Source organism: Diorhabda carinulata, chromosome 1 (genome assembly GCF_026250575.1).
Source record: "Diorhabda carinulata isolate Delta chromosome 1, icDioCari1.1, whole genome shotgun sequence".
NCBI classification, from domain to species: domain Eukaryota; kingdom Metazoa; phylum Arthropoda; class Insecta; order Coleoptera; family Chrysomelidae; genus Diorhabda; species Diorhabda carinulata.
Window position 1 is genome coordinate 33,948,401 of NC_079460.1, and position 1,022,184 is coordinate 34,970,584.

A 1,022,184-nucleotide genomic window follows, 5' to 3' on the forward strand; every position below is an offset into this window, starting at 1 on the left:
TCTATTCTGTTTTTGATTTGTGATGGTGTTAATCTTTCTTTGAGGCCAAGAACTCATTTGACCCGGTAGTAGCTGATGATTCCATCATTTGTTAATGTTTGTTCGCAATATAGATGTCTGCCGTGATCAAAATTGTTTTGAGACTATAATAAATAAAATATATCAATGGTAGATCTGATCAGTGACTTACAAAATTTTATTTTTTTAGTATTTTCAATTGTCAATTGTCTGCTATAAAGTAAAATTCGCGATAATTGGCTGCTATTATTATTTTGCGATAATATTTAATAAAACGTGGTCAAATGGATTTAAAACTAATCGAAAATCGATACCAGTATTACCTAAGCACTTGTCGCGTCCACAACTCTGATTTTAATGAGTCTCCATCTAATGCGACGTAGGTATAGAAGTCTCAATGTACAAAAATTAGGTCTAGTGTAATAGTAGTACGTGCTAGAAATAATGGTTATTTTCGTTTAAATGTAACTTTTGTGAATAAGTTTCTATTATAAATTACACAAAGAAATACAACGTATATTTACAAATTTTTTTTTATTGGGAACTATAACTCTGGAGGAACATGTTTTCACCATATCTACTTTCGGTTTCCATAACCAAACTTTATTTCTCATGTTTTTTTTTTTATAAATTATACATATTTATTTCATAATTCTTTGTATTATTTGTAATTGTTAATTATCCTTTCCATTGCTAACATTATAATAGTTTGTAATAAGCTACAATGTCTTGAGAAAATTTATACATATTTTGAATGCGCCATTACACGTGAATAGGAATTAGTTTAACAAAAATATGAATTATTTTGATAACAATTAGGAATTCATTGTATTTGTAAGGCACTGTATTCTCATCTTCCGATAATTTACTAAACTTTATAAACGCCTATATCTCAAAATACTTATTAGTATTGATGACCAGTGGTAATAAAAACATAAATCCGAAGCCACATTGAAACAGTATGCCATCACTATAAATTCACTTAGTTTTTTAATACAAATCCTAAACTCCTCTCTAACAAAACAGGAATATCTATATAAAAATTGACGAAACTACTCCATCCAACCCAGAATATCATAAGGGTCAGTATTATCATCTTTAATATACTCTGGCCACGCTGGACGACACTTGTTTTGTAGCATGGTTAAATGGTGCTCCAAACACTTTACAAGAGCATATAAACAACAACGTTCTCCCATATTTACTAAATAATAATATTATCAATAAACAGAATACTTGTTACTCAGAAAAATCGGTAGAATAAACAGCTCATTGCAGTCGCATCTTTGTATCGAAGGGCAAGTTACCCCTAGTAGTGCAACAGATATAAACACTAATGTACGTATCACTGAATAAGTGCAAAAGCTGAAATTGCAATAGACACATTATATATTCCCTTTTTTGCAAAAATAGCCAACTCCATATAAAACACAAACTGATTTTATACAAGCAGATATAAAACCTATTTTAACTTTAGCCCAGTCGGTGGAGGCAATTTTTCACCAAACGAATAAGCAAAAAGGTTGATTTTTTTTACAAGAGCTTCAAAGTATATCGATTGATGTGAGAAAAACCTCAGAGGTCTATCGAAGTCAAAACAAATTTCGAAAATCATTTTGATTTTCAAAATATCCCATTATTTCAGTCTATGATAAAGAAGAAAAGAAAAAATACCACCATACCAAGTTTTTCTCGATAAAAAATGGCGCTTAACTTTTTTTGTAAAAGCTATAGTTTTCTCGGAAAAAAATCGTAAATCTATTAAGTCGTTTTTCTAAGGCAATCAAGCTTATAAATTAATACCCCCTATAAACGCCAAGATTATCAATTTTCATTGAATCATTCATAAAATTACTTTCGTAGAAATTATTATTTCTGTCTTTTTAAGTAAACAATTGAAAATTTTGGAAAAATTTCGAATTTTCCGAAAAAATTTCAAATAATTTTTTTTAAATTAATTGTGGGTAATATGGAACAAATCAATACATATTAAAATTTCTTATTATGTAATATTTTTTTGAAAACACAGAAAAATCATCTAGAAGCTAAAACTTCATTTTTCACTCTCAGATTCATCGTCACTTGACTCATTTGAGAGTTGTGGAAAATTACGGAGCATCAGTCTGCTACACCGGTACCAAACACAAATTACTCTCCCTGCAGGTGGTACAAAACAAAGTATACTAATGACAATAGATTATTCCTGGTATCAGAAAATCCCACATTACTCTTGGTTATATGAAAAAGCTGCAAAAAATCGTAAGCACTTTTATAATTATTATCTGGTTTCCAAGATAGTGAGAGGCTTTTCCATAGATCGCTTAATAAGATTCACGGCTAATCAACGGATTTGCACTACCCTAATCAAACAAAACCAACGTTAACATTCTCGAAAAATTTACACGTTCGATCCATAAAATCAAGTTTTTCAGCTTTTCAGGGGTAGCCCAGTCAAAATTAAAGTAACACACAGAACTCGTGGATTATTTTTTGGTTAGCCAAGAGCCTCAAATACAGCAACGGACGCCAAGAATCACCAGAACATCGGCATACTATGTATTCTTAGCTAAGTTTGTTACTAGGTAACAAAAAACTTTGAATAAAGACATTTTCAATAATGAAAAAAGTGTAAGTTTTGATCATTTCGACACATCTAATAAATGAAGAAAGTAACAATTGAATGTGTTGATCAGCATAGTTCACATCAAATCAACAGTATAGCGTCGATTCATAATAGTATTACCACTGGACAGTATACTAATATAAAGGCAACAGCTACTGTATGTTTTCAGGGAAATCTCAGCCTATTTATCAATTAAGTTAATTAATCTGAAGGTGAAAATAAAAACCCTAAATTGATAAAATCAAACAAATTGCTCAAACATGTAAACGTTTTGTTACACTAGCACCGCTCTGTTTTATAGCATAATTTTTCTCTACAAACATATCAGAAATATAACTATATTAGAACGTTACATAATTTTAAGGTATTATTCTTGAAAGTATTTTCATTCTCAAGTTCTTGCCAATTATAAAAGGTATTACTTGTTAGCCCAATGTAAAGCAACATCAAGTAGATATTAAATTTGTTATAAAAATAGTTTTGTTTCATTTCCTGTTTCCTCTTTCTTTGCCGACAAAACGTTTAATACAATAAAAACTTCAAATGAAAAACAAATAAATAGCTGATATAAAATATTGATGACTTAAGCCTATGAAGTGGACGTAAAAGAAGAATTTAATGGTCTCAAAACAGACGTTGAATGGGAAGAAATAATAACTTACAGTTTTGAATTTTTGCTTTTGTATAAATATATATATATATATATATATATACATATATACGTGGTGTGTTCCATGAATTTATCAATAAAAAACAAACAACTAAAGTTTCATATACATTTTTATTATCGAACTTTACAATAGTTGGAATTTATTTTTTGCCAAAACTCTTGCACAATGAATGGTAAATGCGCTAATTCAATATGGATGTGCAATATCTACCCAGCTTGGCGAGTATGAGTTGCACGCGGAAAATCGTCCGCTTCAAGACGCTAAAATATTTAACTTTACAGTCATTATTTATTTACTATGTTTTATATTTCTACCAAAAATATACGTTTTCCGAGGCATGGTATTTTCTTCACTGTTTTAGGGAGGCGCAAATTATTTAAAAGTATTTACGGGTAGTACAAATAGAAACAAAGGTAATCGTGTGCAATTTTTGTATAAAATCAAGTATTATTCTGCCAAGGTCATTTCGATGAGCTAATACCTACTATCTACTATAATAGTACATAAATGTTTTGGTTATATACCACTTGACGTCACACTTAAGACCTAGGCTTAAACTTGAGAATATTTACATTCTGCTTTAGGAATAAAATATTATACTAATATATAACACAAGATTTGTTGAATATTTAGTGTAATAAGAAGAAATGTAAAGAGCTGTTGTTTTTTGGATATTCAAATGGCTCAAAATAAACCTAATATTTGGAACTAATTTTTTTCAAATTGATTAAGCTTACTGCAAGTTATAAATTTTAGATTTTGATCCAGACTTATCACTTTGCACTCGAAAATACACACAAATATTGTTAATATTTAAAATTTAGATGTAAATTTTTTATTTTGCAATAGTTTACACAAACCCATAAAAAGTAGAGTTACTCCATGTCTACGTTTACCCGGATTTGTCTTAGTTTAGAGGGCATCCGAGCAGGGTTTTCTTTTGTAGTCTAGGCTAGTGAAATTTGAAACTAACAATATTTTTCACTAGTTGAGAGAATATCTAAACTAAACATGGTTGGTGAGGGATGCTCTGCACATGTTGTTAACAACGTAATGCATCAAGGATGTTATTCACTGCCAGTAGATGTGGACTCCATTATTTTAAAAATTTTTAATTTTTCTGCCACTTACCGAAGCTCCTAAAGAATTCCGTGAAATGGCTGATGATGAAAATTTAAAGAAGATAATTATTGAGTTGAATAAATTATAAGACTTAATACTAAAATAATCTAAGGACTTTTGAGATTTTTGTTTCGGAATTTTATTGGATTTTGTTATGTGCAATATTTTCATGAAGTTTTGTTCTCATAACGGAGTATATTAATAATTTATTTTTGATTCCAAGAATAAAAAACTCCTATCTAATTATTAAAACAATTCATAACGAACTGTAAATGTTCTTAATTACATAGTGGGCGGCCAAGGAGCCTTTAAGCACATAGGCCTTCAGATAGGCGCGTCGTGCCCCACTTGACGTTACCAAAGGCCAATGTCCTTCGTGAAGCCGATCAGGCGCTTTGGCTGAACCCTTTGATATCATTAGAACAAACAGAAAAATAAAATTCTGTCAAAATTTCAACTGTTTTTTATTGCACCGACTATGTTTAAAAAACTTGTTGACCTGTCCGGGTTCTGGGCTCTAAGTTTGGAAATTTTCACGCGTCTTGTTCAGGATGCTAAATTTTACAAATGGCAATCTTATCGGTATTCCAATATCAATGTATAGGCAATACATTTTACATATTTTTCGCAAATTTAAATTATACAACAAATCAAATCTCAGTATTTTGAATTTTTTATTTTACTGACAAAGCAAAACAAATATTTCAGAAAATATTGAAGAAGGAGCAAAATCAGAATCACTATTAATTTTATAGTTTAAATAATTACACTTTAGTTATAACTATAGTCAATATTTTTCTACCATGAAACTCTCTTATAATTTCACCTCTAATCTATCTGATAGTCGTGAACAAAGTATAGTGTTCTACTCGAATTTAAACTACCCGCCAGCGGCTGGTCTTGTGAACTGATCGTTAAATAATATACTTACTTGTTCATAACATTGAAGTTTTAATTTTTTTGTGAATAGATATTTGTTCAAATTAATTTCATTATCTAACATTATGATTTAAAGTGCTACTAACTAGCACAAGTGTATGTTTAAATAAAATAATTCAAAATGAATAGTTCGTATAATAATATATTAAATCTAGAAATTTTTTGTAGTTCCACATATACATTTTCCTAATAAATTATCTTTTGATAATCACAGATGTGTGTATCAAATTAAAAACAAATGGTTTGTTTTTTAAGGCCGCACATATTGTATTTTTACTTTTCTAAAAATATAAAATCAAAACCACACCTATTCAAAGTGCCGTTCCAATTTGTATACAGATTTATAGCAAATTATTATAAAGTTATTCGAAAAAACTTACAAATATATAGTCCATGTAATAGACTTTTATAATGAGCAAATTACTATTTACTTTTATTTTAGTACTTTCAATCGTTGTAGCAAAAACTAAGTATCACATTAGAAGGCTAAGGGTTTAGAAAAAATATACAATAGAATCACCAATCCTATTAGCATCGCTAATTTTAAATTTATTTCGTGCCAAAATGAGGTATTTTCGTAACATTATAATACGTTGAAATGACGGTATTTCAGTTAGTAAAGAATTCTAAATCAACAAAGTTAATTAATTATACTTTTTTAACTTGTAATACGGTCTTTAAAATGGAAGTATTAAGAGTAAAAAAAACTTGAAATTAAATTGAAAAATTCTTAGAAGTAATTATATTATAATTACTTATTATCTAAAATACTATTTACTACCACTTAGGCAGCTATTTAATGGTTACAAGAAATATTTTTAAACTTTCTTACGATGTCTTACAAATAAAGAAATACATCTAACCAATAACTTTAGCAAAATACTAAGATGTATCAATTAAATCACTAAAAAGAGAAAGAAAATATGGGTAGGATATTTGGAAGATCAACTAAGATGGCGTAGAACAACAGTTTAAAAGCTTAAAGCGAAAGCAGAGGTAACAACCACATATGTAGTGGAGAAAAGTGAACCAACATACCAAACAAAATGATAAGAAATAGGTCAAAAAACACAAATCTAAAATTGAAAACTAAAAGATACGCAAATTAGAAATATGTTAAGCAAACTATATAGACATTATGTAAAAAGAAAGGGAAACGATTCAACAACGTTGATAGTAATTAAAGTTAGAAACGAGTGGAAGGTGAATATATGATATAAGTATATTAAAAATACCTTATCATCCAACCCTGCCTAACACTGCATACTTGCAAATGAGATTGAGGAATAAGTAAAATGGTTCAAAATTATTGTCACTATCTCTGCAGATTGAAGATTCCTTAGATACAACCCATGTTTTTTCAAGAACTCTTGTTTTGGTCCCTAATGGAAACTGGAATTCCGGCCATCTGTGTCTGTGTTGTGAAATTTATCACAAATTATTTTAGATATTTTCAACTTTTCATATTAAAATAGTAGTATACTGCAGGGCACTAAAATCCTAAACCCTTGAAAACAGTAGCGACTTTTTATTCAAAAAATAATTTGTGCTACTGCAGATATGAGAATAATAGTTAGTCTAATATATGTTTGTAAGGTTTTCAAAGTGTTGGTATGGCATGTGGTACTTCTGATAATATCGCCTATTTAAATTGAGTATGTAGAATATGACACATAACATGTGTACAAATATTTAATATATCATTATTTTGAATCTTAAACTCCAATCAGCTTTTATATAACAGTATTCAATTTTTATCATTTTTTGTGATTCTGCTCTATTTTTGATAATTTGAGTAAGACAAGTACCAATAGATTTATTGGATCAAATTCTAAAATATATGAATATACTTATATTTGTATTTAAAGAAAAATAAACATAGATTTAACCTACAAAGATAGACAACACTGTAAAGTGAACACAAACGGGAGACCGCAAAATAATAAAAATAAACAACAAACGGGTTTGAAATTCAAAAAATAGATTCACATAATGGGTGCTTTCGATTTGTTATTTTACTAATGTATTAACCACATCCCACAGATCAAAATTTTTAATTCTTTGTTTATCCACTATTGTCCTATCAAATACTAAAAGTTTATTCACCACTAGTTCCTGAAACTTTACAACAATATTTATTATTTATTACTTGCTGTCTAAGATTATATATTATAATATTGATCAACTTGATGATACCATGGTGTGTATCTATGTAAGTTAGAATACCCAGTATAACAAAATAACAATTGTTAGTAAACAGTAAACAGACTCATTAAAACTGAAGTTTACATTTTTCATTTATTAATGAGAATGAGTTTTTTATCACTGTACTGATAATGAATCAATGTTTTTATTTTACTGATTCACCTTCCATATCAGTAATGAATACTAATAAAATATTTTGGAGTTGATAAAAATAATTGTATGTGTTGGTATTTAAATAAGCTGTTAACATTCTCGTTCACTTTTGTAAAATAAAATTTCCTTAATTTCCTTTTGATGTAATGTATTCAAATAAACAATAATTTTATTAAGTTACAAAAGAAGTATATAAAACATTTAATATAAATACAAACTTGTTCTGACCAGGTATTTTGAATATATGAATCTTGTGTTGCTATTCTTTTTAATAAAAATATAAAAATTTTTATTGTATTAAAGTGCAATCTTCATTTGATACCAATTCAAGTCAGTTGACCTAAGATCATTTTAGATCAAAATTTATTGAAAATTGAAATTTCACAAGGCTGAAATAAATAATCAGATGACGAGAATAAAACCAAAAGTATGCAAATATAGGAAGTTGAATGGAAAAAATGTGCACATTTTAAAGCTTCTTAAATCTTTTTGCTCAGATTATCCTAGAAAAACAAACAAATGCCAATTTTCCTCTGTGCTGCCTATCATCTTTACTCCAAAAACTGTCAAAAAGGAAAAGGAGTATTTTCTTTATAGTCTTCTGTAACAGTTTTTTTTTTTAGGGCAGCCATCAACTATTAGGTAACATATGAGCAGAGAATATAAAGTTTGTCTGTTGGTTGCACCTTCCTTTTTTAGGAAATCTGAGGACATTATGTTGATTTATTAGTATTTACATTCTCTGTTCATAACTTCAATTTCAAAAATAGAAGTTGGTGGATGCTCCCGAAAAAATTCATGTCATGGTAAGCTGTCACAAAAAATTGAGAAGAAAATCCTCTCCTTTATTTTTGATTGTTTTCTTAATAATGAGGATAGACGGAACGGAAGAAAATTCACATTGTTTTGATAACGTGCTCTAAAAGATACAACTTTTTCCATTTATCACACTCTCTATCTCTTCAGTTTTTAGATCTAGAATGTTATCCATTCCTACAAATAATTTTGTATTTTCTTTTTTTTAATATAGACTCTATTTTTAAAGCAATACCTGATTCATATACATTACACACATATTAAAAAGAAATATTACAGAAGTAATTGTGATGTAGTATTTAAAATAATATTATGTTTTTTTTGCATGTGCATATTTAATTTGGTTTTCATACTGTAACTTTTGTCACAAACAGTACAATAATGTCTTACAGGTGTACCAGTGTGTTTTTCTGATATATGTCTTGTTAATGTAGTTTTATTTAAATAGGCTACACCACATACGTTACAAATGAAATCCTTGGTTCTATTAAATGTATGCTTACGTGTGTAATGTTTATCTAACCAAGATTTAACTTTAAATGTTAGATCACACTCTGGACACGGGTAATTTCTTTCATTGGTATGTTTTAATTTTATGTGAGTTTTTAATGTACTTTTGGCATTAAACCCCTGACCACAAGTATCACACATAAATCCTCTGAAGTTTATATGAATATTCCTATGCACAGATAATCCATTTCTATATTTAAATTTTTTCCCACAAATATCACAAGGATACCGTTTTTCTGATGTATGAACTAAAAGATGATCTCGTAGATAAGAATTCTTTACAAAAGCTGCTCCACAATGTTCACATATATGATTCTTGTGTGTATTATAATGTTGTTTCAAGTCTTCAGCTGTTTCCAAAGATTCTCTACAAACCTGACATTGAAAATCATCTAGTGTTTTGATGTGCTTTTTGGTATAACTTTTTCTTGCGAAATTTACAGGATCTCCAATAAGTGGAGGTATCTTGATAGTTATTTGGGTACTATACTTTTCGTACATGTGATTTTCAATATAAATGTTGTGTTTTTGAACCATATGTGAGCAAAAACCAACTCTAAAAAGAAATGAATCCCCACACTCATGACACGTATATTTTACAGAAGAAATAACTTCATTTCCCATTTCATCAATAACTCTGGGTTTTGTTTCTTCTTGAAATTTTAGAGAACTTCCTATATAATTTGGAAATGTTGATATACCATTTTCTTGGTCATTTTCTGGCCATTCGGGGGAATGACTTGAATTTTGATTGTCTTCGTGATCACTGTTTTCTTTATAAGACACTGCTTCACAGTCTACATAATTGTCATAATCTTTTTCTTCTAAAAAGAATACTTCTTCCTTCTTGTCAACATCGGTGAATAACGTTTGCCCTGCTTTATATCTTTTTACCAAATTGTAAAAACTTAATATTGTATTTGTACATTCTTGACAGACATTTGGAGATGGTACTTTATTTTCCTCTATCTAAAAATTGTTAAAAATGTTCAAGAGGACTATATCTTGAAAATAACTAGAAGTATAGAGTAGTTTATTGTGAAATTTAAAATAACGGAAATAAAACATTACCTTTAATGTTGAAATAGAATTTATCATATTTGCCAAACTCAAACCATCAAATATATGTTGAAAATATGGACTCATTGTCAGGATTTCGCCTTTTTGAAAACATGTTAAACATACTACAGACATATTTTAAAACACAGCTAATTTAGACTTTTTCTTCCAAATTTATTTGTAACAAAATAATATAATTACTGATGTCAAAAATTTAACTATAATTTTCTACTTCTTTCCGGTGTTTGCTACTAGCCTACTTCAACTTTGTTATAATATAAATTATGTATATATGGTTGCCTACTATAACGAAAATAATTTGTAGCACCTATTTCAATGTTAAAACAATTCAATAACTATATTTATAGCACGTTGGAGAGTTATATTTAAATTATAATTTTTATTAAATTTTCGGGCGTCGCCAATCTAAACAGAAAATTTGCTTTTGTATGTGTTGTATCTCACTTATCACAATAAATAAACTCATAAGCTGGTCTTTGTCAGAAAAAATTCTACTAATAATAAGAAATGTATACCAAACGTTTCAGCCGGTTTTATAAAACATATTTAGTAAATGGTAGAACAAATTTTATAAAATTGCCTAACTTTATCATTTCATAATATTTAAATGAATTTTCATCTCATAAGGTAGCAATAGTACAAAAAAAATCATTAGACTAACATGTATTTCCTATATTACAGCAAATATTGCATAGGTACAAAATTGACCTTTCAAAGATAATTATTCCTCTATAGAATAGGTGTGAGTTTTAATGGTTTTTTATCAATTTCAAAGCAAAAACAAATATGAAATGCTACTCAATCATTTAATATTTATATGTATTCACGTTTTTCTTATCGTTCATTCATTCGGATTGGATCACTAAAACTGTCTGGCATGGAGGAGCATCAGACACCTCCAAAACAACAAAAAAAAAACCGTTGCCTATGGGTTTAGTCGTTGAGTGAAAGAACCAAGATAAGGAAAGGTTGCACCGTATGTCTAAGTGAGAAGTGTTAGTAATTAAACTCAATTCTTGGTATACATTAATTAAAGCATCTCGTTTTAAATGGTAAGTTGTTTTAATTTAGCATAATTTAGTATACTTGTGGATCTTCTTTTGGACATGTAAGTAACTAAATTTTCTTTTCAGATTAACAATTTTTACCTGATTGTGCCACTTGTTGCAAGTTACTAACAAATTAGATACTTCCTGTGTAGACTAGTTGAGATGTAATCATATAAGACTTGTTTATTATAAAATAATGTATAGACCTCCAAACAATAATAACAGAGTGAAATCAATTCGGAAAAAGTTTGAAAATAGTGAAAATAATAAATCCCCTGAAAGAAAAAATGGAAAAAACTGTGATAGTGGTGACAGGAATCCAAATAAAAATAATGAAAGATTATTGGCCGATGAAGGAACTAGATTACAGGTAATTTCTTATCCTAAAATTGATTCCAGACTCCTGGCTCTGACAATTTGATAGTTTTGGTTAATGCCACATTTGCTTAGTTGCGATTTGCAACTCTGCAAAAAGTAATAGGTACTGTAAACAATTATTATGTGCACAACTCAAAATCAAAACCTAAATATTCTCCACACTCTAATTTCAATTTATCAAAGAGTTGTATTGAAATATTCAATATGTTATTGATAGTATAACTTCCAAAATTGCATATAAACATTATTTATTATCAGTAAGACATGATTTTGTGGTGAATGTACTATTTATATCACAGAATTGATTATACCATTTGTTGTACCTTTTAATATGTTTGACCAAAAATGAAAAAACCAACTTTATCAACAAATGATAAATCTTGAAGGATTTAATCAATTGATTTTAAACTTTGAATTTGAAATTTCTTTTTACATGTTATCATTGCAAAAAAATATAGAATTCTGTACCATGGAACCATGTTTCCATTGTTCGGAATTTCCTAACAAGTTTTTATAATTGATCGATGTAATTAATTCATAATTAATATAAAGCTCTAAGACTGATATAAAGATTGTTATAAATCTTTTCAGTATGTTAATTTTATAATAGTCGTATCCAGGTTTCGCATAAAGTATTAACATTAAGATATTATGGTGCAGTTGACATATTTTTATTACAAAATGTAAATTGGATGAGAAATTACCTGAATCTTTTATCTTGTAGTTTAATAACAGTGGAGAAGTTGTTGAGAGAAAGCAAATTGAAAATAACCTTCTGCAAAGGCAATTGAGTGATCCTGCCAAGAGAAACATTAAAAGAACACCTGCCTTTCGTGTAGATAAAAGCGCAGAGCGTACCAGTGCTTTCCAAAGAAATAGTAATCAAAGTACCTTATATGAAAGTAAAGTTAAACAATTTAGTGCCGTTAAGAATAACTGTGATAATAACAGCAATGTTTTGACAAAAATTAGCGAGATTAAGCCTTTACTAAATATTGAATCTGATAAGTCTAATAACATTAAAAAGCCTGTGCTTTTAAAATCTCAAAGTTCTATTGAATTTCAATCTGTCAGAAGCAAATTTAGTAATGATATTACAAAGAATCTCTGTAATGATTGCCACGACAGTACAAAAAATAGTCCTGAAAAATCAATGGATATATCATTGTTGTATACTGAACCTATTCCTAAAGCATTACGTAGAAATAATTCAAATTGTACAGATATAACTAGTCTTCCTGTTTCTGCCAAAAAAGATTCAATTTACAGTGTTAGTACAATGAAAATCGAGGAAAAGCTATTAGATATTAAAAAAAGAGTTTCATTGACTGATTCTTTGAAAGTAGCATTAAGTAGACCTCTGCCTAAAGGACCTGCCCCCAAAAAACCACCTAGAACATTCCAGGCATTAAATATACAAGAATCAATTGAATTACCTAAAAATATATCATTTTTACATACTAAACAAATAGAAAAAAAGCCTCCATCAAGAGCATTTAAGAAGGCAGATCCAAAATATATGCTCATTAGGCTTGAAGATGCTGTTAGGAATAATAAATTAAAAGGGCGAAAGCAACTAATAGATAAATCTTTAACGTCTGGGGAAGATAGTGATGATAGTATGATTGTCCATACTAAATCAAATAGAACTCTTCCAAAATTACCCAGCTATGAAGAAAATTCTAATACATCAGCACTTAATTTTAATTGCTTGAAACCTCTGAGATTTGCCGTTACAAATTATGAGAAGATAAGGGAACCAAATTCTTGTTTTTTTGTTGGGAATCCTCATGAACCTGTTTATGCAGAACCTTTTCACTACAGAAAAGATTCGCTGGATTCTGTTCTTCTAAAGAGAGAGGGGTCATCCAGGAGTAAACAGAGTGCAAGGAACAGCCTTTACTATATGGTGAGTATACTTATTCAAATAATAGATTCATTTAGTTTTCCTACTTCAACTTATGAATTCTATGTAAAGTTTGTTCTTTACCATATATTACAAAAGGTGTTAATATTTTAACAAGAAAAGTAGGGGAGGGAAGTGTTCATATTTTTGTCTTGAAATTCAATTTCAATACATCATTTATTGCTAAAACACAAAAAATAACAATTTGATTAAAAAGATATAAGATTATAAGAAGAGCTTCAGAATTATATACAAATATGTTGGTGGTTAGCCAGGAATTAACAAAAATAATCATATAATCTTATAAGCATATCAGAACTTTGTTTAAGGCCATGTAATGGCATTTCAATCACTTAATATTTCTACTTTGAGATGAATGGTATGGTGGAAAATATTGTACATCTCATGTGAGAATAGTATGCTGCTAATTGTAACTAATGCTAATGCTAACTTGACAGGCAGTTTACTCTAATTGCATCAGAACTGTTCTTCCACCTATCTTTGTAGGATTGAGAAGAGAGCTGAATTTTTGTATTAATTTGGAAATAATCTTGAAGAGCTGTTACATTCAAATTGAGTCTATGATGCTATCTTATATGTTCCAGTTATACAAATTCAAATTCCTTTTATTGATTTCACAGACATTATCACTTGTAATGTATGTTATAAAAGGTTAATTTAACTGTAAGAATCTGTAATTATATTCAATGTACTACATTGTTATAATTAATCATAACTTTCTCACAATTGTTGATAAGTAGTAATTAACAAAGTTTTTACTGCTAAGATTTTAATGATATGCATATTATTACTGGTATTCAGATTTAATTGTTTATTAAATATTATTTCAATCAGATAATTATTGAACTGCAATATGTGATAATTCAATTTTTTTATTCATAGTAATTTGTTACAATGCTTACCAGCAAGTATTAAAAAATTAATACAAATTATATAAATAAAATTTTGCTTTTGAAATTAACACTAAAAGGGGTCGAGAAATGGAAATGTTGAAAAATTAGCTTAGGAAAATGTATGAAAATTTCAGGAAGTATTAAGATTATTCTATAATATTTGAAATTTCTGAAATATTATTTTCTTGATTGTTTGCAAAATTTGGAAAATCGGTAGACATGGTATAGAGTTAGAAGGATATATTTTCAAACGAAATATTTGTACTATATATTTTGAAAAGTTCATATATAGCGATATGTATCGAAAAAATATTCATGTTAATTTGGTTCTTAGTGGTAAAAGGTCATAATTTTCAAACAAACTTAATATTTATATTAAACCTAGCATCGATAATTATCATCGAGTTATTTCTTTGTTTAGATCTCATAATCATTTTTTAGTAACAACATCTAAATATAATAGGCACTTACATTAGGAACCCAACTCAAACTAATCTATAGTTAACACCTATTTTTCAAAAAAAATTTTTGTACTGTTCATTGTCTATTCTGATTTTCACGGTTTCAGCTCTCCTTCAAATTAATAGATTTATAAGTGTCTTGGTTAGATGCCGTAAATTCTCAAAAATATAACTTTTCTTTGATAATGAACACTGCACTAAACAAAAATATTTTTTCAAGCATTGTACGAATTTTCACAGATTTATTTTGTTAAATCAGTATTGGAATAGTATTAACTGAGGAGCATAAATATAGCCCCATCTAATTTGAGGTTAGTGAAACTAGAACTTAAATACATCGATTGTAAAACTCTTAAAAACGATTTACAAAATTCATTTTAGAGAAACTTTGAGGTTGTTGTGCAAAAATATGTATATCTCGATGGTCCATTGTATATTTTTTCACAATTTTTCATTTCAAGATATTTGGTACACCAGTGGATTGAATATCCCTGATATTATCAGATTATGTAATGGATTATATTTTGGACTTTGCAATATCTGTTTTACCTTTCAAAGTATTCTTCATTAAAAAGTATGTAAACGACATAATAATGTTATCCCTTCCATATAATGAAATTGATAATTTACTATTTTACTTCAATAGTTTTGATCCTCATATACAATTCACTATAGAAGAGTAGAATACTGAAAAATCGTTACTTTTCCGACTTTTCTATCTCACCTATTTATACACCTTACCATATATAAGTTTCTTCTAAACTTTCTGAAATGTTTAAACAACACAATATTAAGATAGCGTACAGTCAAATCCTTAATATTCAATATATTTCTACTAGAATAAAAGATAAAAGTCCAACCAATAAATTGCTTAACAGTATACGAAATTCCTTGTTTAAATTGTGACAAGTACATTGGTCAGTTGAAGAAGTCACTCACCAGTCACTCAGAACATAATATGATTTATGGATCTGTCAAAATTTCTAAAACTGAGAAAAATTACAAAAAACGTCTATTTTTAGAAACAACATTCATTATTGTTATATTTTTATATTGTACTTTACCATAATTTCAGTCCCAGAAGATGAATACATAAGTATTCGAAAGCTCGGAATATATTACAATTAGTACACTTTGGTGTTTCGGTGTTTCATTGGCCACATGCCCACAACGAAAATGCTAATATATATATATACTTACGAAAAGCTGCAAAATTCCGCCTTTTTTAGCTCTGAAATACAAGAGTCATTATCAAACTGAATTATGAAATAAATTATGTAAACGTTTTACCGTGGTTGTATTCTTCAATTTTAGTTTTAATTATCTCAAAATATAACATTTTTTACGAAAAAACATACGAGGCTATAGTTATGCTCCTCAGTTAATTATTTCAATATTGTTCAATATTTTAGTTAGTAATTAACATGCTAATGAATGGTGAATGTTACTTCTATTTGTAAAATAGTAGTTCTCTGATTCATTCTTGATATTTGTTACAGAGCACACCTGTTTTGACAGCAGGCTGCAAATTTTTTGACAATTTCACTGAAACTTCGGAGAAACAGGTAGGATTTTTTTTTGTTTCTGATAAAACATTATTTCCGTTAAAATAAATATTTATGTGTATAAATTATCATATGTCTAAAAACAAATATAGATTTTGAATACAGGTTCACTGAATGTATAAATATTTACGTTGATTTTGTGATAAAAATTTAAGAAAAACTAAAAAACTAAAGTTTTATTGCGATACTTCGTTTATATTGCTTGTATAATAAAAATTCCGCATAACTTAATAAGGATTGAGCATTGAAATAAGGTTGATATATTTATTTTGAATAATTGCTTAAAAATTATATTAAAAAAACTATCTATCTATCTACAACAAAATGTTGCGTTTATGCTTATACGATATCCTATTTAATTTGATAGTGGAATAGCTGCAAGCAGTTCTATAAATAGTTGTACCCTTAAACAATTTACATCTTCTTATTTTGTTTGTTCTTCCAATTTTTGGTGACCAAATTAAAACTCGATTATAATATTTGGTCCCATGTTTTGCTTTTCATACATGTATCGTCTTTACTTGGTGTTAAGTTTTCCCAAATGTTATCAGACATCTATAGAAAATCGAAAATCTAACTGTGATATCACGCTATTATAGCGAACTACCAAATTTGTTTCTGTGCGATTTTTTCGAAAATTTCTGGCTAACAAATGCTGATGTATCGTTCTTAATCGACCGTTCTACGTTGCTTTAATGGAACGGACTTGTCCAGGCGACAATTTCATTTGAAGTGCTTCGTGCGTGAACTACTTTTGTTGTATTTGGCTCGTCTTGATTGTTGTTTAACTTCGGGTTCATATGGATAGATCCATGATTCGTCGCCTGTCACGATCTTGTAGACGTTTTTTGAAGCACCGCGATTTATTTTTTCCCTATTTCTTTGCACCTATCAACACCTATAACATAACAAGTTTTTAATACTCGGAATAAAACACCGAAATAGTATATTTCTCGATTTTTCAGGACCTTTCAATAGAAATTGCATCTAAGTTTAGTTGATGGAAAAATAATTATGTTGAAAAACCATTCGTAGTGTTTTTGTAACTACATGCCATAACAAATTGATTAAAATTTTTAATTCAATGGCATATCTGTGAAATGTTACTTAAATACATGTGCATTTGGTAACTTGATTTCTTTAATTTCTTCTTGTCAGTAAACAATCGAGAAATTGAAAAGAATGGGTATTTTATTAACTAAATGGAATTTCTGGAATGGTTAGTGATATTCATAAAGTACACACTGTTCTCACTACCACCACACCAACACTAAAGTTTCCCACCAATGAAACTTCCTTCCGCGAAAAAGTTATTCCAGCGGGAAAACCCTCTGTCGGGAAATTTCACATTCACTCCTCAACCAATAATCTATAGACTGAGCTGTAAGGAAAAAAACCTTTGCCCCCATTTAAACTGCTATTACATTTAATAATCTCAATGTTTTCAAATGCATCCAACAATTTATTATTGGATACATTTTAACAATTTTACATTATTTATTTCATGATTATGATTACCCGATTTTTCGGTTTATACATGTTTAAATGAGCTAGGAAATCTACTGATATCTTAGTCTAGTTTTAATAGGTAGTGCCAAGGATAAAATACCAGATCTGGAAAAGTGTGATATCTATGAAATTAGCTGTAATGATTCTGACAGGAAATATTTAGACAGACTAAGAGATCCTTTAATATCCAGTTTTAAAAGCACAGGTAGATATGGACAGAGCGAAAAATCGGGTATCTCCGAGGACGCTACCAATCATGTTATGAAGTAAATATAATTAATGTGAAATTGTTAAAAATGTATCCAATGTTAAATCGTTGGACGCATTTGAAAGCATTGAGATTATTAAATGTAAGAACTGTTTAAATAGACCGGGATCCCTCGCCCTTTTTCGTAAGTGATTACTAACAAGCTAATTTTTCGTCAGTAGCTTCATTTTGACGAGACGCCCAACATTAGCTAGTACAAAAATTTCGTAAGTGGTAGCTAACAGGGGTAATGAGAACATAATTTGTTGATTTAGTGGTTATCAAAAATTCATTACTAACTGGTTTTTTTATTTATAATTCTTATAATAATAATCTAAATTAGCCGAAAAAATATTTGTCCTACAAAATGCTAGGTTTGATCAACGAGGTCCCATTTTTGCAACATGTACTATTTACGAGGTCATGAAAAATTATTACTAACCAGCTGATTTTTTTTTTGTTGGTTAGTTAATAATTATATAATTTAACGCCCACATTGTCCTACACATTACGTGGAACGTTTTTCTAGTCCTAGACTCCTAAGTTGTCCATACCACAGGACCATTTTTTTTATTAGTAACTGTAGGACAAAAGTATCACGTGATACATTAGTGTGTTTTTTATCCGAATAAAACAATGTCCTACAAAAAAACTGGTATGCATCCGTAGTCCTACAATAATCGTAATTTTCCTTTTTCCTATGTGCAACATGAGGTAAAGTGAAAATATATTTATTGAAATAAATCAACTTTATTATGTAACATACATGAAAAAGTAGATATTTTTATATAAAAAAGTAATTAATTTTCATCTGACTCATCAGAAAAACATTCATCCTCACTACTGGCATCACTCTCCTCATCTTCATCAGTATCTTCTTCATTCTGATCTTCAGTGGTATCTAAATCTGTAATAATATGAAAAAATTAATTAATGTCGCCGAAAAATTAAAAACCAAATTTCAATAATATTAATAAGGTACCTTGCAATTGAGAAGATAATTCTTCAAAGGATGGGCTTTGAGGACCATCAAACCAATAATACTCGTATTTACCATCAATTATTGTCCATCCATAATTTTCAGGTACTTTATCTGTGGGGCATCGCATGTGTGCATTACACCATACATTGCTGATGAATACCGTTCTTTTAATTTGTAATACGACATTACTATATTTATGTTTATGATGCTTTCGAGCAGACAAAAAAGTTCGACAAGAAAGCAAAATTTCTTGATCTCTTCGCGTTTCTCTCTAAAGCGAGGGTTATCACACAATACACTGCATAAAAAACACTCCATTTTTGCTGAGCAATTAAAAAAAAAATGTAAGTTATTTCAGAGCGTCCAACACGTGGTCAACAGAAAAGAACAGCACGGTTATAGTCGGCTTCAGCATGGAGTAACTAAACACAGTACGCAGCATCGCGCGCATGCGTACTAATATAACTAAACTCCAATAGAAAAATGTACAGAATGAATAGATTTTTATTGTTATGAATTTCAAATTCCATTGGAGGATCAGCAAAATATACCATGCAATTTGTAGGACAATGTGGGCGTTAAATTATATAATTATTAACTAACCAACAAAAAAAAAATCAGCTGGTTAGTAATAATTTTTCATGACCTCGTAAATAGTACATGTTGCAAAAATGGGACCTCGTTGATCAAACCTAGCATTTTGTAGGACAAATATTTTTTCGGCTACTTTAGATTATTATTATAAGAATTATAAATTAAAAAACCAGTTAGTAATAAATTTTTGATAACCACTAAATCAACAAATTATGTCCTCATTACCCCTGTTAGCTACCACAATCGAGCATTTTCGTAAAGGAAATTCTTGGGCGTCTCATTGAAACGAAGCTACTCACGAAGTTTCAACTTGATACTAATTATTTTTACATCTAGTATTTGTACTACAACCTAAGAGTGTCGGACTAGAAAAACGTTCCACGTAATGTGTAGGACAATGTGGGCGTTAAATTATATAATTATTAACTAACCAACAAAAAAAAAATCAGCTGGTTAGTAATAATTTTTCATGACCTCGTAAATAGTACATGTTGCAAAAATGGGACCTCGTTGATCAAACCTAGCATTTTGTAGGACAAATATTTTTTCGGCTAATTTAGATTATTATTATAAGAATTATAAATAAAAAAACCAGTTAGTAATGAATTTTTGATAACCACTAAATCAACAAATTATGTTCTCATTACCCCTGTTAGCTACCACTTACGAAATTTTTGTACTAGCTAATGTTGGGCGTCTCGTCAAAATGAAGCTACTGACGAAAAATTAGCTTGTTAGTAATCACTTACGAAAAAGGGCGAGGGATCCCGGTCTAAATAGGGTAAAACGGTCTACCTCTTACATCCCATTTTATAGCATAAAATAGGTAGGTCATGTTAATAGGTTCCAGTTTACTTTCAGCTTTTGAAGACAATAATTTGGTTATCTAAGCGCGAGTCAGACAGTGTAATTGTGAATGTTGGTGTAGTTGAAGTGTAAACAGTGTGTTCAGTAGGTTAATTTTATATTTCTGAACATTTTAATTTATTATTTGTATCCCTCTTATTCTATTGGTACCATGACTTGCTATCTTTCTATGAAAATTTCTCATTATATAGATTTCTTAAAGTTACAACATTAACTATAAAGTTTGCACTGAGATATATTACTATATGTTTTTAAATGGTTACTGGAGTTGGTGGCACCGTTCCAAACTTTGAATACAGGAATAAATCTATACTACTCATCTACATAAAAGCTTCGTTAATATTGATTAAAACACGCCAAAGAAAATTATAACACAGAGGTACTTTACTCTACGTTATTATAACAGAAGATGACTGACAAAGACAATTAAAATAACTTAAACATATGCAATTATTATGAAAATTTCCATTGAAAAACTTAAAAGAGTTAGTGGTAGCCTCACAAACCGGAAAACAATGGGAATATTCAGTAATTTTGAGTGAACCAATCAGACATAGCAGGTTGGTGTTGGTAAAGGTCAAAAACCTTCCGAATGATCTGGAAAATCGCATCATCCAATCGAAACAACATGTTAAACTTTCCTTGTAACTGCTTTTTTACAGGCCCACGTATCTATGATTGCCTAACTTGAGGGCATGTTTCTATTTGTTCAAAAACAGTGCTTCCAGGTGAGGAATGTTCTTATCCATTTTTGGTTGCTCTCAGCTCTCTTCGAAATTCTGTTCAGCACGATGGCTGGAAAACATGCCTGTTTATAAAAAAATTAGTTGCTATACCCGCACTTGAAAAAATTCATATCTTCTCCGCAAAACACGAGGAGGAAACCACCATGTGAAAGTTTTAAAATCGTGGAAAAGTATCTGGATAATAAATTATCATTTACTGAACTACCATTCTTTTAGTCCTTATCCGAAGAACTAGAGCCGTTCCTTAAAAATTGTGATTGGACACTAACTCATTGTCGTTACGAAGACCTGATTTCGGTTCTGAATAACTTAATGAGGCAGTTCATTGCAGGCAAAATTCTTCAAAGCTCTCATATTTATAAAATAGACATTTTCAAAAAAGTGTTTATCTTTCGCAAGGATTCTAAAAACTGTTTGATGTATACGGTTTCCAAACTTTTAGAAAACTGTCCCTTGGCATTCAAATTAACGAAACCAATAAGTTTATCTAATCCTAGACTGGCAACGATACATAACAATTGATGTCTGAAGCATTTGACATTTTGTTGACTACAAACAGATGCAACGCCATTACTTGGAAGAAGCATACAGGGCTTTTAGAGACATTTTGACAAATTAGATCACTCTAAATAAGATGAAAAACTATTCCAGATGTGATAGAGTAGATGATTTTCGGATGATCGAAAACGGTAGTTTAAAAAAAGTGTTGCAACTTCTTCTAATAGTTTCTCACGCCAATGCGACAGCAAAGAGAGAAATGTCTGCCAATAAGAAGATTTTATTGTAAAATTTAAAAGAAAAATCTCTTATAGGCCAAAATTAGTGTATGGTTCTCTACAAAAAATTGGTGGACTAAAAACTGTAGATATTTCCAAATCTATGATACTCTGTATGACGATTGCCTACTCAAGATATGGCGCACACAAATCACAAGATTTGTTGAAAACTGAAACAAAAAAAAAAACAGAGCGAAAAACTGGAAACAAAAATTACAAAGAGGACTCTCAAAACAGCTTGCAGCAGTGGAACAAGAATTAGTTAAATTAAAAAAATAACTTCGTTGTTCTATTATACTTATTTTTTTGTAAAATAAATATTCATCAACATGAACTAGTACATTCATGAAATTTCAACCGGGAAATTGTGAAAACCAACCGGGAGGAGTACGGGAATTTGATTTTCAATATTTACTAGACACCCTGGATACATGAGAAATGAACCATCTACCCATGAAAAAATAGATGAAGAAGTGAATAATTGAATAAATAAATGAGTGGAAGTAGTAACTAAAAGGAGATGAAGAGTATCAACAAATAAAGGATGGCCTAAAACAGAGTAGTATGAGCGGAAAGATGACACCGAAAAAAGGTGGACAAGATAATATCAACCAATGTCAAATCAAGGATTAAAAGGTAAATTTCCATAAACATAGTATTAAAGAGAAACATTCTATTTTATTAGTCCTCCATTAACCAACTCCACATATACAAACTAATTAATTGAGAATTGAAGTTGTGTTGTAAAGTATTGAGATACGCTAACAAATTTGAATAAGAACTTGACCTTATTATTCAGTGATTTGTTACCTGTTTGTTAATGTTTATTGTCATTGTTTTTACACAACTATTCGTTTCAAATTAATTACTGTATTAAAATAACAGCGAGTTAAAATTGAACGGCGCGGCATATAAAATATATTTATAGTAATAATCCTCTTCATACAACCGGTTAGATATGTATGATAAAAGAATAAAAAAAGTATATGTTAATATCATAGGTCTTTTCATTAACCCCGCCTATGACTCTATTAGTGATAACTGCCCGCCATAAACCAGTGTTTTTGTCTAGTCGTTTCCTTTGAATTATGATATACCATTTATTCTTGACCCGTGCCAGAGTAAATAGTTTTGTAAGATTTGTGAAGTGATGTGATATTGAATGTTTCAACGACTGAACTCTCTTAGTTCAATAGCGGAGGTCCTCATTTGAAAAGCTTAGATTTTGTGATTGCCATTAGAATTTGTCTTACAAAAATTACAGCAATACTTTGTTTAAAAAATTTTAGAACTTCAAATACAATTCCTCTTTGCCAGGGGTTCACGGTCGTTTTCACTTTTCGTTGTCATCGAAGCACTTCCCGCCAAGATGTTGTTTGAAATACCAATGAAGAAGTGGTTATCGTTTTCACAACTGCATGCATCAAACCAACAATTATTACAAAGGACCGGCCTGAGCGTTCTTCGTTATGGTAATTCGTACGCCCATCTTTAAACTCCCAGCCATTTTTGGACTTCACTATCACTCTTGATTCGATGCCGTAAACTTCTAATATCTGGTAATGCGTATCGCATACTTGGTAGGCAATTCAAGAAGTTTCTACAGTTCAAAGACGTATAGCTAAGCTTACATATAACACACATGAACTTGGTTTTATATGAACTAACTTTTAAAAAACGTAATCATGAACACTATCTTCGTTCTTTTGTCGAAATCCTCATAGTTTTCGAGTTATCCGCAAATCAAAATGATTGTGTACATGAACCCATTTTAGGATGATAATTTTAGGTTAAAAAAATGTTTAGAAACCGATCTGTAGAGAATATTGTGATGTATATTTTTTGCGAATGCCTCGGAGTTTTCGAGTTATTCGCATTAACAATATTTTTGAATGTATAAACCCATTTTAAGGTGAAAATTTTGAGATCATGAACAAATACCTATATTTTTTTTTTAAAATTTTGTTTTCGTTTTCCCGTTTTAATATTTTTTCGAAAATCCATGCCCGTTATTTTGTTAAGAGTTGCTAAACTTATTCACTATCCCAAAATCTCCCAGTATCTATAAAATCAAAACCGCCCAATTTAATTTAAGGTTTTAGCTCCAAATTCAGACTTTGCCTGATTTATCTAACTGTGGACTAGTCAAAATATTGTAAGATTGCAGGAGTCCTTCCGAAATAATTGAAGCGTTCCATACTTAACACTCACTCGGTATGTGATTATAATATTAATCTTATAAATATTTGTGACTTATTATTGAATATTCCAAATAGTTTTATATTTTATCATATACATAGTTCTGCAAATTGAAATGCGTCAGAAAAAATCTGAAAAATATTGCGTTGGTATACGAACACGTGCTTTTTTTTCGTGAATATTTCACATTATTTTCATAGTTCGAAAATGTGAATGTTTCAACAGTCAAGGTTAAATCTATATACAAGTGAGTATTATAATATCGATTTCAAATAGTGTAGTGTAGTTCTAGTTTTAGATCTTCATAGATCCCTTTCTCTTTCTATATACATTCGCTAAGCAACAAAATTTGCATGTTCGATTTATTTACATAATAATATTTACGAGGATGTATTGAAGTAACTAGTTTCTATAACATACCAGAACGTATTAAGAAAGTTACAATACTTTTCTACTGTCAAAAAATTCAATTGAAAAAGAGAAATTTAACTCCAAGTAATACAAAATACATTTTTGTATTATCAAAAATCAATTACTGAGATTTATTATCAAGGAAAACAGTAAGTATAACATGGTACGGTATCACATAAAATCTTGATTGTGTGATAACTTAAAAGTTGGTAAATCCAACAAGCTGATATTTAAGTTCCTTTTAATAATAATCTCGGCATTAGAAAAGTTTTACAGAACATAGTTATTCAACAGTTTAACCAACTTACTACCTACAATCTATCAATGCAAATTTCAGTAAATAATATCTAATAAACCCAACTGCTCCACTCGACTCTTTGAGTACTCTACTTATTATAAATATTAATAAGAATAAAAACAAGAATGGGGAGGTAGGTCAAGTCCACAAAAAACATTTATTTAATTGAGAAGATTATTAGTTTACACATTTTGACTTAGATTCCTTAAAAACTGCATATTATTTTGGATTTCTTATTGCGAAGCAAGATAAAAAGTTGTCAGCAGAAGATAACGTATACCTTCCATTTGGTTTACCAATGTTATGGAGAGAAAAATTTTCTCCTGACAACTTAGAAAGTATGAGTGACGAACAGGGAGAACGTTAAAGAGTTAGATTTTTGAAGAAGTTATAAGAAATTTTGGGATGGAAATTGGATTACTGTTGGTCAATAATAAGAGAAACTGAGTGGCGATACGTAGAAAACGTTGATTCATCTGCAAATAATATATTTTTTGGAAAAAATTCGTTTTTGTTTCAATTTTCTATTATAATTTCACGAAAATCATGTCTACGTTGACTGACACATTTTCAATTTTTCTAATTCCTAATAATATCTTTCAATTACTACAATTTCAAACTGTTATGTACGAAACGAGTCTTAATACTTTCTAATACAACCTCGTAAAAAGTTAGTTGTATTAACATAACTGCTTTTACTTCCTTTTCTTAATACATTAATAGTTACTTGAATATAAAAAAAATTAACTTGAAATCCATGACACTACAAAAATAAAAATTAGTTCGCATAGTTTAGCCAATTTCATGTAATTAAAATAATAGTCGCGACTAACCTTCCTAGTTTCCAATTTATTTATAAACCTTATTATGTTACTTAACCACAAAAAAATCAAATATACTCCTTTTACCTTTTGATATCGGTATTGGAAGATTTGAATTCCTCATTAATTACTTCCAAATATTCCTTCAATCTATACTGTTTTCTTCGCCTTTTCGTTCGGTAGCTTTTACACTTTTTTTTGTTCTATTTTATTGCTTCGAACATTTGCTTCATAATTACGAGTTCAATCATAAGTTTAGAGAACTTATAAATAAAAAACAAAAAATTTCATTGTCGGAATTCACAATAGTCTTAAACTATTCCAATGTTGCGCCCACGATTCAAAGCATCCTTGGCAATTGTCAAAAATTAACCCGTTTAAAGCCATGAAAACAGTTTCTTTTATTTCCTCAACATTATCTTGAATTGAGTGGTTTGAAGGTCTTTTTTGCGCAATCAATAAGGAATAGGTCGGTGCGTTATCATGGTGCAAATTCCAGCCTGTCAGGTCTCAAAAGGAAAACACGTACCATCAAATTTCCCCGGGTTATAATGGATGGATATTAAAAAAAAAAACGCAGGTCTCAAATCCATAGTTAAATGTCCAGGACTCATTTTCAGGGTTAACCTAACTCATCTAGCTTCTGCCGTCGCTCGCGATGCAGCAAATCAAATCTTCGCAGATAGCTTTTCCCATTTGATTTTGTTGGTGGATGAGAACTTTTGGCACTATTTGCATAAATCTCTCACACGAATTGTTATGCGCCGATCAGATCGAAATCATCGTCTGTACGATGTTTTGATTATTGAATAAATATATTATTTCCTATTACCTCTTTTTTTATCTTAACAGAATAAAGAATGTGAAAATTACAGAGGCATTAGTGCCTTGTCATTAATGAGCAGAATTCCCAAAATAGTGAATAGAAGATATCATGGATAGGAAAATAAGGGAATTCCAAATAGGCTTCCCGATAAGGAAATCTTTTATAGATATTAAATACACAAAACAATTGACGGCTATATTTTCGGCTTAAAACAAAAACTAACCATGTCAAAAATTGAGATTTTTTCACACATTGGGATTAAAGTTTAGACATAGTTATACAATCAGACACAACAAGTGTATTTTTCTTTATGAATATAGAAAACATAGTAGTTTCTAATGAATAAATTAGGTTTCTGTTTTTCGGAAATTTTGATGTTGAAGCTTTTTAGACTAGAAAATCCGGAAATTTAAATTCTTCCACATGATAAGAACTACTCTTTTGCTGCGCAGTCTTTCAGGACGTACCAATTTAAAAATGTTAAATAAATCATTCACAGTGTAAAAGGCAACATTTTTGAGGCGTTTGCTTCATTCCTTCGCTGTAAATGCTGCTACACAACTTGTACCAGACTTGATACAATATTTTGGTAGCTCAGTTCCCTCTTATTAGTCACTTGGTCATATTAACTCCAAATAGCTAATTTTTGACTTGATCGGTTTTGGTTGTAAGCCCATGATATATAGGAGGACGAAAAGTAAAAATAAGCCAACGTAAAAAGAATTCCTTTTCATAACTAGAAAGTTGCTTCAACGCCGATATATAGAATATAGAAATATAGGAACATAAATGACTACCTGGTAACATTAAGTTTACCAAACGGCTAGGTAATTACCTCTCAGGATGAGACTTTAAAAACAGAGAGTTAGAGAAAAAATTAGTATACATAAGCACTCTCTATAACAAATTCAGTCAGCCCCCAAAATAATTTACTAATAATATTGCCGGTAGTTTTTAAAAAACTAGTATAATTTTTTTAATACCTCGAAATATACAATTGGTAAGCTATAAACTATCCGATAAATACACTAAATCGTCACCCTAATGCTGAACACAAAATGTGAGTTCTTCGAGAGAAGATAAATAAAAATTTGATGCTGTGAGTGCATATTAAACAAAATGAATTCATAAATTGACAATTTTAGTTAAAAATTATTGTGATTGGTCGTCATAATTTTTATGGCTACTAAAAATCGAAAAAAAAATCACTCAAATTTATGGATTACTTTCTGATAAAAGCTAATTTTTTCATCCAATGTCATTTTGAAGTTCAGATTTCAAGCAGTGCGCGATTAGCGTAAATTGACAGTTTCTTTTTAAAGCTATATATCATAGCTCTAAATTAGTATAAGCAAATTACTTCTTATGGATTCCAATAATTAATTTTCAAGAAAATGGATTTTTACAATAAATAATTAATTTATAGCAAATTCACACATCATTGTATTTGTAGTGAAAAAACTTATCGGAATCTGCAAAGTTTTCATTAATAACTATAACTAACAATTTCTAATTGCAGAAAAATTTATAACTTAAATTTAAATAATAAATAATTAACCAAACGAATAACCTCTAATTTTGTAGGTTTCTTTGATATCTTTAACTTCTTGCATACATTCAAGTTTATCTGAGCATTAGTTTTTTGGCAAAATAAGAAAAACCATATTTTAACCATTTAGTAAGTGATATAAATAATTCCGCCAAAAAATATGACGACCTTCATCCATTAATATTCTTTTGACTGGACTAATAATTTTATGTGGGGTAGAGATGGGCATTGGTTTTAGGACGAAAAATTGGCATGTTTTTGAAGATACAATAGTTCTGCATTAGAGTAACGATATACTTATCTATGTATTGTATACAAACTAATAAAGAAATTGAAATAATTACAAACTTTAATAGATTTGAAACAATAACTGACCTCATTAATAGTTCGCTTAGATTATTTTTTATAATTTTATTTCATTCATAGATCTTTGTAATTTCATGCATGTAAATTAATTAACAGATCTTATGGAATTGGTTAATAAGTTCACTTATTTTATTCATATTAAACATTACGTTTTGTTGCAGGTTTCAAGCTTGAGTACGTCTTCATTATTGTAAAGTCCAGAAATAGGAATTGACGGAATATTAATTTAAAACGCAATAGTGATTAACGTTTTTTGTAAATTTGATTTCAGTGTAGTTATTAGTTTCCAGATTTATTGTTATTGTACGTAAAATCACATGCACTATTTATTTTACTTTGATTCGACACAGGTTTATTCACCTATTAGCCTAATATATCACCTAATAGGTACCAGATCTGTTGCTAGAAGTATTCTTAAAAGATCATTAACGTTCTTGATAGTATATGTATATTAGGGTATTATGTACACTGCGATCCAAAGGATCTATTGTGTCCCCCTTTCTTGCTGCGGTACAGTGTTTCCAGCTGATCTATTAATCTCACTCTTCTTAGACAGAATCAGATGTTCATTGAGGCGACAGATTGCTCTTACTTAAGGTGATATATTCAGCAGATCTTCTCTGGGTTTAGATTTCCTTTTTCAATGCTTTCTTTATTATTTTGAAGCTGATACAACAAAAGGTTTGTCAATGACAACGACGGCTCACAGATATAGAAAAATGGTTATTGAACCAATTATTTTGAAATTTGCGAGTACAAATGTCAAAATTTCGTTTCAGAATGAAGTAGTTTGTCTGTTATCCAGACATTAACTGTTTAGAACGTATTTTGACCGTAATTTATTGACAAATAAACATCTTAGAGAACCTCATCAATGCAATTAATGATTTAGCAAAAAGAGGGCAAGAAATATCGCAACTAAAACCATTCACGAATTGAGAAATAGTTTATCTAAGATGAGTCCTGGTTCTATCTGAGTAACTGCAATGGAGGTATCCTGGAATGGATGGAACTTGAAAATTGCTTTTTATAGACGTTTTAAAAACTTTTTGGGGTGAAATTTATTTAATGGTCTTGGTAGCATAAATCATTACAATCAATAATCGCTCACAGATATAGAATCATGGTTATTAAATAGAGATTTTAAAAACTTTGAGGTGAAATTTTTTAATAGGCATCAATAATAATATCACCACGGATATAGAAACATGTTTATTGAACCAATTCTTTGCCATTTACAAGTACGAATATTTTCTTTCCGTCAATGATAATAATATATTTGTTGCGAAATTTTTACAATAACATATTCCTTTGAAATGAGAAATAGGAAACTGGAATTTTATTTCAAAATCTTAAACCAACTTTCAGATGTATGTAGAGTCCACACGAATTTTTCGTACTTAGTGATACGTCCTCTTAGTTAATTCAAACACAGTCCACTTTTGATTGCCTAATAGTAGACGACCCATGATTTCGGTGCTACTCAAGAATCTCTGCGTCGAGAACGAACACGCATGTGAAGAGAATTTTTTGATTGTTTCTACATATAAATCACGTTCAATTGAATAAAGTATTTTTAGTTTTCTCAAACAAAATAAACGACGAATGACTACAACCACCACACCGTATTTTACAGTAGTCTCTGTTAACAGTAGATTAGTTGTTGGTTAAAGTGTATGCATTGAGTTTCCTATGTTTCATAAAACTTTTTCTAATACTGTATGTGCTTATTGTCAATCTGATATTTACATTATCTATGTATGTATATAAGTTCAAATTGTCTGTACTCTGGATTTTTCGGAAATGTCTGTGCTTATTATCATTTTATGAAGTTCAAATTGAAAGCTTTTATATTTTATTTAACTTCTCAAAAACATTTTCTGACAACTGGTAAAATTCTTTTCGGTCTGTTTGTTAACTGCTATTGTTTTCTCACAGTGCTTACTAACTAAGAAAAACATAAACCCGGAGTAAAGATTGATTTTATTCTGTCCAGTAGATATTCGCAAATTAGTCTGGAATACTATATTTTATCCCGAATGTAGAAATATGAATAAAACTAAATTGTAGTTAGTCAATATTATTGAAATTAACTTATTACCTTCCATATCGAATATTCAGGTTATAATTAAATTTTTTCCAGAAATACTTGATAAATATTCCAAATAAATCATAACGTGTCATTGCACTATAAAGTAAAATTCTTTTCTCATATGTAGTTCTAGTAAACTTGGCTTCCCAGCAGAGTTATGGTTATATTTTCGTCGATATCTAAGTATATCTTTTAAGGCGGTGTACCGTGAAGCGATGCAAACAAGTTTTAACGCAAGTGTGGATCGGTTTCACGTGTTTATCCCTGTCCCTCAATAAGACTTGGTATCTTATCCTGAGAAAAAGAGTTCGCACTGCTTTCACACCGTGCAGTGCCAGTTTACTCGTGACCAAAGACATGTACCGACGCCTGCAGTAGCTAGTACATTATAATTTGATATAACAAAACTAGTACACGTCAATTAACAAATATATTGGACTCCAAAAATCCATATTAAAAATCTTTCATCCTAATATTTATCACATGGTTTCCGCTTCTATCGAACACACCTTCAATACAGATTAGTAACCAACCATCCATATAACACAGTTTTACTGTTTCTTTTCCATATACCTTAACTTCTCTTTTACTTCATAATTGTTTAATCCATTACCAACACGTTCAATAGTGGGCTCAAGATATATCCACGTTTTACCTCCAAGGTTTCTGATTACACAATTAAGATAATTGTGTGTTGTTCATATTTTCCGTACATATAGTCTATTTTTACATGCCCAAAAGCTTTTGTTTAGGTCTATCAAGCAGCAGTGTATTTCGTTCTTTTATTTTGCTTTTTTTCCTGTCTCAAAATAAAAATCGCGCCAGTTGCCATCTGTTTATGTCCCACTTTTTCTCTACCTTTTCTCCAAAATTCTGACGTACCCTTTAGCCTCTGTGATGTCTCTATAAACTCGACATTTTCTGTATTTTCTCTGTAATGAAATTGATAAAAATATAAAGGGAACCCAAAAGAAATGTTTTTGCGCATGTCAATAATTGATTGCCAATTTTGTACTTCAAAGTCGTTTCAAAGACATTTTAACATTGTGACCTTCCAAATAATTAAATATTATACTTTTTTGCAATTACCAAAAAAGCATGTCCGAGAGGGTACGCTTTTTGAATTACGATGGTTATTTAAGTGTATTAAATGCTGGTAAATTCTTAACATGGTTCTCCAAGTTTAAATCCTGTAATTTTAATCTCACTGACTCCTATCGATCTGGAAAACTAACATAACAACATACTAAGAGCAGAAGTGGAGGTAAATCCATGTTGAACAATCGAGGAACCCTCAATCAACCTTGGTCGATAATCCAAGAACATTTGCAGCATATTGGGGAAAGAAAATGAACGGAGAAGGTGATTGGTTACCCCATAATCTGTTCCAAGAGAACAAAGCCAACCGATCGATTGTGTGCAACGTATTGCTTCAACACCACAAAGTACTGAAACATGGACAAACCGTTATTGCGGATCATTAGTTGGAACAATCGTTAATTGAAATAGAACGATGCCTGACGGTTCTGTGGAAGATGAACCTATCTGAAAAAATTAATGAGTTAGGTAGGGAGGTACTGCCGTACCCACCATATACAGATTTCCATTTATTCTCTTGGTGGCAAAAAGTTAGAAATTTGGATGATGTCCAAAATGCCATCTCCTAATTTTTTACTAAAAAATCAAATTGATTTTTATCGGTTCAGCATTGAAAATTTGGACATCAAATGACAAAATGTTGTTGTTAACGAGGTTAATGAGATTTATTATTGATATATAATAATTTCAGTCGATTAAATACAAGTAAAGAAAGTGACATTACTTTCCGGACCCCCTTTGTATGTAAAAAATAATACCTCAGATGTACATTAGGATGCAATGCATATTTCACTATAATGTATGGTTGGTTGCCTATATCAAAATGGTTTGTTAACAATATTAATATAAAAATGATAGTTTGTCTTTAGTCGATAGAATTGCGTCTGTTTTTTTTATAGTCCAGGAAGAATTGGCGCATGAGTACTGGAAACTATTCCACCTCAATTTTTTCATGCGATCGTTTTCAAAATTGCCCTACTAATTATATAAATGCATGCTGCCTTATTATTTAAGCAATTGCAATGAATTGTTATTTTTCAACCGGACAAATTTTTTTATATGAAATACAAATAAAAAAGGCCTTTTTTTTGCAATAAGGTTAATATTTTTAGAGGTATAAAGTTTTCGACAGAGCTCAAATTTGGGTACTTTTGACCTATGAAAAATATATTGAAAAAAAGGATAAAATGTGAATATTTTTTTTTTGATTCTTTATATGATAGTTAATAATATTCTTACTAGAGAAATAAGAAGATTTCATTGGTTGTACATGATTTTAATTGTTAATTTCGCGTGCTCACAGTTATGCCTTCAAGTATCGCCGTCCCTCTCTGACTCATGCGCTGCATCAAGATTGTTGAGAAGAGCAATGTTATTAATAATTAATATTGTAATACAATATTTTTTGTCTGGAATCAATTCTTCCATTAAGAATCGGAACATGTAATTAAAATTACTATCAGTTCATCATTTTTTTGTTACTTATACATTTTATCAACAGTACTAAGATATAATAGTATTTGAAAAAAGTTATTGATACATAATTATGAGCGAAAAAAATTAACGATTGAAAAAAACGGGTTTAACCAATGAAATGTTCTTAAATCTCCATTTTTAACTATTGTACGAGGTCTGGCTATTAAATAACGAGACTAGTTACGAAAAAGGGTTTTATCATAAAAATTATCGTACACTCGAATGCTCCTCCTCTCCCCTCGCCTTACACCTTTCCATACGTTTTTTCCATTGATCGAAGCAGCGCTGGTGAGTGCCTTTAGGAGCTCTACCGTTTTTTGCTTTATCGCTTTCAAAGCAGATTTTATCCACGTGTTGTTCTTCCACAACTCGGGCCGTTTTTTATATTTACGAACTTTTTCTCGCAATGTTGCCAAAACTGAGTAAGTTTGATTGACAATCTGACCCTCTGGAACTTATTCAGTCATCACGATACCGTTAATGTCGAAAAAAACTATCAACATTGCCTTGAATTTGGATTTGCTCTCTCCTCCCTCACTAAAGCTCTTACACCACTCATAAATACGCGCACAACATAAAGAATTATCCCCATAGGTATCTTATAGCACTCAGTCGCAGTTTTTTTCAATTTAACAAGAAGTTTGAGATTGATACGTTGCTCCTGTTTTTTGTCACACACGGTTTTTGACACGAGAAAAAAAAACACGTCCGTTTCAAACCGCTACTACACAAATACTATAATAATGACGGAAACGTGCATAGACAAGATATCTAGATACCCAACGCTCTACTCGTTTTTTATCCAACCCGTCTAGGGCGCCCTCTAGGCGCGCAGTCTCGTTATTCAATAACCAGACCTCGTATGGAGAAAAAAAGTAAGATTTATATTTTATTTTTTTTTTTAAATATATTTTTGATGGGTCAAAAGTACGTCGAACGTTCAAAAATACATATCTCTAAATATATTTCGGTTTTAACAATATGGCACGGGGTTGCTCCATGGCAACATGCACTTATATCATCAGTAGGGCAATTTGAAGAGGATCACATAAAAAAATTGAGGTGGAATAGTTTTCGGTACTCATGCGCCAATTCCTTCTGGACTATTTATATATTATTGTAATAACACCTGCTATATCTCTAACGTGCTGTAAACATTATAATTTTTAACATTCATCTTCTCTTTGTTGATTTAAATTTCTACCAGGATGATCACATGTAGTTACATCTATTACCAAGGATTTGAGGAGTCACTGATGATGAAATATTTTGATACGAAATATTATTTAGAAGTTTACTAGATTTTATAATTGAATTATATAATTATAATAAGGATTTCCAACTTGATTAATCATAATATTTACCATTCTCGCATGGCACTAACCGTATTGTGAGGATAACTCAGTGGGATTTCCCAGTGAACATAATAACACCTTCAATGCTTTTTAAAAAGATATTCTGATATCGCTCAGTCGTAAAAATATCTTTATCCGGTTTGCAAGTACAGTACTAAATAAATGTACAGTGCGTTTTTTCACTTTTTGTTTTATATAAACAAGTTATAGTTATTTTCAAATTTTCCCATTCCCAGCAAATTGTTTTCGAGTATTTCATTTATCTAATTTGTTACAAAAGCTGTGCGTGTGTTTCTGTGATTTACAAATCATCTTGTTTCTTTCAATGCTATGGTGGAGTCAGTCCAAACAATTTATGTGAATCAATCGTTTGGTTTATCATCCAAACATGTGAGTATTTGAATACATTTGATTTCTTGTTGGAGTTTTTTTTGTTCTAAATGTGTTTTATCTTAACAGGAAATGTTCTGAAACATTTTGATAAATATATGTGATTTCAGTTCTTCTAAAATATCAGTTGAAATATTATGTTTGTAGGTAATGATTATATTATTTCGCATACATTTTTATATAATAAATGGGTAAGTTAAATATCTGTTTAAGCAATTAAACAGTCTGTACATTGTTATATTTAACATTAAGAAGATCAGAGACAATTATTATACAAATTGGTATTGAATAATATTCATACATTAATTTCTATATAGAATTAATACAGGAGAAACTTTTTTGTGTATAATAATCTAAGGAAACTAACTCAAATTAACTAGAATAATCATAAAAATATAACGTAATAACTCTTATTTACACCGAAAAAATACTGTCTTTATGTGGGATGAGTTAACATAAAAATGATTATCCAAATGAAGTGAAAATCTTTAATATATGTAGATAATTCTGGACCACCTTGTACTATTAAACTCTTGAAAACTATTTGTTTAAAATTCATAATTCGCTTTTAACACAAAGGGATTACTCATGTATAAAAATAACTTTTAGTAAATGCGATAATTTCATAAATTTTCCATATTTTATAAAAAAATCTTCATATAGGGTGTTCCTCATTTCACTTTTTGAATCGCCTCAATTTTTTCTGTGACATAGCATCTTTACTTTATTTTCATGTGCTATACCCGGAAATTTTGTGTTTCTAAAAACAAGCCCATTCATATTAAGGCAAACAGACATTGTGTATTTTTCCAGTTATAAATATTACTACAGAAACCCATGGATTATTTCTTCTTTCATATAAAATGGGTTATTTTCTAAAAAGGCAGCAAATCCTTATCTCTTTGACGATAAAATTTGAAATAATTATTAGTACGTGTATAAAGTAATTCATTTTCATTTAATCTAGATGCAAGTACTACTCAAACTCGTTTGAGTTTTTCAGGAGTCTTACTAGATTGTCCGATTCTTTTTATTTGATACATTGTAGAGTTGTTGAATGTGTCTTAAATTCTTCAATGTCAAAATTTTTCAATAATTACGCAACGGTTTCGTCCGCTGAATGCGACCAAAACTTCTCAAAAACGATCATCTTTCGGCAGGGCAAGGAGCCACTTGGGCGCTTGAATCTCGATTTATTCATGTAGCACTTTACGAAAACTTTTTTATATAGTACCTAATGGTTTTAATTCGCGGTCTACGGTATCTTTAGAAGGTCCAAGGGGGTCTGATAATCGACGAGTGGACAACCTGAGCATCTAATCTCCACTTATCAAACGATTACACAATCGCTGTGCCGTTCGCTCATTAACTGTGTCTTCTCATTCAATTTCATATATTTTCCTTGATATTTATCGTACTCTATAGTACTCTGCTTCGTCAATAAAGAAAACTGATATTACTTATGAAACACCCTTCGTAGTTCAGTTCTTTAATATATATAAATTGACGGAAATTCCCTCAAAATAATTGCAGAACTCAGTAGCGGCTCGTGGTAAAAATATATAGTTGCTACGCAATCTTCTGCCTTATTAGAATTTAGCCCTGTTTGTCTAATTTCTATTTATTTTATTGGCCTCATGCTTTTCTACTTCACTTTTATTATATTATTTGCAATGTTTCAATTTGCGAAACAGATTTAACACTTTAACACGATATAATGCATGTTTTACTACCACAAATCATTTTTGACATAAATATCTTAAGTGAATTTTCTTCTACTACTTACAACAGTTTTTTTTTTGTAATAATATATGGTAATGGTTGACCTTCCATTTTTAATTCTATCTTTTCTTTGTATGAATTTTTAAAACATCTCTTCGAATTCGAATAATAATAATGTAACAACGTGAATCGGAAGGTAGATGGATTATTTATTCAACTGGTCAACTGATTCTTTCATCAAGGTATTCCAAGAGATTTCTTAATCGATTTGACAGCACTTCGACCTTCACGAACTATCTGCTCCAACACAATAAAATACTAATTCCACTACGACCAACGATATACTGACTTTCAAGTGGGCTTTACGCAGATACGGAAAGGGAAGTGATAGGTATTTGGAATTGAGCAGGGTCGGTTATTCTAGTATTAGGTGGATTTAGCTGTAAATTGGTTAATGGTTTTTTTGTTCTAGTAATCGTATCAATTTAGATGACAACGTTGTAATAATTTAAAGTAGCTCCGGCTTTTTACCTATTACGCTTAAAATTCCAAACCATTCAGAAGCTGAAAAAGATATTGAAATATTGACAGATAAATATATATTGAAATTTTATTTTTTGTACTAAATCCCAATAGAAATTTTTAGTTCTACCATGGAAGGTTAGATTAGGTTAGGTTAGGTTAGGTCACTGACTAAAATTAAAAACAAATAACTTTCAAAATTTAATTTTTTAAATTTTAACCTAATATTTTAACTTACAATTATACGACTAATATTAAAAAATTAGCCTCGTATATGGGAACCAAATAATAATTTATAGCCCAAAAATATAAATTATATAAAATTTGAAATTTTTAATAATTAATCACCATTAAATAGACTAATTTATCCTCATAAACCAAATTAATTTGCACCCCTTAATGCAAACTATAAAATGATTAATCCAAACTCTAGTCTAGTTTATCCCCATAAACCAAATTGATTTGCATCCCTTAATGCAAACTATAAAATGATTAATCCAAACTCTAGTCTATTTTATCCCCATAAACCAAATTGATTTGCGCCCCTTGATGCAAACTATAAAATGATTAATCCAAATTCTAGTCTAGTTTATCCCCATAAACCAAATTGATTTGCGCCCCTTAATGCAAACTATAAAATGATTAATCCAAACTCTAGTCTATTTTATCCCCATAAACCAAATTGATTTGCGCCCCTTAATGCAAACTATAAAATGATTAATACAAATTCTAGTCTAGTTTATCCCCATAAACCAAATTGATTTGCGCCCCTTAATGCAAACTATAAAATGATTAATCCAAACTCTAGTCTAGTTTATCCTCATAAACCAAATTAATTTGCGCCCCTTAATGCAAACTATAAAATGATTAATCCAAACTCTAGTCTATTTTATCCCCATAAACCAAATTAATTTGCGCCCCTTAATGCAAACTATAAAATGATTAATACAAATTCTAGTCTATTTTATCCCCATAAACCAAATTGATTTGCGCCCCTTAATGCAAACTATAAAATGATTAATCCAAATTCTAGTCTATTTTATCCCCATAAACCAAATTGATTTGCGCCCCTTAATGCAAACTATAAAATGATTAATCCAAACTCTAGTCTATTTTATCCCCATAAACCAAATTGATTTGCGTCCCTTAATTCAAACTATAAAATGGTTATGCTTTTATAGTACAGTAAACTAAAAGGTTTTTTAAATTTTTAAAATATGCGAAAAGCAATAATAATTAAAAAATTGTTTCAAGCTTATTTTAAAAGTTATTTCTAACTTTTTATTTTAATGTGCTTTTAATGCGTGTTTTTTAGTTTTATTGACAATATATATTTATCAATTTTTAGTTTAATATGATATGAAAGCGTGTTGTTTGGATTTTTTAAACTATATTCAATTAATTGATATCACCCTCGTATAATAGCTTCGGTGCTTATATACCTACATCTCCTCCAAAGTGGTATAGAGCCGTAAAGGTTAGATAAGTAATGTTGTCCAAGTGCTTGATTTCCAACACGGAGATCAGAGGTTCGAATCTTTTATCGAATGAATTTTTCATTAAATCACCTGCATTTTAAAAAATACAGCTAATGACACCTTTGAAATCAACCTAATGAAAACATCCAACAGTTCGGATATCCAGCAGCATTTTTCTCATTTTGTTAGCCTCTCTATTGTGTCCATAATGTTCCTGTTCTTCACACTTATCCATGTACAAACACAACCTTATTTCTTAATAGGTAGTGTAGTATTTTAGAGCTTGATGACACTGTAGTAAATATTTATTTTAAGTATAATTGGGGAATGTTTAACAATGAGATAAATTAGCTTCTGACATCTTTGAAGCTTTTGTATGTATCAGAGAAAATTTGAGATAATTTGATTTGTATCTTTGTTAGACCCATTTACTCGATTGTCTTCTATATTATTAGCTTCTATACCAAAGAGACACCAGTGACTATGCTTCATATCACTGTCAAATACAATCAGCATATCAATTTTCGTTTCAGAAACCAGCTCTTGCAAAAGAGCCTTTTACTTACGTAAAAAGCAAGGAATCTATGGAACGTGGATTCCAGGTGAGTTTTTGGTCTAGAATTATTTCTAGATAACTGGCGCCCTGCGAAAATAAGGTTGTATGATCGGTCGTTATTCTTTTCAACACATATCAAAGAAATATACCAGCATTTTCAACAATCTATCATTCCCCCAAACTTAATCGTATCCCATAGGCATTGGAAGTTGAATATTAGATATAGAACTCTGGTCCGTACTACTTTTTACGCTAATAAAAATTAAAACTAAAATAGAGACATACAGTAATTGTAGACGCTTAGAAATGATTTACATGATTTATTATAGATAATATCAAAATCTGGTGCAAACTATAATGCGTTGACTTTGGTGCGAAACGAATAATACCATTGTTGTTATTAACTATGCCAGCCTCGTGACAGTCAGATGAAAAACCCTGTTGGAACTTGTTTTTCTGGACTAGAAAAAAGTGAAATTGAACGTTTCTGAGTTGACAAAAACAGTTCGAAGAAAAGTTGTATTGATTATTCAAGAAATATCGTTCAGTATAGATCAAACGGAGAAGATTTCAATAACTGAAAAAATAATTTTTTTCTTGAGGAATCAATACCTTAATATGTTGTAAAATAAATAATTGCGAGATGTGAATATTTTCAATAAAGAAAGGTCGGGTATGTGAGACACAAACTGTATTCATTCATCTTATTCCACAATTAGGAAAAAAACAAAAAAAATATATTTAATGAAAATAGTGAATAATTGATAAAACTTGAAAAATTCCGAGAAAGTAAAAATTTTTATCACTGTCGCTTTGTTTGGGAGATTCATTATTAGAATCATTGTTAAGGTTTTGCTTTCCACATTGGTTGCAACTCATTAGCTAGTTGGGAAGTTTGGGAAGGCTGCGGAATTCGGTTCTACTGCCTGAGTATTTCAGCTCAAACGTGCTCAACGCCTAGTCTTCGTAATACGAACTTAAAATTCTCGAGTCCGGCTATGAAAAACTATGGAGCAACGGTGATCAAACTCATCAAAACTCGTTTTCTCTCTATAAACAATATTTTTTTAAATTTTGTTAATTGAAATAAAACATTTTTGAACAATGACGATGAAATTTGTTGTCCTAGGCTACGGCCTACTCAGCCTGCTGGTAAATTCACCACTGAAAAGGGTGAAACATTAAAAAAAAACAGGTAGTGCTACAGTTATTCTCCTCAATTCAGATATGGTCAGATTTATTTCACATAATATATGTGATCGAAGCTCCAGGATCTTCCTCGTTTGGAATATTAAAATGTTGTATTTAAGTATATTTAATTATTCGGAGAAATAATTTTCTTCCTTCAATTTGAAACTTAATATGTTATGTACTTTATTGGAAGTCTTTTCTGAAATGCTGATATTTGGGTTGCACTGATCATACGATAATTATTCTGGAAGTCATTTTACCTATTGGGTAGGTATGACTAATACAAATTTACTAAGCTTTAGGTATTCTTGTGTGACGAGTTTTTATGTGGTGATTCATCGACGACCGAACTCATAGTTGGTTGCAATGTATCGTGATCCTTCGGTCATATAAAATTTCCATAGGTTCGCGAAATAATAGGACCTGTGCGTTTGAACGTACCAGTTTCAGTGAAAGGAAATTTAAAATTATCCCTTATAAATGCTCAATTAATATTTTCAATATTAACTCAATTTTTAATATAATAATATTTTTAAAAATGTCGGATACTTCTTTTGTTACTTACCTTTGGATCATAATTTTATGTGGTGTTTGCCTCAATTTCAATTTAAGTGTCTATGAAAACTGTGTATGTACTTAAAATTAAAAATTATGCTGTGGTTCTACAGGTTTCGACGACAGGTATGATATTAGTATAATAAATTTAGTTTTAATTGAAAGCTTTTCGTACGAGGGCGGTTTGTCGGATTGACAATTCCGCTCCGTGCACTTGTACTTGTAATCAAGTAAATATAGAGGGTGTCTCATAAATAATGTCAGTTTCCAATGTCCACTCTGTTTATTAAATACTCACACAAAAAGAAAGCATTAATATTCGAAGTATAACCCATCGTATTCCACGATTTTAACCCACTGCACATTTCTCCAATTAAACCCAATACATGCTAATCAGCTGTCCACTATTTACCTCAGCATTGATAGCTAAACCATATGGAATGTTTTCGAAGTACATTTAACCTTCATAAATTCCACCAGACATATAAGACTTTCCGCTTGAATCGACCTCTCTTTGCGAATAGTTCTGATAATTGTCCTTTGATTTTCTATGTTCTGATTGTTCAGATAGATCCATTTTCCATCACAAGTAGCCATGCGTCTAATAAAACGATAATTCACGGCAGGGCAAGAGAATATTTACACACCTCAAGTCAACGTTTTGCATGAATCTCAGTTAATTCGTGTGGTACTATTCGACAACTTTTATAGATCTTAGCTAAGGATTTTAACTGGCGATGTATGGTATCTTTGAGGGTCCAAGGGTGTCCGATAATCGGCGAGTGCTGATATATCCTTAATATCCCACGCATGTGGTTGACCTGGACGAGATCTTCAAGCGTCAAATATTCACTATTATAACGATTAAACCAACGCTAAGCCGTTCTCTCAATAACTGTGTCTTCCTCTTGAATTTCACATATTTTCTTTATTGCCACGGCTGCTTTAAACTTTTGTTTCCAATACAAATTTAGACAAAACGTTTCAAATTTCATTCACAATCCAATACTATTTAAAATCGGCTACACTATTTTCATCTTCATTAACAAAAATTAAAAGAATCCATTATGCCAACTTATTCACAGCAACGCGTGGCTGGTCAGTTAGTTTAATTACGTAATAATAAGTTATGAAATTTAATCTAGGCTGATCAAAACAACATCTGAATTATAGCTTTCGAAATGAGTTCCTTTCGAGCCAATTTACTCAATCCAACGCTTATTTCATTTTTTTATACTCTTGTAACTTTCACACAGCTGACACATGTGACATTACACTGTTTCGCCTCCCGAGTAACATGACCCAAGAATTCCAGTCCATGGACAAAGCTGTTTTCAAAGCTTTAGATCTTACTGGGGTGAGAGAGTGCTTTTATACTGGACACATCACGAAGAAAGTAGCATAACAAAACAAAAATTCCGCTATGGGGATATATCCATTTAATCTCGAAGCGATTTCTGATCTCGCTTTTGCTCAAAGTACTTTAACAGAATTACCAATTGAAGAAATTTTTTTTAAAGATGAACAGCTACAAAAAACTTGAGAACAGACGGGGTTTTTGGAAATTAATAGCAGGAGACTAATTGATAACTTTAAAGACAGTTCACCACAACCTGGACCCTCAGGATCATGTCAGCGAAGGAACTACCAACAAGGTTTCAAAGAAAATATACCTCCAAAGCTAGCAAAACAACAAAAACGAAAACCCAAGTAAATGTGGACCTCATTAATTAGCAATAGGGACGTGCAAGCGATAGCATATATTTGTATAGTGCCACGTTATCTGAAACCTTTACATCAGTGGAAGAAAAAATGTGAATAATATTAACAGCACGGAAGAAATAACTCGGGAAGAAGATGAAGGAATCCTAAAAAAGTAGCACAGTTGAAAAATAAACAAAGTAAGAAAGATTTTATAAAACAACAAGATGATGATGAAAAATTACATGAAGAAAGTAGGAAAGAGACGATATGGGGCTGTGCTCAGTTTGCTTCATCTAGGTTCAAGAATAATGAGCAGACCTTTCCAAAACTGTTAAAATTAAGTTTGTTTGTCCAGACTTTCTATCAAGAATTGAACATTTTTACGGAACAAGCCCCACTTTTATTTAATGATATGAAAATAATGCTACGATTGCAATAGATTTATGTATATAATTTGTAAGATACCTTTTCAAATATTTGTATTGATCCGCGATTTTAGTCTGTTTTCTACCATATCGCGAAGTTGTAAGCAATGTTATAGTACAAAAAATATTTACGATTTTCTACGAACTTTCCTAAGTATACTAGGAATGCATTTTGAAATTCGGTGCTTATCACCAGATTAAATTATGGTCAACATAGTCGATTTTTTTCTTCTGCACATAAATATCTGTTCTGCTATAGTATAATAATATCGTACACTGTTGAAAGGATACTTAGTTAATTTGCAATGCATAGTTATAACTACACCATTCGATTAACTTGAACTTACAAAATATTTTTTTTAATTGAGTACGCAGTAAACAAAATATCTTTTTTATAATTTTACATTAAAACAGTATATCAAAATATTAAGTTTTGTGAATCTTCCAATTACTATCCAAGTGAGATTTGTACACAAAGATCGTAAAATTAAACCTCATCTTAGTTAATTTCTCAATTGTCAAAGAAAACTATTTAAATTGTATTATAATTTGAATTCGTAGTAATTTTTGCCAGCATATGTTTTGCAAAACACTGGCAATTTTACAAAACCAAATTTTTTGTATGGGTTAATTGCAAATGCTATAGACTTTGCATCCGTAGAAGTAACGATAGCCAGAAATTTCCTATGAAAAACCTTCCCTTTGTCGAATAATCTCGCACAATGAATAGTCGTTCTTTACGTGCCAGAATATACCGAGAGCATGTTTCTTCTTCTCAATCATGATGGCGTCTCTAATGTTATTTTCACATAAGTTTATTATATTAGTTTCAATTTGTTTTTATGTTTTCTAATGCCCTACCAAAGAGAAGTTTCTTGTTCTCTATGCATCAAGAAGTAATTGGTGGCATGTTTCTTTACGAAAGCTGATCATGTGGTAACTGTGAGATGAAGAGGAAAAGTTAAATCATTTCGCAGATTAAAAATACTCCACAAAGCGGAGCTTTAGCACCAAATAATTTCTTTTTACTACTACTAGTTGAAGATCGACTTTCATCCCCCAAGAAGCGGTTAATTCATCCAAAAAATGTATATACCTCAAAGGCTGACATTTTGAAAAGCAATAAAATATTTTTAATCAAAGGTATTTGTTTATTCTTCCTATTCATCATACACGAATAGCAATCCTCGGAGTGAATATTATGAAATTATTTAAAATTTTGTTATATAAAATAATTTATACTTTTATTTCTATTTTGGATAATTGATTTTTTAACATAATTTTTTGAAATTATATTATGTATTTAAGATGTCTGCTGAAAACTCGTCCCTCTCATCGTTCACATCAGATGTCGATACATCACCCACAGAAGAATCACCTAAAATTAGAAGAATCATAGAATGTTACGAATCAGGAGGCACGACTTTTCTACATAACGGTCAAATTCCTTCAAATAGAGTTGATAATTTGAGAAATTCACTTCAACAAACATTGGATAACACTTTTAACAATATCAATGCAGTGAGAGATTCGGATTCCGAGAATTATGAGAATGAAAAAGTATCTGAAATTATTAGAAAATTTGAAACATATCGGCAAGCTATGCCAAAGTATTGTACTACTAAAATTAGTAAGGATTCTCTATTTTATTGTTGTCTAATTATAGAAAAAGGAAAGGATATAGCAAGGATTAAATTCAAGTACCCGTCCAATGTAAGTTAATTTTTTGTATTACTATTAGTTTAGGTACTTTCATATTACAGCGAATTCCGATATTTCTGGTTTAACTGTATTAACGAGGATGGTCCCAGAAGTACCTAGCCTCTCAAAGAAAACACGAAAATTTTGGAAATATATTTATTTTTCAACGTAATCTCCTTTTAGCTCCATACACTTTTCCCAGTGATGTTCAATAAGTTCGATATCATTTTTATTATCGTCAAGCTGCTCCAAATAGCCATTAACGGCCAACATCAACTCTTTATTGTTGGAAAATCTTTTATCACTGAAGTCTTTTCAGACTGAAGTCTTGAAACAGAAAATACTTCGGGGGTCTAAATCAGGTAGCAATTCAAATTTTAATTCATTAATTTTGCCCATTGCAATAACAGATTTGTGAGCTGGTGTATTGTCTTGATGAAACAACACTTTCTCCTAAGCCAAATGCGGCCGTGTTTACTTGATGTCTTCGCTCAAACGTTGCCATAAGTTCGCATAATACTGACCGTTGAGAGTTTTTCCTTTTTCAACATAGTCAATGAACTATGAATATCAAACGCGCATTCCAAAAAACCGACGCCATGACCTTGCCTGCAGATGAAACTATCTTTCCCTTTTTTGGAGCCGGTTCTCCCTTTTCTAGTCCATTGTTTAGATTGTTCTTTTGTTTCGGGTGTGAAGTGATGGACCCACGTTCTATCCATGGTTATGGAACTGCGCAAAAATTAGGCTTTATTAAAACATTGCCAAACACTCGATGGAAACATCTTCATGACGCTGTTTTTGTTCCATTGTGAGCAAACGCGGCACCCATCTTGCGCACAGCTTTCTCGTGTCTAAATTTTCTGTTAATATGCGATGTACCGCACGTTTTGAAATGCCTACTATGTTTGCTAGCTCGCGCACTTTCACTCTACGATCATCGAGTACCGCTTTGTGGATCTTCTTCAACATTATTTCTGGAGTCTTCATATCATTTGGTCGACCACTGCGATGCTGGTCTTCGCAGGTCGTACGACATCGTTTAAACTCTGCTACTCAATATTTTACTGTTGATAACGAAGTAGCAGTCTCACCTAGAGTAGAGTAGAATCTAGCTTTTATTTTGGTTGGGCTAATGCCTTTCAAATAAAAGTATTGCATCACATAACGATGACCAATTTTTTCAATGTTTACAAATTCACTAAAAACGTTCTCTAGTGAAAGCTGCCAAACAAATACTAAACAACGTGGCGTCTTCAAACTTGAAACATATGATATATAGTTTGTGTACTTTCTAATACAGTGGTATTTTTCAAGTAACTACCGCCATCTCTAGGTAAAGCCAGGCGCTTCCGCTTCTGGGAACATCTTTGTAATTTCATTAACTATTCGAACAAATTTTTCTGTTCATTTTAGGCTGTTATCCCTCAAAATATTGAACATCTATGTTTTCCCGAAAGTGACAGCATACCCTTAGATATGTCAGATCTTTCACAAAATTATTCACTACTCATTACCGATGACAAAGGGGAACGTACATATGGCTACTGCAGAAGAGTTCTCCCAGAAGGTTCCAATTGTTGTTTGCCATTGACGTACTGCATTCTAAGTAAATATAGAGCTCCAAGGTAAATTTTTTTTTCATATTTTGGTAATATGATACAACTTAATACACTAATTCTAATAGTAACGGTAATAAGTAAAAATTAATATTATATCGACGTGAAAATAAAGAAACCTATTAAATAATTTGCTTTGGGTAATTCAACAGTTAAAGATAAATAAGTGCTTATTATGTTTTCTAATGAGGCCATAGTTTGCCTCAATGGATCTGTTATGTACCCTGTATATCGGCCACTTTATTATTCTTTAACACATTCCTTGATAGAAATAAAACACTCGTATACTTCGCTAGTCGTCCACAAGTTCTCTCTTCTATCATTCCCGAATGACTAACTTGTGTTCGATAATCTTTATTCTTATTTCACAAACATGATTATACAACAACTTGATAACAAATAATTAGTAATATACAAAGCGATACGTCACAGGATCGACCAACCGTCTAAATAGTAGATACCAAAGAAGGATAATCCTCATTGGATGACATACGAAAATTAATATCCGGGTGGGAATAATTAGTGACACAATTATTAGTCATTAGTTTTTCAAATAAAATCTTATAGATTAACGTAATTTATGTCTCCAAACGCGAACAATCTTAAATTTAAAAAAACTTCTAGTAAATGGTTAGAACAAGATGGTACACCTACGCATGATGCACGTGAAGTTTGCGTTAGATGACCATCTCGATTTAACACTTCTACTTTAGATTTTTTTCGATATTCAAAATAAAAGGTTCATATAGATAAACTGAAAAATCTACAAGAATTGCAAGACCGAATTAGACACGAAGTTGTTCGTAATGTGCAAGAAAAAAGTGTTCGTCAATTTGTTCATTGTCAAGACACCCGTAGATGACATTTTGAGCATTTAATTTAGCTGAAAAGTGTTTTATATTTATTAATTAATAATTATTATTTCCTCTGTACAAACATTAGTTAAGTATGATATTGCTGATTACATTATTAAAAGACCTTTTAGATGATTACATTAAATAATGAATTTGTTTCATAATTTAGCCGCTCGCTATATAAGATGGTTGTGTGAAAATCTTCCCATCCCAATATGAAAATGTCAGCACTCACGTTGGGAAATATATTTACGCGTGCGTTGAGAGCAGCGATTTTGGGCGCTTAGTTTTTGCTTGACAATCATGTGAGTCGTTGTAAGGATTTTTCTATAAGTGGAAAAATGTCATCAAAAAATTTCACTGGTCGATTATAGGGTCAAGGTTAGAGAGATAGAAGAGGCGTATCATTCAGCCATATTGACATGGTTTAAGCAAAATGAGTCGTATTTTTTACATCGATTAATAAGTGTAGATGAAAAGTGGATCCACTACTACATTCTGGAAACCAAATAAAAACATCATTGGATTGTAAAGGAAGACCTGCTCCGAAAAAGGCAAAGACATTTGTATCAGTTGGAAAAGTGATAGCGACCGTTTTTTGGAATAGTCATAGAATTGCCTTCATCGACTATCTTGAAACAGATGCAACAATAACAGAGGAGTATCTCGCATCATTGCTTGAAAAACTAAGGGAAGAAATTGCAAAAACCGACTACATTTAAAGAAAAAGAAAGTGCTTTACTGTCAGGACAACGCACCTTCCCACATTTCGGTGATTGCAATGGCTAAAAGTGACAAATCGCACTTCGAATTGATTTATCACCCACCATATTCACCAGATCTGACCACAAGCGACTCTTTCCTAGCAACTATTATTTGGCAGGTTTAAACATGTGAGAGCATCGGTGGACTAAGGAAGTGTTACACTTAGAAAAGGAGGGAACTATAAGGAAAAAAGAAAATGATTATGAAAGAATGTCTTGTTTCTTTAGGTCGGAAACTTTTCAGAAAACCCTCGTAATTAATATCATTGAAAATGAATTCAACAATTATAAAATACGAATGAATAATTAAGATAACAATAACTTCTAAACAAATGAGTTCATAATTCATAATTATATTTTTACACGCATCCTCTCCTCTTTAGTGACAAATTCAATGTATGAAATGAAGTGTTTAATAAATAGTTGTAATTTAGAAAAGTAATAAATCGAACAGTGATGGTTCTACATTATTAAAACATAGCTAGAATCAGACAAATCCGGATGCAACTAATAATTCGCTAGCTTCTTGGAAAACGATCATCCTTTCAAGTCATCAATTCAAATCTGACATGGGAGTGCTAAAGAAATAAGAGAAATAGCAGCTTATCTCAAGATAATACAGGAATCAGAGGAAATGTATTCACCAGAAAATTACCAAAAATATCTTATTTGCCTGGAGCTTTGTGGCATACGGAAATTATTTTTTTAAAATAGAAGGAAGAAACCGAAAAATCGTGCTGAAGTTTCAAAAAATTTCCTTCTTAAGGATCTAAGAAGTTTTCGGATTTTAGCAAAAACAAACTACACCTCCTCACTTACTTCCTTACAGATCAATGTATCATCATAAAGCATGAGATTAGGAATAACAACTGTCGTGGTATTATTAGCATACTTATGCAAAAAATTTTCCATGGAGACCACAGCAAATAAATGTTCTATCAAGGCGCAATATGCAATCAAAGCATCCGCAAATGAAGCTCGACTGATTGATTCATTCAAGATGTTCAGTTTGTTGCCATTTTTATTCCACGCCAGTTATATTTCCATGAAGAAAAGTCTAGTTACTTTTAGATTAACAATCAACTAAATGTGAATTAGATAATCGATTAAAGCGCTTTTGTAAAACTAACTTGCTCGCCTCGAACCTATTTGGTGCTGGTATTTATGTACTTTTAAATCTGGATGATTGGTAGCTACTTTGCAAGAAGTTGCATGTTGCCTTGCTCTTATTTTAAACGGTTTTAACAAATTATATATTACCTCAAATATTACACCTTATGAAAATCAGGATTTCTCTGGAAGAATTTTGGAATTTGGCCCTCTGTTCTGTAAGTTCATTTTTTGTCCTGAATTTATAATATTTGGAACTTCAATTCCTCCATTAAAAATTTAGGATTTACAGTTATTCTAATTGAAAAATTATTTCATAATATCTTACCACTTAGGTGCCCAACAGAATTAAAACAGTTTGTTTTACAAATCAGGTTTTATTTCAAACATAGTTTATAAAAAAGGCTGAGCATAATTCTGTTGCTGTAATGGTTTATAGTTTGCAGCGTTAAATTAATTTCTATTAGAGCAGAAGATTGCTTAACCTTAAGCATATACAGAATTTCAATTCTTAACAAAAAACTATGAGACTATGTTTCCAATTTTTATTTGCTTCCGTTCTTTATGAATGTACTCAACAAACTCTAAAATACTTTTATGGTTAGTATAACATAATAAAAAATTGATGATATAATTATTTTATAATAATAAATGCTAATTATGAAGAGATCAAAATTAGAACGAATATTGAAAAACACCTTGGAAAAGTTTCTAATTCTTAAACTTATTAGATTAAAATTCTGAGTCTTCATAAACAACTTTTGAAAGGTTATGTCAGATTTGAAAAACTTATTTTTAATTGTTTTTTATATCAAATAAAAAAACTAACAAAATAATGACTTTCTCATTTTGGTATTACTGTACTACCATAGTTGTTTGTTTATATTGTTGTTTTTTAGATCTTGTGGGTTCAATAAGGCTTATAGTAATATCAAAGAAATGACTCTCCTCTCAATAAATCAGCTAAAAGTGGACAAGAATATTTAAATGTAACAATCGATAAAATGTCTAGTTATCATGAAGTCATAAATACAACTGTATAATTAATTGATGTCATTTATTCTGTCGTCTATTATTCTTGATCAAATGTTGAAAAATATTTAAAAATGGTAAAATATTTGATATAATTAAATCCTTGTTCTTATACGGCTTCTCATATTTGAGAATTTTTAAAAAAATTAAACCACATTTATCAATATGTGTACCAATAAAATAATTAAATTAAAAGTAATAAACTTGGAATTTTAATTGGTTTGGGAGTGTCCTGGAAATCATCATTTTGTGCTGGAAATATCATGGAATTGTTCTAGATTTTTTTTTTCAAAAAACCTGTGAGAACCCTGCAAATGATGCACGCGCAGAAAACCCTATTACTAATTAAAATTGTTACAAGTATGTCGCTCTGCGGTTGTGTTTATTATTTATACCAAACATGCACATTTTTAGATAATATTGTATTTTTATCAACGTTTTCAATGTAATTAGCAATATCCGCACAACTGATTATGTTGTCCTTATATTCCATAATACATAAATCACGAAATCAAGACGTGAGTGATTGAATATTGAAAATCTGCATTTTCGAATTAAGTTATAAGAAATCACAATTCTCCTATTAAGGTTGAGCATATATTGATTTTGAGAACATGGAATGTAATAACGAGTTAATTCTGCAATTATTTGAGGTTCATTGGTTTTATAGAACATTTTAAAATATACCAAGAAATATACACAAAATAACAATATCTGTAGATTATACAGAAAGTTTTTAGACGATTTCGATAAAATTCTTGTTTATTTGACTGGCAGTGCCACACTAGGTTAGTATGAAAGGACTACCATACTTTGCACAGAAAATATATATATATATATATATATATATATATATATATATATATATATATATATATAAATGTATTTCTAGGTGTCTTTAAAACGGAGTAAGCCATGATAGAAGTTGAGGTTTATGAATTATGATTCATATTGAATATGTATGTTGTAATTTTTAATTTGGTTAAAAATTCATGAATATGTAAAAATATCTAAAAATATGTAATTAAGATTGACATAACTGTTAAACAATACACATATTGGTTTGTAACCACTGACCAGTTTCGACCTTATTACCTCAAGTGGCATAAGAAACTGAAGACAACGTAATAGAGCGCATCTATTTGGTCCGTGTAGTTGAACATTTTCTATCCTGACTTCCACCTTAATTCAATTACGTAAGATTTTAAGTGCGTAGTAATTAAAGAGTTACAGCGATTTGCCAACGCATATTGATTCAAGACCAAATTTTAATACCAACTTAGATGTCGAAACATGTCGAAAAAGAAACTGCTGGTCTCAGTAACGAGACAAAAAGTCCTCACAAGCCAATGGAATTGTGATGAGCTGTGATCAACTGTAAACATTATTTATAACTGTATATTTTTTCCATTTTCTTTGAAGAATTCGGTCTCCCTGTTATGATATTCTAAGAGCCACTTAAAAAGTGATATTGAGTTTATTTAATTTTTGTAACGTCTCCTGATAAAATTTTACTGGTCTGGAAGACGTTTATTTATAATTAGGACAATTTTTTAACCTATAATTAGATCTATTTTATGTTTATATAATATACTTCTTTTTTCCATTTACTTATCTAAATTTCTGTTTTATGTTGAAATTTAACACAATTGGAATAGAACTAAATGTAGGATATCAATTGTCAACCAATTTTATAAAATCTCACTCATTATTAATATTTTTTGCAACCCAGTTATAGAAAATATTCTTCAAATCCATCAACATTTATGTTTGTTTGTTTCATTCAAATATTAATGAGCCATCAACAAATCCTTTTTTGCTACCAATCCGATTAGTTATATATAGTTCACTTTTACTTAAAGGTAATTTTTTTCCAATTGGTCATCCTTTTGATCAAAGCTTTATAAATTTTGCCATATTTTACCAATGATATCGATGGGCGAATTACATAATTCCATTCTGATGTTATTTTATCAAAGATATTTATGTTTTAAGTAAAGCCCAGTCTTTAATCTCGTTTCTATAGTTTTTACTTGCGTATACTACTTTGACTACATAATTTATGGCCTCGTACGCAAGTCACATTTCGATGATTATTCCATCAATCACATTTTTACACCTATGAATTTGAATTTCATTCTGTTAACAACTACCGGAAAGTTACCAAACATTTTAACAATAATATCCTTAAATTTAAAAATCTCGAGAGTAATTATGTATTATTTGCAGATTTTATCGCAAAATTTTGTACGAATTAGAATCAAGACATGGAATTCAAACCAAGTATAGAGATGAATTGATTAGTCAGTTTTATAATCAAAAATTTCCAAAACCGGGCGAATCTATAAAAATAAATCTCACTAATATAGAACCAAATATTTACAAGACTGATGATAAAGAAAATAGTATTAAAGATATAGAAGAATCAGTTGATGTCGGTTCTTTCGTTCCAGTAAACAGGACAGGTGATTTTATACCAGGAAAGAATCATCCAGAACAAATTTTTGTTAATAAAACTGATATTAAAACTAATTGTACAATACCAAGTTATATAGTACAAAGTAAAGAAAAAAACGAACTTATTTTAACACTACATCCTGATACTAGATTTGAGGATTCTGATCTGAAAAAGTTACATCAGTTGCCTCCAGATATTTTATTGAAGATATTTTCTTCAATGTTACTAGAAAGGAAAGTCGTTCTTATCAGTTCTATGATAAGGTGAGCATTTTAAAATAATTAATGAATTAGTATCTCAAATCATGAGCCAACTGTTCTTATCATATTTTCCCTCTCAATACCTTCTTATCACTACTTTTGGAAAATATAGATTTGTACCACTGATAATAATAATACATCTGATTTATTTTTGACTAACAAGCTTCCGTTTATTCTAGCAATCTTTCTTCGTGTATAGATTCCCTTCAAAGTATACTCTATCCTTTTACATGGCATCACACTTGTATACCAGTACTACCTGAGCCGTTATGGGATATTGTTGAAAGTCCAACTCCAGTACTTTGTGGAGTACTATCCAATGCTGTGACTAAAAATTACCAAATTGAGAATGTAAGTTTTTAACATCCTTTCCAGATTTTTTATTACACTCCTAAATATTCAAAAGTAAGCCAAAATTGGAAAATAACTTTAAATTGTTTTAGGGCATTGTGGTAGATTTAGATTCAATGACCATTCAAAGAGAAGAAGGCGATGAAAATAAAATTTTAGCACAAAGTATGAAAAAAGTATGGAAGAGAAGTCTTGATTTAGCAAATAAAGCAGCAACTTCTTTAGAATATGTTCATTCTGTTTATTTGAGTGACGCATACCTACAAGTGTTTATAATGTGCTTTAAAGATTACAAAAAATATTTTGAGGATGGAGTCTTTCATGTAAGTCTATAAACCACTAAAAAGTGACTAAAGCGGAAAAACAGACGATGTTTGTGTCTGAACAAAAGAATCAGTTTTTACAATTAACGCAATAAACATTTCACAATGCGTTAATTAATTAGTGGGATCATGAAAAACGAGTATGCAACATACACATTAAACATTCAAAAAATAATAAGTAACAGGTGATATTTTTATTTTAAAAGAATTCAGGTTGAAATCTCCACTGGTAAAATAATGTTAGTATACCATTATTGCCCAAACCTGTAGGACGTTGCAGTAGTTATAAATAACTATTCATATAGTTTTCAGCATTCTCTTTGACCTTTGATATATCAAACTCAACTAGTGATTTTCGATTTACGAGGGTTGTCTGAAAAGGTTCCTACCTCAACCTAAAGATGACAGCACTTAGCAATAGAAGTACGGAAATATATTTGCGTTTCTGTTGAAAGATTCTCACTTTCATTTTCGCCATTTTGAACGCTTAGCTTCTGTTTGACAATTGTAGAAATGAGTTGTAAAGATTTTTCTGAAAATTGAAAAAATTGAGTATTGAGCTTTCATTAAATATTTATTCTTGAAAGGTAATACGTCTACGCACCATCATTTGCGACCGTAAAATTTTCAGTAGTTGGATTCAAACGTGGTCGTATCAGCTTGACTGACGACAAGCGTTCAGTCTGGCGAAAAACTGCGATAACAAACGAAATTGTGGAAAAAGTTCACCAAATGGTACTGGACGACTATCGAATTAATATTAGAGAGATAGAAGAGGCTATAAGTATATCATTTGCCATACACTAACTGAAGAATTATTTAGCTGCACGTTGAGTGCAGCGTTTGCTCTTTTTGGACCAAATGCGCATTCGAATGAACATTTCCCAGGCCTTATTGACATGGTTTAGGCAACATCAGTCGGATTTTTTACGTAGATGCGTAAATGTAGATTGAATTTGGGTCCACCACTACACTCTGGAACCGAAAAAAAGTCATAGCAGTGGATCACAAAAGGCAAAAATCGTTTTATCAGTCAGAAAAGTGATGGCAACCGTTTTTTGGGATAGTCAGGGGATTCCTGTAAAAGCCAACGGTATTTGAAGAAAAGAAAGTGCTTTTCCATCAGGATAACGCATCTTCTCATGCTTCGGTGATTATCATGTCGAATATTCACGAATTATACTTCAAATTGGTTGACCACCTACTGTATTCACCACTATACTGTATACTTGGTCCCTAGCGACTTATTCCTGTTTCCGAGCTTCAAATTTTCACTTGCTTTAAAGATAGATTAATTAGACGAGGACGTTATCGCAAACGTACACGTCTATTTTGAGGAAAAAGACGGCAACTATGATTTGGAAGGGTTAAAAAGGATTAGGTTAGAGCACCGCTGGACTAAGTGAAGTATATATACTTAAAAGGAGACTTATGTTGAAAAATAAAAATGATTATGAAAAATAATGTCTTGTTTATTTTTTAGGTCGGAAACTTTTCAGACAACTCTGGTAGTGGTGATTACCTACTATAAAATAATGTTCTAGTATGCAGTTAAAACAGACTTTTCCTTTAACTAAAACTGCGGTTAACAAATGTTTTGGTTGGCCTGTCGAAACATTTCATTCTCGCATATAGATAGCAAGTAGAGAAACTGTTAATTTTCCTAGAAAACTATTTAAATGCCATATATACATCTCTAGAGTGAAATGATTTATTATACGCGCACAAAACAATTAACAGTGCAAACAGTAATTAAGGCTGGCAGTTATCACTTATAGAATCATCTGTAAAAATGAAAAGACGTATACATTTTTTATAAAGAAATGTTACTTCAATACTCTGAAATTTGAAAACGTCTTCATTTTCTCATTTCAAAGATATTAAATCATAATTTTAGTATTTAAAAAGTTATACCATGCAAACCATAACAAATTCAGCACTCTATATAATTTAAAAAGGGCTGAAAGTACAGTGAAGTGTTGCTGCAATACTTTCAATTAATTGTCAAAATTAAAAAACATGATATTTAACTGATTACAGGATCTCAAATCTAGTTTTATCAAGTTTTTTAATAGAGCAGTATTTTTTTGTTATTTAATTCTATAATAACTTCTTTTTGTACTTGATGTTCCATTAATTTTAAAGCGCAAATCCCCATAAGAACTCGCATATTGATTTGAAAAATAAAAGTGCCAATATTCAAATCTCATGATAAGAACATAAATATATTTTATTTCAGAAAGAAGAATTCATCAAAAATGGAAAAACGAAGGGAATCAGAAAATTTTTGAATATGTTCACAGAAACTTATATGTTCCTTGCTTTTATTGACACTGTTCTTAATACTCCCGAGAATCTTACGGAGTTTGATAAGAAAATAGAAATGTACGGATCTGAGGATTCAAATGTTATATTAGATAAACTTTTAGAGTGGAATAAATAGTTTATACAAACACATGTTTGTATTGTTATGTTTATGTTAAATGTAATAGTTATAAAAATTGATATTTTTGTATGTATTTTTAATAAATGCTCTTTTCTACAATTGAAGCCTTCACTTTTGAAGTAATAATAAACGTTCAATCTAAATCACATATATGCCATTTAGAAGTCAAATACATGCGATACATTGCTGAAAAATTAGGAAAATTGGAAAGAAGATAATGAAAACATTGAAAACATAAATCCAGTGACGTAGGCAATATGACAAATGACTAATTATTTTGACTTTTACGAGCGTTACACTTGTTTGGTTTATCACAATAAGTCCCTCTTAAGAGAGATTGAGTGGCCATTGTAACCACCTTCAAAGTCGACGAACTTTGAAACAAATAAAAAGGAGCCTCGATAATGCAACTTCTCCTACGTATATGTTAATCCACGCTACGCTTCTCCTAAAACTGATCTGTGTGTAGAAGTTAAGTTTTCTTATTGCACTTACTCATCTCTAATGTTTTTTATACCTCTCCCTATTTCTGCAATAATAAATCGAAATCGAGCTATGAATTCCTCTCCATTCCATTTAAAAAAATGATTTACTTTGTTTCTAAAATTCCGTGGAATTCTTAGAAATAGTGCTACTTTTAGTAACTGTAAAATCTTCGTCGTCGGTGAATTCCAATTTTTGAACATCTCTTTGTAAATCCATTTTGACAATTATTATTTTAAGATTTATGATTTCTTATGACAGGGTTAACCTGATCATGATCTGGAAGTTCGGATACTAACCCGGATCACGGTCATTGTTGTTCGGGAACTGATCGAATTAATCGGGCCGAAGTCACCAAGCAGTAAATGCGAGCAGCTGACGGGTTGTTTCATTTGTTTACAATTTTTTTTTTATCTTTAAAAGTTACTTGTTCTCCTTAAACGACTGTCTACTATTTGTTCTCATGAGCAGCGTCATTGATAGTTTACTGAGATTTGCGGTTTTTATACTTTTTAACTTATTAATATGCTTTTCAGCTTATTAATATTAAACTTTAGTGCAAAATTCATGGGTAAATAATTGATAACTACTAAATAACAATTATTAAACATCTAGAGTCTATTATACAACTAAATAAATATCAAGGAAGAATTAACGGACAAAAAATTACCAAAAATTAAAAGTTATTTGTTCTTATTTAACTGAAATTCTAAGACATAAGTTACATCCACATCAACATGCCACATTGACATCAGGAGCAAAAATTTAAGCATTCATAATACCTACATCATAAACTAGTTTTACATATCAGATTACATATTAACAACTTTTATTCATAACAATTCATTACTTATCTAAATAATAACAATCATTATTAGGTTAATACAATTTGGCACCGTTAAGCTGCATTGCGCATGCACTTGTCCATCTCTTGATCACAACGCCGCCTTGACGGCTACAGAATGAGATCATTTAGAGCCCGTGAAATGAATTGTTTCCCTCGTTTCCTGTATAAAAGACTGTGTTCGGCACTACGTATATTTATTTCAGTCTATGTTTCTAAAAAGTTCATTCACCTGTTGCAACATTTGAAACTGTTTTATTTCCACATTTGTGGTATTTGTTAAATTTGTACTAATCTAATTAATTTTATGTTTTATATTAACATAAGGAACGAATCGAATTTTATTAAACACACTAGAATATGAAGAAAGAAAACTCAATATAATTTCCTATAAGCATTATAAAAGAAAAGTCGACACAACAAAGAAAAAAAATCAAAAATATTATATGCTTAGTTTGTACAATAACATGAAATACAAATAAGCAATTGAGGGCAACTGTCTTGATGCTCACCAGATGGAACTGTTGTAAGTAAAATATATCTCAATTTGTTATTACGCTTATGAAAAGAGTTTAAGAATAAATAATTTTCTGATAGCGTAAGACTGCAGTTGTTTGGAAAAAGACTTCTGAACGATATAAATTTTGTTAACCTAAGAATAATAGTTAATATTATTTCTATGAGTAATAAATTGTTATAAATAAATGTAGTTGATAAGTAAAAGTAGTTTATGATGTAAGTATCCATCCCTAGATAGTAGCGCCGCGCCATGGATATTTCAAACGCATAAAACCCGGACAACACGAGAACCACGCCGTTTTGTAGAAATTGCTTCGTCTATGGTTTCAATATCGTTGTGGTCGCGGCGAGAATGTCACACACACACAACGACCCTTGTCAAGAGATGGGTCGAAGTGAACGTTGAAATAATTAGAGGAATTTTCAAAACTCAAGCAACGAAGATTGCAACCATGAGAATATCTTATTTGATGCGGTTTGAGATATTATAAGTACTTCTGAAGCATTCTTGTGATGCATCACCAAATATTTCACTATCGCTGCAGAAGATATTTTGGTTTTAGTTTATTTTAAATTTAATAACTTACAAATTATAACATAACCGCTTTCGCTTTATTTTTTCTCTTTTGCATTCCTTAATATTTATCTCAACATCAAAACGCCTAGTAATCCATTCCACTTGGGTTTACGATTATAACGCTCTGAAATAAGTGGAACGGGAAGATCCTGGTCATGAACGTTATTGTCGTGAGTGCCTAGTGGAATGCACCCATGGATGACCTTAATTAAATCTTACAGTGACATTTAACATGACACCTCAATCTACATCAGCTCCTCTAGCGACAAATGCAAAGGTGGTAGCCCTACGTTACGGTGCTGACAATATTCATTTTCTCTCTCGTTCGAGACACCTTATCTATACTGCGCATGCTTGAGAATGCGCAGAACCGATCTGGAACCTTGCAGGATAGAAAAATCGTTGCCATTCTGTCTTTCTTAGTCGGAACGGCTTCCACTTATAGAAACTGTTCTTATAGAAGTATTACATATATGTTCCTCATCAGCCATGGAGTGAACTAGGTCAAAAATGCATCTACGGCTTAGCATAACATAAGGTAACATAACTATGGGCATAGGACATAATAAGGAAAGCATAGATTATCGAATGATTCCTTTCCTATATATAAGTGAATGCTAAGAGCCCCAAATACAGCCGAAAGCTTTAAAGACTATCCCATTTATAGAAACCACTTCAAATGCCACAATCTACTCGTGGATAATACAATACCAGAGATTGAATCACTTTCTTCTGTCAAATACTTCCGAATCCACCAAGTTTATTTGAAGAAAATTCATAAGTAATTACGGAAAGATATAGGCATAAAAATGCAATCTACTGGTTGCCTGAGATAAAATCACAATTATCCTTATGTAAGTAAGATATTGTATATTAGTAATCATTTGAGTATGATATTAAGTAAGATTTGACTTAGATTTGTTCAACTTTCATTTTAGAGTAACTTATTGTTTATCACGTTAAAAAGCTCACTCGCGGATTACATATTATAGTTTCAAATATCCGATTGATACATTGAAAGTGCTATTACAATTTTATATGTAGTTAAGATTTGTTGAATTATTATTGTTCTATGGTTGACATAGATATTTTACTTTTTATATAGATATTAACTTTCAAGGTTAGAGTCCTTAACCTAAATTTTCAGGTATCAATTTTTGTGATTACCTACCTAATTGACAGAGAATATAAACAGAAATTTTCAAAAATTATTTATATTAATATACCAACTCATTAATTTTCACTGAAAAATGGATTCGCACAAATCTCGGTAAGGAAATAATACTATTTTATATCTTTCTGATTCGTGTAAAAGGAATGTCTCTTAATTCAAATTAATGTGAAAATTTTCTACATTATCATTTAGTGGCAATAGTAGATTATCTAACAATAATAAGATAGGTAAAATTCACTTGGTATTTCTGTAGAATCTACTGATTTTACTATGAAAGCTGTAGCTACAAATTTTCATCTGTGAAAATAAGATTTAGTTGTATTGTAACTCTTATAAAGTAAATAACTTGTTGATAGATTCAATCTTGAATTATTTTTGGTTTTCTTCTATATTATTTGGGAGTAATAGCAAATTTTTTAGAGGTTTAAAACATGTGAAAGATAAACGAAAGTACAAAGGTAATAGTACTAAAATTTCAAAGTATGTCCCTACAAAATTACAACCGAATTTAGAATCAAATTGGCATAGATATGAAGATGATCTAGAGAATGAAGATGGTGCAATGGAATATTCAATTCTTGCCGGTGTACCGATAACTAAAGTATGTAGATATATATCCCTAGATATTATGACAATGTGTAATTCCAATATGTTTGGTAAATATATATGTCATTGTTTTTTAGGGTACCCAGTTTCAAACTAAAAGTGATAAATTGTTGACTAATGAAACTGAATCAAGTACTTTTGATGGATTGTTCAGTTTAAACTTGGAAAAATTAGAAGAAAATTTGATGACTATTCCTTTTTATAAAAGAGTAGGAGTTGATGAAAATTATTTTTCAGTAAGTCATTTCAATTTATAATGCAGATTTTTCTCATGAATAATATGAAATATATATATATAATTATCAATACAAATTTGTCAAAAACGTCCAATCAAATTCTTCATGCAATTTTTCTTCAGAAAAAATTTAATAGGTTTTCAAGAATACTAGTGAACTGTTCCAATTATATATTAACAATTTGTCTCCTATAATGATTTCTTCAGTCAAATATGTACATTGCAAGAAGTAGTTTGCCTAAGTTCAATCTGGGACCTTTGTTCAACACATTTATTATTTATTTAAGCTCAATAATTCATTTTCTCAGACCAATAAGTAGTATATTTACATATCACTATTTCAAATAGTGACAAAGGTATTTCACTCCAAAAAAATTATTTACAGAATTGGTGTATACGTAATTATGAGAGAATACTTTATATTCAGAATATTAGTTTATACTTATTATAGGTTACATTAATGTTACCATTTATTTTTCAGAATCGTCAAATTCATGATATGAATAGTGAATCTGAAAACTTTTTGAAAAAGTGTATAAAACCAAATGATGGATGTAGTAGTCTGTCGAAACAAAATCATCAAATATCAACAAATAATCATACAAAATCAAAAGATGCTACAAAAAGTGAAACTACACAAGATATAGCAATTTCAATTCAGGAAAACTTAATTCTTGAAGAAACTCCAACAATTGTTGAAAAAGAGATTACTGAAACTTCGGAAAATCCCGAAGAATTGGAGAAATGGTTAGACGATTTTTTAAATACATGAGTTTGTACCTCCCTTAGTTTAAATATATTTTTATTCATTTGTTTAATTTTGATTTTTTTCATCTTTACCTTTTATATACATTCAGATAGAATTTCTCAAATGTCCTGAGACAGAGCCTCCTTTTTAGAAACCCTCAAAAAAATCGATTGGTGTAAGGTCCGAAAATCATGATGGTGACTTTCAAAATGATACACTGTAGTAAATTGGCTCAACAAATGTATATCAGTTTTAATACACATAGTAGTCGAAATGTTTGATATAGTTACCATAGTATTTAAGTTTTGAAACATGGAAGTTTTTATGGCCTTTGATCCCCAAATTATTAGATGTTTTTCTACCTTTGTGTGAAACTTATGACTCTATTCTTGGACTTTTGGGTGACCAGACGCTCTCAAAAAGTGCAAGATAGAATATTTACATCCAAAATATCATTTTTACAACACTCCCAATCATATTGGAATTTTCATTTCATTTCATTGCAAGTAATTATTTTATAAATTTTATATTTAATCTTATCATATGCTGCTCTACCAATTACATAAAGCATAAATACTTTTATCCTGTTTGGTTATGAGTGAATTTGAATCTACAATATTTCTAAGTAACCAATAAGGTCCAGTGATTTAAATCTCAATTATTCCTTATTTCATAGTTGCCTTTAGATTTGTTCTATCCCATCCCTCGGAGCCCTAAAATCATTTTCAACATTTTTCCATCTCGAACGCTCAATATTTCTGCTCTTTTTTCCATTTTATTGGTTATACTGAATTTCTTCAGCATTTAATAGTGGAAATGGGCCAAATTACCTGACTGGTTATGTAAGTTTGCCTTTAGTATTTAAACATATAGTCAAAGTAAAAGATTTACCAATTATGAAGAATATTCCTGGAATTGTAATTCATCAACTTTTTTAGAATTTTTGGAAAAGCTCAAGAATCTCAGTATCGTCTATGTGATACATTCCATCTGTAAATTTTTGTATTGAATATGTTTTTTGTTCATAATCTTCTGTATCAATCAAACAATGATGAATGATAATCTTAGCAATGAAAACTGGGACACGCTATAGTTTCAGCAATTTCTAAGTCCACAAATAAATATATTTTCAATTTTACTAGTGCCAAAATTAACTTATGAATGAATAGAATATCATATATTTTTTTGAAATTTAAAAGATGAGGCGATCAATTAAAAAATAAACACAAGGATTACATAAAATAAAATAAAATTAATTGTCAATATGTGTATATAGTTATTTATAGAATACTAATTACACAGATATTTCTGGTATATCTGTAGATCTTTTGATGCTTGTTTTATAAATGTACTTGCCATAACTTTTGTTATTAAACAACACAATTTAACATAAAAATAATATACATATGTAAAACCATTAGTAATAATTAGTGGTAGTTCCTATTCAGCAATTATCACTCACAATACTTAATTTCAGAGAAGATGCTTTTTCACTATTCTCATTTCTCACTTTCCAGTTCCACTTTCTATTCACATTTTACCTAGGTTGGTATATGTTTACCCTACTTTTGTCATATTCCTTGTCAAAAAATTTAATAAAATTTGCTAAAATTATTTCCCTTGTACTCAGAAATAAAATAATGACAGCGAATTAAAATGATTGTATTTAGAGTACTTTTGTTTTTTATTTGTTGAAAAGTGAAGTGCAAAATAAAATAAACTCTTAAAAAAACTTGATATTATATAAGTATGAAAATTTACAACTTGCTTATAGAAAACGTACATTGATACTTCGTTTTGTTTATATCATCTTCCAAAATCTTCATGTTTTGTTTCTGCTTTGTGCCTTCAAGGTTTTTCTAATCTACATTCGGTTTTCTCCGTGTATTCGTATGTGACGTCACGGATGACGACGGACGCTGCGTCACGACATTTCTTCCGGAGTTCTCAAGCCAATGATATTAAGGGATTCAATCATGTGATGGTGGCCGGCCAATGAACAAATAAACAGGTTTTATTAGACAAGAGAATTTCTGACAAGCGTAGAAAAAGTTTCAACAGCCGCCATTTTGCCTGTTTGAAGTCGCGTAGAAATTCAGATGATTTTCTTCTCTCATACTGTCTTATGTTCATTATAAAGGTTCGTTTTTGTAAAATCAGTGTTAGATAATATAATAGTGTTTTAATTTTGGTGACGATTTTTGACAGTTAGTGAAAAAGTTGAAAAACTTGCTTGATTAAATTAGAGATCATTGTGCAGTTCCGATGGAAGATGGAGAAAGGCAGTCGCGAAATATAGTCGACCATTCGCATTAGTCGATACTCATAATGACTGATGGTTGACTTTTATTCGATAAATATGTGCCTTGTGAGATGCATCGACTCTCGAACACTCGGTACATCGACTGTTTTGCTATGTTTCTTTCATATTTTTGCCCACAAATCATGCATTTGTTACTTGACTTACAGTAAATAGTGGATTACAGTGCTGCTAGTTTGGTCAGCCGTAGCATTGGGCCAGTGCTCGGTTTTGGCTTGGTAAACAGCAGAGTGCACCGATTTTGCCATGGCCGATCACCTTGTAGATGGGCCGCCTAATGCAAAAAGGCAAAAATTGGACCCTTTTCAGGGGCCATCGGATTCATCCGGTAAGTTTTTCAGAATATATATTTCCAACATAGTACTCTACTTGTGTTTATTTATATACAACAGCATGTTTACGGACGAAAGCGGGAGAGGCGTTTCTTTCTTAGTTTGACAATTAAAAAATTTTTATTGTACTTATTTTTATTATAAAAGAAGTGTACTAATTGCATGAAGATGTTTTAACCTGCTCCGCATGTCATATGTAAATGTCTTTTTGTGTTGATCTCACAAAGAACTATTTGCCCATTCCATCATTATTTTAAAACTTCGATATTTTAGAATTTTCTATTTATTTTTACTAGAATTTAACAATTTTGTACCTGTTTCTGTATAAATTTATTGTAACTAAAATGAAAGCTGTGTAATAATAATGTTTGGAATTGAGCCTCAAAAACATTAACCAAGATGTAATAGATACTACACTTTTGTTATTTTATTATTTGTTGAAATACTTACATACATGAGCTATCAACCTGTTGGTACCCTTTTTAATATTAAGATTACTTTTGAGTTCAGGAGTTTTTTTGAGATTCTATCACAATCAATCTTCTTTGATTTTGAGAGTACTAAGTTACCAAATAACAAAGATTTTTGATGTTATTAGAGAAGTTTACTGATGTTTTACGATTTTTAGATGTTTTATCCAATATGGACATGCTGGACTTGGAAAATGATCTTCCAGATGAACTTATGTCATCATCACCATGGGGAAGTATTTCTGATAACATGACAAGTACTAAACCACCTGCTCAAGGTCCAGGACCAGGTAGTTTACAAAATGGTATAGATAACACTGACAGTAACAACCTTAGACAACAAATGCAGCTCAATCATCTCCTACAACAGGTATGTGATGTGTTTCTATACCAAAACTACTTATACAAAAATTTAAACTAAATTTAAGTAAATTTCACTATCTTTAAAATTCTGAAAGATACTTCCTGCTGTTTTGTCTGAATTTGATGAATACCAATTTCTTACTTCTAAAATATATTTCCTAAATATTTACCTTGTTCCTGAACAAAACTTTCATGCTAGACATTATATTGTGATATGACTTGATTTCATATTTTATTGCTGTTATTTATCAACAAATATTATAAAATTGTTTCCTCTCCACTAGTCAATACATTTTTTCATTATTGCTTTTTTAGTACTTGAATATTCACAATCAATAGTTGTTTATAAAAATTGTCTTTTTTATAATAGTTCTATTGTTTAATATTGATTAGGTTGGGGTTACACTGTATATACATTGTTGCGTATGAAGTTTGATCAAAGAATTTGGTGAATGAACTTCTTTAGCAGTAATTACTTAGACTTCATCTATTTCAACTAGTATGTCTCATACCCTTATATGTTAAAACTAGCAGAGAGAAGCTTAAACATGCTCTGTCTTGCCAGTCTGCTATTATAGCCTTCTCTCTACTGTTTGCAGAGTTTTGTTGTAAAACATTGATCTTGAACTTCAAATTGAAAACACTGTTAAAGAATCTCTAAATGCTAAAATCTTTCCGGGTGATATTGTTACTAACTTGGAAGACTGTTAACAAATGGTATTACCAATTTAAGTGGAAATGAGTCTGTTGAGGATGAAAAACGAAATGGATGTCCTTGGTCCAAAAATTTTTAATGGAGATGCAAGTTGGCTTTATGGCAATGCTGCTGAGATAAAAATTTATAATTATGAAAGGAAAACTAGTGACTTATATATTTCTGAAAAATTCTATCAAAGTTGATCATTATTTCCTCAAGTGTGGGGGCATTATGCTATAAGAATTTGTTACAAAGGAACAAATATAAACTTTGAATTTTACAAAGAGGTAGTGGAATGCTTTGTTAATGATTTGCAAGGAAACATTTGAAAAGTAGGCATTGGTAACCAGAATTCCAATTTGTTGTTACCTTCTTATTCTGTTTTTAATAAGATAATTTGCCTTTTTTATCCTAGCCATTATTTAATATTTATTGGATCCAAAAATATTTTGATATAAAGTGCATTTATTTTGTTTCAGAGCAATAAGGGTTTAGCTGGGCCACTCCTACAACACACTACTGGGCCATTGGGTAATAAGAGCCCAAATCTTCAGTCACCACCTAATGTATCGGTAGCAAAGGGTGGTGTAGTAGAAATGAATCTAGGTAGTTTACCATCCAGCATCGCAACTAATACAGGTCTTCAGTCTATGGCAAACAATGGTAATTCTACCCAAGTTATGAGTTCAGTTCAAGGTAAGCAATATTTCATCATATACTAGCAAATATCCAGCAAATTTTTTCAAATACTCAAAACTATAAACAGAATATTTTACTAAGGTGATATTTTGGTAAATGTATAGATAAGAATGTTTTTCAATGAGATAGAGCTTGAGAGGAAATTGTTTACTTGATTAATGAAACCTACATTAAAATTTCATAACGATACAAGTTTATTCAATTTTATTTGCTGTAGAATATTAGTCAAATCCTCTGTCTAATTTTTTTAATAATAATTAGCTATTATGATTTCTTTCTAAGGAATGTAATTTTTGAAATTTCTTGATACCAGTACTTCCCTTTCATTCAACCACATTATTTGAACTATATCCTTAATGTTTTTATTTTAGTACATTCATAGTAAAAGGTCTGTTAAGCATGTCAATAGATCCAGAACTTTCAACAGTGTAGAATCATGAAATATATAATGATTCCATTTGTGTTTATCAAATCTTCAAAATTCTTAAATTTATAATCAACATATCAACACAGAATGTGAAAAAGTACTGAGAACAAAATGATAACTTGACCAGTTTCGAAGATATATGCTTGCTGTCAATTTTTTATTTTTTACCGCTGTTTATGCCCTGTAATGGTCTAAAATTCCTTTATTCTATTATGAAACTGTTTCTCTCAGATCCTTGCTCCTTTTCTACGTATCATTTCCCCCAGCTATTTTATACTCAATCTGGTCCCTTTTTTATCTTTAGTTCTACTGTTTTCATACTTTTTCCACTGTCCTTATTTTTCAATTAGTTTTCTATCTTGCACTTCTGTCTCCCACTGCTATTTCTATATTCCATGTTGCTATCTTTTCTCTTTAGGGATATTACATAAAAAATTAGTTTTCATATATTTCATCATTATGTCCATCCAATTAGTACCAGTACTACTTAGTAGGGCTAAATACTAATTATTAGATTACTACTGGATTTATTGAATAAATAATTTGTCGTTAAATTGTCAGATCAATGATTGTCACCGTGATCTTTAGGAATTAATAACAGTGGTGGTAACATGATAATGACAAGTAGCAATATGAGCACAATGAGTGGAATGGCAGGAGGAGGGCTGGTTGTGAGCAGTACCATAAACAAACCACTGGCAAATGCTAACATGTTTGCACCTGGTCATCCTCAACATCCTGCCAATCATAATGTAAATCAAGTTTTACCAAATGGACCCATGATGAATAGAGTTGGTATGCATTTAAATCAACGTGGGCCTCCAATTCACATTGGTGGACCGAGACTAGGGGTTGGACCACCACTATGTGGACCTCAGGGTATGACTGGCAATCCTCAATATGCCCAATATGCAAATCAAAATTCTGCTAATCAAGGTGTTCCAGTAGGTGAGTATGGTAAGAGTACTTAATTTTTATTTATTTACCGTAATGTTGCTGAAATACAATTATCAGGAATTTGACATTTCTGTTATAATGTAGTGGTGAAGGAATATTTGCAGTATTTCATAATGTAGTAGGTTAGTACTATTGGTCAGCTTGAAAATGTCCAAATACACGGTTCACCAACACTCACTGTCTGATGCGCGTTTCAATAACCAAGTAAACTGGTGTTTACCTTCAGTCTCTGAAGACGATAACTTGGTTATTAAAACGTGCGTCAAATACACAGTTCTCCTTAATTAATAGGAAATGAAAACTTGATAGAGGCGCAATTCTACTAATTTTTACCTCAGTGCTTTAAAAATATGTATTAAGTTTCTCTCATACTCTCCTGTTTCTAAACTTACTGCTAGGTAATGGATTTCATAAAAAGTATAGATAATTTTCATTTTTAACTCCCTCCATTAAAACATGAACAGCTTGAATTAGTAAAAGATCAGAAAAATGGATAATTACTTTTCAATTGGATTAACCATTTTCATACAATTTCATATAAAACATCAAGTGATAAAATTATCATATTTAGCCACAAGTCTAGATAATTGAGGGAGTTATGGGAACTTAATCCATTTTTTAGTATTTTAATGTTGCTAAAGCTGTAATTCTACTAGAGAACATATTCTAGAAATTGTGTGTTTCTTCACTTCTATTAGTTAATTACCAAATAAAAATTTTAGCGTCACTATATCTCTTACTGCATAGAAATTGGTTATTAGGGAAAAACTAACAATTGGAATAATTAATACTTTAATAAAGAGTACTGAAGATTTCTCAGTTCCTTGTACTCAATAAATGGAATCACTGTTTAGTAAATTTGCAAATCCAAGTTAATAAAAGTTGCAAAAGGTGATTAGAAGTATTAATTTATCTGTAAAGTTATGCAGACTTGCTTTTTGGTTATTTAGTTTTCATTGTTTGCATAAAACGTTAAATAAAAGTTATCAACATATTTTTAAATTTACTTATTAAAAACATATTAAATATTCAATTTGTTCAACAATAAAATAATGATATATTCAATAGTAAATATAACCTGTAGAAATGCAAACACTTCTTAGAATTAAAAATGTAATTTAATATCTAAGCTACATAAAATATGCTATCAATATTCAATAAACATTGATAACTATATCTTACATTTGATATTACATACTAAAAAATTCAAACCTTTCACTAATGACCAATAGTTTTCTAAGTATTAGAGACAATCTAAAATAATTAATCTCTATATTCTGTAATAGATAAAAATCTATTGATATTATTTAATTCGTTGTCTTATATTTTGTAAAAGTAGATGTTAGATTGACCTTTGTTATTTTTGAACTAAAAAATCTACACTTTGTAGGTGTAGTAACTCCACAACCAAAAATGAATCTTCAAAATCCATGCCCTCGTTTTGGCACTACTCAGACAACAGCAGGAACGGGAATTGGTCCTCCTCCAGGTTGTGGTGGAGAAGGTGGCATAGTTCAAACCCAACCACCTGCTCCATCACCAGCTCAGCCACAATCTGGAGCTCCAAGTGGTACTCAACCAGGACCCCAACAAGCAACTCAAAACCCCAGTGGACCTTCTGCACCGCCTCCTCCAGCACCTTCAACTGGTAAATATTGTTGGATTATCATAATATAACTGACTACCGTGCTTGAGCTCCTCTACTACTTTTCATTATTAGGTATACACAGAATAGTTAGTAAAGCACTTGATAAATTATTATTGGTCAATTCTCCTTTATGTATCAGTCAATTTTTTTATATGGAAAGGGCTTCTTTCAAATATTTATTTCAGACATGTCCCTAACATAATATTTTTCTAAATTAACCTTCTGATCTAACATTTGAGGAATTCAATATAAATAAGATCAAGTTACTATTTGTTCTGGTTTAGAGTTATAAACAAGTTTATTATCAGACTACTCAAAAAGCTGTAGTCATCATTTTTGGCTACTGTAACATGAGAAGATTGGTAGTTATCATGAAATAAAATGCTATACACAATATAAATTCAATATAAACAAACAGTGTTTGCATAAGATTATGCAAGTTTACAAAATGGTCAAGTATTTTATACTGAGTGGAAGAATATGGGAAAGGAGGGAAAAAACTGCTCTTATATTGCTCTTCCTTGAGAGATTAAATTTTATACCAAAATTATTGCTGAGCAAGATAGAAATAAAAAATTGAAGAATTGTAACTGAGTACTTCGTCACTAGATCACAAATAAAATGTCACCAAGTTCATGAAAAGTTCTGAAAAGCGACTTCAAGACCATGGATGTTGAGGCTCGTGAAGCCAAAGACCTTTGAGTAGGTTAATTTGTTACGGTGATATAGTATATTGTAAAATTACTATGCTAATGTTAGTGCTCATTTGTATTGAACTTGAATAAGCATAGATTAGTTCACAGATTAAAATTAAACTTAAACCAAAAAAAATTCTGGCATCACCCATATTGCTTTTCAGTTAATACTCAAGTTTTTTATTATTATGGCTATAACCAGTGCTTGCTACATTTGACAAAGATTAATTCAATTAACTATTTACATCCAGAATAATTGAATATATATCTCCGTTGCACAAATTGGAGATTAACCTTTGAATGTTGTAGTGTAGTTTCAAATAATTTTCTATATATAAAAAATTAGTCACATGAAAAAAAACTTCTCATAACAATGTTGATTAGACGGGGCTTCAAGCACCAATTTTAACATAAGCATTAAATCGCTTCATTAATTAGATCCAGAAAAACGGAAACTGATACAACAACAGTTAGTACTTCTACTTCATGCCCATAAATGCCAAAGGAGGGAGTCTCAGGCAAATGGAGAAGTGTGGTCTTGTACATTACCCCATTGCAAAACCATGAAAAATGTTCTCAATCACATGACTACATGTAATGTCGGGAAAAGTTGTTCAGTGGCACATTGCAGTTCATCACGACAAATAATTAATCATTGGAAAAATTGTGTGAGGACGGATTGTCCTGTTTGTTTGCCATTGAAACAAGCTGATAAAAATCGAAATAATCCAAATGGTAAGTTACTGTCAAAATGTATATCACATTTTTAAGGCTTAATTCATTTCCACTTCAATTTGTTCATAATAGTGTGTTAAAAAATCCGAGTCTGTAGACTGGAATTATTAATGCAATAAACTGTCATATATATATATATATATATATATATATATTAGTGTTCGTCTAATTCTTTATAACTAAGTCAAAATTATATAAAATATGTGGAGTTGTGAGCCTTAAAACTGTATTTTAAATAGTTGTCCTATATTTAAGCTTATATTTTATTTTTTTATCTGCAGCTGCTGCAACTGCTGCACTAAACAATCAATCTTCAAATCCTTCCGCAACAGATATGCGCAGAGCATATGATGCCCTTGGAATTCAGTGTCCTACAACAGCATCAGGGCCAAGTCCTACAGGTTTGATACCAAATCCAGGCCAACCAAGATTGAGATTATCTGTTAACTCCGGGAATGCTTTACCAAATATTGGTAATAACATGCAAGGTGTTAGGGTATTAGGACCAACAGGACCTGCTGCACCCAATGTTTCTCTACCCTTGAATAGTGATCCTTCCAATTCTGCTCAAGCTCAAGGAATTAGTCAAACAGCTGCTAGTATCCAACAAAGTGTTAATAATGTTATGTTTGGGTTGGCTAGTGGTGCAGAAGCTGCAAATCAAGGTTTAGTGAATCAATTACCTACAGGTTTACAGCCAGGACAAGTAACAGCTTCACCTGTAACAGGAACAAAAGAATGGCACCAACATGTTACTCCAGATCTCAGGAACCATTTAGTGCACAAGCTTGTGCAGGCAATATTTCCTACGCCTGATCCTCAAGCTTTATTAGATAAGAGAATGCATAATTTAGTGGCATATGCTCGGAAAGTTGAAGGTGACATGTATGAAATGGCTAATTCAAGGTCAGAATATTACCATCTCTTAGCAGAAAAGATTTACAAGATCCAGAAGGAATTAGAAGAAAAAAGACTGAAAAGGAAAGAACTGCAGTTGCAATTACAACACTCATCACAGCAACAGCAACAAATTAGACCAAATATACAAGGTATGGTCTATTTTATATTTTACATTAATATTGGTCATAAACAGGATAAATAGATAATCAGCTTTTTATGCTTAACTTTTATTAGCAGGTATTGTAGCGCGACCAGGTGTGCCTGTGAATGTTATGCCTTGTCAACAACAACCAAACCAGCAGCAACCGGGATTAAGGAGTGGTTCGCCTGCTCTAGGTGGGCCACCTATTAGTGGTCTAGGAGTATTAAATGCACCAGGTAACCGACTCATGTTTCCAGTTCAGCAGCAAAATACTCAACAACAAAATCAACAACAACCCAATGCAGTTGGTTTACCTGGACCAAGTCCAACTACATCAAATCCAGGCCTTTCACCATTCGGAAATCCTCTTTCACAGGGTAGCACGCATAACAGTACTTCAAATAGCCAATTCCCAGCTACCAGTAATGGACCAGTTAGTTTGCCCCAAGTATCCCCAGCTGGACAAAATTCTCAAGCAAATCCATTTAGTGATATGTTAAAACAAAGTCGAATCCCGCCATCACCGTCTAGCTTTGTTCAACAACCACAACAAAATCTCTCACAATCAAATCAACAGAATGTTGCTCAAAACAATACCTCTCGAATACCAACAACTTCATCTGACTCTTCAACAATGCCTCTAAATACTAACGCTGGACCAAAATCTGTTAGCTCCTCCAGGGGTACATCACCTGCACCTGCTACTCCTGTACAAGCTTCTCCTTCAGCTTTAGCAGCTAGCATGGGTGAGTTTTGACCATTTCAGTTTTTAATTAAACTAAGATACAATTTAATATTAAGGAAAGGTTTGGTATAAACATACATTTTCTATGGATAGTTTCTTTGTTACATAAATACATTATTATATTTCTTATTAGGTAAAGGTATGAGTAGCTCAGAAAGAGCTGCATTGAATGCTCCCAGACAGAGTTCATTATCCTCGCAAATGGCGGCTATTACTGCGGCTGCAGGACGAGATGAGGATTCTCCCTCTCCACCAGCAGGGGGTAGTAAAGGGAAACTTGATCAAATGAAAATGGAAACAGATATCAAACAAGAAGAACCTGAAGTACATGAAAATTTCATGGAAAATCACAGTGGTAAGACTATGAAACAGGAGATTAAACAGGAAATTAAATCAGAATCTATAGATGGATCAATGTCAATCAAAGAGGAGCCTGGATTAATCAAAGAAGAATCAAATATGTCTGAAAATTCTACTGATATTAAGCCTTCCATCAATGACACTGCCAATGCAATTGCTACAGGAGGTGATAAGAAACAGAAAAGTAAGTAGAAAATTTGTGATTTTGTTAATAAATGTTTGCGTGTCATATCGAGCATGTATTTATGCCCAATTGAATTTTCAGTGTTCAAACCGGATGAACTTCGTCAAAAATTGATGCCTACTTTGGAAAAATTGTTTAGACAAGATCCAGAAAGCATACCATTTAGACAACCTGTAGATCCTCAGACACTGGGTATTCCTGATTATTTTGATATTATTAAGAGACCAATGGACCTCTCTACTATTAAAAGAAAATTAGATATAGGTCAATATGCCGATCCTTGGGAATATGTGGATGACGTGTGGCTAATGTTTGACAATGCTTGGCTTTACAACAAGAAAACTAGTAGAGTCTATAGATACTGTACAAAGGTAAACTTAGTTTGAATTTCTCTTTTCTAAATATTTACATTTAAATTTTTCCAATTTTTCTAGTACATATTTTGATTTGTAAATTATCTTAAAATTAAGCATTGAAATTATAGTTAACTATTAAAAATAACGAATTTTTAGGACTGCAAACAAAATTTAGTGCTGTCTTTGTTATCTCATGAATTCTTTACAAAAAATTTATTTCTGACGAATTTAAGTCATTTGAGTTATAAATTATATTGTCAAATGTAATACTTCTTATGTGACCACGATGACGTAAATCAATTTTTCTATAATTTTCAATATGATAACACTGAACTAAAAAGCCTAAAATGAGGAGCTTTAATAAATATCAAGAACTATTATTAAAAATTTCAGTTATCAGAAGTATTTGAACAAGAAATAGATCCAGTGATGCAATCAATGGGTTATTGTTGTGGAAGAAAATATACCTTTAATCCACAAGTTTTATGCTGCTATGGAAAACAACTTTGTACTATACCAAGAGATGCCAAGTACTTCAGTTATCAGAATAGGTAAAACGTTTTAATGAATTCTGCTTATTTTAGTATTGAAAAAAAAAGCATTGTTACGCCCTGAAGGAGTATATCAATCTTTTTATTATCAACATGTAATCACCAAAAACTCATTGTTTGACCATTTGGTCTCCTGCATGATGCTTTGTCGATCAATATAAGAAATTTTCCTTCTGGGTGTAAAACTTTGTCACTGGGTATATACATGAAAGATATAATTTTAATACATTGTGGATACATATTCAAAAATGTTATTTTTTGTTATCTTACTTCTGCTTTGATTTATATTGACGTTATTTTTATCTCCAATTTTAGTAGTTTGAAGGCATATGGACTAGCTTCTGATAGATATACTTTCTGTCAAAAATGTTTTAATGATATTCAAGGAGATACTGTTACTTTGGGAGATGATCCAACTCACACTCAAACGTAAGTACACACCAACAATTTTAAGAAATTTTCTATCATCTTACGTTCAATGACCAGTCACTTACTCAATTTTTTTGTATTGAAGTCTTGAAACTTGATAATTTCCCTTTAATTTTTTTTATATGCTAGGTGTTTCAAATTGTCTTGCAGGGCTTCAATGCTTTATAATATGTATTGAACTGGCACTTGTAGATGATACCTCAACTAAAGAGAAATTCAGTTTTACATAAGTCTGCAATGTACCGTGTAATCATTATTTTATTTATCATTAGGCACACATCAAGATAATACACAGTTCTTCTCAATGTTGATCAGTACTTCTCTTTAGGCCCCTTGCAGTTTGTACACTTGCGTTAACGAATCACGTTCTTTGTAATGCTAGTTAGACGGCTGCTGAAAAATGGAAATTTCTTCCATTTGAGAAAACTGTAGCTGTAGAGTATTAATTATTAATAATTAAGTACCAGATACAGTTACATCACTATAAAGAAAGACGCATGAGGTTTCTGCTAGATAATGTTACAAAAAACATTCAATTTAGCTAAGTTTCATTGCTCTTATACCACCCCGTGAAGATTTTCTGAACCCCAGATCCACTCATTATTAATAATAAAATGTTCAGTAATGTGAATGGTCAATTCATTCATACTTAAGCTTCATTCCATACTCTTATGTTGAAAGCAGCCAATATCTTCAAATAATGATGGCATCTACGGATGTTATTACTTCCTTGAGAATTACAACTGAACAACACAAAAAGCTTTCTGTTCTCTTGTCGTCACATTTGCTACTAGTGCTCTCTAACAGATAGCGTTAGAAACATTGTGTGCGCATATTCACTGGTGTTAACCTATAGTATTTATTTGATTAGATAGTTTTTTTTTGTTACCCCATTTTTCTATTTTTTTATATATTAGCACCGTAATTTCTGGAGCTGTGGGTAATATTTGTAATAAATACCTCTACAACTCTCAGATGGTGTGTGAGGGTTGGAGTTGTGGTAGTAAACAGTGTGCTTAGTAGTTTCCACATTTCTAGTATAATTGCTTTTTATTTTCATCCGATTGTGGTTATCTTTTATTCTATAATTTGTTGTCTTCTGACCTATATATTTGATATTTATTTAAATGTATTATTTACAAATATAATTTCTAAATTCAATTTTGTTACTACAGTGCAATAAAGAAAGATCAATTCAAAGAAATGAAAAACGACCACCTAGAGATGGAGGCATTTGTGCATTGTACGGATTGTGGGCGAAAACTCCATCAAATATGTGTTCTTCACATAGAAGCAATTTGGCCGCAAGGTTTCACTTGTGATGAATGCTTCAAGTTTAAAGGACAAAAGAGGAGAGAAAATAAGTTTACCGCGAAACGTCTACCTACCACAAACTTGGGCACGTATATCGAAAATAGGGTTAACATATTTTTGAAAAAGAAAGAGGCCGGCGCGGGTGAAGTGTCGATACGAGTAGTTTCTAGTTCGGAAAAAGTTGTTGAAGTTAAACCGGGAATGCGTGGTAAATTCGTAGAAAGTGGTGAACTAGCTGGGGACTTTCCTTACCGAGCGAAAGCACTTTTTGCATTTGAGGAAATTGACGGAGTCGATGTATGCTTTTTCGGTATGCATGTGCAAGAATACGGTTCCGAGTGCCCACCGCCAAATACGCGACGAGTTTACATTGCGTATTTGGACTCTGTTCACTTTTTTAAACCGAGACAATTTAGGACTGCTGTTTATCATGAGATTTTATTAGGGTATATGGACTACGTTAAACAATTAGGTTATACAATGGCTCACATTTGGGCTTGCCCTCCTTCGGAAGGTGATGATTACATCTTCCATTGCCATCCTCCGGACCAAAAGATACCAAAACCTAAGAGATTGCAAGACTGGTATAAGAAGATGTTAGATAAAGGAATTATTGAAAGGATAGTTATGGATTATAAGGTTTGTGAATATTAATTATGATAAGAATTTTATTGCAACAGCCACATTTCCGTTTTTAAATAGTATTGTATTATATTATATATATACATTATAATAAATGTAAAACATAATATTGTTTTGTTTAGGACATTCTTAAACAAGCCATGGAAGATAATTTAAGATCGGCGGCCGATCTTCCATATTTTGAGGGTGACTTTTGGCCAAATGTTTTGGAAGAGAGCATAAAAGAATTGGATCAAGAGGAAGAAGAGAAGAGGAAACAGGCTGAAGCTGCAGAGGCTGCGGTAAGTACAAAGAAAAGTCAGAGAATGCTTATAAAACTATCCCCTATTCATTATAGCTTGAACAAAATATCTCAGTAGGAACAGTTAGAGCACAACAGATACCTCAGTTAGGGTACATAATAAATAGTATTCTTATTCTCACAAAAACCCTAAAGTAGTGCTAATGATTCGAGTATGAATAAAAACGGGAATAAACAGCAAAATAAATAGGAAAATGTTATGACAAATTTAAATATCACTCATTGGAAATAAACTGTAAATGTCTGAAAAAGATGGAAAAGAGTACATGAAAGAGACAAATTATCAGATGAAGGCGAGCTCATAAAACCTATTGTAATATAGTGGCAATATATACTGAATAAAAAGTAAAATGTGGTATTAAATAATAATTCCAAAAATGAAAAACCAAAGTAGATACAGATGTATACAATTAGAATGTAATCAGATAAAAATGGTGAGTGAAATAATAGAAAAATACTGCCACGAGAGAAGATTATGAAGTGATCATTGGATTCAGGAAACACATTATGAAAAAAAAAGAAAACTGAAATCCAAAAAAACGGGCTAACACTGCACTTTAAGGAAATATAAAGCAATACATCTATTCAAAAATATTTGCATATAAAACCGCAGCTTTATCGTAGGAAGTTTTGTTGCATTTACCATTCTTTGGGTACTATGATTTATCTAAAACTGTTAGTATTTGACCTCAAATATATTTAAAGATCCAAAGCATCAACAATTTGTTTACTTAATCTCAAAAGTACGTAAAGTACAATCATATTTTGACAAATTTGATATTTACTGATTTGCTACATAGATATTTTGATAATTTGTCTGGACAAATTTTTTTGTATTCATTTGTATTTTTGGTTCATGTTTTCATTATCTTTCAGATATTTTCCTCGATGGAGGAAAGTGAAGTTGGTCCTGATGGCAAGAAAAAGGGCCAGAAGAAAGCCAAAAAGAGTACAAAGTCAAAAGCAAATCAAAGAAAAAACAGCAAGAAATCCAATACTCCCCAAACTGGCAATGATTTGTCTGCCAAAATTTTTACTACTATGGAAAAGCATAAAGAAGTTTTCTTTGTTATTAGGTTACATACTGTACAGTCCGCTGCTAGCTTAAAGGTAAAGTGTATTCAATTTTACAAATTTGTCAATGAATTTTGTCATTATAACATCCTATACTAAAATTGATCATATTTCTTTTTAGCAAATAATGATTTTCACACTTTATAATGTTTATTAGAATATAATGAATAACTACTTTTTGCTAATGAACTTAGTTGATTTTGTATGCAAAAATGTATCCACTCAGACCATTGTTATTTCTTTCAAATTCTCACTATATCACATTTATGAAAAAACAAAAATCTTTCAAGAATTAGATATGCGAAGAACATATTTTTTCTTGCACACTATGTTACTAATCCTTAGAAGAAATTTTTTTATACATCAAATGTATGTGTCCCCAAATTTTGAAGAATTTATCTTGTTATTACAGCCAATTCAGGATCCTGATCCTTTTATAAACTGTGATTTAATGGATGGTCGAGATGCATTCTTAACGCTCGCCCGAGAAAAACATTATGAATTCTCTTCATTGAGGAGAGCCAAATACAGCACCATGTCTATGTTGTATGAATTACATAATCAAGGTCAAGATAAATTTGTATATACTTGTAATAGTTGTAAAGCACATGTGGAAACAAGGTATCATTGTACCTTATGTGAAGATTTTGACTTATGTATACAATGCTATGAAAAAGAAGGTCATCCTCACAAGATGGAGAAACTTGGTTTGGACATAGACGATGGAAGCTCCCCAAGTGATAGCAAAGCCAATCCTGGAGAAGCACGAAAATTATCGATACAGGTAGATAAAGTTTACAATTATGTGTTGTTTCAATGAATAATATCTGTTCTCTGGAAAAATTCTGATACTAATGCGTATGATTAACTCCCTAGTATTATTATCACTTATGTGATGTTTTGCGTAGTAATTTTACTCCTTAGTATTCAATTTTTTTTTGTTGCAAGTAAAAAAATAAAGGATTTTATAATAATAATTTTATCAACAATGTTCTCTGAAAAATGTCCTATATAGTAAGTAGTGTTAATAATGATTTATACCTTTTTTCAGCGTTGTATTCATTCATTGGTGCATGCTTGTCAATGCAGAGATGCAAATTGTCGATTGCCGAGCTGTCAAAAGATGAAACGAGTAACAAATCACACCAAATTGTGCAAAAGGAAAACAAATGGTGGTTGTCCCATTTGCAAACAACTTATTGCTCTTTGTTGTTATCATGCTAAACACTGCCCAGAAACCAAGTGTCCTGTACCATTTTGTTCTAATATTAAACATAAACTCAAGCAACAACAATTACAACAGAGGTGAGTACTATATTTTTATGAAAATATATATCATTGAAAAGTAATTCATTATTCAAGTAAAGGTATCTCATACATTTAATGTATCAGTTTAAGTAATTTTTATAAATTCTGAATAGCTGAATATAATTTTTTTGTCAGTTATAGTATTACATACACAATTAAAAATCATTTGAAAATTATAAGAATGCAGTAGTTACAGTGGTTTATTTTATTACTTATATGTGTATATAGTATATATACATATATATATATATATATAATTAATTTCCATAATTTCAGGTATCAACAGGCGCAACTACTTAGGAGAAGAATGGCTGTGATGTCAAGAACAGCTCCAACAACGAATCCATGCCCAGGAGCGGCTAATATCGCAATATGTGTTGCTGGAGTACCATCGGTGGTACCTACTGCTGTTAGTCCAGCAAATACTTTGAATGCCGGTGAGTATTTTTATAATAGTTTCATATGTTTACATTGAATTACAATATTCAATTAGAAATCTCCATATTTCTTATTTTTTCCAATTAATGCTTTTTTCTAAATTAAAGCAGTAGGGCTTTACCAATAATATAATTTAAATAGAAGAATATTTTCATAGATCTCATCATTTTTGCTACATTGTTAATTTTTTTTTTAAATATTTTTTTTGAGATGATCTGTTTGAACTACCATTTTCACAATTACATATTTTTTTAGTTACAATTATTAGGTGAATGTATAATTTATTTCAGGTTTACCTAATCCTGCAATGGGAATACAACCTCCACATCAACCTGGTATAGGTTTAAAACCAGGTGCTCAAACTCCACCAGCTAATGTACTCCAAGTAGTGAAGCAGGTTCAAGAAGAGGCGGCCCGACAGCAAGCTCCGCATGTGAGTTATGGTAAAGTCAGTCCTGGTCAAGTGCCTGTACAAAATATGCCTCCACCTCAAATTAGGAGCATGGGACATCTTGGAGCTGGGCAAAGTGAGTCACTAATTTGAGCTCTTATATAAATCAATTTATAGTTCCAAAAAGTTTACCTTATTGTAGTTACTGGATATCCATCTGAAGGTCTCTTCGAATTTTACTAACTATATATTCCTTTTCTACGATTTTGATTGATCACACCAAATAACATTTTCTCATTGGTCTATTTAGTTTTTATAGGCCTTTGTGCATTCTGTTCTATTTTTCTCATGTTAAATTGCTTGTTTCAGGTTTTAATATTTTTCTTTAAAGTTGTGGTAATTTGATTTAATCACATTTTAAAATGTTGAACTTCTCCATATATTTTCTGTGCCCTTACATGAAGCGTCCAACATGGAGTAAGAAACAAAACATTTATCATCAAAATAGAGAAGTTTAAGTTTAAACTTCTTGAATATGGAATATCCCTCATGTTACCAGTTAATTCTACTAGATACCTAACCTAACCATTTGTAACATGAGGCAACAAAATTAGGAGAATAGAGCTAGAAGACTAGAACCTAAAAGATATATCTATCTGGATTTACCATTATACTTGGAAATCCAAGTAAAATAAAAGGAAGTGAAAAAGCAACTAATCCTGAAGAAAACAGTTCACAGTGCTATTGTCAGGTTTTATTGTTAGACTTAGTTGTTATTATCCATTGTTCTCCAACTGTTTCTTTAATTGTTTAGAAATTGAGAAGCTCAAACTATAATTTCCTCCAGCAATGAATAGATTATTCTGCTCTATATTTGACATTTTGGTTTCAGGTGGTGGTAACCTCTTACCTATGGAACAGTGGCAACCAAGGTATCCAAGTGCGGTAGCGCCGGGTATTAGACAACAAGGTCCACCTATCATGCAACCAGGTCAGATGGGTCAAACTCCCATGCAAACGAATCAAGCTGGTGTTCGACCAGGTGCTACACCCATTAGTGCACCAGGAAACATGATGCAGAAACAAGCGTTACAACAGCTCATGCAAACCTTAAGATCGCCGCAATCTGCTGAACAGCAACAGCAAATTCTGACGATACTTAAGTCAAATCCACAGTTAATGGCTGCATTTATAAAACAGAGACAGGTAAATTTTATTGAATATTTTATTACTTATATTTGGACATGATACTTTAATTATTGACATTTTTCATCAAGAATGACTTATTTAGCTGTAATCAAGAGTTAGTGTGTAGGCGTTTATCTCTCCCAGATAAAAGAATAGACAGATGAAGGATCATAGTCAATAAAAAAAATGTATTATTATTTATGTACCAGAGCTGTATGTACATGATCTGGCTTTGAAGCTGCTCAAATTCCAATTAACACATGATGAAACATGCATCTTTAAATACTTGAAAAGAAAAGTAGAGTTTCAGATATAAAAAGAACCAATTAAAAATTTATTGACCTATAGGCATTGCATCAACTTGTGGAAAACATGATCCAACGTTTCGTTATGTTGAATTATTCTCAACCAATTTTTCAAGAAAAAAGATAATTGACCTATAGGCATTGCATCAACTTATGGAATACATGATCCAACTGTTCATTATGATGAACTATTCTCAACCTCAAAATGTTATATGTTTGAAGTTAAATTAGTTGCATTTGCTATACGGGCTCTGTGCGCTGACTTTATGGAACTTTAGTCCAAAGTTGAAAAATCATTTTTGGGATTGTTTCAAATAAACTGAGGTTTTGTATATGGAATGTACAAATTATGGGATTGTTAGTTTTTCTGCTAATATACTACATAAAGATGAATTGAGATAGATACTGGAGAATTTTGTATTTTGAATTTGAAATGAAAACAAGTTTAAATACAACAATATAGATTATGAAGATGGTAAATGGAATAATCACACCTCCTAACTATATCCAACCTATAGGCACTGAATTGAGATTTTTGGTTCATCTGAGAAGTACAACTTGTGGATACCCGGATATTTAGAAGAATTTATACTTTGTATTCTAAGTGAAGAAAAAATCAAGATAAATACTCATCTTATGATTTAATTGTTTCAGAATGAAAATGTCGAGTTACAACATCAGAGTTTTATAGTTTTGCCCCAATTCCTTCAGATCCTATTGATTTTCCTTCCTTAACATGTAATTTGTAAGGTAAAAATAACCAAACTTGATTTGTTTTTTATTATACACTTTAGAGCATAAAATTGAGTCAGTTATTTTTGATTTTTTTTCTGTTACATATTTTACTAAATGATTGAAGAAATTAACTAAAAATTTTTGCCAAAAACGTCAGGAGGGTCCCTCACATAAATTCCTGAAAACTCTCATCATAGTTTTTAATTAAGTACTCATAATTATTTATTATATTTGTTATAATAATTCTCCCTTCCTTTGTCAATGCAAGTGTATTGGGACTGGTAGAAAACCTGTTCATGAAATACAACTTATTGTAGGTTGATGATTAGCACGAAACATGTCTCTCAATGGAGTAACTTGTATGGCAGATATAATAAAAAACTGGTTTGTTAGCTCACCCCAAAAAATTCTAAACTTAACAAACAGAAGTGAGAACTTTTTCGTTAGCAATGATTGTGTTATGTAGGATGTTATGACGGATGTAGCTGAGACCTTTAGAGATTTACTATGTGTATTCATACATATGTTCTATAAATTGTTGTTAATACCAGAGAAAGGAATATTAGCCCCTGAGAAGAGAACATTTGATTCAATTTTTCACTGAATAAAACTTCACCAACATAAGTTTGTTGTAAGAAACAATCACTTAATAAACTATGTTACAACAAAAAAAGATATCTAATATGGCTGACTCTAATTTCATGTTTTTCAGTTATTATATCTTGAGATGACATCATATTCATTTTTCTCAAAACTGTATATTCCGCTTATACAAATTTTTCTTTTGCTATTTTTCGACAACTATCATGTTTGGAGAAACAATAGATCATAAAAATAAGTCCACACTATTCCATTCAGGAAAATGAAAGGTGAATACCCAAGCTGCACACTATTTGCTACTTTTGTGTAGTCTCTTGATTTCTTATGTTCAATTGAATAAGTTAAGTAGTTTTAACATTTACTCTGTGGGTAGATAGTTAATGTCTTAACAATATGTTTCTCAAAAAATGATATTAAGACTTTATCCTCTCAGTTTTTAATTTGCTAATTTTTCAATATTTATATATCACAAAATGTTTTACTCAATTTTTTGAATCACTGGAATAAGTTATATTCATAATTTTAATTTTTAATAATTTTTTGTCTCAACTTCCTAGTAATTTTTATATAATTTTACTAGACACTTTATTAGATTATAAATTAAATATACTAAATTCAAACTGAAAGGGTTATTTCAGTTTTAGTTCAGCATAGTTATTTTATACTCTTTACTTACAGTTTGCAGTATTGTTTCATATTTGTATTTGCGGAGAGTTTCAGATTGAATGGGGTGATTGCATCTCAATTAATATGAATTTTTTATATAATGAAGCCTTAATATAAGATGAAATACAAAGTATAGCACAACAATAAGATGGAATCTATTAAACGTTTTTTTAAGGTAGCTAACTTTTAAATTATGTTTTGAGGCTCAGTTATAACTACAGTAATCACCCGTTTTCGTTCCTAAAATGAATGCCACCTTCAAACTTATGAAAATGGTTAAATGTGAAAATAATAGGCGTGGTACCATTTAATGGCAGTATCATAAGCTTCACTGTAGCATTCATGTTTTTAAATTATTCTAAAAAGAAATACAATGAAAAATGTATTGTATCTTAAGGCTTTATTTATAAAAAGAGCTAATCAATTAGTTAATTTGTTGAAATGTCAATTCTTTTCTAGCAAGCACAAATACAACAAGCAGGTGGTGCAACTCCTTCCCAGCAGCAACTGCAACATATCTTGAATCAACAACCTAATGCAACCCAACATCAAAACAGGGTGCAAATGCAGGCAGGTTTAATAAACCAAGCACAACCACAGGGCCTCAACCCAGGTCCCGGACAGGGCCAGCCCATGGCGCAACAGCAACAATGGTTCAAACATCATCAGATCCTCGCCATGAGACAACAGGTAAGATTATTACTTAGCCCTTTTGTATAGTTGATGTCTATTTTTTCTTTCTAAGGACATAATCACAAATATTATTCACTAATTTCTCCCATTTGTTAAGAAGTTTTCTCTTCCTGATCTATAAAATATTTTCTTAACTGCTCATCAAGCTGATACCTTTATAATTATTTAATTTTCATTCTGAAAACCACAAAAGCCACTCCATGATATTTAACACCTGTTTGTTCCCTTATAAAAAATCTAGTTCAAAATTCATAACAATTTGGAATCTTTCTTGCTGAAAGGTAAATTCAATAACCTATACACCACATTACTGGAAAAATTTTGTTGTGTGTATAATTTCCAAATAAAACCTCTTGAAAGCTACTTACCTTAAACTTTTCCATTTTATTAATTGAATAAAATATCCCAATATTACTAAGATTTATTTGTTTGGATCCCAGTCACTAATAACTTTATTCATCCTGTATTTAAGTTGAAAAAACTTGTGTGGATCATATTATATTTCAAAAGGACTGTCTTAAAAACTTATGTACATAAATTTAATCAATATAGATATAGGTTAAGCTGTTCAAACGGGATGTTTTTGGCTCACAAGGTATCTGAAATTGTTACTTACCATGAAGTATTTTAAGAATTGAATTAAATTGATGTACATATTTTGCGATAGGATGCAAATGACGAATATGCTTTTACAAGATTGTCCAAACTATAACTTGAACCATCATTCTTTTTAGGCGGCGGCTCAACAACAGCAGCAGCAGCAGCAACAGCCTGGTTTCCAACAGCCTGGTGCCTGTCCAACTTATCAGCAGAGGCTACCGGGTATCAGGCAACCACATATGGGCTACAACAATTCGTTTGGCGACCAGCAATACCCACCCATGCAAGGTCTGAAACCAACGCCATCACCTTTACCATCGCCACAGGGCGTAATGGGACCACCTCAGGGACAAGGCATATCTGTGCAACAGCAACAACTGATGCAAAGTGTTCGAAGTCCGCCTCCGATAAGGTATAAATTAGTACTAACTACCTGATTTATTTTAACAAAAAATAGATAATCTTTTTTGGAGGATTCACACAAAGGACACACTTTTGTCGCAGAATTTATAAAATCTCAATTATAATTTTTTTTAATTACACCTTGTTGGCCATTACAAATTTTCCTAATTTTAAAAATATATAATCCTTTGCAACAAGCTATCACATATTGGCTTTTTAACAAAATATCACTGATTTCTAGTCCCTGTTCTCAACATTTACAATAAGTACAAAGTTATAACCTCTTCAGTTGTTTTCTATTTGTAAATATCGAGGAGAGTGGTGTCATCTGCAAATATGGGGTAATTTTCACTAAGTCCAGTATATAATAAATACAGTACTTATTTGTCGAAACTTCCTAATTATATTTCATAGTTCACAGTAACCAGTCCGTTAAATTTTCATTTCATATTATAATTTTATACAATTGATTTTCTGTCACAAGTGCATTAACCTTGAAAACATTATTCAGTTATTCTGCAAGTGTATTGTTTTTGGACCAACCTAAAATTTTAAACACTTTATTAGGAATACTTTACGTGATTTGTCTCAATTAAAAATATTTTATTTATTTTCAGGAGCCCTCAACCGAGTCCGTCTTCGCGCACGGCACCAAGTCCTCGAAACCAGACAGTAGCGAGTCCTCGAGGTCCTCAACCTTCTCCACACGATCTCGCGACAGCGTCTGAGATGTTATTGAGTCAAAATCACTCGAATTCCCTTCATCCGCACGCCTCGCCCGTTGCAGCACCAAACCAAGACTCAAATAACGAAGTGCCGACTATGACTCCACAAGACCAGTTGAGCAAGTTTGTGGAGCAACTTTAGTGGTGCAATGTACTTCTTTCGAGACGGTTATCAGACTAATAAAAGTGATAAAAAATATATTTATATATCTTATATATTTGTACATACTGTAGATTGTCAAAATATGAATTGTATTATGTTGTAATGATTATATATACAAAATTGTACATATGTTTGATAGACAAACTGTATCATATTATACATATACATATTTAATATTTAGTGAATTACTTGAGTGAAAAAATTGAGATACCTTAAAGTATTTATGGCTTTGCGAGGCTGTGTTTAAAATTAACGGATTGTTACCTAGTGAATGGTAGACTTTGGCATAGCTACGCATCTGTTAATCATTTGTTTTATTTTTCCTTTTTTATTTTTACAATTTTCAAATAAATATGACTTGTTAGGATAGTCGAGATGTATAAAAAATGAAGTAAATCAATTTTACCGAAAAGTATAGTGTCGCGTCGGTAGCTATTGTGATGGTGGTCTTTTTAAAAAATAAAACTCCATTTGTTTTTTATATACATATATAATATATTTATAATTTATAATCTTTCGTCTTGATTTCGTATGTTACACCATTCCACGAAGTGTGGGGTGCGGTGCTGGCACAAATGACAATCCTGACGCCCACGCCAGTGCAATAACTTATTGAAAAACTCCCTCCTCTAATTTATTACTGAAAATAAAGCAACTAGATTACTTAGTGTTAAGTATTATATAAAAGAAAATAAACAGTAATTCTGAATATTACATAACTTTTTTTCCTTCAAAGATAACCTTAAAGGTTTAAGTGAATGTCTAAAATCATTTATTAATTTTCTCAAAAAAATTGAAGTCTACTTATCTTTTTGATAACAAAATCAATATTCCTTGAAATTCGTTAAGTTGAATTTATTATATATTTTAAAATGGATAATTCACATGTCTGAAAATTGTAACTCCACTACATTTGTGAAGAAGCACATAAACAAAAATGTCAATTATAATCAGTAATAAAAAGTAATTTTCCAGAATGACGATTTGTATTCACCTATGTTTACTCAGAATTCATAATGTCATCTTTGTAGAGGATCAAAATAAAACTGGTTCATTACATTCTCTTATCACCATACAATTTTCACATATATTTTGCAATCTTAGTGATATGATGTTGGGCACCAGTTGAATACCCTTAAGTATTTTATTACTTGTCGGATAAACTGATACCATCTTGATTTTTTGATTATCAAATCTTGCTGAAATGTAAGTAGCATGATCATTTGAATACGTCACAGAAGTGATGAATATTTTTGTACCAAATCCCTGATCTCAGACCCATCAAATCTGTTATAAACCAGTCACAGTTTAACTAATTAATAACACTATTGCGAAACTACATTACTATACAAAATTTCTTGATTTTCAGAGAACCTTTTGCCAAATACTAAATGGTATAAATAAACAGTACCTGGATGACCGAGTTTTTTTCGGTATTTTGTGTTTCTTAGAAATTATATTTAAATACGAATTACATACTGATGAAATATGAATATTTTCGATCTTATCGACATAATAATAAAAAATTGAACTGGTTATTTAAATGAAAAATCACAAGTGCAATAATATTTTTGTCATCACAGTTTTAATTTTAAAATCAGTTCTTAATCTAATACTTTTTCTATACTATATTGCGGGTATGTCGAGGATTTTCATTTGGAGGATAAACTTTTAACGTAACTCGATGCTTATCTCTAAAAAAAGCCACATAAGCATGTCATGCAAGAAGACCGGACTTGACTTATCAACCCCAACAGATTCGAAAGTTTGTCCTTAGGATTTGTGGACCGTCGTGGCAAATGCAGATCTGACAGAAAATTGGTGACGCTACATGGTGCATCCCAGTTGTACTTTTAATGGGTTAAAGGTTATCGTTGGTATATGTACTTCTTTGCCGGATTGTTCACCAGTAACAATTTTCTCCTTTATTATGTGAATACACAAACTTGTTACTCTAAGTCTTAAACCATTGCATAGTCCTTATAATACATCTAAATTACTCAACTTTATTAACGCATTTTTTTTCAATCGTGTGCTGGCAAGTCTGAAATGTAAACACTATTGAGAAATTCTGTTGTAAATTCAACTGCTCCTTCAGGTTGATCTTTCATTGAGTCATGGATAAAGTAGATTTTATACTCTCCTAGAAGTTGGGCAACTATATCACCAATCACTAATTTTTTAACATAATTGTTAAGAGGCGTGAGTATTGCTCTGTCTTTCATCCCCTTATAATTTATATTGGCTAAGCAGTTACCAATTAATTATTAAATTGATGCTTGAAATGGTATGCTGTGGTGATTCAATTTCTTTCATAGTATTTAGGGACAGCTTTGTCTAATTTTAGTAACTAATCAGCAAATTATGAACGCGCATATTTTCTTCTAATTTTTAAAAATCTTGAAAACGGAACCTAACTCTACCGTTTTCTTGTTATTTTACTTCCAATTATTCTATTTTCATTGCAATAAAAAAAGTTTATGCTTAAGTCTATTATTGAAAACCTGAATAAACGACATTTTCTAAAAATAAATTCTAGCTAGGTATAAGATTAAGCATCTTTGAAAATGGCGTAATTATCTTCTGAAGTTATTGAAATTGATGTAACTAATGAGAAGTCCTAAACAAACATTAAAATGAAATTAGTATGATTAATACAATCCGTCTTTTCAATGATTTCATGTATCTAGGTAATTTCCTAATCATTGTGGATATTGTAATTTAGAAGATTATTATTAATGAAAAAGGCACCTTCTCACTTTTTCAAATGCATTAAAAAACTTGTTTTTGATTGAATGCTTTTTAGTATCTGAACAAATATTAAAAAGTTTCTTAGAATCGTCTAATGTTTCTATAATACAGGAAATGTCCATTCTCCTATGTATGCAGTAGATGAGCGAGAAAAATCAATTTTGTACCTGATTAAGAACACAAGCCTTAGCCAGGGTTATGGGAAGAAATCAATAACCATTCGAAATAACTTTAAAAATGTGGATGCCTATACTTTTTCAATAGATTAAAGACGCTGCCTAACGATTGTTAGAATTTTAGCCATCTGCCGCCGATATTTTGAACATCTTATATCAGTTTCAAATTCATTTATATATATATATATATATATATATATATATATATATATATAATTATTTATTACATATTCATGTTTCAATATTAAATTTGAAATATTCAGCTTTAATCTCTAATTATTTTGAGGTGAATTGTGTTTATTTTTCAATAACAAGAATAAGACGACCACTAATTCCCCAAAACTGGTTTGAAAAGAATAAAATATTAGTATCACAGGCACTAGAGACATCTGTGGATTTCTCTTTCTACTAAACAATGTATTGGCCAAACCCCATTATTAACATGATTCTAAGGAGTCTCTAATCCAGCTGTCGAAATGAAAGAATCAAAAGTTTCTATTCACAAAATCTATCAGTTTCTAAAGAGTGACTTTTATTTAGAATAAATTTGAAATACGAAATAATCATCCTTCATAATAAAAAAATAACACAAGTATACTCAATTACTTAGAGTTAAAAAAAAGATCAACAAAAGTCGTACCGTCCGATTAGCTTTCTCGCTTTTTCATTAAAATTATTAAGAAAGCCGTATAACAATACCTCAGAAGCTCGGTTCTCGCAAGAAAGCCACTTCACACAAAACAATTCGCTTATCAAAAAAGCAAGTCCACTATATTGTCTAGCTAAGATATTGCTCTAGTAGCCTTCATCAACATAGAACGTACTTTTGACATCAATTCATCAAAATGGCGTTAGAAAAACGGTAGATGGAAATCCCTATTTTCAACTGGACCGAAGTGATGCTACAATAGTGTAAAGTAACTGCGGAAATGAAAGGAAACACTTTCGTTATAACTACATTGACGGGCTGTCCGTAAAGCGGAGTCCTATCACCCCTACTGTGGTCTTTGGTACTGGAGAAAATTATTACTTAGCATAATATCTTCTAGAATGCAACCGGCCCTAAACACAATTAAAAACTGGGGTGATGAAGAGCAACGCTCGATCATCTCCAATAAAACACTATAGTCCCATTTACAAGGAAAAGAAAGGCAAATTACGCGCATCTATCCTTAATGGAACTCAACTGATACTTTCCAATGAAGTAACATATCTAGGAATCATCCTGGATAAAATACTTACTTGGGACAACAATTTAGACTTCTCAAAAGCCACAGACCCATGATCACACACGCATCGCTTATTTGGTACTCGGAAACTGAACAACCAACAACTCTATGAAAACTTAACAAAATTCAAAGACTTATCTACCTTGGTATCATAGGGTACATGACAACCTGTCCCACCACAGCCTTAGAAGCGCTGCGAAACCTACCTCCCATTTACCGTATAGTGAAAAAAGAGACAGGATAATACAGATAAACACATTGAAATCAGGAAATCTAACAGGTCACCTGAGAATTCAAGAATTAATAAAGCTAGAAAGCAGTGACAAATAAATGGACATAGGCATCCCATTCGAAGTGGTCATTATCGATTCCTAGCAAGGCATCAATAACGATCAAAATTTATATCTATATCAACATGAGAATCACTCACCATTTTCAGGTATAGTTGCTATCAATAAAAAAATGTGATCAGCAGTGTTCAGGTAAAAACCTCACTAGAAAGCACTATTGAAGGTCTGAAAGCTATTGAGTGCACGTTTAAGTGCAAACAAATTCTAAAAGCACTAGCTAACAAAAACAAAGTAACCTTAATGTGGTTAACAAGTCATCAAAGTATACCAGGCAATTAGGAAGCAGACATATTGGCCAAAAAGGGGGCAACGTCTCTATACTTCTCATCTCAATGGCTCAAGAATCAGATGGAGTCTCACTGGAGAAACACTCCAGTCCCAGGAAACTACATCAAACTTAAGATAGGCATGGCAGATGACAAAAAAATACAGATTTTGCGAGCAAGCATAGACGAATGTCCTGTTCATTTCATCAAAAGGCTTAAGTACCTCGAAGGAGTAGTATTAATACCTTAAGAACTAGAACACAAAAATCTCAGAAAATTGCCTCATTCAAGAGGAGTCTACGTACTGTAGAAGCATAAGAATGAGATGTAGCGTCTTGTACAAAATATATTCTATGTATAGGTCAGAGTGGCTGAAAAGCCAAAATGACAACCCAAACAATTTAATTATAAAAATGGGTGCTTTAGTTTTGTAAAAATTTATTTAAATCTGGCTTATACCTTGTTGTATGTAGGTGACTCCTGACATTACTATTAATTGTATTATTCATACTTGCATTTGAACATCGTCAACTTTCCATTTACATCAAAACTGATTATTCTCAATTGTGACGTCATGACTTAGTTTAATCCACATTCCTCTTCAGTCTCACAAGTGAGGCTTAACTGATTTTTTACCAGCAATCTGCACAAGCTTTCTGGTAAAGTGAGGTTGAGGACGTTGTCAGATTTTGTCATCAAAATTAGCAATTAAGTACACAATACTAAATTATTGCAAACAGTCATTGAGGTAAATAATTCTAACTAATATTTAGAATGTCCTTTCTTTCGCTGCGAGTAACAGACGGTCGGATCACCAATGATAATGGTGAATTTTATGTGGTTATTGAGAATATTAATTCAAATTACGGGTTCCTTTTATTCACTAAGCAGTGACGTCATTATCTGAGTATGATACATAACAGTCTCAGCTTACTTGAAAGTAAATTGTAAGCAGCTATTATCTACCATGAAGGTCTTCTCTAATTTGCGAGGTTCTAGACTTGTCAAAGACTAATCCGATGCTGAGAAAATTGTGATTGTGAATTTAGGTACTTTTCCCTTACTTTTTAAGGGTTTCGATATTAGATCATAAATTTTTTTCATGTGAAACTATGGAGCCGCAAGTTGCTGACACATGTTATAATCTATCGTGCGTTTAACTTATTGGAATATTCGATTTCTTCAAAATTTCCAACTGATCAACAAAACATTCTGTAAATATATCGATCTGGTGAATTAACAATATTTGAAGTTTGTCGATGTCCGCTACAGATTAAAAAAACCAGTCTTGGACTGCAGAATCTGCGTTATTTCCTATATATTTTGTATCTAAGGTATGGGATATGTTTAGGACATGATGTGTTAAATAATGTCACGTTTTTGATAATATTTTATTGACATTAAAACAGTAAAATTTAAATAGTATATAAACAACCCAAAATATCTCATTTTTAAATTCCTCGTAATTTTAGAGGCAATCAAAAAATAGTTAGTCGGGTTAGCAAACTATTCATATGTACCAATCCAAGTAGATAATAAATCTATGAACAAATATGTACGACAGTCATTTCAAAAACCCATAGTCCATTGGAGCAGTTCACAACTGGTTCATTTCATAACATTGAAAAAGATTTGGATATGAGAAAATGCTATTTAATATATATTATATTATATATTGCAATATGATAAATAGTAAATAAAAGTATGCATGAATCAACCACAATATATAATTAAAAAATCAATGCTTGAATAAAAAAAAGTAGACATATAATTATATTGACACCCTCATAATAAGCGCCTTTAAAAACATAACAGACTTGCAAGTTTCGTTATCAGATTGTGATTATAAAATAAAACAGAAAAAAATAATTATTTGTCATCATTATACTCACATGCTTAAAAATGCAACTTGTGTAACTTGAATAAAAATTAATAAAGACCAGAATTTAGACAATATTTCAAAACATGCCTTTCCACTCAATGTAAATATATAAAGTGAACACAAATAAAATGATGACAAATATTTCAATTCCCTGTAATATATAAACTTCAACAGGTTTCATAAACAACAAAAAATGCAAGTTTGATGTGTTTATACATTCAACTAATAAGAAAAATATTTAAATGGCATCAATGTCCACATCATCCTGTCCATCATCTTCGGCCGGTTTAGGTGCTGCTTTCTGTTGAGGTGTAACTTTCAGTTGGATTTGTGCTCTGTCGTTATATTCAATTTCCACTTCATCATCATCGTATTCACTTTCATCCTCATTTTCTGAATCTTCAGATTCAGCTTCCTTCAACCATTTTATGAATGGTGCTGCCTTATCATGAATTTCTTGGCTAACATCTTTAGCTACGTATTTTTTAGATACCTATAAAAAATATTTTATCAGATATCATGAATTATGAAAAATAGAATACTTATATGCCTCTTACATGAATTTCCATTATATAGATATTACAAATTTAACAAGCTCTCGAGAAGAAATAGAAGAGAAATTAAAATATAAGTCAAAAAGATCATAAAACTGAAAATACTACAATAAGACAAAACAAAAAAAAACTTTCAAAGAAATAGAAATAGGATAAACTCAGAATTACCTTTTCTGACCATTCGATAATGCATTCTTCTCCAAGAATGTCCATATCATACAATACTTTCAACAAACCTGGAACTTTATTCATCAGTTTATCTCTATGCAAAGCAATGACTTGTTCCAATCCGCCAATAAGATATTTCTGTGCCTTCTTATCATTCAACATAAAACGCAAGAATAGCGTGCGGTATTTTTTAGCTTGTGCCAGAATATTCTGTAGAAGTAGAAGAACAAATTAATGATAATATGTGCAAATCGAATATATTAAAGTTACCTGATCAAAAAGTAGTTCTGCTAGAATAAGAGGAGCTTTGGTTTTAATCTCCAGGCGTTCAGCTTCATTCAAAACTTCCTTTTGAGTCTGCACATTTTCCAAAAGACCAGAATCCCGCTTTGCTTTTACCAAATTATATAAAATGTCCATTCTTTCTTTTTCGGATTTTTCAAGATCATCACTAATGGTCATATTTTTAGCACCATCAGTAAGATCCTGCATTCTAGCTCTTACAGCTTCCTCAGTTACATCCACTGCCCATTCTGTTTGGTCATCATCACTGCCATCCTATTAATAAATATTTTATTACTTTATCACAAAGTGAAATATTAAATTTTAAAGGAGCTTACATTGTTATCAATACTGTTTTCTACAGCAGATGATTCAAGTGTTGTATCTCCTTGATCTTCTTGATCGCCATTTGATTCTCCATTACGTTTGCTGCGCTTAGAACGTTTTCCTTCAGTCAGAGATGAGCCCTGGCTAGCGGGATTCGAATTTGGTGGGTTTTTTAATATAAATGTCATTAGTTTATGATTGGATTCTAATACACCATGGTAACCACAAGCCTTACATCCCTGGGAAATTGTATTTCTTTTTAAAGATACTAACAAATCAGTTTCAGGATTGTCACACTCTGGACATAACACAAATCTAAAATGGTAAAATAATTCCTCTATAAAAAATATTTTTCAAAATTTAACTAAAATAAATCATACACTTGAAAATAGTTTTATCAAATTTCATAATTGGCAATGTTATTTGTAATGAATAGTTGACTTTATATGGAGTATTTCATTTGTTTACTTTTATCTGTGATGAAATAATTTTGCGCAATGTTTAATTGACATATAATACTTACTTGCGTATAAATCCATCCAAAAGATCTTGAAGTTTGGAAGCATCATGAGATCCATTTACGATGAAGCGTTCATTTTTGAAGTCAAATTGAGTTTGGGCGCCCAATTCGCAGCCAAAGTATTTAGTTGGGTAGGTTGGAGGTCTACCTAGTGCTTTAGCAACCTCAGCCATATTGACAATGACGGTTTTTATACCATTTCCTTTGCCTATTATAATAATTATAATTTGTTATTTAGTCACACAATTAATAACATGCAAATAACAAAACCAAATTAATAATTTAGGGCAAATGTCTAATTTATGTTTCAACATCCTGTAATTGATTTAAATTAAAACTGAAAAACTGATTTTTGTAAATTTTGACAATCATTCAAAAGATCATAGTTAACGCAGTCACTTGAAAGTGACTGAGAGATTTATAATTTTTTCGTTAAAAAATGTAACTTAGACCTGACAGTGTTTATAGTACCAATTGCTAAATGTCTCAATATCACTAACATTTAGTTCAATACTTCAAAAGACATAGATGAAAACCATGTATTACCTTCAACTTTGGCCATGATTCGTGGCATTTTATAGCGATAGAAGACATCGCTGACATTTCTATTAACGTTGACACTCATTGTGGAAGTTGCACAGGAGCGGTAGGATTGTAAGAAATATGATGTTGGTTATTTATTTGGATGATCTTCGATATTGGATTAATATTACGTGAAATCTCAGTAGCCAGTCACGTTTCTCTAAATGGTTGAAGTTTTCGATGCCTATTGGATGAAAATTTTGTAGTCCTAAAATGAAAGAAAAAATTTTTTCAAAATACTGTACAATTTAGTCACGAAAATGAACGGTAAAGATATTTTTTTTGTTATTTTGAAATAAATTATAACACAAAATTGATAAAATAATTCACTACTATAAAACAGATGTAATATGAAAAATTTTACTGATCTAGTACTATAATAAATACTTTGCCTAAGATATACATCTTTCGACTCACCTATAACAGTTAGGCTCACGTCGCTGCGAAGTCATACACCTCGCTTGCTCGGGCCCAAAATTCCCAACTATGCTTTTTGCTAATAATGTCTCTGAAAAGAAAAATAAATATTCAGCTAATAAAAAATACGATCTATCAGCATAATTTGTTTTTAATAGTTAAAAAAAATATCAGATTTCTCTTTTCTAAAAAATACAAGGCGGGCAATATCACCATAAATGTAATCATGATTTTCAACATATAAAACAAAACTAAATATTTTCATGAATAAAAAAAATATATGTGAAGATACAAATTACCTTTAATAGTTGTTCCTTTTAAAATTATCACTCTTTTAACACGAAAATTTGGGGCACTGACAATTTCAGTAGGGTTTTAATGTGTTTTGATATTCTTGATAATAAAATTGCCAGGAAGTGACAGATGTGAATAGTAAAATTTTATAAATATGATTTATGTCAAATCAGGTGTACCAATCAATGATCATTTTTAAATTAATATTCCTAAACAACTTTGTTATCTTAGATTCATGTATACCTGAGCTAATATCTACACTTTGGAAAATTTGGACTTTTTCACACATGTAGAATGGATGTAACAAAAAATAATCATAATTCAGCTTTGATTGATAAATTATACAGTTCAATACAATGTATTACTCATAGCTTTGAAATGTCCTCGTACATAAGTCAGCTTTTTCAGGTGTAAAGTACTGAATCATTGTAAACTAATTTTATGAATTCAGAATAAATACCTTGTTGAGTTGTCCACTGTGTTTAATATGATGCAAATTCATATTTGAACATTTGCTTACATGAGAAAGAAAAAAAATATCAATAATAAAGAACATGTTACCAATAGATATTTAATCGTTAAATATTTATATATCAAAAGCAATGCTAGTAATTCAGTCCTTTTAATAAAAAAAAATATTAAAAAGATATACGTATTTGTGAAAATTATCATTTTACTTGAATGGTATTATTGAAATTCGCAATTAATTTAGAATGTGTACTTAACAATAACAGTAAATACCGATTATCATTCTATGTAAAAATATCAAGTCAAGTCATACATGTTCGGAACGTTATAGATTAAAATTTTCGTTAGACTGCATATATGTTTAAATTTTTCTTTTTCAAAATGAAAATTCATAATTAACAAACTGTTTTACATACTGTAGCAAACATTCCTGTGTAAAGTGGACACCATGAGCACTGAGGAGGCCTGGTGCCCCTTCAACACCACTATCACTAGCACGGTTATGTTGAGGGTCTCTCGTCGCGCTGTTCTACCTCGACGACTACGGGTCGCGATAATTCATCATCCACGTACACCTACAACGCTACCTCAACGACGCGTTGACGGCGTCGTAGTAGATAAAGCGTCGACTCTTTCAAAATACAGAGGCGTAACTGCGAATAGTCGCTGTGATATTTTCACGAGTTGAGTAGGAAGTAGGAAAAGGTTGAGGTTGAAATATAGATAGCTGATATGAAATAAACATACAATCATACTTGATTTTTAAATTTTAAATATTAAATTCACATCAAATCATTTTTTTTTTCAAATTTCTCTATGTCGAAAAGTGAAAATCAACATTTCAAAGATTTTTAATATTGGAAGTGTAGAAAAAATGTTCAGATTGGAAGTAATTGCATTTATTAACGTATGAAATGAATGTACATTTTTACTGAGGAGTGTGTGTTGATAAATTTATTCTAATTTGAAGTTATATATGCCATCTAAGCCATCAACGTTTTGTCGGTCATTTTCGAATATCAAATTGGAATACCAAAATTTGTATTCCCAATACTGGCATCTAAAGTAACGAAATCTCTAATATATTAAACATAAATTTATTCTGTCGAAAACAAGAAAATGTTTATGTGTTAATAGAATTATTTACGATTAACACAACCCCTAATATTGTAAACAATCATAGAAGCCTTGAAGTGGTAGAGTATGGATTCTGCTTATTTCAAGGATTATGGGGAACAACTTCGGCCCTTTTTTACCGAGTTGTGTTATTCATAGGTTTATTCATATTTATGTATATTTTTTTATATTATTTTATTTTGTGCAGTGAAATTATTTAGAGATACTCTTTCTTTTTACTGTGCCTGATGCAAAAATATTAAACATTGACTGTTACACGAAAATAGAGATATGTTTATAGGCTTTTAAGTCTGTTAATATATTTTGCAAGACAGGTAAGAACATATTTTTCAGTAGTTCTTTAAGCCGTTTGCTTGAATCCGATTTTTCAGTACTTAAATCATGTTACTGTGTTTAGAATATAAATTTTATCTGGCAGTATGTAATGGAAGATCTATGATGGTTTAACGTTGCTTTACGAATAGAAGGAATTAAACAGAAAAAACCAAAAGTATCCAGTACCTTTTGGACACATTAGACATATATATAACCAATATATGCTCATAATTGTAGTGAATATCCTAATATAAAAAATTCTTGGAACGCCGCTGAATACTAGTCATATTTTCTAAAATCGATAAGGTCGCGCAAGACCTCCTATTGCAAGTCCTGATTTTCGATCGATCGGTTGAACCGCAGCAGGAATCAAGAAAAATAATTGTTGCCGCTATGGCAAGAGATAGTTTTATAAAGAGAATATATGATTTGATAATAAATTTACCGCTGTTTTACGTTTTTTACAAAGAAAATAAAAAGTGAATTAACCAAAATTGCAGGACTTGTTCATTCCGTTACAAAAAACTTGTGATATATTTGACTCTTAAAAAAACTCTCTTCCTTCCTTTTCTCTCTTACTCTTCCTTTGTTTTCACCTATATATCTTCATTTTTTTGACGCTTCTTCTAGACCTTCCTCTTTATTTCTTCATTGGATGATATAGAGGGTGACTCATGAATAATGTCGGTTATGTTCACTTTTTTTATTAAATTCGAAGTATAGCTCATCATATTCTATGTTTTTATGGTTTTAATCCAACGTTCAGCAACTTTTTTTGAGACCTTGGTGAAACCCTCTTCGATCTTATTCGGCGCAATATGTGGTTTAGAATTGTCTTGTTGTAGAGTACCCGCTTTCGGCTTACTAAACTTGGATATTTCTCCAGTAAAAATAATACATTCTCATCAGCCGTCCACTATATTTTACGGCATTGATGGCTCATCCATCTAAATTATATTAAACCTTCATAGTTCCACCAGACACACAACAAGACTTCTCGTTCATGTCGACCTCTCTTTGCCAGTGGTTCTGTTCTCTGTCTAACCAGTGATTTTTCATGTTGAGGTTGTTTAGATAAATCCATATTTCATTGCAAGAAACAAAGCATCTAATAACACGACCATCTTGAGGCATGGCAAGGAGCTGTTTACTCTCCTCTACTGGACATTTTGCTTTGATATCGGTTAATTCGTGTGGCACTATTCGACAACTGTCATATATCTTACCCAATGATTTTAAGTGACGATGTGTGGTATCTTTAGAAATCCAAGCGAGCCCTTGTAACCTCAATATCTCACGCAGGTGGACGACCTGAGCGCGAACGATCTTCAAACGTCAAATCGCCAGTATTAAAATGTATTAACAATAGTTATTATAGAAACGTACTGCGTCTTCATTAAGCAAAGAGAATGATTAAAAGAAATAGGCTGTACATCACACATTGTCCTTTCTATTTGTAAGTCCGCAAAACTTGTTGTAAGCCAATTATTGATTAGGCTGTAAAAGGAATCTACATACTGATAAAAAAAATTAATAACGAAATTTTTACTACTTCCTCTATGCCCACAGTTACTCAAAATAATTCTTAAATAAGGAACAGAGCACAAAGACTGCCAATTTCAATGGAACAGGAAAAATACTAATAGAAATGATAGAACTAGTAGTGAAAATTATCTAAAGCTGTGTGTGTGTGTGATCCACGAAAACCTGATTCACTAATCTGTATAACTTTTGCTTCAAAAGTACAGTCATATTATTGAGAAATCTAATGTTGATGAGAAATAGAGGAGATACTATTGAACACCATCTCAGAGAGTTATATAAAATACAGTTTTGACTCTAATTATAAGCTTATTATCACCAATGGACAAGTAAAAAATGACCAGCTAGGTACTGTAGTAGTAGACATGATGTTACTGGGCGCAACAACAATGTTGAAGACAAATACAGAAAAAGTAATAAGTATACTGATATTGCTATTAAGATAGGGCAGATTTGGCATATACAGAGGGTGGAGGTAGTGCCAATCATCTTATGATATTGAACACACTATTTACTATGACTACACCAGCACTCATATTTACATAATGTACCATTTCTCTCTGAATACGACAAATTTTTTATTAAAATATGTGCCAGACAGTGTAATTATGAGTATATGTAAATGTAATAGTAGTTAACAGTATATTCAGTATTAATATCACCAATGGGTCCCACAATTCTAACTTAATTGTATCATATTGGACAGATCTCATCTGCAGACTGGCCTTGTCAAAAAACCAACAAAACAAAAAATATAAAATGATTAAAATAGAAAATAAATATAATATGGTCTTGCTTGTACCAGCAGTGCTTGTGTTAGTGTCAACAGTGTTCTTGATGGTAAGTAATAAACTGTACAGCATGTGTAAAAATCAATATACATATAGAATACTCACTTTGATGTTTTACTAAAGTCATATAAAATATTAGCGCCCTTATGGACGGTAACTCTCAAATACTCAAAAACCGCTTTTTAAAGGTGTCTTAGTAATTACTTCACTAATATTTCAACTTTTCTACTGGAGTAGACTCTAATCTGAAACGAAATATTAAATTTATTTCAATATCAGTGCTTATGAAGATTCAATTTCAAATTTATATTTTAGTGATAATAAAAGTCACTTTTAAAATTAGTATATGGTAATTACAAGTAGAGCCAAATTCAATAAACTTATTATTCTAGTTATAATATTTTTTTAATAGGACTAGCAATATCTATCTCTATCACAAATTGAAAAATTCATTTATTTTTAAATTAGCATTAAAATAAACAATCATTCAAATTGATATGGAAGAAAAAATTGCCAACTCTACTTGCTCAAACTTAAACCTTTTTCAGTTTTGTTTTTTTTTTAAATTAATAAAACATCTAGAAATAGAAATAATTGTTTATGTTAAAATTCTTTGTAATAAAATTCTGCAAAGATGTACATTCTTTTGGATAAACTGTAAATTGACATTCAACTTCAAGACTAAAAAATTCATAAAGAGCAGATACATCTTAAGAGTGTATGTCAAAGACCTTTGAAAGCATAGAAATAGTAAAATTGTGGAATATTTTAGTATTCTCTACTTGGAGGATTGTATTAATGATATGTATGTATGTGTAAATATGTATTGTTTACGAGTACTGATCTACAAGTCTCGTGATCTTTTGAATTTCCTACCTCGGCAGCACTGCATCCTGCGCCTGTTGACAGTTTACTAAATTCTGTTGTGACTATACAGGCACAGATGATGTAAAGCATTCTGAACACCTTACTGAAGTCTATGTACCAGAAAAAATTGAAAATATTCAGTCTAGTGATAGGAGATATAATTGTAAAAAAATGGCTTGGATATTAAAGTTTGTTGCCACACAAAATGTGCTTGGACATAATTAACCACAAATGCATTTCAGTTTTTATGTCATGTCGTAAGCGTGGATTTATCACAACATACCAGGGACCACAAAGAAAATGTGCACGTGGTATAAAAAAAGGTTAGAACAATCAACAAGGAAAATGTTGCCAACTTCTTACATCGTTTCAATCAAGATTTGAAAAAACTACCATGTGACTAAGAAAAAAGTTTCCAAGGTAAAGATCATGAATTTAGCAATGGATGTCTCTCTCATCTATTCTTTTATTGGGATGTATCCCGTTTCAAAACCTGAAGAAATTACTAGACACAGTAAGTATACAAAACAATGAAATCATCTCACAAATAACTATTTTGATGATTTCAATAAATATTTTTTGGAAAAGAAAAAAATTGAGTGAAAGTTGCTATATGACATTATTCTTTATCAAAAACCTGTGTTTCATTCAAAAAGTGACAGGTTTATTATTATTATTGTAGTACTTAATTAATTTTATTCAAGAAATTCAAATACATATTTTTTCACCAAATTTCATTTATTGATTAATTGAATTGGAAAACTTGTATATCGTTTTATTAAGAGTAAAAGTGAAGCTTTACTGATGAATATATATTAATGCTATTTTCAAATTTAAGTACTCAAATTTTTTTATTTTATAAATATCAGTTAGAATCTTTTGAGATAATTTTTTTGCAGAAAATAATTTGACTGGCTGAAACGGCTAGTATGTGAAGAGCTGCATTTACCAGATTTAAAAAATGTATCAAAATTACTGATTTATACTTTGTTCACATTTATGAGGACATTAATCAATCTTATTTTTAATAACAATGTCAGGGGAAGTAAAAATACTATTATTGATGATGCCAATATTTTTTCTCTTTATAAAATTAACAACAATAAAAATCTAGTTATAGAAGATATATAGAAGTCTGAAGATCATCATCTTCTATGACCTGTTTTTTCTTCTTGGAGTAGCACTTCTTTTTTTTGGGACTACTAAAATTGTGTTGTAACATATTATTTGTAATACCAATAAGGACGGTCAACAATGGATCAAGATTTTTAATTATGATTGTTGAAGTATTACTTTTCTAATTGCGCTGGTCTCCAAAAAATTTGATATTAAGAAATAAGGTATAGGATGCTAATTGCACTCCCTCATAATATAACAGGAATGTTGAAAACCTACAAGTAGAGAATCATTTTCAAATACAACGAAACTATAAAATTTTAAGTGTCCAACTTTACTTAGGTTATTTGAAAAAAATATTCAATATTTGCTAAGTTCGTAATAAAAATGATTCCTGTGGGGTTGTTACAAAACATACCACAATGTACTCTTCAATATATATTGGGAGCTTTCGAATGTTTATATCATATATCATCATTTGGGACTAAAATATATATAAATATAGATGAATTGTAAAGAAGTCTTTGCCAGCTATATTATGAGTAGTTTTTTATTGGAAACGTGGTAAAGAAACACCAAAGTGGACTAACTTCAATATATTTTCCAAGCTTTCCAACACTTATGTATTCATCATCTGGGACTAAAATTATGGTTAAATACAATATAAGAAATAAGTATAAATGTGTAACAATAATAAAATTAATTATTGTACGTAAAATTAAAATTTTATTATTATTATATTTATATTATTTATATATATATATATATATATATATATATATATATATCTAAATTCTTGATTTTATGTCTGTTTCAAAATTAGTTTAGTTTAATAATTTTTGGAAGATAAAATTTGACGTTTCGACTTTTCTTCAAGTCTTTATCAAAATATGATATTGACACTGACAATTTGTACATTAATATTAATAAATGGATTACCTACATCATGAATATCAAAACAAGAATAAAATCACAATAGAAAATGTTCTAATAAGAAAAATTAATTTTTCCTTAGTCCTTATAATTACTGCTACATATTTAAGATGTTAGGGCTAAGGAAAAATTAATTTTTATATTAGAATATTTTATATATATATATATATATATATATATATATATATATATATATATATATATATATATATATACATATATGTATAATTATCATTTGGAAAATAATGACGTAGAGGAATCTATTTTCTATGAAAGTTATAGAGATTGATTAGCCATTTCGAGTTGTGGGGTTATAATAATCGTAATCAAGTTAGTCTATAGGGACCTTATTTACTTGATGACAATTGAATTGAGGTACATATGTGGTGATGGCACTTACCACGTTTTTGTAGCATCCAGTTACAGTTCAATCACTTTTATAGAAAAAAATCAAAAGATCAAATCATCAAAAAAGAAATTAAAATAAAAATGTTTCAAAAGTAACAACTGTTAAAAATAATTCAGTAAAAATATTGAAATAGTTACTGATAGTGTAATAAATCACTTATCTCTTCACGTCCTCTCGTAGAGTTTTGTGTCAACGTCATGTAGTAGTGCTCTGTTCTTGTATTTTATGCTGTACTTCATAGAATAATATATTCAGCATCTATTCTGTTCTGTCCTTGAGAAACTATGTATAAAGCAAATGGACAGTAAATTTGAACTACAGATGTAGGTGATCTGTGGTTGCATAAGTCTGAAGTTAAAAAGTTATTCGAGAATAATTTAATGAATAACAAACTATATTGGTGTTATTATAATTGTTCCAATTTATTATATTATGTAATTATACAGTATAATGTAGAGTATTAACCTGTATAAATACTTATAAAAAGTATTCTCTTGGTATTTTCAGTCTTCCAATCTAGTGCAGTGGGATACACAGAACGAAAGTATACCATTAAGTAACTGTCTCGGTCTGAAAGACCATGGTTAATCTTAAAAATAACATTGGTATGTCCAAGAGAGTAGTGAGCATATCATATTTCACTCTCTTCCAATACTACAATTTCACTCACATGTCACTTTCTCTATCTTCAATATTAACTAAAGTATACAGAATAGTATAAAACTTTTGAATTATTCAGAATATGACAGCCATTATTCCAACAATCATTCTTATGATATTATGAAATACTACTAGCTAACTAGGTTAGCTATTGCCTCAAATCATTCTATACTTATACTCTTATACGCTACAACGACACTTTTAGTGCAAAGCCAGTGTAGCAGGTAAAACAAACCTACTCCCATTACGCTTTTTTTCTGTACATGTGTAGCGTAAAAGAACGAAAATCAAAATATGGCGTAAATTGATGTTTTAAATGTGAGATGGTGTGGTAAGTGACTGAACGAATCGATTGACAAATTGGATGAAAAGTTGTTGAAATTTGAATTATTAGACATTTCGTTGTAAATAAAGTAGTATCCTTCTATTAACTTATAGATAGTAGTAAATGTGCTATTTGTTAGAAACATGAAATCCAATGATACTGAATCAAATGAACAGTCGTCAGAAAAAAGTACTAAGAAAAAGATAATTGATGAAGAGATATCGTTGAATAATGAAATGAAAGCAGTGCCATTGAGCGAGGATGAAACAATTAACCCTAATGGCTCTTCTGTGGAGCAAAAACCTGTAGAATATAACACAAATGTACAAAGTGCCACTGAGCAAGCGGAGACAGATAAATTACAATATTCGACTTGTGACGTAGAAGATGAGGATGATGATGTTCCTGGTGATTTTTTTGATGACTTCTTAAAAGATGATTTCATGGCAGCATTAGATGTTATAGATGATGATGATGATGATGTTGAAAATGATGGGGTGTTTACAAATCATAATATAAATTCAAGTCATAATGATACGGAGGTATCTACTCTCAAAATACAGGATGATGAAAAGAAAGAAAGAATTGTAAATACAAAATATAAAGAATCAGAACGAAAAGGTAGAAGTACGAAATCAAATCCACACAGAAGAAGCTCAAATGACATTGGTATTCATAGAGATCCAAAAAAGACTAGAAGGGATATTGAACTAGATAAAGCAAGGTGTGAAAAAAATAAAGAAATGAAGAGAATATCAGAAAAACTCAAATTAGTTGAAACAGGTATGGTGCCTCCTGGGATGGAAATGGAGACAGATATTGAACTAATACAAAAACAAAGGGTCTTAGAGAAAAGGGATATTGATTTACCTAAGGGCCTCTCTTCAAAGAAAAAAAGTAATTCTCTTAAAAGTGGTTTCACCAAGGAAAGCCTCAGGTATAGATCCAAAAGTCCAAAGAGATCCCATAGAACTATGTCCAACTCTAGAAGTCCTTTGGGTACATCTAAAAGGTTAATACATAGACTTAGAAGCCCTTTAATACATAATCCTACAAGAGATAGGAATAAATCTCCATTGAACATACATGATCGACATGCATCTCCTTTGAAGTCGCGTAATAGACGAGATTCCCCGCGAAAATCACGAGATCATCGTGGATCTCCATTGAGGTCACAAGATAGACGTCGAAGTTCTCGAGAATTACGCGCTAGACGACATTCTCCTATGAGTTCACGAGACAGACATGAATCTCCCAAAAGATTACATAGGCTTGATTCACCACTAAGATCTCGTGATAGGCGTGAGTCTTCTAAAGAAAGAAGAATTTCACGAAACCATGATGGCAAAAGATCTCAAGAGCGATCTAGAAGTCATAGCCATGATAGAAGACCCAGAACATCTAGATCATCAAAAAGAAAAAGAGAAGAACAAAAGTCATTTTTACAGGAAATCGCTGAGAAATTAAGGAACCCACGTCCCTTTGAATCACAACCAATTCCAGCATATATACATCCTACTGGCACTCAAGTTGCATCATCTCTATCTGTTCCTACACCAGTACCAGCACCTTTACTGAGCACACAGTATCCTCTACAGACACAGAGTTACAATCGGGGCTTCTTTATAGGAAATCCACAGGCAAATATTTTACCAACACAATCTGCTCATTATCAAGTGGGCTTACTGGAACAAATTCAAAATCCAATACACCAACAAACTGTACATCAATCAGATTATGGTACATCTATGCCATTTAATTTAAGCTATTCACAGATTCAGAACAATTTAGGACTGCATGCAATGGTTCAACTTCAAAGTGACTTCAAGGCAAATGATAACTTAAATAAAGTAAGAGAATGGTTAATTATATAGTAACAGTATTATTATTATTAAAACCTTGTCCTTGTTTCAGTTTTGCGAAAGTAAAAAAATCACATTGGCTGATTTCTTGTCCATTACTGCTAATCCAGAAGGTAATCTATTGCTATCACAAATATTTGTAGTTGCAGTTGTTCAAATTCACTAATCAAATATCAAACTAATTACCAGAGCAATCTGATAGTATTGATTCTCATATGTAATCAATTGAAATAAGTAAGGAGTGTGAATGCAAATTCTTAAAAGTTTTAGTTTCATTATTATTATTTCATTATTTCAAGTGTTTTCTATTTTTTCAATGTTTTCTTCTTAATGTATACTTCATGTTAGTATGCATGAATGTATGCTTGATCCACTCAGTTTCTTAGGACTGGTTCTATTAGTTTTTTCCTCACTCTATTATCATTTTAGGATATCTTCCAGCTCTATTTTCGGTAAGTCTTCCTGCTCTATTCATAAATAATTTTCACATAAACTGAAAATCACATGTGATAGTTTGCAATATTGAGACATATATACAATGAAAAAGCTATCAATGTGAAAAAAATTTATGAATAATTCAAATAAAATCGGTTTTATATTGAAACTTGAAAATAGAAATATTTTGTATGAGTGGATGTATACAAGTCATTTCAATGACTAAGGATGACTATTAACTATGTTATGGTATACGTTTCAATTTACTTTTTATTAACAAAAAACGGTGATCCTTAAACTGTTCAATTGACCTACAGAAGTGAACAAAAATGTATTTATTTGAAATTTTCTTACAAAAACATTTTAAGTTTCAGAGAAACATGTCTAGAGTGAAATGCATTATTTTGTGAAGGGCAGTCATCAATAAGTTAACTGTGGAAGTCATTGAAAAGATCTTTATTACTTTCTGATGTTCATCTAGTAAATATACAATTTATCCAAAGATCACAAAAAATATATATAAAGTGCCCTATAATTATAAGCTTTAATTTCTAGAGCTGAGAGTTTGTCCAAAATAAGGGTTTCCACTTATTGTCCAAATTTTTATTTGAAGGGTTTAACATGTTTTTTAAAATATCTACCAAACGGTTTTGATAACCAAATTGATAGAGTGATTCCAGGACATTAATATGATTTTGGTACTTGAAGGGTAAGGGTTATTACATCTAATTTCTCCTCAGTTTTCAATCTGTTTTATCTAGTATGTAACCTGAAAGTCTCCAACAGGAGACTCTTCATCTAGATAGTAGTATCCAGCATCAGATTTTTTTTCATGTAAAAAGCAAACACTTGATTGCCCTCGAGTAGTTCAAGTGGTGCCTGCCGTGTGAAGATGCCTGTCGATATTGAACTTGAACTTCTGTATGTATATATAGATTTGGGGTCTCGTATACACTGCAACCCAAAGGATCTGTTGGGTCTCCCTTTCTTGCTATGAGAGAATGTGGATAGAGGTATTGTCCTCTGTGCAACAAAATCTGCACGCCGCAATATCTGCGTCTTCAGGTGTTTATTGAAGCGACAGTGCCTCGATAGAACTCCTGTTAGTATTAATTGATCTTACTTACGTTGATACATTCAGCAGATCTACGTCCCTTTGAATCACAACCAATTCCAGCATATATACATCCTACTGGCACTTAAGTTGCATCATCTCTATCTGTTCCTACACCAGTACCGGCACCTTTACTGAGCACACAGTATCCTCTACAGACACAGAGTTACAATCGGGACTTCTTTATAGGAACTCCCCAGGCAAATATTTTACCAACACAATCTGCTCATTATCATGTGGGCTTACTTGAACAAATTCAAAATCCAATACATCAACCAGATTTTGGTACATCTATGCCATTTAATTTCAGCCATTCACAGATTCAGAGCAGTTTAGGACTCCAAACAATGGTTCAACCTCAAAGTGCCACGATAGAACTCCTGTTAGTATTAATTGATTGGTCTTACTTACGTTGATACATTCAGCAGATCTATTCTGGTTATAGTTTCGCAGAAGAGTCTTTGTCTGTTTCAGCCCCTGTAGGTTGCATCAATAATTTTTTTCTATTGTTCTGTAGCTAATACCACAGAAGGGTTCGGTTCCCATGAAGAACTTGTCTGCCCCCAGTGTGTCCCGGAATCCATTGTAGGGTAATTTTATTTTTCTTGCTTAGCTTGTTCAATTTTTTTAGGCAATCCCAAACGTATTTGGATTTTATGATATTGGAGGTTAGAGCTCTAATGGCTGCTTGACTATCGGACAGGATGATGATCTCCTGTTTGTGATAGTTCTTCTCTAGATTGAACTGAACACATTTTGTAATTCTACTTGAAAAATGCTTGGTACGTTGCCCAAACTTTGAAAGTGTTTGGTTCTGGCCCCGTACACTCCTATTCCAGTTCCATCTGCTGTTGAACTTCTGTATGATGTAGTGTTCGGGAAAGAAAGAAGTCCCGATAAATTGACTTTCTGGGCGTTTGTAGGCGAATTTGGTGTTCATGAGCCTCGTATGCCTGTCGAGTAGGTCTTGTAAATACTGCTCTAGGTGGGATTATGTTTGACAGCTCGGAAGAGCCTCTGCCGTGGTAGTATCGGTAAAACAGAGTTGGTCAGCGACCTTTCTTCTATGCTTTAAGTCGTCCAAGTTTCTGGTCGCCTATGATTCGAATTGCTCTATTCTCTATTGAGTCGAGCTGAGTGAACAATTAATATTAACGAAAAATGGTTGAAAAGCTTGAACGACCTTAATTTATTAATGACTATGAAATGTGTTTATTAATTTGAATCAAAAATTAATATTGACTGTATATTTAAAGAAGGTAACAAGTACAAAACAGTTATATAATAAAAATACAAATATAGGACAAGGAAACTTATCTGGAAATGGCTAGCTGTAGCTATGTTGTAGCTCATGAGGATTAAACAGCAGTAATCTACCATTGATTTTGTTATGTTATTTTTTTGACGTGGTTCAGCAATTGCAGATTTCAAAAAAATATGAAAAGGAATACAGATGAAGTACAATTAAGGAAAGAAGGAATAGATAGAATAGATGTGGGTAAGAAGGAGCACACGCTCTAGCGCATACAAAAACTGAATTTATATTTTTAAATTATAACCAGACAGAAATCTGTTAAATTCTATTCGTTCTATTTTAAATAACAGAATTTGATTCATTCTATGATTGACATAAAATATCACTTTTGTAAGCATTGCCTAAGGAAAACAAAATAAGAATAGATAAAAAGATGTGTTGGAAAAACTTAGCAACGATTGTGAAACAATAATTTTTGTTATGGTTGCACCTTTGAGTAGATTCCAATCAGCGCTACCAGTTTTTTTGCCAAGTGGGGATTTTGGAACATTTTGGATTTTTTCTTCAAAAGCGGGACATAGTAAAAAAACGGATATAATCAAAAATTTTGAAATATTTATCTCTTTATTTGAATTAAAATTATGTTTCCTTGATAATAGATAGCAAAAGTAGCCATAGAAAATGTAATTTAATAAAAATATAATAATTTAAATCAGATATATCCTATCGTTAAAAAGTTGAGTCTTATTCGTTTTTACAATAAAAAAAATATTCATGATATTTCTGTGAAGATCTATTTCTCTTTAATAAAGATGAAGAACTCTTTACAGGATAGCTGTAGATTAAATTGGATGAGTAATTCAGCTTTCATTAAATTTACATAGCATTTATTTCTGACATCCGACCTTTTCAAATTCATCTTGTTCAGGAAAGCAGTTTGATGTTGGGATACTTAATCTGAAAGACACTAGTTAAAACATATTCCTGGTATCATTTTTTGGAAACTGTGCCATTTCTGTGCGGTGGTTGTACAAGTTAAATTCGTCATATAAGTTATCTTCTGAAATATTGCCTGTCAATTTTATGAAAGATACAACATTTTCAATCAATTAAGTTTAGAAAAATATTTTCATTTGAAAAATTATAACGTTTGTCTATATATTGTTGGCAATGTTTAACGGTGTGGTACATTAAAGTAATTTCTGTGGCTAGAATTTTGTACATAATATCATAGAAAGAGAAGCTGTCGCACGTACCGGTTGCGGGACACACCCCTCTCTCCTGCGCTCTTATCTTCATTACGCGCCGGGCGGGCGGCTTGTACACACTTTTCAGTGATATCCGCCGACGCTTTCTCATCACGCTGAATGCACGGTCTAGTTATCCCCGAAAAGCGGGACTGAGCCTGTCCCGCGCGGGATATTTAATTTAAATTGATTTAAAAATCGGGAAGTCTGGCAACGCTGATTCCAATTGAACTATCCAATATTTAAGTTATCTACCATGTTCAGTAGATTCTCCTGAAATAAATTTGTTTTTTTTTGTAGTCTATCTACCGGGCTCAGAACAGATGAGGCACAAAAACGATGGTAAGTTTCTCATTTACTTTTATCCAATTTATATATCAATAAAACGTCTGGAGAATTTATATCTTTTTATTATTCTATAATCTCCCTTATATATTCTTCAAAAAGTGAAGTTCTTGAGAAGTTGTAAGTCGTTTTTAAATAATTTTCCACGCAAAATCCGGCTTTAGAATTGATCAATTGTGTCGAGGTTTTATTTATTTCTAATATAAAAGTTCAAATATACCATATTTATTATGATTATATATCTGCAATAATTTTTTATGCAATATTGCTTTAATCGACAAATCATCAATTTTTCATCGATCCTGATCTAAGTAAATTGATCTTAGATTGACCTTACCTTATGTATTTGAATACTTCGACATTGGCAGTTCAATCTTTAGTGTCCTTGTTCCATACTTTAATTCAACGACCTCAAAAGATATTGAATATAAATATCACAGGAAAGTGTCCAATAGTAACATGTCTGCATTGAGGGAAATAGTGCAACACATTCATTTAAGTAATATCTCCTAATTTCAAATTAGCTTAGCAGTAATTCTGTGATTTTCAATATTTTAAATATAATTTTAATTCTGTACTCAAAAGTGACAGAAGAACGAAAGTTTTCATTACATAATCTCGATTATCTCAAATTTCTGACTTTATGAGACAATTTTTATTCTCAATTTGGAGTCCACGCAAAAAATTACTTCGGAAACGACCGATGACTTTCCAAGAACAAAGCAATGTTGAACTGTGTTATTTTTTATTATCACATTATTCATAATAAATCTGGCTTGCAGTCATTATACGTTGCCAACACGCTATTACATATCTGGAAAATAATAAAAAGCGTTTTACTGGGCCGTTGATACTACGCAAGGACGACAATATATCGAACTCGCAGCAAGAAAAATTCAAATCCCCCTTATTAAAATCTTGGGACCTAAAGCTACCGTTTACAGAGATTCCTAATACTACTGAACACAAGATCAAGTTATCTGCTTACATTGATACTCTTCTTCGAAATCAGGGCCTTTTGAACGAGGTGGTAGTGATCGATGATGAAATGGAGTCGAATAGTGAATTTTCAAAGTCATCTTCTGTCCCTCCTTCTGCTCCAATAATTTCCTTAGTTAACGACAATACTCGGAAATCAGCAAGAGATGATGAAAATATTTCAGAGCAAACTGATATAACAAGGTGTTTAGTTTGTGAAAAACGTAGTAAAATTGTAACTAAATCAATTGGTGTGCAATGCGGTAATAATTTAAAGTTTTCCATCGGTACTCAAGTTCGAGAAGAAGCGTTTGCTCCTACAATTCCGAAAATTCAATCTCTAGCTTCATTAACACCTGCTCAATTATTAGCTGGATCAGTTGCAGGACCATCTAAAATTCATGACGTAGACGATTACAATAAGAACTTCAGAAAGAAGAGCAGACCATTTGATTATGCAAACCATACGATTTCTCCCCAACAGGCTCCCCCACCCCCAAGAAATATTTTCAATAGACCTACAGGATCGGACATTATCAATAAATATAATTATTATTAAGGATTCTGTTTTTGTGTTCACGATACCATCTTTGTTCAACGCGTTTCCTTGTTTGTTAGAATTAATTTTATTTCACCTCACATCCAAGTATATTGTACAATTTAGTGTACTATGGAAAATATTTAAATACAATTTAATTTTATGTATTATGTCTTTTATTTAATCCAGTAACGAACAAAAAAAGACATGATCAAAAAAGACCAAAACATTGAATTAGATAAACAAAAAAAATACTTTTTAAAAAATTCAAGGATCCTATTATGATTGTAATTATATTTTTACTGATTTTTGGCTTAAAGTTTCATGTTACGAATAAACACTAGCTCATTTTTTCTACCTTCAGCATTTTCTAATGTATTGTATTTATATTATCTTCATTCATATTTTTATTCTTTCGTCTCATTTTTCGCCTGGTTAATATAATAAAAAATGTTATTTATTCTTCTCCAATCTAATTTCTAAAGTTGTGTTATCCGTTCATGTGTTTCCACAATTTCCTTTCTAATTGTAATTTTTACCAATTCCATCGTTATATTCGATCTGTTATGTTCATCATTTGTATTTTGGTCCATTAATTCTTTAAATATTTCCACCTCTGTATTGTTTTCAAAGACCATAATTTTAGTTACTACTGTTTGCAAAGGAAAGTAGAGACTTTCTAGGGAATCTGAAAGAAGCAGTAAGTTGTGTAAACAGGCACAACTTGGACTATTATTTTAGTAAATTAATCACACGTAGTCAAACTAGATAACCTTTTAATGCATGAAGAGGTATTGGTGGTAACTATGTTTTGGAACCATATTATGTAAACTTCATTTAAATATTGAGATCTTTTAGGCAGTCACTAACTAAAGCAGATTTCATTTCCACCATAATCTATTAATTCAAGGTGATCAGTTTCCTGAAAGATGAAATTGAAGACATAGGCTAATGTGTTGGCCGCCCAATTCACCAGAATTTCATACAACCAGGAAACTATCGAATGAAAAACAAAAATTTAAAACTATAACTTCTAGGTTAAGGCAAAATTTGTTCTGTATCATAAGATCCTTAATTATTATTGATGGAATCCCTTAGGGTTCAGTAGGAAACACCAAAGTGGACTAACTTCAATATATTTTCCTTTAAATTCATAGAATTCAAAGTTCAATATTCAATATGACGTTGATAGAAATATTTCTATCTAAATTTTTACAAGCTTTAATAATATCAAAAATCACCGGCAATCTTAATTAATTATTTCCCAGACGATGAATACATAAGTATTCGAAAGCTTTGAGAAAATATATTGAAGTTAGTCCACTTTGGGTTTCCTTGTCACGTTCTCAATAAAAAACTACTCATAATATAGCTGGCAAAGACTTCTTTACAATTTATATATATATATATATATATATATATATATATATATATATATATATATATATATATATATATATATATATATATATATATCATGAAATTCGAATAGATGTAAATAGATATTATGTTTTTTATGCAATATTTCCATGAATATCTGTCATGATTCTGATCGGCTTTAACAGATTAGTGATTTTCTTATATCCGATTTCTGATATGGCTTTGTGTCAACTACCAGGAAAGTATTCGGGCATGCGCATTGTTTCTTTGTGATATTTACACAATGCTGGAAATAACTGAGTTACATGAAAGTATCAAATTTACTTGTGTGTAACTAACACTTTTCTTCTTACATCCCTATAATATATGTAGATAATATTTTAAGTAGAGGAACGGACGTAAGACGGTGAATCGAATATTGTTTTAAATTTTGCATTGCAAATGGATAGATCGTGTTTCGAAGCATTAAAAATATATAAAACTTCAGAATGAACCGTATTTGTGGCAAACAACTAACGCATCCTTTTTTTGTTCCTGAAATTCAAATTACCATTAATTTCTCGTTTTCAGTCCGTAGAAAACACTCGTGGTGAGTACTGAAGTCATTTCCTGAATATGCTTGTACAAATGTTTCCATTAATGGATTATTGTTGTGATAAATATTTTGGGGCGTATTTTATAGCGATATAAAAAATAGAATAATGCATAGGATCTGTTTTATTAAATGAATTTTTTATAAGTTTATTGTTTAAAAATTTCAACTATTTTTTTTAGGCAATTCCACTTTTAGCTTCCTATGTTTTGATTGGATTGTTATCGCCTCTTTTCACTGTATTATCAACTAATAATTATTCAGTATTTTTTAATACGGTGTTATGTAAATGATAGGTAAGTGAATCAGAACTCGTGTTTGCTATCTAAAACTGGGAAGTGACATTAATTAAATTATGAGAGAATATATGGCGATGAAGGAACTTGGCTCAATTCCCAGACTTCTTGTTTAATATTTTCAGGTTTTAAGTGATGGTTATGTTCCTTATCAAGAAGAAAATAGGTCATATAATATGGGACCCCGTATGAATCAATGACTTATAAAACAGCAATGGTACAGTCTACATAAAAGAATAGGTGATAATTTTATCTAATTTATATAAAAGAAGTTTTATTTTTGTATTTTTTAATAAAAAATTATTAATAGCTTGCATTTTGTTTTCTTGATTTTTCTCACTTTTTCACTGAAACTAATTCGAAACAATTCAAGTGAAAATGATAAATCGGTAATTATACATAATCAACACTGAATTTGGTAACTATGATAAATTATTTCATATTTATCAAATTCACCGATTAGTTTATAAAATCCCAATTCGTAATGGTAAAAGGGATAAATATCATGACTTTTGGCAGTGTTCGTGATATTTTTGATTTGAATCGGATTTTTTAAGATATTTTCAAATTTAAAGTTATTTATTAACCGGTAAATTTGATAAATATGGAATAATTTATATTTACCAAATTGAGTGGTGATTTAATATAATCACCGAATTCGTTACTTTTACTGTAACAACAACACTGATTCGGAATCAAGTTAACAAAATAATACGTGATTCTAAATGCTTATTCTAGGATGTTTGAAAATTAAAATACGTATGTCTACAATATTTTCGGTATTTTGCAATTTTATTCAAAGGCGACCTTGTTTACTGAACGTATAATTCTTTCAAATACACTGCAACATGATGTAAAGACAAGTCTTTGCATCGTGCACCGCAAGGCGGAACCAAGACAACTGACTCACGAAAGGAAATCGAGTCATATTTTGATTAGACGATAGTATATACAACAGAGTTGGAGGTCTGACTATAATAGGGACTAAGGGACGTAATAGATCCTTAGGGTCGCATATGACACCTAAATAATTAGTAGCGTTGCGGTGCTTTCATCCATAAATCCCTGTATAGGAAATTCCAGACACTAGCTATAACGCCTATGTGTAAAGGCCGAATTTGACTTTTCGTTTGCTGTTACAAAATTAAAAAAAACATTGAAATGCATAAGACCATTCATAGTTGCCATTTGACGGCGTCTTCTGCCATTGGTGACTTTCAACATAAACGAATTTTATTCGTTCCCGTCGTCCGTTCCTAGCAATAGAAAAGAGCCAATCGCATCCGTTTGCGTTTGTATCGTCCAGAAATACCGGATAAAAAACGGTAAGACAAAAATATTATGCAAACAAAAAGCAGTAGATATGTCAAAAAGGGAACTTGTCCGCGAAAATTGAGGAATTCAGGCTATTCTCTTCTTCTCTTCAAGGTAGTGCCTTGCAATTCACTCATTTTTTCTTCAGTTCTGGCGTTCACGTTGGTGTACGTTTTTCACATCTTCTAGGAGAGCAAGACTTTAAACAGTGAATCCACTTGTTAAAGTTGCCCATACTCGAGATCCCACAGAATAGAAGAATCTCTAATAGAAGTTCCCTCTTCTTTATATGTTCATTTATTCTATTTATATGTTAATTATCGTCGCAACTGTTTTGTCGGCTTTGGAGACCTGGTGCAGTCTTCTTTTGTGTATTATGTCAACTCCCTCAGCTGGAAATTGGAGTCATCAGCTCTTGAAATCTTCTAGCGGTTTCCTGTATGATTTCGCCTATCTTCTTTTGATAATGTAGAACGTTAGTTTATAGTGAACGTTTCAACTAAATTATTTCTGAAAGCTTTTACACATTTCAATAATTTTAATTTGATTAGACATATAGCTTCACGTACTTTTTTAAGTGTAATGATGAGTACTTTAAACTTGTAGAGCTTTATTTTACGTATTACCAGTAGTTTTCGATGCAGCCACCAAATAATGATTTGAATAAACAAAGATTTGATGTTTTCCGTTAAACTGCAATTTTCATAAGCATTTTTTATTATAAAACTTGCGCCACGTCATTCGTCGATAATCTATCTTTTTATCTATGAAAATCTTTTAAAAATCAGTTAAATAAAACGACCGTAATTTGTGGATTTTTGTATCCACATAAGCATAAAAATTCTGAATTTCAGGGCTTAAATTTTCCAAAAATTACTAACATGCTCAAGTACAATCTAATTATTCAAAAAAGAATACAGATCGCGAAGATTTGTACCCTATGCTATTTGACAGAGACCGCACGTGGTTCACAAAATTTAGTTTCTTAAATTTGAAAATTTTGCAGGGTTCAACTTTTTGTGACAACATATAAAAAATGTACTATGAAACTGAAACGACGGAATAAATGAGATGAAATAGAACCTACAGTACACAAAAAAAGGTAGAGGTAGTGGGTGTAGGAAATTCTTAAAAACGTACATCCGTTCGCCGTTAATGTACAAACCGAAAAATGAAGGACAACCGAACGAATCATCTATAAGCGCTTGCAAAATTTCATAGACGAAATCAAAACTCATATATACATTTGATTAAAAGTGTATTTGTTTATAACACCACTTACCTTGTTGCGACATTCCATTTTGTTAGTAAAAACATGGTATTGTTTTTTTCATCGAAAATTAGGTGAGTATTATAATTATAATAAGTCTCCATTTTACCAGCTTTTCTAACGTCATGTAGGTTCTTGCTGTAAAGCGGTACACAGAAGTAACTCGAGCACGACGCGCTCTAGACGTTCAAAAATGTAAAAATTAGTTCAACTTGTTGAGAAACTGTGATAACGCACATAATGATCGTGCTTGTACACGCTCTTGACGTCGGAGTTCACAAACTTTCTTACGTGCCGATCGTCGGCTGGGTACAAGAAAACTAAAAGTTCTCCGTTCAATAAGTTCAAAAGTTGATTATATAAACCCCGATTTATTCATCTATGTTTGAAAAATTCGTTTGAATCTATTTCGTTCATTGTAAAATATGTCGTAGTGAAGTAACTGTAGATATTTTTATTCAAATTGGGGGGTCTCTTCACAATCGTTGATCACCGTTCAAATATCTTTATATACATGCACTTTTACGGTTATGTTTAGTAGTAAACCAGCGTCATGTTCATTCTGTGCAGTTTTAAATTTGGGGTGTATTTTTAACAATTAGAAACATTTAGAGCGCAACATGTTCGCGTTCATTCTGTGCACCGCTTAAATCACGAGACAAAAACGAAAGATCTTTTTATTCATGTAAATTTCTAATGAAAACAGGCTTCAGGGATTTATTTTGAATTTAATATAAAATATAAATTTTACTACCACTATCGACACACATTAACAAATTGTGTTGTGAGTACCTGTATATCTACAACAGTAGAAGACCAAGACAAACCACAGAACCATGTAACGCTATCTGCAGTTCCAGTCGCTCAGACAAGTTTTGCTGAACATAAATAATGCAATAAGCTGCATCTTTCGTTAGTTTTTATTCTGTGGTTGTCTCTGGTGATTGACGTAACTGTCATATTTACTGAATACCTTGAAATAGGGATACTATATCTTAAGAACCTTAAATTTGAAAATTCTGGAATACAATTAACAAAAAACCGTATTTAGTATAGTCCGGAAAATATTCACTTAACTGATAAATAATTAACTTTCTGTAGCGTAATCTTGGTCTACTCCATGGTAACAATTCACTGATGAATTTAACTTTTAGGATTAAACAAAGGCATATCAAAAACAAGAATAACTCCATTGTAAACAAAAAACTCATCAGAATATTGAATATTCTATTGCGATAAAACTTTTGTACAATTGTTTGGTAAGTTTTAAATAAAACCAGTAATTAATCAATAGTATACATAAAAATATATTGCTGAAAACTCTGTATCACTATTTAATTTAACTAGCCATAAGTACAAACATTTCATTCCTTACACTATATATACAAATATCTAATTTAAAAGAAGTACTGAAGCTTACAAAAATTGTTATGTTTTCATTGTACATAAAAAAATAATTATATCTGTATGAATAGCTTTTATATTTACCTTTTTCAACATTTGACTAGTTTCATAATCATTATTGTATTTGTTCCAGATAATAAAATGGAGAATTCCGATCCAATTAAAAAATCTAGAGTTGATTTATCTTCATTGCCCACAAGGCAATATTTAGATCAAACCATAGTGCCTATATTGTTGAGTGCCCTTTCATATCTTGCTAAAGAACGACCTGATGAACCCATTGCTGCATTAGCATCATTTCTAATGAAGAATAAATCAGCTTATGAAAGTAGTTCCGAAACATCAACCTCAATTAATGAAGCAAATAACAGTGAAGAGAAATCTTGAATCATAAAGACATTCATGTGAAAATCTAATACATTTCATTTATTCAAATGCTTAATGTTTAATTTTTAAAGTTTATAATCTGAATTAAAATGAAGAAGAAGCAGTATTTATATTTATTATTTACACATTTATGTTGACTCTTCAATAGTGTTTAAAGTGACAGGTATATAGTAATAATACCAATATCAGAAAGATGAATTAGAAATTAGATAATTTTTATATGTATAAACATATATTATTGGAATCTGCTATATAATTTATCATAGGTCAGTAAATATGTTGTAGATTCTTTTTATATAGTTCATATAGTAAAAATAAAATTGGTCTGAATGATCCAACATTTAAATGCACTAAACTTTTGGACTACTAAATAGTTCATCAGTAACTTCAACAAACATAAAACTTGTGCTGGATTCTACCATGAGAAGAATAAAACTATTATCATATAAGTGTCATTCAAATTTATATAACAAGCAAAATTTATTTGTCAAAGGAACTCGATAACATATCAGGGGAAATTGTTAATATAGTATTTACATATTTGTGCTTTTTCCTCCTTAGGGCCGGTTTATAAAATGCAATTTATCTGTGAGATAACTCTTAACTAACAGTTATGTGGAAAGGACAGGTTTATCGACAACAGAATAACTCTTATCCGGCAGTTAAACTGTCAGATAGATCGCCGCTGTGAAATCAAAGCGACATATCTGCAAAATGCATATTTTTCACCAGAGCGCTTTAAAGTTTTCACGTGTGATATTTTCCTTTGAACATCCGTTTGGTTCACCTCAAAGTCACCTTATGCATGAATACAATTTACACGAATACTACTTATTGAAGTAGTGGTTGCAAATAAATCAAAAATTGCTTAAATTAAGAGAAATATGCAGATATACCGGTATAAAATCAGTGTAATATATGCTTTTATGTCACAATAGATTCTTCTTTTGGAACCACTGTTTTAGATAGAAAAAAAAGATAAGGTTGTTAATGAAAAAATAATTTATTGTTTAAAATTTTCCTAACCTAACTTCAAAGTTTCACAAATTTTTATAGAAATCTGAATAAATTGATGGTATTATCCCGGCGGTAACTAACTTTAGGATACCCTGTTTCTTCTTCTCATCAATGGTAAGTTTCTTGGAATAAGCTAGCATCAGGGCAGAATTCACGTTCCAATTTCCCCGTTTATTCCTTTTCTTCGCCTCCTCTCAGGCATTTGATCGGTAGGATGTTTTTAAGTAAAAGTCGCTGTCGTCTTTAATTACTTTAAACATTCGAATTCCTGACATGGGTAAAATTACTTGAGATTTCTCCACAGCTTTTATATCAAAAAAGTAATGCTTGCAACTTTTCTTTGCCGTTTTCATGGCCTTGGCATATTGGGAAGATAAGTATATCGGTCCGCTTCGGAGTGCTCTTTTAACTTCTTTTTCAATGGTTGAGTGAGCCGAATCCCCTTCGTTTTGGGTGTGACCCTTTATTAAAAATTTGGATAGATTCTATGTTTTTTAATGTTGAAACGGCATATTTGTACATTGCCATCATAAAGTTGTTTTTTTGTTGTCCACAACAATTATCGCTGTAAAAGACGACGTCTATTGGAGAGTCAGCTTTGTTATTTAAATCTTGCATATATTTCAATACACAGCTCCCGATCTCCATCTTTTTCCCTGTATCTCCTCCCAAGTGTAACAGTTTACCGTTTTGTCACCCTTCAGTTCAGCAATTGTAAATGGCTACCTTTGAAATGTAGTAGTAGGAAGACGCCTCTCCCTGCGGACATGACAGCACTACGAGGGTTGAATCTGTGGTTTTCTTGTCAGTGTTATTTTCGAGTCTGGACAAGTCCTTTTCTAGAATACGATTCTCATATTCTGTCGTGTTTTGGTAAATGAGACAAACATCACACTGATCTTTTTTCGGTGTGAAGAAAGAAAGGTTGTATGACTTAAAAATAGCAAGGTTTGACTCCTTTCTTTCTTTTAGATAAACTCTGTGAAGTTCGGCGATAGATTTCACATAGAAAAATTCTGGGAATTTTTTCTATGTGAACCTTTGCACTCTTCACGAGTTCTTTATCCAACTTCCGATCCTTTCCGTGTTTGCCTCTCATTTCCAAACTTAGCACCCCTGTGCTTTTGTCTGTTTTTTCGAAGGTTGTACGAATAGCTCTATCCGATAGGACAAAAGTATTTTTAAAAAAAATTTTTGCATACCCTTCTTTTTTCTCCATCTTTCGTTATCGAGATTGATTGATTAGAGCCCCTTTCTCTTTTACGATTCAATGTAGTCCTCTGATACTTCGGAACAACTGCCTGTGTGCTATCTTTTATGAATTCTTTTTGTCTTTGCAAGTCTCCCATTCCCCAAAACATTGCAAAAATATTTTTCCAATAGTTCTCATCAATTTTTTCAGTGCACTGAGTTTACAGTTGTGGCAAGGAGTCTTCATGGTTCGTTTGTTCACTATTCCTCAGGTCTTAGAGCCGTATTCCTCACCGCAGTTTCGCATCTTCTTTGCTAAAGCTCTTTTATTAAATTTTCTTCTTGTAATTGGTTCGTTTGTATTTTCGATTTCAAAACCAGCCGCCGGTTCTTCTCTACTTTCAATATCACTTTTGGAGCCAGAATTTAATGTATTATAATCTTGCTCGACTTTATCATCATCACAATTATGAAATGTGCCTTGGTCTTCCTCATCGGTAGAACTTTCGGAGCCGGAATTTAAAGTATTATAACCGGGATCGACAACATCATCATCAGAATTATGGAATGGGTCTTGGTCTTCCTAATCAGTAGAGTCCATGTTACTATTGTTGTTGTCACTGTAGCTTTAACTCCCCAATAATTGACCCGTAACAATATCGTCGGCCAAACCAAGCTTCTGAGCTTTCTGTGCCATTTGCTATACTGAAACTTCTATTGGATCTACCGCAGTCAAATCACAGTTATCGTTGGTGCAGTCACTTCATATTCTAAAATTTAAAAAAATATTTATCTATAAGCCACCAAGCAAGACGACGAACAGTATGGAATTATATAAAACAAAAGTTACCAGTCGTAAGGGAAATGTGGTTTTCTTGTATAGGTTCACATTCCACCCATTCATAATTAGAGAGTGCTAGTAGTTCAGTCAAATCAGTCTTGCTAGTTTTAAGAACATTTTTAGTAGTGCTTTCTGTATCCATAAATGTTGGAAGCAACGGATCAGGCAGCTTATTAACCCAAACTTTTACATCCATTATATAAATATAATATAAAATTATAATTATATTATGGTTTTTCCTGTTTGAAAATGATGAGCAATGAGTGAGTTCTTTCTATATTAGAACTGGCTATACCAATTCTATGCAACATTCATTTTTTATTTAAATGAACAGAACCTAAACTTACCAGCAGGAGGGGAAACGTGGTTTTCAGTCTCTAGTATATAGTTTTAATAACAAGCCTGTACGCTTTTTCCTTCAAAAAATAACAATATTTATAAGTATTAATCTGACGAAAATATTAAAGCTATGTCATAGTGATTTTAGATTACAAAGGTGGATTTTGAGCTTAGGAAGCAGTAAAAAACATCTTGCATAACGATACGTAAAAATAAAATAAACTGACATATCTTCAAAAAAACCAAATGAAACTTTGTTTTGATAAAATAGAAACTGAATTATTGACACATATTTCGGTATCATTTAACATTTTGCTTTATTCTCTGGGAGAAAATTTACACGGAAACCGACATTTTGGCATATATGCCGGTTTGTTTTAATTGAACTGCTATAAACGTATTAATATTAAGTGCAAACCAAATTATCAACCAATAAGTCGTATCTGGTAATAATAAAAATGTACTGAACATTCTCAGACAGCAGGAAGAATGCGAAAAATTTGAAAAAATATTTTAGAATATGAATTAAAAATAGTAAAATTGAAATACAAAGTGTTGGCTCCTGAAATTAATCTGTAATAATCAATTGAATAAATAATTTTTGCAATTAATTTCTTTATTAGTTAATTCTAATTTTATAATTTAACTATCCTGAATGATCAATGTGATATTTTTCCTTTACTTATATTCTGTTCATATGTGTTTTGTCATATTATAATTTTTACTTTTTTACATGACACTTTCTAAATAATTCCACAATATAATGAAAAATTTATGAAAATTCTTAAAAATTGACAGTTTAATATTGAAAAGATTGTCAACTTTCTTAGAAATTTCATCATTCCTTCATTATAATGTAGTATTATTGTGAAGCAATTAGTGTCATTTAAAAAAGTATTATGAGTTGATTCTATGAAGTTAGAGTTGAATATAATTTTTGTTTTTTAGATTTCGGATTTGTTGTGAACAAGGTAATATAAAGAAAACTCTTTTCTATAATGTTTTTTAATAATTATAATAATATACACTTAACTATAAACAGTTATTACACTTCATTATTGTTGTTGAACAATCCTGGAATATATCCAGCTAAGAGTTGGGATCTATCGCTAACAAAATGTTCATGGGGATTTGGCTCTATTTCTCAATTCATTTCAAAATCAATTCCATTTTGATCCAAATCTGGATCAATTTGGGGAACTTCCTCTTTTTTATCAATACAAAATTATGCAGAACAACTGTTGCTATTATAACAGCCATGACAGTTTCCAACTTCAACCGTAGCTTCAGTGCCAAAACTGGAAATCTACTGTCTCTCAACAGGATTTCTAGTTCTGCACACTAACTCATTATACATTTCCTCATATTCGTTATGTGTATTTATCAGGGGTGTATTTGGTATTAGCATAACCACTGTCCCCAACAAGAAGGGCATTACCAAACTCGTTATTCTCAAATCTAACTTTCAGGTTTGAATTGTCAAAAATATGTTGATATTGGGAAAAACCTGGCCAACGTGCAACAATATCCAGAATTTTCAGATTTGTAGATGATACTGTTTGGACATTCAATGAGAAAAACCCTTTTTGTAGGTGTATCTCTGCATGAGGTACACCTACAAATTAATATTTTATGAAGTTATTAAAAACATATGTCAGTAAATACCTGGTGATAAGATGCCAACATGTGCACAATCAATACTTCCAATATCCCTTGGAAGTCTTGCCTTCATATAAAAATTTTTCTGCATTATAGTAATTTCTTCTCCTTGTGGCATTCATATATATCTTTGTGACAAAGATGCAATAGCATGATACACTTTTTTTATGATTTTTTATGCAGAACTTTTGCTTACATTGCAGAAGTCTCCAGAGGATATAAAAAATTTGCCAGTTGTATAAAATCTAAGTGTTAGTAAGAGTTGATGTATGGGTCTAATACTATTATTTCTGAAAATTAAAAATATTAAAGAATACTACTTATTATGGTGGTGGGAATGATTACTTACCTATCAGTTTGGAATTCAAGTGATTCCTCAATTTGCTCTAATATAAACAATACAGTATCTTTCTTCATTCTGAATCTTGCATGAAAATGATGCTCATCCCATTTCTCAAAATTATCGACTCTTTCCCTCACTACGTAGGGCCTTCGTTCATGTTGAAGGATTTCCACTATATCAAAGTCCTCATCACTATCTAATCCACAATATAATCAAACGAAACAAATACAATAACCATACAACTATTCTAAATAGCCAACAAAGATTATATACTTGATAGATCTGCCACTCTGTATATAAATTTGACAATGTTCGATCCTACCGACATCTCTTGGACTGGCTCCGTACCAAGAAAAAGATTTCTATAATCGAATGATTCATATCCATGCTAATTTCGCGGGAAATTTGAAACTCGAGTAATTTTAAATGCTCGAAGCTAGTTGTCTCGTCAAATTATGAATGAAACAAAAATATTATGCAAAATACTTTCATTTTGCTAACATTTCAAATTCAAATATTGTTTTTTACAAGAAAATATAAATACCTAAAATTAAAATGCTGTTTAAATGAAGTATTTTGTATAATATTTTGGTTTCATTTACAATTTATGTGACAATCCCGTAAGACCATCTAAATTTCACAATTAAATGGTTTATATAAGATATAGGTAGATGGAATATTGAAACACAGGATGATTATTATAAGTTTTATTTTGTTTTTGACATTTTGTAACTATATCCACAAACAAAAAATTTTCCTTCACATTTTACCAGGTTTAGGACTTTGAAATATTGGCGTGATTAAAAAATGTTTGTTTATACATGGTACAAACAATGGTATATAAAAAACTGATTTTATAACCATGGTTAATTAATGATTGTCTTTCTTGCAGCTTTCCATATATTTAACATATGCCATATTCATCACAACATCATAGTCTTTATATTGTTGATCTTTGACCTTAAAAATGTCATTAATAATACATATGTAATGAAAGATGCATATGTTAAAACTAATATTTACAAACATATTTACATAATCCTGAAAAAAATATTCAGGATATGTCTGTCAAATCCTCCAATTGAAATATTTGTTTCTTTATGCCTACCGAATTGATTAACTGGGGCAATCTTTCGAAAATTTTATCAGAAAAACTTTTAAAAATATCACAGAATTTTGCTGAAGGCACACATAAAACATTTTTTTATGTTCCCTAGAATATATTAATGAATTCGTTTGACAATATTATATTTTTACACAAGTGGCATTTGAGACTTTTAAATCATTTCTTCGATACTGAACCTACCACATAAGGAGTGACAAGATCTAATTCTGTATATTTCGAGCTTCTATTGAATGGTTTACAAATTGACTATTGGAGGAAATAGCAATTCTTTTTCTCTGTATAACTTTTCACTAGGATTCATAAGAGATTTATTGTCACAGTAAATATAAGTACTTACCAGGTAAATGTAGAGTTGGCAGAGAAAGTTTTTTTAACCTGCCATTGGGGTTTCTACAAATTGGTTCAAAATAAATATAACATATTCTATGTGATGATAATACTGTATCTGCAAGCATTAACTTGGGGTTATTTATTCTTTGCAACCAAATTCTGCAAACGTCTTCATTCGTAAGAATGGAATGTCTAAAAAAAGGTAAATAAGGATAAAATCATTCAACAAAATGACTAAATACAAATTAATGAAGTAAGGAAGAAAAGAGTTATTCTCGTATAGATATGATCTTGATTTCAATTTAAATATTTTTATGTTGATAAATAGTAAATATTATTACTCTCACCTTATCGCTTGCTTATTGGTGAATCCTGTTACACAGCAGACCTTTACTCGTTTACTTATATTGAGTAAGTAAACACGACAGCACAATTCGCAACAAATAACTTTTAAATGCACAAAATGCAAATAGCTAATAAACAAACAATATCAACACCTTTGCAAAGAATTTATACACCTCTGCAAGATGGATATTGTTCTTTCAATCTAAGATTATATCATTCAATAATCTTGGTTGTTTCTCGATGCATGATTGCAGCTTAGTTTCAGAATCCAGATTGACAAACATTCAAAAATGAAAACACCAAAAAGAAAGCTTATAGATGTGAGCCAGTAACAGAGATGGCGTTGGAAATCTTCCTGAACGTCTCCTATTCCAGTGCACAGGCCCTGATCACCAATGACAGACACATTCCAATGAAGTATAAAACATAGATATAGTGAAGCCAGCAACCAATCAGATCTGTTATTTTTATCCATCACTATTACCAACATTCTATATCTGACAGTTGATAAATTAGTGGATAAAAAATACCTTAAAAACCCAACTGGAACTTTATCTGTAAGTTACTTTTATCAGACAGATACCTAACTGCTGGATAAAAACTGCAATTGATAAACCGGCCCTGAGAATTATAACCTTGACTACTTACCCTTTATCGGTAGATAGCAGCACTAGTGTTATGTTGCCATGTTTTGTAATAATTTAAAATATTTTTTGTGACTTTATCATGTGATTTAGTGAACTGTTAAAGCGAAGAATGATTAAAAAGATCACGTTTAAAATTCTTGAAAGGAATAATTTAGGATAGTATTTAATATGGATTTTTAAGTTGGTTGGACGCTACGAACAATGGCAACGCTGGTTCTACTTAGTTGCGAGTTGCCATGTTGTTGCGTTTTAGGGGTGTGCTACACCATCAAAATAAAATTATTTATTTAATTTGAAAGTAATAAGCGGAAGTTTGTGAGAATTATACAGTTTCATACAAGTTAGTTTACATATTTAACTGTTAGTGTTACTTTTAAGCTGTCGGGAAGTGAGAATTTAACACACGTGGAGTGGAAAACAGCAATAAAGGTGAATGATCCAAATACCTACATGTGGGCCTGAAAACAGTATTTTTAGGAGTTTAACCATATGAGTGATTTATTGTTAGGCATTAATATAACCTAAATTTGGTTTAATTTATGAATGTGCTATGTGTGCACACTTGTTATTGTTTTGCTCAGTGGTGCTTCAGAGTTTTTTCTTGTGTACAGTGAAGTGCTGTGACTGTCTTGTCGTCAATCGAGAGCGATCAGTCCATTTCAGGAGACGAGGGGAGTGAACTTTGATATATTCAATCGTGTTTAGCTTGCGGCTTTTCAGTTCATAATTAATTAAAAATGTTTATACCATGCGGCCTAACCAATATACCCCAATCGTGCTACAATATTTCCTGAAGACTCAAGAGTATCCTGTAGTCGAAGAATGTTGTGCTCGTCAGATTGACTGGTTGTTGTTTTTCTATCTTCGTCTCTCTCGAAACGGAAGTGCCTGTGTCTGTGAAAGCATAATATCGGCTGGCCTTGGAAAGCGGGAGGTTAGTGGCCTTAAGCACGCGGGATTGTTTACCCAGTGACAGCATGGGAGCTGGTTGTTATTAAGTTGGATTATTATATGTTAACCCCGGCTGCATCATACAATCAGCCGTGGGTTGAGAAAAACAAAGAAAACCAGAATCATTTTTCTCCAATTTCTACTGTCCATGGCGTGGCACAAGCAAGAACACGTAATGCTCATGGATAAAAATAAACCAAAAAGTAGGTATCTTTCATATCTTAAAATGATCTCCCCCCACATGAATTTATCAATCTTAGATATCTCATATATTTTTAGAAAATTGTGGTTAAAAAAAATCTAGATGTGTCTTATGTACCACAAATTCAAGCTATAGAATGCAGTGCGTTTTTGGCACAGTATTTTTAAATGAAATAAAACTGATCTGATCTGATATATTATATATTTTTGTATATTGACTCCCACTTTCAATTTAACAATATAGGTTAAAGGATAACATTTTAATGATTGGGGGATAACTTTTTAGTGTTTCTCTGCCAACTTACCGATGGTTTTTATAATAGTATTCCTGTATATAAGATATATGTATATATTTCAAATTCCCATCATTGTGAGATTGGAACTAAAACACTAATTTTGTTTAGAATGCTACTAATATATTTCATTTAGTATAAAATTATAAGAAATGAATAAAGCAGGACTATATGAATTTAAGCCAATCAATTTTGAAATTATATTCGATATCTTCAAGGGAATACCAAAAACATGGAATCACATTATAGTATGTATACTATTGCTACTAAGTACTTGGTAATTAAAATAAAAATCTTTTCAAAGTAGAACAAATAATGAAACCTAATCTAAATTTCTCAATTTTATCTTAGTTTCATTTTACCATGTCTCACAATTTTTTCACAAATGTTTTGTAAATTTAGCTTATTGTCACTCCTTTCTATCAAGCTGATTCCTTAAAAACTTTTTCGTGCCTCAAGTCCAGGCAATGTGCCATGCCATCATTTTTAGTGCCTGATGTTATTTTCATCCAAAAAGCTTTTTCACAGTTTAAAGATTATTGGGTATCACAAAAAACTGCAATATTCTCTACTCTGCCTCCTTAGACCTCTTATTGTGTTTAACTGAATCTCTTTCACATTTTTGTTTGATTATTACCAGACAAAAACATTAGGATTAGAAATATATTCATAGTTTTATGTGTTGGTCCTTGAAACATTTTCCCTATTTACAACTTATTGTGAAAAAAAATCTAAAATAATGATATATTAATGAAGTTCATGTAAACGACATTTCTCAAACATTAATGAAACTTTACTGTTGTGCTACATTGATGAATAATTGACATGAATTCTAATAGACATTTTATTTATAACTTGAGAATAATTTTGTGCTGTAAAACCACATTTCTCAAAGCCCGAGTTTGAGTACCTCCACTGATCTTGCTGGAGTCTATGAGGGGTGGGTTAGGGCTGCTTGAGATCCATTCAAACATTGGAATATTGAACTTAAACTATTTAAATTTTTTTGATGAATGGCACACAGCCCCACCTGGAATATAAAATCGTCCCCTACAAATATTTATTTGTATTGACATTACCATCTATAGAGTATATCTACCAGACACCTTTGGCATTGATGTTTATTCCATAATGGATTCCAGAAATTCACTCTTCATTTCTGAGTATCTCGTTGAACTGTCTTATTTCTTTCATGGTTGATTCTACTTTGCTGTCACCTGTACATATCATCTTGTACTACCCAAATTTAAGTCTCTTGATTTCTCTGTAGCATGTGGATCTTGTAACATATCTCCCCACAGCATCACTCCATAGTAAACTCAACTGGCCATATGTAATTAACATACCAATTTTGTTTGATTATTCAATTAAAAGCTCTTGGGTCATTGTGAGTTTGATTTTTTTGTATTACAGAGTTCATTAGTTCATTAAATCGTTTTATTGTAACATTTTTTCACATTTCTAGTACTATATCTTTATGTATCTAACAGTTTGATAATATGAATTCCCTTTATTATATAGTGTTAAATTAATTCACCTACTTCATTCAATAACTTCATTATACAATAATAATATTCACTGCCAATATAATAAACTAACAATAAATTGATACCTCGATTTTCACTAATTTTTATCTATTGAAAATATATGAACAAATTATTATGGTTGCTTGCTTTTATCCAATATATCTTATTTGAAGCACATATTTAACAAATATTTTCCAACAGTTAAGAGTGTTATAGTTTTATTTTTCAATTAAAAAAATAGATAGTCACCTCTTTTCAAACAAGTTTTGGGTGAAATTGAACATTTGAATAGGTGTCCCAGATAAAATAAGACAGGATTCTTATGCACCTACATTAGTGTGTAAGTACATTTTCTAATAAGTACATCAAATATTTACTATTAAAGTAAGTCAATGCCATAATTTTAGGAAGTTGATACATGAAATATGTAACAATAAAATTTTTAATTTCATAATACCCAATGTTCACATTTAATTGACAATGAGATGGTAAAAAATTATTAGGTATAAGTTCTTTGAATTAAAATTAATAAAATAATTCAAAATATTATATATTACATGACGAGACTGTGATTTGTTATCTAGATTATAGCAATACATGTGTTGAAATAATTGAGCCAAAACTAACTAGATAAAAATCTAACATATGTCATGAGATAATAAATGCCAGCTTTCATTAATATCCTATCCTACCAAAAATTTTTAGAAAATATTCTTCATCCAACGAGAAATCTGTTTTTTCTTCTCTTAAAGCAAAAATTGTTTGGGAGCCACTTGAATCCTAGAAAAATATGTCCAAACAAAAACATGTGATTTTCACAATAGGATGTTATGATTGACAATATCATCGCTCCTTCTTTTTTATAAGTGATTGATTCATTGTTATCCAAATTGGGTTTTTTTAATGGGTATGCCCTTGCGAATTATTTATATTGTACACAGTATACCTCATTTTGTACACTTATTCGGGTTGTAGGTTATAAAACTAATTTTACTTTTGAATTTTATTATCAATTTGTCGACACATATATCTGATCCTGGTATAAAATATTCCTCAAATTTTAAATTGATATATTCATAAATTAGTGATCTGTTGAATCTGTCTTCTGATTTACTTTTTTCAAATTAACACACAAAATAAACGGTTTAATCTTCTTTTAGTGAAAACATTAGAAAAAAATGGTATTTTGATATTTGCACCAGAAGACCAAAAATCATGTACATTTGGTAAAACCATAGTTCGCATATTCAAAATTACACCCATAAAGGCTAAAATTTTTCCTTATTTGTGTCGTGTTATGTATGCCATATAGAATCTTTGAAAAGAGTTTGTTTATGTTTTTTTTGTAAAGGAATGTTGTTTCCCGTGAACTCTATTTATTGCTGCCTACAGGTGGTGTATCTTAATCCTATCAATTAAATTCATTAATTCCAATTCATCTTACTTTTCTAACTACTATTACGTTACTATTTGTTTATAAATGATCTTCTATTAATATTTCACTTAAATCGTCGCCAAGCAATGCAAAATCAAGATCATCTTCCACATTACTTATTTCACAATTTACAACAAAATTTTCGCCTTCCATCTTCACTGCAGGAATGGTTATAACATTATATTTATAAGGAAAAGAAATTGAATAAATCATTAAAGCACTTATCATAATGTAAATTTATCATGAACACTTTAGATAAATCAGTAAATGATGTTAACATTTTAATGTTGCAAATACGGCGACAACGGAGTGCAAATGGTTAATTGTTCCAAAACTAGCACAATCTAGTTTAGTAAGTGTACTATAGGTCTTTTTAATGACTGATGAATGAATGCAATTATAGCTCACTATAAACTTCAATTCAGGTATGCACTTTTAAGAGATTTTCTTTCAATGAACAGCTGATGCAATGTATTATATTTATTATTTCTATAATAACAAAGTGCTACAAAACACATCAAAAAGTAATCATAAAATCAAAGCTGTTTTATGGAGTAATGTTGAGAGGGGTGAAGTCGTTGACCCGTTGGAAACATTTCCATCTCACATAGGTAGAAACCATTTTAGTGCCACAGCTTTAGTCAGAAAGTTTATTTAAAACTCATTTATCACTATACAAATAAAATAACTAACAATGCAACACTAGTTTATAGGGCTAGTTATTAATAATAGACGGGGGCGTAACTTGCCCTAGATGTACCTTGTATCAAAAGTTGTTATGGGCACTTCAACCTAATTGCAGAGAAGCCCAATATTTTTCACAAAGAAACAAAAGCACTGTTGTTGAACAATTAAAACATTTATTGAGTGCTTCTTATTACTTACAATAAATGCTTCTAGAAGCTATTGAGCAAAACAATTGAAATAAATAATCTTCTTGCCTTTTTTGGCAAATTTATTATTGAATTATCCATAGCAGAAAACTATTTCAGTTGTTCAAGTTATTTGGCCTCTGTTGGCTTAAACAATACATTTTACCTTAGGCTTTAAAAGCTATTTCCAAATAGGACCAAAATTAGATAGTAAGCATGAAATTGTTTTCAAATTTCCAGATTCAGAATCATGGCCTCTTAAAGGTAAATTTCATGATGCTAAATTATAACATTAATTACATGATGTAATAATAATAATAATATACATCTCGCTTGAAAGTGATTTTGTTGTTGATTTCACTTTGCAATCAAGTATCAATGGTATTTTCTTTTAACCATAAGAGCTGCATTGATATGTTGCTGTGAGTGCTCATGGCTAGACAGACATAGTGTAAAATTGCTTCTAATGGAAACATCATTAACCCACGCGGAAGAGTACAATTTTTTTATGATCTGCTAACAACCAACAGAAGTGGCAAAATGATTTGTTTAAAATATTAGAATAACATTGCCATGCTCTTGTTCATTTTATACCAGCCTTATTTAAATATGAATAATGATAGGCTGATAAACATAGCTATGTTTCTGGATCTTTTGAAAACGGCCTTTGCAATGTAAATACTTCCAGCTTAAAATTATTTTTCGTTCGCATTCAGTACAGTTGTTACCAAAATTTCCTCTCTCTGAGGAAAATTTATTAAATTCTTCAAACTTCATAGGATCATTAATGTGGTATGATTCTACGAGGATATATTGAAAAATTCTAAGCCTACTATAGAACCAAACAAAATTTCAATGTCAAAATATTTTATTACTCAACATATTCTCCCATTAATTGTATACATTTATTACAGCGAACCTGCAACGTCTCTAGACCTTTCAAAAAAAATTTTCCTTCTTTCTCTGCAAACCAGACGTCCACAGCTTTTATTACCGTTTGAAGAAAATTTACAACCTTTAAACTTTATTTGAATTGAGGAAAGAGATGATAGTCGGACAGCAATCTTCAATGGAAAATTTACCTCTTTTGAAGCTTGCAGTCCAATTTTTCACGGTCGCATACGAAGGACATTGATCACCAAGGGTGTTAAGCATATCTTCGTAAATCTGCTTACCTCTTAACCCTTTTAAATATAGGTACTTGGTGATGGCTCAATACTCCAATTTTTCGATTTTCACAATTTCGGTGGACATCTTTTTTCTTTTAATTTATTGCGTACTGGTTTACTTTTTAGACGTCAAACTTTACATTGACACTTCTAATAAGTTATTGTTCGTTGCTATGGTAACACAATATTTTTTTATGCATGGAACTGGTCTAGGCTAACTAGATATCAATACATCCTCGTATTTTCAGGAACTCCTTTGAACAGCTTGCACTGGAAGAATCTAATAATATAAATGAATAAAATTAATACAGCATGGATTTTCTTGGAAATTATTTGAACTTAAGGATTCAAAATATCAATAATATAAACAAATCTTAAAAATTTTTATTAGTGTTTGAGTGACAAACACTTATTTTACACCACTAAACCAAACGTCGTACCAAAGTTTCTATGTTCAACAACAAATTAGTAAATGCTAAATAAGAATTATTTTCTCAGTGTAAATAGGAACTTACCACTTACTATTGCAATGCTGATCACTCACAAAATGTGATGGCTAAAAAATTTTGGGGCAATTTCTTTAAAACTTTATATCCTTATTTTTTCTTTTCATAGCTCCCAATTATCCCAATACTCAATTACGACATTTTTAAGTTATGACTCGCGTGTAGGAATTGAAATAAGAATGTAAATACAGTTGTCACTGCTCTGGTTTTCAACTGAAAATCCCGCAATAGCTAATGTCTAGTAACGCCGGCAGTGTTGCCAAAAGGTTGCTAAATTCTACAAAAAAAAAATTTCCAACATTGCAGGTAATTTCAGAATGACTTAACGATCAATTATATGTAAATAATAATTATTACCAATTATTCAAGAAATTTTTAATTACACTTTTATGAAGTCTTTCGATTTTCTTGTTTGTTTGTTTATTTTTTAAAAGAAGCAAGTTATAGATTTATTTTAATTAAAATAATTGGTTTCATCAACGGAAGTGGAAATAAATAAATAAAAAAAATCAATCATTTTGCATTGGAAAGATAAAAATAGAAACGTCTTATTTAAATTATTTAGACTATTTGCAGATCCGCGAATAAATTAATTTGTGAAATATTATTTGTTTATTTATTTTTTCTTTAAGGCATGAAGAAATAACTTTGTTGTTTCAATTGTTTTTCTTTCTTTGTTTGATCTGTTGTAAAATGAAAGGGTTTATGCTTAATACCAATTTAAAATTCTCTCACTGTCCAACTCCTAATTCGTCAAGATAATATCTTTGTAACGCATATATTTTATAAGATTTCTTTGCTTCAGTTTCGAAAAATTTTATGTAGCAAGTGATATGGTCAAGTTTGAGTGATGATGTGGGTAACATTTTACGAATTTCTTCTTACGTGGGTTCGGGGTCCCTACAGTTGGGGGATCTCATATTTTTGATATGGCTATAGCTACGCCCCTGCTAATAGAATCATCGAAAATACTTTAATTCAAAACACGTAAATAATAATTTACCACGTGTAATCTGTTGAACACTTGTTACCATGTCATTCCCATAAGTAATGCTTGGTAAATCTTTTGTTGACTTATCACTTTTTAAAAGTATGCATTATGACTTGAAATATTATCAGTTTAATTCAAATATTCATTGGAATGATTTTTTATAATGTGAATAATTTTTTCTAATGTGTGACGAAAATATACTGATTACTGGATATCAAGTATTTTGTTCTATACATAAATTAACATTCATCCATTTACTTGATACCAATATAATCATTATGACTAATTAATTATGTCAAATTCTGATAATGCTTGAATGAATATTGGAAGTAAAACTAATATGATATGAATATTGAAAGTATAGCTATTATTATATTAGCTTTATTCTGTTAATTGCAATTACCAGTCCACATCTATAACAAGTTTTTAGTGATAGGGCGACCCCTTGGGCCAGCATGTGGGCAAACGTGGGATGTAAGCAGCCTTACAAACTTGTATATAGCTAAATTATCTCTGCGAGGTTGCAGCTTTTTTAAAATAATTGTACTGCCCAAAAACATGTAGAGGAATACATATTAATATTCTATTGATTTTAACTCGATAGTACTATAAAAATTGAAGTAATAGGCGCAGAAACATCAAGACTCCTTTCTTATATAGATGTCTTATTTTGTAAAATAATATATTTTTTTGTAAAACGAACCATCATTATCTTGTAGTTTTTCTGAAATTCATATTAATTTTGTTATTATTAGTTTTCCAGTCTTTATAGTAACAGAAAACATTCTTTCAAGTTAGATTAGATTTTCTATTACAATAAATTAAATTGTTAAGACAAAAAGATTAGTTCCTCTAATTATTGTCAGCAATGTATTTCACATTTTGGAAACCCTGTCTTTCCATAGAAGGATGGGATTATGTACAAAGAGCATAATACTGATATATTTTTTCTACTTTATGTTTATAAGTATAATACAAGTTAACGGCAGTTAGATAGATTTATAATGGCCAGCCATTGAAACGTTTAATATAGACACTTCTATTAAAGCTATAATCTTGTAATTTTATATTCTTTCTTAAAAATCGAAACACAATTCCATTTTATAGCACAATGATTTGAATTTTTATATTACTTAACTTTAATAGCAACATGTTGAAATAACATATTCAATTAATTGAGCATTGAAATTCAATTTCAGTGCCAGCAACTCCTGGCGGAGGAGGAGACATGACTCTTACTCAAAGACGACATATTCCTCTATATGGCCGATTGGTAGCTGAAGATACTTTAGGAATTCCACCCATGACTAACTCATCATCTACTGACATTCAGGCAATGCAGGCGAGAATACCACCTACCTTTAGGGATTCTTCTTCAGCTCCCCTTAGGAAACTTAGCGTTGATTTAATTAAGACTTATAAACATATTAACGAAGTAAGTTATATTTAATTGAATCATTATTTTGGTGCTTCAGTAGTGCAAATGCCCTACAATTCTTGAGCTTCCTGAACTATAAAGGATTTTTATTTGCTATTCACATTCCATTTTAAACAAACCCTTCTGTGACACATCTTTTTTTTATGAGTTGAATATGTCAAAAAGTCATATCAATCTTTTACTTTTTGTATAATGATATAATCTTCCTAATTTTCTTTATTTTATTATTGAATAATACTGTTACTAACTTTTTAAAACCATAATGTGGGCTGTCTAAATTTTGAAGTTTGACTAGATGAGTCTGTTTATCTGAATCTAGATATTATGTATATAATATTTTTTTTACAAAGCAAGGATTAATTTCATTAGTCCTCTCATTTTGGTTTGATATTGTTTCCAATTTTCAACAGCTACAATTCGGATGGTTTGAAACATATGCATGTTTATCTAGATATTACCTTTAAATTTCTTTGCTTTACAAAATATGGTCTAATTTTAATTAAATCATCCATTTCAGTTTGATATTGTTTAAATTTTTAGTGAGATTAATTTACTAACTTAACTAGTCTCTATTTTGTTATTATCAATTATGTGAAATGACCTTTTATCTGTACAAACTAAAAGCCAGTATTAACTTGTTGAAGATTTGAGTGTAATGAGCATCTATTAGGGAAATCATGTTTTTCTATCCAGAAAAATATTTATTTATTTGTTGTGTATATTGAAACTTTTCTATTTATTTTATAAGTGGATAGTTAGGATGTTCAGATAAATTGTAGGTAATTAAACATTTTTTTTTTTGTAAAACAATCTGAATTTCAGGTATACTATGCTAAAAAGAAACGAAGGGCAGCCCAAATCCTAGGTGAAGACACTTCTCATAAAAAAGAAAGGAAGATTTACAATGATGGTTATGATGATGATAACCATGATTACATAGTGAAAAATGGTGAAAAGTTCCTGGAGAGATACGAAATTGATTCTCTCATTGGCAAAGGTTCTTTTGGTCAAGTCGTCAAGGCATTTGATCATGTAGAAAAATGCCATGTGGCTATAAAGATTATAAAGAATAAGAAACCTTTCCTTAACCAGGCTCAAATCGAAGTTAAGTTATTAGAAATGATGAATAGAGCTGACGTTGAGAATAAATATTATATAGGTGAGTGTAATATACTTTTATTTATGAATATTTGTTATCGATTTTTTTCATTTCAGTTAAATTAAAAAGACATTTCATGTGGAGGAATCATTTATGTCTTGTATTTGAACTTCTATCGTATAACTTGTATGATTTACTTCGAAACACCAACTTTCGTGGTGTATCATTGAATCTCACTAGAAAATTTGCCCAGCAGCTTTGTACAGCCTTACTTTTTCTTTCTACTCCTGAACTGAATATTATACACTGCGACCTTAAACCCGAAAATATACTGCTATGCAATCCGAAAAGGTCAGCTATTAAAATCGTTGACTTTGGAAGTTCTTGCCAATTGGGTTCAAGAGTAAGTAACATTTAAAATTATTTATATAGAAAATAATAGATAATTTTTTAAGATAATCAATGTATAAAGAACATCCCTATAGAAATATGATTTTTTATTAACTATATAGAAATAAATTTTCAAAAATGTATTCTCTTTATAATCACTAAACATAAATGCTCTTTCAGTTACAGTATAGTTGTTGGAAGAATCTAACATTCAAGTTTCATGCAAATAAACTTCATTTGTATTTAGTTTGATTTTAAAATAGTATTTCTTCATTATTTTTAATTTCTGCAATCTGGATAATATAAAATAGTCCTCAACTCTTCTACACATGATATTTCCTATCAATAGCACCAGCCGGTATTAATTTTACAAAATATTTTCAAATGTACAGTTCCCTCCTATCAATAGTATAAATGAATCAGTTCTTCGTTTTTTATGGTAGCAGGACGGGAATTAATACTAGCTCATCAACTTTAAACTACTGTCTAATTCCCCCCATATTTTATTAACAGTTAAAATGTAAAAATATTTTTTCCTCTATTCGGAACTTCCTTAATGTTGTAGTAAAAATATTTATAAATCCTATGAAATGAAGTTTACTTAACAATAGTGATAACATTCTCTTTCTAATCACTCTGATCATCTGATGTATTTATCTATACATAGAATGTGGATGATATTTCTATAAAAAAAAATAGTGAAAAAATATTTAATATTTTAGTTCTGATTTTTATCAGATTATAACAAGAATTTCATCAACGAAATTACAATATTCTGTAACAAATTGTTTTTTTCTTAGTGTGTTTTGTGTTTGTTTTAGATATACCAATATATTCAATCGAGATTTTATAGATCACCTGAAGTACTCTTAGGAATTCCATATGATTTAGCTATAGATATGTGGTCTTTGGGATGCATTCTGGTAGAAATGCATACAGGGGAACCTTTATTTAGTGGTGCCAATGAAATTGATCAGATGAACAAAATCGTCGAGGTTCTGGGTATGCCACCTAAACATCTTTTAGATCATAGTAATAAAACTCGAAAATTTTTTGAAAAAATTCAAGGAGAGAGAAGGTAAGTTTGAATATCCCCCACATTGTAATAATAAAAAGTTGTGATTTAAGTCCCTTCTAAATGATTTTAGTGGAGTGATAATTCCCTGCAGTAGTGTTTGCATTGAGTGGATTATTGTTATTTATGTGCATAAAATAAATCAAGTTAGTTCAATTTCGTCACATTGAAATGATTTTGTGAGAGAATTATAAATACATTTATTTTTGTTTACTACTATTAGATGGTATTCTATAACTTCTATATGTGAAAATAAAATTTTTCAAAAGGTCAACCAATCCGTTTGAGTTCCGCTGTTTTGGTTAAAAACAGTAGTTAATGGTATGTTACCAATATCACTATTGGATTCCTCCATCAAAGTCATAGATATTTGAATTCAATTGGAATATAATTTTTATTAGCAAGACATAAATATTTGGAAGAAATTGATTGAAAATAAAGTAAAACCAACAGTAGATGATGTTAATAGATTGTTCTATCCCTATTAGAAAACTACTTATGTGAAAATATTAATAATTTTGTTGGAGACAACTAATTTATAAAAAAGTTATATCACTTTAGGCCACATATATTATATTTTCTAATTACTTGCCATCAGTGTTGTAGTTGTATTATTCAATGAAGATGTAATTTATAGGTACATACTGAAGAAAAATAAAGATGGAAAAAAATATAAAATACCAGGTACTAGAAGACTTCACGATATCTTAGGAGTTGAGACGGGAGGTCCAGGTGGTAGAAGAACAGGTGAAATTGGACACACCATGTCTGATTATCTCAAGTTTAAGGATCTAATTCTACGCATGCTGGAATATGATCCTAAAACAAGAATTACACCATATTATGCTTTGCAGCACAATTTTTTTAAGCGTACTACAGACGAGAGCACTAACACGGCAAATAGTACGAGTTCTAGTCCCGCAGTCGCTTCTTTGGATATGTCGTCTCTGACGAATTCAGGTAGTCAGCATGGTAAGTAATACAGACGTACTATACTAACTGTCATATACTATGTAATTGTAAATAATGTATACTTCAAACGATTTTATTGTATGTAAATATTTACTTAATTATAACACATAAAAGTTATACATTAGCTAGAACCAACTAGGAAGAGAAAGCTAAGATTGACAAGTAATTATCAGTAATAGTTTTTAATTTTTGTGCACCTTAGCAGTTGAATCCCAAAGATTGTTTGTAGCTTTTAAACTAAATTTTATACCAATTTCTAATTAGTTTACATAAATTATCAATAAATGTTATTGACAGCTGATGAATAATAATTAAATAACTAAATTTAGAATAAGAACAGTGTTTTTTTACTTTAGTTTATATATAATTGTTAATAAGCTTGTTTTCATTAAAATTAAATAGCATAAAATAAGACTTTTTATTCATTTTCACTGTGTCCACAGATAAAGTGCCAAAGGAAAAAATTGTTGCTATTCTTGACGAAAGTTTTACTCACTACAAATTTCTGTGAAAAAGATTTGACGACCTGTCTTATTTAATAGTTGATTTTAAGTAGTTGTAGCACTCAGTTCTAAAGCGTAATGGTGATCTAGTATCTTTAAAACAATCATAAATATAGTATACTATTTAACTAGCTTATTATAATAACAATACTTCTATATTATGAAGATTCTTTCCAGATATAATTCATTATTATTTTTGAAATTAACAGAACATCTTTGTTACTGGTGCGTTACTGACAAATCTGGAGTAGATAAAACAGTAAACCCATTTCACCGTTACGAATATCACTCTTCATAGCTGGCGACTACTATGCCATTTATTTGCTTTCTAAAAAAAATAGCTGGTTATTGAAATATGTCAATGCCGGTGAAGCGGTAGAAATTTTGCCATTGGGAAAACTTTACACTAGTTGATAATATTTATAGAATTCAATTTATCTTTCCAGTAATTTTATGAATGCGTGATAAACAGGTTAATAAGAATGAAAGAAAATATGTAAAAATTCATCAAGTTTTTATGTTTATATGATTTAGTTAGGGGGTATGTCTGCTACCTTATTTATTGTACATATTAAAGCTGTTTTAGACATCTACAGTTCTCCTTCCAATTCCAGCATTCTAATTAACTCTCTGCTACTTGTCTCTTGTTTAAAGGATTTTGTCCGTATACTTGCATTATAGAATTAGGTGAACTAGAGTTTATTCCTCTACCCACAGAATCTGCAATCTGCTAGACGTCTTCTCACTGAGTGCTTCTTGTCATTATCATGTGATGAAGCCATTGAGGAGGTTGAGTTAGTTTATGTTTATATCCATTTATTAGGTGTGCCTGAAATTAATTAAAAACTTACTTTTTGCATAATTATGCTGCCCTTAATTACAAATCACTTTTCAACCTGTTTGGCAATAAAGCAAGCTTGGATTGGATCTGATTTTGCTGCTTCTAAAGTTCTGCCCTGTAGTCTATAACATTTTGTTAATTAAAAATGTATTTTCTTTTATATAAGTGATAATTTCTTTTTTATAATTACCTATGTTGTTACTGTTTTCCCATTGACATATTGCTTGTAGTTTATTATGAAGTTCTTGATACCACGTATTTTTGATAAAATTAAGGTATCAATGATTTTGGAAAATGGAAATTTATTCGAACTATTTTTAACAAAAAGTTATTTGACAATTTCAAAGCAGATAACAATGAATATTCTACAACATTTCGAGGTTTTTGTGTCCATTTATTAATGGAATATCCCTTTTGCAAACGGTTACAAATTTTATTTTTAGAAAGAATGTCTAAATGAATATTGTTTGTTTCAGATATTAAGATTTCTAATAGTCAAAGAATAAGATATACAAAATCCCGTTATGGTATTTTGATTATTGAAAGCAATATGTAATAAAGTCTTAGAAATGTCCTGGATCCTAATAGAATGTTATTAGATTTGATTATTAGGTAAATGTGATAATTATATATAAATTTTGAATCATTATATATAATATTGTACATTTGAGCTAATTGTTTCATATAAAAAGTATTAATTGTAGATAATAAATGAAATTCGATCAATTAACTCCTAATATAAAAAAAATTACATAAATATTTTCACATTGAAAACAGTTTGGTGTTAAATTTTGGAACTTTTTCAATTATATAAAGATATTTAATATAAATATTTTAATAAAAAAAAATAGAAAATGAGGATCTATAATTTTTCAGATTTATTTAAAGCCTCCAAATGATTATTCTTGTATTTTTCCCCTTACCAATTTAATGAAAGAGAGTGATAAAGTGAAAATTTACAATAATAGGACCCATTTAACAAACTGGACGAATAGGATGTTGTATTGTAAACTTGCAATCATACATTTTGAAGTCTGTATTTCAATTTAACTGAAAAAATTCTGAATTGGTTATAAATTGACTCAAGAGTAACATGAAACTAGAAAATACAATGTTGATTAAAATGCACTGAGAAAAAAAGTGAAAGAATTGTATCGAACATGGATTTTTGTGATTTTACCTCATTTTTATTCGAGAATAAATTCTACATTCACAAAAGAAAAGATACAAATGTTTATCATGTGACATATCGTTCTCAATGCTGTTACTCTCTTATATAGTTTATTATAAAAAATGTATGGATTTTATTCACAAATATATAGTGAAAAGGGAAGTACTGGATTGAACTGATTTAGTCGAATTTACATTCTCTAGTAGCTCTTTTCAGCATATCTTTGTAAAATGCTTGAAATGTTTTTTTTTTTTTTGGTGTTTCTTGAGGTGTTCATGAGGCCCAGGAGGAATAAGATCGATTACCTAAGGGATTCTTTAAAAATATTTGTTATATGTTATATCTACATTGTTTCATTCACATCGGGGGTGTCATTTCCATAGCTACATCCTTGATTTTTAGTTTATTGCATAATACCTAGCTGGCTTTCACTACCAAATTTAAATATTATTAAAAATGGTATATAATTTGTTTTGGGATGAATCTGAATTATTAAAATAAAATTTATTCTACTTTTTGCAATCTTTGATAGTTTATGAATATTTGGTTTTCTTTATTACAAATGGACTTTATAAAAAGAATTTCTAATGGAATCTTTTATTTCTATAAATAGTTCATTCATAATACCTCAATTAATATGTATGAAGTAAGTTTTTAGACCACATCTATCGATCCTTTGCTCAAATAATAACTAGAAATGTTAATAATTTTGCGATATTCTTGGTCAAAAGACCTGGGGTATTTTCAAGACTTTATAAATCTCAGCCTATCTACATTAAGAAGTTATTAAAAACTGGTATATCTTGCAATAGTGCAATAGGATGTTCTCATTAATGAATAGGAATTGGTATATTATAAATGCTTGAGTAAATAAGTCAATTCTATAAAATGAGTAATAGTAAGATCTAGAAATGATCTTGCAGGCCAACGTAATGGACCCCCCCTCCCATTTGACTCGTTAGGAAATTCGTCATCAAGATAATTTCCACAATTTTACGTTAATAAATATTGAAGTCTACAATTGGATATTTAATTAATATTTCTAAGAGGTAAGTTGTAGAACTCTCATGCCAAGCACGTAATTCAATTTTTACATTTTCAAATTTGGGTAGTCCCCATTTTATAGATGCTTTATTTTTTTTATCGTTACTCCTTTGTTGCATAAGAAAATTTCTCATAGAATTTTGATTTATACATTTTATTTCTAATAACGCATTTTCAAAATAATTTAACAAATGCTGGATCTTGAATTAGCTACATTCAATCATGTTTAAGAGATAGAGTTGGCTGAACAAAATTGCAGTGATTTAAGGTAATTTACACTACCATTAACTTTTGTTTTTAAAATATAGACCTATGTAGTACTTTGAAACTATTGATTTTTTCGTATCTTTAATTTCCATGTTCATTCTTTGGTTTTAACAAGATGTTTATAAACTGTTTGAAAACAGGATTATCAATAAAGATAGAAAAATATCTACTGAAAATGAGTCTAAGGTAAATAGATTTCATTCAAACAAGTGCATATGAAAGCTGCAGCTTTTTGTTTTCTTTTCCTTTATTCTATTATATATGTAATTATTCTCCGGTCCTTTGTTAACTTCATTTTCTTATATATGCCTTCTTACTATTTTTAAAGTTATCCCTTTTCAATATTGTTATGTGCTATAATATTAGTTCCTTTCTTAATGGATTCTCTTCAATATCCTTGATAATCTTCTGTTTTACTTTTCTCATTTTTATTTCTCTATATCAGTTTCCTTTTCTACGTTTTTCATCGCAAGCTATTTTTTTTTCATTTATTCCAAAACGTTTCATAGAATTTGTGTGTTGTTGTTTGCTGGTTTTCATTGTTTGTAAGTCACTTATCCATGTTCTAGGTGTTCCTTATTATTCTCCTATTATTAGATTATAGTAGGCTTGACGTTGATGATAATTGTAATTCATGATAGGCGCCCAAAGAAAATTATTGAATAATCCTCTTATTTTTTTATTATGTTTTCTATGTACAGAAGATATTTGAAGAGAATTTTTGATGAATACTGAAGGCAATGCCTAAAAATATGCTTGGTGAAATATTTTCCTGAACATAAAATTAGTATTTTTTTTTTCACTCCCAATATTTTTTTGTATGCTCTATTAGTAATTTGTTGAATTAGATATTTGGATCATAACTAGTATACTATTACAAAAGTTTTATTATGAACTTCGGAGATTAATTGTCATCAAATAAAATATCGATATTTACCACAGAATCATGATTCTAGAAGCAAGTTTTTTACTTGTTTATAATGTACTTAATCCAAAAGCTAATTTGGTGTGTAATGGTGTTAAGCATCAAAATTTGAGTAAGATTATAATTGATTTACCATCAAAATAATTTCAACCTCATTTTTAGACTAACCAATAATTTTTTTGTGTTTCTGGAAAATAAAACATATTGATCCTTCATCATGTGTTACTTGGATTTGCTCTTTTAGTTTTATTTCTGACATGTAAGAGTACTAAAATGTTTTGTTTGCATTGTCATAACCTAGGGTGAACAGGCTACACTGCAAATTTGCATAGTATTTTAAAAAAATCCGTTTTTCAGATTACCATACCACAAGCGGTTATAAATTAACTAATTTGCATGTCATAGAAGAAAGTAGCTATGAATTTAGTTAGAAAACACAGCATAATTTAAAATATGAAAATTAATTTGGTGTTTTATGCATGTTTATATTACCAGTAATTTTATTAAATTATTTGCTAGTTTTCCATAACAGATATAGTTATCAACTTCTTTTATAGGTATTCGAGATCATCTAATTGCAATAAAATATAAAAGCGTCTCGTTTTGTTTTTTATAAAATTTTCAGGGAAGCTCAGCTGAAATTTCTAAGGAGACAAACCAGAACATTTATCGATTCAAATAACTTTAAATAAAAAGTTACATTGAATGCTTATTTTCTTTCAGGATTAAACTTGGTAGGACGTTCTAAAGATTTCTCCGAGCAAAATTATATATCATCCGCCTACACATCAATGGAATGTGATATGTCGCCATCTCGGTACATCCATCGACAGCGGTTTCAATCCTCTATGTTGAACCACGGCCCTCCATCCCTACAATATGTACCCTACCCAACAAATAGAATGGAAAGCACGCCCCCTAAGCACAACCCCCCAAACAAGACTAACGAACAAGAAGACAGTTCTATGGTTTGTGTTCAACATAGTCCAGTGGCTATACATTGAGATTCTACGTCTTTTCGGCCTTTTATATTAATAAAAAGAACTTGAAAATACTAACTAGAAGAGTAATTCAATTACTTATTGTGATTTGTGATTTTTGAAATGACTGATTATTGATCAATTGACATTTTCCAATTAGGCAATATACGTGTTAAGTGTTGTTCATGTCGATTTAATATGAAAAAGAGAAGACGAGATTGCAAAATGAACTGTTCGCTAGAAAGTGACAGCAACAGACATCAGCTTGAAAGTGCTTGCTCTTTTGGCATTCAGCAAAGCTAAAACCTGTATGTGTTTTATTATACAAAAAGATTTTATTACATCATTTAAGTCAGTCAAATGAAGAGTAATTTTTGAGGATTATTCGAATATATTCATAATTATACTTCCTATACATTCTTTACCGAATCTTTAAGATCCCTATTTATATAAAAAAATAAAGTTGCCTACGGGTGAGCGAAATTCGTATCGTTTTTTATTGTTAGTAAGAATTGGTCAGCACTAAAGTAGATTGTACTCTATTTTCAAATCTAAAGCATATCATTTTATTTAAGGGTGGGGAAAAATTGCGAGAAAATGTATTTAAATTTACATTTTTTATGGTAAAATAGAGGCTTCAAGGAATTATTTTAATAAATTGTAAAATGTTGTTTGCTACTTCTATTTTAGTGTGCTTTCGATTATAATTTTTTATATTGTATAGGCTTTCACGGATTTCTCTTCTTAGTTTAACATTTCTTTTCACATTTTGCGGTCTTGGCTCTTCTAACCCCGCTCATATTACTGATTGTCATGATGTCATCACATACATTCTTCCACCAATGTTGACGTTAGCTCGGGAGGGATAGTTCTTTGGGACAAAACTTGGTAATTTCGAAAAAATATCCCTGCCACATGCTTCATGTTTAAAATGTTGGAAGAAATTGCTTAGCATGAATTAACCGAAATTGCCACACTATCAAAAACTTCACTAATAGTAATTCCACAGTTATCTATAATTTATTCTTTCTTCACTACCTTCTTACCAATTGTTGACTTGTGAAAAAGTTGATAGCATTTTTTTCTGTTTTTCCTATATTTTTAAATTTATTCATAGATTATTTACATTCATTGCTAAAAAAATAAAGGAAACAATTCCATGATCTTATTCCATTTACTACTTAAACAATTTTTTTACCCAAATGCTTTATTGTGGTTCTCAAATTTTATTTGCTGGGATTGAAAGAGATGAACATTATAAAGATCAGATTTGCAAACTTATTGCTTCTAAGAACGTAGCTTCATCAATCTAAATTAAACAATTTTAAAAACAAAAATAATTGACAATTTTATATAAAAAAAATGTCTTAATCGTGAAAATACTTTTTTGGAATATTAGTAAGAGTACTTTTGATCAGTATTGGCCAGTTCTCCTGTCAAAAAATTAGCCACGCATTCTTTATATACATCTTGTACATACGTTTGAATCAACTCTAAAACATAAGTGATCTTTTTTTGATGAATGTAGGTATTTTTAAATTCAGCATTCAGTTCTATAATATTTTTTTACATTGACACATGTTTTGTACATAGTTTTCAAAGTTGTACTGAACATAATAGATTTAAAATTTTATGTCATTGATAATTTTGTAAAAAAATATACTAAAAAACACAAACTTTTTATTCCAATTATACACGTTATAAAACAGGTACAAAAATCCTTTGTTTATTTGAAATGCGTGTTTTATGACGGAATTAATCATGTTTATAGTAATTTGTTTTTGAGAACTAAGTTACTTTTGTATACGAAGGCTTGGAGCAACACATAACATACAAGTCAGTGCTCTAAAACATTTCTCCTAAAATGAATCAGATGGAGTAAATCATAAGAAACGATTACAATCCATCTGATACCTTTTATGATGAATATTTTAGGAAACAGACTGTAACTAATTTTTTTGTTTTGACACCAGAAATGAAGTATTAATACAAAATATTGTGTCAGAGTAGTAAATGGTTAGGTTTTAGCCAAATTATGTTAATAAAAGATATTGATAGAATTTTTTAATTTTTTTTTCAACGAGGTTTTCCTTTCGGACATTTCCCTTTTCCATTTCGATCAGTTTCAATTCTTTGAATAATTAAATAACTCTTATAACATTCCACCATTGCGTCGGCCAATAGCTTTCTTCACGTATCACAAATAGAATAAAATGATTTATATGTAAACCGCGAACAAAGAGCTGAATGACCATGAAGTACCATTCGAAACAGCAAATAAAGCTACTTTTCAATGACTACTAATAGATAAAACCTAAGGCTAAGGAATGAAGTAGGAATAGAAGCAGTTTGAAGTGTAATATCACAATCGTAACCAAAAACTTTTAGCACGATGTATTGTTTATGTGACAGATCACTTTCTTTTTTTGTGATAGGCCTATATTTTTAAAATTTTCTCGTTCCAATCAGTTGGAACGTGTAGTGATCAATATTGAATATCTTGCATTTTCAACATAGTCGTTTAGCGAAATATTGTGCGCAAACTTAAAATACAAATAATCTTAATTGTTTTCACAATTGTCTATCAATTGAGACTAAGATTACATCATAGGTCCATTTACACATAATTCTATATCTTTTAACGAATGTGATTCCCATCAATATAACCATGGCTAAAAAGTATCACATACTTTTTTGAATGATAAGACCAATTATGTTTATATATTTGGGTATCATGTACACCGCGACCCAGAAGATCTATTATGTCCCCCCTTTTCTGTTGTGGTAATGGGGTTTTTAGTGTTTACATTTGATCTATTAATCTCACTCCTCTTAGAAAGTTCAGAATGTGTGATGTCTCTAGCTGTCAGAGATTTTCGTCTCCTATTTCATAAGCTGCCAGGTGTAATACTCTGGAGTATCTCACACTTCGAGAATGTGGATAGAGGTTTCGTCCTCTGAGTAGCAGAATCTGCACGCCGCATTATCAGTCAAGTGTCCATTAAGGCTACAGTACCCCCTCAGGACTCCTGTTAGTATTCGTAGGTTGTGATAAGACCAAACTACAAATTAGCTCTCCCAAAACAGTATTTTATCATGAACTTTCTACAGTTTTATATTAATTTTGCTCTATTTAAGTTATCTAAAGTTAATAAATTTGTTTTAGAATAGATTGATTGCTTTTTGGCTGTTTTTCCATATTTGTGAACCTCTCATAATATAATGAAAAACCAGCATATGCTTATCAATAAATCAAAGGATTTAAAAAACTTCAACTTACCTTCACTAAAGTCAATAAAAAAATCTTTGAAAACTAAGTAAGCTAAAATACATTTTTGAAAGTGTCTGTAAATACAAAAAAGACAGCAAAAAGCACAAGAAACCCACCAATATAGGTGACGTCAAAGACATAACCTCGAAATGCGAAAATGTTTCCTATGTATTCAGCAGTTCCAATTGGTTGATTCTCATTGCCACCAGTGTAAAAATTTATACAAAAAGTGAATATTATTTCTTTAGGTTGGCAATCATTTGAACAATGTCACAACTATCGTTTTACTAACTATATTTGAAAGTAAGCACTATAAATTTACAGTAAAATATTCTTTTGAACGAACGTATCAATTGTGAAATATTAGATTAAAAGTAACAAACTTTTGACACAATCCTACAAATTATGGACCAAATTGAAACGAGTGAAATGGAGGAAGAAGTCATTGTATCACAAGAATCTCACAACGAAGAAATATCCATTGATACCGCAGAGAAAACAGGTATCCTTAATACACAATCACGTGAAAATGTTGTGGATTTATCCGCTGAAGATGAAATGAAGAAAGAAAGAAAGTTTTTGAGATCACAAGTTGAATTATTAAGGTAATTTTATCCGCTTCCTGGTAACATAACTACTACAAGACGTAAGTGCCAATACAATTTGAGCTATAAAAAATATTTAATTATATAGGATTTACATTTTTTTTATAATGATCAATCAGAATATGTTTGGCGAGTAGAATATCTTTTTAGTGTGCTCATTAATATTTATATTAAAAATTTTTAAGATTCTTTGAATTCATAAATTACATAATTTCTTCAAATAATATAAAAAATTAATACACTGAAAGTTCGTCATGGATAATTTTCAACTCTTTATTTATCTATGATGCTGACCATGCATCCTTAATGTTGAGATGTCAGGACAAATTCTTTGATTTAGAAACGAATTTTATTCTTTCAAAATTGCTTATGACATTTCCTACTTAATTTATTGCATGTAGTTTAGCCAGAGATGAATAGTTAAAAACATGAGTAAATGTAATACGGGATACGACCATCAAAATAACCAAGTAGTCACCATAGATTAAAAATAATGGAGTCAGTTTTCAAAGCTTAATTTTTATGACACAACGTACGAAGCTGAACATCGGTTAATTAGCACGTGACTACACTTTCGCGCTCTTTCTCCTCCAATTAATAAATTTCGCTAATATGGTAGATTCCCTCTAATCACATCTAATACATTTTCATAGTAACGAAATATTTATTCATTGACATATGTGTTATAGACGTGAAATAAATGATTTTATGGTAAATTATGTAAAGGAAGTAACCAAATTGAAAGATAAAGTAGCAGAATTAAAGATTAAACTTGCTACTAAAAAAAGCGAACTAGCACAAGAACGCCATTCAAAAGAAAATCTATTTCAACAATCATTTGATATGGAACAATTTGAAGATTCTGGACGTAAGTAAAATCAATTGAATTCTCTAAATTTCATCATTTTTTTATAATTTATAAGTATTTTTTTAAAGTTTCTGTTGAAATCTGGTGTTATTAAAATTAAAAAGTAATGTTTAAACGTTCGTCAATTTCAGTCAGTTATAAAAGCAACTGACTGATTTGTAACTGTAGTCATGAAAGTTTATACTGTTCGAAATGCGCAAGTCAGATCCACGAAAACTGATTGTTATACCACTCAATTGAATTATTTCAGCAAACAGCTTTGTACAGAAACATTTAAAAACTCTTTCTAATACATTTTTAGAAAAAGACAAAAACGAAAAATTCCTTCGAATTAAGCAGCTATATATTAAACTGAGAGATGAACACATTCAAAAAATTCGAGAGGTAAGTATCCTATTCTACATTCATTATTCACTATAGAAGTTTTCATTTAATTGCGAGTATTTTTGAAGGAACAATTGTGGTTTATCTTTACTAATAGAGAAGTTTCTTCTATCGAAATTGTTCACTTGTTCAGTCATAACCTGTAATAACGAATTCTAAAATTTAGCTTATAATTTCTCATGACAAATCTTCCATTCAGTTACTTATTGCAGTTTTATTTCTATCTATTGATATATTTCCATAGCACTGATCCACTACGTTTATTTTCCTTGGCTCTTTAGTTATTTTCCTTCTTTTCTTTTAACAGTTTTTGAATTCTATAATTTTAGTGTTACTTTCAGATATTAAACTTTTTTTTTCAATATTTCAAATTTTTATATGTGCGCTCTTTGTGGAACCTCTAAATAAGTTGAGTATTGTTATGGAATAGTCTGCAATTTTCTTGAATTCCACTATTTTATGTTTACTTTTGGCGTTAATGGATCTTATAAAATGTTCTCAGTAGAGATTATGATTTATATATACTTTTTATATCTTCTTCTGTATCTACCTCATTATATTGATTTAATTAATTTATATTTGAAGGAGGATAGTTAATGTTACATGTGTTGAATATATATTTTATTTCATTGTGTATTCTATTCTTTTTTAGAAAGCTGACATAGAAAGGAAATTAGTAGATGCTCTTAAAAATTTACATAAATTAGAAATGAAGAACAAAAAGTTACAAGAAGATTTTGAGCAAAAATGTGTTGAGATTTCTACATTGCAACAAGATAAACAACTTTTTATGATAGAAACGCAAGTAAGTAAATTTATGTTTCCAGTTACTGCGATATAATGTTCCATTATAATGAAGCTAATTTTTATGTGAATTATTATAACTTGTAAGTAAATTCATGTTTTAAATTTAACCCGAATATTTACATAAATTTTATAGATGCTCGATCAAATTTTGATAGAGGCTTATTATGAAAGAGATGAAGTTAGAAATGATTTAACTTTCATGTCTCTAGAAAATGAAGAACTTAAGAAAACATCTGAGCAGATGTTCTACAAAATATTGGATTTAGAACATAAATTATCTGAAGGTAAATCTTGTATGATATTTGAAAAATTAAAATTCTGTAGTAGTATAAGGAAACTATTCATGAAATAATAATTTATATGTTCAAGGGTTTGATTTCAATTCAGACTGTGACCATAGGAAATTTCTATGTTGATAGTTAGATTGTATTACTTATTTTGTAAATATTTGAGAATCCTAGGAATTGTGTTACTTATGTTGATGAATTTCATCATCTCTTTTATCAATATGTGAAAGAGTTTTTTTTTCTTATGCTGGATGTTTCTTGTCTGAATGTTTTTGCTAACTTCTGACGTTTTTCACCAAATCTAGATGAATTTATTTTGTTTTTGTTCTATAATGAAGAGAAGCTAGTTAAGATATTTTGTACAAGAAATATCTTTTTAAAAACGAAATTCATTTAATGTAAAATACAAGGTAACAAATTTAGAGTTATGAAGAGATTAATGTGAAAATAAATAGTAATAATATAAAGTTCTTCTATCATTAAAAGCTGACACAGATATTTTTATATAATCTGTGCAAAATAACTCCACATAACTCCTCCCCCCTTTAGTTAGAATGACACCATCAAAGGGGTTGTTAGTTGGCTTTCTTCATCTTCTTTAGTTTAACATGTCTTCAAAATTCCTAAGTTTCTATGGCTAATACAATGAATAGTAGATGTCCTGGAATATTCCATATTGCAGGGTGTACTGTTTGATATTGTATTGGTCCTGTTAATTTAGCTTGGAGTTTCTTTGATTGATTGAAGGTTGATTGTTTCTAATTTAATGGGTTGTTTTGTATATTTTTCTGTTCCAGAGGATTCCCAATCAAATTTTGGTAGTATCAGAGGGTTATTTCTTGAGTATTATATATTATATAGTAGAACAGTGAACAGTAGAACAGTGACAATGTTAAAACCATTTGAGGCAATTTTGCACGCCATCTAGTTACTTTTACGCTCTTTCTTAATAAAATTAATCCTTAGCTTAGTGCCATCTGAAATAAACAGCACTATTTTCAACAACTAATTTTTTTTGGAAAGATCCCAACTAAATGAGAAGTTTTCTTTATCTTCGAAATTCGAACCGACAGTACATTGATAGATAGGGTGTATTTTGAAATATCATGTTTCTAATAATGTTATGTATTCATCTCGAACCGAAAATAAACTTAATCTCAGTATTAATTATTTGTCACCAATTTCAATGTATAAAGAAAAGATTTTTGTAATGATTTCGTGTAACACTAGCATTAATCTGTTAATCACTTAAATTTGGGATAGAAATAAGGATACTTGCACAAAGGTATATAAAATATATGTACTTTCCTTTGGTGACTGAAATAATATGAATTTGATTTTTTTTCGAAATTGTAAGCTGTATATTAAATGTAATAATATATACACTTACCTTAGTAATGAAATATATATCCAAATTCAAAGATTCTCAAATAAAAAAATAATCCAAATGCACAACCAACGAAACTCAACAATAACACAGCGAACACAATACAATAATGAACTCAAATACAACTTTACTATAGGCACCCAAAATAAGAAACTTTGCAACACAGCTTAAGGGTTGAATATAATATTTTAATTAATTTTGGCGCCATCTGTTATTGGGGTTATTCGGCAATCAAAGCTAAGGAAACGCGTAATTCAAGCTACGACGTACAGTAAGAAAAGACGTGCTGTGTATGATATCTTCATAAGGTTAACCTACTATCCTATTCTTTATACAATGGTATTACTGAATGTGGAATTTTCAGCACTAGGAATTTTGATTTGATTGTGTATTCCGTTTAATCAATAGTATGTGTCTCTTATCGCAGTTTAATCCGATTTTGACTGGGACGGTAGGGATGCTAGTATAAGTTTTTCGTCAATTCTTTTAATCACCTAACTGGTCAAAACTGCTGGGCTTGCTTGACAGGTCGGTTTTTTGGCTTTCAATAAGGGGATGACGCAAGGGTCTGCACTGATGTCTTCATGATTTTGGCACAAGTAGAGGTTGTTCAGCTTCGGGCACAGAATTTCCTCATACTGGTGGCTGCTTGTACCAGATATCAAAAAACATTTTTCAGGAATAATCATGGAATTATGATAGGGGAAGCTAATAAGATGAAAGGTTTGGTAATTATCATTTTTTAAGATAGGTAAATGTATTGCAAAGATTATATTAGTTTCTTTGATTACGTTTGTATACAGGCAAATTCATAAAAATATAAGGGATTCTTGAATCTAATGATTTTGTTTTCTCCGTAGATTTTACTTAAATGATCTACTAATTACAATAGTTCGTTAACCGGCATTATTGAAGTATGTAAAACTCCTGAGTGAGCAAACATAATGGCATTTTCTAAATCTTCTAAAAAATTGGTTATTTGATCTAAAGAAGCGTTGGATATATTTATATATATATCTCAAACTTTTTGATATGTTTATGTTTCTAAATCTTCTTGATTTTAGGTTTTGAAAGATATATAGAATTGACTTTTTGATTTTTCTTTAAGTCTTTATCAAAATATGGTATTGGGACTGTCAATTTGAGTATTTATATTTATATAATCAAAATATATCATTCTTTTAAAAACTATCAAAAAAAATTTTAAAATAGAAGAGACCTAAAATCAAGAAGATAAACATATCAAAAGGTCTAAGAAATAAGAAATTTATTTTTCACAATTCAGAAAAATGTTATGAAATTGTTTTGAATTAAAAGTTATATTCAAATATGTAATTACAGCCATTTTATTATGAAAATTCAGGTTTTGTGATTATTTACTAATCATTTCGTATTAATTATTCTGGCGAGTTACATATGAAGTAACAGCTGAAACACAGAAGATAATAAAAACAGTATTTCTTTTCATAATTCATTCTTTATTCTAAAGTTGCTTAATAAACATATATTGTAATTGTAATTACAATAAAAATGGCAAATTTACTAGATCGTGAAGAAAAAATAGAACTTGTGTTAATTGTTGGAGACAATTACAACACACGTAGAGAGGCCGCAAATATTTTTAATAATAGACATCCGCATAGGAACATTAAGCAGTTAACGGTTACAAAAATTTTAAATAAATTTAAGGCTAGTAGAAGTATAGAAAATAAATTTAAGCCGAAAATGGGTCGCGAATGAAGAATGAAGACAATTAATTTGAAGTGCTGTTTTCTGTCGTAGAAGACCCAAAAATATAATTAAGAAAAAGGGCCTCTGCAATCCCAACTACTTCAGTAAGAAAAGATACAGTGGCAAATATATTGAAAGGTAATAAATATCATGCTTACAAATTGCAATTTGTACAGACGTTACATCCAAGAGATTACGATATTCGTTTTGTATTCTGCGCTCTGATCCAAGGAAAGTTGGATGAAGACCCGTTTTTTACAAGAACTATAATCTTTTTCGATAAGGCAACATTTTCTTCAAACGGAACCGTCTCATCACAAAATTGTCGCTGGTGGTCTTAACAGTAATCCAAACTTTGTAATAAAAACTCGGAACCAATATTCTTTTAAAACGAACGTATGGTGTGGTGTGTACAAAAATAAATTAGCTGGAACGTTTTTTTTTTTCAATATTTCTTAAATGCCGCACAATACTTACAATTATTAAAAAATCAAGAATGTAATTTTTTGCATGACCTTCCGTTACAAGAATGTATGACAATTAAATTAATATATTAAACGTTAGAGTACTCCTTGAAAATATGTTTAATGGGAAGGTGATTCACAGGTATTCAGATATTTTTTGGCCTCCTAGGTCTGCTGATTTGACTCCCCTTGAATTTTTCTTATGGGGCTATTTGAAAAACAGCAGGTTTATCAGCGAGGACCATTTGATGATTTAGACTATTTGGAGATGATTATTTCTGAAGAATGCCAAAAAACTACTCCAAATATGATACGGAAAGTATTACAAGAGTTTGACAAAAGAACAATCAAATGTTAAAAAAAAAGAAGATTGTTCAAAAACAGTAATAAATAGAAAGGTTATCATATTTTTAACAGGTAAGAGAGATAAATTGTATCCAGCCAGAATTATTAATTCGGAATCATTAGTAAATAATCATAAAACCTGAATTTTCATAATAAATGGCTGTAGTTGCATATTTGAATATAACTTTTAAATCAAAACAACTTTACTCTATAACATTTTTCTGAATAATTGTAAAAAATAAAGAAACCTCGTATATATATGCAGAACTTATTATCAAGAATAACTTTTTTTCATAAAACCACTAACAAAAAAGGTTTTCTATATGGTTCCAACTTAAGTATAGACACACATTATATAATTTAATTTATAATGTTTATAAAATTTAGGCTTGCTTCTTATTCATTTTAGAACGAAACCAGTCTCGGAATTGTTTGACAAATGTTGTATTGAAATCATTAGATAGTCTTGAAGATATGATGAGACATGCCATCCAAGAAGTTGATAACCCTGCTTTAACAATAGTTATCTGCTCGACAGATTATTTTAAATGTTTATCAAAAGGTTGTATTAGCTCTTTAGAGTATTGTTCAAATATTGCAGAAGACGATTATGCTAGTATTATTACTGTTGCAAATAAAATTACTCACAAGCATGTAAATTATATATTACAAGGCAAAGCAGTGTGCAATACAAGTCCTGACATTTCATTTGGTGAAAGTAAGTTCATAATAATTCTATCAATAAATTAATTTGTGGCTTCTTTTTTTGTTTAATATATAAATTTTCTTTAAAAGCTCTCCCTCGCCCAAAATAAAGAACTAGAGGTATCACATTGGATATGTGATGTTTTTGAATTTACAGATTGCTCAAGAGTATTTCTATACTGTAGTTCTTAAGATAATACACACAGTTCATAATTCCATATTTCTTAAAACTTTCCATTTTATCATAATTGATCTTTATAGAGTAAAAATGATCATTTTCAGAGGTAGCTGAGATGTGTAAAGAGTTAGGTGTTATAATTTTAAACATCCTTGAAGCTTTAAAATATAACAAAAACCCCAAAGCAATAGTTAAAGAAGCCAAAGAAAAAATAGGAGAATTAAATGCTTCAGCAGATAATATAGATATATCTATTCTTGGAGAAAAAGAAGATACTCTAGTTAACATGCTTGAAAGTGAAATGACAGAAATGGACAAGGCTATTGAAGAAGCTGCTAATCGAATTCAGGCATTTATTTTCACAAAATTGATAATTGTATTGTTTTCAATTTTCATAATTTTTAGGATATGTTGACCAATTCACGGGCTACCGATTCTGGTATAAAATTAAAAGTCAATGAAAAGATATTAGATTCTTGTACCAAATTGATGCGAACTATTAGAATTTTGGTTAACAAATCGAAATTATTACAAGCTGAAATTGTTGCTCAAGGCCGGGTATGTATATTTGCTCGATTTGAGGATTGACCACAAAAAATTCAATTTAGAATATTTGTCCTAATGCCAATACCAACTCTTTAAATAAATAATTACGAAACTGTTTTGATTAGGAAGCTCATATTTTGGAAACGATTATGAGATTAATTCATTTCATATCATCATTTACCCCTCTTCAAATGAATAAAAGTTTCTTAGTTTTGGAGGATAAATGAGGGTTATTAACACATTTTCTCAAATAATTTGAAGAAATTATTTTTAAGATTATTTCCTTAGACCAAACAATGCTGTTGTAATAATATTATAGATATTACCGTTTTCGATTTTAATAAATAAAAAAGGTCTCGTCTCATGTAAAAACTCATGGAATATGAACTCCACAATAAAAATCATTTGACAAGTGTTTCAAAAAATGAGGTTCTCAATTCTCCCTTTTGGAGGTTTGTATCTACCTCATTATTCTGTTTTAGGGTACATATTTTTTTTTGTTTTATTGGTTCTAGAACAATTTTAGACCGCTTTATATATTTATTAAATATTTGGACTAGAATGGAATCCTTTTTTTTATAGATTTGGCTATTAACATAGATATTTCATAATGTTGCAAATGTTCATTTATTTAGTGGTGTTTTCATGGTTTTCAATTGTTGCTTTTGTAGGGAACAGCTAGTGCAAATGACTTTTACAAAAGGAATCACCAATGGACAGATGGATTTACATCAGCTGCTAAAGCAGTAGCGCTTGCTGCAAAATGTTTAATGTAAGTTGCATGATTTTTTTAATATAATTACCAATGATACTAGGGTACTAGGTAAATATTCAATATAATTAATGCTTTCTTTATTTAATTTTTGCTGTTAATTGAAATTAACTAATTTTTTACATTAAAAGTGTTCAATTTTGTTTTATTACCTTCAAAATATCATTTCCTGACCATTTAGTTTAAAATATAATTCTAATTTTTTTGTTTATTAAATTGTTATTTATTATATTTTTGTTTCATAAAGCCTATAATATATAATCTTAAATTAGCCAAATGTGAATTTCTGTAACCTTTTTTAAATATCCATAACTGACAATTACAACAAATAAACAACTTCATTATCTTTTGTTAATAGTAATTCTATATTATTTCACTTGGAAATGACTGATCCAAATTGGATATTTTCAGAGTGGCTATAGATGAAGTTGTTCAATCGAATGGAAAATTGGAACAATTAGTAGTAGCAGCTCATGAAATTGCCACAACTACAGCCCAATTAGTTGTAGCCAGTCGAGTTAAAGCAGACAGAAATAGTCAAAATTTACAAGAATTGACTCAAGCGTCTAAAAATGTTAGCGAAGCAACCGGAGCTGTTCTAGCTTCAGTTAACGATTGTAGTCAACTTATCGACGAATCAGGTAAAGTACATTGATATAAATGATCAAAATGTTCTCCACATAGTTTTTGGCAATACTCTGTCTAGTACAACTACATATTTTGGCTGTCAAATTTCTATATCCCATTGAAGGTAAATCTCCTACTTATATGATCACTTTTTGAGGGTTCTGATTATATTATACTCAACGTATCTCATCCATTGATCCCTCGTCTCTCAATGTAAATTAAATGATTTCAAAAAAATAGCAAATTACCATTCTTCCATTAATCATCAGTTAGTTCCTGTACAATAGTCAATTTATATGATAGAAGTTTCCTTTTATAGATACACCTTAAAACAGTTGTACAGGTCATGGCTACTAAACATTAAGTATACATGTTTTTTATAGAGGATATGGATGTTTCAAACTTTACCCTCTATGAAACAAAGCGACTTGAGATGGAGTCACAGGTACAAGTGTTGGAATTAGAAAAAAAATTGGAACAAGAACGTTATAGATTTTCCAAACTAAGAAAGCATCACTACCAATTGACAGGAGAAAGTGAGATTTGAATTAACTTCCCCATAAACTGTTTATTTTATCCAAATTTTTATAAGGATTCACTTTGAGAAGAAAATATTATTTTGGTTTCTATTTCTAGAATGTTCATTTTATTTTATAAATATATTTTTTTATTATATTCTCTTAATATTTTTTCCCATGAAATTTTCTTCTATAAATTTACAAAAAAAAATGAATAGCTAGGTACATTTTTTATTTAGGATTGATATTAGATCAGAAATTATTGTAAAAGAACCATATTGACCACATGATTGAAAAAATTAGTATACATAGAGTGTTGGTGAGTCAAAATAAATTTTTTAATGAATAAAAATATATTAGACTCATATTATCTGAAGATTCCGCAGTCAATATAATATCGCTCATGCGTTTTGTTTGCTTTTATATTTTTTAAAAATTTCATTCAGTATTGGCCTACGGACAAAACTGAAATCTATTTCTTGAAAGCAAAATGAAAAATATTCCACTGAATGCCTCCTACTTATTTTAAAGAGGCAACACACATTCCAAGTCAGTGTGAATAAAAAGCTCATCACAACATCTTAACGGGTATTCGAAAGCTAGGAAGGTAATGTGAAAATTTAAATTAAAACAAATTATTTATAAAACTCGCAAATCTGCAAATTTTTCTAAGCAAATCATACACACCTAGCATCTCAAAAATTTTGAATCAATGAAAACTTGCAAAATATGGAACTTTTTCCATTCAACTTTCTATTTCTTCCTCTTTCTAATATTGCACTTCAATTTAAAACAATTATTGTACTTTGTTTTCATACATTTGGACTGAATAAATCAAATTCAAGTAAATTTTGTAATTTATTTAAAATAAAATCCATATTATTTATCAAAAATGTATTACTAGAAACTTGCTACAATTTTTAACGCTGTAATCTGCTGCTTCAGTTTATATATAAAATCACCTATTTATTTAATTTCAAGAAACTATATAATTTCAAATGTAAAATAATAACAGTAACTCATGCATATGCGTTTGAAAGTATCAACTCATTTATTCTTATTTTTGTAAGTGAATTTAATGAGGTTTTTGGATCGTTTTGGTGTGATTATGTGGATTGTAAGGAATCTGGGAAACTGCATTTTTTTGCATATGGAAAAGAAAGTATTTTTTCTGGTAATTCTGCAAGGTTTCTGTTAAAAATGATACATTGTAATCATTAAGGATATTTAAAATCTTGATTCGGTAACATGGTTATGGTAACTTTATTAGTATAAGAAAAAGTTGCACTACAAATTCTTTATGACGGTATAGCTTATAATTAGATTGTTAAATAGTTCGATTCTCCAAGTTTAATTCTTATCAACGTGAAATCATTTTTTTTTTCTATAGAAAATTATATTTTGAAGCAAAATCACCAATTGCGGTATTCACAATTCCAATGGTTCTATTGGATGAATTTTCCAAAATAGTTAATAAAATCTGATATATTTTTTATTAATGGTCGACATCAGCTGTTACAACATAATTATGTAATGTTATTTTTTCTAAGTACTCCAGTAAATCAATTGAATTTAAAATAATAAAGAATATATATATATATATATATATATATAACATTGGCATATTTTATCAATACTGAAACAGCAGGTTTTACAAAGACTAGACTACTTCAAATAATTCACAGTTTGAATATATATATATATATATATATATATATATATATATATATATATATATATATATATATACAGTACATACATTTAATATGGTATATAAAACAATAGTAGTTTCTGGTAAGTTGAAAAAAATAGCACCAGTTTTACATATACTGAAAAATTCGATGTTATTTGGTCTGTATCAAATCAAAAAATGGCCTTTAGTTGTTACATTGTTTTTTCTTATTAATGGAGAAAAACTACAATGTATTGAAGAAATTACAATTTTAGCTTCAAATGAAACTAACAAATATTAAACACAGACACAAAGTAAACATTTAGTAGTCAGTAAAGCACATTAGAAAATAATCTACGCAATCATTAGAATTATCAATTATATTGGCTAGTGTGTTAGGTAGTTCTGATTAAATCTACTTCTTATGTATTAATATAGGACTGACAAATTCAAAAATGTAAAATAACTAAAAAAATTGAATGAAAGCAAATTATAATAGTAATGATATATTGTAATCCAAAATGAACATAAAGAAACGGTGAAAGTACAGTCAGAAGAACTGTTTCGAAAAACGACAATGCACTGGAGAAAAAGTAGTAGAGATTTATTCAAAATTGTGGAAAAAAAATTGAAATAGACCAGCTTAAAATTAGTGCAAAACAGAATATTTAATTATAAAACAAACCCTCATAATCAGAATAATAATATTATGAAGAATAATAAAAATCATACTAAGTAAAGTTTAAAAAAAAGGGTCAATCAATGATTTATCAAATGTTTTCCATGTATTCCATGTAATACCAAATACCTTTACATTCTTATCACAAATTGACAAAATTCTTAAGGATTTGTCATTCTAGAAAATTTTATAGACAAAGCAATTTTTTTTCAGTTTGCATTAATATAAATATTGTTAAAAAAATAGAACTATTATTCATTCATATTGGTTCTTAAAAATTTGTAGTGCAATAAAAAGTATGTAATTTCTCAACACGTTGATTGCCAAAATAACAAGCGATAACTATAAATATAATATAAAGAAAATATAAATATAATATATAGAAATTAAGGTAGTGAGTGTTAGAAAAAATACTATTTTACTCAAATTTTACAAATTAAAAAGTTATTTTATTCCGATTTATTTTTCCTGATTAAATTGAACATAGTAGCTAAGGTGTTTTTTGCTATAGAATATCATCTTGTGTACTTTACATACATTATTATAGAAATCTCTAACTTGGAACAAAGCATAATAGTTGTACAAACATTTTGACAAATACATTGCAGTTATTACTTTTTAAGAAAATGATTTATATTCCTATTAGTAATCTACATTTTCGATCTTAAAGGACTTATTTAAAAGAAGTCAGCTTGTGTCCATTTACGTTGATTTAGCTAAAATCATTGAAGATTTTGGTAGAAATAAAGTCTCTAGATTGATTCAATACTACCAGACAAATAATTTCATGGAAATCGGATATTTGACTTGGTATTTTTGTGAAAAAATTTTCCTTCTTGAGAGCAATGTGTTAATAATTATTAAGCTCATTTGTGCAATTGTGGGAACATCAAAAAACTTGTTAAGTGATATAAACCATCCAACTGTAAGTATAAAAAACATTCTGTTTATACTGATAAGAATAATTAATTTTTATTCCACCACGGTTAAAATTTTGTTCGAAAATCACAAGAGTTGGAGATATTCAATATTTAGATCACATTCGATCTACAAATTCTAAAGATAAATTTCGAACCCGGATGCTGAAGTACTACAGGAGTCATCAGAGGCGTGTACTAGATGTAGGGAAGTACACTACATAATGAAAAAACTGTACAGGTTAGTTAGTTAGTGTAGTTAATCTGAAAAATAGCGATGCACATTAAAGGCAGTAGTATGCTTTATAAACAGTCATAGACATTATCATGTAACAAATTTTGAACCTGAAGTAGACCCGAATTATTTGAAAAATTATTAACACAATGTTATTGTTGTGAAACTAAATTCGGGTCAATCTAGTGCTTATTCATAATTCAAAATTTCGGTGACTGTCAACGCAGTGGACAGCATTCTTAAAAAGGACAGGGAAATGCTAAACCCAGTTCACGTGTTGATACAAACTTTTTATGAAGACAATTATATGTCCATGTATAAGATGCTTTTTGGAAAATATGAGTACTCGGTCTAAATGTCTAAATAAAGTAAATAATTTAACTGTATTCTTGAGCTAGTATCAATTTGATATACTCTGCATTAATGAGCATTGGCTCGATATAGATAGTTTAGAAAGTATCAAATTGAGAAGTTACTCATTAGTATCTAGTTACTGTAGATTTTCTAGAAAATTACATGGTGGGGTAGCCATATTTACATCTCAACATATTAATATGAGTTCTGCTGAAATAAAACACAAACATTGTGCCTTGTTAGCCATATACGGATCAACCAATTAAAGGCAAATTATATATATTTGTGGATCAGCTACAGAATGTCATGGATAAGTTATACATAAGATACAAAGCTATTATTATCATGGGTAATGTAAATATACTCTTGAAAGATGATTGTGAGTACTCAAAGATTTTGAAAAACATGTTACGTGCATATGGTGTGATACAATAGGTTCGTATGCCGACTAGAGTAACTTCCAATACTAGTTCCTGATAATACTATAACAAACTTACATGATGATAATGTGTATGTATGAGTATACGAGCGAATAGTGTCAGGTCCTGTTGGTACTTAATTAATCGGAAATACTCGATTAATCGAGAATAATCAATTTATCGAAGATTGATTCTTTTTCATAATTTACACACTTTTGTACTTTTTTGTGGTCCTGCAACCTGTAACTCAATATTCTGTTCTGTAGGTATACTGGATCCAAAACTTGACATCGTCAACTTCTTTTTTTTTTCTTTGCAGAAACTTACCTATTAAGAATACTCTCTCTGAGAAAAGAATAATAAGAAATATTTCTATTGTTTAGTTTTATTTTGGTGGGAATCAAATCACAATGTTATTTTTCAACTTTATAGCTGCCGTAATCAAGAAATATTTGTTTTGAGTTCTCGATCTCTTTGGCCCACATTGTATTAAATGGATCACAATTATTGATTATATTAATCAATTACATAAAATTAAGTTAGAGCCCACTCCCTTTTAATTAATCTCTTTAACCAAATACAAATACCTACATATTGATAATTAAATATATAACATTTAAGTAAGTAAATCTCTTAAATTTTTTACAAACCTATAATAATGGACATTACTAAAAGCTGATACTAAACGCTGACTTTACTACTACTAGAATTACTAACTCCAATTCAAAACATTTCAGAAACTCTGCCTGGAGAAAATTATGTAACGGGATCTACCATTCTACCTATTTCTTTGGAATTAGGTAAAACATTGGTAGATGAATACTATGAAACTGAAACTTGCAAGCCTAAATCTAAAACTAAAGAGTTTAGTTTGAAACAAGCCCATTAAGAGCTAGTGACAAATTATAACTTTTAATTAATAATATATAAAAGAGATTGTTGTGTAAGGTGGAGCTTGTGGACAACATCCTGTGAGAATTTGGTTTTATAAAATACAATGTTACTTGCCTATTTTCATTCTCAAAAATGCATAATGGTTTTGGTACAGTTTAATTGAATTTAAAAGAGTTTTTAAGTGGCTTTATTACTAAGTAAAAGACTGAAATAGTTATTTGTATGGTTAGGCCGCGAAATATCTTTTTAACGTACAGTTATCGCCGAGACCGCTTGCGGGCGAGGCAAGATAATCTTGAGGTCGTTGAAAAGTTTCGCGGCTATGGCATACACACTATTTTTCGTACAGTCGTTAAAATAATATAATAATAAATTTAACGATTAAAAATTTTTTTCTGTATAATTATTTTAACATAATTAAATATCAGAATCTTACTTCCAAATATCTTCTGTAGGTTCATTATTTGGTTTGTTTTTATTGGGAATCAAACCATAATGTCTTCTGTATGTTCCTAGTGGTATACTCGCTCTTTATCTTGTTTTTTGTAGGAATCAAACCACAATCGTTCTTTTGAAGCTTTATTTCCGATTTTCGATTAATCGAAAATAATCGATAATCGATTATATTTTTTGATAATTGCCCAGCCCTACTTAACAACCGAGCAGGTAAACAAGTAGATACTGTAATATATAAAAGGTAGAAACTAAATACATTAGTTTAGAAACCATGATGAGATAACAGTTCTCTATGCTATAAGACCAATGAAAGTAAACAGAAGTTTTTAAGAATATGTACAATAGTGAAAGAGGAAAATCAATGGATAAGAGGAAATCAAAGAAATAAAATTAATCTAGAGGGGACTCACAGTTGGAGAAATTGATTTGAAATAGTCAACATAAATATTAACATATGACAGATTGAAGGGGGAAATGTGTATTAGTTCGTTTGTTCGTAAACATTGGTTATAGAAAAGGCACCAGAAAATGTAGTTGATAATATATTTTACAACAAATGGACACATGCTTAGGTTTATTTTAGAAATAGTATGGCAAAACTATCTTAAAAATATATTTCTTTAATCTTATTGTAAGAAACAGCTTGATAGTTTCAATTCTTTGGTCCAACAGATGACCTGCACTCGTAGCTAAAGATTCATCTATGATCTACCATAAGAAACTGCTTAAGGTAATTTCAAATTGTTTTAGTTAGGTTAAGCTAACATTTTAATTTACATACTAATACTTTCTAAATCCATGGACTTTTATAATGAAAAGATATATTAAAATTCTATGCGTAGTACGAGAACAGCTTAATTTGAAAATATATAAAATGTATAATATCAATGCCAATTATTTGAGTATTGAATTTCCTATAATTAGCTGCCTCTAAAGGAAGTCAAATTGATCGCTTAAACGAATTCTAGATAAGAAAAGAGCTGTGTACTGATATATAAAAATGCTTTATTTTTCGAAACTCGATCATACTTACTACATAAGTGTTTACAATATTAGATTGCAAAAGGAAATCGACGATAGACCAATTATTGAAGATACTTAATATCCCCGGATCAGACTTTTACATAAAAAAAATGAACAGCTTGATTAGGTCTAACCGTCAATTGAATATTTTCACGATTACTGAAACTGAAAGAATTTGTAAATTAATCATAAACATGCATTTTGCTTTATCTCTGGAAAGGTTTCTACCAATCCTGGTGTTAGACCATCCTTCTTATTCGCCAAAAAATTCTAATGAATAAATATAAACCTATGTTGTAGCACACAATCTTCAATTCACTAATTGTATTCGAAGTGAGTGAATTTTCACAAATTTGTAGAATTTATTTTTGGCAGTACAGAATGTTCGAGTGGAAAGTTCTTTAAATAGATTAAAATCGTTGATTGTTACCTCCATGAATTTGTGGATTGTCCATATTACATTGATATTTATTTATTTTCATGTAAACTGTCATTAAAGTAATTATATTTAGTTCAGTTAGAATTTGACAGATTTTATCTGTGTATACAAATGTTTTCTAGATACCTATGATTAAAATTTGAGCTTGATGAATATATTGATCTTAACAATTATAAATAGACCATGATTCAGGAAAGTTCAATAGTTCTGGATTTGGAAATTATAAAAATTGGCACAATTAATTAAGTGGAGTAGTCTATACTACCATTGTTTATGATACACTTTCTATATAATCTAAAAATGGTTTGCCTACAATATGAAAATAGAAATTACAAAATATGTTTGAAAGATTCACGCCAATAAAAAATACATTATAGGAATATTCAATAGGGAATGGATAAATATACTAATAAAAAGTTTATAAACTACATTATATTCTTAGTCCTGGCTCTGTAAAACTACTTCTACTTTGAAATTTATTTCATTCACAACCATTATGAAACGTATAAAGTAAAATATCAAAAAGATTCAATACAGAAAATATAAAAACCTGCATACTATTACGGCAGTTCAGTTTTTATTAATTAGATTAGGTAATCGATAAGCATGATTCATTTTCCAGTTGAAGCCTACGCATTATCTGAAAAATTATTGATACAGTTGATTCTCGTTTAAAAACTTTTACAACAAAATCTCATCAAGATTCTAACAGAAAAACTATCAACTTATACTAAATATTCAATTTCTGACTCGAGCTGTCGGATAATTATCAACACTAATATAGAAAAACTAATTTAATGCAAACTTTGAATAACAAAAATATCGAGATGCTTTCAAACATTATTATTTACCCATTCATAAGACACATCACCAGAAATTGAAATTGCATACCAGAGAATAATTGAAACAGTTTCATCAAAATAATTCTCGACTTATTACAAATGTGTTATGATAGTTTTTGCAAAGTTGTAGATTGTGGTGATTGGCAGAGATGTGACGTTATTCAGATACACTAATGGAAATTTCAACCGTAATTACCTAAACAGTAATAGTGAACATACTCTTTACACTACCACTACACCACCACTCACAATCACAAGCGCGTTTCAATAACCAAGTTATCGAAACTAAGAGACTGAAACTTCCTTGGCGAGAATCTTCATATTTATTCCTTGACTACTAAACTATAGAGTGGGCTGTAAGAAATTGACCTTTGTCCTTATTGAGCTTTTCTTACATTCAGCAATTTCACTGCTTTCAAATGCATCTAAAAATTTATTATTTGATACATTTTTTAACAATTTTACGACATTAATATTTATGCCACAAACGGTGATAGGCCGTTTGTGGCTGAGCTGTTCATAAAAAAACTCATTTTTAAAAGCAAATCGTAGACGAATTCATTTTGGAACTCTATTCAAAATATCCATCTATAAAGTTCACCTATGAAATAGAAAATAATGGACGGTAACACTTTTTAGATACTTTAGTAATTGGAAATAGTAATAGGCTGGAATTTGATGTATTAAGCAAACACACCGCTACGTGCAGTTACATCCTGGCTGATTCTTTTCATTGTATCCCACATAAAGTGTCCAGTCTCCATTTCTTGGTACATCACACTTTCCACTTAACAATTTTCCTTGAGAATGTTGCTGTACTCAACGGTTATGATAAAAGAATTGTGAATGGATTAATTAATCGTCATACGTTTAAGAAATCTCTCTGTGAATCCATTTTTTTCCAAATTCAAAGTGAAAAACAAGAAAAATTTGTTTTGTAACCTTTCAATCCTGTTTATTCAAAGAGATTGGAAGGAATATTTAACAGAGTGGGTTTTAAATTTTATTATAAATCCAACAACACATTAAAACAATTGTTGGGTAATCATAAGGATAAAATACAAAATTTGGAAAAGAGTGGTATATATGAAATTAGCTGGGGTGATTGGACGGGAGGTATATTAGGCAGACTAAGAGATCCGTTATTGTCCGGTTTAAAGAGCACATAACTCATTTAAAATATCGACAAACCAAAAAATCGATCACGCTGCCGGTCATAATCATGACATAGATGTTAATAATGTAAAATTGTTGAATTTGAAAGCACTGAAATTGCTAAATGTAATGAAAGCTTAAATAAGGACAAAGGGCCAATTACTTACAGCCCACTCTATAATTTAGTGGTTAAGGAATAAATGTGAAGATTCCCGTCAAGGAGGTTTTCACTGGAATTAATTTTCGCGGGAGAAGGTTTATTGTTGAAAAAATGGAGTATAAAACAGGTAAGTCAAGTTATTAGGCTTTAGTTTACCTTCAGTCGCTGAAGACGATAACTTGGTTATCGAAACCCGTGTCAGACAGTGTAATTGTGAGTGTTGATGTAGTGGTAGTGTGAACAGTGTGTTCAGTATGAATATCACCTACAGTTCCAAAAATTCCAACTTAGACCTAAACAGTAACGAGAAATTTAGCCTGAATAATCCAGAAGAAATATCGATGTTTTGGCAACACTAACTAATTCAAATTGAATATAACATTTACTTCGGTCATAAGATAACTGTTGAGGAATTCACGACTGACAAATCGAAATTTTTGTCGGCAATTTAAGATAATTCACATTTAGTTTTTTTGAGAAATCAACAGAAATAATGATCATATTCAGATTGGAATAAATTCCAATAAGATATAACACAGCGTACATTGCACTACATCCTACTGTACGTACATTAATTTTGTAGGCAGTAATACCGGTAGTGATGCAGTATAGAACTATTTTTTATGAAGTGAAAAATATGATTAGGGACAGGATGGCTTCCATAATCTCATCTTTAAAAACATATGCTATCGGTATAAACTCATCAATACTATTCGTTTAAAATTAATTTTTTACCCAAGAACAAATTCAATAAAATATGTAAATGAGTACAATAAAATTGAAACCAATAACTTCTATGTGTCTTACAGAGCATAACTAAATCATACAAAAAAACAAATCACAGTGAATATAATAAAATTACGCGAACGCTACCAATTAGGATTCGGGATTTTTTTCAGTACTTTCCGAAGTATCATTCTCATTGTGTATTCCAGGACATGAATAACCTTCAACAGGACTTTGTACATCCAGTTCTTCGCGGCGCTTAGGCCTTTCCAGACTTCCTCCTAAATCAAAACTGGAATTTAAGGAACAAATTGTTGATTTTGGAGGTATGGGAGGAGGATTTTCGTTTTCTGCTTTTGGACTTGGACTGTTATTGATATTCATTTCAGCTTGATGTGTTCGAAAATCAAAATCCTCATAGCTAGCAGTATTAAAATTATTCATTGCAGGTTCTGTCATGCTTATCCCAGAGTCACGAAGATCGTGACTATCTACATGTGTACTAAGACTGTTGGTTGACGTAACAAGGTTAGTTTCTTGACCAGAATCTTCCAATGGAAGATACTCTACACTGCACATAGATTGTGTTGTTTTCTTTTGACCTCTCTTAGGAATGTTTGGAGGCGTTTCGTTTGGTAAGCTGTGTACTCGTTTATCTGGAGCTGAAAAAAATCATTTTCATCACATGAATTTAGGTAACTATCTTTTCAGCATTCATTTGAATGTTCATATAACGTAGTTAAGATCAAATCAAAATTTTAACACTTACTGTGTGATCTTGGCGGAAGTGGAGGTGCTTCTTCTGTGTTACCACTTTCTGGCCAAGAATTCCTTAAATGTTGATTATCTGTAGGAGTCATTGATAACGCATGTCTAAGCAGTCTTGGAGAAGGTGGTTTTGTCAGAGACCTTTCTCTTGAATGCGTCGGTTTTGGAGGAAGTGGCAAATCACCAGATTCAGCATCCCTAAAGTGAATTCAAATATCATAATGCTCCAAGTCGATATGAAGGTGCATTACAATCCCTATTTTAATCAAATTGTAAATTTGTATTTGGTCTGTCGTGATTATTCAGAATATCAATTGATTCTCGTTCTAATAGTTTTGATATATTTATACACAATTCATTAGGAGAATTGACGTGGAAATTATCAAATTGTATACCATAAATGATTTAATTGTATATATTTTTTTAAATTGTAATGACTAATTTTTCAACCACCATTCTTTATCACACAATAGTATGAAATAGTTGAAAACAAACATAGTGAACTACAAATATTTCATTTAAGAAAATTACAAAATAATGAAATATAATCCGATATTTCATTATCGAAAAATTATATGGAAAACTTTACAAAAAGATAAAATATTAACATACCAAATGAAAATGGAAAATAATAATCTTGAAGATTATCAACCCTATAAGCTATTAGTCTGTCAATGAACCAATCTTCCCACTTATTTTTCAATCACAATTTTAGATAAAATCTCTACTTTTCCTGTCACTTGTTTTGAAAGCCTCAATGCATAATTGTTATGGTTGACATGTTTTCAACAAACACGTAAATCTTTTGAATATAGTAGTTCCTGTGAACCACTGCTTTAATAGATTATATATATATATATATATATATATATATATATATATATATATATATATATATATATATAATTGTTTTCGGGCGTGTAGTTACAAATTTCAACAGCTGTACTCAAAGAACCCAATCGCTAGTGGTGACAACTTTGAGCACATCTTCATTGGAATAATTTGTAAACCAAAATTGACATATAACTCTTTGCAATGGTAGGTAAATACTACTGCTAGATATAGGACAAGTATATGTTTTTCATTATTCACTTCATAAATATTACTTAAAACGTTTTCAATAAATTACCTAGACTTCATAGATGGTAGACTTCCACTATTATATTCGACTGGTCCTCTTGTAGGAGTTCTTAATTCAGCAAAACTCGGATTATTGAATCCTTGAGATCGAGGTCTGCATTCTCTTTGTGGTATCGGTGGTGCTATACTATTAATAGGCATTGGTAAAGACAGATTTTCTCTATTTAAAGTTGATCGTTCATTTTCCTAGAATTACCAAATCGTCGTTTCAGTTTCTCACATTTCACTAGAACTAGATAACTTACTGCGGGTTTTGTATAAATATTATCATATTCAGCTGTATGGTGGTCTACTAGATGTCCATAATTACCACTGGACCCTGAAGATCGGTTGCTTCCATTTTCCATTAACAACCTTTTTTCAGTAGGTACTGGGGGAAGAGGAGTACTAAAAAGAAAATTATTTAATGTGAATTATGGTAAATGGTATTTTGGTGAAGTTGTCTAAGAATTAATTGATATTATTCCCCAAACTGGGTAAAATAAATATTATTTTAGAGATATTCCAAATCTTTGAAACAATATGTTTAATTGTGATCTGTAAGAATTGCAAAAACTTACTTTACAATACTATTGGTTGCTTGTTGGTTGAAAGAGCCTAGACTTTCTTTCAACTGAATAAATCTTTCTAGAAGCCTTTGATGCAGGGGTTGAACACTCTGGGGTGCTAATTTGCCATGCAAAATCAAACCTTCTTGAATGACCTGTAAACATATTGAATTATCATTTTGAGCTGTTGATAATTCATTAATACTAGTAACTTACGCTAGTTGCGTTAATAATCAATTCTCTTAGAGTTTCAGCATACACTTTATGTTCTGGATATAGTTTTGCAAATTCTTTGGTGAAAAATGCTTGTTGGTATTTGCTTAATCCCCCTTGTACATTAGCATCTATTATACCCTGTAGTCTCATTGTAAACGGATTCAAATTTCTTTTCGGGTCCATAGAATGTATAGTTATCAACTGTCTCAATTCATTTTCCACGTTACGCATTGTTTCACAAGCATATTGAACTGGAGGAATTTCTTCAGTTTGACGATCAATAACTTCAAACCAGCGCAAAATTCCAGGAAGTACATTGCTGATTTCTAAAATTGTTCTCTCTATCCAGAGAGTCTGAAAATAGACAGTTTGTATACTTTGGAACAAAATATCTACATCCACGTTACGACTGGTATAGAAATTTATCAATACACCAATGGCACTATAATACTGAATTGATAAAAAATATCTATACTCACTTTAATTTCATTATCCTTGTCAATAATACCCTTATGGACTGGACGGTCGCATTGAAATTTGCGAACATCGTTGTAATGATAAAATCTAGAAATTTTTTCGGGAATATCGGACGCCAAAATAATAGGATTCGGTTCAGGTATTGGTTTCACGTTACAAATTTGAATATCTATAAAACTGTTAAGAAAAAAGAATCTCTAGATATTAATCAGACAATGTTAAGTTGGAATTTCAAGAATTGTCGGTGATATTTATTTTGAACCCACTGTTTACTATCATTACACCAAACTAACAATTACACTCTCTGATACATATTTCGATAATCAGTAATCGTCTACAGAGATTGATTTAGTGTTGAGGTAATAAACAATGTTCATTACAGACCGTGCATTGTTGAAATTTACATTTAATTACATTCGACAAATTTATATAGAACAAAAAATATTTAAAACTGGTACAAACTCGAATACGTAGATTCTAAAGCTATCAAATATATAAACTCAAACAGAAACACTTGACCAAATCCATCTTTTCCACAATGCATCCCTTAAAGTACAAAGCATTCAGGACCTATTTCTCTGGGTATCATGGAAATGTTGGGCTATCCTAGTCTTTTGGTCAGGGTAGTACTCCTTTTTCTTTTTATGACGTTTTGTTAGTTTGGTTTTTGGAGAATGTAGCAGGAGCAAATTCTTAGCAGAATTATCAAGTAAAATACAGAAATTGGATCAAAGTGTGATAACTAATGATATTTAAAAGGATACATTGTGCATCAGCATTCATAATTGTATCATCTGGAGGAGTATTTTTCATTAAAAATTGAGCGGATGGAAATTCTGTTTGTAATCTCTGTGTGAAGGCACCGATTCGTTCGTATTCCAGTCCTCTATATACAAATTGCTTATTCTGAAATCAAATAATAACAAATATCAACGATACAAAAAAACAAAAAATTTTGTAAAAAATTTATAATTCTCTTTTATACATTTCAATACAACAACTTAGAAAAAAAAAATATTTAATGTAATTGACAAAAGATTTTATTTTGATATTCATGTTGTAGGAGATCAATTGATTTATATAATTATGAAAATTGTCAATGTCAAAATTTTATGGTTTTAAATTTTGCGAAATTTTAATTAGAAGAGACCTAAAATTAAGATAATTTATCAACAAAACCATATAAAAGAGGTCTAAGTAGTAAGAAAGTAATATATTTATATAATAAAGAAGTGAAAGTAAACTTACCCTTACAAAAAGTGGAAAACTTAAACCATAGAATCCTACTCGAAAATATTCCGGTTCGGGACGGAGTTGTGTTAAAATGTTATCATAAAATTTAGCCTGATATCTCAAAATATCACTTAATAATTTGTAGTCAAAGAAAATATTTTCATATAAATTTGCCAATTCTTTAAGTAATGGTATCCCCTTTTCCCAGCACTAAATAGAAGATCAAAATTATATATCATGAATATGGACATACACAATTAGAATATCTTACCTTTCCTTTATCAAAATAATTAATAATTTGCCTATAGAGCAATTCTTTGACTTGACATTCAGAGTGTCCAGGATAGTTAGGATCAGAAATTTGATTATTACTCCAAGCAAGTTGGTCGGCATATAATTTTAAAGTAAACGCGGCCTCGGTATAATTTTCGGCAGATAAATGTAAATCGTGTAATTTTTTTATATACCGGAGATACATTTCTTTTCTGTTTATTTCATTTTTGTAAAAGTTCTGAAAATTAATAAAAAAATATATTTTCTCAATTTCACAGTGTTATATATATTTAATGAACAAAACGAAAATACTAACCAATAAATTGAATGTACATGACATTCTTTTATCTCTATTTTTATCTCCTTGTATTACATTTCGATAATCAAGAAGACGTTCAAGAAGCCTTGTTATTGAGCTAATGAAAGCAACTCCACTTTCTTTCCAAACTGGTTCTTCAGATTGTACTCTGTCCAATAAACTGAAAACAAACAAAACAACTATTGTCTCGTCGAACTTTTCATAGTTATTTGAGTAAAGTAATAATTTGTGCCAAATACAAAATACTGACCGAAATGAGACAAAAAAAACATTTTTTTCACGTTCTAACACACTGTTTTTTTGAAAATAATTTGTTATTAAAATTGGTCTAGAAGGATCAGGTTCTATCTTATATATAATTTTATGAATTGATAAATGTCAGATATTTCAGTATCATATTGAGTTATAATGATTGTTTTTCAGCAATTTAAATATATTCAAAGAAGATAGAATTTCATTAGATAAATATTTGATAGCTCCTTTGGTATATCTAAAACTGATATATTTCTCCTTGTTTATTAAAAAACAACATAAATTTAATTACTGTTTAACAAATAAGTACACCAAAAATAGTTTCTCATATCAACAAAAGAAACTAATAATATTCTTGAAATATGTGGAAGAAATTATTGGAACTTGAAATCAATTATGTAATAAATATTTATAAAGAGATTGAATATAATAACCACCAAAAAATAAGTCTAAAATTACAATAATCCTAGATGATTTTGTGACGCCCACAATTCAAATTGCATTCGAAAACCAAATTTAGTAAATGATCACCAATTCTTAGCGAGCAAATTAATGGGCTCCTTCTGCCTAGACAAACCTCTATGATTACCATCAAATGTTGGCACATTACCAAATAAAGTATAGTGCTATCATATTAAGTTGCGTCTCCGGTTACAAGCCCCTCCCGAGGCACCGGTCAGTTACGTGCGAGCATTTACGTTCATTGTGTATGTTTTGTTTCCTCTCTGTAATGGAATTTTAGCGAGTGGGAAGTAATAAAGCCCCGAGGAAAAGGAAACTGGTAACACGGCACATGCAATTGTCCTAAGTTTCTCAAAGATTATATTTGTAAGCAGCTCGTTGGATTGGCAATTCGGTTTGCATGTCCAACCACCTTCAGAGACAAGAGCTATTCCGATTGGCATGAAACGAAAAATAGAACGACCAGCCAAAGCTAAGAAAGCATTAATTGTGCAGTAAATTAATACAGAAGACTGATTTTTAAAATGTTTATTATTAGTTTTAAAAGGACTGACTTTTACGTTTGTTTTTAATAAAGGATTATTGAAACTGTAAGAGTTTCATTTTTTAAATTTTGGTTGAATAAACGGAAAATATTTTTTTGGTAAAGGTTAATTAATTTAGAGACATAAAAAGCTCGGCGTTAATAAAAACTCCTATAATAATAAAGGGTCAAATTTTAGGAATTTTTTACTATGTTTGGGCAACTAATTATTATCCTAGAGTAATTTACTTCAACAGGATAACAACATGTTACATATTTGCATGTGATTTTAAATTAAAATGTGGTTAATGTGCTTAACAATGGTTTGTTTGGAATCATTTGGTTAAATAGGATGGAAAAATGTTAAAATTTTGGTTATAATTTCACATAAAAATGCGATTTTAATTTTGGTGCTCATTTACTATATTTGGCTGTTACATTTTACTATATCTAGTGGTTAAACATAAACAATTTATAAATAGACATTTTCCGCATTGTGTTAGTAGAAATTGGACCATGCATACACGAGACAATGAAAATATAAAATATTCAAGTAATTTTTTTCTCGAAGCAAAACATTTATTTGGTGTTATACTTACACTGCGCTCAAGTGTTCCCTTTTGAAAGCGTGAATAAAAAAAGAATGAAATTTGAATACATTAAAGTTGTATTAATCACTAGAAGTAAATAGAAGTACACTTTTCTTGCTATACAAGAGCATAGATCCAAGTAAAAGTTTGTTGTTAAAAACATATTTCTGAACGAAATATTACTTCCTATATCCTGACAAACTCTAACTCTAATAAATATTCTAATGATATATAATTTTATTATTCATGAGTATGTTGAGAATACACTGTGTTTAAAAGTAAGGCTACTCTATTTTATCCAAAATATATTTTATTAACCAAAAATTGAAATGATGTGGTGAAAAATGAGATTTTTTTATCTACAATATTTATATTGTGTCAGCACTTTTGTCAATCTTGAAAATCATTCGGTTGTGTTCTTTTTGGTGTAGGCTTGGACTCACGTCCTATCCTTATCTTCAATTGTGGCAAAACGTCAACCTTTCATAGATCTTTTTAATATTGTTAAGAGTCCAGTGATACCTTATCTGAGTGAGGAATGATTCGTTTTTGTGGTCAAAATATAGATTGTTTTCCAAAATTCAGGTATAATTCTGTATTGACTCTGTCACCTTCTGATACAAACTTAAATCCGCTTCTATTGATTTGCTTGAGCTTTGGGTACAACGAAATAACAGTTTTCTTATATTTATTCAGTAGTTAGGAGCCTTTTGAGCAACTCTGGATTATTTGACGTCTTTTAATACTCTTAAGCAATAATTTCAGAATGAATCTGGACACCACTTATTTCATACTCAAAACTGGGCAAATTTTAAAAATATATGAGTAAAATAGGAGAACTATTAAAATGGTATTACAACTCATAAATTTCAATTTAAAACGTATGAATCTGTAATTCTGATTAAGTTCTAGTGAAGTTAATCTGTATGAATACATAATTATATATAAATGCAATACTACTTACATTGTATTAAATAATCGTCTATATTCGTCGTCGCCCTTATTTTCCGAGATCAAAATATCTAATTTGTCGATCAGTTCGCATTCTACTTGCTTAAAATTACCTCTGGCTCGTTGTTCACATTCCATCATATCAAAAAATATGTGCAATGTAGCTTTTCTTAACTCTATTTCAGGAACCAAGGTCACTTCAAGAAATGGCCCTACCATTGAGGGAATAAAATGAAGTTTACACTCACCTAAAATGTAAAGATAGGTAATTGATAATCATACCATATATATTTGTATCACATATTAAAATCGTTTTATATTTTATCAAATTACCTAATTGGGACCACATAGACAAAATTTGAAATCCCATTAGAACTCTCATATCAGCATATTTCTCTATAATCTTTTCTCTTTTAACATCAGAAAATTGTTCCAATTGTAAAGACTCTTGAGTCAGATAATCCACACTCAAGTTGAAATAATTGGTCCATAACTAAAAAATATAAAACGTCATTTCGGTTTCTTAAAAAAAGGGAATTCAAGTTTTCAAAAAATTGATTCCAATTCATGCATTCCTATTTTTTGCAATCGATTATCAAGAGAATATAAACTTTTCTTTCTGATTTTTTTTCAGAATTTATAATCCATCTCAATTCCTTGAAAAGAATAGAAATAATTTCTGATTATTCTAAAATAATTAAAAATGTTTTCAATGCTTGTAAAAAAATGTAAAACCATGTTCGAACCATAAAGAATTGAAAATGCTTTTAAATTATTTTGGTGTCATTAAAAGCACCCAAGGGAATATAGAATCGACATAGTCGTTATGTATTGAATTTAGTTCTCATAATGAAATTTTTCTCAACTTATATTTGCTAAGAAGGGTAGGATGTGTCATGGAGGTTAATAATTATATTCTTATTAGATAATGTGCTACCGAGGTACCAAAACAATTATTTAGTTCCGTACAAATTGGTTAGATTCAGAATTTCAGAGGCAGCTTTATCACAAATTAATAAATTAAAGTCATAAATGGCCACTAACACTACCATATATAAATCTACTTACAACTCCTTATAAATCAATTAGAAAAATATATCTTACTTCTTTATCAAAATATCCAGCCCGACTATCTAAAAACTTAAACGCTAAAGGTTGAGCAAATTCTTGCAGTGCTTTCAGAATCACATTGTTCGTCAACATTTTGATGACCAACCAATCCGGAGGAAATACCTCCATCCTCACTAGGTTCCTAAAAACTAGAAAAGCTCTAAGGAGGAAATCTTTGAGAGGTTTCCTGTCCTGATGAGGTCCCATTACTACTTCCCATAACCTTTTGTAATGAAATTCGTCAAGAAGTTGCAGGATACCAATCAAACAAGCAACCAAACAGCCCTAAAAATAAACTATTAGAATAGATAATATAAACGATTTATGCTTTTATTTTTATTTAATTTTCGTAGCAATCAGAATTTTTAAAGAGTATGGTTATAATTTTATCATACCACACAACTCCATTACTTGTGAATAAGTGTAATATTTCTAAAGTATGAACAATAAATAAAAAATTATGAGTATACTTACAAACACCTTTACATCTTTGTCAATACTAGTGAGTATAGTTTGTATGAGGACTTCAAGTATAGCCAAACACAAGGTGTCCACGTCATGATGGATACAATTGTTGACCTTTCCTGGCTCTTCGCTAGCTTTCCTCTGTTTAAATAAATAACTCAATATTTCTCCAAGGATATCTGTACAAAGCTTCAGTTCTTCTCTTCGCATTAAGTGGAACCTGAGATGCTTACAAGTTGTTACAAGAAGAATGTTTCGAGATTCTGAAAATAGATTTTTATTGGTGTTAATGTATCAAGACGTTTCAAGTAATAAATATATAAATTTGTGATATAATAGGTGGAATTTGGAAATATAATAAATACGTGAAAGATTGACCATGGCAATATCATTTTTTAAACCAATATTTTATATTACTCAAAATTCAGAATCCAATATTGAATTTAAAACAATTGAACACATTTTTTGTTGTCTCTGCCAATGCCCAGTTATCAAAAATTTATTACTACTACTATTGAGTCAAAAACCTTAAAAGCATTAAGAAAAGCTGTATGGTATATATATACTACCAGACACTTTACAATGACCTCAAATCAAATCGTTAAATTGGCAAAACAAAAGAAAAGGCTATAATAGACAAGGTCAGAAGATGTAAAAATAGATGAAGAAGAAAACTTTTTCAATAGAGAAAGCAGAATGTAGGGAAATAAGATCTAACCAACTAATCTCTGGTATGTATGCAAAAAGTCCCTTGCACTTAATTAATACCTCTTAATTGATCCAAAAAATTTTTATATTCTAGCGTCTTGAAATAATTTTCCAATGACAACAACATCAATTGTCGGAATTGGAATCATAGCGTGCCTTGTTCCAGTAGTTTACAATAGCCTTGGTACAGAGAATACAATCAAAAGCCCTTAGCATATGTTCCAAGAAATATATCTAAACGGGACTTCAAATAGTGATAGTTTCAGGATAATACAAAGAAATGCTAGTTGCACGAAAAGAGATTAGAAAAGCATGCCAATGATCTAATACAATTCTTAATAGAAAAATCAAATTCTATAACTAAGATGGTCAGCAGACTGCAAATTGAACGAAGAAAAAACTTCTCAATAGAGATAGAACAGAAAATAGAGCAATAAAACTCAAAATAACTAATCTCATAGGCAGAAAAATAACTGAAAGCATCCAAAATTCTGATTGGTGTATGCACTAAATTTATAACTTTTAATTGATTCAATAAACTTTAACTTACCATCATCTTGAAAAAGTTTTCCAGTGACGATATTTTTAATACATGAGAGTTTAGCTTGAATTAATAATGAAGGTAAATCCCGGGGTAAAGAATCCAACATATTTGTTGCAAGCTTTGTAACTTCTATTGTCGGAAGAACATCTGTTAATTGTTCATATACAGAACTTATCGTTATTAAGAGTGCAACCTGTAACGAATGAAAAATATGTTAGTTTATCCATATATACTCAAGGATCCAATAATTTGTCAAGAATAAAGCTTTGAAGGGAGTAATATAAATATACTAAAGATTTTTTTGAGAAAAATGAATCACACTTTCGATATACTCTTGAAAAAGAATCACTTATGAATATTGAAAAAATGTTTTATGTACCTGTGTGTTGATGATATGGTTATCACTTATTCCCAACATTTTATTTAATGATACAAAAACACTAAACAGATCTCTACGAAAACTATCTTCAAAGTGACCACCTGTGGCCCGTGAGAATAGAAGCCTACTTTGTATGATTAGTTTAAAGATATACTCCAAACTTTTGAAGCATTTTTGAATTGGTTCTTGTTTTTCAAAAGATGACACCCAGTCGGCACAATGTTGCACGCTTGTTAAAAGGCCTCTACAAAAATATATAATATGTAGATCAATAGTGGTTACATAAATTGAAGTGAGGAATATATAACTTACTTATACACAAGTGCAGCTGAAAAGTGATTTTTAATATACGCCTCTAGTACAGGTTTGAAGTACTGGTATTTTGAGCCGTCTAATAAATTGAAAATAGATACTAAAACGTGGAATACTGGTCCACTGTACGCAGTCGAATTTCCATCTTCAGTAGAAAAAAGTGCAAATAATGCATCTAAAACATCTTGCAAAAACTTTATGAATTCTTCGTCACCTAAGTTTAAAACCCTATGTAGCGATTCAGGTATTCTTTCAGGATGAGATTTCCATCTAAGTAACGCCAATAAATCAACTAAAATCATCAAAAATTATTGATCTGTTAAAATACTACATATTCATAATAAAATCTTACCATTCTGTGTGAGTTTTGTTGAGCACAATAGTGTCTTTATGGAAACTATTTCTTTGTGACTTCTGGAGAACTGACCGCTAGCTTCATGATTACCTTCGAAATCTCTGGCAAACGCCGGTAGGGAGAGATAACCACAATTTTCTAATTTAGGAGGATCTTCACATTTGTAAATATAAAGGTCGTGATGGCCATCTTGAACGGCAGCGCCTTCGGTATCCATAAGACGAAGAAACGAAAATCCAAAAAGCTTTTTATCGTTTTTCTCTCTTGCTACAAAAACATACAATTGACTGTGTCTAGTTTTAAGTGGTCGCGGAATAACTACTGAGATTTGCAGAAAGATTTCTCAATCCAACAACTCTAACTAACATACAAAAACTCAAATATTATCACTTATAGACTTACTGAAGTCACAAATGATGTTTTCAGTTATTTCTAAATGGCTCCAAATGTATTGAGCTACTTGAATTGTTTTTTGAATTAAATAAGTATTACAACACATCAGTCATTTCTTATGTAATAGCACAAAAATTAGGATTAACAAAACTTTTGTGAGATGATTCCAAATCTATTTTAAATGCTTTGCTCTTTGAATTGAATCTAAATTCATTAAAATTACTCTAGCATAGTAATAGGTTTTTGTGAAAATTTCTTTCGCCACTTTACTTATGATACAGGAAAATAATTTGAACAAAAATTAATAATATTGATATTTTTCCAATGTCAATTATGGGATATTATTCAATTGATAATGCAGCTTACTTGAACAATGCCGATATTCTAGCCGAACATGAGCTCCAGCAAATTTGTCGATTGGTAGAGTTAGTCTTACATTTTCACCCCAAACAGGAGAATTATGATGGTAAATAATAACTGAATTATACTCGGAAATAGGTTCCATTCCCGAAGCACCCCACAAACAATTCTAGAAAAATGAATAATTTTTTTTTAATTTTGAATTTACAAGTCATACATACATTTTATACTATAACATCCAAATATTGAATACATATAGTGAATTTGTGATCTCTATATTTACTGTTAGTAAATATAATGTTAGTTCAGTCTTGAATAATACAATACTAGAAATATTCTTATTTAAAATTTGGAAACACACGAGGGATTTTAAAACACACAGATGCAAACTTTACTTGATTATCCGATATTAAAAAAGTTTAATCATTAGGTACTATATTCAGTTTTCAAACGTGAGAGAGTAACAAATCATCCTGCAGTTTTTCAACTTAATTGGAGAAACCATCTTTGGAAATTTTCATTAGGAACCATTCTGTTATATATTTTTGTTTGGAAGCATCGTACAGTGCAAAATATATTTCTATATCTTCCCGATATGGTGACAGAAAGCTCCCAAGCAAAAATTTAAAAGAGTCAGTTTTTTTGGTTGGCCGAATATTTTGATAATTTATTGAATGACAACAGAAAAAACTTCCATATCATGGAACCACAGGCAGCAGAACACAATGATGGAAAGGAAGTAGAAGATAAAACGTGAAATATGGCAAATAGAAAATAATCAAAGTGGAGGAGAAAATGGTATAACAGATTTTGAAAATAGGTGGGCAACAACTGCATAAAAGGATCTGCAGATTGATAAGAGAAATTTGGAATAAAGAGTGGTAACCTAATGATAAAACCCGCTGCAAAAACTACAAAGGTATAACACTGCTGGATGTAACCTACAAAGAAGTCGCTTTAGGGATGATCGAAGCTCGACAGACCAAATTTTTATCTTAAAAACAATTCAAAGCCAAAATCAAAACTTGGAACTACATCTACTGTTCATTGATTATAATCAAGCTTACAATACAATAGAGAGAACAAAATTTAAAAAGCTTTAGAAGTTTTAGGTGTCACAAGAAAACTAATAAGAATGGCAAAATTGACTCTAGACGGAACTGAGATCAATGTATTTTGGTAAGGAAAGATATGAGAAAGTTTTCAAGGAAAAGGAGGGCTGAAGCTTGGACTCCTAATTCATTGTATTTTTCAACTTCACATTGGCAGTGATCATAAGGAAAGTACAAGGCACAGACCCAAGGTTTAATTTACCACCAAAAGCATAAAACTTTAGCCTACGAGACGATATTGTATTAATAGCCAGATCTCGAGGTAAATTAGAAAAATTATATAGTAGATTGGAAGAGTAATCAAAAAGATTCGGGCTCAAGGTAAGTGACGAGAAGCCTAAATATATGGAAATGCCAAAGGAAAAAAAAAGAAGGCGAAAAACAGACCTTTTAGGACGAAAAATGTAAATATCATATTGAAAAAACATTGAGTCCTTCGACTATCTAGGAATACTGATAACGAATAAGGATGATGATGATAAAATTCAGCAACAAAGGGTTGTAAAGCAATGGGGTGCCTGAGAGCATAAGAAATATCCTGAGCAGCAAATATACAATTTTACAGATGAAGATTAGACCGAGTGCGAGTCCTGGGTACTAACCAGAAGAGTGCTGAAAAACTAGAGGTGTGGGAAAGGAAATACTGCAGACGTAAAAATGAACAACGATACATGGAGAAAAAGAACGAATAAGGAACTGAAAGAAATATATAACGAGTCTAATATTGCACAAGAAGTCAGTGTCTAAACACTCACGTGGTAGGGGCGTATGTAGAGCATGAATGCAAACAGAGTTGCCAAGAGAGTACAAATGGAGGGAGAGGGAATCAGAAGAAGAGGGAGGCCGAAAAAGAAATTGATAAGAGAGGTGATATCAGATTTAAGAAGAGTGGGAATAACTTAGTGTAGACGCATTGTGAAGAGAGTAGAGGAAGAAGAAGAAAACAGAGCCTAAATAGTTTGCTTAAGTGCTGTAATATATGTATTTTAAATTTGGAAATAACGCAATAATAAACACCACCTTTGGTTACCTATCTGAAATAAAAAATCCATCATCATTACTTTACAAATTTTCCTAATATGACAGTAATAAACGGAGGGATTTTCAAAGTTTTTCATATAGTAGGAGCTTAAAATAAAAATTGATATATTTGGATAGCAAGATTATACTTATGTCAATAAGGTATGTTGAGAATTGATTTCAAAGGATAAGAAAATATTGTTAAAATTGCTCTAGCCTTTACCTTAATAATTCTCTTTTCACTATCTAGCACAACAATGGAAACTTCGATATTTTTTCCTGTAGATTTTCCTCCCCTTTCAAATTCTCCTCTATCTAAATATAAATAGAGATCGTTCCGTACATCCCCGGGCATTATCACATCTGGAAAACCTAATTTACTAGTTAAACAAACATTGTTATATAATAACGGATTTTCTTCAGTTATTGTTCTTAGTTCACCATGTAACATTTTAACACTTATCATAATTCCGTAATTAATGTGACCCGACAGTGAACTGAACTTTCCAGATTGCTTTATTATAAATTCGTGAAGTTGATGGAAGTCTTTTTCCTCGGCTTGATATACCTGAAAATATAATCAGTTATCACACAGAACGCGAAATAATTATTTCTTGAATGTTATAATCCATTTACTTACCTTCATATTGAATTCTCTTTCATCAGTATCACTTTCTTTACTAGTTAAAGAATCACCCAAGTTTTGCACAGCTACCCCATGTGGCCTTTTAAATATCTGCTGTTGAGCTGCTATTTTCTCAGTCTTTCTAGAGCTATCTGAGTATAACATTCTTCCTATCCTCATTATATGAGCAACTATATAAATATCTTTGTTCAATTCTGCACTACCCAAATCCTAAAAGTTTGAATTTAATTATTTTAATTTTAAAACGTCATTTTGCATTAAAGAAAATGATTAATAAGAAACCCTAATATAATTATACAGTTTCTAGAATAATTATTACTGGATGTCCATAATAACGAATGTATTCATGAAATAAATTAATTTAAAACAATTAGAAGCACTCCTGACCTCGTTATAGTTGCGTTGTAGCTGTTTATAATAAATTTTCTTAACTTTTCAATGAATGAACTGTATTTATGATTTATACGAGTACGTTGTTTATTTACCGTAAAAATTGTGCAGTTACTATGTAGTTTTTCAACGTAGTTGGAAAAACCATCTTTGGAAATTTTGACTAGGAACCGTTCCGTTATATATTTTTGTTTGGAAGCGTCGTACAGTGAAAAATATATTTCTGTATCTTCACCAATGTGGTGACCAAAATCTCTCATGCAAAAATATAAATGATGAGTCAATGTTTTTTTCTGTTCTTTTCTTTTAATTGTACCCCTAGCCTGAAACACAAAGAGCAAAAATTAAGAGGAATCTACTTTTTAGAGTCTTAGTTTAAAAAAAAAATGTATACAATTCTGCATACAATAGTTACTAGTTTCCCGATATACATTCTGCAGGAATAAATCTTACGGGTGATCAATATTTTGTAAAACTCTCACTGAGAGTCTACAGTTTTAAATAACACAATGAAAAATAGCATACGGGGAAAGTTATAAGATTTAAAATGACGAAAAAATATCTGAATTATGGTATTTGGTAGGTACCAGTGGCGTAGCTACTACAAAAGTTTATTAATAGTTGGCCTTTCAATATATCGCTGAAGTTGGTTGTATGGTTAAACTGCTTCGTTTATTCTCATATTTGTCAGTAGTCTTGCCACCTGTGAAAGTAACTCAGTTATTCCCGGCAACTTATTGATATTTGTGATTTAATAAAGGATTTACATGTGCGTAAAAGGTGTGAACTTCAATGTAGAAAAGACAAATATTCGTGTTGGAGAACGATCTGGAAGGCCTAGTGTCATGAATAAAAACTAAATACAAAAAATTGATGAAGAGAGCTAAAACAAGTGCTTAACTATTGTCGAACTTCAGTATAAATTTCTAAAAGTTTCAAAATCAATAATTCATCAAATTATTACACTAGGAAAATAAAACTATTACTAACTGGTTCAAAGGTTTGTGATACATTTAACGTTCATAATTAAGTCTTCTCATAAAAAAGTTTCTCGTATTAAGACTGCGAATACCGAAAGAGCGACTATTTTTCCTTAGTGCTGATAACGCCACCCTGCCTCCTCGGTAGCCTCAGGAAGTTATCGTCTTGTTAGAGTCAAATCTGTTATGTAATAGTTTCTAGTAACGTTGGGTATTTATAGATTATCGTAAATATTAATTTTTTTGTAAATACCCCACCACACTTTTGTAAGAATGCGATATTTACAAACATAATCTGTATAGTTTCGCTTAAACATTGTTAATATATTTTATTTTTGTTCACATAAACAACTAAAGAATATTCCAAAGTACTTACAGAAACGCCTTGGATATTTTCAGCACTAGCCACATGTACATGATATAATTCGACGACTGACATCGAATCGGGCTCTACCATATTAGCACTTTGTCTGGGAACCAAATCTAAACCCAATTTCCTGGAAAGAAAAATGTGTTTTATTGCTAGAGATGTCAATAATTCAAAATTGTAATTTTTAGTTACACCAAGTTCAACTAGAGTTATAGCGATTCTTTTATATTTATCAGCAAAAACATTTGTAGAAATAAAACGACATTCATATCGACAACATGATTGGAGTTATTTTAACAAAACATATTTGCTTTGGAAATAATAAAAAACCATTATACATTAATAATAGGAGAGCTGATCCCTTTGTTTCACCCCTGAATCTTTTTTATCAAAATTAATATTTACTATAGTATATAAGTTTTTTTAGTTATCAACGGAATACTGTCATCCTGGCCAAGCTCCATTAAAATCTTATCTAGGGTGGCTATTTCTTTTTTAAAATAAAAAGAGTAAATTTTTCTTCGAATTACTCTGTTGGTGTCTTCATCAAGGACTTTTACTGTTCTGCCTGGAGTTTTCTTGGGAGGTTCCACTTGTCCTGCTATCTTTCTTCCCCGCAATAATTTAAAAATGGTGGACTTTCCAGCCCAGTCATTCGGGAACATCGGTCGACAGTTTCTTGTACAGTAAATTATCGTATTTTATGTAATTGTGTACATTTAAAATAATAAGTTTTTCATTCACTGATAGTGGAGAATTTTTTCGTTTTATTACTAATCTCATAATACTGTGAACACTATTTACGGCTTAATAGCAAATACTGATGCGTTAAACTAAACAAATATACTTATAAAGGTCTAAAAATTTTGGGTAAGGCACCATTATACGCTTATGGCGCATGGTTAAGCCGAATCTGAAATAAGGTTGGAATTAGGCAGAGGTACTAATAGAAGGTTAAACGGTACCTGTTAAACGTAAAATGTAACTGTATAATCTACTACCTAAGTAATCCCTACACAATATTTCGATATTAATTGACACTTCAGGTCAGAAAACATACTTATTCTAATTCTTTTACGCAATTACTTGAAATTTTAATATTACAAACAATACTATTTCAAGACCTACACCTATGGCCGACACCGAAATGGAACCGAACTGGACGGAATTCCCCATTTTATTACTCTACACCTTTCTGAAATAGACTATAACACGTCACATTATAAGTATAATATAAATTTGAACATCTTGCATGAATACAGTAGAAGTTCGGAATCCAGAGAGTCATACCTCATTATTAACTCGAAACACACAAAGATTACATACATACAGTAGTGGATTGTGCCGTGTCTTATGACATAGTGAAAAGGTGGTGTCGTGACTTTGAATGTGGTAGAATGTCGTATCAAAACATACATGTATGTGGAGTATCTACAACCACTACTCTTTCTTCAGTAATTTACGGCTATGTTCCCGTTTCCTTCCTCATTCAATTTTTGCCCGCAGTTCTACAGTTGCCAGATTGAAGTTTCAACCACACCCAAAGGACTCAACCGGTACACCATAAACAAACAAATTCAAATCAACTCCAACAACTGGAAATTCAGTTTTTCTTAATTTATAACTGCTTATACAGCTGGTGGCGTCCAATTTAAAATTAATTGATCACACAATCTGAGTACCAGTTATTTAAATACTTTAACTGATGCCGAATACCACTTCCTGAGGAAGAGCGTACTGTCGGGGAATTGAAGTTATAAATTGGCTCTAAAATCTTAAAAACAATGATCGACGTGAAACTATTAGCGAAGTAGTTGAAAAAGGTGGTCTTATAACATGTGGTACATAATGTACTTACTGCCGAACTGTGCATAAAAATATTTTCTGCACGATGGATACCAAAGAAACTCTGTAAGGTAACTATAAGATTTGTAACAATGGATAAGGCATAGGATTATCAAATTACAGTGTTCAGTAGGAAAAGTCATACTAACCGTATTTTGGGATATTGGAGGCATAATTTTAGCAGATTACTTACAAAAGGGAGCGACAATAGAAGAAAAACGGGCGTTGCAAAAATGTGTTCTATTGTATCAGGTATATAACGCATCCAGCCAGAGGTCCATCAATGCAACAGCCATTCAGGAAGACTTCTAATTAGTTGAGCATTTGTGATAATTAATAAATTTGGTCCCCAACGATTTTTTCCAAAACTTATAAGTGTGGTTTGCAGAAGTTGAACAATATTTTTTTCGAATTTCCATTAGAACTGGTCGAAAATCTATGGAATAAATAGGATAAATAGGTTTTTCCATATACGAAGATGAGTCCAGAAGTACCTGGCCTGATCTTGAGATAACGGTAGTTGCTTGAAAAATACCACTGTATTAGAAAGTACACAATACATAGAGCATATATTTCAATTTTTAAGACGCCAAATTGTTTAGTAATTGTTTGGGAACCATCAATAGTGAACGTTTTCAGTGAATTTGTTAACATGGAAAAAATTGGTCATCGTTTTGTGATACAATACTTTTATTTGAAAGACCAACCAACATAAAAGCTGAACTAGATTCTACTATGGGTGAGACTGCTCCTTCATTGTAAATAAAATACTGGGTAGCAGAGTTTAAACGAGGCCGTACGACCTGCGAAGACCAGAATCGCAATGGACGACCAAATGATATGAAGACTCCAGAAATAATGTTGAAGAAAATCCACAAAGCGGTACTGGATGATCGTCGACTGTAAGAGCGCGAGCTAGCAGACATAGTAGGCATTTCAAAAAGTATGGTACATCGCATCTTAACTGAAAATTTGGTCTTGAGAAAGTTGTGCGCAAGATGGGTGCCGCGTTTACTCTTAATGGAACAAAAACAGCGTCGTGAAGATGTTTCCATCGAGTATTTCGCAATACAGCGAGTTTTTGTGTCCTTTCATAACCATGGATGAAACGTGGGTCAATCACTTCACATCCGAAACAAAATAACAATCATAACAATGGAGTGAAAAGACAACCGGCTCCAAAGAAGGCAAAAACCGAACCATTTGCAGGCAAGTACATGGCGTCGGTTTTTTGGGGTGCGCGTCGGATAATTTCCATTGACTATTTTGAAAAAGGAAAAACTATCAACGGCAAGTATAATGCGAGCTTATTGCAACGTTTGAGCGAAGAAATCAAGCAAAAACGGGCGCATTTGGCTTAGAAGAAAGTGTTGTTTCATCAAGACAATGCACCAGCTCACACATCCGTTATGGCCAAAATTAATAAATTGAAGTTTGAATTGTTATCTCATGCATCCTATTCGCCAGATATAACCTCCTCGGATAATTTTATGTTCTCAGACTTGAATAAATGGCTTGGTGATCAAAGATTTTCCAACAATGAAGAGGTGATGTTGGCTATTTTGAGGAGCTTGACGATTCTTATTATAAGAAGGGTATCGAACATCACTGGGAACAGTGTATGGAGGATATTATGTTGAAAAATAAATATATTTTTTCCAAAATTTTTGTGTTTTCTTTGTTGGACCAGGCACTTCTAGGACCATTCTCGTAATGAGGAGGTTCAGGTTGTGTATTCTCAACAGTTTAGTTTAGAAAATATATTAATTACGATAAAGAAAATAAAGCTGCATTGGATAACAAGAAAATACTAGTAAACATTAAAAAATCCATGATATAGAATCAAAAGGTGTTGCGTATATATGAAAATGAGAAATCTATCGATGATGAAGAACCAAACAATTTTTATAAATTCCAATGTAATGTGAATGATATTCATGTGGTACGTGATCTATTTATTCATATATCTGAGTTGTCAAAGTGAAGCTATATTTTTATAAAGACAAATGGTTGGAATGTCAACAATATTTTCTTTGAAAAATCAGGTTGTTTATTAAAATCGACCTAAAATAAAAAAAACATTTATTCAATAAAACTAATATGGATAGATCTAAGAAATTACAAAATAAAGAAGATTGTAATAAATATATCACATCAATTTTTCTCAGAAATAAGTATTTTTTTATTCCTGGCCTAATAAAGGAAAAAATGATAGTTGTTTTGATTGTTTTCAAACCAATTTCTGAAGAACTTTTTCTATTCAAATTGACGTAACTTGATAATAGTTGATCACGTATGTACATAATTAGTTGTGTTTATACGAGAATAACATGTGAGAGTCTCCTATTCCCCAAAAAATTGATTGAGGACATATTTAGCACTTTAAAAGTTTTTCTAGAGACCATGAAAAACACACATCATCGCGAACGGCAAAATAGAATAATATAATATAATATCATAAACATTCCATTTAATATTTCGAAAACGGATTGAGATGTCATTAATAAAATTGTATTTAATAAACAAACTTGGCATTTGATTTTAAAAATTAAACGCGAAACGGCGAAACAGAAGACAAACTCCAGAATATGCAAATATGAAGACTTCATAAGATGTGATGAGGTGGTGATGGAATTTTTTTCATCTCAATTTAAGAAAATTTCAATGTTGGGTTGGGTATTTTAAATGTTATTTATGGGTTTTACTTTCTTAAAATGCATTGAAGTAACAAGTTTATATTTCGAAGTAGTAAAACCATTGGATTGTATAGCTGATGTATCATTTTAACAATAAATTTTACAGTTATTTTTACCTGACACAATACCTGGTTTTACGATTTGTGTACCTTGTATTAAGAAATTTCAGAAACTTTATCGTTGTAATTATTGAACACATGTCGTTCAAACATTTTTTTATACTAAAGCTTTATCGTATTTTAATACAAAACAGAATCATATTTAATTTTATCTGATGTTTAAGTTAACCTCATGAAAACTCTTAGAGTTTCGTATGATGCGATTTTGAATAGGTTTTCCAGAAACTGACATTAGGCTATTATGTGGGGCAGAGGACAAAACTCCAGTTCAACTATTCCTAGAATGCAAACATAGAGAAAATTATGTGGAAAAAAATGTGGAGCCAATTATCCAACCTACTTGTAGCCAGCACAGATACTGAAGATCATTATAACTTTTGGAATGATATATACCCAGAGTGACAGCTGTTACATGTTGTCATATTTTTATATTAATAACGCATATTCATCAGTCAATTTGTTATGCCTATGTGCCAAACAACTCCTTTTTACTGCCCACAAATAAGGGTTACTAGCCCTTGAAGATTGTATTAAATGAGGGCTGTCCTGTTTTAGAGATGGATTTATTTCTTTATTTACACCATCCAATAGTCCAAGGGTCAATTAAAAGGTAGGAAAACATACGTAAGAGTTAAAAGTTGAAAACTACAAATAAACAATTATAAATTTACTTGAAACGTAAATAATACGAGTATATGTATATAGTGAACCAAAATAATGATCAGTGCATGATTATCACATGAACATCCTGGGCTAAACGGGGTGCGGCATCGTTATTAGTCCAAATCAGAGGCCGCATTGCTGCGAAAGCCGCTAGATCAGGTGTAATATACGGACGGAATCATATTATCATACTGCAGTGAGATTGTTTGTATTTGTCTGTTGCGTAATGTTCTCAAACATGCCTGACACGGATACTCCGCATAAGAAAAGAGATAAAAAGCTTCATTTTAAGGCTAGCGAAAAACAAATGATTTTGAATATTTACAAAAATGAGTAATAGTAATAGTTTATTTCCAAAACAGCAAATATTTCGGGAATATTTTCTTCAAGTGCCTACAGAATCGGTCGTGAGCTAATAATTCAGTGGCAGACCAAAGCAAGTATCTATCAAGAAAAAAAATTAACAGTTCAATTGATGATTTCGACAGGAGCGCTATCGCGAAGAATTGTGCACAACTTTTTCCTTTAAAATGAGTTTTTTTATTTATTTATCCACTGTAGGTAACTTAGCAACGTCACAATTTATGGGAAAAGAAAAGACGGGGCTAAATGCAAAATTTTACGGTTAATTCGATGGTAAACAAATATATAAATATATTTAAAAAAATTTTACCATGTTGTCACGTTCAAACTGAACAATAATATACCTCAAAATATTTTAGAAATGTGTATCTGTGCAAATATAACAACTTTTATTTAAACATTTTTTTTTTGTATATTTTATCATAAGTTATTGCACTTCCACACACACTAATGGGCCACCCCGTATACGACCAAGACGTGCTTCAGTCTGGGATTGACGTATGAGTCATCGACCTATAGGTACCGAAATGGATGATGGCCTGTACATGAAATTTGTAATTAATTTAAGGGTTATATCGTAAATCCGCATAGTTTCTTGTATAAGAAATACACTTCTATTTGGTTTATAAAAAAAGACCAGTTTATGAATGTTAGTAATGTGACAGTAGTGTTATTTCTTATTTATTGAAGTTAGTTGAAGAAAGTAAAAGGAAAAAGTCTTTGTTACAAGATACCGAGCCGATCAGTGACGTACGCAAAATTGCGAATATATATGTCTAACAATTCAACTAAAAATTCACATTATTTATGATATAAAAGAATTTTCAATGATAAAGCGAGAGTCAGTAAGAACATGAAGTATGGTTAACTCAAAAATTAAACAGGGCTTACTAAGTCTTGATCAAGTGTTCGTACTGATCAAGAATTTTTATAATAATAACTGTAGCATTAGATTCGAAAAAGTGTTATCTGTTAGAGTCTAATTTTCTCAAGTTGGGGTGAGTATATTTGACATATATGTTTCCAATGTAGAAAATGCAAATATATAATATAAAAATTATAAATATCTTAGTCCCAAAAGTTCATCGTCGTCGTCATCGAATGATGATGGTTAAACCGTTGGAGGATGTGAAGAATGTGAGGCCTGAAAACTGGGAAAAGGCAGCAAAATAATATGATTACAGGAAAAGAGAAAATGTGGAAGTTGGACAATATTACTTATGAACGAGCTACTCATTGTAAATTGGTTGCCACAGTTCAACTTCTGAGTCCAACTCTGATTTAGATATCTCGTAGTTTTATGATGAGCTGTTATCTTAAAATCAATATTTAAGATCGTTTAAACCCTTATACCTATAGAACCAGTATGTCACTGTTCTCTATATACCTTGTGGAACAATAAAATCTCTTAGAAGAAATTGCATATTTTTATCTTCGTCTGTTTGGAAGTTATAAGCAAGTTAATTAGGTGAAATATAAGTGTACACCCGATATATTCATTATATTTACACAAATGTTATTTCATACGAAAATACTAGAGGTATAATTTGAAAAAAAATTTAAATGTCTACTAAAAAAAGTGATACGCCTATGGATTACAAATACTGTATAATTGTAATACTTTGTCAATAATAAAAATAGACTATAGAGTCCAATCAAATATTTTTCATGAAAATGACTAATAGATACATTGTATGCATAACATACACAAAATATAATCTTTTTCATAACAATTTTTTGTTTTATTGTTTTGGCTTGTTACATAACAAGATTACAAAATTCCGATGTTGAGTTAATTGTTTAAAAATGGTCTTAAATTATTCAAAGTACAACCCTGGGCAAATTAATTACTGGGCACCTTGTTCTTTATTTTACACCATGTATCTATTGCTTTTCATTACTAAACACCGTCGCAGCTGTTGGTAAAATGGTAGAATTACCGTTATCATTTTTTACTGGTATTCTGACTCTCTCTTCTGTTCTCGACATCCATCTTAATGCACTAAGCACATAGGTTTTAAATAAAAATTTCTGGTTAAAACATTAAATTTCAGTCAGGATTATCAAAAGAATTCAATAATCTATAACTTTATTATGTAGTATTTGGAAGTCAGTTCAGATTGTTGAGACGCGTTCAAACCAGAAATAAAAATTAAATAAGTATATGAAGCAACAGAATAAAAGAAAGAAAATTATGAAAAAAAAAGTAAGGAGTAACTCGTCTTTACCAAACCCTAACACCGAAAGGTAAAGGAATCAATTAGTAAATAAGTAAGGATTTTTCTACCTGAACATACCCATAAAATAACTCAACGAACCTATTTGGTGACTTGTATATGAGAGTTTAATTTTTCTGAGAATAAAAGTAAATTTAATGATTGTATGATAGTATGCAGATATGTCAATAAATTTGAATTGCAAAAACCCTTCATTCGTGAGTTGTATTTTCGAAATATTCCGAATGAATTTAATCATAAACACAGTACGCATTTCTCAGTCGAATTCAAATGTTGTCTTAAAAAGTGACTATACCATATTAATATTAAATAAATAAGCGTTCAAGCAATGTTTTTTAGTCTAGACAAGTAAGCCAAGTCCTAGTACTACCTACCAAGCTCAGGTAACCATCTTCACCGAGTGACAATAACCTGAGTTAAAAGAAAATCCCGAAATCCAAGAACACATTCCGGTGCTCCTCAGAGACGTAACAAAAAACATCACAACTAGTTACGAACTTTTGAAATAAACTTGGTTCTACCGTTTATTGGTTATTAAGTTGAAATTCCTCTGCCACTGGTTACACAGCTGTCGCTTACTGACCTTCTATAGTATATAAAATCTCTGATAAAGAAAGAGAATACTAAAAACGTTCAATAAACAGAGAAAGCTGTTTCTCCTTCCTACGGCACTTTATGATTAACGAAAAGACTGGTTGTACTGAACACAGTGCTCTTAGTGGTATTTTCAGTGTAGTGTAGGATGTTGAAATAGTTTGAAATAATTCCAAACTTGTTTTTAGTTGTATTTAAAAAACCGGTGTCGTGTTTAAATAGATGTGTCAAATATAGGATATCGATAGAAAAACTTATTAACTGCACTGGTTCAATAAAAGGTAATATAACCATATCCTTCTTTTTCGAATCTTCATCTTAAGCGTACGTTGCATAATATTGGTATTAAATGCAATTGTTTATACTACTTACAATTAAAAATATCAGATTATTTGATATTATCAACATTTTAAATATTACCCATTGTATTTGTAATGTATGCGTGTTCTATTTTGAAACAGACAAGTCTTTGAATACTAATTGATAGAAAAAACGTTAAATACAAAATTAGGTGAATGAACTATCCAAAAAATAAAAATGGAACTAATATTAGTGTGGTTGTTGGAGCATCAAAAGAGAAAATTTCAAGACAAAGACCGTTTCGGTAGGTCATCGTTATAAATGGTAGTCGATTCCAAATACTGGTTTGTGTCCATCACCGACAAACGATAAAATGTTTGAATATAGAACATTTTATCGACAAGTGTTTTGTTTTTCGGAAATAAAGATAAATAGTTGTTTTGTATTTATCATTTGAATACATTTTTGATTTTATTTACAGTACATTTCTATAACATTCAACGAAAAATTCATTGTGTTCAAGTTTTAAAATGCGCGAATGTCTTTTAAAAGTTATTATTAATTGAAAATCACTCAAAAACTGGAATTAATATGAGAACGACATAAAAATACTTTTCTTGAATGGTTTGAATCTTGTGAATTTAAGATTATCCATAATTAGTTGTAAATCAAATTTCAACTTTTATCAATTAACGAGTTATAATAATTATTATTTTATTATGATTCATATGCGTTTCTACAATAAGTTAACTTTCACTTACTGTTACTGTTAATGCCCCCCATTCTTTTTCATTTTGTCGGTTTACACAACAAAATCTAGATATTTCAGGAATTCGTATGAGAGCATCTTCCAACAATTCAATCTTTTTTATAAACGAAGTCATTCTGAACTTTTACAAATATATTTTTCAATCATTGTCAATTGTTTATATAATGGCTTATATCCGATCTCCTCCAAATTTAAACAAATTCAAAAGTAATCATTAAGCTGTTTAACCCCAAAAAGCCACAATTGAACTGCAAGGAGATAAAATGATGGCTTCTTCAAACATTTTAATAGATAGAAGTAAAATTCATTTGCCCTTATTTGAATGCCATATATTAAGCCTGACATAGTTATTGTATGAACATAAAAAAATTAAGAATACAGATAATACTTTGGGTAGTTTATGGCGTGCAGTCAGCATCTGTCTGAAGATCTTTAGCATAAGTAGCCTTCTCTCTGTTCCAATTCTTCGTTGGCTCTTGGTTAAATTTAAATTTTTATTAAATTATAGATAGATTAGAAATATTTCGTACATTACTATTACTATTTTCAATAATTTACAACTTAATTTCACAATGTAATTATTACCGCGATATAGTCTACATTTATTCGTTTACATGGTAGGTTAATTAATATAAATTATGGTTATTGTTGTCCGTAGAGACTTTTGCCTGAATTTTGTTAATAAAACAATAATTTGAATCATGTCTATAATGATTTGAATACTATTCTCATTAACATCTTTTAGAAATCCCAAATAAAATTTTTCTGCAAACTCTGTTGTCTTATTTTCAGTTATTCACGCAATTTTTCCTTGTTTGACATGACCAGTGAAAAATTATTGTAGATATCTGCAAATGTGTACAAGGGAAATAAAAAGTATATCTTATTCCAATTTTTTGGCGCCTGTTGATTTATTAAAGGCATTCTGCCAAGATATGCTTTGATACTTCTTATGAAATTTCAGTATTGGCAAATGGAAAAACGGTCAATACCTAATCGGTCATGCTCTCATAACTTATACATGAAGTCAGATTGATTTCAGGTGACCCTTATAGCTTGATTGTAATTTTAGATAAGTAATATGAAACACATGAAACCCAAGTTTTTTCAACAACGTATCTGTTAAGGAATTCGGATGAAGGTGGCATTTGAAAGTTTGGAATGATTAGAAAATGGATAGAAGTATAATTGAATTTTGCATACTACTAATTTTATTATAATAAAATGATATAAATCTAATTCATTAATCACTGGAAATCCGACCAGATTTATCGAGAATAGATGGGATTGAATTGAGATTGTGCGGTAATATGAATCATATTTCTTAATAGGTAATATTTTTATTTAAATCAAATATTCAGCAATTCCCGCATATATTCTCAAAATTTTTTTATAATAGTAAATAAAAAAATCAATATTTATACCAAATCAAATTGTGAAAGACCTCGTTATTTCCAACCGAGTTAAAACCATTTACGAGGACGATTTGATGGAAGAATAGTTTTTCAAAGGTTGAAAACACTTTAGCAAAGGTGATTGTTAGGTGTTTTCTCATATAAAAAAAACTGTTTTCGTTGTTAAAATTAGAGCAAAAAGAATTTCTAGTATTAATGAAACATCAGATTTTACGTAGAAAAATAATCAAATAAACCTAAGAAAAATTAAATTGAGTATTAAATTGAAATCCTATGAAATGATTTGTAAAAGTGGATGTATGAACACGAATGATGCTTAATGTACGGGACCGACTGATCCAATGGTTAATAAAATCCGTGTCCTTGTACTTAGTGATAGAAACGGGTACAGAACATACCCCAGAAACAAAATACAGTCGAAAACATGTACTTAATCCGAAAAACGTGCTCCCATGAGTTGAGTCCCAATATATAGTTAATAATTGAATAGTAAGAACAAGGAAAAACGATAAAAGGATTTGCTGACACGTCTTGATGTCGAATTTAAAAAAAAAAACGAAATAAGGAATTCTGTTTCATTACTACAATGCGCTTGCCCATTCGTCCGCTATTGTTGCATGGAAATTATTCAAAACTATTTATTGCTTCATCCGCCACATTCACCCGATCCCATTCCATTCAATTTCTTTTGTTAAAAATGACTAGGTGACCGAGGATTTTAAACAAATAAGAAGGCAAAGGCGAATTTCGCGGAATTTCCGAAATATTATTTTTAGATGTTTTTAAAAAATTAGAAACTCGCTGGAAAAATTGTGAACTCCGAAAAAGATTATATTTCTAAATAAAATATATTTCAAGTCGAGTAACTTTTTAATTGAAAAGTAGCTCTTACGTCAAACCGCCCTCGTAATATCAAATATGTTAAATTTAACCTTGCTAAAATGTTGTAGCGTTAAATGCATATCTGGCGTACTTTTTATTAGTTAATCTACTTGCATCCTTAACGTTATGAATCAGAGACGCAGAATATTGTAGTTTGCTCAACATTTCATTTACGAGATCATGAATTTTGAAATAACGCAAATAATATCGTTGATTGATAAGAGATTGTCGTTACAAATCATTTTAGATATGTTCAGAAAAGCGAAATGTTATACTCTCACTGTACTCCTTGGATACTTTATTAGAATGGAAATCAGCATCGAAACAAGGACATTCTAAGTAAAAATGTTTGCATACAACAAAGACGGTTGCCTCTATGCAACGTATTCAAGATATCTTCAGGGACAGAATATCGCTAAGAGTGCGGTAACGTTCAACAATTATGCAGATATCTAAATTATCTCCGAACTAAGTCATTAAGCATCAGACCTTAATGAGAACATTATTGGGGCTCCATTCCCTTAAAATTGTACCAGATCAAACAATCATTAAGCTGTAAGTTTCTCGAGACAAAACCCATCATGAGATCCCAAATAATTCATCAAACTCATCAGTTTTGTTCCTTATGTTACTTGTTAATTAGATTTAATACATTTCTTTCCTGATAAATATGTTCTTGGTGTCTGAACGTTTTACGGAAGAAATACAAATTAGTAAGATTTTTTTCATCACAATAAAATCTTGATAGAAATGTGTCTAATTCAAAATTAATGTAATTAATTTTTAATCTGCTTGTGTACTAGCGATATATTACTTGAATTTTTAGAGCTTTTCTTATAAATAATGACGGTTTCCAATATTCACTTTGTTTATCGAATAATCATACAAAAATATTCACAGTATAGACCCCTTCGTATTCTTTGGTTTTAACCCATTGTCCAGCAATCTCTTTGAGACGTTGGTAAAACCATTCTTTGAGCTCAGATGCAAAAAAATGTTGTATTTCTTTAGATTTACATTTTTCCCACGCAAGAATATCTCCATGGATCTCAATAAATAGTCCAAGAGAGTTCGATAAACGGCGAGTACAGGTACTCATTGAATAGTAGATAAAGTTGACTTTCTGATACATTGATTTTCAAATGGAGATCAAGCATCTAATATATTTAAATCTATTAACTACAGATTTATTGAATGGCTCCATAAACTACTTTCCGTGTATGTACATAAAACAGAGTTTCCATTAACTAGTTGTGTTACTCAAACGGCCCGTTTAAACGTTTCAATCTCACATAATACGCGAGATTGAAATTTATATTAAAGACAAAAAAATTAATATTTTTCAAGAAATTATGCGGGCACTATAAGAATTTAAGCGCGGCAGTTTGACCTAACACAAGTCTAGAGTAAAATTATTTATCAGTTGCACGTTGAACGACACAGCATATAACAGGTTTGTTTCAACCTATCAAAAAACCGTCCTTGGTATGGTGACGATTCTGCACAATAGAGATTACGTGTCCCAACCGTTATACTAACGAATCTGTTTTGTGTTCCAACCAACTTAGGTATCATTTTTGAACGGTTTTTTCGATACTTAGTTGATTGCAAGTACTCTTACCAGAAACGTGCAAAGCCGGAGATTGCGCAGAAAATATTATTTAAACGCTTCCAATAACCGTTCCAAGAACGGTCCAGATAAGCAGGTTGGAAAAAACCCAATGCTGACAAGACCTATATTATTGAAAACGCCTCTATTATGATTTCAATCAATAAAAATTTTCTGTATGAAACAAAATACGCCTTTTTCAAACAAATAAAAACACAACGTAATCTCCTTTTAGCTCCATAGAGTTTTCCCAGCGATGTTCAATAAGTTCGATACCATTTTTATAATAAGAATCGTCAAGCTCCTCAAAATAGCCATTAACTGCCAACATCACCTCTTCATTGTTGGAAAACTTTTGACCACCGATCTATTTATTCAAGTTTGGGAGCAGAAAACAATCCGAGAGGCTAGATCTGGGAAATAGGGTGCATGAGGTATCAATTCAAATTTTAATTCATCAATTTTGGCCATTAAAATAACGGATGTGTGAGCTGGTGGATTGTCTTGATGAAACAACACTTTCTTCTAAGCCAAATACGGCCGTTTCTTAGATTTCTTCGCTCAAACGTTGCAATAAGTTCGCATAATACTCGCCGTTTTTCTTTTTTCAAGATAGTCAATGGAAATTATCCCACGCGCACCCCAAAAAACTGACGCCATGACCTTGCCTGCAAATGGAACGGTTTTTGCCTTCTTTGGAGCCGGTTCTCTCTTTTAATTCCATTGTTTTGATTGTTCTTTTGTTTCGGATGTGAAGTGATGGACCCACGTTCCATCCATGGTTATGGAACTGCGCAAAACTCGATGGAAACATTTTCACGACGCTGTTTTTGATCCATTGAGAGTAAACACGGCATCTATCTTTTGCACAGCTATCTCAAATTTTCAGTTATTATGCGATGTACCGCACTTTTTGAAATGCCTATTATGTCTGCTAGCTCGCGCTCTTACAGTCGACGATCATCCAGTACCGCTTTGTGGATTATCTTCAACATTTTTGAAGTCGTCACCTCATTTGGTCGACCACTGCGATGTTGGTCTTCGCAGCTCGAACTGCCTCGTTCAATCTCTGCTATTCAATAATTTACTGTTGATAACGAAAGAGCTGTGTCACAAATTCACAAACGTTCACTATTGATGGCTGCCAAAGAAATACTAAGCAACGTGGCGTCTTCAAACTTGAAACATATGCTGTATAGATTATGTACTTTCTAATACAGTGGTATTTTTCAAGCAATTACCGCCAACTCTAGGTCAGGCCAAGTACTTCTGCGACCATTCTTGTAAACAATTAATTCAAATAGATGTATTTTGTTATTTGTAATATTCTATTTTTTATTTTATTAAAAAGCTCAATTTTATTCTTTATATTAAGCCTTCAACTTGATATTTTATCTGTTTAGGATTAATTATACTTTGAGGCAAATGTGTTTAACTGACATTTTGAATATTTAAAAATTCATTTATGAATCTTGTTTCGTTAATTAAAATGTTTCCAGTTTACGTATGCATACGAGAGAGCAAGATGACTAAAATATTGTTTTACAGATTAATAAATATAAACTGTAATAACCTAATAGAAAATACCTGGAAATAAAACATAAACAACAACGGGGTTTTTACTATAGTAATCTTTCTTGGTACTACGCAGCCAGCAAATTCTTGTTAATATAAATGACAGTGAAATCAGTCAATAGAAAATAACTGTGTGCTGCATTTTAACTAGAAGCATCCACCGTTTCTTGGATTCTTATATATTTTTTTAAATATAAATTAATTTTAAATGAAAAGGGAGAGAGGGAGTAGAACAGGGCTTCGTGATTTTTTCATATACACCTTAATTTTTCAGTTTAATTTGTACTTACAGTTAATGATGGTGAGTGTTAAACATATTTTAAGTATTAAACATTATTTACAATAATTAAAAACCATACAATCAAACTGGGCTATGTTCAATATTGTCAAAAGTATCCCATTACTTACGAATAGAATACTACACTTTGTCTACAACTATCAGGGAAAAACCCAACAGACTTTCTTTGCCCGTTATAACTAGTAAGTACTTCCTGCGGTAGTTGTGCTTGGATGTATTTTGTATTGTGTTTCTTATAAAGTACTTCTACAATTTTTATTTCTTGTAACTTATCTATATCGTAACTTTCGGTAACTACTATTAATTTCCACCCTACTAGTTTTTATCACAACCCCCGCTAAAACAAATTGTTACTGATCTACTTGCGCCAAAACAATGCACTATAATTTAATTTTGACGTAATTTTTGACATGAAGATTGAATATTATATCATCGAATTGTCAATATTATTCAGTTGACAAGAGCCAGAACTGTCATTACTTTTCCATATTCTTTTAATAATCCATAGATTATGTGACAGTTTTAGAAAAATTTATTCACAAAAAGTGAGTGTTGTTACATTTTGTGGTGTAGCTACAATTTGTTGAGACCATATATTGTCAGTATCAAGAAAAAGTTAAACTTTCTTTCGAAAAATTACTATGCCGGAGCAAAAGTTCTCTTTTTAACGCGAGTATTGTCGACTCTAATAAATTTATTTGTTTAGTATGTACGGTAAAGTTGCATAATCAGAGTATATAATGTTTTTTTGGAAATACCGGATTCTATTTTTTTTTTAATAAAAAATCTGCATCTTAAATACATAATAATCACCGGCAATTTCTGTTTCTGTGGTTTATCTTAATTATATTTCACTTTGATAATAAATATTCATCACTCAGAAAGATCTTCTGCAGATCGATGAATAGTTGGTTCTATTCTAATAACCATAGACTGGAAAATGTCATGTGCAAAATATTTATCATCAAATATTCTAAAAGATTTTTGTATCTCTTAACACGATTATTTAGACGAATTGGAAGTAATCGATATGAAGAAAGTTGTAATATTAGTATTTAATGATCTTTTTGTACTATGTTTATCTTTATAATTCAAGAACACGTGTTAATTTCAATATAATGAGTATGTGAATTAGACAACCTTGACTATTCATACATTATGACATTGTTTGATGTCCCTATCAAATATTGACAAATTATCAAAGAAAATGAGAACAAACATTGTAAACAATTTAGTATCGTTAAGAAATAGATCAATGAGTGACATAGTAAAAACCATAATTAAATGAATTTACATACAAGATGACGATTAACTAACAAGACGTGTTAAGGCTTCTCTTTCGAATGAAGTACTTCAAACTTCTCTAAACATGGATATTATTTCGCTAAAAAAATAATACAATAAATTAAGGACCCAGATTCCATTCTTGGTACAGCCGAAAGTATAGTTACCAAATCGCTGAGAAGTCTTCTCATAAGAGACGGAAAGAATTGAAACATATAGCGTGAGACCAACTAAGACACACATACATGGGCCTTCTGCCCGTCTTATCAGTCTAAGACACTATCTCCTTGCTATACCATGGAGCTTGGAAAAAGAGGAAGAAATTGCAGACCACGTCATCTGTGAATGGTTTAAGTCAACGTACCTGATTGCCTTTTCCAAGGACATCGGCCTTTGGTAGTTTTTAGTGGGTCACGGTCTGTCAGAAGACTTATATACGTAACGGTTCATGACAACCCACTGTTGCAACAATGTCTATAGAATAACGAATTGATATTACACAAAAATATTGTAAAAACCTCCAGCTGAACTTATTTCGATTCCTACCTGTCTCCTAAAATATTTTATTAACCGAGAAAGAAAAATCGGAAGAAGTGCATGAGCTCCAAAGGAGTTGAAGACGATATTTAACAGTGTTTCAGTATGAATATCACTTATACGTAACCCATAACGATTTCATACGATTCATTTGAATACATACCAAGAAATGTGTTTTTTCTTTATTTGATCAATGGTATCAAAAATATTTGTGCGAATTGAAGAAGCGATACGAATAAATCAAATTTTTTATATATCAATCATTGTTGACTGAACGCAAAAGCATTTGCAAGTGTGTGTATATAATGAGGAAAGGGAAACCAGACTTCAAATATTATCACACTTTATGTACCGCAAACATTTGATTTGTTATAAAAGTAGATTATTTGGATCTAAAAAAGCGCAGACGAATTTATTGTAGTAGTACAAGAAAAATAGAATTTTTGTTATATATACGAGGATGGTTTGACAAAACAAGAATATCGAGCAGTAACGAAACATTATTTTTCACGTAGTTAACCAAATAAACCGAGGAAAAGTTGGGTGATTATTATACTGCAAGTCCCTTGAAATTATTTGTAAGTGGTTCTCTGCTTTTAAAAGTAGCCAAATTAACAAGGATGGTGTTAAGTGTCCGGAACCGTCATGTACTGCAACTACTCCAGAAATGTTTAATAAATCCGTTCCATAGTACTCAACGAGCGTTTATGTTTTGCATAAAAGGCTACTTTTGGGCAAGCTATCCGCAAAGTGGCTGTCACGATTGCTCAATGCATCAGAAAATTATAGCCACATTAGAATTATTATTCTGACCTCCGCAGGTAGTGGAATTTAGTATGACATGCTTAATATCCTCACCCAATGGCGAAAGCTCCCTATATAAATATTGGGCGATTTTGTTCTGCTAGAAGACATAACCGCACCCTTCTGATATATCAACTACAGATGAATCGTACATGTTCATGTTAAAAAAACCGTTAATCCACTATATTTTAGCTCGAAAATCAAAGTATAAGAAAAATTATTGTTTCTTGTCTACTTAATTATACACAAAACATATAGTATCTTATCTGGACGTTTCTCTACTCTCACAATTATAAATTAAATAACTCTTTTAGTACTATTAACTCTAAAGCACTTTCGGTTGAATATGTATACAGTTGTCTCCGTTTGTACAACACTGATGAAGAATTGGGATGTCGAACTTATCTCATTTCACACTTTTCTAGACTTGCCTCCTTTTGCACGCGCAAGAGCGAAATAAGCAAAAAAATAATACACAAAACAGGTTAATGACTATACCCGCCAACAACCCATAAAAAGTTGAGGAACAAATTACCGGAATACTATTAGAAAAGCTCTTAATGATAGGCATATTGACTGCCAAACACATCTTTGCCTAAATCAGATATAGATTTGATTCTAAGCGACTCTTTTTTTAAACTTTTAATACTCGAAGCGTTTTGACACGATGTGAATAAAGTGTAGAAATGTATTATACGTGGAAAATGATTATTTTGATGAATAAGTGACAAATAAGCTAATTTAAACATACACATTCAAAGTTGATAAAGGTTTTTGTTCTAAATGTATTTTTCTAAGTAAAAAACAAGATTTATCAGCACACGAAACATCAGGTTCTTAAAAAATATTGTAACTTCTTCTTCGTATTAATCCAGGAATTTACATTTGTACGCCTTTTGATTTTTAAGTATATTCTATCTGAAATCTTATTTTGTTTCAGGCACAACTACTTACTAATTCAAGATGTCTGTTTTTGGAATGGTATCAGCCGTAGCGGGCTTTGTCAAAGTCCGTTACCTTGTAGACAAAGCGTTGATTGACAACATGGTATTTAGGGCACATTATAGAGTGACTTCAGCTATATTGTTTCTGTGTTGCATAATTGTTACCGCTAACAATTTAATTGGTAAGTAAATGTTCGGTTTCTATAATTAATAATTTTTCAACAATTTGCTCAAACTAGTATGCTTGATACCCTTCATATGTTGAAAAAAGCATAGATAGATTTGTCAATCTGCTACTACACCTGCTTTAGTGAGATCGTGTTCGCAGCGTATGTCGTGAAACATAAATAAAGTTGATAAAAATTGTAAAAAAAGCTGGCGAAATGTTTTCAAGTTGTATAAGAAATATGGAAATAGAAATGCATCAGTTAAAGAAGAACATCCGGGACATACATCGACTCTAAAAATCGACCAAAAGTGTTCAATCAAACAGGCGATTGATTTTTCAAAATATTGAAAATGAAAAAGTTTGACATTGAAAACACCACAACGGAGCAGTTAAAAGTCATTCCGAAAGAAGCTTTCCTAAAAAGCAGTAATGTATTTAACGTTACTTGCATTGCTAGACAATGAGACGAAGGAGATTCGTTCAAATTTCATGTTACCTTTTTTTTTATTGAAATAATTCACCGTATTTTTATCACACCTTGCGATTTTTAGTAAGCAATCTACAAGGTGTGGTAATCAAGTTCCGGGAATTCAGCAATAAAAAACAAGCAAATAAAGTTTCACATAAAATTTTATTATCGGACCTTCACACAACACCAGCACCAACATTTCAAAGCATATTTGGTAGTCACCTGAAGTTAACTTTAGAACCACGGTAACAACTTCTTCGATCTCGTCTACATCACAATTATGAATTCGTTTCAGATGTAACTTCATCTTGGGAAATAAACATGTAGCATATATCGGGAGTACAGGGTGGATGTGGCATCGTTGGAATACCAAAAATTCTTGCACAAACAATGAGAAATTAGCCAGAGCGTTCTCGTGGTGCCAGATTCAGCCGTGTCTTCATACACCTACTGCAATTTGCGAAGAATTTCTGAGGGTTTTCCGCTGTAATGTGTATCACTAATTTTCACGGCAAAACTAAAACAGTATCTTTGAAAAAATACGCTCACACACAAACCAAACATGTGTACTTAAAGCTTGAAGTAAAACTGAAATAGAGATTCTCCTTTGCTAGGCAAATTTTAACGAAGTGACGCCATATACTAGTTCCTAGGATGTCATCAAATTCCTAGAATTGCCACATCTTGAATTGATAAAAATTGAAAATTTTCAAAAATAAGTTACGTAAATTGTAAGACGATACGATACCGTAATCGTCATAAAAAATATTTTGTAGAGGTAGTATAATTTCATCTTATCTTGAAATTAATGTATTCAGCTTTTTTTTATATTTTTGTAATCTTTTATTAGGAGCGGTTATAAAATTAATTGTTTTACATGTTTTTCAAATCGCACCAAAATGTGTTCGTATGGAAACGCTGTAATCATAATGAAGTTTAGTTATAATAAAAAATAATTACCGAATTAACTATATAAAGCAAGTTATGAATATTTCATTTAAAAAAATGTAACTTTGATATGGCACAAAATTCTGGAATTCTAAGATTGCGAATAATTTTAAAATGTTAAGACTAATATTGACTATATGTATATCTCAAAGGACAAAGGAAGCACTGAAATTTATCTCAATAATCAATCACTTTAAACTTTGTCATCATCCGTAACTATCATTTCAATTATTCTTAAAGACTAAGATAAGTATTTATCTCAAAAAATTTGTTTCGACTGCATTTTAAATCAAATGTGGTTTTTAGAAAAATTTTTTTCCTTTTCCTTTCTATATCTGTTTTGTGTTCATTTGTCGTCTTTGAATCAATTTCTTTCCTTTCATCTAGTATTAGTCAGATTAGCCAAAATAATTAATGATTTCCCTAGAGCTTTTGTAGAAAATGTTTCTGTTCAGGTGACCCAATCCAATGTATAAACGACAGAGGAGTGCCCGGTCACGTTATAAATACGTTTTGTTGGATAACGTATACTTTTACGCTGCCCCACGAACAAGGAAAACGAATTGGAACTGAAGTAGCCCATCCGGGTCTAGGAAATGAAAACCAGGATAAAAAGTATCACAGCTATTACCAGTGGGTGCCATTTGTTCTATTTTTCCAGGTAAAATTGTATAAAATATTAATAAATTTCACTACATACTTAACAATCATCAATATAAAGGACTTGATAGAGTGTTTCAAAATGTGTTTATTTTTACTAGGGCGTTCTATTCTACGTTCCTCATTGGATATGGAAAAATTGGGAACAAGGCAAAATTCGCATGATCACAGAAGGTATGCGAGGTTCAATGGTAGGCGTAGGTGAAAAAGCGGAGAGAGAACATAGACAAAATAGATTAGTACAATATTTAATAGAAACGATGCACATGCATACTTCCTATGCATTTGGATATTTCTTCTGTGAAGCTTTGAATTTCGTCAACGTGGTGAGTGTTTTTATTTCTCAAATATTTTTAGCTTTCTTTATTTAGGATATTAACTGAAGATATAAAAATATTTTTTAATTGTTTCTAATGAGTTTATACAATCCCTTTGTTTCTCCCTCAATCTATCACTAAAGTTTAGAATTTATCCTAATGCAATTTCACAAAGATTTGGTGGATATATGAGGGAAAGCTGAAGTATTATATGACATAGTGACATGTGCTAAACTTGATGGAGACTATATTAACCATATTGAAAGTTTTTTTGCGGCGGAGCAAAGGAATCAGTTTTTGTTAATTTAAACTTTATAGTAATGTCTCAAATTGAAAAAGAAAATATTAAAAATTCTTATAGTGCTATGCTTAGGAAACAAAACTCATTAAATATGATTGCAAAGGTAAAAAAAATAAACTGTAATTATCATGGGGTCGTAAATTACAATAACTATAAGGTATTGACTATTAAAAAAATATTGTTATGATTATTTTTAGTTTTTGAGAACATTGGTTTATAGGAAGTTGATACGTTCATGTTAATTACTGGTTATTTTAGTATTTAGATTGTTTCATTGTTTGAAAATTTCAGTTATTATTAGTCTGGTATGTGGGCTCCAGTTCAATTTCAAGACGACAATACAAAATTAATTATAAATATGAATTAAACGCGTTTGATCTTCTTTATTTCTTTATTCTGAACCCAGTTTTTATTTTTATATAAAATATTTGCTAAGAATACTTTTATCACGAGATTATGAAATAAATATTTTTTTCATTTATACCGAGCAATTTTACAAACGTGATGTGTTGTATAAATTAATGGTTAAAATGATGTTACAGAATTGTTATTTATAATTATAGCTGAAATTCACGTTGCAATATTCCGAGTTCTAGAAATATGTAATACATTGAACAAAGAAAGCAACAGAGACCATTTTTCGAAGAAAAACACTATTTCTACTGATGCAATTAATATTGATATAGCAAATTGATTGAGAATTCGATATAACGAGTGTACTTGGTGAAGATTCTTTTGAATAATGATCTTATAGTAAAGCTTTATAGTAGTTAGTATATATTTCAAGTTTATATACAGACCATGGCTTGGGTAAATAGCAGTCGACATTGGAAAATCTGTTCCCCAGAGGAAAATCATTTCCATTCTAGCAATTTGAACAGATTTACATTTTTAGTAATCACAAATCATTCTAGCATCCATCGCTCTTAGGGATTTCAACAATAAAAATTTTGAAAACACTCTTCAATCAAAAATCCCAAAATCTGCTTAGAATGGTTTATTTTACCAATTCTTAAAACCCGCATTTAATTTTGAATTCCCAATAACTTATATATCTTTGATTAGCGATGTCCAATATTCATGAATATTTGTCAATAGTTTTTTAATGGCACATCAAGGATCAAATTCTGACAATCTCTTAAAATTTTTAGCGATATTGAAACTTCATACTGCGTCTTTACTTGTAGTTTTTGATGCATGCGAATTTTTTCAATTTTCCAATAGTTATTGTTTCTTTGTACAAAAATAATGAATTTGTACCTCTATAAAGTATAGACATTTCTAAAAGAAAACTATAACTCATTCTTCTAACTACTGTTATAAAATTACTCATTCTCTTCCTAATATGTTATAAAGTTCGACAACCAAGTTCAAAGACCCCGCTTTTATGTAGAACCTTTTGTAATTGCTGCAAAATTATTGGTTAGGTACTACTGTAAAATTTAAAAAAATTACAAAAGAATATTTAGAGTAATGAAAAATATTGAAAGTACCTGAATCTGATGTTACTAGAATAGAATTGAGTATAGTCGTGAAATCATATAAAAATATAAATAATAAATTTTCTCAAACCTTTATGTGAATTAATTTGTCTTGCGTAATTTTTAAAACATGTTGCAATTCATGCGTTTTTAAAGGAATTAAGCTCCAGTGGTTTCGTCGTTATGTATTCGTAGATTTGTACTAGTTTAGGGATAATTTTACTTAATATGGTCTAAATCAAAATATGTTGATAAAGATAAAAGTTAGATTTAAACGTGAAACATAATTTCTATAAAAAATTAATGATTTAAATCAAGAACATATATAATAAAAGTATAAAGATATAAGAAGATAATGGTTTCTTTTTTCCAGATGTTGAATATATTTATGACTGATAAGTTCCTTGGTGGAGCATTCCTTACTTATGGTACTGACGTCGTTTCGTTCTCAAACATGAACCAAGAAAATCGCACGGATCCTATGGTAGCCATTTTTCCAAGAGTGACAAAATGTACTTTTCACAAATTTGGTCCATCTGGTACAATTCAAACACATGACGCTCTGTGTGTACTGGCGTTGAATATTCTTAACGAAAAAATTTATATTTTCCTTTGGTTCTGGTTCATCATTTTGGCAATACTCTCTGGTTTGGCTATAGTGTACTCCGCCGCTGTCATTTTACTGCCTAATACCAGAGAAACAATTTTGAAGAGGAGGTTCAGATTGAAGATACCAAATGCCGTACAAACTATAGTAAGAAAAACACAGGTATGTATTTTTTCCTATAATTTTGTTGTAATTTATAGACAAACAAATAGAAGGTGGATTCAAAATTTTTTCTTAAAAATTTATTGAAAAAAATTATTAAATCAGTTATTATAGAGTGACACAAGTAGAAAATGAATCAACTATAAGTAAGTTTTATCCATTATTTGAAAAACTAAACGAAGAAGAGGAAAACATGAAATTGGAGACTGTAAAACAATGCATACAGATCCATGGCAATATTACAACCAAACTAGTATAATGAATATGTTTTAGAAAAAAGCAAATTTCAAAACTCAGTTAAGCTAACATAAATATCAAGAAGCTGACATTTCCATAACAAAGTGGTTGTAATTTCAAATATTCAATGAAAATAATGTAGAGAAGTAAAGAAATATTTTTAAAAAAGTTCCAATTCTTATACTAAAGTAAAAAACCAAAAAATCTCAGGCAAAAAGTATAGCTGTAGATTATCAAAAAAGGAAACTGATTAAATAATGAGTTTGAGTTTTCAAATAAATTCTTCCACTTGATTCATACAGAAGTAGTATAAATATTATGGAGCATTTCTTAAAAAAAAATCAAATCGAAAAATTGTTTTTGGAAGTACGGCAAATAAATAATCTAACCAATGAAAATTCACAATGATTTGAATAGCAATCAGAATGAATAAACTCAATATTTTTCAAGTGTCAATTTGAATATTGATTTTTGTTTTGAATCCTATGAAAATGATAATTAAAATAAAAAACAAAATTCGAGATACCAAAATTCTCAAGAAATTAATGTAAGTTACTTTTAATATTGTTATTCTTTCATACATATTGTTACATTGCACTTTAACCATAATCTCAGACCCCGATGATTAATACATAAGTATTCCAAATCTCGGAATACATATCAAATAGAGTACACTTCGGTGTTTTATTTGCCACAATCCCAAAACTAAGACACTTATTTGTAGATAAATAATTTTATTTACTTCGAGAAAGTGACAAGCGGCAAACGAATTGTGGTAATGAAAAAAAAAATGGAATAATAATGTCAAGATTAAAGTAGAAATTGAATTGTGCAGGATGACCAATAATTTCCATTTTTAATTTAATTTATATAGGCATAATGTTTATATTTATATAGACATAAATACTATAAAATATCATTTTATTAATACCTTCATGTTTTTGGTATGAGGCTGTGAATGAGTTATTTTTGATAACAAAGCCTTGTTTACATGATAAAAATATTCTTTAATAGGTTAATAAAATTTATAATATATTAATATAATATTCATTAATTTTAGGTTGGCGATTTCCTCCTAATCCATTTATTAGGCCAAAATACCAACCAATTAGTATTTAGCGATATTTTGGATGAATTTGTAAGAAGACTTAGTTTTGGAACTGATGTTTTACCTTCTGCTCCCAGTACATTAGAAATGAGTCCTATTTATCCCGAGATCGGGAAATATAAGGAAACAGAAGCATAGAGCTTTTTTGAATAGTTAAATAAACTATACTGACAACGAAGTAATTATTTTTAGATATAGGATTTATGATTGAAATTTATTAGTAATGCAACTATTTTTTATTCGCCATCCGTAAATTGCAGATCTCTGATTCATATATTCTTATTTAGTAATGTGATTGTTGTGCTTATTGCGTATTTTTATACACTTTTTAGGGACCATTTTTAATATATACAATTTCATTAAGTGACCTACTATATATCTTTAACTATTAATTACAATATTTTATTAAAATAGATTTAGAGCCTTTCAATAAATATTTTTACAACTTTATACTATATTATATGTGTTGTCAATTATCCTCTAAACTCAATTAAACATTTGGGTATATTGCTAATTAATTCAATACTCCTTTCAGAGGTGTCTGTATCTGAAAATTGTGATGAACCATAAAACTTGACAACTCACTGGGGCAGTGGTGGGGAAACTTTTTTAAGACGGGCCATTTGTAATAACTAGACAATCGTAGCGGGCCAAAGAATAATGCTTAATCGTTAAAAAATTTATGTGTTCTATAAACATATACATATATTATTACAACATACACTTATTATTTTAATAGTAAAAAAGCAAAAGGTAAGAAAATTATAAGCACAAAATATAAAATGAATTTAGTGTAGTTCTTGATGTGAGGTATTATCACTTTATTCTCTGGCGTCATTACTGGTTGATGGTGTATGAGAAAAATGAAATTGAAACTGTTTCTTCAAAATTTCATCATAGTCCGGTTCCATTTGCGAAGCTGAAATTCTTAAAACTGATGAAAAGTGCTCATCTGTAATTCTGTTTCTTAAAGAAGTTTTCCTAAACTTCATTGTTGAAAAGATTTGTTGGCATATATAAGATGAGCCGAACATTGTCATTATCTTTATTGCATGAGTAATTAGATTTGAGAAATTATCTGGACTTGAATTTTTCTAAAATTCTAATAATGGTACTATATGAAAAGTTTTCCGGATACTTAGAATTAAATTTTCCAACAAATCCTTGATTGATTCCAACCATATTAGGAGCACCATCTGTAGTTACATTACATAACTTATCAATAGGTAAACGAAGTTTATCGATTCAATTTTCAAATTCACAAAATATATAGGCATCAGTTGTTTTTACTTTCATTGACTGCAGCCCAGCAAGTTCTCCTGTAATTTCAAAGTGGGTGTTGATTCCTCTTACAAATATGAGTATCTGTGCAGTATCGCTGATATCTGTACTTTCATCCATGGTAAGTGAATAAAAAATAAATTTTTGAGTTTTTGTAGTCAGTTGTGAAATTAGATTTTTATCAATATTTTCAATTCTCTCGGCGATTGTTCTTCTCGAGAGAGACAGTGACTGAAAATCATTTTTCTTTTCAGGGCACATAATATCGCACACATCTATAATGCACTGCTTTATAAATTCACCATCTGAAAATGCTTTATTAGATTTAGCAATATTGTAAGCCAACACATAACTGGCTTTCGTAACGCAAGTTTGAGAATGATTAGCTCTCTGAAATAATTGTTGTTGACTTGATAAATGTTTTATTAAATCTTTCGATTTAATTTTTTTCACCTCTTCACTTAACGATGAGTAGAAGTGGTTTTCATGTTTGCTCTTGAAATGGCGTTGAATGTTTATTCTTTTAAAACTGCAACAGTTGTATTGCAAAGTAAGCACAGAGGTTTTTCTTTAAATAAAGTAAAGAAATATTTCCACGTCCACTTTTCTTTTTTTAACATCCATTTTAGACGTTACCTACTACGGAGAACAGCACACAGAAAGCTTACTGTTAACTAATGCTCTTGCGCGGGTGTTTGTTGAGGCAGTGGGAGTTTCGGGGATTACACAACCAATTACTCGAGTCACAGCGGGTTGTTGCAGATGACTGACTAAGTCGCTAACTAACAGATCTTCGGGCGGCCTCGCTTGTATTTATACCTACCTGCAAAGATTGTTCGGGAATTGGATTTTTCCGGTTCTTTCGAGAAAACAGAACAATGAATCGAAAATGCGAGAGTGCCTGGAAGTTTCGAGCGAAGATGAGTCATCTGTTTAGGTCGGACGGATTTATCCAGAATACTATTGTGTTTTGAATATCGCCGCAGGTAGTTTTTATGCGGGTCGTCACATTATGAAGTAAGAACGCGTTCAAACATTCTCATGACGGCACTCTTAAACGGGCCGGATTAAACCTTTCCGCGGCCGTAGTTTCCCCATCATTGCACTAGGGCATTTAATGAATTGGGTTAAAAACAAAATAGAAAACAGCACAAGACTAATATAAATACTATAAGATAACATAATCATGGACATTTAACATTACAGTTTAAAAACTGCTTAGACGAAAATGCTATTTCTCTACTAAATTTTTTGCACAAAGTATATATATTACTTTCAGAAATATAGCCCCTAACAATGGGAACAGGTAAAAGCTCTAAAAGCAACTAAAATGAATTTTTAGAAAATGGCAGTGAGAAAATTGAGAAGATACAAAAGAACTAACAAATGAATAGAAGAGATCTGGCAACAAATAATTACTAGATACTCTAGGGTAAAACAGAAAATAACAAGGAAGCTCATTAAGAGTCCTGAACTAGAAGAAAGCTATATATTTGTTCAATTTCCACCTTCCAATTCCTATTTCCTGATTTAAGATAGAGGAAAATGGTTAACAAACCTAAATATATTGCTAAGTGATCTACAAATGGTAAAATTTTTCACTGAAGATATACTATCTAAGCATCTCACTAGGAATGCTCCGAATGCGGAAATTATGAGATCGTACCTCAAGAAATACAAATCTTTTAAAATTGCTTTGTCTTCTGATTAATTTCAAGTTATTTTAATCCTGAAATTACATTTAGTGGTTCTATTAAGAACTAACTATTCCAATAAAAACAAAAAAATTGTTTGAATTGAAAAACAATAACATAGTGTTAAAATACATATTTACTATTGTTTTGGTGTATAGATTATACACTTGTTGCTTCACTATTTTGTGTACTGATACATACTTAGTATTGTAATGCGAGACTTCTTGGTGCTAACACCTGCATTATAGCAAATTTACCATTCTGCAACTGTTGGTGATATCACCGTTTAGAATGCTTGTTGGTGGTATGTACTGATGATTATGACAAATATAAGCGTTAATTCTGATATAAAAAGCGGTCAGGATTTGAACCATATATTGTTGGAAGATATAGTTAACAGTATAGTACACTCACAACAATGTGATACCAAACATTCCTCCGACTTCAGATACTGGTGTTTCCGAGCCATTGGAAACGAACTATCATGCAGTATACCTAATTACATACTTAAAACATCCGAATATTCTAGTTAACAATAACACTTTAGATAATTCTCCAAATGGTTTAATTGAAATTTAGCAGCAGGAATTTGAGTTCAAAAACTTGACATACCATGTAATGGTTAATTTTTATTTTGTCATTGATGTCCATGTTTTTTCAAACATGCTGTCAAAACATCAATAAAATCAGTAAAAAATTCTGAATGTAGTGTTATTTAGTGGTGACTAATTTGTCATTTTAACATCCTTTTTTATCTCCAATGAAAATGCCCGTTCCTCATAATCAAACTACATTTATATTCTTACTTCACTTTAACGTCTCTCCTGTCGTAATTATTAGGTACTGTTGATTCTTGAAAATGAAACATACAAGAGTCTTTTTGGTGAAGTATTAACTGAAGAAATAACAAAAAATGAGAAAAATTCAATTCCATAAAAAGCAATAAAGCGTTTTTAAGTTGATCTGTCATTCATATATATATTTATTAATTATCTTGTTATAAAACCCTCAAATTTTTATTACGCGAAGAAATTTTCTCATAAATAATTTTAATCAAAAACTGAAATTTGGTAATATCACTTGCTTTTGATTTTGCAAAATTATTTCATTTCAAAAAGAAATTTAAATGAAAAATGAAATCTTGTCTTTTATTATTGACAGAACTTTTACAATTGTTGAAAATTTGTTAGTATTTCAATATCTATTTCACAGCTAAGTAACTAGTTTCTTTTCCACCAACTTTTTCTCTGTTCTCCTAGCTTTTTTCCAATAAATAATGCTGAATATAGAATAAATGTGAATAAAATAAGAAATTCTATCATATTTAATAACTTGCACAACATGCATTCTATTAAAAGAATTATTGATAAAAATAGATGTTTATAACATAATTGAAAAATATGCTTATTTGATAAAATAATATGACACATTCATCTTTATTTCATTATCGCGAGTCAAAATAAAAATAAATAAGTACACTAAAATTAATATTTTATAGTAAAAGCTCATTAATCATTTAAGCTGTTAATTAGAGATAGAAAGGAAAAAATAAGATAATCGCAGAATGTAAGGAATACTTAACAAGTCTTGCAATAGTTCTGACTTTTGTATTAGAATATCCTTACTTCCTCAAATAATTTATATATCAATACGACATAAAATTAATCAGATTTAATTGATGCTATAAAGTTCAGTATTTTGGATTATTGAGTATACTCTAGTAATCATTTAGCTTCACATTATAAAATTGGTTTCATTCGTACGTTGTTTTCCATAAGACAGTGTCAGATCAAATTTAAATTTTTTAATGAATCTTGTATTTTTCCTTAAATTCAAAACCCTATTCACTTGTGACAAAATATAAAATATGAGTCGTCATAATAACAACTATTCATTTTACCAGTATTCTAAATATATTTCATGCCTTTTTAAAAAAGTCCTTCAGTACCACTACACCCAAAACAATGGTGAATATATTTATTTAGTTATTAATGGTGTCAAATGTTTTGGTTCTGTTCAGTCTTCTACTGATGCTTTCATGATGCTCATGATTACGAGGATATATTGAAAAATTCTTAGCCTACTATAGAACCAAACAAAATTTCAATGTCAAAATATTTTATTACTCAACGTATTCTCCTCTTAATTGGATACATTTATTACAGCGAACCTGCAACGTTTCTAGACCTTTAAAAAAATGTTTCTTCTTGCTCTTCAAACCAGACCTCCATAGCTTTTATTACCTCCTAGTTGGAAGAAAATTTACGACCCTTTAAAGTTTTTTTCATTTGAGGAAATAGATGATAGTCGGACGGAGCCAAATCTGGTGAATAAGGAGGGTGTTCTAGTACTTCAAACCCTAAATCACGAATTTTTTGCATGAGATTTGTGTGCAGGGCCGTTGTCCTGCAAAAACAAAACACCTTTGGATAGCTTTCCGCGTTTTTTCTCTTTAATTTTTTCCTGTAGAGTAGACAGTAATGTCGAATAGTAATCTCCAGTAATTGTTCTACACTTATCCAAAAAATCAATCATGATTAATCCATGGCAATCCCTAAAAACTGAAGCAAGAACTTCTCTGAAGATGATAACTTCGTTATCGAAACGCGCGTTAGACAGTGTAATTGTGATAAAGAAGTATTTATTCTGTGGTCCTTTATTTTTTAATCTCAGAATAATTAAATAAATCGACCGTTCAACTTTGTAACATCAATTCTAATGATGGGATAAAAAATAGCAAAAAGCGTAATTTTTAAATGTTTGTAATAAAACCTTTCCTACATTTTTTTTCAAATTTACATCTATATACAAACAATTAAAAAGACTTACCGGTTGCCCCAATCTATCTTCTGAATAATTTTTAGTTTCAAATCAGTGGTTTGATCGTGAGTTAATGTACCCATGACGAGTTGTCTCCTCCATTCTAGAAGATCCCGCATTACTTTACCAACGGTTTCAAATTTGTAGTGGTTCCTCTCCTGAAACGTAGAATTATTTAAATAATAAGGGCACAATTAAACTAAAATTCGTTCCAACGGGTTGTGATTAATTTTTTATAATTTAGGTTAGAAAAATCGGGTACGAGGTAAAAAAGGCTTATAAACATCGAACTTGATGAACAAGTAGTTGATCGTAAGACAGAATACAAGCACTTTTCAATATGATACAACATGTTCTATGAAAAATTATCATTTCAAAATTAGTATTTGTCACCAATATTCTCAATATTTTTTAAAGCCACTTAATTAAGTTCTATATCTAGTACTAAACAGCATAGAGATAGACATTTACAGGGACCTGGCCGTAAAACTAAAATAATTTTTTCATTTAACATAAATTTCGATTTTATTAAACTTATGGGCAATAAACAAATAAAATCTCGAATATCCACACAAAATATGTCATTCCATTAGAAAACATACCATAGTCAATATTTTTTTACTATATGTATTTTAAAAAAGCCTAGAAACAATAGCAAAAGATTTAGGCTCAATGCGCGGCTTTCATAAACTTAGCAGCAGCAATAGTGGAATTACAGAGCTGCAAAATATACAGAAACAAAAAGTTTAATTTAAGAAATTGCGATTCAAGGAACATGTTTTAACAATCACAAAAATTGACGTTTTACTATATACTATCTAAAAGTACATTGTGAACACTTCTGGAAGGTTGTTTTAATTGGTGTCTATAATGGTTTATGTTTGCTTGGATGGCTTCATCGTAGGAGATCTTGTTTCTCGTCTCGATAGACAAATGTATTGATGTCAAAACGTTTATTGACACATCACCCACATTGAGAAGACAGTACTTTCCGGAAGAAACCTTCTAGAAATGCATCCAGCCATGGATTCAACATTGTAATCAATACTGATAATCAAGGACACACAATAATTAAGTAACCCGGATTTCAAATTTCAACACAACAAAACGACTCCTGCTGAAGATTTTCATAGTTTCCAGACTTCAATTCAATAAAATTATGATAATGTAACTTCAGGAAGATCCAGTTTTATTACATAGAACAGATGTTCAATGTATGATTCCGGTATATCTTAGTTCAGCTGTTGTAGCTGTATGTCTATGTCTAATATATTATCCTAGTAGTTCTTTGGCCTTATCATATATTTTGAAACTATCGAAATGTCTAAATATCGGTACAGCTTTATGTAATGCCTGATATTTTTTTGTCAGTCATTATACCCTATATTGTTGTTCTTTCCCTATCTTTACTCCATTATTTGCATAATTTCTTTTAACGCTTTGAATTTGCGTGCCTACGAATTGCGGGTTATTTTATTTCCTTGTTCGACAAGATTTTTATTTCAACCCTTGTTATGGTTCGTTTAGTTTGTCGATTATGACTTTTCCTCTTTACAGGATTGTAATGAGACTGTATGTCAGATCCTGGTTCATTTTTTACTATTTTCCAGATGTTTGGGAAACTTTTTTTCTTGAACTCATATGTACCAAATTTTGGTTACATATCCATCTATGTCTTATGTAAATAGTGTTCTAACAGTGAGTTTTGATCATAAAATGCGGTCCATATGTATGGAATACATTCAATTTTAGCGTCATTATGCATTATGTGAAAAAAACCTGAAAAAGGTCGATTTTTAATCTCAAATTGGCAATTTACAGTATGAAAATATTCCCCTGAATTATAAGTACCCCTTCGAAAATTTTAAATAAGAAATGGGGCATGTGGCACCTTGTTGGAAATGGATTTTAGTTCTCTGTTCAGCAATATAGTTTTTTTGAAATTTGGTGCAATCACAACTGAGAAAATTAATTTTTAAGATGTAAAATTTTGTAACTGTATCACCAAACTTTACAATTAAATTAAATGTTCAAAATGACCTCCATTTACTTCTTGACAATAACCGAGGCGAATTTGGAATTCTCGTACATTTCGATCAGATATTTTCGTATCTGTTCTGCTAATCAGGAAAAATTTTTTGAAGATACTCAAATATGAGTCGAAAAGCCAAATAAACATTTGAAATTTTCGAGGGGGTGCTGGAGAGAGATAATATTTTTATATTGTAAATTGTCAATTTGAGAATATAATGCGACCTGTTTCAGTTTTTTTTCACATAGTACATAATAACTCTAAAATTGAATTTATTCCATACATACGGACCACATTGTATATTTGGTATTGTTAATTCATGTGATTCTGCGAGAAAAACAAGTTTTATTTATTTCATAAAATATTATCTACTTTTTGCCTTAAAATTACACATAATTTTAAAAAATGATCGTTGATTTACTGAGCGGTAATGTATCCTTTGTTTTTTTGTCCTTTTCAATTAATAATTGCTTTCTTCACCCGTGTCCCGGCTGTTTCTATTTAAAGTTTTAAATCGAATGCACGTGCTACTACCACTAATAATTAAAATTGTTTTCTATATAAATCGTTCAAATACTGAGGTGAAATTTTATTTTCCTCCAATTCTGCTAATATTGACGCGTGTTTTACATGAATTTTTGCTTCAAATATTTTTATCTAAATATAATTCATTATTATTTTTATCTTTAGGTTTTTTTTTACAATGCAGCCAACAGCCAAACATCATGTTTGTAATTTGTATTTTGTAAGGCAAAAAAAGATGAATATTTGAGTTTCGCAGATAATGTCAAGAGTCTATAAAGTATCTAAATGAAAAATATTTTGTAATATACTAATTGATTCCTGTGCGTATTTTTGAGAAACATTATCTCAATGAAACTTAATTATTTAATATATTGCCAGTTACAGAGTTAATAATTACTCAGTATGCGTCAAATAACAAAGGGTAAACAACAATGAGGTCATTTGGCGATGATTAACAGTGTAACGATAAATCAACAAACTTTAATTTTATAAGGTGACAATATACACAATACTTTAATAAATTATACAACTCAACTATTGTTTCTAGATGTAGAAAAATGAGAGATAATTATGGATTTATTTAAAGTACTGAATTATCATAGCAGGTTTTATTGAGACAATCAAAATGAAAACAAGTTTGACTTGACATAGTATCAAAAATTATCTTCCAAGCATTTAACGTAATGGAAGCACAATTCCAGAAGTGCGGTTGAATGTTTCACGTTTTCAACTGTGTGAAACAATTTTCAAGGATTTATGATAGGAACACATTATATTTTACGCGAACGAAAAAGCGATTTCGCTACGGTGATTATATAGTAATTTTCTGCCACGTTTCTGTAAAAATTCTACATAAATTTGGGGGAGAGATTGGTTTTAATACTCATAAAGTAAACTGCTTTCGTTGTTGACTACATATCGAGAAAAATGGAGAAACCGAGGAAAAGTTACGTGAATATTATCCAGGAAGTGCTCCTTTCCTTGTAAGTGCAAAATTGTGTATGGAAAAGCTATATGCAAGATGTGTGTTTCTTAATGTCGATATAAAAAATCGCTCGCATTGAAATTTAAATGCAGTTCAAGTGGATTCGTCTCGGTAGATGAAATTTGGGTTATACCCCACGTAGAAAAATACAATCGCAACTATGGAGTATGTTCATCCGGGGAACATACTCCCAAGGAAACAAACAGTGTTTTCTTTTATTTCAGAGAAATAAAGAAATGATGGTGATTTTGCGAAACTTCTAGCAGATTATTTTTTGGTTAATTCAAAAAAATTGCAAACTCTTCGTAAAAATTCAAAGGAAATATGTCGAACAATAAATTTTTTACAGTAAAGTAGCATTTTCATTGAAAAGTCACTTTTGACCTCGTAAATCGACAAATACTTTCCAATAATTAAATCGTCAACCTATCCAACGTATGGTACGAAGTAGTCGTTTTCTTCGATCTCTTCAATAGTGAATTGATTGTGAATCAACCTAACGGATCAAATAAAAGTAACTATTGAATCAGGGTTTCAGAAATTCAAAGATACTTCTCCTTAAAAACAATGATTTTGAACCTGTTTCATTCTTATGTATTTGCCCCTAAAATTGTTTTTTCTTAATGGCATTTTCAACTTTAGAAATACCTTCCTCAATAGTCTTGTTTGTCAATACCATCAATATCCAAAATACTTTCTATACTTTTTAAAAATCAACACCTGAGCAGTATAAAGTACATCCAAGGTCAAAGAAAACTACCTACCCAATGTGTCTATTTTTGGCTCCCAGTTGTGTGATATAATTTCTGCTGTGTCTCGTTTCTATCCGGTGTTTGCTGACGAACTAACAGTTTCAAATAAAGCTTAATTTTTCGGAGCACATAATTCTAGAAATTCTCTAAAATAAGCCCGTAGGATTTTCCTAGTATAATCTTGAAAAATTGCTGAATAATTTAGTCTCTAGGTATAGGTACTTCATTTTTTAAAGTTTCACTATTTGCTTATTTCAATGTTATTTGCATTGAATGACTAAATTTTGAAAAATCGATTGTTAAAGCTTGTATTTTTAACACGTGATCCCTTGTTTAACACTAAAACGATCATTTTATTGGAAAACAGAAGAAATTTTGATGCTATTGTCCCAGAAACTGAAAATCGTTAATTGAATGTATGACAATTATACACTGTGTCCCCGGATAGGTGAAACGTGTCTTGTAGAAGGTAAAAAAATTTTGTGCCCTATACAGAACTTCAAAATTATCGGCCAATTTTAATTTTTGAATGTTCATTTCACAAATTTGAGACTGATATTTGTAACAAAAACTACCATAAAAAAGGATCTATAACACTATTAATATGTTAAAATGTGTCAAACCCTACTTTATTGAAATTGAACGTCTTCTAAATATAATGTTTACATTAGAAGAAAAAAAATATATGATTCAGGTGCTTTGGTTGCTTTCAATTCAATAGATGCAGATCCCAAAATGTCTCTTAATATCGGACCGTACTTATAGACATAAGTGAAACACATTTACAGAGAATTTAAGTAACAGAACAAAGTCAAAATTTATCACATATTAGAAGAAGAGATTTGTAGTTGTTGATTCGAAATGGTTACAACAAATCCCAAATTTCTAAGAGCATCCACAAATTTTTATCTCAAACTCCTCAACCCTCATCCACTGGTTTGGAGGATTAACTGAGGGTGTTACTTCCATACATCAAAGGTGTAATAGACAGAATTTGCAGAGTCTCCAAACTCCATGGTATTCGCACAATATTCAAACTCAATCAGAAACTCTCCGATGTAATCAGATCCGTCGAAGATAAAATATCCAATGAATACTATGGAGTGTGTGAAATCCCTCACTCAGATTGCCCGTTCCTATATTGGCTAGACAAATCATATTTCCATCTCAACAATTGTTGTCTGTCACTGATTCCGATATTTCCTCCACCCTTGCCCAACATCGTGTCCATATCGGACACACATCGATTTCCATCGCCCCACTCCGCTCATTCAATTCCAGGATTATTCGAGAAGCTATCGAAATAGAGAAACGTCCAAACTATCTGAACACAAGGGACGATAGCCAGAGATCACCGGCAGCTTGGAAACACCTTCATCCACTTCGCGTCAATACCACTCCGGCCAACAATAACAAATCTTCTAAAACAACTCCCCGAGAAGCCAATCTCCACACATTTATTACCCCTCCTGACAATATATTCCCCACGCACGCCAAAAACTCAAAACCCTCCAATAGGTCCCCTATAATTACAAGGTCCAGGCGACTAGCTCCCCAGTTAGCTCGGGACCAGCAGTGAGTTTCTTAGTGTCAACAGTATGTAAGAGTATTATTTTTATTTTATATTCTAATCAATTTTTGTTTCAGCTTCTCATTTCCTCGGTGAAATTTCAAGAAGTTGGAAAATTGAGGTCTTGGAGTTAACCAAGAAAAAAGGGTGATTCGTTGTGTGGAGTAGGCAGATTGAGACCACTGAATCAGATCACTTGTTACCAATGAACGAATAACCACCTTATCCCTATCCTTCTCTTGATAATGGCTCTAAAGCGGGAGTCGAAACTTTCATACTTTTTTGGCATTAAATGGTTCGTTTCAGGTTAGGGTTGGACTAAAAACTGGAATCAAGAATTTTGTATTCTTAAGAGTCGTTCCACTTATCCGGGGACACATTCTATACCAAAGAAAAACTACGGAAAGGGGACCACATGGAATAACGAGTCATTCTTGATAAATCTTATAATAATAGTGGCCTTTACCGACGTACTAGCTAGACTACCATGCAAATTCAATCATGTTAGTTCGGCTGTGTGAAATAAGTGGTTCATTTTTCGACCACAGCTGCTTCAATCGTGTAGTTGTGGCAAGTATTCAGATAAGTTTATTGGTCTGTTATTTTTATATTATATATTTTATTTGGAGTATTTCTATTTAAAATTGCTGTCGGAGAAATGATTAATGAACTAATGTAACAGTTTACATTTTATAAATTGGCGCAAACATAATACATTAAGTTTACTCTGAAAAATCTAAGCTAACCTAAAATAATTTGCATGTGGTTAGTTCATATCATGAATTTGTGATTGACTCTATAGAAATCTCCAATTTTCTTTCAGAATGCTTTATTTGCTTCCGTTTATTATGCAAAACTAGACATACATGTTCTACAATAGTTTCGACTTTAGGGGTTTCGAAATCGTATCGATAGTGTTTCCGATATCTCTGAGGAAGAAATGTATGCAGATACAAAGCAGATGTTTCGAACAAATACACAAACGAAACTTTTTCTGGGAGATTCGGACCAGCTACAAATGTTGATATCCCATCGCCTTTTGTAATTTTTTCTAAGTTATTCACACAAGAACTTATGAATATTATTGTGTATGAATCTAATTTATATTTACACAACTGAATTACAAACCATTAGATTTGACTTTTGAGTTGCAAGCATTCGTAAGTGTGTTGAGAATCATGGAAATTATCATAGCAAATAAAATAAAGTCATACAAGAAGAGGGGGTTGACGTAAAAATGGCTTTTCAATGAAAAAGTTACTTTACCTCACCCTAAAAAAGCAAAACTTTGATTAAGCTGATTAGGGTGGTAAATTGAAGGGAACATTGTATATTGTTTGGGGAGTTGTTTTGGCTTTTCAGCCATTCTGAGAGGAGGCTACTTTTCTGAGATTTTTATTTCCTACTTCTCAAAGTGTTAGTACTATTCATTCAAGGTCCTTATTCCTTTCAATGAATGGGCAGGACATTCGCAAAGTAGATGGCCTGTTGTTTCCGTGGCTTGCTCGGAAATATCGTCTTAAGGTGGTATTTGATGAGGCAGTGACGACCAGTTCTTCACACTTCTAACCTGATATGGTTATTAAACTTGGACTGCCTAAGACCTGGAGTGTTTCTCCAATGAGACTCCATCTGATTCTTTAGAGATCCGTTCAGTTCGTTATTGATGTGGTATTTCATAAAGCCAGAGTAGGGCTATGGTTCTAAGTATGGTGTCGTTTCCCCTGGTAAGGCTGTCACTCCCTTTTTGCCTAGTATACCATAGTGGCGTGGTAGCCACATTAGAGTTACTTGGTTTCCTATAGCTAGTGCTTTTAAAGTTTGTTTCCAATTTGAGAGTATTTATTCTTGGCGCGACTTATCTGTCTATTATTATTATTCTGAATCAGAGCTTTTCGCTAACGGACTATGAGGAAAACTTTAGATTTTACAAAAGAATCACATTGCTGGAAGAATATATAGTTAGTTCAAATTCTAGAACAAATCAATCTCATCTGTATCATATGTATTAGTCAAAATCAACTTCACCAAACATACACCGTAACCTTTCATGTTTTCCAAACTTGGCAATGTACATTTGTCTAGTTTATAAAATCCACACTAATAATTATTATTCATGTTCAATACATTGTATCTAGTTACTGAGAACTATCGATCGCTCTATTACTTTTAGGACAGTTAATAAAAAGATACTTGATACTTACCACAAAAATTCCTTTCCAAATTCGTCCCCATTCTCTCAACACAAGAGTTACCTCACGAACAATAGGATCCTCCAAAGGAACCACACTTTCGAAAAGACCTTCATTATCAACTTTGCAGGGTTTGAGGTGTATGTAAGACTGTGGAAATATGCCTTTGTGCGATCGATTTTTTGTAGAAAAACCTCGATACCAACCCTGACATTCTTCTAAAATTTGCACGGTGTCGCCGATTTCCAAGGGAAGGCCGAATTTTGTGCCTCCCTTCCAATTATATATCGCTGTAATAAACAACAGTACATACATACAAGATTTTTTACAATAAGGTGCTATATAATTTCATTTCTAATTTGGAATTTTACCGACTGCGTGCCAAGAAACAACCCCGAGAAATAATTGTTCTAGTTTTGTTTGTTTTATTCAGTACTTAGTGTCTCTAATGAGTAGGGATTACCGCGAACTGTGAAAGGTTAAGCCCAATCTCTTCAATAGTTTTTTTTTTTTAGAATTTTTGTGAACAGCATCAGTTTTTTTCAAATATAGGAATATAGAAAAAATAATTCCATATTATTAAGCATTGTTTTTTTAAACTATGACAAGAAGTATGTTGAACAAACTAAGAGATCTCTTAATGTCCGGTTTAACGATTTAAAGAGCACCAAACTCATTTAAAACATGTTGTGTTCAGTATGTATATCACAAAAGGTTCCACAAATTCCAAGTTCGTATTATCTTGATTCTTCTCCAAGAAAATCAACCATTATTGACAGTTATGTAGAGTTTAAACTGGATAAGCTCAAATGATATTCAACAATCAGAACATTCAAAAGAGACAGTTACATTAGAAAACATAACAAAAATCCTGAAATGAAACGAATTTGATCAAAATAAAACCGTAACAATAATAAATTGATGATTCATAATATTTTTGTAGCTTTTTAGGCCAAATTCTAAGAATTTTTTTTATATAAAACTTGGATTTACAACTATACAGTTTAATCAAGATGAAAATCACCTGAGTAGCGGAAGCCGTCTGAAGCGTTCAAAAATGCTACACTTGGTTGATATGACCTTAGTACTTTAGGATACACACGGCATATTGATCATGGACGTTTTGAAAACGAAAAAGATATAATAACAGTGTATTACTGTACTTAATTCCTTTAATTGGAAATGAAATGGACCTATATGCAGAAGAAAAATGATGCCGCCAAAATAATATCAAAAAAATGATGGTCAAATTTAATAAATTAAACCTCGAATTTCTTTTGCAACTACCATAATCCCCAGATCTGCCCCTCAACGGCTACAGGTTGATTTCAGACCTGAGAAAAAAATGCTTCAAGGAAGGAAATGTCAATCAAATAAGGCAGTCGTTGTTGCAATTTATTTATCACACGTTGCACTGTACCAACCAGATTTTGGTTGTGAATTTGGTGACTCAGAGAAAAGGTGGACTTCAGAATCTGATGTTTATCGTTGTTTGACAAGATGGCCAAGACGATTCGAGATATATTTAGAAACATAATTCTACTGATTATCCAAAGAAGAGTTTCTTTCGACAACAGACAATGATGACTTTTACCAAATCCATAAAAACAATAAAAAAAATATTTATTCGCTGTTAAATTTGAAAGTTAATAAGGAACTTTGAAGCAAAGTTGAATAAAAAAGGAAAATGTACTTTTTATACTTTTCACGATACCACAGTAGAAAACAACGAAGACATTGAAGATCGTTTAGTAGAACCCAATAAATTATTTCAACGTAGCATGACATTAAAAATTCACTTTTTATCCTGAGTGCCAGAGACGTGAAGCGCCTTCACAAAGATATGATTAATGACATATTGCTGTTAGGCCTTAAAACGAGATGTCCACGATAACAGGAAGAGGTTTTATGAATTATATTTTCTACACTTCGGTAGTATCGATTTTCATCAAGTCTGCTATAGTATCGATATTTCAGTGTACAAATATAGTGTAAACGCGTTAATTTCTCAGCAGACCAAAGTTGAAGATCAGCGGGAGTCAGTTATAAAAGGCAGCCTTGGATGTCTATTTAAAAAAAAACATTATTTCCAACGTTTAGAACATTGGTAGTTATAAGTTCTAATGCATTTAAAATTAGTAAACAACCCATTTGAATGAAATTCCTTGAGCTAAAACTGAAGATAACATAATACAAAACTAATTTTTGAAATTCACATCAACCATTTAGTTGCTTTACATTACCAGCATAGGGAATTTCTTCGATAAGCGCAATGTTATTTTCAGGGATAATGTTATTTGACAACAAATAAAGATATTTTCTATTCCTAGACTGAGTGTGAAAAATAATCATGTTTATCAAATGTTAGTCATACGGAAGGCATCAGGCTATGATTTAATATTAGGTCGAATATTGAAAAAACAACAAGCTTTTTCTATTGTCCTATTGTCCAATAATATGGAAATTTGTCGAAATTTCCCAAGTAAACGGCCTAATATAGTAACTTCTCACCGGCCCATCAGCCTACTTCAGACAGTAAACAAAGTTTTTGCAAGGTTACTCTTGCAGAAGATTTACGCAGACCATGATTTCTCAACATTGCTACCAAAACATGAGTTTGATTTTAGGAAAAATTACCATTTCGAAGGCTTGAAGCGAAGGCACTAAGGGCTGCTTTATAAAGTGAAAAGCGCACAACCCAGTAACAATTTCCTTCTAATTAAATCCTACCTATCAAATAGACACTTTTTTATCAAATTCTACGACCAACAGCCAAACCCCTGCCCCAATAACTCCGGTGTCCAAAAGTTTTTAGGCCCCTACCCTTCCTACTCTACCGCTACTTACTTTAATTGAAGATCCTATAGAAGCTTGCCAAGACATGTAACATCATCTTGATATACTTTACGAGTGGTACAAACGATCGTGAACAAAAGTAAACAAGACAAAATTAACTCAAATAATATTTACCACTCAACACAACACCTGCGAACCTGTAGCAAGGGATAACGTACGCATACCAACAGTAACGGACACAAGATGTCTTGATCTACATTTTGATCACCTTACAAGGAAGAAACATACTCAGATTAAAATATGACAGATTGACATAAAATACCGGTAAATATAATAGCTCTTAGGATGGAAATCAAAGTTGAATATTATCATATCATACAAAGTTGTCAATTTAAAATGTTGAACGATGAATATTAGATGAACAATGGTACGTAAGTAATAATCAGACAGTTCACTGTGATTTTAACGTTCTTTCCATAAAGGATGCAATCTAACGAGACACAAACGTCACATAATGAACGCTATAACAACAACAATGGTCTCGCCAAGTATTGTGCAATGCGGGAAAAGATGATATTGATTCAATTCGAATGGCAAGTGATTGCATTTTTGTTCGATTATAAAATATTGAGCCATTAACTAATTCTGAACGTGGACTAGGTAGATAAAGGTCGTGCTCCGCGTTCCTAAGTGGATAGCTGTGCAATGATGATGATTCAAAGATGAATAAGGAAGGAAGAGTTAATATTTTGAATCTTTTAAAGTAGTCCCGGCAATGAGCCCCGCTGTTTAGTCTCAGTAAATATCTAACAGGTCTCACAGCACACACAGAAAGTATACATGTCAACGTCAGATATTCTGTAATTACAAACAATGTAGAGGTCATAAATTTTGCGGTAGACGATAGAAAATTCGAACACTTTCTCAGATATTAAATTAATTAACTGTGTGAACTTAGTACCTCCAAGAGATAAATTAGTTCTATTAAATCTGGCTACTATGGTTTAGTTCTGGAAAAAAACAGGCTCATTATTATTTGACCAATGTACAGTGATTGCGATAATTTCTGGAAAATTTAGTTCCTCAAGAAAAAAATATAATTCATCTGTTTGGTATCTTAGGGCCTCAATAATAATAAGAAATAGACCGAGCATACTATAGTTCAGTTTTTCAGAGGGTGCTTGCTCCTCTGATCGCGTTATTTTAACTAAAAATTTGTAAATTTATAAGGAAAGCCACTGAAATAATATTTGCTATAACCTTCGCTAATTTTCTGAAGCGATAAAGTTTCTCCGTTGAAAAGAGACACCTGAAGGCGGAAAGATCTTCGTGTGCCCTTCGAAGCACGCACTGGATGGTTGGTCGTGAGATAGGCGAGGAATAGCCTAAGAGCTTTCAAGATGTTGCTATCCCTCAGCCTTTGCTGCAACCGAATCTCGTGATTGCCGTCCTATAGGTAGACTCATCGGATCCATATGCTAGAAATCATCTCCATCTTCCAAAAAGCCATTCAGTTTATCGAAACGTCTAAGTTGTTAATGTTGCTGTCATAGACATTTTAATGTATAATTTCAACTTTGGTGGAAATACAGCTATAACTTCGAAATTAAGGTAACTAGTTATAGATAACACGAGAAATATATATTTTTTAAGAATTTCGAAAAAATTTGGTGATATGATTGAGAGTTTATAATATTTCCAGAAAAATTAAAGATCTGATAACGATGTAAATACCATCATAATATCGGTCATAGAAAGTTTTTGCAATGTACAAATGTCGAAACAATATACTTATCACAACAAAATTAAAATGTTTGTACCGTCAATATGATAACGTATATTGGCTAAAACTTTACATGTTTATCTACGTCCTTGCAGGACAAAGTGTGGGTGCGGCAACTAATAATTGCAATAAAATAAAAATTGAATAAAAAACCATATATAGCCGAGTGTTGAGTTGACCAACATTCTTTGAAGTTGCCTCTTATTGAGATATCTCTACTCTCCCGGTGTTCTTATTAGTGATAAATTACAACAGATTGAAATGTACTGTGGTAATTTTTAATTTACAACCGATATTTTTTTTTGTTGTTGTATGTTTCAGTCTTTCCTATGAAAACAGTAATTTTATCTGGTGGACTGATACTCATAAAGCCACACAAACACAAAACTGATATTTGTAAATATAAAGAAGTATGTAGTTTTAGTAATACAAATCATGTCTATGGATTGTAAAATATATCAAAACCATCAAGTGAAAATCAGTGTTCGTTCTTCTTTTAAATTTTTTCAGGAGCAGTGCAAATTGGCATATTTATTTTTACAGTCATACACTAAATTTTAACACATTCTAAACCTAATTTTTTTTTTAAATTAAGTACTTCAAAATTCACCATATTTATAATTGTTTTCTGTAAATAATCGTAGTCGTATTAAATATTTATTTGGGTTAATTTTTCAATGACAACAGTGAAAAAACTAGTCTTAATTATTTGATTATTATTATGAATGTAAATATAACTATATTTGTGACAAAAGTTTTCGAAATCTGGTTAAAATCATAACATTGAAACATTATCTTCTATTTAGCCAAGCAAAGGAAGTAGTTCAGGACTCTTCATAACTTTGGATTCTTCCTTGTAATCTTTCTCCCTATGAATATTGTAAGTTTTACAAATTGGTCTCTTACATTCAGTTGACATACTGAAAGTCTTTGTTTCTGATAGTATTATTTTAGTATTTTTCCCTGAAAGGAATCATAGATTATATTATATGTACTTTATTTTGAATATTGTTTATAGAAGAGGGATTTCTGAAACATAAAACACAGAAGCCAAGTTTCTCAAAGCATGTTCGAATTCGATTTCAAAAATTATTTCATGACAAAAATAATATTTCAAATATTTCACAAGCAAGTTAATCAGTTTCTGTTTATTGGAGCTAATACCGTGATCAAGATCTCCAATAGTTAGTTTAAAAAAGTGAAATATATGTTACAAACCAGATGAATATGGTACAACATTGTTAACCTTCAAAGCATGAACTACATTACTAAATGAAACGCTGGAAAGTGGTGGTAACCTAATAATCTATGAAATGAGTGAAGCTGTTATCAATTTCCAGGTTGGGGTTTAACATGCCTTTTTCAAAAGCCAAAATAAGACTAAGCAGGGGTACTAGTCATCTGATTGAAGTGATCTGAGAGTTTATTATTAAATACTGTATTTAATACCATGGGACCACCAACAACAAGTAAAAATTTAAACTTTATATTTGTGGGTACTTCAAATCAACATAATTTTAAATATCTACTGCTAGAGGAACATTAGAAATTGTGGGAAGCATTAAAACAATAAAAATTGTCATTATATCTTGGTTACTTAGTAAATCGGCTACCAATAATGTTTCTTTCTCAATTATTTTAGAAACGACATCGTCGTCGATGTATTTGTAGATTTTATAATTTTGGATGAATTTTTCATAAATAGTAGGTAGGTATAATAAGACTAGCAAACAGTTTTTTAATAAATATTTGGATCTTGCTACATCAAGATTATAGGAGAGTAACTTCAAAATTATTTTTTTCGGATGGTGACAAATAAAAAGTTACACAAGTGTCCTGTGGGTCAAATCATAGAATAGAAATTGTGACAAAGAAGAAATCTTTATCAGTATATTTTTTCATATACCATACCCTCTACACAAATATATTTAGTTAGTTTATTTGAGCACAAACTTCTAGTTATAAAAAATTGCTAACAGTGTAAAGTAATAATGCAGATATTCAGAAATGTATTTTCTTAGACAGCATTTTAATGATTTCATTTTTTCTAACAAAAGTATCCACTACAAAACTACATAATAAAAATGACAACTTGATTATTGGTAATCAACATATGGGCTATTTTTCTTCCAATTATTAGAAGTTGGTAGTACATACTACATACATCATGGATATTTGGGCTAACTAGAATAAATATAGCAATTTAAAAATGTTTGTTTACAATAACATCTTAACACAGCTAAACAAACTTTAAAAATCGAGAGAAATTATTGAATCATATACCCAATGTAAAATAATTTCTTCAACTTAACACACATGTTTTCTAATTATAAATTCCAAACATGCATCAAAGAGGAAACTACAGTTTTAAATATTGAGATGGAAGGACAGGACAGGAAGTTGAAGTCTGCAGAGTCTATCAAAAGTAATATTAAATGCAGAGTACCGCTCCATTAGTTTAACAATAAGAAACATTACCTGCAGTTTATTCGCCTCTGAAAATTACGCAAATGTTCTGTATTTGTATTATCAAATGATGATAACAATTTTAAAAATTTTGGAAATTATATTAATAAGCTCGGTTTAGTATGTAGTAAAATTTCTAGATAAAAATAGAATTTGACGAAAAAATGTAATATTGATGAGTAACAAAGTTGTAATTTAGTACTAAACAAATAATAATAATTGATAGCAAAAACATTAGATTTCTTGCCAATAATCCAGTAATGATTAAATTCAAGGTAAAATCTCATTGACAGTGATAACAGAATCACTTACCAACTCCATATTTCTTAGTGCTTGTTGGAATCCACATTTTGTTTATAAAAACGAAAAATTACATTATAAAACACATAAAAACACTAACACTCGCCTCAAATCGATAGTATGCTCTGACAATACGCGGCCATTGTTTAGAGTGTTTAGGTTGTCAAATATTGGACTACGAACGGGAACTGTTAAGAAAATATGTTCAGATGGTGTCTAAAGTATCCAGTGAAATCCTTATTATAGCTTTTCAAAAATAGATGGCGCGTTTCATTCAAATTATATCTACTTCAATATGTGCATAGCAGTAGAAAGCGTGCAACTATACTAGTCGTATTAAGCTTATTCTGTTTTCTTTCTAATTCTTAGTACAGTTGTAGATGCGAAGCACATTAATATTGATAAAGGGAATAACGATCACATAATTAAGATTTCCTTTGGCAGAGTTTAAGCTTCGTATAATGATAAAAGGGATTTTTGTTACCCGAAAACTTCCATATATTTCGACTCACTGAATATTATATTAATTATATTCCTGATATTATTAAAAATGATTATACTTGACGATTACAAAGAATATTTTTTTCTTTCAAGAATAAGCATTATTATAAAGATAATGGATAAACTTAACACGTAAAAATTAAACTTAGAAACTGAATCACTGGAAATGAATTTTAATATCCAACTTTACCATTACATTTACCATACCAAACTACATTCAGCACATCTTGAAGAAACACACTAACTATACATAAAAAACACAATTGAAATGTTTGTCGATATTTGAAAAAATTATGGATTTTATATTTATATTCAGAAGTTGAACATGCTCCACTATATTTTTCGTATTTGGTACCAAAATAGACACAGCCACCTGACCCTTGAAATTCGTCAACCAGTGAACAAATTAAATTAAATAACGTGAAGAAAGAATGTAACTTAACACAAGAAAACTCATTTAAGTAGATCAAAACTGTTAAAATAGGTTCTGACAGGGAAGCTATAGCTGCTTATAAGTCCCGGGAGATAGAAAAATCAAATATATTTATGAAAAAAAAAAAAAATTCGAAGAGAGATGATTTCTAGCATATGGATCCGATGACTCCACCTATAGGACGGCTATCACAAAGGCGGCAAAGGCTGAGGGATACCAACATCTTGAAAGCTCTTAGGCTATTCTTCGCCTATCTCACGACCAACCATCCAGTGAGTGCTTCGAAGGACACACGAAGATCTTTCCGCCTTCAGGTGTCTCTTTTCAACGGAGAAACTTAAGAGCTTCAAAAAATTAGGGAAGGTTAGAGCAAATATTATTTCAGTGGCTTTCCTTATAAATTTACAAATTTTTAGTTAAAATAACACGATCAGAGGAGCAAGCACCCTCTGAAAAACTGAACTATAGTATGCTCGGTCTATTTCTCATTATTATTGAGGCCCTAAGATACAAAACAGATGAATTATATTTTTTTCTTGAGGAACTAAATTTTCCAGAAATTATCGCAATCACTGTACATTGGTCAAATAATAATGAGCCTGTTTTTTTCCAGAACTAAACCATAGTAGCCAGATTTAATAGAACTAATTTATCTCTTGGAGGTACTAAGTTCACACAGTTAATTAATTTAATATCTGAGATAGTGTTCGAATTTTCTATCGTCTACCGCAAAACTTATGACCTCTACATTGTTTGTAATTACAGAATATCTGACGTTGACATGTATACTTTCTGTGTGTGCTGTGACACCTGCTAGATATTTACTGAGACTAAACAGCGGGGCTCATTGCCGGGACTACTTTAAAAGATTCAAAATATTGACTCTCCGTTCCTTATTCATATTTGAATCATCATCATTGCACAGCTATCCACTTAGGAACGTGGAGCACGACCTTTATCTACCTAGTCCACGTTCAGAATTAGTTATTTGCAAATTGAAATCAAATCTATTAACATCTTTTCCCACATTTCGCAATAATTTAAAGGCGTAATTACTGTAAAGTACTTTCTACTCTATAAAATACTCTTATCGTGATAATAATACTTAATTCGGAGCATGCTACGCACTGCTTTAATGTTCTTATTGATTTTTTATACAAATTATTACTTATTTTAGGATTGCAGTATAATTATCAACTGGTTTAATTTTGACAATATATACATGTAATGTATATTACATATAAAAGTGTTCATGTTCAAAAGTAGTTTTGTTATTTATTGTAATTTTCCTGTGTATACTTTATATTTAGATACTATTTTGTTTCTTCATTTAATTATTTGTATGTTTGTTTCTTAGTTTTTAAAAGCTTTTGCCTACAAATTGTAAAAAATGTTTTGACAATAAAGCATTTCTCTCTCTATATTAGTGTCAAAAATTAGTTGAAATATAAGATTCCATTAGAAGTATTTGCGCTAGCAACACTTTTGATACTTTATAAATATACACTAGTATACTTTAGAATCTAGAGTAATGGAGCTTATTTTTGGATAACAAGTCACTAAAAGCATTGTATAAAGAATAGTTCAGTAGAACAGTGACAATGTTAAAACCATTTGAGGCAATTTTGCACGCCATCTAGTTACTTGTACGCTCGTTCTTCATAAAAATGACCCGTAGCTTAGTGTCATCTGGAATAAACAGCACTATGTTCAACAAATAAATGTTTTTGAACAGATCCCAACTAAATGTGAAGTTTTCTTTAACTTCGAAATTCGAGCCGACAGTACATTGATAGATAGGGCGTATTTTGAAATATCATGTTTCTAATAATGTTATAGCATGTATTCATCTCGAACCGAAAATAAACTTAATCTCAGTACTAATTATTTGTCCCCAATTCCAATGTATAAAAAAAGATTTTTGTAATGAGTTCGTGTAGCACTAGCAAATGAAACAAATAATTAATAAAAAATATAGAAATAAGTATATACGTACCAAAGATATTTAAATAATCTGATTTTAATATGAATATTATATTCATTGGCTTTGTATTGAAAGTTACGTATTAATGCGAAAATTTGGATAAGACCAATAAATAAAAAAACTTTCTAATAAAGAAAAAAAATTGTCCTATTAATTACTACTAAAATACCTACTTATAATAGTTTTGTCAGTTTTATCATTGTGTAAAGATATTTATAAAATGGCCTCATCCTTACCGATAATTGTACCAACTAACCCAGGACTGGTCTTGGTTTCACATTGGAGAGCCAAAAGTTATAATAATCGAAAATATATTTGAGCATAAAATAATATAGAAATGTTAAAACTGAGCTCATTGTTGAGTTAAATATATTTATATTACTACTGGAACTAATTTAACAAAATGATTAGAATCTGTTATAAGTAAATCAAGCATGAGTCATATATTTTTGAAATTATAACCTATTAAAGTGCAATACAATATGCTGTTATGCCATAGAATATAATATTATAACCATATTATAATATGTGATAAAAAAACAATCTATATACATTTGAACAGGTGAAATTTTTGCCTCATTGACAGGATAATTTCCAAATATAAACACACAGACACACTACCTTATTATTATGTGCTTAGTTCATAAACATAAAAAAATAACAAAAAATACTATTTCAATTTTTGTGAAATATTAAAGTTCAGTCCTTTGTATTCGGTTAGTTTTGTTTATGTATAAGTTTGAAATATTTTCAAAAATGTTTTATTCTATTCTGTTTGTCTTTACTATAAAGGTGGCATCTAAGTTTAAATTTAGGTATGATTCAAGTACTTTTGATAAGTTTATAAGTTTGTATGGATATGGAATTTGTAATAAATCATTGTACTCGTATTATATGCAATGCGACTATAATACAAATAAACTCATTATCAGGAAAAACTCTTGGACGGATTATCTTTTATTTGACGATAATTAAATACCTACTTCTGTTTAGTATTGAACATTTGTAAACAGTCATTTATTCACATTCATTATTTTTTATTCCTTTATGAAAAATAATTGTCTTAAGAATAACTGACCCTAGTGTATGATCCATTTTTGACATCTGTTAGGGTTATTCACAGGAAATCGGCACATTTTAATTGTAGGATCTGATCTCTTACTCAGTCCACACTTGAAATAAACACACTTATTTCCAGCCATTTCTAAAAAATTGAAAAGAAGAAGTAATTATTTGTTATATAAATACATTTTAGTAAGTAGTTCGCTCAATATACAGTTTTTTTTTTCGAAATTGTAAGCTGTAGCATTTATACATCTAGCGCCTCTTATAATTTGAATATATTAACTAAGAGAGTAGTGATGTAAATTAATTGTAATAATATCCACTTACCTTGAAAATGAAATATATATCCAAGTTCAAAGATCCTCAAATAAAAAAATAATCCAAATGCACAACCAACGAAACTCAACAATAATACAACGAACACAATACAATAATAAACTCAAATTACAACTTTGCTATAGGCACCCAAAATAAAAAACTTTACAACACAGCTTAAGGGTTGAATATAATACATATTGTAAATAATTTTGGCGCCATCTGTTATTGGGGTAATTCGGCAGCCAAAGCTAAAAAACACGTAATTCAAGCTACGACATTCAGTAAGAACAGACGTGCTATGGACGTCATTCTTATATATGGCTTTCATGAAACTTTCCAGGGGTAGATGGTCTGGCGGTTTTATTGCTTTTCAAAATAGTGATGGTTCATGATATATTTACGTTTGGGAATGTCGCCTTTATACTAGGAACGTCTGAATTAGAATATAGAATTTCCTTAGGACCAAGGGTGCTTACATTGGCAACAGATAGCTCAAATTTCAGGTTCTATCAGGGGTCCAAAAGCGTTAATGATATCAAGGTATTTGGTGGAGCTGAATAAGTTGCAAAGCATTAGCGACTTTGTAAATGTTTGGAATATTTTAGTGTAATCGGCATGTACAATCAATCCTAGATATAAGAAATATCTGGTATGATTCAAATTTGTATCATCACAAGTCGTAATTGTGATTGGCACAACGATTTTGGTGTACTAAATCTGTTCCTGTATAACGAAGGTTAGCTTCTTGTTCAGCATTAATGAGAACTTCCGAGCTCAAAGAAATAAAACAATCAATAATCTCAAAATAAATTTATTCACATTTTTTGTACATACCAGTGTTTACAAGTTGGATACTTTGCTTTAGATAAAAATTGATTATATTAATAATTTGGATATAGAAAATAAATAACTGAGGCACATTTTTACATAACTAGTTGAATATAGAAAGTGACTGGCTTATTTTGTAAGCTTTTCATAGTTTTGAATCAATAGACACTCACATTAAATGCATTATTCTATTATTCCAAAACACTGAAGTGTCCAACTAATGAAAATTTTTTATTATAGTAGGCGGTTTATTTACATTGTTTCTTTTTAATAATTTCTAGGAAGGTTTCTTCATTTCTTTGTTTTGTGAAAGACGTAGTGAATAGACCGAAATAGAAAGTAATCGAAGAATTTAGATAAATTATCTTAGTTAAGTGAAAGTGTTGTGTGAATTAATATAAATTAGTGTAGTGTATAGTGTTTACATAAATTAAGAATGTAAGACATCTATTAACTCACCCCATGAACAGAAAAGAAAAGTTTGAAACGCCTCAAAGTAGCAAACACAGTATAAAGATATCTTGCAAAGTTTGTATTTTTCAAACACATATCCTAGTTTCGTTTATTTAGCCCTAAAACTCTTTATATATACATCAAGAGTTCAAACTGATAGGTGCTGATATTAGTTTACACTTAGAGCTAAATTGAGTGTTTCTGAAACTGCGGGTTTTGTTATTCAAGAGGTTATATTCCAGGAAAATGCTTAAAAACACACCAAAACTCTTTTTGTGCGAAGAAGCTTGCAGATCTTTACCAATTCGGGCGTGGACTGTAACAAAGCACAATATGCATAAAAATGCCGCGAGCAAACTAAAGAAACTAGTAAAATCACTGCAGAGAAGTTGGAAGAACTGAAGAAAAGTGGTATCTATATCTTTACTTTGAAAAGAAAACATGAAATCAGTACTATATCTTCAATCATACTAGAACTTTGCACAGATAAGCTCAATCATGAAACACAAAATTAACTATTGGTAAAGGGTGGCGCAAAAAGAACGCATGAATATGAGTAGAGGAGTGGAGCGGAGGGGCGGGGGCTGGTTGAACATTTTTTCAAAAGTGATGAATCTGTTATTACGACTTTTACGCACAGAGTTCAATGTTCCACGAAATGGTTCGATACCTGATCGCAACACAATACTACATTGGGTTGCCTCTTTTCGCACAACTGGATCAATTATGAAGCAGAAGTCGCCTGGTCGTCCTCACACGGCGCGAACTCCACAAAATGTTGATAGAGTTAGGGCGTCGTTTCTTCAAAGTCCTCGCCACTCCACTAGGCGGCGCGCTCCAGCTCTGAACTTGTCTCGCTGCAGCGTATCCTGTTCAGTTCCCTACAAACAGTGCATATCGATATTCCAATGAACAAAGTCATACATTGGTTAGGTTAGGTAACATTGTATTCATGTGCCATTTTGAATGTAATCAAAATAAAGCAAATTATAATGGTTTGAAATTCATGCGTTCAGTTTGTGCCACCTTGTACAATGAGTGTCAAAAGAAGTAAAATTTATCTTATATATTCTTGACGGATAAATGTCATCTAGCACACGCTTGCACAACTCCTCCAAGGAATGAAAATAAAAGGAAGCTGGTAATTTATATAATCACCAGCCTGGTTAAATTGCATTGTCCAAACTATAGAGTTATGTTTTTGATTATTATGGTAAGTTAGTGCCCAGACTCTCCTTTTTCTATGTTATATTTTAATTTTAAATAAAGCAAAGTAAGTCATAATTTCTCTGAACTAAATATAATTTTTGAATATCACTTCTTATATAACTATATAACCTAGGAATAAACATCCACAATTATGTCAAACTCAAACGGAAAAATATGTTTCTAAAGTAATCATTTTATTTCTAATGGATTACCAAATATACTTAAAAAATAGTATACAGTGGATTTCACATGAAGATATTTTTTTAAACTATCAATCTTTTAGGGAACCGTACTTATAGAAACAATTGTTAACCAGTTAATTGAACTGGTGTGTAGAAATTAATACATAATATTACAATTAAATGCTTGGTAATAATACTTTAACATAAGGTGACAAAAATTAATATTACAATTCCTATTCTAACAAAAAACTAGAACTCCTTGCATGTTCTGTAAGATCCCTAGATCTAGGGTCCCAAATTTTAAATTATAATTTTTACCTTGGTATTAGGCTTTACAGTATACATATACTATTATGTTGCTTTGTAGATATTTTGTTCTTACAGATTATACTAAATAATATAGTCATTTTTTAATGAAAGCTATTTATTAGCGTCACTTCGAGTCTTGAGGTTCATTCGAATTTGGAGCAGTTCTTTATTTATGACTTTGTCATCTTCATTCTGTAAGAAAAACAAAATTTAATAAATACACCCTGTAAAATAAAGCTAGATAGGATATTCTTCTTTCTCTTTTGTAACTGTATTATTGAATATTCTGAAGAGTTCTTAAGTAAGAATTAAGTTCAAAAAACGTCAAAATTAGAAGTAAAAGATTATAAACCTTGATTTCTGGAATAAATAATTAAAACCTCGGTGTGTTATAGGTTTAATATCAGTACCTCAGATCATTATACTGCTAAATTTTTCTATATATATAATAAAATTCCACAATTCATGTTCATTTTAGAGCACATGGCAAAAAGTAATTTTCTCTTTTAGGTTATACAAATAAAATTGTAAACTCTGATTTTTGTGTGCGCCTACAGAAAACTTTTGAGTTTTGTTCAAAGTTTACAAAGAAATGAACAAAGTATGCAAAATAAAAAATATGAATAGCCAGAACTCTTGCAATTCAGTCCTACACTTACCAAATGAGCGAATCTTGAAATATACCAGGGCGTTTTTACGGAAGGGTTTTCAGAAGTTGACAACACTTTACCTACGGTGATTATATTTCCATTTTCCGTCACGTTTCTGCTGGTATTTCACATAAATATGCAAGGTAGATTAGTTTAAATACTCAAATGTAAAAAAAACTTTTTGTTATTGGGTAAATATGGCAAAAAATAATTTCGAGTGTAAAACATTTTTTTTTTACTTGAAAAAATGATAAAAGGAAAAAAAAATCGAGGAAAAGTTATTTGGGAATAAAAATACTGTCGAAACAATGGATTGCATCCAAAAAAAGTGTAAATACTAACGAATTTTGTCAATCCAAAACCTTTATATAGCGTTCCCACAAATGTATAACCCTTAATTCCATAATATTTATGATTCACGTTGAGACAGATTTCGACACGTTTTTTTTTTCGTAAAACAATCATTGTTGTTTGATGGAAAGTAATGTAAATACTTTACAAATTTAAGACTAACAAGTCCACATTTGCTTACTTATTTCGATGGCGAAATTAGTAAGGAATTAACTGTATTTGTTGAGTAAGAGTTTTGTTCCATGGCATTCGTCTGCTAATGTTCTAGAAACAGTAGCCAAACTGTGTTAAGATTTATTGCTTTATCCACCATATTCACCAGATTTGGCTCCCACCCCTTACTTTATCTTCCCAATATTTTTTGAAATTAGATGGAGACCAAATTGCTCTCGTACACATGACACAATCAGTGTGGTTTTTACAACTAGCTCATATCAAACACATTTGAATCTACGATCTTGGGAATAATGTTTTTTCCCATGACTTTACTATGCTACTATGTTTCTACATAAACATGTTCTTTCATTAGAGAATTCTCCTAGATATTTTCCGTCTTTGTAATGTTTGCTTTCTTGCCAACGTTTTTTGAACTATCTTATCGTACAAAATCGATTGGGACAGTATTCTAATAGCCTTTAATCAGTCTGCACTGGCTCTTACTTTTTCGGGTCACGAACCAATTTTTCAGATAGATTTTTTAAGATGTGCAATGTAGTATGGTATCAATAATACTAGTTTTTATAATTGAGCAATAGGTGGCGTTAATGGGTTGTGGTTCCACTGTATTCGTGAACATCGAGTGACTGATTGTGAACATTTAAAAGAAGTAAGTTTGTGTAAAAATGGAAATCACTCGTGAAGGCTTACGTTTGATGATTTTTTTTATTTTGAAAACGGCCTTACAATGCATAGAATCGCATCGTGCAACTTTTGGCAATGAATCACCATAAAAGAAGACTATTTATAATTGGTTCGCAGAATTTCGTCATGGTCGTGTGTCCATCAGTGATGAATGTCGAGAAGGTCAGTCCGAGAAATATCGATGCCGTGCGCAACATTATTAAAGAAGATCGGCATGTTACTTACACACAGATAGAGGATATCGCAGACTGCAATAAATCGATTTTGCTACCAGATCTCCTAAAGCAAGTCAAATAACTGAATACTTGAAGGAGACAAACATCGAATTAATACTTCATTGCCTGTATTCACCCGATTTATCGCCTAATGACTGTGAAACAAAAGATGCGTGGACAGTAAATTTCATTTCAATAAAAGCTGTTAAAGACTTTCAAAACCATGTTTCATGAATTGGTTTGAGCGTATGCAAAAATGTATATAGACCTTAAGGAAGAATTTTTCGATAAGCAAGAAAATAGTTTGGTTCACTTAAAAGGTGTGTTCATGTTCAACAACTTTGGTTGTAAATGGTGTTCATTATTTATTTTGAATTAATGCGATGTTTGATATATACTTACTTTATCTTCATGTGAGCTTTGAAGACGTTTTGCCCTATCAGCAATCACTTTTTCGAATTCAGGGGTTTGGGCTGCTATATGGTCCTCAAGCTGCTTCTTAGCAAGATTGTCTTTTTGTTTCTCTAAGGCTCGTTGTAATTCGGTTTTTTGGTTCAAAACATTTTTACCTCTGAAAGAAGAGTAGCTATTTCAGAAACACCATAGAAAAATAAATTTTTAAACATCCTTTCCTCCTAATAAGTGAGTTGAATAAATTGAAATCGCTTTTCACATTGTAAGAAAATATTGATGATTCTGTATTATTCAACACAACATCATCAGGTCAGTACAGAATTACTATTCAAAGAAGTAATCTCATATCCAAAGTAAAATACCAGCTAATAAGTATACAAATCTCTATAAACATTCAGTTTCGTTTCTTTTTTGTAGTCAAAAGAAAATGTATTAATCGATATTTAGTGAAAACCAAAAGTACTTAGTGAAATTGATCCTAAACGTATGATATATATAAGTGTCGAATGTAAAAGAAAACAAAAATAAATCCACTTTAAGTATCTGTTTGGAAAGTTTGAGGTGTTTAAGAATCCCAACAATCGAATCAAAATTTTGTTGCGAGATTGCGGAATCACTCACAAACAAACAACGAGTCAATAGGATGTAATAAACGAATATTCAGTTTATTTTGACCATGCATATTCGATCTTCTGTTAGAGATATTAAAAGTGGCTTTTTGATATAGTCCCCTAAAAAGGGTGGTAAGCAATCACATTTATCAAAGTTCTAAAATAACTTTCAAATTACTCTGGTGGCATTACAATCATTGTCTAAAACGAACCTTTCCGACAACTATCAGAAAGCGATTTCAAAAGACTACCCAAGCTTGTAATCATTTTTAAGAAAATTCATCATTAGTGAACTTGATCATACTAATGAATAGTAAGTATAAAATTGTAGTTAAACAATATAAATGTCCAATGTATACCTAACTGATATTATGGGAAGTTCTATATGTTTTATTTACGATGTCCATGAAGTACAAAAAGACCATAGTTCAATAATGAATTATTATTCTCTCTCTTATAATAATGATGTGAGTAGTAACGCATTTAATAGCGAGGGCAGTACACATCGAATTAATTACTGTAAACCCTGTATAACGTTATTTATAACTAAACTGGTTACTTCAAATTAAAGTCTTACATAATATACAAAAAGTGTCTTGGGTACTCAGTTTTAATTGACTTAATTTTAACATCTGTTTGGTTAAAGGGAAATAATGGAAATTTTCTCTGCCCGAGTTGCAAGATCAATGCGTCTCTGTTTACAAACAGTAATTAACTTCATCTGTTTGTGTTCATACAATTTAAAATAAACAATATTTTATTTTATTCATTTTTCGGAAATACGTTTAATATTTTATTTGATTACATCATAAACATATTTACTATGAAACAAAGCAAAAAAATTTGGAAAGAAACGTTGTATTATATGTTGAATATTAATGCATAATAAATTAAAAACAAGGTTAAACTAACAATTTCATCTATATTTTTATAATTATAATTCACATGAATATTTATAGGTGGGAATGTTATACCTATGTGTTGACAAGTTATGTCTGTGAAAAGGAACCAATAACGAACAGTAGAAAGGTGAAAATTGTAGAATGGCTTTACATAAAAAAATATGGATAAAACAATGTCGAATACAAAATACAATATTAACAACAATGCAATGAAGTGGCGAAAGAAAAACAGATGAAAGAAGAAGACTTTCGCCCTATTATTGCGATCCCTGTTGAGTTAGTTTGAGTTCCAAGTTTGGAAACAGCAAAACATTATTGCAAAAGGTAGTACATACAAAGAGTTACCGCAAAATGTAGAAAAGAAATCGTGGGAAATCGATCATATTAATAAAAGTGGAATCAATTGTCATAAATAAGGAAACCCAACTATATGTGTATGTTTTTCATAGTACATATATGCATTTTTAGGCCGCTTGACATGAGGCAAGACAACGTGCAATACAATGCAAGACGCAATATTTCTTGATCAAAAGCATTCGAAGATCAAACTCAGCTGCAACAGATTAGCTGACTTTCGCGAAGCTTTATTTTCATTATTAAGCTAGGAACAAAATATCAAATGAAATTATTTGAGGTTAGGATTTTGATTAATATTAACTAAATTGCAATACTTATCTATGCAAAATATTGACGGTGCAATAAGTTGCATGGAATTTCTTGCACGTTTTCTTGCATAATGTCAAGCGGCCTAGTTTAACAATGAAAATAACAAAGCTAAGTTTTACGAAAGTTAGCTGATCTGTTGAACCAGAAGTAACTAGATTGCAACTTGTACGCAATAAAAATGGCACAAAACCGATAATTTCAAGATCTTGCATGAAAAAATCAGATGATCTTCATCTGCGCATTGTTATTGATCAAGAAATATTGCGTCTTGCAATGCATTGCACGTTGTATTGCATCATGTCAAGCGAGATTTAGTAAATAGCTTTATAGATCTGCTATTCTGCAATTATTTTCATTGCAGTTCTCAAGAAACTAATTTTAAAGCAGATAGTCAAACGGTTCAAAGGAAACGTATGGGTAGTTACAAACTGAAATTCTATCGTTTTAAACCCTTAACCCCGAGTTCTGTTGAGCGGTCTATAGACCAATTCGTTTTGGCTCTTATTTATTTGGTGTTTTTGAAGAGATAACGTCGATTCGTGCTTTGTAGTGTTGAAGTATTTTATTAATTTTTATTGGTAAAATCCCTAAAGTCAGTTCGGCGTCAGTATGGATAAACCTAATAAAGAACTACGTTCCAGGTGAATCAACACTACGAAGAGAGGACGTTAGTTCCTTATATATGGAGGTAATTTAGGAAATACAGCAAAAACTCGGTATAAAGGTTTTTGCAAGTTTTGATGAAATCATTGACTCTAAAGGATTGCTTATTCAATGTTAGGTGTTCTTAGCAAAGACATTCTGCCATAATCTTATCCCATTCTATAGAGTTAGAAAAAATGCATTGGCTATGGCCAGATTTGTACGAGAGACTCTTTCAACATTTTTTTTCCTACGCCTGATCATGGAGAAAATTTTTTACTCATTTTATCAGATGGCAAAGGCTGGGCATATGGTTGCTGAAGAGATTAAGAAACATTTTCCTCTTATAAATAATTCAATTTCAGGCAAAAAAATTTTCCTCAAACCTATAAGGGTTCAGTTCTGTAAAGAAAAATTACCCAACACTCCTGTTTCACCTCAACCTATTATTATAAGATTTAATTTGAAAATTTTCTGACGAATCTTCCCAATCCCTTACTGATGCTAAACAATTATTCGAAAAGACAGAAATTGAACAACTATTTCCGTTTAAAAAACCAATAATTGCTTTCATTTTAAAACAGTAACACAAATAGATAGAGGAATCTAATTTGCCATTAATCTGAAGTGTTAAATCAATAAATGATCTGAGGCAGTCACAGGCAAAACGGGAGGCACAATTTTTCAAAAATTCAAAATTGTGGTTTTCAATTTCTTAGTCATGTAGCTAATATTTTAGATGGAGAATTTACTGAATCCATTGATTTGCATCCTACAATAATCAACAATTATAAAAATGGTCTTATTACATCAGTTGATGTGGAGAGAAGTTTTTCCATTTATACATTTTTATATTTAGACAAGGGATAAAATTTCTCAATTGAGAACTTCGAAAAACATCTAGTGTTTTATCGTTTTTATAATCTTATATATTAAAAAAATTGATGATTTCCATTCCGAGTCCGTTCAGGCGTTCTACCCAACCGATTTGCTTAATTTTTTTTTTCAATGAAAGGTATTGATGCACAAATCAACCATCGGATTTCATATAATTTTCACCATTCTCAAGTTATACTCAAATGCGATTTCCCCCTGTACATTACTTATGGGAGTTTTTCACATACACACGTTCTATCCTCAATATCTCGGGTTCTATTCAAGATAGAGACTTCGTTTTGGTTTAAGAACACTGGCTGAAACACCTTCTTTCTTTTGAGCTTTTGACCATTTAAATCGGTTGAGTTGGAAAGGAGCTAGGCGCGGACATTAAATGTGGAGTTACGGATTTTTGTAGGTTTTTGGCAATTTTTCTAGATTCAAAGATCTATATCTCAGGTTCTAATATAGATACAGACTTCGTTTTGGTTTAAGAACACTCGATGAAACACCTTCTTTCTTTTGAGTTTTTGAACACTTAAATCGGTTGAGTTGGAGAGGAGCTAGGCGCGGACATTCAATGTGGAGTTATGGATAATTTGCTTTGTGTAACAAATGCATATTTAGGTTTAGTTCAGCACCCATGTAAATAATTAAAATGTCTTTATTTTGAGGTGAATCAATAAGTTTTTTTTTCATACTTTCAGCATTTTTGTACTTATTGCATATTATGGGTTTTACATATTTTGCATCCAACAGTAGTAGATTCACCATACGACTTTTATCAATATCATTTTCCTAATCAGGTAAATATACATATTGTATATTTTTTGGTTCTGTAAGAGTACATGATTTGATTAAGGCATCAACTGTTTCACTGGTGACTGATCTTTTAACTGGACAAGGTCATCTGAGACATCAGCTCCATCTTATAGACATCAAGAATGCCGTGGAGGAGGAAGAAACTGCAGACCGATTCAGGACACGTGCGAGATTAAAAAACATGGACATGCCTCACAGTTTGCTCAGTCACGTTAAGAGATTCAAGCCCAGGTGCTTGACCAGTTTTTCCAAGGGCGTCGGCCCTTTGATAGTTTTGAATGGGACACGTCCGAAACATCCACTTATTCCCATTCTACTTTTTAACTTGTAACAGTATTACAAGCAGTGCGGTGTACATAGAGTAAAAAAATGAAAATTTTTAATTAATTGTTTTCATTTGCAACAACACGTGTCATAAATAATTTAACTTGAAAAAATGATTAATTCTACTTTACAGGAATGAAAATATTGACGATAAACAATATAAAACAATCCACCTCTTTCAGTTAATGTCCAAACAATGTTCAAATCTATTACCAATATTTCTTAGCAGTTTAGCTGTGAATTTAACACAAAGTTGTATAATTTTGCCCATAAGATCGTCCATAACATTTTGTTCTAAATAGTACAATAGAAAGAAAATATGGAGATAAATCTTTTGACTTCGGTGATCTCTCAACCTTTAAAGTAAATAATAGAGTCGTTTTGCTGTAATCTCCTTAAAGATAACAGGAGGTGATATATAAATAATTTTATTTTGAGAAAGTTCCAAACATTCAAATTCCGTTAAATTTCTATTAAACCAGAAGGGGCCTACGATATACTCCAAATTCCCATACAAAAGTTGTTCTGTACTATCTATAAAAAAGCCATAGTAATATTTCGTATTTTCACTAGAATTTGATTTATTATTTTTTGTCAAGAACTTTTTAGTTTAGTTAGTTTAGTTCTTACTAATCACAGTAAAAAGAAAAATTACGCAATATGCTCATACCATTTCATTTAATTAATGCTCATTACGGTTCAATACGTTTTAATTTAAATTTTTTCTCATATCTGCAGTTTTGTTCATAGCTCAATAAATCAGTTAAATCATTCAGAATATTTAATTCTTTCTGCTATTATTTATGAGATATTACAGAGAAAGTGATGGAAAAAATGTAGATCGATTGATTAACTATTTCATTTTAGCAGGAGATACATGGACAACAAAAAATCAAATGTGTAATGTAATTTATTGTCGAGAACAAATTTTGAACTGTGTGATTATGGAATTCAATATACATTGTACTTTATTAGGTAGACATTTATAATCATATCTTATTCTACTTTTAAGTCTAGATGTTTTTATATTTCGTTCCTACCATATTCTATTTTTTTATTTGAATCATCTGGTGGCATAAATATTCGACCAAAATCGGTAGTTGGTTGTTTTAATGCGAAGAAAAGTCACAAAAAATTGCTTGTCTTGGAAATATTAACGACTAAATGGTGACGTGTTTTTTGACGAAAAGCTGTCATGTAGTTATGTCCCTCAAAAATCAAAAGACGTTTACTCCACAGTATTGTCATTTGCTTTTCAGTGGATGGAAACTATCCAAAATGTCCAAACATTACAGATGCCAGTATTTGGATATACAAAATATAGATATGATGGGTAATCCACCTCACAGCTTCTACTTGGTTTTCATTGATTTCTGAAGCATGTTCAAGATCTCTACAAACTATATGGATCTTAAAGGTGACTAAGAAGCAAAAATGATAAAACTCTCCGTTTTGTCGTTAATAATCTTTTTTTCAAACTTGTGTATTTGCTAGATCACAAATATTTAAACTCCTTTTCGTTCTCATGTCTTATTTTTTCATGGAGATGTATGCTTTGCTTACTATAATACACATATTTCAATAATATTTAAGATGTGCTCCAGATATTTTTATCAATCATCAGCCGAGCGTGAGTTATATTAAGTCACGCTATGGAATATTCCGATTCATAGAAATATCTTCATATTTAATAGATTATACAGGGTTTTTGATTGGAACGTAAATGTAAAATGAAAATTTATATTTTTTGAAACAACATTCAGTTAAAATTATGTAAAATATTCGGCTGCGACCATGAAAAATTGGTTAAAATATTTGATATAAAACGCCATAGTGAACATTACAAAAAGTACTTACATTTTTTTATTAAATAATAATTCTCTATGAAGATTCTGTCTTTCAATATTCTCTTTAACAGGATTTACAGGTTTTTTTGGTATGATTAATCCATCTTCGTTTAGTATAGGTTCCGAATTGCGGTCAGCATTGCCTATTGTGTCTGGTATCATTTTGTCTGTTCTTCTGAGATTCACTGGAAAGAAAAGAGTTTGTTGAAAAGTCTATACTGATATTATGCGAAGATATGATTGTGGATAAAATAAAAAATACTGAACCAATTTTAAAGTTATCGAAGGTATCAAAAAATTACTTATTCAAGTCATTATTCGGTGCGCCTTGTTCAAATTTTTAAATGAAAACACAGACAGGATCGAAAAAATTGGAAATTTATATCGTGGTATTATTAGTTAACAGTTAACTAAATAGTTTCATTGATTATTCGAATAAACCTGTTGATCAAAGGTGGGTATAATGAAGTCAGTATCAGCAAATAAGCTATAGTTTAGTTACATACTAATTGAATTATTCTTAGTCTATTTCAGAAAAGTATAGAGTAATAAAATGGGGAATTCCGTCCAGTTCGGCTCAATTTCGGTGTCGACCATAGGTGTAGGTCTTGAAATAGTATTGTTTGTAATATTAAAATTTCAAGTAATTGCTTAAGAGAATTAGGAAAAGTATGTTTTCTGGCCTTGTCAATATCGAAATATTGTGTAAGGAGTAGGAAGTGTAGGTAGTAGATTATACAGTTACGTTTTGCGTTTAACAGGTACCGTTTAACCTTCCATTAGTGCCGCTGCCTAATTCCAAGCCTATTTCAGATGCGGCTTTCCTTTTTACGAGTATCCTACCGACACTATTTTCAGTGTTTGCGAATGGATAAAAATAGGCTAAACCTATATATTAACCTTCACCCCGGGTGGTACTACCTGCACTTGATGAAAAAAATACTTTTACAATGAAATCAATGCCAAACTATGAAAGTATTAAGTAATAAGTAATTCCCATACATTGGATCTTAAAACATCGGAAATAAAGTCTCAAATAAAATTTGAGAATTGCAGTTTACTAGTGGCAAATAGGGAAAGTGTGTCTAATTGACGTTTTCCAAATTATGTTGGCACGTTGCCAATTCATTTCAAAATCTATTTATTGTTTCAATTAAAACTGAAAACATCGGGTTTCTCTTTATAAGACCAAATCGTCAATATTAGTCAAATCCCTAAGAAGAGTTAACTATCTTTGAATCTTCATTCTGCTTCCATCAGATGCTACACGAGTATATTTATTTACTGCAAACGGGCGTGTGTAAAATAAAACTTGCTTTTCAACCCTAATCATATTTATAATTCCAAATTTTCAACTTTCGCTGGTTATAATAACAGAATACCTGAACCTGTATTTGTAAAGGTCACGTTGTATATTTAAGCTGAGATACGAATAACGCACCCATTTATTTTTCAAATAAATTTTTCAAATAATGTGAATAAGATTTTAAATAGTTCAACGTACAGGATATGAGAGATTATTAAGTTATATCGGACTTCCCGATTTTCGGATGTTGATAATAAGGTTTAATATTCAATTTATTTGTACAATGTATGTACGAAATAAAATCTGATCAACATGATTAACAATAATTAAAAATAGTTTGATACGGCGCTAAATTTGTTTCTCTAATTTGTTGTAGATTTATTATTTTGGAAACTAAAAAATTCAGTGATATCATATCCAAAATCATTCAATTCCGCCGATCTACCGAAACGGCTGCGGCTGCATAAGATACTAAAGCTGGATCTGCGGTGCTAACATTAATATGCTAAAGATAAAATCTTTATCAGTCAATTACTTTATTTATTATTTACTTGCGGATAGTGTATATACGGCATTGGAAAAATTATATGAAACACAGAAAAACTCAACTGTTTCACTTGATTCCCACTTTACTTATTATAAAATTAATTGCAATGTCACAAATAACTCTAGAAGTTTTGTTCTTTCTGTCATAATGATTTAAAAATGAAGTAGATTCTAAAAACTCGCTTAGATTTATAGCTTTTTCAAAGCATTGTCCCAATCTGGTGATTTATGGGGCCCCTTGATGGCATCACGATAAGGAATAAGCTTTTGGTCATTTTGGATCTCTTCAATATGATGTAATACCCCTTGGTTCAGAAGCTCTAATCCAAAATGAAGACAACAAAATTCGAGGTGATGATTTTAAAATGCATGTATATATAACATAGACAATTTACATTGAATTTCTCTTTTCCTCGCAACTTAACCATCTTCAATTTCAATCAATCTCCAAACACAGCTGGCAACAATTCGGTTGTGGTAAAGCAATCATTCTTGGCAGTTATTACATTGCATCTTTATTTTAACCACAGATATAAGATATAATATAAACTACTTAGTTCTATGTGTGCCTGACCTCCTTAGTATATATTAAATTGTTTGTTTAGAATACTTGTGTTACCACGAATTTCCGCCGCTTCCGTATACAAATTGTAAATACTGATTTTAGTCTTAGGTATAAACGGTTTTCTTGGTAGAAATCTATTTTAAAATGCTGTTACTTATTAACAAGGCATTGACACCAAGTGTAATGATGAATTAAAAATATTAGAGCGTTCGACCAAAATAAACATTTTTTTGTTTATTTAAAAAATGTAGTATCAACGAAACGTTTATTGAGATTTGATAAATTCAAGTAAAATCTACTACAGAGTGAATTTTCAATCTCTCAATCATATACCTAACTTTTCATGATGTCCAAGTAAACTTACTGCCACGACCCGATTCAACGACGAGGAATTTCAATCACACCTTTGCACTTACATAACAGCTCGCCACCTTGATGTTTTATGAATAAATAGAATAAACTCTTATGAAAATGAAATCAAAAACAGGAACTACCCAGGAGTGCTATGAGAAAATAATTAGTCAAATTAATCACTGGAATTAAAAACAGTGCAATCATCCACATAGTTTAAAAACTACAATCTCTATTCGCAGTCTTTTTTGGTATAGATATGGAGGAAATAATGAGAAACAAGGGAATGAGGCTTAAAGGCTTTGGTTCCCTGAACATAGATGACTCAGGACAATTAAATTGCCGTCGACCTAACCTTGCAGCCATTTAGTCGCTGGTAGGATCCGAACCTGCAATGAGAAATACAAAAAGGCAAGTCTCCAGTTATGGTTGCAGATATACGAAAAAGTTTATAGGTAAAATAAACCCACGAGACTGGGTGCCGGAAACACTGCAGCTAAGTGGACGGGTGGCAATAGCTCTGGTGGGCCTAACCACATCCTCTGTAAGCTCTTAATAACACCTAGTGGAAAGGATTACTTTCAAGCAACGCCGGTCGAAGGGTTATCCAATTCTAGAGAGCTTTCATGGGCTAGGGCAATGCTGCAAAGAGGTTACCCAGGTAAGTAGGACCGACAAGGCCTTCCCATTTATATTAGGAAGCTGCAGAGCTTGGATCAATAAATTTGTGGAAATGGAATGAACAGAAGAAGTATGAATCCAATCTAGAATAGCTGAGAGTACTCAATAAATGATATGAGATGCTGAATATATTATTGAGATAAAAAACGTCTAAAAGAAAAGAAATGTCAAACATTGGTACTTAATCAAATCGAAATTACAAATAGAACAGTGGGAAAAGGATATTCTGGGGAAAAATAAAATATATTTATAATAAAGAGGGAGGAGAAGAAGAATAAGAGCTGAAAGATATATGTATAATGGGTTAAATGTGTTTTTTGAGAGTGCAAAGAATAAGATGGTTGAGGTACATGAAAAACCCTTGGAAAAAGAAATAATTCCGAAAAAACTTTAAGCTACAACAAGCAAAGTTAAACAAAAGAAAGCTTTGGAAAACTTAGTTGGCACGAATGTTACTAATTGTAATGAAAGGCGAAAATAGAGGGTAGTGGACAAGAATATATAAGAAAGTTAAGTATTTATGGGAAAATTATATTTTTGGAGTATTAATTAGTCATTCATTCAAGTCTTTTTATTATACCATATTTTTTGAATTAAATACGTATAATAACTCTACCTTATTCATCATTTGGAAATATATATATTCAAGATTAAGATCGTGAGAAACGTTTAGAAAAACATTTGTGTGAATAGAAGTGTTAACATTACCAATAAAATTGTAAAAGCAGTAAATGGACGCCTGAGATTTATGAGTTGCAATTTGTTGGGGTAAAAAAATCTATTGCTGCACCCATTCAAATAATAGGAATAATATTCATAAGATAATGTATGTTAATAACATAGGGGTAGTTGGTTGAATCTTTTTTCCTCTATGGAACTAAGTACAACTTTTTTACCTTTAGATAATTAGATATGGTAGCATTAGTTATACTGAGTGGATGTAAGTAATGCAGTTCATGAGTTTTTGGCCTCAAATATTAAATAGAGCGCGTTCGCAAAAATCTTTGTGCACACGTCAATGACAAGTCTCAAAAAGCTTTACAAAAAATATCAAATGGCTAATTCGATACTTTTATTATGGTGGAGCTCGGACGACCACTCGAAAAATGTATCAAATTGGGTTTCGCGCTGTTATAAAATGTTTACAAAATGGGGCTGTTTACGGTGACTTGTGTCAATAATTTTGAACAATTAAAAGTTGTATCGCTGGGGACAAGAACCATTAGAAGGTAACCCACGTGTGGGAAGTCTTGTGATGACGACTACTCAATTTTTCCTAGTGACCAGGGCGTCAAAACAATATTTCCCGTTCCACTTAGTCCAGAGCGTTATAATCGTAAAAAATAAAGCAAAAGCTTTAAGAAGTTGTGTTACAATTTGTAAGTCATTGAATTTTTTAATGGAGTGTTTAACTGATTTACATTAAAGTAAAATCAAAACATCTTTTGTGGCGACAGTAAAATATATGGTGGTGCGTCACAAGAATGCTTCAAAAGTACTTATAATCTCCCCTACCACATTAAATAATGAGATAGATTCTCAGGGTTGCAATTTGTGTTGCTTGAGTTTTGAAAATTCTGCTAATTCTTTAGCAGACGTTAGTCATGACGTCATGAGTGACGTTCTCTCTGCAACGACAATGATCGTAGTTGCTACGTGAAATGCCCAAAAAAGTATTTAAGACTGAGGTATGCGCTTGCTTCATGGCAATGTTCTAGTCCACACTGCTTCGCTTTCCAAGGCTACTACTACACGAATATGGCTTCACAGAGATTGAACGCTCAACATATAACCTGGATCTGGCCCCTTCCGACTATTTTTTGTTCGCAAAGCTGAAGAGTGACTTAAGAGAAACACGAGAAACAAGTTGGTAATAGCCAGAGCTATAAATTAGTGAAAAATACACTCGTACTTTTTTCCATGCCTTCAGCGATTCTTTCAAATATAAACAGAAGACATCGTCGATGCACTTAGCATCAACCATCAAACTGTTTGGACAATAATTTTAAAATGCCTCCATATACAAAACTTGATATTTGAGTACCACATGAGTTGGCTGCACGAAATTCAATTAATCCATGGAAGTCTGAAACTATAGGGAAACCTGAAGTATGGTTAACTTATGGCAATATATATCAGAGCGTATTAGTCTTGACTAGTGTTCGTACAGATCACATTATGTAAAAAGATATTTAACTTTCAGTTTTCAACATAAAAATCAGTTTAGTGTATATTTTTGGTGTTTTAGTGACAATGTAATAATAAATTAAGCTTCCCTCATGTAACATTTCATAGGGAAGTTATTGAGAAATTGCTCAATTATTCGTATGTTAAAATTTAATGACAGGGAAAATTATTGAATAGTATAGGCCGTTCTCGATCAAAAGTTACGAAATTTTTAATTATTTTATGCAATATAATTTAAATTTATGTTATGTTTGCAAGAATTGCTGTAATAATAATTGTAGTATTAGAATCAAAAAAGTAATATCGTAATGAAATGAAGTTGTTTGGTTTCTCAATAGTTTGTGCCTGATTCCAGATGTTATGTCTTGTTTCGATTTCGTCAGGCTTCACATTCACATTCTGAAATTATTGTATTCTTACCCATAGGAATGAATAGTACAATCGTGATTTTCATTCTCGATTACAAACTAGAACAAACTGATATATTATGAACGGGAATGTACAAACTCATTTTTAACACACGCAAATTCTCATACATTTCATTTATCGTTAATCCAATTTGCATAAGATGTTCTACTTTTATGAAATTGAATAATGAAACCTAGTTAGGAGGAGACTATCATGATATATTTTGCAACAGTTATAAAATACTTTGTATATAATAAAATTTTTGGTATCTAAATGCATATCTGTACCTGAGAGCCAAACTGTAGTAATGCCTAAAAATTAAATCTAAGATCAGGACAATTTGGAAATTTTTATAGATCAAATTTTCGTTTAGTAGGAAGAAGTTTGGCTCTCAGGTACAGATATAAAGAACTACATTAGCGTAAATTTTTGCCTTGGCAAACTTATTTTTCAAGATTTTTATCAACTTGTTAGGAATTTTTTCTTCTGATCTTATCTCAAAACATGATCGTACTTTGCCAGCAGATGCATTGATTGAAAGAAATTAGTATCTCCTTAGTACTAGTGTCATATTTTCTATAGCCACGTAACGCCAAATTCTGTTTGCCAGAAATTGTTGAATATCAAACATTCTTCACGGAATTTGATTCCATTCCTCCAATTCCCTTGCCAATGTCTTGTTATTCAATATCGTTTGTTTGTCTTTGTGGAAGTCTATTTTATGATTATTTCCTTATTATTATGCACTTGATACACAACTACTTTAGGATTCAATTTTCACAAAGTATTTCATCCATCAGAAGACTAAAATTTTGATTGATTTCAAACAAACTACAATAGAGTAACGATTATAAAAACCACCAGTATTGTTTCATCTAAGGTCCGTGTCCGTCGCAAGAGAACGATACCACAGTTCGCAACCTTTTCGCCTACTCAATATTGGTGGATCAGGAGGGCTTTCATCAAATCGTGACAGCAATTCAATGATGACTTTTTATAATCCCCAAATTACGTTGTAGTGGGAGCGCAGTCAGGTTTTTTTTTAAAACGCAACGATAAGTTCAAGGGAATCCATGTTGAATAAAATTTTATCTTAATCCAAGTGAAACATTTCTTCCAAACGGCACAAGCAGCCATATTAGGAGTCTACAGCCCTCAAGATGCGTATCACCTATAACTTTCGCCTAAAATGCCCCTATTTTGAGGTTAAGTATGTCACCTGGGGCAATGGCTTCTCCTGCCCTCACACTCCACCACTGCTGATGTAAAAGTTATTGTAGTATACGAAAATAATTTGTATTCAAATTTATTCCTAATTATGTATAGAAATAATGAGGTAAAACTAATTAATATTTGGAAGTTATATAACTTCAGTAAATCTAAACTATTTTCAAATCTGGGTGGAAAGTGAAAGGTACATTACAATCACAATTTTTAAAACTACCACCTTTAGTACAATAAAGTGTTGACAGTTCTAAAGAAACTTTAGATAACTGATAATTTGAGGTTTATAGAAATGATACGTTACATGGAAAATCAAACATCTTATTGTTAGAAAACAAGTTGAAATTATGCTGTGTCGTGAATCGTAAAAAAAATTGGAGTCGGATAAACTGAATCAATTAATGATACCAAACAAAAACAGGTCCATGAATTTTCTACTTAGGTAAAGGGTGGACCAGAAAGGTTCAATTTTAAAAAGAAAATTCAAACAGAATTTCTTGCACTTGAAGTGAAAAGATAATATTTGAATACTAACAATATATATTTATTAATTCTATACAGTGTGTCGAAAAGAGAATTAAATTAATGATAATGTATTTATATATGTATATACGATTATTGCAATACCGCAATAAGCATATTCAATTATTGTGATTAAATCTCGTTTGACATTATGTAATTTTCGTAATCTCTTTACGAATTTCATGTTTATGTATGATTTCAGACCTACATACATAATAGATAAGCGAGACCGTGCCAGAAAAAACATTCGACTGGGGTTTGGTTGGGTGGAACAAGTGAAAAAAATTGTTTTGGTGAAAATGATATTATTTATTAGAAAACCATTAGAAAAATTTCAACACCCTGTTACAAAATTAAGTTTAGTTTTATAGATTTCTCTTCCGCGAAAACTGTCCAGGACACACTGGAATGGAGGTAAATAAAATAGTAGCAGGTAAAGTAGGGTCGGATTCATAGGATCTGAGCTTTACGTGGAACTGGCTATGAAATAATCTACAAGGGTTGAAACAAGCAAATATATTTTTGAAATATATAACTAAAGAAGGTCTATTGAATGTATCAACCTAAGGAAAAATAGCCTACGAATTGTATTGGCAGTCTTTTCAGGGCATTGTCACGTTAATGGGCACCCAAAAACGCTATGTTTAGCTATAGTTTTGTGTTACGTAAAGGACACAACCTCTAGCCTTATATCCTGGTAACGCGAGAGAAAATGAAGACCTTCAGCAGCTAGAGCTATACCACATTATGAACTTTCTCAATGTAGAAGGATTGATACATCAGTTATGAACACTGAACAGCCACAGTGCGACACGTGACGGTAAGAAAAGGGGACACAATAGATCCTTTGGGCTACAGTGGCAGTGTAATCAACATCTTGATACAAACAGCAAATAAATTAATTATATCCTCTGTATCGATATCAATTCTACAATAATGGCATTTAGCCTTTTTGAAGTTTCCTAAGTACATGCGTTTTAGAGAAAATAAAAATTACTTTTGAAAATTTCGGCGTTTATTGTATAGATTTATTTAAATCAATTAGGGTCATTCTACACGACAAAAACGCGACCGATTAATAGCCCAAACGCGTGAGCATTTTTCCTATTCTTCACGAGCCTTTTTTTTCGGCGCTGTTAACTTGCGAGTGCATGATTAACTATTCTAGACTGTCGACAAAACTCCTATGGATGGAAGAAAAACTTTGGCGTTACCGTAATTCCACCTAGTTCCACTTAGGATAAGGGTAGTTGTGTCCTAGCCGAAATATCAACTTTTGTTACCTTCCATTTGATTAAACAGTGTGCCTTTCTGAATTGTATAAGTTAACTTAAATAGCTTTTAAAGCGAGTGTTATGTAGACCAACGAATTTTTAGAGAAACAATGACGTAACTGCACGTAGAAATTGAAATTAGGGTGATTAAATCCTAATTCCATATAAATCACAATATAGTATGTATTTTACATACTCTCAATATATAGCATCTCTGAACATTCCTATATCTCAATTTAAACATGTCCTAACTTGTTAAGGCTAGTCTCTAATTCTATGAAGAGTTTGTAAACAACGTGGAAAACAAGTAGTCAGGCAATTACTTCCACCTGTCGCAACAAGAGAGGTCGATCCGAGCGGAAAGTCTTTCGAGTCTGGTGGAATTATGAAGTTTTAGTCTATATCAAAAAGATTCTTGATAGTCAAGCTATTAATGGTGGACTTCATATATATTGTACAGCTGAAGCGATTGTATGAGGTTTTATGGGAGAAATATATAGGTTTAGTCAACCATGGGTTCTCCCACAACAAGACGATGCTAAACCACATACTGCGAGTGTTAAGCGGAAAAAGATAAAAAAAATGGTGGTATTGAACTCCTACCACATCCAGCAGTTAGTCCGGACCTTGCACCGTCAGATTAATATTTGTTCAGATCCATGGCGAAATTGAAGGTCTCGAAGAACATTGGACACTACCATTATTTATGGAACACCCTCTATACCATTTACGTCACTGCTCTTCCAGAACAACGATGTGTATTGAGATGGTATCGGCCGTGAGAAAAATTTGGATTTATTTCATTATAAATATGTAAACAAGAGACATTTTTTGTTAAAGCAATCAAGATATTTGAGTATAGATGATATTATTTGGAATAGTTTCGAAATGTTTTGATCTTTTTTTGTAAACAAGTTATTTTTATACCAAGTTATTTGTTTTTATTTGTTATAAAATATGAATGAACCAGGTGGTTTCAAGCTGTTTTTCCGAACACATGTTTCAATTTTATTTCCAGTAGACATATTATGAACATTCGCAGTAATAAAAATTCCGAGCATTTACTTTCTTATGTACAAATAATTTTATTATTATTCTATGAATTCATTCACGAATATACTAGGTGTATATTCGCAATTATTATCTATACATAGTTAACTAATCTATCATAAAATTACTTTTATAATGAGTTGTTTGCGTTTTAAGTTAATCTTTAAATAATGTCGAGTAACTCGGGATACTTATTATAATCGAAAAATTATAGTTAAAGACTTTATTTGGCGTGCCAAGTAATATTCCTGTTAAAATTGTATTCCTTTTATCGTTTTTTCTTAAAATTATTTGATGAAACACGAAAAGAATCGATGATTGTATTTGTTACATGATATTAATACGTCTAAATACGCATTTGTCTGTGCTGTGTACGATAAACAGCGTAGCGATACGTACTTCTTGAGTAATGATTTGTGACTGAGAGAAGCCGTTTTTGCTAACTAGGCTTTCTTTTCTTTTTCTTATGGTCAATGGTCGTTAGCTTTTCCTCCTTTCGAGCCAGGACAGCAAACACAACTCCACGCAACCTTCACAACCCCAGTTCTGCAGAAGAGCAACTCCTATATTACGGCCAACTCCAACAAACCTTCCTCCTATTCCAAATTTCCCTCATCTTACCAAAAAATTTTTCCAACGAATCTCTCTCTCCCTCTCTGAAGAGTACAACCAGTGGTTGTCAGGCTGAGCAACCATTCGGAAGCAAAAACGTGGCTGCGCGACTGGCTGCCCTCGTGTAATAAGCTCCATATGAACCAATGCAGACTGGCCTTACTGTTAGAATGATTTCTGTAAAAAGCTGCTGACAATATGTATACAAATTTTAAAAAACTCTCAGAATTATCGTAAATAAGAGTCTTGATGCCAAACCAAGACTAGACACTGCAAGGTCAAGATCACATATGCAACACCAAGACTAATCTGGTAGGAGTCTTGTGCTTACCGCAAAGCAAACCAATCTAAGAATATCGTTCAAAAATTTTTGGATATCGTGCCCATGAGGAGCTGGCCGTGTTGCTAGTTCCAATATATCTTCTGAACTTAGTTTTCAAATAGAATCAAATAGAATAGAATTGTTAGTTTTCCCAGCGACCGATTTAGGATGATTTCCTTCAACATTGTTCGTAAACAAACGGTTAAATTCAATCTACCAATAAAATATAGCGGTCTGGTTGGGCCATTATTGATAAAAGTTGATCGAAACATTTCTCTTGAGTCCATGCTGTTAATTCAACTAAGTCAATATAACATTTTTGTAAACATTACGAATATTTCCATATATGACAGATTTTGTTTGATTTAACACTAGCGTTATACATTCTCAATATATAAATAGTGATATTGTCCTGATAGTCCAAAATTCATTAATAAATTGGATTTTTCTATGAATAAAATCGTGTTTAAATTGACACCATAATTAACGAATTAAATACATAAATAAAAACAACTTGCCTATATCATGATTTTCCAATTTGGACTTCAGGTGGTTAATGGTATTTGCTTTTATGTTGAGTTCGTCTTTTGTTAAATCCTGAAACGAAAAATATTCGTAGTCATCATCATTATTAAACTATTGGATGAAGAAAAAGTCATTAGGATTTTTGTAGAAGATCCAAATGCTTTTCATTCTTCTCGATTGTCAGACAATATTAATTGGAATTATGATCGCAGCATTTTATGTACCAGAGGTTATACATTATACATGGTTATATTGAATTATAAATTAAAAACACATCCGTCATCTATTCAGAATATAGAATTGTGGATTCTAAAAATACCAAAAATTTTATTGTACAAACAAATTTCATGTTTTAAAATTAAATTTATCATTGTTCTCTTCATGAGGTTTAAGAATTTTAATTAATCACTGTATATACTATATTGTTTCCTAGTAACGATTTGATTTATTTTGATAATAATTTGATACAAAGTAAACTACTTTAAACCTAAATTGAGTCGTTATCATTGAGTAAATATATTACAGCAATGTCAAGAATTACTGTGCATTAATCTGGTTTTTTATTTGATTAACTTGAAAAGAGTGTACTTACTACGTGGCTTGTATTTTAAATATAAATATCAACTATTTATAGGAAATCCCATAAAACATTCAGTACGGCTTCTAAGTTGAGCCAGTTTAATAACAAACACGCAGTAAATAATGTAGGGTATCAAAGTAACGGCATTCAGCAAAAAATTACTATCGCAATTTTACAGATGGCTGGTATTATACATACAGTGTATATTTACATTTCGTTATTTATAACATAGATTTGATGATTTAATAACAGTAACTACTGTCACTATAAAGTATCGGAAATACTTTTGTAGAATTTCAGTTGAACCAAACCCATTGTACCAGTGTACATTCCCAAAGAACGTCGCTATAATTTATGACAAACTTATTACGTCACTCAATAATTCGTGTGACTTACACACAGATGGCGCCGACATTGTTAAATCCATATGACGTTCATGAAGTACCAAATTTCAACAGACTATGTGTAAAATTTCACGACATCAATTTTTGGCAAAAAAATGTGTTTTTCTTAGTTAGTCACACGACTTATTGATTAATTTAGTAACTTTTCCACTGGATTCTCACTTCACTTTACCAGAGTACGAGAGTTGCTTCTCAAGTTTTAAGATATGGCAACACCGTTGTGAATATGTCAAATCTGATAATGCCATCATAAACTTTAACATTTTTAATGGTGAACGTACTCAGAACTAATCAGACGAGTGTTATTGAAGTTGTTACAGATACTTGAAACATTCATTTTGGTCAAAAAATGGAATTAAAGCGCGAACACTGTCGTTCGATGATTTCTATGACATTCGACGTGGATTAAATCAACAGCAGTGTGCCGATAAACTCGCTTCGAATTTTAATGAAGGAGCACCATCTCAAGCCACCGTGTTGCACTTCGCTTCAGGATGAATTTTCAAAATCGGCTGCTGTGTTAAAATATCGATGCTGTGCGTAAACTGATATCGCAAGATCTTCGTGTGAAATACCGTGAGATAGAGGCATACTTTTGGGCATTAGTTCTACTCGCATACATTCAATATTGCATGAACATTTGGCTATCAAAACGATTTGTTCCCGTTGGATACCGCATAATTTGACAACCGCTACAAAAGCTGTTATTATATTATTTTTAACTTTTATTTAGTTTCTTTTAACTATATACATTTCGTGATATAACAGTCTCTTTTATTTGGATTCCATCGCACTGGAAACAAAACTGCAAATCTCAAAGCCAAAGAAGCCTCTACAAACTCTTCACAAATGCTAATTCAGCTTGCGAATGATTTCAATCTCAACTTCAAAAACTACATCTACCTACTTCTCACCTCTTCGTGAATTTGTTGAATAGGAGAGAAGCTGTTATAATAGAAGGAATAAAGTAAGAATAATAGAAGACTTCGTACTCCGCATCAAAGTTACTCTCAGTTATTTGATGTTTTTAGAGAATCGCTCTGTTTGTCAAAATGGTCATGTTCTGGTCCATCAAACACATTATCACCGACCAAAAATTTGGTCAGAAGCCTAATCTCAAGGACACCCTCAACTGCCACCAAATAGATTCAAAAAATTTTGGGGTTCCTCAAAGCTACCAGCTATACCACAAAATATAATTTATATATGCAACACATTATGTTCTCAATGCCCAGCTCTATTGAGGTACATTAAATTTAATTTTAAAAAAATGTTTGTGCTCCTGCTGAAACTGGTAATACTTGCTCAAGCAAACAAGTCATCATTCACTTTTTCCATACATCGTAAAACAATTCGTCAACCAAGTATTGATTTTGGGAAACAAAATTCAGTTGCCCTGTTAAATTATCATTTAAAAATTTTTTTGTAAACTCGATGTAAATCTCTGCTCTCGTTTTGATACTAATCGATTCTAATGAGAACGCTACTCAAAGAGTGAAGTGGAACATAACTTATCCTGACATTCTATTGAATTTTACATTAGTAAAATAAGTGTTGAAATTTTCTTGTAACTTTTTCCATGCAGTACTGATAATATGTTTAATATTAATACGTATATTCTACCTCATAAAGGACGGTTGTTGAGGTAATGAAAAAGTTACACAATAAACAGTGAGAGGATTTGTCAGCTGCGAAAAGAACTTGAGATACCCTCATTTTACGGATCTATATCAACAAGCTAAAACAATTCAAGAGCTTTATTGAAGAATAAGCTTGGGTAAGCAGTATTGTTCAAATAAACAAGACACACAAAATGATTTTAATAATGTAAAACGGGATATAAAGTTTTTTTTTCAAGAAACTAATGGTTGACAAAAAATTTTTTGATACTTCACTTCAGAGTTTATAAATCAACCGAACTAATACTATCTAAGAAGGTAGCTATCATATTAAATAGAACTGAAAGATGAAATAATACAAATTTATGCGTATATTATCACCATCTACAATATTAAGAAATAATCACGATAGTGGTGAATTTAAAAAATGTCATCTATTATTATTGTTATCGTTCCGACAACACACAAAACTTTCAAAAATAATATTATAAGTAGTAATTTAAACATGTCGTAAGATTAGTTTCTCATCCTATGCTTCACTTTCTTTTAATCATTCTCTCTTTGTTTATCGGCGACGCAGTACATTTTTATAATAAATAATATGAAGTGCGATAAATATGGAATTCGTGTATTGTTAAGATATTATTGGAAACAAAAGTTCAAAGCAAGCGTAGCAGTAAGAAAAATATGTGAAATTGAAGGGAAAGACACAGTTGATGATCGAACGGCACAGCGTTGGTTTAATCGTTTTAATAGTGAAGGTTTGACGCTTTAAGATCGTTCGCGCTCAGGTCGTCCACCAGCGTGGGATACTGAGGTGTCATAGGGAAGCAGTAAGAAACCAACCTAGTACCAGAAATCGTCGATTATTGGACTCTCTTCGAGTTTCTAAAGAAATCATAAAGCGCCATTAAAAATCATTAAGTAAGATTCATAAAAGTGCCACAGGAAATAACCAAGATTCAAGCGAAACCTCTGTCGACTAAAGATGTGCAAACATTTCAAGTGGGAAGTCTTGTTATGTGTAGAATTATAAGGGTTTAGTGTACTCCTAAATCATTTCACAGTGTTTAGCTATCAATTTCGAGATATTTATTAGACAGCTGATGCGAATGTACAAGGTTTTATCGGAGAAATATCCAGTTTTAGTCAACTGAAAGCGGGTATTGAACTCTTGCCACATCCAGCATGTAGTCCGGACCTTGCACCGTCAGATAAATTTTTATTGACATCCAAAGAAGTGCGACATTTCTTTGCATCTAAGTATTGACAAGTACTTAAATCCTAAATAAGAACTGGATATCCAAAGAAAATAGCAAAAACATAATTACAAACACAAATGTGATGGAAAACGTGATAAACAAAAAATAAGATGGGGTAAATGCACAAAATAATAATAATAATTAAAGGGAAAAATAACAATAATACAAATACGGGTTTCCATCTAAGGATGCGGAATAAATAACCAATTCCAACAATGGATACCGTACAAAAAAGGAAGAGAAATAGTTGAAATATGAGAAATGACCATCATTATAAATGATAATAATGAAAACTGGAATACTCAGATTGGAAGAGCAAAAGGAGAATAGCTACTTGGATAAAGATAGGGTGAAGACTAAGGGAAAACTCGAAGGTATTAAAGAATATGGAAATTAAGTTATGTGGAGAAAAAAGTAAACAAACATGGAATAATGTTACGAAGGAATTAAAGAAATTAAAAAAATCATAAAAAGGTCAAGATATAGAGTTGTAAGAATTGAGGAAAGAAATTTGGAACTGAATACAGGGCAAATAAGTAACATTCTTGAGAATAAAAACGAAATAAAAGCAATACGATAAAAACGAAACAAAGAAAAATACATGCATAAGTATTATCTATATTTGATAGTAGTAAATTTTTTTAAAAAAAGAAGAAGAAAATTAGAAAGAAGTGTCAGAATTGGGCCAGAAATTATATGATAAAAGAGAACAAAATGCGACACGAATATAATCATTTCATTTAAAAAATGAAAGAAGTAAATTAAGAATTAAAGTTAATTAAATTAAGAGTAAAAAGTAAATTACATTGAAGCCTTTCGTACTTTTGATATCTGTAGCGTTTTTTTCTAATTGACAAATATCATTTACACAAAAGTATGACAAACAACGTAGTTTAGTGTTTAAAATGAACACGAGGGTGTTACGACGAACTAATTAAAGTTGTTAGCTAATGAGGCGATAGAAAACATGGGATTTCGCTTTGTCTACATTTTTATTGCGATAACATTTTATTGAAAAGATGAAGGTCGCATAAATACAAGGAGTTCTTATACCTGCGAACAAGACGTCTCGAGAATAAAAAATAAAACTAACAACTTTTGCAATATTATTATACAATTCTTCGATTACAGCCATTTCGTATTATTAATTTTAATAATATAATAATATTAATTAATTAAACTAAAAACCTTGGTAGTAGAACAAAAAATATATCCACAGAAACGAAAATAAAATCGTAAATTAAAATAACGAGAAAAGTATAAAATATCCATTAGGAAAAAAAACAAAGAAAAAAATATACAGGGCCTATAATTTAGAATATATTTAATAGCTCATTTCTTTTTAAATACGTCATTTAGTATTTCCAACTGCGATTTATAAATACAATTTCAAAAAACATTACATCATCGTGGATTTGTTAAATTGCAATACGCATAACTAACAAATACCAAATATTTATTATTAATGATATTAATGATAAAACAGAGTTATGAAAAAATTGAAATCAGATGATTGAATGTAATTATTTCAACTGAACAAATGCAAAGTGGTGTTCAATCCCGAAATGCGAAATTAATCCATATTCATGCCTTATTCGTGCTTTAAGCTCCTCAAAAATTTCTAATTTAGAATATTGGCTTCTGTGGAAAGATGTCTAAATGATTAAAATCAGGAAACTCAGTGGCCACATCTATTCATGTGGCAGGAAATACAACAACGAGACACCAGTTTTTCCGAAATGTGAAAGCGTACCATTTCATTGAAACCAGATTACAATCCCTGGACGTTGACTATCCTTCCCTCATCTAACGTGGATTCTTTTCCGGCTGATATCGACGATTTTGCCGATTTATTTCACCATTTAACATAGACGAAGATCCATCATCAAACAGAATGTTCTCTACTAGTTGATATAACAGCATCATCTAGTCATTCCTGGAATACTGTTACTTTGTAAGAATACAATTTTTGGGTTTCTAGAATTCACGACACTACCAATACTGGCTATTTCAACATCGTCAGATATCTGCCTGGTACAAATACTACTATTTGCTTGTCGATTAGTACACCCACTTTATAGAAGTTCAAATGATATTCCTAATTTTGTGTGACTGATTTATTCACAGTTTGTTGTACTATCAAATATAATGTCAGGTACTTTACTTACTACGTAGGCAAATGGAAACAGATACAAAGAACTAGATGAAGTACAAAAATAGCTTCAGTAGAAATATTTTTTTGGTTGTCTTAACTAATTGTGAATGTAATGGTGGTGTAAACAGTGTATTCAGTATAAATATCGCCAACGGTCCCAGGAATTCCAACTTAGTTATGTTAACTAGATTACATTGTCAAGGATTTCTGTATGATGCTGCAGGAGTGTTAAAAGTCAAAGAAATATGAGCTTGTACAATGCTAAACGCTTATTAAAACTATATATATGTTAATTTGTCGTGGGTAGGTTGCTGTTATCAGATTTAATTTTATTTTGATATATTTATGACATTAATTATAAGATTTATGAAAAATTACTTTAGAAATAAGTAACATATTGAATTTAATACTGAGAAAACTTGTTATATTCTATTTTGTGTCATTTACAAAAAATATACATAATTTAGAATGAATTTTAGAATAAAACTAATTATTTTTAATATTATCGACAGCAACATAAATACTTAATAAAGTAAGTCTTTATTAATATAAAGTATAATAGCCGCAAAAATCTCTCGAGTAGAAAAAATCATTGCGATCGAAATGAACACAATAAAAATAGAAGCGTTTTGTAATGTTGGGATATTTAGTTAGAGGACTATAAAGCAGACAGGTAAAAATAGAATTCTCGAAATTTTTTATGGGGGCAATTTCACCAGGTAAAAAATAACAGGTTTTCACTTGTAGCAGACGGGCCGAGGATCCCTGAATATCTGATGTAATAAAATATATGTAAATGAGTGCAAACCACAAAATTTTATCACAGCAGTTGCATATACCACATGTTCCAACCAATGAATTTGTATAATTAAAGATATACAAGATGTTGAAATGTGGAAAAAGAGTTAGCGAAATATATCATGTGGTGTGGAGTTAATACGCATGTGTACACACAAAAAGAAATGAGAGATAAACTGAAACTGGCCCAAAAGTGTGTCTCAGTTGAATTCTCAGTTAAAATTACGTCCGTTCATGTTCCACGATTCGCAGAATCCATAAACAAGTAAATATCACTATGCCTAAATGCGAATTTATTTATATTATTCTATCAGTAGGACATTCAAGACTTTGGAAAGTACTTCCAGTGGTCAAAAGTCTGAGAGTTTCAGTTAATATTCATAGCTTGTATCAGCCTCAAGCAACTGATACCAAAAGGGCTAAACGAGGATTATAATGATGCCAGTGGATTTCGTATTGTAATATCATCGAAAACAGTCAGTAGACCATAGACCATCTGGGAAGAACGCAGCCGCAATTTCCTCCTGATAATAGTGGTACAATCACCCATAACGAAGTTAAAAACGTTTTTGCTACATCAAATTTTTCAATCGAAAATTAGCGTAATTCACCCTGGTACACTTTTTGGGTGCATCAGTAAACAAATGATGATCTCGAATAACGTTTGGTTAGACGCAGGTGATCTTTAACAATTGTCTGTGCTGCTGCCGATCCAATATCTAAAGTCTTCTTAATATTGTCATAATTCACGGTGGGTAACCACAGTTGGCGGTCGACTAGGACGAGTTTCGTTTAATACACACTGTTTAATGCACAATAAAGATTTTTCTGATATCGAAAAAGAACATCTTTAATGAATCACGGACTACTAAATTTTATTGAAGAAGACACTTTAATTAAATACAAATACAACATTAAATTATTTTGCTCGTTGGGTTATAAACAGTTGCAAGTATGTAATCGACAAGAAGCTACCAGTCTTTGTCGTCACGTCATATGGAAAAATCCGTAATGTGAATGTAAAATATCTTTAACTTTCGATGTAAATAAATATAAAAGGGTTTGTAGGAAGGAATAATACTGAATAGTCTTTTATATAATAACTACCAGTAGAGTTTTTAACATATTCTAACCGTAACATCTGTTAAGTACTTCAACAATCGCTTGATACATTTAACTATAGTTTTTGCCCATCCCTTAATTTCCGAATAAAACACTTTAACAAATTTCTATTTCATATTGTCAAGTGAAGGTCGAAACGTTGTCTTGAAGACCAAAAATAATAGTGTCCGATTTTTGTTTACTTTGTACGAGCGCATGTTTATTTTTGTCGGTGAGTGCAACAAGTTAAAACTTGCAAGTATTTATTATTTTTTAATTGTGATTTATTTCTTCGATGGTTATGATTATAGTTTAGTCCTAGTTAGTCCTGTGAAACGCAAGAACGTACGAATTGTTTTCGTTCTGGCAAATTTAGACTTGTAAGTTTTAAAATGGGTGAAACCAAGAAACTATCGGTTGAAAATCGTGCGTTAATCATGCCACTACAATGTGGAAAAATATATATCCACCATGAGCTTTGGCGATAGAAAACGTTCAAGACAGCCTCGAAAAACCACAATCGCTGAAGATAAACGTACTGCATTGATCAGTAAACGTGATCTGACGACTCATGAGCCCAGAAATAGTAGCTCAGATGAATTAATCTAGGGATCTGAGTACATCTACAGAAAAAAGGAGATTGAGAGACGCTGGCCTTTTTTGGAAAGGTGGCAGTGGAGAAACTTCTTCTAAGACATCAAAATAAAATTAAGAAGTTAAAGTGGGCTAAAGAACATAAAAATTGGACGTATGAATAGTGGAAGAGAAGGTTTGAGTCTAAGAGAAGAGTGTTTGTGCGCAGGTCAAAATAAGAACGTATGTTCGATCCATGTGTATTCCAGACTAGAAAACATGCCACGACTCGGTGATTTTTTGGGGATGTTTTGGAAGAAGAGCCTAGTGAAAATTAAAAGGATTTTGAAGAAAGAGAGCTAAAAAAAAATTAGAGGAAAATGTAGTATGTTATAGCCAGCATGACAACGATCCCAAGCATTTCTCGGAGCGAAGAGTATTTGAAATAATTGGAAAGAAACAAAGTACTAAAAGTAATGATTAAGCTGTCACAGTCGTCTAACCCAAGTTGTTGTGGAACAAATTGGACAGGAAAGTCACAAATCCTGAAAAACAAATGGAACCAAATAGACGATGATTATTTGTGGATATTGTTACGAGAATACCAAAATTATGCATAGTTTTATTATTACTATATTCTTATCCATATTTATATTCTTCAAAATGTAAATATCGATCTTATTGTTTTTATTTGTTGTGTATCACGCAAACTATAGAGTGGGCAAAAACTTTTGACCTGTAGTGTAGTATAATATACTTTAGAAATATAAGTAAGGTATTCTCAGTAAAAAAGTTTTTTCATCAGTAGCCTGTGTGATTTGATAGTTAACTACCACACTTGTCTGAATATGATATACAAATATAATTGAACCTAATTTCGGATCCATTTTGTTTCACGCTTTCATTGAATACAAAATTCAAACCACCCCTGTCACTGTCTCATATCAGAAAATAGAGTTTATTATTAATATTAATAACTGCAATTGAGAGTTCACATTGGTTATTAAATACGTCGAAAAATAAATACATGAAGAGTATGATTGTCATGAATGACCTTCACACTAGAACAATCATGAATTATGTACAGCACAGGTTAATGTTGGAAATCTAAAAGAAGTATAACAATAAATAGCAAGTCATACCATGTGGCCACCACTAAAAATAGTAAGTCGGAATATAAAAAATAACTTGAAACGCACAGATTCAACACGTGTATAATGCTAACTGAAGGCATATTCCAGCAGTAGCGTTTTTTTCTTAGATAATGATGTAATTTAATAATTGGTGTTTGAAAAATGATAAAGCTTTATGTAAACAATCACATATGCCGTGGCTAAAGTATGTCAATATTAAAAAAGGTTTTTAATAGGGGCATGTTCCTACGTAATATACGGCTAATTAATTTCTGGTATAATTTTTAATAGATTAGTAAACATATTATCTTTCCTAGTGACGTATACGCTGTTAGATTCAATTAATATCGGCATGGTTAACAAAATTAAGCAACATCTAACAAATTTATCAAAAACCTGAACGTTACTACGTCGAAAAATTATCAACATTATTTAAATTGAAGCGTTAAATGGAACGGAAAAATATGTATTCTTACTAGGGTGGTTTGACGCAAGAGTGACTTCATCGAAAAAGTTATTATACTATAAGAACAATATTTTATTTTTCTATATATCGTGTTTTAATTCAACACGCTTAGTCTAGGGAGTTTTCAAATTTTCCAAACAATCCGAAATAATTTTTGAAGATCCGCAAAATACGTGTTGTTCTCTGTCATCACTTCATGTTTGTCTGAAATCGCTTCCCACAAGTAAAGTTTACAGACAGCAAGTAATCATAGGAAGCCGGATCAGGCGAATATCGCGGATGAGGCAATAAATCGTATTGCAGTTCGTCAGACGCATTATATAATGGAGCAAAACCTGACAGCAAATTATCATAATATTGGTTATCGTTTTCCGTTTTTCTTAATAATTCAGGATTACACCTTAGGTCTAGTGCTTCGAATGTTTTTTTACTTTTTATTACGTTTAAATAAATCATTCGATTGAATTTCAATACCTTCGGACTTTTGATCACCATTGAGCAATCACGGTACCCACCTTGCAGATACATTTTTGCCAAATAGGGCATACCCGTTTGGTTCAAATATTTACTTCATTAGCTATCTCACCTACTTTGATTCGTGGATCGCTTAACATGTATGTCGTTTATTTTTTCAACCTTCAAAGAGCTATAAATAAAATACAATAAATTGTTTTATTTCATGGCCATTGACGTTGTTTTAAAGACATTTTTTGATTTGGAAGCGCCTCCTTCCAACCACCTCATCAATTCTGGAAAAAGTTTTAAGTCAAACGGTGTGTGGACGACCGTTCTCACTATTCCAAAAACAGTTTCGAATGGCTCTTGACAAAAGTCGTTAATTTTCACATTTTTTATCAAATGACGTTCCTGGACATTGAACATTACTAATCCTACAAATCATTTCAATTCATTCGGGATAAAAATTAAATTTAACTGATACTTCCAATATAAAGTAAAAAATTAAATTGTTATTTAAAAACAAGTCACATTGAACAAATAAAATTAATCTCAGAAAAAAATATTTCTATTAGTAAAAAATAACAATTTTGAATTTCCACAAGCAAAACACAATATTTTCTTATACAAAACAATGATCAAACCCTCTTCTTTGATGTTGTCCAAATTTTTACAATGTCTTCTTTCAAACAAATGGTTAAGTACCATTGAACATTGAACGTTCAACATCGCTTTAATATCACTGCTATAACAAGACTGGTATCACCAAAGAAACGGGCAACATCGACGTACTGCGAACAACTTTTGTTGAATTTGAAACACCTTGAAAAACAAAGACCCTGCAGAGTTTATTCATGATTTGTTTCGGGATCAGATGTAAAGATACATGATTCGTCACATGTCCAGATGTTTTACACAGCCTTTGTTGATACAACTTATAAATATTTTTCTCATTATTGGTTAGCTTAAGCAGGATCCAATGGAACAATTTTTTTTATTACCAAATAATCATGTAGTCTCATCTCAACTTACTTGGCAATCTTGTTTAAGCATTTCATCAACGATAGATTTTGGGAATGAACAATTTTACTGATGCACTTTTGTGATAATCCGAATACTTCTTCTTCCTTTATTACCTTCTTCGATGGCTATTAACAATGGTATTCTTATCTTGTTTACTGCGTTTCTAAACAGATCAATCGAAGACAGTATTTTTCATTTTTTAATATTTGGCTAAAATACTCCAGTTTCCGTTTTTTACTGTAAAGACGACTTCCTTCTCTTTTTCTAGTCCTTGCATAACTTCCATGTTGATGATGTGCTCCGTCCAGGATATTTTCAAAATACGCTGATGTATCCACATTTCGAAAGATTCCAATCTTTTTAAAGTAGCCTCGATTATGGTCCAAGCTTCTACACCATAGAACAAAACAGAAAATATGTAGTATATAGTTTGTTCATGCTGTTAAACGTAGCTCGAGCTCTTTCCATCCGTGATCGTATTTTTGATGCCTGGTCCCATTTCGCATTTACTGTGGTTACGTTTCTACCCGATCTAAGTCTTGACCGTTTTGTTAGAAGCACTGGAGGATGTTGACTTTTGCTAATAATCATATGTTTGCTGCCTATATTTTTTGCCATAATATTTTGTAGCTCTTCATTGTTATTTGCTATAATTACTGTGTCGTCGATATATTTTATGTTGTTGATAGCTTTTTCGTTAATTTTGACGCCATCTATTACTTCTGCCAGTGATTTATATCTCGATAAGTTTTTCGTGTTTGATGTTATCGAAAGCCTTAGAGAAATCGATAAAACACAAGTGTACGTCTTTGTTCATATCTTTGCATCTCTGGATGAGAACCTGTAGGCTAAAGATGACTTCTCTTGTACCTAGTGCGCTACGAAAACCAAACTGCGTTTTAGAGATGTCTGTTTCACATTTTGCGTATACTCGATTTTGAACCATTTTGGTAAAAACCTTCGACGGTACTGTTCACAGTGCTTCGCATCTGGTTTTTTAGGGATAGCGATAAAGATTGACTGCAGCCAGTCTTTCCTGAAGCAAAGATGGTGCTAAAAGAAGTGGTCAAAATATCAAAAATCAGATATTCTGTCAATATTACACCCTGTATGTTGTCAGGACCCGTTTTTTTCGAGCAAAAAATACTAGAGACTGCAAACTCTAATTTCTCTCAAATGAAAATATGTTGGTTGATGAAGTTAAGTTCAACAATCTGAAGTTTCCCTCTGAATGAGGCAGTTACATTTTTTTGTTTTCCAAAATATTCAATTTTTATGTCAATTTGAAAAAAAAAATACCTTTTTCGCTGAGTAGAGGGAGAGATATAATCACTGTTACGCAATTCACAGAATTTAAACATTTGACGGACGTCAATATTGAATGGTTCTACCATATGGGTTTTATACATTATGATGCCAGACATCAAATATTTTCACTTTTGATTAACGATAAATAATGATTTCTATAGTTTATATAGCGTCATTAGAAAAGCATTACAATATAAATAAATCACTGTGCAATTTGAAAGAAAAGAAAAACTACGCAATAAAATATCTCCATCATATGGTAACTATAAACGTGTAAATGTATATTATTACGAGGATGAACCAAAAACACTTCAATGAACAATCAGCTGTTGAATTTCTTTTCGATTATATAAAACGATCAAATTACCCAATATTATTAAGTAGAATAGAAAATATGAACATAAAAAATATACACATACATGGCTTGATAACTTGTATCTAAGATCTCAATTTAATGGTAATTTGGTCCTTAAAAGTTAACCCCAAATAGTACTTCTAAAGTCTATTTTTCATTTGTGTTGCAACAGCAAAGTTATTATAATTTTTTTTAAAAAACAGCATGTTGATTAATATATTAACTTCGCATGGAGGCAAGTACTACCCTGTACATTCTATTTGAAGAAAAAATTACTATTACTCTACACAATAAGTCATAAACTTAATTTATGTGAATACGGATTTATTTATAAAACTTAATATTAGCATTAAGGTAAATAAAACTTGAAAAACTTGTTTTATTTTAATAATTTAAAAATGTAAGTGATCCGGTCGTTACATACCATAAAGCAATCAACGTTGCCAGATCTGGACAAGAAATTATTTCAAAATGTTTTATATACTTCCCAAAAAATTAACGTATATTTTGTTGATTGGCCAAAAGATTTAGAGAAAGAACTTACTGACTTATATTTGTCCTAAAATTGATATTCTCAAGAAGTTCAATCTGATTTTGTGATCATTTGCCAATGTTTTTGAAACGATTCCAGTAAATGGTCCTGAAACTGGATAGACAAATTTGCGCCTATTCTGTACGTTCTGCCATCATTCAACTTTATATTCAGATTTGTTTTTATTTTCATAAAATCAAATTTTATGACAAATATTTCGATTGAAGATGATTTAGAATTAGAATTAAATTATCCTAGAAATGAAAATTAACGACAGTAATCAAGTATAAAATTAGTGATAGAACGATATTTTCATATAGTTTTATCTAATGCTCTATACTTCTTTCATCAACTAACCAACAGTCATAAGACAATGGAATCGTTTGAAAATGGTATGATGTCTGGACCTGCACACTAAACATTCAATAGTAGTTTCTGAGTATCAAAATTTTCGGTAGGAGCAAACTTTGAAACTTTAAAATAAACCGTACGGTTGGCTACAATCCTTAATGTACCCCTCGAAGAGAGTGCATTCATTGGAGAAGGCTTTTCACAAGTACAAGTGGCGATTTGTAAAGAACTTACATGGTTCCAACAGACGGGACAAAGTGTAAGAAGACCAGGTCCAGGCCTTGGGCGTATCACTAGATATAATTTGGACTATAGCCGAATATAATATTCTCAGACGATTTTAGAGTTTCCAATGATAGACTAGATGATAGATCAGTAATATTATGAAGGGGCAATATCGACATGTTGATAATTGAAATGCATCGACTCAAGGGTACATTATTGACCGTTATTGATCGTACCATTCGTTCGTTTTGTAGAAAACTCTTAAGAATCGTCTAACATTATCCAAGCAATCTTTTATACTTATTGAAATATGGAATTTTATTGACCAAAATTGTCAGACATAAGTCCCAAAACGTGCCCAGACTCTGTTAAGCTAAAAATTATACCAAAGAAGTGATTAAAATACGCCTTTCCATTATTCTTCAGATTTTCCTTCAAACATTAGTTGTTTAAATTTAAAAATCAATTTTATATTTGTTTAAAGACCACTCACTTAATGTAATTTTTGGCACGAATTGATTCAGACGTAATAAACTCGATGAAAAATACCACTCCAAGTAAATTCGTCAAAAGCCATCCTCCAATAAGAAGTACACTATTTTATATTCAACAATTTGAGGGCATTATTAGCAAAAAGAAAAACTATAATTAAAGTCAAAAGATCTTTTATATAGAGCAAACTACTATTATTATAAAAAATATATTGAACAGCTTGAATATGGTAGAAATGTCTGGATATGAGAAGGATAAAACTGAAATTCAAGAACAGACCAATATAGCCACTATAATTCAATTTGGCGGAACCAATATATGCGAACACTGCAGAGACGAGAAGACTTCTAATGAAGGCAGATCTGTGATATTAACCAGAATCACTGAGAAGATAGTGACAGACAGAGCGAATCCGGACAATTAGGAGAAAATGTAAACTGGATGTTGTGAACAGATTGATACTGAATAGAAATAAGGAATGGAACAGGAACTTCAAGAGAAGTATTCAACGACCGAAAAAAAATGTAACAACTTGAGACCGGAGTGGCCATGAAGTCGAGGAAGCAACAAATACCTTGCCAAAATTGGAAAATGAAGAAGTTAGGTCACTGACTCCAAATTCTTAAAAATTTCAACAGGTATTAATACTGATAGTTTTGTTATAGTATTGTAAAAATACAAACTATTATTAATCCAATGAAATAATGACGATGTCTTGGTCCAAAATTGATATTATCCAAGATGATATCGTCTACAATTAAAATTCTATCACCCGGTTTGATTACTATTCTGGACCATTTATGATATTTTAGAACTACCAACACTTCATAACAAATATAAAAAATTAGAGTAAGAGATTTTTTTTATTGATGAGGCATTAGAAAATTAAGCAAAATGAGATCATTTCGAGAGTTGTATAATGATGAATCAGATGTACTGATATGTTGTACAAACCAAGAAGCCTGTGAAAACAAGCTCAGTTAACAATTTTAAACTTTGTTAATCAATGTATCTAAAATATATGATTGAACGCATATAAAAGTAGGAGTAGCTAAGATAACTGATAGTACTTTCAAGTGGAAAGTAAGGAAGTTACGTTTTTTTCTTTTGACATGCTTTGGTCGCAAAAAAATCAGTGAACAAGGCTTAAAATTGAGCATAGTTCACCTTCAATCAACTTCTGATGATGGGAGGAAAAGCAGTGAGAAAATATCGTTTCACAATGTGAGAGCGGCAACGATAAAAAAGAAATGTGTGGCAATTATAAATTTTCCAATGAAAAACATGCAAATAAAGATTCATACACATTTTGTTATCGACCTTACAGAACTCTTGTTGGAATTGTTTTTGATCATGGGACTTTTGGCAACATCTTTGTGCAAATGTTTCGCGTGCTTGAATCTTTACGGACGATTTTTTTGTTGATCGACATCAGAAAACACATAAATAGTTATGTGATAAGCGTGCGTAAATAGTCCAAATTCACGTCGGTACGCGTGTTTTGATACATCAACTGCAACTTGCGAAGGACTTCCGATGGGTTTTTCGCCAGATTTCACTAAAAATTGAATCATAACACGTATCTTCCAATGTTAGTTTTCATTTTCATCACACCACCAAAACATGAAACACCAACCAAACAGAAAGAGTCCCTTTGCTAGGCAGATGAAAATGAAGTGACGCATTGTTGCCAGTTTGCGGTTATGACTAAATTCCCGGAAATTCATGCTACACCTCGTACACTGATATCAATCCCATAGATTGAAACGTGAGAAACGCAGAGATATGATTGATATTATGTGAATTTTAGCACGTACGGATATAATTTCAATGGCAATTATGCTCTTATTCACCGTAGTTTCATTTTAACAAAGCAATTCTTTAAATATCTGTCGTTGTTGGACGAAAAAAATGCAAACATAAACAAGTATGTACTGCGTTTCATTCGACAATGATATCCCAGTTCAAAATAAATGAGGCCTCTTCGTTACACAATTATTTCGCGAAACATTTTTAAAAAAATGTGATAAAAATAGATTTCCTATCAAAAAGCGGGAAGGCCTGTTTTATAACTTATAAATAACAAGTAAAGAAGCTTTAGCACAAAGCAATGAAAAATCTAATTCCTAGGAATTCTTCTGAATTTTATCATGAGAAGACTCAAAGTCTTGGGCCTGTCACTGATCGCGATTTATCATATGACCAAGAACTGTAAAGAGAGTGATGTCACGAAAGTTAGCAGAGCAATATGAGCAGACAAAAAAAAACAATAAACGGGAAATTAAGCGCTTATTAACCGCCACATTTCGAAATTTTCCACTGTGCAAGTTTTTGAGAAATTGGCAATGCAAGTTAAATGTGCAACATCAATAGATAATGAAAGAAGAATGCTTCCATAATCAAATGCTAATATAACACTTCGTTGCTCAAAGATGTTGCGGAAAATATGAATTTTCCGGAGACGTGACGAAAAAAATTACTTTTTCCGAGTTTTCTCGGCAGAACATTATCATTGGCGAAGAATTATAGACTCGTGTGGCCTCGTTAGGGCTTGTTTAATTCTTGCCTAATGCCAATTAAATGCTGCCATTATCTCCCGTCGGGAGAAACACCTAACGTGCTCCCACAAAACAAACTCAAAAAGTCGCCAAATTTTTTATGCTTTCGTAAAAAAAAGTATCGTATGCACATCGGAAGAAATATATTTTTTCGTCTGGGACGACAGCTGCTTCGCTCGGGAAAAACATTTCTTTCTCGACAAAAAATACCTTTTTTTTTCATTAAGTCCATAATGTACTATTTTCTCAACGCACTCATAAAAAAGATAGCAAATCTTGCTTCTTTTGCGAGGCAAATTCGCTTTATATCCTACTTTTTCGTGTCACTTGCGAAACATTCATTAGCATTAATGGAGCATTAAATTATTAAGGACCTATCTAGGCCACCCATCCTCATAACTTCGGCAACAATAGTGTTCTACCGAGAAAACTCGGAAAAACTCTTTTATTTTTGTGAAGTCTCCGAAATTTTTTTCCACAGTATTTAATTGGCATTTTTCTTTATAAAATTTTTTTTCTATCTATTTTTTAAACAACAGAGAATATAATTAAAGAAGCATTCTACTTTTATTATCTATTGATTTTGCACATTTAGTTTGCATTGCTCTGCTAACTTTTTTCTGAAGTTAGGTTAGGTAATTTTTGCTATCAAGAAAACTATAATACAAATATTAAATATTTGGTAAAAAATAATCCGATACACTATATATTTTGAAATAATACCTATTATTGTATTTTATTATGTTTATTTATTTTTCCATTCCAAAAAAACATATAATTGAATTAGGATATTAATATATGAAAAGAATTGACAACTTGTATTGTTACTACAGAATTAATTATACCACAAAATAGTGAACTTAGAATATTAATTCTGTTTAAATCGTTTTTTTACAACCTAATAGAATTTTTTCCCGAAAATGTACGTTTTAGATATAAACAATGTCAGTAACAGGAACATTATAACTACATTTCAAATAAATTAGAGTTAATATGAAATAAAGGATGTTTGATATTTCAAAGTATTATACTAAACGACAAACGATTAAATGTTTTGTGAAAACCATTTCTATTTTGTATATTATCACAATTTAGCTCCTCTTTGACCAAAATATTTCAATTTTCAATTTAGAGACAAATCACTTTAGTTTTTTAATCTAAATATGAGATTGACCCCTATACCTTATAATAAAACCTACGAAACAAACTAATAATTTATTAATGTATATGTAATGTGAAGAATTTCAAATCATTTAATTGGTAATAATATTATATGGGTACATAGTTTCATATTAATATTTGCAAGTTCAGCTATAAGATTAGGTAGTCATACATAAACCTTATAATATGCATGTATCGGATATTGTCTGAATTTTAGAGATTGTTGCTTTAAATTAGGTATTATATACATTCTGATAACTTTTTTCATTTCTACCTGAAGCCTCTATTAAATTGAAATATTTGAGGAATCACGTCTTCAGGTAGTTTAAATTTTTTAACCTAAGCTTCATTAGATAATGTAAATTAAAAACACGTTCATAACACCGAGTGCAATATTTATATACTATAATCAAATTAATAAAATAAAATTGTACCAATCAGCAGATTAAACGTTTTTCAAAAATCGCCGAGTGGCTTGGATGCTAATGAACAATGCGAAAATATTTTGAGGTTAACTCACCAACATGAGACTACTGTATTCCTTGAACTTAAAACACTGAAAATATATTAAAATCTACAACAAATCGCGATTCACATAATACTGAATACTAAAATAAAATTATTGGCTGCGTTTGAACGACTTTCAATTCACTACAACGACAAAAACCGTACAAACATAACGAACGAAACGACCTGCTGCTGAATGCTCTTCGCGACAATACATCAACAATCCAACAGGGACGGATTTAAACACTTTTGTATAACTGAATTTAATTGAATTTAATTATTTGTATATTATTAATAATTTCGAACAAATACTTCCTGAAATTAGAAAAATAGTTTTTATTAGATTTAACCTGAAAATTTCTAATTCAATTATTTAACGTTTCGCCTTTATGCAATGCTGCGAAGATTATTTGTTACTTTATTTTTATGTATATAAACATAGATCCGTGTACTTTTTGTGGGTGTCGGGTGGTATTTTTAACGGTACATAATTGAAAATCCTACTAGGCTCTTTCTTGAAATTTTCATTATAATATTTTTATGATTGTTAATAAGAAAAAAAAATATTGAAGAAAATGATATAGTTTGGGATTTTATTGAATAATATGAACATGTAAAAAATTGATAGTATTTTTAGTATTATTAAGAAAAATTAAAAGATCTGATATAATATACTGGAAGAAATTCTTCTATCAAGATAAAGTTATGGCTGCAAAAAAAATATGCTATGCATTCGTATTTTTGGTATGTATATGATAATACAAATAAGAAGCTTCTTCTTCTTAGCCATATTTTCAGCTATTTTAGAATATCTGTTTTATTTTATTTATTTTATTACGAGAAAAAGATACTGAACTTATGTTTACTATTGCCACTACACTAACACTCACAATTATACGCCTGAAGGCGCATTTCGATAACCAAGTAGTGAACAGTATGTTTGAATTTGTAAGAAAATCTGGACAGTTTTAAAAATACATTTATTAGCTGACTGGCATGTTTACCAAAGGTAATTTGCAGTTGCAAGGTGACGATCTCATTTTGATTGAAACAATACAATTAACGGCATTTGTTAGTAAATTTATCCTTTACAAACAAAATTTTCATAGACAATAACATTCACAGTTTCCGTATTTGTCAAAATTACCAGAAATGCTCAAAGACGATGGATTTTACTAAGGAATTTGAGAATTTTTCAAATTGTAATTCAATGAATAATTAATCCATAAAATAACACAGCAACAGAAAACGTCTTAAAGCAAGGAACAAGCAGCTGGCCACATCAAGTGCACTTTGGCCGCCTGATTTTCGTATTTGCATTAAACTTTCAAACTACCTGTTATTTGGAAGATGTAATATAACCTAAAAGGCATGTGTTGTTGTTTTCATGTTTTCTTTTGAGATTTTTTCAATTATTAGCTGTTCATAAGAAGAACTTACACACACGAATGTGAAGAACGTCTCAAACATTTTATTGTATGAAAACGAACCTAGTGGACGTTCTCGTTCAAGAGAATGTACCATTCCCAAAACGTGTCATAAAAACATTACCTATAGAGGTGTGTGCACAAAAAAATCCACGACCAAGAAGGGCTATACGATTTGTTAAACGGACGACGACGACGCGTTTTGTACCTGCCAGAATCAGAGGATATTTTGCCTATAAAACTACTCAAAGAAGTTCTATTTTCTTGACACATAATTAAAAAAAAGTTATCATATTTGAATGATAAAATATCTGCGAAAGTCATGCAGCCAAAGTATACTCGGTATTGCTAGTTGCTTATATGCAAGAAGAATTGATCACCATAACCACAGGCGAGAAGTTTAACCAAGGCTAAAAGAAGCTCTGGTTGCAGCGCAATATTGAAACACAATTTCCTACATCGTCCAAAATTGCTGAAAAATATTTTATTCAGTTTCCATCATGATACCTAGACAAACAAGGTTTCAGTGTGGTTACAAAAGAAAGAAACCGTTTGAGAATAGTCAAACGCGGAGATTTAAGGCAGCAATTCACTACTATTGAAACAGACTTTGACCAGAATGTGATACCATTGGCTAATTGAACTGAAATCACATGAATTGACGTGAATAGACATCATAAAATATCGATCAACATCAAATGACAATAGACTTTAATTCATGTCATTTGAGGTAATTTTTCAATTCACAAACAAATTATTATGCGAATTGTTAGGAAATAATGAGAACAATATTATTAAATGAATGATATTATTGATTATTTTTCATGGAAACTTAGGATTTTTTTTAATATCTACTGATTGCTAACGGTGAAAAATACGCTTAAGTCTCTGACTTTTTTATAATTATTTTAACGTTTTTATCCAAAAATAATTGCCCCTTCAAAGTATTTTCACGTAATTTCTATTAATGATTATTAAACATATTTGATATTTACTGACTTTTATGTCTATCTATTTTGTTAAATTTTGGAGTTTGGAAAAAGACATACTACATCCAAAAAGATGAATTTTCAATTTAGCTGAAAACGTAGGATCATAATATTACATCAAATACATGTACAGCACAATGCGGCAGAGAAGTTTTATTATATATAAAAAGATTATTTCATCAAATGATTACTATTTTTAGTAAATTTGTTGTATTTATTGGTTGGACGAAGAATTGGTATGAAGAACAGACTTTTTTATTTTTTCTCAAATACATTCACTAACAATTCTTGGAAAATTGGAAGTGAAAGCGAAATATTTCCTATATAAATTAATTATACATATTACACTAGTTTTATTTGAAACATACATAAAAATGCAATTTAGTCATTAAAACTATTACATTACGATTCATTAGACATAATACTTGAAGCATTTAATATGCATTATGTTGAGGAATTAATATATTTTTATGTAAAATAATTTTCGAGTTTATTACTCGATACTTGCAATAATATTTTTATGGCTTTTTACAATCTACCAGAGAAAGTTACGAACGAAAAATACCCCAACAAAAGTAAAAGTTTTCAAGAAATTGAGGATTACTTAATTCAACGATACTTCAAGTACTAAAATAATATAAAACTATCATTATTCAGGAAAGTTTTTTTGCAGCATTTTTTTGGTGAGAACCAACGACAAATTGGAAAAGATATGAATTTTCTGCACCCATTTTCCACCACTAATCACGTGTAATACTCGTAAAACTCAAATAGTACAATACTTTCTTCCAGAATGTAATAGATATTTAGAAAAAGGAGAATAAATATTGTCTAATAATTGAAAATACGAGGATGGTCCCAGAAGTACCTGGCCCAACAAAAAACACACAAAAATATTGGAAAAAATTTTCTTTTAGCTCCATACACTTTTCCCAGCGATGTTCAATAAGTTCGATAAGAATCGTCAAGCTCCTCAAAATAGCCATTAAAAGCCGATATCACTTCTTCATTGTTGGGAAATCTTTGACCAACGAGCTATTTTTTCAAGTCTGGGAACAGAAAATAATCCGAAGAGGCTCAATCTGGCGAATAGGGTGCATGAGGTAGAAATTTATTAATTTTGGCCATTGCAGATGTGTGAGATGGTGCATTGTCTTGATAAATAAATACTTTCTTCTAAGCTAGATACGGCCGTTGTGCTTGATTCCTCTGCTAAAACGTTGCAAAAAGTTCGCATAATACGCGCCGTTGACAGTTTTTCCTTTTTCAATATATATAGAAAAATTTAGTTGGTTAGCCTACAACTTATCAATAAAAACCATAGAAAAAATTATAATAAATGTTCACCAAGTGGGCACCTTGCATTTCTACACACTTCCGAAGTCTCCAGAGAATATTTCTTTGAACTGGAAGAGCATTCCAAGAATCTGCCTTATAGCGTCACAATGGGAATTTATTTTATCGATCATTCCGTTCCTTGTGTGCACATACCAAGCTTTTAGGATATCCGCGAAAAAATGAATCTATTGTATTTAATTCAGGGAAACGTGGTGGCCATGCAAATGGACCTGCCCGTCTAATCCACCTATTAGGAAAAATGTTAGTAAGATGATTTTTTACATCGTTTAGGAAGTAGGGAAGCGGTCCATCGTGCATGACTACATGTATAGTAGTGTAGAATTATTTATTCCGTCAAACACATGGACATACGTAATCATCCATTCAAAATTCATAATGTTCGAATAATTTAGAAAATATATTTAAATATAAGTTCTGATTTTGTAGCTTTGAAGGCCTATAACTTAGAAAAGAGGGTTCGTATAAGAATTTTTTTATGTCTCAGCATTGTTTTTTTGTTTTTATGTCATTTCATTTCCGAATTTTTTGCATCAATTCCCGGAACTATATAATATCTTAAAATGTCGATTTATAGTAGTTCTATTTCTACTGAAAAAACCAAAAAATTCGGCAGAATAAGAAAATAACAAAGGATTCTGTCGTTTTTAGCGATGGTTCATTGTTAAAATAACTAAGTTGTATTATAAGAGACAAAAATAAATTTAAAGCTTAAAAAAGCACTTTGCAAACTAAGAAAAGAATCTTAAACTCGAACTAATTTAAACGTCTCTTGGAGATTTTAACATTGCGACAATTTTAAGTTCAAAAAATGGCTTTACCAAGATTTCTAAGGATTTTCTGAACATTGGGTTAAAACCATTGAATATTTTCTCTTTATATGATCATTTAATAGACAAAGTAAACATGGCAAACCGACACTATATATTTCAATTAAAATAATAAATGAAATTGAAAATAATTTTAAAGGGACGCACTGTTTGAGAAAATCAGGTCAATTGTGGAAGGTATCATTTTATTTTTCACATAAAACCTACTACCGCACTTGATAAAAAGCTTGTAATTTATTCTCTTCCAATTAAGATGTGAATCATTCAGCGGAGCGTGAAAAGTCGACGCATTTTGCAGTTTGAACAAGGCACTCCTGAAATATCTAAGAGTGTATACGGGAAAATGGCTGTCATGTCACGTTTACTGATTTTTAAATAAAGCTTTGCAAAATTTTTTGTTGGTACTATATAATAAAATTGCTGAGTTTGGACTAAAATTCAAGTGAGTAAACATGAATAAAATTATAGAAATGAAACTATTTGAAACTTTCAGAGTTGAAATGTTTAGTTGATATTTTTTTTAGAACATTCTTATATGATATGAATATATTTATTCAAACCGTTCTATTTATGAAATTGAAAAATGTGTTCGGTTCAATCTAGAGAGGAATTATCACAAACAGGAGATCATTATAGAGCTCTAAGCTCCAATATCATAAAATCCAAACTCGTTTGAGATTGTCTGGAAAAATTAAACGAGATGAAATAGCTAAGCAGCTCGCTAAAGCGGGGGCAGACAAGTCCTTCACGGGACCCGAACCTTTCTGTAGTATCAACTACAGAACAATGAAAAGAGCACTGAAAAAGAAGGTAGATAGGAGCAAAACCAATTATTGGGACAACCTACAAGGGCTGAGCCAGATAAAGACTTTTCTGGGAAACTATAACTAGAATATATCTGGTGAATGTATCAACCTAAGTAAGAACAATCTACGAATACTAACAGGAGTTCTATCGGGGCACTCAATAAACACCTGAAGACACTAGACCTAGCAGATATTGCGGTGTGCAGATTTTGTTGCACAGAGGACGAAACCTCTATCCACATTCTCTCGAAGTGCGAAGCACTAAAGAGCTCCAGAGCACTACACCTGGAGGCGTATTAGGCTAAGGTCCCACCGCTTGATCTTGCAGGTATCTGTTTTTTTGATGAAATCAATTTTAAAGGAATCTTGAGGGTACATGGAATGGATTAAGGATAGGTTGCCTTGTAAAAATTTTAATGTCGTTAAAATACTAATATGATTTGTAGCTATATGTTTTTTCAGTCAATCTTCAGCATTTGAAAGTGCTGTTAACAATAGTATAAAATTGTTAAAATTGAGTTTTATTATTTTTTCACTTATTATTTATTAAACATAAATTTTTGGACATAATGAAATGAAACTTCGAAATGCCTAAACTGTGTAAGTGTCGCAGCTGCCAAGCTTTGTCCTTATTCATCGCACGTAACAATGCGTGCATCTTCTCTCTTGCGCACAAAAATCATGGCAACCTCTGTTTGCGGCTATTGTGCAACTGGCAACCATGGATTTTCATGTTCAATGTTCAATTTTGCATAAAAATTAAAAAAAAACCGGTGAATGCAGTTAATTAACAATAATATACCTGTTTACACTTGGCAACCCTAATGCTGCGGCCGACTAAGAGCTGACAACCATTTTTATTTTGATTTGTGACATAATTTTCTTTCAAATGCTGTAAGATTGATTGAAAAAACATATAGCTGCAAGTCATATTAGTATATTAATAAGAAGAAAGATCTCTGGCAATTAAAGTCATCCCACATTCTAGACTTTTTAAAAGGAATGGGGTTTTCCAATATCGCAGCAAGAAAGGGGTCACGATAGATCGTTTGGGTCGCAGTGCATACGAGACCCCAAATCTATACATACATATATAAACCATTCTTGATAATATAGAACCATATCATTTTCATGTAACCTTCTGCAAATAATGAGATAGAAAAGTGATTTTCGCCGTATCGGCAATTATTATTAATAAAATGAAAATCATTCTCATAAACAGTACAATTTTCTGTTTCAATCCTAAACCATGATAATGATTTGGTTAAATTTATGAATCGGTTTACATTTCTAATTAATTGGATTTGATAAAATGTGATATATTGTGTTAAAAATATCATATTCCAAGTTACCGAATGTGAAATACTTCATATGTACATTACCTACAAAATCGTTAAATATTTGGAATAGTACTATTCATTACAATTTCATAGTTTTATCATTTTTATCCTTCCAATAGAAACTATAATAGTTTTTATTAGAATTAAAATTTATTGCCTTCAAATCATTCCGTGATGGAACAATAATTATTTGATTTATTCAATCAATTTATATGGAATTCCAACAAGACTCGTTTATATAGGATGATTCATTTCTAAATGTGAATAAGGGATAATTGATATTTATCAAAAATATTCTATTTCCGGAAGTACACTTTCACTCATACACGAGTGTTGACTTGGATAAATGAAATAAAAAAACTGCAAAGATATATTATTCGATATAGTCTCCATTAAGATTAACACATTTTCCATTCGATGCATTTCTAGGAAAGAAAGATACGTGAACTACTGATTCATACACATATGACTGTATATCAAAGAAAATCGTTTACCACGGAAATGTTCTTTAATTTTTGGAAACAGCCGGTAATCGCTTAGGCAAAATTGGCATAATACGCATATGTAATTGTGGTGTCTACATCATAATGATGGATTCATCACTTACTCATAGTTACTGCGTTGAAAAACAACAAGTGTCTTTTCGAGATTGCTTGTGTGCATCTGCTAATATTCCTCGTATCGTGAAGACAATTCCTTCATGTTAAATGTAGCAGTTAATATATTATGTACCACATGGATTTTCTTCAACATTTTTGAAGTCGTCACATCATTTGGTCGACCACTGCGATGCTGGTCTTCGCAGGTCGTACGGCCTCGTTAAAACTCCGCTACCCCATATTTTCCTATTGATAACGAAGGAGCAGATCTTTCAGGATTTTTAATCTTCTTCAAATTCATTTCATAGCAACGCACCGCTCTACTATAAGACTTTTTTTCTGAGTATTCATTAGAATTTTTTATTATATCTACGAAAGTCGTATTAGTACTGTCCTCCAAATACTCTGTTTCAATTTTGGGACGAAAAAGACTCTACAATATGTTTAATTTATGAACATGCACCCCTTGTAACGGAAGGTTTTGGTCAGCCCAGTAACTGCAATTATTCCGATAGTACCATTTAGAAAAAAGTATTTTTCATCCAAAAATTGAATATTGAAAAGAAAGTTTTCATTAGTATTCATTTTGTCAGTCATACTCACAAAATTGTAGTCGCACATGTTCTTCGGCCAAGGTGCTCATGGTTGTAGGATTCTAATCAATGTGAACAAAAATTGCTTATTTTATTAAAGCTATGAAATGCCCGTTTTTCAATAATATAGGAATAAATCTAAATTGTTTTACAGGTGAAAATACGATGTTCAAAATTTTCACAAATTGTGTCGAGAAAGTGGTAGGTGTCTCGTTGAAATAAAAATATTTTAGCAACTTAAAATCTAATGAACACTGCCATATATCGGTTTGAACTGTTTTCTGTGATCACTCTGTATATGCCAACTAGGAAGTTAAATATTACTTCATTAAATAACTTTCCGATGTGTTGGGAATAGTTTTACATAATTTTAACGGTAAATATCAATAATTCAAACAAACAAAAAACATTTGCATATAATTGCATTTGCTTCAGCGGAATCGAATAAAAGCTGGCACATTTATCCATAAATTGATTGAGTGAACAACTTTTTTTGTCGCGATATGTAATTACTATACAGAGTTTTTTGATAAACTCACATAAATAATAATCGTAATAACATACTTTGTTTGTTTGTTTGGTTATTTGTGATGAAACGCTTTGTCTATATTTTTGGAATTTGGATTAGTCCATGCAATGCAAATTTTATGAATGTATCGAACATGAAATATTCAAAAAGCTCAAGCAAAAAATGTGATAAAGAGGGCCAAAATCATGTAAGGTTGATTGTGTTTTTGTATGAATTGAAATTGGTGAGTTGCAACTGATTTTCGATGATGAGCTTGAGCTTTCTCATAATATAGTTTTCAAAAAGAGTTAAAAATAAAATAATCTTCTTTTTAATAGTTGTAGGGCAGTATATGTATCCTTCCATTATTTTTTTCTGTCATATGCATGTAGTGTTGAATATTTGGTTTTATTATTATCCAGCTGAAGGGAAGGAAGATGTATTAGGCTGCAAATTATAATAATAGAGTTAATTATTATGAATTGATAATTTATGACCCCAGCCATCCCATTGAAACAGATATGTGCAATTAGTTATTTGTATACTTACAGTAAATTATTCAAACAAAATGTATCACTGCATAATACCCACAATAAATGTATGTACAGTGCAACCTCGATATAACAAATCGTAAGGGAACAAGTAAATATTCGTTATATCAAGTAATTCGTTGAACTGGAGTTTGTTATGTTGAGGTTAGGTTGGTCTAAAATTCGTTATAAAGAGGTAAAAATAGTTTTATTCACCTACTAATAAATGATAACACATTTTTATCAAATTACTGTATGTATTTCCTATTTAAAAACAATTAGGGAGGTAATTTTATATAAAGGTTTTGGGTTGACAAAATTCGTATTTATACTTTTTCTTGATAGTTGAAAATTCGTTATAAAGAGGTTATTCCCAAAAAAATGTTCATAATGTAAAGGTTTATTTTACATTGACTCTTATGGACAATTCAAGGGGATTACGAAGAATTTGTTAAATCGAGGAAATCGTTATATTGAGGTACGTTATATTAAGGTTGCACTGTATATGCAGATTGTAACATTGGGTAAATTTATCTTACATACGAATTTGTTCATTTTATTTTAACTCGTCAAGCAAGTAAATCGTAAATATCAATTAAAAAAATAATATTAACGATAACATTGGTTGAAATAACATTAGAACATTTAAATTATGGCTGCTACTAATTTAGTATTTTCATGGTGCAAAGTTTTTTATCCTTATTATCAATGTATCTCCATATGACTCCATATTTGTTGATTTCATTAACAAACTTTCCATACAAACGATAAATCTAATAGAGAATTTGTATTTCTAATTGGGATAACTATGGTTACATAACGTTATTGCAAAAACTAATCATCTCAGATTCACCCAGAGGAGGATTTAAACGAAACTGTTAAATAAGAATTTGTTAAAAATAGTAGTGTTATGTAAAATATATATTTATTTGTCAATTGTCATTTGTTTTTTGTTTATTTTATCGATAAAAATTAGGTTTTATTGTCTTTTAATGCCGATTGAAATTGTGCGAGACAACTCAATGCATTATACAAGGCGTCATGTTTACCCTAACCAAAACCAACACTTCCTTTTCTGTGTAGTGTAATAAACACGGATCTATTAAAGAATAATTTAAAAAAAAAAGAATTCAAATAATAGTAATAATAATAATTTATTATACTTGTAAGAACTGTAACTATACTGTAGCTATAAATTTCTTTTACGCGTTAGGAAACTTAATCACAGAAATTTGCATTCGAAAAGCAAATTTGAACAAGTACCTACGTATTGTTAGTTGTTTAATTAATGTCATACAAAACTGGACCCAAATAATCTATCAAGATCAGAGAGTTTTTACAAATTCTACACATCTACATATTTATGTACTTTTAAAACCATCCAATTAAATAAAACAAGCGACCTACATACGATGTGGGTCCTAGTCGACACAATTCGTCGATTTTGCGACCCGAATTCGAGTCGCTCCGCGGCCTCAAACGAGTCGTCTTCCTACAGCCTATGTAGTCGGGTACCTATGCAAATTTAGCGACGAGGCAAAACGAAAGCCTCGAATAGTAATGCCTTTTCGGGCGAATTGTGCCCAGGGGGTAGAGGAAAAATTCGAAAAAAGTCGAAATTTTTTTATGACAAGTTAGTTTTTTCACTGATTTAATGGTTAGAGCAAGGTTTGGTTTAATTTTATATATACTTATTAGACCTTTTTATATGTTTTTCGTAATGAATATTCTTTATTTTAGTTGTCTCTCAATAGAATATCAGTTTAAAATAACAAGTGAAAGTTGACGTTTCGACCTTTATCAAAATATTTTGACACAGTCGAAACTTCCAGTTACCACATTAGGACGCCGATCAAAATAAAGTTAATAAATACCAGCAGCAAATATCACGAGCCAAAAATTAGGTTATATTTACCACAAGTTTTACAAAAATGTCCCAATCAATCTGATGATCTGACTTATATTTGCTTGGTTGTCCATCCAAAAGTAACTAGACTTCTCCCTGGAACTAGAATCAAATGACACCAAAGCTTCCTCTACTGATCAAAATAAATTGCGTCTTGCATTGCACGATATGTTGCTCCATGTTAAGCGGCCTTTAGGAGTTCCTATTTCAGTCAATAAAGACAACCACTCAAATTTTCTTTATTAATGCACTTTAATAATCTACTCTATGAATCGAGTAATAAGTAAATAGTCACTAAAGTGAGTCAGGACCATCCATTGACGGTACTCTGAGATTATTTATTGTGGAAGATCTTCTTCAATCTTCTCTCTGCTAGTGGCTGATTGAATAGATGATTTATTTATTCAATGTTGTGTATTTATTCAATTCAATGTCGTTGGATCGATTTTTGCATCTTATGGAATAGTTCTAATCTTCGATTAGTGGGATGTTGTTTGGTTAGAAACGTACCAAGGGACTTTACTTAACATACGGAGTATTTTGGATCGAAATGTTTGAAGTATCTTCATATTTGACGGTTTACTATAGCCATTCCATATGACTACATTGGTATATAGTTTTGTAGATAAGTAATTTATTTTAGAGACTTAGTTGAGACCTTTTGTTAAGTAACCAGTGCATATTTTTCAATTTCAGATCTAAATGTTTTATCTTCCTTTTGATATATGTCTTCCATATAAGTTTTCCATCAATATGCAAACCTAAATATTTGACAATTGGAATATTATTGATGCACATTTGCGGACAGATTTTCTTGTGGTAAATGTTATTTGAACTGATTTACTATTTCAGTTTCTAAAGAATACCAACACGATAGACTCTGTAGAACGTCTGTTGGACGTTTAGAAGAACACACCATTTTTTAGATGGTTTTTTAATTATGTTTACTATCCTGTGGAATTGTTGAATTGTAGAGTGACCGCGTCTGAAACCGAATTGGCGGTGTGGTATGAGTTCGTTTATGGGAGCAACTGTATTTTATCTAGTTTTTTTGATATTATTGGAAGTGGGCTTATAAAGCGATATGAAATAGCTTGTGTTGCGGAATCATAACCACCTGGGCATGCTTCCATTACGAAATACTGTTATTTATTTATCTAAAACCTACTACAAGTAGTGTATCATCAGTAACGTTAACAAAAATGTTTACGCCTCAATTTAAACATGCCGTAACTTGTTAAGACTAGTCTCTAATTCTGTGAGGAGTACTATGACTTTACTTTCTTTTAATCATTTTCTCTTTGCTTATTGACTATACGTTTATATAAAAAATTAGTATTATATTATTGGAAACAAAAGTTTGAAGCAGCCGTGGCAGTAAATTGAAGGTGCAGACACAGTTAATGATCGAACGGCACAGTGTTGATTTAATCGTTTTAATAATGGATGTTTGACACTTGAAAATTGTTCGTGCAATAATTAAAATACGCACTATTATTTCCACGTGGAAATAAATATTGTTTTTTCAGAAATACATACTATTTAAGCTTGATCTTAAGTTTTTATATGTGAGATTTAATATTTATCATAATATGTTTAGGTTAAATTCCACTTTCTTTTTCATTTTTTAATTAAGTATAAATTTTCTTTTCACTGCGAAAAAATTATTTCATAAATTAATAATAGCATAACATTAAATTATTTTATGTCAGACTGGCAAAATGCTGTCAGTTTTCTCTCTAAATTCGAATATTCTCGGATCGTTTTTAAATTTAGATTTAATTTTAGTGAAAAACAATAAAAATTTATAGGATTTTTTTCCAGAATTTGATTGATTATTTAAACGTCTTAAACTATCAGTTCATACCTAGTCTAATTATAGATTAGAGGTAAATATCGGTGTATATTTGTACAAAAAAATGTCGTTTTTTATATATGAGACTGAATTTAGAGATCGATAAGTTCTGGAAAAATTCTCAAATGTAGAAGGTGAATTCAATTTATTTAACTGACGCACTAAGAGAAAAGAATATTTAAAAAAGTTAATTCAATAAACGTTATTCAAACAAATGAGAGAATACCGTATGAGTATTAAGTAAGTACGTCCATGAAATTAATGTTTGTGATATGGGCAAGAAGAAATAAATTATAAAGACTAATTAAATAAAAAATTAAAAGCGAAAAATAGTAACGTTATACAATTGATCTATTTCCATTAAACATTAATATTCAAAGCGTAATTGAACACTTCAATATAAGGATGTAAATGATGAATGTCTTTTTAAGTGAATCAGTGTATGTATACATGATATCATCGTTGTTGATAAAAATGGTGGTTTATGTGGGATATACGGGTCGAAGAAGTAACATACGGGTCTTTCTTTTTTTTACATTGGTGGACTAGCTTTTACCCGCCGCTTCGCTCGCATCGAATCCATTAAATAAGTGTCAGAAATCATTATAACAGAAAAGAACGAACTCTGTAGCTATATTAGAACCTGAGATATAGATCTTTGAATGTAGAAAAATTGCCAAAAACCTACAAAAATCCATAACTCCACATTTAATGTCCGCGTCTAGCTCCTTTCCAACTCAACCGATTTAAATGGTCAAAAAAGAAAGAAGGTGTTTCAGCGAGTGTTCTTAAACCAAAACGAACTCTGTAGCTATTTTAGAACCTGAGATATAGATCTTTGAATGTAGAAAAATTGCCAAAAACCTACAAAAATCCATAACTCCACATTGAATGTCCGCGCCTAGCTCCTCTCCAACTCGACCGATTTAAGTGTTCAAAAACTCAATAGAAAGAAGGTGTTTCAGCGAGTGTTCTTAAACTAAAACGAACTCTGTAGCTATTTTAGAACCTGAGATATAGATCTTTGAATGTAGAAAAATTGCCAAAAACCTACAAAAATCCATAACTCCACATTGAATGTCCGCGCCTAGCTCCTCTCCAACTCGACCGATTTAAGTGTTCAAAAACTCAAAAGAAAGAAGGTGTTTCAGCGAGTGTTCTTAATCCAAAACGAAGTCTCTATCTTGAATAGAACCTGAGATATTGAGGATAGAACGTGTGTATGTGAAAAACTCCCATAAGTAATGTACAGGGGGAAATCGCATTTGAGTATAACTTGAGAATGGTGAAAATTAGATGAAATCCGATGGTTGATTTGTGCATCAATACCTTTCATTGAAAAAAAAATTAAGTAAATCGGTTGGGTAGAACGCTTGAACGGACTCGGAATGGAAACCATCAATTTTTTAATATATAAGATGTACTTTCTGGCTGAAGCCGTAACACTCAATATCCACAAAAAATAATAAGGACGTGAATTCTTAGCAAAATATGCATTTTATTAGGTTCTATGGTCTTTATTCATAACGCAAGTGTATTATGTACACTGAAGGACGTACGGCGAAGGATTTCGGACTGTAAATTCACAAACACCCCTTCCCCCCAAAACAAACCTTTAATTTTTTTTTGTTTCACTGGGTACTAGGTTATAGTTGATCAATAGCGACCAACGATGAAGATTTAATGTAGACTCAATGTTAAACTAATATGTGATATCATATGTACGTACGTACGTAATTAATGAAAAATTTTGAGGTTAAACAACATTGAAATAGTATTTGAATTGCTTCATTATATAATATTTGCCCTTTTAGCCTTCCCTATCCCATTAAATAAATCTTGGATGTACCGCTGATTTTGTAAATTAATATCTATTATCTGTAGACTTTAGATAATTAAATTACTAAACAAGTTGTGTGGTATCAACCTGTCAGAAGAAAAAAGTTTTCATTCTCTAATAATTTCACCTATTTAGTCATTATTCATACGCAAATAGCATAACACATACAGAAAGTTTCCCGATGTTTAATCTTTTGAAGTCAAGTAATTAGTTGCGCATGGATAAAATATCTATGACGTATCAATCGTGTGCCTGCTGGATAGGTCCCGTTTTATGCCAGTAGGGTGGTAGTCGTGGTGCAACCTGGAAACTCTTATTCCTTTGAGAATCAGTCGGTTACCGGTGACGAAGTTCTTGAAAACATTGCCAAAATTGCGATATGTCATACAAAACAAGAGGCCTGGAATGCTCACTGTCAGTGTTGTGCTCGTCCACAGCAGCTGTTCAGACAGAATTTGGCTAGGGGGTTGTTTAATCATCCATTCTTTTGCTATGATCTTCCTCAAGCGTTTTCTTGCACTTAAAAAAATCCTTTTCTTTCTTTCCATGAGCGTTTTGATAACGAGGAGCTGTCATACGCAATAGCAAAGTGCTAAGGCAGAGGATACAAAAGTTGATCCTCCAAAAAGTGTCACGATTCTCGTGGTAGCTTTTTTGAAAAATAGCCGAAACATTGCTGTACTTATTGCCAATAAATATGTACCTGAAAGTCTTTTCTTTACATTCTGGATGTATCTCGTATATTGCGACCTAACCTTTGAATCAAACGTTGTGATGGTCCTAGTGAAACTTTTATTGTAATTTTTAAAACAACGGCCAACGTTATAAGAACAATATTTTGGAATGCTGTTTGTTGTACGAGCACCTTGAAGAAGGTGAGATTCGATCATTCGAACGAGAAAAATGCGTACAACCATATGAAGATGAAAATTAATCATAACAAAAGTTAGAGTCTGAGAGATATATTCTTTCAAATTCCTCTGCTTATTATCGTGAAAAAATTGTCTGACTAACAACTCAACAAACATGACATGACTAGGACATTGCTCAACAACTTACTCAATGCACTCGTATTTGATGGACGAAGAGATAAGATAGAATTTGTGGTGCCTATATAAATAAATTCATGAAAATATGAAAATGTATACAACAACTGTTTAAATACATAGATTGTTTGAAAGAGGAATGCAATTAAGATACACTGAAATGGGACCATCAATTTTAAAGAAGAAGTAAATGCAGCAATAAAATCAGCTCGAAATGGAAAAGCAGATGCGTTAAAGCTAATTGAGGAACAATATCTAGCTGAGATAACTGTCCTGTTTAATAAGATCTATGCAATCAACGTTCGTCACAATCCAAAGACACATAAAGCCCAAAAATGCGAAGAAAATCACACTATTAGTCTGATGAGCCGCACGTTAAAGGTCTCTCTCGAAGTCATCTACCGTAAGATTTATAAAAAACTGGAAGAAGAGTTTGGATTTAAAAACGGTTTCGGCACAAAGGAGGCTTGGTTTACCTATAATGTCTTGATACGGTGTGTGGTGTATGATTAGAACGGAAAACCTTTCTCATAAAGAATAGATACAATGAATTAAATTAAACTGCTTGTTCGCATTCAGTCCAAACTGACGAATGCAGTGAAAATCAATCGAGAAGCCAGACAGGGGTCCTCCTAGAGGAAATCTTCACCAAAGCTGTGGAAAATGATGCCAGCGGAAAAAGAGTTAACGGCATTCTACTAAATAATTTGCACTATGCAGATGACACTGTACTCGTCGAAACTATTCAAAATTTACTATGTTGAAAAATGTGGCGCTGACGTTTGCGGGCGTTTGTATTTATAAATCACACTTCGCAATCTGTTGAATTTATGTTAAACGCGAACGAGGGCACCAATGCGATCGCAAGTGTAAAAGATTGTAAATTGACCTTTAGCCGAGAATATGGTCTAACGCTTAACCAAACAGAATATAGATAAATAATCTTCGATTATAAGTTCACTTTTTGCTCGTTCTACATATTGTCGGTTACGTTTTTATCGTTTTGCTTACACTTTATTAAAATACATATACCAATAGTGAAAAAGACATAAAACGAATGGGTCAGATGAAATTTTTATTTGATTTTTATTTACTCAGTGGATAACTACCTAGTTAACACAATATGTTTAATCCTAATAACCACATCATTAAAGTTTCTATTTAGTTTCTCTTAGTAAATTTAACCTAACAAATATAAAGTTGATTGTTCTCTAGTTTGGTTAACATAATTAATAAAATTATAGCATCATCATACTTAAAAAAGTATTTAAAGTGCACTAAAAATGATTCAATGAATTCTCGCGGTACAACATAATAGTTGCGTCTGTGAAAAACTATTTTTGGTATATTAGTGAAACAAAATATATTTAAAATATAATTATAAAACTTGTTGCCGAAATATGTAAAGAAACAATGCCAGTGTCGACAATACGAAAATTAAGCCGACAACAAATGAAACGCTATTTAAGAGAGATTGGAGAAAAAAGCTGTTGAGTTGGTGAGTGACATCAATAACGATCTAGATTTGTGCGAAAAGTTTATAATGTCGAAACCAAAGTCCAATAATCCCAATGGGCCGCCTCGATCTTAAAAAGTACGCCCTCACATATGAAAGTATTTTTCGCTGGATTCTTCTAAAAGTTCAATAACAAATATTGATTTGAATTTTAACACCATTTGAATGGAGCGCTACTATGAGAATACTCGGTAGTTTATGGCTTTTAAATCACGGTAATGCATCATCTATGCTTGTTCGTTCGTTTTTCGCCAAAAACCGGATTCCCATACACAACTACTAAAACCGCCACAACCTCTAATTCCCAAAAATTAAAAAGACCTATAAAACATTTTGCCATGATTGATGGGATAAAGATAGTATCCTGAGAAGAGCTCAAGAGCATATCAAAAAGCATGCTTCAAGGATTGCAAAGAGAACTGGCCGAAATATTTCATAGATGAATTTTTTTAAGTAGACAAAAAAATAAAATAAATGAATATGAACAGGCGTCCTATTTTTCAACACATCATGTATATAAATAATGAATGTTTTATAAAAAAGTCAATTATCTTAACCTATTCTATTTAAATATAATAAACATAAAAAAACGTGGAGTAAAATTGAAAATATATAGACATATATAGACATGAATAAAAATGTTACTCACTGTATAAAATATAATCATTCCACTACATATGTCATAAAAATAGAAATAAATTACTCACCTTTATTCCAACCTCACGGAAAGTATGCACATCCATGAGAAAATAAGTCGCAAGGTCACTGAAACAATTTAAAAAGCAAAACAATAGGAATTAAGACATGTAGAAACGCGGCAAAATACCACAATGCATGACAACGAACAAAACTATGCCTAATAGACTTACCGCTACAAATACGTAATTCAAATAATAATTGTAATGTACCGGATACGCGATTCAAATCTCAAACACGATACAACCGTCGAGTGTCAATTATTATTAAAAGTGCAATCTATGGTAGCCATCCACTACGTGTTACGACTGATCCTCTACTAAGGCGGTGAATACACTCCGCTTGCTGATTTTGTTTTGAAAAACATTCTTTATTATGATGACTGGATGTTGTAGCTGTCTTGCTTACTTGTTTTTAGAGCGGGCGTGTAAATCAAGAACTTTGAAATCGTTTATGAAACGAATGCACTTTCATTGTTTAGAAGAGCATGCGAGAGAACTCATCACTCATTACACATTATCCGCCACAAGGGGTGCATTGAAAAATTTAGGGAGATAATATTACATACTTGATTGGCAACTTCTATAGGGAATAAGAACACAATGAATTAATTTCAATTTATTTCATATTTTTTTATTTATTGTTCACTTATTTGTAACAATAAGAGAGAATGAAGAGACAATATCACAGAAAAAATCAACAGCAAATATTATTTTATGACTGACTACGCAGAATATACGAGAATATGGTAGAAACTTGATTTAAAAAAATTAAATACAAAGTATTATAAACCTTGATATCAGCATTGTATAAAGAATACTATTATTTATTCAATGATATCAGTTAATAAATTAAAAATTATGTTTTATAATATAATACATTTTGTAATGATTGGTGAATTACTACTATAAATTCGTGTACTTAATTAATTCATACCAGTTTTATCTCCCCAATTTTATTTAGCATTTATTCATTCGGAAGTATTTCCTCAGATATCTATGTTAGAAATGAATAATTTGCCAAAATCAATAAGTACAAATGATCAAAACTATTGAAATATGTATATACTGAACACACTCTTTACTTTCACAACACCAACACTTATATCATTACTCTGATTTCAGAGTAGAGTCCAGAAAGATTTCAAGGACTGCGGAAAATTTTCCCATCTTTAATTTCCGAATCCACATATAATAATAAATTCTATTTTTAAATGAAAAACTATCTGGTTTGATCATAAAAGAAGTCAAAACGGCAGGCAGAGGATACAGAATGGGAAAACATGAGTTTAAGATAGTTTGCTACGCTGATGACGCGGTTGTGATATCTGCTACACAGATTTGAAACAGTTGCAGGAAAATTCATTATGATCATATCGACACAAAAGACACAATCCTTGACAATAGAGAGAGAACCAAGAAGATGCAAACTGGCAATTTATAATAAAAGTGTAGAGCAGGTTATGTCTTTTAAATATTTAGGGGTTAACATCACGAGCAATAGGAACTTGAAACAAGAAGTCAAAACGCAAACAACAGCAGCATCTAGGATATCAGGATTCCTTCGAACCGTGATATGGAGGAATAAATTTTCAAGAATCGAAAGCAAAACACGGATATATAAAACTTGTGTCAGACCAGTAATATGACATACGCCATAGAAACGAGAGCGGAGACTGCAACTACTAAGCGGATTCTTAGATTGACCGAGATGAAGACTTTACGCTCAATCACAGGGAAAACACTAAGAGACAGAATAAGGAGCAATGAAATTAGAAGAATGTGTGACGTTCCGGATATAGTGAGATGGGCCAGAACTAGAAGAAGAGCATGGAGAGATCATGTCAATAGAATGGACGACGATCGACTGACGAAAATCGCAAAGGAAGAGAGACCCAATACAAGTAGACCGCCTGGAAGACCACCAAAGCGCTGGTATGAGAGCTGGTCCTCAGAGTCACAACTTAGGCTGCCTCTTTGAAAACACAAGACATAGTCTTAAAATAAGAAGAAGAAGATATGGTTTGATGGATAAACTTACAAATTCCTTTGATAACCATTTCAGAATATAGTTATGCATGGAACAAAATTCATTTCAGTACAAAAATAAATTTTATAAACAAAATGTATGAGCAGCTATAGAAAATTGCTTATCACCGTTCATAACTCATCTATTCATGAGTCATTTCGAGAAGCAGATTAGTTTCCCATGGTGAGGTAATAGGATGTCGAATATATTGTTGTGATATTTGATACAAAAGATAGCAAACTAGGTAGAATTTTATATGTTTGGCCGTTAGATGCAGATATTTTTCATTTTGTAATTGTTGCAATATCTTTTAATCCTGCTTATATAAAAAATGAGAATATTCGCGAAACTGTTAATACTGAACATACTGTTTACACTACCACTACACCAACACTCACAATTACACTGTCTGACGAGCGTTTCGATAAACAGTTATCGTCTTCAGAGACTGAAGATAAACTGTTTCAAAAATAACTCAATATTGACCAGTTATTGTTTTCTTTTTTCTAAATAATATAGATTACACTCTCTGAAAAATCTCAAAACACTGTGCCATGACATTATTGATTGAAAAAATGTTTTTGTTAAGGTTAACCTATTTTACACAAGTAAATTAACCAACTGACTTTTAGAGGGTATTCCTGGGAAAACTCCTATCTAGAATATAAACAAAAATTTTCTATTAAGACAATTTTTTAAAAATCAGACATTCTAGTTAAAACCTGGTGAGAAGGTCGGAAGGTTGGAACTTACCTTCGTCTTGTCTCTTCTGATAATGAATTCATAAGGTTTTTTGCTAATTTATTGGGATATGATGACACTCTTTTACTATTTGATTAATAGAACTTTTTGATAGTGTCCTTAATAAGCAAAGTTTTTGGTCTTTGTGGATCTCAGCATTTTTTACGCACCATGGCGAGTTCACTATTATGGGTAATATCTTGTTTTGATACCTCTGAATGATATCAATGTTGGAGTTACTAGCAATGCCTCTGAGTTGTATACCATATGACCAAATTGGTTTAAATATCACTTTACGTATTACTTGTTTTCGAGTCTATGTTGTGATTTCTTTCCAAGTAGCCAATAGTGTTGTTTTAGTCCTAACTGCCCTTTTGGCGAAAGTGTGCTTTTGTCAGATTAGTGTCCGATCTATAAACATACTTAAATATTTGGCATGATCGAAATGTTGAATTATTGTCCATTTAGAGTAATCCCTTAGCAGTTTCACAGTGTATGTCATGTTAACAGATTTACTGCTATTGGCTTTCGTGCGCTTTGTTTCTAAACAACTTTGTACTTTTTCTAAGGCTATTTGAAGATTTCTTGAAGCGATTTCAATATAATATCAGACGTTAGGAGGGTTTTATCATCAGCGTAGATTGCTACTAAAGTTGACTTAGTTGGTAGTAAATCAGCAGTAAACAATAAGTATAACTTCATCTCAGAGACGACTGATCGTACAAATTTGAAGCAAAAATTATCTATAAAAATTCACTGAAAATTATTTTCAATTTTACTATCATTTGAAAGGATGCGCAATTTGATTATATAAAATTCAAAAATTACTAAATTTTAAAGTGTGATCTCATAATATACCTATTTTACCTCGTATCTTTGTTTAGAAAATAGATATTTTGCGAGAATTCAAAGATAAAGTCTAAAAAATACACACAATAATAATATTAATTTAATTAAACACACTCATCAGCAAATTTCCTTCCTTAATAGATCTAAATCAGTTCTACCTCGATTGATTCTATTAACACAAATTCTGCGATGCCGGACCTGGACTATAAGCAAAATTAATTCTTAAGATAGTTGCCTATTGGTTTGAGGTTGTCATGGGAACGTACGACGCCTTGTGCCACGAGACAAGAAAATGTGACTGTTGAAATTATGATTATGATAAATTAATAGTTTATTTTTGAAAAATTGAAATGAAATTTTATGTGGTACCAAATCATTCATAGTTAAATGCATAAATACTACTTAATAGTGATTAATGTCAATATAAAATTGCTTAATGCTGCAATAATTGTGGTGACAGGTTACATAACCTAAAATAAAATCATGCACAAAATTTTTACGAAAATCGTGAGAAGTTGCAAAAGTATCAGTAAATTCCACTCTAGTCGAAGATATGTAGCTAAGGATAATACGAAGAATACTCCGGTAAGAGCTGGGGTTAGTATATTATTTAGCAAAAAGTATTTATTACTTTCAAACACTGTTACCTCTGGTTTATTGATGTTCATTGGAGATTTATGTCAGCAAGAGATAGAATTTCGACAAAAATTGTTAGAAAAACGTTACGATTTCAAGCGATTAAGTGAGTACCTAATTAATTGAATGTAAAGTTTTAGGAATAAGTGCATATATTGAGTAAAACTGTTGTATCAATGAAAAAGTAGCTGCTACTATATAAACAGTCACAGTTTGTTATTTCCTAAAAACAATAAATATTTTCAATTTGAATTTTTGTATTCTCTCAATTGATTTAAATGGTTAATTTAGAATATTTTTCTTGTTACAGCCCATATGTTCATAGTGGGATTAGCCCTGGGCCCCCCTCATCATTACTATTACATTGGAATTGCAAAAAAATGGCCACAAAGGACAACAAAGATTATATTGTGGAAGATTATGCTTGATCAATTTGTAATGTCCCCATTGTGTATAGTAGCATTTTTCTTTGGGTTGAATGCACTTGAAATGAAACCATTGAAGGAAGTAGTTTCTGAATTACAAAATAAATTTTATACTGTTTATTTAGTAAGTATATTTATATTAGTTTATTATTGCAGTTATAAATGAATCTTTCATTTTATGTCAGTATTTTAAAGCATAGATTTTTGTTTTCAAACAATAGATGATATATTTACAATGTATTTAGTATAAAGCTTGAAGGGCTAGTCAAAAACATCACTTTAAGCTATAGAGTATAGTGCATCACTTTTGATAATTTTTTAATGAAAAAACATGTTTTCAAAATTGCACAATGAACAACTACTTTGAACTTTGAATATCTGCTTCTGGAAAATTAAAGTCATGTTGATTGCAAAATTCTTACACATCTTTTTTACCCTACATTTTTGGTTTTTTAGGTAGATTGGATAATTTGGCCACCTACACAATATCTTAACTTTTATTTGGTACCAGTTAAGTATCAAGTGTTGTACATAAATGCAGTAACCATGTTGTACAATGTATTTTTGTCTTTTATGAAGTACAAACCTGAAGATATGTTACTCAATACAATCAGCGAAGTTCCTGAAAAAGTACGAAAAGATTGAATTTTTGTTAATTTTTATATATTTTATATTTGTTATGGAATGACTAGGGAAATTAAATGATAATGACTATTTCAAGAATATATATTTTTTATTTACCTTCCTTATTTGATATATAAAATTGGTGGAGCATCATTAAGTTCATTCCATACACTTTCATTTTTTTTCAGTCGTCCCTATGACTAAAATAGATTTGTTATGCTTCCAATAATGTGAAATCACGGAGTTTGCTCCATGTTTCAATTTTCTAATAATTTTTTTAATTTTCATGTTTTAGGGAAGTAAGAAAATGAAAACAGGATGCTGTAATGGTAGATAAAATATAATTCATTATTGTGATTACAACATGCCTTTACTATAAATCTTAACACACGTGTTTATTCACAAAAATGAACTCCTCAGTGTAATTTTTCATTTGTGTATAACTTTAACCTTAACAACTTTAGCTTGGATTTTCTAGCTTAATTTTATTCCTGTCTCATATTTCTAGTCAAATAATATTGCCATGTAATTAATAGTTACTAACAAGCATTAAATCTTCTTCACAATATACATGAGAATCTTATAAGCTAATTAAAATGTGAAAATTTATGAGTAAAATAATCAGAAATGAAATTTGAATCATGCCCATATGCTGTCAAGGTATAATTATTGCCATAGAAGGAGATATTTGTTATAAAAATAAAATCTGCACTGATTTCAAACTCAATTTTAGGCGGTGTTCAAGTATTACGTAACGCAATTTGGGGGAGGGGACTGGTAAAACGTTACGATGCATTACAGACGGCGGGGGTGGTTCGAACAATGCGTTACGTAACACTAATTTTTTAATTAAATAAAATAAATAGGAAAATGACATATTTAAAGTTAACAACCTTTTTCATTAATGTGTTATGGAGAATCTTGGTATTGTCAGTCACTTTTACTTTGCTCTCCCAAGTTGGCAACCCTTTTCGTTTACCTTTCCCTGGACTGTATTGTACGCCATTTTTATTTTGTTTTCGTTATCAGTATTCGTTATTGTTTCGATGCAACTATGAGTGATTTAATAATTCTGGAATATACACATATATTGCAAATTAGAAATCTCTTGTTTTATTTATTATTACCGCAAACGCTTTTAAAACAATAACAATTCATTTTAACAACTTCCAGATGCGTTATGTAATAATATTTTTATGACCCCTTACACATTTTTTAAAAATCTGTATATCCTAGAATAGTTGAACTTAAAACTTAACAATTTGATCGTTATATTTCACCTCCCTATTGTAATTTTTTTATCAAATGGTTGAAAAATATATAATTACTTTTCATATATATTAATTTATTTAAGAAAAATTTGCAAGAAGTTAACAATAGTAAAAGTTTATTCAAGGTAATTTGTAAAACAGTATAAACATATAATTTTAAATACAACTTTATCACTGTGCTATTTGACCCATTGGCTTAAGATGTTCAGCTACCTCAAAGTTACAACCTGTGGAAGCCAAAATATCTTCTACACCAACACCTTCAGCAATTTCAATGAGTTTCAGTCCAGCTTCACGATCTACTGTAAACACTGCTTTTTCTGTAATAATCATGTCTACTACTTGCTTACCAGTGAGAGGTAATGTACAATTTTCTAATATTTTGTGCCCTCCATCTTTGGCACAATGTTCCATACAAATGATAACTTTACTTCCAGGAGCAGATACTAAATCCATTGCACCTCCCATACCTTTTACCAACTTCCCCTAGAAGAATATACTTTATAATATCAATAAATATCATTCAAATGTTTTTGAATTCAGTGATTGTGTGATTTAGCATGCTACCAAATTAAACATTACAGAAAAATGGCACTCACTCGTTAAGGGAATATAGAGAACAACTAAAGAAGTTATTTGAATTATAATATCTAAAACTTAGGGAAGAAATCATAGTCAAAAACTTTCACTTCAAAAGAAATATCTTAATCTCAGTATATGCAGTAGTAGAAATCTGAATTGTTATATAAGCTGATATGTGCGATATTGCTAGCAGTTTTTATGATCACATACCAATTTTTTTTTTTTCGAATTTGAATTTAAAATCTATTTCATCTTTCAGTGAAAACAAAACATTTTCACCCCTCAGCACATTATTCAAAAATGTATTTATCAATGATGTATTTCTAAAATTTGGATAAAACAGATTGCAGATTATGTTGAGGACATGTATGCTAATATTTCTGAAAAATACTCCCAGCAAATGATAGATCTTATATCTCCTGTGCTTGTTATGGTGATGGATAATTACAATTCAATGCAATCATATTGTATTGAAATGCTTCAAATTTAGAAAGATTAATAATACTAAAGACACCCATACTATATCACAGCTAGAAATTGAAAGAATACATTTTCTTGTTTAGAAAAATATAGGAATGCACTTACAGGGATCATCCAATTTGCAAGATCTCCATACTGTGAAACTTCCATTGCTCCTAGAATAGTCAAATCGATGTGCCCCCTAAAATTTAAATAAAAGTAGAATAATCTGGTTCATAACATTTATCAATTGACTCACCCTCTGATCATTGCAAAACTTTCATCACTGCCAAAGAAAGATGCACCAGGTACCACTGTAACAGTTTCTTTTCCAGCGTTAATAAGATCTGGATCGACTTCACAAGGATCTGGGAAGGGACCAAGACCTAAGATTCCATTTTCTGATTGTAGGAATACTTCTACATTTGGAGGAATGTAATTGGAGGCCAACATTGGCATACCTATACCTAGATTAACTGCAATAAAACATTAAGAAAAATGATATCTTAGTTATTTTGTTTTAGTAATATTTCACTTTTATTATTTCAGTATTAAACTAACTGTTTCTGTTGGTAAGTTGGTACTTAAATTCTCCCATTGAAAGAATTTAAAGGAACCTAAATCATGTTTGATTTAGGAATTAGCAATGACATTGAAAAAATATTGCTCAAAGTCCCTTCAAATTGATAAACCTGCAAAGAAAAATAATTACCTAACTCAACAATATCATATATTATTTATCAAGAATATTATATGCATCATCATCAACCATGAGACACAAAATTAAAAAATTAAACTATGGTTGGGAAAAAGTAAAATTAAACTGCAAAATCAAAATTACAGCTCATCACATACACATTTAGAAGAGATAAATGGTTAATTTCAGTTATTACACATAAAGAAAATATTTATATTAATTCAATTTTAAAACCATATTTTTATCTTTTTAAAGGATACCATACATTCCGTCTTTAAACTCCAGTGCAGCCCTCCGTGCTATCCTTTCTCTGTTAGCTGCTGCCGGATTTTTCTTTATTACAGAATCTGTACTACTCGCCTTTTTTTGAACAGTTACTTTTTCTATTCTCTTCTCATATTTTTCTCCTTGTATAATTCTGTCAACATATATACCTGGTAAATGAACTTCATCTGGTTGAATTTCTCCCAACTCTACTATTTCTTCTACTTCGACTATTGTTGTTTTTGCAGCCTTCGCCATAGGATGGTTGAAATTTCTAGCAGACTTTCTGTGAAACATATGTACTAATAAATATTTATCTGCTTCATTGAGACCCATGGAACAATTCAAGATATTCACTTAATCATTCAAGTTTAAGGGAGACCAACATTTCCAATGATATGTAATGATTGAAATAAGTCTAAAAATATTTCAAGGATTACAAGAGCAAATATTTTAGAATGATAAATATTATAATATCACTTTAATAGTTTAATCAAAGAGTTTATATCTGATACAAAAAAATGAACCAAGAGAAAGTGATAAGGCTGAGTTAAATATACTGGCAGAATTGGATTAGTGATATGTACCATAAATTAAAGACTCCCTAGGTAAACACCATTAATGGGGATTTGATTGCAAATATTTTGAGTTTCAAAGTTTAATTGTAATATTTAACTGTCTCCTCTTAGGTTTCACTTTATAGCATTACCTATCTATTTATGCCTATAATCATATATTTTCAAATTTAATCTAATAAATCTATCAGTCGTTGTTTTATTCCAATCATCAAAAAATAGAAGTCCCCTAAAAAGCAATAAACATTGTTTTTCTTGTGAACTGAACAATGTGAGAATGAAGCTAGATTTTTTAAATTTATGATTAAAAATAATGAGTGCTGAATATATTGAAAAATATGCATTCACACCCTACCATCACTCAACTTAACTTCATAATTATATATTGGTCTAACCATTTCCAGTAGCTTTGGTAGCAGTGCTTATTTTTGAACAACACATCACTTCACGAACAGCCAGTTTTATGACCAACATATTCATAGTACCTAACCTAACACAATCAGAATTTACAACTGGGAAAGTTGCTACTATATGCTGAATACAGGTTAGAGATATCAGTAGAAGAATTAAACCTTAAAACAGATCAAGGATATTCAAAGCATTGGTGACAGATGACCAAAATTCCAGGTCGCATCAGGTTTGAAAGAAGCTTTAAGTATTAACAAATAGGCAGTGTGTATCCAGAAAGTCTATAATCTATGTCCATACCAAATAGTAACTTGGCTTTAAGAAATTATTATTGGTACTTTCTAAGGCCAGTTAACAATTCCATTTAAGTCCTCTCCTTATAATCACATGAACGGAAGATCGCACACGCACACACACACACACACAAATTTTTGAGAAGAAATATATATGTATGATATGTATTATTATTACCTAAATAAAAGGTTTCCTACAGGATCTGCCTTCCACGCCTTGATAAGCGCAAAATCACCAGTAATGGCTTCTTCCATGATATAAGGTTTTCCATTGAACATTTGAGATTCTTTCTGTTTGCTAGCTAATTCTACTTTACCATTTTGGTCATATTTAATAGGGGCTCCACCCTCATGTACGAGAGTTCCATAAGCTGTGGGAGTATAAAAAGCCGGAATACCTGCTCCACCTGCTCTAACTCTTTCAGCTAAAGTACCCTATTAAAAATGAGAGTTCAATATAGTATAGAATCTTTATTTGTACTTTCAGTAGTTAAATGCATTTTTAGTAGTAATTTTTATTTTTAGAATTCTTAACACTGTTTTTATATAAAAACTAAAATATGTTATCTTGCACACTAAACATAAAATAGGTGTAATAAATAGAATTGACTATTAACTTTTAAATCAGGATGTTAATAGCAAAGTTAATATATATAAATGATAAACTCATTGTATTCAAACTAGTGCTAATAAAAGACTGTTAGTTTAATCAGTAATTATATGCTGATTTAGACCTTGAACTGTAAGTAGTACTGTAGATTAACAGAATTGACCTATTAAACTAAACATATTTCTAAATACCTGTGGCGTGAGCTCTACTTCTAATTCTCCTTGTAAAAATTGTTTCTCAAATTCTGCATTTTCACCCACATAAGATGATATCATTCTCTTGATTTTTTTTTGCTTCAACAGTAAACCTAATCCAAATTTATCTGTCCCTGCATTATTTGACACAACTGTGTAATCCCTAGATTCATGTTTTAATAAAGCAGCTATAATATTTTCTGGTATACCACAGAGGCCAAAACCTAGTAGTAAATTTTAATAAACATGTGTTTTCCGAACATCATATTATAAAATATATTTATTTTGTCATATTCTAAAGCTTACCTCCAATAAGTAATGTAGATCCACTAGGTATATCCTTCACAGCTTCTTCCAATGTATATATTTTTCTTTTGTTGGGGCATTTTGTAGCAAAACAACAAATGGTAACCTATAAAACAAGCTATTAATGTAAATCCTGTATTTTATATCATTTCTTACCTTCGTAACATCTTGTGATACACAAGAACTTTTCCAAATTTGTATTCCTAAGGTTTTTGTAAGTAGTCGAGATTTGAACATTTTTGTAAATAAATGAAGAACTCTTATCAGGTAAAATCTAAAACAAACTCGAACAAGTTACGTTTTCAACAATCGCTATAAGAATTATGAATTTACAATTAGATTGAGTACTTAATTATTAATTAAATAATAAATTCAAAGGTTATCAGTAATATTATTAAAAATTATCATATGTTTTTATTTTAAATAGAAATGTATAATTGTTGTTTGAGCGTAATTTTAACTAGATATATTCACAGTACTTATGTCTAATTCGTATAAAATTATTTTACCTTACCGGTTTCTATTGACTAGGAAATTTTTCGTACTATCCTACTACCATAATTTTAGCAAATAATTATACGTAATTCCATTCATGTTGTGGAATATTAGCCAAAAATTATAGTCAAATTTTTAGAACAAGAAGAAGAAGTCAAGGTAATGCGAGGTGAGAAGTCAAGGTAATGCTAAGGTGAAGATTGGAAATAAGAAAGTAAATAACTAGTGGGTAGAACTAAATTAATTTACAAAAGAAAAGAAAATAATACTGCTAAAAATGTGTATTGTTAGGCAACCAACACTACAATAAACTTTTTTGACACTATGTAATTGTCAATTATAAGCAGAAAACCTAATGTGGAGATATGTATATTATTATGGAAAGTAGAGAGGAGGAGTATCTCATATGCAAGAAGAGTTGAAAAAGTGTTTAACTAAGAAATAACAGTTTAAAAACCTTCCAGAATGATGTTAGTGTATTGAAAATTTCAATTATTTACATCGTACAAAATTGCAACAAGTTGTTCAGGGCGTAAATAATATTTGGTGCTTCCTTTAACATTTACCCCGATGGTAATGTGGCGTTATCTTCATCTAACGCATTTCGACGGACACTTTTTCATATACACAGATTGTCCTCTTCTCTAGAGAAGGGAAAGTTATTGAAGATGATGATAGATGTTTTGTTTCACTAAGTCTTATGAAATAGAAAACATAACGTTCGACAACAAAGAGAAATTATAGTAACTATAATCCTTATATAAATTATTCAGTTCACTTTACATTTGAGCTCGAGTAACAAACAATATCTTCATCGAAAACCCTTAGGTTGGTACAAAGAGAACTGTACTATACATTTTTGTGGACAACCGACTTTCCTTCATTTCAGTAAGAATATGGTGTACTATTCTAACAAAAGTAGTTGTGTTTTGTCTCTCCAGAGTGAATATTCCATTTACATAAGATTATTTACATAAATATCATGATTTACAGTATTTTTTGAAACGTCTAAAACAGTGCTTAAGTTACCATATACTTCTATATGAATTTCATTAATATATAATTTTATTTTCCATTTGATGCATATTTAGCTGCACTATTCTGTATCCATATTCTAATTGTTAGAAAAAAGAACAGAATAAAATTTTAAACTCTTTATTAATTACATATAACATTCATTAAATCTTCACAATGTAATTCCTAATTACTAATATTAAAACAACTATTAGTTTAGTCAACAGACACTTGGAACAATGTTTTCTTTTTATAATATTTATTCTAAGTATTTTGAAAAATGTATACTGCTTATTTTCGAATAGTAGCATTTTTAATGATTTTAATGTCAGCTGAGTAGAACAGAGTGCTTGCAATAATATGGCTTTCGTATTTCGAGTTGCATGGGGTAATTAGTTACAGAATATTTTAGTAAAAAGCAAGTCAACAGTGGTCCGATTGTATTATGTTAATCACAAAGTTACATTTCGTATTGCCACTTTATCCTCTAGAGATTTTTATCCATTTGTGTCCTATAACAAATTTTAGCAAAATATATTTAGTCCAAATGAGAAGATAAATCGTTCTTAAATGAAAGCGCTAGAATACTGATGGGGAAGACAAATTGGTTTTCTTTGTAGGATCGGAAGCTTATCTACTGATGTGTCATGATCAGAGAAATAACATAATCCACTAATCACAGACACAAAAGACTTTTTCACAGTTTTGGTTATTTAAATCGACCTTCTACATTGTTATTGAATAAAATTTGAATGATTTAATTAACCAATTTCCTGGTTGACTACGAGTATACTGTGAAATAACTTTTGTTTAAATTTGTTTAGACGGAATATTGAAAATGGTATTGTTAAGTTTAGTTGATGGTCAACGAGTAATGACCGACTATGCGGTAAAAAAACTTGTATTTGAGCCATTGTAAATAATCATAAAGTATTTTATATATAGGTTACGTTAGGGATTAATAGGGTTTAAGTTCCTATATCTGCTCAGAAAAAAGACTCTCTTTCAGTTTTACTTGCAAGTGAAACACGTTTGGTTTGTGTTTCTAATTAACTTTTCAAAGGACATTGGTAGTTCCAAGCGGGGCACGACGGGTCTATTAGAAGGCCTATGTGCGCAATGGTCCCTGTCCACCAACAATCCAGGAACTATTGTTTGATTTTTGTGTGTATTTTTTACAAAACTGTTTTAGTGTTGTAAAAATGAGCGACTCGTATTCAATTTTTAGTGCCAAAAAACACTCGGAAATCCTTGATAAATGTCAAAAACATGTAGTCGGAATGGGTAAATTAGTACAAAACGATCCACGTGAATAAGCTCGCGTTACCACTCGTAACTATGCGATTGTCGAAATTTTAGGCGCGATGTTTATATCTGGCTGGTACTCAACCATTCGTGCTGCTGAAGAGTTGAATATGTATAAAGAAATCGTCCGTAAAATGTTACAAAAGGAATCAAACACGCGTTTGCCGTGTTCGATCCGAACCAGCCTATTCCTCATTGAATATACAAGAGTTTAAAGTAAAAAGCGCTCCAATGATGCGGCAATCACCCAATAGTCTCGTTATTGCCCCCTACGACTTGTTTTATTTTCCAAGATGAAGTCACACTTCAAAGAAGGCTTTATCACAATGGTGTAGAGGAGGTCAAAGAACCAGTAATCATGGTTTTGAACGAATTAAGTTCAGACGATTGCCAAGGATGCTTTGAATAGAAGTGGATAATAAAAGTCTGTGTGAAACTTTGTTCACTTGTTTTTTATTGATAACTTCTCGGAACTCAATTGGCATCGTATATCTAAATATTATGAGTAATATTTAATTTTTATTAATGAATAGTTTTAGGATTCTGAAATGTATTTTCCAGTTTTTCATTCAATCATTCACGCCACACCTTACCAGTACAGTTCCATTGTAGTATCGTTTATTTAGAAAATGATTTTTTTTACCCCAAAATTGAAAGCGACTTACAATATATTAACAAAAAGACAATTACGATCTGTTATATGTTCCAATTATAATTTGTGAAAATTACGTTATTGCTCTGGGTTGGTCAACAATCAACAATAAAAAGCATTAATTAATTCGTTTGTTGACTAATCTAAGTTATGATACTTTTCGAATTGCAGTACAAATATTGTTCCTGGCACATGTCTCACTTCAATCTTCCATGTCTTGCATCAGTGATTGCTCCCCAAAGCTCTATGATAATTTCATCAGTGAATTCGAATGCAGCAAGGTCGGAGTCATCAATCGATTCGGCAAAATCCATTGAATTTTGTTTGCCTACTGATAGTTCCCAAATTTGCGTTGCCAACTCAGAATCGTTGATACCCATGAATGATTCTAGAATGTTATTTATTTTCTCAACTCCTGCGTCCATCACACAATCCTGCAAAAACAAATGTTATTATTTTGTGTAGCTCTCACCACCATTATTAAAAAACTCTAGACATATCGGACTCTAATTTAAGTTTCCTGTCCAGTCGAGAAAAAGAGATTTCTATTTAGGTGATGTGAAAATGTTTTCTCATATACAAAATTTCGATCTGAAGCAGAATCAAAGTGAACCGTGATACTGAATACTGAAAACTTGATAGAAGAAGTCATTCTACCTCGATAGACTTGTGATTGTGATGTACAGGTAAATTACCCATATAATTTTAACCTTGACTGATCATCTGAAAAATATTTAAAATGGTTTATTGACTCGATCAATTTTACTCCTTAATTCTCGCCAAATGTCAGTAATGTGTTCAAATATACGGAACTTGATCAATTCAGCGTTCCCAAAGATATGAAAGGATATTTTTGGAATAATTGTCATCTAATGGTTCTGTGCAAAGCTTTTGTATATTCACCTTTTGCACCCGCTTGTTCAAGTTTGAAATTTAACTGTTGAGGCTTTAGCATCAGTAGAAATTTCCAATACTTAGTACTTCGTGAATGCGATACAAATTGCTTCTCAGTTCATCAACAGAATCATATATTCAGGTTATTCTGGTTTTTCGTTTCGTTTTGTTGCACCAACGAAGATAGATCCATATATCTTAGTTGGTTGAACGTAAGTTGAGGTAATCGTAGCAGATGGTTCAATAAATCTCATATTAACTTTTTGTTGGTCAGGTGAAAATATCGCTATTTCATGTACATGTTTACTTGTTCATATCTCGGTAATTAAATACATATATCATTTCTCAACCACAATCAATTTTTTTATTTAGGAAAATGTCTTCAATGACATTTTTTATACTTCCCTTTACTAAAACATTGTTAAATACTCTTAATGTTTTTCTACAACAACAACAATGGTGGCCTATAAAAAATATAACAGTGTTTTGTACAAAACCCACTCAAATGACTGTGACTGCTATTATACTATAAATTTAGCAATTTCCTCTCTATTCTAAGACCAAGGTTATAGACGTGAAAACAAAATCAGGTTTATTTGTATAATATCTAATTTTTAACAAAAAAAGTCTATATTCTATCCATTGTATTCAATCTAAAAAAATGACCTTGTATATGCAATACAATTTAATTGTCATTTAAATAGAAAGAATGTATTGACAAATCAGAAATAGAATATTTTTTTTATACTAGAAAAATGTTAGAACCTCGTCAAAATCATACGAAACAATCTACAAGACGCATCATCACTTCATATTTCTTCATAATATTCATAACCTCAAAAAACCTAATAAAATCATCATTTTGAACAATCGCTATGCAGTCAATAAATTTTACTATTATTTTATATCTGAGGCTTACCTAAGCCATTCAATAAATTTGAGTTCAAACTAGTTTTAAAGTAACTTATATTATAGAGCTTACCTGTTCTTGTATTTCTGCTTTACCACCTGCTTTGAACCTTAAAGTTTCTTTGCCACTTCCATATCCTTTCTTACTTCCATTGACTTTACCCATTTTTGGAGCTATATTCGTGAATCCACTTTTCATTGATTCAACCAGTCGAATTGTAAACGTGGCTCCTTTTGGAATTTCTTTTAGAGCTTTTGCTACTTCGAAATGGCGCTTCCCAATCATATTTTCACCGTCTAATTTTTCTATGTGGTCCCCTACCTAAAAAGGTAGAGACAAAAAGCATTAGGAAAATGTATATTAAATAATCTAATCCCAAAATGCTATTTTTGAATTTGCCTAGAAGGATCATCTACAGAGCATTGAATCTCTAAAACTGAAAGTAATTTCTTTTAATACAAATCTAGATGAAACAAGTAATCTCAAAACATGAACTCCTTTTAACTTTAGACACTTGGCCCAACAGACTTCTAATTTTTTGAATCCAATAATCTTTCAGAAGATCCGAGATCGCCAAACAGAAAGTAAACGATGCAGGGGCAGATCAGGTGAATATCGCAAACAAGACAATCATAATGAAGATGAAAGTTTGTCATTAAATCAGCATAGTGTTGAACAATTTCCATGGTTATCCGTTTTTGTAAATAATCAATAAAGATTAGACCTTTGCAATGTCAAAAGTCTATGGCCATGACATTGGGCGACAAAAAAGTTTCTATTTTTCTATGGAACTGTGACATATCGACAGAAAAATCCACTTGGATTACGTCAGAAGATATCAAAACATTCGTTAAATTTATAATGTGAGCGAGCTTTTGATCAGCATCAAACAGTCGCGGCATCCACCTTGTAAATAACTTTTTCAAATGTACTCCATTAGCTTTCTAACATACTTTCAATCGAAGATCGCAAAGTCCAAGGGCACGGGTTTTATCGACCATTCCTAGAATAGTTACAGTAAATGACGCTACCGAACGTTCAGCATAATCGTGTTCATACGGCCACTTCTAAAAGTAGATCCGAATTCTCCCTATTGTATAAAGTTCTAACTTCTCCATCACACTCGCTAGAATTATCATCTTATCTTCAACTGAATCCATTTTCAGACAATCAATGTCTTAATAGTAAAATTCTACATCCTAGATTGAAGAGCAGTCTTAAAATGTATCATTCTTATTGAAAATGGAAGATCTTCTACTGAACAATACCTTGTGGACACTCGGTTCTCATGATTCTGCATCTGAGATCCAAAGAAAAATACCCCCATTCAATTTTTTTCCGATGTATCTATAAAAATCATAAAATCCTCAATTTCAATAATTTTTATCACTTCTAGAAACTACAGGTCAATAGAACAACACTTAAACCAATCTTAATCGGATGACGTTTTAGATACAGTCAGAAAAATAAAAAAGCTATAAATTGACATTGCTAATTTTGTCAATATAATTTTGGACGCTACTGGTTTTACAATGTGCGTTCTAATTTACATACCTTACCTGTATATGGGGAATATTAGATACGACGGATCCGTCTTTTATTCGTTTTATAAATGCATATCCGGCTCCGTTGTCCGTAATTGTAAGTCCTAAAGCGTCTTCCGATTTCGTTAATTCCACTTCTTTGGGTCGACCTTTAAATAAATTTGTATTACAATAGATCTGACCTTCTGCCTATGTCTCTATAATTATCATAAGATTTATGAAACATGCTGATCAAAATATGCAAGATAAATAAAATAAAACCGGTTTCAACAGGTTATAATGTGAATGATTAAGAAATCAGTAGATATGGTTCATAACGATTTTATAGGTCAATTAAATAGTTCAGGGTCTCTCTAAAAACTATTTAGAATAGAACCGATTTTTCAGACAATTATTGTGACTTGAAACCCTTTTTAAATCATAACTTTCCAAGGTCAAATGTCCTACCGAGGGCAGCTTAAAAAATGTGGTTATTGCCGAAATATAAAATACTTTGCAACTTTATCAGCGAGTTTCAATCGGTATGATATACAAAGAAAAAACGTGTTTTTGTTTGTTGGTAAGTGAAATAACTCAATAAGTGAAACATTTATATTATTTTGACTTTATAAATTTCATATTTGAAAAGCTACTTCCACAATGACATGTGCTTCCCAGAATTCAGCACTGTTAGCCGTAAGTTTCGTAAGCTTGGGATATCAATCAGGTAGCACGTCTAATTTAGTTTCAGTTCTTTCTTAGTAAAAGGTATCTTATTGTACATCACATAATTGCAGTTAAAGGTCTGCTCTGCTCACATACAAACTGAAGATGTGAAAGGCTGAGTACTGAAATCTGGATTTACGAATCTTTCTACAAATGTGTTAATATATTTCAGGTACTGTAAATGTGAAACTTTTCAAATATCCATCATTTCTTTAGAACTTGAGGTAAGCTGTCTGCTAAAAAGTTTCCGAAAAGTTTAACCAACAAATGCCAGTGTGAGGTAACAGTTCCCAACATCTACGTCAACTGAAAAATATTTCTTGAATGAAAACACCATCACCCCCTAATTATATTATTAATTTAAAGAACTACTTTCATGGCATTCATTTGAAGTGATGATTTTCCACCTACGGTCTCTTGATGAACACTTAAATGTATTACATAGTTTCTTATTTTATTTTGGGCTGTCCTGATATAAATCAAATGAAATATAATAACCTGAGTTGCTCTTTTGCTACTTTTTTTTGAACCATAAATCGATAATTCGTAATGGAAAATTAATGCTTTCCAAAGATTTTTCTCGGAAAATTAACATATACGTATAATGAAAATTATAAAAAGGAATAGTTCAATTACTTTACTCTCATATAAGGACAATGGTGTTAAAAGACACAAGATTTAAATTCAAAGCACTCGTGTGAAATAATTTGAAAATATCAGATTTTCTCTAAATATATCTGATAATAATACCAAAGCACTTTTAAATTGAAAGTTAATGAAAAAATAAAATTGATCGTTATATTTAAAAAAAAACTCCACTCAAAATTAAAATTGAAGCAAATTGTTTAAAAATGTACTTCATTTAGATACTCTTAATAGTTCCAGAGACTACAAAAAATAGGGTTGATAAAGTGCCCTCCGTTTCAGTTTGTGAACCGGAAGAATAAACTTGTACATCACCAAACGACAGCGCAGGTCGGCCGGTTTTCTCGGACGAAAAAATGGACGGAACATCCTCATCAAGTTTGGACCAAGAATGCGCTGTAGCAATAGAAGAAGTTTTGCAAGTCGGAAAACCCTCGCAAGTAGTGCCAGAAAATTCATACGAAAACCCCCATAAGGTAAACGCCTGAAAATTTTCTAGTTTTGGGGGTCAGAGCGATGTAATTGTGCAAGTTTTGTAGGCCGGAAAACCTATAATTGAACCATTGACCAAAAATAAAATAAAATCATCAGAATACGATGGAAACTCGCTAATTTTTTATTGCGCGATAAAAAAGTTTATTCATTTGAATGTAACAAAACTAGGTTAGATTCACTAAAACATTAATGTAAGAAAGCAAAACATACATCTACAACCTACACTTCATGTGTAAGAAATATCATTTATTTGGGCCACGATATAATTCTCACAAATTACTTTTGAAAGTCGATAATAGAACGAAATATTCGATATTCTTGACCAAACAAATATCAACTTACCTTTCCTATGTGCAAATATAAAGTCTTCTAACCCTATTTGGCCACCCAAAAGTTTTTTCATATCCACTTTGTATGTATTTAGTGTACAAAATAGTATCTGGAACAAGAGATAATATTACAAAGGCGGATGATACGTTTTATTAATTATAGTGACATGAGGTGAACGAACTATAGGTAATGAAAGAAACATGGATGCTGCTGTTACATAAATACGTGGGAGTAAACGAATATCATCAATATGAAAACATTTGGTTCATCCATCTACTATTAGTATAACATGGTATATGTTTATGAAATCGTAAATATCTAATCTGAGTATTATACATAGAGATGATGAATAATTAGTTGGTACTAATAGTAAGATAATCGTCTCGTAGTTTTTGACATTTTTACAGTGCCATACCCCATATCCGTGGGTTTGATTTTATAATCAAGTTGTACTAGAAAGCATATTGTAACATACCAGGGCGGGATTAAGCTAGGGGCTTGGGGGGGCTATAGCCCCAGGTCCAAGAAGGCCCCATCATTTGGAAATCATTCTGTATTTTTTAATGTGTTGATGCCACAAATCTAAAGTATTAATACTATTTTGTGAATTTTTCCCGGTTTCCGAATTCCTTAAGGGGGCCCCGTCATTATTTTAGCCCCGGGCCTTATAAATCTTAATCCGGCCCTGTAACATACGCATTGGCTGATACAGAAATGCGCGAAAGTCACTAATGGAGTTATCTGTTATGGGAGAATTGTTTAATTAACTAAAAGATGAATAATAAGTCAGGGTCGCAAACTTAAAACAAATTTTTATTTTGGGTCTACAGCAAAAAAGTGGAGAAGTTTGTACCAGAGGTTTCATACCAGAAATTATAAACAATCATTGGTAGTTTAAAAGACGGCTGTGTACCTACCAATAATAAACCAAAAACAATAAATCGACAAATCTCAGCGTAGTTTAGAGTGATTTTGATGAATTTATGGACATTTTTTCATCCATAGACAACGATAGAAAATATTAAATGCAATGAGACATTGTTATTCGTTATTGTGCTCGTTTTATGATATTCGTAAGGTTTTCGTTTATCGACTGTTGTATCCTAATTTTTTTAAGTTAAAACGAAATAAGTATAAACATAATTTATCGTGTTATACATATCCGTACGTATCCATATTGATTTCACAACTACCACATAATCGCAATCTCAACATTTCTCACTACAGAAGGATTTCGTTAAAATGAGGACATCATCACTGGAACAAAAAACTACTTTGTTGCAAGAGGTGTGGAAATGTATTATTCATGTTTAAATTCACCGTACTATAATGTGTACCGTTACTCTTATTGTAATACAATTGCATCGCGGTGTTGTCATAGAAACTAGACACATCCTTTTAAAACACCTGTTGGTTCTGACGAGATTTCACGGTTGTGGGTAGCTGTTTTTGATTAGTTTTTCATTTAAAGTATCAAATTACACCTAATTTTGATAAAAACATTTTACGGAACAAATATGTAGATACACATTCGAACGAAAATATGAAAGTGTGTGTAAAGTCTCTTTTTATGCGCGAGAGAGTAATAAAACCTATTTACTAATCGAAAACTTCATTACGGTCAGTTCAAATATTATTATAGAATAATCTAAAAATTTCCTGAAATTTCCATCAATGTACCTGAGCTAATACAAGTTTTCGGGCTTATATTGGTCTTTTATAAACCATAAGCTGTACAGAGCAACAGAAAACTGTTTGAACTGGTCAAAAGCCCTGAAGATTACATTGCCGTATCATAAGATCTATTTAGGTACCTATATATCAAAGTTGAACATTTTTTTTTTAATTTTAATTCCAAGAATCTCTTCCCGATAAATTTCACCGAAAATACGACTGTAGATTTTCCTATATAGTAAGAAGGTCCAAGTTTTGCATTCTCAACAGATTAGTTGAGTTGCACTCGCAAGGTGCGCTGTGCATTCTATTATGGTTATGGAAAATTTGGAAGGGCTGCGTAAACACCAAGAAATCAGTACTTTAACAGTTAATGAAGAAACTTTAATATTCAAGTGTTTTAAATAATTTACAAACAAACATTTATTTAAAAGTGTTTATTACACAGTGGAATTAGTTATTGGTACGCTTGGTGTTGGGGAATCTCCGATTTACGAATTTCTAATAAAAAATAATTTGAACGGAAGTCTTTGTATGAAAGTACATGCGTTCTTCTTTAGAAAAGAATTTATGGCAGTAGACAAAGTGGTTGTCACGGTTCGAGATGATAACGATTACTCTGAACTGAGTCGAAGCACACTATTGACATTTTTGAAAGAAAATAGGTCCTCGCTGGAAATGGCATTCCAGAAAGTCTATTTTAATAGAAAAAAACGATATAGTAGTAAGGAGAAGAAATTACCCGAAGACAAAAGAACTGAGAAATCAAAGAAGATATAAATTCTATCAAGATAGAACATGGATCAATGGGGGACATACATCAAATGAATTTTGGAAAGATGAAACTATTCGAAGACAGGCTTTTCCAAATAATTTATCTACTGGTTCAAATCCACCAACAGAAAAGGGGTGTAGAGTAATAATAGTACACATCGACAGTTCAAACGGTTTTGTTAAAGATGGTTTATTCATTTTATAATCTTTTCGTTTCGGTAACCATCACGAGGACATGAATGCTGATGTTTTCAAAGAATCGTTCGAACAAATGATAGATTTCCTTCTCCAGAACTGAATAATAATGGACTATGCAAGTTATCACTCTAGACTTTAGGAAAATTGCCCACAACAAAGTGGTTAAAAAAATTGCAGATTTGGTAAATTCAAAGAATATTGAGTTCCATCCCAGTTGTGGAAAAAGAAGTTGTTTTTAGAGGCTGCAAATAATGTGATGCCTGGAAACCGTGAAAAGGCAGTTAATCATACGATTGAAGAAGAGAAAATGTGAAAGTTGAACAATATTACTGATAAAATCTTGAGCCATAATTGTGTAATGGAAACATAAGGATCTAAAGGATCAGAATACTATTTAAAGAAGGAATTTTGATATAATCTATGATATAAGAGAAAGTCACTTGAGAATTAAGATTAAACAACATAGACGAGGTAAAGCTTGTTGCAACCCCAAAAGAAGAGGCGATAAAACCGATATTATTGATCAGGAGCAATAAGAAATACTCAGATAAAGCAAACTACTGACACATATAAATATGTTGATATTACAGCAAAATGAATACTGAAACGTTTATTTTCTAAATTTCTTTAAGAATTGATATTGATTGATCATTTCGGAAGATAGGAAGTTAATTCCCTTCTCTAATTTTTTTTCATCTGATAAATGTTACTTATATGTAACCTATAATTAGAAGAGAGTTCTCGTTAGAGATTCGCTATAATCATGACGTATTTGGTAAATAGGTTATTCTCCTTCATCATTTAAAACCGATCTAAAAAAATTAAAGCAGTTTATGTACCACAATAAGCAGTCTGCGAACCCAAAGTACATAAAAATTTCAAAATTTCAACAATTTAGAAACGATTTTATGCAAAACCGTTCTACCCACATTCGCGAACATTCCAGTGCGAAAGTTGGAATTGTGAATTATCAGTCTTCACGAATCTTTTCATCCACAACATTGACGAAATCATCTGTGAACGCTGATGATTGTCCAGAACGCGGGTCATAACGTCTCTGTCCTTGAAAGCTCTTATCTATCTCGATATTATTATCGAGATAGAGTTTTTATATTATTGGTATAAGCATACAAATTTCACTTGTTCACACTATGGATCATTATGAATATTAACGTTTTGGAAATTAGAATAAAATTAATCAATCAAGTTCAAATTGTTAGAAAATCTAATGATACGTCAAATAAAGGTATGAATTGAATCTCAAAATGAGGTAATATTTCAAATTTGGGTATTAGGTATCTTTAAAGGAGACAGTAGTGATTCATTAAGTATAAATGAACCTGTTTTCATATGTTAACCCACAATAATAAAAAGTAAACGGTGTATATATCCCTGTTTCCAGTAAATAGCTTGTTTTCTGATTATCTATTGTTGCGTGGTCATATAATTTTAGTAGACACACTACTAATATCAGGTCACTACCAGTGGTGTTGTCGAGCCGGAACGTTCCGGTACTTCCTTTTTGGACAGATGATTTCTGATAATGAGAATTGGCTGACGTATTGAAATATTGAAATACTTGGTTAAGGTCTCATCGTTCACCGGATGACAACAAAACTAGGAAAATTCAACCACAAGATCCTGAACATAATCCTATTTGGATAATTTTATAAAAACCATTGGTGTTTTCATGTATTTTTAAAAATATTTATGCAATACTGTTTGAGTATATATATATATATATATATATATATATATATATATATATATATATATACAAAATAGGTTTCGTAATGATTTTCGTTTCCTTTCCTTTTTATGCTATATACAGGGTCGATCCTGGCGACGGGCGAAAATTGGAGACCCCCGTCGTCAAATTTGGGACATGAGACCTAAAACAAAAACGTCGCCGCCAGGATTATCATGGAAAATCACCCCTCCCCCCGTAGTTAAATTTGGGACATGAGACCGCACAGAGCGGCCGCCTACCCAGGATCGGCCCTATCTATATAGTTATATATACGCGTTCCGGTAAAAAAAAATTAGCACAACGCCACTGGTCACTACTGTTCTGTTTCCTTCTTCTATATAAGACTTGAATATACCTCCTGCAAATAAGGTAAAACAAAAATTTGTTATTAAAAATCTTTATGCACAAATGTAAATCTACTATTACACTAGGAAATGTTTGTTGCTTATATAATTAATAGTCTTATCTCATGCGTTAAATTTTTATATTGTTGGTTTTAGAACTTAAATAAAACATGTGAGAAAAGTTACTGGAGCTTGAAAACTGCATTTCAAGTATATAATAATTTTATTAGTATGTCCATGATAAATGATTTTCAAAACTTCATATAAATAGCACAAAACTTTTGATTTGTAATGTTTATTCAATTGCATTGGACATTTTTTAATGCCAAAGATTATCTAAGTTCAGATCCAGTAATTCTCTATCTCTATGAATGCTATCGATCAGAAAGTGAACAAAATTAGACAACAACTTGCTAACGGCAGAATTGGAAGTAAATCGCCCATGAAAGAACATTTGCAGCGGATTGGGAAAATAAGCAGTACAGATGTTAAGGTCCTTCATAATTTGCCTGAACAAATTATTGCCAAATGCAACGTATTGCGTGTGATGGGCACCATACAGAAACGTTTTTTGAGTGCTTCATCACTGAAGACGAAAAATGATATGATAATCCAAAACGCAATAGGCAGTGGCTCTCTCCAAAAGCATCAATACTGCGAGGATAGGTTTTCATAAGAAAAAGGCGTTTCTGTATGTTTTGTGGAGTATACGCGAAGTTGTTCATTTCGAGGTGCTGAACCTTAACAAGTACAGATCTTTACTGTAAACGGTTAGATAGAATAAACCCATTTTTAATCGAAAAGTATCCGTTGTCTTCAATATAACACCTGCCGCAAACATTCCCTTTTAATATTTCCGTATTGAAGTATCTGGAATTTTTCCATTCTTCATCTGCAATCGTGGAGATTAAGGGTATCGTTTGACATCAATGTAGCTTCATCCACACCACATATTTTAAATAGGTAATATGTGGCTCCATTAGAAAAAGTAATTACAATATGGGTCATTACCCATCTTCTGTATTATAGTTGAATTTTCTCTGAATGAATTAAATGGTGTTTTACAACAGATACAGTAGGAACTAATTAGTAATATATTCTCATGTAATTTGACAAATTGATATCTTTGATTGTTCCATAAAAGTGATTGGCAACTTTTACAGCGATTTTAAGTTAAAACTGTATATATATAATATTCTTCAAACGTTTAAGAAACTGTACAATAAAAATTCTTTGAAACTATTTTTCATCTTATATTATTACAATGAAATTACAAAATTTGGAATCACTCCCATTTGTAAATCTCGTTTTATATTACTTTAGCAAAATATTTCTGATCTTTATCATGTATATAAACATTATCGTTAAGTAGATATTTACAACTTGGGTCATTAAAACAGTTTATTATAAATGCATGTTTAATGAGGTAAAAACCATTGAAATTACATGGATGTGGCTTGTGTGGAATTATGCTTAACTCTACTTTTAATAATAAGATAATCACATTAAACTACATATCAGTTTCTCTGTAAGAGATAAAAACGTGATTCTCTCTGGTTTCCGGTACGGTTTCAATCCTGGTAAATTATAAACATTACAACACGTCAGCAAGGAAATTGTGAATAACCTTAAGTCAAACAAGTTTTATCGATTCTGAGAATGTCTTTTTCTATAATCCGAATACACAGGAATTTCCAAATAAGAAACTAAGTATTTAATACAGGCTGAGACTTGGATTGCCACTCGTATTTTAAAATAAAGTATGTATGTACCTCTAAGGAGTTTGCAGAACTATCAATTGTACAAAAATGGCAGGAAGTATTTAATAACAGAGTATGATAATTTTTTAAACTTGTATAAAGCGACTTCACTTCTACTGTCAATTCCCGCCACATCAGCATTCACAAAAAGAGTTTTTTTCTGTGATGGCGAGACGAAAGAAGCAAAGCGTATCTGAATTTGAAAAAAGTGAATTACTTATTCAGATACTTTAATTTAAATAAAGCCTGTGAAGATGCCGTGCGATTGTTCAGTAGAGGTACAAATTTAATACAATCAAAAAGAGACAAAAATATGTTCAAATTGTATTTTATTTTGATACTATATACTTTTTTCTTACCTTTAACAACCAATATACTTTGATTGCAGAAAAAAATATGACAGCCCTAACTAACTATCAAATTACCATTTATCGTCTTAAAATTGCGGTAACACATCAGTGAGACCTCCCTTTTTTTTCGTTCCTGATATAACGACCTCGCAATCTCATTTGATAAGGTCTTCTTGAGATACCCATAACCTTTCAAATTTATGTCATTCTTTTTTCGAGCAAAGAGTAATGAAATTCATTGATCTTACATGGTTAAAGTATTGAGTGGCTTACATTTACATTTTACTGAGGATCCCTCAACCACAGGGCTGTTGGCGAGGCTCTACATCGCCCACGCCTTACTACGCCACAAAATATAGATAAAGGTGTTGAAGGAAAGTAAGAAACATACAAGTTACTTTTAATATTTGTTTACGTTTATATACTCACTAGGAAATTTTTCGCTGGCTGAAATTTCAAAAGCTTCAAACTCTAAGATATTATGTAATATAATCTCTATCGGTCATGACATATGCAATAGAAACTAGAGCAGAGAACACAACCACTAAACGGCTCCTAAGAACAACAGAAATGCGGACTCTGAGATCAATAACAGGACATACGGGACAAGAAATAAGGGACATGTTCGATATTCAGGATGTAGTATTATGGGCAAGGAGCCGCAGAAGAGAATGGAGAGACCATGTTGACAGAATGCCAAATGAACGGTTAGCAAAAATTGCAAAGGAAAAGAAATCAGACACAACTCGACCTCCTGGACGACCACCTAAAAGGTGGTATAAAAACTGGTCTTCAGCATCACAACTACTCCTGGCAAACCCTTGATGAAAATACAGGACCTAGTCCTAACGTAAGAAGAAGAAGAAGAATCTCTATTTAATGATAAAAGGCATCTTTGATAATCAACCCATTTACCAAGAGCTGAGAGCCACTACCAAGTTTACGGAACACCATGCTATAGACCAATGTAATAAGTGGCGATTATATTATCATATCAACGAAAATGTCAATTTCAAATCAATTGTTTATATACTTGATCATATTATTTTTCAATGAATAGGCTATGTATACTTTCTGTTTCTAATATTTGGTAACAATTGGTATATAAGAACCGTTTATATTGTTGATCATTACTCAAAATTTCATAAAAGAAAGTTCGAGAATATTAATAAGCATTCTATATCAAGCAGATGTTTGAAAACATCAATCAAAGCTAAAGTCAGTAATATCTACGATCTTTGTAATTAGTAGTTTTAAATCAGAAACCGACAGTCAACATTTGCCGAGATTACTAAAAACTTTTTGTTATTCAAATTTCACCAATAGTTACAAAACGCGAGGTATTGAAATGTAATATTTCTCATTGCTATACATTCTATTGAAAGAAATTAAATCTTGAGGACTTCACAGCTTTTTCATCCTTTGCAAATGACAAGGTATATTTGTACCATTGCTACATCATCATAAAATATTATTAAATATACGAATATTTGGATCAGATCTAAATCTGGGCTACAACCAGACCATATTAGTATTACTCAACACATGCTGTATTATGTTTGATTAGTTATTCATCAATTAATAAAATTTATGTCATCATTTTATCATTGAATCAACAAAATTATATTATATATTGTTAATTATTTATTTATTTTTTGATTATACTAATAGTTGAAATTCAATTTCTTATTTTGAATGGAAGGATCTGTATATTTTTACAATTTTAGATTTTATGTTTATTGATAGTATTTCATATTTTGAAAATATTGATTTTTCATAACGAGCTTTTTTTGAATGATTGTCAAATTATGCGGTAATAATTTTTAAACCAGCCCTCCGTTCTTCCACTCCTTAATCGATGGTATTTTTATTATGTCGTGAGATATATATTTTATTCAGCAAATAATCTACATGGTTGTGGTTCTGTGGTATTGATTATATGTATGATTATAGTATAATGTTGGCATAATAATTCTTCATATTACAAAAGGAAAAATCAATCAAATTATCCAGATCTAAAAACGGCTGAGTCATCAGATTTTCAGACCGAAGCACGTAGGTCGTGCGTTAATGTACAAAAATATTCTATCTTTACTATTTACTGTTCAAACAATTTATGTGTTGAAAAATTTTAGTTCACTCCGTACAAATATGAAATCTTTTGCTTGCTCGTTATTTTTTCGCCAAAAACAATAATCTAACCTTGTATCAGTTACCGTATTTACCGGACTTAGCAGCTTGTGACTTTTTCTTTATCCCAAATCAAAAAAAGGGTCATAAAACGAAAGTGTTTGTCACGACATAAGAGACGTGAACCGCATCTCTGAAAGAGTTGAATGCCAGATTAAAAAACGCAATCAGAAGTGCTGCGAGGTTTCTAAATATCGCTGGCCTCTGAAATGGATTGTTTTTGAGCGGATAAAACAAATATGGATGAATGTATGAATGTTTTAAAGTCACCGGAACATAATATATTAATACATGGTAATGGCTACAGCTTTAGAAGAACATTAAAGTTCAGTAGAAAAGATTTTAATGAGTTACCTCTGAAGGTGGTATATCGAAACATTCTCCAATTTTGTCGTATAACTCCTTAACATTAGAAAATCCGGATACAAAAGCTGTCGGACTACCGTGAGCCAACTGACAATAAAATTGCAAATTGTTTTTGGACACGGGATTGACGGGAACATTATTCTCCATTTGGGAGAGTTGAGATTCGCCGTTTTGTGCAGTAGGACAACTACTTTTCGGTTTCTGTCTTTTAAACATTTTTTAACTATTATTTTAATCACCAGCACTAGCACACGCGACTGCAATATAACATATCGCAGTTATCAATATCCGTGGATGTAATGTTTCGTGGAATTAATCAATTGTCGGAGGATGCGTTAACACCGAACCAAAAACTGACATCAACTGAAACTAAACATACGGGTACCGGTTGAGGTTGAGTGAACCACTAACTAAAGGTGGAATTCACTTCACAATATGAGAAAGCAGTTTTGATTACATGACTTGGTAGTACAAATAAAATAATAAAAACAAGCATTATAAAATATTACAATAAAAACTGCAACGTGAAAAATTGATATTAATTAATAATAGAATAAAATAACGCTTTGCAAAATAGTTGCAGTATATTGTTATATTTACAAATAATTTTATTTACAAGGTGAATATATTACACTGAAAATAATAATAATAATAATAATAATAAATACAAGCAGAAAATATGATTTATATAATAGTTCAACTGTATTCTTAAGGTAAAAGTAAGCGAAGCTTCTTTTTTAGCAACTACATTTACACTGATTGTAATAAAAGTTTCATTTCTAATACTGCACCATGTAATCGAAATATCATTTACAAACAAAATTTTTCCGCTAACATTTTAGCGTCGATGTGTCATTTATAAATAAAGAAAAAGTACTGGGGCTAAGATTTGCCTGAGGGACTAATGTTCAAGATTATTCCAGTGAATTGATACAAATTCTTTCCTCTTGTTAAATTCAGATTTACTTTATTGTCAAAAATTCGCTAACATGAAAATGAGATAAAAAAGTATACACAATCCTGATATAGGTATTTCTCCGAAAGAAACATATGAATACTACCGTAACAGTACTTTCAAAGTTCCTCCGGTGTGTTTAATAAATGTTAATATTGACAATCAGTCAAGTATTATAGAAATTGTCATAACAATTATTACTATATAGTCAAATTAAAACTTTTCTTCCGTTTATAAAATGTTATCAGCCGACAGATTTTCTGATCATTTCTCTTCAACAAACTCATTCTAACCATAATTTATTCAAAAACTATTGGAATCTCTTTTATTTATTCTTCAACGAAAATTCTGAACTCAAAATAGCTTCTTTCTACTCCAGTTCAGACCGGTTTTACCTAATTTTTATTTAGCCGATTTATATCCACCTCCCGAATGTGCTTCATTGCCATCATCGTTACATATACAGTACTTTGGCCACGTAATACGAAACGAATCTAGATATTCTCCAAGCCAGGCAACATATTTAGAAAAAGAAATCCAGGAAGAAGAAGAGCATCCTGCCTTAAGAAATGTAGAACCTGGTTCAATAAAATCTTCCCTCGACATTTTTGCATTGCTGTTGACTTAATAAAGATTGCCATGATGATCGTCAGCTCTCGCCACGGATGGGCACCACAAGAAGAAGAAAACTTTACATATGTTTCTTTTTCTTGTTAACTCTATCACATGACTTAGTTCTATGCTGCTCTCAAACGATCATCATTTTGAATGTCCTCCATGTCACTTTCACTGCTATTGTCCTCCATTGAATTTATGTGAAAAAGTATATTTTATTATCTTTTGCCTGCCTTTTGCTATTGTTGAGTATCAGATATTTGTTTCGTATTGTATTTTTCCCGTTTTCTATACCATAGTGAATAGTTCGAATGATTTCTTCATCTAATTTGTTATGAAAATGTTTATCTGACAAATGCTCTTCTTGAAAATAAAGCTCAATAATCGGCCTAACTCCTGGGCGTAATTTGCTGGTTGACGAAGATATCATGCGGTTGTTGCAACAGCATGATTGCCATCATCATAAAAACACCGATGCCGGTCGTGAATAGTGCCCCACTTTAATTGAGGATAGTAGTTTTGTGTCGAGCATTATTCGTTCGTGATGGAATATTGAAAACCGGATTTCAAGTCGATAATTTTCAGATGAATTATCAGTCTTTACTGAATTTATCCATGGCGACCTTTATCACTGTGTTTGAATCTTCTATTTATAGTTGTAGGTTTAACCATGTATAAATTGTTAATAACTAGAGACGAAAACTTTCTAACATATTCCAGAATTATATAATTGGTTCTAAAATTGTATATTAAAACAGTTATTGAATTGTATATGTACCTGGATGTAATTTTTAATAAAGAAAGGCAAGGTGTGATTACTGTGAATCGACTAGTCTGAGCGTAGAGTATTGTTAGAAATTGGGAATGGTTGATGAAAAATAAGGAAGCTGTAGTTGTAGAAGTTATATATAACTCTACTGAGACACTTGTTTTTTATTCTTCATTTGTAGAACTCATTTATTGACGTAAAAAATCACAAACTGCAATTCTTTCCTCTACGGAGTCTGACGTTCAAAAGGCTTGTGACTAAATGCAACGTCCAATGACTTCCAGTAGTTTACGTGACCTTTCTACTGAACTCTAAGCCGTCACCAAGGACACAATATTGGACGCAGTATTTATGGACAATTAGTGGCCACCTTAGTGCTAGGGGGCAGGGGGCGCTACTATCCCCCAAATTATATATAATTTTTAATCAAAAAATTTATAAGGCAAATTGCATTAAAGTTGATTCCTTAAGCTTAAAATCTCGGTATTCATAAAAGTTTTTTATAATGCAAGTAAAGAAAATAAATTATTTAGTAACCAATATTCTTGCCGTCTCTTCTTGGTTGTTGTGCCATATCACATTTTATGACCTTCACACAACTGTGATTTCCTCATATATTTTCACGGACTAACTGAAAAGCAGTTTAAAAATAAAGCTGATCTATAAGTAACTTTAGAAGTTATTCACTCAGAGACGGCATAATCAATAATAAAATAAATAATCTCCATAATTACAAACATTCGATATAAGCGATATTTCGCACTCTTTCTAACACACATCACATGGAAGGAAGGCTGTTTAAAATTTAGGGGAGCTTAATAGTTCCATTTACAATGTTAAATATACTTAAACAATGTCTATACTGACATCAAAGTACATCTAACCGTTGTGAAAATATTAAAAAATAATGGAAGAGGTTTTGTCCAATGATATTCCAAAAGATTCATGTTCTTCTACTTTGTCACAAGAATCGTTTTACGTAAAGTTTGGGAATGGAGTAGACATAAATACAATGGAGTTGATATCGACTGAAAGAGAATATAAGAATTCTGAACCTGAAGTAAATCTTCCAAAGAAAGAAAAAGTGAAATATCCTCCTGAGTAAGTAATTTTTGAACACATAATAAATAATAATACAATTGTTTGTCATAAGAAACCAAAACTGAATTTGAAATCAGATTTAATATATCTGATTGATTTCACAACAAGTTTACCCCAAAAGCATATGATTTCTGTTCAAGTGGTCTTCTTCCCCAAAGTATTTTTTTATTAGAATTCAGTCGGATCTACATTCGCTCATCACGTATGAATTGTGAAACTATTGTTCGAGTGTTATTTTCATTCCTAAACTTGTATTCCTTGCAGTATTTTATTTGTTTCCCGTCCTCCAGGTCGATGTCTGCTGCTGTTGCTCCGATGTATATGCATTCAGTTTTTTTCACGTATACCTCGAAATTCCATTTCTTGTACTCATCTTCTATGAGTTTCCGAGTCATGTGACTTAAATCGTCATAGTCCTGTGCTATTACTATTTGATTGTCTGCGAAGCAAAACGTGTATAGTGTAGTGTTATCACTGAGAGGTATTTTCTTCTCACTGGATCTTTAATAGTGTTGGCGACAGGCACAAAATTTAAAACTTTATTTCGGTTTTTTCACTTCAATTACATCGTTTAGTACTAGTTTCGCTCAACTTCGATATTGAGAAGTGAGTAACAACCTTTCTTTTCCAAATTCCATCAATTCGTGACCACTAGCATTAATCTTTTTGGTACAATAATTTTTCTGTTCGATATTGCCATTTGAAAATCTGTACCGAAAGCTTTTTGAGGTCGTTGAGTACGAATATAAAACTTGAAAACTACATCCTGAATTTCTAATATATCGGATTCCCAAATAAAAAGTCCGCAAACATAAACTAACCTAAGCATATATTCTAATCCTAGAAATTCCAATGCAAGATCAATCGAAACAAAATCAGAATCAATTGAATGATGTCCTATGGAAAACTATTTGGATACATACGAATTGCATCATTAAGAATAAGTTTTCAAAGGTTGAAAAAGTTGTAGCTTCGTTGATAATATGTTTATTGTTGGATATGAATATTTCCGCTGGAATGTCACAGTATATGAAACTTGGGTACATCATTATACCCCATAAACAAAAATACAGTCGAAACAATGGACTTCTACCGAGGAAAGTGCTCCCAAGAAAGAAAAACATCGTTTTTTCGGCCTATAAGACCAAAGTTTTCAACGGTGTAATCTTAATTTAGAGAATTGGTAATATTTGGAACTTAAGAAAAAACGACATTTGGTGGAAAAAGAGTTTTGATTTATCACGATAACGCGCCTGTCCATGCGTCTCCTATTGGTTTAGAAAAATTAGCTGGATTGCGTCAGGATTTATAAGCCATATTCATTTCATCTGGCTCTCTACGATTCTTTTTTGTTCCCTCTCCTTAAAGAAATGGCTTAGAGAAAAGTGTTTCCAGACAAATGAAACTGTGATGACAGTGTAGTAGCTTTTTTATTGAAAAATCACTTCCTTTGAAGCTATGGTTGGTACTATTAAATTAATAATTATCTTTGAGTAATTTCTAAAGTACCTCACAATGGCTTCATTTGTTCAATCGGAGCCTAGAGTGATTTCCATGTAATTAATAAATGAAAAATTAATGTACATCTTCCTGTTGTCCATTCAGCAATAATTTTAGTATATATTTAAATGTAATCCAACTAAACTGATACACTTTTAGATTATTTTTTACTGCCCTTACGGATTACCGACATCAATGTTATTATCAACAAACGCAAAATTTTACTAGGAGACTTTCCAGAGCTGAAAAGCAAGAAGAATGGAAACAAATGGGATCGTAAGAACTTTTATTGTAATTTGTATTCATTCCATATATGTACATTCACAATCTATATTATAATGTATAACCTATGTACTTTTTTCTAACGGGGGGAGTGAATTTATACACAGTGTTTCTTACGCACTTAATTTTTTACTTTTACTACTCACTATTTTTAATAATTAACTCTTCCCTATTTCTACTTTATAATTTATTCAAATTCACCTGTTACTTTTTAGTATTTCGATCGAATTATTACTGATAAATTTTTAAGTTAGACTTATTTAAGTTAAATAAGTCGGCAACTTATAATAAATTTCGATAAATTTAAGTAAATATTCCCTTTTCAATATTTGAGTATTTCATCACTACCACCAGCTTCCTCAACATATTTGCGTCTGTATTTCGATTCTATACGCAAATGCAAACCAACAATCCTGGTATTGACTAACTCGTTTTCATTTTAGCAGCTTAATAAGTTCATCATCCAGAAACTGTTCGTGGTCAAACTAGATTAATGTTAATCAACTCATGTTCCTCATGTACATTCATGTGATTTTTATATCCTGATCAGTTATATTAAACGATTTCCATGTTACATGAAATTTTATACATTTTAGGGAAGCTTTGGCTACAGCATTATCAGCTCTTTATGGAAAACTTTTGGTAGTGATGGGGACAGCATTTCCAATGGCTGAAGTGATCTCTACGTATATCCCACCATCATTTTACGAAGCATATTATTTATATCTTTATATTGGCAGTATGTTTTTTCTACTATACATGTATATCGTATTAGCTAATAATAAACGGAGGATTAAAAAAGAAATGAAACTGGTTCCAGGTAATTTAGTTAAATTATTCAGCAAATATATATCATCATTTTTGATGTCACCTTCATCCTCCAATCACAGCACATCGGCTTATTAAGTTTTCGTTCTATTTGTGGATAAATTCGAATTTATTTATCAAGAGCTCCTAATAGTTCAATAGTAGGATAGTGGGCGGCCATGGACCGTTAAGCACATAAGCCTTTCGATAGGTCCGTCGTACCCCACTTAAAATTAGTGGTTCGATATGTAGTCGATCGGGCGATTTGGCTTGAACCTTTTGATGTCATTAGGCTTGTTCAAGTGGTTGAACTGTGCCCGTGTGAGTCCTGGGCAGTTGTTTGGTAAGAGGAACGAAGGCCCATCTATGTGTACCTTAGCTTCTCTCATGCTAGGTGTCTCTATACATCTCTGCAGAGCCAGTCTTGCAAACAATAGCTACAAATGGGTGCCGGGCCCATTGGTAGATTTTCCGATCTCAATCCGACGAGCGAGTCCGCTTCGTCGTTGCCGTTAGAGCTACTGTAAGTTCTCATCTAAACTCTAAACTTTTCGATATATTCCGAGCAACAGCATAATTATTATTCATAATAATGTCATTTTTGGTGGTTTTCAGCACTGGGATGGAACTGTGCATTTGTATCATATTGTAACATATCTGCATTGGCGATGTATATCTCAGTATCATCTGTCACATTTTCCAATCGTATTATTCTTACAGTGTTGACAGTTATCATGTTGAATATGTAAATGTGTCACTTTCATTCGAAAATTATTTCTGTTTTTGACACGCGTTCAGACCCTGAACTTACAGCCAATTTTATTCTAAAAGTTTTTGAGCCATTTTCAATAATTCTCAAAGATATTCATATTATGACTAGTATTACTTACTTAGCTGAATTTTATATTTCACTGTAGGTATTTAGAAAAAGAAAGTAACGTTTCAGTTTTTTTGATTAGTCCTAGTTAATTCCAACCAAATATATTGCCATATGTTTAAACTATCAAACCCACGCAAGCAAAATCCTTTCTGTTTTGGTTTCGTTCATTAACTTAAAAAACTGTTATAAAAAAATGTGTGGATTGTTCATCACCCTGTATTTCTTGAGTCGTCCGACATATTGACTATAAAAATTAACGACGTGAGATTCCACACTAGTGATTGCCAAACCTCACATACCTACACTATCCGTACTCGTTAAAGGTGAATTAACTTTAAAATGATTGGGACGACGAGTTCACAATAGTTACCTGCCATAATATTGTACCAAATGCCTCGAGAATCGTTTATATTACAGCCTCGGAATTAAAAATTAAAATTTATCTAATTGAGAGACCTTGAAATTTCGCTACTGTATTCTGCACAGCTACTGTATATACTTAGTTTTTCTTTCTAAACCAAAAATGGGAAAGTGTTAGAGCCCCACTATGAAAAAACACCAGTAGTTCTAGTTTTTACCACTGGAATCTATCTACTGGCATTGATTATGTATGGTATGATCAACTGAATGCTCTTTATTTGAAATTTTTCCTATCTAAAAAAATTAACATAACTAAAGTTAGTTATTGGTAATTTTCAAATAAGATCTTAAACTCCAGTAACGAACGATCACGAAGAATTTCATTCAGACGAAGATGATGACGAAGATAATGATTCCAATGATACAACTTGTTCTCATAATCGTAACCCGTACAGAAATAGGAGGATTTCGTTGTCAACCATCCATAATAAGCAGAATCATTATGGAAGTTTTTATCTGAGAATGGGTGCAGTGGGTAAGTGTTAACATTTGATCTTATTTGACTATATCAATAGATAGAGGGTGTCTCATAAATAATATCGGTTTTTAATGTCCACTTTGTTTATTGAATAATCATACAAATAGAAAGTCTTGATATTAGAAGTATAACCCAACATTCAGTAAGTCCTTTGAGATCTTATTAAAACCATTATTTGGGCTTAGAAGCAAAAAATTATGGCACTGCATTTTCAACATCTCCTTTGGATTGAATTTTTTCCCACGCAAGAATTTCGCCATGTATCTGAATATCGTAATCTGACGGAGTAAGCTAGAGACTAAATGCTGGATGTGGTGGGAGTTCAATACCATCAAGATCTTCGATCTCATACCGTGTTACTTTTCCAGTATGTGGTTTAGCATAGTCTTGTTGTAAGTGAGCCCGCTTTCGGTTAACTAAACTCTCAGATAAAACCTCATACATTCGCATCAGCTATCCACTATATATCTCGAAATTGATAGCTCGACCATCTGGAATTATTTCAAAGTACCTTTTTCATTCCACCAGACAGCCAACAAATAACAATACGTGTAATAAAACTATAACTTTTCGGCAGGGTATGGGGCTCTACTCGACGTTTCGCGTGAATATAGGTTCGTGTGGCACTATTCGATAACTTTTAGAAATCCCACCTAATAATTTTAATTGGCGATGTATGATATCTTAAGCAGGTCCAATAATCGACGACTGCTGGTACTAGGTTGGTTTTCTAGTGCTTCCCATGTAACCTTAATATCCCACGCAAGGGGATGACCTGAGCGCGAACAATCTTCAAGCGTCAAATCTCCACTATTAAAATTCGATCATTGTGTCTAACCCTTCATTTTCACATATTTTCGTTTGTGCCACAGCTGCTGCTTTAAACTTGTGCTTCCATTATCTTAACAATATACGAATTTTATATTTATCACATTCCAAACTATTATAAAATTTCTTCATATAATTAGAGACTAGTCTTAACAAGTGACGACTTGTTTAAATTGAGTGGTATATTTCTTCTGAATAATGTTTGGGACTATTTTTATACAGAGTACAATGTACAAGTACATCCAGTTCGTGTCAATGCGCACCTTAACTGGTCTTACTCCTAGCGCTTTATCTTCCACGCTTTCACGGCCCTTCTTGAATATTTTATGCCAACGAAACACTTGTGCACGCAGCTAGAAGATATATTTATAGTTAGAACAGGTTTACCATAGTATAAAATTTTCGTTGTTCCAGGGTAACCATAAGCACAGCAAAAAAATCAGTCTCATTACTCAACTATCAGACCTCGTATATTGCATTATCTAACGTTTGATACAATCCATTCTTTGTTTTTTTTTTAATTTTTTCGTTTAATGTTTTCTTATTCTCTTTTGATTTTACTAGGTTTACCTTTTCTAGATATTTTATTTCTTTAACCTGCTCTATAAAATAAGTAATTTCTACGCAGATACCCAGTGTCAACTAAGTTGGAATTTCTGAAACCGTTCGTCATATTCTTACTAAACACACTGTAGTGGTAGTGTAAACAGTGTGTTCAGTATTCAAATATAAAAATTAACACTATAGATTTTTGATATTTTTGACGTTAAATAGTTAATAAATAGTATATTTAGCTACTTTTGAGGTTAAATACAGATCAACAGGATTTTTTGGGTCATTATTGTAATATTATAATTTTTAGGTACATAAGTTTCTATTGAGTATTTTCTTTTAATTTTTTTAAAACAGTTTAACTTAAATGATTTAACTCAGTCTATGTCACTAGGATAAATTCTAGACCACTATTCAAACGATATGTTTTTGTAGCTTTTGGAATAGGAAGTATGATATATTCTGGCTTGGAATTTGGTCAATACTTTGAGTTAGAAATCGATACAAAATGCCATAACGTTTTACTGGCTCTTACACCTGCAACTAGAATGGCATTCATCTTCATACAAATGTATTTTATATTTTTGAACAATGAGGTAACATTATACAACATTCGTGGTGGACGTACAGGAATTTAATCTTTTTATTTTAGCAAATTAGTGTTTACAAACAAAAATTAGCAGCAAGATTCGGTTTAATGCATATGATTGGTACTAATTTGTCTGTTTGGTTGAACGTGTTAGTGCAAGAAACAAAACATGAAATTTTAACATTTTATAATCCTGAAAATAATACTTTGAAAATATCACATCGTATCCCTTATAAAAACAGCGTCTTAGGTGAGTTTTTGTTACATTTGAAGAAAACTTCTTATCAAATATAACTTTAAATGTTTGAAATAGTAGGTACACAATTTTTAGAAATGATGCTGACATTTCAGCATTATTCGGCGTTTCCCAGAGGCGTAACATTTCATAAAAGGTCCAAACAAATCTTATAATTGTATAACTGTTGTCGACGAAATAGCTCGTTAAAGGATCATAATCGTACACTACCTCCCCCCTTATCAGCGTGAGCTGAATCCAATTGAGCTGATATGGGCTCAGGTAAAAAATCAAGTGGCAAGAGAGAACATTTAAATGGCTGAGGTCAGAGGTCTACTAGACATACTATAAAAGAAGAATACAAAATGTGGAATCAAGATACCATAAAGGGTGTTGATGTTTTATAGATTGAGCCATTAATTATCAACGTGAATACTTGACTCACAACGTTTATTGAAAATAACAAATCCCAAACAGGAGAGTATTGAAATGTAGAGGTGATTTCGAAAGAATTTATATTTATATAATATTCAGGAATTTAAAAACTACAATTTCAGAATGTGAGCACAGTTAATATAGTAAAAATTACATTCTAATGACTGAAATCAAAGAATACTACAGAACCATTCTTTCAATCTAGAATTTGATATTTTACATTTAGAAAATAATCGTCAAAAAACAAATCTCGTGAGACCCGTTGAAATAAATTCAAATAAATATAGATAGTTTGCTCTCCGTTATTAAGGATATTTTGCTAAATATCTATTTAATAAATTATTTCTTTGAACTGTAATTTAAACATATTATTTATATTTATTCTGTCAGTAACACGTTTAAATTTACTGTACTAGAATGAATACCGCGAGGTACAATCTCTCGGAGGTACAAATACTGGCTTGCTTATGTGCAGCTGGGGCCATGAAATTATATCCAATAGCTGCACTAGAAGTGAGTCCAAATCTCCCACCTGACCACATAGTTCTAGAAAGCGAGTCAGAAAAAATACCACTTAGAATATTCAGAGATGGAATCATAAAAAGACAGTCCCTAAATAATGGCCAAACCTGGGACATACCTTAGCTTTGAGAAAAGAAAATTTACCTCAAAACTAAGCTGTAGAAGTAAATGGGATCATAACACCATACAAGGAATGAAGAGAAATACCAATACTATGATATGATACTACTCTTCAAAATTATTTTACCGATGTTATAATATCAACTTTTCAACGTATTCCAAACGATAGCAGTGGAATTTGGACTGAATAGTTTATATGTTGTAATAGATAACCGCAGCCCATGTACCTACGATCCAATACAAATTACAAGCAAATACAAACTGTAGTCTTAGAAGTGGTCGCTAAAAATACATCGCAGGAAGTACAAACATCTACATCCTGACACTGTGAGTCATAGTTTTATAACAACTCTCGAATATATCTACAAATAATTTATAATGATACGCAAAAACCTCAAAGTTAGATGCTACAGGGAGTTTCGGAAACTATAATCGGGTCAAACCGATCTTGATGAATGTTCGGAAAGTAATCCAGATCAAGTTCATTAGCGTTCGGAACTGAAACAATTAATTGGGACACGAGACATAAGAGAATCCGAGACACAAGAGAATCAGTAATACCCAAATATAGCAAAGGGTGAATAAAATTATCTGGCGGTCTGATTCGTTTGTTTTTGTTTTTTTTTTTTGAATTTTTAAAATTGATAATTCCCTTATCTATGATTAATTATTATGGACAGCGTTATTGACGGGTTACTAATCTTGCGATTTTTGTACTTTTTTTGGATTTTTGACATAAAAATTTGTGTCTTTGATAATAAATCGCTGATAACTGTTCGATTATAATTATTAAAACTGAAAACCGAAAATTTATTACACCCTGAATTAAGGGTTAGAGAAACAGAAAAAATATAACGTTTTGAATAAAGGCATGAAACCGAAGTGGTAGAAATAAAAGATTTTTCTAGATCGAGTTTTGAGTTTCCGCCGAATCGTTTTCGGTGTTCGAAACTCTAATAAAAATTTCGTTTTGGTTACTTTCCAAAAAGCATTTACTATATAATTCTTTCTCTGAAATAATTTTTATTGATTGACGTATTATGAAACACAAAATGATGAAATATCTAGAGAATTTGCAAATAAAGAGGAAAGTAATGACAGCGCTCTCACTATAGATTTTCTCGACTTACTCATTTCAATAGTTAAATAAACATGAAATCAAATAAGTTGAGACAATAACATCGAAATCGGTTATAATCTATAAATTATATTTTCAAATAATTACAATTGTTCAGAATGAGATTTCATCCAAATAGTTCTTTTTGTTCAGTTTGTGAAGCTGAATAAATTTCAGGTGATAAGCCCAAACCTCAAACTGAAATTGCCAGGGGCCAAAACTTATTTTTCTCCTGAACTAATTTTGCACACTGATTACAAAATATTTTTTTGTTTCTTCTTATAGTTTAGCTTGTAAGTATTATGCGAACAGATTTCCTCTTTCTAGATAACCACAATCACTTGCTTTTCAATAGAAGACCATACACTAGTTTCCGATTCAAAGTCAGGGATTCATTTGAATATTTTTAAATATCCACCGAATTATAAGTCTGTTTTAACTTATTTAACAAAGGTGGGTTGTTCTTGGATATTGAGGGTAATTGAAGAAGATATTAAATTGACAAGAAAAATTCATTCATATCAATGTTTCAACTTCCATGATACCCATCCTCTAGATTTGTCATTTTTGTTTCAGGTCATGGTCATCATTTTGACCACCGAACGGAGAATATTTCCCATCATATATCTACAAGGGGTTTAAAAGGCCCTCATCATTTATATGAATGCAGAAGAACAAACATAATAGGATCTTTAGTCCAAGACGCCGCACCATTTTTATTTCCTTGTACCATAGAATACAGCCTAATATGCGCAGCTATCCTCTATGTTATGTGGAAAAGTATATCGAAACTTCCACCTGTCGGTTCATCAGCTGCAAAATTCAAATTAGCAGAAATGAATAAAGTGAAAAGAAGCCCACATCTTTATTCGGTGGATTGTGCCAGAGCTCACAAAGGATTATTTGTAGGGATTCTATTACTTGTTCTCACTATTATTTCATTGATATTATTCTTTGTGCTAATATCGCGAGTTGAGTTTATAGGATTAGCTGTAATAGAAGTAAATATTTGTGAGCTTACGTTGTATGCATTGACAACATTGGCATCTATTATAGGAATGTGGCAGATGAGAAATTTAAAATATAATTTAAGTAAAAATTTACATTTAGATAACATACTTTTAGTAGGTGCCCAGACTGGCATGTTTATCTACAGTACGTTCACTATAATAGGAGGACAATTCACTATACAGAAAACTACTGTATTAGTATTAATAACGGCTTTGAGTTCTCTATTACAAACGACATGTCAAACAATTTTTATCCTAGATGCTTCTAGAAGAACGTGCTATACTCCTGAACAAATGAAAAAGAAACCAGGCAGGCAAATCGTCACATTTCTTCTTATTACAAATTTGGCTATGTGGGCAATTAATACTTTGGAAAAATCTAGAGCGGAATCCCATCCAATCCAATTGCACTTTTATGGTTTATGGGCTTGGACCATTATCACACACGTTTCTATGCCGTTAGCTATATTTTATAGATTTCATTCGACTGTGTGTCTTTGTGAAATTTGGAAAAGGACCTATAAAATGAAACCTGCTTATCTATAATGTGTAATAAACACAAAAAAAGTTAGCAATGTCGCATACTATTTGCTGCAAATGATGTTTTCATAATTTTCATTTAAATTGCAGATTTTATACCTTTTATAGGCATCCACAATAATTGTCAATAGCTCATTTTCATTTGACTCAGTTCGAGTCAAATATAAAATAGTATATTTGTAGTTTCTTCTTTTTCTATATTAACATTTATTCCTTGAACTTATCTGGAAAATTTATTAGAAGAAACTTCATCAATACCTTGAACATTTCTACAAGTTCTTCAACAATTTTAGGAAAACTTTTTTATTCGACTCAGGGACTTGGAAACATCTCTTTTGCTTTTCCAATATATTACCACTGGAAGTTCATGAAAAGAACGAAATAAAAACTGCATTTAAATTTTCCAACCAAATTCAGTCAATTGTAATCAAATATGTGTGTGGTGTCTTTATGGAACACAACATCCATTATATTGACAAACTAGGTTCGCTTCTATTCATTTTTTTCCTGTAATCTACTCCTTAATCGCATAGTAATTCCAATCCAATATATATTGAAACATGACTTCATTTTATTGTGTTTTAACAAAGTACCGCAAATATTTATATGATTAGTTAAAAGTTGTGCAATAAAACATAGAGTTTTTATGTACATCCAACCTTTTACAAATTATTTCAAATAGTTGGTTCATGCCCAGTATATCAACATCAGGTCACGTAGTGCACGGGGTATGATCAGGTACAACATCCTCATTGTAAACAGCGGTATTTCTGGATATTTCGCCACAAACACCATTTACTGTGAAAATTGGAGAAAACTTTTTAGATTCCTATTATTTATAAAACAAGTTTGTTTTATTTAGTATTAGTATTATTTTAGTATTAAATTTATAAATTAAAATTGATACTAATAGACTTCTATATGTACTAAACTAGTTAGAAGTTATGAATGTTTTGAGTCAGAGTAAATAAGCTGTATATGGATTTCATGTTATTAGGTACTGCTGACATTCGCTAGGTTGCTAGTTAGAAATCGTTTTAGTATTAGATAATGAATTACAGCAGAACAAGAGTTAAGTTACCAGGAAAGCTATGAAAAATATATACCTATTACAAACTTGTTAGTTGTCTGAATAAATACATTAAAATTGTAGTTTTAAAAAAATCTGAAGTCACTTCCATAAAGATGAGAACTAAATAATAAATTCCAAAGTTATTTCTATAAGCTTAAAGTGAGACTATTAATTACAAAAATTATGTCAAAAAGATAGTTGACTTTCAACATTTTTTTGAAAACTATAATTTTATGTTCATTATTTTGGATAAAAATACAGATAGATATTGAAGAAAATAGTTTATGTCAATAAACAATATAAATAAAAAGTAAGGGGTCTTTTCTAAAATAAAAAAGAATTAAATAGAATAGTTGTAATTTTGATGCCTTATGAACAATGAAAGCCATTCAAAATAAAATTTCATTTTAATTAAAACCTAAATAGATCGTTTCATTTGGAATAAATAAAACTGAAATTTTTTTTTATATTTTAATCTTAAGGTGCAGTTTAATACACGTTTCAAATTGTAGAAAGAAAAACAAAAATCCCATTTTTGCTTCTACTCTGTTCCTTTAGAATATTAACCAATCAAAAAAGAAATTTAAGTTCATTGATAAATCTATAATGAGAGCTTTTATTTTACAGAGTACTATTTGAAGTACTTATTGCTTTTTTAAACACATAACCATAAGCTACATTTTTCTTTGCTCTCAAAAATTAATGAAAATAAAATTTAATGTGACATAATTTAATTATTACTGTTTATGAAAATCATTTTGTGCCTCTGTTACACCAAAAAAAATGTTCATTATAATGTCATGTAAATTTCGTTTAATTTCAGCATTAATATTTTCTCAAAATGTTCTCTAAATATTTGATCAATAATACTAAGTGATCATGCCAAATTTAAGTAAAATCACATTAACAAATTTGAACTTATGATGAACAATTTCAAAAATTTTATTTCTAGTGCACAAGTAGCAACTTTGGACAAAGGTAAGTTTACTTAAATTGGCTTATTTTGGTCAAAGGATTGTAGTAGGCTTTTACAAACACATATATATGTTTCACAGTAAATATACCAACAAAATAGTGGAATTGAATTATATTTTTATGATCAGGTAAAATAAATAATGACTAAAATAATTACAGATAAAGTAATAACGATTCCCAAAATCAGTATCACTTTATCTTCCCTTACTCTTTTTTCTATCAATCTCATTGTATGATTACTAAGACCCAGAGTATTTGCCATATCCATTATTTTTCTTTGAGCTCCTTTCAATGTAACTCTCTGTGATCTTAACATTTCTAATGTATTACTTCCAGTGTAAATCATTTCATCTATCCCTCGATGAGAATTTTGTAAAGAATTTTGATGCTGTACTGCATAATCTATATTGATGGCAGTTACTTCTGGATTGGGTGCAAACCTTCTATTTAATAATTGTTCTCTTTCACTAGCAGCTGCCTCTCTTCGAGCTCTTTTTTGTTGGGCTGCTAATAGACCAGCTTGTAAATGCTTGCTATCATATTTTAATTGATCACATCTCATTTTAACATTTTGTCGTTGGTCAAAAGGTAGTTTTAACACATATAAATCCAATTTACTACAATTACTGTAACAAACCACATGTTAATTACTTGTAATTTAAAAAAACATATGGAAAATATTACCTATTTATAACATCAAGATTTTGTTGTATATCAGTTTCTATTTCTATGGCATTTTTAACGTTACCTTCTAGCAATTGAAAACTGGCCTGAGTCTGTTGAATTAATTTGTTGGTTTGATTGTATAAAGAATCCATTATTCAATATCATTTCCCTTTTCACTGATTTTAAATAATGATTTGTCAAACATCTGTCATCCAGACGTTTAAAATATATTTCAGTAAATACATATTCAGGTTACTTCTTTTCTTACGATATATTTGTGGGCCTCATGTAGTTGTCAGACAAGTGAGGTTGGTATCGTCAAATATAAAAAAACCCAAATTTAATTCTAAATGATCGCAGTTTTATATTTATAACAAAGCATACTATTAATGTTAAGAAAATTGAGTTTACATTTTAAACAATTGCATGCTTTTTACTTTAAGGAAATTCACTCAATATAAATTTGACATTTATAATGTGAAATATATAAAAACAAAAAAGTGAGGTTATGCTAGAAATTTTGTATCATAAATAATTATGTTTAAATAAGTGTTCTACAAAATATGCACAATGAATTCTTTAAAATGGCAAAAAAACATGAAATGTATTATCAATATGGGGTATCAACAGAATTTTGGAGTTTCTATTTGGTCCCCTTTAGCTGAGGCATTCAATTCAAGACCTTCCTATAAATTTAACTATCAAAAGCATAATGTTGGCTTATTTGGTGTTCCTGAATTAACTTCTGCTGAAGGTTTTAATATTGTGGAAGAAATCTGCATCAGAAAAACAGATAGGCTGATACAAGAAGCGCTAAGTAATCATAGACATAGGAAAATGGTTGAAATTTTTGATGATATGTCTGATTCTTTGTGCAAAGTTGCTGATTTGGCAGAATTTATTAGATTGGCTCATCCTGACCGAACCTACAGAATAGCAGCTGAGAATGCTTGTTGTGGAGTAAGTGGTGTTGTAGAGAAGTTGAATACAAATGTTTATTTATATAACGCTTTAAAAAAAGCTGTTATCTCAGATATTGAAAATACTAGTTCAGATAAACATGTGGGAAAACTTTTTTTAATTGATTTCGAGCAATGTGGAATACATTTGCCAGAAAAAGAAAGGAATAAAGTTGTCTTTTTAACTGACCATATTCTTAGCTTAGGCCAAGAATTTGTAGCAAATTCTACTAGACCTAGAATGGTGAAAAAGTCTGTATTGCCTCACAACCTAAGAAATATTTTGGCAAGTGATGGTGATTCTATTTTAGGTAAGTTCAATACACCTTAAAAATTAATAATTATGATATATTTATTCTAAAAAAATATGTCTGGTTGAAATTGGAAATTTCAAGTTAGTTAAGATATATCACTCAATATTCAAAACTAAATAATTTTTTAATGTCCTGACTATAGTAGAGAATGCAATGAAAACTTCAAACTGCTGATTTGTGTGATTTGTCTCCTATTAATTTAAATTTTTTTATTCTTCCACACAAAGTAGTACAACTGAATAGTAATTTTTTATTTTCTCTTGAACTTCTTTTACTATAAACATTATAGTGAGACATGCAAATGCTCATATGCATTGGACATCATGGGATGGTAGTCAGGCTAGGACAACAACCTTTTAATATTGACATTAATTTTACTATATAACCCATGGTGCCATTTGTTTTAGTATCTGGTTTGTGCACTGATTCAACTGATCCCACTGCTAGAGAAATGGCTTATAGAATATTTCTACATCCTGATGAACATCAGGATCAAACTTTGAATGCACTGTTGACTGCAAGACATGAATTGGCAAATACATGTGGATTTGAAACATATGCTCACCGCGCCTTAAGAGGTTCCATTTCAGAATGTCCAAAACAAGTAATGGAGTTTCTCAATAAGCTTTCTCAAGATATATGGCAAAAAACCCAAATAGATTTTAATATTATGAATCAGATGAAATCCATTGAAAATCCTCAAATAGGGCCTTTAATGTCTTGGGATGTACCTTATTTCACACAGAAAGCTAAAAAAGATTGGTTTCGAATTTCAATGAAAGAATATTCTCCATATTTCTCTCTGGGGGCTTGTATGGATGGATTGAATAATTTATTTTCAGCATTGTTTGGAGTACAGCTAGTTAATTCAGATCTGTCCCCTGGTATGTATTTTTGAAGTACATAAATATGATAAATTTATTATTAATTTTACTTGTATTAATTTAAGGGGAGTCTTGGTCACCAGACATATATAAATTATCAGTAATACATGAAACAGAGGGTCTCCTTGGTTTCATTTATTGTGATTTTTATGAACGTACTGGAAAACCTAATCAAGACTGTCATTTCACTATTAGAGGTGGTAGACAACTAAATGGTGATTATCAACAGCCAATTGTGGTACTTATGTTAAACTTGCCAACACCTCGTTGGTCAAGTCCCTCATTATTAAGTCCAACCATGGTGGATAATTTATTTCATGAAATGGGTCATGCAATGCATTCTATGTTAGCTAGAACTAAATATCAACATGTTAGTGGGACTAGATGTAGTACTGATTTTGCTGAGGTACCTTCTATCTTAATGGAATATTTTGCTTCTGATCATAGAGTTCTTCAAACATTTGCTAGACATTTTCAAACACAAAAACCAATGTCAGAAGATATGTTACAAAGGTAAATGATTACACTTTATACTGGTGGTGTAACAGTAATTTATTCTGCTTTCAGACATACATTTACATTTTTATAGTCTAATTGTACTTCTATACTTCTGGTTGTAGCCATTGTATCAAGTTATTTAATATGAATAAAAAAAATTTGTTGTAGATTATGTGCTTCTAAACGTTTATTTACTGCCAGTGAGACTCAGTTACAAGTATTCTATGCTGCAATTGATCAAAAATACCACAGTAAGCATCCCTTGGAAGGTTCCACCACTGAAGTATTGGCCGAGACTCAAAAAGACTTTTATTGTTTACCATATATAACAAATACAGCTTGGCAGTTACGATTTAGCCATCTTGTGGGTTATGGTGCAAAGTATTACTCATACTTAGTGTCTAGGGCTTTAGCCTACTCTATCTGGAAGAAATATTTTGAAGCTGATCCTTTCAGCAGAACAAATGGAGAAAAATATAGAGAAGAATGTCTCAGCCATGGAGGAGGTAAACATCCAAGAGATTTAGTAACAGAATATTTACAAGTAGTTCCCAATCCAGAAGTTCTATCAAAGTCTTTAACAAATGAAATAGAATTCCATCAAAGCCAAGTTAATATAGTTTTAAAGAAGCGAAAATTACTGCCAAATTAATTGTAATTTCAAAATTTCATTTTGTACAAATTGTAAATATATACTCTTTTTGGTTCTTGCGTTTTTCTTCAATATAGCTCAGGTGAGTTTTAGTCACTTTCACCTTCAGCATGATTTGTCTGTTACTATACTGTATGTATGTATTTCAAGTTAATCATGCGCAAAAAAAGTGGAAAAGATTTTATTATTGTTATATCTACCTAACTCTCTCTGCTTATTTATTTCTTTTTCTGAAAACATAAACGGGTGGTTGATAGAAAGTCTTATCATTATTACATTCATTTATTCAAAATTGAAGTTATATAAAGAAAATGAATAAATCAAAGTAATAAATATAAAGAGTACAAAAATTTAATTATCAACAGACCTGACTACAACAAAAAATCTGATGGAGTTTCTTGTAGTTTCAATAAAAAATCTCTAAAACAAATTGACAATAGGTACCAAGAATCGACAAAATATTTTTAAAAAATAAAGTTCTTTCTACTCCCGCTGCAACAGTTCTTCGGGAATGTTATAGAGATTAAGAACAGGATAAAAAGTTGGTGGCTGTTCTACAAAATTTTCTTGAACTATGACTGGTTGAGGTGCTGCTAGAACAGTTCCAGGAGGATTTCTATGAGGCATCCCTGTAGGAGGAATGTCTTGCCGTGTCCTACACGTAACGCTTGTGTTGATACCATGTCTCCGTTTCATATGTTTGTTATAGTTAGGCCAATTCGTGAAATGGTGTTGGCATTCATTGCAAGAATATGGTCGTTCCCCTGAAAAAGAAAAATAGAAATAAGAAAATGGAAGTCAACATAAATATAAGCAAAATCATGATAATTAACGAAAATCAAAATGACATAAAATAAAGAATTAAAATATGAACAGTATTTTGAAAAGAACCACAAAATACGAATATCTTGAAAGTATGTTGACAGAAGACAGGAAAATAGATGTAGAAATAGCTAACAGGGTGAATAAATCAAGAAACATTTACTACACAGAAAATAAAATATTGTGAATGTGAAAATGATATTATATACCTTGATAGTATAACCATCTAAAATATAAAAAAACAAAAAATTGACACAGATAACAGAATACATTGGAATAAATGGGTACAAGAGGGACTAGAGCTTTCATGCGACACCCAAAGAAAAGTACAGAATGTATAAATTTATATATTTATTATCAATTTGATATTTACTTTAGCATTCAATTTTTTTAAGTACCTTGAATACCCACCTGTGTGTTGTCTTCTATGTGTAGTCAATACACCCTTAAACCTGAAGCATTTTCCACAAAATTCACAAGTGAATGGCATTGCACCGGTGTGTATTCTTTCATGTTCTTTGAGAGTACCTCTTTCTCGAAATTGACGACCACATATATTGCATCTGTGAGGTTTTAGACCGGAATGTACAGAGCTATGCTTACGCAAACGCACCAAAGTCTTAAATGTCTTTTCGCAAACAACACAAGTAAATGGACGAGCTGCTGTGTGTGTCAGGAGATGGTTATCCAAATTACCTGTAATAAGTGTTCAAGTAAGAATTAATTTCTATTGTAATCAATAAATCATCGTCTACTCAACTTTTTAGAAATTTTAAGCACAAAATTTTTATTCTCCCCTTTTCAAATAAAAAGTTAAGAATGATATGTGTAGTTTATAATAGAAAAGTTTATATATTTTGCACTATCAAAATAAACACCAATCCTAAAAATGTATTTATTACATATGGAAATTAAGGAAATGTTTTATAAAATATAATGAATGCCTCTTATTCCCATAATTGTTTCAACTGGTAGTTTTGCGAGAAAGGGTAGAAAATAGTTTTCAGAATATATTATTCCTTCTCGAAAATTTGTATTAGGAAGATTGGTTGTGAAGTCACAGCTTTTACTTTTACTAACTCACTTTTAAACTACGACTAAACCAACACTCACAATAACACTGTCTGAAGCTCATTTCGATAACTAAGTTATCGTTTTTAGAGACTAATAGTGTAATTGTGAGTGTTGGTGTAGTGGTACTGTAAACAGTGTGTTCAGTATGAATATCACCAACGGTTCCAGAAATTCCAACTCAACTTTTATTTTTGTTTCAAATTCTCAGTAACTTTCATAAAAATGATCTTAACGTCTGGGAGACTTTAAAAATTCAACTACTTTATGTTATTCTAACTCTTACAAGGAAGTCATTCGATATTACCTTTTTGTACAAAACTTTTTCCACACTGATCACAGGTATAATCTCTAATTCCACTATGTATCCTTTTATGAGCCATTAAATTGGGTTTGGTTCCAAATCGTTTTGGACACTGATCACATTGGTACTGATTCTTTAATTCAGCAGGCAAGTGGGATCGTGTGTGTACCTATTTCAATAAAATAACTTGATATAATAATTTTAACATGAAACAGTAAATGAGAAAATTACTAGGCTCAAACATTCAAATCTCTACAGACGAGGAAGACAAATCTCTACATGAGAAACCCACTATCATGATTTACAACTTATTCTTGGAGATCATATGACAAATAATGTTTCTGAAACTAAACTTGAGTGAACGAATAGCAAACACTGTTCTGATCACACTATTTTATTCATCGAGTTCCTGAAAAAGTTTGTCTATAAAATAATAAATATTCATATTTTAAAGAACCCATTTTCTTCTTCATCAGATGATTTATTTAAAACTAAATTTTGTACAACAATTTAATTGAATGAATTTGATGTTCATCAATATTAAAAGACATTATTTGTTCTGGGATTACATGGTAATTAAAGCATACGTTAAATCAACCACAACCATCCACCTACCAACCGAAAGTTGTTTGGTTAGCCATATTTTTCGTCTTAATTATTCTTAAAATATATTCCACAAGCGATAGTAGACAGACACACGCAGGGAACTGATGTCCACCCCTTCTTAAAACAAACACAATCCCAACAATGCAAATCGAAAGTATTCTTATATCAGGCCCACTCATGAAATAAACCATATCATAGATGACAATATTCATCTTACACAAATAAAAATACCCCAACGAGTCTTGCTATCTCTCTTTCTCATTTAAAAATTAACTTGACTCTATGTTAATATTAGATCATAACTGGAAAAAGAACAAAATATGTTTTTACACATTCCTATATAAATATTTCATCATTACAATCGTAATATTGGTTTTTTATTAGCTTACTTTCGTCTCTGGTTGTATATTTTTATATAGTTTCGACATTTTAATTTTTAAGCTCTTCCATTGGTGGATTGAGCTGAAATTTTTTACACAGCCAGATTTCTGCTACCTAACAAATGGATATTCGGTGCATGAAGGATTTAATGTCATTAATACAAATTATAAATAATGAAAGTCAACTCTTCAAAGTTTGAGTTATGTGTAAATTTTGCTGGTCTGTCACATCAGAGTTTCACAAAAGCGTAAACAAAAACTTTGAATTTATGAAGGGTATCAATTATTGATACATTAGCTTTGCTGCACAGGTACATTGTTTTAGAAAATTTTTCATAGCAGGAATATGTAAGACTTTTGTTTGTACTCTGCAATGAATAAAGTTTTCTTTCATTCCAATGCATTACTGGTGTTCAGTGAGTGTGGATGACTGTTATTTTTTAGGGTTGAAAAATCACAGTGATTTTGAATGTCGTTGTTTTGTTATTATAAAAAGACATGGTCTTGGTTTTTCCATGTCTTATGATATTCTTGTGCGGATTTGAGTAGGTTATCTATCTGTATAAGATGAAATCTAAGGTTAGTAGGATAAGGGATGGTTGTACAGAAAAGTGAAAAAGTATCATTTCAATTGGCCTGGTTTGTTAGGATTGCCTATTGGCAATGTCAAAAATAACTGTGGATATACAGATATAAAATCAATATAGAAAAATTAATGGTAAAATTTGGGAAACTTGATTATTTCACTGATACAATTTAGCTTTTGGAAATGTTGTAATAAACATATTTCACCGCCTATTTTGTGTGAGATTTGAATATAATGAAGCCAATAATTAATTTATTGGATATTATTGTGGACATAATCTCTCATCTTAAAAATAAGAGTTTAATATTTAAGTGAATGAATGTTTGCAAACATGGAAATCAAAATATGGAAATATTAATCGGTAGCTAATTTCTAATACGTTACCACAAGTGATGACTGAATTCGAAACTTTTTCCCACAAGTGTTACAAATATGTGGCTTCTCTTCTCTGTGTTGAGATCTATGCTGATTTTGTTCAGCAGCTGTTGGAAACCATTTATAACATAAATCACAGCAAAGTTTTAGTTTAGACCTGTGTACTCGAGCATGTGCTAGAAATACACTGTATTTGGAATACCCCTTTGAACAGTCTGCACAGGAATATCGAGGGGGTAACTTATGAGCTGTTGCATAATGGTCTTTGAGATCATCAGGATTTCCACAAATTTGCTGACATTCTGCACAACTAAAAGGATATGTGTTCCATCCATTGTTGTCATCTTTAGGTGCCATTGTTCCATCTATTTTCACTTCAAATTCTATGTTTTCCAACTGAGTATTTGAGTTAAATTTTTTTCGTAAACCTTTTCGTACCTGAAATAATGAAAATAACATGATGTATAATTAAATAATTCCACAGATTAGTGTCATTCAGAAAATACTTGCTAGTCGTGGATGAAAATAGTAACTAGATACATAGCTATAAAAAACAACAAATAAATGAGCAAAAAAAATCATAGTATTGAAAATGCTGTTAATTTACACCTAAGACATTCTGTATTTCTGAAGCCTCTAGTAATACTTTTTATAATATTCTTCTCGGGAGAATATCTGTATCTTCTTTTTTACTTTAATACCATTTGAGATTTTGGTGGATAATTAATTTTTTGTAAGAAGTATTGTGTACCATAATAACTAATCACCATATATAATTATAAATTGTAAATATACACACAGGAACACCTGGAACTATTCTGTGATATGATTTTATTTCCATCCAACTTAATTTAATTTCACTGTATAAATTTCCTTCTTTAAAGTTGACACTATTTGTGTAATGTATAAATTTGCAATGGCAAATTGTTTATTTTAACCCATCTTGAATGTGTAATAGGTACAATGAAGATTGTATAGTAAGCAAATAATATGGAATGCCAAAAATACAGAAAATTGAAATTAATTCTTCTGAAAAATGCCTGATACTTTTTGAATGCAATGAAAATTCACCTCTTCCACTGTGCATGCGTGTAACAGAAATAAAAAAATTAAGAGAAACAATTTATCGTTGCAAGTTTATTCAGTGTACCAAATTTGTATCACTTTGTTTCAGATAGACTTAAAGTGCCATCTAATATAAATTATGTTGGATGGGCATAAAATTTCTCTAGTATGAGGTTTGTAATTGACAGGAAAATTTATGGACATTCTGAATATCCCTAATTCGAGAAAAGTTCAAAACTAAATTATTATCTTCTGCTTACCTCATTTCTTGAATTTCTAACCTTTCGTTTCTTCCATCCAGTGGCATTTTTTATTGTTGGTTCACTTTCCGATTTTACTGAAGTTACATCAAATATGTCCAGATTATCTTCATTTAAAAACTGACTTTTATTATTTTCATCTATGTAATCTAATTCCACCATGGAACCAATATCAGAATGAATAACAACTGAATGATCTATTTCACTATTAGTAGGTACTAACACCATGTTTTGAATTGTATTAAGGATATTTGCCAAAATATCCTAAAATATACATTTATCACTTACATCACAGCTTTTAACAAAATTTTCAGTAAAATTTAGTAACTACAGTAAGTATAATAAAATTCAGTTTGTCATAATTCTGTATAAATGTCTGAAACCAAGATAAGACAATTTTTTAAATGGTATAAGTTTAGGAATATGTAGAGTTTTGTTATTCTAAATTCAAATTTGAGTAAATAATTTTCTAGCTTTAACTAGATGAACAACTTAGTGTCTTTATAATCATTTCATTAAAAAATATCTATTTTTCTTGTTGATAATATATACCATATAATTGGCTCTCTCTAGAAGTTTCTTTCAAAAGCATTTGATGGATTCCTCTTATATTTACTTTTATAATATAAATCGAAAGTTTTAGATACTAACAGAAAGAGTTGGGGTTTACTTGGCTTTCTAGTGACTGGTATTTAATTTGTTACATCTGCTCTGCATGCATCTATAAAATTTTACTTGAATCAGATACTAGTATAATTTGAATGACAGATAAATTTTATTAGTGATAATTGATAAAATTTTGTTGTAAATTATAATAATAACTCCTACAGTAAATATTCTTTCATTGCTCATGAGTAAGTATGAAATTTTTTTAAGCCTATTTTATTAAATCTTCTGAAGTAAAGCTTGATAAACTTTAGCTTACCTGTGCCTTTTGAATCCTATCGTTAAAACTCCATGTTTTTTCCACCATTTCATAACATTCTCTGCACACAAATGTTGGTAAATGATCAGTAATAGATACTTTAATTTGAAATAATTGAAAAATTTTTAAGCAAAAGACAGCATCTTGGAGAATAGAAATTTGCTCCGTTGTACATTCTGCGCAAAGGCGACACCTTGAATCCATACTATTTATGAAAGTGTAAGTTTGTTTAATTTATCAAACCTGTATAGAATGTGAAAATATTTTTTGGAATTAAATACATTTTAGGATTGTAAACAATAATATCAGCATGGAATCCTAACTGTCAAATGTTAAATGTCAGATTTACTTTGACCCACGGTCTTTGATCATGTTAACCAGTGAACTAATAAAATATTTTGCAGTCCTAAAAATATCGGGTCATCAGCCACTTTTTAGTACGAAAATATTTTCTGTGTAGTTATTGTATTTATAAAATTCAGTGTTACATATTTTCAATGTTCCCATGAATTTCCAGATTATTTTCAAGAATTCACTTGGTTCAGAAATAAAAAATGTGGAACTTAAAAAAATCTATTAATTAGTCACGTTGATTTATATTTTTAGTTGTTATCAAATATGCTAAAAATTCACGGGCAACCACCTGAAGAGACAACCGATTTTAACGTTTTTTCATCGATTGAGCATCTACAAATAGCTTGTTATCTCTTAGAAGATATTGAAATTTGAAAAGTAAAAATCAAGAGTAGATTTTTGTAGACTAGCATTAAAATATAAAGAATAAAATAATCTTCCTAATGAATTTTACATTATAATTCAAAAAAAATATGTAAAATTTAAAACTACAACTGAACTTATCTGATCTATGACTACTATTTTATTTATAAAAAATATGGAACTACAGAAAAATATCAATGAACATACCTGGAAGACAAAATAATGATGGCCAGTAAAAAGTTTTTTGTATAGGTACGATAATAAATGGATAAAGCATTAACCTAGTGGACCGAAAATAAATGTATGGAAAATAATAAACAAATTCAGAGAATTTATACATAAATAAATATATATGGCACAACTAATTAAAAAATATTTAATTGGAAGTAAATATTTATATAACTAATCTAGCTAAATTAAAAAAGAGATATAATAGAAAGTAATCAAATATGAAACAATAAGAAATGAGAAATTAAAGGCAGGATAACTTGATTAGACTAAACTGTATACTAAATAAGAATATTGATATACTGGATTATTTATATAGAACCAAAAATGAAAATATAATATTTAATAATGTGTAATAATCCAATAAAGAAAATGATACCAATATAAATGAAATGGAAATAAAACATGGTGAACAGTCAGTAAAATAAAAAATGAGAATAACAAACTAGAAACTAAAAATTTAAAGAAAATAACAATTAAAACAGAAACTATGAATGAAAGAGGGGTAGGTAATGGTTTTATGATCAGCAAAAGAGGAAAAGTATGGAAGTAATGAAAAGTATATTAACAAATATGAAAAGTATAGTACGAGAGAATGTAAAATCCTCATCATTATATGAAAAATTGGAAAGAGAAGAAATAGTCATTTGATTCACGCACTTTCTGTTAAACAGCATTAAAATGTTTTCCTAAGTATCCAATTTTTTTTAATAAGAAGCTATTCCATCATTCACATCACTTTTTTATGTAAAACAGAGGCTGATAGGCTTAATATAGCTTGTTTAACACGAAATGCATCCTTAGTGTATAGATTTTATAGAGAAAATCGTAAAGACTAGTAATGCTGTTTGTAAAACAGTTTTCCTATGCTATAAGTATGAATCTTTCCAATTCTTCTTTTCCAAAACTTCCTCCTCCATTTTTAATAGCCCTGTATAATGATGTTAGAGAGTGATTGATACAGTTCTTCAATAGAGCTGTGTAAATATATAAACCTGCTATTATGAATAGTATTATTGTTATTCGTACAAATTGTTTAAACTATAGATATAGAAAAGTCTCGACCAGTTATTATAATGATTTACTAATTCTGTTGGAAATTATACAGGCAAGAATACTTGGAAGTGGTGTGTACAGGAAACCAGATATGTTGATTTTAAAAATGATTTTCATGTTAAGTATTGACTGTCTAAGATAAGCCATATAAAGCTACTTAATGTATTGTATGTTCAATAAAAACACCCAAATAAGATACTTACTCTTTGGATAGTAGATCCTTTGTCTCTTCAAGAGACCGTTTTTTTAGATCTAAATGAGAAATTTGTTCTAGTACCTTTCAATAATGTTTACAGAAAATAGTTTGACGATATTTTTAATACAGTTGGTTTCAAATTACGGGGATGTATTGATATCTAGTTAGCCTAAGACCAGTTTCATGCAGAAATAAAACGAACAATAACTTATTAGAAGTGTCAGTGTATAAAGTTCTACGTCAAAAAGGAAACCAGAGTTACGCAATAAATTAAAAGAACAAAAATGTCCACCGAAATTGTGAAAAGGCCAGTTTCTGTGTCAATCCCCGAAAATATCGATTCAATTCATGATCGTCGAATTGGGCTCAAACGGATATCTGAAGCACTGAATATTTCATACGAATGCGTTCATCATATAGTTCATATTCAATTTGGACGTGAGAAAAATTGCTGCAAGGGTAGAAGCATTGCATTCGATCGGTGCTCGATTTAAAAACCATGTAGACTTCTTGAACCGAATTGTTACTATGGATGAGACTTGGGTACATTTCTACGATCCAGAAAGAAAGCAACAGTCGATGGAATGGCGACACTCTGGTTCTCCGAGACCTAAGAAGTTTCGTTTCCAAAAATCTGCTGGAAAAGTTCTTGCTTCAGGTTTTTGGGATTGGCATGGAGTAATCATGATTGATTTTCTGGATAAGGGTAGAACAATAACTGGAGATTACTATTCGACATTACTGACCACTCTACGAGAAAAAATTAAAGAGAAAAGACGCGGAAAGCTATCCAAAGGTGTTTTGTTTTTGCAGGACAACGGCCCTGCACACAAATCTCATGTTGCCATGCAAAAAATTCGTGATTTAGTGTTTGAATTACTAAAACCCCCCCTTATTCTCCAGATTTGGCTCCGTCTGACTATCATCTCTTTCATAAACTGAAAAAAAGTTTAAAAAGTCGTAAATTTCCTTCCAACGAGGAGGTAATAAAAGCTGTGGAGGTCTGGTTTGCAGAGCAAGAAGAAACATTTTTTTAAAGGTCTAAAGACGTTGCAAGTTCGCTGTAATAAATGTATCTAATTAAGAGGAGAATATGTTGAGTAATAAAATATTTTGACATTGAAATTTTGTATGGTTCTATAGTAGGCTAAGAATTTTTCAATATATCCTCGTAAGTCTAAAACTATTTTGAAACAAAAATTTGGTAATCCTAATGATTTCGAAAAATGTTAAAAGTATGATGGAAAGAAATCTTCTATTTTCCGTTGATCTCTCATTTAAGCAGCACCTAGCTAATGTAAAACATGGACAGATAGTAAATCATACAATAAGTATAAATAATATAAAATTATTTAAATAAATTGCTAGACTCAAGAATAGTTTGAATATAAGACTATAATCTTATGGTCCACTTTATGATTCAGTAGATAGGACTGCGGGAAGGAAATAATTTATATAGTTTGTGATTGTGAATGTTTGTGTATTGGAAGTGTATGATTCCAGAAAGTGCAAATGAAGTAAAAAACTACCAATAACCTATGCAAATGATTACTGGACGACAAGAAAGAATAATGACAATATTACCACAATAGAAATATTCCCAATGAAGAATAGCCGGCAAAGAAGTGTAAAAAATAAAAAAAAAACAATAGCTAATAATGATAAAAAAGGAGGAAAATACAATGTAATTGAAACAGAATCTGATAAGAAAAGGAAGAGAATATGGCGAGAGAAAGTATGGAAAAAATGAAAACAATAACAAGGAATAAAACAGGTATGATACAAGAGTATGCAATCATCTGGACCAATTAATAACAAGAAAAAACACTCTTTTTCATTTAAATATTTATTAAACCACACATTTGAACAATTAAATTTTGAAAAGAAGCTAACAATCCATTGTATATCAAAAGAGATTCTATTTCTTGATGTTAGTGCTCTCCAATTTTTTGATTTCTGCATAAAGACATTTTCCAAGATATCCAAATTTTTTCGAATACGAAGATTTCCCATCATTTGCATCTTTCATTTTGAGTAGAACAGGAGCTGTTACATTTACTATAGCTTGTTTAACTTGTTTTACTTCCATAGCGTACTGATTTGCTTCGCTTAAACGTCGAGAAGAAAAAGGTTTTTCAAATAATACTTTTCCTAGATTATTGATATGAGGCAATACAAATATCTTTATTACTTCTTCTCCCAAACTTCCCAAACCTTTAATAGCTCCGTATAATGTTGTTAGAGGATAAATCTTACAGTCTTTCAATGGTTTATAATAAATATGAATGACCCTATTCTTAATGTTGTCAGCAGGATTATTGTACTTCTCACAAATTGTTTTAATTAACGAAATAGAAAAATCTCGTAATGGCCAGTGATTCTCATAACAGTTTCTACTAACTTTTCTGGTAAGAATACAAGAAATAACGGCTGGGAATAGATCGTTTAGAACGGGAGTCAGATTTAGATGCTCATTATTTATTAGATTATCTACCATTCGTATTGAATTTGTAAATAAAATCAGATCTGGATTACCTTTGTTCATATCTATTGTGTTTCTGATGAAAGCGCACAAATATGGTACCAAGTCTTTGATGGTGCAACTTACGGACAGGATTTGTAGTTTTTGTTCTTTTACTTCTTCGTCAAGTCCAAAAATACCTTCAGTAAGAGATAAGAAGAACCTCTGCCGATCTGCTGGAAGTGGATGGTTTACAGAAAAACTTGTAGAGCTGATTGTAACTAATTGTTGGGTGGTTGTACCCCCTGTACTATCGGTATTTTCACTTTGTAATTGTGTTTTCTCCATTTAAGTTTTTTATTTTCACTGAAACACTACTTGTTTGTTCAATTCAAAATGTCAACTTTGACTTTTATATTATTATGAAGAATTATACACAGCACACTTAAAATTTCTTTGGACCCAAGGTTTACTGTATAGGGTGTGATTATAAGAAGGGGTGTAAAACTGCTTTATTAAACTTTCCTCAATACATCTATATGTATAATAATTTACAGCACTATAAAGTTGCAAAGCAAGAAAAATTTTGTTTCCATTAATTTCTTTCAAAAAGGAAAATTTAAGCATAGGATAAAAATTCATCTGAACAACCCTTCTCAATTTGTATGTATGTTATAATGAAATTTTGTGGTGTTGCGTATTAAAAAAGCAGGGAATACTGGGAAATCCCTCTGACCAGGGCAGTCATTGATTGCAGGCACGTTATCTTCTTATGCAATCCTTACAAACGATTGCTTAAAGGCCCGCCGCAAATTGAAACCAGCCCATCCACATCCATGTGGTTGAGAGCCAATCCATGTACTTTGTACATGTTTTTTAACAGCGTATTGAATTTAGTTCACACGCGCCATTCATATATACAAGATGACACAATTCTTCTGGAATTTAAATCTGAGAATGAAATATTTATTGTTACAATTACTTATCTGATGGTACTTCAGAACTAGGTTGATAATTTAATTTTTTATTTTCTTGAAAATAGTAGGAGACAGATTAGGTTGAAGCTGGCAGTTCCTAGCTTCATTATGCACTAAATCATCTGCAGCTAGGTTTTACAAAATAGTCAAAACCCGTGCTGTCTGTGAGTCCATGTTGACCAGCTTTAGGCTTAGATCCAACCTGTTGAGTTTGGTATAGAGTTGTGATGGCAAATTATCTTCATGGGTACTTGGGAAACATTAATTTTTCAAGAAAATCGACAAACTTTTGAAAATTAGTATGATTATACTCGAGAAGATTATGTAATAGCAAATCAAGGATTATTTCTGGAAGAAAACAGCCATACTAATGGTAAGTGATTCTATTTGTAATACTTAAACTTAGTGGTAGTAACTAAATTTTAAATTCAATAAATTTAATAACAACTTAATTACATATTCTTCCCTTTTATGTCGACGTTAATAAAAAATCTACTGATAGAATTGAAACATGATAAAATTTTGTCTAATAGAAACCCAATAAAACTCCTACCTCGATTTTGTGATAAACAACTGAAATTCTAAAAACTGGCATTCAAAAAATTGTGATTTATCAGACAATTATGAAGCACAATTGTGGACAATATTATTCTATCCAAGGTATCCAATTTGTATTCAAAGAATCTTTTATATACTCAAAATCTAATTTATGTGTTTTTGTTTTGCTTGGAGTAATTGACCTTTGATAATTGCCAGTCCCTTTCCCTTAAAAAGCTACGAGTGATATCAATATTTTCTCTGGTACCTAGTAGTTTGGCATTTTTCCTAACAAGATATTTTCGAAAATATTACCATCGCAAAACCTACGCCATGGAACCAACGTTTCCAGTTATAAAATGATAATATAAATGTTTTTATTACAACAAAGACAACTAAAAAATAATGGCGAAAACTAAAAGAGTATTAGAGAAAATCTTGAAGGCCACAAAAAGCGTGCAACTGGCAATACAGAATAGGCAATAGACCTATTAGAACCAAATGGACTTTCTGAAACCTCATATGGAAAATCATAATTCAGTTGGATGTTCGAAAATACTCCTTGAAAGTCAGTGAAGAAGAGTGAAGATAGTTTAATATCTCAAAGAGTTGACACAAAAAGTTTTGGCAAATAAAAATTTTAAAAAACCAATTATACCCAAATTTTAATATTAGGAGAGCTAAAAAAGGATGAATTGATTACGAAGCTTTTATGAAAACGAAAAAAAAAACAAGAGACAATACGCTAGTTCAAAAAACTTCCAGTCTACCACTATACTTTCTTGTGCTATAACGCAAAAATCCCCTGAATTCTTCTCATTGAGTCAAAGAAAATGCTCGAAAATATTTTCTCTTCATAAGAGTTTGTTCACATTCACCAAATACCAATTATTAAAAAATATTGTTATGAATATTCACTTTTTGAAACATACCTCAGACACACGGCTATTTTTTCTTCATTCCCAATAGTCTTTTGTTCATATCTCTTTTTCTCAAAATTCCAGAAGTTTTGTTTTGTTATTTTGTATACTAAAAAGCAAATACATAGGATTTCAGTCTCACGTGGAATACGCGTGAATGCGCATGTGCAGGGTTCAATTTGAGACTGAAATTAAATACTAACATTAATCACCGTAATACATACTTGGGTTCAAGAAACAATTACTGTCTAATTTCTCACTATTTGTAACTATCAACAGCTCGTTTTGGTATTTTGTTTATGGAGTGGGAACAGCTGTTAAAATGGCGCGATCACGTGCAGACCAATAACCAATAGAAACGAACTATGCAAAACTTTTAATAGCGTTTCTTTCGACTTGTCATGATCAAAGAAACTTCCTACTATACCCACATCTCCGATGTACCGCCAACCAAGTACCCCTACTAATAGAGTAAAAAAATTTTCAAAACACCGTTTTGGATTAATAACACAGTAATAATTTCATTATACGAATAAATCTTAATCGATTGCATAAGTTTCTCCATTTTCCATTGAGAGATAATTTTAAAAAATGGATTTCTATTTTGTAACGTTATAGGACTGTAATGTTTACTGAATAAGAGCTTCAATACATTTCTTATATTTATTATTACATGTATACTAAGATACCGTGTTTGTAAAGAACTTTCAAGTGTGCTGTGAATGATTTATTTATCATTTTCCAAAAGAATATCGATGTCATTGTTGACATTTTCAATTAAAAATCGGTGAACAGAGAGTGTTTAAAAAGAAATTTCCAATGGAGGAAGAAGACTTGGAAAAAGAACATTTACTTAGTAAATTGACCGTATCCCCCGAATCGCCAGATTTACTTTTCACACTTAATCCGACTGAGAAAGAATTTTTTGAAAAGATCTTAGACTGTATTTATGGCCCAGATGATGAAGAACGAGAGAGGGCATTTCATTTATTAAGCGAAAATAAACACATCGAATCGTTAGTACCATATTTATGTGCTGCTGTAATAGATTTTATACATTTGAACATGGAGATGCCAACTATGGATTGCACTGTACGCACATTAAGAGTGATTAAACATCTTGTAACGAATCAACATGTAAATATAGCTGACTACCTGCACCGATTAATTCCAGCAATTGTTACCTCTATTATTTCCAACAAAGTTACTGAATGCAGGTATGAAAATCACTGGTTTGTACGAAATTTTTCTCTAATGGTACTTAAAAGCATTTATGACAAGTACAGCAAATCAGAAGAATATGTTAAGCCAATGGTCATTAATATTTTCTTAAAAATATTAAAAGACTGTGGAAGTCACTCTCTATCAACATTATATGGAGCCATTAAAGGTATAGGAATTTTTGGGGAAGTGGAAATAGAAAAATTCATACTTCCTCACATTTATAACATAGGAAAAATGGTGAAAAAGCAGGATACCATTTCTCTACGATTTGCTCAATATAATCAATATGCTCAAGAGGCAAAAAAAGTTAAACAGCTTATAATAAGTCTAGTAGCTCCCATTTTACTGAAAAAAAGAGATGCGAATGATGGAACAGCTTCATATCCAAGAAAATTCGGATATCTCGGAAAATTACTCTATGTACAAATGAAAAAATTGGAAAAATTGGAAACACCTAATCAATGAATTGATTTTTTCGACATATTTTTTTATTTAAGGGTTTGTCATAATTTAATTGTTCGCATTTATAGTTTAATAAATGTTTAAACAAAACTTAGTATTTCTTCTCGATTAACCCATAGGGTACTACAGTTTACTCCACACACACACACATTCCTACCTTCCCCACCAAACTATATATTTTTTAAATTCTATTAACAGCTACAGTTATCGGCTTCCTTCTGTCTATGTTACTGTCTCACTAAGGTATTTACTTGATATTTATCACCTGAGGTGATTGAGCTATTCTGTTTTTTGTTGATAAAGCAAAACATTTTGTTGTTATAGTCCTCATAAAGCAGTATTAAACCAGGATTGACTTGTCTGAGGAGTGCGAGACATAATTATGATAGAAAAACAAAGAAAAATTGAATTTTATATTTTTGTCTCTATAAACACTTCGATTTTAATATAAATTTATATTCTTTCATTTATTCTTTAAAAAATGTAGGTAATTTCAAAACTTTTTTATTATTAATTTACATAAAAACATTATTCTTCACTAAGTATTGCATTATTTAATCCCAATAATGTAATCCTAATAAAATTTTAGAAACTTACAGTTATAAATTACAATGATTGATAGAATCATTATATAAAACAGTATCATTTGATAGAAAAGTTTACAATATCAGGAATGAGTTCCTGTATTTCCTTTGATATTTGTTTTGAATTCCAAATACTTGAAAACTTGTAACTGTTCATATAATAATATGTATTATGAATATTATTAATTGCAGCAAAAACTTCTGATAATAAAGTCCTTTGCATATTTTCTCTAATTACAAGTAAATAGGTAACTAATTGAGAGGCATAACCTTTATGTATATCACTAAGAGGTCTCTCAGCCCATTCGGAAATCCTGGTTTCTAATGCTTTTCGTAAATAACCAGAAGGAAAGTTCAGATAATCAGTTAATAGATCAGACAAATCTCTTATTGGAAGAGGTACACTTCCAGTTTCTTTCTTCTTAATAATCAGATCCACAATCTGTGTGTCAAATACATTTCTCACCAAAACATTGTATTTCCTATATAAAACATCTAAGAATGGTCCAGCTTCATGTATTACTTTACATATATACTCAGATTCTAAAATCATTTTCAATTCGGGGTAGAAATAATCTTGTTTATTTAGAAAATCAAATATATATATCTTGTCCCATACACTCACTGTAAGTAATTTTATTGAACCTGTCCTTCTTTTTTCCACACCAAGTCCTATGACACCCAATGTTTCTGCTCGGGTCAGTAATTCCATTGCTTCAAAGTAGCGCCAGTCGGGTTTATCTATGTATATAAAGTTTCTGGACATTGTCCTTAGTCTATCGTATTCATCCTTTGTTATTAATAGTTTAGTTGAATCCTTCTCTAGGACAATTTGTTGTGAAATATCTGGTTTTTGGTTCACTTGGTCCTTAAATATTTGTATTGATTTTATTTCATTTCGGTAAAACGAATATATTCCATTTAAGATATTTGCATTATTATGTTCTTTCACATTTGTTAAATCAATTCTGTTGGTTCCAAGATCGGATATATCTCCTTCAAAAATGTTATCTGAGTATAAGCTTATAAGGATGTGGTCATCGATGATGTACTTCTCTAGAAATGAAACTTCATCTTCCATATTAATTGGAATTATTTATATTTTTTTGAAGTAGTAATAATATATTTATCTGTAAACACAAAAACCCATGGTACAGAACTGCCATTTGTCTTTGGCGAGGACGCTACTGACATCATGATGTAGATGTGTTTTTCCCGAGGGCTCATTTTCGACTCGTTCTGCGCATCTCTCAAGAGCCAATGAGAATTCGCTCCCAAATTGGCGCGTCGTTTAGGGAGCGAATTCTCATTGAATGCTTCCCAGCTGGTGCGCAATAGCTCACCTTGTAGTCTTTACATCATGAATTCAATTCAAAGATTTCAAATTAGCGCGTCGTCTTGGGAGCGAATTCTCATTGGCTGCTTTCCAGCTGGTGCGCTATAGTACACTTTGTAGTCTTTACATCATGACTGACATTTAAGTTTAGTTATGGTAGACTAGATCTATGCAGCTCTATAGATGATCGGTTATTGTTATTTAGTAAAAACTTGAATGGAACTGAAGATAACCGATATTTTTATTTTAATGTTGTCCGTGAGTAGAACTATTTTCTGTATCTATATACTTTTTGCGTTTTATTGATATGAACACTGAGAACCGGGCTGATTGTTTGTACCCAAGGACTATTCCATAAGGCATTATTTGTGAAAGAGTCCTTGGTTTGTACCAAGCATTTTCACAAGAAACGCACATTCATTCAATTTCAAGTTTAAAAACAAATTCAAATATTTAGGAATTTCGTATAAAGCTTATCTATGGCAATTGGCAACAATGTTTCTTCCAAATAAATAAAAGTTAATTGTTTTGTAACTTAAATGATGTTTCATTAAGTGGCCATGTTTTAAATAAAAATGGGTTTAATGAATTTGTGAGTATGAAACATAAGAAATTGAACGTTTTAAAGCAAAATTATTTTTAGAGATAAAAATATAACCAATACAACCACCTGCCAAATTTGAACTAAACGGTAACTTAGCAAGTGCGCGATACAGTGAAAGCGAAGTGAAGACGTCAGCAAAGATAGGATTTGATATTTGAACTTTGTGGAGTTCGTGGAAAACTAGTGTGTATTATTTCATTTGGAAATAGCTTTGGATAAAGGTAAGTTTTTTCAATTCATCGTATTTTATTTATCAATTTGCTCAATATTCTAGGACATATATTGTTCCAAACAATGTTTTTAGTTATAATGTGATTTTATGGTAGCATATTGTTCAAACTATGAAATTTAAATCTATATCTCTATAAAATTTTCGTCAAACGCTCATAAAAAATAGATGCAATACTTTAATTATAATTTTATCTGAATTTTATTAAAGTAGGTTGAATATTACTAATTGCATTATTTTAGTTTTAAATGACAAGAAAGTAGAATATATACAATTAAGATCCAATTAAGTGTCTTTAGTGCTGTTTCAAAAAATAGTTTTGTACAGGATCCTTAAGGTTACTACATAACCTTGAGAACTTTCATTTGGATCTTACAAGATATATTTTCAATATCCCAAAATTTAGAACAGTACCTTTAATTCAGCTTTTTTTTGTTTCTTCACTTCCGAGTAATTCTTGTCTCATGACATTGTTGTGTGTTTGATATAAAGTGTGCTTTTTAGTATACATGCTTAATATAAAATAATTATTTAGTATATACTATTCACAATAAACTTCCAAAAGCTTAATAGATCAATTTATCATTTCCAACTTTTTTGGATAGGAAAATTTTATAGTGGGTCAGGAACATCTCTCATATTTTACATGATTAATTCTTCTCGTGCACACAATCTTTTCATTTTTAGGTTGTTTAAGTTGTTTTGAAATGAAATATTTTCGTTGCAGGTGTAAGAAATGCGTCTAAAGACAGGAAGAACAAAAGAAACTTCTAAGGAAAAGAAACAAAGGAGAAAAGAGTTTCAAGAAATTCAAAAACAAATTAAAACCATTGTATTACCTGGATTAATAGCAATTGCTTTGTTAATAACTGTCTATGTTTACTTGAAAACAAGGCCAAAAAATAGTTATGTGGACTGATACAAACAAGTTTTGAGAAATGTAAATATTCAAGTTATTTTTAAATATAGTAAAGTTTATTCTATTTACAAAATATTTTTTTTATTTACGAAATTTTTGATGTAAGAACAAAGCACAACCCTCTTAATATCTGGAGAGCCTCTGGATTTTATCAAGGATTGATCTAATTAAGGAGTTATGGATTAATTTAAAAATATATGAATAAATTAGTCTCCGAATTTGGAACATGGCAAATAATTAAAAACAGAAATAGATTTCCACAACTATATATGCAATATTGACATTTACTAAGCTTTTACTTAATTGAAATAATTGTCTGAAAAATATTTATGTCTATGCTATATGTTTATTTCAGCTTCACCTTTTTTTACATGCTATGTCGCAAAGAAATATACAGGAAACATAGGATTAGAAATAATAAAAACTGTCGAGAGTATCTCTTTACTCATAAATACTATCACAATATTACATAAATATTAAAAATATCATTTCACTCAGTGCATATCTGGCTAAGTGGTAGCCAACATCAAGTCTTCTTCTCTTCCAAACATGAATGCCACATTGATACAGTTCTAAAGAAATAAAAATTGGGGTCCCTTTTAATTCACATTCAACACTTTTTATGTACAAAATATGGTTGACTATATACAATAAAAATAAGAACAGTTAGAGATATTCTCTGTTTTCACTGGTACAATTCAAAAGATTGAATTTTATAAACAAAAATATACAAATGATTTATTACAATTAAAATTTTATCAGAGATATATTGTTATATATTTAAAATATTGACTCCATATATAAGAATTGTGAGAAGTATAGCTTAGTCTATAATTATTATCAAATTATCCATTGAGAAAAAATTGCAGATTACTTTAATGAAAACACATTATTTTTTGCGATCTCCTTGGAATATACACCATTTCTTTTTTAGTATCCTTCTAAAATATGTACACTACTTGACAATTGATAGGTATCAAAGTAATCTTATATCTCGGGTGGTTTAGAAATTGAAAAATATGGTTGTATATTCGCTCCTTTATCAGTTTTGCATAATGAAAAAATTTGTTTTTGTGTATTTCTTTTTTTGCTTGCGTTCACCTTTAAAGGAATTAAAAACCAAACTCTGATATTATGTTGTTCAATTGTCTTAGTTTTGATTTAGTTATATTAAAAGGTAGTTGATGTGTTAGTTATTTGTAAGAAATATGTTTCAAAGACGTTTAGATCCCTCCTACATGCATCAAATCATACAATTGACCACTGAATGGATTACCATAACGTTGTTGTTCAACCTTTGAAATTCACACACAATGTAATGAGTTAAGGTTTGAATTGCTATATGATGAATGCAGTCTAATATGTTAAGATGAAGGGCGATAACGCAACAACAAATCAAGCTGAGGAACTGCAAAAATTGAAACAATAGCATTTCAGATACTTAAAGAAATACTTATGATTTTTCCTAATTGTTAAGCATTATATTTTAAATTTTTGTTTCAGATTTAATAGTTCAGAAACAAAGGTGTGACTTGTATTTCAACTCTGGCTATATGCCAGGACGAATATTGAATGACATATCCTCTAAAGATATAAGACTGATCGATTTTTCGACAATACAAACATCTCTATGGCAACTGCAAGGAATAGAGCTCCTGAATAAGAGATTATTACCCCATTCTGAAGATATTTAATCTATACCAGTCAAGGATTATATCTCTCTCCTTGTAGTTTTAAACCATTAGAGATTGCAATATCGACCAAAAGGTTAATTGGCATACAACTGGGCAATGAGATGGGAGAAATATTCAAACATTGTTTGAATTATTACATTCGACAAAAAGTTGGAAACTAAATAAAAAATATAGTATTGGTTAAGTTATTCAACTATTAGAAAAATATTGAGCTAAGTACTCCCACAAGACTAAAATTCTCTGAGAGATGTTGTTTTTAATTTCACACTTATTTTAATTGTTTGGTCCTAGTTTCCTGATCTAGTCTATAATAGAGATACTATATGAAGCTGTAGCTCTTGAAATAATGTGTATTCAATTTAAGAACTTTTAAAAAAAAGAACATACAAGATTGAATATCAATAGATGGAAATTTGAAATAACTGTACTAACTCATTGAGATTTTAAGACATTGTTTTACCTGTCAACCAATATTATAAGTAATAAAAGGGTATATGTTTGAATAAATAATTTTTGAATATTAATTACATTCATTACAAACAGATTGATTCTTGTTAAATACATTAAAAGCTCTATAAACTAGATGAGAACAATATTACATCTTTCAATTGATCAAAAACTTTTTGCAAGTAGCTTTGAATGTTTTTAACAATGAACGTATCCCGAGGCAAATTGTTCCTATAGGATTAGTTGTATAAGAAATAAACATAGAAAATTCAAATAATCTAATGATATAAAAAGAAATTCCAGTGATACCAGATCATAAGAATAACAGTATTCTATATGATAATTTGATTAAATTTCAATATTCTTCACAAGTTTATTGATCAATTTCAAATAAAAGTTTATTAATGGTTAAATAAACTAAATATGATAAAACCCAGCAGCATATAACATTTATTGTAGAATAGAATAGAAAATTAAGATTAATAATTTTATGGCAAACCAATATACAAAAAGGTACAAATAGATTTGCGGGTTTAAATCATTGGTAAATAACTGATACCAATCGTTTTGAAAGTAACAGTTAGTAAAAGGCTATCGTACCACCAATAAAAGTGAATTATTTACACAATAATCTAATAGTAAATCAGTTGTTGTAAAATTTCAAAACAATCATTGAAATATTTCAAGTTTATAAGAATGTACAAAAATAATTAAAATTTCTTGGTTTTACTAATTATTAGAAACGACAAAAATCAACCAAGAAAATAATATAGACATCGATATTTACAGTGAAAACAGCACTTTCTCAAGCACAATATCTTATTATAACCTATCACAGCAAGTTTGTTATGGCACCACCGAACCACGCCATTATTATTGGCAAAAGGTAAGTTATCAACGCTCTCGTAAGCGTCATATTTGTATTAGAATTGCCGCTCGATATCCTAACCACTTCTGGTTGTCGCGTGCTACTTGGTGTTGACGTTGGTAATGCCCTGCTATCTTCCTCATCTGCTGAATTAGTGTCGATAAAGGTAATGCCTTTGTCATCTTCCATCTGAAAAATGAAAATAAATTTATAAAATTGAAGATTACTAATTTTTGTAAACTAATACAAATTTATATATAAATATAATCAGAAATATTTTGCAAGCAAATAGATGACAATAAAAAAATATACCAAATATCAAAAGAAAGATACTGAGCAAAGGCCCCGATAATTCAAGCTATGAATGGCATTTAACAACATTTGAAATAATCTGGGTAACTTTTCTTTCAAGAAATTTGATCTCTTCTTAAACCACATTGCAATTTGAATACCGCTTTTCTATACCAAGAAAGCATTTAGTAGCACTCACTACTCCTGAAATATAAATGTTTGTAGAATTACAATGAAAAGGCCATCCTACTCAGTTTTCTTGAGTAGTCAATGAAGTACGGGTGTACAAGATTTAATTTGTAATTCAATGTAATGAACCTCGACAATGATGAAACTTGATTTTGTTTGGAGAAAAATCTTTCGAATGAGTTCAACTACATTGCTTGATATGCTTTTCAGTAAGTTATTGTCTTAAGATACAAAAGTGCACGGTTTACATTGGTTATCAAAACAAGCCTCAGATAGTGTAAATGTGATGGTTTAGTGGTATTGCTGTATTCTGAACTTTCAAGGTTAGTTTACCTAATATCAGTGAAGGAGTCTTTAATGACATACACATGGAAATTGGGAAGAGTATCAACAGAGATTTAGCGCTGATTAGTAAATATACAATAATTGCCATACAAGGAAACTAGACACTGATTGTAATATCACATTCAGTTTTTGAACCTTCTACACTTAATATATATCTGATTCAAAAAGTACAAAATCAATCACAATTTGAAGATAATTTGATTAAGTTAATAAACGGTGAGACTCAATAAAAAAAAAAGAGTGACGCATATAGATGTGATTTTAACTGGATAAGAAAAAAATCGTTCATGATCGAATTGATATTATACCCAATCTGGTAGAAACTACTACTCAGTATGATTAATAGAATATTAGTAGATAAGTTATTATTAGGTTTCTAATACCTTTGGTTCTTCATCTTCACTTTCTTCCGAACCGTCTCCAGATCCTGAACCACTACCATCTAATATTTCTTCAGTATCATCCACCATTTCTACTTCTTGTCCCTGATGTGCTTTTCTTAGTTTTTCAGTTAGTCCTTGAAGGATATATATTTGTTCATTCACAATAGGCCGATCACCGACACTACTTTTCACTTGATAAAATGTATTAGTATCATTCCAACATTGAGAGGAAGATGTCGTGTTGATCGAGTTTAATATGGATAGGTTATTGCAATATTGATACGGGAGATTCATCCAAAACAATTTGGTTTCTTTAATTTTCTGAAAATAAATAAGTGATTATAGATACGCTGAATAATCAAATTGCGAGGCGATTTTTTTAAAAACTATGTTATATTTTGCAATAAAATCTTTACTTTATAGAAAATTCATCTTTTAACATATTGGGAAAAATAATTGTCCCTATTAATATATTATTCAATCCACACTAGCTTTTTTAAAGGATGAGCATTTCCAACAATTTTCAGAAAGTAATCAATATTTCTAATTTTGAAACAATATCATATCTACATAATGCGAACGCCCAATATATTCTTGGATTTTTGAGTAATCCAGAAAATTCTTCATATTTATGATTTCCAATTCCTCATTGGGCAGCTAGCCAAGAGCTTTTAAGAACATTAAATTTGGATATAACCCTTTTCGTCCGTGGAATACCAATAATTGTCTTGACTTTCATGAATATTATCAATTATACCACATCAATTTCTATGGAGATGGAATATCATATTCCTAATCGAGAATACGAGTACATCGACCGCAAATAATTTTGCTGAATTCTATAATAAATTCCGTTGGAGCTGGCAAGCACAGCTTAGGGCACCTCGCAATTTTAGATTTTTACGCTGATTACGCTCTTTCATATTGGCTCATATAAATCAAAATGGGGCAAAATTTTATGCCTACCACATGATGAAACTATATGAAGAAAAATTACCCTCAATTTTTGGAAAATTTATGAAAAATTTTAAATTTTCTGCGGTAAGTATAGTAAAAATAACAAAATCATATTGATGTTTACGCAGCCACCATTATAAGTTTTCAAAATGTTTTTATAAACATTTCCTCTATATTTTTATATATTAAAAAAACGTTGTAATACGATCATTAGAAGCTGATATTACAAAAGACGGCAAGGTATTGAGGAATTCTCGAGTTGTTACGTTTTTGAATCAAATCTGTGATTAAATTCATTCTTTCATCTTCATTGGACCATTGGATATGTTTGAAAATTTCTTTTTGCATGTGCACCGAAACTATAGTACGGCAGCGGTTAGGTTTTATAGTGTGGGAGCAAAGCAACTGAGTGGATTTAATTACATATATGTTATAAGGCACAAAATTTCTGACAATTTTGACGCCTTTACTTTTTTCGAATGAACAAAAATGGAAGAGATATCGGTGTAAAACACGCAAATTTCGAGTGCCCTAAACTGTACTTGCAACCTTCAGTGGAATTCATAAAATAATTCAGGACAGTCATATATTCTCAAGTAAGGACATAATATCCCGTCTCCGATAAAATTATGTGATTCCTTTTACGCCCTATTTTCCCGTACTATTTATGGAAGTATTAAAGATTAGTAGAAGTGAATGACTGGGTCATGGATATAGTCAAATACATTTTGAAAAAAATATCAATATTTTCCTACAATGTAGATTCTGTAAAATATATTTCTATTATCTCCTTTAGTACATTGGCTTGATCTAAATCTTCTTCGTTACTTCCCAGATGTGAAAATAACAGTTTCACTATTTAGATGTAATATCTAAAAACGAGATATTCTATTTCGTATCTAAAATATTCCAGTCTGTATCATAAATGCGTTTCATAAGTACACTCCTATGTAAGTAGAGTAATATGTACATCAACAGTGTTTGTTAGTCTTAAAGCAAACAAGTACTTTAAAAAATGACCCTGAAAATATCATTGGCACCAATTAACAGTAGTAAGTTAAACGTGGAAAGACTTATTTATAGTGTAAACATAATTTCTCCTCCACTTTATAATTTTCATCTGCTTATCATTTAGACTAAGAATAAACAAATATTTAAAAGTAAGTTTGTAAAAACAAACATTATCGCATCTTTTTATAATCAGTTTATTGAACTATCTGCTTTTAGATCAAAGGCCTCCATGTTTTTATGCTAAATAAACGGATTTGAAAGAATTTGCAAAAAAGTTGCTTATAATAATAGTTGCAAATAATTGATTAGAGGTTCCTTTCATTTCAGTTTTGATATTTTACTTGAAGGTAATTTGAGTAACGAGAGTAATACGAGGCTTTGAAAAAAACATTATAAGCATTATTCATATCATTTTTCCAAAGTGAGAACCAGAGTCGGATGTAGTCTTATGAATTTATAAACAAAACGAAATATAATAATTTACTGGATGAAAGATAACTTAATTTAACAAAAAAATTAAAAGGCCTTTATGAGTGTACCATTGCAAATATTTTATGAAGGAAATGTCCTGAAAAGCGCTTTCTTTTTAAGTTGAATTATATTTACATATAGAAAACCTTTTTTGTCTAGCCTCAGTGACGTGTCTTGTTTGTAATAATTAATTAAATCAGAAAGTTCACAGAACACATATTTCAACCCCAAATTACTTAAATACCAATACCAAGCCCAAAAATTTGATCAGTTCGCTATGAGGTTTTTGAAAGGTAAAGAAAATAAAAATCTAATCGTTGATCAAGTGAAGATTTGTGGAAAGTAGTACTTTCTAATAGAGCGCAGAATAAACATATGGATTTCTTATCGTACTATTTTTTAAGTTAAGTTTATGATAGGACTTTTCGGAAACAATGATGGTTAACGGTTAACCAATGATCTGAATTTTCGGAAACTAACCCGGATCACTTTCATTGTTGTTCGGAAACGGATCGAGTTAATCGAGTCGCAGTCACATGATGTGATCCTTTCTTCTCCGGTAGACCCTTAGGGTATGTTCTGGGGGTAGAACAGTGGGTAAATGCAATCAGCTGACGGGTTGTTATATTTGTCTATGGTTTTAAAATAATCTTTGAAAATTATTTATTCCTCTTAAATGGCAGTCCACTATTAATTCTCATGAGGAGAGTAATTGAGAGGTTATTGAGGTTTGCGGTTTTTATACTTTTCGGCATTGTAGGGGTACACTTTAATTGATTAAGAGAAAACTTACATAATTCAGTGAACTGTAACACTTTATTTTGAACATAAAACATAATTCTCCGGTACAACACTCTACTTCGCTAATCATTTGTGGTAAACTGACTTTTATTTCTAAGCGCTGTTGCCGCTTTTACACACAATGTTTTATATACATTAACAGCATAAAAATAGCTTATTAGTATTAAACTTTAGTGCAAAATCCGTGTGAATGTGTGAAAAATTAAAATACACAAAAAAATAATTCATTTTTCGATCCGTTCTATTGAAACGAGCGCTCCAAAGATAGATTAAAAAAAGTTGGTTGAAGTGTCATTGTCATTGTAATTCGAAAAACCGACATAAATTAATGCTATCATATATATTTTTTTTTTCATCTTATGTAAACTATGATTAGTAATATTGATGTCAAAATAAAAAAAAAACAATTATGCTCACCTGTTTAATGTCAATAATGATCTTCTCCAATGGGGTCGATTGATTTTCTGCCGAAGTCATAGTTTTCTTATGTTTCTTTCTTCCGGGGTTTTTCATCGGTTCAATCTTGATTTCCGTTGTCGGATTCGTATCTTGCGTCGAGTCGTAATCAGAATCTCTTTTCGGCCGACTAAACGTAGGTTTACCGCAAAGGTTGTAAATTTTTTTCGAAACTTCAGTCCCACTTTCTTGAAAGTTCATAATTGCTTCAGATATTTTTATGTTAAGGGGTTCCACGACTATTTCTATATTATATGGTCCGAGGAGCCGATCTCCAACTTTATCAATGGCATCTACAAAAATTACACAATGTGTTTGGTTGAAATGTAATAATATGAAATGACGTTTTTGTTATTAGTTTTTAACAATTTCTGCATATCAGAATGTCCGGGAGGATCTAACATACATAGAACTCAGAGAGCGACTTTTGATATAATAAATAGACAGCGAGGAAACATGGAAATTCTTAGAAGAAATCGAAATACCAAAAATAATAGTAAAAGTAATCAAAAGCCCACACAAAACAGTAAGATGACAGATACGGATAGGAAGGAAAAGATCAGAGGTTGTTTTAATGAAAAAATGCCTAAAGTAAGGAAAAAATTAAAGCCCATTGCTATTTATTTTGGTTGGGAAAGATAAGAAGAATAATTTTTTTAGTACAATCCTAATGTTTTCTGATATAGAATTGTTGTTTAGCATGGTATAATAAACTACTTACCAATCAAGTTATCCCAATGATTAGATACTTCTGTATGATATCTCAAACAGTTCTGCATTGTTGATATGCAATACATTGAACAGGGAATACCCCCATCTTTACCCTTACATATACCACAGTATCTCATTTTAGCGCTTTCCTTGTAACAATCTTCTCCCACTTTCATTTCTTCCAATCTTTCAGCCACTTCGGCAGCTTTTGTTAATGATTTAAAAAAAGTCCTCGTTGCTACAAAAGAACGTCGTAGTTGTACACTAAGCTTATAGGGTACATCTCCAAATGGTTTCATTTCTTGCATATGACTCGATACGCAATCGAGATAGCTGTCATCAAATGTATATTGAGCATTGATAACGGTGAACATCCTTTGGTATAAGATGCCAAAAAAGGTGTCCATAGTTTCGGAAAGTCGAACTGAACCTTTTTTGTAATACGTTTCCAATTCGTTAAAAAAATCACTAAAGACATCTGAGTTTTTGAGGTAGATTTTGCCGTAAGTACGTTCGAACATCTCGTGAAATTCTTTTTTGGAAGTTTTCATCATACCCTGAAATTGGTCTGAAAAAATAAAGGTATTGAAAACATAGTACGATTCAAATAAGTAATGCAATTGCAAAACAAAAAGGATGGATTGTGCCGACTTATGCTTTTTTCTTTTGAATAAACAACAATCATGTTTTTAAAAGACGTTGTTGTAATAAATCTTTCAACGGGCTAAATTCCATGAGGGCACTATGAACGTTTATTGAATCAATCTAATATTTAGAAAATTTGTAGTATAAAATTAGCAGAAATTGATTAATGACTCGAAAAATTAGTATTTTTACTCATTTTTCTGTATCGCCTTTTACTCGACAAAACATATTGTTTTTGTTTTTGTAATAAACTTCATGAAACATATTTTTTGCACAAAAACTTCATTTGCTAAGCAAAACTTGAGCTAGATTCATTGTTCCATACTATTTTGGATGGACAAAGTTGCAAAATACACTAAGATGAAGTGACAGAATGGAGCTAAATGAACAAATTAAATAGCGGATACTGCTCTTTCGCGTGAATTTGGTATAGAATAATTTTGACAATCTCTTTAAGCAGCAATTTTGTACCCTGAATAATGGATCCTGTTACTACAAATTTGCATTTGCATTTAATTACCTTTTTCCATTAAGAAACGCAGTAGTGGAAATCAATGATCAATACACAGTGATATTATCAATCTAACGAACGTGCAAATCCCGCCATACGAAGAATTTATAAGAAATTTATTTGTCGTATTTTGTTATTACTTATACAACAAGCCAAAACCTAAGAATTTCTGAGCAGTAAGACAGATCAGGTTGCGACACAGTGTATATGATTCGAGAGACTTTTAGGAAATTATGAATGAAAAATGCATTTTGAAAAGTGCATCTCGAATGGTAAAAATGAAAAATTTATAACTCGAAAACTATTGCCGGAAATGAGTTTAATTTTTCTTCTCGGGGGTTTTCTAAGTTTTCTAATGAAATCTTAACGTTTCGACTTATTGCGGTCTTTATTAAAATATTATTTGAAATTGACACTTTTCATATTTATATCATTGAATAGATCATCCACAACATGAATTCAGAAGAAAAATCTTTTTTTAGCCACATTATAGATTGTAAAATAATTTTTTATTCTTTCATATTAAAATAAGTAGTAATATATAATATTCAACCAAACTATTATAGTTACATTGAAATTATAAATTTTACTAAAATTGTTTAGGTCTTTTTTATCAATGATTACTATTTTGTGTTTATGTATGTGAACCACTTTTGTTTCATCGTATTGTTTTTAAGCAAAGTTCCAATCCAAGGAGATGTAAAATACAGGAGACGACGTGGATGTCGACCCTCACCAGGCACGGCCAACAGGTACCTCGTAAACCTTTTTTTTTTCATGATATTCGTTTTAAGCGACTCCGAAAACCCAGAACAGTGAGATTGAACTCATTTCCGGCAATGTTTTCTACTTATAAAGTTTTAATTTTTTAACCATTCGATATGCACTTTTAAAAATGCGTTTTTCATTCATAATCTTTGTTCACAAAGTTTCCTGGGGTTCACTCAAATTGAATGTTACCTTAGTTCCCAATTATTTAAATTACAATTTGAGAACTCAAGTTTTGTGAAAGATTTTTGATTATTTTCACAGCTTTCATTTTAAGCTTAGAAAATTTCAATCATGTACTAGTAACATTGATACATATTTTTTGTTACACCGTTTTACATTAATAAAATAAATATTTTATTAATATAATAAGAACATTAGAATAAAGTTTCGCGGGCCTCTGAATTTACAATATCATGATATAATAGAATATTTTTCAAATCGATTAGTAATTATTTCATGTAGAAACGTGGAGTATTGAGTATTATACTGCATATAATACTATATTCCAATTTTTATTAAATTACTTTTGTTTCTGTAAAAATTTCAAAACTCCTTTTCTTCGTGTGACTAATAGTTTTTTTAGTTTTGTACGTTAATCGTCGTTAAAAAGTTTTGAATAAAATTTGCTGCTCCTTGAAATCTGCCGCCCTATGCTACAATCTATTGTAAATTCGCCACTGTACAGTGTGTAATAAAACTATTGTATACGCTAGTAACCTTACGCATTCACCAAAATTGACACACTAATGTAATATTTGGTGGACGCGCCAGACTAATATTTCGGCATCACGGGTTATTACTCGACAAACATAGTATGTATTTATTACTAATACTCACCATCGAACTTCTTAGCTCTCGTTTCAATGATAGATGATATTTTCGAAATAGAATTTTTAACATATTTATCTACAAATAATTGATTAAATTTGTACGCTTCTCTTTCTACGTCTTTTGTACAACAGGATTCACCACATAAATCACCTGGAACAACAAAAATGGAAATAGTTTAATATCTCTTGATAATAAATTATTATGTAACATAAACATAAACCATTCATTCATTAGTCTTTCGTTCACTAATAGTTTATTCGTTTTGGATGTTGCAATTGGGTTTATGTGTTGAGATTTTTGGAAAAAAATTGTTGCAAATTCTTTAGCGAATTTTTCACCTTTACCTTTTGGTTGAAATATAATTCGTTTCAATAAATGATAGAAAAAAAATATCAAAATTATAAACTGCTACACTACATTTTTATAATATGCAATCAAATTACTTTTTCTAATCATAAATATGTGTTAAAATATTATAAAGTTCGTATTCACTTTTGAAAAATATCTTTGTTAAAAACAGTTACAAAGAGCCCCACCTAATAATAATTTTACTACAATACTCCTATAGCCCATGCCCCCATTAAGAAGACCACCCGTAGGTCTCGTCCGAGTTTTTTTGACAAAATGTTACATTGTGACTAATCAGCTGTTCCATTCAATCACATTGTAAATTGAATCGTTCCTCAAGAGCCGTATGCTTGACTAAAATTCTTTATACGGATTAATACGGAATAAGCTGTTTTCTTTGTAGCTTCCACAATGACGATTAGACTCGAAAACTGTTTATATTTGTAGAAGGCAGGCACCTCCAGGTAACATTTGGCATTTTATGAATGTGTAAATACCTGTGATTCATTCAGAGCCGTCACGTATGGTAGAAAAACAGGAGATTCGCATAATATTCAATTCGATGTACTTTGTTTTTCCAAAGTAGTCTTTTGGAAATATTAGTCTTTGGTTTGTGATATGTATAACAAAAAAAAAATAATTGACCAATAATTTTGAAGTTTGGTATGGCGATCTAAATATTAATTCTAAAAGACTTCAAACAGCTTTTTGTAGTATTTGCCACATAAAAGGCATTTTTAAGTTGAAACAAATAGGGTTTTTGAGAATGTCCAAAACTAATGTTATATTAGTATCATAAGTACTAGTGTATTTAGATTTTAGCTAAGCAGGGTTGGACTCTAAAAAATGAAAAGTTGAATCAAGGACTTTTTATCTTTAACATGAGTCATTTCACCTATCAGCGGAGATTATGTAGAAAGATGAAGAACTTGATGATGAGGTTGCTGATTTATTTACCGTTATCTAATTACCAATATTGCGGTTTAGAGAATTGAGGGGCCTTAACTGGCAATCGCTCTAAAACTGACCGACCAAATACCGTAACTGATAATGAGCAATCCTTGGACGTTATGAAAAGATTTTTAGAAAATTATTGCATATTCATTCAGAAAACAGCATTACAACTGAAAAAATCTAGAATGTTTTATCTTTCCCCTATTTGTGGAGTATATAAAGAAATAAGCAGAGAAAGCTCACTTATAAAGTGTAATTTATCAGGCCACATTTGCAGACTACACCGCCATATTAGTTTCAAACAAAGATCCTATTATAGCATCAAATACACTACAGCTTAACCTCAAAATCAAAGCAAATGATTTGAAATCTGTGCAGGTAACTTTCGACAACCGTGAAGGCAAATGTCCAGGAGTTACTTTAAATAATCAAAGTTTACCGCTACGGGACGATGTCAAATTCTAGGCATGCACCTAGATAAGCACCTAATCTGAAGAAAACACATGATTATCAAATTTGATATTAAGAGATTTATACTGGCTGGTAGGTTAGAAATCTACAAAGCAATCATCAAGTCCATTTGGACCTACGGTATCCCACTAGGAGGATCAGCAGTCAATTTCAATATTGGAATTTTAGAGCTATTGCAATCGAAAGTGCTAATAATTGTTATAGATGCTGTATGGAAAGCAGAAATAACTAACGCATTCATAAGCTATCAACCAAATAGACCGATTTCCAGCCTCAAAGAGCAACTAGCAACCTAGCGTAGACTTAACCGACATTACCTCTACGACTTTATTATAAACAGAACGGTCTGGTCATATATCGAACTTTGGTGCATTACGCATGCCTTGACTATAATCAATTACGAACACGTACCCAAGAATGGCTGCTGGAACACAAACTGTAACACAGGTAGCGAAAAGAAGAAACTCTTCGTTTGTTTTTATATAGTTTCAGTGAACCATTCACTTTCTTCGCCACTACAGAATCTGGAATATGTAGTGAATCATATGTTCTATAATTTATTCAAAACATATTGGCTCATCTTGAACTAGTCTTGAACAAGTTCAAGTTTTTCGCTAGAACGTAAAACTTTTTGTTCATAACTTAAGTTTGATAGTAGACTAATTAACCTATAATACATGTACTTCAATAAGATTTGTCTTTGTTTCTATAATAGACTCCACCTTTGGCAATGACTTTATTGAAGTCAAATCTCTTTTCTTGGGGACCAGATATAGACTGGGTATTCCAGAATTTGGAAGCGCAATTCGTTCAATTTTACTACGATTTTTAGCGATTTGTGACAAGGTACACTGTTTTGAGTTTTTCATTTCTGTTTATTACCGATCCAATATGGTTCTATCTTTATCAAGATGATCGTAGAACAAAATACCATATACGCCCTAAAATATAGAAGCCATAGAATTTCTTGCTGTTATTTGTATTTTTGGCGCTTTGGGCGGCTTTTAGCTGCTATACTCAGCTGAAACTGGATTCTTTTAGCAAACCGTGAAGTGAAGCAGTAAACCATTGCCTATATTTTAAAAGCAATTTGCATGGACAATAGAAATACTTTTTACGACGACAGTTGAAAACGAGCAAAAACTTGAGTCCCTCATTGTAAAACGGAGAGTTAGATGAAAAGGCAGCAGCTCGTGAGCCTCGATCAAACCGACCAACAGCTGTATATGCAAAAAATTTTTCGTTTTCGGTCACATACCTTTGGTTGCATAAAAGTATGCGCCACATTTTTTTCACAAATATTCTCTTCTCCAGCTTCGGCTACAGAAACTCTGAAACCACTTGGTAGATATTGAAAGGGCTCGCCGTAAGAGTAGATCGAATAAAAAACATCCTGAAATAAATTTCTATCAAGAAAGCAACCGGTTTCTTCTTTGGATTTTCAACTTATTAGCCAATATATTTGTCGCTCTCAGTGTTGTATAGCTAATTTTCATTTCTAATAGCTGCTTATAAAATTTAAATACGCATTACATGTGAGTATTTTAATGTTATTAAACTAGGATACAATTTTTTAATAAATTTGTCGGCTTTACTGCAAAAAATATTCTTATAAATTGACTGAACTCTTGGCACAAAGAATTATTAGTTTACTTGGGAGCCAAATGCAATATTTTCATTGAAGTATCAATGGAACGTTACTGGGAAGAGAGAATGTATGAAACAAATAAAGGTACACAATTCACCGCACCTAAAGCCATCAGAAATATCCAGCTGAGGGATAGCGCTGCTTGATCTCAAGAAACTATTTGTAAATTGACCACCCACTGAACAAAAAGACGTTTATGTTTTACCAAATGTAAGAATATGATTCCATTTAAAGATTATTATAGAATATTCCATAGTCCTTTAAAATAGAGTCGGTTACCCATAAGAATGTTGGTGTTACAATAAAATTTCAATTCCCCATGAAAAACTTATCCAACACACTTATGGACTTGCATAGTAGTAATCTCAGAATACGGATTACAGAGTATCAAAGAACACCGATATTTACAACCTATGGTATTCGGAGCTTTAAAACTTTTGTCTTCTCTGGATACTTGTGAAAAGGATGTTCTTTATATTTTACAACTCACTTTTCAAAGTTCTAAAGACTGGATATATTTTTATTATCTTGTTAAATGATCTTGATTTTTTAATTATATAACCCGTTTTCATAATTAGTATCGTGTAAAACAGTTAGCTGTTACGTGCTAACGAAACTATTTTATGTTTCACTTTCAAAATAGATTCATTCAAAATAATATACTCGCCATAATAATTACTACAATCGTCATAAAATTTAAAACGCCGTAATAGTCAATTTATGTCTTCTAATGATGGAAAACGTGTGCTTAGAGGTGGCAATTTGAATTTTGGGAAGAGAAAGATTGTTGACAAGTTTTGTTGAGTGTTTGACAATTAATTTGTTAACAATGATGATGAAATAAACAATGATTTTATTTTACTCACGTGTCACATTAGATATATGAAATATATATACCGTCGAATTATAATAACATATTTTATCAAACAGTACAACCTGTATACATATTTAGTTTGAATAATCTGTTAAATTACAAATACATGTGTCAAAACCACATAATTCTGTATTCAATAGTTCCAAAGTTACAGTCATTTAAAATGAAAATTGATAAAAATTTATTTGAGTCAGAAAAGCTAACAAAAATTATATTTAAATATCATGAATTTCTTATCGTTTCAAATTAAACTATGTTTACCGGACAGGTAAAATGAGAGGTTACGGTAATCGTTAAAGAACCTGAAGATGAGGCTTCTCACTTATTTGCACTTACCTAATTACCGTAAAAAATTCTTGGATTTGTAGAAAATGTTTGAACGTCCATCTGTACTGAACATTATGAAAAATAATAAGTTCCATTATTACAAAGTAATGCTACTACAAGACGATAATGTCCATAGAATGGAATTTTGTGAAACTATAATGCAACATTATTTTCCAATGAAATGCTACCAACACGTACCCAAAAATTGCTTCTGGAACACCACCTTTAGCACAGGTAGACAAAAGAAGAAAATCTCCAATTTTGATTTTATTTTATGTTTTTCTTCTTATTAAATCATGACATTCAATTATTTACTGACCTCCGCGCTGATAAACAAGCGTATATTTATACAACAAGACGATTTCTCGACAATTCGATTTTAGAAAGTAAACAAAATAGATTCTATAAAAACAATATAAACAAATCGCCTCTGTATATAAGTTATAAAAACAATATCTCTATTTCCGCTCTATTTCCCAGAAAATTTTACTCGGTACGCCCACTAAATTTTCGATTCTATTGAAATAATCGAACAGGACCAGCTTCACGATCCATGTCGTGCGGATCCATATGTTCAAAAAAATATTTTTGCTCGTCTCGAACTACTACTGAACAAGCTCAATAACTTTTCAAAATTTTCAAATTCAATTTTCAAAAAATATCTTTGTAAATCAACAGTAAACAAAATATTAGAAATGATACTTTATAAACACATTGTGTAAAACCCGAAATTCGATATACGTATCTGACGGATTCGAAAATATGGTGGAGAGTTGTTTGGATACAATACTTTATTCTTTCTTATTGTCATTGTCTTGTTAATCGGGTACGGAAACGGGTGTACATTCGTAGACACATCGGTTCAGATTCAGGTATTTGAAAATGAGTCACTCAACATACTTAACACCTATAGTCATCACGAAAATACCTACCGATGCACCAAACAAGTCGAGACTTCTTCTTTATCCGTATTTTAAGAATAAACTTGCAGAAAAAATTAATTTCTACCGAGTGATTTTAATGAAAATCATGGAAATTATTTACATATGTAAATATGTTATACAGTGTATCCTAATATGAGGGAATGATCGAATATAATTTGTAATAAATGGAGTGGACAACTATAAGGTTGTACTATTAACTTGCAATAATGATTTTTAAAAATTCCTGTTTCCAATTACTTAAATTCTATACACCCCGAGTCAGTCCTAATTTACATACAATAGAAAGACGAGGTTAGTGAATGAAAGTATTGTAACAAGCTTTAAGTTGGCATTTCTTGGCGATATTCATACTGAATACACTGTTCACACCACCACTACACCAACACTCACGATAACACTTTCTGACGCGCGTTTCGATAACCAAGTTATCGTCTTCAGGCACTGAAGGTAAATTAAAATCTAATGACTGTATTCAGTAACACAAGTTATTGAAGGTAGTTCATTAGAACAATAAATATAATAATATATGGCGAAGTTATAAGAAAAGTTGGAATGTAAATTATTAATATTCAATTATCAACTTAAATACATTTTCTTCATCCGATCTTCTTTAGAAAAGTGAAACCACCATTGTTACATGAAGCTATGAGTGTCATATCAAACTTTGGGAAAGCTGAACAAGTGTCTATCTGTAATATCAATTCCTTATAGTTATTTTTTCTAGGTTAGGTTGAAAAATTTACTATTTTGCTTGATTTGTTTGTGTACTTGTGAAATATACAGTATTCAAAACCCGTACTAAAAATAATTTGTAATTATAACCTTCAAAATCCTTTAAAAAATGTTTGTAAAATTTGATATTAACACGTTTTTTTTTTTTTATAAATCTTGGTTAATATCTATACACGCGGCAGCGTGTCAAACCAAGTTCAAGTAACAGAACTGGCGAACAGCTCCGTGTGTGATATTACACCAACTATTTGGAACCACTTTTTACGTGAATGTGATGAATCTAGAAGATACCAACTGAAATGTGAAGAAAGAAAGTCGGTTATGGACATATTGCTTCGGTAATCATGACAGGAGCACTCATAACTCATTCACGGTTATATGGGTTATAACTTTTGCCTCTGAAGCCTTTCAAGGGGTGGGATCTTGCATTTTGTTCCATATAAAATTTTTGTCAAATCGAACTAAACGGAATTACAATTACATTACAGCTTTTCCTCACTTTATTGTGAAATAAGTAGATCAAAAATTTTTGTTTAACGTGCATTCATATATGCCTTGTGACTAAGATTTTGAACTGGAACAGAAAGCAAAAGCATCCTCATATCTCTATATCTAAAAGTAACAAGCAGTTTAAAAATAAAAGAAAGAAAAGTTACTGAATTAAAACCATTTGAGTTTAATACGACAAATTTACTGGAGGCTACCATAATTAAACACAAAATTTTTACTTTCAATGTCAAAATCGATTGGCTTAAAGTAGTCGAGGATATAATTGAAATAAATTTTACCAAACAGTTAATGCTAAAGAGATTTAAAAATTTCAGAAATTTTTGAATTTATTGATGTTTCTTTTCATCATTAAAGTTTGTATTCGATATTTGTAATGGTTACCTAAATACATATTTATTTTCTTACTATTCGAATCGGTTTAAACGGAATTTATTGTCGACTGAATTCCTCACGTGTCAAGTAAATAAAAAAATCGAGGGAAATTTAAACAGAAGTCTACAGATAAGTAGGTAGAAAAACTTGTGAAATGGTTACATCAAGTGAACAGTTAAGATCAACTTATAAGGTTAAGAAGTACATTTAGAAACTCCGAGGCGATTAAAAACGTTCTGATGAAAAACTATATACTCATTAAAACGTTGTTTTTACGTAAGAAGAATATATACGTTTTTTTATGTATCAGCAACTGCCTATTAAGTTCCCACCTTGTTAAACGTCTTTATATGGGTTAGTTATATTTATTAGGCTGCAAGTTTGTTTGTTAAATAATTGGATAAATAGCAAACAGACTTTTTATAACTATTTATTACATTAGCTGATATGGTGCCACAAACACAGAATTGTTATTTATTTTTAAAAAGCAGCTCCAGCAATTTCATTAAGATCTAATGTTTAATTCAAAGATAAGCTGTAGTTTTAATCAAGTAGTTTTTTAACAATAAGAAGAAAAGCTTTTTATTACTAATATATTGATTTGTATAGTTTCTCTGAGGTTAGTAACGTGTTTTAGACTTTTGCTGCATTTATGAAGTGGGTCAGCTTCTCTACAGCTGTATTATTAGTTTGTAGAGAACTATTTCTAACATTTTCAAAGTGACTTTTAGAATATTCTCTTAGTTAGATTTTGTGAATGGTTAACACATGAAATACGACAACATCCTTAAATTTTAAATAAAACATTGGGCACATTTTTCAAGAGTATCTACCATAAATTTTCACAATAATCACGTATGGGAAGACGAAAAACCCCATGAGATTATAGAGCACCATTTTCAAAATGTTTTCTCAGTGAACATATTGATTGGTATTGTAGGGGATAACTTAATGGGGCCAAAGTTTCTGCCTCGGCCAATAAATGGAAATTTGTTACACCAGTTTTCTAGAAAATGATCTCCCTAATTTACTTGAAGACATCGCACTCAATATCAGACAAAATATGTGGTTCATTGTTCATTATATTCCAGTCGGACTGCTAGGTAACACGACCCCCATAGTTGATATCAAAGATTTGAAGAATCGTATTCAAATAGCGTGTTACACCATAAGAAATGAAACCTCAAATCTTTGAAAGTGTAAGGCAATCCACAACACGTAGACTAAGTTCATGTATTTTGGCTAGAGGTTGTTATTTCCAGCATTTATTATGAATCGTATAATATTTTACATCTTTATCGTTTTCCACTAAATTTATTAAAACAATTATTAATTATGGCGAATGCACGGAAATTACAAAGTTTCAAGTTTCCAGCTTCACTGAAATTTTAGAAAAAAAAAAAAAAGAAAAACAATTTTAGTCACCACCTTTTAAGGAAATTTTGTTATGGGAAAGACCTCCTGAATTTTGTCGCATGAATTTAGAAACTGGAAAATAATACTGAAATAATTGTTACTGCGAAGAAAGTATTTTTTTGGTTAAATCCCACGTTTATATTTGATTTCCATAAAAACACACTGGATGAGAGATAAATTTGCCTTATAAGGGAGAAAATCGTTCATAAATCCATAATTTTCACTTTCATTTCAAATAGTAAATCTAATTTCATACCGGTTGAATTCAAGATAATTTCAAACCACTTATTTCACTTAGAAGTCTTGAAAACATTAATTTTAGTATCTAATTTTTTCCTTATTCAACAAGCGTATTGTTACTTTGTAAAAACCCTAGAGGAAGTTCTGTTTTTTACACGTCTATCTAGACTTTCAGCATCTCTTTACTACTCACAGTATTGCACACCGACCAACATTTCGCTGATGTTGATACTTAATACGCAATTATGTAGAGTAGTTCTGGTATAAAATGAATAGTACAAAATGTGTCGAGAACTTGACTACACAACGTCTCAAATACTTGCTTGCTTTCAAGCTTCTTTAGCGATTTTTATATATATGTTGTGGGTGTTTCAACTACCTAATGGGCTTTGATTGCAAATATCAAACTTCTGGCAGCATATAGCCAATTTATAACTTTCAAAAATATTTCAGAAGGGTCTAGCTAATGCGTTACTGTTTATATTAATCAACAGTTCAATTGTTTACAATTTTTATCCATTAATTGGAATTTGGTTTGTGGGTTGGGATGAATAAAATAATAAATAGACATGTTCAAGTTATATGTTTCGATCTGAGCAACTCAGTACGATGTTTTTTTATTTCATATTATTTCAAAGCTGACAGTTACATAAATTTTCTACCCATCGAGACTCTTTTTATGATTCACACAGTACGAGAGCTACAAAATTAGAGACACACCCTAAAGAAGACACTTTGGCACGGCTTCTTACCCATTCTCGTGAATAGTTTGTGTCCACCTAGAGTTGATCTGCCCCCATCCATCCGGATTTCAGCCTAGTAGTAGCCAAGGTGTTATTCATCAACAGATTATTTTGGCTTTCAATTTCAGTTGTATGTGAGGTGCAATCCAATATGAAAATTTTAAAATAAATTTCCAATTTTGGGTTCATTTCTGATCATTATAGAATATCCGATTTTACAGAGATATCTGTTAATATACCTAATGTCTTTATAAGACTATAATGGTGGTGGGATGAATAAGTCCACGGATAACTCAAGAGTGTAGCTGAAAATACGGCTTATTCTATACATATATTACTGTTAAAAACTAACAAGTTAAAACATGTCTATGAACATTATACAAAAGCATGAATCTGCTAATGCTACTACCGTGTATATTGTCAATAAAATTCTACCTGTAAATATCCAAATACCAGGTCTTTATAAAGAACGACTGAAAAGATTAAAAGTATCATGACAGGTACTCGGTTGTTAAAAATAAAGTTATTAAATGCCGCTTTTTTATAGCGTCACATTTTAATCCGGAATATTATCTCCAGTTGCATTCATACCAGAATCGTTTGTTTTTGTGTTATCTGAGTGTTGTTGTGAGACCGCCTTTCAGTTCTTTTATCACAACGAATTACTTGGAAAACTGCTTTTGTCAATATTTAATTTTGCTTTTGGCGGCGTCAACGGAAACTATTACATCACTTAAAAACTTTACTCACAAATAGAATTAAGAAAGAAATATAATTATACCTTCTAATTAAACGTTTATTGCGGATTATTTATTACTTACTAAATGTCTATTTGGCAAAATAAATTAATGTCGCACTTTAGACAAGATGTTTTTTGCTTCTTATTCACTCTTACTATTTATCTTGATGTTGAATTGAATATTTCTCTCTTTAAATTTTTGTATTTTGCTGAAATCTATTGAAATATCCACACTATGATAATGCCGAAAAATTAAAAGATAAGGTCTAACTAACATTCTTTATTCAAAGCGGATTTGGAATCCAATCTCCATTCCAAAAAACGTAAAACGACCAATCAATGTGTATTTCATATGCCTGTACCACTTGTGAGCCCTACAGAGCTGAATTATCCTATTTTGGGGCTCAAAATGTACATTTCATCAGCATTCTTTATGAATCTTTGAATTTTGAATAAAATTTGTGCGCGATAGTTTAAATATGGAAGGAAGTTTTAGATTACAGCATTTTGAAGTATACCTATTCTCTTTGAAACGGAACATTTGTCATGAAATTTTAAATTCATTCGGTTCAAAGAACAATCTTCAAAATGAGAATAAAACAGAAATATGAAATTTATTGATTTTAATCGCTATTCATTTGTTTTTTGAAATTGAAATCCGTCCAATAGAAGATTGTGTTAGTTTAGGTTGTTACAAATGAATAAAAGATATGCTTAGATTGAACTAAGTATAATTGAATCAGTTTTTTATTAATACAATGCTCATTTTTAGCAATATATTTTGTTGCTAGAAACAAGCGTTATCTGTAGTTATTTTCAGCTGTTAAAACTTAGGCAGATTCATAATCTATAAAGTGAGTATCTGTCAGGGTTTAATTTGCTGCCACACTTTGGCGAGAGATAATTCGATTGATGAGGGACTTCTTAGACTAACAAATATATTCTTCATCACAATAATTTCATAAACCACGTAAGTTAATTTATTGGTTGGAGTTCTATCTTTAATTCAAGTAAAGGGAGATTGGATTGTGGCTACCTTTATCTTTTGTTGTTTAAAGATTAGTAGATTTAACTCTTAAGACTAAGTCGAAACGTCAAATTTCATCTTCCAAAAATTATTAATAAGACCTGAAATCAAGAACATATATATATATATATATATATATATATATATATATATATATATATATATATATGTATATATATGTATATATATATTGCATATACGAGTCATGCTGGTTTACAATCTGGGTTGATGGCGGCACGGAGTATAATATAATAAAATAAAAGTAAGGTGTGTCTATGTCTATATATATTACGCTTGCGAACATAAAAAAATCTGAAACAATCGAGATTCTTCACGGGATACTAAAGATGGTTTTTGTTACGAAATTTGTTTTCTTTATACCTCTATTGGCAATTAGAATGTTTATTTTTAAAGACCAATCCATGAATTAAACATGTTTAGTATTTTATATATTTTGTTTAAGGAAAGTTTAAGAAGAAGAAATAGAAATTCAGCCTCTACTTTTTTTTAATTCGCTTATTTAAAGCCAGTACTAAAGGATGCGTCCAATGTTTGCGCCAAAATTCGTGTTCCAACGTACGGCTGAACATAAAAGAACGCTGGATGCAGTGCTGCAAGTAGACGATGCGTTCCACGTTTGCGCCGACATCCACTTTTCCAACGTTGGCTGAACATTGGATTAAAGCTAGATGCCAATAAAATTGAAGTTTTAGAAATGAAAACCCGGCGAAAAAGAAATTATTTGTTTTAAGATAAACTTGATGATACTGGCAACTTTGGTTTTTCATATAAAACACGTAGCATTCACACGCAAGAAGACAAGAAGTGTGTGTAGTTGTACATCTATCATTGATTACAGCTTCGTTCCATTGTTGGGTACTCCTTTCACACGGGTTAAGAAAACCGATTTTCCATGGCCAACGTTGGAAGCAAAACATTCGTCAATTACATGCGCACTACGACCACACGATGCGTCCAACCATACCAGTGTCAACGTTGGAAGCATTGGACGCATTGTGTGGTACCGGCTGAATTAATAATATTTTGTTTATATAGTATGAATTTTTCGATCCATAATCATAAATTAGACTGGATATTAGTAATCTCTCCCACTGAGACTATTATTTGATTTACAATGATTCATCAGGAATTATTTTTTTATATAATTTCAAAGTAATTCTAGCTATATTGATTGCTGTTAGTGACATTTACACATTCACAAATGGTTTTGTACACTTGCGTACTATCTTAGCTACAAGTAAGTTCTCTAAAAGATTGAGAAAAAGGAACCTCAGCTTCCAGACCAATGTTTTAATGTGTGACATAGGAATGTGTGACGTTACGATTTGTTTTTTATCTTAGTCCTTTTATTCTTTAGTTTTATTTATATTTTATTAGCCAAATTTATATATTTGAATAAAATTCTTGTTTTGAGTTCGATAGTTTGTTGTTAATAACCATTAACTTGGACATTACGTTACAAATACTCCATTATATATGTAGTATTTCATTGTTCTCGTTTTTAAATGTTTTTAATAATGTTTTTCGGACAGCTATTTTCTCTAAGTCTTTCATGTACTCGAGAACGCCTGGACAATAATCAGCCGAAATTGAATGTTATTTTAACGTTTACTAATTACTTGCAATAAAAAAATAGAAAAAAGGAAAACCATTTAACTCGTGGAATCATTTTTAACTGATTTTAGTATCACTCTGTAAAATGATCTTATATTATATGGTAGTAATTAGTAACGTAAATTTTCCTCTCTAAACAATTTATAATCTTAACGATTAATTTTGAACAGTTCTCAGGAAGCTTTAAACATTCTTGTGATCCGGTTCTTGGAATGGTTAATATCAATTCAAACATTCCATTTTCGAGATCCAACATGTATGGAAAACAAGCCAAGAGAAATAATGTATTAGAAGCTATTGTTTTGACGACTAAACCGAGGAGTACTATAAATATTTACGAGTTTGTTTTTGATTCGATATAGTTTGAATCTAAAATATTTAGTTAGTGAGCAACAAATCTTTTGTCACACTACGAGTTTGATAAATAATGAAGAACATGAGGTGATTGTACTTTTTTGAATTAAACGTTTTTAGAAGAAATTAAACTTTTTTAGTCGGAAGGTAGGGATTATACGACTCTGGAATGAATCACGAAATTAGTGTGTCTATAGATAAATACTGACCATTTATTTTTATGTAACGCTTGATAAGGACCTGGATTGTGCCCTTTTCTATCGATGTTTAAACATCCTGAATCCTGCAAATTAAATTTTTCTCCAGATTTTTTCAAGTTACTATTAGATGGATGGAAATGGAGTAAATTTGAGCTGAGTAATATTAGTACCTTGGTAGGCAATAAAAACGGCTAACCGTGTCCCATTATAAGATCTCATGAGTGACTTAACGACTTTTTATAGAAAAATAAGCTGGGATGTCGTAGATACTCAATCAATGTATATTTGGAAAGTTTCGAAGGAACTTAGACGTGAATTTGGAAAAATAATGATAAGAAACATCTTATTTGAATATATAGTATGTGTCATAAATGAGTTTTTAGCGTTCATTTTGTTTATTAAAAAATCATACAAAAAGAAAGCTTCAATATTCGAAATATATCCCATTATATTCTACGGTTTTAACCCAACGTTCACCAAGCTCTTTGAGACCATGGTGAAACCTATATTTGTCTTTAGATGCAAAAAATTGTCGCACTGCATTTTCAACATCTCCTTTAGTTTCTAATTTTTCTCCACAAGGAATTTCGTACTGGGTCTGAATAAACAGTAATCTGATGGTGCAAGGTCTGGAATAAATTCCGGATGTGGTAGAATTTCAATACCACGAAGTTTTTTGATTAATTATGCATAAATTTTGCAGAATGTGGTTTAGAAATTGTTTTGTTGTAAGAGAACCCGCTTTCGATTAACTAAATCTGCATATTTCTCCGATAAAACCCAACAAACACACAACACGACTCTCCGCTGGAATTGATCTCTCTTTGGACCATGTTCGGGTTGTTTAGAGCAATCCAATTTTAATCGCAAGTAATAATGCGTCTAATAAAACGATTATCTTTCGGTAAGGCAAGGAGCTGTTTACACACCTTTTCTCGACGTTCGACAACTTTTATAGATCTCACCTAATGATTTTCAATGGCGATGTTTGGTATCTATAGAAGTTTCAAGATAGATAATCGGCAAGTGCTGATAGTAGGTTTAAAAATGTACCACGTCGTCAATAAGCAAAGAAAGAAGGATTAAAGAGTGTGAAGCGATTGTACTCTTCATACAATTAGCGACTAGTCTTAACAAGTTAATACATGTTTAAATTGAGGCGTAGGAATTTTCATATGCCTATTCTCCCGGAGTATTAGCTGAATGCCGGACAATTGATTATTCGTCGAAAAATGACCAAGCGTTTGTCTATTTTCCTGGGACTTCAGCTAAAATTCGGATGTCGATAAAGAAAAATTAATATCATTACGAGAAGCATCTTTTATGCAGTCAGTCTTGGGAGGACAAGGGTTTAAAAAATGGATGCAAGCCCGCAAATTAACAATGTGTAACCAATCGGTGTTCTTGTTTTAAAAATAAAATGTAAATCACAATGTCACCAAGTCTCCACGTGTTGCAATAAACCTAAGCTAACCTAATCTAATCTAATCTAACCTAACCTAATCTAACCTAGCCTAAACAAGCCTCCACGTATTGCAGTAAACGATTGATTGACAATAGTCTGTTAATCGAATTTCAGCTAAAGTCCCAGGAGAATAGACAAACGCTTGGTCATTTTTCAACGAATAATATATTGTGTGGCATTTAGCTAATACTCCGGGACAATAGGCGTGCGTGGCGCGCCATCAGCCAATTGCCTATTATCCTGGGGTATTAGGTAAAATCCCAACTTGTCTATTGACCAACGACATATATAATTGAATTTATACACATAAACACCAAACTGGTTGGAAACTATTCAAACATTTTTTGGCGATCTCTTTTTACTAGTAGTGTGTTAACCATTAACGGTGTTTAGCTATAAAGAGTTGGTGAATTGGTGAATATATAGATATATTTGTAATAAAGTTTCACAGATTCTCATTTGGTGAAACTATATTTTCTGTAAAGGTCACATTGGTAAATTGAACAATACTTGAATTTTTCTTTAAAGTTTATCCGTAGGGTATTATTAAGAAACGCGAGATGTGCTTTGAATAAACAATAATAGCTGTTTATTAAATAATATCGAGTTAAACACAATTTTCTTGCCCACACAAGTATCTTAGATGGGGTACCGTTTATCGGATTACAGAAATTGTAGCTTTATTGACAAATGTTGCGTTTTCAAGATAATTTGATCTTTCATATAATGAAGATGATTTAGGTTGCGTAAATGATTTCGCCATTAAAGTACACGGTTAGGTATTATATAATATTTTAATTATAATCTAAATTTTAATTATATAGATTTATTTTCACTCGAAATTAATCATATGCAACAAACTATAATTTGATAATATGAATTAGTCAACTTTTTAAGTGATGACATTTCTTTCCTTGTTTCGGAATTTGCGTCTAGGTATCTATATGGTATACCTAAAATCCACGTGAATGGAATGACTTGGCCACAATTAGATAAATAGACTGTATTAACCAGAAAAGTAAGTTCACAATGATGTTAATAGTAGTAGAATTAACTAGAATACTTTTTTGTCTAGATATTCTATTTTAGTGACGCACAGTGGAGCCGAATGGCCAAAAAGCGAAAAAAATTCAATATCTCGGAAACGAATTAAAATAGAAACCTGAGTTTGATCTCATTCGACTCAGAGTAAAAAAATACCACAAGTTAAACTGTTTTTCTTGGAATTACGAAGAAAATTAAAGAAGTAATGAGGAGTTGGAAGACTATTGGCAAGGTAAAAATTTCTGAAATTCTAGTAAAAGATTGTTCTTATCAAAGCAAGTTGCAACAAGTATTTAAGAGTGTACATTAAATAATGCTTACAATTAAAAAATTCAGTGAAGCTTTAAAACTGGAGAGTTTTGTGAATGAAACGGTGAACTTTCCAACTCCAGTCATTCGAGAACATCGGTCGACAGTTTCTTGTACAGTAAATTTCGGGTAATCGTATTTTATGAAATCGTGTACACTTAAAATAATAAGTTTTTCATTCACCGATAGTGGAGAATTATTGGAACATCTTTTCGCTGATGTAAATGTCGCCATTTTATTACTAATCTTATGATACTTTGAACAATATTTATGGCTTAACCGCAAATACTGATGCGTTAAACTAAACAAATATACTTATAAAGGTCTAAAAATTTTGGGTAAGGCACCATTGCCCTTACGGCGCATGGTTAAGCCGAATCTGAAATAGGGTTGGAATTAGGCTTAGGCAAAACGTAACTGTATAATCTACTACTTAAGTAATTCCTACACAATATTTCAAGACCTACACCTATGGCCGACACCGAAATTGAGCCGAACTGGATGGAATTCCCCATTTTATTGGTTTATACCTTTCTGAAATAGACTATAGCTATCAACCAAGTATTGAAAAGACCGTCCGGAAAACGGTTCACAAACGATCTTAGTTTGTTGGAAAACAGAACTTTCGTATAACGGTAACTGCACGGTTGGAACAGGTAATATCTATTGCTCAGAATTTTTGATGGGTTGGAACGAGCCTATCGCTTGAGTATCACAAAGTAGATAATCGAAATCAGTGCTTTCGAAAATCGAATTTTTTCCGCTCTGGCACTACTGTGTGACGTTATTAACTAACTTGTGTCAATAATTCGATAGATTCCTCTTATTTCATATATAGACAGACCTATTTATATAAAGGAAGATTAGTTGAAAAACTTTTTTTTTGTTTTCATACACACGTTTTTGTTGTACTTATTGTGATATCGTGTACGAGTACCTGAAAAACCTCTGGTATTAAGATGCTAACCTATTTGGAATTGATATTGTGTTCTTAGTACAGTATCTTGCTTGAACCTATTTCGTTTAATAAATAGTGTTTCCTACTCGTGTAGGAATTCTATCACGAATATTTTTTTACAAAGTAAACTGAACTTTCGCATGCTAACAGAGGAGACATACAATGACGTTAGGCTACATAATTTTCCTACCAAAAATTGAAGATTAAATGTTTTTGTACATATTTCACGATTCTGAGCCGATGACCCAAAAAATAAAAAGAAAATATTCAACTATTACAAAGTTCACCTATTTAGAAAACAATTGACTAAAAATTGGGATGTAAGTATTATGCCAAAGTGCCAAAATTTTCTCTATTGCAAAACACACTCATTAAAGAACCTAGTAAGAATAAATTGTGCTGTAATTATTTACATTTTGGGACTTCGATTTCAAAACGAACGTAAATTTTATGAATTTTTTTGGTGTCTAAGAAATACTTACATCACAATAGGTTCCTTATTAAATATCTTTCGCAGTAGTTGAGGAAAATTTGCAAAATTTCAGGGCTTCGATTTCAAAACGAACGTTGCCAGTCAGCGCTCAAACGTAAACTATATGAATTTTTTTTTGCCTAGAAAAAATACTTTTTTGATAGATTACTTTTTTTAAGTTTCTTTCACAATAGTTTAATCATTTATTGATATTTTTTGGGTCTTCGGTTGAGAATCGTGAAATATGTAGAAACATTTTTTGGTAGTATAATCATGTAACAGAAATCCGTGGATAACTTCACATGGGTTGTTATCCTTATAACCTTTTTATAATGTGAACACACGGCTTGAAAATTTGGGACTTCTTTCTTTATAAAAATTTATTTTCCAAACAAATAGTAACATATTTTTGATCCGCTCGTGAATTCAAAACACTAATGTTCAGGTCTGTAAGAAGAAATTAATGTTGTGCGTAAAGCGATTTTTTTTTCGTTGTTTCCGTAAAAAAATGAAGATTGATTCAACATATAAGGATGCAATATGTAAATATATCTTTTAATTACCTATTTTATATAGTTCACTGCTCAAATTTTAATCTAAATATTTATTTTAATCAATGAATTTATGTTTGAATCCACAAAATATTTTTTAAACACATTCCAGCCTTCTGCTTCATAATATGCGTATAGACAAGATCATTTTATTAATCTCTTCCGATACATAAATGTTCAAAAATATACTTTATGGAGGTTTAAAACATGGGTCCAACAACGAATCGCCGTATCACATGTTCCAAAACAAACGAGATCGTAAAAAACAATTTTATTGATAAAACTTGGCTGTTAATTGTACGTATACATGCTTCCGAAATTGAAATGTTATCTATCACTGGATGTCAAATAATTCCCATTCATAAATTTTTAGGTATTATCTTTATCACTTTTTAAATTAAGAAAAAATATAGAATTACAGTTTGATGTACAGAATGGCACTTACTATTAGACAGTGGCTTACAAAAATGATTTTATGACCTAAAAAATCGTTGTTTCAAAGAAAAATTTCTACTTCAAAGTGGTACATACAGTTTTTCATATACATATTTATTCGCCAGCTTCCGTTACTGAATCATATTTCCCCAAAGATACAGGTGAAAATTGTTTATTTATATTTATCTTGCACACAGTTCATTACAGTGGGATAATTTGTTTAATTTTCCGAGCTCTAATCAAGGTATATGTGCAATGCAATGAATCATTTTTCACACCAAGGTGTTTTCCAGTGAGAAAATTGTATCACAGCAAAAAAGCTTTTTGTCCATTTAAAAAACATCCCACTTGAATGGGTTTATTTGTTGAGAGAAATATAATCAAAAAGGTTGATTCTAAGGGTCAAATTTGGAATTGATTATTGCTTCGATTCCATTCCATCTCATTAAATTAAAAAAACTTTGATATCTTATCGTTGTATTGTCTCAGGTTATATGGAATAGTTTTCTGTAAAAGTAACAGTAAGAAATGATTTTAACTTATATATAGGTTATTTCGAAACGAACAATTTGATGATGCAGATATAAACCCCAATTAACATCATAAATTATTGACAGAATTTTTAAGATAAAATCTTTGCATTTTCGTCCTAAAATTTATAAAAATACCAATTTATTTCAATGCTTGTACAAATAAGGTTAGCAATTTTTACAGGTAAAACGTATTTACAATTCAAGATCATTTTACCTTACCTTGCCCTTAAGGATTAAAATTGTAATCGGCCGGTAATTATACAGATTTCAAATTATTTTAGTTAAGATTCACATTTCTGTTTATGTAGCCTTATAATTGTAAGTCGATAAAACGCGATAAAGACAAAGAACTAACTGTGTGATGTATCATTCGGAGTATAGTTTCTAAAGCAGGGTCCACACCATGCCGTGCGGCCTAAGCCGCGTTGATGTAGACGCCCCGGGCGGCTTTGCCGGGTTAGAAAATGCCGGCCCGGGCCGTGCCGATCACAACCCGCATAAAGTAGGTACAGATCTAAGGAAGCCGAGCCGAACAAAAATATAGAGTGGGGACGTGCCGAGCGGCTTCAGTTACAATTAAACCTTCGACCGAAAATCCAAAATCTTCTTTGACGTCTTTTTGGGGGCTGATTTAAAGCGAGTATCACCACAGCCATAACTGACATAGCGACGTCATAGTCGGTAATCATTTTGAAAACACTAACACTTTAAGGACACTTTAAAAAAACTTCTAAAAAGTACTCTTCAACGACGTCACCAGTCTTGGTGTTGAAACTATAATGTAGGTAGAAATAACCCGGTCGGCTTCGTTTTCGGTGTGGACGTCGTGCCGGCTCGAACGTACCCGTCCGGCTTAGCCCACCCGGGTCAACTCGCCCGGCCTACCGCGGCATAGTGTGGACCCTGCTTAAGTGTTCAAATTTGCCCGGAGTTGGCAACGATTTACAGATTTTTGAAACACTGAAAGAATAGAAGTATGAAAGTAACATCTAAAACGTTTATTGTGAGAAAACCCATTCAAATAGACTACTATGAAATAACTGATCCGGAGAAAAGTGCACTCATTCTATTTACAAAAACAGATACTTAGTTTAGACAAATTTTTATTAGACATTAATGGAGTCGAAACTCAGAAGTTGAAGAGATTTATCACCGACTAATTCTGTTCTATTTATGGACAATGCCAGTAACCATTCAAATTTGAGGAAAAACCAAAAACTCGATCGATCGGTTAATAAACAAAGAAATAAGGGCAATAGAGGGATTACTCAAAAAAAGCTATTGCAGTTATGTAAACGAAATTCATCAAATATTGTGTAGGTAGATTGAATGTCAAAAACATATGGAGTTAGTGTTGTGACGGTGAACCCTATTGAACTAATATGGGCCCTAGTAAAGTGACATGTCTCGAGAAATACTGTGTTCAAACATCAAAATATCCATTAACTATTATGTGATTCTATATCAAAAATTTACACTATAGGATATGTCATAGCAGAGGGAAAACAAATTAATACTTTAATAGAGGAAATAATAGAGCCAATTATTTTTTCTTTTTGGTATGAGGGTTGATTCAATATAAATTTGGTTATGTGTATATTTAGTTTAGTTTAGACCATTTTCTCAAAGTGTAATAACTTTGAGAAAATGGTCTAAACTGAAAAGTATTATACCATTTTTATATAAATAAATTTGGTTAAAGTACCTCCAAGTTTTCCATCAGTGAAATGTAGAATTATTAGTTAATTCTATTTGCAATTTATGATGTTTTGTATAATTTTATATATACCTTTACCATAAAAACGCGTATTTTAAAATAAACATTGGACATTAATTGTATATTGTACATTATTTTCTGTGCTTAATATACTATTTAATACCTATAGTACTATTGTTTTTGCTACGATAACCTGAACTGGATACTCCGGCTGCAAGAAATCAGGACGAACATATCTCAATATATCTAGCGCCAAATATAGTCGAAGGATTTAATAAATTGCTTTATTCAACGAGTTATGGACGCTACTGACCTGGAATCTTTTTTTATTTAGACGCGACTCTTTCAAGAATCTTTTTCAATTAATTAACGCTAATACACTGTCCGATGTGTAATATAACGAAATATGTTTCATTAATTTGTTGGAAAAATTAGAGTGGGTTTCTTTGATTTAAAAGGATTAAAAGAATGTTAATTTCGTGAAACTGTAATTTAGCTATGTCTAGTCTATTAGAATTTCCTGTAAGATAATAATTGAGATAAATTAAACTTTGATTGAATTAGGGTAACAAGAAAGAATTGATTGTTCAAGAAGTGTGAAGAGTTGGTTGAAAACTAGCGGTGCAGTTCGAAAGACATAATTAGATAATATAGAAAAGAGCAGTTAGTATGGATACTTGGATATTTTGCAAACATTTTGTTTAACTATGATATTTATCACCTGCTTATATTTATTTTCGTTTTATTTCAAATACCAGATTTGCTCAATATTCTCACTATTTGTTATAATGATGGTATAAGAATTTCGCTATATCCATACTACAAATAATAGAGTTTAAAGGGCACTCTTGTGAACAGATTGAAGCTGTTTTAAACGCAATATGTTATAGACATTTCGATTAGTGTCATATGTAAATTCTTTGTCAGATAATCTGAATATGGTATAGGCAATTGTATAAGAAAAAAATGTACCGAAAATGTATTTTTCATTGGACCGAAGCTCATCACCATAAAGTTTATTCATTTTCTCACTAAGAGGTAATTCTAGCTACTTAATTTTCTTATTTTATTCAAATTAACTACCAATATCATGAAAATTGCATTCCAATGCAATAAAACTTATATTTTATAAGAGAGAAACAATAGCATTATGTAGGTATATATCAAAAAAATAATAATAATGCGAATATCCAATATATCACGATCATTATAGCGAACTCATCGTATTACACAAAAACGGTAACCACTTTCTAAGAACTACGAATTCCTCGACATTGCGCCAACCTCGAAAAGAATGATGATCTTGAAGATGAATGGGTAAATGGGTCGATAGTCTGGTCAACTAAATACCGACGAAGACGGCCCATACTCATGCCCATTGAATGGAATGCGAGGTGTCTAAACGGGTTCCTGCTGCGTATGCACGACCATTGGCGCACATTTTAAATGGGCTCATGATGATAATAAATTTTTGCAGTAACTATCGCACTTGAATTAGTTTATCTGCACACTAAGATCATATTTCAATGAACTCAACACAACGAAATTGATAGTTTTCGAGATATTTCCATCTTATTATGGGTATAAATATTTACCAATTAGCTAGCCATTATTTCTAAAGATGATTGCAATAGTAATTATAGCCCGTCATGTTAAGCATTCTTTCTTTCGTCCAAAAACTGCAGTATTTAAACGATCTGGCTTGAATTTTTTTCAGTTTACGAGTTATAGTACTAACTACCATAACAATTGTCTTCTTTCCCCAGTCCTCCATACTTTGTTGAAGCGCTACTTTCCATAATTATATTTTTCTTATTCGTTTCATCAATATCGTCATCGTGACCTAACATGATTTTTCCATATTCAAGAAAACCACCACCACACAACTTTAAAAGTTCACAATATCGAAGCTGACAAAGATCTAGAATTAAATGATTTATTATATGCACATAAAACGTCTAACAATCGAAAAATTAGTACATGGTGGTGGGTAGATTTCACTCCGTCAGAATCGATGAAAAGACCTATGAATATAAAATGGATGTTGGGAGAATGTAATAAAATTATACGAGTATATATTATCTGTTTCTTGCGATTAATGACGCAGCTTGCAATAATAATGAAAAACATAGAAATCGAGCTGAAATGTTCTATTTTTCCAAAATTAAAAAGTGGGATAAAATATTTGCAAAATTTTTATGATAGTAGAGAAATAAAGATAAACTGGCGCCAAGAACGGTCAACAATCAAACATTATCATAATCTGTCTAAACCAGTTCCTACTTAAAATATTCTGACTTCAAAAAGGTATTCATGGAATATATAATCCTACTACACAAACTTAAGTACCTCCTATATTTGGAAGTTTCTTTTCATTTTCACGTTTTATGTACCTACTCAATACCCTTTTTGATGTAATCAGCTGCAAGATCATATTTATAAAGGTGTACATAATATTCTATAACAAATATATTTTTTGCTTATTATTTTCGATACAGGGTGATACATTCACGTGGCTATATATTAGGCTATTTAGAATTGTAGCCGCTAAGATTGAGTTTTTTTCACCCTATATTTTTGTGGGTGGACAGCCCACATTTAATCACTAATGTTTTCGGAAACTTATCTACCTTCTTCCATCCTATATTTAGAGATTTAAGAATTAAATTAAAAGAAGAAAGAATTATTTGAAACATTCAAAATCCCCATTAATCCGCCTCGTACCCAAGTTCCACAGCACGAGAACTTTATTTCAATACTTCAAATACTTTTATTATTAATAATATGTTTTTCTAAACATCTCGTCTTTGTTTTAGAATGTTAATATATTTTTTCATAATTATCAAAGTATCAACGGAACAGATCAAAGAACAAAGTACTTTTTGATTTAATCCAAAAAAATTGAGGTCCAAGAATGTTAGGCTAAGAACTCAGCTCATTTCTTTCTTCAGTTCTGGCTTGTATTTCTTTGTAGGTTCCAGACATATTGGACTCATTATCGCCATGTCGATTATAAAAACTAGTAACCTAGTACTCTTCCGTCATTTAATGATAATTCGTTAACATATTTTCTTACTCTCTATAGTCCATGCAGGACCTTGGTCTCCTTCATCACAGAGCTCTTTCATTCTTTGCAAGTCTGGTTTTATTCCGTCCAATCAACTTCTTCTTTCATCTTAATAATATGAAATATATGAATTGAGTATAAAAAAGTTGAAATTATATCTTATTACTTCGAACAATTCATCAAAGTGATTCATAAGATTTTTAACCTTGAAGATAATACCCAAAACTTAAAATCAAATTAACATTGATTACCAGTTAGGTCATCACCGTTTGTGTTTAAAAACAGTCTAAATATTTACACGACTTAATGACATCTACAGTATTATTAGGTGTCAGGTTATACGTATACTAACTAGGTACAATAATTCAATTTCTGTATTGAAATATTGACAAATGAATATCACATAGTAGATGAAAAATTTTGGAATTAAATCTTCAATATACAAGTAATACATATCGCACTCCTATTTCATTAAAGTAATAAGATCACAATTGCTAATTTTACAGGAAACAGCCAAAACAAAAACGATTATAAATGAAATGTTTTCTGGATCAATTAATTCGGTACTTAGGCGTACCAAATTCATTGCACATGCAGTTTGAAGATATCTTCTCTGCTTAGTAATGTAAAATCTACTGAAAACGAGAGAAAGAATAAAATAATATTGTGCAACATGGAACAAGGATTTTAAATTAAAAATAATTTCCTAAATCTAGCATAGCCTGATAAATAGTAGGTACGGCATGGGTATTACTCTTGTTTCGAATAAAGATATTTCTTTGAGTTTACGTCAAACTTTGGCTTAGTTATGGAGGCAGGAATCAGAACCAAATTAGAGACATTTTTCTTCCTCTTTCTTATATAACCACCTCTTGTCTTAGGAGGTTTTCACATGAAAGGAGAAGGTTTCTGCCTTCCCGTATTTCACGACTTTTATATTTGAAGATAAAACTTGTACCATTTATGTCTCTGTCAAAGTTGTTGCCGATCTGCATCTGAAGATTCTTTACATTATGAATATCAGTGTGAGTTATGGCTTTTATTATTGTAACATCTCTAGACGAAATGATATGACATACTGGTTTACCGCACTGTACATGGTGCATGCAGTCGCGAGTAACTCATTGGAATCTGTTAGTACTATTAAATCCTGTATACACAATCTTAAAGTATACATTGGACGGAAAATGTCCATTTTGAATATTTTTGGGATTTGGCACTATTGAAATAAAAGTCCGATATATTAGATATAGCGTGTGTCACGCATAAATTCTTTATTCACTATTTTTGAAAGAAACAAGCTATAATACAGGGTGAATAACTTTCGAGCAATGATGTTAGCACTAACTGACATCTTTTTTTAATTCGCGGAGTAGAGAAAAACGCAGGAATTGAGTTATGTGTATCGATGCCATTGTTTTTATAATTTATTCCAAATTATATTAACGTGTTATTATCTAAACTAAACCAAGTATTTTACACAAGTGTGATTATATTGATGTAGTTTATAGCTATATTCGATCACCAAACATAAAAATTTATCTGTGAGTAGTTTCGTTATATACGTATATCTTCAGATTCACTGTTAGATATTTAATTGAATAAACAACTTCCCGACTTGATGTATCTAATACCTAGGCTGATCCAAAAGCTAACATATCAATAAACAAACAATTAAAACAGTTTGACGTTTGCAAAAGTGTTCATCATGTCCCGTTTAGGATTTATTAATGAAGATTATTTCAATTTGCTGGTAATATACGGGGAATGTGATACACTTCCACGGCTCATTCATAATTGTTAAAAACGAACCCCCTCCCATACGGTAGTGCGCTTGTAAATAACTTTTTACAGACTCATTTTGAGGACCGATGGATAGCACACGATGGACAGCATCAATGACCTCCCCGTTCACCGGATATCACCCCATTAGATTTTTTTCTTTGGGGTCGGAATGCATTTCGAACTCTTTCATCGCAAGAAATTCGAAACGCCACAAAGCACGGGTTTTTAAGAAAACTTCATAAATGTTTGGAAGTTGGGGGCAACCATTTCGAACATTTACTTAAGTTTAATTTTTAGTTTTGTTCTTCTCCTCTTAATGTAGTGTTTTAAATATTTTTTAATTGAATAAAGTATTTTGATTCTTGATACGTTAGCTTTTGGTATTTGTTGTTCGACCATCGGTAGGTGACAATTAAAAACCATGAAGATTTCAGTTTTTTCAAGTTTTTCAACGATACCCCCTTAATTTAAAACGTAGAATCCAATGGTAAACAGAAAAATGGGGGTTGCATATGAAAAAATTAAGTTTTTAGATAGCGATATTCGGTACCATTTTCTGAACAACCTATATAAATTTTTGTCAAGGTTTTCACAGATTTTGAAAGCTGTAAGTGTTATTTATCCAAATCCCAAAAATATTAGATCTGACTCACTTAAACTTGGAAATATAATTTTTTTAGTGGAGGGCTGCATGTGTCCAAAAATTTCGAAAATGTGAAATAATTAAAAAATGATAGACTTTAGGCATACGATACCTTATATAATGTTATATTGAAATTTCACGTAGATTCCAAAAATTTAATAAAAACCATAGCATTCCGTTTAAAATAACGAAGTTTGGGTTCACTTCCGGTATAACCGGAATTTTCAGAAAACTGAAATTATTTTAGCTGAATCGAGTATTTCGGAAAACTCATGCAAGCAAATTTTCAGAACACTAGTCCCAGTACTTTCCCATATGCATATCGATTCAGCTCGTCGTGGAGGACCCTGTATAGACACTAAAATCTAAACCTATTGAAGCTTACAGTAGAGAGACACATCTCAATATCAAGATGGAACGTTCAAGAGACACACTTGGATTAAATACTTGCATTTAAAGGAGTTGTCGCCAACACAAATTCATCAAGATTCGATGGTTATATCTGAAGTATCAGATCAACTAGTGAAAATGTGGTAGATGACAGTCTTGTACGGACGAACATGCAGGTAGAGCACAAACATCCGCTACCACACACGAAAATGTTAGGATTGTCCATTATATAATCTTGCGTTGAAAGATAGATGGTTGAAGATAGGGTATATAATATACTAACTGCCGGACTGAATATGGGTACCACAAATTTTAGCAGATGCACATAAGCAAATTCGAAAATATATTTGCAGTCCTCTTTCATCGCGGTATAAGCAGAATAAAGAAGATTTTTTTGTAAGATTAGTAACAATGAATAAGTCATGGATCCATCACTATGATATAGAGAATATAATGAAGAATAGAGAGTGGAAATATTGAAATCCACCCATCACGGTAACCGTACGTTGGTATGACGAAGGTGTAATTTCAGTTTAAATGATTACTAGCTGTGTTAACCTAAAGAGAAAGAGATGAAAAATATCTTTCCCAATTTTTTTAAGTACATTAGGGAAGGAACACATGCATAAGCCCTTGTACTTAAAAAATGAGAAAATGGAATCTAAGCTTCTTATTCTTATTAGCTTAACGTCAAAATGATATTGATTACATATAACGCTTCGAATTAAAATACTGTTTTATGATATATGATATCGCATATTTTCTATTAAATATAGTGTAAACCGTAATCACTCGGAATTTACCAAAAGTGGTGATCTAATGCACTTTTTCCTAGAAGGACCATTAGAATTTCTCTCTTAAACCCACTACCACTAACAATGTGTACAATGCTGGTAGGACGCTAACTAAAAGTAGTTAAATTTGTTTCGATTTCATTTTATTTTTCAAATCAACAAGATTTGTCGAAAACATTTTTACTTTGCAACAATTTCCACGAATTTTAATGCATCCCACTATATAATTTGTTAACTCGTTTTAATATATAATTATAATTCATAAATAAATTGCCTTATAACGTAATTTTCGGTATATAAACTAACTTAATTACAATACTCGTGAGAATATTCTCTAATAGTTGCTTTCTAAATTGTTGGCAATTTTCTTAACTGCATCGTCTTTGAAGTTTACCCGATCGGTAAAGTTACTTTGATTAATAACTTGTTAATATTTGTTACAGCAAATTTTATTGTAACGTACGAGTTACACCACAAATAAATCGTAATCTTGAGAAATTTACGGGGGCACATTAAAATTATAACAGGAAGTTCCTCGGTTTTATTGCAAACAGACAATAAGAATAAACAGGGTATCAATCTTTAAACACCTTAAACTGAATATAATAGTGAGTGAAAAAAGTCTTCAAAATAAAAAATTTATATTTGGGATTACTAAAATTTGTCAATATGAAAGTCAGTATTTCGTTCTGTAATTTATACTCCACTATACACTTAACATTTTTTCATTTGAGTAATGAAACTTATCTATCTGTGAGATTTATGCTTGACAGATGATACCATGATAACACTGTAGCGAAAGTCACATTTGTCAAACCACCCTCATATTGCAAGTTTATTTAATCGGTAATGTAACTACAAATTAACCTTTCAAACTTTATACCAAGAAAAACGAAAAAATAAAAAATATGAACTTATTTTGGCAACAGCTAAAATCATGACTAAATTCATCTTAAGTTACCTGATTCTTGGATGTAGCTAATAAAAATGCGAATGAACATTACATTTACAACACTATAAAAGAAATAGGAGTGGTGTTTGCAGAAGTATTCTTAGAAAGTAGGTAGTTTTGTGAATGTTTGAAAACAAAAGGGCATCCAGTGACTCAAGTTGTTAGAATATCAGTCAAAACAAGCTTCCTTGACTTTAATATACCTTTGAAATGACTATTTAGATGTACAAGAGAATGGTTTTCACTGAATAGTGATATTCAAACTTTTGCTAGCTCCCAGTATTTTTGTATCAAGTTACAAAAAGTACTTTTACCTTCTGTCACTACATAAAAGGTTGAAGAGAATAATGAATAGTGCATAGATTATTGAAACTGTTGAAGGAATGAATTTTCTATTAATATTCTACATAATAAAATGACTTCATCATTAAATTGAATTTGCATATTATCCGCTTAAGTCGGAATAATACATCATTATAAGTCAGCGTTTTCCAAACATTTTTGACCGGTGGGGTGCGAGGAGCGCACAGGCACATTTAGAGAACATTTCATGCATCTAGCACACACTACCGAATCCGAAAAATCGTTCGACGAGCGCACAAGAAAATTTGATCTGCCGAAGAGAGTTCTAGAGATGTGTAAACATACGAACTTTTGAATAATTATTATCATTAAGACAAAACGAAAAACCATCAGCAACATCTTTTTTCCAAAATGAGCAAATTTTCAATATTACATAAAATATTGAAGAAAAATCGCTTTTTCTGAGAATGAGTGCATTTTTGGTATTAGGTTAAGTTAATTGGATTATAAGAGTACTCAAAATACAGTACTATTTCAACTTTGGTAGTTTTTTACATTCATTTCATACCACCCAGCTGAATTTTTGTTATAGGAAACGATGTTATAAGTTTTTTCGATAAATCACTATTATATGTAGTAGTAATTATAGGATGCCTATTGTTGAGTATGTATTTTAAATTTATGTTTCTTTAATCGACTTATGAATAAAAGTATAAAAACTTTTTCAAGTTTACTTACGAGTTATAATAATTACTAGTTAGTTAGTTATCATTATTCATGTAGTTTTACTACAAGCTTTTTCCACTCACCGTCTCCGCTGGTAAACATAAGAAGACGGATTTTATTAATTACCTTTTTCTGATGATAAACGTTTTTTATCATTTTGTTAGTGTGCGCTTTAAAGATCTGGTCATTTTTGTCAAGAGAATGAATTCTAAAAGTGATTCTAAAAACAAAGTTGTTTAAACCCGAAAGGCCGCAATTAAACTAAGAGTAGTTTAGTCGTTGAGTACCATAGATTTTCCCGGACATATGTCTGGACGACAACGATTTATTATATGCTCGTAAAACGAGTAATAATGCAGACAATGCAAACACTAGTTTATGGCGACAGTTATCACTAATTGACTGATCTGTCGGAGTCATTAAAAAGACCTATTTCACTATAATTGCAACAATAACAAACTTTGACGTGTTAATAGATTATCATTGTTGGTGTTCTGAAAATCATAGCACCACATCTTATTTATTATAACAAAAACAAATGAACATTATCATAATATTAGGTTGTCGACAAGAAATATATAATGTATTCAATTATTAACAGTGAATAAATATTTTTAAATAAATTGTGGTGTTGGGAAAGTTTAACCAGCCTGGTGCATATTTAAACAAATCGGGATGTAAAAAATTGCAACTGATGCTTGTCTCATGTCGAATTGTCTTCCTAATTGTCTTCCTAATTGTCACATTCGACGCTAGATGTGTGGATTCCTCAATCAATATCCAGAAAATTTTAAAATCTTCTTCTTCTTCTTCTTGTAGTAGGACGAGGTCCTGTCAGGTCTGTCATCTGCCCTCTTGTGACGCCGATCTCCAGCTATCGTACCAGCGTTTTGGGGGCCTACCGATTGGGCGTCTTGTGTCTGGTTTCTGTGTTTTGGCCCATTTGGCAATCCGTTCTGGAGCCATTCGTTCTACATGGTCTCTCCATTGTCGGCGTCTTGCTCTTACCCATCTAACGACATCTTGTACTTCCAGTTCTCTTAAGGTATCTGTGTTGGGTATTCTATCGTGGAGTGTGGTACCCTTTATTGTTCGTAATATCTTCATCTCTGCTGTTCTCATTTTTCTCTTTGTTTGTGTTGTGTCTGCCCTTGTTTCTGCGGCATAGGTTAGTATGGGTCTGATACATGTCTTGTAGATCCGCGTCTTACTTTCTATGCTCATATATTTATTTCTCCATATAATGTCCCGTAAATATCCCGATATTCTAGTTGCTTTCTTGATCTGCTTATCTACCTCGTCCGTTTTTTTAAAATATGGGTTGGAATTAGAGGTGTCCAAATAATTGCTTATTTCATTGAACGAATTTTGATTGGGCTTATTTAAACTAATTAACAATAATCTGATATTTGAGCGGCTTTGGTTATTATCCAAATCCATCATTTGTAACTTTCAATTGATAACAATATCTCAAGCAATATTTACCTGCCAAATTGTCACTTGAAAGCACAACCTTCAGGAATTTAACGATAAACGCAGACACAACGATATTTAAGTATTCGCAATGATCTCCTTTATTATAAAGTATTTTACTAAGATATTAATTTTTTAAAGACACGTTAGAGACATAACAGGAAATATCTAATAATAATATAAAATGAAGACTATACAGGGTAATATGTGAAAATAAAAATAATAATATGATCAAAACCATAATACGGCTGTACTACGAGGGTTGCCTTTTAAGTGAAACAGAAATGAACAAGTTCGAAACAGAGTGTTTCATTGCTTTTCGAAATATTTGCCCTTAAGTTCTATATATGTATGTGTACGCTCAAACCAACTCTGAAGCTGATATAGTAAATAATGGTTTTGAAAATCTTTAGCAGCTACTTGAGGTAATGAAAATCGCTGTTAGCGCATCTTTTATTTAACAGTAAGGAACAAGAAAAAATAATTGATCGGTTGAATAATGCTTTAAGGGTGCTGGCATACCGAATCCATTTGGAACATATATTTCTCATACCTAAATGTTGATTTTATTGCAAACTGCGATATCTCAAGAGACACCTCTATCTGTCTATAAGTCACGTGCCGATCTTCTTCTATCATGTTGCACACACCATTGATGTTTTTCGGAATGACAACTGACCTTGTTAACAGTCTTTCTGATGGTGCTTCATTACCAAAAGGTCAGTAAGGCCTTTTTTAAAATCATTCAAAAAATTGCCTCTGCCTTGGCAATAACAAACGTCAATGTTCACAAATACAGTGTACTCATTAACGCCACCTATTATACGGATGTAAAAAAGGCAACCCTCGTAAAACACCTTAACCGACCAAAATTTATGAGAATAGTGCCAGACGTGTACGACATTTATAACTGCAGTGCTCCGTGCTTGAGAATATTCCTGTATAATCGCTGTTATGAAAAGAGAAAGAACAAAACGTTCAAATTCCTCTTGATTCCTTTGAAGAAATATCGATTTGGATTGTGTAGGTAGGCATTTTATTCCTAATGAACCACTTAAAATTTACGTGTTCAAAACTCCAACAACAAAAATGCTTCTGTCAATTACTAACACATAATTCATGAAACAAAATCATAACGACCTCCCACAATATCTGATGATGTACACAAAATATCAATAAAAACTGGTTATGTAAAATATTATGCGAACCTATCAATACTTTTAGAGCACTTCATTTTGGTATGCGATAGGCCAGTAGACAAAAAAAATTACTTTAAATAAATTCGAATATTTATGTCAACGAATTAGTTCATTTCAGGATTATAGTTTTCAAGCGCATTTTTAAGAATTGATTTCAGGAATCACCTTGAGTGTTCCTTTATCTCCATTAAGTGAATATTTAATGTTACACGAAGTTTGGAAGGAGCCGAACTTAGTCATAACAGTAAAACATGTTTTTCTCTATTCGATACCACAAACGGCAGATCCCGTTTTAGAATTATAATAATTTAAAACAATAGAGTTCAAAATTAGTTTAATAGAATGTTGTACAAAAGTTATTTCAAATAATTCAGGCCACCTGCATAAAACGAATAGAAGTATACATGGTCCATCATTATTCTAAATTAACTTATTGGCATAATTTCTACAGTACATTCTATATATATATTTCATGATCTACATCGATAGTTTCAAGTTATAGTCGTTTGAAAGTTATTAGTACATACTGGGAAATATATCTGCGCAAAAAAATTCACCAAATGGTACTGGACATATGAAGATTAGAGAGATAGAAAAGCTATCGGTTTTATCGGCTGGAAAAGCGATGGTGACTGTTTTTTAGGATTGTCATAGGGTTCTCTTCACCGACTATCTTCTAAAAGGTAAACCAATAACAGCCGAGTAACACGCTTAATAAGATACAAGAAGAAATTGCAAAAAATTTACTGTATTAAAAAAAGAGTGCTTTTCCATCTGGACAACGCATCTTTTTACATTTCGGGGATCGCCATAACTAAAATTTACGAAGCGCATTTGGAATTGGGTGACCACCCACTGTATTCAACAGATTTGGCTCCCATCGACTTTTTCCTATTTACTAACATTAAAGTTTCACATGCAGGAGATCAGCCGAGGAAGTTATCAGCAACTTTTATTTGAAAGGGTTAACAAAGTTAGATCATCGTTAGATCATGTGGAAAAATAAAAATGTCTTGTTTCTTTGTTAGGTCGAACACATTTCAGACAACCCTGGTATGTTGAAGTAGCTTTCGAAGAAGTGAGTTCAACCAAACATGCTCTAAAGCCGGCAAACTAATTGTATTTAAACATAATGAGTGTAAGATCCGTCTGTAATATTAAGAAGAGTAATTGTTCTCCTTATAAAGTAACGCTAATACATTACCCTCATTTTCGAGTTAGATAGTATAAAACCACGTTTATGATAAATGGTATAGTTAATCGCCACATACATATATTAGAGTGATATTTATCCTAGATGGATGCAGGAACATAAAGGACAAGGATTATCGGCACCATTGTCATCGGACCATTATTTGTACTGAATTTGAGCGCATATTCAGATCTTTTAAGCAATCGAATAGTTTCTACAATAATAAATGCATTTAGTAAGAATTTTGAGGACATTTTCTTTCAGTAGGATGGTGTTGAATGAAGTTTTCCAAGACAGATGGATTAGAAGAAAGGGTACAGTATACTAGACAGCCAGATCTCTCGATATATCGCCTTTAGATTGTCTCAGAAAAAAGTCTAATAATCGGGATGAACTGAAATAGAATGCTGATAACAGCCCGTCAAATAACAAATTAGAAATTATAAACAATTATAAACAGTTGAAGCACGAAGTCTGCAGGGGGCATAGAAAGAACCCCAATTAATAACGGACCAGTCAGAAGCACGGGGCTCCACTGGAAAGCAATATTAGGAAACATTTTAGAAAGCTAGAATTACAAAATAATGAAGTCATCTAAAACCCATCAGAGACTGCAACGCTATGGAATCATGACAGTAGTAACTGTTGAAATATTCTCTTCACCAGCTACTAGATTCTGCAATTCAAAAACTTCAGCTGCGCAATGTTTCAAAATACTGAAAAGGATGATCGGTATTCAATACTAATAATATTCACTTTCTCATTTTAGCTTACGCTTGATATTCTTTGAATGTAATAATGTTTGGTTTGGTTCTATTACAGCCACTCATTCTGTGAAGTTTTAATTGAAGTCCGCTCCTGTACCAACTTAAACTGATTCTCTGGTGCATCATATTTATTCTTCTGCAAGTATCAACCAATTAACTATGGCTTGTGAAATGTTTATTTTTTTAGAGTTTAGTAGAGTAGATTATTGATTGGCAACAACGAGAATGCCAATTATATTTATAAAAGAGAATTGATTCCATATTTAAGCGTACGATTTCGTTTCGTTTATTATATATACCTGAATTATTTTTTTCATATTAGAGTTCTAATTTCTTTATCAATAGCAACTAGACTTTTTATTGTTTACACAGGGGAACTTTTATTATTATACCAATAATAGAAGTTGGTTCGACGAACGTACATAATTACAATTTTATTCCGTGTACCAGTGATCGATAACAATAGGTCACAATGTTATTGTTTAACAATACAACAATTAACCGAGGTTACAGATCTATATTTATGCATGGGATGTAATATATTTGAATTTAATTGCCTTTATTTATAATGTATGAAGGAATACATATTCTTAGAAGAGATAATCGATAACATTAATCCTTTAATTAGGGATATCAGTTAATAGAGAGGAATATTCCTTAAAAATCATATAATCAAATAATATAAATTCAGTATAACTATAAGATCAGAAACAAATTACAGGGCCCATGAAAAAATTAATGAATTAAATCGTATAAATGAAAAAAACCAACGAATAAACGACTGGAGTTTCGAAAACGGGAACCCACTGATTTGCTTCAACTTTTTACCATATACTCTATCACATACTAGATGATTGTACCTAAAAGGATTTTTGGTGTTTCGCAAGGGAAGTTTTGAACGCACGAAAAAAATATATATGGATTATTATTAAAACTAATTATATCCTACCCCTACTAGTATCTTTCTCTCTATAAAAAAATAGTTATTCCTAATAGCTACAGCTACAGAACTATAATAAAAAAATCATTGATTTTTGACATAGGCTCACACAAAGGTAGCAAAAAAAACAAAAGCCGCTTATTTATTATTTCAATCATCTAGTTATAAATTTCACTTCTGAAACTTTATTCACAAAGTTGAATTTTTACAAATTTTGAATGAACTCAATGGTATTTACAATTCTTATTTATATTGAAATAAATATTGATTAAGTATGTATGAAATATCTTTTTACGTTTTAATTTTTGAAGACTTTTTCTAGATGTAACTATCTTGACTTTTTTTAGTTCAATATTGAAGTGTAATAAAAAATATTAGTTGTTTAAATTATTTTAAAGCGTTAAAATAACTTTATACTCATGTCATTTATCAATCATCGACAATTTTTATCGTCTCTCGGAAACGGGAAACGGGATGAAAAAAATTTTCCCTAACATAGCCTAACCTAACATGTATTTTCATTACTGATATTTTGTGTCTATATTTTTTATCGCACAAAAAGAAAAAAAAAGGAGTTTAGTTGACCGAAAGCGGGTAATACGCTTACAACAAGTCAGTGTTAAACCACATACTGCGAAAGTGACGAGCAATAAGATCGAAAAACTTGATGCTACCCTATCCAGCATTTAGTCCGTACCTTGTACCTTTAGATTATTCGTGAATGGAAAATAATTTCAATCCAAACGAGATGTTGGAAATGAAATGCGACAATTTTTTGTATCTAAGCCCAAAGAAAGGTCTCGCAAAATTTACGCCTGAAGGTTGGCTCCGTAGTAATCATGCTTCGAAACATAAACCAACCAAAACTGTGCAACGGTACGCGTTTGGTGGTTAGAAAATTGATGAATAATGTAATTTACGCGACGATACTGAAAGAAAAATTCAAAAGTGAGGAAGTTCTCATTCCGAGGATCCCGATGATCCCAACCGATATTTCGTTTGAATTTAAAAGACTTCTATTTCCGATCCGTCTTGCATTTGTCATGACCATCAAAAATGTTCACGAGTCGGAAGACCATCTGCGTTGTTTGTTTTTGCGCCTGATAATAAAACAAAAAATGTCGTATATCACCACAAGGTACTTAAGTGAAGAGCAACTTATGCACTAAAATACAGAAACAATAATGAATGATTAATGTACTTAATTTTTTTTATTTTCTAATAAAAAAATTAACTTAATAAATTCGAATATCGGCTTATTTATTGCCTTTAAGGCTGAACAGAGTTCGCCGGGTCAGCTAGGTCACTGAATTTTTATATATTAAGATGACTACGATTTCTTTTTGTATGATTATTTAATAAACAAAGTTAACATTGGAAACCGACATTATTTATGAGACACCCTCTATATTTTATGTCTCCTCTTATGCTCCTTATATTAAATACTAGTAATTAATCATTTCCCATTGCTTTAGTTGGATTCTTCTAATTTTTCCTTAATTTCAATATCTTGACATTCATTAAATTTTTTTATGTAGGGTTAAAAGGATTTGCTTTGGAGTGTGACGAAATCGTTGGTTCGCAGTGAACACTCAAGTGGATATGTTGTTTTCATTAGGTCATTATATACAGAAGAAGTTTTTGTACAAAAAATAAATAAATGAGCAAGTACGGTGCCCTTTATGAATGACTCGTAAAGTGGTACTTAAAAGATAACAGCCGTTAAAAGGTAGGCATATAAGATCCTGCCCTGAAGTAGTAGCGCCATTCAGGTAAAGTTGTCTGTTCATGTATACAATGTTGTCAAGTCTAGCTATTTAAATATTTGTAAGAAGCCTTTTACCGTTATTATGAGTCTTCTCGTTATAAAATTCTGCGATTTAATAGAATGAATTATGATATTTAAAAAAAATTTAAAATGATAATAACAAAATGGAGAAAAAATAAAAACAAAAAAGCTGGATGTATATAACATATTTTTGTATTTGATATTCTAATTTGATTATGTAAATTACTGAAACTAAAACGAAATTAGTCAGCTGGATTATCGGTAGAAAAAAACATTCTAATTGAAACGCCTGCAAAGGACCAAATATTAAAGTGGGTAATGGTAATAAGCTAAGTTTGATGCTTTGTTCACAATGTATTGCTATATTTGTTAATTATTTTCCAGTTAACAATCCAAATATTTGTAAAATCCATCCAATAAGATAGAACCCCAAGTCGGAACAGGTAGTAAATATAAAAACACATTGAAAGTTGTTTGAAACAAATGATTAGTAAAACGTCTATGAATATTTGAAAAAGACTTTTTCCAAATCGTAGCACTAAGTCGTTGTGAAAATGTGACAGGACTCTCTTCGGTCAATATTAATAGGAATAGAGAAAACTACGTAATTTCCAACATATGAAATAAACAATTGCACAAACTTGACTTGACAAAAAATAGGCATTGATAGAAAAACAAGAAATAATCATGTGGGGACAGAAATTACATCGTTAAATGGCGCTGAATGTAGAATCAACGATATTTTTTGAACTAAAGTTTAAGCACGTAGAACTGTTATTGTTGAGGATAACATTTCCTATCATTGTCTCCAGTAAACGTATTTCCACTTCAAACAATGAAAACTCTAAAATGAAACAATGGCTACATGGAAATTCGATTGAATACGATGATACTGCAATTGAAGCTTTGTTAATGACAACCTCCAAACTACATCGAGCCAATTATGGCCCTTGAATGTGATATTACAATTTTACGATGGGCACCGGACCATTACGAGCTAACTCCTATAGATCTTATTTGAGCGCAGACAAAGAGTTACGTGGCACTCACAATGTAGAATTGTAGATGAAGTTGCCCCATTAGCATGGGGGCAAGAATGCAATAAACCACCTTCGAACAGATGAGGAGACAGCTATGTCTTTTTAATCAGTAAATCTGTGGCATATTTTCATATCTGTCAATGTGTGTCACTCATTATATTTAGATTTATACGGTAATTAATTGCCATTAAGGTATTTTGAGGTATTTTCTTGGAATTATTTAATGTTATATTTGAATATATTTAGTTGTATTCAACAGTTTAGTATAAATTAGGACGAATATAAATTATGTATGGATTAATACTTCAGTTTTGCAATTATCGCTTCTGATTAAAAATCCAAATTAGCTGTGCCTCTAACAATTGTTTTTGGGAACAGCTCAGCTTAATTTGAAGCCTTTCTACAGTTTCGGGTGTGAGTTTTTTGGAAACAACCCTCCATTGATACCTATGTAAAATCCCCAGTTCAATGAAATTATTGATTACTATCTTAGGTTAGGAAACAAATAATGTCATTGTATCTAATTACAATTATTTGTTTTACTGATCTGAAGATATTCTTTATGATCTTTATATCGACTTTTCTCCCAAATTATTTAACCGTTATTAAACATCATTTAATTTGTAGTTACTAAATTTTATAATGAATTTAATGGATTGATGTAGTAATATATCTATAATTATTTTTTTCTTATAAAATCAGAATACGTACATAAATTTGGCAACGAGGACGTCCGCTCATCGTGGGAGAGAAACCCAGCAAAAGGAATTCGAGGAATGCGAATGTCTTAACGCTACCTTATTAGTTATTATCAATAAATTGATCCCCATGCAGGTCGTTCGCTGTGAAAAGTCCGTTGTGCTGCACTATACATTGCAGGTTGCGAAGCTGCAGGTCAGGCGACACATGCGGTCACCCAAGTGCAATTTTTTCAGGGGCGTATCGGTAACATGAGGAGTTCAAGAGGGATATTATGAAGATTTAATTTGATAGAATGTATCATCAATTACATCCTTTAATCATGTGAATATGGCAACAAATAATCATAATATTAATACTCTAATCGGAGTCAGCTTCTTTATTTGAACACATCATATGATTGAAATCAATTATTATAAGCAGTTACGTTTATTCACAAAAAAACTTTACTTAATAATGTGTTAAAATTTTTTTCGAGTCTTATGCTTATCGAACGACTATTTTCAAAATCGTAGAAGGGAATTGAAAATAAAAACTGATTGTCTCAAGTTGATTTTCTGCAATCTATTTGTTTTGTACAGATTGAAGCTGCTTTGAGAGACTCGATTATCAATATTTCTTATTGCGCTTTCTAAGTACGACCATTCTACAAATTATCATTATTTATACCAGAACTTGGGTTTCAGTGAAAGATGAATGTTTGTGAGCAGTAATCAATAAAAGGTGTCAAATGTAAATAATACAGTACGATAAAAATTTGTTTACGTCAGTTGTACGGATAAAAAATATTTTTATACTTGTAGTAACGCCGCTGTCTTTTTATACGATTAAGTTGTTGTTTCGTATGAGTCGATGAGAGAAAGAGAGAAGAAAAACATATCAAAAAATGGAACATTCAAAGCAGGTTTTTCAATACCAAATGAACTTGCAGATATTCCGGTTCTCTTACATGCCAATAAAATTATCATTATTACTGGTATAATATGATGTATAAGAACCATCTTTGCTATAATTGATAAATTCTGTAGTGACTTTCCGTATAAAAACCATTAGTATTACAGAAACTATATACAAGAAAATGGGGTGAAATAGCTTAGCCGCAAGCGGAAACTTAGTGCCGTAACTCGTCATCAGAATGAGAAATATAAACTTATACTAATACTTTTTTTGTAAATTACCCAAAACTATCTGTTTGGGGATCAATTGTATCATTGGAGAATTATTCCTATCCCATCTCTATTCACATGACTCATGATATGTTTCTTACCATAAAATAATCAAATGTGAGTTTTGATAGTTCATTTTTATTGGTATTCAAGGTTAATGTTTTGTTATTATACTTTTTATTGTGTGCAACACATTCATAATTTTGAATCTGTTACATAAATATATTCACAACTATATAAAATTTGAGATAATAAATAATAATAGTAAATGGTTAAATTGAAATATCAAATTTTATGAGGTCGTTGTGACAGTTGATGGATTTGGGAAACGGTCAGAGTATTCACAGTATTTTAACGATGGGTTTCATTGAATTAAGCCAAAAAGTAGTAAAACTTTTTTAATATCCCTTTAACTGAACATCCTTTCACCGGAAAGTATTATTCGTTTTATTGTGAGCTGGGTCATTCAAATCGTACAATGAATGTAAGTTGATGCGGTGTTAATCAAATTTAAATTGTTTTATTTAACGAAAGCTGATTTGAAAACTATGTTTTTTAATGAATAAGTTTTCCATTAATAATTCCGGGTTTCTGTTACTGAAACATTGAAACATGAAAGTAGCAGCGAAAGTCGCTTCAAAAGAATCGGTTTTCAAGTAGCAGTCGTATCCACGATGCGAAAAAAGCGTTTAAAAGTTACAAGTTGTCGAATTCCGAAAGAGGCCGTCGACCTCTACCATTTATTCTGAGGATGAACGTTTGATTGAAAATGGGTACAACGATAGATATGTTGGCAGAAGCACACAGATAGTAAGGTGATTCCATTAACCGATTGGTAACAAAATAATCACTCAAAAGGCTAAATACTTTATTTTTTGAACATGAAGATGGAAAAATTTTCAGATAGAAACGGAAGTTTGATACAATGTATAGTTAAATTAATTTCGAGAGATCCCCATATAACCACGATATGACTTTGAACGAAGACTGATTCAAACATATACATATCATCGAACTGTTTCGTTTCAGACTATCAATGCCTGACATCTTTTTCAGGATGACTAACAAACCGATCCCGTTAGTAAGGTATAACTCGACCATCTTAGCTTGGCATTATGTATATGCGCGATCCAAAAAGAGTGCCTAAGGAGAGATAGAAAACTATTTTACGAAGGTATGCTGCTTGAAATACCAGTGGCGTATAAATGGAAAAGACCCTAAATTTTTAATTGTAACCAAATATTTATTTCGTTAATTCAATATTTATTCACTTGAAAATTACATTAACATTTGTTTAACACCTCTAGTTTTTGAGGTATTTACTGGTTTGATAAGTAATAGAAGTTATAAAACAAAAAAATATAACCAATTTAATTTGTTCGAGGTTTAAAAAAGGTTCATATATAATGGGTGATGAATTGAATGAAATAATTGAAAATTTACATATGTGCGGAAAGGTTTCCACGGTCAGGATTATAAACAAAGTTCACGGATTGAACCGCGTTGGAATTTTGAAAATTCTCGATGTTTCGGCTCCCACGCAAGAGAAGGGTGGGGATAGATAGATAGATCATGGGTAAGAATTGATCCGATTCCGTGGTCTCAATCTGCCTACTCCACGCAACAAATCAACCCTTTTCTTGGTTGATTCCAAGGCCTCAATTTGCCTACTCTTGGAATTTCACCGAGGAAATGAGAAGCTGAAACTAAAACAATAATCATTTTATATGACTGACTAATTTCGACGTTATTACGTCTCATCAGAGTGGTATAACAACCTCTTGTTCGGGCTGGAGACCCGAACTGAAGACAACGTCAAAGAGCTTCACTGTTTGGTTCATGTAGTTAAACATTCCGAAGCGATCGCTATGTGGCGCCATCCTCACTTCCATACTGAAGCTCCCTCTTTGTGGAGTTTGTACCAGCGTTTTTCAAAATTCGTCGAGTACCAAACTGGGATGGTCGAGATATATTTGCAAGTTATGTCAATCGTACGAGGTTAGTTATATAGGATGATGCTTTTTTTAGTTTAAACTACTGTCAATCACATATTAATTTGTCACATTCCGTTCCTAAAATAAAGTATTATAGTCTAAGTAGTATTATACTGTCGAATATTCGAAATAAAGTGTTGTACTTAAGATTCCAACTTTAACATGCACTCTGTATATACAATTAAATATTATATTATTCAATAATCAATATTTTTGTAGACAAAATTTTATAGAGATGATTCATCTGTTGAACTATGTTGTTTCCAAATGCTGCGGTGTTTCGTTTACAATAGATAAGGTAAACCCCCTGACATAAAATCTTTATCAAAAACAGAAGTTGAAGTATTTGTATAACTCAACGTCCCTTGTGTTGACATTGTCTACATCCAACAATCGAAGCTGATAGGCTATCTCGAAAAGATAAATCTACAACTTGATAAGAAACAAAATCGATTATAAGCATTATCCGAACATTATTTTTAAAAGGTTTTAAGTTTTGTTTTCCATTTTTCTCTTTCCCTATACCTTAATTCACAGTTTTCGACACGTATGTGTGACGCGAATACAGTTAATAGTTATAATCTAAACTGAGAGGAAATAAATTCTTCCAAATCTGTCGTTCTTATTTGGAATAATAAATCGGGTAATTTTTACCTATCGCCCACATGTTGAAGCCACATCTTCATCAATCGATCCTCCCTATCATTTCCGTCTATGATATCAATTTTGATACATTTATCGCTTAGGATGTATATGCTTAAATATTTATTTTACCTTATCGCATCAATCACAAATGACAGACCAGTCCATGTTAGTCATTTTTCAACCGACAATCTAAAAACCTTTTACAGTTTACCGCCGAATAACATATAGGTAAGCAATTAATCAAAGTTTTTGGAAGAAACGTGTTCATACCTTTATCAAGATTCAAAAAAATCAAATATTTATTTAAATCGCCTAGATCCTATTTTGTTGAGACTCTTCTCGATAAAAAATGATAGTAATTAATTGTCAAAAATTTTATCTCGAAAAATATTCAAGAAATGTCAGCTACAAACAATTGTGATATTGTAGAATGTAAATTTCTGTTCTCGCGTTCACAGATGCAGAAGTCTTCCTTCTTCTTCTTCTTCCTTCTTGTATGGTAGGTTCAAAACCTGTTTCTTCTTCCTGGATCCAGATTGTCACACCATCTCTTTCTCGATCAACCAATACTTATTCTGCTTGTTGGCGATTTATCCCTTGTCATTCTGCTAATGTGACTATTCCATTCTTATTTTTGTTTTAGTACCCAGTCAATTACATTTTCTACCTTGCACGTATTTCTTATGTTTTCACTTCTTTCTCTATCTAAAAGTGTTTTTCCTGCTATTTTCCTGAGTACTTTCATTTCCGTTGTCTCTAGTAGTCTTTTTGTCTCGGGTCTTATCTCTGCAGTGTATGTCATTATAGGTCTAATTGTTGTTTTATATATTCTGCTTTTTGTTTCTTTTGTTCATTTTCCAAATAGTGCTATTGAGGCATCCCGCTATTTTATTTGTTTTGACAACCTGCTGTCGCACCTCGTTTTCGACATCTCCATAGCTCGTTATGTATATTCCTAAATATCTAAATTTTAATATCTGTTGTATTACATTACCATCAATTTCTATTTTGCAGCGTATAGGTTCCTTAAACGTTGTCATGCAATTTGTTTTCTCAGCTGAAATAATCATATTGTACTGTTTACCTACTGTGCTGAAGATGTGTACTAGTCTCTGGAGACCGTCCTCGGATTCAGCGAGGCAGAGTATTTTAAATTGTTTTTTACCCATCTGGTACCCTTTGCCCTGTCGTATTTTTTTTATATAACTTCGTCCATTATTACATTGAATAAAAAAGGGCTTAATGAGTCACCTTGTCTGATGCCGTTATTTACAGGTACACCATTTGTCAACTTGTTATTAATTCTGGCTTGGACTTTGATTGATTTCTAAGGCTTCTTGTGTAGCAGATTGTATATTATTCATTATTTTATTCCAACTTTCATTTACATCTTTTGTTTCGTTCATTGGGTACTGATGTAGCTTTTGTGTAATTCCGTTTTGGTATAGTTTTTTTGTGGAATCTTCCCATAGTGATTCTATATTGATTCTTTGTCTAGTTATTTTTTTTACCTAATTCATGCTTTGGTGTTATTTTCATGCGGATTTTCCTTAGTACCAACCTTCACCACCCACGTCTGCAGAATTTAGAGTCCTAACGTCTAGGATCTGAGTTGGGGGTATCTTTCGATTTGTTACTATGTAATCTATCATTCACCTGAGTCCTCTAGAATTTTCTAACGTATATTTATACTGGGTTTTGTGTCAAAGACGCTATTATTTGTTCTGAGTTCGTTAAGAGAGCACAGGTTAATCATCAGTTCTCCATTAGCATTAATATGATCTTCGTTGAATTTTTGTTTAACTTCGGGAACTACTTCTTTTCTGATGTATGCATTAAAATCTCCCATCAAAATCAGGTATTCATCAGGAGGTATAGTATCGAGAAAAGTCTGTAATTGTTCATAGAAATTTTCTCTTTCATCTCGTGGATTGCAAGCTTTGGGACTATATATTGAGAGGATGTTAAGTTGTTTCTTATCGGTGGTAATTTTAACACATACTATTCTTTCAGAGACATATTGGCTGCTTTCTATGTATTCCTTAAATTTCTTATGCAGAAGTATCCCTACACCGGCTCTTGCGCGTTCTTCTTTATATATCAGAGTGTACATGTTGTAATTACTGTGGCCTTTGCCTTTTATTTTTGTTTCTTGGATCGCGCAATGTCTATATTTTTATAGATATTTCGCACAAGATTTCTTGTTCTTTATTGTTAAACTATGTTGTGTTCAAGGTGGCTACTCTTATTATGTTTTTGTTTTTGAATCTCGCTACTCTTTTTCTCGCATGGGTCATTAACTTATGATCAGTCCAACTACGAGGCTTACTGCTGGGGCTTTGCGCATCTAGTTTACTTGAACCATTCAAAGATTTTATGCAATAGATTCCCAAATTGTCACTCATGCTTGTTCACCATTTTGATCCCAACGATTCATCTACTAGAAACTGCTAAAAACAGATAGCTGCTTCATGAAACAGGGAATGGTCCGAGAACTAAAAGAGTATTTGCCGGAGCCACACAAAGGTCAGTTCTAAGACTAGAGCTTTGGATCATATCCTATGACAATAGTTTTAGACTAGAGCTGCCCGATGGATGATATCTCATAGGCTATGCCGATGACATTGCTGTCGTCATCACCGGAAGGAACAGAGAGGAAATCCAAGATAAGCTATCCAGCACCATGTGGATCCACACTAGACACGAAAATAAGTTACGAACATGTAAGAAAAAGGGCAGATAAAGCATCAACAGTCACACAATCATTAAGCCGACTAATGAGAAATATCGGGGGTCTGAATGCCACCAAAAGAAGATTGTTGATGTCCGTCACAAACTCAATACTTCTGTACAGCGCAGATATATGGGGAGAAACTGCGCAGATGAGATCCATCGCAGATCCATAGCCGAAGCAGTGCATACTGCTCTGTATCAGAACCAGCAGTACTAGCCATTGCGGAAACCATCCCAGTAGACCTGCTAGCACTCGAACGCTGGAGAATATAGAAAAAATACGCAACGAGGAAAAGGCCAACGGAATCATCGATAAAGTCGGAAACGCGAAGGAAGAAAGATTCGTGATAATGGACCAATGGCATTAGAGGTATGATGCGGATTGCGTGCCCATTACCATATTTCAAAGGCTGATTAGAGAGAAGTTACGGAGGAGAGGTGGACTATTACCATTAGAATTCTTGCTCATGCTCATGCAGCATTTTCTCAAACACGTGTGAATATTGTCAACGAATTCCGTAAGACTGGCAGCTTTGATCTTAAACACCATTTATTCTTTTTGAGTTTCCCGAGGGTAGTCACGCAATAGTTTCGACCAAAAATATTGTTTATTCAAGTGCATTAGGCACTCTTAAATGCCTATGAGGGTTCTCTAAGTTCAGATCCGCTAATTTAGATCTCATTCGCTGATACTCATTTAAATGCAAGTATTCAATCATCGCCCGTTTCTAGTAATGATTCTTATCCTGAGATGCGACTCTCCTGCAAGTATGCCTGCTTCAACTGGTTCTAACTTGTCAGTAGCTATATAACTAGACTAGACTACAAATAACAAAATGAATGGATATTTTTCAAGAAAAACTTAAAACAATCTAGTAACTAAATTTACTTTGTTTTTAATTAAAAGTATGTTTTTAGCGGATTTTACATTCCTTAAAATATTCAGATATTCAGATAAAAGCGACCGCTGTGGAGGTTTCTTTCAGAGCGTTCTAATGTATTCTACCTACATCGAAGTTGGTGGGAAGCAATATCAAGTCCTCTTCTCCTTTTACTATGAATAAGAGTAACATGGCCTACAAATATACGACAGCAGCTCTTGTACTCTTTTCCTTACTATTAACACCAAAAGTAAGGTAAAGAAATCAGAAGGGTTACGACTCATTTTAGTATACTTTTAGGCTTATAAATAGTATTGAACGTTGAAAATTTTTTTTGGCAGAAACATTTTATTGATTGATTGCTTCAACATAAAAATAGTTGATTTTCTATTAGTATTTCATTAAAATGGGACACTTATTCTTGCTTATGGTACCCCGGGTTTAATTTATGGAGTAATCGACTTTACTTCTTGAGTTTTTTTCATATTTAAATATCTTGACGTGTATAAATCGATGTTAATAGACTCAAATAATGAGGATTTCATCACTTACTTAGTTATGTGAGTATATTTACTAAAACTCGGGTATTGACGTAAATGTTAACCGAAGGGCCGTAGTTGTTACTCTTCGAAATTATTTGAAAGACTTGGAATTTTAGATGATGGCATAATGGACTTCTTACGAGGAGCGTACTGATTTGCCGAACTTAAGAAAAAACGAACGCAATTGTTGAAGAAACGAGTTAGCTCCATCAAAGCGATGCGCCTGTCCATTTGTCCGCTATTGTTACAGAAAAATTAACCGAACTGCGTTACGATTTATTGCTATATTCACCTGATTCGATTCCCAAGCATGGAAAAATGACGGACGGAAAACGATTTTAAACATAAGAGTGATGGCAGAGACAAACGCGAATTTGCAGAACTGTTAAAACGTAAAAACTCTATAACATTCAAACGAATTTTGATAATTTGTTTCTTTAATTTTTGATTACGAATAATTCAGAAAATAGTTGGGTGTTGTCTTATCCCTTCAGACCGTATAATCTCTATTATAATACGGTTCTATTTCGAGTGAACAACGACATAAATAATTGCAAGAGCACGACTGCTCCGTTGTCAGAGACGGCCCGTGGGCGAGATTTTTCATCTTGCAACATTCCCGCTGGGAATATGATGTTCATGTTAAAAAAGGTACATATGTGAAGACAAAACTATTATTTTATGCATTTAATAAATAACAGATCCCTACGTCAGCAGGAGTTTGCGTAAAATACAAATATCATAGATGTGGCAGTCGTATTGCTATTTTTTTTATAGATTGTTTTTGAATATTTCACACCTTAGTAAATTACAAATCCGCAAAACATTATTATTTCAGGTGCTATTAGATTGGTTCTTAAATTACCCATGGAATTTGTATTTTTACATCTAAGAGTCCTTATTAATCATTTTGCCACAATAACCGTTTTTTGATTTGTCTAATATTGATTTATTGTAAACTATTGTAAAGTGTGAGTGTTTATTAGTTTGTAAATAAGTACCAGCATATAAAATATGATTCAAGTGTTAATTTATAAATTAAATTCGGCGCGTTATTAATCATTTCATATTTAGTACTTCGTTATCGTGATTTGCTGCAATAAAATTATTAGTACATGAATATAGTAATTTAATTTACCGGGCACTTCAGATTTACGACGAGTTTATGAAAATGCGAATAGAAGAAAGCGTTATAAAAACACCCCTTAATGAAAAAATCAATGGTAGAGATTGGATCTTTAAATATGTCTTGCATAAAGGAACATTCATCATTAGGAGTCGCTTAACATAAGCGATAATGTGCCAGTCACGCTATACCGTAAGGAATTCCTAAATTAATAAGATTGTAGCTTTAATTTGAAACAATTTTAATCGCTATGCCTAGAAAAACAAACAATTTACGTGATTTCATCAATTTAATTGTTTGTTTGGCAAATAATTCTAATATATAGATTAGAAACAAAACCAAAATGTTTGAAAATAAATCAGATAATAACTAGTAAAGGCCGCTTAACATGGAGTAAGACAGTGTGCAAAGTCATTATATTACATGTGATGAATCCTACACTTTGTATACATAATGCTTCAATAACTACCACTAACTAAAACTGATTTCTTTGTTTTCTGTCATTTAATTTACACAGTTTACACACTTTATCTTCTCTTAGATTCAATAAGGAAAATTATGAAATTTCCAAATCAATGGAAGTAACCAAAATCAATAGGAAAATAACTACGACGAAATGATTACTTTCAGAAATGTGTTTTCTAAGTTCATGATAAGCGGCGCCTCAAGAAATTTACTAAAATACGAAATCTATATGTATTTCCAACGAAAAAGAAAATGACGATACCAAAAAAAATGATTGTAAAAGAAATAAAGACTAAAATATAGATAGTGTCCCATGGATACTTTTGGTTTTCAATGTTCATTCTGTAAATCAATAAAAAAGAAAGCGTTAATATGCGAATGATGGCCTATGGTTATCTAGGGTTTTAACCCAACGTTCAGCAAGACCTTAGTGAAACCATCCCTTGAGCTAGGATGCAAGAACTTCCGCCATAGACCTGAATAAATAGTAGTCTAACGGTGCAAAGTCCGGATTAAATGCTGAAAATTTCACAATATGTGGTTAAGCTGTCCACTATATAACTTGGCATTGCTAGCTCGACCGGATCTGGACTGATTTCAAAGTACCTTAAACCCTCATTATTTCTCCAGACACACAAAAAAATTGTCGCTATAATCGAATGATTTTACATGTTCGGTTTCTTTAGATAAATCCATTTTTCATCGCAAATTAACAATGCGTCAATTCGTTTGGCGCGATTCGACAACTTTTATAGATCTTATCTAATAATTTTGGATAGCAACGTATGGTAGTTTTAGTATCGGCGTGTGCTGCTACTGGGTTGATTTTCTACTGCTTCCCTTGTAATCTCAATATCCTACGCAAGTGGACGACCTGAACGGGAAAGATGTTCAAGCCTAAATATCTACTTTTAAATCAATCCAACTCTGTGCCGTTCGCTCATTATTTGTGTCTTACCCTTCAATTTTACATATTTTCCTCCCTGCCACGGCTGTTTTGAAATTTTGTTTCAATAAATGTTTTAACAATACACTGATTTCATATTTATCGCACTTACTATTCATTATAAAAACGTACTGCGTCTTCAATAGACAAAAAAAGAATATAGAAGAAAGTAAAGCAATTGTACTTTTCATAGAATTAGAGGTTAGTTTTAAGAAGTAACGACATATTTGAATTGAGGTGTAGGAATTTTCACATATGAAAACCGACATTATTTATGAGACCCTCTGCAATAGCGTCAACCAAGGAAGATAACAGAATAGCGGTTTTACATAAAAAGCACCATGACGGACGCAATACAGATAGATGTCTATGCAGACCTAGAAACAATAGGTAATTGGAAGAAAAAAGTGCGAAAGGTAATCATCAAGCTACGAAAAAAACGTTACACTCCAGATTAGAAATAAATGTAGAGTGAACCAATTGAAAGGCTAACAACGTAGCACTACTAAAACTAGTGCATTTTTCTCCTGAATATTCCTTCTCAGATTCTTTTCCACACAAATTCGAAAAGTATTCAACTGTCAAACAAATATATTAACCTAATTATATAACAAGCTTGCGAGCGATTAATAGATTCTTTATTCAAATGAACTGCTGATGTACCAAACTTATTTAAAAACCTAATGAGCGCTTCCATTCTCAATTATATATTTCAAAACATCCATCATCTAACTCCATCCTATCGCATCTTCTCACATACAATAGTTTTCAATTTCATTACGCTACAAAACATATGGTATAAGAAATAATAGGATCAGAAACTTTTGTATTTGTTCGTGTAGGTTCAAAAACTTTGATTCTTCATTCTTTAAGTGAATAGTCGTGCCCACTATTTAAACATAAGTGAACACAGACTAACGAAAAGAATTCAGAGACTGTTAATTAAGTTGGTTTCTTTTTTATTATGTCTTATGGTAGAGCTTTCGTATCTAAGAAGAGAGTCCATATCAGAGTGAGTGTAATCAGTGGCGCATCTTCATGTCTCTGAGATGCCGACGACAACTTGTTGTGTTAAGTAAGTTACGTTAATATATGTTATCATCAGCGGATAAAACTTGGATTAATAAGAAAATGAGGTAATAAAGGATATTGGGTTTATTAAGAATTCTATTTCAAAAAGTATTGACAATTTCTCCTTGTTCATTTGATTTGAGAAAAATGCTGAAGCCTGTTATCAACCTCTCTTTTCGATTGGTAAAATGATATTTTTAGGATAATTAGAAGAACGAATAGAATTTTCCTTTAATATGAAGCATTTAATGAACCCTTACTTTTTTCGTTTACATTCCCATTTGAAAAACTCCTATAATGTTTATATATAATACATATATATTATGATTTTTGCAGAAAATTGAAGTTTAGTGGAGGAAAGGTATATATTTGTTTTTATATTTAAAAATCGCTTGTGTCATGGCGTCGAATTTGAGTAAATGGAACGTCAATACGAGGGTTGCCTTTGAAGTTTTCACAATCGAGTAAGAGATGGCGTTAATGAGTTGTGGCACCACTTCATTTGCGAATATTCACGTTTAAAAAACGCAAGTTTGTTCAAAAATGGAAATCACTAGCGAAGGCATAGAATCGCTACGTGCAACTTTGATAATGAAGCACTATAAGTTTGCAAAATTTCGTCATGGTCATACGGCCGTCAGTGATGAATGTCTAGAAAATCAGATGTCATTTCGAAAAATGTCGATCCTGTGCGCAATAATGAATAAAGAAGATAATCGTGTGACTAACAGACAGATAGAGATATCTCTTAAGATATCGCAGACTGTCATACAATGGATTTTGCATGAACATAGTTGTGAAATATTTCCAAATGGATTCCGCATGCCAGCTCCTATAAAGCACGTCAAACAACTGAATATTTGGAGAAGAGAAACATCGAATTAATATTACATTGACTGTATTCACCCGATTAAACGCCTAATGAATTATTTCTTGGTCCTTTCTGTCAATCAAAAGATGCGCTAACAGCGATTTTCATGATTTCAAGAAACTGTTGAAGAATTTTAAGAGAATATTTCGAAAAGTAATTAAATACTTTAGCATTAAGGCTTCGTAAGACGAGTTTTGATTTTTTAATTAATTCCAAAAGTTTATAGGTGATATGAGGTCATTGATTGTGGTAACATATCAATAAAAATTCCAAATAAGTTATTTGTGTTTGTTCCACAAAAGAAACTAGTTGACACAAGTGGCTTGAAGGCGAGATACAACAAGGGTATTATCTGATACTCACCTTTATTTTTGTTTCATTATTCAAGTAATTGCGAATTCAAATATTATTATTATATCATTATTTGAAAAATAGGTATTCCATGTATTATTAATGTACTTAGATGGAAGTTCACAAAAGTCTTGTTTTGATGCTGAAAACTCTCCCCGCATCTACAATATATTAATTTTAGGCAAATTTGAATTGTTTTGGTAATCCTCGTTCGGTATTATAAATATACCCACGTTCTTCACTCTGACTGGTGACTAGTAAGAACAATTTAACACCTAGGGAAATGGTAATGTATTAAGTTCATCGGAATACAATAGCCAAAATATCATATGAGTGTATAGAAAGAAGTTTAAATAATGTAACGAAAGAATTCATTAATTCACAGTTAAGAAATATTCATGGACAAGGTACAGCAAAATTATGTACTGTACAGAATAAAACTTTTGCTCATTATTAGTACCGTAAAAGTCTCTACAACTGTGATATTCTGATATAGTTTAGTCATTCAATCTCAAAATGATAGTACCTACTATAGCATTGTACTTCTGGTTACTGTCATTTATATATTATAGGTACTTGTCACTTTGTTTGCCAAAAAATCTGTATTTCAAAAATGTATGTGAATATTATGTTGTAAATTAAACGTGTCCCAGTTCTAAGATGTTTTTTATCGTGAATTTAGGAAACTGCAATATCAGAACTGGGTGGAAATGTATAACTTAGAATATAGTAGATATTCTGGGTTGAAAATTCAAATGAACCGCAAAAATAGATTGGTTCTGCCCCGTACCACCAATGGCACTGGCATAGAAAATCGGCCATGGTATTTCCACTGAATTACAACTGAGTCTGCATTTCTTCTTAGGATATGTTCTGTGAATCGACCAATGTGTAGTTTTTATTGATGAATTATGTAATGTTTCTTTATTACTTAATGCAAACATTTGGTTTTTGAATTCAGTACAACAATAAAAAAAACATGACAAAGCTAGCGTAGCGCCACTGTAACTCAGTACCTTTTGCGGTTTCTTTTTACTCGTCATTCTCCTTATCGCATTTCACAGGTAGAAAGTGTCTAAAATAATTTGTTAGATGTTTTATGACTTAAATTTTATTTAATGATATATATTTTTTTGGGACGGAATCCTATGCTTTTCTACTCCACAATAGAATTCTTTCCAACTGGCGCCGATTCTACTAACAATGTTTGATTTATAGAGAATTTTATGCAAATTATATTACTAGATTTATCATTCTTGAACTGTTTGATGTGCAAAGTACATTTTACAACTTGAGGGATAAAATATAATGCGGATGTAATAGTTTATTAGCTTTTTGCAAGTATTTTGTCGTGTTTGCTTGAGAAAAAATTATTATTCACTATGTTTTTTTAATTTATTATGCTTTTAGTTGAAAAATTAGTGGCTTCGGTAGCGAGTGTATCCTCCTAACGTCGAGATAACTGCTTGTAACAGATGAAGCGAGCTTTGAATCAGGTTCTGAATGACATCTCATCCCAAACACGTTCTATAGGATTTAAATTTGTACTAAGAGTAGATAGCAAACAAATTGTGTGATTTGAATATCGTCAAGAGTCCGAGTGCGTGTGGCTCCATGAAGTGGTTTTCCAGAAACTCTGTCAGATACGTGCGAGCCTCTCATGTCTTAATCTGGTAGATCTATCTGATCCTGTAACACAATCGCTGCTCCGATTCTCTATTACCGACCATCTCGAGTAAACTTCAATATTGTTTACAGAAAAGCGGTGGTCTAGTAGCTTTGATTCGAAAAGATAAACCAGCTGCATGTCGCTTTCTCACTCTCCAGTTACTTATGTTGACATTTCCCACTTCTTGTGAATAATTTTGTTGGAAAATTGCCATGACCGTACGGTTTCCCAAAACACTACAAATTCAAAGGAATCATATATAGCTATTGCACTAGTCTTTGAAACACTCGTTGCACATTAGAGAGACTTCAAAAACTTTTAATGAGCACAAACTATTGTACTAAACAAACAATTTGCAATAGACAGATAACCACAAGAACAAAAATTATGCTGATACCGGGTTTGAGGAATGGGCGAGAGAATTAGATTTGACATATAAAGCTAGAAACAATGTAAAGAAGGATAAAATAAGAAAACACCAATTTTATGTTCAGTAGTGTATATTAAAACTGAGGATGAATAGCAAAGAGACTACAAAACAATGTTCCCCAATTTGTCATCGCAATTTCTTAATACTGATTATTTTGTTTTTGGGTGACCACTCAGCAATATCTATTTATACTCAATCATAGTCCAAATTCAAATAAAAATTGGTTTCACTTTTAATTTAACACGTATATCGTATATCCAAGGAATATTAATAGCAGCTAATTCGAATTCTGCGAATAATATATTTAGACTTCAATATTCTATAAGTATGCAAATACAGTTTTAAGAGTTCTTTCCACATTTTTTGGCAGTAATAATTAAGGAGTTAATCGTCACCATGTTTATCGAGAATTAATGCATATGAGGCCGTTGAAAGCGCGATCATGTATGCAATGATGTTCAATAAATGTTAAAATACGTAGAACAATATAAAATTTTATGATATTAATTTTTATTGATTAAAACGCAATAATTTATAATTAAAATGTTTCTGACAATGAACTAGATAAAAATATCTTCGTCTACAGTGAAACTTGGTTAAAGAGAATTCAATGAACCGTGTTTTTTGGCTTATAGACGTTTCTAGCTCGTAGAGGTACTGAAGCGGCCTGTCGCACTCCCAGACGTCTATAAATAATATTCAAAACATTGAGTTATAGACAAGATAAATATGTAATTTGTTTTACTAATTTCTTTTGCATTTGTGACTTTATATTCAGCTTACGTTTTTCGAATTCATAAATTTTGTCAATTATTGTCTTATCAGCAACTGCTGAATATATAACAAAACTTGTAGAGCGTCCCCAAAGCTTCTTGCTTTTTTAGAATTAGTTCGATTTGTCTATCCAAAATCTGTGATTGGTCAGCTTCACTTTTATTCTCGCCAGTCACACAATTGTGAATGATATTCACCTCTATGGATCCTCCTTGTAAAATCTTCTGAAGTTTAGAATAACCCAGAATCAGACATTTCATAAGGCACAATCTTTGCTTATTCGTCATCACTAGGTCTAAGTTCATGTTTACAAAAATATGTTGATATTTCTTGGATGGTTTTACAAGAGGCACGAATTTTTATTACTCTACTGCTCCGCAGAGAAGCCGCCTATCTGAAAGTGGAATTCACTCACACTCTCAGTTGAGCGGTTGATCTGAATGACACTCTAAACAGAGTACGGAGGCGAGTCTGTCTCATCACAGCACACGAAGGAAATTTTGGACGAACTCCCCCCCTCACCCTACATCATACATACGTCCGCCCCATAATCGAATATAGAGTAAATGTCTACAGCAGTTTACCCAACTATCTCCTTGAAAAACTCCTAAGTCCATTCTCAGGTACTGCCTATACAAGTGTAGATTCAGCCCCAGTAACACCGTTTATGTCAATACAGACATAACTACCATCCCAAGCCGTCTAAATGACCTCCAAGCCCGCTATATTATTCGCACCATAGAATCAAACAACTAGATCTTTAATACAATCCTAGAAGAATTTTACTTTAATTAATTCTGCTTATCTAGCTAGCCAATAAATTGATCCTTCTCTCTCTGTCCGTCCACTATGAAATTTGTCATTTCAGTTCCCCATGGTGCGTTTTAATGATCTTTATCTATAATACCAATCCAAATATTATTTAAGTCTTTGGAATTATGTGCTATAAAAGTTATCCCGATTTAATCTGTTCTGAGGAGCAACAAAATTCGAAAAAATCACTGTGTTACTGTTGTTACGCTCATCACATAAAGCTATTGTTTTGTCAAATTCAATGTTTGGTTGAACTGGATGTAGTGTGGATATAGTGTTTCTACTATTATAACCGTTTTTTTTGCTCTAATCTCATACAATACTGAATACCGAACAATTTTGATTGAATGTACCCATAAATTTATGAAAAGATTTTTTATTAGCTTGCCGATAATCTGGATATAGGTTATGATAGATTCTTGTAGCAAATTACATAATCCCAATACCATATCATGTCTATCATTTCTTAAAGTACAAAATTCATCGTCGTATACATTGATAATTTTCGATTATATCTAATAGTAAATTTAATAAAAAAAGAAACAAAAAGAATCTGTATCTTGGTAAATAATTTAAAAATGTATATTTCAAACCACTGACCAATATATATGTATATAATTTTTTGACAAAAGTTAACAATCCTGTGAATTTTTTACAAAAAAAAAACAGCTTACATACATAAGAATTTTTCCTGGAAAGCTTCACTTTACCATTCATATTCTTTTATTATTTACAGCTATACTGAAATCGAAAACAACCAAACTACTATTTCGAAATTGTTAAAATAGCCTAGTGATAATCATCATAGTGTTAATTAGTATTTCAAATAAACCAAATTTCAATAACCGACAGGAAATGTTGTCAGAAAGCGCTAATGTAAATTTATAAATAAGAGTAGATTCGTAATAATTCACATCGACTACGGATCCTATTGTATGTATATGCATCCGCCAGTAAATGCAGATATTTCTGTTTAGAATAAGAAATAATCCAGTCAAAATAGACAAAAATAAGTCATAACTTGGCCAAAATTCGCATAGAGCTGAAAATTGACAGAGACGATAAATACATCATTATAAATGAAATGTCAAAATTTTATTCAAGGTCAAAAGTACAAAATTCCATTTTTCTCGAAAACAGTAAGTATTATCGTGAAAGTAGGTCAGACAAAAGTTGTAGATCATACAATTTTCTACAAAAATGGTCCAGTCACTTTTTCTCTTACGACTCACCATTCGTGAGATATCGCGGTTTTAGTCATTAGAAAATTCATATTTTAAAATATACTCCGAAATTGATAACACAAATGCTATCTACATCATCGATGGAGGGTATCTATTACACCGTGTTGTATGGGATCAAGATGAAACATTTCATATTACTTTTGAAAAATATGTTCAGTATGTACAAAGACATTTTGGTCATAATAGTACGATTGTATTTGATGGTTATACTAATCATACGAAAAATATTAAAGCTGCAGAACAACATCGTCGGACTACAAAAACATCTTCATCTGTTGATATCGTTTTTGATCGAACTACAAAAGTTCCAACAAACCAACAACAATTTCTTGCAAATACAATAAGTCTCGCTTCATTTTAATGCTATGTGAAGAATTTACAGCTGCTGGTATTTCAATAAAACAAGCTGATAATGATGCTGATGTCCTTATAATTGAAACAGCAATAGAACAATGGAAAAGTTCAAATACAACTGTCGTTGTTGGGGAAGATGTTGATTTGTTGATATTACTGACTGCACGGACTCCAAATGATGAAAATATTTACTTTTTAAAACCTGGGAAAGCTCAAGTACAATCAACAATATATTCATCACAAAGTCTGACTGCATATCCGAAATGTCAAGCTCATATTTTATTTTACATGCAATAACTGGTTGCGATACTAGATCAGCAATTTTTAAAAGAGGTAAAACATCACTATTTAAATTGTTTGAGAAACGTAATGATTTAATTAATTGCGCAGAAGTATTTACAAAGATTGACTCTTCTCCACACAACATCGTTACAAATGGAATTCGTTTTCTTCTTGCAATGGTGCTCCAAAAAAAAATTATTCCATAGACAAATATAGATATTTGAAGTTTGTAAAAACTTGCATGGAACAATAAAACAGTACAGTTGTCTTGTCTGCCTCCAATATCTGCTTCTGCCTTTCAACACTTGTATCGGGTGTATCATCAAGTTCAAGTGTGGCTAGGCAATGAGCTGGACCCAGAAGAATGGGGTTGGAAATTAACAGATAATTATTTGGAGCCAATTCAAACTTTAGTTATATAATGACATGTAGAGAATTTTCAGCTTTTATGCAAATTTTGCCTAAGTCAAATGTCTATTTTGACTGGACTAAAAGTCTTATTGTTAACTTTGTAAAGGCAAAGATCTAATTATATCTAAGAAAATAGTTACTATATTTATGTGCAATTGTACAAATGTACAATACTATATTATTAGTGTATTAAGAGTGTATAATGAAGGTTTCGAGGTGACGAGCGCCAACGAGTGGCATAAACTCATTATACGCGGGTAGAATACTATACTTTATCCACGACTACTAAATATTTTTGTACTTGAGAAGTTTTTTGTTGGAAAATTTTGTTACAGTATTAGAAAGACTATTATTTCATTCCAACAAATATTTCAAACAATATATCATAGTTTATTTAAATGTTGACGAAAATTATGATAATCGTATAATATCTCCAATAATCTATGTATTAGTATAACAGATATTAGGTATCTAATGTTACGAGAGTATTGTGTTTATTTAGTTATTAATAATCCCCCTTGTCAGTTCAAAATTCATATACCATATTAAATACTTTCCTTGACTTTTCCGGCAATAAATTTAATGAGGCAACTTCAACAGCTCCTCTAATGTTTGATGGTGTTGAAGAAAAGTTATTTCCATTTTCTATATCCTTTTAAGTTGATTTCTCAACATAATTTGACATAAAATATTGAGAAATCTGAACATACAATAATATTGACAAGTTTGAGTCAAAGTTATATAGTTTCAGAAGGTAATTCAGTTTATAAATTGTTGCAAAAACTATGGTACATTAAGAAACATAAACGACAAACATATTCAAAGTCTCTGATAGCTCAGTATTAATGCTACGTTCATTAAAACTGCAGGTTACGGGTTCGAGTCTGGACTAGAAAAATTTACTTTCCAAAATTTTTGTTATGTGTACAGCACTAAATTGGTAATAATTAATTTACAAACTAAAATTATAAAAACCGATTTTTTGTAGCAAAATAATATAATATAGCTGAATGAAGAAAGTATCCGACAGCAGTGATTAATGATTCATTCATCACCGCCATAATTAATGGGTGTTATTAAAGTCGAGCTAGCAGACATATAATGGGTACATTATACAACAGTCGTACATAAACGTAATTTAAAATGTAGAAAATCTCTCCAAAAATATGACAAACACAAGAATGTGGTTTTTGAAAAAACATATTGTTATTCTGACGCCGAAAATCAGGCGCTTCATCATTATTTTAAAATTGTATTTTATTGCTATTAATTTTCCTTAATAATTCTGTTTTAAATGAAATGTGTAAGGGACTTTTATTAAATATTTAGAGACTAGAATTCCTTTATGAAAATGAAAGGAAGCGATAAATTACATATGTTTGTCATTTCATGTTGATGTTAGGTATTTAATCTGTCATTTTATTAAATATTCTGTGAGTATAATACAAAATTTATCAGTTTGTTCAACTATAAAAAGTATTGAATATTTTATACCGTCTATCAACACATAATGGCAAGTAATACAAATGGATGGTATATGAATCAGATAATTTTAAATAAAAATGCACTTTGTTATAGTAAATTTCAGATGGATATCTGAAATATTTGAGTATATGGGACATTATTGTCCAAAGAAATGCAACTATATAAAAACCAGATATAGAAAAACAATAAGAAATGAGTTTGGAAGGGGACGAGAAAAAACTGGGGTATAATTATGTGCCCAAATTTCATCTAAGGTGACATATCGATGAAAATATCAATGTATTACGTTTGAAAATATTCAATTCTTATTGCTAGCAAGTTTTTGATCAGCATTAAGTAATCGTGGTACCAACCTTGCAGATAACTTACCTTTTCTGTCTCCAAACTATATTTTTAATTACACAAATCCAAACTTTAATTCTTTAACTTTGGTTATTGCAATAACGGATGTGTGAGCTGGTGCCTTGTCATGATGAAACAACACTGAATTCTTAGTTCAAACGTTGCAATAAGTTCGCATAATACTCGATGGTTTTTCCTTTTTCAAGATAATCAATGAAAATTATCCCACGCGCGTCCCAAAAAACCGACGCCATGAGTTTGGCTGTAAATGGAACTCCATTTTCAGTCCATTGTTTTCATTGTTCTTCCGTTTCGGGCGTGAAGTAATGGACCCACATTTCATCTATGGTTATGAAATGCCCAAAAAATGTCTGTGAAACAGTGCTATACACTCGATAAAAACATCTTCACTGCCCTGCTTTTGTTCCATTGTGAGCAAATGTGGCACCCATCTTGCGCACAACTTTCTCAAGTCCAAATTTTCAGTTAAGGTGCGATGTACCATACTTTTTGAAATGCCTACTATGTCTGCTAGCTCGTGCACTTTCGCGACCTCATTTGATCGACCACTGCGATGCTGGTCTTCGCAGGTAGTACGGCCTCGTTTAAACTCTGCTACCTATTGATACCGAAGGAGCAGTCTCAGCCAGAATAGAATCTAGTTCATCTTTTATATTGGTTGGGCTAATGCCTTTCAAATAAGGTGCATTCAAAATTTGAAATTGATTAAACTACAGGACGAAACAGGGATAGAGTGATGTACAAAAATAACAAAGGAGAATCAAGTACCAGATAAACAAGTTCAGAAAATCAACTTATGAATACACAAAATGAAAAAAAAATTACAAATCACTCTAGTAAGTTAAATTTTTGCCAGAACAGCTAACTAATACTTGTTAACACATTAGTTTCTACGATATTTTGTCATTGAACCCATGTCGTTTTTTTATCAGGAAAAGATTAAAAATTCGCAGGGAACTACGTCGAGATTGTAAGGACGCTGGTAAAGTTGTACAGCTTACTGCTCTGTCAAATATTGTTCGCCAATTAGCACTTGCCCAAAGTTTTGGTTAGGTTAGTGATCATGTGACTTCTTGGAGTATGTTCTTAGGGCACAATACCTTCATAATAGATAAGGAAACAGTCAAAAGCATTATTTTGCTTCGACATGCTTTTTTTTGTTTTGGCAATTCAGAATGGTCCATCACCCGTGAAAATCTAACTAGTTTTTCAAAAATCAAAGCAAATTCATTGATCTAAGTTTTCCACCATTTTTTAAAATTACGCCATAAAGACTAGTGGCACCCATGCCCCACAGGATGGGCGGATATATGGTAGACTTGATAATTTCGGGAAAAATCTCGTTTATAAATACTGTCGAAAATAGAATTGAATTAAATATATCATTCACAAATATCTATTTTCATAATACTAGTAAATTGAATTATCAGCGAGTTTCATATACAAGAAATGATAAAGTAATTGAATTACTAAGGTCTTTTAAAAATGTCGCATTTTGTGTAACTTACTCGTTTTGTAGCTTATAAGACTATTTATTGACTGCAAACATACCTGTAACAAAGAAGGGCAGTTTTTTAAAAGTTAAAAACATGAAATATAAATTTTACCCTCTAATAAAAATGTTTTTAAAAAACAAAACAGGGCGATTTATTCAACAATACATTTCAAGTCACAAAATTTGATGCTGCGGCCTTGAGGACGGATATAAATTGGTTGCATTTCGAAAAGGGTTGCTACTAATGACATGTAAATTTGACGCCGGCGTTCTCTTGAGTATTGGGTAAACATAACTCAAATTTGAAACAAAAAGTTTCTTGTCATTTTAATTTCATTCATTCTTATCTCTACCTTTGAGCGAATGAATCATAGTGAAAAATGTCGGTGTTAGTTATTGGAAGTGCATGGGTGAGGAGTTTGGGTATGGCCAAAGAAAGCTGCATTGTAAAGCAAGGTTTAACACTATTGGAAGGGAGAACCTTATATTCAGTAGGGAAGATGCACACAATCACGGAACTTTCAAGTGAGCAGAAAAGCTATTTCAAGGGCATGCAAGAGAAAGGCAATAGAAGATATCAGTGACAGGCCTTCAAAAATTGTGTGGAGCTTTACAACAAATTTTCCACCGTCTCTTACAACTACTGATGTGGGCTGAATTAGAAGAAATGTCTGTATCATTTATAGGAGCAAAAGGCTAAACGCTGTTAACCAATAAAGGTGAACAATTTCTGTTTATTAGAAACATAGAAAAATATCATTCTGTTTACATTTGAAAGCAACATACGTTCTTATTCTTTGCACAGTTCTTGGTACAGTTTTTTAATATTCACGGACTCCACAATGGCCATTGTGTTTCACTAGTTTTTTGTTTGCTACCAAGTAAGACAACTGAGTGCTATAAAATATGTGCTACAGATTCAGCTTGACACAGGCTACTGATTTATTTCATATACATAAAATGTTTAACAATGCAGGCAATGCAAATACTGGGTTTATGGCGGACAGTTATTAGTAATAGTCATCAGTCGAGGTCATTGAAAAGGCCTACTTCGGATAAACTGAATAATATTGTGCGAGTCCCAAATTATAAATTCCAAAGAGTTGATTTGGGGCTAAAATCTTATCAGCGGAACGTGTGGGTGTTTAAATTAAAAGCAACATAAAATATACATTTATGTCAAATGAAATTAAACAGATGTGGTTAAAGCTGTTTCGTAAATCACAACATATTGCTCTTGGCTTTTTTTAGAGTCGTAATGAATTTATGTATTTAACGTTTTTCTGTATATGGACTACCGTTGATTGTTAACAACCTACTACAATTTGAAAATCCATAGCTATAGTTTATTGATCATAATTTACAGGGTTGCACATCACATATCCAAAGTATATACGTTCCTTTACAGTGTTGACTACTTCTAAAGTTTTGTTCATACGTTCAAAAACGTTGGTATTTGGACTCTATTGGACTCAACCTTTCTTAAAAATACGGCGTAAAACCACATCTCAAACGGTCCTAAATGTTCCATGCTTCTGCGCCGTATAAGGGCAAAGGAAAGATATAACATACTCATACGCAGATCATGTCGGATCATCAAGGATTTATTTGAGTTTCATAAAACATGTTCTCGCCTTGGCTATTCTTACCCGTATCTCCCATTTATTATTTATTACAGTTCCCAAATACATTAATATTTCTACTAGATCTATTGGTATTGGTATTAGTTTTCTTTGTATTAAGATTTCACTTTGAACTGATGCAGGTTTGAACGTGGTATATGTGACGCGAAAAGGGACAACTAGGAGAAATGCATCGAGCATGTCATTAAAAAGAATTGTTTCTACGAAAGATTGACAATATTTGTGCTGACCTGTTTGAAAGAGTTGTTATTAACGTCCTTAATTGTTATTTCTTGAGTTTGACGCAGATTAACCCTTTCAACACCATATTAAGATAATGTTACGTAAGCAACTATTTTTATTGTTGATTTAATCAACTCATTGTAAATACTAATCATTCTAGAATCATTTTGAAACTCCACTTACCTTCAAGCATTATTTTTACTACCATACGAAATAAAAGCGTCATTCATACAAATTGTATTTTTTGTATTTGAAGAATATCCGTGCTTCGTTTACATTTCAGGTTATCTTTTGTTCAATTTACGTTCAACTTCTTGATATTAAATTGAAATATTTTGTTGTTTGCATAAAATGAGCCAAAAGAGGGGCTAATATCACCAATTTTGTTAGAAGTATTGTAACTAATTATTTAATTAATCATGAAATAACATCTATAACATATTTTCTCACTCAAATTCCAAATTAACCGACAAATTAATTCAAACAGTTTTTTCCCTTCATTTTTATATTTTTTCACAGGACTCACTGTTGCTATTTTCATAGGATAAAAACAATTTTTTTCTTCGTTCTCTTCATTGTCATGTGGTGAAGGCTTGCCTACAATAACATTTGGATAGCTTCGTATATTACTTATTTTTTATATGTTATACAAATAAGAATTAGGTAAATCCGCTTTGTCATACTACGATGTTTAAACACTCACGTTTCAATTAAATTACCTAACCAAATAAATAAATAATGCAGTGGGTACATAATCGAATGATATCAGTAAAACTTTACCCATAAGGATATTATTCAATCAACCTATTGGTTAATAATTCATAGATATCTGATATGACTACCAAATTATTAATTATTATTCAGTATTGTTCTTTTTTACATTATTATTCTTTCGGAATTACGTATTCTTATTTATCTGTACGTTGGATTAACATCATGTTAAAACTGTGACTGAACAAGTTAATGTCGGATTATCTGAATTTACATGATGTTTTTTGGGCAAACTTTCTATGGATTATTTAATTTTTCTTCTTAATTTGTTTAGATGTTTTAATTTCTATATATTTCAATGTCATACAACTCAAAACAAGCACATAGAAAAAAATGTGAGATGTATCACTTCTTTTAGTAGACATTTTTTGAAGTTATACCTCGAGTATTTGCGAATGAAATTATTTTTGTATAAATATAATGAATATATCTGGTGTACACCTATATTTCCACCCAATTAACATGCTTATAACTACAAAATTTTAAAATTTGAATTCTAAAGAACGTTATAGCATAAAAACTCAACAGTATAAGTAGAATTACTTCTTACAATTCCAAATCAGAAACGGAATCAGAATGTACCAATATTTACAACGATCATTCTATCAGTAATATTATCAAATTTCCACATTTTCTTTCTCCTTTAATAGTATTATTTACTCCTTTTTCCCAGCTTTCGGGTTTCACATTAATCACAGACTCCAGAAACATCACTCATTTTGAAAAATGTATTTTTCTTGAAACTCCCTTAATCTGTGCTCATACAAATTCAATCGAGTTTAGTTCGCAATGATATGGTGGTAATCTAACCACCGTTATTCCGCGATTTTTTGCAATTTTATATTTTTTTAATTTTTTCTTATGGAAAGAACTCAAAAAATATAGTTTTTTCTCTAAGAACCGGGATAGAACTGAATATTCATTAAATTTAACCAATTCTGTAAATCTTTTTTTTAACCACTTGGTTGTAGGCAGTCTTTCTAAAAATCTCGAGTGATAACTTGCACTATCCATTTCTATTAGGTATACAGTTCTGAGGAATCGGATCTATCATTTTATCTACAGAGTCATTCTTGAAAAAAATCAGCATTCACGTCCTCTTGGTAGTCACCGATATGACTAGATTCAAAAGTCAACCACTTTTAACAAAACCCTTCGAATTGCCAATGTGTACCATTATCAATTTGAGCCCCTTTCCTGGTGGTTAATTATATGAGAAACCCCGTTTTTGACTTGTTACAGTTTCATTTTCTAACAATCAAAATTTATTTGGTGTATGTCCATGTTTCATCTAAATAAAACGTATTTTTTCTTTGGCTTATCATTTTTTTATAGTCATTTTAGTCATTTCGTAACCATACTACAATATTTTTTTTCTATGAAAAAAGACTTAATGAAATACCTTTTCCGGCGAAAACTTATTTCTTTTAAAAGATTCCATAGAGTGCTCGAAAAGTGGCAAGAAGTTTGTCTACTGTTTTTTTTTAAAGAACGCATGCACGAGTTCGAAGTCTTTCTTCAAATGATTTTCTATTTGAAATTGTGGTTTTCCTGAAACTTTACGTGCTGTTTGAAACCCACCATATTACTTTTCTCGAATGACTCTAAATCGTAGATTTATCCACTCCAAGCGTAATACCTACTCACTAATTACACTATGCCATTAACAATTTTATACAAATTTTTGTCTGTAAATGATTAAAAATAATTAATATTAATTATTTTGTAAAAACTGTTAGAGGATCGATTTTTCGGAGTTTACGCAGCCCTCCCAAATTTTCCATTATTTCCGTAATGAAGGACTTCTTTTTGAATAGTTATTTCCACCTTTATTATCTTTCAAAATTGAAAGGATTAACATTTCTATTGCATTTTGCGATACTATACATTACTATTTATTAATATAGCAAATAAATGCAAAAGGAGAGGCAGAAAATTATCGATTGCATTTATCATAAAAATAAAGTAGGTATTTAATCAAACGATAAAGATGTCGCTATAAATATAATCTAGTAATTAATATCAACGCTTTAATATTTGATGAATTTAGAGATTATAAAGCTATTAACGACTATGTTAAATAGTTAAATTTATCAATAAAGTGTTACGAAATATACATATAATACCTTTGTGTTACTGGATGTATTAATTAATATTCAGCTTAGTTCATTACTTAGAAGGATTATTTTCATTCCTAAATTATATCTGTACCTACTACGGGATATTTCTAAACCTCTAGCATACAATTTTTCAGAAGGTATTTCAGAAAATTGTATTAGGTATAAAGAATAACAAGACATTTAGTAAATTCGATCACAAAGATATAAAACATGAGTTAAAATGTTACTTGATGTTGTATTAAACACTATTTCTCGGCATTTGTCAGATTGAGTTACTGAAGAATTATATTTATTGATGTTTTATAATAATTAGTGTCTTCACAATTGTTTCTTTTCAACATGAACAAATATATATATATATATATATATATATATATATATATATATATATATATATATATATATATATAATGTGTCATCAACAAATCGTCCAAGACCCTATCCTCACATCCATTACAGTCAATACAGTGTTTTTTTTTTAAAAAAGCCGACCATATTAGCCAAGAAGCTAAACAGATGTCATTGCACCAGTTCACAGATAAAAAAATCAAGTTGTACATCATCAGTTTGCATAAAAATCTTGAATAAATCTTTTAAATGCTAGTAAATACCAGAGACATAGCACAATGTGGTAATTGATGAGTTAATGATGATAATTAATTATTTTTTGTCATTTTATGTATCTAATTTTTGTATTTATGTACACGCAGTTATACGTGGTTAGTAATATAAAACAATTTTATTACTGCCAATCATATTTAAAAGCCTCTATTTGTACTTTGAATAATACTCGTAATTTTTGAAATTTCAAGTGTTTTATTCAATTAAATTGATTTTAACATCCCAGTTTTGTAATTTACTAGGTCACATTATTAAAGACTTTTATTTATTGAATTCATCAATGAATTCAATTTTAGTTTTAGGTAACTAGGTATTTAATAAGATATCTTCACACTCTGTTCATAATCATTATTTAGCAACTAAACATTTTTTCATCACTAGTTAGCGAGCTAATTGGAAATCATTTTAAGCCAAGCTCTAGAGCATTTTTGCGTACATCAGCAAACCTATTCTGTGATTATAAGAGTTACTTTACTGTAGACAAAGTTAAATAAAACTCATTTCAACTGTACACACTTAGTCAAGCAAATTATCAATTTTTTCAAACCGTGCAAAAAAATCTCTTAGAAGTTCCGAAAATAGTCGTTTCTCTCTCCTATCACCACTTTATTCGTCTGAAGTTGCTTCCGCCATTTCTTTTCGGTAAGTTTGCGAAAAATAATTGAAGGCAGCCAGATCAGGTGAATATGGCAGATTAGGCATTAAATCGCATCAAATTAATGCAGTTCGGCGAATTGTTCTGCAACAGCCGACAAAATGGTAGGTGAATTGTTCCTATAGAACAAAGCTGTTTTCTTCAATAAATGCGGTAGTTTTTTCTAAAGTTCAGCATCGAAACGTGTTAGCAAATTAGCATATTATTTGTCAGTTATCGTTTTATTGAAAAAAAAATGAATAAAAGTGACACCTTTGGACTCCCAAAACACTGTTGTTTTGACCTTACTAACCAAAAATCGGTTTTTGTTTTCTTAGGAGTACGTTCTTCAAATTTAATCTAATGTTTAATGTATATTTGTTTCAGAATTATAATGGTGTATCTAAGTTTCATCTACTGTAACATATCGATGGAATATTCACATATTATGTTTGTACATATGAAACATTTGCTTGAACCTACTAAAAGAACCACTTCTTGGCGTAGCCAAAAATGTTGCCATCACATATCTCAATAGTCTGCTCGCAAAGCGGGCTTTACGGAGATGAATGGAAACACCTGGTATGAGACAAGGTAAGGCACATATTGATGGACCATCTGCCTCTCTTACCAAACAAGTCTACCACTCAAACGGGCGTCAATTTCGACTAATGTCTGGAGTTTTAATCGGACACGGTAAAGTAAAAATGCCTATGTGCGACACTATTCCTAACTGACCACAATACAACTATAAACCATGAGACGAAGCACTTTCAGGATAATATTCACGTGAATTTTCCTTGGCTTCTTTAATTCTTTTTCCACGTCAGAAAGAATATTTAATTAATACTAATATTGCTTTCCCATTTTAGGTTCTTATTTACTGTTAAAAACAAGTTAATTTATTGCAAGAAAATAGTAGTTTATCTTTTTTGCATAGAACCACAGAGCAATCGTAATTTTTCGTGTTGGTGTAGTACTAGCAGTAAATACTATCTTCAGTATCATAGGAAAAGTACAGTGTAATCTTTTTACGTTAAAAAATAATTTATAAATTTTTTTCGCATACTTTCAGGCTTCTGAAACATTTGTTTTGTAGTGTAGAATATCAGTTATTTTAAATTATGGTCTTACGGTAACACATTATGGAGGTACGCAATTTTTGAAAAAAACCTAATTCTTCGTTTCTTTCCGAATAAATCGGTCAACATTTCATTTTCTACCATTTGATTGTTTTTTTTTTATTAAAATAAGGACCAGGCATGCGAATCCAAACCAATCGCTTTGCTACCGGTATGGTCAAAATCGTCAAGTTTTATTGTTTAATGTGGAAAACGAATTGAATTGTATCTCAGATAAGATAAAATATAGACTATGATATTGGTACTATTATTCCCGTCTTCTACATAACACTGCAATTAATTTTCTAAGCGTTTGTGTGATCGTTTCTCAAATTGTAATTTCATTTTTAAAATTTCAGCAATATGTTAATGGTCAATCTTTATTGGATAATAACCACTAAAGGTATGATTTATTTGAATTTTTTAAGGAAAATCCGATATATTTCCATCGGTCAACGTCCTATCATACTCATTAGAACCGTAAATAAACCAACGATCTTATATTTATTCATGAGCAGTGGCGGGATGAATCTATAATCCACACCAATTAATTCTAGTTCAAGATAAACTTTGAGAGAGGTCAAATGAAATCCAGAGCGTACGAATCTATTCAAGAATTGCCAATTAAATATTTCTTCAATAGATATAAAAAGGCTAACCAAGAGTTATTTTAAATGCGTTGAATGTAGTTAAATTATAATTATATTAGGCATATTTAATGACAAAATTATCCGCTAAAAATCAAAATGTATTCTCATTTTTGTTACATTAATTTAAGAACTATCAATTGCGCAACATTTTTTTAAACGAATCAATTGGTAACGATATTCCTATTTCTGAATATCCCTAATGATTTTGCTAGGGATTTTTTGTTACCTAGTGTGGGTTGAATTGTCTGTTTGCAGTAAATGAAATTGTTTCAGACATCAATTTTATGCATTGCAATTAGGTTAGGTCAGGTTAAAGTAGCGGTCCCATTGTGATAGCACAAGAAGATCTATATAGTACTGATGTGACCTTTTCATTAAACCAAATGGATCGATCGATGACCTTAGCTATATGTCTCGTTAGGCATTCACATGAGAAGTTTTGTACCGTTTCAACTTCTTCCTCGGTTTTGAAACCTAGCCGGGAAATATGGGCTCCAAATAGACATAAGTATACCTATTTTTTTGGATACTAGGATTGGCTTTTTAGTTTTCACAATCGAACAATAGGAGGCGTTAATGAGTTGTGAACATCAGTTGATACTAAACGTTTAAAAGACGCAAGTTTGTGCAAAAATGGAAACTACCCGTGAAGGCTTACGTTGGATGATTTTTCATGATTTTAAAAAGGCTTTACATAACGTTTTAGGCAACTTTTGATAAATAAACACCATTAGAGAGTGTTTACAATTGGTTTGCATAATTTCTTCATGGTAGTTTGTCAATAATGAATGTCGAGAAGGTCGGCTAAAATCGGTTGACATTCCGAAAAACATCGATGCTGTGTGCAATAAGATCGGCAATCTGCAATACAAACGATTTTGCATAAATATGAACACAAAACATCGCATCATTCTTCATTACGCACGTCAAACAACAGTCTCCTTCTCCGTATTCCAACTGACGAACTAAAGATGCACGGAAAGCGATTTTCAACATCTCAAGACTTTCAAAACTATGTTTTTACGATATGAACTTCAGAGTGGAAAAAATGTTTCGTATACAAAAAAATATAGACCTTCAAGGCCAATATTTCGAAAAACATCGAAACAATTTGTTTCGAACTTGTTCGTTTCTATTTCATTTGTAAAAACTGAGAAGGCAACTATCTTAATTTTAATCTATTCAAGTTCATCAAGGTACGTTCTTGTTGTAGGAAGGCCAAGTGAGTTCCGTAGTCCTATTTGTAGCAGGTTTTTCAGATTGTTCTCGTGCAAGGAGAAGTATTTGCACTTAAGACGTTGACATGCGTATACCAATAAGATCATCAAGTGGAAGAATGTTAAGGTTCATACATACTGGTATGGTCTCGAACCCAATTAAAGAAAGTCCTGAAATGCTTGGCCATCTCGTGAAGAGATCTGCGGGACATTTTCCGATAAAGACAAATTGTTGCTTGAATATTATTATTGATAGAGAATATGTTTTTTAAAAATGAACCTTTTTTGTTGTTTTTATCTCTGTTTTCTATATTTATCATTATCGTTCTTTCCATTGATTTATTACAGATGGAAAAACGATCGTTTGTGGCTAAACTAGGCTATTAGTATATAAAATTATTTCTTATCCTCATTACAGAAGTTATACTGTCTAATACTTGTTTACGGCAATCCAATGGAAATGCCAAAAATTTAGTATTCAAAACATAAAATATATGGAATATTATGTGAAAATTATCACTTTAGGCGGATATGAATCGGCCGCCACTGTGAGAAGTTGTTGGGTCGGTTAACTTCCCACAATGTTATCTATCTATCGAGGTTGAATCCGTATCTCATCTCTGGAACCCGCAACTAGGTACGAGTACAAAACTTTGAAAAGAGCAGAGGGAAGGTAGGAATGGAATGTAACGTTTACAGTTTACAGCTATTGCTGTACAAATCCAATAAAGAAATATATGTTTGTATTTGCAGAGTTACTTACTTTTCTATTGAATGTTGACATTAACAGTCGAGTTGTTTAATTGTTCCATCTTGAAGAATTCCAATAGGTAATGAATACGAGGAAAAGAAAATTATAATTTACCTGTTTATTGTTTTTATAAATTCTCTGGTGTTGGTTATGAGTAATGAGGCTGAAGGTAATTTAATAATAAATTATATTATTTTTTGGGATATATAATTAAGAGAATGACTTATTTTTAAAAAAATCTATTCAAAATTTCGTCATCGTGTTCCGATTAGGCCGATGAAAACAAATACTTTATATACTTAGTATAATAACAAAACTTTTTTTTAGTAGTAATGGTTCTTATTTTAAATAAACCTATCAATAACGAATTTTCTGTTAAGACACTTTGAAACAGAGTATAGCTTGGTTAATGTAGATAGTTGTAGTAGTAGTAGTAGTAGATATATTCACTATTTCAAATGTTCCCCGTAACAAAATAATGCAGGAAACGAAGGGAACGTCAATTCAAAAGGAACAAATCTACCTAAAAGAAATTTTGATTTTTGCATAATTTATTTTTCGTTCAGACCTTGCTAGGATTCATGCTCCATTCCTATATGTTTTTGCTCGTTGAGTAGAAGCGTTACTAAGGACTAATGAAACAGAAAACTTACAGAACTGGAAAAACGTCAGTTAATAAAAATGAAGCCTGCGGAAAAGCAAATTCGAATTTCGAAGGGTGGCTCTGTTATATATTTTCGATGGGATGACATTGGTTGATAGATAATTTAATGAATTTTTCACGTTACGTGGCACTTAAAAGAATAAAACCAGAAGATTAAATCAATTGTTATTTATAATGGAAGGAAGGAATTTTTTTACATTGTAAAATTGTATCATTGCAAAATAATATCTAAAACTAATCAAAGCGTTTTGTAGTCATTTATTCCAGTCCATTGAATAGTTTATAATGTAATATTCATTTTAAATTTAGAAATAAACATCAGTAATTATTTCAAGTGTTAACTCAATATGACAGTGACAGTTAATATTTCTAATAGTTATAATTATATATGTATATTAGGGGTGACATTGCACTGCAAACTCAAGGTTTATTGTATTCTTTATCAAGAACTTAACATTTACTGCTTGCCTTCTAATGAACTCCAATGTCCGTGCTGGCTTCAAATAGGCTACAACTTCTCTACTACGAGTTTCTCATCTGAATCATTTTGTTTGAAAGAGAAGTTAACTTGACTTTCTACTGTGATCTAGCCCAGAAATACACCAAAAATTCCGAAGCTCTGGGTCAATAAAAGCGTTTTTAAATCATCTGTGTACCATTTAATGGTAATTCTTTGCAAAAGTTTGGTTAGGTTGTGTTTTTTCCCAGTTTACTTTTTTATTTAGTACCGTAGAGAAGTTCTTTCAGTAGTTACTTTCTCAATCATTTCCTTACTACGATAAATCGTTAATAAAATCGTGTTATAATTTAAAAACATCAAGTGGCTTAGTTGGACACTTTGGCATATTTCTAGTGATGCATACATAAGCACGTCTCTGTCCAGGGTTTTTCTCGTGATGTTCAAACTTGCTTTGGCATTCCAGACTATTGACACAATATAATTCGCAGTATTAGGATACTTTTTATTATAATAATGAACAAATTATTGTATAATTATTATTTAACACTTTATTAGTAGTAATTGAGTTGTGGATTTTAAAGTAATACAAATTATTCAATTCAGTTCAGAAAAGAATTAGAGATTATTGAAGAGTGACTCTACAATTTGAGGTGGAGTAACCATAAGCACACCGAATTTAACACTGCGCCGAGTTTCCAGAACCGACACCAATGTGGGTTTGGGAAAACTGTTTAAAGAATCCTACAGAACCACCCAAATTGAAAAGGGATTATGGATATATACTCGTAGACATAAAAAAGTCCATATTTATGGTCCATAGAAAACATTTTTACAAAATTACAAAATACAATCAACTGAAAGGTGAAAAAGATAATTCCAATTTGTCTGTTATTGGGAAAGTATAAACATAAGATATCGTTATACAATAATATCGAGTAACTTTTGATTAATTGTTTACAATTACAATAATGAAGAAATGTGAATCATATCCTATCAGTAGCATTAAACATGTGGTTACTAGTAATTCTATGTAAGTGTATTAAAACAAATGCATCATGTTGTGGTTTTTCTGATGATGGAGGAATACATAAAAGGTCGTATGATTAATTTTTATAATATGTAGTTTAATCAACATATCAGGTTTTTGTAATTATATAAAAAAATAGTAATTAAAATAATTTTCTCCTAAAATATTAAATGTAAGGAGAATTAAAAAATGTAGATAATTTAAATAATCTCAGAAAAAAAAAATATAACGGGGATGTTGATGATATTCCGATTGCATGTAATTTACAATATTTTACATCTGTACTTAAATTTTAAAAAATATGGTTACTATCCACCTCCGAAGAAGTTGAGCTGGAGAAATTTTGTGATGGGATAATGAAATATATTGAACCGCGCTAGAAATTTCAAATATCTCTACGTTTCGACTTCTACTAACCCATACAGGAGCCCCTCAGAGGTGGACAACGGGACCAAGTCTGGCCAGTACTGGGAAGCCAAGGTTAGGTGTGCCAGCCTTGGCTGTGCCAATGGAGTCACAGCCTTGGCCCAAGACTGAAGGCCATTCAAAGGGAGTCCAGACTTGGGCCATTATTTGACATGCCTTTTAACGAAGAAAATAATTCATTAAGTGAAACAAGTGGGATTCTATTAATAACATTTGTGTTAGTGACAATAGTGATTCTTCTTATTCAGAACCATATGATTTACCGCTTTGTTACAATGATTTTAATTATGATAAAACTAACTATTCTGATACTACTAATCCTAGCGATTCTAGCGATGACAATGCATTTATTTATAATAAAGATGACAGTGATGACCCGCTCCCTAATGAAGTTCTTCAAAGTGTAGAAGAAGTTATGCATCCAAAAATAAACTGGAGATCATCAGTTGGGTTAGTCGCTTTTTATCGGGTGCAAAAGATCGAGAAGGCGGCAGAGCTCAGCGTGAAAATAAAAAGCCAGTAAATCGAGAAGAGTCATAATTCACAATTGCAGTAATTACGATTAATTTTTTATGATAATACTAAAAAGTATAAAGTTTTAACAACACTTTAAACAATAGTTTAAAAATATGTTAACTTTTTTTACTACTTATTTTTGATTATATTAGAAAAGAAGGTTTTAGAATAATTATAAGAATATTTTATATCAACTATTGATAAACTAGTATCAAAGATTGATCTCAAGTAAGCTTGTCACTGTGGTGCATAAAAAAATAATTAAAATATAATTTATATCTTTTTTAATTATGACTTTGTAAGCATATGTTCAACTGTGATAACAACACACGGTTCAGGCCTTGAAACTAAGAATGGCCCGACAATGGGCCAATGATAACAACCAAGCCCCAGTCTTCAGCCAAGGTTGTACCAAGAAGGGCTTACAAGCTTGGCCCAGTCTTGACTAGCACACATGGCCCAGTTAAGGAATTCAAACATGGGTCAGCCTTGGCAGTGGTAGTAATCAATCCTGACACCCTGTTGTACAGCCTCGCGTCAAGCTGGCCATGTTGTTTCTTCTTGTATGAGAAGTGTTCAAATTCCTTGCTCTCCATCTGCCTTCTATAAACTAAGAATAACTACCTCTTTCGACTTGTACATTCCCTAGAATAAGAGTATTTTTGAAATAAACATAAACGCTCAACACTCTGGAACCAAAGTGGAAGTTGAAATGTAGAAAAATTTCCAATTCAAACTCGGTTTTGTATTATATCATATATGGAAAATGATGTCCTTCAACTCTTTTGTATCGTTTGCATTTGTTTTTGGATTGTTTTCTTTTTCTTCCTGCTTGTTCATATCCATCATTTGTTTGTTCTGACATCTGAATATCTTATTTTTTTCATCTTATTATTTTGCTCAGCTCCGCTTCTCCAAATAAATTCTTAAGTTCGTTATTCAATCTTCTTAGTCATAATTCTTTAAGTAATGTAAGTAATGTACTGATCATATTATGAAGGCGTAGCTTCGTTTTACTAAAGATATGCTTTGAATTGATTATTTTACGTAATATTCATCTTTCCATTTGTATCTGCCTTACTTCTATTCCCTCTCGTTGTCGTCATTACCGATAACCACACTAAGAGGTACATAGAAGTGCATACTTCTTACTTTTCGTTAGAAGGTTCTGCATTGTTAATTGTTTTTGTCCTATATTCACTGTTTCTGTTGTTTCTATGAAAGGTCTTGCATATTAGTGTCAGTTTGTTCTTCTATGTTGATAGCAGTACTACGCCGTCCGCTTGGCGCTAGTTATTAATAGCGTTGTCCTTATTTTTTATCGTTTCTGTTTATATTGGTTTTGCATTTTAGTACAATAATAAACAGCGTGGTGAATAACGACTTTTTGTTTTAGTCCTGTGTTGGTGTAGAAACTTTCTGATATTTGTTGGTGTTCATTAACTTTCGTTTATGTGTTGTCGAGTGTCATTTTAGTGGTAGGTTTTGGAGGTTTAAATCGTTCATTATCCCAGTCACTTTCCAGTCATTTGGAACTACACAAGTTTGTTTTTCCAAAAATATTTAAAAAAAAAAAGATTTACGCGAACTTTAAAATAAGGTATCGGCCAATCCCCATTTCCATTTGAGAATTAGAGGTTGTGTCCGCTCCCACTACAGGGTGGGTGTGATTTAATCGAAAACTAACCTAAGAAATGTGAGTGTGACGTGGCTTTACATTTTTTTCATTTTTCCAGGTGGTACGTTTTCAAATTGATGAAATATTATTAACTTGTTCAAGTTATTAATACACTAAAAAACCTATAAAATAAAATACACTCCTACCGTGTATAACATGTAAAATGCAATTTGACCGTGTTGCTGAGTCATGTGGAACGATTTAATAAAATGTATTTTTTACTACAGATGAGCCGTTATGGACGAGCGCGCTCATTCATAATCTAAAGTTTGATTAGCAATTTGTTCAGACAACCATACTGTAGTGTTATCATACAGGATGTAACAATAAAGTTTCTCATAAATTGAACAGAGCCAAAAATAACTCGATTAAACATAATTTACCTTGATGCTAATATGCATAATGTGCCCTTTGAAAATTTTTAATAACAAAAGTTATAACTGAGTGTACATGTTTCTCTAGTTCAGATTCTCCTGAATACACATTCGTTTTAAAAACGAGAACCGAATTTTATATAGACATAGTTTGATTCTAACGAAATACATTTGAACTTTTAAGAATTTTTTATTTCAACTGTTGTTCATTGATTATTTCAAAAGAATACACGTCCTCTTCCGTAACAATCTAAGAAGCAAAAGTCAGAGTGCATATTTTTCCGCATAACGCCTTATGACTGTTGTACTACTCCCTTGGAATTCACCTGTAATTACCAGAATCTCACCTAATTATACGAAATCTTGTTTTGACCTGATCAAACTCAAACAAAATCAAACGATTATGTGTAAATCATTGTAACAGAAAGTTTGCTAATAAATAATTTTTTGAGATGATGAAAAAAAGGTCATATTTCGATAAAAACAAAATTTTTTATTAATTTTCATTACAAAATGTTGATTATTGAAAAAATCCATTCCATTTTGTACATTCCAAGACTTGTAATTATTTGCGTGAGTTTATGAGTACTTTCTGTTTAGATTATTACGCTTTCCTAGAGTGTAAAATGTAATATTTTCGTTCCTAATCACTTTACCCACAAGATCTTTCTATTTTTCTATGTGAGGCTTTTGTAACCTCGTACTTTTGGTTTAAGAGTCTTCCTACAGATTTATCAAATGTTCCCGTAAAAAGTTATTTTTCTGTGAGACTATTCTTCTGATTACTATCCTCATTGCTTGATTAGTAATTCTTCGTAGTTAGTTAATTGAATTAAATTGAATTGAATTGAATACGCGACAATAAAATTCATTTTTCATCAGTTGAAAACGTTGTCTACCCCTTGTCATTGTGTCACATAATGATAATATTAATCTTTCTAAAAAATATGACCGAAAAAAAAAATACAGGAAATGCAAGCCACTTCCATCCATTGAAATCTCCTAGAACAGCCCGTCGATTGCAATTACTCATAATTTAAAAGGGCAAAACCTTTCAAACACTCCGACCAAATCGTGAATAATCAATTTCGAGACTCCAACCCCACATCTCACGACGTAATATGATGAATGAGGGTGTGAAATGACACACGCACATCTGCTTGACAGGGAAGTAGTTTTTTTTGTAAAAGTAGGTGGATGTAGAATGTATCTATGAAACTTTTATAACAATAGAAGTCCCGCATTTTTGGTTTAAAACACAAAAGGAAATAGTAGTCGTTTATTTCTACTTGGTAGGTTAGTCGGTATTTTTATTGGTATTGTTCGAATGTTATTCCTATTTTAGTCCTATTACTAATGGTAGGGAGTTTCTTTATAGACAGGTAACCCCATGAGAGTGTTTTTATTGCAGTACACAGAGGAGCAATATGTCTTTATGGTACAGTACTATCCCAAACATTTTCAAAATATTAAAAGACTATGCAGATATTATAAAGAAGCTTAGTCCCTAAATCTGACGCCTAAAGGTTTGTAAGCTTAAACAGAAGAATTATAGACAACCTTGAATTTACATTTATATTGTACTAGCGACAGTCCTGTAATAACTGTATAACAATGTTATGTATAACAATCATCATTGGTCTGGAAACTTCTATTGAGAATAATTCCGGGTACTCATTTTTAGTGTTCATTTTTGGTCATAATTAAATTTCAATCTCATTGTGCTCATGAGCACATTGACCGCATGACGGAAGAACGAATTGTGAAAATATCAAGGGACAAATCACCAGCAGGACAAAGAAGCATTGGAAGACCTAGGAAAAGATGGAGTGACAACCTCCCAGGTGAGTGAGCAGAGGCAATGACGTGAAGAAAAACAGGCAATGATGCCTGTACACAGCAGGAAGAAGAAGAAGAAATTTCAATCGGGGCATTTTGAAAAGAAACTAAAATCGTGACGTTGTGACTACCGCTGTATGCATTCACAGAGATTCCTTTGTAAATATGGAGTCAATAAAATGATATTTATGTAGGTAAGTGTTGAGTTTCTACACGATAATAAACAAGATTTTCTTATGTGGTATCACGTACCTCAAGAATTGCTTAATATTCAGAGCCGTATTTAGTCTAAAAATGTAATGAAAAATATGCGAGGGTTATTCGGAAACTAAGATCCCTTTACTCTTATATGCGTGTACCGCCTGCATGGATAACTAGTTTTATACTGCTTCTTTCACCTCGTCATCTGTGACGAAGCTCTTGCCGCCGAGAAATTCTTTTAAGCAACGGAGTAAGTGAAAATCAGTCGATCCCAAGTCTGGAGTGTACGATGGGAATTCAATCTCTTCCTATCCAAAAAATCTAATCAAGTTTTTGTAGTGAATAGCAAAATGTGGTGTAGCGAAGTCTTGTAGCAACCAAATTCGAGATGCCAGAACATAAGTCGCTTATTCTGTATTGTATATCAAATTTCAATTGGAGTAGCACTTATCATAGACTTATCTCCAATTCTATGAAGGGTACATTTGCTTTCATTTTCTCTTTATTTATAGACGACGTACGTTTTCATAATAAATACTATGGAATACAATAAATATGAAATTCGTGTTTTGTTAAGACGTTATTGGAAATAAAAGTTTAAAGCAACCGCGGTAGCAAAGAAAATATGTAAAATTGAAGGGGAAGACACAGTTAATCAGCGAACGGGCACAACGTTGGTTTAATCGTTTTAACAGTGGAGATTTTAAGCTTGAAGATTGTTCACGCTTAGGTCGTCCATATTCGTGGAATATTGAGATTACAAGGGAAGCAGTAGAAAACCAAACTAGTATCAGCACTAGTCGATAATCGGAGTCCCTAAGATCTTCTAAAGATACCATACATCGCCATTTAAAATTATTAGGTAGGACCTATAAAAGTTATCGAAATAGTGCCACACAAATTCAAGTGAAACGTCAAGAAGTGGTGTGTAAACAGTTCCTTGCCCTGCCGAAAGATGATCGTTTTATAAGACGCATTGGGTCTAGTGGAATTATGAAGATTTAGTATAATTCGGAATCATTCCAGATGGTCGAGTTTAATTAACCAAAAACAGCATAAGTCCGGATCTTTCACAGACAGATATCTATTTATTCAGATGCATGGCGAAATCGTTGCGTGGGAAAAATTTTGAAGCCAAAGGAGATGTTAAAAATGTGAACGAGCTTGATGAACGTGTGGTTAAAACCATAGAATACGATAGGCTATATTTCTAATATCAAGACTTTTTTTGTATGATTATTTGATAAATAAAGTGAAAATTGGAATATATATAGTACGTTTTTTATAAGAACAAACCCCTTTCCTCTCTGTTTTTTCCAATTACTCTATTAAAATTGTAGAATGTATTTTGAAAAAGAACAAAGTTGAAGTTCAAGTTTATGTTGTATTTTCTATATCAACTCATCAATTAAATTGGAAAGAAAATTAAACATTCTTATAAATCGAATCATTAAAATATTTCTGTGTGATCTCATGTTCGCTTCAAATATCCAAAAAAAAAACAAGACCTCAGGAATAAAAACAGAACGTCGACTTCTCGTTAGAAATAATACACAGAAACTCACAACTCTCAACACACCATCCGTCAATGTACAATTAAAACGAACAATTTTCATAGGTGTTTGTCCAAATAAACAAAACAACGTCAAGTAACACGTGCCAACGAGATCAGAGCCAATTTTAGAAAACGGAAACGGTATGCGACTGACGTCTTACTACCCCGGAGCCTGCACGATCTTACTTGGGGTAATTCCGACATTGACGGTCCTCCGGGATTTGATAACACGAACTACGTAGTCAAGTCCAATACTATTGGAATTTGTGGAATAAATTATAAACATTGTGCTATTAATATTATTAACGAAAAAGTATTATTTTAAATTTGCTATTTTTTCTTTATATTAGAACAACCATAAAGAAGAAATTTTTTATAACGTGCTCTAAAACATGAATGTGGCACATGAATAACTAATTACTACAATATTCCAATAATTGGTGCCATCGAAGTACTATTCATTACTTCTTCATGTTTGCAACTCCAACGAAATACGTGCCAATATTCAGTGAACGGTTTCACTATTGATTTTACGTTTTCGTATATAACATTTATTGAAAAGAAGTTACAACAACATATTTAACTGATTTAAATAACGTTATTGTCATTTATGCACATCACAGATTTTGAAAAAACAAATTCTACAAAATTCGTAACGATATAACCCATCACAATTCAACGTCATCCATAACTGAACTAACATATTCAATTTGACGGATTTCAATATAAAAAAACATTCGAACAACCAACAAACTCCATATTCATCTTATTGTCATTTTTAGGGCTATGTTTTGAATCAAATGAATTTCAGAATTTATCAAAAATGTTATGTACCCAAATTTTCTTTTAATTAATGTAATTATAAATGTTTTTTAATATCTTCATGTTCCATAAACAATCTTATATATTAAAAAAATTGATGATTCCCATTCCGAGTCCGTTCAGGTGTTCTACCCACCCGATTTGCTCAATTTTTTTTTTCACTGAAAGGTATTGATGCACAGATCATCCATCAACCATCGGATTTCATCTAATTTTCACCATTCTCAAGTTATACTCAAATGCGATTTCCCCCTGTACATTACTTATGGGAGTTTTTCACATACACACGTTCTATTCTCAATATCTCAGGTTCTATTCAAGATAGAGACTTCGTTTAAGAACACTCGCTGATACATCCTCTTTCTTTTGAGTTTTTGAACACTTAAATCGGTTGAGTTGGAGAGGAGCTAGGCGCGGAGATTCAATGTGGAGTTATGGATTTTTGTAGGTTTTTGGCAATTTTTCTACATTCAAAGATCTATATCTCAGGTTCTAAAATAGCTACAGAGTTCGTTTTGGTTTAAGAACACTCGCTGAAACACCTTCTTTCTTTTGAGTTTTTGAACACTTAAATCGGTTGAGTTGGAGAGGAGCTAGACGCGGACATTCAATGTGGAGTTATGGATTTTTGTAGGTTTTTGGCAATTTTTCTACATTCAAAGATCTATATCTCAGGTTCTAATATAGCTACAGAGTTCGTTTTAGTTTGAGAACACTCGCTGAAACACCTTCTTTCTTTTGAGTTTTTGAACACTTAAATCGGTTGAGTTGGAGAGGAGCTAGGCGCGGACATTCAATGTGGAGTTATGGATTTTTGTAGGTTTTTGGCAATTTTTCTACATTCAAAGATCTATATCTCGGGTTCTAATATAGCTACAGAGTTCTTTCTTTTCTATTATAAGAATTTCTGATACTTATTTAATGGATTCGAAGCCGCGGGTAAAAGCTAGTTATTATAGTACACCATTCATATTTATCCATATGGAAACAATCAAGTCCCTCCAAATACATTCAAATTGTTATTTATATGTTATGTAGGTAAAAGTAATTTCCCTGTGTGGAAAATACATTATAAGTACCCTTAGGATTTACAATATTGTGTGGCGCTTCAATTACATTCGATGTACCTGTCCGGCACAGCAATCGAGAAAAAAATTGTCATGATAATATTTCTTTCTAAATTCTATTTTAAAGCACTAGGAAACACAACTTCCTGACGAATTAAATCCACAGGCATTTTGCTCATTCTGTAAGACTCTGAGATACTCAGGACACTATAGGGAAACCACTAATAACTTAGCAAATTTTCAAAATAACTCAATCAAATAGCAGAGGACAATATATCGTTTCCACACAGTACCTAATTAGCTAATGATTAAGTGAGAAATTTTGTATATTCTGAATCACCAGTGCATTCATTCATTGCTAGAATTGCGCACAAACTACTATGAGTACATGGAGCTAGTTTATAAGCTAGCTTGCTCAAAAGGTGGCGACTGGTGAGTAGATTCTAACGAAGTTAGTGTATCAATTACACTCGATTATTCCAAGAGCTATTTTTGAAAAAGTTGACGTGTAACTTGCAAACTCGCTCCTAGTACTTTTTCCAGTAATATATTCATTGATTTGAATGACAGCACAAAAGTAATTAAACTATGTGTTGTATCTAACGTTTGTTGCAAAGAATACCCTTTAGTGAATTGTAGTATGTTCCATCTCTGAATTTTAGTCACAGCTGGTAGAAATCTCGCGCCAAACTAAAATAACAAATATCCCAGTAAGGTTTGTTTTTTTTTTATTTTTCGGTCTGTTGGTTGGTTGATTGATTTGTTCAGGCTATGAAGTCAAATAGGCAAACCGGAAGACACGACACGAGGTATTATTTTTATGGAAGTTATCAGTTGACCAAAACTAGTTCAATTTTTGTCGAAACAGGACCGACTCTATAAATGCTATTTTCTCGAAATATGAATTTATAAAAATATTTCAATATATACAATGTTTATGAGTTCGTTTGGTATAAATAACAAATCTCATTTATAATTATACAGAGTGTTCATAAAGTAACATTTCGATTACTGTTATATTTTCAAAAATAAATGTTGAATTAAAGTTTTTTTCGAATAATTTAGGTCACCATATAAGTCAATCTGAAGGATACCGTTAGTCCAAAATAAGATTTTAACATATATTTTTCCAATATTACATCTATTACACTACAAATAAAACTGTCATATAATTTTATGTTTATTCGTTCCAAAGTCACAGTAGTATGAAATGTTAAAAAAATTGTTTATGTCAAAAAAGCAGTAGGTTTTTCTGTCATTAATTATTTCTCATTGCTATCAGTGAAAAGTGTACTGTAATTAGGTAATTCTAAAATTTACCTTTGTTTAACGAACAGGAAAGAATAACGATTCTCGTGATGTGAGGTTACAGTGATGGTAAGGATGAGACAGCTAACCTATTTAATGATACGATCCAAATTACGAAAACTGCAATTTGGAAGATTGTGGGTTGAACTGAAAATCGCCTTGAAACTAGCTAACCGATGATCATAACTGATGATAAAAAATCCTAGCACATTATGCAAAGGTTTCTAGAAAAACCTCATACATCCCTTTGATAATATCATATTAGAATAGAATCTGTAACATTATTGATAAGAAGATCAAATCAAATCATTTATATTGATGGGGATGACATTTTTGATGAAGATTTAGTAAAATCTGAGAGAGAACTCGACGGTAGTGATTTATATACATCGAAAAACGTTGTAATTAATTATAATCGAAATATAATAAACCGAAAAAAAATAACTAGCAAGGACACAAAGTGTTAAAATCTGCAAATGGTGATATTGTAATAACTTTGAAAACTGTGTTGTGTGAGTGTGGGTAATAGGGATAAATTTATGTGGGATATGGTATATTTTAGGAATGGTCCTGATATAGGAGAATTTTTCCTATAGGGCTTGTAATGGTTTTTTATGTGTTGCACTCGCTCACCGTGTCTGCGATCTTCTAATATCGCGTGACCAAACGGCTTGTGGAGTATATTGAGTAGGTAGTGTGTAGAAAGGCGGCTACAGATGTATTATTTCCTGATGAGCTGATGAGCGAGTTGCTTGCCATAGGTAAAAGCTATTTAAAAGTGGAAATGAGTCGTTTACGGGTGAGTATTCGTCAAAACCTTAATCGATCTCAAAATAGATAAACATAAACGTGGGCAAATTTGTTCAAACAAACGATTGTGGTACTGGAAAGGTTGTGAAGCAAAGTACAAAGAAAGAGACCTGAAAAATTAGTTAACGACTGCCTTCTCTATCATGGCAACATATCCACAAAAGTAGAAATGAGTTAAATAAGACAAGGTACTGTCGTGTCCTCCTCGATCTCAGACAAAAACTTGACAAACTGGTTTGTTCAAATAAGCGATAGGGGTTGTAAAGGAAAGTGTGAAGAAAAATACCTCAAAAATGGGTTAAAAACTCATCATAAAAAGGGGCCACAAGCCGGTTTCAATCAACAATTTTTGGTCCGTTAAACCGATTTAGCACCATGTCAGGACGAAAATGAAGAACATGCTGAAAGGAAAATATTTAATATTGACAAGGCCACGAAGAACAGTCGGAAGCCATTCAGAAAAAAAACTAGAAATGCATCCAGTTATGGATTCAACGTTAGGATATGTGTTTTGCAAAGATTGTACTCTGAAGAAGATCAATTCAAATTTTATGTTACTGTTTGACTTTTATTTCTTGAATGAGCACCAGCGTTCTCGTTGGTTAATTACTTCAGCATGAGCTATTATACAATGTAATTTTAATTTTTCAATATGGCCTTCGCATAGATAATTTAGTTTTATTTCTAAACAAAAACCCATCCACTCAAAATTTGTCACATTTTTTTCTTTTGAGTTTTAAGAAGGCATTTTTTAAGTAATTCGTCTCAAAGAAGTCTTGTGATGATTATTTGTTACAGTATCTGTTCTAAGATACTGTTTATCAGTAAAAATTAGCTATTTGCAATAAAGGAATTCTCTTAGTAACTACCGGAAAGTCACTAAACATTTCAAAATAGTGAGACAATGACATTGTTTATATTGTAACAAGGTTAGAGAGGTGGTTCTGTTATTCTTCTTTGCCCTGAACTTGTCCTTTTACTACGCAGTTATCTGAATGTGTTCGGAAGAATATTTTAGGAAATCGGCGGTAGGAGAGAAGTTGACAAATGTGAATTTGATTCCAAAGAATGATATAATTGGGAGTATTTTGGATGAATTTCACTGAATAAAATATAAGTACTTTGATATTCACATCACTCATGTACGTATGTGCATCATAACCCGCCTTTCTTATAAGGTACTACTTCAAATCGAAGTCGAAATTAGGTTCTAGGACGACAAAGAACAAACTACAGCTCAAAATCCGCTGTTTTGAACATAGTAATGAGTAGTTGTAAGATTTTGGTCGAAAAAGACTGAAAATCACCTTTATGGTCACGTAGTTAAATTTGAAGAGTGAGAAACAAAAGTGAAATAAACAATATATTCATTACTGTATCCTTTGTTATAAAACCTCTTCTAATTTTAAAACAGAAGAGACCTAAAATCAAAAACATTTAGATGCATTAAAACCACTTCTTCCTTATAATTTGACCATATTTACATTTGGTAGCCATTTTATTTAAAAATGTCACTTCTTTGCGGTTGATTAATATGTACATTACATTAGAGATTGTGTGAGATCGTTTTTGGTTAGTGACGTTTTCAATTTTATCAACTTGAGACGAAATTTTTGTTTTGCAATATCAATTTGTATGAACCAAATATGGATTTTGTGCTAGCAGGGAAAACATGGGAGGGAGATGAAAATCGACAATTTTTTTGACGTAGAATCTATGAGTGAATGAAATATTCATAAAATACTATATAACAAATAAGTTGACTTATTTCAATATTTGTAATAAATATTATAACACATAATATCAAACTACACGTCGGTGGCAAATCATAAAAAATAATACAGTGTTTCAGCAATTAAATAATTTCAGGTTATTTTAAAACAGTTCCTCATTTTTTTTGTTCATCAACTCTTTAAAAATTTGTCTTCGATACGTTTTGAGTACATGGGTAATCTGGTGTCATAGGTAATTGAAATATAACAAATTTTTATTATGGTAGTTATTTTGGATTGATTTTTATATTACAAAAATGTTTGAATGATTTTACTAGTGAACAAAAATAATTATTTCAAGTACTGAAAATAAAACGAGATGGGAAATTAGAATATTAACATACCTAATTGAGGTGTATCGGGAATTTTTGTAAATTGTACTTTCAATTTCTCCTCGATTCCCTTTTTCGCTGATTCACAATTCCTAGTTTCTTGTGAAGTTACAATCCCGCACAATAGGAAAAACATAAGTATCTCAAGTAAACCCTGTTGTTGATTCATTTTTTTAAGAATATATATTACAGTCCTATTTATCACAGCCATAACAAACTATTTTAATTCAAAAACTAGCCTTATTCATTCTTTTTAGATCTAAAAATCCATTTCTAAGGCACTAAACACCGTTTTATTGACTTCGGAGCCGGCAAAGTAAGAAATTTACTGATAATAACCTATTGCTTCTTCGAAAGCTGAGATACGACTGAAAGGAGACAGAACCGTATACATGCGCACATTAGCATTGCAAACAGTTTTATTTTTTATTTACCTTAAATTTTTGAGATAGTGTGCATTAGTAAAATGTGCGCATGCTTCAATACAACTTTTAAGGAGGGTTAGGAGATTTGGATGTGAAGAAATTTCACCTGAGTGGGGCAGATTTTGCTCTGTATTGATAAAATCATGTTGACACGTTTCATAAAAGTCTTGCCATCCGAGATTCGACCGTAATATAAATTTTGTTGGAAGATTAGTCACATTAAAGAGTAAAATACGTTAAGAAAAAAATAATTGATAGCCTAGTAAAATATGTTGACTTTGTCACAACGTATTAATACATTTAAAGATGATATAATACTTTCTGTTTTTGTTTTAATGAATTTTCAGCAGAAATAAGAATTGCACATTAGTATACATAATTCAAGTAAAATAATGTTTCACTTCTTAACATTGTTATGTAAGTACTTACTTACTTAGTTTCATTCTATCGAATAAGTTAGACACCATTCTTGTTAATTATACAAGAAAATATGTGAGAAAATTACGTTTCCTTCCTATAAATGATCTCCACAAATATAATTCTATTGAAATTTTTAATTCTGTTTTGCAACTTGTAAAGTTGAGAATGATGAAGTGCTACATAGTATATATTTTAAAAACACTTTTTGAATGCAATTTACCCAAATAATATATACTACTCAACTACTTCTGCACATATTATGTTAATGCAAACATTGAAATTGATTTAATTAGTAAAATATATACTCAGATATGGCAACGTTATTTACTCTTAAAAACCGACAAGTGGGGTGAGCATGACAAAAGGAAAAAATATATGACAATGACACGTCCAAAGTGACCGTGAAAATATAGGTTAGGAACATAGTGCAAGTGTTTAAAATTTTGTATTATTTATAATAAGCAATAATTGATTAGAAAACAAAAAAATGAGTGCCTGCAGACCATTGAAACGAGTTACACATGTAATATTCGATATGGATGGTGTACTATTAGGTATTATTTTTGATACTTCATGTGAGATTGTGTAATTTTTTTATACAATTTTCTTACGTTTTGTTGGTATTTTTCCACAAATAAAATATGTGCCAGTTATTTGACAACATTCATTTTACTCATAGTTAATACAAAAGTTCTTTCAAACATGTATGTATGTATCAATTAAATTAGAAATTGATGAAAATACTCACTTAGTGAAAGTATGAATAGATATATTATAGGTGTTTTCAGATACTGAAATATTATATACAAAAGCCACACAAAATATCCTAGATAAATATGAAAAAACATTTACATGGGAAGTTAAAACTCAAATGATGGGTTTACACGGTTCTGAAATGGCTAAAAGAATCGTCGACGTTTATGAATTGCCTTTAACTCCTGAGGAATATTACAGTCAAGCAATGGAACAATATAAAATCATCATGCCTCAATGTCAATTAATGCCAGGTAAATATAATATTTTATATTTTCAGATACGGAGATTTTTTACAAAAGAGCCATACAAAATATTGCAAGTAGATTTGGGAAGGTATATTCACCACAAATACAGTGTAAAGTAATAGGGACTCCTGAAAGGGATTCTAGTAGAATCGCTGTGGAAGAAATGAAGCTACCAATATCAGTTGATAGTTTTCAAAATGAATTTCGAACAACAGCACATAAATATATGACTAATGTTCAATTAGTTTCAGGTAAATCTGATGCTTAAAAATTTAGTAGTATTAAACTAGAGTTGTGTTTGTTAGATAAAATTTGTATCCATTCATTGTTCAAAAAAATGTACTCAGCTATATAGTGATTTGTTCTGTAGTATTATTATAGAAATTTATATTGAGTATTTCAAGCTTTTTATATAATGACTAATATAGATATGATCATAAATTAATAAAAAAAACATCATAGTTATCGATCTGAAAACAAAATGAAAAATCAAACATTTAAATTTCCAAATAATTTAATATAGAGATTATTTGGTCTGTTCTGGGTTTTGGAAGCTGTAGACTAACAGAAACTTAATATGAGTTTTAAAGAGTTTGTACTCTTTTAATATAAAACTACTCCCTACACACTACCGACAGAAAGTTTCAGGACAAGCTTATTATTGAAATAGGATACATAAACACATTAACTTGATCTATAACAAAAATGCTATGTTAATTTATAAAGAGTGTATGATCCTGTGTTCGACTTCCACCCCGTCCCCATGCACTGTTTGTGAAAAACAAAATAAAATCGTGAATTATTTTTTTCTATTTGTTATAAAAATTGGATTATTTTTTGCACTTTTTCAATCTTTAGTAGTGATTTTATTATTTCCACACAATTATATTATTTTCAAGGTAAGTAAATTTTCTTGTTTTTATAGCATTACTTCCAGTAATCTTGTATCAATATAATTAATTTTTTTTATTAATTTATCTAAGAAAATATAGAATAACTTGTATGTATTGTTGCTCTTCACAATGAAGATTTTACTCTGCGTTATATTGCGAAAAAATTAAATATACCAAGTTCTGCTGTCGGAAATGCCATCACTCGTTTTGAAAAAACCGGAGCAAATCAGGGCGCAGAAAACGCAATGAGAGGCCCCATTTAACTTCTAAAGCAGAGGATAAGTCCCTAATCATCATGATCAAAATGAATAGGAAACTTCAGCACTGGAAATTCAAATGCAGTTTAATGAAATTCACAATAAACAGATATCAGTAAGTGTAGTAAAGGAACGCTTACAAAAAGGTGGCCTAAATGGCAGAAACATCTTGCGACGCAGAATCAGAAAAAAAGACTAGAGTGGGCCCTTGCACATAAAGATTGGACGGTGAAACCAGTCCTGTGGACTGATGAGTCCAAATTCGAAATGTTTGTGCAAAAGCGAAGAATTTATGTTCATCGCTGATCTTCAGAAAAAATACACCCTGATGCTATAACTCCAACTGTTAAACATGGTGGTGGCTCTATGCTGGTGTAGGGGATATCTACAGAATTAAAGGAACTCTAGACAGAAATGGTTACTATTACATATTAAAAACGCATGCTAACCCTTCAGGGATGCGTCTAATTGGCCGTGGGTATGTGTTAAAGCAAGGTAATGACCTGAAGCACACATCTAACCTGTGTCTCAACTATTTAAAAAATAAAGAAGATAGTGGCGAGTTAGAAATAATGAAATGGACCTCGAAATCTCAGTATCTAAATCCAATAGAATTATTGTGGGATGAACTGGGTCGGAAAGTTAGAAAATTGAATCCCACTTCTTAGGATGATCTTTGGAAGGCTCTTAAAAAGTCTTGGGATAATGTACCAAAAAGTGTGTTAGAAAAACTTGCCACCTGTAGTCAGAGGTGGTTTCTTTGATGAAGAGAAAATGTAGCAGTATAAAATGAAAGAGACAAAATATGTTCATGGTTTTAATCGTAGAATGTTACCTTTTAATATTTTTAAAATAAAACTTTTTATTTTACTTTTAATAAATTTTCTTCTTGTCCAGAACCTTTCCGTTGGCAGTGTAAATAAGGTAATCAGCACTTCCATCACAGTCCCTCTTATAAATAAGAGGGGCATCCCTCTAGAACTTTTTTGCAACATGCATATATTCGATATTATCATTAAATTTTTGTCTGAATAGTACTCTCAGTCTAGGAAGTGGTAAAAATGATTATGTTAGAAATATATCAATTAGTTCCAAATTATTTTTTCCAATAGCATTGTTTCTTTTGGTTACTGAAAAGTTCGTTTCAGCTGTCTAGTTTGTGACTGGACATTTTACTACATTGTATTTTCTTAATTTAGTTCTGCAATTGACGTACTCCGAATTTTTTTTCACCATTTGTACTAACACTCAAATTATCTAGAATTTGATACCTTTTAAAGTTTTATTTTAGTTTCTACTAATTTTTTGTATGTCTTATAGAGTAAATTAAATATTTTGTCTTCTGGTTAATTTCTAGCCCACTTTCTCTGTTAGAATTAATAATGTGCGCTGAACCATATTTTACGAAATTTGGGAATAATTCTATCAAAATTTTAACTATAGGTGAAGGTCAAAATAGAATTATTAACTAGATATTGAAAATATACTCAGTGACGTATATGCAACTAAAAATGAAATTGGCAGTAGAAGATATTTTTTTCCAATAATAATATTTATATTTCAATTTTCAGGTGCTTTTAAATTGGTAAAACACCTTCATTCAAATAATATTCCAATTGCAGTAGCTACCTCATCATCTCAGGAAAGTTTTGATCTAAAAACCCAAAATCACAAAGATTTTTTTTCACTATTTAGTCATATTGTTTGTGGTGGTAGTGATCCTGATGTCAAGGCAGGAAAACCAGCTCCTGATATATTTTTAACTTGTGCGAAAAGGTGAGTAAACTTTCATCACGCCACAGTTTATTAATAACAAGTTGTTTATGCTTGAGAACAATAACCTCTTACATTTTACTAATATTCTACTTAATATAAAGTGTATTTAGTGGTAGCAGTGAACATTGTTCAATACATATCACCAATGGTTTCAGAAATTCCTACTTTGTTCAATATCTATATATGTATTTGTAGATTTTCAGATCCGCCCCATCCAGAAAAGTGTTTAGTATTTGAGGACGCTCCGAATGGAATTCTAGCAGCTCTGGCTGCTGGTATGCAAGCTGTGATGATTCCAGATGCAAATGTAGCTCCAGAACTTAGGAAAAATGCACACGTCGTTATAGACAGATTAGACAATGCTCCCTTAGAACTATTTGGTTTACCAAGTATCAAAGGTTGTTAAATTTTATTAGTAAAAAAAGTTGATATAAAATTTTCCGATTTATTAATTTGTATGATTTACCAACGGCACAAACATTTTAGATCCAAAATAAATATTTGAAAAAACAAACTAATTGGTTTAATTACCTTTACCATTTGTTGAAGTTCTAGGAGAAGCACAAAGCTGAGTTAATCATGGAAAGCATACACATTTAAATCACATTCAAACATCTCTGAGCAAATTTAAAATACAAATTAATGAAATAAAAGCCACTCAAGTTACTTTCACTCTTAAGAAACAACTATTGGTCAATTGAACAGTGCATATACAAATATTTGGGTATGGAGATAAGTGCTTCTCAAAGGAAAATATAATTAAAAAGCTACAATACATCAATTTCAAATTATATTGAAATACTTTGTATAATAGTTTGTACACTAAATAAAAATTGAACATTATTATTAATTTAGAAGTCTTCTCTTTACCTTTCAGGTGTCAGATGAGGGTTCAAGGTACTAATTTGTCCTTTTCCTCAACTCATAAGTTTTTCTCTTTTTGTTCCCAATTCCTTAATCTGCTTTATCCATTATTATTCTTTGTATCTCTCTTGTTTTTTCAGATCCATCATTTTTCTTATTAAACTTTCATGTTTTTTCTTTTGTTTCAATTGAGTTTTTTTGTCTCACCTTTTCTCTTTAATACATTCTAGAAATTCTAGACGGAAGAAAAAAATTTGGCAATACAACTACAGAATGGCCTATCCTTGGAGATCTCTGAATCTATTCCATTAGTTTATAGTACTGCATGTTTTGATTACTAATAAAGGAATAATCGTGAAAAATGAATAATTAGCTCAACTTGTTTTAAAAGGAATAAAAAACAGCTAATTGAATAGTTATAAAAATAATTTCTATAAATTAAAATGAAAAATAACCAAATAATTATACTGTATATATATATATATATATATATATATATATATATATATATATATATATATACACTGTTACATTTATTGAGCTGTCGAAACTGTTTCAATGTGTTTAAAAACATCTTGTGCTGATAAATTTTTTTGTCCTGCATTTTTCATTTTCCATATCTAGAAAATATATATGATAGGAATGAAATATATATTTGATTCAGTGGAAAATATGTAATAATGGAAACATATGTAAGATTATAAATTACCTAATTCAATCAGGTTAAATATACAAAATTAAATTCAGGAATCAATATTGCTTGCAGCATACTATTAGCTAATTTATAGACATTTTTATCATAGTAGATATGGTACTATTATTGTGAATGTGGTTGTATCTAATACAGTTAAACTTACCATATTTGGCCCACAGTTTCAGTTCAACTCCAACGTACACAGTGTTTTTCAATAAACCTTTTGAAATATGGTTAAAATATAATTACATAACCTAAAAATTTATTTGTTACCTGACTCCTTTGTTGGTAGCTCCAGTTTGATATAAATAAAATCTAAATTCATATAATTCATTCCCAAAACCACAGTATGTTCTGTAATCAAGACGGACAGCCATCGCTTATAAATTTGGATTTGAGTTTATTTTATAAGATGTTTTGGCCTTTTGTTACATAAAGTAAACAGCTACCATCAATGTTATATGGCATAAGTAAAAGTATATTTTAAATGTATTGTAGATCTAAGCAAGTAGCCACTTTATAAACAAGGAAAATGGTAGGTATAATAAGAAAACTTGAAATTAAGTAATTTTATTAAATAACAGTAACATAACTAGCTGGAGTACTCCAACTCATATGTGTATTATCAAATAAATACTTTGGAACCGCTGCTTGGCTAAATAGAGCCAATTTCGCTGCAGCAAATCCCACAGAAATACTAATTTCTTCAGATTTATTGGATAGCAATGATGCAATAAAACCACTTGCGAAACAGTCCCCAGCGCCACTTACATTGATTAAATTAGTTATTGATGTAGTTGGATAATATCTTGCCGAAAATGTAAAACTTGTTGACCTCTGTAGAAATGAATCCGACGCCGATCCTTTTCTTGCTATCAAAATTCCTTGGGAACCCATAGTTATTATAACATTGTCCACGTAATTCACTACTTCTTGAGACAATAAAGCGATATCTTTTAGTATTGAAGGTTTTTTATGTTTAATATTTAATGAATCTGCGATTTCATAAAGTTCATTTAGGTTAGGTGTTACAAATTTTATAGCTTTTGCATGTTTAGATTTGAATGGTTTCCTTGCTACTGCAACATCTGTCGGTTCGTAAAAAACTAAAAAAAATCAAGTTAGTAGACTATTATCGTCAAGACCACATAGAAATACGTTTAGTTTGGTTGCGCTGCCAACAAGATATAAGGCATTGGTTGAAACGGATAAAAATGTAAACAGAAACATAGATGGAAATTGTCATTAGATGTAGAAAAGTGGCATACAAAAATGGCGATGAAATCAAAAACTGGTATTTGTGCTATAATTTTAACAACAATAGCATGCATTTTTGTTGTTATTTCTTTCTGTACACCTTATTGGTTAGTGAATGATGGTCAAATTGAAGATCCCAAGTTTATACGCATTGGTAAGTATTGAAAAATTATACCTCAAAGGAGTGGCTCTTGTTATGGTGAAATATTAATGACTAATAATAGAACCACCTGCCTTTGATTTTTATGCATTTTTCTCTAAACTCTAGCGGTTATGGTAAATACATAAATTATGTGAAATAGTTATTAAGTTTTTTTAGATCCAAATTTGCCACTTATTGTTTACATTTTAGTTTAACAATTGAGAAGTTTCTTGAATTTAATAAATTTTAATCATATGGTTTTCATCAATCATCTTCATTCATAAACTTTTACTTATATAAGTTATCATTTAATTTGCTAACTTAAATCTGAAAACTTTTATAATGTAGTATAATATTGATATATTCTAAGAATAGAACTCTTATTATCTGTAACAGATTTGTTTCCATTTACATCCGTACAATAAAAAAAGTTTCTTTTCTCTCCAAACACCAAATAACCTTACATAAATAGCCCAATGCAAATTAATCAAGAAAGCCTATCAATTGTTTCTCATTATTTATTTAACAGTTTTTCTTCTAGAATTCCAGTTATTTAATTGCCTTATTAATAAACTAATCTTTTGATTTTCTTAGCGTGAGGAATATCATTTTTTGTAGATAGTCTTGAATGTTTCAAAATTATCCTTTGGAGCTCTAAATTTAACCTGTTTCAACTATGTGAATCTGTTGCATTTGTGGCATAAATGTAGGCAATTATCATATAATTTATTTTATTTTCTATTTATTCATAAAATCAAAATATAATAAAATAAGAATAATTGGAACGGGTACCAAACAGAAATGGAAAACACTAACTCAAATACTGTGTTTATATATGAAGTCACAGATGATTAGACCTAGAAAGCTTTGCAGGTTAATATGAGAAAATCACATATGCTTTGAAAGGAAAAGGCAGAAATATATGGTTAAGACATTCAACTTCTGATCCAATTATTTTTTTAACTTCTTATACTCCATATGATGTATAATTTCAAGGAAAAATAATAAATTATTTGAAATAATACCTACGTGTGAAAAACTCATCTTGTGCAAATTGTCTATGGATGTTAGAGATCAATTGCCAGTTATCACACTTGCAATGGTTAAAGACCATTGAAATTACTTTAAAAAATAATCCATATATGTTAAAGAAAATAAAAAAAAAATAAAAGTTTTTTGTTTGGCAATGTTGTAAAAAATAATAGAGAATTCAGCAGCCCCATTCTGGTCTGTGAGGAAAGTTCAATTGCTAGCTTATGAACTGCTCAGGAACTTGTGGTACTTTTTATATTTGTGTTTATCATTAGATAACAATTTTGAAACTACCAGATTGTTTCCAGAATACAGTTTTCATTGTATAAAAAATTTTTCAAGTTTTGAAAATATTTTGATAAAACACATTTTCTTTGAAGTGGTATATTTACAGATTTCAGAACATTCTTTGATTCATAAAATATATATTTGATTTTGTTTGCAGGACTATGGGAAGTTTGCTTCAGAAACTTTGAGGACTTTAGACATCATTATGATTATCGTTTTACTGGATGTTGGTGGGTTTTCGAAGAAGAATATTACATAATATTTGACTTCCTTCTCCCTGGCTTCTTCATAGCAACTCAGTTTTTCTTTACTCTTTGTCAAACTCTGGTTTTGGTTGGTGCCTTTTTAACATGGATGTACTGTTTTTGCAGTAGAGATCATGACAAGTACCTGCTCTTATTGCTTAGCAATGGATCAATATTAATATTAGCAGGATTCTGTGGATTTATTTCTGTATCGATATTTGGAGCTAATGGCGATAATAGAGATTGGATGCCACACTGGCAACATAATGACTTAAGTTGGTCTTTTGCATTTGGTTGCATTGGATCCCTCTTATTAATTCCTTCAGGTGCCTTATTTTTGGTTGAAGCTAGAAAGGCTAGGTATAGAAGATTTGGTGGTAGTTCAAGAACTCCTCCTGCTCAATATACAATGGATCCTTACAAGCCAACTGCTCCACATCATACTGATATTTAAGTATTTAAGTTAAGTGATTAAAAATGAATCTCATGTTTTATGCAGTAATATTGCCATACATTTAAGAGCAACTCTAGAACTTTTACTTATATTGAGAGGCATGGCTTTAATAGACAATATAGTAGTTTGTTAAAGTTGAAATTTTTCAAAATACAAAAGAATTTTAGTTAATATATCTGCATAAAATTAATGATCTATATTTTCCCTAATTTTTAAAATATAAGATTGAAAATGTTTTCAGTGATTTACAAATACACTAATTTCTTGGAGCAGCTGTTGCCAGTCTGATGGTATGTTGCATTATTGTGCAAATAAAATTAACAAGTTTACAATTATCTGATAGGAACTTACAATTTGTTGGTAAAACTTCTAGTCTAAGATGTAAGTTAATATAAATGTTAATTTAATAATTTGGGCATTTAGAGAATGTAATATATATATACAAGTAATTAAATTGCTTGGCGAAACTGCTTTTTCCAATAAATTGGTGCTTGTTTATTTCTTATTATGGTTCAGAATACTTCTGAAGAGAAATATTTTTATTTTGGCGACTTTCGTTTTTGTTTAATTATATAATAAACCTATTTATATAGTGCATTTTATAAAAATGTAGACAATTTACCAAATCTAACATAACTTATTCTAAAACTTTTAAAGTTTGAAGCTTTTATAATCTGGTTTTACACTGTTTAATATATATTTACAGCGAAATAGGGTGTTAGCTACATTTTTTAACAATTTAATTTTATTCTTGTAGCTGCTACTAACTTATGAAAAACATACATTTACACAACAAATATGTCAAATGTCTTTGGTGGCTTCAGTACCTATTCTTTAGGGTTGGAACTTTTTCAAAAATATGCTAATGTTTCAAAGAGCTGAAGTTTTTCTTATGAATTGCTAGTACATATACCACTGCTCTCAAAAGCACTTCAAAACAAAATACACATTACTACAGTGTCATTTGTACTCTAATATTATTAGGAAATGATTAACTATTATACTCCGCATGCAAGTGTGTAATTAATTTTGAAATATATTGCAAGACCTCATTTGCCGGTGAACTGATGACCATAAAAACGCTAACAGGAAACTAAATTTCACAAAGTGCAGTGACTTTTGAATAAATATTTAAAAATACTGCAAAACACATTTAGAGAATATTTTTTTGTTATTCACGCACATCTGGCCAAAAACATATTCCATTTAATTGAAAATGAGTTTATAGTTAACTTCTTTATTTTGACATGATACTGTTTTTGGGAAAGATGAAACAACTCAAAATATAACATATATAATCTCTTCAAAAAAACTCGTTTGGCGGGATCCAATATGTTGATAAACACACCTTAGAAATGGATGTACTTGCGAGATGTTAATAATCCTTGCAAAGAAAACAAGGCAGATAAGGTTTTTATGTGAGTGAAAAAACCATTAACAAAAGAAGCTCAAAATAAAAACCTATACAAGTGTAAATAATTATTTGATGATTCCTAAGAAGATAATGGATGTACCATATTTCACATCAAAATTAAAATTGAACTGCAATCAAAATATCTATGTTGCATATCATCCTACAATTACCCGCACATTAGAAAAAGTTTTGCTTCTGCAATGGACAACAATAATGTACCAGAGTTTACTTTTAATGCACATATGATGCATGTAAACATAGTATAAACCAAAAAAAAGTCTCCTTATAGGTATTTTCATGCTTTTTGAAGTAAAGATGTTAGATGGCAGACAATAGTAGACAATGTACATTATCTGACAATTTGTGCTGTAAAATATAAATGTTTTTGATACTTCTAATCTTGATCTTGCACTTTATGATGTAAAAGTTCTATTTAGCCTGTACTCAAAAGCAAGCTGAAAATTTTTTGTAATAACTAAAACACTGATAAATGTATTTATGTGTTACTTAATGTTTACATACCAAAAGCACTGCCAGATATTTTTCATTAATATTGACTATATTAATGAATATATTGTTTAAAAATACTTATTTTTACGCGCACATTTAAAGTGTTTTTTGTTAAAATATTTTAGTTAAATTCGTATTGCACAATGTATATAGCCATTACCCAAAAACGTTCAATTAATCCAGTAACAATGTGAAACGAATCTAGGTCATTGTTGCTTTTAGTACTTGTGAGAAAATGATATTGTACGTACACAAATATTTCTTCCAAATCCCAAATTCAACTTAATATACATGTAAAATTCAACATTTCTCCAATATTTCCATTTTTCGGTAATTCAAATATTAAAGTTTCAACTCTTTAATAATCTCGTATACTATTTCATAATCTCTATAGAAATCATCATTGATTTTTTCAATAATAGAAATATATATGGTTCATAACTTCTCTAAAGACCATCTAGCAGTCAAAATACTGAAATTTCAATACTTCAATAATTATCTGCTAGTGTTCAAAAGTATTTGTCCACCAAAGGCAATTGTTTACAAGCAATTTTGTACATATTTTAAAAATAGCATGCTATATTTTACTCACAAACTAATAGGTTCAAGTCCGGAAACTACATAGGTCATTACACATTTTTTGTAACGTACTGTTGTTTTTCTTTAAAAAAATTCGAATTATAATAAATATTGAAAGCAGATGATCTTCTCGATTGTCGTTTTTACTTAAAACGCATAGATATATTAAAAGTACAACTTTTCCGATGTCCTGATTGTTTAGTTTAATGTTATGCCTTAGTTGCTTACTCTTTTGTGAACAGCTGAATCTCGGATTTTTGCCCGATTGTTTTATATAAGTTTTTTTGCATCTTTGAGAATAGCGATTTTCCGTCCAATTTTTTATGTATTTTAGAAAGTATTATGTTTATTATTGATTCAACAGCAGTTTGTATTGAATATCTGTTTTCAAGCAGATACTAATTGTTAATTTTTGTACAAAATAAAGTATTTTTATATTTCAACTAATGTATTATTTCTTTTATTAAAGTAGTTCAAGAACATTTATTACATTTCGCTGCGTCCTAAACCTTGAAAATAATGTCTTGTTTCCCAACGTTCCCAGAGAATATTAACGTGAGAAGTTGAATGTTCTATTTTCTGATTGTTTGTCTATATGAATGGTGATTAAGATATAATAGTTCATCATAGGCGTAGTACTATGTCATCTCTTTAGTCTTTTTACATTTGTTCATAATTTTATGATATAAGTAGGTACTCAATTAACTCTGCAATAAATTCGCCCTTTTCTAGAATTGGACTTGGTTTATGCAGTCAAAATTAAAAATTACCATTACACTAACAAATGAAATTACTAGTTGAAAGACACTGAGATGGCACTTGTAGTTCATGCAGAAAATTAACAGTAAATTTAAATTAAAATTAAACTGAGACTTTTAACTTCTTAGTTTAATTTTATTAATTTTATTAATTTTATGAGCACAGAATAGGTCAGGTCAGTCTTGAAAATTACCATTAAACTAACAAATTAAATTACTAGTTGAAAGACACTGAAATGCAAAGAATTAACAGTTGATTTAAATTAAACTAAGAGTTCGCCAACTTCTAACTTTTTAGTTTTATTCCTTAATTTTGTGAAGTTATGAGTACATAATACATTAGATCAGTCTGTATTGGTGGTATTTTTTTGTTTACATCTTTATTCTTAATAAAGTTTAGTTTAATTCAGTTTTAATTTTGACTGCATAAACCAAGCTTTTAGTTCCATGTGATTTTATTAAGAATTTCATGATTTTTAAAACGCCTTATACTGCATTCAATTATCATTATACTATCAACTAAAAGTAGGTTATACTATCACATTTAAAATGTTAATATTAAGCATTGTTATTTTAACAGATACACTTATGTTCAAAAGTCTTTTTTTAAGTTTAGAATTTTTTGTTATGAACTTTATCAACGTGATATAGCAACGGTAAACTTGATGATTTCGAACTGTCATTGAATGAATGAAATTACAGCTATAGTCTGGGAAATATCATAAGACTTCTTTTCATAGTATTAACAACACCAAAAAACGTAAACTAAACTTAAGGTTAATAGAGGAACTTGACAACAAAATATTCACATCACCATTGTATCGAAAGTAACGTTATTTTTTTGTGGTTGAATCTGAATTTTGGCGCAGGAGGTAAATATTTTCTTGAGATTTGAGTATGTATACAATTAATGTGATGACTTTTTTCATCGATTCCTTTTGCGGAGAAATTATCATTTTCTTCTCAATGTTCTGTAGTCAGATAGTTTTGGAAACGGTGAGTAGGAAAATAAAGTTAGGAAACTGATATTTGAATTCCGGTTACGGTGGATTTAAACCACAAGCTTATAAACTTTAAGTTCACATTCCCCATTGCAGGAACAATTGAAGAGCCAAATACCAAATCGATCATACATCAACTAAATCTAAATCTACATCTAAATAGAACATGTTTTCCCAATTTGTAAGTGATCCTTTGAGGTGACAAACTCTTTGAAAATAAACTTATTCACAATATAATATCATCTCCAGTATTAAAAAAACTTGTTTTTTGCACTGAATTACACAAAAGCTTGTCTTGATAGTGGCATTCTGTGACACAATTTGGATTCTAGCAGAATCGTTTTCTACTATTGTGTAGAATAAAATAGAGTCATATTTTGAAAATTATCAAATTATTTCTTTATTATCAGTACTATTTTTTTTAAGTCATAAGAATTCTATCGACAATTCTAAGCCTTCCATACAGCTGTGTGGTTATACATTTTTTTCATAGTAAACTTCTGTTTTCTATCATGTCTCCCTGAATGCTATGTGAATACCACTACCGCTCAAAGCTACTATCCTTGTTTAAAAACCCTTCAAATAGTAGCTCTATTTATTACAGTTGCCCCTAATAGAAGCTGAGATCTCTTTGTTTGCCACTCTCTCAGTTTTAGGTGGTTAAAAATATTAGATAAGCAAAATATTGCTTGAAAAAAATTTTTTCGACCCATCTACTAGTGAACATCTTCAGTGATATGAATGTTCTCCCTACACCCTATTTGCAGATATTGGAAATGTAAAATGTTCTTAATCTTCTGCTCCTTTACTACTTTGTAGACTGGTAGCTGTCTATCTATGCCTGAATTGAATCAGAAGAATGCTGCAATTTTAACTCTTTTTTTTTTCAATTCTTCCCAGATGATTTACGAATTTTATTTCTGTTCAATCATTTCTATTAGTTTCTCGTCACATAAATCTCTCATCCTCGAGCTCTTTCAGTTAGTGATGAATCTGAATTTACAATGTAATCATGTATGTCTCCGTACTTATCCCCTGATATTTTTTCTGATAACAAAACCCAAAAATATCTATGAATATATTTATAAGACCGACAACACCGTATCGTTGAAAGAACTCGCGGTTTTGCCAAAAGCATAATATTTCCAAAGTATTTTGGAAGGGGCAAAATAGTTATGAATAAATAAATATTTTTTAATAAAAATAAAGTGATTTTTTGTTGTTATATGTTGCGACTTAGATATTTTGTTCTCAATTGCTCAGGACAGAAGGAATTTATTCCATTTAAAGATCAGTTCATGAAGTTTTGTCACAATAAACTTATCAGTACCTATTACACGCAACGCCACTGCTCATCTTAGAGGGGAAAGGTAACCGATGGCGACTATGGCGAGGCAAAAGTTTTCTGTTATGTGGCTGTGGTCTTTACAGGTGTGGTCAATGAACAACAACCATCTATCGCCGTGCGCTTGTCAGTTGACACAAAAAGTTTATTCGTGGTTTCTGTTTTGTTTGTATTTACACGTTTTTAAACGCAACGCTTACAACATTTGTGAGAAATATAGTTTTCATATAAAGTGCAGTACCTAATTAAGTACCAGTTAAGAAAAACATTGTGAAAACTGTTGATGACTCAATGGGTGACTCTATGGAGGAGGTAAACATGAGTTTTAAAAAAAATCGTTATTGTTTTGTTTTATTTTCATTATTTATCATTATTAGTGATAAAAAACATCTTAGAATGCATTGTTTATGTATTTTCCATTATTATGCACGTACATTCAATTATAATTCATAAATAATAGAGCTAGGTATTAATGCATTGGTGAAGTTTAAATGGACTAAAATGCAATGAGTCAACCTATTATTGTTTCATATTTACCAATTACTCATTTTTATTTCTACGAATTAATCAAATTTGCTGCTGCACCCGTTTCATAACATTTATAGCTGACTGTAGAAAATAACACCTTTCCAAATACTCATAAAATGATTATAAACTTGCACACTTCCATAACTTTTAGGTTGACCCACATAAGATTATCATATAGATATACGAGCCCTAGGAGCTAATTGATATATAACGTTTTTTTATTCATTTATTGTGTGATACACTTGTTTGATAGTACAATAATTTCTAAACAGTTCCGGACTAACCTATTGATATAATTGTAAATTTTGAAAAGACTACAAGTTATTTTATATATGAAAGTGGGATTTGTTTAAAGATATTTCTACTTGGCTTTTTTGTTTCATTTTCAAATCATCTCTTGAATCCAGTGGCTCATTATTGGAAGTTTACAAGAGCGTGCAAGTGGTCTATCGACTTTAATTGATTCTAAGTATTTGTATAATGTTTTTAAAATTACTTACAACAATCTCAGATATGGACTCATATATCTGTATTTCCTAGTCTAAGAAAAGTTTTTTAATAGATTTCAATTCAACTATATCGTATAGTTGAAAAAACTGCTTTCCGAGATTAGCCATTTTTTTTGTTAAATTCATTTTTTAATATCAATCACACATTTCCAATTCAAATATTGGCCTGTTGGTCATTACGTTAACAAATACGTAAGTAGCTGAATTGTCGAAGTAATGGTAAAAACCACATGATATATTTTTGGGCTAAAAAATATATCGGGATACAGTTTTAATAATTCTGTTGGTATTTCCATATAAACTACATACTTTTGTTCAACATTTTCCAAGAAGAATTGGTTTTCTAAAAAAATCAAAAGCGCTTTATGACAGACATTTCTGGGAAAATTGTTTTGAGTATCTATTTATCCTAAGAAGATAAAGTTTGTCAAAAAATTTCGTTTTTGCGATCGTCTTTGACGTCACTTGGTGTACTAATTGTATTGTTAAATTCAGTTTTAGTTCGCGTATGTCGGTTTTTCATTATAATTTAAGTAAAATTACATAAAAAATGTGGATGATTCCCAAAAATTATTAAAGAGAAGTTTGAAAATATAAAAAACATCAACTCTAGTTAACTTGATTAGAGAAAAATTTCGAAACATTATATAAAATATATAAGGTGTCTCTGTAATAATATCGGTTTCCAGAGTCCTCCTTTTTCATTAAATATTACAAAAATATTTATTAATATTTATAGTATAGCCCATTGTATCCTACGGTTTCAATCCAACATTCAGACCTTGGTAAAACCATTCTTTAGGCTTATATGCAAAAAAATTGTCGCACTGCATTTCGATTCACATTTTTTTGCACTCAAGAATTTCGCTATGGATCTAAACAAATAGTAATCTGAGGGTGCAAGGTCCGGACTAAATACTGGATGTGGTAGTAGCTCAATACCATCAAGATCTTATTCCTGTAACATTCAATGTATGTGGTTAAGCATTGTACATACATTCGTATCATTTGTCTATATACTATATGCATTAGCATTGGACAGCTCGACTATCTGTAATGATTTTGAAAATACAATAAACCTTCATAATTCCACAAAACACACAATAAGACTTTCCGCTCGAATCGACCTCTTTTTTGCGACGGATTCTGGTAATTGTCTTTTGTCTAACCACGGATTTTTCATATTCATATTGTTTGGATAAATTGATTTTTCATAGAAAGTAACAAAGACAATGCGTCTTATAAAACTATCATCTGTATTCGGCAGATTATAACTTCCTAACGATCTAAGCGCGAACAATCTTCAAGTGTCAGATCTCCACTATTAAAACAATTAAATGAGTCTTTCCCTTCAATTTAATATATTTTCCTTGCTGTTACGGCAGCTTTAAACTTTTATTTTTAATAATGCCTTGACACTACACGTATTTCAAATTTATCGTAATCCAAACTATTTATTAAAAGAACGTACTGCGTCGTTAGAAAAGAACAAAGAGAGAATTTTCAAAAGAAACTTAAGCAATTGTACTCTTCATAGAATTAAGGACTATTTTTAACAAGTGACGACTGTGTTTAAATTAAGCCGTCAGAATTTTCACATATGAAAACCGACATTACTTATAAAATATCCTCTGTAGTCGAAGATCTCTTTATACATTTTTAGTATCATTTTGTTTATTAATGAACAAATAAAAAACCAATATCATCAAAATTTATAACAAAAAATGAAACACAAACATATAAAGACCTTTGTTTTGTTCTTATTTTCTCATCGAAAACTTTTTAAAAACAAAATGTGAACAAACCCATCAGTACGTCACAAATTTAACCTAAAAGTACGAACACAGATTGAGTACTTGTTTGTTGATTTTCAATGGAAAATATTTACTTAATTTTTTTTCGTAGAAACTCATTACGTATTACAATAATCTCTAATTAGAAAAATTTTGTTTTTTTTTCAAGGCCGTTTCTGTTAAGCAATTTTTTTCTCGAAGCTATGCTATAACCAGTTTTTAAGATATGGCCGACAGCCCGTTTATATTTACCCAACCGGTACTTCCTTCCGTTAATTTATCTATTCACGTATTGCCAATGAATGATCAGGCTGAGAAACAAACTGATACATTTTTTTAATATGAGATTCTTGTCATCTATACGCTATCTTGAAGTCGCAGGAACTACTTGTGATTTGTAACTATAAAAAGTTTACATTTCAATGCTTTTTTATTTGCCTAAGTATCTTTTATAATTTTCAGGTAAAGAAGCGTTCTCTGGCTGGACATGTCGCCATAGGCTTTTTCGTAGTTGCTTTTGTAACAATATTTGTTGCCTTTGCCACTCCAAGCTGGCTAGTGTCAGACTACAGGATAACAGGTGCTCGATTAGATCGTTTGGGGTTATGGGTCCATTGTTTCAGATCACTGCAAGATCCATACCACCAAGATCAAGCATATAAACGTTTTTTTGTCGGCTGCAGGTGGATTTACGATCCCTTCACAACAGGATATGATAAAATACGAGGATTTCTAATACCCGATTTTATGATAGCCACTCAATTCTTTTTTACAATTTGTTTTATATGCATTCTAATTGCAGCCATTATAACATTGATTTACTTTTTATGTTGTGGACCAGATCAACAACATTTCATAATACTCATAATAATCAACTCTTGGATTCTACTGATAGGAGGAATAACGGGGGGTATAGCGGTAATCGTATTTGCAGCATTGGGAAACAGAAATGGTTGGATGCCTGGCCATGAAAATAATTTCTTTGGCTGGTCATTTGCGTTGGCTTGTATTGGTGTAATTGCGTGTTTGGTAGCTTCGACGCTATTTTTTGTGGATGGTCATATTCAAAAAAAGAAAAAAAGAAGACTTACAGAATCCCAAAGCAGGTTCGAAATGGAACCTGAACATAAAGGCTGGTAACCATCTTTTTTATTTTAGACGATTGTTCACATTTTATATGACTTTATCATTGTTGAACTTATTATCAACTTTAACACTACATTATTCTAGGTTGATACTATTTTTTTAAAGGAAAAATATAAACCATATATACATATATATATATATATATATATATATATATATATATATATATATATATATATATATATATATATATATATATATATATATATATATATATATATATATACGAGGAGTGATCTCAAAAAGGTTGACTGAAATCTAAAAACTGTATTATACCTTCTTCATTCAGTTTTCTTGGACTATTTCTGAAACGTGCAGTTCCTTAATTCCTTATAATCCTTCAATAAATAATTCATAACATTTCCTGGCTTCCTGCTCTATCCAGTATACTAATTGCACGAGATTCTGTGTTTCTTCACAGACCTACAATAATCATCGGCGATGTTGGTCTAGTCTGAGAATATTGTTGACAAATTTTACCGTCATAGTGTGTAACTTTAAATTTCTTTGACGTTGGTGATCTAGGGTGTGTCCACTGTTAGGCAAGGAGGAAATTGGGACATGTATAGAACGTTTGAGGTACCTTGACACGAGAGACACGACTCATACATGCTATACGTACTGCTTAGTGATCCGCATATTGAGCCACGCGTTTTCGAAGAGGAAACGGTGGGGTTTGGTGTTGATTGGCAGTTCGCGACTAGCTGGCATAAAAAATGTCTGATATTTTTGTTGTTATTGAACTTAAGTTCTGAATCAGAATCGGATGATGCTGAGGAGGAAATATTGTTTTATTCCTTGACGAGGAAGAAATTCAAATCACCTAATGAATCTATTCTAACGAAGAGAAAAAACTGGAAAATTTATAATTACAACTAAAATTAGTGATACTGATTTTGCTAATTATTTCTGAATGAATCGAAACCAGTCTGCTCTCTGTGTTCCCCTACCGCCTCTATTAATTTTTCTTCTGTCATTTTTTCGTAAAAAATTAAGGAAAGACTTGCTAGTCACCAACACATGTGGCAAACTGTGTCTGAACTACAGCGGGGCACGTCTGTGAGCTCGCGCTGCATCATCAATTTGCGTCAATGTCAATCTTGTAGGTTACAAAACTACGTGCTGTGCAGCGTCACCTCACACATGCTATACGCGTCCCGATTTGTGTCTGACCTTTTATTTTTGAGGACGTGTTGAGGTATCATCCCCTGTAATGATGTGATCGATGAAATGTTGTCATAACAGCAACCCAAAGAAGGACATTATGCTGCACGTTAGCATAACTCAGTCCTGCTCTGACGAAATTTCACGCAAAATTCTCCATAAATCATTTTACATGATCACAAAATCTACGATTTGACTGTGAATATCAGAAGCGGGTATACTACCATAAGCGACCAATATTTGAACGTCTTTTCATTTCATTCTCTTAGAAACGAGTGGAAACTTTTACTACTTACCTGTGTACCAACTGTGCGACAAGTACAAGCATCTGTCTCTACTCTAGGGAAACAAAATTTCTCTACAATAAGTAGTCTTCAGATACAGAGGATTTTAATTTTTTCATGATAATTCCTCGTATATATTTATATAAATACGAAAAATAAATGTGGATTAAAGGACGATACAAATAATTTTGTATTATTGGTAGAACTAATCGGTTTATTAAAATTTTAGAAGTCGTGAAATGTCTTCCAAGCGAATACACGAATTAACGTTTAAAATAAATCAATAGAACTGTGGTGGATTTACTAGAGGAACAAGATAAAAAATTTCTTCAAATCTACCTTGGTACTTCTATTTTTCTCGTAGCAAGCCATAGTTCCTCTTTATTTCAAATTGAGCAAAACTGAACGCGGCTGCTTGTTACAAACGAGATACTTGGTTTTGTAATGTCAATTCTGTCTACTTATCTTCACAATTCTTTTCGACAGTTTCTGATTTTCACCCTATAAATTGTTTATATTGTTCTTGAAACGAATTTTCGATCAATCATATGAATACGTAAAATTTAATAGTGATACCATTCACTAAATTTTAGCACGTTTTTCGTTGGATATTTAATCATTGCTATAAAAAATGGGGATTCATTCGCAGTTGTGCTCAACAATCATAAAAAATATAAATATTAACATTTACTGACTGTAGTTATTTACTTCACCTCATAATGCTATAAAACACCAATGTGGCATGTATAACATACAAGTTTTCATCTATCATTGTATAAATTTACCTTCAATATAATTATTTTAATATTAAAAACAAATAGCGACGAAGTTTACATTTAATTAGACTAATTCCAAAGTCATTTATGCTAAAAATACTTGCGTTAATATCATCAAGGTAGGTTTGAAGAACAAAGACATATCTCGAAACGTTATAAGGGTTACTGATACGACCATACCAAAAATTTGGTAATATATTAGTTGAACTATTATAATTTAGTGTTAATTATTATGTAAAATGTTTCGTCCTTTTAATATGTTTTTTATGAACTATGATTACAATGAATTAGTTTTAGATTGCGAGTTGAGTAATTGATGACATTAACATCAAAGTCACATGCGACTTCACGTTTAAAGAAATTGACCCTGACTTCCTTATTTTAATTGATGAAATTTAATTTGCGTTTAAACACTTTTTAAACAAAAATTTCAAATTCAATAGCACACTTGGTTCATTTAGTCAAAAAAGGTCATGTGGTAGATACTTTTTCAAAAATTAATTGCTCGGTTTGGCATTTTTTCATAAAAATTCTTTCAACAGTGTGATGGTTAAAATGGTTGCTTTTATTTCACAATTTCTACCAAATACACGAACAATTCAATAATATGTTGTCCATTTTCAAACTATAGATAATTCCTGTGGAAAATGAGAAATTTGAACATTACTTCGACATTAATGTTTTTTTATTTATTAATTATCAAATAATACACAGGATAACTTAGTTTTTTACGTAATAAATAAATTTCCTTCCAAATTAATATTTGGCATTGTCATGCCATAAACATGGTCAAACACTGCTCTATCTCAAGCAATTTCATTTTAAGATTAGATAAAACCAATCTGTGGACTTTTTTGATGTTTTCTGGAGTAGCCACCTCAATTGGACGTCCAGAACGTTCATCATCGGTGACTGTACGACCACGTTTAAATTTAACAAACCAGTAGCATGGTTCTTTTCGATGGAGTTGAGCTTAGAAAGTATTTTTTTTTATCAAGAAGCAATGTTAAATTAAACACGAAATTGTTTTGAAAATAACAAAAGTAGCTTCACTTAAATGGCTCTCACTTCTTCCTGACCAATTAAAATCTCATAAAATTTTACACATGGTCTTTTGAAATTTGTACTTCATAAACGTCATATGGATTTGACAGTGTCAGTCACACGACTTATTGAGTATTGTAATGTTGATGCTTGTAAATATTGACACCATTTGTAATCGTTGATAAAACAAAGTTATGTATAGTAGATGTATATAAAAAATCGTAGCTTCCAAAAATGGCCAACAATATTAGTTATTGATATTGTTAACAACGCTTTTCGATTTTTGATTGCCTATTTAAAATAAGGAAGAAGCGTGATTCAAGTTCGAATGAGAACTGTGGTTTTAAAACATAAAGCTACTATTGAGATTAAGAAATAATATCCTTTATTTTTAGGATTGTATAGATGTCATTGGATAGATTTAAAATATAAATTAACAATGTGAATTGTACCCAATAAAATAATGAGTACAACTTTATTCCAGAATATATATCTTATGATCAAATGTTGAACTGCCTTTTATAATATGTATTTTATGATGTACCTACATGATCATTTCTCCTTATATATAGAATATCCATTTTGATGTTTAGTCTATAACTAGCTTATAAAGTTGAATTGAAAATTGGGAGTATTTGGTAATGGAAATTAATAACAAAAATAAATTTACTCTCTGCCTTTTGTAGTATTCTACAATGTTACTCATTCTCCGTCCAGTTGTATTAGATATAGCATTTCCATTTTGACATTATTATTTTTACTTTGTAATAAGACTAAAGGAATTGTAATATAGTGCCTTTGTAATTGAAACTCACTAAATTAACGTTCAAATAATGTTTGTAAATGTAAATTAATTGTATTACTGTTTGAAAATGTTATTCGATTTTAATTTAAAGTTTATAGATTCATCTAAATGGAAATTTCAACTAAGCACTAGTTTAAATTTTTAAAACTTCAAGTGTGGCAAAAGTATAGGTTTGTTAGTTCATGTTTTTCCGATAAAATGTTTAAAAGGACATCTACTATCTCGACATATTCAAATTCAAATTTTTCAATTCGCCCCCTCATAATTAATAAACAAAGACAGGAATCATTCCTATAATTATTTTTGTTTAATTGAAAACCAAAATAGAATGATAACAAAAACTGTGAAATTTGAAATCAATTTATATCTAGTTTTATTAGCTTGACGTGTTTGACGGTTGCATTCAAAGCATTGTTATTGTAGAAAAAAAATTGCTTTATTCCTCGAAAACATTTTTGGAATCTCGTGTACTGTTCTCCTTTTGTCTTAAACATTTCTCTTTCTATACAATGAATGCTTCACAAACTAAATTCAATCCTCCCATTGAAAAAACTTCTATTGCTGTGTTTTCATTGTTCACACGTTTCAGAATTTCATATTGTAGTCTATAAACTGTAAATTAGAATTGTAGTATATAATTCACATATTATTTTTATAGATAATATTTAATTTTGAATGTTTTAGTTGTTTACTTCAAGAAGATTGTTATAATCAAAAAAATAAATTGTTTTGTTCCCACAATTTATGGATTCAACGAGTTACTTCATTTTTGTATGGTTTTGATTGTTAATTATCTTGTACTTTTGTAAATAAAGTTTTTTACTGTCATTATTCTTAATGTTCCAAAATTTCAAATACACTTTTTTATAAATAACTGAAAGTAATTATAAATTAGCACTACATGCTTAGTTGATCTATTGATGGAATCCGTTGTTATGCTAGACATAATCGATACTGTGCATAAGCTGATTAAGTAAGATCGCCATCAGCCAATTCTAAATGGTACCTACATGTCTATATTTCACTTAAGCCCCCAATGCCAAAGTCCGCACTTTCTTAATCTCAAAGGATACAAAAAGAGCTTTATGATTCCTGGCGAATATAATTAGAAATTTTGATCGAATTATTGCATTGTCGCCAGTCTTTGAAAAGTACAAAGTGTGAAATCTTGGCCAAAAAGTCTGCAAACATACAGGTGAAACTAATAAAAGTGTGTTAAAAAGCCGTAGTCGTTGGTTATACGAGTATGTGAAAGGCTGGGATAAAATTCAATTCAAAATGGATTCCCGTCACTTTATTGTAGCATTTCTAAAAATACAAACGCATTTTCACTGCAACGCCAAGTTCGGGATTGTAAAAATGAATCTTTTCGTCGCTGTGGTTAGAATGGCCGCCATGCTTTGAGAAAAAGCCGGCGATGACTCATCAATATTTTATGGGAATGGGCACTACGCAGTCGAGGCTAGACTATAAAAAATAATCGATTAATCGAAAATAATTAATTTTCGATTATTCTAAAATCGGAAATAAAGCTTCAAAAGAACGATTATGGTTTGATTCCTACAAAAAACAAGAGCGAGTATACCACTAGGAACATACACAAGACATTATGGTTTGATTCCCAATAAAAACAAACCAAATAATGAACCTACAGAAGATATTTGGTTAGTAAGATTCTGATATTGAATTATGTTGAAATAATTATTCAGAAAATAAATTTTTTAATCGTTAAATTGATTATTATATTATTTTAACGACTGTATGAAAAATAGTGTGTATGCCATAGCCGCGAAACTTTTTAAAGACCTCAAGATTATCTTATCGATATTTTTATATTTTCCGATTAATCGATCTTTTTCGATTATTTGATTATTTGCGATTAATCGATTCTCGATTATTTTTAAAAATATATATCGATTAATCGATTATTTTGTCCACCCCTAGTCGAGGTAAGTGACATCATCTATAACGCAGAGAGAACATTCACTACGCTACGATCACCAAGGCTTAGGTAGAGCGATACAAAGACTGTAACAAACCTTGTGAGCGTTAAAGAAAGATACACCGTATAATTTGTTTTTTCTTCCTAATAAAATGGAGAAATCCTAAAAAAGCAAAAGAACCGATTCTTTCTTAGTAATGAATACGTGGCTCCAGTATAACTCAACTATAACAGTAATCCACATTCAAAACTTCCATAACCTCAATCTAAATAAAATTTCGAAAATTGTCTTCTCATTTTTCAATTAACCAATGACAAATGATGAAATTTCACTTTAGCTGGGTGAGAATAATATAAGCATTTTTTCATCAACTTTAATAATTAAACTCCACGATTCCATACTCATTCTGATATGTACGATTTGTCCTACTTTATAAATTCATAAATATTAGAATATAAGAATGTTTATTTTTCGAAAAATAGCTAGCGTTAACTGAGACATTAAAAACCTGGATGTCTCAGAAACTAAGTTATGCTACTGGCATGACTACTTGTTTTGTGTCAGTCGGTAATATTTGCATAGTCCAAGTTAGTCATCGTTGGTCTTCAAACAAAGAACTATTAACTAAAGATGTTTAATCTGGAAACTAAAGTGAGGCGGTGAAAATCTGTTAGGGCGTAAAATTTTAAGGTGGAGGAAATACAACAGAAAACACCGAAAAAGTTTTCAATATGTACACTGCAATGAAATGTGTAACTGTGTGTGTGTAGGGAAATATAAAATACCTAATTTAAATGGAAAATAATGAAAATCGACCAAAATAACGGAGCAAACGCTCATACGCATTTAATAATTTTTTTCTAAAGAATATGGCTCTATGATGGGAAAAAGAAAATATTTATATTTTTCAGTGTAGCGAGTTTTAGCTCTAGCAGTATTTTGCGTCAAATGACGTTACGATTTTGAAACCTATTCCTTTTCGAGTCGCTTCTTGTGTGGTTGTATTTCTCTGCTTCAAATGTCAAAGTTAACTTCGACCAGAAGAAGATTTGTCATTTGTCGGTTATTCAAACAGTCTTTAATTTAGACAAACACAAAGGGCGTGGAGTGGTGAGTAATTTTTAATTAGGTAAAAATTCTTGTTTGGAACTAGATTTCTTCCTTTTAGATTTTATGAGTGATCAATAATGAGGGAAGATCCAAAAAATAATTACCCAAAGGCTTCAAGTAAGTGTAACTGTTGTGTTCGAATTCCTAATTTTAACATCTGTCAAATGTATTTATCAACATAAACTAAAAATGCACTACTTACTAAAAATACAAAAAAATGTTATATAGGTTGAATAATATAATGTGCTATTTTTTTTAGAACATCTAGTTAATGGAGCTCTTCTTACATACATTGGAGGGATGTTTCTTATGATTGCTTTTTGTAGGTATGTGTAGAAAATTATTTACATTTGAACTGTCAAATATTTATAGTTCAATTTGAAAAATGTGTTGCTCTTAAGGCTACCATTTATTTAGAATATATGTAATGGATTTATTACCAGGCTTAAAAATGAAATAGATGTTAATGTATTGCTTCATTTTCAGTCCATACTGGGTGAAATCATTTGATGACACATTCTCTGAATTCAAGCATATGGGTTTATGGGAATACTGCTTTGATGGTTTTCGCTATCCTTACTACCAATTTGATCATCTGTTTGATGGTTGTCATCATGTATTCAGTCAAGAATTTTATGTTATCAGGGAGTGGTTATTGCCTGTATGGTTGATGACAGTTCAAGCGTTTGTCACCATAGCATTTTTACTGAGCTTTGGTGCTCAAGTTGTTATGGCGTTTCAGTTAGTAAGATGGCCTCTGCATTTTATTTTACAAAGAGAGTACATATTATCAGCGATTAATTTTGTGGCTGTATCAGTTGTGAGTAAGTATCACATTTTCATTGATTTTCAAGTAATTGCTTAAATTAACAATTGTATACATAATTATTGGAAAACCTTTATCTATAAAATTATATAAATATAAACTTGAAACTACTTTTTCTAAGAATATTGATACTACTTCTATACATGAGGTTATCTTATTTGAACAAATCATGGATATATGCTGTAAACTATTATTACAGCCAGAATAATTGAATACCTTCATAAAGAATGCATTAGAAAATTATAAGGCAGTATTTTGTGATATTCAGGCACTTATTAACAATCTAAGATAATAAGTCACAGAAAAATGGACCAAGAACTACTGAAAAAGATTATACAACATCAAAATAACACAGGAAACCATAGAATTATGAATATATAAAGACAGATCATTAATATACAATACTTTTCATTTATTCTTGGGGGAATCGTAAGAAACAGTGAAATATTTATTACAGGAACCATATTTGCTAATAACACCAATGTATTAAGTTTCCAGCTAACTTAATTCTGATGACAAGAACATGCAGTGAGTTCTAGAATAAAATTTTGGAGGGTTCAGACTCAGCAAAAATAATATTAAAGTATTTTTCAAAAAGGAATGCACTTCGTTGCTGGCCATATTTAACAATGAATATTAATTCATACTTTGTTTTGTATATTTAGAAGAAAAGATTGAGTAGGAGAGTTTTCATAGTATAGCTGTTCTATAATTTGGATATATTTTGTTTTTTTTTCTGTTTTAGCTGTATTTATGTTTTTGGCAATTGCTATATTTGGAGCATCACATGTCAGAAGAGATTGGCTAATGTATCCAAATTTCAACTACCTATGTTGGTCATATGGCATGGCATGTTTGTCTTTCTTTTTTCATGGTTTTGCTGCTTACTTCATGTACAAAGAAGCATATTTCAGTTATGAAAGAAGAAGAGAATCTAAAAATTTGATCATGCAGATGCAGCCAAATCCTCAGCATCGGTTGGGATGGAATGTTTCATAAAGAATTTACTAATGTCAAAAGTTATAATTTAGTAGGTATATCTAAATGAATGGAAAATTTCTTTAGTTTCATGAACAGACTTTTTTCTGATAAAGTATCTACCTTTTAACACTTACTGGCCATTATTTTAGTTTTATGCTACATTATTTTATGAAATACTATCAATAGTATGTTTTATTTTTGTTATTCTTAAGTAACATCTCTAACAAGAAAAAAAGATGATATTTACTTGTACTACAAATTCTCGGGCTAAAAATAACTTACATCAGAGTACAAATGTGTTACGCTTTTCTACAATTGCTAATCACAAATTGATTTTTTAAGAGTGGTTGGACACATTAAAATGAAAATTGACATTGACAGAAAACCAAATATTTTGGAAATCAAAAGCTTCCAAAAACATCGATTTGTAGCCTGAACTGTTAAATATTTTGATATTTTCTTAAATATCTAAATTTAAAATTGGAAAAATCATAGTATCTCTAGGAGTGACAGTAAAAAATGGAAACAGATCTAACCAGTTGTTATTTTTCCATTTCTAGAGTAAATATTGTAACTTATATACAAATTCAATTGATAGTATTTATTATACTGACACAACCAATGGTTATTTGAAAATAACAATGTAAATTAATTGATGGTTACTTGGTTTACTTCTTATAATAATTATTGATGAAATCTAAATTGATATAAGTGCCTCTATACCATGGTATAATAGTTTTAGAAAACACATAACAGGTAAACATAATACATATTTAATTTTTCTGTTCCTGTCTATATTTTGCTATTTTTTGAATTGTTAAATGAAAATTTATTTAGTTTCTTTTCTCATTTTTATTGTTACATTGAAATAAATATTAATTTTTTAGCTACTTAATGTGTTGTTAAAACTTGTTATTTTTTTATTATTGATAAATACCTATAACACTTGTGCCTGTGTATTCAACAATCGCTGAAGCATTTCTGTTAGGAAATAAATATGAGTTACGGCCTTAAGATTTCAGTGATATTTTTCTTGATCACTCTATTATAGATTTTTATATTAAAGCACAATATTATCTATAAACGCACATATATGATACAATTTAAGTTTTTTATTTATAAAGCTGAATTATTCTAATTCTAAGGAATCTCAGAACCTAAGCCTAAGGAATCATTGGAAAAAATGAAATTTTTGGTACATATTTTTCTCACATCTTGAAACATTACACAGGCCTACAATGATTTTGGTGCTGTTAAAAGTAAAACAGATTTCAAGTACGTTCGGTACCCTGATAAAAATTGATACTTACTTTTTTAATGCTACTTGTAGTTTTTGAGATTTCGCAAGGGTAAATAAATCAAAAAACATTTAATAAATTTATAAAAAAAAACAACAAATTAAATTACTCATTATTTTACAGGTTAGAAGCACCTCTTTTTAGATTTTCTCCAGTTGATGTCTTCAGGACATTCCCGTGTAATACTCCAGTAACAGTAATCTGCCATCATATGCTCATCCCAGCGACCTTGGTATCTATCTTCCATCACCTTCAAATCTTGATGGAAACGTTCTCCTTGTTCTTCGTTATACGCTCCAAGATTTTCAGGAAACTTGTCTAAATGATTGTCCAGATAGTGTACTTTTATGCTCATATTACATCCAAGATTTTTAAAACGAATTAAGAGCTTATGAACTAATTCTTTGTAATTCTACAACACCAAAATAACAGCTGTCATCAATGTGATTTTTCGTTTCTGCCCAAATTACGGCACACTATACTTTAAATGATTACATTTACCGTTTGCCCACTGTCTTAAATGTTCACTACACAACTTGCACACAATGTTTGGAACCCACGGTTTGTCCAGAGCTTTCATCTCTATATTAAAATAATCAACGTATGTCTTTTTCACTGCATCTGTTAACGGTTTTCTAAACTTTTTTACTACATATTTACCACATATATAACAAAATGTATTTGGATTATTTACACAACACCTTCTCGACGATGGCATATCGATATTATCATTTAAAAAAAGAAATTAATTAATTACAATGACATTAAGTATAATAAAATACATTTTTTAGGTTATGATCGATCGATACAAATCTGAACGTAGCTTCGCGATTTTGAAAGCTTATCACGACGTCTTGCGGACTAATTAACCAAATTATAACAGAATTAGCGGCACCAAACAAAAATTTTTTTGTAGACCTGTGTTATTATTGTAATGGTTATTGTTATAAATTTCATGCAATGCAATTTTTTTGGTTTTTACTAAGTTAATTCACGTTTTACGACAAAAGACAATGGAGTAAGAATAGTTTTTAAAATTATTGAAAAACCAAATTAATATTCCATAGTTATAGTTTTACAAAAACTTGTGGTTTTGAACCATGATTATCGTTCACAAATGAGTGTCTTATATGCATCCGTCCAATATGTGTTTTATATTTTGTATGAATACTGTAGTTCAATAAATCTTTTGGAACACATTTTGATTGTTTTTTTTCTGTAGTATCAATTGGTAATATGGGTATTTGTATTTTTTTTTCTAAACAACATATTTCTGTAAAACAAGCTTTTCTAGTTGATTTTGAGAAGGAGAGAAGTTATCAAAGAAAAAGCCACATTCTTCTACGGTAAAATAATTAAGAAATATGATTTCTCAGCCAGTGAAGGAAGTGAAGAAAAATTCAAAAAGTGTCTTGGAATTCGTCTGCTAGGTATGATGGGCGAAAAACACTTGAGCTCTTGAGATGATTATAATAGAGATGAAGTGTCTGCTGTTCATGTAGTTAGCCTTTATGCTGCAATGGGTTTTTGGGGGGCTTTTCCTACTTCCATAACGTGGCCAAAAGAAAATTATGTTTCCGCAAATGATATTGTTGTTTTAAAGATGCTTCAAGAGATGTGTTGAAGTGCCGTTTCAAGCCAAGAAGCAAAAGAAAATCGATAGTTTCTTTACTCCAATAGAATAGTCCACCGGAATTGTAAGTATTGGTATGTTCACGTTTCTGTTTATAATAGGTAGAGCATTAGATGATTATTTTTAAAACGCTATTTCTTAAAAGACTCTTTTTGTCTGTAATATGTATTTTTTACTTGAAACTTGGAAATAAAACTCGACTCATTTTGTAGTTTTTTGTATTTTTACTATCATTTTCCAGTAATCCGAAGTTTGTCACTAATTCGGTACAACCCTAGTGTGATCTGCTGGATTAACAACAGTCTACTGTATGATAATATTTGGTTCCTACAGTACTAATTTAAATTTAAAATTACGCGGACGAAACAAAGGGAATATTGTTTGTATATCTGTTATAGGTATTATTTACTGGTTAATCTCGAAATGGCTTTTGATTTTAAATTAATAGTTATGTTAAGAGTGGAATTATTGCCACGGACCATGAATTCTAGAGAAACGTCTCACTATCAAGTTGTTTTAAAGATAAAATATGTATTTATTTATACAACATATATTAAAGAACCGTATCTTATTGGGTGATACAATTGATATTTATTTCAAAAGTCTTAGTACCGTTGAGATACCACAAATACATATAAACGTAGAAAAATTTATGGTTATTTTGTCTTGGTAAAATAGCTCATGGGTACTTAAAGCGACTGTATCTATATAACTATTTTTTGCTCTTTTGTATATACTTTTGGAATTACAATATCACAACTTAAACACTCAAAATTGATAAATGAAAAACAGTATTCACACATTCCCACTAGTCTGGTTAGTCTACTGGGAATTCAGTAGAATGGTTCTTTTAATTTATCTCGATGTACATTGGTATTGAGCTGGTTCTAACGATTTCACAAGGATATTCCTGTATATGCTTTAGAAATTGTAGACATATCTCATTAGTAACTTTTATGGTGATTTTTTCCTATTAAAGGCATCTTTTGTGAATAATTTATAATGCAAACTTTGATTTTAATAGTCAAGACAATTGACTTCATTTTGTTCCATTGAAACTATGACCCTAAGATAGAGTGTTCAGTTTTTGGTACAGGAAAAAGGCATAGGGATCTAATGAATATTGACTGAGACATGATTACACTGTTTATCACCAAAAAATTACATAGTCTGAGCTGAAACAGCCAACAAAAGCAGTTTTGCCACAAATCAAGGCATTGCTATCGTATTGTTTCATGAAAAGTGTGTGTTCTGGACCAAAGAAAATAGTGAGGAAAACTTCTACGTTTTACGGTGTTCGCTTCGCTTTTTATTAGGATGATTATGCTTAGAATTCGATGTCATACTCATACGATACACATATTTGGCTACCCAAAATATTCGAAAAAAAATTTATATGTGTATGAGTCAACCAGAAAGCCATATGGGTATAGAAATTTTATTCATAGATTTCCAGCTAGCCTAATAATAAATAAAGGGGCGAGAGAGAAATATCCATTATCAGCAACACTTTTTATTTTGTTCTTCGATTATGTAACAAGACATCTCAAAGAATAAAATAAAAACAGAGGGGGTCAAGTATCAGTACGCTGACGATATAGCTATAGTAGCAAAGAATCAAAATGTAACGGAAAAAATGTTGGGAAAATTATTGAACGAAGGCCACTAAATTGGTCTAAAGATCAGTACTGAAAAGACGGAGTATATGAAATGTAGCGAGGAGAAAGAAGAGTCAAAGTAAAAATTGGAAGATGTGAGTTTAAACTGGCGAAGAAGACAAGCAGCGAATGGACCTAGAGTATTATTAAGGTACTGAAAAGAGAAAATGACCTATACAGAAGAATAAGTGAAGAAATAAAAGAAGTGCTGGAGGGAGAGAATGCGGTGAGGATAATTAAAAAATCAAGAGTAAGATGGATGGGAGATATATGGAGCTAGACTATAAGCTGTGAAAAGAGTTATGTTGGAGTGAACGCAGAGTGGGAGAGGAAGACCAAGGTCGAGAAGATTCGATGAGGTGGAGATGAATTTGGAAAGAATGGGAGTGAGGGATTAGAAATAATGGCTATAGATAAGCAGAAATGGAAAGAGTTGGTGAAGAAGCCAAAGTTGTAAGAATATGGCACGATACCTTCTCTGTGGAGTTTGAAAGAGCTGCTAAGTTCCATATAAGGGATGTTATACCATTATATATAAGAGTCAACTGATATATCGACATAACTAGCATTTTAACCCATAGCGAAGAAAAAGAAGAGATGAACCAAAGTTTATCCTTGATGTACATAGTAGGGATTTTTTCCAGTAAGCATCTTGATTGTAACAATAAATTTAAAGAAGGCACTAGGGACTTACCAGGTATGTTTTGTGTTTCAGCAATTCTCAATATTTCTTCCATTGTTTCAAAACTTAAATTGCCATCCATTATAACTAATGGCGCTTGTTTTATGGTTGGTTCTTGTTTGAGAATCTATAAATGAAATTTATAAAAAATATTCTGAAATGAGCTTTTATTAAAAAGTTAATTCCAATCTTAAAAAATTTTAACATCAAAAATAGTTGTAAAAATAATGAAAGGAATTGGAAATGAAGATTAAAAATATACAACTTCTAGTCCAAATAGAAATAGTACTAATTACAGTGGTGCAACTACGGGATGGTAAGTGAGCAAAATGTATTGAAGTTTCAATGCATTTGAAGAAAAAAAATTGTAATCCAGTTGTGTCTAACACAGATGTTGTACTTTGTTAAAAACCTCTTACTGGACGGTGCGGAATGAGGCACCAGTTTTGCACACACTTTTCGCATGTTAAAGTTTCTATGTATTTGCTTCACACATTGTCAATTCCTATAGATTTAGCAATCGCACGAATGCTTGCCGAAGGTTAGATCGACCAAAATTATCGACTTTTTCGATATTTTAATCCGTTTTTGACGTAAAAGGGCGACCCGAACGTGAATCATTTTCAACATCTCGGCCATCTTGAATTAAATTGAACGATTAAACCATTCAACAACACGTGGAAGTGACAATTGCTACACACTTGTTTCAGTACTAGTTTTTCCAAGATTCATGTGAAATTCAAGAACAATTCTTGTTCTATTTTTACAGCAAAACAAAAAAGTAGCACCCACTCAAACGGCTACACTGGTTTAACTACAAAATCGGTAGACATCACATTGGAAAGAGTAGGCTTCAGACTAAACAACTGACAGTCGCTAGTCTTTTGCGCATGTGTACTTTTTTTATAGAAGCGCTAGTCTCGTTACTAAATAGCCACACCTCGTACACCTGAAACTATTATATTCGTTCGGCAAATATCTCGGGGTGTCTGGCCGAGAGTATATGGCAGGCATTAAGATTTATTTTTGTAATAATTTATGTTTTCGATTTTCTTTTGGACACGACGTCTAAAAAAGAATTTGCTGACTTATTTAAGTGTGTAACGTATCTCTGTTATTTCTCACCATTTCTGGCATTCTTAAGTAACTTGGCTATTCCATCCATTGAAAAATCTATGGCCCGAAATTTGATTTTAGATGTAATTAGCTCTTTTGTTGAACAGAAACCCTGAGGAAAGGAATTTCGATATTTAAAATCGTGTACTTGGACTACAATTGTAATTTCAATTCAATAGATACTTTTAAATTAAAGTGAATTATTAGAAAATCAAGTAATTAAAAAATTTGTATGAACCTACTTCATGTAGTGATTTATTATTAAACTCTTAGCATTAAAAGTGTATGAATAAGAAATATAAAATAAAAGTTATTATTTTTGTTATTTCAGTCTTATTATATTGAGACTGTTGGGCATCCGATGGCTACAGGCTACGGTATGGTTACGCCACTGGCAAATTTTTTATTGTCATGAGATATTGTCTTTAGTTTTATTGAGTTCCTTTAACTTTTTTCTTCTTAGACTTTTTAAGTATATGTTTTTCTTGATAAATCGTTTTGATTTTAGTTTTTTTTAGATAGAAAATTAGTTTCAAAAAACAGATAAAAATTGACGTTTCGATCTATTTTTTAAGTTTTACTGGGCAGGTTCATGTATCTTCCCTATAAATTCTATTTTTCCAAATCGAATGTTGTATCTCTCTTTTCCACTGAAAAAATTTGTGGTGAACGCAAATAGTCAAATCATAAAACATTGCAAATATTTCCATGACAATATATGATACAAGTAATTTTGTAAATACTTGTTTATGAGCTAAATGATTCAACTAATTTTAATGATATGTAAAGCTAGGTACAACATCCGAAATTACTAACGAATATTATGACTTTTATAACCACACAATTGACAAAAACTCAACGTATGTAACGACTAAATAACTAGATGAAGTACTCTTTGGATTTTCGGTTGGTTATTTAGAATATCAATATCGATTATTCTATAAATTTTTTACTGATTTTCAGTTTTACCAACGCCGGGTATTGAATTGATAACGACATATGCCGTGTTCAACTGCGGTTTGACAAGATTGTATTTGTCAACATAGGAAGGAAGCTTTCGTTGAAATATTTTCATTTTTGTTAACTTCATGTTTTTTTATTTATGTCTCAATTTATTACTTCTACAACTCTCACTGCACTCCTAGCTTGTTAATTTGCTCGATAACCACACCTAGACGGCATTACACTATATTCCACTTAAGAAAGCTTTACGTATCTAAACTAAATTGTCTTTTTAAGACGCCTCCGAAAAAAATCAAATTAGCTTATGAGTAGGTTTTTTGTAGTGTAGTATATTCGTTTTTCATTCTGTAACAATCAAGGGGATCTATCAATGAGGTGACGTTTATTCTAATCGAATTTTCGATCGTGTCATCGCTTAAAATATACATCTTGTGGAAACCTTGTTTTCACAGAACTCGATTCCAGCAATATACTGTAAGTATGTACAGCAAACTTCGCGGTAATTGAAAATTAAGATTGTATTTATTGAGATGTAGGGTCGAGAAATTGTCGACTACGTTAAGCACCTCATTAAGAGAGATACGTCAATATGTATATGATAAATAAATAAATAAAATTAATAAATCATATTTTATATATATTTTCTGAATCTCATATCACGAGACTAATTTAGGGTTATTAAAAAAAACTTACCAATTCAGGAGTGATTTCTTTGTGTATCGCCATATCTCCCATCAGCACTTTACAGTCACCTGCTTTATCGAAAACTATTATACAATTAGCAGTTCCTTTGGTTTTATTCACGTTCACAAAACGACTACATTCTATAGGAATAGATGCCTTTATCTGAATCCCATGGAAATCATCCCCAACCATAGTTAAAAAATTTGGAGGACAGTCTAGTTTGAACATAGCTTCGCAAATGTTTCTACCAACTCCTCCAGCGGTATACATAAATTGCGTTTGGTACATTTTTCCATCTAACTGCAAAAAAATATCAAATTGAGTAAAAAGTTTCTTAAGTTCAATTAATAGAAGAAATCATAATATGAATTGAGTCATGGTAGTAGATACTCGATTATTAAAAAAAAAAAAAAAATAAAATACACTATAAACAAAAATAATGTAGGATAAACATGATAAATGTAACCGACATGGGGATAGAGAGAGAGAAGATTGTTGGGCTTATTTTCCTCTTCAGGGCTGCAGTTGGAATGTTCTTTTGGGATTGTATTCTTATTGTGCGTACACCCGCTATTTCACGTAGAAAGTAAAATGGCTCGCAAAGCGTAGTTAGGTGAGACATAATAGGTGAAGGGCGGGTACATCCTCGGCTGCATTATTTCCTCACTTCGGACATTTAGATGATGTACTAATTCACCAGGGTACAGAACACCTGCAACAGCGACGAGTGGTGAGGTGTGGTTGGAGTTTTGGATGTCAACTAACAGTCATAGGGACACCGTCGAGAAAGTATAGTACGTTTTTGGGAGGTTGTTGGTAGGAGGTTACTTATAGCTGAAGATTTGGATAGGGTATTTTGTGCTTAGAGGGAAGGAGCTGTCTAATATCACAGGTGGCGAGGAGGTTAATTTTTTCTATAGTATTGTCTGATAGTAGGAATCACTTATAGGGCTAACAGGTCGTTCAGACGGTTAGGTATCGGAGTCATGCCTATACGAGGATATATTGAAAAATTCTTAGCCTACTATAAAACCAAACAAAATTTCAGTGTCAAAATATTTGATTACTCAACATATTCTCCTCTTAATTAGATACATTTATTACAGCGAACCTGCAACGTCTCTAGACCTTTAAAAAAATATTTCTTCTTGCTCTACAAACCAGACCTCCGTTGAAAGGAAATTTACGACCTTTTAAACTTTTTTCAGTTGAAGAAAGAGATGATAGTCGGACGGAGGCAAATCTGGAGAATAAGAGGGGTGTTTTAGTAATTCAAACCCGAAACAGAAAATTTACCTCTTTTGAAGCTTGCAGTCCAATTTTTTATGGTCTCATATCTTCGTTAATCTGCTTACCTTTTTACTCTTTTAAATACAGGTACTTGAAGATGGCTCGATACTCCAATTTTTCTATTTTCACAATTTCGGTGGACATCTTTTTTCTTTTAAATTATTGCGTAACTCTGGTTTACTTTTTTGACGTCAAACTTTATACTGACACTTCTAATAAGTTATTGGTAACGGAATATTTTGTTTATGCATGGAACTGGTCTAGGCTAATTAGATATCAATACATCCTCGTATAAAACATAAAACATATGTTGCTGGTGTAGAAGCGGCACTTATATTGGCAGTTTATGAGAATTGACTATTAGCAAGACAAGATATTTTACTGATTAGATTTCGTAGTTACATTTTTCAACCTACTTGTTACTCTCTTTAACTTCCCTTCTAATCCTTGCTTGTTGCCATTAGCTAGACATTGAATACACTGGTTACACAAACTTTGTAATGATTTTTAATCATGTTGATGCACCCTCACTAACAATATATTATAATTTTATTTCAATCATATAAAGTTTTTTGTGACAGCTACATTTCGATTTTTGATCTCATATACCTGTACTGAAAACTCTGTTCACACTACCACTACACCAATACTCACAATTACACAGTATGACGCGCATTTCGATAACCAATATATCATCTTCAGAGACTATATTTTTTAAAACTTCACTTAGACGACTGTATTATTATTGCATTTAACTACTTTACATCTTATATACGTTTGTTACATTGGAAACATTCCGAATGTGTTTTAATAACCCCGACAGTTTTTGTTATGTGTGTAAAGAGTTAACTTTTACATTCTAGCGTCGAAACAGAAGATTATGTAAGTAATTGTTATTTTTGTTTGACTCGAACAAAAGTCTAATTATACTAACTACCACCTAACTAGTGACTTAATTTATGAACCGTCATCTTCAAAATAACTGCACTTTTGACACAAAGTAATTCAAACTATTTAGCACCTGATTTGATTCTACTTAAAAAAAGGGTGGAGCTTTGGGGTTTAGATCAAAAGACTGGTACTTATTTTCTCCTTAGTTTCGAGATGGTGGTGATGAAATGGAACTTTTCTAAAGCAAGTTATTTGGACTATTGTAATAACGTTCTCGTTTGGTGAATTTGTTAAATTTGGAATATGATCCATAGCACTGGTCATTGTTCATTAACTCCTCCAAAACTAGTTTGAAAGTAGTACTGCTGTTTAATAGAAATTACCTTCCTTCAGTCCCAATTGCTCATTGTTCTGATATGAAAAGGACTTATGAAAATATGTGAATACGCTTGGAAAATTTTTGGCGATTTTACAGTTATTGCACGTTTGCTTGAACAACAGTTTGTTTATTCAAAATTTTGCTGTTCCATTTATTAGGTTAGGCAAAAAATGTAATAAAAGCTATGTCTAAAGGTGGCAAATCTTAAAGGATAGTTTCGTTGAAAAAATTATCAGCCTGGAACTCGCCTGGAATGTTTTGTAAGCGTTGTCCAAAAAATCTAGGAAACCATAATATAATTTATTTTCGTCAGTTCTTACAACATTTTTATTTTAAGTATGAATAGTATTGTTATAGTATAAGTATGTGTTTATATTAATGTAAAACCTTCCTATACACTCAATACTGTCGCTGTGTCAATCAATAAATATCTTGAATTATTCATACAATTTTTCGTGTAATCTGTGAGTTTTTTGCTTAAAACGGACCTGCTTCTACCCTCACCAGTCATTCAGATATTTGAACACGTTCGATAGGAAAACGTCGTCTGTTACATCATCACATCACTCCTAATAGAACTAGTAATCCTTTTTTTAATCTGGAAAATCCTTTGATGCCTGCGTTGGCATTTTTCGATATATTTTCATGATATTTCCATTGAAAAAATAAGTGGCAATTTGTAAAGTAAAATTGCATTTCCTGGCACAATAATTAGCTAAGTTATTATTTTAGAAAATGATTTGACATTTGAAATTATGAATTGCAAGTTGAACTATTCAGATTCTTTTAACGAGCAACATGCTCGGGTACTGGTTATAAAAAAATAATTTCCAGAAAACAAAAATATTAGAATGTGAATAATGTTCCGAAGCAACACTATCATACTTTCTAACAAACATTTTGAGAATTTATTTACTCAATTTGTTGGCCATTCAAATTTCCTACTAACAATGTTCTAGCGTAAAATACACAAGGAATATAGACAGGACCGTATTACTTGTAGTTTCTGATAATTTTTTCAAATGCTCAGTCTATAATTATTATAATTTTATATCAACAATTTCATAAAAAGTGTAGTTATTATTGTTACTTTATTTAATATTTCTGTTCGATATTTTCTAATAAATTCATTTACTAAAACTTTGAGTGTTAAGTCCAAGCATTAGATGTTTACTGCCCAATCGACCTCTGACCTGTTAGAACCTTAATGCTAAAAAATTATCATCTAGGTATCTTTAGAATTATAAGCAACAAATAGATTTAGTAAGTTCCGAATATCGACGACGGCATTTCTTCAAGAAAGGACAGATTGCCCAATTGAAGAATGTCATTAATTGAATTATTAGTACGATATTGTATTATGATACATTTAGTATATTTCATCTTGTTACGTTTACAATATTAGTATAGTTAGAACTTTTTACAAGTTGTTTTTGATTTTATCAAATATATTAATACAGTAGGTACGAAAGCGAAACAAAATCAAAAATATTTTTTCCAGGAACAAAGGGGAAAATGGATAAATCACATAAATCAACTGAAAGTTAAAAAAAAAACATACAAAATATCCAGGACTCATTTTTTCGCCTCTTCAAAATATCAAAATAAATGTTTCAAAAATACAATCATGACCGAGGTTCTGAAATCGCAAATTCATATTATTTCAGTCACCAAAGGAAAGTATATATATCTTATATACCTTTGTGCAAGGATCCTTCTTTCTATCCCAAATTTAAGTGATTAACAGATTAATGGAAAATTCTTTGTTTCATTAGCTAGTGCTACACGAACTCATTACAAAAATCTTTTTTTATACATTGAAGTTGGTGACAAATAATTAGTACTGAGATTAAGTTTATTTTCGGTTCGAGATGAATACATGCTACAACATTATTAGAAACATGATATTTCAAAATACGCCCTATCTATCTATTGTAAAGATTCCTATCGAATAGGTAATTTGCGTCACTTTCGTAATAAAAAGTAAAATCGGCAACAATGTACTGTCGGTTCGAATTTCGAAGATAAAGAAAACTTCACATTTAGTTGGGTTCCTTCCCAAAAAATTTAATTGTTGAAAATAGTTCTGTTTATTTCAGATGGCACTAAACTACCGGTTATTTTTATGAAGAACGAGCGTAAAAGTAACTAGATGGCGTGCAAAATTGCCTCAAATGGTTTTAACATTGTCACTGTCCTACTATCCTATTCTTTTTACAATGCTTGTATTATGTATTCTTAAATGCGATGGTACATGGCGTGGTCGCCACAAGAGTAACTGCCGTGCAGTCCTGGATCTGCGATCGTTGCCACATAAAAATAAAAACAGAACTTACTTTGACATATATTGCAGATGAATAATTTAATTTATTCGAAGTATATTCTTTGGTAAACGTTAATGTCGAATCTAAGGACGACTCATTATATTTAGAAAAACAAAATGATATTTTCGAAAATACATTTTATTTTCCATTCACACTTTACTCAAATTATTAAAATAGAAACACGTTTGTAATTTCTAGAAATTAATCCCGAGATGAAAAATTTATTGGTTTCATAAAAAAAATTTGAATTCTTGAATATTTTGAACATTCTGTTTCCAAGTCACAGTATTTTGGATAGATCCGTCATGAATTTGTTACGTGACGCATTAGTGCTAGGTATCGTTGAACTATCGTAATATCGTACAGTTCGTATTCCCTTAATTCATTGTAGTAGGATACGATTAAGATTAAAATTTTACAAATATATCATAATTTCTATTCTTATTTTGTGCATTGTTTACATTGGAAATTAGTTAAAAAAATTTGTAGGCAAAATTCCGTTAACACTTAGTTGGGAAAATATTCACACCAGACAAAACGTTGATATGCGTTTCCCGGGGTCTCGTTAGCACAAAAGGTAGTTTTGTCGTTCTATAATGAATAACGAAGGATCATTAATCATTCTTTAATTCTGTGTGAATGAAGTTCATCCATATAAAGGGAAAACAGTAGGGCTATTTTCAAACTGTAGTGAGTTGTGAAAAGTGCCAAATAATTAGAAAATTAGGATATTAGAACACTTTATCGCGTTAATAATCCATAAAAGATGATTAAATGTTATTATCGAGTACAAAGGTATGAAAAATATTATTAAGGAACAAATGGTTGGATGTTAAATTGTGTGTTTATTTGCTCATTATGGTTGAAGGTTGAAGTCACTTATATTTAAATGAAGATTTAAAAATATTCACTAAGCAAACCATCACTGAAAGAAAATACTGAGCATATACGGGTGGTCAATGGAAGAGATCATAGAGCTCAAAAATAATCAGTCAAAATAATGAGTAGAAGAAATAGACCGTATAGGCATAAAAAAATCAATTTTAAAGTAAATTTTAAGAAACAAGCGTGATTTTGTTGGATAAATATAGCAAACTGAAAATGTTGGAAACTACATGCAAGATATATTTGAAACCAAAAAAAACTTGACTCTTGAAAAATAACAAGAGAATTGACGAGCCCGAGTGTAACGAAACGAAAATACACGAATAGTGAGAAACAGCAATGTAGTTGACTCAAATAAAATCCGAAATTTGTGAACTCATACCAGAGTTCCAAGACCAGGTTAAAATATTAGTAAACATATCTAATCGTTACATAGCAATATCTGGAGAATAATTAATTATTAGTTTTGTGACGTCGTCGTAGTATTGCACAATCAGCCTGACGATTTCCCAGTTATTGGCATCTTAAAAGTTATACTTGAGTTTATTGAAAATTTGAGCACTATATGGCATCAAAATCGTTACAAGAGGGACACTATTTTAGAGTCAATTTGAGAATAAATCTCATTTGTTCGAGCTATAAACTTGACGCTTAGTCGACTATTATAAATGATTAATTGTGTTTTCATGGAATGAAATCAATAAATGAATAATTAATTTTACATTTAGCAAAACATATATTTAATTTACAAATATGACAAAACATTTATTGTTTTGCTGAATAATAATATAATTGTTTTCTCTTGTTGATTAGAACAACAAACTAATCAACGTTCAAAGAACAGTACCGAATCTTGATATCTTCAGATTCTAGCGTATTTTGTAGTATAAAATTCCAATATATAGTCTTAAATTTTTTGAAACTTTTCAAACAAACTGCATTCTATCGAAATCTCGAGTGGATGAAAGCTCTCATTGATGTTCGACCGACATTTTTGATGCTCATGAATATAGAGCATGAAGTTTGATGTTTATAATAAAACAGTATGAAGTATAAAAATGCACATACGCGGTTTACAAGTTTTTTATAGATGCTATTTCATATTTGCATCGGTTGGTTAATTTTATATTTGGACATCAAAAATTGTATTGCACATAAGTAATATTTTTGTATTGAACTATTTTATCACATCTTACATATTATGCTGTTTTTGTACTAATCCAAACTTCGCAATAAATATGGCACATTTCTTCGAGCTGTTACAAAATCAAGGTGAAGTATATCTAGGTATCACATGTCTCTAAATTTAGATCATTCATGCCACAGTTAAGAAAATCTCTAAAATATATTTGATTCTGTAGTAAATCAAATTTTTTTTGATGTTAATAACTTGTAGGTGGTTATCTCAGACAAATTATTTGAGATGTGATAAGAAATACATAACCAGCGTGTTAATTTATCTATGTGTAAATCATTTATTCTATTTATATTTTATTTATTATTTATATTTGTGTGTTTTTATACGAGTATAATACTCTAAGAGTTTCAAGATCTTTAAGATTTCTGTAGCTCTTGCCTTAAACTAAGTACTTTTTATGCTAAACATCTTCATTCGTTGTTTGGAATCTTATTTCTTATATATTTAAGATCTTATTACATGAAAAACGCATATTAATTTACCGATTTTATAATACTTACTATCATTCAATATATTATTTAATTCTATTCCGGGGTGCGAAATAGAAAAATATTTACCTCCATCTTAATCATAGCAAAAGTTAAATTTGTAAAATTGAATCATTACAATCACAATATTTTGAATAAATTATTCCAAATACAGCTAGTTTGTTAATTTTATTTGCCGTTTTAAGCACCTGAGGCTTCATAATTTGCTTTGGAGAGCTTGGGAAAGTAGTGAAATATAAATTGAACGAAATTTGAACATTCGGCCTGATAAATAAACATAAAAAAATTATTATTTTTTGTATATTGAAACGAATATCGTCTTGTCAAAAATCTCTTTTAGTATTACACTAGGTATTCTCACTACCTGTTTCATTTGCGAAAACAGATATTGTGTCGGGAAAATGATGGATGGCTTCGATATTTTGTGAATGCATGTAAGAAGGGTGTTTATTTCCATAGTCAGGACTGAACCGCCATTCTCATACTGAGAATTTGAGGTGCCCATATTTTTGTAGAGTAAGGTGACAGTGATATATAATCCAGTTACAAAAGAGTCTGATGAATGCCCTCTGTCCGTTCTTTGAATTCATAAAATTTAAGCAATTTGTATATAGCTTGTTTATTATAAGGTAAACTCGATATTATTGCTGTCATAATTCCAACGAAGACACTTCTCTTTTGAGATACGATAGATATACTCACACATATACTTTAAAAATTGAATCCTGAAGGCTTCTGGAATCAAACATTTAGTATATGCGTCAAATGCGGCGAACACATGAATGGTTTATTAAATTATACTGCAACCGATTTCAAAACCATTTATCGCAGAGCAAATGCTTCAATTGCTTGTTTTAGTTTCTTTATTTTCCATCAATTGAATATTTAAATTTTCCCAAGACTAACGTTGGCAATATCATCATAAATTTGATATACTGAAGTAGCTTGTTAGATTCTTAATCCTAATGAAAACAAACACTTCGCCCGCACCATAAAACAAAATTTGTTTACCTTTTTCAAAAAATAAACTTATAGGAGGTAATAAAATAAGCGGGTATTTTGAAGCTTTGTAGATGAATCAACAAAAACATTTTAAATTTCAGCAATTTAAAAGTTGTACTTTTACTGTAGTGAAGAAATAATAGTAAAGAGTAATTATTTCGGAAAGTGGATATGTTTTATTAGAGTAATTCATATTCGGATTTTTAAATGCATTTAATTAAAATTGAGAAATCTTTAAAATCAAACATAATTGATTTGTTACACTTGGGAACTACTAAATTTCTAGGTTTGCAGACAGAACCGGCATTTGGAGTAAAACTATTGTAATTGACTAGAACAAGTTTGACTATTAACTGTTTTTGACATACATTGCATGAAAAACATTGTTTTGGATGAAGAGACAAGTACGTATAAATTTTAATGTCCTATTGTTCATTCAATAATAATCATTTGCATTTATGATTGGTTGTTTCTATAACGTCACTGTAGATTTGAATTTTCGATTGGATTGGTGCAAACAATATTACCAGTTGGTTTCCAAATGAATATTCCAGGTTATTCATTAAAAGTCCCATTAAAAGTATTATCCCGTTAGTATCCCTAGCAATAGTATTATGCTGTAGAGTGTTTTCGAAGAATTAAAGCTTCTTATCAAATTTTTGGGGTTGTAAAAGCATAGAAGATAGTATAGTGTTCCCTGAATATGTGATACAGGAAAACATTATGCCATTAGACTTATTTGGTGACACCATTGCTGCCCTCACTCTAGCTAGTGATTTTGAAGCTTCCGTGTAAACTTGAATAAAATTGTTGTAGTCTTTCTGTTTAATACTGTGAATATATAAATAAGGTCAAGAGAGCAGCTCGAAGACGACTATATGGTATGCAAGGAGGAAATATTGTTGGGAATTTTAAATTAAATTTTTAAGTTGTTTAACGTCCCTATATCTGTCAGTGTTATCGTAAATTGGTTCTGTGACATTAGTTGATGAAGCAGCTACATAAACAGTGACGGATTTGGGCTTGTTGTCGCCCTAGGCCCCATTCGATACGCCGCCCTTGTTAAGTTGTAAGCCCTTTATTATTAATCAATTTGAAACTTTCTTTTTCCTGAATAATTTGTAGCCGGTATATTCAAAAAAATTTGGAGACAATGGCCACATTCGGATAAACATCTCGAAGACTTCGTGAATGTAATATATTTCATATTTTTTGTGCAGAGCGTACATCTCCCTTTTTTGCTTCTTTGAATTGATTATGGATATAAATAAATTCATTGCCTAACGTCTCTTTCAAATCGTCAGTTACTAACTGACTAGTTTATAGGTAAGATTGTTTAACTCGTTTGTATCTATTTCAGATGAATCATCAAAATAATTGGAATTTTTGTAAAGGTTTTCAAATGTACTTTTACATCAGGATAATTGTAGGTACACTTAGAGTGTCTAGAATAGGGTAGTGAATATTTGTGCGCAAGTTTTTTTGGACAGAGAAAGGTGTTCTTCCAATCACTAGTGAGTCATATGGATGAATTTTCCTATTTTAATGATAATAATCATGAACTCCAGATAGTGCGTTGGCTTTTTATTCATATTCAGAAAATGATCTGTTTCTCATGTCTTGAAGAAATAAATCCAGAAAACTATAGATCTGTACACCTATGATAAATCAGCTGGAGATTTTTTGAGCTTACTAACAGCATTAAAACTAACAAAATTACATTCCAAGCTATGATTAGAATTGCTGTTTCTAAATGTTGCAATTTCCGCTACAATCCCGTATCTTCAGATCCCATAGTCGGTTTTTCATCTCTGCTTTCGGCAATAAATTTAAGTGCATCTTTTTCTAATGCATTATGTCGAAAAGACAAACAAGTTTCAGAAAGACACTTGACTTTAAATTTGTTCGCCGCACCTATATCTCCCAACGATGTGTAGATATAGTAAATAAATTGTGTAGTTCTTGTGAAGTAGAAGTCAAATACCGATTCAAGTGCACATAATCCTACCAAATTTCAAGAATGGGTGGCACAAGGAACATAATCTGCTAAAAGTTTAATTGATTTGATTCGTATGTGTCTGCCTGAGTATATATCTGACATATTGCTCGCATTTTCATATGATTGAAAATGACAGTTCATTATATAGAAACCATTATCATTAAAGAGTATAGTTTATCTATTAAAAATTAATATCTTATCCACAGATTAAAAACTAAATTAATGAATTAAATTATAATGTACTGAAAAACTATTAGCATCATTCAAGGTAAAAATTTTGAACCAACAAATCATTTTGAGAGGAAAAAATATTTGAAATAAAAAAAATTGGAATTTCGTGGATCTTGAGTCGAGTTGACTGTTTTTTCAGTGTATATTTCATAGAATTTTTTGTATAAGATAGTTCACCAAAAAATTTAATTTTTTTTTTCTTTTTTTAACCTTTAATATTCTACTTTTTCATTCGACGAACTTGAAATCTAAGACTATAAGCTACAAATGATAATTATGTTAAGAAATCGTATTCAATAAAACTTAAAATATTCTTAGATTAGAAATAACTATTATTAGACTCGATATCATTAGGACTACATTCCACAGTAGCATTTTCAACATCGTACTCCTAATTGCTGATTTAAAATATAAGCTTCTCGACTGCATAAACGAACAGTTGACAACCCAGCATAGCCAGTTACATGCATATACATATATCATTCAATTATTGTATTTATGTCTTCTCATGTAGTTTTCCCATACAATATTTTTTCTAACTAATTTAATTTGTTCATACTTCTCTGATATTGATAAAAAATATTGTTGTATTAAACAATTATTCCTATGGATGTAACTAAATCCATACTCTTAATTATTACAATATCTGGATTGATACCTCAATATATTAAAACAATAAATAATATCAACAAATTTGTTAGTTTCGTTTTTAGTGTACTGTAGGTTTTTTTAGATTTGTTGGAGCAACTGTTATTCTACGTTCTCAATAAGTTATCGAAATAATATACAAGATGAAACTTTTTCATAACAGGATACTATGAAATCAATTGGAATCAATTACGATTCATATATGTATTAGGATGCCCTGTATACCGAGACCCAAATGATCTATTGTGTGCCCCTTTCTTGTTGCGATAATGGGGTTCCTTAGTGTATACAGCCGATCTAATAATCTCATTTCTCTTAGAAAGTTCAGAATGTGGGATGGCCCTAGCTGCCAGAGATCTTCGTCTTCTTTTTCATACGCTTCCAAGGGTGAGTAGAGGACTCGCCCTCTTAGCAACAAAATCTGTACATTGCATCAGATCTGTGTATCAGATCTTTTCTGGTTATAGCTTCCTAGGAGGGTATTTGCCTATCTCTACCCCTGTATATTCTCCCAGTAACTGGTTTTACCCCTATCAACCTTTTTTTCTTATCCAGTGCTTCCTCTATTAATCTGTAGGTCATACCACATAGAGGTTCAGGTACTATGAAGAATTTGGTTGATTCATTTAGCGAGTCTATCAGCTATTTCGTTTCCTTCCACTCCAGTGTGTCCAGGAATCCATAGAAGGTTAACTTTATTCTTTTATCTAGATCATATAGCTTGTCCAGGCATCTACAAACCATTATGGATTTTACGACATTGGAGCTTAGAACTCTAATGGCTGCCTGTTTGCGATAATTCCTTTCTAGTTTGAACTCGACACATTTTCCAAATGCATATATTTCTGCTGGAAATATACTTGGTGCGTTGTCCAGGCTTTAAGACTGTTTGATTCTAGGCGTGTACACTCCTGTTTCAGTTCTATTGCTGTTTTAGAGCTATATGTATACCGTTTAATGGCATTTCTATTCATTTATCGTATACTGTTTTGATCCCATTTGCTGCCACATCTTAGTTTTGAAGTACATTTTTTCTCATAGTTAAACTTCTTCGGTATTTCAGCCTGTGGCATATCCTAGATATGATCATTTTTTCCGGACGGTTTATCCTTGTTGATTCCTTCTCCGAACATTGACTGACTTTTTTCCGCCACGCTTTTAAATACTGTATGTAGAGGTGAAGATTTATTGGCACTTCTAGAACAGCTGTTGGGCATGATCTCATGGTCCCGGTTGCACATATGCAAGCTAGTCTTTGTACCTTTGAGAAATTATTTCCTGTGGTGTTGAGACTAGTTCTAGTATCCTATACGTGGTGATGATTGGCCTCACGATTGCCGTATACGTTCACAGTAGTATCTTTGGGTTACAGCCCCAATTCCTCCCTACGAAATTTCTGCATACCATCAGGCTTTCGTGGCTTCAGTGGTTATCTCCTTTCCATGTTCATATTATTCATGATATAGTATATCATGAATATATTGATATGTACGTTGTGTATAAATTTTTCGGGAGGAACACTCATTGAATTCGTTATCACCGAAAGCTGAATACACTTTTTGAGGCTTTTAAGTTATAATTACTTCGCTCGTATCTCTATATTCTTAACTATAGCTGTAGAGCCTAACTTCAAACTGTTTTTTTTGCGTTTGTAGAGAAGTGTATTTATTGATCCGATGAAAGCTTTGAAATATAATGGCTTATGTCTCTTGGAGGCAAATTTTGCTGTATTGTTTAGATTTTTCTTAAGTCGTGAGATTGTTTTGCATTTATTTGTAGGTTTATGACAAAGTTTTTACCATAAGATCAGTGTGTTGAAAACCTCATAAATCTGATAACATACTGATAATGTATAATGAATTTATGATATCTGCCCCTCAAGTCGGAGTTTCTAGTAAATGTTGCGAATTATATTTATTATTAATATTTTAAAAAACTCCACTTCAGATTTATTTCAAAATATTTCTCAAGTTCAAGCTTAATAACAAGTTGAAAATAAAGCTACATACGCATTATTTTTTTGACTTAATATTTTAGGAAAGAAACCGCTTTGTGATAATGTGACTTACTCCAAATAAACGCGTTCGAAATTGACATTTGTGGTGTAAATGAAAAATATCCCCATTTGGATATACATAATATCCATGTCACGACTTCACCTTTACAAAACCACGCGATACCTTACTCATGTGCGGTAAGAACGTTTATGGATATGTTAGAAAAATACATTGAACGTTAATGGATAGAATCAGAGTGTTCATTTGAGCCTTAAGTTATTCTTGAATCTGATTTGGAATTTTAAAAAGCGTAGGTGATATCGATACTAAAATATTTATTTTTAATAGACATAAGGCTAATAACGTATATAATTAAATTGTCATGATAGAATAATTCTCCATTTTTCATTAATTTTTAGGCCAAAATATTATACTTATATTCATTATAATGCCTAGTTTGTCGAATATTTGACTCAATACAAAGCAATTTACTTCATAAAATGATTGAGCCTACTCATTCGAAAAATGGATAACTTCAGCCTCTGCATGTTTTCAATTTGGATTTAATTCAATTTTGCACTGAAAAATATATACAAAGCGTCCAAGAAAAAATGAGTTTTCAAATTTTCTAACCAAAAGAATAAACAGACAAAAACCATCCGTATGTCGTATAAGAAACACATGTTTTAAAAGGTTGCTCAAATCAAGAAATATCTGAATTTATTTAATCCTTGCAGTTCCTGTTGTGAACAATAGATGCCATTATATACATATCATCTGATTTTTAGGCGTATCGGGAATAAATTTGGCTTGACAGAAAAAGTATACTCCGTTACAGCAGTTTTTTTTATAACCAGTCAAACATTTTAATATTTTAAAACGCCGGCAATAAGTCGAGTTTGAAGAGATGCTATCTGTAATAGAAAATCTGCAGGACTAGTTTTTTCTCTAGAAATTTAAGATGCAAACGTTTGACGTAGATAAGGCTTGAAGGCAATTTAAAAACAGTCAAGTATCGCATGAACATTTTAGTAAACGCTTCCGTCATCAAGAGAAGTTTTCCTAGATAATTTCACTTTTCATTGAGTAAAAATTAGTTTAGTATACTAATAACTATCAATTGAGTTTCTTACAGGATAATTCTTCAGTTTGGAAAGAGTAAAGAGAATAAGTTCAATAACAACAAGGAGAAGATTATGTGTTCTCCTTCGAAAGATTATGGAGCTTCATAATAAAAAATATATTTTGATGTTGTGGTATCTTAATTCATCATAATTAATCAGAATGAGCGTTGGTAGATGTTTTTGCCAGATTATGCTAGATGTTGTGAATGTTAATTGAGGACCAAGATATTTGGAGATGTTTCTTTCTGCTGTGGTGTTATGGGAAGCAAGAACAGTTGAAACTAATATATGTTAACGTCGCTCATTTGCTTAGTTGAATTTTGGAGTTGGTTTTCTAGATGTTAGTGGTTTCGCGATCTGATCATCTAAGGATGCGGTACCGAGCTCTTAGGTTGTTAAGACGTGCTGGAATGTATTAACGGGTACTTGTATTAATAGAGGATTGACTGTTTGGAGGAAATACTTTTTCAAACCATGAAGAAAGGGTGAGACTTAAAACCTTGCCTGAAGGAAGCATTACGTTGGTTGGTAATGCATTTGACACTAACAGCAATTTCACTTCAAAATAGACGATCTACTTCGAGTTATTCTTACTACGGGTGGAAATTAAGAAGAAGACAAAAAAGACAGTTAATATTTTTGTTATTGATACCTTCAATTTCCAACATAGTGGTAAAAAAGAAGTAAAAAAGTAGATGAGACAGGCGAAGTACTATGCAAAATCTGGTTATAGAGGAGCCGATGCGGATAGTGAAAACTGAAACAAGATAAGCTACCTAGAATTAAACATGGTAATGAAAACCGGAAAAAATACCATTTGGGAAAAGTACTAAGCCAAAGAAAATCACTTCTAACAAGAAATAAATAGAGAACTAAATTTAAAACCGTGCGTCGACCACACAATAGAAAATGGTTATATAGTAATCAGATATGTAACAGGAAAAATATTAGGAATTATTGAAGGGAACAAACAAGTGGTTTGATGAACAATGTAAAATAGTTCCGAAAAAAAAATGAAACCAGACCAAAAGTGATTAGTGAAGAAAACATAAAGGAATATAATAAAGCGAGAAATTATTAATTATGTAGAGGAAACAAAAGAATTTACTCTGGAAAGAAATTATTAAAAACTAAAGAAGTGTACAAAAATTCTGATATGAGAAATTTTTATCAAATCAAGGTGAAGGCCAATTCTAGGAAGAAGAAATATGGAGACGAAATAATTGAAAGAGTGTGGCTCTTGTTGAGAGTATAAAAAAAAGATTGGAGCAGGAAAATAGGAAAGGTCCACAACTCTCTTCCAATTAGCTAAAGACGTCGTAATAAGACGTAGATGTATAAAAACTAAAGGTTTAATTCATAGAAATAAACATCAATGTCTGGCATATGCGGACGATATAGTACTCATAGCAAGATCTAGGAAATTACTTGAAACTGTATTTAAGCTATTCGCCTGGTGATCAACGAGAAAAATACAAAATAAATGGTAATGAAAGATAATGAGAAAACCTATATTACTATAAATCGTAATAGAATTCATGGACAATGAACGAAAAAGAGCAAAAAAACTAGAAATAAGGGAACGTATAATGCTCAGAAAGATTTAGGATGGAATTGAAGAAGAGGGAGTGCATAGAAGAATAACAAACATAGAACTGTCAAAATTGTATCAGTAACCAAGTATAACCCATATAATTAAAAAACAGAGAGTGAAATAGTTGGGACATAAAGATAGAACCACAGAAGATTGATGGGTAAAAAAAGTACTAAAGGGTGGAGAAGTTGAAAAAAGAGAAAGACCAAGGAAAAAGTAGCTGGAGGAGGTTAGAAGAGATTTGAGAAGAGAATGGGTGTGAGGTACAAACTGAGGCAAAAAACAGAAGAAAAAAATGAAAAGATATATAGGCGTCAATTAATGAAATGCTATAAACAGACTGTGCCAGACTTATCGATTCAAGAGATTTTTGATAAAAAATGAGGCTATCCGAATTAACACAAATTCCATAATCATTGATGACCAAAAAGTTATTATAGAAGATACCCATAGTCATATGCCAGACCGGTTCTGTCGTCGACGTCCCACCCCTAGCCACGGTCGTCGGCGCCGCGACGTCGACGTATTCGCGTTTTCAGTTCGGCGTTTTCCTTGGTTAGCGCGTGCACGGAGTCCCTAATGTTGCTCATGCGACAATATGCTCCGATGTTACGAAAAAAATGTTGAAACGCCCCCATCGGTGAATTCGCCGTACCTACCGGCTCTAAAACTTCACAATTTACCAAAAGAACATAAGAGTTTTTGATTGAAAATGATAATAAGTGACTTACGTCTTCTGTGATTGCCGATTACCGTGTACCTACTATTTTGTTTTTCTTGTTATTTGGTGTCTGTTGAAGAAGTGCTGGAATATACGTGTGCAATAGGGTTGTTTGAAAGACAGAAGGTTAGTATTTTCCTGTTTTTCTAAAAATCGGAAAAGTTATACAAATTGTTTGAATAGAGAATCAAGAAATATTATAGAAAGTATAGAGAAAATAGATATCAATCACATAACAAAAGCACGTTTAGGTTCTTTACATTAAACAACACAATTTCAATCATTTGATTTGGGTTGATAAAAAATATTTTGTGTTTACAAAAAATCTTAAGGAAAGTATCCCATATTTGTATTTATACTTTTGTCTAAGAGAAATTTAGAAATAAATATTGAAGTATATGTGGAGAAAATATGAATGCTCAAGCAATTTTTGAATTTTATAGACACCAATTTACTGAAATGTGCGAGTCAAATACATAAATTCATGTGTTGGGCTTGGAAATGTTTTAATATTAACATATTATCTATGCATAGCTTCCTATTCTCACCCTGTTTATTTTAAATTTCAGTTAAGTGATTTACCAACCTGATTGTCTTTTAACTAATTTCATTGCATATCAGACAATTGTTTTCTCACACTGATTTCGCGGTTATCTCTCATTTAGGTTTTAGCTCCATTTTGAAATTCATCCCAAGTATGTTTGGCGATTTTTAGGAACTATCTTTCTAAATTTTGTGTAGAAACGCGGATAATCTTAAAATTTTAATTAAACATTAATTTTATGAGCACCACGTGCGAATGAATAGTCAAGATGTAATAGGAAATGTTCTGACATCAACAACTTGAGATACAACTTGAAAAAATTTAATATAATGTCGAAAAGAAACGGATATTGAGAATATAAATCGGCGTTCAAATTTGAGGGAGACAACTTCCGCTGAAATTTTTGTTCATTCATAAAACTCATGAGACAATTTTAATAGGCATAAGTTTGGGGATGGCGTTTTCCAGAGGTTATTGGTTTTTGAGTATGAAGAGATTATTTATTTATTTCATTATTGAACACTAAAATATGGTATTAAGTGGAAGTGATGAAATCACAGCACAAATATTTCTCAAATAAAGATTTATTTTGTATTTTGTTTTCCTGGACCAAAAAAAGTTATGAACATTCAGAATTTCCATTTTCAATTATGAGGGATCTTTTCTTGTGAAATTATTTCAATTATGTAATGCATGAAAAACACTGACAATTTACAGGTTGTGTAATAAGTAAAGTCGGTTCATTGATGCATGATAAGTGGAATACCAAAGTCGATTGAATGTACACTGCTATAATGAGTGGACGCTTTCGTAAAACAAAAATAATGTACAATAGGGTGTTAGATCCTATTATATGCAAGCGAAATATTGTTCCGCGATAATATCCCAAGAAAATTAGTCTCAGAAATTATATGGTGTTTGTTGAAAATTAAATTTTTTGCGAAGACTTCTAGAAAGCTTCTTTCGATGAAAAAATACTGGGAATCCTGCCTATATACGATCTAAATTAATTTTTTGGTAAAATCATTTTTTCTCTGAAAGTATCTTATGAAATTTGAAATAATTACACCTTCAGTTTCATCGTTTTTAAGTTACAAATTTGTAAGAAGCTTAATATACTTCGTCATTCAAGCTCATGCTTCAATTTTTCTTCTATTGATAGGTTTTTTATACGTATGTTAGCAGTTACTTATCAGTTATTTTCATGAAAATGCCTTAAGAAAATACCAGATCAACCCGATTTATCTGAAAGTAGTAAGGACCCAGGTTCTACGAAGGCTGTAGTATCTCGTTCAGATGTTCCAAAAATACTTGAGAAATGGTTAGATCAGTTTATTAATGTAACTTCCATCATTTGTTACAATAAATTTGGACTAAATACAAGCTGGTTATATGAAAATTAGGGGAACTGGTTAAAAACTTGTCAGTAGTGAACGATGTTGCAGAGCGAACCGGTAGACTAATGCAAGAGTACAACGATTTGTTTACAAAAAATGAAAGACAGAAACAATTCTTAATTCAATTTCAGATAAATACGAGCTTACTTAGGGTTTTGAGTGAGGAAGTCTAAATATTAAAATAACGTTTCTACTTATGTAATTTAAAAAAAAATATCAATTTGAATATCTTTCATTTTTTCATTGTTATTTTGATCAAATATATTTTTTTTATTGATTTGAGGTTCATAATTTTCCATATTTTGAAAAAAAATATATTTTATTGTATTGTATTTTACACATCGTAAAAAGCACGTATTGTTTTGAATTAATAATAAGTTCCCAGTGTTTTTTCATCAGAAAAAAAGCTTTTTAGGGGGTGTCGCACGACATTTAATTTTTAATGACTCCTTTTGTATATATATACATATATATATATATATATATATATATATATATATATACCAAGAATTTTTAATAATATTGTTTAATGAACTAATTAAGCACAGATTGCATAAGGAAAAATGAATATGATGCACAACTGGACTATTATGAATCATGAAAAATTTATTGACTCACGTCATTTAAGTAGCATACAAATTTAGCACTGTTTTTACATATTAGGAAAGCACTTCTAGCGTAATAACATACAGGTGTGGATTTCAACTGCGGAAGCAAAGTGCGTGTAAAATTTCTCCCAAATAAATTTGCGATTATCAAAGAGAAACGTATAAACATACTTAGCTTTCGAATAAGATTATTTTCAGAAGAAAAAACGTAGTATTAGTTATACATTCCTTTATAGTGAAATATTGTTTATTTTTTTAAATTTAAGATACCGAATCGCTTCTCTAAATTGAGAAGTAGCGGTAGGAAAAAACGAGTAAATAAACCAATATACCTGACCTGTTTGATTTACTCAAAGAATTTTCACTGTTATAAAATATATAATTCACTTAATTTTTTGCATTTTTATATTTATACAAAACTATATGGATGACTGCTAGAATGGAAACATGGTATGCGTTCTTTTAGGTTTTTAAAATTACCTTTCTATAACATAACAATCACGAAAATGTGTCAGAATACAGGGAAATTTGTTGCAGAAAAATAGGAGAACCATGTTTTCATTATTGATCGTTCATACAATATAATATCAAAATATTTGAAATGAGAGAATTGTGTCCAAAATAATCATTAAATTATGAGTTAATGAATGAATGTTAAGTCTGAAATATAAGGAAACAATCACGAGTACCCTCTAAGATATCTTCGTTAATGCTGAAAGGCTCACTGAAGTTGAGAGACGTAAATGAGTATATAATCCAGTGACTCTTAACTTAACTTAACTTAAAATGGGTACTCCACAAATCGGTGTAACGTCACCACAACTATGGAGCCTAGTAGTAGATGAACTTAACATATTAATCAAGCAACCTTAATGACGCCAAAGAGCTAATCACTAGATGCAAATTCGTGGTACTATGTGTGACCTCATCTAGAAATCGAACTAAGAAATCGTGAATATTCCATTCACGTGTCTTCATACGCTTCAGTCCATTCAAAATCGTTATAGTACTACATGCCAAAACGTCTATAATGAGATTGGTCATTGGTGGATTTGGAGACGAAACGATTTCAAACTTAAGCGACAATTTTAGCAAAAATCCACTTCGTCTAATTCTCAGTAGAGTGAGAATTTCTCAATATTGCTCTGTGATAAAAAGAATCTGAAATGACATAGTATACTGGTGCTTCCAAAACCACAGTAGGAATAGGGATTGGAGTATGAAGACCAAAAACCAAATACTGAGAATTAATAGCAGCAAATCGCCATAGCACTGTCCAGCAATTGGAAAGTGTTCTCAAACCAATTTAGACAGGAACTATCGAAAAAGAAATATAGCCAAACGGGCAACTTCGAAATAAGCAACTCGAAGTTGCTATGTAAAGTCTAGAGACATGGCAAAGTCAACAAAGTTCTCCTAATTCGAATGCCAGCCATAGGTGTTTACTGGAAACTGAGGCAACCAATAATGCAACAAGAGCCGATCTTTATCTTATGGGGTAATTTCCTAGAACTAGATATGAAGAAAATAGAAAAGGTAATAAGAAGAAACAACTAAGCGTTGTCATATTGAAAGTAGAGAATTAAAATTTCAAAAGCCCTTTCAGTCAAAGTATGCATACATCTAAAAATTTATCATTTATAATAATTGCCAACTTTCGCAAGGAGAATAGATTTTTTTAGGGCGTACAAACCACTTCGATTTTCATTCTAATCTAATCTGACTATACCTATGTTTCACCTGTATATTTCATATTGTTTCGAAAACAAGCAAATCAATATTTTTGAAGCAAAAAACCACTTTTTTGATAACTATATGCGGAGACGAATATTCAATGTATCTCAAAAACCCTTACGGTGACATGCTCTGCTGCCAATCCACACCATCTCTTCCAATTTAAAATCAAAAGGAGAAATATATAACCTCGAACTATGACAGTGATAAAAATTAGATCTAAATCTAAGGCCTGTTTAAATTTGAATTTTAGAATTACGAGAAACCTTACACCATGCTAAATACTGTCTAATTCATCCTGCATAAAGCTTTAATGGTCGATTGGCTATCAGAGTATTTGAGTAAGCAAACAGTATTTCGAATCCTAATTATACTATTGGTAACACTACCACGAAACGTGTGTATTTGTTACAAATAAAATGCGATATGTTAGCTCAATATACTTTCCCTGTATTAACAGTAAGGTGGACATGAAATTCTTACATAAATATAATTTACTTTTGCTGTAAACAGTACATACAGATTACTATCTATTATTACCGTCCCGAGATAACTGAATGTTATCATCGGGATCGCAATTATAAACTTAACTTCACTGCTTAATCCTGGACAATTGCCAGATGTTCATTTGAAGTTTTTAATTACAACTTACCAGGAAACATTCCTTAAAGTTTTAATTATAGACAATAGAAGAGCTTATAAGAGCCAAACCATTCGAGATAAATTACGTATCTACCAAGTATAAAGGAAAATAGGTATTTAAATTCTGAGAACAAAGTGTTAAATGAATATTTATAAATCATATATCTCTCGTATAACTATTTTATTGATTTTATTGAAGTTCAGTGTTTTCTGAAACACTGCCTTTACAATTTATAGCGTTGCGAACCATCTTAGTCTGACTTTGCCAATATTATTTCTTGAACTGGAGAAACATACCTAATAACGTGTCTAGTCATCTGATGTACGATAACAATATGAATTATTTGAGACAACATGAAATGAAGTTGGAGAGTTGTTGAATTAAAATATAAATATAAATTGAAAAATAGTTGAAGTGTGATAGTGAATTATATACATTTTGTTCTTAATAATCACCAATAAAAAGATTTGGAGTAAATATGGGGATTAGGAAGACCAATTGATTTTACCAAATTAACAAATAGTTTCTTTCATAATTAGAGTATTTCCATTTCGCAAAGTTCCATCAGCTTGATATTATCTTTGGGAAATACTTCAAAGCAGATTCGACGTATACTTCCCTCCCTTCTTCTGATCTGATCGATTTCGATTCTTATAAGTAGACTACTCAAAAATCGGAGTGTAAATTTAATGAAACAGTTTGTATTAATTTATCTATTCAAATTCCTGTGTTCCGTACAAAATTCCTCAGAAACAAGAACATAGTAGCGCTAGCAAGAACTCATTGTAGTTGAACAGAACAAGCTACGTCTATATTACAAACGGCACTGAACTAGTATTGAATTGCTCTATTTTAAATATCGCGGAAGAAATTCCTACAATAAAAGCTCCGCCGACAGCAATGTTATTGGTTATTAATAAGTCCTTGTAGTATACTAGTGGAAGAAGATTCAATATAATAAACGACTCCATCAGATTTATATGGGTTGGATATTGTTCATGTAGAAAAGTTTCTTCTAAAAGGTACTACGTAATATTGGATGGGACGATTTGTAATTTCGTATATTCAAGAATACTCTTAACTACTTTTTTATGAATACAAAGTAAAATGAAAATATGAACAGAGAATGTGAATGAATGAAATATGACTTTAAATATGACAAGGATTCAATTAAGAAAACATTATACCCAAATTATTTATTACAAATACAGTAAGTGAAATAATTTACTTCTCCATATTTTGATTGTCGCTATGACAAAAAAGGATGTAAGGGTAAAAATCGGCTCTCGTATTTATGATTTACAGGAATAGAAAATATCTCTCGAATCTGCCCTTGACGTTTGTGTTAACGCTCAATGAAACTATAGTCGATGATAAGCCAATGTATCATAGATCACTGTCGGATCCTTTGTATTGCTAATGAGGATGAACCTTAATGAGAACTTATGCAAACATTGTGATTAAACATGTCCTCTATTTTTACGCTACAAATAGATTTGTTACTGGAATAATAACCGTAATTGATATTCCAAAGGTAAGGCGAAATTCATTATCTGATAGGGATTTCTTGGAACATAATATAGCCTTTTGTAAAAGTAATTTATCCATTTAAAGAGTACAGAAACCAATTCAATACATAATAAATTGACAAAAGACGATTAATACAAGTATTTTTGTTATGAATTTTATACAATTTGTACGCAAACCAAACACAATGTACTCTTATAAATATTTTTCCCAATAGCCACAAATGTGATGTGATATTTTCAAATAAATTTCCCCCACAGTACTAATTTAAGTTAGATGTAAATTGATGAATGATCTTAACATCAGATTGAAATGTTAACACATTGCTGCCCAAGGGTAATTGTAATTGTAATATTTCTATTAGTCAATTGGAATATTGAATTTTGAATTCCATAAGTTCAAAAATTATTAAAAGCTTTAATAATATCAAAATCACCAGAAATCTTAATTAATTATTTCCCAGACGACGAATATATAAGTATTCGAAAGTTCGTAAAATATATTGAAGGTAGTCACTTTGGAGTTTTCTTGCCACGTTCCAATAAATAAAAAACTACTCATAATATAGCTGGCAAAGACTTCTTTACAATTCATATATATATATATATATATATATATATATATATATATATATATATATATATATATATTACGGTTCCAATTTTGCAAGAACTCATTGCCTTATCTTGCTAACGATGCCACCATATACATCGCACAAATTTCCAATTAACTCTAATATCCAAGATCATGAGTTCTGTTCAAGTTTGGTGATTGATAGGCCTTGTGCTTCATGCAGAAATAACGCCTGGTCCACAGCTCGGACCATTTACACAAAATGAACATTTGCCAATTAAAAATCCACTATCAACAAACTTTGCTTCCCTATTGGAAGTTTTTCCATTTCTTAAGGGTTTTCTAAGGGTCAATCTGCAAACAAAAAGTCAGAAAAGAGTTGAAAATCGAATTTTAACAGATCTGAGAAACTAGAATTAGAGGTAAATCAAGTAGATCGCGAGAAGAAAGCTTTAAGTGTGACAAAATTTTTACAAAATTAGTAGAAAAAACCAAAAAAAAAATCGAGAAAGAACTGAAAAGTGAGACCTCAGAAGATGAAGAAATTTGGGGTAGCAATGAGGTAGACTCATTTTCCGCTTCATATAGGGTCAGAGATAATTCTGAAGTGGAAATGGAAAATTTCTTTGAGAAAACTATTACTCAAGTTGTCGACTTCGTATTAGTCTCTCCCTACGAGAGAGATCAGCCTTCCTGTTTGAGATATAGTTAAGATAACAAATAACTAGTTTTTATATAGTACAAATACATTTGTTTATTAGAACTTAGTATAGAATGAATTCAAAAGAAACTAGAAACATTTTCTATGCTGTGAATTATATTTATGATTCATGATAAAAACTAAAATGAGGATCAAGTATCTCTACTCTCCCAGATTAAAAATTAAAAAACAGGTATTTACATTCTATATTCGTGTTTTTATAGTACTACACAGGTTTTGAGAAATAGAAGTTGATAGAGTCCCTGGAGAAAGAAAATAAGTTTATAAAACGGAATATTGAAAAGACTAAAAAATTCCTTTCCCGCTTCTTTGATATTCAAATTGATTTAAGCCACTCTAATGTCTCCAAATATGCAGCTTTTTCCAACTGTTATACCTGGCCTTGCTTATGTATAATTTATGTTTCGTACTTATAAATCCATTGGTGTATTTCATCTATCCATTTACACAGGCACAAATATAGGTTATAAAATATAAATTGCCTTCAAATTTCGTTTACATTCGCCAAAACAGTATAAATTACGATGGAAAGAGTTTTACTTTTCTCTGTTGAATTGCAGAATTTGTTTTATAGAAATATTAGCTAAAGAAAACTTGAAAGTTCTCAAATCGAAAAAATTTTATTAAAAATTCAATGTTGCATGAATGGACTATAACTTTCAAATAGAGTTTATGTTTCTTTTAAAAAAGTCATGAAATCAATTTTTGACCTTATGAAATAGTTTGAAATTCATTATTTTTCTGTAGGTATTATCGATATTGCATTTAAAGGATTTAAAGGAGGCATTTTCCAGCGATACATGCAACGTAGAAGTAATAGTTGAAAGCAGAATGCACTAGTGTCTTACACTATTTTGATGAATTATTTATGAGGAAGCATGGTTTTACGTGATCGGATAATGCCGTCTGAAATTTCTGACTCACGGACCCTATATTCAATAGGGAAACATTTTCTTTTAGAAGGGATTATCAATGCCAAAAAAAAAATGAGTCTGTGCATATATTCTGGTATTAACAACAATATTCAATCATCATTGGAATGAATTGAGTGCTGTCATCATCAATATATTGGTATAGAAGTAAATGTCGGGTGTGTGTGTGCCTTTTTATTCATGCAAAATCTTCCGCCACTATTTCTATCTTTGTTCATAGCCTCTTTCCATGTTATATTTCTTTCTCCTTAAATTTTGGCATTTGTGTTTTCCTAAGATTTCTTTGGGCGTCTTTTACTGTTCTCTAGCTTGCCAAATCTTTTTTATCTGTCTGTTGTCCCCAATTCTAAAAGGTGTCCAAACAAGCTGTTGTTTTCCAATTGTTTTAATCACAGATTCTATATCCAAGTCTTTTCTGTCGTTTCGTTTCTTATTTGATCTTGATGGTACAATTCTAACTGTGTGTAAATATGTAGTTCATTTTCGCTGCTTGAATTTTGAATTTAAGTGAGTTAGTGAGTACCCAGTAACAATATAAGATGATGCGTGCTCGTCACATGGCTAAAAAATTATTTAAGTGAAAATACGGAAGATACATTTAACAATGTAGAAAGATCTAATACGCTTCATAGCATTCTAGAGTAATTGTAAAAGTAATTAAGTGATTCAGCTTCACATTAAAAATACAAAATTCTTATCGATCGATTAAAATATTTTTGGATATTTCAAAATAATCTTATGTAATTTAAAATTAATCAGAATGAAGATCTGGAATCTATGTGGATAATCTAAAATCCAGTCCTAGTTTTAGGGGGTATAATAATATTAAATATAAACTATATATATTTTAACGAATTACTCCAACAATAAATTACCGGATGCGTCCACTGTTATATTATTATGTTGTCACTTGTATAATGTAATTATGGTTTCGACATCTTGTATCAATCGATATGGGATAGCTAGGTTATATATCAAGTAATTCTTAATGTATCGATTAACATAGAAGCTAGATAATATGATAAAATTAGTCATTCCACTACAATGGACATCAATTTATATCAGATAGTTGCTTGAATTTCTAATTAACCGATCGCTTTTATTTTATTTTATTTGTACTCCTACACCTCTTTTCTTTATAAAGCAATTCATAAACTTCATTCCGTTTACCGTCGGCCTTGCCGACCGCTGTAGTTCGTCCGCCTACATATAAAATTGTCCTTTTAAATCCTTCTTCGTGTGCTCTACTGCTATGTATTTAAATTTTCTATTCATATTATCTTCATTAATATTTCATATTTTCAGTATATTTGTGTTTTTTTTTTCTAAAAATGATTGAAGATTAAAAAAATTCATTGCTTTTTTGTATAAGTGAATTATTTTATAATTAAAAAATAGCTCAAAGCACTAGAAAAACCCGCAAACTGACAAACTATAGAATATTTTTTTAAAACTAACAATAAACCTGATAAATGCAGTATTCAGGCTCCAATACGTATCAATAATGTGGAAAACAGCTGAAGTGGTAATGATACCCAAACTAGGAAAACCAGTGCATAAAGTAGAATCCTACAGAGCGATATCCTTTTTACCAATTATTCCAAAATTATTTGAGAAGATACTATTAATAAAAATACAAAACATCTTGATCAAAACGAAGTTATTCCATCGCATCAGTTTGTATTCCGTAGCAGGAAGTCCACAATAGATCAAGTACATCGAATAACGTCGAATACAAATAGAGACATCTCTTGAAGAAAATAAAATATGCTCATTTGTTCTTTAGAAATTGCAAAAGCATTTAATGAAATGTGGCATAAGGGTTGGTTACTGAAAATCAGAAAATATTTAGAAATGTAACTCCTACCTGAATATTCAGAGCTCAGACTAATTGGAACAGGGGTTCCTCAAGACAGTGTCTTGAGATTAATACTGTACCTGTTACATACTTGTGACATCTTTGTTACGGACGATGTTGAACTGGCTACACAATTCAAGTAATAAAATAGATGTCTTGACTGACAAATAGCGAATTGAAATCAAAGATGGAAAATCTGCCCTTATCAAGTTTACCTATAGGAAGATAAATAATCTCCCAGTAAGCCTAAACAATAAAATGATCCCATATAAGAAAACGGTCAAATATCTAGGACTATATCAGGATATGAAACTAAAGTAGCAGAAACATAATATCAAAAATAAAACAGAGGAACTGAAACTCAGATATAAAAAACTATATTGGTTACTAGAGAGAAGCTCACAACTTACTGTTAAAAAAATAAGGTACTAGTATTCGAACAAATACACAAACCGGTATGGGTTTATCGTTTACAACTATGGAGCTGTACAAATGGAAGTAATGCTTGCCGTCAAAGAGTCCAAAACCGAATACTGCGGAATATAGTTAACGCCTCGTCATATGTCCGAAATAAAGATCTACTCCGAGAACTCTATATAAAAACAGTCAGAAAAGAGATAAAGAAAACTGCTGGAGGTCACGAAGAACGACTTCATAACCACATAAACAACGAAATATTGGACACATTCCGTAGGCTCAGACGCACTAAGCCTTTTGAACTTATGTGAAAAGAAAAGTGGAAGTGCAATAATTAGTGAAGTGCGCATAAATGCCCATTTGTTAAGTGAACCATTGGAAATGCTTAGGACAACAAAGTACTTAGTACATTAAGTTAAATGTAAAATCTCGGTCAATCGTGAGAATAGAAGCATTGTTTTTCTCATAAAAAAACTAACATAGAGTGCTTAATAAATGATATCTCTTTCATGATATTCCCACATCCCGGACCAAATTGTTTCTCATTATTCGAAAATATAGTACCTTGTCAAATTTTTGTACTGGGCTATTAATTTCAGAAGCTAAGACTTTAACGTTTCATGAGCTTGTGTAAAACACATATATGAACCTAAGTTTTTCAATAAATCTTTAGTATTTTGAGGGTTCTAATAGAAAAAAATACGAGATATCTACTAAGCATTTATTGATTGGATTCGTGTGATTCAAAGTTTCCTACCAAATAATCATGCAACATGAAATTTTAACATTTTAATTTGATTGAACCAACAAGAAGCTTTATCTCTTGTAGAGATCCATATGTGTTTGTAAACACTAAATAATTTATTGTATACTTGGCCTATTTGATGTATTAGTGGTTTTATGGCTTTGATTCGATTTTCCCATCTCGTGTTCCTGAGTGATTTCATAATGTATTCTAGTGATTCCACAGAATGAAACAAGGGTGTCCCTAAGAATATAATAGTTCGTAGATGCAAAATATTACAGAAAATTACTGATATCATTGTTTATAGGGTATACCCGTTAAATATAAACATAATGCAAAGGTTTCCGTTCCAGAACGATGGAATTGGTAACAAATTCATGAACTTCCGATAACCTATTTGCTGATCACTAAAATTTTTTATATTTAGATTTACCTATATTTAAAAATGTCAGTCTATAAGAGGACATTGCGTAACCGCTCTCCACCCTCGATTTGGCCGTATTTTATGAGCATACCAGATAAAAAGCAACAACCTAGAATTTGGAAACAAATCGCATTTATGGTACTAGTGAAAAATATAATTCTCAGAGCAATATATGCTTGAATGAGGAAGATTATTTAGTTTGGTCAGAACAAAATAAGAAAATACATTACAAATTTTTCGATGTTGTCGTAACCAAGCGTATGTTTTCAAATTGCTTTCAAATTGCTTTGGTGATATAGATTATCGCCAAATTGTTGGACGTTATTTTCGAAATGTCCGATGGCAAACTGAGAGTTTCGAATCCACATATTTGTATCTACATACCTCTTTCGATCTTCTGTTAGTTATTCTGATTTAATCATCTCGGCTAGTATTAATTGTACTAATTACTTTGGTGGAGAGCCCTTTCATCCTATCACCTGAATAATATAGAGAAATAGGTGTAAGTTCGAAGTGGATTGAAGGATTGTACATTTGATCGATTTGGTTCTAAGATGGAATACGAATACAATATATAAACGAAAACGAGTTGACGGAAGAGTGATTTGTCAGAAGTTTTCCGCTAAGGTGATTATTGTTTTAGTTTTCGCCTTGTTTCTGATGTCATCTGTCAAAATTTCACGTAAATCTAAAAGATAGATTAGTTACTCATATCAACAAAAACTGTTTCCATTGTTGGGTGAGTGTGAAGTGAAAAATGTACGTTGAGAACTAAACATTATGTTTTACGTGAGTAAATGAAGAGACCGAGAAAACGTTACGTAATATAGAGTGACCCATCCCATGAAATGATTTGTAAGTAGTACTATGCTTTTAAAAGTGGCTATATGAACACGAACCTTCGGGATTTACTGAATCTATTCCAGAAATAATTAATAAAATCCGTGTCCTTGTATTTAGTGATCGTCTAATAGTAATGAGATAGCAAAGAAAGTAATTATTTATACCAAACGGGTATGCAGTATTTTACATTAAATATTACACACGAAAACGCTGATTGATTGCTTAATGCCGATTAAAAGCTCGCTCTCATAAAAAATTTAAACGAATGCTGGATAGTTTCAATTGTTATCCAAGTGATTTTTTTCGTCGATATGTTACAGCTGAAAGAAATCACACAATATTCACTACATATAAAATTATAGTGGAAACAAATATTGTTTGTGTATACGAGGATATATTGAAAAGTTCTAAGCCTACTATAGAACCAAACAAAATTTCAATGTTTGATGAACGCGTTCTTATGAAATATTCAGTGCTTCAGATATCCGTTTTAGCCCAATTTGACGGTCTGATAAAATCATGAACTGCATCCATATTTTCGGGGACTGACACAGATACTGGCCTTCCCGATCGGTCATCATCTTCAATGAAAAATTTACCTCTTTTAAAAACTTGCTTTTCACGATCGCATACCAAGGACATTGATCACCAAGGGTATTAAGCATATCTCTCTTTAAATACAGGTACCTGATGATGGCTCTATACTCCAATTTTTCGATTTCCACAATTTCGGACATCTTTTTTCTTTTAATTTATTGAGTAACTCTGGTTTACTTTGTTGACGTCAAACTTTACACTGACACTTCTAATTAGTTATTGTTCGTTGCTATGGTAACGCAATATTTTGTTTATGCATGAAACTGGTCTAGGCTAACTAGATATCAATACGTCCTCGTATAAGTCCTTTACGAGGGGGTAAAAAACAGAAAACTACGGTTCGCGCTTGCTTATATTTTTACCTTATCATTATTTCATATATCAGATTCCCACTGAAGGGCATATTCCTCTCGGAAAGAGCTGCTATTGCTTTTTTTCGTGTATTAAGTTAATCGTTTTCAAAATATACATACGTGGATGCACAGGATCGGGGCTAACATATATCAACTATATTATTGTATAGTTCATTAAATGTTACTGGCCCAAAAAGACTTGGAATTGACGCACAGCGTATCAATATGAATATTTGGAACTGCATTTTGAAAATCATGTGTATAAATATTAATAAATAAACGTGGATATCGAAAATATAAAGAAAATTGGGATGCGCAGAGGTTATATGTTTCTAACGAATTTTGTTATTTTGGCGGGTAATATTTAGCCAAATTATTAAATTTAATAATCAATAAGATGACCTGTCTCGTACTTATTTTACAGCATGAGTTCCATTACTTTGAGCAAATTATTCAATATTATATTTACACTGTCATGCTTCGCTGACTACTTCTTCGTACTACTCCTTTTGAAATTAGTTTAAAGATAATTTCCTTGATAAAATAATGGAGCCGACAAAAAAGCAATATAATTTTTGAGTTGGTTCAAATAGGTTCCTAGATTCCAGGCATGAGGAGGAGGAGGAGGAGAACAAAAACCTTGGACACAGCATTTAATAAGTGAGCCAAGAGATAGCTGATTCCTTTTTGCAATGTAATTTTGTACTCCTTCATAGGAACTAACCATATTGGAAATGACATTGGCCACTACATTATTCAATATCTAAACTATTAATGTTTCTATAATATGTTAACAAATGTACTGTCTTTCCATAAGCGTCGTTGGAATGAATAAAAATCTCTTTTGATTCATACAAATCACCAGCTCTTCTTAACATTAGGAGCTACCTGACTTATTTATTCGCTATAAGATGCATCTTGAGTGCAGTCGAACATTATTGTGTAATTATTCTTACTGTGGCAGCGTAGGTTATAGCGTTAAAGGGAATTGCACATATAGGAATAACTAATAATTATTTGTTATCATTATATTATTATTTACTTCGGCTGAAATAGAATTGGTGAACTGACTATCAATACCGCATCAGAATAAAACAAAAAGTTCAAATGACAGAAAGCTACACCAGCATCCTTATTTGAGGAATCTTTACCTAGTGTAATTTCCAATTAGCACGAATGTCACTAACAAGTTTTATCACTTACCGTTACTGATTCGAATTATTTAGCAACTCTCGAACGTTTGTTTACTAAGGGTATCTTACATTTCTGGTCTTTTATCTAGGGATGTCTCTCTCTATTTTAGTGAATTGAGAAGATAGAAACATACACCTGTAGAATTCTCTATTCGATTAAAACCGAGGAAATAATTGGAACCAATTAACAATTGGTTTTTGTTCATTTCAACTTTCAACTATTTACTTTTGGTGAATTTATCATTGTACAATTTCTGTTCTTCAAATTGGGCTTGTTACATAAAAACATTTCGGAATTTCTCTACACATACAGACTTCTATAAAGACACTGTCGACTCTCAATTTTCACACATGGAAATATGCGAGGAGTTATTGTGAGTTGAATATTGAGGAACCTAAGTGGAAAAAACATCATGATAAAGTATCAGTCTCCAAGTTGAATAACAATACGGATTCTAACGAATCTAAATCGGTATTGATCTTTAGACTATATCGAATTGGAAACACATAAATACAACATCTCAAGCTTATGATCCGATAATAATTGAGAAATGTAACACAAAAATGTGGAGAAGGGGGTAAACGTAAGTATAAGAGACTCGGGAGAAGTAAAAGATTCATACACTCTTGATTATCTCCAATCCGTTTTGGTTCAAACATCAATAAGTCATTTATTCTCCATTAAGCCCCACTTCCAGCGAAAACCTTTCATCGGCGCAAAATTTTTCTCTAACAAATATCCTATTGAAGTATAACAGCTGTAAAACGTCACTGGGGCCAGATATGGAGAATACAGTGGATGCGGAAGCAATTCGAAGCCGAATTCATGTAGTTTTGCCATTGTTCTATTTGATTTCCATCACGCTGCATTGTCTTGATGAAACAGCACTTTCTTCTTCTTCTTCAAATGGGAGCCTCCTTATGCGATTGCCAATAACGGTATGTAATAATCGTTATTTATGGTTTTTCCCTTTTTAAGATAATCGATGAATCATACCATGCTCATACCAAAATATTGCTATAAGTTCACTCGGCTGAATATAGATTGGACCCGGTGTGAAATGATACAGCCATGATTCATCTATTGTCACATCTCGATGTCAAAGTTTAGGATTATAAGGATTGAGCCGCTTCAAAGATTGCTTAGAATCATCATTTCGTTGTTGTTTTTGGTCGATTTTGAGCTCGCGCAGCACTCACTTTGAACAGAGCTTTTGCATAGTCAAATATTCATTCACGATATGTCCAACAGGTTTCTTTGATATTATTAGGGCCTTAGCTTTTCCAATCAGCTTCACTTGATCGTTATTCGAAGTTATTTTGAGGAGTTTTTTTGATGTTTTGTCGGTGTCAGCTTCATTTTGACGGGTACTGCGTGCATCGTCGCCGGGGCTCTTTTCGTCTTGTTTAAACTTAGCAAACCCTTTCTAGCCCCTGATTTTTCCAGCGAAAAGTCTGAATAATGTTTATCAAGCTAAGTATTGGCTTCAATAGCCAGAAAGCGATACTTTATTTGAACACCAAATTCCTATTTATCCTATTTATTTCAAATTAACAAAAGTTACTTCACTCAAAATGGTACAATTCACCAGCTTATAGTATGATAACTGTCAAGTTTATACACGTACCTTTCGAAGATTAAGGTTACTAGTCAAAGTTTAATACTACTAGCGTCAACTATGTGTCAGCCTACGAACTTTTAAGCCAATCTACTACTAACATTGGGGAACTCATTGGGGAGCTCAAAACATATTTTCTGATCTCTTGTTCAAATATACATTTGCCTGTAGAAATTCACGTTCATTTGAGTTTTTTTTTGTAAAATATTTTCGTAGGAAATTATGGAAAATATTTTAGAACCTTTAGCGATGGATAACATTATTATATTTATTGAATGAAATTTTTGAAAATTCATGAAATGATGAGCATACGAGGCACTCAAACTGTTATTTTTTAGTTTACATTAGGAGTTAATCAAGATCAAGTTAAAGGGCTAAATATACCTATACCTCTAGGTGTTTTTCTATTTAATTATGCATATTATTCCCTTCCCGAATTTGACTGTGCCCTGGTTCCGATTTTTGTGTTTTTTTATCTATGCGATAGAATAAACTTCTTTAAGGAAACGATATAACAGAGTTTTTGTTCTGCAGAACACAAGAGGCCGACCAAAGTCTTACTTTTTAATATTTGGATCTTGAAACAAACCTTTTTTGGAGAGGGCAATCAATTCTGAAGCAATGTCAATGGCCTTTCGACCATGCTGACTGCAATGCAACCTGACTATACAGTATATAGCACAATAATCCCATTTGTTCACATTACAATGAGCTGTCAAATTGTACGTATTCATTTTTTAGAACAAAAGAAGCATGAAAATTAAATCATTTTGTCTATATGTTGGCAGTACAATTTTCTTGTATCTCTCTTGCCTCTTGTATTGTGTCTTATTGTGTCTTAAGCTGAGATGTGCAGAATTATGATGTCCTATCTGCCAAATTCCGGTAATTCCATTACCAAAAATAGAAGATATAACAATTTAAAAATCCATTGCGAAGATAGAAAATTTGCGAATAAGATATGTTATCGAAAAAACGATTATTTATTCAATTCTCTCGATTTTATACTGTAATGGAATATTTATTCAGGATATAGATAATTTTTTATTCTTTCATCTCTTTATTCTTCTTTCTCTTTGTAACACCGGGAGCCATAGTTACAAATATGAAGTTCTTGAAAAATTCCATGTCAACTAAACGGCTCTTCCATTTTTGGTCATTAGTAGAATAAAATTGACACTTCCTTGACTTTTAACAAATCCTGGTTAATGTACCGCATCTGGAAATGAAAGCTACTCTAGAAAATAATGATACGGTTTATTTCAAATAATTGAAAACAGCTCTTAGAACTTGTTAGTTATATTAATGACAAACAAGTTGTTTGGAGTTTTTATTAGAAATTTCTATTACAGACCAAAAAAATTTTTGTACTTAGGAATTATTTATAACTTCAGTTTAATCACTGTGAAATTTATTCTGCATATAACATTTTGAGCGGTGGAAAGATTTTTCAATAAACAGCTAGTTCCGTGTACTATTCGGAAATGCTGTCGTATGCATATATGAATATAGATAATCAGGATGTTTTAGTTATCAAATTATTTTATTTCTGTTTTATTTAGAATCATGTGAAAAAAAAGAAAATAAAATAATGAAGAAACCTTAGCACGTTCCTGAGCAGTTTATATGAAACTAATTAGAGAATGGTTTTGGTTTCTTAGAAATGAATTTTGTAGGGAAATATACAGGATGCTTCCAAAGTACGTTTCGTCATTATCTATATAAATAGAACAATTGAAAATGGGATCATACCCCAACATATAAAAATCAAATATCGCTGAACAGAAATTGAGACCCTCTTGAATATATTATTTTTTTCAAAGAATATTTTATATACAGTAATCATCAGACTTCGTACATTTCCTTCAAATGATTATCTGTGATTTCATTGTATTTTCAGTTTTGGATGTATTTTCGGTTCCTCATATTGTATTTTTATTTAAATACCTCACATTAGCCACAAAATGGAAAGAATGTTTGAAAATTTATTGTTATATGGGGTGTTATTTTATATTGTCAGTCTAAAATCTACTTATTATCTTAGTACTTGTAGTTTTTTTAACACATAATGCTTTGAGAATTTTGGAGAAAGCTTTTCCGTGTGTAAAAATCAATTGCTTAGTATAAATTTGAGACTATATTTGAAAATCCCTAGTTATGATAAGTAGATTAAAATTTAAATGACACAGTCAGTAGGATAGTGATTTCACTCACAATCGACCTCTTCATATCCTTTTCGATAGGTAATGAATTTTCTTAGAGATATTATAAGTATGTTACAATCCATTATAACCAGGCATAATATATGAAAAAAAGAGTTACTATTGTTGCAATCATCTCCTTTTTTATGTAAAAAGCAAGAGCAAGAGGGTAAACCCTATTACACTCGAGTAGTTCGAGTGGTGCCTGCCGTGTGGGAAAGATGTGCCTTGGTAGCTGATTCAACAGGCTTGCACTTCTTCAAAGAAAGGAGTCCCGATAACGTAACGTTCTGGCCGTCTGGAGGAGAGCTCGGTATTCATGACCCACGTCTCCGTGGAGATCTTACAAACACTGCTCTAGGTGGGATTATGTTGGACAGCTCAGAAGAGCATCTGCTGTAGTAGTGTCGCTCGGCGAAGTTTTTGTTTAACTCTGGATCGTCTATAAGTCGAATTGCTTGCTTTTCTTTATTGCGTCGAGCATCCACAGGGTATATGTATATCTAAATATAATAAAAAATAAATTCCAACTATTTCAATAAAAACTATTTTTATACACACGTATATTCCATTATACATGTTTTTAAAATTTTTGCATTCTACACAAGCCATTTTATTACCTGGTTTATTAGTCATTTCGGCCGTAAATTTTTCATTTCATCTCTCCTCTTGGTAAGTGATCGAAATAAACATGTTTCTCCTCCAATTCGTCTCAAGATTTTCTCATAAGTAACCCTATCCTTTAATTTTCCCTGTAGCATTCGAGTGTGGTATCAAATTACTTTTTCGCCTGCCTTGAAATATTCTTGGACTGTTAAATGACGGAACTAGATATCTCCAACAAGTAAATACATCCACAAAGTATGTATTTAGAGAACATGATTGTAATATTGGTTTTAATAAATATTTTTAATGATTGGAGAGTGTCGATGAATGACATAATAATTTAAATACATTATTTTGTCATAGACTGGTACTAGAATATATTTTTTCCTCAGCAGATGGTTGCATATGCTTGGCATGAACAATCTAGTTGTTAAGCAAATCTAATTATCCCAACTTCTCTTTGAACTGTGACTCTTAAATCAATTTGGTTTTATACAGTCTAAGCATACATAATAATCGAGTAAACCTCAGTATTTATCGAAACACATAAATCTCAAATGTCAACAAATTAAACGGAATTGGAAATGACGGAAAATAGAGGAAATGTCCGATGTTTTTGCAACTTTATGAATAAATGGAAAGAAACATTTCTCGACAAATTGTTTTCAATCGAATCAAATTTATAAGTTTTTTATTGATTATACTTATAATTAACACAAAGAAAATATAACAAAATACGCCACCGTATTCCAAGCTGTTCGCTATGATGGAATGCAGACGCCACAGGAACACATCTGCTCAGATAGTAGAGCTAACATACAGGCCATAACGGATGTTAATGTGCGCTTTACGTTACTGCTGGAGTGCAAGAATCTGGTGAGTGATGGCTGCAAGATCTAGCTCCTCCTAGATCACTCGGGCAACGACGAAGCGGACTCAGGCGCCAGAATGGAATCGGCAAACTCACCAATAGACCCAGAACCTCTCCTTAGTCTGGCTAAAAGCGTTGTGTCCCGTCTCTCAACGATCTCGGGCGGGCTCGGCAGAGATGTATAGAGACATTTTCCATGAGACAAACGAAGGCACATATAGATGGACCTCGTGCGTCCCACACCAAACAACTGCTCCAACTAAACAGGTGCGAAATCCGACTAGTGACTGGACTTCTAACCGAACACTGCCATCTCCACACCATGGACATCACGAACGATTCGGAGTGCCATTGGTGAATGGAGGAGGACGACGTCATCTGTGAGTGACCTGCACTCATACGAGTGCGGTTTAAACATTTGGGCAAGCCTTACAACTTGCCCAATGATATCAAAGGGTTCAAGCCTAAGCACCTGATCGGCTTCACAAAGGACATCGGCCTTTGGTAACGTCAAGTGGGGCACAACGGCCCACAGTTAACTATAAATATGAACTATGAATGGTGAATTCTTTCATTTAAAACATCTTAAACAACTACCATCACTACCAACAATCACTGTCTTTGTCTGGCCTAGTCTCGGGTCCTGACGGGACTTTACCAAAAAGGGCTTCTTCTTAGCGCCTTGTCGGATATTCAGTCTTTCCCGTAAACAGCTATAATTCGGCGATTAATCTTTTCTCAGCTAGATATTTGCTAATTTCTTGCTGTTCTCAATCGTCGAATTCTGCAATGTTAGTTAGCTTCATGTCTAATGCCTTGTCAGTTGAACGGAACTATGTTATTCCAAAGCAATATAGTTGTTAAGATGTTTCCTACATTGTCATTCTAATACACTTTATATAATCTAGAAGTATCTGTTATTTGAAAATATACGGTGAAAAAATTCCCTCCTAAACAATTTTTACTTATTGGTGTTACATAATTTGCATATTTTTTGTTGAATATCTACAAAATAATTTTTTTGGAAATGCAAAAATAGCTGTTAGCTTAGGAACAGATACATTACGGTTCATAAATATCTAGAATGGTCGGGTAATGCTTGCGTAAACACTATTGAGGGAAAATGGCAGTCGAACAAACAACCATTCCACTGCGGTTCATCGGCCAGATAGAAGAGACACCGTCTAGTTTATTTTTTATCTCTATAGTCACGCATTACAATACATATTGAAGACGCAAATTACCTTATGAAAACAATCAACTTAATTGTAAACAAAAAAGATAATATAAAACGATGATCAATTTTTTTAAGCGTAGATTCAAATTCCAGACACTAAACACAAAAATTGAGAATAATCAACATCTCAATGCAGGTACAAATTAAACTATGTTCTTGGGAAAGTTTCCTGTCAAAATAATAGAAACAAACACGAATAATACACCAATTTATTTCAAATTTGATTATCTATTATTAGCTATAAAAAAATTGTACATTTTCTGTACCGTAGAGGTCAGTTCACTCAACGGAGTGAACAATAAGACATTATATTTGGCTCGAGAATATCAGCTACAGAATATGCATCAATTTATCAAACAAACATTGATTTGTCGAGGTATAAAGTAAGTGCAACGTGTTATTAATCAACATCATCCGACGATTATTAATAGTAATTCCAAATGAGAGATTAATACTAGCAAGTGCACGGCTCTACAATATCTCAGGATATCATAGAACAAGAACTTCTCAAACGATGATTAAAACCCTTTTATCTCACCTTCCCTTTATTTTACCTCCAAAACAAGAAGTATACAATTAAACTCAATTACCATGAGACGTCTGACGTAAATACCTTAACGAACAAACATCGTCTGAAATGAATTTGACTTAGCACTATTTATACTGATTCTCACTGCATTAACAGAGATATGACATTTTTGAGATCCGGAGATCATCGTACAAAATAACGGTATCATCAGAGTAACGAATGGTGTTAATTAGTTCACCGTTGATTTTTACACCGAATATAAGACTGCTTCAAAGATTTTGTTGGAATATAGGTTGAACGACCGCCTTCTGTCACCAGTAGAGGTTCTTAATTGTACTTAGGTCTTTTCCAAGACCAGTATCTCAATATATTTATAAACTTTCTATGTTAGAGTCCGTCGAAGACCTTTTCATAATCAATAAAGCACACGAAAAGATCATTACGTTAGTCGCGAAACTTTTGGAGGAGCATATTCAGAGCAAACATTGCTGGTACCAATGGCATTTTTAAAATCAAACTGCAGGATATTTTTTCGACCCTACATATCTCATTGTTAATACTTAGTAGCATTTCCTTTTACTTCTTGACAAGTTTTCAAATTATCTTCACAGTTATTCTATCAAATTTCCGGTGTTTTACAATCACTTCGCTGTGTATTTTCATTAATTCATTATTATCTTCATATGTTTTTTGTTCTTTCTTATGGTTCAATCCTACTTTCTCTGTTGTCTAATAATTATTGGAAATATTCCTCGCGTCTGTCCATATTACTGTATCTTACATAATTCCTGTTTTCAACAGTATTCATAATTCCCAAATTTTGTGAATTAGTTATTTTTTATTCCCAGTATTTTACTTTATTCTTTCCATTGTTGCTTGTTTGCTCTTAAAAATTTTTGTCAGTTGACAATGTCGGCTGAAAACAACGTTCTCAGTATATTTAACAGTACGTCACTGTTTAGGCAATATAACGCAACATTCCATGTTTTGTTTACAACTAAATTTCGTTGAGCCCAGCCAAGCTTGAAACCTTGAATTATCCAAAAGGTTCTTATGAGGTTTTTCTTAGAGCGTACGCATTGTGTTCGCCTTTTTTAGGTCTTTAGGGGGTATGAGTCAATCTAACTATTAAGGAATCGGCACACGTTAAGTCACCAAATGGTCCATGGAATTAGTTTTTTATGAACGAAGAACTGGAGAACTTTTTATTCAATCTCATCTGGAAATCATCTGGGCTGAAAAATAAAAACAGGGCTGGATTGAGCCATTGATCACGTGTTAATAGTATTGCAGATATCATCAGAAATGAAGCTCTTGCTCGAAATATCGTTAAATTTTCTCAACTCCTTATCTCACGTACTTTCATTTGTCGGTTAGACAGATATACTTTTAACTAAAATTTATTCAATTACTCTAGGTGTTATCGTTTGTTGATAATATTAACAATGTGAATAATATTGCAACTTTTTCATCATTATTGATGATTATCTGATTTATTCAAATTGAAAATACTGGAGTGAATGTCTTAATGTTCTCATTCCTGTCCTGAGTTTATTCTCCTCCCGAATATTTTTCCTTTGTTCATCTCGTCGAGATAACATGGCAATATATACTGTCATCAATATTGGGAATCGAAAGGAAGGCGGTTATGCTGATACGAAACTTTGTATAGAAAAAAGTGTTGTATTCTAATGAAAAAATTATCACAAAAAAATGTTGCATACTTTTGGATCATCTATCCTTGTTAAAATGCACTGAATTTAAGTAAGTTTGTGAATTAATAAAGTACCGCAAATTTGGTAGATTTTTGAACTTTTACAATAATACCAATAGGAAAAATAAAGCCGTGGAAACTAAGGAATCTTTAACATCCATAAACAAAGCTCTACCATCAGATATTTCTCATTAAATTTCGCAAGAACAGGCGTTAATCTAGAAATACACGCAAGTGTAGTGGTAATTAATAACAATGCTTAGCGAATTTTTTTTGCCACAAAAACTATATAAAATTTTTAATGATTTTGAATGTACTAGGGCCACCAAGCAATAATATGTGAATGAAAAAAAATGGCATGTCAGGTTTCTTTATAACATAAAAACTATATTATCGTAGAAAGTACAAACATTCAGTGCATTTAGAGATATCACTGCTTGATATAGAATAAATAATTATAATTTTCGTGATTATCTGGCTTCTACAAGTTTTGTGAGTCTTCCACAATAATCTACTGTGAAATTTCTCTTTCAGGTATACAAATCCACTGCTTTTACAATTTTTCTTATCAGACCGAGCTTTTTGTGCAACGGTGGCATTTTCATGTGAATTGTGCTCGGGTTTTGTATAGTGATTTTTCCTATCCCCACCGTCCCATTCGCAAATGAAACAGCAACTAAGCTTTTTTCCAAGCAAAAGTGCAATGACTGGAAAGTCGTTACCAAATTTTCAAGTATATTTACTGTATTCAATTTTTTCGGAAAGAAATCTCATATTTTTGTCTCTTTCATATCAGAACCATGAGCAATAGTTACTGAAGGAAGTTTATTCCCATTATGCAGCAACATTGGTCTCAAACTAGTTTTTGAGACGTCAATGAACAATAGCCAGTGCTATGGATCATATTCCAATTCAATAAATTCACCAAACGGGATCTTAAGTACAATAGAATAAATCACTTGCTTTGGAACAGTTTCATTCCATCGTCTCTAATTTAAGGAATTTTAGTATCAAGAGTAAGTGAATTCCAGTCGTTTAATCAAGACCCTAATAGCTCAGCCTGTTTTGTAGACAGAATCAAATCACTTACATCATCTTTTGGTTCGGTTCGAATCATTGGTATAACAAATGGCATATGTCTGGGTTCTTGTTAAGCCCAACCTTATAGCAGTCTCATACACGTTACACCACATTTATGTATACCAACATTAATACAAATCATCACAAACTTCGTGTGACTAAAACAGTGTTTACCTGGCGTTGTGCTGTCAGAATTTGTAAATACGATTTCAACGAGCGAAGGCTTGCAATTTAATAGTGGTCCAAATATCGAATAGTCTCGTGTGTGGAAATAATGGAAGCGTTTTTTCAACTAATTGTAGCACGCATGAAGTTATATGCGTATAACTGATAATATTTCTTACGATGTTATGCAATTCTCGCCATTGAAATTGCATTGATGACAAATGTACCTGTACCTATTATGATCTCAAATAATCCGTTACGTTTTCAATGCATTGTCTTCATCTTCACTCATTGAGTGACGATTTTCCTAGACCAATAGGGACAATTGGCGTCACCGTGAAGTGTAAAGGTACATTCATCAGAAATCAAAACAACAGCTTAGTGTTTGCGACAATAGTAAGCAAAAACATCAAAATATGTTATTGTCCCGAACTAATATAAAAGAATGCTGAAGTGGTTACTGTGTGCATTTTCTCAAAAAGGAAAGTATTGATTATCAAGTTATACTCAATATATCAGTCGTATATGTATGAATTTTCACTTGAATATTCTCATTCTATTAAAAATGAGGGAGTTGTTCGTTTATACAAGAAACCCTAAAAATCCTTTTTGAATCAATAGAAAACTTTTTATACAAACATACAATGAATTATTATCTTTTCCTCCAAGAAGAATTGATGTTTATATATCATCATAAGCCGTTTAACTGAGTTAAGTAGTTTAATGTTTTTGTGGATACGCCTTTTGTAGATATTCAGAAAATAAATCGTAGAGGAGAAGGTATATTTTTGCCTTGTTTAATCAGATTTGTAGATTTTTCGGAGAATATCCGATACAAAAAGTGGACGCAAAGCACACTGCTAACCACTTAAGAATTCAGGATAAAAGTTCAATAATTCCTTATTAACACATATAACCCTGTTAGCTGAGAGCAAAAAAAAGAGTTGGACTCCTCTGATTTTGAGGAATTTGTTAATTTATTCGATTGTATATACAATCTGAAACTATTTATGGTTTCAGATCCATGTTTCAAGTATTACTGAAAACATTTTCAACTTTAGCATACCAGTTCAAATTCATAAAACACAGTGTAAGTATCCAGTACAGTTTTTAAGAATGAATGGATTTCATGAGTTTGTTGATGATTCTCTAGTTACTTCGGTCGAAATTATGCTTTTATATACCCTTCTGGAATTAGCCAAATGTCTGCACGTTTCCTGATACGTGTCTTTCATGAAGAATAGATATTTCAAAAGCACAGATCAACCATTGTCCAGAAACTTGGTGCTTCAATTTTAACTCGATAAAATTTATGTGAAGCGCTTCTTGTAATGCCTGATATTGTTCTTAATCTCTTCCAGTTTTTCAGAACATAACCGTAAAACCTTTAGAGAAACATTGGTCAAGATATATTCATCAATATGATGGAAAGATTTGAACGAAATTTAAAAAGTAGACCAACAATAATAGACATAATCTGTTTTACTGTTGAAATATTGTACTTTATATTGATCACAGAAACACATGTACCTTTGCATTACTCTTTCTTCGCAGTGAGAACTTACACATCTGATGAATGTGGCCCTTAGATTGTCACTCCTTGTTTGTAATTAAAAATTTGAATTATTATTTCTCTACCTTCTCTGTGTGGGAGTAAATTAATATTAGAAATAGAAAGCATGGAAAAACAGAGCTTTATAGTAGTAATCACGCACTCCCAGTAAGGGGACTGCGTGAGTTGCCAACTGTCTAATTTATTTTGTGAACATTCGCCGCGACCTAGTTCATCCCCAAAACAAATATTAATTAGATGAATAATAGAAATAACGGGGAAAATGGAAACTACCGTAATATATATCATTCATATTTGGACTATAATACTGTCAACATTTGATCCAAAATTTCAAATAGAATTTTTTTATATTTAAACACCGAATCAATTCTATTAATATTCTTGTATTGAGTACGCCTAGAGATAGAAAACTGCTCTGTTGACAAAGAGGTATCAAAACAGTTGAAGCAAGTAAAAATTAAAACTTTGGAAATTAACGACTGTGATTTTTTAGCTATTAAAGTGGAAAGAGGGTTACAAAGAAGTATAAAAGAATGAAGGCCTAAAAAAAGGTTTTTGACCAAAAGCAAGTTAAAGTTCTGAGTATGTTTTCAGTCGCAAATTTGTGGAATTCTAGGTATGAGACATTGTGTATAGTTTCCTACTATTTCCAACGTCTATTTTCATGGAATGAGTTTGAGTAATTAAATTCCGTAAGCCTCACAATCTCAGGTTCTTGAAACAGCAAGGTTATAGAAAATTATTGAATAAAATTCGTGGATTTCGGAGTTTTTAGTGAATTAACTCACACATTAGACGTTAAGTGAGAATGTTTTAAATTTATTTCAGGATATTACCAACACGTTAATAGCGAACATCTTGGTGGTTATTTATGATTTTTTTAATATGGAGTTTACACATTATCAATGAATAAACAGTATCATTTATTAGTTTTGTTATGCATTATATGGAGTTTATATACCCAACAAATTTAAATATGCCATTGTCAATTTTTGCAAGGAATCTGAAAGAATATTGTCATATGTCTTTAATTTTGCAGATATTAGATTTTAGGTGACGTAATCCATTCCATTTGTTCATAAATACTGTATATGAATATTAAATTACAAATGTAGATAGAGGCCCTTTGTCAATTAGATCTACTCTCATTCCCGACTTCTTTTGGTCGAAGGTGTAAGCCTTTGAGTATTGTGTGAATGAAGCTTTCAAATAAACACCAAGACTACAGCGAAAAGTGTCAATGTTTCAAAACTTTTCATTAAAAGGTGCTTTTGCTTGCTTTACACAACTTAAAACTTACTGTAGGTCTGTATGTATGTAGAAACAGTGATTTTGTTGATAGGTTCTATTTTATCATCGTATTGATATCCAAAAATTGATGACACTTCGCTTCTCATTATTTTCCCCTCGTTTTTTGTAGGAAAATAAAATAAGCTCGAAAATTGAATTCTTCACACCCGAAATCATCTGAAATGACACATTACTCTTTATTTTCGGAAATTGTGTCGTTTTAATTTCAAACTCACATACCCAAATAATAAAATATAACTTCATTTTCCAAGAGATAAATATTTTTTTGTATGAAACTTTCAATTTTTTTACAATGTGGCTGTTAATTTTCAATCCGAAACAATATTCCAGTGAAGAGTAAACATAAAAACTAAGCAAAACAAAGATAGATTTTGTTGGATTATTTCAAGTTCAAGTTTAAAGTGATCCGGCGCTGCCTGAAAAATCAAATTATCTGTCTCTGTGTAATAAACACATGCATTTGTTTAACCGCCTTTGTACCTGAGTTAGTTATAGGTGTGACATCAGCTCACTTAGTCCTTACTCGAAAGTTCTCAACATTGCATTACTTTATTCCACCAATCAGACTGTCTCATTCATTTTGACTTTTAGCCTGAAGTAGCTAGCACATTGGTTTATGTTCATTGTGTTAAATATATATCAAAAACATGTTTGTTTAAATAGGCGAAGAAGCGGTTCAAACAGAGGCCTGATTGAGTACAATCACGAGAAGGACTTTCCGTTACCACGCGTACTGATGCGAATCTTGACAGTTTGCCCACGTTTATCACATTTAACTCGTGCGTTTTTTGTTGGAGTAAATATTAACAAAGAAACTGTCTGTAAGATATTACACGAAGATTTGAACACACAAAAAGGTAACAATGATTTTCAATCTAAATTGAAAATATCTCACTGATTGTTAATTTTTCATAATTGAAAAACATAATACTACTTGATCTTTATTTAAGTGTTAAGATTTCACATTTGAACGTATAATATGGTTTGTTGTGAACAAATCATATAAATATATTACTTCCAATCATATGAATTGAAAAGTAAATAACTCCAAACACGTGGTTTCAACCTTTTCCTATTAAATTTATTCTAGTTAAAATTGATCGATAGTTGTTCATATTTCTGTACACATGAAATATTTATAATACATCCGTGTTGATACCAAAATTATGAATTCTTAATAACTGCTGGTAGGTATTTCTCCTATTTAATATTTTCATATTTTCATATATATATATATATATATATATATATATATATATATATATAGTCTTTGTCAGCTATATTATGAGGGAACGGCAAGGAAACATCAAAGTGGACTAACTTTAATATATTATCCGAGCTTTCGATTAGTATATAAATCACGCTACGCGCTCGTGTCGAATTCGAAACTCTAGAATGAAAAGCCTTCTGTCACTTATATTTAATAATATACTATTATCAAATGATATCAACATCTATTCTTCACCAATTAAAGTTGTAATTCCTTTCACCAACGCTCTTTATAATTCTCGGAGCGTATCGCTTTCAGCTTTTTCAGCGATGCGAACTCTTCTCAATGTTTGTAAAACGTTGTTCTCTTATAGGTTTATGGTTGTGGAAAAAAGCTAAGGGATAATAACGTTTTTGCGATAAACTCTGAAACTACTGGAACAATTATTATCAAATTTTGTAAGCATCTGCAATTTGGTTCAACTTAGAAGATAGGGTAGTATTTATCTCAATTATTGATCTCAATTTTTCTTATTGCATATTGAACGTTTATTATACGACTTTGGTGGGTATTTATCGGTTAGCTCTATAAAATCCTAATAGATGGCAGCTTGGCATCTAAAATGCGTAGGTATGGTAGATGGAGCTGTATTTCTATTTCTAATTATAGATGACGCGTTTATATATATATATATATATATATATATATATATATATATATATATATATATATATATATATATATATATATATTACTTATACCATGCTTATAATATATTTGCTTCATATATTTTTCATCTGAATTATAGAGTCTGTTTGATTCCACGTCATTTTCGTTTCTGTTCTTAACATAATCATACGTTATTTTCGTTTATATTATCAACATAATCATATTATTACAATTTTTCGTGAATGATTTTTATCATTGTATTTATATTGTGTAACAACATGTAAGTATTTCTTGATTGCCTTTATTATTTTTTATTTTGATTTTATAATTTGATAATAGTTAATATATTCAGTCGTGAATTTTTACCTAATTTTTTTATTCAAAGTTCTTAAAATTTTTTTTCAATTTCAGTATAATGTTGCGGAAAAAATCTGACCTTAACAAAAAGTATAGTGAAAATGCTATTTGCCTGTTTATGTTTCTCACATAGACGTGTAGGAAAACCATTAAATCCATGAAAATTTCGTGTTAGCGAAAGACAGGTTAACCAGAAATGTTGTACACAAATTGTTCAACAATTGTTTCGTGGGTAAGAGCAAAAACAGATTTGTTCTTTTATTGGAGTATTTTTTATACAAATTATTACAAATGACAACAACGTTTCACTACTAATTTTCAGTTTTGATAATTTAAAATTGAAAAAAATAACAGTTCAATGTTAATGTTATCTACCTTATTTATAATAATTAGTTGTTATATGTTTTTAATTTATTTAGTATATTTTGTAAGTAAGTCACTGATTACAAACTATAATTTAAGATAAGATGAATAAAATGTAAATTCAAGAAATATCTATTGGTTTGTGCTTCATTTCAACATTTTGATATTTTACTTATTAATTTTGGCGGTACTTTTTATTTTCAATTCCATATGAATGAATTCATTTTCTTTTTTTAGAGAATATAAATTTGATTGTATCAAAAGAATAAGTGAAAAATTGATTCAATCTATCATTATTACTGAGCCACAGCAACACGTGGCTGGGTCAGCTAGTTTATGTATATAAGTTTATTCAATTTCTTATTTCTTAGACCTTTTGATATATCAATGCATCTAAATGTTTCTAATTTTGAAACAAAAGTGACCTAAAATCAAGAATATTTAGATGCATCATATATATTGATGATGATTTCTTGAGTTTATTGCTTTTTAGTCACTTTTATATGTTTTTGTTGCTGAAGTGTCTTGATTTTAGGTCAGTTCTGATTGAAATTTGGATTTTAAAACAAATAAAAAATTAACGTTTCGACCTATCTTGGTCTTTATCAAAATCACGGTCTTACATACAGGTACGAGGGTAGCGGGGTGGGTTCAGTAATCTTACTCTGTGGCCGCCAAGTCAGCGTTGTGATCGAGTGATGGATAATAAGCTCATGTGCAAGGGCTCTAAGTTAACTAATAATATTAGTCATTATTATTTCTATAAGTAATGAATTTTTATGAATAAAAGTACATAATTAATATATAACGTGATATGTAAGAGTAGTCTATGAGGTAGTTTAATTTTTGCTCCGGAGGTCAGCGTTTCGTGTTTAATATTTGTATGTTGTTGTGGATGTGAGTAAAATAAGAACAAACATTAATAGTTGTAAAAACTATATATAGAGATCTCCAAAAGTTGAAATTCACTGATAACGAAGATTTTATAGAGCTACTAGAATCTGTTCCAAAGGACTTCACGGAATTATAGCAACAGAGAAAATCATTTTTTTAAATGGAATTCGGAGGAATTCATAGCTAGATTTCGATCATCTGGAGAAACAGTTCAATTTATTATTGCAGAAATAAGGGAAGTTGATGAGGGCTCCATAGTATTCTACACTTGAACATAGAATTTTATATTATTATTTTTTATTTACAGAACCTTTTAGTGAATTCCTTCATGCCGCTGGTACCAAAATTTAATTAGTAATGAAAATGTATGAGATATATCCTTTTTTTTAAGTTTATTGTAATAATCAATTTTTACTTAAATAAATTCTAACAAAAAAAAAATAGCAGGATTGTAGATTCTCACGATCCGTAACGTCAACGAAAGGCTTTAGTGTTCGATTTCGATGTGATTTACATTCCGTTTCATCCATTTTATTCTTATACATTCTTTCTCGGCAAGAAATATATTAGAATATTTGAGCGTTTGTAAGATTTAAAAGCCATAAAAATGTTTCACCAAGAGTTACACGCTATGTTCTTGGATACAGAAACATAAAAATTCAAGTGTAATGGTAGGTTAAACAAATTGAGTAAAATAAACAGCTTAATGAATTTTATCTATTTTTAAGTGTGTAATGGACTAAAAATAGTAGTTTTAGATAAGCAAAGCACTAAAAAATATATTTGAGAGTTAATGAAAACATTAAAATATTTATGACATTGAGTAATTCAGGCAGTCAATATCAACATATAAAAAGAAATTTGATATTCGAACAAATAGAACAAATAGAAATTCCACTATATTACCTGTCGACTATAATAAATACCATATGTTGTATCCAACCAACGAATTATTTCTACACATATTTGTTAGAAGTTTGATATATCTTCAAATTATATGTAGATTATTCACACAACTTATAAGAGATTTTTCCCATCTAATCACATCAAATTCGACTTTAATTTTTTCTAATTTTCTTAAAAAAGTTATAAAGAACAATTGTAGGAAATTTTCTAACCCTTCTATCAAAAATGAAGGGGGAAAAATGGATTTTACTCGATATTTCAGTTAAAACGGGGTTATTTTTGAAATATTTTCTTAAATACAAGTTTTCTTGTATTAATATACAGGTTGAACTTGAACCTGTTTTGACTGAAATATTAAGTAGAATTCGGTTTCACTCCTTCATTTTTAATCGGTTTATGAATTTTTTTCTCTACGACAAAAAGTCCAATTTTTCAATGGATTTTCATATTTTTAGTACTGCGACCCGTCGTAGTGAACAAGGGTGCGTTTTGGAAGAAAAGTGGTCTAGATGAAGCAGACCTAAAAGTTTATGCTCTACAACTTTTATTTAAAACTTTTTTTTTTGAAATATAACTAAATAATCTTATTTAGTGGTGTTTTTTGACTTTTATCACCGTCTTCCCGGGGCTTGAAAACTTTTTCAGTTTGCCCACAGTTTTGTACGTATTTCGATTATTTCAATATAATTTCAATATAATTTCATAAAATTATTCTGAGTGTTATCGTATAAGCAAAATAAAGATAATATAATATAAAAGTGTTGATAGTAATTTAAGTACTTATCTTCTGTACCATAGACCAATGTAAACAGGTCGCTCGATACTCATTAACAAAATATAAATTAAACGTGTGTATTTATATACACAATATTTCGTAAATGGCTGCCACAGCCTTCGCGTCCGCCACTGCTGTGGTTTGCGAGGATTAATTAATGGACAGAAAATGGTCTAATTATCTATTTTCATAGATACAACACATATGTTCTTTTGAAACGAATATTGGCTTAACTTTTTATTATGGGTAAATATGGTGTAAAAGATATCTCTGAAAACAAATGTTCACATCCGTAAAATTATTAGTAACAAATTATAACGACGACAAGGCTAACCGGAATTGTAAGAATACCTAAAGGAAACGAATCTAACGGTAGAAACAAAAGACTGTTGTGAGTAGAGCGGTGCAAAGAGCGGAATGGTATTTGCTTACGCCCTGCTAACGAGTTTTTTCTCTCGTTGTGTAGTAAGGAATAATTAAATACTTCTTGTTCTTCTGCTTACTATTATTTATATTTAACCAACAATAAACACGCTATAGCACTTTAATTAAGAACTATGCATGTATGTAATGATAATGTGGTTTCACAGATACGTATAAGTTTGTCGAAAATTGAGCAATAGAAAATGTTTTCTACCAAGTCTAAAGATAGAAAGAGAAAAAATAAGTTGAGAAAATGAGCATTAGATTATGAAGGTGAGATTAGATTAGTCGCGAAGTTGACGTGAAATGAAAGTCGCATACGGTAGAGTTGTAATCCCACAACTGCTTTCAAGCAATATCATGACAACAGCGATCAAGCATACTTTGGAAATATCAGTACTTAACATAAAACTAGGAAACTAGAAAAAGGCTAGGAACTAATGAAAGAAAAAGAGTAAAGGAGCATTACTCGAAATTGGATTCCACTATAGCTTTGAAGAAGGAAGACTATGGTAAAGATGTGTGGATAACTTAGTTAAATATATAGAAACAATCAAAATACTGTGAAGAAAACAATATTGGAATAGAAAATCTGAGAAAAAATGTTTGTCAATAAGTTTTTTCGTTCAACAATTGATTCGTAGGTAAGAGAAAAAACAGATTTGTTTTCTTATTGGGGTATTTTTTATACAAATTATTATATACAAATGACAACAACGTATTTACGCATTGTCTTTCAATAACAACCTGATTAAATAGGTTTCACTACTAATTTAAATGTTAGATTTCCATGGTCTATTATTATGCTAAAATAACAAGAATATTTAACGACGAATAGAATGTTATAACAACCGCACATTACATTATTCTAAATCCCAACAAGCTTGTGAGCGAGCTGTTATTTTAAATATAATGTATGTATGCAACAGTTATAAATGAAATATTTATTTGAAACAAATTAACGCAATTATGTATATGATGTTATTTCTAATTAAGCTACAAATAGTTTTGGCATCTAGGTACAGTACAAAGTGCAGATAAAGTCAACTTATATGTATACAGGTTATATGTTCTCATTACCATTTAAATAGGAGAATCAAATATAATATGCTTGTATATGCAATAAACAAACCAATGAAAGATTCTACATTATATAAAACCATAAGTTAATTTTCATTAGTGTCTTTTCCCTTTATCTTCCTTCATTTGTACCAATGTTTTTGTCGGTATTCCTATTTTTTGTTATTTTGTTATCATACTGTTTGATTGTATCCTTCAATACCAGCTAAGTTGCCTCTTTGCAATTGTCTTACAATTATCTTGATTATTCTATAGCGTTTTATTCTCACTTTCTATATTCGAATTATTTCTACCTTACATTATGAGAAATCACAAGAATACTTGGAGCCGTTGAATAGGTAAATTTTTTCACGAAAAATGTCTTTTTATAGTATGTTTCTCTTAGTATTAATTACAACATTCTTTTTGTTAGTGTAATCAACAATCCTTTCGACAATTTCAACAATGAAACTTCATGTACAAGAATATTTCGAGTCGTAGTTTGGTGGTGATCTTTTAGACCAAAGAGTAGCAGTAAATGTCATCATCTGTTGCGATGATTCGACACTTTCAGTCTATTCATCATCATTTTTGTTTGACCCAACTTGTCACGATTTTCTACTGAACACGGATGTATTAACTGAGTTATTACAATATAATATAGCAATTATTTTTTATAAATATTAAAAAAAATAATATTACTTACCATATTCTCTCTCTAATAGATATGACACAATGAATCACTCAAATATTTATTCTTTACTCCAACCGCCAAACTGTTAAGCTATTTTTTTATTAAAGAGTAAATATTATAAATGTATAGTACTCAAAGTACTAAAAAATGGAATGATTTATACATTTTAACGTTTAAAACGGCAAACAGTGCCTACAAAATATTCAAACGTCCTTTCAAGTCTAGTATGACACTGACTTTTTATGTGATGCATTTTCAGCAGCTGCAAAGAACGGTTATTCTTCTAACTTCCTTCCTTTCCAAGATCAATATTCTCATAGAAACATAGTTTCTTGGATAGTCAACAACTCCATTGTCAACCCTTATGAGATGCGTTATAATGTGAGATTGTACATGTATAGAAATTCGTTTACATAAGGGTTGATGCCATTTTTCTTCATTTAAGAACATAAATATAAGTTCAACCTTTAGCTTAGTTAATCAGATATCATACAATTTTTAAAATAAACATTAACAATTACAAAAATTCACTATGAACCAATTAATTAAGAGATAGAATGTTTTTTTCTTGATAAATATGAATTTCAACAAAGATATTCTCTATTTTAGGAATAATAATATAGATCGCGATTTGCATAATCATGTTTGAATATGAGCTACATCTACGGACTAAATAATTTCTAACGTCTGCAACTGTAACGGCAAACACAAAGGTTCCTGAATAAGTAGCTGTCATCAACAATTATTAATGTGTCAACTACCAAATAACTGTTTGTCTTTATTAAAATGCAAATTTCACTGAAACTATCCCGGACAGCATTTAATATTGGATTTTTGTTTTTCTTTTGCCGTTAGAACTCTTTTCCACATCTTAGGAGGAATGTTATAAAAATAATATATTAATGAACTGAAATATGTGAAATGTGAAGAAAAAAAATGAGAATATTTAAGTAATTGTGATACAAGTAATAACTTGTATTATTATTACTTGTATAGAATGATAATAGTTCCATCTCATTCAGTATAATAGCAAACAATTGGAACGAATCTCAAATAGGAAATTTTATTATTTTTCCCTAAAATGTTTTGTTGTAGTAGACAATTCGACATGTAATGAATATTGAACAAGATTTGGAATTCTTCGTGCATTTCATTTTGGAGAAATTATCTGACATTCGTTGGTAGTACGAAAAACAGTGTTTTGGAAGAAGAACTAGTAATATTTTTATATGGAGGAATTGGAATGTATTATATCAAAATAATCGATATTTCAATTGTCAGTCAATAAAAACATATTTTATTCATTATTAAGTATACTTATTAGATAGATTTTGGAATATTGGAAATATCAGAAATTATCATTACATGTTTTTAACATTTAAATCGACTAGTGTAGTAGGTCCAAAAAATTGATTTTTTCCATAAATCCTAGAGGGTGTTTACATATCTCATTTGATTTTTAAAGTGTTTTTAAGATGCAGTACACTACTTTCAAGCGTTCGACTGTTATTATCTAAACTTAGAATCTCCAGGACCGGCTCCGGATTGCAATGAATATTACACCCTATATAATATTTTTTTTCAAATCCTATAAGTGATTTTAAAACTACATAGATAACCAATGACAACGGTATATGCGACAAAGCTGTCGCATTTTTATTGAATTTTAAGTGAACGATCAAATATAGAACAACTATAATAACGTATCACATAATGAAATATTAATTTTTATCAAATGTGTCGAGTATTTCAGCTAAAATGATAAACTGTATCGATTTACAATAACGACAAACACCAAAAAACAAAACAAAGTACCTAATAACAATAACGACCAACAATTGTGAAACTATAACTAAAATAATGTAGTTGACAAAATAAAAATAATTTGAAGTCGATTCGCGAGATGGAACTCAGCAGCCTCTACAAATTTTTCTTTCCGAATTGTTAATGGCCGTGTTGAATTACGGAAACTCTGGTGATCGTTTCTAAAAGCATTACAAAAAATTATAAGTTTATTAATTAATTTTTGCCGGTTATTAATATCCTCTAATATTCTTCAATCGTTCCCAAATATGGTAATCAACCGGATTGAAATCAGGTAATCTTGAAGACCATGAAATAGGACTCTCACATCCTATTCACCTGTTACCATAAATTTTATTTAGATGTTGTCTTACTGCCAGTAAAAAGTGGGGGGATATCCCATTATGTTCAAAATACATCAGATACGAAACATATTTTTTAAGTAAATACCGTTTTGGAATTAAAAAAAGAAGTGCAAAGATATCGCAATAATTTTATTTTTACATGAAAGCCTGTACCTTAATCTACTTTTCTATATAATTTCCAAGAATATTGAGGTATTTGTTATAACGTGGCTCCAGTTTTTGAATATCCTCCTCATAAAATTCTGCCGCCTGACTGACTTGTTAACCACTGTATCACAACTGTTTTGACTTCGTTATCGTCTTGAAGACGCTGACCGCCCAGGTGTTTCTTCAAGTGCAGGAACAAATGGTAGTCGCTGGGCGCCAGATCAGGGCTGTAGGGAGGATGATCTAGAATTTCCCATTGAATAGATTTGATGAGATCTTTGGTCCGCTTAGCCACATGTGGACGGGCATTGTCATGCAGCAAAACGATACCCTTACTCATCTTGTCACGTCTTTTGTTCTGGATTGCACGACACAGATTGTTCAATGTCTCACAATAAGACGCTGCATTGATTGTCTCAATACGAGGCCGAAACTCCACTAGTAATACTCCTTTTCTGTCCCACAAAACTATGCACATGATTTTCCGGGCAGAAATTGTTTGCGTAAACTTCACTTTTTTGAGTGATGATGAATGTCGCTACTCCATGGATTGTTCTTTCGATTCTGGTGTGACATAGACCACCCATGTTTCGTCACCAGTAACAATTTGGTCTAAAAAATTTTCACCTTCATTGTGGTACCGCTCAAGGAAAGTCAATGCACTGCCTAAATGTTGGATTTTGTGCAAATCCGTCAACATTTTTGGAACCCAACGTGAACACAATTTCCGGTATTTCAAGTTTTTTCGTACACTTTCTGCACCAAATCTTACTATTCTGGACTTTTGATTTTCATTCTGGTGCAAGAGTCGTTGCCACATTTCTTGCGGTCTTCATCTCCGAACGATTCGAGTCTACTGTCATCAGGGTGACGATTCGTCAATCGACCGCTCCAGCAATTTCTTCAAAACGAGAACAAATTTCGCAGAAACAAAGAGTAAATTTTTGGCTTTTTTAAAGAAGAGAAAGTTGTGGTAAATGATCCAGCCATAGCCGATGAATTTTGTACAATCACTTTCAAATGTTTCTCTCTCTCTAAAGTCAATTTTTTCAAACTGCTGTCATGATACCTCAAAAACTGGTCAAATGATTCTGCTTCAACTAATAAAGCAACTTTAGTATATATATATATATATATATATATATATATATATATATATATATATATATATATATATATATATATATATATATATATATATATATAACTACAAGTTGAGAGGAACAAATAAAGATTAGATATTAAAAGTGCGAAAAAATTACTTTTAGGAATACTGACTTTTCTACCATATCTAATGCCAGACAATTGAAATGGTTTTCGGTTTTTTGATTTCAACAGAACAGTACAGAACGGCCGGGATCTTAGCACCTTTTTACAAACGTGTATCTTTATGTGGTGTAGCGCCTATTATAGTCAATATATTGACCTAAATAAGTTTGTTAAAATACACATTCATAAATTATTTTGTATCAACGTTGTATGAGGAAAACTTTCTACAAAAGCATAAAACCACAATCTTCACACGAGGCGACCCTCTGAACTGGTTCAAATTGTTCCAGCTACAGATTATTGAAATATGTAGTATGTATTCCTAATTTCTAAAGCAAATACTGACTATTTTCATATTTATTTGTCCTCATGATTATTTTGTAATAATGAATTGTTTTCTGTTGCTTTTGAGTTCCCATGTGGAATTCTAAAATAGCTGAATAGTACCAAAATGCTCTCTAGACTTTAATGTCCCTTCAGCACGAAGAACTGTTTTACATAAAATAGTAGTAGATAGTAGAATTAAATTTGGAATGTTAAAATCGTGTAAGTTTTATTACATCTGCATTGTGTTATTCATATAAATTTATTGTTGTTCAGTTCCCTAGATTTATTGTATCTTACTAAAATTTAACGTTATTCGTGATGTCTGTTTTCCGTGAACGTCAGTAAAATGATTATTAAGAAACATTAGACTTATCGCAACATCGTTTATCTAGTTTTTTATTACGACGGTTCAAGCTTTTCATATTTTCAGTTTATTATCAAATAAACTTGGAGCTGTTTCTTTCCAAATCACAAGCCCTGACTAATTGGTGATATCAATTCTAGGAAAACAAAGTTTTGATTCACGTTATTAAGACTCTACTAACAACTATAAAGTTAATGAGTGAATAGACTAGTAATGTAGTGAACGAGTATGTTAGATTTAGCTGTTTTATCTGAAGATTAGAATTTTTTATAGCTATTAGCAAAATCTTTACTGTAATACGTTGCAGAGGTATATAAAATTTGTCTACTTCATCTAATAAGCGTTACTTATTCATACGTTGTGAAATATTGAGAGAATAATAGAGTCCATTGAATGGGATTAACCATTCAAATTCATTATTGTTCACTGAAACTGTACCGTTCTAAACTTTAGAAACACAATTTTTTTTATAATCTCTTACATAGCCAATTCAAATTTTATAGGTAGTTGGTTTATTATTTAAATTTTTTTAAACGTTCATTTCCAGTTTCGTTTGAAATTTTTCATAAAGACGATTTGTATTTGATCAAATATTTGGAAACTATAAATATCACTTATTTCATACTATTTGTTTACGAAAAGTCACTTTAAAAGAATACAGAACAGTTGGAATTTAGGTTTACTCATAAGTTTAAACACCAGTTTAATCTACATAATTAAAATGAGCGTCTGTGAACTCAGAAGTTGTTCCCCGTTCTAAAATTTCGATATGACAATAAAAACATTTGTTTTTTTTTTCAATTCTTTGATACTCAAATTTATTTTACTGAACGTATCATCCTATAACTAGAACTAGAGCTTAACGCTTCTTTTTCAGTACAAAATAAAGCCGGAAAAACAGTTTTTGCTGTTAACTCAAATGAAAAAGATCCACCAATTACAGAACTCGTTATCCGTTTGTAAAGCCAATTTCTAGAAAGCGTTGCAATTAAAACGCTGCTTGTTTGTTGATAACTAATCCTGTATTAAGCGCATCGATTTTCTAGAAAAATGTTTTATTTTTATATTTAGTCCTACCTATCCAAATATTATGTTCTATATATGTTCTATATATATATATATATATATATATATATATATATATAACCGGTTTTTTATTGGGAATGTGGCAAGGAAACACCAAAGTGGATTAACTTCAATATATTTTCCGAGATTTCGAATACTTATGTTATCATCGTCTGGGACCGAAATTATGGTCAAATACCGCTCTTGTATATATATATATATATATATATATATATATATATATATACATATATATATATATAATGTTTATAATGTTATGTACTGCATGAAGAAGGATGAATGAAGTAATTATTATACTAATGAGTTGCTGATTTCATGTCATCTATTATTATCAATCTTTATTCACTTTTTCTTTTTTTTCGGCTTCTATTATTCTAGATTTGCCGTTATAAATTATTTAGAATTCTATTTTATCAATCGCCCATTTTAATTCTTCAACAGCCACATTTTTTCACGTTTTCTTCTAGTTCCAACCTAATCAGCCAAAGTCTCTTTTATATTTTTTATATTTATCTGGTATTCTTCTTTTAAGCCATATATATTCGGTTTTAATCTCTATCATCTTCGCATATAGTTCAACAATAGAACACTATATTTTCCCCCAATACTATGGATCTTCATTTATATCCTGGATAAAAGAATCTACTCAATTTAGTTCTTGTATGGTGTTTGCCATCTTTTAGATATCTAAAGGTGCTGCAAAAAGTACCTGATCCATCATCCTAGTCATATTGCTTAAGATTCCTGCATCCCCTAGATCTACATATACATTGTTTTTGTTTGAAGTTAATCTTTAACACCCGTTTGTCATATTTCTCCTTCAGTTTTTTTAGCCCAAAAGCCTTGCTTTCTGAACATGACAAAAACCACCATCTTATGCTTGTCTAATTTCTTAGTTGTCGTACTTCTACGACTTTCTGTGTTTTATTTATTGTCTCTGGCGATGAATATTGTCTAATGATGATTGTTATAAGGAATTCAAACATCAATTGCAATCTTACCACTGACGAAGTAGACAATAGAAATATTTCCTAATATCTACTTTAACAGCTTACTTTACATTTTCTTAGACAAGAAAAAATAATAAAACCGTGAAATATGACAGAATTCAATAATGTTAATCGAATGAATATTTTTCTATTTGTAGGCTTTCGCTCACAAGCAAAGGAATAGAAAGAAATTTTCAATTTTGAAAATTTGTTAGGAAATCTTAATAAAATCTACATCTTGCAAATAGCTGGAGAAATACAAAATAATTGAAAGAATACAAAGAAAATCAACAGACTCGAAAATAAGTAAAGAAAAGCAATAAAAAGCAAAAAGACGAAATAGAAGTAATTCTGCGTTACGCTGAATAGAGAGGAATTTAATGTGATAGACAGAAAATATATTGAGGAATATCTGTGCAAAAAACGCAAAGAATAAGAATTAACAGACTTAAATAAAATCATTGCAATTTCTGTGAATACATACAGACTTGAAGGCAGAGAAAACAGCAGGAATAGATAATAAAACAAGAAATAATGATTTCATCAAACAAAAGCAATTTTGATAGAGAAGAGATGAGAAATAACACAGATAATATGGAATTAGTTTAACAAGAATGATAAATATGAGGAAACTACATAGGGATTGAAATATATGAAGGATAATGATAAGTGATTAAGTCAATGACATGGTAGATTTAGAACTCGAAAACGCATTGAGAAATATAGAAATGAACGATAGGAAAACAAAACAATAATTCTAACAAGCACTTCAAAAGAGATAAGGATTATTCAATTTTTTGTCGATATTCTGAAAAAAATTGGTTCTTCATTTTTATTGAATTCTCCAGTCTCTAGTCAAAAAAATTATCCATGGCTGTAGAAATATTTGGAATTTAACTTTAGTGCTTAATATGCACTACATTTAATTTTTATAACGACATGTGTTTCTTTCATTAAACAATGGTAATTGAAGAAAAAAACCCTTTCTTAAAAGATTCTTTACATAAAATATTTTTGGTAGTTTAAAAAGTGAATTTTTGAGAATATTTTTACGCAGGATGCATTTAAACAGGATTAACCTAATAATAATGTTTTGGATCGTTTCTTCCAGATAAGATAGTTAAACTGGTTGGCAGAAGTTCGTCGTAGTTGCTTTGCAGTCCATAATAGTCCGTAAAGATCGACCAAAAGATTCTTTCTATGGACGTGACGTTATTTGGAATAAAATTTGTTATTTTATATAAATCACGTATTTTATGGCTGTCGAATTCAAAAGAATCGATAGATAAGAAACTCTCAGTTTTGTGTTTGTTCACTTATTATTATGATTTGATCAATTTGATTATAACAGTAATGGAAAGATGCATACGTTCTGGTATGTTTTTCTTCATACTTAGTTTAAGATATTCATGAAGGAAATGCTATATCCAATCTTTTGACTTGGGCAAACGACCTCGTCATTGTCGTATAACGTCAAAGTTTCCTATTACTACAAAGTTGTTGTCAATTTTGATCTGAATTGGTTTTCTTGAAACTTTTTAACTTCTTAAATTTGCATAGCATTCAAAAGATTGAGAATAAGTATTTTAGAATTCAAAAAACGCAGTTTATAAATATGAGCTAGTTTCAAGACAGAGCTTTCAGAATAACGGCAGATGAGTAAAATTTCACATCTTTGAAACATATGGCAAGTGAGTAATTTAATATTTCTTTAGAAAAAATTTTTATTTTACCGTATTGTTGTCTTTCATCACTAGGATGAATTTATAGGTACATAATACGAATACCCAGTATATTTTTGTGTTTTTGGAACTTTACTGGAAATCTTGCATATTCTGTTTATGATAATTTATAACTATTACATTCTTTCTTAAGCTATCCACTAAAATCAGCTTTAGATTTTTGCTCCTACGACTATGGAAAACGACGAAGACAGGTCAATGATGATTTATGACTCTCTCAGATTAGAAAACATGGTTTGAACGATTAATTTTCTCAATCGTTTTTGTGAAATAAATAAATTTATTTACAAAAATACTTGTTTGTTAGAAGTTTTCTAACTTTCACAACAAATATTCCTATTTATGAATAATATTCCAGAAAATTTTGATTATTACGAATTTTTGAGTTTACTCCAGTAATGAAATCAGCTTGGAATAAGACGTTTATAAAAGACTTCGTAATAAAATATCCAAGATGTCGAGTTTCCTCCTACATAACTACTTCTCGTACAGTCTATTGATCGAAATTAAGTAGACGGCAACGTTTCGCAGACACAAAATATATAAAAAGAAATTTCTTGGAAGTGAACCCTCTAGTGGTACAAGGGTAAAAAACTTTGAGAGTCCTACAATTATTATACATAGAAATACTTACCGCTACCTTATTGTCCGCTTTTCTTCGTTTTTTTAACGACCTTTAAAACCACTCTAGACTGTAGTAATATCAGCATTGTTTTAAAAGAATAAGGACTTACATTCAGCATTTGCCTCAGCTTTTAATGAGTAGTTGACGAGGTAATATAATTTCACAAAAAAATATAAACCTATCTTTTTAAAATATGTGCATATCATGAATGTAAATAACAGGAAAATATTATGTCGGAAATATGGAGATAGCATGAGAATTATGACAGTTTAGAAAAAGTAAAGTAGCGGAGGCTGGCAAAGAAGGATCGTAGTTGTTTTTGAGTAATTTGAGATCGTTTTCTATGTTATGTTAGATAGTGAATTAATTTTTTGCTTAAGGTTTCTGCACTTGGGGTTCGAATGGGCCATATCGAAAACTTCCCAATGAGAATTTTCAAGATGACATTCCTGTTTAAGGGCACAACATACTGAATAATATGACAGGAGAGTGAGGAGAGAACGTGAAAGCTCAATATTATTTGAAATATAAATTCTTAAACACTAGTAGAATGCTAGAACTTTATGATAAGTTAGTTATATAAGAACAGAAGGGACATGTTATGGCGACAAATGAAATCAAAATGTTGGTAACATACTCATATCACATAGTAGCTCAAAACAAAAAGCATAAAAAATAAAATCAAGACTATTCAAGTGAAAACTTTTTATGATAGAATCAGAATAAAAAAATCTAAAGAAACATTGTGGCATACAAGATGTTAGTAGACGGATATGATACAGAAGATTCTGGAATAAAGATGCCGTTCTTTCGATTGTAGATTAGAAGATCATAGTCCATCGGGAAAAAGTGCAGATGTCAAGCAGAATAGTAACTAATAGCTCTAAATATATAAGATCATGAATAGACATTAGCAGAGCCCGCGCCTAATAAAACAAAATTTAATTAAACTGGAGAAGTTAGTATACCCTGCTTAAAATTTTCTAGGCTGGTTGGTTGATGGAAAATATAATACGATTAGGACACTATGTGCGAGAAATTACAAAGATAATATTATAGTGTTTTACTTAGATTTTTAAGAAAATAAATATTAAGTTCACTTTTAACGATAAAAAAGGTCGAACAAAAAGAAGAGCCTGAGGCATTTTGTTTCTTTTTGGATGAATATAGAATCCAGACAGAAAGAGTGAGAAAAGAAAATCTTTCACGAAAGTTTTAATTCAAGCTGGAGCTGTTTTAAGAAAAATGGATATAATTAGATAACTGCGAAAAATTATCCAGTCTCAGAAATGTAAAAAGTCAAGTTTATAATTAGTCTACACTTTTCATCGGAAACAGTCACAAGTTCTTATAATTTATCACTTGCAAGAATCTTTTGATCTAATTCGGCTTTGAAACTAAACTATTCTCACATTGTGTACTTTTTTTTGAAGATGAACTTATTAAAAATACACCAATTGTCCAAGTTGGAATGAAAACAGTGCTATATCTTAAGGCGTAAAAAATAGTATTCAAGACAATTGAATAAGTATTCTTGTTTCAGACATGTTATCCGAAAATAAAACTTTTCCCCCAAAAATTGAAGTGAAATTCCGTTTTTATTTTCCAAATAAGAGCTTGTATATTTTATTGATAATTTATTCATTAAATGAAATATATTGTTGAGTTCTCTTTCTAGTACCTTTCCCTAGATGTTGCTAAATAAAAAAAAAACATGAATTTAACTTGTTCAATCAGATTCATAGATTGAGCAGCAGTTCCAGAATGTGGGAAAACTTATACTGAAAATGTATATTATCAGTTTCATTATAAATGAAGTCAGGTATATATATGACCAACTTGAAAGTGCTATAACAAGGAAACAATTAGAATAGGAATTTCAAGTTTGTTTTTGGGCTGGATTTTAGTGTAATTAGTAGTGTCACGAAGAACTAACTTCACTAACACCCATAGATGGTTTATTACAACGAATTTCACACCCTGTATAACTCATTTCCAAAAAGACAATTAAGCCACTTTTCGAATTAAAAAGGAATAACGTATCGACCGCAACACTTTCGGATCATTACAAAAAACACTTTATATGAAAAGTACAATTTCATTCATGGAATCTGAATGATGTTTTCCAAGTCACGTATTATCTTTATCTTTATTAAAACAAATCATCCAAGACTTAATACCTTGTATTTATGCATGAGTATTTTTTGCGAATAAGCGTCAGACACCTAAACAACCTAATAAATTTGTAAAAGGTTTGGAACTGCTCTTTGAAAATGTTTTTTGCATACAAAACCCTGCTTTCGAGGGCACAAACTAATGAGCATGGTTAAGACTAAATAATGTGTCTTGGAGGTAAAATCTAATAGGGTTTTCATTAAAATAACCTTATTTTTGACTTTTGCACTTTCAAGGACTAACTCGATGAACATTTGTTATTAAATTATCTTATACTACGTGAGGTATTTATTGTTATTTATTAAAAGTCATGAGAACTTTGTTTTGCTACATGAGTTATGTAATTACATATATAAATGTTGAACTTTCTAATTCTTGTCAACTCTTCTTGATATTTTCAGAAATAAACACACCACGAACCAAATGAAATTTTTGATATACGACTGAAAGATAAAATATTTAGGACAAACAGGAAAATATGGATATTAAATATTTTCAATTTAGCAAACACTAATAAAATAACCAGAGACTGGTGAGAAAATTAATTGATACCATTACATAAACAAGGGGATGACCTAAAATGTACGAAAACTACCTTGCAATATGCTTGTCGTCAGTTGACTTAAAAAACATATATGAGAATAATCGAGATAAAAACAAGGAAATACATTGACGAGGAAATGGTGGAGGAACAAAATATAGAACAGGAAAACAAACGATGGATAAAATATACAGATTTAGGAGCTTAATAGAAAAGATATTAAGCAGGGAGAAGAATGACATATTACATTCATAGATTTGAAAGCTGCATCCGACTCAAAAGATAGAAAAATAGTATGGGATAGTATGAGGAAAATGATAATCCCTAGAAAAATAACAGAGATAACAGAAGTAATATATTCAAACGTAAGAGGGAAAGTTCAAATAGACGGAAAAAGATCGATGGAGTTTAGGATGGTTATGGATGCAAAACAAGGAGATATTCTTCTACTTATACTTGTCATGGATAGGTTGATAAGAACAATAAAAGAGAAGAACTGTAAACTGGAGACAATGATTGGAAATAGAAACCTAGAACCGGTAAAAATAGACCGATTAGTTATGCAGACGAAGGAAAGAAGAAAAAGTAAACATATGGATAAAAAATGTAGGTGAATATTAAGAAATGCAAAAGAATTAAAGTAAATCAAAAAAGAAGATTTAGGGAAGATTTAATAATGAAAGGACAAATAATAAAAACAGTGGCTACTTTTGATTATCTGGGAAACATTTTTACAAAAGATGAAGAAATAGATATAGAAATAGCGAACAGAGTAAGAAAAACAAATCAAAAATACTATGCTCTGAATAAGAAAATTTTTAGTAGTTGAGAAGCAACTAAGGAAAATAGTAGAGGGAAAACAAAATTGGACAGGATAAGGTAATTATAGAAAAGCTGAAATAATAACCAATAGGAAACAACATAGTTAAAATATGATACAAAAGAGAGGAAAATTATAGAGGCTAATAAGAAAAGTGACAGAGGCAAAAAGATATAAGAAGATGGAGGGGAAGACTCAGGAAACCTTGGCTACAACAACTAGTACAGGAAAAGGAAAGACAAGGGAAAACAATAAAGCAGCAAAGGATCGGAAAGACTGGAAAATGGATTGGAAGAGAATGAAAACTGAAATATCAATACTCTGATGCTCGAAAGGGCATAAAAGGTTCTAGAGAAGAAGAGGAAGCTATAGCACTGGAAACATTTGACTTTGAATTGTTTAAAAAACATTATATTTCGTCCCTAATATAAATGAATCATTATAAGCCTGCTTCGGGATTTAATACCTTGATTTCAATATCTTAGTCAGATTTCCAAAATCAATAATAAATATTAAGATAAGTTGTGAAAGAAATTCTGAAGAGGCGCGAAAATAACAAGAAAAAATTAAAGGGTGGACTGTTCAAATTGAGTTTACTAGATACTAATGATAGCACAAGTCAAGGAGTGATTTACGGTTTTACAAGCTAATATCAGCTTTTATCATCGTTGTTGTAGAAACAAGAAAGCTACGGAAACTAAACTTGGAGATTTTCATGAGTTAGACGTGTTCAATTTAAGCAAGATAAAGAGAAATGCACAACATTTTTATCTACTAGAACCTGAGAAAAATAAATATTTTCAACTACTCGTATTGTTCGAAGTACTTCACTCATAATTTGATTTGTTAAAATATTGCTGTAATGAATGGAATCGTAAGGTGTTTGGTCGTCGTATCCCTTTTATCAGATAAACTCTGGGATAACTATACCCTTACTCCATTAGCTGAGTGAATTAGATGGCGAAAAATTATGACCAGTAAATCAAAAAGTTATAATTCGATAGAGTGTTGCGAAAGAAAAAGAACTCTCTGCATTGGAAGGTTTATATTGAGAAAGTTCGAACGATAATGGTTTTAGAAAAAATATCAAATAAAGTATCCAGAAATTTTCAAGATGAAAGTTTTTGGTGGGACAGTCTGTTATTTAATAACTTTAAATGAAAAAAACATGATAAACTCATAGTACTAGTCACAAGGAGCGAAAAATTATTACTATTAAAATCGTAAATGACCTATTTTATTTGCTTAATACGCAAAAATAATACAGTGTTCCAAAATGATTGTAAGTATGCGAAAATAGAAAAGAAGAATAAACTCCACAGCCTTGCTGACATAGATAGTAGTATCGTTTTATTTGGCGTAAACTAATTCTTATATCATGTCCATGAAAAATAATCCTGGAGGAATGTTACTGAATTTATTCAATTTCCTAGATGATTTTTCTCTTTCCATCCATCCAGAAACACAGTTTGTTTCATAGAAATTGCCTACACAATCAAAATTGTTATTTTTCAAACGAAAATTTTACAAAGCACAACTATGTATGATTTCCTAAAAATTTACATAAAATGTTGTTACTGCTTGTTGATTTTTTAAGACACATCAAATAATTGATACAGTATTATAAACATTTTTAACAATTTAGTGATACGAACTACAGTTATGAGGACTCTAGTACCACATTCTATAATAAAGCCCGTGAAGAATAAAATGCTCCATGGTACATCTGAAATGACGAACTAGCTACGACGATGTAACCAGAAGCGACAAACATCGATTTCGATACGGAGGGAAGAATTACTGCAGACAATTTTTCATAAAATACGTCCGCTCTGTCGACGGCTAAAAAATTTTGAAACACGACTTTTTCCAGCTGAGTATTGTGCTTGATCGGCATTAGCACTCATGCCATCTGTACGATGCGGCTCCTGGTGAACTGTACAAATAATGCGATCTGTTTGCTGCGATTGGTACTATGCGGAACAATAAACGGCTACCTTAAGGTGATGTGCCATTTGAATGCGCGCGAATTGTAAATACTCTGTAGATTCCAATGGGAATATTTAGATGAATTATTCATATGGCAAGCTTTAATTTGAATTCTCAGATTTGTTGAACTATGGAAAAAGGATTTTGTTTGGTTCCAAAGAATTTGTACGTATGTATAAGTTATTTTTTATTCTATTCCCGTGAAGGTAAATTCTACCATTCTACAATGTACAAAATTTTACTTCACTCTAAAATGTCGCATAATGCTATTTTACTTCAGGAAGTTTACTCAACAAGTTTATTATTGTGCATATCTTATTAAATATGGTAGGTTAAGGAGTATTAACTCAAACAATAATAAACAAATTTTGCTCGTAGAGTTTAAGCTTTTAAATAGGTTGGCAAAGGGACCTATGGAGTAGATCATTTAAAATATGCAGAGTGCCTTGAAAAATTTTTTGCAAATATGTTTGCTAATTGAATTCCATTTAATATATTGTCTGTTCCTATTCAATTAGTTTGATTTGATAGTATATCATGTTATACAATATAAATTTTGATGTTCTTTGAAGAATACTCCCAGATCATCATTTTCATTTAATATAACACAATTATGACCAAAAAGGAGGCTTTTGTAGTTTTTCCAACCAGTAGGGAAAAATAAATGCTGAATTATTGCAGAATAATTACATCCACTCCTAACACTTATTAATGTTAATAATATTAATTAATACATGTAACTATCGAACGCAATAGAACAATACAGGCGTGGCAACAACGGTGAACAGCAGAAAAATCAAGAGAATGGAGGCGACGAGTAATAAAAGGCATTAGACTGTGGACCGATTGGAAGTTCGGGAATCTGAACTTCTACATTTTCTGGATAGGACATGACATCTTCCGACGGTATCTCCACAAAATGAAGAAAACTACAAACGCCTAAGTGAAAACGACTCAGATGATGCCGAACACACGTTCTTAGTGTGTAACTACTGGAGGAGTTTGAAAGAGGAACTAAAGAAGACTGTCGGCACCATAAATCCTGATAATATCGTTCAGGTGATGTTGTACAAAGTGAAATGGTGGCAACAGGTTGCTACTTACACAGGAAGAATTCTAACGTAAAAGAATATAGTCGGCTGCCTGGTATTATGATATCATAGAAACGAAACAACATACACGGACAGACCCACCAACCAGAAGTAATATCACAATAGTTCCTGGTTGGACGGAGATGACAGAAGATGGCGGTTTAGTGAATAGGCCACATATCCATCAGCTCTCCTGGTGGAATCCGTTACTTAGATTCTGCATCTCCTTAAAAAATCTTTATTTCCGTATTAAAATAGTGAAATGGTTAGAGATTAAAACACATTGGTGCCCGAAGACTACTTTTATAAAATCTGTTGATATAAGTCACTAAATTATCAATTTGGCAAATCTCCCCATCGGACGCAGGCTTTTATCTTTCATCTATTTTACTAGACGAACTGCAGAATATTCCAATAAAAATAGAGAGAATTTAATTTGAAAAGTTATTTTGTTTCACATTCATATCGTACGAACGAGCTAAATATTTGGAAAAATCTGAGAATGCAAATGTTAGGACCTGTGCGAATTTGTTATCTACGACTTAACTTGATTAATGTTAAGCATGTGAAAATTTGTTCTTCCACGGATCGTGTATTTTGATATTAATATTCAACTAAACAGGATAAACGTGATATCCACCTATAACATTAATTTTGTTAGTTGCTTTTGGTAATTTTCTTCATAGAATTCTGATTTGGCATCAGAGCTGCTCTGAAATGTTAATCTTTCAAGTAATAATAGTAGTATAAATGTGTAAAAGCACTATTTTCGCTAAATTTCACATGTTTTCTTTCCAAATACATTGAGTGTGAAGCTATTTAATTGGTTTTACCATAGGTGGCTGAACCTTGGATCTCTTCTTAGATATCTGGAACTTGTCTAGCGGTCTGTGGGCACAGGGTACGAGGGCTTGAAAGTTGTAAGCTTGAAGATAGATGAATATATGTGTATATAACTTCAATATGGTATACATTCGAAGATAAGTATTGTATACAGTATACTCAAAAATTAACATCAGCTTTCCAGCAATTGGAAACAATATCACTGTTTTCAACCATTTCTAAAACTCAATTAATTGTACAAATAATGATCTTTTTAAAAGATGTATGATTATTGATCATAATAGTATAAAAAAACTTGCAAACTATAGATATGAGCGTCAACTTAATAAATGAAGAACCGTATTCCGTATATAAAATTTAGTACATAAAATAATTTCCTGAGGAACGACCCCTGAGAAATTCCTTGCTTTTAATAATGGAGCATAATTATTCGTGGAAAATTTGTTGTCGGGGAAATTAGAAAGGGGTCGTAAAGTGCCAATGGAAGATAGAGAGGGGAAAGTGTTTGTTTGAACATTCAATTATTGATGTATCCCAAATCCAGCAACAAGCAGCAAAATATATCAACGCTTAATTTACTTGGGAGTTGATAAGGTTATTATTTTCCAGTCTTTATTCCTGTGGTCAATGTATTCAATTAATAAAAATTAAATGATATTATTTATTATGTCAGCACTTTTCCTCACTGCATATTATATGTTGCGCCAGGTCTAAATAACTTTCTAGCGTCATTTTGCCACTGACAATTTCATGTTTGCACTGTTTTACTGCATAATTGACCCAATTTGTATTCTTAGCACCAGTTAGTATATAGTTTGTTTGTAAATTGACTGGGGTTTGGAGTGAAAAGGGCATGTCTGTTCAGCATGTCTTCAAATGATACAAAGCTTTTGCCGGGGATCGCACGAAAGTTCACGCTGAAGAACAGAATAGAAGACTGCCGGTTTCGAATGCGATTATCCAGAAAATCAAGAGTGATCTGCTCAAACATCGGAGGGTCACTGTCTGTAAACTTGTTGAAAGCATTCCTGAACATTTCCAAGAACATAATTGGAAGAAATTTAGTTATTGCAAGACAAGTGCTCGTTGTGTTCTCCAGATGCTGACTGACACATGGAGCAACGTATTGACTGCTCGAAGTTTTTTAAGCAGCTTAACTTTTATTACACCTCTCAAGCAAAACAACAATTTCTTCAGTGACGTCACTTCGGCTCACTGACACCAACGACAACGCTCGTCAGTACGTCGCTTGTCAAATACAGAAGCTTATGAAGAAATTTGGGAAGACTGTTTTGTCAATTCCCCAAGCAGCCCGGATCCCAAGATAAAGGAACACTTAGTTGACAAATGCTTCAATAGCGATGATAAAGTCCGAAGAGTATTCCCGAAATTCTCGATGGATTGCGAGGATACTTCTTCGACTTAGCAATAAGAAAGCTGAAGCACCATCTTCAAAAGTTTGTCGAAAAGCAATTGACACTATTATGAAAAATATACAACAGTGTGAGCATTTTGATTCGTATTTGTAAACACAACAAGAGGTGGTTGCTTATTACTTGGTTAGGTGAACAATCTTAGAATAGTGGTTAATTATGTTTATTTAACAGTCAAAATGGGTGAAGACACTATTAAGCCAGAATAGGTGAAGAATCAGGTTTACTGCTAGAATTTTACACTTGAGAGGAGCATAAACAATATCGGATTGGATAATACATAAAGATTAATATCTAAACTCTAAACAAGAAGTAAAATTCTTTATATATGTAATGGGTAATCTAATAAAAAATGATATATGCCTGGTACTGGTAACAACTCTAAGACGATATGAGAAAAGTGCCTATGTAATCTTATCTGTGTGATTACAATACAAGTGTATTCGACAAAAATTATATCTGTAATCAATCTGGAACATACGAATAGCAAACCTTTGATGAGAAATAATTTTAGTACTACTAATTGCTAAGAAATCTTAATAGCGATATTCGAAAACAAACTTCAGAATATGGAATATGGAAATCACAAAAAGATTGTCGCGAATTTTTCCTTTGTTTCATATTTCAGAGTTGGTAGAATTATATTATATTTAAATTCCAATTGTAATGAAACCATTTGAATAATCCAGTATTGTGAATTTTGATGAGTCATTAACTTTGTGTACACTTTTGTGACCTTGAGTTTATATTCCGGTTATATTCCCGCTCGGTTGGTATTTCCTGGTCTTGGTAAGCAAATAGTGCAAATAATTTATTTAACTCTCGAAATAATTCTAGCTTGGAAGAAAAGAGAATGAAATGTAGTTCTCCAGAAACCTCGGAAATGAAATTGACAAGTGAAATTATGATTAAATCAATGAAAAATTAGAAAACAATTCACGTTTTTCGAATTCAAGACGAATAAAATTATTTATTCACAGAGTTGATTTATTACGAGTACGTCAAATTGTCAACTAATCTCAATTCAAAATTTTGAAGAAGACGATATTTTGGTATAATGGGGATTATGTTCTATCGTATCTAATTTTTATGCCAAATACGAGATATGCTCACTCTTCAACACTGTTCTTAAAAATGTAGAAAACCCTTTTTTCTATAAGATAAGGTTTATTTACTTTTAGTGCCTTAGATGGGTGGGTATCGATTTTGCATTAAGTAGCGGGGTGAACGATTTATGTTGCTTGTGAGTTTAATGCATATGAACTTTGTGCCGTTTTTAGAATTAAAATTTTAATTCAGTATCCAGGTCTCATTGTACTGTTCTGTAAATTATCATTTGTTGCAACTTTTTCATCACTTTCATGATAGGTACGCTTACTTGCCACTTTTTATTTTATTGAACCAGCAAACTAAGCAATTTTGTCATCCGTTGCATCCATAGATTCTGCTTTCGGTCTACCTAGTTCATTTTTTCCCACGTCTCAAGAAAATCTCCTAACATCAACTCACTGACACCGAGTATCCAATTTAATACTATTTTTATAAATGCAAATTGCTTCTTCGCCCATGGAAGATGTGGAAATATATATTTGCCATTCAAATTATTTTTTATTTCATCTACGTAACAAGCATATATGTAAATAAAATGTTGTAGATATAATGAAAATATTGTATTTTTGCACTTTCCTTTCAATATTGTGAAGAGAAATTTTGATTTGATACAGCAAATTGATTCAAAAATTTTTTCTTGCCTTCAAAAACAACTATTGGCTCTTTATTTTCCTAATAATTGTGAGCTTTATCCATTTTGTGAGAGAATCTTGTTTTGCGGTACATAATGTTTTTTCATACTATTTTTCATGTCTGACTATAATAATAAGTTGTACATTTAGTTCATATATATTTATTCTTAGATTTAGTTGTCTTGAAATCTTCTGCTAGGATCCAGGATTTCCACCATTAATGTGGCATAAATTATACATATATTTCCACAAATTTGGTTATGTATGAGGTAGATCTAGTTTTTCCTGTTATTACAATCTCTGGATACTTCCAAGCCTATAAATCCAGTCTGAAAATCCAACAACTGATTTTAAATTTTTTTAATGTGTTACTTTTAAAAGTGCTACCAGATGTTTCCTATTTGATCTAGTTACTGAGGTACAGGTTAACTGATATCTACCCTCTCATATCTTCACTAAGTAACCTCTTTTTCTTGCCCATTCTCGATTAAGTGTATTATTAAATTTTTGTGAATTTATGCTATAATTATTTATAGTTTTTAGTTTTTTTATAAATAACAAAAGATTAAACTAAAACAATATGATACAAAACTAAACATAGTGTATCCCACACAAGCATTGAGTATGTACATTTGCAGAACATTTGCATTAGGAAAAATTGTAAACAAGAACGGCCTTAAGTTCGGTAATAATGGTTTGTAGATAACCTCGAAATCATAATAATGAGTGTTATTTGAGTCTGGATAATATCAAATACAATAGAAAGAATAGGCTCAAATAGATATACCCTAATCTAGATTCTGTAAGTTGACCTTTATTACATTCATAAGACCTACTTTCTGAACTGAAAGACAAGTTATTTGAACATCTCAAAGGTATTTATTTAAATACTTGCATCCTTGCAATTAAGAAATAACTCCCTTTATCCCGATTTAAATAAAGTTAACAAAGAATAGTTGTAAAATCACGGATACCAAAATGTCTGTTGGTCTATGGCCGCGGACTCACTTGAGGAACTTTCTTCTCTTAGTGGTATATACTTTACCTTGAATATAGTATTGTGCACCTTTCGTGAATGTTAATGTTAATCTTATTTTAAAATGCAGGTAATTTCAAACCTTGTATTATGTAACAGTACGCCTTTTATTAATTATCTATCATCAGTAATGGTTTGCTATAATCTAATCAATAAGATAATTAATTTTTTTCTCATTGCAGTTATATGAAAATTATCATAATTTTCATTTAATCAGTAGATAACCGTACGTATATAAGAATATAAGGTAAATATTTAGAAGTGGGGCTCCACCCCAAACTCACTCGAAAAGAGTGCAGCAAAAAATTTTTGGAGTAAGTTTGGGGTGTAGCCCCACTACTAATTATTTACCAAAGATAAAATTGAATTGAAATAGATATATTTCGACGTAATTTATGTTTCATATTACATATATTGTTTGACAATAAACAATTTTTATACGTTTTTTGATATAAATAGTTTCTTTCATTTGTATCCAAATTTGTTTTCTAAAACTGGAATTGCTTGTTCATAGTTTGGACCACTCATCCATTCTGTTGTCGTAGTTTCAGAAATAGGATCAATTTTGGAAAATGTCTAACCAACTTTGATATCGTGCCAAACCAGAGACAAGGAGTAAACAACGTGATTATAGAACTATTAAAACAGTGATTGCAGTATAATCCTAATTATACAATACCGCATTTCGTTGATAATTGTAACGATGGAATAAATAATAAATAATTTTCGTGTATTATATATTCATACATCTTTCATTTCATTCAGTGATAAACATTGTTTTTCTTCTATTCTATAATTTTGAACCTTTTGTAGGCATCGAGAAAACTAGACCATATTATTATTACCTATGTGTTATAAATAATAAAATTATAGTTACGGAAAGGAGGAAGTTATTTTTGACATAAGATATACTCATGAAAAGTGTATCCGAATCTAGTAAGAAGATATACACAGCTTTCTAGTGTATCCCATAATTTAATACTCCATTAAGACTTTTTATTTCCATAATACTTTTTTATTACGTACACGGGTCAATAAATCCGCGTCTTCTCGAATAACCGACTTCTTTATGTTTGATGGTCATTGATAGCAGAATACCTCATAAAAATGGAAAAAAGTGATATTTGTTTGCTCATTAAGCACAATTTTTCACTGAAACTAACATCGTTCAAATCTTGGCTGTTTGATGGATACTATCGGTGCCTTGCATTATTCGTTTCAATGATAAAAAAGGCTACCGACACACTTGTAACATTAAGAAAAAACAGTTGTAGTCTCTGGAGGTAGCTGGAGGTTATCCAAACGTGCATCAGACATTGTCATTGTGAGTGTTGGTGTAGTGGTAGTGTAAACATTGTGTCCACATGATTGTCATTAACAGTTCCAGACATTCAAATTAAGATAGAAAAGCTGTTTACTGAATTTCGTTGTGGCCTTACAAGCACGGAAGATGTGAAACGTTCTGGACACCAAGTTGATCTGTAGTCTCGAAACCATTGGAAAAATTCACAATATTGTGTTTGCTAATTGGAAATTGAAAGTGCGGAAACATAGGCAACCCCGTAGCTATTTTGATAACCTCGATAAATCTTTTTTTTTTAAGGTTTTGTACTAAATGTGCTAAATCAAACAATTAGGAACTTACGTTGACATAGATTGAACACAGAATATGTTTCTACTACGTATCTACTGTACTCAAGGAGTCTTAACATTCCTCCTCCTTCAACGAATATTATTTTCTTCTTCAGAATATTGTCGTTGATTTGAACCATTTATCAATTTTCTCTACTATTGAATTGGATGTTGTATCGTCGTCCTCATTTCTCCATTTAAGATAATACGTAGTTGCTGCAGAAACTTTCCTCATCTTCAAACCTTAAAGCTACTAATATTTGTTGAATTCAACACTGGATAAAAATTAGGGAATTCATATTCTCGTTTTGCGTTCAAAATTCGGAAACAGCAGTTTCCTGAATGGACTTGTAGAGTTATAGTATATCCGCTATTTGGTCTAATTTTCTCTTCAAATGATTATAATGTGAATAAGAAACTTAAGACCCTTCACGCCAAAGATCACACGTTAAAAAGTATGTTGTTTGACCATTCCTTCTGATGAAAAGGCTCATCAAAGATTTTCCTTCGTTAGTATGTGAATTTTGAGAATGAATGTTTCACAATTAAAAATTTTTCATAATTGAATCATCAAGTTAAAAATAAAATATTGATTAATTCATTTATCGAATTCCATCGTTACTATCGATACCTGGGTTCTTTGGAACAAAAAGAAAAATGTTATCTCGTCTCATATAGGCGGTTGTGAAGATTTCAAAATAAAGTACTGTTTAGTAGAATTTGAATTCGCATTAAGAACACAAATCATATTGTCACTATCACTTTTGGCAAAATAATGATAGTTATTAGCTTATTTCAACATACACAGTAATAAATGTAAATATGCAATGAATACCCTTCGATTAAAATTTTAGAAAATGCTCTCAATGCTTCACCGTCTAACGAAATGAATATTGATGAGTATGAATGAGTATTTTGTGTTTTCATTTGTTGAAAAACGAACTATTTTGTCCATGTACTGGAATAAAAATTTATAAAAAGAAATTTTTTATTTCCAATTTCACGTTTGTAAAATGGAATTTTCGCGATTATAAAGAAATGAAAATTGTAGACGGCCGCTTTACGAATTAAATTGAATTTTTGATTAACTCGGTTTTGAAAATCGCATCCGACTTTATTTCAAATACTCTGTTTCAGATTCATTTATGTATGTAATCTTCAAGGATTATTTACCGAGATATGTGTTCACAGAAAGTGGTATCTGAGAGAAAACCAATTAAAGCTGCTACTTCCGACACTTACTTGAGTTTATTCATTTAGAAAGATTTAACTTGGTAGAAGATCAATCCCCTTATCATTTCTCGAATTAATAGATCAATCAACAAATATTTTTTTTTGTCGGGAAAATATACTTGAATTCACTTTTGTTACTTTAACCAAATTTTTCAGCAAACACAGTGTGATATGGAATATGAGAAATACCTTCAGCTAATTGATATACTCTTTCAAAAGTATAATAAATTCACAAGAGGGAGTATTGTGATTTGTATCTGTGCAGCATTGATTGTAACATTGATAATCTGAGGTTTAGTTTGTATCATTAGTTTTTAATGAGATTAAACAATCATTTATCGGTTTAAAGATATGGCTTGATTTAAAAAAGCTCTGATTTTTTTTTAATTGAGACATGAGTTATTACATAACTTAACGATAATTTGAAAAATGGTAATCGAAACAAATATCAATATTGCAAAAGATCCTATTGAAATAAGGGCTTAAAAAGTTCAAATTTTCACTAAAAAAGAATTGAATCTATCTAGATATAGTCTAATATTTATCAGATGTTCGCGAGAGACTATAGCGTATTCTTTACAGTTAGCAATCTTAGTTTCATGAAAGTTGTGAATAATTTCATTTATTTAATAATTTTTTCGATTGTCCTCAATTCATATCATTTGAGGTTATTTGGCTTATGGGATCAATGGGATCACATTTTGCTTGATTTAATGAATGGTTTCCCAATAATGCAGCTGTACAGGAATTAAATACAAATAACATGTTTCCTATGAGGAGATATCAGTGCTACAGTCAGACGGCTGGACAGAAAAAATGCCGATAATAGCGCAATTTTTTTTTAAATGCTCTCAACAATTACTTGACACGTAAGGAAATAATTATATTATTAAAATTATTTTCCAAAGAATTCTGAACCTCACTTTTATTGTGCATTATTCAATACAAATTCCAAATATTTATTTTCCGTTAATTTTTATGATGTATTGAAACACTAAGGAACTCCAGAGCACTACTACTACTACTACTACTTGGGTATCAGTGTATACGAGACCCCAAATCCATACATGCATACATACATACATACATACATACATACATACATACATACATGATGTAGTCTCCTAAAATAACCGTCTAAACTTGAAACGTGTATGAATGCTCACTATGAATTGAGACCCTAGATTCATCCGTAAACAAGTTTCTAAATGAAATAATCTAATTTTTGTTTTGGTTTATAATTTCCTCCATTCGATGTTGTCATTATAAAATATTTCCTAAGTTATTTATACTTTGAAGCAATGGTAAACATTTGACCTCAAACTATTCGATGCAGTTCACTCACGTTAACTTGTTCAGCAATTTATTGGCTTAAATAAGGTTTATTGGTTTCAGCAACAGTACAAACTTTTGTTTCCCATTTTTCCCGAATTCCATTGATTGCTTCTCACATATATTTATTTTATCCGAGATTTGTTGAAAGCAAATAACGAAAAACTTTAGTTGTTTTCCTAATTGTAAATTGTAAACATATGGTCCGTGTCTCGCACAATAGAACAATAGCCAACTAACAATTGGAGTTGAACGTGTTTCTCATCTGTTGATAATTAGCCTAGTTGTAAAGTTGGGACAAGAAACTTTGGATTAGGATACCCATGTAACCTAATGCGCTCTGCTATTTCAGTTTTGTAACAACATAATAATTATGTTATCTAATATCCCTATATATAGTTGTTTGGAACTCGAGGATTTAATTTACTTAAGCTAGAAATTCGGATACAGTAACTTTTATAAAGTGAAAATGAGATATGTAGCATTTATCATTGCAAGAAATGTCAAATGTAATACGGGAAGTTATCTACATTTATTATTCTTCTCTTTACATAACTTTCATCTATTCTTTTCATTCTTTCATTGTGCGTATGCACTGTGTCCATTTTTATTTTATATGTCTACGGAATATATTCTACACTGATTTTTCATGTCTTTCCCCATCCATTCCAAAACCCTTTTCAAGAGTTTTTTGTTTGTAGGCGTTTTTTATCCCTACCTATGCTTCTATACTTCAACTCATCCTAATTCAAGAGGCTGTATTTCATCAGTCATTAAAATTTTTTGTCCAAAATATTGAAACTTTAAATTTCTGTCAGCAGAGGTGGCTGATCGGAAATAGATAGAAATAAAACATTGTTTTAGTGTGAGAAACAAATTTGGTATTACATTCCGTTTTATATCTAGAGCGTCAATTTTTTAAGAGATTATTTTTAAGTTGATTAATTTGAAGGTGAGGAATAATCTGATCAATACTTGTATGACTGATAGATGATATACGAAATTGATATTACTTTGAGTCTCCCGGAAGTTCCACCCACGCTAAGTTATAATTTGGAATGAAACATTACAAGATTAGATATTGTTTCAGGAATTTGAACATAAAAATTAGATTAATAGATATATTTATTATTACTATAATGATTTATTAATTGGTTGGTTGCGTGGGAAATATTTGAAAATTCTTTCGAAAGATCAGAACAGAACAAAAGTGCTTGAAAACGTATTTAACACATAATATATTGGAAACTATCTACTTTGGAATCTTTGAATCATATCTACATAGGGTAGTGTTCATTTTAGAAACAAATAATAAATTGGTTTATTAACAAAGAAAAAAACGGTTACGTTTATAATTTCGAGAAAATGTCCACTGTTCATGTGTTGCAATTGTACTGCAGATTATTAAACAGAGAAAGGAAGTCTTATATTGATTTAGCATCGTTTCCAATAGCGTTGTAATTATAACATGTGATAATCGTCACGATATTCCCAATAATTTTCTTTTATTACTGACATGAAACCTGGAATTGAAATGAAACGAGGTACGCAGCAAATTATAATATTTTCTCATTATGTTTCTGTTTTTTAATTAATCATTGACACTATCTGAATCCCTTTCCTTTCAGACCTCCACTAATTAGGATTACCCGGATATTTCACTCTAAGACATTCAATCTTCTTCTTCTTCTGAACCCCTAAATAAATTATTCTTTCATTATACAGAGTCCGGAATAAATTATGCTGTTTAGGCAGTAACTTAAAAAAACTCTGAAACACGTGAATTCATTTTACGTTGGACGTATTTGTTGCCAATAAAATGAAATTTATTTCTTCAACCCTTAACAGTAACCCTAACCAACTTATTGTTCAAATACAAAGGTGTGTCGTCATTGAAAAGTTGGTGAAAAATGAAATTTGGCTACACCTTTGTTAATTTTACTTAGGGTGTTATTGACATATGAAAAAAAAAGTTGTAAATACTTTTTTAATGCCATTAACGGGTGAATGTAGCAGAGGTTCAAATAGGCGATCGTAAACTCAAATACCGGTAGATTATCTCTAATTCTGAATAAGTTTCTAAAAAAAAACAAGCGAGCTTTGGTTCTTAAACCATCAAATTTTCCCAGTTCAATCCTAAGTAATTATTGAGGTGTGTATTTTCAAAATACCAAGGATAGGCGTTGCACGAAGCTCTGTATCTATTTGAAATCATATATCAGTAAATTTTCAATATCATTTTGATGTTGGAATTGAATGAACGAATCAACGTACTAAGATGGCGTACAATAACTTTCTTGTTGCGATTTGATGCAATTCAACCTTATCTTTGAGATACATCTTGTCGAGGTCAAATTAATTGCCATTTACCTACGTTGATGAATAGTTGTACTCTTTAGTCCCTTTTCTCTAAAACTCTTGAGTATTTCTGTCGTCCTCCCCTCTTACCATCAAAATATTATGAAATTTTAGCTGTTCACACTGAGATTTCAATATGTACATATATTCAGTTTTGCATCAAATTTTTATCTATTTATAACGGGTGAGTATTTTGAAAATATATTCAAATATTCCCATTTAAATATATAGTCCATTATTTAAAGATAAATACATCGAATATGGGCGTTCTTTGAACAAAAAAATATTAGCTTGTACTGATTGAAAACTTTGTTCTACAAGAAAGTTGATCAGAGTTATTTATAAAGCTTCGGATAAGTAATTAACTAATAGGGCTATTATCTTTAACAAAGGTCCAAAGAACGCCAATAATTCAAAAGATTAAACCCTATATAGCGGGGTCCTCACTCTAGAAAAATCTGAAATGCTGCAGCTGGCTTCTTTCTATAAAGCTTTTTCTCAATTAGGAAAAGGACAGATCTTAAAATAAATCGCCCGAGTCTATACTTTATTGGTAATATCTTTAATAACCGTGAAGTGAAGTGAAGTGATTAATAGGTTTTTTCAAAGAAAGCATACCACTTTACCTTATTAATACACGCAAACTATCTTTGATAATAGAAAATATGAGAAAAAAACATATAAATAGTGGTCTTTCGGTTGGTAAATAAAAGTTTGAAAATTTCTTATAGTTAATTCGAAGCTAAATGAATATTGAAAATAATGCACAACAGGAAATGTGGGAGAATACAATGTAACCAATAAATAGGAATTAAATTCTCGGTTGAAATAAGATAAATCACAATAGAAAAGAGAAAGCACAGATGTAGTGGGTAAAATACATAGAAATAAAATGAATAATATATAAAAATAATAATATTCAATAAACAGCCTTTAACACCTCACTTTCTGCGTCATTACTCTAATAGATTTCGTTCCAAAAAAGCGAAGCCTCCACGTTTTATCCAGCCTTCATTAGAAGGATTAGTATCAGCATCGTCGACGATTCCGTAGGTTTATAAAAACCCTTTTGATTAATTGGCAGCTCTAAGATTGGGTTACTTCGAGCATAACAAGGTCTTCGCCCTTCATCCCATTTCGTTATACGTCCTTCCCGATTCGCAGGCTACAACTGAAATCGATATTTGGATTACAAAGTGAATTCCACTATGATAAATAAAGACAAAAATATATTGAATGTCACTATTGAAGAACCCACATTTATGAAAAGAAAAAGTAAAAGAAACATATTTTTAGATATTTTGATGAACCCATTACTTTTTAATCACATGTGTTACTGAATACTGATAAAAAGTTTCAATAACATACTAAAACGACTATCAGTCGTTAGTAATTACACAACTAAAATGAATTTTTTACCGATCCCATTTGTTTTTGTGTAATATGAAGTGTATTTGTTGTTCGGTTTTATAAGATAATGTTTTTCTAAACAAAATTTTTGGGGTTACTTAATAATTTACATATTTACCTTCTTAAATATTAAGACTAACAGGTTGTTTTTTCAGTATCGATACATATTTGTTTTGTAGGTCGTGTTACATTATTCTCTTTCGTTTAAATCTCATGAGGTTTTTATTAAACTCTAGTAGTTCAGTATTTGCTCCATTTATCTCTTGCCATGAAACACCCTTTGTTTTTCCCTTCAGCGTATTGTCCAGCTAAAATTCCAATTTCTGATTTTTCTAAATGCTCTACTAGGATTGGAAATAAGAAAAGATAAATGTCTGTAGATTATATCAATTGTACCAAAATACAAAAAAGTCATTATATTTTATGGTGATTATTTTAACTGCTACTTTATGGAATATAAACTTTACAAAAAATTCCTTCTATAAATTGCGACAATGAAGTAATCCATAAAATTATTATTTACATAGATTTCAAAGTAAATGTACTGGTTTCCAAATATATAAATTGACAGAACAGTTATCATAGTTTTTTCAAATGTAATTCCACATTCTATATAAAAGAGCAGTTGTTCATTTCGTAAGAATCCATAAGTTGAAAATGCCTTCAAACATTGACGAACTGGTTCTTCATTGTGTATGGAGCTATGTTGAAACAAGTCCCTTCCTTCAAGATTCCTTATATACGAGGATAGTTCCATAAGTACCTGGCACAATAACACAAAAATTCTGGAAAAAAATATTTATTTCTTAACGTTATCTACTTTTAGCTCCATACAGTTTTCCCAGCGATGTTTGATAAATTCGATACCCTTCTTTTAATAAGAATCGTCAAGATCCTCACCACCGACATCACCTCTTTCTTCATCGTTGGAAAATATTTGACCACAGCTATTTTTTCAAGTCTGGGGACAGAAATAATCCGAGGGGGCTAAATCTGGTGAATAGGGTGCATGAGGTAACAATTGAAACTTTGATTCATTAATTTTGGCCATTGCAATAACGGATGTGAGAGCTGGGGCATTGTCTTGATGAAACAACATTTTCTTCTTAGCCAAATGCGGCTATAATTGCTTTATTACTTGATAGTCAATGAAAATTATCCCACACGCATCCCAAAAAACCGACGCCATGACTTTTTGATTGTTTTTTTGTTTTGGGTGTGAAGTGATGGGCTCACGTTTCATCAATGGTTATGAAATGGTGCAAAACTCAGCTGTATTTCTATGAAACATTGCCAAGCACTCAATGGAAACATCTTAACGACGCTGTTTTAGTTCCATTGTGAGTACACATGGCACCCATCTTGTGCACAGCTTTCTCATGTCTAAATTTCAGTTAATATGCGATGTAACGCACTTTTTAAAATGTCTACTATATCTGCTAGCTGGCGCACTTTCAGTCGACGATCATCCAGTACTGCTTTGTGGATTTTCTTTAACATTTCTGGAGTCCCTTCATTTGGTCGATCACTGCGATGCTGGTCTCCGCAGGTCGTACGGCCCGTTCAAACTCGGCTAGCCAATATTTTACTGTTGAAGATGAAGGAGCAGTCGTCTCACCCAGAGTAGAATCTAGTTCAGCTTTTATATTGATTGGGCTGACGCCTTCCAAATAAAAGTATTGTATGACCAATTTTTTCTATGTTTACAAATTCACTGAAAACGTTCACTTTTGATTGCTGCCAAACAAATAATAAACAACGTGGCCTCTGCAATATTGAAACATAAGCTGTATAGATTGCTTACTTTCTAATACAATGGTATTTTTAAGTAACTACCGCCATCTCTACGTCAGGACCATGTTCGTATAATAATAAAATATGTTATAAATACGAAAGGAAGCGTAAATTATTGCCGTGAGATTGAAACTCTTATTATTTATCATTTATCAGTAGACCAGGTTCTCAAGCAACTTGCAATTATATAAAAGTTTTGGTGGGAAATGCAGTTTTTACTTTTTGTTTGAATGGAACGTTCCTACAGGTAGACTCAATGTACCTAAATTGCCTTGAGAGCTGGGTCTTTGATCTTACTTTAGGTGGTTGTATATACGATGTTGTCTTACATCAATTCTCTTTGTGTTGAAACTTACAACATCATGTAAATTTATATTAAAGTGATCCAACTTTACATTCTGTAGGTAATGTAGCTCAACAAGTTGGAAGAAAACGGCCTTGATATTATTGAGACATAGCTCGTGATGCCCTGATTGAGTTTAATGGAATCTATGACATTGGAAATTACTCTTCACCTTTCATTGACAAAACTATAACAAACATCATAGTTATTTGTCCTGTGTTTGTATTACAAGAAAGGATTTTTTAGATTACGAGTAGTTTGCTTCATTTCAAGCAAAATATAATATTCATATGAACAGCTACTTCATTGTAATCATCTGTACCCACAGTTTTGTTAAGATTTAATCATCGACTAAATTCTCACCAGCATTTCAGCCATGAAACACAGTGTTAAATATTTTTTAATTATAAGTTTGAAATAAACTATTTTTCCGTACTTGTATTATTGCTTATTTTCTAGAAAATAAGTGCTATGCTCATAAATAAAATACTTCATTTTCAATAATTTATCAACCCGTTTGTCTATAATTTATTTTGTTAATTTTGCCCTTTCGTAAATTATAAATCGTCAGATTCTCTCCGCTAAATCTTATGCAGGCAAACCAACTAAATGTTGAGTTATCAACTACCAGAATCGCTTTCGCGATTATTCTCTTGGGAATCTAGTTCTGTCTGAAAGCCAAATGACAGTACAACAAATTGATGGCTTCGGATGGATCCCAGTCTTCTATGCTCAACACTCGGTTACTAAAATGTTTGTCATATTTAATTTTATTTTAATTTACGAATATATCAGCTATAGATATTTACACGCTATTTTTTGAGTTACGTCAATATGAAGTGACATTAAGGAAACTCAACCATTGATACCAAATTTATCTGTAAAGCATTATGTCTCTTTCAAATGAATATGCAGATTTTCTCTTGTCAAAGAAGAATAATAACAAACATTTACATTTACAATTACAAATACCTCGACTTAAGACCCGAACTGAAGATAAAGTCAAAGAGCGACGCTACTTGGTTCATGTGGTTAAACATTCTCCAGTGATCAGTAATTGGCGCCATCCTCATTTTCAACTGTGAACCACTGGTCAGTTAGAAATCTAGCGTAGTCGTTTATTACATTGATTCCAATGGTAAATGAGGTGTGTAAAATATATCAAAATAAATGATTTCTACTATTCACCTGAAATAATTTCGAAATTTAATATTTCGAAAATGTATTCTGCCGTTCTTCACAGAAAAAAACAACTGCTTTTCTGGCTAATGCCTCGACGAATATTGAATTACATCTCCTGTGAAGTTCAAAAAATATGGTGACTTTTTTTCGAAAATAACGATTTATTCACTTTATCACTTACAAAAGAATTAAACACTTATGTCAGTGCTTTCCTCGATTCCCGATATACTATTTTTAGTATAGTCTTGAGATCTTCCAGCTATGCGATGCATCTTTTCAGTAATGGCAAAGGATAATTTTTTTTTAAGAAAAACTAGTTAAGGGTTGAACCTGGTAAATATGGCGCATGAAGAATGATAATTGAGATGTTATTAAAATTACCAGCCAACAAAGATGAATCATGTAATGTTATATTTAAAGTTCCTTGAAATTATACCCGATATGCCTTCTTTGGTATAGTCTTGAGGTGTTCTAGGTATAGTAATCAATTGTGATGGCTATTTTGGTACTCGAAACAGGAAACAAGATCATGCTTGTGTAAATTATACCAATTATATTAGAGTATTGCTTTCTCCGATAGTGACTGTGTGAGAATTATGAGTTTATTTTGCTCTTTTATGGAATATGTGTCATTCCACGTCAAAATTTACCATCTAATTTAAGTTTTCCGATTCCTATTCAAAAACACATGACCTCTTTCATAGTACGTCAATGATCGACTCTGCATATTAAATCAGAAAATCGCGTGCCCATAGACATTTCCTAAAGACAGGGTGAAAAATGTATCGGTAAAATTAATGTTTATTTTTATTAAACAGATAAAGTTTATTAAAGCACAAGATATTTGTTCAATGATAATTGTCATATATTTCAATCTGTATCCAACATTTACCAATTTTATAATAGTAGCATAAGAGATGAATTCATAGGAACTGAACGAGTTCCTACAAATTCTAAGACCTATTTTTCGGATTTTGTATTTTCTCAAATTGTAGAATAGAGTAAAATTTTATTACGTGTAAATGGTCTAATCAACATTGGATTGGATTATAGAGGTGCATTTCTACTATATCATTGTATTAGATAATTCCATGAGGATATTATTTATTGCCCTGAAACTTGAATTTTATAGACGAATTTCTATCTCATCTTTATTTTCTACAAACAAAATTAATCGACGATGAATATATCAGGATGAGAATAAAAACTCTCAAAAAATGGAAACGTCTGTTTTGACTGACCATCAATCAAACCACCTACATGTAGTGGTGATCCACTTGCGCGTCATCCCCAATCTTAACTGAAACGTCGGTCGTGATGATCCATGACGTGATGCCGTGAAGCTATAATCATTTTTAGTCGTCGGTCAAAGACGCAACAGGATATTTTGTGGAGGTTTGAAGGTAGATAATTCAACAAAGCAGAAGCAGGTTTGGAAATATTATCATATGATATGTGAAAGAGATGGATAATACACATATTTTAAAATAGAACGTTATGAGTTGGTTAGGCAGGTCCAACTTTGAACAGAATTAACGATATAAGACTGAAACTTCAATTCTAACTTATTTCGGCAATTTTTAAATTTGCAATCAATAATAATTTTCAAAATCCACACAGATCTGAAGGTTTACAGGTTTCACAAATTACAATCACATTCATTTTCTTCCATAGGAAACAAAATATATTTATCCAAAATAGTCTGGAATATTCTTTTGAGCGATTTGAAATTGAAAATTCCTTACACACTCGTAGCTTAACTTTTTTATGTGAAAAAAGGTGCCAATTGAAACTGAATTTTTTATTCTAAATAGATAGTCTTGATTATCATTTCCATATTGTAACTCTTAGGAATAAGTCAAATGTCAAAGACTCTTTGTTCATATAAAATTTTTTAATGCGTTGTTAAATACTCATTTATTATAAGATACAGTATATTTATTACAAACATTACATTTGAATAACATACAGCCATGTGTCTAGTTTAGTGGCGTCTCAATATGCTTGTATTACCGTTCGAAATAACTAAAACAGGAATTATATGCCAATAAAATCAACATATTACGAATATCGAAATAAGATAATATTAAAATATATCGGTTTTAATATCACTTGATATTAAAACTTCGCATAAGATTATTTTATATTTATTAGCTAAAATATTCTGAATACTTTCCCGAGTCTACGTTAAACAGTATTTTACCTACACTTCTGCGAGCGGTGATTGTTAACCTCTGCAATGCCGTAAATAGGACATTTATTCAGTGGCGTGGTAAATTGATGAGAGTTCTACGATAGCTATCAGAACGAATCGGTTATGGAGCGACGACCAGCGAGCGTCGAGACGATGAGAGATGGCGCGGTCAAGGATCTAAACATCGTTACAGTGCAATATACCATTTATTTTGCTACACTAGTTATAGTTTATTTCAGAGGTATAGAGCAATAAAATCTCATTAAGTAAGCAAAGGGACTACAAAGTGACCCAACGAATATTTAAGCCACTATCATAGTTTGGCATTGATTTCATAATAAAATTTTTTTTTATCAAGTGCAGGTAATACCACTCGCGTTGGGGTCAATTTATGGGGTTAGCATATTGTTATCCATTCACAAACAATGAAAATATTGTGCCAAAGGCATGCCGGTAGGATACTCGTACAAAGGAAACAATTTTATTTTAACAAAGTATTAGGCACACTTATTTTTTATTGAACATTATACAAAAAATACATTATACAGAAATTAAATCATAAAAAATCATAATATTCTTCGTCATCTGAGGAACTGTCATCTCCTCTTGACGTTATAATTAACGGGTCGACGGTCCGATCGATCAAGTAGTCAAGATCCCAAATTTTCTCCTCTTCTTTAATGACATGCTGGACTGCTTTTCGCCAGTTCTCTGGTGTTACCTCCTTAATGGCTTGATCAAACAGAAGCTTAACGTCTTTCATTTTGAATGTCGTGTTGTGTCTTGCTACAAATCCTTTCACTTGCGCCCATGTCAGTTCTATAGGATTTAGTTTGCAATGATATGGCGGTGTGCGCAGCACAGTTAAACTATGTTTTTCTGCTAAATCTTCCACGGCTTATCTCATAAAACGATGTTTGTGTAAATTTGCTATATCTAATAGTTCTTTTTTATCAAATTATCTTCAAATTCAATACTTTTGGTGGTTAATCAGTAAATAATTTCTTGTTTTCTCCAAGATAAAGTTGGAGTCTTATCTATGCGCCGATAATGATAACTTGCGTTATCCATAACTACTACTGAATCAGCCGGAAGATATTTTATCATTTCAAATTAGACTTCAAAAACATACGCCTCCATGTCTTCGTGGTATGACACGACTGAAAGGTTAGCAAATCTTCTTTTAAAAATCCCTCTTCACTTCCAATATGGACGATTATTTGTCTTTTCCCTTTACCTGAAGGAATACCCGTTGACAGGCCTTCCATGAAAGCCTGGCGAGCACTGGTTATATTTTTGTCTGGCCACATTTTTGGTACTGTATAACCTTAATTAATCCACGTCTCATCAAGATAAAAGATTTTCTTCTGCTCTGTTCTGTACTGCTTTATACTTCTTACGTATTTTCATCGCCAGCAAACAATTTCATCGCTTTCCAGTAAAAGTGCTTTACGGTTATGCTTTTCCCAGGCAAAATCTATATTTCTCAAAGTGCTCCATAAAAGTTTTTTAGTTATCAACGGAATACTGTCATCCTGGCCAAGCTCTATTAAAATCTTATCTAGAGTGGGTATTTCTTTTTTAAAATAGAAAGAGTGAACTTTTCTTCGAATTGCTCTTTTGGTGTCTTCATCAAGGTCTTTTACTGGTCTACCTGGACTTTTCTTGGGAGGATCCACTTGTCCTGCTATCTTTCTCCCCCGCAATAATTTAAAAACTGTGGACTTTCCAACTCCAGTCATTCGGGAACATCGGTCGACAGTGAATTTCGGGTAATAGTGTTTTATGCAATCGTGTACATTTAAAATAATAAGTTTTTCATTCTCTGATAGTGGAGAATTATTGGAACATCTTTTCGTTGGTGTAAATGTCACCATTTTATTACTAATTTTATAATACTGTGAACACTATTTACGGCTTAACAGCAAATACCGATGCGTTAAACTAAACAAATATACTTATAAAGGTCTAAAAATTTTGGGTAAGGCACCATTGCCCTTACGGCGCATGGTTAAGCCGAATCTGAAATAGGGTTGGAATTAGGCAGAGGCACTAGAAAAGGTTAAACGGTATCTGTTAAACGTAAAATGTAACTGTATAATCTACTACCTAAGTAATCCCTATACAATATTTCAAGACCTACACCTATGGCCGATACCGAAATTGAGCCGAATTGGACGGAATTTCCCATTTTATTGCTTTATACATTTCTAAAATAGAATATAACGATTTTGGCGGTTTGTGGGACTTAAATACATGTTTATAAATTGATGATTTATGACAATCAAAATATTAGGATGATGGATAAATTACTAAACTTCTAATTATTTGATGATAAAACAAAATGTTGATATGCTTTTGTTGAGATTATTCTTATTAGTAAATATCAAGCGAAAAATTTTGATACACAATGTTTCTAAATGTGGTGTTGTATTGCAAGACCATCTGAATGTATTTAAAATATACACTGAAAATATGCAAAACTTTCTAAAAAGGAAGAGGAAAGAGAATCAAATACTCAATAGAATCTTCTTGAGACGACAGTGCTGCAATCAAGCTTGATTTTGTGGTGGAATATTGATACATTTAATACCAATCTTAAGCTATTCATTTTTCATGAAATACTAAAAACTGTGGATTTTTTATTATATTATGAGTTTCATTTATTTTATCACTGTTTGTGATTAATTCAAATCGTATAGAAAATAGAACATAAAACATCAAATGACACCTGAACTACTGGTTCATTATTAGTTATTAATGCATAATGTACAAACGTTAATATAGACGTTCCACATTCAATTGTCTAATTCAGATAGCAAGTCTTGCGATGCTTTTACATCAAAGCACCTCGAATCAAGAGATTGAATAATTAAAAACTATTTGTATCAGGGTTAGTCTTTCTTTTGTATCGATGATTATTAATTGGAAAAAATAAGTAATTTGAATAAGATCTAAAACAATAACAGGGAAACAACAGTGAATTGAAAAAACTAAACGAAATCGAAGAATTGTATGGAAACTTTTAGGATTGAATTGTAGCAGAGCAGAAAAAAATTTACAATGAAAATATAAAAGTGAATACACAATGAAGAAACGTTGAGAAATGCAATGGATACATTTACTGATTCTATTTTTATAAAAGATGTATTAATAGGAAAAGACAAAAAAAATCAAATATATACGACGTCAGTCAGTACAACTGACGTGAGGGGAAAACTGGTATTTTATTAAATGTATACTAATGATGGGAAGAGGTTATGACGACCGAGATGTTGATTTGAAACTTCAAGCAAAAATGGAAATTCGAAAAATTTGAAAAGACAATTACACAAAATTATCGTAATTACATACTTTTTTTATAATTGCGGTAATCATACCTTATACTTCTCTTTGTGTTCGTTTATGAGTTCTCTATTATTAATATAAAGACCTCTAAGAGAACCATGTATTTTCTAGTTAATTTCATTAATAAATTTATATAACTATATATATATATGGTATCTAGTTCCACAAATAGAAGCCACGTCTCCTAAATTATTATCGTATCTATATCGTATCTATATTATCTATATATATTCTTATACTTTAATTTTCTGTTGAATTTAATTCTACCAATTTGTTATTATAAGACAACATTGACTTCCCTTATGTTAATGCTCGATTCAATTATTTTCACTTTAGTCAAGAAGTGATAAGTACTTCAATTAATATCTGGTAAATACATTTATAATTATGGCTGAATGAATAAAGGTAAAATCAATATGAAACACTAAAAGTTAAAAGCTTGCTCCATAAATTTTTAATAGGAAATACAAATATAAAATTATATAGGAACTTCCAAAACTGTGAATGTTGGATATAATCTATCTTCTTGAAGTTTTCTGTAACTAACAATCAGCTAACGATCCCCAACACTTAATTTCTAAGCTTCCACGTCCATGTCCTGTACATGCTAGTACACCATAGCTCCCCCATCTCGATATGTCATCATTTCCTCATCTCGATACACCATAATTACTCCATTTTGGTATGCCATTGCTATACCATATTAATGGAATACCGGCTCCCCATCCTCTTTCGATTACTGGACTGGACCAAGCACCAGAAGTCCAACTTGGATGAGCTATAGCAGTTGATACAAACACGATAATGACATCAGCGAGTAATACGGATTTCATCTTGATTTTTAATTGAAAAGTACGGATTTGAAAATATGAGCAACAGAAATTACTCATTTATATATATTTATATGGCGTGTTATTTTTCGATTGAACATTTATTATAGATTTTATTGCCTTATGATAATTCGTTATTCAATTTATTCAAATCATATTTTTACACATTAAATATATCAATTTTTTATATCTCATCAACTACAAATATTTATAAGCAACTTAAATCAATCAATTCGACTCGAACTGAGGCTTCCTCAAAATTTGTTATAAATTACATAGTTTTCATTCCATATTTGATAATTTGTACTAAGATCGGTTTTCAAGGAACTAAACTTATCCACCTGTTTAACAGTTTATTATTATTGACTCTTCCTTCCTTATTCTTCTTTGAATCTGTTTGCCTAATCCATGAGCAAGATTCTCCAATTGTGGACAGATCATTGCAAAGCTATCCACTCAGGAACGCGGACTACGACTACCTACTCCACGTTCAGAATTAGGTAAGGGCTCAATACTACACAATGAAAAAAATGCACAATCATTTGCCAATTAAAATCAAATCCATAACGTCTTTTCCCGCATTACGCAAGAATTTGAAAGCATATTTTCTGGAAAGTGCCTTCTGCGCTATAAACGACTTTTATTCTAATACTAATATTTAATTTGGAGCATACAAAACACTGGTTGAATGTTAGTATTGATTTTTAATCATATCATGTAATCTATATTACAAAGAAAAATTTTCATATGATTTAGTTTAAATGTTAATTATTGTAGTTTTTTGTGTATACTTTATATTTAGATTTTACTTTACTTTTTACTGTCACTATTTGCATAATAAGGAGTCAGCTTAATTCGAATCGAGACTATATGGACTAACCTTACTGTGAAAATTGTTTCTAAAGAAACATCCTCTGGCATATATGCATTCTGTTATTTCAAGTATGAGACGACGCTTTATCTCGATGAAAACAAATACTTTGATTAATGGTTGTCGTTCGGCTGTGATTCTCTTCGAAAATAATATAACTTTAGGTAAATTGAACACCTTCTGGTCATTTGGACATCCAGTCTTCTACTCACAGAAAAACCAATGTAAAAATGTACTGCATGTTATTTTGAAATTCTATTGCTTTTGTACATAATTTTAAAGTGTGCAATTTCAATTGTAATTAGATGTAATATAAAAGATACCAAACGAATAATAAAGTTTACAACTTTACATTCTTGGATTCGAATGTTTTGATGGATACTCGATGCGGCTCACTTTTTTGAAACCTTGACGTGGTTTAATTAATGCAGGGGCACTAACTGCCACGCCTTAATTTGAATTTAACTTAAACAAGACATCGTATATTCACATGAAATCAAAATCTCTCGCAATAGACACGAACGCATATGGTCGTTTATTTTTAAAATGTAATTACAACTGATTAAACTGCAATAGTCAAGATATACACTAAAGCCCGCTCCTTCTACGTTATAGGATTGGCGCAGTTTCAAAAGTGAATCTTTTTCTGGGCTATAAATAACCTTCCATTATTCACAATTTCTGCAATTTATTCGAAGGACGGATGAGAAAAGGGTCCCGCAGGGTATTACATAAGATGTTATAAAAATTTAAGAACAAGGATTACAAAAAACGATAGTAGATAACTAAATCAATCAGGGATAAAAAAGTTCACTTAAATTACCAAAAATTTACAAGCAATATTATTATTCTGAGCCTGCGTATATGAAAATATTAATGATATCCATAAATTTCGTTATTTACTTTGACCTCTAGCAGAATTACATCTAATTATTTATGAATAAAACAAGGATATTATGGATAAGCGATTGCAGTTTAATATTCATAATAAATTTATAACGATACTTTTTTAGCAACAAATAAAATCATTAGGAAATAGGGACCGAATCAAGGAGTGACGTAAACGTTACTTTTATAAGGTAAATACGATCAAATTATAGAAAACAAATATGACAGCACTCAATAGAGATCACAGATAAAATGAATGATAGCCAGAAACCATCTATTTTATAGACGTTTCACACAGATAGCCCAAATTCGAATAAATTTTCTAATTAAGGTTCAGAGCCCTAGATGGATCTGCCAGTACAGTAGATATGAAGTTGGTAAATTTGGCACATAACTGAATGATTTAGTGTTGATACGCTTTATTCAGTTTCTTATTATTCTATTTTTTACTTCTATTATTGCTAAAAGAATGTTTTTAAGTATTTTGAAACTGTATGTTATTGCTAACTCTGTACATTCATTTATCAACCGTGTGTTCTACTATTCTGTCTCTAGTTAGTAAGAGAAAGCTGTTTCTCAATTGTATCGGCTTTGTAGTTTTTTAGAAAAGACTTATTCTTTTTTTGTTTTCTTTACCTAATCCTTCCGTCCTTTATTTCCTGGTAATAGTTGTTACATATTTTCTTTTTATGCTTTTCCAATTTTTCCATTTTTTTGATGACCTCCTATTTGTTATGGTTGACATACTTGATCTTATGTAACAGTCTAAATAAATGTCGCAGTATCTTCCCACAAAGACCAAGTCAATGATAATTATTTCTTATTACTGACCTGTGTTTATGATGTATTTTTTCTTAATAAAGAATTAACTATCTTGTATTAATGTAATAGTTTGAATAAATATGTAACTGAAGCTATTAATTATCATACTGAACTTTAGATATATTTTCAAATTATCATAAGGTACTAAAATGTATGATAAATGTTGATCCATCAGAAAAATAAGTATAAATATTGCCCGAGTTTCTGTAACTACCATCAGTCTATTCATATCTTCTAATCTGCAATTTACAATTAGAAAAATCAAGATGAAATTTGTAATAGTGGCTGTTGTCAGTATTTTGATCATATCAAGTGTGGCGGCTTATCCAGGAGGTTGGACAAGTGGAGTATGGTCACGTCCACTTACCGTAACAGGATGGGAAGGTGGTATTCCCTCAACATGGGGTAGTCATGGCAGCTGGGGTACTTATGGCTTACCAAGGCTGAGTAATTATGGAGCTCCAGCATGGGGAGGTTACGGTCTTGGTGGAGGCTTAGGATTCGGCGGATGGAGATCATTAGCTGATTGTTAGTATTAAATCGAAATATGTATTCATTACTAACTGTATAACATGCTCCTATTCTTAATCAAGACCTAATATACTATATAATCATTTATTGTTTTGTTATTTTGAATGAAATTGCTCTTAAGTACCTAAATATAATGAGTGTAAATAAAATTAACAGGTTCGTATCAAAGTAATGATTTTATTATTATAACCCCACATGGGGAAAATCCGTAATTCGTGAATTCCGAAACACATATGGAAATCTCGCACTATTTCAAGAAATTATCTCAATAAATTCTACTCATTAGAACGACATACTTGTCAGATTGAACGTCGACTGTCCCTAAATAAATGTTTTATCCCCTCATCTATCATATATTCTGCTTAACACTCAATAACTGCTAGTTTATCACATCTTGGATATTCCTATCTATTTACTATAAGTTTTTATTCAAAGTTTTGACCACCCTGCCTACATAAACATAGTACATTTTACTGAACATATTAACCAAATAAGAGCTCGAAATCAGCAATGACAGACTCCGATTGAAACCAAGGGCACCAAATCATATTTCACAAAACAATGGTTTGATACAAATGTGTATTATTACCACTAGCGGAAGGCCGTAGAATTAACTGATACAGTATTTTTGTTTTTCCACCAATTTGGAAATACGGTGAGCAGTTTTGACACTGTGTCTATTCACCACTACTATTGTCTTGAGTAAACACTCAGGCAAATACAGTCTCAATGATTATTCTCTATTGTACAGTCCGTTTCCTGACGAAGGGTTTGAGTTAAATTAAATAGAAAATTAGTGGATTTAATATTTAACTCTAACCAAAATTATTATCCGCATAAATATCATTTAAAAATTTCAATTTCATCATTTAAATGATGACAAGACAACAAAAGTTGGAGGTGAAAGCACGAAATATGTTGGCTCCTACTTCTCACCTTATAAAAACTGAATATTTATTAGTATAAATAATAACCATATTTATGGAATCCTACTTCATAGTAAATATACATGTGCTTTGGATTGAAAGGATTGTCATAAAATTTATATTTTTTTTTTCAATTTTTACAATCGAATACTCAAATTGGGATTTGGATATTTTCAATATTAAACAAATCACAATTACTGATACACGACTTTGTAGAAGTAAATTTCGTGTTTAAAAAGTTATTTAGTATCACAGTAGGTGCAGACGTTGTAGAATTATCAAATTAGTAAAAAAATGCTTATAGTATTGAAAATAAGTTGTATTATGTATCTTTAGGTGATATTTTAAAATATTCTAGTATTCTAGTCCACCAAGTTAATAGAAAAATTGATTATCTCTCTATTTGTAAAATTAAAGAGTTATAGTACAGTGATTTTGAAACTACGTTTTTTCACTCAAAAATGGTTTTTGGCAAACATAATATTATATCTCAAACAAAAATGAAATTGTTACTCATTCAAATATTTTCCAAATCTAGGTACATTTTATAGAAAATACGATTTGCGGATGAGGTAATGAAATTTGTTTTCGTTTTTCGTAAGCTCGGCATAAAAATATGTCAGTAGATCAGCATAATATAAGCCAATTATCGTTTTGCACTTTTCCTAGTAAACAATGAAGATCATACCTTTGGAATATTAACTCTTTCGTCAAACTGACCTCGGAAAAATTTTAGCCGTAAAAAACTATGAAACTAGTATAAACAATTAATGTCTTTCCCTTCTCATCTCTATCTCTAGTAGAATCAACCTGACACACATCCACAATTGTCTTATTTTGTTTTTGAGGAGATCAATCATTATCTTTAGAGATTCTTGCAACAAAGTATCTAATGTTTCGCTTCACAATTTCCTATTACTCACTACATTCCGCAAACCTTCCTTAACAAATAGACATTCAAAATATAGCGCGACATAAACCTCAAATATTATTAAAAAACAATTAATCATATTGCGGACACTTATTATTATTTTTTTTTCTAAAATCAATTTTTTCGATAGATCAATAACGAACTAGCATACCTAATTGTCACTGACAGACCTTCCAGATCCAGATTTTTTCAATGTTTCATATTACAATTTGACCACACGAATATAACAAGTAATTTTAAAAATTGTTGACTACTTATTTTCTATGAGATTCACCAATTTGCGGTACGAGACATCCACATCTTTTTAATGCTTGCTATCACTTTTCAATATCTAGTACAATAGAAAATAGTGATGAAATATTCGACACAACTTCCATGATGAGTATATTGTCCGCAATATTAGTTTTCTGAATGCTATGACGCGACATCTTAGTTGAAGTCGTTATTATATAATATGAAGTACGAATCTAACGAATTGTCAAAATCAGCAAATGCTTTCATTGTAAGTTTTTGTGGTTTGTTAAGTTTTAATGTGAAATTGTTTCTTAAAGAGTTGCTACGAAAAGAAGTCCGAATTTTCCCCCGGAAAGTGGCTTTGTCGATTTCCACTTTACAGTGTTGTGCTCAATGTAGGCAAGCAGCAAATATAATAAGAAACGCATGTATATTGGAAACTGAGTAAGGTTCCTACTAAAACTCTTTGCATATAATATCTCCACCTTCAGCTTAAGTTTCTCCTAGTATCTTTCAGCAGCTACTGGGCTATCACTTTGCAGCCTACTCATGTTTGATAAACTTGAGAACGCAACAATTAATAACAAAAAAAACCCGTAATTCAAGCACTAAATTAGTACAAGTGTCCCAAATTATGTAAATTGCTTGAAATCTTACATCCAGACTAATTAAAAAAAAACTACAATAATACTCGGTTTCAGCTGTAAAAGTTTTACTAAAATAGATGTGAAATGTATCTATGGAGTCTTCTCAACACTATAAAATAATATAAAAAACTCTCAATACCGTAAAACTAAGAAAAATTAACACGGGTACATACGAGAAAATCAATTGTTTACCACACAGCTGCCAGTTTGACGTAGGTTAGCTATTTTCTTGGTTTGCCTAATTGAATTTAAATGGCATTTAACTTTTTCATATTTACTTATTTCAAGATTATGATGACAAGTTCTTTTCCTCCTTTTTCGACGTCATATCTTTTTATGTCCTGTGATCCTTTTTTTAGATGAATTAACTGTATAAATGAGTGTAAAGTTCGAATCATAATTCTCATTAATAACATAACAAATCCTAACGAAATCCCGTCCTCAAATGCATCCTAAAATTGTCCCATTCATTACCACGCGTTCTCTTGATTTATGTTGTTTGAGTTGGCAATATTTTAAGCTACTTAAATTTTGATTAAATGTAAATTTCTTTTGTAGAACATATTGCATGTCAAAGCAGACGTCTGGTCTAGTAAACTTATAAATAAGTGATTGAGTTGGTATATTATTTGGGATTGATGATTTATACTTACACTATTTTCTTAATCATTTCATTAAGTGAAATGAAGTAAATATCTTTAAAACCACAAGATACATATTCATAAACAGTGATTTTTATTTTTTTCAATATTAAATACAGGATGATTTTGAGAAAGAGGATAGAATAGAACCCTGAAAGGAAGTGGTACTTGAAAAATTTTCTGTAATGATAACCGTGGTCAATATACAGGTTGTTGTGAAAGAATACATTTCAAAGCTATGAGTAATCTTAGTATCGTAGTTGTATTATTTCATTTTCGAACAATCAATGGTTTTTCTTTAATATCTGTAATCATTAATATCGTCGGTAGACGTCTTAAGAAAATATTCGATAATAGAGTCAAAATCTCACACCTAGACTATATACAAAACATATCTGACAAGTTTCCTACTTAACAAAGAAACTAGAAATTGTTCTCGTAAATTTTAGCTTTGGTTAAGTTTAAGAAAGTGCGTTGAACGGATGGAAAAGCACTTTCTATTTCTTCAGATGCATTCACTTCTTGCCATCTCTTATTTTATCAAGCACTGTAGTGTAATACTCTACTGTTATTGTTTCTGTCGATGAAAACAATTCCAAGAGTGACACAAAAACCGATCGCCATAAAGCTTTTACTTTTTTCGGAGCATATTCGCCCTTTGCAATCCACTTTCCTTACTGTTTTTTAGTTGTGGAACCAAGTTTATGAATCTACACAAAAATGTTGTTTTAACGTCGTGAATAAGGCCTGGTAACTGTTCATGCGAATGCGTCGAGCTTTTTCGAAAATTTTACGGTCATAAATAATCGATACTGAATTGTTTCCATACTTAGAAAACTTTTCACAATGACTCACTTTTACGATTGTCAAACAGAAACTATGCATCCAAAATGGCTGACATTCTACTGAGAATCTCTAAACGCATGCGCAAATATATTTTTCAACTCACACATTAACATCTTCAAGTTGATGACAGAGACTGAAATTGAGAATTTCAAATCACTGATATGAGGTTACTATAATGAAGAAGATTTCAATTTGATAATTATTTATTATACATTAATAGCCATTATTGGAATGGATAACATTTTTACATTGAACATAAAAAGAGTCGCATGTTTTAAATAACTTGTTATATTGTTCATTTCTCACCACCTGTTTCAGTTATACCAGAAAATGCTGAGCCTCAGTTTTATTTTTGACTCGTTTATATTAGCTTGACATGTATGTAACGGAATCTTTAAAGTAGATTGTTAAGTACTCTAAAATGTCGCTTTTCTTTAATATTTCATAACCTTATAAAGGACCGATGACTGAATGAATGTACACTCAGTCTCTGAAGACGATAACTCAGTTAACGAAACGCGCGTCAGACGGTGCAACTGTAGGTGTTGGTGTAGAGGTAATTGAGAAAGTGGGTTCATTAGAAATAAATGAGAACTAATAAACACACTTTGATAGCAAACAAATTTAAACATTAGAAAATAAATAATAGTTCGAAAAATTTGAAAAAGAACACGTTTCAATAGCAAACAAAACTAAAAAAAAGGTTTTCAGCATTTCAAATGAGGCTGGAGTGCTTAATAAAAGACATAATTTCAATGTTAAAATAATGTTCTAATAAGTCCAATCTATCATCAAATATTTACATCAATGGACATCAAGCACCTCACGTTACAATACTTACAATAATCACCGGAAATCTTAATTAATTACTGTAAGTAAAATTTAATTATTGTTATACATTTATACAATTTTCTTATATTGTATTTGATCATAATTTCAGTCCCAGACGATGAATACGTATTCGTATAAGTATTCGAAAGCTCGGATTGATATTGAAGTTAGTCCACTTTGGTGTTTCGTTGCCACGGTCCCAATTAGAAACCACTCATAATATAGCTGGCAAAGACTTCGTTGCAATTCATATATATATATATATATATATATATATATATATATATATATATATATATATATATGTGTGTGTGTGTGTGTGTGTGTGTGTGTATGTATATACATATACCCTAGATTTTTTATTACGGCGTGTTGAATTTATTGCATAAGCTGGGTTATTTTCTCATGAGGTATTCTCAAATTAGCCTAATTCCATTATTCAGGCACATCAATATCTGCCTCATCATTCACGAATAAGAGCAGAATTAAATTAAATGAAAATGAGTCTTCAAAATCCACATGGAAGCCAGTGCGTGCTTTTTATGATGAAGTGTCTCTCCATTTTTGACAGCACGCTTGAATGAATATTAAAAATTGAAAATGTATTTATCTCATAAACAATTTATTAAGTTTGAAATAAAGTCTTATCAAAAGTATAAAGAAACTTTATCAATTTAAAAATACTATTGCCTAGGATAATTTTTCAGGATTTGTTTGTTATCTAAATATTCATTATTCTTAACATTGGTGAATTATTTAAGAGTTTATGGAGAGAGTGAGTTTTCATATTAAATTATTTCAGAAATAGCTTGCACGATTCTTATAAACGTTGCTTAACAAGTGATTTTATCCACATTGTTATCTGATATTCTATTCACTATTTATTTCAACCTCTGTTATATGAAATGAATCAATCTGTATATATATTTGTTTTTCAAACGGTAATGCCATACTTTCGGAGATATACTGAACAATAATGTCCCTAAAATATTTCTGCTAGCATTAGTAGATTCTTTGTTATACTTTCCCATCTTTGCTAGCCTCAGTGCCTGTAGATTATTCCAGAAGCTGCTTTTCTCGAATCAACATCCTTTCCTGGCATTTTATCTGATATCACTGTAGTCGATTATACAAAAGGTTTCACGTCCTACGAAGATAATTCTATCTGCTATGCCATTTCCCTCCATTCCAGTGTGTTTCACATACTAGAAGGGCTGAAGCTCTTATGGTAGCTCGCCTATCGAACCATGAGAAAAATGCAAACGTATTGGGTGTATGGAGGTCTATATTCTAAGACTCTCCGTATATAAGTTAGCTATATACATTTGAAATGTATAGAGTATAGAGTGATTTATTATTGTTGTAATTCAAAGACCACTGTTGATACGATCAAGGAAAAATGTTTCGATTGTATGAAAATTACAATAATTTGTTCAAATCCTAGAAAATTTCTGCATAGAGTTATAATTTGATATTCAATATGCAATATGAAAACATTCTATTCGTTATTCAGTGTAACAGATCTCGAGGATCCTTGTTAGCTCAGTTCATGTGTTGCGGCAATCATATGAAAATGAAGACTTCGCAAATAGGTATGTAATTTGAGACTGCTGAAACGATGCCGCTTACAGCGATGCCATCGATGGAGAAATAAGCGTGTGCTTAGTTTATTTTCATCTGAACATTTTCATATTTGAAATTTCTCGGGCCTGGAAGAGTTTGTAATGTTCATAATTAAATTTCTTTGAAACAAATATTTTGTATCAAGTTCATGGAAAAATCTTTTACCACAGTTTTTCTTTGAGAAATTGATTCCAAGGTTATAATTTTTGTAGAGAATCGATTCGTACTGCCTCAAAATCATCAAAACGTATTAGTAGAAGTTTTTCTCTACGAATTAGTTTATAGTATACTATAGTAGTAGGAAGTTCTACCTTTTCCAATTTCTTTGTGGAAACTTTTAGTTAGATTTATTGATAGGAGATGTGAATGTCTTCTGTTCAATGGATTTAATCACTAATAAATTGAAGTGCTATATTTCAAATTACTGCAATCTTATTGCTGATTAATTCTTCTAAATGTTCTTGATTTCAGGTCTCTTTTATTTTAAAATTATTTTTCTTTAATTTTTTGAAAAAAATATAAAAATTGACATTTCGACTTATTTCAGTCTTTTTCAAATTATGATATTATATTAATCAATAGATCACCTACATCATGAATATCAAAATAAGAATAAAATCAAATAGAAATTTGTTTTAATAAGAAAAATGAATTTTTCCTTAGTTATTTGTAGTTTTATTTGATTTAATTAATTAACAAATTAGACATGTATAAATCGTTTCTATATATAATAATCAATAATTTATCAAAATTTCAATTGATGGCTGCTTGTTTCCAAAAGTATATTTCCTATTCAAAGAATTTTGTCCTGGCTATGTCATTTTTTTATACGGAATTCAAAAATCCCACATTATTCATATGTATCTTAAAATTGATTGTAACAGAATTGTAAGATGCGAAATTTTGATATGAGATATCTCTTTTATCTACAACAGTGGAACTGACTAAAAAGAATCACTCATGCTCAAATCTATCTAAATGAAGAAGGTAAATAGAAGTGAGAAGAGTAATTGGGGTGAATCAGAAATGAGGGATTCATAAATTCTAGGTTTACCGTAGGATATAAAGTAATAGACTAGTTCCATTGCTTAACTAGGATAATAAAATGATAACATTTCAATTTAAACCATTGCATTCAATGAAAAACGGCGCATACCAGACATTCAAATCTGAATTATTTCTCCTTACATGACGAAAAAGACTTCCTCATATCTAAATTGAACTTCCAATTCTTACCTTCCATTTTAGTTGTCTCTGAGTTTTCTAGTTCAGCTATAATTATTTATATGTGAATTAAATACAAATCAATTTGAATTTAGAAATAATCATTAGAAATTATTCATAGCGAATGACGGATATCAGTGAAATATTTATTAAAGTTATATTTCGTGACTTAATATTGACTTCCTATAATGGTAAACACGGTATGAAGGATTTATAATATAAACTGTCTTATATCAGTATGGATAACGATGCTATATCGCATGAGATAGACAGTTTAATGGAAAAAAGTAACATAAATCAGTTTAATACGAAGTAAAAGTGACTTTCGGAAATTAGAGAATTTTTTTGAGTTTTTGGAACCTTTTGTAGATATGTTATATTAACTCTAGTCAGTGTTTATGAAAATGTTTCATCGGCCCATATAAAAAACTAATGAAAATACTGGTTGAAGTAAAGGTAACATCATCAGCTACCATCAATACGGTTTTCGTAAACATAAATCAACTTGGGATGTCCTGGCGTATGTCATACACATATGGATTGAAGCTATAGAGAAATATGGAGAATCCAGAGCAATCGCATTGAACATATCGAAGGCTGTTGATAGGGTTTGGCATACCAATCTTCTAAATAAGTTCAAATTGTACGGTTTGTCGTCCTTGCTAATCAACTGTCTTAATAGCTTGCTCAAATACCAATTTATCCAGATCAGTATCGATGGACACACCTCAGAGAGGTTTGAGGTCAACTCTGGTGTTTTTCAGGGATGCATTTTACCCTCAGTCTTCTGTACATCACCGATCTACTTGACAAAACTGCAAACCCGATATACCACTTCGACGACCATAACACATTGGTGTCGTTATTCAAATCAGTCCCCCAACTCGGTTAACACCCAAATCTGTAGACAGTAACAGATCACCATCATCAATACCGATCTTGAAAAACTTGGAAGCACTCTGATTTAGTCTAATGCATCAAAGACCCATGCTGTTGTTTTACCAAAGAAAGCTAGTACTGCAGGTTAAGATTCGCTTGTTGGGTGTTGAGGTTGGGAACAATATGTTTTAGCATAATCACGTAGCTGAATTAGCAAGGGCAGCTTAACAAAAACTTGGAGCTTTATTTTAGATCAAAAAGCTATCTACATCGCCAGAGCCTCTTGGATCTCGGCTCCCAAGCATACTCTTAGGATGCTCGACTCAATACAGAAGAGAGCAACTTGACTAATAGGTAACCCAGAGTTAACCAGATACTTAGACAGCTTAGAGCATAGAAGAAGGTCGCTCACTCTGCTTTACCGATACCACCAAAAGTGGCTCATGAACACCAAGTTCGCTTGCACATGCCAAGAACATCAATTTATCGGGACTCCTTTCTTTAGAGAAGTGCAAGTCTGAGACATCAGCTATCAAGGCACGTCTTTCCCGAATAGTACAGCCTGAGGCATCTCCACTCGGCAAGCACCACTCGAACTACTAGAGTGTAATAGGCTTTACCCTCTTCTGCTTGCTTTTTACATAAAAAATATAGTAATACAGAATCATATGGCTTTGGTATTTAGTATTAAGCTTTTTTTACAAAAAACTAACAGATCAAATTATAAACAGCCAAAGACGTTCGATTAGAGAAACAGATGGAAAAAGCTGTTTCAATTTCACTCTTGATAGATTGAAAAGTTCCATTGCATAACAAAAACAAGAACGAGCGGGAATTGCGACATGCGCCAGCATTTCAGACAAACAATCGAAGTTTTGAATTTTTTATAAGGAAAAGTAAATTTTCTCGTATTTTCAACTGCAGCACTCCAAGTCCCAATCATGGCCACGTTTCACCCTAATGTATTTATTGACATAAGAAAGGGCAATGTGGTTCTCAATTCTTTTAAGAATTCTCAATAGCTAACCAAAGATTTGTTTGATCGTAGTAGAATTTTTTTTTGTCGCTATGATCCTCTTAAGTTGGGACGCTTCAACAATGAAATTATACATCGACTTTAGCATTTTTGGAGAATAATGCATTATTAAAACCTTGTAGACTACATAATTTGACATTTTAATATACCAGTATACATAAGACAACACGAAGGAGAATAATATGTGTAATAGTGCTGTTTCGAACACGGTTAAGAAGAAGCATCCAATTATAGTTATAATCAATGATTATGAATAAAGTCAGCAGGCAGTTAAAACCAGAAAAGATTTAATTTAGTCCCGAATATAATAGTATTTAGTTTTTATATCAAATCAGTTTACTCAGAAATTTATTTAGCGGCATATTTGAAATTTCTAATTGTGAAAATAATTTTTATCAAAAGGTTTATGAGTCATTGTTGATATATCACTAGACGTTTTGTTGATATCAATTGTGGACCAATCTCTAGACATAATGACTGATGCAAAATATATGCGCGTACCTCGATTGTGTAAATAATTTTTAGTTTTTAAACTTTGAAAAATTTTTTCACTTGTATGAACTTATACATTTTTGAAAATATAAGTTCAATTTTCCTTACTGAAGTGAAATATTTTTATAATACCTAATAAAGTTTTTTTCGGTGACTTAGGGATGTTTATATTTTATTGTATTGCTCACCGTTTCCGTTAGTGATTATCCGGCACTTTATGTCTAAGAGAATTATTCAGAGAATCAGAAGTAGGTATTATGTAAAGTATCTGTTAATTCAACTTTATTACTAATGATCCACTACTCTCTCTCTCTCTCTCTCTTTATTTTTTTGAAACTAGAATTAATAAAGTGTCTTTACACTTGACATTGTTTTTCTAGTGCTCTTCACACATCCAAACAACTTGAAATAACTAAAATGTCAAGCGTTCTTGCGTTCCGTGGAGTAATTTCCATTTAGATAGATTCAGTCGAGATTTATAAAAAGAGAAGTTTCTTCCAACTTATGAGACTATCCCTAGCTTGTGTATTCTCTTCATTACTTTAGTTGACATTCCGGAAGTAATAATCCGTATTTACCTCAAAATGTACCATTCTCTATCTAGGAAAATGCAGTTATAATCCAGGAAAGTGATTTTCATATAATAAGAATTGGCACATCTTTATTTGAGATTCATTATACGATAAAACTTACTTAATCAAATTATCAGTAGATTATGAATATAAAGATTTGATCAAAATACTTAACAAATTTCATGAAATTTGGCATAATATGTTTCAGTGACTTCTGTTCATGACTTAAGGTTGATATATGACAATTTATGTAGTCGGTTACACTGCGAAGAGTCAAACACGAAAAAAACAATGACATTAGAATTTGCTTTCAATTCATAGTTAATTGTTATATGTATATTATATCATTTATTGTCCCATTTCTTCCTATTTATATACGAAATAAGGATAAATTTTCAGATTTGGTGTTCACTCCTTTAAAAGATTATTTCCTAAAATTATCTCAACGTCCTACTAGTTCCGGTAAATGCTAAACTTAGAATTACTGTTTTATGTGAATGATACAAAAACGTAACGTATTGAAATTACAAATGAAACTAGGTTTAATAGCCTTTAATAGCCTTGAAACATGTACTGTATTGTTTCAGTGTTTCGAGCGGCTTTTAATGTTCCACATATTGCTAGATGAAAATATTTGACACTTTATTACAGATCGGAGTTAGTTAACCAACGATGAAACTTTTATGAGCTTACATGAGGGAATTCGCTGTTTGTTTTATTCTTCTATGGGATTCACGACTGAAATAAATTACCAATTCACACATTATAATTTAACGAAAAATTGGTTGATTTGTATACTGGAAAGTCATGGAAATAGGAAAGGAAGAGAACAGGAGTAAGTGAGTTTAGAAGCGCGTGCAACTGAAGCGTGCAGTACGGTAATGGGTATCAGCGCCCTCGACAAGCTACTCTTCTTGAAGACATATCCGTACTTGCATTAAGTCAAAATATAAAAACGTAATAATCGTTAAATATATCAATATATTTATTTTATTAATAGATCAAAACATGCTTTATGCTCAATACATTGAATAAATAAATGAACTCAATGTCCCATGAAAAGCACTATTTTATTACAGATCTATCTTTTTGTTTCTCAAAATTTAGTTTCTTTTGCAATAAAATGAAATCTAATAAGATCTATAACGTTTTCAGAAATAGCTTTTATGAGATCCGATGTGTGATTTGTCTTGGGAAATTTTTTAGAACCTGTTATAGAATTTTAATCCATTCAAATATTTTGATATGTTTTCTACAGATAAATTTAAATGATATTAGATTATTTCTCACAAAATTTACAAATTTAAAAACAATGCCGTGGAATAAATCAAATCTATATTAAAAAATAGGTTGAGTTGATTTTATGGAAAAACAAGCTATTAATGAACTGATGATAATTTCAAAGGTATTCATTTGGAGGCTCGAACAATATTTAGAATTAATAATTTTTATAGTTTATTTGCATTTTCTATATTGGAAGCATATGACAAATATTCTCACCTTAAATTGAAAAATTATAATCCCTTAGATAATCTATTGTGAATCTGATATTATAATGATTATTATATGAATTATTGTAAGCATAATACAAGTTATTAAGCAAAAATTTTAAGTAACTTGCAATAATAATTGAAAATTTCATAACCTTGAATAAGTAGATTCCTACTATTCAGTAACTTTCCCGAGCTTTGGATTAAAACATACGAATAATTAGGAATTTCTTAATAACTAACCTACGTAAGATAAAGATAAATATGAAATATTACATTAGAAGAAGCTTTATCTATTACTTCACTAAAAGCGATAACTGAACCATTTTCATAGTGAAAACTGAACGTTAAATGATTTTTACAAGATGTAATCTGTACAAATACTTGATCAAGACTAATACGCTCTAATATATCTTACCATAAGTTAACAATACTTCAAGCTTCAAGTTCAAATTCTTGTTCCTCCTTTTTTACTTCCTTGGTTTAAGTGGTAATTTAGCCTAACATCATAGCTACGTTGCTGATTCGAGCTGCCGCTTATCTCAAAAGTTAAAATATCTATACGTAGACCAGAAATGATAAAAATAAATCAAATTTATTTATCTGGAAAGAACCTTCCACCCAGGTAATGAAAAAATTAAGAGTTTCTCATAATAAAAGAAATAACCAACAACAAAACCACAAAGTTAATGACTTCCAGAGAAGTAAAAACTGAATGGAGACTACCATGAATAATCTAAAATATGATTTAAGATATCCTAAAAAATTTTTTCCAACACCTTGATTGCAGCCGCAACTTTTTTTAAACATTCAGGTATGTCGTGTGTAGAGTCATTGAAAAGCTCATAAAAATGGTAACTGTGTCAAGTAAATGTTGGAAATATCCACCATTCTCCACTTCTAATCGCCTGGAATCTGGTTAAGGAAGCATTTTCAATATATACGTTAATACACCGATCGATAGCACTCAAAAGAATTTTTTCTCATTTTTCAATAACCACGTGAGCAAAAAAAGGTATGGTGAGATTCCAATTTTCAGAAGCAACACGTGAAGCAATACAGCCGTGAAGACAATTTAGGCGCTATGTGTTAAAAAGTCAACTTATAATTGAACTTCTAAAATAAATGGTGAAAGTATCTACGCAGTTTGATTCCATTTATATATTTTGATTTGAATCTGCATTTACAACCATGTAGACGAAAGGAAAATCGAATATTCAAAATTAAAAACTGCCGTGTTTAATTTTCAGTTAAGTATTAAACATCGTTATTATTCTCCATATTCCCAAAATTATGAAAAAAGTACGAATTGGGAAGGAATTAATTGAAATTCAAGATTCCTAATTACTTTCTAATTTTCTCGTTAATGTTGTAAATGGTTCTTAAATTGGAGCACTCCGTTACTCCTACATTATAGTCTTTACGTTTATTTAGAAATAATTTATCAATGTTGAATCTTCAACTAAGTATAATATAAATTCACTTTGCTACGACTACTCCATTTTTAATTATAACAGTCTCGCTATTATTAACTTTACTTTCCACTCAACTGTTTTATCTGATCCTGATTAAATAAATGTGGATCGGCATAATTTATAATGGATTATTCTGAGCCTAATCATCATGAAAAAATCGTTACCCTCGCCATTATGTTATAATTTATTCAAATATTTATCTTTGAAAGAATTTTTTGCATCTTTTTCCCAACCAGAGCTTAATCCATCCAATTTTATGAACGAAAGTTCAATCGTTTTTAGGTCCAATTTACCTAAATGGATTTTTCATTTTATTCCCCAACATTTGAAGACAGTTTTTTATAGTTTATTTATGATCTTTTGGACCGCTTAACCGAGTTGCTATATAAAATAGATCTTGAGAAACCGAAAGCTTTTTAAATGCTTTATATTAGTTTCTCCTCTATGTATGAATCAATTTATGTAACAGAATAGTTAAACCTGATTAATTTGAGATTTTCACACTTATTAAGAACCGATGATCATAAACTCGTACTATGACCCACAATAAGATAAATTAAAAATTTTGCATACTTTTCAAGAAAAGCTGACAATACAATCCATAATTTCGGCCCATAATTCCTATCGGGCTCAATAGGCGGAGTAAATAAATTAGTAACTTTAGGAATATTCACTGCCATAAAATAGCAAAACATTCATAAAAAAATTGGTCCATTGAAAATTGTTCTTGTGAGTAAACATCGATTGTCCGCAAGGCTATAAGGTTAATTACTCTGTCGTTTATCTATGCTATGGGCTCTATTAGCCATACATGTAATACTTCTATATGGACAGTTTCTATAGTTGAAAACTGTTCCGACTAAGGAAGACAGAATAATAAAACTTTCTCTATCCTCCGAGGCTCCAGCTCGGTTTTGCGCATTCTCAAGGACAGTGAAGCGTTAGATGAGACTATTATATTGCCAATTATAATGGAAATTATACTTTTATAGTTAAGCTAACCAAAAAATAAATTATGATTGAGAAACTATTTAGTGGAAAAATATTAATTTTGTATTTGTGTCATCTGTATTTCAAACGGTTTATACTGCGACTTAATATATCACTACATTGCCAGAAACAAACTAAAAGTGTAACGACTTTCAATGTTTTTCATATCTTTTATTTCATCCCATTCTATGAATTACACGTTTGTGTATTGTTATAAGAAATATGAAAACTTGACAAAAGTTAGCTTGTTACCTTCAATGTCTCTTAATGTGAAAAACAACACAAGTGACGTGTTCCAACAAAAGAATGTAACAATTTGTACTAAAACTATAAAACTGAAACTTTTATACAATAATTGTATGTAATTGGTATAAAGAAGTTTTGCAATATTTTATTAACGGTATCAAAGCAATCACCTTTGTAATGTTTTTGGCATCCATCCAACTCTTAGCGTGCTCAATATTATCAAAATAGTTTCGTATAGACAGAATGTCTTATCACAAACCATCCTATACTTATTAACTAGTGAATTTTTTGGAATTGTACTTTCGTAATAAAATTAATCAGTGTTTATTCATCAAGTTTCGTTATTTATATCGCAAGTTGAAGATTATTCGTTGCAAAACCTATTTCACAACTAATAACACTGCTTTTTGAAAATCAATCATTACAGAATATCTATATGGGGTGAAGCTTATTCTCTTCTTAAAGAATTGTATTCTAATGGGTCCGCTTTTAATAATTAATTAAACAATTGAATATAAATCGTTTTAATTAAAAATTATTGTGATACGTCATCATAAATTTTATTGCTACCCTAAATCACAATGAGATTCGTTTAAATCCATGGATTAGTTTCTGAGAAAAGCTAAATTTTTTATGCTACTTCATTTTCAAGTAAGTAATTCAAATTTCCAGCAGCGCGCGATTATCGTAAATTCACTGTCCTTTTTCAAAGCAAACATAAGAAAAACCATATTTTGACCCTTTTGACAGTGATATTAACCTTCCGCCAAAAGTTATGACCTTCATTTATCACAGTATTAGCTTACTGAATATAGCGGTTGATATTATAAACAGTAATCAATCAAGTGTGTTATAGAATAGTAATAATGGGTCGATGTTTAAGGGACACACGTTTAGATCCACATAAGAATAGTTAGATAATGTGGTCACTTAAATATTACGTTTTATTATACAGCAATTTCAGATATGGAATTACTAGTTAAAGACAAGGGTTTTATTTATATTCTGTGTATACATAAGCTTGACGAATATAAAGCGTTCGCATGACTATACAAAAAATAATTGGAAACTACAGCCTACCATCTATACCTAATTTGAGTGAATGAGGTTACTTACTAATAATAAATACAGTATCAGTATAAGAAATTTCTGTAAACCAATCTAACATTTACTTTTATTGGTGACTTGCAGCAACTCGTGAAATTTGTATTTGTTACAATACTGATACAATTAAAATTATTACCATCTCAATTATTGATGATAAAACATTTGAAATAATAAACCAGTGGACATACTTTATGAGTATAGTACCTACATATAACTTTTTACAACGTACTACCATCTGACAAGAATTGATAAAAGAGTGAGTTAAATTCTTACATTCGACTGAAGCTTTCTTGCTTTTAGGTTACGGTTTTTTGGCCACTGCCACTGCCACAATAAAAAAGAATGGGTATTAACTTCTTTTATCCACACATCTATCTTTATATACCAGTTACGATCCATTTTAGCAAATTTAAATAGTCATTGTCGTGATTGATCTGCTCCAGAACGATGTTAAAGTGACTGTTCTGTTGATCGGTTAAATCAGTTTGAAGAATATGAGCATTCCGATAGGTTGTTATCTTCATCTTACAGAGATTATTCGTAACATTTTTCATTTCTCAAGCAAAATTTGATACGAATATTTTTTTGCCAAATGAGTAGTGTGTACCAACATACGAAAAATATATTTTTTTTATATGTACTAGTTGAAAAAAAGATTTCGTTACTATAAGACCGTCATACAGAAACAATTGAAGGTATTATATTATGAATGAAGATTATAAGTTATATCAAACATCCCTCGAAATTTATTAGTGAAGTATAAAATGCAGGATTTGTGCATTAGAAAACCATTAAAGCTATCAGCATCGCGGGTCATGACGGTTTTTGTAGTTTGTCAGGAAAATCCAACCAGGTGATAGGTTTTCCATCAGTAGATGCTTTTATGTAATCTAGTACGGATAAAGGTTTTCATATACAGATAAAAAAAGTCATACTCATTTGGGAGGTTACAGTTACCGTGAACTCGGTGGACTATATTCGTTTCAGAAATAAAGAGCCATTATTCTCATGCACTGAGTTACAGAGACAACAAAAAACGGCTGCATATAGGTAAACATTTTGTCTTGTAAATTAAGTATGGTATTTTGAAGGATTGTCAATAAAAAAATATAAAGATTATGCATACCATATTACTTGCTACCTGCTTTTCTCCTTAGGACGAATTCTATTTTTGTATAGCCACGGAATAAACATACTCAGATTAAATACTCACTCGACTAAAAGTATTTTGGTATTGTAAATATGTTTATCCTTCGCAAAATGTCAGTCGCACACATTCCATCACAATATATAACAAAACCATGTATGTCAACTATGTGCGTCACATACATAGACCGATATTCGAAATTGAGATTAAAAAAGGTACAAAATGACGAGTATTTCAGATTTAGGAGAGTGTATTTGATTGGAATGTAATCCGTTCCACGAATTTTAAATTTATATAAGCTGTACTTTTCCGAATGAAATATTTCTGGTTCCAAAAAAGTTTCAAACGTAATTTTTCATTGAATCGCTAGAGATTTTTTGAGAATTTAATTCGCTTTTAGCAGATTTAAATTATATTCCGGGAAGCAGAATTTCATCAACTAAAAACAAAACTTTAAAAATATTTCGCGGAAATTTTTACATGTGATGTTATACTCCTATAAAAAATAGATTGGTTCAATTGTTCTTATAGTCAATACATGTGAAGAAGCTGGAAAATGGAAACGTGAATCAGTATAAATGTAGATACCAGTCAATATTCATTAGATGCGTCAATTTCGCACAATATCCAGAAAAACTTTGTTCTCACTATCTATCTGCAATTCAATTGCAAGTTATCGTGATTCAACCATCTTACGAATAATGTACTATATATTTCAAAGAAAATGTTAATTTCAATACTGTGGAATAATCATCTACCAAAATCAATACAGTCTACCTAATCAGTACGACTGAACTAACACTCTCTTATTAGATACAATTTTCGGAACGAAATAATTCAGTGGAAACTGTCCTACTTCAATTACTGGTTAAGTGTATTGGTTATTTGTGATGTCCTCGTACATAAATCAAGATAACCATATGAAATATAGTATTTATGGAGTTCCAGTTGATGTAATACTCTTTTGAATAAACTAAGCTCACCGAAAATTATTTACTCTTTTGTATGTAATATGTTCAACCAACAAGATAAGACAGTGAGGTGAAAATAGATAACATGTGACCTATTTTAATCCTGTAAGCAAATTCATAAAGAAAAATAAAATGCTTGTTCGCAGTCGGGTGGAGAGAAACATGAAAATTTAAAAAGCTTGTCATTTGTCAGGAATGATTGTTCATCAATTTAATAGTTGAATCACCTCATTTACTCTTACTTTCAATTTTTAAAGTAATTGGCGAAAAATATTGTTTGATGGAGTACAGCCGGGTGATATGTACTAGATAGTATAAGTTTTATTTGTACCCGTTTAAATTTCTTATATTCGGTTCCCTAATATCGACAAGATTAGCGTTATTCCAAAACTATATTTAAATTAAAACATGAAACTAAGTGAGCATATCATAAATATAGAAGAGTTTCACTAATTTTAGATTATGTAAGACTTTTTGACTATACAATAATAAAATTATTTAAAAATTTAAGCGTACCATTTAACTAAGCATACCACTAGTAAAAAAAGCACCGTACGGCAAGGAAGTACACGGTCTGAATCCTTAAAGATTCATTAATAAAAAACGATAATTAAATTCATATGCGCAAAACATACTTTCCAGATTTGCAGCGTAAACAGAACAATCTCACTTGTTGCAGTGTAAGTAATTTCTGATGTAATTCCAATTGATATAATGACATAAAAGCTATAAGACATTGACACTTTGTCTCCATTTTGTAACCAATAGATCTGAGTATGATCCCTGTTCCGTGAACTGTCCGAATGATTTTTTTAATAACTGAGTTTTCCCGTTTTTTTAATAAGCTCGAAATGGCTTTCATCGGTAAGATATCGGAGCCTACTCCGTGGTTAAGATGCACGGTAGTGTTACTAAAATATAAATGCGGTACATGTCTCTAGGATAGCTCAACTGGTAAATCTTCTAGCACATAACCAATAGATCTAGGTTTGATTTCCATTCCGAGTCGTTTGAATTATTTTTCCGTTACCGAAAATTATTAATTATGTATGTCTTCCCTTACCTTTATTCTCAATTTTCCCATTCACCTAACTCGTTCAAAATGGTGATATCGAAATTTAAGATGCCACTCGTAATTTTATAGCAAGCACCCCGCGCTTTTATAATAGTGCTATTAATTTTCTCAGCAGAGATTTTTTTTTTTCGCCAAGAATAATTTGTCACTGCTTCGTTCGAATATTGCTAAAAGCGTAATTTCTTGTTTTATAAAACTTTTTTTACTTTTTAGTATAACTAACTCCAGAAGCATTTTTGTACCGAAAAGTAATTTACAAACATACAAGCATAGCTGAAACGTACAGGTGAAACTACCAAAAAAGTGTTAAAAATCTATTTTTGATCTAATTGCTTACTTGCCGGAATTAATTTTGAAATTATAGCTTTCTCCAATTATCCAAGTCACAGTATGTTCAATTGTTATGTGACAACGGAATAAGATATCAATTATCGCGTTGTTTATAGCCGATTTTAATAACTAATAAAGCACAGCAGGTACTTTCCTGGCAAAATTCTCTCCTGGAATAAAGAGTAGAATATACGAGCGAAATTGATTTTCTTGATATTTTATTACGTTGATTTGTTGGGTTTTGGATTAAACCGAGTTTAAAACGGAAATTCGGCAAGAAGTCTTTTCTTCGCTAATTGCCTACAAAATTTTATTTAAGAAGTGAATTAAGTGCGTCAAATTTCTTCGATACACGAAATCAAATAATTGGAACAAATTAGGTAGGGATCTGATGTCAAATGCCTTACTCATCCTTTTGACGTGGATTTATGATATTTTTGCAAGCACAGAAAACATTTGAATGAGTATATAACGTGGCGATATATAAACAAAATACTTGGGGTCAAAATATGAAGATCAAAACGAACATGGAATTACAGCTTAAGGATTCGAAAAAAACTAAGTTAATAATAATAACTAATACGTGGATACAAGAAATGAAAACCAGAAAAAATAGATATTAAATAATCATTAATTTATTAGGATAAAAACATCAAACAGTTTTGATATTATTTCTATCAATCAAAGAAGTTATTACAAAATCATTCGGATTTATAATCTTGAACTTTTCCCCAATATATTTCATCAATATTTTCTATAAACGTCAACAATTTATATTTTATGGTTGATGGTATCCAAAGAAACATTTCAGATGAAGTGAAAAATTGCATTTTTTACATAAGAATTTTCTTTTCATAATCAAATAGTCTAGCGACACCAAACCAAGCTTATTTCCTCCTCCATAAGCTTGGTGTGAATTCATGACTATAATTCTAAAGAATGTACAGAACACATTCCCTCTGGAATTGCAAAAGGTTTATGTTAGAACCTAACCGAGTATGCAATATCCATCTTTGATCCATACAAACCAGACCATATTCAATTTCATATTGGAAATCATTGCAAAAATTTAATTCGGCCTCTTTTTCCTGAGAAAAAGCAGAAACTTTAGTTGCATCAACATTAGAGTATAATTTTTTTACCATAGTAAAAGAAAGTATTACATGAGTCAGTCAATTTTTTGTTCTTTATCAGTTAATTTTTCAATTTTTATTGTTATCAATTACTGTATCTACGGTTATTGTTTCCTTGACTCTTCCCAAATTGTTTCGAAGAAATTTTTATTTTCCCCTGCTTTAGCAGTTGTAAGCCTGCATAAATACACCTTCATTTTTACATTTTCTCTTGTTTTTCAACTACATAAATATTTTACCAGGCAAAATTCTCAACTTTAATTGAAATAAACTAGTTACTCGTGAGAAATAAAATTCTATCCATTGTGCAAAATTATAGTTTCTCCTTTCACTGCTGTTCACTTATAAAAGCCAAATTTGATAATTTCCGCCTGTATTTTGTTACATTCTATTAAAGTATTAATTCGTAAACAAAAACTATAAGTGCCTAAAGAAAGTTGGATGGGTTAAATTGCTATACAAGCAAAACCTCTAATGGAGTTCTAAGAGTGAATAATTTATTAATGAATTTATAAATAATATCAATTATTATCTCGAATTACAAATAAGTTGCCCTATTCCATTAGATTCTACCAAAAATGATTATTTTAAATTAATCACTTCATAATTATCCCGAATTTGATTATTTATGAATAATTGAAATTGGAATTTGGAATTGGAAATTGAAATATACAATGAAAAATATTTCGCAAAAGATACAAGTACCAAAATCTAATTAGTTTACTGTTGAAATTCTGTAACGACAACCAAAAAAAGTAATACCCAAGCTTAACACTTTAAACATTTTATTTGGTATTCATTCATTTATATTGAAACTTATCATTTGTGTCACAAACCTATATAAACATAAACTTGCAGCCTTTTGTAACAAATCACAAACTTTGCAAAGAAAACAGCTACATCAACGTAAGGTAGTATAAAATCCGAGATCATCTGAAAAGAGGATTACGTTGGCATATACGTGTCCCAGTTTGAATTTCAACAAATCGAAATAAATCTATTTAAATACCATGAAATTGTTAAATTACTACCTTCACCGCATCTGTCTGTAGAATAATCCCTAAAGCTAGTGAAAAAATTTTCATGTGAATTTCCTCAAAAGTTAGAGAGGTTTATGCGAAAGGTTTGAGTGTGTGATTAGGTTTTGCATAAATTAATTGAAATGTGATGATAATTGTTGCCAATGTCGGAAAAGAACTATCCTCCTGAGAGTTTCCATCAAAAACGCTGCTTCTTTAAAATGTAACATCTGATGTCTTCTCATGATAGTTTACATTAACCATTATCTAATAAGCGTAGATGCGGTAACTGGAAAGCTATTCACATTCATATCTCTAAATCTATGAAAAATACATTTCCTTTTGATTATTCTCTCTTTGATTATTGATAACATAGTACGTTAAGACATTATTAGAAGTAAACGTTTCAAGCAGCTGGGAGAGCAGAGAAAATATGTGAAATTGAAGGGAAAGACACAGTTAAAGAATGAACAGCACAGCGTTGGTTTGATCATTTGAATAGTGTAGAATTGATACGCTTGAAGATCGTTCGCACTCTGGTCATCGAGGAATATTGAGACACAGTTAATGATCGAAAGGCACAACGTTGGTTTAATCATTTAAATAATGAAGAATTGACACGCTTGAAGATCGTTCGCGCTCAGGTCATCCAGGAATATTGAGGTTACAAGGAGCAGTAAAAAACTAGTATCAGCACCCGCCAATTATTGAACTTCCTTGGACCTTCTAAAAATACCATATATATGGTATTAAACTCCTAGCACATCCAGCATTTAGTCCGGACCTTGCACCTTGCGATTCATATTTATTCCTGCTAGAGAAAAATTGAATCTAAAAGAGATGTTGAAAATGCAATGCGTCAATTTTTTGCAATTTTATGATATATACCCAAAGTATATACGATGAGCTAGTTAATACTCCAGATTATTTTCTGAGTCTTATCATTTCTATTATACATTTGTTTTTTAGTCTTATAAATTATTTGTCATATATGTGAAAGTGCTTTACTAACGACTATTTATGCATCCATGAAATAGCAAGTCAGATCAAATGATCTCGCTGACCATGAAATATAATCTTTGTTTAATTATTATTGAACATATAAACAAATGTTTTAGAATATTTTTGCATTATGAGATAATGCACGTCTTGATAAAAGGTTCCAAATTATCATGTGTAAAAGAATCCTGTAATCTACAACTCTAGCTATTAGACAAAAGCGATATCTAGTATTCAGGTATAGAAAAGAATAAGTTTTGTAACTATTGAGAGTTACTGAATACGAGTCAATCTTCAAACAAAGAGCTCCATACCTGCAGGTACATTTCTATAAAAGGGAGTGATTTCTCTATTTCCTCAATAATTAATATTGATATATATTCACTTCTTATAGATTTTTTTCATTTCAGGTAATTGATGTTTAGTGGATTTTTTTACTTTTGAAGAATAAAACAAGTTAGGTAAGTAGAAATAGCAAAATAAATACGCCAAATTAAAAAGCTTATTTTCTCATATTTTAAATCAACCAAAACTTGTTTTTTCGTGATATGTGTTGTATTCACGTATCTTAACATTTCAAATGAATTTGTAAATCTATTTATAAATACAGCCAATTGAAAAAATGGTTCGAAAGACTAGAAAAATGTTTATAAGACGATAAGGTATCAATAACAAAAACCTATTTTCAAGGAAACTTACTTATTCACTCAATAACTTGTGTTAAATGAATTATTATATATCTGAAATATTTTCAATGATAATTTAAACTGTATACGATATATATAAGGATTTGAAAAGAAAGGTGGATTGCCATTTTCATTGACGAAATTCACTATTTCGTTAAATATTTGCTGGTGAGATATAAATTATAACAAAAATCGAATGAATGGTATCTTCATAAATTCATAAAAATTAAAATTAGATGTGAATATGTAGAGCTGATTTAGAAAGAAATTATACCCGGAATAAATCCTCAATATCCCATAAAAATTATGAAAATAGCAAAAGACACGTATTTGAAACTCTCTACAGACTATTAAAAAAGTTCGATTTTGAAACCTGATTTATGTCAAATGATAAAAAAAGTTTAATCCTAGGTTTAGAAATGGAATACCAAAGATTATGAAGACAAAGATGAAAGTAGTCTGGAAAAACAAATAACATTAACGAATGCCTATTGAAAGACAAACAGGATAAAAACGTCGTATTTTACTATAGTTCTGATAAAAAATTTTCTGGAGATACCTTAACTATTTCGTTAATTTTGTACATAGTTATTGAATTAAATTCAACATTTGCTTTTCTCCGGTCCTCTACATTTTGAGCAGTGAATTCGTTCCTAAATTACGATCAATGATTTGGATTTACCATCGTATTATTATTATTGGGATCGTGTATTTGAAATGTTCAATTAATAAGCATGACATTTTATCGTGATTTCAAAATTTGCCATCTAATATCTGTTAATCGAAACTAATTGAGCAATTAACAAATCGACAATACCGTTGTATTCGAATATATGTGCAGCAATAAATTAACAAAAAATATATATAGACAATAATTATTTTATAGCTAATAGATGAACTTTTTACCGTAAATACATGTCAATACTTCAATTTCATTGATTTGTTTGAAAGATTGTCGCATTTTAATTGTTAGGCTGGCATAAAGATTATGCTTGAAAAAGATAGAAGACAGATTATAGAATCTGGTTTTCACCATGATTCGGAAAATCTGAAGAGCTCGGATGTGGTTGTGTATTTATGGATACCAGCTATTTCTCCACATTTATTTTTCCAGAACATTTCTACTTCCTTTCGAGATACGATATTGACGCATTTTTGGAAGTTCTGGATTCTAATGTCATCTCACCATTTGTCTCATGCTGTCCTTTTGCATCCTATCTCCCCTGTTTTATCTTACAACCCCTTTATGGAAGTCTACCTCTCCGTTAAATACAATCGTCATTCCATTCTAGATTCTAGATCATTCCGTCATATGATAATTGCGATACTTTTACCATTTATATTGCTTTTTTGTATAATGAAGATGATCTTTTGATTTCCTATTATTTTTCTGGTATATTTCTATCCCCTTTCTAAGCGTAGAAGAAAAAGACTATGGGTTTGCCAGTAAACAACTTCAAGAATCTTGCTTATACAGAACCTTTCTTTAGTCTTACTGTTATAATTTTCAAGAATATCATCCCACAGAATTTTTAAAGAATTATAAATGTAACAATATATTTCAGAATATTCGACTCATTAGACATTATATTTTTAAATCTGAGGCGTTTCATAAGGTATATCTAACAATGATGACACATTTTGTTGAAACTGGTGAAAATTCAGTCACTGTTATAAATCAAACACTTTATTTTTTATTAACATAAATATTTGTGGGTATTGCAGTTGTGAATCCTATTAGTATGGATAATTTAAATATTTCCGATTTGGGAGTTGTAGATAAGTCCTAAGCAGAGACTTGAAAACCATTGAAAATGAAGAAAATAGCAACCGATTAATGTTGTCCATCAATTCCAAACGCGAAATCGAAATGACTCCTAATATATAATTTAGATCGTAACGTAACTGTTAACGCAAGAAAAAATAACCAACACAAGACAATAAGCATTAACGCTAGAATTCTAAAAATAATGCGTTAATACAAAGTGTTTGCTATAAGATAGGGTGAGTGATAAATCGAGAGAGTGACTGACAAAATACGCGTTAACGTTATGGCGTACATTAGAACAAGAGCACGTAAACGTTAACGCAAATAGCATAAAAGAATGAGAGTGAATGGTTAAGTATGTTGTATCTTAGTCATAAAGTGAGAGCGAATAGATGTAAAATAACATAGCAAATTATAAAGTAACTGTTTATGCAAAAAAGTAAAACACGCGAAGGTACTCTTAACTACTTATTCAATTTTGGTAGGAATTTTCAAAAACAAACAAAATATTTGAAACCAAATAAATTAGCTACATGTATCTAGGATATTTTTTTTATTTTTGTTTAATGTGCCTCGGAAGCTCTGGTTATTGGCACACCTAAAATATAAAAGTTACTTAAAGAGCTGTAACAAAATTATATAAATTACATGAATTGTAGTCTACAACACAGCTTGGTATCTTTAAGGAACTACAGGAATTCCTTGATTTCTGACGGGCAGTTGAGTACTTCCCTAAGGCTAGGTTTCAGATTAAACTGATAGTATGTAGTGGAGTATTATCTGAAGTCGGTTAGGATGTGCTGGATGGACACTAGAACGTTACATAGTGTTACATAGCACACAGAACGACTATCTGATGACATCAAATAGCCATGAGTGGCTTTCGTCAGGTTAATGCGGAGTTATCCTCACAGTTCCTCTCTCACTAAAAAAAATTATGAGCAGGTGAGAAGTAGATGGATGGTTGTTGTGTAGTGCTGTCGTGCTCTTGCTCCATATGTCGCACCAAGATTCATGGAGAAGGTTTTTAAAGTAAGTTTATTATCAAGCTGAACTACGATTTATAAAGTGTTGTAGGAGACTTCTTTAGCGTGATGGACTATTAGCTAGATTGGGATACTAATTATAAGAGTTTATTATTTATTTAATATAATAATTTTAGTTAAATATGGGATAATACGATATTAGAATTATCGGGAAACAGATATTCATTCCAATTTTTGTGAGTCAGATTTAAGTTATGAACAAAAACATAAATTTTTACATATGTGCGTTTTGCTTGATCTTTTTAACACCCAAAGTCATTCCTAATAAAATTCAAAAATATTTCATCTGAAGTCTTTGGGTTAATCTAATATTGAAGTAATAATAACTCTATATCTCTTCTGTTATCAACAAATATAAAAGAATGGATGTATAATTCGAAACACTAGTTGTAGTGGTCAGCTAAATCAAAAAAATGAACAATATCTTTTTCAATCAAGACAACAATAGATTCAAAAGTTACAAGAAGATATGATAGGTGACCAATCTGTTTGCTTAAACGATTGCACTAATCAATTATCGCGTTTAAATCAACATAATGATCAAAACTTCCTATCAGTGGAAGTTTACTTTGGATAGTGGTCCGACCGATTGCTATGACGTCCCTAAAGGATCAATAGTTTGAGCAATTCAAATTTTCAATAGATCACTGCCAGTGCTCGCTTCAGCGTCAAACAAATTTCTAACAAACAATCACTCCTGATATAAATAATTAAATGATGCTTTTGAACAAAATTATTGAACTTCCATAGTCCTTGATAACGTAGATTTCTTAAAATAGATTATTACTTTTCATATATACCCAACCCTACATATTCATTATAAAATACTTCTGTAATCTTACTATGAATAGGAAGACCCACCTTTATTGATATCATATACGCTTATAACATATTACAGAAAATCATTATATACTAAATGCAGTCGAAACAAAAAACAATTATTCTTTTATCTTTTTCTTAACACAAAAATAAAATTAACGAACAACTAACTTTTGTAATACTTATCCTTAATGTACACTATTAAGCTTGATGAAATTAGGGTCTTAAAAGTTGCTTAAGCAGATATGTTTGGCTATGCTATTTTTAAAAAGTTTACCATGAAAACAAAAGCAACAATATTAAGGTTTTATAAAGATAGGTACTAGAATTATGAAATATTGGAACGACTCTACTACGAGGATGTATTGATATCTAGTTAGCCTAGACCAGTTCCATGCATAAACAAAATATTGCGTTACCATAGCAACGAACAATAACTTATTAGAAGTGTCAGTGTAAAGTTTGACGTCAAAAAGGAAACGAGAGTTACGAAATAAATTAAAAGATGTCCACCGCAATTGTGAAAATCGAATAATTGGAGTATCGAGCCATCATCAAGTACCTATATTTAAAAGAGTTAAGAGGTAAGCAGATTTAAGAAGATATGCTTAATACCATTGCTGATCAATATCCTTCGTATGCGACCGTGAGAAATTGGTCTGCAAGCTTCGAAAGAGGTAAATTTTCCATTGAAGACCGATCGGGAAGGCCAATTTCTCTGTCAATCCCCGAAAATATCGATGCAGTTCATGACATTATTTTATCAATCAGACCGTCGAATTGGGCTAAACGGATATCTGAAGCACTGAATATTTCATACGAACGCGTTCATCTTATAGTTCACGTCAATTTGGACATGAGAAAAATTGCTGCAAAATGGATCCCCAAATGTTTGAATGTTGACCAAAAGCGTGCATCGCGTTCCATCTATGCTCGATTTGAAAACGATGTAGACTTCTCAAACCGAATTGTTACTATGCATGAGACTTGGGTACATTTCTACGATCCAGAAACAAAGCAACAATCGATGAAATGGTGACACTCTGGTTCTCCAAGACCTAAGAAGTTTCGTGTCCAAAAATCTGCTAGAAAAGTTCTTGCTTCAGTTTTTTAGGATTGCCATGGAGTAATCATGATTGATTTTTTGGATAAGGGTAGAACAATAACAGGAGATTACTATTCGACATTACTGTCCACTCTACGGGAAAAATTTAAAGAGAAAATTTGCGGAAAGCTATCCAAAGGTGTTTTGTTTTTGCAGAAAAACGCGCCCCTGCACACAAATCTCATATTGCCATGCAAAAAATTCGTGATTTAGGTTTTGAATTACTAGAACATCCCTCTTATTCGCCAGATTTGGCTCCGTCCGACTATCATCTCTTTCCTCAACTGAAAAAAAGTTAAAAAGGTCGTAAATTTTCTTACAACGAGGAGGAAGAAACATTTTTTTCAAAGGTTTAGAGACGTTGCAGGTTCGCTGTAATAAATGTATCCAATTGAGAGGAGAATATGTTGAGTTCTATATTAGGCTAAGAATTTTTCAATATATCCTCGTAATTCAAAAAATGCACAATATTACTCACTCTCATTGTATTAATCCATATAATATGTTGTTTAACTAAATATTATACCGAACGCTCTATAGATTTATTTTTTTGTGTCTGCCATGCTTGTTAACAAGTGTTGTCGATCATCGTGTTACCAGCTGTTTGAGCGCCTCTTGGGTAACTACATGAAACAATTTATGTATGGGTTTAAGGGATCAGGAATGGGAGAGTGCAAATAAGGCCTTATCCCTAGTTTTAATTTACAATTTTTTTTCAGTTGATTTGCCTCCCTGTTGATATAAAAGGAGCGTAGAAGCGTTAATTTTTGTCAATTACTGTTGAATCCGTGAACTTCATAGGACTTAGATTATGATTTTTTAAATTATTAACGACAGAAACAAGCAGTTGAACAAATTGACGAAAGAAGTTTTTGTCAAGAAATATGTTGAGAATCAACTCAAGAATTATTAACGTTACAATTAGTTTCTTGATGAAATTATTCATTTCATATAGAAAAACTTCAACCATCAAATCGATTTAAAAATTATTTTATATTTACCGTTATGAGATTATATACTGAACGTAAGAAAGTAATTAGGGTAATAGCTCTATGATCCATTGAATCAATTTCTACAATTTTAAGTGAAAGAAATAACGTTGAGTGAAACGGTTATACTAAATTACCACATTAACTGTTAAAATCGCATTCGAAGCAAAATTTTGAGCATTCCTAACACACAAACGAATGTTTAATAATAACTTGGATATTACGAAGAGATTAAGCCAAGATCAAAATTTGTAGACTTTACAAATTGTATACGAGCTTCCATTTATATTCCAGAAACTGATACACAAAACAACGTATATGATTTATTGCCCAATTTTCTTCCAGTTTGTAATTAAATAAAATTACTTATAATATATATACAGTTTGCTTATGATAGCAAGTATTTTTGATAAATTATTGTTAAGTAAAGCTATTCGACAATAATACTGAACTCACAAAGTGATTTATCTTACCCCTTACCAAACAAATTTCATTTTCAAGTATCTTTCTCCTTTTCTTTCTCAATCTAACATCAAATAAATAATCTGTTCTAGATATAATTTTCATTAAGTGAAAATTTGGCACCTAATAATTAGTAATGACAACGTTCTTGATTAGAAAATTCCATTGAATATCTGAGTCTTGCCCGAATGCTCAAAGTTGAGGGTTGGTTCAACTTAGATCACAAAATGTACTCGCAGTTTTCAACTACTTATTATGGTGATGGAGTGTGTCATGGACTATTGGGTACTGAATACACTGTTTACACTACCACTACACCTACACTCACAATTACACTGTCTGATGCACATTTTGATAACCAAGTTATCATCTCTGGGACTGAAGGTAATTTTCAGTCTCTGAAGATGTTAACTTGGTTATTGAAACGCACGTCCGAAAGAGTAATTGTAAGTGTTGGAGTAAAGGTAGTGTTTTCAGTATAAATATTCCAACTTCGAAAGACTATTGTGACTTTTCAGTGCATACTTCGTTGCAAATTTAGATTTTATTATCTGTGTTAATAATCTTCTGCCATCATTTTCTATCTTTTTGTTGCGCATTGGCAAATCTACATTGTTTAAAGAAAAATATTCATAGGTAATTTACAGTCTATACTTCATAAAAGGCCGATTTGTTACTAAAGATATCCATTCTACATGTCTTAGTATCAACACCCGATGAAGAGTTTGAGGTAATGAACTTATTTTATGAACATAGCTTAGGATTTGTTAAATGGCATCATGAACGATCCAGATTTGCTTAAGAAAGAGTCTTAACTAATGAGATCTCAAAATATACGTTGTTTACTTAAAAGCAATGTTGAGAAAACGTTCGAATTTGTGGGAAAATAGTTCATAGCTTCTGTGTCATTATACCGCTCACACATATTTGTTTATTTATATCCAAAAAATAATGTAATTGTAATGAGTGCCGCGACACTCATCCTTGTGACATGATAAATAGAAAGTTTATCCCATCTATTTTCCGTCATTTTTGAGACTGATCATGTTTTTCATTTCTCTGAGTGTTGTTACATATATTTTTTTTTCTTACTTTTCTAGTAATATTTCACTTCTTCAAAAACTTTCAGCTAACCCCATTATAATGTGAAATATGTAATTGATTTCTATGAATTCTTATTTTACATTACTAATAATTCGAAAAGAAAACACGAATTGTTTCCCAAATTCTCCTATTTCTCCAATCTGCTATGGTTGTCTCCTTCTACCAAATGTAAAACTGAATCCATTTATAAACTTGGTTATTGTTTTCCTACAAATAATCACTAAATTAAATACAACTTCGAATATACCTTTAAGGAAAAATACATCGAAATATGTACCTACATGTAGGTTTGGTTAAAAAACTAAATTAGACGAAGTTTGTATTTGTCCAATGATGGAATTTGTGTTTCGAAAATAGCTACTAGCATAAAAAAATGTAGATTATCAATCTATTGTCTTTCTTATCAAAATATACTTTTATGCATTATGTTATGTAATGGTGTTTCTTTTATTAATTTATTTGTACGAAATTTTTGTTGATAACATTACATCAGATTAAATAGAATAGCACATGGACTTTCGTTATATACCAGTGAATTAAAACCCATAGAATGGATACGGGTGCATGTAGCAAGAAGCTATATAAAGGCATAACATAACTACCAAACGAAACCGAGCCGTATTGTGATCTTTTATCTTAAAACTCTGGATATTTATTATAATGTAATACATATTTTCCCAATAATATTAAATTAAGATTAACCTCATACCACTATGGAATACAGCGAAAATATTTTGGTTTTAAAGTTAAATAATCATTTCTAAATCTTTAAGTCTTTATCAAAATATTTTGATAAAGGAGAGACCTAAAATCAAGACGATATAGAAACAAAATTATACATTATACTTTCCTTCCTACTATATCCTGACATCTTTGGCTCGTAATACCGAAGATAATTAAACGTTACATCCTTTAGCTTTTTCCAAATTTTTTCAGAGCCTTTCAGATATGCGACTAAGTTTTCCTCTTGCTTTTTTCCTATTATTATCCATCACAGATAAGAATATATATATGACCGAGAAGCATACTTTTTTATTATTGAACAATGTTCCGGGCTGTTATTAAAATTCCATAACAAAGGAAATTTTATTGCGTATTTTTTCCTTTTCTCGGAAAAAATAGAAACGAATTGCGTAATTTCACGTCTATACTGGCTCTTTCAGGGAGCGAAAAACTTTTTAGTTTACACTTTAGAGAAAATGCGCTCACGTAGTGCATATACATTTACGTTTAGGTATTTTTCTTTTTCCTTTTCACGCGGCCGACGATAAATAGCGATTGCTCTATTTTCTCAGCTACACCATTTCTTCTGTGTTATGTGGCTATTAGGTACATAAGCGTTTTTCGTTTCAAAAACAATTACATAACAAAGATTAAAAGTTAAGTGGAGGAAAAACAACTTTTTGATCTATTTCTGTACCATCGACCCACAGGATAAATTGGGATATTTAGCGCAAAAAAATCAATAATGAACGAAAGCTTTCTTTTTGGTTATAAGTAAAAGATGAAACAAAACTCAAAATAAAAATAAATAGAATTCATAATATACTAGGAACTTGCAAAAATATCATTTATTTAGCTTATTCTGACTGATGAGTCGTTCCGCAAACCTAAGCTGTAGATTTAAAGTTGAAAAATATATTCTCTGTTCTCAATTTTTTTTCTTTTTATTTAGATTGATTTAGGATAAAATAGAAAGTTATTTGGCCTCCTGTTATATCATAGTGGATTAAAACTTATAGACTAGGGGTGGGTGTAGTTAATAGTGTTTAAACACAGCAACAATTTCCTTATGGGTAGATTGTTCATGTTTGGCCACAATTTACATAGCTTCACAAATAGTGAAATGAGATCTTCGAAAAAAATACCTTCTCTCCCTCAAGATTGCAACAGTGAACGAAAGAAACCGCAGATATGAACATAAAAAAGTCGCTGTTTTCTTACACTTCTGATAGCCTCTCATCATTTTGTATTTGTGCCGAAATTGATTTAATTTTTTTCCGCGTATATTCACGATAGTTTCACTAACACACACAGTTTCACTGTCTTCTGAGGTAAAAGATCACATCACCCCCTTACTGGTTGTATATTTCTGGATCAAACTAGCGTTATGCAATACCATAGTTACTTCCATCTTTATAATTCGAAGAAAAAGCAATTTAGTGCTTTTTAGTGATAGTGAAATATGTAATAAATAAAGCTTCTTCTAATTTGACATTCCATAAGTAAGTTATTAATAAATTACTAAAGTATTCGTATAATTAAATTCAAAGTGTGAGATAGTTACTGAATAGAATAGATTATGAGATTACGAAATTTTTAATGCAAGTTTCTTAAAACTTGTGATTAATAACTTGTACTATTATGTTTACAAAAATTTCGATAATAATAATTGTAATATTAGATTCAAAAAAGTATTATCCAACTGACTGTCCCAAATAGGCGGCATCAAAGAAAACATAATAATCCAAAATATCTCATAAAATATATATGAGCATTCTTAAGTCTTTTAGTTTTCAAGGTTTCCAAATAAAGATTGGTTTTAAGAATATGTAGATTCATTCCACATGAAAAATTGAGTGTGATCTACCTAATAGAGCTGGCATCTGTTATATTCATTTTGAAGGGTCTTGTTTTTGTTAATACTTCTAGTTCACCCGCCATCCAACAAATAAATAGAATTACAAATAATATTTATAATATCCCAGATGATTGTTGTGTGTTTGAATTGCTCGATTTTGTCAATTTTCCTGAAGATACAAGATTATTGTTATTTATACAGCGATATTTGTATTTGTTTTCTAATAAAATGAACTCAATCTATTTTTAATATAGTTGAAAATGAGGGTAATTTGAATTCTCCCTCTGCAAGTGTTGTGAATTTTGTGAGAAAGTAATCAAATATCACTTAATTAGGTAATTTTCCTGAGACAAATCTCAAATCGATTATGATAAAAGCTATGATTGAAAAATATGTAAACACTATCAAATTTCATTTTATCGCAAAATGAACTAACTTTCAGGAAACAGAAAGAGATGTCCATAATAAAATGTTACTTTTTAGGAGACAATGCAATTTGACGAAGTTTATTAAATGTATTGAACCTAAAGCACGTTTTGATCTTTCAATTTTTTCATATTTTTACTGAATGTAAGTGCGGAGTGGCTTGTTGGGGGTGCTGATACATATCTTAGTTCCATAGTATTGGGAGTAATCTTAAAATATAATTAGCTACATTCACTGGTGCTACAGCGATTATAGTTTGTTTGGTCAAAATCGTCCTAGGGTTCACAATTAAAAATAGATTCGCAGAATTTCCTATCGATCCTATGTGTGCTTTTTGTTATTCTTATGTTAAACAGTAAATTGTACAACAAGAAATGAATCTGATAAAAACTATAGATCAGAAAATTATAATTAAACAAAGATAGTATCCAAAAGATTACTAAGTTTGCTTTGTGTTTCGAATGATTAAATTTGAAAAAAAATCATGACTCATATTTATTCTTTTCTAAAGTAAACTGTTATCGGAGTATATAATAGAGTATAATTTCACCAACCATTCCCTTTTTTTGAAACGAATAATCCACCTAAAAATATATTCGGGAAATAAAATTTCATGACATTCATATAAACTCGAAATAAAGAGTTCTCCCACAAAGTTCTTTCGGAAAAAAAGTTGATGGACCTATATTTCCGAAGCTGCCTGCGATATTCGATGCTTTTATAAACTCTCATACAAACAATAAACAAAGGAAATGAAATATCGGATGATAAAAACTTCACGTTTGTTGTACTTTATAATTTATATGTTCAAATTGACAAAACTTTGTTTACTCTTTCATTTAGATGCAGTATTTCATGATTTCGTGGACTCTAATGATCACAAAATAAGTCCGATTATGATCAGGTCCGGATGAAGATAAGGATGGAACTTATTCTCTTCAGTATGATCTGTCAGTTGCAGGAAGATTTTCAGTTGAAGTTTGGTTAGGATTTGGATACGTGACAAAGTACCGAATTAGAATAAACACCTTTTGCTAATAGCATTCAAAAATAATTGACATTTAAACACAATTAATTTCAGAAAAATTTACTACTTTTATTAAACTTATAACTTTTTATTAATTATAGTTTCCAATAAATGTGCTTTTGGAATTATTGAATATAGAATTATACGGTCTTAACGGTTGCAGTATTTGCAATTCAATAGATTATGAAAAACTGAAAATATAATCAGGGTGTAGGATGCTTACTTCTAAATGACTTTGGCAGGTCCGAATTATTTGAAAAATTTGACTTATTTTAGTTTACACACTATATATGAATAAAAGCACCAGTTCTCATGCTACCAATAACTGATAATCTAGCAGCAATTGCACATATGTTTCTCCTCTTATCTATTACTTGGAGAAGTTTTCTTTTGCACACAATTTGTGTGCATCTAGATAAAAGTAATTGTCTCTGTGACAGTAAGAACAGTTTATAACAGTGGTGGTTGATTTGAATATTCCAAAACCCATAATCTTACCTTGACCTGAGGTGTTAACATTTGAAATTCCTAACATTGAACAAACCTATAATCTCTCAATAGAAAGCCGACAAACATTTGAACATCTTGAATTATGGAGAAGAGCTAACATTTATGACATATTTTCAATAGTAATTGAATTATTTGAAGAATTAAGAAGGCTCAAATATTTATTGAACAGTCTAAGATGAATTTCATCCCTCGTACTTTACTAAATACATCTGTCGTTAGAGTATATACTCTTCAAATCAAACATCAAAACATTTTGAATATAAAGTGAACATATATTTTTCCCGTGTGTTTGAATTATACCCGGCATAATATTTTCCGCTCTTTCACGGAATGATGTGTATTTTAAAAATCTCGCATTTGTTTTTGTAATATTACGTTTCATTCTATTTTCTTTCAATGTGTCCAAACAGTTGAAAATTATTTCTACAGAGAAATCGCTGAAATGTCTTGGAATATTCACATAGTTGCGCAGTCTACATAAATTTGTGACTACTTTTACTATGAACATAAAATAATCGAAAATATAATCGGTTCATTTGTGCATTTCTCGTATGCCATTAAGTATGAGCAAAAGCAATTCTATTATCTTAAATTTTTGCGATATTCAGTTTTATTCAAGATTTGTAGCGCCAACTAGTTTAGTCTTCTCATCAGAAAGTTAGTTAGGGAAAACAAAAAAGTTATAGTTGTTTTCTTCTTTGAGGAATGGCAAGCCAACATTTCGAATAATGAAATTCAAAATAATAGACTAGGTTCGCAGTTGGATGTGAAGATGTCGCCAGAAGACGTCTACTGAGGAATGTTTAACTACATGAATCAAGTAGCAGCCTTTATAGAAATATTTCTTTTCTATCAACGTCACTTTGAATATTGAATTTTGAATCCTATGAATTTAAAATTATTACAAGAATCTATACAACTCAAAGCCACCACAAATCTCAATTAATTAATTTCCCAGACGATGAATACATAAGTATTCGAAAGCTCGGAAAATAAATTAGTTAGTCGACTTTGGTGTTTAATTGCCACGTTCCCAATAAGAAAACGATTATATATATTTATTTTTCTAAATGTTCTTGAGTTCAAATAAGTTTTTTTTTATAATTTGACGTTTCGACTTATTTTAGTCTTTTTGAAAATATAATATTGACACTGACAATTTGTATTATTAGTTCTTACCTTTCAAATATGTAGCTTAAATTATTTGTAGTTTTTCTAGAAACAAAATAGAGCTATAAGTTTTACTCAAATTATTAAGGTCTTTTTTATTATTTATAGCTTTTTCGTGGATTAGATTCCGTTCCAAGATTTTTTGAATCTTTATAATTGAATTTATGTTTTTTTGATATTTAATGGTTCGTTAACGCAGTTTATTTCTTTATCGTATTTATGACCTTTTAGTCTATTTTCCAAATACTGAGAGGTCTGCCCTACGTAGACTGCGTCACAATTAGTACAAGGCACTTTATATATAATATTACTTCTTTTGTTTTTTGGTATTTTAGATTTTAATTTAGTGAAATACTTGGATAATGCATTATGTCCTTTATGACTTATGCTAATATCATATTTTTTCAAATAATTCAATAGTTGTTGGGAAAGTCCTTGTACATATGGTAAGGAAAACTGTTTTATGCCAACCATTTGAGTATAAATTTATTTTTTTCCTCTCTCTAATTTTTTGGGTTCGTAGGTTGTTTGGATAAAATAATAAAACTTCGACGAAATATCACATTTATATGTATAACTCAACGTTTCGCTCCAATGCTACCACATTTGAGACATACTTACATCACAATCTTGCACACAGATCTTGAAACGAAGGCGCTTAGTTATTTAACTCTGTGGATGTTAGGTGATAATAAGCGCAATATCATCTAAAACATACTATCCAATTTGATTGAAGATCAGCGTCATGAAGAAATATAACTTTATCACTCATATATATTAGAGCTAGTGAAAAAATTGAGTTAAAAAAGGGAAATATTGCTATTTCGGTTATATTAATTTACATCCTACAGGAACAAAAAATAAATGAAAATGACCCAAACAAACAATTACAGTTTCGTAAAATTATAACATTTTCGGATAAAATTTCCTTTTCTGTATAAATGAAGTGACGAAACTGCCATTACTGGACTGACGAACATCCAGTGGTATTTCATGAAACACATTATATAATAATAATATCTCTAATTATTTGAGGGAATCTCGGCAATATCCTAATGGTGCTGGATTGGAAAAAAAGACTTTTTTTATTTATTATTTTATTATATTATTTACTGGAACCAAAACCGCTTGAAATTCTTCGAAACGTAATTTCATCGACTACAAATATCTAATTCGTTAATTTATTCTTAACTAAAATGTTATGTATCATAACGACTAATTTATTCAATTTTCGATGAATTACAATTAATTATTATGTTGTTTCGGAAAAATTTGACAATAAAAATAAGGCCCTCTTCTGCATATACATTATGAGTATTTTTATTTCTATCATATTACGTTTAACAGTATTCATTAAATGTGATGGGTAATTATTTTAAGTAGCTATCTATCTAATGATGTTAACTTTAGTACTGAAATTACTTTTGTTAATTGGAATTGAGACATCTGTTGTCCCCTTAGTATATAATGATAGAGGAGACATAAAGTAAATTGAAACGTGAGATATGGCTACACCTGTGTCTCTTTGTGTGTGTTTTATATTGAAATAATTATTATTTCACGGTTAAAATCTAAGACAACTTTTTTTCACCCAGCTATTATCGTCCAGTCTGGCTATATGCTCTATCCATTGGAGTCTTTTTTCTCTGACCACATATCCTATCTCGGCTTGATCATAAGGTTGAGTGCTTTGATCTCTGCGTTTATTCTTCTCCTCTAGTTGTTTTGCACCTGCACTTCTCCAAAAATCCTCCTTAGTACCTGTTCTAACATTCGCTGCCATACACCACCGTTGATTGTAAATGCATAACGTGGCGGCTCTTGAAATATCTTTTGATCTTAATAGTATTCCTAGGGTTCCAAACGTTCTGATCCCTCTCGCCAGTCTTTTATTGATTTCTCTGGTTTCATTCCCTTAAATTTGTCACAGTCACCCCCAGTTATTCCAGCTCATGTATTTTATCAAATCTATACTCTGTCTGTTTATCTCTTTTGCTCTGTCGTCACTTTTAATTGATTGAAGTTAATCAAATCCCTTCCCTTCTCTATATATTATTCATGTGTGGTACAAATTATTCTCCCCCTTTTTCAAAGAATAGAAATATTTTCTAGCTCCTTTTTAGTTTTACTTATGAGTACCATATCATCTACATAGATAAGAATTTGTGTTTTGTTATTGTTAAGCATTTCCTAGATAGATAGACTTATGGTCAAAATAAGTGCTCATTTTCATTACTCAAGTCATTTTTCCTCTGTGGCTTTTCTATGGATTTCTCATTACCGACCTTAGAATTGAACCCCCCAATTGCTGATTAGAAATCAATTTTTGCATTTTATTATAAATAGATTTGGTATGATCCTAGTCGTAGAACTCATTTTTTGCCTCCTGATTTTTCTTCTCTGATGAAGCATGTACATTTAATATATTTGACTTTCTGTACTTGCCCCTAAATAAGCATATTCTATCTGATATGGTTTTAAAATTCACCATCAAGTCCGGGATCTTTCTACTTGATTCTTCGAAAGAATATTACAAAAAAATCAACTAGTCACTTTCAGGGTAAACTATTAAAATTCAAGAATGTAGAGCTTCAGAATTTTTTATTTCTTTTTCAATTTACAAAAAAAATATTAATTACAGTTCATTCATAACAAAACTCTCAATTTCTGTAAAAATACTTTTATGATATAAAAAACAGTCCCAATTAACAATAGTATAAAATATAAAACAAAAATCAATAGACGTCTTTTTTCAGTTAAACGGCCATATAATTCTAACCGATTTCCTTTGAATATGTTTAATGACCTTTTTAAAGATTAAATTAATTCATAGTCTAGTGGCTTTTCAGCAGGTGTCATTTTATCACAAACGCGCTTTCTATTCATGTTTCCATCCCAAGTACAAATTACTAAAATGAATACCTTTTGTTACTTTACAATGAACATATTGTACTCTGTTAGTTTCCAAAGTTTTTGATAAATTATAATGCACTTAGGTGCTATAAAAATGTGAAATGCTAACCTGGAAATATGAGTGAAGTTGCTAGTAGTTTTGAATACAAGACAAGAACATTAGTATTTAAGCCGGAATGCTATACTGAAACAGAGTACAATGATATTTAATTACCCCAAGAGAACTTCAAAATGGATGTTTACATTCTACAATTAGCTGCAATGTTAGGGAAAACATTCCAATTTCAATATACAGAAATAATTAGTGATTGTTTTTATTATTGCTCATTATTACCGCACGTTCATGGATTCTAGCTAATAGGCATAATTTTTATCAAATTAAGATCAAGTGATTGAAATTAAAATTAAGATTAGATCGAAGCTATACAATAAAATAATTGTGTAGTAAAGATAACGACCTTGAAATGATCGGCTTTCTGTTCTCCATATTATCAGAGCTGACAGGTAGTAAAGATGAATGTATTAATGGTACAGTATATTAAAAATTTATTGAGACATAGTAAAGGATATTGTCCTCCTTCTGTCCGCCCATTAGTGTCTTCAACTGATCTTTATATATGAATCCTGTTATTGTAGCACGAATTGTAGCAGGTGATGGAGAATACTTTTTCTATTGATTATTTATTATCATCATACGATCATTAATTTTAGTAGAAATGTTCGTCAAATTTTTGAACTCAATCTGCTGTTTTTTTCATAATTTTCCTGGATTCATCGAACATATCTAGTCTACAATAGTCTAGGTATACTTATGATTTATTTTCTATTGAATTACATGTGATGGGAAAACTCTCTGTCATTTTTGCAAAAGACAGAGACGACATGGAAGATTATAGAATGGCATAATACCTGTAGTTATGCTTGTGAATTGGTTGTAAAGCTCGTGGATATTTATGGGTGAATTTCCTATAAAAAATTATTTTATTTCTAAATATAAACTAAACTAAATCTATAAACTTAGTCAAGCGCGTTTCTACTTTTAATAAAGCTTCCCAAAATAATATTTCGGAAGTTCCGTTGAATAATTTATCTCCGCCTCTCCATTTCTCTGGAATTGCTTTCCACCTCGCCATTTTCTTGAGTTTGGGCATTGTATAAAGAATAGGATCCTATTTTTTATACAATGGTTTGGGCAAAGAAAGTAATCATAGGGAGCCAGATCGAATGAATATGGAGGATGAGACGATAAATCGTAACGTGGTACGGCTAATTTTTCTGCAACAATACCAGACGAATGGGCAGGCACATTGTCGTGTGAACGTTACTTATATTCATACTGAGCATACTATTTACTTTTAACATACACCAACACTCACAATTACATTGGCATGACAGACATTGATTGCGAGCAACCCGTTCGGTTGAAAAATTTACTTCATCAGCTTAGTGCAATGGTACTATCCGGATTAGTCACAGTGAGTGATAGTCAAGATAAATTTTTTAATTATTTATTATATGAATAATATTAACGTATTTCTTCCTCAATTTCTATGATTGTTGTTCCACGTATGTTTAAGTAAGTAACCGTACAATCCTGGCGATAACTAACAATATGATCCTCAAAGGGAAAGTGTGCGAACTTCTGTAAAGTTATTCCTCTGACAAACCGCTCTCGTATTATTGATAACTATTTTTTAAGGGTTTTAAGGGTTGACTGATACAATGCATACATCAACTGGAAGAATCATAGCTTAGCTGAAATATTTTCAAGCCATCCTTGATCCACCCTGCGCTTTTATAGATATCATCAATAATCATATCCGACGAAGCTCCAGACCAAAAGTTCTGACAAGAGAAAAGTTTTGGGTCGTAAATAAATCGAATTCATATCCAGTTATTGAGGACATGATTTTGCTCATATCGTGCAAATATAAAATCACAGACTCGCTATAAAAACTATCCATTCGCTAGAAAATATCAAATCATCCTTTCGAAACATTTAACATACAAGATTTTATTTTCAATTTTTTTTCTCTTTAAATATTATATATATATATATACAGGGTGATTCATTAAGAATGTCCAATCTCTGAACATGCCTTATGCAAATATTGCTAGTTTCCGAGATACGAGGTGTTCAAAGTTTAAATTTAAATTTTGATTTTCGCAATAATTTTTTATGTTTTCACAATTTCTCTTTGAAAATTGGCAATTTTACGTTTTTTTGGCATGAGGAATCATAATTTGCACTCCAATTCAACATTGCTAATAGAGGGCGCTAGTTACACTTGTTTGTGTTAATTAAATCAAAGTAAACTTTTTTTGGGCTAAACTTAAAACCAAAATAATAAAAAAGATATTAAAAAGCGTTAAGTTCTACAAAAAAAAGTTACTCTTCTTTGATTCGTGTAACTCAATCGGTTATCGAGTTATTTGCTTCTAAAAAATTTAATAAATTTTAATTTTTTCACAAAAAAATTTTATTATTCTTTAAATATGTAACAATAACAAATTTGTAAACAAAAATAGAAAGCTTCAAAGCAAATGCTTAAAATGCCCACCATTTACTTCAATACACTTTATGATCTGCTTTCGTGAAGATCTCTTAATATCAAAATCACATTCGTGAATTAAGAATAATAATTTGCATTCTGCAGAAAATCTCACAAATTAATTACAGCCTAAAAACCAAGCGCATTTCGTTTATATACAGTTAAATGTTTAGTTTTTTCTTCTACTTACAGCCTCCTCTAAATCCAGCAAGTAATCTTTGTTATTTTTTCATATTGGCCTTGAAAATCCGTTGCAGCACAGAATATGAATATTTTATGAAATTTAATTGTTCATAAAGACTTAAGACGAAGAATTTTTATGCCTCAGCAAAAATTAAATTGGAGTAAAGCTGCACGAAACATAAAAGCTGAACAGTAATTAACTTTGTGTACCGTGTCCCCGATATCACCATCTGATCAGTACCATTTAGGGCATTTAGTACATGTCGCATTGTTAGAGGCTGTAGAGAAATCGATAACCTATTGAATCCCGAGCTCAATATCAAACATCAAATAATAGAAATTTTGTTTTATTTGATATTTTGTATTTGTATTTTTCAAAGATAGTCAATCAGCTCGTGACTCAGAGATAAAATATTACAATTTGAACCTAGGAAGTAATAATAGTATTATAAAAAATATTTTTTTATTCGGGAGTGGTTCTTTTCGTATTTTTATTTAGAAATGAGGCAATTCTGAACACGTCGTGTATATTGTTCTACTCAAAATAAAGGTTAGGTTGTGTGTTAGATGTACTTAATCCTCTTTTCCAATCCCTTGTGCAAACGTTTTGAAAGTTGTTCGATGTCCTTCTACAAATTCTTCATTTGCAATGATAAGGCGGAAGACATTTCGTTTTGAAGCAATTTCACACAATTTAACAACACAATTTTCAGTAGTTCAACAAAATATCATTTCAAATGAATCAAGTACTAACTGTATTATAAAATCTATCATTTGTTGATAGAAGTATTCTCCGGAACCATCAATGTGTATGCCTCCATAATAATTTGTTTTGATTAAAATCCTAGTAATAAATACATCATCGACGAATAAACTTTCACTTTTTGTATGAGGCATCCTATATATTACTCTTGTCATATGTGAACATTATTATATCAACAATTTAACGTAGTTTTATTCAGATAATAGATATTGATGTTTTATTTTCGAAGCTGTCCCGCTGACCTCAAATGTCGTCAACTACACTACAGAAAGTAATACAAAATTTATAGCTCAGTTTAAAGTCCTCAATAGAGAGAGTTTTATGTTATTTTGGGGTTAAGGCGAGGTTGTTACCGGTCTCCTGTACTGTTTAAATTTGTTTTCGCAGAAGCTTGAGATCAATAGAAACAGGGTATGTGAGGCTATAGAAATACAGATAGATAATGGAACATCAAACAAATTTTTTAATGGTCAGTTTGTGCGTTATACAAATGACAAAGACATTGTTGAATGCATGACTAAAAATTTAAAAGACGAGTACACAGGGACGGAAGAGTATTATTTATTTATATACGAGGAGCAGCATTATCGGACACTGAAATGAAGGACAATTAAACGTGCAAACAATGCAAATACTAGTAATATTTAATACGTAAATGCTGAATAACTACTTCAATAGCACGCTTTTGTGTCCAGACATAAATGATAAACTGTGAAAAATAAACAGAAATTCCAATAATATAAGCTACCTGTGGAAAACTACATACTTTACAGTCCAATAACAATCTATTCTTACACAAATTTATCATTGACTGAATTTCGCCTACACGAAATCAATATGTGGTTGGATATTTGCCTGTCTAATTTACGTCGGTAATGTAAATGAAATGATGACCGAAAATCCCCGCTAGTCTCAGAGAGATTGAAACTGAAATGTCTATGTATCACGAATCGATTTGTACCTTTCTAGTATAGATTTCGGACCGACAATGACATCACACCTCACAAGGTGTGTGTGGTAATCGAATTTCTAAGGAAATAATAAATATGAATAAACTTTTCTCGCCCTTAAATCTGAATTATTACTCATATGTTTTCATTAGATAGAAAAAATAAAAATAATGCACGCCGAGTATAAGTCGATTGTGGAAAGTTAACTCGAAAAAATGTTTTGATAAAGGGATTATTCTAAAAACGGTGAACCGTGACAGTTAGGCCGGCCTAACATTCTTACATAATAAAACTTATTATAGACATGGAAATTCAATTTGTCTCTTTTGTTTAACAAATAAAATTTTGCTACCCCTACTCGTGTTCCCGGAATAACGAGGCGCATGTCTGTCTAAACAGATTTTTGGATGCATTGCTAGAATCATTTCTAAGTCTATTTATTTAATGTGAAGTACCTAATACAAAGTATGTAATGTGATTTTAATGTAACTTAAACATTTTCTATTCGTAAAACATCAAACAACGATTTCTATATAATTGAAAAACGGGTTAACGGGTTTTTAATTTTTACCTGTCAAACCATAATAGACTACAGGAATCAGTTAGGAGTTTGTTATTTACAAAATTTCTGTATATCACACCTTTTAAGTCCTAATAAAATCAGTAAATAGCGCCAAAGTTCATCCTTGCACACACAGCATTTTGCTCTCAGGCCGGTCCTGCGTAGGAGATGCAGTAAATTTCAGTTTAAGTCGATAAACTTTAAAAAAAACTAAAGTATTCAAATAATTTACTCGTTCCGAGCTTTTGTCAAAGTAATCCGCTCTATATTAACATTTTGTTGAGGGATTTTAGCGATGGAACATTTAAATTAAATTCCGGTACACATATTTTCATGTTTTCGACAAACAAATTAAAATTTTTATAGGGTATTTATATAAACTGCAATGAATCAAATCCGCTTTTTAATCTTACTGATTTTGTTCACATGAAGACTATATAGATATTTATTATTATATTCGCGTTAGTTATCTACAGTTGAAACTTAATGTACAGATTTGTGTGTATAATAAAAAATATAGATTGAGTTTTAAATGTGCCAAGAGAAAAGTAAAAAAAATATTAATAGGTTGAAATTGCAGCTTCTGAACGAATTGGATTCATACCGAAATAACTGATTTCTCATTATTTCTCCTAAAAATCAAATACAGCATGTTCTTGCAACATTTCATAGATGTTTTGTCGTTGATATTAGTAGTAGTCACTGTATATCCGCCGTATTTTCCAATAGATAGGTAATCTCAAAATAATTGCGAGTCAGTCGACAAACAGCTGGATTTAATGACGTGAGTACTTGCGTGATAATTATTGGTATAAGACCCAATTAGAGATCCTCACTGAGCTCTAAGTTGACATAATTAGTCAAAATTCCTCGAAGTACAAAAAATCATCTAGGTCTGTTATTAGATAAGGGAACAGATTGGCTATCCAGTTGATATAAGTGACAGTGACATTCGAAACTAAAATAAATGACAACCTTTCTGAATAGGAAAAATAACATGTCAAATAACTCAGTATCTAATTATTGTAGTTATATTAATATTACCCTATATGTAGAAAGTGTTCGAGTTATGACCAAAAAACAATAAATATGCAAATCAAATATTCAATAAGCCAGCCACTGAAAATATCCAATTTTCAGCAAACATCAAAGTTTTTGATTCGTCAACTTATTATAACATTTTTTTCAAGCAGTGACATTTCAATTTAAATTGATGTTCATATTGGTTGCTTTTCAAGCGCCAGAAAACTGTGGAAATGAAAAATATGGTATAGAAAAAAGTACGATTTCGGTATATATAAAAAATAGTTCAAGAAGGGTTTTTAAGGTTTGCCAGAATTTGCATAAATGTTTGACGCTATTTTTCGAAATAGAATCCAATTGTAATTTTTAGTTTCTTCCTTCTTTTTAATGTATCTTAATTGATTTCTCAACAAATATTCAGTTTTTCTTCTTTAATATACATACATTACTTCCAGCTTATTTATATACAATCGTCATTCAGTTAGTCATATCATACTTATGGAAAAGTAATAAAAATATTTCCTACTTTTATGGAATCCTGATAATAAGTATAGGAAATGCTACGCTGTTCTCATTATTTCCCTTCGAATGTATTTTTTTTTACAAGTAAAATATTTTTATAATGTGAATGTAATATATGTATATTAAAAATTGCGTGTTAATCATATAGAAAATAATGATTACAAATCATTGTATTGAATCTTTCTTCTACTTCAACTGTTTTTCTTTTACACAAAGTTTCTCGCTTAACCTGAGTAAATATTTGCTTCTATGGATCTGGTAACTGAAGTAGAATTGTTACAGTGTCCTCTGTTGATTTTGTTACCGTATCAGTAGGAGTTTTTCCTTGGAGACTAAATTTCAACGTCCGCAAAGTTGCTGTTGAAGGAATTTGCCAAAATATCATAAAATATGCTTTGTTCCAATCTTTCATATTAAGTTTTAAATATTTTTTAATAATTTGAATGATTGAACGTACAATATTCATTCCTTTTGGCAAATGAAACTACATGAGCTTAACTTTATATATAGTATATCTAAATGAAATATACATTTAAACTACGTTTCTATAACGTCAAAAAAGGAGAAAATAATTTTTTTATTTTTATAAATATTCAATGCTTAGTCACATTCCTATTGCAAATATGAAATTTTATGTGTTGCGGTAACTTAAAATGTCTTCGTTCATCATTCATCTTGAAGATACAGTTTTCAATCCAATGTCCTCAGATCGCTGGTTAATGCTCCATGGCATATTTCCAACTACGTACTCCACGGAGATCTCAAAACCCTCTGGCTAATGCTCCATGGCATATTTCCAGCTACGTACTCCACGGAGATCTCAAAGCCCTCTAGCTAATGCTCCATGGCATATTTCCAACTACGTACTCCACGGAGATCTCAAAGCCCTCTGGCTATTGCTCCATGGCATATTTCCAACTACGTACTTCACGGAGATCTCAAAGCCCTAACAATTATTTAAAAATGTGCCAAATTAGCGGAGAGTTACCAAAACCGGTTAAGAGTCCATTTAACAAAGCTAGTAGATCTCCTTACCCATCAGCCAATGAAGAGACTAAAAAAATATGACCTACTATACCTACCATATAGACGTTAGTGTTGAGCTACTGCTTGTGTATGTTCATGCAAACTGCATAGCTGTAGAAAATGGGTAACAATATGTTATCATATTAATATTTAATATGAAGTGGCATTAGTTCTTCTAATTGTCTTGAAAAAGACAGATTGTATTTTTTATCAATGATGTTTTAAAAAAAGTGTTGTTTGAAAATGCAGAGGCAATTATTAAACAAAATAGTGGATAAATTAAAAAATTCGACCTGCCTCAAAATCCCTATAATCTCTTCCTCATTTATATATTTAAAAAGAAATTAATGAAAAGTTTGTTAAAAATGGAGATTCGTATAATTTCAAGAAACCTATTCTTTTGCTTTTTGCATATGTTTTTTAATTCGCTGTGTTCATTTGCATTTTATTTCAGTTTAACGTGTCTCGACAGCGCTGGTCATTGGCACACAAAAACAATCATAAGTTAAATACAGGACTGTTACAAAATCTATTACAATGCATAAATTAGAATATATTTTCTTATACAGCTTGGTGGCTTTAAGAAACTCCACGATTTTCCTTATTTCCGTCGGGCAGTTAAGTGTCTCCTTGAGGTTGGTTTTCATATCAAACTGTTGATATGCGGTAGAATATTCTCTGCAGTCGGTGAGGATGTGCTTAACAGTCACAGGAACTTGACAAGTTCGGCAGACAGGACGACTTTCTGACGACATCAAATAGCGTGAGTAAGCTTCGTGTGGTTGATGCGAAGACTTCTTATTGTCACAGCTTCTCTCCTATTCAAAAAGTTTAGGGAAATGTGAGAAGTAGATGGATGGATATGATATAGTGCTGTAATACTCTTGCTCCATGTATCAATCTTCAGATAATTGGCCAGCTGAACTGGGATTTCAGGATGATTCTTTGTGGCTTCTTTGGCATGGCGATCGGCACATTCGTTTCCAGCAATTCCAGTGTGCGATGGAAGCCAGATGAGAGAGACTGTTATATCAAGACAATGAGAGTTTGGTAAATGTCATGAATGTTTTGGACTATTGGATGGTCGTGAATATGGTTGTGATTGACTGTATGGATGAAAGAGAGTCAGTACATATGGCGATATGCTTATGGGAAGTATTTTTTATGCAGAATTGCCAAGAATACTTTCTCTACAAGGACGCTAGGGGTTATTGTAGATGGTTAGTGAGGTATATACTATGGGAATATTTTTCATCCAAAGGGGAGAAGGAGGCAAATAAAGTGGAAAGGTCAACGAGAGGTTGGTATTTTGGAGTAGAGGTGCGAGCAATTGAGGGATTGAATTTACAGTTGTTCGTGAGTTGATAGGTACGGAAGTGGTGGTAAGTAGCGAATGGACAGGATTAGAAGGATTGGAAGATATTTCAGCAGCGTATGACAGGAGAAGATATTGTCGTCTTAAGGATAATGGTGGCTCATTAGCTTGAAAGGCACCAAGGCAAAGGCGAAGAGCGGTGTTGTGTACAGAGTTCAATAAGTCAGTTTGAGACTTGGAAGCGGACATATAGATAAAACAACCATAGTCAAGCTTTGAGCGTATGAGAGCTCGGTAAACTCTAAGCAGTATAGTTTCATTGGAGTCCCATTGAAGATGGCTAAGGGTTTTAATTATGTTCAGCCTCTTTAGGCAAATGCCTTTTACATTATGAATATGGTGATTCCACTTAAGTCGAGCATCAAAAAAGGCAATCAAAAGTGGTAATAAGCTGTCGCGAAGCACTCTCCTGGATTGTGCTTGGTACCTGGACACTATGAAGTGGAAGAGAGCTCCAAGGCAGATAGACTTGCTAAAGTGACACGAGTGGAGAGAATGCTGAAGAGACAGCAACAGTGCTACCACCGATGGAATTGTTAAAAGATGACATTGACACAGGAATCAGAGTCAATGTATGTATGCATGTATGTATATTGAGATATCATATACACTGCGACCCAAAGGAACTATTCTGTCCTCCTTTTTTGCTGCGATACTAGAGAACTCAGTGCTTACAGCTGATCTGTTAATCCCACTCCTCTTAAAAAGTCTGGAATGTGAGATGACTGTTGTTGCCAGAAATCTTCGTCTTCTATTTCATACGCTCCCAGGTGTAGTGCTCTGGAGTTCCGTACTGTTTCACACTTCGAGATAAATCTGTACGCCAAATTATCTGCTAGCGTCTTCAGGGGACAACACAATAGATTACCTCGAAAAAATAGTAGAACTAGAAATGGAAAAACTGAAAAACGTTATTTTTAATAGTAAATGCTTGAAAATATGCTAAGAAAGGAAAATAATAGGAGGGTGGTTAGCTAGTTTCCAAATTGTGGGAAATAAAGGGTAACACAATAGGCCTTATGCCTTCAAGTGAACCACGACCAATTAGATCGAGATTGCCCATACTAACTCGTTCCATTTAAATGTGAGAGCATAGGGAATATTAAATAGTGGGTAGTAGCAAAAGGCAATGTAAAAAATTTCGGCTAATCGAAGGTGCTGCAAATTATAATGTCAAATTTTCAATCAAACAAACGAGCAGACAAGAAAATTGATTAATGAAAGCATGATAATAAAATATAAATGCATAACATGAATTGCTGGAAATATAATTCATTCGTAATTAATATGAAATTTTATTTTCGTAGATTAAATAAAAAAATAAACTAAGCTTTGAGCTAACTTACTGACAAAATTAATTCAATTTTCTAGGAAACTCTATTTTTCTCAAAAATAAATTCAACAGAGAAATCTTGCACTAAATATTCTTTCAAGATCTATATTATAAGTTTTAATGTCAGTTTCGAAAGTTTTTTGATGAGTAACCTGACAACTCTAGTTTCTAAATTACTTCACTACGTGGGAATTTCTCTCTATATGGAACAGAAGTTAGATCAATTGGAAGTTTTAAGCTTGTTATAACATTGTTTCTGACAGGTTGTCGAAAATTTTCAGTTGTACGGTGATTAATAAGTCTCAGTATGGAAAACGTATGTATAAATGATTTTATTTCATCTTATACACTTAATGATAAGATATGTTCAATGATTTGAAAATGGAATGAATTAAATAATTATTGAAACTTATTACACAGTAATCAGAGGAATTCATTGCTTAATAAATGAACAATTGCTTTCTTGTTTATTTTCAAAGTAGAAGCAAAATGAATATTTAAAAGACTTGTACAATTTATCATAATCCAATTTCCATTTATCATAGTAATTTACGTTTCCAATACCTCTTAGTATTTGATGCTAAATAGAGAAAATAATTTCAAATATTGAACTATGAAATAAAATACTTAACAACAGTACTCGTTATAGGAAAAATTTACGATTATTCGATAAAAGCCAGTTTCCTTTAAACTTATTCTAGTTACTCGAAAAATTACATTTGTACAGAATGTATAAAAGTTGGCGTTATGGTCGTTGAGTTTAATTCCAATTGAATTGAGAGTTCTAAGTTTTAAATTTGGCAACAAAAATGTAGAAACAGAAGTTAGTGGACCTGTAAATACTTCCGACGTGGTGAGAAAAATATTAAATGGCAACAGGTTCAACTGAGAGAACAAATATGATCAATTTCATTTTTATGCATTGAAATCCCGGAATTTACGGAAACTCGGCTAGCGAGATCTCATTTAGTAATTAGTTCACAATATTTTTTTAGAAATTCGGAATAATTGATATTGATCTACTTCCTTCAATAATTCGGCAAAATGTCAAAAATAATGAAAAAATTATTATCAAAAAAATTATTACAAATCAGAGCTGAGAAGTTCCGACCACCAATATGGTTTTAAGACTCATCACTCCATCATTGAACAAGTTCACAGAATGGACGATGCCATTCATAAAGCCTTTGATGCAGTTTTCCTTGATGTTAGTCAAAGTCTGGCATAAAAGATTACAATATAAAATAAAGAGAAAGTTACCAGAAGCTTGGCTACAACATTTTAAAATCACACTTGACTGGAAAAATTGATTCATGTAGAATACGAAAACGAACAAACTAAATTGTACTCAATAAGATCGGGAGGCCGATTCATAAGAGATGTTGAGAGCCTCTGCTATGTCGAAACGATGATTTTCGAGCACCATTTTTTGATGTTTCGTCGTTAAAAGACGTGAATAGGTGATTTGCATGGGTTGTCTACGACCTCCCGACCTTAATGCTTTTTTACCATCAAATACTCCCCAATACATTTCTGCAGCATATTCAAAAATTCCATAGTCATATTTTCATTGGAAACACAACTTTTTTTTATTCGATAGTCAATATCACCTGAAAAACTTTTCGAAATTACCTCCTCCTTCCGTATTTCTTTTTCATCCCCTAAGGTGCGATATTTTTCTTCTTTATGTTTGTTCTTACTTTCTTGCTCTAACATCTTATTATGTATTTGTTCTTCTTATGCTTCCATTTATCAAATCCTTGGTTTAATTTCTAGTTCATAGGACTGTACGGATGCATTGTATTCCGTTCAATTCCATAAATCAATATTTAACAACTTCAATGAAGAGAGCGAAATTGAAAACTTCGGCAGGGTTGACCCTTTGCTCTTGATAAGTTAGGTAAAGTTTCTTGTCGACATTTACCATTATTTTCACCACTTCCTTTTCAACAATTTATTTCTTTAGACGTTATGACTCCATGTCCAGGGCAAATAAAATTTGTCAACATTACCGAAATGTGCGCTCCGTTAGTTAAAATTAAGTTTCCACAAAGGCCTTTTGCGAATTTATTACATTAGGGCAATCGTACGTTTCCATCAAATATTTCAGGACCGAATACGCCTTATGTGTTGCACAATATCCAAATAAACCTGTAAGTATCGCAATCTCAGATAAAAACAACCAAATACGTATATAAATAATTAATTGTACTATAACGTAATTTTCAAATCTGTATTTTTAATAGACATAGATCAGTGCTTTTCATTTTTTTTATTATTAAATTGAAACATGTCGAACACTTTCTTTCTCATATATTATTCAAATACGTGAGGGTGGAATTATTGTCCTGGATTAGAATTCATAACAGAGAATTTTAATATAGAATGATATCGCTCGTCGCTTTCCAAAGACATATAAGCTCCAGTTCGCAGTAGAAAAATATGGAACATCTACATAACTTGTTTAAAATTTGAAAAAATGCAATGGTCAAACTTGATTTTCTCTGAAATTCAATCATTGAAATTAATGTGGGAATATTATTTTCATTATGTCTATCTAGTATACAGAGAGTATACAGGGTTACTTACCTGCATTTATACAAGCTTAACTGGAGCATTCGGGGTGGACAAAAATTTCGATAACCAACGATATCATTGAATAAGTTCATGAAATGGTACTGGATGTTCGTCAGATTAAGGTTAGAGATATAGAAGTGGCTATCGGCATATAAAAAGAACGCATGTGATATATTCTGATTTATCCTGCGTCGAACTAGATGAAACCTACATCCACCACTATATCCCTAAAACAAAAGCCAAGACAGTATATTGCAAATGAGGAAATTATCTCGAAAAAGGAAAAGACGGTTTCATCGGCCGGAAAAGTGAGAGCAACCATTTTTTGGGATAGTCGTGGGATTGTATTCATCTACTACCTTCATCACCATCATCATCATCAAGCCTTCCAATCCTTTGGATTATTGCTATCACTACTACCTTAAAATAGGTAAAACAACAGGATGAGAATATTACAGATCATTGATTCATAAGGTAGAAGGGAAAATTACGAAAAAGTGAAAAAAAAGAAAGTGCTGTTCCATTAGAACAACGTACCCTCCCACACTTCGATGACCGCCATGGCTAAAGTTCACGAATTGCACTTCGAATTGGTTGACCACCCACCATTTTTACCAGATCTGGCCAACATATTTTCCTATTTCCTGATCTTTCACGTGCGGAAGAGAGATTTTGGTCAACTGAGGACGTTATCGCATACGTACATGCCTATTTGGTGGAGAAAACCACCCACAACTACTACTACTTACTAACTCCAGTGTTATTGAAAAATTAGTTTTGAAATTGCGCTGGCATGATTTCATGTTACAGTCAAACTAAAGTTTCTAGGATTCTTAGAGAACACAAATACCATACGTATCATATTCAGAATATTTCCAAATAGATGATAAGAAGGAAAGGTCCATGAGTTGGGCTACCATGATCCCCCACCCTTACTTTGATGAATTTGTTTTCATAGAGTCAAGTTTATTGTTTATAGTACTCCACCAATTATCTATTATTGCAACACAGACTTCAGTTTTAGTCGGACGTATGCGTATACCTCGAATGATTCTTCCGCGCCTTTTTTTTAATTTTTTGACACAACTGCCTTAGTACGTCAGTGTAATATGCTGCGTTCACGGATGCATTTGATTCCTTGCAGTCAATCAGAAGGATGCCCTCGAAGTCCCATAATGTTGTAATCATCACGTTTTTGGTAAGTTTCGTGATCTTTGCTTTTTTTGGCACGAGCTCTTCTAGGGCTCTCCTCTCCGATGCATCTCAATCTCGTTTAGATGTCGGATCATAGTAAAAGACCATCACCCCTCACAGTTGATCGGACTACACTTACTTAATCTTCGCAGCAAAATTCAAAAAATCGCTCATTCTACTCGACGCTGCTTTTGCATTGCACTGATACGTCGAAGCACCCACCTTACAATGATGTTTGTTATATTAAAATGTGTAGGTTCCTTAGAATACTTGCTTTAGAAATGCAGGTCTGAGCTGCAATTTCTTTTGTTTTTAGGCGCCGGTCACTTGGAGCAATTGAAAATGATGGACACAAGTCACCGTAAACAGCCTCCATTCTGTTTTTGATTTTTGTTGATGTTGTTAATCTTTCTTTAGTCAAAAAATGTATAACAGCTCATAACTCAATTTGACTGAGTGGTCGTTCGAACTCTATTATGATAAAATAGATCGAGGTAGCAAGTTGAAACTTTTTGTAAAGCTTGTTTGCATATATGTGAACAGCTCATGGACCGTACTACGATCACGTTAGATAGTTCAATGTATCCTGAATCACTGTTGTAAATTTTATTTGTCAATAACAAGTTAAATGGATTCATTGGGATTAAACTTGTAGACAAAGTCTTCTTGATTGGTTTAACTTCTTTTGGGACATTATATACCTATATTCACTCGTTATTGGCCAAAACAAAAAAAAACACTCAATATATAGATTTCCTTAAAAATTTCTGTTCATAATTTGAAATAGCGTGAGAGATTGAATTCATTAATTTTCTTTCTAATTCTTGGTAGAGAAAACATTTGCGTCAAAATATGAATGTTAGTTTTATAATTTAATGAATCTTATCGGGAAGATTGTTTTACTTTCAAATTCGTAAATATATTGATAGTCAAACATTTTTTGTTCTTCAAACAAGTGATTCATTATTTTATACAAATACTGCGGTATTGAACATCAACAATATTTTACTCGACCCGTAGGTCGAGCAATATCAGATAATTTATGGATATTATTTATGGAAATTTTAATTAAAGCAACACAATCATGTAACACCTGAATGCGAAAACATGCGGTGTAAATCATGATAAAATAAATAGCTCTGTAAAATAATCTACCCACCTATTTCCAAATACATATTGAAAAACCAACATTTTATATCTGGTTATCGTTTTCGGTATAAAAAGGTACAACAGTAGCACTGAAAACTTTTTATGTCAGCAAACATACATCTATGCTCGTTAATTGAGTCGAAGCAGGTGTCAATACAACTGTTGAAGATATAAGTTAAAAGTAGGTATTCAGTTCATGATAATAATTATGTAATTCGTGTCATTAAATGCAATTTTGATACAAAAAATATTTACGGAGTATATGGTACTCAGATCGTGACACACCATCGATGTTCATATGGCAACCAAGCCAACTTTCGTTACAGTTGTGTTTTTTTCAGTAAACCATTATCAACAAATTTATTTTGGTACCAATATGAGTAATTTCAGTTTTCTTGAATATGCTTCGAATATCATGATTTTTGCCAATTAAAATGAGTATATGATTTTCCTTATGGCAGTCTTTTCATGCTCTTATTCACTGTAGTATCTTCCTGTACTTTTCTTTGATGAATTGATGGCTATGCGATTCAATTTGTATGTCAATTACCACCATATATTTTTGGTGACAAATAGCGTGATTATATTATAATATATATAAAATTATTCGAATGTCTAGAGTCTTACTTATCCTTATCTCAGGAATACGAACGATTTTCAAGAACAAAACTAATCAACAACTTAATGACTCTTGTACTTGTACTATTAGTTTTTCATAAGTTTCGACAAATACGGGTACATGTCCAGATTTGGTTTGTATCTGTTCAATTAATTCCCAAATCTGCCAGTTCGAGTACTTACTAATGAATTGATCGAAGTGTTTTTTTCTAATTAATGATACTCAGGAATTCTGTGAATTAGCTCCTCATCTACAATTTAATTTTGATCAAATATATTAAGTATCAAGATCTAGTTGAATGGATAGGGCGTAGAAAAAATGCAAGAGCGGCATAATGAACAAAGAGTAGGCTTATAAATAGAAAAAACAATGGAAGCAGAGCCGATCTGACCCATTTTCATTATCTGATTAGATATTTTATCTACAAAGAAACTGGAAAGAAAGACACTTGTTTAGGGATAAGAAAATAAATGTATCAATAACAAGATTACTTAGTTTGAATTGATGAATTTTATTAGCATAAGTCTGGAACGAAATCGACAATAAATTTTTTATGAAGAAGAAAACGAAGCTTTCAAATTAATAGAATCTTCACCAATGAAAAATGGCTTCTATACCCTGCACACTTTTTGCATCAGAATTTTTTGTTAGTTTGTAAATTTGAAATTCACTGAATCTTTTAAAAGTAAAAAAACTGAATAGCTGAACAAAGATATTTCATTTATTTTTACTTTACAGTTACTTAGTTACATGCAATATTGGATTTGAATCGAAGTTCGCATTTCTCATGTAAAAAATATAAAACCAGCGAATCATAACAAATATACTCACACACACACACACACATAAATATACACACACAAATATAGAACCACTTTTCGGTCAAAACAGAAAATGTACATTGTACCTATATAACAAAACTACATAATACTTTACATTATCTTATATATTCTTCGTTTATGCAACATTATTGAATCAGTCACTTAATAATAATACTATTTTACCGTACATTTGTTACTGAAAAAATTTTAGCTGTTGCTGACTACATATGATATGTTATTTTCAAAAATATGATTATGATTTTTATTTGCTCTAGATTTTGAGCTATAAAACAGAAAAAAAAAACATGTGGAAATTGAGTTCTATGTTCATATTGCACCCCATAATTTTTAATTGTAGCAGAAGGTCTTCTACAAGTTCAATATAATTTTCAGAATTTTATAGAATTTTTAAATTGGGTATCTTTTTCATTAACTGTCTAATTAAGGGGCCATCAAAAATACCGGCTTCAATCATTTCCATAGTGACCTGATTGAATTTTTCCCAAATGTAATAGAAGCAGTTTTAATCTGCATCCATTGATTTAAGAAATTGTTTCGTGATGCCCAGTTGTATATGTTATGGTGAAAGAATAATTTTGCCAAGAGCTAGTAATTAATTCTGGACTATATTTTGTTTTCCAGGTCCCATATTTTCTCTCAAAGGCCAGTTTCTTCTTTGACAAAGACGTTCTTTAGAACGAATTAAATTTCTCACAAGATCATCTTACTCATTTTAAGAAAAGCATTTTGGCTCATTTGGCATACTTTAAAAATCAGTACAATTTTGTGATGAGTTTGTTCTGTCAATGTCTTGTACTTGGATACTGTCATTTATCTCGATTATTAGTGTTTAAACCGTTGCCGTTGACGCTACAAAAATAATAGCCCTCGATATGATTTCGAGGTTCTCTTATAAATATTCGATGTTACAAAAAATTTCGACGTTAAATTTGATAAAAACAAGTCATAAGTGAACATTATCAACCACAAACTTTGCGGCAAAAAACAAAAACAAAAAGTTATATTTTGTAAACTAGTGCAATTAACAAAATTCTTCAATTCTCACATTAAAAAATTTATACTAATTTATTTTCAACGGGTTCTATAATTGCTGGACCCGACCCACATTTGAACATGCTGTGCTTGCTGCTCCTGTCTTGGGATATCAAGTAAGTATAACAAACAGCGTCTCTGTTCATACTACTACTCCACTTCTTTATTTAGACTCATAAATCCAAATTACAGTGTTCCTTCTTCAAGTTACAATAAACTTGATATATAATATATGTATGTATTTTGGATGTTATGGGCTATTTTTTCATATAAACCAGGCGGATATTCTCCTTCAAATTTCCCATTCAAATCCCGTTTTTGGGACACTGTTTAATACGAACTTGGTAAACTAAAGTTTGGATTCCCAGTATATCGCATCTGAACCCTAGCTGTCAGACTCTATGCTTACAAATCAAAATTCAAAATTAAGGCCTTGCCAGCTAAAACAATATCGTAGGTACAACTACCTAGAACCTACCAAAGACTCCCAAGCAAATCTTCGTCTTTTTCAAAAATCCCTGAATTATTTATGGGACAATAACTATTTGATTGGAAGTTTGAACTTGTGTAGGTATACGTTCGATTATTTTCTGGATAATTTACTCTGAAATAATTTCATGAATGTAAAATTTATCCAAGATATATGCTAATATTTCGTACGTGTAGAATGAAATAAGTTGCAAATTAATTCAAATTCTTGTCACAAGTTATAACTTGTTTGGAAACAATGCCGTTATTCGCTCCGACGAAAGCATCCACAAATTTGAAACTGGAAACTATGAGCCAAATAAGCTGATATTATCATAATTATTCCCTCGTTTCTCTCCTGATTCACTACTATTTTTACTGTTTGTGAAAAATTGGTTACATTACTGTATTGAATGAGTTTATAAAAGTGAAATGAAAGTGATTTTCGTTGAAAAATTATTTTATACCATAAATGTTTGAATTTGATTCAGGATATGTGATTACAGCGGCTGACGCGTACATCGATCAATCTGCATTTTCAATAAATGTTGTATTGAGTTAGAATTTTTTTGGAATTTAATGAAAACCTAAGTGGTACGGAAAAATGAGTAACCATTGAATTGTCGAATGCAACATCAGTACACATTTATCCACTACGACTACAACCCATAAAATAAATAAGGCGACGACTATTTGGATGTTATAGATTCTCTACAATTACCTGTAGATTATCTCCACTTTATATGCGACGTTTGTTTGTATATTGAAAAACGCTGGTGTTGATTTAATCTTTATTTTCCAGTTTCTGAATTGAATATTTTCCGTGTTTACTAGAAATGCAATTCATTTTTAGTTGTAGGGTTCCGTATCTCAGAAGACAAAATCGGAACCCTTATAGGATCATTTTGTTATCGGTCCGTCAGTTCGTCCGTCTGTCATCCAGGGAACGCGTAAAGGTCTCGAGTAGAAATTAAAATCTTGAACTCAGATCTACAGCCGGCGCTTGTAAAATCAGATCTTTGATTAGTCTTCTAAATGCAAAGAAAGTTGAACTAAGTAAAAGAAATCGGCAAATTCCTGTGATTCAATGATTCGAATATGGGTCAGACACTTCAATGAACTGGTTCACGTAATTGATAATGAATAAATTTACAATTAGTGCTGTTGCTATTGAATTTCCGCAAACACGTTTAAAGAACATCCGACCAAATTGGTAAAGACACAAGCGGCAACCTTCGATGGAGTAGGCGTATATAAACTTTTGCCACGCTTTGACAAGTCTTTACAAAATTTTGAAAGCTATGTGGTAAATTAGTTTGACAGCTGTAGATTTTTGTACAATAAATATTTCTTTTGTATCTATACACGTCTTTTTTTTACAACCACAGAACTTACTTTGTGGATATACATGCGGTATGTACCTACGACTTTGTACGGAACTCACAGTCCGACTCGCACTTTTCCAGTTTTTATTTATTGTTAGAATTGTTCTGCGTCACTTCAACAGTCTTACGATTATTATTAAAGGAGCGTCGCAAATTTTATAAGTTGAATTAAATCTTTTAACAACCTTTATTCATCACACAGGCCTCAGTTAAATGATCTGGATAGAATTTATGCGCATATTTAATAAACTTTTGGGAACGTTTCGGTCTTACAAGAAAACTATGTCACTTTAATAAATATGGTTATCAGTTATGAACGATAGAAAAAGCTAGTGAGAAATGGGAAGTCGACTTCTTCTACCATTTTAATCACTGGTGACTGAAACAAGCCTTGGTAGCGATAGGTAGTGATTTGTTTATGTCTTTCGTATTATTCATGGCTTCTGCTTACTTTTTATTCCAGAACCTTTGAATTTGAGTTCTGTACACGCATATCGTGAACTCACAATCAAAAATTAAGACTTTTCACAAGTTAACATTAAAGTTTAGATACAACTATAACTTCAGACAATACTTCATTGCACGTGCCTTTTTCTTTATAAATATAGAAAACATGGTAGTTTGTAATGTATATGCTCAGAAAGCACATTTTTTCACTTTCCGAAAAAATATGACTCGATCACCTTGTCTTCTACAGAAAAAAAAACATTTCATTCTCGAGAATAAATTAGTTGAACATAAGTTTAGAGGGCTGTTTATTCTCAGATATTGGTATACAATGGTGGAATATTTTTGCAATATGAGCTGATTTCCTCTATCATAAACTCGTAGTGCATTATGTGCAGCATCAGAATAATTGTACTGAAAGAATTTGCAGCCAGGTTTATTTTTCTGATACCGCATAGCTTCAATTATTCAAATTTCAAAATCCGCAAATTTAAATTCTTCAACATTATAACTACTCTTTTTGTTGCTCAGTCTCTTAGAGTTTTCTGTGCTCTTTTGTAAATGTATACGTAAATATGGAGTTAATACAAAGTCAAAATTTTTGTTACTTCAGTTCACCCTTATTACTGACTATCATATTAACTACAAATAGCTAATTTTTTATTTGGTCAGTTTTGGTTGCGAGCTGTTGATATATTTTATACCTATATACATTTTTTTTACAATTCAAACGTAAAATTCCTGTATATTTGCTTTTCATTACGTCTATTTTGATATTGTATAGTATACTTTTATATTTTTGTTGCCAAATTTGTCCTTTATTTTCAATTGTTATGGTCTTGATATTTTTTAACGTCTTCAATCGTTCAATCTTGTACTTAGTTGCAATGTGGATAGTAATATTTGTGTGTATCTGTTGATAATCCTCATTGATTGATGCAAAGAATCTATGCCATACTAGCAATTAGTAGAAAAGTGCCCATATACTATTAATGAAACCTCGAACCATAAATATATTATTATGCCACAGGATTCTATGCAATAACTCATATCTATTTATATATACAGTTAGTTCGTTATCTATTTGGAATTTCTGTGATTTATTTAAGTAGATATTAAGAGTAGGTTTATGTTATAACATTGTAACATAGTATGATTATTGCTTCGTTAAAATTATTTGGATCTAGTATATTAATTATACCATGTAAGATTTCTATTCCATTAAAAAAATTGTTCAATTATTATCCGCTGTTGATGTCTTGATAATGATTGATTTCATTTCACACTGCTTATTATGAACGTTTTGGAATTTTCAGCAGTCATCTCCATGTCTATTTTTGTAGCTGAATTCGTAATATTATCGCTTTATCTAATACTTCTCAAAATCTGCATGTCTTAAAAATATTTGATACTTCAATTCTAACGTATTCTCGAATATCTTCAATCTTCTCTTGTCTATTATTTTCCATACTTTCCTAATTACAAGATGCCTTTTCCATATGTCCAAAGAATAGATATATTTCATTATACATCTTCTCCAGGTTGTTTCCTTGGCTTGTTACGGACGAATGTCGTAAATTTGAAAAATTTGAATCTCTAACACAAAATAAAAAACTCTTTGTTATGAATTTTACGAAACAATTAAAAGGAGAAGTTTATCCAAGTCGACGAGATAAAATAATTTGTAGCATGAAAGAGATATACGCCTGCAGATAATTCTATTGTAAATTTTAATTGCCACCTAGGGGCTTTTTGCTATTAATTCAATTATTTAGGAGTTTTGATTGTTCTTGGAAGTTCATAATTTTTTACTACTCATTTCAATAATAAATTTCTACTGTGTAAACTTTTTTCTTTACTTTTCAAGTAGTATCTTAAAAAAACTATAAAACACGCGATTAACATAAAGATTATGCTTAAACCTCTTAGCTGCAACCCTACCAAACTTTTTTCAAATGAAAAGATATGTTGTGTGGATGGTCATTGAAAAGGTAGTGGAAAATGGAATTCCCACGGTTAAGTTTATTTAATATAATTTTAATTTTATTTCCGTACCATAAATTTTCAAACAACACCCGCTATATATAGCTATATAGCTGGTGTATATTTTTCGATTGTCAAGTCTCCGTTTAACAGGACCTTTTTATATGTATTAAATCAGTTGAAATGTATGTAAAAAGCTATTTTTTCGATATCGCCCACGTAAGAAGAAAGCAGTTGTAAAGGAAAAGTTCGAAAAATATAGAAGTGAAAGTAGAGTTAGGTTCGTTCGGTTTTACTGAAACAATTAAATCAATAAATCATAGTACACACAGCAACAAACATAAAATACAGTTCACGAAGCAAATCATCACTTTTTTTTTTCGTTTACTTTTATGATTATTGACATCTTTTTAGTGCTTTCAACGGGTGAACTAACGTGAAATTCCGAATAGCCTCATCATGTATGTTATTCAATTCCACTTTTCATTTTTAAATCTTCAATATTAGTAGACCTATTCAATAAACCTTGGAGTAATTCCCAAAAATAGCAATCGAATAACTTTTAAGTTTGGGGTGACCATTAAATTGTACCACGTTCTGCAAATATTTCATAGAAATATTCTCTGAAAATGATACCAAAAAGTGGGCAACGTCAAAATCAAAACAGGCATTGATTTGAAGTGTTTCTAAGTTATATTCAGTTGTGTAGTATTGCGTAAACCAAATCTGCCCATACATTTAGTTCGGGAGGACTATTTCACAAACTATAATTGTACCTGTTAACTACTTCAAATTAAATCAAAAGTATATTCAGGAAATATCTACTATTATCACCCCTTCACTTCAAACTTTCTTTACAAAATTGTATACGCTTTTCATAATCAACTTATAAAAGCTCTTGAGAAATATATACCTACTTTGGGTGATATTTCACTATTTTCAAAAACATTTCAGAGAAAAGACAATATCCAATCTAAAAGATGTGTACCTGTGAAATATGAACTTCCAAATATTTTGCATTTAATACAGTGCACAGTTTGAGTTTGCATTCTATCCCTACATATCAATTAGGTATATTGACTTCGATACGATTTTATCACTTAAAACTTTCGCAATTAATTTCTGAGGTTTCAAGTGATATGGGTATATTACTGTTCCGCTTCCCATTACTCTATATTCTTATTCAGTTTATTCACCAAAACTTCTAGTTTAATTTATTAACGTGAAAGAGATTTTATCTTGTTATACATTTCACTGAAATAAGAGATTAATAATATTTTTGGTGACATTAAACACCAATCAGAAAAGCGTGACGTCACACCTCGCGAAACGCTATGTTGTAGCTGTCATTTTCGTATAAAGTAACCAGGTTATTTCGAGTTTTCAGCAATTATTGTTAAATTAATAAAGTTTGATTTTAGTTTAATCTTGAAAGACAGGTATAATTTGCCATGGAATCAGGATTTAGCAAAGGAAACTGCAGTAATTTTCCCAAAATTGACGCAGTTATGCTTGACAAATTTTTTGCTTTGACATCGATTTTGTTCATCAAAAGTCCGCTGTGTTCAAACTTATATGTAAGTATTATGTGGAAAACAAACAAAGTCTTATTTAATCAGCAGTTACCAGTCAGAAATTCGCATTTACCCACTGTGAAATGAAAATTCTTAACTGATTTTGAGGTTAGCGAACACAAAGTTTCAATAACTTTAACTTAGTTAAGTCATAACATTTTATATGTTATGTGTGGTATATTATGGTAGATTTTGTACATTTATAAATAGATACATCGAGTTTTGTTTGATACTTAGATCAAAATCATCTTCACAGAAATAATTTGTGGAATTAGTTGATAAAGTAAGAGCGTATTGCCTCTTTCCATTTTTAATCACTTTCTTCGTATTTCTTTATTGTTTGGAACGTATATGAATAATTTGTCTGGCGTTTTTATCGTTGTAATTATTTATTAAAAAACACAATTGACTGTCATAAACAAACACAGCCGTTTCGCGAGGTGTGACGTCATTCAAGACGCAATGACAGTCTTGGATTTTTTCGCGATCAATTTTAAGTTCATTTCTAAAAACTCAAAATACTAACGTAAAAAACCTTTTTTACGTCTTCAATATTTTATTGAATAGGGAATTTTCATCAAAGCTCGTCAGGTCAAGCTCTCCTATTTATATACTTTAGAAGTTGTAATGACCTCAAATCGTATTCTGTTTTATATGTACAGGTATCTACCACGATTAATCCATTCATAAGGTAATCAATATTACCTATAAAATTTTACCTCTCGACCTATACTGGATTGCAACTAATACACAAATTCCGTTGCACGTCATCATTAATTGCCATACTTGTATAAAGTATTTCTCGTATCATAATGGATAATTTTTCGCTACTCAATTCAAAATATACATTTATAAAGTTTCTTCATGAAATGGAAAATAATGGACAGTTACCATTTTTAGATACTTTAGTAATTAGAAATAGTAATAGGCTAGAATTTGATGTATTTAGGAAAAACATGGCTACGTGTAGGTACATCCCGGCTGATTCTTTTCATTGTTCCAAAATCAGATGATCAGTCTCCATTTCCTGGTACAACATTTAATTCACTTTCCACTTAACATCGAGAGATACAATAAGAAAAGGACCTCTATTGAGGATTCAGCTTTAATCAACTGTTATGATAAAAGAATTGTGTATAGGTTAAGTAATCCTCATAGGTTCAAGAAATCTCCATGTGAAACCACTTTTTTCCAAACTAAAACTGAAAAGCAAGAAAAATGTGATCTTGTACTTTTCAATCCTGCTTATAGAAAGGGATTGAAACGAATATTCAAGAAAGTTTGTTGTTAATTAAACTCTCTTAATTTGTAATAAATATGAAAATTATCCGTCGACCCAATAATAAATAATAGTAAAAAATCTCTTTAGAAACAAGCTTTTATTTAAATGAAGGGCTCAGAATGTGTTTTTAGAAATTGAAGAAACTCAAATAACTTGATATTAACAATTGGACAACGAAGTGAGAAATTAATAAAATGAACTTCTTAGATTTGATTACACACATACATACACAGACATTTGACACTAAATAAAAGCTTTTAAAACAGTTTTTTGAAACATTACCTACCTGATGGGTATTTTAAGCCTTTGGAAAGTCCATCCAAGAATGTTTGCCTTGAGGATTGTACGAAAGAGTCCACCTAAACCTTATCCTTAGTATGTCCAGCGTTTACCCATGTTTCATCCAGGTAGTGAATTTTTCTATTTTCTTCACGAAATTTCTCAATTTTATCGCCGTCAAACAATTATTTCTGCTGTTTCTAATAGTATACTGTTCCTTCCTCGTTTTTTTATATTGAAATCCCATTTCTATTAATAAATTATAAAATGTTGATCTTTTAAAATCCGGCAAGTCTTTATCTTCGTTAACTACTCTCAGAACTTTATCCACTGTAGGTAACTCATTTTGAAAGAATAAATTGTCCTCAATTCTTCTGATGGCGCTCCTGTCGCAATCATCGATTGAATTGTTAATTTTTATTCTTGATAGATATTTTTTTGAGTTGGCCACAGAATGATTAGCTCTGTGCTCACGAAGGATTCGGTAGACATTACTCCCGAAATAGTTGCCGTTTTGGAAATAACATCATCAACAGTTTTGTCATCATTTTATATTCAATTATTCCGACGTTAACTTTAGAGTAAGTGGCTTTCATATCAAGTTGCTTCGGTGACAAATTTAGCCAACTTGCTACTAATAAGGATTTTTTGTTTTATTGAGGTAATTTTTAATGATATTTGCTAGTTATTGATCGAAATTTTTAGTTGAAGGTAAGTTGAGTATTTTTTATTCATTCCTATTCCATCTAATGAAATAATGATGCTTCTAATAACGTTAACTGCTTTCCCCAGAGTTGAATCTTTCTCCTGAAGGATTTTTAATCAAATATTGAAGATATTTAGTACATCGTCAAATGCAAAAAATCGAATTATGAATTGGGTTCATCCAATGTCAGATATGATCTAGATGATTGATTGTTTATTTATCATTTTTAACAGAAACTTCGTTTTCCAGAGAATTGACAATGTCAAATAGGTTTATTTAGTTTATTATTATTATTATTCTATAATAAACATAGAGTAATTTCTGCTCTTAAGTTTTTAATTTAAAATTGAAGAAATATTGAGTCTCTGTATATTAACTAAGTATCACTAAAACTAACAACTTTGATCCAGTCCATGAAGACACTTCTTTGTTCGACCTAGTTCTTCACAATAGGTTTTATAAAATTTCTCCACATTCATAAATTCTGCATAAGCCAGCAGTCTTGAAATACCAGTAGTTACGTATTCATTTAAAAAATATTAACATATTTGCAGAATATTTCAGAAAAATTTTGCTCTCTGTGAAGGTTAAACTGTATGCTCGAATGTATCTGCTAGGTGCAATAGATAAACTTCCACATTTCATGAAATACATTTTATACGAACGCCATCAAAAGTCGTTAATTCTCGCGTTTCGTTAGTGGAAAGTACGAATTAAAAAGTCGGATAAACCTGTCAAAAAACGTATCTAAATGTTAAGTAGTTTCTACCCAATATACCACAGACTAAATTTGATTCGGAAGTATCTGATATTTTGTAATTGATTAAAGATCATTTTTAGCAATTTTAAAATTATTTTCTTATTCTTTTAGGTGTTATGTAGAGATTATTTTAAAATACAGTTTCACGTTTCCTATTTTTATATCATGTAGAAAGTTAAGCCATCATCATATAAATGCTCGATCAGAAATTCTTGACAGGACTGCACTCAATACTCTCGTGAACTTCAAATATCATCTGTATGTTACGTTTTTTGACAATCGACAAAAATAGTCAACATATATTTCTTAAATTAGGAATAGAGGAACGAAAGAAAAATAACGGTATTATCTTCTATTGGATGGTTATAACAAGGAATGTACCAAGTGGTTATATTACTTATTATTTCATTATATTAACCATTATTTCTTATATTAACCATATGACCACATATGAAATATGAAACCAAGATTTCACAACGATGTTGTTTTTTGAAATGTAGTCTAGAAATTATTTAGAAATTTATTTCTAGAAAGAGAAATCGTGATTATAAGAGAACAATGCTAGTTTATTGAAGCAATGGAAGCTTTGATGACAAATTTCAACAATTTCCACTCTAGCTTGCTTGTTAAATTAATTGGACAGTCCGTTGCGCTCAATTATTTCCAAGAGATTTCGTTAATTGCCAAATTTTTACTTTTACTTATAATTAAATTAGAAATATAAAATATTTAATTAATTCTAACATTATGTATAATTGTCAAATTATGTACTACATATCTATCTGAAAGTAACTCGAATCATTTTAATAATATTACATTCCTTCTCTTTTTATCTAGTTTTCACTTTTCTAGAAAATTTCTCCTGGTGTGCGGTCTCTTTGTTGCATTGGGTGTAACAATAGCCATTTCTCCATATGTTTTATATATTTCAGTATAGCGTTAAAAGTAAGGGGACATTCTGTTTCTATATTGTGGACGAGATATATTTAATTCTGAAGACAATATTCATTATTAGTGGAATGAAAGAATAAGTGTTGATTCGCGTACAAGTCTTATGAACAAGATGATTTAGTGAATGTGAGTGTTGGCATTAGGCTTGTATTATAGCTGCATAGAATAGGCTAATATACTGAAATTTATATCTTAGATAAGCTTCTCTTGCTTTGCAATTCAGACTTTTATGTGGTTCAAGTACTAGTCATGGATAATACCAAGAAACCATATTAGAAATTACCAGCGTGGTCTTTGCGTTGTGTTTCTTCTTGAAAATAGCTCACCTTTTTTCCCGCTACTCAAAGCCATAACTAATATTTTTGACTCACTAGTTCTGGACTTCTGGTACATATTATGTTCCTTCTATAAATAGAGCTTGTACAGGTAATCACCTAGATGATTTCTCTATAATATCAATAGGAAAGAAGATAGGACTTGAAATTAAGTCTTGACATGTTGTTGGAAGAATCAAAAAAGGTATTGGATCATCATCATTTCAGAGCTTCTAGATAATCTGTTTCTCAATATTCCTTAATAGCAAAACAGTGTTAATATATAATTAGGTCATAAAAATTGGCAATCGAAGTATTTTGAAGAGCGGGTCGAATTCTTTATAACCTCTTATTTGAGTTAGCGAAATATGTTAATAATTATAGATGTGTTTATGTAACAATTTTCGTTAATTACCCACAGGATTCCTATGCCTCAATTTAAACTTGTCGTAACTTGTTAAGACTAATCTGAATTCTATGAATTAGAGAATTGCGTTACTTTCTTTATACATTCTTTTTTTGTTAATTGACACATTATGAAGTGCAATAAATAGGAATTCGTGTATTTTCAAGACATTCTTAGAAACCAAAGTTTAAAGCAGCCGAGGTAAAAAAAATAGAAGCGGAAGACACAGTTAATGAGCGAACGGCACAGCGTTAATTAAATAGTTTTAATAGTGGAAATTTGATGCTTAAAGATAGTTCAAATGCGTGGGAGAGTAAGGGGAAGCACTAGAAAGCCAACCCAGCACTCGCCGATTATCGAACTCCCTTAGACCCTCTAAAGATACAATATATTGCCATTTAAAATGATAAGGTAAAATCTATGAAAATCGAATAGTGCCACACGAATTAACCGAGATTCAAGTGAAACATCGAGTAGAGAGAGATGTGTAAACAGCTCTTTGCCATGCAGAAGATAATCATTTTAGTAGATGCTTTGTTACTTGCGATGAGAAATGGGTTTATCCAAACAACCCAAACATGGAAAATCAATGGATACACAAAGGACAATTACCAGAACCCGGTTCAGGGAGGTTGATTCGAGCGGAAATTGTTGTGTGTCTGGTGAAACTATGAAGATTCAGTGTAATTCAAAATCATTCCAGAGAGTCCAGCTAACAATGCCAAGGTATATAGTGAACTTTTGATGCGAATGTATGAGATTTTATCGGAGAAATATCAAAGTTTAGTTAACCCAAGGTGGGTTGCAACAAGACAATACTAAACCACATATTGCGAATATTACGCGGAATAAGATCGAAGGACTTAGTGGTATGGAACCACATCCATTAATTACTAGATTATTATTTAATCAGGTTCATAGCGAAATTGTTGCGTGAACAAAATTTGAATCCAAAGTTAATGATGAAAATGCAAAAATGCAGTGTGTTCATTTTTTGCATCTAAGCTCAAAGAAAGGTTTTACCTACGTCTCAAAAAGCTTACTTAACGTTAGGTTAAAGTTATAAAATACAATGGGCTACACCAGGAATATTTAGGCTTTCTTTTTGTATGATTATTCAGTAAACAAAGTGAACATTCGAAATCGACATTATTTATGAGACAATTTCTATATTTTGGGAAAATAAAACTATTTGTTATGAGAAATTTCCTCATCCGAAAGTTATGTAATAATATAGGTAAATTAAAATTCAGATTTTTTTCCGAAAACATTAAAATTACCATTTCTTTACTAAATTCTAATTTGCTATTCTATTCCATTCCATTGATCAGTCGACTGTTAAGATATTTTCCAATTGGATTTTCCTTGTTGGGATAACGGCACATTATAAAACGTGAAGTTTTTGTAGTCAACTAGATATAAATAAATCTTTCTTGGCTATATTTCATATGAAGATACTTTCACAAAAAAAGTCGCTAGAAAAATGAACAATTGATCCAAAGACTCGTGAAACTATTGAAGGAACACATTAGCACTAACATTACTACATTGACATTAGGGGCGAATCCTTATTGTTTCGGCCAAAACTTATTTTCAGCTATATAATAACTTCTTTGTGGTACAATCGAGTGCTCTTCTAAATCACCTGATTTTTTTCAAATTATTTTTTCTTTGGGATTATCTAAGACAAATTGTTTCTCGCCATGATTTTGAGAGAACTAGAAATTTTAACGAATTAGGAAGAAAAAAAATCTAAGTTTGTAGAACAATTTCTTATTTCAGTTTAATGTACCTCAAGAGCGCTGGTTATTGGTACGGGAACAATAAATTAAATAAGGAATTATCAGAAACAGTCACGATAAATAATTATATTTTGTGGTAGACATTGGTAGATTTGAGGAACCTACAAAATTCTTATACTTCAGATATAATTGTTAGTACGTGGTGAAGTATTATCTGCATTCGGTGAATTTAAGCTTGACATAATAGCATAACAATTATAACAAACAGGACGACTCTCTGTAGACTTCAACGTTAACAAGTTTATATTGGTCATGGCTAATATGAAGCCTTTTTAGCAAGGCAGGGCAGAATAGAGAGTGGTATTGTGAACAGAGTAATTCCAGTGAATGTAACTGAGGATCCAAATTATGTTTGCTATCTTGAGAAAAATGACTTTGAGTTAATGGATATGGAGTTTCCATTTGAATCGTGAATCGACGGTCCTATCGAGGACTGATTTATAACAGGTGAAGGAGAGTTTTTAATTTAGGATGTGAGGATGGAAGTTTTCTATAGTTTATTACTTTGTATTTGTTTTGAGAAAATGATATTCCTAGATATGAAATTCACTTTATGGCAGGATCATTGAATTTCACGGAGGTTTGCATTTGGAGCAAACAATGAGTCGTATTGGAGATATTGTATTAGAGCAGAAAGTTGTAGCATTGTCATTTATTGTTAGTATGAAAAAAGTAGAACTTAATACTGTTTCTTTAAAGATACTATCTTGTGAATGAGGAAATGGGAGCTCACCATTAACAGAAATACAATTTACACATACAAATACTAATATATTGTTATGAATATTTATTTAATTCAATAAGTTACTGCTCAAAAATTCTCATTTCTTTGGAGTTGACGTTCACCTCCCTGCTCTTGTTTTGAGATTGATCGACTTCGAGTCTAATAAGTAGAGTCATCAAAGAGTGCTGAGGAACAGTTGAGTGTATCAGAATTTACCGCGATATTGTTTTGAATCTGACATAGGTAGATTAAAATTAAGTTGGTTAAAATGGCTACATTGAAGTTCTCGCAAAAATTATCACAATACCGTATCGATTAAATTCCAATACTGCGATTATTATATGCTACAAGCATCTAATCAAGCTGTATTGTATTTGTATTAAACAATTTGTATCGTTTATTGCTAGTGAGATTCAATAAATTCGTTCCAGTTTTGGCAATTTTTTTCAATTTTAAATCACTTTTAACAAGTATTTATGTTGAAATCATATAAAATATCAGATCTGCTACTAATCCATCCCATTATATGGTTACCATAAATATTATTGCTGGAAATGAACTCTTAACAGGTAAATGGAAAACCGGAAAATATAATAAAATGGAATGTGGGGAATTCAATACGTTAGATGTTTACATTTATTCCCAATTTGGCAGTAGGACCAAAGATCAAACGCGTGGAATATTAGATAACATTTCAAGGTCTATCTATTACACAGGGTGAGTCATTAGTACTAAGCCAACTTGTTTAAAGAAAAAAATATTGATAAATATATATATATAACGAATTCGGTATTATAAAGTATTATATTTGATTGATTGTATATATCACTTTAAACTAAATAACGTTTTAAATTAAATGATTTCCTCTCACTCATGGGTCATAAGAATGTGTGGAGAGCTTTGAAGAAAATAACTTCAGTTATGAAAAAATTACCGAGAGAGAATCAATTTTAAAACAGAAACGAGAAATCATTAGCTAGCAATGATAGTTGAAGTGAATTGTACAATAGTGGAGAAAAAACAGAAATATCTATTTAATGAGAACAAGGCTCATAGGTTTTCAATGCCCTACAAATTCACATTTTACGCCTCCACAGTACAAAACACTAAATTAAATTAGGTACACTGAAGTACTGATATCCATTGAAAAATAGCTCTTCAACACCCTTTACAAAATAACGATTTTCTACATAGGTTCAATCTCTTTTCTCACTTTATGGAGCCTCTAACTTATTCTGACGAGTTGTTAGGTAAAATATTGTCATGTCTGTTTTCGACGTGTAATTACAATTTACCTCATCATTCATGTTGTAAAATATATTTTCAAAACGCATATAGCTGAGAAAGTTTTTCCACGGGAGGTTAATTAAATTTTGTTAAACTTTGCCGCTTTGTCAAACAACAGACTAATATTGTAATAATTAAGGTGTACATTCGTTGGCGACACGCTATATCAATTAAACATAAAATAACCCTTTTTTAAGACGTTATGGCCATAAACCGAAGTTTAACAATACAAAAAATGTTATCCACTAACAACTAAATATAATAACAGATAATTTGTAGTCAACTGTATTACAAATTAAAGCCTTTTATATCTAGATATTTCAATTGATCAATAATGTTTTTAATGACTTATCATGAGAATAACATGATATTTAAGAATATGAACATGTCCAAAATTGTGGAAATTTGATAAAATCATATCAATATTAAGTATGTTATATATGTTGGTTTTAGCACATCCATAACTATGTACCTGTAAGAAAAAATCATTGAAAAATGAACAATTCCACTCTCAACCGGTTTGCATAATGTTTATTCATTCTACATATGAGCAAATAATAAATCATTTTTCAATAAAGATACTATGAATTGTAATAAAATGCAGTTTATTACCATAAAATATGGGGATAAAATATGTTAATAGTAAAGTGATAAATAGAAAACTGGAGAAATGTAAAAAAATTGAGTATAAATTGTGCAATCTTTGATTCATAAATTTGAAATAATACTGTTCGAGTGCTGTAGCTGTATTTGTTTAAAATGCATACCTGAATAGTAATTTCTTGCGCCCTATAATTACTAGACCCATACTAGTATTAGGGTCTCATTACTGCTCATTTAAAAATGGCATTTGACCCAAATAAATGTACCTGATTTGTGAAGTCATATTATCTAATTATTTTTTGAATATCTAAATAGAAGATACAATAATCAAGATATTGAAACATGTGACGAAGTTCAAATTAAAAATTAAATGAAACTACCAAATCCTGACATACGAAAACATATTACATAATAACTAATTGTCCATTCAAGAGCTAGTAATTCAGTGGTATATACAGAGCATAAGGGATTTAATTTGATTTAAAGTGATTTATCTCTATTTCGGCAGAATATTATACATCTGGTTTTTCAAAAGCGATAGTTGAGCTGGCATAGTAGTAGTAGTATCAGATGAGTTAACTAATACTAGAATAATTCAATAGCAATAAATTGGCTACCAAAATTTCCAATAATGTCTCTCCAATCATGAAGCAGGATTAACCAAATTTTCGGTAAAATCCAATGCTAAAAATGCTTCTCGCAAATCATACCGTATCTTTTTGGATAAAAGTTTTCAAAACTTCAAGCACCGTTGTCAAACAACTGACTGGAACATGCTCTCCGGGAATTTTCTAGATTAATAAAAACACTAACTATTCTGGAATCCAATTCTTTTCCTCTCAGGTGTATTAAAAATAAGCAAAATAAACCCTGGATCACTAAAGGTTTACATATTTCTACAAAGAACATGCGATCTTTATCTCACCTAAGGACATTCTAGGATAGTGTCTTTTCCAAAAATTACATGAAACAATGAAAGCGGCCAAATATATTTACTATAATAGGAGACTCGCCAATTCTCTTAATGTTTCTAAAGAAACATGGCCCATTGTGAATGATCTAAGAAATAAGGCTTTTTCATCGAGCATAATCTCTACTTCACCTGATAACCTCAATAATTACATTGTGAATGTAGCCAAAAATTTATCAAATTCTTAACTTAAACAGTTTCTTCTTTATGCCCATAGATTTAGGAGAGCTTCACAGTACAATTAATGACATCAAAAATAAATACTCATCTTGAACTGATGAACAAACATTTTTTCGAGTCTGCCCGATTGCACATTAAATCAACATACTCCTTTAATTAACCTTTCATTTCAGAATGGCACTTCCCCCAATTGCCTTAAGACGGCTATAATTATACCTGTACATAAAGGAGGAGATAAAAATCAAGCATCCCATTATCGCCCAATTGCACTCCTCCCATGTTATCTAAGATCATAGAAATATTGGTCAAAAAGAGGTTTATCTCATTTCTGTTTAAATATAAAATACTTACTACCCATTAATTTGGGTTTTTAAGTAACAAATGCACAAATGATGCTATTTTGTGATTTTTCTAAGGCTTTTCTGATCTCACAGCACTTCATAGTAACATATCTGGTGACCTAGTCATGGTGAGATTCTAATCTTCTCTATCCCAACGTTTCTAAAACTAAAGTTATATCATATAAAAATACATTGCAGCCTTTTTTATTTAATAACACCATCATTGACGTTGTTGAATCTGTAAAATTCTTAGGGCTTGTTGAGGACAATTCCTTGAAATTGGAATCTCATATCACCGCCTTATCTAAAAAATTAAGTTCCTCCTGTTATACGCTGAGATCAGTTTCCAAAGAACTGAACTTATCCATCCCCTTAACAGTTTAATATACCCTTATTGAGTTGTATCTCCGAATATGCCCTTTCCTTCTGGTGTCTAAGACTGTCTAAAAACTAAAAATTCTGACTCTTTCTTCCTTATTCATCTTTGAATCCGTTTGCCTCATTCGTAAGCACGCTTCTCCAATTTCAGAAAGATTGTTGCTCAATATTTTCCAATGCAAAAAATTGCACAATCATTTGCCAATTGAAATCAAATCGATATCATCTTTTCCCGAATTCTGCAATAATTTGTGGGCATATTTACTAAAAAGTGCCTTCTACTCTGAAAATGGCTTTCTATTCTATTCTAATAATAATATTTAATTCCGGGCATACTTCATACTGGTTTAATTTTTGCTATGGACTTAGGATTGTTAAATTAATGTAAACGTGAAAAATAAATGTTGTTGGACTTTTTTTTTCTACTAAAATTCCCCTTCTCGTAATTTTTAAGCATTAATCAAAGTTAGTCTAGTCAGTAGATCTCAGTAATTCTACAACTGATTGTATACACACGAGGAAAAGATTCCATTTGGAAACGTAATATTATGAAAAATTTAGTGAATCAAATTGGGCTTCGGCAATAAAAGAAAAGAACATTTCTCATAAGAAAAACATGGTTTAAATCGTTTTAAAGGAAATTGGTTCTCAAAAACTTGTACCATAAATCGGTTAAAGTTTACTACCGTAATTCAATATGTCGGTTAAAATATTGTGATGAACATTGCATAAAAAATAACATTCAAATGTAATACGTAAAATCAACTATTATTGTAAGATTAAGAACTCAGCTCGCCAAATCTCGTAAATAGAAATTACAATGGTGGAGACACTTACAACGGATAAATGAAAAACGATCTGTTAAAACAATATGAAAAGCAAAAATTTGGGAAAACAAAAAGAGAGGTAGACCAAAAAATCGTTGTATAAAGTTATAACAAGAATATTGAATAAACGAGGGATAAACTGGAAACAAGCAAAGGACCTAGCTCATAATATGAAGAAAATTTGCACAAAATTGTTGCTTTATATACTGGGTGTTTATTTGAAAACTACTCACCCTTCCTCTCTTTCAATTTCATTTTAATAAGAAACAAGATCAATAGAAAATCAAGTCTAGAATACCCCTTTTATTTAAGAGCTAGAACACTTACTGCCACTTACTATTTTCACTTTAAGTTTGGAAACTGCCCATAGAAAAATAATAAGTGAGGGTATAAGTGGAAGCGCCAATCCAAATGATATGCTAGCTATTGACGGGGGGACAGTATTTAAATCGACACCCTGTATTCAATTATACTGAGATTGGTCGAGGAATCAACTACAAAGGAATGATTTTAATCTGGTAATATTAATACAAAAAAGTAACTAATTGTACAAAAAACAAATTCTCATGTATCAAATGAATGTACTTATGTAGAAATAAACTTTATCTGATAAATAAAATGTTCACCAATATGTCATTTCCTTATAATCCCTTTTATTTCCGCTTACTGAAACTGTGTGGTATCCACACAAATTTTTTAATTCAAGACTAAGATATATAAGATGAAACTTCAGAATATTCTATACAGGCATATAAAATAGACATTCCATCTAAAGTATTCGGCATCTTAGAAATTACTCCACATATGTCACATGTTTGAGAAGGTGACTCGGCAATGACATATATCTGTCTATCATTGTTAACATGAATGAATGATTTATGTTCACTTCCTGCACAGATTACATCAATTATTGGGAAATGTTTTTATTTGGTTTTCACAGATTCTCTCTCAAATTCTTAGTACAATAGGAATAGTGAATTGATGTTAGTTTCTAAGAATCTCTTTTCATCCATCATAAAGCTTTTGTGTATTAGTACACTATTTGCATTTTCTTCGCATTTCCACTTAATAAAAATCAATATAACCGATATAATCGTAAGTTTTTGTCTGAACAGTACTCTGTTGTTTTTCGACAGAAGTTGCAGAAAAAATATGATTCGGATTGATAATAAAATGTCCGAATGTTTCTTTTGATATAATTAGAGAAAAGACTGAATATTAATTGTATCCATCTTACAATAAAAACATTTGGCGTATAATTGTTAAAGAAATTCTAGCACGATTTCAATACACGGTAATAAAGAAGATGTTAAATTTATTGAATATAATACTGTTTGTTATTTATTTAGTACAATTTATCGTAATAAATAAAAAGAGTGGTAGATACCACATATTCACATACAAATATTATGTTACAGGTGCATGGGGGGCAATGGGAACTGGCACTGGGATTGAGGGGGGGCTACGGAGGCGAATGCCGTTGAGCAGACGAACTGGCGGAGGCGGAGCGGCTGCTGGTGAGTCAATTTTTCTTTGTATTCATAAAAATCATTTTGTTTGTCTTAGGTGCCTCAGGTGTCAGCGCTAGGGCGATGCGCTACTACCGCCTCTGGATTTACACTTGCAACACAGCTTTGTTGGCGGGAGCGTTGGCGTTCAGCGGGGCGGCCGCCAGAACTGTACTCTTCGATTTCCGTCGGTCACTCATCCCATCACTCACGCTGTACCAACCATCGTTCTTGTACGCTTACTTAGCGCTCCTCACACAAGGGGGCGCACTACAATTGCTAGGCTGCGTTGCTGCACTTCGATTATCCGAGAAATTGTTGAACGCTTATTGGTTATTATTATTAGTACTGTTGTTCGGAGACGTAGTGTTGGGCGCCTTTTGGGCGTTTAGATTCGAAAGAGTGTGTCAAGAACTTAGGCCGGCACTGCGCATCAAGTTTTATCAGGAGTACGGGACCAACGGAGAGTTTACAGAAGTGTGGAACAGGTAATTTTACTTATAATAAACACGAAGGTTCGAGACACTACTAAATATACAGAGAATATTGGAATAAATCCATTCAGCTTATGATCGTCATCAAAAACATGCTATTTCTATCATAAGTATATTGCTATGATGCCATCACTACATAAACTATAACGTTATAAGAATTTTTATTAAAGCATTATTACGTTAGGTTTATACCATCCAACAATATTGGCAATGAAGACCTTCTAATATATCCCTAAATATCAGTAGTTTTCCAATTAGGCGTCTCAATGCCGCAATATGCGTTATTAGAAGTTATTTAATTTTACATTGCGACATCAATAAAAGTTCCTTATTTTTAATTGCGCATTACATACGCAAGCAAAGTGGTTGACGGTGTGAAGTGCTGCTTTAGATAAGACTACTTGATGCTGCGGATAATTCCGCATTGTAGACCCTGGTACTGTAATTGTAAAACTACCATCTATACACCGTTAGCCCTAAAACCACACATTATACGATTCAAGGTACTACAGGTCGTACGACACCAAGATCTGAAACAGGCCTTACATTATACGATTTACGTGAGGAAATACAACATGCTTAAAATCTTCAGTACAACGCAGTAGTACATACGACAGGTTCATTGGAAATATAAGAATGGATGATAGTGAAGTTTTTGTGAGAAGTTATATATCATAAACAAACATATTTGTGTAATGGAAAAGGTAAAGAACACTTAAATAAATAATAGAATGCAAGTTATGAAAAATTGGAAGAAATTAAGAAAGGCTCTTTAGGAGTTCTTGAAAAAAAATTAATAAGTTGCGAACAGCTTTTAGACGTGAACTAAAAAAGTAACTAAAATGAATTGTACAAGTTTTTTGTTCATAATTTGTATTCATGGTTGCTCAATTGCTTCATAAGTACTTTTTGTTTTTTTGGGCTGTTCTTCGTCATTTAGCATTCGATGTCATCGTGAATACAAGAAATGCAAAACTACATAACCAGAAAGTAATTTAATTTAGTGGACAAAAGCGAATCCGATCCGTCTTTTCAACGGTAGTATCGAGTTGGTGTCGTACGACATGTACTACAATAATTAATCGTATAATTTGTAGCCCGTTTAATGTTCATGATGTAGGTGATCTATTGATTAATATAAATACACACGCAAATTGCCAGTCGATATCATATTTTGATAAAGACTAAAGTTAAGTCGAAACGTCCATTTTTTATCAATCGTTCAAAAATTATTAAAAAAAAAACTAACTTGAACTTTTGAAAAATAATAGTAATGTAACAGTAAGTAAGATCCAATAATTCCGAATATGGTTTTTCTCCTCTTACCTTCAGCCACCAATATGTAGTGAGTAATTGAAAAATATCTTTTTAGCTAATGTTCATAATAATTTACTGCTAATTTCCACTATTGAAACATCATCCTTTCCTTATAAATAACCCAATATATTGTACTGTTATATAATACCGTAACCTCATTTTCATACTCATATGCAAGATGGCACTAATCCCTTTTTGACGTACAAAACTCCTTGCCCTTCTTTATTTACAGCCAGGACTTATGTTTTACCACCGACACAAAATAAAGTAAAATGTGATAACGTAACCGACGTTATTTGTAACGACGTCGACCCTTTTTTTGTTCGTTGAATTCACTCTAAAAACTTTGCATTTTGAATCTCAAAGGAATCGTACTTCGTGAATTTACTACCTCTAGAAATATAAAAATCCATGTACATGTTTTTCTTCTCTACATAAGTTTATAATCATGTATCTGCATCAAGAACACCTAAATACTATCATCTGATATGATATGGAATGTTATAGTACGATTACATATACAGAAAATCAACAACAGTAAAGATCTTGCTTTTTTTATAGTATCTTCCTCCGATGAAAGTATTCGCTGTTATCAATTAGGTTTCATAATACACTTTAATTTGAAAAGGGTACATATGTATATATAAAATTTCAGAATGCAATCGGACCATAGTTGTTGTGGGGTAACGGGTCCCGACGATTACAATAGCAGTGTTCTCCAAATGCAGATCCCAGTGAGTTGCTGTCTAAAACCACCAAGGAACGTGAACAGCACCTGCGGGGACGCAGAACACCTGCACCATACGAACGGTTGCGATGAAAGACTGCTAGCGTATTTAAGATCGACTGCATCATTGCTAGCCATACTTGGTTACTGCGTATTAGCCTTCCTCAAAATGTGCTTCCTAGGTAAGTTCAACTTAAGTTTCTTTAATCTAAACTCCTCGTGACTCGTAACATGACTTGATAAACATTTTCAGTTTGATTACATATCTCCATTGTTACTTCTCTTGAAAACTATCCGAATAAGCAATTTGATTACTCTATTAGAATTTATGTACAGGTCACCACGTATATATTGTTCTTTTTGTAAATACTGACATATTCCCCCTTTTGCTTATATAGCCTCTTCATTTGAAAACGAGATGAGCCATTGGTATTGTGAAATACACTAGAAACTACAGCAATAAGAAAAAAAGAAAAGTTATAATTATAAACATCAACCCAAAATTTACATAACGAATCCCATTGTTATAAATTCAAATATATAAAAGTTTGCACAACAGCGAACTGTGATTGGAATTGAATTTTGTACCTTATGGTACGTCTAAATTATTTTATAACTGTTAATCTAAACACATTTTTTGTTATCAATATCAATATAAAATTTCAGGTATCCTGCGTTACGAAATCCGCGAAATGATCCAAAAGATTCGCATACTTCGAACAGAGCTGGAGCTGCCTAACGTGAACGGCGTCGTCCCAGGTTCACTTAGGGCGGAAAGTGCCGAAAGTGAGAGGGAATCTCTCTTGGTGCGACCCGAGAGTGCCGCTTTACTCTCTTCACCTCCAGCTCAGACAAAAAATCCTAATGGAAACAACAACTACGAAATGAGAGAATATAGGTAAGAACAAATTTAGTCAAATCTACAGACTAACGACTACGCATACGATAATTTTAATAAAACAAGTTCTGGATTGAATCAAATTTCTCAATAAGTTAGAGTTAATTATTTATCATAATTTTTGAGTCTTATGAAGAAAGGACTAAACAATCAATAAACTAAAAAGTTACTCTACTGATAAAATAGAATTACGTCATAGAATTACTTATTAGTGCAATTTAAATATTGGTGACATTTCAAAATTACACAAAAACTTATTTGTTCAAGCACTATTAGTTGCACATTTAGATTTGCAATCACATTTCCCAATCACGTAAAGAAATTTCGACATTAGAAACACCATCTCTTGCTATCAACTTTTCTTGACAAGCACTAAATTGATATTTTGCATATAATTGTTTCAAAATTTTAGTTTTAGTGCCGGGATCAGATTTTTTTATTTGTCAACTGCAGGTTATTCTCACTATAGTTTCTTCTTCGGCTATAGGATGATTAGCATCAGAAAAGGATATCATTTTCTTGGCTTTTTCTAAACGTTTTGCCGTGACCTTCTTTGCCATGAACCAACAGATTACATTCAATGCACTCATTAGAGTGAACAGGACTGATTCGACAACATATTCATTATGGATTAGGGCTATATTAGAATTGATATACTCTTTAGCTATTCTTGATTTTTTGAAGGTAATTGATCTGAGATTACTGGATCTTGAACAACAGTAACATTACTACTGTCTTTACTGAGTTCATTTGTTAGTGGTAAGCATTTCAGTGAATTCGTCTGGATCATCCTGAACTGACCCTACACTAGATTCCTCAATAGTTTTAATTGATAAAGACTGCTGTTGAGTATTTTTGGACACATACTTTTCCGCGTCGTCTAGTTTTCCAAGATCGGAGCGTAACAAGAGTGTTTCGTTCACTGTCTTCCGCATTTAACGATGTACTATTCAATGTATCAGAAAATTTGCAGATTACCTAGTTACTGTACAAATTAAAGTATTCTGAATTCTGATGGTAACGTACGGGTATATATAATATCTATATAGAATAATTGTTTATGACCATGTCCAAGCCCATTTAATTATTGGCACATTCTTAACGTCAATATTATTTACGGGATTTGTAATTTGATGTTAATTTTCCTGCATCGATATATTAAATATCCAACATTAGTATTCAAAAAATAATATCAATTATCGATTCATTACTTATATATATAAAATGTATAAACTTTATTTGGCAATCATAATTGTATTTTTAACATAAATATGAGATATTGGAGTGGAAATGAACAGAAAAAAGCAAAATATTAACGAGAAATGGTAATGTATACTGGTGGAAGAATGTGTATGTAGTTAATCAAAAATAATGTGAATATAGGTAAGAAAGAAAAACATTTTATCGGACGGATAAATAGATATTGAATATCTTAACATGAAAATATCCACTAGCCTGAAAGAGATTGGGCATCCATGAATAATAGCCCATAATATACGAAGTAGTTTAACATGAGACGGTTTTTAAAAAATTGTGAATATAGTTACTCTTGTCAAATCAGGATGGTCATAACCGTCCTCTGACATGATGACCCAATATTGGAAAAGCAATAGCTTAATTTGGATGCACTCACGGACAAAAACAATGAATATTATAAACTTTCATCATAAAAAAATGTTTAGCTTAAATTTAAGTGCTACATCCAGTTATTAAATTGCTGCATTCATTGTTCTTGGTGTACTACTGAGAAGTTTGAAAGAATCTTGAGGAACTGTATTCTCTTCGTATTAGAATGCAAGCCAAAGCTCCTCTAGTATATTTGTATTTATCTTTATGAGGCGTTTTTTGTCATCCCTCATGTGCTCCATGTTTATTGTGTATTGATACAAATCTCTCATATGCAATATGGCCTATATGCAAAACATGATCCTGAAGGATATTCTCATAAACGTATTTTTAGTGATTCGTTTAATGACTGATATTATAAGTTTCCAATGGACGGTCAACCCCTTTCATACTTAGATTCGTCTCGTCAGTTAAAAGAATTGACCAGTTGTCGTTAGTCCATTGAACATACATTTTCGCAAACTCTAGTCGACGATTCTTGTTATTTTAGTTTTCAGAAGAACTTCTATCATCTTGTAACCGTTTTCGAAGTCACATTAGTGTGATTTTTCGCGGTCTTGATATCTTCTCAAAAACTTAGAAACAGTAGATCAACTTCTTCTAAGACGTTGCACAATGTCTTTTTGTGTACCTCCGTCGCTATGGAGAGTTACAATTTGTATCGCTTCAGTCTTATTGTCTAACGGGTTTGAATCAAGAGCATGCAATGTATGAATCACTACAACTTGCTTGATTCCACAAGAGAAAACTTTAGTGACAATTATTTTTCACCTATTTTTTTCCATACGAAATACGTCATTAAAATCAATTCCAATTAACCATAATTATTTCAAATTATTTTTGAATGCCCGCGATACCAAAATATTCCATTCTATAGTATCGAAAACACTATTGTGCTTATGCGTGGACAGATTAAAATTGTGCTCGCTTTCAGAAGATTTTTTTATTTCGACAAGCTACATTTTCTCGCTCTTTTTTCAAACTCATATTTTTCTCATCATGCTTCTCTATTTTCCAGAAGTCGTGAAAATATATGACTAAAGTACCGCCTAGAGGGTCTGTTCAACCGCGGTAGGTGGGGCCGCGTGAAGAAGGGTCCTCTGGCTACGCCACTGGAGGATATATTCAAGCGAAAACCGAGGTCAAGGGTCAAGGATGATCCCTGCTGAAATTTCAGGAATTTGCCATCGACCAGGGTGTAAAGCAGGGCATGCAGAGCGTAGGGTAAAATGAATTACGAAAGCGAAGTAGGGTTCACTGTAAAATACATCTGCTTGTCGTAATTGACATTTTCATTTGAGAACTTTGCTTTAGAAGATATTTTCCTATCTCAAATCGAAACAATTAAGATTTCCATAAATCTTACCAATATTTTATTTACATAATGAATTGGAAAAAAAGTATACATAAGAAAAATAATAATTTTTTTTATAATCCAATTAACCAGGCTGATTTCCTCCTTTCTATTATTTTCAAAGAGCCGTAGACTTTTTAAAAATTCTAATATATTGTAAACATTTGTATGATATTGGAAATCATGAAATTTGTTGTGTACATATTGTTCAGGATAATGAACAGCTAAAATAATAGTCGAAATTTAGATAAGATTTTGATAAGGTTTGCTGTGCACTCAAAGTCAACATTCAAGTGCTGGAACTATTGGATTCCAAGTGACATTAATTTTAATTTCTGTTGTTGGATAAAACATTCATTTAACTAATATTTAATTTCTGCTGACGTGTAGGTAATTCTTATTTCAAAAAATTCTTAAATCGCATTTGAGTTTTCTGAAAGAAAATAACTGGGAAACAAATGTTCAGAGTTTGTTACAATGTTAGAATTGTGCTGCGTAAAAACATAAATTTGAATGGTCAGTGTTCAAGCAATTTTATAACACGGTTTATTATGAACGTCAGCGTTTTGTTTTTACAGAAAATACTTTGAACATAGAGTAATGAGTAGTATTTGTTCGTTATGCTTTCCATAGTCTGTTAACTGAAGCGGTCCTGTCAAACCGATTCATCAATCTTCAAAAGCTTAATACATTCGTGCCTCTCAGGAAAACATGAGTTGTTTAAATGTCTCGATATCTATATATTATCTATCATCTTTCTCGCAAGTAAAACTCGTTTTTTCGAGTTTAGATTCTTTAAAATAGGAACAAACATCCCAACTAATTATTTCATAAATAGAAAAAGTTCAACGTGATTGGAAGATTCAATATGCCCAATTGAAAAAAAACTGACAAAATGTTTTGACTCGTGGTGTAATCATTGCAATGAGTTTTAAAATATTATTTTAACAATAATTGAAAAGCTACTGTTTTAACCAAAAATTTAAATTTCAAATTATACAGGTCGTTGAAGTGGCTACAGTTTTTAAATGCATCGAGTATCACATTACAACTTCATATTTTTGTACTGAGAGATAGAAACAGGTTTTGAATTCAAGTAAAATAGAAAACTTGCGTTAAGTATAACTTATTTTAAAATGTAAAATTTTGAGGATTTACTAATGAACCTCCCTGCGAATTTATATATTATTTAACACATATTCTGTTTTTGGGAACTAACCTACCAAAGTAAAAATCAAGGAAATGCTTCTCGATCTATATATACGAATATAATTTCTTACTTTATCTTTAAAGGGATGATTGTAAAAGAGATATCAAAATGCTTGAAACCACTCCTTTTTCACCCCCAAATTTCAATATTCATTGGAATATTTTATGATTAAATCGTTTGATGAGAGTTGATGACATTGAAAAAATCGAATCCGAATAAAAAGAACTAATGAAGAGTTTTGTACTTCATACAATTATAAATAAACTATTTTAAATAAATGACCAAATTCTAACAGCATTCTGCTTCTTTCTATAATGTCTTAATGAAACCTTTCGTTGTGTCGCTGAATGTATGAAGATTTGATAGATTTAATTAATATATGTATTTGAAAAAAATATTTTCATGTCGTCCTACAAACTATCTTCATAAAATTATACAAAATTTCGATATATAACTGATGTGTTTCCGAAAGTACCTACTATTTTAAAAGAAAAGTGATTTTTCTAATACATATTTAAAGCTGAAAATGGGAGAGAGTCGGGAATTCTAGCTTTTATCAATAAAAATCTAGATATGAAGTAATACACTCAAGACCCAATCTAGAGTTTTTTTTTATCTAAAATATAAAGATCTCTCTCTATTCTATATTTGTGACTCGGTAACCTTTTTCATTCCGGTATATATTACCTATATACACTATGAAATAAACAATTTCTCTATGACCATATTTATTAAAAAACAATTTATTTAGTCAATCTACCAGCTAGTGTTTGTTTCATTCTACAAATCATAACAATTTTTTGACAATAAAGCATTTCTCCCTCTCTTGGGAATATGCATTAACTGAACCAGAATCCTTGATTGTCAAAGTACGTATCCAATGCAACCGCAGACTATTTGTAATCAAGTGTTTTCAATATTTTCCCTGTGACCGCTAAAAATGCCGTCACAATAAAATAGAGAATTTAAATTATAGTAGAACGTTATGTAAAATATTACTAGTCCTTATAATTATTAGTCTGTTAGTTTCTCTCGAATACAATATCTAATTTTCAGGTAATAAAGTTATTATCAAATTATATACTAAGTACACTAGATTAATTGATATATAAGATAATATTTTGCAGACATGAAAATAAAATATAAAACAAATTAAGAAAGTGTCGCTATGGTACGGAAATTTTAGATTACAAAAATATTAATGGGCATACTTTATAAAGACATATTGCTATTAGTCACGAAAAAGCTATAAAAAATTTCACCTAAATGTAAATGTGGAAAGCTTTATTTTCCAGGTAAACTGAAAAATAGGAATTTATCTTCCACATATTGATAAAACCGTATCTACTAAAAAATAGAAGAAAAGAACGCCCGCTTATAATATTTCATGTGTTACTACCTATCCTCACGATATTTGTAAAATGCATAAAAATTCCTAATTTGTTCCTATTATGTAATTCCAAATGTGGAATTTTGTATTTTGAGGCATTTTTTTGTACACTGCAAGTCTTTAATTCAAACCACATTTAGAATGAATCATTGACTTCAAATTAACCATTTTATCCAACAACCAAAATTCAAAGCTTCTCTCAAAAATATTTAACAGTTTCACATAGAACCTTCTAGTTTTCAGTGCTCGATTTTAAAATTCAATTCTGCAGAACTAAAGAACTAAAAATGGACCCTCCCTCGTATTTTTGCCTACGTACACTGCACGTCCTAGTTTTGGATAGAAAACATCTCCACCACGGTCTAACGAGTTGCATTCACTTATATCAGATGTTCCAAAAATTTTGAAAAGCCTTAAATTTTTTTGGAAACTTTCACATTCAAATTACAAATATACATATTAATACTGAGAAGTCTCTGGATCGAAACTTCTATAAAGTATATAATGAACTAACATATTATTTACACGGTCTGCAATATTAAGTATGCTCATGAAATTATTGGAAAATAACAACAATATTCAAGCAAGATAATTCAAAATAGTGGTTTTTTGAACAAAGATATGAAACAAGTTAACTACCTTTTCTGATTTCTAAGAATATTTCTATCACTTTCATTTCAAGTTAGAGCGATCACTTTTTAATATAACTTGGAACAATACAATGACTCATCAAAAATGTAGATTTTTTCCTGTATACTATATTTTGGATCATGAATATGTATTTAAAGTCTGCCAGCTCACTTTCCGTGTTCAAAATATCTTGATCAAAGCGCTTCCCATGTTCGTCATTAACGTATCTCAAGTGGAAAAGGAAAAATCAAAGTGTGTGGCCAGATTGTGAATTTTTTATGGCATGTTACAGTGAAATTCTTCATAGGCTTCTAGTTAACGATCTACGATATGATTATTTGCCTTGTCATTTCCTAAAATGTTTTTATTATGATTTCATATACATTATTATACAAATTTCAGTCAACTAGATCCTAAATAAAAAAAATTCATAAATTCCTATTTGTCATAGTAATACTCAATAATAAAAATATTCAAGAAGGAAAGATTCAAAAAACATTTTTGGAACAATTGATATCTAAACAACATTATGTACAGTGTAAATAGCAGAATAAAAAATGCATAATTAAAATTACAAATTGAGTGATAGAATTAGTAATATAAAACAATAATATACATTAAAGTAGTATAGTAATTATAGAAATAAAAATGGTGACTGCAACTCGAAACATTGGTCCAGTACATAGTGAACTATTTGATATTTTGTTACTAAATCTAAAAAAAATATGTGTCTTAGGAAATGATAAAATAAAGGTTAACCAATAGACAGTTGAAAAGAATACCACAAACATAAATTAATTTCTAATAATCTGCATAAACGAAAAGTTTTCATTAGAATGGCCATAATGGATAAACGGTATCAATTGTACCCATTTATTTTAATAAAATTCTGTCGAAATTATCAGAGGTCTGCCAATGCGTTACTGGAAAATGAGTAACTGAATTGCAATAGTAGAAACAAGATGAAATGGGAGTTCAAGTAAATTGCGTTTTTCTTTTTCTCTTGTTAGCCAAATAGTCACCTTTTTCTCATAGTTACTGTTAAGTGATTCTGCTAATTTTACACTACTACTACGGAAAGCATGTATAATTTGGTTGGACAGATATTCTAAGCCTGACATAGTTCGCATTTTTCAAAACCAAAATATTTCACGCAGAAGCATTTACAGGGCTATAGCCGAATGTAAAGAAGGAACACCAAGTCTGAGCCTCCCAAAAAATGATGAACAACCACGAAGTTTCGCCCAAGAAAGAGCAGAAACACTAGTTAAAGAGCAAAATATAGACTCTGGGTTTTCGTAAGAAAATTAGCATGTAAAAATAATACTTCAAAGAGTACCGTATCGCGGGAAATAGCAAGGAATGGTCAAAAAAGTCTTAAATATATCCCAAACCAATCAGCATGGATACTAAAATGCTGTCGTCAACTAAGTCGAATACATTTTGCGAATGAGAGAGTCATTGTTATAGACGATAAAAATCATAGAAAACAATTGTTTTTATATGAGCAATATAGATTGTCAAATCTAAAATATGAAGAAATAGCAAAATTCGTATTTCAAAATAACATGCCTTTTGTACCAAAGCATCCCCCCTAATTTACCTAATACTCGTCCAATTCAAGCAAGCTGAAAATGAAGAAAAATTATGACTTAGAAGTTTTAGAAAACTATTTTCGTCGTCGTCCAAAACCTAATGAGAGATTTCAGCAAAAAGTTACGCTTAGTTAACGAGCACGGGTTCCTCTATTTAGTTTGAGTCATTAACATTGTTAATTACGAAGCCCGTAATTATGGTAAATAAGAAAAGTTTTATTGAAGGCACTTGTTACCAAAGATATGGTTGAATATTTTGTGCCAAAACTATTGGGACATACGTCAATTCAAAGTTATTTCATCTAATGATAGACATGCCGTCAAGGTAGAAAAAATAATTCTCAAAATTTATCAATTAATTCTAAATATCTCCTGAAAAATTCATGTCATTCCGAGTGCGACTGATTAATTAGTAAATGATTCGAAAAATCATTTGCTTGGGGAAAATAGAATGGCGGTCCAAATCGATTATTACTCATTCAACTTTCTACTCTTTGAACTTACAGAAAATGTACTCAAAAATCACGGAATATTTTTTCTGTTTAAGCTCTTCAATAAAATTCATCAATAAGCGGTTCAAACAGACTAAAAGCAGTCAGAACCAGTTTAAAATGAATGCAAGCATTCAAAATCGTTTCAAAGATCTTTCTAGCGTGACAAACTTTATTCTACATAATATCTAGGTAAATTATGAAATTTTCATCTATTATTTGGTTCAAATTTTCTGGTCTTTGAATTAGATTGATTTTTCTGTTTATCTCTATTTTATCATCTACTACATTCGCTTCTATCACATTGTTGTTCACTCAGATTATGACAATTAAGATACTAACTTATTGACATATTTAATTCAGACATGTTAAGATGAATGTTCTCTTTATTTCCGATATCATGAAATTCATAAAATCGTTTATGTCTATTTGTCTATGGTGGACCTTTTATGGATTCTAATGTATGTATGTTATAACCAAAAATATTTAATGATAAATAGATTTAACGAAAATAGTTCGTTCACTTGTGTTGGTACTGGGACCTATAACATTGATAAGAATAACATTGTTACTGATGCAAATATAGAAAACTGCTTGAATTTATTTTGCAACCGATGTTCCATTCCACACAACCTACCACTCAGCACTTGAAGCAGTTAACAAAAATAACTAGTAAGTACCGAATTTCACTGATCACAGATAAGAGAACTTTCCGGAAACTATGATCAGGTTAACCCTATCACGATCTGATTGTTCGGAAACTAATCGAGTTAATCGGGTCATAGTCATGTGGGAGACCCGTGGGATTTGCAATGAAATCGGTAAAACCTTAGCAGGGTAATCATTGATTGTTCAATAAAATCGCACATGGTTATTTTTTTTATTTGTATTTGTTTTACCAGAAAAATACCCTTAAATAATTTGCACCCTCCCAAAAAATGAAAAAAAAGAGAATACCGTGCTGATGAAGGTAGGTATTTCATTAAGTTGTTTTATTTATAACTTCAAATTTGACCACAGGTTGAATTGATTTCATACAATTAAAAGAACCATAAGGTTGGTTTCCATTACAATCTAATCTTTTTCTGTAAGAATAATAATTTTTTAGAACGCACGTTACTTTGATATTTCAACTACTTCACCTGAGGGTGCAAATTAGGTTTTCTACCGCACATGCTCAAAAGGTACAACCATTGGAGCAGCCGATAGGCCCTTTTAAAATCTTTTTTTTTTCAGTTTTCAGAGGGATATAAATAGAACATTAGATATGGTATAAACTAAAGTAAAGGTATTTACTCTTCGATTTAATCAAAAGCATTCATTTTCTGTCAGAAAGACACGTTTTTCGAGAATATTTCTTTACTTTTTTGGGGAATTCAAAGTATTTAATAGTATTTTTTTGGTAGTACAAATAAAACAAAATAAATCATTATTCTGTCTGGGTTAATCCGTTATGATCAGCTGACGGATTGTTTCATTTGTTAATGTTTTTTCGAACTTTATTAATCCACCTCATATGGTTTTCTATTATCAGTTCTAGTAATTGAAAGGTTACTGAGTATTACTGTATTTATACTTTTTAGAATTTCAGCATAAAAATAGCTTATTGGTATTAAACTTGGCTGCTAAATGTGAGTAATTCGTTCAATAACAATTATTAAACATTTAGTATCTATTATACAACTGAAAACAAGTAATAGAAATCGGGACGTTCAAAAACTATGATCAAAATCTCGTTTTGGGTTAGAATCCACAATCAGCTGATAGGGTGATCATATATCAAATCCAGGGTCATAGTTTCCGAAAAGCTCTAAGGTTATATTGAAATCAAAATTTATTCCCTATCTCTATTTATAATACCTCATTACATTCGCGCGAGATACTATTTAGCTATCCATGTTATATGTCAAATATTTAATCATTTAATTTAACAATACAACCTTGTTATGTACCAAGTTTAATCGATTATGTCATGTACATAAGAAAAAAATTCCCGAACTAGTTATCAAAAATAAGAAATGGTGTCGATCCTGTATGTTCATTTATCACGGCTATGGATTGCAAATTCATTACAAAATAGTTGATTGTTTACTTATTTTTTTAGGTCTGCTTCGAGTGTTGGATGGTACTAATCTTCCTGGAAACTCCTATGACTGCCAGTGAAGAAATATAACATTATCAAAAGTAAAATCACAACCAATTAACGTAAAGACGCTTTAAATATAAGTGTGTCGGTATGAGCTTAACTACAGATTTACATAGTGCCTCGCCTTAAAAGTAAAAGTGCAATCGGTAAAGAAACATTATGGTAAAATAAAGGACATAATTTTTGATTTAATGCTATTGGTTTTTTATTATTTTGGTTTGAAAACCCTCGCATAGCGTAACTTTTTTACCCTATAACCTACATATAGGATTTAGTTGAAAAATGTGATCGGTGTAGTCAAAAACTGTACAACATACTTCAAACTACATTGAACTTAAAATTAAATTTTAAAGGTCTACTATTGAATTTATGACTGTTCATAAATCAGCGATAGCTATAAGAATCATGCTTGCTATAGGTCTAAAATAAATTTACGTCTTTCGCTCGCTTAAAATTAAATTAAAAAAAAAAACTTAAAAAACCATATTGTAGTTTACTTAAAACGAAGAGTCACCAGCGGAAAAAAGGCACAGTGCTTCCACTGTGCTGGAAATAATAATGCTCTTTTAAATTATATAAATGAAATTAAATCGTAGCATTCAATTTTTGTTACAAAAAATAAGGATATGATACCATTCCAATCATCTCCGTCTAACAATATTCAAAATAATAAAAAAACTATAACAGTAGTTTGTTCCAAAAATTTGGATTCCCCAATGTTAATTTCTCTCATAGAGCATTGAAAAATAGTAAAAAGTTGCACAAAAAAGTATACATTTTAATATATTAGAGAACGGTTCCTAAGTACAATCCTGTTCACTGTTCATGACAAATATGTGTGGATTTGGTGACTACACTGGAATAACAGAGGCTGTCTCATAAATAATATCGATTTCCAATATTCACTTAGTTCATTAAATAATCATACAAAAAGAAAGCCTTAATATTATTTGGATATTTCTCAGATAAAACCTCATACACTCGCATCAACTGTCTATACCTCGGCATTGTTTACCAAACCTTCATAATCCAATGAGACACACATCAAAACTTTCTTCTCGAATTTACGGCGGGTTCTGGTAGGTAAGGTCCTTTGTCTAAGCACTAATTTTCCATATTTGGATTGTTTAGATAAATCCAGTTTTCATCGGAAATCAATAATGCGTATTATTAAACGATTATCTTTCGGCAGGGCAAGAAACTCTTCACACTCATCCACTCGACGTTTCGCTTGAATCTCGGATAATTCGTGTAGCATTATTCGACAACTTTCACAGATATTACCCTTAAATGACTAAATGGCGATGTATGGTATCTTTAGATAGTGTCTTAACAATATATAAAAACGTACAACAGAGAGAATGATTAAAAGAAAGTAAAGTATTTGTACTCTCCATACAATTAGATACTAATTGTCTTAACAAGTTACTACATGTTTAAATTGAGGTGTAGAAATGTTCTCATATGAAGCCCGATATTACTTATGGGACACCCTCTATGCACGAAATGAAAAAAAAATAAGTGTAGAAATCCATGAAAACCGTTGGTACACAAAATATTCAAGAATATAAATGTCAATTTATAAATATCAGAAGAATAATCAGCGCAAAATATTGTCGTTATGCTCAGAAAAACAATTTAGTTTCTTGTATGTTACAGTTTTTGACGACTTACCCTTAGTACTAATATTAATCAAAAGATATATAAGACCCAAAATACTAAAACACTAACTGTAACATTAAAAACGATTTATTGATATTTCAGTACGCTTTTTGTGCCTAGAATTTCCGTATAACTGAATCGGAAATTTTCACTTTTTCACCTACATAAATATCATTCAAACCTATGAAACTAAACATATGCACAGAGTTCAGTATTAGGAAATTAAATATTGCCTAGAGCTGTTTTAAGAGAGACACGAGGGAAGATGGCAGAAATTGGGTGCGCTAGAATGCTGTTTCATCATATTATTTATTAATTAGTCTATTTCCAGAACATGAATAAACTGCTTGAATAAGACGATGTTCAAAATAAATATAAATTTACACAATTTCTCTTCAAGTAACCGTTCATTTTTTAAAGAGAAAGTACATTAGTCAATTGATCTTGATGTTCACTCGACACCTTTTAAGAAAGCCTATGCTGATAGATATAATGATATTATTGATTACAAACATTATTTATGCTTTACCTTTATTGTATTCCCACAACGTATTTTCTGAATATGATCCCCACTTTTTATAGCGAATAATCTAAAATATATAGGGTTTCGTAAAGAACTGTCTATATAATAAGTGAAAAAATTTAGCACAAAAAACAAAACAAAGATTTAAAAGAAAATAAAATATTGCTGAAATAATTATTCTCAAAATGGCATAGATTCTAAAAGTATCTCTTGCCACAACATGCCTCTGGTAATAGAGGAAAACTACCACTTAACGCTTTTCAAACTACCTCAACATGAGTAAACTGCTGAAACTAAAAATTTTAATAAAACGCTTGGTATCTAAAGGAAAATATTATTTGGCGTATAATAATCGTATTTTGTATTAAACTTTATCCAGTTACTATAAGGACAATTCTTAATAAATTCCCGTTTATACTGTCTATTATGCTGTCACTTACATTGAAAAATAAACAATATCAGTGAAATTCTGAAAATAATACGTTTGTGGTAGATAACACACCATAGTTGGAAGTAACACACAAAATATTTTTTGATGTCTTCTATTCAAATTCAAAATTCACTCTCAAATATGAACTCACATTGGATGACATCACAAAAAGCTGAATATAGTTACACATAAACAAATTGGAATGGGTAACATTACGAAGTCAGAAAGCATTAGCAATAGGGAGACGTACGGTTATTTCAATTCAACGTTACTTATATATATATAGGATATATTGAAAATGTTTAGAGATTATTTGGATCTTCTGACAAGCGATAGAAATCGGAACAAAGTTGTAGAACATTTCTATATGCAATCTGGAATTCTGGGTTAATTCGGTTGCATTTAGTTTATTTACAAACTTTTGTATTATTTGCAGAGTTTTAACTTATGTAAAGGAAAAAATTGATTGCAAAATTTGACAAGGAACTTTTTAATAAGAGAAGAACGTGGTCTCAACCAGGTCACGAAATATATAAGTTTTCTCTTTATCTATTTATTTTTCACAATGTATTATTCATTTGAGAAAATAAACTTCAATAGAAAAAGAAAATGGACCATGAGTTACACTGAGAAATCAATAAGGTGGAAAAAAATCTGACAAAATCCAAACGAGATATATCAGTTAATAGAAGATTGAGAAATGTTTTTATAGTTTGATGACATAAAAATGAAAAGACGCACACGAGAGTTTGATAAGATCGCGAGACTAAAAAAAATTAATTTCTTAAGGTTTAATTCAAATAATAAATTTTTTCAATGCTTTCAGAATCGTACTCGAAAATTTTATATGCAAAATAACATCGATTATATTTATTCATTTATTAAACATGAGTTAAGATAACATATTTAGGCTTTTAATAAACCCGATTTGTAGCCACCTTCGTGAGTTGTGGGATATTTTTATACTTAAATTTTGTTCATCCTCTAAACTCTGTGAAAACATTTGATTCATATCGAATTTTCCATTTATTTATCAACATTTAAATAAAAAGGAGACAACAAAATGTGTTAGGAATTTGCTTTCTTAGTACAGGATGAACTACATATATTACCATCTTACTAAAAGGACCTTCTATATTCCCAACAAGAGAGGTCGGTTTTTAATCGAAATACCACACTGAACACTGAGCATGTCGCATAAATTCAGTCATTTACTAAAATATGATTCCCCGACCAAAATATCTCGAATTTTCAAGCTTCCCGATTTTTTTCGCGGTTTCCAGCGAGACTTGAATTGATTGTATAATTGTTATTATAACAAAAGCTATTCCATGTTAACAAACGTGTGCAAGATATATATATATATATATATATATATATATATATATATATATATAAATAATTATATAAATATTTAATAAAGTGTACTGTTAGTAAGTCTGGAAGTTTTTTTGAAGATTATGATTTTGTGAAAAAAATTAATTTGAGTCCTTATTACCACCGAAAACAACCTTCATCATACTCAGGATGATTTAAAAATATCCAATATCTGAACTGTATATGATCCTCTTAATAATATAACATAAAATTCTTCATACAAATATTACTAATTTTTAAGATACGAGGATATATTGAAAAATTCTTAGCCTACTATAGAACCAAACAAAATTTCAATGTCAAATAATTTTATTACTCAACATATTAATTAGATACATTTATTACAGCGAACCTACATCGTCTCTAGACCTTTCAAAAAAAATGTTTCTTCTTTCTCTGCAAACCAGACCTCCACACCTTTTATTACCTCCTCGTTCGAAGAAACTTTACTACCTTTTAAACTTTTTTTCAGTTGAGGAAAGAGGTGATAGTCGAACGGAGCCTAATCTGTTTAATAAGGGGGGTTTTAGTAATTGAAACCCTTAATCACGGATTTTTTTGCATGGCAACATGAGATTTGTGTACAGGGGCGTTGTCCTGCAACAACAAAACACCTTTGGATAGCTTTCCGCGTCTTTTATTTCGCTTAGAGTGGACAGTAATGTCGAATAGTAATCTCCTGTTATTGTTCAACCTTTATCCAAAAAAACAATAATTATTACTCCATGGCAATCCCAAAAAACTGAAGCAAGAATTTTTCCAGCAGATTTTTGGACACGAAACTTCTTAGGTCTTGGAGAACCAGAGTGTCGCCATTCCATCGATTGCTGCTTTGTTTCTGGATCGTAGAAATGTACCCCCAAGTCTCATCAATAGTACAGATCGAACGCGATGCACGCTTTTGGTCAACATTCAAACATTTGGGGATCCAGTTTGCAGCAATTTTTCTCATGTCCAAATTAACGTGAACTATATGATAAACGCGTTCGTATGAAATATTTAATGCCTCAGATATCCGTTTTAGCCCAATTCGACGGTCTGATAAAATCATGTCATGAACTGCATCGATATTTTCGGGGACTGACACAGATACTGGCCTTCCCGATCGGTCATCATCTTCAATGGAAAATTTACCTCTTTTGAAGCTTGCAGTCCAATTTTTCCCGGTCGCATACGAAGGACATTGATCACCAAGGGTATTAAGCATATCTTCGTGAATCTGCTTACCTCTTAACCCTTTTAAATACAGGTACTTGATGATGGCTCGATACTCCAATTATTCGATTTTCACAATTTCGGTGGACATCTTTTTTCTTTTAATTTATTACGTAACTCTGGTTTAGTTTTTTGGCGTCAAACTTTGCACTGACACTTCTAATAAGTTATTGTTCGTTGCTATGGTAACGCAATATTTTGTTTATGCATGGAACTGGCCCAGGCTAACTAGATATCAATACATCCTCGTATAAGATATTCTAGGAATAAATATGAAATTTGAACATTCCAATTTCAATTAAACTATTTACTCCTACAAAAAATAGTTGCATTTTGACTCACCTTGATTTCTTCTGTATCGAGAGTTGCACTACAATCCATGTTAGATCCACCAATAATAATCTAGAAAATTAATCACCAATTTTAAAATGAATATTTATAAAAAATAAACAAACCTTACATCTAACAAGATTGTGTAAAAACATCGTGAAAATTAATTATGAATTGTTCCAAAAATTTTAAGACAAATAAAATATATAATAAAATAATAGTTTGGAATTTAAATAGATATACATAGCGCGGTCAATGAATTCTCACCCTATTTTTTCAAAACTTTCTCCCTTTATTTTCACACATCTTCTAGAACCTCTAACTAAGCTTATTCTAAAGCAAAATATTAGTACGCGCCTGTTTTATTTCATCATCGCTGTTAAATGTTTTACCCCTTAATTCGGCATTCAGCTTTGCGAACAAAAATTAGTCGCACGGGGCAAGATCTGTGCTATATGGTAAGGGTTCAATCTCTGTGAAGCCATATTCGTGTATAGCAGCATTGGAAGCGAAGCAATATAGACTAGACCATTGTCATGAAGCAAGCGTACACCTCGGCTGATTCTGCCGCGCATTTTTAGATAAATTTTTGACGCAACTGCTTTAGAAAGTTAGAGTAATATGCCGCGTTCACGATTGTATTTGATTGCTTAAACTCAATTAAAAAAATACCCTTGCAGTCCCAAAACATTGTAGCTATCGCTTTTTGGGCACAACAGGACATTAATTTTTGTCATATTTAGATGCTCATGTACGATCCTTAGAACACTTGTTTTGGAAAATATCTTCCACTAATTTAATGTTTTCTAGAGTAGTCACAATCAGTACCTCCCGCACATGGGTTATCTTCTAATGATTCTCGTCTCAAGCGAAAAAACTGGGATAAATTTTTAATTATTGAAAATGATAAACAAAAGTAAACGTAAACAGCCTTTATTCTGTGCGCGAAATTCAATTTGAAATATTGATATATTGAAAACTCTACTGACGGATCGTTCGATTAACTAAAATAAAATAGATCGAAGTAGCAAGCTGAAACTTTGTGTAAAGCTTGTTGAAACTTGTCACTGACGCGTGCATAAAGGTTTTTGCAAACGCACTCTATTTACTACATGAGGTCTAGAACTCATGGACCGCACTCCGTATAACATCATTATCTACTAACAGGTCTTCTACAGATGTAATCAGTCTCGGTGGTAGATGTTTCATCGTTTTTCAAACTGTCCAGCTTCGCCAAAGACACAGCAATCTTAGCTGCTACTTTGGCATTATTTTTAATTAGAGCAATATCTATAATTCATGTTAAAGAAATTGCGGTAGCTATTTATGTCAAATAGAAATAGAAAGTATATGCCAATTAAGTCTTCATTATTTATTAAGTTAGATGTCCTCTGTACTTAATAGTGGTAATATTATTGTTCGTTTCACATTTATTGAAAAGGATACTGCTTTTAAGAGATTTCCCTCCCGTAATATCAGAAATTTTTGATAACAAGAATGGAGTTATTGATTTTCCTTGAATATTTTTTTGTTTTGCCTCCTCGAGGGCTTGTTCAATAACGTCGTTCATAATTTCTGGATCTAAAGCAAACTCTTCGGGTACAGGTACTCCAAAAAGCATACCTACAAAATATAGTTAATATAAATAATTCACACCTTTTAATAATCTGAATGATTTAAGTCAAAAAATGGACTTTATGATAAAATTCGATTCGATAAAAAACTGGTCACAGTTATTCGTATTTAATAATGATGATCATCCCTATGATAAGAAGAACTTTTTTATTAAGTTTTTTACTGCTTTTTTTCATTATTCGAAAATTTTAACAATTGATCAAAAAGTTTTTATTGTAATCCATTTTTTTATGGAAATAGAAGGAATTTTTTCGTTTTGTTGAAGTAGGGACTGTATTATAAAAAAAAATGATTTGTGTACATAACTCATGGAAGATGTTGCCACTTTACTTATTGGTAATTTTGGACCCTCAGCAAATTTTCCATTTTATACATTAAAGATATCTAAATAATCAATATGGTCAGTCAAATAAAATGAATGGAAAATACAAATATTGAGGTATTACCAGATTTTATTCCCAAATCTCTGTTGAATTTGATAACTTTAGCCGCCTCCTCTGAATTTTCGACGAAGTAAGGTACCTTTAAACCGCTTTTTCTAGAATAAAAAGCCGGAAAATCATTGGATGAACCAAAAGTAGCGACAAACACCCCTTGGGTTTCCAAGAATTCTAATGTTTTTGATATATCCAAAATTGATTTCACTCCACTAGATATTACTGCTACACTGGATTTTCCTAATTCTATTAAATCAGCAGAAACATCCAAAGTTTTTTCAGCTTCTCGGTGAACGCCTCCGACACCTGAAATAATATGGATGTTATCAATTTAAACAAAAAAACAGCAAACCCTAGTTTCTTATTTCCACTATCAGTATGGACGTAGAAAAATTGATTATGTCAATAATTATTGAGTCTTGAATTAGTTCTTATACCTCCTGTTGCAAAAATGGGAATATCCATTTTATCAGCTACGAGAAGAGTTCCAGCAACAGTGGTTCCTCCATTTCTCTTATGACTTAATGCATATGACAAATCTCTCCTTGAAATTTTGATAGGTTTACTAGATTCAGTGTCACTAAGATAATTTATTTCACGTTCTGTCAATCCAACTTTAATTTTACCACCAATTATGGCTATCGTTGCTGGCGAAGCGCCCTAAAAAATAAATTAGCTAAGAATTTGCATTGAACCTGTCGAAAAATTAATTTCCTACTGGGTATTTTTTTCTCTTGTAATTTTTGTAGTTGTTCGCCTCCATAATGCGTATTTGAACATAATACACACAAACCCTGAGGCCTTATCCCCAAGCCCACCAAGGACAATCAAGATTTCAAATATTAAACTACAATTGCGATATATTTTTGAAAAATGGGTTTTCTGAATTTGGAAGGAAGAGTTCTAGTTAAAGACGGCATAATTCTTATTTGGGAAAATGTGATAGAGTAAGTTCTAATATCAGATTAGAATTTCACGGAACAAAGTATAGACCTGTCTTCTCGACAATAGTGATGTCAATTTAACTGCAGTTGTGGGAAGGGTTTTATCAGGGAAGCTATAATTTTTCACCAAAAATTTCTCATAAAACAAATAACTTTATTAATAGTTTTGATTTGTTCTATTATCAGAACCCAGTTACGACCAGGCATTAGTCTAAGTCTGGACAACCTTAGTATAGACATCATCAGTCAGCCCAGCCTGTGCTGCTGTTGTTCAGACATAGACTATTCGGTTCAACTGCTTTGACGCGGTTGACTATTTCTTTCTATTTAGAAACCTATAGAATGGTTTATGCCCAGGTATAAACCTTTTCCATTTCTACTCCCGATGTAGCTGATGTGGTGTTAAAAGTGTTTCGTCTCAAATTTATTCTGATCGGTGAAAACTTTTTATTTATTCAAGATACACATTCTTCTGAATAATTAATTCTATATTAGGATGAAAAAGGAATGGGGATTTCTACTTCCTCTTCATCCACATCATAATGGTATTATTCATTCTGCCTTACAAAATATTAGTGAGATTGTAAATAGGAAAAAGTGAAAAAACATTTATGTGTATTATTAATTCAACTTCTCTTTCTATCTCAGATGCTAAAGACGAAGCTATAGGTACCTATTATATGAATTTTAAGAGGTTAACAGAACAAGAAAATTTTTATAGTGCTTTATATACTAATATTTTACCTGTTGCCTGACAACATTCTCCACCTCTAAAGCGCATTCTTTATTTTGAGGAAACGACATTCCATGTGTAATAATCGTGGACTCCAATGCCACTACTGGAAGTTTATTCTCTAAAGCGTATCTCACTTCTTCACTTATCTGGATGCAATTTTGCGATAGTTGCCGATGCATTATAGTTTCACGCACACTTTTTGCGCTACAGCGTATTTTCCGAAAAATGTTCATTTTACAAGAAACCGATTGTAAAGTATTCAAATCAATTGTATCCAAATTGTTGTTAGTTTATTTTGTAAAGATAAAATTGGTTTATCAATAACTATTATTAGATTAATTTGAATGGTAAGAATACTGATAAAGCAATGAAAATATTAATAGCGAGTGGCGTGCAGATTAAAGTTGGAGAAGGGAAGATGAACAAGTAAACGACTGAAAGGTTTCCTAACCCAATGATCATCTGGCTTTATTACAGGGGCAAAATAAGCTCAACAAATATCAAATTATTGAAAGGTAAGTTGGTAAGCAACAAAACATATTATTTGTACAATATGTTACTTAATAATTCTTAACTATTATTCTATCATATCCGCATTCACTTGTATTATTATCCTTTAATTAAATCTTCATTATCTTTATCTAAACCAATTTCATTCCCTACTGTTTCTCCGTCTGAGTGTTCTGTAGTTAAAGAATTATCACCAAGGGTGTTAGTAGTGTCAGCATATCGTGTATGATCAAGATCTGACTGTTGGAGAAGCAAATTATTTTCATTCAAATAATTTTAATTGTATATTACATGTAGGTATTTGGAAGCGTGATTATTTTTGAGTCTGTTTCTTTTTGTTTTTAGTGGATATCTACATATTGCAAAAATGACCGTTCTATGGTAGTAGTCGTAGGTGGGCAACTTAAAATTTCTGCAACAACTTTACTATTTTTTGTAAAACCATTAATTTTCTTATCTTTGAAACTCCCAAATAAAATTATGTTGAAAATCTCCCAGTTTTTCTGGAGCAACTTCTCACATTACCATGCCTATATATTCTTTCGGTATCAATGTTTCACCTACATATTTTGTTAATATCTATTAGAAACTGTAAAATATTGTGTAAAGAACCGTATTGAATATTTCGTAATTCACTTTGTAATTAATTCAGTAAATTACAATTCAACATCACTGATCAGTTGCCAAAACCTCCCAGTTGTCGCTTTCCAATTTATTAAGCATTATGTGCAAAAAACCCATGGGTTCGACGCTCATGAGCTTGTCACACAAACAAACTTGGTATGTTTTGTGTCAAGTGTCAAATTTGAAAACATTTTTTAAATTCTTTATTTATTTGGTTCTGTGTCTGAAATACAAGGTACTTGATTAATTGAGTGAAAAATACGAATAGATACTCTATGGAAGCACTTCTTTGAAACAATACTTTTTACTATATATACCTTCTAAAGCCCTTTTATAGTCTTCTATTAATGTAATAATGCATTTTCTCAATTTGTTTGTGTATCCAATAACATAAAAAAATTTATTTGAAATAAACACAAATGTTAATATGTTAGTTGGTAAAATGTTGGCAGCCAACTTCATGTATGTCATATGTCAGTTGTCTAAGTTGTCGCTGAAAATGATATGTAATGTAGCAAGCGTATTTTTCTTTATATATTACCAAGAACAGATACAATCTCTAGCTGGAGAACTGTGAATATGCCAAAACATTTTAATGAGTACGAGATTTACCCAGCCTACTGTCTAATATCATCAGATAATGATCCAGTACAATATGAAGATGCAGTGAAAGTGAAAGATTGGAGAGATGCTATGGAAAAGGAGTTGACTCGCACGAAAATTTGAAAACGTGGTCTGAAACGAATCTACCTACAGGTAAAACAGTAATTGAGACTAAATAGGTATACAGACCAAAGGAATATGGAACAAAGAAGGAAGAGTGGTGGCTAGAAGCTTTCAGATGAAGGAGGAGCATCCATTTGAACCTGTCTACTCGCCTATTGCTTTTATGTCAACAATAAGATTAATTCTATCAATGGCATTGCAACAAAATTTTAAAATAAGACAGTTGGACATTCCAATGGCTTTTCTTAATGGCTATTTGGAAAATGAAGTATATATCTATGCCACCTGGTCTAGAGTCAAAATCACCAGTTTTAAAATTAAACAGATCTTTATATGGATTCAAAGAGTCTCCTAAAATATGGAATGATACATTTAATGACTTTGCAAGTAAGAACAAATTTGAAAGATCAAAATATGATTGTTGTTTGTATCATAATGGAAAAGTATGGATCCTTATTTATGTCGATGACATGTTGGTAGTCGGAGAAGAAAAGGAAGTGGAAACAGTAGTCAATTTATTGAAGAATTTTTTAGGTATGGATATAACAAGGACAGAAAATAAAATAGTAAATAATCAGAAGTATATAGAGAAGCTGCTAGACAAGTTTAACATGAAAGAATGTAAATCAAAAACAACACCTATGGTCAAAGGATTTCAATACTTAAGTGAAAACGAAATAATAGAAGTGCCTTATAGACAAATAATATGAGGACTTATGTACCTGTCCACAACCACCAGACCTGATGTGACTTTTTCAGTATCTTATTTGAGTAGATTTCTAGATAAACCTACAGTTGAAGTACGGAACGCAGCGAAAAGAATCTTACATTATTTGCAGGGAACAAAAGAAATGGGGCTAATATTCTACAAAAACACTACTGATGAAATTAAACTAGTGGTATATTCAGATGCTGATTGGGCAACAGATACAACTGACAGAAAGATTGTAGTGGTTGCATAATACTGTATGGAATGAATCCAATATCATGGTTTTCAAAGAAGCAAAACTGTGTAGCATTATCTACGGCAGAAGCTGAATATGTGGCAGCGGCTAGTTCTACTCGAGACCTAGTGAATATAAAGGGTATTTTGAGTGATTTTAATATTATTATCGGCGCAGTTCTTTATTGTGATAATAAAAGTTCTATTTTAATGTCAAAGTCCAATGAAAATTCTAAGAGAGCTAAGCACATAGATATTAAGAATCATTTTTTAAAAGACTTAGTTACGAAAAAAGAAATTACTGTAAGTTATGTGTCAACAAAACAAAATTTAGCTGATATATTGAATAAACCTTTAGTTAAGGATACTTTCATTTACTTAAGAGGAAAATTAAGTGGAGTCTAAGTAGTTAGGTTGCGATTTTCATGTATCATTGTATGAAACATTTTAATCGAGGAGTGTAGTTGGTAAAATGTTAGCAGCCAACTTCATGTATGTCAGTTGTCGCTGAAAATGATATATAATGTAGCAAGCATATTTTTCTTTATATATTAATAAAATATTTAAACTTCTAGAAAGTAATCATTATTTCAATGCAAAAAGGCTCTTCCAAGTAATAATCAAACATAAATTGAATAAATACCTCCAGAATGTCAATTCTACAGTTTGTGTTTAAAACACAATTTTAAATGTCATGGAGCCCAAATATTTATCTGGTCAATGCTAAAACGTAATTGTGCTCGACACACAGATCTTGAAAACGGGGGTTCGAAACCATACACATCAAGTAAATAGCCTGGGATATTATCCCTAAAAGAAAAGAAAAGAAGAAGGACATTTGGAAACTAACCTCAACTTTATGAAATAAAAGTAAATAAAAAGACATTATAGCCGATAACTAATTACCACTATTTAATATAGTTCATTAGAGATATTTTCATTTTACTTGAATTATGACTGAAAGTAATGAAGATTTTAGTTTCGACATTGATGATGTTTCTATTAATTCGGAAGAACAAGTTCAAATAACTCCTGCAGAAGTAATCGAGTTAATTGAAGAAGCTTGGATAAATGAAAAATTTGCCCCAGAGATTCTTCCTCACAAATCAGAAATAGTAGAAATTATTCTAGATCAAATATCTAACATGGAAGAAAATATAAAAAATCTATGTAGCACAGATTTTACGAAAATTATTTACCAACTTGAAGTGGATAGGCTTCGTTTTTTAGTTTCTAGTTATTTAAGAACAAGACTAGAGAAAATAGAAATTCATGTAAACCATATATTAGGAGAAGAAGCTAAAAGAATAGATAAAAGGAGTGATCTGTACTTAAGTCACGAAGAACTTAAGTTTGCAAAGGAGTTTTCATTCAGTAAGTATTGTATAAAGATTCATTATGTATCATATATTATTTTGGATAAAATTAATTCAAATTATTTTATTGTTATATAGAACTGCTACTATAAGTATTAAGTATACTTGTTTATCAACATTGGTCCAATTCATTGATAAAAAAAATGGTATTTGTATTTCATATGAGACTTATTGTAATTATGGGATGACTACTTTTTCAAATTTTTAATATAGATATAGACAGGTTATTATATTTAAGGGTGTCTACTACTACTAACTTTTAAAATTTTTTATATAATAATTTTCATAATCTCTTTGAAAACGTGAAAACTTGTGATTTAGAGTTTGGAATGTTATATGTAAAGATGAATGTACTACAATGTAGACCATACCAAAAGAAATATATAACTTATTTGTTTGTATAAATTACATTTCTATTCGTGTATGATAACTTTGATGTAAAATATGTAAAAAGTTATTGAGTATTCCAGACAATTCTTTATCTTAGATAAGCTATGGCAAAGATTATATAAATATATTTTGTTTAAGATTTTTATTTCCCAATTCAAAAGAATTAAAAATCCTTCCCTTTTCCCCATCCTTTGTGGTTAGTAGACATTGCATTGATACCTGAATATTTCAAGAGTCATCATATAGAAATATATTGATTAATTAATCAACAAAAGATCAGTGAATATTATAGCTATGATTGCTCCATCAATATATTATATAATACAAAGCAGCTACCAATTTTTTGGTTTTCTTTTGCAGCTATGGAACAGTACTTTGACAAATTAATGAGGTTCTATCCTGGTGTACCATCAGAAACTTGGTCAAATCAAATTGTTGAACCAAATAATAATAGTTTTGTATTTTTAAAATCAAAAAATAGGGTAGAAGGGGTATTGATTGATAAAAATGCTACAGACAGTGATTTGATTGATTTTGATACTGGATCTCAAATAATTATTTCATATAACAGTGTGTCTGATTTAATAAAAAAGAGTGATGTTCAATTGATTTAATTTTGTTAGTTACATGGAATTATTAACTTAAGTATTAGATATAATGCACACTAAAAAAACACTATTTATCAAGGAATTCAATTAATAATGTTTGAAACCTAGTTCCATTATTTTAACTGTTAGCTTATTGATTAGGTATACTATTTTATAAATTATGTATGTAATGTTCAATGTTTGTCTTTATAATTTAATATGTATTTCCATTGTTATTCAATTAAATTGTTATATACATTTGTTTTCATAAATTTTTGTTATTTCTTCATACTTTTACAGATATAAATTAAGCCAAAGCTAATTTTTGCCTCCTCACACCTCCACCATATACTATTCATTTCTATTTTTGTTTATTAAGTTGAAAGTTCTGAAACTGTTGTTAATGTTCTATATTAAACACTTTATACTACCAATGCACCATTATAAAAATGCAACAGCTTAAGAAGATGCTAGTGAAAATGTTTAGGGTAGGAGTAGTAGGAAATGTGTTTGGTTCATCTACAATTATGGACTTCTCGTATGTTGCTTAAAATGTCCATGGTAAAATTACCTGAGAAATCATCAAGGGAGACTAACAAATTATTTTAGCTTATGTAACAGTTATCTGTATCAAAACTTACAATGTGATTTATGAACAACTAATAGTTTCTGTAAAAAGCTTTTTATTTTAGTGATGGTTGATTGATCATCAAAACATGATGATTTCATTATTACACCTCGTAACCTCATTTTATAATGTTTCAAGGGTAAACAACTCCAAGTAAACTGGTGATAAAAAATGGTACCTGGTCTTCCAAGAAACCACAAAACATTTACTTGGTAATACGAAGTTTTCAAATACCTCAGATGCTCTGCTTAAAAAAATTATGGTGATTTTTGATTGTGTTTTTATTTTTTTAATTGATAACGCTCACTTCCATCTGGGTTACAGTTATAATTTTTGAACCTATAGACAACACACCCATAAAGATGCTGAATTGAACGGAGCTGCAGGAGTAAATAACACTGTGTATTGAGGATATCCTAATTAAAGCTAAATGAATACTACTTATTGTACTTTATATTAGTGGCAAATAAAATATACATCTGTATTTGTTAGTAATTGTTCAGCACCACATTCCTCAAAAACTGTTATTCATAATTGTTTTTTATTATCTGTTTCAGCCTTATGATCTGTATTGAATGCTTTAATTATATCAAAATAGAAATGTTTTCAGTCTTCATTAATTAATCAATTCCAGTTTATTGTACAGTTGTGTTTTAGTACATGTCACATGCATTCAAATATATTTGCATTTGTTGTAATCAAGGTAAACCCTTTTATAAATAAAGTAATCAAAGGGATATTGTCCTTGATATTAAATTTTGTGTTATAGTATAATATATATATAATTGTTGCCAGTGACAACACCATAGTTCACTTTTCTGCAAGAGATGTATTAATAACTATTAGCCACCTCGTCCAGGTAGTCAAAAGAAGTAAAATTATTGGAGTTTAGAAAAATAACAAGGTGACCTAGGGAAATTTTTTGAATGATAAGCTTCCTCATTATTTCTTCTACTACAATGTGTGTTAAAAATATCCGCATAGTTTTCAATAATGACCGCCACATCTAAGGGATATGGCAAAAAAACTGAGATATACATTTAGAACTGTTCGAATTAGGTATCAATATAGATAATGAATAAGACTTATTTGAAAAGTGACGCCTTAATTGTTTGAGACATCTGAAATGATTTCAACAAGAACAAAGAAAACACGTTTTATTAAAAATGAATTTATTGTCAGATACATAATTACATTGTGATGTTGAATAATCTCATCATAAATGATACAATATATCTTGAAAATATAACAAACCAAAATTATAGTCCCTAGTCCATTTTAAATAATTTTTTATTTTCTTAAAAATTAAAAAACAGGTAGTCGTTTTCTTTGGTCAAATATGAATAAGTACCAAATTGTCATAAATTGACTATCCCTGAAATATGCAATTTCAAAATTGTTATAACCGTTTATGGACGGAATATTTATATGTTTAATATTTAGGAATGAAACAAACATTCATCACTTGACAAAAATAATATAACCATATGATACAATTATTGGTAATATTCACTAATAAAAAATATTTCATTTGATCTAGTTTTGCAAATCAACATTAAAAAGTTGTCAAAGTAATAAAAGTAAATACAGTGAATAAAATATATTTTTTAATTGCGTATCTCAAGGTTCAATCTATACAACTGCTAAGATTGTAAAAATAATTTTATAACAATCAACTACTTACAAGGACGTTCATTAATATGATTAAGTTCAGTATTTTGCATGAACTTTGAAGTATCAAAGTAGGGGTTTCAGAGGTAGTAGCCATCAATTAACTTCATATTTGCAACTCAATTACAATATAACAGTGTGTCCCGTAGCGCCTTGGCAAAAACGTTTTCAAATGGAACACCCTGTATTTCACCTCAATTGGTATCCACTTCACTTCCTCGTTACAAAAACATGCTGTGATAGAATAAAACAAAATAAATAAGAATTAGTCTCAGCATGTAGATACTTCAATGGGTAAATTTTTAGAGCTAATGCAACTTGCAGCTCGTTTAATTATAGTCTGGTTATGATTTCAATGCAAAATTAATTACAATTTGAATTCTTGTAACGTGGTTGTTTGGTACTTTCCAAATGTGAAAAAATGAACTTTGATCTGGTGACTTCGATAAACTGAAGAGAAACAGATACTGAACTTGATAATACTAACTATACATTATTAGTAAAATATATGTTTAAGTAGCAAAGCCTTAAACTAGCACCAGTTTATAAAAATACTGGTAGCATCATAAAAAACATCAAAAGCTTAAGATTACAATTGTCGTAGTTATAATCACTACAAACTACAATAAAAATAGTTTCTGAAACTCCATAATCGAAGGCAATATTTCACTTATTTTAATCTGAAGGGCACTTATGTCTACAAAAATATCTTTTAATATAAAAGTGTAAATGACTAGATTTTACATTTATTCTTACAACATGTACCAACTTATTTATATAAATATTCACATTTGAATTAAAATTGATAAGCACTAGGTATATGATAATGTTTTTATTTTTATAAAATGAATTTCATTTTATTTTTCATTGAACTGTAATTCATCTCAAAATTATTCATAAATACATAAAATTCCATGAGTTTTTAAAACAATAAAACTACAAACAAAAAATTAAGTACATTATTCAATTCCCCAAATTAATGAATAATGAATAAGTTGATAACATTGTAATTATGAATGTAAATCAAGTATCTGAGGTAACACACTAAAAATTAATTTTCTTTTTGTGATTAACTATATCTAATATAACCACCCATACCTCATTTTACATGAACATACCCGAGGTAAATTTAACCTACAAACAATGTGTTTTATTATATAGTCACTAATAGTTATCACCTGAATAATTTGTTCGGAAAATACTGGATTATAAAATACCCATGTCATGGAAGAAATGGGTTTGTGTAATTCTCATTTCCAAAAAGGTGCGACTATCGTTTTTCTATGTTGCATCAAATACATTTTGGGATTTTGATTCCTTAAAATAAGTATGACATTGCATTTTAAAGATCCGTTATAGTTATCAAAAAATGTTGTCATTATATTATTTATTTTTATACATAAAAATGAGAACTACCATTATCACAAAAAATTAAGAAAGATGTTTATGTGATCTTAGTAAAGGTATTGCTTGATAATAGATAATTCAATTTTACTTGTAAATAATTTTAAAATGGAAGATAAAAGATCTTATAGTTTCGGCATTATCTTTTTGTCTTTATGCACGTAGATTGTGTGGCATTCAAGCAGATTTATATTTCCTAAAAACTTTTAGACAAATTGATAGATCATTAAACATAACATTCAAGGGAATTGTTCTGAAAAAATTTATCCAATTTTGTAAAAAACCCGCCTTAACTAATTTATATCTAGTTGTACCATGATATTAGAGGAAAGTATAGTAACTCAGTTTTTAATCATTTTGAAGTTTGTCTATTTTAAACATAGATAGAAATTTTAGTAGAATGTCTTGAGGAGGACTAGATCCGTCAGAGAATACCAATTCAAAATGTTCAATACCAATTCTAGTGATCTTTCCCCGACGGATCTAATCCTCTTCGAGACATTCCACCAAAATGTCTATCTGCTATAGCCATACACCAATAAACAAATATGTAAAGCCAAATATACATACTATAAGAAGAGGAAAAGTCACAAACATAATAATCGTTGCAATAACAACCTAATTTTTTAAATGGCACTAGAAAGTAGAGATCAAGATGAACATTTTTTTATAAGTACGAAAATTTTGCAGATAATGCATTTGTTAATCATTAATGAATTCGATACCTCACTTTTAAAAGATCATTTCATCTTGAAATAAATTACTGATTAATTATTTTGTTCACGATTCTAACGGTTATCCTTGCTTTCCATTATTGGTGTGTCAAGAGACGCAGATCCGTATTTCTTCTTATAGTCTTCCTGTGCAACACTTGTTAGCATTTTTGACATAGCTGGCCCAGTTTCTTTAACCATTTTACTAAAGTAACCTTCGGGATTTTGTAAAAGTGTATAGGGATGATCGAATTCCATTGCTTCACCAGCGTCCATAACTAGAACTCTATCAGAATCCATAATGGTATTCAATCTATGAGCAATAGTGAGCACTGTACAATCCTTAAATAGTTCACGGATAGTTTTTTGAATAAGACTGTCAGTACTGAAAATAACGATTTTAAATTAATTATATCAATTCAAAAGATCCATAAACTTAATTTGTATGAATATTACTATGATTAGAGTATTTGATTAAAAAAGTCAATACAAAATTTTGAGAACAGATTTTCTCTCTCTTTTCTTTTATTTGTTCACTAATATTATATGAACACCTAATTTAAATGTTTTATAACATTATTTATTGTACTTACTTTGGATCTACGTTAGCAGTAGCTTCATCCATAACAAGAATTTTGTTATTTCGGACAATAGCTCGAGCAAGACAAATTAATTGTCTTTGACCTGCACTGAAATTAGAACCTCCTTCACTGACAGCTTGATTTAGATCTGTTATAGCATTTTTCAGCTCAACCTAAAAGTAAACAGTCATTTTTCTCATGCATTGTAAACTTATATGATGTCAGATCACAGAAAGTTAATAATGAACAAAACTTGAAAGAATGAGAATAAATAACATTTCCACTAAGCATCGCTAGTAATGAGGAACAAACCAATATACAAAAAAAGTTGGAAAGAATAGCAATAAATATACCATTAACATTAGTTTTTCAGAACTGATGAAAGCAGTAGATCTTTTCAAACTCAATTGGATCAAAATACCATCTAAGTATGTAAAATATATTGTGGTCAAAAAAAAATACTGAATGAAATAACTTACGTTTTCTATGGCTTCCCATAAAACCTCATCACTGTATTTCTCAAAGGGATCCAAATTATATCTGATTGAAGCCGAGAATAAAACTGGCTCCTGAGGAATGATTGATATATTTAGTCTCAAATCAGTTAAACCAATTTCAGCCGTATCGATTTCGTCTATTGAAATGGTTCCTTCAATTGGCGCTAATCGGAACAAAGATGCGATAAGAGTTGATTTTCCTGCTCCTGTTCTTCCCACAATGCCAATCTGGAATGATGTACAACATATAATTTTTCTAAATGTTCTTGATTTTAGGTCTCTTCTGTTTTAATATTAGTTTTTTTTAATACTTTTTGAAAGATTGATGAAAAATTGACTCAGTAAGGCTGAGGAAAAATGAATTTTTCTTATTAGAGCAAATATCTATTTTGATTTTATTCTTATTTTGATGTTCATGATGTAGATGATCTATTGATTAATATAAATAAGCAAATTGTCGGTGTCAACATCATAAGATAGGAATACATAAATAAGTATATGGAACATTTTGATTGTAATAATGCACTGGGTGTCCGGAAGTATATAGATAATGTCCTCGAGATAAAAATATCAAAGTGCTCGGGTTAGTTTAACAAGTGAAAGATCTATCTAGAAAACTGTACATGAGTTACTGTGTAAGCACGCATAGTTAGTGTGCTTTTTAGACAAAAAACATTTTTTCTACTACCGTATGTAAAGTACGTACAGTAGTGCATAAAATAACGTATTATTAAAGTCTCCGTAGTATAGTGGTTAGAGTACAAGGTTCACATGTGGGAGGTCCCAGGTTCAAGTCGCATAGATGTCTTTTTTTATTTTTCTACTTATGTAGTAATAATTATTTTTAGACGGCATTTATACATGCCTAAAAGAAAAGTTGTTAAATTTAATAATAGAAAATCGTCTGTTTTAATATTTTATTCTAATCTTGATTAAAATGTTCAAAATATTAATAAACATATAATAATATTTTATAAGGAAAATTAGGAACTTCTTTATTTTGATAAAATTTTTGCTAGTAGAAAAAATATTGTATGCAATTCATATTCAGTTACACACCCACCAATATTATTGAATTAGTTGAATATAATATTTGAGAAAATTATATAATATGGATGGATATTACATTACATTCTCAGCCAATGTAGGAAAAACCAAATATAATTCACTATTTACCTTTTCTGCAGAGTTGACTTCTATATTCAAATTTTTTAACACAGGAGGCAGTTCAAGTGCATATCTCAAAAATGTATTTTTGAAGATAATTTTTCCTTTTTCGGGCCATTCTCTAGGTGGTTTCTTTTTAGACTCAAATGGTCCTTCCTTTGTTAACTTTGTATATTGTAAAACTCTTTCTACACTAACCATGTTACTAGCAACTTCAGCAGTTTGTCTAACACCAAACTGTAACATTCCTGTTAAAATTAAACTCTGGGATATTACTAGGCCTACATTACCACCAGTGGTGTTTTCTGAAATAAAACATTGATTATTATTAATAATTAATTTGTGCGCAAAATGGTTTCAATCAATATAGGATTATATACTATTTAAATTTTTATTTTGTATTTATTTTTTATTTTCTTTTGTCTTATCCAAAAAAGTTCCCTAGGGCAATTATTTGTTTGTTCTCCTTAAACGTAAATTATACATTACATATTTGATATGCACGTAATAGGTTTGCAGAAAAATTAGATTATTGACTGTTTTTGTTTTCTGGGTTTCCTACAATTTGTCATTTTCATATTCATAAGTTAGCAATTTGTTGGATTCTATTGAATATCAGATATCCGAGATGTTTTGCACAACTGTGAAAGGTTATGAATATAAAATTTTTCAAAAGGATGGAAGGCTATAGAAAATCAAAGTTAAAAACTAAAAGAAAAAGAATAATTTTTTAATTAATGGTGGATAAAGAGGGCTTTTTAATTAATAAGCCAATTATAATCTTGATTTTTTCTGGTAATAATATCATAACAATAATTTAGTAAAGTTTTCAAGAGCAAAAAACTCAGGCATAAATTCTACTAGTCTTTTCAAAGTTTCACAATATCAATAATACCATCAAAAATATACTCACCATTCCTAAAGACTAAAAACTGGAAAGTGACCAATATTAAAAATAATGTACTGATAACATCTAAGTAAAATCCAAATGCTGTACTACTAACAATAAATAAAAACCATGTACTTGTATGTTGATCTTGTAGAACATCGAATTCTTTAATAACCATTGATTCAGCATCTGAAGATCTGATTGTTGATATACCATATAAGGTAGCAGAAACATGTGAAAATACTGGAGCACGTGCTTGAAAGAAAAATTTATATAAATCATCAATCGTTTATTCCAATATTATAATTCTTTATCATTTTCAATCATCGAATTAACTTTCTAAGGATATGAATTACAAGAAATCTAACTTGATAAATACGACTATACAAGGTGATTAATACTATAAAGTTCAGTATCTCCTATATCTCATGTTTACTAAAGGAAAATATTGATTATGTGTTAAATGTTAAAATACTTTTATTGTCTCTACATTCATTTGTTAAATAATAATTCAAGCCCCGAAAAATCAACTTTTTTGTTACATCCTAATAAACACATGTATCTAGGAAACTTTTCCTTCAATCAATCAAAGTTTGATTCTATAGGTTTATGCCTCTATGGTAACAGACCATGATAAAGTCTTGCAATACATTTTGATTGCATTCACTAGTATCCATAACAATAATGAATGTCTTAGAGACTTAACAAAAATATATAATATTTCATTTGTTCTGTAATTTCTATAAATCGATAATTGAATAACTTACTGACGCCTTCTAATCTTTTAACAGCTTGAGCAGTCGCCAAATATATTTCACGAAAATAATAAAACATGAATCCAAGTATAATTGTTGGGATAATCATCCAAGGTGTCACCACAAATACCATTATTAATATACCGGCCATAACCATGAATATCTGAACAGCATCAATTTGAGCACGAGGTAATAGTTCGTCGATTGCTCCCATGTCTTTCGAAAACCTATTCAATATACGACCTACAAAACAAAAACAAAAATCCATTGTTATGCATTTTAGATGAAACAATGTGTAAGAAAATATTATCTAACTAAATATTGAGTAAAAAATCAAAAGCTGAATTGTGTTAATCAATAATTAGAATTAAATATAATATATATAATAATTAATAATATGAGATCCTGTCTTTGCAAAGACTATTTGAACTTGAAGTTACGAACGTGAGTAGAGACGTGGACTCTAAAGGTCAGAACGATGAACTACTGGTGGCACTTGAAATGTAGCTTCACAAAAGAATGCTTCGTATTTCATCGAAAGTTACAAAAGAGAATGTACTACAAAGAGCAAACGTCCAAAAGCAACTCTTGACAACTGTAAAATACCGAAAGACATATCTTAGTCATACTTTGAGAGGTGATAAATATAGTGTATTACAGCTCATACTCGCCACGCCGCGAAGTTGGATGAAAGTAAGTCATGGCTCAGAAATATTCGAGACTGGACTGGCATAAGAAGGGCTGGTGGACTTTTTCGTTTGGCAGAGCACCCTATATGCCATGGTGATGGCCAAGTCAGGGAGACCAGAAAGCATATGAAAGGATAAAAAAGAGACAACTAATATACATCATGTTTTCTGTGTTGAATAATTTTATTTATATCCAGTTACCAAAATAGTAACTAGAAAGCCTTTGGGATGGATTTAAATTATTATTTTTCCTATTTTTTCTTTTATAATTTATCGACATTAAAATTAATGTAAACCTTTTATTTCCAAAACATCTTTAAGGAATATTTTTAACTCATTTCTGTAATAATAACTTCTATTATACCTCGAAACATCAACAGTAAGAAATGTTCACATACTAACTTACCTGAGGGATTTGTGTCAAAAAACCGCATTGGAGCTTGGAGCACATTATGGAACATATGATTGTGTAAAACTTTAGAAGCAGTCATACAGACATAATAATACAGAAACGATCTTAAAGTTAGCAATACGATAGAACCAATGATCAAAGCTGTGTAGATCATAATATAGTAATTTTGATTAAAATCAGTTGTTGAGTTCATTGGCAGGGTAGAATTACTGTCCAAAATAGGTAGTAATGTAGTCAGTGTAGTTGAATTATCCAATAGTTTAGAGTTTCTAACATTATCATAATCAATGTATCTTTCTGCCTCACTGTTAGTCCTTGAAAACAAATAAACAATTTTAGAATATGATAAGTATCTTAAATGTTTAAAAATGCTGTACTATAGTCGAGTATCTGCTCAAACATAAAATAGCAAAATAAGGCATTGATATAGAGTAAGAGCAATGTCACGGTTTCAGAAAATAGCTTAAAAGGTGTATGGTAGCACGGTGAATTTTACCCATATTATGACGTTTAAACAGGTGTTACTTCTGCACTTGAACCTCACAGGTACATTTAGAAATTGTGCAATACTTAAAGATGAAGTTCCAAAAGTATCTAGTGACAGTAATTTTACAAATGCGTTTCTGTCTAGAACTGACATAAAACTGTTTCTAGCAATTACCTAAATACACCATAAACAATTTTTTTAAAACATAAAAATTTTCTTGTTATTCTTGATGAATTATCATGAGCTTACAGGTTGCTGAGGCTTACAGTTTTTATACTTTTGGGCTCATGCTTGTTTTCATTAAAATTTGGTGTAAAATCCGTATATTTATAATTGAACCCACAATAACTACTCTACAATTATATACCGCCCAAAATCCATTATACCACTGAATAGAGGTTATAAACACAGAAAAACTACATATAAACAAAATAACTAAAGTAATATAAATTAGTTTGTTAGTTGAGTTTTAAATTTGAAATTTTCAAGAAAAAAATTTACACTAAAATAAAACCTTGTTTTGAGATTCACAATCTGCTGATGAGTGATGTATCCAATCGTGGATCATAGTTTCCGAAAAGCCTTATAGGATAGTAATTTTATTATTATTAAAACCATATAAGAATAATTTTAATGAATCGCTGTAGCCACAAAAAATTCATGATAAAACTTTCTATTGAAAGGTAAAATCTGTACATACCAGTAAGTCAACCATAAATCCGAAGCATTGGTTACCATTTGAGCTATGAAAAACATAAGAAGGGTGATAAATAATAATATTATGCTGCCACCAGCACGGAAATATTCAAGATAAAGTTTAGTTGATACACTGCCTCTTTCTACTTCTTCTTCGATTTCTGGCGGTGCTCCCTCAGGTACCATAGAACTCTAAAAATTAAATAGTAAATAAAGTAAGAATCACTAAACTGAGAAGATTCTCATAAAATATCATCAAAGCCACTGCAGAAAAATTTGATCTTATTTTTAAAATCAATACAGATTGTTCAAATATTTATATTATTTTTAGGATATTTACCGCCAGTGATGTATTGGACTGGTATTGATTAACTTTCTTGACTGAATTTATTGATACAGTACTTATCATACTTTCTTGTTTAGCTAATACTACTTCTTTTTGCTTCTCCTTCTCTTCATCGGGTTCTTGTTGTAAGATATTCAGTTCCTTCTCTGACAATTCATTGAAATTTCCTACTTTTTCTATTTTTCCCTAAAAGCAAAAGTTATATTCAATATATATGACATCAATGATGGGTAGATTGTTTATTTTTTATGTTTGTTCATTTTATTTTCATTTTACAGTTTTGTTGCTTAGAACCGCGTCATTTATTGTTCTTTGAAAAAGGTAACAAGTCTTTTTTACATCAATATCACTATGATATAATAAAGTTCACTAATCAAATACACCCTATTTTTTTACAAACTATTACCTACTTTTAAAACACAGAAAGAGCGATATAGATACAAAATATTGAGTTTACTCAATGGAAGTCCGTGTTTTTCACCAAAAGGTAGAAATAAGCTGGCTAACAAAGTAGTATGCCGCAGAAAATATATTTGAATTTCAATAATTTAATGTATAATTCCAAAAAAGACAAACTCCTCTACTCAGTTATGAAAAGTAAAATGAGGAGAGAAGGGAATATCAAATGAGAGATCGATTACAGAAGCTCCCAAGGATATTGGAAAAAACAACAATAAAATAACCAATTTCGAATTTTTTGAACCCTTGATGATATTTCATACGGAACACATTGTTTACTCTACCACTACACCAACACTCACGATTACACTGTCTGATGCGCGTTTCGATAACCAAGTTATCGTCTTAATGATTGAAGATAAAATGGAAGAAAAAATACATGGAAACCTTTAACACAATAGGAAAATTAAAGAATAATCAGTGGTGAGGTAGGTACAACAATAAGAATGGTCACAAAGTAGGATTCTTAACAAATAATATTATTCATTATATAACAATTGAAAATAGAAGTTAATATACAAAAAGCATACAAAATATGAACAAGTTTCGTTAATCTAACCAATATATTTTGTATTAATGAAAAGAATTTGTCATATTTATAAGTACAATTTGAAATTTAAAATCAATAAGATAATCGACGTTTAATGTGATCTAACTAAATTCTTAAAAAAATAAAACATTCAAAACTTACGTTATTTAGAATAACAATCATATCAGCCTTTTTCATATATTGTAACTGATGTGTTACTAATATTCTTGTTTTTCCTTTTAAATACTTTACTATACATTCATCAAATAAATGGCGTCCAACTTTTGTGTCAACTGCCGAAAGTGGATCATCTAATAAATAAATATCTGCTTCAGTATAGACTGCTCTAGCTAAGTTTACTCTTGCTCTTTGACCACCACTCAATGACGTTCCTCTTTCTCCTACCAACGTATTTTCACCATATGGAAATTGTTTCAAATCTCTTTCCAAAGAACATACTCGTACAACATCATCGTACCTAAAAACCAAACAAATAAGTCAAGGAAATTTACACATTTCTTTTTTTTATCTAACATTCAAATAATGAACATTTATGGAAAGAATGGAAAATACTTGTATTCTGACAGAAAACTAAACAAAACCAAACTTCTCTATAAAACTATAATGTATCTGGTTATATATGGTATGAAGTCTAAAGTTACACAGACAATTCAAAGCATTCCAATTATTAATTAGATCCGCGCAAAAGACTTACAAGAAAGGTGCCTACTACATTCAAGATAGAACAAGTCAAACAAATTGGCCAACAGACTTACAACATGATTTAAGACTTGTTAGAGGAGATCTCATCACACCAGAGTTCAAGCCATACACTCAGAAGCCATGCAATTATCTCATAGAACTGTGTATTTTTAATTGCATTTAAAGAATGAAAAATATGATGTATTTCATATAAAATTTGTAAAAAGTAGTTATCTATTTTGTAACATTTAAGATATGAATCATAGCACTTGATTTTTTCTAAATTTTTTATTATTATCGACACCTTCAGAGCAAAATTCAGAAATGAAGATAGAATTTTGAATATAGAACAAAAATCAGTAATTCTAAATGAACAGATGATACCTACACCAATCAGGGTAAAATACAATCAAAATTTTAATAAAGACTGGCATAATTTGAATTTAGAAATGACTTTCAGGCAATAGCGAAAATAAGTTATAAATGGAATATGTGATAAAACTAAACAGGAAAAAAGACATATATTTACCTATTTTTCAGGAAAGGTTTTCCAAACAATATATTATCTTTCACACTAGAAACGAACAGCCAGGGTTCCTGTGAAGCATAAGCTATACTTCCACTAACATCCATATTTCCATGTGTTAGTGGTAATTCCTTTAGTAGCAACTGCAAAATACTGCTTTTTCCAGAGCCTACATTACCAACTATACAACACAATGTTCCTGGTTTGATATGCAAATTCATATCTATCAATGTTGGTACAATAGGATTTGGTGACCAACTAGCTGTAACATCTGTAAATTCAATATTTCCCAGTTTCTCACTTGGTATAATCCCGTTCGTTATTTTGTGCTTCTCTGCATTTTCTTCCAAAAGGAGGAAATCTTCTATTCTACAACAATAAAGAGGGAGATTTTCTAAATTGATTGGGATTTCTCAAGTGAGATCACACAATATAAAATATAAAATTCTGTGAAGATGAGTAAACAAAAATTGAAAATGTTCATATGGACTCTCAGGACCATTTACTATTGAAATATTTTATAAACCAAAATATTTTTTAGTAGTTTCCATTTATTTTTTTAATCATTGATTTTATCATTCCAAATCTATATATTTTTACCAAATAAAAAACGAAATTCTAAAAAATATTCAGCTTTGAATACATCAGTAAGCACACAAACGTAGTTATGGATGGTAATTAGATACTAACCTTTTCATAGAAACTTTCGCTTCAGCATATGACCATAAAGCTCTAGGAAAACATATGGCCAAAATCAACTGTATAGTGTTAACAAGCTGTGCCATAGAAAATACAATATTTCCAGATATTCTTTGTTCCATTAAAACAAAAGTTATAACTGTTACATATAGGGTAAGTCTTTCTGTAAATACAGCCATAGCAGATAAAATTCCTTGAATGTATGAAGTTTTTGAAATAAGGTCTATTTCTAATCTAAAAATATTCGAAATTAAAACAAATAATTTTTTATAATATGGAGATGGTTTACTTTCTAGAAAGTTCAACCATTTTCTCAAAAGGCTTTTCCCAAGCATACATCTTTATGACTTGAATTCCAGATGTTATTTCGTCCATAAGTTTAATTCTTCTGTCAGTTTTCAATGCAATTTTGTATCTCAATTTTCCTTGAAATTTAGACAAGATTCCTGAAAAAAGCGATATAAGTTTGCTGGTATTTCTTAGTACTTATTCTCCCTCTTTAAACCAAGAGGATTGATTTGAATTTAAGTTAGCAATTCTGTAGATTCCTGATTGGTATAATCGCAACCAGTTTTACACAGCCCTTTGACATATATTATGATTGACAATTGTATAAATTTTAAACAAATAGTCTACATTTTGTGTTTCCTTGTGGTTTTGTTATTGTTTAATTAAAAAATAATAACAGTTTTTGTTAGGATTAATTTAAAAATGGACTAAGATCATATTCCAAGTACTAGAAGACATTATTCACACCCCCTAAAAAAGGAGCTCAGTAGTCTTTGGCCACTTATCGTCTACAGAGAAGTAAAACATTATGAATTTGTATAAACAATCTCAGATGATGAACCAGAGACAAAGTTGAACGTCATTGTGTTTTAAATTGTAAAAACGTTGGGTGAGTTATCGAAAACAGCATTTTTATATGAAATTAACGGAAATAAATTTTATTTTTTACAAGTTGCTAGATCGACTGTGCTTCGATTTAGTGAAGAATATAGAAAAACTGCAATAACCATCGCATTGTTCATAGTTTCATTTTTAACAATGAAACACCAAATTTTAAATGTTGTCTACAGGTTTGAAAAATCCATCTGGAAAAGGTAAACGTTTAATAATCCTTCTGAGCATGGATTTAAAGTTAAAGATACATTACTGATATTTGAAAGTAAGAAAACTAGAGATTATTAAAGGATATGAATGGATTGGTATTTGAAAACCGGTTTACTGAATTTCTAAGAAAATTGTTAGACGGTGCTATAATTGTAATGGACAATGCATCTTACCATAGGCATTAGGTAGAAAAATAGTTTCCAGCGTTATCTATATTAAAAAAAAAACATATGCAAAGACGGTTACAATGTAAGAATATACAATTTTATATGAATAAGTTTCATATATTACTAATGAAATGGCACAAGAAATAGTGAAATGAACCCATAGAATTGGTTTGGGCTCATGTAAAAAATGAAGTGGCAGTCAAAAATACTACTCTTGAACTAAAAGATGTAAAGGATCTGACGCAAGCCTTGAAAAATGCGGCAAACATTCACTTGTAAAATTTTGTTGCACATGTCATAAAAGAAGATGAAATGTTTAAGTTAGATAGGATAATGGTTAATCTTAAAGAGCCGATAATCTTTTCTTTTTCTAGGGATAACAGAGAGGCAGATTCTCAGTGAATAATTACTTATAACTTTATATAAATATATTTAGTGTTTCTTAAGTAAACTGTTTTTAGAATGAGGATTAACTATAATAGTTATTTTTTGAAAAATAGGTCATTTTTTATAGCATTTGAAAATTTTTTATTCTTTATGGGTATCTAATCTTTCTGTGAAATATTCCAAATAAGAAATTTATGGATGATTTATTTCTAGAGCAAACAAATATTTGTTGTTTTCTTAAATCAAATAAGTTCCAGTAGTTGCACTGGAACATATTTTATATTCTTATATTTCATACTCAATCAATTTTTGATTCAATTTATCTACATCAATCATATAGTTTAATTTTTCGAAAAATAAACATCCTCTGCTTTTTGCATAATGAAATTTTCGTCTATTGTGGTTCCTTTATTCTGAATTATTTACATTTGATCAGAAACGACTCAACTTTTATCATTATTTTAAAATTTGTTTCACCAATAAATACAAAACTACGTGCACCACCAAATTTGACAACCGTTATTAAACTTCTTTCAGACGTAGTCACATATCTTGAAATTCTTTATAGATTTAATTTTACAATTCGTTGTATTTTTTTTTCTTTTTCAATAATATATTATTTATTATCTGGTTCATTATTTCCAGACTATAATTTTAGTATGACTAGTATTGTCTTATCTTTTAGTTATTTCTAGTAGTTTTCTAAAATGGTCCTCCTAGTTTAAAAACAGGGTATAGAATAGAATTATAATTATTAAGATCATTTGACTAAATGGAAAAAGGTAACCCAATTCAGTAAATTCTATTTTTAATTTAATAGTAAGGTCAAGCAAAAAATTCGGTAATTTCATTATGTCGAAACTATGAGTTTATGGAAATGTTATTCATATGAAAATTAAATAAACGTTGTATATATAAACAACAAAATACATACCTTGTAGAGGAATTGATTCTATTATTATAGCTGCCATTCCAATAATCGCTGCAGTTACACCAACTGTCCTGAACATAACGTAGAAAGACGTTACACAAACAAGAGGTGTTAACCAGATATAGTGCAAGAACATAGATGCAAAATCGAATCTCTGGACGTCATTTGATAAAAGATTAATTAGCTGCCCTGCAGCTGTTTGTCCTAGGGATGTGTGATTTAACTTTAAAAGCTGCAAACAAAAGGATATCAATATTGCAGAATATCTTTAAACAGGGACGACTAATAATTTTGATATTCATATCAAACATCAATTGTAGTGGAAAAAACTTTAACTATATCTTCTCATTAACGCAAATCTATACAGGGTGATTGATTAATTAATAATCACTTGCCATGGAAATTTCCTCTCGAGCAGAGCGGTAAGTTAATATACAGTCAAAACTTAGAAGGCACTAAAATTATTTATATTAACACAAACTTTCCATTGTACTGAAAAAAAGCTTATCCGTTAGTGAACTACCCTCTTTCAGTCTCTTAATAAACTGGTGGTACATACTTTAGCCATAATAGATTTCAACGAGTTCAATGAGCAATAAAATCATGAAGAGATTTTTGTTATGTTTTCACTTTCGAATATCGAAACATATGATTCATACATATTCAATTTCATAAATTCTTTCCTGAACTTTTATATGTTCTACCTAATTGTTGATTTACTTGATGTTAATTTTTAGCATATCTTAAATTTATTTAAAATCCAATTCCTGGTACAATGATAATCATAAAGAATTAATATTATAATTAACAAATGTTTATTTAAGTCATTATGGATTTAAAATTGGCATTTTTATTTATTTTGCATATCAATATTTAATTTTATCCATTCCATTTGAAATGTATTTACAGTCTTGTTGATTTGATTTTCACGACCTTAATTGATATAATAATCTCAGGACTTCCCAATGTAACTCAACAAACTTGTTATCTAGAACATTTTACATTCCATAGTAATGTAATATACCGGATATTCATATTTGTCATATAAGATATGTAGACTAAACAATGTGTTTACTTTATTTCAATTTAATCTCGTTATATATTGTTGCAATAATATACAGTGCATCCACAAAATTCATTTTAGATAAATAAACGGATACATACATACATATCATCTTCTACGTTGAGAGCAAAGGGTTTTATATCTTTCTAATTTTCTTTTTTTTTTATAAAATTTCCTATTAAAGTTTTGACTTCTTTTATTATTAGTACTTTATGTGAAATTGGTTTGGGTGCGTTTACGCCATATCATTTCGCATATCCCTTTTTTCCTACTCCCACCTGTTTCATAGAATTATTTGACTGATTTCTACCTTCACTTCCAGTCTAGTCATCTCTTATAGTTTCATTTCTCATTATGTACGTAAATTATGATTACATTTGCAGCTAGTCTTAAAAATTTCATTTCGGTTATATATAATTTTTTTTTTCTAGTTTCTTAGCTATTTTTGTAGTTATGTTGGGTATGGAATAACTTCTTTTCTGTTGACGAGGCCTCTTTTTATGATTTTTACTGATCTCGTCTCTTTTATTAATTTCTTCTCCTCAACTTCCTGTTCATAACATCATGTACCTACCCTGTTGCTTTCCAAGTTGCAGTTTTTTCATTTTTTCAAAGAAAAGCTATTATTGTTTAGTAGAGATTGGTGTTTGTCATAAAATCAGTACTTGAAAGAATGTGTTAGATAATTTTCTTTGAAAAATTAATAAATTGGGGTAAACACATTGAAGGAAGGAAGCTGAAGAATTTTAGAAATTAGAACCAAAAAATTAAACATTTGTTCTTAATTGATGCTTGATTGGATATATGTGGTTCTCAAAAAAATTGAGAGTAGCCTACATCTCCTCAAATCATAGATAAGACAGAAATAATCAGAGATACTAGATATTGAATATAATTAATAGACTTATTGGAGCAATCTCAAGAAGCTCAAACACCAATGTAATAAGCTGTGCAGTATAGAGAAACTTTAACATTGCTTGTACGTCTGACTGCAAAGACTTACACTTAACGATTGAATTCAAATTATCAATATTTTCCATTTTACTGATAATAAATAAAATAATTTATACTTTATGGATACTCTGCATAGTTATCTTAGATATAAGAAGGTGAAAATGTCATCAACTTACTTTCCTGTACATTAAGGAACAGACTGAAATCCTTACTCTCATCCCTATTCTTTGAGTATTTAGTGAAGTACTATGCATAATAACAACATTAGTAAACGATATTAATATTACTAAGGAGGCCCATAGCCACCCAATTCCTTCTTCGGATTCGGATTTTGTTCTTTCAAAATAATTTATATATTCAGCAAGAACAATTGGCTGTACCATTCTGGAAAATATGAAAATTCATTTCTATCGCTATTTTAACAAGTTAACTATGAAATGAAATTAATAATGAGTATAAGAAAATATCTGCAGTTTGAGTTAAGTTTAACTTTTTTAAGTTTGTGGTAGATGTGACCTACTCGCATCGCCCAGTGAGATACCACCGCATCTGATCTAGACGGCGTGAATTGGTTCCACGTTTCGTCACTGGGCAAATGCGTCCGGTTTCCAGGGTGGAAAATAAGAAAGAAATGGCTTGATGGCACCTTCTAGACCAAAATATTCCGGAGTTAAAATAGCCTCCCGTTCAAATCTCCGAGTGGCGGCTGAGCTAGAGGGTCTATCAGGAAAAAATATCTTCAAGGTAGATTTCTGCCGTATGCGAGGTCTTAACACGAGTATAAACGCTGCACACCAACATCTGCAGTCGAAAAAACCTCAAATTCTGGCTTCTGACAGAAACAAACGTGAGCTCAACAACCTCCAAGGTTCACCTTGTATATTCTGGATAGATTTACACACTCGATTCAGGTATAATTTTCGAAACGCCGTCTTTGTTAGGGACGACATATCTTGCCAGCGGGAAGAGATTCTTGCGCTTTCAGAATTCTCTTGATTTGTTTTAAAACAACGACTCAAAGAACAACAAAATTCTTTTGCTTCCTATACAGACCTCCTAATGATACCCACTACAGGTAGTTATTCTCAAACCTTGCTGATAAAATCAATTACCTACAATCAAACTATCCAAACGCAGATATTGTTATTGCTGGTGAGTTTAATGTTCATCACATCAGCTGGTTGAATTTTTCCAATAGATCTGACGATGACGGGCGGGAAGCTGAATATTTTGCCAACAGTCACGGACTGACCCAGCTTATCAATGGTGTGAACTAGAAATTAGAATTTACCTAGCCCACTTAAAGTTTGGTATTATAGATCGGCCAAATTGAGGCTTTTAAAGGATTGCCTTTTTATGTTTCCTTGAAATAATGTTTCAATTCAATGACCCCTAAGTGTGTACAAACGAGATTTCGGATGTAATCTAGGCAGGTATGGAAGCCTATATTCCTTACTTACTTCTTTAAGGACTTTGCAGACAAATGCGGCCTATCGCAAATGGCGCTCAAATCCTAGTGCCGAAAATCGTATAAACTTTATCTCGACAAATATCTGCAAGCAGACCATAGATGTTTGCAAGGATCGAGATAATGAAAGAGGTAGAAACAAACTTCTCAATCGCCCAAATGGATCAAGGTCTTTCTGGTGTACAAGAGAAACGGTCAGCAAAGAGTTTTGTAGGTCAAAAATTCCATCGTTGACTGGAGAAGATGGGTTAATCGCAGTGACCCCAAAAAATAAGGCGGACTTGTTTGCTACTAATTGTACTCTTGATTCGCGAGGAAAACTACCACCTAGCCTACCTAGAGTTGGTTTATCGACACCAGTAATAAAATTTTGACACCAAGTTGTAGCAACTAATCATATTGAAGCAATACGCAGCTGAACTAAGACCTCGGTCTGCAAATCCGATATATAGGTTTGTCGACGATAGCACACTGGTGCTGTCGTTCAAATCAGACCCAGCTTCGTCCATGTCAACGAGTATTTCTCGTACATTTGGAGCTAGACTCCCAAGCATATCCTTATGATGCGTAGAAGAAAGATCGCTGACCTGAGTCTGTTTTATCGATACTACCACGGAAGATGACCTTCCGAGTTGTCTAACCTAATCCCACCTAGAGCAGTATTTGCAATATCTACTCGACAGGCAGACGTGGCTCATGAACGTCAATTTATCCGGACTCCTTTCTTTGAAGAAGTGCAAGCCTGTGGAATCAGCTACCGAGTCACGTCTTTCCCGAACACTACAACCTACAGAACTTCAAGATCAATATCCGCAGACATTTCCATAGAGCAGGCACAATTTGTACTTCTCGGATGTAATAGGGTTTATCCTTTTGTGCTTGCTTTTTACATAAAAAATGGGTATGAAGGAAAATTCAGTGAAAGTGGTATCATGTTACCTCATATTGTATTTTAAATTCAAACTAATTGCCTCGTCACTAACACCTTAATAAATTATGAGATAATATTAGCAGTGATGGAAATATAAGGGTCAATTTAATTATGAAATTTATATGATAATAACAACACACATGATTTTTATGTATCTTAAAATAGTTGCCACAAAACATAGTAGCAATTTATATGGTAATATTTTTAATAGTGCTGTATAAACAAAAAATTTCCAAAATACAAAAATTATTATTACAGAGTTTATTTGTGTGCTCAAAATGCAAAGTAACTGATCAAAAATACTATTTCATAGTTTTACAAGAAATGTTGATTAAAAACAATATATACCTAACTAATGTTTAACACGTTTCAATAAAACTAAATTTTTACTGAACACACTGTTTACACTACCACTACACCAACACTGTGTGAGGCAGGTTTCGATAACTGAGTTGGTTTGAGAAGAGCTTTAATGATAGCAATGCATATTTCAAGACCTGTGTCAACATATCTCTTTTCGGCTATGGATACATTGACAACTGTATCACAGGCCACATGTGTGATATTTTAAAAATTACTCACCCACTTTGGTGAAGAACTTACGACATATAAATTAACATAAATAAATGAGAATTTCGACATAACTTTACCTTATGAAACCAAACTGGAAAAACATAGCTACACCAGAAACGGAGTATGATTTAAGGTACGCTTTAACAATAGCGGATTTTAAACTTGGCCTTTTCTCAGAATTTTTGGTTTTTTTAACTTCTTCCTGCCAAAATCTGAAAAATCAAAATTATCAACAATAACTTAGTAAGAATTGAAAATTATTTTTCCAAGTTATCACATATATTACACATATATGTGATAAAAAAAGGTTCTTAGTATTTATTCACCAGTTTCCTATTGGGGGATTATCCTGTGCCAGGTTTAGTAAAATTACATATTCAACAATTATTAAAAACAATATCAATTATTTCGCATTTGTGATTACATAAAAATTATAAAAAAATATATTAGCATCAAGACTTTTTCAAAAAAGAATATTTATAAAAAAAATTGGTGGTTCTGCGGGCCGATTTGACTTAAATAAGAAAAGTTGCCTTCATTAAATCCATCTTACGCGCATTTTGATAACCAAGTTATCGTCTTCAGAGACTGAAGGTAAACTGTTTACATTAAATCCGGACTTATCAATGTGTTATTATGACTAAACATATTGAATCATATTTATTGATCACTTCTTATTCCACAAAGAAATGTTTGTAAAATTCCATGACATCATTATGAATAATATGATGATGAATATTATTGCGATAATTTCTTTGCACTGATTTCAATTTTAAATATATAAAATATACTTTAGACTTTTCTACATACCACATATTTATCATCAGCCACTGAATTGCTAATTATACTGTCAACCTTATCTTAAATAATATTTCCCAATGGGTCAAGGCCAATGATATCACTATATGGTTTTTGTTTTATTAATTTTAAACTGATATTTGAACTAGGAAGTAGAATATTTCCACATAAGGGTAGTAATTGTTCACTATCAACAGCAATATTGGTGGGAAGCATTGATTACACAAGATATTTAACGGAGAAAGCATTAATACTACACGACTGTCTAACACATTCAAACTCACATCAAATTTTTACTGCCATATGATACTGCAGATCTGCGTTGGGGTCAACTTATTCTAACTGAAGTATTTAATCACAGCGCGTTGTTAGACACTATCCATTTTGTTACAGGTTTAGAATGCAAGTTTCTAGCATGAGTCTATACATGATATTTTACAAATAGTGATAAATAGTTAAACAATAACTTTTTTAATACTCTTGTATCAAGTTAATAATGAGTCAAGATTCTTCATTTGATAACTAATATTATCTCCCACTTGTAGCAGAAATGTTTTTAAAATCGTTTCAATTTTTCATCAATATATAAATCAGAAAAATGTAACTATTACTTTTATTTAATTTTTTAATTTTAACAATTCTGTTGTAACCTACTTATTTTACACTTATAATTACCTCTCCAATTTGTCACCCAATCCTCCAGATAAATCTGGTTTGGAAGCGTTGTAAATATCTTGAATTTTAACATCATTTTTATAACCAAATTTAAAATACGGAAGGAACCACCTGAAAATATATATTTTGGTTAAAGCATATTATGTTACTTTAAGGGATGATGTTAGGAGAATGAAAAAACAAACAAATACATTCAAAATATTGTCATTGCTTTCCTTATCTGTACAATTTGCATGTGATTGAACAAGTGTTTAAAAATCCGAAGTTAACATGTCTGAAACATATTTTTTTAAATCAGATCAAGCAGAAACCATTAAATCACCAATTAAATCAATATTAAGTTAAATTGGTTGGTTATTTTAATGAACAGCCCTGTAAACTGAAGGTGATATGATACATACCTCGTGCATTGTTATCTATAGTATTATTGTTTGCCTTTTGGCAACGTTTACCAATCATTTCAAAACATCCAATATTTATCATGCAATAATATACTAATATACTATTTTTTAATATTTCTAGTAATTTACAACTATTTATAACCTTGTTTTAAACATAGTTCATCAATTTATTTCACTAATCAAAGCTCAATAATGTCATAATCATGGCAATTGGTAAGCTTGACATTGATTAAACCGAAAAGATAACAATTGGGCCGGATTCGGAATCTACTAATAGGAATTGGAATTATAAACGACAATATAGATTAATTGGAACGATAGGATACATTTACATTACGTCGGTTATCAAGTAGTTTCTGATAGATATCAAAATATATTTGAATTGGCATTTAAAAACAATTATGTTATTACATTATATAAATGTTTCTAGACTAATTTAATTCAAATTGAATATACAAGTTTTCTTTACATTTCATGCTGACTCTGATAAAGAATAACACAGAAATATTTAGTTTTCTTGTAACAATTTATTTATTAATGTAGTCATCAAAGGCTTTATACAACAAGATTGGAGATTGACTTATATTAGTGAATTAACAGAATACCACTATCCACACTCTCTCGAAGTGTGAAACACTAAGGAATTCCAGAGCATTACACCTGGGTGCGTAAGAAATAGAAGACTATTAACACCCCTGGTTCATTAGAATTTCGTCCATAGTTAGGTACATACAGGTTTTGACATAGAGCATCAAATCATTTCACCGGTTTTTTCTCAACACATGAAATACTATTTTGTCCACAGTTCTTAATATAAAAAAGTGAAAAATATTCAAACACACAACTCTCTCGGAGTTACAAATTCAAATTCCACTGAATCTACTAAAAACAACCGCTCGGATATCAGATTTCTATGGGTACCCTCTCATCAAGGAATACAAGAAAGGATTCTGAAAAACAAGTAAAATACGCCGCAGAATTAAAATTAGTACTCAATGGCAATCTGAGTGGTGAAAATAATTCCAAAACATACGGCAGATTTAGTAAAGTCTTCAACAGTTACCGCGAATATGCAGTAACTGAACAAACCATGTTGTACTGACTAGACTAAGAATAGGTCACACCAAAACTACGCATGAATATTTATCACGTAAAAGTAACACACCGTTACATATACTATTAGATTGTACATTCCATATCTCATAAAACATGTAATTTTCCAAATGATATGAAAACCATACTAGGAAAGAATTGCGATGTTGATAATATTTATTAGTATTTAATTAATAAGTTATTATTATATTATTTAAGTCATCGCTAAAAACAAATATGATTGATGAGAAAAAAGTATTTCAAGTATCTGTAACTTTGAACCCCACGTCAATGTTTTATTAACAATATAAGTATAATGTCGATGTCGCGCAATCTGTGTGATTAGACCGGAAATCAGATGTAATAAATTCAAATCAATGTACATAGCAATGATTTTTTTACCTATGAATAAAGATGATGTCTACGGAGGTCAAATTAAAAGTTGTCGGACTTGAACCTTATCGATAATAGCTAGTTTATCACACTTGTTATTGTAGGACTAAGTATATAATTTCAAATAACTAGAAGGCTCTGAATTTTTTGTAGCATAGACTTTTGTCATTCAACCAATTAATTGGGTATGGTGAATATTTAACAATATGACATTTTTTCATATAAGTAGGTAATTAGGATCGTTTAGTTTGTAACAGCGGCCATTAAAATTTATCTGTTCAAAAATTTTACATAAATGTGTATATTTAGCATGAAACCTTATCGGCTACCTACCTAACACTAAGTAGGGACTTCCGTTATTTGTTTTCTTCAATTTCATGGGATACTTTTTGAACTACTGCTTTTTTATATTTATTAGCTTAGTGTGCATCTTTAAATAAGAAACACCCATACACATATAACAATTTGCTTGCATGTAAATGCATTTCATACATTTCTAAGCCATTACTTACATTTTATGCAGAATTAACTTTCAAGTGACGAACAAAAGCTTACCATGAAAATGTGAAGTTAGTGGTCAAGACAAATAAATGAAATTTGTTATACTAATGATGTGAAGAGAGACTAAGGATGAAACTATGGTTGGTCAACAGACTGTTTCAAAATTTCCGGTATCACAACATAATCAGTATATTTCATATCAAGCACTGGAATCTACCTTGAGCTGTAAAACTTATACCAAACACCAAAACCAAAAATTATTAGTGAAGTTATGGATTAGAAAACAATCTTTCTATACCAACTGAACTTTAGACTACCTCAGCAGTAATGGATGAACTTATCTGTGGATCTGTGGCCTTAATTTTCTTTGTAGGGAAGTTTAAATAAATAACAAGATTGCAGTAGTGAGTAATAGTAGAGTTCTCACAACTAATAGCATTATTTTTCTAGTTTCAAATGGCTCTCCAGGTACAGATCTAGAATCTGAATCGAATATTACATACAATGCACTGTTTTTAAATCCAACATTAATCAAGAGATAAATAATATTACAGTCAATTATTACCAATAATGCAGTTTTATATAATGAATAAATTAAAATGCTATTTTGTCTTTTGGGAAGTATTATAAAAATATTTTACCGATTTCTAAACTAAGTAAACATATAACACTTTATATTTTATCTACATTTTTTACATAACTTGGAATTAAGTAAAATGTTGAAAAGCAATTGTGATATGAGGAACATTTAGATACAAAATGCATTTCAAATTGAAAATATATAAACTATAATAATTTTGAGTGAAAGAAATTCTTGACAAAAAAAAATTATTAACATAAGTGATTGAAATTTAATAAATACTCTGAGATGTCAATGTCTGTAAAGATTATAATTGAATTGTCCCACACTCGAACAAAATTCGGTTGAGGTAGGTAAGAAGATAATAGCAAATTATCAACTACAAATAGTTGATACGAATGTAATGTTTAATAGACTAAACCGAATGGATGGGCTAATCGGCCACACAAGAGTATAAACCTAACAACGAGCTTGAGAGGCATATGTGAAGAGGGTAAAACGGGAAAACCCCAAATAACTCTTTCAGAGATAAATTGACCAAATAAAATGAATCTAAAAACTATTTGTCACATGACTGTCATTGCTACCGGGCAGTTGATTGTTAAATTTAATAATGTTGTGTTATTATGGTGTATTCCATGTGAAATTAATTATAGAAAAAAATAGTAAATGTCCGTTTTTTATTAAATTAAGAGATGCATGCTATTTCTACTAAAGCATTCCACAAGGCGACTACGGTAGTTATGGTGGCGGCGGAAATGTTACTAATAACGTCATAATTAACGTTAGCGACGATCCATGTCAAAAGGTGGACCGATGTGAGCGTTGAAAGAATCAGTGAAATTCTCAGAATTCAAAGCAACAAAGATTGCATCACGAGAATATATCTCATTAAGGTACATTTCTAATGCAATTCACGGAGGAATTGTGAATGAAATTGACTCATTTCTTATGAACTTTGCCAACGACTTTGAGAAACAGTGCTTGCACATGCGCATTTGCACCAGTTTTTCGGGGTCAAGTTAATTGAGTCGTCTTTTGATTTGATATGGATTCAATGTACGATGAATTTCATCTCCAGTGTGTATCCAATTACAAACCGTTTTCGATAAATTAGATAAAGGGTATACATCTGTGTTAAAAAAACAAAATTACTGAATTCGACCTAGTGCGCACGTGTCATGCACAGCACGAAATGCAAAACGTGTCTGCACGGTTTTTAGCCTTGAATTGCATCAGAAATTCTAACATTGTTTCTCGTATTAAAGTACTTTCGGAGTATTCTTGTGATGTATTATCAAATATCTTACTATCGCCGCAAGACATTTTAATGTTACTTTGATGTAAATTAGTTGAAAAGATTCATTAAAAAAATTAATGAATTAAAAATTGTAACATAACATATTAAAGCTTATACTTTAGTTTTCTGTTTTGCTATTATTTTTATTATTTACCCCAAAGCTTAAAACGCTTCATAATCGTGAGAATACTGTAAAGAACATTTATAATAGAAAATGTTGGAGTTTTATTTTTTACCTTGGAAAAGATAGATTTGACTGTTATAATTGTTTCATTTGCAATTTTAAATTTTCAGTTATGATTTAAAAGTTTGGTGAGCCTAAGAGTAATCTCTCTTATATATGGTAAAGAAGTGAAATTTCTTTGGATTTATCTAATGTGCAAATAAACCGCATATGCAGGATTGGTGAATTGGACGTAAGGATCATAAGTAATGAAGGTAGCAAGGATTTCGTCTAAGCCATTACTAGGCACTGAAACTATTGTCCATGACATAGGCCAAAATAGGTGACATGGATGCACTCATAGGTGTACCAAAGGTTTGTTCATGAAATTTATTATTAAAAAAAATATATATTATCAAAAAGGAATGAGACTAACTCTAAAAACAAATCTTTATTCATATTGCAATAAATTCTAATCTGTTCCCAATGTTTGTCTATGATTTTTAAACAAGCATTCAAGTATACATTACTGAAAAGTGAAACCACATCCAGGCTAGCCAAAACATAATTGTCAGGTAATTTTACTACTACAAACAGTGATTTGTGATTTAACTAAATTGTTTCCCTTTCTAAGAATAGGGGAAGTGGAATCAAATGAAAGTTTGGTGTAAGCACCATTATTAGAAATAATATCATTTGAGAAGTTCAGATATTGAGATATCTCCAGTTACGTTTCCCTTATCTGAGAGGATTAAGATCAGATCTGAGTTTTTTTAAGAAATTTTTTTGATCTAATGAGTAGATTCCGATTATCTAGGAAACTAATTGAAAGGATATTAAAAATTTTTAATAACCTATTTTTCATTTGTTTCAAGAAATTCACTTTCATAGATTGTTTGTGGTATGAATGGTAATTCATGTATCTACCTGGGCTACCTCAAATCCAGAATTGGTAAGGAATTATCGTTGTCTTTCACTTCTATTGTGAATTGGACGTAAGGATCATAAATAATGAAAGGTAGCAAAGATTATCTGGAATATTTTATTATGGGGTTTGAAATTATGAATTATTATATATAGAAATCAATAGCACTAAAAGTAGTAGTAAAAGTGCTATTGAAAAATTGAGACAATACTGAATTAGTGTTTTGACTCATTTAATTAACATCAACAGAATCAAGAATTTTTCTAAATTTTGACAATCACAGAAACCCTAGGGCTGCAACAGATTGATGTCCTTGCAGCCTTTTCAAATTATAGAAATCTGGTCATAACTTTTTGTAAGCCCAGTACTACATATTATAATTAAAAAATTTATAAATAAGAAAGTGGAATAGGTTTCAAAGTAAAAAAACGCCATCTTCAATTGTTATTGATTATTAATGAATATGTTTGGTATAATATAAGCATATTTGCAATCAGCTTGTACAAAAATGGTGGTTAAGGATATATATGACAAGAAAGTTATATTCTGTAATGTTTTTATAGAGATATCCTTCAAAACTGTTCTACTTTGTTGACAGCAAACAATAAAACAATATATCTTTCTATTTTGTATGAGTTAAAGTAATATTATTTATGGTACTTCCTTTAACATTTCTCCATGTCAAATATTTCAATTTCAATGACTAAAGGAGTTTACAAAGGCATTTCTCAAATTTATTATAAATACATATTTCTAAAATTTTTCCATGACTTCACCTATTCTAAAATATTATTTTCCTCAATTTTCTCTTGATCAATTATTATCGTGAGCATACAGATGCCATACTACTCCAAACAATAATTCTTCAAACTTTCTCCATTCTTTAAACTTTAAAAAAATTGCATCTTAATGTTATTTGTATGGAATTTCAAAATTGAGTGATAAAACTTTTTCAGTTACATATACATTGCCAATACATTTCTATACCCTTTCAATATTGTCTACAGTGTAATAACATTTTTTGTTCCTTTTAGATAATGACCTAATTGTCTACGATTCTTGTTCTACCGGTTATTGGCCTATTATTCTTATTTTCGATATCAAAATATGTGAAATTTTGATTTTATTTTCATGAATTTTCATTTAAATCAATTTTTTTAGGCGGTTGTCCTAGAATGTCAAAAATCTCTTGTAAATATATGTATTGCATAACTAGGTAATGAATTAAACTTAAAATTCAAACAAAAACTTCAGAATTAATTAACCTCCCCCCAAACAATAAGTATTTCCAAAAAAAAACTGAAATAACACCGAATAAATATTGAAGCCATAGGAATTAGTCGTCTGTGAAATAAACTTTAAAAATGGATAATTCACTTACCAGTAGAATAACTTTGAGAATACATTTGCATTTTCCTCGGGAGATTTTTTCACGTATTTTTTGGATGAATCCATATTTATATGTTTTACTGAACGTTTCGATATGCTACAAAGTTTTAATAGCAGCGAATAATTGTTTAACGGGATAAATGAATAACATCACTCATTCCCATTTAAGGCAAATCTTCAATAATAAATTGAAACTTTCTCACAGAATATCGGTAGTTGGAGAATAACAAGTACTATTTGCTGATAATGAACAAATTACATTGTAATAATATTTAAACTGTTATCTATCACTAATGAAATTAAAAGGATTCACAAAACTATGGTTAGAATAATACGACCCGAAGGATGTATTCTCTACACAAACTTCTATCCACAATAACAGGGGACATAATACTGAGCAATAGAGAGAGATAACAGTTTGGGTTGGTGGAGCGCAGTAGCGGGGGTATGAATAATATCAAGAGGATAAAATATACATGTTAGTAGATATAAATACTTCCCTGATTTTATTGTAATAGAAATTATCACGGGACATTTGGATATTTATCACGAGATTTTTTTGGAATCAATTTACATCCACTATTTCATTTAATACAAATGATTGTTTTAAAATGTGGACATATTTAGAAATAAAAAGCGTTTAAATTGGCTATTTGGTTCCTATATTTAAAAAGCAATCGCATCAAGAATACTAGTTTTTGATTGGTTTCTTATTTTATTGCGACATAAAATATAGGTACAATGACTCACAACCTAATTACAGACAATATTAAAAAAACAATAAATTTTTCTCATTAAAGTTAATATAAGTCTTATAAAAGCATAAACATAAGTTTTTTCTTTAGATAATAAAAGTAATCAAATAGTTGGTATTTCATTTTGATGTCGCAACTTAACTGGCGTAGTTAACTTAATAATAATAATAATAATAACGGTTTAAACACAATTGGAAACTCGCTAAATAAGCGTTGCCTTAACAATTATAGCAATTGTCTTCTTAATTTGATACGAATTTTTAAAACGACGGTATTCAGAGATCTGAGACAAGATGATAGTTTTGGAAGAGTAGTTGAAATATTCATTATGGTAATAACTTGAAAAAAATATAGTTGGGCCCTATTTCTCCTCTAAAATCATTCTCACATTCATAAAATTAAGCAAATTGATTAATAAAATGTCGTTTGAGAAATTACAAATCAATTCTAATGTAATTTGTACTTTGAATGAATTTTTATAATTATCGACTACGTTTATACTATATATATATTTGTGTTTATATTCCTCTGTGATTTCTCAACCTTCATTGTCTACTTTCTTGTTCCATATACTATATATCTATTTGAATTCTTCAAAATAAGAATAATATAGTGATTGCTATATGAATGCTTAAAAAACTATTTCCAATTTTTTCCATTATTCTACACTCATTAACAAAATATTTCATAAACTTTGTTTATTCAGCAATCACTACGGTGTATTTGTTTCTATAATAAATTTACGCAGAGAAAATTATTACTTAATACTATATATTAATATTTTATCTTCTGAATACATAAGGCTATATCTGTAATAGGCAAGTGTTTATTTTTTTATTTGAACGATAAAGCAAATGTATGCAATTTATTTCAACAAGTGATATAATTGAGGAAATGCATAAACTTTAAATGCAAATTACAAATTAAATGATAACAATGATTTCTAAAGTATAGTAATACTAATCATTTTACAGATTTTATGATATTACGTGAGAGTTTTTTTCACCGGTAAACGGTCATTTGTGACATAAAAACTTTTAGGCTTAAGTCCCATTTCTCTCTGCCTAAAGCTCATCAACTTTTTGATATTAACACATAGATTATTAGGCAATCAATATATTATGACAAAGTAGTTAAAAACTTCACTGCGAATAGAATAGTTACAATGGTAGTAGCATGTTTCCCCATAAATCCAAGAAATTCTATTCGAGAACGTTACGCCTATGGTTTATGTTATGTATGGAGGTAACTATTATTTTAGATTGATTGTAGATACTATATATTTTTAAACCTTTATTCGTTGATAACGTTGAATAAATATAACAATATTTGGGTTTATTGATTTTTGTTATCTTAAGAAGGTGTTTAATATTGTACACGGGCATTTCAGAAAATATAATCGGTTTTAGCCGATTGCGATCTGAATGATCGGGAAGTAATCCAGGGTTCGTTAACTAATTGAAGTGATCGGGCTCTAGCCACATGATACAATTTTTTCTACCTTAGTATACCAGTGAGTGAATATGATCAGTTGAAAGGTCTATTCGTTTTTTCTTTCAATATTAAAAAATAGGTTCAGGTTGCTGAAGTTAGCGGTTTTGTATATTTCAGTATAAGTAATAGTGGGTCTACGAACACAGAAAAACTATAGAAATATAAACCTTTAGAATCACGGAAAACAGAATGCAAATTTAATCATTGACCAAATTCCAACTTTCTTTTATAGGTGATAGTTAAATTAAAAATGATATTTTACTGATATGTCCTTTGACATTAGACTTTTGGCCCAAATCAAATACTACAGATGCTTCAGTAAGACGGAGAGTCGAAGAGATGAGAAGTATGCAAAAGGTATCTGATTTAAAGAGACAGCATAGCAAAATCCACGCACACGATTATCGATTGAAAATAGATGTGGAATTTACTTTCACAACCGGATAATGAAGCAACGCTGTACATATCCGATTTAAATGACCGAGGTAACGGAGGGGTTTCGAGAGAAATGAAAGCAATGATATATCTGTATATTATATTATTTAATCTGGGCTTTTGGTACATTCTATTAAACGTTCACATTGTCTGAAATACTCTATTGGGCATTCTACATAGCGACGACGATCGTTGTGGTCAAGGCAAAAACCTCACTAATGATTAACGGTTACGACGATACATGTCAAGAGGCTGGTCAAAGTCACATCAGAATTTTTAAAACTCAAAGCAACAAATATTGCAACCATGAGAATCTATCTCATTATTTGATGCAGTAAGAGATATTATAGGTACTGTTATAGCATCATCAAATATCTGACTATGGCCGCAGAAGACATTTTAATGTTACTTCAATGTAAATTATTTAAAACCCTACAGTAAGAAATATGTTGAGCGTTCGCTGCCAAGACTTTTTTGTTTCCTTGTCTTTTTAGTTCATCATAGAGGGACGCTATTTTGGTTGCTTTTATTGAACTTAACAAGTGTTACATTAAGTGGTAAATGTAGAAGTCCTATGTCTAGAGAATAATTCATGCAGTTCCAATAAATATTTCTTATCTTTGTAGCGAATATCTCACCGAAATATTTCACATAACATTTTAAAGCTTTTGCTTTATTTTTTCTGTTTTACCATTTGTTATTATTTATCCCAACGCTCAAAAGACTTCAAAATTTATTCCAGTTGGGTTTACTATTACAATGCTCTGAATTGCCGTGGAATTTTACTTTAAATTCAATGCTTTGGATTAAGTGGAACGGGAGAGACCGTGGTCGGGAATGCTTAGTGGAATGCACCGTTTATAAATGCGTTCCTTTTGCATGAAATCTCAGATAACTTGAACTCATTTGAGTGTAGCTCATTAAATTCTTTGTCCCATTTAATTTTACTCAAATCAGATGAATTGAGATATTCTTACCGATGCAGCACCAACTTTTGTTTCACGGAAATAACTCAGTTCAGTTCTTTGGAGAATCATTGAAAAGTTAGAGGATATATTTACTTGTTTTTTGATTAGTGCCTAGTGAGCCTGGCGATTAAAGCTGTACACAGAATGAACGCAAACAGGACGCGCTCTAGACGTTCATAAATGTCAAAGATAGTTCAACTTGTTGAGAAGCAAGCGTTCTTGATGTCGAAGTTAACAAACTTTACTTTTTACACGCTGATCGTCGCTGAACGTCAAAAACATAACCTCATTTTTCTAATGTAGTTTGTAGTTGCAAATTCCCTTAAAAATGACTCCCGTGAGTAAAAAGCTGATCGAATTTGTAGGTGCTCATTAGTGTTTATATAACAAACAGTCGGCTGGGTACAAGAAAATTAAAATTTGAAAGAATATAGAGAATCATTTTCCCATTTGAAAATTAAATGACAAGAACTGGTGACTTCTTGATCTAATCGACAATCAGGTTTTCCTTTTGAGTGTTTTGTTAAGTCTCTGCTCAGTAAGTTCAAGTCATATAAACCTCGATTCATTCATCTATGTTTAAAAAATTCGGCTGGATCTATTTCGTTCTTTTTAAAATATGTCATAATAAAGTAACTGTAGATATTTCTATTCAAATTGACGGGTCCCACTCACCAATGCCGTGTTAAATGCCGCTTTGTATACATTTCTCTACACATTTCATACAGTAAAATAAGTATATAATACATTATAAATAATTCAAAATCGTTGATCACCGTTCAGATTTCTTTATATACATTTCAGGTAGATAATGTTTACTAGCGAACCAGCGTCATGTTCGCTTTTTTTTGTGCAGTTTTAAATTTATGAATGTCTAGAGCGCAAAGCAAAAAGTTCACGTTCATTCTGTGCATTGCTTAACATCGTGGTTAAGATTTGCGAATTTATTTTTATTTTACTTTTTTATTGACAACTGCATTTTGGATTAGAATACAATAAACTGAATGAATGCCTCAGTTTGTCATTCCATTTGATCCACCATATCAAATTGAGAACAGGTAAGTTGATATTAGCTGCTTTTCATTTACACCAAAACTCAGATTATTCTCATTTGTCACCATAACTCAGTTCAATGCATGTTTCTTTTCAGTCTCACAAGTTAGACCTAACTGAGTTTTTACCCGCAATCAGCACAAGCTTGAAACCGCGTGCTTTAGTGAGTTTTGTGATCTCAGATTGAACGTGAGGTTAAGGACATCACATTGTCAGATCTTGTTATCAAAATAAGCAAGAAATTACACAATACTAAATTATTGAAAGTTGTCATTGATGTAAATAATGTTATTTTAGTTATGTTGTTTCTATCATTGTGAGTAACAGACGGTTGATACCAATGATAATGGTGGGTATTGAGAATTGTAACATACTAATTACACATTCCTTTTATTCACTGAGCAGCGACGTCATTATCTAAGTATAAGGTACTCACGTAACTGAGTGTCTCAAAACACTTGAATGTAAATGGAAAGCAGATATTATCATTATTGTGTTATAGAAGATGGAATCATCTTTCACTATTTGTCTCTATTACAAAATTGAAGAAAATGTTCTGTGGGTAACAATAGTAGAATTGCTTTTACCATACACACGGAAGTGTATTTGTTTTCATTCGATATTTTCGACTGTAATATAGGTGGTGCTGACCAATGGCTTGAATGAATAGGTTCATACCATTAGACACACAATTAGTTGTATGAATGACTTCGAATAATGTGAAACCGCTGAATTTGCAATTGGCGATTTTGAAATGTACACACTGCATTCCTCCAAGTGGTTTCCTTTTCCTTCCAATTTGATCTATATTTCACTTCACTATTTATTTGTTAGATTTATTGACCTTAGTCTTTTTAGGAGACAGTTGTCTTCATAGGTAATAAATGTAATCAAATCACATCTAAGAAGTATATTGTGAGTATCTACGATTAAGGAAACAGGTGGACAAAGTGAAAGCATATAAACAAAGCCTATTTAAATTTGATTTACTCTTTTTCTTAAGTTGTTTTATTCCCAAATCAAAGATAAACTTTTGAAATGGGGAGTGGAGTATTAAATAAACAAAGTGGCCCAAAAATTTCGGTTTATTTTGATTAGGACACATTTATAGCAAAACAACATTTGATACAATTTTAAAAGTTATCAAAACGAATAGAGCTAATATTTACTGACAATATTAGGAATCTTTTTTCATATGATATGCGTTTTTAGCTACTGTTCTCAGAATATCTTCCATAGCAGATCCCGTTTCTTTAACCATTTTTGTAAAGAAGCCGTCTTGGTTTTGTAAAAGTAAGTAGGGGTGGTTGAATTCCATAGCTTGACCAGCGTCCATGACTAATACCCTATCAGAATCCATTATAGTATTCAATCTGTGAGCAATTGTTAATACTGTACAGTCTCTGAATCTTTCGCGAATTGTTTTCTGAATTAGAGCATCAGTTCTAAAACAAACATAATTGGATCAATTCATAGATAAGAGCATATCGAATTAACTTTCAAAAATAAGAATTCCAGTTCTCTATCTGGTGAGTCAAAAATCCTACCAGCACAGTATCAAACACTTTATGACTATCATAGGACACAGAGGACATTCACAGAATACTACATATTTAGGACAACAAAATCACTCAATATGACAGGATTCCGGGGGCGTCAAACCCATACTCAAGAAATCAAATCCTTTTAGTCATATCATGACTTCCCCCTCAAATTTTCCTAATATAATACTCACTGAGGATCTACATTTGCTGTAGCTTCATCCATTACGAGAATTTTGTTATTTCTAACAATAGCTCGAGCAAGACATATCAATTGTCTTTGTCCTACACTAAAATTGGCACCCCCTTCACTTACAGGTTGATTTAAATCTGTCACTGAATCCTTTAATTCTACCTACAAAAGTTTGAAATAATAATTGTGATATTTCACTATCCGATTTAAAAATATTCAGAACAATTACATTTTCTAAAGCTTTCCATAAAATTTCGTCGTTATGTTTTTCAAATGGATCCAAGTTATACCTTAGTGGCGCAGAGAACAAAACTGGTTCTTGTGGTATAATCGAAATATTTAACCTCAAATCGTTCAAACCAATATCTGCTGTGTTGATATCGTCTATTGAAATAATTCCATCAACTGGAGCTAATCGGAATAGGCAAGCAATAAGTGAAGTTTTACCAGCGCCAGTTCTCCCCACAATACCAACCTAGAATTTGAGTATCATAAATAGTAAAAGAAAACTTTATCAAAAGATTCACGTTCAAATAAAGTCAAATTTATTACGCTACTACGAAATTTGGAATAAAAATCGTCAATAATCGGTTTAAATAAAATTCCAGGTAATCTCATGATAATATATCTACTAATCAGTTAAAAATTTTCCGGTCTAATTGTAAATCAGAAATTTTATGGTACAAATTTATTGTTAGAATTTATATTTGCAAATACTCGTTTGTGATGTCTCCTCTATTCAAACCAAACCTGTACAAGACATATTAGGTCTGATGGTCAAATGTAAGAATATAGAATAGGTACTTTCTGTGCTGTTTCAAGGTACTAAAATAAGTTTTTCCTCCTGATTTCTTGAATGACTAATATAAATTTTCATCAGCACTTTTTACCTCTTATTTCTTACGCCAGTGGCAAAACATCGCATATTCTTTTTCTTACCTTTTCGGAGAGTTAGAATAATTTGCCATACTGCTTCTGTACTTTTCTCAGCAATTTTATTTGAATTATCATCCATTCTTTCGGAAATTATTTTTGTATTTCCAAAAATGTCTGCCTTTGTTTACAATCTTACCTTAATAAGTTTTGTTAATTTTTATTTTTTTTAATAATAAGAGAATAATCAAAGGAGCTATTTTTCAGTAAAATTGTAGAACAGTATGAAAAAAACATATTACGATATACGTCTGTGAAGTTATTATTATGGTACTTGATTAGATATTATTCACTCGGCTCCTTCGTCGCTTCGTCCATAAATATCTATCTTGTACCGTACTAAATCACTGGGCAGACTTATAACGTAAATAATAGGTTTATTTTCATCTAAATATAGGCAACACTTCTTACGATAAATTGAACCATATACCCATGTATATATGCAACACTTATAACTATTGAACTACATAAACTTCATTATATTCACACATAAACTTACTTTTTCTCCTGATTTAATCTCAATGTTTAAATTTTTTAAAGCCGGCGGCAGATCATCTCCATAACTGAGGTAAACATTTTTGAATGTTATTCTACCCTTACTAGGCCAATCTTTTGGTGGTTTCTTAGTAGGCAATGATTCAAAGGGACCTTCCTTATCTAATTTTGTGTATTGTAAAACTCTTTCTACACTTATCATATTACTTGCTACTTCAGCTGTTTGCCTTACACCAGATTGTACCATGCCTGTCAAAATTAGACTTTGGGATATTACCAGTCCTACCGTACCGCTCACTGTGTTTTCTGGAAAAATCCGTGAACTTTTTACACATTTGTTTTGGTACTGATCTTGTATAATAAAGCTAATGAAGACAATATACAAATTTTTGCAACATTCTCGATACTTGAATTTAATATAATGGCAGTTTTTCTATCACTATCACATAGATATGTTTGAATATGAAACATCTTCAATTTGAAGTTTGGAATATTTCTGACTTACCATTTCTAAATATAAGGTACTGGTAAGTAACTATAGCCAAAAAAATACAACTTATGACATCTAAATAAAAACCAAAAGCAGTGCTGCTTACTAAGAACAAGAACCATGTACTAGTATGTTGATCTTGTAAAATATCAAACTCTGTGATAATCATATTTTCAGCCTTTGAAGCTCTTATAGTAGTTATTCCATATAAAGAAGCTGATATATGTGAAAAGACGGGAGCTCTACCTAAAATTGAAAAGTATAGTATTTGTGTAAAATATATATCTACCACTATCATTTTTGTCAAAAATCAAAACATTAGCTAACTCATATTTCATAGATGCAGAAAGTGCAGAATAAACTAAGTAGAAACTTGGGAATTTCATTATACTAAAGAATACTTACTAACTCCTTCAAGTCTGTTTAGAGATTGTGCAGTTTTTAAGTAGACTATACGGAAATAGTAAAAAAGTGGTGCAAATATTAGCGTAGGAATTATCATCCAGGGAACATTTATAAACACCATAATTAATATTCCACACATGACAAACATAATTTGGATAGCACCAAGTTGACAACTCGTTAATGTTTCGTCAATTGCTCCCATATCTTTCGAAAATCTGTTTAATATTCTACCTAAAACAAATTGGACAATAAGACTATAGCATCATACTTTGTTAAATATAACTAACATTTCTTTCCAAATTATAAAGTGTTATGGGCGATCTACACTCGCACGCGAATCGCGGATAAGATTGCCAACAGTCCACAGTCGCAGGTTCGCGTCGGGCTCACAGTATAGTTCGCGCTTTTGATGTGTATGCACGTCTTGTAATTTTCTATATCAAAGTTTATTTGTAGTAGGTAGGGACAGTAAAAACACTACAGCAGGTGCTTTACTACTTTACGATTGGCAATTTATAGTCACATTAAATAAAAAACGAAAAATTCAAAAGAAGCACAGAAAACGGATGGGTGATGTCGAAAACACAACCATTCGAGGCAATTGCTACTGAGCGACTGAGCAACCCGCGAATGTGGAGTCTTCTCGTATTTGCCCTTTACCGCGGGACAAAAACCAACAAGTTTAGGGGAAAGAGTCACGAAGAATATCCACATTCATCCTTCGCGCCCGAGTGTGTATGCGTCTTTAAAGTATCCGTGTGGAATAATGAATTAGAACTCTCACTTATTCAATGGTTGCGTGCTGAGTCGGTATTGTGGGACATTAATTTGAAAAACTATCAAAATCTACGAGTGTAGACTTTTGGCAATCTTATCGGCGATTCGCACTGCTATTCATGCCGTGATTTGCATGCGAGTGTGGAAGCGGCCATAAACGATTTCAACAATCGTCTGTTTTCTATACTACTCATCATCATTCCTAATTTAGTTTTTTAAAATGCATGTTTTAGATATAAATATTTATATGGAAATGTTTGTTTTCTTACCTGAAGGATTTGTGTCGAAGAATCTCATAGGAGCCTCAAGAATATTGCTAAACATTTTTTTATGTAAAACCTTGGAAGAATTCATACATATTTGGTAATATAAAAAGCATCGCCATGTTAAAAATATGACTGATACTAGTATTAGTGCAGTATATATCCAAATATAATACTGGTGACTTTCAATTTTTTCCAATTCTTCCAAAGTTGAGTTTGATATAGATTTTATACTGTTTGTCACGTTTTCAAAAGGTATAACTGTAGTCAGAGTATGTTCCATTAGGTTTCCAGAAATTGTAGACAATGACGGAATTGTAGTGACCATTTGTGTAACTCTTGAAAAGATACTTGTGGAAGATTGAGAAAGTAACGATAATAAATTGTATCTTCTTGCTTCAATATTAATCCTATAAAAGCATAAAATGAATTGAGTGCTATTTTTAAATATCGTATGGACATTTTCAAGTTGGGAACAATACGTTTATGGGTACAAGGACCTACCAACTTCTATTTCTATAGCAAATGATATTTCTAAAACAAAATTTCTATCATGTTCCAAAGGAAAAAAACCATACTTCTGCTTATGAGCCAAAATTAATCCATATACTCCTCTTGGCTTGCAATGAAAAGATCAAATGCATATTTATAGATCAGTTTCGGCCTTGTTCAACCTTTTCCTCGATATAACGTAAATGTTTATATGTTCAGTCATTTGAACAAAAGACGAACTGACACATTTATGTTCTTACCATTCTGATAGTACTAGTACTAAGTCATATCCAACAAACCATAAATCCAATTATTGTGGGTGTAGCAACAAAGTCTAAATATATTTACAAACTTTAACGTGCGTTCCGAAACTGTGCAGATATATGGGTTCTACTAACAAGCTAGTTTTTGAAATGAGCTAAATAAAGATAATATGTAGTATAAAAGAGAAATAACAAGTTCTTAAATTACTTACCAATATGTCAACCAAAGATCTGATCCATTGGTGATTATTTGGGAGAAAATAAAGATAAACAATGTGAACAATAGTAATGAAATTCCTCCACCAGATCGCCAGTATTCTTTGTAAACGGAATTAGAGATAATCCCCTTTTCAATCAATTCTTCGGTTTCTTCTGGATCTTCAAAATGCATCGAACTCTAACATAAAAAATCAATAATTAATAACAATGCTTAGTTATTACAGTTTTTGCATGGTAATATACATTTTTTTGTATAAAAAAATTAGCTTACTGCCAACGAAGTTGCTGACTGATATTGCGCGGTAACTGAAGCTTTCTTAACTCGAGTTTCATAATTGTCCGGCATCTTGCCTTTTTCTTTGTCGTCTGTTTGAGATTCTTGTTGGAAAACCATCAATTCATTTTCAGATAATTCTTTGAATCGTGCCACTTTCTCTATTTTACCCTAAAACCAATTTTATTTTATATTTGTCATGACACAAATTAGTCTATAGAAAAACAAAAGTCATTGGATGAGTGCATTAGACTGTTTCTTCAATTTCTTTTAACTTTTAAAAGAAAGTGAAGTTCGTTCAGGACTAGATTTTTGACGACCATTGTAGAGAATCCGTTTTTGATACTAAGCATGTGAAACTTATTCCGATTATTTTATCTAATACGTTTCTTGCTCCTTGTTGGGTATTGTATATCAATTGTACCGAACAGATGTATATTATGAAAACATATAAAAATGTACTTACATTATTAATTATGACAATAACATCGGCTTTCTTCATGAATTGGAGTTGGTGAGTTACCAAAATCCTTGTTTTTCTGTTCAAATACTTAACTATACACTCGTCAAATAAATGTCTAGCCACTTCAGTGTCTACCGCTGACAATGGGTCGTCCAGTAAATAAATATCTGCTTCAGTATAGACTGCTCTAGCTAAATTTACTCTCGCTCTCTGGCCACCACTCAAAGATGTTCCCCTTTCCCCTACTAATGTCCTGTCTCCATATGGAAGTTGTTTGAAATCTCTTTCCAAGGAACATACTTTGATAACATCTTGGTATCTATGCATGAAAGATATTGCTATATATGACAAATGGAAATATTTGAAAGAGTTGTTAAACTATTTCTCTATTGTCTCATAAATTTCAATTTGTATTAACATTTGTTATGTCTCAATTATATTTATAACCAAATACTAATTTTTCATATATTTAATATATTCATTTGTTGTTTGATTGAGTATTTATAAAACTATTGAAACCAAATAAAACCGTCTTAAAATGTTAATTATATCATTGTATGGCCATCCCCTATTTGTTCAACATATGAATATAATTATGAAACATTTAGCTGTAATGTTTTTTAGAAGTTTATTTTTTGTTGTAATTATTATTTCTAATTAAATTGTTCAATATCACCCGTAGTAATTCTTGATATTCAATTTATTTGTTCATTTCAAAATACTGAAGAGTGTGAAACAAATGACTGTCACAATCGATGAAAACTTTTGGAAGTGGTATATTAGATTTTCTATGTATTTTAGAAATAAAACATGACAGTAATTTTATTTAGACCATGACTTTACTATGAATATGATTGACTTTTCAAAGTATTTGATGCTTACTTCTTTTTTATATAGGGCTGTCCAAATAAAATATTCTTTCTAACATTCGACACAAACAACCAAGGCTCCTGAGAAGCGTACGATATTTTTCCTGGCAAACTCACTGTTCCCCTGGAGACAGGTAGTTCTCCTAAGAGCAACTGCAAAAGACTACTTTTTCCAGATCCTACATTGCCAACAATGCAGCATAGAGTTCCGGGTTCAATGTGCAAATTTATATTCATTAAAGTTGGAACAATTGATGCTTCTGTCCAGCTTGCAGTAACTTCACTTAGTTTAACATCACCTATCTTGCATTCTTCATTTACGACAGCTATTTGGTTTTCTTTCATGTCTTCTAAGATAAGAAATTCTTCTAACCTAAGAATGTTTAAGATTAATTAGACGAAAATAAAAATAGTGATCTATGAATTTTTCATTTAATGTGGAACCTCATTTCCAACAGTAACGAAAAGTAGCATTCATTCATTCAGGTTATTTTAACTGTATGGAGAATGGAAAGTTTTTACAACCTGATGGTGTAATTTACCAAATTTAATTATGAATATAAAGTTTTGCAGATAATTTTGACAAAAAGTGGTAGTTTTTTTCTTGTGTCCACCCTCTATCCTAATTCACTCCACTATTTAATAACATAAATATAAAATTAGCCAGATTTATATTCTCTAACTCTCATGAGAAAATACAGTTTAACTTGGCTCTCGAAATTTTACAAATAAAAGTTTTTGGAATAGTTTTAGTTGAAGATATATTATAGTAGTACAAATTTATGATTTTTTTTTCATATTATAATTAACTTACAGAACTGACAAACAAATAAGATCAACAAAACAAAATCTGAATATAAATGGTCTTGTAATAATTGTATTTATGAGACAAATAACAGATGTAGTGGAGTTATCAAGAATATAATTTACAAGCTTTTATGTTTCAAAGAGATTGTATAAAATTATAATTCTAAACCTTAATTATGAAGTTATATATAGTTATACAAACCTGGATATGGATACCTTCGCTTCAGAGTAATATGATAACGCCTTTGGAAAATTAATTGCCATAGCTAATTGAATGTTGTTAAAAAGTTGAGCCAAAGAAAAAGCAATATCTCCAGTAATTCTTCCTCCAAGTGCTATCACTGTTACCAGAGTTATATAAAGAATCAGTCGTTCTGTAAATATACTCATTGCTGACACAACTCCATAACAGTATGACGTTTTTGCAATTATGTCTATTTCTTTTCTACAAATGATTATAAAAAGTATTTTCAAACTGTGGATAGTGATTCATATTATGTTTATGGAATATATATTATAAATAACAATAAGTGATTTTGCTAGTGGCATATTAGAAAGTACTCAGGGTAAAAAATAATTAAATACGATGGATGTAGCTTACTTTCTTGAAAATTCTATTATTTTTTTAAAAGGTTTCTCCCAAGCATACATCTTGATAACCTGTATTCCTGAAGTTATTTCACTCATAAGTTTAACGCGCTTATCTGTTCTCTGCGCAATTTCAAATCGTAACTTTCCTTGCCAATTAGATATTATAACTAAAAATAATTATGGATTCTGGTTAAATATAATGCTAAGACATTGGTATTTGAAAGAAAAAGCATATCAGTAGTATCATTTAACTGAGGATACTCTATTAATATTATAGCCTTAATTATGTTGAATCCTTCCAACCTATAAAGTGTAATAGTGATAATAAAATTTACAAAAAATTGTTACACTATGACAATATTACAAATTACTTCTCATTCATTAGGCATTTCCTCACAAAAGCAAACAATATAAGTACGATAGTAGCATTTTTGAGTGCAAAATACCTACTTGAGACCTTATTTGAGTTATTACTAACAGCATCTATATTTATGTACAGAAAATATTAATATCTTACTTGTAAATATATAAATACTTTGATAGATATGTAAGAAATTTTCAGCAATTTTCAACAATGCAATTGGGACAATATTAAAAAAATCCTAATTGAAATACAAGTTCAAGTCCCCAACTCAAATTTTTTTTTCAGATATATAAAGAAGCAACTTTGCTGAAAAATTGACGGAAATCGAAGTTAAGAGGAAAAAAATTTGATATCTGGAAACGGTTTTTTAAGTGATTCTATTTTCTTGATCTCAAACAATTTATTGTATCACCAACGAAGCTAGTGTTTCATACGTCCATATCAGATTAGGCAGCTTTTATTTAGACCACAGATAAGAACATTAAATATTTGAAGTACAAATATTAATGATTATCAAAAGATTCTGTACAATGAAATAATAAGGACAATAAGACAAAATTTTTTTCAAAATTTCCAGTGGCTAGATTGTATAAATTTAGAAGTGCACTATATAACTTCACATTATGATGCAAAATAACATGACACATAGTAACTTACTTTGTAAAGGAATTGATTCTATTGTAATAAAGGTCATTCCAGCTAGAGCAGCAATGAATCCAACATAATGATACATAACGTAGAGAGCAACTATAGCATTAATAGGTGAGATCCAAATAAAATGTAAATATGGCGATACTAAATCAAACCTTTTAACATCATTGGATAATAAATTCACCAATTGACCTGCAGCTGTCTTACCAAGTGATTTGTGACTTAGTTTTAAAAGCTGAAATAGAAATACAACTTATGAAAATGTTAATTATTTCATATTCATTTTATTTACTTACATAAATACCATCAATAAAAGCTTGCTTATAAAATAAATTATTATTAAAAGGATTATCGAACAGGGTCGGATAGATACTCTATAATTCGTAATGAGCTGCTTATTGAAAGTAAAATGCTAATTAAATGTGAATAATTACAAATTATTGTAAGAAACAGTATGCTGCATGTAATATATTGGATATTTTTTTTAATATACCTCTACTACCACATTTTTGATATGAGAATAGGAGACAATATTTCTATGGCTATTAGTAATATATCTAAATAATTTGATTGATGTTAATCACATGATTTTGGAAACAAATATTATTATGAAAATGAGAAAGTATGTTAGGGATTAGGGTATGTTAGATTCTTTGTCATATCTTCTATCGTACTAAATACTTATCAAATTTGACCAATTACGAATAACACATCTTTTTTGAACAATTATTGTTCTTGCTCCATAGTTGTGACACAAAATGTAGATGAGAACTTTGTTAAATGTTTCCTACAAATAAAGTTGCTTACCTTTCTGTAAACTAAAGAGCACACTGCAATGCGGACCCGCATACCAATTCTTTGTGTAGCTAAATTAATATTGTGAGTTATTGCCACAGCTCCAAATGCCATAAATACCACACCAGATCCCCAAAGCCATCCCAAATATGATTCATGGTCTGTATCAAAAAAGTTAATGAATTCAGCCAGAACTATTGGTTGGAGCATCCTGCATGTTTAAAAAACTGTTTTTTGTATATTGAACTTGTAGCTTGGTATTAAAGAAAGAAAATTAAGTTTTACATTTAAAAATGAAGCTAGACAAATTAAGCTTAGCACTAGATGGATATTCTTGAACAAGTATTAATTAAATAGGAAACAAAAATTACCAAAAGCTAAGTATATTTGTTAGCATTGTTTTGTTGTGCAAAAAACAGTAGGATAGGGAAACCCCTCAAAGAAGTATCTATAATTTTTTTAAGCTCTCCAGAGCTCCACTATACAAAACCTCTTCAGAGGATTCGTGAACTATCCATTTGGATAGACAACAGTGAGAAGTCCACGAATTTTTTGAACAGATTGTGTATATAAATGCATTTATTATTATCATCAGATAATGTAAATATACTATGCAGTCAGTTATGCTGTATCAAAATGTTCTTAGGTCAAGCTAGGTTTGTACACTACATACAACAGAAATTTACAGTATGTGTGACTTACCTTAGAACAATAAATTGAAAAAACAAGATGGCTCCATACAGTGCATAAGTTTTCCAAAATGTTTTAAATATGGCTTTCTTTAAACTGGGATTCAAGTTTTTCATCTTCCTGCATTTAAAGAGTTCTTTCTCCCAATTCCTAAAACAGATTCAGGTTAAAATATTTCAACAATTGAAAGTTCAATGACTGCTTTTTCATTTTTATTATTTTTTTGTCAGTTGTAACATATTTTCATAAATAATTGCTTGAATAAACTAAAAATTGTTTTTTTGGAAATGCTTGACACAAAAAAGAGATCTCACCTAAATTCCTTTGAGCTAAATTGTATCTGTAGTATATTGCAAAGAGTATAAAGCCAATTTTTAAGAGATGAATTTTGATAGCTATTGTAGAAGATTGCTTTGCATTGAGAATGTGTCACTCTGTAGAATCATTTAGAAGAAATCGAAAATGTATACATAAAGAATGAGATAGTGGAATATGATCTAAAGCATACTGAAGTTTTCATTTTTTTTTCTAATAGAAAACATAACATGAACCATTTTTAAAAATTCTCTTGTATTTAGTTGCTTTTGTTTCAAGGTTTTTTATCTGTTTTGCACGGTTTATTATTGCAGTTCTGTTTTCCAAATATTGAGATGTCTGTTAAGCATATATATTTGGACAACAGGTTAAAAAGTCAGCAATACCATAAAAATACCACTTACAAGCCATGAAATAACAAAATATGCATTTAATAATGAAAATACAAATCAGAATCAATTAAAAATAATGAAACTACTTTTAGAAATTGTTTGAACATATGAAAAATATATGAATGATAAAGAAAACCTAAGCAAATTGACCAAAAGTAATGGCAACTTAACATTTCAAAGTGGTTAATATCAATAATTCACGAATATGAATATAAAAAATATAAAGCAATTTTACCTTTGTAAAGCATCTCCCAATAATCCAGATAAATCCGCTTTGGCTGCATTGTATACATCTTGAAGTACAATGTCATTGTTATATCCAAATTTAAAAAATGGCAGAAACCACCTAAGAAATAATTCTGAATTTTTACTTTTATTTAAACACGTTGAAACATCTGATGCTAGAGTAAGGAATATTTTATTTTTACAATACAGACATTCTTATTCACTTACAGATGACAGCAGGTTTTTATATAATACAGGATTTATATTTTTCGTTAAAATTAGTCTGAATACTTACTTCTTAGCATTATCAAATACATTAGCAAGAACACAGAAACATTTATATTAATATTAATAAATATATTTATTCAGTTTTCCATATCTTTAATCCTAATGACCATTGAAAACATTTGAACTGTCAGTATTTGATTTTATAAACGTGAAACTGGGTGATTATTATAACTTCCTTAACATTTTCTTTAAAACCTCACAGTTCATAGAAGATATTTAATTTTATTGTATGATATAAATGATACCCAAGCAAATTGTAATGCACACCCAAATATTTATATTTTTTATATCTGTTCAAAATAAATAACAATTCAAAATAGCTGATTGTCAGTGCATGTAAGGATCAAGTGTACCAACAAAAAATTTAAAATTCAGTGGACGTAGTCTACGAAATTGGGAAGCTACCTTAAGTGTGAGAGAAACACGATTCCTTATTACTTTCAGCATTTACGTTGGCTAGGGCCATGATAAATAATATAATTAAGCTGAGCAATAGAATGGTGAAGTTAAGAAAGTGTTTCAAAAAGTAGGTATCTCTGAATTTTCTGACGGTTAGTATAGATAAACGGATATTATGGGTTGAAAATATCTAAATAAGAAGTACCTATTATATTAATCAATTACAAATACAAATTAGGAATAGGAACGTTAATACTTGCAGTTAAAATATACCTGAGAATTAGAAATAATTAAAAAAAAACTTACAAATACGTTAGCTTCGATAGAAATCCAGCTTTATCTTCTGGAGACGCGTTCACGTGTTTTTTAGACGAATCCATGTTTTGAACAATAATTCCATTCGACTATTCAGCTGTTGATTTCCGTTTTAATCTGAAAACAAACCAATAAATGACTAATGTAAGCTACTTATATTAATAAAAATGGAACAAAACAATCTCTCGGCACTTCAAATCACATAATCTATTATCAATGCTAAACAAATACTTAGTTTAGATAATATTGTTCTTATATGTATATTGCGATTTTTATTTCAATATGAAATGATAACTATATACAGAAAAATAAACTAGTGGAGGTTTCATAAAAGTTTCTGATGAATGAATCGAAAAGTGAACGTAAAACATTCAGCTCGATAACAACAAATATTTTGTATTTATCTGGGGATTGAAAACTGATATAAAAAAATGAATCAAATGTGATTACGTCCATGACTGTAATGGCACGGCAAGCACATCTAAAAATGAAAAAAAAAAACAACTACTAGTGAGAAGGAAAACATTTTCATGACCTTGGCTTCAAGGTTTCCGATTGTAAAATTTGTGAGTGAAACAAAGATAAATTTAATCTGTCTTTTGAATTATATGGAAAGTTTTCAAATTAAATTTCTCATTGCTAGAGGGCGTAATTGAATGGTAGGGGAAAGTGGACATCTTATATGTATATACAAGATTATTATTTTAGTACGATAAAGTTCATTATCTTTTATATTTATTGAACCTACGAAATACAATATACCATAAAGTAGTTCCAGATTGAGGCTAATTTTTTTTCAAATAAAACTGTATCTGTATTATACTTTAAACCTGAAATCTATTACCCTTATTGAAAAAAAAATATATAAAGTTGTAATACTTTGTAATATTTTTTATGAAAATCGTAGCAAATCCGGAGCCCGGTGTAATTTGATGATTACAAGAACAATCACATTTTGCAGGAAAGCAACTTGTTCACACATATTAAAGACAAAACACTCAAACTCCAGCATTCCAATTATAAAATAAACTGTTCAGACTGCAACAAGAATGACATTAGTATGACTAAACAGTACTTAAAATTCAGAATATACCAGCATGAATATGATTTTCGAGAATATAATAAGAACAAAAAAGATAAAACAGCTCTAGCGCAACATCATTTCACAGAAGGTCACAATTTCTATTTTCATGATGTGAAAATTCTGTTGATAACCGTACTGATCGGACTAGTACTTGATGGATGATTAGAATAATTCCACCATATATTTTTAGTCTGGATAAAGATCAAGTAAAAGATCGAAACGTTGTCATTTTAAAAAACTCACAACTTGTCTTCTCTCTTTAAAGATATTGAACTTAATATACTAATCTATCGATTCTACTTATAATAAGTTTTAACCCACACATTATATACATGGGTAGTTTGCCAAAGTTGAAGGTGACTATTTTGTGTATTTCTAATAGACATCACAGAGACGGGCGGAGCTTATACCGACTCCAAACGATTTCGTTGATAGTGGTAAATGCCCATAAACAAATTTTCATTTAGTGTTTTCGTGGTTATGTGATAAAATAAGACTTTTCAGTTGAATATATTGTTGAAGGAAAATACTAAAAGGTATTTATTAGTTTTTCACCAGGTGAGTTAATTTAACATATTAATTCTGCTCTAAAACTTGTTGAGGTTATGTCTATTTTATTTTTGCAGTACGTTTTTGTTTGATTTTTTTGCAGATCCTTTTGTTGTTAAGAAAATAATGGCTTTTAAACATGTCCTGAAACTTTCCAGCATCAGTGCTTTTATAGATGACACAACAAAATTATAAAAAGGGGTGAAAACGCCTTAGAGTCCAGTCATGTTAAGAAAATGGACTTTGACTCTGATTTGCAGGTAATCTGTAAAATCAACCGTTCACGGAGTAGAACGCAGATAAAACCTAAAATGACTGGACTATATGACGAAACTGGACACCACTTGTATACAGTCATCAATTACGAAGGTGCTTCATTGCTAGAAGTTGCAAAAAGCGTTGATTAAGTTTTGAAAATCATAAAAAATCAACCAACGTAAGCCTATTTCCACGTAAGCATAACCATTAGTCCAGTCATTTTAGGCATTTTAAATCACAATCCGCGAAAAAAATCCTAGTGAGCTGAATTTTTGTATAAATCTTCATTACGGTGTTGCAATGATTATGTGAAAAATCCCGATCGATATAGTGTCGGTTAAAAAAGTTATAGAGGTCAAAAGGTCATGAAAATCAGTTTTTCGCAAATATCTCGCGATCTGTTACTCGGAAGTCAATAGCGGTTCTTATGAAAATTGTTCCTTGTCAAATTATCTACAAAAAATGTCTTATGCATTTTTCTGGGAGTAGAACGCAGATTAAATCTAAAATGACTGGACTATATGACGAAACTGGACACCACTTGTATAGTCATCAATTACGAAGGTGCTTCATTGCTAGAGCGTTGATTAAGCTTTGAAAATTTTAGGCCGGGTTTCTTCACTTTCTAATAAAGTCCCTATTAACTATTATTTACCGAATAACCAAAAATTACCAAAGTAAACCTCCGATTAAATCGAGTTATTAGCCAAATAAGTTATTAGACAGTCACAAGTGTCAATTAAAGAGTTTAGTAGAAACTTAACCTTTAATATATATCAAAAGTGGTTTGTTTGTTTATTATACCTACATTTGATTAGCTCATTTTTGGAAATATTTGTCATACAAATAATTAAATATTTAATATGGATGCTCTTCAAGATTTAGAAGATTTGTTTCATGAAGGATTGATTGAGGAAGTACAAAAAATTTCATAACAAGCTTATTCCGTTCGTCATAAAATTGATCATTACAATTTTCTGTCCGATGATGAATTTTTTTGACCGTTTTACTGCAAATTAAAGAAATATTTTAACCTGGAATACAGAAATTTTTCAGGTATTTTGTAGCCTGATAAGAAGGCAATTGTTTATGATACTCATAATTTGAATTTATATATATTATATATAAAGCGCACAAACAAATCTTTTCAAATATTTCTCCATAAAGAATATATTCCCTGATGTTAAAACAATGTTCATATTTTTGACGGACAACTAAAAAGTTGTGGGAATTATTATAAATGTATGGGAAATGTACATTTTAACATTCATTGCAGACTCTGTCAATATTAGTTTTTAGACATAGACAACTTGCTTTTTATTGTAAGAGTGTAGATAATCTGATAATTCTTTAGGAGACTGTATTTGCTACGTTAGCAAATTTTAGAAAATACGGCCTTAAAAGTTCTCTGTAATAATTATATCAATTGGTAGGTTTTAACCATAGATACGACAGAAATCCCAATATTTAGAAAATAGATTAAGAAATCATCCATGTGGTTAGAGGAAATGAAATGAAACTGCAATAACATAATTATGAAACGTTAAGAAACATATTTTTAATTATTACGAGTCAAAAATCATTGGAGTAGAGACAAATACCAGAAATTCTTAGAAATGGCTTAATTACATCAACATGAGAAGTGTATCAATGATAAAGATATCTGAACAATTTAAGCAAAATTCATAATACTATTCTATAAATTTCAATGTAATTGTAAACAATTTGAATTGGTAGTTGCGTCTTTTTCAAATATTAAAATTTAATTTTAACAATTGAAAGCTGGTAACAGAAGCAGAAAAAGAAATTTTTGATTTTGAGCTGGAAATAGAAGTAGTAAGGGACGTAAGGGTGGACATTCAGCAATGGAAAAACATTCTTAAATTAATAAGGGATTCAAATAAAAGCCTCTTTCTTGTCATTGTTTGATGGGTAGAATTCTGCCTTTTATAGTTTGACAGTTCGCATCTTGCTATTATTTCTTGCATTTAATTGATACCATTCATGTTTTATGGTTTCTTTAAATATGTGACAAAATAACTTTTCCGCCTTTTTCCATCTCACGATTCTTTTATTTGTTTTACATTGGGATTGAATTAGTTGAAGATATTTATCTTGTTTAATTATTATTATGATCCTTATTGCTGGCTAGTTTAATAGCATACATACAAAAATGATTATTTCAGAAATGTATTCCATTCCACGGATTTGCGGGAGGTCCTGATAACTCATGCTGGCCCGCTCCTTAAAACTTACGAAAATAGTCTCTTTATTTATATAAAAAAATACAATCATTGTTTATATTTTGACAAGCATAAAATAAAGCTCCTTTCAATAAGTGATGTTGAAGACAGGAAAAATAATGTATACATAAAAAGTATCTTCACAATTTCAAAATGTTTGTTTAATCATTTTTTGATACATAATTAACACTAAAAGAAACTACTCCAGTTCAGATTGATTGTAATTGTTCTTTTTTTTGTCATAATCACTTTTTGCTATGGCCCTCAGTGTTTCTTCCATGGCAGCACCAGTTTCCTTTACCATGTTACTGAAGTATCCATTTGATATTTGTAGCAATTTATGTGCATGGTCAAATTCCATAGTTTCTCCATTATCCATAACAAGAACTTTATCTGAATCCATAATAGTATTTAACCTATGAGCAATGGTGAGCACAGTACAGTCTTTGAATCTCTCGCGAATGGTCTTTTGAATAAGATCGTCAGTCCTAAAATATAATTGAATTTCTTGGAATGTCTTAGAAAAATATTGCTCAAATATGAAGCATATTTTAAAATAAAAAGGAGTATTGTAATGGAAGAGGTTGTTTTTATGACGATTTCAAGTTACTTACCGTGGATCAACGTTAGCAGTTGCCTCATCCATAACAAGGATTTTGTTTCTTCTAACCATAGCTCTAGCTAGACAGATCAGCTGCCTTTGACCTACACTAAAGTTGGAACCTCCTTCGCTAACAGGTTTGGTTAGATCGTTTATCACATCTTTCAATTCCACCTTTAATGGATATAATATAAAAAACATAAAAAAATGACACAATTTAATTGTAAGGTTATCACATCACATTGGACAAGTATCATTATAATAACGTACATTTTGTATAGCATCCCATAAAGTTTCATCGCAATGATTCTCAAGGGGATCCAAATTGTATCTAATGGATGCTGAAAACAATATTGGTTCTTGGGGAATGATGGATATTTTTGATCTCAAATCAGTTAAACCAATCTGGGCAGTATCGATGCCGTCTATCAGTATTGTACCATCTATTGGAGCCAATCGGAATAGTGAAGAAATTAGTGTTGATTTACCTGCTCCAGTTCTTCCTACGATACCAATCTGAAACATATTAAATTTGAAGAACAAAGTATATTAACAACCGCAACCAACAGTTCAATTCTAAAAACTTTTTACACTGTCATACGTTAGCACTAAATCTTTTTTTACTGTATAATAATTCGGTGGTAATTATTGGTGTTAAAAGAGAATGGTGTGTGTATGGTATATCTTTCCGTAAAATGGATATAGTCTATTTAATTTTTTTTGGACTTAACAACGTCCATTTCATTTGTTAATTATGAGCAGTGGTCTTCTGTAATTGCTTTTCCGGTATAAGGATTTCTATATTCTGGCTAATCGTCTAAAACCTTACGTTCAAATCCAGTTTTTCAGCGCTCCAACAATAATCTAATTGGTCGTAGACTTCCAACTATTTTTTATGTTTATGAAGGTCCGTGAACCTTCAAGATCTTTATCGTTATTCTTTGCATGTCTAAAATGAGGTATGCCACGCGATCAGAAGTATCATTATTTTATTCATTTATAATACAGTGAAGTAGTTTGTAGATATTGGACAACAAAATGTTATCACATAGTCTTAATTATAATTTTGAATGGCGTTGAAACGATACAAATATAAATATATTTCAAATATACCTTTAATGGATATTGTGCAAAGTTTATAATAGGACTTCATAGTGCTTTATCATTAACTCTTCAGTGAATTCATTCCACCATTAAAAATAATTTTTTTATCATATGAAATTCAGAAAATATTTGTAACAAGAATTGGAATTTAATTTATTATATTCTCGAAGGTTATTAACCTGGTATTTTATATCACTGCAAACAATAAATATCGCATAATCGATGTGCTTGCAATAAATGTTTACATTACCTTCTCTCCAGACGCGATATTGATGGTTAAATTTTTTAAAACCGGCGGTAAATTCATAGCATATCTAAGGTAAACATTTTTATAAACAATTTCCCCTTTATTTGGCCAATCTCTAGGAGGTTTTTTAGCTGGTAAAGACTCAAATGGACCTTCTTTTTCTAGTTTAGTATATTGCAACACTCTCTCTACACTAATCATGTTATTTACGACCTCTGCACTTTGAAGAATTCCATATTGGACCATATTCGTCAAAATAATGCACTGAGATATTACCAATCCAACGTTACCACTTAGTGTATTGTCTGAAATGAAATTTGGTAGTGTATTTCAGTATCTTGAGACATTTGAATCTATTGAGCTTACCTGTTCTGAATATTAAAAATTGAAACGTGACAACTGTTAGAAAAATACAACTGAAAACATCTAGATAAAAACCAAAAGCTGCTCCGCTCACCAACATTGAGAAATATGCACCTGTATGGTTATCCTGTAAAGCATCAAACTCTTTAATAATCATATCCTCTGCGTTTGAAGCTCTGATTGTTGTTATCCCATATAATGAAGCTGATACGTGAGAAAAAACTGGGGCTCGTGCTGAAAAATATTTAAAATATCTACACTTTAATAATTTGTTATTCACGCGAGACAAATACTGCAACAATCATCCAATCTTACTTCTATTTACGATTATTATTTGTAGAGACCTAAAATCAAGAACATTTCGAAACATAAACATATAAAATGCCTAAGAAATAAGAAATTGATACGTAATTGAACGATACGTTATCGTCATCAAATGGTAGACATTGGGAATATGTCTAAAAAATCTTATAATTATTATGTTAGAATTGAATATCGGTTTCTCTTGGGCAAGTGTGGCCTAATTTTTATTCCTTAGGGACGTATGAATTTGAAGCAATCCTCAAACATGATTAATTACTGTCGATGTTTTGCTTTGATCACATTCATAAATGACAATGGATTCATATAAATGTATTGATCAGAAAAGGCATTGTAAACTGTATCAGTTGTGCAAATATGATAAATTTTTAGTACCGAGAAAGTTTGTAATATTCTTTTGATTTTACGACTCATCAGCCAAAATTGAATAATGTTTCAAATTAGGGAGTTGTTATTGTATTGCAAAATTCACAATGTAGCCTATTGCGATTTCTGGAGTGAGTATGTAAACTTTGGAACCGAAAAATTGGCCCTTTTACAGTCAATGATGACACAGTGGAATTAGTCCGTAGTACGCTTGGTGTTGGGAAATCTACGAGTTATTAAGGAATGGAAATGTGGCGAATTTCAAACAGTACGTAAAGCTCCAGGAAAACCAAGATTTTAAATAGAAAATTATATGAAAGAAAAACTTCCAAGAAAAATCAGAAAAATTAACAAAATTGGATAATTTCAAAAAGTATTAAGTTTCATCTTTGTGTTCCCTTCATATATAGAAATTAAAAAAATATGAAATTGATGTAATTGCAGAAATTCGTGAAATGACGGTGGGTAGATCATTAGGGCACAGTTAAAGGTAGAAGTTTCAAGAAAAAATAATTCTTTTGAAACGAGTGATATAAAACAGTTATTTTTGGAGGCTATACATAATGTGAAGCTTGAAAACTGAGACAAGGCATTAAAAATACGATTAAAGTAGAAGAGAAAATGTGGAAGTTGGACAATATTACTGATGAAAGGATCGAGCCACTTTTTGTAAATATTTGTAGCTCTTTTTATACTGGTCAGCTTTATATTGAAATTATGATTTAAGAACGTAACGTTGTTTACAAAACAAATTTAAAACCCTTAAACCTGTATAACCAGTATGACATAATGTTTTTAACATACCTTGTGAAAAAAAACCTTTTAGAAAAAAATGCATTTTTCTCATTAATTGTTAATTAGGTGAAAATTTAAGTGTCCACCTGATAAATTAATGTTATTTCATTACAAAATACTCGACTATAGCTTATGAATTTAGGTATATTTTTGGCAAAGTCCTTTAAATTCCGTTAAAATGTAGTCCAACCTAACCATCTCACGTCTGTATGTATCACATTCTTTCAACATAACCCGGAACTGACTACGTGATAAGCTTTTAGATATTATAAGATAGCATAATCGAATTCCAGCGTTCTGAGTACATACTGATTACCAATTATTGCCGGAGTCCATCAGTGGTTATAAATACCAACTTGCAAATTTGAAAATTTATATGTGCTACATAATTTTTAAATATATCTTGATCTCTTGTACGTTCTTGGAATAATGGTTAATTATTCTTCTATGACCAGCATATCATCAAAAACCATCTGTGTAAAAACACACAACTGTGCAATGGCGATATAGTCGTGGATTCATCTAACATTATTGACAAACCATGCATTTATCATTTTTTTTTGTACGCATAACTATATTTTGCGCTAATGACATATTTTTTATAGATGCATATTTACTTTTGAAATTTTGTAACAAACCTTCTCCAGCTCCAATTTTCAAGTATACTTGCATTCAAACATATAATTTGAGCGTAAGAAAATTGTTTTATTTTAGATCGAGTTTTGATCATTCTTAATATTTTTTAGATTTAATTTTGTTGTATCTGTTGTTATTGGCTTTCAAAACTTTAAATGCGATCATTTTGGTTTTGGACCCAGACCACCAACAAATTTATTTTCGAAACTGTAACTGTTTAATCGAACTAAATTTGCTTCATTCCATTTTTATAAATTGGATTAATAAGGTATTTAAAATCTCATTTTTGACCTTGTTTCCAAATAAGATCACAATAAGTCCAAATATTTGAGCATGATTATTAATTACAAAATTACGATTGTTTGATATGAAGGCACTGATTAGAGTATTTCGTAAACATTGAAACAAATTTATTGTTTATTATTTGCTGTACGAAGATAAAATATACAAGCGTGGTTAGATGGAAGTTACTTTACCGTAAAAAATTATTATTATTCAGCATGATCTTATTGTAGCTTTACGAACTGCTAGTCTAAATTTTTTTCGAAATATCCAAAAAATAGTCTTTTGGAAGTTTCACAAAATACGCGTCTACCATCACGTCGTCATTTGTAGTTCATCAAGCCATTTTTTAAATTTGGCGACAGAAAGTAATCGTAGGGAGCCTGATCAAGTGAATAAGGCTGATAAGACAATAAATCATAACGCAGTTAGGATAATTTTTCAGCAATATTACAAATGTGGTCTTTTCTTTGTTCTTCGGTATCCAAATTTGCCATCAAATCAGTAGACTATTATATAATTGTCTCTTTTTCAAAAAATTAATAAAGATATACACAATTTAGGTATTCCAAAACCTTATCTTAGTTGCCAAAAAACTGTATTTGCTTTCTTGGAAGCCTGTTCATTCGATGGAGTTCAATGTTTTGACTGTATTTTTCTATCCAAGGATAATGACATCTTAAGTTCCATACACTGTGAGAAAATTCAATTCGATTACGTTCGAAGATATCCAAACATCTTTTAGTGTGTGTAAGTGTCCATGTGATCACCATTACGTAATCACGGCATCCACTGTTCCATATGAAATCTTACAATCAAAATATATTCATCAGCTCACGTAACAAATAATGTTTAATTAACACTAGAAATCATCATGCTCTTGAGTTTGTAACATGAAACTATTACCATTTGATTACATGACACTGCTGCAAATGTTATTTTATCGATTGCTTCTATATATGTATATTGTCAATACATGTTTATCGATTCTTAGCGGGATCTAGATTATACCTACTGTTTCTTATACAAGTACCATGAATACACCCTTCTTGATAAATATTTAAATTATAAGCTGCAATAGTATTAATACTTCAAAGTAACCTACTGACTCCTTCCAGTCTCTTTAGAGCTTGACAACTTCGTAAGTAAATATTTCTCCACATATAGTAAAGAGGTGCTAATAGCAATGCTGGAATAATCATCCAAGGCGATACAATAAATACCATCACTAATATTCCACTCATAACACAGAGAATCTGAAGTGTTTCGATTTGACAACGTGGCAGTTGTTCATCGACTGCCCCCATATCCTTAGAAAATCTATTCAATATTCTACCTAAAATAAAAACAAATTAAAAATATAGATCATTGTTTGCTTTACTCTCTTGATATCAACTGTATTTCATAAGTCCTTATTTACTATGTCCATATTAGTAAGATATATAATAATAAAAAATATTGTTTATTCCAAAATAACAAATAAGTCCGTTGAAGTAGAAGTTTTTAACAGGATATAATTTTTGCACCATTAAAACCCTCTGACCAACTCTTTATATAAGGCTAGAAGGAGTTAAGGTAGATTCACACTATTCTTTCTGATCGAACTACCTTAATTAGTAATCATGCTGGTTATACTAACATGTTTAGAAGTTTTGAAATCATTGACATAATAACCGTAATTTCAACACACTTATCTATTATTTAGTAGAATTATATTATGATTGAATGTGAAGACTTATTCTTCTCACGACCAGAATTTATTCTGATGTATACACAAATTGAATTCAGCATATTGTTTCATTAATAGAGTGCCAGAAAGTTAGTAAACTTACTATCTAACTTGGTTTTCGAAACGCGCGTCACACAGTATAATTGAGAGTGTTGGTGTAGTGGTAATGAAAACAGTGTGTTCAGTATAATCAAGTATAAGTCAATCATGGAATGTCTAGAAATACTGAATAGACAATTTTCTCCTAATCTGGTCGCCTCCTTTCACCGGACACGAGCAGTTCTCTTTCCCGAGAAAACGCATTTGAAATCAGAAAATAAAATACCGCGATTGAGCATCCCAATGGATATCCGGTCTCAGATACTTGAAAGTTAGGTCTTGTGATGGGACACTGTGGCTTAAATGAACACCTTAAGATAATAAAAATTGAAAACACCAGTGATAGCAGGTTCTGTAAAGAGGAACATATAGTTTTTGAATGCACCGAGACAACAGACACCCCTGTTCGGTATTCTGTTTGACCGAGATCAAAAGTGGAGAGCTAACATCCCTGAAACGATTCTAATAATATCATTCATCAATGCTCAGAGACTGTTTGAAGAGTTGTAACATACATGTCCAGTCTAGCTTTGCCGAAGGAGGTATACAATAGATCTTTAATATCGGAGTTTGCGTACGTACTACTTAAGCGTCCACTACACTACTCGCGAAGTTAGACGTGCTACTTTGCTTCGCCTCGCCCAATTTCCGATGATTTTCGGTTTTTAGTACCTCGCAAGATTATACGAGTGTATGGACAGGCACTTCTAATTTCAGTTTACTTCTTCGAAGAATCGAAGCGAGGAGTATAGTGGAGTCTTTACCACTCAATCTAATGTAAAGAATGTAATTATTTAAACTAATTTACCTGAGGGATTTGTATCGAAAAATCTCATAGGTGCTTGAAGGATGTTGTTGAACATCTTGTCATGTAATACTCTAGAAGCGGTCATGCATATTTTATAATAAATCATCGATCGACATGTAACAAATACTATTGAGGCTATTATCAACATCGAATATATAGAGATGTAGTGTTCTTGACTTTCAGTTGCTTCGGAATCTGCTACTGAATTTAATATTGTTTCAACAGTCGAATTATCTGATACTGTCGAGGATCCATTGGTTAATAAATTAATAAAAGACTCTTTTGCTATGATAGAAGGCACTTTAGTCGACGGTGTAACTCCAGCCAATACTAGATTGGCGACATTGCGTTTATTTGCTTCACTGTTAGTCCTACAAAAACGTTATAAATATTTGTACTCGTTTGTTGCGAAAACAACGAACATTAGTTAGTGCTCTAGAATTAAGATATGCATAGAATATGAGGCAAATTGAAAATCGATAACCAACCAAAAAATATTAAAAAACTCTTAGTTATTATGTTATTAAAGTTATATCAAATATACCGAACAATAACCAGCTTCAAACAAACCTTCTTTAACACTTTGACTGCCAATTATATCATTTGAACCACTAATTGTCCAAAAATTCTTTGGGCAAGTTAATTACGAGTCATTTAGTAGTTGGCAGTCAACGTAGTAAGACCTGGATTCATTGAAGTGCGGATATAGCGTGGAATATATCAAATAAGAGTGCAATACAGTGTGATCCGGGACTTAATGCAAAAAATTCGGAAGACGTGAAAATAATGTTTTGACATAAGAAAAAATTTCTCATAATGTTCCAATGTAAAATTTAGAAAATATTCTGATTTCACAACTTTAAATGCTTATCGAAGCACTATTTACACGTCATCTACTCACTCATTTGCATCAAATTCCGGAGCAACCTCTAGATACAAAAGGTGACATTTTGATTGTTTTAAAATTTAGTGTAGATTTATATTTTCTATTTACCATTTTGTTAACCAAAGGTCGGTTGCATTAGCTATTATTTGGGCAAATATGAATATAGCACACATAAATAATAGTGAAAATATGCTACCACCATTACTCCAATATTCCAGATAAGTAGATGTCGAAACAGTACCTTTGGCAATTAATTCTTCAGTTTCTTTTGGCTCTTCGAAACTCTGAAATAAATACAATTGACACAACAAAATTTCAAAAAAAAATATAAATTATAAATGCTTGGCAAAAATTTTATTTCCTTTCTATACGAAATAACTTAAATAGTATCTGATAGTTTATTTTATTATAAAAAGTCTTCCCTTGTAAATTTACTATCGAAACTAAAAAAGTCTACAGAATTATAATCGTGCTTGTTTGCGATGTATTATATCTGGAATTTTTAGTGTAACTATTGTGAAGAAAGAAGAATTACTAACAATCAACGAAGTATTTGACTGAAATTGAGAATCATTCAAATCCAATTCCATTTTTTCCTTGGGAGCTTCTTCTGTAATTTCTCCGTTTTCTTGATCATCTACTTCAGAGGTGAGATTCAGAGTGTTCAATTCGATCTCAGATATATCGTTTACTGTACCAACTCTTTCTATTCTACCCTAAAAATATGTTTTCCACTTTCAGTTGACAATTCATCTATAAATAGTTGACAAATTAAAATAAAGAGTAATCATACTTACATTGTTAATCATAACTATTAGATCTGCTTCTCTCATATATTGGAGTTGATGTGTAACCAATATCCTAGTTTTTCCAGATAAGTATTTCATTATACACTCATCAAATAAATGCCTTCCCACTTTCGTATCTACAGCAGAAAGTGGGTCATCAAGTAAATAAATATCTGCTTCTGAATAGACGGCTCTTGCCAAGTTCACTCTTGCTCTTTGACCTCCACTTAACGAAGTGCCTCTTTCACCCACTAATGTTTTGTCTCCATGAGGTAATTGCCGAAAATCTCTTTCGAGGGAACAAACTTGAACTACATTTTGATATCTAAATGTAACGAAAACCGAATTATCATTTCTTAATCACGAATGACTTCAAACTGATCCGAATATACATTTTGATATATGTATACCTGTTTTTGTCCATTGGTTTCCCAAAAAGAATATTCTTTCTCACACTAGAAACAAAAAGCCATGGCTCCTGAGATGCATATGATATTTTTCCAGATATTTCTAATTTTCCTTGACTTATAGGAAGTTCCTTAAGTAGCAATTGCAGCAGACTACTTTTTCCACAGCCAACGTTGCCAACCACACAACATAAAGTTCCAGGCTTGATATGCAAATTAATATTAATTAATGTAGGAACAATAGATTTTTTATTCCACTTCGCAACCGCATCAGTTATCTTAATATCCCCCATATGACTTACATTTGCTTCTTTTTTATCTTTCTTTTCTTCATTTTCTTCTAGCATTAAAAATTGTTCGACTCTGAAAAATAAAATTGGGATACACATACAAACTTTAGTTATTATCTGTTTATATTTATATATTAATCAAATGCCGTACTTCTGTTAACTAATTATTTTGACCTTTGTTGGCATTAGAGTTGCTTTCTTAAAGAAATTTCGAGAGCTATTGTGGAACTGATTTATTGAAAAAGCTTTACACTGAAAATGTCTAAAATTATTCAAAGAACGATAATTGTTTAGCTTCCCTGGGTTCTTGAACGCCGTTGAATATTATATCTGAGAAAATCTATAGTTTAAAATTAAATCAAGTTTAGTTTAAGAAAATATGTTTCGATAATCTAAATGATTTTTTACACAATAACAAAGTTTCTATATGAATTATAATGTTTATTGTTTATGAATTAATTGTCCTGCGATTACATTTCTTAAAAGAATTAAGCTAAGGACACATTTTTACGTTATTTTAAATCGATCTATGCATATTATTGTGATGTATAGTCAGAGAACGAAATGCTTTAGCACGTCATAGCGCGTGTTTTCAATATCTACGTTGGTCAGATTTTCGTCAGAAGTGTTACAAACTGTGAGGTACGAAACTATGAGTTTTTGTACAATTTCCGAAATAAGGACTACTGAGACCAACGAAAACGACAATCTGAAACCAATACTTATGTTTCAGAAAATACTCAAGGAAGTTCTTTTTCCAATACATTAATTAATTTTACAAATTTATAAAATGTTAATCCACTTTTCCAAAAAATATTATGTGTAGTTTTATAATAATTTTAAACTCGGCTGTATTTAAGAAAATACAATAATTGTATTTTGTTGATTTCTACCTTAAAGTTATTAAAAGTCGTTCCTCTGGAGATATTGCTTCTCTAAAATTTGTATTTTGCTTCTTTAATTTACTTTTTAGTAAATTGTAAACCACGTCGAATTCCTTCCTGGTCATCCTGTTATACATTTTACACCTGTCATCGCATTGCTAATTTCGGCCACAGAATATGATATTCACCACATTCGTGCCTACGTTGGTTTATTGGGTGAACCCAACTACTCCCTGGATTCATATTGTAGCACAAACAATGCTGCAGTAACCGCAACCATTTCCTTCTTCCTTCTTCATCCAACCAATCCATCTCTTCTGGTAGGTGCTCCATTATATTATAAGCTTCGAAGGATTGTGGATATGTGTTGTGTGAACGTGAAGGTTGAGGATACTACTTAGTTTAAAAACATTAAAATGACAGCTGGCACACACGTTTTACAACACAGAAAAATATGTCCTTAGCTTTAATGGCACGCCGAAGACTTCAGGAGAAATTAATTTTCTTTAAAATAGGTACTATTTTATTGTGAATAAAGTAATTTCTGAATACCAACCTGGTGATTGATACTTTAGATTCTGAGTAGGCGGATAAACCCATAGGAAATAAAATGGCCATAACGACTTGAACAGTGTTATACAACTGAGCCAAAGAAAATGCAATGTCGCTCGTCAATTTTCCTCCAAGTAATACGTATGTTATTACAGTTACAAAAAGAATGACACGTTCTGTAAATACACCCATCGACGAGATAATTCCAAAACAGTAAGAAGTTTTTGAAATTACATTTATTTCATACCTACAATTTATTCAGAATAACATTAGCTTCATTGTTTTAAAACTAGATTCCCAAGTCAAATATCAGTTTCAAAAATATGCGTGCAAATGTTAGATTCTGTTTTTTGCAGATGAAAATTATTATGAAACTCACTTTCGTGAAAGCGCAACAAATTTTTCAAACGGCTTCTCCCAAGCGTACATCTTAATAACTTGTATCCCTGAGGTAATTTCATTCATGAGTTTCACTCTTTTATCAGTTTTCAGGGCAATTTTGTACCTCAATTTTCCTTGCCATTTAGACAACATTCCTAGAAATTCAGAAAATAACAGAGCATATACACATAAAAACGTAAGAAACCTTTTAACAATACCCGTATCTGTACAGTTTTCGCAAACTCAGAATTATTTATAATAGGGCGATTATAAAAAATATGCTAATCTGAGACCGAAAAACGCAACCAGCAACCACTTCTTTCTATTATATAAAAATGGGAAACGAACAAAACAAGTTGTTGGCATAAACACCTTTTCGAAACTTTCATCTATAAATGTGCCGCCATATATAAGTTTATCCCATCCGGCAGAATATACATGTCATACGTTTCAACGTACTTCGGCATTTAGTTGAAAAAATAAAAAATGACTTCAGCGCGACTTGAACCTGGGACCTCCCGCATGTAAGTGGGACCTCGTACTTTAGCCACTACGCAGACATTAAAAATACGCTATTATACGCACCACTGCTTAAAGTATTTTTCTTTACGCATTAGTGCTTAAAGTTTTAAGCACTCGAAAGTGTGTCTTAAGTACGTACTTGCACGGTACTAGAAAAATTATCATTACGTTATTGTTTTGATCAGAGGAATCTGTCACCGACAACTATTTGAACATAAAATTTCACATTTTTTACAAAGTCCAAGTAATGGGATGTTGATGTTGATGATGGTAAGTTTTTAAGTAAATATGAATAAAAATTGAATATTTTACTACATAATGAATTGAAATATCTTAATATTGTCTAAATTTTCGATAACATACCTTGTAAAGGAATTGATTCCAATGTTATGAATAGCATTCCAGCCACTGCAGTTATAACACCAACATAAAAACATAGAATAGCGAAAGAAATTATAGCTAGTATGGGCATAATCCAAATTACATGCATATATGTAGATGCAAAGTCAAATCTTTGTACATCATTGGAAAGGAGATTAACCAGTTGACCAGCGGCAGTTTCTCCGAGGGAACTGTGACTTAGCCTCAATAGCTGGAAAAGTTATCAAACAAACGATAAGAGAAATGTTACTTAAAATAATTACAAACTTTAATATTCATTTATGTACATATGTATCTATTAAGTAGTAAAATCAACCATATGTTCGTAGAAAATATAAATTGTACAAAGCAAAATATTAAGTATGGTTCCATTTCCAATTGCAGAAGTTGGGGATTATTAATTTTATTCAAGTATTTAAATATTTGCAAGAACTGAAAAAATATGCTATATGCGGAGAAGTTGTATCTATCATTAGACACGCGGTTAATTGGATGACGTTCTGCGTAAGTAGATCAAGCACCTTTTTTCAAAATGAATTACCTAATTAGATTAAATAACTGAACATAAAATGTGAAAATGGACAACAAAAATTACCTACATATAAGGGTGTTCTGCTTAAACCAGATACTAGACGTGAAGTGAGCTCTCCTTTGCCATTGTACCATCCTTAACGATGCGATAATCACCATCACCCCCCCCCCCCCTACGAGTAGTTGTGTAAATTTTTTAGTATTATTGTTTAGCGTATGCCCTGAATACTTTTTGTTTGTTTATGGCAAATTAGAAATGTCTAGGAAAGGAAGATTCTAGAATGATGATGATACTAAATAAAACGGTGCTCTAGGAGTTGGTAATAGTTATTTACGTAGCAATATTGTTCAATAAGTGTAATATTTGCCAAGACGAGTGCACGCGAGTTGAACAATATCGCTCTTTTAATAGAACCTTCAATTACAATGAAAATATTAATGTGGAATCAAATGGTGTTAAAAGTTTGTTACTAAGGTCTTGAAGTCTTGTTATTGTGGAAGTAAACAAGCAAACAACGATTCTTCAAAAAATTCAAAACAAGTCAGAAGTAATACATGAAAGGGGTCGACTTTGTGGACTACATATTTAATGTTAATATCTGAACTGACCGTGCGCAAAAATGCCTATATCAAGAAGTACACTATGCTTTTGGATTGGCTGAAGAGACGGTCAGCAGGATACCATGCAAAAAAATCGGAGATTTTGACGAAGGAGAATGATTTATAAAAGAGGTTGAAGATTAAATATTTCTATTTGCAAAAATACGACTTAATTTACGATATTCTTATAATTTATTATTAAATAAATCTGTTCCTTAGGTCGAAATGATAATAGGGATAGCGGGAGACTGTAGAAAGGGTGAACTGACGTTCTTACGAGGAGATGTACTTGATGAAGACACATTTTTTAAAATTACAATTCCAAAAAGGAAAAGACACATTACCCGCGAATTTGTGGTCATTGCTGGAAATATTGTTGTTGACCTCCTCAAAAAGTAGAAATATTAGACCTCATGCTTTAAAACACGACAAATTTTTTGTGCGATATTATCATGGAAAATGTGGAGTACAACCCGTGGGCTTATATACCATTGGACAATATCCAGCATTAGGTAAACCCAGTACCTGGGTTTACCTAATGTTAGGACATTGTTTTAGAGGCTCGTCAGCGTTTCTCCTGGCAGATTTAGGAGTGGACATTCTGAAAATAAAGGCAACACGGAGGATGGTAATCCCACAGTGTAGTGTAGGTTATGTTGAGAGTTCATTAGAAAATACGCGAAGAATTTCAGAAAAAAATCTGGGCTAAATCTCTGGCTCACATGAAATCAACATTAGACAGGAAGTTCAATAGAAAATTCACCCAGAAAATTGACTTACTTTCAATAACTGTGTCTTTAATAATGTTGTTTTCAATGTTTATTAATCTTGAAATACTATCGAATTAAAATAATAAGTTAATTGTCAATTTAAATAATGAAATAATTGTCAGTTACGTAATTTTTTACACAATGTATTGAATCCATATCTGATTATATATATTTTTAATTAATTACATAATTGATAAGTAATTTAACAGTTTGATAAGATAATTTAGATACTATGTTAACGTAATAAACACCCAGTAATTTTTGTATGTGAAGATGTTTTTATTTTTACTGTTTCTGACCAAATACCCCAATAACACAACAACTACTTTTCATAACTGATATATGAAAGTTATGAAAAATGTGACGTGTTCTAATGTCAAGGAGTGACTTAAAGTATCACATTTGATAGTGGAATTAGATGAACAATTATAGTGAACACATCGGAATAATGACAAGTAAATCAAAAGGTGTAGGTATTCAAATGAATTAGCTGTTAAGTAAATATTTAACTGTGTAAGTGTTTGTGAATAGTTTAGTAAGTTATTGTGTAAATAGATTACGTAAATTGCACCTATTTTTGATTGAAAACTGTTTTAATAAATAAAGAACATTTCAGTATGATCCACAATAACCTCGATAAATGTTTATTAATTTTGTAATCCTTACTGTGATTTCACTATCATACTGGCGAAAATTTTCCTTGTAAATACAAGTATTTGTATGTTTTCCAATGAAACATAACACAATTAAATAAAATATACATACAGACTCATAAACACTACAAAGCATACTCCACCCTCTGAGGCCCTAGAAGTTTGAGATTATAAAAAGATGATTTATTACTTTCCTGGCATAATATGCTACTCAACCAATACACTGCGTTCAACCGTACGATTCACTGTTTTAATCTTTGAGCTCCGAAGATTTTGTTTACGGCATTTACGGTCGTGTTTGCGAAGCAAGTTATCACTTGCTTTTTATAAAAATAGCTTCTGCAACTGGAAATTGAAGAACTATAGTAATGTGTGCTCCGTTTTTCCTCCTTATAATTCCCTATAATAAATAATATACAATTGAAAATAATAGTTCTAATATACGTACTTTTCTGTAAACTAAAGAGCAAACCGATATGCGCACTCTCATTCCAATTCGTTGAGAGGCTAATCTGGCACTATGAGATATAATAGCATGGGTAAATGACATTAATATTACTCCTGATCCCCATATCCAGCCTTCATGAGGGTTTTTCTTTGTGTCGAAGAAGCTTATGAATTTGGCCAATACTAAAGGTAACGTCATCCTGTTGAATGCAACATTTTAAAATGGATTCTTGTTCTATTTATTCTATTTCAGAATCCAAGTATTTATTTGAAATTACCAAATTTAAAATTCTCAGTAAAAAATGATTTTGTTGAAGAGCTCAAACAATAATATATTCATTTTTTATTCTAATTGTGAAACTCTATAAGCATATCAATGGTTAATAGTATGTTATTGAATACCTCAAAATTCCAAACTGAATAAACATTGCAAAGCCATAAAAGGCAAATCGCATCCAAAATGTCTTACGGATGGCGTTTTTCAAACTAGGTTTCTTCTTTTTTTCTCCTTTGGTATTACGTAATTCCGCCTCCCAATTTCTGGAATGGAACGATTCATAAGTTGATTTTGCCTTGAGGTTAATGTACTTAGAATTGGTAAATCCAAATTAGTATAGATTAGAGTAGAAAAATAATAAGTAAAAATACATATTTTCCGTATATGGGTGATTCCGTTCTAACTGTGTTTTTTTGTATTCAAAATTTCAAGATTTTAAAATTTAACTTTTCTAACTTTTTTATGCATATTATTCATCTATTTTACTGTAAAAATAAAACTCTAAGAGGAATTTACTACAACTTCAAAGTATCACGAGCAAGACACAAATGTCGGATTTTGAGTTCCACGGTACTGACTCATTTATCCACGGTACTGACATGGTAACTTAAGATATTAAACAACAAGTGCATCAATTTTCCTCAGTTTGATCATAAACATTAGAATTTATAAGGTAATTAGTTTAAATCATTTGTTACGACAAAAAAAATTAATAATTTATTGGTAAATTCTAGGAATGGACATGACACGGTACTGACATTCAAGTGATGTAGTATAAGTTTTCTTTAAGTGGCAAGTTATATTGTATAAAAATAATGTTTAAATATCTTAAGAATTATTCAATTAACACAAAATTTTTATTAATTGATTATTAATTAATGACTAGTACAAAAAAACAATACAGGACATTGAATATCACAGTTATAATGGAATCACCCATATAACTCCAAAAATAGTCAGAAACACTGTTTCGAGTACATATGCATACTCAAAATTTTCCGTAACAAATGTATCATTAGAAGTGGAAGGAATTGAATTCAAAAATATGGTAATTTTTTTTGAAACGCTGTCTGTGTAATCACATCCCAAATTGTAAATAGTAAGAACTTATAGCAATAGAATCACAAATATTTTAAATTTGGAAGAGGATATGTTAGTAAATCAATATCACATTTTGAAACCATGTTAGAAAATTTATTGGCTTTCGCCCAAAATACTTAATTTTAAAATGAAGAAATCATTGAAAATATTGAATAATTGCGAGTCATCTCCCTAAAATTCTAAATAATGGAATAAAAACCCCATTTCCATTAATAAGAAAAAGGACTAGAGGAATGTTGTTATAGAAAGAAGAGAATTGAAGAAATATTCAGAAATATAGATTATAGAAAAGTTCCCAGTTTCAATTTTCACATTTGAATGTGGCGGAAATAGTTTGAGCGGGAATACTATTACATGTAACTTCCTATAGGTTAATAACACTGCTATCTATAATATTAATAGGAGAGCTGTTTACAGTATTTTATGAAAATTTAAAAAAAATATCTGTTAGGCTTTCAATAGCCATTACATATGAACTTGCTAGAGTTACCAATATCACGAAAAAAACTTTAGAAAAATAAGCATTTCACATACTCTCCTACGTGAACTACATTCTAACCTTTCAAAAACATACACAGACTTTATTGAATCGTGATTGCCTAATCCAATTTCAGGAATAAAAAATGTTCAATCTGATTTAAAGCCAGCATCCCACAGGGTTTGCTTCCATAGGTTTCATATATTCTTTGAACCTGTGTGAATATGTGAGAATATAGTAACCATAGACTAAAAAGATGAAAAATACCATACGTAGATATCACAAATAATCTGAATGAACTTACGTAATTCTCAACCCAAGACACATTAAAACTTGCACGTCCTCCCTCATGCAGTGGCCGGTGCGATACGGGTAGCACTGAAGCTTCTATACGCTATTAAATCTACCTAAATAGGACGCTAAATGATTTAGTCAGTTAGAAGCCACCCTTCTTCCGATTTAGGATGCTAATTAGGATCCTAAATGCTATTTCACTTACGGAATTGAGTTCTAAATCATTCATAACTTCTGAATTAAGTGAGATGAAATAAGGACTTTAATTTCAATGGTAGAATAATTAGTCGAACGTAATGGATTTCAACTTACTTTTGTAGAGCATCACCGAGAGGTCCGGACATATCATTTTTAGTACTGCTGTAGACATGCTTCAATTGAATGTCATTTTGGTAACCAAATTTGAAGAACGGCAGAAACCACCTTTAAAGTAAAAATTTAATTAATTATTATAAAAAATATCTTGGATGAACTTCATAAAATGAAAAATCCTCTGATGAAATGAAAAGAGTGGCATTATGAGAAAATAAAAAACTAGAACACGAATGAAGTTCTTCATCTTTATCAACGATAGTTTTCGAAGAATCTCGATGACTATTAGACGTCAAGACGTCGTTTCATTTAGAAAATGGTAAAGTTTCTAAAATACCTTGGAGTTGGATTGACCAAAATTGTCGCAAAAACAATAAAATCATACTGTACTTTTCACAAGAGTAACTTGAGCTCCAGATCGTTATAACATATGAAAACAAAAGTAATAAGCAATGCTGCAATAATTACAAAGAGATAATTATGTACTGTTAATGTTTAAACCAGAGGCGCAACAACGAGGGGTGTCCAGGGTGTCTTGGTACCCCCTAAAAATAAGTAGACACCTCCTTTTAGGGTGTCCACTCAATTTTTCCTTAAAACAAAATGACCCATTTTAAAATTAAATCAAGCAGGCCACCTCACTTAACTTAGTAAAACACTGACTTCAATTGAATGTTATATATTCATAGACCTAAAAAAGTATTTTATTTAAAATATTTTGAACTCACGCTCGGCGGCAAGTTGCAAGTCTATATTTATAAACGTTAATGATTACAGAACGACAGTTTTTGGTAAATTTGAAAAAAGATAAATTGAAATTAAGTCCAATCAAAACAAACTTATTCAATTTTCTCACAACCATCCATTACTTTCCATAAAATATAGCGACGTTCAACAAACCAATTGCAGGTTTAGATTGTAGATTGTTACGCCACTGTTTTAATGAATATGCTAGGCAATTTTCAAATCAGACCGATACTATTCAAATAGTTGATAAATACGAGATAATTTCATAATAATAATCAAACCTAATATTGTTTGGAGAAGTGGTTTTAAATTTGAAATTTTGAAACTGATATAGGGTCGTTTCAACCGAATCAGTAAAACGAGAAAGAAATCTATCGTTTATTTAAAAACCTCACTGTAAAAAAATATTATTTTTAGGAATAATATCAACTTACACAAAAAAAAGTCTAGAAATCACACCGGCATTTTCTTCTGGAGATTTATTAACGTATTTTTTTGATGAGTCCATTCCATCCAATGTTTAAGTAGAAATAATAGAAATAATTTATTGGTTGGTAACAGGTGTAATTGTTTTACGTCCTCTAGGGAATGAATTTCTTGCTAGACGTAGTTCTAAAATAAAATTATCAGGTATGTATTATAGTGTTATAAATTTTATCATTCTAAATAAATATGCGTAAGTGATGCAAACGGAATTAATCTACCTATTAAGTAGAAGAATACAAGTATTCAAAGTATGTACATAATGTCAGTGCAGTACATGCTGAACAGTTTTATACAGTATTTGTTTAGTTGCATAGTAAGTAACTAGATAATTCGTATCAATACTATCAAGGAACAATTTATGAGTAATTATAAAGGTGAGTAATTTAATTAAACTTGTATTCTTTAACATATGCAAAAGAAGTAGCAACAATCAACAGATTGAGAGTTATTCTACCAATAAGGGTGGAAGAAAGCAAATGACTTCAACCTCGATAGAAAAAAAATTGATAAGTGAATGCATATAGTTCATTTTTCAATTTCTCAATTTCTTTGCTTATATGATCTTGAAAATAAGTTTTATCCATTTGTTTGGGTGGTAAAAGATGAAGATAAATGTCCGGCACCCCTTTACAAAATATGAGTCTAGAAAATATCTCTTCTATTAAACTCGCTACATTATGCATGAGTTTTTCAGGATCCCGGTTGTTCATTATGTCTAATCTATTTAATCCTAAGAAAATATAATATTAAACCGGTAATTACGTAAAATTAGATATCTGCAATTTGTACCTACCCTTTTCAAATTTCAGCTTCTATTTATATTTTTATGAATTACTTTTAATATATTTTTATGACTAACTTTTCACTCTTAAAGTGATCAAATTTTATTTTTTAGAGATAAACGTTTTTCGAAACAGCTGTAGTCAGTTAACATATTCTTCACATTATGCAGTTTCATAAACTTTTTAATAAATTCTACAGTTTAAACTGTTTCTGTGCGAGACAAGGTTGATAGTAAATAGATAATAATATCGAATTTACGAGGGCATAATTATTTTTATTCAAATGAGGTTTAGATAAAATTTGTTTCAAAATAACATTTCACAATATTTCTTTATAAGTAACTCGATTTGATTTCCAACAAGAATCTAGTTAAGTGCTTAAATTGTAATTTTTAGAGATAAGCATTTTTTGAATACAGTCGTAGCTAATTAAAATATCTTTATGTTAAGTTTTTTAATAAATCCCCAATTATTTTAAACTGTGTACGAGGCGAGAATAGTAGTTCATAAATAATAATATCGACTGTTTGAGGACATTATTATTGTTATTCAAATCAAATTTGTCTGAAAATACATTCCAAATATATACAATAAAAATATTAATTGTCACCTACAACCAATACAACAAAGACTAGAATAGGTATTTTTTGATATGATTTGATGGTACATGCTAAAAAGGATTATGTAGATTTTCTTATATACAGTATATAGTAGTATATATACCGTTTTAAAGAAACGTATATTTTCATATCTTTTGAATAAATATTAGGATATCTGCACTATTAAAAATTATAGGAATAAATTATCTCATATCAATTTCAACAACATATAATTGAAATTTTCAACTCTAGGGGTTGAAAGGCGTAAATCTATCTTGTATGTATTGGAATAAAAAACACGGCTTAAGGCTGATGCCTTTATTTACATCCAAAATTGAGAATATCTTACTCAGGGGTGGTTAAAATGCCATTAACTGTTAGATAAAATAAAGGTGTAAACTCATAATAAGAAATATTTCAATAGTATTAAATATTTTCTTACCGATAATATCATTGAGATAGTTAGTATGTCGAGATATGTTAAAGGTTATCTAAATCTTCACTGGTAACAAGAACTACACCGTGCTGACGAATATCACTGAACACAACAAAAATATAAAAATTTTTCAGAAACTAAATCTGGGGACATAGATTACAGACAGACCAATCTCAAGAAGTGACATCTAGCACAAAAAATCTTGTGTTAGCATATCTTTTCATAAAACAATTTAACACTAACATGAACTTTAGTCATTTGAAGCTATGTACCGCCGCGGAGTGCAGATTGTCGTTAATGAGATATACGGTGTTTATTTTTTTTGTAATGATCGATCTCCGACTTATGTGAAATTTATTTCGACTATTATTTGAAGTTAATAGCCGGCTTGCATTGATTCCATTTTGCTGTAACTCCCAGACTCTCGTTGTTAATCACTATTAGTGGTTCATATTTTTGTTGACAACTGATCTTGTTTCTAAAAACGTTGTTTATAAAACGTTTAACAACTATTTTTCGGTCAGGATTTTTTTGGCGGGAAAGTATCCGTAACTTCCAAATTATATGCTTTCTACGCAAAATATTAGACAACAAGTGGCATCTTCAGATTAATAAAGGGTAGATAGACATTCTTTTGATCGCTGTACCGTCAGCTATAGGACTATATAGATCCTGTGGATGATGTAGAAAAAACACCGAAGTTACAGATCATTGGTGAAAACTTCGATTCAGTTACCAAAAACCTTCCACTTCAGGACTTCACTCACTATATATCGTCGTTCAATAATTAATAACTCAGGATATGAGACAGATACTGAAACGAATATTGAACAGCAGATAACACAACTGGTATAAAAGAAATCGTCACTGTCTATGGATAATATATATGGTACTCAAGAAGAGATCGAAGATAGGGATAGTTTTGGTTTTGATGACAGTGTACCTTTGGCTAACCTTAAAGCTAAGAAATTTAGTTCTCCATTTCAAGAGCAACTCCAAAGCTATCATAAAGACTAACGGTGACCAAAAAACTGTTTAAGGAACAAGAAACATTTAATGAAAATGAGAAGTCAAAGAAAACAGTATAAAAATGGAAATGGATAAAAACAATGATCTCATAATAATCAAAGAAAAAGAATCAAATTATCCTCGGAAGAATCTTTTTTTGCCCTGTTTGCAAAGAAAATCGTATATCGGATATGCTATATCCAAAATATGGTACCACCAACAATGCGTAGGTTTGACCAAAAATAATGTGATGAATAAGTAACGTTATTATTAGGAAAATTAGTACGTATTTTTTCTTAATGCGTACAATTGCAGGTTCTAAGAGTATAATTCCTAAAGTTTCTAATTGAAAGTCTGATTAAAATATGTTATTTATTTATTAACAGGAGAAATGTTAACTGAAGAATTCCATAAATGTTAAGTCTCGTTGATTATTTCATGAGAAAAAACATTATTTTTGGGCTTTATTTTACCTTCAAACGAACTATATTTTTTATTTTTCAAAGTTTTTTAGTTTTAACATTAGCTGGTCTTTATTCTCGCAAGTACATTAATACTTTTAACATGAAACAAATATTCTGTTGAAATATTTGATTGGCAATGCTCATGGGCTTTGTATTCGCATACAAAATTTTATCATGCAGAAGTATATACACAATACGTATACGTGTGTATAGTTGAACTTCGACATTTACATATATGGATCATTTTAAGCATGAGTACTTTGTCTCTTGATGAAACTTTTCTCAAATTGATGAATCTAAGAGAAGAGATATTAATATAATTTCTTTTAGATTTATGAAATCGGTCATGAAAAGCTGTTTACAAATGTTCCATATTTACCTTACTGGTTCATAATATATGAGTATATTACTGAATGTCCAAAATTACTCACGTGAAGAGGGAAAAATTGAAATAATAAGGATTATATTGGAAATATTATCTTGTTTACCTTATATATTAAAGCACTATTCACAAGTAAACACTTTCCTTCAGTGTACCGTCAATATCGGACTGCTCAAAAAAATCACCATGTTCATGAAACTTTTGAAAGCATCATTTATTCGATTTAGTTATGTAATTAACATTTCTTAGTAACCGCAGTTTATATAAATCGAAATGAAATTAACATGTCAATATTGATATTATTATGTATTATATTGTTTAAGTGTCATTGACTTTTATTCATTAAAAACCTGAAATTCAATAGAAAAATATGTGACTATTTATTATAGATTAATATATTTTCTATAAATAAATATTCTACTCAATATTTGGAATATGTAATGAGATAAATTTGAAATATGAATTCAAACTTTCTATTCCAGCAAAAGTACCTCGAATCCTTTAGAATAAACAATGTCAGGAGCTTTGGTTGATAGTTGAAAAAAAATTTCTTAAGAACACTATTTCCATTCTTTCTAGAATGGGTGTAATGGCGATTCAAACTATCAATAAATATTCCTTAGTGTTAATGAAGCAGCTTACTTTTATGTCGTGTCAGTCGTTGAAAATAGTGACTAGAAGAAAACGCAAGAATACCATCTAAACAGGAAATCAGTGAAACATTACACGTTCTTATCAACTGGTAGTGGTTCATACGATTTTTTGCAAATTGGTATAAGTGCCTTATCCATTCAGGTGAAGCTTAAGCATCATGTGCCATAAAATTTTTCGAAATGATCAATTTTGTGTGATTATTTAATTATGTTTTTCTGTTTTCATAATGGATCGACCAAATTATTCGTCTTAAAAAACACAATGCTTACGAGAAGGCTCAACGAACTCATTAATCAGGTTAGAACTGATTAATCGTTATAGAAGACCACCATATCTCAATGATATGGTTCTGGCAGTTTTTTTTTCAATTACTACTTAGAGACATGAGTTTGGTTGATGTCTAGAGGAGGAAGAGGAGAGAAGCAATTTCTTTTAAAAATGTGTTGAAAGATGATTTGGGTTTTCACTTATTTTGTGTCTGTTGAAAGGAATAAAAAACTACAACAATTATATTATTTCCCTAATTCCATGAAATAATAACGACTGCTTCAGGAGAAGATATTGATAAATGTCTCATTAATCAAACATACTAAGAATTATTTATTGACTAATGTATTTAGGACACGATAATTGATATCAAACAAAAAACCTCTTGTCGGATAAATAGACACAGTGACGGTGCAAAGTAACAATTATCTATATGGCTATTCTAACAACAGCGTGTACAAAATTAAAATTTTTAGCAAAAAATTTTTAGGTAATTATACACTTTCGCGGTCACCTGGTTTTTTGGCTCTAGAAAATCGAAAAATGGATGGATTTAACTGATCTTGGTCTCAAAATGAATATTTTGAAAAGTTTTTCTACTATTTAAGGTTTAAAACTGTTAAAAACCGCAAATTCAGCCACTACCCCCGTGTTTTTCATAAATTCGTCGTAAAATGGAACATTTTGAGACCAAAATTATAAAATTTATCTATTTTTCGATTTTTAATGGTCCAAAAACTATTAACATTGAAGAATATAGTACGAAACTATTCACGAAAATTGATTGTTTTCCATCGATTTCATTTTAAGCTATAAAAACTGAAAAAATCATTCTTTTTGGATTTTTTTTAAATTGTTTATTAATTTATGTAGAATACAAAAAAAATATAAGAACTTTATCTGATAATGAGATAATTTTTTGTAAAGGATTATTTTGCAAAACCGTTTTTTTTTACGATTTAAAACAGTAAAACTATGAGAAATTTTCATTCCAGCTATTTCTACTAATTTTTTTTTTATAAATCCGCCGTAAAATGGAACATTTTGAGACCAAGATCATTAAAATCCATCCATTTTTCGATTTTCTAGAGCCAAAAAACCAGGTGACCGTGAAAGTGTATAATTACCAAAAATGATTCTCTGCCGCACTCAAAATATTTCAAGTAAAAACCTCTTTGTGGCAGTATGCCCGCGTTGTACGCTCCAGATCCATAAATTCAATCAACAATGAAAACGTTGGGGCAATTTAAGGATGGTTGTAAAATTAATTTCATACAAGTTGCTAATGATATCAATATACGTAGTGCAGTCATATTTAGTTTTTCAATGTTATAGTTAAATTTGCTTTATCTTTGAAGTGCATAATTGATTTATCACTAATAAATATGCTTTGAAAACAGTATAAAAAATGGATGTTTATCAATTTTTATGAAAAAATTTCGTAAAATTCACGAGTGATTGCAACAAATCGATGTACAGTTTGACATTTCGAAACACCATGTTCATCGGATCAAGTGGTTTGATTCATAAAAAAAAATACGTACTTGAATTATAATCACTAAAAACTAAAAATTTTTGATGGGAAGTAGCCCGCGTACTTCAGTTTGTTCATTCAAAATTTATGTTCGATACTTTTGCTCCAAAATATTTATATTTTACACAAAATAATCGTATAATTGGTTATAATATTATCAGTACAAACTGCGTTTTGAATAATTAAAAGGTACGTGATTAACAGCAAAGTCTCCATTTTTTTATGTCACGATTCAATTCGAATATTGATTTTCGAATCTCATGAATTTGATAATTTTGTTTAAAGAGAATAAATTTCATCACGCCACAATCTCTTTCAATTAATTCCCCGATGGAGAATACTAAGTATTACATATCTGGAAAGATATATTAAAAAAGTTTTTATTTTGCCACACTCAAAATATTTTGATAAAGACTGAAAGTCATCGAAATGCCAAATTTTTATCTGTCTTTCATAAATTATAAATAAAAAACAATTTTAAAACAGAAGAAACCTAAAATCAAGAAGATTTAAAAATATAAATATATAAACTCTTGGACAAAATTAACGCACCACACCACATTTTTCTCGATATTTTTATGTATTGATAACTTACTGTACGACAACTACATAGACCATGGACCTTGTTTGACAGTTATAGTTGTTTCTAAGTTAATTTATACTTATAGTATCACATAATCTTGTTTTGACAATAATTCGTATTAAACCTCGTTTTAGACTAAGGCTGTGCTGATTAAAGCAAAGTTTCTTTTGGAAGTAAGCTGTTGATTGGAATTGATTCTATTACATGCATGTTTGGAAGTTCATTTGGAAGTGTAACAAGAAAAAAATGAACCGCCAAAGAAATTCGTCAATGGAGGAGTCAGTGAGAGCATCGACTCTCCTGAATGAAGGATTTTCAATGCGATATGTTGCTGGTTTGTTAGGAAGACATGATTCTAGCGTGAGTCACATAGTGAGGCGACATAGTGAAAACGATTCGTACCATCTAAGACCAGGTCAAGGGCGACAACGTTGCACTAATCAAATTGATAATAGTTTTTTGAGACAATGTCCTCTTAAAAACAGAAGAGTCACCAGCAATCTGATAAAAAATAAATTATCGGATGTTCAAAATATCGATATATCGTCTCGAACGGTTAGAAGACGTTTACATGAAACAGGGTAAGCAACAGAACACCAGCAAAAAACCGTTGCTTACCAAAAAACACTAAATTCAGAAATTAAATTTTACAAGACTACATCAGAATTGGACCATCAATGATTGGAAACGGGTTCTGTTCTCAGATGAAAATAGAGTTAGCCTTAAAGCTCCAGATGGAGGTAAGCATGGAGAAATTTGCTTCAATGCTCGTACGGAATTGGTCCCTATACGTCCCTATGAATACAAAATATTACTAAGATAAAGTTATTTTCGAGCATGTAAAGCCTTTTGCTCCGTTTGTTGGACTTACTTTTTCATTCATGCAGGAGAACGCTCGTCCCCACGTGGCTAGAAGGAAGGCATTATATACAAAGTATTAGGCACACTTATTTTTTTTATTAAACACTATACAAAAAATACATTATACAGAAATTAAATCACAAAAAATCATAATATTCTTCGTCATCTGACGAACTGTCATCTCCTTAACGGGTCGACGGTCTGATCGATCAAGTAGTCAAGATCCCACATTTTCTCCTCTTCTTTAATGACATGCTGGACTGCTTTTCGTCAGTTCTCTGGTGTCACCTCCTTAATGGCTTGATCAATCAGTAGCTTAACGTCTTTCATTTTGAATGTCGTGTTGTGTCTTGCTAAAAATTATTTTACCTGCGCCCATATAAGTTCTATAGGATTCAGTTCGTAATGATACGGCGGTGTGCGGAGCACAGTTACACTATGTTTTTCTGCTATATCTTCCACGACGTATTTCATAAAACGATGTTCTTGTAAATTTGCTATAGCCAATAGTTTTTATCAAATTATCTTCAAATTCAATATTTTTGGTGGTTAACCAGTCCATAATTTCTTGTTTTCTCCAAGATAAAGTTGGAGTCTTCTCTATGCGTCGATAATGATAACTTGCGTTATCTATAACTACTACTGAATCAGCCGGAAGATATTTTATCATTTCACCAAAATAGTCTTCAAAAAGATCCGAATCCATGTCCTCGTGGTAATTTCCCGTATGACACGACTGAAAGGTTAGCAAACATTCTTTTAAAAATCCCTCTTCGCTTCCAATATGGACGATTATTAGTATTTTCTCTTTACCTGAAGGCACCTTAATACCCGTTGACAGGCCTTCCATGAAAGCTTGGCGAGTACTGGTTATATTTTTGTCTTGCCACATTTTTGGTACTGTATAACCTTCATTAATCCACGTCTCATCAAGATGACAGATTTTCTTCTGCTCTGTTCTGTACTGCTTTATACTTCTTAAGTATTTTCGTCGCCAGCAAACAATTTCATGGCTTTCCAGTAAAAGTGCTTTATGGTTATGCTTTTCCCAGGCAAAATCTATATTTCTCAAAGTGCTCCATAAAAGTTTTTTAGTTATCAACGGAATACTGTCATCCTGGCCAAGCACCATTAAAATCTTATCTAGAGTGGGTATTTCTATTTTAATATAAAAAGAGTGAACTTTTCTTCGAATTACACTTTTGGTGTCTTCATCAAGGACTTTTACTGCTCTGCCTTTCATTCACTGATAGTGGATAGTCGTCATTTTATTACTAATCTTATAATACTGTGAACCATATTTACGGCTTAACAGCAATGCGTTAAACTGATGCGTTAAACTAAACAAATATATACTTATGAAGGTCTAAAAATTTTGGGTAAGGCACCATTGCCCTTACGACACATGGTTTAGCCGAATCTGAAATAGGGTTGGAATTAGGCAGGGGCACTAATAGAAGGTTATTAACGGTACCTGTTAAACGTAAAATGTAACTGTATAATCTACTACATACAATATTTCAAAACCTACACCTATGGCCGACACCGAAATTGAGCCGAACTGGACGGAATTCCCCATTTTATTGCTCTACGTCTTTCTGAAATAGACTATATACAGGGTGAGTCGAGATGAGCACACCAAACTCTAGGAGTGAAAATAATGTAAAAAAACTCATATGTTCTTATCCGATTTTCATTTGTTTTCAAGTTATTTAACATTATCAAAGTATGCCATGTTCGAGGCTCAAAGGCATCTGATAATTCTGACGTTTTGATGAACTGTCAGTGTACAGTGAACAGTAACTGAACGTTTAATTTCGAATTTTCAGCATTCGTTTTCTGTAAACGTGTGGTGTGGTATGGTTGACAGTTATTTAATTGGCCCTTTCATTTTGGAGAATCGTCTCACAGGAGACAACTACCTAAATTTTTTACAAAATTGATTACAAGGCCTACTAGAGGATGTTCCTAAAAATATTAGAATGCAGATGTTCTATCAGCACGATGGAGCTCCTGCACATGTCGCTCGTCAGGTCCAGCAACATTTGGACGAACGTTTTCCAGGGCGTTGGATTGGTCGTGGAGGTCCCATTAATTGGCCTGCAAGATCTCCAAACCTCACACCACTAGATGTTTGTTTATGGGGCTAGATGAGAAATGAAGTTTGTTTTGAATATTCATGAGATTATAAGATTAATACTGAGATTTCCACAAACTAACGACAAAGGAAGAGTGTGACGTAGACTTTTATAAAAAAATTGATCAATTTTTGCCTTAACGGCATTCTCACAATTTTTTCTGATCTTGTCAAAATGCAATCTTGTATAAATATGATAAGCTCTCTATTTTTTATTATGCAACGATAAATTTAGAATAAAAATGCATGAAATTATTCTGTAAAATTATATTATTCAAAATCAAACAATGATAATGTAATAAAGTTTAAAAAATAATACTAATTTTTGTAGTTAGTTTTAGCTATACTTCTTAGCATCGTCTCCATTTCTGGACCCATTTCTCTAACCATTTTATTAAAATATCCATCTTGATTTTGTAGAAGTATGTGCGGATGATCAAATTCCACGGCTTCACCTGCATCCATTACCAAAACTTTATCTGAATCCATGACAGTATTTAGTCGGTGAGCAATAGTTATCACAGTACAATTTTTAAATTTCTCACGTATAGTTTTCTGAATAAGGACGTCAGTTCTGAAAATATTATCAAGTATTATTAAAAGGAATAATAATATTGAGTCTATTCAGTTAAATTAATGAAAAAGTATTTTTGAAGTTAATATTGTGTAATAGTTTATCAAGTTTGGTGTAAGTGCAGACTTTTAAATTTGCATTGATTCTTCAATTTCTTCCAGTTTAGTATGTATAATGCAACTACTTTGGATTCATCTTACAATTTATAATTGTTGATTGTTTATAGTTACGAGATTGGATAGTTCGATAATTTTTGCACAATGCAATGCACATGTTCCAATTGTCAAGTGTCGTAATAATAGATTTTGTATATATACTGACCCTGGATCAACGTTAGCTGTAGCTTCATCCATCACAAGAATTTTGTTATTTCGAACTATCGCTCTAGCTAAACAAATCAATTGTCTTTGGCCTACACTGAAATTCGAGCCTCCCTCACTAATATTTTGATTTAAATCAGTTATTACAGTCCTTAGCTCTACCTAAAATAGAATCATAGATTTGAAATATCTAAGGCAATATTTCAATTTTACTCGCGGTCATTTCAATAATGTGCAAACTGGAATGTTGTCTTTTACTCCAGTTGAACCTGCTTCGACAGTTCGACAGCTGTAGTCATTGGCAAAGGAAAAAAATTGCATAAGTTTATTTAACTCACAATGCCTAATTAGATTTTGTGGTGGAAGCTGGTAGCTTGGAGAAACTTGATCGTTGTGGGGCAGTTGTGTGTCCTCAAGGCTAAACTTCAAATCAAATTGTTGGTATACGGTGGAGTATTGCCTGCAGTCGGTCAGTATGTGCTTGATGGCCATAATAAAAAGTGAGACAATTTTGCAATCAGAACAACTTTTACTACTGAGATGTAGCTTCTTTTCTACTTGAGAAGTACAAAGAGGTGAGAAGTGGATGGATATATGTTAGAAGATTCTTCAGCATGATGATATGCACTTTCGTTTCCGGTGATTCTAGTTTAAGATGGAAACTAGATAAGATAGATTTTTACACTATGAGCAAAAATGTAGTGGAGGTAACAGAATCAGTACATATGGCGATATAATTGATATATTTGGGGGTTGAGAGAAATATTTGAGCACCTGAAGGATGCTGTAAATATCTCTACACATTAGCGAATGTGAGCTATGAGTTTGTGTTTTGAAATAATTGAGAAATCGGAATAATTTCTAGAAGTAACATGATGGATCATTTTGTTTTAGAATTTTTAGAAATGCTATTTCCACCAGTGTGCAAGGATAATCATGTTTATTGTGAATAGTGTGTGAGGTATCTACTATAGTAATAGTTTTGGTACAAGAAGAATAGAAGGTAGAGGAAGCGGGGAAGTCAGAGGAAGCTAGGATTGAAGCGAACATATGGATAAAGTATTTATAGTCAAGCTGAGAACGTAAATTTTGTCTATAAATTGATAAATAAAGTGACATCATTTTGTCAAAGTTTCAAAGTGACTGAATGTTTAAATTATATTTAGCCCTTTTAAGCAGCTGTCCTTGAGTTCATGGTTATGGTGTTTCTAATTGAATCGAGAGTCAAAGATCAAACCGAGGATATTGCACAATATAATGTGCAAAAAAATGAATATCTTCTTTTAGTAGCTAACATTTATTTGTTCCATATTTTTTGTTTCCAAGTACTAATATATCCTCTCAACTAGTGGATATAGAATTGAGAATGCTAGGGATCTTGACACAAAATTTTCTATGCAGAATTGAGGCGAGGGAATTTTTGGTTATAGGTAGTTAGTATCAATAAATGATTTTGTAAAAGGCTGTATTATTTTCTCAGCTATTCAGAGAACTAACTCTTTCCATAAAGATGTTTGAAACTTTTTTGTTATCATTGTAAATAATTACATTGATCTATTTGTATTTTGTCATTTCGTGAACGTAAAAAATGAAATAAAAATTGAAAATCATTTAAATAAAATCACACAATTGAATCACTGGATACCTGATAGGCATTAATAGTGGACATTTGATATACAGAAAATAATAAACAGCAAAATAGTTATTTGTTAGTTGATTCCAATAAACTTACATTTTCCAAGGCTTCCCATAACACCTCGTCGCTGTGCGACTCAAACGGATCTAAATTGTATCTTACAGAAGCGGAAAACAAAATTGGCTCTTGCGGAATGATTGAAATTTTTGATCTCAAATCATCTAATCCGATTTCGGCAGTATCTATATCGTCTATAGAAATTATACCATCTATTGGAGCCAATCGAAACAAAGAAGCAATAAGACTCGATTTTCCTGCACCAGTACGTCCCACAATACCTATCTAAATATAAAAACAAATAATTAGTACTAAAATATACTAGAATCTATAATATCTATCTTAAAATCCACTAAATTTTGTTAGAAAACTTACCAATCAGGCAAAACTGGTTAAATATATAATTTTTTAACTTATTACCAACATTTCTATCTATTTACCTTTTCTCTTGATCTTATATCTATATTTACATTCTTCAAAACAGGTTGCAATTCATGAGAATACCGAAGATATATATTTTTAAACATAATGTTCCCGTTACTTGGCCAATCTCTGGGTGGTTTTTTGGTGGCTAAAGATTCAAATGGACCTTCCTTCTCCAATTTAGTATATTGCAGTATTCTCTCAACACTTATCATATTTCCTGCTACTTGTGCTGTCATAAAAACTCCATATTGCACCATTCCAGTTAATATTAGGCATTGGGATATCACTAAACCCACACTACCACTTAATGTATCTTCTAAAAAAACACAGAATCTAGAAGTTAGTGAACGTATAAGTCCAAGCATGAAAGAGTGTAAAAGAGTTTTTATAGTTTTAGCTTTTAAAGAGTTTAAAGAAACAACATACTATTTGCCTGTAACTTATATATCTTACCGCTTTTAAAAATAACGAATTGGAAAGTAACTATGACTAAGAAAGTCCAACTGATAAGGTCTAAATAAAATCCAAAAGTTGCACTGCTCACCAAAAATGATAGCCATGTACTAGTATGTTGATCTTGCAGAGTATCAAATTCTTTTATAACCATTTCTTGGGCTTTAGAAGCTCTGATAGTCGTAATGCCATGCATAGACGCTGATATGTGTGAAAATACTGGAGCTTTTGCTAAGACAAAAATATATTCAATTTTAGAGACTTTACAAATATGTGAGTAACATAAATTTTCTCGGAGTGCCCTAAGGTGTGACAATTAAGTGATAAGACTGTTTTTTTGATATAATAAGTTTTAATCGAGTAGACTAACATTTGTTGTTGTCTCATTCAAAATAATTCTTTAGGTAGCCACGCCTCATAGCAATGCTGGAGCTCGGATAATAGAGTAGCCTTCAGCTGGTTGGTCACAAACATTTGATTATTTCTGTTGTTCCAAAAAAGACAATTTATGGAAGACAAAAAGGTCAGGACGATACTCTTGAGGTGGGTACGGAAGTTGTGAAACCAGAGGAATGTTTTTATCCACCAAAAACTCAATGCCTTGAACCACCGCAACACCTGGGATCTCGACACAACACTCTTCTTTAGACTGGCTGAAGTTCTGCATAAATTTTTGTTCCACTAAGTATGTTTAAAGCAAAATCTGATAGCACGATAGTACAACGTTGCTCATAATTAATGTCACAACTTTATCAAATTTTATATTACAAACCATATACTGAACCGTACCGCGGACTTAGACGAATAGAAAATACTATTTTTCTAAGCAAAATAAACTGATATGGGTTGAATAATACTGAGAGTCGGTACAAGGAATATATTTATATTCAAATGTCAAAAGTTATTTCTATATAGATAATTTTTTATATTAGATACATAACACTTACCAGCTCCTTCATGTCTTTTCAAAGACTGAGCTGTTGCCATATATATTGTGCGCCAAATATAATAAATAGGTGCTAGTAAAATTACAGGAATTAACATCAATGGTGATACAATGAACACCATTATTAGTATACCAACCATTACTACCAAAATCTGTATGGCATCCATTTGACAACGGGGTAATAGTTCGTCAACGCAACCCATATCTTTTGTAAACCTATTTAGTATTCTTCCTAAAAAAATTGTTGCAAAAAGAAGTTCTAAAATATTTATTATTTGATTAAATCAAGCTCCATAATGTTGTATTCTTCTAATGAATATAATTCAAAAAGCTATGGTAATACACACTATTATAAGCCGTAAAAAATATGGAAAAATCCTTTCCGTAAATTGATACGGGAAATGTATCTGAAGAGCATAAAATTTCATAATGAAGTTATGATTTGAGCAAACTATCAGTATTGAATAGAAATAGAATTCTTGACATATTGAGAAACGTATAAAAATATATTTATATTATAATAAATTATTGATATCTCATTTAGACTTCAACGAAAATTCTCAATGCGGATTTCCTTCAATCAATTAACGACTTCAATCAAGTTCAATTTTAAACGTTGATGGGTGTCTACTGCAAATATCGACGGAATACTTCCAATCAACCAAATTAATACAACTCGCGCCGACATAGACGCCGTCCCACACTTCATACATACATACTTCATACTGCTTGGATTGCTTTTTACAGCTCGCCACATATCTTCAATATTCAATCACTATAAACTTCTACCTTACAATTTTGCAATGTTCCTGAACATGGTAGAACCTTCCAAAGTATCTAGTAATAGCTTCTTCGGGCTCAAACATTTAGAGATGTAGTTTAATGGTTACCCAATATATAGCGCCACTCACCATTTAGTCACCATAGTTTCTTCACCATCACATTAGTTATGACCGGTGTCGTCGGATGGTGTGCTACTGTCTAATATTTTTATTATTCAAACTCGGCTTTTACACTGTCATACATGATGTCAGATCCCATTTTCAATCAACCTCATCGAATACATCCGCATCTTGATGATGATGACAATATGTTAGCAACACTTTGAGCAAATCTACAAATCTTTATCTTGATATTGTTTGTTTTTGAACCAGAAATTTTATATGAGCAAATAGGAAGGAGAACTATGGCTCTCGAGATTATCTCATACCTCTTATAACTGGTATGGTGGAAGATAAAATTCAAATGTGAATTTTGTCATGAACATGAGGTTGAAAATATGCATTTTCAAATGTTTTCTTCTATCTCTAACACGAAAGAACACAGACACTCGGGATCATACTGAAAAAAACAAATTTTATCATCCGTTATCATGCGATCGATAATCTAGGATCACTCTCTTAGTCTTCTGCGATTGACATTCGATATTGTTGGTGATCTTCTCAAATATTTTCACACAAAGCTTGAGTTGAGATCTGTTCGACAGTTTCGTAATATTATTTAGTTTTTCTACTATTATTCAAACCGTTAACAATCTTGGTAAAGCACGTTCGTTTCAGTTGACACGTCGACTGGTCTCTAGACGCTTTAAACAATAAATTCAAAGTGGTAACAAAATCATTGATTCGAAACTGGATTACAACTGAAACCAGCGGTTAAAGATGAAGTTTCAACCATTTGTAGATCACAACTTCGATTTTCAAATTCTTCAATATAAAGGAAAATCCAGTAGAAATAAAAATTGAAAATATAAAAACACGATCTTATATGACAATAACAAATCACTGGCATTGGTACTGGAAACCAAAGCATGGATGTGGTTTCACAGATTTTCAATTCATCGTTTAGACTTAATTTTCAAATAAATGAAAACTGCCCGAAATTGTGAGTCAATAGAAATCAATACAAAATCACATCCAACAAAAATTATTTGAAAACAGAAAGAATTGATGATAATTTGGATTTCAGCGGGCATGATATATTGAAACCAATTGAAGGACTAATTAAAAATTTTGCAGTTATCCAAGCATATAACTTATTCTCTTACCTGATGGGTTGATGTCAAAGAATCTTATTGGTGCTTTCAGGATGCAACTAAACATTTTATTATGCAAAACTTTAGAAGCATTCATACATATACGGTAATACAAGAAAGATCTAAAAGTAAGAAATATCACTGATCCCGCTATCAATATTGTGTAAATCCAGATATAGTAATCTCGATCTCCAGCATTGTTGGAATCATCTGTTATAATATTCACTTTACTAGTTGAATTCTCCAAATCTGATAATGCAGTAACAGTTTTATTGAATACTTGATTTGTAAGTACTGTAGCTTCTGATTGTGTATCTGAAATAATTGTGAGTGGTGTAGAAAACATATGAGGGTCATTCGTCCAGTTAGATACGTGTTCAGCATCAGATATTTTCGGTGTCTGATTGGAAGTAGGAAACTTGTATCTTCTTGATTCGATATTGGTCCTTGAAATCATTTTATTTGTGAGTAAATTAAAGAAAAGAACTTTTCACAACATAAACTTGAGTATTAAAATAAATAGTATTGATAGGCCTATTCATTAATGTGATCTTATTTATTATAGTCGTAAAATACATGTTCAGCATTGATCATATCTATCTGTTAGGGCTCTCAGGGGTGGATCCAGAGGTCTGGCGACAGCCAAGAATTATAAAAAAAGGTTACGAAAACGAAGGGAATATAACTGTGTGATTTAATAAACGAGAATATATAAATGAATAAACGAATAAGTAGGTTTAACTCTATGTCTTGATGAATACTCAATAAAGCCTTTCTGTAACATTCTCATTTTGAACGTTTTTATGACATGAGGACAAAATGAGATAAAAGACTCGACTTTTTGTTTTGAGAGTTAGTTTTTTCTGTAGGCCCTTCTTGAATTTTTGTCACAATTATTTCACTCTTCATACGAAAACAAATACATGAAATACTATAACTTACTTATAATATTATTTATCAATATGTTAATATTGTTTTGAGCTAAGGTTGATTCTTTGATTTTTATTTATCTATTTATTTTTCGTTCGGGATGGTTGACTTAGGGGGTGGGCGATAGACCCCATCGCCCCTCCCTGGATTCGCCCCTGCTATCTGTACGATGCTGTTGAATCAATTAAGGTAAAGGCTATAAAATTATATTTACCAGTGTGTTAACCAAAGATCTGATGCATTAGTGATAACTTGAGCCAAAATGAACATGAGACAAGTAAAATTTAAAAAAACTATTCCAGCGCCAGATTTCCAATACTCGAAATACGTTGAATTGGAAATGTCACCTTTTTTTATCAATTCTTCAGATTCCTCTGGATCATCAAGTTGTGCGGAATGCTAATGATAAAAAATAAAATTTGGTATAAATTTTATTATCATATTTAAATTTAAACTAGGAAAACAGAGTTCATAGCTGTTCACACCAAAATATAAGTTGGAACATAGATTCTTTAAAAGAAAAATTCACATTATACGCTCAGAAATGAAAAATTAAAATTTAACAAAAAGAAGTATGTAGTGGGTATTATAGTGAACAAATCAGAGATTAAGATATAACAAACAGTAGAAAAAGAACTGATAAGATTTACTTCATATATAAAAAGTTACTAGAGGAGCAAAGCAAAAAGTATAATAAGTTATGAAGGAATGGCATATATTAAAAATATGTGCAAAACATCGAGATAATGATGAAAAATAAGGCAATAGAAATATGCAGAAGAACAAATCATAAAATAAAAAGAAGAGACAGCTGGAAATTCCCGGAATTGTGTGCTCTATATTGATACATGAGCTCTCAATCATATCTACTATTTAACAGTCCGTAATCTTTACATATTTTTATATTTCATGATTCATTGTACATTTCATTTCGTCTTGTTCATAATGTAAGGAATCACTATTCCTATACATAAATATAGTGAAAAAGCATCGACGAAGATCGACGAATATCCTCTTTTAAATCTGTGCATAATAAAAAAATGAAAGCGATATTTTTTAATAATAGTAATTCGCAAAAAAGCTTGGAGGCGATGAAAGATGAGCATGAGCATGAAGATGAAGATATTTGTAGTGTCTTTGTGATTTCACATTAAGGGCAACATTTTTAAACTTCATTTAAAAGTGGTAAAACACATTCACTTACCGCTAGTGAAATAGAAGATTGAAGGTCAATTTTGTCAGTTCGATAACCAGATTTAATGTCTTTATGTTCAATAATATTCTCTTCTTTCGTCATGTTGTCGTTATTAGAATTATGCTGTAAAGTATCAAGATAATCTTCTGACAAGTCACAGAATTTTCCCACGTGTTCTATTTTACCCTAAATTATAATATTCATTATAACGTGAAATAATTTGAAATGAAAACAAAAATTATTACATTACTAATTATAACAACAAGATCAGCTTGTTTGATGAATTGTAGTTGGTGTGTTACTAAAATCCTTGTTTTTCCAGCTAAGTATTTCAATATACATTCTTCAAATAAATGCCTTCCTACTTTCGTATCTACTGCAGAAAGTGGATCATCTAACAAATATATATCTGCTTCTGTGTAGACGGCTCTGGCTAAATTTACTCTCGCTCTTTGACCACCACTAAGACCCATTCCCTTTTCCCCAACTAAATTTTTGTCGCTATGGGGAAATTGCTCAAAGTCTCTTTCTAAACAACAAGCGTTAATTACTTTACGATATCTAAAATAAATTTTATCTTCATTAAAATAAATTATAGAATAAAATAACTGAAAAACATTTAATCAAACCAAAAAAATAACCACACTATAATTTATTCTCAAATTTTATTTCTACACTTTGTAGACAAGAGCTTGTAAATAACTGAAAAACAAACACACAAATAACAAAATAAATACACAAATGAAACGTAATCTAATTATACAGTGTAGGCCCGTAAACTACAGTGAATAACGATATTTCTTTGGTGGATAGCTGTGAAATGAAGTTTCTCAAATAGGAGTAGCGTGCTTACGATTAGGCTAATGGATTCAAAGATGAATAAGGAAGGAAACGTCAAAATTTTGAATCTAAAAATATCCCAGCGTTGAGTCCTACTGTTTAGTCTGAATAAATATCTACACAACTCTCTTATATAGTTTGAAAATTCGCTCAAATTGAATAGCAGAACACGTACCCCAAAAGGGAAGAGCGACTCAAAAGGGCATAATACTCGTAAACTGCTTTTGAAGTGGATAAGTTTAGTTCCTGGTAAACTGATCTTAGCATAAAATAGACAGAACTTAAATTTTTAGATAAAGCTGCGATATTTAACTCCCATTTCAAAGAATTGTCTAAAACAAGCACATTGAAATTTTACAGATTCAACGACGTCAATGATGGTGTTATAATAACACTGTTATTTAATACAAAAGACTGTAACGTAATTTTGTATGAGTCATTGAGACACAGAAGATTAGAATCGCACCATAATTAAAAGGTGATTAGTTCCTAGATATGGTAATATAAAGTGGCGAACATCTGGGCTGATCCAAGAGAAATTCGTATCATCCGCAAAAAGACATATTTTACCACTGATGTGAATATAGGCAATGTCATTGATAAAAAAAAGAAAAAAATAGGGCCTAATACTGAGCCTCGAGTCATTCCACATTCTATTGGCTTGCAATAAGACAACGTTGCATCAACCCTAAGAAGTTGACTTCTGTTGGTAATGTATGATTTTAACCATGCGAGAAGTGTTCCCCTGAAACCGTAGTACTGCAATTCGTTATTCGTAAACTAAAATGATTTACACAATCGAATGCCTTAGAAAAATCACAGAGTTGTTGTAATGGAGTGATGGGTGTTTAGGCTAAAGTAAACATTATTTAGGAGGAAGAATATAGCATCATTTGTGTATTTGTTACATAAAAATCCAAATTGATGGGTAGTAAGTATTTTAAATTTAAACAAAAATGATAAAAGCCTTTTTTCACCAATCTTTCAATGATCTTATATAACGTGGGAAGGAGTGCAATTGGGCGATAGCTAGATGCTTGATTTTCATCTCCTTCTTTATGTAGTGGTATAATTATTGCCGTCTCAAGGCAATTTGAAAAAGTGCCATTTTGAAACAAAATGTTTGTTAAAGCGGTAAGGTCCATTCCACCAGACTCGAAAACACTTTTAATGTAAGCTTATCGGTATCAGATGAGGATTTCTATTTGATGTTATTAATTGTACTGCGAAGCTTTGCTTAAACCACGACATAAAGAAGAAACTGTGTAAATTCACATCTGCATCAGGGTAATTTTTGGCTACATTCACAAAGTAATTATTAAGGTTATTAGACCGGGCGCTGGATGGAGTTGAGTGTACAAAATGTAAGGACCGCTTTCGGTGTATGGTTTTGAACTCAGAAAAGCATGCAGATTATGATTCTGGATGTTGCCAAGAGCCATATTGGTCAATTTTTTTACACCCCACCCCCTTAGACATCTAGTAAATGGACTGAACACATACTTTGATATCATTATAACGATTGTTTTAGTGAGAATATCCAATTGATTTTTGTGATTAAAGATACTTACAGCTAGTCATGTGAAAAAACAACAGGAAAATTAAAAATAAAAACAATTATTATTGATAAAAAAAAATTTTTTAATTCAAAAAAATCAAATTTTCATATATTATAAATGAAAAAATGATAATTATCAATCTTTTCTATTCTGTCAATGAATCTCGAACTATATTTTTAGGAATAAGCAATTTTTTGTCGTATATCTTCGCACACAATTAACGTTGTTACTTCGTTATCGAGGTTTTTTAATGCTTTGTAATTGAAGCAATGCCCACATTTATTGAAAACAACGATTAATTGTTTCGATCGAGTCAAATGATGTACAGATTGATCTAAAGCTATATGCTTTGGAGTCTGTTTTTCAGTAATCGTGTAATACACATCATAAAACACTGATAACGCACGTCGATTTTAATTCTGACTCAATTTATTATTCTTTACACTGAACAATGCTCGCATAAACATTTGCCAAGTATTCGGTAATTGACCTTTTTGTAAAAATTGTTCAATTAAAATTTCATCACATAAATATCCAACTGGTATTACTTTAGTATTTAATATTTCTTTTCGGAGTTGTTTAGCTACTTGAACAGTGTAGTTTGTTGAATTCACGGTACGCTTCATCCAGTGGTATATTGCCCATAAACATCAATGATGATCTTGATCTGTCACTCCGATATGAAAATAAAACATCTTCCCCATACTTATTAATGAGCAGTGATTTCATAACGCGATTTTCTACAATTGCATCTTCTATTTCAGTGAGTTCAGCTAGTCGCTTGGCCAAGAATGACATTTCAAAAGAGTGAGATGTTAATTGATGTTTCAGTTCATCAATCAGCTTTTCAAATACCTCTATAAGTATGTCATAATTTCTTGGTAGTCGCAGATAATCACGATAACAATGTTTATGATACCTCACTTCCATTGCAAATAAATCAGCTGGTTGTTCGCAAGTGCCAATTTTTGTGAAAACATCATCTTTTTTTCGGGCAGAATTTAAAATTTGTGCTGAAATTTCAGAACATAAGAAAAGAGTTTTGTTCTTATTTCTTGTTTGTTTACCACAGATTAAACATTTCTGTTTGGTTTTAATTTACTTCTTGATGACCGACGAACACGTTGGCTACCTGAAACATTTGCTTCTGTAGAGGAGGTGGAAGTAGAGGCAATGTGCTGCTTTAGAAATGCTAATTCTCGACGCCTTATTTTCTCTTCACTAATATAAGTTGCAATACAAGCTCGATGCCAGGAACAATTGTGTGTATCACTTTCTATTTTTTTACTAATATCATCTTTTCTGCGATCCGCTGCTTTTTTAATACTAATAAACGTTTGTGGTTTTCGATTCTTCACTAAATCACCCGTTTTATCACAAAACAAACACGACAATTCATTTATCTTTCGCTTCTTCACATTTATCACTTGAAGTGACATTGTCCGCGCTTTTATTTAAATAAATAACACTAATAAAACAGTCGATTGCGAAAAAACTTAAATATTATTACTTATATACGCAAAAATAAACCGTTATGGGATACAAATTCTTTTCTACTGACTACTCCAAGCTCTATGACTCAGCAACGTGCCGAGCAAGGAAAAGGGGAAGAGGAAAAGGGAAACGGACCAGCACAGCTGCCGGCAACATGTGATTTTCTATTATTTAGGATCTCAGGTAAAAGAATGTTGTTGGTCCTCACATTTTGCATACTCAACTGCATCCAGCGCCTGGACTATATCAGGAGAAATAGAAATTGTTTCTTTCGCCACATTACGAGAATTGGCGAGTCTCCCATTAAATCTTATCGGATGTGAATGCCCTAATCAGAATGACAACTTCTAATTACCCTCAAACATTTTCCGACAGTGAATATGCACTAATTTACTTATTCATCCAAGGCACCGACATATTTGACTTTCTTAGACTAAAGGAAGTCGATAAATCAGATAAACACGATAAAGCTAATAAGACAAATTTATTAAATTAGTGTGTTGTAATCGATTTTTAATTGAATAGAAATAATCGAATCCTACGATTCCTTAACGGTCAATCTTACAAGCATAATGGTACGAATTTGTGAAATTATTATATTGTCATCGGTCCTTAATAAATGTGATGTATTTTAAATTATTCTGGCGATCTGAATTAAGGAGAAATCGAGTCCAAAAATTCCTTGACATACATATAAAGCGTGTAAAAATGATAACTAATGTTACAGAGATTTTAAGATTGTTCACTCTATGATTTAGTCATTAAATTTATAATTTTAACTGAATTGTTAAATGCTGACCTTAAGTTTTTTTCTAACTTTGTTATAATGATGACTAGTTATGATGTGAATGGTATTTAGCAATTATATCTATATTATAGTAGATCAGACCTTTCGTTATCGTACGGCTTTCCAAATAAAATGTTATTCCTGATATTCGACACAAATAACCAAGGCTCCTGAGAAGCATACGCCGTTTTTCCAGATACACTTATTTCTCCTTTAGACGGTGATAGTTCTTTTAATAATAACTGCAAAAGACTACTTTTACCAGAGCCTAAATTGCCAATAACGCAGCATAAAGTTCCTGGTTTGATATGTAAATCGACGTTAATTAATGTGGGAACAATGTTCTTGGGATTCCAATTTGCTGTTACGGATTTCAATTTTATTTCACCTAATTGCTGAGTATCTGTTTCCTTGTTTCTTATCGCTTGTTCGGTATTCTCATCTAATGTTAAAAATTCTTCTAATCTGAAAATTTTTATCAAATTACCTACTTCAAAAATTATGTTACCAATTTGTTATGTACCAACATAAGAATAGATTCTATTTTGTACTGACCACGTTGAATTTCCCAATTAAGAAAAGCTAGATTTTGATGATACACTACTCGATGGGTATAAAATATAAAGACAGCATACGTCTCGTCTTAAAGAACATTATCATTAAGTACTTCTGCTTTTTTATCCTCCTGGCGTCCGTAGTTTTACCATATTATTTAAAGCCAATTCATTGTTTATAATTTGGTATCTTACCTTTTCAAAGAAACTTTGGCTTCAGAATAGGATGATAAAGCATTCGGAAATGATATTGCCATGATAGCTTGGATGCTGTTGAAAAGTTGAGCCGAGGAGAATGCAACGTTGCTCGTTAATCTTTGACCAATCGAAACGAATGTAATGAGTGTTACATAAAGAACTAATCGCTCAGTAAATACACTCATTGCTGATAGGATTCCATAACAATACGCAGTTTTAGATATAACGTCTACTTCTAGCCTGAAGATAGAAACTACCATGAAGTAATTGAATCATGTTAAAGTTTATGGCAAATGTTTGTTTGTACTAGGACTAGGACTAAGGCAAACTACTTGTTTGGGGAACTAGGAATGAGGGATATGCAAGAATATGGCAATCCAGCCAGACAGGTTTTGAAAAAATAAGCTGCAGTCCGCAATGTTGTACCATAGTGGGACCATTACCAGCTGTTTAGACACCAGTGGAAAAAGACTAGCTTTTGAGAATCTGACTCAGTCAAAATTAGCAAAATCTCGAGTAGGGAGAGCTTTAGCAAGTGGATGCAAGGTAGTTTTTAGACTAATAAGTAACAATTCATTTCTTCTAGATACTGCGAAAAACACGTCACAATTGAAGAGAAAAGAGTAATGTGCATGGCACTACTCTCGGCAAAAGATAAGGGTTGTCAAACCCTTGGAAAGCATGAAGGAAACCAAACACTAAGACATCAAAGACAGGGCTCTCCCCATCGTTCTTTGAGTGGTGCATTCTAGAAGAGCGGATTTGAACTATGTGTATATTGAAGATGGAATCATCTAACCTAGCAGAGTGATACGTTAAAAATTCTTTTGAAAAACAAAATTCATAAATTGAAAACGATCGTAATCATAATTGATCATTCTAAGCCAGTCTACATTGACTGGCGTGTATATATGCAACCGGGGCCATGAGATGATGTCCAACAGCTGCATTAGAAGTGATTCTGTATCCTCCCTCTTTTCATATAGTAGTGGAAAGCGAGGCAGAAAAATATCACTCAGAATGTTAAGAGAAGGAATCAACAAGCATAAACCGTCCTTAAATAATGGGAATATATCTCAGGACATACCGAAGAAGTTTAGCTTTGAGAAAAAATTTACTTCAAGACTTTAAAACGTTAAAAGTTGTAGAAGCAAATAATATCAAAACACCATACGAAAAATGAACAGAACTTCCATCAAATAATATACGGATAGCTCCAAAACATAAGAGAACTGGAATAGGAGTGAGAGGGTCTAGAATCAAATACTCTAAAAGCTTTGGCAACACACCAAGCATTTTTCAAGCAAAAATATATTATGTAACTAAAAAATGTGTCCAGTTCAATCTAGAATGGAATTATTGCAAACAGAAAACCATCTTGTCCGATAGCCAAGCACCCATTAGAGCTCTAAGCTCCATTGTCAAAAAATTCAAACTGGTGTGGGAATGCCCGAACAAGCTAAATGAGCGAGGTAGGAAGAATCAAGTAACCCTTCAATGAATCCCAGGATACACTGGAGTGGAGAGAACTAGCTGACGGACTCGCTAAAGTAAGGGCGGACAAACTCTTCATAAGTTCTTCATAACTCTTTGTGGTATTAGTTACAGAGAATGAACTGCAAAAGAACGTAAATAGGGGGAAAACCAGTTACAGGGGTTGAGATAGGGAAAGACATTCCTGGGAAGCTATAAACCCAGAAGATATGTTGATTGTTTCAAAGTAGGCAAGAGCAACCTACGAACACCACCAAGAGTCTTGTCGGGGCTCTATCGCCTTAAAGGACATCTGAAGGTCTAGCAGAGAATGCAACCTGCAGATTTTGTTTCGCAGAGAACGAAACCTCCATCCACGCTCTCTCGAAATGTGAGACACTAGGAAACTCCAGACCACTATGCATGGGAGCGTATTAAATAGAAGATTAAGATCTCTGGCAGCTACAGACATCCCACAATCTGAGCTTTTTAAGAGGAGTAAGTGAGCAAGGAAAGGGGATACAATAGATCCTTTAGGTCGCGGTGTACATGACACCCTAATACAAACATACATAAATTTCTATAGTGAATATATACTTTAAACATAATAAATTTCTTACTGTCTTGAGAGCTTGACGACTTTCTCAAATGGTTTTTCCCAGGAGTACATCTTAATGACTTGGATTCCCGATGTTATTTCATTCATAAGTTTCACTCTTTTATCAGTTCTTACTGCAATCTTATATCTAAGTTTCCCTTGCCATCTGGAAATGGTACCTTGAAATACGTTAATTATAGCAATGTGAAATTATTTTTGTAGTATTTGTAAGAAAAAAGAACAGAGTGGAAAAATTTGTAACAAAATAAAATCGGAAATCGTATTGAATACTATGTATGTTATTAAAATAACATAAGTTGGAACAGTATTTTTAATATAAAAACTAACTACCACGAGGGCAAACTGATGAAAGAGTAGTAAAATGAAGACTTGGTATCAACTAGAGCGAATGATTCGTTGCTTAGAGTAGGAAAATTGAGACCACGAAATTGAATCAATTCCTAGATTGAATATGGGATCCAAAACACCGAGAAATACCAAATTTCTGATACAGTTCATCTGTGAAACTAATACGTTTGGATGTGTTCAGAGCAATTTTAACAAAAAAACGTCAGAAGCAGTAAAGACACAAAATTACTAGTGATGCTTTATTTATTGAATGTAATTGAAAGAAAAAGTCTTTGATCCGAAATTAAGTAAATACAATTATTTAGAAATGTAACAAGTATCATCCATACATACCCAGGTTCGTTCAAACATTAAAATAAATAGGTTATGGTACACAGTTTGAATTGATGATAATAATTTAAGTTATTTGACAATAATTTTCAATTGTGCTCAGTTTTTTTTCACAATAAATGTCAATATTCTTAAAAATAAAGGTAACCTCTTGAGTATAAACTCATACTTTTAAACAAAGCCTGTATGCAGCTCTAAAAACTTCAGGATTCAGGATTCAGACCATGCAGAACTTTTTATGAAGGATGATTTTTTCATAAAACTAAGAATAAACTAATTCTCATATGGTTCTATAATTGGGCATTATATATATATATATATATCCTTTACAAAGGTCCAAAGTATACACATTATTCAATGAAAGAGATCGTATTTTTTTAATAAAATGCATAAACGAGGTTCCAAAGGAGGCCAAATCTTATATATAAAATTCTCGTGTCACAATTTTAGTTACCATACTTCTCCGAAACGGCTTGACCGATTTTTATCAAATTTTATATGCATATTCAGTAGGTCTGAGAATAGGCTACTATCTATTTTTCATACCCCTAATTGATTAGGGTTGTCCACCCCTAACATTTTATTTTTATTTTTTGGACAAAATTTTAATTTTCAATTTTTTTATAATGTGCCATTAAAAAATATATAGAACCCTAAATTTTCACCCTTCTATCACCAACCCCTATTTTTTAATAGTGATTTTAGTAATTTAATCATTTTTCATCTCGCTCGATAACTGGTCAATTATCACTGGCAGGGATAACTCCTGCTATAATTAGTGTTACCAGTGCTAGATTTTTGAAATTTTCCGCGCTTTTTCTGGATCAACACTCATTTGCCAGACTATACATTCTCAAAACAACTCTTATAGATAAAATTATCGACCGATTTCTGCACAATCATTGGTTCGCAAGATGCTCTCATTGAACAAATATTTCCCGATGTACACACACAGTACATAATTCATGAATGGCTTGCAGAAAGAGCAATTTTAGCGGCAAAAAATATGGACGTTGACGATTTAAACCTGATACAACAGTGGTTGCCAGGGAACTTGGTATCATACAGATCTATTGATACAGTTTGCAATGCTAGCGAAACTGTAAATTGGATTTTCCAGGCATGCCCCTGCTTAATTTACAATTGAAGGTGAGATCTCCGATTATGTTGCTTCGTAATTTGAACCCGCCACGGCTGTCCAGCGGTAAGCGATTAGTCAATCAAAAATTAATGAAAAACATTATCGAAACCAGCATTTTAAATGGCAAGTTCCGAGGTGAAAATATACTAATACCACGAATTTCTATTATACCTACAGATGTGCCAATTCAATTTAAACGTATTCAGTTTCCGAGTTTCCGATTAGATTGGCATTTGCATTGACTATCAATAAGTCCCAAGCCTAAACGATGTCTGTTTGCGGCTTAGATTTGAGCACACCATGTTTTTCACACGGATAATTACACGTGGCTTTTTCTCGAGTAGGTAAACTATCCAGTTTTTTTGTGTTAGCTAAAGATGGGCTAACAAAAAATATTGTTCACGTTATAGCATTAAGAGATTGATATTGTTTGTTAGTGTTCCTGTCGTAATTAAATAATTTTCAATCAGAAAAGTCCTAAAATCAAAACAATTTAGCAACAAGAATATACGAATGAGATAAGGAATGTTGCAAAGATAGAGATGATTTGGCATTGGCAACTGCACAGGAGATGAAAATTTTCAAGTTTCCATCTTGTAGCTTAAGAGAATTTTGTTATGGGAGAGACTGAAATTTCTTGATTCAAATGTATTCTCAAATAGTGTTTACCTGGCAAAGGAAGAGATATCAAAGTTACGAATACCATTCCAGTTAAAGCTGCGGCAGCTCCAACATACTGATAAAGAATAACAAGTCCTACTAAAGTATTTATGGGCATTATCCAAAGATAATGTAAATTTGCTGCTGCCGAGTCAAATCTTTGTACATCGTTGGAAAGCAAATTCACCACATGCCCAGCGGGAGTATCTCCAAGCGATTTGTGACTAAGCTTCAGAAGCTGAAAACAAAATCGACATATGGAAACAGTTATTTTCATTCAATTTTCCATAAAATGTGTCACTTAATTAATTTGGAAAATAATCTAAACATATCAATTTCATGAAGATAAATCCTTGTCTTTTTACTCACTTTTCTATAAATTAATGAGCCCATTGCAATCCGTACTCTCATACCAAGTCTTTGTGCCCAAAAAAAAGAATTATGCGTTGTAATGAGATTGATAAATGATATCAAAATTAGTGTAGATCCCCAAATCCATCCTAAATAGTCTTGATCTTTTGTATCAAAAAAAGAGATAAATTCAGCTAGTATTAATGGTTGTATCATCCTGTAAAAAAAACAAACGAAATGACCTGAATTTGTGGAATTGCCTATTTCAGAATGGAGGAAGAGTATCACCCAAAATCAATATAATATACAGTGAGTTATAGCTAATGAACAATAACAAATGTCATTACGAACATAAATTATTAAATAAATATATACTCAAGCAATATCATAGAACAGATAAGAACATATAAGAAAGAGGTAATAAAGTAGTGATTAGGAATCCCCTCACAACAGTTTACAGTTACACTAGTCACATAACTACTAATAACAGGTCCTGAACATTTTTCATCAATTAAGAAAATAATTAAAATAATATACCTGATAACAACACATTGTGTAAATATTCCAATACCAGGAAATAAATACGTCTTCCAAAATGTTTTAAACACGGCCTTTTTTAAGCTAGGTTTCTTATTATTACGTTTCCTACTAATTTCTATTTCTTCTTCCCAGTTTCTAAAAGATAAAAATATTAGATATGATATATATTAACTTTTCCATTCTCAATTCATTAATTTTTTTTATTAATGGCTAAGTTGCTGCTTGTTTTCGACCATTGTTTAAGAAACTGTATCGGGTATTTGAAAAAAAATTCCACGTTCCATAATAAAATTCTGAAACTCATTAACATTACCACAACTTCTTTGATTTGATGCTTAAAAATTCAAGAACCTTGTAATAAAATCCTTGTGGATAGTAGTCGAAGTGATTTTTCTAATATAAGAGAAATCACAATTAGAAAAACAACTGAATTGAATAATAAATGCTATTTTTGAAATCAACGGAGATATAAACTTGAACTTGAATTATCATATACAAACATTGTGAAACCAGAATCAGATGGTGAGAAGGGAAAAATAACAAAGAATCTTTGAATAATGAAGAAGAATATAGAAGAAATGATCAATCAGTAAATGTAGACCAACATAATAAGTCACAAGACAATAATAAAACTCTTTAAATCTTTCTCGTTACCAATGTTTAGCATTCCTGCACAATTTATTTTAATTAGTAAAAGGAAAACATATTCTCATGATCATGTATCTTTTGGTCTGTATCAACAAATAAGGATGTGATGAGGATATTAAAAAAGAAATAAGAAAGAAGGCATTACCGGAATCAATGATTGTAGTAGAATCTCCATATGTAAATATATTTGCACAGATTTCAAGGCATAGATAGTAGGAGTAGGAACTGATGAACTTACTAAAAATATTATTTTGAAAAATATATTCACATTGATATCATATATAGCAGAATAAATGAAATTTGAACGAAAGAACAATATACATACCTTTGAAGTGAGTTAGTTAGTTGAGTTGACAAGTCAGAGGGGACAGTATTATATATGTCCTGTAATTCTATTTGATGTTTGTATCCATATTTAAGGAATGGCAGAAACCAGCTGAAATATATTAAAATGTAGATAACAGAATGAAAATATCCTTTGTGTGGAATTACGAGAGATCAATTCAATCAAACAATCAATCAAGACACGCAGTAGTTTCTGGCCTAATTGTAAGCATGAGAGAGTTGCCGCACATGAGAGAAATAGGCAGTTGTGTGCTTCGTTCAAGTGAAGCGGCAGCAGAAAAGGTGATGCTCACGGTCACATGGACTGTAAGACATATTGCAACCTACACAAGTCCATCAACGATCTGGGCTACTTATGCAAGGAATGATTTTGCCCCACTGCACCATGCATCCACACCTCTTTTGGGGCTCACAAATTATACTGGTCACATTTAAATGGAAACAGCTTTTGAGCATCCGCTCTACAGCTTGAGCTTGTCGCCCTGTTTTGGATTTGTACGATAATCTAAAGAGCACAATAGAAGACTGGCTCTTGATACAGCCTCGTGAATCAGTGATATAACTGTGCTTCGGCTACTGGTGATTTTTTTAAACGAAGATTCCAATTATATCCACCTTTTTATTTGAACACACTCTCGTATTTAATTTCGTCATAGTTACTCACCAAAAAAAAAGTCGGGAAAGTATGTTTGCATTTTCCTCTGGGGACACCTTAACATATCGTTTGGAAAAATCCATATCACTACCAATTTTTCTTATGTTTGTGTAATACTCTCAGAAAATTATTGAAAATTCTGTGTAGTCGTTAATATTCTATTACTGCATCGTCATATCTGTAAACTATAGGTAACATATTTTTATTAACTAACAAAATTTAGTTCCAAAGTCGGAGATTTTATTCATGTTATGAAATTGGGGGAATTCCAATTAAAACAACGTCATAGGTTCTAGTTTCCGTCTTCTATACAAATGAGAAAATAATACAATGAAAATAGTACAATTACTCGAATACACAGATATTGCATCATATTAAGTAACTCTGTTAGGCAGTAATCTAGGACCGTAACAAAAGCTCCAAAAAAAATGGGATCAATCCGAATTTGATATAATATACAGGGGTTACCAATTGAAATATGGTATTTTTTACTTTGTTACAGAGTTATGCAACACTATTTATACTTCGAGATAATATGACATTTTTTGATATCTCTTAAAACAACCCAAATACCGAGCATACGAAAGTTGGTGAATAATGATTTTTTTGTTGAATAAAAACGAAACAAATAGACTTGTTATACAATTTTTATAGTCGATATTTAAGCATTCGAAAGAACAGCATGACATCTGTTTAAGTCAAAGCTATTTGTACTGAATTTTTGAGCATTATCTAAATAACGATAATGTAGATACTTAACATTGTGATGAAAAAAATTAATTGTTCCAAATCTCCCCATAATAAGGTAATCTCACAATAAATAATTGTATTTTTGAATTATTTTACTTATATTTAACAAATAAGAATTAACACAATAAAACATAAAACAATTTTTCATAATCATCATTTTGTTCCAAAAAAATATTTAAAATCGTGATGCAGGTGGTTAGAATATCTGTAAATAACGCTCAACACCTACAAAAAGGTACAAAAATATAAACATAGAAGCCCAGAACCCCAAATCAGAGGTTTTTTTTGTCGCTTTGTTAGCTCGACCGTTATATATATTAACTAAATAATTTAATTATCAAACTAGAATAAATCGTTGACCTCTATGAGATGCACAGATAAGCTAACTTGTTTACATATTACTTCAATAATAATCAATCAGATCCGATCATTTTTTAATTTCCTTCAGAAAACAAAATTGCTACCATTCGATTAATAAATACATGGTCTTGTTAAAAAATAATACTAATATTTTGCATAGCTTTCATTTATTGAAACTAGTATTATTTCCGACTTTACTATTATAATTTTTCAAGTATTTTATTATTGCCGTACCAATTTGAAAAACGTGTTATTTTCATGACAATATCCGCTAACCAAGTAAGAGTTATCATACCAATAAAACATACCTACCTAACTTCCGAGTCGAGCCACAAATTGTAATTTCCAAAGACTCTCAATGGAACAGGGTATTTTGGATATAGGCCGTTATAGATTACGAAGGCTGTTTTTCCGATAGGTCATAAGTAACAAACATATTGAAATAATTTTAATAATGGAAACATTTATATTGAGATAATTTTTTTACAAATTAACCATTCGGCATAATGGCCAAATTTCCTATACTCTGCTTTTCAGTGACCCCAGCTACAGCATCATAAATCTCTTCTTCGGTATCGAAGCGTTGTCCACATAACGACGCCTGCATTTCTCAAAAGGGTGAAAGTGACTGGGTTCTAGATCAGGACCGTAAGATCAAATACTTCCCACTTGGATTTTTGCATAAGTTCTTTTGCCACATGACACTATGCATTTAACCATTGCCATGGATCCAAACCACGCCTTTTGTCTCAAAATACCGTTACCATTGTTTTCCATGTAAGAGCTATCATATCAATAAAACCAAACATATCATTTATACCTATTTAGACTCCGAGCTGAACCACAAATTGTAATTTCTGAAGACGTTCAATGGAAGAGTCATTTTGAATATATGCCATTATAGATTACGAAGGCTGTTTTTCCGATAGGTCATAAGTAACAAACATATTGAAATAATTTTAATAATGGAAACATTTATATTGAGATAATTTTTTTACAAATTAACCATTCGGCATAATGGCCAGATTTCCTATACTCTGCTTTTCAGTGACCCCAGCTACAGCATCATAAATCTCTTCTTCGGTATCGAAGCGTTCTCCACCTAACTACGCCTCCATTTCTCAAAAAGGTGATAGTGACTGGGTGCTATACTCAGGACATCAAGATCAAAGAATTCCCACTTTAACTTTTAGGATAAATTCTTATGTCACATGGGGCACTATGCAGTAGTGCATTGTCATGGATCAAAACCACACCTTTTGTCTCAAAATACCGTTACCATTTTTTGCCTCTTATTCCAACTGTTTGATTTTTTTTGGTTTGGTAGGGACCCATTGCTTTATTCTTTGATTATTCAAGTCTCATCTCCAATAACAACAAACTTCAGAAAAATGTTTCCTTGTTTTTGTACTATGTGAGAATTACTAGGACTTGAGCCGTTCGTATCCAAGATTGTAATAACGATTCTTATATTTGACCACCTTCCTCATGGACGACAAATTTCCTACATCAGTTCCTACATCACCGTAACTTAGCCCCCTTCACTGTTTAATATTAAAATTGTTCCACGCATTCCAGAAAAAACCTACTCCATTAGTAAATATTCCATCCACGTCACTACATAATTTATTTTTAGAAACAAACAATTTGTTTGTATATCTTTGTATATCTCGCAAACAATTCACTTTGAAATAGACATATTCAAATATATATTATATATCTTTTTCCTCTCACTTTTTGCCATTTTTTTATATTCAATTTATTTCGGGTATAATTTGTTGAATCACTTGTTTTACTTATATATTTTTGATTTGACAGCACAATTTTGGCTTTTTTCAAAATGTTATTCGAGATTCACAACATTGATATTGAATATTACTATTTGGATATCAAAACACATGTTGTCACTGCTTATATTACTACAATTTTTTGTTTACAGTTATTAAAAGTCAGCTTTTTTATACGGAAATGATGGGTGTAATTGAGAATATAAATAATTCATAAGACAAAAATTCATTAGAAAATTGACAAAAAATATTTCATAAAAAACAAATCATATAGTTTGTAGCATTCTTGCAATATATTAGTAGGAAAAATACATACGTGTTTAATACGTTTTTAGTCAATTTTATTCAAAACGGCTTTCCGTTCACGCGATTTTTATGTCCGTAATATAATAAAATTGTATAAAACAAACTGGGGTAGTGTATACGACACTTGCGGTTGATTAAAGCACAAAACAATATACAATATATCATATGTATATCTTAGAACTCGTATTATCAAAATATGTAAATAAATTATCGCATTTACAGTGGCGTCGTGTGCTTATTGTTAATGAGGATTGTAATAAAAACGTAGTATTTCATGTGAAAAAAGAGTAAAGCTGATAAGTTTTTGATATAATAATGAAAAATTTTCTTATCAAATTGAATTTTATTTGTTAACGTAGTCTCTCTATTTAGTTCTATCATCTTCTTATTTGAGCTAAACATATTTGCGTTGCTTGTTTTTGTCTACTAATTGATGTATGTTACTGGGTATTAGACTTAGAAAATAAAGTGTAAGCAAATACAATTGTAAACCAGACAATTTTGCCATTGCAGCCAAAGATTCTTATGGTGTCTTGGTAAAATAGTTATAAATTACTAGTATTATCTACACATAATACCATTTTCTCGAAATTTGCTCGTTCAGAAAATTCAAATTATCTATATAGCTATTTTAAATTCTCCAGAAATATCTAGATAGTTATACATTTTCCTATGGGAAGTTTGGGGCCAATACCTTATATAAATACTATTCGCCTGTGGTGTGTAATTTTTGCTTACCATTTTCAAGATGAGACTTTCAAATCTGCTATAGAAAAATAGAGCAGATGCCTTTGACCGTTGGCTTTGTAAAACATGGTTTCCATATTCAGTTTTATCATAAATGAATACAGCAAACTTCTCCTGAAATAATGACTTTTAGTTTCGGAGGAGGCATATTACCACTACGCAAAGGCTTTAATAAGACATATTTTCTCCATGGTAAATAATTAGAAATACTTTGGCATTTCAGACTGTTGTACTTAAACGTGTAGTTTACATGTGTATTAGGAGTAGTAGTATTATATTAATCATTTATCTTCTTCTTCTTCCTGCTGTGTATAGGCATCATTGCCTGTTTTTCTTCACATCATTGCCTCTGCTCAGTCACCTGGGAGGTTGTCACTCCATCTTTTCCTAGGTCTTCCAAGGCTTTTTTGTCCTGCTGGTGATTTGTCCCTTGATATTTTCACAATTCGTTCTTCCGCCATGCGGTCAATGTGCTCATTCCATTTTATCTTTCTATCCAGTACCCAGTCATTGATGTTATCTATCCCGCATGTTCGTCTTATGTTTTCACTCCTTTCTCTATCCATTCCATTAGTGTTCTTTCCGCTACTCTTCGAAGTATTTTCATTTCTGTAGTCTCCAATATCCGTTTCGTTTTAGAGGTCTCAGGTCGTGTCTCTGCTGCATAGGATAATATAGGTCTGATTGCGGTCTTGTATATGCGGGCTTTTGCTTCAGTTCGAATGTATTTATTTCGCCAGATTGTGTCATTTAGGTATGCTGCTGCTCTTGAGGCTCTTGTAGCTTGGTTTCTTACTTCCGTCTCCACGTCCCCGTGTCCAGATATTTCGATTCCCAGATATTTAAATTTCATTTCCTGGTGTATTATTTTGTTATCCATCACAAGCTTACATCTGATCGGTGTCTTGGAAGTAACCATTGATTTTGTCTTTGCCGCTGATATTAACATATTGAACTTTTTTGCTGTTTTGTTAAATTGGTACCAATTTAACAAATTAATCATTTATAACTTACAAAAAAAGCTAGTACTAGATTTCCTAAATTCAAGGCGTTTGGAATTTAGTAAAAACTAGAGATAGAGAAATAGTTAAATTATTGCCAAGTTGTGCATTCAAGGAAACAATTATTAATCGCGATCAGAGCTCAACCCAGGGTGTATAGATTGAAAACATCAAATGATGCTCGGTGGTATCAACATAAAAACAGACACTGCTTGCATCTTATAACTATCTAAATGGCGTCCATTAAATATTTAATACAAAAAAAACATCAAAACTCGCATTACTCACTAATGACAACCTCAAATATCACATACAAAGTGTGGTGATTAAATTCCGAGAATAAAGTCATAACTTATCAACTGACAACAATGCATTAGCTTCGTCTACATCTGGCTATCAAAAGGGTCTCCTTCTTTCAGTTTTATTTCAAGTCCAAAATCGATAGCAAGTTTCTTTTATGCAAGATATATATGCGAAAGATTTGCACATAGGTGATGCCAAAAGTTCTCACCCATGAACAGAAAAATGCGATCTGCAATGATTTGTTGTGCCACATGTAGAACGACGCCAGAAGCTGGATAAGTCAGGTAATCACTGGAGATCAGACCTTGATATTTGAATATTACCCCGCAATTTGTAAACCAAGTCAGCAATGGGTAGAAATGGATGAGGAGGGCTAAACATCTACTGAACAGTTCTATGTGGCTCAACTACTCATTTTTCATGTCCAACTGCTATTCAAAAACAATACATCCACCTTATATTCTCTCTGGACCTCTTTTACTTACAAGAAGAGGTCAAAGAAATTGTAACTGTGGATGGGTTAACTACAGACGATTATCAAGGATGCTTTGAATCATGGAAGCAACGTTTGAATTGTTGTGTAGAAGTTAGCAGTAGGCTATTCAGAACATACTTGCAACACCTCGTATTTCTCAAATGAAACTAAAATACTCTCTGTTCTGCTTAATGATTTGTAAATTTGGTATGTATCATTACCATGCAAAAAAAGAATTAATCAGAATTTGAATTTTCAAATTATTCTTAATTTATCGGCCTTAATCAATCATTGGTGGTAGTTAGTGATCGTATTCATCACCCTTTAATAAGAGCTCAATGCCCCATACCTGAAAGCACATACCACCAGTTTTTCGAGCAGTGCAAAAACGCAAAAGTGTTACATTTTTTATAAATGTTTTTTTTTTAAATTTGACCTTATGGTCTGTTTTCACTTTGTAAGCATAAAATCTGAAATAAATGTACTATCAATAGATAAGAATTATTATGGAAAAAGGGATTACTGATATTTACATAAGATACTTGCTTCATTGTTTGAAATAAGCGTAGCCAAGGTGAACAGTCTGAGGACTTTGTACACCCCTAACTTCGTTACAGAAAATATATGGAAATTATAATTAGTTTCCACTGAATCGTGTGGTCGTAGTGCGTATGTTATTCGACGAATGTTTTACTTTCATCGTTGACATTGGAAAGTTGACCATTGACCATATTTTTTCACACTTGTCTGCAGCGCTACGTCCAACCTTAAGTTCAGCCAAAGTTGGAAGGTGAATGTTGGCGCAAACGTTGAGTGCATCGTGTAGTTTCAGCACTGCATCCAGCCTTTTTTCCAGCTATCGGTCAACGTTGGAGCCTAATGTTGGAATAAATGTTGGAGCATCGTGTGGTACCGACTTTATAATAAGTATACAGTGGCTGATTTAGCATTTGTTCTTCTCACAGTAACGCTTATAAAATCGTAATTTATAGTCTCAAATACTCAATCAAATCCATTTCAAGGGCTCAATAGTTATTTTAACTATAAAATAATATATTATAATGTATCAAGTATAGTATTTTCGAACGTTTTAGTTCACCTATGACCACACGAGAAATGTACTTGTCACAAACATGTCTTCAACAACACGTTGTTGAATTTGCACACCAGCGGTAAGCCATCGGAAGCCATAGTAAAGAAAGCTAATAATGAACAATGTTAAATTGAGGGAAAAGAAATAAAAATAGAAACATGAAGACAGAAAAGGAACCACTTTGAAAAGACTGATCCTCAAAGTCAAGGAGTAAAGATAGAGGCTCTATGGGGATAAAATGGAATACATCGCAATGCAAGAGTGTGAGTTCATGATTTAAACTTCTTTAGATCAAACTCATATTCGTATTATAAAAAAAGGTATTGTTATTTTTTGTAATGAAGGAGATTTTTTATGGGTTCCAGCGAATACGACATCTGTTTGTCAAACTATGGATTATAGTTACAAGGAAGGGTTGTTTTTTATGAGATTCAAGCATTATACGTATAAGATCTACAGATATTTCAGAAGCCGTTTCGTTCCTTCCAGTGAACAATATTATATATATAATCGCTTATTACATTTGAAAAGAAAATGGATCTCGTAATTAATGAACACACTGTAACTACATATTTGAATCTGCAGCATGGGCGACGTTCAAAGCCCATTTTACTGGCAAAATTTGAATAAAAGGGAAAAATCTCACCTGATTCACTCTTTAATATCAGGCTACCAAGATAGCTTTTCAATAAATAGCACTACTGTGTATTCTATGTTGCATATATATACAATGTGTTCAATTAAGTCGGAACCATATGGGAATCTTTTTTATTTTTAGTTTTACGAAAAACAGTCATTCTTCATAAAAAGTTTTGCATGGTCTAAAACGTAGAATTCAACCATCAGATGACAACTTTCTTTTATCAGTCATATACGAGGTTTGTCAAAAAACATGAAAAGTAAGGTACTTTTATTTTTTACAAAATCGAAAATTGTTATTAAAAAAAGTTGATCACGATTAAAAACTATTGTCAGATATCCAATATCGCCCTTCTGCCATGAGAAAATATTTTTTTGGTCAAATAAAATACATGCATATGTATTTTGTAATCTTGTAATCTTGTAATCAGTTATTTTATTGAAGAACCAAGTATGTATAGTCATAAAAGCGGGTACTTAATAGCAAATAAAATTATCTCTTTTTAAATGTGTGTTTTTGCTATATATATAATAAAATGGAAACTAAAATTCATTTTTATTGAATTATTTCTATATTCTTACCCTTAATAGATACAAGGACAAAAATAAACAATAGACAAAAATGGTGATTATATTATGGAGGGACATCACATTAGTTAAAAAAGTACTTTTTTATATCGAAAACATCAGTTAATGTTTAAAGTAAAGCTCTCAGTACATTTTTTGACAAAATCAAAACGAGTATCTACAACAGAAACGTATTTAAGCATAATCATTAGTGATGTTAGTTATTCGAGATAAAAGTGTGCTGTATCGCTTAAATTGACTAATTATAATAAATAAGCACATCCTCATTAAAAACCTATATGTTTGCCTCGTGAAGGCACGAAACGTCGTATCGAAAATAACACTAGTATTTGATATTATTTCATTCAAACATTCTATGCTGGATAAAACAAAAGCATAATTTTCATGTTAACTTGAGAATGGAGGAAATTATAATTTTCTCGCTAATTATTACTATTTTGTCAATCTGTTATGGCATAGAATACAGTATTATAACCATATTATAATATGCGATAAAATAACAGTCTATATACATTTGAACAGGTGAAATTTTTGCCTCATTGACAGGATAATTTCCAAATATAAACACCCAGACACACTACCTTATTATTAGGTACTATTTCAATTTTTGTGAAATATTAAAGTTCAGACCTTTGTATGTTTTATTCTATTCTGTTTGTCTTTACTATAAAGGTGGCTTCTAAGTTTAATTTTAGGTATGATTCAAGTACTTTTGTTAAGTTTATAAGATTGAACGGATTTGGAATTTGTAGTAAATCATTATACTCGTATAATATGCAATGCGACCATAATACAAAAAAACTCATTATCAGAAAAAACTATTGGACGAATTATCTTTTATTTGACGATAATTAAATACCTACTTATGTTTAGTATTGAACATTTGTAAACAGTCATTTATTCACTTTTACTATTTTTTATTTCATTTATGAAAAATAATCGTCTTAAGAATAATTCACCCGAGTGTATGATCCATTTTTGACATCTGGTAGGGTCATTCACAGCGCCTCTTATAATTTAAATATATTAACTAAGAGAGTAGTGATGTATATTAATTGTAATAATATCCACTTACCTTAAAAATGAAATATATATCCAAGTTCAAAGATTCTCAAATAAAAAAATAATCCGAATACCCAACCAACGAAACTCAACAATACAATAATGAACTCAAATTGCAACTTTGCTATAGACAGCCAAAATAAGAAACTTCACAACACAGCTTAAGGGTTGAATATGATATTTTAAATAATTCGGCAACCAAAGCTAAGAAAACACGTTATTCAAAATAGGACGTACAGTAAGAAAGACGTGCTGTGGACGCCAACTCTCCACTGCCATCTATTAGTGGCGTCTACCTCGTCAAATGATATCCTCATAAGGTTAACCTACTATCCTATTCTTTATACAATGATTGTAGTGAATAATGAGCGGTTTTAAAAGATAGAAATTTTTTTTACAATATGGGTGATTCCGTTCTAACTGTGATATTCAATGTCCTGTATTGTTTTTTTGTACTAGTCATTAATTAATAATCAATTAATAAAAATTTTGTGTTAATTGAATAATTCTTAAGATATTTAAACATTATTTTTATACAATATAACTTGCCACTTAAAGAAAACTTATACTACATCACTTGAATGTCAGTACCGTGTCATGTCCATTCCTAGAATTTACCGATAAATTATTAATTTTTTTTGTCGTAACAAATGATTTAAACTAATTACCTTATAAATTCTAATGTTTATGATCAAACTGAGGAAAATTGATGCACTTGTTGTTTAATATCTTAAGTTACCATGTCAGTACCGTGTCATGTCCATTCCTAGAATTTACCGATAAATTATTAATTTTTTTTGTCGTAACAAATGATTTAAACTAATTACCTTATAAATTCTAATGTTTATGATCAAACTGAGGAAAATTGATGCACTTGTTGTTTAATATCTTAAGTTACCATGTCAGTACCGTGGATAAATGAGTCAGTACCGTGGAACTCAAAATCTGACATTTGTGTCTTGCTCGTGATACTTTGAAGTTGTAGTAAATTCCTCTTAGAGTTTTATTTTTACAGTAAAATAGATGAATAATATGCATAAAAAAGTTAGAAAAGTTAAATTTTAAAATCTTGAAATTTTGAATACAAAAAATCACAGTTAGAACGGAATCACCCATATACTATTGCAGAGCCTTAAAACAAGATATTTCTTTAAGAAAAGAATCTTTAAGAACACATACAATCCCTTTTAGCATTTATAAAATTACTAAGAAAGTACCACTGTGGAAATTTTCAGCATAAATCATGCTCAAAAACCAAGAACAACAATTGTATCCAAAGATTCTAAGTATTGAACCTATAACGAAGAGTCTGTGATATTGTTTCTCTATGAGTTAAACATTCTATCCTATCCATGCAACAATTAAAAGAAAGCTGATTCACAATGTACCATGAAAATAATCCCTATAACTGAAATAAAATGATTTAACGGCAAGCTGGTGATTTGACTTATCTTCATAGTGAATGCTTAAAAAATGTAAAAGGTATTGGTAATATTAGTAAATTACTCGGAGAAGAAACCAGACTGTATTTTCATAAATTTTCATAAAACGTTGTCAATAAAAAACCTATTAAAAAATATCAATAGTCCCATTGGACCAAATTTGTATTGTATTTTACTTGTAAATCTACCATAAGTTGAAATTCCTATGAACAGTGACTTTTACACCACCTGTCAATATTATTATTGTCAGATTTATTAAAAGTTTTTACAATGAACTCTCAAACACATTCAAAACACCAAGAAATAGTTAAAAAAAAATTTTATTCTCAAGTGTTTCAAAATGTCACTTATACAATGCATAAATGTAAGTAAATTTATCAAATACTTTATATAATTTGTAACCAATTCATTATGAATTGATATTTCCCTCCAAAATTCCTATTTTACTGTGTCACTCACAAAAGTATTCCACATGTCAACATTTCTATATTTTCAATTTATCTTTTAGAAACTAAATTTTTCATTATTTTCAGGTCCATTGCTATACGATTTATATTTGAATTGGTGCCAATTGTCTTTAAAAGGAAAAATATTTTTAACTTACATATCTCGCTATGTATTAGATACAGAACAATATGATTTATACACACCCATTATAGGGGGCTTAAATTATTGGACTGATGCTATATACTCAAAAGAAGACTGTGGAGCTAGATATTTGGATTTCGAATTCGATGTAGAGCTTGAAGAACGAATATTTCAGACAACTGAAGTAATTGACAAGGTGGTAACAAATTTGCTTTTGAGACCAATATTGTGCAAAGAAATTCAGAGCCTCCATTTTCATAATAATTTAGATAATAATGATTTCATGGGACAAGGAGATGGACATCTACAAATTTGATTTTTTTTACCCTTGAATATATTCTATATATTATAGTTTTTATAAATTTTAGTTGCATAAATGTTTTTGTTTTTAGCTTTATTTATTAAATATCTGCCGAATATATAAGTACCAAATATAGATGATGGTAAACAATGGTAGGTATCTTCAAAATACTGCATTCACATTATATATAAATCATGAAAAACTGGATGTCTATTAAAATACCATCAAATGATGTATAGATGGTTTAAAAACTGCTAGCTGGAGCTGACATCAAATGTTAACTACTACTAGGATTCTATGTGAGCACCTTTCAGGCAGAAATACTTGCCATTGGTTAGATAATGAACCTGGAATAAACATCAGAAATAGGAAGTAGTGACCCATTCTGAGAATCAGGCTGCTATCCAAACAATCAGCTTTAGGAAACTCAATGATCCAGGTAATTTGTGGAATAGTCTTCTGGTTATCCATAAATCAAGGTAAAGAAGGAGGTCATTATTATTGAAAAGGGATTTAACAGCCTTTTACTGGTCTCAACATATGTAAAATGCATTTACAAGATAAAATTCTGGGAGAAGGAAGCATCTGAAAGAAAACTTATCTGGATCTTAGTAAAAATATACTACACCCTCTCGTGGGCTCTCTTACAGGATACTGCTTAATGAGACTAGCTCTGGCAGAAACGGACGAGTGCATGTTCTGTGGAGACAAAAGAAGAAACTCCATTTTCCCAACTTACAGAATGCTTTGTCAGCAAAAGTAAATGCAGAACATCCTTTGGAAGAGAAACTAGCTCAAAAGTCTAACCTGCTTGAAGAAAGCACAGGTGCTGAGGTTTATAATATAAATCTGCGGCTAAGAGAACATGTGTAGATAGCCCAATGAAGAGAGCAGCTCTGATGGAGCCTTATAGGTCACAGTGTAACGTTACTCTCTGTATCATCTATACGGGACTCTATACAGTTTCTTAATTAGCTTTACACTGGGATCCACTGGGCATTTAGTTGAGAGGTGGCCAAAGACGTCGCTTGCAAAGGATCCCAAAGGGATGGAATAGTGTTGCCTAGCCCTAGAGTGGAAGATGACAAATAATTTGTCAGGAATTGAAATATAAGTTTAAAGTTTCAGTGACATATTTGTTATTTGAGAGAATTATATAACTGCCAACAACTTTTTATTTTCCAATATTATTTTAGATGTAATCATATTAACTTTGATGACATGTAGAGTAGGATTTGGAAATGTAATAACCTTTATTAGCCTAGAAGAAAATAACTTACAAGTGATTAACTTATTTTCTCATAATATACAGCTTTCTTTAGAATGGTTCTCTTTATAGAATATGAAAAAGATACATCCCTGCCTATCTTCTATTATCTAGAAATGAAAATGCCTCCTAAGAAAAAGGAATAGACAATATACTTATACAAAGTTTTGGTTTTGAGACTATCGTTTTCGTGGACGCTGTATACAAATTCAATTCTTATGTATATTTCAAAGTTAAACTAAATTTTGGTGTTTTAAGTCGAAACACAGTTTCATCTCAGCATTCCAAAAATGCTTGTTAATAGTATCACCGAGGTTAACAAACCGAAACATATAATAAATTAGATGATTACATAAATCAAAGAAAACCAAATTGGACTGAAGTCTTGTGATTCATTAATAAAAGTAATTGTGACGAATAAAAATACATAAATGTGTACATTTAGGAATAGAGTAAATAGTTAGTCACGATTTGTTGTACTTCTTTGCACCATGGCCCACGAGACTAAAAATAACAGGTTTAATCGAATATTAACGTATTTAACTATACTAGGAGTGGCATCACCGCGGTCACATTCGAAATTTTGGAAATATAACACTGCATTTTTAATTTTAGTTCTACTTTTTGCTTACGGCTATTCCGCATATATGAAACTTTTTGTGGTGGTATATAAAAAACTAAATCTCATAATAGAAATCAGTGATCAAATCGCTTGTTTTTTTTTAACAGTTGCTGTTGTTATAACAAAAATCGCAACCATATTCATCCATCCCCGAAAACTTCAAATTATCTTGAATATTCTGAAAAGTGTCGATAGATTTGGAAACACCCACTTAAGTGTTACTCGATTAACAATATATCTATTAGCTGCTCATGTGGAAATTTCAGTAATTTTAATTTTTGATTGTTATTCCTGGAATATAGCCGAATCGCCAAAAACATATCGACAGTACTATATAAGGAATTTGATGTATTATCAAATCACAATTGCAATGCTGTTTTGGGTATGGCTGGCAACAGAAATTGAACGAAAGTTTGCTACTATAAACAAAATGTTGAGAAAAATAAATGGATCACATTATTTTTATAATCCTGCTAAAATTTATGATTCGAAGATTGTTTTGTTAACACACCTAAGAGCTAAAATAGATCTAAAAATCATGAATAAACTTTATAGTGATCTCTGTCTGTCGGTAGATTTGGTTAATGATTTATATGGAAACTCTCTACTCTTTTTCGTATTATTTGTTGTGCCTTTTTGTCTCGGATATTTAATGGTAATTATATTGGTTGTTATTTCGAAAAATGCTTTTTTGGACGAAACGAATAAAATGTTGGTATTTGTTAGCGTTATGTGGATTACTGAAAATTTAGTGAGTATATTTCTGTTTTCCAAATATCTTTATTTTAAACATATATTTTAAATATTGGCACAATTTTGACCTTAAGAATTTTCATATGTATGATTCACAATTCACTACATATTCGAATAAAAATTTTGAAAACATTTTTTTTTGTATTAAATAATCAAAATAAAATTATGTGTCTGCTCTTCATGAATGAGCTTATTGTTGATTGGATTTTGTGAAGAAAATACTCTGAAATTCAATAAGGTGTTTTCAAATAGTCGAATACTAAATCACCCAAAAATTGCTGTGGTTGAGCGACGTTTTCAGGAGACCAATCACTCTACAATCTGCAATTGCTGATTATGGAGCGCAGCATTTTTGTAGGGATTTCTGAAGCTGAAAATTTTATAACTTGTAGAAGACGATCCAGAAGTCAGTACTAGATGAATAGGTAGGGAAATAGTCCTATGTAAACGTAAATAATTATATCTTAATGCGCCGAAGATTTTGTCGCTTTATTAATGATTAAGAAAATCAGATCTGACAACTCTATTTTGCTTACGGATGAAAGTTTGTTTCACAATTGAAAAGCCACATGAAGTTAACTCATTTTCAACACTAATTTAATCTTAATGGCTGGCTTGGTATAATTAGCAATTTGATTGTTGGACCTGTTCTTCCATTCTTCCTACTTACACTTGTACCAGATTTGTTAGACGAATTACCTCTACAACTTCGAAGACATAATAATATGGTACATGTAGTATGGAGCTCCACCATAATTTTAAATAAATGTGTTGGTGTCAACTCAACAAATGAATAGATATACGTAATGACGCTCCTCGTTCTCAAGACTTAACTCCCGCTATTTTTTTTTTTTTTTGTATGAGGACATCTTAAGCCCGTGGACTACAAGAAAACAAGCTCTAACGAAGTACAACTATGATTATTATATATTTTAATTTCCATGATACTGACTTCTTTATTTGAATCTTTTGCATATAATGAAGTATGTGTAGATACTTAGTAAATGTAGTTGAGATATACTTACCCTTATAGATTAGAAAATGAATCACTGATAATGAATTTATAAAATACACAATTAACCCGCCAATTAATACAACTAGTAATTGTTTTTACAATTTTTCCTTATCGTAACGAGCTGTACTAACTATAGAAATAGCTTGTTTCTAACAATTTTTATGATAAAAATGACTAATAGCTCATATCTGTATATTTTAGATCAAAATTGCCGCCTTAGCATTAGCAGGTGAAAACTTATCAAAAGAAGCCACCAAAACCATTACCATATGTTACGGAATTATAAATTACTTGGACAATAACGCTTTGCAGAACATAGACGCTATAAGAGAACTGAAATTTTTAATTGAACAAGCGGTGAATAGAAAACCATATTTTACAGCATCTGGTTTCTTCGTGGCCAATTCTACTATGATGGGTTTTATTATTGGAAGCATAACATCTTATGTCATTGTCGCTTTGCAGTTTTTCAATAATTAAGTGAATTAATATAAATTTTCCTAAATACATTAACTAACAAAAGCGGCTTCTCATGCATCAGCGGAAAGTTTATGAAACGACTTTCAATTTTGTTCTATTAACGCACTCTTCACTTCTCAATCTCAGAAAATAATAAATTAATATTGAACCATAAAACATAATTGTTTTATTGATATCATTTGATAGTTCAAAACCATAATATGAAGGTGTAAATAAGTACACTAAATAATAATGTTTGATATACAGAATACAATAATATACTGGGTATTCCTACTATGCAGAAGTGTTCGGATATAAATCTATCCCTGCAATAAAAATTTACAGATTAAGTGTTCACCTTTAGTCATTACTGTCTCTTTTGACATTTTACATATTATATGCTTTGTTTAATTTTTATTTTATGTTCTCATTCATCTTTCATTTTACGCATACATTTTCTTTTCTTTCTATTCTGTAATAGTGTTCTAAGTAGAGTTCCTCATGCACTTATTCATCACATAATGGTAAAATTCATCTATCTCAATCACATTTAAAAATAGTACAAGGCTCTAAAGCGTATAATTACAAACTTGTTTCTCTAGTGACTCTAGAGGCATTTTCCAAGACTTTTAAGGGATGGTACTTATATTAAAGATTTGGGAACCAACCTCGATCTTCAAATCTTGACCATTAAGTGTACTACTTATGTTTTTTTATTATCTATTATCAACATTATTATTTTCAAAAGTTTTAAACACCAATTTCGAGTAGAAATGCCAAACGAATAGATTTGTACGAGTATTAGTTTCGGGGGCAGAAGTCGGCCATCCGGATTACAAATATCAAAGCTGCACGAATTGCTTGAGTCCCTTAGATCACAATCGAACATAACAGATGACAAATGGCGAAGAAATAACCGAGATTCACTTCATTCAAACCTCTGGCCACTTTGTCCTACCTAATTAAGATGGCTAGCTTTAGTCTCCGTCTACTATTACATATTTTATACTATACCCATTATTATCTTCAGAAGTTCAATAGACTTAATCATCTCATGTTAGTAATGTGCTCAATTCAAAAGAGTTTTGAGATATACCTAGATAGAAATGGATAAATTAACACGCTTAGTGGTGTGTCTAGAATCGGTTGGTATATAAAAAAATACTCTTGTCACGAAAATATGCACGTACAGCGGGAATAAATTCTAATAGATGCAAACAACAAAAAATAACTTACAGCAAACTATCTATATATATTTTGATCTGCCTTTTGCAAGATACTTGATTCATAAGTCTACAAAGATAAGATAAAACCGGGTAGTTCAAACATTTTAAGGAATGTTAATATTAAATTTAACTACTTATTAAATAATATATTAAACGTTATGACTTATAGTTATATATAGGAAGTATAAATGTGTTATTGTTCAAATTCGTTTTCATCTTTACCGTGAATCAAACGATATTTTTTGATAAACTTATATGCGGATCTATATATCTTCACTCTACTTAAACCTTTCTTAATTTTAGTACTTTTTCACTCTTCTCCCGCAATGTGTTAGATATACAATGATTTTTAGAGCACTGAATTATTTCTGTTACATTTGTGGTACTCGGGGAATAGAGTTCACAAGATTCACTATTTTTATTTTAAAATTTTGCTAGGGGATCAAAAAAAGTCTTGTTCTTCTAGGAAGTGTGTTATCACACGAGATTATATCAAAGATGTCGAGTATTGACAAAAGTACTGGCTGTGTTCCAGTCTTATCGGAATAATTCAAATAACATCTACTGAGCTACATGGTTTGAAATTTCAAACAAGCTCCGAAAACTTTTGGATTAAGATGTACTTTCTTGATTATATATAAATTTTAAAAAGATGTTTCTCAAAAAGGTGATTAATGATATTTTCCAAAAAAGTCTTGCTTTTGTATAGTTAACTATCCCTCGATTCCTCTAAAGGACATTTGGATAAAACATTCGTTTCAGTGCGTATAAGACAGTCAGTAAACTAATAGATGCCAAATTTCTACAAAAAATCAACAAAATTAATCAGTAGACTAGAAGGAAGATGGTATCCGTTAATATTGCTGGGCGTATATTATTAATTAGCTAAGCTACTCAGCCTACTATGCTTATGTTTAGTCATGCATAATTTATTTCGGTGGTTGTGATAGTCTCAATACATACAAAGAGAAGATCATGTTATCTTCATTCCATTATGGCTCTTTCAAAATACAATATCGATTTAAAAGATTTCCATACAGTTTTTCTATATTTTTCTCTATGGGGTGTCACAACCATACATGTCAATTCCAAGATATATAAATTTTATGTAACCGTTATTATATCAACATTAGTATTAGTTATCTCGACAATTATCACTATCTTGTGAAAGTTGTCGATCAAGTGACAAAGTTTTTCTTTCCATAATTGTAGCATTTGTCAACACCGCATTTGTGCATCCCAACTTGCACGTACTGCTGGATCACATAAGAACACGAGTATATAATCTGAGTAAGAACAGTTGATAAATATTTGGATAGAAGATTTTGTGTAATATCCATGAAATCTACCGTTATTATACTATTGGTTCAGTTTGAAGTAGTTGCTGTTTTATTATACATTGCTTATGGTTGGATTATAATTAAGAGTTTTGAATCGTATCAATATTTGATAATCAGAAATGTTGGATATTTACAATTGGTTACTATAATATGTGTCTGGATATGGATGGTCAAAGAAATAGAAATACGATTTAGGCCCGACAATTAATGATATAAGAAAAAATGCTTATCATTATAATCAGTTATGTAATACTATTGATATAGTTAATAGTATGTTTGGATCCACGCTACTATTCTACCTAATTTTTATTATCATGACTGTTGTTGGACATCTTAGTACTTTGATTCTTCTGGCACTTTCAGAAATACCTGTTCATACTACAAATATGTACACACTCGCAAATATTGTTAGCTGCACAGGGATTATAGAAAATTTTGTAAGTACCTATATATTGTAATTTTTTATTAGACTAGTACTCCAATGTAACCAGTGTGAAAAACCAACCGTCAATAAAGTTATTGGCAGTACGTGGATGAACTGCTCCTCGGTATATTTTGTGGATATAACTGTTTTTAGTTTCGGATTTTAAAAATAAAAACTAGGGGTAGAATTGCTACCTCGACTGTTTCATTTTTGATCGACCACCAAGTATTGTAACGTAATTATTAGTTGTGTGCTAACTTTCAAATTGCAAAATTACCTCCACAAACCCGTTGATAAATTGTTTTAAATTCGAAGATAAAAAAAATGTACTGCTCGACCCCCCTTGCAATTTAAATTTATGAAGGTGATTAGTGTATAGGGAGGATTTTTGTTTAGTTCAAAAATCATTTTCAAGAGAACACCGATGGAGGATTTAACAGACGGCTGAGTAAGCTGAAACCTAGGGCGGTAGATTTCAAGAGGAAGCAAATTATAATCAAATTTTTTTCATTTATTTACAAAATTAAAAAAATATATTGTTCACATGAGGAAGAGGAGTTCTAAATTTTTATAGAAAGAAAAGTAATCTGCTAAACGCTTTGTAAAATATGCTAAGAATTGTGTTATTGAACAACTCCTTGTCGTAATAATAACAAGGATTCTCCAATTCTCCGATTGTAAAGTTTAAAAAAAATATTCAATAATTGGAAATTCAAGAAAAAACAACGAATACAGAGCAGTTAAGAAAACGAATCTAGACTTCTATATGTCAAAAATAAAAAAAGGAAACTTGTTAAGTAAAGCTGGGTTGGTTGCAGCACTCAATTGTGGTCTATATTAGTAGCTGTAAGTGATGGTGTAACCGTTGGTAGTGATGTAGTTGTTAGTGATCTGATGTTTTAATTTTTTTTTACCTGACAGCTGCAGAGCTGTTTTACCGATACTATTACGGCAGATGCTCCTCCGAGCATGTCCAACATAATCCCACCTAGAGCAGTATTTGCAATGTCTACTCGACAAGCAGACTTGGCTCATGAACACCGAATTTGCCTGCAGACGCTAATAGTGTCAATTTACCGGGACTCCTTTCTTTGGAGAAGTGCAAACCTGTGAAATCAGCTACCAAGGCAGGTCTTTCCCGAGCACTACAGCATACGGAAGTTCAAGATTAATATCCACATGCATCTCCACACGATAGGCACGGCTCAAACTACTCGAGTGTGATAAGGTTTACCCTCTTTTGCCGGCTTTTTACACAAAAAGTATGATTTAAAAATATCTATAAAAGTATAACAACAATAAAAATTAATAACATTAATTAGTTAAGAATTGCGAGATTCAAATTTTGTTGCTCTTTCAAAAATCATTAAATTCGCCGAAATCGAAAATCAATATTTCAATTGAGGCTTAATATTAAGGTTATTGCTTATGGTACTTACAGAAATCGTTATTAATTTTTATTGGTTAGATTATGATTGACACAAAATTTTCATGGGTTAGGTCATTATGAATGATGTTGAATATTTATTGGTCCGATTATGAATTTAAAAATTTTTGAGATGTGAAATCTAAACTTCTCTTCTGATTTTATTTTGATTTTGATGTAGTGTTATTTTTAGACTGAAGTAGGTCGAAATTTTAAGATTTGATGCTTTCAACCGAAATTTTAATTAAAAGATACCTAAAATCAATATAAATAAATATAAAATGACCACCATTTTACTTAAATCATAAATATAAATACTATGTTGTGCAATAGATTGTAAGATAAACACCGTTTGTCAATATTTATTTATTCTACGAAAGCTTTAAACGTATTTACAAAAATAATGGAAATAAACCTATAATTCAATATGATTGAGTAATGAATTTTTTTTAAATCATTTTTCTTTTGTTTGAACGCTCCACAATATTATTTTCATTCCCTACAGCCGTCTACCTATTGGAATGATTGATTTCTAGACTTCCTACATTGTTTGGTTACAAACTCAATAATTTAACAACTGTACTCTCGGTTTCCAAGTATGTATTTGAAGTTTATCGATATGGGAAAAGTCGTACATAATTTAAGAAAAAAATAACATACGAGTTACATTTTTAGAAATTCAGTACAAAAATTGAAATATCTATATTGCTTTAGAGCTTACCTAGGTAACTGATTTGATTGCTCTCACTTTATTTAGAGACAGAAACTTGAAGTATCCAAAAAAAGTTTCCCAAACGCAAAGATATTCATGTCATTAATGATTGTAATTGTAACTAAGTTAGCGTGAGCTCAGAAACAGTTAAATTTCAAGAACATAAATTGATTCTGTACACACATAACCTCAATGACAAACGAAAACACTATCTATTCAATAGATTATCTTAAAATCCTGATGTTGAGTACGGACTCCATAATATGACCCTTCAGTTTTCAGAACCATGCTAATATGTGTAATGCAGGGTTCCTTGTAATTACTTTATTAATATTTTTGGCATGTTTGCTCCGGAAATAACAGTTGGAATGGAACGTTCCAAATAATCAGAATATATAAAATATATCCAATCTTAGATATTACAAAATATATCGATACCATAAGTGTCGATATCAGTAAAAATTTAAATTATAAATTAGTAACCAAAAACATTGTATTAGTCGGGAAAAAGGCATTTTGGTTTGTGCATGTTATCGTTATGTTCCAAATTTCAATTCAAACAAAGCTAAAATATTTGCATGGTGCATTAGTATTTGTCAACGAGGGTCCCAAATGCTGAACGCTACCATGCAAATCCAAAAAATAGTTTGTTTCTATAAAACAGGAGCATATAGGAAGTGTAAACACATCACTGTAGCTTTAATGAAATTATCTAATACTTTCATTTTTGGGATAAAGAATATTTCCAGATTAATTTAGTTGAATCCCTTTTTGTAATATTTTAGGTTCATGTTATCAAATGGATAATCTCGATCTGTTTCCGATCATTTAATTGTTCATTCTTAAAATGAACGACATTCGTGTATTAACGAATACCCTACCAACTTTTGTATCCAAATAAATTTTACTTGTGATTTTCTTTTAAAAAGAAATTAAAACTCAAAAAAGTAGTTGTGCCTTTGTTCTTGGTCCATTAGGTACGCTGCCATAATCATTGCGTGAGGACACTGTTTCAACTCAATAAAATCGAAAATTTTAATTTGGAATTTAATTCAAATAAAAGTTCAAAGAGGACTGGTAGCATTACAAACTGGAAAGCAATAAACAAAGGATCCATTCCAGTTAATTGAACCTGGATAATTCTTCGATAAAACCTCATGCATTCGCATCGGCTGTCCACTATATACCTCGGCATTGATAGTTCGACATCTGGATTGATTTTGAAGTACTGTAAATTTTCATAATCCCATCAGATACACAACAAGACTTTCCACTCGAATCGCTCTCTCTTTGCAATCACTTATTTTCCATGCTCAGTTTGTTCAGATAAAACTATTTTTCATCGCAAGTAACAATGCATCAGGCGTCAAATCTCCACTATTAAAACGATTAAATCAACACTGCGCCATTCTTTCATTAACTGTGTCTCCTCCTCCAGTTTCAGGTATGTTCCTTGCTGTTGCGGCTGATTTAAATTTTGTTTACAATTTATAATAAAAACGTACTGCGTCCTTAATAAACAAAGAGATGATTGAAAAAATGAAAAGCGATTATACTCTTCATAGAATAAGATACCAGTCTAAACAAGTTCCACATCTTTAAATTGAGACGTATGAATTTTCACTTATTAAAACTGACGTTACTTATGAGTCACTCTCTGTACAATGGAGATGTTTCCAGTTGTTCTGTTTGTAATACTTTTTAGAATAGTTCTTATCAGAATTAAAAGCGACACTTGAGAAACTGTTATTATTTATTCGTATTATTTACTAATTTTTGTAAATTCAATAGCATTAACAATATAAAAACGGTTCTTAGACAAACAAACACGTTTGTTATAACATAAGTCAAATTCATAAACAAGTAATTATCATTTTATAGCCAACAAATATCAAGTAATAGTAAACACATTTAAACGAAAATTAAACACATGGATTTCCGGTCTTAGATAAACAATGGAAACTGATAATTTTTGCGTAGAAACCCGTTCAAAGAATAAACGATAAATAGCCTTGAAACAATTAACTGAAGTTCCAATATATTGCAAACCAAAGTTGTTAAACTTGTGATTATAAATTAACATGTGGAATGATTTTTTTGTTTTTGAATTATTTGGTACGTAAATTTTGACCACTTTTCATTGAATACAAACCGGTATCTTAAGGTCCTTCTTACGTCAGACTGTCTAGATCAAGTTGATTAAAAATATTTTATATTATACAATTTAGTGGGTTAATTATGCTGGAGCAATCGAATTTCATTCATTTTATATCAGAATATTTCGGAATTGTAAGATAAATTTAAATCGTATAGCCTGCCAAAATGTTCCGAAATAATTCAAAAAAACTGGTTAAACTTGCATAAAACCATAATCTGTATAAAATAACCTCAAACACAATAATTTGATTATACAAATTAAATATATTAATGGGACGCTGCTAAATGATCTAATTGTTTCATATACTTGAAATTGAATAATAATATTTATCCAAAAACCATATGACAGGTAGTTTGAATAGTTAAAATTATTGACAATATTTTTTTAAATGTTTAAGAAAAGGAAAATATTCAGCAATCTGATAATGCAATCATAATAAGAATTGCTGAATTAACTAGAGTAAATAAATTTTCTATTTATCGAGTAGTCACGAAAGAGGTTGCTGTCAATCATTCACAGAACCGAAAAACATGTAAAGAAAAACTGTATTAGTTGACAAAGTTACTCATGATTTTAAACGTAGGACAATTTATAGTTTATATAAGGAGAACAGAGCTGCGACATTATCCAGATAAAAAACTACCGAAGTTCTAATAGACACATAATTTATCTAGATGAAACATGGTTTGACAGTCACGATGTAGTAAATTTCAGTTGGGTTGACAATAGTTAAAATTGCTGTTGGGCCATGTCTTAAAGGGAAACGCATTATAATAGTAGACGCTGGAAGCAAAGACGGTTTCGTGTCTAATACTTTATTAATATCATACAATATAACAGAAGAATTATTTGAAAAGTAATTAAATGAACTGCTTTTACCTAAAATTCCACCTTAATCAGTTATCGTTATGGAGAACGCATCCTACCACTCGCGGCAACTTCCTAAGATACCAAATAGTAGTAGTAACAAAACTCAAATTTTGGTATTTAAGTCTGAAAAAACTATTTCTATTGCTGTCAGCGATCGTAAAAAAGACCCAAAAAACAAAGGATTACTTACTGTTGTTAGAGATCTAAAGTCTAAAGAGGCAATTTATTATATTGACAAGCTGTGCGAAGTACAGGGTTATAATCTTGTCAGATTACCTCCTTACTATTGCATATTCAACCCTATAGAGTTAATATGGGCAAACGTAAAATCATAATTACGAAAATGTAATCAGTCTCCAGAACTGACTAGAGATTGTAGAACTCGTAAAGAAAGTTCTAGCAGCAGACCGCCAAGAGCTTTGGAAAGCTTTATAAAGATACTTTGGAATTGAAATGTTTTTTTTTCTTTTGTTTTATTTTCAAAGAATTTATTTTCCCTTATGGCTTTTGCTTTGATGCGTTGATCCGTTTTACAGAAAAAAAACGGATGGATGGGGTACAAAAAGGGCTTAATTCACGTCAGGTACCCTGTTTAAACCAAACTAATGATTTTTTCCCAAGTTCCAAGTAGGACTACAATTAAGTGCATCTGTCTAAATAACGGCGTACAATGCCGTCCAGTTTATAATGATTCGATTGCCATTTAACGAATACTTTCTCCCATAAGATATACATATTTTTAAAAGTATGTATAAAAATAATAAATTTATAGAATAAGGTATCTACGCCTATGGTAGATAGAAAAAACAAAATTGTCGGCAAGGGTTTTTATAATCTGCAATTGATATTGGAAGAACTATATAGAGGGCATCTGATGGCGAATGTATGAGTTTTAATCGGCGAAATATCTAGATTTAATTAATTGACAGCTATTTCTCTCACAAGAACTAGTGAGCTGCTTCCACATCCAGCTTTTAATTGGATGTGGTAATTAGGACAATAATGAATATGCATTATTATAATAATTTTACAGATAAGCAAATCATGTAGACAGAAATTATTGTTGCAATTGACATTATTATTGGAATGAATTTAAAATTTAGCTGAAATGTTCTGACTAACTCTCACTGGGAACCATCTACGCGATAACTGTTCAAATCAGAAATTCATCTTTTTCTCAATAATTTCATCTACATAACGTGAATTTCAAATCAAGTTATAACGAAATATAGAATTTCAATAAGCAACTTGTCCATTTACACAATGGAAGCGATGAAACCAGTTGCGAATGCATTACCTATTGACGATAGCAGGTAAAGTGGACGAAATTAAAGAATTCGACAAGAGATTGGGGCAATAAAACATCTGGAGCTCTAGGAAACCTCAAAGCTAGTGAAGCTAACAATTAACAGGACGGTTATACAACTTATATGGTAGTGAATTCTGAGTCATGAATAAGAAAGAGGAGAACGGGCTAAGCGCATGGGAGAGAGGAGTATTTTTGGAGGAATACGAGTTGAACAATGGAGAAGAAGAACTAATGCAGAGAAAGGGGAAAAAGACTGCGTTGGTTGGGGCATGTAGCCAGAATGAAAGAAAACAGGTGGATGAAAAGAGCCTTAACAAGTGGAGAAGGCCTAAAAAGAAGAAGAGGGCATCCACGTCGAAAATGGCTAGATGCATGTTAGCAAGACATACAGAAGTTAGGGACAGCGAACTGGCGCAATGCAGCCGTGAACAAAAGGAGTTGGAGAAAAGGTGTAGAGAGACTTCAAGCTATAGGCCTATAAGGCCTGCTACAACACACTGCACACAGAACCTGGTGTTTCTCTCTCCAATTCAGTGACCAACTAATCTCACATAGCCATTCCGCATAGGATAGTAGAAATTTTACTGTTTTGCTATTATAAAGAACTTCTAAAAATTTTTTTTAAAATCTCCAATCTCCTAACCTAACCTAACCGACAACAAAATCTTAATAAGACTTCGACATCATTCAAACAAAAAGCAAGATAGTTTGTACAAAATGACGCAACTAGTTTTATGAAAACAATTCAAGGCAACTGGTCACTTGCACCCAGCTGCGTAAGACATTTCAGCGATTCAAATTTTTTTTAAATCAAAACTTACTAAATAACCTATAAATTAGTAAGTGATATAATCGCCTTCATTCTGTTAACAAGTTTATCGCCATCTCGCACATTTTGAAAAATCGTTTCTCTTCAATTTTCTTGCAGATATATCACTTAATAATTGCTCTTCTACAGATTAAATGTTTTTCTTCCATTTAGTGCCTTGTGTAAATGTATGTTCTTCTTCAAATTGATTTTTCAATAATCAAAAGAAGGAACTAGAGGTGTCTGATAGAAGAATATTAAATACCACGAAATGATTACATAATTTTTCTAGTCGTAATATTTCATCAAATCTATTGAAAGCTACTCTTGGATTCTATTATAATTATTAGCCGTTCAATTAACACATTAACCAGTAAACAAAATTTCTGTTATGCCATCGAAATATTCCAATGCTTTCTAAGCCATTACGCCAGAAATGTTGCTTATCTGTTTCCAAAAAGTATGTGTATTAGAAATCAGGGATGGAAAATCCTAACTAATCTAAGTATTATTTATTTTTGACAGATTATTAATAAACTTTAATGTAGTATGTAATGTAGTATGCAATTCTTAAATTGAGTCATTCATTTATTATTTCCAGCATATTTTCATTCACATATTTTCAAGTTTGAATTTTTTGACTTATGCTTAATCCTTATGTCTATCTACCCTTATGGGTGTAAGACGTTGGATTAAGTTTCTTTTTTCATCGAGCCTTTCCATATCTTTCGGTTTTTTGTTTGTGGTAGTAGTTATCTAATGTAATTTCTTTCCTTAATTCTCAGTCGCTTTGTTGAGTTCGTCCATCCAGGTGTATCTTGGTCTTCCTCTGTTTTTCGCTCTTTCTGCTCTGGCTTCTATTATTCTTCATGTAATCCTTTTCTTGCTCATCCTTTTCACAAGTCCGAATCATCTTAGTTGATTTACTTTTATGTATTTTTCTGCAGATATTTAATATATGTCTGTACGTTTCATATTTGATGTGGTCCGATAGAGTCTTGCTCTTAATTTTCCGGAGGAATCTAATTTCCGTTGTTGAATGTGTCGCGTTTTGTGTCCTTCTAGTGGGACGAAATCCAACCTGAGTTTCTTCTAATTTTGTGTCTAGTTTTCCCCTAATGTCTTTTGCATGATCCGGCAAATATTTTCGCTACATTATAATTCCTATTTGCGAATCCTTGTTGCTGTTGTTGCCGATTTTCATAATGAATTATATTAGATCTTCAAGCTTCAATTCGTGACAAAAAAGCACTAGAGAAGTGCTGCTATTGATAATAGCAATAATTTCAAAACCACAACAAATACTGCTACCATAAAAGTGGATTTAACTGAAAACAAATTCAATTATCATAAATCTAATAAATAAAATCAAAACAAGCCAATTCAATAGATGAGTGCTAAAAATAGTATTCATTCTCTTGCGTCGTAAACAAATTTATAAAATAAAAAACATGTAGTTTTTTTAAATAAACAATTAAACAAATTGTATAATTATATTTAGGCATTGACAATGACATAAATTGATGAATTGAAAGTTCATATTCCACTTTTTACATTACGGATTAAAATACCATATCAATTATTTATTATCGTCCAGACATCCACTCGTATTCTATAATTATTTAGTGTAAGAGACAGTTATAAACTTGTGAGGTGTATTTAAATGCATATTTTGGTAATATTTTTCTTGTTTTTCCTTGAAGAACAAAAAGCGTCTGTGATACGACATGATTTGGTATGCACGGATTTCATATCGTATCGAAATGCCAACAATAACACCAAATGTTTCTACAATCCGGATTTGGATTCCACACCAGTAAGTGCACATTGTTTTATTATTATAATTTATATGTTCAGTCCAAAAAGAGCGATCTACCAAATTTTAGTTATTTTGTTTATAAATCATAGGGATTTGGCTGCAATTAAAAGAATCTTTCCAAGAGGGGTCCGTCCTATAATCGCCGTTAACAGGATAAGCAATGATCAGCTGTTTCCAATCAGTACATGATTTCTCTTACTATCTTCTTAATATTATTTCAATTTTGTTTACTAATAATTTGTCAGCGAATCGCATTTCTTGCAATGGTCTCTAGTACCTAGTTCTTTCTCTAGATATTAATTCGTCATCACACATATCCCATTAATGTTGAAAGTTCGAATGATCCCTTTGAGACATTCAACGGTCCAATTTCGAAAAGTTAGCCACCCGAAGCTCGATCGAAATATTTATAAAACGAAACTTCAATAGACGATATTTTTGATTGGGGATAAATTCCTTTACCATGTAATATATCTCATTGTATAACAAAAATCGCATTGAAAACTTAATGTGTCTCTTGGATTGGGAATACTTTGCCAACAATATTATAAGAATGATGTCATTGACTAGCTGTGGCAATTGGTCGCCATCAAACCAATGAAATTGATACTTATTGTCGGTCATATTCCATCCGTGATCGACTGGGGAAAGTTCTCTGGTGAGTTCACGGTGAGCATTCCGCCAAATGTTTGTAATGTAGAAATTTTGAAAAATATCTCGTACATTTTTGGTCAGACCCAGAGAGCCATCCCGCAATGCATGCTCGCAATCCTTTATGGACGGTGTGGTATAGGTATCAAAAAAGATCGTGATGTTGTGTGCATTGAATCGTACTATGATTTGAATTATTTTTTTTTATTCTTTCTTTTGGTTTTGGATATATAAGTTTCCTTGATTATTGCTGCTGACAAAGATGACCAGCAGAAATTTAATCTTTTCTGTATTTTGGTGTTGGTTACTCTGTTTTCTAAGCAAGGGTAATAATCAGCCCAAAATGATGCATTTCATTAAAATTTTGGTCATTTTCACAGTTGATGATTTAGGGGGAAGTTTAGAAAATAGAACTTTGAAAGTCTTCTAAATTTAAAATCTGTGTGATAACTAAAACACATTCTGTTGTTTTTAGGAAATATTGAATGATAGATATGGATTTGATTTGAAAAAGCACACTGTTACTACAGAAGATGGGTATATCCTAACAATTTTTCAATTAAGCTTGCAACATGATAACAAAAATCAAAAATCACCAGTGATATTACAACACGGAGTATTAGTAGATGGTAGATCTTGGTTTATTTCTGGTCAGAATTCATTAGGTAAGAATTGCCTTACAGTAAGCATTTCATTAAGGAAATGTCTATTCTATATACTTTGTTTAATATGTTAATTAAACAATGCGAATATAGAATGGCTTAGTGATAAAATTATTTTCCAAAAACGGCTTACACGATTTTCTTAACTTTTGATTCCTGATTAGTTAATGAAGGTTATGGGGGTTGATAGACTGGATATTATCAAGGATATATTGCGTGTTTGATGTACAATACTGCATCTTATAGATGAGAAGGTTTCAGATATGGGCGATGGAGGATGCAAATTAACTTTTATTTAACTATTATATGAATCCATTGGGCGGGATATTTTGACTTCTTACATTCTGAGAGCATAAAATCCTATTTTCTATAAATTCTTTGTTAATTCAAAAAAATATGAAACTGTTATTATTGATATGGGATAATTAAAATTTCCAAAGTATGTCCCTTCTATTTTGGTCGTTATGTCCAAGTTATCTTTAGTAATTCCAGATGTCTGTTGAATATTAATCTTGATTGATATATTTAGATACTAGAGGTTCATTAATTTAATTACATTTAATATACTGCTAATGTTCAATTTATGCCGGGTATTAGTTTAACAAGGGAATCCTTCATGACATATTACTATATGTAAATGCGATCCCTTACATTTTTTTTTATTTTTCTGTCGTTCCATATAACCCGTACTTTTGGTGAATATGGAAATTCTATTGAATTTTTATTGGATGTCATCCTTGGTTAGTATAGGTATATTAATTAGTATTTATGGACCATTTTGGACATTTTTTTACACTTTACGTTCCTGCGCCTGAAAACCAATCTCCAAAAGAGAGGTCTACATCATGTAATAAATAATGGTTGTGAAGCAGTTTAAATAAAATTAATTTACCATGGAAACTATAATAGTTTAATTTAAAAAATATTTGACATTAAAAAATAGAATAAAATACCTATTCAAACAAAACAAAAAATGTAAAACTCTATAAATCACTTATTTTTTGGAATACAGACAAAAATTTAAAATGAAGCTTAAGAACAAAAAATGACAGCCTGTCAAAAAATGTTTCTGTATTTAAATCTTCTTCTTCTTTAGATTCAGTCTTTCATTACAATCGTCCTCATATTCACTTTCAACAGAAATTAAAAGGATTTTTTCTGATACGGTAACTTCTCATTGTCTATGTTATTGGAAGTTTTGGATAGTCTTGTTTCGATTTCTTGAGATAAGCTATATAGTTCAAAATTATACATGGATACAGATTTACCAGGTGGAACTCAAATTTTCTTTTCCACTTGTGTCACATTCGGTACATTTTCAATCGAGGTTGTGTTTTTCAATAATGGTTTTAATTGAGCTTTTGGATGCTTCGTCGTCATACCTTCAATTTCTTTTATCAAACACCTTGGATATGACTCGTTCAGGCCTACAGGGAATAATCCCTGCTCCTTCAAAACCTGACAAAATATGTGCTTCTATCGTGAGGTGCAATGTAAAATACAATTTTTTAAATATGCTTGAAAATTGCGATTTCGTAGGCACCCCATGATTTGTTTGTTGTAAGGATTCGACGCCATACCTTGACATCTAATAGCTGACATATATGTGTGGTATTAGGAGGCAAAAATACGAAGCTGATATTCTTTTCTTCACACTTTTTTACAACTTCATATGATAAGTGACTAGCACAATTCACTAGCAGACCGATTAAATTAAGTTCCAGTTGACCCATTTTGTATCCCCTCAGGATACAAATGCTTAGCCTTGTACACCACATATAGTGCTACTATTTGGCCGTCTCTTGTAACGCAAGACAAGACGGACGTAGAGGCTTTGGATTAATCCAAAATTCGATGCGCATGTTTAGATCCTCTTCTTACTAAAACCTTTTGTTTTCCTGGATAATCGCTTATGTTATTTTCATCAATATTTATTATGTTCTTTGGAGATACGCCTTCAAAAGTTGTTTTCAAATTCTCAAAATACTTCACAATTGTTTCTGTTGTTACTTGTGCCCTTGAGCGTTTTATGTTTTCTGACAACCTTCTTGCCAATTAAGGATTTGTCTCCAAAAAAGCTAAATACAAATCCTTTCCAGGTAGATTTTTTCGAAATACAGGAATATGAACACCATTTCGGTTCAAATACTGTTGAACAAATTCACATTGCACTTGCAGGGTGAAGAGGTAGCCAAATAAACTGGCAGCAAGTAAAGCATTCACAATAATGTTTTCCTCCAATATAGCACAGAGGGCCGTCCCAACATGTCTCCGTTCCTTCCCAAGGTAGTTTTGGGCACCCCAAACGTGTCTGCTGCTTGCTGGAACGATAGTTGACCTTCTATAACACCTTCAAGGGCTCTTTTTATGTTTTCACTAGAATAATTTCGCCGATACGGGGCTTGTACTTGTGAACGTGTTTTCGTGGCATTGTTCTATATATTTCCTAAAATAAACACTTTGTGAATATTTTAGCATTTTTTAAAAACGGGTAGTGTTTTTGACAAGTTGTGAACGAAGTCTCTATCTTGAATAGAACCTGAGATATTGAGGATAGAACGTGTGTATGTGAAACACTACCATAAGTAATGTACAGGGGGAAATCGCATTTGAGTATAACTTAAGAATGGTGAAAATTAGGTGAAATCCGATGGTTGATGGCTGATCTGTGCATCAATACCTTTCATTGAAAAAAAAAATTAAGCAAATCGGTTGGGTAGAACGCCTGAACGGACTCGGAATGGAAATCATCAATTTTTTCCCAATACTTACTAATGAATTTCATAAAATGAAAATATAACAATTTGTAGCATCAAGCTTTAGGATGATATTAATAGGGATATTTAGTCAAAAAAAAAGTCTGTCATCTCTAATAAGTGGGAAGTCAAAAATGTATGTTGCACCAGCGATCCATATAACCCGACACGACGATTCTATATATCCTCACTGCGAGTAGTGCCAGTATTGATTTTAATTGATGTATTAATGAATTTTCAGCATTTGTAATAGCAAGGAATGGTTTTGATCTGTGGATTCCAAACTTTAGGGGGACTAAATATTCAAAAATGCACTTAAATTCATCAATAAGTCAAGAGGAGTATTGGAATTTTAGGTAAGATATTTTTTCTATTCACAAAACTTATATGATTTTTTTTATAACATATCTATTGCATAATGAATTTTGATAATTGATATCGAACAAATACTTTTTCTGGTGATAATTCGAGAGTCAATAATAATTGGAAATGACATTTGTTCCTTATATAAATGTTATATTCCTCTAACAAATCCATGCCAGAAAATTCTTTGGGGTTTGCAAAGAGCGCAGACATAAGTGTCTTATATCTATTGCAACACCCGTTGAATTAATCCATCTGAATCCCGTGGAAGATCGGATTAAACTTCCACCAAAATTTGGAAGCTACTCAGAAAAGTGCTCTATTCTGTATAGTCTAAGGCTGACGTTGCATTGCTAGTGGCGTCAGATTTGTCAAACAGCAAAATTCACTACTAAATTCAATTGTTCTCCAATCTGTACGAAATATTTATTCAAAACTGCATGTGTTTGCCAAGCTTACAATGATCATGAGGTATGTTCCTCCTATAATTTTCTCCTACAACGCCCGCGGTATTTAAATTAGTAGATAAGGAATTTTAGTAGTCGTGAACGAGAGCATTATGGGCATTAAGTGGAAATTTTCTCAATTCTATTCTTTAATGTGCTTTAAATGATGCAATTTTCATTCAATTAGTATTAACAGTATATGTATGAAGTATTTTTTAACCATTTATTTTAGCTTTCACGAAATGGGTTTGTACGATTTGCCAGCAATAATAGAATATATTTCTAATAGTACAAATCGTAAGGATATTCTTTATATAGGACATTCAATGGGATGCTCCGCCTTCATGGTTTATTCATCCCTGAAAATGGATCATGCACAAAATCATATAAAGGGAGCACTGTACTTAGCACCCGTAGTTTATTTCGATAATCCTCCACCAGTATTACGAGTAATACTTCCTTTTACTAATTTAATTAAGGTAATCTATTTTTTATTTTTAAATTGGTATCAAGCATTTTTCCATTGAAAAGATTTGCCATGACTTTCATCTAATAAAAGACATGTAGAATTTATGTTGCAGTGAAACTATCTGTTTAATCGACGATGAATATATTTGAATCATAGACTCGATGTTACCCGAAACAATTTGAGACTTTCGGATTGTATTGTAAATAATTGTTTTATCAATAAAGATCAACTAACCAGGAATGTTCAATATATAAGACGTTTCCAGGTTATGGTTTTGACGCCACTTAGTTACTAATTTTTTTGTTAAAAATAATATTAAATAGTTTCAGTTCGATTGGTTGAAGATTTAAATTTCTATATTCGTTGGAAAATATTCCAATTTTTAGAAAGAGGCATCAAAAAACGCATTTATGCTTTCTTTTGTTTTCTTCTAGCAAATGTATTGTGTCATCAAAAGATCTGGTAGGCCAGAAACTATCAAAACAAATGGGAACCATGGACGCATCGTCAATCAGATTTTGCAATAACGGGAGCGAAATTGAATAACAGCGATACGTTCATTTTGTGTTTGTTAGAGGATTTCCGTAACGAATTTGACTCGGGCACCGATTGACAAACCAAGATAAGAATGCTATTATTGTATATTGTGAACAATTTTTAACGAAAGTCACGTTCATTTGGAGGGTTATATTGATAAGCAATCAACTCACCTTAGTTTCGATAGGGCAAACGTTATAATCAAAAAACTGCTGCATAGTGATTCGGTAACGATATGATGTGTTGTGTCAGCACACAGTGCAAATGGTCCGTATTTCATTAAGGATAATCATGTTACTGTTACTCAGAAACGTTATAGAAACATTGTGGTGACGCTATTTGTCCGGGATCTCAGAAGGTTTTGTAGTTCCAGGAACATTTGAAAGGAAAACCAATAGATTCAATAGGACGATGTCACAATGATCGACAATCTATAGCATTTCTCAAAAACGCATCATTTTCTGAGGTGTCAACCACATATCTGTGGTACATAACATTGGGGTATATTAAAGAAAAAAGTCTTCAGTGGCACAAACCTACCCAGAAATGCTTATGATTTACGTGAAAAGATGGTTTCATTTTTCAGGAACCTACGTTCTCGATTATGTCGGAGAAAACGTTATGAATATTGCATACAGCGCAATTACATTTATTCTACTCGTATACAAAATATAGGAAAAATAATGTAAGAGTAATAAACAATGCATTTCAGTATGCTACATTTTTGCGTATACGGTATCTTATTAATTAGGTTTAAGGGCCTTCTTCTACATCAACCTCAGTTCAGCGATTTTCAAATCATCTAACTATCGCTTTTATGATAAATTTGGATGAAACAAGGAAACGCAAATACGTATTTAATATGAAAATATATCAACACATGTAGCATTGCTACAGATGTTGAAGTTTTATTACAAGTATGTTTTGTAATGTTGGAATAGGTAGTAATTTAATTGAATTTTAGAACACCCTCAATTTGCTTCACATATATGCTATAGGACCAGAAAGCAAAAACTTATTAAAGGGCTTCAACTGTTCAAGTTACCCTAGCGTTGTCGCATGTCAGTTTGGACTAGCAATTGTAAGTGGATTTGTAGCCGAACAAGTTAGACCAGTAAGTGAAAAGTCATTTCCCTCAACTCAGATATATATACTGTGAGAATTGATGTGATGATAGTAAACAGTGTGTTTGGTATGAGTATCAAAAACGGTTCCACAAACTCGAACTTAGTACTAGTATACGCTAATTAATCAAGCATTCATTGCATCTAAAAAATTCACACTATTTGTATGATCGTATTTTGATAATCAAAATTTCAGAGAATAATTAACCACCCTATATAATATCATGTATCTCGATGAGTAAATATTCCTCCTTTAGTTAAATTTCTATTTTTTTCTTATTGTTAATTTAATTTTTCCTTATATGACAGGAGCTGCTGCCGCTGATTATGAAGTATTTTCCCACAGGATTATCTTTAAAAACTTTAGTACATTTTGCTCAAATAATTATTAATCACGGTAGATTCCAACAATACGATTATGGAAAAATTGAAAATATGGAAAAGTACAAATCTGAGCTACCGCCAAATTATGAAATAGAAAAAATTAAGACACCCATCTACATTTTTGCAGGTGCACAAGATCTTCTATCTGAAATAAGAGTGAGTAAAAAAATTATATACCATATGCTAAATAATATTCAGTAAAAGATCCTCTTAAATTCTAGTTAAAATATATACTGTGTGTTCAAAAAGTTATGTAACTTGCTAATATGTATTCCGATTTCTGTTGGGCTTAAAAATGTTAAATAAACAATTTTTTCCATATAATTGTCTTGGCGAGAACAAGCGGCAGGAGTGCTAACCATACACGCTCTCGTCATACACTTTGTTTTCATCCTCAAGTCCTTTGACTCGCACCAGAAAAACTGACATTTATATTCTTCTTCTTCCTGCTGTGTATAGGCATCATTGCTTGTTTTTCTTCACATCATTGCCTCTGCTCAGTCACCTGGGAGGTTGTCACTCCATCTTTTCCTAGGTCTTCCAAGGCTTCTTTGTCCTGCTGGTGATTTGTACCTTGATATTTTCACAATTCGTTCTTCCTTCATGCGGTCAATGTGCTCATTCCATTTTATCTTTCTATCCAGTACCCAGTCAATGATGTTATCTATCCCGCATGTTCGTCTTATGTTTTCACTCCTTTCTCTATCCATTAGTGTTCTTTCCGCTACTCTTCGAAGTATTTTCATTTCTGTAGTCTCCAATATCCGTTTCGTTTTAGAGGTCTCAGGTCGGGTCTCTGCTGCATAGGATAATATAGGTCTGATTGCAGTCTTGTATACATTCATATTCGCTATTGTAAAAAAAAACAATCAACAATAATTTTTTTAGGATGTGAATAAATTATATCGGCATATTAGAGCACCAAAGAAGATACGTATCTACGATCTTTCACATGTGGATTACATATATGGAAAAAATGTTACCAAAGTGTACAAAGATATTTTAGACACACTCAATTTTTTTGTGAATGATGACCACAAAATATAAATATAAAAAATGGACTCTTTTATTTTTATGAAAACGTACAAACTGAACCCAGAATTAATAAGTAGTATCTAACTATAGATAAATGTTAACCATCAGCTTTCAAATAATATTTTAGAAACAATTTTTTTTATAGATTTGCAACAATATTGCGATCATAGCGAGTAACTACCTACTATAATAGTCGATTTTCTCATCAGCCATATGTGCAGAGTGCAAATTTATGCTTCGATCATCTTCAACTCGCCCTTTTAAAACATTAGTTTAAATGTTTTGTAATTTGTAAGGCCAGTTGAATAACTAGGATTTACAAATTTTGGATTTAAAAACTATTTCTCGGAAAATGTAACTTACTATTTATTGATAATTCTAGTTTAAAACGCCCTGTTACTGTATTTTATTACTTACTAAGGGGATGTGTTGAATTATGTTGTTGGTAACAAAGTAAGGAGCATCGACAATGGCCCTCAAGAGTTTGGTTTCAAACCTCGTTGGTGGCAGTGCCCTATAATTGTATGCCATAGGTCCACACAGGTTTTAGGATTGTTTTATTAAGCAGCACGTTGTTGTCTTGTAATAGTCTCGATTTACGACAAATAAGCCAGTACATTTGTCTTCGTTTAATCCCAAGTTGTTTACTGTTGGTAAATATATGCTTTTTCCATGTCAGGCGTCTATCTAAACCCATGCAAGGTATTTAACATCCTACTCTTGCTATGGGTAGTTACTAGTTCTTCCTGAGGGACATGTATAAATGTCAAGTGAACGGACTTCGTTTCATTGACTATAATACCTCATATTTTTAGCCAGTCTCGTGTTTTAGTTATATTATATTGGAGGTTATTTGATGCCGCAATTGGGTTTATATAGAAAGATACTAGAACCAGATCATCGGCATATGTTGCCATAGTTGTGGTCCTTGTTACTGGCCGGTGTGCAGTTTACAGAAAATATAACAACGATCGGAGGATACTTCCCTAGAAAACCTCAGAGAGAATGGAATATAGATTGCTATATTCACTATCTATCCATTAAATATGATAGGCAACTGATAGTAGAAATGAGGAAAAAACTGGTTTAGTTTCACTTGTGAGCCGCTGTGCCATCCCTTATCAAAGGCATGAGATATGTATCTTTTGTCATTTAGATCTTTATTGATTTGGTTAACTAATCTACGAACTTCTATTGTTCCATGTTTATTCCGGAAATCAAATCGATGTTGGGTATTATTTTCCTATTTACTATTATGCTTAGTTTCTTAGTATATCTCAAACACTTTGGAAAGAATTGGTAACAAGGTTACAGGCCTGATGTTTCGAGAAGACTTTAGCTTTTTCTTTATCATCCCTGGCCCAGGTACTGTCTTAATGTTTAGATGGAAAGTTATGTTGTTAGAATCTTCTCAGCCTCCTTGAAGCCAGAATAAGTACTATGTGGCGTATGGTAAATGCCCATAAGCAAATTTTCATTTAGTGTTTTCGTGGTTTATGTGATAAAATAAGACTTTTCAGTTGAATATATTGTTGAAGGAACGTACTATTTAAGACCTTTTTATTAGATTTTCCCCAGGTGAGTTAATTTAACATATTAATTCTGCTTTAAAACTTGTTGAGGTTATGTCTATTTTATTTTTGTAGTACCTTTTTGTTTGTTTTTTTGCAGATCCTTTTGTTGTTAAGAAAATAATGGCTTTTAAACATGTCATAAAACTTTCCAGCATTAGTGCTTTTATAGATGACACAACAAAATTATAAAAAGGGGTGAAAACGCCTTAGAGTCCAGTCATGTGAAGAAAATGGACTTTGACTCTGATTTGCAGGTAATCAGAGGGGAAGTATATGCTACTATGAAAGACAAAAGCTACAAGGTATCTATAGGTAGGTTATGCCTTTATTAATGTAATATGGAATTAATCCGGTTATAATTTTATTGTAGTGTTGGAAAAGAATGGTGACATTAAAGAAGCAACCTGCACTTGTCCCAGGGGTATAAAATATCATCACATTGCGCCGTTGACACTTTTTGGGCATTACAATATATCTGTAACAGATAAAGCGTGTGCATGGAAGGCACTACCTAAACCGAAGGTTGGGCCAGTTAAATCTGCAGAAGAGATTTACCCACCAAAGCCCTATACACCTCTTGAAGGTGGGGTACCAGAAGCATCAAGCAACAGATTAAAGGAAGGGCTACACAGCTTTGGAAATACTGTTGGTTTTACCTGGTTACCTGGTTATTGAACGAGGAATCAATAAATTTGCTGGAAAATGGATTTCCGGTAATTGAAGAAATAATTTCTTCCAAGGACTTTTTGGAGGCCACAGAAAAACTGACAGTGTTCAAAGAAAAATGTGCTGTTGATGATCAGCTAATAAAAGAAATCTGGCCAGGTGTACAAATGAAAAATGGTACCTCGCAAGAAAATTTAGATTAACTGCTAGTAACTTTAGTGCTAGTGCTAGTGCATGTAGGAGAAACAGATTCCCAGTGAGTTTGTTCAACACACTCTTAGATGAGTAATAAATCATAAATTTATTACATAGTTTAGTCATAGATGTTATCAATAATTTGTTTATTGAGCCTCTAAGATTGATTTTTCAAAAAGTAGTCTTTTCAAAAATGGTATTTTATGTAGCATTTCCTTACTTTAGTTTAATTTTACCTACATTTTTTATTATAATCAGTTCATTATTTTTCCAGGTGAATACAATTTGGAAGGTATCAAAGCAATCCAGTGGGGTAGAACTCATGAAAAAGATGCTCTAGATCATTTGAAACAGATTTATAATTTAAATGTTGGCAAACTGGAGTATGGCTTACAAATTCAGGACTTCTTGGTGCTAGCCCTGATGGAATAATTGATGAAGAAGAAGCCATTGTAGAAGTGAAATGCCCATATTCTTTCAAAAATGATAAGTTAACTGTAAAATTGAGAAATTTTAATAAATATATAGTTTTTTATGATGATGAGGGTAACTTAATCTTAAATACAAGTCACAATTATTATCACCAAATTCAAGGAGTTTTACATATTTTAAAAAAGAAAAAATGTAACTTATGTATTTATACCTTGAAGGAAACAGTTGTGACTATTGTAGAGTTTTACAATTCATGGAAAGAAAACATTCACTCTCGGAAAATTTCTATATAGAACAATACTTACCAAAGTTGTGAGACAATCAAATAAAAATTTTTGACATGTTTTTCAATTTGTTTTAGGTTATTCCACAGTGTTAGCAGATAGAGTATACAGTTGGAAAAATCTTTACTATTTATTTTAGACTGAAAAGCCACTCTACAAATTTTTGTTTGCTGAGGATATCAGAAAATTATGTTTTTTAATATAAATGTACAATGCTATTTTGTCAATGAAGATTTTTAAAACAAACTTTAGTTATTTTAGATTGCTGTATTGAGTGTACTATAGTCGAGTGATTTTTTTTTGTACAAAAAACTTGTAAAATAAAATAAAACACTGCTTGTGGCTTAATAATTTATTTGAAGATTGTAAAGACTGTAGTGTACTGTCAAGAAATCAAATTGTATTTGTTCACTTTATGAAAATTGTGGTTGGATTCACAGGCTTTTATTAAATTAGAAAAACAGTATTATTTTTACTTTTAACAATAATTGTATTAGATCAAATTTATAAATTAAGTAAAATCTAAATATACATTTTTAAAAAAAAATTTCTAAACTTTTTACAAAAAAAAGTCGACTAAGGAAATATATTGCTAAAATAAAAAATATTTAAAATTATAATATGTCTATGTACTTTGTCTCAACTCTGTATGGTTAATCAATTCAGTTCACATTAAACTGCATAAACTACAGTATAGATCCTACCAATAATACTCAACTTCTTTATTTGGGGAATATTGCAAGTTTGTGAGGGCTGCACACAGTTGAAAGATAATTGAAATTTGTGATATATAATATGATGGAACTTGCTACAAAATATAATACTTTTTTCTTCTGATGGCACGTTCTACATGAATTCTAGCCTTTGCAATTTGCTGAGTATCATATACTTGGGATTCTGTAAACTATGGTGTTGTTAATTTAAAAATGGAGGTATATTTAATGATACTCCTGCAGGGAGAAGTTCCTTAATCAAAAAAACATTTATCTGCTAATATCAAATCTCCAGTCACCATCTGATCTAGAACCTTACTCTCCTCAACAATTTTTTTATCAGATGTAGACTCTGGATAAACCTTGCTAACAAAGGTGATTACCCAACACATACCAACATTTTTCATGTGTTTCAGTGTTTGTATGCACTGTAGGTCAATCTCTGGTTTTCCACGCTTGCTGGAACTACTGAATAAATTCGTAAAAGCAATAGAGAGGCAGGCCTGATTCCGTTGTCTTGATGATAAAGTTTTCATCAAATTATTGAAAAGGACTTCATGTTGAGCATAGATCCACGTTCATTACAATATTGGTCACTGTAACTGTACTACAACTAAATCTCATACTCAAATCTTCATGTGGAAGATTAAGCCTTAGCTTCATTAAGGTCATACACAGTTGATCAATTTTAGGAACAATCTGAACATTCCATCCAGCATAATATTTTAATTTAATGCTGTCCATTAGTTCAAAAAGAACCATGAACAGCTCATTGGTTGGAATATCAGTATACATTAGTACATGAACAACTTTGTTCTTCACAATTTCATAGCTGAACCTTGTTGATAACTTTTCCAGCTTCTCAGTTAATTCAACTACCTGTTGCCGCAAAAAATAATTCTCAGCATCTTGAAATGCAAATGATGGACTCAGTAGTGAAGCATCAAGTTTAATTTGAGTCATTTCATGATCTCGTTTTGAAGACCCTGGCAGTAGTTTGGTTGAAAGACCTGGTAATGGTTCGGTTGAAAGACCTGGTAATGGTTCGGTTGAAGGTCCTGGTAGTAGCTCGGTCACAAGGTTTTTTACAATTCGCTTCCTAAAAAAAAGTGGTTTATTAGACTAATGGACTTTCTTCAACAAAATGCATTCCTTTTTTCTGGTGATTCTGAAACATTCCTAGATCTTGAAAACCTAAGAATTAATTTATTTATACTCGAAAACTCATGACTATTAGATCATAGAGATTAACAACAAAAATAAAATCGACATAACCTCAACAAGTTTAAAGCAGAATTAATATGTTAAATTAACTCTCCTGGGGAAAAACTAATAAAAAGCTCTTAAATAGTACGTTCCTTCAACAATATATTCAACTGAAAAGTCTTATTTTATCACATAAACCATGAAAACACTAAATGAAAAATTGCTTATGGGCATTTACCATTATCAACAAAATTGTTTGGAGTCGGTATAAGCTCCGCCTATCTCTGTGACGTCAAGACTTAGGCTGTCTATATAGTATAGCGACAGAACTGAGGTGTTTACCAGCCAAGTTTCACTAAATTATAGGCAAACTGCAGTACAATTCGTTCAAATTATCGCTAGATATTTCAGAAAAAGAAGAAATATTTTGACATCTACTGTTCTGAATTTTTGATAAATATTTTACTGAAATTAATGGCAAGGCTAACGTGATGAACATAGTAAATGTTAAAAGTAAAGAAATAAATTTTTAAATAATTTACTGTCTCTTAAAATTTGTTAACTTGTAACATTATGCTAGCATCATACTTTGTGACTATTGTCAAGTATAACCAAAAAAGTTAACATCTTGGATGCAGACTGATAAGTGTAAGTTGCATTTTCTAACAATGGGCTTTTGTTTGCTTACGTAGCTCCCTAAGGCTGTAAATATTCATAAAAGCATGATATAGACCTTCAAATGATTACTACAAGTTTGAACTAAGTTTTGATTGGGGTGCTCTTCAGAATTATTTTGATTTTGCTGTTTTACTAAGTTTCCTCCTCTTCCTTGTCTGATTACCTCCTTCACTAAGCTCTCTCTCCTCCCTTGGCTGATTTTCCTTTACACTAAGCTACCACCCTTCCTTTATCTAAGACTTCTCAATAATTGTATGTTAGGGGAATGGTATTAGCTTTTACTATTTGCTATATGTAAATTTTGATTTGTAAAATGTATAAACAATAGTCATTAGTCATAACATCGTATTGGTAATTTTTATTAATTTCATGATAAAATCATAAACAGATGCTTCGTTTATTGATATTGCTGAGAAAACACTGAAGGATAGTTGAAATCCAAACGAGTTGAAAGTTCTTCAGTAGGCACAACATGATCAACAATATAATTTTCATTTCACTAACAATGAGAAGCTACTTATGATTTTGTATTTACTTGAAATGGATCCAGTAATTGATAAATTGTTCTCATTGTCAGGATCTACAATTTATCCAACTTTTTTCCCATTATCTCATAGGATTGCTCCATTTTAGAAATTTTCTGTTAAAGGGAGATCTTTTGATAATCAAAACGAAATTGTCTATTAGCTGAGTGTTTAGTTTGTTATAGCATATTGAGAATTTGTTGAACAATCATATCCTGGAAAACATGTTGTAAACCATTTTCTAAATAATCAAAACAAACATTAATAAACTATTAATTTTCACATTTTTATGATGTTAAGAATCTCATGCATTTATTTTTTATCATAATATAGATTAATCAAATCTATTCTTCTATATATTCAAAATAAATTCTAAATCATTGACCTACTTTCAATATACTTTCTTTTTTAAGAGCAATATAATGGCATTTTTTAAATCAAGTATAAGCTATAATTTGTGTTGAATATAGTAGTTCACAATTTATTTATATATTGAAATTTCATTCTAATAGTTAACCTAAATCAAACAAATTCTTCAACTATTTAGCAACATTTATTGAAACCAATAAATAACACGATAATTTATTCACAGCACAATGTCTTGAATTATTTTAACTCCCTCTTCTTAATTCATTCTAACTTATTTTCTTCAGGAGAGGGGTCTTCTTTTTCTTTCTTCAATTCTGAACATTCTCTCCCAATGTCTTCATCAACATCGTCTTGAATTTGGCCCTCACCCGCATCAAATTTTCTTCCAAGTATAGGTCTTGGCTTTGTTTCCAGAATAGGTTCTGGTGCGCAAGTATCAGCAAGTTCTGTTGACTTTTCTGGTGGACTGGAACCTTGAGGTTTCGTGGGATTTTGATCAGTGGTGGTTTCAATTGGCGCCTCTGCATTTTTTGTGGTTGTATTCCTCGAAGATCGAGGAATAAATATTGGTGCATTTGGATTTAAATCAGATTGCATTGAATGTTTTTTGCTAGATATTTTTGCCCAGAAAAAATTCTGTATTTAAGTCAAAATGACGTTTCTAAAACTTTGACATATATTGCTGATCAGGTTAACCTATTTGTATAAACCAAGCTTCTCATTACACTTTTCAGATGTTTTGATTCACTAAAGCTATTTTTTTGACCAATCATCATCAACCTTACATAAAAAATGTCTGATACTAACAATTTGCGTAATCCTTGAATAGGAATTTAAGCATCATAGAATATTACTTTAATTTTGAGTTTTATGAAGTGTGAAAATAAATAATATTTTTTCCAAAATTTAAATATTAAATAATTCAAATATTATATTATTTAAATATAATATAATTCCATTAAATAATAACATTGCATTAAAATGACTGAAAAATATTATTAAACAGCTGAAAATGGGATTTGGGGATTCATTTTCTCTTTGATAATTTTAATTTGAGATGAAACTTTTATAATTCTGAAACAATATCATATTTATCTTAAAAAATCTTTAACTGTATGCCCTATTTAAACACATCAGTCTTTAAAAGATCTCAATATGATTTTTGATGCTTTAGTAAGGGGAATAACTTTTAATTCCATATCTAAAAGTATTTATTGTATAAAAATTATATTTTCTGTTGAAATAATGAAACGCTGACTGTTAAATATTATCAGGTAGCGAAAAGACATGTAATTAAAAAGTTTCCTCATATTTCAGAGTATTAAGACTTTTCCTGTACCTTTTGATTCATCAGATTGTCTCCTAACATGAAACAAATATTAAAATATTCAGTTTATACATTTTTCTGTATTCTAAATTGGGTGGGAATAGACAAAAAGCATATATTCTATACCAAAAAGTTTGTATTGTGAGTCCATTGTATGTTTTGTTGGTACATTTAAAGCTGACTGTTACATATTATCAAATAGCAATGAGACATCTATAGGTAGTACATTGAGGGTGCAATGGATCTTTCTCATGATTTGAACGTGAGTAGCTACCAAAATATTTTTCTGTCACTTAAGTGCAGATCATTTTCTACATGACACAGATATCAAAATATTCAGTCCATGCAATTTTTCTGTGTCTTGAATCTGGTAAATCTACCACTGCCTTGTAGAATTTTACCCACCGCTTATCATAGTCTTCCTTTTTTATATGTATTTTGGCGTCATATGTTCTTTTAACTTATCTATTATTATATACTCTCTATTATTCTATGGTATTCAATTTTGGATGCAGCTTCAATTCAATATTACTGATTATGTCCTTTCTATTCACTCCCAATGTTTTTCTGGTTAATTCCATTTTTACTGCTTGTAGTTTGCTTATTTTATGAGTGTCCAGGATTCACATCCGAAAGTTGAAACTGTAAGATATATGGTGTGTTATATTTGTTTTTAAATTTCTCATTTGTCTATAAATTTTTTTGTTCATACTATATAGCAGCTCAATTTTTAATTTAATCCTATTTTTTATACCTGCATTTTTTTCATCGCCGCATTTTTCCCCTGTTTTTTCAAATATTATGTCCCAATATATGTATTATTTTCCTTATTTCAAATGTATATTTATTTTAATGTCTGTGTTGATATTTGGAATTCTCAATACCAACATCTCAGTTTGATTTATGTTGATTTTCATATTCCCTTGTTCCTTTGTAGCTTTCCATGTGTTTATATTTTTTTCTATTTACTTTTTGATTTCCTGCAATCAATAAAATCATACTAATACAAAAGAACTATATCAATATCATTATTAAGCTCTTCATAAAACTATTTAGCAATTATCATTATTTTAATCGAAAACATAGTAATTATTTATTGTATATATATATATACATTAAGATAACCCTAAGAGTCATCAAAAACATGTAAAAGAAGCTTAATCAGCTATGTCATACTATACATTAGATGGTGGTTGATAAATTTGAGTTAGTAAACACTTATATTCCTTACTAAAAGTATAATTTTAGTATTATTTCAAAAAGTATTGGATCGAGATTCTTTTACGATATGCCTATTAAAACCAATAAATAACACAGTGCTGTTCCTGGATTTTACTGTACGGAATAACAATTTAATTTTATAGACAAATAATTTTAATTTTTAAATACTTAGCTTAGTCTGATTTTTGATAAAAACAATACAACAGAAAGCTAATTATATTTCTTGAAATCCCCAATTTGTTCAAAGATACACCCATCCATTTAAGTTATTTCAATGATGAGGTTTTAGTATCTCTAATCAAGGTAAATCACTAACTTCCTGTTTTTTTTACAGTAAGATGGTTGGTGAATGCACTCAAATGATTACTGAGTGTTTTTAACTAAAAAATCACAAGCAATGAAGTGTGAGCTGGACCCTGTTGCAACAATCATGCCAACGATGTCCCACTCCATCATAATCCAAAAAACTAGCGAACACAACCTTCACATTTGACCAAACTCTATATATTTCTTGTTTCCAGTAGTAAGTCAAGTAAGTCAAGAAAAAAATAATTCAGATAAATACATGAATAGAAACTATTTTTGATTTACCATCCTAATTGTGGTCTATATCATCCTATGTATGTATATTAGGGGACCATGTACACCATGACTCAAACTATCCATTGTGTCCCTCTTTCTTGCTGTGATACTGGGTAGCACAGTGGTTACAGCTGATATATTAATCCCACTTCTCTCAGAAAGTTCAGAATGTGGAATAGATGTAGCTGCTATAGATCTTCGTCATCTATTTAATACACTCCCAGGTGTAGTGCTGTGGAGCCCCATAGTGTCTCAATCTTCAAGAGAATGTGGATAGAGGATTCATCCTCTTTGCAACAGAATGTGAAGACTGCATTACCTGCTAACTCTAACGCTTCAGGTGTCCATTGAAGCGAAAGTGCACAGATAGGATTCCTGTTAGTATTCATTGGTTGTTCTTACTTATGCTAATACATTCAGCAGATCTTCTTTGTTTATTGTTTCCCAGGAGTTTTTACTGTTTCAGCCCCTGTAGATTATGCCAGTAATTGGATTTACCCCTATCTACCTGTTTTTTTTGTTATTTTTTTCTATTGTTCTGTATATGATATTACAGAAGAGTTCAGGTCCTATCAATGGTTTGTCTGCCCCTACTATAGCAGCTATTTCCTTTCCCTTCTCTCAGATATGTCCCGAAATCTATTGCAGGGTAAATTTATTTTTCTTGCCTAGCTCATTTAAATTGTCCAGGCATTCCCAAACTAGTTTGGATTCTATGATATTGGAGCTGTTTGAAATAATTCCTCTCTAGATTGAACTGGATATATTTTTCTGTTGCATAAAATTCTGCTTGAAAAATGCTTGGTGTGTTGCCCAGGCTTTCAGAGTGTTTGGTTCTGTTTACTGTTTTATAGTCATCCTTGTATCATTTGATGGTATTTTTGTTCATTTCTCTTATGGTGTTTTGATCCCACTTGCTTCTACAGCTTAGTATTGAGGTTGATTTCTTTATCATTCTAATTTTGGTCTTTATCAAAATATTCACAAATTGTTTCTATTAAAAGGACCAAGACATTTATGAATATCAAATGAAAATCGTTAACATTCATTTGAAATTTTTTTTTAGATATATGAGGGGTGTCCAATATGTTTTTATATATATAGAGTTTCTATTACCAACTGGAATTTTACACCACATAGATTCATTAAATGTTTCATATTTTTATCAACTTTTTAAAAATTAGTTCAAAGAAAATACAAGAAATCAATAATACGATATAATTTTTATTGCTGTTCCAAAATTACAGTGATGAATAATATACATTTAATTTAATATAATATATGTAGTCATATAGACTTCCTAATTACGTTTGGGAGCCTTTTTAATGCTTCGAGGAACTGGAAACTTATCTTGCATTTGTCTCGCTTTCTCTTCATCTGAAACAGTAGCCGAAGGAAAAAACTTCACAGGTTCCGGGAATGGATTAGCCAGTTTAGACGTTTTTAATGGTAATACTACACTCCGTCTCGTAGATGAAGGGGTAAATGGACTGATCTGTTTACCAGTTGGGAATTCTGGCAAAACATTCTTAACTGCTTCTTGTTGCTTCTTATCTTGTTCAGTTTCCTTATTATCAGCAACAGACTCGTTTTTGGCTGCTTCATTACCAAAAACAAACTTTTGTTTCGGTAGAACGTGCTCCCTACAAACATTGTACCTCATGGATGTTGCATCTTGTTTCTTTATTTTTTCTTTTCCTGCTGCTTGGATCAATGGTGTATTTATTTTGGTGCTAACGTACCTCCACTTATTAATTTTGATGAAAGAGCTAATATTTCTGAACATTTTTACAGAATCTTTTCTCTTTCAAATAATATAATGAACTTCACTCAAATTTTTTCAAATGAAATGTTTTTTGTCAAACTTCATCGTTTCTAGGGAAACGGATTGGGATCCAAAAATCTACCTTGTTCAGATCAATCACCAACGTACATCAAATCTCGTGAAAGATGGTTCGTAAATCATAGAACTAAGGTTAATCATAAACTTGCTCTACTTTGGACAGTTGACATTGGTCCTCTGTAATATAAATGTCAAATATTGTTTACATAACAAACCAATACGAAGAGTAAAAGAAAATCTTACAGAAACTTTTCAAGCAAACCTTTAAGAGGAAGTTTTTGAATAATTATAATACGAAGAAAATACTCAGAGGATTTCATCTTAATAACTAGGTAAATTCTAAACATATGAAGGAAATATTTTTTTCTTTGTTTGCAAATTTACTTCAGATCTTGAAGCAGATACCATTGATGAATGGTTTACTTAGGTAATTGTGTATGGTTAAATTTGGAGTGTCCAGTAACATTCGCAAAGTTTTGTAATGAAATGACTGAACATTTTTTTGTATTTGGAGGCTTGCTCCATTTCCAGAGCTGTATTCCATATGTGCATAGAGGTATGGTTTTGTATATTAGAATTTTACTTTTTATCATTAGCTATGACATTCTATTTATTAGCTAATACATGCTTTAATTTTTTTGTCTAGTTGTTTTCTGTGGTAAACGTAATTTGATTCGATTTATTTGTGTTTACTTGTATTTTTCATTTTTCAAACCACGATACCAGGGGTATTAAATAGTTTTGAAAATTTTCAGATGCTTCAGTTCAATTTTTATATGATGTAATTAATGCTGTATCATCTACAAACGTTGCTATGAGTGTTTTAGGAGTGGATGGTATATCAGCTCTAAAAAGTAGATACAAGGGCCTCAGAACTCTGCCTTGGGGGTACATTTAAATTTATTTCATGATAATCTGATAGTCCTTGTTGAATTTAACTCTTTAAGTGTTATTTAATTTTGTACAGAGGTCCTTCAAGCCATACTTTATCATCGCTTACTTTTATGTCCAAGAAAACTGCAGAGCACATTTCCTTCTATTCTAGGCTTATCTTGATTCTATTCATATTGCTGCCTTGTTGTGCGTTTCTTTCCAAAACCAAATTGATAATCTGGTACAAGTTCTTCAATAGGAGTCACTGCACCTATTCTGTCCAATAATAACCATTAGAAAACTTTGGCTTGTGAGGGCTCGTTTTGATTTGAGGTTTTCCGTGTTTATTTATCATTATATGTGTGTGAGCTTCCACTGGATAGGATAGTAATATAACCTTAACATGCTTTTGAATTAAATAGATAATAATACTATTGATATTCTAGGAAGGTTCTTTTGAACTACAATGACAAAGGAAATATGAATTGATTTGCAAGAAAAAACTGAAGATCAATGAAAATAGAAAATCTAGATATGTAATAAATTTGTTGTTAAATGGACACTAAGAGATATCAAAAAGTAGATAATAAAACTGATACCCTTGAAATATAAAATTAAAAGAGGAAAACCCCAAATAGATCAGCAAATGAACATAAAGATAGAATTGAAAAATTGAACCCTTTTGGGAGGTCTATGTACAATGTACAAGTCTGTAGATAAGAAGAGAGCAGTGAGAAAAATATCAGGAATTTCTTTTATAAAAAAATTATTGTAATTGAAGGTTAATGCAACATAATATAACAAATATACCTGTAAACATGGCCTGTGTTTTTATAAAGTGTGTTAACCAGTGCACATTTTGAATTAATTTTATCTTTAGAACCTAGAATCAATAGATTCAGTGCATTTACTGTTTTTCACTTTCAATGAATGTAGTTTACTGAAAATCATGATGTTAACATTTGATAGCCTTTCAAAAAGAACATTAAATTATTTTGAAAATATTTGTAGATAAATGAATTAGTAAAATCTTTTATTGCATTTCCATCTACAATTGTGTGAACTGACCGTCACCTACAGAGAAGGAAAAGCTTATAGGGAAAAAGTCAATGGGGGAACACATTATAGTGGGGCTCTGGAGGTGGTGAAAGCTAACTACCCTCAAGACGCCTCAACTACGAAACAAAACTAAAAGATCGACTGGCTTGGCTAACGTGATAAAACTACACCAGTAGACAACAGGAGAGTTCGAGAGAGAATAACAGACTTCTACTATCACACTGGGAGCGAATGCCTTGCCTTCCTCGAGGAACAGGGGAAAATTCTGGAAACACCAACGTGAAACCAGAAATGATAACCATTTGATGCCTTCAAATAAATCTCTATCACGCTAAGGCCGCAATTATGTGGCCACTTGTAGATTTATAAGATAAAATATCGGCGTCCTCTTTATCCATGAATCCTGGGTTCTAGATAATGAAATCAAAGGCATTTCTAATAATCAAAAACAATATTAATTATTTTCCTATTTCTAGGTTTATACAATGCGACGTCGCAGCAGTAAAAATTGACGCGTATCTGCAATGAAAAAGGTCGAGGTAGCAATTGCTACAACCTACCACCATGTAGAAGATGTGTAACCACTGGAAACTATCTCTACCTTCATAAACTATTGCAAACATCACAATCTACAATATATCTTAGGTTGTGACAACAATGCGTACAATAAAAGCTGGGCGAGAACATACATCCACAAAAGAGGTGAGAATCTTTTTAATGATTGAATTACAGAGGAAGTAACAGTTGCAAATGTAAGTAGCAAACCAACCTTCTATAAGGCAATTAGAGAGAAAGTCTTAGATCTCACTCTTGTAAGTCAGCACTACAACATAAAATTGGCCATTGGCATGTCTTTCAGACCATATGTACATTCGTTTCAATCTTGAAGCAAATTCTAGCAATAAACAAAAAAGAAAAATATGAGGCGCACGAACTGGGACCAATATCTCGACCTTCTCAAAGTCGATGAGGAACACCCAAGAGAGTTTGTAGTAAACACTACTAAGAAATTGAACTTAGTATGCAAAGAAAATACTCAGCAAAAATTCTCAAAACCAACCGAGATGTGCCCTGATGGAATCACTACCTGGCACGTTTGAGACAAATGGCCAGATCTCTTTATTACAGATTCTCTACCTCCAGGAAAATGGAGACTGCGTATAGGGTACCAACCAAGGAATACTCCAAAGATATGTGTAAATCTTGAAAGAAAAATGTGGCGTGACCTCTACGAAGCTTTGAAAGATACACCAACCGTCACTAGAGTACAGAAAGTAATGGTTAGGTGTGAAACAGTGTCGTTACTCTTAGATACTCATTTTCCAGGTTCCAATGTTATAGAAGGAAGCCAGAAGGTTGAAAAGCCAAAGCAGGACTCGTAAGATTGTTTCCCAAATCTTTACTACAGAAAGTATCACTTGGGCTATAAAATTTACCCTATTCTACTCCAAAAAGGACTACCAATCTTTATAAGAAGGCTTATAGTGCTTTTTCGTGCTAGCTCCACATGGAGTTACATAACTGAGTCCTGGAAAGATGTTAGAGTTAGCTTCATCTCCAAATCAGAGAGAATACCTAGCTCAGAAGCTAAATTGTAAAGTCCGCCCAGTCTATTTTCCTTCCTTCAGAAAACGATTGAGAAAAATTATTGGTTCCTACATCAGAGAGAACTGATTACAAAGATACCTACAATTTGCATTCCAAAATGGTAAGTCGACTGCCTCTGACCTGTATAATCTAACCAGGAAACTGAAAAAAGCTATGGATTATAAAGAGATAGTGCCATATGCTATAGATATTGATGATGTCTTCTCCAACACACTAAGACATTCCATCCATCAAGGTAAGACGAGGAGTTGAACCAAGCATGGTCGCTTGGATTATACTGATACGCAGTTATCCTAGCGATAATTGTGCTGGATCAGCTTGATGATTCTGTATTGGATCAAATGCAATCTGTCTTATCAGTCGTTCAGAGTTTGAGTTTCAATGAAGGTCTGAACATAAACCTCTTTCACTTTAAAACTTTAAGTAAGTTAACTATGGAAATAAATGTGAAATTTAGTTGATTAATATACAGGTTACCAATTTGAATATGTACCGATGACTGTGGTTTGGTCTCTAAAGAGACTCAAACGTATGCAAAACCCCGTTATTTGGGAGGTAGTTTGTGAGTTGGTTTTCAACCTACAAATGGGGGTGTACACAATCTTGAAACGAAAGGGGGCTGAGTGATACCTCAGTATTTTAAGTACCTTTTCAAAAAAGAAAATACTTTATTTTACTTTTTAGTACTCTTGGAGAAATCAATAAAACAATATATATTTTATGTCACAAGTTTTTTTGTAATAAAATTAGTTTATTTTATTAAATTTGCAAAATGTCGATTATTTTCTTAACAGTGATAAAGTCTACTCTCATTCTCTGAACTACTGAGCTTTCTTTCTGTATGTTTCTGTTATTCTTCTCTTCAAATCTTGTGTGATAAACAATCAATTTTACATGCCCTCGTAGGAAAAATGACCAAGAGCAATTGCAAGAACAAGTTACGTGATACGGATGACATGCTTCTACACGAAGGATTTAGTTTAAGCCTTGAAGAAAGTACTTAGGATAGAAATAAGATTTAAGGTAAATATGAACACGAAGTCCAAACACGTGTTTCAGTTATTGGGCAGATTCTTGAAAGCTGAGTCATGGAAAATTCTTTCAAATCTCGCATGAAATATATTTGTACAAGAAAGCAAAATTGTTTGCAACTGTCCATAGTTACCAATAAGGTGTTGCTGACAATCCTGACGTAATGCGTAAATACTGACCAGGTGTACCTGAGAGTGAACTTTTCCTTCTTTTAAAACTGAATAAGTTAAATACAATAGTTTAAGGGGGTGAATTAGGAACCATATTCTTCTAAATTAATTCTAGTTCTTATTATGGACAATAAATTTCTTCTCACCATCCAACCCAATTTAATGATAAAATTATTATTGTTAATTGTTATTTGAAGGTGCTCCTGTAATCTGTAATCATAGCTTTTGATTTATTTATTTATTTTAACGTGAAAGTAGCTGTACTAGTTACATTTGTACCCTGCATCAAATATTGAATAATATATATAATATATATATATATATATATATATATATATATATATATATATATATATTATATATATATATATATATATATATATATATATATAGATGTATTACAGTGATTAAATTCTTATTGAATTATTTCTCTTTTTCAGATCCATTCATAATTCATTCTTCATCAGCAATTAAAAGATTTAGAAAAGTAATAAATATTTTCGTTTTTTATGGCTCAGTACACCTTGAGATATACTAGGTACTATTATTACTACACTATTTACTTTCATTCAAGATTTATCTATTTCCTCTCTGGGTGTACTATAATATCAATTTGCAAGACCACTACAGTGCAATTACTCAACATTGTTGATTTATGAAATCAATATAAATCAGCATGTAACTCATTAAATTTATTCAAGTGATATTGATAAAATTGCAATATTTTGAACTCAATATTATATGTAGTTTTCAATTTGATGGTTGTTAATAAAACTAAAAACAATTAGAACGATTTATTTAACTGAAATGTAGAAAAACTACATCTGAAAATTGAAACTATCAAAAAATAACAAGAATTCAAAAACTTCTTCAAAACTGTGCGTGTTTAACCGTCTCCTTGTCCCGCGATATCGTCTTTTTTGGTGTGAACTTTCTGAATGTCCTTGCATAACATGGGTCTCAAAAGCAAATTCATTACCACCTCATCAATTACAACAATTGTTTCGAATATTTGCTCTTCAATTGCTGTATCAAATTTGAAATTTAGAGGATTTGCATTAAAACCGCAGGCTCCTTGGTTATCTTGGACATCACTCCAATATTCTAAACCTCCTATAATAGGAGGATACAAATCAATTTGATCTCTGTCTAATATGTAATTAGATAAATAATTCAAAAAGGTTTTTTCCTTTGGCGACAATTTGCACCAATTCAAAAATAATCCCCGGAGCACTGGGCCTAGAAATAATTACATAATGTTAGAATTTTATGAGAAAATAGATTGATCGCAATATATCATATACAATTTATTTTATATACTTACACTTGTGTATTGTATAAACAATATTTTGATACACTTGGGAATAGAATTCTTCGTCCGTATCATCGCTGGCTACATAGCTCTCTTCACTGTGTTCATCCATTTTTTGTCTGTATTTCAAAGCTCGTTCTCGTTTTCAAAAATTCTGACAGTTATAAATTTGACAAGTTTACTTGAAAAATTATTAGAGTGCTTTTTTTCTAAGGGAGGTTCACATGTTGAATACCAAACTAATTTGGTCCAATTAAATTATTAATTTATATTAATAAATCTTTAACTGGCTAAGGTTTATCTAACGTTCACATAATCTGTGTAATATTTTATTTCACTAATTATTGTTGTAGCATTTTAAAATATAGTTTATTCAAATAAATATTCATTAATAATTATTATGTCTTTTAGGCAATGCTTAAAGCGTTTTTCAAGAGTCCACCATCTAAGATAAATAGTATTTGTTTATGATGTTTTTATTTGATAAAGTTTATATCCAATAATTCCGTCATTATCTATTCATGTCAAACACCCTATTTTTTCTTATTATAAACTCATATATGGGAACCAATTTATAAAACTGTGTCTTCAATTCATTACGATATTTTGTTTGAATAATTCTCATGAAAATAGCGAATTACGTTTCTAATATTTGTGGTGTTTTCATGCCTTTACAATATTTTCAACTCCTTTTATACCACTAAAAGAAAATGAAAATACTTGAATCACATATATTAGAAGAGAATGAACTAATCTTGAAATTGATAATTTGCTCTTTACTGTGTACTTTCTTCTTTAACTAGTGCAGGTACTACCATAATTAGTTACTCTTCTTCAATTTCCAATAAGATAAAAATAACAAGAACAATTTTAGGTGGAATATTAGATTAATAGCATTTTTTTGGATGTGATTAAGCTTTACAAATCTACTTTATGCAAATGCTATGGATTGTAATATCTTCAAATGATTTCATAAATGTATTTTTTGGTGAAAATTTTCTATTATGATGATGTAATGTCTCTGTAACTTCAGAGCTTATTTTATTGTATTTTCTTTAAAAGTTTTAAAAATAAAGTTTTCGTTTAATCCTGTCTATAAGACGATATTTAATTTTTGTTTTGAGTGAATTTCATTATATTTAGAATAATTTAATGGTTACCGCTCAGATAATAAACAAATTCCTTCATATTCTAGACGTTTCTTTTTTAAACATAACAATAATTATTATTTATATCACTATTACTGATTAATATAATCTGAATTCCTAATAAAATTTATCTTCTTGAGGGTTTGTCCTTGTATTTAATAAATAAGCATAATCATTTGGTTATTCGAATGGTTACTGCATGGAGAGTATGTTTTATTGCAACTACTATAAGTAAGGTAAGTTCAGACGATATATCTAGAGCAGCATTTTATTAAATGATCTACAAATTTGTAAATTCTATTTTAACCGTTCATAACCGAAAACGGGAATCATGAAATTTATTAGTCATCTTAAATTTTCAGTTCTAAAAAGTATTTGTGGTTAACTTTATAGAATATTAAAAAATTAAACTAATGAAAAAACCACCCCATCTAATTAGTTAGAATTTTTTATACAAATTAAGCTATGGGGCACCCAATTTTAAGCAATCTTAATTAGTTATAAACAGTCTGGATATTTCATTAAGAAGTTTTAATTCAGTTGAAAAGTAAAGTAAAAATACTTAAGGTTGTATGAAGCAAAGACTTTCTTTACACAATTATGTACTTATTCAGCATCATTTTAGGTGAATTTAATTAAATTTACTTTGATTATCAAATTTCCGATATTTTTTTCATTTAAATTTTGGTAGCATTCGGTGGTAGTTATTTTCACCGCGCTTTACAGGTTTGCAGAAAAAGGCCAAAATAAGCACGTGTACTTGAACCGACAATTAACCTAAAAATAATAAGTTATATATTATTGTTATAATAGCACATTATAACATAATGAAGCGATTATCTGATGAAAGAACAAAAATTCTTTTTGAAAAGTTAGCCAAGTAGTAAGTATATTATAACTATATGTTATTATCCTAGTTTATCATTATAAGTTGAACATTTTTTTTAGTATTGGACCTAATGTGAAACTTCTAGTAGAACGTCCAGATGGGCTATATTGCTTTAGAGAAAAAAAAGATAGAGTATATTATATTTCAGAAAAAATATTGAAGCTAGCTAATACCATTCCTACTGATCACCTAGTATCTGTTGGAACATGTTTTGGAAAATTCACAAAATCCAACAAATTTAGATTACATGTTACTGCTTTACATTATTTGGCTCCGTATGCTCAGGTAACTAATATGATTTTGTGTTTTTTGATTCCCTATTATTTTGCTATCTACATAAAGAAAATAACAATATAATTATGTCGGAGGTAGATAGGAAATCTTAAACTAGCTCAATAAACAAGATCAACACCAATTAATACCTAAATTATTTATTAAAACACATTATCATTGTTATAATTCTATTTTTTTATACTGAATATTTGGGATCATATAGTTTTTTGATTTCCAATAAATAAGTATCTGTCTAAAATATCAAGAAATTTTTTAAAAAGTTTAAAAGTTAATCAATGGAAACAGCAGAGCATCTCCTCTGTGAATGTCCTGCCCTTTAATTAAAGGCTTGAAGTACCTTGAAGGAGTAGTACTAGCACCTTGGGAAATAGGACACAACCACAGAAAAATAGCCTCCATTGGAAAAAGTCTACTTATTTTGGAAGTAGAACAATGTGTATATACCCTCTGCACCTATACTTTGTATGGGTATAGAGTGGCTGAAAAGTCAAGAGAAATCCCCAAATAATTTCCAGTCTAATCAATATCAGAGCAGTTAAATTTTATAATTTCAATAATTTAAATGATGTCAAAACATGTTTTTTGGATAAACCTTAAAATCCTCTTTGATTATTGTAAACATGATATGTCACCAAAACTAGATAAAGGAGATAAAATTATATGTTTTATTTCCAGAAATGGAAATTTGGTGGAATTTTCGGGAAGTCTAACTTCATATATTTTCAAAAACAAAATGTGTGACAGATCATTGTACATTTGTGTCTATTTTTTTACCACTTAGAATTGCCCTTATGAAATTTTTAACTTGGCCCATTGATAATTATCCCATTTGGAAAAAACTTTAATTCAATTCAATAGTTTAACACTGTTAAACTCTGCTCAAATATTAAAAATGACTGAAACAATATTGAATTCTTATAAATTTACAGTATTTTTTTCAAACTTTCATTGGTTGAAAAGCTGCTATATTCCAGTTTTATAAAAATAACAAAAAGGATTAACTACAAAGTCCTTTAAGGGAAATTTAGGCAAGATTAACGTTGAATTATTAGCCTCACCTTTAATACATCGCTTACATAATCACAAAAATGCAATTAATAGAATTTTACTATGACCCAAAAAGCATTGAAAAGTTTTTCTATGCTAATGCATGGCTGTTGTGGATTTACTGTTTTTACATGGTAAAGTCATATAGGTTTAGCTAGTATTCGTATCATGTAATATTTAGTTTTCAGAGAAAAGGGATTACCAGTTTAAGGTGAAGACATAACAATAAAAAATAAAGGCATTTGTGATACTTCAATTACAACTTATGTAAATGGTTTTTAGAGTAAAATTTGGTTAAAAGCTTCTGCTGAACAACAGTTCCTGTATGGAAATCATGTAGCAAAATCAGGATTGGGACGAATAAGTGAAAATACAGAAAAGTACCAAGGAGTAGTTGTTTATAGTATGTCAGATTTACCATTAGGATTTGGGGTAGCTGCTAGATCAACTGCAGAGTGTAAGCATGCTGAACCTCTAGCTAGTGTTTGTTTCCATCAAGCAGATATTGGTGAATATATAAGATCAGAAGAGGACCTGTTGTAGAAATATGAACTAAATTACTTTTTGTATCAATGAAAATAAACTGAATTATTTTTTTTACCAATAAAGCCAATGTAAAGATAATGTATATAAATTTTATATGCCACTTAGTTTTTAGAGATAGTAATGTGTGGTGATCAAAATTACTGATAGATATAATGAAAGTGTGTGTTCGCATAGTGACAGTGTAAAGTGTGTCTTGAAGCTTCACGAAATGAAATTACGGTCAAAAACCTAAATTATGAAGTAATTGTAACAATTGTAGACAATCTAAAGAACCTTTATCAATAGTGGAAATTAGGAAGAATGACTATTCATCTATATGTAATTGCAGCTTTATTATGTCTTGTACACAGAACTTCTAGATGTACATGTGTTCCTTACAGAGCTGTGTTTAAGAGTAGGTGTGTCTAAGCTTAAAAAGACTATTTCTGAAAAAAATCCAACCTTTCCAATAACAGTGAAGGTCATCAACTTGTGTGAATGATTCTGATCAAATAGAATTTGATTAAGCAAGTGAGGAGAGAATTAAAATAATTAACTACTCAAGTTTATGTTTACCAATATCATACTTCAAGACTACAATTGTGTTTCAATTAAAATTGTTACCTAGATATGGGTGAACCTACACCTGTGCAAAGAGGAAGAAAAAGCCATATACAATTAACGGCTAGAGTAATCAGATGCCTTGTATACAGTGAATGATCTAGATCAATGGCTCCCAACCTTTTATGAGGTATCGCCCGTTAGTGGAAAACGACTCACCCCTGTCGTCCCCCTTCTCTTAGTACGATATGCATATTTAAATGTAAGAAACTTGTAAAAATAATAGACTGAATTATTCTGTTAAATGATTTATTACTATATAAAACAAATAATTAACCAATGTAGATGTATCCAGAATTCTTCCTCTCATCAGTCTCATCTCATAAGTGAGCTCAATTTAAAATTTTGGGTATCTTGTAAACCTGTTAAAGAAACAAATTTTTGAGAGTTATTTCAAATTAAATGAAGAGTGTAATAATTTGGTGATTTTGTGGGTATTTTTAAGGCTGTACCGTATTTCGAATAAGAATTAAAAAAATCTGTTCTCTCAAAAAACTGCTTTTACGATTTTGATGAAATTTAAGCATTGTCCTTTTGACCCCGAAATAAATTACATCCCCACATATCTGTAAATAGTACAGAGTATTTTTTCTTTTAGCTACTCATGCTACTAAAACCTAAACTTATCTGTAGATTGTAGAATAAGAGTAGAAAAGTTGCGTTATAGAATACGCTGAACCAATTTTACAAAATGTTTATAATTTCAATTTAATTTATTTAACTTGGTGGACTGCAGTCAAAGCCTGAATATCCGGCTGTATGTTGGTCAGGTGAAGGCGCAAGTCTCCTTTGGTGCAAACCTCCAATTTGTTCCTTTGTTTTGTGAGGAACTGGACGACAGAGTTGAATCTTTTTTCCACTAAATATGTGGATGGAAATGAGATTAGAAGGGATTCAACCATTTCCCACAGTTTTGGATAAGAGTCCATGAGATTTACCCAGGTTAACTCGTAACAATGCTGCTTAAAAATCATCTTTGCCTCACAGTCATATTTCAGGTCCAAAAACTGCAAAATATGTTCAAGGGTGTCCACTGTGTCAAACGAAAGTGGATCAAACACTCAATCTGGAATGTGAAGATTGACAATGTCTTCAAATCTTGATTCCATGTGACATTTTAGCTTGTCAAGGTGGTCCGTGAAAGTGAAGATGAGGTCATCTTGAAGATGGAGAGATTCTGAGCATTTTTGTAAGGATGGAAACTGACACAGTTCACCACGACCTATATTACCTTTGAAAATGGTAAACTTGGCAACGAACGAACTGATAAGGCCTTTTGCTTTGATAAGATTCATCTTATTTCCTTGCAGCTTTATGCAGATATGCAATCTAGAATCTGCTATCAATGCTTGACTCAATTCAGTGAGTCGAGAAACGCAGTCACTGTTTCGAACAATTCAAAAAATCACCGCAAACAATTTCATTTTGAAAGCCATCTCACGGCCGTGTGAAGGAGCAGCCGCTCAAATTCCTCATCATTTTTGTGACACAGTTGTCGGAAGAGACGGTCATTCAGGACACTTGCTTTTATCTTATTCACGTATTAATTACTAGTTAAAGGGTTTCATGCAATATACCACTTAATTTTTTGCTGCTAAGTATTTGCGATGGATAACGCAGTGTATAATGATAACGCCTGGAACTTCTTTCTTCAGATAGGCCAGAAACTCAGACATGGCAGGAGCTCCGTCTGTAGCGCCGGCGCTTACGTTTGATAGGGGAATATCCTTTTCCTCAAAATACTCTTTTAATACATTAAAAGTGGATAACCCCTGCGCATCAGTGATCAAACTTCTTGCAAACAACATTTCCTCGGTAATTTCCTTCTGCTCATTGATGAATCTCACATAGGCCAACAAAATTGCTTTGTTAACAATTACAATAGATTCATCTATATGTAAAGTAAATTTCCTTTTTTTAGCATGTGTGTAAGTTTTGATTCGACGTCTTCAGCCATTTAATCAATCCTGGAAACAGTATTGTTACTTAAAGGCACCGATTGGTTTATTTTGTTACTAGAACCCTAACATATTTTCAACAATTTTTTTGCAGCAGGTAAAACAAGAGTTTCGCCAATCGTGTGAAGTTTACACATTTAGCGATCAATAATACTACCTCGTAAGAAGCAAGAAGACCTTTGTCAACATCGGTTACTCGTTTTTTAAATAGGTCACTTAAATCGGGACCTTTTTCTGCTTTAGCTTTGAGCTCTTGAAAATAGCTGACGTCTTTATTCATTTTGTCACTGTGTACTATTGATAAATGTTCTTTCATCCGCGAAGACTTCATTGCTAGTAAATGTTTTATCACACAAAAGACAATGTGGAAACTGCACATTTTTTGGTGACACAATAAATCCGTATTTCAAATACTCAGCTGAGTACTGACGATACTTTTTCTTCGAATCCATCATGCGCGGTTTTCCGTGCTTCAAAACTAATGAACGAATACTAAACAGATACGCACAATGTAGTCACTGGCGTAGCCTACTAAAGACATAGAAGACGTATGACAAACTGGAGTGAGTGTTGTGATTGACACGAAGACTAGATGTGTACGCACTAACAACAACACACCCTCAACAGTAACCTGTGATGGTGGTGCCAGTGGAGGGGGTAGCGCTGTGACCTTGCCAGCTAAAAATAGCCGGTGACTCAACTACTTTGCGCCAATTCCCTTACCGGCGCGTGACCAACGAGCCCTGAGGAATTACGCAAATCTTGCACACACACTTGCATATTTTTTTGCCCTTTATTTTCTTAAAAAAAGAGTGAATTTGTTTTTAAAACGCTACCGTGTTTCTGCGACACTCAAGATTCTACTCTATAGAATTGTTACGTTTATTGTTTCTGCCTTTTCATACTGATCGCCCCCAGGTTGGGAACCACTGAGCTAGATAATAGTAATATATATCCAATGCTTTATAATTTCTAATTCACTTCTCAATAATATTAAGTATTATTTATTAGGGTGATTTAATGTTCGAGATGTTTCCATCCATCTCCGCAGAACCTGCCTTGCGAGCAGACTACTGATGGATGTAATAGAGATATTTTTGGCTGCACCAAGAATCAGCCTTGTAACAAGGTACTCAAACGAACTGAACCTCACTCGCCATCTCTTGTAGGACTTTTTATGTTCTACCACAAGCGCATAGAGCACTATTTTACTTAAATAGCAGCTCTGATGTCTATACACATTGAGATTATTGTGTTTCTATGTTGTCAATTAAGTATCGCAAGCCCACATTCAATCACAGCAAATACTTCGACTAGGACATTCTCATAGTGAGAAAAATTCACCTATTTCGTGTTCTCCGCAGAGGCTTGTTCCGACGAAACCATCTGTCATCAATATTTAGTATTTCGGGCTTAGAGTCGCCCGTCCACTATTCTCTCTCAGTGATGTGTCTCTAAACCCTTATTGTTAAAAGTCGCAAGACAATCTATTATTACTATTGATAGCCAATTGGAAATATCAGGTCTATAGTGAGACTATTATTCAGTTTCTAGATTGTTTTTTATTTTTTTACATATCAATAACCATTTTTTAATAAAAATTGAAACTATTATTTCAAATGCAACTGTAAAAACTTTATTACTATAAAATGTTAGATTAAAACATACATTTTTCTAGTGGAACATCATTTTTTTAATTCTCAAAATAAAGATTTTGTAAAAAGCACTTGATAAGTGTTAACCTTACTGTACCAAAAAAATCGACCACTATTGACATGTTTGCTAAACCCTAAGAGCACAAAAGATGTGCTACACTTGCCTCCTCCTAAAAGCTGTATTCCACAAAATGGAATATGTAGAATATTCACATAAAAGTTTATCTGTTATGAGAGCTGTGTTCGAAATGGGTGAAGGCTAAAAAGTGAATAATTATGACTTTTGAATCATTAAACACGCTTTTAAATTTGTAAGGTTCTTTATCGAACGTGAAAGTGATGAAATCAATTCACATTCTTTAGTAAAGCGCAATGTCACTGTAGTGGTGTTCCAGTATAACTCCTGTTCAAAAACATTCAATTGAAACAGGGATTTTGTAACTATGTCTTTGCAAGTAAAAAACTGATTTATGTACATTAGTCTAATTATTGTAATATATTGTTGGTCGTCGTTTATCGAACACCTTGTTGCTGGAATCATATAGGAAAATCTCTTCAGACAACCAACCAAGGCACTGCTGATCATAAATAAAATAAAAAATAATTTTCAGTCTTACTTTGTAACATACATTAATCAATAAAACAAGTAAACATGTTAAAAAATTAATAAAACAAGATTGAATAGGTACATATTAAAGGTATGAACACGATATAAAGAAATACTGAAATATAATAAATTTATTTTCTTCCTATCGAGGTGTCTGCATGTATTTTGTTCAGGAATGAGTCCACGTCTAATGTTCGTAACATTTTTTTGCAGGAGTGTTCAATCAGGATTTCATCTGATGTTCTTCGTTTTTTGGAAACACTAAAAATGTTATATCAGATGTTAACTGTAATTTTTCTATTATACATCGAAGGCAATGTAGCATACATTTTAGTAACAATAGTGTTGCATCAATATATTCTGTTCCAACAGCTTATTGTGAGCAAGGTAAACGAATATACTGTGCTTTTCAGATAAAAGTATCCACCTTTAATAACTTTTGTAATACTGGTATTTAGAAAAAATCCAAAAACACGTCAATTTATGTTGGAAGGGGCAAGCATTATGGCTTATTTAAACTTACTGGAAAAGCCACCCCCTCACCCCTAGCAGCATCCCCTTTATTTTTTTTAATTACTTTTCATATTTTTTATGTAAAATTTGGATACTCCTCTTTGAGCTGATTTCAAAAATGTATAATACTTGTAGGTTAAAGTGGTTAGTTTATGAGATAAACAATTTTTCTTTTAAGAGCACAAATTTTACTTATTATTTACTTTCACCTTATTTGCCTGTACTAAAATGGGTTGTACAACAGTTCAAACTCTTTAATCTTTTTAACTGTGCTATTTATTATGAAGTTACAATAAGTGTTCAAAATTAGTACCATTCACTTCCATACAATGGTATAATCTATTTTGAAATGCCTCTCTGACATTGCTTAATACGGCTGGATTTAATTGTCGACATTCATTTTCTATCCTCTCTCGTAAATCATCCAGAGATTCTGGTTGGGTAGCATAAACTTTTGTTTTTAAATACCCCCATAAAAAGAAGTCTAGGGGCGTTAAATCCGGTGACCTAGGTGGCCACTCCATTATCTGCCCCCTTCTACCTATCCAACGAGCGGGGAATGTTTCGTTTAAAAATTGTCGGACAGGCATAGCATAGTGTGGGAGAGCTCCGTCTTGTTGAAATACCAGTAAATCTTCGGAAAGGTTATCATCATTTTCTATTATTGTTGTAATACGTGGGTCAACCCCTTCCCTGAGTAACTCAAGATATGATTCACCATTTAAATTTCCGTTGATGAAGAAAGGTCCGACAATGTGGTCACCTAGGATACCACACCAAACGTTTAACTTTTGGGGATGTTGTGTATGGAATTCACGCATAATATGTGGATCACTTTCAGCCCAATATCTACAATTATGCCTACTTACTAAGCCATTTAATGACCATGAGCATTCATCAGAAAAGCAAATATTGTTTAACAATTGTGGATTGTTATTGATAATTTGCGTCATTGATTCGCAAAACTCTAGACGACGATCAAAATCATCTTCATTCAACTCGTGCACCAACTTAACTTTGTATGGGTGGTACTTGAATTTATGTAGAACTCGGAAAACTGTAGAAGATGAAACACCGATCGCTCTACTTATTGTTGACAACGATTGGGGTTGTTGAGCCTCTAAGCTGACTTGCCCTAAAATTGCCACTTGGATTGCTTCGTTATTTACGAGTCCCTCTCGCTTATGCACTTTATTGCAAACAGACCCTGTTGTGGTAAATTTCTCCATCAGTTGAATTACACACTTATGAGTTGCATGTCTTCCGTCATGTAATTCGTTAAATATTCTAGCAGCAGCTCTTGCACAATTATTATTTTGGTAGTATAAACCTACAATTTCAATTCTTTCTTGCAAAGAGTAAACCATTTCAGAGAAACAAAATAAATAATGTATCAAATTACACTATCAATAGTGACTACAAATTCTAGTTGACAATGTCAAACTTTAATAAAAAGTAGAGTTTTTTGTTGTTTGGATTTTTTAAGTAGAATAAATAGCACAGTTAAAAAGATTAAAGAGTTTGAACTGTTGTACAACCCATTTTAGTACAGGCAAATAAGGTGAAAGTAAATAATATGTAAAATTTGTGCTCTTAAAAGAAAAATTGTTTATCTCATAAACTAACCACTTTAACCTACCAAGTATTATACATTTCTGAAATCAGCTCAAAGAGGAGTATCCAAATTTTACATAAAAAATATGAAAAGTAATTTAAAAAAATAAAGGAGATGCTGCTAGGGGTGAGGGGGTAGCTTTTCCAGTAAGTTTAAATAAGCCATAATGCTTGCCCCTTCCAACATAAATTGACGTGTTTTTGGATTTTTTCTAAATACCAGTATTACAAAAGTTATTAAAGGTGGATACTTTTATCTGAAAAGCACTGTTATATTATTTTTGTGAAGCTTATTTTCATATTTTTTTAATTCGACATTTAAATATAGGAACATATTGGCTGCAGTGGAAGCCAGGTTGACATATGACATTCACTCTAAAAAATTAATATTAAGAATTCAGTAGCGGAGTTAAAAGTTACCTTCCGCAAATAAAAGTCGTCAAAATTGTTATACTACAAAAAATTGGGGTTAAGTATAAACAGATAAGGCGATATCAAGAAATTGAAGCATCTTGGATTGGTGGTATGAATAAGATATTGCATGATCTACGCAAAAAAGGATTGTGCGGGCGCAAAGAAATAACTCGATTGAAGATGTACTAAATGTGTTTAAAACCTAACATGTGATAAAACATAGATTTATGCATAAGAACTCTATGGACTCAACACGAGTAAAATCTAATTAAAGTCATCAGAGAAATTTCAATAATGAAAGGAATTACACCTACAAATAGGCCCAAATTAAATTTTTGATCACGAAAAACCTCAAATTGATGTGTCAACTCATCTACAGCCCCGATTTTACGCTTATCACTTTTATTTCAACATAACAAAATTTATTATAGATTTTTCGACAGCCAAATAAGCGCTGGTGTTGAATTAAATTTTTTGTACTGTATTTTATCGGATACAGTATTACCTTAGAAGAGAAACATATTTACCTTTTAGATAAAGCATCTTCCTGAACTTTACCAGTCGAAGCAAAATTCATAAGTTCATCTTCAATATCTTTTTCGAGACTACAATTCCTTTCATTTGAATTTGAATGCATGCTGGATATATTTTTGGTCTCCTTACTTTCTATAGTCAAATGATCAGATTTATTTTTTTCATTTTCACTTGTGTTACAAGTACCTCCATCGATCGGTAATTCCATTTTACTTTCCGATAACGGGTTATCTTTTTTATTATCATTCGTTTCATTCCCCTCACATTTCTGTTTCGTCCTTTTATTATCGGACGAAACTCTATCTGTTGTTTGTTTTGCTTCATTGCCATGTTTTTTCATTACCTCTTTTTTATTATCTGAATTCTTCATGAGTGATTTGGTTTCATTTACCTCTGTATTATTTGTTGATTGTTTGGGTTTGTTTACAATATTCGATTTGGATTCTGACATACGATTTTCTTTCTTTACTTTTACGTCTTTAGATTGTGTTTTATTCAATTTACTGCTTGTCAATAATTCTTTTTCAATTAATTCCTCTTTGGATTTTTTTTTACTACTTTTAGTATCTAATTCACTCATCTGTACTTTTTCATGTTTAGTTGATTGTTTCTCATTTAATTTGATGTCATCACTACTTTTTTTGTTAGTTGTGGAATCAATTTCTGATGCAGTACTTTTAGATTTACATTTAATTTCTGATAGCTTGGATTCTTTTTTGTTTTTTTTTAAGTTTGTTACCTTATCACTTATCCGTCTCTTTTTTTTCTCTTCATCTTTTGCTTCTTGTTTTTCAGTTTTATTGGGTCTATCTTGCAGATTTTGAGATGGAAGTTCATTTTTAACAGAGGGTTCTATGTCAATTAATATATAGAAATCTGTTTGTTTCAAATGTATCTCTACTTCTCCACCAATTGATTCTAAATAAAGCTGTCCAATGTATTCTACTTTTTTTGTGTCTTTTGAAGCAGCAACAGACATTTTCCTACTTTCATTTTCTTCTTCGTTGTGTGAAATTTCTATACACTCTTCAAGGTTAACCAAATCGAAAGAATTTCGATCTAACATCTCCATCTGGGTACCACTTGTATTTATTTGATATTCATGATTAGCATTAATTTTTTTAGAGCTTTTATTTTGAACTAAATGAATCCCCCTTTCTTTTAAATTTTGTATCAAATTTTGCGCTTCAGCATCAGACGCAGTTTTGTCTGCTTTTTCAGTTTTGTCGTCATCGTCGCTATTAGTAGACATTATGTTTGTATCAGAGTCGTCAGATGTTATTAAATCTTTTAAAACAATATCAATGTCTCTTTCTCTTTTCTTTTTCTTGGGCGATTCTGACTTTTTATTCTTTTTTGTGGTATATACCTTTGCTATTGGTTTAATTTTAAATTTGCTACTCTGAGGTTTCTTAGTTTTGTTTGATTCAATTTGTGGTTTCAAAGAATTTACCATTCGTAGACGTTTACTTTCGAGATCTTTTAAAACTGTCAATTGTGAAGATGAAACTCCTTTCACGATTGGTTTATAAATGTCACTCGATTTGCTTTCCTGTAATACTTTTGAAATATCTTCAACACTATTTGTCGTACTTGAAATATTTTCAGTTTTTGTTCCCTTGTTTGATATTTTTGTGGATTTATCGCTTTTTATTGGAATTTTTGGCGCTTTTATTTGTTCCAGGTTTTTACTTCTGTTTCTTAAAGGATATGTTCTTTTTAGCATATCCTTGTTTTTTCGGAATATAACAGTATCGTTACTTTCTTTATTATATTCATCTGAGGAACAACCTTCTTCAGTACTGGAACTATCAAATGAATCGTCGTTTTTCATATTTGTCTTCATAAGGTTCAAGTTTTTCTTTCCAATAACGTTTTTATTAAAAAGCTGTAAATGGTCATCGACTGTTGTGTCTGCAGCTGGAGATGCTTTTTCGATTTCTCTTAAATGCGCTTCGAGATTTTTATTCTGTTCATTATCTGATGGTTGATAATAAGAACTACTAGTTGAATAATCAGTAGGTCTACTTGAATATGGTGAATTTGCATTAACTCTTGGTGTAAAAGGAACAAAGTTGGGAGTTATTGGTAAATTTGGAGTTGGTATTGAATCTATATCTATACTTTTTAGATCTAAATTCGCTTCCAACATTTTGGTGAATGGTGTGGTAGTACTTATATTACTCATGTTTACATCTAATGGAGTAGATATTCCTGGTGTTTTTGGTAATTGTACCTTTATTGGAGTTTCTAATATAGGCATAATGTTTCTTTTAGTTGTTACAGAAGGAACTACACTTTCTTTAAGCATATCTGGCGTAACAAATGTTTTTGAGTGACATCTCTCATCAGATTTTGCTTCCAGTATATTTTTACTAGTATTGTGTAGTTTAGAGGGAGACAGTATGGTTTTAACTTGAGACTTAAAAGTCTGGTTATTGTCTTCAAAACATTCTGTAACTGATTTATTTTCGCTATTTTTGTCATCATGTTTTATTGGTGTCTTTATTGCAGTCTCTAATAAACGCCCCTCTTTTTCAGTCACGTCTTTTGAATTTATTTTAATTTTTTTTCTTAATTTTTTATTTCCACTTGAGAGCTGTTGCTTCTTATGGGCTGAAACTTCATTGTCTTGATTTGGTATTACAGCTCTAAGATCTGCATCCCAGGCTTTTGTAAAAAGTGTTTTCACAGCTTGATCATTTTGTTTTATGTCAAAATTCGATTCATTAGATTTTCTTTGGTTTTTAGGAGGCGAAGAAAAATTCAAGTTACGAACATGTGAAGTACTTTTAGGTGTTGACATTTTATTATTATCAGAAGATGCAGGAGTAACAATAATTTTCTCTTTTGAACTTATAACAATGGCATCCTCTGTACTGCGGTTTTTTTCTTCAAATTCACTATTATTTCCGACAGTTGGATCAGGATCAACTTTTTTAGTTTCGGTAGTTGTTATATTTCTTTTTTTCGGCCGTGGGGATTTCCTGGGTGCTTTAGGGTAAAGTACTTTCTTCAAACCTGTCTTTCTTTTAGATGTAGAAGCATCTGGAATTGCACTAGAAGTTTTCTCAACATCCAATGCCTCAATGGATTGATTCTCTGGGGGTGTAAAATTTTTAAAATAGTTTTGTAGATCTGTAGATGCTTCTGGTACTAGTTGTATTGTAGGCTGTGGTAATATCATCTTTGGCTTTTTAGGACCTGAACAAAAAATTAACATTAGTCATATGCTTGGAACAGAATTTATTGTGTAATGCTTACTAAAGACAATATATTCTTTGTTTTGCTGTGCCAGACATATGACTCATATGCTTAAACTCGCCTAGTAGTGACAATGGGTGTAAAGTTATCTTCAGAGACCAAAGGTTATCGAAACGCGAATCAAACAGTGTAATTGTGGTGAAGTAATAGTTGTAAATAGTGTGTTCAGTATGAATATCACTAACAAAAAAATTTCAACTTATCTGATAAATTGATTGAATATAAAATACTTTCCAGAGGTATATTTAAAAAGGGAAGGATAAAAGTTTCTCTCTGGAAATAATATTGTCCTTTTCATAATTATCAAAGGCAACGATCCTGTAACTTCATCTATATTAATTACACAACCTATCAACACTAGCAGGCAAGTTTAACCTGTCAGTGTTCAGTTTCAAAATTTTCCTAGTTTATATTTTTTTATTTTGTATTTCTATACTGAATACACTGTTGACTAAACAATTACCATGTTCAACTTACATTTAATTATTTTTTGAGGATCGAGGTAAACAGTTTACCTTCAGTCTTTGAACACAATAACTTGGTAATTGTAAAACTTGTGTCGGATATTGAAATCTAGAAATTCAAACTTAGTGTATTTCCCGTTAAATTCAAAATATGTAACTGTTATCTGTTGAAATGTATAAAACTAAAGGATCCATTAATACCTTTTTTCTGTTTTCCAGTTTCTACAACAAGTGGTACCATTTCATCCTTTTCATGTATAATTATTGGCATCTGCATAATATCTTGTTCCGTCAAAGTTGTTGTAGTAGTAACAGGGGTAGGGTTATTGAGCAATATCAGAGGTTTGGTAGGGTTAACAGATGTGGAAACAGAAGGTATCAGTAAACCAGACACTGTATTTATGAATATTGGATTTTGCACACATGGGTTTGTAGAGGCGAGACTGCAGTTATTTGAAATAATATAATTATTGAAGGAGTTATCGAAGGACATAGTCTGTAACAAATTAATAGTACTTGAGAAATATTTTTAAAAAAAGGTATCTTCTTTACTCAACATAGAAATTTATGGAATTCATTTTAATGAAATTGCTTTGAAATTTATAAATATGATCACTTATTAAGAAAGCATGGATTTTTTATATTTAATGTTGAATACACTGCTCTATACAAGTGGATAGACCTTTACGTAAATATGAAATTATTATATTGTAGGTTCTGTGGACATCGAGATATATTATTATAAATTGGTTATACCCAGAAATATGCAACATACTGCTTGTTTTTTTTTATTAACAAGAGCTTATCTGATAAACCTATATGTCAGACTCTCGAAATTCATACAGAGTTTTTCAAATTTAGGTTAGCAAAATGCACATTTTAATAGAACACTAAAATTCAAACACAAATTTGCCAATAAATGAAGAAATAGTTTGAAAGTAACACATTTAAACTTTCTTAGTCTATTTAATACAATGATAAAATGTTTTCCAAGTTTTTAATTATAATTTTAGTATCTATATTTATTATACTCAATCATAGCTGTCCAAGAAGTTCTTAAAGATATATTTAAAATATATCATCACTGGTTGCAAAAATACTTGCCTCTTTATCAGATGAATAGTGATGAGGGGCTTTAATATTATTAGAAGTTCCTTGTGCTTGATCACTTTTATTTGCTGATTTCGATTTAGCCAGATCTGTAGTATCTTTTTTATTCCCTGTGTTACTAAAATATTAGTTAAGAATTTTTTTATGTAATTTTTTAAATAGACAATATGTACCTTGTAGTATGTGCAACTTCTGAATGTTTATTTGCTTCAACCATATTTGATGATCCTGAAAGATGTAATAATCTACTGAGAATACAATTTAAAAAAAATCAAACTGTATTAGAAAAGGGTGTGGACATTATCAACTGAACCTAGTATGTTCCAAACTTTTCCATATAACTAAAATTAATTAATAAAAAAATGTTACAATCTAGTTTATTTCAAATGCTGGTTAAATAAATAACTTATTATAAGATTATTTTTTATTTTATGGATGGATTTTTACCATTTTCAATACTGTCGATGCTCATACTGCATTTACTGTCTAGATTGATTATGAAGACCTTAGCATGTAGTCAAGATAATATTTAAAATCTGGTGAATTGAAAAATTGTTATGTGCCATTTGTCATCTCATAATTTCATAACGCCCATTATCAATGTTATCACAAGAATTTAGAAGCACCCTATATATTAAAAGATAGTAAGAATTGAAAAATTGAAGAAGTATATATATTACCCATTATTTCGCGCAATAAGTCATCAAAAATGGGATCAGCTTGCGCTTCTTCAACAGCAGATTTAATTGTTTTATCAAGTTCCTCCGGATTTCTTTCTTTGTACTGCCTTTCAACTACTTTATTAATTGTATGTGCAATTTTTTCTTGAAATTCTTTATTTTCCATCAAATTCTGTGCTAGAACCTACAAAGAAACATGAATATTCCTCTAAATCTTTCAGACCTAGAAAAATAAGGAAAGCAAATATATTACAGAGCTTAGCATAAGTCAATAAACCTGTTATTTAATGAATATATATTCTTGAAGTTTGTAAAATAGTGAAAACTGTAATTAACTTAATTCGGCGAAGATCTAATATTTTTTATATTTGGAAATGAAAAAACAGTTACAGCATTTACTGACAGTTTACCAGAAACTCATAGGCTTCATTATGTATTACTTACGACACTGTGCTCAGTAATGTTTCTCCTGCAACATTCATGTTCTCTACCTATTACCCGTAATGACTATTACCTGTTACCAAATCTAAAGAAATGACTCCTGCTTAGATTTTATTCGAATGTTGAAGTAAAAACTTGATTAATGATACCGTTTACACTCGAAAGATTTTTGGAATCAATGTATCTAGCACAAAGAAATAAAACAGATTTCCATTAAGAATTATAATTAATTAATTAAAACCATGTTTCCATTTGAGTAAAATAATTCATCAAGGTTCACAATATAAATATTTAATAATAAAAATTTGAATTTGACGTATGCCTACCCCCATTTTTATAACTTATTTTCAAGTATATTTTTCACTTGTGTTCAGGTTAGATATTTTTTTATTTTCGCAAATTCAGCATAGTTATCCTGATAGATTTGCAAATTAACAAATTTTTGTTTATGTTAGTTTAATATATTTGACATATCAATTAAATTGGCAAGTCTCGATAACGATCATTAATCACTGCTGAATAATATGTCCATAAGTATATGCATTATTAATTATTTGATATATATGGAAAACATAATTTCCAATCTCCTGAAGTAAAAACAATGATAAAAAGTGTGAGGCATAGGAGCTTTGTAGAATTTGATTCTAATTAAACATTTCATAAAATGTAAAAATAGAAAAGAATAAATATGTAGGAAAAGTAAAACATATTTACCTCAGTGTCAAACACTTCAGTTCGGGATTTTTCAGTGGGTGCGATTTTTTTTTCATTGGGTGAGATTTTAGATGAGGAAAGAGGCTGTTCTTCATTTTTACCAGTCAACTTTCTTTTTGAACCTGTGTGTGTATTGAATGATTCTTCACTCTCTGCATTTCCAGGAAGTGTGTGTATAGGTGTTGCATCCAAATCACTATTATTAGGACTCGTACAATTATCACAAGACCCATATGGAGTACTAGAAACAATTATTTGAGAAATAACATACCTGTAGTGCTGGATGCTGCAATAGTCGGAACAGTACAGTATTTAATATCAATGTTAACTATATATAACATATATTATCTGTGATAGAAAACCAGTATAACAACTATATAATATCCTAAATAATATCCATGGATCGGCCATTACATAAGTAGACTTGTGATTTATAATAATAGTATAAGAATTTATTTCACACACATAGAATGTGTTACTTTGTTTCTTCTTTTGATTGACAAAATTTATCTAGGAACTTCTTTGTCAACCCCAACAATTTTAGATTCCTATTCAGTTTACAGAGCCTTGTTAACAGTTGACCAATTTTGATAATTATTCCTATGTTTAAATGTTTCTCTAGTCTTCAATCTGTTGTACTATACCTATTTTTTAGTGCTGTTTCAATTGTCCCTTGTGGAATGCAGCAGAAAGTTTCTGATATTGACACATCAACTAAATTCTGAATAAGTAAGTATTTTATTTGTGTTTATTGAGAAGTCCACCTCCTTGTTTACCACACAAACTCTTGATCATTTGCTCTCTATATGTATCCAGCATTTATAAACTCATGTGTATATTTTGCTGTTTTTATCAATGTTGTCACTATTTTACTTGTTCCCTATATTCTATTTTTCTAAATTTTCTCATCTTGTTTCTAATATGTTGGTGTATGAGTTTTTGGTTTGGTACATGGGATAATAGTCTTTAATAGGGGCAATATTTATATTAATTATATAACAAATAAATTTTACATCATATTGTTTTTTTCAAATATCAACAGACAAAAAATAAACTATTTACTTCATTTGAAAATAGGTATATTTTTTAATGTTTATCTTGGTATAAGACTTTAATGTCAATGAAAAAAATGAAGTTACCCAGCTAAGTTTATTTGCAGAATGTCCTCAAATAGCTAATTTCACATATTGTATTGTAAATTTTATAAAAACTGAGGAAAAAGTATAGCTTCCACAGATTTATTAATATTAAATGTTTATGTAAAAACACAGACTCATTTGTCATAATAATAATGTAACAATTTTTAACAAGAAATTAAGATTACCTGGCAATAGGTGTGGATGCCCTACTTGAAGGTACTTTGTTATTGAGTAAATACAGAAGCTGATTTTGTAATGAGCAATTTGAATGATTCTCATTATAGAAATCGGTAGCTTCTAATCTCCCTTGTACTAAAAGATAAGTCTTATTAAATGGATACTCTTAAATAAAGGTAAACATGCTCATACTAATTTGAGATATTTGAAAATATTCTACTAAAATATCCTCGAGTGTTTGGCCAAGGAATCTAGTTGGCATATATTTAGTTTTTGTAGAATCTAGATGTCTGAGATTAGACGAAGTTCTAAGAAACTCTCTATGTGCTGTTATACATTTTGCTGATTTCAAGTATCCTGGAATTAAAATATATTAGTTTGGGTATAAATATTTGTTTCCCGGCAAAATCAAACCTAACACAAGTTTTGCTGCAATTAAATCTAACGGTTCCATATTTAATTTGAAATAAAATAGTGTATTAATAAATTTTATTAAAAAAGAATATTTTAACTTATATAAAAAAACCTCATATTCGAATACAATACTGAAACCTCACATCTATTGTAGCTAATTTTTCTATATACAACAGTGCTGCCACGACAAAAAAAAATTATTGCCATTCATCGTTTGAATTGGATCACAGAATTTGAAAATTTAAATTCTCTGCTCACTGCTTGCAACGTGTAAAACGGCCTCTTTCTATTTCTTATTGCTGAAAATAACTGAATCAAATTGTTCTTATATTTGTCTAAACTATATTTAGGTTTTTAACTCCAATACAGGAAGCACATATCCACCACAAAAAATGGCATTAATTATCACATCGTCGTATACATAAAGCTTCACAATTACTCGTGCTAAAAAAGCTTTTCAGAAACCATGATCGAGTTCATCCGACAATAATTTGAATGTAGAAAAGTAATACGAATCCCGTATACTGTCGTTCGGAAACTGAACGAAGTAATCGGGTCATGTTTTATGACAAGACCCTTTAATGTAAGTGGTTAAATGCTTCATTTGCTTGAAAAGTTATCAATTTGCTGTAAATGTTACCTATGATCAATTCCTAAAATTAATACATGAAAATATAGTAATAAAAAACAAAAGGTTTTTGAGGGTAGTCTTAAATTTGAAATTTCTACTGAAAATATATCGTTCTAGCTTAAGATTCGCAATCATCTGATATGTGATCTCTGATCCTGAACTGATTTATGAAAACTGTATTCCCAGCCTTAAAATGAAATATAGAACTCTGACATTCAGGGTGTTACAATCTTTGTGATTGTTAACATATATGTAATACTAATTATATGGACAGTTCCTATAAGTGGAAGGTGTTCCGATTAAGAGAAACAAATAGTGTATCGTTCTTTCTCTCCTCCGGGTGCTTCAGTTAGTTCTGCGCACCGTTACGTAGAGACGTTTTTCCCATACCAACTACCCATATAAGAGTATTACATAAATGAGCGTTAAGTAGAAAGTACCCATTGTAGACCTGTTCCAGATTGTGCAAATAAGAAGAATTTAGAGGTTTCCTCTTGGTAGCTGCACTGGCAGAACTAGTTCAGGAAGTGTACAGCGTTCTTTGTAGCAGAACCAGCGCTAGTGTCACTGTTCTTAGTAGCAGTGCAACAGAGCTAGTTCACCAAGTTCAGTGGGTCTATAGTCAGTTCAGCCAGTGTAGTGCGAGACAGTGCAATAAGTGTAATACGAATACAAAATATCAAGAAGTACTAAATCGCTTTTCATTATTGTTAATACTATAAGCCTGAATCACATTAAATAACCTCAAATACAACAATCAACAAATGCTCCATTGCTCTCTGCACTATACCGTTCTTTGTATCCTATCGATCTAATTCTATACACTTATGAGCTGGTCTGCACTAGTATAGTTCCAGTACAGCTACCAAGAGCAAACCACAGTACAGGTACAGTGCAGCTACCAAGAGCCAACCTCTATACACTCATGAACTGGCCTGCACCGGTCCATTTCGGTACAGCTCCGGTGCAACTACCAAGAACAAACCTTAGATTTATATACTTAACCCAAATTTTTGTAATAAATATATACCGCTAGAGTAAAAAAACGTTTTATTGCTACCAAGCTAGATATCTAGTTTCCGTATTTTGGAGGCTGGTAGCATGGAATTTTCCAAAATAGGCGTAACAGGTATGATTCATACACAAGATATAAGGTGGGTAACAATTGAACAAGAACCAAGAATTGAAAGGTCAGATATTAATGCAAAAGTGTCATAGTTAATGAACAAACTTTCAATAACTATTAATGTAGGACTAGCACACAAAAAAAACTAGGAAATACACTGGAAGAGTTGATGATTCACTGAAAATGCAGTAATAAACAATGGGACATTAAAATTTTACAAAAAACAAAGGACATCTTCACATACTTCAAATATGTATTCCCAAGAGGAACTTACAATATAGAAAAGGCTATTGACATTAAATAAATTTGAAGATAGAGGACAATTCCAATATTTTGATTAGTTGAAGATGTGGCAAGCATTGGATCAAAATTGAAAAAATATACTACGAACAGCACAAATCTTATAGATGTAAAATCTGGTTTATTAGAAGCAATTGAGGCCAATGTAGTGATTAGTTAAAAGTACAGTCGAAAATCGATTAACAGAACTAATTGTCTTAGGGTTCAGATAATCGAAAGTCCAGATAATCAAATATATGAAGAAAAGTGGGTTTTGTGAAATAAAAAGTCTAATAATAGTAATATTCATTAATAAATAATATCAATCAAAAATAATAATTATTTAATAATAAGTTTAATTTGGCTTAAAATAATTGGTATTTGAGGTAAACTATTTTTTCTCTTCATTGCTGCTATATCACGAATTGGTTTCAACTGTAGTAAACTCACAGTATCACTTTCCGTTTGTTTATCAAACCATTTGAGACCTGTTTCCAGTCCCTGAAGTGCTTCACCATGAGATGGTTCTACATCATTTTCCACGTTTAGATTTTCTTCTGTTTCATCTTCTTGCATTTCCTGATGTTCATTTATCTGCAATATGTTTTCTAAGATTTCGTCATCCAACAAAATCTGAAAGCCTTGATCATTATTGTCACAAGTGACCCACTCTTTGATATCTTATATTTTGTAACTTATCTCAATACTACTTAATTATTTAATTGTTCGCAGTTGATAGTCTGGATAATCGCGAATCCATATAACTGAGGGCCCGATAATCGAGTTTCTACTGTATTTTATATTTCAAAGCATAACCATACAAATATAGTTAACATTTCAAAAGAAGAATCAATCTAGAGGACATTTTAGAAGTTGAAAAATACACTAATACAGGATTTAATGCAAACCAGATGAAATTACATTTATTGCATTGAATACAGATAACTTATCACAGATGGTGAGTTATTTATATTCAAGTGCAAACATCCAGATATATGTCAGATTTGAGGCAGAAAGTTAAAATAAGGATTTTAAGTAACATTAAGATCTTTAGTCGATTTTATTGTTAAAAAGTTGTAAAAGTGCGAAACATAGTTTTTTGTGTTAAATTTGTTTACTGAATAAACTTTTGTCATACAATTCTGACAAATATATTATTTAGATTTTTCATGATGTACCCAGAACTTCTGAAATAATCAATAAAAGTGAATAGATGGTAAATTTTCACATTAATAACTCGGCGTAGTATGTAATTAAGTCATTAGTCTCAACTACAAACAAAAACAGGTTGAATGTCGGGATTTAATTGTCCAAGTTATAAGAAAAATAAATTTAAAATATTCGTGTAAGCTGATCAGTTTGAGATATTTACCAAAAATAAAATGGCAAAAAGATTTATTCGTCAATAACAATATCTTAAATTTGTAACCTTGAAACTATGTATAATTTTTTTGAAGAAATTTGTTTTTCATTATTAATGTCTTATAAAAGATCATTTATTTTTTCATGAAAGTCAGCTCTCGTTAATCACAGTTATTGTATAATGAACACAAATCCAAAAATATTGTTATTCAGTTGTAGATTCAAGACTACAAGTGCTGCTACACTTTCGGGAGACAAATTAATTGTAAATGTCTATGGTTTGAACAAATTTTAAACTCCTATGTTTGCAGCACTGCCATTACCGGAATTTCCTTTACGCACATCAGTCATTTTGACGTTATTTGCTGGCATTTCTCTCTTGTAGAAACATGGCATCGGGTAAGAACTTCAGTAATCTTTTTTTTGTATTATTCTAAGTTCTCCTAGTAATTATCTAATAACAATTTTTGAATTAAAAGCTAGTCAGTGTTTAATTAATTTGGTTATTGTATTGGCAGTAACAAAATATACTTAATCGAACCTCACTTTATCCTCATGTTTAAAATACTTTTACAGGAAAAAAGGGGAAGAAAACCAAAGGAAAAACTTTGGCTCTAACTGACTTTTTGCAAGAAACTACAGGATCGATTTCTGTACAACCCATTCGTAAATCAAATCTCAATTGGGCAGATGAAGTAGAAGATTACGGTAAGGTACTTCTGTTCTATCAATTTATTCATTTTTCATGTCTGCGTTTGTATATATGCATAATTTAGTAACCTCAAAAGTTAGTATTTTTAAGTACGTAAATAGTGATTACTCTTATCATTTAGTAGAAATGTAAAAAAGAGTTATGTGCTATTGGCATAGTTTTTTCTGTTTTTATTTCAATTTTTGATTGAAATATATATACCAAACAAATATCTTTGAATTGTTAGAAATTATTATACCATTTAGGTATTGATTTTTTATCATTTATTATTAGGTTAAAAGATTTCCCATTTAGAAAGCAAATGCAATGCTCATATAGTTTACAAGTTTGCTGGAACCATGTTTATGCTTGGATTCTACAGTTGAACACACATTCATACATGCATCAAATTCATTGTTACTGTTTTTCAAGTAATATGTCAGAAATAAACTGATATTTCATTATAAGACTATGTTAGATTGTCACAAAACTTAGATTGAGACCTATGAAGAAAAAACTAAGTAAGTGCTAGTAACTAGAAATTCAATACTTCAAGAAGGCAGAACATATCCCATTTGAGTAAAACCCTAAAGTGGTTAGTGAAAACTAATTAAGAGTGATAATAAAAAATGTCACCACAAGAAGAGGATATAAAGTATTATACCCTCTCAAATCTTTATTAAGGTGTAACATTCTAAAAAGACAATAAAGAATAATCTAGGGGTTAATCATTTGCCCAAGAGTTATAGCTGTGGATACTAGACATTCAAAAACCACCTTTGTGTGAAGATGAATAAATAACTGAATATTAATTCTTCTGTATTTAGTTATCCATTTTCCATGTGCTCTACTAAGGCTATAAATACAATAAAACTATCTCCATTTAGTGCAAACATATTAACATTGCATAATTCATGGAGTATTTGCATCATTACTAAAAAAAGGTAATAGGAAATAACAAATTATTGGTAAGGAAAGTTCTATATGTTAATACAAACTATTCATATATTGAAAAAATTTTATACAAAAATTGTATAAAATTAGTTTTATAAAATAAGTTTTTTGTATTATATAATAATTACACATCATCACACAAGAATTGTTATTTATGTTTAATCACATAGTTTCTTTATATTGTTTGTTCAAATATTACTTTAGTATAGTTTACACATTTTGTCCATATGTTAGGTGTTGTGAGTTCAAAAGCTTCATCTCACAATTACTAACTTATCACTGACATTTTTCTACTGAATGGGTTTAGTAGAATTTAGAATTAGCCCAAATTTGTGGCATTACATTACGATGAAGTTTCAGTTAGCCTCAAAAAAATTAAAACCAAAGTCTTTATCTGGTCCCAATGGGTTACCAGTCTTTCTATTATGAGACTGTATGTCTGTTCTTACAAAACCATTGTTACCTTTTTAATCTCTCTAAATTGTGGTAAATTTCCGGTAATATGGAAAACTGAACAAATTTGTCCCATTCTTCAAAAAGATAAGGTTGTTATTGACAACTATCGACCCATCACAAATATTTCCAAATTTTCTAAGGTATTTGAAGCTCTGCTTTACAAAGTTGTTTTCCACTATGTTAAACTATCCATATGTAACGGAACAGCATGGTTTTTATCCTGGTTGATCTATGTTCTTGGATTTAGTGTGCCTAGTGCAGTATACAGCAGCACAATTGGATAGCAATAGCCAGGTTGATGTCATCTATACAGATTTTTGGATTGCTTGGATCATGGCATTCTTCTGACTAAGCTATCCAACATTGGTTTAACGGAGTCATTTACGAACTTTATTATGTTATACCTCATGGATCTACAACTTACAGTTACTTACCAAGGTTTTTAACTCCATAGAAATTAATGCATCTTCTGGAGTGCCCCAGGGCTCAGTACTTGGCCCAATATTATTAATATTTATAAATGACATTGTCTCTAGGCAGTTTACCAAAGTTAAAACTGTATCTTTACTTTTTAATGCATTTGTTTTTCCAAAATTAGAATATGCTACTCTTATAAGGGGCCCAAGCTACCAAACTCGTCAAAAAAATAAATAATATTGACTGAAAGAATGTTAAATATAAATGGTTCAGTTCTGACGATATTTATCCACCACAAGGAATACCTCAAAATACACTGTTTAATGGTTTAACCTGAACGATCTAGCGACTAGATGTATGTGCTCTTATTTGATATTCATTTACAAAATTGTGACGAGTAAAATGCTGTCCAGAATTACTAGGTCTTTTAAGAATACATACTCGCCGAGTTGCCAACCGGTCCCACTCTATTCCATTTTCCAGTTGCTAGAACTAATGTTCTCAAATTTTCTCCTTTATATCGAATGAATCACTGTCAAATGTAAAACTCTCTGGATATTTTTTTTTGCAGCATATTTCTAAGTTAAAACAGAAAATTTTCACTGTTCCATAACTTTCTCAATATTCGTATTTGGCAGAGGTATCATGGAATTCTAGAACTGCTTACTTTTTTGTATTTTCGTGTGTGATATTTACACTTCATCTAAATGTACCATTATTTATTTGTTCTTCACAACTTTAATTGTTTCAATTGTTAACTCATGTATGTCTTTCCCACCTTTTAATTGGCCCTTGTGCTGTAGAGTTGTGTAAATAAATAAACAGATTACAATTGTTACCACATCAAGTCATGTCTATATATTCACTTATTTATCTATAATATAAATATTTGTCTTTCTTATTATCTTTTCCGTTTGTAATAATTTTGGGCTAGTAATCTATCATTATAATTAATGTGGAGGGGGAGTATATTCATAAGCTGTTTATTTAATTCAAGTGTGTTTTGTTTGTCCACTTTATGAATATTATATCTACTGTTGATAATTTTGAACCTGAGACTTGCTTCTAATATTTTTATTATAACAAAACCTCATTTTCCTTTGAAAATTTTTCGCCTAAGAAAATTAGTACTCTTTATGTTACTTGTAATTTTCCCAAAAAAGTAACTAATTACTAGTACTACTCCTGAAGTTTAATACAAGCTCTTGTAATTCAAGCATTTTTCATACATGACCTAAAAGTGAAAATATTGTAAAGTTTATTTACAATATTAAAAATAATATTTTTGTTACATAAATAATTCATAGACAATTTGAAAAAAAAACTGATTTTATAGAATATACATGATTGCAGTAAAAACGATTAGATTGTTCAAAATTACAATTTAAAGTTTTTTAAAAATGTTATAAGAGATTAAAATAAATCAATACAATCTAATGATCTACATTATGAGATCATAATAAAGCATCCTAAAGAACATATTTCAATTATATGTATAATTATAAATTGTGGGTATTTGATTTGATATTCTGTGCAACTTTCCCTATAACTGTTTGTTACTTATCTATTGCGTTAATAGTTTGATAATAATGTTCTCTTAATTTCTTTATTCACTTTTAATAATCATAATTACCTCAGATTATCAGTCTCAGTGTCTTTTTTTAAATTATAGGCAAAGTCCTTAGTTACTTTTTTCTAAAAATCGTTTCTTGCAACTCTTGTTCTCGTGCATCAATCCCTAGCTCTTATTTGTATTGCCCTTTCATTAATAATTTTCACTCGCATATCTCATTTTCCTCATTTATTTTCACTCTATTTTATGCAAAAAAATTATATATCCTTCTCTTTTTTGGTTACAGCTGATCCAATCTGTCTGATACCAACTTTTAGTTGTACAATGAACGTTTTTTACCTCTTAAGGGTAATTAGCTTTGAACATCGACAGTTTAGGTAGCTCACCCAGAATTTATAGGAATTACACATATTTATTAACAGACTGTTCAACATTTAGAAATATAATTGCAATATTTTTTCCATAGTGGAATGTGCTTCCATCAATTAAGTTAAGACTCCCACTCAAATAAAAAATGTTATTGTCATGAAGAATGATAGTTATTTTATTGCTAAGGAATTAAATAATCTTATTCTTTTGAAAGTGTTTAATTGTAGTATTAATCGTGCATTATGATGAAATGACTCATTACAAAAGGAAATATTGGTCTGCGGTAATCCTGCATCTGGCGCATACACACAGAGTACTAGTTACTAATTTTTGCTATGGGAAGGTCTGAGAAAGGTAACTACCCTCTAGCAGGGGGCTTGTGGCAACACAAGACAAGGGTACCAGAAATATGTTGACAACGAGTTAAAGCCTAGGATTGCTGATAGCATAGGTGCCACTCCGCGTCAATTGAAAACTCTTGTATCTGGCATTTTGAGTACAATCTGCAGGCTGGAAAAATCAATTTGTTTCCAGAACTCAATTCAGACTAATCTGTCGCAGATCATTTATTTCTTTTTGTTGAGCAATTACTGATCTAATGGTTTTACTATTATTGTCAAATCTCTAAGGAACACTGAAATCCTAGTTTTTATTTCTTCTATTTTTAAGATGATGTGAGAAAACCTGTCAATGTAGTATTACCCACTGCTCCCAAGGCTTCTAGAGATTATGATGATATTAGTGATAAGGTTCCTACAGAACCACCGTTTTGTGCTTACCTTTCCAATTTGCCTTATGATGTAGACGAAGAAGAAATTACAGCATTTTTCAGTAATATGAGGGTAAATCATTATTATGTTTTTTTCCACAAATATTAATATAGTGTTTGTAAATTGTTTCTGTCTTTTGCAAAGACAATATGGACTATTCAAAGAGATATTTTCATTTTAGGTAGCAAATATGCGAATACCTAAAGATGACAGAGGAGGTGAATCAAAATCTAAGGGATATGGATACATAGAATTTGAAGATAGAGAAAGTCTATTAGATGCTCTTGTTATGCGAGACACTGTGAGTAATATTTGAGGGTGAAACTACAAATCAATCTCATTTTATTATCACAATTTTATTTTTTAAAAAAAGCGTTTGTATTTGACTAAAGCATGGAAACGAATTTTATCTGCATTACTTCTCTTATTAGTAATATATAAAAAGTGATTATTTCAGTCATATTTGATTTGTTCTACAGACTCTCAAAAGTAGAAGAATGCGGATAGAAGTTGCCTCAAATATGGAAAATGACAGGCGGAGAGGTGGTCGTATGGATATGAATCGTGACAGACAGACAGATCGTAGTGATTCATTTCCAGATTGGCGATCTGGACCGAGAGCATCGGAAATGGACGATCGTCGTTCTGGATATAATAGGGACAGAGATGGAGGAGGTGGTGGTTTCACCAGGGAAGGAATGCGCGATAGAGATGATAAAAGTTTTACACGAGAAGGAATGAGAGACCGAGAAAGCAATAGAGATTATGGACGGGATAGGGAGAGTAACAGAGATTCATATAGAAGGGATAATGATGACAGGTCAGGTGGTTGGAGAGATGGTGATAGACAGAATAATGATAGAGGTACTCGATGTTATTTTTGTAGTGCTTTTTATTTTGATCATTTTGATGAATGGAATTCAATCTTATAAAAAGAGTACTAAAATTAATGAGTTTTGAGATGTTTGGCAGCTATAAGCTAATCTCATACCAATTTAATTGGGTTGAAATCTAGAAACTGAAGGACAAGTTAAAGTTTCAAATCACAACTTTTTTTCACTTTTCACTTTCACTGTATATTTATGATTTTGTTAATATTTTCTTCAAACAGGAATAACTGTGAAATGAAAGAAATAGCGGCTATTTTTAATAATTTGGACGAAAATGCTTAATAAAATCTTTTCAATATTTCATTTACTCCTATCTGGATTTATGTCAATGTCATTCGACTGCTTCTCAGCTTAAGTGTTTGTTTTTTGTTATATTTTAGCTGTTTTTGATCACAGATTGTATGTTTTTAAAATTTTGTTCTATAGGTTTAAATCGTGATCGAGCGATGTACCGTGATACAGACAGAGGGTCAGGCGGTAGGTATGACGATAGAGATGAAAGAAGAGGATATGGTGGAAGAAGATTCGACGATCGAGATAAAGGATTTACGCGTAGAGATGATCGAGATTCAGAGCTGCAATCTTGTAAGTTATGTTATTTTTTTAATAATCTTCTGACACTTTGCGAATTTTCTTTTTTCAACTCTTTTATTTTTTTCATTTAGCTACATACAGGGTGTTTCTAAATTCACGCGACAAAATTCAGGAGGTGGTTGCTCATATGAAATTAAGATAGGTCTTTCCTATAACAAAATTTCCTCCGTACACTCCTCTCACAGATATCACCCTTAAAAGGTGGTGAGTTCTTTTTTTTTCTATTTCAATAATGCTAAAGCTTGAAATTCTGTAATTTTCATGGACTCGCAAAGGACTAACTACAGGTATTTTTTCAATATTCCCGTTACCCATACTTTATTTCGTATCCAACTTTCAAGATGAAGTATCATGAAATAAAATTATAATTTGGAATCTTTGTTTTATTTAAAAATATTTGTTTTTCTCGCCACAGACTAAAAAAAAACACCATAATTTATAGTTTTTTGATAAATTAAGTGAAAAACAAACAGTAAAGATGTAAAATGTGATACGATTCATAATAAATGCTGGAAATAACCACCTCTAGCCAAAATAAATGAACGTAGCCTACGTTTCATGGATTGCCGTACATGTTTAGAAAAAAAAACTCAATTTTAGTCGCCACCTCTTAAAGGTACTGAACACACTACACCAACACTCATCATTACACTGTCTAACCCGCATTTCCATAACAAAGTCAATACACGTTCATATTTTGAATAATCTATGTGATCTTTCAACCGGACAATAACTGATTTCTGCCCAATATACTTCAATTACAACCGCCACAGCTAATTTCATATATACCACTCGTTTCCAAATTTGGTATTTTATCCTTAGGATTATCCAACAATTGTTTTTATGTATTGTTGGATATATAAACCAATTTATAACCCACTCTGTTGAATATTCCTTCCAATCCTTTTGTATAAATGGGATTGAAAGGTACCAGAGCAAATTTTTCTTGTTTTTCATTTTGAGTTTGGAAAAAAGTGGTTTTTACATAGAGATTTCTTGAACCTATAAAGAACCTATTCACAATTTTTTTTATTATAACCGTTGAGTACAACCAAATCCTCAATAAAGGTCTTTATCTTGTATCTCTCGATGTTGAGTGGAAAGTAAATTAAACGGGGTACCAGGAAATGGAGACTGATTATCTTATGTTAGAACAATGAAAAGAATCAGCCTGGATGTATCTGCACTTAGCGATGTTTTTCCTAAATACATGTTTAGCTAATTCATTATCTATAACAATTAACAGAAAATAATATTTTTATCAAATCTGCTTTGTATCTGCTACAAGAATTAATTTTTGTGCTTGTCTATTCAAAGAAAATTTCTTCTCAAGGAATAAAATGATTGAATAAATAAAAATGAGAAAGTTGATAATAATATTTGAAAATGACATTGAACATTCAATTTTGCAAATGCAAAGACTGAGTGTCTGGTAGTTAAAAGGCGTTTATAAACAGACAAATAAATGTAATAAGGCCTAACCAAAGAGAATGGAGTGGTAAATAAATACAAATTTTAATTGTTGTAGCTGAGCCACGTGAACGACCAAAGCTGGTGTTAACACCGCGTACTAAACCAGTAGAAAATGTACCTGTAAATAAAGAAACAGTGCCTTCAGCTTCAATATTTGGCAGTGCAAAACCTGTAGATACAAGCCAGAGAGAAAGAGAAATAGAAGAAAAATTAGCAAGAGAAGCTGATAAACCACGAGAGAATAGTAAGGACAGAGAGAAAGAAAAGAAATTGGAAGATACCGAAAGAAAAAATGTAAGTAAGGTTTTGAGGATTTTTTTTTTTATAAAATTTGAATATAGAAATTAAATGAAGTAGTTTCTGAACTTATAGTATAATTTGGTAAAAAATTGATATATCAAACATGCAACTGAAGTGTATCTTAAATTGTGTTAATGTTCTTCTTGTGTTGTTCTTCAATTATAAGCGAGAATTTTCTGTAAAAATTCACTACACTTTTCATACATTGGAGATAACAATTCAAAGCTTAGTTAACTTGAACTACATATAGTTCCCTATTGTTTAAAAAATGTTACTTCCAGCATATGTAAAAGTCCATTAAGAAATAAAATATTCATCAGGAAAAAAAATGTGTGGAAAATTTTGAAGTAATATAATTTCACATAAAAACTTCCAAAGAAGTGAGATGAAATATTGAAATTATCTGCTTTCCACATAAGTTGAAAGCAGTTGAGACAATTTTGAGGGAAAAATAATATATATGGTATAGCCAAAGTTTGGTTAAAGGATGGATAATATATGACAAGGTAAAAATATAACTTGTTTCTTCTGAGTTTTTATTAAGGATGACTTACCATATAATGAAGAAATGATAAAACATAATTAGGAGCTTCCTGTCATATAATTGAATTTGTAAGAAAAGGCAAGGCACATTTTTAAATTGAAAACAAAATAGGTATTGAAATGAAATGAGAAAATAAATGTAGCTCTACAAGGTTATTTTTTTGGATCCCAATGAGCAGATATAAATTTAACATTTAATCATCCATTTTAACAATTATGTTCATTTCTATAGTAATATTATTTACAGATTGATAAAGAAAGAAATATAGCGCCACGTAAGGTAGAAGATAGTCCTCATAGAGAAAGGAATACTAAGGATGGACCTCCAATGAAGAATTGTAAGTTTCAATTATTCAATTTCTCCATTTCAAACCTTGAAATGTGGAATGGGTTAACATATTTCTTCAACATTTTCAGTTGACGACAGAAAATTGCCCAATAGAAACGATCAAAGATCACCAGATAAATCTGAAAATAAGCACAAACAGGATAAGGCTGAAAAACCTAAATGGGAGGAAAAGAGGTGAGATTATCTTCAAACAATAATAAGCTTTTAGAACAATTAATGTATTCTTCATAATACACGGGGATTTATCAAAGTCAAAACAACTTCACTAATAATTATAGCTTATTGCAATATTCGGAAATATTTTATGGTACATACAAATATCTGTTTAAAATCAGTATCAAAATAATAAATCTTTATTTTAATAGGAAGGAATAATTTGATGTACAAGCTTCCAATTATTTTCCATTTTCATCTGATACTTAATACATTTTCACAATTTAACCAACAATAGTTATTCTGTTTTCCCCTATCAATAAAAAACAAAATATTAGGATATTTTTCACCCTTTTTATTCACAGGGAGAGACATGATAAAGAAATGCCAAAATTGACTGAACCGGAACCTCCAAATTTCACCGCCAATAATAAGTTCGCTTATCTGCCGACAGATTCCGATTAGCAATATGTGATTTAAAAAAAAGTGGTGTACATATTCAATAAACATTCTTTGAGAATGGAATTTTTAAAGCAAAATGGATGGAATTTGTAAAGCAACGTGGAAAGATTTCACATATTTATTGTTTTAGTCATAGAATATATTTTTTGTTAATTACAAGACAGTTTGTATGTGTAATTTTTTGTTGAAAGTTTTATTGTAATTTGTGTATAATAAATTACATATTTATTTCTATCTTTGTGTATTTTTTACCCTCTTATTAAATTAGATATCAACAAGAAGCAAGTTCAGTGGATTTGCAGCAATGTGCTGAAGTGCAAATTTTTATGGGGGGTGTTAACAGAATATGCTGAAAAAATTTTCCTATAAATACTAGTGTAATAAAAAAATACAGATAATAAAATATAAAATACTTAATTTTGTGTACAGAACTAAATTGGTAATATTTTTCTTGATAACAAAACCGATTTTTTGTAGCAAAACAATATAATATAGCTAAATCAAGAAAGCATCAGACAGCAGTGATTAATAAATATTAAGGTCAAGCCAGCAGACGTTACATTATACAACAGTCTTGGATGAAAATAATAAGCATTAACTATGGATAAAGGTCAAAATCTGACTGTTTGACCGGCCGGAAACTTTGCACAAACAAGTGTTCTGAGTGGTGGTTACAATGTAATACGTCCAGTGCAACAAGCCTGGACTGCATAATAGGATTACTTGCGTCATATAACCGACTGCAATCAGAGAAATCAATTACATCGTCGTATTAATCGAGTTCTTTCGATTATGTGTGGAATACGGAACATGTTGATCAGAAAAGTGGCTATAAAAAGAAAGTTTGGCAAAACACGATCCATCTTTATTCAAAACTGATTAAATAATACTCTTACGCCGCCATAAAATTTCCCAACAGAGTTGGCATCGAAATGTTGGTTTGGGATCACAGATCGGTAGAAATTTATTGAAGAATCATGGATAGTGTGACTGATAAGAGAAAAACATAGGGTTACGGCGTCTTTGAGAGGAATAAAAAAATAATATAAAATTACAAATGAAGACATCAAACGTCAAAGAAGAAAAGTGGGATAATTATTAGGATAATTGTATAAAACACTAACAAAACAACTTTTAGAATATATATTATAAAATGATGATTAGATTTTAGGGACAAAAAATATTGAATTTCTATTATTTCATGAATTAAATTACATTTATTTAACAGATTTTAATCATGTACACATACCTAATAATTAAAATAAGAAGATTCCATAATAAATATCCTTTCAATCATGTGTCGAAACTGTTTTTTCTGATTCTATATCCATATCTTCATAAAATCTGGGATCACTTATCCTCAATGCTGCTCTTTTGTAGTAATAATAATAAACTGTTGACACTAAAAAAAAACTAGTTCCAACAATGTGAATTTCAAACATTGGGAAATTGTATGCCTTCTTAAAATTTTCAACTATTATTAATTATTGACAGTTCAAATCAGTAATATGGGCAAAATGAGGCTCTACAACAAAATAGTTTGACAAAAGTTGCTCAGGATTGGAATCTCCAACAGAGGAACCATGACGTGCATGACTCAAAGAAGTTGATGTACACTCAATTTAGAAATTGAACTATCATATTTAAATGAATATTTTGTTGGAAGTTATACTTACTGAATCTTTGTATGATAAATATAATCATGAATAAAGCATTCCAGGAATTTCTCTTGTTATTCCATTGCAATATCATCAACCAAACATTAACAATTGATGTAAGAATGAAATAAAGCATACACACAAGTAAGGTTGTGCGGAACCTTTCATACAATAAATATATAAGCCCAATCTAAAAAATGTTCAGTCATTTATATATAAATAAATAAAACTGAAATGATGAATTTCATTCTACTATAAACTTGAATACTGAGATTTGAAAAGCGTTTTTCACAATTTTAAAATGAATAAGTGAATCATTTTTTATTTGAGAAAAATCAACAACATAACTTCCAACTTAACAAAAGTCCATTGTAATCACAAAATAATTACTTTATTAGAAGTTTATTAGGGAGATATCGAAATAATTTCCCCTACATCTCTAACCTACCTATCTTTTGTTAGCTATCAGAAAACGAAGTTTTTTCTATACAAAATACAATTAATTGAAATAATACACTGGTTTTGAAGATCCTTAATGTACAATTTTTATAGATTTGATTAAAGGAAGACTTCTATTACAATAATAAACAAATAGAAAAAATATGATCAAGCTAAGTTTCAACTCAACAATATTTTGAGAGAATCAGATTTAGATTTTAATGCTTCAGAAAATTGCGATTTTTTAAAAGCGAATTGAGTTTCCTAAATATTTAACCACATAGGTGTATAATATCTTTTACAATCATTTATCTCTAACTCTATAGTTGAAAAAAAAATAATAAAATCAAACAAATTAAATATTTCTTGCAATTTTTTTGGGTGGAAAAAACTAGACAATTCTTGAGTTATCCTCTATTTCTGTCAACTATTTTTACGCAGTAGTGAATCAAATATAGTTAAATAACTTATTACATGACATTTTTTGAGAAAATGTCATTTTTTAGGTGCTTATTAAAAATTAAAATAGATGATTGATGGTTATTTTTCATGCAATGATGTGTAGGGATGTTAATTTGCAGAACCCTGTGTGTATTGAGATTATACACTGATTTTTGTTTAATATTATTTTGATGAAAGCTGAACTTATATAATGACAAATAATGACGATTGGAAGGCCAATGAAAAAATTCATTCTATTAAAAACTATTTGTGTTTGTTTGATGTTAGTAAGTCTACATAATCATCAGTTATAGAATTTTGGATATAATATTAAATGATGATAAATGTACCTGTATAATCATATACTTACTTGGAAGAGATATGTCGAAAAAAACGTTAGTAACAATACAGAGAGTGCTAGTATGAGACAAGCATTTTGTGTGCTGAAAGTAACATTTTATAATTAATTAGTTACAAACTTTTTAATCCATATATTGCAACTTACATGAACATTATTAGCATTTTTGCATTACTATCTCTATTGAATATTGAAAATATGTTTATAAACCAGTCAATGATTATCAATCCTATTTGAATGGATAGAATAACAATATATCTTGTTGTGTGTAATTTCATTCTTATAATTATTTCTTTTCCTCCTAGTATTTCATTTTTATTTTCAATTTATTTTATTTGTGGAATCACACATATTGATTCATACACTTGACATGCGCAATTTGAGAGTCTGATTCTTCTTTTCTTCTATTAGGACCATATTTTTTTGTACTATGAGTTTTTGAAATACAATTAAAACCTTTCTTCTTCTGTATAACTCTAAAACTGTTATATAAATGTAAAAATTTTAATATCAGATGAAGTTAATTGCTGTTTACGAGAAATGTTACAATTTTATTATAAAGCAATTTGAGTAATTTGAATTTATACAACTTTGAATATATCGTTGTTCTGGTAAAAGTCACTAAGTCCAATTTAAGCAACTCAATATATATACACAATTCGATTTCAAATTAGCCGATCTATAGACTGACGAAACTCACTAAGTCTTACATGTAGTTGTTTTTACATAGATAAGGTTTAAAAAACGAGGAGACTTGTAACTGTTCTGAAGGAGAAATTAAAAAAGCGGTTTAAAAAACAAAACTGTGTATTTTGTAAAAAAAGGAAACTTCAAAATATGGAGGGTAGAAAAATTGAAATAACCATTTTCTAACATTTTTTCTTTTCCTCTTAACAAAAAATTTTAAAATAATTAAATCAGAGGGTCAACTTCCCTTCAGCTTTTCGGTTAGAGTTTCAATCATTTTGTATTTAGAAACGCAATCGCGCTAAACAACCAACCTATTGATTTATTCTTTGCGGTTTATCTATGGTTTAAAATAAAACACAAGATATTCCAATATTCTATTTATTTTTGTGGTGACTAATTTTTATCAATTCTGTTTCGTTCTTTCTCACTCGATACGTTTCTTATTTATTTAGTGTTGTTAACCACTATGAAACTTATTTGCACCTACATCAATTATATGGGGTTCAAATCACAGTAATATGGTGTATTTTAATGAGTTTACAATATTTGGTAAACACAAAGTTAGGCCAATATTTCGTAAGTAAAACTAAAATTTATTCAGTGACTTTACACTACCCATATACAAACCATTGAAAGACAAAAAACAATGTCCTATAATATCAAACGATTGATTTCAAGTCACGTAAACATACTTAATAAAAAATTAATGAATCAAACATATTTGACTAATATGAGTTTAAATATAAGGGAGAACAGAAACTCAACAAACTTTCTGCACAAAGTTCAAATCAATAAAAATTCACCTTATTCTCCATAATTAAAGGTAATTTTCATATGTGATGAGGTATGTGGTGACTTGAAATTACTTCTGTTTCGAAATCTTTAGGCAGGTGTTTGAAAAAAGAGGCTTTCAACGCACCTCTCAAAAAATTGTACCTCCCTTATTATGTAGTTTCATATACCATTACTTTTGGACTTGCTACAATCTCTAGACATTAATTTAAATAATTATGGACCTGCTTGTATACATAATAATCTAATTGAACAGAATAGTTTAATATTTTACATGTGAACCTCTCTTGACAAAAATTCAAATTAATTGACTTCTTAATTAAAATTGTCAAAACTGCAAATTGTGAAATTTAGAAAAATGAGTTCTGTAACATCTGTAACATAAGGAGAAAGTGAAGAAATTGATAAAAAAGAATTTCATTTGAAAGTGTTTCAAAATGTTGCTTACTTAATACATATACGTGAGTAAATGTTTTTTTTTTTCAAGACAATATTAGCATTTTGAAATTATCGGCTTTGGTAATGTCAAGTGAGGCACGACGGGCCTATTAGAAGGCTACTATGAGCTATAAGAACTAACTTCTCCTAGGAAAAATAGTTTTAATTATCTCAATCCAAAAACAGTCCGCTGTATTCTATGGGATGTTAATTTCATTCTAATATTTGCTAAATTGTTGAAGAAATTATGAATTTAGTTTTTGGCAGTGGTTTATTAATTTTTACTAAACATTAAAAACGCCTCACCACTTTTCCTCAACTAAAAGTGATAGATGGAATTCATAACATTTTTACTGAGAATTAATCAATACTGTAGTGCAACTACTTGATCTTCTCTTGCTACTTTCATCCGCATCCTTTCCTATTTTTGTTGTTCATGTTTTTTTTTACTTTTTCTTATTTTATTCCTCTACTTGTTTGTTTGTAAATGTATGAATGTGTTATCACATAAGCTGGCTTTACACTATATAGATGGAGAGCTATATAGTGTATAGAGAGAAACCGGAGTGTTGTAGCAACTATATAGCGCAGAACGATTTTCGTCATTGAATTTCTAAGAAAATTTTTGATTTGATTAAGAGTTCAAACACATTTGGCCTCAGAGATTTTCGTGGAAGTTGTTAATAATGCCCTGAAATCATTTCTTGATGAAATAACAGACAGTTCAAATTCTTTATGAAGTGTGGACTAAAAGGAACATTCAGAAGTGAGTTTATCCTCGGAAAATTTCTTGTTTTCCAAATAGAAAAGTTATGCAATTACAAGATTTCTTTTAAATTAAATAACTTTTTTGTACAATTTAAAATAACTTCACACACCTCTAAATTTTTAAAAAATACACATACTTGCAAATTTGTAAAAGCAGTTTTAGACCCATCTAATTCAACTTGTCTATGTAAGAATGTACAAAGGAAGCAAAAAGACACTTTTTCTAATTAATACTTGAACTCCTGCAAATTGTCCACTCATCTCCACTTCTGCATTATATCTCTGTACAACTAGATTAATAGGTGAATTTTGAATTAAACGATCTATAACAGTTAAAACTGTTTTATGAAGCGCTTCTGCATCACATCTTTCAGAAAATAAGAATTTCCAAAAAAGTTCCATTGGCTCACCATTGTGGACGTAGCAAGTATGCACTGTTACAGATTTTCTGTTTTGAATTAAGGTTCCTTTGAATATTGAAAAATTTTCCAAGTTCTCACTTGGAGTTGAATCTAATTCATCCAAAATATTTAGGAGTCCAAGAAAAATGACACAATTATTAGAAGTATCACTTTCCTGACGACCAGAGAGAGCCAATATGAATGCTCCACAAAATATGATACAAGTTATAATTTTTGACAATATATTCAACCAATAATCAGGATATGAGTGCCTAATGACACAAATACTGTGCAATTATGACAATGGCTTCTGGTGATTTCATATCATTTTATCTTCAAACTCAAGTGTTTTAGTGATGACCCCTATTCCTATTAAAGCTTCATCTTTATTAAAAAGTAAGTTGGGAAAACAATAAAATGCATTTTTGGGTTACAACTGCAAATCCAATCTTAAGGAAATTGTCTAGTGTAGCTTTTCCCCTACTTACACTAGTTTTATCTATCATATTAAGTAATGACCTTTCATATTGTTCATAGGAATATTTACAAAATCTCTTGGTATTTATTAGGTTAGAAACAACTTCCATAGCACAAAATCACTCTATTATATTATTATTCAAATCTAGGCAGTTCGAAAAGTGGAAAAAAAAGCCTATTTACTATAATACTGCAACAAACTGAAATTGGGAGGTATTAGAATTACTCAACTAGTCGACTTTACTGAGCACATTTCGCTTGCAGTTGTTTATCAAAGTGTATTACAATGCTATTGCAAAGTAGTAAACATCTTATTTTAGATAAGTAAGAGAGGAAAAGTTTAATTGAAATTATAAGATTATCATTTTTTATTTTCTGTATTTTTGCTCTTCTCTTTTTTATATCGTTTCTGTAACTTTGACTCAATTTTTTAAATATTAGTTGCAAATTATTTCAAATTTCTGGGGTAGATCATGTAACACATCAGGGTTTTTGACCTTTCCATTTATTACTTCTTCTACCTCTACATATAGAGCCCAGTCCTATTTGGCCCATATATTTTCATTCAACCTTCATATTAACTATTATTGATCCTATTATTTCCACTTTGTTATTAATATTCTTGAGATCATCTTTACTATTGCAGGAGAAGAGCACAACCAAAATGCTAGCAAGATAATTGGCAACACTAAACTTTGAATATATCAAAAATTGTTATGGTTTTTCAGTCAAGGTGAAATAGTGATAGATATATTACTATAATAAACATTATTAATAGCAAAGTAATAATAGTATGATTAATATAAGTTAAATGAAAATATATGAATTAATGGAAGGCTGAGTGCTATAAGTGGAGAAATTATAAATAGAAGTAACAGAGCGTAATAGACACCATAGTCTACACCAAAAATGTAGAGCAATATATAACTAACAGAGCCATATCGAATAATGACATTGAGAAAATAAAAAAAAGGAAGACAGAATCAAACACAGAAAAGAGGTGGTTAAAAGGAAAAATACGACTTGTACCAATTGTGTATTAAATTTTGATCTTAGTTTACCTTTTTTGTCTTATGTTGTTATCTTCTTATTTTTTTTGTATCTTCTCTTTTGTACTGTGATCCTGACTCATTTCTCAACTACTCCAGAGTCTAATTTTTCTCAATACTATTCTATTTATAAATGCCAATTTTTTTAGGTCTTCATACAGAATATTCTGTCTACTTCAGTTGATATCTGTAAAACATCAGATTTGGTACTATTTTGAAGGTAAATTTGCATATATTCCATACTGATGTCATAAAATCTTTCTAAATGACCCGATTAAAAAGTTATAGAGACGTTGTTATAAATTATTATATTTGTTATGTAAACCATAATGTAAACAATAACTGAAATTAACGTAATGGCGAACATGAGTGATATTTAGATATGTCAATTGTCCAAATTTAAAAAAGAAGATTCATGGAGTATATACTTGTTCTGTAATCGTTCGAAACTGATTAATAAATATCTGTATCTTATCCATTATATTACATAGTTATTCTTCAATATTGTACCTATTCTTAATGTTTAAATTATTTTATCCTGCTTTAAAGGTACACGTAATGAAAATATTTCACAACAGTGGATGTACATGTTACTTCTTTATCTAAATGCATAATCCAAAAACCGTTTCCATAGAAACGACAATGTTTAAAAAATAGTTCTTTACAAAAAATTTGACAGAAGTTTATTGTATGATTTGAAAGAGAAAAAAATTCCGCAAAAATGTTCAGAAACAATAACTCTTTCATCAAAATTAATCAGTTGAAATGTCTAACAACCAAGGTGAATAATACACCATTAAACCATGCAACAGGAGTAGAAAAACCACCAAAAAATCAAGACGCAACGTCAGTAAGGTATAACGTATGCAAAGAGCACGTTCTGCCGAAAAAAAAGTTTGCATTCGATAATGAAGTTATGAAAACCAACCCTGCTTCTGAAAATGAGGAAACTGAACAAGGTAAAAAGCAGCAACAGGCTATGAAGAATGGTTTGCCTAAATTTTCAACTGGCAAAAAGGGACAGAGCCCGTTTACCCCTTCATCAACAAGACTGAGTGTGGTATTACCATTAAATATGTCTAAACTGACTAATCCATTCCCAGAACCAGTGAAATTTTTTCCCTCTGCCACTGTTTCTGATCAAGAGAAAGCAAACCAGATGCAAAAGAAGTTTTCAGTTCCTCAAAGTACCAAACAGGCTCCTAAACAGAATTAGAAGATTCAGAATGAAATATTTACATCAAATTATATGTACCTCATTTATATCTGTGATTTTTTAAATAAATAAACAAATTTATATTGTATCAATAACTTAGTTTTTATTTTTCAATTAATCAATATTTTGATAGTATTCAAATCAAATTATTCACATTAATGAAAGGATAATTTAAGAAGCTAAATAATATTAAACTAAATCTTACTGTTAATAAGGGCTCGAATTGTCCATTTCTTTAAATGAATATCTTTATAACAAAGGGACAGTTATTCTGGAAAGAAATCTCAAATTTAATAGGAAGGAATAATTTGATGTTGTACAAGTTCCAAATATTTAATTTGCAGTTAAATTTTTTATTTCCACCTTATATACATTTTCACAAATAAAACCAAGACAATATTGTACTCTAGTACTAGCCACAATTGTCGTAGCTTGTTTATTTCCCTTAATATAAAATACAGCTCTATTAATATACAGGGTTTTCCGGGACTTAATGCAAAAAATTCGAAAGTGAAAAATATGACGTGAAAATAATGCAAAGACAAAAAAATTTCCTCATAGGACCCCTCTTTCTGAGTTATAGGGCTTCAAAGCTGCGAAATCAGAAAATATATTTTCTAAATTATACATTCGAACAAAATAAATTTTTAATGGATGATTACATATGTCCATGTAGTGTGTTTGACGGACTATCTGAAGGCCAGAGGCGGCTCATGCCTAAAGGTTAACAATCCTTAATTTTTACAGGGACAAGTTGTACAGTTTAAAGATAGCAAAAATGACTTTATCAATAGATTTTTTAAACAAAAAGGTACCCCTTGTTTACCTCTATAAAATGTATGGTTTAGTAGGTATTTAGATCGTTGTACATGCCAAGGAATTCGTTCGCAATAGAGAAACATTAAAAAAAAATCATCATAAATTGTAATTATTTATTGAAAATACTTAAAACACAATCAAACATATCCAATTGAACTGCATACAGTTGAAGATAGTGTTACTTACATAAGGAAAAAATTGAAATGTAGAAAAATTTAGTTTGTTAGCCAACAACTTATCAAATAAAACAAAAAAAACTATAATAAATGTTCGAAGTGAGCACATTACACTTCTAGACACTTCCGGAATCTACGGAGGATATTTAAATGTTTACTGGTGAAGCTGGTTTCACACGAGACGGTTTTATTAATTTTCATAATTTCCTTTCAAGGGCAGATGAAAATCCTCATGGTACAATTCAAACAATGAATCAACATCGATTTTTTGTGGACAGGAATGGTGGTAATAATTTAGTACGTCCATATTTTTTTGGTAATAACCTGAATGATCAGCGATATTTACAATTTCTCTAAAATGATTTTCCACCCATGTTATGTGAAATTCCTCTAAAGATTCGCAGAGACATGTGGTTCATACACGATGGAGCCCCTCCCTACTTTATAAATTATGTAAAAAATCATCATAATAACATTTTTCGAAATAGGTGGATGAGTCGGGGAGGTCTATTTGCATGGCCATCAAGTTCCCCTCAATTAAAAAATTCAATGGATTCATTTTTTTCAAACATTTTAAAACCTCGGTATATGTAACACCAGTAAACACAAAGAACGAAATGATCTATAGAATAACTATCCATTGTGACGCTATAAGGCCGAATCTTGGATTGATCTTCCAAGTTCTAAGAAATATCCTCCATAGACTTCAGAAGTGTGTAGAAGTGCAAGGTGCCCACTTCAAAAATTTATTATAGTTTTTTTGTTTTTATTTAATAAGTTGTAACCTAACCCACTAAATTTTTTTACATTCAAATTTTTTCCATATGTAATTAATACGATATTCGACAGTATGCAGTTCAATTAGAAATGAAAAAACCATACATTTTATCGAGTAGAGTACCTTTATGTTAAAAATCAATTGAAAAATTAATTTTTGCTATATTTCGATTGTACAGGTAGTATCTGTAAAAGTTACGGATTGTTAACCATTGGGCATGAGATGCCCTATAATTTAGAAAATATACTTAAATATAAGTTCTGATTTCGCAGCTTTGAATGCCTATAACCCAGAAACGAGGCGTCGTATGAGAAAATCTACTTGTCACCTCTTATATTATTTCGAATTTCAATAATTCGAAATTATTGTTTGACATTCTTTAAAGGAGAAAACAACAGAAGGAATAGAATAGAACAGATTTCTGTTTGAGAGGATACTGACTCAAGAAAATAATGGCACTGAGAAAACCAGATAGCAGCTTCAAAGAGGATGAGGAGGACAGAACACAGCTCTTCCTAAGGACTCACTTTCCGGGACGCGGCAGTTCGGCCTCAAAAAACAAAATGGAAAAACTTAGCAAAGCTACAAGAGATACTGCAACAATGGCTAAGCACTTGTGCAGCAGTGATCGAATAAAATGAACTATGAACACCTTTCAACAGTTCAAGTCGCCAGGGGTGGAGGAAATCTTCCTAAGCCTTCTTCAAAGAGGACAGGAAGAAATTCTGCCACATCATACGAGAAATGAACAGTAATGCTATCAAGTTGTATACAGATTGATCCAAAACAGCAGATAGAACTGAAATAGGAGTGTATGGGCCCAGAATCAAACAATCTGAAAGCTTGAGAAATACACGTATTTTTCAAGCAGAAATATATGTAAGTAAAAAATGTGTTCATCATCCTGCCCAATAGCCAAACAGCCATTAGATCTCTAAGCTCCAATGTCATAAAATCCAAGCTGGTTTGGGAATGCCTAGACAAGCTAAATAAGCTTGGAAAGAAGAATAAAGTTACCCACTAGTAGAATTTGAGATACACTGGAGTGGAAGGAAATGAGAAAGCTAAGATACTTGCTAAAGTAGGAGCAGATAAACACTTCATAGGACCTGAACCCTTTTATGGCATCAGCTACACAGAGAAAGAAATGTAAACAAGGATTAAACTAGTTACTGGAACAATCTACAGATATTGAAACTTGAAGAGATACTTGGAAACTGCAACCAGAAAAGATTTGTTGAAAGTATCAACCTAGGTAAAACAATCTATAAAGTCTAAGTCTTGTCGGGGTATTGTTGCCTCAATGGACACTAGAAAATGCTAGGTTTAGCAGAGACTACAACATGCAGATTCTGCTACACAGAGGACAAAACCTCTTTTGAAATTCTCTTGAATTTGCCAGATCATTATACAAGAGAGTGTATGCAATAAAAAAATTAAGATCTTTGACAGCTACAGCCCTCCCACATCCTGAACTTTCTAAGAGGAGTGGGATTAATAGATCAGCCATAAACACTGAAGATCTCCAGTTCCACAACAAGCAAGAGAGACAAAATAATCTTTTGGATCATAGTGTACATGAAACCCTATCACATTTGTATAAAACCATTATAGGGTCTACAATATTGGAAGGACGCACCCACTTTACTTTCATGTTATTTGGTTCTTTTCTTATTTTTTTTTTCGTTCTCTTCTGTGATCCTGATTCATTTTTCAATTATACCCTGGATTCTGAAGTTCAATTTTCCTCAATACTATTCTATTTAACAATGCCAATATAACTTTAGAAATCTCTAAAAGATATTCTGTCTATTATAACTAATTTCTATGAAAATATCACATTGTATACTATTATATTATTTTTAAACTGAAATCACGTATTTTACTTCCACACTCACTTTATAAAATCAGTACCTTTACTTCAAAGACTTAATCCATATTACATATAGAAATATGACAATTTAATATCTATATTTTTATATGGTGTATAAAGTTACTAAGTAATTATGGTAATATAATCTGCAAATCTTGTTCAGTATTCTCCTTACAATTTTACATCTTCACTCCCATTTCAATAGTTAAAAACTTTCTCGATGATATGAATGAAAAGTTTTAGAGACGTTATTACTTCCCTTTAATAGTTAGTAATGAAATTTAGTTGTTCTTTTCAAATCTTCATTAGAAAATGTAAAAGCTTCTTTGATAGTATATGCTGTGAGAGAATAGAAATAAGTTATGTTATAAAGTGCGTAGTTCGACAACTTAACGACTGTTATTTAAGTCTCGAGGCCAGAGCTTTGAAGCACTGATTTGAGATTCAAACATTTGCTAATACTTTTGTAAAGTGTTTAAATAATAAATAAAATTGTTTCAAAAAAAACTTACACAAATTATTAATATTTTTGTTGTGTAAACAATAACTGAAATTAACGTAATGGCGAACATGAGTGATATTTAGGTATGTCAATTGTCCAAATTTAAAAAAGAAGATTCATGGAGTATATACTTGTTCTGTAATCGTTCGAAACTTATTAATAAATATCTGTATCCTATCCATTATATTACATAGTTATTCTTCAATATTATACCTATTCTTAATGTTTACTCAATTATTTTATCGTGTTTTAAAGGTACACGTAATGAAAATCATTCACAACAGTGGATGTACATGCTACTTGTTTATCTAAATGCATAATCCAAAAACCGTTTCCATAGAAACGACAATGTTTGAAAAATAGTTCTTTACAAAAAATTTGACAGAAGTTTATTGTATTATTTGAAAGGGAAAGAAATTCCGCAAAAATGTTCAGAAACAATAACTCTTTCATCAAAATTAATCAGTTAAAATGTCTAACAACCAAGGTGAATAATACACCATTAAACCATGCAACAGGAGTAGAAAAACCACCAAAAAATCAAGACGCAACGTCAGTAAGGTACAACGTATGCAAAGAGCACGTTCTGCCGAAAAAAAAGTTTGCATTCGATAATGAAGTTATGAAAACCAACCCTGCTTCTGAAAATGAGGAAACTGAACAAGGTAAAAAGCAGCAACCGGCTATGAAGAATGGTTTGCCTAAATTTTCAACTGGCAAAAAGGGACAGAGTCCGTTTACCCCTTCATCAACAAGACTGAGTGTGGTATTACCATTAAATATGTCTAAACTGACCAAACCGTTCCCAGAACCAGTGAAATTTTTTCCCTCTGCCACTGTTTCTGATCAAGAGAAAGCAAACCAGATGCAAAAGAAGTTTTCAGTTCCTCAAAGTACCAAACAGGCTCCTAAACAGAATTAGAAGATTCAGAATGAAATATTTACATCAAATTATATGTACCTCATTTATATCTGTGATTTTTTAAATAAATAAACAAATTTATATTGTATCAATAACTTGGTAGTTTTTATTTTTCAATTAATTCAATTAATAAATATTTTGATAGTATTCAAATCAAATAATTCAAATATTATCAGTGATATTGGATAGAAAGTGAAGTTTAGTATTAAGATCAATAGTTACGCTTGCGTATTACTGTGACCGTAAAAATATTAGTATGTCTTTCAATTACAAAGTGTTGTGAAACGTTTACGTATGTTATATGCTAATAAATTTACTTTGTTATCTAGCAAAATCATTCAAAGGCAAAAAGAAAATATAAGGATCTATAAGGTAAAAAAAATTGGTATTTAGAGGTTAAAAATACAAGTATATACTAGGTATAGATGTGTATTAGTTGTTAACCGAATAATATTTAGGAAAACTTTGGATTGATAATTCTAATTCATAATTGCTATATTTTATTTTGATAAATATTGTTTTCATATAACTAAAACAGATTAAGATATTACAATAGCAATGCCCAGAATATTCTTAATAATGTGAGACTAATATCAACCAGCTTTGTTTACATAAAAATATTTCTTTTCTCTTTATAATAATGCATAATACGGGAAATACAACCCTTTTAATGGGTCAATTTAGAGATTCATATTTGGAGTATATTTCCAGTTATTTTCAGAAATTATTCCAAAAATTGTTTAGTTTAGACTTTTTAATGGTATTCAGTTAAACTCAAAGGTGTACAAGTATTCTACTGTAATTGTTGCATTTCTGCAAACAAATTTGGTTAAATGTGTAATCAAAACTGTTTCACAGATATATAATGCAAATGAAGATGTCATAATAGTGGAATAACAATTGAGTTAAAACTTAGACCAAAGGCTAGAAAAGAATAAAATTGATAGGATAAAATGGGTTTGAAACATACTGATCCAACTTAGGAAACTAAGAGGGTACAAGTATCAACAGAGATTAAATTTTAAAAGAATCTAATAGCTTGTAGAGGAAAGAATCAATTAATATTTGGAATCGAAGGAATCCTAAAACAGTAATTCAGTTTGCAAATACCATTTTTGTTGGCTTTTTTAAAGGAACAGACAGATTTTATCAGAAAATGATTATATTATATATAATCAAGACAATTTATCAACAATTTAAGACATATGGAATTGTTAAAATAATTAATCCACAATTTTGGAATATAAATTAAAAAGAGTACAATTTGATATTTTATCGCTACAATCAAACAGTAATAATATTTATTACCAAGTTGCCAAAAACTTTCTTTCAATATTTTCCTTTTTTAGGATGTTTTAAGCTATAGGAAGCATTAGTTAATGACCATATCATTTTATAATTATTTGCCTTTAATAATGTAAAACATAAGCTATTTTTGGTAATTATCTAGATTAGGTTACACTCCTCTGATTTTGGTCAAATTTTAGTTCTAGAGAAAATTACACTGAACCAAGAATAGAATAGAATTAGATACACATAACATAACGTTTCGCTCCTTCTTTGGGAGCATTTTCAAAAGAATAATTACTATACCAATGAGGATTTAAATATTTGTAGGATAGATAAAAACATATTAGTAGATAGGGAACCCCTACAAATTAATGTAAAACCTTAAGGCGCACATACATTATCCTCTTTATAGGCTCAAAAAAAGAGGGAAAGATTATTATTGTATAAGGCTAAGGCAGAACAAGAAAAGGTCAGATGCAAAAAACTAATACAACTGAGGAAGCAAGAAGGGAAAATGCAACAATAGGGATAAAAATTTAATAAATCATATAAAGAAACACCTGTTGATTTTTATTGTATTAAAATTACATTTAAAATTATTGAAGCAATTCTAAACAAATATCTCAGTTTGATAATGTTTGATAATTTCAATAGGTGATGGTTCCTCAAAAGGAACAGAAAGATTTTGTTAGAAGGGAGTGAGGTATGTTATTGTTTACGTGTAGTGGAAAAAATAGAATATAGGGAAAGAAGAAGGTTATTATCTTACAGAATATATAACATACTAAAATTTTAACGAAATCTGAGGGGTGTAACCTAATCTAGATCATTATCCTATTTTTGGTACTGACCTTATATATAATTTAGGAAAATGGGCTTTATCTTTCCTGATATTTTATCTATTCCACTACTATTTCCAATCTTCAACAACAAAAAGAATAATGATTAATAAATAATAATCAACGTTTTTATTTATAGTAGGTGTTTCAATAGTAAATGTGACCCAATTTGACCCAAGAATATCTAGAGGTCATCGCGAGTAGATTCTACATGTACTACATTTTTGGGGTTTTACAGTCTTCTTAACGGAGATTCAGGTTGTTTAGTGGATTTTGTTCATTTCTTTATGTGGTCAATATTAAGAGCTACTTTGTCTATATTTTCTTGTTAACACATAGTCCAAATGGGTCGGGTACTGGTTATAAAAAAAATAATTTCCAGAAAACAAAAATATTAGATGTGAATAATGTTCCGAAGCAACACTATCATACTTTTTAACAAACATTTTGAAAATTTGAAAAAGTTTTAAAATTACAATAAATTTATTCAATTTGTTGGCCATTCGAATTTCCTACTAACAATGTTCTAGCTGTAAAATGCACAAGGAATATATACAGGACCGTACTACTTGTAGTTTTTGATAATTTTTTCAAACGCTCATTCTATAATTATTTTAATTTTATATCAACAATTTCATAAGAAGTGTAGTTATTATTGTTACTTTATTTAATATTTCTGTTCGATATTTTGTAATAAATTCATTTACTAAAACTTTGAGTGTTTTATTTAGTTATCTAATATGAAGGATGCAATTACCTCAGAGCAAAAATACGTGATTCCTGACGTTTATGCCAAAATCTAACATTTTTTTGATTTACATTCATTTATTTCAATTTATTCATAATGTACTTCATAACTTGACATTGTATTGAAAATACAAAATTTTAACTCGTCCTATTCTATTTATATTGAAATCCGTCTGTTTACAATTTAACTAAAAGTCCAAGCATTAGGTAATGCCATAAAATGTTTATTGCCCAACCGACCTCCGACCTGTTAGAACTTTCATGCTAAAAAATTATCATCTAGGTATATCATCTAATTAATTGAATTATTAGTACGATATTGTATTATGATACATTTAGTATATTTCATCTCGTTACGTTTAAAATATTAGTATAGTTAGAACTTTATACAAGTTATTGTTTTTGATTTTATTAAATATATTAATACAGTACGAAAGCGGAACAAAATCAAAAATATTTTTCCCAAGAAGAAAGGGGAAAATGGATAAATCACATAAATCATCTGAAAGTTAAAAAAAACATACAAAATAGTCAGGAATTATTTTTTCGCCTCTTCAAAATATCATCAAAATATGAATGTTTCAAAAATACATTCATGACAGAGGTTCTGAAATCGCAAATTCATATTATTTCAGTCACCAAAGGAAAGTATATATATTTTATTCACCTTTGTGCAAGGATCCTTATTTCTATCCCAAATTTAAGTGATTAACAGATTAATGGAAAATTATTTGTTTCATTTGCTAGTGCTACACGAACTCATTACAAAAATCTTTTTTTATAGATTGAAATTGGTAACAAATAATTAATACTGAGATTAAGTTTATTTTCGGTTCGAGATGAATACATAACATTAGAAACATGATATTTCAAAATACGCCTTATCTATCTATTGTAAAGATTCCTATCGAATAGGTAATTTGTGTCACTTTCGTAATAAAAAGTGAAATCGGCAACAATGTACTGTCGGTTCGAATTTCGAAAATTTCCTTAAATGGTTTTAACATTGTCACTGTTGTACTACCCTATTCTTTATACCTTATACACACGCCATCATAATATAAAGGTGCATTTTTAACCTCTAATACCAATATTTTTTACCTGTTCAATGTAATTCCATTGGTATATTTTATTTTCGCTTTTGAAAGAATAGAATAAAAAAATGGAGAGTTGTATAAATAGTTTAGATTTTAGAACATAAACAGTACATAACACTTAAGTAATTCATCTTTCAGAAATATGCAAACATAACCATTGAGTGAATGACTCATATTTTATCTTCAATATAACTAATAATATTAAAATAAATTGATTTAAATACAAAGTTATTCGTAATATATAAATAGTTTTTATTCAAAAAAGTACAAATATGAATGATCTACATATAATTTGGTTTAAATATTTCATTCTAAATTGTCTAATTTCGTTTAGGGGCCTTTTTGATACTTCTGGAAACTGAAAACTTGTCTTGCATCTGTTTTGCTTTTTCTTGATCAAAAACAGTGGCTGAGGGAAAAAATTTCACTGGTTCTGGGAATGGATTAGTCAGTTTAGACATGTTTAAAGGTAATACCACACTCAGTCTCGTTGATGAAGGGGTAAACGGACTCTGTCCCTTTTTGCCAGTTGAAAATTTAGGCAAACCATTCTTCATGATCTGCTGATGTTTTTTATCTTCTTCAGTTTCTCTATCAGTGGCAACAGTTTCAGTCTTGATTGTTTCATTGTCAAATGCAAACTTTTTTGGCAAACCGTGCTCTCTACATACATTATACCTTATAGATGTTGCATCTTGTTTCTTTGATATTTTTTCTTTTCCTGTTGCATCCATTGATGGTATATTCACTTTAATGCTGAGATATTTCCACTGATTAATTTTGGTGAAAGAGCTAATGCTTCTGAACATTTTTACTGAAATTCTTTCTCTTTCAAATATACAATAAACTTCACTCAAATTTTTTCTAATGAAATATTGTTTCTTAAACATCGCCGTTTCTAGGGAAACGGTTTTTCAAATTAAAATAGATCAATGAGCATGTGCAGCCAGTTGTAAAATATTTACATTAAACAGCCGTGAACTAAACACGCAAAAATGATCAATAAATAATATGTCCGTTAATCAAAATAAATATGATTCATAATGAATTAGACACATATTTTTGTTAAGCCAATATATATATAAATACTAAACTATTCAGTATCTAAACTTCGTGGTTCTGTGGATTATGGTACAAAGAATAAGTTTCTTCTTTTTTGAATTTGGGCATGTAATGTAGATCCGCCATTACGTTAATGTCAGGTGGTATTGTTTATACAGAAAACTATTAACAGGTGTAAGCAACAAATTCACTAAAAGCTTTTCTCAGGTCAGAGAGCATGATTTCAAGATATTTGAATGGGAACGATAGCAGCAAAAATGAAAGTATAAAATGATTATCACCATATATTTTTTGAATAAAGTAAGCTAAATGGGGAAGAAATGGCCCTGATTTTATAAGTATGTAAGTAATAATAATAATTGATATTTTTATACAAATAGTATCTGGTAATGTCCACTTTTACCAGATACTTCTTGGTGCCGTTGAGTATTGATTGTGAATTCTGCAAAACAAAACAAGCAGAAGACAACAAAATATCAAAGCTAGGGTAAACTGAAACAATATCCAATATACATCACTCACTTTTCTCTCAATGAAATCTTCTATCAGTGTCTCTTTTTTCGTATTTCTTGTGTATTTCCTCTATTTTTGCGTATTGTTTGTATATTAGCTACCCAGTCTTCTGTTTGTTTATAATTTCGGCGACAATCGACAGTTAATCTTTAATATCAAAAATTATAATTTCTTAGTTAAGGTAAATTAGTGCAGCAGAAGATACTTCTACTACTAGTTTTTTCATATAATTATTAATTACTTCTTATCTTTATCACACATATTTTCTTACTTATTAAAAGATGATAATACGAAATTTACAAACAATCTAAAGTTTCTATTTTCAGTTTTAATCTTTACACTTACTCACTTTCTCAAAAGTGTTCTGTTGTTTGAATAATAAATTTGGTGTTTTGGTTTATTTTTGTTTTATTGTAACACCTTTACCATCCTGCTCCAAAGTTGAGGCGAAGATATATATTATCAGAATAAAATTTTCAAAGCAAGATACACATTTTGTTACATATCGCATGAAATTATCTAGAATCTACCAGAAAACATTCAAAGATTATTAATAAGGGCTCAAAATGATTGAATATGAAAAACCATATATTTTTAAGTTCCATCATTTTGGAAAAAAAAATTCAAAGTACCCTTATTAATTAGGACAGCAGTTGGATCGTATGTTTCCAAATAACGTTTTTATAATGTTTCCAGTTTTGTAAAAAAGTAAAATTGAAGCTTCTGATAGGATACAAAAGTTGAATTTCTGTATAACTTTTATAAATTTATTATTCTTTTTTTAGTTTTTTCGTTTTCCAAAACTGTATATAGGTTTGTAAATTAGAAGAATTTCTAATTTCAGATCCTGCGAAGGTTTTAGTAAATTTCACAGTGGATGTTGCTTAGCTTGCTCGGGTCTAATTCTCCTGGTTTTGAAGGCTACCTGGACAGATCACTAATATCCCTTTCTCATAATCTCATTTCTACTTCTAAATTTTAGCATCAACGACCAAAGACCCATGCCCAGTTATGATAGGATGAGAGATTTTTTATTTTTCACCTTACATATAATTTTAATATTTAAATAAAAAATGTGTCCCTCGACACATATACAGATTCTTTCCACCTTTCCAAGGCAACCACATTATTTAGTTTACACTGGTGCTACTGAACTGAACATCATATATTATTTGTAAAGTATAAATCAAATAAGAAAAACACAGGCACCTGAAGGCACCTTAATACCCATTGACAGGCATTCCACGAAAGCTTGGCGAGCACTGGTTATATTTTTGTCTGGCCACATTTTTAGTACTGTATAACCTTCATTAATTCACGTCTCATCAAGATAAAAGATTTTCTTCTGCTCTGTTCTATACTGCTTTATAGTTATTAAGTATTTTCGTCGCCAGCAAACAGCTTTCCAGTAAAAGTGCTTTATGGTTATACTTTTTCTCAAAGTGGTCCATAAAAGTTTTTAGTTATCAACGGAATACTGTCATCCTGGTCAAGCTCCATTAAAATCTTATCTAGGGTGGGTATTTCTTTTTTAAAATAAATAGAGTGAACTTTTCTTCGAATTACACTTTTGGTGTCTTCATCAAGAACTTTTATTGGTCTGCCTGGACTTTTCTTGGGAGGTTCCACTTGGCCTCCTATCTTTCTCCCCCGCAATAATTTAAAAACGGTGGACTTTCGAACTCTAGTCAATCGGGAACATCGGTCGACAGTTTCTTGTACAGTAAATTTCGGGTAATTGTATTTTATGCAATCGTGTACACTTAAAATAATAAGTTTTTCATTCATGATAGTGGAGAATTATTGGTGTAAGTGTCGCCGTTTATTACTAATCTCATAATACTGTGAACACTATTTACAGCTTAACAGCAAATACTGATGCATTAAACTAAACAAATATACTTATAAAGGTCTAAAAATTTTGGGTAAGGCACCATTGCCCTTATGGCGCATGGTTAAGCCGAATCTGAAATAGGGTTGGAATTAGGCAGAGGCACTAATAGAAGGTTAAACGTTACATGTTAAATGCAAAACGTAACTGTATATTCAACTACTTACACAATATTTCAAGACCTACACCTATGTAATAATTAATTTAATATATTTAATTTTAATGAAAAGGTTATTTTTTATTCCATTATAGCTAGGTCCCCTTGATTTTTATTTTTTGAGATATGAGTTTAAAATGTGAAGGGCTTTATAAGAACATCTTATAAAAACAATATGCTAAAAAGAGAAAAAAAAAATGATTTTCTCATCTTATCTATTTCAAAATTCAACGTAAACTAGAGAATATTTTTTAAAAATGTAGTAAATATTACTTTCAAATAGTGTTCATTGGTAAGATTGCGAGTTGTAATTTGTTAATTTGATTATCCGCTTTTGTCATAATCTTGAACCAATTTTAGTTGACATAGTTTCAAATATACAGTTAACAATTAACTGTTTGAAATTTTATTTGAATTTGATACGCCTCTGGTCTAGCTATTCAGACTAAAAGAGATGGATATACGATAAAGTGAGATCGATATTAACTGAATGGTAACGCCATAATTACGCTGTGTGTTTTTCATATTTGATTTGTAGTATAATACTTCTATATGGACAGTTTCTATAAGTGGAAGCTGTTTCGACTAAAAAAGGCAGAATAATAACGGTTTCTCTTTCCTCCGAGACTCCTGCTCGGTTCTCATCCCAAACATGCGCAAACTGTTCGATGTATCTAGAACGAGAGAAAAAATAGTATATCGTCGGCACCTTAATAGTAATACATTCCTTCCCGTTTAAAATATCCATATAAAAGTATTACATATATGCTGAACATAGTTGGCAATTGGATACTTTGGATTGTGGTCTTACTTGTTCAAGGGTCGTTTTCATAGATAAATGTGTAGTGTTTTTGCTTCATGTCAATAGCTCCGCTGTGAGAATAAATAATCGTAAAAGTACTATAATAGCGAATTTCATATTGTTTTTTATTTCACTGTAATAAGTAAAAAATATTTAAAAATGACTGTGTGTAAATTTTTCCTTCAAGGGAATTGCAAATTTGGAGAAATGTGTAAATTTGGGCACGATGTGAATGGTAATAAGCATAGTATACTTTAAATTTGATTTTTCTGAACTCTTTATTTTAGATAATTATAATTCTTTTCAAAGTACTGGGTCATCAACCACCTGGCGCAATCCAGCTGTTTATGGAACAAATTTGACTCAACCAAAAATTAATCCTTCACCTGGTCAAGAACAAAAGAATGTAGATATTAACACTTTGATAAAGTCAGTAGTAACTGATATGACACAAGCAGAAAAAGGTGGTCAGTGGTTATTTTCGTGCTATGCGCCTTTTAAAGAAAAACCTGCTTTCCCTGGATTTGAAGATCAGAGTTTTGAAGAAATTAGGTATGGGTATTATGATGCAATTGCAGGAGGTTCTGTGGAACAGTTTGTAGGTCAATTTAATTTATTTTATTTATATATTTATTTATAAGTCTAACCTATCTTTGTAGAAGCAGCAAATTCAACAAATGGCCCAAGAGGCTTTACTTAAAGTCAGATCCCTCCAAAATCCATCATCAGATTTAGTGAATATACTTGTGAATATTTATAATACACCAGCATCTTCCCAAGCTGGTATCTATTCAGGAAACACATTTCCAAATCCAAACAGCTCCAATTTCACATTTAAATCTGGACCAGTTAGTCAGCAACCAATATTTGCTCAAGCTAATCAAAACATATTTTCAAATTCACAAAAAAATATTTTTGTAGGAAATCATGTTTTTGGAGGAAATAATAAAATAACTCCGAATAATACTTCAGATAATTTATTTATTGGTAATACCCAAAATACAACAAATAATGTATTTGCAAGACCTGGGAATACAAATGTTTTTCAGGGTCCTTCAGAACAAGTACAGGCATCAACCCTGTTCTCTCAAACTAACAGCAATATAGCCGTTCAAAATAAAAGCAACTCTATATTCACTAGTCAACAGCCATCTACAGGGTCCACATTTGGTACCGATAAACAAACTAATTTGTTTCCCTTGCAGAGTCAACCCAATTCTCTGTCAACAAACATATTTGCTTCACCAAATGTACAACCACCATCTTCAACAAACTCTAATGCTAATTTATTCAATACTACACATAATCCACAACTTTTAAATAATCAGCATCAAAAGAATGTCACATTTGGTCCACACTCTAACTCCGTTTTTGCCACAACTCATCAACAGAATAATGTTTTTAATAATGCTTCGTTACCTCAAATTGATCAAAGTATTTATTCAAAATTAGAAGATTTGACTGAAGAAGAGATTAAATGGTTTGAAAGTGAGGCTCTTGATGTTAGAAAAATCCCAGTGAAACCTCCAACTTATGATATTTGCTTCAAAAAATGAATTAAAATATTTTAATGTGCTCCATTGTATTTACAATATGTCTATATATTTCGTTGAAATCACTAATCAGAATGTATTGGGAAAGTTCGATCCATTCTTTAAATTTTTATTAAATTATGACTATAATAGCAATTGAATTGTTGCGATTGTTACAATAACCTATATTCTTTGTACATTTCACATATCTTTATATTATTAATATTAAATTAAGTTGTAGTTAAATAACTTTTTATTTGGACATATGCTATATTTATGCTAACAACCTGAGATCATCTAAAACAACTATCAAGTTATATCTTGAAAAATACAGAAATTATCTAAATGGAAATTGGAAAATATTAAGCCTTACGACGGGTATAGTAATGCCTTGAACAAATTCATCAACAGATGTGAGAAACTTATTGAAACGTATGCAATCTACAATGGTCATGATATAAACACTCATGTTTGGAAAGTATGATTAAGAACAAGTTCGCGAAATGGGTCCTTAAGCCGGCCTTGTCTGGCTATTATGGAATTAAAAATTCGGCGGGGCGGCAACTTTTGATATACCATTGAAATACTAGGAATTATAAAATTCAGCGAATGTTTGCTTTTTTTATTACTTTTTATTATAGCAGGTTTATTCACATCTTTTGAATAATTTCTAGGAAAATCGATCTTTTTATTTTCTAGAAGTTTTTAGAATTTTTTTGGGATATATAATGAGTTGTGAAGCGCAGTTTAATTAGTTCATAATAAATAGTCGTCGTGAACAGGCCGAAATAGAAAGTAATCGAAGAATTTAAATAAATTATTTAAGTTAGTTAAGTAATAAGTGATTTATTATAAGTTAGTGTAGTGTATAGTGTTTAAATAAATTAAGAACGTTAGAGACAGTGTCTATTAATTCACCCCACAAATAGAAATCGTATAAATAAATAAGGAAAATATTACCCCAGAAAAATTAATTGGAAAAGCTGAGGTCATTATAGGGAATAGGATGGAATCTTTTGCAGACAGTCGTGACTTAAACTGTGTTCTGCAAAAATTGACGAGAACCAGACAATTAAAAATGGAATATATATATATATATATATATATATATATATATATATATATATAAATCCCAAATGCTTGAAATTGTGTCGTTCTCAGATTTTTTTATTTAAGCACTAAGAAAATAGTAATAAATTCTGTACTATGTGTACAAACAATGGTATGTTTTATTTGCTTTACTTGGAATATTGTAAATATACTAACTCCAGCCCAAATTAAACGTTAGAAGTTGTATGTTTACACCTAATTATGAAATTTAAAAGTTTTATATAGAGAATCTTACAAATTCATTATTAATGCTGCTAATCTTGGAAATGTAGACCCTGTTAACTTCCTAAAGAAATCCATTCTTCACCCTTCTGCAGCCTATACAAAACATAGTAATTGAGTGTACACAAGAAGCTCAATTAACTCTTGACCCTATATCACTTTATCTAAAAGTATAGATCTGAACAATCGATAACAGTAACCAGATAACGAAATTATGGGAGAAAATTGGAATAGAGACAAAAAACTTGCTGAAAATGGTTAAAATAAAATTTGGCAGTACAGTTAAGAAAAAAGAATGATATATTTAAATATACAAATATTATAGAAGATGCTTTCAGGTATATAAAAACTTGAAAAATACTCCACTCAATTCCCATTGATGCAGAATAATTGCCAGGAAGTATAAAATTAATAAATTTGCAATTTGAAAAATATTGCCTTCAATAATTTATCTTTTTATTTTAGAAAAAGATGTTGCGAAATTTCTAAAAAAGTATTCAAATTATGTTCTTGCCTTGTATAGATTAAGTACTGCATATAACAATGATTGAAGGCAATTTCAAATTATTGAAATAAATATTCGATTGAGGCTAAGCATAAAGTGAAAAAGGCAGATATTAACATGAAAGGATTAGTTCAAAAAATGTTTCCCGAATATTAGATTACTAGTAGCCATGAGTTACTTTTGCATGTATGAATTCACATTTTTTTCTTTGAATATATTTTTTTTATATTTTAATTTATTGTTAACTGGTAGCTAATAAAATTCTTTTAAAAACATCAAACGTTTCATTATTTAACGAAATTATTAAAATAGAACGTATTAGGCACCTGAACTTTCCAAATGATTTGCTCCTGCATGGTATAGACTTTATACTATAGATAGAGTGTAATTTACACACACAGTTCTTTATTTTCAATCACTTGCAGAAATTATTCCAACATTCATTTCCTTAGATTTTTATAGATGAAAAAAGTACTGAAATAATCCGATACATGTATTTTAGTGTAAATGTTGTACAATTCTGCATACCATTGTGTATGATCAAGTATGCAGTTTCATGAAATTATCTATACCCTATAATCGTTCCTGGGATAAGAACTCCTCAGTCAAAATGAATTTATAAATATTTGAAAAAATGATTCCAAATTCGCCCCTTAAGAGGTTAATATTTCAATATTATTTGGTTCTAAACAGATCTATAGAGAGAAGTATCTTTGTTTTTAAATTACTATCAGCTTTAAAAATTATTGTACTTAATTCTGGATAATAATAATCCTATTGGATTAAAATTTTACATATATGAACCTCCTTTGAAAAAAATTTAAATTCATATACCTCTTGATTTATTATGTAAATTTGTCAAAATTACAATTGTCAGAGAATCATAACATTTTTTTCATGGAATCTGATGCAAAAGAAAAGGAAGAAATAGATAAAAAAGAACTTTATTTTCAAGTATTCCAAAATATTGCTTATGTAATACACAAATGTAAGTAACTAACTAACAATTTACTACTATTTTTACTAATAATTTGTAATTATTTGTAGGCCCAGCGCTAAAAGAATTATTTTTAAATTGGTGCAAATTGACTCCAAAAGAAAAAAAAAATTTAAACTATTTATCTCGTTATGTATTAGAACCAGAACAATTTGATTTATATGCTCCCATTATTGGCGGTTTGAAATATTGGAGTGATGTTCAAGATACTCAAGGAGCTTGTGGATTTAGTGAGAGTCCTCTAGATTTTGAATTAAATGCAGCAGTTGAAAAAAGAATATGTCAAACAATTATAATAATTGATGAGATGATAGCGAATATGCTGTTAAGGCCTATGCTATGCAAAGATATTCAGAAGTTTCATTCGGATAATGCTGATTTCACAGGTCAAGGCGAAGGATAAACATATGAAATTTTTGTATTTTCGATTATATTTTTATGAATTTCAGTGAAATATATTTGCTTTTATTATAAAAACATACACATTCAATATACGATGGAGATATAAATAATATTTTATTGCTGGTTTTTCATTCATAAATGTGTGAGTAGTCCCTTTGTACGGAAAGATTATGCAGATTTTTATCATTCATTCAAATGATCTTTTGTAGTATGTGGTTTATTCAATATTTGCAGTTACTTTAAATAGACAATATAGGAAGAATACAATATTATTACCATTATCCAAATAATCACAGATACCACTGAACTACCCAGTAGCTTCAAACAACATTCAATAATTTATCCTAATACAGAGTACATATCCTTAATTATGTTTTTGTAATACCACTAAGGAACATCACTGTTAGTCAGAATTCAATTATTGATTATAAATCCAGGTCTTTAAAAATAATTCCTAATTAGATTGAGTGGTGGAATTAAAATGTGGATATTTTAGAATTTGATAGATGACATCCAATGGCCTTAGGTCATAATCCATTATATTGCCAATTTTGACCATAGTCAAATTAGAAAATAAAAATAATTTTTAGAGTAAATTTCATCTTTATATAAAAAGCAACCAAATCTCTTTTTTCGTTAGTTTTTTCTTTCTTCATTTATTACATAGTAGTTTTTCGCAAATTAAATACAAAATATTTTTACCATTTATAATATGAACGACTTCTTATTCTGATAAAAAAGACTATTGACTTTAGCATTGATAAATAGTCAGTATGTATCTTTTTTTTTGTATATTGCTGTTTGTCATTCCAAAAATAAATCCTGTTGAATTCTATGTAGTAACTGAATAGTAGAGATTAATTAACAAAAGAATAAATATTTTTTAAATTAGTTATTGGATACAATTTTCGACATAAGTAATATTTAGTTTTCAATTAGAAGAAGATTTCAACCTTTCTAATTGTATAAAAGAATAACCTAAAATAAAGTTATGTAGCGTTTTCTATTTGAAGTATTTATCAGTTAAAATAAAATTATCATTAAATTATGTTTCACCAATCTAGTTGTATTAAAAAATTAAGTGGTGTCAATCTAAAGTATACATCAATTTTCAAAAATAGGAATGTTAAATATATTAGTTTGGGGTACGCTTTGGTTAATATTTTATACAGATTATTTGTTATAGTAGTTTTAGGATTCCAAACCTCAGCAAAGAGGCAGAAACACGTAATTCAATAAATATAGCTCAAGAAAGTAAACATTTAAATCTCAAACCATTAAGTGATTTACACAAAACTGTTAATTTTCGTAAGTATTTATAATTGCTGCTATAATTTTGAGAAATGGTAGAATATCTAAATATAAAATAACTAATTCTTCTGAGACCAAATTTTATTAAAATTATACCAGTAGCTTGCCTGCAGGAACTATGTGATTTTATAGATATTCCTAAATGTTTTGAAGTATTTAAATAGTTTGTATTACACAATGAATGAATGACAGTAGTTACAATAATACACATTAACTTTGCTTTACATCATATATCTGGGATATCCCTCTAATATCCACATTTATAAAGATTGATAGTACCATTTAGCATAAATGTAGCTAGATCAAAAAAAATTTTATGCATGAAAAAAATAAACTCAGTTCTTGTGAGAGCATTACTTTATATAAATAATATTAAAGTTGTTTGCCAAAAGATATTACCAATCAACTAAACTGCACTTTGTGTAATTGGATACTTCATGTCACTAAAGTTAGCAGATCAATATGAGCAGATAGAAAAAACAATAAGCGGAAAATTAAATGCTAATTACGTGCCAAATAACTAAATTTTCTGCTGTGGCTGTTCTGCTAACTTTAGAAAAAGGTTAGCATAGTAATGCAATTTAAATGCACAAAATCAATAGATAATTGAAGTAGAACACTTCCATAATTAATTGCTCCATTTAGTGCAAGGCATAGTGGTGCATTTGTTTACAAAATTGTTTGATAATCCTAATTTTCCTGAATTAAATAATATAAGTAAAAAAATTAAAATGTTATAATTTTTAATTTTTTATCAAATATTTCAACTATCTTAAACAAATTAACCTAAATAGATTTGAAGAATTTTGTTTTTTTATATGTTTTATTTATGTTATAACAATATGCTCCCTACGTGCGGATACTCTCTCTCGAGAGAAGTATTTCAATCTCACTCCCATCTTAATGTATAAGATGAGTGAGAGAAAGGCCGAGGACGCGCTTAAAAAATTGTTTGCTATTTTTCAGCAGTAATACGTTAAAAAAATATTCTTACTGCTTCTAATATTAATCTATTAAATTTTCCAACTTATTGTTATGTGTGTTGAAATTTTTATTTATTATTAAAATATTTTATATAACTTTTTATGGTGATTGAAGTTAACAGAAACATTTTGCCTTGAAAAAAATTATTTTTTTTCTGTAAAATAATGAAAGTAGATAGGTATTTTGGAAATCATAAAATTTTATGATCCCAGTAAACCAACAATGTTCATTGAATAATTTGTACAAATTATTGCTATATATAAGAAGTGGAAAATGCATCTCCCACCCTTGGATACAGTCAGAGTAGTCGTAAAGACGAGAGTTTGTAACCAGTCTTAGTTCGATCGTTAGTAATATACATCAGTAAACAAATTATAAACTAAATAAAGTCTTAATTATTTTAATAAATTGGTGCTTCGAATACAAGCAACAAAATTGGTGGTATATTTTTTTAGTTTCAAAAAACAGACCACTTTATTTATTATCAATGTTACACCATCATTAACTATATCAAAAAAATTACCTAAAATTTTTCACTTTTCTTGCTTACTGACAATTAGATTTATCTTCATAAATTGATCATTGTTTATCAAATAGTTCCAAAACGTCTACAAAGTTGAAGTGCCATTTCTGTTTAATGCAACATATTTAGTGTAGGAAAATTGTATACTATAGTAATTGTTTTTCTTATTTTTTCAGAAAACATTACAAGTGATGAAGGACATTTATTGCTACTTGCGTGTGGTGCATCAACATTCAAATCATCCCAAAATGAAAGAAACATAGTGTGTCAGAATTTATATGCAAATCTTGAAAAGTACAATAAATTGGATCTTAGAATTTACAATAGTTACATTAAAATATGCACAGAAAATAGAACTTTAATTAATTGTGAAACATTTTTGGATAATCTGAAATGTGAACCTTCTCAAGAAACACTCAAGTTGCTTTTTCAAAATGTGTGTGAAAGTGGTGATGTAAATCAAGCTTTTAATATTTTAGAGCTAATGAAAAATAAGGCAATAGCCATAGATGAGTCTGTCTTCAATGATTTGGTATTAGTACATACTTTAAATGGGTAAGTGATTTTTGAAACAATTCTAGTACATACAGATAATTTTATACAGGGTGGCTCCCGTGATTTTGACTTGTTTGTATTTATAAAACTAATATTGATATATGCAAGCTATAAGCTGTGTTGCCCATTTTAATTGAGTATTGGTTTTAGTAGCCGCAGAATTGAGCTTTTTCCATTTGGTTTGGGGAGTAAAGTTACATCTGTGTTTGAATTCCATACTAAACAAACTGTTTAACTACCATTATGCTTGTATTCACCATAAGATGCTTGTTTCAATAACCAAGTTGATGGCTTGAGAGAACTTTGTTATTGTGTGTCAATGTGTAATTGTGCAATGAGTGCTACTACGTTTGATGTTGCTACTAAAAGCGTGGATGTAGTGTAAGTTTATATCAGTGTTTTGTTTGAGGATTTTCATTAATAATCTTCAGGGTTAAAATATATTTTAAAATACACAAATTAATGTTTTTAAATGTCCCCCGAGGAAGCGCTTTAGGAGAGTTTTTTTTTCAGAATGTTATACCTTTTTTTTCCTAATAAAATGGAACTTTGTAACAATGTACCGAGCTTAATTTTTTATTCTGTAGCATTTTCATATTACTGGTAAATAATTTATGTTTCAATTCTGTTTCCATGCTTGAATGTGGTAGTAAACAGTGTGTTTTCTAAGGTTATAACTTGAAATTTTTGAAAGAAATGGTAAAAGATATTAAAATATAAATATTCCAACTAAATATGCATGAATTATTCAACAATGGAAAATAATTCCTTATCTGCACTGCAATTGAATTCTATGGGGGACAAAAATCCAATGAACTTGAATGGTTAATTTTCTAATTAGTGGATTATATACAAGCTGGGCATAATATATAGTATATAGATGTATTTGCAGATATTTTCTTTTTGCTTCTGAAAGAAATCATCGGATATTGAAAGTTGAGATATTGAATATTTTCAAGGAATATCTTAGTACATAAATAATAGGTATTTCCTATTATATAATTTGCAGATTTATGTTTATGACACAGATATTAAGATAACTAAACCTATCTCTATAAAATCACCACTAATATTTAAGTAAAGTAAATTAATTTAAATACCATTGAAATATTTATTTATTTATTTATTTTTATTTACCAGATTAACAGTACATTTCATTACAAAGTAATACAATCACAAAGTGATCCGACAGAGGAAACGAGTTTCCTGTTCGTCAGTCTGGAGACAATAGACAAGCTTGGCAAGACTCTTAGCCATGACCTAGAAAATTAAAAATACTAAGTTGACGATGGTACTATATATGCAATATATAAAAAAAAATTCTATTTAATAGTTTACAGCTCTCAATTATCTACATAGAACTTGGTTTTCACTAATATTTTGTTTTCAATATTACTGATAATAATCAAATAAATTGATTTGAATATTGTTAAAATTTATTACTTGGAAAATAAATAATACCAAGTTAATAATACAATATAAATTTGTGATATATAAATAATTTTTATTTAAAAAAGTACAAATATGAATGATCTACATATAATTTGGTTTAAATATTTTATTCTAAATTGTCTAATTTCGTTTAGGGGCCTTTTTGATACTTCTGGAAACTGAAAACTTGTCTTGCATCTGTTTTGCTTTTTCTTGATCAAAAACAGTGGCTGAGGGAAAAAATTTCACTGGTTCTGGGAATGGATTAGTCAGTTTAGACATGTTTAAAGGTAATACCACACTCAGTCTCGTTGATGAAGGGGTAAACGGACTCTGTCCCTTTTTGCCAGTTGAAAATTTAGGCAAACCATTCTTCATGATCTGTTGATGTTTTTTATCTTCTTCAGTTTCTCTATCAGTGGCAACAGTTTCAGTCTTGATTGTTTCATTGTCAAATGCAAACTTTTTTGGCAAACCGTGCTCTCTACATACATTATACCTTATAGATGTTGCATCTTGTTTCTTTGATATTTTTTCTTTTCCTGTTGCATCCATTGATGGTATATTCACTTTAATGCTGAGATATTTCCACTGATTAATTTTGGTGAAAGAGCTAATGCTTCTGAACATTTTTACTGAAATTCTTTCTCTTTCAAATATACAATAAACTTCACTCAAATTTTTTCTAATGAAAGATTTTTTTTGTTAAATATTGCCGTTTCTATGGGAACGGTTTTTAGATTTCGAACTTAGATATATAGCATATACAGCCAGTATGGATAAAGATCTGCATTAAACGACGGTGAAAATACAAAACACGAAAAAATATTTATTAATGATTAGGTATAAGATCGATATTTAAAGTAAATATTTATGATTTAGACAATGATTTATTTCAATTGATGATGTGTCATTTGTAGAAGTAAGAGTTAATATAAACGTCCTCTTCCTTTATTAATTTCAATAGTTGACTAATTGGTTATCCTCTAATCTATTAATCTCAAGTATTGTTTACTAAAAAATATTTTAACATTTTAAGTTATGTAAGTAAGTGAAAATATAATAATCATCTAGCAGAAATTAAACTATCCATCAGAAATAGCATAATAAATTTCATTAATTGAAAAATAGCCATAAAAGGCAGATTTCCAGGAAAGGTAATATGTACAAATGAGCATGTTGTATAAACAAGCTAGAGCCAGAGGAAGTACTAGACTGAATTAGATGTAAAACTTAGATATTAAAAATTTTTTTTGTCCAGTATTCCAGCTGAAACTGTTTACTATAATTTCTATGAAGTTGGAAACTGGCAGTAAGTTTCAGCTCCAACATTGTTTAAAGAGGAAATATTCATTAAAGAAGGATTACGTGATTCAGTCATATTATATCATTAATTTTAGACTAGACTAACCTTTGCAGCTTCATATAACTTTCCAGTATTTTTTTAGGGGAATAAAAGCAGCTGAAATAGTTTTAGAAACTATGAAAACAGCACATATTCTAGAAACACCAGAAACATATTTTGCCATTCTTAAGGGAATTATCCAAACTAAAAATCACAATGAATTGAATAGATTTTTAAAAGAATATTCCATTACCTTGAATGAAAGTAAACTACTTGTTGTATTGAAAGAATTGGGCTTAAACCAGTCCATAAATTGGTTACCACAGGTATTAACACCTCATTATTTATTATAAATTATTGTCGCAATATAATCATTATACTTCTACATGATATATTCTATATTGTATCCCACGCAAATGTATCATTGTTGCAAACCATACATATTTCACTCTTATTTTTTATAGATAAAACCTTTGTTTAGTGATTTGATTATAACAAGGGAACTTATAAATAATATAAAAAATATTTGTATACATTTGGTACACATGGGTCAGTCAGACTCAGCACTTAAAATATTCAATTATTTCCAACAAGAGCCAGAGGAAAACAGTGGCTTGTTCATATTAGAAGAAATGTTAAGTTCGGGAGAGGTAAGTTATAAATTATTGATGTTATTTTATTAATATCTGTGTTTTTTGAAAACAAAATTTTCAACAGGTCAACTAATTTTAGTAGTCAGACATCTGATTATTAGCACCATCAATATTTGTGTAAAATTAGAAATATTGGCTGTATTAATATAATTTTTAGGATTTTAGCAAAATTATTGATGCTGTAAACTCTTTCCGCAACGATGATTTGAATGAATATATTTGTGAAAAACTAACAGAAATTGCTTTGAAACGGGGATATTTTGATATATCTTGTAAACTATTTGAACATTTAAAAGAGATAAGACCTCACTTTTTTTGGCCATTATTTCTAAATGCCTATAAGACCGAAGGCGAAACAGGTATGATTTAATTAATCATTGAGCATTGCACAATTTTTATATGGATGATAATATACAACAAGATAAAAAGTTATCGGTATTGTCTAGATATGGAACAACTTGATTTTGAATGTATCAATAATTTAGTTTGTTATCATTCATCTTTAGTTTTGGGTGAAAATGCAATGCAAAATACAATGATTTGATGGCTGTTTTATTTTTAGTCTTATGTAATTTTTTTTTTGAATTTAGTATGTATTTTTAATATTCTCTGACTCATCAAGCTTTTATTTTGTATTGCCTTGTAGGGTTCATTCTTTTACTTCATTTTTAGTGGAATGTTAGTATCATTAGATGAAATAGTGTGGTAGTGATGTTTTCATGTTCTCGGTATCACATTTCTTATCAAGCTAACACACAAGCTAATTAGTTGATTCAAGAGCAGGTATGTCAGCTCTTTTTTAAGATTCTGTCATTTTTCGGATCAACTTGGGGTTTTAATAACAGCTGAAGTCATTTTTCTATTTACTTCACTTTGCCTTGTAAGGCAATTTTTGAATCACTCTTGTTCAATTTTTCAGCTACTCAGATACGATCTTGATAGTTTCGGTTAGATGATAGCAAAACATTTCTTAACACTAAAAACTTAGCTAATATCTGAGAGAGTAGTACTGTTTGTTTTATAGTACCATACTCATGTTGTATATTGTTTATGAAGCTCACTGGGCTCCAGTGCTTTTTTATAGTTGGATCATTTTGTATAAAATTATTACTGATTCATTTTATAGGAATATTCAAAGTTATAGAACTAGCCAATAAATTGAATGTTCATTTAGATTCGGACTCCTTTGAATATTATATAGTTCCTTACTGCAGTCGAGATGATTTAATTTATCTAATGGAGAAATTTAAAAAAATGGGATTCACAGTAAAATTTACAATGGGCCCGTTGTTGCGTGTGTTATTAAAAGAAGAAAAAATAAACGAAGCAGCAAAACTATGTGAGTAGATCTATATTTGGAATATATTACATAATAGATAAATGTTAACACACAGTTTATCTAACAGTTTTAATTATTTAATAGTATACCAGCAAAACTGTATTTTATCAGTATTAATTTTACAGCATTTCATGCACATATACTTCTTGAAGAGTGGATTACTAGTAAATTCTGATTTGATTGTTTATTTTCTGTTTTCCCGCCTTTTGCTTCGGTAGATTACATGATTGAAGATAATGCATCTTTTAATGATTATTCACAGAAAATATTTGATAACAAATGTAAATAAGCAAAAATCGGTCATAAAAAAGCCTGGAACATGTCATTCGCTTTGTTAAGTATTGTGGCACAGAAGTCACTTCTGATTTATTTATGCTAACGTTCAAGTTTTTGAAGAAATTGATTTGTTATCAACCTCCCACTCCATTCCAATAATTCAATAAAACTCCAGTTTCGCAGCTTAAACGTCCTCCATCTATCTACACCGAAAGGGTCTAAGAGGTGTTATCGGCAATGAAAATGGTTTTAAGACAATTATTATTTGAAAATCTTTTAAATTTTATAAAAGCAATTTTCAATATTTTTTTACATTTTTAATCTATTTCAAATCATATTAATTACTTGGAGATATCAGCATTAATTAAAACAAATCTTTTTCCTAATATTACTAAATGACAACAATTGCAAAAATGAAATGAAAAGAGGAGGAAACAAATACTGACCTTTCTTAAGTGTACGTTGAAAAGCCTATAAGTAAACAAGTAGATTTTACTACTGTGCATATCAATTTCATTATTTCATTATTTTTAACATACTAGCATAACTTTTATGGAAAAACTATTCGAGGAATTATATTTTTGATTTAGATTTTTTTTATTATAATGATGAATTTAATTTTGTTTGTAAATAGTAATATTCGGAATTTCTTAAACAAAAGTGAAATAAATGAAGTAAATAATTTTTAACTAATTTGCACAAATCTCTGACGAAACAAGGCTTAAGAAGGACAACCAAGCAAAAAGAAAGGAGTAAATACATTCAGCTCTGGAAAAGAAATTCCTAGGACAGAAGACGTTGGAGGCTCAAATCGCTTTGCTAACGCGAGGAATATTCGAAAGAGAATCATCACGTCCACCGTCCATTTCTCAATGATTGCCAAAACAATTAAGATACTTTGAAATCTTATTACAGATTCCCATATAACACAACACCATCAGCTATACATGATTTTACACCGTTCGAACTAATTTTTGGTCGGCCTTTCAGAAGCTCTGACCATTGACTATTTAGTATTTGGATACCTTAAAAGAAAGGTTCATGAGAATAATCTGATGAAATTAACGTAATTGAAAACATTGAATAGCTAACTTGTTTAATTGAGCTGTAATAGTCATCACCCGTAATACAACAAATGATTTCTGTTTTAACTTTTAGGTGAACATTTTGATGTACATATTGGAGGCGACAGATTGTTTAAATTAATTTGTTCTGTTTGGAAAAGAACAAAAAATCGAAATTTAGTTAGTATATTGAAAAAAATTCATGAGTATAATAAAACTGGAGGAGATTTATTGGGAGACTTTCTTGTTAGCTCTATCAAATTTTGTAAATATAAACAGGATTTTCAGGATGTCTTAGGACTTTTGCAGGTAAGTGAAGAACATTACTCTTTTATTGCCAACAGGTTGCAAAATGTCTGAAATATCTTTGTTGGAACCTAGAGAAGTATAAAGCTAAAGCATTATTTTTTAAATAACTTATATTAGTGCTGTACTTTGCCGTTTGTCACGTGATGCTGGTCACATTTACGCAACTTTGGAAGCAAGTAGTGTTTGATTTTTATTAAAGCTATTAGAGTGCAGAAACAAACATTTTCGGCATATTTTATTTTTTTATTTCCGTAAAAGAAAGAAATCTGCTGCGGCTCACAAAGAAATATGTGAAGTTTATCGCACACAACAATTGAAAAACACTTAAAATGTCTTGGGCTAGTTAGAAACTTCACAAGTTGAAAGAAATTTACACAAAGAATCAACATTTGCGATTTGCATCTTAAACGAACTGAAACCGACCCTTTCTTGAAAAGAATCATCACTGATGATGAAAAATGGGTCCTGTACAGTTCCATATTTCGAAAACGATGAAGGAGCAAACACGATGAACCAGCACAAACTACATGAAAGCTGAAAAACATCAAAAAGAGCTCATGCGGTCAGTTTGATGGACTACAAATGTGTTGTGTTTTTTGAGCTGCTTTCAAGGAACCAAACGATCAATTCTGATGTTTACTGTCACCAATTAATGAAACTGGATGAAGCAATTAAAAAAAATCGACCAGAATTGTCAAATCGGAAAGGTTTAGTATTCCACAGTGATAATGCAAGGCCTCACACATCTTTGGCAACTCGTGGGAAACTATTGTAGCCACATCCCCCATACAGCCCTGATCTGGTACCATCTGATTGCTATTTATCTCGAAGCTTGCGTCTGCGTAGTTTGTAGTGACTTTTCAATAATTCATTTTTTTTTAATTATTATTCAACATTGTGTCAGATATAACAAGACGACTGTCAAAGAAATCAGGTTCATCTAGTTTCACTTTGTGTTCATCGATACAAAAAAAGTGTTATTTCATACTACAAAACCGAAATTACTTTGTCGCCAACCATATTTGCTACAGTTTGTAGCATTTTATCAACTTCCCATATACAATCATATTTAAAAAGGAATCCCGAAAATTTCATCGTTTTCGCAACCTTTTGACATCAGTTTATTTATTTTTTTCATCAGCTCTTTTTATAGCAAAACTTTTGGAAACGGTTTCTAATTGGTAAGCCCCTGAATAATGTTTTTTATCAGATCCAAGAGAAATAAGATATCTTCTTTTATCAATATCGGCGCCATTCTTCATTATATACTACTCCAGATTATTTCATGTTTCTTTATTCAACTATTTGTCTTGATTTGAATGTTCAGTTTTGTAACAAATTGAGCTGAGCACAATTTTACCTATACAGAATTTTTCATGTTATTTTTTCTTCACTTTTAAGGTTACTGTACTTCAAAATGATAATATTCATCCTTATTGTTCTAGGATATTAATAAAAACACGCTAAAAATAACCATTACATCGGCAGATGCTTTACGAGAAATTATACATAAACAAGAAAATGTAGACAAGGAGTTATGTGAAGAAATTTTGGATCAAATTGATCAGATTCTGGAATTCAAATTGAAAATAGAAAGTGATTATATTCCACATCCCGTAAGTACATAAATATACAGACATATGTATGCTCTTTCTCAGTGATTTTCAAAATCGCAGTACAAAGTACTCGTTTTTAAGGTATTATAAAAAAAATCGCATCCATAGGCCGCAACTGAACTTTCTTCCCAGCCCTGAGCAATCCTATGGACCACACGAGGTATTTTATTTCAAACCTTCTCCTCGGCCCATGGGACCGCATTTAAATATGTTTTACAATTTGATTGGACCGTCCTGGGTCCTGGGAACATTACCCCACGCTTGGTCCATTTGACTTTTTTTCATGACCTTCAACTCCAAACAAAAAAACTTACATTTCAATTTGTTTTTGTTTTCGTCAACATAATTCAAATAATATTTATTAAAATTGTTAATTTGTGCTAGCTTCACATTACCTGTAGCTATTCTTGGTATATTTTGTTTTTAAGGGATAAAAAAATACTGATTACAATAATGTGTTTCTCCTAAACAAACACTACAAAAAGTAATCAATTTTTTTACTTTGGAATTTACAATAATATTTTTGATTTATTTTCACAACACTCTACACAATTTCTTCTCACCTTTTGACTTTCTTTGGCCATCTTTCTTGACTAGTTTTTTTTTGTTTTGGCGTCTCTTGGTCAGTTATATCCGTGGTTTTTTCTTCAGTAACTCCTTTGCTACACTAATTTGAAAGTCAGTAATCGATATATTCTTTTTTGTTATTCTTTTATAAAGAATATGGGTATTTACCATTGCTATACCAAATAGCAGCTCAATAGCAATTTTCCTATACCACTTCAACGTCCTTCTCAAAGAATTGTTCTAGTTTGCTATTTGATCAGAGAGATCTATAGAAGATTTGCCTTTACTATAGTCGACTACCGCTCTGGGCCATGGGAAAAGTTTTAGCGGGACTATGGACCGCACACAAAAAACATAATTTTTTCCCACTTTTTATTTCAAATAATTTTTATCTTGATTTTTCCTTGGATCCACACCCCTTATGGAGTGTAAAAACACAAAAAAAATTTGGGCCCAGGGGAAAGTTTATCAATTTCAGTTGGGGCCCAACGTGTTAAGAGATTATGAAAGAAAGTTTCTATTTTTAAGGAGCAAATGATATCGTATTAATGAAATCATTGGTAATTAAATTACCATAACTTAGGGAAAAAAATTAGAAATTGAACACAGCGGCTTTCAATTAAATTAAATGATGTTATGAAAAGCGAAAAACAGTCAGGAAACTTTCAAATGATATCCTGTGTTATGAATTTTTTTATAGAGGTCTGTAAATATCTTAACATTCGTTTCTGTAAAGTGAAGCACATTATGAGAGAATTGATTTGATTCTAAATTCTGATGCTTGAATTTTACAAGACTGTAGAATTTGTCGATTTGAATAAATCATGTTATTCTTTTTCTAGCGTGATATGAAAGTTGATGAATTAGAATGTCATCTGGTAGAATTAATGGAAAAAGGTTTGGAAACCAGAGGAACTCTCAGACGATTAATTCAGATGCATGTTAATTTAGGAAATATTAGTAGAGTAAAGGAACTTAGAAAACAATTCATAGATTCTGGATATGAAGAAAGTCTTGGGATGAAGTCGTCATTATTATATAGTTTTATTAAAAATGACAATCTTGAATCAGCACTAAACGTCTATGAAGAAATTAGAACAATTGATCCAAAATTCCATATTGATCATTTCAAATTAATAGATATGGCAGCACTATTAGTTAGAAATGGAAGGTGCTCAGAAGCTCTGAATTTAATAGAAAATATTAAAATCAGGTAATATTTTTCAAAATATAATACGCATTTAGATGGAATAGAATCATTTGCTTCCAAATTTTCATAAATATGTATTATAAATGAGAAATATTGAATAACTTTTGGTAAATTTAAACAAAAACTTACGAAAACTGCTACTCAATATGATAGAGTGATGCAAAATGGTTAAGCTTATTTTAACTTGAGATTTTTTACTATTATTTCATAATGCTAATGTCTCGAATAATTCAGAGGTTTTTGAATTCCGTGCCATCAAAAATTTAGTTGAACTCAAAGCATTGAATGTAACTATCAAAGTTTTCAATTGTAATTATTTGAACCACGACCCAGTGCCGCCAGACGAAGACTTGAGGAATTATTGTATAAATTATCTATTGATGAGGTGATATATTAGCTTGATGCTCTTATATTTAACGCTTATGTTAATGTAAGATGGTGCTCCAGTAAAAATTGTACCATGTGACCTGACTACGCCAGCGTCGAGCATCAATATAAAATTGCAGTTTAGAAGTACTTCTGCACTCTAGCATAGACAAATCTATTCTTATTTGGATATTGGAATAATGAAATTTTTGTTTGTATTATAAATCCTTACATACCATTTATAATAGCATATTGAATTTTCAGTTCCAAAATTTCCAACCTAATCTTACAATTAGCTATTAATGTTTTCTGAATTTTCTACATTTACAAATAAATACTGTTTTGGACAATATATTATAAACAAAACTGGAATGAATATTGGTCAAAATTCTATAATTATTATTTTTAGGCTAGGATTTCTCACAGAATCTATACAAAGAAATTGTGTAGAACTATTAAATGAGTACAAAGATGAAAATGAGCAGATGTCAATGTTCAACATATTAATTAGTAAAGGCTTGTGTAAAATCAACAATATTATGCTTGGACCATTAATTAAGATATTCCTAGTGAGGTGAGATAATTAACTAATATAATATTTTTAGTTATGTATATTTGGGAGTTTTTAGCATATGTTTATTATTATAGTTTTAGTAACATGGTATATCCCTCCACTTATGATCTTCTATACTACTTGTTTATTTATGCTTAGATTTAAAGGTGTCACTGAATATTCTGTTACTCGGTTTAGTGCATTGTTTTCTTCAAATCATTTTTTGATTCGTCTCCTTTACAGCTGGGAATAATAAATAAATAAAATCTCGATCTTATTGGTATCATCCCAATTCTCAGTAGTAGAGCATGGAAGGTCTGATCATTCAATCCAGTGTCTGTTTTTGACATTTTGATTATTATTTTCATTATTGATATAATTATTATAGTTTTATTTTTAGTTAATATATGATGAATGCATGGAATATGATTGCACATGTCCAGTTAGGGTTTGATACCAATACAAGAGATGAAATACTATGTAACTGGTATTTCAATTTGATCAAGTCATTTTTCAGAACTTTTATGCAATTGCTCAGAATAGATTGGAATGTATTCCATCTATTCCAAGCACAAATGCAAATATAATATAATTAGGCTCTAATTAAAAATTTGCAAACAGTACAAATTTGTACAGAATTGGTCCTTTTTACAATTCAATATATGGATTCTGATGGATGACCAGCTTACAAATGCGATCCTGGTGATTTTTGGGAATGAGACTTGTAGACCTGTATTTTCTTTTGTATTTTTCCTTTTATCCACTATCATGAAAATAGTTCATTTTAGGTATCTACTCATTAGAATAATTCATTTTATTTATAATTTAGTTTTGCAGTTAATTTTTCCAAAAAATCATAATGAATTTGGATTTTAGGGGAGATTTAGAAAATGCTTTAAACAGGTATTGTGCTATAGCTGAACAATATAAATTCGTACCTCTACAATTTGAAATAATTAGAGATATAGCTAAATCACAGAATGAAGAATATCTGCAAAGAGTCTTAGATACTACAACAAAGGTACGTGGTCCAATTTCAACTCAAGTCATATTGATAGCAGTATTTGCCGAACTTGGAAAGGAGAGTATTTTGCAGAAACTATTTGCGGTATGTAATAATTTTCAGTTAAATTGAACAGAATATCTTTCATCATAATAATGCATTACCTCAACTTGTTTACTCTTATCAAAAACAATTAATTATCAGGACATCTATTATATTTGTTGTGCTAATTTACGAACCAAATATTCTTGTATCATTCTTAACCACTATCTTAAATTTCAGACAACAAAGATCCCCATCCAAAATGATTTGAAAAAAAGGTGTGAAAGGTGGATCAAAGAAGGAAAATCGGACGCATTATTGACTCTAGCAAATAGTTGTGATAGATTATCAACAGAAATAATTGATATCAATTTTGTTTATCAGTGTATAATCAAAACGTTTGGTAAGTGGATTTATTAATAAGCACATTTGATACCCAACTTTCTATACACAAAATCCTACAATTTAGTGAGGTCCTTATGAAATAACTGATTATTTTGATTTAAACCCCAGAAGAAAAGCTTCAACAAAGTTCAAAGCTCTAATTGTGCGGGGAACACTGGAAACATGTATAAGTCACTTGAGGTTATCTCACAACTTTTCGTCTGGTGATAGCCCATGAAACTATTATCAAGATATCTAGGGAAAGTACAAACAAGAATATAAAAATCAATCCATCAGCATTACCAGTGATGAAATAATTCAGAAAATAACCATTAAAAAAAGCTAAACCAAAATGCAATTGAAAAAATGACTAAGAATAATACTGAAAGTTGAGTACCTATAAAAGCTCGGAGCTCCATTTCCTCGACTTAAAGCTGGCATGGTTGTGTCGAGGAAAATTGAGAAAGGAGCTCGAATGGTTTTTCTTGACTCTGAGCATTTTCCTAAAAAATACTCCTATATGAAAAAGTTTCAAGATAAGAAAGAAACCAAAAGGGAAACATTCTGGCGATGCCTTCCTGGATAGAATACTCTAATGAGAACATTTATAGAGCTAGAACCAAAATGTATTTGGACTTTGAAGCCTCATTGACTTCCTCATGGGGCTCTGCTACCTTAGGAGGCACTTACAAAAATTAAACAGAAGATGTTTCGTACAGGAAATCTGTAGGAGCAAAAATCTAAAGTCATTGAGACTAGCACACATGTCTGAGTTTAGTAGTACGGGGAGGGGAGCTGTAGATATTGAAAACGGCCATGATGGGGATACAACAATTCATAGTTTTAAGTATTTGTTACCCCCAATCTACATCTATAAAGAAAAAATGAAAAACTGTAACAGGTGTCAGAATTTGAATATTTAAGGGTTGCAATAAATAGTAAAAACTTTTTGGAAATATGAATAAATGAAAACAATTAGAAAACAGGAAAATGTTTTATTGTAATAAAGAGATAAGCAAAGCTAAACTTTAGAATTATAATGGAATTGGGAGTGAATTGATATATCACAGCAGAAGAGTACTAGCCTACAGTTTCTGAAATTTCACACTCCTAATCTAGGTATATCCAAATTTATACAACTATCGATTCTCAATTTTTTTCTCTCATTTCGTTCTAGTTTTTCATGACAATACTTAGATTAGTAATATTGAAACATCTTTCTTCTAATAATTGACCAGGTTATTTATTTCAGTTCTCAATAACGATTGTGTTGGTGCTGTTAAATTTTATGAGCAATTAGTAGACAAAGATGTACACATAGACAGAAAACTAGAAAATGATTTGTACCTATTGTTAAAACAACATAAATGTTCACTGCCGGTTGGTTTAAGACATCATAACAAAGGACGTTGAAGAAAGATATATATAGATATTTTCATATCCTGTTGGGATTTTTATTTTTTTATCGGTGAGTACGAAATGTATGCTACAAATAATTTTTCTAGAATCAAAACCATTTGCTTTGTATTAATTAAAATTTAAGTAGTATATTATACAAAGGTACCCATAGGTGTTCAGGAATGCATTTGCTACAATTTTTATTAATCACTGATTTGCTACATACTTTAACAACCTGTTAGGATTTTGAGCAGCATTCATTGACGATTTTTTGGAATTTACCACGACTCATTTCCCAATCTTTACTTTGTTTTAAGTATTGCTTTATAAAGAGTGGTATTTTCTGATGAATATTTTTATTTTGTGTTGATTAGACAGTAAATCTTTCGAAATGTAGTTTTGTTCCTTATTGTAGTTATGTGTATTGCTTCAGTTGGAGGTTTATAAATACATCCCAAAAGGCTATCTAAATTACTAGTTTTGTTGGAAAAGTTTTTAAAGTCTCATCTTTTATGTCTAATGAGAAATTTATTTTTCCAGACCTTCACAAATTATTCCTAGATCAACCTAACAAACATTGTCATGAAGAATACAGAGCATTTTTCAGTTTTCCAATTGCTTAGAGAAGTACTTGAAGAATCTGTAGTTGAATGTGAGGAAAATTAATTCCAATAACTTAACTATAAATCTAGTCCCTTATTAAATATAATAAAAGATTGGCATTTTCTCATTAATTTTTATTATTCCCAAAAGAGTGAAAAACTAGAAAAGAGTAAATTACTTACAAAAATTTATAATAAAATTTATAATGTTAAATATTTATATATAAATATTTTATATATCAGGTACTATTTTGATTTGTGACTCGAAAATTTGATTGTGGTATCCATTGTCAGTAATTCATTGCTTCTACTTATAATTTCCTGAACTTCTTTTTTGTGAACTGTACTGAGGGTAATGGTATTCATATTCTCCAAATTTCTTGTCAGAATTCATGCAGTCGTTATAGATTTTGGAAAGTACTTTCATTCCTTTTGATATGTTTAGTCTTCGTTGGTACGATATTTCTTGGCTTGCATTATTCATGCAGTTGTTGTAAGTGTTGTAAATAAGTTTCATTCCTTCCCTCATCTTCATTTCATCTTTGTCTAATGTTTTTTCGTCCATTTTATTTTTGTAAATTTCAATATAATAATTTAAGAATAATAAATAAGAAAGAATGACAGAAATGACATTAAATTTCACAATTCTCATAGGCCACCCAGATTTATTTATTAATTTATTTATTTTTTCTTTTTGAGAGAGAAATAATTTTACCGCCGTCTTTGTCATCAACATTTATCTTCAGCTTATTCACCAATAATATCAAAGGGATGTAGACGTAGATCATTACATATGATTTTTGGGTTTTTTCAATGCAAATATTTGTTACATTTTCACAAGTAAAAATATCGTGTACCAAAATATTTATGGCAGTTTATTTTTCAATTAAAAAGTAGAGATGTATTCCGTTTCCTAGCATAACCTAACTTAATGTCAATTTGAAATGACAGGACTCATTGAACAGGGTGAACATCTTGAATCATTATCTACATATTCCGATTAAATAAAGTGGGAAGTAGTGTATTACACTCAAAAACATTTTTTTTTTGTTCTCATTTTTATTCTGCATTTTATAATAATTTCTCTTACTCGTCTCTTTCACATCCTACATTTTCTTATATATTACTCCTCTCTTGAATTCAGTTTATATATCATGATCTCTGTTTTAAGTACTTGTATAAATAATAATTGAATGGCCATGTGCCACTTAAACCCCCTTTCCATTCGAGATTCTAGGTGTTACATTATACTTTTCCTAGAATATTTAACCACAAATGCTTTAAATATCGTATAAAGTATGGTAAAATTGACATATTTTCTCAATTTCGACTAAATATGAGAAATTGAGACTCTTATATTTACAGATATTTAAACATATACTCAGCAGGTAGTATTAGCGGTGATGTTACATCGCTCTTTTCAAACATTCGCGGGAATCAGAGAATGTTTCGAAATACATTTTGTTTGGTAAAAGAAAATTTGCAAACCACAGTAAGCTCGTTGCTAAAATTCAGTTTATTTCCTTTTTTTATATAAAACAAAGAACTTTTTTCTATGTTAGTTATATTGTCGCAATAAAACAAAATATGATGAACCTCAAAAAGTATAAGATAAAAGGAAAAGTTGCTTGTGTCTGATATAATCGCCCCATAGTAGTTGTATGTACTCAAGTATTGTCATGGTGATTTATTGTATTAATAATACCTGGCATTGCTTGTGGAGCTCAGACATTAATTAAATCATTATTAAAATTAAACCACGGTTCTACTGATAATGTGGAAGGATGGCATCGAAGACTAGATAAGAATCATTTTGTTTATTTATGGCCAAAAAATCAATTAATGTAAGTAAATATTATTACTCACATAGTGTTTTAAAATTTATGGTTAAGAATCGATTATTTTGAAATGTTAGGCACATGTAAGTACTTTTATTATGATTAGGTAGTGTGGTGTTATTTTTAAACGTTAATTGCACTTACCTCTATGGTTTTTAATATACAATAAGATTATAACAATGAATTTTTGAAAAATGGCATCTGTTTATTTTCGACAACCATTTGAAAAATGCAGGATTGACTGCCGTACCCTATATGAGTAAACTAATTTTACTAGGCCCAGATTTGGAAGGTAAAGAAGAGTAGAAGTAAATATTTAAGAAATTGAATTGAGAAGTATTTGCCAAACATAAACCAGTCCATTGAAGGTAATAGATTATAATTAGAGATAAGAATAACAAAAGTAGTTGTATTGAATATACACAATTGGTTAATTGTGTGTAAGATAGAAATTGAGTCTGTGTCCAGTGTGAAAAGCAAGAGAAAACGTAATAATTGATCTTGCCAACATCATTTAATAGAAATTATAAATATTATATTTGTAGGTAATATATGACTCAGTAATTCGTTGTTTTAAGTTATTTTATTTTATTTGCCGCTACTGAGTAGTGACGATTCCAACAATTCCTCGAGTTTTTTTTCTAAATAATAAAAATAGAAACTTTTATACTAGAAAGACAATTTTGAGAGAAATTCTACTTCATAGACAAAGAAAAGCATAAGATTATAGAATAACTGTTTTAATTTTTTATTTCTTTTAAGGTAAAGAAGAAGTTGCAGACTTGGAAGGGAAACATCATGTGGCACACTGAAGAGAAATAATTCTTTCAATGAAATTGAATTTTTCATACGCACAATAACATCATTTAGAAATAATACAAATTACAGTTGATTATTATAATAAATTTTGTTACTACATTTTATGCGTGTTCATTGTTTGCATATCTATTTTGAATATTTTTTTCACAGATATGTATTACTAGTACAGTTACCTATTTTCTCTAACTTTGCAATTACTTTTTTGTTATTGGTCCTTTATAATGAAATTAAATTGGAGGATTTCTACTGCGTTTTCCATTTTTAAAACTTATCTTGATCACTAGAGTAGCTATCCTATAAGAATCCTTTAATCTCTATATTATACTCTTTTGTAAATTCCTCACAAAATTCTGTTTGGTATATAGTAGAAGTTGTTCATACAATGAAATTATTGTAAACGTTATCAATAGTTTCAATATTATTTTTAAACTGTTAATATAAACTCCAAAAGGTTTCGGCTAAAATTGTCATTCTAATTAGAATCTCACAGTATTGCTACCTATATTAGAAATAGAAAAAAAACTTATAATCACAACAAAATAGCACGGGAAAATTGTGGTGTCCACATATAGCAATTTCAGACCTTTCGTCGGTGGTCAAAGTATTATATTCTCAAACCACACGTTAAGAAGACATGAAAGCATCTGTAATCAGAAATAACTGTAGATATACTGAACAATGATTAACTAACAAAATTACAGTGGCTGATGCAGGTTTCGATAATCAAGGTATCGTCTCCAGAGACTAAAGAAAAACTACCTCACTGGTCTCTGAAGACGATAAGTGGGTTAATGAAATGTGCGTCAGACAGAGAAAATGGTCGCATTCAGCGGACGTAGCGCATATCGCTACTGCTATCAAAAGCTACTAACGATCGGGAACATGTTGAGTGTTCGCTATTAAGTCTTTTTTTGTTTTCTAGGTCTTGTTAGTTTATGACAGGTATATTTTCAAAATTGAGAAGAGTTTGTAGCGTATGAGTACGATTCAGCTAGGGTTGTACAACGGTTTCGTCCGGTAAATGCGTCCATTGTGAGTGTTGGTGTAGTGGTATCAGTAAACAGCGTGTTTACTTAGATTTGGAAATATCCATCAATGTCCTCAACAGTTCTAGAAATTCCAATTTAATCACTGTATTTTGTAATTATACTACTAACAATTTTCAGTTGAATGTGACTATACAAGATATAAAAAAATCGCAAATTACATTTTTGATTTATGAATTGTAGCTAAGAAAGTATACCCAAGTGTTCAAGCAAGCTTTTTCACGTGTTAAAACAACTGAAAATTTTTAGAGTAATGAAAAGGATCTAGATAGAAAAAAAGGCGAATAAAAGAGTTCGGGTTAACAACATTTAATATTAAAGTATGGTGTTATAAATATTATAGTAAATCATCACTGTTATAAATAAGTATTATTGCAAGAAATAAAACTTCCACACTTTGTATGAATATTAAATCACAATCAAAGCGTAAATCTAGTAAATTAATGATATATTTTAGATTAATTAGAAAAAATTAATAAACATTACGTTTTTCCAAATTATGGTAATATAAAGGGTATTTGAACTCTGTGGGTTTACTGTACAAATAAAATTACAATCCTTCCAATATCCACTTCATGGAGTTTAAATCGTTTAAAATACTCAGTCTGCAAAAAAGAATATTTACATCTTCAACTAATATTTTGTCTATGGAACAGGTATGCAAGAAGGAGGTACATATATTTATTTATATATTTGAAATGCATACTATAGTATGTTGCTCAAAGCATACTTATAGTGTTAACAGTATGGATGTACATCTCAAAACATAAAAAGTATATTTTACCACTTTCTTTTTCCTAAGTTATAATAAGCAGGCACTTTTTTACTATTTATCCAATTCATAACGGACAACTATTCATAAAAATAAAAAATTATCCATCCGATGAAAAACTGCTTCTTTTTGAACCAGAGTTAAAATCTGGCAAGTCCGTAGGCAGAACTAGTGGAGTAACTGGACCATAAATTCTTTCTTGTTCTTCTAGTTGTTGAGCAAATGCTTCTTCCAATTTCTGAAATTTGGAAATGAAAATAAAAAAGAAAATAAAAATCTATTTTATCTACATTGTATTTAGGTGCTTGGACTTTCAACCTTAATGTTAATAGCATTAAGGTTGATATTTTTTGTACTAAACACAATTTAGTATCCATAAATTTTTTTATGTTAATAAAGTATAAGAAAATTTACAAAACGTAGGAATTTCTCTATAAACTCATTTCAATCTAATCTATCAATCTAATTAAAAAAAAATCCCAAGAGCAATATCATATTGGCGGAATCTCAAAAATCTCGGTTTTGATCTTATTTCCCAGAATTTAACAAAATTGTTGGATGGATATCATCTTTGAGAAATGTTTTCCGAGTTGTTTGTATGATGAACATTTCATTTCAAAATATTCCAAGCAAATATCTACGAATACTTTCCCACCCTTATTTTGATACTAATCGATTTCGATTCTAACGAGGTACTCAAAAAGTGGAGTGGAACAATAAGCTTATTATAAATAATCGCAAAATTTTATACAAATTTACTCTAGATTTGGAAATAATTATTCACATTGAAATAGTACATTTTTTCCAATACTATATATTATAAGATTGAATAGAAAATATTTCATATATTAATTTAAATGAAAATTATGTTTTTAGATAATTGGTGGCACTGTAGAATTAAGAAACTTTTTTTTGAATTTTGAATAACCGTTTTTATACTATATTTGAATATTGAATACACTGTTTACTACAATTCGCCAACACACAATTACACTGCCTGACGTGCGTTTTAGTAAGTTATCTTCTTCAGAAAACGAATCAACTTCAAGAAAATAACATGGTTATAAAAATGCGCGTCATACAGTGTAATTGTGAGTTTTGGTGTAGTGGAAGTGTAAACATATTCAGTATAACCACCAATGGTTCCAGAAACTAGCTATATTGGATGGCAATTTTATTAAAATATACTCTTTCTAAAATAAATTATTGAAACTTGTGTTCTTAGTTTAGTATTTATTATCGTAGTTAATATCGATGTGTGGGAACTTACAATTATCCATTTTTATTTATTGTAAGGTATCCACTAGAGTTTACTCAAGTCCATATACATCTTTGAATACTTAGCTACGTAGGAATCAGATTTGAAAGGCTCACAAACTTTCCAACTTTATACAAAAAAATAACATTACTAATGGCAAATATAAACATTGTGCCTGGATATCTGCTACAGGAGATAAAAAGAGTGGCAACTAGATGGTAATACACTTTTTAGGTTTTGCAAATCCTCATTCTTTCGCTTTGTAATTGGTATACTAGATTTATACAATTTCTGTCGGTAATGTATTTTTTAATGATGTTGTGTTAACGATTGAAACTCATCATAAACACCATTTTTATACCAAATTGTGCCATCTGGTCTATATTCTAGCATACGTGAATCTGTCACCTGCTTTTTTACCATGCCGTATAAATTTATAAATAAATTCTTTCGAAAAGTAGTTGAAAAAGGTATAAGTCCAAATAACGAGCTTCGTAAGGCATAGGATCACTCCTAGCAATTTTAGTTACAGTCACGTGTTGCTGCCTTTTAGTTTACATTCTATTGCATCACATTCCATATGGGAGTGACGTTGCTCCAGGTACTCAGTAAGAGTAATCAAATTTTTTTCTATTGCTAAATCTAATAAAGCTTTGCTCAAGGTCGAATGACGTTAAAATGGGAAAACCGCCAATTTTCGACTTGAGCGGTGTTGTTAGCTAAGGGACGATGTTAACAATGTCAAAATATATATCTGTACTGTTTCTAAAAAAGCTTTTTTTACAGGGGACCATTCTTTCATAAAAGCTTGCAGACTTATTTTATATTTTTATCCTTATCATCTTCATTCTCTATTAGTGATTAAAAGTGAGTTTTTACTTTTTTATAACGAAAATTTATTCCCTTCGTTAATTTTCTTTATAAACAGGGTATTATCCCTTCTTCATTTTAGACATTATATTGTTGGATTCAGAAATTTTTGTAAAAAGACTGTATGATTTTTCTGATAGCAAGATTTTGGTCCTAATTAATTACACTTTTTTGCTGGTTCTATTTTTCTACGTGTAATTATATTTAAAAATTTGAAACTAAGATGTTGAATTTTGGTGAAAAAATGCGTTAATCAATAAAAATTGTTAAATTAGAGAACAGTATAGATGCATGCATTAAACAAATCACTCTTTGGTAGGCTTCACGAGACATAAAATCTCTCACATCTGCTATAATTGAAAAATCTGGATTTATTCCGAAATTTCATCCACAATATTCGATAATCAGTAACTATCACGGATGACTAATATTTAGTGGTTAATTTCAGAAAGAGTATATTATAAATAATTTAGGAGAAGAAATAAAGCTTGTATACAAACCTGAATGTAATACGTCCACTGAAACAAGCAGTGAAAGGGAGTAAAGCAAAACAAAAAATAAAACGAACACAAACAACTGGAAAAAAACAACACAAACATCGGAGAAACGGTGGTTTGTTTTTCTGAATGCCTTGAATCAAATCTTGAACCATGAATGTATTTATTAGCTAGTTAGTTCATTTTTTTAAGTAGACAAAAGATTGTAAACTTCTATGAAATTTTAAAATGAGAGAAAAACAAAGAATATAAATTAGAAAATTCAATATAAATAAGTGAGAATTTTAATTAATGGACACTGATCTAATATTTAACACCCCAAAATGCTAATACTTATAATATTGTTTATACTAATTGAAAGTATATCGCAGAGCAAGGCAAACTATATGTATCACACTTGACGTACTGAATTTATATAGATAATACTTTTGTGAATGTAAAAAATAATTTCAATGGAGCAGAAAGAATTATTATTAAATTGGTCCTTTGTGTCATTGCCTCCTTGTTCTATTCTGATATTATGTTTCTTGGATTGAGTTTTAGAAAAATATCTTGTTTAATCATATCATTCATTCGGTAGAATAAAACCAACAAGATATAGAAATTCAGGCTATACCATAGGGAACTATAACAAAGTAAAATTTGTGATTAAACTGTTTCTTAGTTATGTACATCAATTTCTGGAGATTCTATTTTGATGTGGTAATTATATTTAAACCTGTTGAAATACTTTTGTTTTTATTTTTCTTCAACAAATGAGTATTTAATTTCTTAAAAAATAAAAAATTGGATTCTTGAAAAATAATTGTTTTTCTCTGATTTTAATTTCAAAGAAACAAAACTAGATAATTAGTAAGTACAGATAGAGTTTAAAAAACAAACCAAACAGGAAAAGGATCAACAGACAAAACTAAGCAGCGGAATCGTCTTTTAGAGAAGGAGGAGAAAAAGCAAAATTCTTTTCAGATATAACTCCCGTGCTCCACGTCCTCTGATGACCCCAACTGTGTCTGTGACCATCAGTCACAAAGGGGCTTGACGGTACTGACGATGCCGTCTTATCATCATTAACACTAGATTTAGTACCAATACTATTATCAGGTACGTTGTCAGTTGAAGAAGAGCCAGGCTCTGGGAAAGAAATTTTAGGGAGGTGACTGGAGTATTTGGCCGAACGTATTTCTTTGTACAATTCTTCCTCGAGTTTCTACAAGAAGTTGTGCAGTGTTAGTATAGCGTGATATTGACATTAACACACAATACCTATGGAAATTCTTATACTTAATTATAAAAAAAAATTCAAGTTAGCTTCAGTGTCATTTTACTTACTTAAGAGTTCATAGTTGAATGCTAGTTCAATCAAATTAAAAATTCATCCAGTAATGCTTAAAACAAAGTTGGTTTGTAAGGAGAACTTCCAACAAATATTAAATGCACTTTTATATGTTACTAAACAATTGAGTGTTTGTGAATATGCTGCAATATTTCAATTCTATTCATTCATTTATTTGATTACCAGTATAATTATTTTCAGAGACAGGTTTACGAATTTCGAACATATTATTTACTCTTTGTTGTGATAAGCACCCCATTCTTCAGTTTTCATCAGTTAGAGATGTATAGTGGAAAATATGTTGATAAAAATAATAACATTTCTGTAGTTTTCAAATTTTTATAGAACCTTTTCTACAATCATGAAACATATACAAATCCATATTTGAAAAAATAGAAGTTGATGACTTTAATGAAAACTTAGAACAGAAAATTTTATTATACACAAAGTGAAAACTAGAAAAACTTTCAATTGCGATTTTTTATATTTTTTTGGAGGAAAGAAAATTATTTTCAGTTTTTCTGAAGGGCATAAATTTTTGGGTGCTGATTCCATCTTTTTACAACCAGAGAGGATTCTACCATGTTTATAGATTAAGGATAAATATATAAATATCAATATTCTATAACAATTTATTAGGAACGACAGATAAGCTTGCAAAGCACTCTACTATATGACTACAAGGAAATGCAGCTCAAAGTTAACAGGCCCTCATGGCCAAGAGAAAAAGAGCGATAGTTCTAAGCCAGCATTATTTTTGAATTGTACATTTATATCAAGAATATATAATTGTAATACGCTTTCATTTAAAAATTTCATTTATAGTATAAAAATTTCCATGGGGATAACTAACTGCAAACAATAATTTTGCCAGGTGAGTAAAATATCAATATTAATAAACAACAAAAAAGGCTAATCAAATCAAACTGAAAAAAGTATATATATACCTGTTTTCTAGGTTTTAGTTTTCCTTTCCAATCTTTCAACTCGATGCTAAATGCTTCTTCTCGTTGCTTCAATTTGAGATGTTCGTGTTCAAGTAACATTTTTCGTTTTTCATTTTGAAGTTGTTCCAGCTCCTTGATGGTTGCATCACTCATAGCTCTCAATTCTTCCAGTTGACGTTGATGTTTCAATTCAAAACGTTGCTGTTCAGCCTGATATCGCTTTTTCTCTTTTTCTTGGAACTTGACAAATAAAAAATTACTGTAGTCTATTTTTATAGTCATATTCATCAGTTTTTTGAAGTTTACGGTCAAATGTAAAAATATATGAAGATGTTCTTTTATATTACCTATATTTTTATTATTATAATTGTTTTAGCAATGATATGGCTAAACAAATAATTATAGCTCTAATGTAAATTATATAGGGCGCTGAACGTGTTACAGTTTTCATGAGAAACTAGTTATAATGTAATGAATACCCTGTATAACATATTATAAATGAACATTTTTGTAACGGAGAAATACAGCAAATTCAAAGTAATATACTGGATATTACATTAAATGCAGCTCTCGATAAGTTTACTTTGATACTCCAAAGGACATACTAATACTAATGAACCATACTTCAATTCTATCTAGTAAAAAACTTACCTCCTTAAATCTATTTTTTTCTAAATCCGGATCACTGGTTCCAGATATAGATATTCTCATAGATTCTCTAAACATGGCTTCCCTAGCTTTCATTTCCGCTCTTATTCTCTTTGGCAGCGATCTTTTCTCTATTTGTTGTTTTTTTAACAATTCCTCTTCTTTTCTGGCAGCTCTTCGTTTAATTTGTTCCTTCTCCTTCTCGTGTCTTGTTAGCATTTGATGCCTCTGATAAACAATTAAAATAATTGATCGAATTATTACTTAATACAGTTTGTTATGACAACAGCTATGGCTCAGAAATTAAGTTGTAATATTTCAAAAATTTATTTGTTGTAGATTCATTTTCCTCAAAAACTCCAATCAATTATAATTTTTTTACATTGTGAGGTAATTATATAGATGTATGCATAAATTAAATTTTAAAAACATTAACTTTACCTGGAGGATGAAAATTTCCTTAATTTGTCTTTTTATCAGTTGATGTTTCTCATGTATGTGTTTTTCTTCTAATTCCCAAAGTGCAGCTTCTCTTGTCCTTGTTAACTGATGTTTTTGTTGAAGGAATTGCCGCTCCATAAGAGCTATTTTTTCCCTATGCGAATCGCTAAGTCTCCTCAAAGAAGATTCATGATTTTCATTTAATTTTTCTAAAAAGCTTTTTTCTCGTTCTAGATGTTCAGCATCCATCTTATCTTTCCTAACCTTAAATTCGTTTTTGCGTCTTTCTTTAGGTAACATATCTATTTCATATTTAAGTAATCTTAATTCCGCCTTAAGACTCTCTCTAAATTGTTTCAGATCTCTTTCCTGCTCAGCACGGATTTTTTTAGAAGTCGCCCGTAAATCCGCATCCTGTTGAGCTTCAGCTCTTTCTATTTGTAATCTCTGTTGTTTACTTAACATTTCAAGATCATTTTCGTAAGTCCTTTCAAGATTCTGTCTTTCTTGTTCAAACTTTCGATCTTGTTGTTCAATTGCTAATTGCTCCTTTGTTGCTAAATCTTGGAACTGTTTTTGTTCTTGCTTTTGTAAATATTTCAATTCCCTGAGTTCTTGCTTTCTATCACTGTGAGGATCACTGAGATTGTAGTTTTCTTCATCTCCATATATAACTTTACTAGTGGTGGTAGTAATGAGAACACCGTCTATTATGAATTTTCTAGTCCTTTTTCTAGTTTTGCGATTTTGCATTGCTATCGTTTCCAACTTGGATTTAGGAGGTTTACGTAATACAACTGCATTATCATCATTTTCATCTAAATCTATAAAATTAAATTAATTTAATCTTTAAAAACGAAATTGACTAAATAATTGGTTGTACACAGGAAACACATACGAAGAATCAACATATGAAATGCGAGCAACAGTAAATTGTGAATATGTAAGTCGCTATTTACATTTGACAATTGTTCGGTGAGAATCAATAAAAGCTGAAAGCAAAAATGTATATTTTGCCAAATTATCTCCACATAGGAACAAATTAATGACTTTCAACACATATTGAAATATGATAATAATATAGCTCATAACATCCCATCAATATATGAAGGAAAAGAGTTTTGTTTCAAGGCAATATTTGTCAAAAATTCACCTTCACAATATCTCAAAAATAGTAATTTGAATTATTGGTATCGTATCGTATCGTGACAAAAATGTTTTTAATATCGAGTAGGATGAGTGCTACTTTAACTAATCGAACAGCTCTCATTTTAGGAAACAATTTCAAAGATCTAACATATATTACAACTCCCCAAAAAAAATTTAAGCATCATTTTGATTCCAGACAATTATTGTATGGAGATGGAATGCAATTTCTACTAATAAAAAATTAATCTATTTTTCAATTTCGACAATTATTTTATGCAATACACAAACTCCACAAAAAATGTAAAAAGTGATTTTGGAACAAAATTTAAAAAACAATTGCAGTGACAATTTTAATAGCATATTTACTTTCGTAAGGTATGAATTACACCTTGACTCTGAACATGCTTCTAATTCTATTTCTATTTAATTTTAGTCAACAATATTTCAAATGTAAATGAATAAATTTTGAGGATTTTATACAGCTACTGAGCAGTTATCAATTAAAATCCAGACAGAATATTACATTCAGGCAAGGGCTGTCAGTTGACAATTGCTTGTATTTTGATCCAAAAAACACTTTATTTAATAATTTTGCTGGGGAAGTATTTATATAATGATTATTATTTGTACTCTAGATAAATCAAAAACACGATATTACAGATAAGTCTGAAGCAGCATTATTTAGTTTTTCAAGAAAAACTATGACCTCTTGGTGTAAACCAGTGTAATAAATATCAATGTTTCTGAAGTTTTGACTATAATTTTTATGATTTAATTAGTGAATTATCTTTGATCTAACACATTTATAATGTTTAACTTAATCTAATTTTCAGTTTTGATATACAGTCCTTACTATTTCTAATAATGCACCCACTAATAATATACAATATGGTAGATGTTAATTCAATCGCTAATTTGATACACAAAGTTATTTTAAAAATGGGACCTGTGTAGAAAAATCTGCAAATATCAATGGGTCACTTTATAACTCAGTATTATGACACATTTTTATCATTAGATGATAAATTATTGTTTGGCAATGGACAAGTTTCTTTTTCATTTTGAATTTATTCAATTTACTATTGAACAGTAATATATAAATTTTTTGTGTGCAACATATATACAAATATATAAAAAATTGTTTACCATTTGACAGGTATCGTTTATCATCCTTTTCATTACTTCCTCTACTTTCTTGACTAGCTAAAGAAATACTTTCAATATCAGATTGCTCAATACTTTTACTGGCTCCCGAAATAGGTCTTCTGTGTGAATCATTGCTTCGTACTGATCCACAATCACTATGTGACCTAAAAATATATTCATATAAAATTAACGACATTATTAATAAAAGATTAGCTATAACAACCATTTCTTTTTTTAAATACATACCTATCAGACATAGCCGATTCAAAGCTTTCTGCATACATTTTGCCATTGAGAGATTTCTTGTAAATATCTTCCCGGCTATGAGAATGAATTACTTGACCATTCATTCTCGGTTTCGAATCAAGCATTTCGGAGTTAGATCCATCCAAAATAATATGAGTACCCTTATATTCATCTCCGTAATCACTTTTTGTACTGCCCGTTTTTCCAGATGAGGTGTTTGATAAATCACTGGTAGAACCTCGATAATCCGCCGATTTATCACTTAAATACGATGTCGAATCCTTTACCTGAACTTTTTCTTCATCTATCTTCACTACCGAAACGTGACTGGTATCCAAAAGTTTCGAATTTTCTTCAGAAACATCTAGCCCGGAATCATTAATAACATAACTCGAATCTGTTATCATAACTTCACTTTCATCCAACTTTTTAACCTTCAAAGGTTTGTCACGGAATTCTGAAGGTGGAGGATATTCAAGTGAATCAAGTGATGGACAGAATTCGTCATCTGATGACTCTATTTGAGTCTTATTAGTTTCGTTCGCTACAATTACTACTTCACTGGTACTATTGCTTGGCGAAGAGGAGGAAGCTCTCGGTGGAAGAGAATTGTCGATTATAACAGGAGGATGTGTCGTCACTACCGTCACCTAAAAAAATATGTTAATGTTGTTAATAAATATGTGCCAGGTTCTATCGATATCCAAAGTGTTTCTGAATTCATGCAAAAGAATTCATGTATTACAAGTGGAAAACCGTAAAGATGTATTTTTTTACTAATGTATTGCTTCACTAAAAAATTTGCATACTGAGAAATCTAATTAAATAAATCAGCTTTTCAAGTAATATTTTTTTAAATCTGAACCTTAAGAAATGGTTTGATTTGACAATAAACAAGGATCGGGTTGCTAATTTTACCCTTTTGTAATGTACTAGAACTTTTTTGCACCTTTTGTTTCAACAACAACCGAAAAATATCACAGGCTGTTTGATCTTGTTCTAAAATTAAACTATCACGACAGTAATATGGCAAATTACAATTCCTGTCAGCTTTAGAGAACAATACTTTACCATAGATTAAAAGAAGTAAATAACATTTGATATAAGGACAGTAACAATCTTTTTAATATAAATAGATTTTTGAGAAAGATGGGTCCTAAGGAGTGTGATGTATCATAAGACATATCAATGTGCTCCATTCTATTCATCTCTCACCCTTTGCGATATAGCAATTTTATCCATTCAACAATCGTACAACTTATTGAAGGCACATTTTATTAAGACTATGAAGATCTCCCATAAAACCTCCAAATCTACATTGAGGAGTATCTCAGAATAACCTTCACAATGAACAAAAACTTAATAGATAAATATATGAGTAAATATTTCTCTTTTTTCACTTACCTGGCTAATATTTGAAGCTAAACTATTCGATGTATCTGGCAAATTAGAATTAATAGTAATGGTAGACATATTCTTGTTCCTTTCAGATTGGGGAGTGGAGACAACTACAAGATGTAAGCTATCATCAGGGGTAGTGGTGTTGGAACTAGTTACAGTAACAATATCTCCAATCTTATCTAATGGCATGTCAACTAATTTGTCGTTATCTAGAGGAGTAGTTTTTTCGTCTTTCTCACGTGAAAGTCTTTTTGTTATATGATTTTCTAGAGCCTGTTTTATTTTGGATATGTTTACAGTATTGTCGATCTCGTCAGATTTCACTTTCTCTCTGGATGTTACTTCTTGTAAAGTCGTACTAGTTGACGCCTTTTCCGAAGATGGCAATTGTATGGAAAGTTCATCTTCCTTAGTTCTGACAACCTCTTGGACATTAGGAGGAAAGTTATGCACATGAAGTGGACTAGCTTCTAGTGGGGAATCTGGAGGAGTAATAGGGGAAGATGGAGGTGTGGGCAGTGTAGAAAGTGCTACTGGAAGTGGTGGTGGAAGTGGAGCCGGAGATTTTTCTTTTTCAGGCAATGGTGATTCTTTATCTGAAGACGTTGAACTAGTTGATCGTTGAGTTTGTAGAGGAGGTGGTGGTGGAGCTTTACCCTTGTCACGAGATGTCTTCCTTTGTGTTTCTTCTTTTTTGTCAACCTTTAATAAAATATTTAGATATAATATTCCATTATATTCTAGTTAACATTTTATTTTCTATGCAGTGGGTTCCCATTTATTCATACAAAAAGTAGTTATATCTTTTAAGCAATTCACACGTTTTTTTCAACGATAAAAATACTAAATAACTTTTTTGTCGTTTCTACAGTCGATCGCAGCTTACATTTGTTTTTTTTTTTTGGGATTACTGATTATATAATTGATTAGCTCATTATTTTTTTCCTTTTTTCTTTTTTAACCGTTTGAGTTAGATTACTACATTCATTATCGTTTTTTGGTAAAACAATTCTTTGAAATAATTTTTTTTATTGCATATTTAGATTCATTATTGGACCTATTGTTTCTCATTTATGTGTTCTTTCATGCTGCATTTTGTATATGTAGAAGAGACTTTTTTAATGCCTTTTATTACGGCAGTGTTTGAGCAGTGTATGGTAGATCTGGTATACTTTAATTTTTATGTTTTATTTCTATTTAATATCAGCAGCCACTGTGAAGTTAACATCCAATTACACAATAGACTTGATTCATTAAATTTAAATTTGAACGGCTAATTTGTTTGTACATTTAAAACCCAAATCAAGTTTTTAGAATATCAAGGTGGAACTACACAGTTAGGCTCGTCTTTGTCCAATTAACATGTTTATGATATATTAAACATTATTTAGTCGGGAGCATCTTCGCTCCATTTTTTACACAAGTACTTACACATAAGTAAGATTTTCCTGGGTTATATTAATTACATGTAATCACCTAATTTTTTCATTATAGTACATTTTACTCATGTTTTGAATTGTACAAATTTTCATTCATAAAAACTCACTTGTTTTTTGTCCGTGTGTGATGTCGGTATAGCTGACGTGATTGGTGTCTGTTTATCATCTTCGATAAAGACAGGTTTTTTGAATTCCTTGTCTTTTTCAATTATTTCGGTTTGAATATGTGGCGGAGTTGTGGAGATGGACTCAAGAACTGAAATAATGAAAAAACCGATCAAGCTTATGTATTTCATATATCATTCTATTTTTTTGGAATGGAATGAGGTAACAAGTTTACCTCAATCAAACAAATTTTTGAATGTTTAAAATTAAAAAAGCTAATTCTGTCTAAACTAACCAATGAAATAATCATGAAGTAAAAATTAAACGAATAAATACCTTTACCATCAACTTCATTACTTTTTAGAGATGTAGAGTCATCTTCGATATCCAGAGGCACTTGAGATGTTCGGTTGTCCTAAAAATATTTAAAAAATACAGTTAGTGAAACTTAAGTGTAAATTGGCAATTTAGCGTAAATAAAATAAATTTGGTTAGGTGTCGATTCGATTTTGATATAATGAAAAACAATTATGATTCACAGTTTTTCTTGAATTTCGATACTTTATCAGTAAAATTCATTCCTATTATAATAATTTGAATACAAATATTATTCAGTATTTAATAAGCGGAATTTGATTATTTCAAGAATTTAACTTTCATGCGTTTCGTGGAATTTTCAAAAGATTTAGTTCACATTCTGCAGAAGGATTGTTCCATCATGAATTACTTTCATGCGAAGCTCTGTCATATTTCTATTTAAACGCTTCTTAATTTTATCCTAGACAAATATGCAGTCCAGCCAAATATTCATTTCAACAATGTATTTTTTGTTGCTGGTGGTCGTAATTATGTGGTCATAGAATAAATATAGAATTATAGAAGTGGCATGGTATAGCAAAAAAAATAAATGTTTATGCACATAAACATACATTCATTATACAAAAGCAATATTTTATCTGATAGATTGTTTGATTAGAAATTTGTTAAAACGGTATAGTTCTGTAACTTTAAAATTAATATTGAATTGGAAAAAAGCCAACATCATAAACTATCGTAGAAATAATATTAGTTTACGTCAATCACTTTATTATATCTTCATTTAACGATAAGTTTTCTAAAAGCGACGTTTCGTTTATTTTTTTCTTTAATTTAGTCTATTATATATTTCTTTTTGTTAAACTATTCTACTCTTAGAATAATAATAGTTTTTACAAAACGTTTCAGAAAATTGGAGAGACCATTCATACCAGTTGTGCTACTTATTAGAACAGAGGAACATATTCATAATGTTAACATTATTTTACTGAAATAATCTTGAGATCGATACTTGAGTTAAATCGATCAAAATGAATATTTTTTGAGTTTCCAATTTATCTAATTATCAATATGTAGGTGTAAAATTAATAAGAATTTATTATATATACCATTGGTCCATAAATTCATGTTAAAATAATTTATCTTCCTCTTCTATTTCTTATTTGAATGTCGAGAATACAATAAATGATTAAAACTTGATTTGTTTTTTATTTATGAATATACCTAGTTAGATCTGATGTGAAACAATTATTCAATTTTTTTGAGAGGGTTCTAAAATTAAGGTAACTTTGAATAGCGTTACAACACTACAAGCCATTTTTATAAGTAAACAGTCTAATAATGAATAAATGCACAATAAACACAAAAAAGACAATACGATATAATTTTCTCACCTCAGCAATAATATCAGGCAAAGGGGGACCCGGAGAGCCGCATGCATAAGAAAAAAAATCAAGCAATGATAATACTGACAATTAGAACCACAGAGGAGTGTTGAACAATCAAATGAAATAGATTTCGTATTCCTATAAATATAATGAACTAGTCAATTATATACTATTTTTTTATTCAGAAACCTACAGTTTTATAAGCTAACGACAAGTTCTATCCATTTGGCTTATTGTTTTCCGATGAAAAATATAAACAAGCAATGAAAAATTGGAATATAACAATGCAAATAGCAAAGTTAATGCTACAACTACTACAACAACTTGAAATTGAAAAAAGCTGTTGATCATTGTGTAATCTGAAGCCACTTAACATAAGCTACTTAAAAATGCACGTTTTCTCATTTAACCTGTAGTATGCTTAATCAATTCAAAAAATTTATTGTCATAAATAACTATGTGATATTAGAAATAGAAATCCTACAAGAAAGAATTAATTCCGGATATCAAGTTGGATAAAAAATCATCAACAGACAGCGATGTTTATCAATAAAACTACACTTTTTGATCAATAATATTATAAATAATTTAAATGCTTGCTGCTATTGCTAAATGACTAATCAGTTACTATGGGACATCACTGTAGATATATTTAGACCACATCATATCTAAAGGAAAGTTGTCAATTAAAATATTAAAATACATTCTCCAGTCAACTTCTCTGTGTCAATATTCAATATAAGGTTTACACAACTACTAACTGCTTCTATAAATACGGGAATATGTTTTTCTTATTTGCATACACTTACCAATTCTCTGATAAAGTTCTTTATGTTTTCGATGTTTCCTACCATGCTGAGCATGAAAGTATTTAAAAAATTAATTAAAAAGTGAATCTTCGAAACGATCAGGTCAATTGTTTTGTTAAGGTTGAGCGAGAACACATGACATTCCAAATTCAATTTATAAACACAATAGGTCTTTTTCGAAATCAACTAAATCATTAAGAGGATACTTCCAGGATGTGTATAAATAACAATAGCTCCTAGCAGTTTCCAATGAGAAGGTTAACATTTTTATACAAGGTGCATTATAATCTGTTTACGATATGTATGGAAAGCTTGATTGAAGCTGAATTTCAGTGCGTCACACATGTAATAGAATCTTTATCAAAGTTACAGCTAGAAACTGCTCTACACTTCATTTTTAACAAGTCATAGCTGTATAATGATATATCCTTTCCATCTTGGACATATGAAATTCTACAACTCAACTTTGTTTAGCTACTTTTTCGGACATATTTTACTGAGTTATATCAAACTATATAATCTAAAAGAGTTACCTCTGGGTCATCATCTGTAAGTTCCTCTTCCACAACTTCAGCTTTGTACTCCAATAATAAGTCACGGACGGGTTTTGAATCCAATGTACAGTTGATAAAAGCGTGTTTTAAAAGTTCATCACAACACGGCCTTTTTTGAGGATCCTATAATGAAAAATAATTAGCAAAAAATGTTATGTGATCATTATTATACTGTTACTTTTATAAGTGCTTTTGCTAAAAAATCATTGAACTCCTTGGACCATTTTGAAGGCTGTTCTAATTTGGGCGGATCAGATTTCTGGATCTTGAGCAATACCCTCATGGGAGACATTTCATGGTTGGGTGGTTCCATTTGGGCAAACTCAATCAGAGTAATACCCATTGACCATATATCTACTTTATAATCATATGGATTATCACGAAAAGTTTCACACAGCACCACTTCCGGAGCCATCCAGTATGGAGTACCAATAAATGTGTCATGTTTTTGAAGCGTACTTTTATTTTTAGCAGAAACTCCAAAATCAGCTGAAAAATATTGTCTTTGATATTTTTTCATATTCGCTATACAAACTTTTATATTTTGCACTCCATCGAATATCGAAATCATAAGTAGTAAATTTTTTTTCTAAGCCAGTTGAAAAAAATCATATATAGGACAATAATATAAATAAAAAATACTGATCAAAATAGTTATAATGTTCGCAGCCGATAAAGATTGGGAAAACTGTCAGATTTTATTAATAAGATAGAGCTAGATACTGTTACTTACCACCCACAAATTCAAAACTCGAATTGATTATTGCTCATTCCAGTGTATTAACAAATAATAGTACAGAAAAAGATCTTTCCTTTAAAACCTACTAAAGCCAAATGAGGATGATAAGTGTACCAGAATAAATACTCAAATACATTTCATTTGAAGTAAAAAATGTGAGTGAATCAATTAAAGACAAAGTTTTTATTGCAATAAAACGAAGTGCACACTCATAGAAAGTCACATTTTATAAACAATTCTGTGATATTAAAATACTTGAACCAAATGAACCACAAGAAGTTTTATCTTACTGACCAATATCACTTTTACCTGTAGTATCACAACAATTAGAAGAATTGAAACCAATAATGGGAAAAAGAAAACTAATGATAGTTCATCAGTTTTTATTTAGAGAAATTCATTCAATAGTATACCAGAGCACTATTAACGTAATTGAGAAGGTTCAAGATCAAATCAAATCCTATTTTATTATATTCAACAAAATTCGCATAAAAATTGCAAAATATCTGTTGCTTATTTCTGCCAAAATGGTATCTTACCAACTATTGGATCATTGTAGACACACAAATTTGATTATCTGTTTAAGAAAAGTGCAAAATCACAAGTTTCAATTACAACTTAGAATATAATGGTAATCAAAGAATAAAAAATTATACCATCGATTCAAAGTACTTGATTAATTGAGAAAATAAGACTGTATAGACTTGATTTTAGCAGTTGAAGATTTCATTTTCAGTTGCCTCCTATAGACAACACCATTTATATGAAATATTCATAATTTTATTGGCAATTTACTAAATCTATTCCATCCTTTTCAAAACATCCCAAAAGGTTTATATGGGAGTTGTGTATAACAAAAGACTTGTTAATTCAAAAAAACATGTAGAATTAGAGAATGATTGTGAGCTATTTAAATGTATATTTAATACATTTTCCTTTCATCAGTAAATATATCACATAATTTAGATAAACAAAAGGTATAATTATTTTTTTATATAATTTTATTAAATACATATTTTTCATAAAAAAAATATACCAAATCAAAAAGAAATCCTTGCTAGACACATCAGAAAAAATCACTAACAGTCGTAAAATACTTCAACAATGTTAATATCATCGGGAAGTGGCTCATAGCGTCGAGAAAATTCTGCTTGCTCTTCTGTAAGTTCTCTCTTATTATCATTTATAAATCCTTCAATTGCCTCAATTCCGTGTTGGCAGCTTTTACCTCTTATTCCAGAACAATTTAAGCAAATCACTGTTTTATCATAATTGTCGTGAAAATATCCTTTACAAATCTCTAAACATTTATCAGAAGCTTCGCAACGTTTATAATTTCCTTTATTTTTTTGAATCTGACATGACTTGCTTGATCTTTCAGGTTCTTTTTCATTTTCTCCACCAGAAGACCCTGCACAAATCTCAAATGATTTACCAGAATCGTCGAACTTACTTCTAGACACATTTTGTTTTTTATATTTTTGGGACTCGCATGACTCTCTGGATAATTCAGACCATTTCCGTTTAAAAGACATAAATGCGGATTTTGCCCAATTGAGATCAATCACTCTACCAGTCAAAGTTTCATATATGTCAACTGATTTATGTGAATTGCTAGAGATATATTCATTATAGTTTTCATCACATATACCTTCATTTTCTTTGAACTGACCTGGCTTGCTGAAGCTTTCTAGTTCTGTATTCTCATTAGCCATATGTGGTGAGTCTAAGCATATAGTCTCAACAGAATGGACGTCACTAATCACAATAGATTCAATCGCATCCCAAGTACGTTTATATGTTCCTTCATTGTCTTTGAACTGACCTGGCATGCTGAAGCTTTCTAGTTCTGTATTCTCATTATCCATATGTGGTGGGTCTAAGCATATAGTCTCCATAGAATGGTCGTCATGAATCACAATACAGTCATCTGCATCACAAGTACGTTCATATGTTCCTTCATTGTCTTTGAACTGACCTGGCATGCTGAAGCTTTCTAGTTCTGTATTCTCATTATCCATATGTGGTGGGTCTAAGCATATAGTCTCCATAGAATGGTCGTCATGAATCACAATACAGTCATCTGCATCACAAGTACGTTCATATGTTCCTTCATTGTCTTTGAACTGACCTGGCATGCTGAAGCTTTCTAGTTCTGTATTCTCATTATCCATATGTGGTGGGTCTAAGCATATAGTCTCCATAGAATGGTCGTCATGAATCACAATACAGTCATCTGCATCACAAGTACGTTCATATGTTCCTTCATTGTCTTTGAACTGACCTGGCATGCTGAAGCTTTCTAGTTCTGTATTCTCATTATCCATATGTGGTGGGTCTAAGCATATAGTCTCAATAGAATGGTCGTCACGAATCACAATAGATTTATCTGCATCACATCCATGTTCATAATTTTCTTGGAACTCACATGACTTTCTGAATCTAAATGTATCCTTATTTTCTGTGTTTCCACAATTTTTTGAATATTCCGAGGAAAGGCACTCGCTTTCCTGTGACATTTTATCAGTTATGAAACTCACTTCGTCAATAATACCGATTTTTAAAACTTTTAAATGAAAATTTTGATACTAATTCACAATTTTGACATATATCAATTATTATGACTAGCAAACTAACACATTCAATCAGGTTGACTGTTATCACATACATATTTGAAGGTGTCATTTTCTAGCGAATCAAAACATTCTAAATCTAAATTTTCATAATATCTTATAAAAATACAATACTAATTGTAATTAATTAAGTATCCAGATATTTCTTTTTCATGATCATGTCAATTAAATAATAATTAATTGACAATTTGACTTAATTTTCAATTTTGAAATAATAAAATTACAGTATACTTTTCTCCTTTTTTGTGCATTCAATATTCATTTCCAATCATCTCTGAACCAGAGTAAAACTTGGCAACACAGCATATCTTTAAAGGTGTAATTGTTGACTTGTGCGTTCATTAATTCCATTACATTTATATATACGGGGTATGGCGATAAGTTCAACAGCTCAGTTTTTATAAGAGGTGATAAAATAATTTATAATTTTAAAAATTAGAACACAGGGTACTGTGTGCCTGTTTCCACAATATAGGGTATATTTATTTTGCAACACCTAATAGCGCTAAAGAAGTTATTTTCTATCGGCTCAATGAATTTTCCAAAAGCATTAATAGTTATATTTTATCACCATGAACTTTATCTGAAATATTTATTCACAATTATCCTAGATGTAGAGTTAAACTGAGCAATACCATATAGTTACATTTGTTATTCTGTAGTTGGTATTAATCATAAGAACTCTATATGTCATTATAAACATAATTGAAAAATGTCAACAAATGTTAAAATAAAAATATGTAACACTTAATTGGATCAAAACAAGAGGGTTACTATACAATTTTAATAACGTTTATTATTATGTGTTAGAACATTTGAAATATGATTTATCATATGCAAATATTACAAAATGGCAGTAGGAAATCAGCTGGTCAGTAAATATAGTTCATTTAAAATTAATATTAAATATTTAGAAAATAGGAACATCTTTTGGCATGTACAAAGTATACGATAATAAAATAGATTTCATTTTATTCAAGTTCATTTTAATATTTTTTTTCTCTAAATATTATTTCAAACGAAAATAACTCAAACTAAATTTGAGAATATTGAAGAATCAATACTATAACATAAAATGCCCGTGGACTTTTTATCCTAATGTATCTTTTCAATACCTCTCATATTGGATTCATTATTACAATTTTTGATGTTCTTTAATGGTATTTTTTTGGAATAATAGAGATAAACCTAATAATCAGGGCAATCTGCTCAAGCTTGTTAGTCTCTGGGGTATAATATAAAATAATTTTGATTTAGTGATAGCTTCCATAATATGATGTATTAAAGTACATTGCATGTTTCTCTTTTTTCTCAGAATGCAACCCAGCGTTTTATTGAATCATGAAAGGGTTATTTGTTTAGAAAATTTAAACTCTGTAATAATTCCGAGGAATTTCTTTGCATTCAAAATCGAAAAAATTCCAGATTAAGATTATGTTACTTCTTTCCTTTTTACATATTTCTTCATACTGTTGAATTGTATTGCCCAAGTACTGTCTTAAAAAGTTTTTTACGAAATAGTAAAAAAATATTTATAACACAAAGACTTTTAAATGTGTTGGTCTGTATCTGTATTTAGTGTTTTGATAGAAGGCAAGACTTCTTGTCACAATGCCAAGTATTTTTTTGAGATTTTTCTCTTTAAAAAAGAAAATGAGTCTGTTTGCAAACCAGTGGTTTGTTGGTTGAAACCAAGGAAATGTGTTGTTATAAAACAAATTCATAAAGTAATACTTGAAAAATAAAAGATAATTATAATGTATGTAAAGATCATTAATCGAAAATGGTATATTTAAAATTTTTAGTGATATTATGATTTTTCAGATATAGATACATTTATATTTTGAAAATATTCAAATATTTTCTGCAAATATACATTAGTAATATGATTATTTTTGGGATTTATAATTTTGTGTTCATATCATTACAGCTTACATTAGATTTTGTTGCAACTGTTAGCAGAAAATTCTTTTAAATCTTGTAAGCAGTGTCAAAAAAGATAATTTCATATGCACTAGAGTGATATAAAGATATTGAGATTAGTGGAGTGAATAGAAGTCTAATATCCTAAATTCAATACACAAAAAAATGCTTTGTTGCTTGGATAGATGTCAATTCAGTTACAATTTATATATAGCAAATTAAATTTAATCATAAATATATTGAATGAATAACGGGAATTTTTTTCCATTATTTATTATTTTCTTTTATTTGTGTATTATCAGCATTGACTGACTTTTAATGGTTTCTACATTTTGATGCCCTTTGTTAGACATATTCTTTCAGTCGATCAGAAATAAATCTAATAAAATCTAAAGTATTGACAAAAAATAGATAGTAAGTATATTGTTAACGAAGTAGTTTAAATGATATATTCTGGGACGACAATATAGATTGTTGGACAAAGCATTAGGCTGAGGAAAATGAGCATAGGTCAAATGTACTTTTACTATGAGGCACACATACTTTTTTTCTGGAAGCCTAAATTTGAAGAATTTTTATGAATGTATAATATTTTCTTATTAACAACATGTTACGTATGAAATCGTTTGAATAGCACATTATGTTCATTAATGTGAGCAAGAAACTCATTTCTTATTTGTATTCAGGACAAAATTATTGAAAAATATTTAAATGGTCAGTGATGTTGTCCAGGTGTTCGATAAACTACTGAATTAAATTAACACTGCAGGAAACGTTTCATGGATTATTGCCAAGATAAAAAAATGATGCCCAGATCTGAAAATGTTATAATGCATACATTCCCAATTCAACAAGTTGAACCTATGTTATGGTCAAAGGTTGAAAGCTACAAGAAGAACAGAAGAAGATATTGATATTACATTCTACTTTGTAAGGTGGAAATGACAACTATACCAAAGAAGTCAAAGATTTTGAAATAGATGAATTAAAAATTGTCTAGTGTCTACATAGTGGTTATTTTGTAGGTTGCCTTAATTTTGAAAGATTTTGGAAGTAAGCACTTTATTTAAGAAAAATATTTAAACAGGAAGAATTACAAGCAAGTGATAAAATAATATTAGTTTGCCTTAAATTATCGCTAATTTGCCATGCACATCAATGCATAGATTATTTCCATTGGTTCTCTTATTGTGGTTATTGCTGGAACAGAGTTAAATGCTTTTTTTATATAAGATTCTGTCAGCTTAAGCCGAAAAAATTGAATATTAATTTCTCGAGCGATTTCAGAAAATGATACTGTAAGTATATCCTCAAATTTTTTACCCTCCTGTAAAGTTACTATTTGTTTAATCAATTTCTTCAATGTTTCTCTAACTTAAACATAATTCGAATAAGATAAATATGGCTTTATTCATTGAATTTGTTAATAAATTCTACCAGATGTGTATATGAAGTGTTGAAATAGTGAAGCACCACAGCAGTATTATAGGTAACTCGATATTATAATGACACATCTTTATCATTTGTTTATAAATTTGTTTGGCAGATAAGGATGTAATACTTCCACTTTTTTGTTTATTTATAAAACAATTCTATTTGATAATGCATTTGTTTGTTTGTAAATAGTAATGTCTGAACCTATTCATTTATATAGGTATTATGTAACTATTAATAATGAGCCACTCCATACTGAGAATTGTCAATATATATGTATTGTTCTCTAAGCTGGTGCTGGCTACTAGAAGTAATGTATGTATATATTACTTCTAAACTACCTATATATTTATATTCCAAATTTAATCTACTTTTCTAAGAAGTATCATTTGTGTAAATTATTGACCAAACTAATGATATAGTTATCTCCACACTTAAAAGACAGTTTTCAATTATTACAAATGTTAAGATTAAAAATGTCTCTATATTACAATAAATGTACATTTACAATTTACATTCAATAAAGGAAAATTATAGACTCCTGTTTTGGCTTTCCATATTGCATATATGTGATTCTCATTGACAACATAGCTTCTTGCTAACATGGCTTTATCCACCCTACTGATAGTATGCAACAACTTAATCTCTCATAATAAAAGGTATCTCTCAATTTTCGCCTACGTAATCTCTGTTACAAACGTTATTCAAATAAAACAGGGTAAGGCATAGCAACTCACTTATGTTGAAATTCAATTAAATTTTATAATGTATATATATATAGTATAAGGAAGATTGCATCCATTATTCTCAACACAATACATTTCATTTAACTCGTTCCAGCATATAGATGGGTATGTTGATGATAGAAATCAAGAGGATAGTAACGCAACCTAAGAAGCACATTACATGGAGTTCCTTGGCTAACAGAACCACACAATATTATGGTAATTTGTACGGATGGACATTTAAATTCTTTGTGGATAGTCGTTCTCACAAAATGAACAGAAAACCCAATAGCAGAAGTATATTGTAGAGCAAGGAGATTACAGATTAAACTGTCAAACAAAGGATTTTAAAGTATCCATACTGATCATGACAGTCCAGATTTATCTTTTTGGAATCACCATATTCCATTAATTTATTTATTTGTGGAATGGACATGAAATGGACATATTACAAGGTTATGAGCATGTGGCCACTAGTAAAATCTCCCTCAAAAAAGATTAGGCATTACATCCTCGTCCACTCCTAAAACAAGTGACACAAAAATTTACCTCCCACTCCAGGCGATAAAGTCAAATAAGCAAGTTGCTCTGCCCCACTCTTTACTATTATTTTTTTAGTCACAGAATGATATCATCTATTGCAACATAACTATTAAATAATGAATACTTTACAATTAAAAAATATTAGGTTTATTGCTACTTAATATTGTTTTACTAAAATATACAGATAATTTATTTGGATTATCATTAATCTGATAAAGAATTTGCATGATATTATATGTAAATAAGATATTTAAGGAGTTTTGATAAAAACTTTTGAGTAAGAAAATAAGAACAATATTTGGTACCATAAAAGCAAGTTAAAAACTTTGGGAGTGTATTTAATGAGTTGAGAAGAAGAACCTAACAAATTAATTATTATGATTCTAATTACTATCTAACCCCAATTTGAAAAAATTTATAATTATTTAACAGTTAACTTATTCAAAAATAATTAAATTTTGATGAAAACGTTTACTTAATTTTTTTTTAATTTTGTTTGTGTTACATGTATTTCTTAAATTGAATTATTCTTTTATTATTTTCTCCCTCCATTTTTCATATTTTCCATATTTTCAGGATCAGCGTTTAAAAAAAATGTACATAAAAAGATTATTTTTTACAGAAAAATACAATATATATATAATCAAATTAAAATGTTTCATTGAACTAATATTTCCATAATGTTGATTTTTTTCAATGTACTCATATTATAAAAGTTTGAATTAAAATAGAAATCAGAGGTGGCCCAGAAAAAAAACTTTACACATTTAAAATCTTACTTGACATTTTATAGCAAATTTCAAATCAATTTTTTTTCAAGAATTTGTGAAAAGCAGATAGATGATAGGTCGTACAGAAGAAAATTAGCATTTTCCATTTTTCTTGGATAATCCAACAAAGACGGTAGTTGATAATGTAAATTATCTTTAATCACCTTAATGGATATGTAACTTTTTCCCATTTAATGTCTATATATATTCCTACGCTTGCCAATGTAGCAATGTTTACAATACAATACGAGGTGTGGCTATCAACTAATGACACTGGAAGTTTTCTAAGGTCAGCTCCTTAAGAATGCATTCACTTTCTCTTTCACTCAGGTTTCATGAACACAAGTCTTGATGCCTTCTAGATTTTATCTTAGGAAACGGATAGAAGTTAAGTGGAGAATAAGGTAGATTGTCTAACACTAAAAAGCTAAACTTGTTTAAACAATTCTCAACTGGTGTAAACTCATGGAATGACCTTCCACAATACAGATTGTTTTATCTTTTTCTTCATATATTTCAGGACTAGTATGATTAATTAATAGTTTGATAATCACTAACCAGGGAAAGTAGACAATCCAATAATTTAAAAAAATATTTGCTTTGAATTATGATTTTTCTGTATCTCACCACAAGTGAAACATCTACAATTCGTTTTCGTGTTATCATTTTCAATAAGTTTTTGTAATTTTAAATGGTAATAAAATGTCAATAGCAATACTGATAAGCTTCTAATTTTCTAAATGTTAGAATTTTTGGACTTGGAACACACTTTTTGCCTTTTGCAATTTTTACGAAATTTCTCACACAGATTCTTTATCAATTCAAACAGTTTCAGCAATCATGTAAATATTTATCTGATGGGCGACCCATGCGTGAATCACCTACAATGTCTTCCGAGTCGTCTTGTATTTAAAGAGAACAAAATAAACATACATAACAACGCAATTCTTTTTATAATTTTTTAGTTTCAATTGCATTTCAGTTTTACTCTATTTTACTTGACATCTGTTGATTGCTTTTCTGTAACACCCTCAGTCTATTTAGTCAATTTATACACCTCTTAAATGTTCCAAAAAAATTAGTATATACATATTATGATAGTGTATATATTGTAAGTCACAGAAACTATTTAAAATGTAATTTGTTTACATATACTTTTCATAGTTACCAATAACGGTTTTCCAATCAACAGATATAAGAAAATTTTGATGCCTCCTGTAAGTGTAATTATTAATAACTTGTTTTTTATACATTTTACAATACTAATGTGTTTACCAATGAAGCTAGGTATATATGCAAATTTCCAAGGCCATTTACAGGATTTAAATAATTATGTTATAACTAATAATGCAATAAGATTTACCTAATTTAACTCCTCCTGCCATGGTGAGTAATACGTTTCCAGCCTTCAAGTCTCTATGAATAACATGTGATTTATGTAAAAATTGCAGTCCTTTGCACATATTTTGGCACACATATGCTATCTGAACTTCATTCAGAGGTTTTTCTAATTCAGTCATAATACTGTCCAATGCTCCACCATCACAGTATTCAATAAGCAACCACAGTTGTTGCTCTTTTTGAAAAGCTTCATGAAGTTCGACTATATTAGGATGTTTAATTTCAGATAAAATATCAATTTCTATCATGAAATCTGATAGATCATCTTCTCCATCTAATCTGCACATTTTAGCAGCAGCTAACTGTCCTGTGTGTTTATGTTGAGCCTTGTACACTTTTCCATAAGCTCCATCTCCTAATTCCCCTATCATATCCCAGAATTCTTCTGGATCACATTCCATACGCACATTATTATAAACTTTTTTCTTTTTCGCGTCATTGCCGCCGAAGTGCAGAACTTTTTTAATATTGTTGAAGAAAGACATTATTAACTACTCACTTGACACTGATCTGAAAATAACACTAGTTTTTACTACATTATCACAATTGAAAGCTGGCCAATTGTTACTATCAAGAGTTATACGCCTTTTCCAGTTCACGTTATCTGAAAACAAAATGGTTATTAGTTTTTTATTATTCATTTAAATTAACCAAATTTAAATCTGTTGCACTGAACAAGTCTCAGATTTTTTTGAAATAACTTGGCTTTCAAATAATCTCTTAATTAAATTTTTGTCAGATGGTCAGATTTGTTTCACAAACAGAATTTTTCTTTGAAATATATTACGAATAGATACAGGCACATTTGTAAATTTGTTGTAAAGAAATAGGTTGGTACGACAAGGGAAGTTACCAAAATTGTTGAAGAAGGATGTTGAATATAACCCTATCAAGTTCCTAATGAAAAGGAAGAAAAAATAGTAATTAATGAGGACGAAATACCTGAGTATATATAAAGTTAACATTATTATTATTTAGAATATATGTGTATTTATTAATTTTTGTAGGGTCTACTCTTTTTCTCAGTTATGTACTTTCAGGAAATTAGAATAAAACTTTGCAATGTAAGAATTTCAATCTGATCATTAATTAAAATCTTTGGCTATCTTCACAAATTTAACATACATATTTGAGCTGTATGGTTGTAGCAAACTTTGAAATATAAAATTACTACATTAATTCCTGTCCATTGAAAATAAGTCCCATAGTACCTGAATTTCTTTGAATCAAAATAGTGTAAACTGCATATGATGAATTATGCTGATTACATAAATATCATTATTGGAGTGAATTTTGTGTTTCAGGGTAAATAGCCAAATACTGAATAAAAATTGGAAATCCAGTAGAGGTTATTAAATCATATGATCTTCTAATAACAGTAAAACAATTAACATAATTTATCCAAATAGTTTAGTTTATGATACTACAAAACAACTCTAATAGACTTTGAATTATAATATTCAAATTTTGATTAAGTAAATTCAAAAAGTGTATGTTTGAGCTTGTTTTCTGTTTTATAATAAATCATATTATTTAGTAGAGTTATTGGAAATGTAAAATTTGATGTTACTTATATACAGGTAATTTTATTTTTTACAGAGGCAATCATCAATTAAATGTCCTCATTTCACAGAATATGTTACTCATATATAAAAAACAAAGTTGTATATTGCTAAATAAGGTACTTTTTTATGATAGGTAAAAATATTTGAGCTGTTTAAAACAAGAGTATATAATATAATTTTCACTATTTAGAAATTCATATAAATAGCAATATGTATTGTAAATTGAAGTTATCAGATTAAATTTTACAATATTACAGGTATTTTACAATACCTGGGACAAGTATGTTAAAATTTTAGTTAAAAATTATATATTTCTAAAATTGTATATAATAATTTACAATGTTGTCCTACTAGCCACTTACACCAATAAAAGCAAACAAAATCCTTACATGTTTCTCAACAATATTCAACAATTCAGTTAACTCAATTTTCCAATTATATATATATATATATATATATATATATATATATATATATATATATATATATATATATATATATATATATATATATATATATATATATATATTACTACAACATAATTGAAATATTTAATTAAATTAAATATAATTATTTAATTAAACATTATTGATGAATATTATTATTTTTTATTTATAGCAGATATAAAAATAGTTAATATAACTTTAGTGAGATATTTTAAAATTAATTTTGATAAAAAATTTTATTAAGAAGACCGTTCATTATTGTTAACTGTTTTAATTTCACCCATGGGCAACTAAAGTCTGAAGTTCTCAAAGACATACTAGATTAATGTGCGATATACATAATGTGGACAATGTTAAAGTAATCTAGAGTGTTGTTCTACAAAAAACAAAATCTAAGCAGATAAACGGTTTTCAATTATGTGTAGACCATATTTAAAGTGAAAATCTCATGACTAGTGAAAGGAAATGTCAGATCCACAAGTTTAGAACCAACTACCTGTCTCGTTTTTTAAAGATAAACAGAAATTTATGATTACTTACCACATCCATACTATCATCACTGGTTTAATTAAGATATAGGGGTATTTATTTATGAACACTAGATAAACTAACTATTTTCATCCGATTTGTATATTTTCATCTAGCTACAGTCGGCCATGCCAATTTTTACCTTCTTCCCATCTCCGTTCCCCGCAAAACATACAACGCCTGAGATGACATCATTGTTAGTTGTTAGACGATCTTCATGTTCCAGGCCGGAGAGTATTGGTTGAAAATCATTTCATTTAAAATTAAAATTTCTATTTCTTAAACACTTTTATTTGATTTATATTTTTACGATAGTATTTTATAAACACATTTTATTCTTATTTTTTATTATAAATAGCTACTCTAATGTTCACTGCTACTTATTTGTTATATTTATGAAAAAAATTAAACAAAAAAGTTCTATTAAAATAAGCATTGGATAAGCATATCAATGAAATCTATCGATCCAGTACATTTCAATTCGTGATTTTGTGAGAAAGAGAATTAACAATTATTCAATGAACGATTAAATGCAAAATACATTTAGTGATGTATCAAAGAAATTTCTAAAATTTCTGTTGACATGCGTGAGAAAGCAGGTAAGAAATTTATTTTAACAAAATGAAATGTAACTAGTAACTAAAGAGTTGACAATATTGACGTAACCTATTTGCCTATAAAGTAAATAACAATCAATTTCATGAAAATTAAAAGAATTTGCTTGAGGATATTTAATATTACACAGAATTATTTATAATACTACGTGATATACAAAATGTCTCAACCTCAAAGCCGTAGTATATGGGCAATGATAATAAGAAATTTTATTAATTCTATAAAGCCTAGACAATTTCGCGGGACCCTCGTTGGCACAGATTATTTTGGCAATAAATATTATGAAATTCCAGCTGATCCATCAGTTGGTAAAAGACGTGATAGTCGATGGTTTACTCCACCCAAAAAAGATGATTTTATGCAAGAAATGCCGGCGGAATGGGAATCATGGTTAAGAGGAAGAAGAAAGCATCCACCGACCGAAGAAGAGGTAATGAAAAACGTAGCCATAATGGAAATGAAAAAGCAAAATGCCATAGAAGTAGATGCTAAAGGAGGTCAAATGACACCGTTAACCAAAGGTTATGAAACATTTCCAAAGAGACATGAGTATGAATCTGTACCAGGAAAAAGAAATTGTTGATAATGAGTTATTTGTGTTGTTAAAATTAGTCTCGGTCAAAGTACAATAGAAATGCATATTTTACTAAGACATGTATTTCATTTCAGCCATTGGTACTAGATAGAGCAAATATATTTTAACTAATTCTGTATCTACTTGTGATAGATATCTAGCAGGTACTATAAGCAAGTTCTGTAGTTTTTGTATAGCTAAATTTAAGATGGTGGGGAACAAGAGATAAAATTTTCAATCATAATCTTTGCATTCAATATCTGTTTGACATATTCTGTATTACTTCTGCATTTATATTGGTTTATATTCTATTTTATGAGATTTTTTTGAACATCTCTTCGGACTAGCCAGAAGTTTGCTTAGATATCTTTTAATATCTCATATTGATTCAATCATCTCTCAGAATACTCTTTGGTTTTTTTTGTTCAATGATAGAGATGTAGAAAAGAAACTTATACTAGACTAGATCCTGGCATCTTGGTGAAATGACAAAACTACTGCAAAAACTAGAATCTATTACCGTTTATTTATATTTATTACCCAATAAGTTATGGAAAAGCACCATCAAACTAGCAGAAACTTGGTTCTAGAATGCATCACCATTGCAAGCAAATACAAAGTGCTTCAAACAAGAACCCTTTAGAAGCAAATATTTTCCTTGAATCTAGTACAAATACTGGGATTTGCAAGAACTTTAATACTGGAAGAAGAGCTGTATATATTGGAAACAGTTCTGTTATGGGGCTTAAATATACCTTAAGGTTGCAGTATAATGCAACACATAGTTTAATTTATCTACTTGTCTACGATAACAAAGATTTGAATGTTATTTCATTCATATTTTTCTATTCATGTTTTTAACCTTAACAACACATTATAAAGTGGCCAAATAGAAACTATAGGATTTAATTTTTCTGTTTCCTTGGAATGATGTTTGCTTCAATTCCAATGATCCTTTAGTGTGTCCAAACGATATTTTAGAAGTAATCTTTGTCTACATACAATCAAAGGTTTTGCAGACAACAAAAATTTTGCTTCTCGCATATGACACTCAAATCCTAGTACCGAAAATGGTAAAAATTTTGATGTCTCGAGAAATACCTGAAGCAGACCATAGAACGAGAGAGTGAAAAACAAACTTCTCTAGTCTGTAACAAAAGCGGCCAGTCAAGGCTTTTGTAAGTTAAAAATTCTATTGTTGACCAGAGAAGATGTGTCAATTACAAAAAAGAAAACGAACTTTTTGGATTGATTCAAATTCAACTCTTTATTCACGAAGAAATCTACCACCCAGCATGCCTAAAGTTTGTTTATAGAATTTCGACACCGAGATGTGGTAAAACTTCTCAAAGGTCTGGTCATCAATAAAGCCACTGGCCTCGATGGAATACCACCAATCTTATTGGAAAATTGCGCAACTGAACTAACAAGTTCACTATGCAAACTCTTCTCTCTATCATATAAAAGATAGGAGAATAGTAGATTGGGAATTTGCTCGGGTTCAACCCCTACCAAAAGAAGGGAAAAAGACGGTTCCTAACAAATACCGTCAGATTTTTTAAATTCCAGCCATTGTCAAGGTTATGAAGAAAGTTGTTAACCAGCAAATTTCGAGTCTGCTAACATCATCAGCGACCATCAATACGGCTTTTGTAAACATAGATCAACCGGGGATCTCCTGGTCTCTGTCCCAACGTATGGACTGAAGCTATAGAGACATGGGGAATTCATAGCAATTGCACTGGACATGTCGAAGTCTTATGACAGGGTTTGACATGCCAACCTTCTAAATAAATTAAGATCGTACGGTTCGTCATCCTCACTTAACGACTGGCTTAGTAGCTCCCTCAAATCCATCCAGGTCGTGATCAATGGTTACCGACTCTCTCCTGTACACCAAAAATCTACTTCACAAAACTGCAAATCCGTTTTTTACTTTTACCGACGATAACACACTGGTGTCGTTGTTGAAATCAGCCGCCCCAATAAATTCGGCTAACACCGAAATCCATAGACAGCAACAGATTACCACCACATACCGATTTTGAAAACATTCTGGAAGCCAACTGATTTAATGCAGCAAAGACCCAGGCTACTGTTTTTACAAAGAAGACTGCCACTGGATTTCAAGATTTGGTCCTGTCTAGACATAAAATATCACCATTACCGCAAATTTGCTGTTGGGTGTTGAAGTTGAGAGCAATATGGCCTGGCATAGTCACGTGGCCAAATTAGCTAAGGCAACTACATAAAAACTTTATACTCGCAACAGTATCTAATCCTCTACAAAGCCCAGATTCGTCCATCCTTGGAATATTGCTCGCACATTTGGAGCTCGTCTCCCCTTATACCATGAGGATGCTCGATTCAAAACAAAAGATAGCAATTCGACTTATAGACGATCCAGAGTTGAAACTTAGAGGTCACTGAACTGACTATTTTTACCGATACTACCACAGCAGACGCTCTTCCGAGCTGTCAAATATAATCCCACCTCGACAGGCAGACGTGGCTCATGAACACAGAGTTCGTCTGCAAACGTCCAGAATGTCAATGTATCGGTACTCCTTTCTTTGTAGGGGGAATCTGCTACGAAGGCACTTTTTTTGAGCACTACAACCTACAGAAGTTCAAGATCGATATCCACAGGGCACGTAACACTCGAATACTCAAGTGTAATAGGGTTTACACTTTTGTGCTTGTTTTTTACATAAAAAAAATGATCCCCATAAAGAAACTAAGAATTGTTTTTGTATTGATTTTCCATCTCTTTTTAGAAATACAGCGAAGCTTAGGTAATTTGAGCTTATTTTTTATACTTAGCTCTTGATAATTTTCTCAATTTACGGCAAGGCAAGTTTAAAAAAAAAAGGTTTGAAATTCAATATTTAAACTTTATTAAAAACGAACAATTGTTACAAGTAAAGAAATTAATTTACAAAAGAGTGGCTAAACAAATGTTTATATTAACGTACAATCAGCTACATTTATTCATAACGTATTACCAGACATTCCCTTCACACACTCCACAATTTCAGTAGAAACGATCCATTCTACTAATTGATAAACATTTACATAGACTTAGATCAGAGGGATTTTGCTTCTAGGAAAATCCCAGAGTGAGTCCTCAATGGGTGGTGACACCTGCCTCAAGCCACCCAATCACTCATAAATATAAACAATAAGAGGTCATGCTAATAGTTTAAAATATGTATATATGTTTTCATAGTTCAAACTAAAAATTAAAGTTACAGTTCACTTATTTACAATATGTCTTAATCATTTCTCAGTATGTTAACCCGAAAAATCACTATGATCAAACAATGTTTGGTCATATAGTGACGCTTGCACCAGCCTTCCTCCGAAATATCTTCCATTTAAAGCGTCCCTCGCTTTTTCACTAGCTGTAATAATAAAAAATTTAAAAACAATGATAGTACAGGTTGGCTTTTTTAGATACAAATGTGGATCTAAGATATATAAAACACAAATGTAACTTTTCATACTTATACTAACCGGTAGTTTCTGTGAATTCCACAAAAATTTTAACTATCACATCAGAATCGTCATCTTCTTCAGACTGTTTTTCATTATAAATTATAACTCTTTCAACTGATCCAAATTTACTACATTCTTCTTGAATTTCCTCCTGTAACATATCATCAACATCTTCTGGGCCTACCATGTTTCTGTAAATAATAAAAATTCTCTTCAATAAAACTTATTCCATACAAATACTTCATACTGTTAAAGAAAAATACTTACCTGAGAATAACAATCCTAGAGTCGACTTTCCTCATTAGTTTCTGCATCACAAAGTGTCTGGCATTTTGGCCTTTTATGGACATATTTTCTTGTTGCTGTAAGGTTTGCGGTTCACTTTGGTCTAACAATTTTTTCTGCAATTGCTCTTGTTGTTTTTGTTGTGCTTCATGGACTTTTTTAATGGATTCCATTGATGGTGGTTGACTGATTGTAGGTGTGACTATTGATGGTGCGGGCACAACAACCTGGAAATAAATAAAATTTTTGCTATGGTAACATGATAAGTATGAGTGAAAGAAATGAAAAAAAAATGGGATAGACATGTGCTTTTTTATATAGTGTGAATGCACGATTCTTTAAATTTTTTTTGTAAATATCAAAATGATGTTTACTTACTTGTGGTGGAGTAATTATAGGTGTAACAATAGAAGGCTGTGCTGTTATTTGTGGTATGGCGATACCAGGAGGCGGAATAACTGCAGGTGGGATACCAGTTGTTGAAACTACAGTAGGCATTGTTACAACAGGTTGAGTAATGCCAGGCATTACTACTGATTGAGTCACTATTGCTGGAGAAGCTGGAGATTTGCTTAAATTAGGTAATCCTAGCGCTGCTACATTACTAGCTACTGCATCCATGGCTTGTATTTTTGCAGTTGCAGCTGCTGCAGCAACTAAAATCAAACGATAATTAGAATAAACATTTTCTTATTGTAATTATAATAATGAAATTAGATAAGTATTCTATCAATGATTTAATCATACATCTGTTTTCCTTCTTAACGAGTTTGTTTTTCTTTGGGCGTTACATCAAGTTGTAAGTGAAACTTGTTTTAAAAAGGTAATAATAAAAAGAGAACCGAATGAATTTATGGGTATACTAAGCAGACCATATACTTTGTTTTATAATCACAAATGCAAGAAAGGTACTTCAAAAAAAAGTTTGGAACAACGGCCACATACGACGTCTATAATATAAATAGTACTTGCTGATTACGCCAGTAATTTATTCAAAGCGGACTGAAGACTACCATGAAGAAATAAACACTGATTTTTTGTATCCAATTCAAAAGTGTAAATGAAATCCCATAGAATTGATTTGGGCGGAAGTAAAATGGTTTATAGCAAGACATAACACTTAATTTGAAAAGAAGTGACATTAAAATCACACAAGTCCTAAATTAGGGTGACCCAAAGTGTGTAGGTCTCAGGTATCTGAAATAATGAATTTTGCAAGAATGTAACCTTGATGATTTTCACTCTAAAGAATTCTGTAATTGCAAATTTACTCTGCCAATTTAGGAAAAAGTGTAGCTCTCACACATTTTTAGTGGTATTTATTCAAAAGAAAAATCTGTTTTCTTTTAAAAAACTGGAAGAAAACTAAGTTTGCATTTAACTTTGACACAAGTTAGCATAGAACGACGATCATCTAATTCCAAAATTGAAGAGATCGAGGTAAATTTTTTTTCTAGAATGAAGGGGCTTATTTTTAAGATCTCCACACTATTTGAAATATAAATCATATAAAAAAATTCTTTCAAAACCCGGAAAATAAACTTTGTCAAATACTAAATTGTCTGAGTGTTAAATTTAATGAAATATAAGTAATTACCTGCGGCTGCTGTTGGTAAAACACTAGATCCCGAAGAAGGTCCCAATAATGCATTAGGAGGTGTAATAGCTCTACCAACTCTTAGATACTGGCCACCTAAATCAAATAAATTCATACTGGCAATAGCTTCGTTTGCAGCCTGGGCAGTTTCATATTCAATAAAACCATAACCTTTGTGTCTGTTTCCTGAACTACCTTGGGCAAGTTTACAATATATAATAGGGCCAAATGCTTCAAATACACTAAAATAAAAAAATATATATAAATGTTCAGTTGAAAATACTATTATCTTTTATAAAAACAATTCTCATAATAAATTTTTGGATACAATAATCAAATAAACAGAAAATTCTCTACAAATATTAAATTTTCTTCATGCAATTCCATTAACCACGAGATGACTTGCTTTTAGTATATAAACTGGAAGTTGAGCAGTTTATTTTCGATAAAATGGTTATCAAAACGGGAGACAAAAGTGTTGATACAGTGGTAGGTCAAGTGTTTTCGAAATTCATACTTATTCTTAAATATATATTGTAAAATAAAATAATTTTTATTTTAACATTTCAATTACCTAATGAAAATTTCATATTCAAAGTCTAATTAGTTTATTCAATTTAAAATTTCATTATTACTCGACACTTTACTAACCTTTTGATATCATCTTCAACTAAATCTGGATGTATGGATGCTACATAAATTCTATTATATTGTTTAGCTTCTTCTTGAATTTCATCGATGACGTTTTGTGCCTGTGGCATGTTGCTAGGTCTTCCGACAACTTTAATATTTCTACCACCAATCATGACACCATTCATCTGTTCAAGTGCCAATTGTGCTGCCTCTGGTATTTCGTATTCAACAAATGCAAAGCCCTTATGTTTTTGTGTAACTGGATCCCAAGACATATTTATAGACTTAATTGGGCCAAAAGGTAGAAAAGCCTGTCTGATAGTATCTTCTTTCAACTCGAAACTTATGCTGCCTACATACACCCTAAATAAAAAAAATAAATTACATTTGATGTGATAATTTGAAAATTATGCGATCTTAAAACCATTTTACATTTAACAAAAACCCAATTTTTTAATGTTGATGTAAATAAAGTAAGTGAAAACATTTTATTATATGCAACAAATAGCTATGCAATAATAGATTGAAAATTTTTTTCTATTTTCAATTTTTGTAATTTATAATTGGAAAAGAATTTTTGCTAGTACTACGGTGTTTTTTCCTCGGAATATGATATACATGAATTTTTTCTATTTTGAAGCTGGGTGTAATGAAGAAAACATAGATGTCATGAAATACTTTGCAATTTAGTTGAATCTTGAAGGCTGCAGGAATACACCGACGTAATTGTAGCTGTTAATTGTCACTAACTGTCTTCTTTTTTGGTTGAAATAAGCATAAAAATAATATTTGAATATTTGTTTATTTTCTCTCTTGGTATTGATTCAAATTGTTGCTCATTATAAGGGAATATCGTGAAGGAATAATAAGATTGGATATTTGGAACATAAAGATGATAATCACCAAAGGAAACTGGATGGACTAAAGGAAAATAAATGTTTGAATAACCCACTTTATTTTCACCGGGTCTAACCCAATATTTTATTCCTGAAATTTAAGTAAGTAGCCAGTAATTTCCCTAACATTATTTGAATATAGAAACTTGAAATGTAAGTTGAACAAAAATATTTATCACGAACTGTTTTCCAAAATCAAAATATATTTTTTTAATTATTACTTATATCAAAACTACTAACGTTAGATAATTTTTTTTCTATAAATTATGTATAGGTGAGGAGAAAGACATTAATTTAAGGAATGAGCAACTTACTGTAATACGGTTATCTTTATTTCTTTTCTTCTTTCTATTTCTGCGTTTCTTTCTTACAACTACGTAGATTCTTCTTTTCACAGAATTAAAGCTGATAAAAAAGGGGTATTTATTATTAAATCCCTTCAAGTATTTTATGAACTGCGTTACTAATGATTGTGAAATAATAAAATATATTTTTCGACTCTTCTATTTCAAGTTATACTACAGAAACTGGACGTTTTTGCTATTATATTATTATACTATTATAGTAAAAAATAATTTTATTGTTGATATAGCAGTTTGATGAAATCAAATCCATTATGCAATGGAAATTTTATTCCATGACTAAATTCCGTTATGGAAAGGTTGGTTAGGGATACATAATGACTGTCTTTAAAACACACTTACGATCCTTTAAAAATCAGATCTTATCAGCTAGATACTCATAAGTCGGAGAAATGGTTTCCTCAACAACTTCTCTAAAAAAATAGCTCTCATCATTTTTTTAAGGATCAGAAAAGTTTGAAAGTCTGGTTGAAAGGTATAAAAAATCTGAACTGCTGTACTCCTCTAAAAAATATTGTTAAATATGATTATCAATCATTTGAAATTTGCCTCAGGTAATATTGAGGTCCTCCTTAAAATTTTCTGACAACTAGCTTCGCTTCCTCAATTTTACAGCGTTTCGATCTGCTCATAATCACAAAATTTTTGCCTGTCGCTTTTTTATTGAAGAATCAAATGTGATCTAGTTGTACCTTTTTCACAAACTCAACAATTTCCTATTTCACTTGAATTTGAGTCAAAATGAGGATTGATTAGACCTATTTACACCTTCTTAGGCCTCTCCAGAAAAAAATCTGCCTAGGAGACATTTTAGTTTCTATCTTTAGAACTGAAATGCTTTGAATCATGCCATCTCCACTTTCAACTACAAACCCACAGGTCAATTACTACTATTATTACAATAAACTCCAAAAGTCATATTTTATTATCATGGCATATAGCCAAAAAAGTGTTTTTTTTTTGCAAGTTTCATATTTTGCATGATTTATAACATTTATTATTGGAAAAAGGATGATAAATTGGTTTACCCATCTAATCAATTTGAAATAATTATTAAATAATATTCCGGGGTAATTTTGTAAAGAAACAACATTCAACAAAATCTAAAATTAACAATAACGAATCTTTTGGAAGAAATAATAATCAATTAAATTCTTCCTTATCATTAGTACCGCCGTGTGCACCAATCGAACAGACTTTAACTTGCTAATAACTATACTGAACTCCTTCACATTAAGCTATACCACATTAAATGCTTCTACGTGAAATATTTCAGTTTTGTCTAAAGGAAATGAAGTCATTTTATTATATATTATTACAATATATTTGTAAACTCCTAAATTTGATTCCAAAACTATTGTGACATATATTATGACACAAAGAGTTTGACTGAAACTAAGTGTGAATTCTGAATTATTAGCTGATTAGATCCCAACTTAACCTGCTGATTTTCAAGTAATCCGAAAAATAGATCGGGTAGTAGCTTAACCAGAGAATGATCGAATGAAAATTGAGATAAATTTATGGTTATTTTATCTATTGCTAAGAAGTGAACAATAGATTGGAATTAATGGTTGACGTAACAAATTTCAGTTGGAAATGATGCATCATTAAATCATACCCTTATTTACTTGATCCGTCGTTTTAAATAGAGTTCAGTATAGAATATTTTCAATATAAATTTAAAATGAAATTCTAGGGGTTTTCTAGGTTCTCTATTTTTTCGATATCTATTTTCAAAATACCAAAAAAGTTATGCACATGTTGTTTATATATATATATTGAGTTACAGGACATTCTGACAGTTGTTATCAGACTATTTTAATGTGAGAACATTTATTTAAACATTGTTGTACTACCATAATCTACTTCGCAAAAGTTACTGTTACATATTTCAAATGACCCTTTGGGATGATAAAATGGCTTGGGACTTTGTATATAGATATGGATTTTGGTAATGGAAACAAAAATGATGTTTATAGTAACTTTATCATTTAGTAATTGCAATTTAGCAATAAAAATAAATGTATCAAATTACTTCTCATCCTCATAATAAATTCGAAAAATATGTACACAATTTTGATGCTTTTACATTTATTAATTTTATTTGCAAGCATATCAAGTCAAGTTCAGAAAATGTGAACAAGATTGGCGGTTAACACATGAAACTACATTAGTACCTTTAACAAAGTTTGAATAGTACATTGATCTAATAATAGGGTATTTGCTTGGTTTGGAAAAAAATAGTTTATATACAACTTTTATTATATATATATTCTTTGTTCCGATACTTATAGAAAAAGAATTATTGATAATTCAAAAATTTTGTAAGTAGTTTAAAGATTTCAGTAAGGCCGCCATATTGCGTGACGTCACAGGTATAAACTCTGAACATATGATACAAGGTAAATACGGCAGTTATTCTTTCGATTATTCTAAAAAAAGCGGTTATTATTAAACTTTGACTAATCTGAAAAATGGTATATTAATAAACGATCAAAACACCTGATAAAGTTTTTTTTTATGATGCCAAGATATTCGAATATAGTACAACAAAAATGGTTTGAAAGTGTTTTGAGGATCCTGCGAGATGTAATTATTTTTGTTGTATCGTTTTAATGAGTTAATAAGTAAGATTCATATTCAACTTATTTTAATATTTTATATTAATTAAGTTTATTCTTATATATAGAAATATAGAAAAATGTTTTATTTATACGTAACTAATAAATAAAATCTGTATTACAACAGCACTCGCTACTTTGCTGGCAACGATAACCTCGTGATCATCAAGCTCGGCAACCGCTTAACGTTTTTATTGAACCTATGACGTCACAACTGATAACTATTGAGAATCGTTTTCTTATGTAGTAAAAAATTTGAAATTCTTGCGATTTTCAGTTAAATATTTAGATATTATTTTTTCACAAATAAACAAAAAAATGAAAACTTTAAAAAATGCATGTACCCTATTGTGTTTTTAATGCAAATATTACATAGGTAAGTATATTTAAAAAAAATTTCATTTCCTAAATCAGATATTGAATTACCATTTTTCAAAGCAGATTATAGTACAGTCAAATATTTGTAATTTTTGTTATCTCGGATGAAACACGACGAAGGACGAATTTAGTTTAAATCAAATTAAATTCAGAAACTTAAATTTGACTTACATTGATTTAAGTACAGAAGATAATATGAGAATTTTGAAAATAAAACTTATTTAAGTCAAATATTATAAGGGATAATATAGCTTCTGTATTTGGGAGATATTAGGGTATTACTCTTATGAATAGAAGAACCATAAAATGTGCTCTTTACATTCCCTAGATACTTGTACCAATTAGAAATTATGTACTTTCCTCCGAGCACATTCAAACCCTACATCAGTAACAAAAAAATATTTACTATAAATCTTTTTTAAGTCATTATTACAACAGAAAGTATAATTTTAATTCCAGATTTATTACAGTCAATTCAAATTTTCTTTTTTGATATAAGGGCAAAATTTATATAACATGTTTACATAAATCCCTCTTAAAGCAATTTCAAACTTTCAATGAATAAAAACGAAGGTAATAATAGCAGATAAATTTAATGCTTTTAGTTTTTGTTTACCTATTATTCAAACTTGGTTATACCAGTACATAATTGACATTAAAAGTTTGGATTATTGAACTCACTATTAATAATTTTAATTATATACTATATAATTGTTATTTAATTTGTTTCAATTGTTTCTCGAGATTCTTTGGTGCAATCGATGGGTATAAATATCGATATGGAGTTATTTTACTAAACTTAAAACTTAGTTAATATATACCCCAGAATATTATATTTATGTAACCTAAATTGCTAACAACATTTTGCTGCACTTTGTAAAAAAATACAAATAAAAAGAAAACAATAAAAAAATATTTTATAAAACTTGGTTAAAATTTACAAAATGCAACAAGAATGTAAACATAGAGTGCTAACCTGCACATGAGGGCGAGAGCCTGCTGCCTCTGGATAAGATTCCTTTGACTAGCCTCTTGCTGCAACAGAGGACAACAGTCACGTCACTACTTTTTATAAAATCGGTTTACCCTTTTGACCAATACTTGAAATTTGTTGACAAAAAACATTGTTATTTTTTTCATTATTATAATAATTGATTTCTAAAAAAATTCAGTCTTTTAGTTTATAATGATAATTAAAAACAAATCCAAAATATATATAAAAGTATTTTTGAGAAAGATTGCAGTTATTTCATTAAGAAACTAGACTAATATTATATCAATTTTGTGATTAATTTGGAGCATATTATACATAGTGATAAAGGCACAAAAAAGAAAAACAGTTAATAAATCCTTATCTTCGTAACTTTAGAGGGTTAGATAAAGAAAATCGGGGATAGTTTAAGTTTGTTTAATTTAAGGTGTTTCCAGCTTTTCCACATTTTTAAATAATTTTTAAGGTCGTTCGTTAAAAAGCTGGTGGCGTCCAATTTAATATTAGTACCAGTTGTTTAAATACTTCAACCGAAGCCGAATACCACTTCCTGAGGAAGAGTCTCCTGCCGGGGAATTTTAAGTTATAAATTGAAACCCTTGAATGATGATGTAACCAAAAAAATGATCAGTGTGTGATGAGCACGTGAACATTTTGGGCGATGCGCGGCACGGCATCCTTATTACACGCCGCATAGTTGAAGAAGCCGTTAGATCAGGTGTAGTACAGGGACGGCATCGTATTATCGTACTGCAGTGAGATTGTTTATATTTATCTGTTGTATAATTTTTCATAAACATGTCTGACATGGGACCAAATGATGAAGTTGTTGACATTAGCTATACTCCGCCTAAGAAGAGAGCTAGAAAGATTCATTTTAACGCTAGCGAAAAATAAATGATTGTGAATTTTTATAAAAATGAAATGCAAGAAATGATGAAAAGACTGGTGATTACGTTATTTCCAAAACGGCAAATATTTCGGGAGAACCAAGGTCGAAACCAAAGTGTGGAATATAGACATTGTCATTGATGTGAAAGTTGAGCCCCTTAGTACAATTGTTGTCGACAGTGGAAGCTCAATGTCTTCTGATGGGAAATAAGAACATATTTTAATATTCCAATAAGCATATTATTGTCCGATTTCTGTATTCGGTGTTAGCAATAACAGGTTATATATAACCATTGAAAAAAGTACAAACTCAAAAATTATTAATACCTTAATTTTAAATTTCCTTCATATTGTATATTTTTGTATAGTTCTTCTCTTCTCTTCTCAGACTACCTCCTTACTATTGCATATTAAGCCCTATAGAGTTAATATGGGCAAACGTAAAATCATAATTACGAAAATGTAATCAGTCTCCAGAACTGACTAGAGATTGTAGAACTCGTAAAGAAAGTTCTAGCAGCAGACCGCCAAGAGCTTCGGAAAAACTGTGTTGAGCATACTATCAAAGAAGAAGATGAATATGTGGTATCACTCTATTTACAACCCATCAGAATGCAATCAAATGCTGAATAGTTCAAACGATTCTTACTACCATTATTATTTGTAACGATACTTTGGAATGAAAAATGTTTTTTTTCTTCTATTTTATTTGCAGAGAATTTATTTTCTTATAAGTTTTTAGCTTTGAAATTTCGTTTTCCAGAAAAAAAACGAATGGGGTACAAAAAGGGCTCAGTTTACGTCTGGTACCCTGTTTAAACCAAACTCCCCTACAGGCAGGTACATTTTACTCGTCTATTTACGTTATATAATTTAATATTAAGTTATAGCAAGTTAACGAGGTATAATAACGATTTTTTCCAAGTTCCAAGTAGGACTACAATTAAGTGCATTTGTCTAGCAAAAGATATTCATATTTTTAAAAGTATTTATAAAAATAATAAATTTATAAAATGAGGTAACTACGCCTATGGAAGATAGATAAAACAAAAATGTCCGCAAGGGTTTCTATAACCTGCTATTGATATTGGAAAAGCTATAATAATAATTACATATAACTATTTATTATTTATATCAATCAGCTGTATGACATCGCAAATTTTTTGTTAAGTGCGGTTCTGTTTTCAACCCTGATCACTTGCTCTATGCGTGGATATATTTTGGTTTACTATTTTTCTTTGATAAATAGACTTCAGTATCCAGTTACCGTAATAGTTTGTGTTTTTATATTAATAAATTAATTAATATAGCTAATAATGAAATATATGTTTTCTATTGTACTTTATTAATATTTTTTTATTACATTTCATTTTATTAAAACAATGTGTTTCTCCCAATGGAAAAGCGCCTTTTACTCTTTGAAATTAGGTCTTTTTCAAGGTAATTAATAGTAATATTTATAATTATTTATAACTATTTATAATTTATATTAATTTGCTGTATGAAATTTTTTGTTAAGTGCGGTTCTGTTTTATGCTCGGCTTTGAAGTTTTCAACTCCCGATCACGTGCTCTATGGGTGAATATGTTTTGGTTTACTATTTTTTTACTATAGTTTTTGTTGTTTAATTTATCAATTAATTAATATTGCTAACAATAAAATATATTTTCTCTATTGTGGTTCACTAATATTTTATTATTACATTTCAGTTTATTAAAACAACGTTATACACATAAATGCGCAAAAAGGCCAATAACATTTTCACGATCCTCATTATCGGATCTCGTTGTAAGAACTTTGTAATTTCACACGTACTTTGACCAATTCAATGAAAAAACTTTTTTCTTGAAACTTATGTTTTCCTACCACTGTAATGACTACTTTAACTTTGAATAATGACACGTTTATACATGTTCACGAGAATAATTATACCTACTAGGTGTATATGTATTTATTTTGGTAAAAAACAAGCTGTCCAGTTATTACGGATCTGATAAAAACGTAATAAATCTTGCTGGGGTAGCGTTTTCCAAATATAAAACGGACAATAAAAAAATTTGATAAGAGAAAGGTGGAGAAATTTTGATTTTGATGCAACTGAACAATTCACATAAAGAATCCTAGTAGAATAGGTCAGTACAGTGTGACCCTTCAAGATTGGAACGTAATTGTAAAAAATAAGTCGTTTATCGATGTTAATATTTTTTTAGATCATTTACTCAAAGACAAAGAGAATATATATAATATTCATTAAAGGCTGTAATTAAGAAATTATTATTATTAACAATGTTATGAAGACTATTATAGTTAGAAAACAGTTATTATTCCAAACTTTACGTTTGGAATAATAATTGTGCATAATTTTTTATAATTTCTATTAATAATTTGCAGTTTGAAACCGCAAAATATTTCTTAATTTCGGAGTGCGGTCCTGTTACACTTTCGGCTTTGGCGTTTTCAACCCTGATCACGTACACCATGCGTGAATATGTTTTGTTTTAATATTCTTCTTCCATAAATAGACTTTAGATAAAAACGGAAGCAACAAAAATAATATTCTTTTGTTGTGACAGTAAGACATAAAATAATTGCAAAAATAAAAGTCTGGTATGGTCCAAAAGGAAGCCAAAAAACAATCAAAAACTTCTAGAAGCACGAAAATTGTTATTTCAGTTTTATTAAATGATATTTATCAAAGAAAAATGTTATCATTAACATATGTATGGAAAATTTATGGGGACGAACATACAATAAAAGCATATCCAAAGAACTTTGTGGATTAGAAAATTGGCAGGCAAGAGAATTGCTTCAAGGTACACAATAGGTATTGATATTTGAATTAAATTTTTGTGAGTGCATCATGATCAGAATTGTTCATATATTATTAACAAATTGTAAATGTGATCCAAACCATAAATGTTAATATGAAATACATTGATTTGATTATTTTATATTGGTCACAAGATACTATGACACATTATGTATGTGTGTATAGTAATAAAATAATTATTTTCACCATAAGGTATTATATGAATAGCCATTTATTATTGTGTTTGTTTTATATCGTTCCAAAGTCCGTTTATCAAATCACATAAATTATTTCAAATTCAAAGTTGCAAGTTGATTGGCATAATGCTGTTGGTTTATTCCACGTCGAATGTCCACGATTTCTTTCCATTTTTTTATTCAAAATTAATGTTTAAAGTATTTTTGAACAACTCAAATAGCACTAGTATAACAACACATTTAACGTCTGATAACCAACAAGTGACCAAACGTATATATTATTTGCTTGTCGCTATTCGAGAAGTGCTTTTATAAAGAATTGAAAATGAAAGAAAGCAGAAACGGAAAATCTAATGACGTTGCTGAAAAAAAAAACAAAATGAAAATCTGAAACATTCTGTTTCAATATTTTATTTCAAAAATAAAACAGCCAATGATAATTATCCCATTGCTGAAAAAATTAGACACTCAAACAACAATCGAAGAATCAAGTATTTTCTTCAAGAATGTGGTTATTGAAGACAAAAATCAGTTTCAAAAATTTTATCAATTCCTCCTGATCCTTCTTTTTATGTTGGAACATGGAAATTTAGCTTCAATTTTTTTATCAATTTTTTAAATAAAAAGTTAGATAATTGGCAATTATTTTTTGAAATCGAAATAACCATTTAAATAATATATTAAACTATTATTCTGTATAGTCTCTATTTAATATGTTGGTTGTTTAAAACAATAGAATAAAGTGGATATCTGTGTCCTGAATGCTTTTTATGAGTTTTACTAGAAATAATAATAATAATAATCTTTTAACTATAGAACAAATACTGCAATTTCAATAACATTTGAAGGAGAAGTTACAATGTGTTTTGTCATCAATTTAAATAGCAATTTATATGTATAATTTGGTTCAAAAGGGTTATTTTGACGCAATAATAATGGGGGGCGAGCTCTCGCCCCCTAGGCGGGCGTGTGCGGTACATCTACACACTAACCTGCACATTAATACTAGTACTTGATGTCTCTGGAAGGTTTTATTTTTCTGTGGAGTAAAGTTTCATTAATTTATTTTTTAAAAAATCTTTTGACAATTTAAATTTATTATTCTCGTTCTATACCATTGGGTAAATACCTTAACAATTTTAGTATATTATTTGTGTAAAAATTTCTCTTCATTCGCCCTATTCAAACATAGAATAATTTGATGAATAAACCATAAAAGTAATGAAATAAAACAATTGGTCAATAAACAAGTTTGAAACAAAAAGAAAAAAATGTTCTGAAACGATGTGGAAACAGGAACTGGTCTCATAGTAGAAAAACTGCTATACAGTAAAACAACCCAAAAATTTACAAAACGGTAGTCAAGTCTAAACATAATTACTAAGCAAACAAGAGAGAAAATCCCTAATAGGACTAAACATGAAGAATACAGGCGAAGAATGCTCAAAATGAACAAAAAATACGGAGCACAAGTAAAAACCAATAGTAGGATGCCAAGTAGATAGGAAAGATTGAAGAAATGGTGAGATGAGATATAGAGAGACTAACATCAAATATATACATAAATCAAGGAGAGAAAAATAATATTAGAAACCATATAGCATCGCGTAAAAAACTGGGAAATCAAAGATAAATCGATTCTAGTGAATGGATCCATTAATTCACTTCTCTAGGTTGGTTAATCTTGCACACAATGTTGAGCGGGTAACTTCTGTCTATTTTCCCAAGTATTTTATATGTAATGTCTCTTCCATTTGATATATTGTGTGTATATTTGGCACAATATAAATTCCAGACATTAAAATTGAAAGATATAAATGTTTTGTGAGCACATATGTCGTCCCACCATCAATAATTCTGTTTTATGACTTCCTTTACTGATGAATAATAAATTCATTCAACTAGAACGAGAACTAATAAATTTAATTTTTTGAATTGAAATAAAAAGAAATACCTGCTGTTGATATGCAATGGTCTGCTTCATAAGAACCATTCTAATACTCTGTTCCATTGCATATTTTTTTGCTTTACTAACGGCTTCGGCGTCTTCAGAAGATAGTTTTGGAAGTGAACCTCCTAGAATACCAGCTATGGTACTGCTACGAGCGCCAGGACCTATAACAAATAAAAAAATTAACAGATATTGAAGTAAAGTCAAACAAAGTCATACTTTTCAACTTTACACCATACAGTCCTCAAAGTAATTTCTTCTCGTTTGTGAGACTTACAGAAGTCTCCAAGTTATAATTACATAAGATTTCTCTAAGAGACAAACCATATGAAAAACGCACAAGATAAAATTTTCATCAACACTTCCCAAGCATTTCACTGGGTCAACTTAATTCATATTTATAATAAGTGAAGCAAATAAAAAATGGAGTACCTACTAGAATGGGACAGTCTACCACAAAATGTGATTCAAATAAAATTTTATAATTTGTAAACTGTTAAAATTAACTACATACAAAACGTGTAGATAAGAATGAAGACATTGCTGATTATTTTTAACCTATTTTTATGTAAAAGTTGAGTGGCGAATAATTTCAATAGAAACATGTAAGATATTTAATTGGGAAATAATTTACCTGTAATAACTTCTCCAATTTGAGTTAAATCATAGTTATACTCGTATCCAGCACACAATCCTAAAACAAATATAATTTGTTAACAACATTAAAAATGTACTTAATGAATGAGGGGATAAGATCTTCACAAACTGCAACGAATTAATAAGTTTAGAAATAAAATACCAATTTAATGAATTGTACTTATGAGACAGTAAGAGATTTGTTTGTTCACAAAAAGCATTAAAATGACGTTTTATTCAAGTCCATTTTACAGTTACAAGAATGACCTAGTAACATTTTAAAAAGGTATTTTACTCCCGACATACCTTTGGAAGTTACTATTTACTATCAGATTGGATCCAATTTTGTTACAATTTCGGACTTGCTACTGTAGATGGAAAAATAAATAGTCTTCTTGGCTTAATTTTAAAAATTTTGATACAAAGAAAGGACACGAGCCTATTTCATTATATCATCTCATAAAGATATTCATTTCAACTTCACATCAGATATCTTTAGAAGTCCATTTCCAATTAATATAATGTATAAATCAGCTAACTTTAATAACAAAATGTATATGTTTTCTAAAATAATTAATGATTTCTGTCTCATGCACAGACAATATTTATAAAAATACAAAATTGAGACTACCAATAGAAGTTTGTGTTACTTTCGAATATTCCCTCATTTAGTTATTATCGTATTTATTCATTTTGGCTGATGAATACAGGTTTTGGAATGATCGGACATCTATTTCTGGTCCAAACTGTCAGATAAACTTTTTAATAATTAGACATCCTATGGATATTCTTCTAACAGTCTATAATTTATACAGGTACCAACAGTTTTTATAAAATTAAAATTATTTTATATAAAGTTTAATGTAATTAGACTGGAAGAGTATTCATTTGACGAATTTCCACAACGCAAATTCAATAATCAATTATTAGTGAATATATCTCTGGTATGAAGAATTCAAAGTGGACGGATAAATTTAAAGATCTTTGGATACATTTGACAAAATCGGTAGTCGCCCAGGATAATCAAAGAAAATCGACCAATACATCAAAAAACCGAAGCTTGATTTCAAGAATTCAAAGATATTTATTATAATGCTTTACATTAATCATGTTGTTAATGTATGGTGCAGGTATTTATTTGAAAACTAGAAGTTAATGGTTGCTTGAAAAAATGAAAGATCGTATCAAAAATGTTCTGGTCCTCTGATTAAAAAAATGTCAAAATAAAAATATGCAACCTCTCACTGTATGTTTTTGGTCATATATTTTACATTGCAACTTGCATTATAATTAACTATTAGACACTTACACACCATGATAAAATTAATATTATTCATAAGTTTCGGTTTGACAATGAGCCATATTTTTTATTTAAGTTTTACACTATTACCCATAATATAAAAGCAGCGATATTCAGACGGGAATTTATTATTAGTATATAAAAAGGAAAAATTGAATGGACAAATAGAGATATCAAAAGAAGTGTAATGCCTAGTTATTTAAAAAAATAATCAGAAGCATGAATATGTCTCTGGGACAAAAATATCCAAGAAGCATTTACCAGTGAATAGTTTATTATCACAGTATTTGAAAAAGCATATTTTATGAACTCTTTGATTTTTTAGCAAAAATAATATTACTCAATTTTAGTAGTAGTGGAAAAAGCAAAAGCTCTTTAAATACTGAAAATTTCGAGAGTGCCTATTGCTAGCACCTCATCGGCGCCCATATTTAAAAATTAAACCAGTACTTTCAGTAGTAAACATGGTGTCCATAGATATGAGCCTAATTCGCCTTAGCGATAGTCCGCTTCTGGAAAAAGGTATACATTTAGTTTATCTGGAAACATGAAAATCGATACTCTGAGTTGTTTGGTATATTTCTATAGTAATGATGAGACTATAAAAACCGGTTTGGCATTGTTCTATGAAGAAAATATTTATTACCATTATTACTAGCAACATTCATTCTTTGATTGCATTTATAAAATCGAAAAAAATTAATGGAGTCATATTATTTTTAGTTTTTTAAGAATCGGGTTCTTCTGAAACACAAAATAAAAACTAATAAAATCAAAAAAACAAATTATGTACATTTTTTTTGAAGATCTGGCAAGTCGTTATCCATGGTGGCTCAATTCATACCTCTAGAAACCGAAAATCTCGCAATACGTAGCCCCTATTAGCATCTGGAAACATAAAAAGAAAATAGAGATGTCTAAGACAACCGGCATTTTCTTATGGGAATTACAGAAGTATTGTAAAAATATGAGTTTCATGTATCAACATTTAAAATCAACTTGGTGTAGATAAGTTTGCAAAGTTGATAATATAAATCAAGGTGTTTCTCAAATTGAAATTCATTCCTTATTAAATATACTAAACACTAAGGTAAAATATATAAATATTTTGATGAATGATCATTTTTATTTAAAGCACGGATTAAAATTTTTTTTTATCAAAGAAATATTTCAGCACAATTGGATTGACCGAAAAGTGTATTAATGGGGACATCTCCAGATCTTGTAATGGTACAATGAAATATAATCTTGAAAATGGACATACCAATTTCTGAATGAAGGGTTTACTTGTGTATATTTTCGCACCAAACCTTTCTTTTAATGACAAATTCCAAAATAAAATGATATGAGTTATTCATAATTTGTAAACAACAAATTTGTATTAATAAATATAACAAAAATTATAATGATAACTTCCATTCAGTAATAATTTATTTTCAAATTGCTATTGAACTCTTAAATGATTCTGGTCTTTACTAGCTAAAATAATAAGCCGTTTCAAATCAATACATTGATTGTGATTAATATACTTCAAGTATCCTCAGAAAAAATTCATCAAGGTACTCATTATAAAAAAACCAATATTGATACCTTTTGTATAATCACTCTCTTACAATGTGATAATAAAAGTTACTTTTATTAATTTACTGCAATTTTTTAAGCAGTTGACAAATGCTCAAGAACATTCCCAAAACTCAATTTCTAAGGAAGTTGGGTGAAGTTTTCACACCAATAACACCACTAAGACACCAAAAACTTGAAACCATTTTAGTTCAACTTGATTATTCAAATATATGTGAGATAGTGAGTTTTGTACATTCTATTCAAATCAAAAAGGTATTCATCACACAAGTAAAAATATATTATTAATTAAATTTTATTTGAAAGATTTGGTACAATCTCAAAGAAGCTCAGGATAATTCTTGGAAAGTTACCAAACCAAGTGGATTTCATTTAGTTGAAATTAAAAACAAGCAACACTTGTGGAATGTCTAATCCATTTAGCTGTCATATTTTTACTCAACAAATTGTTTTTATTAAATTACACCTTAGCTTCATGGATCTGATTGTAATAATAGAAAATCTTAAATAATTAATTTAAGCTGACTCTTCATGAAAACAATGTCAATGTTTTATCTAGAAAATAAAATATAAATATATATATATATATATATATATATATATATATATATATATATATAAATAAAATTCCTTGAAATAATAACAGGTTAAAGACAAAAGACTGTGTGTGTAATTCATATTTTCCATTAATGCAATGTACAAAAAAATGCTAAATAACTTAAGCAGCAGTAGCAGTATTGAATGGTGGTTAATTCAAAATCCTCATTAATTGCTATTAAACTTCTTGATGAGATATTCACATGATGGTTAGCTTTATTTAAATTCTGAGATACTAACATTAAGATTAATTGAGCACACCATTTTCTTAAAGGAAAAAAATTATTTCATTAAGCTGGGATTTTCTCAAAGTGCAGTTACTAGTTTCAAACTTACCATCAAATGTAAAGAAAATAAACTTTCACAAAGGAATGAGTTTCAACTTTTGTGATACGGATATTTAAAACTGGCTTTGAAGCATATATAACTTTGTGAAATGTACAAATTACTCATACTTTTATGCATATTATTTATTTAGGTGTGTCTCATACCGTGTAGCTTACTGCTACAGTAATGTCACTAACCGCTATGCCAAGACTCCATTGAGGCAACCAGGCCGATCTCTTTCTGGAACATCTCAAGCAAGACATCTCACATTAATATCTTGTCACAAATATACAGTCTCTCGTAACACAATAGAACTCAATTTCAAACTTACTTGCTGGATCAACTGGTATATCCGGTGTTTCTTCTGTTCCTGGAGCAGGAGGTTCATAATCCATGGAATCAAGTTCTGTTTTAGGCTTACTTACACATTCCATTTCTGGAGTCCCTCCTGATTCTTGTTCAATAGGAAGGGATATTTGATGAGAAACGGTATCAACAGTATTTATCTGCATTGAAGGTAATGGAGGAGGAGGTATGCCCAATGTCTGGATGCCTGGTGGAATCATCGGCGGTGGAGGAATGGGAGGTAGAACTGATGGAGGTAAACTGGGAGGAGGTAACAACGGAGCTAGAGCATTAACACTCTGAGTTATTGGAATCTAAAAATATATTAATAACATTTGAAATGAAGGCATTTTTGTTGTTAAATTAAAGTAATACTTACGGATTTAGTCGATGTAGTCATCATGAGGCGTTGCTGTTGAAAAGAAGTCATCATTTTGTAATCAATTTTGATCAAAAAAAAAGAAAAATTTTTAAAAATAAAATTATTGTACACTTTACGTTAATAACAAAATGGCGATATTACGTATAGATTAAAATAACTCCATACTGTAATTCTCAGAACACTGAGTGACAATCATGTCTAATGCCAACAGAAGACAACGCTACTCTGTTCAAACCATAGATGAACAAGATCATACATCTAATTCGAGGTGGAAATTACGCTGGAAAATATCTTACAATCAATCAAATTTTTCATTTTGAGAATACGAAGTGATCCATATATGAATGTAGTAAAAATTAATATCCAAGTTCTTAATCATAAGTAAAAAAGATCATTATATATCATCATTTTGGTAACATTTCTAAATAAATTTGATAGTAGTATTTATAATTTTTACAAACGTGTAGTAAAAATGAGGATTACAGGTAATTTCCTTTAGACATAAAAGTATCTAGATATAGCTGTTATTTTTAATTAATCTTTTACTAATATAAAAACAGTAATATACCTACGTGCTTACACCTAATGTAAAGGCCAGTAAAGTGAAAATGTAACAGAAGAAGAATAAGAACCATTAAAATATTTAGTTGAACCCGATAAGAAGCATTTCCAATTGTTTTAAGTTTAAAATGGACGTAGAAGTGCGGCATGATTTATTCAAGGTATGTTTTTAACACCTTTTCGAGTTTAAGTCATGTACCGAAATGTTACACGTAATGTTATTAGCTAATATAAACTCTTTGAATATTTGAATTGTATTCATCTAGGTTTGCAGTAGCATATATGGTTAGGTGAATTTATTTGTTTGTGGCAGTTAAAAAAACATTAGGTCCAATTTATAATGAATCACCAATGAAAAAAGAATAACTACTGCTGTACATTCTTTACATATATGTGAAGTACATACTACGATAATATCCAATTACCAGCATGATTTGTGCATGCCCACTAGTTTGTGGAAGAAATACACCAATATTTACTAACATAGAAATTGACTCCACAATTTGCATAATGAGCATTTCAGAAATGTTGACAACTTGATAGTGAAATGCAAACAATGACTTATCAGAATTATTACAAATGATTGGGTTGGAATAGTGAGACATAATTTAATAGTAGTACATTTTATTTACTACCCATAAATGTTCTAATTATTTGTAATAATTTATAAAGAACATAAATATAATAATTATCAATTCTTTATCACAATTTTCTTTTTCAGTTGATTTCAACACTTTTTTATTCTGTGTTTTCATTATTTACATTCTTAGTCATAACATATTTTCACGAATCTTTTTATTAAGCTGTCAAATTAATTAATGTGTATAGATGTAAACTCAAAATACTAAAATAAGAGAAAAATATTTGTAGCTAAGAAGTAAATAAAATATTTTTTTATGGTACCAAATTTATGAAATTCTAGGGCAAAGGCGTGTATGCGAAAAAACCATTTTTAAAGGATAGTATTATTTTCCAAGAAGACCCTTTGGTATCTTGTCAGTTATCATGGAATGCTGCATATGGTTATTTGGCATGTGATCATTGTTTGAGGCGAGTTTATTGTTTCATATTATAATTTATCAGTCGGCGTCTTTAGTATTGAATATTTTTTTGTAAATATATTTGGGATAAGACACTATTTGCATATTATTTTTATATATTTTATTCACATTTCTTGCAAATTTTGCATGTATGAAAAATTTCCTACACCTTTGGAATCTAATGATGATGACAAGTTTTAAAATTCATTAAAGGTTTAATAAATTAGTTTTCAAATTACTATTTTTTTGAAAATTTCATCAAATAACTTTCAGGCCTTTAGAAACAGCCCAAGAAAATGCTGGTAGATTATCTGGACAATTGGTAGAATTACCTTATCCAGAATGCTGCACAATTGATAAAAGTAAAATAACTAAGTGTCCATATTGTCCTGTGAATTATTGTTCAGAAGAATGTAAAATGGAAGCATTTGATCACTATCACAAGATGCTTTGTCACGAAATAAATGGCTCTCATCCTTTAGAGCAATTGAATGAAGCTTGGAAGTATGTATTGAAATATTTTTTATTGTGTTTTTATGGTGTTCTTGAAATTATTGATATATTATTCTCAGAAGTCGCCACAGTTAAATCATACAATAAGTGTTTAAATCACATTACGATTAAATTTAGTTTTGTTTTATCACAAATTTTATCTTCATATGGATTTATAGTTGTTAAATACTTATTACTTTGCTTCAAATTAATTTTGATTGATTAATTAGCTGAAGAAAGCAATATCCTTCTGCTGAATTTTATCAAGACATGATCTTTTAAAATGTGGATATTATGCTAAAGTTTGAGCAAGTGCTTTTTCAGTGGAATTAATTTTTGTTAAAAAGAATCTGAGATAAAATAAAGGTGTATAGGTAGTGAAAACTGGCCAAGTAATTTGTTCACCAATAGGTATAATGAATTTGTTTCCCCATCAACTACAGCTATACATGTTTATTAGAGTGGGCCAAGGTGGGCTAGCTACTACAAAAATATTGGCCAAGATGATGAAAAAAAAAATTCTGGTAAAGTTTGAGCTCTTACTATCAATATTTAGAGGTACGCATTATGATTTTTTATTTTCTATTTAAATTACATGAAAGTTTTTTTTTAATTTTAATGTATTTTAACGAATTATTGTGCAGTAAAAAGAAATAGATATTGATGGAGGAGAAAACTAATATATTGTGTGTCCACATTATCAAAGATTAAGAGCTCAACCTATGCTTGTGCGGCAACAAATTAGGGTATCTAGCATTATACTGTAATGAAAACTTATTATAGTAATTGTCATAAAATACTATTACTGTTGGCTATAATCTAAATTGTAATTCGTGCAAAATTATTTCAGTTTTTTATCTTCTATTCATGTTACACTTTACTATTTTCAGGAAAGTACATTATCCACCAGAAACTAATAGTATTATGTTAATAGCTCGATTATTAAGTAGAATACAACAAGCTTCCAATAAAGAAGATACAATTGCACAAACCCTTGAATTTTGTCACACAACAACTGACAAATCTAAGAATTTAGCTCATAAACTTCTTGGAGAAAAATTTGTTAATCAAATATACACTTTGCATGGTCTATTGGTGGCTGCAATACCTAATGAGGGTATTGAACATCTATTAACTTTTGATGGATTCTTAAGTTTGTTGGCACTGATAGGTAAGTAATTAAATGCTAGAATTCAGAATCCCAAAGAACTCAACTATGAGATTGGACTAGTCAAATACGAAACAGAGATAAAAACCAATTGGAAATTATTAGTGTGTAGTAGATAAAAATTCTGTCTCTCTTTTTCACACTAAATTTTAGGAAATCTATATCCTCCATTCTGTTGATAATAAATCAAATTCAAATGCTTCATCATTCTTTTCAAGTTGCAGATTTTTCATCCCCGATACTGTCTTTATTATGATACCATGACATTAATGAACATGCTACTTTTGTATGTAGGTTCGACTTTACAGTTGTGTTTTATCTTTACTAATAAATTTAAGGTGAATCCGTTTTTATCTTTCATATATTCTGTACGCCTATTCTCATAATTTTTGTCGTTACAATGAAAGCCAAAACACAAAGTTTTTTCTCTCATCTAATCTTAACTTCTAGATTATTTGGATATTTATTTGTATCTTCTTTTAGGCACAAACACACAGGGAGTTGGCACAAGTGCAATAGCCAATTGGGCAACTAAAGCAGAAAATCTTTCTCTTGAAACTAAAGATAAAGAAGTTTTTGATTCATTCCTCGATCAACTCTACCAACAAATGGAAGAAAATGTTGGAGATTTTCTTAATAATGAAGGCGTAGCATTGTACAGACTTCAGAGTTGTTGTAATCATAGTTGTGATCCAAATGCTGTAGTGAAATTTATGAATAATAACCACAGGTATGTAAAAAACATGAATATAACATGCACTTACAATGATCAGAAATGTAACTGTTTACAATAGTGAGCATTGTAACTTGAGTTTAGTGATCACGTAATTAAATCATTTTATAAACAACTTTTTATTTACAGGCTATCTTTGGTTGCTTTAAAAGATATAGAAGAGGGTGAAGAAATTTGCATAAGTTATTTAGATGATTGTGTGTTAACAAAGTCAAGACATTCCAGATGCAAAGAACTGATGAACAATTATTTGTTTGTCTGCAGATGTGACAGATGCAATAATGAATCTGATCAACCAGATGAAACTAGTGAAGAAGATGACTCAATGAGTGATTAAAATACAAACCAAAAAATTATAAGAACTACTTCTTAGAGAAGTAGGCTAAATGTTGGGTTTAACATTCACTTGTGACATACTTTTTTAAAATTCAAAGTAATATGTTTAACTAGTGTATAAACAATTGTTATCAACCCCTTTCATATCTATTGAAATTATATTGCAAAGCAGTTATGATAGTCCTATTTTATCATATAGTAACAAGGTTGCATGTTCATATTTCATAATTTAATTTCAGCTGTTATTTTCCTGCTTAAACATAAACCGACCATTATCAATATTATGATCCATCATATATTTTTACATCTTATGAGATGTAAATCTCGCACAGAATTTATGAATAGACATCCCTGTAAAACTAAAGTCATAAAGATTAAATACAATTATCTACATATTCATGAATAAACTGTCAAATTTGACTGCTCTCTAGTTTTACCAATATTTCAAGTCATTATATGTCTACTCTTGAAATTGAAATAGTCTGAAAACATTTTTATTACAAATAATCACCCCAAGAAAAATTACACAGTATTTCTCGTACTAGTTTTAATAAAATCTGTGTTGAGTTTTATATTTCATAAATGTTAATAAACTTTAAACACTGGCTTAATTCTGTTTTCTTTTTAATTGCACTGTGTTAAACCAAATTTAAAAGTCTTTGAAGTATCATAAAATTAAAACCCGAAATCGGGGGCTAAAACTGATTTAGTATTTGGTTTCTAACTTATAATTTGGTAATTTTGTGTTGAAACACACAACAGAAACAATAATTATTGCTACGGGTATTACACAATATTATTGTCCCTGCTCTCATAAGTAATAAGACATTCTTTTGGTTTACTTTCTTAAAAGAAATCAAAAAATGGCAGCAGTAAAAGCTGCAGAAGACATATATGAAGATGATTTCGATTTTCTGGAGATTGTGGATATGAGTTTTCCAAGGAGAGTGTATAATAAAGCTGACCATTTATAAGGTTCAGATTTGAAAAGCCAACAGTTATTAACATTTTTGAGCAAATTGAGGATAGTCTCATGTCAATTTAGGTAAATAAGACAAATAGTAATATTTGTCTTATTTATATGGTTTATTATCAATGTGTCGGATACAGATAAATTTCTAGCTCTATCTTTCAATATGTTTTGTTTCAGTATAATTTTTATTTAGTATTCGTGCTTGAACATAAACAATGTTGGTTAGGTCAAATTCTTTCAGCTGGATAAGAATGAAGGTTTGAATTTTAAAAAACGAGCAACTAAGATTTTTGTATTTATATATGAGTAAAAGAGTCTAGATCTGTATTTTCTACTTTTTATTTTTATGTAAGTATATACTACGAAACAAATACTCAAATAATTATTTGGGTGGGACCCAAGCTTCAATTTTAGGTCTAGTGGTAGAATAAGGCATATATTGTCCTGGTGTTCCACTTAAATTTTCTGTATGGTCTGCCATCCATTTGTATTTTGGCCTAAAAGGATCTTTGTCAGGTGTTAAATCAGTTTTATAATGTAACCATCCAAACCATTCTGCAGGCACTTGACTTCCATCATATTCTAAACCTAAATAAAAACATTTATTTATCTACTGAATAGTTATTGAAAAGTTTTTGTTTTATTTGATGAAATATTTGGTTTTTCCTACAGAATCGTAATTGATCTTAACAACATTTAGGGACACTAATTGAAAAACATTCACATGTTACTGTTACATTCTTACATCACTGTTCACTACATATACATAGAATTTTTCACACTTATTATCTATATACTGACTTTTCATTATAATAAAAAAGTCAAACGTCTAATTAATTGAATAAAAACTTGAAAGTGAATCAAAGTTAGTTAGTTTTTTTTAATGTTTTTACCATAATAAGGAGCATATTCGACCCATCTATTTCTACCATAAAAGTAATTAGGATTTTCAAAATATTTATTTCCATATTTATCAGTACCAACAAGCGTTCCCGGTCTTAAACTATCCATTCTAAAATGCAAAATTTCTATTGAGAAAAAAGTAATTACATAATATATTTCTATTACCTATAAAGTTTATAGAGGGATGCTTTAATACCCCCTGCATCTTTAATGGTTTTTAAGAAAGTAAATGCTCGATCTATGCCAAAATACTTGGCCATTTCTTCTTAATTTGTTATATTATGATCGTTACAGAATTAATCCTTCAAAAAATATAATTTGCAATGTCAATATTAGTCATGTTTAGATCTCGAACGAATGTGTTCCAAGTGTGTCCTTATCTTACCCTTAAGGTATGTTCTGTGGTGTCCTCCGGGTAATTTGGTTTGTATTAGTAGGAGTAGCCTATAGATCAGTGGTTTATGGAGTAAAAACCAGTGTTGCCAAATTCACGTAGTTTTCAGTAGACTAACAGATTCGAAATTTCAATTTACTAAGTTCATTTATGTATTGATTGAAAACATTTAAAAGAGAAATTTTGGTAAACTGTTGGGAAAATATGTGTAGCTTCATGTTTCCTGTTCTTCAGAAATTTGTTCGTAATTTAATTTTTCCCATTAATCTGTAAACGTATGAAGAATATTTTTAAAAGTAAGCTTAAATAAAACCAAACAAAGAAACAGTCTTGCAACAAACAGTATTTTTCAGAACACCAAAGATGATTTGCATATTGGAATGTGAATGCTACTTGTCACATTTTTCCTTATAATATAGCTTTCCATAATGTTTAGAATCAGAATAATCATTTATTTATTTGTTGATATTCATTCTATAATTGTTATATTTTATTTTCTTGCCAATAAATATCTGTTTTGTTTCTTGGCTGTGTTATCAGACATGTTGAAAAAAAAGGGAATAATAAAAATTAAGTTCCGTTTATTGGTAACACAATTATGTCTTATTTATGCAACAGATCCTATTGTTAGTTTCTTTACATTATATGACGTGACAATGTCGCCCACAGAAAATCCCCTAAGAGTATGGGTATGTTTTGTCATTTCCACGGAGCTGGATAAAACAACACAGAGTGAGTGTTATCTATGGTTAATGCAAGAATGTCAATATATTTCTAATATAAAATACTATGAAAAAATCATTGAAACCGATACATATTGCTTTACAAGAAATAATTGCCAACTCAATATAAGAGAGCAATATCAGATAATTCAATGTTAAATATTTACAATGACCAAATGATATAGTCGATGCCCAAAGGAATAAAACAGGAGTCCAATTCGTTAAAGAGTTATGATGTACATTGAACAAAGAAAAAAACATACTTCATTTTCAGTTCCAGTGTAAAAACAGAACAATTTTGATATGTCTTCTTGACAACCGTCAATTTCTGTCAATATCAACAAATCAATTAAACGTCAAAATATCGAATTTGATTTCAAGATGTGAAAATTGCCTCTATATTTGCGAAAATGAATTTCTCATTGTGGTGGATGTTTACATATTATTTTCGTTCAGTGATTAAATGGTTTTTGAGAAAAACAACAGGGCTATGTGAATTGCAACGAATTTGTTACGGTGAGGTGGCCGGAGCACCTCGCATAAAAAAAGTGGAAAGTTGCTTATACATGTCAAAATCACATCAAATAAAACAACTCATCCAACATCTTAATAGCATTTCTGATTCTAATGGATTCTTCGGTCCAAATTATAAAAATGTATTAAATGGAGCAGTTAAGGTTGTATTATTAGTGAAAGAAATTGATCCAAAAATACATTTTCAATTTGTTAAAAGTTTTGAAATATGTGTTAAACAGATTTGGGGTTATAGACAACTCATTGCTGAAGTAGAGCGATTAAGAACTACCTCTTATGACAGTGAAAATCTTGAGCACGAAAACAAATTAAATAATCTGTGGATGAACCTCAAACCCGAAGAAAAACTTGAAGGTATGCAGAAAATAAAGTTTTCGTTGCACAAGTTTGTAATATAATTATTGGATATTGGTTAAAACTAATTCAATTTTTACTCCAAAGATCAATAAACTTGTTGAAAGTTAAATTACATGTACAAAATAATATAGATAGTCTTTTAATAAATATATAGTCAATTAAATGCCTTTTAATTTGATATCTAGATATAATAAATGTATTCCACTGAAATGTGTGACTGTAATGTACAATTTTGAAAATGCGTAAATTTCAGGACTTTGGAAGATAAAAATTTAAACCACATTATATAACTAAAACCATCTGTATTTTGTATATTAAAAATAAACTTACATCTACCTAAAAAACTGTACTCAATTTAATACTAATATGCCTGAAATCTTGAAAACAAAAACTAGCTAATTTGTATACTATTAGCCTATATATTTCAAATTATAATTTATATCTTTTTATATTTGAAATGTTTTTCAATTATTCATACTGAAATTATGAATGGTAAATTAAAACTTTTTTATAAGTATTCTTCTTCATGTATTGAAAATGCTGGTGGAGCAACACTAAATTGATTAAATTTAAATTGACCAAGAAACCATGCTACAGATTTGAAAGTTTAAATATATTTTTAACATCAATGAAAGTGGAACTATTTTTAAAAAGAGTACAGCAAATTTTAATGTGAAGCCACTGTTTTTCATTTTCTGCTACAATCTGAAATAGGCAATAGATAGTGTAAATTATTATAAACCCTCTAGGTATATGAGTTCAAAAACATGTAAATTTCTTTTTTTGATATCTGATTTAGCAGTATTCTCCATTTTAATATGAGACAGACAGGATATCAACACTTCTTTTTAAAGTGGTAGAAATTTTTATGAAGACAAGAAATATCAGCTGATATGCAAACTAAACATATTTTAATTATTGGTTTGGTAAGTTATTACATTTTTTTTAAATGGTTTTTGTTCTTCTAGGTCGGATTACTAAACAGTGGCAAGATATTGGATTTCAAGGAGAAGATCCAAAAACTGATTTTCGAGGAATGGGTCTATTAGGTTTAGAAAATCTATTATTTTTTGCTAGCGTTCATCGTTCGGCAGCTCAACATGTTCTTAGTCATTCGTATCATCCCAAACACGGTTATTGTTTTGCCATTGTAGGTATTAATCTTACAAGTTTAGCATGGTCTTTGTTAAAAGAAGGTAGTGCAAAAACTTATGTATATAATAATTGTATAAATATACCTTCAATAACACTATTTCATCATTTCTATAGTTATCTGTTTTATGAATTTGACAGATTTTGGATGGAATGTAGGCCTAAAAATATAATGGAGTTTTCAAATATCAAAAATAAATTTGAAAACAATATCAGATCATCTTTACAAGATTCAAATACTGATTTCAGAATTGGTGTTACTGTTAATTATGTATAACATTATTTGCTTCATTGGATGTTGTTTACTTTATTAGAAAATAACATGGCGATTCACAACTTTTACAGTCATACAGGGGATTGATGACCTATGCCTATATACAGAATCGTCCATCGTACCTTTTCTTTATAGAAATAAAAAAGATATTGATAAAAATGATATTTCTAAAATTTATTCTTTATCTCAGAGGATATTACTCATATTTTTATGAAATTATAGTAGATCTCTAATAAATCTATAGTCTAAAACATTAATAGTCAAGCTTACCTTTAGTCAAAATAGAAATTAAACGCTTATTGCTCTAATTGTGGTCAGTAGGGGCTACTTTTCAATGTATGTTTTTGTTGACGTATTTTAGAGACTTGAAAAAAAGTCACTTGAGACAAAAGACAAAGTTACAAGCCTGGAAGTTTAATTAGTAATAATGATGTTCAATCTATAATTGTTTGTATAAAATTACATGTAGGGTATATTTACTTCATTATTAATTATCAGTTCAGCAATGATTTTCATACAGTATGTATTCTGTAGTATATTCAGTGAGCTTAATGTTGTATGTAGAGGTTTGCAAATAGTGTAGACAATTACCAGAATAGTGGCTCTACATACAAGCCATTGGCTATATTTAGTTTCCAACTGCTTTTACTTATTCATAGACTTAAAAAAATACTCTCCATAAAAATGATAGGCTTACATGAGTAGGTGACTAAATGCCTTTCTTAAAGAAAAGTTTATTTGTTTTGCAAGAAATGTATCAAAATATTACAAGAAGTGCTCTTGAATAATACTGAAATGATTTCTTTACTAACAAAATCATCATGCTGTTTGGCTTTAGCTTCGTCTTTCAGCTTTCTTCATTCTATTCTGTTTTTGCATTTAGCGTTCCAGTTTACTATTTCTAAGATTCTGGTATCTTCAATTTGGTTTCTCCAGGTATTTTCTATAGGTTGCCTTGATGTGTCCTGCACGATTTAGTCTTTGTGCTTTTACATACTACCATATTTTTTTCTCCCAGTTCTTCTATTTCTTGTGAAGGTATTTAAGGCACTCAATATTAATTAAGCTCAAAACTGGGCACATCATAGTCGCAGTGACGTATCATCATCAACATATTTTATTTATGATGTGTATGTATATAATAAAGATCAACTTTATTTTCAGGATGCTATTTTGTGTTTATAATTGTAATAGCAAAAATTATTTAGTAGCACGAAGAGGTATTGTGATTTTCTTAGAGAACTAACGAAATACCAGTAGACATTTTAAATTGAATCTCTAGGAAAAGGTTATTACTATTTTCTTGATTATGTTTTTTGTATATTTACTTTACAAATCAGGGATTACTTTTGTATTTCAGATTATTTTGAAAAATATTTCCTTTATGGTTGTAGACATAGTTGAAAACCTATTGGTTTTAGAGCCTTATATTTTAAAATTGTTTTTAATAAAAGCTTGAATCCAATTTAGATTTTTTTTGTCTAGTCAAAAAACGAATTGATATTACTAATAAAAATATAGTTGAAAGGAAACACAAAAAAATAATTTTATAGTTTAACTAAATAATTCTTTTAAAATTAACTTTGCATTTCAGATAAAATTTGTGAAAAGTATAAAAGATTAATATCATTATCCCACACTTTTAGAATATCTACATTAATTTTCTTGCCACTTTATCCTTATATTAAAAAAACTTTTTAGTTTGATTAAATATTAAAGTATGTTCTCATTTTTTTAACTATATATTCTTTTGATTTACTTGTGTAGATAAATAAAACTATTATATATGGTATAATCATTGAAAACAGGCAATAAAAAAATTGGAAATGAACTTATTCTTAAATGTTATAGGTGGATATAAATAAAAACAATTTATGTTGGTAATTCATTTATATGACATCACAGATTTCAATTGACAGAAAATACTAATCTTTACAACATTTATTACGTAGTTGTTGAAAATCTACATAATAATCGTTATATATTAGACCTAAACAATTCAGAACAAACGTGGAACTGCTACCCTGACTTCAATAAAAATAATTTCAATTTGGTCATAGCTATTACGTTTTGTACAATAGGTTGCTAACTGTCTGAAAATATTAATATATGATGAATGTTGCACGTTTTCACATGCTTGAATATAAGCGGACGACGGATTTAAAAACTCAAAGCATTAAAACCGTCAAATCTTCAAATCAGGATAAAAAATTATACTGTTTTATTTCTAAATCAATGGGATTGTATATTGGAAACTAAATTATAATATTAATCATTATTATTGCTCAATCGTGAGAAAAAATACGAAAGATTATTTATTAATAAGAACTGAATCTTTGCATTGAGCGTTAAAAGTTTGTCTATTGGAAAGCCTTATTCTAGAAAATATTATGAAGAAAACTTTTCAATACACTCTAATTAGCGTATAATTTTGTTTGCATAGCAAAAAATATTATGTGGATATATCCAACAAAGTTTGAAAACTATATATTAAAAAATGAACTGTTATGTTGTATGTTTACTATATTATTGAAAACATTTTTAATAATATGAAACAATAATTTGAATATACTTTAGGTTTTTTCCACATTTGCTCCTATTTTAAATCGAAAGATTAGTTCTGAAAAATAATAATAAAACAATTAACATTTGTGGTAAGTGATAACGACATGGATTCATAAGAGAATCTCGCCATATTAAGGAATGTTACAAGTTTTTGCGTATTTACAATATTTATAAAAATATACAATATGCTGCTTAACATCATGTGTATTTTTTCTAAAGATTTTCAAGCATTTAATAATTGAGTAAATATTTAAACGCTATAATTTTCTAAATAACGTTAGAATTTTATTTCTATGACCGAAAACATGTGTGTAAGGTCTAGTCATGATACATTACAACCATAGTAAGTATAAATCGATCAATGGTAACATAAAAGTACAAAAGTACTAGTGATAGCCAAAAAATAAGTAAGCTTTTGTAATGTTTCAACATTATATAAAATAAAATTTCATAATAAAAATAATAATCAATTTAAATATGGCGTAACATTCTAATACAAAATGGGATTGAATGAGGATCATTGTCATTTTTAGTCATTGTGTTGACTACTATAAGAACACGCATGACCCAACCTGTTTGGTTTGGTTTGAAAACATGTGCATAAAGAAGTTTTTTATTTTTTTTTTTCAACATAATTTAGATCATAAACTGCAAAAAACAAAAATTGGAAATTTTTCAAAAATATTTTAGAGTAAATGAATATTTTAGAGTAAATGAATATTTTTTTGTAAGCAAAATGTCTCATACTATCCGATATAAGGTATCAAATTAATTACAGATTCATAAGAAAACCTAAAAGTTGTTTAATTCTGGTAAAGTAAAGCACTTCGAACATTGGGTATAAGTAAGATAATTGAATTTGATGTTGTTTTGCATTATTAAAATGTTTTAATTATTTATTGAAAATTCATCTCCTAAGTGAAATATTTATTATATAAAATTTATCATATCAGAAATTCTAATTTTAATGCACAATTTAATTTAGAAATAGATTTTTGGGAAATAGCTTATAATGTATAATATCTACATGTCAAATTTACATATTTCTTATCTTTGCATCTAATTATGAAATTGCACTTATTTTTTATTTGTTGTAATTGATTTATTGTGCGCCTTGTATGATAGTTTTACTCAACGCCCTTATAACGGATATTCAACTCCACACGAGAATATGGAGCACTGCAACATTATTATTATATATGGTTTTTGATAAAACTACCACACTTCAGTTTTTAACACATATGACTGACAAAAAAAATTACTGTTATAATCCACAAATACTCATATAAAAACAACTAACATTTAAAAAGTATGATCCCATCTTAATATTACACCTAATAATATCATTTCAATTGGTGAAAAATTCCTAGTTAATTCAGCAAATGACTATCCAAAAAAACTATGCACTATCATATAGTGATCACCTTAATATGAAAATATTTTCGAAGTTATAGATAACATTTGGTATGAAAATTTTTAAAAGCCAGAATTGAATCTCAATGTGAATAAAGAGAATCGTCTCGTATATAATTAATGTATGAATAATGAAGCAAAAATTAAAGATATCGCACTCCTATTTCAATAGTGCCATATCCCAAAAATTGACATTTTCCGTTCAATGTATACTTTAAGATGATGGATTTAATAGTACCATATTACCATATCTTTGGTATTAACAGATTCCGCGTGAGGTGCCAAGTGGCACTATTATAATGATTTACTCGTGATTGTATGCACCATCAGTAGGGCCGTAAGCTAGTATGTCATCTCATTTAACAAATGTAACAAAAATTAAAGCTGTAGTGCCATAACCCACACTGATTTTTTATAACATAAAGAATCTTTTGATGTTCCTCTTTCTGACATTAAATGGAGATCTACTTAAGTTTAACACATCTTTTGTAGGCATTTTTGGGATTGATATTTTCCTGTTATTTTCTTACATTTAACTGAAATACAAATAAATTCATATTTCGATTTATTTGCCCTATGTCCTAACTCAAGTTTAAATGAAATGAACATCAACAGTAGTGGCATATCATTAAAAAAATTTTTTTTACTACTATCTGTAGATTTTATATGACTAATGAGTGAAGATATCTTCAAACTGTGTGTGCACCTAATTTGGTACGCCTAAGTACCGAATTAACTGATCTAGAAAATATTTCATTTACAATCTTTTTTTGTTTGCTTATGGCACTATAAAAATAGGGGTGCGATATGTTTAATATGGGATATTTTGATCCCGATATAAGTTTTTATAGAAGTACTGCCATGAAACATATGGATCAGTATTTTACATATAATAAGATGGTTAATATTTAAAACATTTAAAAAAAGGCACATCGCACCTCCGCTCTAATAGTGTTATCAAGTCAAAAAAACAAACTATCGAGTAATAAGCGTTTGAAATTGAATATAACTGACAAATTTACTGCAACAGCAACTATTTGCGTGACATAATTTGGGATAAGATTTTTGAAGTTTTCTGACATCAATAGTACAATAGAGATTTTCTAATTTTGTAAGTTATGACACTATTTGAGCGGAGGTGCGACATGTTGAATTATGTAGATAATTAATATCGGCAGTAAATAAAAAATCTAATTACTGGCTAAAGATACATATAAACTAGAAACAAACTATTAGCTCCGACTAGTATTGAATCACACTTCATTAGAGGACTTGATGAGAAAGCGGATAAATTTCAAACAAAACGATCCCTTTGACTTTGTAAGGGTATCCTTTCATCACCTCTATGTAGAGCACTGTTAATTAGATACCAACATTCAGTGGTCAAATAGGTATTTACAAATGGGTCTTTGAACATTAAAGTTAATTTTTACTACTGACCAAGTGCAATTCAGTTAGCAAGGCGAAATGCGAATCTATTTAGTTTGCAATTTTGATTTATTACATGATTTTTTTACATACATATTCAAAATTCTGATACAAAAGGCACTGGGACAAAAGAAAAGAGAATGTGCATATATGCTTTTTTTAGTTCAGTTCTATCTGCTACTTGTTTTTTCATATCAAGAACGTTTGTTGAAAAACAATATTTAGAATATATGAAGAAACAAATAAAGATTGATTTTAAACAGTTTCGTGAACTATTGCCCATTTCATTTACGTAAATTAATCATCATGAAAAGCTACGATTTATTAAGACAGATAGCTAGAGAAAAGGCGACATTCTGTGAGGGTGAAAATCTTAAGGATTGTTGATGGCCAGATTTCAACCGGTATTTTATTTACATATGTATTCAAGCGATTTGAACATAAAATTACGATCGAGCGAAGCATCTGCTTGAAAATTATATTGTAGTATCTTCTAAAATATAGTTTAAAACTATGTCAAATACTTTTGTAGTAACTTTGAAATATTCCTGGAGTTTTCCTTCTGTGCTGTTCTTTAAAAACAAATCAGTTACACTTCGTTTTTTTTTACATACCACACATCCTTTTCTTCTCTCAAAAGTGCAAATGACACAATGCAGCTCAGCATACAACTTGAAAAGTAAGAATTTTTTTAAAATACTTTTCTGCCTGCAGCAAGTGAGAACAATACATGTTTGCGCCGAAATCAATGAAACTTTGATCGTAACCTTGCTGAATTGTTAAACAAACCGTAGCTTTCTTCATGTATCCATAAAAATTATCGTCAACCCATATTGGTACGAGAGCTAGCAAAGTCGGGAAAACAACAATTTCAGGTCAGGCCAATTTTTAGATATAGTGTCTCTCTCACTCCCTTGACGTCATACGAGCTTTCTGTTTGGTGGTACAGGTTGCGTTCATCAGTACGCATCCTATCTGTATATGTAAAATATCAATTTAATCATTTTAAGAAGTTTCCTTTTGTTTTTATTAATTTTATTGAACTTTTTGAAACATGAATCTATTATTGCCAGATATTTTGATTGTTGTTTAAAGTGAGCCAAACGCTAATTTTGAATCGATGTTTGTTTTTCAAAATATTTTAGTAGAGCTGAAATTTTTATATGATATATAAAAGTATCTAAAAACCTAAAATTAAGTTGCCAAACCTTCAGCCAGACCGATCTAAAAGTGAAGTATCATTTTGTTGCATGTTCTAGAAATAGTTGTCAAATAAATTACAGAGGAAGAATTGAAAACTACTAAATTAATTTATGGGTTAATATATCAAAATAGTTTTTCATTGTTGGACAAAATTAAGACAATGGTTTTGTAACTGTACACTATCATATTTCAGTTTTAAAATTACAGGTATTTGTAGAACTTTTTTAATTTATCTTCTATAAAAATTATTATTTTTCTATTTCTGTCTTTCCAAAAAACACATTTCAATTTTTCACTAGCCATTGTATAACAATTTTGTCAAAAACATTAAAAATAACGGCAATGTATGAATCAATGTGACTAAACTAACGCCATCTTCACTACAAACAGCTGCTGTCGCCTATCTCGCTTGCGCAACTAAACGTAATTGTCTGTACTTACATGCCCAATCACTTTTCCATTTAGATCCGTCTGGCTGCGCAGCGCAACTAACACGTAGGCCCCTTTCACACCAAACGAATCCGAATCAATCTTCTGGATCACTCCGAATCAAGTTGAATATGATTCGTCAACTCCACTCTTTCACACCAGCTGAATCAACCTGAATCTATAAAAATTTTTGTTGCTGTGATTGACCTGATTGAACCAGATTCGTCCGGTCTGAAGGCGGAAAGAGTCCCTTCACATTTAAACGGAGCGCTCGAAGCCGAATATTGGTCAATCAGATTCAACTTGATTCGGAGTGATTCTGATTCGTTTGGTGTGAAAGGGCCCGTAATTGTCTATACCTACATGCCCAATCACTTATCCGTTTAGATCCGTCTGGCTGAAGGTTTAACAATCGCATTATTGTTTGACAAATTAGTTTTAGATTTTTAGATTCTTGAATAACATCATATAAAAATTTCAGCCACACTAAAATATTTTGAAAATTTTTTTTTAAATATAAAATTATCGTATGGCATAGTTTAAACAACAATAAAAATAACTGGCAATAATAGATTTATGTTACAAAAAGCTCAGTAAAAACAAAAAAAGAAACTTGATGAACTGATGAACGCAAACATTACCGCCAGCCAGAATGCTCGATCGACGTCCGATATAGGATGTCACAAAACTAGCCTACCTGAAATTATCTCTTACACTATATCAACAATACTTCAGTAATGACTAAAGCAATACTTCAATAATCTACTTCACAAAACTGTTCCAAAATAGTGAATTCATATTGGCTATTTTCAATTTAATGAAACATATTGCAGTGTACTTGATGAAATAAATCCATACAAAAATGGTATTTCTGTTGTTAAAAGTAGTATTAATTAATAATATTTACAATAATTAATGAATATTGTGCACTATTTACATTATTGGAAATCTTATATACAATACAATCACTAGTGTTAAATTCACTCTAAAAGGCAATTTTTAAACCATTAAAAAATCAAAGTTTTTTTAGAGAAGTCCTTATGGTATCTCGTGTTTAATTTTTTAACATGATATACAAGAACCCCTATTTGTAGACCGAGCAGGAAATACTTCCATGCTTAGTTCGAATTAAAGGAAACTTTGAAGTCCAGATCGATATTTCACACCAATTCTGGACCATTAGGTCTCGTCCAGACTGAAAAGATCAACCAAAATCGACATATACTATCAATTTTATATCAGAAAATTAGGAGTGAAGTTATGTGATCTAAAAAATGTGGTCAAGAATTGGTCTTTTAAATTTTCTACTCGAGTTACTAAAATATGTATTCATCCAGAACTAAATAAGAACATTCAAAAAATAAATTTGTTACTAGCACAGGGTTTAATAACGAGTATTTGATACTCAATCAATTGTAGGACCTGGTAACCACATGAAATTAAATCATAAAATCTATGGAATGTCGACAAATATGGCAAAATAAATTACTGATAATGAATTAAAAATTAATGATATAGTGGAACTACTTTTTTAGCATCATCGACAGATGGAAAATTACTAACAGCATTAACCAAAAATCTTTCCATTCTTAATACTTTACAAGTTATACTAGAATTTATATTTATATTAAAATTAAAGTTATAGACAATATACTATTAAAATCTGTTTGAAAGTAGTTATATAATTTTACATATTTGTCTATCTCCATTAGATAACTGTATCAAATTCCTAATTTGTTTAAGGAGCTAAAAATTGTAAATTAATATGCGGTTGGCCATATTGCCAATTTAAAACGTAGGATTATTATCATATCTACTGTGAATAGTCCTAGTGCTCTATTTAGAGTCTTCCATGTGGTTCATATGATTTTTCAACTGTTTTTTATGTAGTCAGCAGATCCAACGAAGTGCCTTTGTTGCTTTTTCAACTTCTGGATTAATTGTTAGCACATTGGTGGAACGATATGTTACCGAATATCTACCACAATGAGAATTTTTTAGGGCGACGTGTAAAGTACTGGTTTGTATGGAGTTAAATTTAATAGATGTGAGATGGAAATGTGGATTTTCATTTCTGCAAGCTGCAGGAAATATTGTTTCTGTAAAATTACAGAAAAATTATTAAATTTCTTGCGAGGTGGTTCTTGGTGAAAAAATCCAATCTTTTGAAATGTTGTATCTATAGGCACAAACGCGATTTAAATTCAAGAATAATCCTATCACATCAGAAAGCACAAATTTGCTATTGGACCATCCTGATTATAATCTATTGTTAGAATAGAACAACAGTATTACATTATTACATATCTTTTCTATGAAGCGATATTACAAAGATGAGTTAAAAAAGTTTTGTTCCACTTTAAGCATGACATGTTATTACTAAGAGATCATTAAAAAAACAATCACAAAATATTATCTTTTAAAAATTTCAAAATCCACAGCAAATTTTAACATTCACTGTTAAACTTTGTATTTGATAATAGGTTTTTGTTTCAAACTCCAACTACCAAATCAGAATCATGTGTATAACAAGAATAAAACGTTAGAAACTAATAAATGGCAGACAAGATATACATTCTGTAAATGTACTGTTCAAAAAAATTAATCTTTTATGAAATACTTCTGTTGCCCCATGAAAAAGTAAGTACATGAAAGAAGATAATTGTATGCAGTGTTGTAATTATCTTACAATAGATGCTCTTAATAGTTACACATATCTTTAGAAATTGGTACAGCTGTTTTTCGTAGATATAATGCAAGGGTTATTGAACAGAGATTTTTTACTTTGGAAACCATCAGGAAGGTACCTATTTCTAACTTGCAGAAATGAAATAAGACATGCCACACAGGGCACCATTTTAGTGAAAAATAGTTAGAAAAGTGATAACAGGGAAATGTCAAAAATCTAGAAAAGGGGAGTAGACAATAAAAGAAAAATAGAAGACCAAATTGAAGTCTTAAGGTAAAAGTGTATCTTGTTACATTTAACAAGTGAACACATACGCCAAATTTAATACAAATTTTAAATAATGGGTTTGTTGATGTAGGCGTCAAACAGTTGAAAGTAGAAGTTCATCATATGCGTAGCTATAAAAATGTACATAATGCTGTTTCAGAACATAGTTCTAAAAAAATAAAAGATCTTCAACACAATGATAAAAAGGTACTATTACTAGTCGTTCTTGTAGATCTATCCACATTACTAAAAACCTGAAATATTCAAATATACTTTTTGTAATCCCCCTTAATATACAACAATGCTTAGCATATTTACCCAATATGGGAGCGTCTTCTAGATTCGCGTCATGACAAAACGAAAACAATAACAACATTTAAAAAAATTACTTTAAATGCTAGGAAACAGTCATACAGGAGATTAGCTGTTGACACACCTGGTTATAAACCAGGTGATCACCAGATATCCTTCTCATTTTCAGCCCTTTAGAGTCACCTCGAGGCTTGTCAACTATTTTAAGCTCGATCTGAAGGCCTCCTTCGTATTCAAGGCTTAACCTATCGCTGAGCTCTTCTGAACTAAGACACGTTTTGGGTGGAATTTGGTCATTGATAGTTTTTTTGACCATTTCCAATATGTCAGTTGATTGTAATTTAGAACATACTTCTGATAGTTCGAATTCGTAGGAGCCTGAATTTTTGTGCAGGTTTGTTTCCACTGGAACCTGGCAAAGGGGACTGGAAGCTTCACGATTCTGAAAACAGTGATCACAGTTATTGTAAATTAAAATCTGAATAAGCAATATAAATAATTTTATGTTATGAGGTGGGTGTGTAATGCAAAAAACATCAATTTTCATCATCTAAGGTGGCTTATAATGAATAATTAGAACGTTATTTAGTTTATATAGGTTTTTGGGGACAACATTAAAATATAAACAAACTCAAATTGTTGTATTGAAAAGCATAAGAGACAGGAAACAATTGAATAAAAATTTTTTTACAGTATTTATATTCTATAAAACGTTAAACTGGTTCAAGATTATTATTATTAAAGCCTAGTAATGTACAGCCATTATTTGTAGGAGAAATAATACTTTAAAACAGCGGCCTTCAACCCGCGGCCCGCGCTCGGTTTTTTTAACGGCCCGACAATATCTACTAAGTTTGCGTACATATCACAGCAAAGCTGGTCAATTTCTGGCATTATATCATATCATAAAATGCATATTGACCCAAATTTACATAAACAGTGAGATTTGCGTAATTGGTTGACTTGAGTTCGGTTATTTGTTACGTCACCAAACCGGTTTCTCGAAGTGGACCACCCTACTCTTTGTTTCCTTTCCTTGAGGCGCGCCTACCTATGCAGCAACGCGATATGCGCGTGGGGCGTGCGTTTGAAGACGCCAATGGTTTGATTAGTTTCAGTTCGCTACTGAGAGTCAGCGTGTACGGAAGTGTTTGTGTACTGCGCTGAGAGTTGAAGTGAATAATATTTTAAAACGTTTGAAGTGAAGCTGGACTTATGGATCAATCAGTTAAAAAAATATTACTACGCATTTTCCTCATCTGTCGTTTTGTCAGATTTCAGACATGGATAAATATATTTCTGCACTTTAAGAGCTGATAACAGAAATCGACTCACGTTAATCGATTTTCGCAAAAATGAGAAATGCCTAAATTTATTCGCACGACCATTCAGTGTTTCTGTGGAAGATGTACCTGAAGAAATGCAGATGGAATTGATAGAGTTGCAGTGTAACTCTGTTTTAAAAGATAAATTCAATTCTGCTGGTCTGATTGAGTTTTATTCAAAATACTGGTCTATTTCCGACTATCCGAAAATGAGAGACCATCACTGAAAATGACATCACTTTTTGGAACCACATATCTATGCGAGCAGCTATTCTCTCAAATGGAGATTGTGAAATCCAAAACAAGGACCAGAATTACCGATGTTCATCTTGAAAATAGTTTGAGAATTGCAACAACGGCTATTGGGGCAGATATTGATGAATTAGTTAAGAATAAACAATGTCAAATATCCCACCGATTAAATTTGAATGTTTTTCTAAATAAATAAAAATTATTATATATATATATATATATATATATATATATATATATATATATATATATATATATATGTTTTTATTATACTGCGGCCCGAACAACTATAATAAAGAAATTTTGGACCTTAAGTTCAAAAAGGTTGAAGACCACTGCTTTAAAAGAATCCTCACATACACTTTCCAGTGACTGAGTTGTATTCCAAGCCATATTGCTCATTTTTAGGTTCCGAAAGATTTGAAAGTTTTCCGTGCCTTCAGCATTTCGTAATTCTTGATCTATTGTAGCGTACGTGTCAATCGGCCTGTGTCTTATATCACTGTCAAAGGCATGGCTCGATTGAGTGTTCGAACTTGAACTGGGACTCTGGTTTCCAATACTCAAACTGTAAAAAATAGTATATTGTGGTCCTAAGGGCAGATTACAGTACATGTTTAAAGACAGACTTACTACTAATCGTATCAGCTTATACAAAATAGGGAACACAAAACATACCTGTCGTTCGAGAGAGAGTCGTCAGAATAACAGGAACTTTTATCAGAGTTTCGTCTAGGAAGAAACTCTTCGCTATTATTTTGAGTTTCAATTTCGTGACGTTTTGTATCGTTTTCTTGACTGGTTTTACGTCCGATTCCTCTAGTTATAGAAGGAGAATTATCAGCTGGTTCGGATATAATGAACTGGGGTATTTTTTGAAGTCTTTGGTTATCTAGACTATCCATGGAGTCTTCTGAAGTATCCGAACCGGCAACAAGGGTTACTTCACTTCCTAAACAGATTATGATTATAGATATTGGCAGATAATTGAGATATTGATTATTTTGATATTATATATGGTTGGTCCATAGCTCCAGTCTAATAAGTTGTCTACGTAAAATTATTTATATTATTATCTTTCATGTACAGAATAAATTCATTTTTTGTTTTCAAAAATTACTTTTGATTTGGTTATAGAAATCAAATTTTTGGATTGTCACAAAGACAACTCTTTACACACACACACACACACACACACACACACACACACACACACGCACACACACACACACACACACACACACACACACACACACACACACACACACACACACACGCACACACACACACACACATATATATATATATGTATATATATACATTATATGTATATATATATATATATATATATATATATATATATATATATATATATATATATATATACAAGAGAAGCTTCAAAGAACATATTTGTTAATTTTTAAAACAGAAATCAGTGCTACTTGCCTAAAACATCTGTTACAGATATTTGTGGATGTCCTTGTTCGGTCTTACTGCAGCTTTGAACTGGTATTTCTTCTTGAATCATATCCAATCCAGGACTACCTGGATTACTGATAGGTGAATTGGTGAGACTTCTATGACCATGAATATTAAGAATATGTAAGTAGTTTTGAGGGGGTGCCTGCCCGCCCATATAAGACAAGTTCGTGGAAAACGATGTATCCATTTTTGAGTCATCAAGGAGCTGCTGATTACGCATTTCCAGTTGAAGATTACCAGAAGGAATTCCTTGGGTTATTGAACCTGTGCTAGCTGTATTTAATCCGCTTATTCCTAAAAAGACATTATTAATGGTAATTACTTTGTATTATTGTATTGTGTACACCACAGTTTAGAGATTCTTAACGAATCTATGTATAAACTAGAGATATACTTGTATCTTCTGATTTCTAATTGTAATGAATGAGTAATGAGTTTTGATTCGTTCTATATAGAATTAACAAATCACCATTTACCTTGTGTGATAGATGATATGCTACTCCCTTGTGTACTTTGACCATATCCTCCAAATACTGGTGAAGTATTGGGACTCAATAGTGGATTTAAAATGGGCGAATTACTGCCGGAATACAAACCTAAATTCGGAACTTGACTGTATACTGTAGGACCGATGGGCGATGATGTTAAATTGGTAGTGGTATAAGGCGATGAATGTAACGGACTTCTATTAATCGAGTCATAAGAATAAGTAGGACTTCGATTTGTAGCTTCGTAGGGACCATAGTTGTGTTGTTGATAGTTCTCAGGAGGTAAACCTAAAGTTGGATCGATATTTGTTGAAAAATTTTGGAGATCCTGTAGAGTAACTGACTCTGGGAGTGTTTGATAAAATTGATGAATAGGCGATGTACACTCGGACATATGATGACGCAATGGTTGTTCAGACATAAACTTCTGGTGAATTGGAGAGCCTGAAATGGACGAATAAATTAACATAAAAGCTCACCTATATAATTAGATTATTGTTAATTTAACCAAAGAAATAACAAACAATTATCTATAAACAATATTCATTTCTGTATGTTTTGAGCTGTTTAATATTGACACTGAATTACCTGGAATAGATCTAGGGGGACTGTTTCTTGTTGAAAGTCCCCTTTGAAGGCGTTGTTCCTGTGACGAGGATGTTAGAGTACGACTACCTCCTGCAGATCCTTCACTACCTCTTCTTACTGGAGAAAACCTTTCCATTGATTTTTGTTCTCTTCCTGAAGGTACAAACATAGAATATTTGTCTTATTAAAAATTTATGGTTATGGTATAGAATGTTAAAATAATGCCACAAAAACAAATTTGGACTCAAATTAGGAGTGACATAAAAAAATTATAAAGCATACAAAGTGTTTTATTTAGAATAACAAATATCAACTACGGATATAACTACAAATGTAGTACAAAAGATAAATTAAATGAACTAGTCAAGTCCAAACCCCTAAATTTAAATTCTGGTCATTTCTAATTAGGAATTTGTATAAGATATTCTCTTAATTTAATTGGTCTTCTTTTCCTTTTTATTAATAAAAGAGGTGTTTTCTTGATGATTACATTTATTTTCATCATTTGTTTAGAAAATTCTTCATATACAAAAAAAACATTCAAGAAGTAATAGCAAAATCAAAACTGTTCAAACAACAAAAAGTGCAATTGAACTGAGAATCGATGACCTGATGAAATATTTCAATCATATCTATAAGTTGAAGATACACAAAAATTGATTTATTTGGAAAGTTACAAACTACTTTATTGCTCAGAATACACACAGATCTATAGAAAATTAATGTACATAAAACCATCAGCTATGTAGCCAACACAAACTTTTGTTCATAGCAGGTTGTTAATACTGTCTTTGAAAAAAAAAATATATCTTGTGTAATTTTTAAAACACATCTGATGTGCATAGTCGAAAAAGCCCTCTATGGACATGATTGGAGAAATTTTCATTCCCTGCCTTGGATAAATAAACTGAGGGGATATTTGGGTCCAGAGCAGCAGATAAAAGTTCTGCGTTATTTATTGCTAATTTAAGGATACACTTCTCCAAGTACTTCATGACATTAGTCGATTTGGAGTGTCACACATCCTCTACATGATGAAGTTTTCTTTGAAGTAATTTTATTGAACGTACATTATTCAATTAAATCAATGAAAGTTTATTAAGAAAAAGTATCAATAAGAATATAAAAGTGGGAGTGCTCAACAATATATATATATATATGTATAATTAAAAAAATGTTTTTATAAGAGTTTAAATAATATAAGTTCAATATAAAAGACTCTTATGTTTCAAGTTTCAATGTTTCGAGCATACTGGTAACCTACCTTGTAGTTCTTGGACCGTGGGCAGGGGGGGTTTGTGCCTGGATTGTTTACGTGTAGGTAATATAGTAGGCATATAATTGCGATTCATGCGTGCTTCTACTTCCATCACGACTTCAGGAGGAATTACTAACAAAACAGGCATGCAAAATAATAATAAAAAAAATAAAAACAAAATGCCGTTTACAATAAAATAGCAAAAATGAAAAAGGAAATGTTAAAAAAAGTGATAGACTTGTTTTCTAACAAAATTAAATAAAAATAAGAAAAACTACAATAACAGTAATTCTTCATCACTAATTTTTTTTTCACAATTAATCTTTTTCTAATGAATTTTTTATTCCATTGAGCATCATCACACTAAATACAAACGAGATCTAAGGAACTGAATCACTTGGTGTTCATTTTGGTAGAAAACAAAGCTACAGTTTGGTAGTGACGACAACAAAATAGCTAAAATACAATGCACATTGAAACACTTCATAAGCAAATATATTTATATTCACCTGGACGCTCTGTTACAGTGAGAAGACCTGTTCGTCTCACTCGTGCTCCAGTTGAAGGAGCCGAATGCATAGTATGGATATCTTCTGGATTTGGCATTGTATGTCTTTGAGTATTTCCTCTACTTTGCATGTACCTTTAATAAAACGACATTATAAATTTTTGATACAATGCAGAGCTATTTACTTTTGCATATTACCAATGATTTAAATACTCAATTTTTATTAATAAAATTATCATTCTTTGGAAAACTGTAGGGACGTATTCAACAAAATATCTAGTGTTTGTCTTATAATGGGGTTTGTTCAAAATTCGTCTTATAGCTATTCACCTCGCAACTGCTAATTCATCCAAAACATGTTGATTGTGTTCTATTAATTGTGTTCCTGTGCCGCTACTACTTAAACTAGGATTTCCACTGGAACTTGTAGACATCATGGATAACTGATCATGGGAACCGGGAGTGCCCCAAGCCATGTGCAAATTAGCTCCACCATCTACAAAATTAATTATGCTTTGATATTTTGAAAGGATAAAATATTTCATACTTATAAAATGTTTTAAAATACTCTTGTAACGTTCAGATATATAGTTATTGAAGAGAAATCAAAATTATATTATAAACACAACATATATACTTAATGTAGTAAACATCTTCATTAATAATTTTCTCACCCGAAGCTCTTCTTCCAAATCCTCCTGCAGCACTCAACACTACAGGTGGTTTTAACAAATGTGGATCCTTTCCTCCAAAATAGTGTGGGTTTTGTTGTGCAAGGGTGGTCAAATTTAGAGGAAGATTTGTGTTAGGAAGCAATTTAGCACCATTTGTATTGTGTTGAGGATGAGCCATGTAATGGGTTTCCAGTACCTTCAAACAATTTTTTTTTAAAAATCAAATATAGAAAAATAATTAAATATTTTAAATAATGATGAAAAAACATACCTGTTCGTGTGCAGGATCTCCCGGCCCAACAGTATGCCGCCTCACAGTCAAATATTTATCACCTGAAGAATTACAACTACTATAACCAGTAGATGTAGATGTTGTAGATGAGACAGCCATGGAATAAGTATCGTCGTTTGTATCCATATCTACTTCTCCATACTAAAAAATTACATTATTTCTATCTTTAAAATAGTAAACTGTGAATTTGATATTGAAAATTGTGATACAAAATACTAAAATTTCACATCTCAAACTACCCTGTTCAAAATAAGTCAATTTCCCTTAAAAGGAAACAATTAAAATGACAGACACAGGCAGTATTGAAATAATAAAAGAAGAGTTGAATATACCTTTTCTAGAAGTTGATTTTCCTGGTCTCCAGCTAAATATACAGCGGGTATTGTCGGCATTGAAACAAAAGGGGATCCCACTTCATCTGGAGCGCCTTCGTTCAAACATTTTAACCTATCATTCGAATCATCGTTCATTTCTCTTAAGCAGTTTTCATTGAAACTCTCCCTTCTATAGTTAAATAGCTCTAGCGTGTCTTGTTTTATATTGTGACCATCAGAATTAGCAGTTGTCAATTGAGTAGCGAGGCGGTTTTCGTTGAATGATTCACTTCTTTCGTTTATTTTCGCTAGTTTTTCTTCTAAAATCAGCAAAAAACAACATCTATTATACGGGAAGATAGCAGAAGTATGGATTTCCAAGTAAACAGCAATAAAGTAAAAAAAAAACATTTGCATCACTGAAAATATGTTTGAGTACACAAAATAGAAACAAATAAAATGAAAGCTGAACAAAATTACAGGTTCATTGACAGAGATAGATCCTACTCTTTAATATTACATACATCATAATGCTTACCAGATTCAGTTTGTTCTTCGATTTTCTGTTCCCTTCTCTGTTCAAGAACTTTAGACTGGAAATTAATAGTCCTTTGATGTAATTTATCTAACAACAGATTATAAATGGCATATATGTGATCAAATGAATTAGTTTTTAAGCTCTGTACAATCATATTTTGATTCAAGTTAGGTAACTGTAACATATGATCTATAACAGTTTTGTTTAACTGCAAATCTTTTTCCAATATAACATTTTCAACAGGAGGAACATCATTTAACCATCGGTGTTTTAGTATCTGTGGAATTCTCAGTCTTTTCTCCGGATCTACCACCAACATGTGTCTGATTAAATGCTCACACTCTACAAAATAGAAAAAGTGAATTAGTAATGAGTATTTTAATAATGTTAAATTTAATTGAGCAAAAGTGGATTCTATTTAAATGCTCTATTTTTTTTTCCAAGTATAGTTGGCTATTATATTATAGTAGTAAAACCCTGGGACATGCCTCAGGACGTTGCATTGAAAAAGTTTACCTCTGAGAAAAACTTGACCTCAAACTGTAAAAGCAAGTGAGTTCAAAACATCATACAAGAAAGGAACAGAAATGCCATTAAATGGTATACAGACGGATCTAAAACAGAAAACCGAACTGAAATAGGAGTGTACAGGCCCAGAACCAAACACTTTGAAAGCCTGGGCAGCGCACCAAGCATTTTCCAAGCAGAAATTATGCAATTAAAAAATGTGTTCAGTTCAATCTAGAGAGGAACTATCTCAAACAGATCATCATCCTGCTTGAAATAGAAGACAAAGATCTCTGGCAATTACAGCTATCCCACATTCTAGACTTTTTAAAAGAAGTGGCATTGATGGATCAGCTGTAAACACTGGGTTCTCCAGCATTGCAGCAAGAAAGGGGGACACAATAATTTTTTTGGATTGTAGCGTATTTGATACCCCAAAACCCATACATACATATAGTAGTGATAAAACAGACCTGCTAATAATTGATACCTTGATAATAGATAATTGCAATAAAACTTAAATTATCTAATATTTTTATTGGATAAGTTCCTAGGCTAATGAAAAATAAGAACTTTATATACTATTTTTGCATTTTTTTAAATATAAATTGTTGGTCACACATTTTTTAAAGTGATTTTTGATAAATCCTAAAAACTTTCCCCTCTTATTAATAGAAGATAGAGGTAAGTATAGTTATTTACAAAAACATAACCAACCTTGTGACATAAAATAAGGTATTCGGAATTTTCCTTCTATCACAACATTTCTCAAGGCATGCAACGTTGGACCATCAAATGGAAGGGAACCACAAACCAAAACATAAAGAACTACACCTAAACTCTGAAAAAAAATTAATCAAATCAATAAATATGTTAATATGATTGCAGATTCTAAAAGACAGTAAAATTATAATCATAAATTTAATTATTTTTCTCAATTTTTAATCACATAGTAGACTCAAACAACAGAAAAGAAGTTTCCTAATAATTATGCAAATTGTGTGTTGAATTAATGAAGAGAAAAATAAATAGCATGAGATGAACCAAGTGTTGATGCAATTATTTGTATTTGTGGAATTGATAAAGGCTACAAAGTACTCCTCGATATTGATGGTATTAACAAGATTATTCAATAAAAAATAATACAACTTATTAAGAAACAAATATGATAATATAATTTATAAAATACAAATGGTGAATTATGGAGTATAGTATAGTTAATTAAAAATCGAAATCGAAATTTTTATTAATGAAAACCTAGCAAAAGCCATGAATGACTTTTGAAATAATCAGTTAATGTCAATTCACCAAAACATATGAACAAAGTGAATGAAGCACCACAAATTAAAATTGTTCCAGATTAAGAAAATTAAATGAAAATATTACTTGTGTTGATAAATAACTTCATGAACCTTTTCAGTTTTAATTCCTATATTAAAAGAAACAAAAAATTTATTGCAGATAAGATAATCAGACAATATTAAATAAGGTATACATGTCTAGCATAATGTTGATTATCCCAGAATAAGAAAGTTACAAAAATTTAACTAGAGATAATCTACTTATTCTAGTTGCTTGAGAGTCTGAGGCATCAGTAATTAAACAACATCGTGTTTGCATATATTTTTGTATAAACAATGTGTGTGGACAATTTTGATTATAATAGTAGTTAGAGCTAAAAAGCATATATATGAAGTATATCTATTACTTCCTATGAAACACATTCAAATTTTTAAGAGTAGATAACTTGAAAACAAATCAAATTCAATTTTTTATGTAGAATTAGGTGCCCTCGTCTTTTTCATACAATTAAAAAAAAAAACAAAAATTTTAAATTATATGTGTAGTTCTTGTATGAAATATTTACTTATAATTAGAAAAAAGTTATGTATTTGACATCCACAAAATTTGTTTCAATTTTTTTGTCGACAATGTTAAATTCATTAACTGAACTTATGTCATATTGAGTTTGGCTCTAGTACAATTTCAGCAAACATGTCAAAAATATAATCAGCTCCGATCATATAAAAAAGATGCATTACATTATTGAATTTTTTTCTATGAGAAAGGCAAAAGATTATTCAATGTATCACACTGTAATATTCCAATTCCAAATAAGAAAATAAATTTTATTTCAATTAAACTAACATCAACAAGTTGATAACAAATTTTAATCTAACAAGAGCCCATTGTAATTACAAGTTAATCACTTTATCAACAAATTCAATAGAGAACATATTCAACACAAATACGGAACTATGATCATAAAATCATTAAAAAATGGATAATGCTAACAAGAATAAAAATAAAAAAACTTTTATTTTCAATGAAACCAATAGACATCATATTTGCCTCGAGTATTATCAATAATATAATATCTATCTATCTATCAACTGTAAAATAAGTGCTAAGGTATCTCATTAAAGTGAAAGATGAGAATAATATCAATTGAGCATACCCAAATATCTGCCTTAGGCCCATCATATTTGAGGCCTTGAAATAATTCTGGTGCTGCATATGGAGGAGAACCACAAAATGTTGACAATAAACAACCTTCAGTAAATTGATTGCTAAATCCAAAATCAGCCAACTAAAAAATTAAAACAATTTAATTATGATATAATATTAATAATAGTGTGCAATAATTACTATTATAATCCATTTATAAGTTAATCTTAAACAATGTATTAATCCAATAACAACAATAATAGAGGAGTCTTGCATAGTTTTAACACAATAAATGGAAAACTATATAAAATATTGAAAGATGTGTGCTCCATTAAGTTGAATTATTATTATTAAACTAGGTATATTGAAATGGACATTTCTGTTAAATTAATCTGGTAGAATGTGAAAATAAAAAATAAAATAAATTTTATTATCTGTAAATTTTTGTGTTAGACCAAATTAATTTTCAGCCCCTGTTCAGTTTCTAGCTATTTCTATTACTTCAACACAAATTAAATTTCGTCACTAGTTCTTGCATATTATTTTTTGCTTGAAAATTCGCTTTGGTACAACCTTAAAATCACTAGGAAGTCAGTAAAGCTTATAATTTGACCAACTTCAACATATTAACCGTCATTGGTTTGTACCTAACTAGGTTAACTATGAATCAATTGGAAAAAAGTTATTCAAAAAGTATCTACTTACTTTGATATCAAGATTATGATCTAAAAGTAAATTTTCAGCCTTTAAGTCTCTATGAACTACCCCCTGAGAATGGCAATAGCTTACGGCAGACACGATCTGATTGAATATCCTTTTGGCTTCTGGCTCTGTCATTCTACCTTTGGCAACCAAATGATCTAAAATAAATATTTAACTATAGTTCTTTTTTAATACAAGGGTTCATCTATTAGTTTTGTATATCATCATAAATCCAGCAAGAGCCCAGGGTGGGCCAATGCTTTCTTCTGAAGAGATTTCAAAGCATTTCTCTAGGTGACAAGAGTTCTCCAGTCACTAAAATTCAACACTCCAAAATTCCATTCAACTCTAACTATTAGGATTTTGGTTGTCCTCTACCTTGCGGTTCTTGTAATTTTTACTGGATTTATTCAATTCATTCACAGAATATGTGCTAATCAGTTTAATTTGCTAATTTTAATAAACTTAATTATTTTAACCTAGCTACTTTCCACTCTTCATTAACAAAATCATTATCAAACCAGAAATTTTACCTATTTTTTGTTGTTTTTACTTATCCAAAGACGTTTTTACATTTAAAAAAATAGTATAAGAATAATCTTACCAAATATTTCTCCTTTACTTGCATATTCAGTGACCAAGTATATAGTTTGATTAGTCTCCATAAGCTGATATAGCCTTGTGATGTGGGGATGTTTTAATTTCTTCAATATAGCAGTCTCTCTAAATATCTTTGTCAAGTTTTCTTCATCTAGGACAGTCTTATCGATTATTTTGATGGCAACCTAAAATAAAAAAGTTACTTTTTAATTTAATCATTAATATATTTGCAAGAAATGGTTCTATCAAGTTACTAACAAAAATTAATTTCTGTGACTTTCTAAGTTTCTTCTCAAATCTTTCAACCAAAGAATGACACTGCTTTAGATGAATTTTTCGATTCTATAATGTATTTTTTGTATCTGTCTTACTTACAAGAAGTAGGGAAATATTAGAATCCATGGGAGTGACAATGGAAGTTTATCAAATGACTCTGCTGTAACCAGAAATACTAAAAAATATTCAGTCTGACTAGAATACAGTTTGGAAAAGAACAAAAAACAAAAAGAATTGAGTCCTTGATGAAAAATTCATTATCAGAATTTTAATATTCCCCTCCCCCAAAGGTACTGACTATATTGAAGGAATAGTTGTTAAGTTAAGATGTGAAATATTATGATGTATTTAAGATGTGTCATACATATTTGAAAGATCAAGAATGATATGATCTTACTTTTGAGAGGATCATTGTATGTCCATTTTGAGGGTTTACTTTAGAACGTTTCAGTCTGAATAAAAACTTACAATGGTAAAGTTGTAGTTATTTTTTGTCCGTTTTACAATCTAATAAAAGAATTTCCATGGTGATAAATCTGTTTATATAATACTAATATTTGAAAAAACTTGTACATAGAATTTTAAGTGGAAATATAATCAGATCAATCATAAAAGATAATAATTAGATTATATTAAACCAATATGTAGGACATAATTATTTTGGCTAAATAATCATAGATAAAACTTGAATTCAAAAATACTAGTTTAGATTAAGATGGATGAAAACAAATCTATAAGTGACTCAAAAAAATATTAAAGTGTTACTGATCCTATCAAATAATACATCAATATATTAAAAAGTTGATTATAAAAATATTTATAATCAACCAAAAATTGAACACTATTGGCTTTCTAACTGAAACACTGAAAACTGAAACCATAACATTGAAAAATGGAATTAAAACACTGGAAATTGAAACCTAAACACTGACATTTGATTTTTAAGACCAATTTTTGAACTGAAACTTGCTGTGGATGTTCAAAAAGTGTAAACTTAGATATCTTTATGGTCATATAAATATCTAATTTCACCAAATCTCCTTTATAGATGAAAACTGAAATTTTGTAGTTATTGACCATCCATATTGTCTATTGAATACACACATGTTGTGAAGACTTCATATCTAATTATATTTTTTATTTAGCCAGGATTATTAGCTATTGATAGATTAACACAATTAATGTTGGAAAAAGATATCACATGTTAATTGATTTTAAATGCTAACACATGTTATAGATTCATCACTTCTTTTATGTCCTATTATATCTTTCAATTGAATAAAGCAGATACCCTATTGATAAATGTTTAACACTAAGTTTCACATTATAAGCAAAAAACTTCATTTTTTATTATATTTAGGTAGAGTTATGATAATTATCTATATTAGCTGCTCCTCGAGTTGGATGAGGAACTTGGCTAACATTTTGTACTATTGTAGTAATTTTACTTCTAAATTTTGGTTGTAAAAAATATATAATTGTCCTGATTCTTAATGTAAATAAATCTCTTAATCAAGCAATATACTTTGAGGCTAAGTCAACCTGAGGCAAATTTTATTATTCATCAAATATTTGAATATGATTAAAACCTTTAAATAAACTAAATAATTACAATGCAATAAAATAACATTTGAAAAATCAATTGCTGAAGAAGATTCGATGAGAAAGTGACAGTAATTTTGAGTTCATTCTGACATCATGGAGGTATAGTGTATTATAAATTTTGCATCAATTAAAATATGTCATTGAAACAATAATATTATTTAATCTTTATTGTTATCTAAATATAATACAATTAGAGCAAACAATACACTTTTGAAAGACATATTAACTTATAGTATATAGTTGTTATAAAAAATAAATACATAAATAATTTTTAATTAACACCTACTGCATAATTTACGTAACTTTTTCATAATTTAGAAATATTTTGCAGAAAGGATTTGGTCAATAGTCCTGTTGGGAGCCAACAATATTGTGTTTGTTATTGTTTATTATTTTTGTAAATTCTATGTTATAAATTATTCATTTGTCTCCTAATTATGTTTATCTGTAAATTAATTTTTAATTGTTGCAAACAAAGTATGTGGTTATTATAAACTTTAAGATCTAATAAATCCTAGATTATAAGAGTATAAATAATAATATATTTTATTTGGATATTACTTTTGAAAATGTATCCAATAAAAATATAGTTATTCATTTACTAAAGTGAGTGATCTAATAATTTATAATAAATATTAGATTTATGGATATTGTACATTGACAAGTCAGGAATTGTTAACAATATCAAATAAATAATTTGTATTTAGTACCTCAACATGCAAGGGCTGATTGAAGAAGATAATTGGTTCATGTATCTTTTAAAACTGCAGTAGTTCAAATAAGGTTCGATATGAATTGTTCCACTATCATGAATTTTTCTATGGAGTTTAAATTCACAAAAGACTGTTGAGAAATAGCTAATTCAAATTCAAATGTTTTGTTGGAATTTACAAGTTACTTCTTTAAATGATGAAATTACTTCACCTGTTTATTGACCAATTAGTTAAAGTGCTAATGAAATTGACATAGGATTCACTTATCTGGTTTTCCGAAATCTGATTATCTCAACACGTTTAAAACCTTTGCAGTGGTATTTGCTTGGTTTATTAATCTGGCAAGTCAATAAAGGTTTATTAATTTTTAAGAGTTCGAATGAAGTTGTCCTTGATATTGCAGATTTATGATTATAATACACAACCTCTAAATATTTGTTTAAATAAATTAGCAAACATATGCATTTTTTTTCATTTTAATGTATAATATATATATATTTGCGTTAAAAATATATATTCTTGATAATACAGTAAGTTATATTTTTCTAACAATTAGATATTTAGGATTTTGACTACTTTTGAATGTAATAAAAATTAACAACATCAGCTAATAATGTAAAATGTTTATTAATGTTATTACTGCGACATAAAGTATAAAATTTGAGAAAATTACATGCATTTTGACATTTGAGATGTTGATATTGAGATTCTTTAACAAACCTTAGTTCGTGTGACAATGTGAGTGGCCAACTTGACTACGGCGAAATTGCCTTTTCCAATTGTTTTTTCAAGTTCATAATAACCTACACGCACTAATTTATCCACTGGAAATGTTTTTCCGGACATTTTCACCAATTTTTCCTAATCCGTCATCGCCACATATAAAAACACAGAACATATATAAGGATCTACTAAATTACTCGATTACTAGATTTTAGTACATATTTTCGCTTGTAGATTTCGCTCTTCATTTACGTCACATTAAATTGACGTCATATATACATAAGTGAACAATATTATGTTCTGTTGGATTAACTATATATGAATATATGTTATAGTCAAACTTTAAAAATTCTAATCCATATTTACAAAGAATAAAATATATATATCGGAATAATATTTACTTTTTGCTTTATCTAATGATGTATAATTAGTTGCATACTCTCAAAATGACTTTTATGCAAAAATTTTATTCGATATTTCCTTAAAACAATGATATTTGTTTCAAGAAAATATTGTTTTACAAGGGAATTTTAAAAATATTTTCGAATACTAAGATCGCTATGAAAAGCGACTAGCTTCATTGCTAGCACTAAAAATTTCTAGCGCATTCTACCATATAAAATACTCAAATAAACAAGTTCACATACTATTTATTTACTTAAACTTTTCAAAAGTTACATCAAATTACAGAAAAAGAATTTTAACAGAAATTACTTAATAAAATAATTCAAGTACTTATAAAATACAATATAAATATGTCTACAAAATATTTTAAATTCACTAACAGCTTTATTGTAATTATTATAAATATTATATTGAAATAGTGAATATTTATTTCATTTGTCCGAAGAATCGCAGTGTAAAACGAATTACACTCTTAGTTTAGGCTTGGATTCTTGCTTCTATAGCTAGTAATCGATCAAGGCAGGGGTAAATCTGTCAGTACCTTCCATGCGGTCAATATGAATTTTCCATTGATAACTACAGCCTCTAGCCTCTTTGGTTTTACCAAATGGCAAAAAAGATATTTGAGGTTTTCACTTCCTACATAATTGGGAAGATAAAATCATAAAATGTGACTGGAGAATGGATACATAGAAGATCTTGTTCAATATTAATTGTTATCGAGAAAAACGAAGCATCTATCGAACTAATTCTGATGTTTTCTCAATAATTGGTACTTGTAAAATGATTATAAATAAAATAAACATTAACTGATTAACATCGTTTCCTAACCAGCGTTATACAGTAACGGTGCCTGATAGTGTTTGAAAATTAAAAAGTAGGATTAAATGTTTTTCCTACCACCGGTATATTAAAGTGACTTTGCATTGCTGGTAAGAAAGTATAGAGGGTAGATGTGAGGAGGAATATCTCATATGGGAGAAACGCTGAAGCAGTGTCCAACTGTATACCATAAATAACAGTTCAAAAACCTTCCAGAATAGCACTAGTAACGGGTATATATGAATGTAGCAATTGTAGATGAATTGAATTGATAAATTGAAGTATGCCGAATTAAAAAATTTATTCTAATGATTCATTATTGAAAATTTGTAATGTACAAAAGTATGAAAAGTTTTTCAGGGTATAAATAATATTTGGCGCTTTCTTTAAAATTTACTCTGATGCTAATGTGGTGCCGCCCTTCTTTCACACATTTCGACGGACACTTATTGATATTCACAGATTGTTTCCTTTACCTCTACCCTCTATATAGGAAAATCTTCTCGTTGCCAAGACGAAGCTAGAATGAAAAGTTACGTTTCTGCATGAAAATGACAGTTCTGAGTGAAAACAACAAATTGTATTTTGTGTTGCCTAATCGCTAGTGAAGAAATTGTGACAGAGTGACAAC

General features: G+C 30.8%; 52 protein-coding genes, 3 long non-coding RNA genes and 1 pseudogene across 109 annotated transcripts; 31 read left to right on the forward strand and 25 right to left on the reverse strand.

Moving 5' to 3' along the window:
* Positions 1 to 5,499: 5,499 nt before the first annotated feature.
* On the reverse strand, positions 5,500 to 10,601 carry LOC130898107 (zinc finger protein 578-like). The gene is made up of 2 exons (XM_057807161.1): positions 10,129 to 10,601; positions 5,500 to 10,026 (listed from the first exon to the last, which is right to left on the reverse strand). Exons 1-2 carry the CDS (start codon positions 10,249 to 10,251, stop codon positions 8,821 to 8,823), a joined length of 1,329 nt encoding a protein of 442 aa, XP_057663144.1. The 5' UTR covers positions 10,252 to 10,601; the 3' UTR covers positions 5,500 to 8,820.
* Positions 10,602 to 11,057: 456 nt separating this feature from the next.
* Positions 11,058 to 56,182, forward strand: LOC130897102 (uncharacterized). The gene is made up of 10 exons (XM_057805738.1): positions 11,058 to 11,189; positions 11,271 to 11,556; positions 12,289 to 13,473; positions 16,345 to 16,410; positions 44,474 to 44,878; positions 46,283 to 46,494; positions 52,475 to 52,966; positions 53,143 to 53,314; positions 53,407 to 53,637; positions 55,877 to 56,182. The coding sequence occupies exons 2-10, from the start codon at positions 11,383 to 11,385 to the stop codon at positions 56,078 to 56,080; spliced, it is 3,141 nt and encodes a 1,046-aa protein (XP_057661721.1). The 5' UTR covers positions 11,058 to 11,189; positions 11,271 to 11,382; the 3' UTR covers positions 56,081 to 56,182.
* A 3,437-nt stretch (positions 56,183 to 59,619) lies between these two features.
* On the forward strand, positions 59,620 to 61,332 carry LOC130896354 (uncharacterized). Its single transcript, XM_057804414.1, has 4 exons — positions 59,620 to 59,776; positions 60,101 to 60,281; positions 60,364 to 60,522; positions 61,003 to 61,332. The coding sequence occupies exons 1-4, from the start codon at positions 59,757 to 59,759 to the stop codon at positions 61,291 to 61,293; spliced, it is 651 nt and encodes a 216-aa protein (XP_057660397.1). The 5' UTR covers positions 59,620 to 59,756; the 3' UTR covers positions 61,294 to 61,332.
* A 1,914-nt stretch (positions 61,333 to 63,246) lies between these two features.
* Positions 63,247 to 86,533, forward strand: LOC130895614 (CREB-binding protein). Of its 16 annotated transcripts, none has more exons than XM_057804212.1 (24): positions 63,291 to 63,917; positions 64,550 to 64,761; positions 65,931 to 66,147; positions 67,166 to 67,525; positions 68,925 to 69,182; positions 70,316 to 70,612; positions 70,894 to 71,661; positions 71,747 to 72,400; positions 72,533 to 72,754; positions 72,806 to 72,943; positions 73,025 to 73,314; positions 73,693 to 73,850; positions 74,166 to 74,279; positions 75,455 to 76,232; positions 76,358 to 76,516; positions 77,413 to 77,646; positions 78,023 to 78,394; positions 78,662 to 78,915; positions 79,195 to 79,355; positions 79,647 to 79,883; positions 80,640 to 80,953; positions 83,701 to 83,931; positions 84,669 to 84,946; positions 85,554 to 86,533. In XM_057804212.1, the coding sequence occupies exons 1-24, from the start codon at positions 63,836 to 63,838 to the stop codon at positions 85,801 to 85,803; spliced, it is 7,038 nt and encodes a 2,345-aa protein (XP_057660195.1). In that variant the 5' UTR covers positions 63,291 to 63,835; the 3' UTR covers positions 85,804 to 86,533. The 16 variants fall into 16 exon arrangements, with proteins under 16 accessions (XP_057659347.1, XP_057659043.1, XP_057660195.1 ...); XM_057804296.1 differs by having other exon boundaries at positions 63,304 to 63,917; positions 68,931 to 69,182; positions 71,750 to 72,400; XM_057804129.1 differs by having other exon boundaries at positions 63,310 to 63,917; positions 67,166 to 67,534; positions 71,750 to 72,400.
* A 5,772-nt stretch (positions 86,534 to 92,305) lies between these two features.
* Positions 92,306 to 103,444, reverse strand: LOC130900585 (eukaryotic translation initiation factor 5-like). Of its 4 annotated transcripts, XM_057811300.1 has the most exons (9): positions 103,192 to 103,444; positions 99,981 to 100,120; positions 95,329 to 95,419; positions 94,876 to 95,119; positions 94,333 to 94,537; positions 93,821 to 94,124; positions 93,471 to 93,758; positions 93,201 to 93,410; positions 92,306 to 92,971 (listed from the first exon to the last, which is right to left on the reverse strand). In XM_057811300.1, exons 4-9 carry the CDS (start codon positions 94,952 to 94,954, stop codon positions 92,717 to 92,719), a joined length of 1,341 nt encoding a protein of 446 aa, XP_057667283.1. In that variant the 5' UTR covers positions 94,955 to 95,119; positions 95,329 to 95,419; positions 99,981 to 100,120; positions 103,192 to 103,444; the 3' UTR covers positions 92,306 to 92,716. The 4 variants fall into 4 exon arrangements, with proteins under 4 accessions (XP_057667283.1, XP_057667292.1, XP_057667267.1 ...); XM_057811309.1 differs by lacking the exon at positions 99,981 to 100,120 and having other exon boundaries at positions 103,192 to 103,412; XM_057811284.1 differs by lacking the exons at positions 99,981 to 100,120; positions 103,192 to 103,444 and adding an exon at positions 96,507 to 96,748.
* A 653-nt stretch (positions 103,445 to 104,097) lies between these two features.
* LOC130892856 (pre-mRNA-splicing factor CWC22 homolog) lies at positions 104,098 to 114,543 on the forward strand. 2 transcript variants are annotated; one of them, XM_057798541.1, is made up of 5 exons: positions 104,113 to 106,035; positions 106,100 to 106,160; positions 110,399 to 110,440; positions 114,114 to 114,227; positions 114,353 to 114,543. In XM_057798541.1, the coding sequence occupies exons 1-4, from the start codon at positions 104,329 to 104,331 to the stop codon at positions 114,182 to 114,184; spliced, it is 1,881 nt and encodes a 626-aa protein (XP_057654524.1). In that variant the 5' UTR covers positions 104,113 to 104,328; the 3' UTR covers positions 114,185 to 114,227; positions 114,353 to 114,543. The 2 variants fall into 2 exon arrangements, with proteins under 2 accessions (XP_057654518.1, XP_057654524.1); XM_057798535.1 differs by lacking the exons at positions 114,114 to 114,227; positions 114,353 to 114,543 and adding an exon at positions 111,226 to 112,126 and having other exon boundaries at positions 104,098 to 106,035.
* A 3,217-nt stretch (positions 114,544 to 117,760) lies between these two features.
* On the forward strand, positions 117,761 to 118,708 carry LOC130892868 (uncharacterized). Its single transcript, XR_009059123.1, has 2 exons — positions 117,761 to 118,070; positions 118,349 to 118,708. It is a non-coding gene; the product is annotated as an uncharacterized LOC130892868 (long non-coding RNA).
* Positions 118,709 to 122,979: 4,271 nt separating this feature from the next.
* On the reverse strand, positions 122,980 to 124,201 carry LOC130895009 (uncharacterized; annotated as a pseudogene).
* Positions 124,202 to 124,684: 483 nt separating this feature from the next.
* Positions 124,685 to 126,068, reverse strand: LOC130893461 (uncharacterized). Its single transcript, XR_009059212.1, has 3 exons — positions 125,796 to 126,068; positions 125,456 to 125,640; positions 124,685 to 124,952 (listed from the first exon to the last, which is right to left on the reverse strand). It is a non-coding gene; the product is annotated as an uncharacterized LOC130893461 (long non-coding RNA).
* A 378-nt stretch (positions 126,069 to 126,446) lies between these two features.
* LOC130903770 (serine/threonine-protein kinase minibrain) lies at positions 126,447 to 147,149 on the forward strand. 3 transcript variants are annotated; one of them, XM_057816038.1, is made up of 7 exons: positions 126,447 to 127,594; positions 135,584 to 135,819; positions 136,645 to 136,981; positions 137,038 to 137,324; positions 138,133 to 138,389; positions 139,024 to 139,358; positions 144,833 to 147,149. In XM_057816038.1, the coding sequence occupies exons 1-7, from the start codon at positions 127,540 to 127,542 to the stop codon at positions 145,111 to 145,113; spliced, it is 1,788 nt and encodes a 595-aa protein (XP_057672021.1). In that variant the 5' UTR covers positions 126,447 to 127,539; the 3' UTR covers positions 145,114 to 147,149. The 3 variants fall into 3 exon arrangements, with proteins under 3 accessions (XP_057672021.1, XP_057672043.1, XP_057672032.1); XM_057816060.1 differs by lacking the exon at positions 144,833 to 147,149 and adding an exon at positions 142,797 to 142,922 and having other exon boundaries at positions 126,466 to 127,594; XM_057816049.1 differs by lacking the exon at positions 144,833 to 147,149 and adding an exon at positions 141,179 to 141,314 and having other exon boundaries at positions 126,466 to 127,594.
* Positions 147,150 to 148,300: 1,151 nt separating this feature from the next.
* LOC130891316 (huntingtin-interacting protein 1-like) lies at positions 148,301 to 158,740 on the forward strand. The gene is made up of 11 exons (XM_057795956.1): positions 148,301 to 148,965; positions 149,655 to 149,833; positions 150,135 to 150,217; positions 150,870 to 151,022; positions 151,158 to 151,308; positions 155,648 to 155,956; positions 156,226 to 156,470; positions 156,527 to 156,679; positions 157,339 to 157,439; positions 157,851 to 158,080; positions 158,450 to 158,740. The coding sequence occupies exons 1-11, from the start codon at positions 148,766 to 148,768 to the stop codon at positions 158,611 to 158,613; spliced, it is 1,968 nt and encodes a 655-aa protein (XP_057651939.1). The 5' UTR covers positions 148,301 to 148,765; the 3' UTR covers positions 158,614 to 158,740.
* Positions 158,741 to 165,197: 6,457 nt separating this feature from the next.
* Positions 165,198 to 232,230, reverse strand: LOC130901869 (dedicator of cytokinesis protein 3). Of its 2 annotated transcripts, XM_057813519.1 has the most exons (27): positions 232,053 to 232,230; positions 224,708 to 224,985; positions 216,649 to 216,797; positions 185,458 to 185,578; positions 184,197 to 184,424; positions 183,706 to 183,921; positions 183,289 to 183,633; positions 180,940 to 181,102; positions 180,178 to 180,447; positions 179,826 to 180,117; positions 179,514 to 179,757; positions 179,141 to 179,327; positions 177,892 to 178,145; positions 177,412 to 177,702; positions 176,641 to 176,800; positions 176,321 to 176,555; positions 173,527 to 173,689; positions 173,209 to 173,448; positions 172,953 to 173,147; positions 172,469 to 172,610; positions 171,707 to 171,873; positions 171,228 to 171,581; positions 171,024 to 171,166; positions 170,709 to 170,850; positions 170,453 to 170,649; positions 169,325 to 169,521; positions 165,198 to 169,217 (listed from the first exon to the last, which is right to left on the reverse strand). In XM_057813519.1, the coding sequence occupies exons 1-27, from the start codon at positions 232,087 to 232,089 to the stop codon at positions 168,706 to 168,708; spliced, it is 5,922 nt and encodes a 1,973-aa protein (XP_057669502.1). In that variant the 5' UTR covers positions 232,090 to 232,230; the 3' UTR covers positions 165,198 to 168,705. The 2 variants fall into 2 exon arrangements, with proteins under 2 accessions (XP_057669502.1, XP_057669509.1); XM_057813526.1 differs by lacking the exons at positions 216,649 to 216,797; positions 224,708 to 224,985; positions 232,053 to 232,230 and adding an exon at positions 193,749 to 193,832.
* LOC130901881 (innexin inx3) lies at positions 193,619 to 211,301 on the forward strand. Of its 2 annotated transcripts, none has more exons than XM_057813539.1 (6): positions 193,619 to 194,249; positions 204,382 to 204,567; positions 206,427 to 206,632; positions 206,733 to 206,957; positions 209,104 to 209,499; positions 210,797 to 211,301. In XM_057813539.1, exons 2-6 carry the CDS (start codon positions 204,405 to 204,407, stop codon positions 210,980 to 210,982), a joined length of 1,176 nt encoding a protein of 391 aa, XP_057669522.1. In that variant the 5' UTR covers positions 193,619 to 194,249; positions 204,382 to 204,404; the 3' UTR covers positions 210,983 to 211,301. The 2 variants fall into 2 exon arrangements, with proteins under 2 accessions (XP_057669522.1, XP_057669530.1); XM_057813547.1 differs by lacking the exon at positions 193,619 to 194,249 and adding an exon at positions 204,180 to 204,328.
* Positions 232,231 to 237,463: 5,233 nt separating the features above from the next.
* On the reverse strand, positions 237,464 to 297,438 carry LOC130900615 (actin-associated protein FAM107A). Of its 3 annotated transcripts, XM_057811333.1 has the most exons (6): positions 297,146 to 297,438; positions 296,984 to 297,041; positions 260,070 to 260,148; positions 248,514 to 248,688; positions 241,802 to 241,970; positions 237,464 to 239,514 (listed from the first exon to the last, which is right to left on the reverse strand). In XM_057811333.1, the coding sequence occupies exons 2-6, from the start codon at positions 297,017 to 297,019 to the stop codon at positions 239,434 to 239,436; spliced, it is 540 nt and encodes a 179-aa protein (XP_057667316.1). In that variant the 5' UTR covers positions 297,020 to 297,041; positions 297,146 to 297,438; the 3' UTR covers positions 237,464 to 239,433. The 3 variants fall into 3 exon arrangements, with proteins under 3 accessions (XP_057667316.1, XP_057667324.1, XP_057667333.1); XM_057811341.1 differs by lacking the exons at positions 296,984 to 297,041; positions 297,146 to 297,438 and adding an exon at positions 279,149 to 279,361; XM_057811350.1 differs by lacking the exons at positions 296,984 to 297,041; positions 297,146 to 297,438 and adding an exon at positions 269,711 to 269,807.
* A 3,406-nt stretch (positions 297,439 to 300,844) lies between these two features.
* On the forward strand, positions 300,845 to 302,374 carry LOC130900689 (mpv17-like protein 2). The gene is made up of 3 exons (XM_057811467.1): positions 300,845 to 301,332; positions 301,537 to 301,775; positions 302,108 to 302,374. The coding sequence occupies exons 1-3, from the start codon at positions 301,074 to 301,076 to the stop codon at positions 302,294 to 302,296; spliced, it is 687 nt and encodes a 228-aa protein (XP_057667450.1). The 5' UTR covers positions 300,845 to 301,073; the 3' UTR covers positions 302,297 to 302,374.
* A 1,271-nt stretch (positions 302,375 to 303,645) lies between these two features.
* On the reverse strand, positions 303,646 to 308,730 carry LOC130900696 (succinyl-CoA:3-ketoacid coenzyme A transferase 1, mitochondrial). 2 transcript variants are annotated; one of them, XM_057811479.1, is made up of 9 exons: positions 308,449 to 308,730; positions 308,091 to 308,208; positions 307,935 to 308,040; positions 307,626 to 307,852; positions 307,003 to 307,259; positions 305,545 to 305,834; positions 304,847 to 305,063; positions 304,714 to 304,789; positions 303,646 to 304,032 (listed from the first exon to the last, which is right to left on the reverse strand). In XM_057811479.1, the coding sequence occupies exons 2-9, from the start codon at positions 308,169 to 308,171 to the stop codon at positions 303,718 to 303,720; spliced, it is 1,569 nt and encodes a 522-aa protein (XP_057667462.1). In that variant the 5' UTR covers positions 308,172 to 308,208; positions 308,449 to 308,730; the 3' UTR covers positions 303,646 to 303,717. The 2 variants fall into 2 exon arrangements, with proteins under 2 accessions (XP_057667462.1, XP_057667471.1); XM_057811488.1 differs by having other exon boundaries at positions 308,444 to 308,599.
* A 2,619-nt stretch (positions 308,731 to 311,349) lies between these two features.
* Positions 311,350 to 326,741, reverse strand: LOC130900706 (PDZ domain-containing protein GIPC1-like). The gene is made up of 5 exons (XM_057811502.1): positions 326,318 to 326,741; positions 316,936 to 317,032; positions 314,764 to 314,897; positions 313,277 to 313,525; positions 311,350 to 311,834 (listed from the first exon to the last, which is right to left on the reverse strand). Exons 1-5 carry the CDS (start codon positions 326,543 to 326,545, stop codon positions 311,598 to 311,600), a joined length of 945 nt encoding a protein of 314 aa, XP_057667485.1. The 5' UTR covers positions 326,546 to 326,741; the 3' UTR covers positions 311,350 to 311,597.
* A 2,628-nt stretch (positions 326,742 to 329,369) lies between these two features.
* Positions 329,370 to 341,579, forward strand: LOC130900718 (proton channel OtopLc-like). Its single transcript, XM_057811528.1, has 7 exons — positions 329,370 to 329,769; positions 331,429 to 331,545; positions 332,148 to 332,371; positions 333,957 to 334,133; positions 335,952 to 336,112; positions 336,169 to 336,355; positions 339,111 to 341,579. The coding sequence occupies exons 1-7, from the start codon at positions 329,576 to 329,578 to the stop codon at positions 340,088 to 340,090; spliced, it is 2,040 nt and encodes a 679-aa protein (XP_057667511.1). The 5' UTR covers positions 329,370 to 329,575; the 3' UTR covers positions 340,091 to 341,579.
* Positions 341,580 to 342,225: 646 nt separating this feature from the next.
* LOC130900735 (probable Golgi SNAP receptor complex member 2) lies at positions 342,226 to 343,082 on the reverse strand. 2 transcript variants are annotated; one of them, XM_057811550.1, is made up of 2 exons: positions 342,816 to 343,082; positions 342,226 to 342,757 (listed from the first exon to the last, which is right to left on the reverse strand). In XM_057811550.1, the coding sequence occupies exons 1-2, from the start codon at positions 342,947 to 342,949 to the stop codon at positions 342,256 to 342,258; spliced, it is 636 nt and encodes a 211-aa protein (XP_057667533.1). In that variant the 5' UTR covers positions 342,950 to 343,082; the 3' UTR covers positions 342,226 to 342,255. The 2 variants fall into 2 exon arrangements, with proteins under 2 accessions (XP_057667533.1, XP_057667542.1); XM_057811559.1 differs by having other exon boundaries at positions 342,880 to 343,016.
* On the forward strand, positions 342,997 to 346,159 carry LOC130900712 (mitochondrial intermediate peptidase). Its single transcript, XM_057811515.1, has 4 exons — positions 342,997 to 344,067; positions 344,478 to 344,954; positions 345,020 to 345,467; positions 345,621 to 346,159. Exons 1-4 carry the CDS (start codon positions 343,368 to 343,370, stop codon positions 346,102 to 346,104), a joined length of 2,109 nt encoding a protein of 702 aa, XP_057667498.1. The 5' UTR covers positions 342,997 to 343,367; the 3' UTR covers positions 346,105 to 346,159.
* A 206-nt stretch (positions 346,160 to 346,365) lies between these two features.
* Positions 346,366 to 352,839, reverse strand: LOC130900727 (gastrula zinc finger protein XlCGF26.1-like). Its single transcript, XM_057811540.1, has 6 exons — positions 352,499 to 352,839; positions 351,574 to 351,837; positions 350,258 to 350,686; positions 348,305 to 348,470; positions 347,338 to 347,622; positions 346,366 to 346,868 (listed from the first exon to the last, which is right to left on the reverse strand). Exons 1-6 carry the CDS (start codon positions 352,700 to 352,702, stop codon positions 346,588 to 346,590), a joined length of 1,629 nt encoding a protein of 542 aa, XP_057667523.1. The 5' UTR covers positions 352,703 to 352,839; the 3' UTR covers positions 346,366 to 346,587.
* A 3,686-nt stretch (positions 352,840 to 356,525) lies between these two features.
* LOC130894340 (transcription initiation factor TFIID subunit 6-like) lies at positions 356,526 to 357,532 on the reverse strand. The gene has a single exon (XM_057801090.1). The coding sequence runs from the start codon at positions 357,502 to 357,504 to the stop codon at positions 356,614 to 356,616; it is 891 nt and encodes a 296-aa protein (XP_057657073.1). The 5' UTR covers positions 357,505 to 357,532; the 3' UTR covers positions 356,526 to 356,613.
* Positions 357,533 to 358,253: 721 nt separating this feature from the next.
* Positions 358,254 to 363,056, reverse strand: LOC130890789 (piRNA biogenesis protein EXD1-like). Its single transcript, XM_057795114.1, has one exon. The coding sequence runs from the start codon at positions 362,939 to 362,941 to the stop codon at positions 361,919 to 361,921; it is 1,023 nt and encodes a 340-aa protein (XP_057651097.1). The 5' UTR covers positions 362,942 to 363,056; the 3' UTR covers positions 358,254 to 361,918.
* On the forward strand, positions 360,410 to 361,279 carry LOC130895021 (transcription initiation factor TFIID subunit 6-like). The gene has a single exon (XM_057802115.1). It carries the CDS (start codon positions 360,410 to 360,412, stop codon positions 361,277 to 361,279), a length of 870 nt encoding a protein of 289 aa, XP_057658098.1.
* A 248-nt stretch (positions 363,057 to 363,304) lies between the features above and the next one.
* On the forward strand, positions 363,305 to 365,012 carry LOC130896877 (single-pass membrane and coiled-coil domain-containing protein 4 homolog). Of its 2 annotated transcripts, none has more exons than XM_057805243.1 (3): positions 363,305 to 363,454; positions 363,840 to 364,021; positions 364,757 to 365,012. In XM_057805243.1, the coding sequence occupies exon 3, from the start codon at positions 364,766 to 364,768 to the stop codon at positions 364,946 to 364,948; it is 183 nt and encodes a 60-aa protein (XP_057661226.1). In that variant the 5' UTR covers positions 363,305 to 363,454; positions 363,840 to 364,021; positions 364,757 to 364,765; the 3' UTR covers positions 364,949 to 365,012. The 2 variants fall into 2 exon arrangements, with proteins under 2 accessions (XP_057661226.1, XP_057661234.1); XM_057805251.1 differs by lacking the exon at positions 363,305 to 363,454 and adding an exon at positions 363,595 to 363,788.
* Positions 365,013 to 365,375: 363 nt separating this feature from the next.
* Positions 365,376 to 462,222, reverse strand: LOC130896868 (glypican-6). Its single transcript, XM_057805235.1, has 6 exons — positions 461,832 to 462,222; positions 376,337 to 376,480; positions 373,583 to 374,140; positions 372,823 to 373,154; positions 369,166 to 369,486; positions 365,376 to 368,146 (listed from the first exon to the last, which is right to left on the reverse strand). The coding sequence occupies exons 1-6, from the start codon at positions 462,028 to 462,030 to the stop codon at positions 367,922 to 367,924; spliced, it is 1,779 nt and encodes a 592-aa protein (XP_057661218.1). The 5' UTR covers positions 462,031 to 462,222; the 3' UTR covers positions 365,376 to 367,921.
* A 781-nt stretch (positions 462,223 to 463,003) lies between these two features.
* LOC130896917 (pseudouridine-5'-phosphatase-like) lies at positions 463,004 to 467,105 on the forward strand. Of its 2 annotated transcripts, none has more exons than XM_057805294.1 (4): positions 463,004 to 463,218; positions 463,453 to 463,671; positions 466,387 to 466,591; positions 466,787 to 467,105. In XM_057805294.1, the coding sequence occupies exons 1-4, from the start codon at positions 463,152 to 463,154 to the stop codon at positions 466,995 to 466,997; spliced, it is 702 nt and encodes a 233-aa protein (XP_057661277.1). In that variant the 5' UTR covers positions 463,004 to 463,151; the 3' UTR covers positions 466,998 to 467,105. The 2 variants fall into 2 exon arrangements, with proteins under 2 accessions (XP_057661277.1, XP_057661287.1); XM_057805304.1 differs by lacking the exon at positions 463,453 to 463,671 and adding an exon at positions 463,698 to 463,916 and having other exon boundaries at positions 463,023 to 463,218.
* Positions 467,106 to 467,364: 259 nt separating this feature from the next.
* Positions 467,365 to 468,558, reverse strand: LOC130896941 (uncharacterized). Of its 2 annotated transcripts, XR_009059636.1 has the most exons (3): positions 468,423 to 468,556; positions 468,313 to 468,369; positions 467,365 to 468,075 (listed from the first exon to the last, which is right to left on the reverse strand). It is a non-coding gene; the product is annotated as an uncharacterized LOC130896941 (long non-coding RNA). The 2 variants fall into 2 exon arrangements; XR_009059635.1 differs by having other exon boundaries at positions 467,365 to 468,369; positions 468,423 to 468,558.
* A 145-nt stretch (positions 468,559 to 468,703) lies between these two features.
* LOC130896892 (uncharacterized) lies at positions 468,704 to 691,233 on the reverse strand. Its single transcript, XM_057805264.1, has 9 exons — positions 690,931 to 691,233; positions 689,680 to 689,902; positions 689,252 to 689,548; positions 688,617 to 688,793; positions 688,336 to 688,460; positions 687,183 to 687,242; positions 498,127 to 498,417; positions 495,367 to 495,481; positions 468,704 to 469,255 (listed from the first exon to the last, which is right to left on the reverse strand). The coding sequence occupies exons 1-9, from the start codon at positions 691,153 to 691,155 to the stop codon at positions 468,723 to 468,725; spliced, it is 2,046 nt and encodes a 681-aa protein (XP_057661247.1). The 5' UTR covers positions 691,156 to 691,233; the 3' UTR covers positions 468,704 to 468,722.
* On the forward strand, positions 469,187 to 474,513 carry LOC130896935 (uncharacterized). The gene is made up of 2 exons (XM_057805356.1): positions 469,187 to 469,560; positions 471,026 to 474,513. Exons 1-2 carry the CDS (start codon positions 469,422 to 469,424, stop codon positions 471,565 to 471,567), a joined length of 681 nt encoding a protein of 226 aa, XP_057661339.1. The 5' UTR covers positions 469,187 to 469,421; the 3' UTR covers positions 471,568 to 474,513.
* LOC130896929 (uncharacterized) lies at positions 477,248 to 486,051 on the forward strand. The gene is made up of 2 exons (XM_057805341.1): positions 477,248 to 477,486; positions 480,467 to 486,051. The coding sequence occupies exons 1-2, from the start codon at positions 477,466 to 477,468 to the stop codon at positions 481,142 to 481,144; spliced, it is 699 nt and encodes a 232-aa protein (XP_057661324.1). The 5' UTR covers positions 477,248 to 477,465; the 3' UTR covers positions 481,145 to 486,051.
* Positions 488,168 to 492,580, forward strand: LOC130896922 (uncharacterized). Of its 2 annotated transcripts, XM_057805326.1 has the most exons (6): positions 488,210 to 488,276; positions 488,335 to 488,393; positions 488,536 to 488,602; positions 488,763 to 489,100; positions 489,848 to 490,132; positions 492,173 to 492,580. In XM_057805326.1, the coding sequence occupies exons 2-5, from the start codon at positions 488,354 to 488,356 to the stop codon at positions 490,099 to 490,101; spliced, it is 699 nt and encodes a 232-aa protein (XP_057661309.1). In that variant the 5' UTR covers positions 488,210 to 488,276; positions 488,335 to 488,353; the 3' UTR covers positions 490,102 to 490,132; positions 492,173 to 492,580. The 2 variants fall into 2 exon arrangements, with proteins under 2 accessions (XP_057661301.1, XP_057661309.1); XM_057805318.1 differs by having other exon boundaries at positions 488,168 to 488,276; positions 489,848 to 492,580.
* On the forward strand, positions 514,705 to 682,570 carry LOC130896905 (tetraspanin-9-like). 2 transcript variants are annotated; one of them, XM_057805271.1, is made up of 8 exons: positions 514,724 to 515,014; positions 614,683 to 614,733; positions 667,666 to 667,764; positions 667,814 to 668,243; positions 670,222 to 670,475; positions 670,960 to 671,191; positions 673,836 to 680,159; positions 681,592 to 682,570. In XM_057805271.1, exons 3-7 carry the CDS (start codon positions 667,680 to 667,682, stop codon positions 673,852 to 673,854), a joined length of 1,020 nt encoding a protein of 339 aa, XP_057661254.1. In that variant the 5' UTR covers positions 514,724 to 515,014; positions 614,683 to 614,733; positions 667,666 to 667,679; the 3' UTR covers positions 673,855 to 680,159; positions 681,592 to 682,570. The 2 variants fall into 2 exon arrangements, with proteins under 2 accessions (XP_057661262.1, XP_057661254.1); XM_057805279.1 differs by lacking the exon at positions 614,683 to 614,733 and having other exon boundaries at positions 514,705 to 515,014.
* A 2,398-nt stretch (positions 691,234 to 693,631) lies between the features above and the next one.
* Positions 693,632 to 697,190, forward strand: LOC130896950 (DNA replication complex GINS protein SLD5). Its single transcript, XM_057805377.1, has 2 exons — positions 693,632 to 695,099; positions 695,852 to 697,190. Exons 1-2 carry the CDS (start codon positions 694,679 to 694,681, stop codon positions 696,103 to 696,105), a joined length of 675 nt encoding a protein of 224 aa, XP_057661360.1. The 5' UTR covers positions 693,632 to 694,678; the 3' UTR covers positions 696,106 to 697,190.
* Positions 697,191 to 697,861: 671 nt separating this feature from the next.
* Positions 697,862 to 726,127, reverse strand: LOC130890799 (ATP-binding cassette sub-family C member 4-like). Its single transcript, XM_057795125.1, has 18 exons — positions 725,725 to 726,127; positions 718,989 to 719,099; positions 717,593 to 717,727; positions 714,720 to 714,927; positions 712,530 to 712,758; positions 710,218 to 710,374; positions 709,920 to 710,162; positions 709,233 to 709,598; positions 708,164 to 708,479; positions 707,008 to 707,199; positions 706,672 to 706,859; positions 705,479 to 705,798; positions 704,396 to 704,626; positions 703,653 to 703,883; positions 702,749 to 703,044; positions 701,555 to 701,800; positions 701,088 to 701,248; positions 697,862 to 700,879 (listed from the first exon to the last, which is right to left on the reverse strand). The coding sequence occupies exons 1-18, from the start codon at positions 725,796 to 725,798 to the stop codon at positions 700,570 to 700,572; spliced, it is 4,014 nt and encodes a 1,337-aa protein (XP_057651108.1). The 5' UTR covers positions 725,799 to 726,127; the 3' UTR covers positions 697,862 to 700,569.
* Positions 726,128 to 731,504: 5,377 nt separating this feature from the next.
* On the reverse strand, positions 731,505 to 768,286 carry LOC130895027 (uncharacterized). The gene is made up of 38 exons (XM_057802141.1): positions 768,012 to 768,286; positions 767,167 to 767,344; positions 765,986 to 766,096; positions 763,926 to 764,063; positions 763,525 to 763,723; positions 760,505 to 760,733; positions 759,618 to 759,774; positions 759,243 to 759,485; positions 757,516 to 757,875; positions 757,115 to 757,430; positions 756,857 to 757,033; positions 756,426 to 756,601; positions 755,432 to 755,802; positions 753,901 to 754,131; positions 750,399 to 750,629; positions 750,036 to 750,337; positions 748,952 to 749,197; positions 748,695 to 748,855; positions 748,284 to 748,568; positions 744,397 to 744,427; positions 743,938 to 744,035; positions 742,955 to 743,065; positions 742,025 to 742,162; positions 741,335 to 741,533; positions 740,534 to 740,762; positions 739,523 to 739,679; positions 739,124 to 739,366; positions 738,128 to 738,487; positions 737,249 to 737,564; positions 736,780 to 736,953; positions 736,502 to 736,686; positions 735,541 to 735,944; positions 734,495 to 734,725; positions 734,105 to 734,335; positions 733,604 to 733,905; positions 732,401 to 732,646; positions 732,173 to 732,333; positions 731,505 to 731,882 (listed from the first exon to the last, which is right to left on the reverse strand). The coding sequence occupies exons 2-38, from the start codon at positions 767,238 to 767,240 to the stop codon at positions 731,615 to 731,617; spliced, it is 8,091 nt and encodes a 2,696-aa protein (XP_057658124.1). The 5' UTR covers positions 767,241 to 767,344; positions 768,012 to 768,286; the 3' UTR covers positions 731,505 to 731,614.
* Positions 768,287 to 777,177: 8,891 nt separating this feature from the next.
* On the reverse strand, positions 777,178 to 801,465 carry LOC130899460 (ATP-binding cassette sub-family C member 4-like). 3 transcript variants are annotated; one of them, XM_057809416.1, is made up of 19 exons: positions 801,253 to 801,465; positions 798,049 to 798,224; positions 797,365 to 797,475; positions 796,389 to 796,526; positions 795,870 to 796,068; positions 795,510 to 795,738; positions 793,023 to 793,179; positions 790,927 to 791,169; positions 790,280 to 790,642; positions 785,743 to 786,058; positions 785,507 to 785,683; positions 784,517 to 784,701; positions 783,385 to 783,818; positions 781,339 to 781,569; positions 780,392 to 780,622; positions 779,953 to 780,254; positions 779,552 to 779,797; positions 777,821 to 777,981; positions 777,178 to 777,499 (listed from the first exon to the last, which is right to left on the reverse strand). In XM_057809416.1, exons 2-19 carry the CDS (start codon positions 798,120 to 798,122, stop codon positions 777,244 to 777,246), a joined length of 4,053 nt encoding a protein of 1,350 aa, XP_057665399.1. In that variant the 5' UTR covers positions 798,123 to 798,224; positions 801,253 to 801,465; the 3' UTR covers positions 777,178 to 777,243. The 3 variants fall into 3 exon arrangements, with proteins under 3 accessions (XP_057665399.1, XP_057665413.1, XP_057665405.1); XM_057809430.1 differs by lacking the exon at positions 777,821 to 777,981; XM_057809422.1 differs by lacking the exon at positions 790,280 to 790,642 and having other exon boundaries at positions 801,253 to 801,440.
* A 7,394-nt stretch (positions 801,466 to 808,859) lies between these two features.
* LOC130899489 (uncharacterized) lies at positions 808,860 to 809,557 on the forward strand. Its single transcript, XM_057809467.1, has 2 exons — positions 808,860 to 808,956; positions 809,126 to 809,557. Exons 1-2 carry the CDS (start codon positions 808,863 to 808,865, stop codon positions 809,494 to 809,496), a joined length of 465 nt encoding a protein of 154 aa, XP_057665450.1. The 5' UTR covers positions 808,860 to 808,862; the 3' UTR covers positions 809,497 to 809,557.
* A 2,465-nt stretch (positions 809,558 to 812,022) lies between these two features.
* LOC130895039 (uncharacterized) lies at positions 812,023 to 813,765 on the forward strand. Its single transcript, XM_057802151.1, has 2 exons — positions 812,023 to 812,121; positions 813,340 to 813,765. The coding sequence occupies exons 1-2, from the start codon at positions 812,023 to 812,025 to the stop codon at positions 813,616 to 813,618; spliced, it is 378 nt and encodes a 125-aa protein (XP_057658134.1). The 3' UTR covers positions 813,619 to 813,765.
* Positions 813,766 to 820,722: 6,957 nt separating this feature from the next.
* Positions 820,723 to 834,243, forward strand: LOC130899481 (lipase 3-like). Of its 2 annotated transcripts, XM_057809453.1 has the most exons (8): positions 820,723 to 820,840; positions 825,574 to 825,686; positions 826,816 to 827,005; positions 830,000 to 830,114; positions 830,800 to 831,046; positions 832,538 to 832,687; positions 833,007 to 833,237; positions 833,970 to 834,243. In XM_057809453.1, exons 1-8 carry the CDS (start codon positions 820,807 to 820,809, stop codon positions 834,126 to 834,128), a joined length of 1,239 nt encoding a protein of 412 aa, XP_057665436.1. In that variant the 5' UTR covers positions 820,723 to 820,806; the 3' UTR covers positions 834,129 to 834,243. The 2 variants fall into 2 exon arrangements, with proteins under 2 accessions (XP_057665436.1, XP_057665426.1); XM_057809443.1 differs by lacking the exon at positions 820,723 to 820,840 and having other exon boundaries at positions 825,443 to 825,686; positions 833,970 to 834,242.
* A 79-nt stretch (positions 834,244 to 834,322) lies between these two features.
* LOC130899491 (uncharacterized) lies at positions 834,323 to 837,884 on the forward strand. Of its 2 annotated transcripts, XR_009060040.1 has the most exons (3): positions 834,323 to 836,002; positions 836,061 to 836,612; positions 836,826 to 837,884. XR_009060040.1 is itself a non-coding variant. In XM_057809480.1 (2 exons), the coding sequence occupies exons 1-2, from the start codon at positions 835,921 to 835,923 to the stop codon at positions 836,363 to 836,365; spliced, it is 387 nt and encodes a 128-aa protein (XP_057665463.1). In that variant the 5' UTR covers positions 834,323 to 835,920; the 3' UTR covers positions 836,366 to 837,884. The 2 variants fall into 2 exon arrangements, 1 of the variants encoding a protein (XP_057665463.1); XM_057809480.1 differs by having other exon boundaries at positions 836,061 to 837,884.
* Positions 837,885 to 839,595: 1,711 nt separating this feature from the next.
* LOC130899524 (60S ribosome subunit biogenesis protein NIP7 homolog) lies at positions 839,596 to 855,786 on the forward strand. Of its 5 annotated transcripts, none has more exons than XM_057809524.1 (10): positions 839,605 to 839,834; positions 843,640 to 843,837; positions 845,767 to 846,062; positions 846,120 to 846,286; positions 848,139 to 848,364; positions 850,177 to 850,293; positions 850,913 to 851,010; positions 853,659 to 853,815; positions 853,881 to 854,106; positions 855,445 to 855,786. In XM_057809524.1, the coding sequence occupies exons 8-10, from the start codon at positions 853,760 to 853,762 to the stop codon at positions 855,703 to 855,705; spliced, it is 543 nt and encodes a 180-aa protein (XP_057665507.1). In that variant the 5' UTR covers positions 839,605 to 839,834; positions 843,640 to 843,837; positions 845,767 to 846,062; positions 846,120 to 846,286; positions 848,139 to 848,364; positions 850,177 to 850,293; positions 850,913 to 851,010; positions 853,659 to 853,759; the 3' UTR covers positions 855,706 to 855,786. The 5 variants fall into 5 exon arrangements, with proteins under 5 accessions (XP_057665524.1, XP_057665507.1, XP_057665539.1 ...); XM_057809533.1 differs by having other exon boundaries at positions 839,607 to 839,834; positions 843,640 to 843,828; XM_057809541.1 differs by lacking the exon at positions 846,120 to 846,286 and having other exon boundaries at positions 839,596 to 839,834.
* On the reverse strand, positions 851,252 to 852,810 carry LOC130899553 (uncharacterized). Its single transcript, XM_057809570.1, has 2 exons — positions 851,797 to 852,810; positions 851,252 to 851,711 (listed from the first exon to the last, which is right to left on the reverse strand). The coding sequence occupies exons 1-2, from the start codon at positions 851,894 to 851,896 to the stop codon at positions 851,359 to 851,361; spliced, it is 453 nt and encodes a 150-aa protein (XP_057665553.1). The 5' UTR covers positions 851,897 to 852,810; the 3' UTR covers positions 851,252 to 851,358.
* Positions 855,787 to 856,554: 768 nt separating the features above from the next.
* On the reverse strand, positions 856,555 to 872,280 carry LOC130899506 (MATH and LRR domain-containing protein PFE0570w-like). Of its 3 annotated transcripts, none has more exons than XM_057809504.1 (10): positions 872,007 to 872,280; positions 871,785 to 871,949; positions 871,601 to 871,727; positions 870,277 to 870,517; positions 869,122 to 869,305; positions 868,615 to 868,669; positions 868,436 to 868,559; positions 867,533 to 867,827; positions 863,597 to 866,807; positions 856,555 to 856,670 (listed from the first exon to the last, which is right to left on the reverse strand). In XM_057809504.1, the coding sequence occupies exons 1-10, from the start codon at positions 872,044 to 872,046 to the stop codon at positions 856,646 to 856,648; spliced, it is 4,467 nt and encodes a 1,488-aa protein (XP_057665487.1). In that variant the 5' UTR covers positions 872,047 to 872,280; the 3' UTR covers positions 856,555 to 856,645. The 3 variants fall into 3 exon arrangements, with proteins under 3 accessions (XP_057665487.1, XP_057665478.1, XP_057665496.1); XM_057809495.1 differs by lacking the exon at positions 856,555 to 856,670 and adding an exon at positions 860,594 to 860,789; XM_057809513.1 differs by lacking the exons at positions 856,555 to 856,670; positions 869,122 to 869,305; positions 870,277 to 870,517; ... (1 more) ...; positions 871,785 to 871,949; positions 872,007 to 872,280 and adding exons at positions 860,594 to 860,789; positions 868,889 to 869,078 and having other exon boundaries at positions 868,615 to 868,782.
* A 1,345-nt stretch (positions 872,281 to 873,625) lies between these two features.
* On the forward strand, positions 873,626 to 885,632 carry LOC130891108 (eukaryotic translation initiation factor 4B-like). The gene is made up of 11 exons (XM_057795708.1): positions 873,626 to 873,766; positions 875,618 to 875,803; positions 875,981 to 876,112; positions 880,534 to 880,706; positions 880,816 to 880,935; positions 881,114 to 881,498; positions 881,951 to 882,109; positions 883,647 to 883,885; positions 884,682 to 884,772; positions 884,852 to 884,957; positions 885,302 to 885,632. The coding sequence occupies exons 2-11, from the start codon at positions 875,794 to 875,796 to the stop codon at positions 885,399 to 885,401; spliced, it is 1,515 nt and encodes a 504-aa protein (XP_057651691.1). The 5' UTR covers positions 873,626 to 873,766; positions 875,618 to 875,793; the 3' UTR covers positions 885,402 to 885,632.
* A 954-nt stretch (positions 885,633 to 886,586) lies between these two features.
* Positions 886,587 to 898,359, reverse strand: LOC130891188 (transmembrane protein 138). 2 transcript variants are annotated; one of them, XM_057795825.1, is made up of 6 exons: positions 898,283 to 898,359; positions 892,921 to 893,095; positions 888,441 to 888,775; positions 888,306 to 888,378; positions 887,075 to 887,246; positions 886,587 to 886,800 (listed from the first exon to the last, which is right to left on the reverse strand). In XM_057795825.1, the coding sequence occupies exons 3-6, from the start codon at positions 888,569 to 888,571 to the stop codon at positions 886,688 to 886,690; spliced, it is 489 nt and encodes a 162-aa protein (XP_057651808.1). In that variant the 5' UTR covers positions 888,572 to 888,775; positions 892,921 to 893,095; positions 898,283 to 898,359; the 3' UTR covers positions 886,587 to 886,687. The 2 variants fall into 2 exon arrangements, with proteins under 2 accessions (XP_057651808.1, XP_057651891.1); XM_057795908.1 differs by lacking the exon at positions 898,283 to 898,359 and adding an exon at positions 893,152 to 893,238.
* Positions 898,360 to 904,209: 5,850 nt separating this feature from the next.
* Positions 904,210 to 910,022, forward strand: LOC130891333 (nucleoporin NUP42-like). 2 transcript variants are annotated; one of them, XM_057796110.1, is made up of 3 exons: positions 904,210 to 904,571; positions 907,880 to 908,190; positions 908,252 to 910,022. In XM_057796110.1, the coding sequence occupies exons 2-3, from the start codon at positions 908,038 to 908,040 to the stop codon at positions 909,146 to 909,148; spliced, it is 1,050 nt and encodes a 349-aa protein (XP_057652093.1). In that variant the 5' UTR covers positions 904,210 to 904,571; positions 907,880 to 908,037; the 3' UTR covers positions 909,149 to 910,022. The 2 variants fall into 2 exon arrangements, with proteins under 2 accessions (XP_057652093.1, XP_057652001.1); XM_057796018.1 differs by lacking the exon at positions 904,210 to 904,571 and adding an exon at positions 907,262 to 907,827.
* A 1,793-nt stretch (positions 910,023 to 911,815) lies between these two features.
* On the forward strand, positions 911,816 to 912,435 carry LOC130901068 (uncharacterized). The gene is made up of 2 exons (XM_057812155.1): positions 911,816 to 911,949; positions 912,009 to 912,435. Exons 1-2 carry the CDS (start codon positions 911,859 to 911,861, stop codon positions 912,359 to 912,361), a joined length of 444 nt encoding a protein of 147 aa, XP_057668138.1. The 5' UTR covers positions 911,816 to 911,858; the 3' UTR covers positions 912,362 to 912,435.
* A 651-nt stretch (positions 912,436 to 913,086) lies between these two features.
* Positions 913,087 to 932,650, forward strand: LOC130901107 (leucine-rich PPR motif-containing protein, mitochondrial). Of its 3 annotated transcripts, none has more exons than XR_009060247.1 (15): positions 913,087 to 913,505; positions 913,556 to 913,668; positions 915,355 to 915,733; positions 918,613 to 918,835; positions 918,974 to 919,159; positions 919,320 to 919,521; positions 920,289 to 920,501; positions 921,936 to 922,150; positions 923,596 to 923,766; positions 925,176 to 925,546; positions 926,319 to 926,483; positions 927,339 to 927,570; positions 927,748 to 927,910; positions 929,144 to 929,359; positions 929,830 to 930,015. XR_009060247.1 is itself a non-coding variant. In XM_057812210.1 (14 exons), exons 1-14 carry the CDS (start codon positions 913,408 to 913,410, stop codon positions 929,302 to 929,304), a joined length of 2,892 nt encoding a protein of 963 aa, XP_057668193.1. In that variant the 5' UTR covers positions 913,190 to 913,407; the 3' UTR covers positions 929,305 to 930,015. The 3 variants fall into 3 exon arrangements, 1 of the variants encoding a protein (XP_057668193.1); XR_009060246.1 differs by lacking the exon at positions 929,830 to 930,015 and adding an exon at positions 932,492 to 932,650 and having other exon boundaries at positions 913,127 to 913,505; XM_057812210.1 differs by having other exon boundaries at positions 913,190 to 913,505; positions 929,144 to 930,015.
* Positions 932,651 to 934,111: 1,461 nt separating this feature from the next.
* On the reverse strand, positions 934,112 to 961,798 carry LOC130901076 (serine/threonine-protein kinase 10). Of its 5 annotated transcripts, none has more exons than XM_057812183.1 (15): positions 961,632 to 961,798; positions 959,043 to 959,684; positions 949,091 to 949,401; positions 948,892 to 949,035; positions 948,358 to 948,404; positions 947,556 to 947,595; positions 946,183 to 946,261; positions 945,849 to 945,997; positions 944,306 to 945,004; positions 942,902 to 943,551; positions 942,656 to 942,819; positions 940,361 to 941,184; positions 939,923 to 940,147; positions 939,272 to 939,511; positions 934,112 to 934,604 (listed from the first exon to the last, which is right to left on the reverse strand). In XM_057812183.1, exons 2-15 carry the CDS (start codon positions 959,563 to 959,565, stop codon positions 934,467 to 934,469), a joined length of 4,233 nt encoding a protein of 1,410 aa, XP_057668166.1. In that variant the 5' UTR covers positions 959,566 to 959,684; positions 961,632 to 961,798; the 3' UTR covers positions 934,112 to 934,466. The 5 variants fall into 5 exon arrangements, with proteins under 5 accessions (XP_057668166.1, XP_057668174.1, XP_057668149.1 ...); XM_057812166.1 differs by lacking the exon at positions 934,112 to 934,604 and adding an exon at positions 937,001 to 938,198; XM_057812191.1 differs by lacking the exons at positions 947,556 to 947,595; positions 948,358 to 948,404.
* Positions 961,799 to 962,273: 475 nt separating this feature from the next.
* On the forward strand, positions 962,274 to 962,884 carry LOC130892656 (NADH dehydrogenase [ubiquinone] 1 alpha subcomplex assembly factor 2). Its single transcript, XM_057798215.1, has one exon. The coding sequence runs from the start codon at positions 962,395 to 962,397 to the stop codon at positions 962,815 to 962,817; it is 423 nt and encodes a 140-aa protein (XP_057654198.1). The 5' UTR covers positions 962,274 to 962,394; the 3' UTR covers positions 962,818 to 962,884.
* Positions 962,885 to 965,681: 2,797 nt separating this feature from the next.
* LOC130892525 (poly(U)-binding-splicing factor half pint) lies at positions 965,682 to 985,315 on the reverse strand. 2 transcript variants are annotated; one of them, XM_057798016.1, is made up of 11 exons: positions 985,086 to 985,315; positions 984,693 to 985,020; positions 980,555 to 980,614; positions 979,924 to 980,084; positions 974,058 to 974,116; positions 968,840 to 969,184; positions 968,189 to 968,430; positions 966,970 to 967,247; positions 966,574 to 966,818; positions 966,325 to 966,497; positions 965,682 to 966,212 (listed from the first exon to the last, which is right to left on the reverse strand). In XM_057798016.1, the coding sequence occupies exons 1-11, from the start codon at positions 985,137 to 985,139 to the stop codon at positions 966,103 to 966,105; spliced, it is 2,055 nt and encodes a 684-aa protein (XP_057653999.1). In that variant the 5' UTR covers positions 985,140 to 985,315; the 3' UTR covers positions 965,682 to 966,102. The 2 variants fall into 2 exon arrangements, with proteins under 2 accessions (XP_057653999.1, XP_057654079.1); XM_057798096.1 differs by lacking the exon at positions 974,058 to 974,116 and adding an exon at positions 978,962 to 979,008.
* A 355-nt stretch (positions 985,316 to 985,670) lies between these two features.
* Positions 985,671 to 990,029, forward strand: LOC130895939 (histone-lysine N-trimethyltransferase SMYD5). Its single transcript, XM_057803601.1, has 6 exons — positions 985,671 to 985,810; positions 986,572 to 986,699; positions 986,963 to 987,193; positions 988,072 to 988,352; positions 988,833 to 989,079; positions 989,212 to 990,029. The coding sequence occupies exons 1-6, from the start codon at positions 985,778 to 985,780 to the stop codon at positions 989,417 to 989,419; spliced, it is 1,128 nt and encodes a 375-aa protein (XP_057659584.1). The 5' UTR covers positions 985,671 to 985,777; the 3' UTR covers positions 989,420 to 990,029.
* Positions 990,030 to 990,712: 683 nt separating this feature from the next.
* Positions 990,713 to 991,666, reverse strand: LOC130895947 (probable NADH dehydrogenase [ubiquinone] 1 alpha subcomplex subunit 12). The gene is made up of 3 exons (XM_057803615.1): positions 991,460 to 991,666; positions 991,285 to 991,403; positions 990,713 to 990,979 (listed from the first exon to the last, which is right to left on the reverse strand). The coding sequence occupies exons 1-3, from the start codon at positions 991,552 to 991,554 to the stop codon at positions 990,774 to 990,776; spliced, it is 420 nt and encodes a 139-aa protein (XP_057659598.1). The 5' UTR covers positions 991,555 to 991,666; the 3' UTR covers positions 990,713 to 990,773.
* Positions 991,667 to 992,704: 1,038 nt separating this feature from the next.
* Positions 992,705 to 996,192, forward strand: LOC130900243 (ELMO domain-containing protein 2). The gene is made up of 2 exons (XM_057810784.1): positions 992,705 to 993,298; positions 994,270 to 996,192. Exons 1-2 carry the CDS (start codon positions 992,821 to 992,823, stop codon positions 994,728 to 994,730), a joined length of 939 nt encoding a protein of 312 aa, XP_057666767.1. The 5' UTR covers positions 992,705 to 992,820; the 3' UTR covers positions 994,731 to 996,192.
* Positions 996,193 to 998,369: 2,177 nt separating this feature from the next.
* Positions 998,370 to 1,020,547, reverse strand: LOC130900045 (serine/threonine-protein kinase SIK3-like). 4 transcript variants are annotated; one of them, XM_057810405.1, is made up of 18 exons: positions 1,020,324 to 1,020,547; positions 1,017,014 to 1,017,194; positions 1,016,413 to 1,016,567; positions 1,015,718 to 1,015,849; positions 1,013,977 to 1,014,100; positions 1,012,753 to 1,013,094; positions 1,012,233 to 1,012,534; positions 1,011,880 to 1,012,041; positions 1,011,609 to 1,011,804; positions 1,011,265 to 1,011,430; positions 1,010,936 to 1,011,069; positions 1,010,433 to 1,010,558; positions 1,009,169 to 1,009,321; positions 1,008,569 to 1,009,024; positions 1,008,057 to 1,008,386; positions 1,007,289 to 1,007,562; positions 1,006,971 to 1,007,178; positions 998,370 to 1,005,475 (listed from the first exon to the last, which is right to left on the reverse strand). In XM_057810405.1, the coding sequence occupies exons 1-18, from the start codon at positions 1,020,447 to 1,020,449 to the stop codon at positions 1,005,119 to 1,005,121; spliced, it is 3,924 nt and encodes a 1,307-aa protein (XP_057666388.1). In that variant the 5' UTR covers positions 1,020,450 to 1,020,547; the 3' UTR covers positions 998,370 to 1,005,118. The 4 variants fall into 4 exon arrangements, with proteins under 4 accessions (XP_057666388.1, XP_057666473.1, XP_057666640.1 ...); XM_057810490.1 differs by having other exon boundaries at positions 1,007,289 to 1,007,558; positions 1,008,053 to 1,008,386; positions 1,020,324 to 1,020,544; XM_057810657.1 differs by having other exon boundaries at positions 1,006,967 to 1,007,178; positions 1,020,324 to 1,020,542.
* Between the last annotated feature and the right edge of the window lie 1,637 nt (positions 1,020,548 to 1,022,184).

What these genes read in the sequence shown, in the direction of transcription:
- LOC130896354 (XM_057804414.1), top strand. Translation starts at nt 59,757, where the DNA reads ATGGATTCGCACAAATCTCG. An exon ending in ATGGATTCGCACAAATCTCG is followed by an intron (nt 59,777 to 60,100) that starts GTAAGGAAATAA and finishes CAAATTTTTTAG; the next exon opens with AGGTTTAAAACATGTGAAAG. An exon ending in CCGGTGTACCGATAACTAAA is followed by an intron (nt 60,282 to 60,363) that starts GTATGTAGATAT and finishes ATTGTTTTTTAG; the next exon opens with GGTACCCAGTTTCAAACTAA.
- LOC130900718 (XM_057811528.1), top strand. Translation starts at nt 329,576, where the DNA reads ATGGAAGAGGTTTTGTCCAATGATATTCCAAAAGATTCATGTTCTTCT. An exon ending in AAAGTGAAATATCCTCCTGA is followed by an intron (nt 329,770 to 331,428) that starts GTAAGTAATTTT and finishes ATACACTTTTAG; the next exon opens with ATTATTTTTTACTGCCCTTA. An exon ending in TCTGAGAATGGGTGCAGTGG is followed by an intron (nt 334,134 to 335,951) that starts GTAAGTGTTAAC and finishes ATGTTTTTGTAG; the next exon opens with CTTTTGGAATAGGAAGTATG.
- LOC130903770 (XM_057816038.1), top strand. Translation starts at nt 127,540, where the DNA reads ATGGCGTGGCACAAGCAAGAACACGTAATGCTCATGGATAAAAATAAA. An exon ending in CTTGCCAATTGGGTTCAAGA is followed by an intron (nt 137,325 to 138,132) that starts GTAAGTAACATT and finishes TGTTTGTTTTAG; the next exon opens with ATATACCAATATATTCAATC. An exon ending in GAATTCAGGTAGTCAGCATG is followed by an intron (nt 139,359 to 144,832) that starts GTAAGTAATACA and finishes ATTTTCTTTCAG; the next exon opens with GATTAAACTTGGTAGGACGT.
- LOC130900243 (XM_057810784.1), top strand. Translation starts at nt 992,821, where the DNA reads ATGAATTTCTCATTGTGGTGGATGTTTACATATTATTTTCGTTCAGTG. An exon ending in ACCCGAAGAAAAACTTGAAG is followed by an intron (nt 993,299 to 994,269) that starts GTATGCAGAAAA and finishes TTGTTCTTCTAG; the next exon opens with GTCGGATTACTAAACAGTGG.
- LOC130901076 (XM_057812166.1), bottom strand. Translation starts at nt 959,565, where the DNA reads ATGTCTTTCTTCAACAATATTAAAAAAGTTCTGCACTTCGGCGGCAAT. An exon ending in GAACTTTATCAGAGAATTGG is followed by an intron (nt 947,596 to 948,357) that starts TAAGTGTATGCA and finishes TTCTTATGCATG; the next exon opens with CGGCTCTCCGGGTCCCCCTT. An exon ending in TGCCTGATATTATTGCTGAG is followed by an intron (nt 946,262 to 947,555) that starts GTGAGAAAATTA and finishes AAATATTTTTAG; the next exon opens with GACAACCGAACATCTCAAGT.
- LOC130899481 (XM_057809443.1), top strand. Translation starts at nt 825,534, where the DNA reads ATGCATATTTTGGTAATATTTTTCTTGTTTTTCCTTGAAGAACAAAAA. An exon ending in CGGATTTGGATTCCACACCA is followed by an intron (nt 825,687 to 826,815) that starts GTAAGTGCACAT and finishes TGTTGTTTTTAG; the next exon opens with GAAATATTGAATGATAGATA. An exon ending in GAGGAGTATTGGAATTTTAG is followed by an intron (nt 830,115 to 830,799) that starts GTAAGATATTTT and finishes CATTTATTTTAG; the next exon opens with CTTTCACGAAATGGGTTTGT.
- LOC130899489 (XM_057809467.1), top strand. Translation starts at nt 808,863, where the DNA reads ATGAACTCTCAAACACATTCAAAACACCAAGAAATAGTTAAAAAAAAA. An exon ending in CACTTATACAATGCATAAAT is followed by an intron (nt 808,957 to 809,125) that starts GTAAGTAAATTT and finishes CATTATTTTCAG; the next exon opens with GTCCATTGCTATACGATTTA.
- LOC130896868 (XM_057805235.1), bottom strand. Translation starts at nt 462,030, where the DNA reads ATGGCTGTGATAAATAGGACTGTAATATATATTCTTAAAAAAATGAAT. An exon ending in GAGAGCTAAGAAGTTCGATG is followed by an intron (nt 374,141 to 376,336) that starts GTGAGTATTAGT and finishes TTATTTTTTCAG; the next exon opens with ACCAATTTCAGGGTATGATG. An exon ending in GTGAAGATGAAGAACCAAAG is followed by an intron (nt 368,147 to 369,165) that starts GTATTAGAAACC and finishes TTCATTTTTCAG; the next exon opens with ATGGAAGATGACAAAGGCAT.
- LOC130900712 (XM_057811515.1), top strand. Translation starts at nt 343,368, where the DNA reads ATGAATTCTTTAAAATGGCAAAAAAACATGAAATGTATTATCAATATG. An exon ending in TGATGGTGATTCTATTTTAG is followed by an intron (nt 344,068 to 344,477) that starts GTAAGTTCAATA and finishes CATTTGTTTTAG; the next exon opens with TATCTGGTTTGTGCACTGAT. An exon ending in TCAGAAGATATGTTACAAAG is followed by an intron (nt 345,468 to 345,620) that starts GTAAATGATTAC and finishes AATTTGTTGTAG; the next exon opens with ATTATGTGCTTCTAAACGTT.
- LOC130900615 (XM_057811333.1), bottom strand. Translation starts at nt 297,019, where the DNA reads ATGGATGTGCATACTTTCCGTGAGGTTGGAATAAAG. An exon ending in ATTGGAAAATCATGATATAG is followed by an intron (nt 248,689 to 260,069) that starts GCAAGTTGTTTT and finishes TTTTCTTTCCAG; the next exon opens with TGAATCTCAGAAGAACAGAC. An exon ending in AAAGCTCACATGAAGATAAA is followed by an intron (nt 239,515 to 241,801) that starts GTAAGTATATAT and finishes TTTTTCTTACAG; the next exon opens with AATGAAGATGACAAAGTCAT.
- LOC130896905 (XM_057805279.1), top strand. Translation starts at nt 667,680, where the DNA reads ATGGGAACTGGCACTGGGATTGAGGGGGGGCTACGGAGGCGAATGCCG. An exon ending in CGGAGGCGGAGCGGCTGCTG is followed by an intron (nt 667,765 to 667,813) that starts GTGAGTCAATTT and finishes TGTTTGTCTTAG; the next exon opens with GTGCCTCAGGTGTCAGCGCT. An exon ending in CCTCAAAATGTGCTTCCTAG is followed by an intron (nt 670,476 to 670,959) that starts GTAAGTTCAACT and finishes ATAAAATTTCAG; the next exon opens with GTATCCTGCGTTACGAAATC.
- LOC130900045 (XM_057810405.1), bottom strand. Translation starts at nt 1,020,449, where the DNA reads ATGTCCGGAAAAACATTTCCAGTGGATAAATTAGTGCGTGTAGGTTAT. An exon ending in CGAAGAACAAACTGAATCTG is followed by an intron (nt 1,012,535 to 1,012,752) that starts GTAAGCATTATG and finishes TGCTGATTTTAG; the next exon opens with AAGAAAAACTAGCGAAAATA. An exon ending in CACGGTCCAAGAACTACAAG is followed by an intron (nt 1,009,322 to 1,010,432) that starts GTAGGTTACCAG and finishes TTGTACCTTCAG; the next exon opens with GAAGAGAACAAAAATCAATG.
- LOC130891188 (XM_057795825.1), bottom strand. Translation starts at nt 888,571, where the DNA reads ATGAAATTACACACAACAAGATATATTGTTATTCTATCCATTCAAATA. An exon ending in AAAATGCTAATAATGTTCAT is followed by an intron (nt 888,379 to 888,440) that starts GTAAGTTGCAAT and finishes TGTTACTTTCAG; the next exon opens with CACACAAAATGCTTGTCTCA. An exon ending in ATTTATCATACAAAGATTCA is followed by an intron (nt 886,801 to 887,074) that starts GTAAGTATAACT and finishes GTTTTTTTTTAG; the next exon opens with TGTCAACAGTTTATTATTAT.
- LOC130891316 (XM_057795956.1), top strand. Translation starts at nt 148,766, where the DNA reads ATGGACCAAATTGAAACGAGTGAAATGGAGGAAGAAGTCATTGTATCA. An exon ending in TCACAAGTTGAATTATTAAG is followed by an intron (nt 148,966 to 149,654) that starts GTAATTTTATCC and finishes TATGTGTTATAG; the next exon opens with ACGTGAAATAAATGATTTTA. An exon ending in TGACATTTCATTTGGTGAAA is followed by an intron (nt 155,957 to 156,225) that starts GTAAGTTCATAA and finishes GATCATTTTCAG; the next exon opens with AGGTAGCTGAGATGTGTAAA.
- LOC130896892 (XM_057805264.1), bottom strand. Translation starts at nt 691,155, where the DNA reads ATGAACATTTTTCGGAAAATACGCTGTAGCGCAAAAAGTGTGCGTGAA. An exon ending in TCGATACAGAAGAAATCAAG is followed by an intron (nt 498,418 to 687,182) that starts GTGAGTCAAAAT and finishes ATTTTTTTGCAG; the next exon opens with TTAGATGGAAAAATGTACCA. An exon ending in AAGAAATCACTCCTGAATTG is followed by an intron (nt 495,482 to 498,126) that starts GTAAGTTTTTTT and finishes TTTCATTTATAG; the next exon opens with ATTCTCAAACAAGAACCAAC.
- LOC130892656 (XM_057798215.1), top strand. Translation starts at nt 962,395, where the DNA reads ATGTCTCAACCTCAAAGCCGTAGTATATGGGCAATGATAATAAGAAAT.
- LOC130895027 (XM_057802141.1), bottom strand. Translation starts at nt 767,240, where the DNA reads ATGGACTCATCAAAAAAATACGTTAATAAATCTCCAGAAGAAAATGCC. An exon ending in GCTCTTTAGTTTACAGAAAG is followed by an intron (nt 740,763 to 741,334) that starts GTAAGCAACTTT and finishes TTTCTATTTCAG; the next exon opens with CTTTTAAAACTAAGTCACAA. An exon ending in TATGGAAAGCTTTAGAAAAT is followed by an intron (nt 732,334 to 732,400) that starts GTAATTGTTCTG and finishes AAACTTTTGTAG; the next exon opens with GTAGAATTAAAGGATTCAGT.
- LOC130900706 (XM_057811502.1), bottom strand. Translation starts at nt 326,545, where the DNA reads ATGTTTAAAAGACAGAAACCGAAAAGTAGTTGTCCTACTGCACAAAAC. An exon ending in TCGATATACCACCTTCAGAG is followed by an intron (nt 317,033 to 326,317) that starts GTAACTCATTAA and finishes CTCTTGTTCCAG; the next exon opens with ATACTATTTTGTACACTAAA. An exon ending in TATATTTGCACATAGGAAAG is followed by an intron (nt 314,898 to 316,935) that starts GTAAGTTGATAT and finishes ATTTATTTAAAG; the next exon opens with GTCGACCCAAAGAAGTGGAA.
- LOC130899553 (XM_057809570.1), bottom strand. Translation starts at nt 851,896, where the DNA reads ATGGATGAACACAGTGAAGAGAGCTATGTAGCCAGCGATGATACGGAC. An exon ending in TGTTTATACAATACACAAGT is followed by an intron (nt 851,712 to 851,796) that starts GTAAGTATATAA and finishes AATTATTTCTAG; the next exon opens with GCCCAGTGCTCCGGGGATTA.
- LOC130899506 (XM_057809495.1), bottom strand. Translation starts at nt 872,046, where the DNA reads ATGGAACCGTTAGATTTAATTGCAGCAAAACTTGTGTTAG. An exon ending in CTGAAGTGTTTGACACTGAG is followed by an intron (nt 869,306 to 870,276) that starts GTAAATATGTTT and finishes GTTTCTTTGTAG; the next exon opens with GTTCTAGCACAGAATTTGAT. An exon ending in CTTATTGCGCGAAATAATGG is followed by an intron (nt 868,670 to 869,121) that starts GTAATATATATA and finishes TACATCTTTCAG; the next exon opens with GATCATCAAATATGGTTGAA.
- LOC130901068 (XM_057812155.1), top strand. Translation starts at nt 911,859, where the DNA reads ATGGAATCTGATGCAAAAGAAAAGGAAGAAATAGATAAAAAAGAACTT. An exon ending in TGCTTATGTAATACACAAAT is followed by an intron (nt 911,950 to 912,008) that starts GTAAGTAACTAA and finishes AATTATTTGTAG; the next exon opens with GCCCAGCGCTAAAAGAATTA.
- LOC130894340 (XM_057801090.1), bottom strand. Translation starts at nt 357,504, where the DNA reads ATGGAGAAAACACAATTACAAAGTGAAAATACCGATAGTACAGGGGGT.
- LOC130895039 (XM_057802151.1), top strand. Translation starts at nt 812,023, where the DNA reads ATGGTAATTATATTGGTTGTTATTTCGAAAAATGCTTTTTTGGACGAA. An exon ending in TGTGGATTACTGAAAATTTA is followed by an intron (nt 812,122 to 813,339) that starts GTGAGTATATTT and finishes TGTATATTTTAG; the next exon opens with ATCAAAATTGCCGCCTTAGC.
- LOC130900727 (XM_057811540.1), bottom strand. Translation starts at nt 352,702, where the DNA reads ATGGATTCAAGGTGTCGCCTTTGCGCAGAATGTACAACGGAGCAAATT. An exon ending in ATAGGATTCAAAAGGCACAG is followed by an intron (nt 351,838 to 352,498) that starts GTAAGCTAAAGT and finishes TGTATATTTTAG; the next exon opens with GATATTTTGGCAAATATCCT. An exon ending in ACATAGAAGACAACACACAG is followed by an intron (nt 346,869 to 347,337) that starts GTGGGTATTCAA and finishes TTTCTTTTTCAG; the next exon opens with GGGAACGACCATATTCTTGC.
- LOC130895614 (XM_057803060.1), top strand. Translation starts at nt 63,836, where the DNA reads ATGGCCGATCACCTTGTAGATGGGCCGCCTAATGCAAAAAGGCAAAAA. An exon ending in AGTCCGCTGCTAGCTTAAAG is followed by an intron (nt 77,647 to 78,022) that starts GTAAAGTGTATT and finishes TTGTTATTACAG; the next exon opens with CCAATTCAGGATCCTGATCC. An exon ending in CATTTATAAAACAGAGACAG is followed by an intron (nt 80,954 to 83,700) that starts GTAAATTTTATT and finishes ATTCTTTTCTAG; the next exon opens with CAAGCACAAATACAACAAGC.
- LOC130891333 (XM_057796018.1), top strand. Translation starts at nt 907,752, where the DNA reads ATGACTGTGTGTAAATTTTTCCTTCAAGGGAATTGCAAATTTGGAGAA. An exon ending in ATTTGGGCACGATGTGAATG is followed by an intron (nt 907,828 to 907,879) that starts GTAATAAGCATA and finishes TCTTTATTTTAG; the next exon opens with ATAATTATAATTCTTTTCAA. An exon ending in GAGGTTCTGTGGAACAGTTT is followed by an intron (nt 908,191 to 908,251) that starts GTAGGTCAATTT and finishes CTATCTTTGTAG; the next exon opens with AAGCAGCAAATTCAACAAAT.
- LOC130901107 (XM_057812210.1), top strand. Translation starts at nt 913,408, where the DNA reads ATGTTTCACCAATCTAGTTGTATTAAAAAATTAAGTGGTGTCAATCTA. An exon ending in CCATAAATTGGTTACCACAG is followed by an intron (nt 918,836 to 918,973) that starts GTATTAACACCT and finishes TATTTTTTATAG; the next exon opens with ATAAAACCTTTGTTTAGTGA. An exon ending in GTGTATAATCAAAACGTTTG is followed by an intron (nt 927,911 to 929,143) that starts GTAAGTGGATTT and finishes TATTTATTTCAG; the next exon opens with TTCTCAATAACGATTGTGTT.
- LOC130899524 (XM_057809541.1), top strand. Translation starts at nt 853,760, where the DNA reads ATGAAGCGATTATCTGATGAAAGAACAAAAATTCTTTTTGAAAAGTTA. An exon ending in TTTGAAAAGTTAGCCAAGTA is followed by an intron (nt 853,816 to 853,880) that starts GTAAGTATATTA and finishes CATTTTTTTTAG; the next exon opens with TATTGGACCTAATGTGAAAC. An exon ending in ATTTGGCTCCGTATGCTCAG is followed by an intron (nt 854,107 to 855,444) that starts GTAACTAATATG and finishes AATGGTTTTTAG; the next exon opens with AGTAAAATTTGGTTAAAAGC.
- LOC130901881 (XM_057813539.1), top strand. Translation starts at nt 204,405, where the DNA reads ATGTCTGTTTTTGGAATGGTATCAGCCGTAGCGGGCTTTGTCAAAGTC. An exon ending in TACCGCTAACAATTTAATTG is followed by an intron (nt 204,568 to 206,426) that starts GTAAGTAAATGT and finishes GTTTCTGTTCAG; the next exon opens with GTGACCCAATCCAATGTATA. An exon ending in CTTTGAATTTCGTCAACGTG is followed by an intron (nt 206,958 to 209,103) that starts GTGAGTGTTTTT and finishes TCTTTTTTCCAG; the next exon opens with ATGTTGAATATATTTATGAC.
- LOC130896929 (XM_057805341.1), top strand. Translation starts at nt 477,466, where the DNA reads ATGGGTGACTCTATGGAGGAG. An exon ending in TGGGTGACTCTATGGAGGAG is followed by an intron (nt 477,487 to 480,466) that starts GTAAACATGAGT and finishes TATAATTTTCAG; the next exon opens with GTAAAGAAGCGTTCTCTGGC.
- LOC130895021 (XM_057802115.1), top strand. Translation starts at nt 360,410, where the DNA reads ATGGAGGAAGAAGACTTGGAAAAAGAACATTTACTTAGTAAATTGACC.
- LOC130892856 (XM_057798535.1), top strand. Translation starts at nt 104,329, where the DNA reads ATGAAATCCAATGATACTGAATCAAATGAACAGTCGTCAGAAAAAAGT. An exon ending in CAAATGATAACTTAAATAAA is followed by an intron (nt 106,036 to 106,099) that starts GTAAGAGAATGG and finishes TCCTTGTTTCAG; the next exon opens with TTTTGCGAAAGTAAAAAAAT. An exon ending in GATGAGGCACAAAAACGATG is followed by an intron (nt 110,441 to 111,225) that starts GTAAGTTTCTCA and finishes TCTGGCTTGCAG; the next exon opens with TCATTATACGTTGCCAACAC.
- LOC130890789 (XM_057795114.1), bottom strand. Translation starts at nt 362,941, where the DNA reads ATGGAAGATGAAGTTTCATTTCTAGAGAAGTACATCATCGATGACCAC.
- LOC130896917 (XM_057805294.1), top strand. Translation starts at nt 463,152, where the DNA reads ATGAGTGCCTGCAGACCATTGAAACGAGTTACACATGTAATATTCGAT. An exon ending in TATGGATGGTGTACTATTAG is followed by an intron (nt 463,219 to 463,452) that starts GTATTATTTTTG and finishes AGGTGTTTTCAG; the next exon opens with ATACTGAAATATTATATACA. An exon ending in TTTTTAACTTGTGCGAAAAG is followed by an intron (nt 466,592 to 466,786) that starts GTGAGTAAACTT and finishes ATGTATTTGTAG; the next exon opens with ATTTTCAGATCCGCCCCATC.
- LOC130901869 (XM_057813519.1), bottom strand. Translation starts at nt 232,089, where the DNA reads ATGTGGATTCCAACAAGCACTAAGAAATATGGAGTTG. An exon ending in TGATTATTAACGCAACTAGC is followed by an intron (nt 171,167 to 171,227) that starts GTAAGTTACTAG and finishes ATATGTTTACAG; the next exon opens with GTCATTCAAGAAGGTTTGAT. An exon ending in ACTTCCGCCAAGATCACACA is followed by an intron (nt 169,218 to 169,324) that starts GTAAGTGTTAAA and finishes GATTTTTTTCAG; the next exon opens with CTCCAGATAAACGAGTACAC.
- LOC130900696 (XM_057811479.1), bottom strand. Translation starts at nt 308,171, where the DNA reads ATGTTCAAATCTCGACTACTTACAAAAACCTTAGGAATACAAATTTGG. An exon ending in TATCACAAGATGTTACGAAG is followed by an intron (nt 308,041 to 308,090) that starts GTAAGAAATGAT and finishes CTTGTTTTATAG; the next exon opens with GTTACCATTTGTTGTTTTGC. An exon ending in GTAGGAAACCTTTTATTTAG is followed by an intron (nt 305,835 to 307,002) that starts GTAATAATAATA and finishes TATGTTTCACAG; the next exon opens with AAAGTCTGCTAGAAATTTCA.
- LOC130895939 (XM_057803601.1), top strand. Translation starts at nt 985,778, where the DNA reads ATGGACGTAGAAGTGCGGCATGATTTATTCAAG. An exon ending in TGCGGCATGATTTATTCAAG is followed by an intron (nt 985,811 to 986,571) that starts GTATGTTTTTAA and finishes ATGAAATTCTAG; the next exon opens with GGCAAAGGCGTGTATGCGAA. An exon ending in GCATGTGATCATTGTTTGAG is followed by an intron (nt 986,700 to 986,962) that starts GCGAGTTTATTG and finishes AATAACTTTCAG; the next exon opens with GCCTTTAGAAACAGCCCAAG.
- LOC130892525 (XM_057798016.1), bottom strand. Translation starts at nt 985,139, where the DNA reads ATGATGACTTCTTTTCAACAGCAACGCCTCATGATGACTACATCGACT. An exon ending in AATTGGAGAAGTTATTACAG is followed by an intron (nt 980,085 to 980,554) that starts GTAAATTATTTC and finishes TATTTGTTATAG; the next exon opens with GTCCTGGCGCTCGTAGCAGT. An exon ending in GCTCTCGCCCTCATGTGCAG is followed by an intron (nt 969,185 to 974,057) that starts GTTAGCACTCTA and finishes TTTTTTATTTAG; the next exon opens with GGTGTATGTAGGCAGCATAA.
- LOC130896922 (XM_057805318.1), top strand. Translation starts at nt 488,354, where the DNA reads ATGAGGGAAGATCCAAAAAATAATTACCCAAAGGCTTCAA. An exon ending in CTTATGATTGCTTTTTGTAG is followed by an intron (nt 488,603 to 488,762) that starts GTATGTGTAGAA and finishes CTTCATTTTCAG; the next exon opens with TCCATACTGGGTGAAATCAT. An exon ending in TGTGGCTGTATCAGTTGTGA is followed by an intron (nt 489,101 to 489,847) that starts GTAAGTATCACA and finishes TTTCTGTTTTAG; the next exon opens with CTGTATTTATGTTTTTGGCA.
- LOC130898107 (XM_057807161.1), bottom strand. Translation starts at nt 10,251, where the DNA reads ATGTCTGTAGTATGTTTAACATGTTTTCAAAAAGGCGAAATCCTGACA. An exon ending in ATTCTATTTCAACATTAAAG is followed by an intron (nt 10,027 to 10,128) that starts GTAATGTTTTAT and finishes AACAATTTTTAG; the next exon opens with ATAGAGGAAAATAAAGTACC.
- LOC130900735 (XM_057811550.1), bottom strand. Translation starts at nt 342,949, where the DNA reads ATGGATTCTTTATACAATCAAACCAACAAATTAATTCAACAGACTCAG. An exon ending in AATCTTGATGTTATAAATAG is followed by an intron (nt 342,758 to 342,815) that starts GTAATATTTTCC and finishes GGTTTGTTACAG; the next exon opens with TAATTGTAGTAAATTGGATT.
- LOC130900689 (XM_057811467.1), top strand. Translation starts at nt 301,074, where the DNA reads ATGCACAAAATTTTTACGAAAATCGTGAGAAGTTGCAAAAGTATCAGT. An exon ending in TTACGATTTCAAGCGATTAA is followed by an intron (nt 301,333 to 301,536) that starts GTGAGTACCTAA and finishes TTCTTGTTACAG; the next exon opens with CCCATATGTTCATAGTGGGA. An exon ending in AATTTTATACTGTTTATTTA is followed by an intron (nt 301,776 to 302,107) that starts GTAAGTATATTT and finishes TTGGTTTTTTAG; the next exon opens with GTAGATTGGATAATTTGGCC.
- LOC130899460 (XM_057809416.1), bottom strand. Translation starts at nt 798,122, where the DNA reads ATGGATTTTTCCAAACGATATGTTAAGGTGTCCCCAGAGGAAAATGCA. An exon ending in TTGTTGTTATAATTAGTAAT is followed by an intron (nt 785,684 to 785,742) that starts GTAATAATTTTT and finishes ATTATAATTTAG; the next exon opens with GGTAAAATAGAACACGTGGG. An exon ending in GAAAAGACATGAAGGAGCTG is followed by an intron (nt 780,623 to 781,338) that starts GTAAGTGTTATG and finishes TTTTTGTCTTAG; the next exon opens with CAAAAGCTCCAGTATTTTCA.
- LOC130897102 (XM_057805738.1), top strand. Translation starts at nt 11,383, where the DNA reads ATGTATAGACCTCCAAACAATAATAACAGAGTGAAATCAATTCGGAAA. An exon ending in ATGAAGGAACTAGATTACAG is followed by an intron (nt 11,557 to 12,288) that starts GTAATTTCTTAT and finishes TTTATCTTGTAG; the next exon opens with TTTAATAACAGTGGAGAAGT. An exon ending in CTTATCAGTTCTATGATAAG is followed by an intron (nt 52,967 to 53,142) that starts GTGAGCATTTTA and finishes CGTTTATTCTAG; the next exon opens with CAATCTTTCTTCGTGTATAG.
- LOC130899491 (XM_057809480.1), top strand. Translation starts at nt 835,921, where the DNA reads ATGGACTTTGACTCTGATTTGCAGGTAATCAGAGGGGAAGTATATGCT. An exon ending in AAGCTACAAGGTATCTATAG is followed by an intron (nt 836,003 to 836,060) that starts GTAGGTTATGCC and finishes ATTTTATTGTAG; the next exon opens with TGTTGGAAAAGAATGGTGAC.
- LOC130896950 (XM_057805377.1), top strand. Translation starts at nt 694,679, where the DNA reads ATGACTGAAAGTAATGAAGATTTTAGTTTCGACATTGATGATGTTTCT. An exon ending in TGCAAAGGAGTTTTCATTCA is followed by an intron (nt 695,100 to 695,851) that starts GTAAGTATTGTA and finishes TTTCTTTTGCAG; the next exon opens with CTATGGAACAGTACTTTGAC.
- LOC130895947 (XM_057803615.1), bottom strand. Translation starts at nt 991,554, where the DNA reads ATGGCCAAGTATTTTGGCATAGATCGAGCATTTACTTTCTTAAAAACC. An exon ending in TCCCTCTATAAACTTTATAG is followed by an intron (nt 991,404 to 991,459) that starts GTAATAGAAATA and finishes TTTGCATTTTAG; the next exon opens with AATGGATAGTTTAAGACCGG. An exon ending in CGAATATGCTCCTTATTATG is followed by an intron (nt 990,980 to 991,284) that starts GTAAAAACATTA and finishes GTTTTTATTTAG; the next exon opens with GTTTAGAATATGATGGAAGT.
- LOC130896877 (XM_057805243.1), top strand. Translation starts at nt 364,766, where the DNA reads ATGCGTCTAAAGACAGGAAGAACAAAAGAAACTTCTAAGGAAAAGAAA.
- LOC130891108 (XM_057795708.1), top strand. An exon ending in CATTTTTCAGTAATATGAGG is followed by an intron (nt 880,707 to 880,815) that starts GTAAATCATTAT and finishes TTTTCATTTTAG; the next exon opens with GTAGCAAATATGCGAATACC. An exon ending in AAGATACCGAAAGAAAAAAT is followed by an intron (nt 883,886 to 884,681) that starts GTAAGTAAGGTT and finishes TATTATTTACAG; the next exon opens with ATTGATAAAGAAAGAAATAT.
- LOC130900585 (XM_057811300.1), bottom strand. Translation starts at nt 94,954, where the DNA reads ATGAGTGTCAACGTTAATAGAAATGTCAGCGATGTCTTCTATCGCTAT. An exon ending in TTGGATGGATTTATACGCAA is followed by an intron (nt 94,125 to 94,332) that starts GTAAGTATTATA and finishes TTACCATTTTAG; the next exon opens with ATTTGTGTTATGTCCAGAGT. An exon ending in AAAACAGTATTGATAACAAT is followed by an intron (nt 93,759 to 93,820) that starts GTAAGCTCCTTT and finishes ATTTATTAATAG; the next exon opens with GATGGCAGTGATGATGACCA.
- LOC130896935 (XM_057805356.1), top strand. Translation starts at nt 469,422, where the DNA reads ATGGCGATGAAATCAAAAACTGGTATTTGTGCTATAATTTTAACAACA. An exon ending in TCCCAAGTTTATACGCATTG is followed by an intron (nt 469,561 to 471,025) that starts GTAAGTATTGAA and finishes TTTTGTTTGCAG; the next exon opens with GACTATGGGAAGTTTGCTTC.
- LOC130890799 (XM_057795125.1), bottom strand. Translation starts at nt 725,798, where the DNA reads ATGGATTCATCCAAAAAATACGTGAAAAAATCTCCCGAGGAAAATGCA. An exon ending in TTCCAGTTTGGTTTCATAAG is followed by an intron (nt 714,928 to 717,592) that starts GTAAAGTTATGT and finishes CATATTTTCCAG; the next exon opens with AATGGTACAGCCAATTGTTC. An exon ending in GCGAAAGTTTCTATGAAAAG is followed by an intron (nt 709,599 to 709,919) that starts GTTAGTATCTAA and finishes TTATTGTTGTAG; the next exon opens with AATAGAAGATTTCCTCCTTT.